Source organism: Pleurodeles waltl, chromosome 11 (genome assembly GCF_031143425.1).
Source record: "Pleurodeles waltl isolate 20211129_DDA chromosome 11, aPleWal1.hap1.20221129, whole genome shotgun sequence".
Taxonomy (NCBI): Eukaryota; Metazoa; Chordata; class Amphibia; order Caudata; family Salamandridae; genus Pleurodeles; species Pleurodeles waltl.
In genome coordinates, this window is record NC_090450.1 from 161,878,382 (window position 1) to 163,031,814 (window position 1,153,433).

Genomic DNA, 1,153,433 nt, shown 5'->3' on the forward strand with positions numbered 1-1,153,433 from the left:
GCAAAACAAATTAAATTAGGAAAAAAACATTTTATGCTGGTTAGTACCACTTTTGTGATAAAGCATTTATCAACCAAAATAAGTAAAGAGTAGGAAACACAACACAATAAAAATCTCAGTTTTTAAAAGTAAGGAAACTTTATTGAGCAAATAGACACGAATCACATGTGGGGAACCAGAGGGATGATTTTTCAAAGTTTTAGATATTTGTAGCACCACACAACATAAACCACCAACAACAGGTATCCGGCCATGTTAGACTAGGTCAACCATGATGGTGAATATGTTGTATACAGCAACAAGTTACTGTCTGATGGAAACTTTTATGTCCAACTTAGTCTCTGGTATGGAAGTCAATAATCCTCAGTAGGGTAAGGTAGCAGGCTGTAGCTGAGATGGGTTCCACAGAACTGGATAGCTGTTGGACGAAGTCCTGCTAAAACCATTGACTTTTAGCAGGAAAGCTCAGAGTAGGAGAAATTTGAAATTCACGCACAAGGAAGGTCACTCACCAGCCGAATACTATTTGCACCTTTGCCCAGCGAAAATGTCTGCCTTCAGACTTAGAAACTTTTTTTGGAAGATAGGATCCATTCATGTTGGCAAACCAGAAAGGTGTGTCTGACTGGTAGTGTGATGTCGAAGGCTGTGGCTCAGCGACAGCTGGTGGTAGCTTCTGGTACTTTTGGCAAAAATCCTTTGAAAGAAACACTTCAAGTCCAAGGTTTTAGGATTAGGCCAGAGGAGTACACTCTGACACATGCCCAAGTGCCCCAGGACCATAGGGACTCCAGTTGAGGGTCACAATTCACTCCAGGGAAAGCCATCAGCACGGTCCAGGCAAGTCCAATTGGAACTGGTCAACTGGGCTCTTCAGGAAAATGGGCTTCCTGCAGCTTTTTGTGTCACTGAAGCTTAAAAGGAGGCTAGCCAGCTAGCCCTTTGAGCGCACTCCTCTGCCCTATGTTAAAGTAGGAGCAGGTTCAGTCCTTGGGATTTCTCTTCAAAGGTTATAGTAGGCTCTTTCTGAAGTTCAAAAGGGGTTCAGCAAGGGCAGTTCTTCTTCTGTCTTCCTCAGGTCCATCAGTGTTCTGAACCCTCAACCTCAAGCAATGATTCGACAATTGCGCCAACATCCTCGCTCCACTCAAGAAAAACAGGAACACCCATGCCAACAAGAAAGCTCCCTGGTTCACCGCAGACCTCCAGGCCTCCAAACAAGAATGCCAGAAAGCTGAAAAAACCTGGTGCCAAGAACAATCAGAGAGCAACTTCACCGCCCTCAAATCAGCCATGTGCAAACACCACCAGCTCATCCGGACCACTAAAAAATCGTTCTACAAAGAACAAATTGACAACAACACACACAACAGCAAGGAGCTATTCAACATCATCAAGGAACTCACCAACCCCAAGTCCTGGTCCACCGACCCAATCCACTCACAAGACCTCTGCGACTCCCTCTCCATCTTCTTCCACCGCAAGATCACAGACATTCATGGAAGCTTTGCAACGCCGTCCTCCACCACCACCACCACCAGCATGGTCAACTCCATTGTACCCTACTGCACCAACGTACTGAGCACCTGGACCACCACCAATGATGAGGAAACCTCCAAAACCATGAGCACCATCCACCCCAGCTCCCCCGCAGACCCCTGCCCACACCACATCTTCAATAAGGCCAGCCAAATCTTTGCTCCCCAGCTCCGGACATCATCAACAGCTCCTTCAAGACCGCCATTTTCCCAGAAAGCAGGAAACATGCCGAAGTCAACGCCTTACTCAAAAAGCCCGAAGCCGACCGCGAAGATCTCAAAAACTACTGACATATCTCCCTACTCCCCTTCCTCGTGAAGGTCATAGAGAAGATAGTCAACAACCAACTTTCCTGCTTCCTGGAGGACAACAGCCTACTCAACATCTCCCAGCCTGGATTCTGCAAAAACCACTGCACTGAGACCGCCCTCATCACCTGCACCAACGATATCAGGACCAGGCTCAACAAAGGTGAAACCGTTGCCCTCATCCTCCTCGATCTCTCCGCAGCCTTTGACACCGTATGTCACCAAACCCTTTGCACACGCCTCTTTCACGCCGGAATTTGCCACATAGCCCTGAACTGGCTCACCTCCTTCCTCTCCGAGAGAACACAAAGAGTTTGCCTCCCCCGTTCTGGTCAAAGGCCACCAAAACCATCTGCGGAGTCCCCCAGGGATCCTCACTCAGCCCCACCCTATTCAATATCTACATGGCTCCCCTCGGCAACATTGTACGATCCCACGGCCTCAACATCATTTCCTACGCAGACGACACTCAGCTCATCCTCTCCCTCACGAGGAATCCCGCAACCGCCAAGAACAACCTCCATAGCAGACTCCTCGCTATTGCCAACTGGATGACAGCAAGCCACCTCAAGCTGAACTCAGAAAAAAACGAAATCATCATCTTCGACCCCAACAAGTCAGCATGGGACGATTCCTGGTTGCCAGCCACCCTGGGGTTGCCCCCAACACCCACCACCCACGCATGCAACCTCAGCTTCATACTAGATTCCTCACTCTCCATGACCTAGCAAGTCAACTCCCTCTCGTCCTCATGCTTCAATACCCTTCGAATGCTCCGCAAGACCTTCAGATGGATTCCTGTAGAAATCAGAAGAACGGTCACCCACGACCTCGTTAACAGCAGACTAGACTTTGGCAATGCTCTCTATGCGGGAACAACGGCCAAGATCCAGAAAAAACTCCAGCACATCTAGAACGCCTCAGCACGTCTCATCCTCGATCTCCCTCGCCATGAACACATCTGTGCCCACCTCAAGGACCCCACTGGCTACCCATTGACAAAAGGGTCATCTTCAAAATCCTAATCCACGCTCACAAAGCTCTCCACGACACCGGACTGGCTTACCTCAACGATTGACTCAACTTCCACATACCAACATGCCAGCTCTGCTCCGCCGACCTTGCCCTCACAACAGTCCCTCGCATTCACCCTTAGGGATAAGTAGAGCGCTCAACAATAAATTGATTAATTGATTGATTGATGAATATCCCATCCTGGGACCAATCTTAATGGCCACAAATGCTAGGCTCCCTCCCCACACCAGTATCCTCCATCAAAAATCTGGGGATGAATTTCGACTCTAGACTGCCCAGTAATGCACAGATAAATAAACTTTCCTCCTCCTGCTTCTTTCTGTTATGCAATGTCAGAAACATCGTTCTGTACATACCTTTTGAACTGCAAAAATATGTATAACCGAACTTGTCTTATCAAGACTTGATTACTGCAACATATTAAATGTAGCCATTTATCAGTGCTCCTTACAAACACTGCAATGTATCTAGAATTCTGCGGTGAGAAATTCCCAAGTTTCAATCAATTTCTTGAACTCGATAATGGTTGCTGGTGAAGTAAAGAATCAGAATTAAGGCCTTCTGTCTCACTCACAGAGCCCTAAACGAAGCTGCCTCAGATTACTTAAAGAAAAATCTCATATGGTACAGTGCCAGCAGGTCCCTATGATCCACAAACTCTAGAACAGTTAATCTCTATAAAATTATGCGATCTGACTGGGTGGGGCAGAAGCTTCATCCACACGCAGCCGATCTCTGGGACAACCTGCAGTTACAGCTGAGAGGTAGATTCAACTGTCTGACTTTCATAAAATGCCTTAAAACTTGGCTATTTTCTGGTCTTTAAATTGAGAAGCAAATATATTAGTTCATTTGCAGGACTGTCGTATTTATTATGGTAACTCTAGCCCCAGGATGCCATGACATTCACGCCCTTTAGAAAACCTATCAATTTCAATTTCAAATCCTATTGCTTTTGATGCAGGTATTCTTAGATGAGTTATTTTGGTGGGGCATTTCAGATATGTGGTAGGTAAATGCAACATTTGAAATGTTTATTGATAGAGCTAGTGAATTAGTTGTGCAATGACTGACAGATCATCACATGTATTTGTTTATTAATTTTCAGCACAGCCATGAAACTGGGGTCTAAGTATGGTGCCCAGTACAGTGTCCACAAAAGAAACAATCACATATAGACATGCTTGGTGATATAAAACAGCAGGAAATCTGTATAATTCAATGTGATGATCTCTCTGTTTAGTGGGTACTGTTGTGTCCTGGAAGCACCTTTGGTCACAGACCTTATGAGCAATATCCCACACATTAACACAGGACTGCTCATATACAATTATGACCTGGTATGTAGTTGGTATACAAGGTGGGTAGGGTAGTGGAATCCAGTTTTTGAAAGACTAATATGTAAAATTTCAGAGGATACTTGCACATCTATAAGTAACAAACATTATTTAAATTCTGTGTGCTGTATGTTTGGAACATGTGATTCATGATCTGTAGTTACTTAAAGAGGTGATTCAAATGCACCTCCCAATGGTGTCCCAGCGTGAGGAAAAAGACAATCACAGACTGATTAGACATTATAAGAGCCTAAATCTTACCCTGAATTTTGATATAACATGAATGTTTGGACCAATGGGAATATCAAAGCAGAAGAAACTGCATGGGTGCTTTCAGTGGTATTTACATAATGCCCCTTTGAGCATGTTCACTTCCAATATTTAGAACTATACTTTGCTGATAAATTAAAATGGGATATACATTTACAAATTTTAAGCACCTTTCTACTGGCTACAATCGATGCACCGTAAAGGTTGGATTCACAATATGGTGGTGTATATGTCAAACCTTAAAAGAAGGAAATACATGGGAACCTAATCCATCAAACCCTATATGGAGCCAAACCTCTGCCTATGGGTTGCAGAGTAAGTTGGTCAAAGCTTGAGCATCTTGTCTTAACGTGATTAATCAGTGTCCCAGTGAATTTTATGATACAAGTGATAAGAAGTGAAAGAAATTTGTATTTTTGGGACCTGAGTATTCAAGCTTCCTACACTTTCTAATCTCGCTAATCTTGCTTAAAAGGGCTCCATACATCAATAAGGCTTGTAATCTGTCTTTACAAGCAATTGAGGACTGTGTTTTGGCTATAGCCCAGGCTGTTTTTCTAATTTTAAGCTACAACGCTTGTTTGATATTGATATTAATATACTGGAAGGCAACGCCTCAATGGCCAGCTTCAATGGGACATTAATCAATACCGTTTGAGTTCTAAGTTGAAAGTGTTATAGAAGTTATCTTGCCTCAAAGAAAAGGGTTATGCACTCCCTAGAATATCTGAGTAATGAAAAGGTCTTGCCCTACCTAGTTAAAATCCCTGGTAAAGGGATGCATAAAACATTTGTATGGGTTAGGTTAAGGATTAGCCCGGTATGGAGGATAACAAGCATAAATGCAAGGATTAAACTAAACCAAGACTATTGTATATGTAGTATAGGAGGTAACTGCAGCAATACTCAACATATCCTTAATTGCATATTGTTTCTGGAGAAGAGGACAAAGTTACTCCAAATAATGTTTAAGATATTTGGGCCCATATTTACACTTTTTTAGAGCCGCATTTGCGTCATTTTTTTATGCAAAAGCAGTGCACACACAAAATACAATTGTATTTTGTAAGTTTGCGCCGATTTTGTGTAAAAAAACTACGCAAATGCGGCACTAAAAAAGTATAAATATGGGCTTTGGGGTCACCAGGTGAAGTGAAGCCCTAGCCATTCTATTTGGAATGGAATATCTTAACATTGCTGTGGCTATTGCAAGATTCATTAGACTCAAACAAGGAAGGTCTTTTAATGTTATAATGAATTGGGTAATGTATTTTGGCATAATGTATTGTGGTTTTGGGGTGGTCACTTTGTCAGTCATTTAGTTTCCACTTGTAAGTTTGGGAAAATGTGCCAATTAAATGAAAGCGTTTTTTAGCAGTTCACCAGGAAGTAGATTTAAAAGGTTCAAATATGTGCTCTTAAACTATTCTGTATTAAATATTGCCTGAATTTCTTTTTGACATTTCTGAGAAATACATACATTTATCAATTTAAATATATATATAGGTGCTCCAGAATGGGTATAATCTCAGAAAGGTAATTCAGATATCACCATTGTAATGCTTATATTCTGGTGCTATTTATAAGTGCTCACATGTGACTTTTAGGTACCATTTCTTTCGAAAACAAATATGATTTGAAAAAAAGAATATCCTCTAGGTACTGCCTTTGTTCTTTAGAACAAATAGAGGTGAATGGAATAGTGAAAAGTAGTTGCATTTAAACACTACTGATGAGTTGTTTTCCCTAGTATTTTTGACTTTGTGTTCAATTCAGAATCTTTATTTCATGTGTCAAAAATATAAATACACATAAAATCTAACAGTAATTCACAAAGGTAGGATGGGTATATTTATGTGCTCGGAGATGTTACCTATAAATGTAGCAATTTTGCAGTGTTTTCTTATGGTGCAAACTAACGAGTGTTACAGACCTAGCACTGGGAGCGTTCCAAGCAAATGCAAGACACACTCATAATGTCTGTCTATCACATGCACTACCAAGGATCCAAATAGAGGGCCTAATGTGAGTGAGTTGGAACATTGCCTGGCATTCATCTCACAGAGTTACCAATACTTTATGCATCGGTAATTCTGGTGGGGAGGGAACATTTACAGAATCACAAGTTGCTCCCTAAGAAATAGTGCAATACTGGGGGAAATGGGATTACAGCACGCGCCCACTTCCTTTCTTTATTCAAATTTTCAGTAGGGCATATGAAATACACTCAACCCAGTGTTCTCATTGGATTCGTAATGTCGATGGGGCAAATAACATCTGTCAGTGGCCCAAGAAGCTTTACCAGTACAACTGTAGAAATGGGGTAAATGATAGAGGAGAAAGTAGTATATCAAAGGCATAAACGAAGTGCTTTGTAAGAGCATAGATGGTTTCATATGAACATCTTTTCCATGTTAAAGAAAAGGTATTGACTTAAGACTTCCGGAAATATGCAAACAGCGGAAGATCGCTACAATTTGGAAGTTTATGCTTTTTTTGTTTTTAACGCTTTTTTTATAGCCTCTGTTTGGACTGCCACATAAGACTGCAGTAACACCTACCTCCTTGTCTTTAATTAAAATTACCCTTTCCATTTACTTCATAAAAGGATATTTATGTATATGACTGTTCAATTGCCCTCTTAAACAAGTTAAACCATTTCCGTGCCATTAAGAACTAGGAACAGTTTCAAGGTAACTTTCCTAATGATCTCCCTTTTCAACACGTAGCGCTTGGTAGTTCGGGAGGAAATGAGGTGTGATCAATATTTGACAGGTATTTTTGTCGAAAAACATATGCATTGCACTGACTGGTCTATTTAAACCACAAACTGTAATCAGTTGCTCTTTTGCCTTACTTCTTTAGCTTGATTTTAGATTTACATTAACATTTGTTAACTTTTACAAGTTTATATATAGAACCTAAAGGTAAATCAAAGTACACAGGTTCCATTGGTACTCTGTAAAGTATATTTAGTAAATACAAAAAAATGTGTTATGCTCCCAACAAGGAAAGGCATGCAGCAATGCTGTCCTTAAAATATGTGCCACAATTAAACGTATCATATTCTGAAAAATAGTCCCCCTTTTAAATTCCAAGGAAAATCGCTTCTTGTTAGGCTATCAGTTTGGTGACAGCTACAGCTAGCTTTAAGCTGTCTCTTGGCCACACCTATTGTTTCCAAAATAAACTTAGTAGAATTTGGGTCAGGCTTTTGCTCATGGTTAAATGACTTTGCTACCTTTCTCTTTTCTGTGCTCTTGATTTGATGGCTTTCACAGTGTTCTGATTAGTTGACTTGTATCCTTACATGGATGCTCTTGATTACATTCAAGGAAATACTTTTTTTCTCTTTAGTTAAGCACTTAATGGGAGTTCAGGTGTTTTCTATCCATCTCATGGGCTCCTTTCCTCTTCTAGTTTCTCCCACTGCCCTTACTGTCCATGTTGCGTCTCTGCTACTCCCTAGGCAGCTTGCTTTTTTTGTTGTTTTTTTACGCCCTACTTTGCCATCCTGCTTCCCACCTTCTCCTGTGTGAGATATATATATACAGTATATACCGGCAAAGCATTGCTGGGCTGGTTGCAACATTTTTTCATGTTTTATCTATAAATTTATCAATCTAAAATTTGTGTCACTGTGTTGAATGGCAAATTAGAAACGGCTAGGTGTCTTAAATACATGTGTGTGCATGTGTAGTCACACTGGCAGTCGTCTGGGAGAGGTTTTCTTTATCAGAAAATCCATTCCAAAACTGGCATGGCCTGCACATGCATGACATTTCAAAACATCTTTGGAAAAAGCCAATAACGCAGTATTTAAAATTGAGACCTATTGGCTTTGCCCATGCTTGTGTTTTAATACATTCGGAAGAGAACACTAGTGCACACTGAAGTTATTTCCACACTTAAAATGTGCAGAACCAGATATGCAACTTACTTTAAAAGGTTATTTAAACAGATGTACCTAATTTGCTTAGAATTCATGCTAGAACATGAATAGTCTTTCTTTGAAAAACAGGTATTTAAGTACTGTGGTGACAGCAGTCTTGCTTCCCTTCTCTTGTTGTTACATAACACTTCAAATTAAGTTGTCAAAGCTTAATAAAAAGTTTGTTTTCTTTAATCTGAATCATGGAATATTGGCAGCAAAAGGAAAATTCCATTAAGTTAGTGCACAAACTGATATAAACGCTTTCAATTGTGGCAGGTTGTATAAGACAGTGCAATAGAAATTCTAACTGGTTGGAAACGTGACATATTTACAAGCAATTTTATTTTTGTAGAACAAAAAAGAGAAAAGTAGAGTCATGCTTGTCTGATTTGTAAGCTGTACTTTATAACCCACTTAGGCCCAGATTTAAGAGGGCCTATCGTTTCCTTGTGCCACATTACCATAGTTTCTTTTACGCTAATGTGGCCCCAAAAGGCCAAAAATGCCTCCAAGATTTACAAAGCGGTGCAATGCATGCATTGTGCCACTTTGTAACCCTTTGTACCATATTACGCCTGAGCCAGATATAATTTATGCAAAGGGGGCGTTCCACCGTTAGGGGGGGTGAAAAAATGGCACAAAGAAATCTAAGAGATTTCTTTGTGTCTGGCATTTTTAACGCCTTCCTAGAGCAGGTGTTAAAAAGAGGCTCCCATTGGTTTCAATGGGCCTTTGGGTGCTTTGCAGGATTAACGTCAACATTTTTGGCGCTAATCCTGCAAGGCGCTGAACTAGCATCAAAAATTCTGGTGCTAGTTCCCTAACTGCCGCCATGGTGCCCCATATATTAAATACGGTACACACATGGTGGCATGGGGGGGTTCTAAGGGGAGCAAGAAAACTGGCAACTAAGTGCTGCTCCACTTTTCATAAGTCTGACCATTAGTTTTTAAAGTGCATGTGCCTTCTTTGAAAAAAGTCCTAACTTTCTGCAATACATCCATATTGTTTTCGAAACTGATAGCTCGAAATATGTAAACCATTTTTAAATAAATCATATTGAAAGTGTCATTTGTATCCTGGAATTCACAAAAAAACGGGAAAATAAATGAATTACATTGTTTTTCAATCAGTAAATAAAGTTCAAAAGTGAACAATTAAATACAAAAAATAATCGATTCTGTATTATGTATAATTCATAGTGCGTTATGTAGAGTTCATGGTTAATTTGGCGTACATTATTCTTAAAAAACATATATTCCAGTATTGTTCTCCTAAGATCTACCAAAGGTAGACATATAAATAGAAGACAAACAACGTTTGGAGTCAGGGTTCAATTTGTAAAAGAATGAATACTTGTGCTCAAAACTCTGCTCAGAAGCGATCATCCTGGGCTGATATCTGTTGGGACTGCCGAACCCAAGTACTGCGTAGCACTGAATGGATATCATGCAGTTTTAATGCACTATTAGACACTCCCTGCCCCTTTATCTAACTTTTGCTAGTTCCCTTTGTGACGGTTTCTCCGTCTTTCTCTTCCTCCTACTGTGGCCTGTGTTTCTTTTTCCCTCGCTTGATTTGGTAAATGTCTGATAAGTTAAAATACGTTCTGGTGCCCTGTATTGAGTGCACTGTCTAGCACCTTAAGTTGGGCAGAAGACAAAGGCTATCTATGTACGGTACAGAAACCCCAGAAACTTGACTTTAGAATAAACAAAAGGTCAATTGAAAAACTGAACATTGCTTTTTTATCCATTCAACTTTTTATTAAGGTATTCATATAAAAACAAATGTGATGCATAATGGTAAGTGATAACACCAAGGAGTTTACATTTTCTGTCTGTTCTATAATCCTGTAGCAAAGCCTAAGGAACTATCCTGAAAATTACTGTTGAGACTGGTCAATGCAGGTCCATACACAATACTATAGTAGAAGTAGTGAAAGAATGAATTATGGGACATATTTATACTCTGTTTGCTCCGACGTTGCGTCATTTTTATTGATGCAAATTCGGCACAAACCTAACTTCATATTTATATTTTGACATTTGATACGTCTAGCGTCAAAATATAGGAGTTTGCACCATCTTTGGGACGCGTGCACCTACCTTGTGTCAATGAGATGCAAGGTAGACGTTCCCATCTAAAAAATGTTGCTATCCCCATAGCCCCATATTTATCCCTTGTGCTAAAATGATGCACTGGTGGGAGGAGGGAACAAATAATGGTGTACATTTTGCTTTGCACCATTATTTAACGCCTGGGGCAGACTAGGCGTTAGGGGACCTGTGGACCCATTTCCATGGTTAAATACCATGGAATAGGTCCACAGGTGCTCTTCCCAAGCCCCAGGAACACCCCCACGCACACCAGAGGGACACCAGAGGTTGAGAGACCCCATCACAAATAAGTAGGGTAAGTATTGGTAAGTATTTTATAAATTATTTTTCAGTGCCATTGGGGCCCTTCATTGCAAAGGGTGCAATGGTCATGCCCAGGGGACATTTGTCCCCAATGCTGGCCATAGGGGTGGTGGTCATGACCCATGTCTTTCCTAAGACAGGAGCAAATGTTTGGTGGTTGTGTGCCAGGAAATGGTGCTAGTCTGGTTAGAGGCATTTTTTTGCCTCTAATAAGGCTAGCGTCATTTTTTGACACACAACTTCCCTACCCCCACTCCCACCCAGCTAGCATCTTTTTTGTAGACGCTAGCCCAAGCTTAGTGCCGGCTTGCGCCATTCTATAAATACAGCCCCGGTTGGTCCTGTTGATTGGCACAAGCAGGTGCTAAACTTTTTGCCGCAAAACTGCATTAGTGCAGTTTTGTGGTTAAAAGTATAAATCTGGCCCTATATGTTTAAATTGAGAATACTGCCAGTCCTCTTCAGCATATAGATCTAATAACAAAATATGTTGTAAAGCAACAGGTCTATACTTTCTCAAGGACAAAATATAGTCTAATAAATTGCATATGCAACCTTGGCGAAGGATGTTTGACACAAATGCAAGTCACAGAGTTCATTACCTATGGAGCCTGGGGCCGGGATGGCTGCAGGCCTTCTGAAATCTGCCCATGGAGCTTTCCTACATTTAGTGTCTGGCCTCTTCACTTTTATTTCCTCTGGCAAGAGGGATGTTTTTCTTCCTTTCCTGCAGCTAAAACCTCCTTTTTTGGGGGGCATGCCAGTTTCTTAGCTATGTCTGGCCAGCCTTGGTTGATGGAACTTGCATCTCAAGTGGGTAGTTGCTGGCTATGGGCTCCTATTTCAATTTGCTTCTCTCTACACTGGACTACTGGGTTCAATCTGTCTTGACATCTATTCCCTTCAGATGGGAATGCTATTCTAGCTATCTAATCAATTGCTTCTCTTTCTCTGCCAATGGGGGATTTATGGGACACGCCTTGATACTTTAATCACATTTAAGCAATACATTTACCTTTGTTATTTACTTTTGAAACATTATTGTGTTTTTTTCTGTCTCCCTTTGTTGTCTTCTTGCCTATATTTTCTGTATTTTATTCTTCTCTTTTTTACCTAGTTAATTTTTCTCATTTGAAATTGTACCATCTTATTATCTTTTAGAAATCCACAGAAGCCAACTAAACTTTGTTTTAAATATTTATTAAACTCTGAATTCAGTAGAGAAGTTGGATATTTGAGGAATATTCAGGAAAAAGAAAAATTTGCGATTTGCCTGCCTGAAACTCTAGTGGGATAATTATCATTAGCCTGGCAGCAGCTGTCTTCTGCTAGTGCTGTTCCCTTAATGCGGTGTGTGAATTGTTCCCAGAGCAGAAACAATGGCTTTAGCCGTTTGGCTGGAAAACCTGGGTGTCAGGTATGTAGTTCATCATAGCTATGGGAAGGCAATTAGGTAGAGCTCAGGAACTTCATTAACTTGAAAGGGAGCAGGGTAAGGCCTTCCCATTCACAGTTAGATATAAAGCGAAACCTGGAGAAGAAAACTCCTTGTTCTCTAGGCTAACTGTAGCCAGCTTGACACCTGCCCAATGTGAGGGGGAGCAAGAACCTGAATCGGTTTAGTGTGATTGAAGAGGAGGGGGACTGCCATTTTCCCTGGACACAACTGTGGCACCAGCCACCTCAAAGGACAGAAAGGTTCTGCCATATTGGATCTTAGAAAGAAAATGCACTGTTGGATACTTTGCCGTAAGGCAGACATGGTTTTCTGTAAAAGTGGGAAGGTTTGACTTCAGACTTTTTTTTTCTCATTGGTTAAGAAGTGTCCAAGAGTCACCCCACCCCACTGGCTAGTGGATCTTACAAAAATGGCCAACCCACCCACAGCTTATCAGAGCCTGTGGTTGAACAGAAGAGGACTGGGGCTAACATTGCTGAGCTTTGTGGAGACCTTAAAGGGTGGACTTGCTCCCACTTGGGCACAGGACTAGGACGTATATTTTAAGAGTCAGTTACCTGACATCCTGTTTTCCATAGTGACAAATCAAGCTGCAAGATGCTTTTTTTCTTGGAAGGGACCAAATTACCAGTAGAAACTAGACCCTGGTAGTAGCCAATGTCAGAGTAGGACAGAAAATAGCCCAGGGGCACCAAAAATAAAGTGCCCCCGAGTAGTATATTTGAATGCTAAAATGTGGACCATGTTTTCAAATTGGGGCAGTTTTTAACTTTTGAGGACACCCGTAAAGGCGTTTTGCAAGGTATGGAGGATTGCATGAAGTTGAGGTTGCTGCAAGCAATGTCTGTTCAAGATCAAGGACATCAGAGGTAAAACCCAGCCTAGCAGACTTCAGAAAAAGCCAAAGAAGCAGACCACCCACTAACCTGTGAGACCAGGCCTTCAGGCACTACCTGATTGACCTATAGGTCAGTCTTGCACTTTGGTGGCCTCGGGTAGACTGGCGCCTTTTCCTGGCTGTAATTAAGTTCTGAATGCCTTAGAAGAAGGCAAGAAGAAGTTGGGACTTCAAAAATATTTGGACTTCAAGACCATGGGTGCTTCAGCATGACTTTTCAGCAATGTACATGTAAAATCTTTGACTGGAACACCTGCTTGGTGTCATACTCCATTGTGGTTGGCTATAAAACATGCCTAGATCCTGGTCAACCACGAGCAGTTACTAGTAATTTGTGCTTTACTTTTTCATGGTGCCTTTTGCTAATACATTTTAAAAATTCATATGTCTGGTTCATCTTGCTAGATGTCAGTCATTTTTGTGTCATGCTTTTAATTCAAATGTTCTATTTTTGGAAATTAGTTCTGGGATTTTTATTGTACTGTTATTTTGACTTTCCATTTATGTTTTTACCCATAGTTAAGTGCCATTATTGTAGTCTAGCCGAGCATCCTACAACAGCTTGCAAAATATTCAGTTGAGTACTCTCTTGCAAAAAGGAGAGAATAATTTCCAAACCTCTAGGATGGAGCACCTTTACCCATGAAATGTTTATAACATCTGAGAATAAATGTGTGTTCAATAAATACATTCCATACAACAAACTTTTTGCATGTTATGTTTTATGTGCATTTGTAGAGTGCACTAACAACTGGGCTGTATCCTGGCGGAACCTACAGTGCATTTCTGAATAGGAATTAGTGAAATGCTGAAACAATTAAGAGTCTGCTAATATAACCCAGAGGAAACATGGCACATAGCAGAAAATTCTGAGTAATGAGTAAATAATTGCACATGAAATACAAAATAAAGTGTGCACAGCAACCACATTATATGTCATAGATTCAGCAGTGACAATATAATGCACCGCACACACCTGAAAAGAATGTCAACTAAAACTCCTAGGCCATGAAAAATAACAGCAGTTTATTTAAATGAAATACTATTTCTAGGCATAATGCCAGTCACCTATTAGTTATCTCTTTATCTCTTACCTCTTTACGAGGGAAAGAACAATCACCTCAAGTGCTATGTGTGGTTTATTGACAGCTCCCACCCAATGCATTTCGTAGCCTTTCTCACTGGAAATGTGATTGATGCTACTGATTTTATTTAAGTTTGTGCAATGCGACTCTGCTAACCAAGCCCCAGAGCATGTGCTTACCTATAGGGCCCTTGTGTATGGTGCAATGTATACCCATGGCCTGTAAGCTAAATGTCACTAGTGGACTGCAGCAACCACCATCTATAAACTGACAGTGCTAACATGACCATAGGTCTACCATTGTAGCCTGACAGTGCAGTTTTAAAATTGCCAATTCAACCTTAAAAAATAAACAATTTCGACATGCCTAAACCTTCCCCCTAAATATTACTGTTCATAAGGCAGGGTGCATGATATTTGAAAGTAGGACATGTAAACATTTAGGGGGTCATTCCGACCCCGGTGGGCGGCGGGCACCGCCCGCCGGGCGGAAACCTCCAAAAGACCGCACCGCGGTCAAATGACCGCGGGGGTCATAACAACTTTCCCGCTGGGCCGGCGGGCGATCTTCGAGAAAGCCCCTGCAAAGAGGAAGCCGACTCCGATTTGCAGGGGTGCGACGGGTGCAGTGGCACCCGTCGCGATTTTCAGTGTCTGCAAAGCAGACACTGAAAATCTTTGTGGGGCCCTGTTAGGGGGCCCCTGCACTGCCCATGCCAGTGGCATGGGCAGTGCAGGGGCCCCCAGGGGCCCTACGACACCTGTTCCCGCCAGCCTGGTTCTGGCGGTGAAAACCGCCAGAAACAGGCTGGCGGGAAGGGGGTCGGAATCCCCATGGCGGCGCTGCATGGAGGATTCCCTGGGCCAGGGGTAAACCGGCGGGAAACCGCCGGTTCCCCTTTTCTGACCCCGGCTTTACCGCCGCGGTCACAATTGCCCATGAAGCACCGCCAGCCTGTTGGCGGTGCTTCCGCGGCCCTCTGCCCTGGCGGTTTCAAACCGCCAGGGTCAGAATGAGGGCCTTAATGTTTAACAAGTCTTTATAGAGAAAACGCCCAAAAGGCAGGATTGATTGTTCCATAGGAAAACTTTGGGACACATAATTACATTTTGTCATGTCATCTCCACCTAAGAACAGCTACAAAATGTCATTATTGGATGTTTAAAATATGTATTGCAATCCCAATTAACTGACAAAGTTGTTATTTTGGAAATGTACTTTATCTTTCTCTGCCTAAAGGATCTGGTGGCCCATTTGCATGAGCTCCAACTGTCACCTGGAAGCTGAATAGGTCCCTTGAAGAGGTGTGAAAAATTGCTTGCAGAGCAGGATGAAGGATGGGTGTGGAGAAGTTTTTTCTTCTTCTGGCAGTATGATCAAGTGGGCTGTGCCCAGGATTTTGATTAGCTTTAGAGAGGCCTATCAAGTCACAGGCAAATGTCAGATGTAACCTGAACAGGGACCTGCTTTGTTCCCACAGTCAGGTATGTACCACTCCTAGTGGTTGAGGAGCTGCCCTTAACTGGTTTAAAGTAGCCACTGATTAGGGGTTGTTCTTTTTCTGGCCACACCTGAGGGTTGGCATTCAGGCTCTGCATAAGGGGAAAAAAGATTCACCATGGTGGATTTGGGTGCAGAGGGCACTGTGGAATTGTTTGCAGTAGGTTGCACAGGCACTGCTGGAAAAGTGGGTAGGGTTACCCCTAGGACCTTTTTCAATCTTGGATAGAAAGCAGTCAGGATTCACACTGCCCCATAGGCATAAATGTGGCAACCATGGGCACCATCTTAAGAACACTTATGGACCTGTGGAAGACAGAAGAAGGACTATTATAGGCAGCATGTATTTTCTGAATATTTTGAGCTCACTGATGTTCAGCTCTGAACCCTAATTCAAAATTACTTAAAATTATCTTTGCAAAGAATTTCTTTATAAACAATAAACACACAGGGACCACATCTGCACCAAGCCTGCTGCCTTATTTAAAAGGGTAGAACAGAAGGCATAATCCCTGATGCAGTTACTGCACCAAAAAACCCATAATGCTGCCATCAGCCAGAGCCTATAGAGAGAGGGAAGGCAGGGTTACTTCTTCAAGGCTATAGGGTAATGGAGACAAAAAGAGGGCATCCCCAATATCCTACCAATGTGTTGCTGAAAAGCCCCAGACCTGTTGTTATAAGAGACCTCTCAAACAGTGAAAAAAATATGATACAAGATAATTTTTGCAAAAAAGTTCAAACAGCAAGTCAGGGTTTTTTCAGCTGCAGTGATGGTTTGAGACTTTCCAATTTACAGTTTGTAACACCTTTTTTTAAATCATGGAATTTTACTTTTAATGTTACTATTATTTCTTCGTTATGGTCAGCGTGACTCTAAATGTACAGTAAAAAACAGTTAAAAGCATTATTACATAGAATGAAATAGCATACAGAAGGAAGACATGCTGAGTTGCAATGCGATAATGATGTGCAAGAAAGAAAATATAATTTAGGCTCATATATTACATAAAAATGCTCAGTATCAAACACCTCATGAGTGGACCAACTATAATATCAGGTATATCCTCGCCCCACTCATGGGGTATTCTAATTAGGCATCATCAATAATTAAATCCCCATTTAAGTAAAAATAATAATTCATGGTTGTACCAATTCCCAATTAAGAAGAATTCATCAACAGCATCAGGATTTCACATAACAATGAAGCAATAAACTGGAACTGTATGTGAATGTAAAAATTGTAAAAAGGGGTTGGTACCACTAGGATGAGGCTTCAACACATAGTACTTGAAGCACTGTACTTAAAACAATCAAGAGAAAGAAAATAAAAAGATAGAATTAATGGAAAGTAAGTCAACTCTCCAGTATCCTCTGACACTACAGACGTCTTGGAAATTAGTCAAAAGATTTTGGAGGCCAAGGGGAATATGAAAACTAAGGTATCATCCGCAAAGAGAGGTGTTGGAACCTTGTTGCCGGACAGTTTTGGTGAATCATTATTGCAACAGTTAGGATAGCCAATAACCGCATTAATATACAAGGAACATAAAGTAGCGGCCAAGACACAGCCTGACAAACTCCCCTATACATCAGTATTGGCTTAGTTAATCCTCAAGACTTACCCCTTCCTACTTGAGCATACCTGGACTGATAAAGGGTAATAATGGTGTCCAGAATGTGGCAGGGGACTCCCATAGTTCTACGGACTTACAATAATGTATTTCTAGGAACCAGATCAAGGGGGTCATTCTGACCTTGGCGGTCCATGACCGCCATGGCGGAGTGCGGCGGAAGCACCGCCAACAGGCTGGGGGTGCATCCTGGGCGATTCTGACCACGGCGGTAAAGCCGCGGTCGGAAAAGGGGAGCCGGCGGTTTCCCGCCGGTTTCCCGCTGGCCCAGGGAACCCGTCATGGCGGCGCTGCTTGCAGCAACGCCATGCGGATTCCGACCCCCTTCCCGCCAGCCTGTTTCTGGCGGTGTCCACCGCCAGAACCAGGATGGCGGGAACGGGTGCCGTGGGGCCCCTGGGGGCTCCTGCACTGCCCATGCCACTGGCATGGGAAGTGCAGGGGCCCCCTAACAGGGCCCCACAAAGATTTTCACTGTCTGCTTAGCAGACAGTGAAAATCGCGACGGGTGCCACTGCACCCGTCGCACCCCTTCAACTCCGCTGGCTCCATTCCGAGCCGGCTTCATTGTTGAAGGGGCTGTCCCGCTGGGCCGGTCGGCGGTCTTCTGGCGGTCGCCCGCAGGCCCAGCGGGAAAGCCGGAATGGCCGCGGCGGTCTTTGGACCGCGGTGCGGTCTTTTGGTGGGAACCGCTTGGCGGGCGGCGACTGCCGACCGCTGCGGTCAGAATGACCGCCCAAAAGCTTGAAATGGGGAGAGAATTTGAAAATTATCCATCCAATCCTGCAGTTTCTCAAGTAACTGTTTACAGAATTTCTTTTTAAGATTGTCAAGTGGACTTATTGTTCTGTAATTCCCGGGTGCATCCCTGTCACCCTACTTATAAATTGGTATAATATGAGCCCTCAACCAGGAAGGAGGAGACTCAGCACCATTCACATTTTCATTTGATAAACAGTTGAAGTAGGGGGCCCACATATTTTTCCCAGATTTATATTGGTCCCTTGGTATCACCTCTTGGTATGCTTCATTTGCCACATTCCTTAACACAGTGAAACATTGTAAGGGCTAGGCCATTAATCTCACTGATTTTCTCAGTGTCATGGTTGAAACATTGTTTTCACCAAGATATGTGGCATTCCTATCACTCTCTCTGGTACTCAATCTGTGCTAATGGAACACTTCACTTGGTTTTCACTTTGGCTGTCCACTTAAAGATCGCTGCACCCTATTTGAATGCTATCCATCCCTTTAGACCATCTATAGAAACTGTGGTAGGGCTTTAAGTCCCAGCATGAGCCCTATATGGCACAGCACCAGACTACAGGGCAGTCAGGACCAAGCCGTATTAGTACGGGATTCAGCCCGGAACCTAGGTAAGCCATGTGTGCCTTTTCTCTTTCCTCTTTTGTCATGGCATCAGATAGATGGTCTGTCTATCAATGATAACCTGTACTTATACTTCTACCCCCCAACCGAAAGGCTTCTTACATCTACTTTACATTTTATATTATCTATGCCCTACATGTTTGGGCATGTTTGAACTCCAGTTAAGTGTTGCCCAAGACAGTTAATGCTGTCTCGTTTCTTGTCATGCACACACGTTTTTGGCAACCAAGCACACTTGCAAATTGGTCTTGGTTCCTCACAACTATATTTGTAGTCACCGTAACTTTCAAATGAATATTTCTTGGCAACCTTTTCTGGTAATGTTCTACTGTGACCTACAATATTTTCATGACCCTGTGTGGCTACCCTCGCTAATTATGCTGACCAATACTGGGCCCTGTATCTTACTAGTTTTTCAGTTTTTCATTTTTGTTTTTATTTTATTTTATTTTCATTGGGTATCGGCCTCCTTGGTATTAACATACAATAGTGGATTAGACCCAGCTCCCCCAAATATATCTGCAGTCTTTATAACCTCAACTGGTTTCTACTTTGCAGCCCTTTCTGGTTCCTTTTCTACCAACAATAATTCTGTGAATCCAAAGTGACTCTTGCAGTGCGCCGATAGCAGTGATTAGTGTTACCCTTGTTAGTTATGATGAGCGATACTGGCCTCAGCATCTTATAAGTATCCATCAATTTCTCATAAGTGGAGATATGGCTTCTCTGCTTAAGTGAGCATTTGGTTTTGATATATTATCTCAATTAGACAACTATCATCTTAGAATAACTGTTTGATCATTAAATTCCCCAACTTATAGGATTCATCTATTGAACTGCTTACCTTGTTTTATTATTTCCAAATTACATCATCAATATGTCTTGTGTTTGTACCTGCCTACTGATACCATGGGGCTGCCCCGCTCCCTTTTCCAGATTTTACTTTTTAGAAGTGTGTTTCTCAACTAAACTTACCTTTAGCTGATATGTTCACTTTCACTCTTTATACCATACAATGTATTCTTAAATGGGGGTCTATTATTGATGCATAGACTGGTGTAAGATCAATTTTAATCTGATGCTTACTTATACACTTTCTAGACCTCATATGGAAGAACGATTTGCTTCAATTGATTGGACTTTTGGAAATGACACATTTTTACCAAGGTATTCATTTGTTCAAAATGATCTTGTACGGTATAATATTGGCTTGTGTCACTTTTTTCCAGCAGGTTATTTGTTTATCTTTTCTTGCACTTTTTTATTACATTCAAACTTTGGTTTGGTTGAGACCTCTGCAGTCAGGATGGCGAAATTCCTTAAATTGCTTCTAAATGCATTGTCCAGAAACAATCTGAACATCTAACTTTGGGTGATCTCACCTACTCTTTCATAGTAAAGGTAACAATTTGAGGAACAAGTGGTCCGCACCTAACTTGATGACCCTCATATCAAATATGGGCAATGTAGGGGAATGTTAGAACTTTGGAGCACTTTTTACCAATGGGGATAGACTAGTTAAAAAAGGAAAGAAGAAGTTAAACTATCCACATATCAATCTGTACGCTGGCCTCTAGAGTTTAGAAACACAAGGCACCAGGCACAAGAAATATGAATGTAAAAACATAGATAAAAACACAAAAATAGTTCAGAATTCCCAATTAAAGGTCTAGGATACTAAGTAGTGGGGTAAAAGCCCTAAAACATGAAACCAAAAAGGAATGGCCCATCCCAGCCTCCTCTAGTCGATGACGGGGAAGACGGGCCCACTTTGGCCAAAGGCATGGCCCATGCATGTCCTGCGCTGGGGTGTCATGGTGGTAAGGTTCAAGAGACAAGCTCCTATTTCCCTCTTTGAGTGGGTGCCACTCAGATATGATGAGTTATGGGGCTTAAAGTCTCACCAGATAATCTTTGCAGTCCTGTGCAGATGGAGTCATGGTGGTGATAAATAGCACTGAAGGATGTGGCTCCTCATCTTGTTGGTACCACTCAGATGCAATGAGTTATGGGGCTTGAAGTCCCTCCAGGCAGTCTTTGGAGTCCCACACAGTGGGAGTCATGGTGGCACTAAATAGCACTGAGTGCTTCTTACTCCTCCTCACCTCCTTGCATTGGTGCCATTCAGGCACAGTGAGTTATAGGGCTTGAAGTGCTCAGAGACAATCTTTGAAGTCCCACATTGTTGGAGTCATGGTGGTGCTAAGTAGCACTAAGGGGGTCTGGCTCCTCATCTCATTGGTGCCACTCAGGTGCATTGAGTTAGGGGGCTTGAAGCCCCTAAGGCACTCTTTGGAGTCCCGCACAACAGGACTCATGGTGGCTCTAAATAGCGCTGAGTGTGTCTGGCTCCTCCTCCCCTCCTCGTGTTGGAGCTAATCAGACTCAATGAGTTATGGGACTTGAAGTCTCTCCAAGTAATCTTTAGAGTTTCATATTAATCATAAACATTTCATTGGGTTGGCTCACAAACCATCTTTCGATCTTATTTCCTGAATAATGATCACCTGAGAAGCATAACAAGAATATTTCCAATTCTGTCAGAAGTACAGTTTGAGAAGGCTAAATGAATTCATATAAAATAATTTTTCTACAGTAGGATGTCCTATCAGCTAGCAAAGTTAAAAAATTAGTTTCCATAAAATAACAATCCTAGTTTTGTTCACTGTTAAATAGAATATTACTAAGCAGCAACTAGATGTGGGGTAATTCGGTAGAAGTTCACCATAATAAGCATCTCCCAAGCTTTTAAATAGACAATTTATATTATCCCGATTGCCTGACTACCCTTAGTTTTGCATACTGAAAGTTGCTCTGGAGGTACCAGATCACGTGAAATTACTTTGATACAATCCATGGAATAAATGTAGGAGCTAACACATTAATTTGTAGACCTTATCATGGATTTATCATTAGCATGTTAAAACAATCATACAATAGCTTACCAACTAAGTTATGGGATATACAATAACATGCTACAGCTAAACAAGTACAATTCAGTGATGCGACTGTGGATGTCATCCACATTAAATTAGAAGATTAAAATATATGTCCACATGATTTGCCTTAAGCCAATTATCTAACACATGATCTTACACTTTTTAATGCTCATTTTAATGTATTCCTTAGGATGAATGATCTTGTGAATCTTTAAAGGTGCATATTAAAAGAAAATTAAAAAGAAGGTGCATATAGTAATAAAGGAACAGAAGGTGTGTGAAGGATCGCAGACTAATTGCCTCAGTAGGTGATTTTCCAAGAAGCAATTAAGTTGAAGGAGTGTGCTAATCTAATGGATACTGGAAGAGATATTCATAACCTATGTACATGGCCTAAGAAAACCTGTGAAGTAGAAGATGTTTTCATCAATCTTTGGATCAATAGGCAAGTGGGTTCCTTTGCTTCCACTTATGTGGGTTGTGTTAGACTTGCTGTATCCCCTTAAGAGTAACACATGTCTTTGATGGACTGAGCATTTTGATGCAGCTGAACACTACACCAACAAAGTGCATGTTCTAAGGTTCAAGAGACAAGCATTCCAGAAAAAAACCAAATACACCTCCCTGTTACTCCCCTTTGCCACCGAAGTGTACAGCATTACATGTGTGACAGTGATAGAAGGTGGCAACAGAGGTGGAATCTGGAAATATGACCTCTGCCAATCTACGACTGTCAAAAACTCATACAGGCTGTGTAGGTGAATCATGACTCTTTTGTTGATATCCTACTTGGTAGGATAAGTAAGTAACCAGCAAAACTAACTGAACTGCCTTTGTTGATCTCAGTATCCTCATGGACAATAGGCTTTCAGCACACACTAAGATGAGTGAAAAAGTGTTTCAGAAACACAGGGATTGAGGGTTTTCAGACCCATTGCTACTGCCATATTTCACATGGTAGTCAGATGACTGCCCACCTCTGCTAATGCTCCTGCCAAACTCGATTTATTGATTAATGTAGTAGCTCCTCCACAACCAAAACTCTATGACCTGCTGGTCTACCTTGTGCTACATCCCCACATTACATAGTTACACATCATGAACATGGTTCATAAATACACCCATTCAACAATTCAGCAACAGAACGTAATCACATTTTCAATTCACTTGTCACTGTGGTGCAAATAATGCACACGCTGTGCAAGAAAGACCCCCACCTTTACATTTGAAAACATTGTTCTGCACTATAAAGATGTACTCTGGGTTTGCCCACGTATATGCCCAGATGTATTGCAACCTCTTACATGTTACTTGACCAGCAGCACCATTCATGTCCTCTCTAAATCTTACTTTGACTAAAAATCTGTACTGACAAATGAACTCTTGCTCTGTTATTCTTGGTGTGTAATTTGCAATGAAGCATGCAGGTTTATTATATATTCAGTCTTAGAACATAAGTGTCCACGTTTGTGACATGATCATATACACTATATTTGGACACACTGGCTGGATTCACATATAAACATACCTATCTGTATTCAAAACCTCTTTCATGTCACATACAAAAGCACCACCCATCCCATCTCCTACAAATATATGTCTGAACAAAATCTCTCAATACCAACAAAGAACCTTTCCTTGCATTTTGACAGAGTGGAATGAAGCATGCATATGCACAGGTTCTGTATTTGGCCTTAGAATGCATGAGTCATTGTTTGTCACATGCTTTATTATGAATGAGCATGCCCTGAATGATATAATTGTCATTATAGGATTTACACTGCTTTGTTTCTCTATGTCCTGTCACCCAATCAGTATAACAAAGTGGCATATTCTGATGAGTGTACTGTAAAACAAGTGTTACCGGGCGGTGGACTACTATCATAGCCGAGCGGGGAAGAACCGCCCAAGCTCCACTGCATGCATGAAATTTAATTAGGGTAGCGGGAGCCCTTTTCCACTAGTTTATAATCCAAGCCATGATTTAAATCCAGAGAGGCAGGTAACCTTGAGGGAGGCTCCGGAGGGAGATTGCTGGCTGTGATCTAGCGGCAGCCAGAGCAAGGCCTCTCTGCATGTGGTGCTGGAACTGTGGCTGTGGGTGCCATCAGGGGCTCGAACGCAGAGTGGATGAGTGAGCTGTAACATGGGGACAGTCCAGGAACCCCTTTTACCTTAATAGCCCTCATAACTTCCTGAGCAACATCGCATTTTAGAACGGTGCATGCTTCCTACAGGGAGCAGCGACCGGAAAGCTGCCTGACTTCAAGCTAGCAGACAGGAGGGACATTGCTTCAAAGCAAGTAAGCCACAGGGCTGGCAGGGGAGGGGCCTGAAGTTCCTAAGCAATAAATAAGGCATAAAAATGATATCCAGCCTTCATTGACACCGGTTGAGTGCCTATACACTTGTTTGACCTGCAACCCTACACATATTACTGATGGAAATTACCCTTTGGTGATCTTGGGCCTATGTGGAGTGAGACATCTGGAGACAATGGGAGTAGCATACCTCCTTACAGTTTTCAGCCACATGGGATGGGACAGCAATGTTCTCAGTCACTATATACAGTTTCATGTGGCAATACTATGGGCCCTAGGTAAATCGCTACCCTAAAACCCCAGTCTGTCACTCCGGGGGGGTCCAAGCAGGATCAATCCAGCCTCTATCTTGCTCCCTAGGATTTGGACTGATGCTGCATAAAACTCCTCATTGGCAGATACTGAATGGTGTCTCACTCCAGCATCGCTCTGTTCACGGTAAATGGTACTGAATGGTGAGAGTTGTGGAGGTGGTGATGTTGCAGAAGGCTTGCTGGGGAAATGTTGACTTTTGCCTCACACGCTGAGTCCTGTTCTTGAACCTTTAACTGTGGCCTATATGCCTCCAAAAAAGACACAGTCTAATAGAGCGTCCCGTTACTTTCAATCAGCAGAATCCAGGGAAGTTTACGCCCCACAGCTAGCAAGGCAATGGCGTTGACCAATGAGGACCTTCTTCCCTACAGGACTTTTAAAAAGAACTGCTAGAGGAACTAAAACCAGATCTAGCTACCTTTCTAGACACTCACTACTTCAACCTTAATGACAAACTTCAATGCTAAGACAAGACGCAGACCCTGAGACTCTGTGGGTGAACGCAATTTTGACCTAGGCACAAATACCAGACTCTGGAACAACAGGTAAGCCAACTAGAGCCCACGGAACACCTCCAGACCAAACTACAAACAACAATCTTCAAATGTGAGGACTTGGAGAAGCTTTCTAGAAGAGACATTATTCACCTATGTAATCTGGAGGATTGAGTGGATGTCCCGGATCTGGAGACTTTGGTGGTAGGCATTTCTTCTGAATTACTGGGAGAGAAACAGATTGTGGTTACAGTAGAACAGGTTGTTCAAGTGTGACTTCCACAAACAGGTGAAGGCAAATGTCCCCAAGATGTTTTAGCAAAACTGTGATCCTTTAAAATGAGGAAAGCTATCCTACAAGCTGAGAGGAGAAATTAACCAATCACCTTCCATGGCACGTCATATCACGTGTTTCAGGACATTGCACCATCTACCCTAGTCTGCAGACACCAATTTCGACCCTTTACTGACAAACTGCACACTGAACACATCAAATACAGATAGACATATCCATTGGGCATTGCCTTCAAATAGCATAATAAGTCGGACCACTTCACAGATCTGGCTGAAGCAGTGCAGCTACTAGGTATATCAGCTATGACAACCGATGCAAGAGAGGGTGAAAGGGAGCGACCATACACAAGTTCAGTTGTGAACTTGAGCAGAGAGCCATGGCTTCAGCAGATACATATGAGGCACCAAGGGAAACGTGGGACATTGGGCTAACCCAAAATATAGTAGTTTGCCCACCAAGGCCCCGACTGGGAACTCAAACTCCAATGTCCTGTGATTGCCTGGCCGTTCAGGCCATTACAGAAGGCAAAATCTGTTGTACTGTTGGTTTCAGGAGATCATTCCAGGAGCAGCTGTCTATTTCCAGATAGAGAGGACACCTGCATCTAATGGCATAATGACATTCAGAATCCTAGGTACCCTGACCTGATGATTGTACTGTTAGTATGTTATAGCGGTATCAGACCTACATGCCCGTAAGCCGGTGATTTCTGGCAAACTTATTTTCTAGTTGGAGCACTAAGGGACAGATTTATACTTTTTCACTATACTTTTTCACACAAAACTGCAATAACGCAGTTTTGCGTGAAAAAGTATAGCGCCGGCTAACGCCATTCCAAGACACCAGACGGGCGCCATATTTATGTAATGGCGCTAGCCAGCACTAGTGCCCTGCTAGCGTCCTTGGAAAGAATGCTAACAGGGTAGAGGAGGCGTACAGGAAACCGGGGCCTGTGCACTGAATTATTGCGCTACACTCTTTAGAGGCAGAAAAATTGTAGTGCCATTTTCTGGTACACAACCCACATGGACATAGCTCCTGTCTTAGTAAACTTGGGCTTGCAAACATTTCCACCTATTCCTATATGGCAAGCAGTTCACCATTTTGACAGACCACTAAGCCCTCCTTACAATTATAGAAAATCCCAGAGAATAAAGGCACTCAGTGTAGAAACATGGGGAATACACCTCTAAGAATATGACTTTGTCATAGTCCACAGCCTGGCAGGAAACATAACTCTGCTGACCACTTATCAAGACACCTGGTATAACAGACAAAACAGCACATGGCCATGGCTTAAGAATACTACCAATTTATACCTGAGACAAACATACTCCTACACTCTCAGTTTCATTAATAGTCATTGCCATCATGGAAGACAGGGATCTCATGCTGGCCAAGCATCTCAAGGAGACACATAAGTGGAAACACAGCAAAGACTGGGGTAGGGCCTCAGAGGAGATCAAGGTTTTTCATAATGTCAAGGAGGATCAAGCAGTGACACTTGATGGCCTCATGCTACAAAGGTTGCAGATCCCCAAGAGCCTACGCAAGCAATTTTTTTGAGAGTCGAAATCTGGAATGTACAACAGTGTCAGCCACTCTGTTTGTGATTCCTAATGGAGTCACCAATGGCTTACCTCATCAACATTTATGAGGTAGGTCGCAATTTGCGACCCCATTGGAAATGACCGCAGTCAAAGTGATAGTGGTCTGCTGGGGACAGCAGACCACCATGAGTGTGACTGCTTTTTAAGTAAAGCATTTTTTTTTTTTTAATGCAGCCCATTTTCTTTAAAGGAAAATGGGATCCATTTCAAACAAAAAAATTGAAAGTTTTCTTTAAATTTTTTCGGAGTAGGCAGTGGTCTGAAAAGATATTTTTGCTTCCATTCACAAAGGGGAAGGGGTTCCATGGGGGACCCCTTTCCAGTTTGCGAATGGGTTACCACCAATTTGAAATTTGTGGTATCTGCAGTTTTTTTGCAACCACAATTGCGGTCACAAAACAATCATACATGCTATTGCGTTTTGAATTAGGAAGGAACGCCCCTTCCTAACTGCAAGGGGCAATCACTATTTAGCGAGTCAGTATTTGTACGTTGCAAAATAAGAATGGTACATTAGGAAAGGCCATTTTACGTTATTGTTCAATACTTTGAATATGATGAGGGATTACAGTAGGTACCTTTCGAGGATAATGCAACATTGAAACACTTTGGTACTGGATTAAAATACTTGAATATATGCCAGACAACAGGGAATAGTTGAAAAGGGAGATCAGGCAAAGAACAACACTGCATGCAAGGGTGACAGGTATGATGTTGTGAAAGTGTAGTTAAGAAGAGAATGGTGGAGTGTGGTTAGATTTAAGAGTATGGCAGTGGGGTTTTAAATGGTTTATCCTGAGTGTTATTAGTTGATAAAGAAGGTAATTGTGAAATTACTTAGGTTTGCAGTTTACAGACATTTGGATTTGGACTTATGTCTCCCTAATATAGGCCCTCATTACAACCCTGGCGGCTGGTGATAAAGCGGCGGTAATACCACCAACAGGCCGGCGGTAAAAAAAATTGAATTATGACCATGGCAGAAACCGCTTACACAGACAGCCACTTTAACACACCGACCGCCACAGCGGCAGCAACAATCACTACAGCGGTAACCGCCAACAGCCAGGCGGAAGACAATGTGCCACCCACTGTATTAAGACACACCAATCCGCCTGCTTTTCCAGGGCGGTATCATGAAAAGCACGGTGGAAACAGAACACTGAAGGGAAATGACTCACCCCTTGAGAGTCAAGGAAGAACCATGCCGCAATGGAGCCCGAGCTGCAGGTGTTCCCCATGCTCGTCTATCTCCTTTTTCACCATGAATACCAATCCCGGCGAAGACGACCACGGTGAGTACTGGCGCCTAGCACACAAGGGAGGGGGGGGAAGAGAGTGACACACACATGCAACACCCCCAACACCACGCATAACAGATGCAGTAACATCACATTTACACCCTGTACCCCTCAGGAATAATGCAAGGACAAAAGGAATTGATCAAAGTAAATGTGATAAGTTTAAATTGTAGAAATAAGTGCATTAAAATCAAAACTGTAAATACACATGTACAAATGGAGGGACACTGCCCAGTCCACAATGTCCATGGGCCACAGGGACACACCACATAGGCCAAGGCCCTACTTGACTCCTGCAACAATACGGAGAGAACACTGCAGGGGCATCAGGTCAAAAATATATAGCCACCTCAGGGGGACAGGGAACGGGGGACACCTCAGCCGGATGATGGTACTACACCACTGGTCCCGGAAGGGCTACAAGCCCTGTGCGATGTCCTGGGGAGTGCAAGGCCACAGTCTCTCAAGTGGGTGGTTTGCCCACTGCTTGGTCCTGGGGCGTGCAAAGCCACAGTCTCTCAAGTGGGTGGTTTGCCCACTGCTTGGTCCTGGGGAGTGCAAAGCCACAGTCTCTCAAGTGGGTGGTTTGCCCACTGCTTGGTCCTGGGGAGTGCACAGCCACAGTCTCTCAAGTGGTTGGTTTGCCCACTGGTTCTGGTTGGGGCCTTTGTGGCCAGTGTGCTTCATCCTGGCAAGGAGGGGTGAGTGGAGGGCTTCGTCCACTGGTTCTGGAGGGGGGCTTTGTGGCCAGTGTGCTTCATCCTGGCAAAGAGGGGGTGAGCGGATGGCTTCTTCCACTGGTTCTGGAGGGGACCTTTGTGACCAGTGTGCTTCATCCTGGCATTAAGGGGTGAGCGGATGGCTTCTTCCACTGGTTCTGGAGGGGGCCTTTGTGACCAGTTTGCTTCATCCTGGCAAGGAGGGGATGAGTGGATGGCTTCTTCCACTGGTTCTGGAGGGGGCTTTGTGCCCTGTGATGCAGCACTTGGGGAGTGCAAGGTCACAGTCTCTCACCTGGGTGTCACACCCACAGGATTTGCAGGGGTCAGGACGGACTACAGCCCATGGACGCAGGACTACACACTGCCCGCCGGCGGGGACGGCTGCTCAGTGGTGGCAGTGGCGGGGCTGCTGGTGGTGCTGGCAGTGGTGGGGGAGGCTCCTGCCCGTCCCCTGCAGCCTCAGATGGCTGCCCACTGGGGCTGCTGTCGGTGCTGGCAGTGGCGGGGGGAGGCTCCAGCCCGTCCCCTGCAGCCTCGGACGGCTTCACACTTGATCTGCTGCTGCTGGCACTGCTGCAGGTAGTGATGCTTGTGGGGGTGCTGGTGGTGGAGCTGGTGTCGGGAATGCCTGTGGTGGGGGGAGGCTCCTTCCCTTCCCCTGCTGCCTCGGACGGCTGAACCACCATGGTTGGTGGTAGGTTCTCAGATTCAGTCCCTGTACCAGGTCTCCTGACCTTCCGGCCTGCAGGGGCAGGCCCCTTGCCCTTCCAAGCTGGTGGTGTCTCCTTGCCCTTGCCATCTGGTGGTGTCTCCTTGCCCTTCCCAGATGGTGGTGCCTCCTTGTCCTTCCCTTTGCCAGTTGGTTCAGGCACTCTGTCAGTGGTTGTGGCTGGTTCCCTGGAGCCTCTCCCACCTGCAGTAGCTGCTGACACTACTGTGGTTGTGGATTGGGTGGCTGAGGTGCTAGCCTGGGTTCTGACCACCCTGGCCCGACGTGGAGGACGGGGGCCTAGGGAAGAGGTCAATAGCAGAGAGGAAACGCATCTTAGGGATACTGGGGCAGGAAGAGGGTGAAGGTGTGGGAGTGGAGGAAGAGGGAGTGGTTGTAGGAGGTGTTTGTCTGCTGTGTTTGGATGCAGGTGCATGGGCTGGATGCTGTTGTGAGGTGGATGGCAGTTGGGTGTCTGAGTGCTTACGTTTGTGTACCTTAGGAGGAGGGGGCACAGACACAATTGGAGATGACACAGGGGACGTGTGCATGGATGTGGGGGTGCTGACTGCCAGTGAAGGGTGTGTAGTGATAGGCGTGATGGTGATGGTGGTAGTTGATGAGGATGTAGTGCATGCAGGTGTGAAATGGAGATGCTACTAGGAGGGTGGTGGACGAGGAGGAGGAGGGGGACACAGTGGAGCCAGTGGATGTTGGTGTGTCTGATTCTGGATGGTGTTTGTGTGAGTTCCTGTGGGATGATGTGTGGTGCTTGTGTTTGCCTAAGCCACTCCTGTGTGTTGTCTTGAGTGCATGATGGTCTGAATGTGTGCTTGGGATAGGTTGGTGTTCAGGGGAATGGGACTGGGTAGAGGGAGTTGGAGGGGAGAGGCTAGAGACAGGGACAATGGCTGCCATCAGGGAGGAGGTCAAAGCCTGGATTGATCTCTGTTGGGCCGCCATGACAGAATGAATGCCCTCCAGGAATGCCTTTGTTTGTTGCAAATGGCCTGCCAGCCCCTGGATGGCATTCACTATGGTTGACTGCGAAACAAAGATGGATCGCAGGAGGTCAATAGCCTCCTCACTCAGGGCAGCAGGGCTAACTGGGGCAGGGCCTGAGGTGTCTGGGGCGAAGGAGATGCCCACCCTCCTGGGTGACCGGGCATGGGAAACACACTGAGGGACTGCTGGGAAGGCGGTGCTGGTAGGGGGGATGGAGGCTGTACCTGTAGTTGGGGTGGCCACAGAGGTGTCCGCCACCAGCAGGGAGCTTCCATCGGAGGAGGTATCACTGTCCGAACTGTCCCCTCCTGTCTCCCATGGTGCTCCCCTCGTCCTCTGTCCCACTGGTGCTCTCACCGTCAGTGGATTCGGCCTCCTGGGCCATGTGAGATGCAGCTCCCTCTGTCGCCGGTGCCTCTGCTCCTTCGCCAGATGATGCTAATGCACACAAGGACAGGGTGACAAAACAGACATGGGGGAGGACAAAGGATACACTAGGTCAATGGCTGCACCAACACCACCGTTGCAGTACACATCATCCTCACATAGGGAACAGGCCTACTCACTATGTAATGCACCACCACTCACAATGCTATTCGCCAGCCCTGGGACAGGAATATCTAAGGCCAATAGCAGCATACCCAAGACCCACAGATCCCTGCCCATTAGTCGAGGCCTACTAGCTTGGTTGGAGGAATTATACGTCAGAACCCTGCCCAACATAGGACCTACCATGCAATGACCACCCTGGCCTAGGGGCACTCATAGGCCCACATCTCCCACCCAGAGACCACCCCACCACGCGCAAGTTCTATATTTGGAAACTGTACTCACCCCCTTGTGGCTGCTGTGATGCCCTCAAGCGCCCATCTAGCTCCAAATAGGCCACCGCCAGTATGCGGAACATCAGGTGGGTCAGGGTTCGACAGGCACCACTTCCTCGTTGGGAGGCCATCCCCAGCTTGGCCTCCGCCATCTTCCGTGCCCAGCATCTCAGGTCCTCCCACCGTTTTCGAGAGTGGGTGCTCTGCCTGCCTTAGACCCCCAGGGTCCGCACCTCCTTGGCGATGGCACGCCATACACCCTTTTTCTGAAGGGCACTGACCTGCAGGGAAAAGGACACCGGGAAAGGTATTATTCCGACCGTCCGACCTCTTACACTCATGGCCCACATCCCCTTACACACAGACATTGACCACCGTACATGCAGTGCGCTGCCCAGGACCCTTCCACCCCCTATCCCCCTTACACGAAGCCCACATTCACAGCACTCCATGCATTCATGCCCCATGCATCGTGTTCACAGTGTACTCACCTGTTGGTCTGGAGGCCCATACAGCATTCGGTGCTGGGGTAGGACCCCATCCACCAGTCTCTCCATCTCAGCAGCGGTGAAGGCAGGGGCCCTTTCCCCAGTGACTCGAGCAATGGTCGGTTCCAGACACAGGTCACAGCAGCACTTGCAGTGTAGGTCCTCTCCTGTTGAAGTTCAGGTAGCAAGTGAGTGAACAGATAGAAAATGGCGGTCACGTCCACGGCGGTGCGTACCGTCACCGCCGGCGTACATTACCATTGGCCATTGTAACCCATAGTGCCCAATGATAACCAATGGGGAGTTGCACAGCGGTTCTCGACCGCCTCCTGCAACGGCGCACAACGTCAGCAGGATACCTCATTTCCACATGTCCCTCCATTCAGGACAGGCAGGCGCTATTTCAGGGGGGGCAGGCCATGGCACCGAACTTTGTCACAGTACACATAGGCACCAATTGGTCTTATCCTTCAACATATTGTTTCAGTCACACCATGCTTTTGCCCCCTAGATTACAACCACTGCAGATGAATAGGAGATGGAGACATCCCCCGTGTACAGACCCCTGGTGGACTTGGCAACAAAGGAGGACAGGCATATTATCCTCACCTATAGACTTGACAGGACCACAATCATGGAGCTGTGTGCCCAATTGGAGCCAGACCTGATATCTGCTGTAAGTCACCCCAATGGGATCCCCCCTCTTGTGCAAGTCCTATCTGTGCTCCATTTCTTGGCAACTGGTTCTTTCCAAGTGACAGTGGGCTTGGCAGCAGGAATGTCACAGCCAATGTTCTCAATAGTGCTGATAAGAGTGTTGTCTGCCATGATAAAACACATGCGCAGCTACATTGTTTTACCACAGGTTGAGGATTTGGCCATGGTGAAAGCTGACTTCTATGCAATGGGACATATCCCCAACATTATTAGGGCTATTGATTGTACACATATTGCATTGGTCCCACCCCGGAGAAATAAACAGGTGTTCAGAAATCGAAAGAGCTTTCACTCTATGAATGTGCGGATAGTGTGCCTGGTGGACCAGTACATATCCCATGTCAATGCAAAGTATCCTGGGTCTGTGCATGATGCCTTTATCCTGAGGAATAGCAGCATCCTATATGTGATGGCTCAACTCCAGAGGCACCAGGTACGGCTAATAGGTGAGCCCATGGTTCCCACCCAGTACATGTTGGTGTATGGGTATGGTGTTGGCCCTAAGGGTTAGTGTTTGGCTAACAGATATCCCTCGATATTTGCTGGTGACTCTGGTTACCCCAACCTCTCAAGGCTACTGACCCCTGTGAGGAATCCCAGGACAAGGGAAGAGGAACGTTACAATGAGGCACATAGGCGAACAAGAAGAAGAATTGAGAGGACATTCGGTATCCTGAAGGCCAGGTTTCGGTGCCTCCACCTAACAGGTGGTTCCCTGTGCTGCTCACCCAAGAAGGTCTGGCAGATCATTGTGGCATGCTGTATGTTGCATAACCTTGCCTTGAGATGCCAGGTGCCTTTTCTGCAGGAGGATGAGGCTGGAGATGGGCGTGTGGCAGCAGTGGACCCTATGGACAGTGAAGAAGAGGAGGTAGAGGATGAGGACAACAGAACAGCAGTCATTCGACAATAATTACAGTGACACACAGGTAGGACACTGTAACTTCACCTTCCATTGACAGTTTTGTATCGGGCATTGTACATGGCAGACTATTTGTAAAACTACTATAGCTACTTACTGCACCCTTTGGCATCTATATTTGCAGATATCTGTGCCCCACTCTGGTTCCTGGTGTGTTGTCTGCAGCCAACTACAGATCATACCTATGTATACATCACTGTACAGTTGAATTGCAATGTTTACATCTTGTTCCACATAGACATTCTTCAATCAATTGACAGACACCATACTTGTAGTTTTACCAAGGGTGTTTATTTTGATGTCAATAAGTGGAGGGAGATGTGCAATGGGGTGGGTTGCTGATGGAGGAAAGTCCAGAGTAGAGTCCAGTCTATTTGCTTCACAGGTGCATTGTCCAAGGGGTCATAGGAACTGGAGCAATGGCAGTTCAAGGTGGACAGTGTGACAAAGTGGGACACAAGGGTGACATTCAGGAGAGTCTTATTTCCTGGGGGGTGTCTTGGAAATAGTCTCTGACTTGTGCCTGGATCGCAGAGACCGTTTGCGGGGTGGTTCTCCTTCTGCAGGGGGAGGGGTGCTGGTGGCCTGTTGTTCCTATGGCGGGGCCTCCTGTCCACTAGCAGCAGCAGAGGTGGAGGGCTATTTATCGGTGTGGCTAGTGTCAGGTGCCTGGTGGTGTGCCACTGCCTCCCTCATGGTGTTGGCCATGTCTACCAGCACCCCAGCAATGGTGACCAGGGTGGTGTGGATGTCCCTCAGGTCCTCCCTGATCCCCAGGTACTGTCCCTCCTGCAGCCGCTAGGTCTCCTGCAACTTGTACAGTATCTGGCCCATTGTCTCCTGGGAATGGTGGTATGCTCCCTGGATGTTGGTGAGTCCCTTGTGAAGAGTTGGTTCCCTGGGCCTGCCCTCCCCCTGTTGCACAGCAGTCCTCCCAGCTTCCCTGTTGTCCTGTGCCTCTGTCCACTGAACCATGTGCCCACTGCCACTGACCCCAGGTTCCTGATTGTCCTGTGTTTGTGGGGTGGCCTGGGGTCCCTGTAGTGGTGGACATACTGCTGATTCACGTGTCCTGCAGACAGAGGTATGGGCCCTCTGGGTGGGTGCTGTGGTGGTATTTCCCGAGGGGGGAGGTTCTGTGTTGGTATGGGACTGTGCCTGGTTAACCAACTGTCCGGAGGTCCCAGATGGGCCAGGTTGGTCATCCAGATCCAGGCGTCCAGAGCTGCTGTCATCACTGTGGGCCTCTTTTAGGGGGGAACTGGATGTTGCTGGCACCTCCTCTCTGGTGACGTTGGATGGGGGACCTGTGGGGATGTAATAGCAGTGTTTTAGTTTCTGCGTGTGTTTTCTTGTGCATGGGTGTGTTGCCCTCTATGGTTGTTATTGCCCTGGCAGCTTTGCCTTGTGTGCGTAGTAATTTGGTAGGCTAGGTGATGGTCTCTAGTGTGCATGCTTTAATGATAGTTGTCCATGCAGGTCTGTGACGGGTGTCTATGCACTGGTGTTGCATGCAGGGCTAGGTTGTGGGAGGGGTGGGTTGTGATGGTGGGTTGTGTGGGAGGTGGTGGAGAGATGGAAGTGAGGGTGAGGGTGGGGTATGTGATGGCATGCAGGAAGGGGGTGAAAATAGTAAAGTGTTGACTTAACAGAGTACAGTCCTCCTGCTACTCCTGCTAGGCCGTGAGGATGCGTTATTGCCAAGACTTGCTCCTCCCATGTTGTTAGTTGTGGGGGAGAAGGTGGGGGCCAACTGCCAGTCCTCTGTACTGCTATCTGGTGTCTTGCTACCACAGAACGCATCTTCCCCATAGATGTTCCACCTCTTCCTGATGTCGTCCCTTGTTCTTGGGTGCTGTCCCACAGCATTGACCCTGTCCACGATTCTCTGCCATAGCTCCATCTGCACCTGTGATCCGAATAGCTGTGACTCTACCCTGATGATTTCCTCCACCATGCCCCTTAGCTCCTCCTCTGAGAACCTGGGGTGTCTTTGTGGTGCCATGGTTGTAGTGTAAGTGGTGTGTGTGAGGGTGTTTGTGGTGATGTGTTGGTGTGTGTGCTGTAAGGTGTGTGGATGGTGTATGGGTGATGGTGTTATGTGGCTCTGGTTCTGTGGGTGCTCTTGGTCTGTCTCTCTCAGTTGGCAATATTTTTGGGTTGTAAGGGGTTGTGAGTATTGTGGGTGGGTGTTTTATAGTGGTGTGGGTGTGTGGGTGTGGTGTGTGTGTGTCAGGTGTGTATAGTTTGATTTGTCCAATGTGGTGTTGTTTTGTATGTGTGTGTGTGTGTATTTTGAGCACAGCGGTATGTAGCGCCAATGGTTTACCAAGGTTGAATGTCTGCTGCGATGATTCATGGGTCATAATGCAGTGGGCATAGTTCTGTTGGTGTGACGGTGTGCGTTTTGGTACAGCCAGTTTATCACTGACCTTTTGTCTGGCGGACTTGTGTGTGTGTCTGTATAGTAACAGATTGCCATGTGTGGGTCATAATATGGGTGGCGGTAAGCGGAACCTACCGCCAATGTCATAATGAGGGCCATAGTCTCACTCACTGAAATCTAATTTCCTTAAACTGCCCTTATTGACACATGAATTATTCTAGTGTTCAGCTGACAATTTGTTTCCCACAACAAAACAATAGGTGCATCCAGCTCATTAGCATTCTGTCAGAGAAAATTGTGTGAATGAGGCTTGGAAAGAAGAAACTGTACATACGTGTGCAAAGAATGGTTAAAAGGAGAAGCTTGCCGCAATGTCATTCGTGGCTTGCTTTTTGCTTTCTTCCCAGAATGCTGTGCAATGTGTTTTCAGCCAGTGGACTGATTCTTGAAAGTGCCAATTACAGTTGGAGGTAAGATGTGGCATTTATCCACCTACATTTTTAAACATTTTTGAAGAATATGAAACCAGAACATCTTTGTCAGAGAATTGTCTGAAAGAAATACTATTTCCTTAACAAATAGTCCCCCATTGAACTTATTCCTCAAACACAATATGTTCTGTTTGTGAGACGGCAAAGAGAAGAAAGGCTGAGAAGAGGAGGATTAACAGACACAGAAGGGTGAAACATTATGGCCGATGATGCCCTGTCTGGATTCTGGAGGACTCACTCTTAAGATTTTTGTGTACGGGCAAGCTGTACTAATATAGGATTCACAAAAAGTGGTTGCAATATGTGGAATGACAATTTGTGAATTCTATGGTATTTCGCAAACTGACCTATATACTAATAGGGGGTTTCACAAATACTGAATTAAAGTGTGTTGCAATTCGAACTACTTCATGAATTTCAATGAGGTAGTTCATACATTGAGAACCACAACAAGTTGACGGCACTACAAGGATGATGACATGCTAGGCTAGGGTCATGTGGTTTAATTTCAAATACAGACCATTTTCATTAAAGAACAACAGGATGCATTTAAAAAATGTTTTTAAAAGAACTTTTTAAGGTTAGGCAGTAGTCCATTACTCCAAAATAAATGTTTTTTTTAACATCCACAAAGGTGAAAGGTTCTCTTTCAAACAGGTTAACCCTACCTTTCAGTAGTCCGAAAATATGAAGGTTTTGCAACCGGATTTCAGTTAGAAACTGTTAAAAATGAGGTCTTTGGTTGGCAGTCAGGTTACCCCCTGTCCAAGCAAGGACCATCACTCTAGTCAGGGTAAAAGAGAATCACCCTCAGCTAACCCCGCTCACCCCTTTGGTAGCTTGGCACAAGCAGGTAGGCTTAACTTCAGAGTGCTAGGTGTAAATTATTTGTACCAACACAAATTGGTATACCATGTAACTAAATACATCCTTGGGGGGTTTACTAGGAGCTTTCACCAAAGCCTCCTTCACCAGACTTAATGGCCCCTTCACAGGGTGGCCATAGATTAGCTCAAAGGGCAGAGTCCCTTTTGAGGCACCTTCCTGTAAGCGAACAGAAGGCATGGCAAGAGGACATCCCACTTCCTCCTCAAAGACTCTGACAGGCCCTGGATCATGCCTTTCAAGGTGCGGTTGAATCTCTTAACCAGGCCATTACTTTGGGGTGGTATGGTGTGGTGAACTTGTAGGTTACCCTACACACCTTCCACAAAGACTTCATATATGTTGATATGAAGTTGGTACCCCTATCAGATACCGCTTCCTTGGAGAACCCCATGCAGGTAAAAACCCCCATCAGTGCACAACCCACCACAGGGGAAGTGACTGACCTCAGAGGAATGACTTCTGGGTACCGGGTGGCATGGTCCACCAAGACCAGGATGAACCTGTTGCCCATGGCTGTCTTGGGATCCAGAGGCTCCACAATGTCAATACCAACCCTTTCAAAGGGGGTACTAACTACAGGAAGAGGTTGGAGGGATGCCTTGCATTTCCCCTCATTCTTGCCACTTGCCTGACAAGTTGGTCAAGACCTACAGTGTGCAGCAGAATGCTTGAGTATCTGGGGCCAATAGAAGTGGGAAATAAGCCGCTCCCTGGTGGGCCCCCCTTCCTGCTGCCACTGGGACAGCTCAGGGACCTCCCCTAGTTCCGTCACCTGTTCCCCTGTAGGCTCTGGGGCGTCACTCTCAGGCTCCGCCTCCTCCCAGACCGTGGGAACTTCTGGGGCCAGTTTCCCATGCCCCCTGCCGTTCCTCTTTTTTGGCGGTCCCCTGGGCCACTGTTTCAGGCTCCAAGGGCTCTTGACCACCCTGATGGGCTGTCATTGACCTGGTAGATACGCATACCCACCCAGGCAGACCCAACATCTCCAAGTGTGCTCTGTGTTCCACCTCCTTCCAAGGGGAATCCTCCAGGTCGTTGCCAAGCAAACACTCTACAGGCATGGTTGGACTCACAGCTACCTTCAAGGAACATGAGACCCCCCCATTCAAAGGGAACCTGCGCCACTCTGCACAGGCGCTCTGAGTTGTCCACTGCAACTACTTGGTGAAGTACCCGGGGATCAATCTGCTCTTCAGACACCATCTGACTCCTCACTGTAGTCACCCTGGCTCCTGTGTCTCTCAGAGCCTCCAACCTCTGTCCATTGGTGGTCACCCACTGCCAGAACTTCTTAGTGTTCTCAGACACTAGGGATCTCTGGACCATCTCACTGTCACCTAGTGAGGCATGGGTCATCTCAGCTGGCTCTCACCCACCTGGAACCAACTTCTCTCCAAGCGCTACACTGGCCAAACCCTAGGACTGTGCACCAGTGGGTGCCGGTGTACTCTTGTGGCATTTTCGGTCCCCCCTCACATGACCCACTTGGTCACATGCATAGCACTTATGCGGGGGACCCACTGCCACTGGCTTCCCTTTGGAGAACCATGTCTTCTTCTCACTGGGGGGTTGGGAATCCTTACCCTGGGAATCGGATTGGGGCCCTTTAGTGAACTCCCCCTGTTTACCCTTACCCCCCTCTCCTCTTAAAGTGACCCTGCCCACCCTTGGCGTGGTTTCCCCCATATTATTCTTTTGGAACCTCGTGCTCTCCCAACAGTCTGCTTCCTGCTTAAGCTACCTGGGATCAGTCAGCTTGCTGTCAATCAGGTGCTGGCGCAGCTCTGGAAAACATAAACTGTACAAGTGCTCCCAAGCAATCAGATTGTAAAGCCCCTCATACATTGTTACCTTACTGCCCTTCACCCAACCATCCAGTGACCTGCAGAATAAATCAACACATTCCAACCATGTTTGCAATTCCTTCCTCTTATATGACCGAAATTTTTCCTTATACTGTTCAGGGGTGAGACCATATCTTGTGAGTAGAACATCCTTCATGATAGAGTAGGTGAGTCCCTGGGAATCCCCTAAGGATGTCAGAGTATCCCTCCCCTCTACCTCAAAGTGCTTCCACAGACCCGTCCCCCAATGAGCTTTAGGGACCAGATTCATGTGGAGAGCAGACTCATACCCCTTGAACAAAAAGTATATGTCATCCTCCCTCTTGTAATCCTTCAAAAGATCTTTAGGAATCTGCACCCTCCTCTCAGGCTGCACTGTGATGTGGCTGCCACCATCCCTAGTAGACTGGCTTCTCTGATGCAGCCCCCTTAAACTGAGCTCATGAGCCAGCAGTAACTTGTTCTCCACCATTACCATTCTAATGTTCTCCAACTGCGCCTGGTGCTCCCTCTCTGCCTGTCTGTCCTTCAATTTTTCAGGAGTCAGACCCTTAGAGAAGACACTGTTACCTGCCCTGGAGACCCTCCCCCTGAACATAACAGGCACACCCACAATGCCACTGTGTAGGGAACGCTCCTCCTCCTCATCATCCTCCTCATCCTGTGTCTGCCCTTCAGTGTCCTTGGCTGTCACCCAGGCCCTCAGCGCCTTTTGCAGCTCCTCCTTCCTGGTGGTGCCCTTAAGGGGACTGGTAAGATCTTTACAGAAGTGTATATCTCTCTAGTTTCCCTAGGTCAAAAGCAGCTCCAACTGATGCATCTCCAGATTGTGACATGTTGAAAAATCAACAAAAGTGCAAAGTTTCAAAAGGCAGAAAACAAGTTCCCAATGAAGTTCAGAAGTCAATCAAAGATTACCACAAAGTGGAAGTAGGGAAAATCCAAACAAAAGAGAAAAAGCAAAAATCATAAGACAAATAGTATATGGTCACGTACTGGTCTGCACTGAAAACAGCAGTGTACACTTAATCACTGTATGTCAAGTACAAATACAAGTCCAGTCCCAACCGCTGATCACCAATGTTAGGAATGGGGTCTTTGGTTGGCAGTCAGGTTACCCCCTATCCAAGCAAGGAGCTTCACTCTAGTCAGGGTAAAAGAGAATCACCCTCAGCTAACCGCCGCTCATCCCCTTGGTAGCTTGGCACAAGCAGTCAGGCTTAACTTCCGAGTGCTAGGTGTAAAGTATTTGTACAAACACACACAGTACCTTAAAGAAAACACTACAAAATTACACAACACTGGTTTAGAAAAATAGCAAATATTTATCTAAACAAAACAAGACCTAAAGGCAAAAAATCCACCATACACAAGTCAAGTTATTAATTAAAATGCAAAAAGAGTATTCATGGTATTTTAAACACATAGCTAACGCTGTTAGTGTGGAATTGTACCTGGGTCGCGTCAAGTGTGTGTCGAAAAAGGTGAGCGGTGCATCGATTTCTCACCCCAAGCCAGGCCGTGCTTTGTTTCTCCTTCTCCAGTCCGATCGGTGTGCGTCGTTTCTTTTCCCGCAGGAAAGAGATGCATCGATCCAGACAAAAGACCTCTGGTCTGGGTAGGCTTGCGTTGATTTTCCACACCCAGTGATATTGTATTGTTGCAGCCTCCATCAGCAATGCCGAACATCATTTCTCCAGCCACATGAGACGATTTCACAGCTGCGCTGAGGAGCTGGCTGCGCGTCATTTTTTCAGCCGCTCTTGGAGGTTGCGGCGGAAATTTTACCGCACAGCGATCTGTGTGTGGATTTCCAACATTGCTCCACCAGCTTTACCTGTCAAGGGCCCAGGAACTGGATATGGCACCACTTGGCAGGACAGGACTCTCAGCAGAGGCTCCAGGTGCTGGCAGAGAGAAGTCTTTGCTGTCCCTGATACTTCAACAACAGGAGGAAAGCTCTGTTTCAAGCCCTAGGAGAGTTCTTCACAAGCAGGAAGGCACACAAAATCCAGTCTTTGTCCTCTTGCACAGGCAGAAGCAGCAACTGCAGGATAGCTCCACAAAGCACAGTCACAGGCAGGGCAACTCTTCTTCCTCACCTCTTCTCCAGGCAGAGGTTCCTCTTGGTTTCTAGAAGTGATCTAAAGTCTGTGGTTTTAGGTGCCCTTCTTATACCCCTTTTGCCCTTTGAAGTTGGCTTTATTCAAAGAAAAGTCTCTCTTGTTTTTGAAATCCTGCCTTGCCCAGGCCTGGCCCCAGACACACACCAGGGGGTTGGAGATTGCATTTTTGAGGGCAGACACAGCCCTTTCAGTTGTGAGTGACCAATCCTCACCTCCCTCCTAGCACAGATGGCTCATAAGGATATGCAGGCTACAACCCAGCTCCCTTAGTGTCACTGTCTAGAGAGAGGTGCAAACAGCCCAACTGTCAAACTGACCCAGACAGGGAATCCACAAACAGGCAGAGTCACAGAATGGTTTAAGTAAGAAAATGCTCACTTTCTAAAAGTGGCATTCTCAAGCACACAATCTTAAAATCAACTTTACAAAAAGATGTTGTTAGAAATTGGGTTTTTGGTTGGCAGTCAGGTTACCCTCTGTCCAAGCAAGAGCCCTCACTCTAGTCATGGTAAGTCACACACAATCCAAATTATCCTCTGCCCACCCTCTGGTACCTTGGCACGAGCAGTCAGGCTTAACTTAGAAGGCAATGTGTAAAGTATTTGTGCAATAAGTCATACAATAACACAATATATCACCACAGAAATGCGCCACACAGTGTTTAGAAAAATATATAATATTTATCTGGATAATTGCAGGTCAAAGCTAATAAAGATGCAATATGAAATTGTAGAGATATCACTGAAAAGTGATATAAAGTGTCTTAAGGTTTTAAAAAGCAAACAAAGTCTCTTTCAAGCACAAAGTACCTGGTTTAAAGTGGAAAATCTCTGCAAAGGGCCGCAGAAGAAGAGATACGTGGAAAAATGGTGTGTGCGTCGATTTCTCCCCTGCACACATGAACTTGCGTTGTTATTTTTCACAGGGGGAAGTCGTGCGTCGTTTTCCGGTGCGCGGACAGTCTTCTTCTGTGGTTCGTGGGATTACCAGATGTCCTGGGGTATGTGCGTGGAATCCTAAGCTTGTTTTCCGGCTGCGCGTCGTTCCAGTGGGCTGTGCATGGAATCTTCTCCCTCACGGCATGCGTCGCGTCGATTTACTTTCTGGAGTCTGGTGGCATTGTCCAGGTGAGGCTGTGCGTTGAAGTTCCGGTCACACCGCAGGCGTCGCGTCGAGCGGCGTCTTTCCGGATCGGCGTACGGTGAATTTTTCACCGCGGAGCAAGCTGTGCGTCAAATTTTTCGGCGCACAAGGCGTCCAAATGAAAAAGAGAAGTCTTTTTGGTCCTGAGACTTCAGGGAACATGAGGCAAGCTCTATCCAAGCCCTTGCTTGGAGAGCACTTCAGCAGCAAGGCAAGAGTTCAGCAAGGCAGCTGGGCAACAGCAAGGCAGCAGTCCTTTGTAGAAAGCAGTCAGGTGAGTCCTTTAGGCAGCCAGGCAGCTCTTCTTGGCAGGATGCAGGTTCTGGTTCAGGTTTCTTCTCCAGCAAGTGTCTGATGAGGTAGGGCAGAGGCCCTGTTTTATACCCAAATGTGCCTTTGAAGTGGGGGAGACTTCAAAGAGTGGTTAAGAAGTGCACCAGGTCCCCTTTCAGTTCAATCCTGTCTGCCAGGGTCCCAGTAGGGGGTGTGGCAGTCCTTTGTGTGAGAGCAGGCCCTCCACCCTCCCAGCCCAGGAAGGCCCATTCAAAATGCAGATGTATGCAAGTGAGGCTGAATACCCTGTGTTTGGGGTGTGTCTGAGTGAATTCACAAGGAGCTGTCAACTAAGCCCAGCCAGACGTGGATTGTAAGGCACAGAAAGATTTAAGTGCAAAGAAATGCTCACTTTCTAAAAGTGGCATTTCTAGAATAGAAATATTAAATCCAACTTCACCAGTCAGCAGGATTTGGTATTACCATTCTGGCCATACTAAATATGACCATCCTACTCCTTTCAGATCAGCAGCTACCACTTCAATACTATATGAGGGCAGCCCCAATGTTAGCCTATGAAGGGAGCAGGCCTCACAGTAGTGCAAAAACGAATTTAGGAGTTTTACACTACCAGGACATGTAAACTACACAGGTACATGTCCTGCCTTTCACCCACACAGCACCCTGCTCTAGGGGTTACTTAAGGAACACATTAGAGGTGACTTATATGTGGAGAAAGGGGAGGTTTAGGCTTGGCAAGTACTTTTAAATGCCAAGTCGAGGTGACAGTGGAACTGCACACACAGGCCTTGCAATGGCAGGCCTGAGACAAGGTAAAGGGGCTACTTCAGTGGGTGGCACAACCAGTGCTGCAGGCCCACTAGTAGCATTTAATCTACAGGTCCTAGGCACATACGGTGCACCTAGGGCACCTTACTAGGGACTTATACGTAAATTAAATAGTCCAATAAGCTGTGATCCAAGTTTACCATGTTTAAAGGGAGAGAGCATATGCACTTTAGCAGTGGTTAGCAGTGATAAAGTGCGCAGAGTCTAAAAGCTAGCAAAAACATTGTCCAAAAAGTGGAGGGAGGCAGGTAAAAAGTTAGGGGTGACCACCCTAAGGCTGTCAGGTCTAACAGATGTATTTTTCAATTGTGAGCTCAGAGACCCCAAACTCCACATGTCTATCCGCTCCCAAAGGGAATCTACGCTTTAATCATATTTAAAGGCAGCCCACATGTTAACCTATGAGAGGGATAGGCCTTGCAACAGTGCAAACAGAATTTAGCAGTGTTTCACTATTAGGACATGTAAAACACATTAGTATATGTCCTACCTTAGACATACACTGCACCCTGCCGATGGGGCTACCTAAGGCCTACCTTAGGGGTGTCTTACATGTAAGAAAAGGGCAAGTGGGTACACTTGCCAAGTCAGATTGGCAGTTTAAAACTGCACCCACAGACACTGCAGTGGCAGGTCAGAGACATGATTACAGAGCTACTAATGTGGGTGGCACAACCAGTGCTGCAGGCCCCCAGTAGCATTTGATTTACAGGCCCTGGACACCTCTAGTGCACTGTATTAGGGACTTACCAGTAAATCAAATATGCCAATCATGGATGAACCAATTACATTCACATTTTGTATAGGAGCACTTGCACTTTAGCACTGGTTAGCAGTGGTAAAGTGCCCAGAGTAACAAAATCAGCAAAAACAGAGCCAAGCACACATCAACAACCTGGGAAACAGAGGCAAAAAGTTAAGGGAGACCATGCCAAGGATCAAATGTCTAACAGAAACATTAACCATAACTTAAGGAATCACTACTTGGAAAGAACATCCTAAATATGCCTATATCAAATAGTGATTTTTAAGCCCATGTTACATGAATGTATGTGACATGTTACCTGTTAGACACGGGGTCCCTGGTTGGCAGTCAGTTGTCACTCTGTCCAAGCAGGGACACTCACTCTAGCCAGGGTAGGGGGATATACACCTAGGATAACCCCTGCTCACCCCCTTGGCACATTGGCACAAGGAGTCAGGGTTATCTCAGAGGCAATGTGGAAAATATTTGTACAAACACAGTGAAAACACCACAAAATGACTGCACTCCAGTTTAGAAAAATGGCCAATATTTATATAAATCAAACCACACCAAAACAACAGAAATCCAACATACACAAGCAAAGATATGATTTTTTAAATGAAAAAGAGTCTTAATCAATGGATGTGTCGTTTTAGCACAAAGTACCTAGTATGCGTCAAAAATAAAGCTGCACAGGCGAGAGTACATCAGAAATGGAAGCAATGTGTTGATTCCTTTCTTACAAGTGAGGCCATGAATTGATTCTTTCTCTGCTGGGCAAGCCATGTGTCAATTCTGTCCTTTCAGGAAGAGATGTGTCAATTTCTGGACAAGCGGCCTCAGGTCTGCACGGTGATGTTGCAGGTTTTGATGCCCAGGTTCGATGCATGGAAAATCCAGACACAGGGCAGCAAGGAATGCGCTCAGAGCTGCAGATGTGTCAATTTTACCTGAGATGCATCAATTTTCCAGCTGCAGTGCTGCATCGTTTTTTCTGCTACTCGGCTCTGGTGCGTGGATTTTCACCTTGAGTTCACCAGCTTCTCCTTTTAAGGACCCAGGGGCTGGATGTGGCACCACTTGTCAAGGTAGGGGTCTCAGCAAGAGATCCCAGGTTCTGACAGATGAAGTCTTTGATGGCCTTGAGACTTCAGAACAGGGGGCAAGCTCAGTACAAGCCCTTGGACATTCTTCATAAGCACGATATGCAGCAAAGTCCAATCTTTGTCTTCTTCAAGGCAGAAGCAGCAACTGCAGGCCAACCCAGCGAAGCACACGCAGCAAAGGGACAGTACTCTTCTTCCAGCTCTTCTCATTGGCAGAGGTTCCTCATGATCCAGAAGTATTCTAACCATAAGGATATGTTTAAAATAAATGTTTACATGTCCTACTTTTAAACGCCATGTCCCTTGCCTTATTGGCAAGAAGGCCTATTGAAGGGGTGGTATTACTATGTCAAAGAGGTGTTTAGGTCTGTGAAAAGGGAGAAGACGTACTTAAAAGTGGCATTAATATTTCAAAAGTGGGATCAGGTATGTGAAAAGGGTTTTTTTGACTGGTCAAATTTGTAGTTAAAGCATGTGCACCTGTGCTACACATAGCAGGCCTGCATTCATGTTTGCCCTGCCACTGCAATAGGTGGCACAATAGGTTCTGCAGCCCACTTGTGAGTTCTACAGATAGAAAAAAGAGCCAAGGCAAATATCTGGGGGCACACCACACAACAAATTATCATTTTCAACAGGAATGCTGAACTGTGACCCCTGCCTGGCTCATTGAGCTACCTTGGGAGAGTACCACTTCTCTGCTACACACACTAAGGGCGGTCACACTAGAAATTCAAGGCCAAGTGTGGAGTCATCTTATCCTATTCTTTTGAACACTATCCTGAGCTGTCCTGTTCTGGCCACTCACCTAATTCCCATGAACTCTGCAGTGGCATTTTACATTGTGATATGAAACCTGAATGTGCGTGACAGACACAGGGATGTGTATCATAGCATGAGAGCCGTTGAAACGAACTTTCCCTGCCAAAATGAATAAGATTGTGTATTTTTTACTTAGATTCAGTAACTTTCGAAGCGCGTGTGGTCTTCGTTCTGTCTGACTGGAGCCTGGCTCCGAGGGCACTGGTACGACATGAGCCAGTTCATGGGTACTTGCTTAGTCGCGCTGAGCAAGTGGGCACTTGGTTTGTTTTCACATAACTCAACTATGAGTTTATGCCAACACTGATCTGCTTATGTAACCCTTCACGCAGTGCAAATCAACCAAAATAATCCAGGACAACAATTTCCCCGAAATGTAAGCAAGCAGTGTGGATTCCATGAATATTTCAAACTTTTTAAAGGCACAACGACAAGCTGGTAGAAATGTATTCGCTATCACACAACAGTTAACAATATAACATTGAAGAACAATTCAAGACCAAAAAGCCCGGAAGTTAAACACATTAAAAACAAAGGTATGAAAGTTCAGTTAGGATGATACGCAGTAATTTAAAATCTGAGCAGGGGATCCAAAGACACCCCTTGAAGACTGTGACTTTCAGAAACAAAAGCAACATAGTATTAATTGGGAAACAACTGGTATAATTTGCATTTTTCCTGTTGCTTTTCTTTTCTTCTCCGTCATCTGCTGTGTGTTTGAGTAAACAAATGAATCTCCATGGGCAGTGAATCTACACGCCACCCAGGAGATTTCCTCCATTACATAAACACTGATGCGCTCTCATTACCAATTGTTCGCTATTGTTGTGAAAGTGCATTCACTGAGTGCCACAAAGGCAATACATTCATAATGCATAAACTGGCATTATGACAGCTAGAGGCTATGTTTCTTTGTGATTTCAATTTTTAATCGTGTTTCCTCTAAGGGGTGTGTGAACGAAGGAAGTCATATATTTTGTTGGTGCTCGCATTCCCCTCACTATGAATTATATATTCATTGTGACTGTGCTGTGATGCTATGACAGTGAAGAAATAATTCTGTGCCAGACATGCATCACTTGGAATGGGAGGTCTGTAACATACACCAGGGCCGCACTGGGGAATAAAAAAGAGCCCCTGTCTCCGTCTTCTCGTGCTATTGCTCTCTTTACATCTATCCGTTCTCTCTTTCTTCTTCTCTTCCTTCTTCTTCTTTCCAGTCTCTTGCTTTCTAGCTTCACCTTCTCGACCTCTCTCCCTCTCTCTCTTGACACCTCCCAATGCCTGCTACACTTAACCTTTGGGGAGCTAAGGAAAGGGACAGAGATACCATAGAATGCCCATGGGTTTTCACACGTGGCTTCCAAGAGCTCCAGCCGACCGGGGAGTTGCCCAGTGAATTAAAAGCCTGTCCGCCCAAGACTGACATGCCTGAAATAGAGACCTGCATGCAACCATAATTGGTTTGTCCGCTCGTTCCTGTACTTCCTTGAAAACATAAGCTTTGCAATTCTGAAGATTTCAACACCAGAGCCATAATAATGCCCTGGATTCAATGTTTTTCCTTTTAAAAGAGAAGACATAGGGGGTCATTCTGACCACCGCGGAAGCACCGCCAACAGGCTGGCGGTGTTTCCGGGGGCATTCTGACCGTGGCGGTAAAGCCGCGGTCAGAAAAGGGAAGCCGGCGGTTTCCCGCCGGCTTCCCGCTGCCCCAGGGAATCCTCCACGGCAGCGCTGCAAGCAGCGCCGCCATGGGGATTCCGACCCCCTTCCCGCCATCCTGTTTCTGGCGGTTTTCACCGCCAGAACCAGGATGGCGGGAACGGGTGTCGTGGGGCCCCTGGGGGCCCCTGCAGTGCCCATGCCACTGGCATGGGCACTGCAGGGGCCCCCTAACAGGGCCCCATTAAGATTTTCAGTGTCTGCTTGGCAGACACTGAAAATCGTAACGGGTGCAACTGCACCCGTCGCACACCATCAACTCCGCCGGCTCCATTAGGAGCCGGCATCCTCGTTGCTGGGGCTTTCCCGCTGGGCGGGCGGGTGGCCTTTTGGCGGTCGCCCGCCAGCCCAGCGGGAAAGTCAGAATGACCGCTGCGGTCTTTTGACCGCGGTACGGTCTTCTGGCGGTTCCCGCCAGGCGGGCGGCTTCCGCCGCCCGCGGGGGTCAGAATGACCCCCATAGACTTTTCGATATTTCAGATAAAGTAAATGGTAAATTGCATTTATATAGCACTTCCCATGAGGCGCAACTAGCATTCTACTCCAGAATTTGAATTAAATGGTTAGTAGGTTAGTAATATATTTATTCTTTTCCCCTGTGAATTAATTGTGGGAATGTTGCGCTCCTGAGTTCCTGTGTGTTTAGTACCATTTTTAGGAGGGAAAGAATGGCAGGAATAGATTCGAAACGTGGAAATAGTAAGTTGTAATTGGGAGTACTGGATATGTGCGCCTGTTAGTTGAACTAATTGGCAAAAAAAGAGGGGAAAATTGGAAAAGAATGTTTGGGAGTTCACTTTAGTCATAAGAATCTGAGACGAGTCACATAGAGAATGAATGAGGCACATATTTGTACATGAGAGAAAGAGAGGAAGAGACACTTGCAGTTTATTTTTTAAATATCTAAGTATATTTTAATACTTTCTTATAATGAGATATTTACGTACTGTGGCATATATGTCTTTGGATAGAAAGAGGCCAAAAGCCATATACCACACTCGTCAACATACATGTTATATAGATAAGATGTATTTTTTATAGACATATATGTAATGCAAGTTAAATACATTTATTTTTACATATTGATTTCCCCCCTTTATGCTATATCTAAGATAAAATGCACATATACACGTATACAGACAACCCTGGAAATTTTATCAGACCAGCCCCCGGGTCCGGTGTTGGGGGGTACTGCTGCTTTTGTTCTTTTGTTACTTGGGGCCGAAATTGCAACACTGCTGCCCTCAGTAACAAAACCGGGCCTCACTGCTGAAAAACCTGCCTCTACCCTTCCAAGTCATATGTACATGGTTGTAATAGTAGATATTCAGGTATACCCATGTATGTCTATGCATACACTCTCTATAGACAGTTTAATGTTTTCTTATATATGTTTTATTTATTTTTTATATCTATATATTTGTGCACACACTTTAATATAGTTACTTTTCCCCTCTAATAAGAGTTACATATTCTACTTTGACATATATGTATTAGCATGGAAGCAGCAAAAATCCTATAAGCAGGAACTTGTCTACATACATAAAATGAGAGAGTCAAGGATGTAATGTATAGACATGCTATGTTATATTATCTTATGTAATCTTAAATTATCTTATGTTGTGTTACTTCAAATTGTTATGTTAGGTTATGTTATGTAGATTTGAAGAGCGCACAATCACCTGGGAGGGTATTCCGTAAGCGTGGGATGTGTGCTACTAGGAGTCTGGATAGATGGAGGTGTCTGAAGGGTTTATGAAAGTAGATGCAATTATTGAGTTATGCTTTAAAAGTGTAGAGGAGGAGTTTGAACTGTGTCCATTTGTGTTTGGTAAGCCAGTGGATCTCTTTCAAGTGTGGTGTAATGTTAGTGCAAAAAGAACAGATGAAGGACATCAGCCAGGCTAGCTTGAATACAGTGGTGCACCATGCACGGGACCCATGTCTGGGTATACCCTTCCCACTTAGGGCAACAAATCCAAAAAGAATACATGATGGACGGAATGCTGTACAATGCAAACTTTCATCCCCAGTCACAAAGATCTGAGTTTAATCTATAATTTTTTTGCTCACAACGCCACCCCAGTTTGGACCCAGCCATGTGTAAATCAGGCTTGACCCTGTTACCCATGTGAATAGTCCGACCTTTTACAATGTACTCTGAGACATCGGCCTATATACTGATAAATAATGATTGATTGCAGGCTCCAGCATCTTAATGATGCGTTCGCCTGTCACTGCCTGTTTGTATCGCTCAAACATGACTCATCAATGCTATATCTAAATTGCTCATGTTTAGATTAAGTTGTTTGCTTCTGATGCTTGCAGGTATTGCTGCAACATTTTGAATATTCATTTCTAGCTATGTCTGAGTGCTCCTTGGTCAAAAATGCTGAGGCACACCCCTGATTATGTTGGTGTCAATGTGCATTGCTGGGAATTTGTCAGCTCCGATTTATTGCACTGAATGAGGTTAAATCTTTTGATTGGACATAAATAAGACAAAGTTGCATAGTGTGCTGTAATTGAGAAATAAACAGAACAGAGAAAGAGAGAGAAAAACATAGAGGGAGTGATATATAAAGAATATACCCAGAGCGCATATATATATATATATATATATATATATATATATATATATATATATATATATATCTTTTTTTTATTGTGATGTGAAATGTAACAGATCATGTATGTTAACACAACAGCTACTATTGGCAGGCATATACAACACATACATCATTGGCAATGTTAAACCTGGTAAGTTTCTTACTGTAAGATTCATCAAACAACTTTGAACACTAGTGACTGTAACATCATAGGAGCAGGTGCAAAAAGCTCCTAAAGCCTTACTAAGATTGTTGTGTAGCCATTTTAGCTAAAGCTCCATGCATGTTATTTTAACACACTAGGCCATGCCGCTGTGCGCTCTAACCTAGATATATTTTATTCAGCTTTATTTTGTTATTGTTACAATAGCCACTTTTACAATCTTATTTTATTTTCTGTTCATGTAACTGTTTTCCCTAGGCCAGCACTCTGTTCTCAAACAAGACATTCTTGCTCACCCTGTGCTTCTTCCAAGGCTACAGCAAGATAGGTTGCCGATGAACGTGATATTAGTTTAGTCTCCAATATTCGTTGAAAACATGCATCTTTACGCAGGGACATTTTCTTAGAACATCAGCTGTTTTATTATAAAAACACTTTTTTGTCCCTTACACATTAGAGGGAGATTCCAGCCAGAGAACCACCACTGTATGCTGATTGCCAAATGCTTCACTACAGATGTTTTGAAGACTTCAGGCCTTTGCTCAGGTATGGGGGATGATGTCTTCCCAGGGGAACCTGAAGGGCAGAATTAAAGCTTAACACGCTGTGCTCTATCATAGCTTAGGTAGGAATTAGTTTATTGACTATAGTGACAATATAGTAGCGTTATTCTTATGCTTCACTCTCCTTGTCACAATGTTAATATTGTCATGCTCTGTCTTCCTGGTTATTGTAGCTCACGATTTGCTATCTAGGATGCAGTTGCTTCATTAAAATCATTATTGAAACATATACTGCCTCCGTTTGTGATTGTATATATGAGACTAATGTATATGAGAGAAATACATGAGACCTGAGTGACCACAGCTTCCCTTAAAAACCAATTATGTCATGCGCTCGGCTGCCCAGTCATCCCTGCCCTCAGTAGAAGTGAGGCAATGCTAGTTAACCGGAGCAAAATCCGGATTGGACTGACAGGTGTCAACTGCAGGGGGTAAGACTTAGGCCCTCATTACAACCCTGGTGGTCGGCGGTAATTTGGAGAAAGGTACTACCAACAGGCTGGCGGTACCTTTTCCCAAATCATGACATTGGCTCAAGCCAAACCGCCAATGTACCACTCCGACCAAAGGGTGGTAACGGGCGCTGGGCTGGAGACTTCGGTCATGGTTATCATGGGAAATGTACCGCCATGAAAACTACTATTGTGTCTAGTCCTTCAATGAATACCTGCATTACTGGTACCAGAATGGGTTCAGAGATTCTAAAGGCAACACCATTAAACACAGACTTCTGTGGGGGAAAGTAGCAGATCTGAATGAAACGCTACCATATGTCCATGTTGTACACACACTTGGACACCAGCACTTTGGAATACATGTCACTGGGAATACACCGGCTGATGAAGCCGCAAAGTCAGCAGTAGCTGTGGCTTCTGTTGCTGCAGTAACTCGTTTAAATATGAAATCGGACTCAGACATATGGGCTGCCGTGAAAGCTACGGCTGATGGTACACCCTATCCAAAAACATTTCCTGACAAATATTCCTACCGAATGGGAGGCTGCCTGAATACTGAAGTTAAAATACCAGGCGTAGGGGTGCGAGATATTCCCAACAAAGATATAAGACCACAATTGATTAAAGCAGCGCACAAAGGGGTAGCATCTGCCCATACTGGTGTGGCGGCTGCAATATCAATCTTACAAGCCTGTTATTGGTGGCCAGGCCTCTACAAGGAGACCAAGCAGTATGTCTGTTGTTGTGACATCTGCCAATAAATTAAAGTTTCCACTGCCAAACGCCAGCCGCAGACACCCCTCTTGATTTCAAATAAACCTTTAGAATGTGTGTACTTGGACCATTGTGGTCCCCTGACACCGGACAGTGCATACAAGTATATTCTGGTTGCTGTTGATTCTTGCTCTAGATTTTTATGGGTGTGGCCACAACGCTCGGCTGATGCTTGGACTGTTATTAAAGATTTGCGAGTCTTTATCGGTACATATGCAGTTGCTGCTTTCCACTCGGACCAGGGCCCTGCTTTCGCCTCTAGGGCATTCAGGAACGCCATGGCTTTGTTGGGGGTCCAACTCCAATACTCGTCTTCATTTCATCCAGAGGAAAATAGTGTCGTGGAGCGATTAAACCGTGATTTAAAGCAATCCTTAACAGCCAGAGTCTTAGGCACGGGTCGTAGTTGGCTTAATCACCTGTATAGTGTTCAGAGAGCACTTAACAATCTGCCTAGAAGGTCCCTGGGGGGGTCGTACTTCATATGAGTGCCTTTTTGGAACTAGAATGTATGTTCCAGATCTTGATGGTCCTGGCGTGGAGGCGACGGAAACACCCTTTGACATAAATGAATGTGTTACTGTCTTACAGGATTTACAACAGTTCCGTGATGACAATTCCTTTATCAGTGCTGCCTCCACAGGAATCAAGGATGTACCTGTAAGGCCTACCGGCTGGATTTCTAGAAACGGGGATCTAGAACATGAAAGGATTGCTGTGAAAAAGGAAATTGGTCCTTCTTATCGAGCACCACTCCCAGTCTTAGGAATACATGATACCAGAACTGTAATTCTACTACCGTTGGCAGGTGCCAAAGAAAATCATTTTGTCTCCATTGACAATGTCAAACTACACCATGTGGCCAATCCTGCACAGCAGACCAAGAGGAACAACCAGTAGTTCTCGAATCCCTCTCACTACTGGTCAAGAAGTTCCTCTACAAGTTGTGAGTAGCAACACCGACATCTCCCCTAGCTTGGGGAGGGTGGAAAATGATCTTGCATTGGTTCCACTAACATCAAATAATACAGAAATAGTTGATAGATTTGATATAGCTTCAATACAAACAGATGGTGTCATTTATTCAGTGCCACCGTGAGAAACACAAACTCCACCAATTAACACAGCTCCAGTTTTTGCACGCACTGCTTCTGTATATTTTGCTGACATTAATGATGACGTCTCAGACTCATTCGCCTCTTCAACACCTGAACTGTCAAAAAAACATAAGCTAATGAACTGGCTTAAAATAACATATTTTACTCTTCCATGGAAGTGTCTGTGTCTTTCTTTGACTGTACTAGCTTTCCTACTTTGGATTGGTTTTGTCATCACTTTCTTTTTGTGAATACATGGTCATTTTCTTCCTGAAAAATCAACAGTTGAACTGGTGGATGAAGTCCTAAAACCACATTTTTCATCACACAAAGTCCGTGAGACTTGTCTTTTGTGAACATTTCCACAATACCAATTCCTGATGAGATTGTTTGGGATAAAGTAACCTTTGATGTATACGGCTCTATGGAGGTCATTCAAATACCATATGTGTTCAAACTGTCTCTGAATGATATAATAATACCAGGCATTGTTTCTGATGATTGGGATGTGAAAACAGTTGATTCTATGATGACTGAATTGCAGTATTATACTGTATTTGTAAATGAAGATGTTTATCAATCTAAAGAAAATTATGGTGATATGTTTTGCTATAATAATTTTGGGCACCATTTTATACACAGAGCAAGCAGTCCCAAAACTGTTTTTAATTATACACAGTGGGAACATTGTCCAACTCCACCACAAGGGAGTTCCAAAACGTATTCTGAAAAGTTTACATATTTTTCTTGGCATAATGTTAAAAATGCTGAGTCGTATTATTTTAAATTGCCACATATGGAAAACATACGCATATTAATGACAAATACAAAATTTATATATTCTGATTCCTTTGTTTCCCGGTTGACTATAGAAGACTATGAATATTGGCTGAAGTCGATTGACTTAAAAAGTGTGTGGGGAACTAGACATTGGCAAATAAGGGGGAAGAAAGCTTTATTCAGAGCATGACTGATACCTGTACAAATGGTATTCTTAAATGAAACAGTACAACAAACACGTTGTCTAGGCTTAGAAAAGATCAGAGAATTAAACACGCCCAGTATACCTGCCCCTGCAAAATTCTATAAATGGCAAAAATATACAAATGCAACTGAAGATCAGCTCGACAAAGGGGTCCAGAATGGTACATTTAATGTTTCACTGACATGTCCAGGCGGGTGGGTATTGTGGCCAGTAGATACCAATGGGTGTCACAAACGTTTAATTAACTCCTCGGGGGGTTTTAGAGCAAATAGGCCGGACCCTCGCTATATATCATCCGAACATGCGGGTATAGTACCAACATATAGGCCCTAATTCTGAGTCTGACGGGCGGCGGAGGCCGCCCGCCAGACTTCCCCCCTCCGAAATACCGCTCCGCGGTCGAAAGACCGCGGAGGGTATTCCGAGTTTTCCCCTGGGCTGGCGGGCGGTCTTCGCAAGACTGCCCGCCAGCCCAGGGGAAAACTCCCTTCCCACGATGACGCCGGCTCGTAATAGAGCCGGCGGAGTGGGAAGGTGCGACGGGTGCAGTTGCACCCGTCGCGTATTTCAGTGTCTGCTTTGCAGACACTGAAATACTTTTAGGGGCCCTCTTACGGGGGCCCCTGCCGTGCCCATGCCATAGGCATGGGCACGGCAGGGGCCCCCAGGGGCCCCGCGACTCCCCCTCCCGCCATCCGGTTCCCGGCGGGAGAACCGCCAGGAACTGGATGGCGGGAGGGGGAGTCGGAATCCTCCATGGCTGCGGAGCGCGCTCCGCAGCCATGGAGGATTCCTACGAGCGGCGGAAAGTCAGCGGGAGACCGCTGGCTTTCCGCGTCTGACCGCGGCTAAACCGCCGCGGTCAGAATGCTCGTAGGAGCACCGCCAGCCTGTTGGCGGTGCTCCCGTGGTCGGTGGCCCTGGCGGCCACCGACCGCCAGGGTCGGAATGACCCGCATAGTGTGGGGAAACTATGCGAGCAATGGTTAAAAACGTCCTCACTAGATGCGGTTAGAGAACACCTTACTCTCCTTTCCAATAATACCGATTTACAGGACTTCTGCTAGGCCCCAGAAAACATCGTAGAAAGCTTTTCTTATATGAAGTTTGTAATGAAATTTGGAAGCTTTTCCAACAAGATGCAGCTGCCCGGTTATGGCAAATAGAACAGGAAATTTTTAAAAAAAGCATTCGCTGTTGTGGATAATGGGATTAATACCCTGTCCAACCGGATATACACTTTAAATAACATTGTCTCTTCTGCAAACAGATATATCTTCCTTACACCACAGACAGAGTCAGCTAAGGTCCATGATGCAGTTGGGTTGGACACTTCATACACTGAAGGCGGGTTGCATTCCCTGGCAGCATGCCAGCACAAGGGAAATATTTTCTTCCTTTAATTTAACGTGAGAACAATTACTAATGGATAAGAAAGAAGTGACTTATGTCATGTTAAACATAGAGAAATTAGAAAAATTGCCTTTTACTGTGGCTGAAATACCATCTTCTCAATGGTTAATACATGGGGTCATCAATCTGCCTATTTCCACACTTCAATTCACATCTTGTTTAAAACACATTCCAGTGGGCAGATGTGAAAGGCTAGGTGATAGTTACATCTATGAGGGGTGGGAGCTTCCCTTCTCATAAAAATGTCTCAGTGGCATGAAAGAGGTCTTTCTTAGCGGTAGTGAATGCAAGACTTCAGTCAGCCATTCCATGGTTTGTAAACAGCTGTCCTTGCATGAGGCGTGTAACGCGTCTGCAGCAAATTTAGCTTGTTATCTGAAGGGAGTTCCTGTCCCCTTGACTAGGCCTACGTTCCAGGTGCTTTCAAACGGCAGCTATGTTCTCCTCAATGATGAAGACTGTTGTGGGATGCGAGCCAGAAAAGTTTATGTTTTTAGGTCTCTAAGATTGTTACATGTGCGGGAACGTACTGTTTCCTCCTACTAAAATAAAAGAGGTAGCAGACATTTGGCCTCACATTGCTACTTATAATGTGAATTGTGACAAGTTGAGCAGACTCAAGGCTTTATTGTTTCAAAAGCATGTGGCCCTTACATCTGCACACAAGACCTATGCACTTCAGGTGGCAAGGTCGTCAGCAGAGATACAGTCCCTTTTAAGTACCAACTTTCCGAGACACTTTAGTGAACTCGTGGGACGGATATTTAATGCGTCCAGCACTACTGGAATCACACATTTCTTTAAGGCTGTTGGTTCTGGTTAAGTTCACACCTTCTCCTCCATATTCGGTTTAATACCATCTGTCATTCATTACATTTTCTCCAGTATTTTGGGGGGATTTCCAATAATTTTGGCTATAATTGTTGGTGTTTTGCTGTTGCTATTTTCATGCGCAATGGCTGCCCGCTGCAACAAGGAGGAATGAAAGCGCTCCCATCAGCGCAGCTGTGTCGTGAACGCATGATGCAACACTCTTGGTACAATTGGAGTGTGACTGGTCTATGTCATTCAGACCGGTTTTGCATTGTGTGCAGCCCGTGTTTCGGTGCCTCTGGTGCTCTTTCGAGCACGCACTGGAAATCTGTGTTTCTTTGCTGTGCTTGCTTTCATTGAACGCAGATTAAAGCAGAGTGATCTAAATATCACACAAAATGGCATGGAGCTCAATCTGAAGGGAAAGAGAGCAGCTAAACCAGTTTAAAACTGTAGATATTTATCAGCCATTACAAACAACTGCAATGGTGAAATCTCATAGGGGGGGCTCTTCATTGCATATTTATATTTTAACCTCTAGTGAGTCAGTATTTAATGGGTGCAAAAATTAGCTCCTCTCCTGCTGCCCAACTAATAATCGAGACCTATGTGTTAAGGTCAAGGTAAGCCTGATATGCATGCATGCATGTGGTATTTTATATTTGTAATAGTATGGGCAAGGTAGTATATTATACTTCTGTATATTCAAGAGCATGGAAACAACCATATCATCTGGATTATTTGTGTTTTTGATGAGGCTTAATAAAATGAGTAGATATTTACATATGTGGGCCTTTTCTTTGTGTGACTAGTGACATACGCCTTATTTAGAATTTGGCTGACAGGATACTCCATCACAGACATGGTGGATGTCCCGTCCTCCTTATTAAAAGTGCATTATATCCTTTGGCACTTGTAAAATGCCAGGCGGATATCCGCCAGGTTTTGATAGAGTATCCAGCCCGCCAAACTTCTAATATGGCCTTAAATGCTTCCTACTCAAGGAGGCTTAACGTATATCTCACAGTCAGCATATAATAAGGCAAGAACATATTTGGCATTGCTTGTACTCCCTAAAGAGATTACCTACCAGATTCGAACTGAGTGTTCCTTGTGGGCAGGGTAGGACTGATTTCCTTTTATATTTTTTTTGCCTCTGCAACGCTTGCATGAAATAGAAAGGATGAAATCCAACTCTGCACCTCTTTCAAGTGCGGTTTGGGACTTCTAGGGTTTCACTAAAACAAACAGATATTTCCATTGTGAACCTCCAGATTTGGCAAATGAACTACAGCTCACTGATAGCTTCCAAAGAGGCAAAATTGTGCCTGCATTGTTTTTTATAGTTGGGCCTGCGAGTGCATGCACTAGCACATGGGTCTCACTTGTGAGACTCTGTTGTGTAGATTAAAGGGCTTGGAGCCCGTCTGTCACTCACCATATGTTGGATTGCCTGGGACTCTGCTTTACAGCCTGGAAATTCATCACTGAAGGCCTGCTGTCATTTCCTTTCCTCTGTGTGGAGACTGTACCAAGCACTGATTGATTCAACTTAATCAATGCCCATCCACTGTTCACAACGTGATTGCGGTACTATTTAGTTCTTTTTAACTTCTAGGGCCCCACAAACACAAGGCATGTGACTGTCAAAAGTGTGCCCAGAAGGACAAACAAAATTGCAAAGTTTGATTTTTTATAGCTAACTTTCTTTTATTTTGCCTAGTCGTCTTTTCTTACTTTGCACTCATGTTTTTGCTCGTAGTCGCTGTTCTCAAAAGATGACGATTAACTTGTTATTACTACAAAGCAACAATGTTCCTTTACTATGTGCAATTACTGAAACAATATTTTAACACATAATCGAGCAATACACCCCAATTCACACCACTCCAATCGGCCCACTATAATCCACCCCAATTAACCCCACCTCACTCCACACCAATGCACCCATCTCAATTCACTCCACTCCAACCCATTCCATTCCCATCCTCCCGCTCTAACCTGCCCACTCCGGTTTACCCCACTCCAATCCAAAACAATCTACACCACTTTAAAAAATCTGCCCCACTCCATTCCAAAGCAATCTGCCCTACTTCAATCTGCCCCACTCCAATACAAAACAATATGCCACACTCTCATTTACCACACTACAATCTGCCCCACTGCAATCTAAAACAATCTGCCCCTCTCCAAACCAAAACAATCTGCCCCACTCCAACCTGCCCAATCCAAAACAATATGCCCCACTCGACTCTGCCCCACTGTAATCCAAAACAATCTGCCCCACAAAAACTCAAAACCATCTGCCCCACTCCAATCGAAAACAATCTGCCCACTGCAATCCCCTCACTCCAGATTGCCACACTCTAGTCCAAAACATTTTGTCCCACCCTAATCCAATCTATCCCATTCCATCCCAATTCACCCCACTCCTGTCCAATCCACCCCACTCACATCCAATCTACCCCACACCTACCCAATCTAATCTCCCCCATTCCAGTCCAATCTACCCCACTCCAGTTCAATCCACCCCACTCCAATGTACCCTAATACAATCTGCCCTGCTCCAACCAATCCCACACCAACCCAATCAACCCACCCCACTCGAGTCCAATCCACCCACTTCATTCCATTCCACCCCACTCCAATCCACCCTAATAAACTTTGCCCTGCTTTACTCTGTCCCACTCCAATCTGCCCAACTCCAATACAAAACAATCTGCCCACTTTAGTCTGCCCCACTCCAATCAAAAACAATCTGTCCCTCTCCAAAATGCCCCACTCCAATCTGCACACTCCAATCCATTTCAATCTGCGCCACTCTAATTGAAAACAACCTGCCCCACTCCAACCTGTCCCACTCCAACCTGCACTACTCTAACTGCCCCACTTCTCCCTGCTCTACTCCAAATCCAAACAACCCACTCAAATCCAAAACAATCCCCCACTCCAATTCACACCATTCCAATCCAGTCAACCCACTCCACCCCAATTCACCCCACTCCAATCCACCACAATCCACCCTACTACAATTCAGTCCACACCACACCAATCCACCCATGTCCATTCTACCCCACACAAATCCAAAAAATGTCAGTCAATCCGATCCACTCCACCCTAATCCACTCCAGTCCAATCGACCCCATTTCAGTCCAATTTAACCCACTCCAGTCCAACCCACTCCAGTCCAATCTGCCCAGTCCAAAACAATATGCCCCACTCTAATCTGCCCCACTGCAATTCAAAACAATCTTCCCCACTCAAATTCAAAACCATCTGCACCACTCTAATCCTCACCACTCAATCTGCCCCATTTTAATGCAAAACAATCTGCCCCACTCCATTCCGTCCCACTTCAATCATAAATAATATGTTCCTCTCGTATCCGTCCAACTCCAATATGCCCCACTCCAATCCAAAACAATCTGCCCCACTGTAATCCGCCTCACTCCAGACTGCCACACTTCAGTCCAAAACATTTTTTGTCACCCCAATTCAATCTATCCCACTCCATCCCAATTCACCCACCTCCAATCCACCCCACTCCCATCCAATCCACCCCACTCACATCTAATCTAACCCACACCAACCCAATCTAATCTCTCCCATTCAAGTCCAATCTACTCCACTCCAATCCAACCCATTACAAATCCACCCCATTCCAATCCACCCTAATACAATTTGCCCTGCTCCAATCTACCCCACACCAACCTAATCCAACCCACCTCACTCCAGTCCAATCCACCCATTTCAATCCATTCCACCCATTGCCAATCCACCCTAATCGAATCTGCCCTGCTCCAATATGCCCCACTCCAATTTGCCCAACTCCATTCCAAAACAATCTGCCCCACTACAGCAGCCCCACTCCAATTGAAAACAAGCTGCCCCACTCCAAAATGCCCCACTCCAATCTGCACACTCCAATCCATTTCAATCTGCCCCACTCTAATCCAAAACAACCTGCCCCCACCCCAACCTGTCCCATTCCAACCTACACTACACTAACCACCCCACTCCTCCCTCCCCTAATCAAATCTCAAACAACACACTCAAATCCCAAACAATCCCCCACTCCAATTCACCCCACCCCACTCCAATCCAATCCACCCCACTCAATCCCAATTCACCCCACTCCAATTCACCAAAATCCACCCCACTATAATTCAGTCCACTCCAAACCAATTTCACCCTAATCCATTCTACCCCACACAAATCCACAAATTGTCACCCCAATCTGATCCACTCTACCCTAATCCACTCCAGTCCAATCTACCCCACTTCAGTCTGATCTACCCCACTCCAATCCAACCCATCCTAGTCAATACAACCCCCAATCCACTACACCCCACTCCCCACTCCAATCAAGTCAACTGCTACCCAACCCACCTCACTCCAATCCAATACACCCACACCACCCAAGTCCATCCCACTCAAATATAAGCCACTTTTATCCATCACACTCCAGTCCACATTAATCCACCATCCTCCAGTTTAATCCTTACCAATCCAAACTACCTTAATCTACCCCACTCCAATCCAGTTCACCCCTCTCCAATTATTCAAACACATTCCAATACACCCGACCCAATCCAATCCACCACACTGCAATCAACCCAAATCCAATCCACCCCCAATACAACCCACCCGATCGAATCTACCCTAATCCGATCCATGCCACTAAATCCAATCCACCACACTCAGTCCATTATACCCCTCCCTAATCTACCCCACTCAATCCACTCAAACCAATCCACAGCACTCTAATCAATCCTACACCAATCTGATCCATTGCAGTCTGATCCACCCCAATCTGATCCAACCCAATCCGATCCATCTCACTCCAATCCACCCCACTCTACTCCAATTCAACCCATCCCAGTTCAGTCCAATCAATCCAGCCTACCCCAATCCAATCCACCCCAATCCAGTCCATCCAACTACAATCCACCCCACCCATTCCAGTTCAGTCCACCCTACCACAATCCAATCCATCCACCCCATCCCACTCCAATCTACCCCCCTCACTCCAATACAACCCACTCCAATCCACCTCACTCCAATCCACCCCACTCCTAACCATCCCAATTTACCCCAATCCAATCCATCACACCCCACTCCAGTCTAATCCGCCCCACCCCACTGCAATCCAATCCATCCCACTCAGCCCACCACACCCCATTCCAATCTACCCCACCCCATTTCGATCAAGCCCACTCCAATCTAATCCACCCCACTCCACTCTACTCCACTCCACCCCGCCACACTCCAATCCACCACACTCACTCCATTCCACCACACTCTACTACAATCCATCCAATTCTATCCCAATCCAATATACCCCACCCTGCCCCTTTCCAATTCAGCCCACCCCACTTTAATCCACTCCATTCTACCCACCCCACTCCAATCCACCCCACTTCAATCCAATCCAATCCACTCCACTCCAGTACAATCTACTCCACCCACTCCAGTACAATCCTCCCCACTCAAATCCAATTCAACCCACCCCAGCCCTATCACTCCAATCCAAACCACCCACCCCAATCCATTGTAATTCACCACACTCAAATCAATCCCACTCCAATCTACCTCATCCTATTTCAGCCCACTCCACTCCAATCCACCCAACATCAAATCAACCCATTCAATCCACCCCACTGTACCCTGATCCAATCTACCCCACTGTACTTCAATCCAATCCACCCCACTACCTCAATCCACTCCAACACTCTCCACCCTGTTCCAACCCACTCTATTCTATGAAACTGAACTACTAATTTCTATGCCCCTCTACTCACCTATACCACACTCTACACCCCCTACTACACTCTGCTACACTTCAACAAATCTACTCTACGGTACTCTACTGCCCCACTCTGACACTCCATTCCACTAACCTTTACCCATGCTGGACAGAAGACATGCTGGTGTACAACATGGCAGAACGCTTTGCCAAAGCCAATAGCTCTTGTATAGCCGAGACCTATTGGCTTTGCCAATGCTGGTCATTCTATGTAGCATAGCAACTTGGGCTGGACTGATTATCGGATCCAAGATCACGTTTTGATGAGGGGTGTTATTGAAACCTTTTCAATATGAGAAAAGAAAACTGTGTCTAATCTTGCCTTTTCTATTATGATTATTATTATTATTATTATTATTATTACTATTATCATTTCAGAGTGCGCTCTTGCCCACAAATCTCAAACACTTGAATTTGAACCAAAAACAAGCATTAAATATGATGAAAAAGTCTTATAGTTTTTCATGAACTAGTGATTTTCAACATTTTTGAGAGGAACAACGAATGCACTCTGTTCATTGGCTCTTACGTATACATGAACCAAGGTCTTTCAGGGATGGTAGAGGTGTAGGAATGTGTGAATAACATTAATATACCGCAGTGTTTATTTCATGTTCCTTGTTCTGGCTTTGCACTGCACAACAGACCAATCCACCAGGTGATCGGATTTTCCTAATGAGATGTTGGTTCATGTTTGGTATCAAAACATAAACTGTCACGTTGTAGATGCTCCTCAGACTCGGTGCGATGCAAATAAGGGTCCGCCTCCTGACTCCACCAAGTCACCTATATAAACCACGGTGCATTGGAGTAATCGGGTGAGGGAAGGAAGGGGAAGGAACAGCAGGGACGGGATATCTGTAAAGAGAAGAATACACAGTGTTAATATCACATTGCCTGTCTACTCTCGCAATGTCTCGCTAAAGTACCAACGACCGTACCTGCCCATAACTCATGAGGGCAGAACTAATCCAACACCTATCTTTGCTCCATCTGAATCATAGATGGACGCCCCAAGCCAACAATTAATACCGATGATCTCTAATGGGTTGCTCAACACCCACATTTATACAAGATAGTCACGAAATAATGAGGAGACAGAAACGAAGAGAAAGGGAATAAAATTAACGATGATAAGAACATATCTCGTAGTCCTTTCTATGACTCAGTTAATCCACTAAGCCCCAGGTCATAGTCACGCAATTTGTAGGAATAACCCGGTGTTATTTCATTACGTATTGAAAAGAAAAATCGTCCCGGCAGTTCAATTCCCGCAAAAATAAACATTAACCCCTTGTCGTAGCCAAACATATAATGTTCCCTGGCCCCAAGGATAATCGTGCTTTTATTGGTAACTCAAACAAAAGACCGCCGTGCTTCAGAAGTTACCAGTGTCCTTGTCGAACTGAAAAAGAAAGGCGAGGGATTCCGGCACCAAATCGCCTCACCGCTACCACTTCTCCTTCGTGGCAGGTTCCTCTGGGAAAATAAACTCGACACTCCCCCTGATATTGGGAAGGTCCCAGGCTCCACGGAAAACAGAAGGAGGAATTAAACCTCCTAAGCAAACAACTCAACCTCGGAAACGCCGTCAGCAAGAGCCCTCGTTGTCCATCCGACTGGTTTCTAGGAAACGAATAACGCACATCACTTCCTGTATGTGCTTGCTTTTTAAGCGACCTCTTCCCCTCTAGGCGTCATGGGATATGTAGTCCAAAAGGACTATGTTATCCCGATCGGCAATGTAGGCGCCGTGGCTAACACCTGACAGTACGCCCGCCTCCAAAGCGCCTCCTAGGACCAGGTTTAGAGGGATGACGGGCATGAAACAGCCGTACTGCCCTAGGGGCATGGACATTGCTTTCCGGCTCCCATGAATCGTCCTCAGCCTTGTACCCCTTCCATGAAACCAAGTACCACAGCTTACCCCCCCGTCGTTTGGAATCCAACACTCTGCACACCTCGTACTCCAGCTGCCCATCTCTGACCACCGGAGGCACCGCCTGCCGGGTCGCTGAAAGAGCCGGTTTCAAAAGGCTGCAATGAAATACCGGATGGATCCTTAAGGAAGCAGGTAAGTTGAGACGGTAAGCCACAGGGTTTATCTGGCGTAACACCTCATAGGGACCAATGTAACGAGGATGAAAGACGCTACGCATCTTGAAGCGTATATACTTGGTGGAAAGCCACACTCTATCGCCTGGCTGATATCCCGGCCCCTCACGCCGATGTTCATCACCCCACTTTTTATACTGTTCTTTGGCCTTCTCCAGATTGAGTCGTATCTTCTTTTGCACGGATTGCAGATTCTTAATCATGGCATGAACCGTAGGTTGATCCGTGACTTCCCTAGGTATGTTTATGGGCAACATTTCCGCGTGGAACCCCGTGTTAGCACGAAAAGGAGATTCACGTATCGAGCTATGCCAAGCATTGTTGTATGATAGTTCTGCCAGCCATAGCAACGAAACCCAGGATTCGTGAGCGTCCTTTGCATAGCACCTCAGATATTTTTTCAGGGTTTGATTGAGGCGCTCCGTCTGGCCATCGGTTTGTGGGTGGAAACTGGTGGACAGTGCGGATTCAATGCGCAGCACCTTGCACCACATACGCCAAAACCTAGCAACAAACTGGGGGCCTCTGTCCGAAATAATGGTTCTCGGTAGACCATGTAACCGTACCACTTGAGACAAAATTAGATGGGCGGTTTGACTGGCTGTAGGCAGATTTCTACAAGGGAGAAAATGACCCATCTTGGTAAGGCTATCGATTACCACCATGATAGCGTTGTACCCCTGATCCATTGGTAATCCTACCACAAAATCCACGCTAATGGTTTGCCATGGTTTATCCGGAGTGGGCAAAGGTATCAGTCTGCCCTGGCTCTTCGCGTTTTCTCCCTTGGCCCGTGCACATATCTCACACCGAGCCACCCAGGCCGCAACGTCTTTAGCCCAACCTTCCCACTTGAAATGTTGTCGAACTATTTGCGCCGTTTTGGTGTAACCAGGATGACCAGCCGTTACCGCATCATGACACCAATTAAAGGCTTGCACTCGGAGTTCACGTGTTGGCAAATACAAACGATTACCTTGCAACGGTATTCCATGCTTAAGGGTACGGTCCTGACTTAACTCCGCCCATTTCTTCCACTGAGCAGCAGACTTATGCTTAGAAACCTTTTCTAAGAAATGGGAGATATGAAGGGCATAAAGCACTCTTTCAGGTTTGATGATTGCTTCCTCAGGTCTTGAAGCAATGGTTCTCACGTCCTCTTGTCGAGACAGTGAATCTGCCTTGCGATTGTCAACCCCAGGACGGAAGGTCACCACAAACTCGTATTCTGAAAAAAACAGCATCCACCTCATTTGCCGCTGGGTAAGTTGTCTTGCCTCCTTCATATATTGCAGATTTCGGTGATCAGTATATACCGTGACCGGGTGTTGAGCTCCCCATAGGTAGTGTCGCCATTCTTGGAATGCCTTTTTGATGGCTAACAATTCCTTTTCTGCCACCGTATAGTTAAGTTCCGCAGCCAATGGTTTCCTAGATAAAAACGCAACAGGATGAAGCTGTCCGGTGGTTTTGTTTCTTTGTGATAACACGGCCCCTATCGCTATATCCGAGGCATCCGCTTCGACGATAAAAGGGGCATCCGGCTGGGGATGTTGAAGTATAGGTGCGGAGCAAAAGGCCTGTTTCAAAAAGCAAAAGGCCTCCTCTGCTTCCTCTGACCAAACAAAAGACACCCCCTTTCTTAGTAACCTTGTTATAGGTGACACAATGTGAGAAAAATGAAAGATGAATCTTCTATAGTAATTGGAAAACCCAAGGAAGCATTGCACGTCTCTCACACTAGTGGGTACTGGCCACTCCTGAACAGCCTGTATTTTTCTTGTCGACATGCAAAACCCTTCAGGGCTTAAATCCACCCCCAAGAACTCAACCTTCCGGACATGGAACTCGCATTTGCTCAGTTTGCAAAAAAGACTATGCTGTCGCAATGCTAGGAGTACTAAGGAAACATGGTCAGAGTGGCGCTCCAGGGATGTGGAATACACCAGAATGTCATCTATATAAACGATCACGAAACGGTCTACGTATTCCTTGAGAACATCGTTCAGAAAATACTGGAATGCCGCCGGGGCGTTACACAACCCGAACGGCATTACCAAGTACTCAAACAGACCATAACGGGTTTTGAACGCCGTTTTCCACTCGTCCCCTTCGCGGATTCTGACCAGATGGTAAGCTCCCTTCAGGTCCAACCTTGTATAGATTACCGCCTCTTTCACCTGTTCCAATAACACAGGAATGAGAGGAAGAGGGTATCTATTCCTCACTGTATTCTTGTTCAGCATTCGATAATCGATGCAGGTTCTCAACTCTTTATTAGCTTTAGCTATGAAAAAGAGTGGAGAGGCTGCCGGAGAACAAGATGGTCTAATGAACCCGATCTCCAGGAAGTGATCCAAGTATTTTCTCAAATGCTTGGTTTCTGGGTCTGATAGAGCATATACCCTACAGGAAGGAAGGAGAGCTCCAGGAATCAGATCTATCTTGCAATCATATACACGATGGGGTGGCAATGTCTCAGCCTGACCTTCGTCGAACACATCCTTGAACTCGGCATAAACAGAGGGCAATATCACTGTTTTCTTCATCACTGTGGCCAACTGTAACCCTTGAGCCAATGCTAACATGGGGGATTCGTCATACAAGAAGCAGTTATTCTCACACCTCGAGGACTGAAAACTAACCGTCTTGGTTTGCCAATCTATAACAGGATTGTGTTTTCTTAACCAGGGCATTCCTAAAATAATTTCATACTGAGGAGCCTCTATTATATCCAGTCTAATTCTTTCTTTATGTTCCGGAGATACCCCATTGAAGATCAACCCAACGTCCTCAGTATGTTCTGTAAGGGGCCCAGATTTCAGCGGTGTACCATCAACCGCCAACACTATTTCGGGGTCCTTTCTCGGAATGCTAGGAAGTCCCAATCTCCTAACCACCCCTGCATCTATGAAATTTCCCGTGGCTCCGGAGTCTATCATCGCCCATACTGGAAAATTTCGTTCTTTGGACACCAGCTCCACTGCTAACAAAAGGTGGGACGCCTTTTGCTCCTGTGGAAAAAGGGCTAAGGAAGTTAACCGTAACACCGGTTGGGGTTCTATAACGGGCAATTCCTCTTTCTCCGATGTTTTTCCTGCCGTTACCGCTGCCTTTTGGGTGGGGGAGTAGGAGAATCTCTTACGTGGTTTCTGGGGACACTCTCTTACATAATGACCCTTCCTGCCGCAATACATGCACAACCACTGTACCCTCCTACTCTCCTTCTCGGACTTCGACAAGGGTGCCCTAACGGCTCCCACGTCCATAGGCTCCCCACCTATATCATTGGGAGTAGAAACAGATCGCACTTCCCTTTCTGGAATGCCTGGTCGCCTATCCCCCGCTCTACGCTCTCCCCTTCTTTCTGCTAATCTGTGATTCAGTCTCAGGGTAAGATTCACAAGATCTGTACAAGTGGAAGGCTGCGGGTCTATTTGAGCGAGTATATCCTTCATGTCGTCTCGTAAACCTTGATAATAGAGAGACATTCTCTTCTCTTCTGGCCACCCTGATTCTGCCACCAATCTATTAAAGGTCGTGAGGTAAGAGACCAGATCAGACCTCCCCTGTCTCAACTCCAGTAATTCCCTGTCAGCACTAAAAGTGGTTGTTCTATGATCAAACACCCTCTCGAAAGCCGTCCGAAAGGCATTCCAGTCCGATAACAAGGGGTCATCGTTCCTGACTAATGGTACGGCCCAATTGGCTGCGTCTCCCGAGAGATAAGAAATAGCGAACATTACCCTGGAAAGGTTAGAGGGAAAAGACGCGGGTCTACAAGAGAATTGTAGAGACAACTGAGTTAGAAAGGCCTGAACTTTCCTGGGGTCCCCTGAATACCGTTCCGGGCTGGCCAAAGGGATAGGAGGGGAGACATTCACGGTTACCTGTGGTGTGGATGCTGAAGCATCGAAGGGATTCCTAGTAAGCCTTTCTACCTTTTCCTTTAACGCTGCTGCCTCCACCCTAGAATTAGCCAACTCTTGTTGCACTACTACTAACGCCTGTAATACATCATCCATAGACGCCATCTTTGTATCACACCGAGCGGGAGGAGCGTTATTCGTGGGTGCGTTATTCTGTCACGTTGTAGATGCTCCTCAGACTCGGCGCGATGCAAATAAGGGTCCGCCTCCTGACTCCACCAAGTCACCTATATAAACCACGGTGCATTGGAGTAATCGGGTGAGGGAAGGAAGGGGAAGGAACAGCAGGGACGGGATATCTGTAAAGAGAAGAATACACAGTGTTAATATCACATTGCCTGTCTACTCTCGCAATGTCTCGCTAAAGTACCAACGACCGTACCTGCCCATAACTCATGAGGGCAGAACTAATCCAACACCTATCTTTGCTCCATCTGAATCATAGATGGACGCCCCAAGCCAACAATTAATACCGATGATCTCTAATGGGTTGCTCAACACCCACATTTATACAAGATAGTCACGAAATAATGAGGAGACAGAAACGAAGAGAAAGGGAATAAAATTAACGATGATAAGAACATATCTCGTAGTCCTTTCTATGACTCAGTTAATCCACTAAGCCCCAGGTCATAGTCACGCAATTTGTAGGAATAACCCGGTGTTATTTCATTACGTATTGAAAAGAAAAATCGTCCCGGCAGTTCAATTCCCGCAAAAATAAACATTAACCCCTTGTCGTAGCCAAACATATAATGTTCTCTGGCCCCAAGGATAATCGTGCTTTTATTGGTAACTCAAACAAAAGACCGCCGTGCTTCAGAAGTTACCAGTGTCCTTGTCGAACTGAAAAAGAAAGGCGAGGGATTCCGGCACCAAATCGTCTCACCGCTACCACTTCTCCTTCGTGGCAGGTTCCTCTGGGAAAATAAACTCGACACTCCCCCTGATATTGGGAAGGTCCCAGGCTCCACGGAAAACAGAAGGAGGAATTAAACCTCCTAAGCAAACAACTCAACCTCGGAAACGCCATCAGCAAGAGCCCTCGTTGTCCATCCGACTGGTTTCTAGGAAACGAATAACGCACATCACTTCCTGTATGTGCTTGCTTTTTAAGCGACCTCTTCCCCTCTAGGCGTCATGGGATATGTAGTCCAAAAGGACTATGTTATCCCGATCGGCAATGTAGGCGCCGTGGCTAACACCTGACATAAACAGCAATGATGTTTTCAAAGAAAATGTGTATGGTTATGGTTCCCAACCTTTTGACTTTTCTGGAACCCCACTTTATCACTACTGGAACCCGGTGACCCCCACTGAGTCATTATTGGAATCTTGGGACCCTCCATTGAGTCATTACTGGAATCCAGAGACCCAGGCCTAGACATTGTTGATGATTTGAAAAATAAAACAATGCACAAGAAAATACAGAAATAAGCATTCCATCAAACACATATACAAATAATAACACATTAAACTTAATTTGCAAACAAATTAAATAAAACAAATAAAAATGTAAATTTTATTAGGAAGATTCTAAATGCAAATGAAGCTACACATCGTCCATACCATATACTGTTTGATGCACCTGCACTGCTCCCATGAATCAATCTGAGGATACTAATTTAATTTTTAGCCTCCAATCTCTAATTACTTGACATTTACAGTACATTTTAAAAATTTCAGTTGCACATTTAGTCACTTTATTAATCCATTAATATTAGTTAATTTTCTAAGCAGTCACAGACCCCCTGAGGAGGCTTTGTGGACCCCTAGGGGTCCCCAGACCACTAGTTGGTAACCATTAGTATATAGTGCGATTTATAAAAGAGGCTGCAAACAATATTAACAGACACAAAACAAACAAAAAGTTCTAGTTGAAGGTTACGAAATCGAAAAGGATGTACTAGGAAATAGAAAAGAAAAACACAGGGCATTGGTTAAGGTCTCAATTGTGTAATATGGACAGCAAACAAAGGATGGAGCTAAAATATTCCAGTGAAATATAATAGTGAATGCCTGACATATCCAAAAATATGTCTCTATATCAAGCCTTGGGAAGGGTAGGAATGGAAGGTAGGCTGACTAGTGAAATTCTGAAGTTTGCTTTGGTGTCATGCTCTAGTCAGTTGAGGAAATAACCACTGAATTTGATGAATTCTCAGTTTTTAATGGGACAGGCATGCACATTTTGGCCTCTGGTTCAATGTTTAAATTGTGTACAATAAAATTCTAATAAAAAGTCTCACTGACAAGTCAGAGCTTTGTCAGGAAAAGGTGTTCCTTGAGGATGATTTATTTTGCTGTGTCCCAGAATGTATCTTAAGTGAACAGATAGAGTCTCATTTTGATTTCACAGGATGGGAGCACTATTGTAACTATACAGAGCGCCCACCTTGCAGAGACTTAGGGTAACATTTACAGGGAGCTTGTGCTGCCTTCGCATCAATGTTTTTTACACAGCAGTGGTGCTCTATTAGCTCCATATTTACAATGCAACACATTTGGTCAAATACATGAGTTTTTTTGGGGGCCTGGGTCCAACAAAACCTGCAGGGGATCCTGCCACTTCACAGAGAAATTAATGGATGTAGAGTGAGCGTTCTATTGGAAGAAGTCACAACGTACGCAGTGATATCTACAAGATTTTCCTCATTTGACACATTTGTCCGATGTGCCTCACAAAAACTCAAATGCATCAGAATTCCACCTAAACCAAAGCATAGGGACTGATGCAGAACCTTTTAGATAAGCATTGACCATTTGAGGTCATCTCACACCCTGGAAGATGCCTGCTATTCAAATCCCCACTAGTTGTAGTTGGTCTACACATGTGCCAGTCATGCTGTAGGATCCCTTGACCAACCTGGAACTGTGGCACCTATGATTTCATCATCCTCTGCAGAAAGGCTATGTGACATTGTTTATTGTTTGCAAGGGAAATGCCAGGATTGTCACTTCTCCATGCAGGAAGGGATACCAAAGTCCAAGTCTGCATACTCCAAAGGACAACAGGTAAGTAACAACATAGGGTAAGTAAAAGATGTATTTACACATTAGATCATACCATATACTTGTATTCACTCACATAACTGTGTCACTCACTATGTCACTCATAGTCAGGTCTCTACATACACCGAAGTAGACTATGCCCACTGTACAGTGACACAGAACCATACTGCTTACAATACATACAGGACCAACGTGAGATTATAGAAAGTGGTGTTCCACCATTTTGCAGTCTTTCACATTGGTCCTAATACAGTAGGACTTGCATCTGTCAAACCTGATGCAGCACCTCTACATTTTAGTGCATCACTAAAGGGGCATCAGTTTTGAGGCCAACTTAAGCGGTGCACCACGTTTGGGGCTGATTCATTACGGTAAAATGTCCATGGATGCATCAGAACTGTATGTGGCGCTTCTATCTCTCTTCTATTTGAATACAAAGTGACACAGATGAGGTATGTCTGCATTACATCGTTCATCCAGGTTGGTTCTTCCAGTATGGCCTCTTTACATTATTCTTGAGCAATATCCCATAGTGACTAGGGCTGACCCAAGAGAAGACAGTTGAGTGAAGTAAAGCATGTGGAAAATTGAGGGGTACTTTGCAGGTTTTAAAACAAGGCTAATGGAATAACATTCTCCCTATCACTTCACTGATGATTCATGGCCTTTCAGTCCATCTGTTTTATTGAATCCATTGCATCTCTCAACTGGCCTTTCTGACTGAGGGTGGTAAATAAGCATATTAGCTGTTCATTATGTAGGATTGGAAACACATGTTGCATCATAATAGCACTGTTGTACATTCCCTGTATAGATAAGAATCCTTTAGAAGAATGGTGCAAGTGCAAAACACCAACATGTATTTTCTCAGAGACCAATAATTGTTTGACCATCTCCCCGTCTTAGTCTGAGTTATTCAGTGACAGAATCCATTGTGTCCCTAAAGTTAAATCCCTGAGGGAGAGGGATTTTCTTGCCACCTCTGGATTGCTTCCCATCATAGCCTAACCTATTTAGTGCTCACCCTGACATTTGAAATACTGTTATTCTTGTCAGAATGTTAGCAGGCTTATGAAAGGAGGTGTTACATTTTCATGAACAAAAAGATCCTCCTTCAAACATGTCATATCCTGCCCTTCTTCTAACTATAGATCTAGGACCATGGGCACTTCAGGTGTCACTACTCCATTTTGTGCCCTACGTGAGGTGGGTTTTCCCCATCAGGCCCATGTCACCCTTCCTTGGTGCCACCTCCCTAACCTAAATAATCCTAGTCATTCTTGCTTCCTTAGTGGCTCCTCTCACCCGGTGCCCTCTCTATTGTTTCACCCTCCCTCTGAAGGCTGAACCATTGACATGCCTGTTTTCTTAATGTGCAAGTTTCATCCAGTTTGCACCTGCAGATATCACATGCCCAGTTAAAATAACCATGTTTCCTTTGAAGAACACTGGGTTGTACCATCATGCACTTGGGCGCCATTGTAATGGTCATATGTCAACCACTGATACTGAGAAGGCTCATTTCCCCTCTTATGCAGCATATGTATTTCCCCCTCCTCAGAATCATTGGAATATTCCACGCCTCTACATGGGCCACTTGCCCTTCTAGAACACTCCTGACTTCCTATATAAATACACTCCTTGAATCTGCATCAGTCATTGGCTTCAATCATGTTCCCTATGTGCATTGTTACTGAACACTTCCTGTGTCTCAGTCCTGCACAAGTCTCTTCCCTGCGATCCTGATTCACAAAGAGTTTCTAGTGCTCCTGTCTTCCAGGCCCTTCTGATGACTCTGGCATCTGTGACAATTTCAGTGATTTCCTTAATGAGTTACAGCTCCCTTCTGCAGAGCTTCTTGCATCGAGTTTCTTCTCGTTTTGGTTTCCAGTTCCAGTGTTGTTAAGGCTAAGTACCTAACTCTCAGGTTAGTGTGCACTAAACTGTTATATTTCAAGAATTTCTTCCCTGAAGGTATGATCCTGTTTTGGACTTTAAATATTGCTGGATTATTGAGCCCTCTCCCCGAGGCCCAGCACTTTGAACTTTTGTTGTAGCAATCTGAACACTTCAAATACGGAATGAAAGTTTGTCACTGTGTTCTTAACAAGTTATATCTAGCACCTTGGAATAATTTTCTAGAGACTACAGTTGTATTCATTCAGACTTGGAAAACATGTATGTTCCGGAGTTCCAGAAACTGTTCAATAATTCTTGAATTTGTTGCTGTTCTCTCTTATGTGTGATGTTTATGATGATGCCAGTAAGTTAGTATGAAGTGTGATCATCATTTGGGGGTTCTAAGTATGGAATAGAAGGTAACATTGTTTTTTGTCGTTTTGTAGGTGTATCACATCTGCATAGAAGATATCAAGGTCCAGTGAGTTCCAATTTTTTAGGCAGTGTATAAGGCAGTTGAGCAGTTCCCTCAGTGGAAAGGGTTCTTATTTTTCTTGTTTTATCCCATACCCCTTTCCCCCCTGGGGGCTGTTGGTGGAGTAAGACAGTTGTTACTTGTTATACTGTGCAACCCCAGCTGGGATTGAAGGTCCAACACCGTTCCTGCAGTTGTAACCAGGTGAGTGCGTGGCATCAGGTTCTGCAATCTTGCGAAAGACCACTCAAAATATAGATGTTGTTGCATATATATGAAACTACCACACGTCATGAGGCAATGCATTGCTTTAAGCTGCTCAGCACGCTAGTTCAGAACCTAAGATTAGTTCACTATTATTGGTTATTGGGATGAGTCTTGAGTGTACAAACAAATCATTCCATGTATTCCTTCCAATTTCTTTATGGTGGATTACATTTAATGGGAGTTATTTCAGATCGTCACTGAGGGCATGTGACACCTGCATGTGGTTGAAGGGATTCATAGAAAAGCTAATGGAGGTTAGGTTGCAAGGTTGTGACTTTCAGAGCAGGAGAGATTGTGATCTTGTAAATGAGTTACGGGATGTTTAAAAAAAAGGAATTGAAATAAGGTTATTCGTGCATGCAACAGATTAAGATGTACTCAGATAAAGGAGACATGCACAGGACGGAAGGGAAGGAAACAGCCATTTGAAAGAAAAAAGAGGCAACAATGATGTTTTAAGTAAAGATCAGCTTTTTAGGCCAGATTTTAGGGATATATGAGATCTTTTTTGAGATAGCATGAAATTTTAGGATGCAAGACTGTTGAAAGAAACAACATTATTGGTATGTGAAGATAGTGCTATATTAGGTATGTTTATAGGAACTAGAATCAGGTAAACAATCTGTCTGCTGCTAGTCTACTGGTAGACTACTGCTCCTTTCAGGTCAGCTAATAAGAAAATAACAAATGAGAATATAGTACATAGAATTTAGCTGAGAATGAATATAGGGTACTGTGACAAGAACCCAGCTGGAAATGAGGCCTATGGTAAAATGACAGGTGGTCTGTAGTATGCAAACTATGACAGTAACGCATATGTACCCTTTCATGTCAGTGACAAAACGGGAGATCACAGCAAGCAAGAGAAAGGTATCAAAATAAAACATTCACTTACAAATATGAAAAAAAGCCAAGTGGGCCAGCAAAATGGTAAAGAAGACCAATCTAATACACAATTCAAATCAACATTGGCCAAGAACTGGAAGCTACACAGTAATTAAAAAGGAAGTTCAGTGACCTGAGAGCTAAACCTCAAGGGTACCTTCCTAGAAACAGGAAGCTCAGCTTAAGGGAACCAATTGGTTTTCTCCTAGCCGAAAAATACTGAGATATCTAACATCATTCACTTTGTTTGCCAATACTGTGTTCTTGGAAAGATAAGATGGTAGTTTTATCTTTCCTTTTTAAATATATGTTTAAAAGTGACATTTCAAATGTTTTAATTTTTTCAAATAGGCAGTTCCTGAAAACCTCCCATGGTGTGGCAACTTTCTAAAGGCCTTACATTAATGGTTATCTAGAACCAATCTAACTTCAAATGCTGAACAGATGGAGAGCAAATGGACCTCCCGGATACCAGCTAAACCAATACTATTCCACATACCATGGCAATGACCACTGCCCCTGACTTCTCGAAAACTGCTAACATCCTTATCACCCTTCCACAGGTCTCAGGCCTTGCACAGTCCCCTGCAGATCATAAGTGGTCACACAGAACTGGATACCACAGGGCACCATCCTGCACTCCTCATACAGATCATTTTGACTGTCCTTCAGTCCACACTACCATACTACAGGAATTTAGACTGACCTTCCCTCATGGGACATTACAGTAATCCCATTCCAACACATCCTCAACTCCTATACAAGTCCCTCCTAAATCACTGTTCCACAGGTCCAATCACTGCATTTCCCATTATCAGGTCTGAATACTGCCCCTGGCTCAAATGTCCTCACGAGGAAAGAACTTTACACCTGGCCAACAAACGTTTACCATTGTACTTGCACTACATGCAGTATCTAACCAATTAAATATTTGCTACTATTACCATTGAGTAATGTTTCACATTGAACATCATGACATATGTAAGCAGTATGAGTAACAGGAATTACTCTTATCCAGATGAATGATACTTATCACACCAATATGAGAAGGGTGAAAGACTAAGGCCCATTTTTATACTTTTTGACGCAAAACGGCGCCGGCGCAGTTTTGCGTTAAAAATATTACCGCCGACTAACGCCATTTCGGTGCGCCGTGCGGGCGTCAAATTTATACTTTGACTCCCGGCAGCGCAAACCACAGGTGTAAGTCATTTTTTTTTATGCGTCAAGTCGTAAAGCAAAACGACGTTAACGCAGCAGAAATGACTGTGGGTCGATTTACGACACAGCACACCGGATATGCAGTGTTTTTTGACGCACTAGCGTCAAAATTCCCCGCAAACACAGCCATTTCAGCAGAGGAGAGCCAAAATGGATCCCAGATGCCTGTACAGACCCCAGGAAAGATGACAACAGACCAGGAATCAGCCAGGAGGACCCACACAAGACCTAGGACAGTTTTAAAAAGAAAAGAAAGTGTTGCTTCGGTGCAGAGGAGCAGGAAATTCTGCTTAAAGAGGTGACGGAACACCAGCACCAACTGTTTGTCACCTCAAAGTTGCCAATCAGTAGGAGAGAGGCAATATGGCAACAAATTGTTGACAAGATTAACAGTGTGGCAGAAGTACATAGAACAGTCATCGAGTGCAAGAAACGCTGGCATGACTGCAAGCGCAGGACAAAGGAAAAGATGGCCAGGAACAGGAAGGCAGCACTGCAGACTGGAGGTGGGAGTTCAGCACACCAGGAGGCCCTGGACTACATGGAGGAGATGGTCACAGCCGTCATCCCTGAGGAGATCATCACAGGGATTCAAGGACAGGACAGCGCAGACTACCAGGAGACAACGCACATACAGGGTAAGTTGCATGGGGAAATATAATGCACTAATGTCAACTGTAAGCGGGGGGGATACCGACCACAAAATGCGTGGAAGTCATCATATACATGGAGTGGCATGGGTAAAGGGGTATGGCATGGGGACATGGCCTGCACAGAAAGAAGCTGGGGCACACCATTACACTACACCAACTACAGTCCCATGGGGGCATGCTGCCATGCCAACGATGGAGCAAAGGTAAAGGTACGCCCGGAGGGAAGGGCACAACGTCAAACTGACATCCGGTCACACATCAGCCACTATACCCACTACATTAACTAGGGCCCAATTAACAACCTCTAGCCATACTGACAACTGGAATGTAACAGTGACAACAGTTGTCACTACCACCTCCGCTCTGTGTGCAGCTCAAGTTGCCATTGGCAGCAACGTCCCCATGGATCATACACACCTAAATTAGTGGGTTGAGGATGACTACTTTAACAATCCCCTGAAACAAGACAAAGGCTCCAGTCCTGTCAAATGTGAATGCCCATAGTTGCCGCAAACATCAGCCAATGTCATCAACAGTAGGAGCTACACAGCACTAAGGACACACCCTAGCTGCATATGTCAGGGTCCATCCTGTGCCTTGGTCACGATGCAACATCCCAAATGTCATACTGCTCAGACAACAGCATTGAGGGGGAGAACACATGTAACTGGTCACTGACATACACCTGCACAGTCAGAGGAGGAAATAGGACACTGCTACGACTATCAGGGCAATCCAATGTACCACACATTCCCCAACATCAGCTGTACACATTACCAATGCTAACATCCATATCGTGCCATAACAATGCTATGCATAGGATACGCTACTTGTCAACTACATATAAGTGGATGTGAAAGATCAGAGACTGGGGCAGGTCCAGATTGTTAAGTGTGCTGCTAGTGCCATCAGAGCACCCACAGCCAGTGAAAGGCCTGGCCATTAGAATGGATGTAGACAGAGGGTTGAATAGGACAAGAAGGTGGCAATACACTATTTGGCCAGAAACAACACTAGAGAAGATGATGCCGAAAAGTCTAATAACTTAATACAATACATGTGACATGCAGGTGGGCCATACGCCTGGGAGAATGCCCATATGAAAGACTGGAGCAATGTACAGGAAACAAGATCACTATGTGAAATCATCACAAGGCAGGCATGTCACATCACCAATGCCACAACACAGACACACTAATTGTACCCTATTTCATTGCAGAGGATGATGGATCTCCTGTGTATATGCCAGTCCAGGAATACCCTCATGACATGGATGACAAGCTGACAAACATTAGCCACCAGACCCTCCAAGATGTCCTTGGAACCCTCCAGACCCCACCTTCTGTCACAAGGAGGAGCTCAGAACAAGCAGCCATCACAGAGGGCCCACCCACAACACCAATAGTAAGACCTGCCAGCTCCAATACAGCTGAGGACTCAGACAACACAGGCACCAGCTTTGAGAGAACTGTAGTTGGAGTAAAGCGGGAGCTGGCCAAGGAGGTGCGGGTGGGGATGCAAACTATGGCAGCCAGCCTAGAGGGGGGTGCCTTTGTGCATGATGTCATCTGCAGATCAGGCAGCAGCCATGCAAGCCCTAACATCCATCCTGCAAGGACTACAACAAACTGTCAAGGAATTCACCACTGCTGTAAGGGAGTTGCCACAACACCTCGCACCCCAAACCTTCCACTGCATGCACGAATGCAATCATGACCCCCTCAGGGCCAACCTGGCTGCCTACAATCGTGATGTGGCTGCTATTCTTAAGAATCAGCAGATCCTCCTTGCAGCAGTACTGCCCTTAAGACCTTCACAGCTAGCAGTGACCAGGATGTCTGACTCCACATCTTCTAACACTGAGGTGTGTGTTGCCCCTTCACAACCACCACCACCAAGGACAGAGGAGGCAACACACACATCAGAAGAAGAAGACATGGAACAGATCACCTTCACACGGAAAAGTATCCGGGACCACTAGTCCCTGCCACATGGCCAACTATTACCAAGGTCCAGCGCTTTGCAACATGCCAGTCTTACAACTGTACTCAATGACTGTTCTGCAAACCACTGTTTATCTTGTCACCCTGGCCAGTGATTGTCTCTCACTTACTCATTGGCAAATCCTGTCCCTCTGCACTGTCTGACACATCACCCCAGCATGTCAAATGCAATTTTCCTTTACCACTTGTGTAGGATCACAATGGAAGATGTCACTATAATGGACTCACAATCATGGACAATGTACTTATACCACTGCAGCACTTTTGAATAAATAGCACTTACACAACCACTTTGTCTCTGTGTAATGTGACACATCAACTGTGCAGTAGATAACTGAAATGTGCCTCCTGTCAAATTACGTAGCTTGTCAATACAACTGTCCTGAAATTATGTAGTCTGATAACTTTGCACAGTGGCATGGATTGCATCATACTCTGCCCTTCCTGAGGGTAATATGTGATGAAAAGAGAAACCATACACTATGATGCTGTGTTGGACAGAATAATGCTTCCTCAAGGGATATCTAAGCCATCAAATAGTGGCAGCAAAATGTTGTCACCATGCAATACTAACACAGATAATAGTGCCCACAAATCTAAGCAAACACTCAAAAAACTGCATGAATGAAGGTGTCTGAGTTTACATCCAAATAACTAATCATGCTGAACAGTGTCACAAATGATGTCTGTGACTCATGAAGATGATACTACAAGAGTGCTTATGACCACTCACCTTATAAGGGTTTCCTTGAACATCACACTGCAGTCAGACATAAAACAGTTCCCCCAATACCAAATCTGGAAGCACTGTTTGTGACTTTGAAAACATACTTATTGAAAAAAATACGTTGGGATCCATAGTAACTGTGATTGGTGGTTGCAATGAATGGTGGAATCTTTGCAAGGTAGCTCTGGGGTCGCTGCCAATCTTGCAGCTCAGTTGGGATTTGTTTGTAGCATAGGACACAAATGTAATAGAACAAAATCCATGTACACTTATGCCAAGGCCCTGATCAACAAGCATTTAACACATACTGTAAAGGGTTCACTATATATTTATTAAACGGTAATAACAGAAGAGGAAACTCGGGAAAAAGTCTTACCTACCCTAATCTACCCTAACTACTCATTACCCACAACTGTCCCTAACTAACCTAAGGAAAAATTACTTATCACATGTAACAAAACATTCTAAACATCAGCCCCCCACCCCCCTCATGAGACAGGACACATGGAGGACAACAGATACTAACCTAAACACATACTATCCTATACTAAACAAGTATATATTTTTTTGTATTTTTTGTTATTTAAAAAAAAATATTATTTGTTTTCTAAACACACAAGAACCCCAACATAGCCCCCCACCCACACACCCGCCCACACACTCAAAAAGAAAAAACTAGAAATAATCAGGACCCCCCCAACCCACTAACACTAACTAAACTAACAGCCTATACTAACCTAACACTTAGCCCCCTAAGCCCACTAAGTATAAGAACAAGGAAAAAGTAGGGAGGGGAGGAAATCATGTCCATTTACAAAGTCTAGAGGTTGGCCCTCCGGAGGGTCCACTTTATGGACCGCACAAGCCTGTTCATATGGTGAACATCCCAGCTCAGGTGACTAATTTTACGGAGTACACGGTCCATTTTGCGCTGAATGTCCTGAAAAGCTGCAGGGTCAACTGTAGCAGCTGGGGCGGTCTGGGTACCAGCTGAGGATGTGTGTGGGCGTGTATAGTCAATGCCTGTGGGCTACCCTGAAGGTGGTCCACTGCTAGGGCCTGGAGCACTTGCAGATGTTGTTGGGACAACAGTCCCAGCTGTGGGTGGTGCTGCCTGGGTGGAAGTGGTGGTCGTGCTGCTGGTGGCTGTGGTGGGCAAAGTAGGGCCACCCTGTGGGAAAGCCCTCCATGCTCCGGAGGCCCGTTTGTTCCTGTATCTTCGGGCCATCCGTCTGAACCCCAACTCTACCAGCAGGATATGCTGGTAACGCATTGCCCGCCTCTGGAACTCACAGACCTGGATGGGTGTCATGTTAGCAGCTGTGAAGACAAAGGCAAAAAATTACATTAGGAACTGCATTGTGTGAAATGGCACAAGAAGTAAATCAGACAGTACATCTATTGTACTTGTAACAGCTCCTATCATCATACAGATCATTTAATGTCCCTGAGGAAGTACATGGCAGGCCAGCCTACAAAGGTCGTATCACACATAGCACATCCAAGCCCTACAAGATGGGTAACAACTGGCATTAATTTGGCATCAGAGTTCTGACAGTTGTCAGCTAACAATCATGCAGCACATCCTGCGCCAATGCCAGGTCTACACATGTCAGTGCACGGGATGGAAATCTAGGGCCACATGATCTGCAGGTTGTAAATGGACTTGCTAGTATAGTACTCGTGAGCTATACCTGAGTGTGTATACTAGGTTTTGACCACATATTCACTGATTTACATGTCTGTGTAACATACTTGTATCATCAGTCCTAGATACACTATTCACAAACCCATGCCTGTGTTTGAGGGTGGGGGGTGGAGAAACAACTAACAATTTCAAACAACATGGACACCCAGGAAGCTTAGGAAAGCTGGGCACGTGTTTGGCTCTACACACACCATAGGTAAGGTGTATCTACAAATAGGAGACAGCAAACCCTTGACCAATCTCAACGCCACACATGTCTGGAAATGCAGACCTTTGTCCACATCATATACTTCCAGTAAGGCATGACTTACAACAGACACAGAGTTGCAAGAACACCCCTGGCCATGATTTGCATGCACACCGAGGCCATTGCACTCAAGTGCCACATACTTGTAGCACTACATGTGGAGCTACATGCTGCCAGGAAGTTCACCCTACAGTTTTATAAGTACTTTGGTGAATAGGGAAGCAGAAGTTTGTGGGTAAGCATTTTGCTGCCACGTTCTGAGATTAGGTCCAGTGCGACTCTTGTTGATACAAGTGTTATCCACATGACTCACCCCAGTTTACACTGCGGGGCCTGCAGGAATGACCTAGAATCCCTAGATAAGACAATAGGATAAGCATTGGCAAACTCCAAAATGCTAAGAAATGAAATCCCAGACATGGAACAAGACAAATGATGGGCCAGCACATCACACCTTGCTATGTGTTCAACACACAGGAGTCCATCACACATCAGCAGCAAACACAACACATAACAGACATATCAACATTTACTGGAGTTGTCGGGGTCCTCAAATGAAGCCACCTCGCCCACAATGTAGGGTGCGGGTCCACCTGTAAGGCATGAAAGGGAGAAATGTGCTCAAAATCTGTGCACTGACCAACAATTCCAAAGACAAAAACTATGTGTAAGATGACATAAGTAAGTAAAGCCACTCAGACATGATGATACTGCATCCGATATAGCACGGCTAACATGTACATAGCATGGGTCTCCTGTGACAATTACACACATATCTGCACACATGCAGTGGCCCTAACTATCATGTGGTGGCAAACATGCTCCTTCATTAGTGAGCAGACATAATAATGGGGTGTATTCGTCTCATCATGTGCATCCAAGAGAGACATCCAAAGCCTGGTTACTTGAGGAGTGCATTACCAGTCAAACAGGCATTATGGCCATGACACATTTAGGGCACATAGGCACAATGTACAGAGGGGCAGGGACATTTGTAAGCCCTCATGTTGTTACAGTTTCTTCATTTGATGTGACCCAGCTATGGTGATTTGCACCAACCATAGAGATATGAACCCATGTGCATACCTTTGGCCTGCCATCCCTAAACGAAAGGTGGAACACCAAACACCAAATACCAGTGTAAGATGTTAGCTGAGGGCACCTTACACTTTTTCCCTATGTTTCCAAATCCAGATCTGACATGTATCCAAAATGATGAAGGACCACAATAATAACTAACATTCATAGAACTTCCGTGAACGCTTTTCTTACACACTCACCAGACACACATGAGACATATGTCTGGGCCACATTGCTATCATCAATTGACGTGAAGTCTGCACTCAATTTCTGCATCATGTAGTGTTTCGAAAGTCAGTCTACCTGTTGCGTCAACAAAGGTTGCCAATATTTTGGAAAATCTGTACTTCACTAGCAAATGTGACCTATATAGACATGACTGGCTCCTATTTTGTGTTGCTGTCTGACACAAAGGTGGCACCAAATTACATTAAGCAAAAGTATTCAGTAAGTTTGCAGAGCACTTGCTTCCTGACAGCTCGCAATTGTGGTCCTTCACATAGTCCATCAATGACCCTGTATGTTTCCGAAGCATTCCACACACTCAGCAACTTAGCCGGCAGATATTGTACAAATCATCTGATGTCACTACAGAGCTTTTAATTGTGCACATTTACATGATTTGTACTCACCAACAGGGCCACCAATCACTATTCCCAGGTGGTCCAGCAGATCTTGCTCCCTGGTGATGAGGTCAGCCTAGCGGTGCTTCAGCTGGTGGTCATTCCTCTGGCTCAGATACATGTGCTGCAAGTGATGCAGGACCTTTCCCCACCTGATTCATCGTGCCTCAGTGCGATACCCCTGTATCACCCTGTCCCCTGCCTCAATCATCAGTGGGAGGAAATGGCACACCAGCCATATGAACCCCCCAAGCTCCTCCTTACCCATCTTGCCAAGACGTGGCCTACCCAACATCTTAGCACCGAAAAGGGGAATAGGGGATAAAGAAGAACAAAGGAGAAAAGGGGGAAAGTAGAAGTACAAAAAAGTAAACTTAACAACAAAAAGAGCCCAACTATCCCCAAACTAGCACCTCCCACAACAGACTCCCACAAACAACAAAGACAATACAATACTGGACAATAGTACACAAAACACACTCAGACGGTATACAACAACAATATTTATTTCACAAACTAACAAGTAATGGAGCACACAGGAGACAAAAGCACAATTTCACTGGACAAAACTCAGAACACAGCCACACAGTCTAGAAGAATCACAGACTGCAAAGTGAAAGTGAAAGTACCACCACTGTACATAATCTGTGAACAGGATATCCTATTACATCACTTCCTGCATAAAATGGCCACCGTTTTTATCGTTATGCGTCATATTTTTTCACGCATACAGTATGTGCGTCCTTTTTTGACGCACAGGAGTAACAATTAGGCCGCATCCATATATTTGGAAATAGTCTTAACACTTAATCAATTTTCAGGGCTTTATGTGTCGTTTTTCGGGCATAAGAGTCATTTTTTTACACTTGTGCGTCATTTGTTGACGTGGATGCGTCAAAATTTCAGGGCATGAACTGGTTTGGGGTATTTTTTCCATTTTACTGTAATGTTACATTTGTGACACAACTGAGATAGGCTGATTGCACCCACTTTGGTGTTGATGGTGTATGTTCATATGTGAGACATCATACTGCTGCGGACCATGACCGGCTAATTCCTTAACAGGATTCTCACGCTTGGCTGATGCACTAGATGGCCATATGTGTGGCCTACATATATAGATTGCACAATTTGGGCATGTTTGGCATCAGGAGAGGATAGCAAGGTGATGCACATAAGTACAATACCTCAATGCCTATGGCTCAATGTGTGTGCATTGGCTACTAATGTAGTTGTCGACCCAGTGTGTGTGCATCACAAGATGCATTATTGCAAATATGCTTGTATGAATGTGAAGTCAATGTGTCCAAACCTTAGATGCAAGTCATTGTGGAAATGAGAGAGGACATGTGCTAGTCATACATGTAGCAACATCTGTTGTGTGCACTTCCAAGATTTGGGGTAACGTAGACACCACAAATGACAAAGCATGCACCGGATAGATGGCAGATGCTTGTTCATGTCAATGGTCCACAAGTTGGCCATCCCATGTCGTAGAAATTTGGTAACTGCTTCCTAGGCACTTGTTGGTGAACCCACAGTGAGTCAGGCACATGCATAGACTAAGTGGGTACCATGTTATTGGCACAGACAGCCAAAGGTGAACCACAAATGTAAATTGACACCACAGTGGTGGTCATATGACTGAGCCACAACTCTCCTGTAGCAGTGGTGGACCAGCAGACGAGGCCGCACGTGGCCACATATTTCCAGTGATCAATTGCACAGAGGTGTCTTGTTCATGTGTGTGGTCCAATGTTGATCCTGTATATTTTTTAGGGTGTATGTTGTCACAGTTACTTCCAGGTCTCATCATGAGTCAGTGGCAGCTATTCCTGTATCTACTGAGTAACCTTCGGAGATCAATGTGAGTAAAGTCGATGAGGACATAAGAACCTACATGGGGATGGTCCCCCCGTCACTGAAGACATGTTATGAGACTGTCAAGAGGGCAACCTTGGTGTGCTGAGTGAGATAATGTCTCAGGTGTCATGTTCCGGCAGGTGTCATTACAACATTTGTACATAGGTTGGCCTGTGAAGTTCCCACTGCATCTGGGAACATCATAGCGTCTGTGTTGATTAATGTAGCAGCTATTCAGCATGCACAGCCCATCAATATGTTGTGAGCAATGTGATTCAGCATGTGAACTGTCAGGGTCCTAACATGTGTGGACTTTCCATGCACATTATCACAGGTAGCTGCATCTGCTGGAGGCACCATACCCAATCCCTGCATACGGCCCTGGTACACTGTCACACTTTGTCGTTCATGCATACATGAGACCCAGACAAGGGATGGGCCATGATTCTGGTATTCAAAGACAATTTTACTAATATGGTACAATTAAAAAGCAGATGATGCTATACAGTGTATTTGGGTATGCATTGAGGAGCCACATGACAAAATACCCTCTGAGGAATGAGAGGTTTGGTAACGCAAGTGTGGTACATATGTAGCCACAAGGAACCTTTAGGGTAAGGCACAGACAGGTGCCAGTCAGACTGACAGGATGCAGGGTCAATCTGGATCCAGCAATTTCACAAGGTACATAATCAGTGGTCTGATTAAGACTGGCCGAAGAAAGAACAAGACAGTTGACATGGAAAACTGTGTATGTCCTGTGTTTTTGAAGGTGACACATAAACCCAAGGGCTGTGTTACACGGCTTAATTACTAGCAATGCATAACGGTGTATTTGACAAAATGGAAACTTCTATGCTGTTCCAGGCATCAGCAGGGGCAGTGTCTGTTCAAATGGGTGGTGTGCATGGAGGTGATCACAGGTGTGTGCTCCATCAGTTTCTCACAAGTCCTGTATGTGAGATTCGAATTCAAATGGCCAACAGTACCTTTCACACGGGAAGCAATCTGCAGGTGATAACAGGGCTTAGAAACTACAAGCCAGTGTATTAATTGACCTGACGTCCATGCAGTCAAATATACTATGACAATGGCATAACATAGGAAAGGGTGTAGCACACAGGATTAGTATTGTTAGTCTGTGTGTGTAGAGGAGGGAATATCGGGGTACACATATTACCATTCCAGGGACCTCTTCAGACAGGTGGGTTGTGACCAGGAGCATGGGTGTGTCAGGAGTTAGGAAATGGACTGACATGTACATGGAATGTCATGTGCGCAATGCTGGTCATAGGTGTGGCACTTGTGCTGTCCATGTTCTGCTTATAAGGAACTCTAGTCACAGACAGTCTTTGCAAAGATCGGTGCAGTTGTACTTGCTGGTGTCAAGGGTCTGGTCATACATTCCTGTAACCAATGTAATAGCACATCCACTGCCTCATGTACGACGCTTGTTTTCCCCTTATTGAGTGATGGTGTCTTAGTTGTGTGCCAAATGCTGTGATGAACCATGTTGCCAACATGTAGGTGTGAAATAGATGTGGTCCTCTGCTATTGCCCTTCAAAGGTGAAATGTACAGGATATATGTCATTTACAGTGTGTGTGTATGTGACTGTTGTATGATACGCATCACAATTTCTCAGGAAATTTCTGTGTCATGATTAGTATACCAGCAATGCTCCATGAGGCTACACTCTTATTCTGATAGTTGGAGATAAAGGTGAGCAAAAATGATTAGCCAGACCATGATATGGTGATTATTATCGGTGTTTATTTACATTAGTTATTACAGTGGTGATGGTGATTAGTTTTAAAAGAAATTGTTCACTATATGTTGGCACCTACGCAATCCAGCAGCCGTGTTTTGTTGTTCCCCCTCATGTTGCAGGCTAGCATCCTCCTCTTCAGGCATGTGTTGCTCTGGTTCTAAGAGGAGAATGTTCCTACGTATGCAAATGTTGTGCAGAATGGCACATGTTAGAATGATCTTACGGACCATTTCAGGGTAATATAGGAGTCTGCCACCAGTGATGTCGAGGCACCTGAATCTTGACTTGAGGACGCCGAAGGTCCTCTCGACTATGCTGCGTGTCCTCCTATGTGCCTCATTGTAGGCATGCACTGCTGCAGTGCTTAGGTTGCCAAATGGTGTCATTATCCATGGCTGGATCCCATACTCCTGATCAGCTGAAAAAGAAAATGAATGGGATCATGTTGATGTAGCTTGCCCCATTGAAATCACCTTGCATGGCAGTAGTTGTCTTGTGTTGTCTGTGACTCTTTTGTACTATTGTGTTTCTTCCTAGGCTTGTAGGATGTACCATCTGCATTGGGTTGTTTCCTTAGCTGAACGAGTGTTTGCATGCTGACCGGTTGTCAGCAGTATGTTTTGGGATTTGCAGTACAGTGTGCACTCCCTAGCATTGTGACTTGTGATACAGGTGTCCCTGTACCTTCACTGGGGGTGAGATGATATTTCCATACACAGATTCATTTTGACAGTGTTAACACGTTAGCATCAATGTACCCTGGACATCCCAACCCTTTAGACTTATGCAGTGTATTTATTTAAAGATCAGTGAGATGCTTACATTTTGCAAGGTGACAAATAGGCAAACCTCTCCAAACATTGTGATCATTGGCATCTTTACATTAGACTGTACACTAATTTCAGATGTGTGACAGGTTCAATGCTGACCTATGAAACATGGCTAGCGATGTCACGACCTCAGTGTGTTCCTGTCCACATGTTGCCGTTGTGGTGTATGTGTTGTGTGTCCTAGAGGGTTGCTGTGCAGTGTGTATATAAGTAGGTTTTTGTACTTACCAACAAGTAGTCCATTGCCATACCGTCCATCCTGGAAGTGCTGATTTGTCGTAGAATGACGGAAAATGAATGAGTCATGGACACTCCCAGGATATTTTGCCATGATGTTAGTGATCAATCCTTGGTGATCGACAATGGCCTGCACATTGATGGAATGTGTGTGCTTCCTGTTGCGGTATAGGTGTTCAGTTGCAGCAGGTGGCACAAGGCGTACATGTGTGCAGTCGATGGCACCAAGGACGTGTGGGAAGCCACTAATGAGGTAAAACCCCTGTTTTGTCTCCTGCTACTTCTGCAGTGTGTTTGGGAAGGAGATGTGGCGGGGTGTGAGTCCAATGATGACATCCAGTACTTTTGGCAAGAAGGCAGAGAATGATGGCTGTGATATTCCAGCAACCATGGCACCCGTTGTTTGAAAAGAGCCACTTGCCAACATGTGAACTACGGCTAGCAGCTTGGTTTCTGTTGGGATGGTGCGGGGTGTGAGAAAGGTGGGTGCCAGCTGTGGCTCCATATTGCGCAGCAGCTGCTTAATGGCCTGCCAGTTTAACCTGTACCGCTGGATGATGTCCTGTTCCCTGAGGCCATGAAGGGTTGTTCTGGTGTGGAATATCCTCTCCTGCCTTCTGCGCTGCCTTTGGGGTCCCTGCTGGTGTTGTGGTAGCTGCTGTTGTTGTTGCTGGTCTCTGCGTTTGCGTGCACTCTGGATGAGAAGCACCTCCATGTCTCCCTTTTGCTGTTCTGCTGTTGCTTCTGTGTGTTCTGATTAAATACAGGTGTGTTTGCCCCATTTTAACGCCTGCCCTGACCCAGGCGTTACTTTTTTACGCAAATCGGGCTGTGCATCACTTCCCGGCCCCGCATCCCGGCCGTGCGGCATTTTTGCCCCGAAGCATAAATACGACGCACGGTCGTTTAAGTAATTTTTTGGACGGGAACGCCTACCTTGCATATGATTAATGCACGCCGGTTTCCCGCATCCAAAAAATGACGCATGTGGTGGGATTTTGATGTCGGCTGGCTCGGGCATCAAAGTTTAAATATGGGGCAAGGTTTGCGCTGAATGTGCGTCAAATATTTTGACGCACATTCGGCGCAGACAGAGTATAAATATGCAACTAAAGGCCCTAATAAGAGATAGAAGTCGGACCATTGCAGCTGTGGTGGTCCAGCAGCCACATTACAGGGTTGGCGGGCAGACACGCTAAGCTACCGCTGTCCCTGCCAGGATCAGTGATCCCAACGGGCTGACATTGGTCCTGGTTGCATTCAGCCAGGGTGGCCCTGATTTTCATTATAATTACTCTGCAACAAGCTATATTTGCACCTCTTTATACACAAATGGTGTGAGAGAGACAAGATTTTGTGATGCTATGTCTGCAGTTCACTCTTATACCCAAATCCCAAGATACTTTTACACTCTCTGTCAATTAGCTTAGACATTAAATGGCCTTCTATCACCAAAAAATGTCTTCTATACTACAATACTTCACAATGTGTGGTTTAGTTAAGATGCTTCCGTGCCTGATGGTATTGTGGGGCCATATTCATAGCTTCTTCAAGAAAGATAAAAAGATGGTGCTATACCCTTCACATTCTGATATCATCTAATCTCAGACATCTTGTTAAAAAAGGGAAGTAAAGTGCATCAATTTCTCTTTATTAACTTTCAGGTGACAGTATCATTGCTGTAGTATTTCCTGGACTTCGTTTAAGTTTTGAAACTGAAGTTAAGCAGAGCCTGCAGTTATATCAGTTAAACTTGTGTTGTCTATATTCAGGTAACTTCAGAGAGAGGGACAGGGAGTTGTGCTGTTTGTTGTGCAGTGGAAATGAGACTTACAGGGTATGTGTTTAAAGTTTCAGAAGAGCAGGCCTGTAGAACTAGACGTTTAGAGGGGTACTGTAAGACATAGGCCCTCATTCTGACCTTGGCGGTCTTTTCGCGAGACCGCCGAGTTACCGCCGCGGTGAAGACCGCCGACCGCGGCGGTATGCCGCTGTGCGCATTCCGACCGCTGGGAGCGTTCCGCCGGGAAACCGCCAGCAGCCACACTGGCGGTCGGCGGAAAAGTGGAGACTGGTCAACCTCCACCGCCACGCCAGCAGAACACCGCCCACAGAATTACGACCCACATATCTGTGTGGCGGTCTTCTGTTGGCGGTGTTCTGTTGGCGGTCACCTCCCCATAGCTCCCGTCGCCTCCCGGAGGACCAACGCACAAGGTAAGTTGACCGTCCGTGAGGGGAGGGGGAGGGGGGGTGTTGTGTGATGAGGGCGTGCATGGGGGTGTGCGTGTGAGTGTGTAGAGGGGGTGTGTGAGTGCGTGTATGCGGGCGGGGGGTGCTGCTGTGTCTATGGGTAATGTGTGCTGTTCGGCAGGTGCGCATGTCTGCATGTATGTGTGCGGGTATGTGTCCCCGTTGTGTATGTGTGTGTAGGGGGTGTGTATATGTGCATGTTGGGGGTGTGTGCATGTCGGGGTGCATGTATGTGCATGTCGGGGTGGGGGTGGGGAGGGGGTTCGTACCACCTCTGGGGAGTGGCAGGGGGGTGGAGGGTGTGGGGGGAGGACTCGGGTGGGTAGTGGGGGGTGGGGGAGACCCCTATCAGTGCCAGGGAAGGAATTCCCTGGCCCCGATAGTGCTTACCGCCATGGTTCGCATGGCGGTTCCCGACCGCCAGAAACCGCGGCGGTAGGCAGGGTCATGATACCGTTGGCGGTCTTGGGACGACCGCCGGGCCGGAGTGCGCAAACTCCAGCCCGGCGGTCATGACCGCCGTGGCGGTCGGAGTGGGGAAGTGGCGGTCGATCGCGGCGGTGACCGCCGCGGTCAGAATGCCATTTTTCTGACCACCGGTCTGTTCGCGGTCCGACCGCCGCCTCTCCGCCGACCGCCAAGGTCAGAATGAGGGCCATAGTGTAGACTATAGTTTTCTGTACAGAGGAACAAAAGATTGTGGTTATATGCATGCTAAAAGTGTAAAAGAAGAACTGAGGAAAATAATAACATGGGCATGTCAGAAACCACTAAATGGTCAATTCTTGTGAGTGAGGAATTGCACTGGATATCACTTGATCAGACTGGTAAGGGGTCCAAAAGCCACAGTATATTTCCACCTACCGGAGGATGTCTATAGATGCAAAGGTTTATGTTGAGGTAACTGTTTGGCACATGTGAGGAGCATATTAACTGAACTGCAATTGGGAGACATATGGACTGACCCAAGTAAGGTAGGGTGCAACACCCTATAACTAGGTCGAGCATAATTGTAATTACGCTGGAGTAATCAGTGGAAATTTAGTAATTTTGTGTTACGTTTTTTGTGCAGAATTACAGATAATAATGTGATTATGCCTGCTTGTGTTTTTAAGAGTAATTTAGAGGAAAACAGTTCTACAGCCAAAGCACATTGAGTGCCCCGTTGCGCTCCCTATTTGTGTTCTGTGTCATTTAAATGTATTTCTTAACGCACAATGCATCCGCCATCCATTTTTGACACAAGAGTGAATTTTGTGATAAGAAAGTAGCACTAGATACCGGGACTAATTTAGGGGATCATTTTACCCAACAGCACATTAAGCACTGTTTCATGGTGCAAAATTCCTCTTGCACTCATTTTGGATGCAAAGAGGGCATAGCTCTAAATGCCTACGGGGTTTATTTGGGGGATCACAGTGGCAGCTAAATTTAATCAGCATGAGAGTAATTTGGAGGAAAATAATTCTACAGCCAAAGCACATTTTAGGGGGTTATTCTAACTGTGGAGGAGTGTTAATCCGTCCCAAAAGTGACGGTAAAGTGACGGATATACCACCAGCCATATTACGAGTTCCATAGGATATAATGGACTCGTAATACGGCTGGTGGTAAATCCGTCACTTTTCCGTCACTTTTGGGACGGATTAACACCTCCTCCAAAGTTAGAATAACCCCCTTAGTGCCCATTTGTGCTCCCTATTTGTGTTCTGTGGCATTTAACTCTGTTTCTTACTGCACAATGCATCATCCATCCATTTTAGACACAAGAGGGAAATTTGTGATAATAAAGTAGCACTAGATGCCAGGAGTAATTTAGGGGATCATTTTACCCCAACAGCACATTAAGCACTGTTTCATAGTACAAAATTCCTCTTACACTCATTTTGAATGCAAAGGGGGCATAGCCCTAAATGCCTACGGGGGCAATTTGGTGGATTATCAGTGGCAGCTAAACTTAATAAGTATAAGGGATATCGACCCCCTACACCCCTGCGGAAAAAAAAACAAAGGATTAGGAACACCAAGCAACTGAACAACTGAAAATAAATTTCACTTGCTGCTCAATGACAATGTTGTCTGAATCTGTGTATTTTTTAAGGAATGAGGGGACAGGTATTTGTGAGTGACGTCTCCCTCGCCCTTGAGGCATTTGCTTGTGCAGTGATGGCACATTAGTGGGTGTGGTGCAATTCATTGCCATAAATATGGTTCTATTCTGGACATTATTTTTAACGGCCTGGGGGAGGATCATCAGAGTGCATTAAGCAAAATAGCGAAAGGCGGGGCAGGCCGATGAGGAGAATGCTGGAGGGGTGGGACAGTGACGTCTGCCACCCAAATGTTGTTGTTTATTATCATGAAGGGGTGTCCCTCAGGGAAGAATCCAGCAGCTTCCTCCCCATTAAATTAGTTAGGTATCCACGCCAATGCAAGCAAGGTCTGATCGAGGGGCATAGCCACATACCACGTGGAAGAAGGAGTTGAATTGGCCAAGGCCGGAAGAGACATCAAGTCTTTCTGTCTGTGGCGGTGTTTTAATCCTCATGGCTGACCTGCTGATGCCCTAAACAGTTCAACCCACAAATCTTCCTTGTGGCCTACACATCTACTGCCTGTGCTGTGCCCCGCCATGCAGTCATTAGGCCTTTAGTAATTGAGTGAGATTAGAGATTGATGTCAGGAGGAGCAACGAGCTGACTTGAGTAAATTACCGTGGAAATGCTATCTGACACATACGGGATTATTGTTTATTTTACAATGGTTTGTCCACACCCTGCAAGTAGTTGGTGATGTTGGAGTCAGTAATGATGTTGCCTTTACTGTCTCTACACCATCCATGTTGGCCTCACCTATGCAATCACAAACAAAGAGGAGGCCTGATGAGATTCAGTATTTGCTAAAATAATACAATTTGGTCAAATATGGATGCTGGGATTGATCGCAGATAAGTTGACTTAAAAATTTAAAACAGCATTTTTATTTATCATGCAGATGCATGCCACTTTAGTGCATTGGATTATATCTGTGAATTAAGAAGTCCTTATTAAAAGTGCAGTTTTTAAATGTGAACTAAGAAACATTCCTGTCTCAGAGTGATGACACTAATATTATTGATCTAAAAGGCATATGTGATAACTAATAGTTTGTGTGTGGTGGTATTTACATAGATACTATCTTTCAAGTTTAGTGGTGGGCCCGGACACTGGGATGAGGTGTTGGGGGAAGGGCATAGCAGAGAGCCCTTTATTGCTTATGTTCCAGCAGCCTTTAATACCCTTTGGCCAAAGTTCCATGTAATGCCTTTTTGAGCCATTGGTTCATCCACAGGTAGTCAGGCTGGCGATGTTGGGGCATACTCAGTCTTAAGGGTGACTGATACTTTACTGTCTGTACACCAGGCGTGTTGGCCTCACCTATGCAATAACAAACAAAGCGGAGGTCTGATGATGTAGACTATTTTCCTAAGATCACACAATTTGGTCAAATAGGGAAGCTGGGATTGATTCTGCATAGGGTGACTTTAAAATTAGAAAATGTGTACTTGTGTTAAACGTGTATGAATGTCATCTTAGAACATCTTAAAGACAAAATGAGTCTTTCCATTCATGAGGTTACTTTAAGGCCAGTTGTGATTAGAATGTCCCATTGGAGACAGATCTCTTTGTTTAATGCTTGTTTAATGTCAGTGGGGAAGATGCCCAGTATAAAAGAGGCTAAAGTAGGAGGCCATTTTGTGTGAAGTGTTTGAGATCTTGTATTACTGATGTCATGCCAGAATGTTTGGTGGAGGTGCACTCCATCAGCATGTGTTTTAAGTCTCACGTTTCCTTCTCAGAGCCCTAGCATGTGTCGGAAGATCAGATTCATAGAGTTTGGCCAGATTCCAGTGGGCCATATTGGCAATCCAGTATTTGCTTTGTGCTAGTGATGGGGTTATTATGTTGGAAGTGTGGTTACTCCAGTTAGATTGCTGTCCAATGAGACCTTTGGAGTGTTGTTGGAGTTTCAGTAGAGTTTCTCACTTGTCTCATATTAGTTTATTTAGTGAGGTTGTTGTGGGGGATAGGAGGGAATACAGTTTGGGAGTTAAGTGACCTCCTTTGGTAAATTTTTCTATTGTGTTGGGTAGGTTGGGGGTTGGAGGTTTACGTTTGGCTATAAGTGATTTGGGTTTTGAAGGGATGTCAATATCTCTCACCAGGAGAATATCTTTTTCTGCCAATTTCTCTATATATATTGTTCTCCCTTCTAATGTTAAGTTTTCATTGTGTTATAGTGAGGCTAGATATGAGTGTCTGTTGTCAACTCTTTGGAGTGGCTCTGCCGTGCCGGATAGAAATTTATAGAGTGGTGTGTTTTAATTTTTTTTTCAGTTAGAAATGAAGTGAGGGATACGGTTTTAGGTAGGGCTGTTTCATTAGAGAGTCATGGCAGCAAGGGGTTGGTGGTGGTTAGGAGCCAGTGGCTTCCCTGTTTTGCCTGGAAGGAATGTTGATATCTCCGGTAGTCGGGTAAGTTTAAGCTGCCAAGTTTGTTAGGAAGTCTCAGTTTCTTGAGTGCAATTCTGGGTCTTTTAGACTTCCGGAGGAATTTGGTAAGTAACATGTCTATTTTAGTAAAAGGTGTCTGAGAGTGTTATGGGGGACATGCTGGTTAAAAGGTTAATGAGAGGGGTAATCATCATCTTGATAGATTCTATTCTACCCATCAAGTAATGAAGCCGGTTGACCCTTTCTCTTAGCTATCTAGCGTCTTTGTCTTGTTGAGATCGGTGGAGTCTTTAAGGTTATGGGTGAACCATATACCCAGGTATTTTATTTTATATGTTGGCTCATTGGAGTCAATAGGGGCTGATGTGTGAGCTGTTGCAGTACACATTGAGAGGAAGAACCTTTGTCTTTTCCATGTTGAGGTAGTTGCCTGACATCTTAGAGTAGTCGTTGACGGTGGATATGATGTGCAGCAAGGCTGAGTCTGCCTGGGTCGAAAAAAGGAGAATGTCATCCACGTATGTGACTAGTTTTTGTGGGCCTGATGAGAAAGGGATAGTGTGATGAATGGATTTTCTCTGATCAATATAAGTAGGGGTTCTAGTATTAGTAGAAATAGTAGGGGGGAGAGAGGGCATCCTTGCCTGGTTCCTTGTTGGAGGTAAAAGGGATTAGACAATTTTTGCAGGTGTTTATTCTAGCTTCCGGTTCTTTGTATAGAGCAAGGATAATTTTTGAGAGAGCAGGGCCTACGTTCAAGGAGGTGAGTGAGGCTTGGAGGAAAGTCAATGATACCTTATCAAAGGCCTTTTCTGCATCTAATGCTATCAACCAGGTTGGTTGGTGCAGGAGTTTGCCTATTTCAATCACATGGCTAAAAAGTTGGATGTTATCCACACTGAATCTTCCTTTGACAAATCCTGATTGAGAGGGCTGTATTATGTTTTAGTGAATGGGCTCTATTTTGAGGGATAGGATCGTTGCGTATACTTTGTAGTCTGTGTTTATCAGGGATATGGTCGGTGGTTCTCTGGATTGGATGGGCCCTTCTTTGGGTATAATAATTATGTTTGCCTCTGTGGCGGATCCCTCAAGGGAGCCAGTGGAGGAGAAGTGGGCGAAGAAGTCTTCTAATGGAGTGTTGATGGAGGTACCCTAAGTTTGATAGAATGAAGCCAGGAAGCTGTCTGTGCCTCTGGTCTTGCTGGCTTCCATTGTTTTGATCGCATTTATGATTTATTTGTGACAAATCAGTTGTTCTAGTGATTCTTTTGTTGATTCATCTATCTTAGTTACATTAATTGTGTTAAGGTAGTTTAAGCATATGTCATTACTTTTGGAGTAGTAGGTATGGCAATATATTCCAAAGATATTTAGAATCTCAGTCTCGTTCTTCGATGTGACACCATGTTTGTTCGTTATAGAAGTTATTCTTGTCTTCTGATGGGTCTGTTTTAAATAAAATGCAAGTATTTTACCAGATTTATTATGTCCACAGAAGTTCATGCCTTTGTATTTTTGGACTATTAGGTGAGCTTTATTTTTCAGAATCTTGTTGTATTCATACTTGATTTTCATTAGATTGTCTAATTGAGTTTTGTCTTTTTTGCGTTTGCTTTTATTTTTAGTTCTAGTTGGTCTCAGGTTTTGTTGTCTAGTTTGTTTATCTCTGACATGAGTTTAATCATGTGCCCACGGATAATGTATTTTAGGGGGTCCAAGATGATTTGTGCTTTTGGAATAAAGGACCTATTGAGTTCTATGTATTCATCAATCTCTTTTTTATTATTTCCTTAAAGGAGGGTTCCTCCATGAGTAGGTATTTCATTTCTCCATGTTTTTGTTCCTGATGTATTGCAAATAATAACTTAGAGTAATGAAATACAGGCATGGTCTGAGACTAAGATTGATTCTATGGTTGGGGAAGAGGTGGCTGGGATGTGAGTTTCATCAATTAAGGTATATTTGATGCGAGAGAATGTATTGAGAAGATGGGAGAAAAAATAGTAATCTTTCCCTGTGGGATTCAATAGACTCCATAATATCATTATGTTTAAGAGAATTGCACATATTTAGAATTTGTTTATGGAATGTGTTGGGTTTATATTAAAATGCAGAATTCCGGTAAAAAGTGATCTCCCAGAGGAAATTGAAATTTCCTCCTAGAATCATTCTGCAGTCGGAAAGTAAAGTTGAGAGTTGTTTATTGAGATTAATCCAAAAGGTAGGGTTGCTATTATTGAGGGCATTGATTTTCATGACTATCATTTCAGTGTTGTCTCTCTGTAATTTAGTAAGGGCAGTGAGGCCAGAGGCTTTCAAGATTAGGGTGATCAGCCTATTTCTTTTGTTCGTGGCAAGGGTGCATGATAAGTCACTAACCTCTGCTTTTTTTAGGAGGATTGCCTCTTTAATGGCCACCTTGATTTCTTGAAGGAGAATCAGGTCCCCCTTAGCTTGTGTGTATAGTATAGGATTTTCTGTCATTTGATTGGGTGATTCAGACCTTTAACATTAATGGCGAGTATTTTTATGTTCTGCATTTTTGTGGAAGGTGAGTCTTCTCGTCAATGTAACCAGCTAAATGCCAATTATTGTTCGCCGGTGAGGTGGGGGAAGGGGGTGTGTGGGCGTTTGGGTTTTAAGGGACGGCCTGGGTGAGAGAGAAGGGGAGGGGAGGGAGGAGTAAAAGTAGATAGTAGAGTGGCACAATACAGTTATGAAAGGTAAAAAGAAAATGGAGAAAAAAATGATAGTATAGTGGTTGATTAAATATTTGTGATGAGAATCTGGATACCATGGAGAGGTATTTGGCAAAATCTAACTGAGGAGAGGCGATGGGGGCCACAAGTGGTCAAGCCTAGATCCAGAGTGCAGTCTTGCAGCACCCTCTGTCGATTGGGGTATGTATTAAGAGTCATGGCAGTGTCTAAGTATGGTAGGTTTACCTATATTATATGGTGTCTGGAGTGTCTGGCATTGTTTCCATAGTGGTGCCTTATGAGTTTGTTGCCATTTAGTGGGAGTGGACAACAATGGGTATTCTGTTCTTTATATTAATGTATTTTTAGGTATAGTAGTATATATAGAAAGTGTAATATTTGTAGTGAGCGAGGTGGCTATTTGTGGGATGTGTGTTAGTTGGTGACACGTCATTATTTCTGCTGAGTTAAGTTTTTATGTCAACAGTTACGGTTGTGAAAAATGGTACCCAATATATTTCCTAATTATGGAGTACAATTTGTAATAAATTCTCCACTTACTGTTATTATGGTGCTAACATAATATCAACATAGTGTCAACGTAGAGCCAACAGAGTTTTAACAAGTTATCAGTAAAGTGTCTCCCTAAAACCAACATAGTGCGAGCATAATGTCCACATAGTGCCAGCATATTCTCAACATAGATTCACAAGATATCAATTTGAGTTGGTCAAGTGACCCCAGGTTACTGTATTGCAGGTGGTGTGGGCAAATGTTAGTGTGTTTGTATTGTCTGTCCTGTGGGTCAAAACGCAGTTTCAATAACAATTGGACAACAGCTAAGTACCCATTGGATGGCAGTAGATTTGTATGATATTATTATCAATGTGAGACTGGTATCAATATTAATTAATGTCAGTATGAGATTTTATACATCTAAATTTAGTTGAAAGTGAGAAGATGAAACATATCAATAAATCCATCATTGGGTTGAAGGGAATTATAAAACATCTGATTTAACCAGAGCAGATTGAAGGTTGTTATAGAGATATAGTACCAGTCATTGAAGAAGAGAAGAGAAATCTTATGATTGGTTATGGTTAATAGTAGGATGTTAGGTTTATTAGTAGGTTATTAGGAAGCTAGTAGGTGCTAGTTATTCAGTTTAGTTAAGGTTTTGTAGGTTGCAGACCACTTATTTATTCTGGCTCGGTTTGAAGAATTGGAAGCAACTCAAATACTTCAGCCTATTAAAGTTATTATGGAAAAATTAGCTTGTACGCCCAAGTGTTGATTCCATGGGTCGATCAGAGTTCTGCAATGTTATAAAAAGAACCTGAATTGGGTTTTGTTCAGGCCATTTGTGGGCAGCCTTGATTATCGTATGTTACTAAATGAGTAGAAAGTTAGTGAAAGTTAGTGGGAAGCATTTGTTTTAAGTGTTAGCCATCCCTTCCGAGCTTTCAGGTCTTGGATTTCTGCCACTTAGGAGTCCAGTTCTTTAGGGTCTTCTAAAATTATGGTTTTGTCATTGTAAGTTGTTTTCATTTGTGCAGGACCAATAAACGAATATTGTTCTGACAGATCTTTCAGAGTTTTCCTTTGGGAAAGGAATTCCATTTGTTTCTTAACAGTGTCTTTGGAGTAATCTTGAGAGATCCCATTGGAGGTGCCTTGCCAGTTAATTTTCTGTATTTTCTTCATCTGTGTGAGGATGATTTCAGTATGTGAGAGGCTGAGGAGGGTTTGAAAATGAGGGCTCTTGGAGCTTTGCTGCTTGCTGGCTTACGTGTGGGCACTCCGTGCGGTTTATATTGAATACCTGGGGATCCCTTTTTCAATTAAGGTTGCACAGGAAGGATCATGGTATTGGTTACCTTTAGAAAGTACAAAAATGTGCAAGTTGCCCCTTCTATTTCTATCTTTGAGTTCGGTGATATTTCCTTTCCAGATGAGCCAGTCTCACAGTAGTGGTTGATAAAGTTTTAAAAGAGTTGTATTTGTGGTCTTCCAGGAGGTCTATATGTGATTCTGTTTCATATACTCTGCCATCCAGTTGTATCATTTCTTGTTTCAAAGATGCAAGGTGGCTCTGTACAGTTTCTGTGGTGGATTTTGTTGATAGAGCCAGCATGTGTAGCATGTCAAGTTTCTGCAAAATTAGGTATAGAGTTGCAGAGTTCTCAGATTTAGATTTTATAGGGGACTCTGGGGCTAGGGAGTCCTTCTTTGGTCTCTTTTGTGCAGTTTGGAGACTGGAATTTTGACAGCGGACCTTAATATATACTTTGCATTGGGTTCACCTATTGGCATTTCAGTAGTCCTTGAAATGTTTGACGGAGGAGTCAAATATTGGGAGGTGGGGTGAAGTGCAGACATTGGTATCCTTCTTGGGTCAATAACATTTAAATAATTGTATTTGGTGCTGCAGTACAGATTGTTGAATAGCAAGGTACACCACTTTTGAGTGTAAAGGATTATTCTCAGCCCATCCTATCTGCAATTTTGGTTGCTGTGGAGGTGGAAAATTTCATGATGCCAATGTGTGTAGTTTAGAACTAAAAAGGTTCTGGAGCATGGTTTAGAGACAGCTGTATTAAATGGAGTGGCCATCTTAGGGTCAAGCATATGATGGGACGGCCTGTGGCATATTTGCTCTGGATGGTAGGTTAGTTTTGCATATTATAGGTTCCTACCCTTATAGAGCGTTGTAGAGTAGTACCACTGATGGGTCACCTCTAAGGGTAGTATGTTCGTAGTGATGCTGGGTTAGTGGAGTAGAGATTTATCCACGTTGAGTCCTGATGTCAGCATTTTTAGGTTCAGGCGTTGTGAGGCAGCTTCTGGAGTACTTGGTTATAAGAGGTGTTTCACTTGAAGTTTTTTTCACCAAAAGGAGTTTTTGTCCCTTGGCATGGCAGAACTCTCAATTAGGCAGACATTTTCCTCAGGCAGTAGCCACACCCTCTGATTTTTAGCTACTGTTAAAGCAATCACTGGAGTTGTTGAGACTGTGTAGTCATAGTGTTGTTGCCAGTATCCTTACCTAGCTTTGATAGGATGTGTTATGTACTGCATATTCACCTGCCCTTCACTGATCCCCTATAAATTGGATACATAGGCCCAGATTTATGCTAAAGTGGTGCAGTGTGGTGCTGCACCAAAAATAGCAGCCCTGCACCACTTTTGTAACGCAGGGATGTGCCGTATTTAGAGGAATAGGGCGCACCACTGCTTTTCCCCCTGCTCTGGTGCTGAATTAAGCTGCCTAGTGCCAGCACAGGCACCCTTACACCATAGTGCAAGGTTGGCTGCCCTGAGGGGAGAGATTGTTTATGTGCAGGAAGGTGCCAAAAATGAACACCCTTAGGGGGGCATTATTTTTTGGCGCTGCCTCCGGTTTACTACAACTCGTAAATCTGAGACAGTGTCAAATGCAATGAGTGTTGCGGTGGAACACCCACAGCAACACCCATTACACACCCCTCTGACACAGAAAACTGTTATGTACCCAAATAATAGCTGCATATTGCATCTTATAGCTGAGTCACTGCATGAGTCACCTGAGGGACTGTGTGTAGTGAAGGATAGAGAAGGTTATGTGTGCAATAAGTGATGTCAAAAGATCAAATTTAACTAAGTACAGAGATGCACTTTGTTGAACCCTTTTATATTTTTAGCAGAAAGGGTGTTTTGTCAATCATATTTAGAATGAAGCTATATGAATTATATTTTTTATGGGTTGTAGTCATAGGTAGATTTTAATCCTATTTTTAATTTTATTTAATTATAATAAATATATTATGTTTTAAATTGTAAGACTTATTGATGAAACAACAAATATTGATTGGTAGATAGCTCCGGAAATAAAGGCGGTGCTTAAAAATGTGATAGTCAAGATTGGCTTGACTGATCTCTGGAAATTTCTGAACACACACATGAGTACGGTAGATCATATTATGTGGTGTTTCAACATCACCACCAGTATGACAGTGCAGTTTACTTGAGCAGGTTCCTGTCTTATCTCTCCTCTCTTTGAATAATAATAGGGAAGTAAACAGAAGTGTTGCTATACAGAGGAGGCACTACAGAATGGTGTATTCATAGTCACAATTAAAGAGTTTTCAGATCTATATGTTGCTCATGCCTTAGGTAAAACTATAACAGAGCAACTTGATGGGCAGAATTTAGCCTAGTGATGAAAGGTGAATGCATGTCTAGATTATATGGAACCAGTCCAGCTGGAATGAACAATCACAGAATTAGAAAGAGGCCTCGAACCTTTAGGGGGAAACAGTGGGTTACCTTGGGAAATAATAGGCAGTGGGAGAAGCAAAGATGAAGAGGGTTACACATGCACTGTACAAGAACCAAGTCCAGACAGAACATTTAATGAAAAGGAAATCTCATTGGGAGGCTCCTAGCCTGGATGTTGAATGGGGAGAGCTGCTGACTCCAAAAACGAAGCTGAGAGGTCAAGAGGATATAACAGTAACTACATAAGTAGCGTAAAACAATGCATCTTTTACTTACATAGCAAATGTTTATGTGTAAAATGATCATGATCTGTTCAGACCGGAATTCCGACTGGCCCAAACAGACGGCAGAATGTATAGTCCACAATCCAATCCCACAACCATTTCGGAGCTTAAATATTAAAGAGCTATTAGGGTGCTGTAAAACAGTGCACAATGTGCAACTGATACGTATCTTTGGTGTACAATACTGTTCCAAAAAATTGCACCAGAGATGTACATGAGAGGATAAAGGAATAGAGGGTGGTTGACAGTTGGTGATCTGTATCTTAATGGTAGATCCATAAAGTAGGTAAGCAAAGCAGTGTTTGTCAGGGATCGGAACAGGACTAGTCTTTCATTTTGTTCACATAGCACATACTGCCAGATATGACAACTACACAGATAATGGAGTCCAGGCTGAGCCTGACACAGAAGGAAAGATTGATAGATAAAATATACATAGGGGGCGATAAAAAGATACAGATAGAGAGATCTTCACAGCTAGACACATATTTAACTTGAATTGCCCAGGGGTCATTTCATATAAGTGAATAGGATAATGATTGTGACTGTGAACAGATTAAAAGAAAATTAACCAATGCTGGTTTTAAATTGGTCCAATTTAATTATTCAGATAGGATACAGCTCACATTAAAGACTCCAAACTCATTATAGCCTGAACAACCCTCCTGGCTGTCAAAGATCTAATGTCTAAGACACAAAATTTCTGCATATGATGTATGAATGTCCAAAGACTCAAGTATTCCAGTCCAAATCAGTAGCAAGACTGCATCTGGGAAAGCTGTCTGAATTCTCCTCTAAACAATACCTGTTGGGAATCATCCCTCAGAGGTAGAAGGATAGAAATTAGAAATCATTGGCAGTACTAGCCAAAAAAACATTGGATGTGGCAACAGGTTCCACATAAAGGTAGCTGGATTAAAGATATGACCGAGTGATTTTAGTGATTTAAATTCATGTGAAAGGGTAGAAAATGATGAAATATTATTGGAGGATTTTGGGAAATGATGCTACATACACTAATGGATTCAGCAGATACTGGACCATGTGAATACACAGCTGACATATCGAGAAAGAAAGACGACTAGTCTGCGATGACCATGTGTGGATGAGTGTTAGACATTGATTGAGAGGCTGCAGATCTCTGGTACTGAACGAGTAGTTAAGTGTAATTGAGTGTTTTGACTCTGAGGCCCGTATTTATACTTTTTTAGCGCCGCATTTGCGTCGCTTTTTGACGCAAAAACGGCACAAACTTACAAAATACAATTGTATTTTGTAAGTTTGTGCCGTTTTTGCGTCAGAAAGTGGCGCAAATGCGGCGCTAAAAAAGTATAAATATAGGCCTGAGTGTTGGTAAAGATACCAAAGTGACCAAAAGGAAGCAACCTGCAATATTAATGTACAGACTCCAAGAGGAACTTTGAGTCTCCAATGATGGGAATAGAAGAAAGTGTTCAGGGGAAAAGTGTTTCATGCAGATATGAAGATGAGCCTTTGAGATGGCTGCTGCCAGAGATTTATAGTGTTGCTTCATACTCTATACAGCACCTTTAGATGAGGCAACTTCTAGCTAGTTACAGATCATGAGGGTGAAATATAATATGAATTTGAAGTTTTCATATAACCATCAAAAAATAGAGACCAGAAAAAAACTTACAAAAATCTGCAAATTGGTACATATTGCACATACAATTATAAACAAACGTTTAACTGTACCATATTAAAATCTATTACAAAATTATTTTAAAACACTAACAGTCAATAAAACAGTCCTAAGTTCTAAGGGGGGAAAAATTACAGATACGGTCACCAAACACATCAAACAAGTGGAAGTCAATTCATAATGAATTGTACAAAATATATGTTATGTGTTGGGGGTGGAATGCTGGCTGTAACTGTGCAAAATCAGTTTACTGGCTTTAAATGAGATATCAGTTTCTCAATATTGAACTTTCCTGCAGTATTTCAAATGCAAGTATGCAATTTTACAAATAAACTAATCTAAAACTATTTCCAGTACAAGCAAAGGAGCACAGAGTCATCTATTTGCAACCTATAGAAAGGAAAAGAAGAGTCAGGTGGACTCCTAAATGGAGGTTAACCAAAAAGGGAACACTGCTATAGCAATACACAACTTAACAAGTTAAATGCAGTTACCTTACGAAAACAATCAGTATTCACTTACCTCACTCCCTCAGTCTCATTTAAGTTGAAAGTCAAACAGTGGCAAGCTACACTAATGCCTTCTCCCCTTCATGTTTGTACTTGCCTCATCGTAGGTCTGGCCAGTCCACCTGCTTCTGCACTCAAACAATTTACTGCTAAACAAATCTACTGTGCTAAAGTACACATACTGTACACCTACAAACCTCCGATTCTCCAGTCACACAGGCAGTGTGATGGAAAGACAGGGGGTTGCAAGGACGGTCTCAATCCTCCATGGGGTATAAGTGTTAGAGATGGCAGGCAGGAAATGGGAACAAAAAAATCAGATTAGCATAGAAGTCAGAAAATGTTACCTGCCTTTAAGGAATTCTCCACAGCATTTGATCGCATGAACAGGACAAAGCTATGGATCTCGGAGTGGAAGTCAACCAGGTCAATTTTCTGCATATTCTGCATGAGAATTTAGGGGCTAAGATGCTCTATTGCTGAGCAGATGAAACTTTTGATATCCTTCCTTTAACTGGTGGAGTGTACCAGGGGTGTATATTGGCACCTTTGCTATTCATTATCTATATTAATTAATTGAATACCCAGGTCAATAGCTACAGGTGTCATACCAAAAATCGATAAGTCACTCGTCCTGGTGTTACTATACGCTGATGATGCTGGTTTAATGGCAAGGACTCCAAGACCGTTACACACTTAGGTTAGACTCCTTTGGTTCTAACATGGGCAATTTAGATTTGTCAGCAAATTTTGGAAAATCTCAAATACTGGTGTGTGAACCAGGAGGAAGAATATGATGTCCCTGCCAATTAGTTAATATTCTTTGAGTTGTGTGCAGAACGTTAGCTATCTTGATGTTACATTTGATTCATCAGTTTATTGGCCGTCCCAGAAAAATGCCTCTCAAATGAAATTAATTAGGCAGAAGGAGTTTATTCATTCTCACCCAGAAAGCAGGTAGGGGGCTTTTATCCGCCTTATATTACGATTTTTAAAATGCAGTGTGTTCCAACAGGTCCATATGGAGCACGGGTCTGGGGGTATCATAAAGCCTCACCTATACAGTCGTAGAAAATCAGATCTGCAGGCATCTTCTAAACCTAAGAACCATAAGAGGGCTCCTGACAATAAGAATGCAGAGAGGCAGAAGCAGGGGAAAGACATCAAGTGCAAAAAATGAATATCCTGCCAAATCTATTATTTATATTATTTAACAGTGGTATAACTCATCAATATCCATGATTGAGTTGTCTCATTGGAGCCACCACATTAAGAAAAACCCATTCAACTGAAGAACATTTTTTTAGAAAAACTATTTATTTGTACAATATATCCTTTGGTAGCTCATTTATTTTCAAATATATATGTTGAATTCCAAATATGTATATTTTGAAATATATTTTAAATGCATAACCAATCAGGACCAACAATGCTTGCAGCAAAATAGCACTCTCTAAGCTTTCACGACCAAATCCCACATATGCTAAACTCAAATCGAACACTCAATTATATCACAGTCATGCTACATCTATACCAGTCATGCAACAAACTATGCATGTCAAATATAAATGTAAATGTATAGGGCTGAAGACCAAAATGCTTTAAATATACAGGAGAACACGTTCATTAAATAGTTGTTATGTACAATGTTGAAGCAAGGTAATATCCTTTGTACGTTAAAGTGAATCAATATACAATTATTGTTTTCTGAACTAAAATAGGATATCTTCTTTTTTGGAGAATATAAAATAAAATCTTTCTCCAGCAATTGATGCACCATGCAGGGAAAATGTCTTTAACTCTTAGGCAATAATGTGGTCTTCAGGAACCCATTCAAATGCCGCTGATGCACGTGTCAGTGAACAAACCTAAAATGCAGTCTACCACTTTCTTCGGGTTGCAAAATGAATGAACACCACACACACAGGGCAGGAGGTACCATCCATAGAGAAGGGATCTAAAAGAAAGAAATATATAATAACAATATCAGAGGTCTAATTGAGTAAACCAAAACATCAACTCATATGCAATAGAACAGATGCACCTTTTGCCGTGATAAATTAGACTAAAGCAATAAGACACCATATTTGTGCTGTAGACAGACAAGTGTCAAACATACCAACCACTTATGAAGTGTGGGAACACTAGAAACATACTCTGTGATAACACAAGACTGGCAAACAGATTCACATTCACCACAGATGTTGTGTTAAAGAACTTGGGAACCATATTGGAATGTAGCTCAAATAGTTACCCACACAAACCAGAATGAACTAATAAAGGAGTCCAAGCCCAGAAAACAAATCCAAGGTGGACCACAGAGTCCCCTTGATAAGGGTAGGAACTGTTAAAATAGATCAAAGGTCAAAAAGAAGTGGAGTATATATATCTGATGTAGTCTAACCATGTGACCCAAGGCAGGCTATAGATACATACCTCAGCTATCCAGTCAACCTCCATAATATGTCAAAATAACAGTATCATCAATGAAACAAGATTGGAATAGTTTCTACCTCCAGGACAGTAGGTCAAAAAGATGTTCCAAATGTAGGGCCTAACAATGATCTATATAAAGAACTGTAAAAAGGAGCTGAGACTATAAGCCACAAATTCTGAGGTCATTACAAACAGATGGCCATATCTCAGCCAAGTAAAATTAACGCTTGTCCCAAGCTATCAGTCTGCACCCTAAAAGTCACATTTCTGTGGAAAACCATTATAAAGAAAATTTGCCAATAGAAAAAAATCTGGTTAGAGGAAAACAAAAACAAACCTTGTGCAAATGCAAAGAGTGGATCCATAGTTCTTTGATGGGCAGTATAATAAAAGTCCTAAGAGGTTATGCATGATCCCTAGATGTCATCACCAAGATGCTTTCCCCCAGTTTTTCATTTTCACCATACCATGGTAGAGCACTCAAAGCCCACGTTACCCTATATGACAGAGAGGCATGATCTAGACTCATGTAAACTCATAGAAACCCAAGAAGAAAGCAAATTAGTAAGCTAAAGTTAGAGACCCCAGGAATGGCATGCACCCACAGCATCCAAATATCTAGAGTCCATATACAGGATTGGGGGGTTCTCAAACCCCAGAGGTGGCCCACTTGAAGAAATGTGGGTCAAAAAACACATCCAGTGACCATGGGTCGAGGATGACAATGGCCTAAAAAATAATAGAAAGCACAACTTGCAGACTGGGAGAATTTCACCATCACTGCCCTGTAGTGAAGGACCCTATCTCCATCAATGGAGATGTTGAAAAAGGACCAAGGAGAGAATGGAATGGAAAAAAGAGTAAGAAAGGACATCATGAAGAAACCCCTATGTCTTACCTGGATGTATGTTCTTGACAACAATGAAAATACAAGAGTGAGTGGTCCCATCTCCATTGACACTTTGAGAAGTTCATGCCAAATCCCCTACATTAAATACTAAACACTGGTTTATTAATGGACCTGGGTGAGGCAAAGATATAAAAAGCAGCTTCACAGCCAGCAATATAACTGGAGGACCTAATGATAAAAGAAGGACTACATTCACCTCACACTGTGATAGCTAAAATGACTGCCATATTGAAACAGAAGGAAAATACCTACCAGTAGAAAGATAGGTGAAAAAGCAGAACTCAGGTTGGGGCTCTGCACGTACACTCACAGCCAAGCATGATGACTTTGGACCTAGCAGTAAAAGAAGAAAGACTAACAACTAACATTGTTATAGATACAGCCACCACCATATTGGAATCAGTAGAATATACCTAATATGTTACAAATACGTGAGAAAGATGGGAGAAAAAATAACTCAGAGATGCCACACTTACACCAACTACATGCTTAATAAAGAACTAGGTCATGGGAGATGAGGGAGCTCAAGCTTCGTAAGTTCAACACTGGACTCAGTCCGGCCGCCTGCCAAGTTAATTTACTGGTGGTAAAATGACTGTTGGTTCCTTATTTTTGACCTTTGATCTATTTTAGCAGTTCCTACCCTAACCAAGGGGACTTGCTGTCCAACTTAGGTTTGGTTTCCTGGGTTGGACTACTTTCTTAATTAATTCCAGGTCATGTGAATAAGTATTTGAGCTAGATTCTAATATGGTTCTCAAGTTCTGACCCAGCTGGCTTTTCAGCTAGGATGTTTTATTTTCCTAATCAGCTGTTATTCTGCAAAAGCGTTGGTATTATTTTCTGTGCACAACATATCGCCATGTACTTCTGCCCAAGGCTGACAAGAACAGTACATGATCATTTATCCAGTATTGATGCCACAAGACTGCTCAGACAGTCCAACACTTAGACAAATGATCACGTCAGGCCTGTTTCTCAGAACACAAACATGTATTATTATAAAAACATCACACAGGCCAAATAAGGTAAAAGGGGTCATTCCAGCCATGAGATCCATGCACACTGTATGCCATTTCACTACTACTTTGCTGTCATCAGCCCTGTCTCTGTCACCAACCAAGGAGACGGCAGGAAGATCCCTGTTTTCGGGTGATGGGGGTTGGTGTTCCTTCTGTGGACTAGGTACAGGCAGATTTGGGCTATCACCACTGTGCTCTCATTTAGGAGCAAGGTGTTAGGTAGGATCCTGTGCAAATGTTTATTCCAATATGCTTGGGTTGTTTATTTTTCTTTTCACTGACTGTAACAATCCTAATTGTGCTATGTCTTATCTTCCTACTAATTGCATATATTTTATCGTAGATTGCAGTCTTTTCAATAAATGCATTGAAAACTATCTTGCATCTCATTCTTTTGCCTATATGTGCACATGAGACCTTTGCTAATGAGAGAAAAGGTATGATTTGTAGACCATGACTTCCTTGAGGGGCCATAGAGAGCCATGCTTCAAGCTGTGAAGTGCTACTAGCTAGCTGAAAGGGTTAGGCCGAGACCTACCAAATGGTATGGGATTGTCTCAGTCACCCAAAAGCAGTGGTGCAGCCGCCCTAATCCAGAAGTTGGTAAGCCACTAATTTTACAGGTCTCCTGAATATCTCTGTCTCACCTATGTCAAAGGAACCCTAGGTATCATTACACGGTGACAGCCATGGGCTTAGGGAAAAAATCCTTCACAGCTGAATAAGGAGCACCTATCTAGACTGTAGGCTGCTCAGACTTGAACCTTAAAAGGATTCCCCCATTGGTGTTCCCTATTCTGATCCCTATCTTTTGATAAGACACAACAAGTAAATATCCCAGAAAACTGTAGACAACCCACCACACAGTTTTTCCTAGCTAATAAGCTGAAAAATGAGGATGGGGAAGTTAAGTTCGTCGTTGAAGCTCACAGCGCATACAGAACAGACATTTTACTCATGGGTCATATTTCCAGCAGTATGCATACAGCATAGCAAATGTACCACAACAATACAGAGCATACCTATACTTAGAACTACCTCAAAATTATCAAGAACCCCATGATTGGTTTAATGGCGCCCTCCCACATGTATTGCACCCTGTTACATTAGGTCCCTTAAGTAATGATTGACCAACATGCCCAACATAGGACGCTAATACAACACATCCCAATGTACAAGCTATGCAAGCAACTGAAATACGCACATTATGCAATGAACTAGTAGCAATATATGGACGCTTAATATGATTCCTGATGCAGACTTTAAACACCATCCCAGCAAGGGCTACTCCAACTATAAATCTATTGGTTGTTTAAAAGGATAAATCCACAAACTGTCCAATAAATATTGGGAAAAGCACCTACTGAGCAGGAGAAGATTCTGTTCTTGGTTGTGCAAAACAAACAAACCAGCTGGAAGCAGTGTTTCCCCATACACAATCCCAAGATAAACATAGAATTTTTGCAAAGTGCTTGCCATTTTGAATGGTTCCAGTCAAAAGATGATTGTGCCAGTAGGGGTCCATTCTTTGCTGCAATATTTATGGTACACTGACTCTTGCAAATTTACCGGAAGTGTTACAACAGATTAAAAATTTACATTTTGGGGATGAAACTGATGTGAAATTTTGACACAGTCTGCTCGATTATTTGAAGCAATATTAAAGGGGAAGCAATTCACCAAAGGCTCTAGGTGATTCCTCAGTGGGATCAGGAACGCAAGCTGCCAAAGTTTATTTTCAAAACCTACACTAGTATAGGTCAGGAAAGTCTTGGGACTAGACCAACTAAACCACAACTATAAAGTACTTCCAGGAAGAAGAATATTAAGCAAGCACAAGAGGGCTCTAAAAAACGAAGGGATAAACAAAAACAAAATAAAGAAAGAAGAAGACAGAGAGGAGAATATCTGCAAAAGGAGACCTTGGAAAACTGCTGATAAATACCAATATACTGACAGTGACCAATCTCATTCCTTCCAGGACACACCGAATAAATGGAGTGACAGAGGAGGTCGGCCAGAGCACCGAAGTGACTACGTGAAGCCAAAAAAGGACCCACAATGTTCTTCAGAAACGTTTACAAAAAAGGAAGAGAAACTTCCATACCAAAAGACCCAATTCTAAAAGAAAAAGGTTGAGGCAATATCTGTCAAAGATGCCACACATATTGAGAACATTTTTGAAGAACAGGATGTGGGCAGTGACTCTGCTAGACAGTGCAAAAGAGGGCACACTATTGCCCTCATTATGACTTTGGTGGTCTTTTTCAAAGACTGACAAAGCTATGGGCGCCAGAAGGCCGCCAGTGCTGGCGGTCTTCCGCCCACCATATTATGGGTACTGATGGATTTCTGCCACATTTTGGGTGGAAATCCAGCAGATGTCGTGCTGGCAGTGGTTCCACCACCGGCCCCTCCCTGCCAGAAGGACTCCTCCTGTAGTATTATGTGGAATAATACGACCTGGCGGTGTCCTGATGGCGGGGCGCTGCCGGAGGTGGAAGCACCTTCTTCTCAGACCAGGTAAGTCAATCATCTGACAGAGGTGGGAGATGGGAGGGTGGAGGTTGGTGTGTGTGCATGTGTGAATGGTTGTTGTCTGTGTGTGTGCATGAATGCATGTATGCCTGGTTTTATGCGTGTATGAATGTAGAAGTGAGTGTGTTTATGAATGTAAATGTTTATGAATGTAAGTGTGTATGCATGTGTGAATGCGAGTATTAGTGTTGTGGTGAATGCGAGTATGAATGTTGTGGTGAATGTGTGTATGGATGCATGTGAGTGAATGCATGTATGTCAGTGTTGGTCAATGAGTGTATTCCGGGTGCATGTGGGTGTCTGTGTGCGTGTGCATGTATGAGGGGAGGGTATGGGGGTAGTAGGTGGGGGAGGGGTGTTGGGGGGATTGTGCTTGCAAGGGTAGGGGAGTTGTCTTCTGGTGACAGTGAAGAAATTCCCTGTCACCGATTGCCTTTCTGCCAGGGTTTTCGTGGCGGTACTGCCACTGCAGAAACCCTGGTGGAAAAGCAGCTCCTAATACCATTGGTGGTCTGCTGTGGACCACTGGGTTAGAGGTGCTCATCTCCGACCAAGCGGGGCCGACTGCCCTGGCTGGATGATCAGAGATGTGAAGGGTTGGCAGAGGCCAACCAGCCACACCCATAATGTGGTGGTCTTCACCGCCAGCCTGTTGGCGGTGAAAACAACAATGTGGCTCTGTTGGTCAGTAGACCGCCAGGGTCAAAATGAGGGCCTATATAATCAGAATCTTATAGATCTTCTGGATGTGACACCGACTAATGACTTCCTTGAAGTCAAAACAGTGGACAGGTACGTTTCCCCACCCGACAAGATATACAAATTAAAAACATTCAGATTGAGGGAGACATAAAGCACACTATGGAAGTTATATTTTGGAGACAATGAACACTAAATTATGATATTCTATTAACCACCTGAATTTGTCTGCATGCTCCCACCAGAGGAAGATGTAATTTTGACTTCTTTCGCAATCCTAGTTCCAAACATGTTAAAAGAAGCCTACGCTGCAGATTGGGCTTTGGCACAGGCTCCAGCTCTGTACCACAGCCATGTAGGGTGGTATAAAGATTCCCCCTACCATGTTATCCCAATTTAATCAACTCCACAGATCGAGCCTCAATATGCAATTAAACACATAATAAAGCACCAGTGAGAGAAATTCTCACTTGAGTACCAGGGAGTTATCAAACCCTATGTCTCGGCAATGAATAACTGTTTATTTCCAGTAGCAAATCCTGACCATTCATACAGAATAGTCTTAGATTATAGACATTTAAAGTGTCCCATGTGCACATTTGCAACCCACAGCACAGATCTTAACAACATAGCGTGTGAAAAATATAAAACAACCTTGGATAGTTCCAATAATTTTTCTGCCAAAATCTAGTGCCTGAAAGCTGGGATTTAAGTGGCTTCAGTACACTTGGCTCTCAAGGAAAATTTTGCCATTCGCCCCAAGGGTATAAATGCAGCTCTGGGTTGTTCCCTGCCCGTGTAACATCAGTATTACATGATATTGATCCTGAGGTGCTGTCCTATGTAGATGACATCTATCTCACAGATGACAACCTCCACGCACATTTAGCCTGTGTGGCTGTTTCAGGATTCACTGCCCAAGGCTATACATTAAAAAATTATTTCTTAGTGGCCTATTCCTGGGATACAAATTATCTGATAAGGGCAAGAGCCTATCCCTGTACTTTCTGGAGAAATGTGCTCAGTTTCAACTTCCAAATACCATCAAGATATTACAGTCATTGCTGGGTTTCTTCAATTTTGGCAGAACATACATTCCTGACTATGCACAGCGCAGAAAACCTCCTTATGATCTAATTCATCCAGAAATCTCATGCAAACATTGGACATCTGAACTCACGTGCATTCTGAGAGCTTTACAACAAAACACACTAGAAGCACAAAATTGACACCTATTTGACAACAAAACAAATTTGGTCATCAGAATAAGTCCTGGGGCCATCGGGTTCACCTATTTCAAATTTAACAAGGGCAACATGATGCCCATAGCATACAAATCACATTTGTACTCCAATGCATAACAAGAATTTGCACCAACCGAAAAAATACTGTTTGCAGTACAGCTGGCTGTTGATGAGGAGAGGCCATGGGAAACACATCATTATTGTTATCCCAGAACCAGCCCTTGAGGCTGTCACCAAATGCCAGAGTCTCAAATGTGAAAGCATTACATCCATGTTGGATTCAATGGGCAACCTCCCTGGCTGCCACTGATGTTGATTATGTTTTCGATCCTAAACTTCAAACCTAAGAATTCTTTCAGTATGAACTAGAGTAGCCCATGTCCCCTGACATCTTGCCTCTTGACTAATATCAGATCATCATTTAAATTGATGGTTCAGCACAATAAGCTGTAGGTACCAAACACCAATACTCCACCACTTGCGCAGCTGTTAGCGGGGTAATAAGGGGTGGTGAATTCCACCCTCAACATACCTACATGCAGAACCTAGGAGAATACACTGCACAATTTGCAGAGCAAAAGGCTCTAGTTTTAGCACTGGAACACACAGAGCCCCATATTTATACTTTTTTGTGCCACATTTGTGTTATTTTTTTTTACGCCAAAGCGGCGCAAACTTACTGAACACAATTATATATTGTAAGTTTGCACCGCTTTTTCATCAAAAACTGATGCAAATGTGGTGCAAAAAAAGTATAACTATGGGCCTGAGTTTGAACTTTGAACTTTAATTGTGCTTGATTCATTAAACTGTGTCCAGTCTGTCATTAAATATTTACAGCATTGGCACCTAAATGGGCTCAGAGATTCCAAAGTGAACACCAGCAAACATAAAATCTTGTGGGGGAGGTTAGCAGATCTTAAAGACAAGCGACCAAAAGGTTGTGTTTAGTTCATACATTGGGCCTTCAATGTTTAGGAATACAAGTTGTGGGGAATACTTTGGCTGATAAAGCTGCCAAATCTGCACTAGCTATGGTTCATGTTGCTGCAATTACTCATTCTTGCACAAGACTGGATGATGAGACACTGACTGCTGATGGCAAGCCTTTACCAAATGCATACCCTGCAAAATATTCCTACCACCTCAATACCCAAACGATCACATTTGCAACAGTTCTAGAGTTTGGGTGATCATGTGATCCCCACCAAGACCAGAGATTAGAGCTCATTAAAAAAGTGCTTGGCCGTGTTGATTCTGCCCATGCTGGTGTGGTAGCTACCATCTCCCTATTGCAAAAACGCTATTGGTGGCCAGGTCTGTGCAAACACCCCAAACAGTATATCGTTTGTTATGCTCAGATAAGGCATTAAAATGGCACACTCATATTAACCTATGGGATTTCTTGCACTTTTCTCCACTAGCCTAAACATTTTTGACGCTAGTGGAGCAAGGCACCATAATAGCATGAAAGACTATGACGCCAATGGCCTAATGACCGCCATGGTGCTTCATATTAAAAATATGGTACACACATGGTGTCATTAGATGGGGCAGGGGTGATGCAAGCATACTGGTGCATCAGTACTGATGAGTCAGTTTCTTGTAAATCTGACCCTAAGTGTTCAACAAACAACTACAATGTGTGCACCTCAATCATTACAGTCCCTTACAACCTGATAGTGCATACAAGTACATCTTAGCTGCTGTTGACCTATGTTTCAGATTCCTGTGGGTATGGCCACAATGATCCCTTTCATCCGAAATGTTATTAAAGATTTGCAAATCATCATCAAGACATATTGTTGGAAAATGGGTTATTGGTAGGGCAGGTAGGTACCTACACCTAGCAACAAGCCACTAACCTCCACATAGGTACAGTTAGGTCTCAGTAAATTAATCCCAGCTCAACCCTTGGTAGCTTGGCAACGAGCGTCAAGGCTTAACTTAGGAGACAAAGTGTAAAGCATTCAAATATCACAAAACAGTAATTAAATAAAACACAGGAAACAGTTTAAAAATCCAAAACCAATTTATAAAAATAGCTTATATTTTTATCTTTAAAATGACACAAAAACGATTAAAATCGGTTCAGGGGAACCGGAGATATGAATTTTTAAAGTATTATTATTTTCTAGCCCTTAGAAACAAAAAGCGCCAATCGGGTCATCTGGTTGCACCAGGACCGGGGCAAAGTCAAACTTTCAGGCCGACCGCGATGGAGCCCTGCTCGGCTACAAGTCGCGGGAGGCCTCGGTTAAAAAGTTACCTTCTGACTTAGTCTCTTTTTTGATGTTTTTCTTCCCCGGGACGAACCTGCCAGTTGAATCCGACCTCCTGGAGCCCTTGTCCGGATACGCGAAGTCGGTTTCCTCGGTGGTGATTTTTACCTTCGGACTTAGTCGTTTTTTCGAGATGAAAATCCTTCGACCGGGGTAAACCTGGATCTTGATCCGACGTCCGTGGAGCCCTTCTCGGATACGATGGCTGGGAGGTCCCGGTCAACTTTTTACCTTCGGACTTAGTCTCTTTTTTGGATGTTTTTCTTTACCGGGACGAACCACGAAGTCAGGCCGGGTCGCGGTTGAGGCAAGCCGGCTAGAATTTCCGCGTCGGGTCGGTCACTTTATGGAGCTTTTTTTCAAAAATTCTCCAATCTTTTCCAAACTTCTGGGGCTTCACCCAGATGTTCTTTTAAGGTTCTTTTGGGGTCCACAGCTCACCCCAAGGGTCTAGAAGTTCTGAGATGGTCCTTGGGAAGTGCGGACTTCAACTCCCAGAATGCACCTGACGCAAACTCCTTTTTGGCCACTGGACAGTGGTCAGCTGGTCACTTTTTCAGGAGTTGGTGCAGGGGACTCTGGATAGCAATTTTTCACTTGTAGCAAACAGGGAGTCCCTCCTTGAACCAGTTGAAGCCAGGCAAAGTCCTTGTTGTGGTGAAGCCCAAGTGTGCAGCTGGTGCAGTCTTTCTGAGTGCAGGGTCCAGGTTCAGGCCAGGGGTCCAGCAGGGCAGTCCTTCTTCTCCTTGTAGTTCCTTCTTCTTGAAATTTGGTGGGGATCTCAGGTGTGGGGGCAGGTCTACCAGTTTTATCCTTGCTCCTGGGTGAAAAGCAGGGGGGCCCTGGTTCTCCAATCAGGGACAGGGTCGTCCCCCTGTGATGACCACTTCCTGGGAAGTGTGGCAAAAATCCATCCCAGAAGGCAACAGTCTCTAAAAATCCAACATGGATGAATCTGATTTTTGGAGGTTACATCTGGCTGAGCCCACCCACTGGTGTGGCTAAAAATCATAAACACACCCCTCTCCTGCCCTCTCCTAATCTAATCAAGGGGGCACCTAATTGTCTGGGGTTGCAGGATGTGGGGGTGTTGCTGGGTGCTGCAAATGTCCTTCTCTGCCTTTGAAGACCAGTTTGGCAGCCCTCCCCCTTCCTGCCTCACAATCTGCTGAGGGGAGATTCTCTCCCCCAAGCACATTCCTTTGTGTGAAGCCTGGCCACTTCACACCTAATCAAGGCAGCCTGGCAGAAGCTGCTGCAGGCTGGCCAATCAGAGCACAGCAGCAAAAACAATGCAGAGCTGAAATTGGCAACTTTTTAGGTAAAGTCTAAACTTTTTACCTGGACAAGTTATATTAAATCCAACAACTGGAAGTTGTGGGATTTATTACAACAATCAATTTGATACCAAATTCTTGGTATGTAACATTTAAGGAGACTTTAAAATTTAAAATAAAGTCTGCCCATTCTAGCCTATGAAGGCCATTTACTTCAATGAGGGAAAAACGAATTTGGCTGTTTTTACCTCACCAGGGCTTATAAATCTATTTTTATAAAGTCCCTGCTTATAGTTACATGGCACCCAGCCCTAGGGGCACATAGGGCACACCTTAGGGGTGACTTATATGTAAAAATAAGGTAGTTTAAGACTTTGGAAGTACCTTTAATTCCAAAGTCGAATTTGCATATAACTTTAATTTAAAAGCAGCCAGCAAGGCAGGCTTGCTTTTAAAATGACACTGGGCACCTCAGCAGTGCACCTAGGTGTGCACCACCTATGCTGTGGTCCCTAAACCTACATGCCCTACCATATACTAGGGACTTATAGGTAGGTTAACTTAGCCAATTATAATTAGCCTAATTTGCATATCCATTTTACACAGAGCACTGGCCCTGGGACTGGTAAGCAGTACCCAGGGCACAGCCAAGAGTCAGTAACCACCAGTACCTATCCAGAAAGAGTGGGGGTGATCAGGCAAAAAAAAAGGACTTTCCTACACATATGCTGTTGCAGAATTCCACTCAGAACAAATACATCTTAGTCGCTGTTGATTCCAGTTCTAGATTTTTGTGAGTATGGCCACAATGGTCAGCTGAAGCTCGAACTGTTACAAAAGATTTGCAAGTTTTTATCAGCACATATGTGGTTGCAGCATTCCACTTGGACCACGGCCCCACCTTTACCTACAGGGCTTTCAGGGACACCATGGGGACGATAGGTGTTCAACTCCTTTATTCCTCACCATACCATCCTGAGGGTAATTCAGTTGTGGAGAGGAAGAACCAAGACTTAACAGTGAGGGTATGAGGTTCTGTTTGTAGCTGGCTTCATCACCTATATGGAGGAACAAATGTATTAAATAATCTGCCCAGAAGGTCCTTGGGAGGACATACCCTTTATGAGGTCTAATTTGGGATAAATATGTATGTCCCAGATCTCAATGGCCCCAGCACGGTAGCAGCAGAAGCACCTTTTAAGATAAATGAACGTGTCGCTGTTTTACAAGAAATACACCAAATAGGTGATAAAAACTCATCTACACATGCTGCCAACTTGGGAATGAGGGCGTTGCCAACAACATCTGCTAGCTGGATTTCTAATTTTGGGGATCGAGTGCATGAAAAAAGCTGTGAAGAATTAATTTGGCACATCATATTGAGCACCAGTTCCAGCCCTGAGAATACATGGCACCAGAATTGTCATCCTACCACCGCTGTCTAGTTCAAAAGAAAACTGCTTTGTTTCATTTGACAACCTTAAAGAAGATTCCTGGGTAGTTTCCTTTCCCACTCACTACCCAACAGGATATACCCCACAAAGCACTCAACAATGCTTCCACACATATCAATGCTACAATTGTCTCCCCAAGCTTGGGGAGGGTGGATAATGAACTTTTGTTAATTCCTCTCTCCCTTCATTGACAAGAACATCCCAAATTTAGATCTCTACTATTCCAATTCAACACAATTGGATGATATTGTTTATTATGAACTGCCAACTTTGGGTACATTTACCAGTTCTGCACTGGCTCCAGTGTTTGCACACCTTGCTTCTGGTTACTTTGCCGACATTGATGGCATTTGTTCAATTTCTTCCACATCAGGAATGGCACCTTTATCAAGAGCACGTAAGCTTTACACTTGGCTTAATTCCAATTATTTGGTTCATCCATGGAATTATCTGTGGATACTGCTGACATTGCTTGGCTTCCTGTTTGGATTGGATTTGTCATCATTTTATTTTTACTGATAAATGGTATTATCTTTCTAAACACCCTACTGTTGAACTGGTGGGTTAGGTTTTGACACCTTACCTGTCTTCCCATAAGGTCCTAAGAGACTTGTCCCTAGTGAATATTTTAGCTGTTCTGATTCACAATGGAATTGTTTGGGATAAAGTACCATATGATATATTTGGACCAACTGAAGTCATTCAAATTCCATATGTCTTCAAAGTTTCTATGAATTATGTTAGTACGCCAGGGGATGTTTCTAATGACTGGCATGTAACAATAGTTCATTCTATGCTTTCTGAGCTTGAATGTTATAATGTATTTGAAAGTTAAGATGTTTATATGAACACAAGGATTTATGGGAAAATGTTCTTTCACCTTTATTTCTGCATTGAGCTAGTACCCCAAGATCAGTTTTTATTACTAACAATAGGAACATTGCTCTGCTCCACCACTGGGGAGTTCCAAAACATATGTAGAAACGTTTGCACATTTAACTGGGCATGGTGCTAAGAGTGCAGAGTCATTATATTTTAAATTTCCTCATTCTAAAGTGAGAAAAATATTGCTAACTGACACCAAATTCATTCACTCAAATTCATTTCTTTCCCAGCTGATCATTGAGCGCTATGAGTTTTGGAAACACACAATTGATTTAAAGAGTGTATGGAGAACATTAGATTGGCCAATATAGGGTAAGAAAGTCGTATTTAGAGCATGCCTTATTCCTTTACAAAGTATTTTTTTAAAAGACACTGTTCAGCAAACAACTTGCCTTGGGTTGGCTAAAATAAAAGAACTGAATGCGCCCAGTATCCCCACACCATCTAAGTTTGACAGTTGTGAGACACTTTTAAATGTCACTGAACAACAGCTCAATAGTTGTGTCATGTATCCATTTCTAGCTTCCTGCCCGGGCAAGGAATTTGACTTAGCCTTGGCTTGCTGCCTATGCCCTTTTAACCAGAAAACATGTTTCGATGTTTTTCTTTATCATTATCAGTTGCTATTCTGCGAGATCATCACTATCAGTGCTATGGATGACATTTTTCATCTTGTTATTTTGCCCTAGGTTGTCAAGAACAAAATATGAAGTGAACAGGATAATATTTTTGTATTGTCACCACAAAACTGCACAAACAGTCCAACACTTAGGTATATGCCACAGTCAGGCTTATTTTGCAAGAACAAAACATGTTCCCAATGTAATCATCTTGTAGTACAAAGGGCATTAGAGGGTGTTCCAGCCAGGATTTTCCATCCACACAGCATGTCTGTTTGTAGATGACCTCAGCCTTTGTTTCTCTGTGGAGACTGGAGACCTGGCCTTGTACTAAGGTAACAGGGGTGGAATGTGCTTCTCATGGACAATCCACTGCCAGATTTGGCTTACAACGCTATGCTCTTGCTAGAGGCTAGAGAATAGGCTTTTGATCGAAATTATGTATTTACGTTTATTGCAATATGTTGGGGTTATTTATATTTACATCTCTGATTTTCTCAATCCTGATTTTGTTATTCCTCATTATCGTAATCACTGTAGCTCATGCATGTTATTGTAGATTGCAGTATTGTCAATAAATGTATTGAAACTATCCTGTGTTCCCTTTCTTGCCTGTGTATATGTGTGTGTATGTGTCTGTGTAAGAGACGTGTATTATGGAGAGAAAAGGTTAAGGCTTGTTCACCACGATTTCCCTGAAGAATTTTCAGACTTCCATGAGCTAGACTGCCACAAATCACCTTTTCTGTTCAGGTCTGGGTGGTGTGCTGATAGAGAGCCGGGAAGGTTGGGCTGACGGCTGCCAACTGGTGTGGGAGTGACTCATTCACCTACAAGCAGAGGTGCTGTCACTCCAAACCCAGTAGTCTTGTTTGACATACAAGAGTCCTTACACTAATTGTACAAGTCTCAGTTTCACACACACTGAAGGTCCTTCAATACCATTATACAGAGACGTCTGTGGTCCTAGGTACAATCCTTCTCTGCTGAAGTGGGAGCAACTATCTAGGCTGCAGGTTGTTCAAGCTTGAACCCCAAACGATTTCAAACTCTAATACCTATTCTTCAATATGGCGAATGTGATAAACATTCAGAAGTGCATACATCCACTCACATGGTTTCTTTCAGCTAATGGCTTAACAGAAGAAAGTGGGGAAGTTACATTTGTCATGGAAGCCCACGATGCATATAGAACAGACATATTTTGCTCTTGGGTCACCTTTCCTGCAACAGATGCAAATACACATACATTTCATGCACACAGAACAGCAAACGTACCACAACGGTACTGAGCTTATCAATACTTAGAAGTACTTCTCTCTTATGAAGAAAATCAAAAATTGTTCAATGCGCACTTCCACATGTAATACAACTCATGAGATTAGGTCCTTTCAGTAATGATGGACCGACGTGGCCAACACTTAGCACATACACTCAACATCCAAATGGGCAGGCTATGCCGGTAGCTGAAGCATGCATACTTCACAATGAGCTAGTAGCAAGATATAAACGTGTAATAACATTTGTAATGCAGATTTTTAACAGTGCCCTAGCAAGGGCTGCTTCAGCTGTTTATCAATTGGTATTTCCAGGAATTAGTCCATAAACAGTCCACTCAATAATGGGAAAAGCACCCATAGAGTAGCAGAAGACACCATTCTGGATTGCACAAAATACAAATCCACTGGAAGCAGTTTTTCCCCATATGGACCCAGCAACAAACATAGAGTTCTCACAATGTACTTGCCATTTAGTATGGCAATTTACATTACCACACATGGTACCCCGACACTTTCCAATTTACCAGAAGTTTTAAAACTAATTCAAAATGAACACTGGGCAGCCCCAGACCTAGACTTGGGGATGGAACTGATGTGCAATTTTGACACAGTGTCCTCAATTGTTTTAAGCAACATTACAGGGGAAGCAGCAGTGTTGGCCATTAGTCAATTGCTCCTGGAGTACCACCAGAGTACCACCGCTAAGAAAGGTACTAAAAAAGCACAGAAGAGTTCTAAAAAATGCTGGGATAAACAAAAATAAAAAAAGGCAGAAGAAGTCAGAGAGGGGAATCTCTGCAATCAGAGACCTCTAAGAGAAGATATAGGGGCTCATTCTGACCTCGGCGGTAAAAGGCGCTTACCGCCGGTCAGAAGACCGCCATAACACCGCCGCGGCCGCGGAAAGCCGCCACGGTCATTCTGACCCACAACGGCCAAACCTCCAAAAATCCGACCTCCACTGCAGGCCGCCACATCAGCGGGCAGCGATAAACTGGAGATGACCAAACCTCCACCGTCACGCCAACAGAAAAACGCCCATGCCATTACGACCCACGAATCAACGCGGCGGGCTTTCCAACGCGGTATTCCATTGGCGGTACACACCGCCGCGGTCAAAATACACACACAGCACCAAAACACAGGCACATTGGACAATTACAAATACACACACCTGATACACATACACAACCCACTCCCACACAATCAATCAACTATAAAACACACCCCCACATCGCCCACAAACCCCTACGACCACAATTACTGAGAGAAGGAGAGAGAGACACAGCAGACAATCCATAGCAATACACACTGAGGCACACTACACCATCACACACACCACATAGTAGCACAAAGCACCACACACCAACATACTCATCATCACATACACCACCCCACACCTCACCCACACCACCCCATGGCACCCCAAAGGCACCCACGCTTTTCGGGCCAAGAACTCCGGGTCATGGTGGAGGAAATCCTAAGAGTGGAACCCCAGCTCTTCGGCTCACAGGTGCAGCACACCAGTATAGCTAGGAAGGCGGAGCTATGGCAGCGGATCGTGGACAGGGTCAACGCAGTGGGTCAGCATCCCAGGAATAGGGAGGACATCCGCAAACGATGGAACGACCTACGGGGGAAGGTCCGATCGATGGTCTCCAGGCACAACATCACGGTCCAGAAGACTGGCGGCGGACCCCCACCCACCCCTCCCGAATTTACATCATGGGAGCAAGAGGTCTTCAACATCCTGCATCCTCAGGGCCTCGCAGGAGTAGCCGGAGGAATGGACTCTGGTAAGTCCAATCTCAACTACTAGATCCCCCCCACCCCACCAGCAAGCCAACCCACACCCCCACCCTCACCCCCAACCCCCCAGCACACATCCTCCCTGAAAATGTCTCACCAGCACAACCCACCCATCCCAACACCAACTCCTGCATGCCAACACAATCCATGGACACCCATCACCCAAGCATGACCACTGCACTTACCCCCCCCCCCACTAACTACCCTCACAACACCTCCCTCAAGGGAATGCCTGCACTGGGGGACGAGGGCACCCATAGCACGCACGCTATTGCACACACAGAAACAATAACCAAACTCTCTTACCCCATGCAGGACCCGAACGCCAAAACACCAGCCAGGAGGGTCCAGAAATGTCCATCCCACCCCCGGAACAGGCCCACAGTGAGGACAGCAGCTCTGTCGACACTGAACCTGATGACCAGCCCGGACCATCGGGGACCTCTGGGCAGTCGGTTCCCCTCACCCAGACACAGGCCACACCAGACCCGACCCCCTCTGCCAACACCAGCACAGCTCCCACCCAGCGGGCCCATGCCTCTGTCTCTAGGACACGTCAATCAGCGGTGTGTCTGCCACTACAGGGCACCCAGTCTAACCCAACCCCCCAACAACAACAGGGACCTGGGGGCAGTGGGAGCGGGCACACCGTCCAGGAGACAGAGGCCGGGGGAAACCGGGCAGCTCGGAGGGCTGCTGTGCGACAGGGGGGGGAGGAGAGGCCCAGGGAACCCACTCTCCAAGAGGCCCTCACCACCATCATGGGGGCCTACCACCACTCCCAAGAGACGATGGCGACGGTACTGGCCAGGTTCACGGAGATCCACGCACAGCAGGAGGAACGCTACATGGGGTTCAGGGAGGAGCTGAGAATCATCGGGACCGCAATGGGGACCATCGTCCTGGCCCTCAACAGGATAGAAGACGCGTTGCGGGACCATGTGGCACCACACAGGGCCCCTGTCACTAGCCCGGACCAGGAACAGCCTACCACCTCCGCCGGCGCTAGTGGACAGGAGGCCCCAACACCACGGCAGGCCACCAGAACCCCACCTCCTGCTGAAGAACAACCACCCCGTAAGAGGAGCCTGAGATCCAAAAAAAAGACAGAGTAGGATGTCAAGACACCCGCCAGCAGGACATACCCCCTGAACTCTTCCCACTGTCCCACATTGCCACCCTGTCCAACCATGAACTGCCTCTGCTCCATCCTTCCACAGGCAAAAGGACAATGCACCTGTGAGACTGAGAACTGGACTCTGCCATGGACATTACTCCACCCCCACCCATCACCCTTATAATCACATGTACCACTATCTAGCCCTGTAAATAAATCACATATTGCACACAAATCAGTTTGGAGTCATGCTGTATTATTAGCAAATGTATTACATATTACTGTTCAATATCTGTTCTGTCAATTAGTGATGACAACATACCAATGTCAATACGCTGTAGTTCATGGGCAAACCAAGCAGAAGTCAGGCACTGAGTCATACAGCACTGAGAAGGGAAGGGAAACACAAAAATTACCCAAAAAGATCTGGTGGGAACTACAGAAAGTACAGATGCAGGAGGCTAGAACCAATTGTGAAATGGCGTGGGTGATTCTTACCTGGGTGTTACTGGAAATACTGTTGTATCACTCTGTCCCTATTGTCTGTGTCGTCCTCTGAGTCTTCCTCCTCTTCACTCTCCACAGGCTCCACGGCTTCTACAACACCACCATCTGGACCATCCTCCTGCAGGAAAGGCACCTGGCGTCGCAAAGCCAGGTTGTGAAGCATACAGCACGCCACGATGATCTGGCACACCTTCTTTGGTGAGTACATTAGGGATCCACCTGTCATATGCAGGCACCTAAACCTGGCCTTCAGGAGGCCAAAGGTTCGCTCAATCACCCTCCTAGTACGCCCATGGGCCTCATTGTACCGTTCCTCTGCCCTTGTCCGGGGATTCCTCACTGGGGTCAGTAGCCACGGCAGGTTGGGGTAACCAGAGTCACCTATTAGCCACACACGTTGTCTCTGTAGCTGCTCCATCACATAGGGGATGCTGCTATTTCGCATCACATACGCGTCATGCACTGACCCTGGGAACTTGGCATTTACATGGGAGATGTACTGGTCAGCCAAACAGACCACCTGGACATTCATCGAATGATAACTTTTTCTGTTTCGGTACACCTGCTCATCGTCTTTTGGGGGTACCAAAGCCACATGGGTCCCATCAATGGCACCAATGATGTTGGGGATATGTCCAAGGGCATAGAAATCACCCTTCACTGTAGGCAAGTCACCCTCCTCTGGGAAAATGATGTAGCTCCGCATGAGTTTCATCAGGGCAGACAACACTCTGCTCAAAATCTTAGAAACCATAGGCTGAGACATTCCAGATGACATGGCCACTGTGGTCTGGAATGACCCACTGGCCAAAAAATGGAGGACTGACAAAACCTGCACCAGAGGGGGAATCCCTGTGGGTTGGCGGATGGGGGACATCAGGGCTGGCTCCAGCTGGGCACACAGTTCATGGATAGTGGCACGGTCAAGTCTGTATCGAAGTAATATATGGCGTTCTTCCATTGTCGACAGGTCCACCAGCGGTCGGTACACGCGAGGATTCCTCCTTCTCATCGCAAGTCCCAGCGGACGGTGCCTAGGAAGGACAACATGGAGCACAGAGTCAGCCAAACCACAGGTACGTACAGACAGCTTGCACAGCTAAAGAATGGCAATGGGTTGAAAGGCGTGTATGTGTGGCAATGCAAGGCCTAGGCCTGTGTATCGCAGTCAAAATTAAGCCATGTAGGCCCTTGAAATGGCGGCTGCCTGACCTGTGAAGTGGGACAATGGGATGTGAGGTCAATGCGCTGGCGGGGCACACCGTGGCGGTAGGCGGTCGAAGACCGCGGCGCAAAGCCGCATTGGTTAACATTGAAGCCTATGGGTTTCAGGAGCCAATGACGAAGTGCGCCGGCGGTCGCGGTACGCACCGCCGCGGTACGCACCGCCACGGGCATGACCGCCATTTTCTATCTGCTTAATCACTCGAGACCTGATCCTCCACAGGAGAGGACCTATACTGCAAGTGCTGCTGTGACCTCGGTCTGGAAGATACAATGGCTGCTGCGACTGGGGAAAGGGCCCCTGCCTTCACGTCTGAAGAGTTGGAGAAGCTTGTGGATGGGGTCCTCCCCCAGTATGCGCTACTCTACGGTCCTCCAGACCAACAAGTGAGTACACCGGGTGCACATGGAATGGGCTGTGCCTGTGTGGATTGGGGTGGATGTAAGTTGGTGGGGTGGGGGGCGAATGAGGAGTGCAACGTCCGACAGATGAGAGCATGTGCCATATGGCAAAGTTGGTGGGGGGGGCCAATCACATCTAACATGCAGGTCATTCATGATTTCCTCCTTTCCACCCTGTACATGTCAAATAGGTCAGCGCCCATCAGAAGATCGAGATTTGGCGTGCCATCGCCAAGGAAGTCCGGAAATTGGGGGTCCACAACAGACGGGGCACCCACTGCCGCAAGAGGTGGGACGACATCTGCCGCGGAACAAGGAAGACCGCAGAAACACTGCTGGGGATGGCCTCCCAACCTAGGAGGGGTGCCAGTCGCACCATGACCCCCCTGATGTCCCGGATCCTGGCGGTGGCCTACCCTGAATTGGATGGGCGCTTTAAGACATCACAGCAGACACAAGGGGGTGAGTATCAGCACATTCTCCTATCTTTCTGCGCAGTGGAGGCGTCTGGGTGGGGGAGGAGGGCTGTGGGTGACATTAGGCCAGGGCGCTTTCTGTAGTGTAGTCCTCTCCCTTAGGCATGGCCCTGTGCCCCCGGCCCCCACCTCGGTAGGGTGACAAGTACAGCCATTGAAGGTCCAGCATCTCCCATGTGCGCGTTTGACGTCTCTTGGCCTGTTGTCTTAGTCAGTAGTACTGAGTAGTGTACCCCGAATGCGCGGCTTAGTGCATTAGGCACCTGTGTCTGTCCTCTCCGCCAACGGTGTTGACATTGCATGCACTCAACCTGGTCTTCTTTTTTCTGCCCACACCCTTTCTCTTCATCTTCTTGTGCATGTGTGCATTAGCATCATCAGGCGGAGGAGATTTGGCATCGGAGCATGAGGGAGCTGCAGGACACAAGGCCCCGGTGGGCCCAGGAACAGACACCGAGGGCACCAGTGATCCGGAGGGCGAGGGGAGCACCACGACGGGGACCGCTGGTGAGAGCAGCGAAAGCGACACGTCCTCGGATGGGAGCTCCCTAGGGGTGGCGGCAACATCCGTGCCCCCGCCTCTACAGGTACAGCCGCCACCCAGCGCACCAGCCCCGCCCTCCCAGGAGCCCCTCAGTCTTCGCTCCGTGCCGGTTCGCCCAGGAAGGCGCGCGTCTCCTTCGCCCCAGGCAACTCAGCCCCTGCCCCTGTTGCCCCTGCTGCCCTCAGTGCGGAGCTCATTGACCTGGTAAGGACGCTCATTGTTGGGCAGACGACCCTTTTGAATGCCATCCAGGTTGTGCAAAGGGAGGTGCAACAGAGCAATGCGTACCTGGAGGGCATTCATTCGGGTCAGGCTGCCCATCAACGAGCGTTCACTGCTCTGGCCTCAGCACTGACGGCAGCCATTGTCCCTGTTTCCAGCCTCCCTCTTCTTACTGCCTCCAGCCTTTCTCTGTCTCCTGTTCCTCAGCCTATCCCATCCACACCATCAGACCAGCCTGCACACACCTCAACACCCAAGAGCAGCTCATCCAAACACAAGCACCACAGATCCCACAAACACTCACCCAAGCAACACCCAGATGCAGACATGCCAACAGCCACTGCCACCCCTGTGTCCCCCTCCTCCTCGTCTCCCTCCTCCCTCCCTGTGACGTCTACACTCACACCTGCATGCACCCCAACATCAGCCAGTGCTTCCATCACCACCTCACCCTCCAGTACAGTCCACACTCGTGCAGTCACCACCCCCACTGCTATTTACACGTCCCCTGTGTCCTCTCCCACTGTGTCTGTCACCCCCTCTTCCAAGACACACAAACGCAGGCAGACACCCACCCAACAGCCATCCACCTCACGACAGCCTACAGCACCAGCACCTTCACCCAATGACAGCACACCTGACTCTCCTACAACCACCTCCTCTACTTCCACTTCCATCTCCACTTCTCCTACCCTTTACCTTGGCCCTAAAAAACTTTTACTGGCTAACCTTAACCTCTTTCCCCCCGATGAGCTCCCCCATCCATCTTCAAAGAGTCCCAAGAGCACCGCAGCCACCACCAGCCCAGCTTCGGGTGTCACTGTTGTGCCTGGGTTCTGGAGCCCACCCTTTGCCAGCAGTGACACATCGATCAGCAGCAAGGACACGTCCAGCCCCCCCCCGGCAAGAGGACCCGCAAAAACAAGGGCCGCCGTGCGAGGACCGACAGGGCTGCCCCCAAGGAGCAATGTGCGGCCACTTCACCACCCACACCATCTAGGGGAGGCAAGGGCCCGAGAGCCCCATCAAAGGAGCGGAAGGGCAGCAGGAGCGCGGAGAAGGTGGACCCCACATGACACATCCCAGCTGGGAAGGAGGACACTAAGGAGGCCAGGAGTCCGTCCCCGAAGGGTCCAGAAACGTCACGGTCCGAGGGTGACTGAGCAGGGAGTCTAGGCCAGGTCTGGCTCCCTTGACCTGCTGGATTAGCACCGCTGAACAGGGCCCGCGGTGCAGAAGAGCACCGCTGAACAGGGCCCGCGGTGGAGATAGGCACCGCTGAACAGGGCCTGGTGCAGAAGAGCACCGCTGAACAGGGCCCGCCGTGGAGTAGAGCACCGCTGAACAGGGCCCGCGGTGCAGAAGAGCACCGCTGAACAGGGCCCGCCGTGGAGAAGAGCACCGCTGAACAGGGCCCGCGGTGCAGAAGAGCACCGCTGAACAGGGCCCGCCGTGGAGTAGAGCACCGCTGAACAGGGCCCGCGGTGCAGAAGAGCACCGCTGAACAGGGCCCGCCGTGGAGATAGGCACCGCTGAACAGGGCCCGCGGTGCAGAAGAGCACCGCTGAACAGGGCCCGCCGTGGAGTAGAGCACCGCTGAACAGGGCCCGCGGTGCAGAAGAGCACCACTGAACAGGGCCCGCCGTGGAGATAGGCACCGCTGAACAGGGCCCCGCCGTGGAGAAGAGCACCGCTGAACAGGGCCCCACCGTGGAGTAGAGCACCGCTGAACAGGGCCCGCGGTGCAGAAGAGCACCGCTGAACAGGGCCCGCCGTGGAGTAGAGCACCGCTGAACAGGGCCCGCGGTGCAGAAGAGCACCGCTGAACAGGGCCCGCCGTGGAGATAGGCACCGCTGAACAGGGCCCGCGGTGCAGAAGAGTCCCGCTGAACAGGGCCCGGCGTGGAGAAGAGCACCGCTGAACAGGGCCCCGCCGTGGAGAAGAGCACCCCTGAACAGGGCCCCGCCATCTCAAGCACCGCTCCACTGGGCCCTTCCTGTCAAGCACCGCTGAACAGGGCACCGCCGTCTCAAACACCGCTCCGCTGGGCCCTTCATCTCAAGCACCGCTCCGCTGGGCACCGCCATCTCAAGCACCGCTCAGCTGGGCCCTTCATCTCAAGCACCGCTCCGCTGGGCCCTGCCATCTCAAGCACCGCTCCGCTGGGCCCTTCCTCTCAAGCACCGCTACGCTGGGCACCGCCGTCTCAAGCACCTCTCCGCTGGGCCCTTCATCTCAAGCACCGCTCCGCTGGGCCCTTCCTCTCAAGCACCGCTCCGCTGGGCCCTTCCTCTCAAGCACCGCTCCGCTGGGCACCGCCGTCTCAAGCACCGCTCCGCTGGGCCATTTCTCTCAAGCACTGCAACGCTGGGCACCGCCGTCTCAAGCACCGCTCCGCTGGGCCCTTCATCTCAAGCACCGCTCCGCTGGGCCCTTCCTCTCAAGCACCGCTCCGCTGGGCCCTTCCTGTCAAGCACCGCTCCGCTGGGCACCGCCGTCTCAAGCACCGCTCCGCTGGGCCCTTCCTCTCAAGCACCGCTCCGCTGGGCACCGCCGTCTCAAGCACCGCTCCACTGGGCCATTCCTCTCAAACACCGCTATGCTGGGCACCGCCGTCTCAAGCACCGCTCCGCTGGGCCCTTCATCTCAAGCACCGCTCCGCTGGGCCCTTCCACTCAAGCACCGCTCCGCTGGGCACCGCCGTCTCAAGCACCGCTCCGCTGGGCCATTCCTCTCAAGCACCGCTACGCTGGGCACCGCCGTCTCAAGCACCGCTCCGCTGGGCCCTTCCTCTCAAGCACCGCTCCGCTGGGCACCGCCGTCTCAAGCACCGCTCCGCTGGGCCCTTCCTCTCAAGCACCGCTCCGCTGGGCCCTTCATCTCAAGCACCGCTCCGCTGGGCCCTTCCTCTCAAGCACCGCTCCGCTGGGCACCGCCATCTCAAGCACTGCTCCGCTGGGCACCGCCGTCTCAAGCACCGTTTATGGTTCACTGTGCCCACCATGCCTCCTCCTTGACCAGTGGAGACTGTCATCCACCTGATGGACTGTGGCTTTGCACTCCCCAGGATGGTCCAGTGGGCAGCCCACCCACTGTAGAGACATTGAGAGACTGTGGCTTTGCACTCCCCAGGATGGTCCAGTGGGCAGCCCACCCACTGTAGAGACATTGAGAGACTGTGGCTTTGCACTCCCCAGGATGGTCCAGTGGGCATGGTGGCTCCTCGTGGATCTGGCGTCGTGGACTCATGTGGCTGTGGTGCCCCCCCCTTCTCTTCCCCCTGAGGTGCCTGTAGTTTTTACATCTGATGCCCCTGCAGTGTTCTCTCCAAAGGACTCAGGTCTCCTGTGTGGGCTTTGCCCTTATTTCTCAAGACTTTGGCCCACGGACATGCTGAATTCGTAGGATGTGCAGGACTTGGTACTTCAGTTATACACTGATGTGTATGTCATTAGTTTTGTTGTGAATATCTTTCATGGTTGTACGATAATTTTCTGGAGCTTTTTGGTACATAAATATTTATTCCAAATTTGATTATGTCCTAGCATTTTTCAGGGGTGTTTGGGTGGTGTCACTGTGACTTGGTGCTCTGCATTGGTGAGTACATAGTTGGGGGGGTCGCATATGTGTGTGCCCGTAACCTTTCGTCCTCCCCCTCCCGTGTGTTGTAGGTGCAGTACTCACCGTTGTCGTCTGCGCCGGACTTCGTACTCGTGGTAGATGAGAAGGTAGACGAGAGCAGGTAGGATGTTTAATTCGGGTTCCATGCTGTCCTCCTTCCTCCTGGAGTGCGTAGTGGTGAGCGTTTTCCCGTCCGTAGTCTGTTTCCGCCGTGTTTTTATCGGCGGTGCTCCCGCCCCGGAAAAGGTGGCGTATTGGTGAGTTGGAATAGTGTGGGCGGTACATTGTCTGCCGCCTGTCTGTTGGCGGTGACCGCCGCGCTGTTTGTTTGTACCGCCGTGGCGGTCGGAGTGTTAAGGTGGCTGTCTGTGTTGGCGGTTCCCGCCAGGCTCAGAATCCAATTTTTTTTACCGCCAGCCTGTTGGCGGGTTGGCCGCCGCTTTAACACCGACCGCCAGGGTTAGAATCACCCCCATAATCTCTGAAATAGAGAAACTTTAAAAACTTCTGTTAGAAACCACTATACATATACATATCCCTCTCATTCCTTTCAGGACACACCAAATAAATGGAGTGAGAGAGTGAGGTAATCAGAAATGCAAAGTAACTACACAAAGCCGAAGAAGAACTTGCAAAGTTCCTCAGAAGCTTACGTTAAAAAAGAGGACAAAACTCCTCAACATAAGTCCCAATTTCAAAAGAAAAAGGTGGCTGCAATTTCAATTAAAGATTCCAGCCACGCTAAGAATGTTGTCGAAGAACAGGATGTGGGCAGTGACTCTGCTAGACAGAATGGCAGAGTTACGATATGTTGCCAGTATCCTAGAGGTCATCAGGATGTGACAGCAACTGACAACTTTCTTGTAATTGAGACAGCAGACAGGCGCATCTCACAGCCAGACAGGGTTTATGAATTAAGTATCCAAATTAGGGGGACATTAAACACACCATTGAAGTTATCTTCTGGGAATCATTAAACTGATAATCTTTTGGCAGAAAAGATTGGCCACCTTTTTTTACCACAAGACTGGATGATAAAACACATCCTGCTGTGAAGGCTTCAGCTGATTCCAAGCCCTTACCTAAAGCATATCCTGCAAAATATTCCTACCACTTAAGTGTCAAAAACATTGCAGTTGCAAAAATACCAGGGTGGGTGATCGTGTCATCCCCAACCAAGACCAGGGATTAGATCTCATCAAAGCAGCACATGAGAGTGTTGCTTCTGCTTATGCAAGTGTGGCCGCTACAATATCTCTATTACAAAAACGGTTTTGGTGTCCAGGTCTAAACAAAGAGACCAAGCAATATCTCTTTTGTTGTGATATTTGCCAACAAATCAAATGCCCACTGCGGACATCCCTAATTTCCAACAAACCTTTACAATGTGTCTACCTGGACCATTGTGGTCCTTTACAACCTGCATACAAATACATCTTAGTCACTGCTGATTCCTGTTCTAGATTTCTGTGGGTATGGCCACAATGGTCAGCTGAAGCTTGGAATGTAATGAAAGATTTGTACGTTTTTATCAGCATATATGTGGTTGCAGCATTCCACTTGGAACAGGACCCTGCCTCTGCCTCTAGGACATTTAGGGACACCATTGGAGCAATGGGTGTTCAGCTCCCTTACTCCTCACTCTATCATCCTAAGGGAAATAGTGTTGTAGAGATGAGGAACCAAGACTTAAAGCAACCCTTCACAACAACAGTATTAGGTTCAGGCCATAGTTGGCTTCATCACCTAAATGGGGTCTAGAGAGCACAAAACAATCTGCCCAGAAGGTCCTTGGGAGGTCACACCCCTTCTGAGGTCCTCTTTGGGATACGTATGTATGTCTCAGATCTTGATGATCCTGGTGCGGTGGCAGCAGGCACATTGCTTGACATAAATGAAGGTGTCAGTGTTTTACAGGAGCTACAAAAACTCCATGATGAGAATTCATCTGCCTGTGCTGGCTCCTTGGGAATAAGTGATTTCCCCAAAACTTCTACAGGCTGAATTCCTGAAGTCGGGGATTGCTGTGAAAAAGGAGTTTCGCCCTTCCTACAGAGCACCAGTTCTAGTCCTGTACATACACGGTACTAGAACTGTCATGCTAACACCGCTGCCTGGTTCCAGAGAGAAGAGATGTGTTTCAATTCATAACATCAAATTGCACCATGTGTTGGATGACTTTTCTTCTGACTAATATGCTTCTGCAACTGAGACTGTATCAAAGACATGTAATCTGTTCATGTGGCTTAAAGACAATTACTTAATTTATCCATGGTATTATCTGTGGATAATGTTGACATTGCTTACCTTTCTGCTTTGGATTGGTTTTGTTATAGTCTTCTTTCTATTGATAAATTGTCATTATTTTCCTGAAAGCTCTGCTGTCGAGCCAGTGGATGAGGTTTTGACACCTTACCTATGTCCCCATAAGGTCCAAAGAGACATGTCCCTTGTGAGCATTTCAGCAGTACCAATTTCAGATGGATTATTTGGGATAAAGAGCTATTTGATATATACAGTCCTACTGAGGTCATTCAAATTCCATATGTGGTTAAAGTTTCAATGAGTGTTGTTATTACACCTAGTATTATTTCCGAAGACTGGGATGTTAAAACATTTATTTTCATCCTTTCTGAGCTTGAATATTATACTGTATTTGAAGATGTGTATATGAACGCAGCGAATTATGGGGAAGTGTTCTGTTATCATCATTCTGGACATTACTTTCTGCACTGAGCTAGTACTCCAAGGTTAGTTTACTATTACACACAATGGGAATATTGTTCCACTCCACCTGTGAGGTGTTCCTAAATGCATGTAGACAAGTTTGCGTATTTTACTGGGCATGACACTGGAAATGCTGAGTCATATTATTTCAAATTGCTGCTTTCTAGAATGAGGAAAATATTGCTAACTGGTACAAAATTATCTTTTCAGATTTCTTTGTTTCCCAGTGTTCTGCTGAAGGCTACGAGTACTGGGAAAACATTATTTATTTGCAGAGTGTAGGAGGAACAAAACATTGACAGATACAGGGTAGGGAAGCTTTGTTCAGAGCATGCCTTATTCCTCTACACATTATGGCCCTCATTACAACATTGGTAGTAAATCCCACTTACGGCAGTTCAGAAGACCGCCAACACACCGCCGTGGCCGCGGAATTCCACCACTGCTATTACGACCCACAGCTCGGAATCCGCCAAAATCTAGACACCCACACAAGTCTGCCACACCAAAGGTCAGTGATAAACTGGCGATGACAAAACCTCCACCGTCACGCCAACAGGAATACGGCCACACTATCATGACCGACGAATCCACGTGGCAGTCTTTCAGCCGCGGTATTCCATTGGCGGTACACACCGCTGCGCTCAAAATACACACACATTTACAAAACACTACCACATTGGACAAATCAAAATAAACACACCTGAGACACAGACACACACCACTCCCACACACCCAATTTCAACATAAAACACACACCCACATTACCCACAAAGCCCTACAACCAAAAATTTGGAAGAAGCAGAGAGACAGAAAAGCAAAGACCACACCAGCAGACAGAGGCACACAACACCATTACTCATACACATCCACGAACAAAACACCACACCCCCCCTAAACATCACCCCACATATCACAACACACACCACCTCACACATCACCCACACATCCCATGGCACCACAAAGACACCCCAGGTTTTCTGAGGAGGAGATCAGGGTCATGGTGGAGGAAATCATCCTGGTAGAGCCACAGCTATTCGGATCACAGGTGCAGCACACCTCCATAGCTAGGAAGATGGAGCTATGGCACAGAATAGTGGACAGGTTGAAAGCAGTGGGACAGCACCAAAGAACATGGGATGACATCAGGAAGAGGTGGAACGACCTACGGGGGATGGTGCGTTCCGTGGTCTCAAGACACCACATTGCAGTTCAGAGGACTGGTTGCGGACCCCCACCTCTTCCCCCACAACTAACAGGATGGGAAGAACAGGTCTTGGCTATACTACATCCTGAGGGCCTCGCAGGAGTAGCTAGAGGAATGGACTCTGGTAAGTCAAATCTTTAACTATCATATCCCCCACCCTACCTGTATGCCATCACATACCCCCACCCTCACCCCTCCTACTCTTCACATATGTCCCACTATCACAAACCACCCATCCCAACACCAAGCCCAACAGCAGAGCATGGACACCCATCACCAATGCATGTCCACTACACATACCAACACAGATCCCCAAATATCACACAATGTCCTACACAAGAATGTAAGCACTGGGGTACAATGTCACCCATCCATTGCACACCATGGCACACACAGATGCAATAATCATGCCTTTACACCCCTGCAGGACGCCTACCCAACGTCACCGGACAGGAGTTTCCAGACATGTCCACTCCCCCCCACAGAAGAGGCCCACAGTGAAGACAGCAGCTCTGTCCAACTGGATCTAGATGACCAGCCCGGCCCATCTGGGACCTCGGGACAGTTGGTTCCCCTGACACAGTCACAGGCCACCACAGAGCCTCCCCCCTCAGGAAACACCAGCTCAGCACCCACCCAGTAGGCCCATACCTCTGTCCCCAGGACATGTCAAGCATCAGTGTGTCCACCACTACAGGGAACCCAGGCAAACCCACCACCCCAAGAACAGCAGGGACCTGGGGGCAGTGGCAGTGGGCACACGGTTCAGAGGACAGAGGCACAGGAAAACCGGGGAACTGGGATGTCTACTGTGCGACAGGGGGAGGACAGGCCCAGGGAACCCACTCTCCACGAGGCCCTCTCCAACATCATGGGAGCGTACCATCATTCCCAGGAGACGGTGGCAACGGTACTGGCCAAATTTCAGGAGACCCAGCGGCTGCAGGAGGAACAGTATTTGGGGTTCAGGGAGGAACTCAAATCCATCAATACCACCCTGGGCACCATTGTAGGGGTGCTGAAAGACCTTGTGAATAGGAGGGACACTGTGGCAAAACAAGTGGCCCCTGACACTAGCCTGGATGATGAACTGCCCACCACCTCGGCCAGCGCTAGTGGACAGAAGGCACCGCCACAGGACCACGACATCAGCACCCACCCCCTGCAGATGGAGAACCACCCCGCAAGCGGTCCCTGAGATCCAGGACAAAGACAGAGAACAATGCCAAGACCCCCGCCAAGAAATGAGACCACCCTGATTGTCATCCTTCTGTCCCACTTTGTCACCCTGTCCATCCTTTAACTGCCCTAGCTCCACTTCCTATGCTCCTTTGCACAATGCACCTGTGAGACAAAAAGACTGGACTCTGCTATGGACATTCTTCCACCATCACCCCTGACCACTTTAATAACACCTCCACCATTTTGCACTTAAATAAACACCCTTGATTCACAAAACAATCTGGAGTCAGTCTCTGCTTTCAGAAATGTGTATTTGCAATAACTGAGGAAAATACCAAAGTCCATTCAATTTGTCAACATACCTATGTCACACAGCTCTAGTCCATGAGGTAACATAGCAGAGGTCACACAGTGGGAGCCACATCCGTGAAATGGAAAGGCAAAGTGACAAGTCAGGGCCCATACACTGGGTGAAAGTGACAGACAGATGATAGGTCTTACAATTTTATCATATGTAGTAGGCGGTGATGTCTTCTCACCTGTGTCTCACTGGAAGTATTGCTGGATCACGTTGTTTCTGTTGTCTATGTCCTTCTCTTCTGCCTTCTCTTCTTCACTGTCCACAGGCTCCACAGCTGCCACAAGACCCCCTTCTGGACCATCCTCCTGCAGAAAAGGCACCTGTCGTCGCAAAGCCAAGTTGTGCAGCATACAGCAGGCCACGATGATCTGGCACACCTTCTTTGGTGAGTAGTAGAGGGAACCACCTGTCATATGGAGGCACTGGAACCTGGCCTTCAGGAGACAAAGGTCCTCTCTATGACTCTCCTAGTTCACCCATGTGCCTCATTGTAGCGTTCCTCTGGGATTTCTCACTGGGGTCAGTAGCCATGACAGGTTGGGGTACCCAGAGTCACCTGCAAATGTTGAGGGACAACTGTTTGACACACACTAAAACTTAGGGGCAACCCCAGACCCAGGCAACTATTCACATGGTATAGGGTCCTTGTCCTCACCTATTAGCGACACACGGTGCCTCTGGAGTTGCCCCATCACATAAGGGATACTGCTATTCCTCAGAATGTAAGCGTCATGCACTGAGCCAGGAAACTTGGCGTTCATTTGGGAGATGTACTGGTCTGCCAAACACACCATCTGCACATTCATCGAATGGTAGCTCTTCCGGTTTCTGTACACCGGTTCACTCCTGCGTGGGGGGAGCAAGGCCTCATGTGTCCCATCAATGGCACCTATGATGTTAGGGATATGTCCCAGGGCATAGAAGTCACCTTTCACTGTAGGCAAATCCTCCACCTGAGGGAACACGATGTAGCTGAGCATGTGTTTCAGCAGGGCAGACAACACTTTTGAGAACATTGGCTGAGACATCCCTGATGCTATGGCCACTGTAGTTTGAAAAGACCCACTTGCCAGGAAATGGAGTACTGACAGGACCTGCACTAGAGGGAGGATGTCTGTGGGATGGCAGATAGCTGACATCAGGTCTGGCTCTAACTGGGCACAGAGTTCATGGATTGTGGCACGATCAAGTCTGTAGGTGACTATTACATGTCTCTCTTCCATTGTCGACAGATCCACCAGCGGTCTGTACACCGGATGATGCCGCCCTCTCATCACCTGCCCCAGCGGAAGTGCCCTATGGACGATAACAGCGAGCACAGAGTCAGCCAACACCGAGGCAGGAGAAATACAATTTTATTGCACACATTTGTCAATCCACTATGTGCCTGACTCTGTGTGTATGCAAGGCCTAGATATGTGTGACACATTTAAAATTAATGCCATGTGGCCCCCTGAAATGGCGGCTGCCTGACCTGTAATGTGGGACAAGGGGATATGAGGTAACTGCGCTGGCGTTGTACACCGTTGCAGTGGGCAGTCGAAGACCACGGCGCAATCCTGCATTGGTTAACATTGGACCCTATGGGTCCCAGGAGCCAATGACGATGTATGCCGGCAGTGACTGCCATTTTATGTCTGTTCAATCACTTGATACCTGATCTTCGACAGGAGAGGACCTACACTGCAAGTGCTGCTGTGACCTCAGTCTGGAAGCAACAATGGCTCATGTGTCTGGGGAAAGGGCCCCTGCCTTCAGCACGGAGGAGTTGGACAAACTAGTGGATGGGGTCCTCCCCCAGTACACGCTACTCTACGGTCCTCCAGACAAACAGGTGAGTACACTGTGAGCATGCTGTATGGGCAATGCCTGTTTGGAGTGGTATGGATGGAAGATACGTGGGTGGGGGGAAACGAGGCATGCATGATCGGACGGTGAGTGTATGCGCATCTGGGCAAGGGTGGGAACGTGAGACACTGTGACGGTCCGGACTGTTACAGTTTTTCCTTTTACCCTGTAGTATTCCTGTAGGTCAGCTCCCACCAGAAGAAGGATATTTGACGTGCCATCACCAAGGACGTCCGGACCCTGGGGGTCCACCACAGACGGAGTACCCACTGCCAGAAAAGATGGGAGGGCATTCGCCGCTGGAGCAAGAAGATGGCAGAGGCCCAGCTGGGGATGGCCTCCCAACGTGGGAGGGGTGCCCATCGCACCATGACCCCCCTGATGTTCCGGATCCTGGTGGTGGCGTATCCGGAGTTGGATGGGCGCTTGAGGGCATCACAGCAGTCACAAGGGGGTGAGTAGCATCACATCCATCTGACTCTGCGTGCATTGGAGGTGTCTGGGTGGGGGAGCTGGGCAGTGGGTTCCCCTAGACTAGGGCAAGCTTTGTAGGCAAGGACCCTTTGTGAGGCAGGCTAAGTGGCACCCCAACCGCAGCAGTGGTAAGAGCCATCAACACTTAGTCAGGCTCCTGTGACTTCAAGGTGTGCAGCAATCGGGCATAGGCCATGTACCCCATGTCTCTGTGATTAATTAGGGAACTCTAAGTGCATGGCGTAGTGTAGAGGGCTGCTGTGTCTGCCAGCGGTAGCGGTATTGTATGCACTGAACATGTCTTTCTTCTTTCTCCCCCCACCTTTTTGTGGTCTCCCTATTCTTGTGTGTATAAGCATCATCAGGCGGAGGAGCTGTGCCACCGGAGCAAGAGGGAGCTGCATCCCACATGGCCCTGGAGGCCGAGACAACCGAGTCAGAAGTCTGACGGAGGGCGAGGGGAGCTCCACGGCGGGTACAGGAGCAGAGACCGGCGACACCGACTCCTCCTCTGATGGGAGCTCCCATGCGGTGGCGGGCCCCTCTGTTCCCCCCGCATCAACAGGTACAGCCGCCACCCCCCTACCACCACAACCCTCCCAGTAGCCCCTCAGCGTGTGTCCCGTAGCCGCTCCCCCAGGAGGGTGAGCATCTCCTTTGCCCCAGGCACCTCAGGCCCTGCCCCAGTCAGCCCTGCTGCCCTCAGTGAGGAGGCTAGTGACCTCCTAAGATCCCTCACTGTTGGGCAGTCTACCATTCTGAATGCTATCCAGGGTGTAGAGAGGCAGTTGCAACAGACCAATGCATACCTGCAGGGCATTCATTCTGGCCAGGCAGCCCAACAGAGAGCATTTCAGGCTCTGGCCTCTGCACTGATGGCAGCCATTGTCCCTGTGTTCAGCCTCCCCCCTCCAACTTCCTCCACCCAGACCCAATCCCCAGTACCTCAGCCTATCCCAAGCACACCATCAGACCAGCATGCACACACCACAACACACAAGGGTGGCTCTGGCAAACATAAGCACCACACATCCCACAGGCACTCACACAAGCATCATAAACATGCAGACATGCCAACATCCACTGCCTCCACTGTGTACCCCTCCTCTAGGTCTCCCTCCTCCCTCCCTGTCACGTCTCCACTCACATCTGCATGCACTACATCTTCAGCCACTTCCTCCATCACCAGCACACCCATCACCACACACCGCTCATGTGCAGTCACCACCCCCACCACCATTCACACATCCCCTGTGTCCTCTCCCAGTGTGTCTGTGAGCCCTCCTCCCAAACCACACAAACGCAGCCACACACCCACCCAACAGCCACCCACCTCACGTCAGCCTCCAGCCCATGCACCTTCACCCAAAGTCAGCATACGAACACCTCCTACAACCACTACCTCTTATTCCACTCCCAAACCCCCTCCATCTACCCATCCCAGTGTGTCAAAAAAGCTTTTCCTCTCAAATGTTGACCTCTTCCCTACAACTCCCCCCCACCCGTCCCCTAGAGCCCGCCTTTCCAGGTCCCAACCCAGCACCTCAGCCACCACATCACCGGGCACAGTGGTGCAAGAAATATCAGGATTCTGGAGTGCGCCAAGCAACAGGGCTGCCAGTGTCCCAAGGAGCGAGTCCAAGGACATTCCCCCACCTCCAAAACAGAAAACGTTGCCCACATCCCGGAGGGAGAAGGCCAAAACACCTGCCACCAAGGACTCAGCCAAGACAACAGTTGGGAGTGGCAAGACAGCTGCGCCACCATCCAAGGTGGGGAAGGGCCTGAAAAAGAAAGGCAAGTCAACGTCGCTGCCAACCTGCACGGCGGACAAGACCGCCACCGGCACCGCCGCTTATGACACCGCCACCAGCACCGAGGTCAGTGAGCCCGCCACCAGCACCGCCGCTCATGACACCGCTGCCAGCACCGAGGTCAGTGAGCCCCCCCACCAGCACCACCGCTCATGACACCGCCACCAGCACCGAGGTCAGTGAGCCCACCACCAGCACCGCCGCTCATGACACAGCCACCAGCACCGCGGTCAGTGAGCCCCCCACCAGCACCGCCGCTCATGCCACCGCCGCCAGCACCGAGGTCAGTGAGCCCGCCACCAGCACTGCTGCCCAATGACCGCAGCAAGCAACACCGCTACTGAGCCCACCGCCAGCACCGCCACCGGCCACGTCACATCCTGAGCCAGTGGCACCACCGCAGACATGGCTGCCATCCCCAGTGGTCATTCGTACGAGGCTGGTGGTCAGTTCCAGGGGCCTGGGCAGCTTCCATGTTGCCCCACCGTCAGTGGACTGTCACATCCACTACCTCAGTCCTTGGCAGGATGAAGCACTCTGGGCACAAAGCCCCCTCCATAACCAGTGGAGAAAGGCATCCACTACCTCAGTCCTTGGCAGGATGAAGCACTCTGGGCACAAAGCCCCCTCCAGAACCAGTGGACAAAGGCATCCACTACCTCTGTCCCTGGCAGGATGAAGCACTCTGGGCACAAAGCCCCCTCCAGAACCATTGGAGAAAGGCATCCACTACCTCTGTCCTTGGTAGGATGAAGCACTCAGGGCAGAAAGCCCCCTCCAGAACCAGTGGAGAAAGGCATCCACTACCTCTGTCCTTGGCAGGATGAGGCTCTCTGGGCACAAAGCCCCCTCCAGAACCATTGGGGAAAGGCATCCACCACCTCTGTCCTTGGCAGGATGAAGCACTCTGGGTACAAAGCCCCCTCCAGAACCAGTGGGGATAGACATCCACTTGAGAGACTGTGGCTTTGCACTCCCCAGGATAAAGCAGTGGGCAAATCACCCACTGGAGAAACTTGAGAGACTGTGGCTTTGTACTCCCCAGGATAAAGCAGTGGGCAAACCACCCACTGGAGGGACTTGAAAGACTGTGGCTTTACACTCCCCAGGATAAAGCAGTGGGCAAACCACCCACTGGAGAGACTTGAGAGACTGTGGCTTTGCACTCCCCAGGATACAGCAATGGGGATGGAGCCCCCTTGTGGAGCTGGCGTCGAGCACTCATCCGGCTGAGGTGCCCCCCCTTCCCTTCCCCCTGAGGTGCCTGTTTTTTTTTCTCCATCTGATGCCCCTGCAGTGTTCTGTCCGTTTCGATCGGGTATCTGGTGTGGGCCTCGCCCATGCATTTTGGGCCCAGTGGTCCACGGACTATATAGGTGCAGTACCTGGTCTTGAATTCTTGGTGTACATATTTGTTTGTAGTGAATATAACATTTTGACTAATGGATTTTACATGATTACAATCGTTCAACTCATTTCCTTTTGTCATTGTTTTCTTCCAGGGGGGTTTGGGGGTGTAAATGTAATGTTTCAGCATATATTGGTGTGTGTGTTGTTGTGGTTGAGGGTGGGGGTAGGGGTGTTGCGTGTTGCGTGTGTGTGTCACTCTTTTTTCCCTCCCCCTCCCCTGTGTTGTAGGTGCAGTACTCACCATGGTCGTCGCTGCCGTTGGTTGTGCTCCTGGTAGAGGAGCAGGAAGACAATTGCAGGGAGTATTTGGAGTTCAGGCTCCATGGCGTCCTGGTTCCTCGTGGGTTGTGTAGAGTTGAGTGTTTCCCCTTCCAAGTCCTGTTTCCGCCATGTTTTTGTTTGTGTTGAATCCGCCCCGGAAAAGGTGGCGGATTGGCCTGTCATAATAGTGTGGGCGGTACATTGTCTTCTGCTTGACTGCTGGCGGTGACAGCCATGCTGTTTTGTCTGTACCACTGTGGCGGTCGGAGTGTTAAAGTGGCTGTCTATGTTGGCGGGTTCCGCCATGGTCGTAATCCCATATTTTTTTCCCGCTGGCCTGTTGGCGGTATTACCGCCGCTTTAACACCGGCCGCCAGGGTTGTAATGAAGGCCATAATTTTTGAATGACAGCAAGCACCCTTTTTGGGGTTAGCGAAAGTAAAAGAACTGAATGTGCCCAGTATCCCCACACCAGCTAAATTGCACAGTTGTCAAACCTTTTTAAATGTTACTGAAGATCAGCTTACTGCTTGGGTTCAGAATGGTACCCTTCATTCCTCACTTTCGAGTCCTGGTGGGTGGGTATTATGGCCAATGGACACAAATGTGTGCCAGGCACGCTTTTTTAATTCCTCATAGGGTTTTAGAGCAAGCTGGCCATACACTATGTTTCGGCTCAGTACACGGTTACCTTCTTCCACCTTAGTCACTGTCAAAGAACGTCTTACTCTCTCTTCGGTGGAAGTCACTTTACAATATTTCTTTTTAGAACCCAGGAAACCATCTCAAAATGCTTTCTGGATTCCATATATAACGAGATCTGGAAACTTTCTCAGATGCAAGCTACTGCACCTTTGAGGCAGATTGATAGGGCTTTAACTGTTGTTGAAAATGGCAAGAACACTTTGTGAAACAGAAATTGCACCTTAAAGATATTTTTTGGAATGACATGTCCTTTTTACAACATGGACATAGCCAGCCCGTTCCATCATGCAGTTAAGTTGGACACTGCAGGTTCTTAAAAGTGATTGCAAGCACGTAAATGATACTGAATTTTTTGCCATTTTTAATTTGTCTAGATAACAGATAATGGCTAAAAAGAACCTAGTTACATCATGCTTAACATTGAGAAGCTGAAAAAATTGCCTTTCACTGTAGCACTAATCCCCTTGCCTCTATGGTTGATACATGGAGAAATGAATCTGCCCAATCCCACCTTTTGTTTCACGAAATGCTGAAAGCATTTTGCAGTAGCCTGGTTTGAGCGGCTGAGAGACAGTCACATATAGGAACTGTGGGAGTTGCCTTTCTATTACAAGTGTCTAAACAGTGAAACAGAGGTATTTCTTAGCGGAAGCACATGTGAGACAACTATTAGTCATTCTATGATCTGCACGTAGGTGTCTTTGTACGGCCTTTGCAAAGTGGAGGTTGCAAATTTGGCATGCTATCTGAAGGGTACTCTCATCTCTTTGATTCATCCTGGTTGGTTCTGAACAATCAAAGCTGCAGTGGAATGAAGCCACAAATTGCTTATGTGATTTCAGTTACTCAAATGGTAACTTGTTGTGGCCATGTTTTATTCCCTCCCCCACACAAGAGATAAAAGTGGCAGACACATGGTCCCACAATGCTACTTCTAATGTAAATTTTGACAAACTTAGCAGATTAAAGGCGCCATTGTTTCAAAAACATGTGGCTCTGACATCAGCCAAAGAGACCTACAATCTCCAGATAGCAAGTTCATCAGCAGAGATATAGTCCCTATGAAATACCAACTTCTCCAAACACTTTGGAGAATTGGTTAGTAGAATTGTTTATGCATCTGCAGGGGTTGTGCACTTTTTAAAGGCTGTTGGTTCAGGATTCGTTAGCACATTCTAGACTGTATTTTGGTTATACCTTCAGCCATGTATTCTCTCTTTTTGAGTGTCTTTGGGGAATTCCTAATAACTTTGGCAATAATTGGTGGTATCCTGATGTTGCTATTTTTGATATGCAATGTCTGTCCCATCTCAGCAAAGTGGAGTGATCGAACTCCCACGAGCCCACCTGTGTTGTGACTACATGATGCAGTACTTCTGAGCTTCTCTGTTGTAAGAGCTAGAGCTAAATTGGTCATTGTCATTCCGGCCAATATTGATCTGTGTGCAGCCAATTTTCCATTGCTTATGCTGCTTCTTCCAGTGTGCATCAAAGGTGTGTCTTGCTGTGCAGCCTATGCCTTCTTTGGACAAGGATCTGTACATTTTCTTGATGATGGTTCATTCACGGACATGCTCATTGAGTCTGTGGTTGTTAAGCAAAGCATCCTAGGAGCCGCTCCTTGTGGATATGGTGGCTCCTTCTACATCTGGCACTGGGAGAAATGCTGCTCTCTCCGCCGGTCCTATGGCTGATTCATCTGCACACATATGCTTGTGGATCTTTCAGCTAATGCGCTGGTCAACTTATTGCCTGCCAAAGTGGGGTGCTTCCTAGCCTCTATATCCATTGACGACATTGGAGACTTCCGGCAAAATCATAATTCTTGTTAAATTTGGTCATTCGCATTTTGGTCTCAAATTATTAAATGTCCTTCAATGTGCTCTGTCTGTTGGCCTATCTTGCTTGTCAACTTCAATATATTATCTCTTATATGAACATTTAATATGCTTTTACTGTTCAGTTTTACAGCATTGTAGTTTTAGGTCTTGAACTTTGCACTCTTGTCCCAACAATGAGGAGGGTGTTATGGGCTCATTTTAGAGCCTTGATTGAGTACACATATTTTACCCTAGCTTAGGACTGTGGTCTGTGCCCTTTTACCCAGATGCATGCTCTAATTTTATTTTATTCATGATACTCATTTTAGCTCAGCCCACTTTTCCGCAGGGGTGTTTCATTTTCCTTATCAGCTGTATTCTGCGAAAGCGTTGTCATTATTTTCACCATGTACTTCTGCCCAAGGCTGACAAGAATGGTACATGATCATTTATGTAGTATTGCTGCCACAAGCGTGTCCACACTGCCCAATACTTAGACACGTGATCATATCATGCCTGTTTCTCAGAATACAAACATGTTTTATTATAAAAGGGCCAAAAAAGGTTAATGAGGTCTTTCCAGCTACGGATCCATTCATGCTGTATGCAATTTCACTGCTACTTTGAAGACCTCAGCCCTGTCTCTCCAACCAACCAAGGAGACAGCGGGCAGATCTCTGTTTTCAGGTAATGGGAGTGGGTGTTCCTTCCATGGATTGAGTATGGGCAGATTGGGGCTGTCACTGCTACACTCTCACTTAGGAGCTAAGTGTTAAGTAGGATTCCTGTGCACGTTTATTCCAATGTGCTTGGGTTGTTTCTTTTCTTTTCACTGACTGTAATAACCCTATTGTGCTACGTCTTATCTTCCTAATATTTGTAGCTCATATATTTTATTGTAGTTTTTTCAATAAGTCCATTGAAAACTATCCTGCATCTCTTCCTTCTGCCTACGTGTGTATGAGACATTTACTAACAAGAGAAATGTGTAAGGTTTGTTGACAATGACTTCCCTGAGGGATCACAGAGCATTATTTGTTAGGCTGCCACAAATCACCTTTGCTTGCTATGTTTGTGTGTGTTGCTGCTAGCTAGCCGGAAGGGTTAGGCCGAGAGCTACCAAATGGTGTTTGATTGACTCAGTCACCCACAAGCACTGGTGCTGCTGCCTGAATCCAGCAGTCTTGTTCAATAACAAGATTCTTATGACACACCTTCTTTGTTGATTGCAGATCTGTTTGCCAGTCATTTGTTATCACAAGGTATGTCTCTTGTGTTCACACACTTCATAACACACTTCATAGGTAGTTGGTATGTTTGGCACTTATGTGTGTCTACAGCACAAATATGGTGTCTTATTGGTTTAGTCTATCCTATCTTGGTACCAGGTATACCCTTTCTATTTCATATGAGTTGATGATTTGGATTACACAATTGGAGCCATGATATTTTCATTACATACTTCCTTCTTTTAGATTTCTTCTCTCTGGGTGGTACCTATGGCCCTGTATTTGTGTTCATTCATTGTGCACCTCAAAGAAGGTGGTAGGCCACATCTTAGGTTTGTTTAATGAAAAATGCATGGGCTCCATCTGAATGGGTATCTGAAGACTTCATTTTTGCATAAGAAGAGTGAAAGAAAATTTCCTGGCGAAGTATATTAAATAGCGGAGGTTTATGCATGTTTGTACTCTCCAAAAAAGAAGATATCCCAGTTTAATATGGAAAACAATAATTGTGCACTGATTCACTTTAATGTGGAAAGGATATTACTGTGTTTCAACAATGTATATCACAACAATGTAATGAACGTGTTCTCCAGTATACGTAACGCATTTGTGGTCTTCAGCTCTACAACTTGATGTTTTAATTTGGCATGCATAGTTTTTTGCATGGCTAGTATGGCTGTAGTATGACTGTGATATGATTGAGTGTGAAATTTGAATGTATTGTATGTGGAGTTTGGTTGTGACTGCTTAGAAAGCACCCTTTTGCTACGAGCATTGTTGTTCCTGAATGGCTATGCATTTAAAGTATATGTTCTCAAAGTATACATATGTGGAATTCAACTTTTATTTTTGAAAATAAATGACATAACAAAGGATATATTGTACAAATAAATAGTTTTTGTAAAAAAGCTATTCAGTTGGATGAGTTATTTTGTGTAGTGGCTCCAATAGGATTATAGAAGCATGGATTTGATGAGTCGTACCACTGTTAAATAATAGAGTTGGACGGTTGTTCCTTTTTCACTCTTGACGCCTTTTAGACTTCCCGCCCACTAGTTTCCATTTTATATTGCTTTTAGAATTAAATCTGTCCTATGTTTCTAACAAAATTAAGTTGGCTCCACTCTTGCTTTGGGTTAGCGTGAGATCAAATGTTGAGGCAAGTTTTAAAAGTAAGGTTACTTTAGACTGTCCCATCTCAGACAAGGGCCTTTCTATCCCCTGGTTGAACCACATTTGTAAGTCGTTTACTGATCTTGGTCTCCCAGACATTTTCACTGCACCAGTCACTTTAAGAAAATCTGATAAGAGCCTGACAGTCCAATCACAGATTTTTGTCTCCCTCATTGATTGGAGGGGGTTTTAAGTAAGTGCTCTATTAGACATTATTTTATGTTTTTATCTTCAGGGAAGATGGCATTTTAGTTACTTTTGGAATGTTGACAGTGGACAAGATCACTTCTTTTCCATTTTAGGACAGCTACAGTGTGGCAATGTATGTGTTTTATAAATAATGCAAGTGATTGGGGGGATAGTTTACCTGTCTGTGCAGGTGATGGATTATCAGAACAATCTTTGTTGCATTTTATGTTCTTCTGTAATTTTCATGGACCCTATTTTTATGCTTTTTTAAACATATTTTAAAACTTATACCTTTTCAGAAGTGCAAAGATGCCTAATGTATTTACAGCTGCTAGGCAGCCCAGACATATGTAATAGTGTTTGGTGCTTTCTTAAAAAGTCTGTAATAAAGGAGGAAGTTTATGGACAGTTGACAGGAGGCTATCATGTTATCCCTGGAATTTGTTGTCATCTTTTTGAGGAGGTGTCTTTCCCTCATGCCTATGCACTTTATTATAAAGGTTTTTACTGTATATGAATGTGATTTGTCTTGGATTAGATGAATTCTAGTGTGTACAAACCATTAGTTTTAAATGTATTCTATTTGTATATGATGAATTGTATTGTGTTTCTTTCATGTTTTTTCTGCAATATCCAATAAAGATATCCTGAACTGAACTGAGTCAGAAAAAAGGCAGCAAACAGCCTCAGTGTTAGCCTCAGTGTTGCCTGGCAGCAGACCCTGATGAACCTTCACTCTGGGACATTCAGTATGCAACTTGTGCTTTTGGGAAAGGACACAAATTATTTCCATGACATACAGCGACCTAAAGAGAGCGGAGGAGACAGCAGCCATCATTTAGTAACATAAGAATTCACTCTTTCAATGGGTACACCCTGGAGGAAAGAAAATCTACTTTAATAGATACTAGTCATTTCTAACATTCTGAACCATTGCTAGCAGGGTTGGAATAGCCCACTATGGGTCTTATAACAAATTGCCAGAAAATTGTAACCTCGACGTGTCCTTAGTGCAAGGTCAACCCAAATTTTTGTTTTCCTTTACTGAACCCATTTTTGTTGGCCATAGAACTCTAAACACGTAATACTTGCAAGGGGACTGCCATCTCCACCAGGAATGTGGTTCCCGATGGTCTGATGGAGGTCTGAGTTTCTCAGCCAGAGCGATGCTGAATTTAGTGCCGCCTGGCTGATTACAACTCACCTTGCTACCTGCCTTCTCATGGTAGAGTCCCTGTCATGAAAAAGCTGGTGGAAAGCGAGAGCCAGGGGCCACAGGGAGCCTCTGCACTCCTCATGCCCAAGGCAGGGGCATTGCAGGAGCCTCCTGACCAGCACCTTCAGAATGTGCACTGTCTGATTTGCAGACAGTAGTGTGTATTCCGAGGGTGCTGTGTGCTACAGTACTAGCCTCATCTCCCTTAAGGGAGCCAAGACCAATATTATAGCACTGTTCCCTCCTGACAGCCCAACAGGAACTGCGTACTACAGTGTTCCCGCTGGTCAGCCCAGTCGGAACATTGTAATACGCTCGGGGGGACTACCACCACTATGGCAGTGGTGTCTTCCCTGCGAATTTGGTGGTCCCATGATGAGACCGCCAAACTCATAAAAAGGCCCTTAATCCTCCTAACTAGTGGGAAAGTGTTTGTGCTCTCCCTTTAAACATGTTAAAATTGTCATATTCCTGATTGGCACATTTATCAATTATAAGTCCATAGTGTTTGATACTGTATATACCCAGTAAATGTAAATTAAATGCATTTAGTGAGCTTCAGCACTCACTGTGGCACCAATTAATGTAGCAATATAAAACATGTCTCCAGACCTGCTACTGCAGCCTGGGTATGTAGTATTAAACTGCAATTTTGACCTGCAAAACAAAACTTTTGCCAGGCTTAAACATCCTTTTTAGTACTTGTAAGTCACTTCTAAGATGGGCCCTAAATACCCTTAGGTTGGATTCATACATGTCCCCATGGTAGGGCTGGCTCTCCCTTAGACTAACACATATTTACCCTTTTATGTTTAACAAAGGCTACATTTCGTTTGGGAGCCCCTAGAAAAATATTTCAAAGACTCATCTTAATGGTATTTAAAATCCAACTTAATAGTAAAGACAGATTTTTTATTACTATTTTTAAAATGACAATTTTAGAAAGTTGTCATTTTCCTGCCTAAACATGAAAGGCTTTACAATCAATGTCCAGTGTCACCAGAACTGTGATGAACTTCCTGGGGTGTACGTGTATTGCTCCCAGAAGGTGGACAAGAGGCCCTGGGTGAGAAGAGAGATGTTCCTCTCCTCAGTAGAGTGATCTGGGGGATTGGACTGAACTCTTCCTGAAGTCCAAAGCATAGTTTGGGGGCTGTGGTCAGTCCCTTCCTGACCTAAAAGATGTCTACTCTATTACTTACAGATACAGCTCACACATTAGCCTGCTTCCCTCCTGCCCTTCCATTCAGGACTGCACCAAACTCTGTGAGGTAAGACAAACAGATGAGAAGTGGCTTACAGAGAGAACAAAGGATTGTTTGCCACCTATAGGCTGGTACTGGTCATAAAAGTGGACCTAAAGGGGACTGATGCTGAGGAAAAAAACATCAAAGTTGAGACCTTCCGGGGCACAGACTTCAGACTTCACCTGCTTGGAGCTTTCCCACCTCCCTTGATGACTGTGCCACTCTTCAGCAAACAACCATTGTTGAGTCCTGCATCCGATCCATCTGACAGCTTGCCCCATTGAAGTCACGCCAATGACTACTTTTGGCCAGAAAAATGTTTAAGTCCAAAAGTAAACTTTCCACCTGGACAAACTTGGTGCCTATATCCGTCCTGCGCTTCATCTCGGACAGCCTTAACTTTCTTTGACCTGGTTTAATGTGATCATATAACCTGGGTTGGTGCTTTGTGCTTTTTAGTGCTTTTATGACCCTTGAACATTAAAAAAATCATATCCCCAGTTCACCTGGTAGGATTTTTATTGTTTTTTGATTTTTTTGGTTTTTTATTATTTACTTTAATTTACATATTAAAATGTTTTTTAATTTTTTTTTAATTGAATAGATTCATCTTGTGTTGCGCTTTCACTTTATTTCTGTTTGAGTGCTGCTTAAATATTTTCATTTTACATTCCTTAAGACAACTACTTTGTGCCATGCTGACAGAACGTTAAGCAAAAGTTTATTATGTGCTTTTCCTGATTTAACCTTACAAGGATATTGATTATTATTTCAAAAGCGTTCTCGCCCTCTGAACTAATTCTTCAGTTTCTTGCTCCAAATATTTGATATATTTGAGTTTATCAAACACAGAAAGATGCAGACGCGGTCAGTTCTACACAAAACACATACTATCCTAACTAACATATTTTGAAGAAGTTAATATTTGGTGAGCATTTGTTGTTATAATTTAAATATATTTTTGTAGGGTATACTGCATACAGAGTCGTTGTGATTCATTAATTGTTCACCTGTATTCACTATACCTCAATAAAAAATATAAATTAAAAGATTCTACATACAATCAATTTTCCCATTGTATTTCTGACAAAACTCATTTTGTTCCCTGCTCGCACTGCTGTAGCTGTCTCAAGGTAATGGTAACTGAACTCATATCATTTATTCTAAGCTATGTATTGTTAGCTCACATATGTGCATCAAGGACATGTCTCAGCACAGTACTGAATAGGTTGACAAATACTTTTCTGTCATCAAATAAAATATATTGTTTGCATCGGAAGTAGGCATTGTCCGTCTCAAAATCATAAATGTATAAATATGAAAAATTCTGATAGATGAGCTCCCTCTACGCCACACGCATGTTCGAAAAAATGAAGCAATTCACAAATACTTTGTAATTCAATGTCAATGCAAAAAAGCTTCATGAAGCACGCATTTGAAAATAAATGAGATGCACAACGCTTCTCTTTGTGCATAGCCTTGAAACTTTAGCAAGCTGATTCTAAGACAAGTCTTTTTTCCATCTTGTCTCTCACAGGAAATGTTGCTTCTTGCTGAAGAAAAAACATATGAATGGAGTAATACCAAACTTTGCATTAAATCAATATATGCCATTATATTGTTATTTGTGAGTAACAAAAACTAGTAGCTACTACAGCAAGCGCACGTTTATGTGTGACTCACAGCCATGAGCTGCAACAATGAATGAAGCTGAGTTGTGGGCTATATTAAGGTCTTGGCTATTAAAAGAATAGAAGATCATTTTCTGAGATCATTGTTCTTGCTGGGGTGGATTCCAACTGGGTGGCCATGGAACTGGGAATAGGTGTGAATGAATTCAAACACCAAATTGCATTTGCTATGTTTTGTACCGGGTGCGACTATTTAGAAGTACCTATGCTGGTATATATCACATAACTCTTAGTAGGGTGTGAATGCTTATGGTTGTTTATAACAACTGGTGGTTTTCTAATATTAGGAAGAACTTGGAGGATATAAGTTGCAGAGAACGGTGGACTGCACTCAGAAGTGTTGCTACAATGGCGATGTTCAAGGAAGATGCTGGACCATTAGCTAATGGCCACCATCCAAAATATTAACTGCAATTAATTAGCATTCTGTTATCTACCCATTAAGGAGTTTTGCTAAGAGCTTGCTACAGGTTTGTATCACCAAAGTGAATTAAACTGGTGCTAAATGTTGGTTTGGGATTTATTTTAGCTTTGTGCTGGAAAATAAACCTACAATACTGCAAAGTACCACTAGCACCCGTTTACTTTGGTTTGCATCAAGGAGCTGTCAAATGAGCAGTTCATGGGGGTTTCTAAACCACCACCCATGGTTTTTACTCAAAGCCCTATCAACTAAATTTGAGGAAGATGTTATTTCTCCGAATTCTTAAGTCTAACATTGCATGTAAACTGTACTGCAGAGCACACATTCAATGTTGGAAAAGTTATAAACTGGTGTCTGAGCATAGCATTGTGTTCTAGACAAGTATCCTTTCAATACAAAAGCTATCATACACCCTTGTACTCTCTCACGTCCGCACAATACAGTGCAGTATCTTTGGTTGCTGGGTGCACTCCTTGAACAGTTAGTAAACCTGCCATTGCATTTGAACAGGATGTAGCCTGAAACTCAAAACACTTGGTGGTCATTTTGACCTCGGTGGTCTTTTTCCAAGACCGCCGAGGGGCCGCCGTGCGGAAGACCGCCAGTGGTGGCGGTTTGCCGCTCAGCCTATTATGACCATTGGCAGCTCTCCGTCCTTTTACGGACAGAGAGCCGCCAACAGCCATACTGGCGGGAAGCGGGGAAGTGGAGGTTGCTCCACCTCCACCGCCACGCCAACAGAGCACCGCCCAGCGAATCACGTCCTGTGATTCGCCGTGGCTGTGTTCTGTTGGCGGTGTGGTGTCGCCGGAGCAGCCCCCATGGCTCCCGTCCCCTCCCGGAGGATCGTCGGACCAGGTAAGTCAATCGTCCGTGAGGGGAGGGGGGTGTTGTGTGTTGTGTGCATGCATGGGGGTGTACGTGTGTGTATGTAGACGGGGTGTGTGAGTGCGTGTGTGCTTGCGGGGTGTTGTGTGTTTGGGAATGAGTGCATGTATGTCTGTAGGTATGTCTGTATGGATGTGTGCGTGTATGTTTGAATGTGGGAGTGCGTGTCTGACTGTGTGTGTGGATGTTGGCATGTATGTCGGTGTGTGTGCGTGTATGTGTGTTGGTGGTGCCTGCGTGCATGTCGTGTGTGTATGAATTATATTATGTTGGGGGTTGGGGTGGGGAGGGGGGTCCTGCCACCTTTGGGGGGTAGCAGGTGTGGTGGGGGGTAGGGGAGGGAGTCGGGGTGGGGGTGGGGGTGGGGGGTGGGGGAGACCCCTATCAGTGTCAGGGAAGGAATTCCCTGGCACTGATAGTGCTCACCACCATGGATTTCATGGCGGTTTCAAACCACATGAAATCCATGGCGCTCAGCAGGGTCCAAATACCGCTGACAGTATAGTGACGGCCGCCGGGCTGGAGACCCAGGTCTTCAGCCCAGCGGTCTCCGCCCTGGCGGGCGGGCGGAACGGAGAAGCGGCGGTTGACCATGGCGGTAACGGCCATGGTCATAATACAAAAAAAAAGACTGCCGCTTCTCCGCCTTCCGCCAGGGTCATAATGACCCCCATTGTATCTTACTTTTCAGTTTGGTACACTGCCAACACAGGATTACGTGCCTAGATGAAAGCCTTATTAAGGATGTGGGTGGCTATTACAATTGTAAAATGGATGATAGGGAAACAGTGTGCCTGTGATGCTATTTTGCACTAAATATACCGCTCTCAAACAGCTGGTGACCTTTTTAAAAATCAAGGTATTACCAAAATAGTCCTTCCATAACTTTCTATATATAGAACTGAATTATAATTTATTCTTTTCAGTGGCATCATATCTGGTCTATGGGGTTGATTACTTGTAAGATTAAACAGAGGCACTAATGTAATATAGTACAATATTGCAGTCTCACATTGAATGGTCTTGAGTCATTGTTTTTAAATTACTTGTTGTGTTATTGTATTTATCTTGCGGCGCTATGAACTGTAATATTGTCAATCTTTCTGAGAGATAATAAAAAACTCTTTATGAAATAATTTTCCTGTGTTTTTTGCATGCCAGACAAAACTATTGTCTGTGAATAACATTTGGAATAAGATATGCGGAATGTGCATAGTTTATTCACTGAGACTTTGTATTATTTTTCTTTCAGGATTCTAAAATGTCACAGAACTTCACAGAATGTGTTGCAGAATTTCCCTTTATTCTCATAATCTACAGAATAATTTGCACTTACTTGATCATAATCTTACTTTCCATGCAGCATATTTTAGTCACTAGCTCAAAATGTGGCCATCGCATGTTAGATAATTCCATTGGTCATCTTGTGTATTTGCCATCCATTTCCTGATCAGAGCCATGGTTTCTTGCAGTACTGCACTTGCAAGGTATCCCATCCGACTGCTCTAACAAATTTCCTCTAAAAACCTGTAAAAATGGGAGCAATTTTTTACTCTATCCTTTTTTGCTAACATGAACTAACAAGTGGTTCAAAAAGACACATGGATATGTATGTCACCTTATCAGAGAAAAATGTGCAAGATGCTTGATTAGACTCACTATTAGTGGGGTGCAAGGACATCATAGTTATTACAGTTTGGAGGGAATTTAAGGCCTGATTTAGAGTTTATGCATGGGTTACTCGTCTCAAACGTGATGAATTTTCTGTTCCACCATATTACAATTACAATCTGCCTAATGTAACTTTTAATACGGTGAATGGGATATCCATCACGTTTGTGACAGAGTAACCCATCCACCCAACTCTAAATCAGGCCCTTAGTCTTCATTTTAGGAACTGCTAAACTATAGCAAGGTTTGATTTAAGTGTATGTAATGTACAGAGATCATTGCGATTAAAGTTCTGATATAAAAATCAAAGGTAATGTTCTTGGGCACATGAATTTGGAAGGCTAAACCTATGCATGTTAACGGTAGGGGAATGCAAAGGGTGATATATTGTTCCTAGCTAATATCTTTCTCCTAATTAGTTCTAGTATTCCACTATGAATTAAAATGGACTACACACTTGTCAAAACCTAGGGCCTGTTCACAAAGGTATTGTGGTGCGCATTTAAGTACATATACCTTATGCCTCATATATAATTAGTAAAAATAGAAAGGACTTTGCCCTCCTTTACACTTTTACTATTGGGAAGTTAAGTGTTTTTGAGGGATTAAAAAATGCATGGAAAGTACTTGAAAGCAGTTTCACAGGAGTGTGTTTTTATGCACTGCAAAACGTCTTTGTGGAGATGCCCACGGGTGCCTCATTGTTTTAATCTTTTTTTACATTTTTTTGTTTCAAATTCCTGAAGTTTCCCATTTGTAAAATGATGTATGCATTTTGAATAAATGCATAACTAAAGTGAGAAAACATCTATTGGAGAGAGAATTGTGCAAAGTTTTAAAAAAGAACCAAGAGAATGGGGGAATACCTATATAAAATGTAGACTAGTGGAAGCAAAATAGTGTAAAAATTAACATGGGGGATTCTCCCTAAAAGCGATTTTAAGTGAAGAATTATCTTGCTAAATATCTTCTTGTGGAAAACATTTAAAGCTTCCAAAGTTGGTTGAAACTGGTGAACCCTGACATACTTTGCAAATTGTTCAAAATGCATAACTTCAGATCTTCGTCCAACTTCAAGAGTGAAGCTTGAAACTTCATGCATCCAGGTCTTGTTGTCTTAATAGGTCCTGAGACAATGGTGCAATATTTAAATTTATCAAAGTCTTTGGAAGAAACCAAATGAGCTAATGTTAAGTTTAAGAAGTGCAAAGATGTGTATTAAGATGCATTGTTCAAACCCCTGGTTAATGTAACATATAGATAATGTTGGTGGGATATGTAAATAGAATCACAAAAATTATTAAGAACCCTGCTGAATCTCCCTCAATCACATTCTCTCTCATTTCTTAAGAGGGGTATCTCTTCTATATATATTAAAGATACAATCAGCTAAGTTTTGGTGGCACAACCGACCAAACAGTATGCAGTTATAACCAAAGCCAATATGCGCATTTTGAGGTTACAAGCTTGTCCACTGCACCTATATCAGCTAACGAATGAAAGTTTTATGAAATTCTTCAAATAGAATTTGCCATTCTGATTTTGGTAGCAACAATGAAAGCTGCTAAATCATGAATTCGTTTTACTTTTCCCTTAATATTGTTCTAATATACAAATGGTTTATCATTCATAAATCATACATAGGAGCGAAGGCTGTAAATCATTTCTAGACTAATAAATATGTAATTCATTAATCTGGTTAAGACTATGCCTAATGCTACTAGATTGGTTAAAATCGAAGGCCACTATTCCTTTGTAATGGATGCTCTTTAGAAGCCCCGGGTTACTTCTATTGGAAGCTAAGAAACAACTATATAAGACTTACATTGTTATCATTCTCATTTAGAAACTACAGGTCTGCATTACAGCATGTTCTCTTACTGATAAATCAATTCGTGAATTTTGCATTTGGTCTCCTCCCAGGAAAGTCAATGAGAGTTACATCTAAGCCTCCAAAACAGCCAAACTAGCACATTATATAAATTATGTAAATTAGAATTCACTTTCCTCTGGACTTTACTTCAAAATGTATAATGAGAGGGACGTTCTTTTGATTAAATGTATAATTTAACTTTGTTTTACTTTAATGTTTGTATATATTATTATTTAATAGTATGGACTCTATAAATATTGTATTGTTATGAACATTTGTGTATGATTTAGCTATAAAGTCAAATTTGAATTTTAAAGTGGCACATGATTATTTGTTTCCATTATTGTATATCCCAGCCGCTTTACCACAAAATTATGGTGCTTCTAAATGCAGAAAATATCAGTCAGCATACAATATTTGACGTATGTAGTATTGCGTTCCTGTTATATATCATTGTCAAGATTTTAGCAATACATTTTACAGGGTGCCTACTGTCTTTATTGCCACTTTCCCTCTACCGCTTAGTGCCCCCTAATGCCATCTTGTGTGCTCCATATTTAACTTTCGGCGCACCATGGTGGTAGTTAGGGAACTAACGTAAACATTTTTGATGCTAGTTTGGTACTTTGCCAGATTAGCATCAAAATGTTGACGCTAATCCTGCAAAGCACCTATTGGCCCATTGAAAACAATGGGAGCACCATTTTAACGCCTACTCTGTGCAGGAGTAAAAAATGCTGAAGAAAATGGGGCAAAGAAATCTCTTAGGTTTATTTGCGCCATTTTGTCACCCCCCCCCCAATGGGTAAACTCCCCATGTCGATACATTGAGCCTGGCACAGGCATAATGTGGTGCAAGGGATTACAAAGTCGCGTAATGCATGCATTGCTCCACTTTGTAAATATGGCGCAGCGATTTTGGCCTCGTTGCGCCACATCAGCGTAAAGAAATGATGCTAATGTGGTGCAAGGAGGCATTAGGGGCTCTTAAATATGCCCCTGTGTACATTGTCAGAGAAAACATGTGACTAATAGTTACATATAGAGCTTTATTAACACACTCATCAATGTTTTTCTTTTCGAAGAAGCAGAAAGGCAAGAAATACAAGTTATGCATTGTGTAACTAGCCAGGTCCTATTTGTGATCATTTAAATGGAGCACTAAGAATCTGTTCCACATTCCTTGAATTGGGACTAAAATGTGTGTTTGACAGCACCATGATGGTTTCAAAAACATTTAATTTCTTTAATGACATTTTAGAATATCAGTCTTTTTACAAATAAGTGTATATTGCTTTTCTGTTTCTTACGATCTCCAATTAGATAACAGGTCTTTCATGTCATTGTATTTGTGGTGAGTTCACCGCTCACCACAAGCAAATATTGATAGTCTGTCTTTTTCTCTCTATTTTTGTGTCTCTCTCAGTCTCTGTCCATATGTCTTTCTTTCTATCTCTCTCCACATCTAATCCACTCCAAACCTTTTATGTGCCACAAGTGATTCCTTATTTCCCCAAAGTGCAAATGTCACATCTTTCTACAGTTATGCCACAGAATATTAATTCTATACACTCTAGTATGGAATGCAGGTAGTAGCAATAATAGCATTAATGGCAGTTCTTACTTGTTCCTATAGATATGGACCTGGGTGCATATAGGAACTCATAAAAAAGGAGAGTGTAATGAAAACCCAGTACTGCCACAGAAAGAAAGTTGTTGTGTTAATTTGGCAGCTACCTGTTCTTCAGTCTTAAAATGGAATAGCTTTGATTCATCCCAGGGATCATAAACTGTATTTGTCTCCCTGCTTTCTTTCATGCTGCTAAGTCTCTTCATCAACGCTTTGTGAAACTTACAGAAAATACACAAACCTCACCGCTGAGGTGGAAAGTAAGTCATCATTCACATAAAAATGCTGCCAACCTACTTAGAAGGTCAAATGAATGGGCCAAAGCTCAGATGAACATTGATACTCCCATGCTAGCTTCCAACATAATCTTCTGTTTGCAAAAGCAACAGTTCAACCGCACCTATCTCATTATCAAATACCATGTTAGCATCATTGACATGATGAACCCTCAAAAAAGTAAAGGATTAAAGATCAAAAAATCAATCCCATAGCATTCAACAGAACTGAAAAAAGAAATGAAAACTTAAATTCATAGAGGTATTTTGGCATCGAAATCCATCTTCTTAGAACACACAGCATAGTATTGAAAGAAAAATATAAAAAAACATGCTTTCAAAGATATATCTATCTGTGGAGAATCTGAGACAGGATGAGCCAAAAAGATTCACAAACATTTCAGTCAAAGAAAATGACTCATTGTATGAAAAAACAAACCCAAATGGATCAATCAAAAATGTACGGTCCACTTTAGGAGAGGCACACCTGTAGAATTCCTTAATATCTTTCCAACTTGAAACCTTTATCTTAATATTGTGAGCGAATCTCCTTCAAGCTTTCTAAAGAGATCAGTTCCTTTGCACCACTTAACTGACTGAACTACTTCAACATTACATTTACACAAAGAATAGCCCTAGGCTACCTAATTAGATTGACTTTCCTTAGTATTACAAATATCTAGGGCAGACTTTAAAGATCTGAATAATTGTTCCTTCATTTCCAATTTACCTTTCAAGGCAGAGATGCATGAGTTCCCACCTATAACTATTCATAGAGTAAAATCATCTTCAAGGGCAGTTCTAACTTGAGTGCAGAGCAGATTACAGTACAGAGTCTGAAACGCTAAAAATAGTTTATGACATTCTGCACAGAATGGACAAGTGTGCCTCTTCATCATTTTTGACTCATTGATGGCCTTCAATACAGTTATCTACTATTCGGAGTACCCTTAGTGGGAGAAAGAGTTGCAATGTCACAATGCTCAGCTGTTTTTGACAGATCCAGTAAATGATGGTGAATGCAAAAAAACTGATTTCTTGAGCCTTCACATCATATGTCTTGTATCCTTTCTAAATTTCTGTAAAATATTTTATCACTTTTATGCCAACGGTGCAGTGCTCTATCTGAAAATCTCATGCCTGAAACAATTGAATTAATGGCCCTAATGCTTGATGATGTTCAAATTTGGATGACTTACTGCCATCTGTTGGTAAAACCACTCAAGGCAAAGTTAATATGTTAATAGCTACCTCAATTGCTTTATCACAATATAAAAATGGATGACAAAAGAAACTGGATGCAGATCTTAATGCTCTGAACCATCTATGCCCCATCTGTGCTTTTGGTTGGTTGGTATCTTGAAAACATTTTTTTTCATCCTAAAGATCTCAGTGCAGCAGTGACCATTGCAGTAATCACTTGTCGCTTAGATTACTGCAATGCCCTGTATCTTAGTTTGAACCAATTTTCCCTTAACAAGCTTCAAATTATCCTGAATATGGATGCTTGACTGCTACTGGGTATAACTAGATACTGTTTGGACAGAGAGGGGCTGAGATCCTTGAATTGGCTGCCTGTCAAGAAAGCACTCTGTTTGACTAACAAAGCTCTCTATGGGCAGGGAGCTCACTACCTCAGGATAATCCCTGGTGTGTACCTATGAGGACATTGAGATATATGGGACAGTTCAAAGTCGTAATTTTGTAGTGTAGGAAAGCTAGATGGGGTGCAAGGGGCATTTACAGTTGCAACAGCCAGGCTGTGGATTTGCTCCCTATTCAAATTAGATGTTTGAGTTCGCACCTGCTGTTTCACAAACAGGTAAAAACCTGGCATTTCACATTAGAGTAATTGGAAGGGAAGACCTCCCTTGCTGCTGGTGCTTTTGGGTTTGGCAGTCCTTCCCATTTTTAAAGGCTTTCCTCCCAGTGCTTTGATACCGGTTTGGTCTAATGTGCTTTATAAATGTCAAATACAAATACAATAAGTTACTGATTGAACTACAGACCTGCAAAGGTGGATTGTAATGTATCATTTAGATGTATCCTGAACACAATCATCAGCTTTCAAGCAAACATTACATTACAACTCATTGAAGAAATTATGTTTTTCACCCCAGATAGTAGTGCCAACACGTACTTCAATCTCATGTACATTTAAGGTTAAACAATGGTAACTCTGTAATCAGTTTGATTCTGTCTTGTCCAATAAAAGGGCCACTAGGTCACAATGCCAGTTGTGCCCCCACTGAGGCCTGGGCGTCTGTCATTGAATTTCTCCATCCATGTCCACCATGCAACACGTGCCAGAGATGAGCATGCAAAATGTATAATGGTCCTCATGAGCTTGAAGAAAACTCCCTCTTTCCTTTTCATGTGTGTTCCTTCATGTTACAATTTGATCTTATTCTGTAACATGTTTTAAGATGGCCGCCACATTTCACTAGCAGGGTCCGTTTTATATGTCACTGTCACTCACTTTAAATGGACGGTAGGATAACAGAGTCTTTCCACTTTCAGTATGCCAATTTGCTTATCTGTACTGCCAGGTAAGTCTGTATTTACACTTCAGCCTATAACTACTATAAAGCCCTGCTCCAGGCTTGTATAGGACTAGGGATTTTTTTTTTTTAAGATGGACAAAGAAACGTTTGTTTTACTTAGCATATTGTGGGGATCACATTTTCTCTAGCAAACAATTCTAGATGATTTTCACAATTACAGAACTACGTCTTTGCTAGCTTATACATTACTATAGTTTTCCATTGAATTTTCAACAGCTTCATTCTGAGACTGAATTGTGTCCCCTTTTCTTACATTTGTATATTTTTTACAATTTTTAACATATTGTATCTTTTCAGGATAGTCTTTGCTTTGCAATGGGTCACATTGCGCTTTAGACCAGGTGCAGTTTTGTTATTGTACACTTAGGTGTGGCCTTTCTTTTCTTGTTTTAGAGACCGACTTATCAGGGTCATCTGTCCACTACAGTTAGGATTACATTCCTACCTTTCACACAAGAGTTTTGACCTTTAGTCTATGATTGGAAAACAATCACTTAGGCCTACTTACTTGGGTACCTTGATGACTTAGTAAACATATGCCGGCGTTATTTGGGGCCCTGTACTACATCATGATGCCCAGAGCTGTTTATTTATGATGTTCAGGTACTTGATGTCAACAAACTAGGGCACAACGAAGTTTACATTATGTTGCCATGTCTTGACATGCTAAAGGTACTTACTCATCAAACATGTAACATTATTACTTATTGACACACAACTCAGACTTTTGGTTCTTTTTACAGGTGTGCTTTACCTTATCATAAGTAACAATACTTGATTCCATTTATTCCTCAATTTGGTGCACAGTTGTGACTGCTTAACACTGTTCTACTCTAAGGTTCTGCACTTCTAGGCTGTCACATAGTACATTCTGTTGTGATGTGGTTTGGGCTTCTCTTTCCTTTCTTTTTGTATCAAATGGTGGATTACTTATTCTGTTCTTTTCCAACACATTTGGACCTATTCCTGACCAAATCGTTTCCCTTTTTGGGGTGCTTCACCATCAGCCCTAGGATACCTGTTATAAAATCTTTCAGTACTTAACACATACCTGTCAACTATTGCTATCATCCTCTTTATGATTTTCACAATCATATGTTCGTCTGTATATTTATACATTTTTTACGGCCTTGAAAAAGTTACTGTTGTGACAAAAGACATGTTGGCTATGGCTGTGGAACTATCTTCAACTTTTATATGTTAAATTGATACTTCAAACAATAATAAAAGGATCTCACTTCAATCAGACTCATCCGGACAAATGCATCAAAATGGACTACATATGAGTGCTTCGGTATCTCTAGTACTATATGGAAAATTATCATGTTAACAAACAGCAATTACTCATCCCTTTCACCTGGATGTCATCTCTATATGTGCCTGGGCTTGATGGTAAGGACATGCATGCAATGTCATGGAATGTGTTGGAGAGTTTTGATCATGTGCCATTCATCTATATGGCACCATACACACATCCATCTACAGGATACACATCCAAATACATTACAAAATATATATTTTTCTAAATTGAATACAAAAAATAAATAAACAAAATGGGACATAGGTTTTGGGAATGGCTTTTACAGTAATGAAATACACTGTCCTTGGAGAGAGGAGAAATAAATAAAATAATTCAAGCACCCAGGGAGACAGAGGCAACCTTATGGAGGATGTCAACAGACACACCAGAAATGCAATGGGAGATTCCTATATTCACTGTTCAGTGGGGTAAATAATGGAAAGCATGGTAACTATCCAAAGCAAAAGTCCAAAATAAATTTTTATACTACAACAAAAAGTCAAAGTAATAAAACAATTGAAAGTCAACCCCAACCAAGAAATGTTGCCTCACTGCAGTCCTGGGTTGAGGTGTATCATCTCAGTCCTAATCTGGACCACAGAAAGTTGTACATGTAGAACACCAATTGTTGGTTGCAGTGCTGGCTCAGATAACTCTTGAGAAGTTCCATGTGCTGGGGTAGAATAGGCACTCAGGGAGAGGACTCACAAAAGCAGCAAATACAGAGGATGGCAAAGGTCCTGGAGGGCAGAAGCCAGCAGGCATCCCAATACTGATCAGCTGGCACCTCTTAGTGTGTCTTGATTGCTGATACCACCTCTGGAAGACCCCTAGAGATCACCTGCTGACCAGAAATCAGGTACCTTATGGCTTTCTTAAAATTATCTATGGTACTTAAGTGGGATCAAGTGGGTTTGCAGTGAACCTTTCCCCTGGCTGATGAGCTTTCTCGTAGGCAATCTAAGGAAGAGGGGAAGCAATAGGGGACCCAGCTGTAGACCCCAATGTTGTGGAATCCTTACTATAGGTGGGTGACATAGCTTTAGGCCCTGAGGATGAAGAGGTCTGGTCCTGAAACTATACTTTTTAATGTTGCTCTTCCCAGTAGCACCATTGTGAGACTGCTTCCGGCTTATGGTGTCCAAATCTGCTAACCCATTTTGTGTGTCCTCAGCCTCTACCTATTGTCTCTTCACCTCTCCCCATATCATTTAAGCTGTATTCTTCTTGTGCCTGTTGAACAGCTGAGGGCCTTGTTCATATTTGGCCTTATCCGAGCCCCAGTCTTGAGGTTTCTCACTTTCTTCTGATTCTATCACTGAAAAGAAACTGAGTGAATAAAATCTTCATGAGTGCATATGTCCTCTGCCTTCTGTACAAAGAAGGACACAATTTAACTATGTAATAGGGACTTTTACAGTCACATACCCCTTGCTCCTGCCTTATGCAAGGTTGATATTCCCACATACTTCTTTAATAGTGGATAGCTATGAGCAAAACAGGTGAAGCTACAGCACATGTTAACATAATAATTCTCTCTCCAATGTAAACCTTTGCCAGAGATCTACTTAGGCAATAACCCTCAAAAATACCTCATGATTGCAAACCACAATGTAGGCATGATTCTGAGGACAAAAGCCAATGAACAATTGTTTAGCAAAAGTGATTGTTTGTTGGACATATGATGGCAGCTACTTTGATGTGTTTTTCCTTGTGCATGACTTAACATTGAGCTGTTTGTGAGTCCTCTAGTGTCACAATCCCTGAGATGTACTGTTCAAAATGTGTATGATGTGAGTGTGACATGAGTAAAGCAGGCATTGGCATTGCCCCATATGAATTTAGCAAAACAAAGTGCCAGAGTAAAACAATTAAAACACATAATTATAGAGACTTAGACAGCCTTTTGGAAGGAATATATGAACAGTCAGAACTGAGCTCCTCTGTGCCATCATATGATCCAAATGCATGCACTGCATGTATTTCTTAAAAGTGACCAATCCAAGCAATAATTATATTGTCTGTATGCTTTAAATTACTCTTTATGCAAATGACATACAGACAACTTGAAAGGATGCTCTAAACCAGCGGCATGACAGTCCAGTTTTCAATACCCAGATGAAGATGCACTATTTCTATATGCATTGACCTACTAATGTGCTGCTGCTCATGAAACTGTAGCTGAATATGAAGGTAAAGTCAAGTTGATCTCAGAACTGTCCTTTGAAGTGGGCCTGTAGGAACTGGGGTATGTGGCTTGGAAGTCACCCCAGCACATCCTTTGCCTTAAGACTTGCTCAGTGCTGGCAGTCCTCCCAGTACTTCCTGCACTCTGTGCTCGTCATGTGCAGACACCCACTGTACTGCAAAACCTGGCAATGACACATCAGATTTGTTTTAGACTTACCTAAGTGAGTTTGCCCCATTCTACGTCCCTTCTGGCACTGTAGTTAGACATCTGAATGGGCGAGAAGATGAGATGGGAGGTCATACACCACATAACCTGTAAACAAAATGTAATGATAAATTTACATTTGTTATTGTGAGACTGTTGCAGGTTTTCTATGTGTGCAGTCAATACTACATTCATGGGAAGTTCCAAGTAAATCTCCTTGGGAAGCCTTCCCCAGCTGTACATGTGGTATCTTTGTGAAGAAGGTAAATTTACATAATAGCCACATGTAACCAAATATATCAGCAACCAACTGGCATACAATAGCATGTTGGAAAATGCTGAATTGGTAAAGCAGCCACAGGGATCACAAACAGTTTTAATAGTGATAGAGAGCCAGTGGTAAACATTATGAAAACACTGTTTGCGCTGTACTGGGGTGGCTGAATCGCCACATGGGTGCAATCAATGGCACCTAAGACCTGAGGGAAGAGAACAGTGGAATATAGTTCCCTTGCCGCTCTTTGCCTTTCAACCAGTGATTGTGACATGGTGTTATACTAGTGAATGCAGCTGCTGATGCATCTCAGTACCTGGAGCAAGCAATTTGATTGTTTTGCCTGTGGGATGGCCACCATGTTCTCAGACTTCCTCTCAGGAAGTCCATTGGTTTGGAAGTGTCATGCAGCCAGTATTTTGACATGCAGGGATGGGAACACGCTGTCAGTAATGTGAGCTACTGCTCCCAGTATGCAACTATGTCATGAATCCCATCAGAGAAGAACCAGAATCTTGCCACTACTGCTTAATTTGACACAGTGAATACAGTGGTTCTCTCACTATATAGCCTCTATCTCCTCTTGAAGTACTCATATGCAAAAAAGACATCCATTGACAGGCTGAAAAAAATGTGTTTTACTGTGCCAGGCTGAGCATGGTTGGTTGATGTGGTACAAAATTGTACCTAATGATGAGTGTGATGAATCATTATTGTTAATTACCCTACCACCTTGCATTGGCACTTGTGTTAAATGGGATTGTATTCTTGTGTCTATATGTGTTGCGTGCTTAGTCTGAAGTGAAAAATTTCTGGCTATGTTTTCTGATGTGTGTATGTGTATGTATGAGTGTGTGCGTGTACATGTGTTTGTGTGTCTAGCAATTTTTTAAACCATATTATCACAAGGTCTTATTACCATGACACAAAACCAATTTAAGAGTTATTTAAAAATAGTAGCCCATTGGATGGATACCGATTCTCTGAAGCTAAGTAAGTCTTCCATTTGTTCGCCTAGTTGGTGAACTCAATATTTTGGTGCTCTCCCAAAACCAGGCAGAAGCATGCATAGTTTTGGTGTGATTTGTGATACAACCTTTTTTAGAAGTCCCATATCAACAAACTTACAGCCACCTGCTCAGGGAAACAATTTCCTTTGTGCCGGGTTCTTTTTTGAAAAGTTTGGGAAAGGAATTAATTAAAAAATAATTTGACTATTGCAATACCTTATGTCTTGTAGGGGTGTGTGGGGAGCTCTGCTCCGCTGGGGGAGCTAACAGAGTTTTTGGAACTCCTTGCTCCGCTTGGAGCACAGAGTTCATCCAAAAACTCAGTTAGCCCTGCCAGTGGAGCAGAGTTCACACAGTGCGCACTGAAGCCCAATTATGGGCTACACAGCGCAGGTGCTGACAGTCTGCGCTTGCACATTGTAGCCCATAACTGGGCTGCAGTGCGCACCGGAGCCTGGGAGCAGGGGGCAGAGGTAGGCAGAGAGCCAGGCCGCTAAAGGCTCCAAGGTTGACTTGTCTCTTCTTTGCTTTTTCCTTGTTGTGCACACTGCTGCACAAACAAGGACTAAAACTGCTGTTTCAGGCCTCTTCTGCACCGGCCTTTCAGTGTGCAGTGCACACAGGGCATGCCGGTGCACAAGAGGCCTGAGAGCTTTTGCTGCCTACGGCCCTGGACTGTATTCTGGACAGGTCTGTAGACAGCGAAAAAAAGCTGCCTTTTCAGGCCTCTTGTGCACCGGCCTGACCCATGTGCAGTGCGCATGGGACAGGCTGGTGAATAAGAGGCCTGAAACATCAGTTTTCACTGCCTACAGCCCTCTCCTGAATAAGCTCGGACTCAGAAGCGCTAAGCAGGATCGGGCCATGAACTTTGCCCTGGCCTAATTTCTATGTCTTCTCTCCTTTCTTATCCAGCAAATCCAACTAATTCAGAGTATGTCAGGAAGACTTAATTTATGTCTTCCTGGATCAGCCAGTGTCTCTTGCCACCTGATTAACTTGTACTAGCTGCTAGTTTTAAAGTGCTGAATTTTCAAAGCACTCTGCTACTGCCACAAAGAGGTGGCGTGGACCCACCCAGATGGCCCTGCCCCTCCTCACCCTGCTGCACCACACACTCACCCCCAACCAATTATTCCCCCACCCAATTATGTGACTGATTTGTTTACTAGTTACTACCCCACGAAAAAGCAGCCCCCTTGAACATGACACTAATGTATGAGGGTGGAAATCCATGTAGGGACTTGAATTGGCGCTCCCAGGAGACTACTACGGGGGGTGACACCAAGGACGAGAGTCCAAGGATAGTAGAAGATCCAGTAACTTTGCCTTTAGCACCTTGTCGAAAGGTTGTTAATAATATTCATCTTAGACCTAGGCCTTTTTATCCCTCATTGATCTCCTGGAATATAGCGGGCTCACGGAACAAGATTGGCGAGCCTGATTGGAGCTCCCTTATTGATTCCTATAGTATTTGTCTTTTCCAGGAAACATGGGCTACTACGTACGTGCATAGACAAGGGTATATTTAATTCTGCAAGGAGGCCATCCCTTCACCTGTGGGGAGGGCAGGAGGGTATCTTATGAGGTGGGTAAAGATTTCCCAGGCAGGAGAAGTAAAGGAAATTTGCGTGAACTCACCTGACATCTTGGCAGTTTCAATCAAACCAAAATTGGGTCCCCTGCTCTTGTGTGTTAATCTCTACAATAGGTCAGGCCCCTCTAGTAAAATCTCAGAAACTATCTCCTTGCTAAATATACTTGTGGCTGAATTACTTTCCTCGCATTTTGTCCTCATAGCTGCCTAATTCAATGCTTTTCTAGAGCCCAGTTCCCTTTTTTCAGAGGTAACTCAGGAAGACGATGCAACATGGGGAATTCCATCTTTTTCCATGTTGAGGAATCAGCCTAAGTATAGCCTCATGGTGTAATGCTGTTATATGGCCTATGGCCAGGAAATGGGCGCTTCCCCTCAGATATTCCAGCACGTCCCACTTCTCCAGACGATCCTAGCCTGATTGACTACCTGCTTATTGATGTATTGGCACGAAATTAAGGACTTTAAAGTGGGAGATCAATGTTACAGTGTAATTTTCCCCTTACGCTAGAGTGGGATAGGTGTTTTCCTGTTCCTGGGACAAACCAAACAAGACCAGGAAGTTACGCCCCCCTTGAGGTGGCGAAAAATCAGAGTGTATTAAGATGGGAAGCTTTCACGAATATAGGTGCCTTACTGGCTTGAATGTCTGACTTAGTTTCTAGTTATACAGTTGCCCTTGTATCCAATCCTCATTCTCCTGATCAGATTATGGCTAAACATGTTGAGCTCTTTGCTTCCCCGAAGGCCCTTTTTATTAGGGAGAACAGAGGAAGCAGGAACCCTAGTGTGCACAAACAAAATTCATGGTTTCATAACACCTGTAGGAGGGCCAAGTGTGGCCTTTTGGAAGCAGTCAGACAACAGGATATACCAGCTATAACGATGGCAAGACGCGACTATGCTGCTGTAATCAAGTCTAGAAAGGCACAGTGGGCCGATGATATATGGCAAGATTTGCTGGTAGCAGCCAAGGATTCTAATGTAAAACGGTTTTGGTCTTTGGTTTCCCAAGAAGGATGAAATCAGAGCTCTAAGCCTGACTGTCACATCCCTCCAAAAACCTGGATTTCATACTTTACTAAACTTTACAGCCAGGACTTTGCTCCTTCAGTGGATATAGAGAGTGTACATATGGATAAGATAGATGGTGCAGATGTTATCATACCGTTCACTAAAAAAGAAACAGAGATAGCCATTATTGCCCAAAAGTCACGGAAGGCTCCTGGGTTAGACTGGATTCCATCTGACCTGTACAAGTCTGATTCAAAATTATGGGGCCCTTACATTATTCACGTCTCAAACGCCATTTTGGAGAGTAACATCTTTCCCCACTCCTGGAAGGGCGCAATAATTTACAAAAAAGGGGACACATCAGCTCCTGGTAATTATAGACCAATCAGCCTTTTAGATAATCTTCAGAAGATTTTTTTCCTTTCAGACTTTGGGTAGGCTCAGAGCCTGGATAGAAGAGAATGGCACCCTAAGTCACTTGCAGGCGGGCTTTAGGCAGAAGACGGCCACTGTGAATCAGGTCTTCAGCTTTCTTACAATTAAATGGAAGGCGATGGACCTAGACGGCGGTAGGTTATTCGTCATCTTTGTAGATCTTAGATCCACCTTTGATTTGGTCCCCCATTCCAAGTTATGGGAGATTTTGGACAAAATTGAAGTCCCTGGCCCTTTGTTAAATTTGATCAGGGAACTGTACTCAGAGAGTTTTGCCAGAGTAAGGTGGGGGAAGGACGGAGAATTATCTGACGAGTTTCCCATACAGAAAATTGTTATACAGGGTTGTGTTTTGGCTCCCACTCTCTTCTTACTTTTTATAAATGCTTGCATTCCGTATGTATTTGATAGCTTAAATGACGCTCTGAAATTTGGTGGGATCAAGACACTCTGGGGGTTATTCCAACTTTGGAGGAGTGTTAATCCGTCCCAAAAGTGACGGTAAAGTGACTGATATACCACCAGCCGTATTACGAGTTCCATAGGATATAATGGACTCGTAATACGGCTGGTGGTAAATCCGTCACTTTTCCGTCACTTTTGGGACGGATTAACACCTCCTCCAAAGTTGGAATAACCCCCTGTGTTTGTTGTTTGCTGGTGATGCCCTGCTCTTATCCGAAACTGTCTCTGGATTATCTAGGCTTTTGGAGAAATGTTTGGGGTTTTCTAGGGGCTACGGCCTGCAAATAAATAACACCAAAACCAAATGCATGGTATTTAGTGACCCAAAATTTAGAGCAAAGAAAAGTATAGTGTTGGATGGTAAGGCCCTTGAACGTGTTACAGATTTTGACTATCTGGGAGATAGACTAGAAAACTCTCATAAATGGTCACCACATCTGACAAAGTGCACCATGTCCCTGCAGAAAAAGACAGGGGGCATTTTGAGATTTGCTGCTAGAACACCGACCTTTCCCATCACACCTGCAGAAGATATTTACAAAATGCAGGCTAGAGCGGGAGCCTTGTACGGGGCTGAGCTGTGGGGCAATGGTAAACTCCATGACATAGAAAGAGCAGAGATATTTTTTATTAAGGCTCTGTTAAAGGTTCCCTCGAGTTCTCCAACCTTGCCTTTCCGAATGGATTTGAACTTGTACTCTATTGCAGATATTGCTGCTCTGAGACCATTGCAATATTGGATTCGGATTTGGTCCACAGCAGCCTTAGACCCATATAGGACATGGTTAGGAGTGTTCTTAAGAGACACCCAGGTTGGGAAAATTCCATTGTGTCATTATGTAAAAAGCGGTTTCCTCAAAGGTTGGGTTCCTATTGGGCGGATCCTTTGCATCTCCCAAAAAAACGCCTCACAGAACTTGAAGAATGCATACTGGGTGAGTGTACAAACATCAACTTTAGCAGCTGTTTCGCCAGGTAGTATGACGGGCAGTTTTTTATCCTTTAAGTGTCATTGTGAGTTTGAGCACTTTTTTGATATTATTTCACATCCTGTGGCACATGCAATTTATATAAGATTTAGATTAGGATCTTTACTAGTACGTGATCTTACTTCCAGGTGGAAGCAAACTGCTAGTTTAACAGACTCTTGACCGATGGGGAGTAACAATAGGGAATCAATTAGTCATGTCTTATTCCATTGTCCCGCATATAAAAAGCAAAGAGCCCGTTAGATAAGACCTCTCTGCACTACCATGGGCATTAGGGGCCGTCATTTGGCCCTTAGGATTTGCAGAACTAGTACGCACGGGCCGGTGGTGTGCGCTGTGGCAAAGTTTTTAGCGGTAATATGGCGTACTAGAGTACGTTTTAAATATTAATTCACCAGTTATTTAATGACAGAGACCGTGTTTCTTAATCGATTTATTATTGCTTATTCTTAGATTTTTGTTTATACATTTTCATCATACCAGGCGTCCGTATAACATGGGGAGGAGAAAACCAAGGTTTTAGGAATTTAAATCCATTGGGTAAAGTTTTACTGTGTTATTTGCTCGACTCAGAATACAAGTTTGTTTAATCATTTTATGGCATAGATTCACTAAATTTTAAGAACAATTAAGCCATATGTATTTTTTTGATAGAGTACCTAGTGTGGGATTTTTATGCCCTGGGCTTTTGTAATATGGAACTTTTTATCTCAAGGATTTTATTGTATTTTTATATGTTGTATTTTGAATCATGGTTTTATGCGTGTATATGTACTGCTTTCATTTTAGCTGTTGCCGAAATAAAGCTAAAATGATGATGATGATGATGATGATGATGATGATGAACTGCATTCTTGTTCTGTCTTACTGGTCCTAAGACAAAGGCTTCACAGAGCACAGATTTACATGTTTTTGCAGTTATATCGGCTCAGACTTGAATAGACTTTATGTTTGCAATGTGAGCATTATTGAACCCCAGCATTTTTTAGATTTTTTAGAGTTTTGACAACATACCTTTACTAACTATAAATCTGTTTCAAAGTCATTTTTACTGATTAGCTCCAGAACACCCTTGGATGTGTATGTGCTTTATAAAATTAAACCTCCAACTCATATTTCCACTTCAGTAGGTGTGGAGATGTAAAGATGCACTGATTTTAATTTCTGCTTTTATGTATTTTTATATATCTGTTGTTCTCTGCTTCAGTGTTATTCCCAGTGTTGAAGAATTTTCCTACTCAGGATTATGATTAAACAAGGTAAATAAATATTTTCACCCAGCATAAGGGTGTGGATACACAAGGCATCAACACTTCCCGGCAAATCAATTTAGACTGACAGTATGAGCAATTTGGACACACAAGGAAAACTACAGTCGGAAACAAGGTTAAAGGGTTTAATCACAAACTGAGACTCAGAGTCATGTAGACAATTCTCAAGACAAAGTTATAAAGATATAGAATCACCAAGGGTTGACCAAGGTGATGAACAAGATTCAAACAAACTAACATCAGAAGGACTAAGCATTCGACAAAAGCAAATACAAAGCATTAGAAGAAGAGCCTGATGTTCAGAAAACAAGCATTAACGCAATTTAAGTATTCAAACCTTAGCTAGCTAGAGTGAGGGAAAACCCTACAGATTTGCAAGTAACAAATTAGCATGTGCTGGGCATAAACACATGTGGACAAAAAGTAAAAAGAAAAAGTACAAAAAGAATTTGGGAAAATGAAATCTGGGACAAAAGGTGGCTAACCAACATTGGCAAAAATTAGGTAAAAAAGGAAAGGGTCAGGATGTCAGAATCTCAGTCAAAAGACCTATTCTTGGGGACATTTATAAATCTTAGCATAGCATTTCAATTAAGGGAAAGAGTAGAGAGGACAGTACCTCTCAGAGTCTAAGTAATCTGGCAAGAAGAGTGGTATGGAGCAGACTGGCCAAAGTCCAACTAAGGAATGGTATAATAAAGTCCATAGTGCAAGATGATTTATTCATATATCACTCTATATGAAGCAGAAAGTGTAATTGTTCAATAAATATCAGACATGGGACTGCAACATTGGTGAAGATTCACATTGCCACCATGTAGATGGCATCCATCTTGACTCATCCGTGAAGGTTGAAACAAATGTGTACATAGTCCAATTCCACATTTCCTGAAAGTACTGCGCCCAAGGTTAGTTTCTCAGGCTCATTATGTTTAAAAATAGAGCATCTATTACCAATCCTGCATTTCATGGGAACGAAGTCGGAAAGGAAAGTTCTTGTTAGCAAGAATAACTAAACATTTTCTGCACAGTCAGGAAACGGGGTCTTGCAGGCCTCACTTACGCTAAGCAAACTGACTTAAACAGCACATTTAAATATTAAAAATAATGCACATATAACATTCAAAATTATAAATTCAGTGTGAATAAGCTTTTTCAGTGCTCATCTTACAATAGATTTAAAACAAAATAACTCTGTTAATACATTGCATCAAGTATGGAGCAGAGTTGCAATCTTCAACTTTTGCTTATAACATTTTAGGCATTTCTGTCTTGAAATCCTTTATCATTTTAACACACACTATTAATTAATATCAGGATATTTAACATAGATAAAAATTAAGTAGTTTAACATGAAGTGAAGGCTGTACCACAACAGTTTAGTCTAGTGACCTACAATGAATGCACATTAATAGAGGCTTCCAGTACACCACTTTACGGTGAATCTATTAGAACTTCAATTAACAAAATGCATGGGTTGTCACATATAGATGATTACTGTGATGTCAGGGGTAGCAATAACATTTCTGCAACATCACCAATGTCCTTATGTTTTGTATGAAATTTAATTGCAGTACCTGTGAGTGGCCATGTGTGGTGTGTGATATACTCCAAGCTTAGGTTGAATTAGATTTCAGCCTGTTTGGGCAGCAATATGACTGGGAAGATGTGGATGTAACATGATGGGTAGCAATTGACTTACCCTTGTGCAGCTATGGTTTTGTGTTTGCCTGACCTTCCCCTACCTCCCCTTGATTTTCCCTTTCCTCCATCCTCTTTGAAGTAGGTATTAGAAAACTTCATGTCACTCCTCCTGTCCCTTCTTTATTTTTAACAAAAACATATATATAATTATGTACAGTTCTCCACAATGCTAATGGGGGGCTCCACACTTGAGAGATAGTAAAGGAAAAGGTAGAAATCTAAGCCTGTCTCTTGATGACTTGCATTTGTGAGTATGTGAATTTCTACTACTGAAGTAATCTATGTATGCGCACATATATGTATGAATAGACCCTCTGATCTGGCAATCACTACAGATGGCAACAGTAATCATTTAATGTCATGGTCCCTTTTCACATTATGCCAATTGCCCTATTTTTGTGAAATTATTTTTTGCTCTGCACTTAAAATTTATGTTTTTAGTCAACATCAAATGTGGTGAATAAACAGAGTTTTACTAATAATTGGAAAACTAGAATTTGTCAAATCTGAAAGAGATAATATACTGGCAACATGCAATGAATGTGAGACTGTGATCTCCCTGATTACAAAATAAACTAAGGGATATTATGATAGAAAGTGTATTTTTACAGGGTTGTTCTTTTTCATGTCTAGAATGTACATGTAATGAACAATAAGAATCATTCTATGTGCAAAGGTCTCCATTGACTAGCAGTTGAGCGGACTGCCCAGTCTATATCAATAGATGTCACTCACATAGGCCCTCATAATGAGATTGGTGGTAAATGCCACTTACTGCCATGTTGACTGCCGCCAACATACCGCCGCCGCCGCCGGGGATATGCGCTCACCATATTATGACACACACACCAACCTGTCACTATTCAGCCACAGACACAAGTCCACCACACCAAAGGTCAGTGATAAACTGGCGGTGCCAAAACCCACACCGTTACGCCAACAGAACAACGTCCATCATATTATGGCCCACAAATCACCACGGCAGACGTTCAACCATGGTAAACCATTGGCGGTACACACCGCCATGCTCAAAATACACACACACATACCAAACAACACCACATTGGAGAATTCGAACTACACACACATGACACCCATACACACACCACACCCACACCACTCTAAAAAACACACACACACTACCCACAACCCCTTACGAATACAAACCATTGCCAACAGACGGACATCACGACTACAGACAAGACCAGACCCACACACCACCATCACCTATACACCACCCACACACCTTACATCACACACCCCAACACATCACACCCTCACCCACCCTACTCACACAACACCTATGGCACCACAAAGACAGCCCCGATTCTCAGAGGAGAAGCTAAGGGTCATGGTGGAGGAAATCATCAGGGTAGAGCCACAGCTATTTGGAGCACAGTTCCAGCAGATATCCATTGCTAGGAAGATGAAGCTATGGCGGAGGATCGTGGACAGGGTCAACACGTGGGACTGCACCCCAGAACCCGGGATGACATCAGGAAGAGGTGGAACGACCTATGAGGGAAGGTACGTTCCATTGCAGCAAGACACCAACTCGCTGTACAGAGGACTGGCGGTGGACCCCACCTCCTTCCCAACAACTAACAACATGGGAGGAACAAGTCTTGGCAATCATGCATCCTGAGGGCCTGGCAGGAATAGCAGGAGGACTGGACTCTGGTAAGTCAACTCTATACTACTATCACCCCCCTACCTGCATGCCATCACATACCCCACCCTCACCCTCACTCCCATCACTCCACCACTTCCCACATACCCCACCATCACATCTCAGTCATCCCAATGCCAAGCCTTGCATGCCATACCAATGCATGGACACCACTTACAGACTTGCATGAACACCTACCACTAAAGCATGCACACTAGAGAGAATCAGCTAGGCCACCACATTCCAATACAAGTGAAAGCTGCCAGGGCAAATACAACCAAACAGGGCAACCCACTGATGCACAATAACACTGCATTCACATCCCCACAGGTATCCCAGCCAATGTCACCGGAGAAGAGGTGCCACCAATATCCAGTCCTCCCACAGAAGAGACCCACAGTGATGACAGCGAATCTGGATGCCTGGATCTGGATGACCAACCTGGCCCATCAGGGACTTCTGGGCAGTCCATAACCCAGCCACAGTCACACACCACCACAGAGCCTCCCCCATTAGAAAACTCCACCACAGCATCCACCCAGTGTACCCACACCTCTGTCCGAAGGACACATCAATCAGCAGTGTGTCCACCACTACAGGGACCCTAGGGCATACCTCATACCCAAGACAATCAGGGACCTGGGGTCAGTGTCAGTGGGCACACGGTTCAGGGGACAGAGGCACAAGACAAAAGGGAAACTAGGAGGAGTGCTGTGCGCCAGGGGGAGGACAAGCCCAAGGAACCGACTCTCCAGAGGGCACTCACCGAGATCCTGGGAGCATACCAACATTCCAGGGATACGCATGGCCAGATCCTGGCCAACGTGCAGGAGAACAGGTGGCTGCAGGAGGGACAGTACCAGGGGATCAGGGAGGACTTGCAGGCCATTAAAACCACCCTGGTCTCCATTGCAGGGGTTCTGACAGACATGGCCAACATTGTGCAAGAGGCAGCCTCACAACAGTGGGCCCCTGCCATTACCCAGATATCTGATCTGAACTGCCTTCCACCTCCGCTGCTGCTAGTGAACAGAAGGCCCCGCCACAGGACCCCTCCCCCTGAAGAAGGTGAACCACCCTGCAAACGTTCCCTGTGATCCAGGCAGAAGCCAGAGACTATTGCCAAGACCCCTGCCAGGAAATGAGACTCTCCTGAATGTCACCCTTGTGTCCCACTCTGTCATCCTGTCCACCTTGAACTTCCATTGCTCCCCTTCCTATGTGCCTTTGGGCAATGCACATGTGTTACAAATAGACTGGAACTATACCCTGGACTTTCCTCCATCATCACCCCAGCCCAATGCACTTGCCCCCCTACACCTTGGCACTTAAATAAACACCCTTTGAAAAAATACAAGTATGGATTATGTAAAATGATTTCAGTATGTATTTGTGTAACCAGATTCAAACATTGCATTATAAATGTACAGTAATGTTCACATTGTAAAGACCTGTAGTTGGCTGCAGTGATCACACCAGGAGTGATAGTGGGGCACCAACATCTGCAAAATGAGTTACCAAAGGGTACAGTGAGTGGGCATTGAAGTGAGAAATAACAGCATGCCAGTGACAAAGGTAATCAAAATAATGACAATGAAATGTGAAGTAGGACTGTCCTACCTGTGTGTCATTGGAAGTATTGTCTGATCACTGCATTTCTGTTATCTCCATCGTTATCCTCTGCCTCCTCATCCTAACTGTCCACAGGGTCCACTGGTGCCACATGGCTATCTCCAGCCTCCTCCTCCTGCAGAAAAGGCACAAGGCATCTCAAGGCAAGGTTGTGCAAAATGCAGCATGCCACGATGATCTGGCAGACTTTCTTGGGTGAGTAGCACAGGGATCCACCTATTAGATGGAGGCACCCAAACTTGGCTTTCAGGAGGCCAATGGTATGTTCTGTCCTTCTTGTACGCCCATGTGCCTCATTGTAATGTTCTTCTGCCCTTGTCCTGGGATTCCTCACAGGGGTCAGTAGCCATGATAGGTTAGGGTAACCTGAGTCACCTGCAAATATTGAGGGACAACATTTAGCCACACACCACAACATCCCATATGGCCTACACCATACCCAGACACCAACATCCACTGGGTTGGAACCAGGGTTCACCTATAAGCCACACCCTGTGCCTCTGTACTTGGGCCATCACATTAGGGATGCTGCTGTTCCTCAGGATAAAGGCATCATGCACTGACACAGGATACTTAGCATTGACATGGAAGATGTACTGGAATACCTGTTCATTTTGCCGGGGGGGGGACAAATGCAATATGTGTTCCATCAATTGCCCCAATTATGTTGGGGATATGTCCCATTGTATAGAAGTTAGTCTTCCCTGTGGCCAAATCCTCCACTTGTGGGAAAACAAAGTAGCTGCACACATGTTTAATCAGGGCAGACAACACTCTGGTCAGCACTACTGAGAACATTGGCTGTGACATTCCTGCTGTCAGGCCCACTGCCACTTGGAAAGAACCATTTGCCAAGAAATGGAGCACAGATAGAACTTGCACAAGATGGGGAATCCCAGTGGAGGGACGGATACCAGATATCAGGTCAGGCTCCAGTTGGGCACCCAGATCCGTTGTAGTGGCCCTGTTAAGTCTGTAGGTGAGGATAATGTGCCTGTCCTCCGTTGTTGCCAAGTCCACCAGGGGTCTGCACATGGGTATATGCCTCCATCTCCTATTCATCCGTAGCCGTTACAGCCTAACGGACAAAGGAGTGAGGAGCCGGTCACAAACAGAACATTGGAGCCACAACAGTACAATGCATGATGTCAATTTTAAATGTATAAGTGGCATTTGGCTTGTATGTCCAATTGTGAACTATGACACAGTTATAATCCAGGGCCTGCCTCCCCCTCTGAAATGGAGTCCACCTGTCCTGTGTGGAGGGACAGGTGGAAGTGAGGTAATTCTGCTGACGTTGTGCACCGCTGCGGGAGGCAGTCGAGAACAGCCGTGCAACTCCTCACTGGGTAACATTGGTCCCTATGGGGTACAGTGGTCAATGGTGATGTACGCCGGCAGTGACGGTATGCATCGCCGTGGATGTCACCGCCATTTTTAATCTGTTCTTTCACTTGCTACCTGACCTTCAACAGGAGAGGACCTACACTGCATGTGCTGCTGTGACCTGTGCCTGGAACCTATCATGGCGTGTGTGACTGGGGAAAGGGCCCCTGCCTTCACCTCGGAGGAGTTGGAGCGACTGGTGGATGGGGTCTTACCCCAGTACATACAGCTGTATGAGCCTCCAGAACAACAGGTAATAACACTGCTGAGTATGATGCATGGGGAATGAATGCACTGGATTGGTGTGTGTGAAGGGCTCATGTGGGGGGGGGGGTTGGTGGATGTCCCCTGGGCGGCATAGAGCTTGTGGGCTGGGCCCTTTGTGTGCAAATGGCGATGTGAAGGGGTATGGTGGGCCAAAAGTGATACAGCCAGGACGGTCTGACTAATAATATTTTCCTGTGTGTATTCCCTCTGCAGGTCAGCGCCCATCAAAAGAAGGGTATATGGCGTGCCATTGCCAAGGACGTGCAGACCCTGGGGGTTTACGGCAGGTGGAGCACTCACTGTCGGATACGGTGGGAGGACCTGAGACGCTGGGCACGGAAGACCGTGGAGGCCCAGCTGGTGATGGCCTCCCAACGAGGAAGGGATGCCCTTCGAACCCTGACCCCCTGATGGCCCGCATACTGTGGTGGCCTATCCTGAGCTGGATGGGCACTTGAGGACATCACAGCAGCCACAAGTGGGTGAGTACAGTGCCCGTCATAACCACTTACTCCTGGGAGGGTGGTATCCGGGTGGGGGATGTGTCAGTGGGTGCCCCTAGGCCAGGCCTGACATTACTGAGTAGGTCCCATGTTGAACAGAGTTCTGAAGAGATATTCCTCCTACCTAGCTTATATGTATCCTCTACTGGGCAGGGCTGTGTGGGTCCCAGGTATGCTGAAATTGGCGGGATGTGTCCCTTCACAGGCCCCTGGAGGCTAGCATAGGTACTGTTAGTGAATTACTTAGTGCGTAGGCCTGTTCCCTGTGTCTGAGTGTGGAATGTACACCGACGGTACTGTTGGTGGAGGTATTGACCATGTGTATCCTGTGTCTCTTCCCCCCCTTTTTGTTTTGTCATCCTGTCCTTTATGCATTAGCATCATCTGGCGGAGGAGCTGAGGCACCTGCGGCGGAGGGAGCTGCATCCCACAGGACCCAGGAGGCAGGGTCCACCGACAGTGAGGGCACCAGTGGGATGGAGGGCGAGGGGAGCACCAGGGTGGAGACAGGAGGGGACAGTTCGGACACAGATACCTCTCTGATGGAAGCTTCCTGGTGGTGGCGGACACTTCTGTGACCACCCCAGCAACAGGTACATCCGCCACCCCCAGGTACGAAGCTTGATAGAGAAGCTATTGTTGAGCTTTTATGATTAAGATATATCTAACATGAGACTGTCAGGAAAGAAATTGCAGATTAGGGAACTGATTGGCTGCATTTGAAAATAGAGTGAACTTAATAGATGGGAAGGAAGATGGGTAAAGAAGAAGGGGTCAAAGAAAGTAAGGCTAGATCTACCTCCAACTGGAGCAGATGAGGATGTGGAAGATATCCAAATGCTTCCTATGAGAGAAGTTCCTGGTAGAGGATATGTTCATGTACCATGGAGTAAGAGTGATATTGTGCCATTCACAAATGATTTCCCAAAGTTGAGAGAGAAACATGTGGAATGGTACAGGCAGGTTGAATGATTTGTATAACTTTCAAAAGTTTTATGGGAGGATTTGACCACCTTGCTTGACAAATGATTTATGGGTTGAATGTAAAATGTCTGTGGATTGGCCTGACAAAGAAGCCATGAGACTTCCAGTGATGAAAGCTCTGTGTCCAAAAGTGATGAAGAAGTTTCATCAGGTGATTTCATTTTTTAAATTAAAATTGTTCTCTGAAGATATTGGGTAAAGATTGAGAGAATGACTCAAGAGCCCAAAGACTCAATACATTCTTAATATGAGAGATTATTACAGGCGTTCAAACAGATTAGTGGCATTGAAACTATTGAGACCAAGTACGCTGGACATTTTGTGGTCAGATTTGTACAGGTATTGACCCTGAAGTTAATGCAATGGTTTGGCAGCATCTGATTTATGGCAGAGTAAGCTGATTGATGACATTCTGAGATATGCAAAATGTTGCAGTGATAAATTGGAGATGAAACAAGAAATTGAAGGAAAAGTTGATGGTGACATAGTTCAAAGTTGCACAAAGGAGTCACAATCCACAGTTCATAGGGAACATTGGTGCTGTGCAGAGAGTGTTTCAGCAGGGAGTTCCAGTAATGCAAAGAGACAATGGCTTTGAACCACAGGGTAGAGGACGAGGTGTTCCAATAGACCCAAATACAGGGATAGCTGTGGCGACTTTAATAAAGACTAATCCATGTCATGTGTGCATCAAAATGAACCACTGGAAGAATAAATGTCATTTTAATCTGACTAATATGGCAAATCTGAATCAGATCTAGACTAGTAGATTTGTGCAGTCTCAGGGAAATAATCATATTCAGTCACAGCATTCACAGAGATAGCAAATGAAAAACGTTAATGTGTCCCAAGGTCAATTGGTGCACGTTCCACAAGCCCTGATGCCCTGGATCTAATCAGAATCATATTTGAAATGCAAACAACAACCCTTTTATGAATCAGAGTACATCCTAACATTGCCCCATGATAGCAACAGATGATGATTGCCATTCTGATCTGTCACAATATTGGTGCCTTAGAGGGAAGAAGGAATGCGTACTTGGTGGATCCTTAGCGGTAGACCAGAGTGGGCCATTCATGGATGTGAGGTGAATGGCCACCCTGTGTCATTTCTCATCAACACTGGTGCTACCCACTTTACTGTAAGAACAGCAGAGCTTCCCAACATATCCCTCTCTGGATAAAGAATCCAAGTTGTAGGAGTTGCCAATAAATAATTGACTAGCCCTGTCAAATAAGCTGTATCTATACAAATAGGGTCATTTGAAACAAATCATGGATTTGTGGTGTGTGATTCTAGTCCTGTGAGCTTGCTTGAGCATGATCTCTTATGTAAATAAATTGTTCCATCTATTGCACTCCAAGAGGCATAGAACTACAGACTCATGATGAGGATGTGTATTTAAAATTGTGACTCAAACTCCAGATGTCAGACTGTACCCCATGCTGACATGTGATGATCTTCCTGCAGGTTTGAGAGACCAGGTGTTGCTTGAAACATGGGACTTTTCAGGAAAAAACACGAGTCTCATCAACCTGTTTGGATAACTGTGAAGCCAAATGTTGAGTGTTTGAGAATCCCACCATGCAATCTAACCTCCGAAACGAGTGCAGGGTTTACTCCAGTAATTGACTCTATGTTTGAGCAAGGAATACTTAATGAGATTATGGGGAGTCCATGTAACTCTCCCATCATAGGACTGCAGAAGCCCAACGGAAAACACTGCAGTGTCCAGGAAATGAGAAAGATCAATGAGATTGTAATTCCTTGTTGTCCCGTGGTACCAAATCAAACTACAATTTAATTTCAGATTCCATGTAAGTGGTTCTCTGTGACAGATTTGTGGCAAGCATTCTTCTCCATACCGTTGTTTGTGGAAAGGCAATTCTTCATTGCATTTCAGTTTGGCAGTTGTGTTTTGGCATGTTGCAGAGTCCCAAAAGGGTATTCTGAGAGTCATTCAATCTTTAATCAGATTCTGAAAAAAGAAACTGGAGACCCTAGAGTTCCCCTATTATTTAGTCTTGATTCAGTATATTGACAATCTTTTGATGGCATCAAATACACCAGTTTTACTGTCTTAGCTGGGAATGGACATAAAATATCCCTGACTAGATTGCAGTACTGTAAGAGAGAAGTCTTATATCCTTGACATCACATTGAGAAAGGTTCAAGGAATGTGTCACAAGAGAGAACTTCAGTCACTCTGAAAATGAATCCTCCAACCATTCACAAAGAAGTCAGGGTGTTTTGGGTAATGGTAGGCTACTGTCATGAGTGGATTGCCAACTTTTCCCCACTGGCCAAGTCTTTACAGAGGCTCACACACAAGGATGTGTCAGACTAGGTACCCATGGATGGCATCTCAGTGCGTGTCTTCTCAGAGCTGAGAGAAACTCTCTGTTGTGCCCCGGCAATAAGAATGCCTGATTAAAACAAATGTTTTACTTTGTACTTCAGTGAGAGGGAGGTCTGTGCTCTCTCAATGCTAAATCAGCTACATGGAGACACTCACAGGCCTTGAGCGTATTTTTCAGCAACACTTGACCCAGTAGATGCTACATTGCCCAGCTGATTTAAAGCTGTTGCATCGACTGGTGTCAGCATTGAGTAGTGCAAGAGCTTTGTCATGCGTCATCCTTTGAATGTTTTTGTTCCCCACTCTGTAGAAGTTTTGTTTACTCAAACCAAGACCCAGCATCTCACAAGCAGTAGATTGACACGGTATGAACAGGTTATTGTGGCAGCCGCCCCGAATTTAACTTCAAAAGATGCACAACATTAAATTCTGCAAATTTATTGCCTCTGTAAATGATGTGAATTCGAAAGTTGAAGTTGAGCATCACTATCTAGATGCCACTGAACTGTGCACCAAGCCAAGACCTTAGATACGAGATGTGACACTTCCTGGATCAGATATATGATGTTTGATGTTGGCTCCTACTTAAGAGACGATGAAGGAAACCTGAGAGCTGCCTACGCAGTCTGTACTGTTGCAGGTATAGCCGGAGCTTCCTGGCTTCACAGAATATTTTCGGCACAAGTAGCTGAATTGATTGCCCTTAAGAAACCATACTGTGTTTTTGACCAGCTGAAGGTAAACATTTGCATTAATAGTCAGTATGACTTTGATGTTGTCCATGACTTTGGACAGTTAGCAAGAGTATACAATCTGCTGAAGGCATTACAACTGCCTGCCCAGATTGCGGTTGTGAAGTGCACATCACACCGCAAGGGAACTGACTATGTGACTGTTGGAAATAATTATGGATGTGAAGTCGATAGTTATTGTGCCTTAAATGCTTGCGCTTTCAATGGTGAATATCAAAATGAAGGAACAGATGAGACAATTTAAAATTTCTTGCTAACTGCAGCAGATACATGAGAGGTTCAAAGATTACAGGAAGAGATATCAAAAGCAGAATAGCAAGTTTGGATTAGAGCAGGATATTTCAAAAGAGATGAGGATGACATTTGGGTTTCAAAGGACATGTGTTGCCAGGCAGCATGACACCACCTATGGTGAGACATTATCTTGATCCAGCACATTTAGGACATGAGACAATGGTAAGATTGTTTCAATAGACATGGTTTAAGCCCAGGTTTAGGCTGATGGCAAAAGCTTTGTGTCACAGATGTGTTACATGTCAACAGATGAATTTAGGCAAAAGAACTGCAGTAACACTGAGTCATACAGGAAGACCAGGAGGTCTCTTCAACAAGGGGCATTTTGACTTCATTGTTCTACCTGTGTGCAATGGACTGAGGTAAGTCTTAGTGGTTATATGCATTGTCTCATGCAGGGTTGAAGTTTACCCAACTAGGAGAAATCTCACAGTAGCAAATTTCTGCTAAGGAATTCCACGTTTCGGGTTCTGACTTCTCTGAAGTCACTCAGAGGAGTTCATTTAAATAATGAGGTATTGAAATTACTGTGTGCAGCATTGCAAGTAGAGCAGGGACTACATGGCAGCTACTGACTTGAAGCTTCAGGTCTGGTTGAACAGGTCAATGGGACGCTGAAATTATCATGCTGTTTTAGGTGTGCACTTCCTCTTCTTTCAAATGGTCTGGTGTGTTGCCTCTTGTGTTGATGAGTCATCGCAGTACTCCAGATAGTAGGACAGGACTGTCTCCCCATCAAATCATTATGGGAAGAGCCATGAGATTACAAGCTGTGCATGCAAATGCACATGTGAACATTACAGATTACATGATTCTTGACTACTGCAAAGGAATGGCTGATGTGGTTTGTTCTGTGTCTCATTGAGTTGGAGAGGCTACAGCTCAGCTGCACCAAGAGCTACGACCTGGAGACTTGGTTATGGTGGAGAGGCATTTGCACAAGACATGCTTGGAGTCACTGTGGAAAGATCTATTTCAGGGGAACTAGATCATGACACCTATGAAGTGTGGAGGCCTCCCTGACTGGGTTCATGCAGCACATAATCATAGAGTCCTGTGCCCCCTTGATGATACAACTGCACGTGAACCTGAAGAGCTGGTTACAGTGAGACTAAAGGAGCTGGTTAGTCAAGCTGGTCTGGACGAGCAAGTGAGTGGAACAGCACATGTTCTGAGGGTGGTCTGAGAAAGTTAACAGGTGAAGTTGGTACAGTAGAGTGCATCCAGAGATGTTGACTGCAAAAATCAGATGCTAATGAAGGACATAGTGCTATAGCAAAACAAGTTATGCTTGGAGACCAGTGGCAATGAGAAAAGTCTATGGCTGAAGTGCAAGTTCCACAAATAGTTCTGGAGGAGTATGGCCAAAGTGACAGTGATGGTGAAGAACCAGTAGTCGGGAAATCAAAGAGAGCTAGGGTACCCTGTCGAAGGTAATCCTCGCCTGAATTGACATATTTTGCTGCCATTGACTGGGAGAGAGAATTTGGAATGTTTTGTGGCCAAACTGAACTTGGAATTGCATTGCCACCAGACAGACTCAGACATTATATCCTGGATATGATTATGAGTGAATTTGAACTGCACATTCATTGGAAATATTTTATAGATTTTGTAGAGAATAAAGAACACTACTCAGGACCGAATCTGCAGAATTAATCGTAGGGTTGGCGTTTATAAGAACACTGAGTAGGGTTAAGGAAGGCTAACGAAGATTAAAATAAACATTTGAACTTTGTTGCAAGGACAGTTGCTTGTAGCAATTTCACAGAAGAATGAGACTAGAGAACTTATCGCTGTTGCTGCATATTTTATTGGACAGTCTGAACTGAGACGAGACATGGAATCTAGAAACAAATATGGTAGATGTAGATACATGTTTGCAGGATTGTTAGTTGTGACAATTATAGTAATGATAGCTTTGCTTATAGGCTTTAGCTTACCTATATGTTATAACATAAAAAAAGATGTACAAGTACACCTAAGGCTACACAACCTAGTGGTGATAGAACTAATTCACTGAGTGAGAAAGAGCTTCATGTAGATGTTTCTAGAGGAGATCACTCATCAAATGTGTATTAAAAATGTCTTTATAAGTACATTGGCATGACGAATGCAGAGAATTGCTATGTGTGTACGCAAATGCCTGCGTCAGCTGCAGATAGAATAAGGTATCACTATATTCCGTTGACTTGTGATGTTACTTGCAGTCTGTTGATGAACCTTCTGTATGAACAAGAACACTTTCAATGTTACTATTCGACTTATGATTTGATCTTTTCAGAAGGTCCCATTTTAAAACACTTGAAAAAAAGAAGAAAAAAGAACAGCCACAGTTGAAGGATTCTTTAAACCTATGCCCATTGAATCAACTTGACATGTCTTGACAAGGGTTAAGAAAGATCTCCTGAATGTAGTTGAAGATAGGAAAGGAGGATTGACATCTACATTTGAAAAGGGTATACCAGAACATAACTTGGAACAAGAAGAATTAGCACATTCAAATGCAGCAAACCAAGCTTCCTTGACACTTGATTGGAAACATAAGGGGAAATTATGCATATATATACAGAGATCAACAACTGATACAAAGTGTATGGAAAAGAGTGAGTGTGACTGCACATTTGAAAGCAAAAGCAGTTTGGCCTTCATGTTATCAGGGCGAGATCTTGCTATACCTGGAGTTCATTTGTGGGGATCATGGTTACTAGATACTTTGGGTCATACAAAGGACGGCATGGTATATGCTACTTAGGTATAGTTTTCCAAAAGATTGATCACATGGAACATTTTAATGATCCTGTGTGTGAAGCGATTATTCACATCAAAAGGTGAGGCAGCAGATCATAAATTGTAGGAGATATATTTAGTGATTTCATCCATGGAAGTGATTTACAATGACATTAAGATAAGAAAGTTGTCTACTATTGTAGATAAGTTGTCAACTAGTATAAAAGATGCTTTGTGATTGTAGACACCGAGATGGTTGCCATAAGATTAATGATTTTACAAAACAGACTTGCAGTAGACACCATTCTCGCGAAGGAAGGGGGGAGTCTGCCGGTCATTAAAACTTCAAAAATGTTGTACTTACATCCCTGATAATAGTAAGGAATTTAAGAAATACATTAAGAACATTACTGACTTGAAAGAAGATTTAAATGAGCCAGAAGCAGCAGGTGCACAGGAAGCAATAGGGAGTGAATTTTCAGCTTTGGCAAATGGTTTGGAAGTCCAGGAAGTGGAATTGTCTTTAGACCTTTGCTGATAATTGCACTTTGTGGATTAATTACATTTGGACTTTACAAAGGATACAAGAGGGCACCATTGAAAAAGGGAGTAAAAGGGAGTAGGACACATACAGAACTTGAAAGAAGACAAAGCATATACTATGATGACATGATGCAGTTAGAGCAATCCAAACGATCTTCAATGGATCAACCTCTGAGATTTTGATTTGTCTCTTAGGTGAGAGATTACAGTTGATGTGATGGCTTGATTAACCATCAGGCAGGACAGTGGACAAAGGGAGATTTTGCTGCAACCCCTGATATTACAATCATGACATAAATGTACCGTAAAGTGGTGCATTTAAATTTAATAATGAAGTAAATTCATTTTAGTGTTAGTTAAACCGTACACAGTGTGTCTTAACCTTTTTGAATTTCATACCCATCCTCATGTTATCTGAGTGTCATTTTATTTGAAACCAAAACCATTTATGTAAGGTGTCAACCTATGTTTTATAGTTTAATATTGGAAATGTATTTCAGAGTCGTACCTAGATTCATGTATTTACAATTCACACATTTACTTTTAACTGTGACATGAAATCTCATTTGAATTAATGTAACTCACATGCATATAACTGTAGAAGTTAAAATGTACACAGCATAAGGTGAAACTTAATGGACATTAGTGAACATGGTCCAAGGGTGAGATTACTAGTCCTGAATTTCTTTAATGTGAAAAATTGTCATCCATTTTCTGCTAGCATGTCATGTCACTGCAGTGGGATTCACATAAAATGCCAGTTTGAAAACAGATGCACTATTATTTTATTCATTGTGAGTCTGAGAGAAGAACTTCAGAAAAAAACATTAGGAAACTGACTGCGAGATGAATGTCCCTTCTTCATACATGTTGCAAATGATGTCTAAAGGAACAAGGACAACAATGTTCTCAGGACTGCTCTGGGAGAGAAAGCTGATGTTGCAAGTTACACCAATCAGATGGATTTCCCCTGAACTTTGAGCAGTACAGTCATACCTCAGCACACATATGGCTAACTAAACTGCCATCAGAGGGACCCACTCCCTGATACATGGACTCCAGCAGTCTCTGGCCGACATGGCTGCTGTCATAAAGCAGAGGCTACAATAAATGCTCTCCTAAACTGCCAGCAGCATAACAGACAACAGGCTGGGGTCTATGCAGAATACCCAGGAGTCCATACAGCGGGAAGTGGCCTCCTTCAGGAAAAACATGGCTGCCTACCACTGTGATGTTGCCTGCGGTATTGAAAAATCAGCAGTTCCTCCTTGCTGCAGTGATGCCTTATGTGTTCCCACAAATGGCAGCTGCTTATCTCTATCCCCTGAAGTGTGTGTGGCGGCGTTTACCTCTACAACAGCATCAGCCGTGGCACAGGAGGAATAACATTCACAAGGAAAAGCACCCGGTAGCACCAGTCTATGCAACATGGACAGTTTTTCCTCAATTCTGGACTTAAGATCATGCTGGTTCTGTGACAGTAGTACATGTACCTCACCACTGTTGATTTGTCTGCTATGTACTGTCATTGTCTCTTTCATACCAATTGGAAATGTTGTTAATTCCTCACTAATGCACACTACTCCTAACCATATCTCATGCCATGTCCCTCAACCCTGGACTCCGATTGTGCTACATATGGCTAACTTTCACTCATGGGGTATGTGAACTGGACATCGTATAGAATTCACAACTACAATTGCATCTGTAAATAAAGCACCATGTACACATTTAGCATTTCTACGTTTACTGTGATCCATCTACTCAGCTAGAGACAAGATACAAGTAGGACAACATAAACGATGACTATACATGTACTAACCTAACCTTTGGCCAAAACAAATATATATATATTAGGTATTTTTTTAGTTGTTTATTTAAAAAAAAAAATCATACGTAAATACTGCAAATTGACCCCCCTCCCAACTCCCTCCAATAAAAAAATTGAAGAATAACCTATCCCCCACTATTCCTCACCTAAACTATGCCTACTCTACATTAACCTAATAATACCCATCTAAAACCCAATCTAAAACTATGCACAATTGTAAAATGGAGGGGAAGGAACTGGGAGGCTGTAGAACAATATACATTCATTTCTTCACTTTCTTCAGTTTCCTTTTGATGCATTGCAACATCCTCCTGTTGTCTGCACTCTATTTTTCCAATTTCTCAAGCCTGGCTAAAATCTTGGCCATGTCTCATCTCATGTCTTGTTTAAATTGGCTTACAACAACTGCAGCAGTTGGCAGAACATGTGCCCGACTCCTGACAGGTGCAGCTGATGTGGAGGGCCTTGGACCTGCTGTGGCCCCCTATACCCCTGATGTATTTCCAACAGGGTTCTTGTGTGGCTGTGTCTGCCGTGGAGGTCCACCATGTGCAAATGCATGCCATTCCCCTGATGACTTCACTCTGAGGAACCTCCTTCTCATTCGGCGGTGTCCTGCTTTCACTTTCATTATGTGTCGGTAGCATTCGGCCCTCTTATGAAATATGTGCCTCTGGTCTGGTGCCATATTGGCAGCTGAAATATGAGGAGAAAAAAGCATCAGATTCCATATTGGGTGGAGGTTCAATAGATATATTATGTACACTGCAACTGCAGATAACACATACAGTCCAACACACATTCCTCAACAATGACTTACTTCTCATCTGTGACTATTTCCTACCAGCCATCTACAGTATCATGTACATGTCACTGAGATGATGACTATCCATTGTTAACCAACATGGCTCAGACCCGAGTGATTGTCCATGATCAACTTTTGTGTCATCAAACTTGTAAGGATCACGTGCCGCAACAAGTCTGGATTTCCTGTGTTTCTGTGCATAAGGGGGGCTGTGCATACAATCCATCACCTCAACACCCCTGGTTAAAAACCTCCAGGTTTGCCCAGTCATCAAGAATGTTTGGGGGGGCCATATGATAGGGCGTCTGGAAATTTCCCACCAGCTACTCTAAGGTTTGTGAACTCATCACTCATATGTCCTGGTGTAGGACCTGGCATGAGCATACATTACTTTAAGGGGTCACACCATTGCCCATTATTTTCCCACATGTACAACTGATGCAATGTCCCCAGAAAGTTTGGCTAAAGCCTGACCTGCACATCAAAGTTGTCCACACATTACAGAACTAAAGTCCCATACCCTGTGCTGTGTTGTGCTACATGTGTTAAATGGCACACACATGGTGGCTGTATGGGTTCCTTTAGGCCCACAGTGAGTTTGGCACTGCACTGTTTACTGCAACAGTATCCTGATACATTGAACACCATTTGCACATGCATGTCAGATATCATCAAAGTACCAGGTATGCATACAGCATTCACATCATATGCATATGTGATGTGACCTACATCACTCAAAAATATCATGGTGGCAGGGACATGTTGCGAAAACTGATGAGATCTGGCATGGAAAGAATCATAGACTTTTCCCACAACTATCTGGAGCTAAGTTGTCTACTAATTGTGTACACTGCTGACTGTCGTCCAGCACAATATGAGCCCTTGCTGTACTACAGCCTCAATATATATATGAAGGGTACTGAGGCACCTGTGGTGAATTTGTCTCCTTCATAAGCCCCCTAGAAATCTTAAAAGATATAACCCACATCTGTACTGACTTGTCAGTAAGTGTCAGTAAATGTAAGCTATGTGGGGCACACAGTGCTCTCAATGGTGCAGTGACAAAGTGGTTGTCAACAGGCATGCTATCTACATTAACAACTGCCCTGACACCTATGATGGTAGACATCAATAAATATGTGGTCAGCCATTATAGATCCTAAAACACACAATTCTATGCCAGCACACCTTGCCCCTTGTGCTACAAGCAAGCCATTCTCATTGCACAACATTCTAACAAACATGATGTCACCATCCATTCTCCAATGATATCATATCCTTGGTCAGGCAAAATCATATTTCATAGCATTCCGCACTTCAGACTGACTCACACCAAACCGTGTATTGGCACACATGAAGGACAAGATGACACTTACTGGCTGCATCAGGGTTTTCAAATCAGGCCACCTCACCAACGGTGTATGGTGAAAGTCTACCTGAAAGACATGAATGGAATTCTTTGCTTAGTGTAATTTGTACATATCAGTTAATGGACTACATTGTTCACTGTCAACTTGATAGGCTGAGTGAGCAAATCATCTTAGTGGTAGATCAGAGCAATTGGCAAACATCTATGATCAGTCAATCACGCATAGTCTCAGACAATGTAGACCCACACATCTACAAACCATCACTGTCCCTGACACTCCTGTGGTGATTTGCACCATTTAAACATGACATTGTCATGCAGGTGTTTGTTAGCTCTCCACCTCCAAGACCATATGTGACTGTATGAAACTGTATGCCGCATCTGAGGGACATGCAATGGTTGTTGCAGTGCCTATACTATTGTGACACTCATAGCATTTGAGCTTGCCCCAGATGTTTAAGACATCTACCTCATTGTCACAGCAAACTGACAAACAACTGCCCTAGGGTTCATATGGTATTCCAATGTGTTGAGGAATACCGTGATACACCCATCTGTGAATTAAGTAATATGTGTATGCCACCACAAGGCACACACATGATCAATAATGCAATGGGAGTTTACTCATGTGAAAATATTTGTACCAACCTGCACATTGACTGATTGGATTCATGGATGTATTGCCAATAGTGTGTGGCCAGCCATTGTCCGCATGGTATACCATTTTTTGTCCAGGGAGGGATAAGAACATGGGCATAGACATATGCCTCAGCACAGACACACTTGCTCTGTGGTCCAAGAATGCATTTATTGGTGCAGGTTACTGAGTAATGTGCCAGTGATGGAGCAGATGCCGGCCAGCCCCATAATGTCAGTGAGAAGCGACAGGCCTTTGGAACTAACTCAGCACATGTGTGTGTGGTAATAGACATAGTTTAGAGTGTATGTGATACACAGTGTACAGGAAGAGGAAAGTGGTAGTAGGCTGGATTCAGTGCATGGTCAAGATCCCTTACATGGCCTTGGCCAATGACACAAAGGGCCACCTGAACAACAGTGGTGTAGCACCAAGGGCATCACTATAGTCCTTGTAGCCTTCGGTGCACTCCTTACCCTGCCATGTGTGCATCCAATGAGAATTAAGGCACAGCATTATGACGGTAGGGTCCGATTGCATCTATTAATGTGTAGGTAATAATACTCAGCAGGAGTTGTAACACAACAGATCATCACAACTTTTGCTGAGTACATGGGGGCCCATCACATAAATTGATCTGCCCCCATATCAGACCTGCCCTCAGCAGCAGTTCAGAGTGCATGAAATATAGAATTTAGGTATTTCTCATTTTTCTGAGTGGGTTATACAATTGCCTCATAAACAGGTTTTGGGACCCCCTCCCATAATATGATGCATGGCACAGGCCTCATTTTGTGCTGTTCAATACCGAGTTACCGTATGCATGCATCACAACACCTTGTAATGCTTGTGCAGGGAAAATGGTACATCCGCACTGCATCAGCTTCATTATTATACATTTGAATGACAGGACTAAGGTGACGTGGGGCTCTTCATACAGGTAGCATACGACATGTCCAGATCCATAACCATGACATGCAACACTCAACCGTATCTGCAACTCTCATGCACATGCAAAAAATGGACTTTGTATGGAAATGGGATACTTGCCAACTGCTCCACCAATCTCAATGCCCAGATGATCCAGCAGATCTTGCTCCCTTGTAATGAGTACTACTACCCAGTGGTGCCTCGGTGGTCGTTCCTTCCTGTCACAAACATTCTTGTAAGGTGACGGAGCACCTTACCCCATCGCAGTTTCCTGGCCTCTGTGGGGTAGTCTTGAATGATACAGCCACCCAGTATCACCAACATCGGAAAGAAGTGCAGTACCAGCCATATGAAATGCACCAGTTCATCGGCTGCCATTCTCGCCATCCTCCCTATACCTTGATACTGGACTGCAAATGCAGTTCACCCAAAAAAATAAAGATTTCCCTATGACTATCTCAACTACCCCAACAACTTTACTACCCTAGACAAACACCTCACAATAAAGAGACAGAAAAATAACACTTACCATACAAAAGACAGGTTTAAAGACACATAAAACACAACAGCTACTGGACACAGAACAACAAACACCCCAAACATTCCAATTCTCTAAAACTCAAAATACACCATCTCCACACACCCTCACACAGTCACATACAATAAGACTGTGAAGTGAAAGTGAAAGTAGACTCACTGTACCATGTTTCCTGGCAGGATATCCTGTTTCATCACTTCCTGAGCCTGTGTGTCATGTTTTCAGTCATGCGTCATTTTTATATGCATGTTGGTCATGCATCGATTTGTTCCCATTTTGTGCGTGAAATTGCCTAAGGACATGTGATAGATGTTCAGGGGCCAGGCGTCCTTTACCTTAGGAGAATAGTATAGTATATGCATATGCGTGTACATTTTTGATACATGACAGCCATGCCTCAATTTTTCACCATGGTGCGTTAAAAGGTCTCTGAACGTGTGATAGACGTTCAGGGCCCAGGCGTCTTTTTACTGACGTAGGAGAGTGTAGATTTGATACGTTTGCATAATTTTTTTGACGCATGACGGGATTGCGTGAAATTTTGCAATGTAGGCCTTGAGTGCACCCTGATTCACTTACCATGTCCATGAGCTGTGCTACAATGTTGAATTTATAGTATGGCTACATGTGTGTAACTATCCAGTCATGCCATAATGGTGACATTGGTGTATTGAATCCGTAGGTTTGTTAATGAGTTTGCTGCATGCGATTACTCATACCTTGTGCACATGTGCTTGTGTAGCTACACTGTGTTCATATACCTATTGGCACATGTGTGCTATGTGTGTACATATGTATTTGATTACTAATTTGTGGAGTACTACATTGTTATGTCTGATATAAAATGTACACATACCAACAACACACTATGTATAATAGCCTATGTCCAACACATGGTAAGGCATGTGACAACCATGACAATTTGTACTCAGAGTATGCAGTGGACTATGACTGGGTTGCCATCACGTTACCCCTAGCAATTTGCGTGTGCATGTGTGTCCACTCTGTGGTGTGTTGTTGGTTTTTACTTCATGATTGTTCGACCTGGCATCCTTGGCGTGGTCTCCCCTGTCTTTTTTGCCTCTGTTTCCCACATTTTGACTGTATAATGGACTCTGTTTTTGCTGTTTTTGGTACTCTGGGCACTTTACCACTGCTGACCAGTGCTAAAGTGTGAGTGCTCCTGTGTAAAGTGTATTTTTAATTGGCTTTTCCATGATTAGCATAACTTGATTTACTAGTAAGTCCCCAGTAAAGTACATGAGAGGTGCCCAGGGCCTGTAAATCAAATGTTACTAGTGGGCCTGCAGCACTGGCTGTGCCACCCTCATTAATAGTCCTGTAAACATGGCTCAGACCTGCCACTGCAGTGTCTGTGTGTGCAGTTTTAAACTGCCAATTCGACCTGGCAAGTGTACCCGCTTCCAGGCCTAAACCTTCCTTTTTTATACATGTAAAGCACCCTTAAGCTAGGCCTTAGGTAGCCCCATGGGCAGGGGGAGGTTAAAGGTGGGACATGCACTGATGTGTTTTGCATGTTCTAACAATGAAATACAGTCAAATTCGGCGTTAACTGTTGCAAGGCCTATCTCTCTCGTAGGTTAACATGGGGGCTGCCTTTAAATATTCTTAAAGTGTATATTCCCATTGAGAGTAGATAGAAATATGGGTTTTGGTGTCTCTGAACTCACAATTAAAAAATTACATAGTTTAGTAAAGTTGATTTTTAGATTGTTAGTTTGAAAATGCCACTTTTAGAAAGTAGGCATTTTCTTGCTTTAACCATTCTGTGACTTTGCCTGTTTGAGGATTACCTGTCTGAGTGAAACTGAAAGTTTGGCTGTTTGTGAATCTCCTCTAGACAGTGACACAAAGGGAGCTGGGGTGTAGCCTGCATATTCTGATGAGCCATCCGAGCTAGAGTGGGGGGAGGAGTGCTCACTTATACCTGAATGGGCTGTGCCTGCCCTCACATGATGCAGTCTCCTGCCCCTTGGTGTGTGTTTGGGGTCTGGCCTTGGCAAGGCAGGATCCTGTAAACAACAGAGACTTTCCTTTGAAGTTTACCTACTTCAAAGGCAGAAAGGGGTATATATAGTGCAACCAAAACCCAAGACTTTGGGGGTCATTCTAACCCTGGCGGTAAAAACCGCCAGGGCGAATGACCGCGGTAGCACCGCCAACAGGCTGGCGGTGCACCGCTGGGCATTCTGATCGCGGCGGTTCAGCCGCGGCCAGAAACGGAAAGTCGGCGGTGTACCGCCGACTTTCCGCTGCCCTTGAGAATCCTCTATGGCGGCGGAGCGCGCTCCGCCGCCATGGGGATTCTGACACCCCCTACCGCCATCCTGTTCCTGGCGGGTCTCCCGCCAGGAACAGGATGGCGGTAGGGGGTGACGCGGGGCCCCTGGGGGCCCCTGCAGTGCATGGGCACCGCAGGGGCCCCCGTAAGAGGGCCCCAAAAGGAATTTCAGTGTCTGCCTAGCAGACACTGAAATTCGCGACGGGTGGTACTGCACCCGTCGCACTCCAGCAACTCCGCCGGCTCCATTCGGAGCCGGCTTCATCGTTGCTGGGTCTTTCCCGCTGTGCTGGCGGGCGGCCTTTTGGCGGTCGCCCGCCAGCACAGCGGGAAAGCCAGAATGGCCGCTGCGGTCTTGTGATCGCGGTGCGGTCATTTGGCGGTAACCGCATGGCGGGCGGCGACCGCCGCCCGCCGCGGTTAGAATCACCGCCTTTGTCTTTATGATCACTTCTGGAACCAAAAGGAACCTCTGCCAAGGAGAAGGGCTTAAGAGATGAGAAGAAGTGCTGCCCCTGCCTGTGACTGTGTTGTGTTGGGCTATCCTGCAGTTGCTGCTTCAGGGGACAAAGACTGGACTTTGTTGTGCATTCATGCTTGAGAAAAATCTCCAAGGGCTTGAACTGAGCTTGCCTCCTGTTTTGAAGTCTCAGGGCTATCAAATACATCCTCTTCCAGCACCTGAACTCTCTGCTGAGACTCCTGCCCTGCTAAGTGGTGCCCTATCCAGTCCCTGGCCCCTGAAAGGTGAAGCTGGTAGAACAAGGCCTGAAATCCACACACAGGAAGCTGTGTGGGGAAAATTTTGATGCACCACCTGCCACGTGGCTGTAAAAACAACACGCCACCCACCTTGGGGCTGAAATTGACACACCACCTGCATTGCGGCTGGGAAATCAACGCATCACCTGCATCACGGCTGGAGAAACTATGCAAACACCCGCTTGCGGCTGCTGAAATTGATGGAAATCCCATACCACATGGTTTTGCATCACCGTGCGGCTGGATTTCTCATGCATCGGCGCTGAGCGTCAAAGTCATCATGAACCTGCGCAGATCCGAGGTGCCCCATCTGGAAAATGATGCATCCATCTCTTGCGAGAAAGAAAAATGGTGCATCGGCTACCTGACTGTAGAAGAAACGACACACGTCCTCACTTGCGAGTAAGGAATCAACGCATCGTTGACTTTTCGGACACACGCTCCTCTGCATGGCTTTAATTTGTATGCAAACCTGGCACTTTGTGTAAAAACATTTCCATTGTTTTCTATGGAGTAAGAATCTTTTTACTTTGAAAAACCATATCTTCAGTTCTGTATGTTGGATTTTTGTAATTTTGGTCTTGTTTGATTTAGATAAATACCACATATTTTTCTAAACTGGAGTGGTGTCCATTTTGTAGTTTTTTCATTGTGTTACTGAGTGTGTTGGTACAAATACTATACACATTGCCTTTGAGATAAGCTTATCTGCTTGTGCCAAGCTACCAAGGGGGTGAGCAGGGGTAATCAGTCTATCTCCCATGCCCTGACTAGAGTGAGGGTCCCTGTTTGGACAGAGTGCATTCTGACTACCAAACAGAGACCCCATTTCTAACAGCCCTTGAACCCAAGCAGCTGCTTACATCCTCCATTTCAAGAAATTTCTGAAAAGCAGCATCAATAAGAGAGTGACTAAAATATGTCTGATTGAGGCCCATCCTACACATCCAGCTGGTCTCTAATGTCAATCATCATGTAGGAGACTCATTGATCTGGACTTATGCATTAGCAATGGCCTCGTGTAGAAATGTCCAAATACCTGTCAATAAAGAAATGCCATATGCCATTCTACTGTAAGAACAATTTCATAAAAGCCAGCTCATCCCAAAATTAATTCAATAAAGACACACTGAACTAGTTTTTTATTAATGTATGTAGAAGTGGTAAAACAGAACACATACCATATGATATTGGTCAAATCGACCCTTTCACACTTATGTTCTACAAAATTCAACCGTTATGCCTTACCAGTGATTATTATTCAACTCATTGTGGCCTGATGAACCTTAAGGTTTACACAGGACGTTCGAATTATATGATTCTGCCAATATGTTTTTTCCACATATTTATGAATTTACAATACTTGATGAAAACTCACGGCGTGCTATTTAATTTGGATATTTCAAACACAATGTATTTCCAGCTCAATCAGATAAAAAAAATATTGAAAAAAGTGGCATGTCTTGCTATTAAGTGGAAAACACTTTACCATGGGCAAATAGTCAACATCTTGGGGTTTGGTGGATGGGTTTACTACAGCACAAACATGAGCGATATCCCATATGTTGTATTACAAGTGCATTATATCAGTGCACTTGCAGTACAGCAGACAGTATATCCATCACTTTTGTGACATAGTAACCATCCGCCAAACTCAAAATCAACGTCTTGAGTGCTGATAAGTATAATACGGTATTGAACTAATACTAGTAAAGTGAAATGTTTACCTCTATAGTATCAATGTGCTTTAAGATGAGAAATAATCAATTATGTTGCCAAATTATATGCTACCTTGACCCACCTAATTTGCCTTTTCATTTACTATCACTTAGTCAGACCTACTGAAAAATGTGGTTCCTTATGTGCTGCATAGTTCTAAAGGCTCTGAGTGTACACTGTTTTGCTGCAACCTAACATAAGAAGAGTATTTGAAGAATCATGATTCACTTTCTGTATCCACAATCTGTATCAATACAAAAAAATACAATTATCCACTGTTTTCCATATGGGTTTCAAATAATTGCAGCATTATACAGAAATCAATTTCTATCTATCAGGCAGGACGTGAGGGAAACAATAACAAGTCAAACCAAGAAGATGCAAAGTCTGCTCAATTTTGTCCACATAATTATGTCAAATTTCAGCAAACCTATGAGCAGGTCCACAAAATTCAAATGTGGTAATTTTTCCTGTACATTAGTAGGCAAAGTGTCCTTCCTTCAATTTTTGGCATTATGACGCATTTAAACAAGGCACCATGAACAACAGTTACTTATCTTTTTTTGTTCCTGTGCATTCACTGTATATTTTTACCCCTGTAAGAAAGACCTCCTTTTTGCCCTGGTGACCCCCAAACATTTTGGACAGATACAGGTGGTTACTGACTCTTGGCTGTGCCCTGGGTACTGCTTATCAGTCCCAGGGTCAGTGCTCTGTGTAAAGTGGATATGCAAATTAGGCTAATTACAATTGGCAGTATCATCCTAGCTATAAGTCCCTAGTACATGGTAGGGCATGTAGGTTTAGGGACTGCCAGCATAGGTAGTTCACCAATAGGTGCACTGCTGAAGTGCCCAGTGTCATTTTAAAGGCAGGCCTGCCATGCTGGCTGCTTTTAAACTAAAGGTATAAGCAAATTCGACTTTGGAATTCAAAGTACTTCCAAAGTCTTAAACTACCTTATTTTTACATATACGTCACTTCTAAGGAGTGCCCTATGTGCCCCTAGGGTTGGGTGCCATGTAACTATAAGCAGGGATCTTATAAAAAAATTGCATAAGCCTTGGTGAGGTAAAATAGCCAAATTCATTTTTCCCTCACTGTAGTGAATAGCCTCCATACGCTAACATGGGGAGACTTTATTTCAATTAACAAAGTCCCCTTAGGTGTCAGATACCTCAAGTTTGGTATCAAATTAATTGTTATAATAAATCCCACAACTTACAATTGTTGGATTTAATATAACTAGTTCAGGTAATGAGTTTTAAACTTTACGTGAAATGTTGCCAACTTCAGCTATGTAGTGCCCTTCTCTGATTGGCCAGCCTCTGCCAGCCTGGCCAGGCTACCTTGATGAGGTGTGAAGTGGCCTGGGCTGAACAAAAGGATGTGCCTGGGGAGGAGATCTGCCTCAGCAGATGGGGAAGCAGGAAGGGGCATGGGCTGCCAAACTGGTCTTCAAAGACAAGAAAGGACATTTGGAGCAACCCAGCACCTCCCTCACATCCTGCAACCCCAGACAATTAGGTGCCTTCTTGATTAGGAGAGGACAGGAGAAGGGGGTGTTTAGGATGTTTAGCCACACCAATGGGTGGGCTCATCCAAATCTAACCTCCAAAAATAATTTTCAGCCTTGTTGGATTTTTGAAGAATATTGCTCCTTGGGATTGGTTTTTGGCACACTTCGCAGGAAGTGGTCATCACAGTGGGAAGAACCCTGCCTCTGACTGGACACCCAGGACCCCCCTGTTTTTCACTCAGGAGCAATGATAAATATGGCAGAGCTGCACCCACACCTCAGATCCCTACCAGATCCCTACAAGGAAGAACATCAGTAGAAGAAGGACTGCCCTGCTGTGCCCCTGACCTGCACCTGGACACTGCACTCTGAAGGACTGCACCAGCTGCACACTTGGGCTCCACCACAAGAAGAACTTCGCATGGCTTCAACTGGTTCAAGAAGGGACTCCCTGTTTGCTACAGGTAAAAGAATTACTAACCAGAGTCCCCTGCCTCAGATCCTGAAGAAACTGACCAGCTGACCACTGTCCAGTGGCCAATTTGGGGTTTGATCCAGGTGCATTCTGAGGGTTGCAGTCCACACCCTCAAGGAGCAACTCAGAGGTTCTGGAACCTTCGGGTGAGCTGTGGACGCCTAAAGGACATTAAGATACCTTCTGCACAGAGCAAGCGTTAAAAAGAGGCACACCATTATTTATAATGAATTGGATGCAGCGCAACTTTTCCCAAATCTGCCCCTCAATATTTACTGCGAATGACTCACAATTACACAAGGTGACGTAATGGTGTAAGTTTGGGAATTTCGTGTGACAAACATAACGCAAAATTCTTGAAATTATGAAAATTAAGCTCGGATAGTTTACATTTCTGGAAAATCCACTGATATGCTTCCGTCTAAAATCACAACCCCCCGAAGTGGGTTAGGCAAACATGCAAAGAAAAAAGTACCGTTTTTACACATAATATTCATATTTAGTTTGGTACTTTGAACATTATCCATTTTAAAACAATTTTTTAATATTTTATTGGTTTCACTCAGGCCAGAGACTGGCATCTATATTCTCTGTAGCAAGTGCATCATTATCTCACTTGTCGTTAAATGGAACACCAAGATGTTTAACAGGGACACTGAGGTTGATTTTATAACCTTTCGTCCTGAACTGTTCCTAGACAGGCAGTTTATTGCGATGGTAGGCATTTTTGCGGCCCTTTATGACAAATTCTATAATGTTTTTTTCTATTCCTGTTGAACCATAGAAACCTAATGAGGGTGCGCTTGAGCAATGCAAGTCTGCACAGATGTGGGAGGCCGCGGGAACTTCATAAAGGGAGACATTTCTAGAAGCCGGATCTAGCGGACCTTCATCTTTCCTGCGTGCCCATTTATTTAATATCAAATACACAAGCACGAGTCGCTGCACCTTGATTTTCATGCACCGTGCGCTTCAAAGAGCGCAGACAGACATTGTAAATACTCCATTAGTATTGAAATAATAAGTTTGAGTCATAACTGATTTTTGAATACGGGCGCAGCACCGCGCGCATGGTTACCTGGCAACCAGGAAAAAACAGCCACTTTTCACGCCAGGAGGAACAACGTGACTGTGAACTGGCTTTGAATTCAGGGACTGAGTTGAACCCTGCATGTCATACGTCGACAGAAACGTATAAGCCCGCGTATTATTTATGTCAGCCTTTTCCAAAAAGAAAGGTACAGTACATTGCAAGTTATTGTGTTTCACAGCTCCGACCATATGCCTTTCAGATATCATGTTCAAGCTAGTAAACTACAAAAACATTTTAAATGATTCACAGACAGCTAAGAGTGTTTCAGATCGAATCTCCACTTACTGCTTTTATCCTCTGACTGATGGGATTTGGCAGGTGCAGAAGAACAACTAGCATCATGCTTAATTTTTTTTTATCATAAATGATTTAGGATTTCAGTATTAAGAAGGACAGCTTAACTGGAAGGAGGGAAATGTCTGCATCAACACAAGCTAAATGGGTTTTCAGTACCCGAAGCCTGCAATTGGAAGGGTCCTCTTCTACGCTTCCTATCTCCTGCCTATACATTTTTAATCTCTCCAAAAGAGCAGATGTTGCCAATGGTGTGAAGTCTGCATTGCAACGATTTGTTAATAATATTGTTGTCACTAAACTCTGCATGAACCTAGTTAATTAAAATACTTTTGTCACCCAACCGTACATGTATGAGCCTTGGACAGATAATGGTTTCTATCTTACAACAATGCATTCATGATCCCGGGCAGAAAATGGTTTCCATCGTACAACCATACATTCATGAGGCTTGCAGTCCAAAATTATCGACTTGATATTACTAAATGTCTCTTACAGTAATAACCCCCCAACAGGTGAATGTTATTGATACCAATGATGCACTATTTTTGCAAACCATATTAGGACACACTATATATACTGGTATCATGCCAATGAGGACAATTAATGAAATTAGGGATACCGTCAACTCAATTATGTCTATGTATTTGACACATAAACGTGAATAACGTAAAGCAATAACAAGTTAAAATCAATGCCCTAAAGAAAACTTTACAATTATTAGGAGGGCTTGGTTTCATGTGGTACTATTCATATCTTAGTGTGAAACAATAAGGTGCAATGAATAAAGTCCTATTAGTATGACATGAAACACATGTTGGCCTTGTGTTTGGCAAGAAAAACATGTAGGTGGAAACTAAAAAGTAAGTAACAATACAACGATATGAGAAGTGGCTTTCGAAGCATAAATACAATTATAGAGATATGTGAACAAAGGGAACATTTTTCTCCAGGTGTGACACAACAAATTAACAATGATAGGAAAGATAAAGTTACCGCTGTTGTCACTCAGAACTTTTAGGCAAAAAAGACCCTTTGTTCACCATTCCCAATCTACAATTTTACTTTAAATATGACCCCACCTAAATCCTTATTTGCTGCTCATATGAATAGTGCAGGCAAGGAAGTAGAAAATAAAAATACCCCACTCTTCGAACCAAAACTCTTATGGCACTAAGTAGACGAAGCAAGTCATCATGGCATTCCCAGAAGAGTCCTCTTGTCTCTTTCATCCAAACATCTATCCATTCATCCTTTTATCCTTTCAATAATTTGTTACTGTCCACCATTTCATCATTTCATTTTGTCATACCCTCACTCTTTCATCTATTATTCAGTCTTTCACCGTTCTGTCCATTCACCCATCCATATCCAAACCTATCAATCAATCTTCAAACCCATCGATCCACCATTCATCCATCCTCCCTTTTACTCAACCATCCATCCTTTCACTCATCCATCCACTCGTCCACCCTAGTCATCCACTCATCCATCTAATTGCACTTTCACTCATCCATCCTTTCACTCTCTGTTCCATCCATGTATACACTCATCCATCCATTCATTCACTCTCCCTTTCAAACATTCATTCATTCATTCTTTCACTGATCCATCCATTTCACTCATACTTCCATTCTTTTACTCATCCACCCATTCTCCCATCCATTCTTTCACTCATTCATCCATACTTTCACTCATCCATCCATCATTGCACTCATCCATTCATCCTTTCTCTTATCATCCATCCACCATTTCACTCATCTAGAGTTTGATGACAAAATATTGAAAGCTAAGTGTATATAGGAAGTACAGATTTGCCATTAACAGCTCAACTTCTATGGAGCCTGTGAACAATTATACCTCCAAGGATTGCAGATGTACAGCTTTGTAAAGAAAATATATGCATGCATACCTGTGATATGTTTGTCCTGAATATTTTGCCTGTGATATGGAGGTACCACTATATTCCCATCTCAATATTCCAGACCTACACCACAGATTCAGTGTATGGCTACCAGTGCCTTTGTAACAGCTATGTCAGCTCAGACTAGCATCCCCTTGTCAGCTGTCAAGGCATCTCTGCTGAGAAGAATAACAGTAATAACATCCCCGCTCTTGTCTTGGGAACACAGAAATTCTAGTGAGGTGGAAAAAAGTGGGTGAGACAGAAACCATCATCTCCCATCCTGCCATTTTGCTCAGGTCTCTGAAGACTAAAGTAAGATGCTTGTTTCTCGAATGAAAATTTACCTTAAAAACAAAAGCAAGAGGCATCTGGCAAAGCAGGAATGGTTTGTTTAATTAAACATTATGGCCGGGAGAGCAGTCACAGAACTGGGGTCTGACTACTGTTCCTCAATGTATGTTGGATTGAAGAAGGTTTTTATACATTTCTCTGTGTACAATAAAACAATAAAAAAAACATTCCTTTCTAGGTAAAAATGAGAACATTTGTCATGGAGTCATATTTGATAGTTTCCAGATAGTAAATGCAGTTGGGCCTCGACTTGGCGTGGACACACTGTGGGCCAGTGAGTACTTGTTCAGATGTCCGGCCTGAGAGGCACGTGGTCACTGCGCATGCTGTGTGTGCTGTGTTCTGATTGGCTAAGTGTTCCTAACTACTTGGGGCATCTAACTTAATGGTGTTTTGGGGAATGCATACATCCCTCTAGCCATGTGTGTTTTACTGGGGCCAATCTCTCAGGACAATTGTGTTACTGTGCCTTTCTGTGGGTTCCTTTCTAAGTTTTCCTGTTTGTGTGTTTGCCTGCTGCCTAAGTGTTACCCCACCGATGACCTGTTATTAACCTCAACCTTAGGTCTCAGAGCATGCCTGACCATGTACCTGCGTGCCAGGGTTGACGGAGAGTTCACAAAGGGTCAATCCAATAATGGTGATGCAACTCGGTTCGAGTACATAAATGTATTGCTGTGTACATCAATATCGATTAATCAAATTTTTAGATTCTCCCCTCTAGTTGAGCTTTCAACTACACCATCAAACCAACACATCATGACAGTCACATTTTTGGTAGCTTGTTGCCCCACTTCCCTAGCTACTTGTACTCTGCCCAGTTTGGGGACTGAATTTTTACAGAAGGAAACCCCCACTTGCAGGAACACACACAAAAGCAGTAATATGCCACAATTGGGCAACATTGATGTGCACAGACCGGTCAGCCTCCAGGGGACCAGGAGAACCAGTTTGTGAAACACTCTGGCTCAGGGGCACCTCCTTCTTCACTCATGTCTCTCTGTAGCTGATGCAATGCTTGAATGGCAAGTGTCAGAGTTCCATTGTCCATGTCATTTCCAGGTATAAAAGTACAGCAAGATGCACTGAACTTTTGGCAAACCCTATTGTCTGTTGCGGTCATCAAGTCCAACACGTACTGATGTTGCATCACCATGAGGTGGATGGCTCTCAGTTCTTCCTCGATTGCATTAAGGCCGAGCTCAGTGCTGTTCATCATTTTGACCATTTCACTCTGGGTTATTTGCAACCAGCAGTCATTGGGTCTTGTCTGCAAGTTGTAGAAGGGTTTGGACCATGCCGCTTATACTTGGGTGTTGATGAACAGTCTAAATTCCTCTGGAATGTCCTTGCATTGAGCCCAGTCAAAATAATCAGCAGTTCTTTTCTTTTGAGCTTGATGTAACAGTGTTGTTTTCTTCCTCAGTGGGAGTTAGTACATTTCAGACAGATCTTTTCTGGGGATTACCAGGGTTGGGTTATGTATGGTGATGAGGGATCAGAAGCCACGCCATCCAGGGATGAGTTGAGAGTAAGCAAACTCGCTGCATCTCCAGTAGGTGTCCATCAGTGTGGAGGCGTCCCATTGCATGTCCGGAATGTGCAGTATTGTGCCACAGTTTTTGTTTGTACCCTAAGGAATGGTTCCTTTGCCTCTGAAACAGAAGGAATACAGTGTTAGTTTCCATACAGTACAATTAGGTGCTACCCCTTCCCTTCTAGCCACGTGTGCCTCAGTGTCCCGGATATCCTGACACGGGGTATCTATGCTGTTGTTCAACACTCCCCTATGAGATCCATTACCCTTCATACCATCGAGGTGGATGGTCCTGCATTGAAACTCCATGTCTGAGTTCCACTTTTGTTAATGAAGACGGCCCCAGACATGCTAAGGGCCACCTCTGGGACCACAGGTGGAATAGGGAGCAGACGTGTTTGTGCAATTGTTGGGTGGTTTCGCTACCTCCAAGAATCTCTTCTCCGGAGAATCTTGGGGCCAAATGTGGGGTGGATGCCTTTCTATGCATTCTGTCTAGCTGTCAGGGCCAAACAGTGCCGTTCCTTAATCTCCCTTTCTGTACATTCTGTCTTGCTCAGTTTGGATTTTGCTAGGCTTAGTGGGAAGCTACAGTGCTGTAGTATTGGTCTTGTAGAAGGTCAGATTTAATACTACCCTATTGGAATCTACTCTGTAAGAGTGTATTTTTTCCCTAATTCTACATAGATACAGATGGAGTAGTTTTGTTTTTTTGGGGGCTATATTGTGGGATAAGTAAGACCTATCTGTGCCTACTGCATGTGGTATCAGCGAACAGACATAACTTGACCCAGCTGATGTCTTGGATCCCATGGTGTTTATGTGCTGATACCACGTATTGTGTAAAAGATCGCTATGTTGTGCATTTGGAATACTGGTTTTCGGTGTGGTTTAATTATAGGTCACACAGGAGAGGTCCCTATACAAGCACTGTGGTACTTTCTGAATGGACTCTGTTAACCTCAGGCTTAGGTCTCAGGGCCTGCCTGACCACCTACCTACGTGCGAGGGTTGACAGAGAGTGCATGACAAGGGAATCCAATAATGGGGATGAGACTTCTTTGTGTATATAAATGTATTGCTGTGTGCGCCAACACCAATTAATCCATTAGTAACATGCAAGACCACTGGGGATGACCTTCGTGAAGTAGCAGTGGAAAGGCATTTCTTCCCCATTGCTTTGACTGTAAACAGGAGTTTAGACAGAATATCAGAACAAAAAACATTGTGGGACAAAATATTGTGTCAAGAATATTGATGACAAACATATTGTGAGGGTAAGTTTTGTATATAGGTAAGGAAAGTCTTACTATATGTAACTCCCTACACATGTACCTTGACGATATACATATAATCAAGGTAGACTGATAAGGAGTTAAGAATACTAAATCTGTTTACATTTAGTCCTCAATATTTTTGACATGATATTCTATCTACCCAATATTTTTTGTTCTGATATTCTGTCAGGGATCCCAGTAAACAATTTGACCTAGAGGTTGTTATTCAAGCTAATAGCTTCCAAATTAAGTCATATGTAATATTTGCATATACATTAATTGTTAGACTTGGCATCCTTGGCGTGGTCACCCTAACATTTTGCCTCTGTTTCCCAGGTTGCTGATGTGTGCTGGACTCTGTTTTTGCTGTTTTTGATACTCCGGGCACTTTACCACTGCTATCCAGTGCTAAAGTGCAAGTGCTCCTATGTAAAATGTATGTGCAATTGGCTTTCCATGATTGGCATATTTGATTTACTAGTAAGTCCCTAGTACAGTGCACTAGAGGTGCCCAAGGCCTGTCAATCAAATACTACTAGTGGGCCTGCAGTACTGGGTGTGCCACCCACATAAGTTACCCTGTAAACATGGCTCAGACCTGTCACTGCAGTGTCTGTGCGTGCAGTTTTTAACTGCCAATTTGACTTGGCAAGTGTACCCACTTGCCAGGCCTAAACCTTCCCTTTTTTATACATGTAAGACACCCCTAAGCTAGGCCCTATGTAGCCCCAGGGGCAGGGTGAACTGTATGTTAAAGGTGGGGCATACTTCTGTGTTTTACATGTCCTAACAGTGAAATACTGCCAAATTCGGTTTTCACTGTTGCAAGGCCTATCTCTCTCATAGGTTAACATGGGGACTGCATTTAAATATTATTAAAGGGCTGATTCCCTTTGGGAGCAGATAGAAAGTTGGAGTTTGGGGTCTCTGAACTCATAATTTAAAAATACATCTTTTAGTGAAGTTGGTTTTTAGATTGTGTGTTTGAAAATGCCACTTTTAGAAAGTAGACATTTCCTTGCTTAAACCATTCTGTGACTCTGCCTGTTTGTGAGTTCCCTGTCAGGGTCAGTTTGACAGTTGGGCTGTTTGCACCTCTCTCTAGACAATGACACAAAGGGAGCTGGGGTGTAGCCTGCATATCCTGATGAGCTATCTGTGCTAGGAGGGAAGGGAGGATTGGTCACTTACACCTGAAAGGGCTGTGACAGCCCTCACACAATGCACTTTCCAACCCCCTGGTGTGTGTCTGGGGCGTGGACTGGGCAAGGCAGGATTTTGAAAATAACAGAGACTTTTCTTTGAAGTAGGCCTACTTCAAAGGCAGAAAGGAGTATAAGAAGAGGACCCAACCCCCCGAAAATTAAATCACTTCTGGAATCAAGACGAACCTTTGCAAAGGAGAAGAGCTGAATAGCTGAGGATAAGTGCTGCCCTGGCCTGTGACTGCGATGTGTTGGCCTATCTTGCAGTTGCTGCTTCTGTCCAAGAAAGGGGACAAAGATTGGACTTTATGGTGCATTCCTGCTTGAGAAGAATCTCCAAGGGCTTCAACTGAGTTTGCTTCCTTTTGTTGAAGTCTCAGGGGCTTCAAAGACTTCCCCTGCCAGCACCTGGACTCTCTGCTGAGACTCCTGCCCTGCCAAGTGGTGCCCTATCCAGTTCCTAGGCTCTTGAATGGTGAAGTTGGCAGACAAGAACTGAAAATCCACATCCAGGCTGCCATGCAGTGAAATTTTTGACGCATCCTTTGTGACGCGACTAATAAACGACGCGCCGCTGGCTTCGTGGCTCAAATCAGTGCTCCACCTACATCGCTGCTGGAAGACCGACGCAAAGCGTCTGGGAAACAACATGGAACACCCGCTAACGGAGGCTGATAACGACACAAACCCCACGCAGCATGGTTCTATGATATCGTGTGACCGGATTTTCAATGCAGCATCGCTGGGAACAGAAAATCAATGCAAAGCCTACCCGGACCCAAGGTGCCTGTCCGGATCGATGCATCGCTGTCTTGTAGGAGAGAAGAAATGACGCACGCCGATCCGACCGAAGGAAGAATGACGCACGTGAGGAATCAACGCATCGCTGGCCATTTTCGACGCACACTTACCTGTGTAACTTTTGTTTTGACACTACCCAGGTACTTTTGTGAAATAACAGTGTTCTCACTGTTTTTTAAGGATTAAGAATCTTAGGCCTTCATTATGACATTGGCGATAACTGACGCTTACCCCCGCAGTGACGGCCACCACCATACTGTTGCGGAGGGGAACATCAGTTCGCCATATTATGACACACAAACATTAAACCGACTGAATATTGCCACAAACACATATCCGCCAGACCAAAGGTTAGTGGTAAAGTTTCGCTACGAACACCCATACCGTTACGCCAACAAATCAACCGTCATCACATTATGACCCAGGAATCACCACAGCAGATACTCAATGGTGGTAAACCATTGGCGGTACACACCGGTGCAGTCAGAATGCCCACCCAAATACAAAACAATGCAACATTGGCCAAAACTAATATCACACAACTGACACTGATACACACACCACACACACCCACCCATAGCACTATAAAACACACAGACATTACGCACTACCCTTTACGAACATGAAAAATAGCCATGGGATAGCCACGCAAATCACAGCAACAACTACACACACCACTAACACCCATCCATCCGTCACGCACCTCACACCCCAACACATTATTCAACACCCACTGCACAACACACAACACACAACACCCATGTCCCCACAAAGTCACCCCCATTTCACAGAAAAGGAGTTGCCGGTCATGGTGGAGGAAATAGTCAGGGTAGAGCCACAGCTGTTTGGAGCACAGGTACAGCAAATCTCAATTGCCAGGAAGATGGAGCTATGGCAGAGAATCGTGGACAGGGTGAACGCTGTGGGACAGCTGTCAAGAACAAGGGAAAACATCAGGAAGAGGTGGAACAACCTACAGGGGAAGGTATGTTCCAAGGCAGCAAGGCACCAGCTCGCCATCCAGAGGACTGGCAGTGGACTTCCACCTCCTCCCCTACAGCTGACATTATGAGAGGAGCAAGTCTTGGCAATACTGCATCCTGAGGGACTCACTGGATTTGCCGGAGAACTTGACACTGGTAAGTCAATGTTTACTACCTATCACCCCCCATTCCTGCATGCCATCTCACCACCTCATCCTGACTCCCATCACTCCACTTCAACCCACACAGTGCTCCCACACATTTGACTAACCCCAATGCCAAGTCGTGAATGCCATACTAATGCTTCTACAGCCCTCCCAGCCCTGCATGTACACCCACCACCAATGCATGCACAGCATGGAGAACTAACAATCCCACAATACATTAGTATACACAAACAAAGGGGCAGGGCAACAGCAACGATCTAGGGGAAGCTAGGGAGGTAGAATATGTCGCAGACATGAAGCATAATCACTTACATCTCCACAGGTGCCCCAGCGGCGAAGAGGTGCCACAACTATCCAGTCCCCCAACAGAAGATGCCCCCAGTGATGACAATAACTCTAGACTTCTCAATCTGGATGAACTACATGGCCCATCAGGGACCACTGATCAGTCGGCCACCCCAGGCTGCTCCCAGTCTACCACAGAGCCTACCCCCTCAATATCCAACACCACAGCACCCACCCAATGTCCCCACACCTGTCCCCAGGACACGTCAATCAGCAGTGTGCCCACCTGTACAGGGACCCCAGTCCACACCCCACAGCCAAGACAATCAGGGTTCTGGGGTCAGCGGCAGTGGGCACACCGTTCAGGGGACACAGGCACAGGGGGCCAGGGACACTCAGAGGACAGATGTTCACCAGAAAGAGGACAGGCCCAGGGGACTGTCTGTCCAGGAGGCACTCACTAATGTCCTGGGGGCTTACCAACAATCCCAGGACAAGATGGGCCAGATTGTTAACAACATGCAGGAGAACCAGCGGCTGCAGGCGGTACACCATCAGGAGATCAGGAAAGATTTGCAGGCCCTCAACACCCCCATGGTGTCCATAGCAGGAGTGCTGGCTGATACGGCCAATATCATGAGGGAATATACAGCACACTAGTGGGCTCATTCCACTAGCCAGTCAACTGAACAGCCCTCCACATCTGCTGCAGCTAGCGGACAGGAGGCCCTGTCACAGGACCCAGAGGCCACCAGCACCCCTCCCCCTGCAGAAGGTGAACCATCCCGCAAACGGTACCGGCGACCCAGACAGATGCCAGATACACTTGCCAAGACCAAGACCACCACCAGGAAATGAGACCCTCCCGAATGTCCCCCTTGTGTTCCACTGTCTCACCTTGTCCACTTTCAACTGTCATTGCTCCATTCCTATCGCCCCTTGAACATTGGACCTGTGCTACAGATAGACTGGACCAACACTCTGGACTTACCTCTACCATCACCTCATTCCAGTGCACTATTTCTTCTATGTATTATCACTACAATAAACACCCTTAAACGCAACTTGAGTGATAGTGCTTTATGTGATGAAAATGTGCAATTATTTTAACAGTTTCACCTTATGCAATTGACATGAACTTTGTAATAGTATTCAAATAATGACCTAATAATGACCTGTAGCTGTCTGTAGTCATCACATCACTACACAGTTGTAATAACACCAACATATGCAAATTGAGAAGGGATAGGTGACAGTCAGTTGCGATGCAAAGGAAGTGACTGCCATCCTGCTACAGCCACAAAGAAAACATAAATAATTAGAGAAATGGTCAGTTCCACTGTCTTACTTGTGTGTCATTGGAAGTACTGCCAAATTACTCATGTTCTGTTGTCCACATCCTCATCCTCAGCCTACTAATCCTCACTGTCCTCAGTGTCCACTGCTGCCACAGGGGCATTTCCAATCTCCTCCTCCTGCAGATGTGGCACATGTTGTCTGAGGGCCAGGTTGTGCGACATGCAGCAAAGTACAACCATTTGACAGACCTTCTCAGGAGAGTAGCACAGGGGTCCACCTGTCAGATGGAGGCATCTGAACCTGGCCTTCAGGAGGCCGAAGGTACGTTCTATGATCCGCCTGGTTCACCCATGTGCATCATTATACCGATTCTCAGCCCCTGTCCTGGCATTCCTCACGGGGGTCAGGAGCCAGGACAGGTTTGGGTAGCTAGGGTCACCTGCAAGAATAGAGGGACACACATTAGCCTTACACAGTGGTATGGGGGATGTCTCCAGAAGGCATACAATGACATATATTGGGTGGGGGCTCAGGCTCAACTATTAGCCACACCCTGTGCCTCTGTAATTGTGCCATTTCATTTGGGATGCTGCTATTCCTCAGTACGAAGGCATCATGCATTGACCCAGGGTACTTGGCAGTGACGTGGGAGATGTACTGGTCCGCCAGGCACACCATTTGCACATTGAGTGAGTGGAAACTCTTCCGATTCCTGAAAACCTGTTCATTGTGGTGGGGGGGACAAATGCAACATGTGTTCCGTCTATCGCCCCAATAATATAAGGAATATGTCCCATTGCATAGAATCCAGCCTTCGCAGTGGCTAAATCTTCCACTTGGGCAAACGCTATGTAGCTGCACATGTGTTTGAGCAAGGCAGACAAAGCTCTTGCCAGCACTATTGAGAACACTGGCTCTGAAATTCCTGCTGCCAAGCCCACTGTCACTTGGAAAGAACCAGTTGCCAGGAAATGGAGCACTGATAGAACTTGCACAAGAGGGGAGATCCCTGTGGGATGATGGATAGCTGATATCAGATCAGGCTCCAATTGAGTATACAGCTCTGTGATTGTGGCCCTGTCCAGTCTATAGGTCAGTATTATATGCCTGTCCTCCAGTGTAGCCAAGTCCACAAGGGGTCTGTACACGGGGTCTTGCCTCCTCCTCCTATTCCTCTGCAGTGGTAGGTATCTAAGGGACACAAGAGTGAGAAGGGTGTCACAAACTGAACAATAGAACCACCACCCCAGTGTAACTGAGCATGTATGTAATTGGACAATGTGAATGGCAATGTATGTACAATATACAGCAATGGCACAGTTTCCAATGTCTGATTGTTGTCCACCACCATAAAATGGCGATCGCCTGTCCTGTAAGTATGGACAGGTGGAAGTGATGTAACTCTGCCGGCGTTAGGCGTCATGGCAGAAGGCGGTCTTGCACCGCTGTACTATTCATCTTTGGCTAAAATGGGGCTCTTTGGTGTACAGTGTCCAATGGGGATCACCCGCGGCTGTGACGGTGTACACCGCCACGGACATGACTGCCATTTTCTTTCTATGACCTCACTTGGGGCCATATGTACAAACGCATTTTCCCATAGACACAGAATGGGTAAAACCCTTTGGTACATCTGGCCCTTGATTCCTGACTTTCCACAGGACAACACCTACACTGCATGTGCTTCTGTGACTTGTGTCTGAATCCTGCCATCGCCCGTCTGACAGGGGAAGGGCCCCTGCCTTCACTTCGGAGGAGTTAGAGCGCCTGGTGGATGGGTCCTACCCCTGAATGGAAAACTGTATGGGCCTCCAGACCAACAGGTGACTACACCATGGGGACGATGCATGCAACAAGGTTGCATGGAGGTGCATGTGCTGGCAGTGTGTCAATTGGGTGGGGGGTATGTCTGGTGCTAGTGTACATGCAGGGCTCCGGGTGATGTGTGTGCCAATGGAGATGGAAATGTAATTTGTAGGCCATATGTGTGACAGGCTGGATTGTATGGTTAATGGTGTCCTCCTGTCTGTATTACCTCTGCAGGTCAGCACCCATCAGAAGAAGGGATTGTAGTGTGCCATTGCCAAGGTGGTGTGGACCTTGGGGGTCTATGGCAGGCAGAGCAACCACTGCAGGAAAAGGTGGAAGGACCTGAGGCGCTGGGCCCAGAAGACCGTGGAGGACCAGCTGGAGATGGCCTCCCAATTAGGGTGGGGTCCCTGTCAGATCCTGACCCCCCGATGGCCCACATACTGGCGGTGGCCAACCCAAAGATGGATGGATGCTTGAGGGCAGCACAACAGCCACAAGGGGGTGAGTACAGTGAGCATGACAACCATTTTTGTTGCATGGCATGGGATCCTGGTGGTGGGTTTCAGTGGTGGGTGCCCCTTAATGCCAGCTCAGACATTGCTCCATGGTCCAGCTCAAGGTAAATGGGTGAATAGCAAAATCTTGTAACCTAGCTAGGTGGCATTCCATGTCAGACAGGGCTTAGTGGGTCCCAGAAGGGGTGCAGTTGGTGGTGATTGGAACACATCTTGCTGTGGTACCTAGCCAATGGAATGCCACTGCGATGCTTAGTGTTCAATCCTGATCTCTGTGTGTGATGGTAAAGTGTATGGCATCTGTGGTGGTGGTGCTGTAATTGACTCAGTGCTCCCTTTCTCCCTCCACCACTATTTTCTTCTGTCATCCTGTCCATATGTTCATTAGCAACATCTGGCAGAGGAGCAGGGGCATGGGCGACCGAGGGAGCTTCATCCCACAGGACCCAGGAGGCAGAGTCCACCGATGACGAGGGGACCAGTGGGACAGAAGGCGAGGAAAGCACCACAGCAGAGACAGGAGGTGACAACACTGACTCTGATTTCTCCTCTGAGGGGAGCTCTCTGGTGGTGGTGGACACCTCTGGAACCACCCCAGCTACAGGGACAGCAGCCATCCCCATACCAGCACCGCCCTCCCAAGGCCCCCACAGAGTTGCCTGTTCACCCAGGAGGGTGTGCATCTCCTTCGCCCCAGGCATCTCAGGCCCTGCCCAAATGATCCCTGCTGCCCTCAGTGAGAAAGCTACTGAACTCCTGAGATCCATCTCTGTAGGGCAGTCAACCATAGTGAATGCCATCCAGGCGCTGGCATTCCAGATGCAGCAATGGTATGCATACCTGGAGGGCATCCACAGTGGGTTGGCGGCCCTACAGAGATCGTTTCAGGCTCTGGCCATCTCTCTGCTGGCAGTCAGTGTTCCTTTTCCTTCCGTCCCTCCTCCAACTACCACTTCCCAGTCCCAGTCTCCTCTACCCCAACCCACCCCATGCACACATACAGACAAGCATGCACACAAAACATCACACAAGAGTAGCACAGTCAAACACAGGCAACACACTTCAGGCCGCAAGCACTCACACAAACAACAGACAGTTGCACACACAACAACATCGACTGCCTTCACTGTCTCCCCCTCCTCCTCCTTCCTCACAGTCACATTCGCACTCACACCTACATGCACTGCATCAACAGCCACCACCACCATCACCACATCAAGCAGGACACACACCTGACTTGCAGACACCTCCACAACATCCATCCATGCGTCCCCTCTGTCCTCTCCCACCCTGTCTGCCCCCCTCCAAAGAGACACAAATACATGCACTCAGACTCCCAACAGCCATCCACCTCACACAAGCACACTGCCCATGCACCTGCACCAAAGCCCAGCAGACCTACACCCATGACAACCACTCCCTCAACCTCAACTCCCATCCCTCCTCCCACATCCCAAAGTACTTCTCCTTGCCCATCTTGACCTCTTCCCTCCCCCTCCACCCCCGACCTGCCTGTAAGTGCAGGGTCCCAATGACCCAGCACAGCACCTCAGCCAAACAGTCTGCCACTGCTCCCATCAAACCTTCAGCTGCTGGCGCAAAGGGGCCCCAGAGTGTGATGGCTGTCACTCATACTGTGAGCACACCTCCACCTTAGAAAGGGAGGACTAGGTTGATGCAAACCAAAGGACATGAGACGAGGACAGTGGAAGCACCTCCTAGTCCTGGAGGCAACAAAACAAGTAACAAAGGCCAAGGGGACCCGTCACAAGAGGGGACATATAGATGCCCCTCCACCACCAAAGAAAGGGAAGGTTCACACTCCACCACCAAAGAAAGGGAAGGTTTCCACTCCACCACCACAGAGCGGCAAGAGGGCCACTTCACCAGCAGAGGGCAAGGAGCACCCACCTCCAGCCGAGACACAGCAGCCCAGACCTCCACCAGAGGCAGCCAGGGTTACACCTCCACCAGCAGTGGGCAAGGAGCCCTCACCTCCAGCAGAGGCACAGCAGCCCTCACCTCCAGTAGAGGCATCCAGGGTTACACCTTGACCAGCAGTGAGCAACGAGCCCTCACCTCCAGCAGAGGCAGCCAAGGTAACACCTCTACCATCAGTGGGTAAGGAACAGAGGCATAGCAGCTCCAAACTCCAGCAGAGGGCATGCAGGCTACCCTCCAGGGACTATTGTGCGAGGTGCCCCCTCCAGAACCAGTAGGCATGTTCCCCACTTCAGAGACTGGGACCTCACACTCCCCACCAGAGACAATTGGGCAAAGGAGCCCCCTCCAGAACCAGTGGGCATGTTCCCCACTTCAGAGACTGTGGCCTTAGACTCCCCACCAGAGATAATTGGGCAAGGAGCCCCCTCCAGAACCAGTGGGCATGTGCTCCATTTCAGCTGAGGTGCCCCCCCGAAGGTGTCCAATTCCAACATGATGTCCCTGTACAGTGGATTCCAGATTGTGTCAGGAGTCAAGTTGGGCCTTGGACTGTGCTTAGTGACCAGGTGGCCCTTTTGTACATCGAACTGGCCATTCTGGACATTGACGCCTGCATTTGGTTTCAAATAGACAATATGGTGGCTGCTGGTATCAAATTACAGTGTTCCTTGATTCTCATTGTGGTCCTTGTTTTAATTTAGACATGGGTCCTGTGACATTGATTTTGCTCTGCAGCTGGTTCTGTGTATGGTGTGTGTGTGTGAATGGTGTGTGTTGTGCATGTGAGTGTCCTCTCCCTCTCCCCCCTCCCTCCTTTGTGTGCTAGGCAGCTGTACTCACGTCTTTGTCTTCCTCTGCATTGGTGTAGGCAGCTGGCCTGGCTTGTAGTGGGTCCCTGATGGCACTTACACCTTGTGCCAGGTCCAGTTATCCCTTATTAGTAGATTAGTAATGTTCTAGCTGCTTAGGCTGATTGAGGTAGCTATAGCAGAGCGGCTTAGGCTGAACTAGGAGACATGCAAAGCTCCTACTATACCACTTATATCATATAGGTACTATATCATAAGAAAGACAATACTCAGAGTTACTAAAAATAAAGGTACTTTATTTTAGTGACAATGTGCCAAACATATCTCAGATGATATACTCCCTTAGGAGGTAAGTAAAATACACAAACTGTACACACAAACCAAAATCAGGTGAGTAAAACAGACAGAAAGTAGTGCAAACACTGTAGAATACAATAGGATGCAATAGGCCTATGGGCAACACAAACCATATACTAAGAAAGTGGAATGCGAACCACTTATGAACCCCTAGGCTAGTGTAGTGTGTAGAGGGTCGCTGGTAGCGTAAGAAAACACTAAGGGTGTCCAAGATACCCCACCCCAAGACCCTAGAAAGAAGGAGTAAAGTACTACTATTTCCCCCGAAACACAATAAAGTTGTGATAGAGGATTTTGCAAAGACCAGAACAGACTGCAAAGCACTGAAGACAGATTCCTAGACCTGAGGACCTACAAAGGAAGGGGACCAAGTCCAAGAGTCGTGACAGTGTCCAGGGGGGGGGCAGGAGCCCACTAAATCCTGGATGAAGGTGCAAAATGGATGCCTCTGGATGGAAGAAGCTGAAGATTCTGCAACAATGAAAGGTGCTAGGAACTTCTCCTTCATGCACAAGATTTCCCATGGAGTGCTGGAGGATACAGAGATGTTTTCTTGGCAAAATACTGCAAAAAAAGCCTTGCTAGCTGCAAGAGTCATGGTTGAAGAAAAAGGTTGGTGCCTGGGCCCAGGAAGGACCAGGATGTCGCCACTTGGGAGAGAAGACAGAGGGGGCCCTCAGCAACCTAGAGAGCCCACATACAAGAAGGTAGCACCCGCAGAAGTCCTTGAATATGGGTTCAAGAAGTCTGAACACAGCAGTCGCCTCAACACTGCAAAAGGCTCCTACAAAGCCGGAGATCAACTCAGGGAGTTGAGCAATGCAGGACAGAGTGCTGGGGACCTAGGCTTGGTTGTGCACAAAGGATATTGTGGAGATTCGCACAAGAGCGCTAGCAGCTGCAGTTCACGCGGCGCACAGGATTACTGTCTGGAGAGGGGAGGCAAGGACTTACCTCCTCCTAATTTGGACAGTTGGACCACTGGACAGTCTGGGTCACTTGGGTCCACCACCTGTGTTCCAGGGGCCACGCTCGTCAGGATGAGAGGGGTCCCAGAGTACCGGTGACGCTGAAGTTTGGTGCCTGCTGAAGCAGGGGGAAGATTCGGTCAACCTACAGGTGATTTCTTCGTGGCGTCGAGAAAGCCAGCAGGATTAGGTGCTACAATGTCGCTAGTAGTCTTCTTGCTACTTTGTTGCAGTTTTGCAGGCGTCCAGGAGCAGTCAGCGGTCGATCCTTGGCAGAAGTCAAAGAGAGAGGTGCGGAGGAACTCTGGTGAATTCTTCCAAGTCGTTATCTGAGGAAAAGCTCACTGGAGAGACCCTAAACAGCCCTCAGAGGAGGATTGGCCACCTAGTCAGGTAAGCACCTATCGGGAGGGGTCCCTGACATCACCTGCTGGCACTGGCAACTCAGAGGCCTCCTGAGTGCCCTCACACCTCTGGATCCAAGATGGCAGAGGTCTGGGACACACTGGAGGAGCTCTGGGGACCACCCCTGGGGTGGTGATGGACAGGGGAGTGGTCACTCTCCTTTCCTTTGTCCAGTTTCGCGCCAGAGCAGGAACTGGGGGTTTCCTGAACCGGTGTAGACTGGCCTATGCAAGCAGGGCACCATCTGTGCCCTTCAAAGCATTTCCAGAGGCTGGGAGAAGCTACTCCTCCCCAGCCCTTAACACTTCTTTCCAAAGGGAGAGGGTGTAACACCATCTCTCAGAGGAAATTGTTTGTTCTGCCTCCCTGGGACCGGGCTGCCCAGACCCCAGGAGGGCAGAACCCTGTCTGTGGGTTGGCAGCAGCGGTAGCTGCAGGGAAAACCCCAGAGAGCTGGTTTGGCAGTACCTACAGTCCACAGTGGAGCCCCGGGGATGCATGGGATTGGCACCCCATTACCATATTTGGCATGGGGGACAATTCCATGATCTTAGACATGTTACATGGCCATATTCGGAGTTACCATTGTGAAGCTACATCTAGGTATTGACCTATATGTAGTGCACACATGTAATGGCGTCTCCGCACTCACAAAGTCTGGGGAAATGGCCCAGAACTATGTGGGGGCATCTTTGCTAGTGCAAGGGTGCCCTCATACTTAGTAACTTTGCACCTAACCTTCAGCAAGTGAAGGCTAGACATATAGGTGACTTATAAGTTACTTAAGTGCAGTGAAAATGGCTGTGAAATAACGTGCGCGTTATTTCAATCAGGCTGCAGTGGCAGTCCTGTGTAAGATTCGTCTGAGCTCCCTATGGGTGGAAAAAGAAATGCTGCAGCCCATAGGAATCTCCTGGAACCCCTATACCCTGGGTACCTAGGTACCATATACTAGGGAATTATAAGGGTGTTCCAGTGTTCCAATTTGAATTGGTAAAAAGGGTCACTAGCCTATAGTGACAATTTTAAAGGCAGAGAGGACATAAGCACCGAGGTTCTGGTTAGCAGAGCCTCAGAGACACAGTTAGTCACTACACAGGTACACACATTCAGGCCACAAACTATGAGCACTGGGGTCCTGGCTAGCAGGATCCTAGTGAGACAGGCAAAAACAAACTTACATACATGTAAAAATGGGGGTAACATGCCAGGCAAGATGGTACTTTCCTACACAACCACCCCCCCCCCTGAAACGAGGGACAATAAGGCTAACTTTGCCAAGATGGTCTTCATTGTCTAAGTGAAATATCTGGAGAGTCCATCTGCATTGGAGTGGGTACTCCCAGGTCCAGGTTCCACTGTATAGTCCATTTCCTGTAGGGAGATGGACCAGCTCAACAATTTAGGGTTTTCACCTTTCATTTGTTTAAGCCATAATAGAGGTTTGTGGTCTGTCTGAACAATAAAGTGAGTACCAAACAGGTGTGGTCTCAACTTTTTCAGGGCCCAGACCACAGCAAAGGCCTCCCTCTCTATGGCAGACCAACGCTTTTCTCTAGGGGTCAACCTCCTGCTGATAAATGCAATAGGCTGATCCTGGCCCTCAGTGTTAAGCTGTGATAGAACTGCCCCTATCCCTAATTCAGAAGCATCAGTTTGGACTATTAATTTTTTGGAGTAACAAAGGCTTTTTAGGACTGGCGCAGAGCACATGACCTGTTTGAGCTTATCAAAAGCCTTTTGAAAGCTAGCTGTCCATAATACCTTTTTAGGCATCTTTTTGGATGTGAGGCCATTAAGATGGGCAGCTATGGTGCCATAGTTCTTAATGAACCTCTTATATTACCCTGTGAGGCCTAAAAAGGCTCTCACCTGGATGTGAGTTGTAGTTGGAGCCCATTCCATAATGGTTTGGATCTTCCCCTGAAGTGGTGTAATCTGTTCACCACCTACCAGGTGGCCCAGATAAACCACTTTCCCCTGCCCTATATGGCACTTTGAAGCCTTGATAGTGAGGCCTGCCTTTTGCAGCGCCTCCAAAACTTTCCACAGGTGGACCAGGTGATCATCCCAGGTGGAGCTAAAGACAGCCATATCATCTAAATATGCTACACTAAATGCTTCCAATCCTTGGAGGACTGTATTCACCAACCTCTGAAAAGTGGCAGGTGCATTTTTCAATCCAAAGGGCATAACAGTGAACTGGTAGTGTCCTCCAATGGTTAAAAATGCTGTTTTAGGTTTAGCATCTTCTGACAACTTAATCTGCCAATACCATGCAGTTAATTCAAAAGTGCTTAGATACTTGGCAGAAGCCAGTGTATCCATTAGCTCATCTGCCCTGGGTATAGGGTGAGCATCAGTTTTGGTTACTAGATTGAGACCTCTATAGGCCACGCAAAAACTAATTTCCTTTTGACCATCTTTACTGTGAGGTTTAGGGAGAAGCACCACTGGGCTAGCCCAGGGGCTTTCAGAAGGTTCAATCACTCCTAGATCTAACATTTTCTGTACCTCTTGTTTAATGCAATTTTTGACATGATCAGGCTGCCTATAAATCTTACTTTTGACAGGTAAACTGTCTCCAGTGTCGATTATGTGCTCACGATTATGTGCTCACACCCGGTAGTTGTACCTGGGGTCAGTGAGAAGAGGTCAGAGAACTGATCTAAGAGATTTATGCAGTTGTCCTTCTGCTCAGCAGTAAGGCAATCTGCAAGCACAACTCCCTCCACTAAGCCATCAGCTTCAGTAGTGGAAAAGAGGTCAGGGAGAAGGCCACTCTCTTCTTCCTGCCCCTCATCAGTGGCCATGAGCAGGGTTAAGTCAGCCCTGTCATAATAAGGTTTCACACGGTTGGCATGAAGCACCCTAAGGGGACTTCTGGCAGTGCCCAGGACTACCAAATAGGTGACCTCACCTTTTTTCTCCACAATGAGATGGGGTCCACTCCATTTGTCCTGGAGTGCTCTTGGGGCCACAGGCTCCAATACCCACACCTTCTGTCCTGGGTGGTACTGAGCCAGGACAGTCTTCTTGTCTCAATGTTTTTACTGGCCTTTTTCAAGTACTCAGCCATTCTGGATCTTAGGCCAAGTACATAGTCTACAATGTCTTGCCTAGGAGCTTTAAAAGGTTGTTCCCAGCCCTCCTTTAAAAGAGAAAGGGGACCTCTTACAAGGTGTCCAAAGAGGAGTTCAAAAGGGCTGAAGCACACTCCTTTTTGGGGTACCTCCTTAAAAGCAAAAAGGAGGCATGGCAACAGGACATCCCATCTCCTTTTGAGTTTTTCAGGGACTCCCATGATCATGTCTTTGACAGTTTTATTAAACCTCTCAACCAGACCATTTGTCTGTGGATGATAAGGAGTAGTGAACTTGTAAGAACTTGTAACTTGGGAGCACTTGTACAATTTATGTTTTCCAGAGCTGCACCAGCACCTAAATGATAGCAGGCTGACTGACTCCAGGAAGCTTGTGCAGGAAACGGACTGCTGGAAGAGCACCAGTGTCCAGAAGAGGTATGGGGGAGACCACGCCAAGGTTGGGCAGGGTCCCTCTCAGAAGAAAGGGCGGGTAAGGGTAAACAGGAGGAGTTCTCTAAAGGGCCCCAACCTAGTTCCCAGGGTAAGGATCCCCAGTCCCCCAGTAAAAAGGGAAACCTGTGGAAGGGGGTCCTCCACGTGAGTGGTATACATGTGACGAGCTGGGTCATGTGAGGGGAAACCTCAAATCCCCAAAGAGTACAGCGGCACCCACCGGTGCTCAGTCTCAGGATTTGGCTAGTGTAGCGCTTAGGGAGGAGTTGGTTCCAGGTGTGTGGGAACCAGCTGAGATGACCCTTGTCTCACTAAGGGACAGTGAGATGGTCCAGAGAACCCTAGTGCCTGAGAACACTTAAAAGTACAGGCACTAGGTGACCATTAATGGACAGAGGGTGGAGGCTCTGAGAGACACAGGAGCCAGTGTGACTACAATGAGGAGTCACCTGGTATCTGAAGAGCAGATAGATCCCCGTGTACTTCACCGAGTAGTTGTGGTGGACAACTCAGGGTGCCTGTACAGAGGGGCACAGGCTCTCTTTGAATGGGAGGTCTCAGGTTCCTTGAAGGTAGCTGTAGGTCCAACCATGCCTGTGATTGTTTGCTTGGCAGTGACCTGGAGGATTCCCCTTGGAAGGAGGTGGAACACAGGTCACACTTGGAGATGTTGGGTCTGCCCGGGTGGGTCTGCGTATCCACCAGGTCAATGGCAGCCCGTCAGGGTTTTCTGGAGCCCCTGGGGCCTGAAACAGTGGCTTAGAGGACTGCCAAAAAGAGGAAGGGCACGAGGCACGGGAAACTGGCCCCAGAAGTTCCCACAGACCGGGAGGAGGTGGAGCCTGAAGGCGACACCCTGGAGCCTACAGGGGAATAGGTTGCTGAGCTGGGGGAGGTCCATGAGCTGTCATAGTGGCAGCAGGAAGGGGAATCCACCAGGGAGGCATTCTGTGAGGCACAGAGGACATGCCCAACTCTAGTGGGTTTGCGGCAGCAAGCTACAGACCAGGCAACTGACAAGGAGCCAGAATCTCACCTGATTTATTGGGAGGACGGCCTCCTGTGCAGTCAGCCTAAGGTTTCTGAGCCTAGGTCAGCCAGTGTGCTGGTGGTACCCCAGTGCTTCAGAGTATTCCTACTGGGTCTGGCTCATGATGGGCTTTGGCAGGACATTTGGGGCAGGACAAGTCCTTTGAACGGCTTGTCACCCACTTTTACTGGCCACTAATGCGCAGGCGCTCAGATGCTCATTTCAGGTCTTGCCAGACTTGTCAGAGAAGTGGCAAGAGTGGGGGGAAAAATAAGGCTCCCCTCCAACCTTTTCCAGTGGTCAGTACCTCCTTTGAAAGGGTTGGTATTGACATTGTGGGGCCTCTTGAACCCATGATAGCCCTGGGCAACAGGTTCATCCTGGTCTTGATGGACCATGCGCCCCGGTACCCAGAAGCCATTCCTCTTAGATCAATCACTTCCCCTGTGGTGGGTCGTATGTTGATGGGAGATTTTACCCACATGGGGTTCCCAAGGAAGTGGGATCTTATAGGGGTACCAATGTCATATCTATTTATATGAAGTCTCTGTGGCTGGAGTGTGGGCTAATGTATAAGTTCACCACTCCCTACCACCCCCAAAGCAATGTTCTGGTTGAAAGATTCAACTGCACCTTAAAAGGCATGATCATAGGCCTGCAGAGCCCTTGAGGCAGAAGTGCAATGTCCTCTTGCTATGCCATCTGTTTGCCTCCAGAGAGGTGCCTCAAAAGGGCTTGGATTTAGTCATTTTGAGTTACTGTGTGGCCACCCATTTTAGGGGACCTTTGAGTCTGGTTAAGGAGGGCTTAGAGAAAGCCCCCTGTAAACCTCCCCAGGATGTATTTAACTACATGCTGGCCTTCAGAAGCCAGACTGCCGGCTTCAGAGCTCTTACACAAGAGAACCTGGAAGCAAGTCAGGCAGACATGAAACAGTGGTATGACCAGAATGCCACTCTGGTCGAGTTTCAGCCTGAGAAAATAGTGTGGGTAATGGAGCCAGTGGAGCCCAGGGCACTCCAGGACAAGTGGACTGGGCCATTTGAGGTGGTGGAGTGCAAAAGCGAAGTCACCTATCTGGTGAACTTGCGGACTCCCAGTAACCCCTTAAGGGTCCTGCATGTGAATCATCTCAAGCCAAACTTTGAGCGGACTGAATTGTCCATGATCTTAGCAACAGATGACGAGGTGGAGGAAGAGAGTGAACCTCTTCCTGACTTCCTGTCTAGTGAAGAGAAGGATGGGTATGTGGAAGAGGTGAACGACTCCCCCTCCCTGACCTCAGAACAACAGAGGGACTGTCTCCAGGTATTGGGTCAGTTTGCCTCCCTGTTCTCTCTGATCCCAGGGGTCACACACTTGTGTACACATGATGTGGGCACTGGGGACAGTCGACCCATTAAACAAAAGGTTTACAGGGTGACTGATTAGGTCAGGGCTAGCATCAAAGATGAGGTGTCTAAGATGTTATCCGTAGGGGTGATTGAGTTTTCTAGCAGTCCTTGGGCCAGCCCCGCGATCTTGGTCCCAAAGGCTGCTGCTCCTGGTGCCACCTCAGAACTCCAGTTCTGTGTGGACTACAGGGTCCTCAGTGGGGTCACTAAAACTGACACGCACCGCATTCTCCGAGCTGATGAGCTCATAGATCAGTTGGGAGCTGCCAAATACTTCAGCACGTTTGATTTGACATCTGGGTATTTGCAGATTCCCTTCACTGAGGGGGCCAAGGAGAGGGTAGCATTTTGTACCCCAGATGGACACTTCCAGTTTATAGTGATGCCATTTGGGATGAAAAATGCCCCTGCCACATTCCAGAGGTTGGTCAACCAGGTGTTGACTGGGCTGGATGACTTCAGCACAGCATACCTGGATGACATTGCAATGTTCAGTTCTACTTGGGAGGAACACTTGCAGCACCTCTGCAGAGTGTTGGAGGCCCTGCAAAAGGCAGGCCTCACTATTAAGGCAAGTAAGTGCCAAATAGGGCAGGACTCAGTGGTGTCTTTGGGACACCAGATAGGGTGTGGCCATATGGCACCCATACAGCCAAAAATTGATACCATTCTGGTTTGGGAGCCTCCCAAGACCCAGACTGAGGTGAGGGTACTTTTTAGGCCGCACTGGCTATTACAGGAGGTTTGTCAAGGGATATGGCACTATTGTTTCCCCCTTGAATGAGTTGACTTCGAAGAAGCAACCAAAGAAGGTGATCTGGACAGAGGCTTGTCAGACCGCTTTTGATGACTTGAGGGTTGCCACGCGCACACCACCTGTGCTGAAGGCTTCCGACTACTCCAAGGAGTTTGTTGTGCAAACAGACGCCTCAGAGCATGGAATAGGAGCAGTACTCTTACAGCTTAATGAAGAGGGCCTAGATCCACCTGTAGCCTTCATAAGCAGGAGGTTACTTCCCAGGAAATGTAGGTGGAGTGCAGTAGAGCATGAAGCTTTTGCTGTGGTCTGGGTGCTGAAGAAGTTAAGACCCTACTTGTTTGGGACTCACTTGCGGGTTCAGACTGACCACAGGACTCTCAGATGGTTAATGCAGATGAGGTGTGAGAATCCAAAACTGTTGAGGTGTTCCATTTCCCTACAGCAGATGGACTTAATGGTGGAGCGCTGCCCTGGCACATAACACACCAATACTGATGGTCTGTCCATATTCTTCCACCTGAATGATGAGAACTCCCATAAGGTTGGGTAGTTGCTCTCCACTTTCAGCTGGGGAAGACAAGTCTTATTCTTGGCATTCTTGGCGTGGTCTCCCCTAACGTTTTGCCTCTGTTTCCCAGGTTGTTGATGTGTGCTGGACTCTGTTGTTGCTGTTTTTGATACTCCACGCACTTTACCACTGCTATCCAGTGCTAAAGTACAAGTACTCCTATGTAAAATGTATGTGCAATTGGCTTTCCATGATTAGCATATTTGATTTACTAGTAAGTCCCTAGTACAGTGCACTAGAGGTGCCCAGGGCTCCTGTAAATCAAATACTACTTGTGGGTCTGTAGTACTGGTTGTGCCACCCACATAAGTAGCCTTGTAAACATTGCTCAGACCTGCCACTGCAGTGTCTGTCTGTGCAGTTTTAAACTGCAAATTCGACTTGGCAAGTGTACCCACTTGTCAGTCCTAAACCTTCCCTTTTTATACACGTAAGGCACCCGTAAGGTAGGCCCTAGGTAGCAGCATGGGCAGGGTGCAGTGTATGTTAAAGGTGGGACATGTATTGATGTGTTTTAGATGTCTTGACAGTATAATACTGCCAAATTCGGTTTTCACTGCTGCAAGGTCTATCTGTCTCATAGGTTAACATGGCAGCTGCCTTTAAATATTATTAAAGTGCAGATTCTTTTTGGGAGCAGATAGAAATCTGGAGTTTAGAGTCTCTGAACTCACAATTTAAAAATACATCTTTTAGTGAAGAGGGTTTTTAGATTGTTTGCAAATGCCACTTTTAGAAAGTAGGCATTTTCTTGCTTAAACCATTCTGTGACTCTGCCTGTTTGTGGATTCCCTGTCTATGTCAATGTGACGGTTGGGCACCTCTCTCTAGACAGTGACACAAAGGGAGCTGTGGTGTAGCTTGCATATCCTGATGAGCCCTCTGTGCTGGGAGGCAGGGGAGTAGTGGTCACTTACACCTCAAAGTGCTGTACCTGCCCTCACACAATGCAGTTTCCAACACCCTGGTGTGTGTATGGGCCTGGCCTGGGCAAGGTAGGATGTTGAAAACAACAGAGACTTCTCTTTGAAGTAGGCCTTGAAGAAGAGGACCCAAAACTTCTAGAAATTAGATCACTTCTGAAATCAAGAGGCTGAAGAGCTGAGGAGAAGTGCTGTCTCTGCCTGTAACTGTGCTTTGTTGGGCTATCCTGCAGTTGCTGCTTCTGCCTGTGAAAGGGGACAAAGACTGGAGTTTGTTTTGCATTCCTGCTTGAGAAGAATCTCAAAGGGCTTGAACTGAGCTTGCCTTTTGTTGTTGAAGTCTCAGGGCCATTAAAGACTTCCTCTGCCAGCACCTGGACTCTCTGCTGAGATTCCTGCCCTGCCAAGTGGTGCCCTGTCCAGTTCCTAGGCCCTTGAACGGTGAAGTTGGCAGACAAGAATTGAAAATCCACGCCCAGACTGCTGTGCGGGGAGAATTTTGACACACCCTTCGTGAGATGGCTTCACGGCTGAAATCAACACTTCACCTGCATTGCGGCTGGAAGATCGATGCAACTCGGCTGGAGAAACGAGGAGCAACACCCGCTAACAGAGGCTGATAATGACGCAAACCCCATGCAGCGTGGTTTTGTAACAACGTGCCACTGGATTTTCAAAATAACATCGCTGGGCTCGGAAAATCAACGCAAAGCCTGACCGGACCCAAGGTGCCTGTCCGGATCGACACATCGCGCTCTTGCGGGAGAGAAGAAACAACGCATTCCGACCCGACTGACGGAGGAACAACGCACGTTCTTGCTTGCGGGTGAGAAATCGACTCATCGTTAGCCTTTTTCAACGCAATCTCGCCTGTGCGGCTGTATTTTTACGCTACCTTTTGTGAAATAACAGGGTTCTCACTGTTTTCTAAGGATTAAGGCCCTCATTATGACTCTGGTGGTGAGTGATAAAGTGACAGTAATACCGCCAACAGGCTGGCAGTAAGTACTGCCAAATTATGATCATGGCGGTGATAACTCCCATAGACAGCCAATGTAGCACACCAACTGCCAGGGCGGAAACAACACTCTCCACAGAGGTAGCCTCTAACAGCAGGGCGGAAGACAAAGTACTGCCCACCATATTATGACACAGCACACCACCACCTTTTCTGGGGCGGTACCAACGCCATTAAAAGCCTGGTGGAAACGCATCACAGAAGAGAAAGGACTCACCATCGGACACGCAGGGAAGGAGCCGCCATGGAACTTGAACTGCAAGTATCCTGATGATCTTTTACATTATGATCTACCTGAAACACCAACACCGAAGAAGACGACAACGGTGAGTACAGCCGCCTAGCACACAAGGGTTGGAGGGAGGAAAATGAGAGTGACATACACACGCATAAAACACACCATTCACACACACACATCATGCACTCAACCAGCTGCTCACGAAAAACTATTTGCCCCTGATGCACAGCAGAATAATCCAAGGACAACAGGAATGGACAAAAGTGATTGTAATCAAATCAACATCTAAAAAACGTAATTAATTTGTCAATGAAATAGATATGTACACATGTACACAAAGGGACACTGCCCAGACCAATGTTCAAAAGGCCCACTTGGCCACAGGGCACAATCTAAGGCCCAACTCGAATCTTGACTTCATCTGGATAGTACCTCATCTGGATGTGAGAACAAGCCCACTGGTTTTGGAGGGGGCTCCATGCCCATTGCTCTGTCCTGGGGAGTGCAAGGCCACAGTCTCTGGAGTGGGTGACTTACCCACTGGTTCTGTATGGGTAAACATGCCCATTACTCTGTTCTAGGGAGTGCAAGGCCACAGTCTCTCAGGTGGGAGACTTCCCCAGTGGTTCTGGAGGGGGCAACATGCCCATTGCTCTGTCCTGGGGAGTGCAAGGCCACAGTCTCTCAGGTGAATGACTTCCCTACTGGTTCTGGAGGGGACAATTCATACAGCAGCTCATGGAGGGTGGCCTACATGGCGTCCGCTAGTGATGACGGCTGCAATGCGTTGGCGGATGGAGGTGCCTCCTGTACAGCCTCAGCAGTTGCTGATGGCTGCGGTGTGGTGGTGGATGGAGGTGCCTCCTGGGCAGCCTCTGCAGTTTGATGGCTGCAGTGTGGTGGTGGATGTAGGTGCCTCCTGGGCAGCTTCTGCAGTTGCTGATGGCTGCACTTCATCAGCTGGTGGTGGGGCCCCGTGACAGCTGGTTGTGGTGGAGGTGTCACCCGACAGCCTCCGCTGGAGTAGAGAGCTTCATCTCCTCCAATACATGGGGCGTGGATTCTTTGCACTTCCTGGCAGGGCTGGATGGTTTCTTCCCCTTCTTGGATGGAGGTCTAGGCTCCTTCCTCTTCTTGCCTGGAGTTGTAGGTTCCTTCCCCTTCTTGCCAGGAGGTGCAGGCTCCTTCCCCTTTTTGAATGGAGGTGCAGGCTCCTTCCCCTTCTTTGATGGAGGTGCAGGCTCCTTCCCCTTCTTCAATAGAGGTGTAGTATCCTTACCACCACAAGTAGGTGGTACCACCACTGTCCCCGTGGACTGTTTGGCTGAGGTGCTGGGCTGGGTCTTTGGTACCCTGCTCATACGGGAAGGACTGGGGGAGGGAAGAGGTCAAGTTGTGCAAGGAAAAGCTTTTTAGGGACGGTAGAGCGGGAGGAGTGATGGGAGTGGAGGTAGAGGGAGTGATTGTAGAAGGTGTATGGATTTGGGGGCAGGTGCATGGGCCTAATGCTGATGTGAGGTGGATGGCTGTTGGGTGTGTGAGTGCTTGTGTTTGTGTCCTTTAGGAGGAGGGGACAGACAGGGTGGGAGAGGACAGAAGGGACACTTGCATGGGTGTTGTGGAGGTGTCTGCTAGTGAGGTGTGTGTGCTGCTTGGTGTGGTGATGCTGGTGGTGGATGTTGATGTAGTGTATGCAGGTGTGAGTGTGGACATGACTGGAAGGGAAGTGGTGGAGGAGGAGGAGGAGGGGGAGACAGCTGAGGCAGTGGATGTTTTCATGTCTGCAAGTCTATGGTGTTTGTGTGAGTGCTTGTGGGATGAAGTGTGGTGCTTGTGTTTGCCTATGCCACTCTTGTGTGTTGTCTTGTGTGCATGCTCGTCTGTATGTGTGCCTGGGATGGGTTGGGGTTGAAGAGAATGGGACTGGGAAGTGGTAGTTGGAGGGGGACGATAGAAACAGGGACAAAGGCTGCTATCAGAGAGGAGGTCAGTGCCTGAATCGATCTCTGTTGAGCTACAAATCCACAGTGAATGCCCTCCAGGATTGCATTGCATTGCTGCATCTGGGATGCCAGCCCCAGATGGCATTCACAATGGTTGACTCCCCTACAGAGATGGGTTTCAGGAGGTCAATAGCCTCCTCACTCAGGGCAGAGGGGCTCACTGGGGAAGGGCCTGAGGTGCCTGGGGCGAATGAGATACCCACCCTCCTGGGTGAACGGGTACGGGCAACTCGCTGAGGGGCTGCTGGGAGGGTGGTGCTGGTACTGGGGGTGGCGGCTGTACCTGCAGCTGGGGTGGTCACAGAGATGTCTGCCACCACCAGGGAGCTCCCATCGGAGGAGGTATCTGAGTCTGTGTTGTCTCCTTCAGTCTCCGCAGTGGTGCTTCCGTTGCCCTCCCGCACTCCATCAGAATGGTTCCCTTGGCATCAGTGGAGTCTGCCTCCTGGGTCCTGTGGGATGCAGCTCCCTCTGTCACCGGTGCCCCTGCTCCTCCGCCAGATGATGCTAATGCACACAAGGACAGGATGACAAAACAGGAAAGGGGGGAGATTTACAAAGGATACACTGGGTCAATGACTGCACCAACACCACTATTGGCATACACATCACCATCACACATATGGAACAGGCTTAAGCACTATGCATTGCACTACCAGTGATAAGGCTAGTCACTTAGGCAAGATGAGGAGCACACACCACCAACTGCAGCACTCCTGGGACACACAATGCCCTGTCTAAAATGGACTGCTAACAAGCTAGGTTACCTGTATTTACCATATACCCATTACCCTTGAGATGACCCACGCTGCAATGTCTGGTCTGGCCTTAGGGGCACCCACAAACGCACAGCCATCACCCGGATACCACCCCACCAGCCAAAATATGTAATGATACCCACTGTACCCCCTTGTGGCTGCTGTGATTCCCTCAAGCACCCATCCAGCTCAAGGTAGGCCACTGCCAGCATGCGGGCCATCAGGGGGGTCAGGGTCTGACAGGCACCCCTTCCTCGTTGGGAGGCCATCCACATCTGGGCCTCCGCTGTCTTCCGTGCCCAGCGTCTCAGGTCCTCGCACTGTTTCCAACAGTGGGTGCTCCGCCTGCCATAGACCCCCAGGGTCCGCACGTCCTTGGCGATAGCCCGCCCTATTCCTTTCTTTTGATGGGCGCTGACCTGCAGAGGCAATACAGACAGGAGAACACCATTAAGTAAACAGTCCAGCCTGTCATAGAAATGGCCCACCATACCTGTTTCCATCACCATTGGCACACACATAGCCCAGCGTACACCATGTACACCGCCACAAGACATTTCAACCACCCCCCACCCCATTACACGATGGTTGCACACACCTCTCCATGCCTCCTTCCCACATGCACCGTGCCCATCCACCAGTCTCCCCAACTTTTCCGAAGTGAAGGCTGGGTCCATCGTGTCCTGAGAATGTTGGCATGTTCCCAGGATCTCAGAGAGTGCCTCCTGGAGAGTTGGTTTCCTGGTCCTGTCCTCCCCCTAGTGCACAGCAGTCCACCCAGTCTTCCTGTTGTCCTGTGCCTCTGTGCCCACTGCCACTGACCCAAGGTCCCTTATTGTCTTGTGGGCGAGATGTGGACTGGGGTCCCTGTACAGGTTGGCAATCTGCCTATTGACGTGTCCTGGGGACAGAGGTGTGGGTACGCTGGGTGGGTGCTGTGGTGTTGGATACTGAAGGGGGAGTCTCTGTGGTGGTCTGTGAGTGGGCTTGGGTGACCGGCTGTCCATTGGTCCCTGATGGGCCAGATAGGTCATCCAGATCCTGAAGTCCAGATTTACTGTCATCACTGGGGGCATCTTCTGTTGGTTGACTGGATAGTCTTGGCGCCTCCTCTCCACTGACATTGGCTGGGGTACCTGTGGGGATGCAAGTAATGTATTATGCTTCATGTCTGTGACATATTGTACATCCCTGGCTTCCCCTCTATCGTTGGTGTTGCCCTGCCACCTTTGATTGTCTATGGTGATGTATTGTGTGATTGTTAGTTTCTATGCTTTGGTGATGGGTGTCCATGCAGGGCTGGGAGGGCTGCCCATGCATTGGTATGGCATGCAGGACTTGGCATTGGTGCTAGTCATATGTGTAGGTGCAGTATGTGGAATGGAGGGGAGTGATGGGAGGGTGAGGGGATGTGATGGCATGCAGGTATGGGGGGTGGTAAGTGGTAAATGTTGACTTACCAGTGTCCAGTCCTCCGGCTACTCCAGTGAGTCCCTCAGGATGCAATATTGCCAAGACTTGCTCCTCCCATGCTGTGAGCTGCGGGGGAGGAGGTGGGGGTCCACGCCAGTCTTCTGGATAGTGAGCAGGTGTCTTGCTGCTATGGAACATACCTTCCCCCGTAGGTCGTTCCACCTCTTCCTGATATCGTCCCTTGTTCTTGGGTGCTGTGCCACAGCATTCACCCTGTCCACGATTCTCTGCCATAGCTCCATCTTCCTTGCAATGGATATGTGCTGTACCTGTGCTCCAAAGAGCTGTGCATATACCCTGACAATTTCCTCAACCATGACCCTTAACTCCTCATCAGTGAAATGGGGGTGCCTTTGTGGGGACATGGGGGTTGTGTGGTGTGTGTTGGTGGGAGTGTGTTGAGTAATGTGGTGGGGTGTGTGATGTGGGGTACGTGAGGGATGTATGGGTGTATGTGATGTGTGTGTCTAGCTGTCGCAATGGTCTTGGTGTCAGTCTGGTGGCAATAATTTGTATTCATAAAGGGTTGTGGGTAATGTGGGTGTATGTTTGATAGTGGTGTGGGTGTGTGGACGTGTGGGTGTTGTGTGTGTATGAGTGTCAGGTGTGTGTTTTTAGTATTGACCAATGTAGTGTTGTTTTGGATGTGGGTGCCCATTCTGAGCGCGGCGTGGTGATTCGTGGGTCATAATGTGTTGGGCGTTGTTCTGTTGGCGTAACGGTATGGGTGTTGGGACCGCCACTTTTCCACTGACCTTTGGGCTGGCAAATTTGTCTGTGAGGCTGTATTCTGTCGGATTGGTGTGTGTGTGTGTTAATATGGCGAACAGATATTCGCCACCGCGGCGGTATGTTGGCGGCCGTCAGCATGGCGGTAAACGGCATTTAACGCTAATGTCATAATGAGGGCCTAAGACTCTCATTCTTTTAAAAATCCATATCTTGACTTGTGCATGTTAGATTGTTGTCATTTTGGTCTTGTTCTGTTTGGATAAATGTTACCTATTTTTATAAAACTGTGTTGTGTCATTTTGTAGTGTTTTCACTGAGTTACTCTGTGTGTTGGAACCAATACTTTACACATTGCTTCTGAAGTTAAGCCTGCCTGCTCATGCCAAGCCACCATAGGGTTGAGAGGGGGTTAACTAAGGGTGATTCTCCTTTACCCTGATTAGAGTGAGGGTCCTTGCTTGGACAGGGGCTAATCTGACTGCCAACCAAAGACCCAATTTCTAACATTAATAAAAATATAACATGCTTGAGGAGTACATATAGAGCAGAAACCTGAATATGATGCTTTTGAATCCTACTGTTATTATTTGTTGCCTTTCCAGTTATCAGTTATTGTCTTTAGCATACATCCTATAAAATGGGGTTATGTTTATTTCTATATTACAGATACATTGTTTATAACAGTGTGTATTCATTTTGTATTGTTAGTCATAGTTTACATTTTTTATGTGTCTAAACCAGGTGAATGCTATGTCTACATTCAATGTGTAATGATACATGAGTACTCAGTCAAAGAGGCACTAATGATATGTGATTCTGAAACCATGGTCTCATGTACATCAGGAAACACAGAGAGAGCCTATTTCACCAGGCATTTTCACCTTGTGATGGGATCCTACATCGGGGAGTTCTATGCTTCTTAGGAGCATAGAGGAGCTGTACTACAAAGGACCTCTTGTCTGATGTCACCTTGCAGTTCATAGGCTTTCACAGGCTGCTCCAAGAACAGTTGGAGCTAGATTTACAAACCTTTTGCACTTGATTTGCATCAGAAAATTGACACAAACCAGTACTTAACTTTCTTTGTTGGATATGATTTGTACTGGAAAGCTATTGAAAAGTAAAGCAAAGCAGCATAAATCGCTGTTTGCCTTAATCTGCGTCAGAGGGGCATAACATGAGTGTTCCAATGATATCAGACATGCTTTTTGGCACAAAACCCTACCTACTAACAATAGTAGGCAGGATTTTGGGCCAACGAATGCCAATTTTGAGCAGGCATTAAAAGGAGAAATATTTTTATTTCTCCTTTATTTTCTGACTTTGCATGTTTGCTGCAGAGTACAGTGCACATCCAAATTGTGAAAAGATTTACAGTTTGTCTAAGCATAGTATTTTGTATTGTAAGGGTGTTTTTCCAGTACAAAACCTATACTAGACTCATGCAGATGCCCTTGCACTATGGTGCAAAGGTATGTGTGTGGCACTCTGCAGTCTGATTGTGTGTTGGAGCTCGGGAGAGAGGAAGAGAGTGCCATAAGCCTGTAGGCACTTCCTACTCTCTCCATGTCATGTAGCACAGCAACTTTGGGTGCTGCACTAAGTGGCAGGGTCGTAGATCTGGCCCTTGGTTTCGGCCTAGCAAAGACATGCACATCATGTATCACACGTCTCCCTATCACAGACATGTAGGATAACCCTGCAAATGTACAGAAAATGGTGTACTGTTTGGGTAATTCAGGCCCATATTTATACTTTTTTTTGCACTGCATTTGCGTCACTTTTTGATGCAAAACCGTCGCAAACTTACAAAATACAATTGTATTTTGTAAGTTTGCGCCACTTTTGCATCAAAAAATGATGCAAATGTGGCACTAAAAAAGTATAAATATGGGCCTTAGTGTGCATACTTTTACACTGTTTACCCTTGTGAATTTAAGCCTGACCACTGCATTTATTTGGTATTGTCACAGTATCATTCCTTATTTTACTATTTCATTGTCAGAGTGCTTACACTCTTCAGTGCCAGAATGTATTTGTTACAATTTTGACATTAAGGGCCAGATTTACCAAAGTGTAATCCAGCGCAGTGGCCAAAAATGCTTCTCTGTGTTGAGATATGGCCCACTCCTCCTCTCTCCCTAATGCTGGTGCAAAGTTTTGTGACTGAGTGACATGCACACACATTTGTGCCATAGTGAAGGGTGGGTGAATCTAGTTTAAGTATTGTACTGGAAGGGTTTCTTTGCCTAGACAACTTTTAAAGCACTTCTACTTTGTATGAGTTCTGTACAGTGCCGCACACATGAAACGTCAGAAAAAAGGAGAAATTAAATAATTTCTACTTTTAACGCCTGATTTCAAGTCTCTGTCATTTTTTATGCAAAACCCTATCTCAACTTTTTTGGTAGCTAGGGGTTTGCATTACAAACATGGGTGGCTGCTTGGGAATACCAAGGTGCCACTCATGGACCCCCCTTAACATTAGGTAATGCAAAGCAGTGCTTCTCACTGGTTTGCATTACTTCCAGCTCAACACACATTTAACATTGGGAAGTATATGACTTAAAGAAATATTTTATGCTGGTTTGCATCATTTGTGTGATGCAAAACGAGAGCAAAATGTTAGTAAAACTGGTCTTTAGTTTTATCAGTTCTAAACGTGTCGTCTTTGAAACAAACCATATCAACTATGCCAACATGTATTTTCCTTCTTGCTACAAAGCACTCCATGAAAAACAGTGACGATCCTGCAAAAGAAGCCTCTTTCGTTACATACTAAGCCTCGCGTTGTGGCTCAAAAGGCAAGTCAGCAGTCTCTAGAGTGGGATTTGTGCTGGAAGTACATCTTTGAATAAAAAAATATGATTCACAGACACCTGCACAAGCTTAAGCCATGTAATATGTGTGATTTTGCCTGACTCACACATGATAAATTTCAGTATATTACACTGAATATACCATACCCTCTTGTTTGCACCAGATTTGATTTGACCTATGGGCATGTCACAAATCCAGGTCAGTCCATTTATGTTGATCTGGATTTACAAAAGATGCAAAGTTGGCAGTTCAGTGGGCAAACCAAGTTAGCCATGATCTAGTGTTATTCTTCGGTGCTACAAACATTTAGGGGGATATTCGAGAAAAGTGGCGCACCCCTTAGTGCCCCCCTACTGACACCATGTGTGCACCGTACCATGGCTCAGGGCAGGGGGCAATAGTGTCAAAGGTTTTGATGCTATTTATGTACTGTTCAGAGTTAGTGCCAACATTTTGGTGCAGAAACTGAACAGTACATAGGGGCCCATTGCAAACAATGGCGTGCCCCTGCTCTGAGCAGGTGTTAAAAAAGCCGGAAAAAATGACACGAAGAAATCTCATTGATTCTTTGCGCCATTTTTTTTTAGGCCCCCTAATGGTGGAATGCCCTCCCTGCATTCATTATGCCTGGTGCTGATATAATGTGGCACAAGGGGTTGCAAAATGGCGCAACGCATGCATTGCAACACTTTGTAAATATGGCGAGGCGATTTTGGGCCTCTAACGCTACACTAGCGTAAAAAAAATGACTTTGATGTGCACTTAGATGGCGCTACGCCCTATTAAATTTGGGCCTAGCGCCAAATCAGTGAAACAAATCACCCCCGCAGCTTTTCTAATAAATCTGGGTTGGTTTTAATATTTCTTTTTAACAAAATTATGGTTATTTATTACTGCAAACTCCCCATCAATATATATGGTCATGCTAAAGATAAACTCGAGAATGGGAATTTTTTATGAGCAAATAAACATAAATATCAGAGTACTGATTAAGTAAATGTAATCTCGAGTTCTGCGACACCAAATTAGTGTGTGTTTTTAGGGGTTCTTTCATGCATGCACCACAATGTAAAATTACTGGCTATTTGGAAATTTTGCACTGTTACTTTAATTACGTTTATCAACTAGAACCACAGATACATTATAACACCCCTATCGTTCATATTTCTGTTCACTTCATGCAATATTGTGATAGGAAAGATGCCAACCAGTCCTGAGTAAATGGGAGGAACATTTGGTGGAAAATAGGTTATTTGTTCGTGTTTCTTTTTTTGTGAAGTTGAATTAAAAGTGTCAAAGTAGGCCTGGAAGCTCTTTCAGGTACAAAACGATATATGTACATCCTACGTGTTGATTCACTTGGAGTCCATTGTTGAGATAACAGACATTTCGCTGTTTTGTCTGGGTTTGGGAATAAACTGGTCACTAGAGGGGATGCAGTTCAGACCATCAGTTTAAAACGAAGACGAAAAAATAGCTGTTTAGTTGTCTGAGCTTTTGTTTCAGATACTCATTGCCCCACCAGGGAGTACACTAACAAAATGAAATATAAGGCTGATACTGCCTACCCAGGAGTTGTCACCAACATTGGCCATTGAGAGAATTTTGATTTGAAAAACACTTTTTCTCTGGCAAAAAGTAACAGGAACATGACATTGAGGGACTGACAGTCAGATACATGTTGGTTCAGCGTCCTCATTGTGATGATATCTGACATTTGTAGGTTTTTCATTATTATGGGGTCCTCACAGGAGAATATTCAGACATACTCCAGGCAAGTAATTTGAGAAGGGAATGTCCTCAGAAAGATTTCCCGACTCGGATACAAACGCATAGCAAAAACATAATTGCATATTTTTAAACTACACCCTCCAAGCAAGCCTGTGTCGGTTAGCAGGCAAGAAAGCTAGAATTGTGCGAATTATGTTCTAAAACGACATTCCTAATATGTCTTCCTCTTCAAGGACCATGTCTTTTGGGGACAGTTCCAAGTATGTATAATGCTACTTTCCCGGTTATGAGCCTACCAGACATGTATAGATTGTCAAGCATTTGAGCTCCCTAAAATATAAAATTAGATGAGGAACCAGTGAGAAATTTCATCATGATGTGTCATCAAGCACCTGGCTACAACTTCTCTGTGAGGAAAACATTACAAGCTATATGTAGCCAAATTGTGCCAACTCTTGGAACGAGGTGGTGGGGTTCAATCGTCCCTGCTACTGAAATGACTAGTATGAAGGCTGTATGCTCCTCCACCTTCTGTATTATTTTGTTAACGTACCAATATACCCCCACCGGGAATTTTCCCGGAACCTAGACCGGATGCTGGGAGACCTACGTTGGGACAACAAACAACTGCAAATGGCACGCAAAAAGTTCCAAATACCGGTGGGACAGGCTGGACTGGGAGGGCCATCTTTCAAGTCCTACTAAGTGTCGGCACATCTCCAGTGTGTATCCTGGTGGTAAAATGGAATGAATCTATATGGAACCAGAATTAGGCACAGCCCTCTGCCCCAGGACATACACTGTCAACTATTACACCTTACTACAAGACTGCATTGCTTCTGTTCGCTCCATGTTTGGGTGGCCCGGAAATTCCTTTCTAGGATTGCCCAACTCACAAGACAGGGGCTCCCCTGCTATTACCATTCCAGATCAGTCGGGTCCTCTTGGACCCTTCACAGCTGATCAATTGACTACATGGCATGAATGCACCTTGGAGACAGTGGGTGATCTCTTTCAGAATAGCAAATCTTGTGTCATTTGACCAATAGCACCAGGATTACAACATCCCCCTGGGCCAGTTCTTATTACACAGATAGCTACTCGCAATGGTACGAGGGCTATGGTACACGATAGACAAGGAGCCACCCACCCCCACTGTCATACATGCACTGCACGCAATGGCAGAATGTTGTTGAAATATTGCCTGACATACACATTAATTCCTCGTATGTACTTGGTTAAAATAACATCACAATGGATTTAATAATAGAAAATGTGCACCTTCTAGGATGATTTTTTGTAAAGGTTATATGGGGCACAAAATTTGCAGCAAACTGCCTTTTCTGTATGCTCATCAATTGCCTTGTTCTTGGTCCTGCTGTTGCTGGCTTTAGATCTCTGTACGTAGTGGGATTGTTGTTCAGTGCCACAGGGTGTGTGCTCCTGCTGTATAAAAGCATTGATAAAATTGGTTTAAACCAAATGGTCAATTTAACTGTGTATTGTAGTTGGTGCATAAAATATACATATGGCAGGTAAATGTAACATTGTAAGTGGGATGCAGTATGTATGTATTTACAACAAACTCTCAAAAAGTGTTGGAATGCTTGCAATATGGCTAACCACTGGCAATTGCTCAAGGTAGCATTCTTTTGCCCACATGCCAGCTCAGTTTAGGGACAGCCATTTGTAAATTAATCTTGACTGCACTCCAGTAGAAAGAGTTGAGTCCAAACTGTGAGGCCAAACTTTAACAAAATTGGGTTATTGATTTAGTCAGGTGAACCCCAACTCAGGCAACAACCACAATCCTCATGACAGTCAACGACAAAAGTCACTAACTTAACCTGTGCTTAATCCTCTGGTAGGTTCCATAAAATCAGTCAGGCTTAATTAAGAGGTAAATTGTAAAGTTTGTGTACAACACACTGTGAGAAATAAAGTGAAATCACAACACACGAAAAATTCCAAACCAATTCAAAGACATAGGACATGTCCTACTAAATAAAATCACACCAAAACAAATGCAATCGGATTAGAAGAACCAAAGTTATGAGTTTTTATTTTTTGTGTGAAAAAAAGCACAAAATATCAAGGAGCCAGCTGCAAGTATCTGGTCACACAAGACCAGGGGGAAGTCAAAAGGTAGAGTGGACCATGATAGGGTGTGGGTTCGCTACAAGGCCTGGTCTTTGCTTACCTTCAGACTTAGAAAAATTCTTGAAGAAAAGTCTAAGGTAGAGTTCAGCGAGGTGAAACTGCAGGCTGTGTGGAAGAGGTATTGTTGCACTGGACGATGTCTCGATGAAGCCATCGATGATGGCGGGTTAAAAAGCTGAGTGGGAGAAGCTGAATTTCCAAGCAGAGGAGGTTGTTAATGGAGAGGAGGTCACAAGTGAGCCCAGTGAAGTTTTTTTCCTTCAGACTTTTTGGAAGTCGAATACCTCCAGTGTGATGAAACTGTGAGCTGTGGTCAAAGAGGACTTGGCAAGGCTGGATGCTGTCCCTGAGAGGTACCACTAGATAAGATCTGCTGCTCCTGAGAAGAACATACTTGGGGCTAGTGCAAAATAAGGCCTACCGTTAATGCATCTTGGCCGGACCTGCTGGCAGGGAGGTCCTTGCCTTCTATCAGTTCTCCAGGCACTTTTTGCTGAAAAGTCCTATGTTTTAGGGTCAGACAGGAGCAGTACCATCAATACCACTACCAACGGTTCCGGACATGGGGGTAGGTACTACTTGGTAGTTAGGACTCACACGCAGAGGCCAGCTGCAGAGTTCAGGGTCTCGGGAGTTTGTTATGTCTACATATTCTGCACAGAAGGCCAGCTAGTTTGCTCTTGGAGTCACTTCCAGTGTTCCTGGGTTCAAGGAGATGGTCCAGTTCTCCTTCAAACAGCAAGGCATGCCCCTAGCAGCAAAGCAGGCATCTGATAGCAACAGGGCAGTCCTCTGGGGGTCAGGCAGACCTACTGAAGTCTTTACCAGGTCCAGGAGTGAACCCAAGAGGTGTTCTGAGGGTTCAATATTTATAACTCGTGCCAGAGTTTGAAGTGGGAAATATCCTCCCCCCCCCCACCCCCCCACCCCAGCTCTAGAAAGATTTTCCCTTTCCCTGTGAAGGCTCCAAGAAGTCTGGGATGAGAAAAAAGTAGCGTCAGACACAGTTCCTTGAAGTTTACGTTGGGCAGGGAAAAGCTCCACTCCCAACATTCCTGGTAGGATGGCCCATCTCTCCAACACATAGGCCCTCATTCTGACCCTGGCGGTCTTTGACCGCCAGGGCGGAGGACCGCGGGAGCACCGCCGACAAGCCGGCGGTGCTTCAATGGGGATTCCGACCGCGGCGGTAAAGCCGCGGTCGGACCGGCACCACTGGCGGGGTCCCGCCAGTGTACCGCGGCCCCATTGAATCCTCCACGGCGGCGCAGCTTGCTGCACCGCCGCGGGGATTCTGACCCCCCCTACCGCCATCCAGATCCCGGCGGTCGGACCGCCGAGATCCGGATGGCGGTAGGGGGGGTCGCGGGGCCCCTGGGGGCCCCTGCAGTGCCCATGCCACTGGCATGGGCATTGCAGGGGCCCCCGTAAGAGGGCCCCTAAATGTATTTCACTGTCTGCTGCGCAGACAGTGAAATACGTGACGGGTGCAACTGCACCCGTCGCACAGCTTCCACTCCGCCGGCTCGATTCCGAGCCGGCTTCATCGTGGAAGCCTCTTTCCCGCTGGGCTGGCTGGCGGTCTGAAGGAGACCGCCCGCCAGCCCAGCGGGAAAGTCAGAATTACCGCCGCGGTCTTTCGACCGCGGAACGGTAACCTGACGGCGGGACTTTGGCGGGCGGCCTCCGCCGCCCGCCAAGGTCAGAATGAGGGCCATAGTCCCTGTTTGCTTCAGTGACTGGAAGGAATACGGAAAGCCCAAAAACTAAGTTACTCACAGTCATGTGACCCAGGACACTGACAGTAGGCACCAAACTGTTAGGACAAGAACATACAAACTTTCTAAGACTGGCGTTTTCAGAATTGTGACTTAAAATCAGACTTTACCATTAAAGAGGATTTTGAAGTACAAATTATATGAGTCCAAACTTGGCATCCGTATCTGTTCCCAATCAAATGTTTGCACTTATTAAATGTAAAATGGTAGCCCCTTGTTATTCAAGAGAAGAAATATACCTCACAGTAGTGGCAACATAAATGTAGTAGTATTTCACAACTAGGATATGTAAAACTTATGAACACATGCCTTACTTTTCAAATACAGTGCACCCTGCTCTACCACTAGTATCATGTATTTTAAAGGTCCTCGTTACATGTAGTACCACGTACTAGCCACTTATGAGTAAATTAAATAGTGCATTTAGGTGTAGGACAATTTTACCATGTTTTAGGGCGAGAGCACAAGCACTTTAGCACTCGTTAGCAGAAGTAAAGTGCGCAGTCTTATTGCCATCAAAACAAATTCAGAAAACAGGAGGTATGAAGGTAAAAATGTTTGGAGGTGACCCTGCAGAGAGGACCAATTCCAACACATGGCTTCCTCTATGAAACAAACATAAGAAACTCAAGACTTGTTTTGCCCTGATTAGGGCGATTAAGTGAGAAATAGCTTGGTTCCAGCACCACAGTATGCATGGGACCCACGTCTGGCCTACCTTTGGCCACTTAGGGCATTACACCAAACACACAAAAAGTGATAGGAGTAGCATTTACAATAAGCCTAACCATTGGCAATCATTTAGGATAGCATTCCAACCCATTGTTCTTTGGCCCACATGCCATCTAAGTTTAGACACAGCCGTATGCAATTCAGTCTTGACAGTGCTCCTATTGAAACAGCCCAAGCTGAACAGCAGACTAGGTCGTCTGTGAACTGGACACAAGAAACCGAAGCCTAATTTCACCCAGATTGGGTCTCTTCAGTCAGGTGTAGCATGGCTCAGGTGGCACAGTAAGCACATTCCAATAGAAACTGTCCAGCCCAAGCCACCAGGCCAGGTTCTCTCTGAAGCAGAACACATGTTGTACATAAGTAGCTCCCTCAAGTGCAGCCCAGCACAATATGTAATTCTGAATGCCTCACATGTCCCTGTACTCAGAGTAACCTCCAGTCAAACAAATGGTAGGGTGACTCACTTACACACAAGCTCACACACTGACAGCTTGCAATACTTGCCTGATGGGCACCCATGTCCAGTCTTAATTTAGGAAACTCACATGGGCAATAGTCACTTTGCAAGCTCCACTCTACCAGTCATACAGTGTGTGCAAAAACGTTGTTAGAAAGGAAGTGCAGGTAATAATCGAAGTAGAGTTGCTAGTGTGTGGGACTACAGAGTAGAAGCATTTGAGAACCATACATTAGAAAACCTGTAGCTATGGCTAGATTGGGAGAGGGTACTGATAATGCCCCTGTGTGTTTCAAATGATAACAGTTGTGTGAGCGTGTATGCATGTACATTTATTTAAATATTTCTGTGTGTATGTGTACTCATATGTGTTGTGTTGAGTTTCCCAGAAAAAGACAAAAGATTGTGTTAATCCAAAAGATATTGCTGCTAGTAATGCCATCCAATGCATTGAGGTGTTTGGTGTTCTACGACAGTATCAAATTTTAAATATCGTCCAGTCAAAATAGTGCATACAGAATGCAGAATACCACAATATTATGAAGGTAAATACATAAAGGTTAATATAGTTTTCATACATTCATAACATCTAATTATCTTGAAGATATGTATGTCTTCAAGGAATGATTTTTTTGTGTTTGGAATAACAAGTCTATACTTACTTATACATATATGTATCTTCATGATATTGTATTAGTCAATATCCTGAATGTTATATTTTTGCATTACTCAATATTGTGAAATACATCTGTGAGTTCACTACCAGTATTCCTGCATGCTTTGGTCACTATCATAATTGTCCATGATGTGGTTACTACTGCATGACTTGCCATATTCATAAGTAGCTTGTGACTATTTTCATTGATCAGAAAAAACTCTCTTTACAGAAAAATGTGCCCTGATATGTGCGAGTGTTAGTGTCTTTTCAAGTGGCACTGGGTAAAGGAGAATCGGGCTTCCTCTCACCCACAAAAGCACTACATCTAAAAAGACTAGCAGGGGAATGAATAATGTTGGAAGAGTTTTGAGACAAGGATATATAAAATGTGTCATATCCAAAAAGCACCATGGGCTGCTCCAAAGTAATAAATTGCTTGTTTTTCTTATGTCAGATGAAACATGCAACACATTTCACACTCAGTATGGGTCTTGATTAAATGATAATTGCTCAACACCTCAGCCCACTTCTTTAACTCCCTTAGCTGCTGGATCTCAACCCCCCAATGCTGAGCCCATTTTTGGTTATTTGGGGTAGTTTGTCCACATATGCTATTTCTATGATGTAAACTACAGGAATATGCAGGGATCCACAAACTGCTTACCACCCAGCATTGCCCAACTTGTTCCAATAAAAACTCTACCCTACTGGTGTGACTGGGCTTAGTGCCTGTGGCAGAAATGGCTCACACGACGGTCAATTCAAGTCCCTACATGAGGGCTACTGTTGACCCTGGGATCATCCATTCCTGACGCAGGCACTAGGCACAGGAACACAAGTGGGGTAGCGTTTTTATCAGGACAAGTGGGGAAACCCTGAGTCGGAGGAATTTTGTGGATCCCTGCATATTCCTGTAGTTTGTGTGCCAGAAATGAAAGGAAAAATAGAGTTTTTATTTAATGTTTCAGAAGACTTTGGGTAATCCACACAAGCCACACCTCTGTGGTCTCCCCTGGGTATCTAGTTTTCAGAAATGTCTGGGTTTGGTAGGTTTCCCTATATGGCCTCTGAGCCCAGGACCCAAAATGCAGGGGCCCGCCTTACGAAACTAGGTTGTTTTGTTATAGATAATTTTGATATCTCCACAATATGATTTGGGCCCTTCCCTGTTGCGACTCTATGCGAAGATGGGCTTTACCCAACCCATGCAAGTTTTCCAGCAGAACTTCAAGGTTGGTTTCAGCACTCACCCCATTTTGAGCGTAAGGCCCAAAACTATCTTCAACTCCTTCAGCGAAGTGGGAGTCCAATGCTGTGCCCTAGAACGGGTCTCTAGAGTGCCTCCATGCTCCCTCAGAAATTGTTCTGCACACAAATATCTCTGCTGCACAATTTGCTGAACATCAAAAAAGAGATGGAAGTAGTCGACTGGCAGAAAGGTTGCTATATCGACTTTACATCCAGTGTCACCACTAAAAGGTTGAATTTGGGGTTGAACTAAATTGGGTGGCTGCTAAGAGAGCACCCTGTCTATGCTTGCTGCTGTATGCACCTGCTTTCAGGTTTGGGCTTACCCGTTGTTGTCCTGCTGCACAGACAGTGCTTGTGAAGTGACAGCATGACTGTCCTCATCGTCTCCCTCAGAATCACTGGAAGAGGTGTCGTTGGCTGGGACTCCACCAACTGAAAAATCACTCCCAGATTCTGCTCCATTGTCCTCTCCCTCAGATTATGTCTCGTTTTAAAGAGGGGAATCTCCCCCTTCGAACAACGCCTTCCTGAAAGGTGGGGAGGCCCTTTTGGGCCCGTTTTCCACCCCGAAGCAGAAAGCACCCGTTACCTGCTGCAAACAGTGTTGTCAGCGTGCCTCGCGCCATGCTGATGTCACAGATGGGTGGGTGGATGGTGGTGACACAGAAGCTCCTCTGTGTCTCCCGAGGGGTTTGCTTTGGACTGGAGGATTTTTAAAACCCCTCCCTGGTGTCAGACAGTGGTCGTGGCCCGCCGCAGGAAGGGTGTGCGTGTGTCGGCCATTGCTTAACACACATACTGAAAGGGTTAAAGACAGAAATTGTAAACAGACTGCCATTGACGGTGAACTCTTATAAGCTAAATGTAGTAGCATTACTAATACCAGTATGCTATGGCCAAAAATGCTTCAGAGCGTCCATAAAGGAAGATATCCTGCCAAAGTTTGAGTTCTGCAGTAGGCAGTCATCAAAGTTGAAATATAACCCACAGATTCTGTGCAATTTGGTCCCTTCAGAAAAAAACAAAATACCATTAATCAGTTACAAAAGATCGGGCAAGATTTACTAATCTTTCACGCAACACAGAAAAGGAACCTGCTTCAATGCATGAACTGCTATTGAACTGATTGTGTTCCTAAGAGTTTAAGATGTGGGAATAGAATGCAGCACTTGTGGAGATTGGGCTTAAGATACATAATTGAGTTCTTGGGGACAATGGTAGTAGTAAGTCAGGTGTTGGACAAATCAGAAAAGTTATGGCTCCATTACTGAACAAATAAGGATAAGAGGGCCATATATTCATATTTTGTGCTGTGGTGCCTACCAAACAAAAATACTCAGCTACCCGTGGGTGTAACTGGACAGAGCCATCAATCAGAAACACATAAAGCACATCAGTACAGTGACATTTGAATAGTGACTTAATGAATATGTAAGAAACAAATATGAGGTTTTATGATGGATTTATTTGTTGTTGGTTCCAATAGGCCAGTGGTAAAAATAGAATGTCAATTATATTAAAAACAATCAACATATGTTTTATCCTTAAGTATATGGGATATAGACACTACTCCATCTCTGTCGATAACATACTTCCCCAATGGCGTAAGGGCCATCAGAGGGTTGCAATTTGATTGCATACCTGTCTTAGAGCGGGTAGTCGAATGGTCCATTTTCACTGCTCTTTACTGCCAGGTAAAACCAGGTGGCAAGGGATAGTGAAAACTGAAAATGGCTCCCATACCATCAGAGACAAATTCCATGGTGAGAGCATCAGTTTAAGCATTTTCAAAAACAAAAGCTTGCTTTGGAATTTTGGTTTTGAAAATATTAAACGATGTTAAAAGTTTGATGAACTGTAACATTTACATGTGGTAGGATAGGTCAATTGGAAGGTAATCAAGTTCCTTCTCACAGCCCAGATGGCAACCTTGCAAGAGAACAGAAAAATGTCCCCACACTCAAGGCTCTTTTCCTTCTGTGGAAGCAGTTTTCATACCTCATCAATGGGTCAAGGGGGCTATTCAGCTGTCAGGTGACAGTTGAAGCTCATGCAAATGGACTTCCAAAGGCTTAAGGCAGGCAAAAGGTACATTTCTAAATGTTTTGTCAATAGTTATTAAAACATGATATTACCATTAATTTTGATTTAGAAGAACTATTAAAAAGAGTCCACAAAGACAACCATATTTATAGTTGTTTTGTTACTGAAAATAGCATTATTAAATGTACTAATGCAACCCGCTGTTTTCCTATGGAACAGCCAGCCTTGTTATATTGAAAATAGCTTTTGTAACTTTTTCACTGGAAAAGCGTATCTAACAATAAACCGTTACATCCCCTACTTTGCAATACTATGCACCCTGCCTTATAGGAATAAGGCCTAATTAGAAGTGACTTATTGATATTTAAAAGAAAAGTGTGGGCTTGTCAAATGGGTTATTTTTACTGGTCACATTACATTTAAAAGCTGCTTTAGTCAGGCTGCTGTGGCGAGCATGAAGCCATGTTTCACACTGTCACTGTAAGAGATGGCACATTGGGTGCTGTAGTATACTAAGGACATTTAACTTACAGGCCTGGGTATACTTTGTATCATATGCTAGAGATGTATAGGTAAGTTGAAAATGCCAATTGGGGGATACCTATTTTATCATTTTGAATGAAGGAGCACTGGGTGGCAAGGGTAAAGTGCACAGAATTCTACCACCAGCAGAACAAATAGGCGAAAACTGTATGTATACCATACAAAAGATGGTTTATTTTCTACCCAACAACAATGTACAAAACATATTCTGTATCTCAACAGTAATGAACCCACTTCATTAACAATACTATGTAGAGCAATATTGATGTTATGAAGTAATATCCCTTTATGGCAGAGTACAGGAAAATCAGTTAAAATATTCGCATGTCGCATTAGGGGAACTCAATGTGTTTGGTGACCGGGAGAAGGTTAACATTATTGGTTCATAAGGAAATTGCACAATTCCCTATCATGGGTAATACCCCTATCAACAGATCTGAGTCTAATGATCTATGTTGCTTCCATTTTATGTAGCATATACAAACTATTAATCCCTCTGAGATTTGTTCTTGCTAGTGCTAATGCATGAATCCTGTTTGAGATGTGGTCTTCCAACTGGTGTTGTGATGTATTGCAGAGGATAGTTCTAATATTTGTTGCAAATTAATCTAATGTTTTCCTGAATGCACTCCTTTCATGCATGAATTGCAATGTCTCCATAATTCTTTGAGTCATAGCATACAATGATATGGTTGAAAATCAGTTTAAGAACTATAGGGTCATTTATGTTCTGCTGCAATTATATTGGAAATTTGGAAATCACTTGGTTTGTATAAAGGAAGCAGGTTGTGTTACACTTTCCACAATTGAAAAAACCATTGGGTAAGTGTGGTAACCAAGTCTGTCAATCTGTTCATGGTATAGGATTCAGGAAGTAGCAGCAACATGGTCTTCCATGGGTCTACCTCTATTTTGTGTCAGATTTTCTTTGGTTAGCAGTTTTACAAGAGTCGAGTAAATTGATAATATGTGCCTGTGTTTGCATATTATATTGAAAACGTTGTTGCTTTGAGAACTGTATGGAGTAAAGAGCGCTAAATTATTGATTGTTGATTTTTTGGAGGGTTCCTACAAGCCCACTTAGTTTTATGGATCCTTTTCGTAGATTCATGTAGTAGGGATGGAAAATGAACCCTTCATAAAAACTTTGATTCCATAGCTCTAAGTACATTTTTGAGGATTTTGTAATTCCAGTTGTTTCTGCTGATTCTTGACTTCTTGCTCAAAGTGATGTTGGAGACATGAGATTTGGAATAAGAGCTGGTAGTGTGTAGGATTGAGTTACATGCTGTTGGTTTATAATCAAGAATGAAGCAATGTAGTTATAATGTGTGTACAGGATAATATCTAGATATCTAGATATTGAATAGATCCCATGCTATGGAGGAAAGTGAATTTGATGTATTTGATTTTGTTGTTTAGGTGCTCAAAAATCCTTTCAATGTGGTGAACCTGCCTGTACACAACATTGACAAGTTATGTATGGATTTACCTACGTAAAAAGGTTTTTTGTGTAGGCAGGTAGTCAGTGCTACCAAACATGACTTTTTTTCAAGTCACCCTATATACCCATGTATAGATTGGCACATAATGGAGAGAATCTGGATCCTTTGGCAACACTTTGTTGTTAGTAGTACCATCCCTGATTATGTATGAAAACTTTGTTGTCCAAAACACATTTCTTCATCCATATCTACACCTTTTTGTGTTCATTCATTGTAGCTTCCCTAGTGTCGATAAAATGGTTAACACCCTGTATGGCATTGTCTTTTGAATCACTCATATATAATGCACAAACATCCAGTGTGACCGTGGTCATATCTGTTGACCACTGTACATTGCTGAGTTTATTGGTAATTCTTTAGTGTCCTGCATGTAGGATTGCAGGATTTAGACAAAATGCTGCAAAAATGATCTCTATGCTGCAAAACCCTATTTTTAGAAGACTCCGTGCCTGAGATTTTTGGTCCACCAGGAGGGAAAGGTACAGGTTTGTGTATTGGGGAGTATATAAGTAAACAGTGAAGTAGGGAATGGTTTTTAATGTAATTGGCATTCCATTCTTGACATTAGCCTTTAGGAAACAACAACTACAAAATCTACCATAAAACACCACTGTTGTTTCGTCAACATTAATTAAGGAACTCTTCTATTTCCCTCTACTTTGTGGCCCAACTTGCTTGTTGTATACATACATGCATTACAAAGTATTTCTTCTATTGGATTAAATCTGGGGGAAGAAGATTTTCTACATCTATAAGTTTATTAGCACCTTCTGATATATGATGGTTGATTGGTATGATGGTTTTAGTCTTTTAGATCACATTTTATTTCATTTTCTTACTTGTATGTTGCTATTAGTAATGTTTTTAAATTAGCTATACCACAAGAATGCTGAAAGAAGTGTACTCAATTTACTGGCATTGTTTAAATTGGGTTAAAATGTGTAATGATTGAGATTAATTTGATGTATAACACTAGACATTACAAGTAGTAATAGCAATTAGAATAGTTGTCTGGATTACTCTTACCTATTTGGGTTTGATTTTACATTCCATTCGACACCTGGATGGGGCATTTCAAATTATTTAATCCTTCTAATTTCTCCAATTCAATAAGACAATTATAATTGATTTTCCATGAAAGAAAGGAGGCTCATGATCAGCTTGCACTTTTATATTGTAAATAGTTGTAATTTCAATTTCTGTCCCCAAGCTGTTCAACATTGGCCCAAGCAACCCTTACAAATTTCATATTAATACCACTCCAAACTATCATTCTATGGGAGCGTCTCTGAAATCAAATGAAATGAGACACTTTTCTAATTAGGAAGCAATCTTATTGGGCAACAATGAATAAATATATTGTTCTTGAGTTGATTGCCATACAATGTAAGTCTGTCTTCTGTTTCTATAAAAAATTACATAGAGACATGAATTGCATTAAATTATGTTTTCATTAAAATATTTAAAGTACTAATTCAAAAATGGCATTTACGTAATTGTAATTATGTTAGTTAATTCAGAGATATTGAAAGGCATACATGGCCCATGCTATTGAATGATAAACTGACATGAGCATATTCTCTTTGGTCATGAAATGAGTCCTCTATTTCTATCATTAGTAACAACAAAGGGATAAGAAATTAGCATAAAGGTCACACATATAGTTTAATTGTACATTAATTAAAATAGTGTATGAAATATTTTTATTCAAAAAAATCCTATTGTGTAATTTATTGTAAATGACACAATTTTTTACAAATGGAGTGAGCAATATAACGTATCAACTCACAAAGTTAATACAATATCTTCAGCATATTTAAACATATTTAAAATGTCCATAAGCATCAATATTTCATTAATGACAGCTTACTTAATGCACATATAGCATCAAGTCTATTTTAAGAACAGCAGAATGAAAAATTACTCAAAGATTAAACATATTAACAAAACCCTGCAGCAATATATACCACTATTATCCTCATTTACCAAGTTGAATACGTACCTAACTGGATTATTACATATATTATTGTATATATTATATAAAGTTGAATAAACTTTTTAAAATTTTCCCTATACTTTACTGTATTGAGCTCTTCACCTCGACTGTGAAATCTCCTTATGCTAAAACATCGGGAAAAGTAAAACTATATATTTAAAACTCAAAAAAGCAAAAATAAGCATAACATTAATTTAAACCAATGTTATATCTTTTTTTAAATAGAAAATACTGCCACATTCTAACTTAATTTTGAAATAAATCTTTTATTTACTCAGATATTTTAAATAGATATAAAATAATTTTCAGAAGTTTAATTTAAAAAAATAAATCCCACATAAACTGAAACAATTAATTGTTTTTAATGTGTAGTAATAATTAAACCAATATAGAGAATTATTTAAAAGTAATTTACTTAATTTTAAATAAATATTAATGTTACATTAATGAAAACATTCAAACACAGATGTTTTTTAAATTAACAAATACATTTTAAATTTAGTTTGGTTAACAAATTCCATTAATTAATATTGTTGGGTGAGGGGCAATAGACAGAGCCCAGATGACCTGCTGGGTTTGTTAGCTGGGCTTTGTGGGTTTTTTTCAGCTTAAAGAAAATAGAAAATGTGGAAGGTGAGGGACTCGGAGTGGCCCCAAGGAAACCAGGCAGAGAACATTTCAGAGGCCCAAAACAGCTTGAGATAGCTGCAAGGTACTGCCAAACCCCAGAATCCCAAAGTAAGGGAGCGCTGACCACGTGGAGATATGGCGGGGGCTCCATCCAAGAGATTCGGTGGGAGCTAGGAGGTCACATGAGAGCAGCTTTCTCGTTAGTATGAGAAAGCACTACATAAAGACAATGGCTGGGGCCACAAACACAGCAACTTCTCAATAATTTATGAGACGTGCTAGTCAAGGCCACCTCACCGATTTGGCTTGAAAAGATATAAGCATGAGGCAAAAGGACGACTTTACTCAAATGATTGTAATACATGTAGCCTCTAGCCAAGCACAGTCAGAAGGGATTGAGTCTGTAAACCCTTCAATGATGTTGACATCTAGTAGTTCAATGACGCTGACTGATGTGCAGTTAAATGATGATCAGGCGGTGGGCTAGCTGGAATCACCCTTCAGGCTGCAACAGGGATACAAAGGTGTAATCTCTGATCCTATCAAAAGTCACAACACAGCAGTAAGGTAAAGGGACTATCCATTGTTTCAGAAGCTATCTAGCAGTCAAAATGAAAAACAGAGGAAACAGCAACTCATAAATGGTGAGGAAAATAACGAGGAGGACTCTGTCCAGAAGGCTAGGTTAGGGGTAACTGATTTGACAGGGAAAGACTCCTAAGAGGTTATTTCCAAAGAAATTGCTACTCACTTAACTGAGGAGAAATGACCTCAGGGGAGTGTCCAGGTTGAAAGAGAAAGACTGGGATCAGATCTTGAGGGCCAAGCAATCTTTCTGCCCTTCTGTCAGTCTGCAGAACACAGATAGGAGTATAACAACTGGATGTCCTCAGTGCAACAGGCATCTCCAAATTTGCTGTTTGAAACACTATTATTAGAAATTCATGAATTCAAACAGCAGCAGCCTCAGGAGATTAAAACCTTACATCAAAGGCTAACAAAATAGAGGAGAATCTTGCACAGTTACCCACTAGGCTGAAAGAAGCAGAACTGAGGATATCAGACTTGGAGGATAAAGTTTTGTCTGTGCTCAGTGAGCAAAAGAGGGTTCACCATCTGGAGAACACGGTTGAAGAGATAGAGAATCGAGCAAGGTGCTCTACTCTCCTATTTCTAACAGTTCTGGACGGGAGTAAGTCTCAAGGCACCATCTAGAATGTATCACAGTTAATAGATTAATTGATTCAAAAACTACCAGATGCACCAGCTGACTTAACAATCATGATGGTACATAGAGTTCCACCTCAATAGCCAGCTAATGTGAACATCCTTATACTATTCTGGTTAATTTCACAGACTTTTGCATCAAGGAGCAGATTTTGACTGAAGCATTTCAAAGGAAAACCTTTGAGATTGCTGACAATATCAATATGAAGGTGTTCTCTGACTTATCAATTACTGCGGCACAGTGCAGAAGAACATTTCAAGGGCTGATTAAGGAGTTTAACCCTTTTGTGTGTCAGATGGCCAGGAGGCGTCTGACTCTGCAGTGCTCATGTGCTTTGGACGGCTTCCAGCCATCCGTGCACATGGCACTTGAAGTCTCTCTGGTGAGGGCACTAGAGGGATTTCTTTGACAAAGAAACAGCCTCAGGAGATGAAGGAGAGCTTCCCCATTTCCCGAGGCTGTTTCTTTGTTTTCATTGTGATGATGATCACCGCACAAGGCACGCTGATGTCACTTGATGAAAACGAAAGTGAAAAGAGCTGATTCATTTCATTTTCATTGCCTCACTGCTCAGGGGGCTATCCCAGCCCACAGAGAACAGAGGCAGATGGGATAGGTATCATTGAAAGGGGAGACTCTCCCTTTTCTAATGGTACCTTTTCAAAGTGGATCCCTGCTTGGGAAGTGCTGCAGGATGGAGATCCCCAAGCAGCAATCCACCCACTAAACACCAGGGAGGTGGAGCGGCCCCTTGGGCAAGGGTTTGTGTTCTCCCACTTATTTTATGTGCATATTCAGTCTTTCTGCCTTCCCAGGTGGGCAGATAGGGGCAAAAGCCCCTGTTCTGCCCTCCAGGGACTTTTAATTATCATGTATAGGAGCAGGGGCTCCCCAAAATGGGCATGCCAATGCTCCTACATAATATAATAGGTGGGTACAGGCTTTCTGCCCCAGAGCAGGTAGCAGATGGGTGTAATTGCCACTGATGTGCCCCTGGGGGGGCAGAAAGCCATCTAGACCCCAGGGACTTTTTTTAATAAAAGAGGGGTGGGGACTGCCCACAATGGGCATGGCTATGCCCCCACCCAAAAGTAATGGGGCTCAAGTCTTTCTGCTCCCCCTGGGGGGCAGATGGGGGCAATAGCCCCTGACCTGCCACCCCAAGGGCAGAAAGCCTACTAGGCATCAGGATTTTTTTTCAAGAAAAGCTTAGGGGTGGGGGCTGCCCAGATTGTGCCTGGCAATGCCCCACCCACCCACAACTGGTCACAGTCTTTCTGCCCCCTGGGGCAGATGGGGTAATTACCCCCAATCTGTCCCCCGGGGGGGCAGAAAGCCCACTAGACACCAGAGAATATTTTTTGGGAACAAAGAGGGGTGGGGGCTGCCCACAGTCAAGGGGATGGTTATACCCCACCCCAACAGAAGGGGGCAGTAGTCTTTCTGCTCCCCCTGTGGGCTAAAGCATTTCATCCAAATGGCAGAAAGAGGACATTTGACTGTTTTGGGTGTTGATTTTAAATTTGGGCCAGAAGAGCTTGGCTAGCTCCATGTAGCATCCCACTTGCAATGGTGAACGGCTGCACTTTTTGGTCTTTGATAGGCTGCTGCCTGGAAAAAACTACTAGACCTAGCCACTTCTGAAAACTAGAAATCTGGGGGAGTCCAGGATGGAACCTCCAACTTTGCCTGAAGTCATACAGTTTCCCTACTTTTATGTGATGGAAAATTCTGGAATTAGCAGAAATCCACAAAATTCCTAACACCCAGCGTCGCCCCACCTCTGTTGATAAAAACTCTGCCCTACCTGTGTGACTGGGCCTAGTGCATGTGACAGGAATAGATCTAACCAAGGTCAATAAGAGTCTCCAAGCAAGTGCTCCCATTCTCTTTGATTTGATCCTTTCTTGTCACAGCAATAGGTCCAGGCACACAAGTGGGGCAGTGTTTTAATTGGCACAGCAGGGGAAATGCTGGGTGGGAGGAATTTTGTGGTTTCCTGCAGATTCTGAAAGTTTGCATCACAGAAATATAATGCAAATGTGTGATTTCAGGAAATGTTTGAGGTTTGCAGTGCATTGCAGGTAAGAAAAACTAATGGGATCCATGCAAGTCATACTATCGGGATTCCCCTAGGTGTCTAGCTTTCCAAAATGTACAGTTTGGGTAAGTTTCCCTTAGGTGCCACCTGAGCTAGGGTCCAAAATCTAGAGCTATCCACATCAGAAAAAGAGAGTCAGTTTTCCGTGGAAAAATGTGCTGCGTATATGTTGTATTTTGAGACGTTTCCTGCTACGGTCTCTGGGTCTATCCTCACAAGTGAGATACCTTTTTTATCAGGAGACTTGGGGAAATGCCAGGAGGAAGGTAATGTGTGGCTCCCCCAGATTTCCAGAACTTTCCATCACAGAAATGTGAGGAAAATGTGTTTTTTAGTCAAAGCTTGAGGTTTGCAAGGGTTTCCTGGTTAAGAAACCTGGAGAGAACCACACAAGTCAGCCCACCCTGAACACCACCCCCCGGTGTCTAGTTTTTAAAAATGTAGAGGTTGGCTAGGTTTCCCTAAGTGGCAGCTGACTAAGGGCCCAAAATTTTGAGTTCTGCACATTGGAAAAAAGGGACCATTTTCAGTGTAAAAATGTACTGCATACATGTTGTGTTTAAAGCCATTTGCTCTGTGGGAGCATAGAATAGTAGAACATTTGTTATTACCAATTTTGCTGCATTTGTGCCTTTCAATTGTAAACCAGTGTATAAGAAAGAGGCTATTTTGAAAAGTACCTTCAAATCATACACTGATACAGGTACCCACAAATTCAGAAAGGTAAAAATAAGCCCTGCTCCTAAACTCTATATCTTGTGCTCATTTCAGAAATACATAAGTTTCCTTGATACCCACTTTTCACTCTGCCTATTTTGCTCTAAGAATTGGTCTATACTTGATACTCAATGAAAAACCATTGTACTGTGCAGCTCAGTTGTTGGCTCTGGGTACCATGGGTTCTTGGAGAACCTACAAACCCTATATATCCCCACAATCAGAAGGGTCTAGTGGACGTAATGGTATATTGCTTTTGTCAATCAGCTATTGTGACAAACAGTTACATATGAAAATGTCACCACGAATGCTTGTTTTTTCCTACTCCTTTTCAATATTTCTTTATTTTAACAGTTATTTTCCTTGGGGAAACCTTGAGGGATCTACAAGTTTGACTTCTTGCTGAATTCAAAATGTTGTCTAATTTTCAGAAATGTATGGATTTTCTGCCTTCTGAAAGCACAAAAAATAGGGCGTATAGGCTACCTCTTAGAAAAATGACAAAGCTGTGGTACAAAATTTAGGGGGTTATTACAACTTTGGAGGAGGTGTTAATCTGCCCCAAAAGTGACGGTAAAGTGACGGATATACCACCAGCCGTATTACGAGTTCCATAGGAGATAATAAACTCGTGATACGGGTGGTGGTATATCCGTCACTTTACCGTCACTTTTGGGACAGATTAACACCTCCTCCAAAGTTGTAATAACCCCCTTAGTTTTTTGATTCAGCGCTGCATGTCCCTTAAAGCTGGGTAACTTGGTGACTTTAGTACAGCAAACCATTCATGGATGCCATTTTTAGGGGAAAAACAGACACTTTTATCTGGGGCACTTTTCCCCTATTTTAAAAAAAAACTCTAACTTTTGCCATATTTTGCCATTTTTCTCAGTGCCCACAAGGGGAATCCACAAACCCTGGGGACCTTTAGAATCCCCAGGATTGTTTTCAGTTATTGAGGAGGCCCATACCCTACTTTATAAGACTTCAAAAGCCCCAAAATATATTATTGATCTAATGGTTACTGAATATATGAACTAAGGGAGCCTTGGGAGGAAGGTGAGCAATCCTCAGATCCAAGGGTGGAGGTGGGGTGTGGTGGTTGGGCAGTACACAAGCAGTAGAAAAGGGCAAGATATAATAGAGGAGTACGTTTTCAAGTTTGATAATGACTAAAATGCAGCAGGAAGCAGAAAAATGTCTGAATGTTTCAATGGCGGGGGACGTCTTTGTAAATACTCCAATGGTGAAAAATATTAAAATCATTACTAGTAATGTAAATTGGTTGGTGAACAAATGTAAATGAGGTGAACTGTTGAAATTGCTGTCCTCACTTAGTCCTGAGGTAATATTCTTGCAGGAAACACCATCTCAGGACTAACATCCCTAAAATACAGATCCCAGGAAAGTATCCCTTTGCATATTTTCTGTCAGTAGGGTTTGCAAGAAGGGGTGTAGCAATTTTATTGTCAAACTCAGTAAATTGATAGATAAAATGAATAATAAGGGACACTAATGGTAGATTTTGGTGAATTTTGTGAACTAATATGGATCGGTTTAAGATAAGCCCAGCCATTAGAATCACTTTATAATATTGCCATGAAGGTAGAGGGGCCATTAGTTGTGGCTGGAGATTTTAATTTTATACAGCGCCTAAGGAAGGATAACTCAAATAAGGCTAAAAGGCAGTCAAAGCCAAAAACAGCTAAGGCATTGAGCAGAATCCAACAGGACTTTGCATTAGTAGACTTCTGGTGGGTACTTTATCTTCAATCCACCCAACATACCCGCTATTCACATAGATTCAGCTCAGCCTCTCAACTAGATTTTTTTCTTTTTTCAGGCACAATGAAATAGGGTACTGTGGTTATTCTGACAAATTCATTTTCTGACCATTTGTAGTTTCCCTCCAATTAATAGTAGACTATGGGGGTCATTCTGACCCCGGCGGTCTAAGACCGCCGGGGCCAGGGTCGGCGGGAGCACCGCCGACAGGCCAGCGATGCCCCGCAGGGCATTCTGACCGCGGCGGTTCGGCCGCGGTCAGAAGAGGCAAACCGGCGGTCTCCCGCCGGTTTACCGCTGCCCTTAGAATCCGCCATGGGGGATTCTGACACCCCCTACCGCCATCCTGTTCCTGACGGTTCGCCCGCCAGGAACAGGATGGCGGTAGGGGGTGCCGCGGGGCCCCCGTAAGAGGGCCCCGCAAAGTATTTCAGTGTCTGCTAAGCAGACACTGAAATACGCGACGGGTGCAACTGCACCCGTCGCACCCCTGCAACTCCGCCGGCTCAATTCTGAGCCGGCGTCCTCGTTGCAGGGGCATTTCCTCTGGGCCGGCGGGCGCTCTTTTGGAGAGCGCCCGCCGGCCCAGAGGAAATGTGTAAATGACCGCCGCGGTCATTCAGCGGCGGTAGGGTCATAATCAGGCCCTATTTGCCAAAAGAGAGAACAAAAGGCCAATTTGATAAAAAAGTGCTATCAGATAAGATTTGGCTAGATGATACTCCACGTTTTATAAAGGAATTTCTTAAGACACACTGTAAGCCCACTTCTGATTTTATGCTATGGGATACATTTAAAGCCACTTCTTGGGGTGGGGTGATAGCCTATACGGCCAAGTTAAAGAGAGCACAAATGTGTAAAATTGAGGCCTTGCAAGCAGCAGTGGATAATGCTATGAGGGAATTTAGGGGAACGGAGGGTAGACTTGCATCTCCAGTTCAATGACAAAAAGAGGGGCAGCTGGAGAGGGCAAAACAGGTGCATAGAGATTTTTTTTATAGATGAAGAAAATACAAGTGATAGAGTTTTTCAGCATAAATTATACAAGAAAAGCCAACAGACAGGGAAATATCCACCTGGTCAACAAAAATCAAAAAGAATAAGCAGGCCATCAATAAGTGGCAATCTGACTACCCATGTAATTGAGGTAGAGAGAGAGGAGATAGCTGAGGTTTTTCTTTGACACTACAGGAAAATATATAAGAAAAAATTTGCATAGTTCCTTCAATAAGGTGTGAACAATATTTTAGCCCTCTCCATCGACCGCAACTCCCTAGTTCCCAAAAGGGCTCCCTGGTTGAGAACATAGAGCTTTCTGAAGTGGCTAATGCACTCAAAAACATGGCAAATGAAAATGCTTGTCGAAGCTATGGCATATGTGAGAAAACAGGGCTCATTGCAGATCCCCCCTGATGTTTTGTCCCAATTGTTCACTTTTTGCTGGTGTTTTCCTGACTCTAATGGTGCCTTGGGTACTGCTCCCAGGGCCTGTGCTCTGTATAAATGAGTATGCAAATTTGGTTAATTATAATTCGCTAAGTCAACCTACCTATAGGTCCCTAGTGTATGGTAGGGCATGTAGGATTAGGGACACTAGTATAGGTAGTCCACCCATAGGTGCATGGCTGAGGTACCCAGGGTCATTTTAAAGGCAGGCCTGCCTTGCTGGCTGCTTTCAAATTAAAGTCAAAGTTACATGCAAATTTGATTTTGGAATTAAAAGTACTTCCAAATCCCTAAACTTCCTTATTTTTACCTATAAGTCACTCCTAATGTGTGCCCTATGTGCCCCTAGGGCTGGGTGCCATGTAACTATACACAGGGACCTTATAAAATAGTTTATAAGCCCTGGTGAGGTGAAACAGCCAAATGTGTTTTCCCTCATTGTAGTGAATGGCCTCCATAGTCTAGAATGGGGAGACTTTATTGTAATGTATAAAGTCCCCTTAAGTGGCAGGTACATTAAGGCGGTCATTACAACATTGGTGGTAAAAGCCGCTTACCGCCATGCAGAAGACCACTAACACACCGCCGCGGAATTCCGCCACAGCTATTATGACCCACATTTCGGAATCCGCCAAAATTCAGACACCCACACAAGTCCGCCACACCAAAGGTCAGTGATAACAAACAGATGTTAGGGCACTCATGAATAAAAGTTCAGTCCTCCATATGTGTCAAGACTTAGTAGGCCATCAAAATAAATCGGACCAGGGTAGTAGGCAAAGGTTCAATATAATCTTGAAATGCAAAATCCATTAGAGCAGTAATAATAGTCCTTGGAAATCAATATCCATAATGCAACAACAGCCAACACGTGTTTCGTCCAATGGGACAAATATTCTCAAAGACTTCATCAGGGCTGTAAGAAATACAAATGGTAACCATGATTATAATTGAACTAGTCCCACTAAGAATCTAGTATCATTGCCCCCGTGACTTTTGTGAGAAAACCTAATTAAAATGTGTGACTTTACATGACAAAAAAAATAATAATCAAAGCATTAGATTACACAGAAGGCCACCATAATACAAGCTACTAGACCATAACAAAGCAAAGTAAACTGAAAGATATCATATAAATGAAATTAACAAAGAGGGTGACATCTATTACTTAGTGGAAGAAGAGAATTAAGAAAAATTTAGAAAATCAGTGACATTAGGATGGTCATGACACCCGCGTGCACGTTCTCACAGAGATAGAGAAAATGTGCCCCAAATAATCAAAGAGGAGTCAGAAAGGAAATAGAGAAAACCATAGCATTGACAGCTACTCCTAATGCTAAAAGTAGTGCTATGCCGTGAAAAATGACCCAGAAATCAAAAGGCATACCTTCCAAAATACTTGAAGGGACTTCAGAGCTAATAAGCTTAATAAGCGCTTCTGGAATCCCCATCACAAGCAAACTATACTCAGGTGTCTAAAATAAAGTGATAACCCAAAGTAAGCCCTATTTATTACCAACTCTACCATGCGAATGTCTGCACAATTAATAATAGACTCCAATACTTGCATCAAACAGTCTACGTACCCCGTATCTTATCGTCCAAATTTTATGCCATACTGTTCAATATATTGAGTGTAAGGTTCACTGAAAGAAAGCACTTGAAGTGTTGAAGTTATTTTGACCCAAACTGAATATTTCTGCTTAATGCTAGTAGAAAATCCCCATATTCAGCCCACTCACTCACCTTTATTTAGAAAAGCGGACAGCCGCGTTTCTGTCCTCACGCGGCGCTCCTGAGCATATTTTCCCGAAGAACACCGGCACTCGGCGAGAACAAAATTTATAGCGTCCTCTCCGACGCTCACGTATTAAAAGTAAAAGAGGACTAGCGTCCCCAGCGCGGGCGCCATCTTGGATATGAAAAAAGTATATATACCGCGATTGACGATTACTCGTAACTGTGCCCAAATATGGGCAACAGCAACATTCCACAACCAGCAAAGCGTATTTCAGAGACTAAGAATAACACCTGTTGCAAATCTAAAGGACAGAGTGTATCTGTCTGAAACCAGGCATGTCCTCTAAGTAAATATGTAAAACATGTTTAGAGTGCCATATTCACACTGCATCTTTGCCTACCTAGAAATTCGAGTGCCATATTGAAAGTATAATTTTTTTTTATGAAACCACAGCAATATCTAGTCCAAGAGAAAAGTACTTACACCGTAGCAAAGGCATTACCAAACATATTATTTGGGTCACATAAGATAAGAAAGGGGGAAAAAGAATATAATAAGATATGAGGTAACTAAAACCAAGACATTTCACACATGTGTCATGACCATCTTACACCCCACATAGCAAAAGAATTTCCATCTATGTGTGATATTCATAGTTGCAATTAACAATCAACAAATACACAATCTATACATATGAAATAACGAAGGAGTATATAATCTATCTAGTTCTAGTAAATATGTGTAAGCAACCCCCATATATCCTAGTCTTGATAAACAATTGGTATATTTGTTTCTTCTATTCATATACTCTGATCTAACAATAAGTCAATGACCCTTTGGTAATCATTAATGGTCCATCCGTAAATCTATCATGGATCATGTAAAACGGATAATCTAAATGTCACCTTCATCACCTAGGTAGTATTCCATTTCGAAGTTTGTGTTGAGACCCTCCTCTACCGCTCTGAGTTTCAGGATCCAATAACACTCACGCTTTCTGAGGGCCAGCTCTCTGTTCCCTCCTCTGGGATCCCTAGTTACATGGTCAAATCCGAAAAATTCAAACCCTTGTGTCTGACCATGTTTAGAGCAATGTCTCACATGACTCACTATAGGGTATCGATCATCATCTTCTCTTCAGGCCCTGAAGTGTTCACTCACCGTAATCCTGAGTGACCTAATGGTGCTGCCTACATAGTAACGCCCGCATTTGCAGGTGATCATGTAAATGACAAAATTACTGTCACATGTGATATTAAATCTAATATCAAACTGGTCACCGGTAGAATTCGTGAATGTAGAAATGCCTGATTTAGCCCATCTGCACATACCGCAGTGTCCACATTTGTAAAAACCTTTATTACGGCTCGTAAGCCAATTGTCCTGTTGGTGTCTAATGCGATAACTGGGGCATAGCATGTTCTTTAAGGTCCTACCCCTACGAAATGTAAATGCCGGAGTGTCAGGGATCAGTCCTTTAAAAGTAGGATCTGCTGTTAGTACATGCCAGTGTCTATTCATACAGTTGCGTAGTAGTGCAGCTGTTTTTGTGTAATCCACTGTGCAACGGATATTACTGTCTCCCGGTCTAGATTTCTGGTTGAGTGTGTCAGTCCTTTTCAGGCGCATAACCCTATCACGTGCTTTGTCAATGATATGAGGAGGATAAACTCGTGATTTAAATCAAGTTCCCATATCCTCTATGCATTGTTCAAAATCCCTCTCTAAGCTGCAGTTCCTTCTCGCCCGTACCATTTCCTCATATGGTATCCAGTTTATCTGATGTATTGGATGTGCACTTCGCGCATGTAGAATGGAATTACATGCCGTGCTTTTTCTATAGAGACGACTCTCAACTTTACTGTCATGGATAAAAAGTTCCACATCCAGTAATGCAATGCTGGTCGTGTGTGTGTTCAGAGGTAAATCGAATATTAAAGTCATTATTGTTCAGATAGGTTATAAAATCATTAAGTTTCTGTGTATCACCCGTCCAAATCATTAAACAATCATCTATGTATCTGTCCCAAAAAAGTATATCAGTGTTCCATGTGTTTCCCTCCTTGCTCCAAATAACATTCTGTTAAAAAAATCCCATAAAGAGGTTGGCATAGGCTGGTGAGAATCTGGATCCCATGGCCACGCCCTGTTTCTGGCGGTACCAATCTTTCTTGAATAGAAAAACATTGTTATTCAAAATCAACTCCACCATTTTCAGTAGCATGTCAGTATGACCATACAGATTCGCTGGTCTCCTATGAAGGAAATGACGCAAGGCTATCATTCCCAACTCATGATTTATTCTTGTGTAGAGAGAGGTAACATCCAATGTCATTAAAGTCATCCCTGATTCCCAAGTAATGTCTACCAATATACTCAATATGTGCTTGGTATCCTTAATATAAGAAGGCAGATTCACCACAAATGGCTGCAAAAAGATATCCACATATTCCGAGAGTCTCACTGTGGGGCCACCTATACCTGAGACAATAGGCCTATCCGGTGGAGAAATAGGGTTTTTGTGCATTTTTGGTAATGTATAGATGCAAGGATTCCTAGGTTTGAGGACACAAATGTACATGTACTCATCCTCTCTTAATAATGACTGATCCAAGCACTCCTGCAAAAATGTATTGATCCTATTTGCAAGTGCAGGAATAGGGTCTATACCAATCTTTTCATAACAAGTGGCATCATCAAGTTGTCTATAAATTTCTTGTTCGTAGTCTGGGGTATTCATGATCACGATATTGCCACCTTTATCAGCCTCCCTGATCATTATGTCTGTTCGTGTCTGCAGTTGTCTTAAGTTATTACGTTCCTCATAGCTCAAATTGTGATAACCAGTGTATTGCTGAGTACTTTTCTTAGATTCTAAAGCATTCAAGTCACGCCAGACTAACTTGAAGAATGTGTCAATGCAATTACCACTAGCGAGGGTGGGTGCCCACCTTGATTTGGACCTTAAACCACTATACAGTGTATCTGATGGTACATCAAGGTCTGCTAGAATCTGAGATATAGTGGTGGGATCTTGTTTGCAATCTGTAATTGACAATATGATGGCTGTGTCATAAATATCCTTAATGGACAGAGAGTAGTGATCCTTATTGCTGTCAGAGAGAATATTAGTCTCCCTATTATCAATGTGGTGGGCAAAATGCTTTTTAAGTTTTAAGCGTCTAATAAATTTAAAGAAGTCAATTTTTGTCTTTTGGAAATCACCAAAATCACCTGGACAGAATCCAAGACCTCTGCTAAGTAATGTAAAGTCATGTGTTGTAAGTTCCATACTAGAAAGGTTTACAATGTTAATCGAACCATTATTCTTATTACCTATTTCTCCTTGTTCCATGATCTTGTCTTCATTCCCTTTCTTCCCTCTATGAGTTCCTCCTCTCCTGCCCCTCCTTGTTTTCCGGGGTCTACCTTGCGTCGATTTGTTTCCCATTGACCCTGTCTTATCCTCTGTTGTGTTGTAACTTCCTGTCTAGATATGTTAGATATCCCACTCATATCACTGTTACTAGTCGAAATGCTATTTAGGGAGGATGAGGAACCAACATCCTGAATTTGTACATGCTCAGTCCTTTTCACTAGGTGATCATATTTGTGAGAGAATGTGAATATCCTGCCGTTCTTGTAGTCTAATTCAAAGGTCAGTGATAAACTGGCGAAAACAAAACCTCCACCGTCATGCCAACAGAAATACGCCCACAGTATCACGTCACACGAATCCACGCGGTGGTCTTTCAACCGCGGTATTCCATTGGCGGTACACACCGCCGCGCTTAAAATACACACACATTTACAAAACACAGCCACATTGGACAATTCAAAATACACACACCTGATACACATACACACACCACTCCCACACACCCAATACAATATAAAACACTCACCCACATCACCCACAAACCCCCACGACAAAAAATTCTGAAAGAAGGCCAGAGAGAGAGCACCAGCAAGTACAATAGCATCCACAGGCACACAACACCATCACCCACAGAACTTCCACGCACCTCACACAACACACCACTACATATCAGCACACATATCACCACACACTCCACCCCACACATCACCTACACCACCCCATGGCACGGCAAAGACACCCCAGGTTCTCGGAGGAGGAGCTCAGGGTCATTGTGGAGGAAATCGTCCGGGTAGAGCCACAGCTATTCGGAGCACAGGTGCAGCACACCTCCATTGCAAGGAAGATGGAGCTATGGCGAAGAATAGTGGACAGGGTCAACGCAGTGGGACAGCACCCAAGAAATCGGGAGGACATCAGGAAGCGGTGGAACGACCTACGGGGGAAGGTGCGTTCCGTGGTCTCAAGACACCACGTGGCGGTTCAGCGAACTGGCGGCGGCCCCCACCTCCTCCCCCACAACTAACAACATGGGAGGAGCAGGTCTTGGCGATTCTGCATCCTGAGGGCCTCGCAGGAGTAGGTGGAGGAATGGACTCTGGTAAGTCAAATCTTAACTATTACAACCCCCACCCTACCTGCATGCTATCACATACCCCCACCCTCACCCCCAGCACCCCAACTCCTCACATATGTCCCAACATCACAAACCACCCATCCCAACACCAAGCCCTGCATGCAACCACAAAGCATGGACACCCATCACTAAAGCATGCCCACTGCACATACCCATACAGCCCCCTAAACTAAACTCAAGGTCTCACACAGGAATGCAAACACTGGGGTACACGGTCACCCACCCATTGCACACCATGACACACACAGATGTAATAACCATCCTTTTATACCCCTGCAGGACCCCTACCCAACGTCACTGGACAGGTTGGTCCACACATGTCCACACCACCAACAGAAGAGGCCCACAGTGATGACAGCACCTCTGTCCAACTGGATCTAGATGACCAGCCTGGCCCATCGGGGACCTCAGGACAGTCGGTTCCCATCACCCAGTCACAGGCCACTACAGACCTTCCACCCTCTGGAAACACCAGCACAGCACCCACCCAGCGGGCCCATATCTCCGTCCCCAGGACACGTCAATCAGCAGTGTGTCCACCACTACAGGGAACCCAGGACACCACACAAACACAGGACGATCAGGGACCTGGGGTCAGTGGCAGTGGGCACACGGTTCAGGGGACAGAGGCACAGGACAACAAGGAAACTAGGAAGACAGCTGTGCGACAGGGGGAGGACAGGCCCAGGGAACCGACTCTCCACGAGGCACTCACAAACATCCTGGGAGCATACCACAGTTGCCAGGAGATGATGGGCCAGATACTGGTCAAGTTGCAGGAGACCCAGCAGCTGCAGGAGGGACAGTACCTGGGAATCAGGGAGGACCTGAGGTACATCCACACCACCCAGGTCACCATTGCAGGGGTGCCAACACCATGAGGGAGGCAGTGGCACACCACTGGGCCCCTGACACTAGCCACACCGATGAACAGCCCTCCACCTCCGCTGACGCTAGTGGACAGGAGGCCCTGCCCAGGAACAACAGGCCACCAGCACCCCCCTACAGAAGGAGAACCACCACGCAAACAGACCTGCGATCCAGGCAGAAGCCAGTGAACATTGCCAAGATCCGCCAGGAAATAAGACTCTCATGATTGTCACCCTTGTGTCCCACTCTGTTACCCTGTCCACCTTGAACTGCCATTGCTCCCCTTCCTATGCCCCATTGGACAATGCACCTGTGAAACAAATAGAATGGACTCTACCCTGGACTTTCCTCCCCTATCACCCAAGCCCATTGCACATCCCCATTTACTTCTCAGCAATTAAATAAACACCCTTTGAAAAAATACAAGTATGTAGTATGTCAAAGGATTTAAGTATGTATTTGTTTGACAATCTGTAGACATTGCAATTAGACAGTACAGTAATGTATACATAGGTATGACCTGTATTGTGCTGCAGTCAATAAACCAGGAGCCAGAGTAGGGCACAGATATCTGTGAATAGACATGTCAAAGATTACAGTAAGTGGCCATAGTAGTGGGAAACCTAGCCTGCCAGTGGAAATTTACAACACAAAACTGCAATGGAAGGTGAAGTTACAGTGTCTTACCTGTGTGTCACTGGAAGTATTGTAGAATGATTGATGTTCTGTTGTCCACATCCTCATCCTCTGCCTCCTCTTCGTCACTGTCCACAGGCTCTACCGCTGCCACACACCCATCTCCAGCCGCATCCTCCTGCAGAAAAGGCACCTGTCGATGTAAGACAAGGTTGTGCAACATGCAACATGCCATGATAATCTGGCACACCCTCTTGGGTGAGTAGCACAGGGAACCACCTGTTAGATGAGACACCGAAACCTGGCCTTCAGGAGGCCAAAGGTTGGCTCTATAATTGTTCTTGTTCGCCCATGTGCCACATTGTAACATTCCTCTGCCCTTGTCCTGGGATTCCTCACTGGGGTCAGTAGCCATGAGAGGTTAGGGTAACCAGAGTCACCTGCAAATATCGAGGGATACCTGTTAGCTAGACACTTAACCCTTAGGGCCAACCCCACACCCATCTACCAACATACACTGAGTGGGGACCATGGGCTCACCTATTAGCCACACCCGGTGCCTCTGGAGTTGAGCCATCACATATGGGATGCTGCTATTCCTCAGAATAAAGGCATCATGCACAGACCCAGGATACTTTGCATTCACATGGGAGATGTACTGGTCCACCAGGCACACTATCTGCACATTCATAGAGTGAAAGCTCTCTCGATTTCTGAACACCTGTTCATTTCCCCGGGGAGGTTGGCAAAGGCAATATGTGTACCGTCAATAGCCTCAGCAATCTTGGGAATATGTCCCATTGCATAGACGTCAGCTTTCACTGTGGCCAAATCCTCCACCTGGGGAAATACGATGTAGCTGCGCATGTGTTTCATCAGGGCAGACAACACTCTGGTCAGCATGTTTGAGAACATTGGCTGTGACATTCCTGCTGCTAAGGCCACTGTCACTTGGAAGGAGCCAGTTGGCAAGATATGGAGCACAGATAGGACTTGCACAAGAGGGGGGATCCCAGTGGGCTGACGGATAGCTGAGATCAGGTCTGGCTCCAATTGGGCACACAGCTCTTGGATTGTGGCCCTATCAAGTCTGTAGGTGAGGATAATGTGCCTGTCCTCCATTGTTGCCAAGTCTACCAGGGGCCTGTACACGGGGAGATGTCTCCATCTCCTAGTCATCCTCAATGGTTGTAATCTAGGGGGCAAAACAATCAGCATCTGGTCAGTTTCCGACATTTCCTCAATGTACAATGCATTGCATGTTGTGACAGAAACAGTTGATGTTTAGCCCCAAAATGTGCTTATGTCTGTTGTGACGCAGTTCAGTGCCATGGCCTGCCCCCCTCCCCCCCAAAATGGCAGATGCTTCTCATGTGTGAATGGACAGGTTGAAATGAGGTAATGCCACTGACGTGGTGCGCTGTTATGGGAGGTAGTTGAGTACCGCCGCGCAACTCCTCATTGATTATCATTGGGCCCTAAGGGTTATAGTAGTCAATGGTGATGTACGCCGGCGGTGATGGTATGCACCGCCGCAGACGTGACTGCCATTTTCTATTTGTTCATTCACTTGCTACCTGACCTTCAACAGGAGAGGATGCACACTGCAAGTGCTGCTGTGACCTGTGTCTGGAACCGACCATGGCTCGAGTCACTGGGGAAAGGGTCCCTGCCTTCACAGCTTCAGAGTTGGAGAGACTGGTGGATGTGGCCCTACCCCAGTACTGAATGCTATATGGGCCTCCAGACCAATAGGTGAGTACACTGTGAGCACGATGCATGGGGCATGAGTGCTGTGTGTGAAGGCCTCGTGTAAGGGGGGGTGGTTGAGGGGTCCTTGGCAGCGTGCCTCATGTATGTTGGGCAATATATGTGTGCAAGGGGATTGGAGGGATATGGGGGGCCATGAGTGTGACAAGTCGGACGGTATGAGTGATACCATTTTCTATTTTTATTTTTCTGCAGATCAGCACCCATCAGAAAAAGGGTATATGGCGTGCCATCGCCAAGGACGTGATGCCTCCTCCGATGGAAGCTCCCTGGTGGTGGCCACCCCAACTACAGGTACAGCTGCCACCCCCGTACCAGCACCGTCCTCCCAGCAGCCTCTCAGATTGTTTCCCGTGCCCGCTCACCCAAGAGGATGGGCTTTTCCTTCGCCCCAGGCACCTCAGGCCTTGCCTGGGTTAGCCCTGCTGCCCTGAGTGAGGAGGCTATTGACCTCCTGCGATCCATCTCTGTTGGGCAGTCAACTATTGTGAATGCCATCCAGGGCCTGGCAGGGCATTTGCAACATGCAAATGCATTCCTGGAGGGCATTCACTCTGGCGTGGCAGCCCAACAGAGATCATTCCAGGCTCTGGCCTCCTCCCTGATGGCAGCCATTGTCCCTATCTCTAGCCCCCCCAACTTCCTCTACCCAGTCCCATTACCCTGAACCCCAACCTATCCCAAGCACACATTCAGACCAGCATGCACCCAAGACAACACACTGGAGTGGCTCAGGCAGACACAAGCACCACACATCTTCCCACAAGCACTCACACAAACACCATCCAGATGCTGACATAACAACATCCAGTGCCTCCACTGTGTCCCCCTCCTCCCCGTCATCTACCTCCCTCCCTGTAGCATCTACACTCACACCCGCAGGAAATACATCCACACCCACTGCCTCCATCACCATCACGCCTATCAGTACACGCTACTCACTGGCACTCACCACCCCCACATCAATGCACACGCCCCTTGTGTCCTCTCCCACTGTGTCTGTGCCCCTCCTACAAACATACACAAACGCAAGCACTCAGACACCCAACAGCCATCCACCTCACAATAGCATCCAGCCCATGCATCCAAACACAGCAGACAGACACCTCCTACAACCACTCCCTCTTGCTCCACTCCCAAACCTTCACCCTCTTCCCGCCCCAGTGTCCCTAAGAAGCTTTTCCTCTCCACCCTTCACCTCTTCCCTCCCCCTCCCCCGTCCTTCACGTCGGGCCAGGGTGGGCAGAACCCAGGCCAGCACCTCAGCCACCCAGTCCACGGCCACTGTAGTTTCAGCAGCTACTGGAGGTGTGAGAGGCTCCAAGGAGACACCCATCAGCACGGATGTACCGCCAAGGAGGCACCACCACACGGCAAGGACAGGGAGGCACCACCACACGGCAAGGGCAGGGAGGCACCACCACATGGCAAGGGCAAAGGGCCTGCCCCTGCATGCAGGAGGGACAGGAGCCTGGTGCTGTGACAGGATCTGAGCCCCCACCACCAACCATGGTGCTTCAGCCATCCAACGCAGCAGGGGAAGGGCTGGAGCCTCCCCCCACCACTGGCAGCACCGCCACCTGTCCCGCCATCAGCACCGCCACATGCACCACCACCAGCACCACTGGCAGCAGCCCCAGTGGGCAGCCGTCTGAGGCTCGCAGGGGAAGGGCTGGAGCCTCTCCCCACCACTGGCAGCGCCAACAGCAGCACCAGCACTGCCACCACTGTGTAGCCATCCCTGCCAGCAGATGGACGGTAGTCCTGCCTCCATAGAGTGTTATGCATCCTGCCCACTGCAAATCATGTGGGTATAACACCCAGGTGAGAGACTGGTACCTTGCACTCCCCAAGTGCTGCATCACAGGGCACAAAGCCCCCTCCAAAACCAGTGGAAGAAGGCATCCACTCACCCCCTCCTTGCCAGGATGAAACACATTGGGCCCAAGGCCCCCTCCAGAACCAGTGGAAGAAGGCATCCACTCACCACCTCCTTGCCAGGATGAAGCACACTGGGCACAAGGCCCCTTCCAGAACCAGTGGTAGAAGGCATCTACTTGAGAGACTGTGGCCTTGCACTCCCCAGGACCAAGCAGTTGGCAAACCACCCACTAGAGAGACTGTGGCCTTGCACTCCCTAGAACATCGCACAGGGCATGTAGCCCCCTCCAGGACCAGTGGTGTTGTACCATCTTCCGGCTGAGGTGCCCCCCATTCCCCTTCTCCCTGAGGTGCCTGTGTATTTTCGACCTGATGCCCCAGCAGTGTTCTCTCTGTGTGTATGCATGAATCAAGTGGGGCCTTGGACTATGTGATGTGGCCCTGTGGCCCACGGACATTATGGATGGACAGTGTCCCTCCATTTGTACATCTATAAATACTGTTTTGATTTTTGAGGACATATTTCTAGTTTTTTATCTTATTACACTCACTTCATTCACTTCCTTTGGTCCGTGCATTATTCCTGAGAGGTACTGGGTGGATGTGTAATGTTGTTGCATCTCTTTGTGTGTATGGTGTTGGGGGTGGGGGTGTTGCGTGTTGCTTGTGTGTGTTACTCTCATTTTCCTCCCCCCTCCCCTGTGTGCTCGGCTGCAGTATTCACTGTGGTCATTGTCGCCGGCGTTGGTATTCCTGGTGTAGGAGGAGGTAGACCAGCATGGAGAAGATCTGCAGTTCGGGCAACATGGCGTCATGGTTCTCCCTTAAGTCTCCAGAGGTGGGTCCTTGGCCTTCTGTGTACTGTTTCCGCCGTGCTTTTGTTGTCGTTGGTACCTGCCCAGAAAAGGTAGCAGATAGGCCGGTCATAATAGAGTGGGTGGAATATTGTCTTCCGCCTGGCTGTTGACGGTTACTGCCGCAGTGCTTGTTGCTACCGCCGTGGTGGTCGGTGTGTTAAAGTGGCTGTTTGTGTTGGCGGTTTCCGCCGTGGTCATAATTCCATTTTTTTTACAGCCGGCTTGTTGCCGGTATTACCGCTGCTTTATCACCGACCGCCAGGGTTGTAATGAAGGCCTTAATGTTTTGATCGGTGGCCTGCTCATTAATTCCGCAATGTTGTAAAACAGCTAATATCCCTACATTTCAACAATCATATAATAAAATTAACAAGACCAGAATTTTTGAGGAGGCATATGGAAGGTGAGTAGGGCCCCTCCCCAGGTTTTTAGTTATTTAGGAACATAGAGAGGATCCTGGCTATTCCCCTTGAGGGTGATTGTTTAGCTTTTTTATTTAGAGAGTTAAAAGACGGGTTACACCTTTTCAGAACTGGGTCAAATTAGGTCACTTTAGTCATCAGATTTGGTCCAGAACCATTGCACTTCAGGATGAAAGTACTGGCTTGTATTAGCTGTCAGTTTCTTTATTTAGAGGAGCCATTTTCAAAAGTTTGGTTCCCAGGCTTCTGTCAAAGACAGATTGAGAAAATCGGTCATCATTGGGGTAATCCAATCTCATTTGAGATGACTCTAGAGCTGGCAGAAGGACAAGGATCCCCAGGTGAAGGCTATAGATATGGTATTTAAAGGAAATTAGACTTGTTGTGGGTAAAGAATGTCAAAGTGCCCAGCGATTTTCTGTTATGAACTTGAGTGGAAGACAGACACCTGGTTAAACATTCTACTGGTGCAGCATCAGGAAGGTTGATCTATATCTTGCTGATCTTATGATGAATAAATCTTGATAGATCATTGCATAGCTTGTGAGACAGTTGAGTGATGTTTGCACATGAGGGAGGGTTGAGTACACTATCTACAGTGGTGAAAGTTTTGTGTGACAATTGTTTTACTATGTTAATTTCTGTGGAGTATTAGGTGCTGTGAACAGATATAATTAACTTATTGTAGCTGTTAAGTTAACTTGTTTGTAGCTGCTTGAATATGATCTTGTAGAGGGCCTGTGTTTTTTTCCATCTTCACTCAAGATGTTTATATGGACCTTGGCCTATTTTAGTTTGGCATGAAAATAGGTAGCAGGAAGGTATTTTTAATTAGAACAAATTAGTTTTAAAGGTATGATGAGTTGAGTGACTTAGCAAATCATGAGTTGCAGTCATCTGTTTTTTTTTGGGATATTTGTCCATGGGTGATAGTCTAGCGAACTGCACTAGAGCTTTGAAAAAGTTTCCTTCAGTGATCCATGGACAGGAAGTAGCTTTGCTGCATGGGAGTGCAGAATAATGTTCTGTGATGTGGAAAAATAAAGTCAATCAATCACTTAATAATTCAATCAGTCGATTTCTACAGTGCTTCTTGTCACTCGTGAGGGTATCCAGGCACTAGTGGGGTTGAGTCGAAATGCCAGGACTTCAATCCATCTCAGAATATTGTTAATAATGGGGATGTCTGGAGGTGTAGGAGGAGGTAATTCCACGTCTTTGCTGTGAAGTAGGAGTAGGAGCATACACCGCTTCTGCGTCAGCGAATGCAAAGGCTGAAAACGAGCAGAAGGCATGCAAAGTGAAAGTGTCTTGTGGACTGGAGTTTCAGGCGATGGTTGATATAGGTGGGGCAGCAGTTGTGAAGAGCTTTGTATGCATGTGTTAGTAGCTTGAACTGGCATCTCTTCTGCACTGGACGCCAGTGAAGGTCGAGGAAAGGACTGGGATTTGCATTCTGTATGACCTGAAGTTTGAGGAGGTGAGATGTGATTCCTGAGTATAGAGCATTGCCATAGTCCCATTAGCTGGTAATGAGGGCTTGAGTGATGGTGTGTCTTGATCTCTGTGGAAGACACTTGAAGATTTTGTGCGGTATATGCATGATGAAGAAGCAGGAGGAGGAAATGCCTTAAACTTGGGATGTTATATTTAGCTTGCTGTCCAGGATGACGCTAAGGTTTCTGGCACGGTCTAACAGGGTTATTGCTGGCTCCACCTATGGAGGCCACCAGGAATCATCCCAGGCAAAGTGGTTGTTCTTTAAGATCAGTACCTCAGTTGAATCCATGTTGACATTCAGGCATTTGTTCCTTATCCAGTTGGCAATTCTGGCCATGTACTTGTGGAAGTTGGTCCTGGTGGTGATGAGGTCCTGGGAGAGGAAGAGGATGAGTTAAATGTCATCAGCATACAGGAGGATGTTGAGCCCATGGGATTTGATTATGTTGGCCAGTGGGGTAATGTAGGTGTTGAAGAGGGTGGGGCTCTGAGACAGCCAAGTGATCCGAGCACATTAACTCCTAGGTGGATTTACCCTGGACGGAGGAGTGGTTTACAAAGATAGGGCCTAAACTATGCAACCCAATGTCTACAGAAGAGGATTTGAGTAGTTGTGAACACTTCACAGTTAGAATGTCCAGCACGTAAGCTGTGCCAGAAGAGGTTTGATTAGCTAGATGAATATTTAAGTCACTTAATAGCCAATGATATCTACCAGAATTAAAAACGATGACAACGAATCATAATAGTCAGCCATTGACAGAGGTGGGATGTTAGGAATGGGGTCTTTGGTTGGCAGTCAGGTTACCCCCTGTCCAAGCAAGGACCCTCACTCTAGTCAGGGTAAGTCACACACAATCCAACTTATCCTGTGCCCACCCTCTGGTACCTTGTCACTGAGCAGTCAGGCTTAACTTAGAAGGCAATGTGTAAAGTATTTGTCCAATAAATCATACAATAACACCATATAGCACCACAAAAATACACCACACAGTGTTGAGAAAAATATGTAATATTTATCTGGATAAATGCAGGTCAAAACAATTAAAATGCAATAAGTAAATGTTGAGATATCACTGAGAAGTGATATACAGTGTCTTTAGTCTTTTAAAAGCAAACGAAGGGGGTCATTCTGACCTCGGCGGTAAAAGGCACTTACCGCCGGTCAGAAGCCCGCCATAACACCGCCGCGGTCGCGGTAAACCGCCACGGTCATTCTGACCCGCAACTGGCAAACCGCCAAAAACCCGACATCAACAAAAGTCCGCCACACCAAAGGTCAGCGGGAAACTGGCGATGACCAAACCTCCACCGTCACGCCAACAGAAATACGCCCATACCATTCCGACCCACAAATCCCCGCAGCGGTCTTTCAACCGCGGTATTCCATTGGCGGTACACATCGCTGTGGTCAAAATACACACACCTTTACAAAACACTACCACATTGGATAATTCAAAATACACACACCTGAGACACATACACACACCACTCCCACACACCCAATTAAATATAAAACACACACCCACATCACCCACAAACCCATACGACCACAATTGCGACTGAAGGACAGAGAGAGACAGCACAGCATAGAGTAGACCATCACACAGAGGCAAATCACAACATCACCCACACAATTTCCACGCACAAAACACCATACACCACCACACTCACCACACTCTACAACACATTCACCACCCCTCACCTCATCCACATCACCCCATGGCACCCCAAAGACACCCCAGGTTCTCTGACGCAGAACTCAGGGTCATGGTGGAGGAAATAGTTTGTGTAGAGCCCCAGCTCTTCGGGGCACAGGTGCAGCACACCACCATTGCCAGGAAGATGGAGCTATGGCAAAGAATAGTGGACAGGGTCAACGCTGTGGGACAGCATCCATGCAATCGGGACGACATCAGGAAGCGGTGGAACGACCTACGGGGGAAGGTGCGTTCCATGGTATCAAGGCACAACATCGCGGTGCAGAAGACTGGCGGCGGACCCCCACCTACTCCCCCAGAATTCACAGCATGGGAGGAGGAAGTCTTGCACATCCTGCATGCTGAGGGCCTCGCAGGAGTAGGCGGAGGAATGGACTCTGGTAAGTCTAATCTTCACTACTTCATTTCTCCCATCCCACCTGCATGCCAAATCAAACCCCCACCCCTATCACACCAACTCCTTGCAAATGGCTCACCATCACATCCCACCCATCCCAAAACCTAGCCCTGCGTGCGTCCCCAAAGCATGGACACCCATCCCCAAAGCATGCCCACTGCACACACCCATCACCCCCACAAGCCACCGTCACAAAAGCCCCACAAGGGAATGCCAGCACTGGGGTACACGGCCACCCACCCATTACACGAAATGCCACACACAGAAGCAATAACCATACTCTTATACCCCTGCAGGACCCGAACGCCACCACACCGCCCAGGAGTGTCCAGAGATGTCCATCCCACCCCCAGAAGAGGCCCCCAGTGATGACAGCAGCTCTGTCTCCCTGGACCCAGATGACCAGCCCGGCCCATCGGGGACCTCGGGACAGTCGGTTCCCCACAGACAGCCACAGGCTACACCAGACCTAACCCCCTCTGGGAACACCAGCACAGCTCCCACCCAGCGGGCCCATACCTCTGTCTCCAGGACACGTCAATCAGCGGTGTGTCCACCACTACAGGGCACCCAGGTTTACCCACCACCCCAACAACAACAGGGACCTGGGGGCAGTGGTAGTGGGCACACCGTCCAGGGGACAGAGGCCCAGGAAACAGGGGAGCTGGGAGGGCTGCTGTGCGACAGGGGGACAGGCCCAGGCCCAGGGAACGGACTCTCCAAGAGGCCCTCTCCTCCATCATGGGAGCATACCACCGCTCCCAGGAGACGATGGCTACGGTACTGGCCAGGTTCCAGGAGATCCAGGTACTGCAGGAGGAACAGTACATGGGGTTCAGAGAGGAACTGAGGAACATTAGTTCCGCAATGGGGACCATCGTCGTGGCCCTCAACCAGATAGTCACCACATTGCGGGACCATGTGGCACCACAAAGGGCCCCTGTCACTAGCCTGGACCAGGAACAGCCTACCACCTCCGCCAGCGCTAGTGGACAGGAGGCCCCCACACAACGACAGGCCACCAGAACCCCACCTCCTGCAGAAGAAGAACCACCCCGCAAGCGGAACCTGAGATCTCACAAGAAGACAGAGTAGGATGCCAAGACCCCCGCCAGCAAACGATACCCCCGATGTCATCCCACTGTCCCACATTGTCACCCTGTCCAACCTTGAACTGCCCCTGCTCCATCCTTCCACAGGCATATGGACAATGCACCTGTGAGACTGAAAACTGGACTCTGCCATGGACATTACTCCACCATCACCCATCACCGTTTTACAATCATGTTCCTAAATGTAGCACTTTAATTAAATCCCTTATTGCACTTAAAAAAGCTGGAGTCTGCTTGTATTTTGAACAAATGTATTAGACATAACGGTGCAAAAATGTTCAGTTACATTGTGATGACAACATACCACTGTCACACAGCTGTAGTCCATGGGCAAACAAAGCAGAGGTCACGCAGTGGGGCCCACAGCTCTGAAAACGGAAGGGAAAGTCACAACTCAGTTAACAGGAACTGGGGGGAACTCAGACAGTAGAGAGGCAGGAGACTTTAAGTAAATGTAAAATGGCGTGGTTGATTCGTACCTGTGTGCTACTGAAAATACTGTTGTATCACTGTGTCCCTGTTGTCTGTGTCGTCCCCCTCCTCTTCACTCTCCACAGGCTCCACAGCTGCTACAACACCACCATCTGGACCATCCTCCCGCAGGAAAGGCACCTGGCGTCGGAAAGCCAGGTTGTGAAGCATACAGCAGGCCACGATGATATGGCACACCTTCTTTGGTGAGTACATTAGGGATCCACCTGTCATATGCAGGCACCTAAACCTGGCCTTCAGGAGGCCGAAGGTTCCTTCTTTAATCCTCCTAGTTCGCCCATGGGCCTCATTGTAGCGTTCCTCTGCCCTTGTCCTGGGATTCCTCACTGGGGTAAGTAGCCACGACAGGTTGGGGTAACCAGAGTCACCTATTAGCCACACACGGTGTCTCTGTAGCTGTTCCATCACATAAGGGATGCTGCTATTTCGCATGATGTGCGCGTCATGCACTGACCCAGGGAACTTGGCATTTACATGGGAGATGTACTGGTCAGCCAAACAGACCACCTGGACATTCATAGAATGATAACTTTTTCTGTTCCTGTACACCTGCTCACTTCCACTGGGGGGAACCAAGGCCACATGGGTCCCATCAATGGCGCCAATGATGTTGGGAATATGTCCAAGGGCATAGAAATCATCCTTCACTGTAGCCAAATCGCCCACCTCAGGGAAAACAATGTAGCTCCGCATGTATTTCATCAGGGCAGACAACACTCTGGACAAAACCTTAGAAAACATAGGCTGAGACATCCCTGATGATATGGCCACTGTTGTTTGGAATGATCCACTTGCCAAAAAATGGAGTACTGACAGAACCTGCACCAGAGGGGGAATCCCTGTGGGTTGGCGAATGGGGGACATCAGGTCTGGCTCCAGCTGGGCACACAGTTCCTGTATAGTGGTTCGGTCAAGTCTGTATGTCAGTATGACATGTCGTTCTTCCATTGTCGACAGGTACACCAGCGGTCTGTACACGGGAGGATTCCTCCATCTCCTCGCAAGTCCCAGCGGACGGTGCCTAGGAAGGACAACATGGAGCACAGAGTCAAGCAACCCACAGGTACGTAACCACAGCTTGCACAGTACACGATTCGATATGCATTGAATGGCTTGTATGAGTGGCAATGCAAGGCCTAGGCCTGTGTGACGCAGTAGAAATTAAGCCATGTGGGCCCTTGAAATGGCGGCTGCCTGACCTGTGAAGTGTGACAATGGGATGTGAGGTCAATGCGCTGGCGTGGCACACCGTGGCGGTAGGCGGTCGAAGACTGCGGCGCAAAGCAGCATTGGTTAACATTGAACCCTATGGGTCTCAGGAGCCAATGACGATGTGCGCCGGCGGTCGCAGTACGCACCGCTGCGGTACGCTCCGCCGCGGGCGTGACCGCCATTTTCTAACTGCTTAATCGCTCGAGACCTGATCATCCACAGGAGAGGACCTATACTGCAAGTGCTGCTGTGAACTCGGTCTGGAAGAGACAATGGCTGCTGCGACTGGGTAAAGGGCCCCTGCCTTAACATCTGAGGAATTAGATAAACTTGTTGATGGGGTCCTCCCCCAGTATGCGCTACTCTACGGTCCTCCAGACCAACAGGTAAGTACACTGGGAGCACGTAGTATGGGTTATGCCTGTGTTGAGTGGGGTGGATGTAAGATGGTGGGGAGGGGAGCGAACGAGGAGTGCAACGCACGACAGATGAGAGCATGTGCCACATGGCAAGGTTGGGGAGGGGGGGCACTCACATCGACCATGCAGAAAAGTGATGATATTTCTTTTTCCACCCTGTACATGTCACAAAGGTCAGCGCCCATCAGAAGATCAACATTTGGTGTGCCATCGCCAAGGACGTCCGGGCCCTGGGGGTCCATAACAGACGGGGCACCCACTGCCACAAGAGGTGGGTGGACATCCGCCGCGGGAGCAGAAAGACCGCCGAGGCTCTGCTGGGGATGGCCTCCCAACGTAGGAGGGGTGCCAGTCGTCAATTGACCCCCCCTGATGTCCCGAATCCTGGCGGTGGCCTACCCCGATTTGGATGGGCGCGTGAGGACATCACAGCAGACACAAGGGGGTGAGTATCAGCACATTCTGCTATATTAGCGCACAGTGGAGGTGTCTGGGTGGGGGAGGAGGGCTGTGGCTATCTCTAGGCCAGGGCGGTTTCTGTAGGCTAGGCCCCTCCGTTAGACATGGCCCTGTGCCTCCGGCCCCCACCTCTGTAGGGTGCTAAGTACAGCTATCCATGGCCGGGCTCACCTATGTGTGCATTTGTCGTCCATAGACTTGTAGGCCAAGTCACTATAATTGAGAAGTGTACCCCGAGTGCGCGGCGTAGTGCAGGGGGCTTCCGTGTCTGTCCTCTCCGCCAACGGTGCCGCCAATGCATGCACTCAACATGTCTTTCTTTCTTCTCCCCCCCTCTTTTTTTTGGTTTTCCTGTTCATGTGTGCATTAGCATCATCAGGCGGAGGAGAAGTGGCATCGGCGCACGAGGGAGCTGCATCTCACATGGCCCCGGAGGGCCCTGCAACCGACTCGGAGTTAACCAGTGAGACGGAGGGCGAGGGGAGCTCCACAACGGGGACCCGTGGAGACATCAGCGACACCGACACGTCCTCGGAAGGGAGCTCCCTTGTGGTGGCGGCAACATCCGTGCCCGCCGCAACAACAGGTACAGCCGCCACCCAGCGCACCAGCTCCGCCCTCCCAGCAGCCCCTCAGCTTTCGTCACCGTGCCCGCTCGGCCAGGAAGCCGGCCATCTCCTTCGCCCCTGGCACCTCAGGTCCTGCCCCAGTTACCCCTGCTGCCCTCAGTGCGGAGATCATTGACCTCCTCCAGACGCTCATTGTTGGGCAGTCTACCCTTTTGAATGCCATCCAGGGGGTAGAAAGGGAGGTGCATCGGAGCAATGCATACCTGGAGGGCATTCATTCGGGTCAGGCTGCCCATTAGCGATCGTTCAACGCTCTGGCCTCAGCACTGACGGTAGCAATTGTCCCTGTGTCTAGCCTCCCCCCTCCAACTTCCTCAACCCAGTCCCACTCCCCTGTTCCTCTGTCTATCCCAGACACACCTACAGACCAGCGTGCACACACCTCAACACCCAAGGGCAGCTCATCCAGACATAAGCACCACAGATCACACAAGCATTCACACAAGCAACATCCACATGCAGACATGCCAACAGCCACTGCCTCCTCTGTGTCCCCCTCCTCCTCGTCTCCCTCCTCCCTCCCTGTGACGTCTCCACTCACACCTGCATGCACACCACCATCAGCCAGTACGTCCATCACCACCACACCCACCAGAACAGTCCGCACCCGTGCAATCACCACCCCCACTGCCATTTATACGTCCCCTGTGTCCTCTCCCAGTGTGTCTGTCACTCCCTCTTCCAAACCACACAAACGCAGGCAGCCACCCACCCAACAGCCATCCACCTCACCACAGCGTCCAGCACAAGCACCTGCACCCAAAGACAGCACACTTGACTCTCCTACAACCACATCCTCTTCCTCCACTCCCATACCCACTGCACCTACCCTTCCCATTGCTCCTAAAAAGGTTTTCCTCTCAAAAATTTACCTCTTTGCATCACCTGACCCACCCCCTCCATCTCGTAAGAGTCCAAACAGCACCTCAGCCACCACAAGCCCTACACCTACTAGGACCATCGTTCAGGGCTATTGGAGTCCACCAGCTCCTAGGGCAGGAACATCGGCCAGCAGCAAGGGGACAGCCAGCCCACCCCCTGGGAAAAGAACCAAAAAAGGGAAGGGCCGGCGCGACAGGCCTGAGACGGCTGCCCCCAAGGACACCACCCTTGCACCGTCACCTGTCCCATCCACAAAGGGAGGCAAGGGCCCCAGAGATTCTGCCAAGAGGGGCAAGGGCAGCAGGGCGGACAAGTCCGGCAGCAGGCGAGCTGCCCAGGAGGGCCCCACCAGCCCCATTTGGGGTGTGACGGAGGACACACACGGGCCCAGGACTCCAGCACAGGAGGGCCCCGCAAGCGAAAGGTCGGATGGCGACTGAGCGGGAATTATTGGCCAGATCTAGTTCCCTAGGAACACAAGACAAGCACCGCTGAACAGGGTCCCGCCTTGAGAAGCACCGCTGAACAGGGCCCGCTGTGAGAAGCACCGCTGAACAGGGCCCCGCCGTGAGAAGCACCGCTGAACAGGGCCCCGCCGTGAGAAGCACCGCTGAACAGGCCCCCGCCGTGAGAAGCACCGCTGAATAGGGCCCCGCCAAGACAAGCACTGCTGAACAGGGCCCCGCCAAGACAAGCACCGCTGAACAGGGCCCCGCCTTGAGAAGCACCGCTGAACAGGGCCCCGCCGTGAGAAGCACCGCTGAACAGGTCCCCGCCGTGAGAAGCACTGCTGAACAGGGCCCCGCCAAGACAAGCACCGCTGAACAGGGCCCCGCCGTGAGAAGCACCGCTGAACAGGGCCCCGCCAAGACAAGCACCGCTCCGCTGGGCCCTTCCTGTCAAGCACCGCTCCGCTGGGCCCTTCATCTCAAGCACCGCTCCGCTGGGCACCGCCGGGCACCGCCGTCTCTGCACTGCTCCGCTGGGCCCTTCCTGTCAAGCACCGCTCCGCTGGGCCCTTCCTGTCAAGCACCGCTCCGCTGGGCCCTTCATCTCAAGCACCGCTCCGCTGGGCACCGCCGTCTCTGCACCGCTCCGCTGGGCCCTTCCTGTCAAGCACCGCTCCGCTGGGCACCGCCGTCTCTGCACCGCTCCGATGGGCCCTTCCTGTCAAGCACCGCTCCGCTGGGCCCTTCCTGTCAAGCACCGCTCCGCTGGGCCCTTCATCTCAAGCACCGCTCCGCTGGGCACCGCCGTCTCTGCACCGCTCCGCTGGGCCCTTCCTGTCAAGCACCGCTCCGCTGGGCACCGCCGTCTCTGCACCGCTCCGCTGGGCCCTTCCTGTCAAGCACCGCTCCGCTGGGCCCTTCCTGTCAAGCACCGCTCTGCTGGGCCCTTCATCTCAAGCACCGCTCCGCTGGGCACCGCTGTCTCTGCACCGCTCCGCTGGGCCCTTCTTGTCAAGCACCGCTCCGCTGGGCCCTTCATCTCAAGCACCGCTCCGCTGAGCCCTTCATCTCAAGTACCGCTCCGCTGGGCCCTTCATCTCAAGCACCGCTCCGCTGGGCACCGCCGTCTCTGCACCGCTCCGCTGGGTCCTTCCTGTCAAGCACCGCTCCGCTGGGCCCTTCCTGTCAAGCACCGCTCCGCTGGGCCCTTCCTGTCAAGCACCACTCCGCTGGGCCCTTCCTGTCAAGCACCGCTCCGCTGGGCCCTTCCTGTCAAGCACCGCTGAGCTGGGCACCGCCGTCTCTGACCTGCTCCGCTGGGCCCTTCATCTCAAGCACCGCTGGCCCATTGGCAGGCCCGGATCTGTGTCGGGCAGGGCTTCACGAAGCACTCTGGCCAACATGCCTCCTCCATAACCAGTGGAGTCTGTAATCCACCTGATGGACTGTGGCTTTGCACTCCCCAGGATGCAGCAGTGGGCAACCCACCCACTGTAGAGACTTGAGAGACTGTGGCTTTGCACTCCCCAGGATGGTACAGTGGGCAATCCACCCACTGTAGAGACTTGAGAGACTGTGGCTTTGCACTCCCCAGGATGGTACAGTGGGCATGGAGGCCCCTCGTGGATCTGGCGTCGTGGACTCATGTGGCTGAGGTGCCCCCCCTTCCCTTCCCCCTGAGGTGCCTGTGGTTTTATTATCTGATGCCCCAGCAGTGTTCTCTCCAATGGAATCGGGTCTCGTGTGTGGGCTTTGCCCATGTGTTTATGCACATTGGCCCACGAACAATGGCATATAGTCAATAAGTGCCGGACTTTTGGACTATGTCTATATTGTTCATGTTGTAATATATTTATTTTATAAATTTCATATTTCACTTAAGTTCAAATATGCTTTAATATACTTCAATTTTAAGGATCATTTAATTTTGTCTTTGCATTATTCCGGGGGGTTTGGGGGGTGTCACTCTGACTTGTTGCTCTGCATTGGTGTGTAGGGATTTGGGGGGGGGGGTCGCGTATGTGTGTGCCTGTAACCTTTTCTCCTCCCCCTCCCCTGTGTTGTAGGTGCAGTACTCACCGTTGTCTTCTGCGCCGGCGTTCGTGCTCCTGGTATAGGAGCAGGAAGACAATGGCTGGTAGGATGTTTAATTCGGGTTCCATGCTGTCCAGATTCCTCGTGGAGTGTGTATAGATGAGTGTTTTCCCGTTCGTAGTCTGTTTCCGCCGTGTTTTTATCGGCGGGGCTCCCGCCCCGGAAAAGGTGGCGGATTGTTGGGTCGTGATAGTGTGGGCGGTACATTGTCTGCCGCCTGTCTGTTGGCGGTGACCGCCGCGCTGTTTGTTTGTCCCGCCGTGGCGGCCTGAGTGTTAAAGTGGCGGGCTGTGTTGGCGGTTCCCGCCAGGTTCAGAATTCCATTTTTATTACCTCCTGCCTGTTGGCAGGTTGGCCTCCGCTTTAACACCGACCGCCAGGGTTGGAATGACCCCCAAAGTCTCTTTCAAGCACAAAGTACCTGGTTCACGTGAAAAATCTCTGCAAAGAACCACAGAGGAGGAGAAGAGTGGAAACAAAGTGGTGTGTGTCGATTTCTCGGACCGCACACGGCGATGCGTCGTTTAGTTTTCACGCAGGGGCAGCTGTGCTTTGATTTCCAGCGCTCGGTCATGGATCCTTGCAGGTTGCGGGGTTTTCTGATGCCCGGGAGACGGTGCGAGGATTTCCTGCGCTGGCAGGAAAAAAGACACTGGAGCTGCATCGGTCCGATGGGCATTGCACTGAATTTTCTACCTCACGGCAGGTGCTGTGTCGATCCCTCTCTGGAAGTCAGGGTGTGTCTTTCTGGTCAGCTGTGCGTCGATCTGGTGGACCGTGCAGCAAATTTCTGGTCGCTACGCTGGCACTAAGCCGACCTTGTTGCGAAGTCGGGCTGCGTCATTCCGGTTCGGTGTGTGGTGAAATTTTCACTGCGGTGCAGGCTGTGCGTCATTTCTGGCAGGCTGTGCGTCGACTTTCGCAGCACAATGAGTCCTTCTTATAGAGATTAAGGCCCTCATTACGACCCTGGCGGTTTGTAACCGCCAGGGCCGCGGCACGCAGGAGCACCGGCGACAGGCCGGCGGTGCCCCGCGGGGCATTCTGACCGCGGCGGCTTAGCCGCGGTCAGAGAAGGGAAACCGGCGGTCTCCCGCTGCCCCCAAGGAATCCTCCAAGCTGCGCCGGCTTGGGGATTCCGACTCCCCCTCCCGCCATCCAGTTCCTGGCGGTTCTCCCGCCGGGAACCGGATGGCGGGAGGGGGAGTCGCGGGGCCCCTGGGGTCCCCTGCAGTGCCCATGCCAACAGCATGGGCACTGCAGGGGCCCCCGTAAGAGGGCCCCAAAATGTATTTCACTGTCTGCCTTGCAGACAGTGAAATACGCGACGGGTGCAGTAGCACCCGTCGCACCTTCCCACTCCGCCGGCTCGATTACGAGCCGGCATCCTCGTGGGAAGGGAGTTTTTCCCTGGGCTGGCGGGCGGTCTTTTGGAGACCGCCCGCCAGCCCAGGGAAAAACTCATAATACCCTCCGCGGTCTTCTGACCGCGGAGCGGTATTATGGAGGGCGGAATCCTGGCGGGCGGCCTCCGCCGCCCGCCAGGGTCGTAATGAGGGCCTAAGTCTTTTTAGTTCTGAGACTTCAGGGAACAGGAGGCAAGCTCTATCCAAGCCCTTGGAGAGCACTTCTTCACCACAGCCAGAGAGCAGCACGGCCGCAGGGCAACAGCAAGGCACCAGTCCTTCACAGAAAGCAGTAAGGTGAGTCCTTTGGGCAGCTAGGCAGTTCTTCTTGGCAGGATGCAGGTTCTGGTTCAAATTTCTTCTCCAGGAAATGTCTGAGTTGATAGGGGCAGAGGCTCTGTTTAAATACCCAAATGTGCCTTTGATGTGGGTGAGACTTCAAAGAGTGGCATAGAAGTGCACCAGGTCCCCTTTCAGTGCAATCCTGTCTGCCAGGGTCCCAGTAGGGGTGTGGCAGTCCTCTGTGTGAGGGCAGGCCCTCCCCCCTCCCAGCCTAGGGAGACCCATTCATAATGTAGATATATCGAAGTGAGGCTGAGTATCCTGTGTTTGGGGTGTGTCTGAGTGAATGCACAAGGAGCTGTCAACTAAACCCAGTCAGTGATGAGTTGTAAGGCACAGAAAGATTTAAGTGCAGAGAAATGCTGATTTTCTAAAAGTGCATTTCTAAAATAGTAATATTAAATCCAACTTCACCAATCAGCAGGATTTTATATCTCCATTCTGGCCATACTAAATATGACCTTCCTACTCCTTTCAGATCAGCAGCTACCACTCAAACAATGTATGAGGGCAGTCCCAATGTTAGCCTATGAAGGGAACAGGCCTCACAACAGTGTAAAAACGAATTTTGGAGTTTTACACTACCAGGACATGTAAACTACATAGGTACATGTCCTGTCTTTTGCCTACACAGCAACGTGTCCTATGGGTTACCTAGGGCAAACCTTAAGGGTGTTTTATATATACAAAAAGAGGAGTTTTAGGCTTGGCAAATACTTTTGAATGCCAAGTCGAATTGGCATTGAAACTGCACACACAGGCCTTGCAATGGCAGGTCTGAGACAAGGTTAAGGGGCTACTGAAGTGGGTGGCACAATCAGTGCTGCAGGCCCAAGTAAATTAAATAGTGCAATTGGGTAAGATCCAATTTTACCATGTTTAAAGGGAGAGAGCATTTACACTTTAGCACTGGTTAGCAGTGGTAAAGTGTGCAGAGTCCTAAAACCAGCAAAAACAGCATCTGAAAAGTGGAGGGAGGCAGGCAAAAAGTTAGGGGTGACCACCCGAAGGCTATCAGGTCTAACATGTGCATTCTGACAGTAGCAAATTTATGAATAGCAACAGCAAACATATGATTACCTGGGGGACTCATACAAACTACTGTTGGCCACTTTCTCCTTTGAAATGCACTGACCAGGGCTGCCAGTTTAGCTTGCAATGTAAAGAATGATGAACTCCTAAACCTGCTACCCGGAACCTCTTGCTTACATTTGGCAATAGTGGTCATGCTATATCCACCCTATTTGGTTCCCTGTCCCCTGCACTTTACTTTAATGTTAAAGCTGAATTTGTAGGTAAGGTTGAATAGATAGTTAATGAAAAGGTGTGGTCAGACATTCTAAGTTATACATAAGTGATCATAATTCCGTTGCCTCAGTTTAACTACCTACACCAAACCTACTTGATTCACAAAATGATAGCGAAAAGGTATCCCAGTTACCCTTGGCATTGCCATGATGTCTTTCCCCACAGGTGGATTTTCATAAGATGATGTGAGAACAGCTTGTTACATTACAGTTGTGAAATAAAGTGATGTTAACTTTGACAGAGTAAATGAACTGGAAATTAGAACAGGAGATTTCGACCTGCAAGTTTGTCAGGATGCAACATGCTGCAACAGATCCAAAACCACCAGACATTTATGGAAGTTTATTGACTCAGGCCAATACTTGCTAAGAGAACTATTGCCAGGACATGGAAGGCCAGACATGTCCTGTATGTTAAGGTTAGGTGTGCAGACATCAATAGATGAACAAGAGTAGAGAAAGCAGCAATTTCAACACAACAGAGGCTATTGCAAGTGAATGCCATAAAAGGGGACATGTGAGTCATGTGACCTGTGGTGTGGTCACGAGGGGGGGACGAAAAAGAGAGTGAGACACACACACAACACGCAACCCCCCACCACCAACCCCAACACCATGCACACAAACAGATGCAACAACATTACATATACATCTCATACCCCTCAGGAATAACTCATGGACAAAAGGAATTGATTAAATTGAGTGTAATATTATACATTTAGATAAATACATCCTTAAAGCAATAAACAGTATGTACAATATATACAAATGGAGGGACAATGCCCACTCCAAAATGTCTGTGGCCCACGGGGCCATAACACATAGGCCTCCTGACTCAATATGGAGAGAACACTGCAGGGCATCAGGTCGAAAACACACAGGCACATCAGGGGGACGGGGAATGGGGGGCACCTCAGCCGGAAGATGGTACAACACCACTGCTCCTGGAGGGGGCTACATGCTCTCTGAGATGTCCTGGGGAGTGCAAGGCCACAGACTCTCAAGCAGGTGGTTTGCCCACTGCCTGGTCCTGGGGAGTGCAAAGCCACAGTCTCTGTAGTGGGTGGTTTGCTGACTGGTTCTGGAGGGAGCCTTGTGCCCAGTGTGCTTCATCTTGGCAAGGAGGGGGTGAGTGGATGCTTTCTTCCACTGGTTCTGGAGGGTGCCTTGTGCCCAGTGTGCTTCATCCTGGCAAGGAGGGGGTGAGTGGATGCCTTCTTCCACTGGTTCTGGAGAGGGCCTTGTGCCCAGTGTGCTTCATCCTGGATGGTGCAAGGTCACAGTCTCTCATATGGGTGCACACCTATAGGTGTTGCAGGGGCCAGGATGCAACAGCCCATGTAGTCACGTCTACACACTGCTCGCTGGCGGTGACGGCTGCTCAGTGGATGGCAGTTGCAGGACTGGCGGCGGTGTTGTCAGTGGTGAGGGGAGGCTCCAGCCCTTCCCCTGCAGCCTCAGATGGCTGCCCACTGGGGCTGCTGCTGCTGCAGTGGTGCTGCTGGTGGTGCAGGTGGTGGTGCTGTCAGTGGGGAGGGAGGCTCCAGCCCTTACCCTGCAGCCTAAGATGGCTGCCCATCGGGGCTGCTGCTGCTGGTAATGGTGCTGCTGGTGGTGCAGGTGGCGATGCTGGCAGCGGTGCAGCTGGCTGTGCTGTCAGTGGTGGGGGGAGGCTCCAGCCCTTCCCCTGCAGCCTCGGACGGCTGTCCACTGGGGCTGCTGCTGCTGGCAGTAGTGCTGCTGGCGGTGCAGGTGGCAGTGCTGACGCCGATGCAGGTGAAGGTGCTGTCAGTGGTGGGGGAAGGCTCAGGCCCTTCCCCTGAAACCTCGGATGGCTTAAGTGCCATGGCTGGTGTAGTTTGCCCAGATGCCGCTCCAGCCTCAGCCACCAGATCCATCCTGCCTGCAGGGTCAGTTCCTTTCACATTGGCAGTTGTTGTCTGCTTCCTGCCCTCTGCAGATGGTGGTGCCTCCTTGATTCTGCCAGCTGATGTTCCCTTCCTCCCCTTGCTGACTGGTGGTGTCTCCTTCCCCTTGCTGGCTGGTGGTGCCTCCTTCTGCTTGTTGGCTGGTGGTGCCTCCTTCCCCTTCCTGGCTGGTGTCCCCTTCTTGTTAGCTGGCAGCCCTTTCTTGCCCTTGGCAGGTGGTGCAGGCACCGTGGCTGTGCTGACGGGTGCCTCCTTGGAGCCTCTCACACCTGCAGCACCTCCAGAATCTACTGTGGCCGTGGACTGGGTGGCTGAGGTGCTGGGCTTGGGTCTGGCCACCCTGGCCTGAAGTGAAGGTTGGGGGTAGGGACAGGGAATAGGTCAAGGGTGGTGAGGAAAAGCTTCTTAGGGACACTGGGGCGGAAAGAGGGTGAAGGTTTGGGAGTGTCTGCTGTGTTTGGGTGCAGGTGCATGGGCTGGATGCTGTTGTGAGGTGGATGGCTGTTGGGTATCTGAGTGCTTGTGTTTGTGTACTTTGGAAGGGGGGCACAGACACAGTGGGAGGGGACACTGGGGACGTGTGCATGGATGTGGGGGTGGTGACTGCCAGTGAGGGGTGTAATTTGATAGGTGTGCTGGTGATGGAGGTTGTGGATGAGGATGTAGTGCATTCAGGTCTGAGTGGAGATGCTACTGGGAGGGAGGTGGATGACAAGGAGGAGGGAGACACAGTGGAGGCAGTGGATGATGGTGTGTCAACATCTGGATGGTGCTTATGTGAGTCCCTGTGGAATGAAGTGTGGTGCTTGTGTTTGCCTGAGCCACTTCTGTGTGTTGGTTTGGGTGCATGCAGGTCTGAAGGTGTGCTTGTGATAGGGTGGGGTTGAGGGGATTAGGACTGGGTAGAGGAAGTTGGAGGCGGGAGGCTGGAGACAGGGACAATGGCTGCCATCAGTGAGTTGGCCAGAGCCTGGAATGATCTCTCTTGGGCCTCCACGCCAGAATGAATGCCCTCCAGGTATGCATTTGCTTGTTTCAAATGCCCTGCTAGACCTTGGATGGCATTCAGAATGGTTGACTGCCCAAAGAGATGGATTCAGGAGGTCAATAGCCTCCTTACTGAGGGTAGCAGGGTTGACTGGGGCAGGGCATGTGGTGCTTGGGGCGAAGGAGTTGCCCACCCTCCTGGGTGAGCGGGCACGGGAAACTCGCTGAGGGGCTGCTGGGAGGGCGGTGCTGGTACAGGGGTTGGCGGCTGTACCTGTAGTTGGGGTGGGCACAGAGGTGCCCGCCACCGCCAGGGAGCTTCCATTGGAGGAGGTGTCACTATCGGTACTGTCCCCTGCAGTCTCCGTCGTGGTGCTCCCCTCGACCTCTGTCCCACTGGTGCCCTCACCGTCGGTGGCTTCGGCTTCCCGGTCCATGTGAGATGCAGCCACCTCCGTCACCAGTGCCTCTGCTTCTCCACCAGGTGATGCTGATGCACACAAGGACAGGGTGATAAAACAAAAAAAGGGGGAGAGACAAAGGATACACTTGGTCAATGCCAGCAAACAACACTACCGTTGGCGCACACAACTCACAGGGAAGTCCTCTGCACTTGGCCATTTACTACCAGTTACAATGCTAGTCACCAGGCCATGGGGTACAATGCCTAACAACATTAGCTGCACACCTGAAACCCACAGAACTCTGCCCAGTAGTAGATGCCTACTAACAATATTGGGGTTGGAGTGCATCTGAGCTTGCCCATCATGGAACCTACCCTGCCTTGTTCGTCCTAGCCTAGGGGCACCCACAGCCCACATCCCCCACCCAGGTAAGACCTTAACACGTGCAATTTCATGGTTCTGAATCTATACTCACCCCCTTGTGGCTGCTGTGATGGCTTCAAGCGCCCATCCAACTCTGGATAGGCCACTGCCAGGATGCGGAACATCAGACGGGTCAGGGTACAATGGGCAACCATTTCTCGTTGGGAGGCCATCCCCAGCTGGGTCTCCGCCGTCTTCCTTGCCCACCTGCGCAGGTCCTCCCACCGTTTGCGGCAGTGGGTGCTCCGCCTGTCAAAGACCTCCAGGATCCGCACCTCCTTGGTGATTTATGGGCACTGACCTGCAGAGAAAGATGCATAGAAAAAGGTATTAGTCACACCGTCCGGCCTGTTACACTCATGACCCACCATATCCCTCTGATCCCCTTACGCACAGACATTGCCCACCATACATGCAGCACTCTGCCCAGGACCCTCAGCCAGCCCCCTAACGAGGCTTACACACATAGCACTCCGAACATTCATGCCCCAAGCATCATGCTCACAGTGTATTCACCTGTAGGTCTGGAGGACCATAAAGTAAACAGTACTGGGGTAGGACCCCATCCACCAATCTCTCCAACTCCTCCGAAGTGAAGGCAGGGGCCCTTTCCCCAGACACTCGAGCCATGGTCGCTTCCAGACACAGGTAACAGCAGCACTTGCAGTGTACGTCCTCTCCTGTAGGTTATTTTGGTGCTAATATGTGTAGGGGGTATTGCAATGGGCTGGGTTGCTTAAGGAGGAAAGTCCACAATAGAGTCCAGTCTATTGGTGTCACAGGCGCATTGTCCAAGGGGGCATAGGGAGTTGGGCAATGGCAGTTCAAGGTGGACAGGGTTACAGAGTGGGACACAAGGGTGACCTTCAGGGGAGTCTTATTTCCTGGCGGGGTCTTGGCAATGTTCTCTGGCTTCTGCCTGGATCGCAGGGACCTTTTGCATGGTGGTTTTCCTTCTGCAGGGGGTGGGTGCTGGTGGCCTGTTGTTCCAGTGGTGGAGCCTCCTGTCTACTAGCGTCAGTGGAGGTGGAGGGCTGTTCATAAGTGTGGCTAGTGTCAGGGACATGTTGGTATACCACTGCCTCCCTCATGGTGTTGGCCATGTCTGCCAGTACCCCTGCAATGGTGACCAGGGTGGTGTAGATGTCTCTCAGGTCCTCCCTGATCCCCAGGTACTGTCCCTCCTGCAGCCGCTGGGTTTCCTGCAGCTTGACCAGTATCTGGCCCATGGTCTCCTGGGAATGGTGGTATGCTCCCAGGATGTTGGTGAGTGCCTCGTGGAGAGTGGGTTCCCTGGGCCTGTCCTTCCCCTGTCGCACAGCAGTCCTCCCAGCTTCCCTGTTGTCCTGTGCTTCTGTCCCATGAACCGTGTGCCTACTGCCTCTGACCCCAGGTCCCTGATCGACCTGTGTTTGTGGGGTTGCCTGGTGTCCCTGTGGTCATGGACACACTGCTGATTGAGGTGTCCTGGGGAGAGAGGTATGGGCCTGCTGGATGGGTGCTGTGGTGGTGTTTCCTGAGGGGGGAGGCTCTGTGGTGGTTTGGGAATCTGTCTGGGTCACCGACTGTCCAGAGGTACCTGATGGGCCAGGTTGGTCATCCTGATCCAGGCGTGCAGAGCTGCTGTCATCACTGTGGGCCTCTTCTGGGGGGACTGGATGCTGCTGGCATCTCCTCTACGGTGACGTTGTGTGGGGGTCCTGTGGGGATGTAAATGCAGTGTTGTTGTTTCTGCGTGTGACATCTTGTGCATGGGTATGTTTCCCTCTATGGTTGTTATTACCAAGGCAGCGCTGGCTTGTGTGAGTTGTGATTTGGTTGGCTAAGTGATTGTCACTAGCGTGCATGCTGTGGTGATGGGTGTCCATGCAGGTCTGTGATTGGGGTCCATGCATTGGTGTTGGCTGTAGGGCTTGGTATTGGGATGGGTGGGTTGTGATGTTGGGGTATATGTGAGGTGGTGGAGTGATGGGGGTGAGGGTAGGGGTAGGAGTTTGTGATGGCATGCAGGTGGGGGGGATAGAGTAGTAAAGATTTGACTTACCAAAGTCCAGTCCTCCTGCTACTCCTGCCAGGCCCTCAGGATGCATAATCGCCAAGACTTGCTCCTCCCATGTTGTTAGTTGTGGGGGAGGAGGTGGGGGTCCACCGCCAGTCCTCTGTACAGCTATCTGGTGTCTTGCTACCATTGGACGCACCTTCCCCCGAAAGTCAATCCTCCTCTTCCTGATGTCATCCCTTGCTCTGGGGTGCTGTCCCACGGCATTGACCCTGTCCACGATTCTCCCCCATAGCTCCATCTTCCTTGCAATGGATGTCTGCTGCACCTGTGATCCAAGTAGCTGTTGCTCCACCCGGATGATTTCCTCCACCATGACCCTTAGCTCTTCCGTGAGAACCTGGGGTGTCTTTGTGGTGCTATAGGTGTAGTGTGAGTGGTGTGTGTGAGGGTGTGTGGGGTGATGTGTTGGGGTGTGCTGTGAGGTGTATGGATGGTGTATGGGTGATGTTGTTCTGTGGCTCTGGTTCTGTGGGTGTTCCTGGCGTGTCTCTCTCTCAGTTGTAAATTGTTTGTAGTGGTAAAGGGTGGTGGTTAATGTGGGTGTGTGTTTTATAGTGGTTTGTGGGTGTGGTGTGTGTATGTGGTGTTGTTTTGTATGTGTATGTGTATTTTGAGTTCAGCGGTATGCACCGCCAATGGTTTACCACAGTTGAATTTCCACCGCGGTGATTCGTGGGTGTTAGACTTTTCATCCTTGCCGCGGTCTCCCTTAACTTTTTGCCTCTGTTCCCCAGGTTGTTGATGTGTGCTGGACTCTGATTTTACTGTTTTTGTTACTCTGGGCACTTTACCACTGCTAACCAGTGCTAAAGTGCAAGTGCTCCTGTTTCAAATGTGTACATAATTGGTTCTCCATGATTGGCATATTTGTCTTACTGTTAAGTCCCTAGTAAAGTGCACTAGAGGTGCTCAGGGCCTGTAAATCAAATGTTACTAGTAGGCCTGCAGCACTGATTGTGCCACCCACACAATTAACCCTGTAATCATGTCTCAGACCTGCCACTGCAGTGTCTGTTTGTGTATTTTTACACTGTAAATTTGACTTCCCTTTTCTTACATGTAAGGCACCCCTAAGACAGGCCTAAGGTAGCCCCAAGGGCAGGGTGCAGTGCATGGACAAGGTAGGACATATAGTAATGTGGTTTATATGTCCTGACAGTGAAATACTGCCAACTTCCTTTTTCACTGTTGCAAGGCCTGTCTCTCTCATAGGATAATATGGGGGCTACCTTTAAATGTGATTAAAGTGTAGATTCCCCTAGAGAGTAGATGGACATATGGAGTTTGGGGTCCCTGAACTCACAATTTAAAAATACATCTTTTAGTAAAGTTCATTTTAAGATTGTGCGTTTGAAAATGCCACTTTTAGAAAGTGAGCATTTTCTTGCTTAAACCATTCTGTGACTCTGCCTTGTTTGTGGATTCCCTGTCTGGGTCAGTTTGACAGTTGGGTTGTTTCTCACCTCGCACTAGACAGTGACACAAAGGGAGCTGGGGTGTAACCTGCATTTCCTGATTAGCCATCTCTGCTAGGAGGGAGGGGTGGAGTGGTCACTCTCATCTGAAAGGACTGTGCCTGCCTCTGACAATGCAGACTCCAACCCCCTGGTGTGTGTCTGAGGCCTTGCCTGGGCAAGGGAGGATTTCACAAGTAGGTGTGAGTCCCCTTTGAAGAAAGGTGACTTCAAAGACTAAAATGGGTATAAGAAGGGCACCCAAATCTACAGACTTTAGAATCACTTCTGGAACCAAGAGGAACCTCTGCCTGGAGAAGAGCTGATAGCTGAGGAAGAAGTGCTGCCCTGCCTGTGACTGTGCTTTGTGGAGCTTTCCTGCAGTGCTGCTTCTGCCAGAGTAAGAGGGCAAAGACTGAACTTTGTGTGCCTTCCATCTTGTGAAGAAATCTCCAAGGGCTTGAGTTAGAGCTTGCCTCCTGTTGTTTGAAGTCTCAGGGACAGCAAAGACTTCTCTCTCCCAGCACCTGGAGTCTCTGGAGAGACTCCTGCTCTGACAAGTGGTGCCCTATCCAGTCCCTGGGCCCTTGAAAGGAAAGCTGGTGGAAATCCAAGGAAATCGACTTCGGACGACTCCGGACCGACGCCGCTGCTGAATCCGGTGACGCCGCCTGCACCCGACGCCGTGACCTTCACTGGAACGGGACGCTCTTCGTAGGCCCGATGCCGCTGCAGCCCCGCTGAAGTCCGCGACTCCGTGGAAGTCGCCACACCACATCGTGACCGACGCCGCTCGAAGTGCGTGGATTCAACGTTTCCCACAGACGCCGCGATCTCCGACTTCGCGCATCAGCTTGTTTTCACTCTTCACCAAAGGTACTGTACTTGGGGGTCTACACGACTCCGTGTCCGGCGCCGCTTGTGTCGGCTTGTTGGGAACGACTCCGTCACGACGGCGTGTTAACATCTCATCGAAGCATTTTTGTTTCTAAGCCCTATTTTTGAGTTTAATCTTTAAAAATTCATAACTTGACTTGTGTATGTTGGATTTTTGTCGTTTTGGTATTGTTTTGTTTAGATAAATATTTCCTATATTTCTAAACTGGTGTTGTGTCATTTTGTAGTGTTATCATTAAGTTACTGTGTGTGTTGGTACAAATACTTTACACCAAGCACTCTGAAGTTAAGCCTACTGCTCTGCCAAGCTACCAAGGGGGTAAGCAGGGGTTAGCTGAGGGTGATTCTCTTTTACCCTGACTAGAGTGAGGGTCCTTGCTTGAACAGGGGGTAACCTGACTGTCAACCAAAGACCCCATTTCTAACAGTGGGTCATAATGCTGTGGGCGTATTTCTGTTGGCGTAACGGTGTGGGTTTTGGTACCGCCAGTTTATCACTGACCTTTGGTGTGGTGGACTTTTGTGTGTGTCTGTATCGTGGTGGATTTCTATGTGTGTGTCATAATACGTGTAGCGGTATACCACTGCATCGTGGTATGTTGGCGGCAGTCAGCATGGCGGTAAGCAGCACTTACCACCAATGTCATAATGAGGGCCTCAGTGTCCAGCTCCACCTTGCTTTTATATGTTGTACAGTGTGCAGTCCCTAAAACCATGCTTAATTTACCCATTGAAATAAACTCTGTATTGAGTCTGGACGCTTTAATAAATACCTTCCTTCTGTTGTTATCTAAATATAACTGAATATCTGAATATGCCTCAATGCTGGCTAGGGATTTGTTGACAGTCTCAATTACAGTGGTAACAGAGGAGTAGTATCTGGGAGTAAACCTGGCATGGAGATACAGGACCTTCTGATGACGTTTTATAGTAAATTTGGCCTCTGTCTGGGAAAATGTATTCCATGTTCGGGGGTATTGGATTTCAGTTAGGGCTGCCTCCCACTCTCCTTTTAGGTCTACTGGTTTTGTCAGTTTCACTGTAAAATTAGAAATTTCATTGTCAGGGAACATGTCCTTTGACACGTTGGAATATAAGGTGATATAAAATGACTCTGTCTCCAAATTTTGTTACACCTTCAAGTGGACAGGGCTCTACACCCACTCAGCTTTTAGTCAGCTAGCCTGCACCCAATTGTTAAATTTCTCAGGCCAGCCCCTCCGTTTGACTAAGGCTTGCTTCTTAGCCCCTCTACCTTTCCATTTTAGAACTTTTTAAACCCTGTAGACCCACTGGGGATCGGTCTGCACCTTTGTAACTCTTTTTTGTAAAAGCTGCCCGCAGCCTCTTCACCGCCGTAATCTTTTAAACTGTAAATATATATACCTTCTTTAGGCTCTACTTGTGACAATATAAACATCTCATCGCTATATGTCTGTTGGTAGCCTTTTGTAAAGATCCCTTTCAACTTAGACACCCTAACATTATCATCTTCTTTTAAAAGAGGTTTCTTTACTCTGATTGTAAACCAAGTGTCGTACATGGATCTCCACACCGCTAAAGATGTTTGCAGCATTACTGCTATTGGCTCTGTTTTGATGGTTCTGTGGTAACTAGCATCATAAACATCTAAACATGTCTGTAATACATCCACATAACTGTATGTGTTGTAAGCCGTGAAATATCTCCACAACTTAGATTTTAAAGTTATGTTAAAACGTTCTATCACTGCTGCTTGACCTCTGGATGTGTTATAAAATGATGCATTGAGTGTTGTTTTAATAAGTTTTGAAACAGTTTGTTTAAAAATTATTTTCCACATCTGTCTACAGTTTCTGAGGAGTTCTACCTTTGCTGAATATGGCTTTAAAGGCCTCGGTGATGCAAGTTCCTATCTTATCGAGTAGTGCTTCTGCAAAGGTGTACTTGGATAATACATCCATGATCGTTAATATATATTGTGCTCCGTTATTATGTTTGGATAGATCTTGAAGACTGATGATGTTTGTCTGCCATTGACAATCTATTTACATATTCATATTGGTGGGCCTTTGCTTGAATCTCTTCCTAGCGGGCTAATGGAGTGAATATGCCCCTTCACCAGACAGACCCTCCTTCACCAGCTTTCTATTTACCGGCTCTTTTTCAACTAGCACCCTTCTAAACAAAGCTTCTGCACTTCCAAAACTTTCAACACTGCTTTTGCAATAATACATTTTTCTTAACACATCTTCAGCCATGTTATCCTTATCAGCTCCTTTAGCTCGTAAAATGAAAGACAAGTGTTTTGTCACAGCTCATTTTACTAAAAAGAAAGAACGTGCTGAACAACAAACCACCCGCATAATTTACAGTGTATTGATTGCAAGTATCAGGTGAAGGATGAAGTTTTGTTGCAGAGCACAAGTTTTGATATTTTTACAACTCCAAAGTCAACAGGTCTAAATAGGACTTTTCTATAGCCACTCTTTCTGCTTTGTACACATAGGATGCTGGTGACATTCAAAAGATCATACAATTCGCTGTCATACAGTACATAACCTTAATTATGGAAGTAATTGTTGGTTAGAAAATCAAAGGCACTTTGCAAGCTGACCATTGGTCAAAATATTAAGCCCCACATATGGTACTTGTACATGTTGCAATATTCATTCCCTATAGGTAATCTTGCTTTGACACACCAGCCGGCTATACACGTAGGACTATCACACTTTAGTGCCTTGGACGGAAACAAACCTTCAAAGAGCACAGACCATTGGGATGTATTTCATCTACTCCTTCTTTAAGCAGCACGCATATCAATTCAGTGATGCATTTGTATCCAGGTCTTATAAAAGTGTCAGCCTGCGGATTCTATGTACGTTAAGTAACAAGATAATGCCCCAATAATGAGGTCTCAAATATTTTAAAAACAGCTTTTGCGGGACTAAAGTGCCTCCCCACTGCCTATTTTTAATATATGCATCACACACACATTTTTCTACTACTCTTCCGATCATCTTTCTAACAAATGTTGATCAATGACCATGAATTTGCTCCGGTTTTGTGTGTGGCTCACACGTGCATTGGATCTCTTCCAATGTACTTGCGAAGACCCTGATCATATCTGGATGGACACTATTTTCACCTGTCAAAAGATACAGCAGTTTTAGCAGATTATATACCTTGTGAAGGTCTAACAAAAAACATGTGTCGGATAGTTCTTGACGTGTACAAGGCATGTGGACATTTGTGAGCCTCCTGCTGTGGGTCTGTGATTTTATACCCCTGAAAGAGAGTATGAAAGTCACGTTTGAGACATGCGTTCACAAAACAGGCTGAAAGACCTTTAACAAACCAAGACCCATATTTATACTCCTTTTGCACTGAATTTGTGTCATTTGTTTTAGGCAAATTCAGCACAAACTTAACTACATATTTATATTTATACATTAGACACATCTAATGTCAAAATATAGCAGTTTGTACCATTTTTTGGATGAGTGAACCTACCTTGCATCAATGAGATGTAAGAGTGGCATCCCCATCCAAACAATGGTGCTATACCCAAAGCCCCATATTTATCCCCATGCTAAAATGATGCACGGGTGGGAGGAGGGGCTAAATAATGTTGCTAACCTTGCTTAGCACCATTATTTAACACCTGCATCAGACCTGGCATTAGGAGACCTGTGGCCCATTTCCATGGTTAAACACCATGGAATGGGTCCACAGGTGCTGTCCCAAGCCCCAGGAATACCCCAATACCCAACAGGGGGACACCTGAGGATGAGGGACCCCATCACAGGTAACTCCATGTAAGTATTTTGTAAACATGTTTTATGCCATCGGGAGCCCTAACTTGGTGCCCCCTGCATGGTACAGGGTGCAATGGCCATGCCAGGGGACACTTGCCCCCTGTGCTGGCCATTGGGGTGGTGGGCTTGACTCCTGCCTTTCCTATCACTGGAGTCATATTTTTGGTGGTTGTGCGCCAGAAAATGCCGCTAGTCTGGTTAGGGGCATTTTTCTGCCTCTAACCAGGCTGGCATCATTTTTTTACGCAAAACCCCTCCTTCTCTACTGCCACTCCACCCGGCTAGTGTCTTTTTTAAAAGCCAAAGTTTAGCGCCAGCTTGCGCCATTCTATTAATACAGCACCCGGCAGGTGTTGTAAAATGACTCAAAAAAAAAAGCTATACTTTTTGGTGCAAAACTGCGTTCCCGCAGTTTTACACCAAAAAGTATAAATTTGGGCCCAAATGTCCTTGGAGAGTAGGGATAGGGCTTCCATTTCAAAATCAGTAATATTATAGATACAGGCGCATTTCTTATGCAGTTCTCTGCTTTGACATATGGAACTTCCAGTCTGTTTTGAACAGCATAAGCAGTAAAAATTAAGTGAATTGACCAACAGTGGTGTACCCACTACCACTGCTCTTTTTGATGATGCTTTCTGCGATTCAAATGAGAAAGAAAGACAACCTGTTAGTTAACGATAAATATGTGTCTTCGTACAGTTTAAAAGTGCAAAATAAATATATTTTTTACTCATTTCAGAGCATGATGCTTGTTCAAACCACCTCCTAGCTCTTGAGGGTTATTCAGATACATCAACGTATAACCACCCTCCGGTCTCTCTCACGATAAAGCCGTCAGACGACGACGGGGCCAGAGACCCCATATCTTCATACACTGGCGAGTTAGGGGCTGTTATAGATCCTTCCACGTCATCCATCTCTGCGAAACTGCTTCAAGCCGATGCCTCATTACTGGAGGCTTTACTACTGTTTGATTCCTTAGTAGGGGAAATCAACCACATCAATTAATTCAGGCTAAGATCGACAAACTTCTGGCACAACTCTTCATTAAAACCTGTGACGTCATGACCTGCGTTGTTAGAGCTGTTCTGCCAGCAAAACCTGGGCCATTGGCGCATGTGTCACATATTTATCGATGTTGTTCACGTTGTTTGTATTGGCTGTCTTTTTGGTGAGGGAGTTGTACCACTTCTTAATGGTGATGGGATCTCTTTCCAGGAGGAGCGCAGGAGTCTGGAGGCATCTGCACAGGGAACTTCTTATATGTATTCCCTACATCTAAAGGGGACATACTCCTCTACATTGCAACCTAGTCACATGGTCTTAAGGGGGGGGTCAGGGTTGCAACATGCCTGGGCATGTTGCTGTCCCCCGGAGCAGGGGTGCAACAAGCCAGGGCATGTTTAGACACCAAAAGGGGGCCAACGCCTCTACATCATATCCTAGTCACATGGTCTTCAGGGATCAGGGGGTCAGCTGACTAAGTACATGTCACAACCGAGTCACATTATCTTCCGGGTCAGGGTTCACTCGTGACATCACCGCCGTCACATGATCGGTCGCCTAATGGAGGTGTTGTTCCCAGCAGCCAAGTGACTGATCACCTGACTAAGGTGATGTCACACCCCATGTGACCACACCGCAGGCCACATGAATAAGATGGTTTCACACCCCACATGACCACACCACAGGTCACATAACCCATGCGGTCCTGTGACCCAGATGTGACGTCACATCTGGGGTAGGTCCCCAGGGGCCTGGAAATCCCAACCATGGAAGTTGCATCACTTTCTGGGTGGGATATCTGTCACTTTTAGTTTGATGGAAGATATCATATTATCCTACTGGGATTTACTACTGCAAAATGAAGCAGCCGGTTGACTTGGGGTCTACTTTGCGGTTGTTATGGGTTTATTTCTTCATGGTATATCTCCTGCCATGATTTATACTTGTGTCTTTAATCCTGTAAGAATCCAGTCTACATGTATACCACAATATGATACTGGTAGACACACTTCATTGCTCTTTACACAAAGATAAAAATAAATGTATCTACAAATCTTAATAAACAGATTGTAAGTCACCTAGTACAAGGGAATTGGCTGTTTTCAGAATTTAGGCAGCCAGATATCTTGTAAGCTTGTTTTCTGGGTGGCCAGTAGATTAAAGCTTTAAAAAGCAGAAGTGGTGGAATGAAGTTTTAAAGCAAAAAGCTAAGTTTTTGCTTCAGTACATATTTTAGCATCCACAATGGAGTAGGAGATGGATGACAGGCAGACTATTGCCATGCTGTTTCCTATGTTGTAGAATAGGTCATGGTGGATGTATTAATAACTGTCAAGAATGGCAAAGGCTAAATCAGACCCAGATGAATCTCGTAATCAGGTCTCTGTTAAAAAGAGGACATCTGGTTTGTATGACTCGATGAAATTAAAATATTTAGGCAACGTTTGACTAAGGAGCTAACACTGTTGAGGAATCACTCAACTGAGACTGTTGGGTCATTTATGTTACATTGAGGTGTAGTATTGAAAAAAGTAATGTGTTATAGCTTCAAGGCCAAGAAAAGGAATGGGCAGAGATAAGTGACAATTGGAACAGGATTACATGCAGAAATTATCTTAGTCCAAGGCAATACGGGGCAATTTTAACTTTTGTTTGAAAGAGTACTCTATAGGTGTCAAGTAGGTTGAGCAAAGACCATGGTCATGATTTTTGGCATGGTGAGGGTGCAGGCGGGTTTCCTCTTGGCATGCACACTGTGCAGGCATGCTTCATGTTGAACTGTTGAGTTAATAAACACAACATGTAAGAATAGGTGTGGCTAAACCAGCCCAGAGCTTGATTCAATAAAACAGTGTGGGCAAATCAAAGAAACTTTTTTTTTAGCTCAGTGAAGTCAGTGACTCCTCCAGCTATTGAAGGCTCTTTGTCTACGACCAGGATACCGAAAGAATTGTGTGAAAACAAACTCATAAAAGCCTTAAATACCGTTGCTTTCTGGCATTTCAACATGAGTGCATTTTTTAATTTGTCGTGAGCTGGAGCAGGCACCTCCTGTAAAGACAAGGAATATAAAGTTGTGCGTCCAGATCAATATTAGCAGGAAAGTAGGAGGCCGGCTAATGCCTTATTTTCCCTCTTTCACCCATTCTACATATTCAGCCACTCTTTCAACTGTGTGTCTCAAAAACCCTCATAGCATTCTATTTACTAGCCACCACCTCTCACAATTTGGAATTTATTAAGCATTATACATTACACAGATTCCCATTTTTTGGTGAATAACATGCAGAATTTGATGCTTGACACACCAAAATCCCCATGTCACTGTAAGTATTGTATTTGTCCCCTTTTACATTCTGGTTGATTTAACCATTAAAAATATAATTAAAGACATGAGGGCTAATTTATGGGGAATAGACATTGTACAGCGCTGCAATTCTCCTTGCTGTTCTGCCCCATGCCGATGTAAAAGGGCAGCAATGCACCATATTTAGGTAATAGTGTGCATTCCTGTCCTTGCCCCCTGCACTGGCACACTATTGGCTGCCTAGTGTGGAATGGTGGCTCGGGTTGCATGCAGGATTGGTTTTTTTCAGGAAGGGGCCCCTTCCTACAAAAAAAATAAATAAAAATAAAGAGGTGTTTTTCCACTTTCTATGTGTGCTTCAGAATGCAGCACACATTGAAAGAGGGAAAAGAGGGAAAAATGAGGAGAAATAAAAATATCTCTTCTTGTTACGCCTGCTCGGGGGAGGTGTAAGGTTTTGGTGCTGCTGTCCCAAGTTTGAGTGATTAAGTAAATCTGGGGCAGCAAAATCCATGGGTGTTGCATGGAAAAACTCACTGTAACACACATGGAATGCGTAACTGACCCAGAGTAAGGTAATGCAGTGACTGGGCTGCTTTGTATTACTCCATATCTATGAGGCAATTGAAAGCCATGCAGAGAGAGTACATAAATGCAAGGCGCAATAAACCTGTTTAACTGCTTGAATAAGGTTCTCTGGAGACTTCCACAGAGAATAGATTCTTTTAGCTAGTAACAAGGGCATCATTGCACAACTCTGCTCAAAATGTGGCGCAGGCTTTGTTGTTCAGCTATAATTCCCTATTGAAATATTACGTGGAACATTCAAAAGATCCTAGAGGTATTTCTTTGCTCTAAAAATAGAATATGCCATTTTGAATACTACAGTAGTAATTTTTCGCGGCTACAATTACTGGTAAATAAGAGAAGAAAGAAATGTAATCAGTTTAACCCCTTATTTCGATTTCGTATAACTTCTCTCACTAGGTATGAAAATATGTACTATAAAACTGGATGGAATCTGAAGGCTAAATATATTATGTATTGGATTGTTTAACCGCACTTAATTTACACATATGAATCCAACCATAAAAATTATAAATATTAGATTGGCCAAGGAAGAATACTTTTTCTTCACCTATTACAGTAACTCTGGAACACAGCAGGATCCACCGTTCACAGGGTCCTGAATTTGCACGCCATTACAAGAACATTTTATTTTTACTACCATTACAGTGTGCCCTCACATTCAATATATACACGAAATACCAGCTCACTCTAATGTTTATATAGCTTTTAATGCCATTGGATGACTGATCCTAGAGCAACACATGAGGCAATTGCACTTTTGTTATCATTAACCTCTTAGCTGCTGCCCCCCCCAACATGTGCTGAGCCCTTTTTTGGCTATTTGGGGTAGTTCGAACTTAGGCCTTCATAACATTTTGTCCATGCCACATTTGCGTCCTTTTTTTCAACATCCTAGGAATTCTAAAGGTACCCAGAGTTTGTGGGTTCCCCTGGAGGAGACCAAGAAATTAGCCAAAATACAGCGAAAAATTTCATTTTTTTTTTTAAATTGGAAAAAAGGGCTGCCGAAGAAGGCTTGTGGTTTTTTCCCTAGAAAATGGCATCAACAAAGGGTTTGCAGTGCTAAAATCACCAGCTTCCCAGCTTTCAGGAACAGGCAGACTTGAATCACAAAACAATTTCGGCATTTTAAGGGGACACACCTTATTTTAACTATTTTTTGTGCTTTCAGTCTCCTTTCAGTTAGTGACAGAAATGAGTGTGAAACCAATGCTAGATTCCGGTAAGCTAAATATTTTTTAAAAATACACAAAATTCTGAATTCAGCAAGGGGTCATTTTTTGTAGACCCTACAAAGTTTTCCTACAGAAAATAACAGCTGAAATAAAAAAAATATTAACATTGAGGTGAAAAAAAAGCCATTTTCCCCACATTTTACTCTATAACTTTTTCCTGTGATGTCATATTTTTGAAAACAATACACCATTATGTCTGCTGGACTCTTCTGGTTGCGGGGATATATAGGGCTTGTAGGTTCATCAAGAACCCTAGGTACCCAGAGCCAATAAAGGAGCTGCACCTTGCAATGCGTTTTCATTCTATACCGGGTATACCGCAATTTATTTGCTGAAATATAAAGAGTGAAAAATATGTATCAAGAAAACCTTTGTATTTCCAAAATGGGCATAAGATAAGGTTCTGAGAAGCAGTGGTTATTTGCACATCTCTGAATTCCGGGGTGCCCATACTAGCATGTGAATTACAGGGCATTTATCAAATAGATGTCTTTTTTTACACACTGTTTTACATTTGGAAGGAAAAAATGTAGAAAAAGACAAGGGGCAATAACACTTGTTTTGCTAGTCTGTGTTCCCCCAAGTCTCCCGATAAAAATTGTACCTAACTTACATGGGTAGGCCTAATGTTCATGACAGGAAAAGCCCCAAAAAAGCAACAAAGACACATCACATTTTTACATTGAAATCTGATGTGTTTTTTGCAAAATACCTAGCTGTAGATTTTGGCTTTTAGCTCAGCCGCCACCTAGGGAAACCTACCAAACTTGCACATTTTTAAAAACTAGACACCTAGTGGAATCCAGGATGGGGTGACTTGTGGGACTCTCACCAAGTTCTGTTCCCCAGAATCCTTTGCAAACCTCAAAATTTGGCACAAAAAAACTATTTTTCCTCACATTACGGTGACAGAAAGTTCTGGAATCTGAGGGGAGCCACAAATTTCCTCCTACCCAGCGTTTCTCCAAATCTCCCGATACAACTGGTGCCTCACTTGTGTGGGTAGGCCTAGTGCCCACGACAGGAAATGCCCCCAAAACAACACATGGATACATCACATTTTAACAAAGAAATCAGAGCTGTTTTTTACATAGTGCCTAGCTGTGGATTTTGGCCAGTAGCTCAGCTGCCACTTAGGGAAATGTACCAAACCTGTGCATTTTTTGAAACTACACACCTAGCGGAATCCAAGATGGGGTGACTTGTGGGGCTCTCTCCAGGTTCTGTTACCCAGAATCCTTTGCAAATCTCAGATTTGGCAGAAAAAAAAACAAGTTTTCATCACATTTCGGTGACAAAGTTCTGGAATCTGAGAGGAGCCACAAATTTCCTCCTATCCAGCATTTCCCCAAGTCTCCCGATAAAAATAATAGCTCACTTGTGTTGGTAGGTCTAGTGCCCGTGGCAGGAAATGCCCCAAAACACTACGTGGACACATCACATTTTCCAAAAGAAAACTGACCTGTTTTTGCAAAGTGCCTACCTGTGGATTATGGCCTCTAGCTCAGCCGGCATCTAGGGAAACCTACCAAACCTGTGCATTATTGAAAACTAGACACCTAGGGGAATCCAAGATGGGGTGACTTGTGGGACTCTCACCAAGTTCTGTTACCCAGAATCCTTTGCAAACCTCAGAATTTTGCAAAACAAATACACTTTTTCAGCACATTTAGGTGACAGAAAGTTCTGGAATCTGAGAGGAGCCACAAGCTTCCTCCTACCCAGTGTTCCTCCAGGTCTCCCGATAAAAATGGTGCCTCACTTGTGTGGATAGGCTCGTACCCGCATCAGGAATGGATCGCACAAGTGTCAAGGGTAGGCCTTGCCTGAGGGATACTGTTAACCCTGGAGTGATTCATTTCTGACGCAGGCACTAGGCGCAGGCACACAAGTGGGGTTGTGGTTTTATCAGGACAAGTGGAGAAACACTGGGTGGTAGGAATTTTGAGGATCCCCGCACATTCCTGTAGTTTCACTTTTGCAGAGTATTCCGGATAAAAAAACTTTGTGAAATCCAAACACGCCACACTTCTATGGACTGCCTTGGGTGTCTAGATTTAAAAAATGTCTGGGTTTGGTAGGTTTCCCTACATGGCTGCCGAGCCCAGGACCAAATACTCAGGTGACTGTCTTGCAAAACGAGGCTGTTTTGTGGTATGTAATTTTGATGTCTCCACAATCTGTTTTGGGTACTTCCCTGTTGTGGTCACTTACTCACTCACTAGAGTGAGGCAGTTTTTTGCTGCAGACTTAGTGGAACGCTGAGTGGTAGAAAATATGGAGCTGCCTGCAAATCCCTAGACTTCTGCTCATTGAAGTGCAAGGCAAAAGTGTTTTTTAAGCAAATGTTGTGATTTCAAGGGGATTCTGGGTGAAGGAAAACTGGTGAGCGCCATGCAAGTCCTGCACCCTTGGACTCCCCTGGTACTAGTTTGTTAAACTTAACAGACCACTCACACTAGTTGGTTTTAGCACCTCCAGAAATTATGGTTTCAAAGCATGAATACTTATCAAAGTATCTGAATATTGAAACCAAGCCTTCTGAAGGTGGGCTATAAAGCCACGTCCAGGCACCAACCTGTTTATTGTCCATTCACACGCCATTCACTCACAAAAAACAACCCTTTCATACCGCCAGCCATGGGCCCAATCCAACCAATCACTGCACTCACATTAACTTACCACTGCCAGACAAGGGCCCATCACATTCACACGCCATCTTACCACCTGTCAAGTAACTGCCTCCTTCTTCCTTAACATTACCGAATGCATGAGTAATAAACCTTTTACTAATGACTCCCATGACAGCCACCCGAGGCTCAGGAAGAGATGTTTTTCATGTGCCTTTAACGTACTCACTGTGCTAAATCCAACTCCTCCCAGTTTGTGGATGCAAGTTGAGGGTGTCCGAGTATGCCATACAAAGCGATTCCTCGAACTGAGTGAGCATATCTACCTTTGAAACTAAGGGAGACTTGCTGGGGATTTTTCGTGATGTTCCCTAAAGAGGAGGTTATAGGCTATGAAAAAGGGTAATGTTTGGCACACAGGGGAGTCCGTGAGAACGTAGCATATGTCCAAGCCAACATTATCTGCAGTGCTGTGACTGCAATGCACTTATCATACAGCAAACGGAACATCTACAAAGTTCTAATGGAAGATGAACATGAAAAGCAGGTCAAACACTGACCTATACATGTGATTGTCCTTCAGTGCTGGGATGGCACCAATGGGTTTGAATCCATAGGTGTAGATGATGTACATCTGTACTACCTTTACTATCTACCTTCTACCTGTGCAATATCTCTGTGACGGCACACCTACCATAAGCATTCCTTACCCATTCATGTCTCTGTTCTCATCAGAGTCCTGACTAATCCTGTATAATTGCCAAGTGAACCTATACTAGTTTGTGGATGCAAGATGGGGGTGTCCAAGTATGCCTTTGGGAGGCCTATTCCTCAAAATGAGTGAGCATATCTACTGTTGAAACTAAGGCAGACACACCGATGAAGAAATCCTAAGCTCTCTAAAGTAAAAAGTCAAACAGATATCCTATGGGACTCATTCACCAACACTTCTACTTTTGCTTTGAAAGTGAAGCTACAAATAGAGTTTGCACAATTTCAAACAAGTAGAAATGTTGGGAAATATGTCCGACAGGACATTTGTTTGACTTATTACTTACATTGGTTCTCGTTGGCAATCATGGTGGTCCTTGTGTGGTATACATAAGTTACCTAACAAGCACTTCAAAATTCAGTCATGCTTTTAACATCCTGCCACACACAGTACTCCGTGACAATTATGGCAAATGTGGGGTCCACTAGTATATGCAATATAGCCACTATAATGCTCGTTAATTGAACAGAACACCTGCCACATTCTGACAGTGGATTTAGTTCTCAAGCAGGCATAAGAAACTCCATGATTTCCTGAAGTAGATGAAGTAAAATTCTGTGGCTCCTTGCCTAACGAAGCAGTGGCCCATGGACGTTCGATATAAATGCACAGCCACTGAAAGGATTACCGAACGACAGCTCCACCTCAGTCGATTTTCCAGAACTTTGCTTTACTATGATACAAAGTAAAGAAAGTAGGGACACAGAGGCCTGGTTCTGATGGGCACTGCGGACAGTACTACCGACTCTCCTGCCACTTTCCATGCTTCGAGCACACTTTACAGCGACAACATGGATGATCCTTTTTGGGTGTTTTTGGAATGCGATCAGCAAAGTGTCCATCCTGCAGCCTTGCCACATCCTCTAGAACATATGAGGTGGAGGCTGCTGCTGCTTCTGTAATAGCAGTGAGGCTTTCAATTACAGACAACTGGAAATCAAGGAAAGTCATGAGTCTTCAAGTGGTTGTCTGACAGTAAACAACATACACATTGTATGTTGCCATCTGGCTCAGGTGGGTAAACAGTTTCTTGTACCAAGTGTGAGTTTTACGACACGCATTGTATGGTTGAAGAACCTGGTCGTTCTTGTCCACTCCGCCCATGTACTTATTGTAATCAGTTATACAGATGGGCTTGTGGACTTCGGCCATCTGACCCCAAACGGTGATGGGGGAAGTACTCTCATCATGAATTGTAGTGAGCACATATACATCACACCTATCCAAGAACTTGACTGTGAGCAGTTCGTTGGAAAGTGCCGGCTTTGTAGATCTCACTGAACAGCTCTACTCCTGTATGGAAATTGCCCACATAAAGGTTATAAATTTTGTGAAGAAGTGGCTGGATAAGTTCCCATACAATCTTACCTGTGATCTCTAACGAGGAAGGGCAGCCTACAGGATTTAGGGTAGAGTCCTTCCTGTATACACTCTCAAGCTGTACAATAGCCAGAAGAGCTCTCACACAGCATGCACAGCTTTATGCCATAGCAAGCTCTTTTGCTCGCAATGTACTGTCTGAAAAGCAGCCGTCCTTTGTACAGGATCAAGGACTCATCGACTGCTATATTCTTTCCAGGAGTATAGAGCTCTGGAAACCTGGCAGCCAAATGTTTCACAACAGACCGAATTTTGAACAACCTGTCATGGTCTAGATGGTCCTGTAGCAATGCAGCAGAATTGTCATTGAAATACAGCGTGCGCTGCAGTAGCAAAAAACGATCTCTGCTCATGTATGGTGCGAAGATGGTGGTTATCCAAACCGTGCGAGTCGTCCAGTACGACAGCAAGGTGGGTTTCTGCACTAACCCCATTTTGAGCATAAGGCCCAAAAATATCTTCAGCTCCGCCAACGAAGTGGGAGTCCACTGACGTGCTCTAGAACAGGCCCTAGAGTGCCTCCACGCTCCCTAGGAAATTGGTCTGCATGCAAATATTTTATGCTGTACATTTTTCTGAAGGAAGTCAATATTCAAAAATAGATGGACTTAGTCAACTGGCAAAAAGTTAGTTGTGTCGACTTTAAATCCAGCGTCACCAGTAAAAGGTGGAATTTGGGGCTGAACTAAACAGGGGAGCTGCCAAGAGAGCACTCTCTCTGTGCTTGTGGCCGCATGCACCTGCACTCTGGGTTTGGCTAACCCAATGTTCTCCCGCTGCACAGACTGTGCTTGCGAAGAGACAGCCCTGCTGTCGTCATCGTCTCCTTCAGAATCACTGGAAGAGGTGTCGCCAGATGGGCCTCCGACCACTGAAACGTCACTCCCAGATTCTGCCCTATTGTCCTCTCCCTCAGATGCTGTCTCAGTATCTGCTGTCTCAGTCTCTGATCCTACATCAGAGCTGTCCTCTATAACCCGAGTTAGGGCTTTAGCAGCAGCCATCCAACGAGACTCCATCTCTGCTACTGGCTGAACTGTCCCTCTAAAGTACTAGCCTACATAGAAGGCAGATAGAGTCACAAAATTGCTCGTGGGTATGTTTGATGTGTCCAATAGGAAATGCCATCACCTTACCTTCGCTTCTTCTCCAATTCGGCAGATTCTCTGAAGACACTTATAAAAACAAAAAACACAGTATTACTTCACCTTACCACATACCCATCACCACAGCCTTTAGCACTGGTGGCACCCAGTGCGACAGTCATTTTTGGTGCTCTGTCTCCCATGGTCTCCTCTTCTAATTCCCTCAGTACCACCCAGCAAAAGTGCCCCTCATATCTCCATAGTTCCCCTCGCACATACATTTCATTTGTTTTAAAGCACAGGTAACGCTTGCCTTTACTAATCAACTCACTAAATATATATACATGCTTCAAAACTGCCACTGGACAAAAGACACACATATATATATATATATATATATATATATATATATATATATATATATGTATATACATATATGAATACATGTATATATATATATATGTATATATTTATATATATATATATATATGTAAGGAGAGACTGACTCTCTACATCACTTTTTTTTTCATAAATGTGTGCTTTCCCTTGGCAAAGCAAACATGTATAAAAAAATGGCCCCATCGGGAGTCATCCTAAGGGCTGACCCAAACATTTTCTATTTTTTTAAAATATTCCCTGGGGGGCCCAATCGCGCCCCCAGGGAATACTGTAATAAATTATAGCCCCAGGGGTCGACCTGTGTTCAGTGGGCCGACCCCGGCATTTTCAAAAATTTGTATTTATTTGTTGATTTCAATTCCCAGTATTGTCTTTTCACATCTCCTGATGAAGAAAAAGGGATGTTTGAAAGCAACAAGATGGTGGCTTTCGTTTTTTAGAATTGATTGGTAAAGTGATTGATAAAATAACAATAGAAAATTGCAACTCCCAGAAAGCATTATTCATGCTGTTATACTTGACATATATTATGGTTGAGGTATCATTATGATGCCTACGATTCCGTTTTAGAAGCAAGGCATTCACAATTTGCAACAGGTTGTGTGGTTAAAGAGTAAAAGGAACAACAGATAAATGGGATTCCAAGGTTTCAGTGGGGTCCAGCAATTTCCCCAATGCATCATTGCTGAAAATGCAAAAAAGCTGTAAGAGCACTGCAAGGCCACAAAGCCACCATGGATGTGAAAATCCATTTCAGCCCCTATCCATTCAGATGATTCAACTTCAGAAGGTGTCTTTCAGGGGTTTTCACAGCGTGTCAGTGATTGTCAAGGCATATCTTTTGTACTTTGCAGTTAGAGATGCAATGATCTAACCTTAACATATTGTTGATCACTTCTGAACACGTCATAAGTGTGTTTCCCTTTGGGATACCATTACTTTCAATTCATTATGCTAAGAGTTTAATGAAAGAACACAGTTTTCTTCTATAGAAAGCAGGATATCTCTGATGCCAGTCACATTTTTGGAGATAGATCAACAAATCTTTATTACCTCTTCTTCATGTCAATAGCTTCCTATCAGTGGACATCCTATTTACCATTCAGTCGAGCACTTTTGTAATCAACTTTTAAACTTATACTAGTCTAACAAATTTGCATGATTGCTCTTAACTAATGGGTGTTTGATCAAAATATTGATAAAAAAATATTAGACACATAATTATCGTATGAAGAATATTGGGGTGACAAAAATATTTTCGACAGGAATATTGTAGGTAAGAATATTACACTAAATGCAGTTTTCAATATTTTTGTAAATAAAAAATATTGTTTCTAAAACTACTGTTGTATAAAATATTGTTTTTATGGGTTCATTTATATGTTTTTTGTAATGTGTTTTTTCTTTAGTTGTGAGTTAATTGTTGATTTAGGGCCTCATTACGAGTTTGGTGGTCCGCGGACTGCCATTTCAGTGGCAGTGGTCCGACCGCTGTCAGTCTGGCATTCGGGCTGCCACATTAAGAGTTTGGCGGTTGTACCAACAAAAGAAGTACAAACACGCTGGTGGAGCCTGTGTTTTCACCCATTATGAGGTAACACACACCAATGTGATGGTGGTGGTCCAACCACCATGTACAGGTTGGCGGAAATGGACAGTTTAAAGGGAGACACTCACCTGAAGGAAGCCTCACACGTCTGGCGCTGCAATGGAGCCATCCGCAAATGTCATGCCACTGCTGCTGATCATCAAAGACAATTAAATCAATGCTGCCGTGGACACCAACAACCGTAAGCACACACCTACCTGTATCATTAACCTCAAAAACAGCTTGTAGCACCTGCATACACATCATAAGGGGGGCAAGCCAAGGACAGCAGGTACATGTCTCAACCCAGACACAATCAGAATTATACATTAACACAGACACACACACAGTCACAAAATGCCCCATTTGGGCAGCACACTTATACTGCACTGTGGCACTACACAAATACACACGGCCACACAGCTCAGGCACAGGGACAGTGAGGCCACATAACATTGTCACACACATCAATAAAAACACACCTACAGCACTTATACAAATACAACTCACAAACTCACATTCCACACTGCCCAGGGACTGTCCTTACATACAACAGACACATGTATCAACGTGGCATGGAACACAAATAACACCACCATTAAACAATCCTGCAATGGACACATAGATCACACACACACACATCACAATGGAAGCACAATGGCACAGAGTCACAAAAAGACAAACAAACACATGCCAACTATACCTGCACAATTGGTAGTGGGGGCATTCGGGACACCCAGAGAAGGAGACTGCACTGGGACATATGTCACTCTGAACAGACCCCTCAAACAACATGTGCATAGGAAATGACCCTACATGGGTCTCTGGGACAAACAATACTAAACCCAAATGTCATGCACATATGCACAATGGGGAAAGGCAAATTGTCAAAGCACATGCAACACCTACTGCATGGGTCATACCTCTATAGAACTAGGTGCAAGGGACATACACCTAAATGGACACATGCACAGGCAAATGCAAACACAGCTAGCTCAATTTTATGAGGCCAAAATCCCTGCGCTATATTTACAAAGTGGCGCAATGCATGCATTGCTCCACTTTGTAACCCTTTGCGCTACATTATGCCTGCGCCAGGCATAATGTATGCAAAGGGAGCGTTCCCCCATTAAGGGGGGGCAAAAATATGACGCAAGGGAATCTAACAGATTTCCTTATGTCATTCCTTTGGCACTTTTAACACCTACTCAGAGCAGGCATTACAAGAGGGCACACCATTATTCACAATGGGCCCCTATATACTTTTGGCGCTACTCCTGCAGAGTACATCAATAGCATAATTCGAAATGAAGCTATTTCCCCCCACACTGCGCCATGTCTGTGCCGTATTTTAAACATGGCGCACACATGGTGGCGGTGGGGGGGCAGTAATGGGAGCAAGTAAAGTGGCACTGCACTGTGTGCAGTGCCACCTTTCCTAAATACTAAATATGCCCCTATATTACCTCACTGTAAAGTCCATTCCCACATATCCTACGCAAGGTCATGCGCACATCTATTTGACACATACATGATGAACTGACAATGAGAAAGGATGCCCTGAAATCCTGCTCTGTTGCTTACAAAAGTACTATATCCTGGAGTAGGTGACATGGAAATACTCCTCTCATATTGGAAACATATCAACTATGTACACTTCATCAAGTGACCTCTGTCCCAGTAGAGTCAAGGAGGAAGTATCAATGTTACTCAGATAGGCATCACATCTGGCATTTAAAGGAACACTACTGACGTCAGGTTCAATATGTCAGGGAGAGACGTCCCCAGAATTCTCAAAAAATGAACCAGCAAAACCCATGATAGCCTCCACTAATGTCTGACACCTATTACAATTGCATTCTCTGAGTGTTTCTGTAGAAGCCATCTGTCCTTTGTATGTTGGAGAAACACAGGACTTTCAAGTACTAATAGAAGACCCTCAACCTGTTGCCCAATGAGAAGCAACAACAATGAAGGGACAGGCCTGGTGGTTACAGAAAGAATGTAGGCTGTCCATGTTTGGACATGTGCAAATGCAATACAGACTCATGCCACTTCAGGGGGTGAGGTTCTGTGTGTCTTATCATCAACACATCACACGCTTTTAGACATATCTATCCATATTACATAGCATGCAATCAAAACTGCTTAGGCATGCATTGTCTATTTACTGCAATGTGACTAGACTGCTGAGTCACATATCATGGGTTCCCAGGAGACAACATATTGTTTGACCCTTTCAAATGTCAGAGATGCAATGATCCTGTACAGGACATATGTGACATCTATGAAGGTGACAACAGGGTTGTGGGATTAAAGGACCTGTCAGGGGTCAGAGACACATATTGACAAGGATGTCAAGTGCACATTAGTAACAGATCTTTAACTCTCCCCTAAAAGCAACTACATTGTTTTCAGAGGAAAGAACCTGCATATAAGCACAGAGGCAACATTTGGCCTCATAAGAGTATCAGCTGTGATACAGGGAGTGGGCACAGTGCCACAGTTGCACAGCAAAAGTGATTCTACACCAGTCAAGACTTGGACCCATACTGTGACATCGGTTTGGCAGTCCCTGATCTCTGCAGGCTGAGCAGGCAGAACCTACATGAAACTCCAATCCCTTCACTTCCATGCATTACAGTACATCACGTAGCTAACAGCTATTTGGCATGTGGTGTGTGTGTGTGCCAAGTTGAAAGGCAGAGTGGATCAGGATATTCCTTCCAAACAACAGTTTAGCAGAGGCAGATGTGGGTTGGAACCTCTGTGGCAGCATACACATGCCTCACTTTACATACAACTGACATATACAAAAGGCATACACAGCTGATGTTGCCATGCAAATACATGTTGGATCACATTGTCAACATCCATGAGGTAAGAGATGTCTGAGGATGGCAGTAATGTCACCTCACCTAGTTGTGTGCATCCAACACAAGGTGGATTAGGGAACACTCAAACATACACCACAATGTTTTAGAACACAAATCTGGCATTCAACACAAATAGCTGCACATTAACTCTCCCATTATTGCATACTGACTGTACCTACAGGGCCTTGAGTTTACATAGTGGTACACTTAGGCACACTCTAGCCTGTATGGAGGGAATATGTGGTGGAGTATAGAGAAAATATGTGCACATGAGGCGCTTTCCTGCTCCTCTGGTACACCACAGAGCTGTCCATAAAGGGTTAGGACTTCAGACACCAGCTTCTACAACTCCTCACATGAGAAGGGTGGGGCCCTATCACCTGCTGGACATGGCATCATTTCTCACAGATGCGGGACACAGCAGCTCAGGTAGTGGAGGCCATGCTGGCAGCAGTATCAGGAGTCAATTGAGGGATTTTGCAGAACATGGCAGTCACATCTTCCACGTACACAGACGTCACCGCCTGCAGACACAGCCATTGGCCTGAGACCACCACTGGCAACAGCGTTAGCCTATGGCTGTGTCTGCCATGGTTGCAACTGCTTACAGCCATGACGGCTTCCGCCGGCGGTCATGGGTGGTCCCTAATGTCCATGTGAAATAGGTTAGGCATTCGCCATGTTAGAGGCCTGAAATGCATTATATGGCTGCGAAAAATGCGTTACACCTCCAAAAATGTTGGTTTCTGCTGCAAAAAGTGCATGTCTTGTTTTGTGATGTAAGTCCCACTACTCAAACAAGGACATTGCTAGAATTATATGGTAATTGCATTGGGGCACCTCCACCCCCTGACAAAGGTTATGTTAAAGTTTGGGACATCAAATCACAGTCTGAGTGCCATTTATAATGCACAAATTGGTAATGACTAGATGCATAATGTGTATCCAGGTGTGGAAAAGCAAGATGTGACTTCTGTTAGATTCTCAGTTGTAATGTGTACTGTGTATCATGTTCACACCTTAATATATGCATTGTCACATTTTAACATTGACATATATCCTGTATTTTGCAAGGTGCACATTGAAGAAGGCAATACTCATTTATTTTCATACATAGGTACCCAGGGAGGGAGAGGGCCAGACATGCTCCTGCCTATCGTCCACTGACTGACCTTCAGACCATGGAAGAATGCCACATCAATCAGACCTACCATCTGATTCGGCAAACAATCGTAGACCTATGTCATCAGTTGAAGTCTGATCTGATGCCTGCCATTCGTCATCCAAATAACATACCACCCATGGCACAATTTATGAAAGTTTTGCACTTCCTGGCCACAGGGTCCTTCCAAAATACAGAAGTCCGACGTGCTGGGATGTCCCAGCCTGTGTCCAGTCTGGTCTTGAAGGATGTACTCTCAGCAGTGTTGAAATACCTGGGCAACTATTTCCGGTTTCCTCAGTATTTGAGGATTTTGCCAATGTGAAGGCTGATTTCTATGGTTTGGCACACACCCCATATGTGGTTGGAGCCATTGATGGCACACATGTTGCCTCTGTCCCTCCGCATGGCAATGAACAAGTGTACCACAACAGAAAGGGTTTCCATTTCATCAATGTTTAAGTTGTTTGTTTTGGAGATTTCTACATTTCAAAGGTCTGTGCCCTTTTTCTGGGTTCAGTCCATGATGCCTTCATTATGCGAGCCAGCGCTATTCCCCAGCTGATGTCACCACTGTACCCAAAGAGGGCCTGACTGGATAGTAACTCACATATGTCCTGTTTGTGTGTGTACTATGTCTGCTGAAACAGTTCAGATAAGAGATACTCATAATTGCACATATGTCCCATTCCATAACAGGAGACTCTGCATACCCAAACCGTCCATGGTTGTTAACGCTGGTAAGAAATCCAACTACACTAGGGGAAGTCCGTTTTTTTCGATGCCCATGGAAGAATATTGCATGTCCTGTGTCAAACCTGCTTGGACAGTGGGTGAGTGCAAGTCTGAAGTACACAACACACTGATTTGATGTGGTGTGTTGGGCCAATTGTCTCAAGTGTGTGATCAAATGGCCTTGTGATATGTTGTCATTAAATGCAAACCATGCATTCTCCCCTCACATTGTGTCGACAATGATCTTGTATGACCTGTTTGTAGCTGTAGATGTGTTTCCTCGTTGCAGGCCACAGTGTTGGTGCCACAACACTGACATAGGTTTGTGTCAAACAACCTGATGCTTGGTAATTGTTATAGAATGCACCCATTCTGCCTTCTGTCTGTGCCATGGCTTATGTTATGTTGGCAGACCTGGTTTTGGTATGTGATGAGGCTGAAGCTGGTGACAACATCCACTTATCTGTTAGGCTATTCTATGGGTTGTGGTGTGACAAAGCCCTTACTTCGATGGTCTAGGGGACTGTACCTTCATAGTTCAGCTATTCTTGGCTATGGCAGTCCAGACATTTTGACAGACTATGTGCTGTACAGTGCAGTAAAATATTTGTTGTGACCAGACACTTGTATCAGTATGTTGCTATTAGTCCTCAGCATAACACTACCTGTGATATATCCCTGCTCTCATTACCATCTTGTGTCGTTCTCATGTGCATGGGCTTACATCTCAACATTCCAAAATGTGGAACAGAAGCAAGCAGGCAATGATTTTTGGATAGGTGAGTTTATTGATACAGGTGCAGAAAATAATATTGAGATGCAACACAAAAGGAAAGTGAAGGGATCAGTCATTGTGGATTTAATCATTGTAGTAGAAGCCATAACATTTGAAGTCCAAAGTCCAGTGTTCTACTACCACAGAAAATGGAAGGTGGTTGAAGAACATTCAAGAGAGTGGATATGTGACGCACAAAGTAGTTCCTTCACGAAGGGGTCACTTGCTGGCAGTGGTTGGTGTCTTGCCTTCCAATGCTCCTTGATTCTTGGGTGGATATCTCTTTTTGCGGGGGGTTCTGCTGCTATAGATGCAAGGGTGTCTTAGCCGGGTCCTTCCCCTGATAGGGCCTCCCTTCCAGTGGCTGCCATAGATGTAGAAGGGCCTGGTGTTGCTTGGTCAAAGGAAGAGGTGTGGTGTTGCTCACGGTGCCTGATAAGGGTGATGCTTAGCTCCCTGAACACCGCTGATAAGGAGGTCAGGATGTTTCTGGTGGCCTCCCACTTCTCTAGTGACTCATGATGGAAGACCCTCTGCAGCTCCTTGATTTCCCTGAGTTCATAAAGTACCTGGCCCATCACACCTTGGGGTTCTTGATAGGCTGGCAAGACTTGGCTGATGGTGTCCTGGCCAGGGCCATCCCCAGAGGCCTCATGCTGCTGGCCCACAACATTCTTCCCATGTGCCTGTGCCCTTGCCACACACTGCTCCCTACTACTGGTTCCAGAGCCATCATTGTCAGAGGTATGTTGCTGTGACTCGGGATCAGGATCCTGGATTGGGGGGACACAAAATGGTTGTCAATGTCCTAGGGACACAGTTTAGGGGGCAAATGGCTGCCTGCAATGTTTATGCAACCTGGCTGGGAGGAGTTGATGTGGTCACAGTGAGACACACTGGTGTCATCTGACCAGGTTGCCCTGATGGGCCAGAACCGTCCTCAACGTCCAGACAGACATCCAGGAGTGTTGTCCTCACTGAGGGCTTCATCCACAAGGGTAGTGGCAATCTCTTCAGTGGGCTTGCTGTTCCCAGTGGCAGCTCAACCTGTTGATGTGAGAGATACAATGTTATAGGTTGTATTGTGACATCTACCTCCAATAGCTAACAGTGACATTTAGCAAAGTCTGTGGGTTGGCAGGTTTTCCTTATGTGACCGATACACATGCTACCAATTTTATTGACCTGCCATTTGTGAAACATACCAATTCCATTTCAGCCCACCAGCTGCTGAATGTATGAGTTTATCAACAGTTGGGAGGATAGGCATAGACTTATATCTTGCCATCAGTGCAGGCAAAACAGTGACAGGGTAGGATGTGGCTTTGATCCTTTCAAAGCCTACTTGACTGTTATGCAGGCAGACCATGTACTTTCTCAAATGTGTGATTGTAGTTATCATGTGGTCAGTGCATTGTGAATGTGTCTCCTGCCATTACCAGTCAGGTGTTGCATCTTGAGGCCTTGGGTTATTTTTTTGAGTTGTACACAGGTTGAGTTGTCCTTCCTGTCCACAATATTTACATCTTGGATTAGCTGCTCAAGATAGATGTATGTAGTTAATCACATCACACAGTGTACCATGATCTGTCTCATGCACTGTCCCAGGTGAGCAAACTTCATCTGTGAGTTCACAGACAGATGCATCATGGCGTATGGACACTGGCCTGGTAATTGGAGTTACAGGGACTGGCCCTCCTGGGAATTACAGTCATGTTGCTCAATGGACTACACACAGTATATATAAGTTGTCCTCACAGGTGAGTAAACTTCCACTGCGAGTAAATGAAAAAGTATATTTGGACAGATGCACACTGGGCTTGTGTTTGGATTAGGTGAGCCGGAGCCTTCTGGCCTTGGCTGTCATGTCACTCCCTGTACTTCATGCACTTGTTCTATGTCATCCCCCGAGGTGAGAGCACTTTGTGTGTGGATTCCCAAAGAATGGTATATTTGCAAGTGTTAACTTGGCTGGTAGTTGAAGTGACAGTAAGGGAGTCTCCTTTATTACACACACTATACTAATGGTTTCCTCCCAGGTGAGTACATTTTTAAGTATGATTTGGTACACAGGGTATTTTGGGGGGAATACTGTTTGGGTGTTTGGAGTTGTGAGAACAGTGCCTGCTATGAGTTGCAGTCCTGTCACTCTTACTGCTCCCCAATACCTGACAGATGCTAACTCGCCCAGTGAGTACACATTGTATGAGATTTTAAAGTACTGTGGACTTCAGAGCAGAGGTCACAGTTGTGGTGTCTGTAGTGACAGTGCCAGTGCCTCCTGGCCTTAGCAGACCTGTCAGTGCCAGTACTACACACACACTATACAGATGTCATCCTCTCAGGTGGGTACACTGCAATGGGGAGTTCAGGAACAAGGGTAATTTGATCAGAGGACACAGTGGTGGTTGAATGGCGTGGCAGTAGCAGGGCTTCCTGACCTTTGCAGTCCGGGCAGTGCCTGTACTACCCACACCTTATACAGATGCCATCCTCTAAGGTGGATACACTTCAATGGGGAGTTCAGGGATAAGGATCATTTGATCAAAGGACACCGTGGTGGCTCAGTGGAGTGACAGTAGCAGGGCCTCCTGGCCTTAGCAGTCTAGTCAGTGACCGTACTACACACACACACTATACAGATGCCATCCTCTCAGGTAGCTACGCTTCAACGGGGAGTTCAAGGAAAAGGGTCATTTTATCAGAGGGCACTGTGGTGGCTGAGTGGAGTGACAGTAGCAATGCCTCCTGGCCTTAGCAGTCCTATCAGTGCCTGTACTACACACACACTATACAGTTGCCATCCTCTCATGTGGGTACAATGTAATGGGGAGTTCAGGGACAAGGGTCATTTGAACAGAGGATACTGTGGTGGCTGAGTGGAGTTACAGTAGCAGTGCCTCCTGGCTTTATCAGTCCTGGTAATGCCTATACTACATACAATATACACATGTCATCCTCTCATTTGGGTACACTTCAATGGGGAGTTGACAAACAAGATACTTTTGAGTAGGATACACTGTTCTATTTTTTTGTTTTTTTTTATTTTGGTACAGAGCTTGCTGATTATTTTAGTGCTGTCAATGCCTGCATTACCCACATTATACAGAGATTTTGTTCTCCCAGGTGAGTCTTCTTCACATGCGAGATGCCAGACACAGGTCTATGGAAAGGTGGTCACTGGGCTGATAAGTGGGGTGACAGTGAAGGTGTCAAAAGGTGAGCAGTGAGCATGCATGACAATACATTTTGTTGAAATATTTTTGTGTTGTGACTTACCAGACTCCATTCACCCAAGTATTCCGGCCAAGCCCTCAGGATGCAGGGTGGCCAAGACATTCTCCTCCCAGGATGTGAGTTGTAAGGGAGGAGGGGGCACCACCGCCAGTCTTCTGGACCTTCAGCTGTTGCATGAATACCATGGAACGGACCTCCCTCCTGAGGCCATGCCACCTCTTCCTGATGTTGTCCTGTTTTGCGCAGGGTGGGGCCTACTGAATTCACTCTGGTGACTATACTTTGCAACATTACAAAAGAGGCCCAGCTAGAAGAACTACCACAGGATGGATAGGAAAATTATTATCCTGTTAGAAAAACCCTCACCCACCAGGGTTACTCCTTGGTGGCATACTTCATCACTGGGTTTCTTCCCGTTCTGCTACGGAGCGGGCGTGCTACAACCTACGGGATACATGGGAGCACTGATGTAGTCTTGTCAGTGTGAATCATTGGAGAGATAGGAGAGGTGGGGTCTTGGGTGAGTTAAAAATGCCTGTCTCCTAGTAATTCCAATGATTTAATAGATCTCTTCGAGGCGGTATGATTAAAAAGGGGCTGCAGAAGTGGGGAATGTAATATACCTGACTTCCTAGTCTACATCTTTCTGAGCCTTACCCCTAGGCTCCTCTTCAGGACCAAGGTGGACTCCCTGGTGCCACTCCTTGTTTGACAACGTCTAATGAAAACATGAATAATACATGCTCTGTGATATGGTGTGTTAGACTTTTCATCCTTGGCGTGGTCTCCTTTAACTTTTTGCCTCTGTTCCCCAGGTTGTTGATGTGTGCTGGACTCTGATTTTACTGTTTTGTTACTCTGGGCACTTTACCACTGCTAACCAGTGCTAAAGTGCAAGTGCTCCTGTTTAAAATGTGTACGTAATTGGTTCTCCATGATTGGCATATTTGTTTTACTGTTAAGTCCCTAGTAAAGTGCACTAGAGGTGCCCAGGGCCTGTAAATCAAATGTTACTAGTGGGCCTGCAGCACTGATTGTGACACCCAGACAAGTAACCCTGTAATCATGTCTCAGAACTGCCACTGCAGTGTCTGTGTGTGTATTTTTACACTGTAAATTCGACTTGGCAAGTGTACCCACTTGCCAGACCTAAACCTTCCCTTTTCTTACATGTAAGGCACCCCTAAGGTAGGCCATAGGTAGCCCCAAGGGCAGGGTGCAGTGTATGGATAAGGTAGGACATATAGTAATGTGGTTTATATGTCCTGACAGTGAAATACTGCCAACTTCGTTTTCACTGTTGCAAGGCCTGTCTCTCTCGTAGGATAATATGGGGGCTACCTTTAAATGTGATTAAAGTGTAGATTCCCCTAGAGAGTAGATGGACATGTGGAGTTTGAGGTCCCTGAACTCACAATTTAAAAATACATCTTTTAGTAAAGTTGATTTTAAGATTGTGCGTTTGAAAATGCCACTTTTAGAAAGTGAGCATTTTCTTGCTTAAATCATTCTGTGACTCTGCTGTGTTTGTGGATTCCCTGTCTGTTTCAGTTTGACAGTTGGGTTGTTTTTCACCTCACACTAGACAGTGACACAAAGGGAGCTGGGTTGTAACCTGCATTTCCTGATTAGCCATCTCTGCTAGGAGGGAGGGGTGGAGTGATCACTCTCATCTGAAAGGACTGTGCCTGCCTCTGACAATACCGACTCCAACCCCCTGGTGTGTGTCTGAGGCCTTGCCTGGGCAAGGGAGGATTTCACAAGTAGGTGTGAGTCCCCTTTGAAGAAAGGTGACTTCAAAGACTAAAATGGGTATAAGAAGGGCACCCAAATCTACAGACTTTAGAAAACACTTCTAGAACCAAGAGGAACCTCTGCCTGGAGAAGAGCTGATAGCTGAGGAAGAAGTGCTGCCCTGCCGGTGACTGTGCTTTGTGGAGCTTTCCTGCAGTGCTGCTTCTGCCAGAGTAAGAGGGCAAAGACTGGACTTTGTGTGCCTTCCATCTTGTGAAAAAATCTCCAAGGGCTTGATTTAGAGCTTGCCTCCTGTTGTTTGAAGTCTCAGGGACAGCAAAGACTTCTCTCTGCCAGCACCTGGAGTCTCTGGAGAGACTCCTGCTTTGACAAGTGGTGCCCTATGCAGTCCCTGGGCCCTTGAAAGGAAAGCTGGTGGAAATCCAAGGAAACCGACTTCGGACGACTCCGGACAGATGCCGCTGTTGAATCCGGTAATGCCGCCTGCACCCGACGCCATGACCCTCGCTGGAACGCAACGCTCTTCGCAGGCCTGACGCCGCTGCAGCCCCGCTGAAGTCCGCGAATCCGTAGAAGTCGCCACACCACGTCGTGACCGACGCCGCTCGAAGTGCGTGGATTCAATGTTTCGCACAGACGCCGCGATCCCTGACTTCGCGCATCGGCTTGTTTTCACTCTTCACCAAAGGTACTGTACTTGGGGGTCTACACGACTCCGTGTCCGGCGCCGCTGGTGTCGGCTTGTTGGGAACGACTCCGTCACGACGCCGGGTTAACATTTCATCGAAGCATTTTTGTTTCTAAGCGCTATTTTTGAGTTTAAGCTTTAAAACATCATAACTTGACTTGTGTATGTCGGATTTTTGTCGTTTTGGTCTTGTTTTGTTAAGATAAATATTTCCTATTTTTCTAAACCGGTGTTGTGTCATTTTGTAGTGTTTTCATTAAGTTACTGTGTGTGTTGGTACAAATACTTTACACCTAGCGCTCTGAAGTTAAGCCTACTGCTCTGCCAAGCTACCAATGGGGTAAGTAGGGGTTAGCTGAGGGTGATTCTCTTTTACCCTGACTAGAGTGAGAGTCCTTGCTTGAACAGGGGGTAACCTGACTGTCAACCAAAGACCCCATTTCTAACATTGGTGATCAGCGGTTGGGATTTGGACTTGTATTTGTACTTGACACACAGTAATTAAGTGTACACTACTGTTTGAGTTCAGACCACTACGTGACCACATACTACTAGTCTTGTGATTTTTTTTTCTATTTGGACTGTTTTTGCTCTGCATTCATTTTTTTTCTTGCTGATTCCTTGATTGACTTTCTTTGGAACTTCATTTGGGAACTTGTTTTTCTGCCTTTGGAACTTTACACTTGTTTTTGAATCTTCATCATGTCCCAGGCTGGAGATGCATCAGTTGGAGCTGACTTTGACCTTGAGAAATTGGAGAGTTATAGCAAAGCTCAGTTGAAGCAGTTCTGTAAAAGTTTTGACTGTCCCATTAAGAGCTCATCCAGGAAGGAGGAGCTGCAAAAGGCGCTGAGGGCCTGGGTGACAGCCAAGAGCACTGAGGGGCACACTGAGGATGAGGGAGATGAGGAGGATGAGGAAGAGTGTTCAGTACACAATGGTACTGTGGGTGGGCCTGTTATGTCCAGGGAGAAGGTCTCCAGGGCAGGTAGCAGTGTCTCATCCAAGGGTCTGACACCTGAGGAGTTACAGGACAGACAGGCAGAAAGGGAGTACCAATTGGAGCAGAGGAGGCTAGCCCTTGAGGAGAGGAAGTTAGCGATGGCTCATGAGCTTAGCTTGAGAGAGATGGATCATAGAAGCCAGTCCAGTAGAGATGGTGGCAGCAATCCTACAGTGCAGCCTGAGAGAAGGGTACATATCCCAAAAGACCTTGTGAGGGATTATAAGAGGGAGGATGATATCTACTTGTGGTTCAAGGGTTATGAGTCAGCTCTCCACATGAACCTGGTCCCTGAAGCTCATTGGGGGGCAGCCCTGTGGAAGCATTTTGAGGCAGAGGGGAGGGACACACTGACAGCCTTAGGGGATGATCAGAGTATCACCTACCCTGTCATGAAGGAGGCCTTACTCACCAGGTATGGTCTCACCCCTGAGGAGTACAAGGAGAAGTTTAGATCCTACAAAAGAAAGGAATCCCAAACTTGGTTGGAATGTGTTGATTCTTTTTGCAGGTCACTGGATGGTTGAGTGAAGGGCAGTAAGGTAAACACGTATGAGGGGCTTTACAATTTAATTGCTTGGGAGCACTTGTACAGTTTATGTTTTCCAGAGCTGCGTCAGAACCTCATTGACAGCAAGCTGACTGACCCCAGGAAGCTTGCGCAGGAAGCGGTCCACTGGGAGAGCACCAGGGTCCAAAAGAGGTATGGGGGAGACCACGCCAAGGGTGGGCAGGGTCCCTCTCAGAAGAAAGGGGGGGTTAAGGGCAAACAGGGGGAGTTCTCTAAAGGGCCCCAAACTGATTCCCAGGGTAAGGATTCCCAACCCCCCAGTGAAAAAAAGCCATGGTTGTCCAAAGGGAAGCCAGGGGCAGGTGGTCCCCCACGTAAGTGCTATGCATGTGACCAGGTGGGTCATGTGAGGGGGGGACCCCAAATGCCCCAAAAGAACACCGGCACCCACTGGTGCACCGTCCCAGGGTTTGGCCAGTGTAGCGCTTGGGGAGGAGTTGGTTTCAGGTGGGTGGGAACCAGCAGAAATGACCCTTGTCTCACTAGGGGACAGTGAGATGGTCCAGAGAAACCTAGTGCCTGATAACACTAAGAAGTATAGGCAATGGGTGACCATCAATGGACAGAGGGTGGAGGCTCTGAGAGACACAGGAGCCAGTGTGACTACAGTGAGGAGTCACCTGGTGTCTGAAGAGCAGATTGATCCACGGGTACTTCACCAAGTAGTTGCGGTAGACAACTCTGAGCGCCTCTGCAGAGTGGCGCAGGTTCCCTTTGAATGGGGGGGTCTCAGGTTCCTGGAAAGTAGCTGTGAGTCCAACCATGCCTGTTGATTGTTTGCTAGGTAACGACCTGGAGGATTCCCCTTGGAAAGAGGTGGAACACAGGTCTCACTTGGAGATGTTGGGTCTGCCTGGGTGGGTATGCGTATCCACCTGGTCTATGGCAGCCAATCAGGGTAGTCAAGAGCCCCTGGAGCCTGAAACAGTGGCCCAGGGGACCTGCAAGAAGAGGAAGGGCAGGGGGCGCGGGAAACCGGCCCCCGAAGTTCCCACGGTCCGGGAGGAGGCGGAACCTGAGGGTGACGCCCCGGAACCTACAGGGGAGCAGGTGGCTGAACTGGGGGAGGTCCCTGAGCTGTCACAGTGGCAACAGGAAGGGGGACCCACCAGGGAAGCATTCTGCACAGCGCAGAAGGAGTGCCCTACTCTTGAGGGACTGCGGCAGCAGGCTGCAGCCCAGGCAGCTGGCGAGGCTCCTGGTACTCACCTGATATATTGGGAGGATGGCCTCCTGTATAGTGAGCCTAAGGTTCCTGAGCCTGGGTCAGCTCGTATGCTGGTGGTACCCCAGTGCTTCAGGGCCTTCCTACTGGGTTTGGCTCATGACGTGCCTTTGGCAGGACATCTAGGGCAGGACAAGACCTATAAGAGGCTTGTCTCCCACTTTTACTGGCCCTTGATGCACAAGCAGTCAGCTGCTTATTGTAGGTCTTGTCAGACTTGTCAGGCAAGTGGCAAGAGTGGGGGGAAATGCAAAGCTCCCCTCCAACCTTTACCTGTAGTCAGTACTCCCTTTGAAAGGGTAGGAAATGACATTGTGGGGCCTCTGGATCCCAAGACAGCCATGGGCAACAGGTTCATCCTTGTCTTGGTGGACCATGCTACACGGTACCCAGAAGCCATTCCTCTAAGGACGGTCACTGCCCCCATGGTGGGACGTGCCTTGATGGGAGTTTTTACCCGCATGGGGTTCCCCAAGGAAGTGGTAACTGATAGAGGTACAAACTTCATATCTACTTATATGAAGTCTCTGTGGAAGGTGTGTGGGGTAACCTACAAGTTCACCACCCCTTACCACCCCCAAAGTAATGGTCTGGTTGAGAGATTCAACCGCACCTTGAAAGGCATGATTCAGGGCCTGTCAGAGCCCTTGAGGCGTAAGTGGGACATCCTCTTGCCATGCCTTCTGTTCGCTTACAGGGAGGTGCCTCAAAAGGGACTTGGCTTTAGCCCCTTTGAGCTCATCTATGGCCACCCTGTGAGGGGACCGCTCAGTCTGGTGAAGGAGGTTTTGGAGAAAGCTCCTAGTAAACCACCCCAGGATGTATTTAGCTACATGCTGGCACTAAGAAACCAGACTGCCCGCTTCAGGAGTCTTGCTCAGGAGAACCTGGAAGCAAGCCAGGAGGATATGAAATGGTGGTACGACCAGAATGCCACTCTGGTTGAGTTTCAGCCTGGACAAAAAGTGTGGGTCATGGCACCAGTGGAGCCTAGGGCGCTCCAAGATAAGTGGACTGGGCCTTTTGAGGTGGTGGAAAGAAAGAGGGAGGTCACCTGTCTGGTAGACTTGCAATCCCCCAAGAACCCTTTGAGGGTCCTACATGTCAACCGCCTCAAACCACACTTTGAGCGAACTGAGCTATCCATGCTCCTAGCGACAGATGACGGGGTGGAGGAAGAGAGTGAGCCTCTTCCTGACCTCCTGTCTGCAGGAGAGAAAGATCGGTCTGTGGAGGGAGTGATCCTCTCCCCCTCCCTGACTGAGGAACAGAAGAGGGACTGTCGCCACGTGTTGGGACAGTTCGCCTCGCTGTTTTCCCTGATCCCAGGGGTGACATACCTGTGCACACATGATGTGGACACTGGGGACAGTACACCTGTTAAACATAAGGTTTACAGGGTGACTGACAGGGTCAGGGCTTGCATTAAGGAGGAAGTCTCCAAAATGTTAACCCTAGGGGTTATTGAGCACTCCAGCAGTCCTTGGGCCAGCCCAGTGGTCTTGGTCCCAAAGGCTGCTGCTCCTGGTGCCACACCGGAACTTAGGTTCTGTGTGGATTACCGGGGTCTCAATGCGGTCAGCAAGACTGACGCACACCCCATCCCCCGAGCTGCTGAGCTCATTGATCGGTTAGGAGCTGCCAAGTACCTCAGTACGTTTGATTTAACATCTGGGTACTGGCAGATTGCCTTAACTGAGGGGGCAAAGGAGAGGTCAGCATTCTCTACCCCAGATGGGCACTTCCACTTCAATGTGATGCCCTTTGGGATGAAGAATGCCCCTGCCACCTTTCAGAGGTTGGTCACCAGGTGTTGGCAGGACTGGATGAGTTCAGTGCCGCCTACCTGGATGACATTGCTGTGTTTAGTTCCACATGGGAGGAACACCTGCAACACCTCTGGAGAGTGTTAGAGGCCCTGCAGAAGGCAGGCCTCACTATTAAGGCGAGCAAGTGCCAAATAGGGCAGGGTTCTGTGGTGTACTTAGGACACCAGGTGGGGAGTGGCCAGGTGGCACCCCTACAGCCTAAGATTGACAGGATTCTGGCTTGGGAGCCTCCCAAGACCCAGACTGAAGTGAGAGCCTTTTTAGGTCTCACAGGATATTACAGGAGGTTTGTTAAGGGATATGGTACCATTGTTACCCCCTTAACTGAGTTGACTTCTAAGAAGCAAACCAAGAAAGTGATCTGGACAGAGGCTTGCCAGAACGCTTTTGATGCCCTGAAGGCTGCCATGTGCACAGCACCTGTGCTGAAGGCACCTGACTACTCCAAGGAGTTTGTTGTGCAAACAGACGCCTCGGAGCATGGTATTGGAGCAGTACTCTCACAGCTTAATGAAGAGGGCCTAGATCAACCCGTAGCCTTCATTAGCAGGAGGTTACTACCCAGGGAACGTAGGTGGAGTGCCATTGAACGTGAAGCGTTTGCTGTGGTCTGGGCACTGAAGAAGCTAAGACCCTAATTGTTTGGGACTCACTTCCGAGTTCAGACTGACCACAGGCCCCTCAGGTGGTTAATGCAGATGAGGGGTGAGAATTCAAAACTGTTGAGGTGGTCCATTTCCCTACAGGGGATGGACTTTACGGTGGAACATCGTCCAGGTACAGAGCACGCCAATGCTGCTGGTCTGTCCAGGTTCTTCCGCCTTAGTGATGAGAACTCCCATGAGGTTGGGTAGTTGCTCCCCACTTTTAGCTGGGGGGGACACGTGTTAGACTTTTCATCCTTGGCGTGGTCTCCCTTAACTTTTTGCCTCTGTTCCCCAGGTTGTTGATGTGTGCTGGACTCTGATTTTATTGTTTTGTTACTCTGGGCACTTTACCACTGCTAACCAGTGCTAAAGTGCAAGTGCTCCTGTTTAAAATGTGTACATAATTGGTTCTCCATGATTGGCATATTTGTTTTACTGTTAAGTCCCTAGTAAAGTGCACTGGAGGTGCCCAGGGCCTGTAAATCAAATGTTACTAGTGGGCCTGCAGCACTGATTGTGCCACCCACACAAGTAACCCTGTAATCATGTTTCAGAACTGCCACTGCAGTGTCTGTGTGTGTATTTTTACACTGTAAATTCGACTTGGCAAGTGTACCCACTTGTCAGACCTAAACCTTCACTTTTCTTACATGTAAGGCACCCCTAATGTAGGCCCTAGGTAGCCCCAAGGGCAGGGTGCAGTGTATGGATAAGGTAGGACATATAGTAATGTGGTTTATATGTCTTGACAGTGAAATGCTGCCAACTTCGTTTTTCACTATTGCAAGGCCTGTCTCTCTCGTAGGATAATATGGGGGCTACCTTTAAATATGATTAAAGTGTAGATTCCCCTAGAGAGTAGATGGACATATGGAGTTTGCGGTCCCTAAACTCACAATTTAAAAATAAATCTTTTAGTAAAGTTGATTTTAAGATTGTGCTTTTGAAAATGCCACTTTTAGAAAGTGAGCATTTTCTTGCTTAAACCATTCTGTGACTCTGACGTGTTTGTGGATTCCCTGTCTGGGTCAGTTTGACAGTTGGGTTGTTTTTCACCTCACACTAGACAGTGACACAAAGGGAGCTGGGGTGTAACCTGCATTTCCTGATTAGCCATCTCTGCTAGGAGGGAGGGGTGGAGTGGTCACTCTCATCTGAAAGGACTGTGCCTGCCTCTGACAATGCAGACTCCAACCCCCTGGTGTGTGTCTGAGGCCTTACCTGGGCAAGGCAGGATTTCACAAGTAGGTGTGAGTCCCCTTTGAAGAAAGGTGACTTCAAAGACTAAAATGGGTATAAGAAGGGCACCCAAATCTACAGACTTTAGAAACACTTCTGGAACCAAGAGGAACCACTGCCTGGAGAAGAGCTGATAGCTGAGGAAGAAGTGCTGCCCTGCCTGTGACTGTGCTTTGTGGAGCTTTCCTGCAGTGCTGCTTCTGCCAGAGTAAGAGGGCAAAGACTGGAATTTGAGTGCCTTCCATCTTGTGAAGAAATCTCCAAGGGCTTGATTTAGAGCTTGCCTCCTGTTGTTTGAAGTCTCAGGGACAACACAAACTTCTCTCTGCCAGCACCTGGAGTCTCTGGAGAGACTCCTGCTCTGACAAGTGGCGCCCTATCCAGTCCCTGGTCCCTTGAAAGGAAAGCTGGTGGAGATCCAAGGAAACCGACTTCGGACGACTCAGGACCGACGCCGCTGCTGAATCCGGTAATGCCGCCTGCACCCAACGCCGTGACCCTCGCTGGAACGCGACGCTCTTCGCAGGCCCGACGCCGCTGCAGCCCCGCTGAAGTCCACGACTCCGTAGAAGTCGCCGCACAACGTCGTGACTGACGTCGCTCGAAGTGCGTGGATTCACTGTTTCGCACAGACACCGCGATCCCCGACTTCGCGCATCCGCTTGTTTTCACTCTTCACCAAAGGCACTGTACTTGGGGGTCTACACGACTCCATGTCCGGCGCCGCTGGTGTCGGCTTGTTGGGAACGACTCCATCACGACGCCGACTTAACATCTCATCGAAGCATTTTTGTTTCTAAGCGCTATTTTTTATTTTTATCTTTAAAAATTCATAACTTGACTTGTGTATGTCGGATATTTGTCGTTTTGGTCTTGTTTTGTTAAGATAAATATTTCCTATTTTTCTAAACCGGTGTTGTGTCATTTTTTAGTGTTTTCATTACGTTACTGTGTGTGTTGGTACAAATACTTTACACCTAGCACTCTGAAGTTAAGCCTACTGCTCTGCCAAGCTACCAAGGGGGTAATCAGGGGTTAGCTGAGGGTGATTCTCTTTTACCTTGACTAGAGTGAGGGTCCCTGCTTGAACAGGGGGTAACCTGACTGTCAACCAAAGACCCCATTTCTAACAGTAGGCATGTATAGGTATGTGGTAAGGGTTAAGCTGAGGACAATTCCACCAATCTGTTAAGCTATTTGGAGTGACACAGTCTGACATGTCTCCAACTTCAGTGGTCAGTGGGATGTTACTTACCGACAGTTAGGCAGAAGCAAGAAATGTTTAGACATACTTGACTATGACAGTCCTGACATTTGGTCAGCCTATGTGCTGCACAGTGTAATAAATAGAGATTGGTTATTGTCCACTTGTGTCATTGTGTTGATAGTGATCCCCAGCATGACACTACATGTCCCTCCTCACATTTCCTTCTTATGAGTTAATCATGAGCATAAAATAATGAAATATACACCAAATTATACTTCTCACATGGGTGGAAAATGACTATCAGACATTGATAGTGTATTAGCTGTGTTTATTTTCATGGGCACAGGAGAATTGGATATGAACAAAGACATAGGCCCTCATTTTGACATTGTTGGTAAATACTAATACCGCTGTGATGACTGCTGCCAATATATCACTAAGGAGGCAAACATCCATCCACCAGATTATGATACATATGACAGAAACCAGCCACAACAACAAATCCACCATCCCCACTGAATGTGATAAACTGTCGGAACTACCACCCATACCGTTATGCCACCAAAATAACGCCCTCCAAATAATGACACACAAATCACCACAGCGGACATTCAACAGCGGTAAAAAATTGGTGCTGCACACCACCAAGGCGGGAATGGCTACCCAAATACAAAACAAGACAACATTGGCTCAAAAAAAAAAAAACTTAACACAATTACACCCACCCCACACACCCACCAACAGCACTATAAAACACCCTCCCTCAACACCCATAAACCTTTTGAAACATGAGAATACTGCCACAACTTGCCACGTCAATCCCAGAGACAACTGCACATACATACCACAACTACCCATTAATCCGTCTCGCACCGCATACCACACACCCCACCACATAACATATCACGCTCTGCACAACCCAAATACCACACAACACCCATGTCCCCACAAAGCACCCCCGTTTCACTGATGAGTAGTTGCGGGTCATGGTTGAGGAAATAGTCAGGGTATAGCCACAGCTGTTTGGAGCACAGGTACTGCAGGTCTCCATTACCAGGAAGATGGAGCTATGGCGGAGAATCACAGAGAGGGTGAATGCCGTGGGACAATATCCATGCACAAGGGATGACATTCAGAAGAAGTGGAATGACCTACGGGGGAAGGTGTGTTCCATTGCAGCACGGTACCAGCTCACCATCAGGAGGACTGGCGGTGGACCCCCACCTCCTCCCCCCCCCACAGCTGACAGCATGGGAGGAGCTAGTCTTGGCAATACTGCATCCTGAGGGACTCACTGGAGTAGCCGGAGGACTGGACATTGGTGAGCCACCATTTACAACCAATCACCCCCCATACCTGCAAGTCATCTCACCACTCACCCTGACACCCTACTCCATCTCACACAGTGCACCATCCCAAATACCACACCTAAATGGCAACCACTGCATGCCATGCACACTGCAAGCACATCCCTTCCAGCTCTGTAGGCACACCCACCACCAGTGCATGCACAGAATGTAGAACTACCAATCCCACAATCCATCACAGCACATTACCAAAAGTGGGAGGACAACACCAATATCATTGGGAAAGATAGGAATGCAGAATATGTCACAGACAAGTACCTTAACACATCACTCACATCCCCACAGGTGCCCCAGACAATGTCAGCGAGGAGGCGCCACGGCTACCCAGTCCCCCACCAGAAGATGCCCCTAGTGATGACAATAATTGAGGAGGTCGCGATCTGGATGAACTTCCTGGCCCATCTGGGATTACTGGTCAGTTTGCTAACCCTTCCCACAGCCAGTCCCCTACAGAGCCCCTCCTCCGAATCAAAAACTACAGCAACCAGCCAACGACCCCAGTCCTCTGTCCCCAGGACAAGTCAATCAGTAGTGTGCCCACCTGTACAGGGACCAAAGTCCACACCACACAGGCAGGTCAATGAAGGTCCTGGAGTCAGTGGGAGTGGGAATACCATTCAGGGGACACATGCACAGGGGGCCAGGGGCAGTTGGAGGGCACCTGTGCACCTGGGGGAGGACAGGCCCAGGGAACCCACTGCCAAGGAGGCACTCACAAATGTCCTGGGGGCATACCAACTATCCCAGGACCGGATGGGTCAGGTGCTCAACATCATGCTGGAGAACCAGCAGCACCAGGAGGTCATGCAACAATTGCAGGCCTTGAATACCACCATGGCCTCCATTGCAGGGGTGCTGGGTGACATGACAAACATCATACAGGAGTACACAGCACATCAGCGGGCCCCTATCACCAGCCAGTGCACTGACCAGCCCTCCACATCTGCTGCAGCTAGTGGACAGGAGGCCCTGCCACAGGACCTGCAGGCCACCAGCACCCCTCCCCCGGCAGAACATGAACCACCCCGCCAACGTTCCCTGCGACCCAGACAGACACCAGAGACAGTTGCCAAGACGACTGCCAGGAAATGAGCCCCTTCTCAATGCCCCCCTTGTGTTCCACTGTGTCACCATGTCCTCTTTGAACTGCCATTGCTACTCTTCCTATCGCCCCGTGGACACTGGACCTGTGCTACAAACAGTCTGGGCCACCACACTGGACTTTTCCCAATCATCACTCCACTCTATTACAATTTGCATTGTATACCTAATTTATAAATAAACGCCCTTGGACACACTTGAGTAATAGTGCTTCATCTGAAGGAAATTAACAGCGTAATGAACTGTATTGAACTGCATGTGCAAATGTCCTGTTATGTGTCCATCCATCCTACAAATGTGTATCAGCAGTCTGTGCACATCACAGCATTACACTGTTGTAACCACACCAACATCTGCAATAAGGGAACGCATAGGTCAGTTGGGATGCAAAGGTAGTGACTGGCATTATACAACAGCCACACAGCACAACACTCAAATGGAGAAATGTATAGTTACCTGGGTGTCATTGGAAGTACTGCTGTACAATATGTGTCCTGTTGTCCACATTCTCGTCCTCTTCCTCCTCCTCACTGTCCTCAGTGTCCACTGCTGCCACAGCTACATTGTCACCCCCTCCTCCTGCACATAGGGCCCATGGCTTCTGATGGCCAAATTGTGCAGCATGCAGCATACCACAAAAATCTTCCAGACCTTCTCAGGGGAGTAACATAGGTATCCACCTGTCAGATGGAGGCACCTGAACCTGGCCTTCAGGAGACCAAAGATGCGTTCAACAATCCTCCTGGTACACCCATGAGCATCATTGAACCTATTCTCAGCTCCCGTTCTTGGATTCCTAACAGGGGCCAAAAGCCAGGACACAGTTGGGTAGTGTCACAGGGTCCTTTCCTCGGGATCTGCACGTTGCTGAACAAAAGGCACTCCCTCCCGGCATCACCAACTCAGAAAGCTATTATAGCACAGAGTTATGGTGAAGTCAGTCGGGGGAAGGGAATTAGGGAAGGGGACAGCAGGGAGAGAGATCTGAAAAGGAAAGGTTAGAACAATATGCATTTACTCATTCATAGAAAACGTAAATCATTTATAGACTCTTGACTAAATGGGTCTCCGAGATATCAGATGGAGACCTCTTCTGAAATGCGGGCAAAACCCCTTCTAAAACACAAACTCAGATTCAAGAGATGGCAAGAATGTTGAATTATGATTTTACACAGAACATCAATCCTGTAACATTTATGCATTCACAACATAAACCTTTGATCATGACTTAGAAAATCTCAAAGACTTAAATATGTTTTTTCATATCTTAAGTTATTCAAAGAACAATGAAAACTTTGATTGGTTCATCCCCAAAATACTTTCACATTCATAATAATAAATGTCAAAAAGGTTTTACTCAGTAAAACCTAAAGTGCCTTAAGAACACCAGGAAGCGCTTTTACTCAAGTTGTTTAAATCACTTAGATCATTGTGCCAAGTTTCCTTCTGTGAATTGAAGCGCTTTATATCTGGGAACTGAATCACCTGAATTATCATGCCCAGAGCGCTTTACGTCTGAGAACTGAAGCACTTGGAATTACTGAGCCAAAATAGCGCTTTACATCTGTGAGCTGAAACACCTTGAATTACTTGTGCACAAAACGCGTTATCTCTGTGAACTGAAACGCTTTGAATCACTGAGCCAAAAGAGCGCTTTACATCTGTGAACGGAAGCTCCATGCATTACATGTGCACAAAGCACGTTATCTCTGTGAACTGAAACACTTTTGAATCACTGAGCCAAAACAGCGCTTCACATCTGAGAACAGAAACCTCTTGAATTACGTGTGCACAGAGCGCGTTATCTCTATGAACTGAAACACTTTAAATCACTGAGCCAAAACAGGGCTTTACATCTGTGAACGGAAACACCATGAATTACATGTGCACAAAGCGCGTTATCTCTGTGAACTGAAACGCTTTGAATCACTGAGCCAAAAGAGCGCTGTACATCTGTGAACGGAAACACCATGAATTACGTGTGCACCAAGCACGTTATCTCTATGAACTGAAACGCTTTGAATCACCGAGCCAAAAGAGCGCTTTACATCTGTGAATGGAAACACCATGAATTACATGTGCACAAAGCGCGTTACCTGTTGGAAGTAATAACTTCCTCCAAACTTGGATTAAGCAAGGCATTACCGCTACGAGTACGACCTACTCGTTTTTTGATGCACCATGGACTTTGGTTAGACGATACTCTGCCATTCAGAAACTCTGGGCTTTTCCAGAGAAACCTCCACGAGGTCTGGCTGCATTGAAGTCTTCAAAATAGTGAACAATGTGCTTGGGTGTGGCTGGGCTTTATAGGCCTGCCATACCCCAAGATGGCCGCTGCCTCTAAAAATATGGGAAATGTAGTCCCTTCATAGGATAGCACTGATAAGTGCACCTTGTCCATCAATGCCCTGAACCTGCAGCTACGTGAGTTTTACCACAGGGCAGGGGACGCTGATGGCCCTTCTTGGAACAAGCAGGGATGACCAATGGTGAGCATAAAGCGCCGCAGAGTTGCACAGCGGAATTTCGGGCGAGGCCTGGACCACGCCTGGCCTTATTACTGACATTACACCCCTCTCCCAAGCGCGGTCCAGGGCCTAGCTTAGTAGGATGGAGGAGGTGAAATCGTCGCACCAAACGTGGTGCATGGACATGTCTTGCAGGATCCCAAGAGTCATTTTCCGGTCCGCAACCTTTCCAGGACACCAAGTACCAAAGGGAAGAACCCCTAAATTTAGAGTCTAGAATAGCTCGCACCTCATACTCCCAATGACCCTGAACTAATAGAGGAGCAGGTTGTGTGATGCTTGAGGGCGAAGCTGGTTTAGGAAGCGAAGTGTGAAACACTGGATGAATTTTCAAAGACAACGGTAATTTTAGCTTATATGTTACTGGGTTCACTTGTCGTATTACTTCATAGGGCCCTATGAATTTTGGATGAAACATATTTTTGTTTTTGAATACAAAGTTTTTTGTGGACAACCAAACTCTATCCTTGGTTGTATACTGAGTACCAGGCTGGTGTTTTTTGTCATATTGCATTTTATATTTTTTCTTTGCTTGACAAAGATTTTTTTGTAATTGTGCATGTATCTTTTGCATGTGTGTTAGCATGTCCTTGACTGCTGGAGTGGTTTGAGTAGATGTAGGTAACGTAACTGGCAAAATATGCAGATTATGTCCATGTAAACGATAGAAAGGAGTTGAATTTATTGATGAGTGGTGAGAGTTATTGTAAGCCAGTTCTGCAAGCCATAAAAGATCTAGCCAGGTTGTCGGAGACTTCGCTGCATAACATCGTAAATATTGTTTCAGAGTTTGGTTTAGTCTCTCTGTTTGACCATCCGTTTGTGCATGATAACTAGTAGATAAAGTTGAATCAATTTGTAGAGCCTTGCACCATTGTTGCCAAAAACGTGCAGAAAATTGTGTTCCTCTATCAGAGAGGATAATTCTTGGATGTCCTTGAAGTCGAACTATATTTTTTAAGATGATAGTCGCTAAAGCGTCGGAAGTTGGGACTCCTTTACAGGCAATGAAATGTGCATATTTGGTAAGACTGTCTATTATCACTAGAATAGTTGTAAATTGTTTTATCTGTGGAAGATCAGTGATAAAACCCATATAGATATGTTCCCATGGATGATTGGGAATGGGTAGAGGTATCAATAGACCTTTGGGCTTACTATGTTCGCTTTTGCATCTTGCACATACTTCACATGATTGTGGCATTTGCGTAAGGTCGTGAATGAATGTAGGCCACCAAAAATACCTTTTCATGAGTTCTATTGTTTTTTGAGGACCTTGGGGACCTGCCAGAGGATGCTTGTGTAACCAATGAAAAGCTGTCTCTCTTAACTCTTCAGTAGGCAGAAATACGCAAGATTCATGTCAAGGTAAGCCTTGTTTAATAGACCTCTTGGTGTCTTGTTGTAACCACTCTTGCCACTTAGTGATGTGAAAATGATTACGAATGAGATCAAAAAAATTCTCGCCCGCTACTAAACACAACACTTTTGAAGGTGTTATAATAGGCATGGGTTTTTGCTCAGTAAGTGTGATTGAAGAATCTTGTCTAGAAAATGCAGCGGCCTTATGATTATCTTTTTCCTGGTCTGAAAGTCACTATGAAATCAAATTCTGCAAAGAAGGCAGAACTCATAAATTGTAAATTTCTATGATCAGAATATACAGTTATAGTGTGTTTTGCTCCCAACAGATAATGGGGGTCATTCTGACCCCTGCGGGAGCACCGCCGACAGGCCGGCGGTGCCCCGCAGGGCATTCTGACCGCGGCGGTTCGGCCGCGGTCAGATGCGGAAAACCGGCGGTCTCCCGCCGGTTTTCCGCTGCCCTTGTGAATCCTCCATGGCGGCGGAGCGCCATGGGGATTCTGACACCCACTACCGCCATCCTGTTCCTGGCGGGTCTCCCGCCAGGAACAGGATGGCGGTAGGGGGTGCCGCTGGGCCCCTGGGGGCCCCTGCAGTGCCCATGCCAATGGCATGGGCACTGCAGGGGCCCCCGTAAGAGGGCCCCACTTTGTATTTCAGTGTCTGCTATGCAGACACTGAAATACGCGACTGGTGCCACTGCACCCGTCACACAAACCCACTCCGCCGGCTCCATTCGGAGCCGGCTTCCTCGTGGGGAGGGGTTTCCCGCTGGGCTGGCAGGCGGCCTTCTGGCGGTCGCCCGCCAGCCCAGCGGGAAAGCCTGAATGGCCTCCGCGGTCTTTCGACCGCGGAGCGGCCATATGGCGGTTCCCGCGAGGCGGGCAATGTCTCCATTCTTTAAAAGCATTCCGAATTGCTAGTAATTCTTTTTCTGCTATGGTGTAATTCTGTTCCGCTTTATTTAATTTTCTTGATGCATATGCTATGGGGTGCAATTGTCCAGTTTCTCGATGACGTTGAGGCAAGATGGCCCCTAGGGCAACATCAGATGCATCAGCTTCCACGATTAATGGTTCTTCCACATTAGGGTGAGCTAGAATGGGAGCGGTAGTAAAGGCCTTTTTTAAATCTTGAAATGCTTTTTCTGTCTCTTGGGACCAGTTGAAGACGGCCTTTTTAGTTACCAACTTGATGATTGAGGCTACCTTTTGAGAGAAGTGATGGATGAAACGTCAATAAAAATTAGCAAAACCTAAAAAACATTGAATATCACGCACTGATTTTGGTGTCGGCCATTCGGATACAGCTTGAATTTGTCTTTTAGTCATTTGCTTGCTGTCAGGTGTTAGACTGTCTCCTAAAAATTCAACTTCTTTGGTGTGGAAATCACACTTACTTAGTTTACCAAACAAATTATGTTTTTGTAGAGGTTTTTTTAACACTTTTTTAACATGTTCTTCATGTAAATCTTCAGAGTTTGAATAAATCAGAATATCATCAATGTAAACGATGACAAAGATGTCTAGAAATTCTCTTAGAACATCGTTTAAGAAATATTGAAAGGCTGCTGGGGCATTACACAGACCAAATGGCATCACTAAATACTCAAAAAGGCCATATCGAGTCTTAAAAGCCGTTTTCCACTCATCTCCCTCTCAAATTCGAACTAGGTGATAAGCACCTCGTAAGTCAAGTTTAGTGTAGATGATGGCGGATTTTACCTGGTCTAACAAGACTGGTATGAGAGGTAGTGGATATTTATTCTTAACTGTGATCTTATTAATTGCTCTAAAGTCAATACAAGGTCTCAAATCGCCATTTGCTTTAGGTACGAAAAATAGTGGAGAAGCCGCTGGAGATCGTGATGGCCGGATTAGCTTGTTGGCTAAACATTGATCAAGGTATTCTCGTAGGACTTGATTTTCTTTCTCTGATAGTGCATAGATCCTACAATTTTGTATATTGGCGCCAGATACAAGATCGATCTGAAAATCGTACGGCCTGTGAGGTGGTAATGAGCTTGCTTTCTTTTCACTGAAAACATCAGTATATTCAGCATACTATAAAGGTAACTAAATTTCCTTCTCAACTGCGGTAGCTATGAGATGTTGAAGATTTCCTTATTTGTTTCATTTGATTGAAAACATTTCTTTACACAAGAAGAGGAAAAACGCAAAACCTGGTTGCGCCAGTCTATGCATGGATTATGTAACATTTACCACGGCATTCCTGATATGAAACCATATTGAGGTGCTTGGATTATATCAAAACGAATTATCTTATAGTGACTCTGATTCTTCTCATCTTCATAAATCATTTGTATTCATGAGGTTTGGTTAGTAACGGGCCTCCTGCCAGCTCACTTCCATCAACTGCATACGCGACTTCTGGAACCTTTTTCTTGACACTGGGTATATGCAGACCTAGTGCAGTCTGTTGGTCCACAAAATTTCCTGTTGCCCCTGAATCAATTAGAACTTGAACATTATGTATTTTTCCCTGCACAGTCATTTGTACTAAGATTCGGAAATGTTTGACATAACGATTTGTGCAAGAGCACACTGAAGGGATTGTCAATTTGCCCAAGAGGTCCCCTTCATTTTTTCTTGGGCACTTTAGTTTTCATGTGAATTTTCTAAAGCAACTGCTATCTTTTTCTTTGTCACAACTGTTGGATCAGTCTTGCCTTTGGGTTTCTATTGGCACTCTCTTATAAAATGACCCTTTTTTCCACAATACAAACACTGACCATTTTTTCGTCGCAAGTCTTTCTCATCTTTGGTCAGTGGTGAGCTAACAGTTCCGATATCCATCAGTTCTATCACAGAATCTGAAGACAATTGAAAGTGTCTGGATCTTCCCATTCGCCAATTTGTTTTTTCCCATTTTTTCTTTGCTCCTCTTCTTTCCAAAAGTCTGTGATCTATCCGTAGGGTTAGATTTTTAAATCAGTACACGTTTCTGGCTGTGGTTCAACTTGGGCCAACACATCTTTTAGTTTGTTGTTTAGCCCCTGATAAAATACTGCTGTCCATTTTTCCTCAGGCCAAGCAGTTCCACCACTAACCAGTTGAAGTGGGACAAATACATTATCAAGTCTTTATTTCCTTGACATAATTCTAATAACTCTTTGTCTGCAGTCATAGTGATTGCGCGTCTGTCAAAAACCTTTACGAATTCTTCTACAAAGCGACACCAGTTGTATAAAAGAGGACTGTCTAATTGGACTAATGGCACTGCCCAAGTAGCTGCATCACCATTCAGGTATGATATAAGAAATGCAATTCTGCATCTGGAAAAGCACTACGCTGACATGTAAAATGTAATTCCACCTGTGTCAAAAAAATGTGAACCTAATTGGGAACGCTTTGAATCACTGAGCCCAAAGAGCGCTTTACATCTGTGAACGGAAACACCATGAATTACATGTGCACAAAGCGCGTTATCTCTATGAACTGAAACGCTTTGAATCACTGAGCCAAAAGAACGCTTTACATCTGTGAATGGAAGCACCAAGAATTACATGTGCACAAAGCACAAAGTAATAACTTCCTCCAAACTTGGATTCAGCAAGGCCTTACCGCTACGAGTACGACCTACTCGTTTTTGGATGCACCATGGACTTTGGTTAGACAATACTCTGCCATTCAGAAACTCTGGACTTTTCCAGAGAAACCTCCACGAGTTCTGGCTGCATCGAAGTCTTCGAAATAGTCACCAATGTGCTTGGGTGTGGCTGGGGTTTATAGGCCTGCCACACCCCAAGATGGCCGCTGTCTCTAAAAACATGGGAAATGTAGTCCCTTCATAGGATAGCACTGATAAGTGCATCTTGTCCACCAATGCCCTGAACCTGTAGCTACGTGAGCTTTACCACAGGGCAGGAGACGCTGATGGCCCTTCTTGGAACAAGCGGGGATGACAAGTGGTGCGCATAAAGCGCCGCAGAGTTGCGCAGTGGAATTTCGGGCGAGGCCTGGACCACGCCTGTCCTTATTCCTGACAGGTAGCTGGAGTCACTGGAGGAAGTGAGAGACACAAATTATCCTTGCACAATGGCATGGGGTATGACTCCTGTAGGCATACACTGAATACTTTGGGTGGGGACTCGGGCTCACCTATAAGCCACACTCTGTGCATCTGTAGTCGTGCCATCAGCTGTGGGATGCTGCTATTCCTCAGGATAAAGGCATCATGCACCGACCCAGGATAGTTGCCAGTGACGTGGGAGATGTACTGGTCAGAAAGGCACACAAACTGGACGTAGAGTGAGTGGAAACTCTTCCTATTCCTGTACACCTGTTCATTGGACCTGGGGGGATCTAAGGCGATATGGGTCCCCTCAATGGCCTGATCACATGTGGTATGTGTCCCATTGCATAGAATCCAGCCTTCACAGTGGGCAAATCATCAACCTGGGGGAATGCCATGTAGCTGCACATGTGTTTGAGCAAGGCAGCCAAAAACCTAGCACAATTGAGAACATTGGCTGTGACACTCCTCCAGCTAATCCAACAGTCACCTGGAAAGAACTTGTTGCCAGGAAATGGAGCACTGATAGTACCTGCACAAGAGGGGGATTACTTTGGTGCAATGGATAGCAGGTAGCAGATCAGGCTCCAAACTGTGCACACAGCCTTGTGATTGTGGCCCTGTCCAGACGATAGGTGAGTATGAAATGTACCTGTCCTCCAGTGAAGCCAAGTCCACAAGGGGTCTGTACACGAGTGCTTGCCTCCTCCTTCTATTCCTCTGCAGTGGTTGTTACCTAGGTGACCAAAAAGTAAAAAAGGAGTGACAACAGAACCTGTGGACACACAACATCAGAGTACACAGAGCATGTATGTATGTTGGACACTAGAATTGTCTAGGTGTGTACAGTCAACACCAATGACGCACTTTTAAATTAAATACATGAGTAGAAATGGCAACCGCCTGTCCTTCATGCAGGGAGGGTGAAAGTGACCTCACTCCACCTGTATTAGGCGTCATGGCGGAAGGCGGTCTGCACCATCTTGCAATTACTAATTGCCTAAAATGTGGCTCCACGGAAGACAGAAACCAATGATGATCAACGCCGGCGGTGACAGTGTTCATGGCAGTGGGCGTGACCGCCATTTTCTTGCTACAACTTCACTTGATTCCTGACTTTCCTCTGGACTACATCTCCACTGTGTGTGCTGCTTAGACCTGTGTCTGGAAGCTGCCATGGCCCCTGGTATAGAGGAAAGGGCCCCAGCCTTCACATTGGAGGAGTTAAAGAGGCTCATGAATGGGGTCCTACCTCTGTATGGGCAGTTGTATGGGCCTCCATACCAAGAGGTGAGTACATCATCGGTATATTGCATGTAACATGGCTGCATGTAGAGGTGTGTGTCTACTGGCAGTGTGTCATTTAGGGGGTATGGCTGCAGGCAATGTGAATGAAGAGGTACAGGTCATGTGTGTGCTTGATGAGGGGCAAACGCTGTATGTAGGCCGCATGTGTGACAGGCTGGATTGTATGCATTTCCTCTGCAGGTCAGCACCCAGCAGAAGAAGGGGTTGTGGTGTGCCATCACCAAGGACGTGGGGACACTGGGGGTCCATAGCCAGTGGAGCATCCACTGCAGGAAATGGTGGGAGGACCTGAGACGTTGGGCCCGGAAGACCGCAGAGGCCCAGCTGAGGACAGCCTCCCAATTAGGAAGGGGTGCCCATCGGAGCCTGACCCCCCTAATGGCCCACATACTGGTGGTCGACTACCCAGAGCTGGATGGGTGCTTGAGAGCAGCCACAAAGTGGTGAGTACAGTGTGTGTGACATTCATAATGGGATTTGGGTATAGGGTTCTAGTCAATGGATGCCCAAATATGGCAGTTTAGACATTGCTGCTGGTCCAGCTTAGGTATGTTGGGTGGTATGCATATTTTGAATTGCTAGGTAGCTGGCTTTCCATGGCAGACAGGGCTTAGTCGATTCTAGTAGGTGTGCATATGGCAATGCTTGGCTCCTACCTGCTGCAGTACCTTGCCAATGGTATGCCAGTGTGGTCCATACTGCCCATTCTTAGTCCCAATGAGTGATAGTGATGTGTATGCCATCTGTGCTGTTGGTGCTGTGACTGATCCTGTGACTTCTGTCGTTCCCCCCTCTTCTTCTGTCATCCTGTCCATGTGTGCATTAGCATCATCTGGTGAAGGAGCAGGGGCACCCGTGAGTGAGGGACCTGCAGCCCACGGGACCCAGGAAGCTGAGTCCACCGATGCCGAGGGGACCAGTGGGATGGAGGCTGAGGGGAGCACCACAGGGGAACAGGAGCTGAAACAATTGACTCTGATTCCTCCTCCGATGGGAGCTCCCTGGTGGTGGCAGACCCCTCTGGGACCAGCCCAGCTACTTCGTCTTCCGCCACCTCTGTACCAGCACCACCCTCCAGTAGTCCTCCACCGAGTTGCCCGTGCCCACTCACCCGGTAGGGTGGGCGTCTCCTTCGCCCCAGGCACCTCAGGCCCTGCCCCTGTCAGCCCTGCTGCCCTCAGTGAGGAGGCTATTGACCTCCTGAGATCCCTCACTGTTGGACAGTCAACCATTGTGAATGCCATCCAGAGTGTAGCAGGGCATTTGCAACAAAAAAATGCATACCTGGAGGACATCCACTCTGGTGCAGCGGCCCAACAGAGAACATTTCAGGCTCTGGCCTCAGCACTGATGGCAGCCCTTGTCCCTGTGTCTAGCCTCCCCCTCCAGCAGTACCCAGACCCAATCCCCTCAGCCCCAGCCTGTCCCAGGCACACCTTCAGACCAGCATTCACCCAAATCATCACACAAAAGTGACTCAAGCAAACATAAGCACCATACTTCATCTCACAGGCACTCAAAAAAACACCATACCCATGCAGACACACCAACATCCACTGCCTCCACTGTGTCCCCCTCCTCCTTTTCATCCACCTCCCTCCCAGGTTCGCCTCCACTCACACCTGCATGCACTACATCCTCATCCACTACCTCCATCACCAGCACGCCCATCACAAAACACCCTTTACTGGCAGTTACCACCCCCACAACCATGCACACGTCCCCTGTGTGCTCTCCCAGTGTGTCTGTGTCCCCTCTTCCCAAAGTACACAAACGCAAGCACCCACCCACCCAACAACTATCCTCACCCAAACTCAGCAGAAAGACACCTCCAACAACCATTCCCTCTTCCTCCACTCCCAAATCATCTCCATCTTCCTGCCATAGTGTGTCTAAAAAACTTTTCCTGGCAAACATTGACCTGTTCCCTACCCCTCCCCCCGTCCTTCCCCTCGGGTCAGGGTGTCCAGAACCCAGCCCAGCACCTCGGCCACCAAGTCGCCATCCAACGTGGAAGGGGGTACCCGTCAGGGAAGTCAGTGTAACACATCCCCAGCAAAGGATCATACCATTCCGCCACTTGCCAAGGTGAAGAAGGGGCCACCATGCAGCAAGGACAAAGGGCACGACCCACCCAGCAAGGCCTCCTCCAAACCTCCAGCTGATTGAGCCAAGGGCACAACAGCATCTGCCAAAGTGAGGAAGGAGAAGAAAATCAATGGCCAAGCACTTCAGCCGACAGAAAATGCAGGTGAAGCCCTGGTGCCCACCAGCAGAAGCGCCTGGCCCGCCACCTGCACCACGCGCAGCACCGCCAGCAGCCCCACCGCAATCACCGCCACCTGCACCACCGCTGCCACCACTTCTGTCAGCAGCAGAATCCCCAGTGGGCAGCCGTCTACGGCTGCAGGAGAAGGGCTGGAGCCTTCCTCCACCACTGGCAGCACCAGCACCTGCACCACAGCCAGCACCGCCAGCATCCCCGCCGCAAGCCCCACCGCAAGCACCGCCACCTGCACCGCTGACAGTAGCACCAGCAGCCCCAGTGGGCGACCATCCGAGGCTGCAGGAGATGAGCTGGAGCCTACCACCACCACTGGCAGCACCCCCACCAGCTTCGGCACTACCACCACTTAGTAGGCTTAGGCACCACAGGATGGCGTCTAGGCCTGCCTCCATGAACTATCATGCTACCTTTTCCCTGCAAATCCTGTGCCTCAGACACCCAGGTGAGGACATGTATACTGGCACACCCCAAGTACTGAATCACTGAGCATCAAGCCCCCTCCAGAACCAGTGGAGAAAGGCATTCACTCCCCCTATCCTTGGCAGGATCAAGCACTCTGGACACCAAGCCCCCTCCAGAACCAGTGGAGAAAGGCATCCACTCCCCCAATCCTTGGCAGGATGAAGCACTCTGGGCACCAAACCCCCTCCAGAACCAGTGGAGAAAGGCATCCACTCCCCCTATCCTTGGCAGGATGAAGCACTCTGGGTACCAAGCCCCCTCCAGAACCAGTGGAGAAAGGCATCCACTCATCCTATCCTTGGCAGGATAAAGCACTCTGGGCACCAAGCCCCCTTCAGAACCAGTGGAGACGCCATCCACTCCAGAGACTGGGGCCTTGCACTCCCCAGGAGCACGCAGTGGGCAAACCACCCACTTGAGATACTTGAGAGAGTGTGTCTTTGCACTCCCAAGGAGCAAGCAGTGGGCAAACCACACACTTGACAGACTTGAGAGACTGTGGCTTTGCACTCCCCAGGACCAAGCAGGGGGCAAACCACCCACTTGAGAGACTGTGGCTTAGAACTCCCCAGGACATCGCTGTGGGCATGGAGTCCCCTTGAGGAGCAGTGGCATTGTACCATCTTCCGGCTGAGGTGTCCCACCCTTCCCCAGCCCCCTGAGGTGCCTGTGTGTTTTTGACCTGATGCCCCTGCAGTGTTCTCTCCATATTGAGGCAGGAGTCAAGTGTGGGCTTGGCCCACGATTTTTGGTCCAGTGACCCACGATCATTTGTGAAGGACAATGTATGGATTTATGTACATTTTGTAGATTTCTGTAATCACTGTTTTTCAAATTCTATTGTATATCTGCCTATTTCTGAAATATCACTGGTTTGACTCACTTCCTTTTGTCCTTGCATTCTTCCAGGGGGTTACAGGGTGTATCTGTAATGTTGTTGGATCTGTTTGTGTGTATGGTGTTGGGGGTGAGGGTGGGGTTGGGGGTGTTGCGTGTTGTGAGTGTGTGTCACTCTCTTTTTCCTCCCTCCCTTCCTTGTGTACTAGGTGCAGTACTCACTGTGGTCGTCGCCGCCACCATCTTTGATGTTCCTGGTATATGAGCAGATACACCAGCATCGGCAGGACCGACAGCTCGGGCTCCATGGCGTCCTGGTTCTTCGTTGAGTGTCGAGCGGTGAGTGGTTTCCCTTCCAAAGACTGTTTCTGGCGTGCTTTTAATGACGTTGGTACCGCCCCGGAAAAGCTGGCGATTGGCGGGTTGTAATGGGGTGGGCGATACATTGTCTTCTGCCTGTCTGTTGGCAGTGACCGCCGCGGTGTTTGTTGCTACCGCCGTGGCGGTCGGAGTGTTAAAGTGGCTGTCTGTGTTGGCGGTTTCCGCCTGAGTGGTCCCATTTTTTTTTACCGCCGGCCTGTTGGCGGTATTAACACCGCTTTAACACCGTCCACCAGGGTTGTAATGAGGGCCTATATGTTGACCTGCTTAGCCCCCGGCCCCCTAAACAATAACAATGTGAAACTAGGAACAATGAACACAGCCAGTGCCAACATGTAGAGTAGGTCGCTGCTAGAAAACTACTATATGTGTATATATATATATATATATATATATATATATATATACATAAACAGCCCAGAGCTAAGGAGTCATGGTTTGCCTACCCTGGACCCATTTATATTTTTTTCTGAAGCCGAGTCCCAAGATGGCTGCTAACACTTCCTTGCTGAAGTGTTGGTAGCCAATCAGATAAATGCACAGGGACAGTTGAATCTGCTGAGTATCCTCATCCCTAGATATCTACACTTTTTGACCTTTCATTTCTCCTAAATAACTGAATGGATTTACACCAAATTACGACAAGCATTTGCAATGCAATGTCTCGCATTTACAGGAGTTAGAGTTATTGGTGTTGTAAATACATAATTGGACATTTTTTGCCACATAAATTGGTCAACCATACCTTATAATTTTGTCCTTTCCTGCCAGATAATTTCGCTGAGCAGGCAGCTCTGCAAGACCATGTGTGACATAAGAGAACTTTTAATGGGGAACAGTGAAACAAGAATATGTTGAGGATATGGTGTCACAGCACTATACAGTGATGAAGAAAATGAAAGTGCTTAACTATAGTTAAACAAGCTTTGTGTTGTTATTTTGTAAGCTGTGTGTGAGCGGGATACACAGCCCTCTCTGTAAGTGTGACGTGAGGAAACTAAGAAACTATGTGAAATAACTGGTAGTTATGCAAAACGCTCCAAAACTGCCATTGTGCAGTGTAAATATGTCCTTACAGGTTCACGTTACATCCAGTCTCATTTTCCTCAGTTACTTTGCACGTCATAATGTTCAGTTTTTAACCGGTTGAGGATGAAAGGTTTGCTGAAGAGATGGGGATTTGAGAAGTGATTGAAAGCTGATGAGTGAGGGATTCTGGCTGGGTTCCAACATTCCAGAAGAGGGGGGTTGGACTGTTGAGGAGGTGAAAACCAAGATGAAGGGGGGCAGGCAGGGGGCATAACAGGTGCCCTGTTACAAAAGTGAGGGTACAGCCTCGACAGGAGTGTGAATTGAAGGGGAGACACTGTACAAATTAAATTAAATTCATCATGATGTTATGATCGAGAGCTGTGTGCACCCTGCACATTACCATGAGTGCTGCTGTACGTGCCTATTGCCACGCTACACAATGCCACCATTGTGGTAGGAGGTGGTGAACTTGGAAGGATAAAAGGCTGAGACGCCCACTCTCGCTCAGCGTTCAAACCTTGTTATTAGCAAGGTAAACGTGGGCCTTTTGAGGCTGAACGCTGCAAGCTAGGCGGGTCACCTAACACACTCCCGGGTTAGCTTGTTTTCTGGAGCTACTATCTGGACAACCAAGCAAACAAAAGATGCATTCACACCAGTGTGTGGTTCAACTTTCACATCTCACACAATAGTGCACCTGTCCGTCAGGCATGCACAATCTGGGCATTGCCACACTACAGGAATGCAGAATCTGGGCATTGCCACACTACATGGAGGCACAATATGTGGACTGCCACACACTAAAGGGAGGCACAATCTGGGCGATATAGTCAACTGAATCATGCACTGCGCTCCAATATAGTCATCCAAAGTGCCCCAATACTGCCCATTGCACTGTTTTTAACCAGTTGAGGATCAAAGCTTTGCTAAAGAGAGGGGACTTTGAGAAGTGATTGAAAGCCGATGAGTGATCGGTTCTGGCAGGGTCCAACATTCCGTAAGGCGGGGGCAGTAGGGAGATGGAAATCAAGCTGAAGGGGGGGCAAAGAGAAGCCCTGTTACAAAAGTGAGGGTACAGCCTCAGCAGGAGTGTACAGGGAAAAGGAGACACTGTACAAAATGAAGCTGCCATGAAAATATATGCACCCTGCACACTTCAGCTTTGGATCCAGACCATGGGTGCCACGGCACGTGCCTATTGCCATGCTGAACAATGGCACCAGTGTGGTGGGAGGTGGTGACCTAAGAAGGATCAACGGCTGAGCCACCCACTCTAGCTCAGCGTTCAATCCCTGTTATTAGAAAGGTACACATGTGCTTGGAGGCTGAACACAGCAAGCTAGACAGGTCACCTAACACACTCCTTAGTTTGTTTGTTCTCTGGATCTACTCTCTACAAAAGATGTATTCACACAAGTATGTGGTTCAACTTTTGCATCTCACACTATGGTGCCTCTGTCCTCCAGGCAGGCACAATCTGGGTATTGCCACACTACAGGGTGGCACAATCTGGGCATTGCCACACTACAGGGAGGAACAATATGGGCATTGTGGCACTACAGGTAGGCACAATCTAGGCAATATAGTCAATATAATCATACAAAGCGCTCCAATTCAATCATGCAGCGTGCTCCAATACTGCAGATTGCACTGTATAAATCTTGAAGGTGCCATGCCCGCTATGTGCTAAAATGGAAAACAAAACAAACAATAAGAAGTACCTGGTAGTCATGTAAATCCGGCCAATATTGCTGATCGAGTATCTGCTGTATAAAACGTGAAAGCGCCATGGAGTGGTTTGGGAAACAAAATAAACAATATAGAATGTGAAGTAACAGTGAAGTAACTGGTAGTCATGCAAGGTGCTCCAGTACTGCAAATTGAGTTTGCGCTGTGTAAGACTTCAAAGAGCCATGGAGCACAAAGGGGGGAGACATAAAAGAAGCTCGACCTAAAACTAAAGAAGCAACTAGTCCAGAAACCATAGGTAAAACATGGATGCTGCATATGTTAACAATAGTTGGCCGGTGTTCTTGAGGAAAACAGAAAAGGCATGACGTGTGCATGCCTTTGACAAATGAAATCAAGGGAGTTTTGAAAGCCAAGCCCACAAATGAATGAAAGTGATGGGCGAGACACAGGCATGGTTAAAGCCCAACAGAATAAATGACAACAGACTGGAAGCACTTGCGTGCTTGACCTAAAAAGCACAAGCTGCGGAAAAGGATCTAGCTTCCTGCCAAATTTGGTGTAGTTCTGTTCAGCAGTTTGGGCTGTAAGCTTGTCTAAAGAACCTGTAGAAAAATAAATGGGGAAAATGTGTTTTGGGACCCCCATTTGGCAAGTGGCACCAAAGATATTGGCAAAACAAAAAACGTTCCGTCTATGGAAACTAGATCCTAATTATAACTACTTTGTGGCGACCGTCACTAGGTATATATATATATTTCTCCAAGGTACATATGTGTGGAGCGGAAAATATTAAACCTATGTATACTTATCTTGTCCATATCTTTGCTATAATATTGTGTTAGCAAAATATTAGAGGATCGATATTCTGGTACCACACAAGTGTGAATAGTTATTTTAAATTTAAAAAGAGGAGTGCCTCAATGTGTCCATGGAATGAATCAAAAAATTTTAGTGAATAATCTAATACGTGAAAGAAAGTAAACTGGGGTTATGATAATGTTTTACTGGATTAGGTAGATTTCAATTGTGAGTTAATACTTCAGATTATTATTAAAAAGCAGTCTGAAACATAGCGATGCCTACCAGGACATTATAGGGAATTAGAATGTAGGCAAAACTATATGGAAGTGTAATTGTATCATTGGAAAAGTAGAATAGTATTAATTGCGAAATAAATGTTAATATTAAAGGGCCCATTTAGTGGATGCTGTCACAATACATCACAAACACCTGACTTGACATCATCAAGCAAAGCGAGGATATAACATGCTTTTTATTGGTGACTGGTGGTGATTGTAAGAGATGCTGGACTTGATAAAGAAAATAGTTATTTATATCCAAACTGGATTGCTTCTTTAAATGTTAGGTAGTCTACACGTTGAGCAATCTGTTTTAAAGCGAGAAAGGGTGGATTGGGAACGAGGGCATTGTTTGCCAATGGATGCCGAAGAGTAACAAAACAAATTAATGAGCGAAAACACTAAGGTACTGAAAGGAAAAGTTCTTTATTGAAAAAACGTGTGGATGCATAAACTGTCACTTTAATGCTGACATTATAAAACACTACACTAACCATCGCGAATGCAATTCCTGGTAAAGTGCCTGTGTCTCAGAACATCTTGTGCGAAATATGTTTTCTGCTTGCATCTGGAGGATAGCACGGATGTTGTCCAAATTATGAAAGGGGCATTTCAAACTGATTTTGTAAATACAGATTGTGATGCCGGTTCCAAGCCTCTCAAAGCCTGGAGGGAGATAGACTCACGCATCCATCTTTTATAAGTATCCTTTGTGCTTTACAGCATCGCCTGTATCTCTTCACCTTATGTTAGTAGTGATGATTTCTATTTTTCATATTTTTCTATAGTATTGTTTTCTCTGTTTCCATCAGCACCATTTTTATTTATTCAATAGAATCCATGGCAACAGACAGTGATGGGCGCACGACTGGAGATGCTGCTGAATCCTTGCAGTGTTGTTTTCGTATTGATTTGGCACTGGGTTGTACTGTTCTTACTGATAAGTGGTTTGTTGATGATACTCTGGAATTGTGTAGTATACTAATTCTGATTATGAACCTAGCTTCGCCAACAGCAAATTCTGCAAGATACAAACTTTAAATTACTACTTTCCACCAACCTGTAATTGGCGATATTATCGTAGAGGAGGATCCTTGTTTACATGATAACTAAATTACAAAAAAAACGCACGTGATTGATACCTTGCTTTCTGTTTCATGAACAGTTATGTCAATTTTTAGAAAAACAACAAAAGCCATGTTATGCTAAAGTAGCAATTATTAATATATTTTAAAATTATTGGTATTTCTGTTTTCAGGCGCAGGCATTACTACGCAAATAATCATGCAATGCTTGAATTACCACGGCCAAATGTAATGCTCATAATTCTGAAAAATATCAAAGAAGATGTTAAATAAAAGTGATTCTTTCGTTTAAATTGTTGTTCATGCGTCACCAGGAAAACCATGAATTGACGGTTGTTTACTACATAAGTGAAGATAACATGGGGACATTGGTTCATTCAGACGTGTATTAATTAATTCATCAACTCATTCAGTCATTCATTATCCCATCCTTCATCTATTCATTCATTCATTCATCATTCTATTGATTCATCTGTCCATCCATTCACGCATCATTAAGTAATTTCAACACATTTCAAAGCTTAGCATTACTTGAACAATGGCACTCATATCTACCAGTAGGTAGTTATAGTGAGGACCTAGGTTCCATTGAAAAAGCATTTTTTGACCTGGCTATATCTTTCAGGCCGTTTGATGAATCTTTATGAAATTTTCCCAAAAAACTGTGCCCAAGGGTCATGTTGTGCAAGAAAAGTTGCAGGAAGATCCTTCAAGTGGGGGGCTGAGAAAATAGGGGGGTTAAAAAAAGTATGTTTCCCAGGCTAATTCCAATAGACTATTTAGACATGCTGGCAAATTTGGCAAAAAGGTAGCTTTTGGTCTGCAGATCACCCTTTTTTCAAAATTTGGTGTAAGTCTGCTCAGTAGTTTAAGAGAAACTGAAGGAAATCCAAATTTTTTATATCCAGGGTTTCAACGACTTTGTGAATACTACATATCTCATGCAGAGATCTGACTTGCTACCAACATTTCAACCAGGAAGTGTTGGCAGCCATTTTAAGACTCAGCTTCAGCGGATTCTCAAAAACAAATGAAAAGAAGAAAGAAAAGGGGATAGGGTGCGTTTACCCTAACCACCTAGACTGTGCAGCAGTGCTTGGTTTAACATATAGTAATTAAAATTACTTTACATTAAAAATACATAAAAATTCACTGAAAAAAACAAAGGTTATAGGGCCGTTATAGTTAGGAAATAGAATTAAAGAAACCATATAAATTCACTTAAAAAAAAACAAAGGTTACAGGGACGTTATAGTTAGATTCTGAATTTACTCGCACAAAACCACGGAAATTCGGCAGTCATAGTTATGGTTAGGTTGAGTAACTATAGCTTGTGCCCTAAGGTAACTATAAGTCGCGTCCTCGCCATGCACTCCTAATTACCTCAAATATTGCATCATTCATGACACCTTTGATAACATCGTTCATAATATCACTGTAAAATTTGCAGTAAAATTATTGATGCAATAACTGTACATGGCGGGCGCCTTTTTTGTTTTTCTAAAAACCTTTGCGCGGTTTGATGAATCTTCACAAAATGTTTCCCAAAAAATACTATGATCGCAGCTGTTTGGAAAGTTTTGGGGGGATCTGTCAAGTGGGAGCTGAGAAAAAGGGGGCCTCCCAAAATACATTTTCCCCATGCATTATTCCATAGGGATTTTGAACAAGAATCGCACCCAAACTACTGGATGGTATGATACCAAATTTGGCAGAAAGGTAACTCTTGGTCGAGAAAGTGATGTTTTTGTTATTTGGTGTAAAATCGTACAATAGTTTCAGAGAAATTAAAGAAAATCAAAATGTGTATATATAGGGATGCAAAGGCTCCATTAACCCTCCAGATCTCAGGCTGAGATCTGATTGGCTGTCAACACTTCAAAAAGTAAGTGTTGGCAGCCACTTTGGGACTCAGCTTCAGCTGAAATTTTGAATGCGGGGGCCACCCTTCAGCCCCAGGGATTGCCACATCCCCGGACAAATGTTCTAATTAAATGTGGGGTGGATGCCTGTCCCCTGCGTAATCCCAGGGACTATCACCTCGCCAAGGCTAATGTCTAATCAAATGTGGGGGGATGCCTTGCTCCCCTTCAGCCCCAGGGCAGAATTAGCAATGGAAAGCAGGGGGGCCAGCTGCCCCCCCCCCCACAGCCCCGGGGACCGCCACTTCCCTGTGGCAAATTTGTTATGGAATGTGGGGGGCCGCCCACCCCCCCCTCAATCCCAGGGACTGTCACCTCCCTGAGGCAGAATTTGTAATGGAATGTGGGAGGGGCACCCAGCCCCCCACATCCCAGGGGTCTGCCAGCTCCTTAGGGCTAAATTTAAATAAGATAGGGGATCTGTTTTGGACCCCGGGCCCGGGGACCACCATCTCACTGAGGCTGTATAAGTTGGAGGGGGGCAGCGCAGCGCATCTCTAGGAGCCAATAATGGCCCTGGGGACTGCCATGGGCTGGCTCCTGCTATGTCCAAGGGTGCCCAACCCTGGGACATAGCTGTTTGACAGCTCTCACTAAGTCAGAGGAAATACTCCAGTTTCAGCAAGTGAGGGCTGTCTAACAGCTCTCACTTGCTGAAAACAGAGATTTCCTCTGTTTCCTTGCCGGCAGAGAAGCATGCAGGGAAACATAGGAAACAATTGCTCTCACAGAGGAGGAGTGCGTGTTTACGAGCTCAGTCTCTATGACTGCAATGCTGGCTCCCACAGGTAATTATCCTGCAAATTACAGCACTCATGACATCTTTGATAACATCACTGAGAATATCAATGTAATATTTGCAGTGAAAGGTGTTATGAAAAAACTGTGCACGGGGGCGTGAGTTATAGTTACTTTAGTTCACAAGTTATAGTTACTTGAGATAACTCTAACTATAACAGGTGAATTTTCATGGTTTTGTACGTTTAAAATGTGAGCCTAACTATGATATCCTTGTAACATTTGTTTTTTTAATTCTATTTCCCAATTATAATACCCTTGTAACTTTTTATGTCAGTGAATATATCTACATCTATATACATATGCTATATATATATATATATATACATATATTCTTAATCTATTGTAGTCCAGTAAATACACTTCCCAATACTGTCTAACAAAATGTGCGGGAATCAGTCCAGCTAGCAGCTGTTGCTAATAAATCTGCTTTGTTACATTATACTTGTGATTCATAGTCACGCCCAAGTTACTAAATCATCACTGGTAATATTGAGTATGTTTTGAAAAAAAGAACAAAGATAACAGGCATTGTAACGTTATTCGACTAAATGATGAAGCTCTGCTTTTAGTGGTCAGGTACTCAGAGGTGAGTCTGTGAAGGGGTAGTACAGAGGAGGAAGTGGAAGAGAACATGAAACATCAGTGGCATTATTAATGAAAATGTGAATGAAATAAGGACTTTCATGACTTTAAAAAAAAAAAGGGATCACAACAATTTTGGTATTTCATTTAATTGTAACTAAGAAAATTTGATACCCTCATTGACAAATGTCATGTATAACATATATCAGAAAATTTAACATTGCATTCTAGACAGGTAACCCATCCCAAATGGCAAGTGATGTGTGAACTGTTCCACAGAGCAAATTTGATCTGAGCATTTGAATCCCCAGAATTCAATATCCTTTGTTGTGGCATAGTGGACAGACAAATAGGGGAGTGCTTATGCTGATATCTTTCAGGGAATATCACAGACTAAGTGTACTTAATTAATTATCACAAGCTCTTCCTGAGTTATTCGTCTGTAGCAGACACCTCAATGCCTCTCTGTCTATTACCTTTTTATTGACCTTTCACCCTCCTGGCTCAGAGGATGGTTGTATTGAAAATTTTCTGGATCTTTGTGAACTGGTGTCCCCCAATCACCCTAATCTTGTTATCCTAGGGGACCTAAACTATCAAGGGGAAAAGGGTAATGATTTGACTTATTGCTAGCTGTCAATGGAAGTAGTTGGGATAATATGAAAACCATTGGTTAAAGGGCTCTCCCACAGACAGGATACATGTAGGAAAGTGATTTATTAGTAGGAGGAGGTATTTACCATCATCAAGTAATGCTACCACAACCAATAATAGGTCCAGTCAGGTGTCAGTAAATAAATCCTTGCTGAATCCTTGGTAGCTTAGCAAAAAAGCAGCCATGTTTAACCTAGGAGTCAGGTATGTGTAAAGCATGTAATACCAACAAAACATTCAATAATTAACAGACTCAACCGATAAAAAATTAAATAAAATTATAAAAACAGAGACTATTGTTATCTTTACACTAATACCACAATGACATAAATCCAATGTAGGAAACTGGAGATATGAATTTTCAAAGATTAAATAAAAATGTTTACATTCTAGTGCCAAAAAGCATAGAAAAAAACTCATGATTATCTTGTCACACTGGACCTTTACACAGTCAAAGTTTTAGGCTGGCTACGATGGGGTGTAAGTTGAATGGGCTGAGGGGTAGGTCGCAGTCAAACTTTTGCATTCAGAATTAGGGGCTGATTTTGATTTTGGGGGCTAGTTACTTCATCACAATTGTTGATGGACAACCCATTCCCCAAAATATAAATCCCATTATTTCCTATGGGATTTCTATTTCGGCAGACAGGATATCCGTCACCATTGTGACAGAGTGACCCACCTGCCACAATGTAAATCAGCCCCTTAGTCTTTTTCTTGGTTCTTTTGTCTTGTCAACGGGCTCATAGGGGAATCCCTAGGCTTGCTGGAATCAGCGTTTGACTCCACAATGGTGGCCGGTTACAGTGCAATGCCTCGGTTAGTCTTTGGAAGTCTTTGTCATCGATGTTGATGGTGAGGAGCTCTGGAGCCCTCAGTGAGACAAACTAGCAAGGTCAGACCGATTTGCAAGTCAATGACAGCAGCTTCACTGTCGACGTCAAGCTGGTCTCCTAGATCTTTCATGCAAAACTCTGCAAAAATGTTTCAGACCTTGAGATCTTGTTGTTTATGAGTTCCTTTGGGGAAAATGAGTGTCCATTAGCTCTGTCCGATTGTTCAGAGACTCTGGATTGCCTCTTGGGGTCTAGGACTTAATTTCCTATAATGCACCTGTGCAGTCCAGGAAAATCTATTTGAAGCTCGTCAGCTGGGATAGTCCTCTCTTTGACTGTTGCATTATTCCAGCCCTTTAGATCATGTTGCTGATCAATGAGCCCACTCCTTTGAGTCCGGGCACAGTCCTTTCTTGGTAGATCCTTGTGAGTGCAGTAAGTAGGTGAAGCCTTTCAGAGTGCAGAACGTCTGTGGTGCAGTTCAGTAAGGCAGGCCTACTTCTTCTGATGTTCCAGGCAGTGGTCTGAAGAGCTTCTGCAGCTCTTCCATATTTATCCTCCATTTTGGGCATGCACAAAGGGAAAACACCCCAACCATTGGGAATAAAGGTGTCTTCCCATTCTATCACCTCTTCTTGTGAAGTAAGGCGTAGCTTTGACACAGCACTATTCTCCCAAAATTCAAAATGGAGAGGATCCATCCTTGGTGTGTATCTGTGTACCCCAACCTGAAGGGGTGGCTAACAAGTGACTACATCCCATTCAGCCTCTCTCCTAATCTAATTGGGGGGCTCCTGCATGGCTAGAGATCAAGGAAGTATTGTGGTCTGGGTACTGCGACATCTGTTTTCTGCAGAGGCTTCTGCCTTTGAAGTCTTGCTTACCTACCCAGTCCCCTTTCTCTCCCTGGATTCTTCAGGAAGCAAATCTCCTCTCACCAAATGGCTGTGAGGCTGCCAGGCCTCTTCACACCTATTCAGGGAGCAGCTTGGCTCAGGCTATCAAAGGATGACCAATCAGAAAATGCTTCTACAGTGCTACGTTATGTAACTTCAGGAACATTAGTTCTAAAACTACTTTTCTGTAATAGTTATAATAAATCTGACCTTGGCAAATTGTTGGTTTTATCATAACCATTATTTTGATGCTTTGAATGATGTGTCTGGCTGGATCCAACTAAACTATGGACTTTTAATAAGTTTAATAAAGCCTTCCTAGGTTAGAAGCATTACAATCAGGAAAATGACTTTGGCTGGTTTTCCCCTACCAGATCACATAAAACATATTTTATGGTATCCCTACTTTTGGGACACCTAGGGCAAACCTTTGGGGTGACTTGTAAGTAATAAAAAGTCATCTTAGAATGTGAAAGTTATTTTAATTCCAAAGGTGAATTTGGACACAGTTTTAATCAAAATGAGCCTGCAAGGCAGGCCTGAGTTTAAAGTGACACCAGAATGCCACAGCAGTGCACACCTATGTGCATTGAGTTCAATGAGGTCTCTAAACCAGCATGGCCTACCAAATACTGGGAACTTAAAGGTAGGTTGTCTTTGCCAATTAGAATTACATCATTTACCATATATGTTTAGAGGACAGAACACTGGCCCTGAGCCTGGTTAGCAGAGTCCAGGGTATTTTCAGAGTCAGTTACCACCAGCATCAGTCCAAAAGTGGGGGTGATCAAGACAAAAAGAATGGCTTTCCTACAGTACATGTTGTACTTCATTTTGTATGATCATTTTGCCTGCATGTATACTCATGTATTATTTTAGTACAATCTGTTTTCATGGGCTGACCAACATTTGAGTTCTCATTCATTCTTCTATCATTCTCTACTGTACTTCAAGGATCACCACTTTCCTTGCTCCCCTTAGCGTCCCCCTACTGCCACCATGTGCACGCCGTATATAAAATATGGCGCACAATGGCGCAGGATAGAGGGCAATAGAGTCATTTTTTATGCTATTGATGTACTCTGCAGGAGTAGCACCAAAATGTTGTTGCTACTACTGCATAGTACATAGGGGTCCATTGCATTCAATGGCATGCCACCTTTTAACACGGGCCAGTTTTTCAACCCCACTAATGGGGAATTCCCCCCTTTTCATTCATTATGCCTGGAGCAGGCATAATGTTGGGCAAGGGTTTACAAAGTGGTGCAATGCATGCATTGTGCCACTTTGTAAATATGGCATGGGGAAAACTGCCTCTTTATAGCCGCCTTACATAAAACAAATGACAATATGGTGGCGCTAAGGTGAAGCTAGGGGCTCTTTGATATGCCCCTAAATATGGGAACAATGAAATATACATTAAAGAAAATATAGCAACCTAAACAATCAAAATGCGACTCAGCATTAAAAATGAAAAATTTTAAACTTACCATATAAACACTCAAACTCCATGGGCAATGCACTGTTTTTTTCATTCATTGATTCTCTTGATCTCCTCCATCATTCTATTTTATTTACTCTGGATCTATCTGTTTTTTTCTCTGACACTTTTAAACACTCTCATTCTCCATCTGGCCCTCTCTTTTTGTCTCTCCCCAAGTGAGGTTCAGCCCTTCCACATACTGTTGAAACTAACTGAAGACAAAAAGTCATGAGACCATTTTAAAAGCCTGAATCTTAAACAGGAAAGGACTTCTCAAATTTACGCCTTCACTAACTTCCCATTGAAAGTCAAGGTTCTGATCGCTTCCAAACCATTGAAAGGAATTTGATTAGGGACCAGGTTCTTGTCTTGCCATGTGTGACGATCTATGCATTTACATTGGCCTGTAATGTGTTACAGTCCCTTTCATGCCCAGAATCAGCTTGCACTTGCCCATAGGTTACAGGGAATCAAAATCTGGTGTTGCAGTTGGCAACAATTAACTTCCACAATCCTAGCTTTGTGCTATATAACTTGTCATCCAATATTAAATTTTTCTTCTTGATTAGCAGCCTGATTAAGGGGCATATTTATTAAGAAATTCACATAGCACAGTGCAGCAAGTCACCATGCTTCGCTAGGCTGTGATGTAGGGAAAGGGCAAGAATGCACCATACTTAACATGGTACAGCACATTCCTATCTCTTACCTGCGCTGACACACAATGTACTGCCTAGTGCCAATGCAGCACTCTTGCACCATGGTACGAAGGTGCCTGTATTGTCAGCAGAATTGTTTTCATGCAGGAATGGGCACCTTACAACACAAAAACAATCCTGAGAGGTGTTTTCCTCTTTTTATGTGCACCACATTGTGCAGTGAGGAAGACATTTTTCCACCTTATGCTTCACCTGGGGAAGAGTAGCATTTTGATGCATTCCTAGGTCTACCAGTAATGAGAAATTCAGAAATGCACTGCAATCCATGAGTAAATGCATGGGAACCCCACAATCCACCTATGGAATGCCTTCCGAGGGCAGAGCAACGCAACGCAGCAATTTGTGCTGCTGCGTTGTGTTACTCTAGATTTATCAAGCCACAAAAAGTGGCCTTGCAAGGTTTGAAAAATCTAACTTACGAGTTGCATCGCTCTTGTGCCCGATTGCGTGGCGCAGAAGCGATGCAACAATTTATAAATATACCTCTAAGAGTGCAGCATTCATGGGGGTATTAATTCCACGCCAGCAGAGTTAATGATACCTGGGTATTTTCGGATCAAATTTCCGCAGTTAGTCTTTTTTTTTTCTTCAGGACATTCACCTAGGCGTTTTGGTTGTCAGTCTCCATTGACAGTAGTCAGATTTGCGCTGTTCTCATAGATTCGGAAACGAGATGGAGTGCTAATTACTGTTGCCAGCACCAAATTGAGAATTGCAAGGGAACTTGTAGCGGTTCCTAAATCTTGTTTCTGTATCTCGGTTTGAGCGTAGACATACTATACTCCGGAAGTAACTTTAAAGGATTATCAAATGGTACACGTGTGTTATGCAGTTTATATTGAGTTGCTTTTGTTCATTTCCAAATAGAGCTCTAATGAAGGAGATGCGTCATCACGTTGGAGATTTTATTATTAGCTGTTCTGTTTTTCTTAGCCGAGGTGCTGCACATCTCATTCATAAACAATTTATTTTTCCTTCCTTTTCCTTTCACATCGTAACAAAAAATAACATGTCGCATGCTTCTTGTAGTTTCAGCTTGCAGCTCTCTGTCTCCAATAGATACCTTAATGTTCGAAATTGTGTTTTCCTTTCAACCATTTAATGGAAGAAATGTGTTCGGTCTAGCGGCAAATCACACAGTGGTAAATCACCCATTTGTTTATTTGCAGGGTGCTCTGATTGCAATCACGTGTCAATCACACCACATGAAATCAAGGAATTCTAAAAAAAAGCCTATTTAGCATACATGTTTTAAGAAAAATATTAATCCTGGAATCCAAACACACAAAAAAGTCAGCCAAGCAAAATGAGTTAGAACTTCACATTAAAATGTATGAACTTAACCGTTCTCAAAATTTTACACATAAATAACTAAGGTTACCACGTGGTTCTGTGTCATCAGGGACTGGGCTTCCATGTAACAGTGCAGTGCATTCTGGAAGTTTAAATTTAGATCACCTCAAATAAACCAATAGGACTAAAATTCTACAATAAACTCGTTTAGAACAGTAACAAAAAACCTGCACTGATGTGTTTTTGACCCAGGTTATATGGAAAAATCATACACCCTTCTTTGTTAAAGTTAATTTAATGGGTACTTCTGTGACGTTTGATGATGCAATTGAGATGAATTATGTTTGCAGCCATCATTGGTTTATTTTGGAAGTGTTGAAAATTCATTACAGAAACTAAGCTGTTGGAAATTACCATTTTTTGCATGGTATACCCCCAGATGTGTGCCTTAGCTGTTTTTGCTGGTTGAAGAATTCTGTGCAAATTAGTCCTGCTTACCAGTGGTAAATTGCCAAGTCCCACTTTCAACATGATGAAATTGGCCTACTCCTAACTGGCATATTTAAATTCCCTAAAAGTTCTTAGTTTATGGCAACTTAAGTTTATCAAGGGCCTCTAAGATCAATGTCTCTAATTGTGCTGCAGCACACTTTGTGCCACCCACTGCACTGACAGGGAAAACATACCTGCAGATCAGTCAAGTGTGATACAGTGGTGCAGGTTTTAACTGCCAACTTAACCTATAAAAATGATGGCTTTTTGACTGACATAAACTCTCCATTTAAATGTTAATGTCACCCCTATGTAGACTTTACTGCCCACTAAGGTTAGGTGAATGGTATTTAAGAATTGGAAATATAAATGTTATTGTTAGACATGTCCTCAAAGTGAAAATGCCCAAAAGGCTATTTTCACTGTACCAGTGTTGACTGTTCCAAAGTTAAAGCACTGAGATACAATATTACCATATATGTTTAGGAAACAGCTACAGAGTTAATTCTTGGACTTTTTAAAACAATTATTTCAAACCCAATTCATTAGTAAAGTTGGATTTGCAATAACATATTTCAGAACAAGTACTTTTGAAAGAATTGCCTCTTTCTTGCCAAAAGCCTATGGAGGTACATTTGCATGAGCCTCTAAATGTCCCTTAGAGCTGAATAACCCCCTTGGTGAGATGTGAACTTGTTCCCAGAGCTGAGCCAAAGACCTCGGGTGTGGGACGGTGTTCTTTTTCTCTGGCAGGCTGATGATCTAGGCTGTGCCCAGAAACTTAATTAACTTCAAAAAGCCTACCCTGTCATAGGGTGGGGATACTTATGTCCTTGGACATACCTCTATGGTGGACACAGGAGCTCCGCACAGGGGTAAAATGCTTTTTCCTTATTGGTTTGGGGCAGAAATGGGCAATGTGGAATTCAACACACAGGAAAAGCTATAAAAGTGGGTAGGGTCACATCTGGGATTTTTTACCCCATTGGTTAGAGCATGGCCTTGGCCAGGAGTTTCCCACACCCACAGGCTTCCAGTGGGCATACATGTGACATCCTCAGTACCCTCCCTCAGTACCTTCCCCAAGTCTCTTCTGGCCCTTTGGAAGAATGGAAAATGTCTGGCCTGCAATCTGTGACATGAGAAGAGCTCTGAAGACTGGACAGGCTCCCCCTCTTGAAAGCAGGGCAAACAAAGTGGGACCTAGGGTCACAGGGCAGACCTCTGGTTTTGGCAACAGGGAGACAACAAACTTCAAGAGACTTTTTCTTTCATACCCAGCTGACCAGTTCTAATTGGACCTGACCTGGACCCTGCTGCTCATCTCTACTGAAGTAACTCTTGACCCCTAAGTGCTGTCCCACAAGTCCTGGACCCCTGGCTGGTGTCAAAGTGCACTTCTCCCAACAAATCCTGAGACCTAGGACTTATAAACTTTTTGCCTATTTCTTGTTCTAAGAACTGACAAGGACCAACCTTTAAATGCTGGCTTCATCCTGCAGCCTTTCCTAGTTGGAAGGACGCAAGTTCCAAAACCTGACAGTCTGAATGTGAAAATCTTTAACCAGTGAAGGCACAAATTACATCTGGCTGGTGAGAGACCTTCTCTGGGTGACCAATAAACATTTCTCCTGCTCGTAGGTATCCCACTAAAAGCCAACAGCTTCCCCTAGACATTGGCTATTGAACGAGGTGGAGCCCTCTTAGACCACAGCCTAAATTGAAATAAGGCAATCCCAAAGTGAACCAATGACTGAGATAGGCTTTGCAGTAGTGAAAAACAAAATTAGGAGTTTTTCACTTTCTGGACATTTAAAACTTAAAAGTCTATGTCCAACGTTTGAAATACCCTGCACTGTTCAGGGCCTAACTTAGGAGTGACTTAAATATTAAAAAAGGAGGTTTGAATCTGGCAAGTGGTTTACTTGCCAGGTCGACATGGCAGTTTAAAACTGCACACACAGGCTCTGTAGTGGCCGACCTGAGACATGTTTGAAGGGCTTCTAAACTAGGTGGCACAATCAGTGCTGCAGGACCACTAGTAGCATTTAATTTACAGGCAATGGGCACATATAATGCACTTTTTTAGGGGCTTATAAATAAATTAAATATCCCAATTGTGGATAAGTCACTGTTATTATGTTTTCAGCAGTGAGCACTTGCACTTTAGTACTGGTTAGCAGAGGTAAATTCCCAGAGCCATAAATCCAACAAAAAGAAGGTCAGAAGAAGAGGAGTAGGAAGGCAAAATCTTTGGGAATGACTCCTGGGAAAGGGCCAGGTCCAACAATGACCATGCAAAAAAAGTCATTTGTTTACACAGCTCCCTGCAGATAAAAGATGGTGAGCAACTAACGGTTATACTGTTTTTCTTATCAGCTATGTGGATGAACCTTAAAAGGCCACCTGCATTGGCATGGTAGGTCTCAGGTGTGTGTTTTACTGTAGGCAGACGGACCATCTCAACAGTTTGGGGTTCTCTCCTCTCATCGGCATCAAACATCTGAGAGGTTTGTGGTCAGGTTGGGTCTCAGCTTCTTCAGTGATCAAAGCACAACAAAGACTTTCCTCTCAAAGGCACTGCAACACTGGTCTCAAGGGAGGAGTCACCTGCTGATGAAGGCAACTGGTTGATCTTGACCCTGCTCATTCAGCTCTGACAGTACTGCCCCTGCTCCATGTTGTGAAGCATCAGTTTGGAAAACAAGTACTTTACTAAAGTCAGGTGCCTTATTGAAAGGTGCTGAGCACAAAGCTACCTAAGGGAGCTAAAGGCATTTTGACATGAGTCCGTTTCTATGAAGTTTCCAGGATTTTTCTTGCACATTATCTCTGTTTAAGGTGCCACAATGGTACCATATCCTTTTACAAAACTGCTCTAATATCCAGTCAGGCCAAGACAGTCTTTAACTTGGGTCTGAGTCTTAAGAGCTTCCCAAGTCAGAATTGCTGAATTTTGGGCTGGAGTGTTGTACATTGCCTTCACGTACTTGGTGGCCCAGGTACACTAGAGTCCCTTGCCCTACCTGGCACCTACTTGCCTTGATAGTCAGTCCTGCCTGTTTTAGAACTTGAAGCATTTTCTTGATGTGGACCAGGAGATCCTCCTAAATGGAACTAAAGACAACAATATCATCCATATATGCTGCACTAAAGCTTTTCAAGCCTGGAAGTACTCTATTCACCAATCTCTGGAAGGTAGCAGGTACACATTCCATCCCAAAGGACATCACTTTGAATTGAAAATGGACTTCAGGAGTTGAAAAGGCAGACCTTTCCTTGGCTGCTTGTGTAAGGGCTATCTGCCAATAACTTGAAGTCAGATTGGCTTGGCACCAGAATGACTGAGCTAGCCCATGGACTATTAGTGGGCTCAATCGTCCCCAACTCTGGCATTTTTACAGCTTATGATTGGCTTTAATACTAGCTTTGATCTGGTCTGACAATCTATATACCTTACTTTTGACAGGTAAACTGTCACCTATGTCTACATCATGGGTACACCCATCTGTCAAAGTTGGGGTCGGGGAAAAAAGAGATCACAAACCGCATAAGCAGGTGGTAACAGTCTTATTATTGCTGATTTGTCAAAGAGAGAACTACTCCTTCCACTGATCCATCTTTGACATTTTTCCACAGTAGTTTTGGGAGTGGTTCACTTTCTTTCCTATTTTCCACCATCTGTCACCATGAGGATTGTGATGTCTGCTCTGTCATGATGTAAATTGAGCCTTTTCACATGTATCGCTCTATAAGGGTTGCTCTTGGTTCCTAAAGCCACCAAGTATATGACTCAACCCTTCTTTTCCAAGATAGAGTAAGGCCTAGTCCATTTGTCTTGGGGAGGTTCTGTGTGCTATAGACTCTAACACCCACGCTAGTTGTCCAGCCTGGTATTCCACCATGGATGATGTCTTGCCATACCACTGCTTAACAAACTCCTGGGTGGCCTCTAATTGTTTGTTTGTTTGTTTGTTTGTTTGACATACTCAGCCATCCTGGAGCAAAGGCCTAGTACATGGTCCAGTATATCCTGTTTGGGGTCTTTGAGAGGCACTCCCAACCTTCTCTTACCAAACTTAAAGGACCTCTCACAGGGTGTCCAAAGGACTGAAAACTATTCCCTTCAGGGGAACCTCTCTGTAGTCAAACAATAGGAATGGGAGGAGAATATCCCATCTCCTTTTGAGTTTCTAAGGTAAACCCCTAATCATACACTTCATGGTCTTATTAAACCTTTCAACAAGGCAATTTCGTTTGGGATGGTAAGTGATAGTAAAGTTATAAGTCACTCAACGCTCATCCCATATTGCTTTCGGAAGCAGGCATGACATTTGATGACCTCTGAGATGACCTCAATAGGGAACCCAACCATGGTAAAAATGGCTCTAGCCACTGCTGGGGCAGTGACTGGGCTAGGGGGAATTGCTTCAGGATACTTGGTGGCATGGTTGACCACCATCAGGATACATATAAGCCCTGAGGCTGTAGGTGGATCTAGGACACCAACAATATCATTCCCATGCGGTCAAAGGGAGTCCCCACCTAAGGTAGTGGTCTCAGGGTGGCCTTTGGCTAGTGACCTGCTTTGCAACTGGTCTGGCAGGTAATGTCGCGTGGGCTCTCATTATCCTAAATGAGACTACTGGATTTCTAGGCAGCAGGATCGATAACGGTGTGGGGGACTGAGTCTGACCCACGTGTAAGGAACTCTGTCACCCTAAATCCGGTTTTTGCTCCGGCTAACTAGCAGTGCCTCATTTCTCCCACAGGGAAGAAATGATTAGGCAGCCGAGGGCATGACATCTTTAGAACTTCTCAGGGAAGTCGTGGTCACTCAGATCCAAACCAACTCTCTCATTTACAATATGGTCTCATATACAAATGACAAAGACAGTATAAGTTTTATATAATGTTTTAATAAAACAACTGTATTTTAGATAATAAGGCGTGAGACGCAATAACCAGAACAATACAACATAGTAGGATTGAAATAGTCACCAACTGCCTAACAGTTTCTACTCTCCCTCTGCTTGTTCTATTTAGAGCACAGCATGTTAAGCTTCTAGCTTGCCTTTCCGAATCACCGGGGAGACATAAGCCCTCATACCTGAGCAAAGGCCTGTGATCTGGTTCAGCATCTGCAACGAGGCAGTCAGCGTCTAGCTGTGGGTCTCTGGTTGGAATCTCCCTCTTGCATGCATTGGGACAAGGAAGTGATTTTATAACTAACATGTCATCGTGATCACAAAATGTCCCTACGCAGGAATGGCAAATCTAAACTCCTACCACGTCTATCGGCAATGTACCAGACTGTATCCTTGACTGAAGAACAGAGTGAATATGTTATGAAGAACTCCAGTGCTGAAGTAGGCAAAACAGTGTGATATGAATAAAAAACAACACCGTAGAACTGGCTATTTGAAAAATAACAGTACGAAGCCTAATAAAAAGCATTTAGAGCAAAGTGCACAGAGGCTCTAAGCTGTCAGCAAATGAATAAAATACATCCAGGGCAAAGTGCACAAAGGCCTAAAGCCTGAAGCTAATGCGCAAAGTATACGTAAAACTTACCACACTACAGTAACACAGGAACAACAAAACTCATTTACTTTTCTGACATATTAAACCAGTAAATATGGTTTACTAACCAGTCCCAGGTTTTGGTCTGCCCATATATCCATCTAGGGGGATGTCTTGTGACAGGTTCAGGAGGAATTCCCTGTTCTATACCACTCTTCTGGTTGTCCCTGGTTTGGGGTCCCTTGTCTCACTGTGCACTATTCTCTCTTCACAATATACCTTATGGGTACCCCTGACATCTCCTTCGTCCTGTCTAAGTGCCACCTGTGTCAGGCCCTCAAGAGTGGGGCAAGTCTTTAGTCCCTGGCTTAAGTCCTCTCTGGAGGGACTACTTGTTCTTTGACTTTCTGCCAGGTCATGCATGTTTTGCATCCCAGCACCTTCCTGTTCAGAGGCCAGGCCTTCCCCTTCAAGTTTAGGTTCCTTCTGACTCCATGGACTTTTTAAATTGGCCTTACCAGGATTCTTTCTTCTCTTCTTGGTCCTAGGGCCTTGGTCCACTATTGCAGGATCCAAGGTCTCTTGACTTCCCCTCAAGCCCTTCTGTGCTCTAGTGGAGACACAAGCCCACTCAGGAAGACCCTGCATTGCTGCATGAGTCCTTCTCTCAAACCTCTTCCTAGGCAGAGGTTTTAAGGTCATTGACCAGTAGACACTCCACTATGTTGGCGGGAGACACAGCTGTTTTCTTAGGGCCAGTAACCCTTCCCCACTACCACTCCTATAGGATGTGACTTTGTAATACTGTCAGAGTTAACCTTCTAATGAGGCTCATCAGGAAGAATTTAGCTCGGAGGAAACCAGCGTGGCCATAACCATGGTGATACTGGCATCTGTATCTCTCAAGGCCTGGACTTCAACCACATTGGTTTTTGGACACTGTCTGTATTTTGCCATACTGGCAGCCACGGGAAACTAGTGTTGCGTTAGTATAACCCCTACAATCCCCAGGGGCAACTTCCACCCCATTCTCTACACTGGCAATACCCAAGAGAGTGTCAACAGTGGGTGATATTTTGGTACATGCAGAATCATCCCTCTTGTTCCCCAGCTGATTATAGTCATCACACACCTCAGCCTTCAATGAGTCATAATTCTTTAGCCAGGTACCACCTCCCCTATGATTAGGATGTGGCTCTAGGCTCCTTCCCCTTTTTTGTACTCACCACTGTGGGACTTCTTTAGCACAGTAGTGCGTACTCATTCATCAGATATCTTCCCCAGCTCTCTAGGGCTAGAGAAAGTAGTGTCTACCAGATGCTGGTATAACTTCTTTTAGGAACAATTTGTCAGTATGTGTTCTTTCACCATGAAAGTATAGAGCCTCTCATGGGTATCTACCTTGTTACCCTTAATTCAGCCTTCTATTGACTTCACAGGGGCATCTACAAAGTCAACCCTTGTCTATGTTGCCTCTTTGTGCATGCTCAAATGTTAGTTTATGCCATTCTGGGGTGAGACCAAAGAGTTGAGTGAGTGAATCCTTCATGTGGGTATAAGACTCTGCCACTTCATCCAGAAGGATAAGTAGTGTACCTCTCCCTATGACTGGAATGAGCTTCCAAAACAAAGACCCCCCAATATTGTGTACCCACACTTCTCATCCTGTCACAAGATGCCAGATAATTGTCTATGTCACCCCCCTCTGTGTATTTTGGAACAATACCCTTAGACAACCTAGGATCATAGGCACCCTCTGCTGTTACCTCTGCCTGTCTACTGCTGCCACCATGTTTTTTAATGATTACTAACTTATTAGCCAATTCGACATGTAGTTTGTAAGGGTTTAGAACACCAGCATTGAGATTTGGTTAGCAGGCCTCGATGCACTCTCGGAGTTGGAAAATTAGCAACATCAGTCCAAAAATGTGGGGGTGAAAATGCAAAAAGAGGCATTTCCAACACTAACACTCAAGAGTTTCTTGGTGCTAAGACTCAGAAAGACAACTCACTATAATGAACTATCCAACCCTAATTTATGTTCTCAATAGAGCAGGGTAACACATAACCACAAAAAGCATCAATGATTGAAATTATTAAAATGCAAACAAGTAGTAGCATAACGTAAAACTAAGCAGCAGTAATATAGAGCAAATGCAGAAAAACTATCCATATGCAGCTAGAGCCAGTTAACAGCACTCAATTTTTAAAAAGCCACTGACAAACTATTAACTGTAGAAGGATAGACACACAGGCCATCAAATAAATGATTTAGCTATCTGGAACCCCATATGGCTTAAATTCTGATTTAGTTTTATTTGCAGAACCCATGTGGTGGGACGATAAGCATCAATATAAAGAAAAATAACAGAAATATGTTGATAGAAAAACCTATATTTTAGTTAAGTTATGTCAGTTGAATGTGAACGCTTGCAATCTACAACTGCCTATTATGCCAACCTTGTTACCTTAATTAACCTCCCAAACACTGTTGATAACATGTCACACAACATCACAAGGGGAATCATCAATGATGCCATCAGCCATTAATGTCATTGCCACTGATGTCACTGATGTCAAATGTAAAGTCACCAATGGAGTAATTGATCATATCAATACTGATATTACATATGTCATATATACACATGTGGCAAGATATACAAACCCAGCTTGCAGTAGCAATCCCTGCACACAGAGTACGCATCCTTAAAACAGCTTTTTGCTATTTATTAAGCCCATTTCACATTTTGTGCATAGAAAAAGCACTTCTGACTGAATTAAAGGGGCTTAAAAGGGGAGCCTCTCCTAATTGCAAGTCACAGTTGCATGTATCAAGGTTTTGTGACCCCAATTGTGGTCACCAGCCATTGATCAGTTACACAATCTCAAAGAAGGTGGTAACTGATTTGCAAAGAGAAGGAGGCCCTTTTGGATACCTTCTTCTGTGTGTAAATCCATCTGTAATTTATATAGTTTAGTCATTACTTACAAAAAATATTATTTTGTATTGATATGACCCACCATCACATTACAAGGTCAAGCAATTTGATAATCAACAATATTCAATCTAGATTAAGCCACTGTAATACATTAATTAATTAATTTTGTTTAACAAGATACAAAACATAAAAAATAAATCCATTCCAGAATCATTGGACCTAGTTCCATCTGAACTGCTGACCAGTCTGCATGTAATGTTCAGTGGGGGAGTCATCTAACCACAGCAAGCCAAATCGATTTACTGTAATTCCTACCTCGAATCCCCATTTATATTAGTTCGCTCTAGATTGTAAACAGCCAATAAATGCCCAAACCAAAAATGAATTGTACGGGGGTCAGCATTTTTCCAAACCATTGTAATAAGAAGATGAGCTATTGCATGTGCAATAAAAATAAAATATAGTTAATTTAGCTAACCCTTGAAGGAATGATCATACCTCAGAAGCATCATGCTGGGGGGGATTTGAATTTCCTTCTCAAATATCTGTAACAAAAAATGACCCAGTTCCCTTTAGGAGAAGTTGCAGTTTATCACAGCTAAAAAACATGTGCGCCATGTCTGCTGGAGCTTCCCTGCATCTGGGACATTTATCGTCCTCCCCCTTACCCCATCAAAAAAGCCTTTTAGGAGTAAAATAAAATCCAAAGTAGGTCTCATAGTGCTGTGCTCGCAAACTGGATGAAAGAAGAACTTCTCTCCTGTAGCTAAATATGTTTCCATGTCCACAGTTTCCTCCCCTGGGTCTTGTGCCCATCCCAACCCCCCATGAGAAGATAACAGATCAGCCATAGGTCTGATGTGATGCATGCAGCTTCCCCTGCTCAGGCCCAAAATGAAAACCCAAACCCCAAACTCAAGTGAGGATGCTAACTATAATGCAATAGATAAAGGTCCATATTTATGGGAAAATAACGGAGCGCGACGCTGCGCCAAAATTGGCAGTACCGTGCTCTGTCATTTTCACAACACAAGCATGCGCCGTATTTAATTGAATACAGTGCACCCCTTTATTGTCCCCTATGCTAGTGCTAAATTAAGCTCCCAGTGCTAACGCAGGCATCCTTGCACCATCGTGCATGGATGTCTACGGTGAGGGGTGTAATTGTTTATGTGCGGGAAGGTGTCCCTTCCTGCACATAAACAATCACTAATGGCGATTTGGCACTTCTGTGTGTGCTGCAGAATGCAGCACACACATAAAGGCCAATGCGTCATTTTCAAATGATTGTTTATGTGCAGGAAGGGACACCTTCCCGCACATAAACAATTGTGTCTGGCACTTTGTGCTTTGTATGCATGCTGGAGAATGCCGCACACATAGAAAAACAAAAAAAACAGGAGGAATAAAAGTACTCCTCCTCGTTGCGCCTTGCTAATACCAACACCTAGGGTGGCTTTAGATTTTGTTGCTGCCTCAGGTTTACAAAATCAGGTAAATCTGGGGCAGCGTCAAAATGCAATGGGTGTTGCTGTGGCACGCCCACAATAACAGTCATTGCACACCCCACTGATGCAGAAAACTGCGTCGGAGGGGCCCATATTTACAAGGAGGCGTAACGCCACAAAACATGGTGTGACACCTCCTTGAAAATATGGAGCAGAGGTTAGCGCCACTGGAGCGTCACATAAAGTGATGCTCCAGTGGTGCTAGGGGCTCTTAAATATTCTGCAAAGTGTATAAAAATTCATGAAATATTGTCCATGAGTTCCTTTGCTTTAATCTCTGAAATGAACATCCGCATATTATTATTCCACATGACCTTCAAACTTGCTAGGTTCAGCAAGATAGCCTGTGTCCCCTTGACCTGGAATGGTCTTATAGGTTGACGCAGCCACCAATTTCACTCAACAGTGAAATGTCAAAAGTCTGGTTTAGTCAAAAAAGAGATGTCTCTTAACAACAGGTCTGGATTTCTGATAGACTGCTTTTCTTAAAAATAAATTGCCAACATCGACCAGAATGGCATGTTGAGGTTGGTTTAGAATGCTTCAACACCAGCAGGATTCTATGGACCCTTTGAATCTCTTGGGGCCAGTTAACTCAGGAAAAACTTTCTGGAACAAGTTCACAATGAAAAGTCTAGTGCAGAATCTGCAAGTACTGTGACGCTGTTGGTTTTCCTGATCCTCAAGTTTCTATTGGATGTCAACAAGCTGGGCTTCGTGTGACTCCACCTGGCCCTGGGCCCCGACCACATCCGTCTTTACTGAAATTGTCTGGGTTTCAAGGTCCAATAGTCGGTCACCTATGGCAGCACAAGACTTGACAATTTTGTGTATAGCATCTTGTAACTTCTGGGTGACCGCCAGGGCCCGAAGGCTATCGAGTAGTATTTCATCTCTGTGAGACATGATACTTGTGTAGATTGCCTCCTGAGTGAGGGAATTAGAGGCAGGAAATTCACAGGATGCTTCAAGTCTGTCTCCTACCAGATGGTCTGATGCAATAGACTCCCATTTTCAATCCATCTCCTTGGATACCGTCTGACTTTCACCAGGCCCGGGGGCTCATTTTACTATCTAGGTCCTCTAATGAAGGCTGATTACTAGACTCCGAAGCCATTACAGACTTCCCCTCTGACCAATCTGAATTGTCTGATAAAGAAAAAATGCATATTGCCCTCCAAGTCAGAACAGGCTTTCTTTCCCTCAGTAGCGGGGGCCGCTTATCAATCTTGGTATGCCTGATGGAATCTGGGGGCGGCAAGGCTTTTTATGGCCACTTGTTAACTCCATAATCGCTATCCCCTCGAACTGTACCACATTATTGGCCTTGGACTTGCCCTAAGCAACCCTTTGTGCAGCCTTCATTACCGTAGGGCCATCAGCAGAAGCAGCTTCAAGCCACGCCTCCTGCCCAACCACCACAAAAAGTACATGGCTTACCTCCAGGGCCCCCTGTCACTGTTGGGACATGTCTGCCTGCTGACTGTCTCTGCTGTTGTGTATACTGTATGTGCTATGATCTCCTGGCTGCCCACTAGTTGCTCTGCATGAAGAGATGAAAGGGCCTCAGAGTTAATGGGATCAATGCCTTTATCCTGCAGCCCGCAAGAAAACCCACCTGACTTCTTGTCAGTCAGACCTGGGGGCTGAGGCATAAAGTAAATCCATTAATTGTCACTCAGGGGACTATCACAATGGGAGACAGATTATCCCATCTTTTCTTCTCTGTGCCATCCACTTTGCTGTCTGAGGGGGTGCTGGCCACTTTGGCGCCCTCCCCCCATACCTGTACCAACTGTTTGGGCGCTACTGGTCAGTGGAAAGTAGTGATGTTGGTGCCCTTTTAGAGGTTCCTGTGCCAGCTAGTTTGGGACCCATAAGAATGGTCTGGTATGCTGTCTGATCTAGAGAGATATGGGAGACCCCCAGTCAAATCTTCAGTCGTGCATAATTGAGGAGCCCTGCTGTGAGTCATATCCAAACACGGCAGAGCTGCTTGCTGCAACTGCAAGCAACGAGAGAGTGAGGCTTTCCTGAACACCGCTCCTGTAATGCTCATGAGAGCCGAGCCTGCAAGTCAGGGAGCATTACAGGCCAGGCATCCACGACGTTGTGTTGTAGCAATAGATCATTGCCATTCCAAGCCACTGAGAGCCTGAGCGAGAGAGCTGCATTACAGCCATGTCAGATGGCCGCCATCTTGCTTCCCCTCCCACTTACAACAAATATCTAAAACAATAGAATGATTATATATAATAATTAGTTATTATTCATTATTTATTTGTTAATATTATTTAATTATTTCGAGGGGTAGTCATAAACCCATTCATGAACCTTAGAAATACCTTACTACCTTAATACATTACCCAACCCTGAAATTTAAAACCTTCACCACCCCTATATACTGCCTATCCCAAACCCCACATACCCCTTACTACACTTAAACCAAATCCATCCCTAAAGTCTAAAAAAAACCTGCTTGCTGAACCACTATCCACTACTTTAACCTAAAAATACCTTACTACCCCTATACACTATCCCATACCAAAAACACCCATTAATAATGCCAAAACCCAAACTATCCCTTTATCCTAAATACCCTTAATATCATTATGCAATATCCATCATTATCCTAACACCCCCTTACTACCACTAAACGCCACTAATACCTGAAAACCATTTGCTTACCATATAGACTAACATCCCTGAACCCTAAAACCCCGTGCTACACTTCTACACTTCCGTTCCATGAAAACTACAACACAAATCATTATTTAACATAGTAAAACCTGTGAAGTGAGGGCCTCTACCAAATCAATGAGAAGTAAAAAATCCTGATGTACTTACCTTTGATGAACGACTCTCCTGATATATTTACCTGCGATGTAATGACCCTAAAAGTAGTGTCTATAATTCATGTGATGTGACAGTGATATACTTCCTAACAGGACCTGTCAAAAGCATAAAAGCCAAAGCCTTGTCACTTGAGGTAAATGGCATACAATATGAGGACATTTCCTTGATGAAAATGTCCCTGAATAAAAAACTTTGGTCTGTGCTGCAGAGGAATTTTATGGGTTTATATTTTGATGCATAATTAAGTATGTGCAATATACATTTTCGCACATGAGTTTATATGCACAAACTGAATTACCACAACTGCTGTTGAAACTTATTTCTGATGATGTATAGAAGTGAATGTATTGTGTTTTAATTAGGCTATATTTCTGTGTACAATTGCTGACTTGAACAAGATGGAAGTCATCTCTGTCACTCTTTGTGTCATAATAGTTTAGTTTCACTGTTGTCATTGTACTGCTCATGGTGAATCTTCAGCAGTTTGGATTTAAAATTGTTACATGTAACTATATCTGCCATTTTATTACTGGATCTTTTCATTCAAAGAAAGATTTGTTGTCAATGTTTCTTTGTTCAAAGATTTCTGGATAACTTTAGCATAGAAAGGAATCAATTAATATTCAAGAAAATAAGATAGTGCCTAGGTGATAAGGTAATGATGTTTAGTTTTCTGGGGTCTGATACGCTGAATAAATTATACATTTGCTCACATCACAATGATCCGGCAAAAGTTTTAATTTTCTGGAAAAGAATTATCTATAAAAATCCTCAATTTTGGGGCTGAGCCAGGAGACTTTCCTATTGTACTAGGAATGCTGCCTGGTTTCTTTCTGATTTTGATGCCCGAAAACAATTATAGTTGTGGGGTATGCCACTCTTTCCATGCTTCAACCAAGAAGGGTATTCTCACCTTGAACTAAGAATGGATTTACATTCTTGTTTTCCTAGAGGAATAGTTCAGGAAGTCTTCTTTTTCTATTTATTAAAATGTATTTTTTGGAGAGGAATACTGATAGAAATCATAGAACAGGAATCAGTGAAACTTATAAGACTGCCTTCCCAAGATCATTAGCCATAATGCTCATAGAAAATTAAACATCTATGCAGAGGTGATAATCAAAATTAAGGTGTGGGTCCTCACCATCATGTATGGAATAGGGCTAGATTTTAATATCACAGCCAAAATATTGAGGGCAAAGATACCAAAAGGTAAGTATGTATAGCTGTTCTATTCTATATGTACATTTCAGATACACACATCTTTAAGATATGTAGCTGTGGAGTCAGGAAAAAGTAATCTTTAATTAGCTATACACACTTGCTTTTAGATGTTTTTTGTTCTCAATATTTTTGCTATGATATTAAGGTATACCAATATTCCAAACTCAATATTCCAGTCTGGACCCAAAATGATGTACAAATATAAAGGAAGTAATGTTTGAAAACAGCCAGCACATCTCCCTCTTTGGAATTTTCACTACTGTGATCTGGTTGCTCGTGATACCTATTTTGCAAAGTTTTATAAATAAATGTACTTGTTAACTTTGAATTACTGCCTCTATAGTATGGGGTAGAGTTGGAGGGAAATGCATCTGACAAGTGAGCCTATTCCCAATTTCTATCAGCAGGAGAAAAGACAGATACACTCAGATTCATTTTAAAGTTACCCTAGTAAGGATTCTGGTACAGTACACTGTATGGATCCACTGGCCAGAGACTCAAGGGCGTAGCCTGATCAATAAGAATGGAGGGGTTTGAGCTTCAGATTTCCCAACAATCACGCTGACATGTAAAGTAAAAATACATTAAACAGTGGCAGAGTGAATCAGAGGGGCTTAAAGGGCAGTGGAAAGGGAGAGAAATGCAGATTAGTAGGGGCACCAAATGAGGAAAAACATAGGTCCTCATTTTGACTCTGGTGGTAAATGTGTTGGTCCCACCACCAACAGGCTGGCGGTGCAGACCACCACATTATAAGTGTGGCGGGTTGGCAGAGGCCGATCTCCACTTATACCGCCATGGCGGCCAGAAACGCCGGGCCGGAGATGAGGAGATGATCATCTCTGACAGGGCGTTCCACAGAAGACCGTCAGCGGTTTTAGGAGCTGGCTTTCTGCCATGGTTTCTGAGGCGGTTGCACCACCACGAAAACCATGGCTGAAAGCAACTGGTGACAGAGAATTTCTTCCCCGTCACCGGTAGATGGCTCCCCCCAGCAAACACTAGACTCTCCCTCCCCCCTTCAGTCACAGCGTCCTATCCTCCCACCCCCCCTTCAGCCACAGCACCCCCTCCCCCACCCCCTTCAGCAACAGTGCCTCCTTTGCCCACCCCAACCCCCGCTTACATGCACACAGACACCCACATGCACCACGCATACACACATTCACCTACACTTACATACACACATTCACTCACATGCATCCATACACGCATTCACAACATCCATACATGCATTCACAACATCCATACATGCATTCACAACAACATTCATACACGCATTCTGGCAAGCTTACTCCCACCCATCCAAACATGTATAAGCACATGCATACGCACTTACATGCAGACAGGCACTCACTTCAACATTCAGACATGCATACAAACACGCATACACACATTCATGCACACACACAGACAACACACACTCATACATGCACATACAACACCACCCACCCTCCCACTCCCTTCCCCAGTCGGACAATCACCTTACCTGTTCTGGAGATTAGGTAGTCCAGCAGGGAATGAGAAGAGGCACTTCCATCCCCGGTAGCGCCCCACCAGCAGAACACCGCCAGGACGTATTATGGCCTATAATACAGTTGGTGGTGTCCTAACAGGTGGGGTGGGACGTGTGCTGGAACTGCCAGAGTGACTCTGCCTGCCAGCATGACTACTGCTGGATTTCAGCCAAAGTGTGGTAGAAATCCGGCAGTACCCGTGATATGTCGCCCGCGGCTTTGGCGGTCTTCCATGAAGTTGTAATGAGGGCCATAGTATTTTGTACACTTGCTAACTTTTTTGAAGACTTCCAAAAACAGAGAAAGGGAGAGAGAGTGCGGAGTTTTGACTGTGTGTATGTAAGACTTCTTGGTGGACTCTGACAGACACCTCACCATACCCGACTGAAAACCCATGTAGCCAACTATTTACCAGAAACTATATTTATTGGGGGGCTGTAACACTCCAAACACCACCTTGAAGCTACACCCCTGCAGAGACTACCTGCATGCTGTTTTTGGGAGAAGCACAGTACTTTCATTTCAGCTTCCCAAATCAAGCTGCACGTCTTTGGGTAGAACTGCTGCAACATCGTACCTTGGTGAAGAGAATATATGCCAGTCTCAATGAAATTAGAAAATAGGAATCAGAGAAATTTATAAGTAGAAATGAACTAAAAATATACATTTGCAATAGAAATAAACTCAATCATTACACTACTGAAAAGCATTTGGTTTGACGATTCTTCATGAAATTTTCAAAAAAAGTGTCTTGGTGATTCTTGTTGTGCACAGAACAGATTGGGCAACGACTGGACGGAATTACACCAAATTTGGCAGAAAGCTAGATTTTGGTACGCAGATTGTGCTTTTGGTTATTTTGCATGAGTCTGTTTGGTAGTTTTTCAGAAATTAAAGGAAAAATACATTTGTATATCTCTGGCTGTGAAATTGTTTGCGAAGATTGCGGTGAATTCACAAACGTGCACAACAACAGGAATGCTGTGATTAGCTGGCCACAACCTGACTAGAAAGTTGCAACCACCATTTTATGTTATGGCTGAGGCTCCATGGGTTGAAAAAAGAAATGATAAGTGGTATCAGGGGTCAGGGTTGAGGTACCCTGACCCCCAGGGGTGTGATATGGGGGTGTTTGAGGGTAAAAGTATCAGTCTGAAATACTTTTCCCTCACTATGTGCAATATTCACGCATATTCGAGAATATCCTTGAATATTCAATATATTTGAGAATATGCACAAAAAAGAACCTTCACAGACTCATTCATACACTAATTAATTCAATCATACATGCATTCAGAGACTCATGTGCCCACTCACACACCCACTCAGACACTCATGAACTGACTCAGACCCACTCATAGACTCACAAATCCATTCTCAGACCCTACTCAGACACTTACGTACCCACCCACATATCAACTGATAGAGACAGGCCCTGTGGCCAACCCCCCACACACACATCAAAGACCGTGCATGGTGCGGGGTTGGGTGGTTATAAGTAGTTGGCTGCAGGCCCTGCGGCCAACCCCCACTGCGCATGGCCAGTGGTTGAGTTTACGTATAGTTATTAAAATTACTATACAATAAAAAATCATTGATATTCACTGAAAAAAACAAAGGTTACAATGACTTTATTTCAAGTAACTATATCTCGTGCCCTAAGGTAACTATAACTTGCACTTTCAACATGCACAGCTAATTACTCCACATATATAATTTACTATATCTTCTATGGCATCCTTGATATTATCACTGCAAGTTAGTTATAGTTACCTTGGGAAACAATATTTTTGTACTTGCCATTAAAAGTTTAGACAGACAATATTTTTGACATTGATCTTCTTGACTTAATCTTTCTGTAGCTCAATATTCATGGTTCTGATATTCTGTCTGACAATCTGGTTCCAAAGTGCTGCCTAAACATACATGTTACCCTTAATCTAGTTACGATTTGTAATGGGTTCCCTGCAGCTACAGTCATCTTCTCCACAGCTGCACTCCTAGGACCTCCTGTGATGACCATGCTGAGTTGTTGTCTCCCTGGCTCTGGAACTTCCCCCTCTCAGAGCCCCGAGAACCACATGATTTTTATCAGGCCCCGATGCTGCAAGAGAATTAGTTTGGTGGGGTTGGCTCCATTTCAGCCTGGTAGAACCCACCAATGTGTAACAAAAAAACTGTGCTTTGTGGGGTGCGAGTTATAGATACCTTAAGTCACGAGTTACAGTTACTTGAACTGTAACGTGTGAATTTCTATGGTTTTGTACTTTAAAATGAGCCTTCTGGACAACTGGACAATTCTAAAAAAACAGAGGACCTGCACCAAAGAACCTGCTGTGCATTAACGATTCCCCGCATCTTGCAACCTCAACACTCCAGGGGCACCCCAAGGAACCATCTTTAAACTTACCTGTGCAGTGCTTTTTCAAGTGGTCCCCCTCAGTGGACATGCACCAGCTCCAGAGACCTTCTCCCACTGCTTCCGCCGGAACCAGGAACCACCCAAACTTTTCCAGCTGGCACAGTGTGCCCACCGATGATCTCGACCAACCTGCAAAAGAAGAACTTGGTAAATCAACTGTACGTTTTTATATATTTAAAGGTGATCATTCATTTATTCCTATGGTACTTAATAACTCATAAAAAAGTATTTTTATTAAACTTTACAAATTAATATCTTGAAAAGTACCTACTCAATTCTGATGATCTTGGTCTTAAAATGTATATACAAACGTGGATTATTTTTATAAGTTGGTCTTGAGTTATTCTTTTGGGTGTGTGAGTTGCGAGATTGATGCTGTGAGTAAAACAAATGCTTTGTACTTCTACAAGACTGGCTTAGCTGCTCGATGAAGCTACCTTAAAAATGAGAGCATTAGGAGATTTATTTTTTACCGATTTAAACCAACTTGTGGTTGCCTGGACCCCATCCACAGTGTGTCTAGCTTTGCACATTACACAGAGGACCAGCTTCCAACAGGGTATATGGGCTATACAACAGGGATGGATACAGGTGATCCAGTCCAGAGATCCAGGGAGGTCAAAAGATCTCCTGCGTCACCAGGAATGCATGTACGCAAGTGGACTTCCTTTATAAAAGGGTGCCAGCAGCTCCACACTGGATCTATGTGAGGGCAGGTTTGATGCACACAGTTATCTCATTGTCTGAGCCCCTGTTCAACGTGGGATCCCTCAGCAGGGGATGCTCTGAGAGGCCTGCACTGGCACACAGTTGTTCGATGTGCTCCTTTCAATATGACGGTCCATTGACTAATAAGCACTCCTCGAGATCAGCAACTTGCTATCACAGGTGGGGGCCGGGACCTCCAACTAAGGTTGATGCAGCCTCAACACATGCTGGACTCCTGCTGATCTGCTCCACACTGCCCCAATAAGCTCAGCCAGTTTTTATGCTGGAAGGCAATATGGTGGGCCGAGGTAGGCCACCAGCAGTTGCCTGGGTCTAGGTTGCCAGGACCACTGAATAAGGATGTAATGACCCCCCCCCCCCTGCAGACAGAGGGGAAAAGCAATTGCTCTTAGGCCACACCACATATGTACCTTTTTGATTTCTGTGTTAGATGTTTGTAAAATATTGCATCGTGTTGTGTGGTGAGAGGTAACACTCAGCTACCACCGATTACCTGTCAGTCTATGAATCAGAAAAGAACTTGCCCACAGATCCTTTAATGATAATCACTGTTGGAAAGTAGATTATTGGCAAGGGCAGATAAGTACCTATAATTAGCAAAAGTCCACGAACCCCACTAGGTCTAGTTAGGTCTCAATAAATTAATACCTGCTCACTGCTTCATAACTTGGCAAAGAACGACAAGGCTTAAATTAGGAAATAGGTGTGTAAAGCATTTAAAAATCACAAAATGGTGAATAAGTAAACAGAAAACACAATAAAAAGGCAACACCAATTTATCAAAATAGAGTATATATTTTTCTTTAAAATGACACCAAAATAATTAAAAGTGGATGGGGGAACCGGAGATAAGAATTTGTAAAGAATTAATGTTTTCTAGCACATAGAAACTAAAAGCATCAATCTGGTCATCTGGTGCCTTAGACTGGGGCAATGTCATAGTTTGAGGCTATCTACGGTGAAGCCCTGCTCAGCTACAACAAGTGGGAGGCCTCAGTCAAAAGTTTACCATCGGACTTACTATTTTTCTTGAAGATTCACTTCAGTGGGACGAGGTCACCAATCCGATCCGACCTCCCTGGAGCCCTCTTTGGAATGGCGCTGCAGGATATCTTGGTGAAGAATTTTACCTTTAGGACAGAAATCTTCATCCGGGCCAGAGCTGAATCTTGATCCGATGTTCCTGGAGCCATCCTTGGATAGGCTGCGTGGGAAGTCCCAGTCAACTGTTTATGATCAGACTTTTTTGGAGCTTTTTCCTTCTGACGGGGGTTGACCCTCCACAACAGTTGATTTTGATGTGAGGTCATCCGATCACCCTTCCATGAGCCCCCACTGAAAACCCCTGAAGTCTGGGACTCCGGACCTTTTCAGTGGGATGAACCTGCAAGTCAGGCCATCTCCCAGTTGAGGTAAGCCGGCTTGGCTCACCATGGCGGGTTGGTCCCCTTATGGAGCTTTTTTCCAAAGCTCTCTGAACTTCTCTAAACTTCTGGATCTTCTTCCAGAAGGTCTTTGAAGGTCCTTTGGGAGTCCACAGCTCACCCCAAGGTTCCAGTATTTCTGAATTGCTCCTTGAAGGTTAGGGCTCCAACTCCCAGAATGCAGCTTGTTCAAATCCAAAAATGAACACTAGCCACTGGTCAGTTCCTTATGGCTTTGATGTAGGGGACTCTGTTTAGCTATTTATTACCAGTAGCAAGTAGGGAGGGGCTTCTTGAACTAGTTGAAGACAAGCAAAGTCCTTTTAGTGATGGAGTTTAAATGTGCAGCTGTGCAGTCCTTCAGAGTGCAGTGCACGTCAGGGGTCCAGCAGGGCAGTCCTTCTTCTTCTGATGTTGTTCCTTGTAGGGATCTGAGGTGTGGGGGCAGCTCTGCAATTTTATCCTTGCTCCTAGGGTGAACAGCAGGGAGGCAACTGTCCAATCATAGCCAGGGCACTACCTGTTTGGGTGATACCTTCCTGGGACGTGTGGCAAAAATCAATCCCAGGAAGCAACATTCCTTAAAAATCCAAAATGGTAGAAACTGAATTTTGGAGGCTAGGTCTAAATGAGCCACCCACTAGTGTGGCTAAAACTTCTTGACACACCCCTCTCCCGCCCTCTCCTAATGTAATAAAGAGGGCTCCTGGTTGTCTGGGCTTGCAGGAAAGAAATGGAGGAGGTCCTGAGCTGCTCCAAATGTCCTTCCCTCCTTTGAAGACCAGTTTGGTTGCTCTCCCCCTTCCTGTTTCACCATCTGCTGAGACAGAGCTCCTCCCCCAGACATGACATTTGTTTTCAGCCCAGGCAACTTCATGATGTAGGGGAAAATGGGGGTTGTGCATCAAAAAATGGTGCAAGACAGGTTTGAGGCAAAAATCATGCCTCAAACCGGACTTGCGTCATTTTTTGATGCACAACCCCCATTGAAATGACTCAATGAGTCATGCCCCCTTGCCCAATGGACATGCCCAGGGGACTTCTGTCCCCTGGGCATGGTCATTGGGGACAGTTTAATGTAGGGGGGCCCAAATTAGGCCCCCCTATGCCACTTGAAAAATAAATAAAATACTTACCTGGGCGAGGGTGGCAGGTTGTGTCACTGGGGGCAGGGAAGGGCACCTCTGGACTCCTTCCATGGTCAGAGACCATGGAAGTGAGCCCAAAGGTCCCTTAACACCTGCCGTGACCCAGGCATTAAAAAAACGGCGCACATCAGGCTGTACGCCGTTTTTTAAGCCCCGTCCCCTTCTGTGCATCAAAATGACACTAGAGTATAAATAAGGCACACAGGCCTTAAAGTCATTTTTGGGGCGGGAACGCCTACCTTGAATGTCATTAACGCAAGGCAGTTTCCCGCATCCAAAAAATGACGCACACAGAGGAATTTTGACGTCCGCGGGCTCGGGCGTCAAAGTTTAAATATGGTGCACGGTTTGCGCCAAATGTGCGTCAAAATTTTTGACGCACATTCGGCGCAAACAGAGTATAAATATTCCCCTAAAGGAGAAAATGTAAACACGTATGACAGTGGCATCAGGGTTGCCATCACAATCCAAGCAAATTTGAATATGTTAGTTGCAGCATACTTTTTTGTGATGGTTCTATAACTTCAACTGGTGCACAAAAGTGTACCGGATTCAAGATACACACACAGAAAGGCATTCACCAACAAAGGCAATTAATGATTTTCCAGTATTACCACTTGATGCAGTTTAAACCTTTTATTCATACATTTCTCATTTCGCAGTGTCTTTTTTCAACGTTTTCAAAAAGACGATGTGGAAGAAGTATTTCTCTAACTGTTCCCAAATTGAAGTTATCACTTATTCAGCGTAACAAGGTACCCAATGGAGACCTACCCTTGCTGCAATTAAACATTATTTTAGGGGATTTTCACTGAAAGGATATACAAAACTAAGTACATGTCAGACTTTTTAAGTACCATGCACCCTTCCCTATGAGCCTTTCGGGCCTTCCTTAGGGGTTACTTATAAGTATGAAAAAGGAAGGGTTGACTTGGCAAAAGTTTTTTTTACTAAGTCAAAATGGTAGTTTCAGCCTGCACTACAGGCTCCAGTAACAGGCCTCAGACATGCTTTGCTTTTTAATGGGTAGCACAATGAGAGTTGTAACTTACTTATAGTATTAATTTACAGGCACTAGGTACATGTTGTACCATTTACTAGGGACTTAAAAGTAAATTGAATGTGCCAATAAGGTGTATACCAATTTTGCCATGCTTGGAAGGGAGAACACGAGCTACTAGCTAGTAACAGTAAAGTGTGCACAGTCCTAATGTCAACATAAAACAGGCTCAGCAAGTTGGATGCTAGAGAGCCCACAGCAAGATGGCTGCACTGCAGTGCAGCTCTGCCAGCCGTGAGCTATAAATCCATCAGAATCCTGTAATCAGGTCCACATTGTATATGGGAACAAAGAAGTAATGCTGGAGAAATCATGTAAGATCTGAGACCTTTGGATCTGGTGACTCTGGATTCTACAGAGCCACTCAAGAGAAGAAGAAACTGGGCTGCCTGCTCTCACACAACAAAATGGTGGGCAGAGCAGCAGATTTGTAGCAGCTGCAAACAAGTGCCTGTTCTGGACCTTCTAGGGTGAGATGGTCATTGGTCTGGCACTTGGGGACTGCAGGTGATGCTTCAGATGAGATTCCCAGGCGGTTGCCCAGCTGGGGGCAGGTGATCAATGCGAGCTGAGGGGTGGCTGGGGGAGCAACCGCTGATGTGGCTCTCGGGAAAAGGGCCTAGATGATACCCTCGGAGGCCCTAGTGGGTGAGATGCTGAGGGGTGGGCAGCGGGTCTCTAGTGGGCTATGCTGCAGTGTGGCAGGCTTGACCTGGCAAACTGCGAGGGGACCACAGAAGAGAAAGCAACATCACCATAGACCGGGAAGGAGGGCGGAGCAGCACTCAGCACTACAGTATCCAGGGTGGCTGGATGGTCGGGACTCCTCTGAGCAAGATCAGATCGTGGCCACCTCACCGACGTACCCCGCTGCTGTGTGCCGGATTGCCCAGTTGCCTGACGTCTGACCTGGAAGAAACGTGGTAAGGCATCTGGGACATATCGGGCCCCTGCTGAGCTACAGGTTAATGGAGCTGCAGAGCTCATGGACTACTGCCTGAGAGGGAAGTGGGCAAGTCAAGCCTGAGTTTCACAGAGAGCGGAGCGGGGCCTCCTGGAGGATTTCATTGAGGGACGTGGTGAAGAGCTGCCTGGGCGGTAAGTCAGACATCATCCTGAGGAGAGTATGTGAGCCCAAAACAACTGCTGCTTGTGCCAAGAAGTAGTGCTGGTTAGTGCCTAAGCCCTTAGCTAATGCTACGGTGAGACATGGATACTGGATCCCCTACGTGCGCCTGGAGCACAGGGGACCCAAGGCGTCACATAGGCAATGATTAAAGTGACAGAGCACTTACCACCGACAATCATAATGTTAAGTGCTGCATACCATGTCTGCTGACCCTTACCCAGTGGATGTACTTGTAGATTCCACTGGAAGAATCAGACGCCACTCAATCTTTGACACTGAACGTGTGTGCACTTGCCGCAATAGGCAAAACAAAGAAATCACCTTCGAGTCCAAAATAAGCGCTAGAGGCCTGGCAGAGATTGAGGCAGACAAAAAAGCAGCACATCGTGACATGAGCTCCCTGGAAATCACTCTCTTTGCCATGCAGCAAAGCTTACAAACCATTGACATCAAAATTGACAAACTTAACTTCTGCATGGATCAAATCTATTCTAAACTAGATCAGCACACAGAGCGATTAACTGAAGTGGAACAGAGACTCTCCAGTACGGAGCAAAGTGTCCAAACAATGTCAGGTAAAATGCTTAACATGCAATAGGTCTCGGCGTCATCAAAGCAAAGAATGAAGATCTAGTGGCTCGGTCAAGATGCAACAGCCTGAGAATTGTGGGGGTCCCAGATTTGACCAACACAGGAAACATGGAAATTTATGTTGAACGTCTACTCACTGAGATAGTTGGACCTAGCGCCCTGTCCTCGATGCTAGTGGTGGAATGCGCCCATAGAATCTTAGCACCTTGACCTGCCCGGGGGCTCCGCCGTGCCCCATCCTGGCCATGCTCCTGAACTACAAAGATCGAGATACGATCCTGCAGTTGGCCCGGGAGAGGTGCGAAATCGTTCACCAGGGAAATCTTTTTTACACAACCTCACATCCGCTGTGCAGGCTGCATAAAAATAATTCCAGAGAGTGAAAAGGAAGCTTCTGCAGGTGAGGATTGCACACGCTATGCTCTATGCTCTACCCAGCCAGGCTTCGGATTGAACACTAGGGCAGAACAAAGATCTTCAACTCACCGCAGACTTCAATGGAATCTGTCAGAAAACTGCTCTGGAACTATAAAGAGCGATGGTCATCAGAGACCAAAACTGCCACAGACTCTTAAGATATGAATACAAAATTATGAACTGCCATACGAAAGCAAAATGGCCAGATAACTACCTGGAATTGTCTACAGGAAAAATGGTGCTGAACCATTGTGGCCTGCTGAATTGATGTGGTAAGCCGCCTCCGGGGGGGACGTAGATGCGGGACAGCGAGGGCTAGAGAGAGAAGTGGGTGATCAGACTGAGCTTGGTCATGCTGTAGCTCGCTGTGCCCTCCCCCATGGCTAAACGCTATCCTTTAGCAGCTGTTGAAAGGCATGCACATGAACTAAGAACTTTTGTGGCCATCCCGTACACCGGGTGATACTGGGACTCTAAGTGCACTCCTGAAGGTGCATCCCAGCCTGAACTATAGCTAGCCATTTACTGGAGACACATCCTTGTATTGGGGTGGATATGTTGGGACTGCTTGTTCTGCTGTTTGATGGGGAATTCTTTAGCATAGTTAGCATGTTGAAGTGGGTGGGGGGACGAGTTCAGTTTGTATTGTGTGCTTGCCACAGTTCTACACTACATCCACATGACACTACCTGTCTTTTCACATATGCGCATAATGACCTCCCAATTTAGCTCTGGGATACAAGGTCAACAATCCCAATGGTCCTCAGCCGTATTGCTCCTGACTTGAAGTGTGTGGGGCTTAATAATCCCCGCAAAACATGACAAGTCCTAGTGGTATCTGGACAGACACCATATACAGATCTTTTTCCCCCAGGAAACCCACTTGACACACAATTGGTGCATGATAGGCTGGGATAAGGGTAGCATCTTCTTACTCCTCCTACTCCAGGGGAGTGATGATATTGATACAAAAAGGTGCGCCCTTAAATGTTCCCCACTCAATTACAGATGACCAGGGCTGCTACGTCATTCTGCAGGGAACACCGGGGGGGGGACCTGGTCCTGCTGGTAAACATTTAAGGTCTGAATGTGGATGACCCTGCATTCTACACTAACCTATGGAATCCACTGCACCCCTTGCCGCCAGCTCAGATGCTTAAGAGAGGGGACCTCACCACGACCCTTGATGTAAAGCAAGACTGATCAACAGGAATGCCTAGCCACGATAAGCACTCCACCAGGGTGCTAAGGGGTGGCATGGAAGAGTTCAATATGCTAGATGTCTGGAGGCTGCACAATGTGAGGGTGGAGGAGGGCACCTTTGTGTCAACTGTACATGCTTCCTGGGCCCACTTGGAGTACTGGTTGGTGACGGGCAACGCAAGTACAAGGGTTACAAAAGTCCAGCATAGGGCTCGGATGCTGTCAGATGGCAAGACTGTTAGATTGGAAATCACCATACTTACGCTCCCTTTCAGGCCCTTCCGTTGGCACTTCAAGATGCCGCCCTGCTAGATCAGGTCTACAAGGATACCATTGGCCATGCCATACGTGACTATTTTGAACTCAACAAAGATTCTGTGGAAGGGGCCCTTATCCTTTGGGAGGCCTTCAAGGCCACCATACAGGGCAACTGCATCAGTATGAAAGGTAGGGTCCTCAGGGATATCTGCACTTAACTGAGCAAGGAGGAACAAACTATACAGCAACTAGAACAGGAATATGAGCGCTCAGGAAGCCCAGTAGTACTGGTGCACATAAGAACCCATACCATTAACTATCAGGACTGTCTGAAAGAGAGTACATCACATATCTCATTGATATGTGGCTCAGGCATATGGGGAAGGTGGCCGCGAAGGCAGATCCTTAGCTGCCAAAATATGGCCTGCTAGGAACACCCAACAGGTGATCAACTGGAGCAGACTGTAGTATTGCTAGATGCTAACAAGGCCTTCAATTCTATCGAATGGCCCTATATGTTTACTATGTTGGAGCGTATGGGACTACCTGGTGCATACTTGAAATGGATCAAACTACTATGCAACAACCCAACGGCACAGATCCAGGTGAATGGATGTACATCAGTGCAGGTGTGAATCTATCGTGGGACTAAGCAGGGCTGCACCCTGTCCCTGCTTCTATTCACCTTGGCGCTAGAGCCCCTAGCCTGCATTATTCAGCAGTGGCAAGCTGACACGCCACTCCGGTCGGAGTGTCACTGTATACCGACGACATGGTGGTGTACGTCGGACACCCAACCACACATCTGAAACTCATACTCAGTGAAAAAATACGATTTGAGTGCCAAACTGGCCTCAGCATTAATTGAAAGAAGTCTCTGATATTGCCACAATGCCATTTCCCCTGGAGTAGCCACTAGAATGGTGCTCCAATGTGGTGAAATATTTGGGGATTTGGATACATAAAGACTGGAAGTGGCAATACATACCAACTATGGCACAGTAATTCCAAAATTGGAGAAACAAGTAGAAAGGTGGATTAGGATGCCGCTATTGCTTGCAGATATAATGGCAGTGCTAAAGATCATTGCTTTACCGCACTTTCTTTACCTTTTTAACAATATCCCCATTACTCTTCCCAGTGGGTTTTTCAAGCTGCTCATGATGTAGCTGATTAAACTGGTTTGTGGAGGCAAACAGCCCTGGCTAGGGTGGCAACCCCTGACTCCAACGTATGAAAGAAGTGGCTTTGCAGAACCTGATCTTCAGCTTTATTATCTCTGTACACAGGCGCATCACAATTACTACTGATATACACCCCATGACTTTATTCTGCATTTAGCTGTCAAGGCAGAAAATGCACAGTCCATACCACTCTGCCATATACTACTGCATACACGTAAGGATACGCCGCACACAGAAATCAAAAGAACGGAATATACTGCAACAGCCTACCATGCATTGGGAGCCAGAACAAAAAAGTTGCCCCTGTGCGCCCCGGCGTTACCCATAAGGAATCTCCTGGCACTCTCCATCACACAGGAGACTAAGGCACTGGCATTCCTGAAGTCAGGGGAATAATCACAGTGGGGGACCTTTACCCAGGGGGAGTCTTTTTAGCACCTACAGACTTGCAGTTCGTAGAGAAAGTCACACCACTGTTCACTTTCTATTACCATTGCCTTACATGTGCCGTAAGAGACTTTTAACAAACATTTCTGAATTAACCCCAAGCACTGAGTGCTCTCGAAACCCTGCTCACTAGCTCTGGGCAACCGCATCTGGTCACCAAGTTGTATAAAGCCACACAGACCAACACTCCCCCGTTGAATGATTGGGCATTGACGCAGTGGGACATTGGACTATCACCACCTCTGACACAAGATGACTGGACCTTTTGCTGCTCATTAACTGGTTGTCTCACCTCCAAATACAACCTGCATAATATCCACTTTAAATACCTTCACCAGATGTATCACACGCCTCTAAGGTTGCATCCAGTCAGGCTCCAAGAGAATGCATGCGTGTGTCCGATGTGGGTAGACAGAGTGGTACTTCATTCATCTAGCTTGGGGCTGCACCCATATACAGTGGTTCTGGAGGGGTGTGGTAGTTGAACTGTGCACTCAACAGACAGTGCAGATCATGATCCAAATGTGTCTGTTGGGATTAGTGAGGTGGTTGCAGACTCAAGAATATAGATTTGACCCAGTGGCACCATTATTGGCAAAGCGTCTAGTGGCCCTAAATTGGGGCAAACCGTCATACCCTACACACAAAAAGTGGCTTGTAGATATAACACAATGTAAGTACAACCTGGAAGTTTGTGCTGAGGAACTGCCTTTAGCGTCCCATCCAAGAAAAATGCAACCCCCTTTCACAAGTTACCTATGGGGTCAAGAGGAGTTCACTCCAACAATATTGTAGCTATGACATTGACACATGTGCACCATCATGCACAAAACCCAGATGCATTGAAAATGAATGCATATATTTGTGTTCTTAATTATGTGAACTATGTAATTCTGCTGGCAAGTGTTGCCTTTCCTTTGGCAGTTTTCGATAAAGTGTTATGTTATCACATATGATGTAAAATCAATACAAAAAGCTCAGCAAAAATAGGATCTGAAAACAAAAATCTGGAGGAATAACATGCAAATTATGTCAATTTCTAATATGTTCTATTTGATTATAGCACTGATTTTTGTGTCCTGTTTTAAATAAAATCAGACACATCTTTCAACCTGGAGGCCGAACAACACTAGCAATATTTTTATAGCTGCCAGTCTGAGTCATTCATGGTTGCTATAGGTACCATTTCAATATTTTCCATTTAGAGTCCCTGATTTTGAGACACACTTTCCAGAACAAAAGTCGGAAGGACTTCAGCAATTTCAATGTATGAGATAGACCGGAAGCAGAGGCTAAAATTGAGTAATGTTCCTCAACCATGTTCTACAGGAGGAGCATGACAATCCCCTATCCATATAATTAACTATCTTACACTGATTAAGTGAATGCAGAAATGCATACAAGCTTGTGATACTCTACCTAGCGTATGCTTTGCCAAGCCACACTTCCTGGACTGAGTGCCAGATATACAAAAAAGAAATTTTGAATTTCTTAAATAGCAACTTCTTAGACATTTTTGTTTATGAAATGCAAAACGCTATGTATACAGAGATGCCAATTTCCTAATGTGAGAAAACAGGGCTGATTGCAGAGGCCCCATAACTTTTTGCCCCCATTTTCCACTTTTTGCTGGTGTTTTCCTGACTCTGATGGTGCCCTGGGTACTGCTAACCAGTCCCAGGGCCTGTGCTCTGTGTAAAATGGATATGCAAATTAGGCTAATTATAATTGGCTAAGTTAACCTACCTATAAGTCCCTAGTATACGGTAGGGCATGTAGGTTTAGGGACCACAGCATAGGTGGTGCACACCTAGGTGCATTGCTGAGGTGCCCAGTGTCATTTTAAAAGCAAGCCTGCCTTGCTGGCTGCTTTTAAATTAAAGTTATATGCAAATTCGACTTTGGAATTAAAGGTACTTCCAAAGTCTTAAACTACCTTATTTTTACATATAAGTCACCCCTAAGGTATGCCCTATTTGCCCCTAGGGCTGGGTGCCATGTAACTATAAGCAGGGACTTTATAAAAATAGATTTATAAGCCCTGGTGAGGTAAAAACAGCCAAATTTGTTTTTCCCTCATTGAAGTAAATGGCCTTCATAGGCTAGAATGGGCAGACTTTATTTTAAATTTTAAAGTCTCCTTAAAAGTTACATACCAAGAATTTGGTATCAAATTAATTGTTGTAATAAATCCCACAACTTCCAGTTGTTGGATTTAATATAACTTGTTCAGGTAAAAAGTTTAGACTTTACCTAAAAAGTTGCCAATTTCAGCTCTCATTGTTTTTGCTGCTTTGCTCTGATTGGCCAGCCTGCAGCAGCTTCTGCCAGGCTACTTTGATGAGGTGTGAAGTGGCCTGGCTTCACACAAATGAATGTGCTTGGGGGAGAGAATCTCCCCTCAGCAGATGGTGAGGCAGGAAGGGGGAGGGCTGCCAAACTGGTCTTCAAAGGCAGAGAAGGACATCTGGAGCACCCAGCAACACCCCCACATCCTGCAACCCCAGACAGCTAGGTGCCCCCTTGATTAGATTAGGAGAGGGCAGGAGAGGGGTGTGTTTATGATTTTTAGCCACACCAGTGGGTGGGCTCAGCCAGATGTAACCTCCAAAAATCAGATTCAGCCATGTTGGATTTTTAGAGACTGTTGCCTTTTGGGATGGATTTTTGCCACACTTCCCAGGAAGTGGTCATCACAGGGGGACGACCCTGTACCTGATTGGAGAACCAGGGCCCCCCTGCTTTTCACCCAGGAGCAAGAATAAAACTGGCAGACCTGCCCCCACACCTCAGATCCCCTCCAGAATTCAACAAGAAAGGAACTAAAGAAGAAGAAGGACTGCCCTGCTGGACCCCTGGCCTGCACCTGGACCCTGCACTCAGAAGGACTGCACCAGCTGCACACTTGGGCTTCACCACAAGAAGGACTTTGCCTGGCTTCAACTGGTTCAAGGAGGGACTCCCTGTTTGCTACAGGTGAAAAATTGCTAAACCAGAGTCCCCTGCACCAACTCCTGAAGAAAGCGACCAGCTGACCACTGTCCAGTGGCCAAAAAGGAGTTTGTGCCAGGTGCATTCTGGGAGTTGAAGTCCGCACCCCCCAAGGACCATCACAGAACTTCTGGACCCTTGGGGTGAGCTGTGGACCCCAAAAGAACCTTAAAAGAACATCTGGGTGAAGCCCCAGAAGTTTGGAAAAGATTTGAGAATTTTTGGAAAAAAGCTCCAGAGAGGGACCGACCCGCCGCGGAAATTCTAGCCGGCTTGCCTCAACCGCGACCCGGCCTGACTTCGTGGTTCGTCCCGGTAAAGAAAAACATCCAAAAAAGAGACTAAGTCCGAACGTAAAAAGTTGACCGGGACCTCCCAGCCATCGTATCCGAGAAGGGCTCCATGGACGTCGGATCAAGATCCAGGTTTACCCCGGTCGAAGGATTTTCATCTCGAAAAAACGACTAAGTCCGAAGGTAAAAGTCTCCACCGAGGAAACCCACATCGCATATCCGGACAAGGGCTCCAGGAGGTCGGATTCAACTGGCAGGTTCGTCCCGGTGAAGAAAAACTTCAAAATAAAGACTAAGTCAGAAGGTAACTTTTTAACCGAGGCCTCCCGCGACCTGTAGCCGAGCAGGGCTCCATCGCGGTCGGCCTGAAAGTTTGACTTTGCCCCGGTCGAGGTGCAACCAGATGACCCGATTGGCGCTTTTTGTTTCTAAGCGCTAGAAAAGTAATAATTCTTTAAAAATTCATATCTCCGGTTCCCCTGAACCGATTTTAATCGTTTTTGTGTCATTTTAAAGATAAAAATATAAACTATTTTTATAAATTGGTTTTGGATTTTTAAACTGTTTCCTGTGTTTTATTTAATTACTGTTTTGTGATATTTGAATGCTTTACACTTTGTCTCCTAAGTTAAGCCTTGACGCTCGTTGCCAAGCTACCAAGGGTTGAGCTGGGATTAATTTACTGAGACCTAACTGTACCTATGTGGAGGTTAGTGGCTTGTTGCTAGGTGTAGGTACCTACCTGCCCTACCAATAACCCATTTTCCAACACCTAACAACGATTCCTACAAAGAAGAAATCGGTATTCGAAATTCGGTATTAAGAAATATCATTGCATTTTAGTCAATGGGCCAGTTTTACGTTTCCTAAATAGCACTTTCTTATTAAGAAATCGCTATTTAGGAAATGCAAAATGGGGGATGGTAAAGGGCAAAAGGGCCCCCTTGGTGCATCTCAAAAATAGGGGTGCGCCTGTACAGCACTCACATGCCTAAGGGGCATGTGTGTGCTGTATTGCAGTTAAAATAAAAACACTTTTGGGGTGTTTTTTTCAAATTACACCTGGTCACCAACCCACTACAAGCCAGTGGTAATTGCATTTCCTAAATGCCTAAGTTGCATTTAGGAAATGCTTTACACATCAGGATAGGAACCGCAAATAGGGAATCCATATTTGTGATATCCTTTTCTGGGAACCAGAAATAGTGATTTCTACAAGGTAGAAATCTCAATTGGGATTCCTTAAGGACCTTCGTACATCAGAAAAAGGCTGTTTTGCATTTCTTAACAGCCCAAAATACCGATTCAGACCATTAAGAGGTGCAAAAGGGCTTTGTACATCTGGACCTGTATCTTCTTATCCACTTACACTTATCTTGATGATCAGCACCTTTGCATGATGCAACTCTAACTTCCAAACTTGATGAAACAGGCCCATGTGTCTAATTTTAAATATGGACAGCAACATGAGTGTGATTTTTAGTCCTTTATGGTACGGTATTTATGTCATTGTGACTAAAGTTACATTTCATGCACTCACTCAGATGGCACCTGACTAAGTTTTCCTGACTCACATCGTGGATATCTCTGTAGTGACAATATATTGTCCATATAGACACAACCATTGCTGATATTGGTCTAGTCAGGGATATTTGATTGTGCTACAATGTCAGACTATTTCTCCCACACATCATGCACATGTTCTGCATTTGCTAATTTTTACATTTTCATCATAAACAGCATGATAGTTGAAGAAACCTGTACTTACGAGATGTGACATAATCATTTCTGCCATGACAGGAATGTTTCTAAGGCATACAGAAAGATTCCCAAAGTATATGAACGTCCAAAGGCAGGAGGGTCCTGCAATGTCCCTCAACCAACAACACCCGCAATGCCTACATATGACAATGGCCAGGACAGAGCAGGCTCAAGCCACTAACAGGCTCCTCAGCCATCAATACCACCGGCTAGCCCTGCAGTCACACAGCAGACACCCACACAGGTCAGGAGGCCTCAAAGATATGAATCTGTGTTCCACTACACCATAATAAAGGAACTCAGGATGGTCAACCAAAAACTGGATGGTATTTGGCAGGAGCAGGCCTGCTTGCGTGTGTGAACGCCAAACCTTGAGAAGGTCATGGAGCACCTCTCACAAACTTGTTTGAACATTTTAAGTAGCATGTTTTATTCTGTTGTTATATTGTAGCATTGTAATAGTTAAAATAATAGTGCGTATGATAGGTTTAGATAAGATAGGTTTCAGATTCTTAAGATATTTTATAAGTTATTGTTTCTACATTTATAAGGTTTTAGTGGATGAGGTTAATGTTTAGGCTTTTTTGAAACAAAATAAAATCATATAGAAAATTCAAAAATAAAATAAATAAATACCAAAATATGTAGAGGATGGAAGAGTTTGGGAAGGGTTACTTTTGAGATCATAGTCATAGAATGGGTTTGGGATATGTCAGAAAGTGGAGATAGAGGATAGATTAAAAGAGGTATAGGGTGATGGTCAGACAGAGTAGAGCTTTCGAGAGAACAGCATGTTTTTTCCCTCTTGTACAGTAGGATTAGAGCAGCAACTATATAGATATACGATTGCATAATCAAAGGCATAAATGTGTAAGGAATATAAAGTATTGAGATTTAAGGTTGTACCGTATCAACACAGGCTTTCAAGAGTTACAGTATTTGAAGTTAATTTATTGGTGTACGTTTATAGCATTATTTTATCTTTCCTCAATATTTCAATAGTGAAATGCTTGTAGATAACTAGATAAGATACTATAGGCCTTATTATGACCTTAACAGACAAGGTTACTCTATCACAAATGTCGCAGATATCCCGTCTGCCGTATTATGATCCCATCATATTCAATGAGGATCGTAATACGACAGACTGGATATCCGCCACATTTGTGATTGAGGAAACTCCTCCGTCAAGGTTTTTTTTTTGTGCGTCCTCATACATCTCTGGCCTTCAGAACTACTCCAAATCACCCCAGTAGTGTTCACCCTTCCTAGAGAAGTCTAGTGCCAGGGAGAATAGAGCTCTCTCATTCGGCCTTAGACCGCGGTATTTGTCAAAGGCACAATAGTAGATAAGATTGTAATCATAGGACAGATATCAGCATATACAAATAGTACATTATACTAAAGTGCTATGCCATTCCCATAAACGTGACCACATCTTAATTTTTTTCTCCTTATTCGATTCACTCACCCCCACATCCAATTTTTGAGATTACCATCAAGGCATTAAGCCAATCTAAATAAGAGGGGGTGAGGGAGCCATCCATTTCCTACAGATCTCCCTCCAAGCCAAAAGTATTGCATGGAAAAGTATTGATCTTGTTTCTCTGCATCCTCATCCAGTACCATAAAAATGGCTAAAGATAAGGTTGGATAAATATTTTGCCGAATTATACTTGAAAGAGATATACATACTTTTCGCCAAAAGGCTAACACCACTGGACAGCGCAAAAACATATGCGTATCAGAAGCACCTGACAGACCACATTTTGCACAAATCACTTCTTCTCCTCCCCTAATCTTAGAAAGCCTCTTAGGGGAAAAGAAAGCCCTATGCAGAGTATAAAGATGGTTCCTCCTCAGTGATGCAGGTTTTACTATTTTGAACACCCTTTGCATTGATGACTCCCACCATTTCTGCACCTGAACCTGCCTTGAAGGGAACTCCTCCCCCCAAAGGACAACTGGTAATCCAAAATCAACCTCTAGAACATCCAAGATCCCCCAATACCATTTTGAGACTTTTTGTAAACGTGCATACTTCATTATCAAAGTGTCCTCTAATAGATTTGCAGACCCAAACGTAATTGTAGGCTCACATGTCCAATTCCTCAATTGAACATACTTTATTCTTGAGAGGGATCCCTCTGTTGTTTCCAAAAGCTCATCCCAAGATAACAAAGTCCCTCCCCTAATCAGATTTAGAGGCCGAGCCAATACATCTGTTAAACATTCAGGGGTACCTGGAGAATCCCAAACAGGAGCCCTCAAACTATAATATTCTATTTTAGCCACTCTGCAGACCTCAAACCATACCTTGGCGGCATCCTGCAGTATTTTCAATTTCACTTTCTTAAAAAACTTAGGATCACCAAACTTATACAAAAAGTACTTTGTTGCACATTTTTCGGTGGCCACCATAGAATTAAACATTGTACCCACTACTGACTAATCCGGTGAGGAGAACAACATCCTAACGTTCTTAAGATGGAATGCCCACGCATAATATTGAATATCAGGAAGATTCAGACCACGCTTCTCCCTTCTTCTACGTACTTTCTTCCAGGCTATCCTGGGACCCTTATGCGCCCAAATAAAGGTATTGATTTTCTGTTGGAACATAACCAATAATTTTCTGTCAATATATAGAGGGATAGAATTACAAAGAAAATTCAACTTAGGTAGTATTATCATTTTCACCAAATTGACCTTCCCGGTAAGTGTGAGAGGCAGATGGAGCCAACCTAACATTAGCTCACTAAATTCTGTTATAACATACAAAATGTTTACCACGGGGATTCATTTCAAATCATGGACAATTGTTAAACCTAAATACCTCATACAGTTAGTAGTATGCCAATTTGCACTCTTCAAATTCCAGACCATAATATCCATCTTATCCGAATTAATGCAATAGCCTGAAACCTTGCCAAACCCTTCTGTAATATCTAACAGAATTGGCATCGCTATCAACAAATCAGAGGTATAAATCAAAAGATCGTCAGCAAACAGGGCTACTTTCTTCACCCAACCCTTACTCCTGAAAGGAAAAATTCTCAAATCCTGCCTGATTCTCCTGGCCAAAGATTCTATGTACAAGTTGAACAACAAAGGGGAAAGCGGACAGCCCTGTTGAGTACCCCTGGTGATCCAGAATGAGTCAATTAACCTAACGTTAACCAACAACCTAGCCTTGGGTGCCTGGTAAATAGATTGTATTACATGACAGAATTTCTGCCCCAAATTACTATGATCGAGAATCCTATACAAATATTTCCAATTCACTCTATCAAAGGCTTTCATTGCATCTACAGCTATAACAGCCAAAGGGATCTTGAAACGTGGCTGCTAAGTCAATGGCCCTATTAAGGTAAATGTCTGCTCATGTAAAAATCTATTCCTAATCAATCCTCTCTGGCCAGAATGATCCAAATAGCTTACCACAATACTTAACCTTTTTGCCAATATCTTAGCGAACATCTTATAGTTGTTATTAAGGGAAGAAATTGATCTATAAGACTCACACTTCAAAGGGGATTTTCCGGGTTTTAAAATGAGCGAGATAGTAGCATCCTGCCATGAAGCTGGCAAGGAAACTCCCCCCTCATAAATCTCTGAAAACAATTGCAGAAGAATAGGAATGATAGCATCCCCCAATGCCCTATAAAACTCAACCGGAATTCCATCCAGCCCAGGGGCCTTACGACTTTTACTTTCTTTTAACACCGCTCTTATTCCCCCCTCCGTAATAGGTCTGGATAAATAATTCTGTTTACTCTCCAACAGGCGGGGGGTCATCCTTTTCCAACCATCCGTCGAGGCTGTAATAAGGCCCTATGTACCCATTGTAATAGATAAACAATAGACTTATAAGCATGTAATCAAGCAACTTAAATAGGAACTACGCAATGACCTAGGAACATGTCAAAAGTAGAATAATATACATAAAGATTTAAATATATTTATATTTATATATACACATAGAAACATACACATCTACATAATATATATATATATATATATGTATAATTATATATACATGCACCTGCACATACATATATACATTTAATTGAAGTAAAATATACGTTTGTTAAACAGGCTTAACAAATATGTGTATATTTGAAGATAAAATAATTATTATACGTATTTGTAGAAAGAAGTATTCATATCTAGATATATACACATAATCAAATGATAACATGTTTACGTACAGGGGGATATGTAGTCCATTGCTATTTGAGTATGGTGATTATGTAGGAAAGAACCAACTCTTGAGTTGTCTTCTGAAGATAAAATAGTTATCCGTGGATCTTATATTTGGGGGAATAAATTCTATAATTTGTTAGCTTGAACAGAGAAAATGTACCACCTTTTGTCTTTTCCTTGTATGCTGGTGTTTTGAGGTGGGGTGTCAATCTTGAGTGGAGGTTTCTTTGTTGAATGTATTTTGTGATTTTATTCCTCAAAAAAAGCGGTCCTGTTCCATGTATTGTTTTGTGGGTGATACACAGCAGCTTGAAGGAGGATCTTCTGGGAACTGGTAACCAATCTAGGGCACTCAAAGCAGATGAGATGTGGGCTAGTGACTTTACATGTAGGAGCAGTCTGGCAGTTCTGAATGCATTGTAGTTTTTTCATAGTAGATAGAGATGATCCATGGTAGAGGCCATTGTCGTAGTCCAGCTTAGATAGCACAAGAGAGATAGTAGCCTCACCGTGTGTGGAACTCTGAGGTGGGGTAAGATGTGTCCTAGAGTTTTCATGATGATGAAGCTCGATCTTGCTAATTTGTCCACTTGAGCATTCATTGTTAACTTGGAGTCCATGGTAATTCCAAGCTTTCCTACTTCCTTCAATAGTTTATAAGGCGGCCCCAGATCATCAGGCCAGGAGCAGAGTGGGTCATAATCGTTCCAATTGCCAAATTGAGTATTTCTGTGGTGGAAGCATTCAGTTTGATGTGGCTCCATTTCATCCACTGATCAGCGGCTCTGAGACAAATGAAGATTTGTGAGTTTGCACTGCCTTTGGGGCATTTCAATTCAAGGAGTTTTTGTGTCTCACCTGCATAGTTGTAGCATGTGAGTGGAAATTAATCGGTCATTGTCGGTAATGACATCATATAGAAAATGTTGAAAAGCATGAGTGAGAGGATTGAGCCTTGAGGGACCCCTGCTTTCGTGAAGGAGGGTTTGGACAAGAAAGGAGGAGTCTGGATGATATTAGTTCTGTTTTGAAGGTAGGATGTGATCCGGTCGAGAACAGTCCCCTCTATGACAGCTTTCAGAGTCTTTGTATTAGAGTGTCATGGTCAACTGTGTCAAAGGCAGCAAAAAGTTTCAGGAGAAGGAGCACAGCAAGTCCATTGTGGTTTATTGTGTTTTCAAGATCATCCCAGAAGGGGATGAGGGCAGAATCAATGCCTCTTCCTGGGTGGAATACATTTAGGTAGTCTGAAAGTATGGAATTAACTTCAATCAATTGTAACATCTGGGTGAAAGCTGTTCTTGATATCAGTTTGCCCAGGAAAGGACCATTTTTAATTGGTCTATAGTTGTTGGGGTCATGCCGGTCCAGGATTATTTTCTCTTATAACGGGCGTATGCATGCTTTTTTAAGATCTTCAGGAAAGATTCCCATACTGAAAGATTTATTGATGTTTCTTCTTACTGGTGTGGCAGGAGAGGTAGATAAAATAATATTCTTAAAGATGTGTGGTGGACAAGTGTCAGAAGGGCAGCCAGAAGGCCTGCTTTCTCTGACCTGACCCATAAATTCACTTTGTGATATTTGTTTGAAGGAGTGCAGAGGCTGGATTGATTACTCTTGGAAGAGATATTTGGAAATGGGTTGGTGGTGGTGGCTTTCCTCTGTTTTAAATAGGAGTCCAATGTGTCTGCCTTGGTTGTGTAATGATTTGCCAGTTTGGGCCTGATTGGGTCTGAGGCCGGGGGTAGCACCGCCAACAGGCTGGCGGTGCTACATGGGCATCTGACCGCGGAGGGAAAGCCGCGGTCAGAAAAGGGCAACCAGCGGTTTCCCGCCGGTTTACCCCTGCCCAAAAGAATCCTCCATGGCGGCGCTGCAGGCAGCGCCGCCATGGGGATTCCGACCCCATTCCCGCCAGCCTGGTTCTGGCGGTTTTAACCGCCAGAACCTGGCTGGCGGGAACGGGTGTCTTGGGGCCCCCTAACAGGGCCCCACAAAGATTTTCAGTGTCTGCATAGAAGACACTGAAAATCGCGACGGGTGCAACTGCACCCGTCGCACCCCAGCAAATCCTCCGGCTCCATTCGGAGCCGGCTTCATCTTTGCTGGGGCTTTCCCGCCGGCCCAGCGGGAAAGTTAAAATGGTCCCCGCGGTCATTTGACCGCGGGCGGTGTTTGGGCGGTTTCCGCCCGGCGGGCGGTGCCCGCCGCCCGCCGGGGACGGAATGACCCCCTTTGTCTACAAATTCTTGAGTAATGGGATGAGTTCCTTACATGCATTTTTGTTTTCAAAATTAGTTGAAGATTTCATAAAATTCAAATTTATTTGAAGACATGGCATTTTGAATTCTGTCTGAGTAGTACCTTGTTTTAATTTTTTGATTTGTATGTTCTGTTAAGTTTGCATAGCTGAAGTTTGTCTTGAATGTTGTTTGATTTCAGCCAGCTTTGTTGCAGCCTTCTGATCTGTAGTTTTATCTTTTGTTGTTCTGTATTTTTCTAAGGTGCTTGTTTTCTTTTCTTTTGTCCTGCTTTGTTTTTCTTAGTGGTTTAGCTACCTGTACCCATTTGTAAAGTTTTTGAACAGAATTTATTGTTTTTAGATCTGTGTTCACTGTTAGTTATGTTTCTAAGTGTTCAAAACTGAGTTTTTTCCATGGTTGATATGTAGATGTATGTAAGGTGGTCTTGGGTCTGTTTGATGTGCGGTGTTTTACTAGAGTCGGGTGCCGAGTCCCAAGAGCAGTGAGAGCCGCGAGTGTGTGAAGAGCCGCAGCGGACCCAGGGGGGGTGCCTTTCAGGTCAGAAGTGCAGCTGAAGCCCAGTGCTGGAGCTCGGTCAGATCCACAGTAAGTGCAGCAATCCTGAGAATAGCAGGGCAGATCTCCAACCATCCGGGCAGGAGGTGGTGAGGTGAGGAAAGGTGCCGGTAGTGGCAGTGTCGGTGCCAGAGCAGTGAGGTGCTTGTAGGGGGTTGCTGGTCGAGCATGGAGTGGTCAGGGGTTCCCTCCACTCCCACCCCCCTGCTTCCCTGCTTCCCCCTGCTCCCTCCCTCTGCCTCTCTCCCCGAGCACCCCTTAAGGGATCATCCCTAGAATAAGTGTGTGTGAGCACTGAAGCTTTCCACTCCCCTCCCCTGCGCCCCCACCGAGGACCATAAATAAAAGGACACCAGTAAGAAAGGAGCCCTCCTGCACCCCCTGCTGATCACCATCACAGGCAATAAGAGTTTGCATTGGTTTCCGGAGGACAACAAGGCACGTCATTGTGCTTTGATCTTGGATCGCAGAGCAGTTTAGAATACCCCTCACTTCAGCTCCCTGACTACCTGCCATCATGCATGCCCCTGATCTCTATAGTTGTCCATAGTATGGAGTGCGGAGCTGCTTGGAATTCCTCCTTCCCATCTGCTTCTGTTTCCCTGTTCCTCCTACTCACAGAACATCATGGTGGGATAGTGAGATAAGCGATTCCTGCCCTGTTTTGGATGCCTTTATAAGGAATAAGAGCTAGGGCCTGGCACAGGCAGCCTCGATTGAGTGAGTTTCTTCCAGCACTTACTGGTTGTTTTTCTAACAGGCATCTATCAAAACCGGGTGCACATGGCTAAGGAGCTACATGTATTTGCATTTGAACACAGTCGCCGCCCACAGAGAACTGTGGCAGGAAATTTGTTATGAGAAAAAAGGGAAGTAAATAGGGCGTGTGAGCTTTTCTCTTCAGGCAAGGATGACTGCCAAATGCCTCAGGAGGTGCAGGACTTTTCTCAGTTGCGCTTGTAAAAAGACTAAGGCGCCAGCGCTGGTTTGCATCAAAAAGTATAAGTATGGGCCTTGGTGTCTGAGGGCCAGGTTGTACCACATGCAGCCTGCCACTACTATCTGGCAGACCATCTCAGGTGAGTAGCACAGGGATCCACTTTTCATATGGAGGCACCTGAACCTGGCCTTCACGGAGGCCGAAGGTCCTTTCCATGATCCGTCTGTTTCACCCATGTGCCTCATTATAACGTTACTCAGCCCCTGTCCTGGGATTCCTCACAGGGGTTAGCAGCCATGATAGGTTTGGGTAGCCAGAGTCACCTGCAAGTATTAAGGGAGCACATTTAGCCACACACAATCCTATGGGGTTAACACCAGAAGGCATACACAAACACACAATGGGTGGGGACAAAGACTCACCTATTAGCCACACCCTGAGCCTCTGTAGTTGGGCCATCACATTTGGAATGCTGCTATAGCTTAGAAAAAAAGGCATCATGCACTGACCTAGGATACTTAGGGGCATATTTATACTCCGTTTGCGCTGAAATTGCGTCGTTTTTTTGACGCAATTTCGACGCAAAACTAACTCCATATTTATACTTTGGCGTTAGACGCGTCTAGCGCCAAAGTCCATGGAGTTAGCGTCATTTTTTTGCGTGAACACCTTCCTTGCGTTAATGAGATGTAAGTTAAGCGTTCCCGTCTAAAAAAATGTCTCCCAGGCATGTGCGTGGTATTTATACTCCCGGGCAAAAATCACGCCCGGGAGTGGGCGGGCCAAAAAACCCCGCATTTGCGCCGGATTTTAACTCCTGGGTCAGGGCAGGCGTAAAGGGACCTGTGGGCTCAGAATGAGCCCAGAGGTGCCCTCCCCTGCCCCCAGGGACACCCCCTGCCACCCTTGCCCACGCCAGGAGGACACCCAAGGATGGAGGGACCCACCCCAGGGACATTAAGGTAAGTTCAGGTAAGTATTTTTTTTATTTTTTTTTGTGGCATAGGGGGGCCTGATTTGTGCCCCCCTACATGCCACTATGCCCAATGACCATGCCCAGGGGACAGAAGTCCCCTGGGCATGGCCATTGGGCAAGGGGGCATGACTCCTGTCTTTGCTAAGACAGGAGTCATGTTAATGGGGGATGGGCGTCGTAAAAAAATGGCGCAAATCAGGTTAAGGCGATTTTTGGGACTCAACCTGACTTGCCCCATTTTGAGACGCCCATACGCCATTTTCCCCTACGCCGGCGCTGCCTGGTGTACGTGGTTTTTTCCCACGCACACCAGGCTGCGCCAGTCGGCTAACGCCGGCTAACGCCATTCTATAAATACGGCGCCCGCATGGCGCTTCAGAATGGCGTTAGGCGGCGCTAATTTATTTGACGCTAAACTGCGTTAACGCAGTTTAGCGTCAAAAAGTATAAATATGGCCCTTAGCATTAATGTGAGAGATGTACTGGTCTACCAGGCACACCATCTGCACATTCAGTGAGTAGAAACTCTTACGGTTCCTGAACAACTGTTCATTCTGGCGGGGGAGAAATGCAATATGTGTACCGTCTATCACCCCAATAATATTGGGGATATGTCCCATTGCATAGAATCCGGCATTCACAGTGGCCAGTTCTTACACCTGGTGGAAAGAAATGTAGCTGCATATGTGTTTTACCAGGTCAGACAACACTCTTGCCAGCATGATTGAGAACATTGGCTGTGACATTCCTGCTGCAAAGCCCACTGTCACTTGGAAAGAACCAGTTGCCAAGAAATGGAGCACTGATAGCACTTGCACAAGAGGGGGGATCCCAGTTGGATGATGGATAGATGAGATCAGGTCTGGCTCCAAGTGGGCACACAGGTCTGTGATTGTGGCCGTGTCAAGTCTATAGGTGAGGATAATGTGCCTGTCCTCTAGTGTAGCTAAGTCCACCAGGGGTCTCTCCACAGGGGTATGTCTCCACCTCCTACTCATCAGCAGTGGTAGGTATCTAGGGGACACAAGCGTGAGTAGGCTGTCACAGTTTGAACAATGGAACTACAACTGCAGTCTACATGGTGCACTTGTGTAATGGGACAGTGTTAATGGCGAGGTATGTGCCAATCTAATCAGTGATGCAGTTATTGTCGATATTACTGCCCCCCCCTGAAATGGTAACTGCCTGTCTTGTATGGAGGGACAGGTGAAAGTGAGGTAATTCCGCCGTATTTGGGCATCGTGGTGGAAGGTGGTCTTGCACTGCCATGCAATTCCTCATTGGATAATGTGGGGCTCTATTGAGTACAGTGGCCTATGGGTATCTGCGTCGTCGGTGACGGTGCACACCGCCGTGGACGTGACCGGCATTTTCTATCTGATTCCACTTGTTTGCTGACTTTCAGCAGGCGAACACCTACACTGCGTGTGCTGCTGTGACCTGTGTCTGGAACCTACCATGGCCCGTGTGACCAGTTAAAGGGCCCCTGCTTTCACTTCGGAGGAGTTGGAGCGACTGGTGGATGGGGTCCAACCCCAGTACAGACTGTTGTATGGGCCTCCATACCAACAGGTAAGTACACTTTGGACACAATGCATGTGGGAAGGATGCATGGGGATGTGTGTGCAAGCATCGTGTAAGGGGGTTAAGGGGATTGTCTTGTGGTGTTGTATATGGTATGCGCTGGGCGATGTGTCTGCCATTGGTGATGGAAACGGGTATGGTGGGCCATTTGTGTGACAGGCTGGACTGTTTGTTTAATGGTGTTCTCCTGTCTGTATTGTATCTGCAGGTCAGCGCCCATCAAAGGAAGGGAATATTGCGTGCCATCGCCAAGAACGTGCAGACCCTGGGGTGTCTGTGCAGGCGGAGCACCCACTGTCGGAAACACGGGGAGGACCTGAGATGCTGGGCACGGCAGACCGTGGAGGCCTAGATGGGGGTGGCCTCCCAACGAGGAAGGGGGCCCTATGGAATCTGACCCCCCTGATGGCCCGCACACTGGCGGTGGCCTATCCGGGGCTGCATGGGCGCTTGAGGGATTCACAGCAGCCACAAGGGGGTGAGTACAGTAGGTATCATTACATGTTTTGATAGGTGAGGTGGTATCCAGGTGGTGGATGTGTGTTAGTGGGTGCCCCTAAGGCCTATCCAGACATTGCAGCGTGGGACATCTCAAGGGTAATAGGCGTGTGGCAAATACACTTAACCTAGCTTGTTAGCAGTCCATTTCAGGCAGGACATTGTGTGTCCCAGGAGGGGTGCAGTTGGCGGTGTGTGGCCCTCATCTTGCCTTAGTAGCTAGCCATATCACTGGTAGTGCAATGCATAGTGCTTAAGTCTGTTCCCTGTGTGACGGTAATGTGTATGCCAGCTGTGGTATTGATACAGTCATTGACCCAGTGTATTCTTTGACTCTCTTCCCCCCCTTTCTTGTTTTGTCATCCTGTTCTTGTGTGCATTAGTATAATCTGGCGGAGGAGAAGGGTCATCGCGACAGAGGGAGCTGCATCCCACAGGACCCAGGAGGCAGAGTAAACTGACAATGAGGGAACCAGTGGGAAGGAGGGCAAGGGGAGCACCACGGCAGATACGGGAGGTGACAACACAAACTCAGATACCTCTTCCGATGGAAGCTCCCTGGAGGTGGCGGCACCTCTGTGACCATCCCAGCTGCAGGTACAGCTGCCACCCCTGTACCAGCACCTCCCTCCCAGTAGCGCCTCAGCGAGTTGCCTGTGCCCGCTCACCCAGGAGGGTGGGTGTCTCCTTCACCCCAGGCACCTCAGGTACTACCCCAGTGAGCCCTGCTGCCCTGAGTGAGGAGGCCATTGACCTCCTGAGATCCATCTCTGTAGGGCAATCAATCATTGTGAATGTCATCCAGGGGCTGGCATCCCAGATGCAGCAATGCAATGCATTCCTGGAGGTAATTCAAGGTGGATTAGTGGCCCAACAGAGATCAATTCAGGCTCTGGCCTCCTCTCTGATGGCAGACATTGTCCCTGTTTCTACCGTCCCCTCCTCAAACTACCACTTCCCATTCCCATTCTCCTCAACCCTAACCCATCCCAGGAATACATACAGATGAGCATGCACACAAGACAACACCCAAGACAACACCTAAGAGTGGCACAGGCAAACACAAGCACCACACTTCATCCCACAAGCACTCACGCAAACATCAGACAGTTGCAGGCACAACCACATCCACTGCCTCCACTGTCTCCCCCGCCTCCTCCTCCTCCACCTCCCTCCCAGTCACGTCCACACTCAGACCTGCATGCACTGTACCAACATGCACCACCAGCATCACCACACCAAGCAGCACACGCACCTCACTAGCAGACACCTCCACAACAGCCATGCATGTGTCCCCTGTGTTCTCTCCCACCCTGTGTTTCCCCCTTCCTTAAAGACACAAACGCAAGTACTCACACATCCAACATCCATCACATCATCATACAGCCCATACACCTCCTACAACCACTCCCGCTACCTCCACTCCTATCACTCCTCCCTCCTCACCCCCACCGTCCCTAAAAAACTATTCCTTACCCAACTTGACATCTTCCCTCCTCCACTCCCCTCTGTCCTGCCCATATAAGCAAGGTACCAAGGACACACCCCTGCACCTCAGCCAAACAGCCCACGGGGACAGTGGTGGCACCACCTACTCGTGGTTGTAAGGATACAACACCTCCAGACAAGAAGGGGAAGGAGCCTGCACATCCAGACAAGAAGGGGAAGGAGCCTACACACCCAGGCAAGAAGGGGAAGGAGCCTGCACCTCCATCCAAGAAGGGAAAGCAGCCTGCATCTCCATCCAAGAAGGTGAAGGAGCCTGCAACCCCATCCAAGAAGGGGAAGAAGTCAACCATCCCTGCCAGGAAGGGTAAGGAATCCACTCCCCAAGCAATGGAGGAGACAAAGCCCTCTACTCCAGTGGAGGCTCTAAGGGTGACACCTCCACTACCACCAGTGGCCACGGGACCCCCACCTCCAGCTGAGGAAGTGCAGGGATCAACACTACAGGGGGAACCTCCATCCACCCTCACACTGCAGCCATCACCACCAGCGGACGCCATGTAGGCCACCATCTAGGAGCTGCTGTACGAGGGGCCCCGTCCAGAGCCGGTGGGCAAGTCACCCACCTGAGAGACTGTGGCCTTGCACTACCCAGGACAGAGCAATGGGCATTGCCGCCTCCAGACCCAGTGGACAAGTCACCCACCTGAGAGACTGTGGCCTTGCATTCTCCTGGACAGAGCAATGGGCATGTTGCTCCCTCCAGAACCGGTGGGCAAGTCACCCACCTGAGAGACTGTGGCCTTGCATTCTCCTGGACAGAGCAATGGGTATGTTGCTCCCTCCAGAACCAGTGGGCAAGTCACCCACCTGGGAGACTGTGGGCTTGCACTCCCCAGGACAGAGCAATGGGCATGTTGCCCCCTCCAGAACCAGTAGGCTTGTTCCTGAAATCAGCTGATGTGCCCCCCTTACACTCCCCCTGAGGTGCCTGCCCACTTGCAAACTGATGCCCCTGCAGAGTTCTAACTGGATGAAGTCAGGATTCTACTTAGGCCTTAGACTGTGTCCTGTGGCCATGTGCCAGTAGAACTTTGGACTAGGCAGTGTCCCTTTGTGTATGTGTGTGCATATCTGTTTAGTTGTCAATTCAATATTTATTAGCTGTTGATATGAATACATTCACTTTGGTCAATTCCTGTTGTCCTTGCATTATTTTGTCGTGTATCGGGTGCAAATAGTTTTTCGTGTGCAGCTGGTTGTGTGTATGGTGTGTGTGTGTGTCGGGTGTGTGTTGTGCGTCTATGTGTCACTCTAGTTTACCTCCCTCCCTCATGTGCTAGGCGGCTTTACTCACCGTCATCGTATTCGTTGGCATTGGTGTTCCAGGTGGAGCATAACGTAGAAGATCATCGGGAAAACTTGCAGTTCGTGTTCCATGGCGCCGTTGTTCTTCCCTGTGTCTCTGATGGTGAGTCACTTCTCCTCAGTGATGTGTTTCTGCCAGGCTTTTGATGACATTGGTACCACCCGGTAAAAGGTGGTGGTTTGTGGTGTCATAATATGGTGAGCGGTAGTTTGTCTCCCACCTGGCTGTTGGTGACTACCACCATGGTGAGTGTTGTTTCCACCCTGGCAGTTGGTGTGGTACATTGGCTGTCTATGGGAGTTTTCATCGCCATGGTCATAATTTGGCGGTTGTAACCACCAGCCTGTTGGCGGTATTACCTCCACTTTATCACTCTCAGCCAAGGTCATAATGAGGTCCTAAGTCTAATCCCATACTAAATAAAGACATCTCACATTTGAATATAAAAAGTATAAACTCCATCCTTCCTTTCATTCAAAAGGGACACTCTGGAGTACTAGCCTTCAAGGATGACAGCAATCTACTAGTCAACTGTCTTGCCAATGAGGAGTCTGATTCGAGCCCTGAAAGAGGGGTGTTGATAAACCAAACTCCACCCCTGGTGAACAGGGATGAAATCTCTGGAATTGGTGTTGGAGCTGAGGATTTCACTCTTCCTGACATTGATACTGACTTGAACTATATTTTTGGAGCAAGGAACCACTTGGCTGGCTGTCCTAAGACCGCGGTGGATAGCAATCTGAAACTTAGAACCCCAAGTCTAAGGCTGTTTAGCAGTACATCATCTGAGCATTCTCTCTCCTCTTCAATGACCTCCCTGATGCCAGAACTCCTGTGCTCTCCGAATCTCCTGAGTGGCCCTCCAGATCAAAATGTTGGTTTTTTAGAGGCCTTTAAAAGTCTCCAGAGAATTCTATCCTCAATCTTGGGTATCTTGGAATAATCAATTAATGATTCTGATCATACTCATATTACTATCTATATTGAAAGCTGTGTTGGATCAAAAGGTCTCTCAATTAAGCTGTGATGGGAAATCTTTTAGGGCCATTAAGTTAGATTCAAAAAAGTTGGGGACGTCATGATACTAGTTTGAATTCATTCACATCACAGGGTACTCAGGCAGGAAAACCTCAAGTTCACTGGAATTCGTCAAATTCAAAGGATTCCCTTTCTCAAGAGAGTGAGGTATTTTCACTAGAAAACCTTTTCTTTAGCCCACTCCCTTTAAGTAATGTGGCCCCTATTGTGCCTGAACCCGTTTCCCCCAAAAATGAGTTAAATCTCCCAGTGGTCCTGTTTCCCATTTTTTTGCCCAAAGGGAACCCTGACTCCGTGACGGTGGAGCTTAAGGGGATCTGGACCCTAAAAACTACTAAAGAGAAGAAAAAAAGGGATAAACTGAGAAAACTGAAAAAACGAAGAATTTCTAAAAAAATCCAAGAAAGGTTAAGTTTGAGGACAAGAGCCTTAATGAAATCATTCCTCTGCTGAAAGAACAAGAATTTGATTAGATGTTGAGGTCGGAGAGGCCCAAGGTGGTGGGTCAGTTAAATCTGCTTCTATTCTGGGAGAACAAGATTTGATACCTCATTGTGATGCACAACAGTTTACTCTATCAGTCTCTGGGAACATGTTATCTGATCCAAATTTTCATGCTATTTCCACTTGTACTTTGAACCCTAATGTAGTGGCAACAAACCCTACCTTGGTTCCTTATAAAGGTGGAGCAGTGCACAGTGAAGAACAAATCACTCAAGGTCATATAGAGACTCATGAATGCCTAGAGTTTTCTCTTTTATTTGATATGAATTTAATTTTAAACCGCTTTTTATTAATCTCCTGCTTCTTGAGTTAAAATTAATCGACTGCAGTGATATTTTACGGGTTTTCCTCGATCAGAGTATAGGAGTATAAAAGTCAAAAGTGTTTTTTTTCCAAAACTATTATAAACCTGATTTTACTGTGAGAAATTGGAATGTAGAGGGATAGATTTGGTCCCTATATGAGGTAAGGAAGTTCCTCTTAATCAGCAGCGGTCCCCCCCTGGTGCAGACTCAAATGCTTCCCACACCTACCAAATGCCCGTTCAGATTGAGTCCCCTTGGAAAATCTTCCACGGGGGGCTCATTACTTCATTTCTTCATGGGGAAAGAGTGGTGAAGCTTATGGAGGAGGTCCCCTCTCATCTCTCGGGTACCAATGAGAGAAATTGGGGCTGGTTGGCGGGGGCTTTAAATAGCACCCGAAGGAAGGGGGTGTTTTCACAACCTAGTTACTAACCAGTGTCTCTCCATGGTCTCTTGGAATGCTGCAGGAATAGGGAACCATTCTGAAAAATGTGATCTTTTTTGCTCTATACAGGCAGACTTAATCTGCATCCAAGAGACCTGGAGCGTATCTGATTTCACTTGTCCTGGGTACTTGGTGATAAGTAAAAAGGCACAACCCTCCACGAAAGGGCATGCAAAAGTGGTCATCACTATGCTGTTAAGTAATAAACATAAATGTGAATATGTTAGTCTCCTCAAATGTTTTTCAGATAATAAGAGTGTATCCAATATTGGAGAATGGTAAGAAAACCCCCATGTTAATAGTAAATGTGTATATCCCACCAGATAAGGTCCACGATGTAGCTCTTTTGCATATGTTTAGGCATATTTCTGAACTATGTTCTAGCTTACATGAATACACTGTACGTTATTGATAATGGGGGATCTAAATTGTAAAATTTCTAATTCATCTCTTCCCACCTTCTGTGACCTAGCAAGGGAAACAGCTTTAAATATACAGTCCATCTTATTTCCCCCTAGAATCAGGTAGGACACAAGAGGTATTTCTCTTTTGAAAGGTCTGAGGGCCTTTTTTTGTATTATTTTAAATGGACATTTTCGTTCAGACTCTCCAGCAGCTTTCACACACAAATCCAGACAAAGAAGTTCCATTATTGATTATATTTTGAGCTCCTATGTTACTTCTCAAACAGTAGTGATATGATAGTGAAGGATACTCCATTAAGTGACGACAATATTCTGATCCTCTCATTAAAAATGCAGCTTCCCTTCATAGAACCCTGTAATTTTAGGGGCAATGATATTTGTTTTTGTGGGAAAATAGGCAGAATGTTTTGGACACCTGGCAAAATGTTAAGTACTTGATTGCTCAGTGAGAGATATTGATGAATGGTACATGGATCTGTTAAATTACTTTTCCAAACTCATTTAATCTATAACTCAAAGTGATCCATATCAACGCTGTAAGCCCCCATAAAAAAAGGTAAAACAATCTATTCTATTGTTGAATAGAGAAAATAATAAATTGGTAAGGAGACAGTATAAATGGGAGTAGGACAATATTCTTACTGAAAAGAAGAAGAGTACGAGTAAAGCTAGCCATTATGAAGGAAGAGGCAGAACAGATGTGGGTGGTATAAGGGAAGCTATGGTATAAAAAAACTCGGGTAAATACTGAGCTATTACCTCTAAAGGTTGTGGTAAGTGCAAATTGACTAGCGCTCCCCCAATAGCTGAGGCTGACTGGAAGGACTACATACTCTCCCTTTATGCAGAAAATTCAGAGAAAGAGCCCTGGGAAATAGACTTGAACATAGGGTTTAGAACCGAAGTGGACTGCTGGTTTCCCCCATCTGTGATTGAGATTGAGGTGATTATTAGGTCGATGCGGGCAACCGGAGCAATGGGTCCTGACGAGGTCCCGATGTCATTAATTAAAAAACAGGAGCCGCTGTTCCGGGCAAAAATTCTCCATATGGTTTTCAACGCATGCTATTTCCACAGCAGAATCCCTGAATCTTGGATTGGGAGTGTTATAGCCCCATTATACAAAAAGGGAGGTAAATCTTAGCCCATGACTTACTGCCAAATTGCACAGTTGGATGCAACTGGCAAGATGTTCGCGAAAAGCATAATAATGCATTTATCCTCTTGGGTCGAGGAAAATGAGATACTCCCTTTGGAGCAAGCAAGTTTCAGAAAGGATCATAGTATAGTGGATAATATTGTATTGATGCAAATTATAATTGAAAAATATGTTCAGATAAGGAGTGGAATAGTATATGCTGCATTTATAGACTCCTGCACAGCTGTTGATAGGGTAGATAGAAACATTTTTTGAAAAAGTTATATGAATTAGGTGTACCCCCAAATTTGTTACATTTGGTTATTGCTTTGGATTTGTCCACCTGGTGCAAAGTGTTGTTAGGAGGGGAACAGGGTTTGTCATCTAAATTCCCTACAAGAAATGGGTTGAAGCAAGGTAGTTTATTGGCTCCACTATTATTCTTTCTATACATCTTTGATTTGCCCCGTTCCTTGCAGAATGTAGATGGTTTTGCTCCCAAATTTGGAGGTCATTCACTCCCCTGCCTTTTATATGCGGATGATATAGTAGTGATTGACCTCACTCCAAAAGGTATAAATTGGTGTCTTGGTGCGTTAAATCATTATTCCCTCCAACACCACTTGCAGATAAATATATCGAAGTTGCAAGTAGTATGTTTTCTAGGGAAAAAACTGGGTAAGAAAATACATTTTCCTGGTCACTGGGACAACAAAAGTTAGAGCGCATAAAATCTCATTGCTTTTTTGGGAAAAATGTTTCCTCTTTGCTTAATAACCAAGATCACATGCATAATAATGCTACTAAGGCTCTATCTGAAGCACAAGGTTTAGTGGCCCTTTTTAATACAGTTGGTCGGCGCCATTTTCAACACTTATTAAGTGCTTACCAAACAAAGATCCCGGCCTCCCTCTTCTATGCTTTGGAATGTACAGAGATATCTAAATGGAATTTTCTCAACAGGAAAGAAGGCCAAATTCTGACAATTAGCTTGTTGTAAAACCAGCCTCAGTGGCAGCCATCAGGACTGAATTTGGTATTAAGAGCACTTTTGTTCTGGGTCTAGCAGCAGTGGTCCGGAGGACTTATAACCTTGTTCATAGTAGGGAATACACTCTAAGAAATTTAGCTTATATAGAATCCTTTGGCAGATTAAAAGAAAAATCTAAGTTTTTTAGAAACTTCAATCTGGCTGTGAAATTGTTGGAGCTTGATCCAGGCTCGATTCCATCGTTGCCAACTCTCGTTTTGAAAAAAACTTTGAAAGAAGTGACGTGGTCCAAAAGCTTCTCTTTGGACTTAGGTGGTTGTCGTCCAAAGAGGAGACTGGGCATACTTACTACACCAGCAACCTTTAAACAACCTCAGCCGTACCTGTCCTGGAACCTTCCTCATGAGGTGAGGCGTCTGTTCATTTTGCTCAGATTTGATAAATTACTTCTCAGAGAGCTAACCTCTAAATGGGATGGATCTGATATAACTGTGATCTTTGTCAACTGGGTATACAGACGTAAAGCATGTATTAGTTGTCTGTCCGACTCTAGCAACATTCAGGAAAAAAAGGCTAAAACCTATCTATCTGTATTTAATATTTGTTCTGCAGGAGAGGCAATGGGAGCTGTTTTTAATCTCCCAAATGAATTATTTTGTTATAGGATTTTTAAATTCTTCCAGTCCTTTTTTAATGTTTTTGAACTTAAGATAACTGTGAGCGACCTATTAAGGCAGCTCTGAGAATCATTATCAGTTGTTATTCGGTGTACTAAGGGAGTGGAGCTTTATTCTATTTCCATTTTATTGTAGGGTAGAGCACGATAATATTCTCTAATGCAGGTCTGATGGGCTGTGGGAGGGCTTTTGGGGATTTAAAAGTTCACCTTCAATTCTGGAATGTAAACGTACATTGCACAATTGTCTTTTTTAGAAAATATTATTGTCTGCTGGGGCCTTTCTATAAGTGTGGTTTCTCTCAGGTTACTGCCTTGCACTGTTTGATGCACTTTAGGGTTTTATTTTCTGTTAAAGAGCTAAAGGGGTTGAGTCTTCCTCTACATAGAAGAAATCCCTCTTTTTTAATTTGTTATATTGGTACATAATTTATTTTGCTCATTGTGACACATTTTGATTTTTATGTTTTGAGGGGTATTACTGATTGAGTAATTGACATTTTATTATAATTTAAGAAATGTTATTCTTAATGTTTTATGTCACTTTGTATTTGGTACACTTGTGGACCTCTTAGGAGTTCCAGATCATGAAATAAATAAACTTAACATACATATTGTGTTTTATGTTGGAAAGTTACCAAATGGTAGTCTGACCATGTGATGCTTTGAACGGTAACTAGCTCTAGGTTTGCAAAAACAAAACCTAGAATGTGTCCAGTGATGTCTGTGGATTGTGCACAATCTGATGTAGGTTCAATGTGAGTAGGCCAGCGATAATACATTGACAATGTTGAGTTGAGTACATGATGATGCTATTGTCCTCCTGTGTTTAATCATCTATGTGATTTTGTAGAAGGACTTTGGTGAACAAGTAAAGTAAATTACATGCGAGCACCTTAAGGTCTAATTTACAATCTTAGTTAATTGTAAGTGGCTATCCTAGTTTGATTTCACACACAGGCAAGCACAGAAACTCACTAGCTGTATCATCATTACTTTACTTTATTTTGGTAAAAACATACCATAAAAGTACAGTACAAAACATTCCAGAGGAAAGAATATAAAAAGAAAAACAGATAAAATTTAGAAACAAACTCTAAAAACAGGAAAATTTGAAACAGAGGAAAACAATGACTAAAGAATTTACCATGAATATAACATTTAAAAAGGACATGCAACCTCAGCTGAGTAATAAATACATTAAACTGAAGTCCACACACTTATATGTGGCAACTGTATACTGTAACGCCTACTTCTAATATCTACTACTGAGTCTTGTTCTTTAAAATCCCAAGTCTAAAATGCCAAATAGATTCGAACGTTTTGCCACAAGGTACACTATTTGTACGGATGAATCTGACTTGAGTACTCTCAAAGCAGGTACCAGTTCCTAAAACCCATTTGTTTGCATAAAGGGATAATCCAAAGAGCCCTCTGTTTGCAATATGCAGGACATTGGAAAAGAACATGGAGATCAGTCCCTTCATTCTCACAGCCCATCAGGCATGACTTGGACCTATCGATTTAATTGGGCCATTTGTAAGTTAAAGAGCACAGAGGAAGAAACCCTATTCCAAATCTAATGTAAAGGGCACGCGCAAATGGAGAGAGTGCTGCATCCATGAAGAGCTCAAGCTCATAGGGGCATTTAAATTGGAGAAAACTGTCAGACATAGAAGAGGGCGAGACTTCAGCCAGTTGCACAGTTTGGGCATTGAGCCAAAATGCGTTCTTCAAGATCTGGGCAGCATTTTTAGGAATAGAAGAGGGACCCTTTCAATAGGACCCCAAGCCAAGATGAAATAAGGACCGTTCGACATAGGCACACCACTTAATTCCAGTGTCGAAATTGGTGCCACCAAATTGGTCAACCCGCATCTAAATGGATTAAGAGCGTCTGATGACCACAAACGAATCCAGAACAACAGTGGCCTTAAGGCGCCAATCTGATAGATTGGAAGGAGATTTAGGTCCATTCTGATGGGCAAAGAAGGGGTACTTGAAGGGACTCTTAGCAGCATCTTTAAAAACAAGTTGTCCGCCCTTTCCAAGTCCTCCAGATTGCAATGGCCCCATAGCTCAGCACCATACAAAGCTCCCCCCTGGTTTGAGATTTGTATATTTCAAGAGCAGGAGTCAAAGCAAATCTGGGGGATCTGGTTGTGAATCTCACAATGCCACCCGCCCTTTGTTTCAGACACATTAATGATTTCTGGAGGTGGGCATACCAGTTGTGTGAGTCTTCTAGTTTGACACTGAGATAATCGAAAGTGCCCACTCTTTCCAATAAGGCGCCCTCTAAGCGCACAGATCATTTCATTTTATTCCTTTTGTCTCCAAACACCATGTGTTTCGTTTTTAGTGAGTTAATTTCCAGGACATGATCTTTACAAAACTCCATAAACCTTGCAAGCAAACTTGAAAGGCCCATGGCTGTTCGAGATAGTAACAAGATATCATCAGCAAATAGAAGACATGGAATATTCTGCCCTCCCATAGTAGGGGCATCGCTAGAGCAATCCAAAAGGTAGGGAATACATGCGTTGATGAATAAGAGAAACAGAGTGGGCACAAGTACACAACCCTGTCTCACACCACGATCTGTGGGGAACGCTAAAGTCAATTCACCTGCCAATCCCCATCGTATTCTGGCACAATTGCCTGAGTAAAGGTCTCTAATTATATTAGGCACAGAGCAGGGACCTCCAGCTTTGCTCATAACTTCCCACAATTTAGGACGCGGGACAAGGTGAAAAGCGGATGTTAGGTCTACAAATGCCACAAAAAGATGGCCTGAGTCCACATCTACAGTTTTCCACTTTATAGTAGTAAAGCGGAAAACCTGATCGATAGTACTGACCTTATCTCTGAACCCTTCCTGGACGTGGCTTAGTGCCTGGTTGTTCACAATCCATTTCTTCAACCTACTTAATAACTGGTAACAAAATATTTTTGTAAGTTATCTAGTTGGCTGATAGGTCTATAATTCCCTGGAAGGCCTTTCTCACCTTTCTTATGTATTGGCACGATTATTGCCACCTTCCAAGAGTCAGGATAGGACCTATTAGACAAGGCAATATTCGAAATCCTATTATATATGGGGTCCAGTTATTCAAATCTGATTTATACAAATCTGAGGGGATTCCATCTGGGACGGAAGCCTTCCCTGATTTTTGGCCAATAATTGCCAACTCAGTTTCTTTTAGTGTAAAGGGAGGCAAAAGGATCGCTGGGGAATGGAATGACAACATCTCTCCAGAACTGGTGGCATCAGGGTCAGATGTAGAAGCGTACAGCTCCCTAAAGTAAGATAACCAGAGGTCAGGGGCAATATAGCACTCTGGGTTGAATTAATGATTTTGGTCTCTACGCGTGACCAAAAGCCAAAAGTGTTTGGCATCGTGGACCCTAACAGCCTCAGCCAATTCACCCCATCATCTCTCCTCGTACTTGAGTTTGCACATCTTACATATAGAGGCATAATTTCTTCTTGCCCTCACAATGTCTTCCCTATCTTTAGATCTTAACGCTTTAATCAAAGTGCTTTTAGCTTCTCGGCACCTCTTGTCAAACCACTTGCTACTAGATTGAGAGGAGAGGTTGCTTCGGTTCATAACAATTTTAGAGAACAACTCCTTAAGGGCGGCAAAGAGGTCCACTGAGAGGACATAACTTCCAATGGAGTTAATGAGAGATGGTCGTCAAAAAGCTGATGTCTAGAAACTAGAACACAATGTTTGTCCTGTAACTTGTTGGAACTCTGGAAAGAGTCCCATCTCACTGTGCGCCTGTTGCTAGATAGCTTCAAGGCACCATGAAATTTGGAAACCATGGAAAGACACAGCTCCTGATAAAAGGGTTCTCTCATATACAATTTGGAGAGGCGCATGATCACTGGTATACCGTGGGTCCACTTTCACATCTATTATAGAGTGCCATACCCTTAAATCCAAAAGAACATAATCCAGGGTACTACTATATGGTCCCCTAAAGAAGGTTGGTCCAGCAGGGGTGTCAGCTAGAAAGCGGCCATTGCCAAGACGAAGACCATGGAGTATTATAAGATCTGTCACATTCCGAGAGCAATGGAGCTGAGAAGATCTGTTGGGCACTGTCCAAGTCTTGCGATTCCATTATGGAAAAACGGTTAGAGCAAGAAATCCCATGGATGATTGCATCGGTTTCTAAAACTTCTGAGTTCAAATTAGGTGCAAAGTGTGAGGGGGGACTAGCATTTCGAGAAAACCTTTGAGGAGCAGATACTTGAGGCGGGGCACTAGTGGGCTGGGCGTCAGTGGAAAAATGTGTTCCTGCTGTTAGAAACGGAATAAGGGTACCCGATTTCAGCCTCTTCCGAACATTTCTCTCTTTTTTGTTGAGAATCAGCTCCACTTCTTCTATCAAATTGTCAATCTCTTTAGACACGCAATTGGTGTGAGGTTGTGTGGCTTTATTGGGTTTTGAGATTTTTGATTTAACAAGGCCCAGTTCAGAACTTCCTCTCGCCTAACGTTTCCCCATTCTAAATAAAGGCCTCTGCACCAATATAAAAAGAATTTAGAAAAAGGCGCAAATATACAAAAAAAAACAGACCACACCTTGGGGCCCAGAGGGGGAGCCCAGCCCAACCTCGGACGGTCTCTGACAGGCACAGACGGGCCTGCCCTTGGCCCGGGCTTTGCCCGGGCACAACCAGCGCATTGCTCTTAATAGCGTCCGCGTTGCAGTGGTAAGGCGGGAGGCTGCCGGGAATCCTGGGGGTTGGAGTCCCTCTTCACCCCCAAACAGCAGGAAGAGCTTGCCTTTGTTGCGCGGTACGCTTAATAGCGTCCGCGTTGCAGTGGTGAGGCGGGAGGCTGCTGGGAATCCTGGGGGTTGGAGTCCCTCTCCACCCCCAAACATCAGGAAGAGCTTGCCCTCGTTGCACGGTAGGCTTAATAGCGTCCGTGTTGCAGTGGTGAGGCGGGAAGCTGCCAGGAATCCTGGGGGTTGGAGTCCCTCTCCTCACCCCAAACAGCAGGAAGCTTCAAATAATTAAAATGTTTAGTCAGGAGTAGTTGTGCTCGGCCATAGCGGCTACCATGAGTGCTGTCCCTCCGGGGCTCGCTGCGTCTGGCCTGTCACCGGTAAAGCTGCAGCTCGGGTCCAAACATGGCGGCTTCGAGGAGAACAACAAGAGGCTGCGGGCCCGGTCTGCGGGCAGGCAGAGCACAATGAGACTCACTCCAGCGTCGCTCTGCTCCACACTGGGGCCATGCCGTCCAGGATCTGCGGAGGCCAGCCGGGTAGGGAAAGTCGGGGCGCGCGGTTGGGTAGCTCAGCTTTAGCTCTCCCTAACCGAGGCCGCGCGTTGTTTCTCCTCAATGAGCGCGTGACGGACCTCCTCCTCCTCCCTTTGAGAGCACGACTCAAACTGTATCACTGTGTTGAAAGAGATACACCATGTGTCATTTGGATGGTTTTGTGACAACATATTGCAGGATATATTGCTGTGCTGGGACATTCAATGGTGCATGCCACTGACACACACACCCTTGCACCATTTAGCTCGTACGTACTTGTTGTTAGCTGGTTACAAATCATGTATGTGTCTTACACCTACCTGGATATACTCAATAGTCCCTGGCATTGAGTACTTGCTAAGTGTGGCTCTACATGCACTTAACATTGTGCAACTACTTGCAATATTTTGAGAACATAAGCCTACCATTTCCTTTTGGCCTAGAGAGGGGTTACTTTGTACCTGGGTATGTGCTGTGTCTCCAAATCACTAATAAATGTGCAAATTGTACAATCGAGGTTGTGTGGTTACACTCACACTCAATACATGTTAGTCCTCTCAGGGGCAGTCGACCATATTTGTCACACATATACCAGTGGACCATTCTACTCCATTTATCATTAATAAATGGACCTCTCATAAAATGCTTTGCATTTCATGGACACTGACTTGCAAGGTGTTCGACTGACCTTGTACATCCTTGTGCAACATGGGTATGACTGTAATTCTGAAGGAGTCTGGCACTGAGTACCTGCATATTATCAGTACAAGCAAATTTAAAGATTGTGAGAGTCTCTGCAGTGTAAGCATGGAGGCTATCATATATGCTTGTTGACTTTTAATAATCCGAGAGCTAGAAATATGTGGATAAGTGACTCATATCAATTGTCTCACAAGCCTCACAGGTCCCATTTTGACATTTGTGTATTTAGTCTTGTATGCTCACTGTGTGCCAGTCCATTAACTACATCTTAGTTTCACACCATGACTTTCAGTTTGTAGAAAATGCATTCCACATAATGCAATGGCAGTGAATGCACATGATGTTTGGGCAAATAGAACAAGAGGAGGTGAGAATGTCTGTAGCACAATCTCCTTGAGATGCTAAAAGTAGGCTGTGTCTGTACACATGGTATACATAGTAATTTCTGGAACAGAGATCCAAAACTGAGGTTTATATCAGTAAATTTATTTACATGAGTGGATTGGAGCCCCATGAACAATTTTACATGTGTTTGAGGCAACACTACTAGCATTGATTATTGATTGTCAGCAAAGGATGTCCATTTGTCAGACATGTCAGGTGACATGTAGAGGTGTTGAGAATGTCAATGAGGAGATAGAAGTTGCCATTAGAGAAGATAGGCCACTTCACAAGTCCACAGGTGGATAAGATTATCAGATGAACAAACCAAAGTGACAGTTCTGGGTAACAAAAGAGGTAGCATGATGGTAGACACAGGACAACTGGGATCCTGTCCTGGGGGTTCAAAGATAAATGTTACCTGGCAGTTCTTTGACAGAAATTGGAGAAACCCGCATCTTCCTCCTCTGATGGGTGTTGAGCCTCCCCTGCAGTTGGTGGTATTTGTGTGATAGTATTTGAGGTACACACACACACACACCAGAGCCAGACAAAGTAGCTCTTCTGTCCCCAGCAGCATCTTTCTGGGCCAATAAGGCAGCCGGCAAGTTCCTGACAAGGGTCTGGAGGCTTGCTAACAGAGCAACAACATTGCGATTGAGGTCCCCCATTTTTGTTATGTTAGGGTCCAACTTGCGCTCCATGGATTTCATGATGTTACAGATGGCCCCAGCTGTATGGCTACTTCAATGGTGTCAGAAGTAGAGAGCTGATGTTGTTCCCTCTACCAGCAATATCAGCTAGGGACTCACCTATACTATGAAGGCAACTGTAGGTGCATTTGATAGCCTCAGATATATCCTTATTTGGACTGAGGCACTTATGGACTCCTTCTAGGACACCCGCTATGATCTACATTTGTGCATGTACCTCATCAACCATCCACTGCTGGACTCCTACCAATCGCCATTGGAAGACAACTTGAGAACTCACAGTTCACAGCTGTGCTTGGACTGGCAGATGGGGCATTTTCTGTGGGTGGTGTTTCACCTGGAGACCCTGCAATGCTGTCATTCATTACCAGATCTAGAGAAGGAGATTTGGACATTGTCAACACAAAAACTGTGTGACAAGGGGGTTGCTTGTGTGTCATTCCACACATTGCAAGACAGTTAAACAGCTTTATGGCCTGTTCTGGCTGAAAGAGTGAGTGCAAATAATGACACTATATAGTATGTAGCAGGATTTTGTTAATGTTGAGGCTATATTGATGTAATGTTCATTTATTAACACTACTATTGAGACCATTGCACCCTGTCACTAGGGTGCTGCATGCCATGTAGGCATTACTTAAATCACAGCTACTAACAACATGCTGTCAGTTTGGTAAAAAAAAGTTTGGATACATCACTTTACCTTTCACACCGCACAACATAACTATCTGCCCTATAGTGCTGTATTGCATGCAATTTGTGCAATCATTTTGGCAAAGCCTAATACTTGACACACATCCAAACAACTCTACACAGCAAGCAGCTTTGCCACACTTCATGACAGGGTAAGGCCATGTAATTATCATGGTTTAATTATTTGTGTGTACCCCGGTGATTTTCCTACAAACACAGAAGTCTCCAGAGTCAACCCCAATAGGCATTGTAAACACTCTGAAGGGGATATGCGTCATCAAACTTGTAAGCATACTAAAATTCTTATTTATAACATATTTTAATTGGCAACTTGGCAGCCCTCTGCAGAGTTTCATACGTCTATTCACTCAGCCCTGATCAGTTGTACATGGACATGACTCCTCTGGCATACATGATTTAAGCATAGGGCTAGAACCTACGCTCAGACACTGATGGCATCAAGATCATACATTGACACTCTGGAGACACGGACACAACCATCATTAGGTACTCTATACAATTGGCCAACATGACTGTTACTGTATGTCAGGACTATGGCTCATGCCAAACCGAACAAGAGAGTAGTGATGATAATCTGTAACATTTATCTGCCCTTGTTGTCTACACAAGTAGGCCCAAACACTTTACCCTCCAAACATTCCCAAAACCTGCCCATCATCCTGGGCAACAGACTCATCCTGTCTCATCAAATTTCCCTTCTTAGCATCCTCCTTTGAGATAGGTAGCATAGTTGGACTTTTGTGTTTAAGCCTCCCTCCTGATATGTGACACCTTAAACCAGGCCCACATAACATGGCACGTGTAGTGCACCAATGCCCTCTTCTACAGCATCCCTTCCCAGCTAATACACAAGCACAACACTATCAAAAAGAAGTAGTGCATGACTGTCACTCAAGCTACCTTGGGGCACATACATCCCCTCTCTTCTCCTTCATATGCAGTGGCACCCTAAACAGACACACAGCCAGTTCAATGTGCTCAACTACACCTGTATGACACTACACTACAAGGGATGCACCAAGGTCTCATCTATGATTCCAACAAACACTCACAGACCTCTGGTGTGCATCAGACCCACACCCATCATTCTTTTGTACAAGACATGAGGTAGTATTGTCTCCAACGTGGCAGATGACACCTGTGAGATCTGAACCAGCACATCAGGACAGCTGCTTGTATTGTGGTTTCATGCAAGTGACTGCACACATAGCTCTTCATATGATTCTACTTGTAGATTCTGCACATACTGAAGGCCTGGATCCCCTCTGAGATGGAAAATTGATCCTCTGGAAACACCATTCCATGCCATTAGTTCACACTCCACTTTTAGCTGTGTAGCCCCAAGACAAACACACTTGTCTCATGATGCAGGGGGGCCTGTATTGTGACAGTCAAGTTGGACAAGTTCATGCATGATTCACTGTTCCATTCCAGGTTTTCTGCTTTGTATTGTGGGACTTGTAGTCCTGGTCACTCATATAAAATATTAAAACCTAGACTGATGCAGCAAGCATGGACATGAGAAACATGATTGAACTGGACTGGGCTGGACAAATTGTCACTTGGCAAACTAACTAACATTTCTTTGATGTATGGGTTAACATGTTAGACATTCCTGCCCTTTCCCTAGCACACAATGCAGTGCAGCAAAGTGTGTTGCTGCACTACACAACATGATATGTTGCTTATTGATGGCACTTACCCTGTAGATCACCCTGGTCCTCAATCGCAGCACTTTCCTGTCCGGCAACTACTCCCACCAACTCTGTTGGGATAAGTGTGGCCACCTGCTCCTCCAATGGGTCCAACTCCTCCTGTTCCTCTGGTCCACATGGCTTCCCTCAGCGTCTTGGCCAGTTTCTCCTTGGTACTGCACTTATAATCCCGCCACCTTTTTTTCAGCTCAGAAACAGTCCTTTTTGTTTAAACCACACTCTTGATCGTATCCGATATGGACTTTCAAGTGTCTTCCTTCTTTCCTAATGCCAGTTTTGAGGTGATATAGAGAAGGTGTTCACTTTTTATCACCTCAGCTATTACCCTTTGGTTTTCCTCCTCACTGAAGTTGCTCTTCCTCTTCCCCTGGACCACTGTCTAGACAGTTTGGCTGGTGCTGGGGTTGTTGCCCTCTCTAGGGAGTGATGCTCATTCCATTTGTTACATTTGGTGTTTGCAGAATTTTTCTTTTAAATGTGTCATTGTTTGAGGCTTTTCCAGCTCACGACGTAATCCAATGTGACTCTAATCCGATTTGCGGCACCTAAACATTGCTTTACGTGCCTCAAATGAACATTGCACCACTTTTGGAACAGATGCATTGCAACAGTGTGCGCCATCCTTCCCACAGATGTGCCATAATTTTTGATGCAGCCTGGGACCTTATGACATGGTGTACAATACTCTAAATACAGCGTATCCATGTTGATAGACAGTGTTGCATCGCAGCACAAGTTTTTCTGAGACTTTGTTGCATTCCCGCAATGATGCATCAGTTCTCATAAATCTATAATAATAAATGATTCCTTAAAGATGATGTTGCACGAAGAAGGTGGAGAAAGAAATCGTATGACGCAGCATATTAGCGACTATGGAAGCCAATCAAGGAGTGAGAGATAGGTTAGGAGTCAATGGCGAGCAACCATGGGCCCTGAGGAGGCAGGCTAGCTAGTATCTTGAATAATTTTGTTTGAGATCAGTAGTAAAATCCATAAATAAGAAAGTGACCCAAATGGAAACAGTAAAACCGTAGAGTTGGGGGGGTGGAAAATCATTTGTCTAGTTATACGTGATGGTGATGTTAGTTTAGCACTAAAAGGCACGGGTTGAGTTGTTTAGACGTGAAGGAGTGGTTGGTAGTTCAATACTGGTGCAATTTAAAGACACTGTAATTTGTGCTGCTCGGTTGAAGGATATTTTATGTGAACTCGCCTTGCTTAAGAAATCTCATTAAACCAACATTTTTTGTATATGTCCCCCTAATGACTGTAGTCAACAGAACGTGATGAGAAAGGGTCCCCACTCTTTATAAAGTAGCTTTATTTCACCAGGAAGTGCAGGACACTACTGCTGTTTCAAGACTGGTTTAAGATTCCTTTTCTCATCGGCTGTTCACGCCCTCCTGAAATTTCGATGTAATGTTCCATTAATACTCATTATTCAAATAAGTTATTTGTACTGATTACCCTTGTAGGGATAATTGAGGATAAACGATTTAATTATGTCATCACTTCCCTCTGTGATATGTTGCGTTTTTAAGATGTATTTTTAAAATGAAACAAATATTTAACTTTCAGGCAAATTCTTTTGCTATTCAAAAACATTCTTGGCTTAGCTGCACTGGGGTGTCATGTATCAATTTTTTGACCCAAATAACCAATTTTAAAACCTATCTTGACTATTTACCTGAGTTATTGCCTGGTTTCTGTTGGTTGATACTATTATTCGGAGAATCTAGAGGGTATTAGGAATTTAGCTATATTGTTAAATAACACTAAATAGACTTTGCATAGTAATATGTACAAGGGACCAGTGTGTAGAAGCTGTTTCCATTCGCATAGCATTGCCTGTTTCCTCTTCATTAGTTTTCATAAAACCCATTAATTTTTCACAACTGTCACAATTGTTATATCATGATGTAATATTTGCGGCTAGCTAATTAACCTCAACCCATAAATAGATTAGCATAAGTTTATGTTTATAATTAACTCTGCAATATTTAAGGAACATTGATGAGAAATATGACCTGGGTGGCACAAAACATACAGTTATCTGCATATTTACAAAGATATTGCGCAATGCAGAGCATGTATGTAGCTGCTTCTCTCAAGGTGCTTAATTTGTAAAAGAATGTGGTGCCCAAAGCTTTCATCAGCTCATGGCCATTAAACGCTGTGCAGTAAACACCAAGGCTGCATAGACTTGAATCCACCTCTGCCTTTTAAATCCACTGCCAGACACCCCCCTTCTTTATCTCACTCCTGCAGGTCACTGTTTTTTCCCTTTGTGACTGTTTTACCATGCTTCTCTTCCTCCTTCTTTTCTCTTTGAGTGTGTTTTCCTCTCTTGGTCTCAGGAAACATCTGATGCAAAAATATAAGAGTCAGTCCCCTAAAATGCATGCAGGTCGCCCTCACTGGCAACCATCTCTCACATTAATCACGGCTGTGATGTGTTGTGTGAATGGAAGAGAGCAGAACTATGCCATATCCATATCCACTTACAAGTGGCGCATTCCTGCTTTCTCCCTGCTCCGGTGCACATGTGACTGCCATCCCCCAACTCAGTCACTCATATACCATAGTGCAAGGGTGTCTGAGTTGTAGTCACCATACTTTTTGTGCCAGGGGGTATCCCCCCAGCACAAAAATTATGCTTTAAGATGAGATAAACATGAAAACATTTCCCCTCATTACTATGCATCAGGCGGTGCACTATTTTAGCACCAATTCCTACATACAATTAGTAGAAAGAGACTATCCACTATCCACCACCCATGGTATACCCCCTTGACACAAAGTAATGCAAGGCAGTGCACTGAACTGCGTTGTGTCACTTTGGAACACAAACCAACATGGTTTGTAAATCCTAGCAGAGGGCTTTGCACACCCCATGCAAACTCTGTAAATTTGGGCCTAATTTTTTGTCTTGGTGTAGGATATTCAAGAATCTTTGTTCAGTCTTGCTGTAGGTATTTTTAACTATCTGGGACACTGCGTGATACTAATTTGTCAAAAAATGCCCACAAGAGAGAGTGTGTGTGCCCCTTCAGCATTTGGTTCACGCAGGTTTTAATGATTTGCCTTTGCTTGGATAAGTTGCCCATCAAACTCCTAAAGTTTCCTGGAAGGGTATTAAGCCCCATTACTATACCCTTTAGGTTCTGGTAGTGGGACATCAAGAAGGAGTCCTATATACCTTCAATTGGTCTTCCGCATGCTATTGCTTTCCCACTCTGTCATCCCATATACTCTGTGCTTTTCTTTGTGTCATTTATGTCTATTCTCTTTCTCTGCTCCCCATCTATCTTGCACCTTATCCTCTTGGCGCTCTCACTTTCCCTGTACTTCCAGCCTTCCTTGCTCCTTATGCTGTCCTTTTCCGTTCCTTAATTTGCAACTTTCCCTGCTCTATCATTTTCACTTTACTCTCTACTTTCCTTACTTTCCATCCCTATCTTTTCAATTTACCTCTCCAGTTACCTGCCATCCTTGCTCCTGGTACCCCTCGCTGGGCTTTCACTTCACCTCTCCGTTCCCTTCATTGCTCCCTCCTACTGGTTCTCACTTTCCTTTATCTCCTCCCACTTATTTCACTTTCCTTTCACCTCTCTTTAACCTCTGTGTTGTTCATTTTCTCTCTCCTCTCTCTTCATTGTGCCTATCTGCCTTTAACAACCCACACTGATCACTTTCCATCATCCCATTCCTCATATTTCCCTTCTACCTTCTCTCACCCTGCACCTGCCATTGCAATATAAATTTTCATCACATTCTTAGTTGCATTTGTTTTTGCCTTAATGTAATTCATGTTCTTTCCTTGCCACAGGCATTGGTGATTGTTCTGTTCATAGGTCCCTTATGGCAAGGAAACAGCTAAAGACCTGTCATTCTTACAGAGTATATTTGTTCTTCATAAGACTGCCTCATAATGCCTACCAATATATGATTGGCTTCTTCCAGAATATACAGGAGTTGCACTCAGAGCTTTAGAATAAGTGGTATCAGCATAACCCAGTATAAGCATATTTAATTTGACATAGAAAATAAGCAAAAAAATCCTATGTGATCTTCTAAAACAATTGAGTTTTTGCTCCCATTTTGTATTTTCCACTTATAATAAAGGGGAATGTTCAAGGGGATTTAGGGCCTCATTCTGACCCTGGCGGACGGCGGAGGCCGTCCGCCAGGGTACCGCCGCTGAATGACCGCACCGCGGTCAAAAGACCGCGGCGGCCATTCAGACATTTCCTCTGGGCCGGCGGGCGCTCTCCATAAGAGCGCCCGCCGGCCCAGAGGAAATGCCCCTGCAACGAGGACGCCGGCTCAGAATTGAGCCGGCGTAGTTGCAGGGGTGCGACGGGTGCAGTTGCACCCGTCGCGTATTTCAGTGTCTGCTTAGCAGACACTGAAATACTTTTCGGGTCCCTCTTACGGGGGCCCCTGCCGTGCCCATGCGCATGGGCACGGCAGGGGCCCCCAGGGGCCCCGCGGCACCCCCTACCGCCATCCTGTTCCTGGCGGGCGAACCGCCAGGAACAGGATGGCGGTAGGGGGTGTCAGAATCCCCCATGGCGGCGCAGCAAGCTGCGCCGCCATGGGGGATTCTAAGGGCAGCGGTAAACCGGCGGGAGACCGCCGGTTTGCCTCTTCTGACCGCGGCCGAACCGCCGCGGTCAGAATGCCCTGCGGGGCACCGCCGGCCTGTCGGCGGTGCTCCCGCCGACCCTGGCCCCGGCGGTCTTAGACCGCCGGGGTCAGCATGACCCCCTTAGTCTGTTAATAATTCTCTGGGATCTTCAGATTGAACTGGAAGTGGTGGTCACCTATGGAAACTATTGGAACTACCTACAGTATTGGAGGCCTATTACAACAAGGACTTTTTTCGGGTAGGAGCCTCGGGTACTGCAGCCTGAACAGAAGGAAATTATGTGTGACTCCGTGGGCCTGTGATAACAGTTTGAGATACTGCAACAGGTACCTCAAGAATGTATGTCTGATTAACATGACCTTTATTTACAACCTAATGTCTTTTTGGGAGATGCAAAGTGCATAAACGATGATTAGCGGAACTGAGTTTGCTGTTTGAAAATGTACTGTCACAGTTTGTAGTTCTAGCTAAACTGTTGTGGTTTACACTAGATCACTTAGCTGTAATGTGGTAACAATCACTTTGAGGTCACAGCGTTCCAGACAGTGAAGAGCTTCTGGGAGAGATTTGGATGTGGTTAGTTACAGTCGGTTCACTGCCTGAGGAGGTTGGATAAACATTCTATGAACCTAATAAAGGTTTATGAAGTAACTTTGAAGTGAAAACCGCATTCTTAACACTGGCAATGAGGGATGAACTGTTGCCAACCTCCTAGATGAATCGGAACCCACTTTACCCACATTAAGCGTCTTTTGAAGTGATATTGTGGACACTGAGGTGAGAGGGGAGCCACCAAGAGAGAGTGGAACCTCTGTCTATGTTTTTGCTGACCCGAGGTGTGGGTGGAACTTTGGTGCATTTTGCGATCAGTTGAAGGCAGTGAACCAAGCCAAGGTGTGAGCACAATCTTGGCATGTGTGCGACTGATTGAAGGCTCTGAGTCGGGAGAGAGGTGTGCTCTTGCTGTCTGCGAGCAAAATTATGATGTTGTAAGCACATGATGTTCCGCCCACCGTGATTGGATAAAGCTGGGGAACGTGAGTACTGGAGAGGAAGCAGTTTTTTTACAAACAACTTTTCTTCATACGTACAAGGGAAGTCTTGATCGTAAATGCCTACGTCCACTTTTGATGAATCCTTCTCATGCGGGTCACTTCGCAACAAACGGCATCCGCACACCATTAATATTTAATTATTTATTGACATGTGGCTCTCTCTGCAACAAGCAATGATCCACACACCATTCATATTTAATTATTTACTGACACAGGGATCACTCGGCAACAAACATTGATCCACACACCTTTGAGATAAATTAGTGATTGGCACACCATTGATATTAATTAGTTGCTGACAATAAATGAGGCAGAATTTCACATATATATATATATATATATATATATATATATATATACATACACACGTTATTTGCTGGTCTTTGTTTCAGTGATCAGCACAATGTAGTCCTTTTGAACAACGAAGAAGTAGGTTGTTAGCCCGAAGTACTTCTAGTGTTACTAACAATTCAAATATTCAGACATTATGGTAGGTGCTAATATGTCTGAACTTGCTCATTTCCTTTCAGATAAAGGCAATTCTATTTTGCCATGGGAAAGATGGAAGCAGCTATTTGATTTATTCTTACTTGCGACTGGGGGAGAAAAAAAATTGGCAGTTTGCAAACAAGCTGTATTGTAACATAATTTAGGAAAAGAAGGGAGAAATGTGTATGAGAGTTTGGAGGAAATCATCATTGGCAATGGGGAGGGTTAACCAGACAATGTTTTTGACATGTCTGTAATGATGTTGGATAACCATTTTGGTGCACAGATTAATGTGGTACTGGAAAGGCACACATTTTTCACGAGAGTGCAGAGGAAGCAGGAGAAAAGTGGCACATATTTTGCAGCCTTGAAAATGTTAGCTCATACGTGCGAATTTGAACAACTGACTGATTATCTTGTCAGATACCAGATTGTCAGGTGCATGAACAATGCAAAAGTACAAGAAAAATTATTAGCAAAAAATCCCACATTTAGGTGAAAAAGGTAACATGCTTGTGGATGAATCTGTGAATGAAGTAAGAGGAGTTGGTAGAAATGAAGAGAAGGAAGTAGATAAACATGAGAGAACAAAGAGCAAGAAGGGTCATAAAAAATTGAGAAAATTGTTACTGAAAATGATTCTCTAATATCAACAAAAAGTGGAGGTGTGAGATGTTTTAGGTGTTGGAGTGAAGGACATCTTTCCAATAGTTCTGCATGTTTCGCATGGTTAGAAGTCTGCAAGAGATGTGGTAAGAAAGGGCACTAGACCAGGGTGTGTAGATGGAATAAACAACAGGTTGTGAGTTGTATTGAAGGAGAAGAAAAAATTGAATAAAAATGTGTTTTCAGTATAAAGGATTTTAGATGTGTGGATGCAGATCCAATAGAAATGCCAGAATGTGAAATTGTGGTGGGAGGGAAAAAAAGTTGTACTTGCTGATTTGGGATCACCATACCTGATGATTGGTGAGAAAAATTGGAACTTAATATTTTGGAACAGAGAAATTGAATTACTACCCCCAGCTATAAATCCTGTTGAGTACAGAGGCAAGAAAATAGATGTTTTGCGTTATTCGGTGATGAGAATTCAATTTGATGTGTGTGAAACAACTGGGGCGTGTATGTAGCGAAAAGGGGTGATAACCTTGTGGATTGGAGACATCAAAGGAACATGGGGATAATATTAAATCCAAATTCCAAACAGAAAGTTTTAATAATGGTGAATGACGGATTCTCAGGTGAGATAATTTCTAGGTTTCCGAAAGTATTTGGAGATGATTTAGGGTTACTAAAGAATTTTGAACATAGAATTGTTTTCAAGAATGGTACAATATCATGTGTGTCGAAGGTAAGGAAAGTTCCTCATATGATGTTAGCACCACTCAAACAAGAGTTAAAACAATCAAAAGAAAAAGAAGTAATTGAAAAAAATTGAGTGCTCAGAGTGGTTGGCCACCATAGTTCTAGAACCAAAGGATGGGGTAAAGAGATTCATATGTGTTGACTTGAGAGGATTAAATAAACACATCTGGGTTGATTGTCAACCATTAATTATTATTTCCGAAACTCTGGCTTTAAAGATGCTCAGTTTTTCAATGTAATGGATTTGTCCTCTGCTTACCACCAGGTTATCCTCCATCCTGATTCTAGGCCACTACAATCATTTGCAACCCCTTTGGTAGCATTTAGACTCATCTGGATGCCTTTTGGACTGGCTTCTGCAGCAGCATGCTTTCAGAGGGTCATGAAGAAAGTGTTAGAATGGTTAAAACAAAGTTTTTTTTTTCTCCAGGATGATATTTTGGTCTATGGATGAAACCAATGTGACCCATGATGAGCTATTGGGGAAGGTGCTGGAGCGATGACAGAATGCAGGCTTGGTGATAAATAAGGAAAGGTGTAAATTCAGAGTTTCCACTGTAATTTATCTGGGGCAAACTATCTCTGGTGAAGGTATAAGTCCAAATATTGATTGGTAAACAGTATTGTGGAAGCTCCCAAACCAGAAAACATAGACCATGTATGCTCATTTCTTGGTTTGACAGAATTTTGTTCAAAATTCATCCAAAATGTTGCTAGTGTTTCTCATTGAGGTTGAACGGTGCCCAGTTCAACTAGACTGAAGAATGCGATCAGTCATTCAACAGTATTAAATGTAACATTGGAAAATTACCAACTTTGGGACATTTTGATGCTCACAGGCAAATACTTTTATTGACTGATGCCAGTTTGAAGGGTTTGGGTGCACTTGTAGCCCAAATGGTGAAAGGTAAAATGAAGGTGATAGCTTTTGCTTCTCGCTCATTAAAATGTGCTGAAGAGTATTATTCAGTTATTGAATGAGAGGCCTTTGTTGTATATTGGGCAATTATCCACATTACGTTTTTTTTTATGGTGAATACTGTTAGACCTGACAGCCTTAGGGTAGTCACCCCTAACTTTTTGCCTGCCTCCCTCCTCTTTTTGGATACTGTTTTTGCTGGTTTTTAGACTCTGCGCACTTTACCACTGCTAACCAGTGATAAAGTGTATATGCTCTCTCTCTGTAAACATGGTAACTTTGGATCATACCTGATTGAACTATTTAATCTACTTATAAGTCCCCAGTCATGTGCACTCCAGGTGCCTAGGGCATATAGATTAAATGCTACTAGTGGACCTGCAGCACGGATTGTGCCACCCACTTAAGTAGCCCCTTTTCCTTGTCTCAGGCCTACCATTGCTAGGCCTGTGTGTGCAGTTTCACTGCCACCTCGACTTGGCATTTAAAAGTACTTGCCAAGCCTAGAACTCCCCTTTTTCTGCATATAAGTCACCCTTAATGTGTGCCCTGGGTATCCCCTAGAGCAGGGTGCTGTGTAGGTAAAAGACAGGACATGTACCTGTGTAGTTATATGTCCTGGTAGTGTAAAACTCCTAAATTCGTTTTTGCACTGCTGGGAGACCTGCTCCCTTCATAGGCTAACATTGGGGCTGCCCTCATACACTGTTGAAGTGGCAGCTGCTGATCTGAAAGGAGCAGGGAGGTCATATTTAGTATGGCCAGAATGGTAATACAAAATCCTACTGACTGGTGAAGTCGGATTTAATATTACTATTCTAGAAATGCCACTTTTAGAAAGTGAGCATTTCTTTGCACTTAAATCCTTCTGTGCCTTACAATCCACGTCTGGCTAGGCTTAGTTGACAGCTCCTTGTGCATTCACTCAGACACACCCCAAACACAGGGTACTCAGCCTCACTTGCATACATCTGCATTTTGAATGGGTCTTCCTGGGCTGGGAGGGTGGAGGGCCTGCCCTCACACAAAGGACTGCCACACCCCCTACTGGGACCCTGGCAGACAGGATTGAACTGAAAGGGGACCTGGTGCACTTCTTAGCCACTCTTTGAAGTCTCCCCCACTTCAAAGGCACATTTGGGTATAAAACAGGGCCTCTGCCCTACCTCATCAGACACTTGCTGGAGAAGAAACCGGAACCAGAAACTACATCCTGCCAAGAAGAACTGCCTGGCTGCTCAAAGGACTCACCTGTCTGTTTTCTACAAAGGACTGCTGTCTTGCTGTTGCCCTGCTGCCTTGCTGAACTCTTGTCTGGCTGTGAAAGTGCTCTCCAAGGGCTTGGATAGAGCTTGCCTCCTGTTCCTTGAAGTCTCAGGACCAAAAAGACTTCTTCCTTTCACTTGGACGCTCTGTGCGTCGAAAATTTCGACGCACAGCTTGTTTCGCGGCGAGAAAAACGCCGCACACCGACGCTGATCGACGCGACGCCCTCGGGACGATCGAGACTTCGACGCACAACCTCGCAAGGACAAAGCCGCTCGACTTTCCAGGAGAAATCGACGCGACGCCTACCGTGAGCGCGAAACTTTGACGCACGGCCGCGCAAGGACAACGCCGCCCGACTTCCAAGGAGAAATCGACGCGACGCCTGCCGTGAGACCAAATTTCCGACGCACGGCCTCGCAAGGACAACGCCGCCCGACTTCCAAGGAGAAATCGACGCGACGCCTACCGTGAGATCGAAACTTCGACGCGCAGCCCCGCAGAACGACGCGCAGCCGGAAAACAAGCAGGAGAATCCACGCACAGACCCGGGACATCTGGTAATCCCCGCGATCCACGAAAAGAGACTGTCTGCGCGCCGGAAAACGACGCCCGACTTCCCCGCGTGGAAAAAGAACGACGCAAGTCTTTGTGTGCTGAGGAGAAATCGACGCACCCACCCTTTTTCCACGCATCTCTCCAACCGTGGCCCTCTGAGGAGATTTTCCACCAGAAACCAGGTACTTTGTGCTTGAAAGACACTGTATTGCATTCTAAAGACTTAAGACACTTTATATCACTTCCCTGTGATATTTCTACAATTTTCCATTGCAACTTTATTCTTTTTGACCTACAATTATCCTGATAAATATTATATATTTTTCTAAACACTGTGTGGTGTATTTTTGTGGTGCTATATGGTGGTATTGTATGATTTATTGCACAAATACTTTACACATTGCCTTCTAAGTTAAGCCTGACTGCTCATGCCAAGCTTCCAGAGGGTGGGCACAGGATAATCTTGGATAGTGTGTGACTTACCCTGACTAGAGTGAGGGCTTTTGCTTGGACAGGGGGTAACCTGACTGCCAACCAAAAACCCCATTTCTAACAAATACCATTTGCGGTCAGATCGGATCATTGACCGCTTACTCATATGTCCTTATGTAAGGAGATGGAGATCGTATCCCCTAGGATCAGGAGGTGGTCGGATGGCTTGACCAGTTGTAATTTTGAAGTTGAGTATATACCTGGAGCAGGGAATTCAATATTCAATGGCAGATTGTCTCTCTAGACTGCCGATCAGCCAGAGAGTAGATGTGTGTGAAGAAGTAGATGTAGATTGGGTATGTGAATCATCCCTGAAGGAAAGTGAGTGGGGTAATGCTATTTCAAACAACTTAGAATTATCTACATTAAAGGAACTCATTGCAAATGGATAGCCAAACAAGAAAGATATACCAACTAATGTGGAAGGATTTCTTTGTGTGAAAGACAAACCTAACATTAGTGATGGGAACATATTAAGAGGGGAACGGATGGTACCTCATGATGTTTTAAGACAAAAGTTAATTAACTTTGCTCATGAAGGAGATTTGGCAAGAAATTTGACCAAGGCTCATTTGCCTGAATGGTACTGGTGGCCAAAAATGGATCAAGAGGATGAAGTGGTGGTGAAGGACTGTTGGAATTATGTAAATAATTTAAAAAACAAAGAAAACTCACACAGTTCCTGTCACTGTTGAGATCCCAGTGGAGCCATGGACTAAGTTAGGTCTATATATAGCAGGGCCATTTGATTTTCTAGCCAATGATGAACGATATGTCATGCTGCTGGTAGACTATAAATGTAAGTGGGTGGTCACAATGTGTGTGGCTACGGTAAACACTAAAATAGTAATTGAATTTTTAAAAGAAGATTTTTTTAGGGAGGGTGTTACGAAAACTCCTATAACTGATAATGGGGTACAGTTTGTATTCCAGGAAATCAAAAATTTCCTTAAAGAATTGTCAATAACTCATTTCAAGATAGCCTTCTATTCACTGCAAGCCAATGGTTTGGCTAAGAGTATGAATGAGATAATAAAGAATTGTGCACAGTGTGCGCTCTTGAATAAGACATCCCTAAAAGAAATGTTGAGATAAACCTGGTGGGCACACTGTGTCACTCCTAATAGTGTAACATCTGTATCGCCATTTGTTTCACTTACAGACGGGAACCACATTGTAAACTCATTTCTGTGTGCTACAAATAAGTGGGGTACAAAATGTGGATTTTCCAAATGATGACCTTGTTGTGCGTAGGAGGGAACATCATAATAAATATAAAACTCTCTATGATGCTAAGAATTGTGCGCATGAATCAAAGTTTCAGGTCGGTGGCAGAGTTTTAGTGAAAGACCTAGTATAATAAGAAAGGGGTGTTCAAAATTCAAGGGTCCTTTTGTGATAACTTCTATTAAAAGGACTGATGCAATTTTAGACTCAGGTGATGCATGGAGTATATCTAGATTAAGCAAAACTAAGGGACATATTTATACTCTGTTTGTGCTGTATTTGCGTAATTTTTTTTTAACGCAAATCTGGTGCAAACTGAACTCCACATTTATATTTTGCGGCTAGACCCGTCTAGTGTCAAAATATAGGAGTTAATGTCATTTTTTTACTGTGGAAACCTACCTTGCATCATTGAGATGCAAGGTAGGCGTTCCCGGGCAAAACATGACTCTAAGGCATTTGCACCTTATTTATCCTCCCGTGCAAAAATGAGGCACGGAAGGAGGAGGACCTTAAATAATGGAGCTAAGCCTGTTTAGTTCCATTATTTAACGCCTGGGTCAGGGCAGGCGTTAGGGGACAGAAGGCCCCTGGGCATGGCCATTGTGCGGGGGGCATGACTCCTGTCTTTGCTGAGACAGGAGTCATGTCCATGGGGGTTGTGCATCAAAAAATGACGCTATTCAGGTTAGAGTCAATATTTTTTATGCTAACCTGACTAGCGCCATTCTTTGCGCACAACTCCCAGTCTTCCCTAATCCTCCCCTGCCCAGTTAGTGGCATTTATTTTGATGCTTAACGGGCCTTAGCACCGGCTAGTGTCATTCCTTAAATATGACGCTCGGCTGGCGTCTAGGAATGGCGGTAGCCGGCGGTAAACTTTTTGACGCAAACGTTAGCGCCAAAAAGTATACATCAGGGCCTAATTGAGGCTGTTTCAGGAACTATGCTAAAAGAGAGCCATGGGATGGAGGATTTGAATGATGATAAAGAGGTTTTGTTAAGAAGAGAGAGATATAAACCTACTTCTCACAAGGACTACGTAATGGGGAAAGTTATAAACTACAGACTTAAGTCATGAAAGGAAGATTTTTATTAAATAAGGCAACCTTCTGTTGTAACACATAAAGTGAATGTGTATATATGTATATAATATGTTTCATTTTCTTTTTGTACACACATGATTTCTATGATGTAATTCGTTTCATTTGAAGCTTATTGTTTTATTATTGATTTTTAACTGTGTATTCTGATATGATATTATAAGGGAGGGAGATGTGTTGTGGTTGCACTAGATCACTTGGCTGAAATGCGGTGAAAATCACTTTGAGGTCACAGCATTCCAGACAGTGTCAAGCTTCTGGGGGAGATTTGAAAGTGGTCAGTTACGAAGGGTTCGCTGACTGAAGAGGTTGGATAAACATGCTACGAACCTAATAAAGGTTTATGAAGAACCTTTAAAGTGAAAAGCGTATTTTTAACATGAACCTATTGTCATTTATAATGCGTGTTTCTAGTTGGATTCATTAAAAGATCCTAGTGCTTATTCTCACACAAAACAATAATTTTTGCAGGTGAACACACTTTTTTGGCTTACACCTTGCATTTATCTCATAGGCATATATATGATTCTGACCATGGATATTTAGCCCCTTATTTATACTTTTTGCTGCACAACTGCACTAACGCAGTTTTGCACCAAAAGGTTTAGAACCGGCTTGCACCATTTCTGTGCACCAGCTGGGCACCATATTTATGAAATGGTGAAAGATGGTGCAAAGGGTAGGCTAGAGTAAAAAAAAAATGACTTTAGGCGGGTGGGGCTGGCAGTATAGAAGAAGGGGGTTTAGCACCAAAAAATGACTTTTAGGCAAGTTAGAGTAAAAGAAAATGACTCTAACCAGATTAGCGTTATTTTATGGATCTAAATCTACCATGTCACATGACTCCTGCTTTAGAAAAGGCAGGAGTCATTCCCACCACCCCAATGGCCAGCACAGGGGACAAGAGTCCCCTGTGCATGGCCATTGCACCCTGTGCCATGTATGGGGGCCCATTTCAGGGCTCCCAATGGCACTTTAAAAAATAAAATGTAATACTTACCTGTACTTATCTGTACTTACCTGGGATGGGGTTCCCCATCCTCCGGAGTTCCTCTGGTGTGGGTGGGGGTGCCCCTGGGGAGGACACCTGTGGGCTTATTCCATGGTGTTTCACCATGGAAATAACCCACAGGTCCCCTAAAGCCTGCCCTGACCCAGGAGTTAAAAAACAGGGCAAAGCAAGCTTTGTACCATTTTGTGATCCCGCCTCCCTCCCGTGCACCATTTTTGCACTGGAGTATAAATATGGCGTTAAGGCCATAGTGTCATTTTTTGCACGGGAACGCCTACCTTGCATCTCATTAAGGCAAGGTAGGTTTCTACTTCCAAAAAATTACTTTAACGCCATAAATTTGGTGCTAGACTGGTCTAGCACCAAAGTATAAATATGGAGTTAGTTTTGCACCGAATTAGAGTAAAATAAAATGATGCTAATTTGGTGCAAACAGAGTATAAATATGCCCCTTAGTCTTCTAAAAACTCAGGCTCTTTCAAACTGTTCACTAGTTCATGTTAAAACTTTCTGTAATAAATTATTTCCATCAACCACCCCCTTTCAAGTTTAAAGTATGTACTCAAATAGGAAAGGCTTAGAGGTGAAGCTTTAACAAAAGTTGCTGAAGAAAAGCTCCGCTTTTATTCCATACTAGTAGTTTATGTTGTTTTTTTCAACTGAGGGACACCATTGACTATTGCTTCTACCAAAATGTATTGCTTCTTATAAGGATACTGCATAGTGGGACAGATATCTCTGCATAGTAAAGTATACAAAGATTACAAAAATTGTGTTGAACTGAAAAATAAATTCCCAAAATAATGTCATGTTAAAAATGAATCTAAGTTAATTGTATACATTTCTTTTAAATGTATGACACACAAAAGATGTTAGCACACATTATTATTATTATTTTTAATTAATGGGCATAAATTAAATAAAATTAAATGTAAAATATTTTTCTGAAATTTAAATTGAAACATCATGTTCACCTAACGAAAAAAAACACTGCAATTATTTATTAATAAACATTAAATGGTGCATATATAAATAATTATTTTTAAAGAATTGATCTATTCATTTTCAAATTTAAAATAAGGTTATGAAATATTTGATAATCAAACAAACTCTGTTTTAAATAATTATTTTATTTAATACCACTTTTTATTGGGTTTTATTTTTATTTCTTAACTCGATTATTTTCTATGGGACAGTGTTGCATTACCAGTGGTGGACATGAGTGGTGACTTATACTCAAATTTGTGAATAAGCAAAAAGTAGTATACTTTCTTGAAAGTGTAAATTACTCAAAAGTATAAGTTATCTTTGTTAATCAGGCCCACAGTTCAAAAAGTGATGAATGATTTTGTTATACAGTATGAAAAAAGAATTAAAGTTATGGGGATGGCTAGCCATGGATAAGGCCTGGAATTTTGCTGATAAAATAATCATAGGCGGACACATTTGAAAAAATCCTCTGTTGCCATGTGGCCTTTACTCTGGCCCAGTTGCATGCTCTGAAGTAGCCTCCAGTGATATGACCATGATCAGGAAGGGATTCTCTACCTATCTGTCTCCGCTTACTCTTATTACAGGGAGCCCTGACTATGCCCAAGGTAAGGTTCACAGTGGGTCTTAGCCAGGCAGCCAGCCAACTATAAGTGAGTGGGAGATTTCTACATCCTCTAGGGTAATAAATCATTTGAGCGAGTCAATCTGGAATAGGGCCTTCCTTCAACTGAAATGTTGTATTACTTCCGAGTGAGGCACAGATTGACCCTAGCAACATGACATTTGTAGACTCTAGACCTATCACATCTTTGGAGAAATTGATTTTTCTCAAGACTGGCGATCAATGTCTAAAGTCTGAGCTGTATAAAGCTCTTATTTCCAAACCCCCCCAAGAAGCAGACAGCGAGCCAACTTAGGTGGGATGCCGAAACTTGGTGGACGCTCACACATAAAGAGTGAACATACATATTAGTGAGGCCCCGATAAGCACTTCTAGTACGTCATTGAGGGAGGCTCTCACTGAAATTGTGATCTTTTGGTACTATACAGCCAGTAGAATTCATAGATGGGCCTCCCATAAAAGTGACCTCTGCTGGAGGAATTGTGATAATGCTGGATCAACTCTTCATCTGTTGTAGCACTGACCAAAACTTCAGAGACAATGGATAGAAGTTATGGAAGAGATCAACTGATTTTACTGGGTCTAAATGCTAGGATTGCAGCATATATTGTATTAGGAGTGGAATAACAACTTTCTTACTCTTTATGGTTGCACATAGGCTTCCAAAACTCCCTCTTGGAAGGAAAAAGTTCTCACTAAGGCTGGCAGGTAGAGGAGACAGCTTTGACTCGCTCCAGAAAACTATTCTGTCATCTGTGTTTATCGAAGTCATATTCCCCAAATATCTGCGAGTCTTGAACATTACCTTGGCGTGTCATAAGAAATACAACTCAGAGTAAGTCTAGCTCATATCTCAACCTATATTTGTGTCATTGTGGATGGTGCACTTGTTCAGTTGAGGGAGCTACTCGGGTTGGTGGGATGGTGAGGGAGGAGCGCAAGGTTTCATTCTTATGGTTCACTTCTAAAGGTCATGTCACATTATATAATGCTGTGCGTCGTAATAGGCAATTTATTTCTCAGTAGATCCCGCCGGCCTTGGGATGTAGGTGGGTGTATGTGTATTGAAAATTATGAACAATCAAAGTTAACCTTAAAGGAATTCATGTTCATAAACACTGCACCTTTCAGAATTTCTTTCTGTTATGAGGTAAAATCTTCATAAACATTTCTTGACTGATTACACATATTATATACAATTAAATATGCATATCTCCAAAACTAGAAATTAGAACAGTAATTAAATTACCATTTAATGTTGATAGCAGCACTGCTAGCAATGATTGTGTTTGGTACATAAATAATTACTAATGTTGTCATGAGGTTATTCAAGGCCCTACTCAAAAAGATACTGGGGCTAATTAAAAGCATAATGTGAACTGGCTTGTGGTTGGAGCTGATTTCTTGGAACAAAGCATACTGCTTCATAGCTGCTTCTGTGATTCTGCATTTTACACTATTTTCATGAATGTAAACATTATAAATAGTATAACATTGTATACCTATTGTGAAATTGTATCTTCATAAAAACAGCACCCATTTTACTTTATCGATATCAAGATGTAATTGTTTCAAAATACTGTACAATAAGATATTTAGAGCATTTTAAACCCCTAGTTCCTTTCTTCCTCCCCTGTTGCCAAACGCAGACACCTCTAACGTTTCTTCTATTTTATTATTGGAAAATATTCGATAAATCTTGACAATATACATACGACTATAGGTATGAACATTGAAGAAGTGTTGCAGCCTAACTGCAACTGCAATGCTATTTCCTTTATGTGTGTTACAACCTAAGTCAACAAATTTGTCAGAAGATCTCAGTAGCAACAATTCATCAAATCCTAACCCATAGTACGCTTATAATGAGGTTCATCCAAAAACCACAAGGACTCTAGTCCCTCAAGAGCGGGGCACATTCCAAAGGATTAACTGCTGTGCACCAGAACGTCACTGTTCAACTTTAAAAAAACAGCTATATACCCACCATCTAGGAAATAGAGCATATTTAAGTCTGATCCTCTGGTAACATCCATTTCAAACAACTTTTGCTCACATTCTAAGAAAGTTCGGCCCACATTTTCAGAATCAGTAAATACTGAGAGATCAGTAATTCTGAATGCACCATATTGATGCAAATAACAATGAGGGCCTAAGAACCTCACATGTCACCATCAAAAAACTACTGTTACTTTTCTTTATCCTTCCACACCAAAATATTTATCTTCAATAAAATCAAAATTAACCTTGTACGTTAGTAGAAACACATCATGGATATCTTCAGTGTGTGACCTTATTCCATGTGGATAGAAAATCAGACTATCATTGATGTTTATGTTTTCGCTTTCTTTGTGGAGGAAAAGCTATGTTTTGTTCATGTGACTGCCTTATTTTGGAAACTCTAACTTTTCAGACCGAGTATCACAGCTGTCAGTATCAGGTGTTATTTGTTTCTAATTGCTGTTTCTAAAAACATGCTATGTCAATGTGCATCTAAGACTTGAAACAATAAGACTTCAATACAATTTTTCCAAGGGAATGAATGGCAGGCTAAATGCCTACACTGCTTCTTACCCAGTACAGGAATACATTTGTTCGAATAGGGTCTCTAGTTGGCATAGGTATGCCACAGTCCTAGTCAGGGTAATTCGGATACACAACCTAAGTTAAACCGTGCTCACCCTGTGGTGGCTTGGCAAAGAGCAGTCAGGCTTAATTTACTAGGTAATGTGTAAATTATTTGTGCAACACTTAAATTACAGTAACACAATGAAACATACCAAAAAAACACCACAACAGTTTAGAGAACTAGAGAATATTTATCTGAGTAAAACAAGACAAAAATGACAAAATTCAGTGGGTAGAACTCAAGATATGACTTTTTAAAGAATAAACTGCAGGTTACTTGAGGTTGTGCTCATGTGGGGTAAATCCAAAGTTCACGCTGACCATGATGGAAGGCAGGCCGACTACAGGATCCACGCAGAGCCTGCTGAAAAGTACCTTCCATGGAAGGTTGTGTTGATGTTCAGGAGGTGATGCGAAGGTGATGCTTGGTTCTGATCCATATGGTCCAAGAGATGCATCGTTGTCGAGTCACCCAGTTATCTAAGTGGTGCCCTTGAAGTGTGGTTTTAAACCCTCTACGATGGAGTAGAATGCAGTGGCATTGAGCAATGCAATGAAAGCGATGAGCAGTCAGCAATGCAGATCCCTCAAACTCAGTAGACATTTGTCAGGGTTTAGGGAGGATGTGGCGGTTCTGATCAGTACAACAGCATTGATGGGTTGATTTTTGCAGAAAAGCAGCTGCAGAATCCTCTTTCAAGGCCCAGGACTAGATTGGCCCCTCTTGGGAGGACCGGATACCCAGAGTCCAGCAGCTACGGCAGAGGTGGGGGAAGTCTGAGACTTTAGAAGGAGGAGGAAATCCAACAAGCCCATGGAGACACTTGGTTCTTGTAAGGATGTAGAGAGGTAAGACCAGTCTTTGTCCATCACAGGCAAGAGGCATCAGGCCAACACAGCAAAGCAGACCAGCAGAGTGGCATTCCTTCCTGGCAGTACAGCAGTCCTTTTTCCTGGCAGAATGTCCTCGGATTAAGAGATATACTGATTTAGTGGGGTTTGGTGTCCAGTACCTATACCCAGCTGAACATTTGAAGTTATGGAGACTTCAAAGACAGGCCGTTAAAGTACACAAGGTCCCTTCCCTTGCTTCCCTGACTCCAGACACTCTTCAGGGGGCTGTTCAGCTCTTTGTGTGTGGACAGGCACAGCTCTATTTATGTATGAGTGTCAGCTCCTGCTTCTCATCTAGCCCAGAAAGGTCCATCAGCCTGGTGATGGGTCATCAGGATATAAATATTACACCCTTGCTCCTTTGTGTGTGACTGTCTAGAGGGGATGCCCAAAGCTCAGCTATCACGTACCACAAATGTGTATTCAGAGACAGGCAGAGGCACAGAATGGTTAAAGTAAGAAAATGCAAACTTTCTAAAAGTGTCATTTTTAGACTTACAATTTAAAATCCGACTTCACTTCAAGTTGTGATTTTAAATTGAGAGTTCAGAGACACCAGACTCCAAATTTCTATCTTTTCCCAATTGGAAGTTCCACTTAAAGGCTACTTCAAGGTATCCGCTATGATAATCTATGGGAAAGCCAGGCCTTGCAGAAATGAAAAATGATTTTAATAGTTTTTCACTACAAGGACATGATTAACTTAAGAGCACGTGTCCACCCTTTGAAATACGCTGCACCATGTCCTTGGGGCTAACTAGGGCTTATCTTAGGGGTAACATATGCAATAAAAAGAAAGGTTTCAGCCTGGAAAGTGTGTTCACTTGCCAGGTCAAAATGGCAGTTTAAACCTGCACACACAGGCTCTGCAGTGGAAGGCCTGAGACATGTTTTAAGGACTACTGCAGTGAGTGACACAGCCAGTGCTGCATGCCCATTAGTAACATTTAGTTTACAGGCACTGGGCACATATAATGCACTCTAATAGGGACCTACAAGTAAATGAACATGCCAATTGTGGATAAGTCAGTGTCTCCATGTTTTACAGTACAGAGCATCTGTACTTTAGAGCTGGTCAGCAGTGGTAAAATGCACAGAATCCTAAAGCCAGCCCAAAATTAAGTTAAAAAAAAGGTCATAATGCAAAAAGTCAGATGAGACCACAGATACATAACAATATTTCCTATAGCTTTCTCTGCCCTTATTGAATGTGGAAAAACATACATTGTACCTGCCAGTATAATCCCCTAGCAGATACCCTCTCACTTCCTAGACTCAACCTTCACAGCAGCCATTACTTGGTGGAAATGCTAGCCTCTCCTCAGCCAGAGTATTTGTTTTGCTTTTTCTGTTCTATTAACCGGTATGGTGCCTGGGGCGAGCTGGTCTCGTCCTGGCACACGGTTCCCCTGTTCCAGGGATGAGACCAGCTCATCCTGCACTGGGTCCACGGGGGGAGTACTAGTGCTCCCCGTGGGCCTTCCTCCCACACACCCCAGTCGGGATGGAAGGGGAATCACTTCCCCTTCCACACCCGACTCCCCCCCTCGGCAATCTGATGATGTCAGCACACTCACAGCGCACCAAAGTCATCAAATGCTGCCTGGGACGCGCTGGAAGCCATTTCCTTCCAGCGCGTTAGGATAGAGGACCTGTTTAGGGTAAGTCCTTCTCCTGGGGGTGGTTGGGGGGGGAACAGACACAAGGGGAAAGGAAAGAGTTTTTCCTTTCCCCCTGTGCCTGTTTTGAGTGGATTCCTGCTCCACGATCATGGGTCGGTTTTCAGAAGTATATGTTCCAGGCAAAGAAATAAGTGTGGATGAGTCTTTGGTCCTGTTCTAGGGGTGTTTGGGCTTTAAGCAGTACATTCCTAGCAAGAGGGCACAGTATAGAATTACATTGTATATGCTGTCAGAAAGTAGTACAGGTTATGTGTATAATTTCAGGGTCTACACTGGTAGGGATTCCAGTATTGACCCCCCTGGCTGTCCGCCCACTTTTGGAGTTGACGAGAAAATTGTGTGGGAACTTGGTAGATGACTGTTTAACAAAGGTCACCATTTGTACATAGATAATTTCTACACTGGAGTGCAGTTGTGCAAGGAGTTGTTCCGAGTGGACACTGTTGCTTGTGGCACAATCCGTTCTAACCAGAAAGGCTATCTAAGGGAGCTTGTCTGTAAAAAATGTGAAAGGGGACAGTGCAGTGCCTTGTGGAATGGTGAGTTGCTAGCTCTGAAGTTTTCAGACAGGAGGGATGTGTACATGCTAACTACCATCCATCAGGAAAGTACTTCTCCTGTGACTGTTTGGTGTCAGGTTGCCGAAGCGCGCAAACCTGTGTGCATTTTGGACTACAATAAGCACATGGGTGGTGTTGATAGAGTAGATCAGAGGTTGCAACCTTCACTACTCTTCGTAAGTCATACGTGTGGTATAAAAAGTTCGCCCTACATTTATTTCATCTGGCAACTTTTAATGCTTTTATTGTGTTCAAGAATTTTTCCCCTGAGTCAAGGATGAAATTTGTTAAATTTCAGGAGTCAGTGAGAGAGAGCCTAATTGTTGTAGAACAGGCAAGAGTTCCTAGAGTAGCAGTGGTGGAGGATGTTGCCAGATTGAAAGATCGCCACTTTACTGATCACATTCCTCCCACTCCCAAAAAATACTTCCCCACTAAGAAATGTAGAGTCTGTGCCCGAAGAGGGGTCCGGAGGGAGAACTGAATGTACTGCCCAATTGCCCTTCAAAGCCTGGGCTGTGTGTGGCCCTTGTTTCAGGAGTTACCACACCAAAAACACATTTTGGGAAATACCGTGAGCGCAAACTGCCTATTTTATATTTTCATCTGTTCAGTTTCGCAGTTAGCATTTTTGTCATGTATTTAGTTAGAGCTTTTGTGTTTGTAGTTTTGTACTTATTTATAATTAATTAGTGGTTTCTTTGTTGTTTAAAAACAAAAAAAAGTGATGGTGGTGTCCATGCAGTGGCGCTTGGCTGGTGGTGTGCGTTGAGTGGCGCTTGGCTGGCAGTGTGTGTGGAGTAGCGCTTGGTTGGCAGTGTGCATGGAGTGGTGTTTGGCTGGTGGTGTGCATGGAGTGGCGCTTGGCTGGCGTTGTTCATGGGGTGGCGCTTGGCTGACAGTGTGCATGGGGTGGCACTTGGCTGGTGATGTGCATGGAGTGGCGTTTGGCTGGCAGTGTGCATGGCGTGGCGCTTGGCTGGTGGTGTGCATGAGATGGCGCTTGGCTGGCAGTGTGCATGGGGTGGCGCTTTGCTGGCGGTGTGCATGGAGTGGCACTTGGCTGGCATTGTGAATGGGGTGGCGCATGGCTGGCGGTGTGTGTGGAGTGGCGCTTGGCTGGCGGTGCCAGCCAAATGTCACTCAACACACTCCCAACAGCTGGTGTGATTGCTGTATCAGGCATGTGGGCGTATGTAAGTGATGGGCCTTTGAGTTAATAAAATTGTATCTACTGAACCATCAGTCACCTTCACGCCAAATCAGCCTGTATGTGTGATAAAAATGACAAAGCCTGCTCTGCTGTAATCAGGTGTCGCAGCACACCTGTGACATGCTAGGTGTCGCGGGTGGGACCCCGATGATGAAGCATGACACCAACTTGGTTGGTTGGTGAGGGGTCTTTTAAACATAACCTATGTGTGTTTCTTTTCACAATTTTAGTGTTTGGAACATCTCAGAAGTATGTGGACACATCAAAATGATCTATTACAAACTACCTGTGTTTGGAGGGGAGGGGCACCTATGTTTTTGGCCCCGGGTGCGGCCTTCATCTAGGGAAAGCGAAAAAACCCAGAGATTTTTTAAAACTAGACACCCCAAGGAGTCCAGGGAGGTGTGAGTTGCGTGGATCCCCCAACATTTTCTTACCCAGACTCCTCTGCAAACCTCAGAATTTGCTTAACAAAGCATATTTTCCTCACTTTTCTTTGTAGGATCACAGTTCCAGCACAAATTTCCCATCACCCAGCGTTCCCCTCAGTCTCCCAAGTAAAATGATACCTCACTTGTGTGGGTCCCCAAAGCAGAGTCAGCCTAAAGATGTATAAAAGAAAAATATGTGCTTATCAACTCGCTGTGCTGTCCCCTCAATCTGTACAGGTTTTTGGCCATTTTCTGTTGCGGACACCTGGGCCACTCACACAAGTGAGGTATCATTTTTATCATGGGACTGGGGGGGATGCTGGGTGTAAGGAAATTTGTGGCCCCTCTCATGTTCCAGAACTTTCTGTCACCGAAATGTGAGGAAAAAGTGTTTTTGTGGGTAACAGAACCTATTGAGAGTCCCACAAGTCAGCCATCTTGGATTCCCCTAGGTGTCTAGTTTTCAGAAATGCACAGCTTTGGTAGGTTTCCCTAGGTGCTGGTTGAGCTAGAGGCCAAAATCCACAGCTAGGCACTTTGTAAAAAACAACTTTGTTTTCTTTGAGAAAATGTCATGTGTCCATGTTGCGTTTCCTGTCGCAGGCATTAGGCCTACCCACGCAAGTGAGGTACCATTTTTATCGGGAGACTTGGGGGAACACAGAAAAGCAGAACAAGTGTTATTGTCCCTTGCCTTTCTCTGAATTTGTTCCTTCCAAATGAAAGACAGTGTGCAAAAAAGAAGTTCATTTGAGAAATGCCCTGTTATTCACATGCTAGTATGTGGACCCTGGAATTTAGAGATGTGCAAATAAACACTGCTTCTCAACACCCTATCTTGTGCCCATTTTGGAAATACAAAGGTTTCCTTGATACCTATTTTTCATTCTTTATATTTCACCAAATGAACTGCTGTGTACACGGTATACAATGAAAACCCATTGCAAGGAATAGCTCATTTACTGGCTCTGAGTACATAGGGTTCTTGATGAACCTACAAGCCCTATATATTCTAGCAACCAGAAGAGCCCAGCAGCAGTGATGTCATATTGCTTAAAAAAATGTGGCATTGCAGGAAAAAGTTGCAGAGTAAAACGTGGAGTAAAATGGCTGTTTTTTTTCTCCTCAATTTCAAATTTGTTTATTTCATCTGTTATTTTCTGTAGGAAAACCTTGTAGGATCTACACAAATGACCCCTTGTTGAACTCAAAATGTTGTCTACTTTCCAGAAAACATTTAGCTTTCCGGGATCCAGCTTTGGTTTCACAACTATTTCTGTCAGTAAGTGGAAGGAGGCTAAAAGCACAAAAAGTAGTAAAAATGGGGTATGTCCCAGTAAAATGGCAAAATTGTGTTAAAAAAATTTGGTTTTCTGATTCAAATCCACCTGTTCCTGAAAGCTGGGAAGATGGTGATTTTAGCACCACAAACCCTTTGTTGATGCCTTTTTCAGGGAAAAAAACACAAGCCTTCTTCTGCAGCCCCTTTTCATATTTTTTTTAAACACCAACATTTTCGCTGTATTTTGGCTAATTTCTTTGTCTCTTTCAGGGGAACCCACAAACTCTGGGTATCTCTAGAATCCCTAGGATGTTTGAGAAAAGGATGCAAATTTGGCATGGGTAGCTTATGTGGACAAAACGTTATGAGCGCTAAGCGCCTACTTCCCCATATAGCCAAAAAAAAGCCTGCCACCTGAGGGGGAAAAGGCCTGGCAGCAAGGGGATTAATGAAATGATTTGTTAGCGTAGGGAATGAGAGCTGCAATTTATACAAATATTGTGAGTTAATCTAAATGTCTTTTATAATGTTGTTTGAGTTCTGGATATTTTTTCTTTGTACCGGGTTGGACTTTCGACTGGACTGGACTTATCATTGTGCCACTTCACTAATTTTCACTTGTGTTTTATGTTACCATTATATGAAGAGAGGGGTGTTCAATGTATAGTCCAATTCTAATATATAGGAATTATGCAAGTTCATACTTTCATTTGAAGTAAACAAAATATTTTTAGCTTTAGTTTCAGCATTTGCACACCAACCTATACAGACGTGTCCCCACACACCAGTATCAGAATGCAAGACATGAAATATCTAGAATATGTGCAACTTTAGATCTTTGTTAAATTCTTATAACATTGGCATGCAGAGTCCCAGGTAGCGTGTTCCAGACATGATCCTTCAGATGAATTTTCAAGACACAGACAGTGGAACTGGCCACCTTTAAAATCCAATGGAATTTTATTTTTGCTTAGGTATTGTTGCTCAGATGCAGATTTACCTCAAATAAATGAATGACAAGAGGCACCTAGCAAAGTGAGAGCAGTCTGTTTAATTAAATGCAACGGCCAGGAGAGTACAGTACAAAGTCGGGGTCTGATGACTGCCTCTTAAAGTTACTGAATTTTCTGCATCTTTTTATACACTGTATTGATGTGCAATAAAACAATTGAATACATTCTTTGAAAATGGAATCCGGGCCTAGTCACAAGGCCATAAATCAAACCATCTGATAAAATGTGCAGGTGGGTCTCGACCTTGCGTGGACATAGCTTGGGCTACCAGGGAACATGTCCAGATGTCTGGCGTGGGGAGTGTGTGATCACTGCATGTAATGTGTGTGTCATGATTGGCTGTGTGTTCCTAACTTCAGATGACATCTAACTTAATGGTGTTTTGGGAACGCCTACCTACCTGGCCAAATATGTTTTATTGGGGCCAATATCCTACGACCTTTGTGGTGTTGCTGCCTATGTGGGGAATCGATCTGGCTCTTTATTATTTTACGCATTTGCATATAGGCTACATGTCACTTGACCTGTGATCTGTCAATCAGTTGCTTTAGTACTGGGTCAGAGAGCCTATTTGACCACGTACTTCTGCCATGCTTTGTACTCTGATCTCACTTTTATTTTATTTCTAGGGCCTGTCTATCATTTTAGCCTAATATTTAGAATTTTAAATGTTAAGTATTATCATCACAGTCTTGGCCTAAATGCTAAATTGAGCTATAGCAATACTTTTGCCATTAGCTGCAACATTTTAAGAAAATGATTCCTGAGATAGAATTAAATATTTATAAATGATTTCACATTTTTCATGAGCATAATATTAACATGGAGATGGTTATTAAGTACTTGGCATCACTCTGTTTAAAAAAAGAAAATAATGTAAAATTGCAATAAACACATATATACTTGTATTTATTTCGACGTTTCTTGGGTCTCTACTATATATCTCAAATAAATATGCATTGAAGAGTTTCAATGATTTGCATTTACCAATGGCCTGTGTTATATATGAGAGCATATGTCAGCTAGAGAACCATTGTTGTATAGAAAGGCACAGGTCAGCTAGGGAAGCATTGTTATATTTGATGCAACTGATCAGATTCATTTGTGAATTATGCTCATGTTTCCATACCACCATCATTTAGAAAAGTAATCACATCCAAAACTGTGCATGTATTGTCTCTGTCTCTGCCTTGGAGAATCTGCACATACCGAGACAGTAGGACATATACAGAAAAAATGGCAAACTAATATAGCAGTCAGGTACAAATGAGAGCACATCTAAAACCATTGCACTTTTGGTGCAGTCTGTGCAATATCGGTTACTAATAGTAATGCTGTAAAGCAGAGAAAAACATAATGAAAAACAGCAGGCTGCCCCCAAACAAATAAACAAAAATCTGATCCAATCTGCAATGTTTCTTATTTCTTCTTTTTTAGATTCTGGAAATTCTCTTCTTGCCGAAACATGATCACAGCTAGAGCCAACACATTTCATTCTATTGAACTTCTTCAGGGCTCCAATATAGTACATATAAAAATACATTTTATACATATGAACACATAAATATTTTCAGCATTTGCAATGCAGTACATACCACAACATATAACAATTTACAAAAGCATCACTATTCAATAGAAACAACACTCAATAAATTAATATGACAAATGAGAAATCATATAATCAACTAATCAACTTTAGATATATAGGCCCTCATTACAACATTGACGGTAAAAGCCACTTACCGCCGTGCAGAAGACCGGCAATACACGGCCGCGGAAATCCGCCACAGCTATTATGACCCACAGCTCGGAATCCGCCAAAATTCAGACACCCACACAAGTCCGCCACACCAAAGGTCAGTGATAAACTGGCGATAACAAAACCTCCACCGTCACGCCAACAGAAATACACCCACACTATGATGACACACGAATCCATGCGGCGGTATTCCATTGGCGGTACACACTGCTGCGCTCAAAATACACACACTTTTACAAAACACATCCACATTGGACAATTCGAAACACACACAACTGATACACATACACACACCACTCCCACACACCCATTACAAAATAAAACACACACCCACATCACCCACAAACCCCTGCGACCACAATTACCGAGAGAAGGCCAGAAAGAGACACCACAAACAACTACCAAGCATCCACAGGCACACAATACCATCACCCACAGAACTTCCACGCACCTCACACAACACACCACTAAATATCACCCCACTTATCACTACACACACCACCCCACACATCACCCACACCACCCCATGGCACGGCAAAGACACCCCAGGTTCTCTGAGGAGGAGCTCAGGGTCATGGTGGAGGAAATTGTCCGGGTAGAGCCACAGCTATTCAGATCACAGGTGCAGCACACCTCCATAGCTAGGAAGATGGAGCTATGGCGCAGAATAGTGGACAGGGTCAATGCAGTGGGACAGCACCCTAGAAATCGGGATGACATCACAAAGAGGTGGAACGACCTATTGGGGAAGGTGCGTTCTGTGGTCTCAAGACACCACCTTGCGGTTCAGCGTACTGGCGGCGGACCCCCACCTCTTTCCCCACAACTAACAACATGGGAGGAGCAGGTCTTGGCGATTCTGCATCCTGAGGGCCTTGCAGGAATAGAACGGACTCTGGTAAGTCAACTCTTAACTATTACATCCCCCACCCTACCTGCATGCCATCACATACCCCCACCCTCACCCTCACCCCCATTACTCCAACTCCCCACAAATGTCCCAACATCACAAACCACCCATCCCAACACCAAGCCCCGCATGCAACAACAAAGCATGGACACCCATCACCAAAGCATGGCCACTGCACATACCCATACACCCCCCTAAACCACAATCACACAAGGTCCCACACAGGAATGCAAACACTGGGGTACACGGTCTCCCACCTATTGCACACCATGGCAGACACAGATGTAATAAACATCCTTTTATACCCCTGCAGGATTACTACCCAATGTCACCGGACAGGAGGGTCCACAAATGTCCACAACACCAACAGAAGAAGCCCACAGCAGCTCTGTCCAGCTGGATCTAGATGACCAGCCCGGCCCATCGGGCACCGTGGGACAGTTGGTTCCCCTCACACAGTCACAGGCCACCACAGAGCTTTCCCCCTCTGGAAACACCAGCACCGCACCCACCCAGCGAGCCCATACCTCTGTCCCCAGGACATGTCAATCAGCAGTGTGTCCACCACTACAGGGAACCGAGGCTAACCCACCACCCCAACAACACCAGGGACCTGGGGGCAGTGGTAGTGGGCACACGGTCCAGGGGACGGAGGCACAGGAACACAGGGGAACTGGGAGGGCTGCTGTGTGACAGGGGGAGGACAGGCCAAGGGAACCCACTCTCCACGAGGCCCTCTCCAACATCATGGGAGCCTACCACCACTCCCAGGAGACGATGGCAACAGTACTTGCCAAGTTTCAGGAGACCCAGCGCCTGCAGGAGGAACAGTATTTGGGCTTCAGGGAGGAACTCAGAGCCACCAATTCCACCCTGGGGTCCATCGTAGGGATGCTGAAGGAAGTACTCAACACCAGGAGGGACACTGTGGCACAACAAGGGGCCCCTGACACTAGCCTGGACGATGAACTGCCCACCACCTCCGCCGGCGCCAGTGGACAGGAGGCACTGCCCGAGGACCACCAAACCAGTACCCCACCCCCTGCAGAGGGAGAACCACCCCGCAAGCAGTCCCTGAGATCCAGGACAAAGACAGAGAACGATGCCAAGACCCCTGCCAAGAAATGAGACCACCCTGAATGTCATCTGTCTGTCCCACTTTGTCACCCTGTCCATCCTCAAACTGCCCCAGCTCCACTTCCTATGCCCATTTGGGCAATGCACCTGTGAGACTAATAGACTGGACTCTGCCATGGACATTCCTCCACCATCACTCCTCACCATTTTACAACCCCCTCCAATATTGAGCACTTAAATGAACACCCTTGAAGCACAAAGCAATCTGGAGTCAGTCTGTGATTTCGAAATAGTGTATTAGTAATTACAGTGTCAAAATGCTCTTTCATATGTAATGTCAACATACCTATGTCACACAGCTCTAGTCCATGAGGAAACATAGCAGATGTCACACAGTGGGACCCATATCTGTGAAATCGTAAGGGAAAGTAACAACTCAGTGACCATACACTGGCTGAAAACGACAGACAGTAGAGAGGTAGTAGTGTTAAAGTACATGTAGTAGGCAGGTTTGTATTCTTACCTGTGTCTCACTGGAAATATTGCAGGATCACCGAGTTCCTGTTGTCAATGTCCTCTTCTTCTGCTCCCTCGTATTCACTGTCCACAGGCTTCACAGCTGCAACAACACCGCCATCTGGACCATCCTCCTGCAGAAAAGGCACCTGTCATCGCAAAGCTAAGTTGTGAAGCATACAGCAGGCCACGATGATCTGGCACACCTTCTTTGGTGAGTAGAATAGGGATCCACCTGTCATATGGAGGCACCTAAATCTGGCCTTCAGGAGGCCGAAGGTCCGCTCTATTATCTGCCGAGTTCGCCCATGGGCCTCATTGTAGTGTTCCTCTGCCCTTGTCCTGGGATTCCTCACTGGGGTCAGTAGCCATGTCAGGTTGGGGTAACCAGAGTCACCTGCAAATGGCGAGGGACAACTGTTAGACACGCTCTAACCTGTAGGGATATCCCCAGACCCAGACAACCATTCCCGCACACTTGCTTCCAGGTGCTCACCTAATAGCCATACACAGTGCCTCTGGAGTTGACCCATCACATAAGGGAGCTGCTATTCCGCAGGATGTAACGTCATGCACTGAGCCAGGGAACTTGGCATTGACATGGGAGATGTACTGGTCTGCCAAACATACCATCTGTACATTCATTGAATGATAACTCTTCCTGTTTCTGTACACCTGTTCACTCCTGTGGGGGGGGACCAAAGCCACATGTGTCCCATCAATGGCACCTATGATGTTGGGGAAATGTTCCAGGGCATAGAAATCACCTTTCACTGTAGGCAAATCCTCCACCTGAGGGAAAACGATGTAGCTCCGCATGTGTTTCAGCAGGGCAGACAACACTCTGGACAACACGTTGGAAAACATAGGCTGGGACATTCCTGATGCTATGGCCACTGTTGTTTGAAATGACCCACTTGCAAGGAAATGGAGTACTGACAGCACCTGCACTTGAGGGGTGATTCCTGTTGGATGGCGGATAGCTGACATCAGGTCTGGCTCCAACTGGGTACACAGTTCCAGGATTGTGGCACGGTCAAGCCTGTAGGTAATGATCACATGTCTTTCCTCCATTGTCGACAGGTCCACCAGCAGTCTGTACACCGGAAGATGCCGCCATCTCCTCACATGTCCCAGCGGACTGTGCCTATGAAGGACAACAGCGAGCACAGAGTCAACCAACTCAGAGGTTCGTACCCACAGCTTACACAGAACACGAATCAAAATCCGATATTTGGACTGTATGAGTGTTGAGGCAAGGCCTAGGTATGTGTGACGCAGTTAAATATTCAGCTATGTGGGCCCCTGAAAAGGCAGCTGCCTGACCTGTAAAGTGGGACAATGGGATGTGAGGTAACTGCGCTGGCATTGTACACCATCGCAGTAGGCGATCAAAGACCTCGGTGCAATGCTGCATTGGTTAACATTGGACCCTATGGGTCCCAGGAGCCAATGAAGATGTACGCCGGCGGTGACGATACGCACCGCCGCAAACGTGACCGCCATTTTCCATCTGTTCAATCACTCGAAACCTGATCTTCGACAGGAGAGGACCTACACTGCAAGTGCTGCTGTGACCTCGGTCTGGAAGAGACAAGGGCCCCTGCCTTTACACTGGAGGAGTTGGAGAAACTCGTGGATGGTGTCCTCCCCAGTACACGCTACTCTACGGTCCTCCAGACAAACAGGTAAATACAATGGGAGCATGCTGTATGGGCTATGCCTGTGTGGAGTGGGGTGGATGAAAGATGGGGGGGGAGATTGAGGCGAGCATTAAACTAGGGTGAGTGCATGTGCATCATGGCAAGGTTAAGGATGGGGGCCAATGACTGTGACGGTGCATTTGGTAATAACTTTTCTTTCCCCCTGTACAATTCATGTAGGTCAGCGCCCACCAGAAAAAAAATATTTGGCGTGCCATCGCCAAGGACGTCCGGACCCTTGGGGCCTACCACAGACGGAGCACCCACTGCTGTAAGAGATGGGAGGACAGTCGCCGCTGGAGCAAGAAGACAGCGGAGGCCCGGCTTGGGATGGGCTCCCAATGTGAGAGGGGTGCCCGTCGCACCATGACCCCGCTGATGTTCAGGATCCTGGCGGTGGCATACCCGGAGTTGGATGGGCGCTTGAGGACATCACAGCAGCCACAAGGGGGTGAGTACACTCTCATTCTGCTGATTTTGCGCGCAGTGGGGGTGTCTGGGTGGGGGAGGTGGGCTGTGGGTTTCCCTAGGCCAGGGCGAGTGTGCTAGTTAGGTCCCCTTGTTCTAGCAGACCCTGTGGCACCCCAAACCCACCTGTGTACAGTGCCAAGTACACCTAGTCAGGCTCCTGTGTTATCCATGTGTGCAGATGTCGTCCATAGCCTTGTAGGCTATGTCCCAGGGATTGAACAGTGGAGGCCAAGTCTGCGACGTAGTGCAGGGGGCTTCTGTGTCTGTTGTGTCCACCAACGGTAGCGGTAATGCATACACTCAACATGTCTTTCTTCTGTCGCCCCCCCCCCCCTTTTTGTGGTCTCACTGTTCTTGTGTGCATTAGCATCATCAGGCAGAAGAGCAGTGGCACCGGAGCAGGAGGGAGCTGCATCCCACATGGCCCTGGAGGGCAACACTACGGACTCGGAGTTCACCAGTGGGACGGAGGGCGAGGGGAGCTCCACGGTGGGGACAGGAGCTGACACCAGTGACACGGACTTGTCCTCTGATGGGAGCTCCCTTGTAGTGGTGGCAACATCTTTGCCCCCCACATCTACAGGTACAGCCGCCACCCCCCCTACCAGCACCGCCCTCCCAGCAGCCCTTCAGCCTTTGCCCCGTGCCCGCTCACCCAGGAAGGTGGGCATCACCTTCGCCCCAGGCACCTCAGCCCATGCCCCAGTCACCCCTGCTGCCCTCAGTGAGGAGGCCATTGACCTCCTCAGGTCCCTCACTGTTGGGCAGTCTACCATTTTGAATGCCATCCAGGAGGACATTCATTCTGGTCAGGCGGCCCTTCAGCGAGCTTTTCAGACTCTGGCCTCAGCACTGATGGCAGCCATTGTCCCTGTCTCTAGCCTCCCCCCTCCAACCTCCTCCACCCAGACCCAATCCCCTCTTCCTCAGCCTATCCCAAGCACACCTTCAGACCAGCATGCAGACACGTCAACACACAAGGGAAGCTCTGGCAAACATAAGCACCACACATCCCACAGGCACTCACGCATGCATCACACACATGCAGACACACCAACATCCACTGCCTCCACTGTGTCCCCCTCCTCCTCATCTCCCTCCTCCCTCCCTGTCTCATCTACACTCACACCTGCATGCCCTACATCTACAGCCACTACTTCCATCACCAGCACACCCACCACCACACCCCGCTCACATGCAGTCACCAAGCCAACTGCCATTCAAACGTCTCCTGTGTCCTCTCTCAGTGTGTCTGTGATGCCCCCTCCCAAGATACACAAACGCAGGCATACACCCACCCAACAGCCATCCACCTCACAACAGCCTCCAGCGCATGCACCTTCACCCAAAGTCACCAAACGAACACCTCCTAAAACCACAACCTCTTCCTCCACTCCCAAACCCCCTCCAGGTACCCGTCCCAGTGTTCCCAAAAACAATATCCTGTCCAACCTTGACCTCTTTCCCACACCTCCTCCACCCCGTCTGTCTCCTAGGGCCCTACTCTTGAGGTCCCAACCTAGCACCTCAGACACAACATCTCCGGGACCAGTGGTGCCTGTAGTCACCGAATCTGGAGTGCACTGGCCACCAGGGCAGCCAATGTGGCACAGAGCCACAGCACGGACAGTCCCCCACCTGTCAAGCATCAATAGTTGGCCAGTGCCCGGCGGGAGAGGGGGAAGACTCCAGCCACCAAATCCCCTCCCAGTTGTACAGGTGGGAGTGTGGATTCAGCTACAACACCTTCCAAGGTGGGGAAGGGCCACAAGAAAGTCAGCAAGGCTGGGAAGAGCAGCACGGCGGAGAAGACCGCCATCATCCCCGCTGCCCAGGAGGCCACCAGCCCTGCTGCCCAGGAGGCGACCACCATTATCCCCGCTGACCAGGAGGCCACCGCCAGCACCAGCCCTGCTGCCCAGGAGGCGACCGCCACCAGCCCTGCTGCCCAGGAGGCCACCGCCACCAGCCCTGCTGCCCAGGAGGCCACCGCCACCAGCACAGCTGCCCAGGAGGCCACCGCCACCAGCCCTGCTGCCCAGGATGCCACCACCATCATCCCCGCTGCCCAGGAGGCCACCGCCAGCACCAGCCCTGCTGCCCAGGAGGCCAACGCCACCAGCCCTGCTGCCCAGGAGTCCACTGCCATCATCCCCGCTGCCCAGGAGGCCACCGCCAGCACAAGCCCTGCTGCCCAGGAGGCCACCGCCACCAGCCCTGCTGCTCAGGAGGCCACCACCATCATCCCCGCTGTCCAGGAGGTCACTGCCAGCACCAGCCCTGCTGCCCAGGAGGCGACCACCACCACCCCTGCTATCCAGGAGGCCACCGCCACCAGCACAGCTGCCCAGGAGGCAACTGCCAGCACCAGCCCTGCTGCCCAGGAGGCGACCGCCACCAGCCCTGCTGCCCAGGAGGCCACCACCATCATCCCCGCTGCCCAGGAGGCCACTGCCAGCACCAGTCCTGCTGCCCAGGAGGCGACCACCACCAGACCTGCTGAACAGGACACAGCCGCCGGGCTCGCCGCAACAAGCACCGCTGAACAGGGCACCGTCGCCACAAGCACACTGAACGGGGCACCGCCGCCACAAGCACTGCTGAACAGGGCACAGCCGCAACAAGCAATGCTGAACAGGGCACCACCGCCACAAGCACCTCTGAACAGGGCACTGCCGCCACAAGCACAGCTGAACAGGGCACCGCCGCCACTAGCACCGCTGAAAAGGGCACCACCGCCACTAGCACTGCTGAACAGGGCACCACCGCCACTAGCACCGCTGGCCCATGAGCGCCAAGGGCACTGACGCTACTGAGTCCGTCACGAGCAGGATGAAGCACTCTGGGCACCAAGCCCCCTCCAGAACCAGTGGAGATTCACATCCACTATCTCTGTCCTTGGCAGGATGAAGCACTCTGAGCACAAAGCCCCCTCCAGAACCAGTGGACATTCCCATACACTACCTCTGTCCTTGGCAGGATGAAGCACTCTGGGCACAAAGCCCCCTCCAGAACCAGTGGATATTTCCATCCATTACTTCTGTCCTTGGCAGGATGAAGAACTCTGGGCACAAAGCCCCCTCCAGAACCAGTGGAGATTCACATCCACTACCTCTGTCCTTGGCAGGATGAAGCACTCTGGGCACAAGGCCCCCTCCAGAACCAGTGGAGAAAGGCATCCACTTGAGAGACCGTGGCTTTGCACTCCCCAGGATGGAACAGTGGGCAACCCACCAACTGTAGAGACTTGAGAGACTATGGCTTTGCACTCCCCAGGATGGAACAGTGGGCATGTGGCCCCCTCGTGGATTTGGCGTTGTGCACTCAACCGGCTGAGGTGCCCCCCTTTCCCTTCCCCCTGAGGTGCCTCTTTTATTGCTATCTGATGCCCCTGCAGTGTTCTCTCTGTCATGTTCGGGGATTGAGTGTGGGCCTCGCCCATACCGTTTTTTGACCAGTGTTCCATGGACTTCAATGGAGCACTACCTGGACTACTATTCTTGATGTATATTTGGTTTATAGTATATATATATTTTTTTGCGTCCTGGATTTTAATATATTACAATGGTTACAGTCATTTCCTTTTGTCTTTGCATTCTTCCAGGGGTTTGGGGGGTGTAACTGTAATGTATCATGCTGTCTTAGTGTGTGTGTTGACGTGGGTGGGGGTGGGGGTGGGGGTGTATTGCGTGTGTGTCCCTGTTTTTTCCCTCCCCCCTCCCCTGTGTCGTAGGGGCAGCACTCACCGTGGTCTTTGCCGCAGGCGTTCGTGCTCCTGGTAGAGGAGCAAGAAGATAAGGGCTGGCAGGATCTGGAGCTCGGGTTCCATGGCATCCTTATTCCTCGTGGGGTGTGAAGAGGTGAGCGCTTTCCCTTCAAAGTCCTGTTTCTGCCGTGTTTTTGTTCACTGGGAATCCGCCCCGGAAAAGGTGGCCGATTGGTAGGTTGTGATACTGTGGGCGGTACATTGTCCTCCGCCTGTCTGTTGGCGGTGACCGCCGCGCTGTTTGTTTGTACCGCTGTGGCAGTCGGAGTGTTAAAGTGGCTGTCTTTGTTGGCGGTTTCCGCCATGGTCGTGATTCCATTTTTTTTCCGCTGGCCTGTTTGCGGTTTTACTGCCGCTTTAACACCAACCGCCAGGGTTGTAATGACCACCATAGTCACTTAAAAAAAAAAAGTTGCAGGGAGGTTGTAGTTAGGTTCTGAATTTACTTGCACAAAATCATAGAATTTCATCAGTTATAGCTAAAGTTATTTCAAGTAACTATAACTCGTGGTCTAAGGCAACTATAACTCTCACCCCCGTCAGGCACAGTTTTTTCTTCAATAATTTGACTGCTAATGGTGCATTGAAAGTTTTCATGATGTTATAAAAGTTGTCATGAGTGCTGTAATATCTGGGGTAATGAGCAGTGCATGGGGAGGGCGTGAGTTATAGTTACCTTAGGCCACTAGTTACAGTTATAACTCTAACTATAACTGCTGACTGTCTATGATTTTCTGTGAGTAAATTCAGAACCTAACTATAACATCCCTGTAAAAATAGTTTTTTTAAGTGAATTTCAAAGATTTTTTTAAATTCTATTTCATAACTATAGCACACCTGTTACCTTTATTTGTTTTCTTTGAATTTCTATGTTTTTTTTAATGTGAAGTAATTTTCAGCACTGTACGTTATTCCAACCACCATGCACGGCAGGGGTTGGCCACAGGGCCTGGCCTGCAACAAGGCCCTGCAGCCAACCCCCTTTAACCATCCTGGTCAGCACCACACACAGCCTTTGGCCATGTGCACTTGGAGGCGACCGCAAGCCCTGTCTCTCTGGGTGTGAGAATAGGTGTGAGAGGGTGTGTCTGGGTGTGAAACTGTCTGTGAGAGTGTCTGTCTGGGTGGGAGAGTGTCTGATTGCTTTCCAATAGATGAAAGATCCATTCATCTCCATGAAGGATGATATGATAAAATAACACCATTAAGGTATTAAAAAGGGTTCAAAAGGCTATAATGCCCAAGTATACCCCTGTGTATTGACCGCTGACATGTTTCTGCTCATGTGTAATTAGGCTAAAAAGGTCTTGGGCATTTCTCACAGCTCAAATCTAGAATCTTAACCCAAGTAATTATTTCAGGAAGGTGATATTAATGAGTACAGGGGATGGGCCTCCCTTACATATGTTGCTATTTTATGGTACAGAACCCTTATGTTTAATAGCCTGCATGCCTTATGGTCTGTTCTGAGGGGGGCATCTCTTATAGTCACACTATTGTCAAAGAGAGACACCTGCAAGTTACATGCCCCACCCCCTGGAACAGCTGACTTGGAAAGGAGTACCAAGCACTATGTTGGTCTTTGTGAACATAGCAGTCCGGGCCGCCATGCTGGCCGTGGCGGTAATTACCACCACCGGCATGGCGGTCCAGACTACCATATAATGTTCTTGCCATGACCGCCACTTTTGTAACCCTGTAAGGCTTCCGGCACTAGGCAGCCTGGCGATGGCAGAGTTACATATCCGACAGGGCAGCGCTGCAAGCAACACCACCCGCCGGATAATGAGGCAGTTTCCAACAGCCTTTCCTGGCGGTTTACCCTGCCAGGGAAAGGCTGGTGGAATGGGTGCCTTGGGCCCCTCTGGACAGTCCCGTCTGCCGATTTACGGGCAGTGAAATGCGCGACAGATGCTGCTGCACCCGCCGCACTGCTACATTGCCGCTGGCTCCTTCTGGAGCCGACTTCAATGTTCAGGCCCAGCTGAATGTACATTATGTGGCCAGCGGGGGCTTCTGCACACTGGCTGTCTTTTGTTGCCCACCAGCGCTGAACTCAGCAGGTTTTCCCGCCGAGTTGATAATGACCCCCTATGTGTGTTGATGAAATGAGCACCATGGCCTTAACAGCCTGTCTTCTTATTTTATTGGGTGTAGTTTGGCTGTCTTGCCACCCAGCCCCTTTTGGCTCCAAAGGCCCCATACCTGGCCTTTGAATTTAATTTTTTACGAGGTGGGCTACGTGGCTGATGTTAGCCTCGGGGACCCCATCCTCCCGGGCTCAGCCTTTGAATACTCATTGTTTTAGGAGAGGGGAGCCGTGCTGCCCCCCTCCACCAACTGATTTCAGCCCTTGGGACCCCATCTCCCAGGGCCTGGTCATCAATCCTGGGTGTCCCACTGAGCAGAGCACCCAGTGTGCATTGGGGACCCCGGGGGGAGCCTGAAGGACTCCAATGTCCCAACCAGCCCCCGCCTCTCCCCCATTTAAAATCAGAAACACTATTGTCATACACCATTATAGTGTCATTAAATCTGCATAAATTTGATTTGAACAGTTTGTATTCATATGCAAAAAACTGAAGGAAATAACAGGAATTACACTGAAATCCACTCCGTTTCCCATCCTTCACATTATCGTCACTAAAACAAAGGACGATCAAAGATCAATTTATTACAAAGAGTGTACATAAAATATATGCAGTGACCCACACAGTTCAGAGTACACATGAGAAAGAAGTCTATATCCTCATTATTTCTTCAGGATCTCAAAAAGTGAAAAGAAACAAAAGTGTTGTCCCCAGCAGAGGCATGACAGTATACCCCTGAGTTGGGGACAGAGCATCAGTGAAAGATGGTGCCAAGATCTGAAACTCCCTCTCATTGGAAGCAGTCCATGTATCCCACAGGCTGGTCGAGTCATGGCTGACATGACCTTATGTTCCCTTGCAAATGTGGGAATGCCCCATTGGGATAGGCTGGACACACTTTTTGCACCAGTGGGATCTACTTTACAAAGGATGCTAGATAAGAGTCTCTAGCCCTTTATGCAACAGCAAAGTGCTTCAGAGGGTGAGAATGGGTGCAAACACCCACTGTGCCCCGGAACACCATGTGTATTACTGCCCCAAGTCGCCCACATTTAACTGCATGAAAAAGTTCATCACTCCTGTTTATCTACAGTGAATTTATAAAAGCGTATTTAGATGCAGGAAAAACTTTCTTATTGCTGCTCCCCGTGAGCCTTCGCTACGGAATTCACCATCTGTCTGAAGCAGTATATCTTAGTTGTCAACAACTGTCACCGCAGGTTAATTGGAAAAAGCACGCTTGCCTCCATTAACTGTCTCATATGTTAAACTAGATTGCATACTGAGTTTCAAATTGTTCATGAATCAGTCATTATTTAGGAATATAGACCATTTACCATCAAGTTAAAGCCTGACATTTTGTCCATGTCACCGTGAAGAATGTTTTATTCGCTTCCGCCAAACGATAAAGGTCATTGAAGGACAAGTGATATCACATTTCATGGCAGATGAGTTAATTGAAAATTTGCAGAAAACGTCATTTAATTAGGTCCATATACAAAGCACCTGACAAGAAAGACGTCAACACAATGAAGATTGATAAGGAGTCTTTCCCTCGAGCAGTGTATTAAAATGAACTTCGTTTTCGTTCTAAAAATAGCCATTGGCAAATGTTATTATTACTTAATTATTTTGTAAACTCAGTACAAAATGACTTAAAGTCAACACTGATGAGGTAGGGGCCACGCATTTAAGAGATAAAGGGGTAAGGGAGTGGCCTGATTGACGATTAAGATATTAGTCAATGTAAATTAGTGTAATTATACTAATATAATTCCGTAATATTGCACCAAAAAGACAAACTAAAAGATAAAACACTGTCGAACAACTGAAGTGGTAGTAAAAAAGCAGCATTAGTCATGAAAGTAGAGAACGCCCTCTACTCTACCAGTTATTTTAACTCAAAGCATCTGTCAACGCATCATAGACATAAATGAATCCAAATTTACCAGCACGGACCAGCTGCCCACAGATTAGAAGCTCATCCTTTGAACTGTTTCTGGTTCTTTGCAGGCAGAGAGTTTACCACTAGTGCACGCTCCAAGAATCAATGCAACAAATTGTGGCACCAAAGCGAATGTGTTGCATTTCACTCATGCGGGGTTCAGCAGTTTTTGTGGTTGCTCAGTCTACCCTAGGTGAGGTTATTGGTAAAGTCATAAATAAGATAAATGAGTTTGCATAATTAGGAAAGCAGTAAAAAAAAAAAAAAAAATGAAAAAGTGAAAGTCCATCGAAAAATCTTACCACAGATCAACGAATAGTGGTTAAGGCCAACATATAGAATTAAAAAATAGTAACTGTAATTTACCAGGCTTTTTTCAATGAGGGGTTCTGCATGAGCTCAAATACACACTGACAAGGCACACAATTGTGTTTATCCCCTCCTTCAGTGAATTGGTTCCTTAAGACCTGAGCAGAGAGATGCTAACTCTTTACTTGATTTGGCCACTTTTTCAGATTGTCTGAATCAGATCGCTTTTAACCACATATGAAGTGGCCAGAAACCTCAGAAATCGGGGTGAATCGTGTTGGAGATGGTAAGTAGACTCTTCTTCAAGGCAGACTAAGGGGCTCATTTGCAAGTCCTGTGGCGCAGGAAAGACTGTGCCATAGGAAAAAGTGAGAAATGCACGGTATCTACAAGATATGATGCATTTCTGTCCTCTCTCCCTGTGCTGGTGCACAATGGGCTGTGTGTTGCACCTACTCAGGCTCTCTGCATCATGGTGTAAGGATGCCTGCGTTTTAGACAGGATTGTTTATGTGCTGGAATAGACACCTTTCAGCACAAAAACAATCCATCAAGGGTTTTTGCTCTTTCTATGTGTGTTGCAGAATGCAGCACACATAGAAAGAGGAGGCGAAAGCTTTTGATGCATTCCCAGGTTTACAGATTCTTGTAAATCTGGGAATGCATCAAAACCCATGGGTCCTGCATGGAAAAACCCACTGCAACGCCCATGAAACATTTCCCTGATGCAGTGTAAGGTGACACAGCAACATGCGCTGTGCTGCCTTACAACATATCTACAAGGCCAAGAAAAGCCTTGCATATTTTAAAAGAAAGCCCTGGGGAGGTGGTGGTCCCCAGGGCAGTGAGGGGCCACATGCCACCCCAGCACAGATAAAAAGGCAAGCCCTGGGGAGGTTGCAGTTCGAAGGGCAGTGTGGGTCATCTGGTCCCCCTGCATATAAAAAAATAAAAGCTCCGGGGAGGTGGTGGTCCCTGGAGCTGTGGGGGGACAGGAGGCCCCCACACAAAATTTGTAATGGCCCCTGGTCCACATTGGAAAATTGTTTTTTGATTTGCTTATATCTTTGGCACCATTTGAGGAATCTTCACAAACTTTTCCCCAAAAGGTGTGTGGGCATGGAAAGATTTGGGGTGATCCGTCAAATGGGGGCCAAGAAAAAGAGGACTAAAAAAACATTCCATTTCCCATGTTAATTCCCATAGAATTCTTTAGACATGATTACAGACCGAAGTACTGGACAGAATTACACCACATTTGGCAAAAAGCTAGCTGTCGGTACGAAGATTACACTTTCACATATTTGATGCAAATCTGTTCAGTAGTTTTTGAGACAGAGTTGGAATAACATGTAGGCCCTCATTACAAGCCTGGCGGTCGGTGTTGAAGCAGCGGTAATACCGCCAACAGGCCCGCAGTAAAATAAATGGGATCACGACCACGGTGGTAACCACCAGCACATACAGCCACTTTAACACTCAGACCGTCACTGCAGTAGCAACAAACACCACAGCGGTAACCGCCAACGGACAGGCAGAAGTCAATATACTGCCCACCCCATCACAACCCGCTCATCCACCAGCTTTTCCGGGGCAGTACCAACGCCATCAAAAGTATGGCGGAAACAGTACCCAGAAGGGGAACCACTGATCTTTCGACACTCAACAAAGAACCAGGACGCCATGGAGCCCGAGCTGCAGGTCCTACCCATGCTGGTCTACGTCCTCATCTACCAGGAGTACGAACGGCAGAGGCGACAACCACGGTGAGTACTGCACCTAGTACACAGGGGGGGAGGAAAAAGAGAGTGACACACACATGCAACACGCAACATCACTACCCCCACCCTCACCCCCAACACCATACACACAAACACATGCAACAACATGACATTTACACCCCCTAACCACCTGGAAGAACACAAGGACTAAAGGAATAGAGTCAAATCAGTGATATATTAGAAATATTCAGATATACGTAATAATTTTAAAAACAGTATTTACAAAAATGTTCATAAGGTGGTACATTGGCCACTCAAAATGTCTGTGGGCCACTGGGCCAAAACTCATAGGCCAAGGCCACACTTGACTCCTGCCTCAAATCGGAGAGAACACTACAGGGGCATCAGGTCGAAAACACAGAGGCACCTCAGGGGAACAGGGAAGGGGGGGGGCACCTCAGCCGGAACATGGAATAATGCCACTGCTCCTGGAGGGGGCTCCATGCCCACAGCGATGTCCTGGGGAATGCAAAGCCACAGTCTCTCAAGTGAGTGCTTTGCCCACTGCTTGGTCGTGGGGAGTGCAAAGCCACAGACTATCAAGTGGGTGGTTTGCCTACTGCTTGGTCTTAGGGAGTGCAAGGCCACAGTCTCTCTAGTGGGTGGTTTGCCCACTAGTTCTGGAGGAGGCTTTGTGCCCGGTGTGCTTCATCCTGCCAAGGATAGGGTGAGTGGATGCCTTTTTGTCCACTGGTTCTGGAGGGGGCTTTGTGCCCAGTGTGCTTCATCCTGCCAAGGATAGGGTGAGTGGATGCCTTTCCCCACTGGTTCTGGAGGGGGCTTGTGCCCAGTGATGCAACACTTGGGGTGTGGCTGTTCACAATACTTCACCTGGGTGTCTGAGGCACGGGATTTGCAGGGACCAGGTTGCATGATAGTTCATGGAGGCAGGGCTAGACTCCATCCGGCGGCGGCTATGTCTGCAAACTGGTGGTAGTGCCAGTGCTGGTGGGGGTGCTGCCAGTGGTGGAGGGAGGCTCCTGCAGCCTCGGACGGCTGCCCACTGTGGCTGCTGCTGCTGGTAGTGGTGCTACTGTCAGCGGTGCAGGTGGCGGTGCTTGCGGCGGTGCTAGCAGCGGGGCAGGTGGCCGTGCTGGCCGTGGTGCAGGTGCTGGTGCTGCCAGTGGTGGAGGGAGGCTCCAGTCCTTCTCCTTCAGCCTCGGACGACTGCCCACTAGGTCCAATAGCTGCAGGAACCACAGCGGACGTCGACTTAGTGGCTGAGGTGCTGGGCTGGGTTCTGACCACCCTGGCCCGAGGGGAGGGATGAGGGAGGGGCAGGGAAGAGGTCAATGTTTGCCAGGAAAAGCTTCTTACGGACAGTGGGGTGGGAAGCGGGAGAAGGTTTGGGAGTGGAGGAGGAGGAAGTGGTTGTAGGAGGTGTCTGCTGAGTTTGGGTGCAGGTGCATGGGCTGGATGCTGTTGGGAGGAGGATGCCTGTTGGGTGGGTGGGTGCTTGCGTTTGTGTACTTTGGGAGAAGGGGTCACAGACACACTGGGAGAGGACACAGCGAACATGTGCATGGATGTGGGGGTGGTGACTGCCAGTGAGGGGTGTGTTGTGATGGGCATGCTGGTGATGGAAGTAGTGGATGAGGACGTAGTGCATGCAGGTGTGAGTGGAGAGACTACTGGTAGGGAGGTGGATGACAAGGAGGAGGGGGACACAGTGGAGGCAGTGGATGTTGGTGTGTCTGCATGAATATGGTGCTTGTGTGAGTGCCTGTGATATGAAGTGTGGTGCTTGTGTTTGCCTGAGCCACTTTTGTGTGTTGATTTGTGTGAATGATGGTCTGAAGGTGTTCTTGGGATAGGCTGGGGTTGAGGGGATTGGGACTGGGTAGAGGAAGTTGGAGGGGGGAGGCTGGAGACGGGGACAATGGCTGCCACCAGTGCGGAGGCCAGAGCCTGAAATGCTCTCTGTTGGGCCGCCACGCCAGAGTGAATGCCCTACAGGTATGCATTTGTTTGTTGCAAATGCCTCTCGACACCCTGGATGGCATTCAGAATGGTTGACTGCCCAACAATGAGGGATCTCAGGAGGTCAATAGCCTCCTCACTGAGGGCAGCAGGGCTGACTGGGGCAGGGCCTGAGGTGCCTGGGACGAAGGAGATGCCCACCCTCCTGGGTGAGCGGGCACGGGAAACACGCTGAGGGTCTGCTGGGAGGGAGGTGCTGGTAGGGGGGGGTGGCAGCTGTACCTGTTGTTGGGGTGGGCACAGAGGTGTCCGCCACCACCAGGGAGCTTCCATCGGAGGCGGAGTCGCTGTCTGTGGTGTCCCCTCCTGTCCCTGTCGTGGTGCTCCCCTCGTCCTCCGTCCCACTGGTGCCCTCACCATCAGTGGATTCGGCCTCCTGGCCCATGTGGGATACAGCTCCCTCCATCACCGGTGCCTCTGCTCCTCTGCCAGATGATGCTAATGCACACAAGGACAGGGTGACAAAACAAAAAGGGGGCGGACAGAGGATACACTTGGTCAATGCCAGCAACATCTCTACCGTTGGTGTACACAACACACAGGGAGCAGCCCTATGCACTAGGCCATGCACTACCAGTTACTAAGATAGTCACCAGCCCATGGGGTACAATGCCTAACGCCATTAGCTGCACACCTGAAACCCACAGGACCCTGCTGAGTAGGAGATGCTCACTAACACTATTAGAGTTGGAGTGCTTCAGAGTCTGCCCAACAAGGGACCTAACCTGCCATGTTCCCCTTGGCCTAGGGCCAGCCACAGCCCACATCCCCCACCCAGGTAAACCTTAACGTATGCAAAGTCATGATTCTGAATCTGTACTCACCCTCTTGTGGCTGCTGTGATGCCTTCAAGCGCCCATCCAACTCCGGATAGTCCACCACCAGGATGCGGAAAATCAGTGGGGTCAGGGTACAACGGGCACCCCTTCATTGTTGGGAGGCTAGCCCCAGCTGTGCCTCCGCTGTCTTCCTTGCCCAGGGGCACAGGTCCTCCCATCGTTTGCAGCAGTGGGTGCTCTGCCTGTCAAAGACACCCAGCGTCCGCACCACCTTGGGGATGGCACGCCAAATACCCTTTTTCTGATGAGCGCTGACCTGCATAGAAAAGACAGCAGCAAAGGGAATTAGTTAACCATCCAGACCACCACACTTATGGCCCACCAGATCCCTACCATCCCCTGACACACATACATTCACCAACATACATGCAGCACTCTGGCCAGGATGCCTCAGCCCCTCCATACATGTGGCTTACACACACAGCAATCCATACATTCATGGCCCACCCATCATGCTCACAGTGTACTCACCTGTTTGTCTGGAGGACCGTGGAGTAATGTGTACTGAGGTAGGACCCCATCCACCTGTTTCTCCAACTTCTCTGCAGTAAAGGCAGGGGCCCTCTCCCCAGACACATGAGTCATTGTCGCATCCAGACACAAGTCACAGCAGCACTTGCAGTGTAGGTCCTCTCCCTTTGAAAGTCAGGTAGCAAGTGAGTGAATAGCTAGAAAATGGCGGTCCCGTCAGCGGCGGTGCATACCGTCACTGCTGGCGTACATCGCCATTGGCTCCTGGAACCCATAGGGCCAAATAAAGACCAATGCGTAGTTGCACAGCAGTCGGCGACCACCTACCGCAATGGCACACAACGCCAGCGTAATTACCTCATTTACACTTGTCCCTCCTCACAGATCAGGCAGCCGCCATTTCAGGGGGCACAGGCCATGGCACCTAACTGCGTCACAGCAGACATTGGCACAGCAACTGACTCTCGGATTCACATACAGGTTCTGTAAAGGAAAATATGCATCATCATTTCAATTGATGTGTGAATATGATCCTCTGCTCACCGTTTTCCTCCATAGGCTTCAACCGCTGAGGATGAATATAAGATGGCGACATCCTCCGGTGTACAGAACCCTGGTGGACCTTGCGACAATGGAGGACAGACACATTATACTAACATACAGACTTGATCGGGCCACAATCCAAGAACTGTGTGCCCAATTTGAGCCAGACCTGATTTCAGCTATCCACTAGCCCACAGGTATCTCCCCTCTAGTGCAGGTCCTGTCAGTGCTACATTTCCTGGCAAGTGGTTCCTTCCAAACAACAGTGGCCATGGCATCAGGGATGTCTCAGCCAATGTTATCTAACGTGTTGACCAGAGTGTTGTCAGCCTTGCTGAAACACATGCCCAGTTACATCGTATTCACCCAGGTGGAGGATTTGGCCACAGTGAAAGCTATCTTTTATGCCTTGGAACATATCCCCAACAACATTGGTGCCAGTAATGGTACACATGTGGCATTTGTCCCCCCCGGAGAAATGAACAAGTGTTCAGGAATAGAAAAAGCTATCACTCTATGGATGTGCAGATGGTGTGTTTGGCGGACAAGTACATTTCCCATGTGAATGCCAACTATCCTGGCTCTGTGCATGACGCCTCCATCTTGAGGAATAGCAGCATCCTATATGTGATGAGGCAACTCCAGAGGCACCAGGTGTGGCTAATGGGTGAGCCCAAGGTCCCCACCCTGTATAAGTTTGTGTCTGGGTATGGGGTTGTCCCTAACGGTTAGTGTGTGTCTAACAGGTATCCATCGATATTTGCAGGTCACTCTGGTTACCCCAACCTCTCATGACTACTCATACTATCTTCCGGCTGAGGTGCCCCCCTCCCCTTCTCCCTGAGATGTCTGTGTTTTTTCGACCTGATGCCCCTGCAGTGTTCTCTCTGTTTTGAGGCAGGTGTCATGTGTGGGCTTTCCCAATGCTTTTTGTGACCACTGATCCACGGACATTTACAAGGGACAGTGTACAGCCTTGTGTATATAATGTAAAATGTTGTATATACAGCTTATTTAAAAATCTATTGCCATATCTGCATGTTCCAATATAACACTGGTTAGACTCATTTCCTTTTGTCCTTGTGTTCTTCCAGGGGGTGACGGGTGTATTAGTAATGTTTTTGGATGTGTTGTGTGTATGTTGTTGTGGGTGAGGGTGGGGGGTAGGAGTGTTGCGTGCCGTGTGTGTGTGTCACCCTCCCCTGTGTGCTAGGTGCAGTACTCACCGTCGTCACCGCCACCTTCTTTCTACTGGTGTATGAGAAGATACACCAACATGGGGAGGATCTGAAATTTGGGCCCCATGGAATCCTGGTTCTTCATGGAGTGTCGAAAGGTGAGTGGTTCCCATTTGATGTACTGTTTCCACCATGGTTTTGATGTTGTTGGTACCGCCCCGGAAAAGCTGGTGGATTGGCCTCTCATAATAGGATGGGAGGTACATTGTCCTCCGCCTGTGTGTTGTTGGTAACCGCAGCAGTGTTTGTTGCTACCGACGTGGCGGTCGGAATGTTAAAGTGGCTGTCTATGTTGGCGGTTTCCGCCGTGATCCCATTCTTTTTTACCGCCGGTCTGTTGGCGGTATTACCGCCGCTTTAACACCAACCGCCAGGGTTGTAATGAGGGCCTTAGTGTTTAATTTAAAAGTAATTTTATGATTTTCATGGAACTACAAATCTCCAAGTTGAGATCCTCGGACCCGCACAATGTGTGAAGAGTATTCTGCTAGTTCATTTGTTAGTTTTGGACCACACCTAATTTCGAGTAGGGCTACTTCCTAAAACAGTTATTATTTCTCTAGCTGTTGTGGGAGAAACATCTTGTTTGAGATCCTCCTGAAAACACTAGTTTCCAATACGGCTGAAGGGAGTGCTGCACCACCACTTGCAGAATCGCAACTTATTAATCATGGAGAAGAAAATGAAGAGCTGCCTTCTTCATCCAGAAAAGATAGTGATGTATGCCAATTTGTTTATCATGCCCAGCAGAGAAAGTAAAGTTTCAGGTAGATTTGTGAAATGTAATCTCTGTGGGAAAGAATTGTCTCCAGGCACATCAAAATCAATAGAATACAGCCACGGGACGTCAAGTATGTGGAAAATGAAAATGTTTTTGCAAAAAAATCTAAAGAAAACGGCTCTTGTGGGAACCACCATTGAATTAAACAAACAGTTGTGTTTGAGTCTTTATTATTCTTTTTTATGTATATGGTGTTTGGCACACAACAAACTTTCTCTGTTTCTGTGTTAGTTTATGTATTAATCTGCATCAGGATGTGTTAGTGTGGATATCAGTAACTGTGCAAGTGACTCAGTAAATGCATCAGTGTGTACCTTAGTGTGATAGTTCATATATCAGTGTGTGCCTGGGTGTGTCAGTCTATGCATCAGTGTGTATATGGGTGTCTTAGTGTATGCATCAGTGTGTGCCTGGATGTGTCAGGGTATGCCAATGTATTCATCAGTGTGTGCTTGGGTGTGTTAGTGTGTGTATCAGTGTGTCCCTGAGTGTGTCAGTGTATGATTGAAAGTGTGCCTGAGGTCTCAATCAATGCATCAATGTGTTCCAGAGTGTGTCAGCATATGCATCAGTGTATGCCTAGATGTGGCAATGTATGCATCAGTGTGTACCTAGGTGTGTTACTGTGTGCATCAGTATGTCCTTGGATGTGTCAATGTATACATCAGTGTGTGCTGGGTATCTCAATATATGCATCAGTGTGTGACTGGCTGTGTTGTCGTATGCATTCGTGTCTGCCTAGACGTGATAGTGTATGGATGTGTGTGTGTGTGGGCGTGTTAGTGAATGCATCAGTGTATGACTGTGTGTGATAGTATATGCATTAGTATTTTCCTGGGTATATAATTTTATGAATCAGTGTTTCTTGAGTGTGTTAGTGTATGCTTATCTGTAAACATAGCTGTATTGAGATTATTATGTTGGTTTATCAGTATAACTAACTATATGTACTTGAGTATGTTTATGGATGGCCTTTTAATGAAGAAATATAAAATTACTTACCAACATTACTGCAATAAGTACCTCCTTTAATATCTCTAAAGAGAAAGAAAACATAAATAAAAGTTAAACTTTCACTGTATTAACTTTTCTATCAAAGGTTTTTTTATCTGTAATAAAGTTATATTGTTAATTAGACAATTTAATAAATTTATATTATTGTATAGCATTCACAAATATTATTTAAGGATGTTACATTCTTTGGTCCACTATTCTCAGCTTCAATACATTTTGCACTACAAATGAAGTGCATATAGGTACTCATCCTTGAACAGTGTGGGGGGGGCAGTCATATGGCACTCACTACAAATATTAACCAATCTCTTTTACCTATAATTGTCACATTACATAAATGTTATAAGAGCTTTATAATAGAATTGATGTATATGAATCATGGTAGTAGTTAAGTATTTAAAGACATCACCCTTATTGTGATAAAGTCCAGTAATTAATTGAAGAGGAGTATAGTATATCACCTGTTCTCTAATCAAAAGTTTACCAGCGTTTCTTTCTATCTTTTGTAGATGTATGTCAGAGTTCAAAGTTTCAGATCTCCATTTCCATTTTAGTACTATGGGGCATATTTATACTTTTTCATGCAAAACTGAGCTAATGCAGTTTTGCCCCAAAAAGTTTAGCACTGGCTTGCGCCATTCCTGAGCATCAGCCGGGCACCATATTTATGGAATGGTGTAAGCCAGTTTAAAGGGTGGGCTAGAGTAAAAAAAATGACGTTAGCTGGGTCAGGCTGGCGGTATGGAGAAGGGGGTTTTGCACTAAAAAATGACGTTAGAATGGTTAGAGTAAAAAAAAGATGACTCCAACCAGCTTAGCGTTATTTTTTGGTGCAAAAACATCCATACCACATGACTCCTTTCTTAGAAAAGACAGGAGTCATGCCCACCAGCCCAATGGCCAGCACAGGGGACCAGTGTCCCCTGGGCATGGTCATTGCACCCTGTGCCATGCAGGGAGCCCCAAGTTGGGCCCGATGGCACTTTAATAAAAAAAAAATGTTTTGTTACCTATACTTACCTGGGATGGGGTCCCCCATCCTCCGATGTCCATCCGGTGTGGTGGGGGTGTTCCTGGGGCTTGAGGAGGGAACCTGTGGACCCATTCAATAGAGTTTAACCATGGAAATGGGTCCACAGGTCCCTTAATGCCTGGTCTGACCCAGGCATTAAATAATGGTGCAAAGCTTGGTCCCCAATCCTCCAGTGTCCTTCTGGTGTGGGTGGGGGTGTTCCTGGGGCTTGAGGAGGGCACCTGTGGACCCATTCTATAGAGTTTATCCATGGAAATGGGTCCACAAGTCCCTTAATGACTGGTCTGACCCAGGCGTTAAATAATGGTGCAAAGCAAGCTTTGCGCCATTATTTAGCCCCTCCTCCCACCTGTGCATCATTTTAGCATGGGGGGATAAATATGGGGCTATGGGGTTAGCATAATTTTTAGATGGGAATGCCTACCTTGCATCTCATTGACGCAAGGTAGGTTCACGCATCTGAAAACTGGTGCAAACGTAAATATTTTGACGTTAGACTCTAACGTCAAAATATAAATATGGAGGGGCACATTTATACTCTGTCTGTGCCGAATGTGTGTCAAACATTTTGCCGGAAAATGACGCCCAGCCCAATTTGTGTCAAAAATTAACGCCTGGTTCAGGGCAGGCGTTAAAATGGGGCAAACACACCTGGATTTAATCAGAACACACAGAAGCAACAGCAGAGCAGCAAAAGGGAGACATGGAGGTGCTTCTCATCCAGCGTGCACGCAAACGCAGAGCCCAGCAACAACAACAGCAGCTACCACAACACCAGCAAGGACCCCAAAAGCAGCGCAGAAGGCAGGAGAGAATATTCCTCACCAGAACAACCCTTCATGGCCTCAGGGAACATGACATCATCCAGAGGTACGGGTTGAACTGGCAGGCCATTCAGCAGCTGCTGCGCAACATAGAGCCACAGTTGGCATCCACCTTTCTGACACCCCGCACCATGCCAACAGAAACCAAGCTGCTAGCTGCACTTCACATGCTGGCAAGTGGCTCCTTTCAAAGCACTGGCGTCCTGGTTGCCGGAATATCACAGCCATAATTTTCTGCCTTCTTGCCCAAAGTACTGGATGCCATCATTGGACTCACACCCTGCCACATCTGCTTCCCAAACACACTGCAGAGGCAGCAGGAGACAAAACAGGGGTTTTACCTCATTAGTGGCTTCCCACAGGTCCTTGGTGCCATCGACTGCACACATGTACCCCTTGTGCCACCTGCTGCAACTGAACACCTCTACCGCAACAGGACGCACAGACATTCCATCAACGTGCAGGCCATTGTCGATCACCAAGGAATGTTCACCAACATCGTGGCAAAGTATCCTGGGAGTGTCCATGACTCATTCATCTTCCGTCACTCTACCATCTTTACTCACATTGATCTCCGAAGGTAACTCAGTAGATACAGGAATAGGCGCAACTGACTCATGATGAGACCTGGACGTAACTGTGACAACATACACCCCTAAAAACATACAGCATCAACATTGGACCACACACATGAACCAGACACCTCTGTGCACTTGACCACAGGAAATATGTGGCCATGTGCTGCCTCGTCTGCTGGTCCACCACTGCCACTGGAGAGTTGTGGCTCAGTCATATGACCACAACTGTGGCGTGATATAACAATCGGGGGTCACCTTTGGCTGTCTGTGCCAATAACATGGTACCCACTTAGTCTGTACATGTGCCAGATTCACGGTGGGTTCACCAACAAGTACCTAGGAAGTAGTTACCAAATTTCTGGGACATGGGATGGGCAACATGTGGACCATTGACATGAGCGAGCGTCTGCCATCTATCCGGTGCATGCTTTGTCATTTGTGGTGTCTATGTTACCCAAAATCTTGGAAGTGCACACAACAGATGTTGCTACATGTATGACTAGCACATGTCCTCTCTCATTTCCACACTGACTTGCATCTAAGGTTTGGACACATTGACTTCACATTCATACAAGCATATTTTCAATAATGCATTTTGTGATGCACACACCCTGGGTCGACAACTACATTAGTAGCCAATGCACACACATTGAGCCATAGGCATTGAGGTATTGTACTTATGTGCGTCACCTTGCTATCCTCTCCTGATGCCAAACATGCCCAATTTGTGCAATACATAAATGTAGGCCACACATATGGCCATCTAGTGCATCAGCCAAGCATGAGAATCCTGTTAAGGAAGTAGCGGATCATGGTCCGCAGCAGTATGATGTCTCACATGTGACCATACACCGTCAACACCAAAGTGGGTGCAATCAGCCTATCTCAGTTGTGTCACAAATGTAACATTACATTAAAATGGCAAAATTACCCAAACCCAGTTAATGTCCCTGCCCCTCTGTACATTGTACCTATGTGTCATAAATTTGTCATGGTCACAATGGCTGTTTGACTGGTAATGCACTCCTCAAGTAAACAGGCTTTGGATGTCTCTCTTGGATGCACATGATAAGATGAATACACGCCATTATTATGGTGGTCATTCTGACCCTGGCGGTCTTTGACCGCCAGGGCGGAGGACCGCGGGAGCACCGCCGACAGGCCGGCGGTGCTCCAATGGGGATTCCGACCGCGGCGGTAAAGCCGCGGTCGGACCGGCACCACTGGCGGGGTCCCGCCAGTGTACCGCGGCCCCATTGAATCCTCCGCGGCGGCGCAGCTTGCTGCACCGCCACGGGGATTCCGACCCCCCCTACCGCCATCCAGATCCCGGCGGTCGGACCGCCGAGATCTGGATGGCGGTAGGGGGGGTCGCGGGGCCCCTGGGGGCCCCTGCAGTGCCCATGCCACTGGCATGGGCATTGCAGGGGCCCCCGTAAGAGGGCCCCTACATGTATTTCACTGTCTGCTGCGCAGACAGTGAAATACGCGACGGGTGCAACTGCACCCGTCGCACAGCTTCCACTCCGCCGGCTCGATTCCAAGCCGGCTTCATCGTGGAAGCCTCTTTCCCGCTGGGCTGGCTGGCGGTCTGAAGGCGACCGCCCGCCAGCCCAGCGGGAAAGTCAGAATTACCGCCGCGGTCTTTCGACCGCGGAACGGTAACCTGACGGCGGGACTTTGGCGGGCGGCCTCCGCCGCCCGCCAAGGTCAGAATGAGGGCCTATGTCTGCTCATAATGAAGGAGCATGTTTGCCACCACATGATAGTTAGGGCCACTGCATGTGTGCAGATATGTGTGTAATTGTCACAGGAGACCCATGCTATGTACATGTTAGCTGTGCTATATTGGATGCAGTATCATCATGTCTGAGTGGCTTTACTTACTTATGTCATCTAACACATAGTTTTTGTCTTTGGAATTTTTGGTCAGTGCACAGACTTTGAGCACATTTATTCCTTCTATGCCTTACAGGTGGACCGGCACACTACACTGTGGGCGAGGTGGCTTCATTTGAGGACCCCGACAACTCCAGTAAGTGTTGATATGTCTGTTATGTGTTATGTGTGATGGACTCCTGTGTGTTGAACACATAGCAAGGTGTGATGCGCTGGCCCATCATTTGTCTTGTTCCATGAGTGGGATTTCATTATCTCAGCATTTTGGAGTTTGCCAATTCTTATCCTTTTGTCTTAGCTAGGGATTCTAGATCATTCCTGTAGGCCCCGCAATGTGAATTGGGGTGAGTCATGTGGATAACACTTGAATCAACAAGAGTCGCACTGGACCTAATCTCAGATTTAGTCTGCCTGTCAGACCCACATTCTCCCAGAATGGGGCTGCAAAATGCTTACCCACAAACTTCTGCTTCCCTATTCACTGATGTACTTATGAAACTGTAAGTTGAACTTCCTAGCAGCATGCAGCTCCACATGTAATACTACAAGTATGTGGCACTTGAGTGCAATGGCCTAGGTGTGCATGCAAATCATGGCCAGGGGTGTTCTTGCAACTCTGTGTCTGTTGTAAGTCATGCCTTACTGGAAGTATATGATGTGGACAAAGGTCTGCATTTCCAGACATGTGTGGCACTGGGATTGGTCAAGGGTTTGCTGTCTCCTATTTGTAGATACACCTTACCTGTGGTGTGTGTGTAGAGCCAAACACATGTCCAGCTTTCCTAAGCTTCCTGGGTGTCTATTTTGTTCGAAATTGTTAGTTGTTTCTCCACCCCCCACCCTCAAACACAGGCATGGGTTTGTGAATAGTGTACCTAGGACTGATGATACAAGTATGTTACACAGACATGTAAATCAGTGAGTCTTTCGTCGGAACCTAGTATACACACTCAGGTATAGCACATGAGTACTATACTATCAAATCCATTTACAACTTGCAGATCATGTGGCAGTAGATTGCCTTTGTCTTCACAGCTGATAACATGACACTCATCCAGGTCCATAAGTTCCAGAGGCGGGCAATGCGTTACCAGCATATCCTGCTGGTAGAGTTGGGGTACAGACGGAAGGCCCGAAGATACAGGACCGAACGTGCCTCCGGAGCCTGGAGGGCTTTCCCACAGGGTGGCCCTACTTTACCCAACACAGCCTCCACCAGCACGACCACCACTTCCACCCAGGTGGCACCACCCACAGCTGGGACTGTTGTCCCAACAACATCTGCAAGTGCTCCAGGCCCTAGCTGTGGACCACCTTCAGGGCAGCCCACAGGCAGTGACAATACACGGCCACACATGTCCTATGCTTGTACCCAGACCGCCCCAGCTGCAAAAATTAACCCTGGTGCTTTTCAGGACATGCAGCGCAAAATGGACCGTGTCCTCTGTAAAATTAGTCACCTGAGCCGGGATGTTCGCCATATGAACAGGCGTGTGCGGTCCATTAAGCAGACCCTCCGGATGGCCAACCTCTAGACTTTGTTAATGGACATGATTCCCTCCCCTCCCTCCTCTTTCCTTGTTCTTGTACTTAGTGGGCTTAGGGGGCTTAGTGTTAGGTTAGTATAGGCTGTTAGTTTAGTTAGTGTTAGTGGGCGGGGGGTCATGATTATTTCAATTGTTTCTTTTTGAGTGTGTGTGTGGGTGGGTGGGGGGCTATGTTGTTCTTGTGAGTTTAGAAAAAAAATAAAAAAATATATATATTTGTTTAGTATGGGACACTATGGCCCTCATTCTGACCTTGGCGGGCGGCGGAGGCCGCCCGCCAAAGTCCCGCCGTCAGGTTACCGTTCCGCGGTCGAAAGACCGCGGCGGTAATTCTGACTTTCCCGCTGGGCTGGCGGGCGGTCTCCTTCAGACCGCCAGCCAGCCCAGCGGGAAAGAGGCTTCCACGATGAAGCCGGCTCGGAATCGAGCCGGCGGAGTGGAAGCTGTGCGACGGGTGCAGTTGCACCCGTCGCGTATTTCACTGTCTGCGCAGCAGACAGTGAAATACATTTAGGGGCCCTCTTACGGGGGCCCCTGCAATGCCCATGCCAGTGGCATGGGCACTGCAGGGGCCCCCAGGGGCCCCGCGACCCCCCCTACCGCCATCCGGATCTCGGCGGTCCGACCGCCGGGATCTGGATGGCGGTAGGGGGGGTCAGAATCCCCGCGGCGGTGCAGCAAGCTGCGCCGCCGCGGAGGATTCAATGGGGCCGCGGTACACTGGCGGGAGCCCGCCAGTGGTGCCGGTCCGACCGCGGCTTTACCGCCGCGGTCGGAATCCCCATTGAAGCACCGCCGGCTTGTCGGCGGTGCTCCCGCGGTCCTCCGCCCTGGCGGTCAAACACCGCCAGGGTCAGAATGAGGGCCTATGTGTTTAGGATAGTATCTGTTGTCCTCCATGGGTCCCTTCTCATAAGAGGGGTGGGGGGGTTGATGTTTAGAACATTTCATTACATGTGATAAGTAAGTTTAGGTTAGGTTAGTTAGGGACAGTTGTGGGTAATGAGTAGTTAGGGTAGATTAGGGTAGGTAAGACTTTTCCCCGAGTTTCCTCTTCTGTTATTAACGTTTAATAAATATGTAGTGAACCCTTTACAGTATGTGTAAAATGCTTGCTGATCAGGACCTTAGCATAAGTGTACATGAATTTTGTTCTATTACATTTGTGTCCTATGCTATGAACAAATCCCAATTGAGCTGTAAGATTGGCAGCTACCCCAGAGCTACCTTGCAAAGATTCCACCATTCATTACAACCACCAATCACAGTTAATATGGATCCCAACGTCTTTTTTTCATTACGTATGTTTTCAAAGTCACAAACAGTGCTCCCAGATTTGGTACTGGGCAAACTGTTTTATGTCTGACTACAGTGTGATGTTCAAGGAAACCCTTATTAGCTGAGTGGTCGTAAGCACTCTTGTAGTATCGTGTTCATGACTCACAGACATCATTTGTGACACTGTTTAGCATGATTACTTTTTGGGATGTAAACTCAGACACCTTCATTCATGCAGTTTGTTGACTGTTTGCTCCGATTTGTGGGCACTGTTATTTGTGTTAGTATTGCATGGTGGCAACATTTTGCTGCCACTATTTGATGGCTTAGATATCCCTTGAGAAAGCATTACTCTGTCCAACACAGCATGATGGTGTATGGTTTCTCTTTTCATCAGATATTACCCTCAGGAAGGGCAGAGTATGGTGCAACCCAGGCCACTGTGCATAGTTATCAGACTACATAATTTCAGGACAGTTGTATTGACAAGCTATGTAATTTGACAGGAGGCAAATTTCAGTTATCTAATGCACAGTTGATGTGTCACATTACACAGAGACAAAGTGGTTGTGTAAGTGCTATTTATTGAAAAGTGCTGTAGTGGTATATGTACATAGTCCATGATTGTGAGTCCATTATAGTGACATCTTCCATTGTGATCCTACACAAGTGGTAAAGGAAAATGCATTTGACATGCTTGGGGTGATGTGTCAGACAGTGCAGAGGGACAGGATTTGCCAATGAGTAAGTGAGAGACAATCACTGGGCAGGATGACAAGATAAACAGTGGTTTGCAGAACAGTCATTGAGCTCAGTTGTTGTAAGACTGTCATGTTACAAAGCGCTGGACCTTGGTAATAGTTGGCCATGTGGCAGGGACTAGTGCTCCCAGGTACTTTTCCGTGTGAAGGTGATCTGTTCTATGTCTTCTTCTTCTGATGTGTGTGTTGCCTCCTCTGTCCTTGGTGGTGGTGGTTGTGAAGGGGCAACACACACCTCAGTGTTAGAAGACGTTGAGTCAGACATCCCGGTCGCTGCTACCTGTGAAGATCTTAAGGGCAGTACTGCTGCAAGGAGGATCTGCTGATTCTTAAGAATAGCAGCCACATCACGGTGGTAGGCAGCCAGGTCGGCCCTCAGGGGGTCATGATTGTATTTGTGCATGCAGTGGAAGAGTTGGGGTGCAAGGTGTTGTGGCAACTCCCTTACTGCAGTGGTGAATTCCTTGACAGTTTGTTGTGGTCCTTGCAGGATAGATGTTAGCGCTTGCATGGCTGCTGCCTAATCTGCAGATGACATCATGCACAAACACCCCCCCTCTAGGCTGACTGCCATACTTTACATCCCCACCCGCACCTCCTTGGCCAGCTCCTGGTTTACTCTGACTACAGTTCTCTCAAAGTTGGTGCCTGTGTCATCTGAGTCCTCAGCTGTATTGGAGCTGGTAGGTCTTACAATTGGTGTTGTGGGTGGGTCCTCTGTGATGGCTGCTTGTTCTGAGCTCATCCTTGTGATAGAAGGTGGGGTCTCGAGGGTTCCAAGGACATCTTGGAGGGTCTGGTGGCTGATGTTTGTCAGCTCGTCATCCATGTCATCAGGGTATTCCTGGACAGGCATATCCGCAGAAGATCCATCATCCTCTGCAATGAAATAGGGTACAATTAGTGTGTCTGTGTTGTGGCATTAGTGATGTGACATGCCTGCCTTGTGATGTTTTCACATTGTGATCTTGTTTCCTGTTCATTGCTCCAGTCTTTCAGATGGGCATTCTCCCAGGCCTATGCCCCACCTGCACATCACATGTATTGTGGTAAGTTATTAGACTTGTCGGCATCATCTCTTCTAGTGTTGTTTTAGGCCAAATAGTGAATTGCCACCTTCTTGTCCTACTCAACCCTCCGTCTACGTCCATTCTAATGGCGAGGCCTTTCACTGTCTGTGGGTGTTCTGATGGCACTAGCACTACACTTAACAATCTGGACCTGCCCCAGTCTCTGATCTTTCACATCCACTTATATGTAGTTGACATGTAGAATATCCTATGCATAGCATTGTTATGGCACGATATGGATGTTAGCATTGGTAATGTGTACAGCTGATGTTGGGGAATGTATGGAGATTGGATTGCCCTGATAGTCGTAGCAGTGTCCTATTTCCTCCTCTGACTGTGCAGGTGTATTTCAGTGCCAAGTTACATATGTCCTCCCCTTCAGTGCTGTTGTCTGAGCAGTATGACATTTGGGATGTTGCATTGTGACCCAGGAACAGGATGGACCCTGGCATATGCAGCATGGGTGTGTTCTTAGTGCTGTGTAGCTCCTACTGTTGATGACATTGGCTGATCTTTGCGGCAACTATGGGCATTCACAATTGCAAGGACTGAAGCATTTGTCTTGTTTCAGGGGATTGTTAAAGTTGTCATCCTCAACACACTAATTTAGGTGTGTATGATCCAAGGGGACGTTACTGCCATTGGCAACTTGAGCTGCACACAGAGCGAAGGTGGTAGTGGCAACTGTTGTCACTGTTACATTCCAGTTGTCGGTATGGCTAGAGGTTGTTAATTGGGCCCTAGTTAATATAGGGGGTATAGTGGCTGATGCGTGATGGGATTTCAGTTTGACGTTGTGCCCTTCCCTCCTGGCGTGGCTTTACCTTTGCTCCATCGTTGGCATGGCAGCATGCCCCTATGGGACTGTTGTTGGTGTAATGTTATGGTGTGCCCCAGCTTCTCTCTGTACAGGTCGTGCCCCCATGCCATACCCCTTTACCCATGCCACTCCATGTATATGATGACTTCCATGCATGATGTGGTCGGTATCCCCCCAGCTTACAGTTGACATTAGTGCATTTTAATTCCCCATGCGACTTACCCTGAATGTGCGTCTCCTGGTAGTCTGCGCTGTCCTGTCCTTGAATCCCTGTGAAGATCTCCTCAGGGATGATGGCTGCGATCATCTCCTCCATGTGGTCTGGGCCTCCTGGTGTGCTGGACTCCCACCTCCAGTCTGCAGTGCTGCCTTCCTGTTCTTGGCCATTTTTTCCCTGGTCCTGCGCTTGCAATCATGCCAGCGTTTCTGGCACTTGTGACTGTTCTGCGTACTTCTGCCACACTGTTAATCTTGTCAACAATTTGTTGCCATATTGCCCCTCTCCTACTGATTTTGCAACTTTGAGGTGACAAACAGTTGGTGCTGGTGTTCCGTCACCTCTTTAACCAGAATTTCCTGTTCCTCTGCACTAAAGCGACACTTTATTTTCTTCTTAAAACTGTCCTGAGTGGGTCCTCCTGGCAGGTTCCTGGTCTGTTGTCATCTTCCTGGGGTCTGTACAGGCATCTGGGATCCAGTTTGGCTCTCCTCTGCTGAAATGGCTGTGTTTGTGGGGAATTTTGACGCTATTGCGTCCAAAAGTGCTGCATATCCGGTGTGCGGGGTCGTAAATCAACCCACAGTCATTTTCGGCACATTAACATTGTTTTGCTTTACAACTTGACGCTGCGGTGTACGTAAAAATAAATGACTTACACCTGTGGTTTGCGCCGCCGTGCGTCAAAGTATAAATCTGACGCCTGCACGGCGCACCGAAATGGCGTTAGCCGGCGGTAATATTTTTGACGCAAAACTGCGCCGGGGCAGTTTTGCGTCAAAAAGTATAAATATGGGCCAGAGTTTGTTTTGCACCAAATACGCGTAGAAAAATGACACAAATTCAGCAAAATTGGGGTATAAATATGCCCCTATGTTTGTTGTTTCCATCAAAGACTAAGAAGATTTAAAGATTTACAATCCCTTAGAAAGACATCACCCTTGTTAGGCCGTATGATGTCTCATATTGGTGTATTAAAAATAAATAAGTTATATTATTGCATTTCTACAGGAGCAATCCTCCTTAGAACTTTGGTTCAAGAAACCAGGGTAATCTTTGCTTTAATATGTTTATTATCATTACACTCTGTCCATTCAGTTGTATTATTTATGTAAATAGCGTAATGTCCAGATGTAAAACTTACTCCTTTATTGAAAATTAAGTCCCTCATTACAACCCTGGTGGTCTGTGTTAAAGCAGCGGTAATACCGCAAACAGGCTGGCGGAAATAAAATGGGATTACAACCACAGCGGTAACCGCCAACATAGACTGCCACTTTAACACTCCGACTGCCACAGCGGTAGAAACAAACAGCGCCAGCGGTCAACCCCAACAGACAGGCGGGAGACAAAGTACCGCCCACCCTATTACAAGAGGCCTATCAGCTACCTTTTCCAGGGTGGAACCAACGCTATCAAAAGCATGGCGGAAACAGTATACAGAAGGGAAAACACTCACCTCTCGACACCCAACGAGGAACCAGGACGCCAGGGAGCCCGAACTCCACGTACTGCCCATGCTGGTTTACCTCCTCTTCTATGATGAGTACGAACGGCGGCTGCGGCGACCACGTGAGTACTGCGGGTACAACACAGGGGAGGGTGGGAGGAAACAGAGTGACCCACACACGCAACACCCCCACCCTCACCACCACACACAACAACAGACACACAAATACATGCAGCAACATTACATATACACCCCACCAACCCCTGGAAGAACGCAAGGACAAAAGGAAATGATTGTAACCATTGTAATCAAGAAAAATCCAGTATTCAAAAGTCAAAATTCAGTATATACAAATTTGTACACAAAATACACAAGTCCGGATAGTGTACTTATCATTGTCCGTGGACCACGGTTCCCAAAATGCATGGGCGAGGCCCACACATGATACCTGACTCGTAACAGAGAGAACATTGCAGGGGCATCAGATCGAAAATATGCAGGCACCTCAGCAGGAGGGGGAGGGGGGTACCTCAGCCTGATGAACGCACGACGCCACTGATGCACGTGGGGGCTCCATGCCCATTGATGTATCTTGGGGAGAGCAAAGCCACAGTCTCTCAAGTCTCTCCAATGGGTGGTTTGCCCACTGCTCCATCCTGGGGAGTGCAAAGCCACAGTCTCTCAAGTGGATGTCATTCTCCACTGGTTCTGGTGGGGGCATGGTGCCCAGAGTGCTTCATCCTGCCAAGGACAGAGGTAGTGGATGTCATTCTCCACTGGTTCTGGAGGTGGCCTGGTGCCCAGAGTGTTTCATTCTGCCAAGAACAGAGGTAGTGGATGTATCTCTCCACTGGTTCTGGAGGGGGCATGGTGCCCAGAGTGCTTCATCCTGCCAAGGACTGAGGTAGTAGATGTATCTCTCCACTGGTTCTGGAGGGGGCATGGTGCCCAGAGTGCTTCATCCTGCCAAGGACAGAGGTAGTGGATGTCATTCTCCACTGGTTCTGGAGGTGGCCTGGTGCCCAGAGTGTTTCATTCTGCCAAGAACAGAGGTAGTGGATGTATCTCTCCACTGGTTCTGGAGGGGGCATGGTGCCCAGAGTGCTTCATCCTGCCAAGGACTGAGGTAGTAGATGTATCTCTCCAATGGTTCTGGTGGGGGCATGGTGCCCAGAGTGCTTCATCCTGCCAAGGACAGAGGTAGTGGATGTCATTCTCCACTGGTTCTGTAGGGGGCCTGGTGCCCAGAGTGCTTCATCCTGCCAAGGACAGAGGTAGTGGATGTATCTCTCCACTGGTTCTGGAGGGGGCATGGTGCCCAGAGTGCTTCATCCTGCCAAGGACTAAGGTAGTGGATGTATCTCTCCACTGGTTCTGGAGGGGGCATGGTGCCCAGAGTGTTTCATCTTGCCAAGGACAGAGGTAGTGGATGTCATTCTCCACTTGTACTGGAGGGGGCCTGGTGCCCAGAGTGCCTTATCCTGCCAAGAACAGAGGTAGTGGATGTCATTCTCCACTGGTTCTGGAGGGGGCCTGGTGCCCAGAGTGCTTCATCCTGCCAAAGACAGAGGTAGTGGATGTATCTCTCCACTGGTTCTGGAGGGGGCATGGTGCCCAGAGTGCTTCATCCTGCAAGGACAGAGGTAGTGGATGTCATTCTCCACTGCTTCTGGAGGGGGCTTTGTGCCCAGAGTGCTCCACGTGCAGTGTGGCCGGTGCAAATCCCTCAACTGGGTGTGCCTGGTGCCCAGAGTGCTTCATCCTGCCAAGGACAGAGGTAGTGGATGTATCTCTCCACTGGTTCTGGAGGGGGCATGGTGCCCAGAGTGCTTCATCCTGCCAAGGACAGAGGTAGTGGATGTCATTCTCCACTGGTTCTGTAGGGGGCCTGGTGCCCAGAGTGCTTCATCCTGCCAAGGACAGAGGTAGTGGATGTATCTCTCCACTGGTTCTGGAGGGGGCATGGTGCCCAGAGTGCTTCATCCTGCCAAGGACTAAGGTAGTGGATGTATCTCTCCACTGGTTCTGGAGGGGGCATGGTGCCCAGAGTGCTTCATCCTGCAAGGACAGAGGTAGTGGATGTCATTCTCCACTGCTTCTGGAGGGGGCTTTGTGCCCAGAGTGCTCCACGTGCAGTGTGGCCAGTGCCAATCCCTCAACTGGGTGTGCCTGGTGCCCAGAGTGCTTCATCCTGCCAAGGACAGAGGTAGTGGATGTATCTCTCCACTGGTTCTGGAGGGGGCATGGTGCCCAGAGTGCTTCATCCTGCCAAGGACAGAGGTAGTGGATGTATCTCTCCAGTGGTTCTGGAGGGGGCATGGTGCCCAGAGTGCTTCATCCTGCCAAGGACAGAGGTAGTGGATGTCATTCTCCACTGGTTCTGTAGGGGGCCTGGTGCCCAGAGTGCTTCATCCTGCCAAGGACAGAGGTAGTGGATGTATCTCTCCACTGGTTCTGGAGGGGGCATGGTGCCCAGAGTGCTTCATCCTGCCAAGGACAGAGGTCGTGGATGTATCTCTCCACTGGTTCTGGAGGGGGCATGGTGCCCAGAGTGTTTCATCTTGCCAAGGACAGAGGTAGTGGATGTCATTCTCCACTGGTACTGGAGGGGGCCTGGTGCCCAGAGTGCCTTATCCTGCCAAGGACAGAGGTAGTGGATGTCATTCTCCACTGGTTCTGGAGGGGGCCTGGTGCCCAGAGTGCTTCATCCTGCCAAAGACAAAGGTAGTGGATGTATCTCTCCACTGGTTCTGGAGGGGGCATGGTGCCCAGAGTGCTTCATCCTGCAAGGACAGAGGTAGTGGATGTCATTCTCCACTGCTTCTGGAGGGGGCTTTGTGCCCAGAGTGCTCCACGTGCAGTGTGGCCGGTGCAAATCCCTCAACTGGGTGTGCGTGCCACGAGATTAGCGAGGTTCAGGTAGCATGATACGCCATGTAGGCAGCAAAATGCCCCACACTGCTGCGGCTGCGCCTTCCACCTGCAGGTGCAAACAGTGATGGAAGAAATGCCTCATGGAAGCTACCCAGGGTCCAGGAACTCTCCTCCAGCCTCAGAAGACTGACCACTGGTGATGGTAGCCATGCCAGCGGTGCTTGCAGCGGTGCTTGCGGTGGTGTCTGTCGTGGCAGTGCTTGCGGTGGTGCATGGGTCAGCACCTGCAGAGGGACACAGCAGAATGGTTCCTGCAGCCTTGGATGGCTGCCCACTGGGGAAGATGCTGGGGACTGTCGCTGAGGCTGTAGACGTGCCGGGGCGGTGCAGGTGAGGGTGCAGGTGGCGGTTGTGGTGGGGGTTGTGGTGGCGGGGCAGCTAGCGGTGTTTGCCGCCGTACAGGTTGGCATGGTCGTGGACAGAAAGTGTGACACTGGTCCCTCAGTCGGTGCCGCCATGCCCTCTCCTGACCTGCTCTTCAGATTTTGGCCATCACCCAGCTTTGATGGTGCCGCAGTTGTCTTGCCACTATCCCCTTTGGTTTTTGCTGAGCCCCTGGTGGCTGGTACTTTAGGCTTCTCCCTCCAGGATGTGGGCACCTTTTTCACCTTAGCAGGTGGCGGTATGTCCTTGCCCTCGCTAAGTGGCACACTGGCAGCCCTGATGGGTGGCGCACTCGATGACCCCGCAGTTGCTGGCACCACTGTGCCTGGGGATTTGGTGGCTGAGGTGCTGGGCTGGGACCTGGAAAGCCTAGCGGAAGGACGGGGGGGTGTAGGGAAGAGGTCAAAATTAGCCAGGAAGAGTTTCTTAGACACAGTGGGACGGGAAGATGGAGGGGGTTTGGGAGTGGAGGTAGAGGTAGTGATTGTAGGAGGTGTACGTCTGCTGAATTTGGGTGAAGGTGCATGGGCCGGAGGCTGTTGTGAGGTGGATGGCTGTTGGGTAGGTGTGTGTCTCCGTTTGTGTACTTTGGGAGGAGGGCTCACAGACACACTGGGAGAGGACACTGGAGATGTGTGCATGGTAGTGGGGGTGGTGAGTGCACGTGAGCAGTGTGTGGTGATGGGCGTGCTGGTGATGGAGACAGTGGCTGAGGATGTAGTGCATGTAGGTGTGAGTGGAGACGAGACTGGGAGGGAGGAGGAGGACGTGGACCAGGGGGACACAGTGAAGGCAGTGGATGTTGGTGTGTGTGCATGGGTATGGTGCTTGTGTGAGTGCCTGTGGGATGTGTGGTGCTTAGGTTTGCCATGACCACTCTTGTGTGTTGATGGGTGTGCATGCTGGTCTGATGGTGTGCTTGGGATAGGCTGAGGTACAGGGGATTGGGACTGGGTGGAGGAAGTTGGAGGGGGAGGCTGGACACAGGGACAATGGCTGCCATCAGTGCTGTGGCCAGAGCTAGAAATGCTCTCTGTTAGACTGCCTGCCCAGACGAATGCCCTCCAGATATGTATTTATTTTTGCAAATGTCTCTCAACACCCTGGATGGCATTTAAAATGGTAGATTGCTCAACAGAGAGGGATCTCAGGAGGTCAATAGCCTCCTCACTGAGGGCAGCAGGGCTGACTGGGGCAGGGGCTGAGGTGCCTGGGGTGAAGGAGATGCCCACCCTCCTGGGTGAGCGGGCACGGGACACATGCTGAGGGGCTGCTGGGAGGGAGGTGCTGGTGGGGGGGGTGGCAGATGGACCTGTTGATGCAGTGGGCACAGAGGTGTCCACCACCGCAAGGGAGCTCCCATCAGAGGAGGAGTCACTGTCACTGCTGTCTGCTCCTGTCCCCGCCGTGGAGCTCCCCTCGCCCTCCGTCCCACTGGTGGCTTCAGACTCCGTTGTTCGCCCTCCAGGGCCAAGTGGGTTGCAGCTCCCTCCTACTCCGGCGCCAATGCTCCTCCGCCTGATGATGCTATTGCACACAAGAACAGGGAGAACACAAAAAGGGGGGGGGAGACAGAAGAAAGACATGCTCAGTGCATGCAACACCACTACCGTTGGCGGACACAACACAAATGGAGCAGCCCTTGCACTACGTCATGCACTAACAGTTCCTAGAAATTTCACCTGACCATGGGGTACGAGGCCTAACACCAATTGCTGCACACCTGGAAGTCACAGGAGCCTGACTAGATGTAGATGGCTCTTGCCACTGTTGGGGTTGGGGTGCCACATAGCCTGCCTCAAAAGGGACCTTGCCTAACAACTTCGCCCTGGCCTAGGGGAACCCACTGCCCACCTCCCTCACCCAGACACCTCGTAATGCGCACAGAGTCAGCTGAATGACAGTGTACTCGCCCCCTTGTGGCTGCTGTGATGCCCATCCAACTCCGGATATGCCACCGCCAGGATCCGGAACATCAGGGGGGTCATGGTGCGACAGGCACCCCTCCCACGTTGGGAGGCCATTCCCAGCTGGGCCTCCACCGTCTTCTTGCTCCAGCGGCGCAGGTCCTCCCATCTTTTACAGCAGTGGGTGCTCCGTCTGTGGTAGACCCCCAGGGTCCGGAAGTCCTTGGCGATAGAATGCCAAATACCCTTCTTCTGGTGGGCGCTGACCTAGAGGAATGGTACAGGGGGAAATGGAAATTACTTACCCGTCCTGACCGTCATACTCATTGCCACCAGTTCCCACCCTTGCCCTGACGCACATATACTCCCCATCCGCACATGCAGGCCTCAGCCCCCCCACGTATCTTCCATCCACACCACTCAAAACAGGCATTGCCCATGCAGCATGCTCACAGTGTACTCACCTGTTTGTCTGGAGGACCGTACAGTTGTGTGTACTGGGGGAGGACCCCCTCCACTAGTTTCTCCAACTCCTTCGAAGTGAAGGCAGGGTCCCTTTCGCCAGACACATGAGCCATCGTCGCTTCCAGACTGAGGTCACAGCAGTACTTGCAGTGTAGGTCCTCTCCTGTTGAAGGTCAGGTATCAAGTGAGTGAACAGACAGAAAAGGGCGGTCACATCCGCGGCAGTGCATACCGTCACCGCCGGCGTACATCGTTATTGGCTACTGGGACCCATAGGGCCAAATGTTAACCAATGCTGAATTGCACCGCGGTCTTCGCACCACCCACCGCGACGGTGTAGAACGCCAGCGCAGTTACCTCATATCCCCTTGTCCCACATTACAGGTCAGGCAGCCGCCATTTCAGGGAAGCACATGGCATGCCACCTAACTGCGTCACAGCACATATTGGCACATATAGGCCCTCATTCTGACCTTGGCGGGCGGCGGAGGCCGCCCGCCAAAGTCCCGCCGTCAGGTTACCGTTCCGCGGTCGAAAGACCGCGGCGGTAATTCTGACTTTCCCGCTGGGCTGGCGGGCGGTCGCCTTCAGACCGCCCGCCAGCCCAGCGGGAAAGAGGCTTCCACGATGAAGCCGGCTCGGAATCGAGCCGGCAGAGTGGAAGCTGTGCGACGGGTGCAGTTGCACCCGTCGCGTATTTCACTGTCTGCGCAGCAGACAGTGAAATACATTTAGGGGCCCTCTTACGGGGGCCCCTGCAATGCCCATGCCAGTGGCATGGGCACTGCAGGGGCCCCCAGGGGCCCCGCGACCCCCCCTACCGCCATCCGGATCCCGGCGGTCGGACCGCCGGGATCTGGATGGCGGTAGGGGGGGTCGGAATCCCCTCGGCGGCTCAGCAAGCTGCGCCGCCTTGGAGGATTCAATGGGGCGGCGGTACACTGGCGGGAGCCCGCCAGTGGTGCCGGTCCGACCGCGGCTTTACCGCCGCGGTCGGAATCCCCATTGGAGCACCGCCGGCCTGTCGGCGGTGCTCCCGCGGTCCTCCGCCCTGGCGGTCTTTGACCGCCAGGGTCAGAATGACCGCCATACTGTCTCATGATTTCACATTTCGCTCCCCATTTCAGGAGGCCACATGGGATGGATGTTAATTGCGTCATACCTATCTAGGCCAGGAATATAGACAGCTACCGGCATATTGCGGATTAATTACGTTTCTGAAAATAAAACATTGTGATACCTCAGTGTTGGATGACTCTCTGCTCGCTATTCTCCTCCATAGGGAACATCCGCTGGGGCAGGTGATGAGATGCTGGCATTCTCCAGTGTACGGACCCCTGGTGGACCTGTTGACAATGGAAGAGAAACACATCATGGTCACATACAGACTTGATCGTGCAACAATCCAGGAACTGTGTGCCCAGTTGGAGCCGGACCTGATGTCAGCTATCCGCCATCCCACAGGAATCCCCCCTCTAGTGCAGGTCCTGTCAGTACTCCATTTCCTGGCCAGTGGGTCTTTTCAAACAACAGTGGCCATGGCATCAGGGATGTCCCAGCCAATGTTCTCTAACGTGTTGTCCAGAGTGTTATCTGCCCTGCTGAAACACATGCGCACATTGTTTTCCCTCAGGTGGAGGATTTGCCCACAGTGAAAGGTGACTTCTATGCCCTGAGACATATCCCCAACATCATTGGTGCCATTGATTGGACACATGTGGCATTTTTCCCCCCTGCAGAAATGAACAGGTGTACAGAAACCGGAAGAGCTACCATTCGATGAATGTGCAGATTGTGTATTTGGCTGACCAGTACATCTCCCATGTGAATGGCAAGTATCCTGGCTCTGTGCATGAGGCTTACATTTTGAGGAATAGCAGCATCCCTTATGTGATTGGCCAACTCCAGAGGCACTGTGTGTGTCTAATAGGTGAGGTCAAGGTCCCACTACAGTTGACATAGGTGTCTGGGTATGGGGTTGTCCCTAAGGGTTAGTGTGTGTCTAACAGTTGTCCCTTGACATGTGCAGGTGACTCTGGTTACCCCAACCTGTCATGGCTACTGACCCCAGTGAGGAATCCCAGGACAAAGGCAGAGGAATGCTGCAATAAGGCACATGGGCGAACTAGGAGGGTGATCGAGCACACCTTCAGCCTCCTGAAGGCCAGATTCCGGTGCCTCCATCTGACAGGTAGATCCCTCTATTACTCACCTTAGAAGGTGTGCCAGGTAATTGTGGCCTGCTGTATGCTGGACAATCTGGCTTTGCGACGCCAGGTGCCTTTTCTGCAGGAGGATGGGCCAGATGGTGGTCTTGTGGCAGCTGTGGAGCCTGTGGACAGTGAAGAAGAGGAGGGAGAAGAAGAGGATATCGACAACTGAAACAACATCATCAGGCAATACTTACAGTGAGACACAGGTAAGAAGATGCCACTGCTTCCCACATCTCTTTCTGTTGTTGGACCTAGCATAAGTATGTAATTTTCATTTATTGTATGGACCCTGACTTGTCACTTTGACTTTCCATTTCACAGATTTGGGTCCCACTTTGTGCCCTCTGCTATGTTTACTGCTGGCCTACAGCTGTGTTACATTGGTATGTGAACAAGTAAATTGACATTGCTATATTCCATAGTTATTGCAATTACACATTTGTGAAAGCACAGACTGACTCCAGATTGTTTTGTGATTGAAGTGTGTTTATTTCTGTGCAAATAAGTGGAGGGGGTTGTAAAATGGGCTGGGTGGATGGTGGAGGAATGTCCATGGCAGAGTCCAGTCTATTTGTTTCACAGGTACATTGTCCAAAGGGACATAGGAAGTGGAGCAATGGCAGTTCAAGGATGGACAGGGTGACATAGTGGGACAGAAGGGTGACATTCAGGGGGGTCTCATTTCCTGGTGGGGGTCTTGGCATTGTTCTCTGTCTTGTTCCTGGATCTCAGGGACCGTTTGCGAGGTGGTTCTCCATATGCAGGGGGTGGGGTGCTGGTGTCCTGTTGTTCATGTGGCGGTGCATCCTGTCCACTAGCGCCGGCGGAGGTTGAAGACTGTTCACGGTCCAGGCTATTGTTAGGGGCCCCTTGTTGTGCCACTGTGTCCCTCCTGGTGTTGGCGAGGTCTGCCAGCACCCCTGCAATGGTGACCAGGGTGGTGGTAATGGATTTCAAGTCTTCCCTGATACCAAGGTAGTGTTCCTCCTGCAGCCGCTGGGTCTCCTTAAACTTGGCCAGTACCGTTGCCATCGTCTCCTGGGAATGATGGTAAGCTCCCATGATGTTGGAGAGTGCCTCGAGGAGAGTGGGTTCACCGGGCCTGTCCTCCCTCTGTCGCACAGCAGTCCACCCAGTTTCCCTGTTATCCTGTGCCTCTGTCCCCTGAACTGTGTGCCCACTGCTACTGTCCCCAGGTCCCTGATTTTCTTGGGTTGGTGGGTTTGCCTGGGTTCCCTATAGTGGTGGACACACTGCTGATTGATGTGTCTTGGAGACTGAGGGATGGGCCCGCTAGATGGGTGCTGTGGTGGTGTTTCCTGAGGGTGGAGGCTCTGTGGTGGCTTGTGACAGTGTCAGGGGAACCGACTGTCCTGAGGTCCCTGATGGGCCGGGCTGGTCATCTCGATCCAGTTTTTGAAGAGCTGCTGTCATCACTGTGGGCCTCTTCTGTGGGGGGACTGGATATGTCTGGCACCTCCTGTCCAGTGACGTTGGGTAGAGGTCCTGTTGGGGTGTAAATGCATAATTATTGTATGTGTGTCATCGTTTGCAATGGGTGGTTGACACTGTACTCCAGGGCTTGCATTATTGGCTTGGTCCTTGTGTAATTGGTGATTTTGGGGCATGAGTGAGTCTCTGTAGTGGACATTCTCGGGTGATGGGTGTCCATGCATTGGTGCTACATGCAGGGCTTGGTTTTGGGATGTGTGGGTTGTGTTAGTGGGGTTTCTGTGGGTTGTTGGGGTGATGGGTGTGAGGGTAAGGGTGGAAGTATGTGATGGCATGCAGGTAGGGTAAGGGGGATATAGTAGAAAAGATTTGCCTTACCAGAGTCCAGTCTCCTGCTACTCCTGCGAGGCCATCAGGATGCAGTATAGCCAAGACTTGCTCCTCCCATGTTATTAGTTGTGGGCGAGGAGATGGGGGTCCACGGCCAGTCCTCTGTACAGCAATCTGGTGTCTGGAGACCACAGAATGCACCTTCCACTGTAGGTCGTTCCACCTCTTCCTGATGACATCCCTAGTTCTTGGATGCTGTCCCACTGCATTGACCCTGTCGACGATTCTGCGCCATAGCTCCATCTTCCTAGTAATGGATGTCTGCTGCACCTGTGATCCGAATAGCTGTGGCTCTACCCAGACGATTTCCTCCACCATGACCCTGAGCTCCTCCTCAGAGAGCCTGGTGTGTCGTTGAGGTGCCATGATGTGGTGTGGGTGATGTGTGAGGTGGTGTGTGTTGTGATGTGAGGGGGTGTATTGGTGTCTGTTGTTTGAGGTGCGTGGATGTTGTGTAAGTGATGGTGTTGTATGTCTGTGGATGCTGGTGTTTTTGGTAGTGTCTCTCTCTGGCGTGCTTTCAAATTTCTGGTAGTAAGGGTTTGTGGGTAATGTGAGTGTGTGTTTTATATTGGATTGGGTGTGTGGGAGTGGTGTGTGTATCAGGTGTGTGTATTTCGAATTGTCCAATGTGGTTGTGTTTTGTAAATGTGTGTGTATTTTGAGCATGGCACTGTGTACCGCCAATGGTTTACCACGGTTGAAAGACCGCCGCGTTGATTCGAGGGTCGTGATAGTGTGGGCGTATTCCTGTTGGCGTGACGGTGTCGGTTTTGATATTGCCAGTTTATCACTGACCTTTGGTGTGGCGGACTTGTGTGGGTGTCTGTATTGTGGCGTAGCCTGAGCTGTGGGTCGTAATACCTGTAGCGGAATTCCACGGCCGCAGCCGTTTGTTAGTGGTCTTCTGCACAGCAGTAAGCAGGATTTACCACCAGGGTTGTAATGAGGGCCTAAGCCCCTCATTACAACTCTGGCGGTCGGTGATAATGCGGCGGTAACACCGCCAACAGGCTGCGGTAAAAAAAATTGAATCATGACCACAGCGGAAACCGCCAATACATACAGCCACTTTAACACTCCGATCACCAGTAGCAACAAACACCGCTTGGTAACCGCCAACAGCCAGGCGGAAGACAATGTACCGCCCACTGCATTACAACCCGCCCTTCTGCCAGCTTTTCCAGGGCAGTACCAATGCCATCAAAAGCACGGCAGAAACAGAACACAGAAGGGAAACGACTCACCTCTCAACACTCAAGGAAGAACCAGGACGCCATGAGGCCTGAGCTGCTGGTGTTCCCCATTCTGGTGTATCTTCTCTTTCACCAGGAACATGACTGGCAACGATGACCACGGTGAGTACTGCACCTAGCACACAAGGGGGGAAGAGAGTGACACACACACACGCAACACGCAACACCCCCACTTCCACCCTCACTCCCGACACTATACACACAAACACATGCAACAACATTACATATACACACCGTAACCCTCTGGAATAACACAAGGACAAAAGGAATGGAGTAAAAGGAGTGTAATACTAGTAATACTTAGAAATATGTACATGAAGAAAAAACAGTGTGTACAATGTATACAATATATACAAAAGGCGGGACAATGTCCACTCCAAATTTCCGTGGCCCTCTGGGTCAAAATACATAGGCCAATCCCACACTTGACTCCTGCCTCAATACGGAGAGAACACTGCAGGGGCATCAGGTTGAAAGCACACAGGTACCTCAGGGGGACGGGGAATGGGGGGGCACCTCAGCCACAAGATGGTACAACTCCACTGCTCCTGGAGGGGGCCCCATGCCCACTGCTTGGTCCTCGGGAGTGCAAGGCCACAGTCTCTCTAGTGGGTGGTTTGCCCACTGCTTGGTCCTGGGGAGTGCAAAGCCACAGTCTCTCTAGTGAGTAGTTTGCCCACTGCCTGGTACTGGGGAGTGCAAGGCCACAGTCTCTCAAGTGGGTGGTTTGCCCACTGCTTGCTCCTGGGGAGTGCAAAGCCACAGTATCCCTAGTGGGTGGTTTGCCCACTGCTTGGTCCTGGGGAGTGCAAGGCCACAGTCTCTCAAGTGGGTGGTTTGCCCTCTGCTTGGTCCTGGGGAGTGCAAGGCCACAGTCTCTCAAGTGGATGCCTTCTTCCACTGGTTCTGGAGGGGGCCTTGTGCCCAGTGTGCTTCATCCTGGCAAGGAGGGGCTGAGTGGATGGCTTCTTCCACTGGTTCTGGAAGGGGCCTTGTGCCCAGTGTGCTTCATCCTGGCAAGGAGAGGCTGAGCGGATGCCTTCTTCCACTGGTTCTGGAGGGGGCATGCTGCCCATTGTGCTTCATCCTGGCAAGGAGGGGCTGAGTAGATGGCTTCTTCCACTGGTTCTGGAGGGGGCCTTTTGCCCTGTGTGCTTCATCCTGGCAAGGAGGGGCTGAGTGGATGGCTTCTTCCACTGGTTCTGGAGGGGGCATCATGCCCAGTGTGCTTCATCCTGGCAAGGAGGGGCTGAGTGGATGCCTTCTTCCACTGGTCCTGGAGGGGGCATTGTGCCCTGTGATGCAGATGTTTTGGAGTGCAAGGTCACAGACTCTCACCTGGGTATCACAATGACAGCTTTTGCATGGGCCAAGATGCACTGCAGCCCATGTAGTTACCATTACACACTGCTCTCCGGTGGTGACGGCTGCTCAGTGTATGCCAGTTGCGCTGCAGGTGGCGGTGCTGGCAGTTGTGGTGGTAGCCTGCAGGCCTTCACCTGCAGCCTCAGACGGCCACCCACTGGGGCTGCTGCTGATGCCAGTGGTGCTGCTGGCGTCGGGGCAGGTGGCGGAGTGGGCCGCGGTGCAGGTGGCGGTGCTGGCCGCGGTGCAGATGGCTGTGCTGGCCGCGGTGCAGGAAGCGATACTGGCAGTTGTGGTGGTAGCCTCCAGGCCTTCACCTTCAGCCTCGGACAGCTGAAGTGCCATGGCTGGTGTTCTGTGACCCTTCCTGCCCTTGGCAGATGGTGTGCCTCCTTGCTTCTGCCAGCTGGAGTCTATGACTTGGCCTTGCTTGTTGGTTGTGCCTCCTTCCCCTTGCTGGATGCTGTCCCCTTCTTGCCCTTGCCAAGTGGGGGACCCTTCTTGGCCTTGGCAGGTGTTGGTTGCACACTGGCTGTGCTGACGGGTGCCTCCTTTGAGCCTCTCACAACTGCAGAAACCACAGTGGCCGTGGACTGGGAGGCTGAGGTGATGGGCTGGGTTCTGGCCACCCTGGCCCGAGGTGAAGGACGGCGGTGAGGGGGAGGGAAGAGGTCAATGTTGCTGAGGAAAAGCTTCTTAGGGACACTGGGGCGGGAAGAGGAAGAAGGTTTGGGAGTGGAGGAAGAGGGAGTGATTGTAGGAGGTGTCAGTCTGCTGTGTTTGGGTGCAAGTGCATGGGCTGGATGCTGTTGTGAGGTAGATGCCTGTTGGGTGGGTGTGTGCTTCTGTTTGTGTACTTTGGGAGGAGGGGTCACAGACACAGTGGGAGAGGACACAGGGGACGTGTGCATGGATGTGGGGGTGGTGACTGCCAGTGAGGGGCGTGTAGTGATAGATGTGCTGGTGATGGAGGTAGTGGATGAGGATGTAGTGCATGCAGGTGTGAGTGGAGATGCTACTGGGAGGGGGGTGGACGAGGAGGAGGAGGGGGACACAGTGGAGGCAGTGGATGTTGGTGTGTCTGCATGGGGATGGTGCTTGTGAGAGTGCCTGTGAGATGAAGTGTGCTGCTTGTGTGTGCCTGAGCCACTTCTGTGTGTTGATTTGGGTGATTGCTCGTCTGAATGTGTGCTTGGGATAGGCTGGGGTTGAGGGGATTGGGACTGGGTAGAGGAAGGTGGAGGGGGAATTGGGGAGGCTGGAGACCGGGACAATGGCTGCCATCAGTGCGGAGTCCAGAGCCTGGAGTGCTCTCTGTTGGGCCACCACGCTAGAGTGAATGCCCTCCAGGTATGCATTTGTTTGTTGCAAATGCCCTGCTACACCCTGGATGGCATTCAGTATGGTTGACTGCCCAACAGTGAGGGATCTCAGGAGGTCAATAGCCTGCTCATTGAGGGCAGTAGGGCTGAATGGGGCAGGGCCTGAGGTGCCTGGGTTGAAGGAGATGCCGACCCTCCTGGGTGAGCGGGCACATTGAGGGGATGCTGGAAGGGCGGTGCTGGTATGGGGTGGCGGCTGTACATGTTGTTGGGGTGGGCACAGAGGTGTCCACCACCACCAGGGAGCTTCCATCGGAGGTGGAGTCGCTATCGGTATTGTCCCCTCCTGTCTCCGTCGTGGTGCTCCCCTCGCCCTCCGTCCCACTGGTGCCCTCACCATCGGTGGATTCGGCCTCCAGGCCCATGTGGGATGCAGCTCCCTCCGTCGCCGGTGCCTCTTCTCCTCCGCCAGATGATGCTAATGCACACAAGGACAGGGTGACAAAACAAGAAAGGGTGGAGACAGAGGATACACTTGGTCAATGCCAGGAACAACACTACCGTTGGCGCAAACAACACACAGGGAGCAGCCATTTGAACTAGGCCATGCACTACCAATTGCAATGCTAGTCACCAGCCCATGGGGTACAATGCCTAACCCCATTAGCTGCACACCTGAAACCCACAGGACCCTGCCCAGTGGTAGATGCCCACTAACTCTATTGGGGTTGGAGTGCTTCAGAGCCTGCCCAACATGGGACCTACCCTGCCATGTTTGCCTTGGCCTAGGACACCCACAGCCCATATCCCCCACCCAGGTAAAGCCTTAATGCGTGCAAAGTCATGATTCTGAATCTGTACTCACCCCCTTGTGGCTGCTGTGATGTCTTCAAGTGCCCATCCAACTCCGGACAGGCCACCGCCAGGATACGGAACATCAGGGGGTCAGGGTACGACATGCACCCCTTCCTCAGTGGGAGGCCAGCCCCAGCTGGGCCTCCGCTGTCTTCCTTCCCCTGCGACGCAGGTCCTCCCACTGTTTGCGGCAGTGGGTGCTCTGCCTGTCAAAGACCCGCAGGGTCCGCACATCCCTGGCGATGGCACGGCAAATACCCTTTTTCTGATGGGCGCTGACCTGCAGAAAAATATGAATAGAAAAAGGTATGAGTCATACCGTCCGGACTGTTACACTCATGGCCCACCATATACCTCCGATCCCCTTACTCACAGACATTGACCATCAGACATGCAGCACTCTGCTCAGGACCCTTCAACCCCCCCCACATGAGACTTACACATACAGCAATCCATACACTCATGGCCCACGCATCATACTCACAGTGTACTCACCCGTTTGTCTGGAGGACCATAGAGTAACGTGTACTGGGGTAGGACCCCATCCACCAGTCTCTCCAACTCCTCCGAAGTGAAGGCAGGGGCCCTTTCCCCAGACACTCAAGCCATTGTCGCTTCCAGACACAGGTCACAGCAGCACTTGCAGTGTAGGTCCTCTACTGTTGAAGGTCAGGTAGCAAGTGTGTGAACAGATAGAAAATGGCGGTCACGTCCACAGCAGTGCGTACCGTCACCGCCGGTGTACATCGCCATTGGCTCCTCGAACCCATAGGGCCCAATGATAATCAATGCGAAGTTGCGCAGCGGTTGTCGACTGCCGACCGCAACGGCACACAACGCCAGGGGAATTACCTCATTTCCACTTGTCTCTCCTCACAGGTCAGGCAGCCGCCATTTCAGGGGGGTACAGGCCATGGCACATAAATGCATCACAGCAGACATTGGCACATCAACTGACTCTCAAGTTCACATACTGTTTCTGTAAAGAAGAAATGCATATTTATTTTAACATATGTGTGAATATGACCCTCTGCTCACTGTTTTTCACCCTAGAGTTCAACCCCTGAGGATGAATAAGAGATGGAGACATCCCCCAGTGTATAGACCCCTGGTGGACCTGGCGACAATGGAGGACAGGCACATTGTCCTGACCTACAGACTTGATAGGGCCACGATCCAAGAACTGTGTGCCCAATTCGAGCCAGACCTGATTTCAGCTATCCGCCACCCCACAGGTATCCCCCACTCTAGTGCAAGTCCTGTCAGTGCTCCATTTCCTGGCAAGTGGTTCCTTCCAAGCGACAGTGGCCAATGCATCAGGGATGTTTCTGCCAATGTTCTCAAATGTGCTGACCAGAGTGTTGTCTGCCCTGCTGAAACACATGCGCAACTATATCGTATTCCCCCAGGTGGAGGATTTGGCCACAGTGAAGACTGACTATTATGCCCTGGGACATATCCCCAACATCATTGGTGCCATTGATGCCCCCCCCCTGGAGAAATGAACAAGTGTTCAGGAATAGAAAAAGCTTTCACTCTCTGAATGTGCACATGGTGTGTTCGGTGGACCAGTACATCTCCCATGTCAATGCCAAGTATCCTGGCTCTGTGCATGATGCCTTTATCTTGAGGAATTGCAGCATTCCATATGTGATGTCTCAACTCCAGAGGCACCGGGTGTGGCAAATAGGTGAGCCCATGGTCCCCACCCAGTTGATGTAGGTATATGGGTGTGGTTTTTGGCCCTAAGGTGAATGTTTGGCTAACAGGTATCCCTTTATATTTACAGGTGACTCTGGTTACCCCAACCTCTCATGGCTACTGACCCCAATGAGGAATGCTAGGACAAGGGCAGAGGAGCGTTACAATGAGCTACATGGGGGAACAAGGAGGATCATTGAGAGGACCTTTGGCCTCCTGAAGGCCAGATTCCAGTGCCTCCATCTGACAGGTGGATCCCTGTACTACTCACCCAAGAAGGTGTGCCAGATCATCGTTGCATGTTGCACAACCTGACCTTGAGACGCCAGGTGCCTTTTCTACAGGAGGATGAGCCTGGAGATGGTCATGTGGCAGCAGTGGAGCCTGTGGACAGTGATGAAGAGGAGGCAGAGGAAGATGATGTGGACAACAGAAGTACACTCATTCAATAGTACTTCCAGTAACACACACATAAGACACTGTGACTTCAACTGCCATTGCAGTTTTGTGTTTGACATTGAACATGGCAGCATTATTTCATGATTTCTATGGCCACTTACCGTACCCTTTGTCATTTCTATTTTCAGATCTCTGTGCCCCACTCTAGCTCCTGGTGTGTTTACTGCTGCCCACTACAGTTTACACCTATGTTAATATTACAGAAGATTAGAAATGCAATGTTTACAGTTTGTGAAACTAATACATTTGTCACATAATCCACAAACACCATACTTAAATTTGGTAAAAGGGTGTTTATTTGGGTGCTAATAAGTGGAGTGGGAATTGCAATGGGCTGGGTTGCTGATGGAGGAAAGTCCAAGGAGAGTCCGGTGTATTTGTATCACAGGTGCATTGTCCAATGGGGCATAGGAAGGGGAGCAATGGCAGTTCAAGGTGGAAAGGGTGACAGAGAAGGACAGAAGGGTGACAATCAGGAGTCTTATTTCCTGGCGAGGGTCTTGGCAATGTTTTCTGGCTCCTGGCTGTATCGCAGGGACCGTTTGCAGGGTGGTTCTCCTTCTGCAGTGGATGGGGTGCTGGTGGCCTGTTGGTCCTGTGGCTGGGCCTCCGTTCCACTAGTGCCGGAGGAGGTGGAGGGCTGTTCATCAGTGTGGCTAGTGTCAGGGGCCCATTGGTATGCCACTGCCTCCCTCATGGTGTAGGCCATGTTGCTCAGCACCCCTGCAATGGTGACCAGGGTGGTGTGGATGTCTTTCAGGTCCTCTCTGATCCCCAGGTACTGTCCCTCCTGCAGCCGCTGGGTCTCCTGCAACTTGTACAGTATCTGGCTCATGGTCTCCTGGGAATGATGGTATGCTCCCAGGATCCCTGCAAGTGTCTTGTGAAGAGTGGGTTCCCTGGGCCTGTCCTCCCCCGTCACACAGCAGTCCTCCCAGCTTCCCTGTTGTCCAGTGCCTCTGTCCCCTGAACCGTCTGCCCACTGCCACTGATCCCAGGTCCTGATCATCCAGTGTTTGTGGGGTTGCCTGGGGTCCCTGTAATGGTGGACACACTGCTGATTGACGTGTCCTGGGGACAGAGGTATGGGCCCGCTAGGTGGGTGCTGTGCTGGTGTTTCTTGAGGGGGGAGGCTCTGTGGTGGTTTGGGACTGTGGCAGGGTCACCGACTGTCAAGAGGTCCCTGATGGGCCAGGGTGGTCATCGTGATCCAGGCGTGCAATGCTGCTGTCATCACTGTAGGCCTCTTCTGTGGGGGGACTGAATGTGGCTGGCACCTCCTCTCCAGTGACGTTGAGTGAGGGTCCTGTGGGGATGTAAATGCAGTGTTATTGTATCTGCGTGTGCCATCTTGTCCATGGATATGTTTCCCTTTATGGTTGTTATTTGCAAGGCAGCTGTGGCTTGTATGAGTTGTGCTTGGGTTTGGTTAAGTGATTGTCACTAGTGTGCATGCTGTGGTGCTGGGTGTCCATGCAGGTCTGTGATGGGGGTTCATGCTTTGGTTTTTCATGCAGGGCTTGGTATTGGGATGGGTGGGTGGTGATGGTGGGGTATATGTGAGGTGGTGGAGTGATGGGGTGAGGGTAGGGGTAGGAGTTTGTGATGGTATGCAGGTAGGGGGGGAAGTAGTAATGATTTGACTTACCAGAGTCTAGTCCTCATGCTACTCCTGCGAGGCCCTCAGGATGCATGATCGCCAAGACTTGCTCCTCCCATGTTGTTAGTTGTGGGGGAGGAGGTGGGGGTCCACCACCAGTCCTCTGTACAGCTCTCTGGTGTCTTGCAACCACGGAATGCACCTTCCCCCGTAGTTCGTTCCACCTCTTACTGATGTCATCCCTTGTTCTGTGGTATTGTCCCACGGCGTTGACCCCGTCCACGACTCTCCGCCATAACTCTATCTTCCTAGCAATGGACGTCTGCTGCACCTGTGATCCGAATAGCTGTGGCTCTACCCAGATGATTTCCTCCACCATGACCCTTATCTCCTCCTCTGAGAACCTGGGATGTCTTTGTTGTGCCCTGGGTGCAATGTAAGTGGCATGTGTGAGGGTGTGTGGGGTGATGTGTTGGGGTGTGTGCTGTGAGGTGAGTGGATGGTGTATGGGTGATGGTGTTATGTGTCTCAGATTCAGTGGGTGCTCCTGGCTTGTCTCTCTCTCAGTTGGCAATATTATTTTTCATTGTAAGGGGTTGTGGGTATTGTGGGTGGGTGTTTTATATTGGATTGGTTTTGTGGGTGTGGTGTATGTATGTGTGTCAGGTGTGTGCAGTTTGAATTGTCCAATGTGGTGTAGTTTTGTATGTGTGTGTATATTTTGAACGCAGCGGTGTGTACCGCCAGTGGTTTACCGTGTTTGAATGTCTGTTGTGGTGATTCATGGGTCATAATGCTGTGGGCGTATTTCTGTTGGTGTAACGGTGTGGGTTTTGGTACCGCCAGTTTATCACTGACCTTTGGGCTGGCGGACTTGTGTGAGTGTCTGTATAGTGGCAGTTTTCTCTGTGTGGGTCATAATACCCGTAACGGTATACCGCCATAGTCACAGCATGTTGGCAGCTGTCAGTACGGCGGTAAGCGGCATTTACCGCCAATGTTGTAATGAGGGCCTATATGTTTTTCTGCAAATACAGATTTGTCCAGATTTAACATTTGTAATTTTATTTTCTAATTTTGTTCCAGCTCCTTTTTATCATTGTAACATTAAGATGATATACTTGCAGTTTTTCTGATGTTCAAAGTTGTTAGAAGGTCAGAGTTACACTTTATGCATGTATTATTCTGATATATCTTTAAACAGTTTATCAAAACTGACAGTTTTGCAGTCTAGTAGAGTTAGGTAGAAAAACCTCTCTGAATCTATTTCTATTCTTGAAGAAAAGGAACAACTCTCACAATTATGCTTCCACGAAGAACTCAGTCCAAACATTTGCTCAATATGTACTATCTCTAAAATACCTAGTAGGACCATCAAAAACTCTTGCACATCTTTTTGAGTGTTTTGAGTGATTAGTACGGATCCAGTGCACACATCTGCAAGATCTCTAATACAAGATGCAGAGTATATTTTTTTTCTATCACTGAACAAGCGTTCTAACAAGGTCAGGCAGCATAATCTTTTTTCCTCTCTCTGTCTTAGTTCATCAACCAGAGTAAGTAAACATAATAGTGCATTGAGGGCTACATTAACAAAACAGTTGCCTCCATGAATATTTGAGAACTTTGAAATCTTTCATTTCAGTAATATTGTAGGCTTCTTGTAAACTAGATACTGCCGTAGAGGTGGAGCACAGAGGCTTCTCAAATGGTTGTACTCCAGTACACAAGTGGAATCAGCATTTACTTTATTGTCATCAAGCTCTATCAGATACAAATCAGACAAAGTTCTAACCTAAAACCATGCTACATATGACATACCTTACTTAGACACATTGCTGCCAATATTACTAAATGCTGCATCAACACTTAAACCTTAAGGATTATGAATTGTCACAGCATATGCTGAAGATATTGCAAACTTATTTCTGTGAACATAGTGGTCCTTTACAAGTAAGAATCGTGCAACAGACCTTGCTATTTGTTTTACACGTTCAAGATCATCAAATTGAGGGGCAGATTTAAGGAAAGTGGCGCTGCACCCAGACCAGTGCCACTTTCCTTGCGCTCCTAAGCTCCCCCTACCCCCACTATGTGTGCAGCATATTTAAAATATGGCACACCATGGCGCAGGGTAGGGTGCAATAGCATCAGATTTCCTGATGCTGTTGATGTACTCTGCAGGAGTAGCGCCAAATATTGTTCGATTTCCTTGAGCCATTTTTTCAGCTCCCCTAACGGGGAACATTCCCTTTGCATACATTAAGATAATGTGGCGCAAGAGTTTTTCAAAGTGGCACAATGCAAGGGGCTCTTAAATATACCCCCGAATTGCTAGATATTGAATCTCATTTCTATTTGGATACAAAATTAAATCAAATATGTTACCCATAGCTCCATTAACTAATCCTTCTTCAACATTCAAATTATGCAGTAAAATCACCCTACAATTCTTACAAACATGTAAACACTTTTCTAAACCTGCAGTTTTGGTAACAGACTTTTCCAAATAATTGAGTTTTAACTGTAGTTTTTCTCTCAACAGTATTGTCACTCCTTTGTGTTCCTCTTTATCAGTTGATGTGAGTTCTAATATTTGTTCTTTCAACAGTTGTAGTAATTCTTCATTGAAAGAGGTACATCCTTTAAAAGTAGGCATTAGACACACTATATATTTTGCTTGTTGAATTAATTTAAACATTAAATGCGCTGCAGATTTTTTTGAAGGAAATATCTTCTTTATAAGTTGGGTTTCCAAACAATGTTTCCTATAACAGTATTCCTGCTTTGATATCCTTTAGAATATTTCCATATTGCATGCCAAATGCTTGACACATATTTCTAATTAGTTCTTTGTAGTAGAAATTCAAGCAGATATTGACATTTCGAACACTTCCTAAAGAATTACGAGTTTCTTCATGTGAGAGTGTTTTAAAAACAGGCAGTCCTTTCACTGGGGTTTGTTGTAACAAATCACCAAAAACAATTACATGTTTTCCTCCAAAAAGGACATATAATCTGTCTTCCATATCTGTTGCATTCTTAAATGTACAAAGGTGTGCATTAAGTTTGAGATCATGCTCACCTTATCAATAATTAATAGTTTCATTTTCTCCACAACTCTGGAAACTTTGTGACAAGCTTCTCCTGATAACGTCTGATTCTCCAGTTTATTACTGTGATCAACAGGTAACATAAGTAGACAATGTGAGGTAATTCCTCAAATACTGTTTGCAGCCAATCCAAGAGGGGTAGTTACAAGACATGATAACATAGAATCTGTAGTGTTATGCAGATAAGTGGTGGGAACTTGTATTAAAATCTTTTTCCTGCTCCAGCTTGTCTGCTTACATACAAAAGAATTGGCTTAAAACCTGAACATCTACATTGATTTGTTTAATGGAGTAATCCATGTTCTATTTTTTCTTTAAATTACATATATATTACTTTCTGCTCTTCATTGAGTTATTCTACTAACTGTTCCAAGTCAACATTTCTTCTCTTGATTGTTGCTTTGCTATCTCCATTTCATTAATTCGAATGGCAGCTTCTTTTTCAAATTTTGGCTCTCCAAGGGGATCCTGACTTTGGAGTCCAGAACTCTGGCTGCTTTTTGAGCTGTCTTTTGCTTTCTCAGTAGCAGTTTTCTCCTCTTGTTCAATTTCTTTGTTCAACATTCTTAAATAGTTTGGAAATATTGGACACTGAGGCCCATATTTATACTTTGTTTGCACCGGATTTGTGACATCTATTTTGGCGCAAATTTGGCGCAAACTTAACTCCATATTTATACTTTGACTCTAGACCCGTCCAGCGCCAAAGTTATGGAGTGTGCGCCATTTTTTGTATGTGAAAACCTACCTTGCGCCAATGACATGCAAGGTAGGCGTTCCCGTGCAAAAAATGACTCTAAGGCATGTGTGCCTTATTTATCCTCTAGCGTCAAAATGACGCAGAGGAGGAGGAGGGTCTTAAAACATGGCGCCAAGCCGGATTTGCACCGTTTTTAATGCCCGGGTCAGGACAGGTGTTACGGGACCTGAGAGCTCATTTCCATGGTGGAGACCATGGAAGCAGTCCACAGGTGCCCTTCCCTGCACCCAGGGACACCCCCTGCCACCCTCGCCCACCCCTGGAGGACACCCATGGATGGGGGGGACCCATCTATGGTGAGAGCAGGTAAGTATTTTTTTATTTATTTATTTTAGGTGGCATAGAGGGGCCTAACTTGGGCCCCCCCTACATGCCACTGTTCCCAATGGCCATGCCCAGGGGACAGAAGTTCCCTTGGCATGGCCATTGGGCAGGGGGGCATGACTTCTGTCCTTGCTAAGAGAGGAGTAATTTCCATGGGGGTAGTGTGTCAAAAAATGGCGCTAGTCAGGTTAGAGCCAATATTTTTGACTCTAACCTGACTTGCACCATTCTTTGGCGCGCTACCCCCAGTCTTCCCTTCGCCTCCACTGCCCGGTTACCGTCCTTTATTTTGATGACCAGGCCGCAGCAACGGCTACCATCATTCCATAAATAAGGCACCCGGCTGGTGCGTTGGAATGGCAGTTGGCGGCGTTAACTTTTTGATGCAAATCTGCGCTAGCGCAGATTTGCATCAAAAAGTAGAAATATGGGCCTGGATGCTGTTTTTTACAGCATAGAATGAGTCTTCATAGCAGTTGCATTGTCCAAGTAACTCTGTTACACAACACCAAGGTTTGAAACAAAAGCAATGGAATTGTCAGCAACAAACTGTATATCCAGGTTTGCATTCCATAATTTTAGGACCAGAGGATTTTAATCATTAACATATTTGGTGGCCTCTGGCCTTTTTAGATTGTATGTATTTTGGAGTGATTTTCTTGTCAACGTGTGTCTCACTGAAGATAAAAAGCTGTTGATGCTTCTTTTTGAAATGATAGGCTTTGGAAATCCAAAACGACACCTTGAATAAATCTTTCCTTTAGATCTATATCTTCGTCAGCAGTACTTGATATATCTGTGTATTTGGAAATTTACAATTTGCTGTATCAGTGCTTTGTTTTTCCTTCTTATCTGGAATACTACATGTAACATAAAGTTCTATGAAAGACAGTCCACACTCATCACTAACAGTGCTAAGTTTTCATGCATTTTTTGTATCTGTAAGAGCATGTGTATATGGGGAACACCTCTTCCCTGGTATTCCTTTCTCCCAAAAAAACTATGACTTCCCCAAGAGGAGAATTTGTTTTACTGCATATAAAACTCATCATTGCTTGAAACTTGTGATTGAAACACCTACATACATTAGCAGAATCCAAAGAGCAAAGTTCTCCTGCTGTCTTTAAATGCATATCCTTAATGTTACAGTTTGCTTCTTTTAGAAATTGTAGCAAATCATCCCATGCGTACTCTGTGCAACTAAGTGTTAGAAACCAAGTAGGTAGAACCAAGTTGTGGAGCATAAATTTAACTTCTCCAAGACTACAATACCAGTTTTCATGAGTCCCACATAGACAGGCCTTTAAATCAATTAAATGGTGCTCTAGATTTTCATCTTCACAATGTCTGCCTTGCAAAAAGATTTTGCAGATTGATCCCATCTTAAGAATGTGAATCACAGCATGAGAGAGTCCTGACACGTCACTTTCAAGTAACAGGAGGAATATGTAGGTAATAGATTGTTGAAACCTAGGTTTCACTGAATATAGTCTTGTTGACCTATATTCTTATGCTGGTTTTTATAATATAGGTCTCTCATCATAGTGCTCACCTTCTCCTGTTAGAAATAGCTGCGGAAAACAGCAAACCTCTAAACATTTTTCCCAGACACTCATTGTAGCTCCTCTAGCTTGAATCATTTGAAACAGATCAATGGCGTCCCCAATAACTTATTTTGAACGGAATGGGTGAAAACTATAGTGCTCATATAGTTCTTCTGATTTCTGTTTATCCACCTTCTCTATTTGTCCACTTAACTGTAGTGCTTCATCATCAATACAATCTTCTTCGTTTGTAAAAAACATTATTATCTTTCAAATATAAAGAAGCTTTTTTTACTTTATTCACAATCACTAATTCTTGCCTAATTTTCTTACTTTTGGTAGGTACTCAATTTACTAGAATAAACAGTGGTTCATCTACGTCTTCTTTAACACCAACAATAGGAACATTTTTTAATATTTAGAGGTAAATACACAACTCTTTCCTTAAGCCCTCTCTGTAGTTCTGTTGGTGGCAGTTTCCCTGTTTTTGGCTCCATTCGAATAATTGCTTGAAATGGATGCACAGTTTGTACTAGAATTGATATATACACATTTAATTCATCAAGTACGTTTGGAACTGGTGCAAACTCTAATCAATTATGAATTGCTCTAGCTGGCATTATATCATTCTCCAATTTGTTATAGCAATACTTGCATAATTTTTTTTTTTTTGTTGCATTTAAATTAAACCGTTTCTCTGCACCACATTCCACCACTCTGCATTGTTGTTCTCTTCAGTTTTAGAAAATACAACTATATTACGAGTTTGGTTTTTGTAATGATCATGGCAACAACAGATTCAAACATAGTCAAGTTTCTTAGAACACACTGCATTGGACTTGTCTATTTATTTTCTAAATTGTTCAGTACTAATTTCTGTGTTTGCTTCCTGAACACCTGCAATCGGTACGTGCTCATTCTCCCTATTCTTTTCTTCAGGGCTAAAGAAATGTAACTGAATGTCTTCAGAAACTTTCTCATCTTCTGCCACCTTGTAAGAGAGCTCTATTCAAATCTCCTAAACATTAAGTTGGGGTTTTTACATATTTAAGTCTCCTTACCAAATTTTGAATTCTCTAATAATACACAGCTAGCATTCTAAAGTGATTAAAAGTGCTTTGATACATTTTCTTTGAAGGACATGCCAATGAGTCGTCTTGTAAACTACTATATTTTCTAACTGTGCATGGATCTAATTCTTGAAGCATTTTGATTTTCTGTTTCAGGATTCTTCATGAAAATTCTCTCATGAAAGTTTTCAGTTTATTAACTGATTCCTGACAGATACTACAATTACTACTACACTTCCACTGGTACACAGGAGCCTGGTTACAATTTCCTTGCACTTCTTCAGCTATCATTTCTTCTACATTCCTATCAACCATCTCTTCTTTTTCTACAGGATTACCAGGTTAACTTCATAACAATGACCAGTTATGTCAACTGCAGGCACTAATGTATTCCCCTGAAAAAAATGTCCTTCATTAAAAAACGGTTCTGTACTAGATGTGTGCACCCATTCACATTTTTGCAAAAAGTTAGTTATGTTAATAACTTTCTTTCTTACTGTTCTTTACCTCATGGACTCGATTTGTCTAGTGTCTTCATTCTGTTTAATATTAAAATAAAAAGTTTCCTCTTTGCAATAAATATATCATCAGTTATATTCTCAATATGATGCTTTTGCTTTCTAACAGCATTTTTCCGCTTATGATTCTTCATTTTGCTCCACAAATTTTAAAGTGCTCTATTTCAAAACGTTTTTATTCCTAATTGTCTAAATTGTTGCTGTCTGAAACTCTGTGGCTTCTTATTAGATTTCCTAATCATCATAAGATCCTTTTGTTCCTCTTTATTACTACATTCCAAGCATGTACTTTTAATTGATGACTTTCTCTCATTTTGCATTTTATGGCATTTTCTTTTTTTTAAATCTCTAGTACTCTTACCAGTGGTTTTTGTCTTTCTCTGGACATTTTCCACCCTATTTTGTGTTTTATTTCTGTCAGTTTCAAGCAGGTAGTACAGTTGTTTCAGTTTTTTTCTTCTTTCTCCTTTGTTATCTACTGTGAGTCTTCTTGTTTAGGTAGAAATAGATATCTGGAAAACAAATAAAGAATACATTCACCCATACAGAATAAAAAACTTAAAAAGAACACTTTCTAATACAAAGTGATATAAATATGCAAACGTACACTACATCAGTATGTACCTGAGACTGTCAGACTACATATGCGTGTGTGCGGTCAGTGAATGCATGAGTGTTTCCTGGGTATATCAGTCTACATAACACTGTGTGTCTGACTGTGCTAGAATATTCATGAGTGTGACCTTCTATGTGCTACTGTATGCATCAGTGTGTTCTTCAGAGCTTTAGTGTATAGCTCAGTATCTTCCCAGTTATGTCACTATATGCACGTGTGTGTGCCTTAGTCTCTCAGTGTATGCATGCATGTACATGAGACTGTGTCAGAGTATGTGGGTCTGGGTGGATTAGTGTGCAAATCAGCATGTGCCTGGGTGTGTGCATGAGTGTGTGCCTGGATGTATTACTGTATGCATAAGTTTGTACCTCTCTCTCTTAGTATGTGCATCTGTGTATCAGTGCATGCACCAATGTACATGCATAATTGCATTCCTTGCTGTGTCAGTATATGTATGGGAGTGTGTCTGCGTGTGTCAGTGTATACATGAGTATGACAGTGTGTCTCAGTGTATGTATCACTGCGTACCTGAGTGTGCAAGTGTATGTGTCAGTGTGTGCCTGGGTGTGTCATTCTATGGATCACTGTCACCTGGGTCTTGCAGTGTATGCATTAGTGTGCACCTGAGTGCCTCAGCCAAAGCATCAGTGTGCACTTGGGTGTGTCAGTGCATTCAACAGTGTATTCCAGGGTGTGTCAGAATATTTATTATATTAGTGTGTGCCTGGGTGTCTCAGTGTATGCATCAGTGTGTGCCTAGGTGTTTTAGTGTATTCATCAGTGTGAGCCTTGGTGTACGGCTGACAGTGTTAATTTGTGGATTGGTGAATGTACATGTAGCTCACTCAGTGTTTCACTAGTTATATTACTGACTCTATCTTTTTGTTTTTAGCTATATAAATACCATATCTCTAGTAGAGTGTATATATACCTGGGTATAGAGGTCTGGAAGCTAATATCTTAGTCAGTGAAACTCAGAAGCACATGTTTCATGTTTTTTAAAACGAAACACTCCTTTCTATAGCTTACATGCATCTTGCTAAAAGGTTAAGTTACCTGTGGTAAAGAGAGCTTATAAAGCTTCTTAAACACATGTTCTAATACCAAATTAACTTGAGAAAAAAAACTGTACCTACGGTCACAATTAGTAGCCTAAAGCATATTTAAACCACCATTTTTCTAAATAAGAATCTATACTATGAGTGTAGAAAACATATTGCATTCACAATATTACTTCCTAAACAGAGCTCTTACTTCAGCATATATGCTTACTGTCTCTATATACAGAGTAATATATGAGTGGTTGTATATCTGTCTAACTGACTATGAGATTCCCTTTATATTGTTATTATTTTGTATGTGGTTAACAGTATTGATTAGAGACTGTGGGGGTCATTCCAACTTCGGCTGGGCGGCGGAGGCCGCCCGCCAAAGTTCCCCCGCCAGAAGACCGCACCGCAGTCAAATGACCGCGGCGGTCATTCTGACTTTCCCGCTGGGCGGGCGGGCGACCGCCAAAAGGCCGCCCGCCCGCCCAGCGGGAAAGACCCAGCAACGATGAAGCCGGCTCCGAATGGAGCTGGCGGAGTTGCTGAGGTGCGACGGGTGCAGTGGCACCCGTCGCGATTTTCAGTGTCTGCTAAGCAGACACTGAAAATCATTACGGGGCCCTGTTAGGGGGCCCCTGCACTGCCCATGCCAGTGGCATGGGCAGTGCAGAGGCCCCCAGGGGCCCCACGACACCCGTTCCCGCCATCCTGTTCCTGGCGGTAAAAACCGCCAGGGACAGGATGGCGGGAAGGGGGTCGGAATCCCCATGGCGGCGCTGCTTGCAGCGCCGCCGTTGAGGATTCCCTGGGGCAGGGGAAAACCGGCGGTCCCTTTTCTGACCGCAGCTTTACCGCCGCGGTCAGAATTGCCCCTGAAGCACCGCCAGCCTGTTGGCGGTGCTTCCTCCGTCCCCGGCCCTGGCGGTCCATGACCGCCAGGGTCGGAATGAGGCCCTGTATATATAACTTAACATTGCAAGTGCAGTTTTAAGGCAGTAAAAGGTAATATCACTTTTTTATCTTGTATGCATACAGCAACCTCCTCTGCAGCCTACATAAACTATATCTAACTCCTTCACTTTCTACAGCAAAAAAGACAGTGTAAGGGGTTCTCAGCATGTTTTTAATACTAACTGAAGCTAGAAGTAAATCTTGACTCAAGATTTTAGGTAGCATGCTTCAGTCAAAGCTGTGTCTAAGTGGTAGTGAAATAAGCTCTATATTCTCTCAATACATGTATGACTCTCAGCTTGATTTCAACATTGTTTTTATAGATACATATTTCAGTACAGACATAAACATTTTTATTTTTACAACTCAGTAGAACATTTGTAATCATTTAATTACTAATCAGTGCAATATATGTACTAGCTTCACAAAGCTCAGGGGTTAGTTTAGTGAACTGAAATAAAACAGAAACATTCATCAGACAGATTTTCCAATGTCAAGTAAATCCTTCAGTTATTTATTAAGTTATTTATATTATATTTTTACATGAATCACAAACCTACTATTTCTATCTCTTATGCCATTTTGTCAACACGCTGCTCAGTTTGTTTCACGTAATAGTCATTCATTTCATTACTAATATTTGCTACAAAATAAACTGCATTTCAGTAGACATACCTGATAGATGTGGTTGTTGTAGTGTATGTTTGTCTTTTAGTATCAGTTAGAATTTTTTCTCACTGGAAAATGTTCACAAAACCAAACAAAATGAATGGAAATCAACTCTCACAGCAGGCAACCATTAATGTCAACCTTTTCAACTTTACTTGGAAGGTTACTCAACCAGAAGGCCAATCATGATCTCCCTTTCGTGGTAAACTGATGTTCTACTGTTGTGTAGGCTTTCATATATCCCAAAGAGACTACTGGATTCGGGCAGCAGAATCACTTGCACTGAGGGGGACTAAGTCTGAACCCACTACAGATGACACCTGTCATCCTAATCTCGGTTTTGCTCCGGCTAACTAGCAGTGCCTCATTTCCACCCAAGAGCAGGGATGATTGGGCAACCGAGCGCATGACACAATTGACTCCTAAGGGAAAGCGTGGTCACTCAGATCTCATCTGTTTCTCTCAGTTACATTATTCTCACCTATGCAAGGACAATCAGAGGGAGAATATAGTTCAATAAAGGTTTTATTGAAGTAACTGCATCTTAGATAATAAAGCATGGATTGCAATAACTAGGACGATGAAGCATGACAGGATTAAAATTGTGATAAGGAGAGTGAAACATAAACGTATCACTATCATATGGCACTAAGATCGTTGAGGACAGTTTCTACCTAGGCTATGTTAGAGCACAGCATGTTAAGCGCTAAGTCTGTCCTTCAGGTTCCTCTGGGAAGACATCCTCCCTAATACCAGAGCAAGAGGCCTGTAGTCTACACAAACAGCTGCAGCGAAGCACTCAGCAATCAGCATACAGTTGTGGTCATCTGTCTGGAATCTCCCTCTAACCTACATGGGTCAAAGTAGTGTTTTTATATTAAAACAGCTGATGTTCCAAGAAAGGATCCCCATGTAAGAGTGTGTAGGCTTCTGTGAACATTATAGAGACAAAGCGTACCACGTTTACCTGCAACCTATCTAACTGCAGCTTTGAGAAAAGCACAGAGTGAAAGAAATTTCTTGTTTAAGAACGCAGTGCTAGCCTAGGCAAAGAACAGCTAGACAGAGAAAATAAAACAAGACCCAAAATGTGGTTATTGTTAAAATAATAAAAACAAAGCTGAATAAAATATGTCTAGGTTACAGTGCACAGCGGGAGGCCTAGTTTGCTAAAATAACGTCTATGAAGCTATAACTAAAATGTCTACACAACACTACCACTCATGACTGGCTTCTATAGTTAACCCTTTCCAACACTTTTCAAAAGATAGCCCAATTCCGTAGGAGCTTTCCCCGGATCCGCAAATCCACCATGGCACTCAGCTCAGACCCCTGAGTAAATCTGCAGGTGGATCAGTTGTCTCATCGCGGTTCCCCATGTAAATTTCCGGGTGGTCCCGCTGATCCACAGGGAAGTTCAAAAATGATTTTTTCAACCTACGACAAATACACATCCATATGAAAGCTTTTTTGACATAAAATCAAATCTGAACAAAGAATAATCATTTAAAATTATTATTTGCGCTTCTTTTGCAACAGCGAGGTCACAGTCTATTCCATTCTCCCTCTTCCTCCTGTAGCTGTGTTCCCATGGTAACACAGTCTGCAACATTGAGCTGCAGCAGGTCACAAGTTCATAACCATTTCTAAGTGGAGCATACTTACTTTAACCCCTTCGCTGCCAGGCCTTTTCCCCCTCCTGTGCCAAGTCTTTTTTTGGCTATTTGGGGCAGTTCGCGCTTAGGCCCTCATAACTTTTTGTTCACATAAGCTACCCACGCCAAATTTGCGTCCTTTTTTTCCAACAACCTAGGGATTCTAGAGGTACCCAGACTTTGTGGGTTCCCCAGAAGGAGGCCAAGAAATTAGCCAAAATACAGTGAAAATTTCATTTTTTTCAAAAAAATTGGAAAAAGGGGCTGCAGAAGAAGGCTTGTGTTTTTTTCCCTGAAAAAGGCATCAACAAAGGATTTGCGCTGATAAAATCACCAGCTTCCCAGCTTTCAGGAACAGGCAGACTTGAATCAGAAAACCCAATTTTTCAGCACAATTTTGGCATTTTACTGGGACATACCCCATTTTTACGATTTTTTGTGCTTTCAGCCTCCTTCCAGTCAGTGACAGAAATGGGCATGAAACTAATGCTGGATCCCAGAAACTGCAACATTTCTGAAAAGGAGACAAAATTCTGAATTCAGCAAGGGGTAATTTGTGTAGATCCTACAAGGGTTTCCTACAGAAAACAACAACTGAAAAAGAAAAATATTGAAATTGAGGTAAAAAAACATAAATTTTTCTCTACGTTTTACTCTGTAACTTTGTTCTGCAATGTCAGATTTTCGAAAGAAATATACCGTTACGTCTGCTGGACTCCTCTGGTTGCGGGGATATATAGGGCTTGTAGGTTCATCAAGAACTATAGGTACCCAGAGACAATAAATGAGCTGCACCCTGCAGTGCGTTTTCATTCTATACCGGGTATACAGCAATTAATTTGCTGAAATATAAACAGTGAAAAAGAGCTATCAAGAAAACCTTTGTATTTCCAAAATGGGCAAAAGATAAGGTGTTGAGGAGCAGTGGTTATTTGCACATCTCTGAATTCCGGGGTGACCATACTAGCATGTGAATTACAGGGCATTTCTCAAATACATGTCTTTTTTACACACTCTCTTATATTTGGAAGGAAAAAATGTAGAGAAAGACATGGGGCAATAACACTTGCTTTGCTAATCTATGTTCCCCCAAGTCTCCCGATAAAAATGATACCTCACTTGTGTGGGTAGGCCTAGCGCCCACGACAGGAAACGCCCCAAAACGCAACGTGGACACATCACATTTTTTTTAAAGAAAACAGAGGTGTTTTTTGCAAAGTGCCTACCTGTAGATTTTGGCCTCTAACTCAGCCGGCACCTAGGGAAACCTACCAAACCTGTGCATTTTCGAAAACTAGAGACCTAGGGGAATCGAAGATGGGGTGACTTGTGGGGCTCTGACCAGGTTCCGTTACCCAGAATCCTTTGCAAACCTCAAAATTTGGCTTAAAAACACATTTTCCTCATATTTAGTGACAGAAAGTTCTGGAATCTGAAAGGAGCCACAAATTTCCTTCCACTCAGCGTTCCCCCAAGTCTCCGGATAAAAATGATACCTCACTTGTGTGGGTAGGCCTAGCGCCCGCGACAGGAAACGCCCCAAAACGCAACGTGGACACATCACATTTTTTTAAAGAAAACAGAGGTGTTTTTTGCAAAGTGCGTACCTGCAGATTTTGGCCTCTAGCTCAGCCGGCACCTAGGGAAACCTACCAAACCTGTGCATTTTCGAAAACTAGAGACCTAGGGGAATCGAAGATGGGGTGACTTGTGGGGCTCTGACCAGGTTCTGTTACCCAGAATCCTTTGCAAACCTCAAAATTTGGCTAAAAAACACATTTTCCTCGCATTTCGGTGACAGAAAGTTCTGGAATCTGAAAGGAGCCACAAATTTCCTTCCACTCAGCGTTCCCCCAAGTCTCCTGATAAAAATGATACCTCACTTGTGTGGGTAGGCCTAGCGCCCGTGACAGGAAACGCCCCAAAACACAAGTGGACACATCACATTTTTTTTAAAGAAAACAGAGGTGTTTTTTGCAAAGTGCGTACCTGTAGATTTTGGCCTCTAGCTCAGCCGGCACCTAGGGAAACCTACCAAACCTGTGCATTTTCGAAAACTAGAGACCTAGGGGAATCGAAGATGGGGTGACTTGTGGGGCTCTGACCAGGTTCTGTTACCCAGAATCCACATCAGTGTCCTCCTCTAAAACAGGCCCTTCATCTGCACTGAGTGTGGCTTCATCATCAGAAGATTCCCCTTCAACAGAAATATCACTGCCAGAATCACTCACTTCCTCCTCTGCCTTAGATGCAGAGTCCGTCTCATAATCATGATCAGACAATGACTCAAAAAGCATACCAACCACCTGCTGAGTGGTCATCCTGCGGCTAGCCATGATCTTTCCTACTAACATTAACTGGACAAATTCACCACCAACAACCAGCACTGTGTAAGACAAGTAACAAAGTGTAGCTTTGTTAGTAAGAGTTATAAACTCAAAAACTATACCGCTCACTTGCCTGAAAAAGCTTGATTCAGCAGCAACTACTCTGCACTGACACAGCAATCACCAATGATATCCCACTAAAAAGAAAGAAAGAAAGGCCAATTAGAAATAAGACAAAACAAATATCATTGTACACAAATCTAAGGACAATTTCACACACAATCCTGCATTTAGTACACCCCCTACAAACATGTCATTCATGCATGGCAACAATACTCCTTTGGAGTAAATAGTTTTTACTTACCTAAAACATGCAACTGTGCAAACTGCAGGTAAACCACCGCCAAAACCGCAAGGAGCCACAGCAAATAAAGCAAAAGCTTTGAACTAGAACAAAAAGGAGGAATTTTTTTTTATCACAAATGCAAATACTTCATCAGTTGACAAACACCCCACCATCAAACATTACGAAATTGGTGCCTAAGTGGATTCTGCCATAGGGGCAGATGGGCCTACTAAAAAAATTGGCCTATCTGCCCCAAGGAGGGCAGAAAATACCTTTAGTAGTGTGTCCCCATGGGGAGCGACCCTTGCCCAAGGAGACAGCCCCCAAACAAAAAAAACAAAAAAACACACACAACACTATCCTTGGTGCCTAAGTGGCTTCTGCCCCACTTGGGGCAGATGGGCCTAAAGATAATAGGCCGATCTGGCCCCAAGGGGTGCAGAAATGGCCTTGGTACATGTGCCCCCAAAGGGGGGGTGACCCTTGCCCAAGGCCCCCCCCCATCCACTAACACACACACACTATCCCTGGTGTCTAAGTGGCTCCTGCCCCCCTTGGGGGCAGATGGGCCTAAAAAAATAGGCCCAAATGGCCAACAGGTCAATGCCCCGCTTGGGAGGGGGGGGCCCGTGCCCAAGGGGACGCCCCCCACAAAAATAAACTAATAAAAAAAAATCCCTGGCATTCTAGTGGTTTCTGCCCCCCTTGGGGGCAGATCAGCCTAAAAATGATAGGCCGATCTGTCTCCAAGGGGTGCAGAAATGGCCTTGGTACATGTGCCCCCAAAGTGGGGGGTGACCCTTGCCCAAGGCCCCCCCAATCCACTAACACACACACACTATCCATGGTGTCTGAGTGGCTTCTGTCCCACTTGGGGGCAGATGGGCCTAACCAATAGGCCCATCTGCCCCCGAGGGGGCAGAATAGGCCAACAGGTCAATGCCCCCCTTGGGGGGGTGCCCTGTGCCCAAGGTGACCCCCCCCCACAAAAATAAACTAATTTAAAAAAATCCCTGGCGTTCTAGTGGTTTCTGCCCCCTTTGGGGGCAGATCAGCCTAAAAATAATAGGCCGATCTGTCTCCAAGGGGTGCAGAAATTGCCTCGGTACATGTGCCCCCAAAGTGGGGGGCAACCCTTGCCCAAGGGCCCCCCCAATCCACTAACACACACACACTATCCCTGGTGTCTGAGTGGCTTCTGCCAGATGGGCCTAAAAAAATAGGCCCATCTGCCCCCAAGGGGGGCAGAAATGGCCAACAGGTCAATGCCAAGGGGACGCCCCCCACAAAAATAAACAAATAAAAAAAAATACCTGGCGTTCTAGTTGTTTCTGCCCCCCTTGGGGCAGATCAGCCTAAAAATAATAGGCTGATCTGCCCTCAAGGGGGGCAGAAATGTCCCTAAAAGACATGCCCCCCAAAGGGGAGTGACCCTTGCCCAATGGGCCGCCCCCCCCATCCACTACACACACAATCCCTGGTGCCTAAGTGGCTTCTGCTAAAAAAAATAGGCCGATCTGCCCCCAAGGGGCGCAAAAATGGCCAACAGTTCTATGCCCCCTGGGGGGGCGCCCCTTGCCCAAGGCGGCACCCCCCGCACATAAATACGCACAAAAAACAACATCCCTGGCGTTCCAGTGGTTTCTGCCCCCCTTGGGGGCAGATACGTCTAAAATAGTAGGCCAATCTGCCCCCAAGGGGGGCAGAAATGGCCGTAATTAGTTGCCCCCAAAAGGGGAGCGACCCTTGCCTAAGGGGCCGCTCCCCGACAGTACAATCACAGTTATAACAATTGCGATCGGGCAGCAGGAATGCTCAAAGAGACACCGGGGGAAAGGAATACCCTTTCCTTTCCCCTGGTGCCTCTTTCTGCAAAGCCCCCCACCCACCGGGAAGAGAATCCACTCTTCCACTCTCGCCGCACAGGAAGCAAATGGCTTCCTGTGTGACGGGAACCCGATAATGAAGTCAGATCGCGCGCTGACGTCATTATGGAGGGGTGGGGGGCTTGGGGGTGGAAGGGGAAGGGCTTCCCCTTCCATCTCTTTCTTTGGGGGGGGAAGCACACAGAGGGAGCGAGAGCGCTCCCTCTGGGCTGTGTGTCGAGGACGTAGTGGTTACGTCCTTGGCACAGCAGCACTGTGCCGAAGGTCGTAACCACTACGTTCTCGGCACAGAAGGGGTTAAAACCATATTTAGCTGCTGTGTTTGAAGCTTTCACAGTAAATACATCACAGGTTCTAATAATGTTTTCCAATTTGTGTAAAGCCAATCCAATATTTACTAACAAATCACTACCTACCAACAAACATGCCTCCAACAGCCAATTAAATCAATTTTTTCAGATTCAACCTACTACTCTCCATTATAACTGAATTTCATTTCAAACCAGCCACATTCAGTTGCAGTCTTCTAGCGTGTGCCACTCCAGATTACCTCCAAGATGCTCAGAGTGAGGTCTGTGGGACACATCTTTGTGTTTTGGGCCTGAGAGAGTGCACAAAGTTGTATTGACAGGGACCTAGGTGTATCTAATGTGGATATTACTTGGGTTGGCCAAAGAGCGTTAACGTGACATCAATTCCTCCATTTGGTTGAAACCATAAGGATTGATAACATCCAAACCTTCTGAATGTGCACTCTGGTGTCAACGACCTGAGCACAATTACAGGGGTTGTTTTGGAAATCCTTATGAAGGATACCTTAGTAAACTTAATTATACTTTTCCTGTACACTACCTTTGTTTTTTCAAACATTTGCCAAAGGCAGAAGTGAAACTGATCAAACCAGTTCTGCCTACAAATAGTGAAATCCAGGGAACATGTTAATAAAATGATTCCTGCATTCCTCAGAGAACATAACATGAGATCTTTATATCACAACAACGATTTGATATGGATGTCATATACCAAAATGATGGAGTTCACCTAACAGACAAAGGAAACAAGCTTTTCCTGCATAACTTGAGAGACTGCATCCTCTTTGATCTATAGTAATCACCTAGACATCAAAACCCCAAGGCTCTTTCCAAAGCCAATCCATAAACCGTACACATATTTATTGATTTTTTTAAAATGCCACTCGGATCCACAAACTCTTCCGCGGAACACAAAAAGACAAAAAAAAATTCCTAACATTCTGAACATATTTTTTCAAGATCCCATATTTATTTAAATGTATGCAACAGAACTCTTACCCTAACTCCTTCCCATGCATCAGAACCCCCATACTGGCCATGGGACCCTGTCCCGCTGACTATCTTTCTGGGTATATGAGTAGGTGTGAGAGTGTCTATTTGGGTTTGAGACTGTGTGCAAGACTGCTTTAGTGTGAGACTGTCTCCCTGAGTGTCTGCCTGAATGTGTCAGTGGGTGTAATAGTGTCTCTCTTGCTGTGAGAGTGATTGTGAGATTGACTGTCCAGGTGTGGGAGTGAGTGTCAGATTATGTCTCTGGGTGTGAGACTAGGCATGACAGAGTCTCAATGTGTGTGTGTGTGAGTGTGAGAGTCTCTATTTGGATGTGGGAGGGAGTGGGACAGTGTCTGCCTGGATGGAAGAGTGGGTGTGAGAGTGTCTCTGAGTGTGAGAGTGTGTGTAAGAGTGCCTGTGTGTGACAGTGGGTGTGACAGTGTCTGTCTTGCTGTGAAAGTGGGTGTAAGAGTGTCAAAGCCCAGCTCACCTGAGTTCTTGTTCAGTTCTGATGGAGGTTGAAGACAATCCGACCCCACCCTGAAACTGCTTGTTCCAGCACACTAGTTTTTAAAACAGTGCACTAAGAACAGAAGCTCAAGGGAAGGGGGGAAGTGGATAAAATAAAAAAGAGAGACAACACTGTTCTTGCGTTTCCACTGTTGAAGTGCTGCACAAATCTGCGGCCCTTTCTGACTTCTGTAGAAACTGGTGCCTAATGAAACATAAACAAAGAACAGATAAGTGCAACCTATTCCTAAATGGGTTCCTGACTATCCCTTTATTTATTAGAAATTCTCTTCTAAAAGTACCTCTTGGATCCTGGTCTCTAGTTTCCAGGTTTGGAATGTGTTACTGCTCTGGGATGTGTTTTCTATTACTGTAAAGCTTCTAAAACATTAAACAAATACCGTTATCAGAATTACCAATATCAAACATTCATCATAATATAACTAAAGCCTAAATTCCCAATAGCAGACTCACTTTTCCCATATTTCCAGAATCTTTTATAAAACAAATACTGTACTTTTACATTAAAATACAGCATGTAATTTGTGCAAGTCCTTGATTTACTGTTTGCCTTGCTGTTAATGGTTTCCACTGTTCGATTCTTAAAAGTTCCATGAGAAAAAACAATGTTTGCTTCACAAAGTTCTGCAAAATATTCTTGTAACAAAGAGTTTGAATCACAATGTTCGTGGAAGGTATTTCGTTTCAAATTGTCTATACACGAATCCAGAAATTGTTGTCAAAGTTCTTTCAGGTAATAAAAGGTTTTGCACTTACTTGTTGCTGGCAAGAGATACTGATCAGTCTAACCTTGTCTTCTTTCTCTTTTTTGCAGGTTACTCATAGGAGAGAGGCTGAAGCAAGGAGGAACCGGAAACCGGAAGAAGGAAGAGCCAGAAGCTGCGCCCATTGAAGTCAATGAAAGTCTGTAAAGAGCAGGAGTGCCAGTGCCGAGGGATCTGTTCTCAGGTAAGCGGGAGGTAGACGAGCACAAGCACTGGGTGAGGCTCGGGGGATGCCTTTTATAGACAGGGCTGGGTGTGGTTTGAAGGGCTGGGTGTGGTCCTCACATGCTGCACATGTTCTTGGAAGGTGTGCAGAGCTGGGTGTGGTTTGAAGAGCTGGGTGTGGTCCTCACATGCTGCACATGTCCTTGAAAGGTGTGCAGAGTTTCAGTTATTATGCAAATGAGTTGGATTAACACATGGCCTAGGGAGGAGTATTTAAAAAAAGCCTTGGTAAAAGCAAGGCCCAATGTGTAAACAAAACAGCACATTAAACAACATACACAGAAGCCTAGGGGGGGGGGAAGGTGAGATAACAAGAAAGGCTTTCAATAGTAAGTTTAAAAGGGAGCTATTACAGAACCCACTAGTGCAGTGAGAGGGGACATGCTCTTTGCTGTGTACAAACCCTAACAAAGAGTGTGTCTCTGAGTATGAAAGTGAGTGTCAGAGTGTATATGTGGGTGTGACAGAGGACATGACAGTGTCTCTATAGTTGTGAGAGGGGGTGTAACAGTGTGTATCTTGCTGTCAGAGTGGGTGCAAGAGTTTCTGTCTGACTAGGTGAGTGTCATAGTGTGTCTCTGGGTATGAGACTTCATGTAATAGCTTCTAAATTGGCGTGAGATTGAAGGTCAGAGTCTGTCTAGGTATGAGAGGGAATGTGACAGTGTCTGCCTGGATGTGAGAGTGGGTGTGAGAGTGTCTCTCTGAGTGTGAGACCCTGTGATGTAGCAAAAATCAAATGTGGAATTAGAAGAGATTATTAGAGGTTGTCTATACATTTTACATTTGAATCAATACCAATAAAGCAAACTGATATATTTGAGTACAGAATTTACAAGACAAGCAGCTGCCACATATGACAGACAAAGTGAATTAAAAGGAAAATATGTGGATCTCTCAAAGTGAGTGCCTTCACATAAAAGCATCAGGGCACGGTTAGACGATGACGCTATTGTGACAATACAGTCTACGGGAAAGAGATTTCATATTGTGAAATTGGTCAAAGGCATCCATAGGTGGAGCGATTTTGACAGATAAGAGAGAAAGTGGAAAAATAAACAGGGGAAAGGAAGAAACAATCATATGTTACTGGAGGGACTGATAAGCCACCACCTGCACCGCCAGATGAAGTTGAGGGTTTAAACTTCCCTTTGAAGGAAATTCCAGGAGGAGGATATGTTCATGTGCCATTGATTAGAGGTGGTCTCGCAGCATTTGTAAACAACGTTCCAAAGCTGTGAGAATTCTGCATAATTGAATACATAAGATTACAAATTTGTAAGGATTTTGAAGGTTTTATGGGCAGACTTTAATACTTTCTTTGATATTGTAGTACTGAGCCATATGTGGGCATGGTGTAATATAGCTGTGCAATGGCCACATATTGAACCTCAAAGAGATGTGCATGCTCATGCACCTTTACCTGTTGTGATGGCAAAGTATGATAAAGTGAAGGAAAAAGTTCCAGCAAGAGATATTGAGTGCTTAAAAAACAATCCAACTGCTCAAGACAATAAAGAATCACTTCATGCTTACTATGTACAGTTGTTTCAGGTGTTTAAACAGCATGGATGGCAAGACAATCTCAAAAAGAAAGATACAGGGAGTTTTGTGTCACAGTTCATTCTTGGGTTGAGATCAGTGTGCACATACAACAGAATGTTATTTATTGGCAGAAAAAACCTTCAGATGAGATCTTGAGGTATGAAACATATGGCAATGATGAGCAGGAAATGCAACAGAAGACACTTAAATAGAACTAAAATGACTCAAAGGTGATTTCAAAATCAATTTCATGGAGGGAATATTGGTGCAATGCAAGGTGTTGGTTTTCAAGTTGAAGGTCAACCTGCACAAAGTGGAGTTGATGTTTCACAGGGTAGAGGTCAAAGTGTTTCAGATAATCACATTCCATGAATAGATATTGCAACATTGAAGAAATCGTCTGCTTGTCATTATTGTAACAGGCTTAAGCAAACACAAATCCAAAATGTTTCAGTTCATGTTAGAACCCAATGAATTCAGATGCCAACACAGACACAAGTTAGTACTATGTAGGTCTCACAAGCTCCAATGGCCTTACAGAATAGGCTTGCTATGAATCAAGTATCAACAACAAATTCAAAATCCATTAAAAAATCCAAACCCATTTTATGTTCCCCATGTTGGAGAATGAGAGTTTTGATTCTGATATTTCCCAATGATGGTGCCAAGGAGGTGGAAGATTGCATACTTGGTGCAGTCTTAGAGGTAGATTAAACTTGATCATTTGCAGGAGGAGAACTTGATGGCCACTAAGTGTAATTTCGTATTGATACAGGAGCTACCCGTTCCACTGTTAGAACAGCAGACGTCCCAGACCTAACCCTCTTAGGAAAGAAAATCTGAGTTGCAGTTGTTATAAACAAATAACTAATCCCATTTCAAAGTCCCAGTAAAAAAATAATTTGAGGAGGATCACCAAATTGTGGTATGTGATTCATGTCCTGTAAATCTGTTAGGAAGGGATCCTTTGTGCAAGTTTAATTTCACTATTTACTGCACAGCACATGGTGTTGAATTTCAAACATGTGACAAAGATGTTGAATTTACAATGACCTGACAGGTATTTACCTCCTGGTTTGAGAGATACTGCAAAACCAGAAGTATGAAAAGGGAAAAAATAAGGTGTAGAACCAATCTGAATCACAGTAAAATAAAATACAGTTTTCCTTAGAACACTACCTTATAATCTGACCCCAAGGACAGTGGCTGGAATATCCCCACTGACTGAAAACATGCTAAAACAAGGGATCATGAAAGGAATAGTTAGATGTTTTTGCAATTCACCCCCCACCAGTGGTTTACAGAAGACTTTTGGGAAATATAGGATTGTACAAGATCCTCAAAAATTAACACATAGTTGTCCCACATTTCCTGTGGTACTGAATCCAGCAACCATATTATTTAAAACTCCCTGCACTGCAGAATGGTTTACTATTTTGGATCTATGCTATGCCTTTCTTTCCATTCCATTGCATGAAGACAATCCATTCCTGTTCTTATTTGTGTTCAGAGATAGAGTATTGGCATGGTTTAGTAAGATCTTGAAAAATAATTTTAAGACTCTGCAGGTGCCTTGCAATTTAGTTCAGATGCAATACATTGATGACCTGCCTATAGCATCAAGTAAACAAGAAGCTTATAAACAGGAGACAATTGCTCTTTAAAATCATTTAACTGAGAACGGACAGAAGGAGACTTTGAGCTACTTACAATTCTGTCAAAAAGAAGTCCTATACTTGGGACATATGATTGAGAAGGGAATAAGAAAGGTGTCATAAGAGAGCATAGAGACAATTCTAAAGACAAGTCCACCCAAAACTCAGAGAGAAGTCAAGATGCTTCTGGGAATGATTGGCCACTGTGGAAAGTGTGTGCCAAACTTTTCCCTTGTGGCCAAGACTTTACTGAGACTGATAAACAAAGATGTGGTTGATCTGCTTCCCTTGAGCAACGATTACCTGAAAGTGTTCCTAAAGTTTAGAGAAAGCCTTGGTTATGCCCCGGCACTGGGAATGCCTAGGTGAAGCAAAATGTTCATATTGTTTTGCAGTGTTAGTAAGGGTTGTACTCTCTGAGTGCTTACTCAATTGCATGGAGACTCCCAAAGATGTGTATCATTTTTCAACAACACTTGACCCTGTTGCCGCGGTATCACCCAGCTGCCTTAAAGTGATTGCAGCAGTTAGTGTCAGTAATGAAAGGTGTGTGAGTACATTGATGGACACCCTTGACAGTGATTGTTGCTCACTCCATGGAAATATTGCTCACCCGTAAAAAAACACAATATTTTACAAGCAGCAGATTTACAAAATATGGACAACAAATACTTGCTGTTGATAATGATTTTCTTGGAGAGATGTCAAATTTGCAATCTAGCTACATTGCTACCATTGCCTGAGAATGACCTTTACAGAGATGTAATTGAACATGACTGCTTAGATGTTGGGGCATGGCTAGCGAGGCCAAGATGGCAGGTGTACTCTAAGGAGGTGCCTCACAATCACCCTGTTATCTGACAAAATCATGGGCCTGTCTGCCATCCAGCATCCACAACTCTCTCCTCTGACTACTCGCCCAGTGGGCTGCTGATCTGAGAGGTCTGGGGGCTCCCTGTGGCCATTGGGGGGGACTGAAATTAGGAATAGTTCTGCAACCGCATGGTGATGCAAAACTGCTGGAGGTGGGGAGTGCCCTCACCAAGGAGCAGTGGCGCTGTAACTTGCACTGCCCTGGGCCCCCCACCTTCACCAGAGACCTGGTCTGCACTGTGCCCAGGAAGATGGGACCTCTGTGTTACCTCTGTCATGGGCCTGCAGAGCATGATGGAGCCGACGGGACCACCCTCTGACAGCCACAGGGGCTGAGGTGTCCCTCCATTGCTCAATGGTGGGTGCTGACCCATGAGCCTTGGAGAGCTGAACCCACCTCAGGTGAGGAGAGGAAACTGAGCAGACTAGTGGAATGAAGCTGGCAGCATAAAGGTGCACAGAGGTCCAGGGGTCAGGTCGGGGCCCAGGACCCTGCCACCCATGATGCTTGGGCCACGTCCAGAGGCCTGGGCAGGTGAGCTTTAAGACCTTGGTCGCCTCTGCCTGGCCCCAGATGTCGCCAACTAAATGTCAACTCACTCAGGTGAGGAGGGCACTCCCCACTCCTGTGAGACTGGGTGAGATGCTAAAAAGGATGCTACTTTTCTGCCTCGATAAGGAAATATCTGTGAGGCATAAGGGTCAGATCAGGCCCAGGCCAGGCTGTGGGCATTTCCTTACAAAGTCTGCAATGAGAGGTGCCCCACTCCTGAATGGATGATGGCACCAACAGTTGACTGCCCCGGATTGTGAGGACCTCCAGGGGTGAAAACAAGCACAGGTCATCCAAGGAAGGCAGTGGAAAGATTCCCCCCTCCATAGACAGCCCTCACTGATCACGACACTCTGTCTTTGACTGCTTGACTGCTTTCTCCTTACTGACTGACCCAAACAGGTTGTCAGACACAAACCAAAGCCACACTCAGCTAGACCTACTTTACGTGATTGCTCACTCTCGTGGACTCTGCTGGCCCCTTCTGAGTCCTGCGGAGATGTCTCTTCAGGGGGTGGTATTGAACCTACCCAGTGACTGTGCAGTTTGTGGGCCTCACTGGGCTGGTTGCAGGGTTGCTTTTCTCTGAAGGCTTTGATTTAACCCACACTTCCCTCATTTGAGCATCCTGACCATATCTCATTGCCAAGGATCAGACGCACCCAACGCCCGCAACATTTAGCTTCTGCCTTCCAGTGCACAGACCCAGGCTTCTCATGCTGCAGTGTCCAAGCTGCCCCTGGACACCGACAAGCAGGCCCTGTTGTACATCACAGGAAGTAATTGCCCCAGAGAACTAAGATCTTATTGCCACTGAGATGGGTTTTCTTCACTCGGCCATTCAGAATACATCCTCGTGCCCACAGGTATTACCCTTGGTAATTAAAGCAGCTGTGGCTCCACAGGGTCATGCCCATTGCTCCTCATCACTTGAAGCCAAACTGGACTCCGTGCTTGCGGCGATTGAACAATCCAGAACCTCCCTGGAAAACATCAACAGTGGTGACAGATCTCACCGTGCTGCATGCAGACCACTGAAAAATAGCTGATAAGATGGAGGTGACAGAACAAACCCTTGCAGTACTACCACAAAGATTCAACACATGGAACCCTCCCTACAAACCCTGTTAGAGCATGTTCAGATACTAGAAAGGAGGGCTGATAAGCCGAGGGAAGATCCCAGAGAAACAATGGGGCATTAAGAGCCCCCAGTGTCATTCCAATCAGCACATTAATGTAATTCTTTATGCTAATGTGGTGTTAGAAGGTCAAAAACACTGTGCTATTTTTACAAAGTGGGGCAATGCATGCATTGTGCCATTTTGTAATCCTTTGCGCTACATGCAAAGGGGTTGTTCCCCCTTTAGAGAGGCCGAAAAAATGTTGCAAAGAAATCTAACAGATTTCCTGGCGAAATTTTTTTGCCACTTTTAACGCCTGCTCAGAGCATTAAAATCATTAAAATAGGGCATGCTATTGATTACAATGGGCCCCTATGCCCCTATGTACTCCTACAGAGTACATCAATAGTGTCACAAAAATGATGCTATTTACCTCCTACCCTGTGCCATGCTGCGCCGTATTTTAAATATGGAGCACACATGGTGGCAGTACGAGGCACTAAGGGTTGCAATAAAACACTAAGGGGAAACCGCCCAAAGACCACACCGCGGGGGTCATTTCAACTTTCCCGCTGGTCCGGCGGGTGGTCTCCAAAAGATCGCCCGCCGGCCCAGCGGGAAAGCCCCTGCAAAGAGGAAGCCGGCTCCGAATGGACCCGGCGGATTTGCAGGGGTGCGACGGGTGCAGTGGCACCCGTTGCGATTTTCACTGTCTGCTATGCAGACAGTGAAAATATTTGTGGGGCCCTGTTAGGGGGCCCCTGCACTGCCCATGCCACTGGCATGGGCAGTGCAGGGGCCCCCAGGGCCCCACGACACCCGTTCCCGCCAGCCTCTTCCTGGCGATGTAAACCGCCAGGAACAGGCTGGCAGGAAGGGGGTCGGAATCCCCATGGCGGCGCTGCAAGCAGCGCCGCCATGGAGGATTCCCTGGGCCAGGGAAAAACAGGCGGGAAACCGCCGGTTCCCCTTTTCTGACCGCGGCGGTTCAGAATGGCCCGGGAAGCACCGCCAGCCTGTTGGCGGTGCTTCCTCTGCCCTCCACCCTGGCGGTTTGAAACCACCAGGGTCTGAATGAGGGCCTAAGTGCAGCTCCACGTTTCTTAACCTGTTCTGTGCCTTGGACGAGGTGACCTCGTCCAAGGCTACAGTTCCCCTGTGCCTTGGACGAGGTCACATCGTCCAAGGCACAGGGGAACTTGGGGGAGCGCTAGCACCCCCCTCCCCCTCAAGGCGGGAATGGAAGGGGAAGACCTTCCCCTTCCACCCCCAACCACCCCCCCACCCCCCCTGTGACGTCAGCGTGCGCTGATTTGTCACAGGGGCCTCCCACATCGCGCTGGAAGCAAAGCATTTCTCTTTCAATCACTGGGGGAGGCCCGGAGGGGCTTCAAAGGGAAGGAAATGTATTTCCTTCCCTTTGAAACCCCACTAGACACCAGGGAATTTTTTATTTATTTTAGAAAGTGACATAAGGGAGCGACCCCTTGGGCAAGGGTCGCTCCCAGGGGGGGGCATTTTTCAGGAAGGCCTTTTCTTCCCCCAGGGGGGGGGGCAGAAACCTTTAGGCACCAGTGATCATTTTTTTGTTATGTTTTTTTTTTTTTTTTTTTTTAGCTGGGGAGCGACCCCTTTGGCAAGGGTCGCTCCCCTGGAGGCAAATTATAATTAGGCCATTTCTGCCCCCTTTGGGGGCAGATTGGCCTATTTTGATGAGGCCAATCTGCCCCCAAGGGGGGCAGAAACCACTAGGGAGTTTTTTCTTTGCGTGAATTTCACGCAAGGGGAGCGACCCCTTAGGCAAGGGTCGCTCAGGGGGGGGGTGGGGTTTGGGGGGGCAAATTTATTTTAGGCCATTTCTGCCCCCCCTGGGGGGGCAGAAACCTCTAGGCGCCAGAGCAAATATTTTTTTTTTGTTTTTTTAGAGATGGGGAGCGACCCATCAGGCAAGGGTCTCACCCCTGGAGGGCAAATTGTATTTAGACCATTTCTGCCCCCCTTGTGGGTAGATTGGTCGATTTTAGGTCAATCTGCCCCCAAGGGGGCAGAAACCACTAGGCACCAGGGATTTGTTTGTTTTTTGGGGCCAATATTACGCAGGGGGAACGACCCCGTAGGCAAGGGTCGCTCCCGGGGGGGGGGGTCAAATTTATTTTAGGGCATTTCTGCCCCCCCCTGGGGCCGGCTGAGCTAGAGGCCAAACTCCACAGGTAGGCACTTTGCAAAAAACACCTCTGTTTTCTGTGAAAAAATATGTTGTGTCCACGTTGTGTTTTGGGCCATTTCCTTTCGTGGGCGCTTGGCCTACCCACAGAAGTGAGGTACCATTTTTATCAAGAGACTTAGGGGAACGCTGGGTGGAAGGAAATTTGTGGCTCCTCTCAGATTCCAGAATTTCTGCCACTGAAATTTGAGGAACATGTGTTTTTTTAGCCAAATTTTGAGGTTTGCAAAGGATTCTTGGTAACGGAACCTGGTCCGAGCCCCACAAGTCACCCCATCTTGGATTCCCCTAGGTCTCTAGTTTTCAGAAATGCACAGGTTTGGTAGGTTTCCCTAGGTGCCGGCTGAGCTAGAGGCCAAAATCTACAGGTAGGCACTTTGCAAAAAACACCTCTGTTTTCTTTCAGAAATTTGGATGTGTCCACGTTGCGCTTTGGGGCGTTTCCTGTCGCGGGTGCTAGGCCTACCCACAGAAGTGAGGTATCATTTTTAACGGGAGACTTGGGGGAACGCTGGGTGGAAGGAACTTTGTGGCTCCTCTCAGATTCTAGAACTTTCTGCCACAGAAATATGAACAAAATGTGTTTTTTTAGCCAAATTTTGAGGTTTGCAAAGGATTCTGGGTAACAGAACCTGGTCCGAGCCCCACAAGTCACCCCATCTTGGAAATCCTCTAGGTCTCTAGTTTTCAGAAATGCACAGGTTTGGTAGGTTTCCCTAGGTGCCGGCTGAGCTAGAGGCCAAAATCTACAGGTAGGCACTTTGCAAAAAACACCTCTGTTTTCTTTCAAAAATTTGGATGTGTCCACGTTGCGCTTTGGGGCGTTTCCTGTCGCGGGCGCTAGGCCTACCCACACAAGTGAGGTATCATTTTTATCAGGAGACTTGGGGGGGGAACATAGATTAGCAAAACAAGTGTTATTGCCCCTTGTCTTTCTCTACATTTTTTCCTTCCAAATATAGGAGAGTGTTTAAAAAAGACATCTATTTGAGAAATGCCCTGTAATTCACATGCTAGTATGGTCACCCCAGAATTCAGAGATGTGCAAATAACCACTGCTCCTCAACACCTTATCTTGTGCCCTTTTTGGAAAAACAAAGGTTTTCTTGATAGCTATTGTTTACTCTTTATATTTCAGCAAATGAATTGCTGTATACCCGGTATAGAATGAAAACGCACTGCAGGGTGCAGCTCATTTATTGGCTCTGGTTCCTCGGGTTCTTGATGAACCTACAAGCCCTATATATCCCCGCAACCAGAGGAGTCCAGCAGACGTAACGGTATATTGCTTTCGATAATCTGACATTGCAAGGAAAAGTTACAGAGTAAAATGTAGAGAAAAATTGATGTTTTTTTCACCTCAATTTTAATATTTTTCTTTTTCAGTTGTTATTTTCTGTCGGAAACCCTTGTAGGATCTACACAAATGACCCCTTGCTGAATTCATAATTGTGTCTACTTTTCATAAATGTTTAGGTTTCTGGGATCCAGCATTGGTTTCATGCCCATTTCCATCACTGACTGGAAGGAGGCTGGAAGCACAAAAAAATGCAAAAATGGGGTATGTCCCAGTAAAATGCCAAAATTGTGTTGAAAAATTGGGTTTTCTGATTCAAGTCTGCCTGTTCCTGAAAGCTGGGAAGCTGTTGAGTTTAGCACCGCAAACCCTTTGTTGATGCCATTTTCAGGGGAAAAACCACAAGCCTTCTTCTGCAGCCACTTTTTCCAATTTATTTGAAAAAAACGAATTGTTCACTGTATTTTGGCTAATTCCTTGGCCTCCTTCAGGGGAACCCACAAAGTCTGGGTACCTATAGAATCCCTAGGATGTTGGAAAAAAAAGACGCAAATTTGGCTTGGTTAGCTTATGTGGACAAAAAGTTATGAGGGCCTAAGCGCGAACTGCCCCAAATAGGCAAAAAAAGGCCTGGCACAGGAGGGGGAAAAGGCCTGGCAGGGAAGGGGTTAAAGATGCCCCAGTATCTGCATAGCAGGCCTCCCAGAGGGGGTTGAGGGCCAGGACCCACTGGCTTATGTTGAATCTTGGCTGCTGAGATCCTTCCCCCATCTGTTGCAATTATTCTCTGTTGAAAGAGCACATCAGGTCCTGAAATACAAGCCTGTTCTGGGTTTGAACCCTCGCTTGTTGGTAATTGATCTTCTGCACTACTGAGACAGAGACTCCTTTGCGGTGACATGGCAACTTGCTGAAGTAAAAGGGGATAATGTTCAGTTATGTTTTTCCCAGATTCCACTATTGCAATTCAGTGATGAAAGTTCTACTGCCATCTGGCCCTCTCAGCAGGACTTGGTACTTCAGCCAGATGTAACCCCATAAATGGCGTACACCATTGTTTAACACAAGCTACACTTGTGACTGCACAACTGTCATTTCCCTCTTGTACTGCTGGAGTACATACAAATGACTTGCTATGTTCCCCATAAGCCATGCTGGGTCCTACTGCACCCCGATGACCCCTCAATTCATGCGCTACTGAGGCCTTCTGCTACTCCATACAGTCTCCTTGACTCACCATGTGTGCATCTTCCCAGGGTCTACATCACCTATACACGGTGTGGATGCTGGGCGGCATCGCCACGGATCTGACATAGAGGGTTGACCTATGCATAAGGAGCCAAGTAGTCCTTCCTCAACATACAGTCAACTTCCCTGTTCCCTTAACTTACCCCAATTTATGGCTGCTCTCACACAGGCAGCCTGAGACCTCTCCTTTTGACTGTATCCTCCACTGCCCTACTCCAGTACAGAGCTATCTGGGTGAACGGTAGACGGGCTTCGGCCCAACAGCGACACAACACATGACTCGCACTAAGGTATTAACCTGGAGTATGTATGGCATTCACACCCCTGCCAGGCTATATGCCATCTACTCTTACCTGTGATGCCAGTCCAGGCACTTTGCCCTAATACAAGAATCCCACCTGATGCTTCCTGAGGCAACCAAGCTCCACCTGCGCTGGTGTGGACAGGACTATTCTAAGGGCTTCTCCTCACACGCCCCAGGGGTTTTGATCTGGATCCAGCCTGGGGTTCCCTTTGTGGTGGCAGAGGAGGTGATAGATCCCAAGGAGCATTATGTATGTGTTAAAGGACGTAGCCCATCTTTTTTAGCAGTGTTTACACCCAAAACACTGAACAGATGACAATCTTACACAAGCTCTCCGAGGTGCTGTCTCACTGGGGTGGACTCCTGTGGCTGTTGGGAGCAGACTTTAATAGTGTTTTAGACACCAATCTCAACTGCTCATTTCCCCCACTGCTCTGCACTGCAGCATTCTCCAATGCTCACTCCCTTAGGGGTGTGAGCACTTGCTCGATGTGTGGTGCTTCCTTAACACTTTCTCCAAAATGTACTCCGTGTACCCAGCACCCTGCATGGGCTACATGTGAGGATCAATAGATTGGTCTACGCAGCAGACCTTACCCCGTACATACCACAACCTGACTATCTAGGTTGCACCCAGTCAGATCTTAATTTCCAACATCTCCACCGTGAGTGGGATACTGACCCCCCTGTCCCAACATGGCACTTACAGTCTGCAGTGATTGAAGATCCCACGTTTCGTGCTTCCATTGGCCAAATAATAAGCAACTTCTTCCATCTTAACCCCGGCTCAGAGGACACATGTTCCATGGAATGGAAAGTCTTTAAGGTGACCCTTTGCGGACACTGCCTGGGGTTGACCTGGAACATGTGCCGGAAATTAGACAAGGAGGGGTTACACATGGAGTGTCGGCTTTGAAAGCAGGGTGAACCATGACCCAAATAGCAGACCACTGTTGGTTGAGGCCCAAGTAGAAAATTCCACACTTCTCAAATTATTGTGTTGCCTGAATTAGGTGGCTCAATCTGCCAATACACAAGCAATGGCAGACAAGGTGGGGTCCTTACTTTCATGGCAGATAAAACTGAACCATCCATACTACCCCATCATGGCACTGCGGTAAGCTATAGGCGCCCTACTCAAACATAAGAAGAAATAAATTACAAATAAGTATGTCTTTACACTGCCCTGTACCACTCAGTCACGGCTGCCACCCCTGAAGATATTGATTCCTTCCTCTTCATGGAAGTCCTTCCTTGGATTACACCTGACCAACAGGCAGAACTGGATGAACTTATCACCTCATCTGAGATTCAAAAGGCCATCCGAGTCCTTGCTACTAGGAAACCCTGGGACCAGATGGGTTGTGGGCAGAATTTTACAAAGTTTAAGTACCACTACAAACACCTCGCTTGCAAGCAGTTTATGAGGAGGGCCTCATGTCAGCGCGACTCCCAGACATCCTCCGTGATGCCTTTTTGATCTCACTTCCTAAATGGCATGAAGACTCAGAGCTCCCCAACAGGACCACTGGCGCTGCTTCATTTTGACTATAAGATACTGGTGAAAATAACAGCAGATCGGATACCATGCAGCAGATGTTACATCACAGTCTCTCATTCTGAGAATTGTGATAATGTTAGCACTATCTATGTACCGTTTTACGCATTTCCCCATCTTGTCAGAATGTAAGCATTGGAAAGCAGTATAGAAAAGAATTGCAATAAAAAACGTATTAAAAAAATACTGCTTAGATGTTACAGAATTATGCACCAAGTCCAGACATTAAGGATCAACCTCTCGATGAGCCAAACTATGTAATCTTCGTGAGTGAGTCACATCTAAGAGACAGTGAGAGAACACTGAGAGCAGTTTACACTGTCTACACAATTCAGGAAGTGGTAGAAGCCTCCTGGCTTTAAAGTGTCACCTCTACATTGGGGGTAGAATTGATTGCCCTTACAAGAGTGTGCAATCTTTTAGCTCAATTGAGAGTAACTAAATTTACAGATAGTCAACATGGCTTTGGTGTGGTCCTTGATTTTGATAAGTTGTGGTCACAGAGGGGATTTATGACATCACCTGGATCCCCAATCACAAATGTGGAATATGTAATGAAATTAATACAGGCTTTGCAGTTACCCCCAAGAGATTGTTGTAGCTAAAAGTACAACTCATGGAAGTGGCAATGATTATATCAAAGTTGGAAATCAATATTTGGATGTTGCACAATATTGCGTATCTGCGGTTTGCACATTTAACGGAGAATACACAATTGCATCTGATGAGGACACTACTTTTCGATATTATTTGTGGCTAATCCATGGGAGGAAATCAAAAGACTGTAGGAAGAAGCATCAGAAGCAGAACAGCAAGGTTGGATCAGAGCAGGATGTCCTAAAAATGCCAACAACATTTGGGTTTTAGCTGATGGAAGACCAGGGTTGCCAGGTAGCCTGTTGTTTCCCATGACACAGCATTTCCATGGCCCTGCACATATTGGAAGGGATGAAATGGTTAGATTGTTTAGGTATAATTGGTTTCCGCTGAGGAGCTATGTAATAGGTATGTGACAGGTCAGCAGATCAATGTGGAAGGAGAACCACTACAATACTTATCCATATTGAAAGATCAGGAGGACTCTCTAATAGGATGCAGTTGGACTTCATCGCAATGCCTGTTTGTAATGGGCTGAGATATTCCCTGGGTATAGAATGTATTTTCTCCCAATGGGTGGAAGTGTACCCAACACAGAGGAATGACAATCTCACTGTAGCTAAACATTTTTATGCAAACTCATTTCATGGTTTGGATTACCGGGTTCTCTGGAGTCAGACTGAGGGGCACATTCCAGTAATGAGGTCCGTAGTTTGCTGTGTGTAGCTTTCCAAGTGTTTCAGAGGTTGCATTGCAGCTATCACCCTGAGCCTTTGGTGAAGTTGTACAACTGAATGGTTCGTTGAAATCTTGATTGGAAGACGTTTGTGCATCCACTTCTTTGAAATAGCCAGGTGCTTTACCATTCATTTTGATGAGTATTCGAAGTACCCCTGATAGGAGAACTGGATTATCACCACATGAAATCCTCATGGACCATGTCATTGGACTACCAGCTGTGCCTGGAACTGCACTTGTACACATCTCAGATTACATGAAATTCGATTACAGCAAAGGATTAGCTGATGTAGTACATTCTGTTTCTCACCAGGTTGGAGCTGCCACTACCAGTCAACTTCAGGAGCAGTACCACCAAATTAACCCAGGTGACTGGGGTTTGATGAAGAAATGTGTGAAAATCTTGCTGGAGCCAAGATGGAAAGGCCCCTACCTGGTCATCTTGAATACTAACACTGCTCTCAAATATTCTCGGCTACCCAATTGGGTCCATACTTTGCACACTCAGAAGATTAAGGGGGTCATTTTGACCCTGGCGGAATGGGACCGCCAGGGCTAAAACGACGGAAGCACCGCCAACAGGCCGAGGCCGGCGGTATTCCGCCACTTTTGCCCCGGCGGTGATAATCCGCCTGGGCAGCGCTGCTTGCAGCGCTGCCCAGGGGATTACGAGTCCCCGACCGCCAGCCTTTTTCTGGCGGTTTGGACCACCAGGAAATGGCTGGCGGAACGGGGAGTCATGGGGCCCCTGGGGGCCCCTGAACTGCCCATGCCACTGGCATGGGCAGTGCAGGGGCCCCCTGACAGGGCCCCATGCAGCTTTTCACTGTCTGCTATGCAGACAGTGAAAATCGCGACGGGTGCAACTGCACCCGTCGCACTGCCGCAACACCGCCGGCTCCATTTGGAGCCGGCTCCTATGTTGCGGTCGTGATCCACGCTGGGCCGGCGGGCGGAAACCAGGTTTCCGCCCGCCGGCCCAGCGGGGATCTCCAAATTGCCGCGGCGGGGTTGCGGCCGCATTGGCGCCCGATGGTGGACAGATCTTGGCGGGCGGCTGATGCCGCCCGCCAAAGCCGTAATGACCACCTAAGTGTCTGTGTGAAGAAGTGTTCTTTGAGGCAATTGCGAGAACATCTCTTTCAGTTCAATCCTGTCTGCCAGTAGGGTCCCAGTAGGGGTGTGGCAGCCCTTTGTGTGAGGGCAGGCTACTGTCCTTTGACATGTAAGTATCAAGCCCTCCACCCTCCCAGCCCAAGAAGAACAATTCAAAATGCAGATGTATGCAAGTGAGGCTGAGTATCCTGTGTTTGGGGTGTTTCTGAGTGAATGCACAAGGTAGCTGTCAACTGAACCCAGCCAGATGTGGATTGTAAGGCACCGAAGGATTTAAGTGCAGAGAAATGCTCACTTTTTAAAAGTGGCATTTTGAAAATAGTAATATTAAATTCAACTTCACCACTAAGCAAGCTTCTGTATCACCATTCTGTCCATACTACATATGACCTGGCTACTCCTTTCAGATCAGGATCTACCCCTCAAACAGTAGATGAGAGTAGCCCCAGTGCTATCCTATGAAAGGGGCAGGCTTCACAAAACGAATTTAGGAGTTTTACACTACCAGGACATATAAAACAGACGTGTTCATGTCCTGCCTTTTATCTACATAGCACCCTGCCCTATGGGCTACCTAGGGCCTACCTTAGGGGTGACTTATATGTAGAAAAAGGGGAGTTTAAGGCTTGGCAAGTACTTTTAAATGCCAAGTTGAAGTGGCAGTGAAACTGCACATATAAGCACTGCAGGGGCAGGCCTGAGACATGGTTAGAGGGCTACTTATGTGGGTGGCACAACCAGTGCTGTAGCCCACTAGCAACATTTAATTTACAGGCCCTGGGCACATGTATTGCACTTGACTAGGGACTTACAAGTAAATTAAAAAAGCCAATTGGGTATGTGCCAATGTCACCATGTTTTAAGAAGAGAGCATATGCACTTCAGCACTGATTAGCAGTGGTAAAGTGTGCAGAGTCCTAAAGCCAGCAAAAAAGAGGTCAGAAAAAGAGATGGAGGAAGGCAAAAAGTTTGGGGGTGACCCTGAAGAAAGGCCATTTCCAACACTAGCAAACACTTCATAGAGGGACGCCATGGGCAGCAGCTGCACTGAACATTTGACATTCACACACTCACATACTGCAACATGGACACCCACACATTCACAACACTCACCCTTCAGCCAGCACACACACACTACACCGCAATACTACACATTTACACACAGATAAATCTCACAGGTTTAGGGACACAAAAGGTCACACAACATTCACACACAGCAACAACAACAGAACTACTACCCCTATACAAATACATCCCACAAACTGAACTCAAGACTGGCCAGGGACTGCCCACACATACAACACACATCTATATCCATGTGTCATGGCACACAACACTACCATCAAACAACCCAACAATCGACACACATATCACATACACACACATAGTACAATGTCATTGACAATAGACACAGAGACAAATAGACAAAAGACACAGAGCGCACATATAACAACAATACCAGCACAGCTGGGATGGGAGCATCAGGACCATACATGGAAGGAGGCTGAACTGGAACACATATCACGTTGAGCAGGGCCACAAACAACATGTTGACAGGAATTGGCAGCAACTGGATCACAGGGTCAAGCAATACTAATACCAGTTGTCATGCACAGTCACTCAACGGGGAAGGGCAAGTCAACAAAGCACACACAACTCATACTCCATCGGACATACTCCTACACCAACCAGCTGTGAGGGACACACACCTAAATGGACACATGCACACTCAAATGTAAGCAAATAAGAACAACTCAACACACTCCATGTCTGCACAGACAAAACTCAATAACACACACACCATATGTACACAATAGCCATAGCAGGGGGAAAAGTCCTACACCAGTAAGTCCCACATTGCACAACACAAAAATAAACTGTTGGAAAATGGGTTATTGGTAAGGGCAGGTAAGTACCTACACTTAGCAATAGGTCACCATCCTCCACTTAGGTCCAATCAGGTCTCAGTAAATTAAACCTAGCTCAACCCTTGGTAGCGTGGCAACGAGCGACAAGGCTTAACTTAGGAGACAAAGCGTAAAGCGTTCAAATATCACAAAACACTAATTAAATAAAACACAGGAAACAGTTTAAAAATCCGAAATCAATTTATAAAAATAGATTATATTTTTATCTTTAAAATGACACCAAAACTAATAGAATCGGATGAGGGGAACTGTAGATGTGAATTTTTACAGAATTAATGTTTTCTAGCGCATAGAAGCAACTAGCGCTCAAAGGGTTAAAAAAAAGGTCACACTGGAAAGGAACAAAGTCCAGAGTTCAGGCCACCCATGAGGTAACACTGTCACACCTTCTCTCAGAAGTGTTTGATTCAGGAAAGTGGTCCATAGCACCAGCCAAGGGTTCAGAGGCTCTGGTGTGCCACTTGGGTTCTGGGACTACAACTCCCACAATGCACCTCTTCAACTTATGGAGTTGCTCCAAACTTCTCCAAACTTCTGGATCGTCTTCCAGAGGTCCTTTTTGTGTCCTTGATGTGTCCACAACTTGATGCAAGGTTCCAGAAGCTCTGAGTTGCTCCTTTGGAGCTGGACTACAGTTCCCAGAATGCACCTGGTCAGAATCCTCAAATGGCCACTGGATGCTGGTCAGTTGGGCTCTGCTTGCAGGACTTGATACAGGGGACTCTGGGCAGCTCCTTTGTACCTGTATCAAACATAGAGTCCCTTCTTGAAGCAGTAGATGACAGGTAAAGTCCTTTTCGTGGTGAAGCCCAAGTGTGCAGCTGGTGCAGTCCTCCAGAGTGCAGTGTCTAGGTGCCGGTCAGGGGTCCAGCAGGGCAGTCCTTCTTCTCCTGTAGTTCTTCCTTTTTAGAATCTGATAGGGATCTGAGGTGTGCGTGCACATCTGCCAGTTTTATCCTTGCTCCTTGGTGAACAACAGGGGGGTCTTGGTTCTCCAATCAGGAGCAGGGTCCTTCCCCCTGTGATTACCACTTCCTGGGAAGTGTGCACAAATCAATCACAGAGAGCAACATTCTTCAAAAATCCATCATGGCTGAAAGTGATTTTTGGAGGTTACATCTGGCTGAGCCCACCCACTGGTGCGGCTAAAAATCCTAAACACACCCCTCTCCTGCCCTCTCCTAATCTAATCAAGGGGGCACCTAATTGTCTGGGTTTGCAGGATGTGAGGGTGTTGCTTGGTTGCTCCAAATGTCCTTCTCTGCCTTTGGAGACCAGTTTGGCAGCCCTCCCCATTCCTGCTCCACCATCTGCTCAGGGGAGACCTCCTGCCCGAGGCATATCTCTTTGTGTGGGGCCAGGCCACTTCACACCTCATCAAGGCAGCCTGGCCAGGCTGCCAGAGGCTGGCCAATCAGAGCACAACAGCAAAAACACTGCAGGGCTGAAGTTGGCAACATTTCAGGTAAAGTCTAAACACTTGACCTGAACAAGTTATATTAATTCCCACAACTGGAAGTTGTGGGAATTATTATAACAATTGATTTGATACCAAACTTCTGGCACCTGTTACTTATGGGGACTTTAAAAATTAAAATAAAGTCTCCCCATTCTATCTTATGGAGGCCCTTCACTACAATGAGGGAAAAACGAATCTGGCTGTTTTACCTCACCAGGGCTCATACAACTATTTTTATAAGGTTCCTGCACCCAGCCCTAGGGGCACATAGGACACACCTTAGGGGTGACTTATATGTAACAATAAGGTAGTTTAGGACTTTGGAACTCCTTTTAATTCCAAAGTCGAATTTGCTTATAACTTTAGTTTAAAAGCAGCCAGCAAGGCAGGCCTACCTTTAAAATGACACTGGGCACCTCAGCAGTGCACCTATGGGGGCACTACCTATGCTGGGGTCCCTAAACCTCCATGCCCTACCATATACTAGGAACTTATAGGTAGGTTGACTTAGCCAGTTATAATTAGCCTAATTTACATACTGATTTTACACAGAGCACAAGCCCTGGGACTAGTTAGCAGTACCCAGGGCACCATCCAAGTCAGGAAAACTCCAGCAAAAAGTGGAAAATGGGGGAAAAAATTTAGGGGGCCCCTGCCATCAGCCCTGTTCTCTCACAGAAACCCATACTACAACCTTTCTTAGACACATGGGGACATGGGGACAGTGATCCGAAGGGGGTTAGGATTTGGAGGTGTGGTGAGTGTTTGTTGGGTGAGTGAGGGCCTTTTTGTATTTTGGGCTGAGGGAGGTGGTGGTGCAGGAGTATGTAGTGGTGCATGGGTGTCTGTTGGTGTGGTGACTGCAGGTATGGTGGATGTGCTGCATGTAGGTGCGTCTGTGGCTGTGGTGTTTGTGGTGTCTGTGGGTGTGGTGACTGGAGTGTTTGTCTGAGGGTGTGCTGGGGTGGTGTCTGCAGGTAGGTTGGGTGTGGTGGCTGTATCAGTAACTGTTGATGTGATGTCTGTAGGTGTGCCAGATGTTGTGAGTGTGATGCTGCGGTTGGGGTATCAGGGTAAGTTGTGACTGTTGCTGTGTCTATAGTAGATGTTGGTTGTGTGCATGCCAGTGTGTCTTGTGGTACTTGTGTGCGCTTCCCTTGTCTGTTGAGGTTGATGCATGCAAGTCTGTCTGTGTGCTTTGGGTGGGTCAGGAAAGGGGGAGATTTTGACTGGGGTGAGGAAGGTGGAGGGGGGATGGAAGACAAGGGGTGACTAGGTGCCGTCAGTGTGGAGGCCAGAGCTTGCAAAGATTTATGTAGGCCAGCCATTGCACCATTAATGCCTTCCAGGAATGCATTGCTCTGCTGGACTTGGCTTGCCAGTCCCTGGATGGCATTCATAATGGTGAACTGACCCCAGAGATTGACCTCAGAAGGTCAATAGCCTCCTCATTGAGGGCAGCAGGGGTAACAAGATAGAGGTAGAGGAGTGTAGGAAAGTACCATCTTGCCTGGCATGTTACCCCCATATTTCACTGTATATATGTTGTTTTAGTGTATGTGTCACTGGGACCCTGCCAGCCAGGGCCCCAGTGCTCATAAGTGTGCCCTGTATGTGTTCCCTGTGTGATGACTAACTGTCTCACTGAGGCTCTGCTAATCAGAACTTCAGTGGTTATGCTCTCTCTGCTTTCTAAATTGTCACTAACAGGCTAGTGACCAATTTCACCAATTCACATTGGCATACTGGAACACCCTTATAATTCCCTAGTATATGGTACTGAGGTACCCAGGGTATTGGGGTTCCAGGAGATCCCTATGGGCTGCAGCATTTCTTTTGCCACCCATCATTCAGGGCAAATTCCCCGGACTTTGTGAGTGCGGGGACACCATTTCACGCGTGCACTATACATAGGTCACTACCTATGTATAGCGTCACAATGGTAACTCCAAACATGGCCATGTAACATGTCTAAGATCATGGAATTGTCACCCCAATGCCATTCTGGCACTGGGGAGACAATTCCATGATCCCCCGAGTCTCTAGCACAGACCCAGGTACTTCCAAACTACCTTTCCCGGGGTTTCACTGCAGCTGCTGCCAACCCCTCGGACAGGTTTCTGCCCTCCTGGGGTCCAGCCAGGCCTGGCCCAGGAAGGCAGAACAAAGGACTTCCTCAGAGAGAGGGTGTTACAACCTCTCCCTTTGGAAAAAGGTGTCAGTGCTGGGGAGGAGTAGCCTCCCCCAGCCTCTGGAAATGCTTTGATGGGCACAGATGGTGCCCATCTCTGCATAAGCCAGTCTACACTGGTTCAGGGATCCCCCAGCCCCGCTCTGGCATGAAACTGGACAAAGGAAAGGGGAGTGACCACTCCCCTGACCTGCACCTCCCAGGGGAGGTGCCCAGAGCTCCTCCAGCGTGCCCCAGACCTCTGTCATCTTGGATTCAGAGGTGTGCTGGCACACTGGACTGCTCTGAGTGGCCAGGGCCAGCAGGTGATGTCAGAGACTCCTTCTGATAGGCTCTTACCTGTGTTACTAGCCTATCCTCCTTCCTAGGTAGCCAAACCTCCTTTTCTGGCTATTTAGGGTCTCTGCTTTGGGGAATTCTTCAGATACCGAATGCAAGAGCTCACCAGAGTTCCTCTGCATCTCTCTCTTCACGTTCTGCCAAAGGATCGACCGCTGACTGCTCAGGACGCCTGCAAAACTGCAACAAAGTAGCAAAGACGACTACTGCAACCTTGTATCGCTTCTCCTGCCGCCTTCTCGACTGTTTCCTGGTGGTGTATGCTCTGGGGGTAGCCTGCCTCCTTCTTGCACCAGGAGCTCTGAAGAAATCTCCAGTGGGATGACGGAATCCTCCCCCTGCAACCGCAGGCAACAAAAGACTGCATCAATGGTCGTCTGGGTCCCCTCTCAGCACGACGAGCGTGGTCCCTAGAACTCAGCAACTCTGTCCAAGTGACTCCCACAGACCAGTGACTCTTCAGTCCAAGTTTGGTGGAGGTAAGTCTTTGCCTCCCCACGCTAGACTGCATTGCTGGGTACCGCGTGATTTGCAGCTGCTCCGGCTCCTGTGCACTCTTTCAGGATTTCCTTCATGCACAGCCAAGCCTGGGTCCCCGACACTCTAACCTGCAGTGCACAACCTTCTGAGTTGTCCTCCGGCGTCGTGGGACTCCCTTTTCTGACTTCGGGTGGACTCCGGTTCACTCCTCTTCCAAGTGCCTGTTCTGGTACTTCTGCGGGTGCTGCCTGCTTTTGTGAGGGCTCCCTGACTTGCTGGGCGCCCCCTCTTGTCTCCTCATCCAAGTGGCGATATCCTGGTCCCTCCTGGGCTACAACAGCACCCAAAAACCCTAACCGCGACGCTTGCAGCGAGCAAGGCTTGTTTGCAGTCTTTCTGCATGGGAACACCTCCGCAAGCTTCTTCACGACGTGGAAGATCCACCCTCCAAAGAGGAAGTTTCTAGCCCTCTTCGTTCTTGCAGAATCCACAGCTTCTACCATCCGGTGGCAGCTTCTTTGCAACCTCAGCTGGAATTTCCTGGGCATCTGCCCACTCTCGACATTGTCGCGACTCTTGGACTTGGTCCCCTTGTTTCACAGGTACTCAGGTCCGGAAATCCACTGTTGTTGCTTTGCTGGTGTTGATCTTCCTTGTAGAAACCCCCTATCAAGACTTCTGTGCTCTCTGGGGGTTATAGGTGCACTTTACACCTACTTTTCAGGGTCTTGGGGTGGGCTATTTTTCTAACCCTCACTGTTTTCTTACAGTCCCAGCGACCCTCTACAAGCTCACATAGGTTTGGGGTCCATTTGTGGTTCGCATTCCACTTTTGGAGTATATGGTTTGTGTTGCCCCTATACCTCTGTGCTCCTAGTGCAATCTACTGTAACTTTACACTGCTTGCATTACTTCCTTTTGTTAATACTGCATATTTGTGGTATTGTGTACATATATCTTGTGTATATTTGGCATCCTCATACTGAGGGTACTCACTGAGATACTTTTGGCATATTGTCATAAAAATAAAGTACCTTTATTTTTAGTATATCTGTGTATTGTGTTTTCTTATGATATTGTGCATATGACACCAGTGGTATAGTAGGAGCTTTGCATGTCTCCTAGTTCAGCCCAAGCTACTCTGCTATAGCTACCTTCTATCAGCCTAAGCTACTAGAAACACCTCTTCTACACTAATAAGGCATAACTGGACCTGATACAGAGTGTAAGTACCCCTTGGTACCCACTACAAGCCAGGCCAGCCTCCTACAAGGAGCCTGCAGCAACAGGTGGGGAGCAACAGGAAGGGCAGTGATAGAATGGGAGGTGGCAGACAATGATGATAATGGGTGGGTCCCCGATGGACTGGCCACCACTAGAAAGTAGCCACTGGAGGAGGAATCTGAGTATGCAGATGCAGATCTGGTCCCCTGTGGCACTCCTCTTATCGCCTGGGCCACCAGGTCCCTCATTGTCAGCGGTGTCTTGACCCAAGGTCCCGTGGCCACATGCTTCCCCACTCATCTCGACCATGTCTCCTTTACCCGCCGGTGCTGATGTTGCCAAACAAAGTGAAGTAGGGTCATAACATGGACATTAAAACACTTCGGTCACAACTTTGAGAGACAGAACATACCATCATGTCAAGTGGCCCCCACGTGAAGTGCCAGCAAAGTGGCACCATCATGTGCCAATACAAAACCATGCATGCCATCTGGAATTACAAAGGTAACACATGAGCAAATTGTGTTCTCAGACAACTACAAAAGCATGGATGAAGTCTAGCTACCACACTAACCATACCACAACTAGGTCACTACTCCACCCAAAACTTGCATCACATGTAGTACACTCCAGTGAACCAGTAGCCAACAATTGGATCCCTTTGTAAGGCACCCTACCAATCACACAGACACAAGCCTAAGCACATATCTAACTTGCACTTAACTAATGAATCAACAATAACAGATGTTGTTCAGGATGTGCAGACAACACATGCCATACCTGGATTAGGTGACATGGAAACATCCATGTCACTATGGACACATTCCAACAATGTACAGACACGAGCCCAAAATCAGTCAAGGTGGTAATAGCAAGGTCACTCACGGGTGCCCTAGGCAGGGTGTTGCAAAGAACAACAATGAAGTCGGGTCCTAAACATCATGGAGAGATGTCTCCAAAATATACAGAAGAATGGTCCTGTAATGCCAAGGATAGCCCTCACCAATGTCTCACACCCATTTCCATGTTTACTTCTGAGTGTGGTTACAGACGACAACTGTACTGTGCATTAAAGGAGGGACACAGTCCTTAAAATCACTAACAGAAGGACAGAACATTGTTGTACAATGAGAAGCAACATCACTACCCACATCTCAGACATGGCAAGCATGGCATCTGGCTGCTGATGAATCCCTGACCCCAAACATGTGATACAAACATCACTGCAAGTCAATCCATGATGCATCCCAGCAGTCAGGGCATAGTTCCCAATCAACATGCAAGTGCTGTGCACCTACAACCAACATTCCACATCAAGGTAACAAATGATCATGAAGTGGTTCCACACCCTGGCTCTACATCTCATGTTCATCATAGCTACTGCACTTACATACGACTAATGACATACGATGAGGCCTGAATGTATCTGCCTGACAACATATGATGGTGACACAGGAGTCCTGTCTGGAGGAATAATTTGCATACAAATATTTCAGCGATATTAAATACTATTAACCATAGATTAAATTCCATAAATGAGGGGTCACCAGTGTATTAGTATAAAAACACAAAAAATCTCTTTCTTGCTTTGCAATGCTGATGTATATATTATTAATGAATATATAAAAATTCTTAATTTTCCCAGAAACAAATTACACGCTGTTGGAAGATTTATTCATTTATGGAATGTAATCTATGGTTAATTACAACATTAATAGTATTTAATATCGCTGACATTTTTGTATGCAAATGATTCCTCCATGAACATTGCATGGTTTACAGTTTAGATTACCCAGTTCTGTGGGGAATATTGAGTTACCCTGTTTATCTGTAACAGCCCTGTCTGGGGCATCAGAGTAAACGAACAACCATTACAGATGCACCATTAGGCCAACAGGACCCAATGGACATATATGTGAGATATTCCAGATATCATCCCATCTGCATGGCTAGCACATGCCTGCTTCTAAAGAATAGATATGTATCCTAGAGGGAATGGAGCATTTGCAGACATGTAGGCACAAGAAATGTTGGCTATTCTGATGAAATATGACCCATGACAAATCACATTCCCCCCTTACCAAGGGAAAGTAGTGTTACAGATGCCAAGATTTTGCCATGTGAGTCATGTCACATGTATGATAGACACCCATGCATCACAGACTGCTGTGATGCGCTAGAACCCAAAATACAATAGAGAAGACTTGCCCATGGGATGCAGATGTCAACCTACACATATCCCCAGACACATGGCAGAGGACAGTGAGCCACATCCTACTTACCTTTGTACTGTGACATTTAGGAGGAGTGATCTGTTTCTGGAAACTAATACCCACCAGAGTAGATAAAGCAGAATATTTGTACACTAAACACAGTCATATGTTCTCCCTGCTGTGCAATTGGACTGAAGGTTCCCCAGAGTTTAGTCCTAGGTCCAAGCTCCAAAAGGATGAGCACACCAGTTGGAAACACAAGGTGTGTCTACTCCAATTTGATCCCAGATGATCTGTAACACACAACACATCCCACATTGTCAGTGGGAGCATTCTGTCCCTCACTCAATCACCTGACAAAGGATCAAGCATGAATTTGCCTTGTACTCACTGCCTTGTGGCTTCTGTGCTGCCCTCAAACGCCAATTTAAGGTTGGGTAGGCCACCGCCAAAATGCAGACCATTAGGGGGTCATGGTCTGACGGGTACCCTGTCCTCATTGAGAGGGCAACACCAGCTGGGCCTCTGCGATTTTCCAGGGCCAACGTCTCAGGTCCTTCCACCTATTCTGACAGTGGGTACTCTGCTGACTGTGGATCCCCATGGTCTGCACCTTCTTGGCGATGGCTCTCCACATCCCCTTCTTCTGATGTGCGTTGACCTGCATGGATGCAAATGATAAGACAGCGTATTATGTCCACAAGTCCCATACAAAATTGCTGAGTCACATACATCTCAGTTTATCAAGCTTATAACATCTTGTCTTGACCATCTTGTCTACCTGTGGCACATAGCAGTAATTGGACACAGCAACGTGGCTATACACACTCTCCAACAGCGTGCCCTACATACCCCACAGCTCAGACCCTGCACTGACCAGGTTGGCCTACTGTGACATTTGTGGGACATGAGCCACCCACATGACATTGACCAGGAACACAATGGAACACATCACACAAAGTGGCAAGTGACAGGTAAACCATCCAGCAAACAATGCATACAAACATCCATTACCTATGAATGTCACCAGCTGCATACAGTCCCTACAGGTCACAGCCAGCCTAGAGACTGACCCATTGCGCTTGAACCACAATGAAGGGACGGACATGTTGCCTGTCCATGTGTGGATATGTGGATACACAGATGCAGGCACCTGCTGCTTCGGAGGATGGGGATCTGTGTGTCACGTCAACATTACAATACACACTTCCACATGTGTGTGCTCGCGTAACCTAGAGTATCTTAAGAGAAACTTGGCCCTGCACTGTACATGTCCTGCTTTATGGCCAATTCACAGAGTATGAGATGATGACACATCAGTTAACCACACACTGTTTGCAGATGTACAATGTCCAAAATGCAAGGACACATAAGAGCTGGATGAGAGTCAACAGGGCTGTGGAATCAAGGGACCTGTCAAGGGTATGTGACACACTTTGTCAGAGTTGATAGGAGCACATCAGTCACAGATCACCAACCTGCCCCCAATGTAATTCCCACAGTAATCACTGGACAGAGGCTCAGGAAACTGCATAATGGTAGTGAGGTGTGATTTGGCAACATCAGATGCTGTGCAGGGATATGGGGTGTGGGCACAGTGTCACACTTGTGTTGCGAAATGAAATCGATATCAGCCCAGATTTTGGCTTTTGCTGTGAGTAACGGTAGACATGCCCCAGTCTCTGCAGGCTGAGCAGACAGACATACACAAAACATGATATCTGACAAATCACATGCATCATGTAGCCTACAGCCAATTGCCACTGGGTATCTATGTGCAGAGCTGAGGGGCATAGTGAGTCATTACCCAGATTCAGAACAACAGTCCAACAAGGTCAGATGTGGCCAGAGATCACTGTGCAAAAATAGTAAGAGCTCAAATAGTGATCAACCAACACTTACAACATGCTTTAACCCCTCCCGCTGTCATGAAATCACATGAGACTACACATTAAAAACATGTTCTGGCAAGAATTGCCTGGGGATGGCTGTCATGACACCTCACCTACTCATGGACATCCAACACGATTTGGTTTGGGGAACACTCACTACACTCTCATCACATTGTCTCAGGATTACAAACCTGTCACTTGACATAGATGCATGCCAATTGACTCAACCATTAATGCACACTAAGAGCACTGACAGGGCTTTGAGGACACAATTTGACAAACTGGGCCTAAGCCTAGGCTAACTAAAGCTAAGATAAGTAGAGGTCCAGAAAAAAGTGTGCACATTGGGTACTTACCTGCTCCTCTGGTGCACTGAAGAACCGTTCATAGAGGGGTAGGACCTCCTCCACGAGCTTCTCCAGCTCTTCTGGTGAGAAGGAAGGGGCTATATCATCTATTGGAAAAAGCATAATTACTCCCAGAGGCAGTACTAAGCAGCTCAGGTAGTGGAGGTCTTGCTGGTAGCAGTGTCAGTAGTCAAGTGAGGGATTCAGCAGAAGATGGCAGTTACCATGTACATGACCATCACTACCGATGTGCACTGTCATTGGCTCAAGACTGCCTGAGGCAGCATTTTATCATATGACAAAATCTGCCATGGTTGCATCTACCTAGTGTCAAGACGACATCTACCGGTGGTCACGGGAGGGTCATAAAGTCCAGTGGAGTAGGTCAGGCAGCTGTTGTTTTAGAGGCATGCGATGTAATTAAAGGTTATTTTTGATGCGTCTCAATTTGGAAAATGTTGTCCTGGTGAATCTTGAGCACTGGCCTTGTCCTGTCATGCAGGTCAATCGTTTTAGCAATCATATTGGTATGTGGTCCAGCATATATATCAATAAAACTGGGTGTACAGCTACCACCCTCACCCCCAAGGGCAATCCCGGATTTGGGGCACTGAATCACAGTCAGAGTTGCAAGTTAAGTACACATATTGTTTCTGTCTAGATAGATGATGTGTACACATATGTTGGAAAGCAAGGGGTTAATATGTTCCAAGTGTGTAATTGCTAGTCTTGACATGTGCTGTGTATCGTGTTTTCAGTGACTCACACGACATGTCACAGTTCGTATATGACATGTATTATGCAAATTGCAAGGGGCACAATTAATGATGGCCTTATCTTCCTTTGGCCCCATGTAGTTACCCTGAGAGGAGAAGGATTTGACAACCTCCTGTGTACCGTCCACTGCAGGCCATGGAGGACAGATGTAATCCAGATATACCACCTGGATAGGCAGACAAATGTGGATCTTTGTTGTCAGGTGGAGTCAGATCTGATGTCAGCCATCTGTATCCAAATAGCACACCGACCATTGCACAAGTCATCTCAGTGTTGCACTTCCTGCCTACAGGGTCCTTCCAAAATACAGTGGCCCTATCTGCTGGGATGTCCTAGCCTATGTGCAGTCTAATCTTGAAGGATGTTCTCTCTGCAATGTTGAAATACCTGGACAGCTTTATCCGGTTTCTTCAACATGAGGATTTTGCCCATGTGAAGGCAGAGTGCTATGGTTTGGCACACATCTCACAAAATGTAGGAGCCATTGATGTTACCCATGTAGCCTTGGTTCCAGCGCATGGCAATGAACAGGTCTATCGGAACAGTAAAAACTTCCATTCCAGCTATGTCCAAGTACTATGTTTGGCGGACCTCTAAATTTTCCAATTCCATGCACGGTACCCAGAGAGAGCTTGGCTGGTTGGTAAGTAATATATGTCATGTGTGTTTGTATGCTATGTCTGCTGCTAGTGAGATGATGCTTTGGACTCATGGTTGCGCACATGTTACATTTCCTTACAGGGGACTCTGTATACCCAAACCGTCCCTGGTTGTTGACACTGGTGAGGAACCCAACTATGCCAGGGGAAATCTGCTTCAATGAGATACATGGAAGGACACGGCATGTCGTGGAGTGGGCTTTTGGGCTTCTGAAGGCAAGATTCCACAGCATTGACAAGAAAGGTGGACACCTCCTCTACTTACCCCCAAAAGTGTGTAGGATCATTATGGCCTGCTGCATGTTCCACACCCTTGCCCTGAGGAGAAACACCCCATACATCCCTGGTGAGGGAAAGCTGACAGTGCCATTGGGTGAGCCTCTGGAAATGCCAAGTGAGGATGACAGTGATGAAGATGAAGAGATGAAAGTGGAGACATGTGGGCAGATCTCATCAATCAGTACTATACTTGAGTGTAAGTATGTGTTGTTCTGTGATTCCTGTGACGCATGGGGTACTGTAGGAGTCAGGATTTATTGAAAACGGTATCTCCGTCACCATGAGACAGGGTATCTCAACCTATGCATCATATAGTCAAGGTTTGTTGGCTACATCAGACTTTAAGAGGTGATTCTCTAGAGGATCTTGTTTATTTGGGGGCAGTCAAATTGCACTGTCAGTGAAACAACTGAAGTTTGAAATGATGTTTGTGTCTTATGTATGCCTGTAAGTGCCTAAACGTGTATGTCACTTATGCTTCACAGGTCTCTTCACCATGCCATCCTCATGTGAGCATTTCAGAGTTGAGTCTTTGTTAGGTGGCTTTGGCTGGTCTCACTTGTGACGTGGACATGGATTGATCCAGGTACTATTGGTCACAGATTTGGGGTGCAGGAGTCCTATGCCCAGGCTGTCTGGAATGTGGGAGTGCAGGAATCTGATCTACACAACAGACCTGTTTGCCATGGTGTGTTTGTCCGATGGTCTCATGTGTCTGATCATGTGGCCTTGTAACATGTCATCCTGTGCAATCCATTCCTTCTACCTTCACATTGTGTTGACATTGATCCTGTGTGACGTGTTAGTGGCTGTCAATGTGTTTCCTCATTGCAGGCCAGTGTGCCTGTGCCACAACATTGAAACAGGTTTGTGACATTCCACCAGGTGCTTGTCCATTGTTATGGGAAGGGCCTGGGCTCAGGCTCTGTTCTACTGCCCTCTGTCTATGCCATGGTGTATGTTAAGTTGACAGGACTGGATTTGGAATGTGATAAGGGTCAAGCTGGAGACAACATCCCTTACTCTCTTTACCTAATCTATGGGACAATGTCTTACAGGCCCATGGCATTGTTGGCTATGACTGTGCAGACATCCTTAACACCTATGTGCAATACAGTACAATAAAACTTTTGATGTGACCAGACACTTGTGACATTGTTTTGCTAGTCATCCTCAACATGACACTACCTGAGACATCTCCCTTATCCACTTTCTTCTAATGTCTTAAGCATGTACATTACACATGATTAGTATTCAACTTTCCAGACAGATACAAAAGAGAGGTAGTAAGCCAGGTTTTAGTGATGAAGGTGTTTATTTACATTACAACAAAAATCAATAGTGACACTGGATAAACAAAATACATACGGTGAAGGGATCAGTCATGGTGGATGCAATCAATAAAGTAAAGGCCACAACATTTGGGGGTCCTGAGTCCAGTGTCCTACTAACACGGAAAATTGAAAGTGGTTAAGGAACAGGAAACAGAGTGAGTCTGTGGCAATCAAAGACGTGACATCAGGAAGTGGTCACTCACTGTCAGTTGTTGGTGTCTTGCCACCCGCACCTCCTGAATGCTTGGCTAGACATCCCTGCTTGCAGGGGGCTCAGTAACTACAGAGGCAGGGGTATTTGAGGCAGGTTCTTTCCCTGACAGAGCCTCCCTTCCAGTGACTGCCACTGATGAAGGGCCTGGTGATCTTGTTGCCTATCCCTTCTCAGGGTACTATTAATGTCCCTCAGTACCCCTGTTAGGGAGGCCATGAATAAATTGTGGGTCTCCCACTGTTCCTGCTTCTCACAATGGAAATCCCTCTGTAGCTCCTTGATTTCCCCGGGTTCAGTTAGTAGCTGGCCAATCATGCCCTGGGAAAGTTGGTAGGCACCCAAGACCAGGCTGATGGTATCCCAGACAGGGGCATTACCAGGAGCCTCTTGCCGCTGGGCCACTCCATCCCTCCCACACACCCTACCCCCACCCTTGGTGCAGCCTGCCCCCTTCCACTGGTTCCAGGTCCATCATTGTCAGGGTTGGCAGGTTCCTTAACTGGGGGGCACAAGAGGTTGGAGACTGTTGTACGGACACAGGTCTGGGAGTGACTGGCTGTGTGTGATGTTCAGCGCCAAGGGGCTGGTAGGAGTTGTTGTGGTCAGGCTGAGGCTGACTGGTGTCGTCTGGCCAGGTTGCCCAGGTGGGCAAGAATCATCCTCAATGTCCAAGGGTCCAGTAGTATTTACTTCACTGATGGCTTCGTTAATGGGGGTAGTGGCAGTCTCCCGTGTGGTGTCAGTAGTTGCAGTACCAGTTGCAGTGGCAGCACAACCTGTTGATGTGGAGAGACAATGTTAGTGGTTGTATTGCGACATCTACCTTCAACTGTTGACAGTGGCATTGGGCTGGGACAATGTTCACATTGTATTTGCTGAGTTCCCTTAAGTGACAGGTATACATCTTGTAATTTGTAGTGAGCTGACATTGTAGCTGCATACCAATTCCTGTTTAGAGACCTACCCTCAGACTGTCTTGAATCCTTAATTGTTGGAGGAATGGAAATAGTTTCATGTCTTTCCAGCAGTGCAAGCAGGACATTGGCTGAGCAGGATGTTGTTTGAGTCATCTTGAAAGCTATTTGTTTGTCATGCATGCATTGTCAGAACTTTTTATGATATGTGGTATTTGTCATCCTGTGGTCATTTTATTACGGATGTGACTGCTGTCAATGCCATGCAGCAGGCATATTTTAGGGCCTTTGACCTTTGTAGGAAGTTCTTTCCAGACAACATAAGCTGTCCTTCCTGTCTTCACTATTTTCATCTTGGCATGTCAACTCTAGATGGATCTGGATATGTTGCCACATCATATGGTGACCCATGACCTGTTTCCTTGTCACTCCCAGGTGTATTACATTCATTATGGGTTCAGGGACTGTGGCACACTATCATATGGACAGTGGCCTGGTGATTGGGGTCACATGGCCCTGGACGTTAATCTTATCAGAACTTACAGTTCACATTGTCCATCCTCTGAGGTAAGTGGACTTTCATAACAAGTATACCAATAGGGATATTTGACCATATGCAGAGTGGACTGGGTAATTGGATTGGGTAGACAGAGCCTCCTGGCCTCAGCAGTCATGTGACTCCCCGTACTACATGCAGTTTTTCAATTTGACTCTCCCTTGTGTGTAAATGTCATGAGTGTGTTTCCAGGTAAAGATATTTGGCAGGTGTACAGTGTACTGTTGTTTGGCATGTGAGTAAGGGATTCTCCTATGAGTACTAACCATTTCACGCTCTGTATTCTACACATTGTAGAGTTGTCTTCCTGTCGGGTGAATACAGGTCAAAGGCTGAGTAGAAGGAGAATGGACATAACAGCAGAGAACACAGTTGTGGTTGAGTGTAGTGAGAGTCCCAGTGCCTCCTGGTCTTAGCATTCCTCATTGCCTGTCCTATCCTCACACTATACAATCGAGATCCCCTCAGGTGAGTAAGGTTGAATGACTGATTAGAGGAAGAATAGTCATAGTAGCAGAGAACACAGTTGTGCCTTAGTGTAGTGAGAGTCCCAGTACCTCCTAGCATTGGGATTCCTGTCATTGCCTGTCCTACCCACACACTATACAGTTGAAATTCCCACAGGTGGGTACACTCCAATGGGGAGTTGACAAACAAAGAAATTTCAATGATGCTACCCTATTCAGTGCCTGCTGGAACGTGTAGTGCTGTCATTCCCTGTACCACTCCCACTATTCAAAGATGTTGTTCCCCTAGTGAGTCTACTTGATATGTTAGAGGTCAGACAGGGGTCTATGTGCAGGTGGACATTGGGCTTCTGAGTAGGGTGATATTGTAGGTGGCAAGAGGTGATCTGTGGCCATGCATGCCAATATATTTTGGTGCAATTTTTGTTTTTGTGACTTACCCCACTCCACTCCCCCAGGTATTCCTATCGGGCCCTCAGGATACAAGATGGCCAAGACCTACTCCTCCTATGATGTTAGTTGTAGGAGAGGAGGTGTGGGACCACTGCCAGTCTTCAGGACTGCAATTTGGTGCCTAGACACCATGAAGCGAACCTTCCCCCTGGGGTTGTTTCACCTCTTCCTGATGTTGTCCCTTGTGCATGAGTAGCTGCTTTCAGAATTTACTCTGCCAACTATCCTTTGCCACATTTCCATTTTCCAAGCAATAGTAGTCTGCTGGACCTGGGCTCCAAATAGTTGTGGCTTTACTCTAATAATGTTATTCACCATGACACTTAACTTTTCATCTGCGAAACAGGGATTTTCCTGTGATAACATGGTGGTGAAAAACAAGAAAAAAAATATGAAGGTTAGGTGCTGTGTAATGAGGAGGTGACAGGGATTACATGGAGTGTAGAGGTGCAAATATGTGTGGTGGGGGTTTGTTGAGTGTGTGGGATAGGTGCTTATTGAACGTTAGAGGGCTGCCTAATCTATTGTTGATGAAGTTTTTGGGCACAGCTCTGGCTTGTTTTCGGCATGGAGATGAAAAGGATTTTGGTGTGTGAAGGGGTGCTTTTTATAGTGTGATTTGTAGGTGTGTTGAGTGTTTGAATGTGTGTCAGCTGGGTTGTTTTCAAATACATCCAGTGTGGTGTTGTGTAGTACTGTGATGACTGCCAACCTCCAAGGTCCCGCATCGGGATGACCGCCTATGCGGTCATCCCTCCGCGGGCCCCATTCTGAGTTTCGGGCCCTGGGGAAAACTCACCACAACATTGACGCCGGCTCGTAATTCGGGCAGTGAAAAGCGTGATGGGCTGTCCATTGGGGCCTCCGACACTCCCTTTCTACCAGTTTTGCATGGCAGTCCGACTGCCATGCAAAGGTTGGCGGAAAGGGGACTGGTAATCCGATTATGACCGCCGTGACCGACAGGCTGTTGACTGCCGACAACCTGGTGGTGCCGGTGGTCGGACCATACAACTCCGCCATGGTCATAATATGGCGATTGGACCACCACTATGGCGGCGGTCCGATCGCCATTGTGAGTGTGTCGGTCTTAAGACCGCCACACTCGTAATGAGGGCCGGAGTCACAAGGTCAACAACATGCAGGTTGAATGGTTTGGCAACAACATGCAGCCTTACCAAAGCCTCTTTGTGGTGCATGTCTGCTTAGGTACCAATTTATTTTGACTTAACTTTATTCTTAATCAGCCAAAGCAAACTTGGAAAAATACTAAGCAACTCATGTTTATAACACATAGGTTAATGGATATTGTGGAAAGCACTTCTATAGTCGATGTAAAAACGAAATACATATATCTTTCATAGCCAGAGCTTTACACAGGCCAATGCAAGAACAATATCAATTTCCTGCAACCATCCCCAAAATGGGGAGGTTTTCTGGAATTATTCAAAAGAGTAAGATGAAATGAAAGAGTGGAATGAGCGCACTAGACCCACATTCAGCCTTTATTTTCAGAACTTCCAGAAAGGCACGTTTCAACTCACATGTTGCCACTGGGAATTCTAATTTCCCAACTGCCAGTTGCTTTCTTTGATTCTGTCATTTGCTATATTCTATGTATAGATGCCATAAAAATCATAAAGATGAGCCATGTAAGATGTTTTTGTTATATTTATAATAAGGGTTATGTGGGTTCTAATTGTGCTACTAAGGCCCAGAATTTTTTACTATCTTTACTTTTACAGGATGCAAATTGCAAGATTCTTGGTCTTCTCAGAACTAGTTCGTACTGTTCACTGACTTCCAATGCCTACTCAGGGCTGGCTTTACAGTGGTGCGAACGGTGCGGAAGCACCGGGTGCTGACCTGGATTGGGGGTCGCTGACCTCAGTGGGGGCGCTGTGTTTAGCAATAACTTAGAAACCTGCGATTTAAAATCGCCCCCTGAAAAGTTTCTTGTGTGTCCAGCATTTAGGAAGCAATTACATCATCAAGATAATTCTTGTGATTAATGTTTCTGCTAGGGAGAGAGTTGGGAGTTTTGTCTAGTGGCAGCTTTGACTCTCCATAAAGTAACGCAGCGGGTTAATATGCATGCTACAAATATCAGAACGTATTTCATGTGGATAGCTGAGTGGATTAGTAAAGCCAGCCTTTACAACCGTTTTTAATGAATGTATGTGAGAGAAAGGCTATGTAGAGATGAGGAGCACATTTGCCGGGTGGCAATAGGATGGGGGGGCGCCAAAGAAAACTGTGCACAAGGCGCCACTAGCACCTAAGCCGGCCCTGTGCCTACTGGATTGTAGTGAACTTTGATGTAGAGTGATTCCAGTGATCATTCTCGGTAGAGTGCAGATGGCTTGCGTACAATGAAGGGCATTTAGAAAATCCGGCTCAAATTGGTTCCAAATTATATTTCTAGTTTTGAAATGAGAAATATTTACTTCGTGTATAACCTTTTTCTAAATTACATGCCAGTTGTACATTGGTGACATAGTGCTGGAGTGGCATTGTTCAAATACGTAATTCTAGTAATTTATGGTTCCGTTCAAGAGACATAGGGAGCATTTAAAGCGTATTGTGTTGCATGCCAGCAAACCGGTTCAGTGGACACACATTCCTTCACCTCTTGTCAGAGGGCCACCAACCTCGTGGCAAACGTTGTACTTTTACTGCATCCTCTGGAGTGGTTTATTCACTAATAGCAGACCTGAGTACTGAGTGGGCAGCATGTTTGTTCCACATTTAAGGAATATCTTTTTGTTTTTCCAAAAGTGAAAATTGTCGCAAGAAAAACAAGAGTCGTACCGTGTAGGGAGTTTTCAACATTTACATGGGGGTCATTGTTTGTAGACATAGGCAGATAGTGCTCCAACCTAAAAATAGATGACCACCTCTGTGAACCACCTGTCAAACAGTGGATAGTGTGCTGGGTCAAGAATTTCGAACAATAAACACTGCTGAGGTGCCACTATTGGAAATTATGGAGGGCAAACACTGCAATAGATTTAAAATGAGGCTCAAAGTATTGGCTCCATGTTCACGTGTGTGTTCGGCGCATGTGAAATCGGTTATTTAGATATTATGATTAAATAGTCGAATTAATTTCAGTTTCTTGGAAGCCTTAAATACTTTCAGGAAATATATATTCTTTATTCTCACCTAGTTGATAAAGGGTATTCCAAACATCTTGTCCATAAATCCTGTAAAGGCCCTGTTTTATCACTATCAAATCCTGTTCTTCCCCAAGAACACCAATGCAGAAAAAAGACAAAATGATGTGGGTCACGGCCTTCAGAAGTTTCATTTTTATTTAATTAAAATAATCTTGAGGCATTGGAAAGTATTGGTAAGTTGCGTTTAGTGAGCGCAAATTGGCTGCTAACTTTTTCCATCTTGTCTTTCATTTTGTAATGCACCCAATGGCCCAATAGGTCATTTCAAAAGATTTCCAGCCACAGAGGTATGCAGAATGACCCACCTGACCAAAAACAATTAGGCACATTGCTATTATCTGATCATCTGTTATAGACTATGAAATCAGAGATGGCGGCCTGCAAGGGACAAAGGGCCAGATGTACCAAAGGATTTTACCCATTCTGTGTTGATGGGAAAAAGCTTTCGTACATATGGCCCAAAATATTATCATTCCTGCATCCAGCCATCCGTGTTTAACATTCCCAAATGGGAAGCAGCCTTTGTTCCTTAAAGAAACAGGTGTTGATTTAATCAAATGTTTGGTAGACCTGGCATCCTTGGCGTGGTCTCCACTGTCTTTTTTTGCCTCTGCTTCCCATGTTTTGACTGTGTGCTGGACTCTGTTTTTGCTCATTTGGTACTCTGGGCATTTTACCACTGCTATCCAGTGCTAAAGTGCAAGTGCTCCCTGTGTAAAATGTATTTGTAGTTGACTTTCCCATGATTGGCACATTTGATTTACTGGTAAGTCCCTAGTAAAGTGCACCGGAGGTGCCCAGGGCCTGTAAATCAAATACTACTAGTGGGCATGCAGCACTGGTTGTGCCACCCAAATGAGTAGCCCTATAAACATGGCTCAGACCTGCCACTGCAGTGTCTGTGTGTGCAGATTTAAACTACTTGGCACCGCTGACTCTGTATAACAATGTTGGGTCGGTGCTGGACGACCTCCTCGACTTACCTGGGAGGAGGGACCTTATAAGGATTTGTTGAATTTAAATGCGTTTTGTATATATACGCTGATTGGTTAGAGGGTAGCATGCCTATGTTAGATCTTTGGCTTCTGGTACCGGGGACACATTATGATTGTTTAACTGTGACCTTTATCTGGATATTTTCATAAGGTAATAGGGGAAGTCAATAATAGTGATTTCTTTTGGAGTCTGTTTTTCAAAACATAGTACTTGGGTTGCCATAGATGAGGTATATGGCAAAGAGTGGGAGGGGAGGACTTTCCTTTTATGATTTTAGAGAAAGTAATTGTAAGAACCTAATTTTATATGGAATTGTATTTATATTATTTTATGCATGCATGTCTATATGTTTTTTGCATGTGGACCTCTTCGGAGTTCCAAATCATGGAATAAACAAATTGAAATGAATTGAGCTAGAGTGGGGAGGAGGATAGTCACTTACACCTGAATGGGCTGTGACTGCCCTCACACAATGCAGTCTCCAATTTATTATGCAAATGTGGCTCAAGGAGGCAATTTGCGCCTCTCCATATTTACAAAGTGACACAATGCATGCATTGTGCCACTTTGCAACCCCTTGCGCTTCATTATGCCAGCGCCAAGCACAATGTAGTCAAAGGGGGTGTTCCAGTGTTAGGAGGCCCGCACAAATGATGCAGTGAAATATACTGTAGTGTGGTTAGTTTTACGTATCCTTTGCGCATTAGCTTCAGGCTTTAGGCCTTTGTGCACTTTGCCCTGGATGTGTTTTATTTATTTGCTGGCAGCTTAGAGCCTCTGTGCACTTTGCTCTAACTGCTTTTTATTAGGCTTCGTACTGTTACTTTTCAAATAGCCAGTTCTACGGTGTTGTTTTTTTATTCATATCACACTGTTTTGCCAACTTCAGCACTGGAGTTCTCCATAACATATTCACTCTGTGCTTCAGTCAAGGATACAGTCTGGTACATTGCCGATAGACGTGGTAGGAGTTTAGATTTGGCATTCCTGCGTAGGGACATTTTGTGATCACGATGACATGTTAGTTATAAAATCACTTCCTTGTCCCAATACACGCAAGAGGGAGATTCCGACCAGGGAACCACAACTAGACGCTGACTGCCTCGTTGCAGATGCTGAACCAGATCACAGGCCTTTGCTCAGGTATGAGGGCTGATGTCTCCCCAGTGAATTCGGAAAGGCAAGCTAGAAGCTTAACATGCTGTGCTCTAAATAGAACAAGCAGAGGGAGAGTAGAAACTGTTAGGCACTATGATAGCTTTGTTCTTATGTTTTACTCTCCTGGTGACTATTTCAATCCTACTGTGTTGTATTGTTCTGGTTACTGCGGCTCACTCCTTATTATCTAAAATACAGTCGTTTTATTAAAACATTATATAAAACTTATACTGTCTTTGTCATTTGTATATGAGATCATATTGTAAATGAGAGAGTTGGTTTGGATCTGAGTGACCACGACTTACCTGAGAAGTTCCAAAGATGTCATGCGCTCGGCTGCCTAATCATTTCTTCCCCGTGGGAGAAATGAGGCACTACTAGTTAGCAGGAGCAAAAAACGGATTTAGGGTGACAGAGTTCTTTACACGTGGGTCAGACTCAGTCCCCCACACTGTTATCGATCCTGCTGCCTAGAAATCCAGTAGTCTCATTTAGGATAATGAGAGCCCACGCGACAATACAAGATTTCACTGCGCCATTTTTGGCATCATGTTAAATGCCTGCTCAGAGCAGATGTTAAAATGATGCATATATTGAAATCAACGGGCCTCCTTGCACTTTTTTTACGCTAGTGTAGCAGTGCGACACAATTGATACTAATGTTCTAACGATCGCACGCCATATTCTAATTATGGCGCACACATGGTGTTGTTAGATGGGGCAAAAGCGACGCAAGAAAAGTACTTTTGACAAACACATAGAGTGAAATCCTGGTGTCATAGTCTCAGCTGCATTTAATTACAATTAGTGAGCAAGGCTCCCTAACTCTGACCGCTGCTCCAATAAAGGAACAGCATGTAACCCGCTGCCTCTGCTGATTACCTTGCTGCTGGCACTTCTCCACGGTGGAGTAAATTTGCCAGTAATTCAAACTTTGAAACGAATTTCCAAATAGAGCGCTGTTCCATTGACAAGTTGCAAGTTCTCATTATGATGGATGGACAGTCTTAAGACTGCTGATGTGTTTGGAGGGTGGCAGAAATGATGTTGAGACGTTAGTGCTAATGGCATGGCCCAGTATGGAGCAGAAAGAAAGGGACTGTTTTGGAGTTGTTTCCCAATAAAATACAACTAGAGGTGGATGAAATATCCCTTTCCATCCGGTGAAATTGAAACCAAAACTTCTGCAATTTCACCAGTTCCACATCAGTGCACTGAGTTGGAGAAGTGGAGAAATGGAGGAATGGAGGTGAAATTTCCTGTCCTAATTCCAGGAATTGAGGAATGTAAGGAACAAGGAATTATTGTGCTGCACAACAGTGTCAGGGGTGGATCTTTACAATTAATTGATCATAATTACTTTAAATACATTATTATGGCTGGCCGCTTTACAAAAAACCTCTGAGGAGGAAATCTTGAGTGTTGCACTTGTCTGCCGACTTTGCAGACAGGCTCCAGTCACAGACTTCCTTGCTGAGGAAGGTGTTTTGGAGTGCACGGTCAGCTGTCTGGTACTATGTTTACCATAATGCCATTAGAATTAAGGGCAATATAATGCCCTGCCCTTCACAGTGCTTCAGAAGTAATTGTGCTTTTGTTTGTATTCTGCCAATGGAGCAGCAGATTAGCACCAGTTCTGCTACGCAGAAAGTAAAATATTCCCACGTTGTGTTTTCCACTCCTGAACTTCTATCACCACTAATTACTGCGTCCACCTATCAAATTAGACCTCAGGTCCACATATTATATTTTGCGAGACCATCACTTAAAATTGGCGGAAAATGAGAGAGAACTTATTTGTGAGATATGTCCAAAATTGTTACACAAACATATCAATATGTCTTCTGTTATCTCATTGTTTTCTAGGTTTTTGTAGGGCATGGTTGAAGCTGCCCTATTTATTCAATTATATTCAATATTTTCAAAATCTGATATCCATAAATCACAAAATATTTTGGAAACTTTGTAAACCTTTCCTAAGTTTTATATTACTTTACAGCAAGAATACAGAAGTAAAGTCCTGCACTATTGCCCACCCTGAAATCCTTCCTAGGTACTCCAAATGGTTTAGTTAAGATAGGACATATAGCTGAGAGATCAGTAGAGCAAAAAACTAGCAACAATATTCGTGCAAATTCATCAAACTGTAGATTATATAATCGTTCCATAGATCGTGGGGATTGGGAGGGGACACATTCTGCCTCTTTCACCGTTGACTGTAACTCAGCACCATCTTTATTATCATGATAAGGTTTTAGGGCCAGATGTATTCAAGAATGCCCTTTGCGAGTCGGAAATAGCGATTTTTAAGAAATCTCTATTTCTGATTCCCAAAATGCAATTTATCACATTTGCGATTCGTAATAGCAATTTCTTAAAAATCACCAATGCTATTACCAAATGGCAAATTGCGATACCGGCCCCATTCGCACCTATGGGCCTGTAGGCCCATATTTGCAAATTTTTTGCATTTCCAAAATTGCGATTTCTTAACTGGAAATCGCAATTTTGGAAATGCAAAACCCCAGGGTGCTGGGGGCCTAAAGCCCCCTCTGCTGCACCCCAAAAAGTTTTTTAGGACATGTAAGGTGCACACATGCCAAAAGGGCATGTGTGCTTTACATGCACATTTTAAAAATGCATTTTAAATGCATTTTTCAAATTTGCACATGGTTACCACCAAGTTCAACTTGGTGGTATATAGCGATTCCTTAATGCCCAATTCACATTAAGGAATTGCTTCTTATATGTGCTTTATAAATCGCAAATGAGGAATCCTTAATTGCGATTTCTTCTTTAGAGTCGCAATTTGCGGCTCTCTAAACAGGGTCGCAATTTTAAGGAATCATTATTTTAGTGATTCCTTAAAATTGCTTTCAGAATGCCTTTGATACATTCTGAAATGGCTTTTTGCATTCGCACCATTTGCAAATGCAAAAAGCTTTGATACATCTGGCCCTTAAATCCCATCTTTGCTTGCATGCTTCTGTCTCTCTTCTATAAATAGTATGCATGAGGGACAGATTGTGATAGACAGCACAGTAATATTAGAACTGAACACAACAAGATTTGCTTATATTAAAGGAAATGCATTAAAATAATGAAGTCAATCAGGGGAGGCAACTTTTATAAATGTCTTTGGTTATAATTATACATTCCTTCACCATCATGCTATGCCTCACTATCTCACTCACATCTTTATATTTCCAATTTTTCTTTCTCTCTTTCTTTCTTTCTCTCTATCTCCTTCTCCTCTTTCTAGCTGTAGGTTAGGGAATGTGTGTTGTACAAGCCCAAACAAACTCACGTATAGAGATCTGAAATGATCATTTTGCCAAAATCAGACTTTTCCATGTAAGTCTGGTTGCAACCTTGCTAAAAAACCTTCCTTCCTGCATATGTACTCGAGCTCAACTCTGTCCCTCAACCAATCAATCATTTATATAGCCTAGCAAATCACCTGAGAGGGTTTTGAGGTGCTGGAGTTGAATGCTGCTGTGTGAAGGAATGATCATTTGAAAATTGAGGTATTTTGTTGTCTTCTGCATCGCTGGAGTGATGGTTCAGTCCTGAGGTGCGGGGGAGGTTGTTCCAAGCCTTGGCTGGCAGGTGCAAAGGAGAAGAGTCCTCCTTTGTTGGATTAACAGATCTGTTGAGGCTCTGCGAGAGAGAGGGAAGCTAATCAAAGGTGTATGATCAGTTGGTGAAAGGCCAAGCTTTTGTTGATGTGTGCGGGTCCTTCATTGTGCAAGGTCTTGTAGGCGTGAGTCAGCATCTTGAACTAGCATCTCTTCTGAATTGGGAGTCAGTGTAGTTTTTTGAGATGGGGTGTGATTTGGGTTCTTCTGAAGAGGTTGAGAATGAGTCTTGCCACTGAGTTTAGTATTGTCTGGCGTCTCTTCAGGATGCGTTCTGTGATTCCTACTTAGATCGTGTTTCTGTAGTCCAGTCTGCTGATAATGAGGGCCTAGATGACAGTCCTTTTGGGGTCTCCTGGGAGCCATCTGAAGATCTTGCAGAGCATGCAAATGGTGAGGAATAAGGCAAATGAGACTGCGTTCACTTGATGATGCCTAGGTTGCAAGTGTGGTCTGTTGGGATGGTGGGGGGGTGCCAAGCTCTGCGGGCCACCATGTTTTGGTCCATGGTGAGGTATTTTTCCCAAAGATGAGGACTTCTGTTTTTTCAGTGTTGGGTTTGAGATAGTTCCTCTCCATCCTGTCCATTACGTTTATCATGCATCTGTGGAAGTTAGCTTTTGTGGTGGAGGGATATTCGGAGAGTGAGAGGATGGGCTGTGTGTTGTCGACTTAGGAGATGATGTTGAGTCTGTGTGATCTGATGATCGTGGCCAGGGGCATTATGTAGGTGTTGAAGAGGGTGGCTTAATACTTAACTGATATGTGTGGTAACTTCTGTCATCACACATATTGGTATAAGGTGTTCTGAATTTTTTATTGTACCCAGTCCATACCAAGGGCCACAATGCAAGTGGACCGATTAATTGTAATGTGCACTGTAACTCTTGTTGCAGTACATATAGGAATCATGAGCATTGTGATTAATATTGGCAAGGCAAACCTGCCCTGTACTTACAAGACTATGTGGATTTCGGAGTAGTAAGAATCAACATTTTTTGTTATTCCCCAAAAACTCGCAATAGGGTGGTCTTTATCACACATGATAAATTTCAATTGAGTGGAGTTGGATTTCATTAGGGGTGGTACATATCACAGCAAACACCAGGACACTCATAATGAGGGACTGAGTGTGATAAAAATACACATCCCCTGTTGAAACTTGGCAGGTCAAATCTGTAAAGAAAGAAAAGGGCCCAGAAAATACTGAGACATTCAGATTTTGGTGCAGTAAGCATAAGATGCTTCTTTTCAGGGGAGAAACTCGTAATTTAAGGGGTGCTGTTTATTGCACTCTATCAGTAATGTCCCCCACTATACTGCTTTGTATCAGGTTCGATAAATATGGCACCTGAAACTGTGTGGCTTGTAATGAGGCCCTGTTTAGGAACAGACCTATGAATTAAATCTTAGAAGATTTGCTTTCCCCTACTATCAGCCTCTATTGCCCAGATATGATTTGTGTTATTGCTGCAAGGATTATAATATATTTAAAAAGGAAGCATCATACAACAATATCGGAGGAATAAGAACAGCTTACATTTTAATTATTTGTAATATTTCCGAGGTATGCACAGGGCGAGATCAAAGTCGCTATTTAGAAGCCAATGTTCTTAGCACATTTAACTTGTCATGGGAAGCAATTAATTAATGCTTTGAAGCCAAGACTTTCCTTTGTTGAAAGTTATCAAAAAAGGATATGCCACAGACCACAGCTGGCAAGCACTGACATGAAAAGGAAAGCAACAGAGCTTTCTTTACCTTTCTCAGTGTACAATAAATAGTCCAGTAACATTTACTGAGCTACTGCAGTCAAGCAATAAGATGAAGTATTTCTGAAGGTATAGCTGGGCTCCTCCTGCACTCTTTTGTTCAGAGGTTTATTGTACCAATCTCACATATTTGTTTGCTTAATGTTGGTGCACATTTGCATTGGCACACTCAAACCTGTACTAATACAAACTTATTTTTTGAATTTTTGGTACTCTCACATGAATGGCATTGATCTGTCATTTTCTGTCAAGAAGAAAAAATATTCTTCCAAAGGAACATTTTGGTTCAGTTTACAAAAGACACTATTTTAATATGTGTCATTTTTCTTTATGATTTGAATGGTGACGTCATACCGTAGACTTTGTGTTTTAACAGGAACGCATTTCCACATGAGCACTTTGTTATGGCTTTGTGTAGATAAGAGGACTATGAGGGGACAGAGTCAGTAGTAGTGGATTGGACTCTAAAAGTGAGCTTTGGATCTTTGCTTCTGACTGTCCAGCCCACTAATAAAGGCTCTGGTGAGCTGATGCAGGGACTGCCTCTTAAAAATAAACACTGCTTCAATTTTTTGACTTTGTGAGCCCTGTTTAAGTACTGGATTTTGTAGTACATTTAGTAGTACTACAATAATCCTACTAAAGTAGTACAAAACGCTATTCCAGAATCCATTAGTGTAAATCTTCTCTTCCACCTCTTCTATATTTCCCATAGAGAAATCCTCACACGTATATAAGTTTACTAGTTACCAGTAAATGTGGGAGGGACGGGGTGGCTTGAAAAAAGGGAGTTACTCATTATTAAGTGGGAGTGATTTAGGGTATAGAAGAGAGGGAATTACAGAGGGTTAAGGAGAGTTTTAAGGAAGGACACACACACCCAAGAGTAAGCACACTGTTATACACAAACTGCATTTTAAATTTTACTACAGCCACAAAGGGACTCAAAATGGTAGTTGTTAGAAATGGGGTATTTGGCTGGCAGTCTGGTTACCCCCTGTCAATGAAAGGACCCCCACTCTAGTCAGAGTAAAGGAGAATCACCCTCAGTTAACCCCCACTCACCCCCTTGGTAGTATGGCACGAGCAGGCAGGCTTAACTTCAGAAGCAATGTGTAAAGTACTTGTACCAACACACAGAGTAACTCAGAGAAAACACTACAAAATGACACAACACAGGTTTAGAAAAATAGGTAATATTTATCTAAACAAAACAAGACCAAAACGGCAAAAATCCGACATACACAAGTCAAGTTATGAATTGAAAAAAGAATATCAGTCTTAATCCTTAGAAAAAAGTGAGAACGCAGTTATTTCATTAAAGTACCTGGGTAGCGTCAAAATAAAGCAGTACAGGTGATTGTGTGCCGAAAAAGGCCAGCGATGCATCGATTTCTCACCCGCAAGTGAGAACGTGCATTGTTCCTTCTCTGTTCAGGTCAGCGTGCATCGTTTCTTCTCTCCCTCAAGAGATTGATGCGTTGATTCGGACTGGCACCTCAGGTCCGGGCAGGCTTTGCATTGATTTTCTGCACCCAGCGATGTTGCGTTGAAATCCGGTCGCACGGTGTCAAGAAACTGCTCTGTGTGAAGGTTTGCGTCATTAACAGCAGCCGCTGCTGGTGATACGCGTCGCTTCTCCAGCCGCGTTGCGTCGGTTTTCCAGCCGTGATGCAGGTGGAGCGTCGATATTAGCCGAGAGGACGGCAGCGTGTTGTTTATCAGCGGCGAGGCAGGTGGTGTATCAAGAGTTCCCCCACATGGCGGTCTTTGCATGGATTTCTGTCCTTTTCCAACAGCTGCACTTTCCAAGGGCCCAGAGACAGGTTAGGGCACCACATGGCAGACAGGACTCTCAGCAGAAAGCCCAAATGCTCGCAGAGAGAAGACTTTGCTGTCCCTGAGACTTCAACAACAGGAAGCAAGCACAGTCCAATCCCTTGGAGATTCTTCTCAAGCATGAATGCGCAAAAAAGTTCAGTCTTTGTCCCCTTTCACAGGCAGAAGCAGCAACTGCAGGATAGCCCCACAAAGCACAGTCACAGGCAGGGGCAGCACTTCTCCTCAGCTCTTCAGCTCTTCTCCTTGGCAGAGGTTCCTCTTGATTCCAGAAGTGATCTAATTTTCAGGGGTTTTGGGTGCTCTTCTTATACCTCTTTCTGCCTTTGAAGTAGGCCTACTTCAAAGAGAATTCTCTGTTGTTTTCAAAATCCTGCAGTGCCCAGGCCAGAACCCAGACACCCACCAGGGGGTTGGAGACTGCACTGTGTAAGGGCAGGCACAGCCCTTTTATGTGTAAGAGACCACTCCTCCCCTCAGTTCAGATGTCCATCAGGATATGCAGGCTACACCCTAGCTACCTTTATGTCACTGTCTAGAGGAGAGGTGTATACAACTGTCAAACTGACCCAGTCAGGGAATCTACAAACAAGCAGAGTCCCAGAATGGTTTAAGCAAGAACATGTCTACTTTCTAAAATTGGCATTTTCAAACACACAATCAAAAAACAAACTTTACTAAAAGATGTATTTTTAAATTATGAGTTCAGAGACCCTAAACTCCATATTTCCATCTGCTCCCAAAGGGAATCTGCACTTTAATGATATTTAAAGGCAACCCCCATGTTAACCTATGAGAGAAATAGGCCTTGCAACAGTAAAATCTGAATTTGGCAGTATGTCACTGTCAAGACATGTAAAACACATCAGTAAATGTCCCACCCTTTAACATACACTGAACCCTGCCCATGGGGCTACCTGGAGCCTACCTTAGGGAGTGCCTTACATGTATAAAAAGGGAAGGTATAGCACTGGCAAGTGTGTACAATTGCCAAGTTGAATTGTCAGTTTAAAACTGCACACAGAGACACTGCAGCGGCAGGTCTGAGCCATGTTTACAGAGCTACTTATGTGGGTGGCACAACCAGTGCTGCAGGCGCACTAGTAGCATTTGATTTACAGGCCCTGGGCACCTCTAGTGCACTGTACTAGGGACTTACTAGTAAATCAAATATGCCAATCATGGAAAGTCAATTACACATATATTTTACGTAGGGACACTTGCACTTTAGCACTGGATAGCAGTGGTAAAGGGTCCAGAGTAACAAAAACACCAAAAACAGAGTCCAGCATGTATCAACAACCTGGGAAACAGAGGCAAAAAGTTAGGGGAGACCAAGCCAAGGATGCCAAGTATACATTAGTAGTTGTACATTGGTGACATAGTGCTGGAGTGGCATTGTTCAAATACGTAATTCTAGTAATTTATGGTTCCGTTCAAGAGACATAGGGAGCATTTAAAGCGTATTGTGTTGCATGCCAGCAAACCGGTTCAGTGGACACACATTCCTTCACCTCTTGTCAGAGGGCCACCAACCTCTTGGCAAACGTTGTACTTTTACTTCATCCTCTGGAGTGGTTTATTCACTAATAGCAGACCTGAGTACTGAGTGGGCAGCATGTTTGTTCCACATTTAAGGAATATCTTTTTGTTTTTCCAAAAGTGAAAATTGTCGCAAGAAAAACAAGAGTCGTACCGTGTAGGGAGTTTTCAACATTTACATGGGGGTCATTGTTTGTAGACATAGGCAGATAGTGCTCCAACCTAAAAATAGATGACCACCTCTGTGAACCACCTGTCAAACAGTGGATAGTGTGCTGGGTCAAGAATTTCGAACAATAAACACTGCTGAGGTGCCACTATTGGAAATTATGGAGGGCAAACACTGCAATAGATTTAAAATGAGGCTCAAAGTATTGGCTCCATGTTCACGTGTGTGTTCGGCGCATGTGAAATCGGTTATTTAGATATTGTGATTAAATAGTCGAATTAATTTCAGTTTCTTGGAAGCCTTAAATACTTTCAGGAAATATATATTCTTTATTCTCACCTAGTTGATAAAGGGTATTCCAAACATCTTGTCCATAAATCCTGTAAAGGCCCTGTTTTATCACTATCAAATCCTGTTCTTCCCCAAGAACACCAATGCAGAAAAAAGACAAAATGATGTGGGTCACGGCCTTCAGAAGTTTCATTTTTATTTAATTAAAATAATCTTGAGGCATTGGAAAGTATTGGTAAGTTGCGTTTAGTGAGCGCAAATTGGCTGCTAACATTTTCCATCTTCTTTCATTTTGTAATGCACCCAATGGCCCAATAGGTCATTTCAAAAGATTTCCAGCCACAGAGGTATGCAGAATGACCCACCTGACCAAAAATAATTAGGCACATTGCTATTATCTGATCATCTGTTATAGACTATGAAATCAGAGATGGCGGCCTGCAAGGGACAAGGGCCAGATGTACCAAAGGATTTTACCCATTCTGTGTTGATGGGAAAAAGCTTTCGTACATATGGCCCAAAATATTATCATTCCTGCATCCAGCCATCCGTGTTTAACATTCCCAAATGGGAAGCAGCCTTTGTTCCTTAAAGAAACAGGTGTTGATTTAATCAAATGTTTGGTAGACCTGGCATCCTTGGCGTGGTCTCCACTGTCTTTTTTTGCCTCTGCTTCCCATGTTTTGACTGTGTGCTGGACTCTGTTTTTGCTCATTTGGTACTCTGGGCATTTTACCACTGCTATCCAGTGCTAAAGTGCAAGTGCTCCCTCTGTAAAATGTATTTGTAATTGACTTTCCCATGATTGGCACATTTGATTTACTGGTAAGTCCCTAGTAAAGTGCACCGGAGGTGCCCAGGGCCTGTAAATCAAATACTACTACTGGGCATGCAGCACTGGTTGTGCCACCCAAATGAGTAGCCCTATAAACATGGCTCAGACCTGCCACTGCAGTGTCTGTGTGTGCAGATTTAAACTACTTGGCACCGCTGACTCTGTATAACAATGTTGGGTCGGTGCTGGACGACCTCCTCGACTTACCTGGGAGGAGGGACCTTATAAGGATTTGTTGAAATTAAATGCGTTTTGTATATATACGCTGATTGGTTAGAGGGTAGCATGCCTATGTTAGATCTTTGGCTTCTGGTACCGGGGACACATTATGATTGTTTAACTGTGACCTTTATCAGGATATTTTCATAAGGTAATAGGGGAAGTCAATAATAGTGATTTCTTTTGGAGTCTGTTTTTCAAAACATAGTACTTGGGTTGCCATAGATGAGGTATATGGCAAAGAGTGGGAGGGGAGGACTTTCCTTTTATGATTTTAGAGAAAGTAATTGTAAGAACCTAATTTTATATGGAATTGTATTTATATTATTTTATGCATGCATGTCTATATGTTTTTTGCATGTGGACCTCTTCGGAGTTCCAAATCATGGAATAAACAAATTGAAATGAATTGAGCTAGAGTGGGGAGGAGGATAGTCACTTACACCTGAATGGGCTGTGACTGCCCTCACACAATGCAGTCTCCAATTTATTATGCAAATGTGGCTCAAGGAGGCAATTTGCGCCTCTCCATATTTACAAAGTGACACAATGCATGCATTGTGCCACTTTGCAACCCCTTGCGCTTCATTATGCCAGCGCCAAGCACAATGTAGTCAAAGGGGGTGTTCCAGTGTTAGGAGGCCCGCACAAATGATGCAGTGAAATATACTGTAGTGTGGTTAGTTTTACGTATCCTTTGCGCATTAGCTTCAGGCTTTAGGCCTTTGTGCACTTTGCCCTGGATGTGTTTTATTTATTTGCTGGCAGCTTAGAGCCTCTGTGCACTTTGCTCTAACTGCTTTTTATTAGGCTTCGTACTGTTATTTTTCAAATAGCCAGTTCTACGGTGTTTTTTTTTTATTCATATCACACTGTTTTGCCAACTTCAGCACTGGAGTTCTCCATAACATATTCACTCTGTGCTTCAGTCAAGGATACAGTCTGGTACATTGCCGATAGACGTGGTAGGAGTTTAGATTTGGCATTCCTGCGTAGGGACATTTTGTGATCACGATGACATGTTAGTTATAAAATCACTTCCTTGTCCCAATACACGCAAGAGGGAGATTCCGACCAGGGAACCACAACTAGACGCTGACTGCCTCGTTGCAGATGCTGAACCAGATCACAGGCCTTTGCTCAGGTATGAGGGCTGATGTCTCCCCAGTGAATTCGGAAAGGCAAGCTAGAAGCTTAACATGCTGTGCTCTAAATAGAACAAGCAGAGGGAGAGTAGAAACTGTTAGGCACTATGATAGCTTTGTTCTTATGTTTTACTCTCCTGGTGACTATTTCAATCCTACTGTGTTGTATTGTTCTGGTTACTGCGGCTCACTCCTTATTATCTAAAATACAGTCGTTTTATTAAAACATTATATAAAACTTATACTGTCTTTGTCATTTGTATATGAGATCATATTGTAAATGAGAGAGTTGGTTTGGATCTGAGTGACCACGACTTCCCTGAGAAGTTCCAAAGATGTCATGCGCTCGGCTGCCTAATCATTTCTTCCCCGTGGGAGAAATGAGGCACTACTAGTTAGCAGGAGCAAAAACTGGATTTAGGGTGACAGAGTTCTTTACACGTGGGTCAGACTCAGTCCCCCACACTGTTATCGATCCTGCTGCCTAGAAATCCAGTAGTCTCATTTAGGATAATGAGAGCCCACGCGACAATACAAGATTTCACTGCGCCATTTTTGGCATCATGTTAAATGCCTGCTCAGAGCAGATGTTAAAATGATGCATATATTGAAATCAACGGGCCTCCTTGCACTTTTTTGACGCTAGTGTAGCAGTGCGACACAATTGATACTAATGTTCTAACGATCGCACGCCATATTCTAATTATGGCGCACACATGGTGTTGTTAGATGGGGCAAAAGCGATGCAAGAAAAGTACTTTTGACAAACACATAGAGTGAAATCCTGGTGTCATAGTCTCAGCTGCATTTAATTACAATTAGTGAGCAAGGCTCCCTAACTCTGACCGCTGCTCCAATAAAGGAACGGCATGTAACCCGCTGCCTCTGCTGATTACCTTGCTGCTGGCACTTCTCCACGGTGGAGTAAATTTGCCAGTAATTCAAACTTTGAAACGAATTTCCAAATAGAGCGCTGTTCCATTGACAAGTTGCAAGTTCTCATTATGATGGATGGACAGTCTTAAGACTGCTGATGTGTTTGGAGGGTGGCAGAAATGATGTTGAGACGTTAGTGCTAATGGCATGGCCCAGTATGGAGCAGAAAGAAAGGGACTGTTTTGGAGTTGTTTCCCAATAAAATACAACTAGAGGTGGATGAAATATCCCTTTCCATCCGGTGAAATTGAAACCAAAACTTCTGCAATTTCACCAGTTCCACATCAGTGCACTGAGTTGGAGAAGTGGAGAAATGGAGGAATGGAGGTGAAATTTCCTGTCCTAATTCCAGGAATTGAGGAATGTAAGGAACAAGGAATTATTGTGCTGCACAACAGTGTCAGGGGTGGATCTTTACAATTAATTGATCATAATTACTTTAAATACATTATTATGGCTGGCCGCTTTACAAAAAACCTCTGAGGAGGAAAGCTTGAGTGTTGCACTTGTCTGCCGACTTTGCAGACAGGCTCCAGTCACAGACTTCCTTGCTGAGGAAGGTGTTTTGGAGTGCACGGTCAGCTGTCTGGTACTATGTTTACCATAATGCCATTAGAATTAAGGGCAATATAATGCCCTGCCCTTCACAGTGCTTCAGAAGTAATTGTGCTTTTGTTTGTATTCTGCCAATGGAGCAGCAGATTAGCACCAGTTCTGCTACGCAGAAAGTAAAATATTCCCACGTTGTGTTTTCCACTCCTGAACTTCTATCACCACTAATTACTGCGTCCACCTATCAAATTAGACCTCAGGTCCACATATTATATTTTGCGAGACCATCACTTAAAATTGGCGGAAAATGAGAGAGAACTTATTTGTGAGATATGTCCAAAATTGTTACACAAACATATCAATATGTCTTCTGTTATCTCATTGTTTTCTAGGTTTTTGTAGGGCATGGTTGAAGCTGCCCTATTTATTCAATTATATTCAATATTTTCAAAATCTGATATCCATAAATCACAAAATATTTTGGAAACTTTGTAAACCTTTCCTAAGTTTTATATTACTTTACAGCAAGAATACAGAAGTAAAGTCCTGCACTATTGCCCACCCTGAAATCCTTCCTAGGTACTCCAAATGGTTTAGTTAAGATAGGACATATAGCTGAGAGATCAGTAGAGCAAAAAACTAGCAACAATATTCGTGCAAATTCATCAAACTGTAGATTATATAATCGTTCCATAGATCGTGGGGATTGGGAGGGGACACATTCTGCCTCTTTCACCGTTGACTGTAACTCAGCACCATCTTTATTATCATGATAAGGTTTTAGGGCCAGATGTATTCAAGAATGCACTTTGCGAGTCGGAAATAGCGATTTTTAAGAAATCGCTATTTCTGATTCCCAAAATGCAATTTATCACATTTGCGATTCGTAATAGCAATTTCTTAAAAATCACCAATGCTATTACAAAATGGCAAATTGCGATACCGGCCCCATTCGCACCTATGGACCTGTAGGCCCATATTTGCAAATTTTTTGCATTTCCAAAATTGCGATTTCTTAACTGGAAATCGCAATTTTGGAAATGCAAAACCCCAGGGTGCTGGGGGCCTAAAGCCCCCTCTGCTGCACCCCAAAAAGTTTTTTAGGACATGTAAGGTGCACACATGCCAAAAGGGCATGTGTGCTTTACATGCACATTTTAAAAATGCATTTTAAATGCATTTTTCAAATTTGCACATGGTTACCACCAAGTTCAACTTGGTGGTATATAGCGATTCCTTAATGCCCAATTCGCATTAAGGAATTGTTTCTTATATGTGCTTTAGAAATCGCAAATGAGGAATCCTTAATTGCGATTTCTTCTTTAGAGTCGCAATTTGCGGCTCTCTAAACAGGGTCGCAATTTTAAGGAATCATTATTTTAGTGATTCCTTAAAATTGCTTTCAGAATGCCTTTGATACATTCTGAAATGGCTTTTTGCATTCGCACCATTTGCAAATGCAAAAAGCTTTGATACATCTGGCCCTTAAATCCCATCTTTGCTTGCATGCTTCTGTCTCTCTTTCTATAAATAGTATGCATGAGGGACAGTTTGTGATAGACAGCACAGTAATATTAGAACTGAACACAACAAGATTTGCTTATATTAAAGGAAATGCATTAAAATAATGAAGTCAATCAGGGGAGGCAACTTTTATAAATGTCTTTGGTTATTATTATACATTCCTTCACCATCATGCTATGCCTCACTACCTCACTCACATCTTTATATGTCCAATTTTTCTTTCTCTCTTTCTTTCTTTCTCTCTATCTCCTTCTCCTCTTTCTAGCTGTAGGTTAGGGAATGTGTGTTGTACAAGCCCAAACAAACTCACGTATAGAGATCTGAAATGATCATTTTGCCAAAATCAGACTTTTCCATGTAAGTCTGGTTGCAACCTTGCTAAAAAACCTTCCTTCCTGCATATGTACTCGAGCTCAACTCTGTCCCTCAACCAATCAATCATTTATATAGCCTAGCAAATCACCTGTGAGGGTTTTGAGGTGCTGGAGTTGAATGCTGCTGTGTGAAGGAATGATCATTTGAAAATTGAGGTATTTTGTTGTCTTCTGCATCGCTGGAGTGATGGTTCAGTCCTGAGGTGCGGGGGAGGTTGTTCCAAGCCTTGGCTGGCAGGTGCAAAGGAGAAGAGTCCTCCTTTGTTGGATTAACAGATCTGTTGAGGTTCTGCGAGAGAGAGGGAAGCTAATCAAAGGTGTATGATCAGTTGGTGAAAGGCCAAGCTTTTGTTGATGTGTGCGGGTCCTTCATTGTGCAAGGTCTTGTAGGCGTGAGTCAGCATCTTGAACTAGCATCTCTTCTGAATTGGGAGTCAGTGTAGTTTTTTGAGATGGGGTGTGATTTGGGTTCTTCTGAAGAGGTTGAGAATGAGTCTTGCCACTGAGTTTAGTATTGTCTGGCATCTCTTCAGGATGCGTTCTGTGATTCCTACTTAGATCGTGTTTCTGTAGTCCAGTCTGCTGATAATGAGGGCCTAGATGACAGTCCTTTTGGGGTCTCCTGGGAGCCATCTGAAGATCTTGCAGAGCATGCAAATGGTGAGGAATAAGGCAAATGAGACTGCGTTCACTTGATGATGCCGAGGTTGCAAGTGTGGTCTGTTGGGATGGTGGGGGGGTGCCAAGCTCTGCGGGCCACCATGTTTTGGTCCATGGTGAGGTATTTTTCCCAAAGATGAGGACTTCTGTTTTTTCAGTGTTGGGTTTGAGATAGTTCCTCTCCATCCTGTCCATTACGTTTATCATGCATCTGTGGAAGTTAGCTTTTGTGGTGGAGGGATATTCGGAGAGTGAGAGGATGGGCTGTGTGTTGTCGACTTAGGAGATGATGTTGAGTCTGTGTGATCTGATGATCGTGGCCAGGGGCATTATGTAGGTGTTGAAGAGGGTGGCTTAATACTTAACTGATATGTGTGGTAACTTCTGTCATCACACATATTGGTATTAGGTGTTCTGAATTTTTTATTGTACCCAGTCCATACCAAGGGCCACAATGCAAGTGGACCGATTAATTGTAATGTGCACTGTAACTCTTGTTGCAGTACATATAGGAATCATGAGCATTGTGATTAATATTGGCAAGGCAAACCTGCCCTGTACTTACAAGACTATGTGGATTTCGGAGTAGTAAGAATCAACATTTTTTGTTATTCCCCAAAAACTCGCAATAGGGTGGTCTTTATCACACATGATAAATTTCAATTGAGTGGAGTTGGATTTCATTAGGGGTGGTACATATCACAGCAAACACCAGGCCACTCATAATGAGGGACTGAGTGTGATAAAAATACACATCCCCTGTTGAAACTTGGCAGGTCAAATCTGTAAAGAAAGAAAAGGGCCCAGAAAATACTGAGACATTCAGATTTTGGTGCAGTAAGCATAAGATGCTTCTTTTCAGGGGAGAAACTCTTAATTTAAGGGGTGCTGTTTATTGCACTCTATCAGTAATGTCCCCCACTATACTGCTTTGTATCAGGTTCGATAAATATGGCACCTGAAACTGTGTGGCTTGTAATGAGGCCCTGTTTAGGAACAGACCTATGAATTAAATCTTAGAAGATTTGCTTTCCCCTACTATCAGCCTCTATTGCCCAGATATGATTTGTGTTATTGCTGCAAGGATTATAATATATTTAAAAAGGAAGCATCATACAACAATATCGGAGGAATAAGAACAGCTTACATTTTAATTATTTGTAATATTTCCGAGGTATGCACAGGGCGAAATCAAAGTCGCTATTTAGAAGCCAATGTTCTTAGCACATTTAACTTGTCATGGGAAGAAATTAATTAATGCTTTGAAGCCAAGACTTTCCTTTGTAGAAAGTTATCAAAAAAGGATATGCCACAGACCACAGCTGGCAAGCACTGACATGAAAAGGAAAGCAACAGAGCTTTCTTTACCTTTCTCAGTGTACAATAAATAGTCCAGTAACATTTACTGAGCTACTGCAGTCAAGCAATAAGATGAAGTATTTCTGAAGGTATAGCTGGGCTCCTCCTGCACTCTTTTGTTCAGAGGTTTATTGTACCAATCTCACATATTTGTTTGCTTAATGTGGGTGCACATTTGCATTGGCACACACAAACCTGTACTAATACAAACTTATTTTTTGAATTTTTGGTACTCTCACATGAATGGCATTGATCTGTCATTTTCTGTCAAGAAGAAAAAATATTCTTCCAAAGGAACATTTTGGTTCAGTTTACAAAAGACACTATTTTAATACGTGTCATTTTTCTTTATGATTTGAATGGTGACGTCATACCGTAGACTTTGGCGGTCATTCTGACCCTGGCGGTCAAAGACCGCCAGGGCGGAGGACCGCGGGAGCACCGCCGACAGGCCGGCGGTGCTCCAATGGGGATTCCGACCGCGGCGGTAAAGCCGCGGTCGGACCGGCACCACTGGCGGGCTCCCGCCAGTGTACCGCCGCCCCATTGAATCCTCCAAGGCGGCGCAGCTTGCTGCGCCGCCGAGGGGATTCCGACCCCCCCTACCGCCATCCAGATCCCGGCGGTCCGACCGCCGGGATCCGGATGGCGGTAGGGGGGGTCGCGGGGCCCCTGGGGGCCCCTGCAGTGCCCATGCCACTGGCATGGGCATTGCAGGGGCCCCCGTAAGAGGGCCCCTAAATGTATTTCACTGTCTGCTGCGCAGACAGTGAAATACGCGACGGGTGCAACTGCACCCGTCGCACAGCTTCCACTCCGCCGGCTCGATTCTGAGCCGGCTTCATCGTGGAAGCCTCTTTCCCGCTGGGCTGGCGGGCGGTCTGAAGGCGACCGCCCGCCAGCCCAGCGGGAAAGTCAGAATTACCGCCGCGGTCTTTCGACTGCGGAACGGTAACTTGACGGCGGGACTTTGGCGGGCGGCCTCCGCCGCCCGCCAAGGTCAGAATGAGGGCCTTTGTGTTTTAACAGGAACGCATTTCCACATGAGCACTTTGTTATGGCTTTGTGTAGATAAGAGGACTATGAGGGGACAGAGTCAGTAGTAGTGGATTGGACTCTAAAAGTGAGCTTTGGATCTTTGCTTCTGACTGTCCAGCCCACTAATAAAGGCTCTGGTGAGCTGATGCAGGGACTGCCTCTTAAAAATAAACACTGCTTCAATTTTTTGACTTTGTGAGCCCTGTTAAAGTACTGGATTTTGTAGTACATTTAGTAGTACTACAATAATCCTACTAAAGTAGTACAAAACGCTATTCCAGAATCCATTAGTGTAAATCTTCTCTTCCACCTCTTCTATATTTCCCATAGAGAAATCCTCACACGTATATAAGTTTACTAGTTACCAGTAAATGTGGGAGGGACGGGGTGGCTTGAAAAAAGGGAGTTACTCATTATTAAGTGGGAGTGATTTAGGGTATAGAAGAGAGGGAATTACAGAGGGTTAAGGAGAGTTTTAAGGAAGGACACACACACCCAAGAGTAAGCACACTGTTATTCACAAACTGCATTTTTAATTTTACTACAGCCACAAAGGGACTCAAAATGGTAGTTGTTAGAAATGGGGTATTTGGCTGGCAGTCTGGTTTCCCCCTGTCAATGAAAGGACCCCCACTCTAGTCAGAGTAAAGGAGAATCACCCTCAGTTAACCCCCACTCACCCCCTTGGTAGTATGGCACGAGCAGGCAGGCTTAACTTCAGAAGCAATGTGTAAAGTACTTGTACCAACACACAGAGTAACTCAGAGAAAACACTACAAAATGACACAACACAGGTTTAGAAAAATAGGTAATATTTATCTAAACAAAACAAGACCAAAACGGCAAAAATCCGACATACACAAGTCAAGTTATGAATTGAAAAAAGAATATCAGTCTTAATCCTTAGAAAAAAGTGAGAACGCAGTTATTTCATTAAAGTACCTGGGTAGCGTCAAAATAAAGCAGTACAGGTGATTGTGTGCCGAAAAAGGCCAGCGATGCATCGATTTCTCACCCGCAAGTGAGAACGTGCATTGTTCCTTCTCTGTTCAGGTCAGCGTGCATCGTTTCTTCTCTCCCTCAAGAGATTGATGCATTGATTCGGACTGGCACCTCAGGTCCGGGCAGGCTTTGCATTGATTTTCTGCACCCAGCGATGTTGCGTTGAAATCCGGTCGCACGGTGTCAAGAAACTGCTCTGTGTGAAGGTTTGCGTCATTAACAGCAGCCGCTGCTGGTGATACGCGTCGCTTCTCCAGCCGCGTTGCGTCGGTCTTCCAGCCGTGATGCAGGTGGAGCGTCGATTTTAGCCGAGAGGACGGCAGCGTGTTCTTTATCAGCGGCGAGGCAGGTGGTGTATCGAGAGTTCCCCCACATGGCGGTCTTTGCATGGATTTCTGTCCTTTTCCAACAGCTGCACTTTCCAAGGGCCCAGAGACAGGTTAGGGCACCACGTGGCAGACAGGACTCTCAGCAGAAAGCCCAAATGCTCGCAGAGAGAAGACTTTGCTGTCCCTGAGACTTCAACAACAGGAAGCAAGCACAGTCCAATCCCTTGGAGATTCTTCTCAAGCATGAATGCGCAAAAAAGTTCAGTCTTTGTCCCCTTTCACAGGCAGAAGCAGCAACTGCAGGATAGCCCCACAAAGCACAGTCACAGGCAGGGGCAGCACTTCTCCTCAGCTCTTCAGCTCTTCTCCTTGGCAGAGGTTCCTCTTGATTCCAGAAGTGATCTAATTTTCAGGGGTTTTGGGTGCTCTTCTTATACCTCTTTCTGCCTTTGAAGTAGGCCTACTTCAAAGAGAATTCTCTGTTGTTTTCAAAATCCTGCAGTGCCCAGGCCAGAACCCAGACACCCACCAGGGGGTTGGAGACTGCACTGTGTAAGGGCAGGCACAGCCCTTTTATGTGTAAGAGACCACTCCTCCCCTCAGTTCAGATGTCCATCAGGATATGCAGGCTACACCCTAGCTACCTTTATGTCACTGTCTAGAGGAGAGGTGTATACAACTGTCAAACTGACCCAGTCAGGGAATCTACAAACAAGCAGAGTCCCAGAATGGTTTAAGCAAGAACATGTCTACTTTCTAAAATTGGCATTTTCAAACACACAATCAAAAAACAAACTTTACTAAAAGATGTATTTTTAAATTATGAGTTCAGAGACCCTAAACTCCATATTTCCATCTGCTCCCAAAGGGAATCTGTACTTTAATGATATTTAAAGGCAACCCCCATGTTAACCTATGAGAGAAATAGGCCTTGCAACAGTAAAATCTGAATTTGGCAGCATGTCACTGTCAAGACATGTAAAACACATCAGTAAATGTCCCACCCTTTAACATACACTGAACCCTGCCCATGGGGCTACCTGGCGCCTAGCTTAGGGAGTGCCTTACATGTATAAAAAGGGAAGGTATAGGACTGGCAAGTGTGTACAATTGCCAAGTTGAATTGTCAGTTTAAAACTGCACACAGAGACACTGCAGCGGCAGGTCTGAGCCATGTTTACAGAGCTACTTATGTGGGTGGCACAACCAGTGCTGCAGGCGCAATAGTAGCATTTGATTTACAGGCCCTGGGCACCTCTAGTGCACTGTACTAGGGACTTACTAGTAAATCAAATATGCCAATCATGGAAAGTCAATTACACATATATTTTACGTAGGGACACTTGCACTTTAGCACTGGATAGCAGTGGTAAAGGGTCCAGAGTAACAAAAACACCAAAAACAGAGTCCAGCATGTATCAACAACCTGGGAAACAGAGGCAAAAAGTTAGGGGAGACCAAGCCAAGAATGCCAAGTATAACAGTAGTAAATTACTCCAACTCAGAGCTAAAATGAGGCCAGCATCACACACAGCCAACAGTGGTACTGCAACTACCTTTCACTTCATCACTATGCACACTATGTGGAAGATGAGTTACAGCATCTACTTGATCCTTTTGCCACTGCAAGCTGACCAGCAAACATTAATATTCCTTTTCTTACCTTAGCAGTTCTTATAAGCATTAATTCAACTCCAAATACTTTGCACATAATCATATATAAATAACACATGTGAAACTTAGTCATAAAATAAGAATCACAAGATAACCTTCCAGTGTAAAGTGACAATCTTACAGTCTTTAGAAACACGCAAATTAGTTGAATGTTTTTTTAATCTGTATTCCTAATACCTTTCAAACAACCCCAACTGGAAGCAGCTGTTCCTTGCACGGATCCACATAGCAAAATTCTGGCAGGTAGTTTACAGAGTGTGCCATGTGAAAATTATTATGTAGCTCTAATCATGGTCCAATAAGTGTTAGTGATCAATTAAAAGATTAACATTTCATTTGGCATTCATGGATAGATATATGCTTACACGAGCTGTAAACTAAATATTTAATGGACATTCATGAGCAATGCGCGTTTGTCAAATAAGTTGTACTTTTTTGACAATTGTTTTCAGATGTTGTTTAAAACACAGATGTTGATGTTCTTTGTGCCTATTAAACTGCCACAAATGTATCACCTTATGAAACTCTTTTTATTGAGTTCTTGTAAATAAAGAAGCCATTCACAAATCTAGGCACTAAATATGATCTCTAATTAGTAATCATTACCTTTTCAAACAGACTATTCAGTTGTGCAAAAAAACCTCAGAATGTTCTATGAACCTCAGAAATTAAATTCATGAATAGTGGATTACATTGAAGGATCCTGGATGTGAACATGAATGGAAAAAGAATACATGGGGAGATGTACGCAGAATGAATTCTCTGTAAGTGGTAGCAATTTACGCTCTGACTTGTAGCCATACCAATGATATTTTATGAACTGATCTATGCACTAAAAAGGTCAGATCGCAAAACACTGAATAGTAGAAGGTTGCAATTCAACTTACCCCTTGAATATTAATGTGGAAACTGTTGGGGGTCTACAGACAACCACGTCTGTGATTGCTCTCAAATACAGTATTTAAAGAAAAATACAGTTTGTTTCCTCTAAATAAAATGGGATGCATTGAAAAAAATGAAAAGGTTTACAAACTTTTTAAAAACTAGAAAGTGGTACACGGAACAACTGCCTACTCCTAAAAAAAAATTTCGTTAGCATTCACAAAGGAGAAGGGGACCATAGTGTCACCTTTCCCATTTGCAAATGGGTTACAACTATCTATATGTAGTCAGTAAAATATTTATGTTTTCCCAGCAGATTTTGTTTGTAAATATACACCACCGTGAATCGCTGTTTGTAGAAGATCTTCAAAACACATCTCTCCCAAATTGTTTTTTAGTAACATAATTCTGAATCACAGTTTTTTACATAACAGAAGCCAATTGGGAGTTGCACATGATCCAGTTTTGCACTAGGTAACAATGTGACCTCATACATCTAGCCCATACTTCCAAAACATTAATAATAAAAGTTTTAAATCTTACTATTCTTACATTCTTAGAAGTTGAAAAATCATCCCATAAATGTTGAAATGATTACAGTATTTCTGCTGTACATTCACAAGATTTTGGGTGGACCCCTATAGCTGATGATTTTGACCTCTATGACGTGGAGTACTACCAAATAGCTCATCTCTGCGTCTGCCTCACATTAAAACATGAAAATGTTTTGACATGCAATTAGCATGTTTGAAATTTCTGAAATTCCACTATAAATTGCATATGAATTGCACATGCTAGGGAAAGATCAAATACAACATGTGAGTTGGGAACACAGGGGCTTATTTTATGATAGGCTTGCGCTGCCGGAACATCATTTTTTCTAGCACTCCGGTGGAGCAATTCTCTGAACCATATTTATGGGTCCACGCAAAGCCACTTTGCATGGCTTTGAAAAGCCTCATAGATTTGAAGTAATGGAAAGCAGCGGAAGTTGCTGCATTGCCTTACTCTGTACCAGGAAGGCATTCCATGGGAGTTGCAGCGAGTTTTCTCATGCAACACCCACAGATTTTGATACTGTTCCGGAGTTGCTTAATGACATAAACCTGGGGAAGCTCCAAATACTTACACCACTTGAGGTGGGGCCTACCAAGGAGAAATATTTTTATTTCTCCCTGTTTTTTCCTCTTTCCATGTGTACTGCATTCTTCAGCTCACATAGAAAGAGAAAAACGGCTCTCACAATTGTTTTTGTACAGGAAGGTGCCCCTCTCTGTACAAAGACAACCCTGCATGTAACATAGGCACCTTTGCACCATGGTGCAATGGTGCCTGCATTGGCGTTCGGCTACCCAAATGGTGTCAGTGCAGGGGAAAGGTCAGGACTGCACCATATTTCATAAATATGGTGCATTCCTGTCCTTTCACGTTGCGTAGGACAGCACAGCAAGTTTACTGGCATTGCTGACCTAAGCCAAAACCCCCTAAATAAGGGCACCGTTTTTTTGCTATTGACATCTTGAGCAAAACATCAAGAGTTGAGAAGCTGCAATAAACTATATAGGAGATAAACAAGTGCTCTGCCAGGATCAAAATAACTCATTAAAAGCAAAATGTGTATTAATGGGTTCCAAAGACCATATGTAAATGGAATCATCATTGCTACAGTCACAGCAATGAAGAAAACTTCAAGTGTTTCAGCATTATATTTCATTTGAAGATATCAAGAAGATGCTCCAGGTGACGGCACGGTGAAAAGTGAAGTGAACCACACCAAGAAAAATGACTTTTTTGAGGGCCGGTGTCGTTTATACTGCATGAGTTGCAGATTCGTCATTGCTACTCACTGACTACGATTCCCTAGGTGCACCTGTATATAAGCACGTTATAAGCCATGTTATTTATTTTCACTTTATTAAATTAACCTTGTTTCATCCTGTACTAGATATCCATGTTGGCTTTTCATTTAAGGTAAAGATTGCTTTGTCCTTTGTGGTGGTGTTTGACCTGCTGTCATTGATACATTCATAGGTGTCCCCAAGCCTTGTTACCCTAGGTTTCGGCTTTGTGGGATCATTGTTGCTCCTTTTGGCAAGCACAGTTTTGTCTGCGGTCTCGACCTGCATGATTGTGATTTAGACTTTTTCTTACTGGACTTAAATTTGTTGATTTCTCTTGACAGCGAGCAGTGGCGATTATTATAACTTTGGATCCAGGTTGGATATATTGCACTGCATACATGTTATCAGTGACTTGCACACATCTCACTGGGTAATCTGGTCATCATGGTCAAGTTTCCCATAATGGCGAATGGCACACTTTGGTGTGCTTTTTTTATTGTCAAGCATCGATTTAAAGCATGTTTTCTCACCTAGCTATGAGTCAATGTGTTTGGACCTATTTGACCGTCTTTTCCAGCATGTTGTTGCACCAGCTAGCCTTTTTTACACAATGAGCATGGTCACAGGCAGCACACATGCCCCCTTTTTTCTCTCTGAATTGGTATAATATATACTCTTCATTTTTTCCATCTCCCTGTTTCTTTGTGAGGGATTTAACCATCTGGGCTAATGGCATGGGTTTCTATTCCTTCCCCCCTCTGTTTCTTATAGAAAGGAAGACTTATGAATGAGGATATATGAGGATTTATGTTTGAACTGACCAAAGATTTTCGGGGTTGGTAAAATTCTCAGTGTGGATATTGTTTCTCAGTCAGCTTTCTATGCTGATTGGAGACTGATCTTATATATATCTCATGTAGGTGACTACCATAATATTTGCCCTGATAAAAACCCTGGATGATTCATCAACTAGGAGTGAAACATCAACTATCATTGGGCCAACCCAGATCATCTCATGTTGGATACTAAAAACGCAAATAATATTTTCATTGTCACTGTAATTGTTCATTCTCACTGATTTTCACTTTTCACTGCACCATCACCTGGATCACTTTCTTGTTTAATTGATTAGCCTTTTGATATCTCCTGATGAAATATATTACTGAAACACTTGACGTTTTGTTCATTGTTGTGACTGTAGTAATGATAATTGTATTTACTATGGTCTTTGTTTATCTGCAGTTTGATTACCCTTGTTCTTTGGATTAGAGGGTACCCCATTTCTTGGCTACATAACAATATAGGGCATGTTCGGATTAGAATTACAATAGAAACCCATTTTTATATTTGAAACATCTTTTGAACATTACATGTCTGGTGTGTTGTGCATTACAAAAAATCGTTTTTAAAATATGAATTGCATATTCAACTAGAAGTGCTGTGCATTCTGAAGCTGCATGTTTTGTTTAAAAGTGCATTTCCACTGGCTTCTTCATTTCTGCCTTATAGGGTTACAAGTAGTGAATCACTATTGCAAAATCTCACTAACTAATGAAAATAGAATAGTACTCCTATAACTCACCAGATCTTCCTGAGACAGCAGTGACTGACTACCTGAGCCCCAGACATCTATGAATGGTAGATCCTATTATAAAGAACACTCTGGGTGGGCTGGCAACAGCACAGGAGATCCGGGTGGCCATCGAGAAGATGGCTCATGGGAAAATCCCCTGACTCTGATGCCTACCGGCGGAATTCTATACCGCCTTGTCGGCAACAATGGCTCCCAAACTGGAGATGCTATACGCTGAATCATTTAAATTAGGATAACTACCAATGTCTACCAGAGATGCACTGGTGATACCACTGCCCAAATCAGAAGGCCCGTGGGCCCCAGCCTCAGCGTTCTGCCCCTCTCCATGCTCAACCTGGACTTCAAAATTTTGAGTGAGGTCTTGGCCACCAGACTAGCACCACATGTGCAAACTTTAATTCACTCTGATGAGAATGGGTTTATTCCATTGAGAAACACCACCATTAATTTACGCAGGCTATATCATGTCATATATTACATGGGAAAAGAGCTTCCCCCAAATGCAATGCTAATGTCTATCGACCTTGAAAAAAGCATTTGATTCTCCAAGATGGGACTTCTTATTTGCTGTTATGCATCAAATGGGGTTGGGAAATGCATGGGTGAAGTGGGTTAGGCTGCTTTATGCATCCCCCACAGCCAGGGTGCAGATGGTGGTATGATCTCAGCCCAACACACAATCCATAGAGGCACCAGGCAGGGATGCCCTTTGTCACCCCTCCTGTTTGCACTTGCAATTGAGGCACTGGTGACATTATTTCACCAATGACGGGCAGAGCAGGGGATCTCACTGGATGGTAAAAAGCATATTATATCCATCTATGCAGATGAAAGACGTCTCTCAAGGGGTGACAAAAGCGATGTCTATGCTGGGGGACTTTGCCATCTATTTTGGCCTACTTGTTAATACCACCAAAACATTGTTATTCCCTTTCAAGACGCACACTCATCGGCCATGTGCAGTCCTGCACGGGTTGGTCTGGACCCCTGTCTCCTTTAAATACTTGGGTACTAGGATATTCCACTCCCTGACAGACCTACAGGATGCTGACCTGAGTGCCACCCATAGATCGCTTAGATCGTATGTGTACTTCTGGAGATCCCTGAAGGTACCGATAATGGCACGGATTTCCCTAGCCAAATGATAATGCCACCCAGACTGCTGTATTATTAACTACTAGTTAAGATACAATCCGCGTGGTTTAATCAAATAGACTCCCTACTACGTGAAAAGGTCTGGGATGGTGAGCGGAATAGAGCCTCTCTGGAGGCCCTACACAACCCCTTGTATCGGGGTGTTGGGTGTACCTTGAGCGTACTTTGAGCTATGTTATGTGGTGGCGCAGCTGCAATGGGTAGCGGGGTGGCTGGAAGGTGATAACCTTGAGGAGCTGGGACACACAGGGGGGCTGAATGACCAGTGGGCTCTCCTGGAAAAATTACTCAACAAATCTATAGCACCCCCCACAACCACGGATATTGTTGGAAGCGGCCTTTTGGTGTGGAAGAGATGCCGTTTTTAAATCGTTGTAAAATGGACAGAGGTTGGGTTAATGACAGTGGGAGACTCCTTTCAACAAGGGATACTTTTGCCTTTGGCAGATCTAATGGATGAGCGTGGCTTACCCCGGCACCAATTTCTGACTTATTGTGCTCTACTACACTCCCTTAGAGATTTGTGGCCGGCACTGACAAAGAACCGGAAATGCATCTAGTAATACAGAGTCGATTGACTACAGGAAGGTTTAGACACTTGGTGAAGTGCCTTTATCAGGCACTGTTGCACACAACCCAAAAGCCCCTGTTAAAGACCAGACAAAAGTGGGAGACAATGCTGGGGCGAGACATATTGGACACGGAATGGAGGAACATTTTGACCTATGCCCCTAGGGTTTCTAGGAATACAAGACTAAAATATACCCAATTCAAATATTTAACACTGCACAGATTGCAGGCCATATACGAGAGGGACCCTAAGCAATGTCTGAGATGTTCCTCCCTGGAGGCTGATTTTGGCCATATGACATGGAGCTATCCTGTAATCCATAAATTCTGGGAATGTCAGGTTAAATGAGGTATTCAGTTGTAGCCTTCCATGCATACCAGAGACCTGCCTGATGGGATTGTATCTTAGGCCTAGATGGAAAAAATTGGGCAATAGGTTTGTGGACCTGCCATGATAATAGCCAAGTGATGCATAGTGAAACAGTTGAAATCATGTTTGGGTCTGACAGTGCCAGGCTGGAAACAAGAAGTAACAATGTGGGCTAGGGCTGAGGAAAGGGCACTACTTCAGGAAGACAAAGGGGGGATACAGAGACGGCCACTGGCAGGGCTTTGGTCAGACATCTTGGAATCAGTTGACTCTCTCATTTAAGACCCGCAGGGACCCTGCTAACTGATATTGTTAATTGAGACCTGTAGGCCCTGGGATCCATATCTGCAGCCCAGTGGGAGAATTCACCCTATTGATCTATAGCTTTCCTAGAACATAAGGCATCCCACTTTTCATTGCTTCTCTCGACCACTAAATGTCTAAGGGTGCATTACCATTATCGTAGCTCTCCATAGGCAAATGTATTCGTGCCTGCCACTGCTTCTGTCTAAAAAAAAAACTGCCTGTCAAAGGAAACTGATCAAAGCAAAACAGCTCCTCACTGTCCTTCTGTTGTGACAAGAACAGTCAAAATAAAGCAACAACATGAGGCTCCAGGCTCCTTCTTTAAGCTGGACTCTCACAAATCAGAAGGATCCCTTCTCATTAGGAGAGAGTGGGAAAGAATGCCTAGAAATGGTGAGAAATGTAGATTGATCTTAGATCTGCATTCAACAACTGGGGAACTAAGCAATATGAGCTTGCTCTGTCATTAAATAGAGTCAGGGAACCAGGAACTAGAGCATAGTTCTGAAAAGTAAAATGATGGAATTGTCCAGGCGCTATCACCTGGTTCATTTATGAAGATTTGTCTATTAGGTTACCGATGTATACATTGCTAACACTATGATCTAGACATAGGGGGTCATTACAACCCTGGCGGTCAAAGACAGCTAGGGCTGTTGTGGCGATTACCCCACCAACAGGCTGGCGGTGCCATCCATGGAATTATGACCGCGGCGGAAGCGCCGCGGTCATCTCGCCGGGGCCGGCGGATTCCCGCCACATTTGCCCCGGCGGTGATAATCCGCCTGCGCTGCCCAGGGGATTACGAGTCACCGACTGCCAGCCTTTGGAAAAGGCTGGAGGTACAGGGAGTCGCGGGGCCCCTGGGGGCCCCTGCACTGCACCCGTCGCACGGCCGCAACACCGCCGGCTCCATTTGGAGCCAGCTCCTGTGTTGCGGCCGAGATCCCCACCGGCCCAGCGGGGATCTCATAATGACTGCGGAGGGAGTGTGGCCGCATTGGCGGCCACCCGGCGGTCAGATCTTGGCGGGCGGCTGAAGCCGCCCGCCAAGGTCATAATGAGGGCCATAATGCTATTTGAAACTTAGAGAACATAAACAAATACTACTTTCATAGAGAAGTCATTTCTATCTGCTAACGGTAGACAGGGGTACCTCAAGCATTCAGATTGACAGCGTTCTTCATGAGCAGGCTCTCAATCATGACAATTCTCAATATGATACTGTCTAGGGGGCTGGATAGCTCATCCTGTAAATTTTTAAATTTTTGGAATTCAACATCATCAGCTCTAAGTCAAATACTTTTCTTACAAGGATTGTGCTGTAATGAGATTTTTGAGGATGAGCATTTCTTTATCTGCATTAGTAGCAGCAATAATCTGTTCAATGATTAGAGCTGCTGGTGTGCCGGACCTCACAATGAAGTTGAGATACTTTTCAATCGTTTGTGATGATGTAGCAGCACTTGTGAACAGTAATCTGCAATGTTTTTGTCTTTCCCTGTCTTGTGTACTATCATGCAGTCACACTCTTGCAGTCGCAACCTCCACCTCTCAATGCCAGGGGGCATCTTAGCATTTGGGATTCCAAAGATTTCAAGCAATGCTGGGTGGGCTGTGATGATAGTGAAAAGTTTCCTATTTAAAAAACACATGAAAATGTTTGCAGGCCCACACTACTGCCAGACTCTCCTTCTCCGACTAAGAGGAGGCACATTCTGTTTCAGACAAGCTTCTACAGGCATGAGCCACAGTGTGTTCTGGGCAATTGGATGGCCATTGTGTTGAGCATTGTTGACATTGTTTTATGTTGCAAGGTTGCTGTAAATGAGCCTTGACTCAATTAGTATTGAGAAGCAGCCCACATGTATACCCTCTTGTTTGATGGAATAAGGTGTGGCACAGGAGACAAACTGTTGACATGTTCTACTGGCATGATGTTAATCAATGCACCACTGTTTATAGTGAATGTTATTGAGTGACTGTTCAACTTAAATTTCAATGACAGTGTCCAAATTAACTTTGTCGCTTCATTTGGTGATTGTTTTTTGACCTTTGATCTTTTTTGCAAACAGCTAATCCTATGTGTGTATGTTGTACCTTAGTCAATTTCTTCAGTGCACACCCGCCTTATTCACCAGAGCTTGATAATGACATTGTAGAGCCTTTACATGATGAATTTGACAACTGGGCTTGGTTTCTACTTGTCGTAATTGATGGTGCCTTTTGACTTTATAGGCTTGGCAATGATGCTTATGGAACCTTCAGGCAACCATTTTCACTTCTCACTGTGACATATATGGTTTCTCTTTCACTTCGCAGACTGTTATAAAGTGGATTTTCTTCCCATAGCCTTTGCATGCCTGTCCAATGGCTGGACAGTTACCTTCATGAGAAAATGATAACCCATTTTGCAAGCATAACTTTTTCTACTTCAGGAACATCGACTTGTGTGCATTGATCTTGTGCTGTTTGCATCTACTTTGTGCTTTTGCTTGCTTTTCATGATCAAAGCTTATTCATTACGTACTGTTCCTGCTTTCACATCAGCAGTTTGTGGATCTGCTTTTTCTTCTGCCCTTGCATACATTAGCCTTTTCTCTAAACTGAGTGGCTTTCTCAACATGTGTCTTCTGAAGGAATCTTAAAGGCAGCCATCAATGATGGCTTCTTCATCATTAAAGTTATAGACCTTATACAGTTTGCAAGTGCTTTAAGACTCTCAACAAATTCATAGATCATTTTACCAGCTTGTTGTTGTGCTTGGTTGAAGATGTACCTCTGTAACGCCATGCTTTGAAGCAGCGTCTCTTTCTCCCCTTGTGGCAGGAATGCGCTGCCGACACTCGGTGCGCCGTTCCCCGTGTTTTTTGGTAACGGGTCCTGGGAAGCGTGTATTACGCTCCCGATCGCGTTACACTTACCGGTAGTCATTTTTTCTTCGTTTTTGTTGGTGGTGGGTTGTTTCTGGTCTTTTTTCCTTCTTGCCTTGCCATGCTTGTGTCCATTTTGTCTTCTTCCTGTTCATGTCCCAGAATGCTCTCTTTGTTTTATATACTGCTTTCTTTTTCCTATTCTTGTCTATGGGCTTTTCCCAATTCAAGATGGTGTCCTTTCCCTTTCCTGTGATGTCACTTCCCTTTTTTCAGTATATAAGTCAGTCAGTCTTGCTCTACCTTGCGTTGCAAACACTTCCTTTTGGTTGTGCTCTTCGCTTCTGTTCTTCCTTCCTGCTTTTGTGCCTTGGAATATTTTTGCCTATTTTTTAGTTCCTGTTGTCAAGTCCTGTTTTTTTTCTTTTTCTCTTCAAGAGTTCCTGTTTGAGGTTTTTCCACAGTGTTTGTGTTTTTTTCCCTCTGGGGCTCTTTCCGGAGGGTACGGTATGCTTTGGTGTTTCCTGTCAAGTGTCACCGTGGCTACTAGAAAGGGTCGCCCTTATCTGGGATTATCCAGAACCTGTAGAAGACCGGGGGTATTCGCCAACCCTGTATCCAGAGGTGAGAAGTCAAGCGCAGTCCGTAACAACCTCTCGTAGTTGACATTCGGCATCAGATTAAAGTTGGCATCCAATGCTTTTATTTTTTGGAATGATATTGCATCAGTTTGTGAGACTTTCTTTAGCACATTTTTCACTCTGTTACCTGCAAGATTTTCCAGATATTTAATAATGTTCTTACTGTCTGCTTCTCCTAGCGCATCTATGAAGTCATCAAATGTTTTGACCCATGCAGTCCACCTGTCATCTGTGTTCTGTTTCTTTGCTGTATCAAACAAAGGTGTTGGCTTTAGGAACATAGTTGAGATGTACTTAGCACTCCCTTCTGTCGCCATTGAGAGCACATGCGGTTCTGGTTGCATTCTTCTAGCAAAGCAGGACCAGCAACTTCTTCACATAACACCCTGTTGCATGGGTCTGGTCATCTTGTCCCATTTTCAAGGTTACCTAAAACTTCACTCACTTGTGCTGGTAAGTACGTTTCGGTTTTTTCATACCTGGTCATCCCTTCCTTTAGGGTTTGCTTTGTATTGATGATGACTCTGTGTTAAGGTACAGCGCAGTATCTCTTCTTTCAACCTACCAGTGGGTTTTGGTGGGTTTTTGGAATATGCCCCTCTGCAAGGCCTTTACCTTCTTCAATGGCTGGTTATTGGCTGAAGTAGGGCTTTGACTCCACATTAGCCAATCACAGACTGCTTTGCGTCGATTTGGGGCTCACATGGCATGGATGAAGTGTTTACTACACATGTGCAAACTCTCAGGGAGTGCATCTTTGTTTCTTCAGGTCCTGTACCCCTACAAATGAATATGCCACACACTGAGCTTTGCATCAGACGTCTTAACTTTAGTAACCACACCTTAACACCTTCCATCAGATTATGAAATACTTGCCTAGAATCCACCCAGGACTGCGAATATCCTAATGGGCATGATATTTAAGATGTTACGTACATCTGTTGCATTGACTGCTGTAAAAACACTTAAGGTCTTCCACCTGCTTATAAGGGGATTCTTTCTCTATTTCTCTCACCCCTCCTTTATTTTTCTTCTGGTTCTTGGTTTCCTTCGCTGCCATGGAGTAATTTCACAGGAAGCAGAATAAATAACCTATAAGAAGGAAGGGAAGGATTAGCTTCACTATTCATTATCTGAGTTTTTCAAAATCGAAGTCCATCTTTCCTTGTGCTAGATTTCACTGTTATTCTTCTTAGATCATCAACCCATGGATGAAAGATCATTTTTCTTATTGCTCTGCTAAATTATGACACACATTGCCTTATAAAATTTCTCTACTAAGCGAATTCTACTCCTCTTCTCAATCTGACAAAACATGGTTATTCACTTTTTAATTTGGTGATGCAGTCTGCCTGTCCTGGTATGCCGTTTGATGAAGCTATACGTCATACACATTCTCATGAAACATTATTAACATTGGCGTGAAGGGAAAACTTTCCTCTTTGCAATGTCAATTTTAGTTTCCAGATTTCAATACTAACTGGCCTCAATTGCAAAATAGTCTAACAGTGCACATGCTTAATTGCGTCCACCAAATGATTTGACCAGCATAGGATACCGAGGGAAAAGTGCCCTTAAGAGACACTAAATGATACAATGGAAACTGTATATAGAAGTTCCCTTCAATTGGCGCTTGAATATATGCTGGACGAAGGAACACTAGAATGAAGACCATTAGATCTGCAGCAGGTCTGCAGAAAGTATTAAATGGAAGTCGTCATACTGTAACTGGGAGTAGTTAGGAGACCACTACATAAGCAGCGAAGGAGGAAGGAGCGTGTTTTCTGGCAGCCTATATACCTCATTGACCTCAGGGACAAAGAGGTCAGACAGTTCTACAGATTGAAGATGGCATTCATCATGGAATTGCTAGAGAAGATTGGGCCAAGTCTCCAGGCTGCAAGTGCAAGGACCAATGCCATCCCAGCACATGTAAAATTGATGCCTCTGCTCCACATGTTGGCATCAGGATCCTTCCAAATCAAAGAGCCAGATCAGCTGGCATTTCACAGAGAGATTTCATCTCAGTTTTGGATGCCATCATAACACTCACACCCCAGTACCTTCTCTTCCCAAAAGTTACCCAAAAACAACTGGGTAACAAGGAAGGCTTCTGCAACATTGCTGAATTCTCTGGTGTACTTGGTGCCATTGATTGCACATGTGCAATTTGTGTCCCCTGAAGCAACATTGTACCTGTACAGAAAGGGCTGGCAGAACTACTCCATCAATGTCCATGTGATAGTGGACCATCAGAGGATTTTCATCAATGTTCTGGCAAAATTTCCAGGAAGTGCACATGATGCATACATCTTCCACCACAGTACCATCAATGAGTGATTTCAAGATGGCGGATACAGGAATGGTGTACTCATTCGTAAAGAAAGCAAAAATATGTTTTAAAACAACTAGGAAGCTGTAATATACGACATAATAGACATCTCTGAGTTTGTGCCTGCATCTCATGTTGTGTGCACATAGTGGGAATAACGTACTCCATCATGTAGCCAATCATGTCCCTTTGTGTCATTCCTTCATTAATCCTGCAATGGAAGGATAAAAAATCCCAAAGTGAGAAGTATTGTGTCATCTCACACTGTGTGAGCAGACAGAACCACATTTTCTTCAATGTTAAAGAAATCAACCGACAAATTGTGACATACAATTAACTTCCGTATGAGTAGTAAGATTACATGTTAGCTAGGTTTGAGACGTGTTTATGGGTAATGGTGTTTCAAGTATGGTTTATTAATTAAAGTTCCACTAAAATAACAGTTTTTGAATGAATCATGTAGTCCTTAGTATATGTGTCACACAAGGCAGCAAATCTGTAGGCTGACAAAAGTATTAGGTGCACAAATGGAAAAAGAACTTCTAAATTCCATGTATGTTATGCACTGAAAGCATAGTATCAACTCTTGTATAAAGGTCAACTTTAGGTACATATGTGATATCAAAAGTACTAAGCCACCTTTTTTTCGGGAATGCCAACATTCTAGATGCAAACAGACACATAGATATTAAGCTTCATTGACCTAGCCCATCAATGTGATAGATGAAAAAGTTAGCGTGTCAAGTTGTGTACATTTCGTGTATCTCAGCCCATCAATGTAAAACTGACACATTCAATAAATAGGTTGTGAAAGATGTCATACACTTGGAAATAACCTAGGTGAAATGCAACCAAGATAAGTTAAATAATGATGCTAGAATTAATGCATTTAAGTACAGAGTCGCCAGCAAGACAAAATCCCATACATAACTGTGCATACAGAAAGTGTTGTGTCCATGTCTGTAATATAAAATCACTTATATTTACATCACGTTGCCCTACATGAAAAAGCCTACATTGCCATACCTATTTGTTTAATCTAAGTTCAGCACGACAAGTGGCATTAGCTGATCTATGGATAAATCCAATTTACATATCCATGTCACATGTTGAAAACTGTTTACATTTACTAAGCAAATAGTCATGCTAAATTAATTAAACAAATCAAAGGCTGGGCAAATGTCATGCAGGCAAGCAAGGACATCATATATGATAAAAGTACAGATGAATGTGTAACTGTCAAACTTGTTGGCACTGTCACAGTCCAAATAGTTCTATATGTATGTAAAATAATCTGATCATAAATTTGATATTCTGCTTACACATTGAATGTAAATCTCTTATAGCTATTAAAATCATTCTAAAGTACTTATCACAGTAATCTTCTTCCTGAACATGAAAGTTAGCATGTTGATGTGTTGAATGTTTCACATCATGGCCAATATGTGCAATGACATATATAAGTTGAGCATACATATCTAAAGCAATGGCCAACAGTACCTAAGACATATCTGTGAAAAGTTAAAGAAATGTGTAGAAGTTTGCCTGCATACATAATACACATAGGCCCTCATTACAACAATGGCGGTCGGTGATAAAGCGGCAGTAAAACCGCCAACAGGCCAGCTGTAAAAAAAGGAATCATGACCACGGTGGAAACCGCCAACACAGACAGCTATTTTAACACACCGACTGCCACGGCGGTAGCAACAAACACTGCAGCAGTCACCACCAACAGCCAGGTGGAAGACAATGTACTGCCGACAGCATTACAACAGGCCTATCTGCCACCTTTTATGGGGCGGTACCAACGCCATCAAAAGCACGGCGGAAACAGTACATTGATACATTGAAGGGAAACGACTCACTTCTCGACACTCAAGGAAGAACCACAACACCATGGAGCCCAAGCTGCACATTTTTCCAATGCTGCTGTACCTTCTCATACACCAGGAACACGAACGCTGGCGAAGAAAACCACAGTGAGTACTGCACCTAGCACACAAGGGAGAGGGAGAGGAAAAAGAGAGTGACACACACAAGCAACACGCAACACCCCCACCCCCACCCTTACCCCCAACACCATACACAAAAACAGATGCAACAACATTACATAAACACCCCGTAACCCTCAGGAATAACGCAAGGACAAAAGGAATGGATTAAAATGAGTGTAATAGTACAGTTTTAGATAAATACATCCTTAAATCAATAAACAGTATGTACAATATATACAAAAGGAGGGACAATGCCCACTCCAAAATGTCCGTGACCCACCGGGCCATAACACATAGGCCACACTTGACTCCTGCCTCAATACGGAGAGAACACTGCAGGGGCATCAGGTCGAAAAAACACAGGCACCTCAGGGGGACGGGGAATGGGTGGGCACCTCAGCCGGAAGATGGTACAACGCCACTGGCCTGGAGGGGGCTCCATGCCCACTGCTTGGTCCTGGGGAGTGCGAAGCCACTGTCAATCAAGTGGGTGGTTTGCCCACTGCTTGGTCCTGGGGAGTACAAAGCCACAGTCTCTCTAGTGGGTGGTTTGCCCACTGCTTGGTCATGGGGAGTGCAAGGCCACAGTCTCTCTAGTGGGTGGTTTGGCCACTGCTTGCACCTGGGGAGTTCACAGCCACAGTCTCTCAAGTGGATGGCTTCTCTACTGGTTCTGGAGGGGGCTTTGTGCACAGTGTGCTTCATCCTGCCAAGGAGGGGGTGAGTGGATGCCTTCTTCCACTGGTTCTGGAGTGGGCTTTGTGCCCACTGTGTTTCATCCTGCCAAGGAGGGGGTGAGTGGATGCCTTCTTCCACTGGTTCTGGAGGGGGCTTTGAGCCCTCTGTGCTTCATCCTGGATGGGGCAAGGTCACAGTCTCTCACCAGAGTGTCACACCGACAGGTGTTGCGGGGGACAGGATGCACTGCAGCCCATGTAGTCACTACTACACACTGCTCGCCGGCAGTGACGGCTGCTCAGTGGATGGCATTTGCGCTGCAGGTGGCAGTGCTGTAAGTGGTGGTGGGAGGCTCCAGCCCTTACCCCTGCAGCCTCGGACGGCTGCCCACTGGGGCTGCTGCTGCTGGCAGTGGTGCTGCTGGCCGCGGTGCAGGTGGCAGTGCTGGCTGCGGTGCAGGTATCGGTGCTGTCCACGGTGCAGGTTGCAGTGCTGTCTGGTAGGGTGAGGCTCCAAACCTTCCCCTGCAGCCTCGGACGGCTGCCCACTGGGGCTGCTGCTGCTGGCAGTGGTACTGCTGGCCATGATGCAGGTGGCTGTGCTTGCCATGGTGCAGGTATCGGTGCTGTCCGCAGTGCAGGTGGCGGTGCTGACAGTGGTGGGGGGAGGCTCCAGCCCTTCCCCTGCAGCCTTGGACGGCTGAAGTTCCATGGCTGGTGTTGTGTGCCCCTTCCTGCCCTTGGCAGATGGTGGTACCTCCTTACTTCTGCCAGCTGGAGTTTTTTTCTTGCCCTTGCTGGCTGGTGGTGCCTCCTTCCCATTTCTAGCTGGTGTCCCCTTTTTTCCCTTCCTAGGTGGTGGCCCCTTCTTGGCCTTGGCAGGTGGTGCTGGCACACTGGCTGTGCTGACGGGTGCCTCCTTTGAGCCTCTCACACCTGCAGTAGCTGCAGAAACCACAGTGGCCGTGGACTGGGTGGCTGAGGTGCTGGGCTGGGTTCTGGCCACCCTGGCCTGAAGTGAAGGACAGGGGGGAGGGTAGGGAATAGGTTAAGGGTGGCGAGGAAAAGCTTCTTAGGGACACTGGGGCGGGAAGAGGGTCAAGGTTTGGGAGTGGACGAAGAGGGAGTGGTTGTAGGAGGTGTCAGTCTGGTGTGATTGGGTGCAGGTGCAGGTGCATGGGCTGGATGCTGTTGTGAGGTGGATGGCTGTTGGGTGTCTGTGTGCTTGCGTTTGTGTACTTTGGGAGGAGGGGTCACAGACACAGTGGGAGAGGACACGGGGGATGTGTGCATGGATGTGGGGTGGTGACTGTCAGTGAGGGGCGTGTAGTGATAGGCGTGCTGGTGATGGAGGTAGTGGATGAGGATGTAGTGCATGCAGGTGTGAGTGGAGATGCTACTGGGAGGGAGGTGGATGAGGAGGAGGAGGGGAACACAGTGGAGGCAGTGGATGTTGGTGTGTCTGCATCTGGATGGTGCTTGTGTGAGTGCCTGTGAGATGAAGTGTGGTGCTTGTGTTTGCCGAGCCACTTCTGTCTGTTGATTTGGGTGAATGCTGGTCTGAAGGTGTGCTTGGGATAGGCTGGGGTTGAGGGGATTGGGACTGGGTAGAGGAAGTTGAAGGGGGAGGCTGGAGACAGTGACAATGGCTGCCATCAGTGAGCTGGCAAGAGCCTGGAATGCTCTCTATTGGGCCGCCACGCCAGAATGAATGCCCTCCAGGTATGCATTTGTTTGTTGCAAATGCCCTGCCAGTCCCTGGATGGCATTCAGTATGGTTGACTGCCCAACAGAGAGGGATCTCAGGAGGTCAATAGCCTCCTCACTGAGGGCAGCAGGGCTGACTGGGGCAGTCCTGAGGTGCCTGGGCCGAAGGAGATGCCCACCCTCCTGGATGAGCGGGCATGGGAAACATGCTGAGGGGCTGCTGTGAGGGCGGTGCTGGTACAGGGGGTGGTGGTTGTACCTGTGGTTGAGGTGGGTACAGAGGTGTCCACCACCGCCAGGGAGCTTCCATCGGAGGAGGAGTCGCTGTCGGTATTGTCCCCTCCTGTCTCTGTCATGGTGTTCCCCTCGCAGCCCGTCCCACTGGAGCCCTCACTGTCGGTGGATTCAGCCTGCAGGCCCATGTCCTCTGCCAGATGATGCTAATGCACACAAGAACAGGGTGACAACAAAAATAAAAGGAGGGGGACAGAGGATACACTTGGTCAATGCCAGCAACACCACTACCGTTGGCATACACAACTCACAGGGAACAGCCCTATGCACTAGGCAATGCACTACCAGTTACGATGCTAGTCACCAGCCCATGGGGTACAATGCCTAACCCCATTAGCTGCACACCTGAAACCCACAGGACCCTGTCCAGTAGTTGATGCCTACCAACATTATGGAGGTTGGAGTGCATCTGAGCTTGTCTGTCATGGAACCTACCTTGCCATGTTTGCTCCAGCCTAGGGGCACCCACAGCCCACATCCCCCACCCAGGTAACACCTTAACATGCGCAAAGTCAAGAATCTGAATCTGTACTCACCCCCTTGTGGCTGCTGTGATGCCTTCAAGTGCCCATCCAACTCCGGATAGGCCACCGCCAGGATGCAGAACATCAGGGGGATCAGGGTACGACAGGCACCCCTTCCTCGTTGGGAGGCCAGCCCAAGCTGGGCCTCCACGGTCTGCCTTGTCCGGCGGCACATGTCCTCCCACTGATTGCGCCAGTGGGTGCTCTGCCTGTCAATGTCCCCAGGGTCCACACCTCCTTGGCAATGGCACCCCAAATACCCTTTTCCTGATGGGCGCTGACCTGCAGGAAAAATACAGGAGAAAAGGTATTATTCATGCCGTCCGGAATGTTATAATCATTGCCCAACATATCCCTTCCATTCCCTTACGCACATACATTGATCACCATACATGTACCACTCTGCCCAGGACCCCTCAGCCCCCCCTACACGTGGCTTATACACACAGCACTCCATAAATTCATGCCCCATGCATCGTGGTCACAGTGTACTCACCTGTTGGTCTGGAAGACCATAAAGTAAAGGTTACTGGGGTAGGACCCCATCCACCAGTCTCTCCAACTCTTCCGAAGTGAAGGCAGGGGCCCTTTACCCAGACACTCGAGCCACGGTCGCTTCCATCCACAGTTCACAGCAGCACTTGCAGTGTAGGTCCTCTCCTTTTGAAGGCCAGGTAGCAAGTGAGGGAACAGATAGAAAATGGCGGCCACATCCACGGAGGTGCGTATCGTCACCGCCGGCGTACATCGCCATTGGCTCCTGGAACCCGTAGTCCCCAATGATAGCCAATGCGGTGTTTCACAGTGGTCGACGAACACCGACCGCAACAGCACACAACGCCAGCGGAATTACCTCATTTCCACTTGTCGCTCCTCACAGGTCAGGCAGCTGCCATTTCAGGGGGGCACAGGCCATGGCACCCAACTGCGTCACATCAGACATAAGCACATCAACTGACTTACAAGTTCACATACTGTTTCTCATATTAATCTGAGTATATGTTTGAATATGACCTTCTGCTCATCATTTTTCAACCTAGAGTTCAAGCACTGAGGATGATAACGAGATGGAGACATCCCCATGTAGAGATCCCTGGTGGACCTGGCGACAATGGAGGACAGGCACATTATCCTAACCTACAGACTTGGTAGTGCCACAATCCAAGAGCTGTGTGCCCAAATGGAGCCAGACCTGATTTCAGCTGTCTGCCACCCCACAGGTATCCCCCTCTAGTGCAGGTCCTGTCAGTGCTCCATTTCTTGGCAAGTGGTTCCTTCCAAGCGACAGTGGCCATGGCATCAGGGATGTCACAGCCTATGTTCTCAAACGTGCTGACCAGAGTGTTGTCTGCCCTGCGGAAACTCATGCACAGGTCCATCATATTCCCCCAGGTGGAGGATTTGGCCACAGTGAAGGCTGACTTCTGTGCACTGGGACATATCCCCAGCATCCTTGGTGCCATTGATGGTGCACATATTGCCTTTATCCCCCTCTGGAGAAATGAACAGGTGTTCAGAAATTGGAAGAGCTTTCACTCTCTGAATGTGCAAATGGTGTGTTTGGCAGACCAGTACATCTCCCATGTCAATGCAAAGTATACTGCTCTGTGCATGATGCCTTTATCTCGAGGAATAGCAGCATCCCATATGTGATGGCTCAACTCCAGAGGCACCGGGTGTGGCTAATAGGTGAGGCTATGGTCCCCACCGAGTTGATGTAGGTATATGGGTGTAGGGTTGTCCCAAAGGGTGAGTGTGTGGCTAACAGGTATTGCTCAATATTTACAAGTGGCACTGGTTACCCCAACCTCTAATGGCTACTGACCCCAGTGAGGAATGCCAGGACAAGGGCATAGGAACATTACAATGAGGCACATGGGTGAACAAGGAGGATCATTGAGCGCACCTTTGGCCTCCTGATGGCCAGATTCCGGTGCCTCCATCTGACAGGTGGGTCCCTGTACTACTCACCCAAGAAGGTGTGCCAGATCATCGTTGCATGTTGCACAACCTGGCCTTGAGACGCCAGGTGCCTTTTCTGCAGGAGGATGAGCCTGGGGATGGTTGTGTGACAGTGGTTGAGCCTGTGGACAGTTACGTAGAGGAAGCAGATGAAGAGGATGTGGACAACAGAACTACAATAATCTAACAGTACTTCCAGTGACACACAGGTAAGACAGTGTAACTTCACCTTCCATTGTAGTTTTGTGTTGGACATTGTACATGGCAGCCTGATTTCCCTATTTCTATGGCCACTTACTGTACCCTTTGGAGTCTCTATTTTCAGATATATGTGCCCCACTCTGGCTCCTGGTGTGTTTACTGCTGCCCACTACAGGTCAAACCTATGTAAATATAACTGTACATTTGAATTGCAATGTTTACAGCTTGTTTAAGTAATACATATTTCAATCAATTGACAGACTCCATACTTGTATTTGTTCCAAGGGTGTTTATTTCTGTGATAGGGAGTATTGCAATGGGCTGGGTTGATGGTAGAGAAATGTCCAGGATAGAGTGCAGTCTATTGGGATCACAGGTGCATTGTCCAAGGGGGCATAGGAATTGGAGTAATGGCAGTTCAAGGTGGACAGGGTAACAGAGTGGGACACAAGGGTGACAATCAGGGGAGTCTTATTTCATGGTGGGAGTCTTGGCAATGTTCTCTGGCTTCTGCCTGGATCGCAGGGAACTTTTGCGCAATTGTTCTCCTTCTGCAGGGGGTGGGGTGCTGGTGGCCTGTTGTTCCAGTGGCCGGGCCTCCTGTCCACTAGCGTTGGAGGAGGTGGAGGGCTGTTCTTCAGTGTGGCTAGTGTCAGGGGCCCATTGGTGTACCACTACCTCCCTCATGGTGTTGACCATGTCTCTCAGCACCCCTGCAATGGTGTCCAGGGTGGTGTGGATGTCCTTCAGGTCCTCCCTGATCCCCAGGTACTGTCCCTCCTGCAGCCGCTTAGTCTCCTGCAGCTTGGCCAGTATCTGGCCCATAGTCTCCTGGGAATGGTGGTATGCTCCCAGGATGTTGGTGTGTGCCTCGTGGAGTCCGTTCCCTGGGCCTGTGCTCCCCCTGTCACACAGCAGTCCTCCCAGCTTCCCTGTTGTCCTGTGCCTCTGTCTCCTGAACCGTTTGCCCACTGCCACCCCAGGTCCCTGATCATCCTGTGTTTGTGGGGTTGCCTGGGTTCCCTGTAGTGGTGGACACACTGCTGATTGACGTGTCCTGGGGACAGAGGGTTGTGCCTGCTGGGTGGATGCTGTGCTGGTGTTTCCTGAGGGAGGCTCTGTGGTGGTTTGGGAATGTGGCTGGGTCACTGACTGTCCAGAGGTCCCTGATGGGCCAGGTTGATCATCCTGATCCAGGTGTGCAAAGCTGCTGTCATCACTGTGCGCCTCTTCTGGGGGGGGACTGGATGTGCCTGGCATCTCCTCTCCGGTGACGTTGTGTGGGGGTCCTGTGGGGATGTAAGTGCAGTGTTGTTGTTTCTGTGTGTGACATCTTGTGCATGGGCATGTTTCCCTCTATGGTTGTTAATACCAAGGCAGCTTTGGCTTATGTGAGTTGTGATTTGGTTGCTTAAGTAATTGTCACTAGTATGCATGCTGTGGTGATGGGTGTCTATGCAGGTCTGTGACGGGGGTCCATGCATTGGTGTTGCATACAGGGCTTGGTATTGGGATGGGTGGGTTGTGATGGTGGGGTATATGTGATGTGGTGGAGTGATGGGGTGAGGGTAGGGGTAGGTGTTTGTGATGGCATGCAGGTACGGGGGTATTAAGTTGTAAAGATTTGACTTACCAGAGTCCAGTCCTCCTGCTACTCCTGCCAGGCCCTCAAGATGCATGATCGCCAAGACTTGCTCCTCCTATGTTGTTAGTTGTGGGGGAGGAGGTGGGGGTCCACCACCAGTCCTCTGTACAGCTCTCTGGTGTCTTGCAACCACGGAATGCACCTTCCCCCGTAGGTTGTTCCACCTCTTCCTGATGTCATTCCTTGTTCTGGGGTGCTGTCCCACGGCGTTGACCCTGTCTACGACTCTCCGCCATAGCTCCATCTTCCTAGCAATGGAAGTCTGCTGCATCTGTGATCTGAATAGCTGTGGCTTAACCCGGATGATTTCCTCCACCATGAACCTTAGCTCATCCTCAGAGAATCTGGGGTGTCTTTGTGGTGCCATGGGTGTAGTGTGAGTGGTGGTGTGTGAGGGTGTGTGGGGTGATGTGTTGGGGTGTGTGCTGTGAGGTGCGTGGATGGTGTTTGGATAATGGTATTTTGTGGCTCTGATTCAGTGGTGCTCCTGGCTTGTCTCTCTCTCACTTGCCAAATTCTTAGGGTCGTAAAGGGTTGTGGGTAGAGTGGGTGTGTGTTTTATATTGGTGTGAGTGTGTGGGTGTGTGCGTATGTGTATCAGGTGTGTGTAGTTTGAATTGTCCAATGTGGTGTATTTTTGTATGTGTGTGTGTATTTTGAGCGCAGCGTTCTGTACCGCCAATGGTTTATCACGGTTAAATGACCGCCGTGGTGATCCGTGGGTCATGATGTTGTGGGCATATTTCTGTTGGTGTAACAGTGTGGGTTTTGGTACCGACAGTTTATCACTGACCTTTGGGCTGGCAGACTTATGTGTTTGTCTGTATAGTGGTGGATTTCTATGTGTGGGTCATAATACCTGTAGCGATATACCGCCGCAGTCGCGGTATGGTGGTGGCAGTCAGCATGGCGGTAAGCGGCACTTACCGCCAATGTCATAATGAGGGCCATAGTCAGTTATCTCTAAGTAACAATGTGCTGAACCATTCACTCTCTGTATTTTCCTCGTTTCATATTACCAAAGATGTGATTTACAGCCATGGCTCATGACCCCATTCCAAAACCCACAGATGGAGAGTCAAAAAAAGCTCAACTCTCCTCTGACAAAAACAATGACATTGAGTGAATGTTTGGTGTCCCGTTTCTACTGCCTGAACAAATCAGGGGGAAAACCACTGTACTCACCTCCTATTGTCTGCAAGATCACCTTAGTGTGTGCCATATTGCATAACATTCATCTAAAAAACAATGCACTGTGAGACTATGAAACTGAAACCCCAAATCAACTGGAAGAGGATGAGGATAATGATGTAGACACATAACAAAAAATGGCAGGTCGGCGGGAATGGGACCAAATAGTGGCTAATTTGAAAATGATGCAATAATGTCTTTAAAAATGTTGTTATCATCCAATAAATATTTGTTTTCAATTCATCCATTGTGTTTCGCTTGTGTGAATGTCAAGGTACATCTATAATCATTCACATCTTCTCAACTAGGTGTAGGCCTCAACATGTATGAATCTTGATTTCTGAGCTGTTGATAAACATAGGGACATATCTCCAGCTAAGAACAAATCGACACAGTAATCCAATGTGATGCGGTACACTGCATGAAAGGGAGATGACAAGATTGCCCCATATCTAGATAGATATGAGACATTTCCGTATTTCCTCTCTTAAGCGGTACATTGCTGCACAGCAAGGTGTCTTACTGTGTTCTGCCACACCAACGTGTGTTAAGTGTGGCACTCATTGTATGATGGATCACAAATCTCCCAATAAGTCAGTCCCTGAGGCAATCCTCTCATTGATGTGTGTTTTTACATATGGACTAGCATGCAGAGTGGCAGCACTTTGCTGGAACAAATGTTGCAGCGAATACCATCGCAGATCATTGGAGTCACCTGTTAACGGCCAAATGCCTCATCTCAGTTGTAGATGGCAAAATGACATTTGTAAAGAATGATCCACAAAGCAGCACACATTTAACACCTTAGATTAATGTGAAGTCTACATTTGCCCAGACATGATAGAATATACATTAGTCATGCTTTGAAAAGCAATGCTTGAATGGTCAAATGCCTATGCCAAAACATATTAAATTACTGAAGTAGCAATGAGGGAGATTCTTCTCAAACGTAAGACAAGGGAGATGTTTGTCAAACATCACATCACTTCAGGGATACAGATATGTGTAATTTGTGAAGTATGGATGCCATAATGCAAGCACAAATGGTTGTTGATATACACAAATATGTGAAATATGATGAAATGGTGGATTTTGGGTTGGACATTTCACCCAACATGGTAAGCTTTGAATACCCCTGCCCAACTGTATTGTTGTCTGGCTCTCTTATGCTGCTATATTTCCATAGTGGAAGAAGAAATCTATGTGTGTGCCATGAGATAAGCCTATGTCAATAATTGTGGTCTTGTTAAACCAGGAGGGGCACCCAAAGAACTACCCTCATATTTGTGGTACGCTACCGTCTTCCCCAGGAGCAAAACAGCACAAGCAGACGGTAACATCATACCGTGTAGTGATCAATAGTAGGGAACATGACCATTCTTCCCTGCCTCACTGGAATGAGGCCCACTGGCTCATGCACTTCTTCTAATGTTCTGCTGCTGTGTGTTCAACTAACCCCTGCTCAACATCAGGTTGATCTGGAAGTGTGTGTGTGCATGTGTGTGTGTCTGTGTGTGTGTGAGAAAATCATGTGCTAAATGCATGTGCCTGTGCAAGACATACACAACAGTTTGGGTGAAATGTGGAACAATGTGCACATGGTTAATGCGTGTGTGCTGGTAGTGTGTGTTCAAAGTGACCCACTCTAGTAAACTACAAAAGGACTGTAGTACTGAATAATGTGCACAGACTGAGTGTGTGTACTACATGTCAGTATGCTGGTAGTAGCACAACACATGAATATTTCAGTACTGGGTAAGGAATGCGCTGTGACTGTATGGTGAGTGCAGAAGAACCTTGGGTTCTTTTTTGGATAAGGTCATGGCTGGCTGGGTAAAGCATGGGGAGTAGAAGAATCCCACCAGACCGAGTTTGAGAGTCCAGCAAAGCTGCAAGCTGGGACATACACTGGAGTATGGGAGAGACAGACTGTCTCTGTGCTTCCCTAAGTGTTTGATGAATCAGTAATAGATCACAAGGAAGGGGCCTGAACACATCTCAGGAAGCAAGAGATTGGGCCCTTAGGGAATCTAAAACAGTGGGGCAGAGGACCCAGGATCAACCTTTTAAAGTTCAGATGACTGTGGCAGTCATCCAGGTGTTTACTCTGATAACTCAAAGAATCTGGGAGCATTCAGCTTTGCAGTCCTGCCTTGCTGTGCTGTCCTGCTTCCTGCTGTTCCCCTGGCTCGGTAATAAGGATTGGACCTGCATCCCTTGAACCCAGACACTCCAAGGGCAAGCTGGATAGCCTCCTGAAATGAATTCACAGGGAAATAAAATACTTCCAACAACCCTGCTTCTTCACCTGGACTCTGCCATCTGTCAGTCTGCCCTGCCAAGTGATGCCACCCCTGTCCTGGACCCTTGAAAGCGGGCTTATGGTATTTGCACCAGCAGAAGCCACCCATCTTCTGTCAAATCTGCGCATCGCCTCTGTTGCTCTGGGCGGAATCAGCACATCACCTGTGTTGCACGGGTTGGAACTGGCACATTACCTCTGGTGTTTGGGTTGGAACCAACACTTCACTGCCATTGGGTGGCCCTTAGAGTTGCTGCAAAAGGCAACTGCATAGTGTATCATGCACTGTACCGTACATTTGTACAGCAATTCATCAGAAAAATTGATGCACATGTCGAGAACGTGCCTGTTACATCCAGAAAATGATGCAATGGGTGGGGCTGACTGCATGCCAGGAAGTGTAAATGTTACTTCAACTTTCTGTTAGTGTCTGTTGGTTGATGCCGATGGTTATTAGAGTTCCTGGAGAGTTAGGAGGTTTTTTTTGGCTGTTTGTGGAGTAGTCTTTGCCTGATCTGTACCCGTCAAATATATTTTGTGTTATGTTATTGCCTACTTATTTGTGCAATTTGGGGTAATAGTTAAACATGTATAGTTTTGGGTTTTAGGGATTATTTTTTTGTTTAGTGGGGTCAGGTTAGGTAGGGCTTGTGCCTTTGCGGCCAGGTTGGTGAAGGGGAGAGCGAAAAACTTCAGTTCAAAAGAAGTTGGCCACCTCATCTGGCTAGTCATGCACTTACTGTCACTGATGCTGGCTGCTGTGGGAAGGGTAAGCCAAGGTTACAGCTCAAAAGATCAGAAGAATCCATGGGAGCGGCTGTGTTGGTACTTGAGCAAGGTGGCCTATGAGGAGCACACCATCTCCCAACTCAAGTGTCGGTGGGTGGACGTTATAGGCCAGGAAGCACATGTTGTGGACCTGCTAAATTGAATTGCAATGTGCAATGGCTTGTGACAAACATGTCAAAAAAGAGTGGCTCCAGGTGGTAGATGTATCAAACCACACAAAGCAGCACACCCGGCATAAATGCAGTGCTGCGTTACAGGGAGGTACTACTCTTGACGCTAAGGAATGCTAAGCAGCCCTTTGTCCAAATAAGGGCTACCATTTAGCAATATCCATCAGTGATGAATGTTTGGATCTGTAACTGTATTAGGATTAGTCATTTATTGCTCTTTTCCCACACTCATATGATGCAAACTCTATGGAATATGTGTCTATGTCAGTCCCTGAGGCTAAATTCTCAATGTTGATCATTATCAACACCACACAAGGTATTAGGTATGTCTGTGTGGCAAGGCTAGTTTGTATGTACTAAGGGACACATCTAACAAATCTTCATGCAGCGCAGCACAGCAAGTCACCTTGCAGCACTGTGTGAAAGTTAAAGGGCAGGAATGCACACCATTTAACATTTTCTGGTGCTTTCCTGTCCTTTCCTGTCACTGGCACACTTTGGCTGTCTAGTGCCAATATTTGCACCCTTGCGTCATGGTGCAAGGGGGCCTGTGATGAAGCTGGCCAGAAGCTCTTACAACATCACATGCATGGGGCCTGATATTTTTACATATGATGTAAGACATTTCAGATCTTTTACCTTCTGTCAGATAAGTCCTGTGAGGTGAATAGCTTTATACCATGATCTGCAATTTTAAATATATGTGTGTCACGGTGTCTAAATGTGCCATGACACTGGAATGTCATAGAGTTCTGTTAAACTTTGGAAATGTGTGCAGTTGCTTTATATTTAATGCAATGTCTCCATTTTTGTTTTACAGGTGGACATTGCCCATTTACCCGAGAAAAAGTTGAAGGCGTCACAGATACTGATCCGCAAAGTAAGTGCCATGACTACATGGTTGTCACTCTGTAACATGTATGTGATCCATGATAGTTGTAAGTTTGATGCATATGGATAAGTGTACATCACCTGCCAACAAATCACTTAGAATCATGAGCAAACACAACTTCCTATGTGTCTACAAATTGTAAAACAACGAGTGGGAACGTTTGTGAACATAGGGGCCAACGACCGCGGAAGCACCGCCAACAGGCTGGCGGTGCTCCCATGGGCATTCTGACCGCGGCGGTACCCGCTGCCCTGGGGAATCCTCCATGGCGGCGCAGCTTGCTGCGCCCCCATGGGGATTCCGACCCCCATACCGCGATCCTGTTCCTGGCGGTTTCGGCAGCCGGGAAGAGAATGGCGGTATGGGGTGTCGTGGGGCCCCTGGCATGGGCACTGCAGGGGCCCCCGTAACAGGGCTCCACAAAGATTTTCAGTGTCTGCCATGCAGACACTGAAAATCGCGACGGGTGCAACTGCACCCGTCGCACCCCTTCCACTCCGCCAGCTCCATTCGGAGCCGGCATCCTCGTGGAAGGGTGTTTCCCGCTTGGCTGGCGGGCGGCCTTCTGGCGGTCGCCCGCCAGCCCAGCGGGAAACCCAGAATACCCGCGGCGGTCTTTTGACCGCGCAGCGGTATTCTGGCGGGCCCCGCCAGGCCGGCGCAGGGTCGGAATGAGGCCCATAGTGTCAACATAGGTGTGGGTAAGATTTTTTGCACTTGAAATATGGGCATGATATGCCTGTGTGTCATGCCTAGCAACACTTTGCATAAACACGCATAACAGTTTTAAAAGGTTAGCCGTGAAATTACAATTATTGCACAACAGATAGATGCTGGAAATGTGCCAGTAGCATCCCTACTTTGGGTTTATCCTGGGACAGCCAATGAAAAGGTACAATTGACACCTCAGAATGTGTTTTTGCAGGGGTGTGAGTCATCTGGATGATATGTAAACATTTTCTCTGTATTACCTCTAATCTGAGGTATAGCTTTTTTAATGCTGTCTCAGGGATGACTGAGCCTACATCAGCCGTGTCTATGTCAGACATATGTAGAATGGATAGACAGTGGCCCCATTATGCTGATCCCCTGGAGGCTGCGTAGATGTAGTGCTGCTCATGTACTGATCCAAGGTTTGCTTCATCACAACAACTCTCAGCCTTTCCAATGCACAGGTGATTGTAAATGTACACATGGCCAGGATCTTTCTCTGTGGCCTAGCAGTTGTACGATCGATGGCTGCCTGCATATCTCAGTAATTTATGCATCTATTGAGCAGAGTGGCAATAGCATTTTTGTAAAATCTGCACAGCGCCAGTAGGCCACACTGCATGCATACACAGTCATTGCCCTAATTTGGCCAGCATAACATATGTTCTATATTTAACATAGATAGGCATATATAGGCCTCATAGGCTTCATAGGCAGTTTCTAAACCATGTAGCATTTATGTCAATATGTCAAGCAGTGCAGTGTGGCAAGCCACCTTGCTGCAATGCGTGAAAGAGTATGAATGCACAGTGATTCAACAATACAGTGCATTCACGTCCTTTTCTCCTGTTGGCATACTTTTGCCTGTCTAGCACCAACACATGCACTCTTGCATCAAGGTGGAAGGAGGCCAGGTAAGGACTGCTGCCTGCATGAACACACTCCTGAGAGGCTATTTGCTATTTATTTGAGTGCTGCAGAATACAGCACAGGGAAAAAGAGGTGACAGAAAGGTGAAATCTGAATGTGTTTTCCTGGTTTAGGTTCACCCTTAGACTTGATGTATTATGAGACATTTCTGGGTAAGGCATTAATGCTAATGGGCATATTTATACTCAGTTTGCACTGAATTAGCGTAATTATTTTTTACGCTAATTCAGTGCAGACTTAACTCCACATTTATATTTTGGTGTGTGAACTTACCTTGCATCAATGAGATGCAAGGTAGGCGTTCCCACCCAAAAAATGACTCTAAGGCCCTAGTGCTTTATTTATCCTCCTGTGTTAAAATGGTGCACAGGAGGGAGGCGGGCCTAAATAATGGCACTCAGTATGCTTAGCGCCATTTTTTAACGCCTGGGTCAGGGCAGGTGTTAGGGGACCTGTGGGCCCATTTCCATGGTGGAACACCATGTAATAAGTCCACAGGTGCCCATCCCAGGCCCCAGGGACACCCCCACCCACACCAGAGGGACAGTGAGGATGGGGGATCCCACCCCAGATAAATAGAGGTAAGTATTTTGTGTTATTTTTTAAAGTGCCATTGGGGGCCCTGAAATGTGCTCCCCTACATGGCACTGGGTACAATGGCCATACCCATAGGACCCTTGTCCCCTTTGCTGGCCATTGGGATGGTGGGCATGATTCCTGTCTTTTATAAGACAGAAATCATGTGGTATGTTAGGTTTTGCATCAAGAAATGACGCTAGGCAGGTTAGAGTCATTTTTATTGACTCTAACCAGCTGAACATCATTTTTGGGTGCAAAACCCCTTCTCCCATACCGCCACCCCCAGCCGGCTAATGTACAAAAAAATTATGCTAGCCCACCCTTCGCACCAGACTGCACAATTCTATTAATATGGCACCCAGCTGGGGTCCTGGAATGGTGCAAGCCGGATCTATACTTTTTGATGCAAAACTGCATTAGTGTAGTTTTGCATTGAAAAGTATAAATCAGGCACAAAATCTTTGAAGCAGTCAAAATTGGGTGTTGATGCAGTGAGACAAACACCCTCCATCTATGGAATGGCTCCCTACTGCAGAGTAAGGCAAGTCAGCAATGTGCACTGCCATGTGTTACTCAAGATGACATACTACATGTGGAGACACACAAGCTGCCATTGCTTACCTTTACACACCTTACTTAGGTTTTACCTTGACCTTGCTTCCCCTTGCATGATACAAGACCAACAAGAGTAGTGTACATATCCAGCCCATGTGTTTTATTTACCATTGTCACATCTGAATGAGTGGGGAACACTGGGATGAGAGAAATGCAAGATTATATATTGTTCCTAAATAATGTTTTGTACACTTACACTGAACATACTTGGATTATTTTGACATTCTGTAATTAGAGAAGTCATTGTAATAAAGGTACATTAGACATTTCAATATATCAAGATTAGTTGTAGAAATAAAGAGGTGCTTATGATTCCATTACAATGGCAGTCATTTTGTATGACATGTGATGTACATATTACGCTTGCCTTAATCAGCAATACACTTTTCTCCCTAGATTGAATAACACTTGAAACAGCAAGAAGCTTTGCCTTGAGACGAGCATGGTATGCCTGTTTAAAAAGATAGAACATATCTTCCTTAACATGGGCAGCAATTGCTACAAGGCCACATCTACTGGGATTTGGGTACGACCTTCATCCATACAGGCACCAACTACCACCTCTGATACATGTTCACATTGTGGTACTTGGCAGCTAGGCACATCTCACCCCACCTCGGGACCCTCAGGAGCACAGCAGCAGCAAGGCACTGGACAAGGCCAAGTTGGACATTATGTATGGGACATATTTAAAGTGTTGCTAGTCAGGAGTATGAGAAGAATAGATTAAAGAATTGCCAACTTGGAGAAGGAGCAGAAGCAGCTGAGTGACCTTTTGCAAAAGGGCCATGAGGCACTAGATTGGAAAGCTGCACAGATGTAACCCATCCCATGGTTCCTTGTTTTTTATGCATTTTACATCAATATATTTTATTAGTCATAGTTATAGGTTTTGCATTTAGTGTAGGATTAGGATTCGTTTTGATTAGTTTTCAATAGGTTAGAATGTTATATGTTGTAGCTTTGTATTACATTTTTATTATGGTAGGTTTTTTAACCCCTTCGCTGCCAGGCCTTTTCCCTCAGGTGCCAAGCCTCTTTTTGGCTGTTTGGGACAGTTCGCGCTTAGGCCCTCATAACTTTATGTCCACATAAGCTACCCACGCCAAATTTGTGTTCTTTTTTTCCAACATCCTAGGGATTCTAGAGGTACCCATACTTTGTGGGTTCCCTGAAGGAGACTAAGAAATTAGCCAAAATACAGCAAAAAGTTTGTTTTTTTTAAAAAAATGGGAAAAAGGGCTGCAGAGAAGGCTTGTGTTTTTTTTCCCTGAAATGGCATTAACAAAGGGTTTGCGGTGCTAAAATCACCATCTTCCCAGATTTGCAGACTTGAATCAGAAAGTAAAATTTTTCAACACAATTTTGGCATTTTACTGGGACATACCCCATTTAAAACTATTTTTGTGCTTTCAGCCTCCTTCCAGTTATTGACAGAAATGGGTGTGAAACCAATGCTGGATCCTAGAAAGCTAAACATTTCTGAAAAGTAGACAACATTCTGAATTCAGCAAGGGGTAATGTGTGTAGATCCTACAAGGGTTTTCAACAAAAAATAACAGCTGAAATAAAATAAAAATTGAAATTGAGGTAAAAACAGCAATTTTTCTCCACGTTTTACTCTGCAACTTTTTCCTGCGATGTCAGATTTTTGAAAGCTATATACTGTTACGTCTGCTGGACTCTTCTGGTTGCGGGGATATATAGGCCTTGTAGGTTCATCAACAACCCTAGGTACACAGAGCCAATAAATGAGCTGCACCTTGCAATGGGTTTTGATTATATACCGGGAATACAGCAATTCATTTGCTGAAATATAAAGACTGAAAAATAGGTATCAAGAAAACCTTTGTATTTCCAAAATGGGCACAAGATAAGGTGCTGAGAAGCAGTGGTTATTTGCACATCTCTGAATTCTGGGGTGCCCATACTAGCATGTGAATTACAGGGCATTTCTCAAATAGACATCTTTTTTACACACTGTCTTACATTTGGAAGGTAAAAATGTAGAGAAAGACAAGGGGCAATAACACTTGTTTTGCTATTCTGTGATCCCCCAAGTCTCCCGATAAAAATGGTACCTCACTTGCATGGGTAGGCCTAATGCTCATGACAGGAAACGCAACATGGACATCTCACATTTTTACATTGAGATCTGACATGTTTTTTGCAAAGTGCCTAGCTGTAGATATGGCCTCTAGCTCAGCCAGCACCTAGGGAAACCTACTAAAACTGTGCATTTTTTAAAACTAGACACCTAGGGGAATCCAAGATGGGGTGACTTGTGGGGCTCTCAGCAGGTTCTGTTACCCAGAATCCTTTGCACACCTCAAAATTAGGCCAAGAAATCACTTATTGCTCACATTTCAGTGACCGAAAGTTCTGGAATCTGAAAGGAGCCACAGATTTCCTTCCACCCAGCTCCCCCCCAAGTTTCCCGATCAAAATGGTACCTCACTTGTGTGGGTAAGCCTAGCTGCGCTACAAACAAAACACACACATACACACACAACAATCCCTGGTGCCTAGTGGTTTCCGTCCCCCTTGGGGGGAGATTGGCCTAACAAAAATGGGCCGATCTGCCCCCAAGGGGGCAGAAATGGACTAAAAATAATTTGGCCCCCCGGGGAGCGACCCTTGCCTAAGGGGTCACGCCGCACATATAAAAAAAAATGTATCCCTGGTGTCTAGAGGTTTTCCACTCCCCCAAGGGCAGAAATGGGCAAAACATATTTTGCCCCCAAGGAGCGGCCCTTGACCAAGGGGCCACTCCCCTTATGCGTAAGTATAAAAAAAAAGAAATCCCTGATGTCTAATGGCTTCTGCCCCCGGGGGGGGCAGAAATGGCTTAAAAATAATTACCCCCGGGGAGCGAACCTTGCCTAAGGGGTCGCTCCCCACATAGAAAAAAAAATGCATCCCTTGTATCTAGGGGGTTTTCCGCCCCCCCAGGAGTAGATCGGCCTAATTATATTAGGCTGATCTGCACCTGGGGGGACAGAAATGGCCTAAAAATATTTTGCCCCCCGAGGAGTGGCCCTTGCCCAAGGGGCCGCTCCCCTAATGTGTAAGTATAAAACAAAAAACAAAAACATTCCCTGCTGTCGAGTGGTTTCAGCACCCCTGGGGGCAGATTGGCCTAATTATATCAGGTCGATCTGCCCCCCGGGGGGCAGAAATGGCCTAAAAATATTTTGTCCCCCCTGGGGAGTGGCCATTGCCCAAGAGGCCGCTCCTCTTATGCATAAGTATATATAAAAAAATATATATCCCTGGAGTCTAGAGGTTTTCTGCCCCTCTGGGGGCATATCGGTCTAATTATATTAGGCCGATCTTTCCCGGGGGGGGGGGGCATAAATGACCTAAAAATAATTTGGCTCCCCGGTGAGCGACCCTTGCCTAAGGGTTGCTCCCCACACATAAAGGAAAAAAATAAACAAAAAAAATGTATCCCTGGTGTCTAGGGGTTTTCTGCCCCCCCACCCCCCCGGGGGCAGAAATTGCCAAAAAATGATTTGGCCCCCTGGGGAGTGGCCCCACCCAAGGGGCCACTCCCCTCATGACAATTACAAAAATAAATCCCTGGTGTCTAGTGGCCATTTCTGCTGCCCGATCACATCTCGATCGGGCAGCAGAAATGCCTGCAGAGACATGCTTCCAGCGCGATGGGAGGTCACCTCTGATGAAGTCAGCACGCGATCACGTGCTCACGTCATCAGACGTCATTGAGGGGTCGGGTTGGTGGCCCTCAGGGGGATCTCTAGCGCTTCCCTTGTGGACCTGTACCTGGACGTAATATTTACATCTCTTTTGCCTGAGCGGCGCAGCCAGGGACGTAACCGTAATGTCCATGGCGGGCAAGGGGTTAAGTGAGTGGGGGTTAATGTTTTGTGTTAAAAACCAAATAACTACAAATACCCCAAAAAATATTTGTTTAAGCTTCTATGTGTAGTAAGTATATTTGTAGGATGTGGGTGTTTAAATTGTACTGAGCTATTTGTATTAAGGTCAGGGACACTGGAATTATGTGGAAGGAGAGTGCCACATTTTGTGACAGAGTTGGGTAAATTACCTGGCAAGAAAAGCCAAATTATGCAATATAACGCAGCACATTTTTTAATAGTATAACTTAATTATTTCAGCATTTTAAACTTGGTAACACTGTACGGACATCAGTTGCACCCCATTAGTACCAGTTTGATATCCAAATATAGAAATAGGCCACCAAAAACATGACCATTCCAGCTTCGCAAAGGGCCTTCACTGCGGGGCAACACATGTTTCTGTTTTTTTAATAACTTTTTAACCTTTTCACAAAAATTTTGTAACAGTTTCAACAGATTAAGCGGCAAATTACGGATTATGTGGCAAATGCAACAAATCTTTAATTATACGAAAATTGTCCCTGCTGCACAATCGCATACTTCCAGTGGCCCTGATTAATGGGTGGGGGTTGATGTTTAACTTTTTATGTGTGAATAGTGCGTTAAGATAGGTACATTTTTAGATTAGGTAGCATAGGCTAGTTTCAATGACAGAGTAGGTTAACTAAGGTTATTTTTTTAGATTTTTGGCTTGGACTTTAAATAAATTCAGCATTGTGCTCTATTTGGATTTTCTGTATTTGACATGATTTGGTACTATTCTGTTAGGTGAGTAAATGATGTTCAACTTGTCAAACGTACATTGTAGGAATGTGTTGCATTGTCAGAGTCTGATGGACAACTGAAGCCTTCCTCACATTAGAGTTATGTGGACTTATTCCCATACTTTAGTCACTGTGAGTGGTTCTCAATATATGATTTTACACACAGCACAACACAGGTAGACTTTTTTTTACTGTAGTGCCTTAGGTGAGAGGGAGAGGGCAAGGTGAGTGTAGGATTTGCCCTTTTATTACAAATTGCTGTGCCCTGCCCTCATAGGCACACAAACTTCTGCCTAGCACTAATGTAGACACCCTTGCACCATTGTGCAAGGTGGTCTGTGTTGTTGGCTGGTTTCTATTTGTGCAGGAAGTTACACCTGCCTGGAGATCATCCATCACCACTGGCATTTACTGATTGCGAAGCGTGGCACATCATGCAGCTCATGTAGGAAAACTGATAACAAGGATATTTTCCCATTTATCGCTGATGTTTCCCTTCCCTGGGAAGGTGTATCAGTGTTACAGGTTCCCTGGCCTGCTACTTATGAAAAATTGAATGTACAAAAGATGTAATGTATGGATGCATTTACACTCAATACACTCAATTTATATAAGGCCTGTCTGGGGCAGAGTAACATAAGCATTGCATTACTCATCATTTATCAGTATTCATTGGATCCAGTCAAGATGCCCTTGCATGTCTTGGTTACTGTCATTTAAGGTACTGGGCTGCCCTTGTGGCACAAATTCAATGCAAATCCATGAGGAATATGGGTATGAGTATCTGGCTAGTATTGGTAAAACCATCCAAATTTATGTACTGTTGATTGTATTTTGTGTGAGCAGTGAGCTATTCACATTAGATAATGATGTTGTCATATTTACTTTGCAACATCTTTGTGGATTAGTAGAACATTGGTCTTGCCTCACATGCCTCACACATCCCATTAAAAAGTGGTAAGTGTTTGTGTATTTTGCAAACATTCTCCCTGTGTTTCTATCAAGAAAATGCAGCTTGTTGATACACTCTGATGATAGCTCATCAAATCAGTGCAATGGTTGTAATTGGTGTAGGTGCACATACAAAGACAGCATGTGTAATTGACTTTAGCTCGCTCTTCTTCAGCTGTGAAAAAGTGTTTTGGGATTTTAGAGTTACATTTTATAATGTAGACTTTTATGAAACAACCATCCAAACCTCATGTTTTTTTCAAAAATATGTAAATCTCAGACGTTCATACCCTCATATTATAACACATGAGTAGTTGATTTGTTATTGGAATCAACATGTATCCTAAATTATAAAGTTTTGTGCATAGAAAAATATAATTTATTTAAACATGTGAGTTCACATTTACATGTGAGAATTATGATCAGTGAAGAGAAGCAATTTTCAATTAGCAAGTGTACAATTTTATTTTGGACCAAAAACTACTGCACAAACAAAAAGTACTGTACTGGGTTCCACAAAAGGTGGCAAAATGTTCTACGCAGGACAGTTAGAAAAATTAGCCAGCGAGCACTCACAAATGTTTATCTGTAAGTTCTCCATTGGATAGTGGGGAACTGTACATCTTCCTCCTTTGATGTGTGTTCTGCCCCTTCTGGAATGGTCATGTTAGAATGAGAGACAGCTGAGTGATGTCACTACCCTCAGGCACACACTCATCAGAGGCAGAAGATGTGACTCCCTTGCTCTCACCAGTATTTGTGAGTTCCAGTAGGGCTGCGTGGTAGTCCCTGGCAAGGGTCTGCTGGTTAGCCAACAAAGCAACTATGTTTCTATTGAGAACATTAGTTGTCACAATGTGGAATTCAAATGTGTGCTCTAGGGACTGCATGGTATTGTGTATGACCCAAAGATGCCTGACACCTTCACTGATGTCAGATGCAGAAGTCTGATGTTGTTCTTCCTTCTGCATCATGATGCCAGCAGTGCCAGCTAGGGAGCCATCAATCCTATGGAGCCAAGTGTAGTGTTTAAATAGAATATCGAAAACAGAAATATCGTGGGACAAAATATCTGTCAAGAATATTGAGGACAAAAATATTGCAAAGGTAAGTTTCTATAGGTAAGCAAACTTTTACTGTACATAACTCCACATGTATGGACATATATGTATCTAAACAAAAGATATATTTCTTCAAGGTACACATGTGGAGTTAAGAATAATAAATCTATTCTTACCTATTTGCACTTACCTTCTGGATATTTTGGTCCTTGATATTTTGACACAAAATTCTGTCCACATAATATTTTTTTTTTCCGATATTCTTTCAGGGATCAGGCCTTTGTCAATCCTCATTATGGCAAATACACCTATGGACTCCTTCAAGAGTACCCTCTATGATCTGCATCCCTAACCAGACCTCATCCCACTACTCTCCATTGAAATACAACTAGGGGGCCCTCAGAGTACTCAACTGTGAGAGTAAAGGTTGATGGTCCATGTCCAGTGCATGTGGATTCATCTGGAGACCCAACAATGTTGTCTTTCCTTGCCAGTACCAGAGAAGAAGCATCAAAAGTGACAGGAGCTGTAGGAAGGTGTCTTCATTCATGGGGCAAGATGGTATAATCACCAGGTTGTGAATCACAGATAGGCTGATTTCCAGGAGGTGTTGTTTGTCCCTCTGGAAAGAAATAGAAACATTTTACAAATAATCCATGGTTGAATATGACAGAAGTGATCATTGTAATATTCAGATAGTATTTTCCATTACTTTAAAATACACAGGGATTTGTGGAACTAAGGGCCAGATGTAGGAAACTTTTGCGAGTCGCAAATGGCCCGAATCGCAATTTGAGACCCTGCAAAATCGGAAATGGGATGCAAAAATCCCATTCCTGACTCGCAAAATGCGACGCGAGCCATAACCGACTCGCAAAAATAGCTACCCCATTTTGCGACCCGCTAATAGGAAGTTGCAATTTGCGAGTCGCAACCCAAATGCAATAGCCACTCGCAAATTGCGACTAGTCGCAAAAAGCCCATTTTGCAATTCCAATTTACCACTAACTCAGAGCAGGTGGTAACCAGAACCAAAGTATAAAAGGAGACCCAGAAGGCACCTGGGTTACTCAAGATGGCGGAGATATATGTGATAGGAATGTGGAGGAGAGCCCACGCCGCCCAGCAGAGGAGGAGGAGGAGCCAGAGACAGGAGAGGATATACAGAACCAGGCAGACACTTTTCCAACAAACTTAGGAGGAGATTTATGATAAATATAGACTCGGCAGTGCAGCAATACTAGATTTAATAGAATTACTCAATCCACAGCTACAACGCCAGACTGTGCGTGGCTGCGCCATCCCTACGCATGTGCAAGTGCTTTGCTCACTGCACCTCTTGGCCTCGGGCAGCTATCAGGGGGTCATTGCTGTGGCAGGTGGGGTATCCCAAAGTTCACTCTCACGGTTCTTCAGGGCATTCCTAGATGCCTTACTCACACACATGTCCAGATACATATACCTACCCAGGAATGAGGCAGAAATCAACAGCACCAAGTTGGAATTCTACAGGATTGCCAACTTCCCTCATGTCATAGGGTGTGTAGACGGGAAACATATACAAATATGCCCTCCTGCAAACCTGGAATATCTGTTCCGCAATAGGAAGTGTACCGACTCACTGAACATCCAGGTGGTATGTGATGCCCATTATGTTATCACTGACATGGTTGCCAAATTTCCAGGGAGTACACATGACTCCTACATTTTCAGGCACAGTGGGATACACCAACGCCTAGAACGTGGGGAGTTTGGAGATGGATACCTCCTAGGTATAGCTGAATACACCTTGCAGACATACACACAGGTCAATGTGGAACCCATCTATGCCCAGCTAACATTGTACATTTTGTGCCACACAGGTGACAGTGCATATGCACTTTGACCATGGATACTTACCCCGTACTTAACACCCAGCAATGAGACAGAGAGGCGATACAACAGTGCACATAGGAGGACCAGAAATATCATAGAACGGACCTTTGGACTGCTGAAAGCAAGATTCAGATGCCTCCACAGAAGTGGAGGTGCCCACCAGTATACCCCAATAACAGCTTTCAAGATCGTTGTCGCATGCGCTATACTACACAACATTGCCACCAGACGTAGGCTACCTCTCACCCCTGAAGACCCTGATTCGGAGGATGAAGAGCAAGAGCTACCACATCGCCATCATGGGGATAGAAGCATCGCAAATCAAGGCAGACTGAGACGGGAACACATTGCAAACCAATACTTTGGAAGGTACTTCTAACTGTCACCACACTCACTAATGTCACACACAAAGAGTCCAGGTGTGAAGTGGAATTAACAAGTGATTTAATTTGTGCAACCAAAAATACTATATACATTGACAACAGTTCAGGGGCTGTAACAGTCCACCTGGCATGAGGACACATTGACCTCATGTGCCCCAACCCCAGGACAGTGTGGAGCTCATATCTTACGCCAGCCTCGGCCAGTATGGCTGGTACCAGGGGTGTCAGCAGTGCCCTGCCTTGCGCTTCCACTGCGCAACACCCTGGTGTCACTGGCAGAGACACTGCTGATGGTGGAGCCCTCCTCGCTGTCTTGCAGCGTGTCAGCCGCGCCCCTGGCCACCTGCAGTGTCTCCATTATATCAACAACGTGGCTGAGACAGCCCAGTCCACGTGCCACATCACTGGCAAAGTGGCCCAAGTCAACTTGTAGGCTGACCGTGCGCCTAGAAAGGCCAGTAGTGTTCACAGCCAGCCTGACTATGGAGGCAGACATGCGGTCCAGCCGGTTAAGTAGCTGCCTGTCACGACGCCTTGCACCCTCTCTCTCAGTTATGAGTTTGGCCACAAGTTGTCTGATGGAGAGTGCAAGGTCGCCCACATGTGTGTTCAGTTGTTGCAACTCCGTGTGTACAAGCTGCATACTACTGCTTTGGTTTCGCTCCATGCGCAGCATTGCCCCTGAAATTCTCCTAATCTCCTGTGTTTGCAGGCGCTGACCCCGTAGGAGTGCGGCCTCAGCACGCGACATGGAGGCATCCCCTGACTCTGCCTGCGGCTCTGGTGGTACATTTACACGTCGCCTGCAACGCAGTGGAGGCTACGTGTCTTCTACAGTGGCACTGTGGCTGGGACCAGGTGCTGGATCACACACCAGTATGGCAACTGATGTATCATGAGGGGACTGAGTGTTGGTGGTGCAGGTCTCAGTGGTGGCTGGTCCTGATTCATCTGTTGGCTGGTGGCTGACCAGTGGCCCCTGGATGCTTTGGCTGGTGGGGGTGTCTTGTGGGAGACCTGTGGGACATAGGGAACACACTGTCAGTATCTACTATCTGTTATCAACTTCCTAATAAACTGTTGCCTATCAACTGCCTACTTGACTACATTGCCCATAATGCATCATGCAGGTGGTTGCTACTCTGAAATGGAGCTATTTTGGTTGTGCATGCTACTGTGTACAAGGTGGGTGGGGGTATGGCATAATTGAGGGTACATGCATGTCTCATGGTACTCACCGGTTGATGGTCCTGGCTCTGATGTATCCAGCTCTCCTATCCCGCACACTGCCTCTGGCTCAATGGTCTCCTCAACTCTTTCCTCCAGGGGTGTGGGTGGTGGTATTGTGGACGGTCCCCCTCCAGTGCCCCTCATCTCCCGGAGCCGCTCTGCCACCCTCTCCTTGGTCCGGGAGCGCAGGTCATACCACCGTTTTTTTAACTCATTGATGCTCCGGTGGCTGACAAACAGGGAGTTCACTTTGTCTTTGATGTCCGTCCGGATTCTTCTCTTCTCCACCTCCGGCACGGTGAGGGCTGCCCTCCCAAAAGGTTGTTCATGGTGCTAGCAGCACTCCTCTGTCAGCACCTCCAGCTCTTTCTCTGCAAATTTAAGTTTGCGCTTCCTTGGTGTCTCAGCCATGGTAGCTGCTGTTCTCTCTGTTTGCAGTTCTGCTGTTAAAATGGGTGTGGTCCTCCCTCCTCCCAGGTGTATTTGTAAACTTCCTGGCTGTGATGTCATCATCATGAGCCAGGAAGTGTTTTCCAGAGTGTTCTGCAGCACCTGCATTCAATTTGCGGCACAGTCGTAATTTGCGACACCCACTCGCAAATTGCGTGTTCGTTTTTAGCGCGGTCGCAAAAAGCGACCTCGCAAACAGCGGACTCGCAATCTGCGGTGCGACTTCATTTGCGAGTCGCAAATTGAAGTCGCGTTTTCTTCTTGGATACCATTTAGCGAGTCAGAAATTGCGAGTCGGAAATTGCGAGTCGCAACGACTCGCAATTTCCGACTCGCTAAATTTTTCCTACCTACATCTGGCCCATAATCTTCTACAAGTGAATAAGGCCATGATGCACTATTGTTGCTTTTCACATGACAATACCTGTACATTGTTCATTCAATCTCAGTATTAACTAGGGGCCATATTAGCGTAATTACACACAACACAACAGAGCTAGGCACCTTGCTGGCCTGCCCTGCCTGCAAAAGTACGTGCAGGAATGGGCCATATTTAACATTTTATGGTGCATTTCTAGTTTCCGCCTGCACTGATGGAAAATGTGCTTATTAACACCATTGCAGAGACAATTGCACCACGTATCAAGGGTGCCTGCATTTACACTAGCCATCGGTTGGCTCTCCAGGACCAGCCAAGAGACATCATATTTTGTTATCTCGCACACAATCCTGACTCTGCCTTTCACACAGCACAACACAACAAGCTGCCTTGCTGTATTGTCTTGTATGCTATTTGTAAATTATTGTGCCCTAGGGGTAATAGTTCACAAACATCCACACAACACTGTATGGCAAGCAACCTTGCTGCACTGCATGAAAGGAGTAGGACATGCATATGCCATAAATTAAAGCTGTCAGGTGAATCCTGCAGTTTCTCATCACACACACAGTCATCGCCAGACTCCACAACACTAGAAACTGAGAACCGCCTACAAAGTGAATAGCCTCCTTCATACTTGGAGTTATGCAACAGCTCAAACTTACTCTATTCCCTCAAGTTTTACCTTTATATTCTGGAACTTGTAGTCCTGCTCAATAATGTCATGCATTAAACTACAAGTCCCAGTATTGAAAGGAAAATACTGGACTGGGGCACCACATAATGCATTGACCTGAGAAATTTGAAAGTCCTGTACTGGGCTGAATAAATTGTCTCTGTCCAAGAAAATCACAGTTATAACAGTTATTTGCTCTATGAGTTCACAGGTGAGAAATTCCTGCCCTTGCCCTTGTACAGAGCACAGTGCAGCAGAGTGTCTTGCTGTGTGGTTCTGCGACAGGTTAAGCAATATAGTCGTTGTTTTCACTCATTTTGTAGTTCTTGCTGGTCCTCTACTTCAGCACTGCCCGGCCCTTCCACTCCAGCTACCAACTCTGTTGGAATGGATGATGCTACCTACTGCTCTAATGGGTTCAACTCCCCCTGGAAAAAGTGGACCGCAGGTCCTCCTCTGTCCTCATGGTTACCTTAGGGTTCCTCGTCAGTTTTTCTTTTGTCCTGCATTTATAATCATGCCACCTTTTCTTACACTCTGGTACTGTCCTTTTTGTTTTTCCAAGACATTTTATCTTGTCTACTATGGATTGCCAAATGGCATCCTTCTTTGCTAATGGCAATTTTGAGGTGACAGAGAGTAGATGTGTGTTGTATGTCACTTCCCTAATTGACATTTGATTCTCCTCATTGAAATTGGTCTTCCTCTTTCTCTTACCCTGGGATGCTGGAAGTTCTTCGGAGTTGGTGCTGTTGCCCGCCTGGCTTCTTGAGATGCCTTCTATGTTTCCCTGGGTTGGGGAGTACTGTTTTGTGAAGTCCTTGGTTTTCCAAGATTCCCGCCATTTAGCACAATCCTAAAGATGCTTTACGACACACAAATCAGCTTTGAGTCACATAGGTAGTTGCATTACGGCATTTTGCACCATTCTTTACACCATTGCATTAGAATTTCTGAAGCATCTTTGGTCTTTGTCCATGGTGCGCATCTCATAAATGTGGTGCATCTATGGCACAGGAAAATGCCACAACACTGCACAGCTATTTCCGATGCAACCCTGCCTCAATGCAGGGTTGCATCAGTAATGATAAATATGCCCCTAAGATAATCGAATTTTTGATTGTATGCTATTATTATATATTTATTTAAATTTCAACAGTTTAAAATGGTTATTAACTGTTTTGTGTCTATTTTTTTTGCATGATTTATGTTTTTCTACACCTATCTGAGTCTATAGGCGAAATTTACTAAAAAGTGGCGCAGCTTGGTGCTACCCCTAAATTTGCAGCGCTGCTTCACTTCAGAAATGCAAGGATGCGCTGTATTTACTAAAATACGGTGCACCCCTGTGCTTCCCCCTGCGTCAACGCTAAACTTATCTGCCAGCTCCATAGCAGGCACCCTTGGACAATAGTGCAAAGGTGTCTGCATTGAGGGCAATTATTGTTTATGTGCAGGAGGGGACACTTTCCTGCACATAAACATTAATTTATGGCTTTTTGCTCATCCTATATGTGCTGCAGAATTCAGCACACATGGAAAAAGCAATTTGCGAAGGAATAAAAGTATTCCTCCTTGTTGTGTCATGTTAATGCCACCACTGGGGTGACAATAGTTTTTGGCGCTGTTACAGATTTACTCCTTCTTGTAAATCTGGAGCAGCATCAAAAAGAATGGGTGTTGCAGTGGAATGCCCACAGCAATGCACCATACACGCTGCTCTGATAAAGAAAACTGTGTTGGAGGGGCCCATAGTTACAAGGTGGCATTAAGCCACAAAAAGTGCCTTACTGCTGCCTTGCAAATGTGGCACTAGGGCCTTGTAACTTTGGCCCTATGTTTTTACTCTGTCCTTGTTTTATTGGTGTGAAAGGAAATTTGCTGCTAGTGTTCAAATACAAATTGCTGTGTTCACGTCTCATTCATATTTTGCTTCTGTCCATCATAGCGTAGGTCACCGGACAATGGATAAGCATATTTCAACCATAGGGCCTCTTAAGTGTGCCTGCATTTTCCTTGTCCACATCTGCTGAAACGTAGACCACTTAATAGCCTAGGCAGGTAGGCAAAATTCTGCTTTTGTATCTGCTTTTTAAAAATAATTTTGCTATAGCCATTAATGTATTTTATTCTTTGAAAAAATAGGCACACCACATTTAGAAGGCAACATTATGAATTTTCATTACTTATACTCTTTTAATTTTTAGTCAACATATCTGTTTAAAAAAATTCATACACCCAAAAGCTTGCAAAACCAGACCATCTTGATTTACTAATGCTTGTTCTATTTTATTTAAGGGAGACATAGCCCTGAAGAAATAACCATCTCACGTTATCTGATGGGAGCAAGAAAAGGAATACTGCATTAATCATCAGGGATGGTTAAGCGATCTCATTAAGTGGAAAAACGCCCAAAACAGAACACTGGTGATTACATTATATATGACTATCTATCCCGTTCCCTTTTCATTAGTAATATCTTTTCAGATCTTAGAAATTATGATTGTGAGCAGGCATTGATAAAAATAACTCACATTCTTTGTAGGTGCCTGACTGGAGGTCAGAAAACATGCTCAACAGCAACTGGGTCAACATTTTCCACCAGTCTCTAGATATATTTTAGTTTAACCTGAATTTTCAGTAATGCCTTTTTTATCTTTAGTAATTGCTTCTGGTTCTTTCCTTTTTGCAGTTCCTCTAAATTGTTCTATTTAATTGGGTTTGGGAATTGAGGAAGGTGTTCTTACATTTGTTTTTCTTTCGCCCCACAGTTCTTTTTTAAAAGCTGACTAGTTTAATTGATGTAGGAATTCTTAGGCATCTGTCTAGTATTAACTCCCTTTCTGAGCATCTAATAAAAGTGGTCTTTTATAAATAAAGAAACTCTCGAATTTTTATGTGTTTCAGCAACCGACTGATTGTGTCTCATCATGACGTGCCTGCGCTTGCCAGGTCTGTGGGCTGGATCACAAAACATATTTGACTGCACTATTTCATGTCGTTGGTGGAAAGGTAAGGCGGCGTTTGGTACACACACCTTTTACCACTGTATTATGAAAACAGGACGTGGTAATGTGTGACAAGAAGGTGTGGGAATAATTACTCTATGGCATTTTGTTGTGGCGGTGATGTGGTCAGTTTTTTTGTGTCGCAGCATTTTTGTGCTGAATTATTGCAATGTTTTGTAGTGTTGTACTTTATTTTTACTGCTTTGTTTTGTTATGTTCTGTTATGCTTTATTTCTGTTATTTTGCTTTATTTATGCTAGTGTGTTTTGTTGTCTTGTTTACTATTTCAACAAACGCTTGTTTATTTCCAGGTGTGCCTTCAAAGTTTCAGTCCCTTCAAAGTTTCAGCAACAACCAACCATTCACCACCGTCTAAGGTGGTAAAACAGCACCGCTCCAGCTCTTCTACTACTTAGGACACCATTCAGCTTAAAAGTGAAGCAAATAGCTGTATCAAATTAGCACTTCCAGTGTTCATTTTATGTGACATGGACCATGGTGCTATGATTTATTCTAACGTATGGCTAGATTACACAAACTTAGTACTCATGCAAAAATTGGACAAATTATCTTTTGGTTTGTCACCCTCTATAGCTAATAGAGAAACCAGGGCAAACACTAGTCCATATCAAATTAAAAGAAAATGATGAAAGCAAAACGTGGTGCAAACTGAATTTGTACTACTTTTGATGTGTTTTCCTGAAGTATAAGGGTAGAATATAACTTTTTTATGGTCGACTGTCACCTTCAAATTCTACATGGAACCATCTAATTCGCTACTCAAAGATAGCAGCATCAAGATTCAACAAGATTTAAATGATAGACAACTCTGCTTGACAGGTTCCACTGCTTCAGGCAGGCAAGGCCTCAAACGGCTTTCACATTTTTCCAGACATAGATGCCCATCACCTACCAAAAACAGAACCTAACAAACATATACTTCCTGTTATTTATCAAGTACAGTAAAGAGGAAACAGTATAAATCTGGTTCCATGACATGAGCCTTGATGGCTTGAAATCCCTAACACTCACTGAATGCAAAGTCACTTGGATTCACTCTTGAATCTGTTCTTACCCTCAAAGAACAGATTGCCGAAAAAACAAAGCTGGCCTGGTACCAGCTATGTCTTCTAAAGAAAGTAAAACAGCTTCTTCCGGAGAGTGACTTCAGAACTGTTGTTCAAGCCCTTGTACTCTTGCTTCTGGATGGTGGCAACGTCCTGTTGCGTGCCCCATCAAACTCTACACTGGCATCCAGGATCGCAAACAACATCCTCTTATCATGTCTAAAAGTATCATGCAAAACAAAAGGGCTTTATCTGCTACCAATAAGTGTCAATCCAATACATCTGTGATTCTAAAGATAATGAGCAATGGGTCTAACGTTACACCCCATTAGAGAATTTACTTAATCACCTTAGCTCTTTCCTCCCAGTAGAATTTAAGTGCTGGGCATCTTACAAAAATATAGAGATCATCAGCATGGGTTTGCATTCATGTCTTACATCTACCTTCATCTAGGTTTGAAAACCTCACCTACTGTTTTGGGAGACCAATAGATTCTGGAGATAGTGAGAAATGGTTCCTCCTCAGAAGTGCAGATTTATCCATTTTAAATAAATATTTCAAGATACTTGCTATAGGTTTTATCTCACAGGTGGTGGTAAGTCTGAGTGATGCAGTGGGGAGCTGGAGCATGTCATACTTCATATTCATGCAGGCCTGCATAAATAAACAGCTATTGCCTCTCTTCTGGGTTTCTGGTTATGTAGAGAAGCTTTTGCCTCAGAGTCATTTTTTGGGACAGTTTTTGTTTGGAGCACCAAGTGTGGATTAAATGCCCTCTCTGCACTATACCACCTAAGTGGCATCCTTAAATATTCTTTCAAGGGCTCCGGGGTGACAGAAGATTTCCAAATTGGTGCCATCAGGCCACAGTAAAGGATACCCAACAGCCTTCTTACTTCATATCAGGTACACAGGCAGATCTCACTACCTCCAATTTTACTTTTTTGAAGAACATTAGGACCCTGAAGCTGTTTAGGAAACTATCCCTATATAATTCTTCCATCATCTCCTGATAGAGGAGGCCATCTTGGATTTACTAGGAGAGCCAAAGAGTGGTCGGGAAGTCCAAGTTTGAAAAGCCCAGCAATGCAGTTTTAAGTCAGGTAAGCTCAGGCCAATTTTTAGCTTATTCTTTCTTAATTTTGTTCTAGGAAATTCTAGCTGTTTTGGAATTCCAAATAAAACAGTCTTTTCCAGATTAAAGCTTGGCCAGGGTAGATTTATCAAACCCTACTGGGATGTTACAAAATAAATAAGTGTCTCTAAGGATAATAGGCCAGAATATTTCCCCAAAATATCTTTAGTGGTAAATTTCCCCATCTTTCCAGATAAAGATATTTTTTTCCTAGATTTTTGAAAATGTCTTTGTAGGTATGTCTTCAGTCTTAAATGTGACGTTGATAAATAGATATCTGATTTCAAGTTTTATTCTAGGCTTCCATGTTTCATGTCATTATCTCATATGTATTCTCATTAGACTGCTATGCAAAAATATTTGTACATTTTTATAAATACTGAACTCAATTATCTGTATCAACCTTGAGGGAACAGTTAACCAGAATTCTTTATTACTGTGAACTAGATAAGAAGTGCGACTCACAATCACGTGGGACATATTGGAAAAGTTTTGAGTATTGATGTAACAATTGTTTCCTATGATAACATTATGACTGGCTCCAAACCTTATCGTTCAAGTGAATGTGTTTTTGGGTGACCTTGGCTCCAGGGCATTAGTGCAGGACATTCTCGGACCAGGCATATTGTGTTGTGATCCGTCTGCACAGCCCAGCAAGTTCAAGTAGGGATTATCTTGGTGAATGAGGGCATAAGAAAAAGAGCTCCCCCAAAAAAACACTCTCGTACTCAATAGGGCCGCTGTAACCGCCGTAACACTGCTCCAGAATATGGAAGAGTTCAAGACTCACCTCTTTAAAGAGCACTACATCACAATGTTTTTACAGTCCACAACCTGGCTACCTCTCCTATTGTTATGCTTGTCTTTGATGCTGTACAGAATTCCAGATACATACATACTTATATAATGCATGAGCCACTGAACCAAATGTGGGAAAAAACAGTTTTCTCTGGTCTCGTTCATGAGAGGATCATAAATAGTGTAAAAACAGATTGAATAATCAGGTAAATGCCTTTTGTTCCAATTTTTAACTCTAAAATATACATGTCACAGTAAGGTTTTTAATCACTACAACCTGCATATGTTGGGGACACGAGTGGGTCAAACACTGGTGGGGACACACTGGTACACAACACATATCACACACATACACAACTATCATTATGGTGCTAGTATTTAATGGCAAATGAATGCTGACACCACAATGATGGTACATTAATACCTATCAACTCTGTTCATGTGTGCAAATTGCCAGGGTACCTTAACCTGTCATGTTGTGCTGCCAGTTGTGTGTGGAGGGCAGTATATGAGTGTGTGTATGTGTATGGATTGGCTGGTTGTAGTAGAGGGAGAGAGAGTGGTTGATGTGGTTTTGTCTGTATATGTGTCACTTGCAAATTAGACTGATGTTGTGTATGTTGTGTTGTCATGTGTAACATTCAGTTGAGTGTGGTTGTTGTGGCGGACAATATCATGATGCATGTAGTTGTGCATGTGTGTGAGTGTGTTTGTGTAGCTGAGTAGTTGAGTCTGTAGTTGTGTTGGTTGTTGTGGTTGTGTGGTGTGTGGGTGCAGTGTCAATGAGGTGCGCATGTTGTGGCATGGATGTATGCCAATGTGTGTGTTTTGGCATGTACAGGTTGTAGTCGGTCAGAATGGCAATGGGTCGTTGTGTGAATGTGTTGTTTTGTGTAGTGTGTAGTGCGGGGGTACAACTATGGCTAAGGAACAGTGTGTGTGTGTGTGTGTGTGTGTCACTTACCTCTCTACCATAGCAGCCCCTGCCATTGTACGAAGTCCATTGAGTCCCACAACCTTCTCCCTCCATCAGCAATCTGTCGCCAGTCAATCCGCTTGCAGAGCTATAATATCTAAATACCGCATGAGGAAGACTGCCCACTTGACAGTCTTCTCACGTCTGAGACCAATGCGACATGGCGATCCGATTGTCAAAATCGAAATCAGGCCCTTTGTCACTTTTTTTGAAGTTGAAAATCTACAGCAGAACAAAGCAGCAGGCTGTACCAATGGGGAATCCACAAGCCCAGATACCCAGTTTGGGAGGTCCCACTGAACAGGATTTGCTGCAGAGAAAAGAATGTAGCGGGAGCACAGAGAAGTCAAGCCGACTAGCAATGCACCTTTGGCAGATTGACAAGCAGATAAGTCACGCTCTTCTGTCACTTCTCATGTCACCTTTTGACAAAAAGAGACCCAAGCTTCAGGTCTTGGCTGGAGAAGCACCTTTAGCACCAATTCCAAGGGTCCTGGACTGGTTGGGTACCACTAGGGGTGTCATAAATCAATCTAGACAGAGGCCATGTGCTGGGTTTAAGGTATTTAGAGCTGGCACATCCCTGGAACTCACAAAGCCAACTACTCTTTTGAGTCACTCTGATAGTCCTGGGATCAAGCAGCAAGGCAGGCTTCAAGCAGCAAGTCTGCCCTCTGAGGATTCATTGCAGACTTAAAGTAGCAGGGCAGTCCTCTGAAGTGCAAGGCAGTCCTTTTGGGGTCTTCCACAGGCCCAGGGGTGTACTGAAGAGGTCGAATAACAGTTCAATATTTATACCTGATGCCAGCCTCTGAAGTGCGAGAAATGTCTAGGCTACTGCCACTTCTGGTTCTGGAAAGTTCCTTCATCTCCCTGCCCAAGCTCCAAGTGGTATAGGGTGACAAAAGGCTGATGCTAATTTCCTTTGTGTGTAACCTGGAGGCATCACTTTGAAATGTAATTGAAGCAGGGAACAGTTCCACCCCACACATTCTGATAGGATCCCATCATTGCCAACATGTAGTTCTCCTTTGTCTCACTATCTGGGAGGAATACACAAAGGCCAGCTGCCAACAATTAACAGTATAGTAATCCAGGGCACAGGCTGTCAGCACCAAAGGGTTAGGACAATGAAATTACAACTTTCTAAAAATGACATTTTCAGAATTGTGACCTAAAATCCAATTTCACCATTAGGGGTGGGCAGAGCTTGGCGGGCCCCACTATGCAGATATCCGAGAAGTGCTTAAACAAATCCACTGCGATACGCGGAGGTGCCCAGGCAGGCAGAGTTTCCCCGTTACGCCTGTTCGCATTGCATTTTGCATCAAAAGCAATGCAAAGTATGTATGCATGTTCAAAATTGTGCATGAACAGCACGGCACAGTTTGCATGGGCTTGGTCATCTTATTTTTCTTATTCTGTACATGGTTCTAAGCCTGTTTTTTAAATCCTTCTATATCTTTTCAATTCTCCACCCTCCTAATCATTCTACCCCTCATTTTTATTTATTGAATTAGTGTGTGTTTTTCTGTCTGGATATTTTATGTTTTTTACATTTTCTGCCTTCCTTGCTTCCTTCCTTCCTTCCTTCCTTCCTTCCTTCCTTCCTTCCTTCCTTCCTTCCTTCCTTCCTTCCTTCCTTCCTTCCTTCCTTCCTTCCTTCCTTCCTCCTGTTTCTTTTTGCTTTCTTTACCCCATCCACCACCATAGCGGAACAGGGTGGGGAGCACAGGAGTGGTGGCTCTGGCCTCCCCAAGCAGCCAGCAGCAGCAATCACCTACCTTGTGGGCAGCGGCACCGCCAAAGGGTGCAGCCCCGGCCCATCTTTTGTGAGGTGGAAGTGGCAGCACTGTTTTTTTTATGTGCAGCTCCACCTCCCCTCCATGCTGGCAGCAGGCGGCAGGCCCAGTAGCGGGTACCCCCTGAGGTAGCATCAGCTGCATTAGGAAAGGGTGTGCAGGTGTGTGTGGCATACCAGCCAGGTCCAGCGCACCACTCAGCAGCTTATACACCACTGGGAGGATATCCTTGACTGTGAGCAGGACCTGCTCGACCTGCTAGGTGTCGATAGTCCGGGGCTCCGGGAGTATTAATTATATTATTTGTTGTGTTTGTTTTTCAACAATTCTACCTTTTTTTCTGAATAGCATGCTGCTCACACTCAGAGGTAAGTTACGTTTAGTTTCCATTAAGAATAGTTTTATGTGATCCAGTTTGAGCTAGGCAGGTGCTCAGCAATGCCTAATCATACTCGTCAGAGCTCACTTTAGCTGATTATTTAAAAAGTCATTGCAGTGCAGACCTCTCTGTCCTCCTGTCACCATAGTGAATTAGTGATATCAGTGAGTCAGCATTTTCTGTGACTTTTATCTATGTAGGTCGTACAGTCCCAAGAAATTTCACACTGAGTAGTACTTGTATGCCTCTATGCATTTAAAAAAAGGGAGACTGAGTTCCTCCACCAAGGGGGTTGAGAAATGAGAATAGAATCAAAGATTATCCACTGCAATGCAAAAGTTCCTAATGCAGTTTTTATTAAGGAAATTTGGAATAGGGATTTTAGGATTAGTATAGCTAACTCAACAATAGTCTATACTAGTACCATGGGTGACCAGATCTGGATAAGTACACTGTTACTCTGTTTGCTTATTTTTAGAATTTTGTAGCGATTAACTGTACCAATAGTAAAATTTTTTAAATCTTCTTTATTTCGTACAACAACACCCAAGGGCAAGAAGAGGGGCAGCGCCAAAGTGGGTCTGGGAAGAGCTGAGGAGGAGGAGGCGCAGACCACCAGTGGCACTGCTGAGGGTTTTGTTCATCCTAGTAAGTCCGATTATTTATTAATATTATTTCTCCAACTTTTACCGCTGCCCACTATAATACTATCTTTAATTTTTCATTGTTTTTTTATACTATCTCCTTTCTTCCACCTCCCCTATCCATTTGTGTTTAGTTCCTCTTTTCCCTGCATTATCTTTTTTTCTGTCTATCATTGACCATTATTATTCCACCCCTTCATTGCGCTGGAATGATTCTGAGTCATCAGCATCATAGGCCGTAGCTCTACCCTTCATTAAGAAAAGTGTTTGGTTGGCTTGACTACGTGGCTTTTCTAACATGTGAACCAACAAAATGCCCTGAGAGGTATTTTTGATAGAAGATACCGCAGTGCTAACCAAACAGTAGGGAGGTTCTGGGTTGCAATTTTTTGATTAAACAAATTAAGGGGAGGTGTATCTGGCATCTAAAAAAGGTATAATGTTTTTTCTAGCCACTTCGACTACCAGTGGCACAGGCTCAAGTACCACTGTGGAAGGAGCGTCAGTTGGAGGGGGAGAAGCGGCAGCAGGGGCGGGCGGTGGTAGGTCACATTGCTTGCTTACTGACAATTACTATTATACTCCCTAGCTACAAGGGCGTCATCATGATCGCTAACCCATTCATTACCGGCAACAGCAATGGTTGGATTATGACTTTTTCTATCTGCAACTCAACGCAAAAGCTCACATAATGTACACAAAAAATGATGACTTGATAGAAATGGAAAAGAACGGAAGGTTTAAAGACAGAATGGGTGAAAGGTTTGGAAGGAAAGGATGCGTGGGTGGGTGAAAGGATGTGTGGGTGAGTATTGGTTAAATGGATGAATGTGTTAAAGAATGATTGAAATAAATGGTTGATACTGAATGGAATGGACGGATAATGGATTTGGAATTTTGGTGAAAGACTGGATGAGAAAAAGTAAAGCTTGAATCATCGTGGCTATGGATGATTATAGTACAATGAATGAAAGGATGATTGTATAATTGCTTGGATGAATAAACAAGGGAGCTCTTCTGAAGAGGGGCAGACTGCTTACCTACTGCATTTTCTCAGTTTTATGGTTATCAAAGATGTTTTAAAGTGGGGGGTGTTTTAATATGTGTTCTAAACCCTTGACTCACTGTATTTGTTCAGCTAGGCAGATATTTTTCCCACCCATCATCATTCAGCAACGTCCTCCCTGCCTATGACATTTTGCCACCTTTGACTGAAGAAGTGCAGTACAGTATGGTTCAATTTGTGACTGCAGTGTTGGCTGTGCAATGTGGGTCTGCTTCAGTTAATGCAGCATTTTCAGTGCATTGCAAACCAAATACACTAGGGTCCATATTTATACTTTTTGACGCACAACTGCGCCAACGCAGTTGTGCATCAAAAATTTCACCGCCAGCTAACGCCATTCCAATGAGCCATGCGGGTGCCTTATTCATGGAATGATCACACCAGGCAGCGCCGTCATATGGGAAAATGGGGGTTGTGCGTCAAAAAAATGGTGCAAGTCAGGTCTGAGGCAAAAATCAGGCCTCAAACCAGACTTGCGCCATTTGTTTTTTACGCACAATCCCCATTGACATGACTCCTGTCTTAGCAAAGACAGGAGTCATACCCCCTTACCCAATAGCCATGCCCAGGGGACTTATGTCCCCTGGGCATGGTCATTGGGCATAGTGGCATGTAGGGGGGCCCAAATCAGGCCCCCCTATGCCACTTAAAAATACGTAGAAAAATACTTACCTGAACTTACTTCTACTTCCCTGGGATGGGTCCCCCCATCCATGGGTGTCCTCCAAGGGTGGGTGGGGGTGGCAGGGGGTGTCCCTGGGTGGAGGGGAGGGCACCTCTGGACTCCTTCTGAGCCCACAGATACCTTAACGCCTGCCCTGACCCAGGCATTAAAAAACGGCGCACATCAGGCTGTGCGCCGTTTTTTAAGGCCCACCCCCTCCAGCGCGTCAAAATGACGCTGGGGGATAAATAAGACGCACAGGCCTTAAAGTCATTTTTTGGAAGGGAACGCCTACCTTGCATATCATTAACGCAAGGCAGTTTCCCGCTTCCAAAAAATGACGCACATGATGGAATTTTGACATCCGTGGGTCGGGCGCCAAAGTATAAATATGGGGCACAGTTTGCGCCGAATGTGCGACAAAATGTTTGACGCACATTCGGCACAAACAGAGTATAAATATGCCCCATGGTGTGTTTCCCTTCGGCCACTCAGTCGCCTCTTAGTACTTCAGTCCTTTATTCTTTCCTAAGTTCATCAGTCCCAGCCTACCAAAAAACTTGAAAAACCCATTCTTGCCATGTGCCATTGTTAGACCTGACAGCCTTAGGGTGGTAACACCTAACTTTTTGCCTGCCTCCCTACACTTTTTAGATACTGTTTTTGCTGTTTGTAAGACTTTGCACACTTTACCACTACTAACCCGTGCTAAAGTGCATATGCTCTCTCCTGTTATACATGGTAACATTGGATCATACACAATTGGATGATTTAATTTACCTTTAAGTCCCCAGTAAAGTGCACTATATGTGCCCAGGGCCTGTATATTAAGTGCTACTAGTGGGCCTGCAGCACTGATTGTGCCACTCACTTAAGTAGCTCCTTAACCCTGTCTCAGGCCTGCCATTGCAAGGCCTGTGTGTGCAGCTTCACTGCCAATTCGTCTTGGCATTTAAAAGTACATGCCAAGCCTAAAACTCCCCTTTTTCTACATATAAGTCACCACAAAGGTATGCCCTAGGTAACCCATAGGGCAGGGTGCTGTGTAGGCAAAAGGCAGGACATGTACCTGTGTAGTTTGCATGTTGTGGTAGTGTAAAACTCTTAAATTCATTTTTACACCGCTGTGAGGCCGGCTTCCTTCATAAGCTAACATTAGGGCTACCTTCGTATATATTGTTTGAGTGGTAATTGCTGATCTGAAAGGAGTCGGAAGGTCATATTTAGTATGGCCAAAATGGTGATACAAACTCCTGCTGACTGGTGAAGTTGGATTTAATATTACTATTTTAGAAATGCCACTTTTAGAAAGTAAGCATTTCTCTGCACTTAAATCCTTCTGTGCCTTACAATCCACGTCTGGCTGGTTTTAGTTGACAGCTCACTTGTGCATTGACTCAGACATACCCCAAACACAGGATACTCAGCCTCACTTGCATACATCTGCATTTTGAATGGGAGGGTGGAGGGCCTGACAATTACATGTCAAAGGACAGTAGCCTGTCCTCACACAAAGGACTGCCACACCCCCTACTGGGACCCTGGCTTACAGGATTGAACTGAAAGGGGACCTTGTGCCCTTCTAAGCCACTCTTTGAAGTCTTCCCCTCTTCAAAGGCATATTTGGGTATTTAAACAGGGCCTCTGCCCCTTCCAACTCAGACACTTCAGAGGTAGACACTCTACCTTAAAGACACTTCCTGGAGAAGAGAACCTGAACCAGAATCTGCAACCTGCCAAGAAGAACTGCCTGGCTGACCAAAGGAGTCACCTGACTGCTTTCTATGAAGGACTGCTGCCTTGCTGTTGCCCTGCTGCCTTGCTTCTCTCTGGCTGTGGTGAGAAGAGCTCTCCAAGGGCTTGGATAGAGCTTGCCTTCTGTTCCCTGAAGTCTCAGGACCAAAAAGACTTCATCTGTACAAGAAGGACTCCTTGTGTGGTGGAAATCAACGCACAGCCTGCCAGAAACAACGCACAGCCTGCATCGTGGTGCAAAATTCACCGCACGCCAAACTGGAAAGAGGCAGCCCGACTTTGCAACGAGAAGATTGACGCAGCACCAGAGTAGCGACTGGAAATTCAACGCACGGCCCACTGGGTCGACGCACAGCCGAGCCAGAACGGCTCTGCCCGACTTCCAGAGAGGAATTGATGCAGCGTCTGCCGTGTGGTAGAAATTTCCACGCAGCGCCCACCGGATCAATGCAGCCCCTGTAACTTCATCCTGTCAGCTCAGGAAATCCACGCATCATCCCTGGGGCATTTGAAAACCCCGCAACCCGAAGAGGATCCACGACCAAGTGCTGGAAATTGACTCACAGCCGTCCCCATGTGAAAACTAAATGACGCTTTGTTGTGTGCGGCCCGAGAAATCGACGCACACCTCCTTGTTTTCCACGCATCTCCTCCTCTGTGGTTCTTTGCAGAGATTTTGCACGCAAACCAGGAACTTTGTGCTTGAAAGAGACATTTATTGCTTTTAAAAGGCTAAAGACACTTTATATCACTTTTACAGTGATATTTCAACATATACTTATTGCATTTTAATAATTTTGACCTGCATCTTATCAGATACATATTATATATTTTTCTAAATCCTGTGTGGTGTATTTTTGTGGTGCTATACTGTGTTATTGCATGATTTATTGCACAAATACTTTACATGTTGCCTTCCAAGTTAAGCCTGACTGCTCATTGCCAAGCTACCAGAGGTTGGGCACAGGATAATTTGGATTGTGTGTCACTTACCCTGACTAGAGTGAGGGTCCTTGCTTGGACAGGGGGTAACCTTTGGGCCAACCAAATACTCCATTTCTAACAGCCATATTTTTATGGCCATGTGAAATGTTTCCAAAATATATTTCAAGGGTTCCCATAACACATTTATTTTATGCATGTTAAGATGTTTCCCCTTAGACGTTTGTCTATACAGTGATTGAATATGCCAAAGTTTAGGCACATGATGAATCGATGATCAGTGACACCCCACTATTCTATAGCAAAAGCTGTACCTACCTACCTATTCTCTCTGCCTTATCCTGTGGTAGAGTAAGTCAAGTTTCCTTTCCATACTGCCCAGCGAATTAATTTGTAGTAAATAGTTTGTGGTGTTGGACAAAGTTAATAAGTAAAGTGGGACTAGTAAGTGCCTGATTTGATTTCAAGTTTTGCATGAAGGATACTCTGTGACGAACATGCCATATACAATCTATATAGCCAGTTTCCTTCCCTGTAGTGCAGTGCATTGTTTTGCTCACCGTCTATTCACAACAGACAGGATAATATACCTGTGTTTTATATGTGATGTGTGATGTATCTTATTTATTATTTATTTGCCTCTTTGGAGTCAGAGTAGAAACTAAGTGAAAGGCTTTTGGCGAAGAGCAGATCCATTGGAATTGAAGATAGATAATTGTCAACTAAAGCTGCCCCAGCTGCAGTCAGTAGCAAAGTTCCTGAATCGCTGGCTAGCTTGCCTCCATTGATTTGGCAATACAACTTGTACTCCATAGTGCGTAATGCCTTACTCATAAATGAGAGGTAATTTATTTGTATTTTTCCACTAAAAGTTTATGTTGTTACTAGAAAAGCCTTTGAAAGAAAAACATCAAATCACTGTTTTTTTAATCTGGGTTTTTTCTGTCTTAATTCTTTGCTACCAGACAGTCAATGCATTTTATGTGAGGCATGTGTGGGTATACAATTAAAATTGGCCCTGTGACTCTCCTAATCATAATCATACCACATTTCAATGACCCTAGGGAGCCAACAATGTACTGCTTATGTGCCACCCTCTACTTACTTTGAAAGAAGTGTTTTCTCAGAACATTGTGTGCAATTTGTATTTTTTATTTTAGTTTCTCTCAATATAGCTACTCCTGCTGGTCGACCAGATCCACCCACCAGACAGGAGATAGCGGCCCATCTATGATGGCAGAGGCTGGAGGCTATATAGGCTGAATACAGACAGCTGGTGCTCCTGGAGGATGAAGAGATGGAAATAGCTGTCTCTGACCCAGGACCCAGTTCAGCAGCATGCCAGCCCCATTCTCCAGCCTCCCGGCCATTAAATCACGATGCCACAGCCAGCTGTCATGGGCACTGACTACACCTGCTGTTGCCTCCTCTGCTCTGATAGCGCATCCTGCAGCAGATGGACCACATGGAGAGCCGGCTCACCAGCATCAAGCAGGGCCTGGACCAGCTCCAGACCCAAATTGACAATGCTCTCTTAGAAGCCCTTTTTTTATTTTTTGTTTTGGTGGGAGGGACTTATTATGGGTAGAGAGGGTAGGAGGGTGTTGGGACTCAGATTCACTAGGGGGGTTTCATTGGACGTTTTTGGGATGGGGATATTTGTTTGGGGAGAGGGATGGACCTGTTGTTGGTAGAAAGAGTTGGTTTTCTATTTGTTAAAATGAAAAAATTGATATTTTACTTAATGTTTGCCTCAAATGTTTATTTTGGTGTTTTATTTTGCACTGCTGTATTTTAGTGTTGCCTGTTTTTTCAAATCTGCTAAAAATGTGTATGTCATTTACTTTTACCTTTGCTCTTCTTCCCTCTTTAACTACATTGACCAGTGATTGCTGATTGCTACTGCCTATTTTGCCTAGATACACATACGAACAACTTCTTCAGTAGAAGTTGATCACTAACTAAACAAGTTCACTTAAAAGGGACATACGCGTGCCCATACGAGAGCCGGAGAAACAAGGATGGACGGCATACAACTGACGCATAATAGTAGGAAATGCAAGACAGCTTAACAGACCACAACTTCAACCACCGACAATGATGTAGCAGAGCAAACCCCACAGCCACGGGGTTATGCTGCAACCCACTCACCGCAAGTAAAACCGGGGTATGGGGACACCGGGAAAAAGACACATGGAATGTTAAACATAGGCGACGGGTCGGGGCTTGAGGGCCAGGCACACGACCCCAGCTTAGCCCCCCTAAACATATATACAATGGTCAACAAGTTGGGGACAGTTTGGATGGGGAAAGTTTTCACACCGGTCCTGGGGATAGGGAGTTTGGTTTACAAAAAAGTTGTTAAGTTAGTAGTTAGGGGGTTTCAAATAAGGGGAATAGACTTACATGGTGGAATCAACCAACAAAAGCTCCAGGGCGCTATCACACACGAGACGAGGGCATGGGCACAGGCACACCAAAGACTCATTTATAATGAGGACATATGGAAAAACCGCTAGATTACAAATTCCTTACATGGAATATAAGAGGATTGAATAGCCCAGCTAAACGATACAGGGTATATCATCAACTTAAAAGGCGAGGGGTACAAATAGCAATCCTACAGGAGACCCATCTGATAGGGAATGAAGTAACAGCTCTGTCCAAAAGATGGAGAGGTCAGATATTTGCTGCAGACTATTCAGCATACACACAAGGAGTCCTGATATGGATACGCCCGGGGACTCCCTTCCAAAATATAGATACGATAATAGATAGGGACAGGCGCTATGTGCTGATGAAGGGTCGATTAGGGGGTAGGGACATCACGCTGGCAGGTATTTATGCCCCTAACCAGGACCAGAGCTCCTTCCTGCAGGCACTGTCCCGCACTTCCCACCTGACTTAGACAACAGCGGATTTCAATTGTGTGTCAGACACTATTATAGATAGATCTCATCCGCCATTGGAGTCCTCTCCTATACACAGGACAGCCAAGAGCTTTGCAGACTGGCAGAGGAACTTGGGCTGATTGATACATGGAGGCACCTCCACCCGCGGGAAAGGGACTATTCGTTCTACTCACCTATGCATGACTTACACGTCCGTCTGGATGCAATCCTAACTTCCCCGGATGTGAATAGCACGGTACGCAGTGCGGAATATCTATGCCACACAGTATCGGATCACAACCCACTTCTGCTTACTCTAGGCTGGCGAAGAGACCGCCCCCCTATACCATACTGGCGAATGAACGTAGAGTCACTATAGGATAGTGCCTATTGACAAGCCATCAGAGAAGCAATCAAAGAGTTTTTCACGCATAACGCAGGCTCGGCCACCTCCCGAATGCAAGAATGGGAGGAGTTCAAGGTGACAATGAGGGGAGACTGTATAGCAGAAACACAGGGGGTTCGAAAGACAATAGAAGGGAAAATTGATAAGCATGAGAAAACACTGAGAACCTTGGAGTGAAATAGACCAGACAACCCAGACCTGGCACCCAAAATATCAGAGACCAAGTACAAGATAACAAGCGCCCTTGAAAAACTCAGGCGATTCGATTACAGGAAATACATCAGTAGACAACATAGGGAGGGGGACAAAGCAGGAGCATTACTGGCCTGGCTGGCGTCTCCGCCGAGGCAGCAAACCCTGGTGATGGAAATAGAGACAGCGGAGGGTAGGAAATGATATGGTCAGGGAGAGATCAGTGCCAGCTTCGCCAAATACTACGCAGCACTATATGCCTCCCCCTCGGAACCCCTAGAACCAGACCGACTGAGATGTATGGAAAACGTCCGGTTTCAGACCCTGAGTGAAGAGGACGAGCAACTGCTGGGGAAGGTGATAGCCCCACAGGAGGTGACTGCGGCGGTGGAGGCAATGGGAGGAGCGAAAGTACCAGGAGCAGATGGGCTACCAGCAGAATTCTTTAAAGAGTACATGGACCTATTGGCACCACGGCTCAGTGACATATAAAGAGAGGCGTGAGAGAATGGTAATCTGCCCAGATCTACTAATGAGGCCATTGTGGTCCCATTACCAAAACAAGATCGTCCCTCTACAGACGTAAGATCATACCGTCCACTATCCATGTTGAATATGGACTATAAAATATTGAGTCATATTCTTGCTACCAGGCTGATGCCCCACATGGAAACATTAATCCACCCCGACCAAACAGGCTTCATACCAAATCGCACACAGCCATAAACATTAGAAGACTGATAGGAATAATGCAATCCGGTTCATCAAACCTCTCCACCGCGGCGGTGCTAGTAGTTAATATTGAGAAAGCATTTGATAGCCTAAGATGGGACTATGTACAAATAATAATGAGCAAGATGGGCCTGGTACCGGGGTTCCTCAGGTGGTCTAGACTGTTATACACCACCCCCACAGCAAGAGGTCGCACGGGACGTACAATATTGAATTCATATGAAATAGGGAGGGGCACCAGGCAGGGTTGCTCGTTATCACCACTACTGTTCGCCATCGCAGTAGAACCATTGGCGTTGATAGCCAGAACAGAGGAACATTATGAGGGAATAACTATAGGGAAAAGAACGCACCAGATTGCACTCTACGCCGACAATATGATACTATTTATAAAGGACCCAAATAGGGATCTTCCCAAAGTGATGTCCCTGCTGGACTGTTCTGGAAAACAGTACCCCTCTCAGTGACCGGCTGAGTGGCTTTAATAAAAATGGTGGCGTTACCAAGAATGCTATATGACTTCACGACTCTGCCGGTGCTGATACCCAGAGCAACCTTCAGGGAAATTAACTCCATTATTGCCAGCTTCATATGGGGTGTGGGACGCCACAGACTGGAACTGCACAAACTGCAGCAACCCACCGCAGAAGGCGGACTAACAGCCCCTGATGTGGAACTATACTATTTGGCGGGACAGCTCCAATGGCTGGCAAAAGAATAGCACACTGTAATAACGGTGGAGGCAGAAAGCCCAGGGAGAGAGGCAATAGCAACAACTCTCGCAAGGATACTATTAGCCCAAGGGGGAAAGAAGGAGACAAAATCACTGGAATATCAAGTCATAAATGCATGCTGGAAACGTAGCCTGCAATGTGCGCGAGTTAAGTCCCCATACACACTGATGCCCCCATTCCGCCAGCATTTCCATGACGGTCCAACCTGGGGGATTGGGGAGTCGTAAACCCTGGGGCGGCACTGCATGCAGCACCACCCTGGCGGATTACAACCGCCGAGACCACCAGGCTGTTGACTGGAGGCAACCTGGCGGTGTCGGTGGTCGGACCGTGCCTGCTCTGCCACAGTTGTAATGTGGAGGTCAGACCGCCATGACCGTGGCCGTCCGACCCCCAACGCAAGTCTGGCGGTCTTAAGACCGCCAGACTCGTAATGAGGGCCAATGTGTAGTTCTTGCAAGGTGCACACTGACTTTGATATCTGTAGAACAACTTCACCAAAGTTTTGCATGGATAAAATCTTGACCATTTGTAATTGTGACATAGAGTCCACAACAACAGCAGTCTTCAATGAGGACACCTTTTCAAACTGAAATTCTTCAGGTGAAAGGTTTTTTTTAGCTCTTGTGTGAGTTTGTGCTACACTGGTTTTGTTGCTGCATCTCCATCAAATAACGCATTTGTTGGAAGAAGATCATGAGACGGAATTTATCTCCCTAATGAATTCACCCCTATTTTTTGCTACAACCATCTCTCTATCTACTTGCAAAAGCTGTTTTTTTGTAATCTCTTTTGTAGTGGCTGGTTGGACGAAACTCTTACTATGGCAATTAAAGCGTGGAAGTTTAGCTTTAGTGATTATGTCAGACATTTTTTTCTCTTTCAATACAGGTCTCTCCCTTTTCAGTTCTGCGTACTGTTTTAATCCATGTTCCAGGACATATAGTTGACATGTCTTTATATCATAAGCCACATATTGTTTGGTCACAAAGTTGTATTACCACACAGGCTCAGTCATTCCAAAGGGGGTTCCTTGCTGCTGCATGAAATGAAGAAGGCTGTCAACATGTTTGTTAAAACGTTCCCCTCTCTTTCCCACAAGTTCGTGGTCAAGTACAGTTTCACAATGGTCCATTAATTTTGAAATGGTCATCTCTCTGAAAACATTGCAAATAGAAAGGATTTCATTGTAAACTAGCTGCCACTGAATAGTATATTCACTTTTAAGTGTTTGACCAATAATTCCCTTGAGCTTTTCTGTGATCTCTGGATCGTCTGTTCCAGTTTCATATCTGGAGTCACAGCATTGAACCTTCCCTTTCTGCCTTTCACCACAAAATGTCTCTAGACAGATTTTTTGTAGACGTATGGTTTTTCCACCTCCAGCTTCTTCAATCTTTTCAAACACCAGGACCCATATCTCAGGTAGTTTATGCAATCTAATTCACAAAACATAGTAATCAGTGACTCCACAGTCTTCACGCGCAGCTCACAATACCCTTCCCAATCAGCATGTACCACGTTTTTCACTAGAGCTATCATGTGTAAAACATGTCCCCAGTACTTGCAAAGATCTGATTTTTCTTCACATTCTTTGACAAACTCTATGAACTTGGGGGCATATTTACTAGAAGTGGCACAGCATGGCTGCTGCGCCAAAACTGACTGTGCTACACTGCGTCACTTCTAGAATGCAGAGATGTGCCATAGTTAAAGGAATACAGTGCATTCCTGTGTTTCTCCCTGCGGTGTTGATAAATTACTGCCGAGCACCAACACAGCCATCCTTGCGCCTTGGTGCATGGATGGCTGCTCTGAGGGGAAGATTGATTTTGCACTGGAAGGGACACGATTTACTCCTATGTGTGCTGCAGAATGAACCACACATAGAAAGACCAAAAACGAGGAGAAAAGAAAGCATTTCTCCTCGTTGTGCCATGCTTACGCCACCCATGAGGTGGTGTTAGATTTTAGCTCTGCCTCAGGATTATGGCATCTCGAAAATCTGGGGTGGTGTCAAAATTCAATGGGTGTTGCTGTGGAATGCCCACAGCAACACCTATTGCAGGTCCTATTGCAGGTCCCTTACACGCAAAGTACTGCATGTTAGGAGGCCATGTTTACCATGCCACCTTGTAAATACGGCACAGTGTACAGCGCCACCGGAGCATCCCAAAAAGTGACGTTCCTGTGGCGCTAGCGGCTTGTAAATATGCCCCTTGGTTTTCAGGTTTTCTGATTTTGTACTGAGTGCATCGAACATTGCCTGGCTCTGCATTATGCGTTTTGGATGAAGTGCACCCTGTGCCTTGTTCACTTCTGAGATGATACGCAAAACCTAATTTGTCATACTTGTTCCAAAAAGCTTTCCAAAGCAATGTTTTTATAGCCTTGTATATTATGAGCATACCTTATAACAAGTGAACATAACTCAATACAGACTGAACAGTTTTGCTTCCAATGATTTCAGCCTCAATAAGTGCAGTGCCTATGCCACATTCACTGAGATTACTTCCTGCACACAGCAATGCAACTTTTGTCAAATGGAAAATGCCCATCATTGGATGAAGATCATCAAATTCTACTGGATTGCTCATAAAAATGTCAGCCACAATAAGGAAAACACCTTTATCACAAAACATCGGCAGGATAGCCTGGTCTTCAAGCTGAGAATGCACATTTTGGACATTTCTTAATGCTATGTACACGGTTGCGTAGTTTGTCACTGGAAATGGTATTACTGGTAAAAACCCAACATTCCTCAGTGGGACGGTATTCTGGGAGATGTACATGAATTCAAGCCCATGGAGAAACTGATTTTTCTTCATCCTTCAGTCCGCACTTAATAAGCAATAAGATAAAAAAAAAGTTAGATCAGCTTTGTGGATCGCAGCATCAGGTAGAAGAAGATCCATGTCCTCAGCCATTTCGAAACTCTCTGGTAGACAGGATGTGTTGATGCTTGTTGTGATTTTGCAGATGTTGGTAAAGAGGTTGGGTTATAAGTTTGCAGCTTTGCTTGTGTATGCCTACAGATGACACAGCTTGTTTTGCAGCAGCTACTCTATTGGTACAGTCTTGTATGTGTGCTGATGTTAAAGAGCTATCTTCAAAATCAAAATTATCAAGAGCAGCATTGTAAATGCTTTTCTGGTAAAGAGACTTGTAGGTGAAGTGCGGTTGCATTCACAAGATTTCTAACAAGTTCCTGCTCCGTACTATGTCATTATAAATTGTTGATACACCAATCCTCTCTACTTTTGCACTTGTCATAGCTTGTGTGGGCAGTCATCATGTGCAGCGGAGTTTTCTTTTTGCCATGATGTAATTCACAAAACATGCTTTGGAAAAGACGGTAAATTTGCACAGCCTAAGCCTGTCCATTCAGGGGGTTGTCTTCCAATTCTTCGCTTTTATCTTCAAAGCCATCATCAATGTTGTTTTCTTCTGTTCTGAAACCAAGAACTTTAGTTTGTAACAGTTTTACTTTGCTGATATCAAACAATGATGTAATTAATACATGTTAAGACAAATCAGGTATTCTTGTTGACTCCCATGATTTGCAGAGGTCTGGGGCATCTCAAAAGTTGTAATTAACTTCAAAATGTAAATCGTTCAAGACATTTCTTAAAATGGTCCCTATTGATTTTACTACATCCTGTGATATTATTTTGACAGCAAGAACTTCTGGAGTCAAATCAGCTGAAAACACCATAAGTGGCTCAATCGTTTTGACAGACTGACAAAAAAGAATATTGACATTGTACATTCTCACCAGAAAAATCTTAATTTCATTATTGTGGATCAATACAGTTTTATCAATGTTGTCCATTATTTCTCTGATCTCACTGAGTGTGAACCCCTAGCCAGTACCCAAGAGTGGCTTTAAAACGTAATATGCTTTTTCAAAGAGTGCAAACTTAACTGAAGGCTGGTGGTTACGTTGCTGCTGGGAGCGCATTGTACAGTCATATTTTCAAATGTATGCACACATGCAGTTAGGGTGGGCATACAAATCCACTGCAAATACATCCACCTCTCTGTTGACATTATCTACTCTGCTGAAAACTTCATCTTGGAAGAAACTATCTGCAGATAAAAAACGTTTGCCCTTTGAGACTCACATACTCTGGACTTTGCTTTTTCAGCAATCCCTTAGGCCCCTTTTTTCAGGCTAAACCACAGATAACACATTGAAAATCTTCTGCTTTCTGATCAGTTGTTGAAGGTGGATGAGGGGTATCGATAGATCTTCTAAGTGGATGGGCATTTGGTTTGGTTGTCATCGCTTTCTCAGAAGACTCAGATTCTTGTTGTGATTCACTGGTTTCTGCTATTGTTTGACAATATTTTCCATGCTTTTGTCCTTTGTAAACAGCTTGTAGCACTTTTTACAATGATAACATATTTGATCCTCTTTACTCATCAGTTTCAATCTTTTGTGAACTTCGTCCTGCGGTATTTCTGCAGCATCTCAAACTCTATTCTGTCCAGCTGCAGTTGATGCTAGCTTTTCTTTCGGATTAGTTTGGCATATGACACATTTTTCTTTGTTGAAGGAGTCTTTAGATTTTGTAGTTAGCAATACTCTATCAGGAGGTGAAGGTCCTGTGCTACCACCTGCTTCGCTCATGTTGACAAATTTGAGTCAACGGAAAACCTGAAACAAAAACAGTATTAAAATAAATTACCAATATTATGCCTAAAACACATCATCATAGAGTCCCCATTTTTTAAATTTGCAGAAGGGATGCTCTTCTGTCTCTGTAAGACTACTTAATGACCAAAACCTATATAGGTCTCATGGTTCCTGGAATATTACATCATCACTGTAGCACATCCTCCATTTTTAAAAGTGTTGCCTAGAAAAAATCAGCCAAGATTAGCAATGTCTACTCAAACTAAATTACTTCTTTTTTTATAGAGGTATATCAAGGGGCCAGGACTATTTGTGCCTCTTCTCTGATTCAAAGATAGAACTGAGGTTCTGGTGCCAGCGGAGCCCCTTAAATCCTAGCTTAGGGGCCACTGGTACCTGCGGCTAGTTCGCCCCTGAGGTGATGACTTCACATCACTTTTCTACCTATAACCCTCTAATTTCAAGGTTGGCCAACATGGCAGAACCTTTCCTTGGCTGTACAGACCTCCTAGCCCATTCCTAAAGGTGTGGCTAGCCTCCTGGAGGTGTACGCCTCCTGCATAACTCATTTTCCAGCCTGTCCGCTTACACAGGATGGGAAGGGCTTTGCCCTCAAGTGGGGGAAAAGACATTACATATCAAGGGCAGTGAAAGCCTTTGAGGCTCACCACCTTGATTACTGTAAACACTAGCCATCCTGGGAGGGGGGAGGTGTGACCTCTTTCCTGCCAAGGTCCTTTGTTTCTTTCCTGGGAAAGTACTAGCACAACCAGAAGGAGGGTATACATTACTCTTGAGGCAAATGGCTTGGGAGGAGCCCAACAAGGCAAGAGAAAACTGGAAACTTGGTGGACCTCCTCCAAGGATGCCACCAGGGTACATGCTAGCTAATCCTGGGCAAGAGAATCATGCTCAGGGTTAAAAAGCACAGTGTTTGATATCAAACACCGGGGAAATTGGCTGAGTCATAATGAAGATGGACATCTGGGGTTTGCCTGGGTGCTAGCCCATGTTATCCTATAGACTGCTGGTCACTTGTAGTAGCACTAAGTTTTAAATGCTCTCACAGGGTCATATATGCTGAAGCATATCTGTCCACACTCACAACATGTTGAACCTTGCCTCCTAGGCTATAGGAGGCCTGCCTTAGGTGTTGCTGACCTGTACTATGGGCAGTGAAGGGACTCTGACATGGCAGCTCTTCAGTCTTTGTTTTTACTTGGGTTACATATAGTGGCACAATCAGTGCTACAGTCCTGGTGTCCCCCCCACCCTCCCTGCCCTAGGTACCACTGGTACCACTTACAAGGGCCTTTCAGGGGTGGTAAACTCATTACCAATCAGGTTTACACAATCATAGTACAATTTAAGGGACAGAGCACTGGTAAGGGGGTCTGATTAGCAGGTTTTAGTGCACTTTCAGATAAAAATGACAGTATCAAGCAGCAAAAACTGGGGGTGACCATCCAAAAAGGACACTTTACAACATGCCCTGTTAGGGTCCATGTTAGATGCACTTTTTTAACTTTATAGAAATGTAATCATAGAGAGAGAGAGGAAAAGAGAGAGAGAGAGAGAGAGAGAGAGAGAGAGAGAGAGAGAGAGAGAGAGAGAGAGAGAGAGAGGAAAATGATTGTAATGATTGGCTCTGAGCAATTGCCAGTGGCTGAGAATAATTCAGCATCCCTTTCATTGCATCGTTTGTTGCAGTGAACACCCTAATTGAGATAGATACACCCAGATGTGGCTCCCATTCTTACTGTGCCACCGGAATCGTGCTATGCCTCACCGACAAGGCTTAAGTAGGCCGAAACATGTCTGGAGTTGCTTGTGTTCCGAACTGTAGGGGATTGAATTGCCAGTTTAGACTGTTCTTATTGGGGGGGGTCGAAGAAAGATTTGCATACGTTAAACTTCTAACTAGAGTAGCATAGTAGAGGAAAAAAAGAAGGACTGGCATGCTGCCCGAGTGATCACCACTGTCTAAGATAAATTCAAGCGTACCCTCCATCCTCTTTTGGTTTGCAGCAGTGGAATCACTTGTGGAACAGATACAATATTGGGAATGAGAATTGTTATTCCAAATATTGTCCTAACTTAAATCCATGTTATATTACCAGGGAGACTGAGCAATTTAATCTGGTATGTCAGCTGTAATATTGTGAAGTCACTCCAGTAAGGCTCTATTTAAAGCCAAAAGGCTCATGGAGCAGGGCTAATTCATGTTGAGCTGCTACAGTTCTTTCATTTTTCTAAGTAAAAACACAGAGATGTGAAGAAATAACTTCTGCTGCCTTACAATACACCCTGCATATATATATTTAACTAGTACCAAGTATACAAGTATATATTTATTCTGGCTTAATGCACTAATGTTATTTTTCAGTGTGTTACCACAGTATTCCACATTAATATCAACTTAAAATATTGCAAATATTGCATTAACAGAATATTGAGAACAAAATATTCAGGACCAAAATATTGTGCAAGTAAGAATAAGCTTATTTTACTTTACTCAGCATATATGTAGCTAAACAATATGTTTTCTTCAAGTTATGTAGATGTTGAGAATATTAACTCCATACTCAACTACATGCCCTCACTTTACGATATTTTAGTCCTTAATATTTTGGCCACAATATTTTGGTAGCATGACGTTTCTGGAGTTGACATTTCGACATGCAATGTTTGGCACATTAAACCCAGACCTATTGGGATTTCAAGTCCTTGTTAACTGTTCTTGTAAGTTTCTGGATTGTACCAATTGCAAACATTGTACTATATCTGCTGAAGCTAAAGTACTACGGAACTGCCAAAGTAATCAAATCTTTTTTTTTAGATCATGTAATTTGTTCAAACCACTCCAGAAATTATTGGAACGTAGGTTCTGCCCAGTTTGTCATGCCAGTATTACTATTTGTTGTGTAAAAAACGTAAATCAATTTACAATTTTCTCTAGTGAATCAGCTGCAAATCATTTAGCATTCACAATTGACTATTTTTACATACTTATTTAACTTCACGTTTTCATTGACTGACATTATTCTGACAACAACTATGACAAGAATGGGAGAGGATCTGGAGTAAGGGCTTTTGATTCTGGAAGTGGGAAATCAGGTTTGAGTCTGTCTCAGCGTGAGCCCAAAATCCTGTGATTCTGGGTGAATAACTTAGGACCTCTTTTATATCTTTGTGGTAATGGCCCAGCCATTGGTTTTCTGTGGGAAAACACATCCGCCACCACGATTGTTCAGCCATACTATTTAGATGTTAGCGAGAGCATAGGTGAAAACCCACAGACGGTCCGCTGTCAACACCAAGAATCTCCATCTGTGTTGATGGTGCCATTGGCTAAAGCAGCTGGTGGCAGGACGCCAGCCTCTTTTAACACCAAGCTAATCACAATGTGCATTCCGGCCAGCGCAACCGTGGAGGCGAAACCTCCACACTTGAGTTAGTGGATTGTTAAGGATAAAAGGACAAAACCCAACCTTTTAAAACTTTTCCTATTTCCTGCCACCTTGAACACAGTCATACCAGCCCTCCTATTGCTGCTGCTCCTGGACCTGATGGAAATCAACCCTGTTGTCGCCAGAACAGAAGCTAAGGCACAGTCATACCTGTCGTCCTAAGAATTGTTGCTGTACAGTAGCACTGGACTTGTGCATGTTTAAATTCTTTTTTGCAAACAACGCCATAATGATGCACAATGCTTATGTGTGTAATGTTGTACTTAGAAAATGAATCATAACACACCTCAAGATATTACACCCACTAATCTGGTATGAACTACCTTCATGTGAATCGACACTTACACAAAAAGTCACAGCAATCACACATGGAAACGTGTCCACACAGGTGTGTGCAAAAATTTCCCAATTAAATCACAATTATTAACAGAAACAGTATACCCTATAGGAACTACTCAATCCTATGATAATGTAGCAATTCCACTACAACATGCTACAAGTGTGTTTACATAGAATGTACTACCTTTATTACCTCTATTTGCAAACATGGCAGAGATATATGAAGGTTGCATGTCTCATTCGTGTGTGTAATATATAACAAAAATTAGATGTCACTTAATTGTAAAGTGCCAGGTTCCCTGTGTAATCCTTATGTGCATATCAATGACACATCATGTCAAAATAAACAAGCATGCATTCTCCAGTCACAATAACAGAAACACATAAACATTTGGTGTAAGTGTTCAGTAACAAGATAAATGCTTGCACCAAAATAAACATGCCATCACAAATGTACAACACTATTGTATGCATTAAAAAAAATAACCTGAATCTATAACCTGTGATAGTCACTGTCACAAATGAGAATAAATGCATGGCACACACATTAGCAGAAATAACATTATCAGCAAACAATTGGTAACAATCATTAAATAAGGCCAGGATAAAGGTATTCTCAAATAAAAAATTGTTGGCCCTTTTACAGGGTCATTCCCCAGACTTTTTGCCTTTTGCCTCCTTATTTTTCTGACCTTTTTTGGCTGACGTTTTGACTCTGAGCACTTTTTCACTCCTAACCAGTGCTAAAGTGCATGTGCTATCCGTTACAAAATTGGTATGATTGGCTGATACCTAATTGGCATATTTAATTTAACTATAAGTCCCTTGTAAAGTGGTATGTCTATACACAGGTCCTGTAAATTAAATGCTACTAGTGGGCCTACAGCGCTGCTTGCACCACCCACTGAAGTAGCCTGTCAAACCTATCTCAGGCCTGCTAGCGCAGGGCCTGAGTCCACAGTTTGCTGCCACTGGGACCTGGCATCGAAATTTACTTGCTAAGCCCAGAACTCCCCTTTTACTATATGTAAGGCACCCCTAAGATGCGCCTTAGCTAGCCCTATTGGCAGGGTGCCATGTATGTAGAAGGCAGGACATGTGCCAGGTTGCGTGGTCTGTCCTGGTAGTGACAAACAGCCTAACTTGGTGTCTCACTGCTGTGAGTGCCGCTTTATCAGAGGATTGCATTAGAAATGCCCTGCCTTATGTGTAAGGAGTATTGTCTGATTTATGAGGGGTAGCGTAGGCATGTTTGGTATGGGTGTGATAGGGATGAGAAACGCTGCTTACCGGTGTAGGTGTATTTTTTATTACTATCACAGAAATGCCAGTTCTAGAAAGTGCACATTTATCTGTGCTTATGACTCTGGTGTTTTGCAGCTTGCCTCCAATCCACGTCTGGGCAGACTGACAGTTGGTGCTTTGTGCATACTTTTCAGACAGCCTGTACACAGGGAGGGTGGAGGTGTCACAGAGGAGCATCTACATATTGTATAGTCTTCCTGGGCTGAGAGAAGGGAGAGGTGGGGCACACCTGCATTTGTAAAGGCTGTGCCCTGGCCTCGCACAATAGGGTCGTTTACCCCCCCCCCCCACTGATGTCTGGAGCCTGTGCTGGAGGAGAGAAAGGGCACCCCCAGAACCAGTTGTAACAGGTTGGAACCCCGTCTCCTCCCCATTGTAAAACACACTGTAACCTTTGTATAAGTACAGGGGAACTTTCCCCACAATTTAGACATCATTTTGGACATTCTTGGGACTCCAGGAACCTTACGTGGTGCTGGACAGGACGCTATTGAGAGGACTCACCAGGACTACCTTGGACTGCTGCTGCTGTGCTGACCTGTGACCTGCTTGGTCACTAGGAGAAACTGCCGGCATCCCGTTATGTGCTGGCCTGTAGCTGGGTTCCCCAGCCCTGGGCACCTTACCTTGTTGTCTCCAGAGGCAGGGTGATGTGGCCCTGACCTCTGTAAAACTCATTTCTAGCACAAGGAGTGCTGCGTTGCTGAAGAAGCGCTGTTGGAGTGCTCTTTGTGTCTAGGAAAATCACTGCTGCCACCCGGGATGCAAATCAGGCCTTTGCGCTTTGAAAAGCACTTCTTATTTGCCCCAGAATCACCGCCGCAACCCAGGCGTACGATTATCCTGAAGCGTGAGGATCGCGCACCTCCCAGTGCCCCCGGGGCACGAGAAAAAGGAAAAAGGAGCAAGCGTGCTCCTGTTGGCGCCCCCGGTGCACGGTCCACTCCTTGGAGCGCCCCCGGGGCACAAGCTGCCTTCGACTCACCAGGGATCACCACCTTCGACTCTCCAGGCTTCACAAACACTTGCACACTGCATCGGTGCGGGTGAGTGTCTTCTCGGGCCCCAGAAGGGGTCCAACCTCCAGATCCGAATCGCAGGACTCGGGCGAAGGAATGCCCCCTTCCACTGGTCGCTGCCGTAGGAGCAGAACGCTTCTTTCTTTACTAACCGGGCAAATTTTTTTAAACACAGGAAAGGGATACCTCAACGGAGGCCCCCTTCCTCTCACCTCCTAATTGCTTGTTGGGCCTTGTCTGGCCCCCACCCCATGGACAGGGTGTGAGGAGGCCGAGGAAGGCCCCCACCAAGATCGCGGGCCCCAGGAGGTGCCCGTTCACCGCGTGGAGAGGGTGCAGACTGTCCCTCTCCCCCAGGACCACCGCGTGGCACCCGTTGTGCGCACAGGAGCGCCAGATGCCCCCCATGTTCTGCTTCTAGGCACTGGGAGTGCCTCTTCTACAGGAAACCAGGTACTTTCTAGGAAATATTGCCTCAGTGAGCCTATTATGAACCTCGGGGGGGGTTTATATGTTTCTACCTGCTTCCCTCACATTACATAAATGAGCTGATGTTCCTTTTATGGGCATGACATGCTGATTTGTATTTTTTATGACTTGTAATTTGTTCTCTAATGTTCCTTTTATGGGTATTTATGAGATATTCATGACAAGTGCATAGAATTCTTACTGTAATTCCTGACTGCTGCTTATGTTGCTGAATCCTGAGTACTTACGTGTTCTAATGTGACAACTGCGTATTCTTGCAGAGTAACTAATGTGTAACATTCTGACAACTGCTAAGGTAACAGGATACTACTGATATGTGATGCTTGGTCTAATAATTGTGTTGTGTACAATACAGTGTATTTTCATATTTCATGTTGTGTTTTCTTTGTGGTGGGGGTAATGTGTCACATGTGTTGCGTGTGTTGTGCAAATGCTTTACACGTTGCCTTTGGGATAGGCCTGACTGCTCGTGCCGAGCTACCAAGGGGGTGAGCAGCGGTTATCTTGGACATGTAATTCCCTTGCCCTGACAAGAGTGGGTGGGTTGTGCCTGACTGAGGTGCATACCTTAGCCAACCAGAAACCCCATTTCTAACAAAAATGATTTATAGAACTGAGATGATTCTCTCAGAAGTCCATGAAAATAAACATTATGGAAACAATAAAGCCACTATGCCAGTAGTCCACTGTGTGGGTGCAAGCCCACAACGTGTCTCCTAATGCCACTGTGAACATAAACCTTCTCTGGAAGGGGCATCTATAGGACAAAGAGCAGGCATCAATGATGTTATAAGTGGGATGGGTCCTTGGGTTTGTGAGGGGTGGGTTGGGATTTGGAAGGGGTGGGTTGGGATGTGGAAAGGGTGGAAAGACCTTTGGGAAGAGTAGATTTACTTTTGGGATTGGTAGGTTGGGATGAAGAAGGGGTGCTTTGGGATGTGGAAGGGGTAGAAAGACATTTGGGAGGGGTGGTTTGGGAAGTGGAAGGGTTCAGGGCCAGGAAAAAAACAAAGGCTCTCTTGGGAAGAGGAGTAGGGTGGTTGATAGGAAGTTAGGGTAGGGAGATAGCGGGAGTTGGAGTGCCTGATGTGCCTGTGTCTATTGAAGGTGTGGGAGCATGAGGGTCTGGTGTATGTGCTGTATGTTTTTCTTTGTGTTTCTTACTGGGTATCTGTTGGGTTGGGGAGTATGGGTGATTGTGTTCAGTATGTGTGTGTGTGGATGTGTTAGTTGTGGAGGTGGTCTGTGTTGTTGTGGTGTCTTTAGATGTGCTAGTGGTGTGTGTGGGTGTTGGTGTAATGGTGGGTGAGGTTTCTGCAAGTGTGTTGGGCTGTGTGTGGGTGTTTGTGTAATGGTGGGTATGGTTCCTGCAGATGTGTTGATGGTGAGTGTGGATGTCTGTGCCATGGTGGGTGTTGTGTGTGCAGGTGTGCTGGTGATTGGTGTGTGTGTTTGTGTTGTGGTGTGTGTGTGGTGCCTGTGGGTATGCTTGTGGTGGTAGTGGGTTGTGTGGTCTGCTCGTGTTTGGCTGTGTCTGTGTTTCTTGTTATGTTGGTGTCTGGATGTGCTTCTTGTGGTCATTGGAGTGGGAGCGTGCAAATATTTGAGTGTATTTGCGATAGGGCTGAGTGGAGGGATTGTGGACGGGTAAGGTGCGGTAGTCTGCGCACAAGGTTGGGGTGGGTGGGATTCTGCACTAAAAGAGGAGGCTAGACCCTGTAATGACTGCTGTAGACCAGACAGGGCACTGTGAATATCATCCGGGTAAGCCAGCATCTGGGTATTCTGGCTGGCCAGCCCCTGGATGCCATTCAGTAATGTGGTCTGGCCCACAGTAAAAGTCCTTAGTAGATCTGCACCGTCCTGACTGAGCACATCATGGGACACTGGGGCAGGGTGGGAAGTGCCTGCAGCAATGGTGATGCCACCGCCTTTAGCTACGGCCAGCTGGGGGGAGCCAGAGGGAGGGTAGAGATATAAAAACATGGGTGGCAGATGAAGATGCAGGTGTAACAGTAGTTCCAAGGTCTGCCACCAATAGGGACTGGTCTTCATTGGAGGCCTCTGTGGAAAAAGTAAAGTCACTTGTGGCCTGCATGCCAGTCCCTTCACCCTCCGTACCATTAGCTCCTTCCATGTAAGTGGCCTCCACACCTGAGCCACAGTGGCCAGCTTCCTCCCCCGCCCATGTGGCTGCTGTCACCTTCGTGTTGCCCAGACGATACTAAAAAGACAGATATAACAATTTGAGGGTATCTGAGAAAATACAATTGTACATGAACTTTGATCATACAACATTTGCTCAAAGTCTAGGAATTCCCCATGCTAGCACCTATATCCTGTATGCCTTTGTCTCTTATCCAGTTCTAATCCTCTCCATGACAACAGCATGGGTAAACGCACAGGCCTTGACACATTTCTAACTCTCTGCATACAGAGCTAACATATATTCACATTTCCAAGAGAGTCATGTCTTGGGCTAGAATCTGACTTCTCAAGATGGTATACCAAAACATCTATGTGATGCAACTTTCCATATGCGAATGTCCCTTTAGGTATCACATTTCTTCCCATCATTGATTTCCCCCCTGGACAGAACTAAGGACACTAAGGCCCTCATTGTGACCCTGGTGGTAAATCCCACTTACCGCCACGATGGCGGCCGCCAACCTACTGTTGCGGTGGTGGATATCCGTTAACCATATTGTGACACACACACACCAATCCAACAGAATTCAGCCACAGACACAAATCCGCCAGACCAAAGGTCAGTGATAAAGTGGCGGCATCAAAACCCGCACCGTTACGCCAACAGAACAATGCCCACCACATTGTCACCCACGAAACACCATGGTGGACATTCAACAGCGGTAAACCATTGGCGGCACTTACCGCCGCCCTCACAATGGACACCCACAGGCAAAACAACACCACATTGGACAATTCAAATAATACACACCTGACACCCATACACACACCACACCCACACACCCAAACCACCATAAAACACACACCCACATTACCCACAACCCCTTATGAATACAAATCAATGGCACATGACTGACACCAAGACCACTGACACAACTACATTCACACACCACATACACCCATACATCACTCATGCACCCCACTTCACACACCCCAACACATTACCCAACACACCATCACCAACACACATCACATAACACCCATGGCACCACAAAGACATCCCCGTTTCACAGAGGAGGAGTTAAGGTTCATGGTGGAGGAAATTGTCATGGTAGAGCCACGCTATTTGGAGCACAGGTGCAGCAGATATCAATAGCCAGGAAGATGGAGCTATGGCAGAGAATCGTGGACAAGGCCAATGCCGTGGGACAGCACCCCAGAACAAGGGAAGACATCAGGAAGAGGTGGAGCAACCTACGGGGAAAGGTAAGTTCCATAGCAGCAAGACCCCAGTTCGCCATCCAGAGGACTGGCGGTGGACCCCCACCTCCTCCCCCACAACTCACAGCATGGGAGGAACAAGTTTTGGCAATACTGCGCCCTGAGGGCCGGCCCGGGTTTGGAGGAGGACTGGACTCTGGTAAGTCAACTCTCTACTGTTATCACCCTCTTACCTGCATGCCATCACATCTCTTCAATCCCAATGCCAAGCCCTGCATGTTGTACCAATGCATGGACACCCCTCACAGCCCTGCATGGACACTCATCACTAAAGCATGCACAGCATAGTGAACTAACAATCCCACCATACACCAACATACACAAGTAAAAGCTGTCAGGGCAACACCAATCATAGAGGGGAAGCCACGGATGTACAATATGTCATACACATTAACCATAACTTATCATTTACATCCCACAGGTACCCCAGCCAATGTCACCGGAGAGGAGGTGCAAGCATTATCCAGTCTCCTAACTGAAGAGGCCCATAGTGATGACATTAACTCTGGTCTTCCTGATCTTTGATGATCTACCTAGCCCATCAGGGACCACTGGACAGACGGTTACCCAGGCCCAGTCACAGACCACCACAGAGCCTCGCCCATCAGGAAACAACACCACAGCACCCACCCAGCATCCCCAAACCTCTGTCCCCAAGACATTTTAATCAGCAGTGTGCCCACCTGTACAGTGACCCCAGGCCACACCTCGCACACAAGACAATCAGGGACCTGGGGTCAGTGGCAGTGGGCACACTGTTCAGGGGATAGAGGCACAGGCCAACAGGGACACTGGGAGGTCTGCTGTGCACCAGGGGGAGGACAGGACCAGGGAAACGACTCTCCAGGAGGCACTCTCTGAGATCCTGGGAGCCTATCAACATTCCCAGGACATGATGGGCCAGGTCCTAGACAACGTGCAGGAGAACAGGCGGCTGCAGGAGGGACAGTACCAGGGGATCAGGGAGGACTTGCAGGTCATCAACAACACCCTAATCTCCATAGCAGGAGTGCTTTCAGACATGGCCAATATTATGAGGGAGGCAGTCTCACACCAGCGGGCCCCTGCCACTAGCAAGTCATCTGAACACCCTTCCACTTCCGCTAGTGACCAGGAGGACCCAAAACAGGGCTCTCAGGCCACCAGCACGCCTCCCCCTGCAGAAGGTGAACAAACCCGCAAACGTTCCCTGCAATCCAGACAGAAGCCAGAGACACTTGCCAAGACCCCTACTTGGAAATGAGACTCTCCTAATTGCCCCCTTTGTGTCCCACTCATTCACCATGTCTACCTTGAACTGCCATTGCTTCCCTTCCTATGTCCCCATGGACAATGCACCTGTGCTACAATCAGACTGGAACAATACCGAGGACTTTCCTCCATCATCACCCCATCCCATTGCACTTTCCCCTCTATATACTAGCACTATAATAAACACCTTTGATAAAAATCGATTTTGAGTATGTCATATATTTAAAATATGTATTGACAGGTACAACCATTGCAAATGAACTGTACATAATATGAGCATAGAATTAATGACCTGTAGCTGGCTGTTGGGATCACACCAGGAGTATTTTACAAATCACCAACATCTGCAAAATGAATAGCCATAGGGAACAGTAAGTGGGCATAGAAGTGGGAAATGCCAGCATGCCATTGCCACACAGAATACAACCAAAGGTTTTGAAATGTAAAGTTGCACTATCTCACCCTTGTGTCATTGGAAGTACTGAAGGATTACAGATGTTTTGTTGTTTACATCCTCATCCTCTGCCTCCTCATCCTCACTGTCCACAGGGTCCACTGCTGCTCCATCTGGGCATCTCCAGTCTCCTCCTCCTGCAGAAAAGGGACATGGCGCCTGAGGGCCAGGTTGTGCAACATGCAGCATGCCACCACTATCTGGCAGACCTTCTTGGGTGAGTAGCACAGGGATCCACCTGTTAGATGGAGGCACGGGAACCTGGCCTTCAGGAGCCCAAAGGTCTTTTTAGTGATCCTTCTGGTTCACCCAGGTGCCTCATTATAACGTTCTTCTGCCCTTGTCCTGGCATGCCTCACAGGGGTCAGCAGCCATGACAGGTTTGGGTAACCAGAGTCACCTGCAAATCTTGAGGAACAACATTTAGCCACACACTATCCCATATGGTCAACACCATAGCCATACACCAACATATATTGGGTGGGAACCAGGGCTCACCTATCAGCCACACCCTGTGCCTCTGTAGTTGGGCCATCACATTTAGGATGCTGCTATTTCTCAGGACAAAGGCATCAATCATGCACAGAGCCTGGATACTTAGCACTGACGTGGGAAATATACTGGTCCGCCAGGCACACCATCTGCACATGCATAGAGTGGAAACTCTTACGATTCCTGAACACCTGTTAATTCTGGCGGGGGGGACAAATACAATATGTGTTTCGTCAATCGCCCCAATTATATTGGGGATATGTCCCATTGCAGAAAACCCAGCCTTCACTGTTGCCAAATCCTCCACCTGGGGGAATGCAATTAGCTGCACATGTGTTTTATCAGAGGAGACAATACTCTTGTCAGCCTGAGTGAGAACATTGGCTGTGGCATTCCAACTGTCAAGCCCACGGTCACTTGGAAAGAACCAGTTGCCAGAAAATGGAGAACTGTTAGCACTTGCACAAGAGGCGAGATCCCAGTGGGATGACGGAAGCAGATATCAGGTCAGGCTCCAATTGGTCACACAGCTCTGTGATTGTGGCCCTGTCCAGTCTATAGGTGAGTATTATGTGCCTGTCCTCCAGTGTAGCCAAGTACACCAGGGGTCTGTACATGGTGGAATGTCTCCATCTCCTATTCATCCGCAGCAGTAGGAATCTAAGGGACAAAATAGTGAGGAGAAAGTCACAAACTGAACAATGGAGCCACAACATTAGTCTGCAATTTGTATACATGTTATGGGAAAGTGTGAATTGTCAAGTATGTGCCTATTTATCATGTGAGGCAGCATTGTTCCATAGGCCTGCCCCCCCCCTGAAATGGCGTCCACCTGTCCTGTGTGGAGGGACAGGTGGAAGTGAGGTAATGCCGCTGACGTTGTGCGCCATGGCGGGGGCGGTCGTGAACCACAGTGCAATTGCTCATTGGTTGATATTGGGCCCTATGAGGCACGGTGGCCAATGGTGATCTACGCCGGCGGTGACTGTAGGCACCGCCTCTGACGTGACCGCCATTTTCTATCTGATTAATCACTCATTTCCTGACCTTCCACAGGAGAGGACCTACACTGCATGTGCTGCTGTGACCTTGGTCTGGAACCGACCATGGCCTGTGTGACCGGGGAAAGGGCCCCAGCCTTCACTTCAGAGGAATTATAGATACTGGTAGATGGAATCCTACCTCAGTACAGACTGCTGTATGGGCCTCCAGACCAACAGGTAAGTACACTGTAGGCACAATGCATGTGGAATGATGTATGGAGGTGTATGTGAAGGCATTGTGTAAGGGGGGAGGGATGTCCTCTTGGCTGGGTACACGTTGAGTGCTGGGCTATATGTGTGCCAATAGTGATGGAAACGGGTATGGTAGGCCATACGTGCTACAGGCTGGGCTGTTTATCTAATGGTGTTCTCCTGTCTGTATTGCCTCTGCAGGTCAGCACCCATCAAAAGAAGGGTATATGGCGTGCCATCGCCAAGGAGGTGCTGACCCTGGGGATCTATGGCAGACGCAGCACCCACGCTGGGCACGGAAGACCGCCGAGGCTCAGCTGGTGGATGGCCTCAATGAAGAAGGGGTGCCCGTTGAGCCCTGACCCCTCGGATGGCCCGCATACTGGTGGTGGCCTATCCAGAGCTTGATGGGCGCTTGAGGAAATCACAGAGGCCACAAGGAGGTGAGTACAGTGGCCATCATTGAAGGAAAAAGCTGGAGGGGTGGTATGCGGGTGGTGGGTGTGTGTCAGTGGGTGCCCCTAGGCTAGGCCAGACATAGCAGCATAGGTCCTCTGGTGACTAAGGGTCTGAAGGGGAAATACTGCCTTCTAGCTTTTTAGCATCCACTACTGGTCATGGCTGTGTGGGTCCCAGGTGGTCTGCAGTTGGCGGTGTGTGCTCCTCCTCATGCCTTGGTGGCTAGCAATATCACTGGTAGTGCAATGCATAGTGCGTAGGCCAGTTCCATGTGTGTGAGGGTGCTGTGTACGCGAACGATGCCGTTGGTGCAGTCATTGACCCAGTGTATCCTTTGTCTCTCTATCCCCCTTTCTTGTTTTGTCATCCTGTCCTTATGTGCATTAGCATCATCTGGCAGAGGAGCAGAGGCACCAGCAATGGAGGGAGCTGCATCCCACAGGACCCTGGAGGCAGAGTCCACCGATGCCGAGGGCACCAGTGGGATGGAGGGCGACGGGAGCACCACGACGGAGACTATCAGACTCAGATACCTCCTCTGTTTGGAGCTTCCTGGTGGTGGCGGACACCTCTGTGACTACCCCAGATACAGGAACAGCCACCACCCCCAAACCAGCACCACCCTCCCAGCAGCCCCTCAGCGAGTTGCCTGTGCCCGCTCTCCCAGGAGGGTGGGCATCTCTTTTGCCCCAGGCACCTCAGGCCCTGCCGCAGTGAGCCCTGCTGCCCTGAATGAGGAGGCTATTGACCTCCTGAGATCCATCTATGTAGGGCAATCAACCATTGTGAATGCCATCCAGGGGCTGGCAGCCCAGATACAATAATCTAATGCATTCCTGGAGGGCATTCACAGTGGATTGGCGGCCCAACAGAGATCGATCCAGGCTCTGGCCTCCTCCCTGATGGCAGCCATTGTCCCTGTTTCAACCATCCCCCTCCAACTACCACTTCCCAGTCCCATTCTCCTCTACCCCAACCCATCCCAAGCCCACAGCCAGACGAACATGCACACAGGACAACACCCAAGAGTGTCACAGGCAAACACAAGCACCAGACTTCATCCCACAGGCACTCACACAAACACCATTTATTTGAGGACACAACAACATCCACTATTTCCACTGTCTCCCCCTCCTCCTCTACCACCTTCCACCCAGTTACATCCACACCCACACCTGCATCCACTACATCATCATCCACTACCTGCATCATCACCACATCAAGCAGAACACACACCTCACTGGCAGACACCTCCATAACATCCATGCACACGTCCCCTGTGTCCTTTCCCACTGTGTCTGTCCCCCCCTCCTAAAGCACACAAACGCAAGCACTCAGCCTCCCAACAGCCATTCACCTCACAACCGCATAAAACCCATGCACCTGCACCCAAATCCAGCAGACAACTGTAGGAGGCTGGCCTGGCTTGTAGTGGGTACCAATGGTACTTACACCTTATGCCAGGTCCAGTTATCCCTCATTAGTAGAGTGTAGTAGTGTTCTAGCAACTTAGGCTGATAGAGGTAGCTATAGCAGAGCAGCCAAGGCTGAACTAGGAGACATGCAGAGCTCATGCAATACCACTTATATCATATAGGTACTATATCATAAGAAAGACAATACTCATCGTTACTAAATATAACGGTACTTTATTTTAGTGACAATGTGCCAAAAATACCTCAGTGGATATACTTCCTTAGGAGGTAAGTAACATACACAAAATATACACAACTAACCAAATCAAGTAAGTAAAACAGTCAGAAAGTAGTGCAAACACTGTAAAACACAAAAGGGTGCAATAGGACTAGGGCAATACTGTAGAAACCATATACTAAGAAAGTGGAATGCGAACCACGAATACACCCCTAGGCAAATGTGGTGTGTAGAGGGTCACCGGGAGTGTGAGAAAATACTAAGGGTGTAAAGGAGACCCCACCTCAGTGCCCTGGAAAATAGGAATAAAGTACTACTATTTCCCCCAAAACACACTGAAGTTGTGATAAAGGATTTTGAAAGGACCATAACAGACTGCAAAGCACTGAAGACGAATTCCTGGACCTGAAGATGTGCAAAGGAAGGGGATCAAGTCCAGGAGTCGCTAAAGTGTCCAGGGGGGGCAGGAGCCCACTAAACCCCGGATGAAGGTGCAAAATGGCTGCCTCCGGTTGGAAGAAGATTCTGGTTTTGCACCAACGAAAGGAGGTAGGAGGTTCTTCTTCGTGTTTTATTGCAATTTTTTGGTTGTATTGGTTGTCTTCTATTTAATCTCGTTTCATTGTATTCTATTTTATTCTGAACCTCTCCTTTGCATGAATATTAATTTTGTTTTTTTTAAATTTAAGACATGTTTTTTTCTATTTGTTTTTTTAGATTTATGCTTTCAGTTCTTAGTGTTCTCTTTTCAACGTTGCAGAATGGTGCTTTGTTTTTCGCTTAACCCCCGAAAAACATTAATTAGTGCTCTCCTTAGTGGTGCGAGGTTACTCTTTGGTTTTCGCTAGATTATTGACAAGTCAAGTTTGTTATTTTCTTTATTCCATTAAGTTTCGGATATTGTAAGAAATGTGCCAGTTTGTTTCAGATAAACTACGGGTCAGTCCATTGTTTGATGTTGTCTCTTTCATCCTAGTCTGTTATTTATGTCGAGTAGCTTATTTAGAGCACTTCCGTCTCAACATGACGGCAGCGTACTTGCAATTTGTAGAGACCCGATATTACTCTACGAGCAGGTAAGTTTGCGATTGTGTTATAGTTATCGGGTCATTATTGAAATTTTGACTGTATTGAGTCCTGTTTGGTTGGATTACTGAATTCGGTGAGTTTGTTATTTGTGTTCACAGCATATCATTACTTTGGATTTGCATATTGTCAGCACTGAGTGTTCAGTTGGAGGATTACAGATATAACGCTGTTCGTTACTGGACTAGAGGTTCATTTTTTTTGACAGCCTGTGACACTTGTGTTAAATTCGTTTGGACACAGTGATTTTTAATTACAACTTTGGCTTATTGACTTACAGGGTTTTGTCCATTGGGACTTTAGTCTTTACAATCAGTTGTGATTATTTTAATTGAAGGGTAGTAGTGTTACATTTCTTTTCTTTATTGGGGTTTTCTACAGTTTGGCGTCCAGGTCTTTTGCACACCTGTGGCATGTTTCCTTTTTTACTCTTTTTTCTATTTTACTCTTTTTTCTTTTTTTTTTTTCTTTTGGTTCTGCATTTACGGTGTACGGTGGTATGGGTTTTGATATACATTAAATCCTTTTATTTATTTCAAGTGCTCTGGTCTGATGAAATTTCAGCCTTGAAGAAGTCGTTTGGGGTAAATCCCTTGAGACAAAACACGTGTTGGCTGTGTGTCCATCAACCATATCAACGGTGTACTGGAGAACTTGTTTATTCGATTACCTGCATGTGATGCATCCCACTGAGGAAGTTTCATTATTTATTTGAACCTGGAGCATTCATGAAAAAATTCACAAGGACTGGATAATACCAAGGAACAATATACGTGCCTATTTATGGAGTTTCAGCAATGTTACTTATGGGATTTAATATTCTGACGGTTATATTTCTGACATGTTCTTTCTGAGTCTAGTGACTTTTAATGAGGGCCTCACACTTGTTTTTGTATTCATGCAGAAGATGTTCCATGGTGTGCTGGAGGATGCAGAGTTGTTTCCTTGGCAAAATACCGCAAATAAGCCTTGCTACCTGCAAGAGTCGCGGTTGGAGAAAAAGGGTGCTGCCCGGGCCCAGGAAGGACCAGGATGTCGCCACTTGGGAGAGGAGACAGAGGGGCCCTCAACAACAGAGAGAGCCCACAGAAAGGCAGGAAGCACCCACAGAAGTCCTTGAACACGGGTTCAAGAAGACTGAACACAGTGGTTGTCTCAACACTGCAAAGAGGGGTCCCACGACACCGGAGGTCAAATCAGGGAGCTGAGCATCGAAAGAAGGAGTGCTGGGGACCTAGGATCAGCTGTGCATGCAGGATTTCTTGGAAATGTGCACGGAAGCCCTTGTAGCTGCAGATCACACGGGTGCACAGGATTACTGTCTGGGGAGGGGAGGCAAGGACTTACATCCTCCAAATTCGGACAGTTGGACCTCTGGACAGTCTGGGTCACTTGGGTCCACCACCTGTGTTCCAGTTGCCATGCTTGTCAGAATGAGAGGGGACCCAGAGTACCGGTGAAGCTGAAGTTTGGTGCCTACTGAAGCAGGGGGAAGATTCTGTCGACCCACTGGAGATTTCTTCGTGGCTTCCAGTGCAGGGTGAAGGCAGGCAGCCCCCAGGGCATGCACCACCAGGAAACAGTTGAGAAAGCCAGCCCGATTAGGTGCTACAATGTCGCTGGTAGTCTTCTGGCTACCTTGTTGCAGTTTTGCAGGTGTACTGGAGCAGTCAGCGGTCGATCCTTGGCAGAAGTCAAAGAGAGAAGTGCAGAGGAGTCCTGCTGGATTCTTGGCTGTAGGTGGCTACCACCATGGTGACTGTTGTTTCTGCCCTGGCGGTCGGTGTGATACACTGGCTGTCTATCGGAGATATCACCGCCATGGTCATAATTTGGGAGTAGTTATCGCCAGCCTGTTGGCAGTATTACCGCCACTTTATCACCGACCCGCAGGGTTGTAATTAGGGCTTAAATGTTGTAGGGGGGATGAGTAACTCTCTCACCAATATGGTCACCTGTCTGTTGTAATCAATATAGTTTGGCATAAAAAAGGACTAAGGTGTCCTGTCAACTTGGCAGTTTCCACATGAACTGATTGAAGTAAAAGCAGGTTTCAAACATGTGAGTAGTACAAACAGGTTTCGAACATGTTCCAGATAAGATATGATGACACTGAACATGTTTGCAGTCCTTATGGAGCAGATGCTCATTATCATATTGTCCTAACACCAACTTACCTGTGTTAATTCTGAAACTTCAACTGCATCATAAGTCCACAGTTTGCCATGTCACCAGTAATAGGGCCAACATTATCTACACAAAGTTGTGAGAAAGCATTTCACCCGACCCAATCATAAAATGGGGCATGTTTGATCCAACTGTCCCTCTTGACATTAAGAAAATGCAGTTAGCCCTTTGTTCGCATGCAGCCATGTGTCTGCTCAAAACAGTACTTAGCTTGTGATGAGGAATTATGAGGCAACCTTTGGCGCAAACAAATACACCAGACACAGCATCAGACACTGTCTGATTATTTTACACCTCCAGAAATCTTCATGTGCACTGGCTGTGAGTCAACCGTCATATTGATGCCATACAACATTGCTGGAAATGAAAAAGGTTAAACAACAAAAATAGCTGCAGACAATGATGATAAAAAAGTTTGAGGTAAATAGGCAAACTGTCTTGGATTTGTGTTCACCAGCTGGAGCTTAATCTCCTGTCTCACAATATGGATACAATAATAATAACACCAGTAGTGAAACTCAGGAAGTACTTCATTTTGTGGCCACTGGCTCTTTTCAATACACTGTGCCAGTAGCTAGGGGCATGTCTCAACCAATTTTCAGTGGTGTGCTACAAGAAGTCCTTTCATCAATGTTGAGACATATCAACAGCTACATCTAGTTCCCACAACAACAGGATTTGGCAACTGTGAAAGGAGGATTTTATGCTTTAGGTGGACTACTACATGCGGTTGGAGCAATAGATGGCACACATATTGCCTTAGTGCCACCACACACAAGGGAACAGGTCAATCTCAGTTGGAAGAACTCCCACTCCATCTATGTGCAAGTTGTCTGCTTACCAAATTTGTACATCTCAGGTGTGTGTGTCCGCTTTCCTGGGTCAACACTTGATTCGTTTTCACTGCAGAATAGCATCATACCCCGACAAATGTCACAACCTGGACCTGAGAGGGTCTGGCTTGTTGGGAAATACAACATGACTTGAGGATCTTTTGCATGAATCCCAGTTTAGGAAGAGACAATGGCTTGTTATGATAATGATCTGTTGATGAGTTGCTTCCATTTTGGAGACTCAGGGGCATATTTATACTCTGTTTGCACCGAATTAGTGCCATTTATTTTTTATCTAATTCGGTGCAAAACGAATTCCATATTTACACTTTGGTACTAGACCCGTCAAATTTATGGAGTTAAAGTCATTTTTTGGAAGTGGAAACCTACCTTGCCTTAATGAGATGCGAGGTAGGCGTTCCAGTGAAAAAAATGACTCTATGGCCTTAACGCCATATTTATACTCCAGTGCAAAAATGGTGCACGGGAGGGAGGAGGGGTCAAAAAATGATGCAAAGCTTGCTTTGTCCCATTTTTTAACACCTGGGTCAGGGCAGGCGTTAGGGGACCTGTGGGACAATTTCTATGGTGGAACACCATGAAATAAGCCCTTAGGTGCCCTCCCCAGGCCCCAGGGACACCCCCACACACCAGAGGGACAGCAGAGGATGGGAGACCCCATCCCAGGTAAGTACAGGTAAGTGTTTGATTTTATTTTTTTAAAGTGCCATAGGGGGCCCTGAAATGGGCCCCCATTCATGGCACAGGGTGCAATGGCCATGATCAGAGGACCTTTGTCTCCTGTGCTGGCCATTGGGGTGGTGGGCATTATAAGCCTACCCTTTGCACCGGCTTGCACCATTCCATAAATATGGTTCCCGGCTGGTGCAAGCCGGTGCTAAACTTTTTGGTGCAAAACTGAGTTAGTGCAGTTTTGCACTAAAAAGTATAAATCAGGGCCTCAGTGTTTACTAACTGACCATTATTGTTGGCACTACTGAGGAATCCAACAATGCCAGGGGAAGTCCGCTTCAAAGAAGCCCATAGGAAAACATGGAGGCCAGTACAGCAGGCTTTACAGCTCCTCAAGGTTAGGTTTAGGTGCCTGAAAAAGACTTGTGGAGCCTTCCTCTACTCACCCGACAAGGTGTGCCAAATCAGGGTTGCCTGCTGCATGCTCCACAACATCGCCCTACGAAGGAACATCCCAATAATTGCAGAGGATGGAAACTATGAAGAGTCACCGGATGAGAATGTTAAAATGCCCAATGAAGATGACAGTGGTGATAAAGAAAGAACTGACCCAATCAAGATGTCATTGACCACTTCTTCACCTGAGTGTAAGTGTACCTTTATGTATTGTAATCTCAAATGTCAGTGCAACTTGTGATATAGGGAACATATCAGCCTGCAATGGCACTTTAGTAGGAATGGTCAGTTCTGGAAAGTCCAAGACAAACATGTTAGTGGAGCAGAGCTTCCCTACATTGACTACTGTGTTCATTGCCATAGGTTAACTTTGCTTGTGCTGAGTATATGTGTCCTCCTAACTAGTTATTTGAGTCAAATGTATTATGTGGAGCCATTAATTTTCTCTTGTTATTCTGTTTCAGGGTCCTTCATCACATCATCTTCATTTGGACATTTCAAAGTAGTGACTTTTGTAGTGAAATGTTGCTGTTGAAAAGTACAAAGTGAACATGTGTTGATCTTTGGAAGACACACCCTTGGGATGGACAACTCTTGTGCAGAGACAACTTGCACTGTGATTGAATGAAGGTTCTGGTGAGTGGATCAGACCTTTTTTTGTGTGTTGTTGCCATCAAGACAATGGCCCACATTATGACATTGGCGGTATAAACCGCTTTCGCAATGGTGACGGCAGCCAAAAGACCATCGCCGTAGCTACCAGCCACCGGCCAGATTATGACCACAGCCAGACTTCTGTCACAAGAAGGGCAGAAATCTGGCCGTGGCCATACTGGCGGATGGTGGTAAGGTGGTGGCACTGCTACCACCAGCACCGCCACGCCAGTAGACAACCGCCAGCCGTATCATGACATATGATACGGCCTTGAAGTGTTCTGCTGGTGGGAGCTGCTGGCGGTAGCAGCATCCTGTCCCGTTCCCAGCTGGAAGAAAGTAAGTTGGGCTTCCGAAAGGGGAGGGGGTACATGGTAGGGTAGGGGGTGTTGTGTGTGTTTGTGTGTGTGTGTGTGTGGGGTTGTGTGCATGAATGTGTGCATGAGTGCATGTATGTGTCTGTGTGTGCAGTGATGTTTGCGTGGGTGTATGCATGTGCATGAATGCGTGTCAGAATGGAAATGTGAATGCGAGTCTGCATGTCAGTGTGAATGTGTGTACGGATATGTGCTAGCATGACTAGATGTATGTGTGTATGAATGAGTGTATGCCAGAGTGAGTGAGTGGGTGTATGCGCGGTGCGTGTCTACATGTGTGTGCGTGTGTGGGGGGTGGGGAATCGGAAGGGGGGAGCGTTGTTGGATAGGGTCATCGGGGGAGTGTTTGGGGGATTGGTGAGCCTCCTACCAGTGACAGGGAAGGAATTCCCTGTCACTGGTAGGGCCTACCACCATGGTTTTCATGCCACGGAAACCATGGCAGTAGGCTGTCAAATAATGCCACCGGCAGTACTATAGTGGCCGCCAGGCTGGAGATTGATATCTCCGGCCCGGGGGCTGATACCACCATGGCGGTAGTAATAGTAAATGCCAATCCGCATTATCACCTACCGCTGGGGTCATACTGACCCTCAATATGTGCCTTTTAACTTGCTCAAACCACGTGTATCAAGTCATAGCATACTGTTCTTCCTTCACACTGGAAAAATCTTTCAATTTGTGCTCAGTGGAGGTAGCTGTTGATGTGTCTGCTCATTGTTGATAGAACCTTTTTAGCACACCACTGACTGCTGGTTGTGGCATTGCACCAGTGCTCTGTAATTGTTATGTGGCCTCAAATTGTTACACTGCCATGATGTGGACTATTGGTGTTATTGGTGTAGGATTCCTATTGTGAGGGCAAGATGTATGGCTCCAGCTGAGGTCATTCATCAATTATAGTTTGCCTGTTTAATTTGATCCCATGCAATATTCCCTTTCTTCCATGACGTCAAAGTCATGGTGTGTTCACCTCTAAATGGTACAGACTATTGGGGTTATCTATGGTTTGTGAAACTCAGCTCTTATTTCTTCAAGGACTTGTTTCCACCAATACATTAGGAATTTGTTTTGTTTTGTTTGAATGAAAAGGGTAACACATTACCTCTTTTTCATTTCTAATCTTCCTTTGCAAAAAAAAGTGCAAATGATTGGACAACATGATGGTGGAAGACAGACATGACAAATGAAATGCCACAATGAATACAACAAGAGTGTTGCAGTTTGTGTACATGTCATTTATTTGCACGACACAATAGAACAGAAAGGTGAATCAAAAAATGAGACAGTGAACCAAAAAAGTCTATCATGGTGGATGAAAGTATAGTAGTAGAGACAAAAATAGTTTGGAGTCCAAAGTACAAAATACAACTGTCCTCAGAAAAGTTAAATGTGCCAGAGTGAATGGTAGACACAAACTGGAATCTTGTCTCTTGGAGGTGGTGGTGGAGGTCTTGAGGTCAGCTCCTGGTGGTCTGGATGACCGTCCCCTCTGGGGAGGAGGGCGAGGGCACAGGTGCAGGGACTGGGGTGGAACGATCCAGCTTCTCATGTAGCAGGGCCTCCCTGTCTGTGGCTGGCAGTGGTGTACTTGAGCCATATGTAGAGGGAACACAGACCGGGGCAGATGAAATGGGAAAAGCCCTCTCACGTGGTGGTAGATTTAATAAAGCACACCATTCAGGGAGCTCATGTTTTCATTGTGGCTGCGAATTTCCGACATGTGCTCCCTCTGCACCTCCTTGATCTCAGGAGCTCAGTTACAACCTGGCCCATAACATCTTGGGACTGTTGTACTGCTACCAAGACTCAGTCAATGGTGGTCTGGCTAACAAAGACCCTAGTGGCTTCATGTGGCTGACCCACAGATTCCCTCCTACTACTCCTACCCCCGCTACACTTTGCCCTTGAAGCTGTGTGCCCCATCCTCTGGGTCTTGGCATAACCGGAGGCAGTGTTGGTGTTGGCTCAACAGCAGCCAGGACTCAGGGGCACAGGACTGGTGTGTAGCTCCACAGAAAGTGGAGGTGTCCTCTAGCTGGTATGGTGTTGCAGCTGAGGTGGGAGGTGTAGTTTTGGGCCGAGTGTGACTCACTGAAGCTGTCTGGTCAGACAGACCAGGTGGACCAGCTGACACTTGATCATCAGGACTTGCAGGAGTAGAGTCGTGAATGAAGGTTTGCTCCTGGTCTGGAGTGGAGGTGTCTTGGGTGGCAGATGATAGTCCTCTGGCCCAGGGGGTTGCACCTGGGAAGAATGCAGAGAATATGCAATTAATGTCTAGTCTGTGCATCATATGTCTTTATCAACAAATGGGGCAACACAAAAAAGTAAAAACTAACTGATAGACTGATTAGGCCTTTGTGTGATTTTCAATGTTTTACCCATACTTGCTGATTTACACAGATGTCAACTCCAGGAATGACGTAGTCGAAATGTCTCCTGCAAAGCAAAAGTGTTATTTTTGAATTGTACATTACATGTAGCACCCATTCAACCCAACACAGTGGTTAGTAGGCTAGAATACTGGACCATTCCGAGGCCTAGCAGGCTACAAAAAAATAGAAAAACTGTGGTTCAACTGAATATTGAAACTGTCATTGGACATCATATAGACAGTGCAAAGTACATTGTATGTGGTTACTACTTGTATTCAGCATACCACATCACATTGTACAAAATTTTAGACTATGAATTAAATGAACATTTACATCACTTCAATGCAGCTATGAGAAAATTTCAACATGCTTGAGATGCACAAGTGACATTTTAATACACAGCATGACATAGTGACTTCAAAATGCACAAGTTTTTGAGATGTGTGCACATATGGAAGCAAAGGAAGGTGGAGCAACATTACATCGCACTATTGTTTTGCAGATACAAAACAGGGCATCGTGGTAGTTGTATTCATCTTTTGACACATTGCACAATACCTGTTAAAAAAGTGAGTTACACATATCTATTTTAATGACTATAGTGAAGATGAACACACATTTACAGCATGTACACATATCTGGATATATTGTGACTAGGTAGAAATACTATTTACAAACTCTATATCTTCGTGTACAAATGGATGGAGTTTTGGACTTGTTTTTGGTCGAACAACAACACACATTGATAAAAAGCAAGGGACTGAGAAATTCAAGGGATGGTCCATGGGGATCAAAAAACAATCTGACTGAACATATTGAACATTGTTAAAAAGACAGATACAACCACGATACTAGTAATTGGAATGAAACAAGATATTTTGTGAAGTCAAGTTTAGATATATCGTTTTGCTAAGGGTGTTAAACCATTCTATATATCTAACTTAAGGGCACAACTCCATTTGTGATAAAGTGCAATTTACCAGACTCCACTCCACTAAGGATTCCAGTCAAGTCTTCAGGATGTAGGATCTACAAGACCTTCTTCTCCCAAGGGAAGAGTTGTAAGGGGGGTGGGTGCTGGGAGAACCACTACCAGTCCTCAGGACCTCCAGGTGATGCTCGGAGGCCAAGTAATGCACTCGCCCCGAAGGTTGTTCCACCTTTTACTAATCTCCTTGTGTGTGCGCAGGTTGTTAGATTCACTCTGTCAACTATTCTGGACCACATTTGCCTATTCTGAGATATGATAGTATTTTGTATTCGTGCTCCAAACAATTGTGGCTCTACTCTAATGATTTCATACACCATGACTGGCAGCTCTCGCTCTGTGAAAAGGGGATTTCTCCACCCTGCCAATGTGAATTTTTTCTTAACAAATCTAGTGCCCAAAAAATTAAGGATACCGAGAGAAAGTAAAATTAACAAAAACATTGAAGGAGAGAAACACAGGGAAAAAACAATGTCCTGTGTTGTGAATTCAGCTGGTTGTCTAGTCTTCTGCAGTGTGATGGCAAAGGGTCATGGTCTGAAATAGATTGTGCTTCATAGTGTTTTTGAAGGTGTTCACAAATGTCCAATATAATACAGGTGTTGGCTATTGGCATCAAGCCAATGCCCACAGGCATAGTACTGTACTGAACGGGTCCCGTGACAGACTCCTGCTGTTATGGGCCTGCCGCTGATACACCGCCAACACTCTGTCATGGCAGTCATCGGCTCAGCCGCAATAAATCTAAATATGGTGGGTGGAATACCGTGGACTTGACAGTCTTTTCTAGCCCGCCACCGGCTTGGTGGTAACACCATCAAGATCTAAATCAGGCCCCTAATCTCCTTGTGCCCAACAAAAATTACTGTGTCCTTGTCTAATGTAACTAGTGCTTATATGAAGCACTCTAAAACATTTGGGTGAAGTTCTCGCTGTACAAAACTGTAAAGAAAAATGATAGAGTTGATTTTTTTCATACAATTTTCACGTCATCCATACCTGTGACATGATGTGTTATCGCACAGCTCAATATATCGGTACTGGTTCTCGCCTAAAGTGAAACCTAATTCTCTTCTGAAATAATTGTGTTTTGACTCCTAATATATTTCGCATCAAAACAGAGTATTTACTTCGGATTGAAACCAATTAAGGAATACTGCACTCTGATGGCAGTGAGAACATGAGTGTGACATCTCTCGCCCGCGGGGTATGTGTTGACGAATGTGATGTTTCCAAATAAATTACACTGTCACTCCTGACCAAATGTTTGCGTCCTTACATGACAGTACGAAGGGACTGCTGTGATAAAGGTAATCAGTAAGGAACGCCATTGTTTATAAAGGAATGAAGGAAACAGTAAAGGTGTGATCCTTAATGCAAATGCGTACATTAATAGTCATCGCTCACACAATATTGTGCAGTCAAACCAGCAAATGGCATAACCCTAAGAGCCCACACAACTATTGCAACAGAATGCAAGTTGTATATGTTTTTGACAGCTATTTTCACTGAGGTAGGGTTGACATTTCAGAATATTTCATGACAGACATTTTAAATATCATATATTTCATGTGAGATAGTAGATATAAATCAGGGTCGGGTGTGTGCCCTTTAAATGCATATTCTACGTCTATATTCAAACCTGTTTAAATAGGAACACGAGGAGTGTGAATTTTAAACTAATTGGACCCTTTGAACGTGCCAAAGGCAATCATCTATCACCCTTTTGCTCTGGGGAAAATCTTGTACCGGGCCAAGTGCCTTTGCCAAAGCACAAGGGCAAATAAAAGTGCATCGTGAATGAGAGGTCAGAGTGCAATGGAGTGGAACAGGGCTATTTACCATAAGGGTTTTTTTCTGCTTAAACAAGGACTTTTGTTTTCTTACTTTTTTTCCTTCCGTTATCTTTTCCTCTGTGTGTATGTTATTCTTTCGCAGGTAGGAATAAGACCCCCTTGGCCATATTCTGCAATGCCTACATGACCCAGATGTAGAAAAACGAGTTTCCTTTCGCGTTGCCAACACTGTTATGGTGTAAATTATTACACGCAGCCCAGAAACTGCACGAGACTGCAAGAGGAAACGCAGACTGCAGGTGAAAACGTCTATAGTGTAATCTTTCACATCTGTGTGTGGCTGGTGGTTAGGCTGGTTGCGAAGGCGTGTATTATTTATGATTTAATGGCAGATTAGGAAGCCAGATTAGACAAAGCAGTTTGGAACTACTTTACTCAGAATATCTGGGCGATGAACACTTTTTTGGGGGGATGAATCTACTTGGATTTGAAAGTGGCTAATGAACTCCCCTTTTCTTGCTGCCCGGGGGCTTCATTTACTTCTCAAAGGTCTGTGTGAATTGTATTTATTATGTTAAATATTAACTTTGCTTTGTTAAAATTACTTTTCTGCCTTATATGCTATGCACATTTCACTGCTTTTGTTTTAGACGTACTGCGGTGTGAGATATTCTATCAATTCGCTTCACTTTACAACCCACTCAGAGCCTGTCCGAATTTCCCTCTCAACACTCCTACGTATATAACTTCAAAAATGTCCTTAAGCAGCAGTTCTTCAGTGGTCCCCATTCTTATTGCTGACACAAGGTATCGTTTATGTGTGTCAAAAGCATTTGACATACTTTCTGTGTGCGAAGCAATTGCCCAAACTAACTTTCCTCCTCTACTCCGTGCATACGTGTTTCTTCGACAGACAAACAGTAGAAATTTTCAGGAGGATTTGCTTGGCACGAAAACAGCTAAGAGCAAAACAAATGTCTCATGCATTTGTTACTCATTTGTTCCTCCTCAAGCACTGTGTTTCATGAGAGGCTCTCTCCAACTCTAAAGAGATTGCATAAATATATTAAAGGCAACACGAACATTCAAAAGCTTCATTACACTTAACAGTTATTACATTGTTTCAAGACAGTTACAAAATTTTACAATTTACATAAGAAGATGACATTACTATGAGACCTCTCATAATAAATATTTAGTAGGCTGTTGCATGCTTTTATTAATAACTCAAATTCAGTGCGAAAAGTAGCTTCTTCTCCCGAGAGGTTCTGATGAAAGATATCAGTCCATGACCCGAAAAAATATTTATTTAAGACCCAGCTTGCTGTTAGCAGCAGCTCCACTTCTGCAAAGAAAATACAAGCATGTCAAACTTTACTATCACTTCTCCTGTGTCATATAAGACAAAAACACCACTTGTAAAACAGACATATAAAAGAACACAAACCATTCTGCAGCACACATAGAAAGAAGAAACACCTCTTAGGATTGTTTCTATAGAGGGAGATGCCCTTTCCTGCATGTTAGAAATGGGATTTTTGGTTGGCAGTCAGGTTACCAAGCAAGAACCCTCACTCTAGTCAGGGTAAGTCACACACAATCCAAATTATCCTGTGCCCACCCTCTGGTAGCTTGGCACGAGCAGTCAGGCTTAACTTAGAAGGCAATGTGTAAAGCATTTGTGCAAAAAATCATACAATAACATAATATAGCACCACAAAAATACACCACACAGTGTTTAGAAAAATATATAATATTTATCTGGGTATTTGCAGGTCAAAACGATCAAAGATGCAATATGAATTTGTAAAGATATCACTAAAAAGTGATATGAAGTGTCTTAAGTCTTTAAAAAGCAAACAAAGGGCCTCATTATGACCCTGGCGGGCGGCGGAGGCCGCCCGCCAGGATCCCGCCCTCCAAATTACCGCGCCGCGGTCAAAAGACCGCGGCGGGTATTACGAGTTTTCCCCTGGGCTGGCGGGCGGTTCCAGTAAAACCGCCCGCCAGCCCAGGGGAAAACGACCTTCCCACGAGGATGCCGGCTCGTAATCGAGCCGGCGGAGTGGGAAGGTGCGACGGGTGCAGTGGCACCCGTCGCGTATTTCAGTGTCTGCAAGGCAGACACTGAAATACTTTTCGGGGCCCTCTTACGGGGGCCCCTGCCGTGCCCATGCCATTGGCATGGGCACGGCAGGGGCCCCCAGGGGCCCCGCGACCCCCCCTACCGCCATCCTGTTCATGGCGGCTTTCCCGCCATGAACTGGATGGCGGTAGGGGGGGTCAGAATCCTCATGGCTGCGGAGCGCGCTCCGCAGCCATGGAGGATTCCAATGAGCAGCGGAAAGTCAGCGGGAGACCGCTGACTTTCCGCTTCTGACCGCGGCTGAACCGCCGCGGTCAGAATGCTCATTGGAGCACCGCCAGCCTGTTGGCGGTGCTCCCGTGGTCGGTGGCCCTGGCGGCCACCGGCCGCCAGGGTCAGAATGACCCTCAAAGTCTCTTTCAAGCACAAAGTACCTGGTTTGGAGTGGAATATCTCTGCAGAGGGCCGCAGAAGAGGAGATGCGTGGAAAAATGGTGTGTGCGTCGGTTACGCCCCTTCACACACTGACGTGCATCGTTATTTTTCACGCGGGGAGACGTGCGTCGTTCTACGGGAGGAAAAATGGTGTGTGCATCGGTTGCGCCCCTTCACTCACGGACTTACGTCGTTATTTTTCACTCAGGGAAGACGTGCATCGTTTTCCGGCACGCGGACCGTCTCATTCTATGGATCGCGGGATTACCAGATGTCCCAGGGTCTGTGCGTGGATTCTTTGGCTTGTTTTCCGGCTGCGCGTCGTTGCGCGAGGCTGTGCATGGAATTTTCTTTCTCACGGCAGGCGTCGCGTCGATTTCCCCTCTGGAAGTCGGGCGGCGATGTCCATGCGAGGCCGTGCATCGAAGTTCCGGTCGCCCCGAAGGTGTCGTGTTGATCAGCGTCGGTGAGCGGCGATTTTCACGCCGTGGAGCAAGCTGTGCGTCGAAATTTTCGGCGCACGAAGAGTCCAAATGAAAAAGAGAAGTCTTTTTGGTCCTTAGACTTCAGGGAACAGGAGGCAAGCTCTATCCAAGCCCTTGGAGAGCACTTTTACAGCCAGACAAGAGTTCAGCAAGGCAGCAGGGCAACAGCAAGGCAGCAGTCCTTTGTAGAAAGCAGTCAGGTGAGTCCTTTAGGCAGCCAGGCAGTTCTTCTTGGCAGGATGCAGGTTCTGGTTCAGGTTTCTTCTCCAGCAAGTGTCTGATGAGGTAGGGTAGAGGCCCTGTTTTTTACTAAATTGTGCCTTTGAAGTGGGGGTGACTTCAAAGAGTGGCTAAGAAATGCACCAAGTCCCCTTTCAGTCCAATCCTGCCTGCCAGGGTCCCAGTAGGGGGTGTGGCAGTCCTTTGTGTGAGGGCAGGCCCTCCACCCTCCCAGCCCAGGAAGACCCATTCAAAATGTAGATGTATGCAAGTGAGGCTGAGTACCCTGTGTTTGGGGTGTGTCTGAGTGAATGCACAAGGAGCTGTAAACTAAACCTAGCCAGATGTGGATTGTAAGGCACAGAAAGATGTAAGTGCAAAGAAATGCTCACTTTCTAAAAGTGGCATTTCTAGAATAGTAATATTAAATCTGACTTCACCAGTCATCAGGATTTTGTATTACCATTCTGGCCATACTAAATATGACCTTCCTGCTCCTTTCAGATCAGCAGCTGCCACTTCAACAATGTATGAGGGCAGCCCCAATGTTGGCCTATGAAGGGAGCAGGCCTCACAGAAGTGTAAAAATGTATTTAGGAGTTTTACACTACCAGGGCATATAAACTACACAGGTACATGTCCTGCCTTTTACCCACACAGCACCCTGCTCTAGGGGTTACCTAGGGCACATATTAGGGGTGACTTATATGTAGAAAAAGGGGAGTTTTAGGCTTGGCAAGTACTTTTAAATTCCAAGTCGAAGTGGCAGTGAAACTGCACACACAGGCCTTGCAATGGCAGGCCTAAGAAAAGGTTAAGGGGCTACTGAAGTGGGTGGCACAACCAGTGCTGCAGGCCCACTAGTAGCATTTAATCTACAGGCCCTAGGCACATATAGTGCACTCTACTAGGGTCTTACAAGTAAATTGAATAGCCAATCATGGATAAACCAATCATCAGTACAATTTACACCGAGAGCATATGCACTTTAGCACTGGTTAGCAGTGGTAAATTGCCCAGAGTTCAAAAGCCAACAACAACAGGTCAGAAAAAATAGGAGGAAGGAGGCAAAAAATTTGGGGATGACCCTGTCAAAAAGCCAGGTCCAACACTACACAAAAACAATCCTGCATGCAACGGAGGCACCCTTGCACCATGGCGCAAGAGTGACTGCTTTTGCACTAGGCAGCCAAAACACCTCCGGCGCAGGGGAAAGTTGCATAAATACGGTGCATTTCAGCCTTTTCACTTTGGCCTAGGGCAGAGAAGCAAGGTGACTTGTTGCTCTGCCCTGCAGCAAATTCACATAAATGAGGGCCTAAGTATATTTCTCAGTCTTCTACACATGGACGATCTCACAGTAGTGAAATACATGAATCACTTGGAAAGGTGCCCATTCAACACTTCTAGCAGAACAAGCCAACAGTTTCTGAAATGCCTGTCTGGGACATCATATTTAAATTAGAACTTAATTTATGTCTGGCATACACAGATTGACACTGCAGGAATATTCCAGACTACATCTAATGACGTCTCCAGAAATCAATCTTTCAAACCCTTCACCATAAAAAAGGGGGAACTTTTGAAAATTATTTTTAAAACTTGATTTATTTGCATGTGTCACTTTACTTAAACTCCACTTCACTTCTTGCATTACCAGAGTTGTATTTTGAGAGGCCATTTTTTCTTGGCGCTCTAGCTTTTTCTTGGATTTCCTACTGCTAAAGTGGGTTGAGGCTGCGGACGTGCCGCTGGCTTACTGAAGGTGCACCAAGGGCAAGCCTGTTTGTGCCCATCTGCGACCAGCGCCAGACACCCTGCCTGTTTTTCCCAAGGCACACATATGTCACCAGATACATTAAAAGCACTGAATTTTGCCATCAAGCAATGTGATTCTGTGTTCCCTCCAACTATAATCGAAGGACTGCTGTCATGTATTAAGTGTAGAGCCGTATTTGGGGTTCCCCGACATCCCCCCATGGCTGATCTCAGGCACCAGTGGTGAGATCTCTCTTGGACAGCCTTATCAATGCATGTTCCTTTCGAAAACATGCCCAAGAGGCATTTGATCTGCTTATTGATCTTCAGCCGGACCCCTGTTGATAACAGAGTCATGGCTTAAAGAATGGTGTAACCCTGGCATTGCACAAGCTGTACCCCTGGGTTATGCTATCATTAGACAGGATACATCAGATTGCCGAGGGGGTGGTCTGGTGATTATTCCCTGAGATGTCTTCCAATGTCAAACATTGTATTTATGTTCTCTCAAAGTGGTGGAAAGTCTTGGTTTTTGTATTATGGTCAGTCCTTAGATGTCTTTTGGTGGTGGCTTCATTTACCATCCCCGAGTCCCTGTGCTAGTTTCCTGATCTCTCTGGGCAATGCAGTAGCTCCGTCTGTTCTGCACAATGCTAACTTTATTATGTTAGGGGACTTCAATATCCTTCTGGAGTGTAGTAAAAATGCAGAAGTAGCTAATTTCATAAACACCCTAAGCTCCCTGGGCCTTACCCAATTGGTCACCTCAATGACACACACAATGGGACATATTCTGGGTGGAGCCCTTTCCAATGACCTTAACTTGGTAATTGAATCTCTGATTAGGCAGGCTAGGTCTGATCACATCCTGATTCTTTTCAGTTTGCGATATTAGTCCATGAATCACACTCCTAAGGTATCAACACCAGGTCCCAATATAAGTAGATAATGGGGAAAACTCGTATCCAATCCTAATTTTATTATGGCGTTATCCTCTTCTACCACTATCCTTACAGGTAATGTGTCTGAAGAGGCTTCAATTTTTAACAGTTGGAAGATCTATTTCCTTATTAAACTGGCTCATTTAAGAACAACAATCAGCTCTATGGTATTCATAGACTTTAGCAGAGCTTCATCATAGTTGGAAGCAACTGGAACATTAATGGCGAAGAGCCTACAATGCTGAAGATTTGTGTACATTTATAAAAGCCTTGAAAATTTACCACAACCAGATTAAGATTGTAAAAAAAGACTTACTTTTCCTCCCAGATTGTTGGAGCCCAAGCCGTTTTAAATTTTGCAAAATCATTTTTACAGCCTAAAGCAAATGTTAGGAAGGTACCGCCTTCTCAAGTCCTATGCAAGAAAATATGTGCATTCTTTGAGGAAAAATTATTTGATTTCGAAGTGCCCCATCTTTTAAGATTGCTCTAACAGGCAATACTCTACAAGCACTACCATCATTAACAGCTTTCCAGAAAACGACTTTACCTTAGTCACTTAAAGCGATCTGAGCCTGTAAATCAGGATACATGTCCCCTTGCATACTCCACAAAGTTGTGGACTGCATAAACTCAGTAATTAACAACATTTTTGAACACTTCACTGACCTCTGCAGAGGCCCTGAAAGATTGGAAATTAGCAGTGGTTATAACACTACAGAAAAAACAACTAGCTGACCACACCATCCTTTTTAATCTCCAGCCTACCTCATGAATTTCTGCCTTAAGTAAAATGATTGAAAAATTGGTCAGTGAACAACTAACTGCATTTCTGGAAGAGGCTAACTTCTTACCTCCAAGGAAATCAGGTTTCTGTCCAAGACACTCCACAGAGACCCCGTTGTTGGAAGTGGCAGACACGTTGAAACTAACACTGGATGAGGGTAAAAATGCTCTGCTGATTATAGTGGAATTATATGTGGTATTTGATACCATCTCACATGACATCTTGTTGCAACGTGTAAAGGACTGTGAAATCCTTCACCTAGCTTGGGCCTGAATGAAATCCTTCTACTCTGGCCGCAGACAAATGGTTATTTTAGTACCCTTCTTCTCCCCCGAAAAGTCAGGGGTACTCCAGGGCTTTTCACTTAGCCCGGCAATATTAATATTTATACGTCCCCCCTAATATCAATGATCACCTCCTTCAGCATGGAGGTTACATCATATGCAGATGACACACAACTGATTCTGTCGTTGGATAAAGATTCCTTGACCTAAGAGCTCAGCTTTAAAAACTGCTTGATTGAAGTGATTTGGTGGATGCGAGTAAACTACCCCAAGTGCAACCCTGACAAAATGGAGCTTATGGCCCTCATTATAAACACAGTGGTTTTCACCACTGTGTTCAGGATGGCGGTCATTCTACTGACCGCCTGCCTCCCTGGTATACCCCCGGCCGCATAATAAACATTTTGCTGGGTCGGCAGGTGGAAACATTGTTTCCGTCCGCTGGCCCAGCAGAATGCCTGGCCGGGACATTGCGGCGGCTCCACATGAAGCCGCCGTCAATTCCTCTGTGCGGTGGGTGCAGCTGCACCCGTCACGCAGATCCCTGCCCGTAAATCGGGCAGTGACCTGTGCGATGGGGCCCCCGGGGGGCCCAGAGAACCCCTTCCACCAGCCCGCCAGCCCCGCCAGCCCTGCCAGGGAAAGGCTGGGGGCAGTAGGGATCATTATCCGAAGAACAGCAGCGCTGCCCTGTCGAATAATGATTTCTTCCACCGTCAGGCTGCCTGTCGGAGGCAGCCTGGCGGTGGGTGAGGGCCACCTATGACGGCCCTCACTGTGTCAATTATATGGCGGTTCAGCCCGCCATGCCGGTGGCAGGCTTTTCAGCCACCGCCGGCATGGTGGGCTGAACCGCCGGGGTTCGTAATGACCCCCTATGTTACATGGGAAGTCCAATTCTTTTGACCCTATGATATGGTGGCCCAATTTCACCCTAACACCCCAGTCCACGGTCGAGGTTGTTTGAAACCTCTTAGTAAAGTTTGATGCTTCTCTGTCTTTCCAGCCACAAGCGGCTACAGTGGCAGGAATGTGTTTTTGCCTCATTAAATCTTAATTTTTTTTCTTGATTACCAACTTGTGGAGGCCAGAAAAACAGTGGCCTTTGCATTAATATCAAGACTGGATTATTATAATAGTTTGTTAGCTGGCTCTTCCAAACAAACAATTCAGGAGCTACAGGACATACAACACTCTGCTGGCGGACTGGTACTAAAACTGTCCTGTCGTTTTTCCACATCAGCAGCCCTGCAGGCTTTTTATTGGCTGCCAGTGCATAAAAGGGTCTTGTTACAACTCTCCTATAATACAACACTTCAAATGCTCAGGTTCTCAAATGCCAATCTGCTCAAGCCTCCTGCATTTAGACTAAAAACTCCAGGAGGAAAATCTTTTGCAGTTCTGGGCACAAAAGCATGGAATCACCTCCCCAGACATCTTTGATTCATTGAAGCTAAAGCCATTTTTAGAAGGCAGTTTAAGACAGTGCTTTTTGGTATTTTTGAATTTTTGGATTCTCACTTATCCTTTAAGGTACTTGGGGCCAGATGTACGAAACGTTTTGCGACTCGCAAACGGCAAAATTTGCCGTTTGCGAGTCGCAAAACGCGTATCCCAATGCAGAAATGCATTTTGCGAGTCGTTACCGATTCGCAAAATGCATTTCAGACTCGCAAATAGGAAGGGGTGTTCCCTTCCTATTTGCGAGTCGCATTGGGATGCAATACCATTTGCGACCGCATATGCGGTCGCAAATGGCATCGCAGTTACCATCCACTTCAAGTGGATGGTAACCCAATCGCAAATTGGAAGGGGTCCCCATGGGACCCCTTCCAGTTTGTGATTGCACCCAAAAATATTTTTTCAGGGCAGGGAGTGGTCCAAGGGACCACTCCCTGCCCTGAAAAATCCGAAACTAAAGGTTTCGTTTTTGTTTGTAGTGCAGCTCGTTTTCCCTTAGGGAAAACGGGCTACACTTCAAAAAAAAAAACCTGCTTTATTGACAAGCAGGTCGCTAACATGGAGGCCTGCTGACGTCAGCAGGCCTCCATGTTAGCGAGTGCCCATACTCGCAATGGGGCCGCAATTTGCGACCCACCTCATGAATATTCATGAGGTGGGTCATTGCGACCCCATTGCGAGTTGCAGTCGGTGTCTGAGACACCGTACTGCATAGCAATTTGCGACTTGCAAATTGCGAGTTGCAGGGACTCGCAATTTGCAAGTCGCAAATTGCTTTTTTCGTACATCTGGCCCTTGGTCTCTGTTTACTGTGTTCTTTGGAGCCAAACACATTTACCACCAAGTACCAGGATGCTGCTCTGGGAGTTACAGTGTGCTTTACAAAACACGTCATTCATTCATTCATTCATTCAAATAGGGCTTTTTGTCAATAGGCATATTTTATTCTTGCTTCAACTTAGAGCTAAAAGGAATTTTCAGTTGGGAAGTAGAGCCTTCAGCTCTCTGTGCCATATTACTCTACACCACTCTATGCTGCACCATTATACTCTATGCCATTCCACTCTACGCCACCTTACTCTGCTCTACTCTATGCCACTGCACTCTACTCTGCTGTACATTACTCTGCACCACTCTACTTTAAACCACTGCACTGTATGCCACTGCACTGTGCTCTGCACCACTGTATGCCACTGCACTCTATGCCACTCTATTCTACTGTACACCACTCTACAGAAAGCTACTGCACTGTATGCCACTGTACTGTACTGTGCACTACTCTTCTCCGTGCCACTGCACTCTCCACCACTGCAATCAATGGCATTGCACAGTACTCTGCACCACTACACTTTACACCACTCTACTCTACTCTGGACCACTGTACTGTAGACTTCTACACTGTATGCCGCTGCAGTCTAGGCCACTGTACTCTAGTCTGCACCACTCAATGCCACTGCCACTCTGCAACTCCCTACCACACTCTACTCTACGCGACACCACTCTACTCTACCCCACATCACTGTTCCTTACTTCACTCTAAACCACTTCCCTATACGCTACTCTACTGTATGCCACTCCATTCCACTCCACTTTATGACACTCTACTATGTGGCACTTGAAGCCACTCTACTCCACTCTATTACACTGCACGCTATGCCACAGTACTCTAGTCTGTGCCACTCTGCTGTACACCACTGCACTGTACACCACTGTAATCCACTCGGCGCCATGCTACTGTACACCAATGCACTCTACGCCACTGCTTTGTACTATTCACCATAGTATGCCACTGTACTCTATGCCACTATACTCTACTGTGTACCACTCTACCTTACAATACTGCACTGCATGCCATTGTACTGTACTGTGCACTACTCTACTCTGACCCATTGCACTCTTCACCACTGCAATCTATGGCACTGCACACTACTCTGCACCAGTAGACTCTATGCCACTCTATTCCACTCAGCACAACTCTACTCTGTGACACTTTACTCTATGCCTTCCACTCCACACTCTGCCACTGTGTGGCACTCTACCATACTCCACACTTTGCCACTCTACTCTAAGCCACTCTACTATATGCCACTCACTTCTACCTCACTTCAGTCTAAGCCACTTCACTCTAGCCCACTTTACTCTGTGCCACTCCTATACTACTCTACACCTTTATTCTATGCTGCGGTACGGTATGCCACTCTTTTCTATGCTACTGCCCTCTATTTCACTCCACTGTACACCACTCTACTGCACACCATTTTACTCTATCGCACTTCACTCTACCCAGTTTCACTCTGTGCCCTTTTATTGTACACCAAACGGCTGTATGCAACTCTACTCTCCCATGTTTCACTGTACCCCACTCCACTCTTTCCTACTTTACTGTACATCACTCTACTTTATGCCAGTCTACTTTATGCCAGTCTACTTTACGTCATTGTACTCTTCCCCACTTGAGTTAAGCTCACTTGACTCTACCACACTGTACTCTAGGCCACCTTAATCAAAGATACTCTTCTGTACCCCAGTTCACTGTGCTCCACTTCACTATATCACACTTCACTCTATGTAACTCTACTCTATCCCACTTCACTCCACTCCATTCTACTCTACGCCACTATACTCTGTGCCGGTCTTCTCAATGCCACTGTACTCCACCCCACTTCTGTCTATCCCACTTCACTCTAGCCCACTTGATTGTATCCCAGTTCACTTTGTTCCACTCTACACAATGCCACTCTACACTATGCCACTCTACTGTATCCAAGGTCACTGTGACCCACTTCATTCTACCCCACTTTACTCTACACCACTTCACTGTACACCCCTCTACTCCATGCCACAGTGGTCTACCTCACTATACCACACTTACCTCCCACTTCACTCCATGCCACTCTACTGTAATCCACTGGTCTGAGCCACTCTTCTATGCACCACTTCACAATCCCCTACTTCACTGTACCCCATTTCACTCTATGTCACTGTACTCTAGCCACTCCATTCTAAAATACTACATGGCACTGTACTGTATGCCAATCTAATCTATCCCACTCCACGTCTCTGTACTCCACTCGACTTTGTGCCAATCTACTCCACTTTATTCTACTCTACGCCACTCCAATCTACAACACTGCACTGTACTCTGCATCAGTGCACTCTATGCATGTCAAGCACTAACCTGTTTGATCACACGGGGATGCGATGGAGCTCCATGATGCTGGTTCCCAGCTTCCTCTGACACCAAGACCTTTCTGTGAAGTTCATGCAGTCAGAACAAGGGTATCATGGAGGAAAGGGAAAGGGAAATGGGACTGAAAAAGAGAGTAGTTTAGAGATGATCTCGGATTTGTGACATCTGATTCATGGTGGTTGTTTCTCCTAATATGCATTGAGATCTGAAAGCACATGGAGACGCTTTAATTCTATACTTGTACAAACTTCCTCTTGCCTCCTCTACTCCAGTGTGTACCTGTGTTAGTTCCCCGTCCATTGTAGGTGACCTATCTCCCTCTTTGCTGTAAAACTATTAAAGTTTTTAGCATAAAGAAAGACAATATGGACTCTTGGTGTTCAGACCTATTTCAGATCCTCATGTGTTTATCCTTAGATATTGTACCTACCTGGCTGTTATCTTGGTATTCAGGTTAACATCAACAACATCATAACATAGATACATGTCTTAGGGCCTGATTTAGAACTTGGGGGATGGGTTACTCCATCACAATGGTGACAGATATCCTGTCCGCCAAAATATAAATCCAATTATAACCCATGGGATTTTGATTTCGGTTGACAGGATATCTGTCACCATTTTGACGGAGCAACCATTCCGCCAAGATCTGCATCAGGCCCTTAGGGACACATTTACAAGGGCCTAGTGCCTCCTTGTGCCACACTACCCTCATTTTGTTTTACACTAATGTGGCTCTATGAGGCAAAAATCGCTGCGCCATATTGCATGCATTGCACCACTTTGTGACCCCTTGAGCCACATTATGCATGTGTCAGGCATAATGTATGCAAGGGGGGCATTCCGGCTTTAGGAGGCCCACAAAAATTGCTCAATAAAATCTACAAGATTTCATTGTGCCATTTTTGGTGTCATTTTTAATGCTCAAAGCAGATGTTAAAAGGACGCATCCATTGAAATCAATGAGCGTACTTGCACTTTGCCACACTGGCGTAAAAAAAATGTTGACGGTGTGCAGCAAAGCACCACAATAGTGTCAGAAATATTACGCTATTGGCCTAACGTGCTCCATTGTGCACTATATTGTAAAAACGGCGCACACATGGTGCCGTAAGGTGGCGATGGGGGGACGCAAGAAATCTGGATCTTAGTTCCATTTGCACATCACAATGTACTGCATAGTAAAAATTAATTTCTAAAACAAGAGTTATAACCAAAACATGTGAAGTGACATCACTGTTAAAAATGCGCAATTCTGGTTAATGCACAACTGAAGTTATATCACTGTTAGTATATGCACAACTATTTCACAAACTGATTAACTCCTGTTTCATTTTTTTCCCTACAGGTTTTTTACTGTAGTGCTAAGGTGAGTCTATTGAGTTCAACTATGTGCTAAAAGTGGCACATTACCATCAAGGTAAGTCCTTCTTTCGGTTGTTTTAACCTAACGTATTCTTCTTTGTTCACAGGTTCGAGGACATGAGGGCAAGGAAACATGGAAGCCAGTCTAGAGTGGAAGACTGGGGTGAGCTGCCTCCTCGTTGAGTTTCTCTAGCAGCAAGTGGCTTCTAGAAGTAGGTGAGGCCTTAAATAGTGGCTAAGCCTAAGATGGCTCTGAAGTTCCATGAAACTTCCTAGTCTTGTGGAAGTCCAATGAATTCTCTTTGGCCTTACTTCCTTTACTCTAGTGTGTGGGTGCTTGAGAGAGTTTGCACTCTTTTTGGCCTCAGATTCTTTATACAAGCACAACAGGACTTGTAGAATTGTTCACTGTAAGTGGGGGCACTCGGCAAGCATCTTGGTCCTGAGCCTGAGTCCCAGTCAGTTCAGCAGTGGGGCTGCAGGCCTGACAGTGTCGCTCTATTCCACACCACTCTACTTTACCCTACTTCAATCCACCTTATGCCACTCTACACCATTCTATGTTACCCCACTCTACTCTACCCTACTTCACTCACGCCCACTTCCCTCTATATCACTCTACTGTATGCATTCTACTGTATGCTGTTGTACTCTACCCTACTTCACACTCCCCTACCTCCCTCTACCACATGTCCCTCTGCATCTCTCTACTGTATGCCACTCTACTCTATCCTACTTCACTCTAGCCCACTTGATTCTACCCCGTCTCTCTCTATGCGACTCCACTCTATGCCACTGTACTCTATGCCTCTCTACTCTACCCCACTTTACCCTATGCTATTCTACTTCACGCCACTCTACTGTTTGCCCCTTCTACTCTAACCCACTTGACTCTATTTCACTTCATTCTACCCCACTTCAGTCTACCCCACTTCACTCTATCCCACTTCACTCTATGCCATTGCATTCTACGCCACTCTAGTCTATCCCCCTGACTCTGTGCTACTCTACTTTACACCACTCTACTTACCCTACTTCACTGTACACTACTTTAGTGTACCCTACTTCACTGTATGCCACTGTACAGTATGCCGCTTTTGTTAGGGTGCAACATGATCCCTCCACCACATCCCAACCCTCGTGCACACCATGCGGGGACAATTGAAGATAACACTGTCAAGTGGCCATTGTTCACACCTTCTCTGTGGACCTCAGCTCTGCCCCTAGCAGACATCACTACCAGGGTCTTTCTCCACAAATCTTCAAAGGGAAGCCCCTCCTGTGTTGGCTCAAGAGGTCTGGGCTTCATCTTTTGTTCAATGGGCCTGGGCTGTCCCAACTCTAGTACCATATGATAGCTAATTTACAGATGCAGTTTTCCTTCCCCATCCCTTTCTCCTCAGAGCTGAGTGAAACACTGTTTCTCCTTTTATGTAGGAGGCCTTTGTTTCCTCTGCATGGAATTGGTGGAATTAACTTGGCCAAGCAGGGTGAACAATGGCCTGGACACTAATCCGAAACTGAGCCAGAGAATTATACAAATTCTGAACGACCAATAAAGTGTACTTGTAAGAGCTTGGGACTGTGTATTTAAACTGGGCTCACAAGTTTCACTTCAGTTTCATACCTTACTGGACTCGTTGACCTTAGGGAAGCAAAACTGCATTCTAAGTCAGATTTCCTCTTATGTGTATAAAACAGTGTCACTGCAGATAAAACAGTAAACACTACTGTACTTATCGATGAGTGCCCACTAATATCACAAGGCCTACACCAGGTCAACATCTAACACTAAGAGTTCTCTTTATGCTACCAATGCGCAGTGACTGAGCTGCACACCATGGTAGTCTCATTTGCACAGCCTGCACACATGCACATGTGTGCACATGTGTTCACATATAATCAGCCAAGTACCCCTTACCCTAGATGCATCACAGCACCCTTGTCTTAAAAGACAGACTCTTTGATTACAGTGGTTAAGGCACAAGCAGTGAAACTCACTTGTATTAAAAAGTCCAAAGCCAGGGGTTCAAAAAAGAAAAAGGGCTTGTTGATGCATGTGAAATCATAATAAATGTTCCCCTCTCATTCTTACCTCTTCCTCTTCTACCTTGCGCACACTCTTACATACTGCAAACTGAGATAACAAATAGGCTACTTTGTGAACTTTATCTTGAGGACAAAAACATTCCCATGTGGCAATACGTGAAGTGCTTCCCTGGAAATATGGTGTGTGTTAGACCTGTCAGCCATAGGAAGGTCTTCCCCCAACCCTTTTTCCTGCTTGCCTCAATTTTTTCTGTTGACCTTAGGACTCTGTGCAGTTTACCACTGCTAACCAGTGCTAAAGTGCATGTGCTGACTATGCTGAACATGGTTTAATTGGCATATACCTGATTGGCATCTTTAATTTACATGTGAGTCCATTGTAGAGTGGTATACCATTTTCCCAGGGCCTGTAAATTAAATGCTACCAGTGGGCCTTCAGCACTTATTGTGCCAGCCACAAAAGTGGCACCTTAAATCTTGTCCCAGGCCTGCCATTGGAGCCTGAAGGCTGTGTCTGACTACCATGTCTACTTGGCATTTAAAACCCTTTTCCAAGCCTTAAACTCCCCTTTTATTACATATAGTTCACCCCTAAGGTAGACCATAAGTAGCCCATGTGGCAGGGTGCTGTGAAATTAAAAGATAGGACATGTACTTTTTAGTTTTACACGTCCTAGTATTGAAAAACTCCCAAATGTGTTTTCTAACTACTGAGAGGCCAACCCCTCCAATAGCGTAACATTGGGGATTCCTTATTACAATTAATACATTGTAATTCCTAAACCAGAGGTGGTAGATATTTATGTTTGGTACCTATGAACTTGTAATGATAAACACTCTTTAATGGCAAAGTTGGATTTAGCATCACAAGTTTGAAAATGCCACTTTTAAAAAGTTGGCAATTTAGTGCTCTTAGCCCTCTGTGCCTGCAACCTGCCTTAGACTACATGACTGGGTGTAACTGACAGTTGGGACTTTGTGAATTCACCCCAGACAGTCACACAATATAGAGATTAGCAGAGTCTGAATGGGCCATTAACTGACTTAATGGGGGGTGTAGTTAAGCATAGTCCCACTTGCAACTGAATAGACTTGGCTCTGCCACCACACAATGGGCTTAACTACCATGTAGTGCCAGTGCAGAGGAGGATGGAAATTCCTGGAACTTCAGAGATCCCTTCTGAAAACCACTCCCCACTTCTAGGAGCATGGCACCAGGGCATAAAAAGAGTGCTCTCCGACCTACTTCTGAGTTCACTACTGGACCTGTGTAAAGACTCTCAGAGGACTGCCTGCTGCTGTGACGTGCTGTGCACTCCACCCGACTGCTGCTGTACCTCGAATGACTGCTTTGTTGCCTGGAGTCTACTTGGGACCTTCAGAGACCAGCCCTGCTGCAAAGCCCTGCATCACCACCTACACCCAGGGCTCCAGAAGTGACTCCAATGGCTAGTTCAGCTGGTCTCCTGTTTGAGCCACAGAGACATAACAGGCTCCCATCATCTTAAACCTGTGCCTGGACCCAGCCCGAGTCCTGCACCCCCAAAAGGTCGGCCCCCCTCCACTCCTGGACCCTTGGTTATTGTGCTTAATGTGCCCAGGTGGCCATTTTCTAAGACTGAGGACTCACTATTTTGAACCTTAAACTTTAAAAATCCACAAACCTGGTTCCACTAATTGGATTTTCATGGTTTTGGTGTCAATGAATTTATTAAAAAATTCTTTATTTTTCTAAATTTGTTTGGAATTTGTATTGTGTTGTGTTTTCATTGTGTTGCTGCTTGTGTATTGCATAAATACTTAAAACATTGCCTCTATGTTTAGCCTGAGTGCTTTTTGTGCCTAGCTACCCAGGGTAAGCACAGGTTAATTTAATGGATTTTTCGCGGTTAACTTTGCAAGGGATTGTGGCTGTTGCTTGACCAGGGTTCACACCGCAGTCAATCAACCCTATTTCTCACTGTGTGTAAGCACATCCAAAATTCTAAATGAAAAATTCTGTAACAACCAAAAATAGCATAAAACACTTTTTTTTCATTTTCATTGGTGTTGATTTTTCCATTCTAGAAGTAAATTCTCACTCTGTAAAAAAAAAAAAACTAATTGTGTGGATTTCAAAATAGTGCATCAATGTGCAGGCTGAGCCAGCTCCACTGACTGGATGATAGACAATCCCTCAAATTCTATATCTAAGACCAGATAAAATAAATGATGTATTAGAACCAAAACAGCTCACAAGGGCAACAGAGACAGTCAATTTGTGGACATCCATTTTTTACTTTGCCTTTCAATATAGCAAATATCTACTAGGAAGGTGCCAGCATTTGGCTCAAGGAAATGCAAGGCAGACACAAATTCCTCCTGATCACTGGACTATTGGCAGCAACATTGTAGATATTTTGAGACTTCTAGATCATGTCTGTGTGAGTGATACACGGAGATTCTATTTAGAGATAGTTCAGTGAAAAAAAGCATTTTCTACAGGTGAGTGTGTGAGTAGATTGGTGTGTGTGCTACCTTCAAAAAAAGAGAATAAATCCTACAAAAGATGGCATTCATAATGGTTATAAGTGACAGCTGTTTTTTCCAGAGATCTAAAGTAGTATGACAAGCGCTACATAATTCATGGCATTCTTATTTCATGGCATATGTTGCATATTTTCATTAGCCTTCATGTTCTACAGATTTGACAACCAGCATGAAAGTAATCTGTGTGCAGTATCTTTTATAATTCTTCTTAAGAATATGCACACACTAGAAACAGATATTTTTTCACCACTGAGCAGCACAGCCGCTATAAGAACTGATCTAGCTGCATGCATGAAAGCTGCATCACAGGACAGTAAGTACAAAATAGCATCAATTTATGAGTCCCTTGTCTACTGCATTTTAAACAACCCATAAAAAATGGGGTATATTTATCCGTACTTTGCACCAGGTTTGCATCACAAAAAATGCATTATAATGAGGTTTACTTTCTAAAACTATACTGGTACTATATATTACTTCGTATTACTGCATGTCAAGGGGCCATTCCATGGTTGACACATGGGCTGTCTAGAGTAATCACCCATGGGTTTTGATGCAAATCTTTATTGTTTACCATTGGTAGCCTGAGATTTGCACCAATAATTATGGCTCCTCAAAGCAGGTATTATTTTGGAGAAATGTTTTCTCCAAACCTTTACATCTTTGCATGTGTGCTGTACTGTACCGCACATATAGAATGATCGAAGAGCATTAAGCTTTAACAAAACAATGGAGTTTTAGTGGAAGGGTACCTATTTATGGTGCAGCTATGGTGGAGTGTGTGTATGTTGGTGCAATGCAGCCGAAAGGTCACCAGCGCAGGGTAGATCAATAATGCCACAGCTCAGTACATATGGCGCTGTCCTGTAGTCTCCCTTCCCAGAACCACAGTTCAGCAACTTTGATTGCTGTTCCTCCTTGAGTGAAAAATAAAAAACAAATTAAAACCAGCTCTAACAGCTAGAGCATTGGCAGCAACAGTGGAAGCATCTTCTGCAGAAATAGAAGGGAGAGTATGGTCTCCAGCATTGCAAGTGTCACTTTCACCTGTAACAGAGCAGTTTAGGTGCAAGCTTCTTTCACATACCCAGAGGACAGGCAACAACACAGTCAGCAGCAGAGCAGGTTTCCCACACAGAGGGGTAGCATGAGAAGCTGCACTGTAATTAATGGTGTAACGAGAATTGAAGGGCCCCCCTGTAAAGTACATGCAGGGCTCCATTTGACCTCACTCAGCAGCTCTCAGGCCAAGGTACTGTGCTTAGAGGGCTTCCTGGAGCTCGCCCCCGCACTGCAGAGACTGCAGGGGGCCTTTGTTATGCCACTGACTGTAACCTTCTTCCTCACCTAAAAAAAAAGGGCCTTATTCACAAATGACTTTGCATAAGTAAAACCAAAGCACTGACTTAGCAAATACATAGGGCTTTATTACGAGTTTGGTGGTTAGACCACCAGATCGCAATGTTGGTGGTCCCTCAGACAGCCCTATTATGAGTTACACAGGCAGGACCTCTGACTGCCAAACAAAAAAGGCAGACCACCAGCTGCACAGAGGCCAGGAAATAGACGGTTCAAACTCCAGCATCAACAGCTCCGCAACCGACCACTGACCAAATTACAAATGCAAAGTCGCATTGGTGGGCAGCCATGGTGGTCAGCCAATGGCGGTCTGAACCACAGCAGTCCGCGGTCAGCAAAGTAAAACATAACAGCACATAGGATGAATTTGAGAACAACACAGCTGACACACATTACCATACTCGACAAACCTGAAAATCACACTATAAAACACACCCGTTCACACAACACAATCCTCTGCATTTTCACAGCAAGACACAGCAGGACAGAGCAACTTTTTCCCACACTGCACAGATACTAAGAACGATTTTCTTCTTTTCACCATCCCATACAAAGTCATACACACACATGTGTCCAATCACACTCTTTACCACAACCCCTCCTTTGTAAGTCACTGTCATCGTGATATATATTTTATTCTTTTTCCACCATATCACACATTAAAATCCTTGTTGCACTGATGAAGAGTTAAGAGTCATGGTGGATGAAATCATAAGAGTAGAGCAACAATTATTCAGAGCCCAAGTCCAGCACACTTCTCTCAGTAGGAAAATGGAAATGTGAGACAGGATCATTGACAGATTGAATGCTGTAGGCATCACACTGCACACAAAGGAGGACATCAGGAAGAAGTGGAATGATCCCCGGGGAAAGGTCCTTTCTCTGGTCTCCAGGCACCAGCTGCAGGCCAAGAAGACTAGTTGTGGCCCTCCTACTCCCCCATTACAACTCTATCCCCGGGAGGAGAAGGTCTTGGCCATCCTGCATCCTGAGGGCTTGACAGCAATACCTAGGGGAGTGGAGTCTAGTAGTCACAACACTAAAAATGTCACCAAAACTTTATGTAATCAATGATCACTGTTCACCTTGTGCCACCTTCACTGTCACTCCACTCACCAGCCCAGTGTCCTCTGCTCCAAATACCCTTGTTTGTCAACTCCCAATTGAAGTGTACTCACCTTGGAGGATAACATTTGTATTGTCTGTGTAATATAGGGGCTGACATGACTACAACTCCCAACAAGCACTGTTACTGTTACTCCACTCAGCCAGCCCACTGTTCTTTGCACCAAAGACCCATGTTAGTATTCTCCCAATTGAAGTGTACTCATCTGTGAGGATAACATTTGTATACTTGTGTACTTTAGAGACTGACATGACTGCTAAGGCCAGGAGGCTCTGTTACTGTTATTCAACTCAGCCAGCCCAGTGTCCTCTTCTCCAAATACCCTTGTCTGTCAACTCCCAATTGAAGTGTACTCACCTGCGAGATTAACATTATGGTGGTCATTCTGACCTCGGCGGTAAAAGGCGCCTACCGCCGGTCAGAAATCCTCCATAATCCCGCCGCGGTCGCGGAAACCCGCCACGGTCATTCTGACCCGCAGAAGGCAAACCTCCGAAAATCCGACCGCCACAACAGACCGCCAGACCAGCGGTCGGCGGAAAGGTGGAGGTGACCAAACCTCCACCGCCACGCCAACAGAAATACGCCCATCCCATTACGACCCACGAATCCACGCGGCGGTCATTCAAACGCGGTATTCCATTGGCGGGACACACCGGCGCGGTCAGAATACACACAAACGAACAAAACTCACCCACATTGGACGATTTGAATCCCACACACCTGATACACATACACACACCACTCCCACACACACAATACAATATAAAACACCCACCCACATCACCCACAAACCCCTACGCTTAAAAATTCGTAAAGAAGGCAAGAGTGAGACACCAGCATCCAAAACATAACAGCCACAGCCACTCAACACCATCACCCACACACTATCCACACACAAAACAACACACACCACCACACTCAACTCACTTAAATACACATACTCCACCCCACACATCATACACACCACCCCATGGCACCCCAAAGACAACCCCGCTTCACAGACGAAGAACTCAGGGTTATGGTGGAGGAAATCGTTCGTGTAGAGCCCCAGCTGTTCGGCACACAGATACAATACACCAGCATTGCCCGGAGGACGGAGCTATGGCAGAGGATTGTCGACAGGGTGAACGCAGTGGGACAGCACCCCAGAAATCGGGAAGACATCAGGAAGCGATGGAACGACCTACGGGGGAAGGTGCGTTCCATGGTATCCAGGCACAACATCGCCGTGCAGAAGACTGGCGGAGGACCCCCACCTCAACCCCCACAATTCACATCATGGGAGGAGGAAGTCTTGAACATCCTGCATCCTGACGGCCTCGCAGGAGTCGGCGGAGGAATGGATACTGGTAAGTTGAAGCTTCAATACTGCTTCCCCCCCACCTGCATGCCAAATCAGACCCCAACCCTCACCCCCATCCTCGAACCCCATCCTCACCCCCACCCTCACCCCCACCACCATCCTCACCCCCACCACCATCCTCACCCCCAACACCATCCTCGGCCCCACCCCCAGCACACCTATTCCCCGCCAATGTCTCACCATCACAACCCACACATCCCAAAACCTAGGCCTGCATGCGTCCACTAAGCATGGACACCCATCACCAAAGCATGCCCAATGCATATACACATCCCCCCCACAAGCCACCCTCACCAAAGCCCCCACACACGAATGCCAGCACTTGGGGACACGAGAACCCACAGATACACCCATATGCGACACATTTAAACTATAACCATACCTCTATACCCCTGCAGGACCCGACCGTCAACACACCGCGGCGGAGGGGCCAGAATTATCCACACCCCCCACCCAAGAGGCCGTCAGCGATGACAGCAGCTCTGTCGATCTGGACACCGATGACCAGCCCGGACCATCGGGGACCTCTGGACAGTCGGTTCCCCTCACACAGGCACAGGCCACTATAGACCCTAACCCCTCTGGGAACACCAGCACAGCTCCCACCCAGCGGGCCCATGCCTCTGTCTCCAGGGCGCGTCAATCTGCGGTGTGTCTACCACTACAGGGCACCCAGGATAACCCACCACCCCAACAACAACAGGGACCTGGGGGCAGTGGTAGTGGGCACACCGGCCAGGGGGCAGAGGCCCAGGGAAACAGGGCAACTCGGCGGGCAGCTGTGCGACAGGGGGGGGAGGAGAGGCCCAGGGAACCCACTCTCCACGAGGTCCTCACCACCATCATGGGAGCATACAACCGCTCCCAGGAGACGATGGCGACGGTACTGGCCCGGTTCCAGGAGATCCAGGTGCTGCAGGAGGAACACTATCGGGGGTACAGGGAGGACATCCGAGCCATCAACACCACCCTGGTTACCATGGTAGGGCTGCTGCAGGACCTCGTAAACAGCAGGGCGGACACTGAACAACACCCAAGGGCCACTGCCACTAGCCGGGACCAAGAACAGCCATCCACCTCCGCCGGCGCTAGTGGACAGGAGGCCCCCGCACAGCAGCAGCCCACCAGACCCCCACCTCCTGCAGGAGAAGAACCACCCCGCAAGAGGGCCCTGAGATCTCGCAAGACAGAGTAGGATGTCAAGACCCCCGCCAGCAATGGATACCACCTGATGTCATCCCACTGTCCCACATTGTCACCCTGTCCATCCTCGAACTGCCCATGCTCCATCTCTCCACAGGCCTCTGGACAATGCACCTGTGTGACTGTTACTCTGGACTCTGCCATGGACATTCCTTCACCATAGCCCCCACCCACTTGAAACCACCCATCCCATTTTGAGCACTTCAATAAACACCTATTTTGCACCAAAATATCAGGAGTCTGGCTGTGATTTCAATAGATTGTAATTGACATGACAGTGCAAATATGTCCTTGTACATGGTGAAGTCAACAAACAGCTGCCACAAAGCTGTAGTCCATGGGGAAACGAAGCACAGGACTCGTAGTGGGGACCCCAGATCTGAAATAGGGAGGGAAAAGCCAAAACTCAGTCATCATACACTGGGGCAAATAGACAGGCAGCAGAGATGCTGCAGAGTAGTTAACATTTACTAAATTATCTTTGAAATGTTACCTGTGTCCTATTGGAAGTACTGTTCAATGATTCTGTCCCTGTTGTCTGTTTCAGCCCCGTCGTCTTCCTCCTCGTCACTCTCCTCAGGTTCCACCGCTGCCACAACACCACCGTCTCGACCATCCTCCTGCAGGAAAGGCACCTGGCGGCGCAAAGCCAGGTTGTGAAGCATGCAGCAGGCCACGATGATGTGACACACCTTCTTAGGTGAGTACATTAGGGATCCACCGGTAATATGCAGGCAGCGAAACCTGGCCTTTAGGAGGCCAAAGGTGCGTTCGATCACCCTCCTAGTACGCCCATGGGCCTCATTGTACCGTTCCTCTGCCCTGGTCCGGGGATTCCTTACTGGGGTCAGTAGCCACGACAGGTTGGGGTACCCAGAGTCCCCCACTAGGCATACACGGTGTCTCTGTAGCTGTTTCATCACGTAAGGGATGCTGCTATTCCTGAGGATGTAGGCGTCATGCACTGACCCTGGGAATTTGGCATTTACATGCGAGATGTACTGGTCAGCCAAACACACCACCTGGATGTTCATTGAATGGTAACTTTTTCTGTTCCTGTACACCTGCTCCCTGTCTCTTGGGGGAACCAAAGCCACATGGGTCCCATCAATGGCACCAATTACGTTGGGAATATGTCCAAGGGCGTAGAAATCACCCTTCACTGTAGCCAGTTCGCCCACCTCAGGGAAAATGATGTAGTTCCTCACGGATTTCATCAGGGCAGACAACACTCTGGATAACACCTTTGAAAACATGGGCTGAGACATCCCAGAAGCAATTCCCACGGTTGTCTGAAATGACCCACTTGCCAAGAAATGGAGTACTGACATGACCTGCACCAGAGGGGGAATCCCTGTGGGTTGGCGGATGGGGGACATCAGGTCGGGCTCCAGCCGGGCACACAGTTCATGGATAGTGGCACGGTTAAGACGGTAGGTCAGGATAATGTGGCGTTCTTCCATTGTCGACAGGTCCACCAGCGGTCGGTACACGGGAGGATTCATCCGTCTCCTCGCCCAACCCAGCGGACGGTGCCTAGGAAGGACAACATGGAGCACACAGTCAGGCAACCCACAGGTACGTACTCACAGCTAGCACAGTATACGATTCTCTATGCAGTGAATGGCGTGTCTGAGTGGCTATGCAAGGCCTAGGCCTGTGTGACGCAGTTGAAATTGAGCCATGTGGGCCCTGGAAATGGCGGCTGCCTGACCTGTGAAGTGTGACAATGGGATGTGAGGTCAATGCGCTGGCGTGGCACACCGCGGCGGGCGGCGGCCGAAGACCGCGGCGCGAAGCCGCATTGGTTAACATTGAAGCCTATGGGTTTCAGGAGCCAATGGCGAAGGGCGCCGGCGGTGGCGGGACGCACCGCCGCGGTACGCACCGCCTCGGACGTGACCGCCATTTTCTATCTACTTATCCACTTGCAACTTGAACTTTCACAGGAGAGGACCTATACTGCAAGTGTTGCTGTGACCTCGGTCTGGAAGGGACAATGGCTGCTGCGACTGGGGAAAGGGCCCCTGCCTTCACTGGAGAGGAGTTGGAGAAACTTGTGGATGGGGTCCTCCCCCAGTATGCGCTACTCTACGGTCCTCCAGACCAACAAGTGAGTTTAATTCAATCTGGATTTGCGGCCACTGGCTGGCTTGGGGGCCTGGCGGGGATGGGGGGCATGTTGGGGCTGGCGGGGGACCTGGCGGGGGGCCTGGCGGGGATGGGGGGCATGTTGGGCCTGGCGGGGGGCCTGGCGGGGATGGGGGGCATGTTGGGCCTGGCGGGGGGCCTGGCGGGGATGGGGGGCATGTTGGGCATGGCGGGGGGCCTGGCGGGGATGGGGGGCATGTTGGGCCTGGCGGGGGGCCTGGCGGGGATGGGGGGCATGTTGGGCATGGCGGGGGGCCTGGCGGGGGGCCTGGCGGGGATGGGGGGCATGTTGGGCCTGGCGGGGGGCCTGGCGGGGATGGGGGGCATGTTGGGCATGGCGGGGGGCCTGGCGGGGGGCCTGGCGGGGATGGGGGGCATGTTGGGCCTGGCGGGGGGCCTGGCGGGGATGGGGGCGTTGGGCCACTGGAAAGGAAAATGCTGACAAACTTGAACGTGGTATTTCTCCCTCCCTGTACGTGTCACATAGGTCCGCGCCCATGAGAAGATCGGGATTTGGCGTGCCATCGCCAAGGAAGTCCGGACCCTGGGGGTCCACCATCGACGGGGCACCCACTGCCGCAAGAGGTGGGAGGACATCCGCCGCGGGACCAAGAAGACCGCCGAGTCTCTGCTGGGGATGGCCTCCCAACGTAGGCGGGGTGCCTGCCGTCAACTGAGCCCCCTGATGTTCCGGATCCTGGCGGTGGCCTACCCTGAATTGGATGGGCGCGTGAGGGCAGCACAGCAGACACAAGGGGGTGAGTACAAGCATTATCTACTCTGTTGTCGCGCAGTGGAGGTGTCTGGGTGGGGGAGGAGGGCTGGGGGTCCCCCTAGGCCAGGGCGATATCTGTAGGCTGGGCACCCCCGTAAGCCCCTGTGTCCCCAGCCACCACCCTCAGTAGTTTGTCAGTACAGCCATCCCTGGGCCGTGTCATCCATGGGTGCAGTTGTCAACTCTAGGCGTGTAGGGCATGTTCCACGGAATGCGTAGCGGACCCCAAGTGCGCAACTTAGTGCAGGGGGCATCTGTGTCTGTCATGTCCGCTAACTGTACCGGAGATCCATGTAATCAATATCCCTTTATTTCTCTCTCCCCCCCCTTTTTGTTTGTCTTTCTGTGCTTGTGTGCATCAGCATCATCAGGCGGAGGAGAAGTGGCATCGGGGCAGGAGGGAGCTGCATCTCACATGGCCCAGGAGGGCCATGCCACAGAGTCAGACTGGACCAGTGAGACGGAGGGCGAGGGGAGCTCCACGACGGGGACGACTGGAGCCTGCAGCGACACGGACACGTCCTCGGAAGGGGGCTCCCTTGCGGGGGTGGCACCATCCGTGCCCCCCGCCATTACAGGTACAGCCGCCACCCAGCGCACCATCTCCGCCCTCCCAGCAGCCCCTCCGCGTTCGCCCCGTGCCCGCTCTGCCAGGAAGCCGGGCATCTCCTTCGCCTCAGGCACCTCAGGCCCTGCCCCTGTTACCCCCGCTGCCCTCAGTGAGGAGGTCATTGACCTCCTCCGAACGCTCATTGTTGGGCAGACTACCCTTTTGAATGCCATCCAGGGGGTGGAGAGGGAGGTTCATCGCAGCAATGCGTACCTGGAGGGCATTCATTCTGGTCAGGCTGCCCATCAGCGATCGTTCCAGGCTCTGGCCTCAGCACTGACGGCAGCCATTGTCCCTGTCTCCTGCCTGCCTCTACTAACTCCCTCCTCCCAGTCTCCTGTTCCTCTGCCTGTCCCACCCACACCATCAGACCAGCCTGCACACACCTCAACACCCAAGAGAAGCTCATCCAAACATAAGCACCACAGATCACGCAGACATTCACACACGCAACATTCCGATGCAGACATGCCAACAGTCACTACCACCTCTGTGACCCCCACCTCCTCGTCTCCCTCCTCCCTCCCTGTGACGTCTACACTCACACCTCCATTCACCTCACCATCAGCCAGTGTTTCCATCACCAGCACACCCTCCACTCCAGTCCGCACACGTGCAGTCACCACCCCCACTGCCATTTACACGTCCCCTGTGTCCTCTCCCACTGTGTCTGTCACCCCCTCTTCCACACCACACAAACGCAGCCACCCACCCACCCAACAGCCATCCACCTCACGACAGCCTATCCCTCCTGCACCTGCACCCAAAGACAGCAAACGTGACTCACCTACAACCACATCCTCTCCCTCCACTCCCATTCCCACTGTACCTACCACTCTCCATTGTCCCAAGAAGCTCTTCCTCGCCACTACTAACTTCTTTCCTGACCCTGAGCCCCCCCCTCCTTCTCGTCGGGGTAAGAAGAGCACCTCAGCCACCACCAGCCCTGCAGCCCCCTTGACAAGGGTGCAGGGGTATTGGAGCCCGCCAGCCCGCATGTCTGGATCTTCGCCCAGCAGCAAGGGGACAGCCAGCCCACCCCCTGGGAAGAGGAGCAGAAGGCGGAAGGGGCGCCGCAGGAGCCCGCCTTCTACATCCCCCCCGGACACCACCCAGAGACAGTCACCAGCCACAGCTCCAAAGGGAGGAAAGGGCCACAGGCCGACGACTAAGGAGGGCAAGGGCAGCAAGTTGGAGAGGTCAGGCAGCAGGCCTGCTGCCCAGGAGGAGCCCACAACCCCCATAGCCGCTGCCCCGGGAGGAACCGGCACAGCTGCCCCGGGAGAGCCCACCAGCCCATTAGCCGCTGCCCAGGGAGGACCCAGCCCAGCTGGCCAGGAGGGCCCCACCACCCACAGCCCAGGTGGGCAGTGAAGGAGCACCATCCCCGCTGCCCAGGAGGGCACCACCAGGCATTTAGCAGTTGGCCATAGACCGTCCGCCGTCTCAAGAACCGCTGAACTGGGCCCTTCAAGGCAAGAACCGCTGAACTGGGCCCCGCCGTCTCAAGAACCGCTGAACTGGGCCCTTCAAGGCAAGAACCGCTGAACTGGGCCCTTCAAAGCAAGAACCGCTGAACTGGGCCCCGCCGTCTCAAGAACCGCTGAACTGGGCCCTTCAAGGCAAGAACCGCTGAACTGGGCCCTTCAAGGCAAGAACCGCTGAACTGGGCCCCGCCGTCTCAAGAACCGCTGAACTGGGCCCTTCAAGGCAAGAACCGCTGAACTGGGCCCTTCAAGGCAAGAACCGCTGAACTGGGCCCCGCCGTCTCAAGAATCGCTGAACTGGGCCCTTCAAGGCAAGAACCGCTGAACTGGGCCCTTCAAGGCAAGAACCGCTGAACTGGGCCCCGCCGTCTCAAGAACCGCTGAACTGGGCCCCGCCGTCTCAAGAACCACTGAACTGGGCCCTTCAAGGCAAGAACCGCTGAACTGGGCCCCGCCGTCTGAAGAACCGCTGAACTGGGCCCTTCAAGGCAAGAACCGCTGAACTGGGCCCTTCAAGGCAAGAACCGCTGAACTGGGCCCCGCCGTCTCAAGAACCGCTGAACTGGGCCCTTCAAGGCAAGAACCGCTGAACTGGGCCCTTCAAGGCAAGAACCGCTGAACTGGGCCCCGCCGTCTCAAGAACCGCTGAACTGGGCCCGCCGTCTCAAGAACCGCAGAACTGGGCCCTTCAGGGCAAGAACCGCTGGCCCTTTGGCAGACGTGCCAGGGCAGGATCTATCTCGGGCAGGGCTGCAGGATGTCCTCTGGCCAACTTGCCTCCTCCAGTGGCAGTGGGGTCTGTTATGGACTGTATGGACTGTGGCTTTGCTCTCCCCAGGATGGCCCAGTGGGCAGGCCACCCACTGTATGGACTGTATGGACTGTGGCTTTGCTCTCCCCAGGATGGCCCAGTGGGCAGGCCACCCACTGTATGGACTGTATGGACTGTGGCTTTGCTCTCCCCAGGATGGCCCAGTGGGCAGGCCACCCACTGTATGGACTGTTTGGACTGTGGCTTTGCTCTCCCCAGGATGGCCCAGTGGGCAGGCCACCCACTGCATGGACTGTTTGGACTGTGAGCAAGGCTTTGCTCTCCCCAGGATGGCCCAGTGGGCAGGCCACCCACTGTATGGACTGTATGGACTGTGGCTTTGCTCTCCCCAGGATGGCCCAGTGGGCAGGCCACCCACTGTATGGACTGTATGGACTGTGGCTTTGCTCTCCCCAGGATGGCCCAGTGGGCAGGCCACCCACTGTATGGACTGTATGGACTGTGGCTTTGCTCTCCCCAGGATGGTCCAGTGGGCAGGCCACCCACTGTATGGACTGTTTGGACTGTGGCTTTGCTCTCCCCAGGATGGCCCAGTGGGCAGGCCACCCACTGTATGGACTGTATGGACTGTGGCTTTGCTCTCCCCAGGATGGGCCAGTGGTCATGGAGTCCCCTCGTGGATCTGGCGTCGTGTACTCAAGTGGCTGAGGTGCCCCCCCTTCCCTTCCCCCTGAGGTGCCTGTCCTATTTTCTTTCTGATGCCCCTGCAGTGTTCTCTCCGTGGAGTTCTTGTCGTGGGACTGGGCCTTGCCCCTTTGCACAGGACCCCTGTGATCCACGGACAGTGGTTGGACTAAATTTAGTAGCTGTATATATTTTGTACATAGTTTATTTATTTTTTGGGATTAATGGCGTACATATTTCAATATATCTGCCCGTTTATGATCTCTTCTTTTGGTCTTTGCATTATTTCGGAGGGGGGTGGTTTGTGGGTTGTGACAGTGATCTGTGGGAATGCATTGATGTGTGTGTTGTAGTGGGTGTGGGTGGGTGGGTGTGTGCCGGTAATCTTTTCCCTCCCCTGTGTCGTAGGTGCAGTACTCACCGATGTTTTCCGCGCCGCCGGGCGTGCTCCTGGTATATGAGGAGGAATAGGAGTGCGGGGATGACCTGTAACTCTGGCTCCATACTGCCGGAATCTCGCGTGGAGTGCGTAGAGGTGAGCGTTTTCCCGTTCGTAGTCTGTTTCCGCCGTGTTCTTATCGGCGGTGCTCCCGCCCCGGAAAAGATGGCAGATTGGTGGGTCGTAATAGGGTGGGCGGTACTTTGTCTGCCGCCGGGCTGTTGGCGGGAACCGCCGCGCTGTTTGTTTGTACCGCTGTGGCGGTCGGAGTGTTAAGTTGGCGGGCTGTGTTGGCGGTTCCCGCCAGGGTCAGAATGCCATTTTTAATACCGCCGGTCTGTTCGCGGTCCGACCGCCGCCTCTCCGCCGACCGCCAAGGTCAGAATGAGGGCATATATCTCTTTAGTATAGGGACTGACATGACTGCAACTCCCAGTAAGCACAGTTGCTATTACTCCATTCATCCAGCCCAATGTCCTCTTCTCCAAAGACCCATGTTAGTAAACTTCCAATTGATCTATACTCACCTTAGAGGATTTGGGTAGTCTGTGTAGCACAGGGACTGACATGACTACAACTCCCAGCAAGCACTGTAACTGTTACTCCACCCAGCCAGCTCAGTGTCCTCTGCACCGAAGACCCATGTTAGCAAACTCCCAATTGTAATGTACTCACCTGATAGAATAACCTTTATATACTGTGTATAGTACAGAAACTGACATGACTGCTAAGACCAGGAGGCTCTGTTACTGTTACTCCACTCAGCCAGCCCAGTGTCATCTTCTCCAAATACCCTTGTTTGTCAAATCCCAATTGAAATGTACTCACCTGGGAGAATACCATTTGTATAGCCTGTGTACTTCAGGGACTGACATAATTACAACTCCCGGCAAGCACTGTTACTGTTAGTCCACTCAGCCAGCCCAGTGTCCTCTGCACCAAAGACCCATGTTAGTCAATTCCCAATTGAAATGGACTCACCTGGGAGGATAATGTTTGTACAATCTGTGTAGTTCAGGGACTGACATGACTGCTAAGGCCAGGAGGATCTGTCACTGATACTTTCTTCAGCCAGTCCAGTGTCTTCCTCTCCAAATGCATTTGTTTGTCAACTCCCAATTGAAGTGTACTCACTTGGGAGAATAACATTTGGCTAGTCTGTGTAGTACAGGGACTGACATGATTCCAACTCCAAGCATGCACGGTTTCTGTAACTTCAAACACCAGAACAGTGCTCACTTGCTCAAATACACCTGTACTGCACTCTCAAGTGGAGTATGCACACTAGGGGGACAGCATTTTTAAAGAGTTTGTTCTAGAGTGAGTGACATGACTGCAACTTACAGCAGGCCCTGTATCTGTAACTACATACACAAGCACAGTGTTCTCCTCTCCAAATTAAGTTTACTTACCTGGGGGATAACATTTGTCAAGTTTTCAGGAATAGTGAGTGATAGGACTGCAACTCACAGCAGTCACTGTTCCTCCAACTCCAAACCCCAGGCCCCACAAAGGACCCTTGCATCTCAACTCTCTACTGAAGTGTACTTACCTAGGAGGAAACCATTTATACCGTGTGTGTAGTAAAGGGAGTTACATGACTGCCAATGCCAGGAGGCTCTGTTTCTACAAACCCAAACACCAACACAGTGTTTTCTTGTCCAAGGAACCCTGTGTTTTAACTCTCAATTGAAGTGGACTCATCTGGGAGGATACCATTTGTACAGTGTGTGTAGCACAGTGTGTTATATGACTACAGCTCACAGGAGGCTCTCTTACTCTCACTCCAACCACCAGTCCAGTGTCCTCTTCACTAAAATCTCTTGTTTTGCAAATTACAAAAGAAGTGTCCTCACCTGGGGCGATGACATTTCTCGTGCAGATGAAGTAGAGGGAGTGACACGACTGCTAAGGACAGGAGGGTCTGTCTCTCCAACTCAAAACACAAGCACAGTGTACACCTATCCAAATACCCCTGTTTGTTAACTCACAATGGAAGTGTACTCTCCTGGGAGAATTACATTTGTCTAGTGGTGAGCCCTGTTTTGCTAACTCCGATCACCAGCCCAGTGTACACTTACCCCAATTAACCTGTTCGTGAACTCTCAAGAGAAGTTTACTTACCCAGGAGGATCACATTTATCTAATTTCGGGAGCTAAGGGAGTGACTTGAATGCAACTCCCAGGAGGCACTGTTCAAGTGACTCCAAATAGCAGAACAGTGGTCTCTTGTCCAGAAATCCTATCCTGATTGCTCTCAAATCATGTTTACCATCTGGGAGAGACAAGGATACAGATTATGTTCAACTCAGAGATGTGGCCAGACACCAAGCTCTATTTTGAACTGGTAATTCAAATTGAAACTATTGAGGACAGGAAGAACAGCTGTGACAAATCCCTCACTTGACTCCTGACACTGCTGCCAGCAAGGCCTCCACTACAGAGCTGCTCTGTACTGCCTCAGAGAGCAATCATGCCACATCCAGGAGGTGATAGGGACCCTGCCTTCTCACCAGAGAAGTTGGTGAGGCTGTTGACTTAGGTCCTACTCCTGTATGGACAGCTCTATGGTGCACCAGAGGAGCAGGTAAGTTTCTTATCTGCACAGTTTTCTCTGTAAATCTTCATCATTTCCCTCCTCACAGGCTAGAATGAGCCCATTTATGGCAGATTAAATACTCATGTGCTTGTTTCTACGGTCTGTGTGGAATCAATGGAAGAGTCAATGTGCATGTATTGGTGGCCAGTGCCACATGTTGAGTTTATTCATATTGTGGTGTGTGTGTTCATTGTGTTTCCTGATTCACCTTGTGTTGGATGCACATAACTAGGTGAGGAGACATTACAGCCATCCACTGATATCTCTTTCCTCATAAACATTGTATATTTGAGACAACATGCATGTGCATGACAGCATAAACTGAGTATGCATCTTGTATGTGTCAGCTGTGAGTACTGTGAGCTATGTGTATGTTGCCACATATATTTCTTTGCACATCTGTCATTGCTAGACTGTTGTTTGTAAGGCATGTCATCACTTTCTCTGCCCTCCATGTTGCCACACACACCACATGCCACTTTACTGTTGGCTACATAATGTACTGTTACGCATGGACATGATGGGAATGTAATGTTGTGTAGGGTCTCTCTGCTCAGCCTATGAAGACAAGGGCTGTCACATGTACCTCCCAGTATGGGTCATAGTCTATGCTGGGGTGGAGTCACTGTGGCTACGCAACTGTGGCACTGTCCCCACTCCATGTAAACCATCAGATTCTGTCATTGCCAATATGATGCTTTGTTGTAGTATGCTGCCCAGAATGACTCATTCCCTTGATCAGACTAGAATGAGTACAGAGGTAGCTTACTGATATATGACAGAAGTGCACTTAGCATCATTGTCAGTGTGTGTCTCTGACTCCTGACAGGTCCCTTACTCACACAGCCCTGTTGTGACCTTTGTACAGGTAATATTTGTCCTGTGCAGGCCCATTGCATAACTGACATTTCCACAGTGCAGGCAGTGTATTGATTCTTAAGAGACCATGACATGTGATGCAGTAGCTTGGTCACATGTCAGAAAGTGGTCAATGCATGTCTTTGTTTGCTGGATGCCATCTCTGTAGGATGGACACATATGATCAAAAGCATTTTCTGTGGTGCAGATACATAACACACCCCCTGAAGTGGCATGAGTCTGCATTTGTTATTGCTAATGTCCACACATGGACAGGGTAGACACTCTCTGTACCCACAATGCCAGTCCTTTCATTGTTTCCCATGTGTGATATTTGAGTTTGTACTCTGCCCATAGCCTGTAGGGAGTGTATGCAGAGTCATTCTCACAGTGGGTGAATGTGTTGGTCCAATCATGCCTAAGGAATTTACCTTGCAGAAGCCAAAGGTTTGAGGTGTCTCATGGTGGCTCACATCTCGGTCAGGTTGCTAAGGCACGTCCCACAAGTTGTCAGTAAGCCTGCCTAGTCACTCAATGGCCTATGGCCTGAACAAGGTGGTGGGTAAGTCTGCCTATTGGGAAATGTATGTCTGTAGTCATATCCCTGTACTTATTAGCTTGTATGTGTCTCACTTCAGGAGTATTGACAAAATGGGAAAAAGTCTAGCTTGATGTAACTGATATGTATGTGACTGGAACCATTTGTGATGAAACTTGATATGTGTTTTACATCTATGTAGGTCAAAGCCCATCAAAAGAAAGGGATATACAGAGCCATTGCAAAGAAGGTGCGGACCCTGGGGATCCACAGCCAGCGGAGGACTCACTGCAGAAAGAGGTGGGAGGACCTGAGGCGCTGGGCCTGGAAGATCACGGAGGCCCAGCTGGAGCTGTCCTCCCAACATGGAAGGAGGTGCCTGCTGGACCATGACTCCCCTAATGGCCCTCATTCTGACGGTGCACTAACTGGAGCTTGATGGGCATTTGACAGCAGCACAGCAGCCACAAATGGGTGAGTACAGGGCATATCCCTGCCAGTCCCATTGCCGAGTGATTGAGTGAGGTTCTGACTGCTCCCCATGACTGTTAGGGATGAGCCATGTCTAACACAGTAGAGGAGAAATTTTTGTGATGACATGTCATGCATTTTGTACTGATATGCCTTGCCTAATGGACCAGTTACCTAGGACAAAACTGTGTGGAATCCTGACATCACTTGCACTGAAAGGCCCACATACAACTATGTACAGTTATCAATCACATACTGTTTGTTGTAGTGTTTGCATTTTCTAAGCAACAGACCACTACTTCTCAGTGTTCCAGGTCACAGGGAAGTAGGTGATTGATGACTGCCCTCTACCATGTCTCTGTGTAATGTGTCTGTTGGCATCTGCCACCCAGAAGCTTGTGTTTTCAGTGTATGATGTTTACAGGTGCCTTACTGCAGTCTGTGGTGTAAAGGTGTTCAACAAACAAATGACAGGGCTTACATTGTTCTTTGTGCGTAGCTATAGATATTACTTTCCCTTGGTAAGTAGGGAATGCCAATTGACAATGAATTATGTGCCATCACTATTGCCAACATGTGTCCCTTTCACAAAACATTTGTAAGCTGCAGTTTCATGCCTGATCTACCTATGTGGATGGGATGATGTCTATATTACCTCACATATATGTGCATGGCAGACTGTGTGTGGAATAAGACATTTACAATAGGGGTGCATTTCATGTTGTGCCACATACAGGAGTGTGTCACCATTGTTTATTGGCTGACACATCCCCTCATGAGTCATAGCATGTCATTTGGCATGTACAATTGCAGATGTGTGTTCATGGATATGTGATGACCCTATTCCTCTTTGTCTTTGCAGCATCAGCACTGGCAACAGAAGGAAATGTAGCACAGTCAAGTCACAACACAACTGACACAGAGGGATCCAGTGGCCTGAAGGGTGAGAAGGGTGCCAAGAGGGAGATCGGAACATCCTCCTCATCATCATCATCATCATCAGATTCCTCCTCCACTGAACACTCCCTAGGGGTGGTGGACCCATCCGGGAATACCCCAGTACCATCCTTGTCTGCCACCCCCTGTTCTAACACTTTCCTCCCTGTTGCTCCACACCTAGTTGACCGTCCCTGCTCACCCAAGTTTGTGGGCGTCTACTTCACCGCAGGCACCTCTGCTACAGCCCCTGTTACCCTGCTGCCCTCAGTGAGGAGGCTAATGACCTCCTGAGAAGTATCCTGTGGGTCAGTCAGCCATTGTGAATGTCATCCAGGGATTGGCGACCCTAGTCCAGCAAACCAACACATTCCTGGTGCAATAGCTAGCCAACAGAGATCGTTTCAGGCTCTGGCTTCCTCACTGATGGAAGCCAGTCACCCCCACCTCCAGTTCCCCCTCCACTTCCCTATTTCCACTCCAAATCTTCCCTTCTCCTCCTCCCTACCCAGAGCATACAGACTGACCCACAGACAACAGCCAAGAGGACACATATGTCCCACTCATACACAAGCAGCACAAAACATACCAGCATGCACAGAAATGACATCTACCCACAGACACAGCAGCAGTCAAAACTTCCTTTGACACCCCCACCACCTCCAGCATCACACACGTCAGATCCAACATACCCATAGGCATCACACCAAACAATCACTGACACATCCACCTCACCCATCAAACTCACAGACACCACCCAGGCAGACCCCAGACATCCAACACAAGCACCACGCCTGCAGACACCACCTCAACAGCCACACAACCACCCACCACTGCATCCTCAGCCACCTCCAGTCCCTATCCCCAAGACACACAAACACCCACACTCACCCACCCAACAGACAGCTACCACACACAAGAATATCTACCATAAGCATGCACCCACGACATCCACACCTACACAGCACAGAACCACTCCCTTGACCTCCAAATCCCAACTCCCTTCTGATGACCATCTCTGTGTCTCTAAAAAGCTTTTTTTGTTAGACCTTACACCTGTTCCCCTTTCCTGTCCCAGACCCAGGAGGCACACACCCAGCTCCAAGGCCCTCCCTTCCACCTCCAAGAACTCCCCTGCCCCCCGCAAGCACCCATACCTCTCCCCCAAAAAGAAGCCCACCCCTCCCAAGCCAAAGCCCAAACCCCCTCTCCCAAATCTGACCCACCCACACCCCTGGGTAATCCCTGAGGTGCCTGCCTGCCTTCTTGATGCTCCTTCCTGTGGAGGTTCCATGGCAGTTGGGAGTCAGGTTTTGCATTGTGCTACTTTAGGGTAACTCTATAACGACTGGCCAAAGGCCGTTGGACATTCAAATTTCAGACTTAATAAACCCAAACAGCTTGTTTATTTGGGTATATGTTTGTCCTGAAATTCCTTTTCTACCTTAATGTTGTTCTTGTGCCTACAGTTGTGTGTGTTTGAGCCTGCTTGCTGCTCCATTTGCTTTTGTTTGTGATATGTGACATTGTGGGCAGTGCTGGTGTCCCCTAAGAGGAGGGTATATGTTGAGTGTATGTATTTGTAAATGCAATGGAGGTGGCATGGCATAGTGTGGTGTTTGTTATGATGAGTATTTCATCTTGTGTTGTTCAGTGTGAGCATGTATGGTGTTGGACTTGTCTCTGATATGGCTTATGTATTAATCTGGAGTATGTCAGCTTGAGCTTTGTCAGTGTAGACATGGAGTGAGTTCAGTTATGTTGGCTTTGTTTGCATTTGTCCATTTAGGTGTGTGTCCCTTGCCGCTAGTTCTGTAGAGGGATGTCCCATGCAGTTGGAATTGTTGGAATTGTATGTGCTTCGTTGACTTGCACTTCCACATTGTGCTTATGGGCATGGCATTTGTGTCCAGTACTGTTCATCCCTGCAAGACATGTAGGGACATTTCATATACACATGTTGTTTTATGGGCAGTTTCAAGGTGATATATGTCCCATGCAGCCTCCTTCCCTGAGTGCTCCTGGTGCCCCCATCCCCATTGCACAAGTATTGTGTGCATAGAGCCCTTTGTCTACTGTATTTGTCTCTCTGTGTGTTGTTCATGCAGTTGTCCTTCCATTGTGCTGTGATATGTGTGTCCATTGCAGGATTGGTTTAAGGAGGTGGTGTTTCTGTTCCACAACACATTGATACATATTTGTGTTGGATGTGATGACAACCCCTGGCCTGTGTGGAATGTGAGTGTGTGAGTTGTATTTGTATGTATAATGTTTGTGTGTTGTTGGCATTGTGTGGGTGAATGTTGTGTAGCCTTCACTGTCCCTGTGCCAGAGATGTGTGGCCATGTGTTTTTGTGTAGTGATGCAGTGCAGTGCAAGTGAGCTGCCCAAAGGGGGCGTGTTGTCACTGTAAATGTGTCCATCTTGATATGTGTTTCACACTGTGATCAGGATGTGACATGTACTTGGTGGCTGTGGTGTGCCCCCCATTTGATGTGGACGATGGTGCTACGATCTGTTTTCAAGGTTTATAATACAGGTATGTGTGTGTACTTATGGTTGGTGGCATCCACAGCGATGTTGGTTTTGTGCGCTTTTGAGGATAATTAGCAGCACCAGAACTTGTGAGATGGGCTCCATAGCGGCAACAGACAAGTGAGGATGCCTGCCGGTGAGTGTCTCCCTTTGTTGAAGTAAGCCTCAGCAAGGCCTACTAGTGCAAGGGGTTCACCTTTCTCTGCACAAAGTCCTCAGACCATGTAGGAAGAAGTTGGCACAGAAACTGGAATAAAAGACAAAAGTTTATTAACCTCATGAGGTGGTACTACAGTTCAGACAGCACCCTTGGGTAATGTCTGAAGTAGCACACTGAACTGAGAGAGCATGGTCCTTTTATACCCACACAGGGGCTAAAAGGAGATGGTACAATTATGGAAACAAGACTTGTATACATGTAAGGTCATGTGGAAAATGCACAGTCGACAGGTAGGAGGAGCTAACAGTTTCCAAGGACTAACAGCTGCAGACCTTACTGAGCATGCGCGAAAGTAAGAGATGCTAAATATAACTTGTCACTAGGCAGATTTCAAGAGCAGTTAACAGAAAGGTAGGACAGAGCACATGGTGAGCACATGGCAGCATGTAGCAGAGAAATGGCTGCCATGAATACAAAATGGATTCCGCAAAATGTTCACAATAGTTACTAAATACAAGATGTCTTCTGCTAATGCTTAATCTAATCACTGCTAAATTACAACAGACGACCCTTTCAGCATTAGCTGAAGACATTCGTCTTTCTGGGATAATCTAAATATTCATCCTGTATATTTATGCTCATCATTTCAGCTATTTCCTTATCTAGCATATGTTGTGCCTTCATTTCTGTAATATTTCTTTTGGTAGGCATACAAGCAGTAATACACATGGAGCAGAACATTGGACCACACTGAATACAGATACAGCATGTAAAAAATATTGCAATTATTACACACAAGACCTTCCAACAGGTAGTTGGTAATATCCATAGTTACCACAAACAAAATATGTATTATGTGAAGCTATAAAACTACTATTATTTACACTCTCAATAGTTAAAATCAAGGTACAATCGCTTATCCCTACTGGAATTCGTCCAATGCTTCGTATACATAAATCTGCTTTAGTTTTTGTAACAGAAATCACAAATTGTTCTTTCTTGTCAGAGTCTCGTATATTTGTGAAGACATATGGTATTGAAACATTGTCCGGTTGATACTCTTCCGATTCCCATTTAGTTCCTTTAGCTTGGGGATACCCATCTTTGTCTTGGTAGCATACTTTATTAAGGCGAAAAAGAAGTCCGCCCTCTGTACATTTTCCAGATGCAAATAAAGCATGTACCAAGCTTGACAAGAACCATTGTGTGAAAAAGGAAGAGGAATGAAAGGTGTTCCTCCTTTCTTTTGATGCGCAGGTATCATTCCACTTACCCAACAGTTAGTAGTATTTGTAGCATTATGAGTATGATGCAACATCTGAATGAAAGTATTATTGAAGTACGATTGACGGTGCTTCTGCTCCTGATAGGTAAAGTAATAGTGATCCTCTGGTACTGGAGTAGTGGCAACAAAAAACTCACGAGCAGGAGACTTCTTTTCAATAAACCAGGTGATTGTTGCTGTAACCACCAAAACAACAACAAACCCCATAATACTAATGATCAATTTGTTATTCATTTTAGCAACAGTGATAATCGACCCTTTCAGAAATGAATTAAAAAACAATCGTTGGATCTCTTATCCCTGGGCAGCCGCTGATTTCTTCACCACGGGCCAAGACGGGTGTCACTACTCTAATGCACGGCTGATCCACCCCCCTTGCCACATTGGCTCTCCGTTTCACTAACCCAGGGCGGTAGCTCAACCAGTCTTTTGTAAACAATTTTCAGATTCTTTCCTTGGTCTCAAATTATATCGCGACACTCCAGAAGTCGTATGGTCCGGGATGACCCCTGCAGATTCGTCAGGTGATATAGCACGGCCTTTCTCCGTAGTCAAAATCTCTCGATGATCGGTCAGCACAGCAGGTTCCACCAAGGTAGGTAGCACTCTCTTGCAGTGAGTACTATGGACCCAATTCTTTCAGTTCGTCACTCGAACTGCTGTCCTTGTCGCAAGGAGCACCTGTTCTGGGCCTCGCCACCTTGGTTCCAAGCTGCTTGATCTTTCAAAAGACTTAATCATCACCTGATCACCAGGTCGGAGTTCATGGCCTTCACCTGTAGATCTGTCAGGAAGTGCTTCTCGAACCTGTTGATGAATAGAAACCAAATTGTCGGTTAACTGTGCCAAATAATCATTCAACAGGACACAAGGTACATCATATACAGATTTTGGTTTAGGAACTCCCCAAATATTCATTGGTCTCCCAAATACTACTTCATAGGGGCTAAGGCCAAGTCGGGAGTGTGGCACTGACCTAATAGACAATAATGCCAATGGTAATGCATCCGGCCAAGTTAAGGATGTGGAAGCCTGTATCTTCGCTAATTTCAGCTTCAATGTAGCATTATACCTTTCCACCAACCCTGCTGATTGTGGGTGGAAAACCGCATGGAACTTCTGTTTGATCCCTAATCCTTTCAGGACATACTTAATAACTTCCCCAACAAAATGAGGTCCGTTATCACTCCATAAAAGTCTGCAAACACCAAACCTAGGGAAAAATTCTTTCAAAAGCACCTTCGCTGTGGTAATGGCAGTATTATCCTTTGTGGGGTACGCCTCTATCCATTTACTGAAGGCACAAACCACCACCAAGACATACTTTAAATTGTTGCAGCGTTCAAGCTGAATATAATCAATTTGTAGAACTTCAAAAGGTGCAGTTGGTGTAGCAAACCCTCCTGCAGCAGTACGTGTCCCTTTTCCAGGATTGTATTGTAGGCAGATCAAACAAGACTGTACTACTCTCTTAGCTGTACTGGAAATTTCTGGATGCTCCCAAACTTGCGTAAGCAACTTCGTTATTGTTGAAGCTCCAACATGTGCCAGCCAATGTGCCATCTGAACCATAGGTTGTACAAAAGCTATAGGCAATTTCCATTTATCCATCTGCTTATTCCGCCAACAGCCCTCATCATCCAATTCTCCATCTTTAGACCATTGCTCACGTTCTTTCACAGAAGCAGATTTCTGTATATCTAATACGTCTTGTCTAGCATTATGCCAACGTTCAGCTTGTGACTTCACTACATTCATAGAAGTAGTACTTCGCTGCATCACAGTCTCACGTGCTACACGGTCTGCAAGAGCATTACCTTGCCCTATCTTATCGGTCACTTTCTTATGTGCACTACATTTCACAATAGCTAGTTTATTTGGATATGTCAACGCAGTCAAGAGGTTATGCGCTAATTCTCCGTGCATTATCTGCATCCCGTGGGATGTGAGAAAACCTCTCTCCTTCCAAAGCAAACCAAAATCATGAGCCACTCCAAAAGCATAGCGGCTGTCTGTGTAAATGTTCACACTTAAATCAATACTAAGCTCACATGCTCGTGTCAAAGCTATTAGTTCAGCTGCTTGAGCTGACTTCTGTGGTATACGAGCTGTCTCCACTACCGTGTGTATTGTGGTGATTGCATATGCAGCTGAGGTCGTACCATCTGGCAACTTCAAACAAGACCCATCAACCCACAGTTCCCTGTCTACATCTAAAAGGGGCGTATCTTGTAAATCAACATGACCCTTTGTCTGTTCTTCGGAAAGGAATATACAATCATGTGTTTCTTGTGACTGAGGCTGAGTCACCGGATATGGCAACAAAGTAGCTGGATTTAGTGTCACACATCTCTTCAGTGTAATGTGAGGAGCCAACAATGTCAACTCATAACCTGTCATACGGGCCCTAGTTAAATGTTGTGTCTTTGTTTGATTTAAAAGAGCATTAACCGCATGGGGTACTAGCACCAACAGCTTATGTGACAAAACTATCCCTTCACTCTGATGTATTGAGACAGCTGTTGCGGCAACTGAACGAAAACACCCAGGCAACGCTCGAGCAACAGGATCAAGTACTGCTGAAAAATATGCACAGGGACGCTGCTTATTGCCATGTGTCTGTACTAAAACTGACAATGCACCATCTTTCTCGTGTACGTAAAGTGCAAAAGGCTTCATGTAATCTGGAGTACCTAACACTGGTGCAGAACAAAGGGCTTGTCGCAGCTGCCGGAAAGCAGTCTCACATTCATCTGTCCATGGGAGGGGCATTGGAGTATCTTTAGTAAAAAGTGCTAGCAAAAGGGTTGGCAATGTGTGAAAACCCTAATATCCATTGCCTACAAAAAGAAGTAAGACCAAGGAATGCACGAACATCTTTCTGAGTAGAGGGTACTGGTGTGTCTAAAATTGCTTGAATACGATCTGATGTAAGTGCACGGCCCTCCTTAGACAAAAGGTGACCTAAATAGGTTACCTTTGGTCTACAATATTGCAATTTCTTTCGTGACACTTTATGATGGTGTGAAGCAAGAAAAGAAAGTAAGGACAAAGTGCACTTTGCACATTGCTCCGGGGTATCAGCTGCCAACAAAATATCATCAACATATTGTATGAGAGCCACACCTTCAGGTAAAACAAAAGAATCAAGGTGTCCAAAGTCATAGTACAAGAACTAATTGCTCCCTCAACTTCCTCATAAAAGGCGGCTGGATTTTTCCACAAGTCAGGTAATGCTGTTTTAAGTGCCATTACATCTGCCCTATTCCAAGGAGTATACACCCAATTATAAATAAAATAACCCTTAGCATCAACAGAAGTTTTATCATCACTTGTACCCAATCCTTTAGGAGGAACATACAAAGGCGCGGCCTCCCGCATTGGTTTCGCGTGAACTATCATAATCTTATCTGCTTCAAAGATGGAAGCTTGCGCCCCTTCGGTCTGAGATGCTCGTGCAACTGCGTCCGCAGCCCTTTTCTCTTCTTGCAAACGGACTGCCACAATACGTAATTTCATTGAAAGCCTGATTGCTTCAGCCACCTGGGAGAAAACAAAAAGACCATCACGCATTTGCTTATGATCAGCTGCTACATCATCGGGCTCTAACTCATCAGAATATTTCCGATATAGTTCAATAACTTCTGAGCCAAATGCCTCAGTAAAATATAGCTGCTCCTTTTCCGTCCACCCTTTCATGTTGTCTAAAAGTTCAGAAGCAGAAACAACGCTACAAATTGTTTTACGAGCAATAGATCTAAGCTCAGACGCACGGTCAGCAGGCAGCATAGAGCGACTGTCCCGCATCTTCTGTTGCTCCGAACTGGAGACTTTAGGTAACTCATGAGGGGCAGAAGGGACGACATACGGAGGTGGAGGGCGATCTAGTAAAAATAAATCATCATGTGGTTTATTAAGGATAGGATAGAGAGGTTGCCTAACAGTGTATTGGCCAGTTAGCTGTAGCTTACGTTCTTTCTCTTCTAGCTCCTTTAAGTCATTTATTTCTTTCTTTCTCATTTCCAATGCTTTCACATATACATTCTTCCTCTGCTCTTTCTCAAGCAAGGCTTGCTCACGCTTCACTCGCCCACGCGCTTCTTTCTCCCACATTCGTACACAGTCAAACATATCTTGCCTAGACTTTCGCTTACACATACATTGTTCCACATACTCAATCTTTCGAAAATCAAATGACCCATGCATAGGCCAACGTAACTCAGGATCCGCGCGGGTGTATTTATTCCATAATGTGCTGTACATTATAGAAGAAAGACCATGTTTAACATACATATCTCTATTTGGCGTCCCCTCTGGGGGTGCCGGTTGCAATTCTTCCAGTCTCAAATTGATACCATTACAAAAGCAACACATCCTACAAAGTGCGCTAAAAACAGGCATGCCAAAAATAGTGCAGAATATGCAATATTATAATCAAAGTAGCACTTAAGGTGCCGTTCAAATCAAAATTAAATTGGAGAAAATTCTCCGCATTACCTGCCTATATAAATTGCAATTTATATATCAAATCCAAAGAATACAAATTGACTAGTCACCCAAATCACGAGAGCCACAGTAAGTAGTGCTAAACTACATTACCAAACACAGGCATCAAAACCCACAGCAAGTGCCGTAAAACGGCTCTTACCAATCACAGGGTGTCCAGGTTCCAACTGCCAAGTTCTAAAATCGACCAAATGGTCACTGCATGATGAATGAACAAAAAAGATCTCAGTCGAGGACCGGCGCCACCTGGATGGTCACGTCAGAAGGAAGGGAAAAACGCTGTGGTTGCCAAGACTCGGGTCTCCTCAGGCATTGATCGTCCGCAGCGAGATCCCAATCCTTCGTCGCGACCAATCCGTTGGGCATCCGAGTCGCCGATGAGTCCCTGTTCGGGCGCCAATTTGTTGAAGTAAGCCTCAGCAAGGCCTACTAGTGCAAGGGGTTCACCTTTCTCTGCACAAAGTCCTCAGACCATGTAGGAAGAAGTTGGCACAGAAACTGGAATAAAAGACAAAAGTTTATTAACCTCATGAGGTGGTACTACAGTTCAGACAGCACCCTTGGGTAATGTCTGAAGTAGCACACTGAACTGAGAGAGCATGGTCCTTTTATACCCACACAGGGGCTAAAAGGAGATGGTACAATTATGGAAACAAGACTTGTATACATGTAAGGTCATGTGGAAAATGCACAGTCGACAGGTAGGAGGAGCTAACAGTTTCCAAGGACTAACAGCTGCAGACCTTACTGAGATTGTGCGAAAGTAAGAGATGCTACATTTAACTTGTCACTAGGCAGATTTCAAGAGCAGTTAACAGAAAGGTAGGACAGAGCACATGGTGAGCACATGGCAGCATGTAGCAGAGAAAATGGCTGCCATGAATACAAAATGGATTCCGCAAAATGTTCACAATAGTTACTAAATACAAGATGTCTTCTGCTAATGCTTAATCTAATCACTGCTAAATTACAACACCTTCATACTCTTTATTTCCATCTTCTGAGACATGGTGGTTGGACCCCCCTGGTCACATTGGCGGTGTTCAACCTCATACCTCATAATACGTCTGGCAGAAACACAGGATCCAATGGCCTACTGGTACAGCCTCATGACCATGGCGGTCTGTGCTGCCTTGCGATGCTGGTGGAACTATGGCAGTCTTTGCTCCAGGGGCTCACTTGACTCGTAATACGGAGGTTAGCCTGCAAACCAGATTGAGGTCGAACTGCCACTGCTGCCATTTCAGTTGAGGGACTGCCAAACTCATAATGAGGACCATAGTCTGAATTTGGTTTATAATGATAATTCAGATTTGCAGTGCATGCAATGTGGTCAGTTGTGATTTGTGAGGAAAAGGAAGGAGCTAGTGTCCCACTCTGCAAGTCACAGAAGGAAAGTACAAGTGCAATGTGACTATCTTTTAGGTCTTAAAGAATGGAATGATTATCACCTGCAGAGTTCAGGCAGTAACCATTTGCAAAGTTTAAATTGCCATATTTTGTTGGATTATGTACTGATTCTGCAGGCTGCAGACAAAAGGAACTGCAGATAGTTGTCACACAGACCACCACATGCACTCTCTAATGTGACATTCACAGTGTGCTACTGCTTGTGTCATTGTGATTACTGTGTTCTCAAGTGAAGAGGCACTCTGCACACACAATGTACACAATGTAAGCACCCTTAATATGCTAGGGTGGAGGTCTTCATTCCCATGAAGGACCCCATTACAGCATTTGCTAGTTATCACAAGAAGGGAAAATCTGATTCTACAGCAATAATGTTCATGAGGCAAGTGGACTGTGACTTTTTCGGGAAAAAAACCTTTGCAAAATGAGGGCTTTAAACACCCTTTGCAATGCAGAAGTAGAGGCTGGGCATAGCACAGTGCAAACATTGCAGTGCAATCATCATCTAGCCCACAAGGCATTCATGAAAACATTACTCCTACATATAAAAATGTTTGTCATAGGTAGCAACTTAGCAAGTTTTCCTGTCACCATGAGAAACAAGTCAAGGTTACTAGAAGTATGCAGTAGGGCAGTGACAAATTATGCTGCAGTGTTGAGTAAATTATGCAATAAGAAGAGGCAAATTATGCACATTTTCTGATCATATTACTTCATTATTTTGTCATTTTTCCATTTGTTAATCCTGCCTGGCATTGGTTGCCCCTCATTAATACAAGTGTAACACCCAAATATAGCAATAAGCAACAGAACTGTGACCACTCAACCTTTGCAAGGGGCCTTCCACTGCGCAAGAAGACATGTCACGATGGGCCCAGATTTACAAGAAAGTGGCGCATCAGCTGTGCACCCTTTAACAACACCATGTGTTACAATAAGGGGCACCATGGCACACTTTACGACAATAGCAACCGAATTTATGATGCTATTGTGGTACTTTGCAGGATTAGCACTATAAATTGTGGCGCTAATCCTGAAAAGTAAAGGGAGGCCCATTGAAAATAATGGGTGCATCATTTTAACACCTGCTCTGAGCAGATTCTAAATATATCTTTGTGGAACAGAGTACCATTTTATTCCTGTGAAAAGCACACATATTTTAAATTCATTTTGTCCTAGTCTCCACAGAAAACTAGGGGGCATAGTTATGAGTGCCTTGCTTCACGTTTGCACCACGTAAAGTGGTAAATGCATGACCCAAGGCTCTAAGTTAGATTTATGAAGCCGCACAAAGCCACTTTGCTTGGCTTTTAGTGGCTTCACTAATCTGGAGTAGCAAAATGCAGCACAAGTTGCTGCCTTGAGCTACTCTGCCCTCGGTTGGCGTTCTATGGGTGTTGCGGTGGAGTTTCCGACGCAACTCCCATGGATTTTGATGCATCCCCAGATGTACAAGACCTTGCAAACCTGGGAATGAGCCAAAACTTCACGCCTCCCCGGGGAGGCACAACGAGGAGAAATATCACTGTTGCTCCTTGTTGTTTTTCTTTCTATGTGTGCTGCAGAATACAGCACACATAGAAAGAGGAAAAATCCTCCCCTTACTGCACAAAAAGTACCCTGAATGCAATGTAGGCACCCTTGCACCATGGTGCAAAGATGCCTGCGTTGGCGCTAGGCTAACAAAATGATGCTAGTGCAAGAGGAAAAGACAGTAATGTGCCATATTGGATAGCAAGATGTCAAAAATATTGTGAACAGGAATATTGAAGATAAAAATATTGTTTTAAGTATTTTCTTTAATATTGTGGTGAAAAATAGCATTTTAAAAATATTGTATGTTAAATCATTTTTATGGATTAATGTATAAGAGTTTTTCTATAATTTGTTGTCTTAGGCGTTTGTTAATTTTTTGTTAGAATGTTTTGTAACTTTCTTAAATATTTAAAAAATGTGAAATAAATAAAGCTTTATGAATTTGAATAATGTTTTAAATTAATGTATACATAATTATGTTATAAGAACAGGATGTTGGGTTTTTAGGTCTGAAGGATGAATAGGTCATTAACACATTTTAATATTAATTTGCTTGTATAATGATTTGCAATTTCTATATAAAAATATTGGGGTTTTCTTTCTAAAAGGATGAATGAATTTTTAAAGGTTGATTAATTTTTTTTTATTTTACAATTTTCATTTAAAAAAAATATAAATTAACTGTATAGTATTTATGAACTTATGTGAATTTTGATCTAATTATTTTCTAAAGTTAACATTTTTATTTGAAATGTATATCTATGTTTTTCTTAAAACTAAATCACAATAAAGACATTTATGTACATTTTGTGTATAAAATAAGTACATTTTAAGGGGGTCATTATGACTTTGACGAAACCGCTAAAACTGATGTGAGGACGCTGCCGTCATACTGGCTACGTCCCCCCCGTCGTATTACAATGGTTGCACCGGGATGACTAACAGGAACATTGTATTAGAACAATCCTGCTGGTCAGCCCAGCAGGATTTTTCTAAGACAGGGTTCGGGCCGTTCATCCCAGCACGAACACTGTAATACGACAGAGGGGGGGAACGCAGCCAGCAGTGCTACAGTATTGGTATTGGCTCCTGTAAGCGAGCTGAGACCAATACCGTAGCACAACAGCTCCCTCGGAATGCACACTGTCTGCACAGCAGACAGTGCACTTTCTGAGGGTACTGGGCAGGGTGGCCCCTGTACTGCCCACGCCCTCAGCATGGGCATTGCAGGGCCCCCCTTGTGGCCTCCAGCACTGTGTTTCCACCAGCCTTTCCGCAGAGGGTCCCCGCCATGGGAAGGCTGGCAGAAACAGGTGTCGTGATCAACACGCCGGTGATGAGTTCAGCACTACCAGGGCTGACCACGAGTCTGACCGCCGTCAGACTTGTGGATCTTGTTCCAGGCGATGACAGCAGTCCCCTCGTAGTCCAACCACCAGTATCATAATATGGCAGTCAAACTTCCAAGAGTATGTCAGTCCGAATGCTACTGCGAGTCTGTTGGTCCACTCGTAATGAGGCCCTAAATTTTAAAAGTAATTTTCAATGCAATTAAAATATGGTTTTTATATGGTTATCTTTTAGGTAGTGATGTTTTTTTGATAATAAAATACATTTATGTTTAAAAATTAAAAAGAATGTTGAGTTTAGTAATGATTTTTTATTTGTAATATGTTTTTATGTTTGAGTGAAAAAATTAAATGAATATCAATTAGGTGAATGTAAAGATAGTTCAAATATGTGTGCATGTAATCAAAACATAATATATGTCACAGTACTTTAAACATTTATCAATATTTCATAATAATATTGAATTTAATATATAATTTATTTGATGTATATAAATTCTACTGTTGCAAATAATATACACTATATATATTTAATATATATATTATATTCTATCACAAAGATGTATTGGGTAAGAATGAGTTTTTTTTTTTTTATTTGTTGTTAAAATAACATACATAATGTGAATTGCTATGGAGTGGGGATAATAAATAAAACTACTTTAGTGTCCAACACCTTCCTCAAAATGGTTTAGATTGGAGTGTGAATAATAGCTGTCCAATACCTTCCCCAAAATGGCTTAGATTGAAGCAGGAAATGTAGATAAAATTGCTTAAGTGTCTAACTCCTCCACCAAAATGTTTTAGATTGGAGTAGGAATAGTAGATGTAACCCCTTTAGTATCCAAAACCTTCGAGAATAGTCAATATGATCCTTTTAGGGAAAGATGTTTGCCCTAGATGCTTAAGACAGGAGTAGGTATTACATTTATCACATACATTATTATTATTATTATTTATTTTTTAAATTAAGGTATAAAACAAAGTTTATAATTTGAATTTTTAAACTTTATTTGATTATTTTTTTATTACATATATATTTGCACACATAAGAACAATATTTTCATTTTCATATTTGAACAATATGTTAGGACTTGTTAATATTAAAACAAGTACATGATATTTGTTGCTTATATTTTTATACATAAATACAATTTTTTCACATACAAATTTGTTAACAATTTTTAAATCCTTTGAAGGTTTCTTAAATAATACTTGTTTAATTTTATTATATTATGTATTTTATGTATGTATGTTGTACTTTACATAAGTGCTTCATATTTCCATATAATGTATTTGATATGTTTCACATTATTTAAACATTTTTACATTTTGTAAACTTTTGTTTTCAAAATCCACATTGTTTTCCATTGACGGGTATTTTTGTCAATTTATTTTTGTAGTCTGTTTGCATAATTTTTCATTCGAGTTTCTAGAAGGCAGTTGGGGAAAGGTGCTGCTGTTTGTCAGATCAGGTATGACATGTGTAAAGGTTTTCTATAGTATTTTAAGGGTAAGGAGGTTGCAGGGAGTACTAGTAAAACGGTAGGTATAGTGCTGTTTATTTATAGGTTGTGCTATTTTACATTACGTTGTTATGTTATGTGTTTTGTACAGTTTAATTGTAATGTTTAAGTTACATTTGAAAATTTTATTTTTTATGGGTGGGTATTATTTGCTTATTTACAGATTTATGGATCCAAAATTATCATGTGCACATTTAAATGTTAGCTTTTTGCTGAAGGAAATTATTTTTGTGTCTAGTAACCCAGTATTTTTTAATTCGATTTGCTTTTTCGGGTTTCTGGGAGCATTTCTTTTTTCAACTTTTTCAGGTATCTTCATGGTAACATAAGAGTTTGGATTGCTTTGTTGGATTCAAAATGAACCTGTTTTATATTTTGGATTCTTTAGCCTTTTTTGGGTTCATTTTTTATGATTTTGATGTATTCAATCAATCAAAGAAGAAACAATTTTGGCTACAAGAGCCATAAAAGCGCATAGCAGTAAAAAATACAAATAAATACACAAAGTAATAAATATAACAATACATATAATGATAAAATGGAATAAAAATGAAATAAAATGTACTCACACAATGTGAAGGGACAGTCTTGTTGGAACCATTAAGCAGATAAAAATTTCCCTCTAGTGATCCAGCTAGCTCAGAGGAATTTGGCAACGGCAATCACTAGCGTTGGCCTAGTGTCTGATCTGAGGATTCGCAGGTCTAATTCAGAGCTGCGGACTCCCAGCAGTCTGCATGCCGGGGCCAGCCATATCCTGCGTGAGGCGGTATAGGCGGGGCAGGCAAAAAGGACGTGAGGGAGGTTCTCAACGGGGGCTTTACAGGCTGGACAAGCGGGAGTACTAGTAAAACGGTAGGTATAGTGCTGTTTATTTATAGGTTGTGCTATTTTACACTACGTTGTTATGTTATGTGTTTTGTACAGTTTAATTGTAATGTTTAAGTTACATTTGAACATTTTATTTTTTGTGGGTGGGTATTATTTGCTTATTTACAGATTTATGGATCAAAAATTATCATGTGCACATTTGAATGTTAGGTTTTTGCTGAAGGAAATTATTTTTGTGTCTAGTAACCCAGTATTTTTTAATTTGATTTGCTTTTTCGGGTTTCCGGGAGCATTTCTTTTTTCAACTTTTTCAGGTATCTTCATGGTAACATAAGAGTTTGGATTGCTTCGTTGGATTCAAAATGAACGTGTTTTATTTTTTGGATTCTTGAGCCTTTTTTTGGGTTTATTTTTTATGATTTTGATGTATTCAATCAATAAAAGAAGAAACTTTATTTTGGCTACAAGAGCCATAAAAGCGCATAGCAGCAATAAATACAAATAAATACACAAAGTAATAAATATAACAATACATATAATGATAAAATGGAATAAAAATCAAATAAAATGTACTCACACAATGTGAAGGGACAGTCTTGTTGGAACCATTAAGCAGATAAAAATTTGGTGGTTGGTGAATTACAGAGCTCACTGAGCCCAAGTGAGTAAAGTGACCCCTTGATGTATCATAGCCAGGGGATGCTGTGAAGGTGACCAGTTTTTAAAATAACCTGCAGAGCTTCAGTAAAGGTTTCAAGTTCTGGGGTAGTCCAGAGACGCCACAAGTATAGGAGAGGGCGTAGGCGGGCTTTATGACCGAGGCGTTTTAAGCCAAGATCCTTAAAAAGGGGGAACAGTGGACTGCTTGGTGGAAGGGACACAAGGTTTCTTAGGAAATTGTTTTCAGCAATGCTTATGTCTTGGATTTTAGCGTAACCCCATAGTTCAGCCCCGTAAAGCACTGAGGTTACGGCCTGGGCTTCGTATATCTATTTTGCTGGGCGGACTGGTTTTTTATACGAGAGGTGAAATTTTTTTAATAGTACCCCTGTTATTTGCTTTAGTTTTAAGGCGTGTTTCCCTATGTGTGATTTCCAAGACATGTTGTCAGTCAATGCTATACCCAGGTAGCTGAAAATGCCCACCTTCTCAAGTGTGGTGCCCTCTAGCGTAAACTACCCTCTAAAAGATCTATGGGGATTGAGGGTCATTAGTTTTGTTTTAGAGGCATTGATTTCAAGTCCCTGCGTTGAGCAGAATTTCTCAAAGCAAGTGAGGAGTTTCCTTAGTCCACTAGGGGTCTTAGATATCAGGAGAGTATCATCTGCAAAGAGCATGACAGGAATTTTTGGTGTGCCAAGTGATGGTGCGTCAGCCTCCACTCTAAGCAGGCCTGGGACGATTTCATTAATATACAGAGAGAAGAGGGTCGGGCGAGGACACACTCTTGCCGCACACCCCTTGATACATAGATTCTATCAGTTAGTTGCCCCTTATTGTCCCACCAGACTCGTGCGTAGTTGTCCTCGTGGAGCCGTATCAATAGTGCTAGGATGTGCTCCGGGATTACCATTCGGGAAAGAGTGTCCCATAGTTTATTGCGAGGTACTAGGTCAAAAGCAGACTTTAGATCCACAAAAGCTACATTAAGACTCCCTTTACCAATGAGCACTGTTTTCCAGTATAAAAATAGGAACCTGAGGGCTTGGTCAGTAGTAGATATTTTTTTCCAGAAACCGGCTTGGAGGGGACTAAGGATATCAGGTTCAGTCATCCAATCTTCGATCTTTTCCAAGAGGCAGTGGCAGAAGACTTTTTGCACACAGTCAATTAGACTGATTGGTCTGTAGTTGCAAGGGAGTGATGTGTCGCCCTTTTTAAAGATCGGGACAATAGCCCCTTTCCAGGAGTCAGGGATGGATGCCCCAGATGCTATTGCGTTCGCTATGATGGTGAGGTATCTTGACCAGGATGCAATATCGGTTGAGAACAGGTCTGCTGGGACACCATCCGAGCCGGGGGCCCTGCCGCGTTTTATGGTGCCTAAGGAATATGTTATGTCACTTTGAGAGAACAGCTGAGGCACTTCAGTGGTGGGTACTGGAGAAGTGTTTAGGCAGGGGTCCATGTGAACAGGAGTGGGGCAATCGTGGTCATGGGAGTACAGCCTACTAAAATGATCTACCCAGTCTTTCGGGGCGATGTTGGTCGTTATGTTCAGTCCACTGCTTTCTGGGTCTCGTGCTGCCAGGGACCAGAACTGACTACAGTTCCTCTTGCGCACTGCGTTGCTAAGTGCTGTCCACCATTTATCATCTTGTCATGCTTGGCTTTGCGTATGGCTGACTTGTAGGACTTTCTAGCTAGGCGGATGGCGGTGGCATCCTTGGATTTAATAGCTTGGATTAAGTGCTTAATTAACTACCGGCACATTTTATTGAACCAGCTGTGCCTACCTTTGGGTCTCTTGCCATCATGGGTTGTGGATACTGAGAAGTGGGCTGCGATATCCCTAAAGCATGAGGTGTGAATTAAACGTATTTCCTTATAGGTGATTGCAGGACTCACCTCTAGGTTCATTAATGTAGTCTTTAAGGTGTTATTAGCTGCATTAATGAGGGCGGGCCGAGCCGCAACCTTGTCCCACTTTAGGTGTCGTTTATCGTTAACAAGGCTAATACCCTCTGGTGCTGCTGCTGGGGAGTTAATCATGGGCGAGTGGTTGCCCAAAGCTAACGTGTGGACAGAGAGAGGATTATGATCACTTTCAGTTCTTTCAATGATCGTCATGTCGATGACTAAGAGCCATAATCTTATGTCGAATAGACAGTAGTCGATTCTGCTGGTGTGGTTGGTTTTGTTGAATGTGTGTTGGCCTTTGGCGTCTGATTTAGTTCTGCCATTTAGTGCCCTAAGCCCAAATTCCATGGTTAGTGACTTAACTTGGACAGCGACCTGCATCCATCTCTTGATGGGTGGAATGGACAGGGCGGGGATAGACCAAGCTCGATCCTCCTCGTCTGTGGACCTGAGATCATCCCAGTATAGAGGTTCGAATGTGACATTAAGGTCACCTGCCACAATGGTTTTATGATGGCGGGGCAGTTTTGCAAGAGGGCTGCCAGAGCACAAAGGCTTTTGGAGACTTGACCCCCCCGACCCCTCAAGTGTAGATATTGACGATGTTCACAACAGTGTCAGGCCCGAATGATAGACGAAGACCTAACAGGTCAGGAGAATCAGTGGGTTAGCTGTAATATACGACAGTTAAGTGATGTTCTGATCCAGATGGTCAAGCCCCCAGAAGGCCTGTCTCTACTACTGGGCACGGCGGGGATGTGGAAGTTTGAGTAACCTGTTCAAAAAAGTGTATCAGTTGACTGCGTCTCTTGGAGAAGACATATATCATGTTCTTCAATAAAAGAGGTAAAAGATGGAAGAGGGAGAATAGATTTCGAACCTGCCACATTCCATGAAACAAGTCGTACCCCAGTGAGTGGAGGAGCTATCCTGTCTAATTGCTTGGTATTTACATAATTAGCTGCCAAAGGTTGGTTTGGCAGATGAGGTTGAGTAGGGAGAAGTGGATCAATAACAATGTTGCTCAGTGAGACCTAGGGTGGGTGGTGATGTTCCTCTAATGAGGCTGACCTGGCCCTGATAAGGGAAGTGCTTGCAGGTTTAGCTATTGGTTCTTGATTTGATGGGCAGTATTCCTGCAAGATGAGAGGTGCAGTATTGTCATATTTGTACAGCAAGCCGTCAGAGGTCTGGAGGGGTATGTCATGAGAGAGAGAATGAGTACTTGCACTAGCAGTGTTAGGGATTGTAGCAGGCCTGGAGGAGATTGATATATGTTGGTTGCGTGGTTTTTCAGCATAGATTTTAGACAAAGCTTTAAGTCAATCGTTCTCACCAAGGGTAGATACATTTTTTTCTGGGCAGTAGCTCGGGCAATCCCTGTAGTGCATGGGTGGCTTAGGGTATTTGAACTGTATGCGCAAGTGTGCTGGTGGGCTTGTTCTTGCATTTAGAGCCACCAAATTGTCCACATGGTCTCGTCCTTGAGTGTCAGTTTTAAAATATCAAAATGTGTTCCCGGGTCAGGCCATCTTGCTACGTTAATTATGTCCTTGTGTATTACAGAGCGACAGCCTCTTACATGGCGAATCCAGTGAATTGCCCTGTTTTTAATAGAGTCTGCCCCTTCCTTTTGTATCGATGTATTTAACTTGGGAACGTTAACCATTAGAACTACATTTCCTGATTGAGACCAATCAGTGGCAGACTGTGCAGAGTATTTTGGAGCAGTATTGCTCATGAGTTTGGGAATTATGTGATGGACGTTTAGGGTATATCCTGCGCCTGAGCTGTTATGCAAAGGAGGCTTATGGGAGTTCTGGGTCTTAGCACTGGCTGGAAGGAGGCCATCACAGCTGCATGCTGGAAAAATTGGCAGATTCGTCGCAATGCCTGGTAGGGGTGGGCTTTGGGTAAGGTTCATGATAGCCGTGTCATCTGGAAGAGTTAACTGTTTTACTATTGCAATTAAGGAGTTAACCATGAGCTTAAGTTCTAATACTTCCTTTTTTAATTATTGTATGCATTGAGTGTATGTAGGTTGAGTGTGTGTTTGTGGCTGGTAGCCCACCCACCCTAATACCTTGGTCAATGTCATCATGTGATTCTAGGGCGTTAATTAACAGGTTAAAGCGGTTGCTGCACTGGATGAGATCGCTAGGGCCCAGTGGTAGCTCGTTCACTAGAGATGGAGCAGTGTGGGTGATTACATTCCTGCCCTCTCCCTGCCCTATAGTGGCTGTGTCCTGTTGCCCACGTTTCACAAAGATCTCAGCAATTTTCTTTGGGCCAGCCCTCCTTTTGGTTGGGGAGTGCTCCACCCCAGTACTGTTGGGATTATTTCCCTGAGGAGTAGTTAAAATTCCCTCACATTCACCCAAAAGAGAGTCAATTCTGTCCATAACGCAGTTACTAGCTGCATGCTTATGCCTTTTCCTCTTAGCTTTCAGCACTGCCCCTGCCCCAGCCTCTATTGCTTTCCTTTTACCCATCTGGAACTGTTATTGGTGATAAAGTGTTCTAGAGTATCAATATAATAATGCAGCCTACGGGATGGCACAGTATTGACAATAGCGCGTGGCGCTAAGATCATTGATGCCTGCTTGAATGGTCGATGTTAGCGGGGTGGCCCAGCCCAGCCTCTTCCAGGGTCCGACGGGTGTGGCCCGCGTGCGTCCCACGCAGCGAGGTGTCCCCATGCGCTTTATAGCGCTCGTTGGTGTCAAGTGGGTGCAGGTGCAGGTGAAAATGGCCGCCTCCTGGGGCCTCAAAGCAGCTTGGGATATGTAGTCTCTCTCAAGTCTTTAGCGTGTCCCGCGCAGCGAGATACCCCCATGCGCTTTATAGCGCTCGTTGGTGTCAAGTGGGTGCAGGTGAAAATGGCCACCTCCTGGGGCCTCAAAGCAGCTTGGGATATGTAGTCCCTCTCAAGTCTTTAGCGCGTCCTGCGCAACGAGGTGCACCCACGTGCTTTATAGCGCTCGTTGGTGTCAAGTGGGTGCAGGTGAAAATGGCCGCCTCCTGGGGCCTCAAAACAGCTTGGGATATGTAGTCCCTCACAAGTCTTTAACGCGATTTTGATGTATTATATTTTTGACTACATAGATATGGACTGAGCTGTACAACTGCAGAACTGTAATTTTTATGTAAGTTATTTCTTTTAGTGGAAAATGTTAGATTTTGTTATGTATGCATTTGATGTGGTTGGTAGTTGTAATATTAATTTGTTTATGTCTTGTATTTAATTGATTCTATTTGATTTTAATTGTAATTTTGAGCTTTATAGTTGGTGACTTTTTACATATTAAATTAATTCATTAGCCTTATTTGTGATTTTACTTGTATGTTTTTCTGGCTGAAGTATAAATATATTTTGTTCAATATTAAGTTAAAATATTTTACGTATGGTGGATTGAACTTTGCTTTAGGTTTATTGGTTACTGTAAAGATAGTTTGTTTTTAATAAAAGGGTTTTGGCTATTTATTCTAAGTAGTGTACAGTTTGATTTTACATTGGAGCATTTCCTACATTATATTGGTTTGTGTGCTGATTTTCATTTTAATTTGGGTTACTAATTGCTCCATTTGTAGCTTTCTTCTTTTTTTATGTCTTCTATAACTTTGTAGAGTGTAGGTTAGGTTCTGCCTAATGTGGATTGGAAGACAATGGGCCTCATTCTGACTTTGGCGGGCGGCGGAGGCCGCCCGCCAAAGTACCATCGACAGAATACCGCTGCGCGGTCAAATGACCGCCGCAGTAATTCTGAGTTTCCCGCTGGACTGGCGGGCGACCGCCTGAAGGCCGCCCGCCAGCCCAGCGGGAAACCCCCTTCCACGAGGATGCCGGCTCTGAATGGAGCCGGCGGAGTGGAAAGGGTGCGACAGGTGCAGTTGCACCTGTCGCGATTTTCAGTGTTTGCTATGCAGACACTGAAAATCTTGGTGGGGCCCTGTTAGGGGGCCCACGACACCCGTTACCGCCAACCAGGTTCTGGTGGTCAAAACCGCCAGAACCAGGCTGGCGGTAAGGGGGTCGGAATCCCCATGGCGGCGCTGCCTGCAGCGCCGCCATGGAGGATTCCTAGGCCAGGGGAAAACCGGCGGGAAACCACCGGTTTCCCTTTTCTGACCACGGCTTTACCGCCGCGGTCAGAATAGGCCTGGATGCACCGCCAGCCTGTTGGCGGTGCATCCGCGGTCCCCGGCCCTGGCGGTCCATGACCGCCATGGTCGTAATGACCCCCAATATGCCATCCTTCAACTGCATTGCTGGCTTTGACTTCTTGAGGCATGGCGCTGTCATAGACATTCCGCTATGGTATTTGGAATTTGGGTTGGTGTCTGTGTCCACAGCGGTGCAGTCTACCAACCCAAGTGTCTTCAAGTAGTGCATTAGTTGACTTAGGGTCTGATTTAGAGTTTGGCGGTGGGTGTTCCCGTCACAAATGTGACCAATATCCAGTCTGCTGTGTTATGATTCCATTTTAACGTATGGAAATTGAAACACGGCGGATGGAATATCCTTCAATTTTGTGATTGAGTAAACCATCTTCCAAACTTTAAATCATGCCCACAGTTTCAGTTAGTTTTGCTTTTAGAATGGACTTTTCTCTAAGTATGTTGTAGTGGGTAACTATCTCTGTTACAGAGACATAGGCTAGTGCAATCATTTTTGTTTATTTCAAGGGAAAATCGTCTGTTTGTTGCATAGTCAACACTTAGGAGATCTTTACGACTATGGTGGTTGTAAGAGTCCGGCCACCAAAGCTGCGGTCATATTATGATGTTGACGGACATGCCAGACTCTTTATCAGGCCCTTAGTGCAGAGTTTTTCGAGGTATTTCCAAATGCTTTGGTTAAAATTGTAGTAACAGCCGTGTATATCTGAGTTAATGGTTTGGAACACATTTTAAATGTCCTATAAACTTATCGATGTGTAACGTTGGCATAGGTTTAATAAGTTATCTGCTGTTGCAAATATTTCAATGTGATTTAGATACGATATTTAAAAAGTATATTATTGTGTTTCCCTTTATGTGATGTAATGTATCTTGCTTTTTTGTCACTATGTCTGAAAATAGTGTATTAATACAAATCATTACATATTAAAATAGTTACATTACAGTTGTTATTGCTTTATTGTCGGGTTTTCATTTGCGGGTGTTGTAATGTGGGTCAGGTGACTAATTTTCTGCTGGGGAAAAGTTGTTTTAGTATTATTTTAAACATTTGTTTTGTGCTTGCTAGTGGGGCTGAGAGATTGTAATTTTATTTTTAGTGTTTTAGGGTAAGGTGGTCTTTGGAAATAATTTTTATTTACTGACTTTTATGTGCCTTTTTGCAGGTATTTGATATCTGTACTTTTTCAGTAGATTAGTAGTTTTTCAATGGTGTACTAATATCTCCGTAGTATCTACTGTTTATTTAATAAAATAAATAGCGTGTTTTGTTAGTTATTCATTATTTAAACATTAATTTGAATAAATAATATCCTTACTTAAAAAGGTAGTTTGATGTATTCTTAAACTTCTGTTTTCAGATTGTCTGTGGCAAATCCAGCAAAGTATTGGTGCCTTGCATCTTTAATCATTTTTGGTGTATTAAGTTTGCATATTTTGGACCTCATTACGAGTTTGGCGGTGGGACCCCCAGACCGCCATAGTGGTGGCCACCAAAAGATAGTCATGTTGGCGATCATACAGTCTGTTGTATTACAAGTCACACAGGCAAGACCATCAAAAGTCAGACAAACATGCAAGACTGCCAGTCCCGTGGAAGGCCTGAAATAGGCAGAATGACCACTAGTACCAACAGCCCATTGACCAACCACCGACTGTATTAAAAGTCAAAAGTTGCAGTGGCGGGTGAGCCATGGCAGTCTACCAATGGCCGTCTGAACCACAGCGGTGGATTTGGAAACAACACAACTGACACACACTGCCACACCTGACACACCTGCAAAGCACACTATAAAACACAACCCTTCACACACCACAATTCTTTGCATCTACAATGTAACACACCATGGCCAGAGCACACAATAGAAAAAAAAACAAAGTAGAAAAGGCACCCGTGCAATTTTTCTCTCATCACATACCACACCCTTCACACTTTTCTCTTCAGGCACATCTATTTGCACTTTGCATAAACTCACTGTCACCTGTTAATTCCAATACTTTCCCTTAACACCACCATTTCACCCCCAAGAAAAATCCCTGTTTCACTGACGTTGAGTTAAGAGTCATGGTGGATGAAATCATAAGAGTAGATCCCCATTTATTTGGAGCACACGTCTGGCAGACTAGTATCACCAAGAAAATGGAAATGCAGTAAAGGATAGTCAACCGAGTGAATTCTGTAGGCCACATGCACAAAGGAAAACGTCAGAAAGAGTTGGAGCGACCTCAGGAGGAAAGTGTGTTCCATGGCATCCAGGTACCAGCTGCATGTCCAGAAGACTGGGGGTGGTCCCTCGCCTCCTCTCTTACAACTTTCTTCCTGAGAGGAGAAGGTCTTGGACATCCTGCATCCTGAGGGCTTGACAGGCGTACCTGAGGGAGTGGAGTCGGGTAAGTTATAACACTAAAATACCTCACCAAAATGTATTGTCATGCATGCTCACAGCTCACCTTTGGACACCTTAACTGTCACCCAATTCACCAGTCCAGTGTCCACATGTCCATAGACCACTGTCTGGCATCTTACATGTGAACTAGACTCACCTGAGGGAATAATAGTTGTGTACATTGTGAGTAGTACAGGGATTGACAGTACTACAATTCCCAGCAGGCAATGTTCTATAATTACAAACACCAACACAGTGTATCATACTCAAAATTACCTTATTTGACAAATCCCTAAAGTTTACCCACCTGACAGGATGATATTTGTACAGTGTGTGGGTAGTACAGGCACTGACAGGACCGCTAAGGCCAGGAGGCACTGCTACTCTCACTCCATTCAGCCACCACAGTGTCCCCTGCTCAAATGACCCTCGTCCCTAAACTCACTATTGAAGTGTACCCAACTGACAGGTTGATATCTGTGTAGTGTGTACATAGTACTGGCACCTACAGGACTGATAAGGCCAGGAGGCACTGGTAGTATCACTCAACTCAGCTACCAGAGTGTCCTCTGCCCAAATGACCCTTGTCCCTGAACTCGCCATTGAAGTGTACCCACCTGAGAGGTTGATATTTGTATAGTGTGTGGGAAGTATAACCACTGACAAGACTGCCAAGGCCAGGAGGCACTGGTACGTTCGCTAAAGACACCAGAACAGTGTCCCCTTCCTTGAAGGCAACACTATTTAAAAGCTCATGTGTTGTGTACTCAGTAGGGTAGCTGGCAGCTGGCAGGTAATGTGAAGCGGTGAGAGTTACAGGACTGCAACTCACAGCAGGCAATGTTCCCCCAAATCAAGACTCCGAAACTGTGCCCTTCCCTCAAAATACCCCTGTGTAACAAATCATCACTGAAGTGTACTCACCTGGGCGGAAACCATCAGTATAGTGTGTGTAATACATGGAGTTACATGGGTGTAACTTACACAAGGCTCTGTTACTGTCACTCAAAATACCAGTCCAGTGCACACTTGAATCTATACATAATGTGCACTCATCTGGGGGATGATGTATAACAATTGTATGAAGTACAGTGAGTGGCATGACTGCTAAGGCCAGGAGGCTCTGTCTTACAAAATTCAAACACAATCCCAGTGTGCATCTGGCCCAATATCCTTGTTTGTGAACTCACAATGGTAGTGTACAAACCTAGGAGGATAACATGTATACTGTGTAGTACTTGTAGTAACTTTTCTGTAAATTCCAGGAGGGCCAATCCCTGTAACTCCAATCACCAGGACACTGTACATATGTCACAATGCATCTGTCTGTGAACCCAACCATTACCTTAACTCACCTGGGAGGGACCAAGAGTCAGAACATGGTACACTCTGTAAAGTGGCTAAGCACCTAGATCCATCTTGAGCAGCTAAGTCAAGATGAAATTCCCGTGGACATTGATGCATTACCTGAATGGTATTGGCAGCAGATACATTCACAATGCACTGACCACATGATGACTACAATCACATATACAACAGTGTCCAGGGTCTGCCTGGCTAACAGTCAACTAGGACTTAAAAGGATTAAAGCCATATCCAGCCCAGCCATTGTTTTGCCTACACTGCTGCCAATATGTAAGTCTATAACCATCCTCCCAAGCGCTAGTGAACTCATACATTCTGCAGCTGGTTCACTGAAATTAAATTGGTATAAGTCAGAATTGCCAGGCCTATACAATTGATAGCATGTGTACCAATCACATGAGGAAAACCTGCCAATCCAACGTGTACACGGCCTTGGCTAAATTTCACTGTAAACTATTGGAGGTAGATGTCACAATACAACATTGTATCTCTCACATCAACAGGTCGAGTTGCTACTAGGAACACCAAGTCCACTGAAGAGACTGCCATTAACCCATGGATGAAGCCCTCAGTGACGACAACATTTCTGGAAGTCTGGACATTGAGGATGGTTTTGGCCCTTTAGGGCAAACTTTTCAGGCAACACCAGTGAGCCTCACCATGACTCTCAGCCCATTTGCATATACACCTCAGGCAGCCATTTGCCCACCAACCTGTGGCACTAGAACAGTGAATACCATTTTGTGCCCGAGTCCAGGACCCTGAGTCACAGTATCACACCTCTGACAATGATGGTCCAGGAACCAGTGGAAGGGGGCAAGCTATGCAAAGGGTGGAGTCGTGAGGGGGAAGGGTGCATGGGAGGGTTGTTGTGAGCCAGTGGACTGAGGCCACCTGGGATGGTCCTGGCCAGGACACCATCAGCCAAGTATTGGGAGCCTATCAACACTCCCAAGGCATGATGGGCCAGGCACTTACCGAACTCAGGGAAAACAAGCAGCTCCAGAGGGAATACCATTGAGAGTCATTGGAAGAGAGGAAGGACACAAACACCATTCTGGCCTCCCTATCAGGGGTGTTCAGGGAAATCAGCAGTACCCTGATCAGGGACCTTGAGCAACACCATAACCCTTCCTTTGGCCCAGGAACACGAGGCCCTTATACATTGGTGGCAGCCCCTGGAAGGCAGGACCTGTCAGGGGAAGTACTTGCCTCAGACACCCCTGTCTCTGTAGCTGCAGAACCCTCCCACAAGCAGGGACGTCCACCCAAGACTCCATGAGGTGCAGATGTCAAGACATCAACCACTGCCATCAAGTGACTTCTTCCTGATTGCACTCCTTTGTGTTCCAATTATACACTCTGCTGACTTTTCTCCAACCATGTTCCATCTTCCATAGTAGTAGGACACTGGGCTTTGGACTCCAAATGTAGTGGCATCTACTGAAATGATTTTATCCGCCGTGACTGATCCCCTCACTTTCATCTTCTGTAGCATCAGTTTTTTATTTCCTGTGCCTATGTGAATAAACTCACCAATCAGAAAAATACTGCCTGCTTGCTTCTGTCCCAAATGCTCGGATGTTAGGCAGGGAGCTCCCAGCTGTTGTGCATTTAAAAAGGCTCCTTCGAGATAATGAGCTGACAAGCTCTGGAGCAGCACCGGCATGACAGTGAGAGATATTGAAACCGAGATGATTTATGACAGCATTCCCAGCACCCCAGAAATTATCAACTGTTCCCTGCTAAAGAAGGGATTAACCCAGAAACGCGTGTCCAGCGATGAACAAATTCACACAGCATTGGCTGCACCTATTTGAGGTGAAATATTCATAAAAATTAATGGAGTATGAAATTTTAACAAAGTAAAACTGAACTTGAACTACATTTATTATGATGCAATGGGGCTGACTGCATGCTGGGATGTTAGGCAGGGTGCGCCCAACTGTTGTGCATTATCATGGACATGTGATGACAATATTCCTCTTTGACCTTGCAGCATCAGAACAGGCAAGCAGAGGAAATGGGGCTGAGCTAAGAGGGGGTGCATCTGGCCATGGTACCTCAGGTCAATAGACAACTGGCACAGAGGGACCCAGTTGCCCAGAGGGCGAGGGGAGTGCCACCGGGGAGACAGGAACTGCATCATCATTCTCGGATTCCTCCTCCAGTGTCCACTCCCTAGTGGTGGAGAACCCATCAGGGCATACCCCAGCACCATCTTTGTCCACCAGCCCCATTTTATCACTGCCCTCCCTGTTGCTCCCCACTCAGTTGGCCATGCCCATTCACCCAAGAGAGTGGGTGTCTACTTTGCCGCAGGGACCTCTGCCACAGCCCCTGTTACCACTGCTGTCCTCAGTGAGGAGGCTACTGATCTGCTGAGAAGTATATCCGTGGGTCAGTTTGCCACTGTGAATGACATCCAGGGACTGGCGACCCAACCGCAACAAACATATGTATTCCTGGAAGGCATTCATGGTGCAATGACTGGCCTACAGAGATATTTTCAGGCTCTGGCCTCCTCACTGACGGCAGCCAGTCACCCCGCCTTCCATCCTTCTCCTCTACGTCCCTCTTCCCAGTCTAAATCCCCCTTCCACTACATCCCTAAAGCACACAGACACATCTGCAGACACACCAGCACGCACACAAACAACACGCACAGGTTTCCCAGCATCATACTCATGACATCAAGCATAGCTACAGACACCACAACGACAGTCACTGATACATCCACCACACCCATCCTACCCGCAAACACCACCCCAGCAGACCTGCAGACATCTCCCACAAGCACCACACCCGTAGACACCACAGCTGCAGACATATACATTCACCACAACCACCATACCTGCAATCACCACCCCAACAGACACCCACCCATCCACCACAGCATCTCCCAGCACCTCCACCCCCCTGAGCCTAAGACACATAAACACTCTTACTCACCCACCCAACAGACACCCATTACACACATGCATACATCCTATGAGCAAGTACCCATGACATCCACACATACACATCAGACAACCACTCCTTAAAACTCCAAATCCCAACCCCCTTCTGAAGACTGTCCCCATGTGTCTAAAGAACTGTTCATCTGTGAGCTTGACCTTCCCCCTGTTCTCCTCCCTTACCACACACCGAAGGACCCCACCTAACTCTAAGACCGTCCCTTCCACCTTCAAGGCTCTCCCTGCCCCTGCTGCAAGCACCCATACCCCTCCCAGCAACAAGAAGAAGCCCACCCCTCCCAATTAGAGTGCCACTCCTCGGAAGAAGACCACCTCTCCCAAGCCCACACCCCCTTCCCAAACCTGATACCCCCTGGATAATCCCCTGAGGTGCCTGTATACACTCTTGATGCCCCTTACTGTGGAGGTTCTATTGCAGTTGGGAGTCAAGTTTAGGCACAACACTGTGCTATATTTGACTATTTTGGACTGGCTAATGGCCTTTGGACTTCATAATGTTTCCAATTTAGTAAACCCAAACATTTTGTTTTTATGGGTACACATTTGTCGTGCAATTCCTTTAACACCATTATGTTATTCCTGATTAATTTGTGTTATGTGCCAGAGGTTGAGTGTGTTTGAGCCAGCTTGCTGTTTCCATGTGCTTTTTTATGCGGTTCGTGAGTTTGAGGGCAGAGCTGGTGTCCCCCAAGAGAAGGGTATCTGTTGTGTGTGTAGAGATGTGTGTGTAAATGCAATGTTGATGTCATGGTATTATTTGTTCCTGAGACCCCTGTAGGGCCATTTCCTGTGCACATGTTGTTTGAGGATCTGTTCAAGGTGATGTGTGTCCCAGTGCCGTCCCCTTCCCTGGGTGTCCCAGATGACCTCCTCCCCATTCGGGCACTCTGTGTTTAGTGCATGCCATTGTGCATCTCTTGTGCTGTGATGTGTGTGTCCATTGCAGGGTTGTTTCATGGTGGAATTGTTTGTGTTCCATGCCACTTTGATACATGTGTTGTTGCGTAGGTTCTCATTATCCTAATGAGACTACTGGATTCGGGCAGCAGAATCACTTGTGTTGCGAGACACTGTGTCTGATCCCACACCAGGTGACACTTGTCGGCCTAATCCGGGTTTTGTTCCGGTTAACTAGCAATGCCTCATCTCCTCCCAAGAGCAGGGATGATTGGGCAACCAAACGCATGACACAAATGACTCCCCAGGGAAATCGTGGTCACTCAGATCTCATCCGTTTCTCTCAGTTACATTAGTCTCACATATGCAAGGACACTCAGAGGCAGAGTATAGTTCAATAAGGTTTTGTTGAAGTAACTGCATGTTACATAATAAAGCGTGTATTGCAATAACTAGGATGATGAAGCATGACAGGATTAAAATTGTGACAAGTAGAGTGAAACATAAAAATAACACTACCATATTGTCACTAAGATCGTTAAGAATAGCTCCTCCCTGGGTTATGTTAGATCATAGCATGTTAAGCTCTAATTCTTCCCTTCAGGTTCCCCTGGGAAGACATCATCCCTCATACCTGAGCAAGAGGCCTGTAGTCTACATAAGCAGCTGCAGCAAAGCACTCAGCAATCAGCATTCAGTTTTGGTCATCTGGCTGGAATCTCCCTCTAACGTACATGGGTCAAACTAGTGGTTTTATAATAAAACAGCTGGTATTCCTAGAAAGGATCCCCACATAAGAGTGTGTATGTTTCTGTGAACATAAGAGACAAAGCGTGCCACTTTTGCCGTCAACCAATCTTACTGCAGCCTTGAGAAAATCACAGAGTGAAAGAAATATCTTGTTTAAGAAAGCAGTGCCTCGGCGAAGAACAGCTAGATAGAGAAAATAAAACAAGACCACAAATGTCGCTATTGTTAAAATATTATGAATAAAACATATCTAGGTTAAAGTGCACAGCAGCAGGCCTAGTTTGCTAAAATAACGTCTATGAAATTATAGCTAAAATGGCAACACAACACCCTCCCCTTGCCGGTTCAAAGGTGGTTCAAAGCCCAATTATGTATAAAAGCTACTAAAATTCAACCTACGGCATATATATGGGAATGTCAATAATGACAAGGTAAAAGACACTTGAGCATGTGTTAAAAGGACAATTTAAAATGTTACTTGAGGCATCAAGGAAAGGCCGAATTTCAAAAGTCAGAGTAATTTTTAAAATCGCCAATTGAATCCTGGACAATTGAAGACAGGAAATCCTCCACTTCAGCAGGTGGTAAAGTAGGAAACTCATCGCCAAGGAAAAGCAAGGAGCATTTGTGTTTCAAAGCCTGGGCTCCAGCCAGGGCAGCAGCATTCTGTGATGTGACGAACAGTGAGCTTAAAGCTGCATGATCCACAAAGGGCAACTCATAAACAGCTTCCCTTAGCAAACGCACCCTCAACGCGCATGTCTGGTAATGAGCCCTCAGCGAGAAAATCAACAGATCAGTGTCCAATTAAAGCAAGCGCTGGGTAGAAAGACAAACTTTCAGTGCACATTCGTAAGAGCACCAGAGGCACCAAAACACAGGCTGCACACAATGCAAAACTGATCTGAATAACAGAGACCAGTCACACTCCAATTGCTCCAGGAGTGATGCTCCAGAGTACTCCATCATACATTCATGACAGCTGCACTGGTGGAAGCGCTTTCAGTCCTCCTTGTTGTAAAGGGACAGCCATTGCGCAGAAAAAGTAGTAATAGCAAGATGCCACCTATTATAGCCAAAGTTATCGGAAATCCCCTGAAAATACTGGAGAATATTGAGTGAATGGCTGAAGGTATTAAGCCAAATATAGAGGAGAAGGTGTGAACGAAACCAGAACCAACAGCCTTAAAGAAATCTGTGATTCCAGTAGTACTGGATGCATTAAATATTCATTCCACAAGCTCACAATAGTGTCTTGGAAAGTTGGTACTTAAAAGGGACCGTATGTCTGCTGATGACCTCGAAACCTGAAGCACACAGGTCTTGCATGGAGATGTGAGCACCACATGTTTTTGAAACAATAAAGCCTTGAGTCTGCTCAACTTGTCAAAATTCACATTTGAAGTAGCGATAGAGGGCCAAATCTCAGATACGTCCTTCTGCTGTGCAGGAGGAAAAAGTACATTCCCACTGCATATAACAATTTTGGAGACCGAAACGATGTAACATATTTTGGCTTGCATCCCACAACAGCTCTCGCTATTAAGGAGCACAAAGCTGCCATTCGAGAGCACCTGGAATGCAGGTCTAATCAAGGGGACAAGCCAAGTTTGCTGCTGAAGCGTTACACTCTCCGTGTAAGGACAGCTGTTTCAAAACCATTGAATGGTTGACAGAAGTCTCACATTCACTACCGCTAAGAAAGACCTCTTTCAAACCACTGAGACATTTGTACGAGAAGGGTATCTCCCATACCTCATGGATGTAACTATCTCCTAGCCTTTCATATCTGCCCACTGGAATGTGTTTTAAGCAGGACGTGAATTGAAGTGTTGAAATAGTCAGATTAATGACCCCTTGAATTAACCACTCAGCAGATGGTATTTCAGCCCCTGTAAAGGGCAACTTTTCTAATCTTTCAATATTTAATATTTCAATATTTATCATGACATAAGTCGCTTCTTTCTTAGCCATTAGTTGTTGTTGTTGTTTTACATTAAATGTGGAAAATATGTCCCTTGCGCTAACGCGTTGTCAGGGAACGTAACCTGCCTTCAGTGTTTGTAGTGTACAACCTAACTGCATAACGGACCTTAGCTGATTCTGTCCATGGTGTAAAGAGGAAATGTCATTTTTTATTATGTCTATTGCAGAAGAAATTATGTTGCTTAAGGTGATTATCCGGTCGGACAGTGTATTAATCCCATTATCTACAACAGCTAATGCCTTCTGTAAGTTTTCCTGATCTATTTGCCTTAAACGGGCAGCAGCTTCTTGTTGAGAAAGCTTCCAAATTTAATTATAGACTGCATATAAGAAGCACTTTCTGCATTGTTTTCTGTGGTCTAACAGGAAATCCTGTAAGTCAGTATTATTAGACAGGAGACTGAGGTGTTCTCTAACAGCATCTAGTGAGGAACTGTTTAACCATTGTTGGCATAGTTTCCCTACACGGTATTTTGTTACTGTACCTGCATATTCAGATGACACATAGCGAGGGTCAGGCCTACTTGTTCTAAAAACCCCTATGGAGTTTGTAAAACATTTATGACACCATTGATATCTATCGGCCACAATAATCACCCACCAAGACGTGAAAGCGAAGCATTAAACATGCCATTTTGGACCCATTCATCGAGCTGATCTTCAGTTGCATTCATGTACTTTTTCCATTTGTTCAATTTTGCTGGTGTAGGAATACTGGGTACATTCTGATCCTTTATTTTTGCTAAGACTAAACAGCTTGTCTGTTGTACAGTTTCATTTAAAAACATCATTTGTCATGCTCTAAATAAAGCTTCCTTTACCCTTATTTGCCAATTTTTGGTTCCCCACACACTTTTTAAGTCAATCGACTTCAAGCAATATTTATAGCCTTCTATAGCCAACAGGGAAACAAAGGAATCCGAGTAGATGAATTTTATATCTGTCAAAAATATATGTACATTTTCCACAAATGGCAATTTGAAATATTATGACTCAGCATTTTGAAATATGAACATTTTCCAGAATATGTTTTAGAACTACCTTATCGTGGAGTTAGACAATGTTCCCATTGTGTGTAATTAAAAATAGTCTTTGGGGTACTTGCTCTGTGAATGAAATGGTGTCCATAATAATTATAGCAAAACATGTCACCATAATTCTCTTTGGATTAATAAACATCTTCACTTTCAAATACAGTACAATACTGCAACTCAGTCATCATAGAATCAACTGTTTTCACATCCCAGTCATCAGAAGCAACTCCGGGTATTATTACATAATTCATAGAAAGTTTAAACACATATAGTATTTGAATGACCTCCGTCAGGCCGTATATATTAAATGTAACTTTATCCCACACAATCCCATCAGGAATTGGTATAGTGGAAATGTTGACGAACGACAAGTCTCTGCGGACCTTGTGAGAAGAAAAATGTGGTTTCAGGACCTCATCCAATAGTTCAACTGTTGATCGTTCAGAAAGGTAATGACCATTTATCAGTAGAAAGAAAGTAATAACAAAGACAATCCAAAGGTGGAAAGCTAATATAGTCAAGGAAAGCCATAGATAGTTCCATGGAAAAATAAAGTAATTTGTTTTAAGAAAGTTTATCAGCTTACATGTTTTTGCCAGTTCGGGTGTAGAAGAGGCAAATGAGTCCTAAAAGGTGTAATTGATGTTGGCAATCTATCCAGAAGCAGTTCATGCAAAAACTGGAGCCGTATTTAAAGGAGGAGAACTGGTCGGGGTCGCCCGTGGTGGTTCACTGTAAATGATGCCATCCATTTGTGTAGAAGTTGAGTCAAAATGATCAGCAATTTCTGTGTTACTTGTTGTAATAGATGTTAGTGGAACTAATGCAAGATCATTTTCCACCCTGCCCAAGCTTGGAGAGGTGTCAGCGTTGCTGCTAAAGACTCGTAGAGGGAAATCTTGACCAGTAGTGAGAGGGATTCGAGTACTACTGGTCGTTCCTGTTGGTCTGCTGTGCAGGAATGACCACATGGTGTAACTTGATATTGTCAATGGAGACAAACTGTTTTCTTTAGAACCAGGCAGCGGTGGTAGTATAACAGTTCAGGTACTGTGTATTCCCAGGACTGGGACCAGTACTTGATAGGAAGGACTGAACTTCTTTTTCACAGCAACTTTTTCACATACTAGTTTCCCAACCTTTGGAATCCAGCCCGTAGGTGTTATTTGTACATCCTTAATTCCTATGGAGGCAGCACTGGCAGAAGCATTATCATCACAGAACTGTTGTAATTCATGCAAGACAGTGACACGTTCATTTATTTCAAGGGGTGTTTCTGCCGCCTCCACACCAGGCCTGTCCAGATCTGGAACATACATTTGAGTTCCAAACAGGCACTCGTATGAAGTATGACCCCCCTGGGACCTTCTAGGGAGAATATTAGTTGCTCTCTGGACTCCATACGGGTGATTAAGCCAACCATGACCAGTACCTAATACTCTGGATGTTAAGGATTGCTGTAAATCTCGGTTTTGTCACTCCACAACACTATTCCCCTCGGGATGAAATGGAGACGAGTAATGGAGTTGGACCCCTAACAAAGCCATGGTGTTTCTAAATGCCCTTGAGGTGAAAGCAGGGCCCTGGTCAGAGTGGAAAGCCACAACTGCATATGTGCCGATAAAGACCTGCAAATCTTTAATAACAGTCCGAGAGTCAACCGAGCATTGTGGCCATACCCATAGAAATCTGGAGCAGGAGCCAACAGTGACTAAAATGTATTTGTATGCACTGTCCAGTGTTAGGAGACCACAATGGTCCAAGTACACACAGTGTAATGTTTTTTTTTAAATTAGGAGGGGTGTCTGCGGTGGGCGTTTGACAGTGGACTCCTTAATTTGTTGGCAGATGACACAACAAAGGACATACTGCTTGGTCTGTTTGTATAGACAAGGCCACCAATAACGTGCTTGCAATAATTATATTGCAGCTGCCACACCAGTATGGGCAGAGGCAACGTCCTCAGGCGCTGCTTTGATCAACTCTGGTCTTAGGTCTTTATTGGGAATTACTCAAACTCCCACGCCTGGTATTTTTACTTCTGCGTCAAGGAATCCTCCCATGCTGTAGAAATATTTAGCGGGTAATGCTTTTGGTGAGGGTGTGCCTTCAGCCGTGGCTTTCAAGGCAGCCCATATGTCATTGTCCGGTTTCGTTCTAGAATAAGTTCCTGCAGCAACAGAAGCCATAGCTTTTGAGGATTTGGCTGCTTCATCTACCACTGTATTCCCAGCAACGTGTATTCAAATGCACTGGTATCCAAATGTATGTACAATATGGACATTTGGTAGTGTTTCCTTTAGATATGCTACTTTCTCCCACAGAAGTCTGTGTTTGTTAGCTCTGGAATCTCTGAACCCATTCTGGCACCAGTAATGCAGATATTCATTGAAGGACTGGACACAATAGTATGACTCACAGACAATCAGTGTTCGCTGTGTGGGAACCATATGTTCCAGTGCCATCACCAGAGCTTTTAGCTCTGCCAGCTGTGCAGCGCAATCCCCTAGGGTTTGCGTGAAAATATGTTGCGCATAGAATTTATTACCCTCCAAATAGCCGCTTACGACTTCGCCAGCACCGGAGTATTGATGCTTTGTGCCTATTGCAGGTTGTGCTGAGACATTGGTGTACATGACTCTTTGATATTGATCATTAGGAAATGTATTTGCCGGAACTAGGTATTCTAGTTCATATTGCAAAAATTCTTGAGTTTGTAACTTTGGGGGTCATTCCGACCCCGGCGGTCAAGGACCGCCGGGGCCGGGGTCGGCGGGAGCACCGGCAACAGGCTGGCGGTGCCCCGCAGGGCATTCTGACCGCGGCGGTTTGGCCGCGGTCAGAAGAGGAAAACCGGCAATCTCCCGCCGGTTTTCCGATGTCCGACGGAATCCTCCATGGCGGCGCAGCTTGCTGCGCTGCCATGGGGATTCCGACACCCCAGACCGCCATACATACCTGGCATACATACATTCCGACACCCCATACCGCCATACATACATGGCGGTATGGGGTGTCGTGGGGGCCCTGGGGGCCCCTGCAGTGCCCATGCCAAATGCATGGGCACTGCAGGGGCCCCCGTGAGAGGGCCCCACTTTGAATTTCAGTGTCTGCTGTGCAGACACTGAAATTCGCGACGGGTGCAACTGCACCTGTCGCACCTTCCCACTCCGCCGGCTCCATTCGGAGCCGGCTTCCTCGTGGGAAAGGGTTTCCCGCTGGGCTGGCGGGCGGCCTTCTGGCGGTCGCCCGCCAGCCCAGCGGGAAAACCAGAATGGCCTCCGCGGTCTTTTGACCGCGGAGCGGCCATTTGGCGGTTCCCGCCAGGTGGGCGGCTACTGCCGCCTGCCAGCCTCAGAATGAGGCCCTTTGGGTCAAAAATATAGTCTACATCAGTGGTTGTCAAAGACGTTGCCCATTGGATCCAATGTAGATGTAATGCTTTAGCGTTTGGAACGCTGGCTTTGGTAACACCGTTGAGGGCTGGGATTGGAGCTACGGCAATAATGCGTTTCTGCTGGGCTTGTGGTCTCTCTTTAATTACAGCCATCTGAACAGCAGTGAGAATTTTCTCAGTGGGTGCAAAGCATTGTTCTGCTGCTGAACACAGGTGATTTGAATGCAATCGGGACTGTCTCACCCTCATTGAATGTTACATAGGTGAAACCACTGGCACCAGCAATTACTCTGATGACCAGATGTTTTTTATTGTCCCTTGTGTGTGGGTGTTGTGCTGCAAGCATGTCTGTTTGCAAAGCTATGAAAATGCGTGTGTGTTTGACTGTAAAAGTCAGAATGTATTAAGCCATTTAAGGGTTTTATGCATGATGCATAATCTGGAATGTAAGTTCTGCCAAGATTTAGGAAACCCAATAGTGACTGGAGTTTTTTAATGGTATTTGGAGGTTGTAACTGTGCACAATTTTGTAAGAATTGTGGCGCTATGCTCTTTCCTTCACTTGATAGCTTGTTTCCCAAAAATAGGACACTAAGGAAGGCTATTTTTGTTTTTTTTAAATTGAATTTATAGCCAAATTCATCAAATCCCATAGCAATGTGGGCTACCTGTTTAAGATGTTGGAGTAATTACTCATCCGTTAGATAGATGTCATCTACATAGGACAATACTTCAGGGTCAATGTCGTGCAATATTGAAGTCACACAAGCCGCAAACAGTTCTGGACTGTTCTTATACCCCTTGTGGTAAACTACAGATTTTTTTCAGGGAGCCTAGTGCGCTTAAACTTATTAGATCTCTACTCTCAGGCGCTATTTTTTGGCAGAAAAAAACATTCGAAATGTCCAGTGTTGTTCGGTATTTTTTGCGCACTATGTCGTTCATGAGTGCTGTACTGTGAGAGTTTTGTATAGCGTATGTGCATGTTTGACTGTTTAAGTGTCTGTAGTCTAAGGTTATTCTGTACGAATGATCTGGCTGAGCTACTGAGAATAAAGGATTGTTCATTGGTGAGACACAGGGTTAGTTTACGCCCTGGTACTCTAGTTGTGTGAGGATTTCCCTAACGGGTGCTTTAGCATCATGTTTTATTGGATACTGTGGTTGAGATTTGGATTGATATTTATTTGGAATTACATGATAGGGGGAATCTGTATCCCACCCTACGTGTTGTGATATAACGTGGGTGACTGCGCCAATGCCCAATCAACTGCGTAGGATTCTGCAAGCTCATCCGGAACAAGGGACGAGAAAGAAGGTTTGATAACATCTTCCCCATTTGGGCAAGTACGGACAAATTGAGGTGGCCAGTCCTTTTCGGCCAGTAGAATAACATAAATGTTTACAACGGGGTCCGAAAAGATTGTGTCTATTGTGCGTTCAGTGTCTCCTTCTAACTGTAACGTTACTTTGTACACCCTATTAGGCGTGGAGACATGCATGTCTGCAGTTTCAACTTGTAAGAAGTCATCAGTTGCTTTCACCTCCAGATGCTCTTGAAGATTCCAGTGAACTATTGTGACCTCTGCCGTGCTGCATGGCAGAGTTAGTGCCCACTTCTTGTTCCTCAATTGAACCTTCTTCTTGATTGGCATGACGAACCGGAGCTGCTGCCACTTTTTTATTTTTCAATTGGGGTTTTTTGATGAGTAGGTTTCTCTTCTTTTTCAACAGAAACTTCTGTAGAGCATTGTGAGTCCTATCTCGGTTTCACGTACTCAGTTCTTCACTCTGACTGCCCACCTCTCTCACTGAGTTTTTCGGTGAGTCCTGAAAGGAACGAGATTAGCGTGTATCAGCATATTGATATCTTTCAGGTGTTTTAATATTATCTCTATTTCTGAGATTATATTTGTTTTGTGGGGTCTCCTTATGCGGAGATTCTGCCTTTTCTTTTTTAGGTGTTTGTTGTTTTTTATCCCAAAGTTTTTTAGTACCCTCAGGAGCTTGCTTGGTAGAATCTTTATTAGATCTACCCTGAAACTGTGGTTTTGTGGGTCTGGCCCCCAGACTATTTCGGCCAATACTAGATTAGGTCTCCGTGATAATCTTTGGCAGCTCACGTTCCTGATCCTGTGGAGGAATGTCCCGGAGCCGCACGCACACTGTTAGTGCAACTGCTTCCCTTTTAAGGTTACTTAATATAATTGAAGATACAATGGCAAAATTGCCCATAAGATGCATCCCCAAGTCCAGAGCTGGGGCATCCCTACAGTCATCTTAAATTTGTTTTAACACTTCCGGTAAATTGGTAAGTGTTGTGTACAGTGTGTGGTAGTATAGAGCGTGGCAAATACTGTGCCCCAAGTATTGCAGTTATCTATTATGGTAACCATCCCAAATGGCAAGCACATAGTTAATATTCTAGGCTGATCCTGAGGTCTTTTATGGTGAAATACTGCTTCTGGTGCATTTATTTTTTGAGCTAACCAAAAAGGAATCTCTTCTCGTTTGGCGGGTACTTTACCCCTGATCAAATGTACAGTCTCTTGATTAATACCTGGCTTTACTGCATGTGGTTGGGCCTGGGTAGCACGTGCTGGGTTTGTATTTAATGTTTACATTACAAACTGTACAAATCATCTGTATATTTCCGTAAGTTCAGTATATGGGCGGCGGATTTCAGCTACCGTCAAGGTTGATGCATCAGGGTGCGGTGTATTTGTGGCCAATAAAGGCCAGGTTGGACCATCATTACATAGAGGACCTAACCTAACACGTAAAATTGTATGTGGTAGGGCACCATCAAATCAATTATTATGTACTTGATAAGATAGAGGTATTTCTAGATATGCCTATGCTCTATATTGTGCAACTATGTTAGCAGGTGTATAGTGGTGAAATGTATTTGTGTTCCCATCAGCTGCTGGAAATGTGACCCACGAACAGAAAATTTCTGTTCTATAGGCTGGATGAGCCTCAACAACAAATGTAACAGACCCCCCCGGGGCCGTTAGGCCATGTGCCAATAAATATGCAGTCAGGGGTGGTTGAATATTGACTGCAATTGCTACCCGTTGCAGGTTCGCCATGATGAATGGTAAATGTTGTTCAGAGATAAGCACACCAAATGGGAATTATCTTTTTAGGGTTTAAGCTTGAACAACCTACAGCATTAGTCAGGTACTCAATCCTCAATGCCACAGACATATCCATAGATAGTATTGAGCTGTCTTTGCATGAAGTGAGACAGAGATATTCAGGAGGACCCGAAAATGAGTGCCTCACCAAACGTTGGCGGCACCATGTTGCGTAGGTTCTCATTATCCTAATGAGACTACTGGAATCAGGCAGCAGAATCACTTGTGTTGCGGGAACTGAGTCTGATCCCACACCAGGTGACACCTGTGGGCCTAATCTGGGTTTTGTTCCGGCTAACTAGCAGTGCCTCATCTCCTCCCAAGAGCAGGGATGATTGGGCAACCGAGTGCATGACACAACTGACTCCTCATGGAAATTGTGGTCACTCAGATCTCATCCGTTTCTCTCAGTTACATTAGTCTCACATATGCAAGGGCAATCAGGGGAAGAGTATAGATCAATAAGGTTTTATTGAAGTAACTTCATGTTAGATAATAAACAGTGTATTGCAATAACTAGGATGATAAAGCATGACAGGATTAAAATTGTGACAAGTAGAGTGAAACATAAAAATAACACAACCATATTACCACTAAGATTGTTAAGAATGGCTCCTCCCTAGGCCATGTTAGAACACAGCATTTTAAGCTCAAATTCTGCCCTTCAGGTTCCCCTGGGAAGACAGCATATCTCATACCTGAGCAAGAGGCCTGTAGTCTACATTAGCAGCTGCAGCGAAGCACTCAGCAATCAGCATTCAGTTTTGGTCATCTGGCTGGAATCTCCCTCTAACCTACATGGGTCAAAGTAGTGTTTTTATAATAAAACAGCTGATGTTCCAAGAACGGATCCCCACGTAAGAGTGTTTATGTTTCTGTGAACATTAGAGACAAAGCGTACCGCTTTTGCTGGCAACCAATCTCACTGCAGCCCTGAGAAAATCACAGAGTGAAAGAAATGTCTTGTTTAAAAAAGCAGTGCTGGCCTAGGCGAAGAACAGCTAGATAGAGAAAATAAAACAAGACCGCAAATGTGGCTATTGTTGAAATAAAATGAATAAAATATATCTATTTTAAAGTGCACAGCGGCAGGCCTAATTTGCTAAAATAAGGTGTATGAAGCTATAGCTAAAATGCCTACTCAACAATGTGTGTTGTATGTGTGAACAGTCCCTGGCCAGTGGTGGGCCAATGTTGTGTGGACTTTACTGTCTCTGTGCCTGAGCTGCGTGGCCGTGTGTATTTGTATAGTGATGAGGTGCAGTGTGTGTGTGCTGCCCAAAGGGGGTGCATAGTGACTGTGTAGATGTTTGTGTTGATGCAAGTTTGTGGGTGTGTGTGGGTGGAGACATGTTCCTTCTGTTTTTAAGGTTAATGATACAGGTAGGTGTGTGTTCTTACAGTTGTTGGTGTTCATCGTGGCATGGATTTTGTTGTCTTTGGATGAGCAGGAGCAGTGGCATAATGTTGGTGAATGGCTCCATGGAGGCACCATATATGTGAAGATTCCTGTAGGTGAGTGTCTCCCTTTATACTGTCCATTTCCGTCTTCTGATGTGGTGGTTGGACTGTCACATTCACATTGGAGGTATGTGTTAGAAATGGGGTCCTTGGTTGGCAGTCAGGTTACCCCTTGTCCAAGTAAGGACCCTCACTCTAGCCAGGGTAAAGGAGAATCACACTCAGTTAACACCTGCTCACCCTCTTGGTAGCTTGGCACGAACGGGTAGGCTTAACTTCAGAGACAAATTGTAAAGTATTTGTACCAACACATACAGTAATACAGTAAAAACATTACAAAATGGCTCAACACCAGGTTAGAACAATAGCCAATATTTATCTGAACAAAAGAAGACCAAAATGACAAAATTCAGACATGCCCAAGTTAAGTTATGAATTTGTAATGAGTAAACTCAAAAATAGCGCTTAGAAACACAAATGCTTCGATGAGATGATAACACGGTGTCTTGACGAGTCGTTCCCAACAATCTGACTCCAATGGCACCGGTTACAGAGTCACACAGACCCCCAGGTACTGTACCTTACTAAAATGTTGAAACAAGCTGATGCAGGAAGCCAGAGATCGCGGCATCGCTGGATCCGAGGCGGCATTTGTTCCGGTGCTATGGAGCAAACGAGCAGTGGCATCACGAACACGCATCGGGACCTTGCTGCAGAGCGGTAGAGGTGAGGCGGCGTCAGTGCGAAGCATTGAATCCACGTACTCTGGGCAGCCACCACGTGGTGCAGCGACTTCCACGGAGTCCCAGACTTCAGCAGGGCTGCGGCGGTGTCAGGCCTGCAAGGTTTATCACACTCCAGCGAGGACCACAGCTTTGGTTGCAGGAGGCATCATGGGATTCGGCAGTGGCATTGGTCTGTCGTCCTCCGAAGTCCGTTTTCTTTGATTTTCACAAGCTTCTCCTTTCAAGGGCCCAGGGACTGGATAGGGCACTACTTGGCAGGGCAGGAGTCTCAGCAGAGAATCCAGGTGCTGCCAGAGGAAGTCTTTGATGGCCCTGAGACTTCAGAACAGGGGGAAAGCTCAGTCCAAGCCCCTGAAGATTCTTCTCAAACAGGAATATACCACAACGTCCAGTCTTTGTCCTCTTTCACAGGCAGAAGCAGCAACTGCAGGATAGCCCAAAAAAGCCCAGTCACAGGCAGGGGCAGCACTTCTCCTCAGCTCTTCAGCTCTTCTCCTTGGCAGAGGTTCATCTTGAATCCAGGTCTTGGGGTTTTGGGTCCAATAGTTATACCCCTTTCTGGCTTTGAAGTTGGCAAACTTCAAAGTAAATTCTCAAGTGTTTGTAAGATCCTTCCTGGTCCAGGCCTGGCCCCAGCCACACACCAGGGGGTTGGAGACTGCATTGTGTGAGGGCAGGCACAGCGCTTTCAGGTGTGAATGACCACTCCTCCCCTCTCTCCCAGCACAGATGGCTCATCAGGATATTTGGGCTACACTTCAGCCCCCTTTGTGTCAATGTCTAAAGAGAGGGGCAAACAGCACAACTGTCAAACTGACCCAGGCAGGAAATCCACAAACAGGCAGAGTCACAGAATGGTTTAAACAAGAAAATGCCTTTTTCTAAAAGTGGCATTTTCAAACACACAATCTAAAAACTAACTTCACTAAACAAAATTATTTTTAATTGTGAGCTCAGAGACCGTCAATGTATTATTTCTATCTGTTCCCAAATGGAGTCTACACTTTAATAACATTCAAAGGCAGCCCCCATGTTACCCTATGAGAGAGATAGGCTGTGCAACAGTGAAAAGTGAATTCAGCAGTATTTCACTGTTAGGACATGTAAAACATATAAGTATATGTCCCACCTTTAATATACACTGCCATGGGGCTATCAAGGGCCTACCTTAGATGTGCCTTACACGTATAAAAAGGGAAGGTTGAGGCCTGGCAAGTAGGTACACTTGCCAAGTCAAATTGGCAGTTTAAAACTGCGCACACAGACACTGCAGTGGCAGGTCTGAGCCATGTTTACAGGGCTACTAATGTGGGTCGTACAACCAGTGCTGCAGGCCCACTAGTAGCATTTGATTTACATGCCCTGGACACCTCTACTGCACTGTACTAGGGCCTCACAAGTAAATAAAATATGCCAATCAAGGAAAGCCAATTACACATACATTTTACATAAGAGCACTTGCACTTTAGCAATGGATAGCAGTGGTAAAGTGCCCAGAGTAGCAAAAACAGCAAAAACTGAGTGCATCACACATTAACAACCTGGAAAACAGAGGCAAATATTTAGGGGAGACCACACCAAGGATGCCACGTCTAACACATGTCCCCCCCAGCTGAAAGTGGGGACCCCAACCTCAAGGGAGTTCTCATCACTTAAGGGGGAAGAATCTGGACAGAGCATCAGCAAAGGCGTGTTCTGTACCAGGGCGGTGTTCCACCATAAAGTCCATCACCTGTAGGGAAAGTGACCAACTCAATAGTTTTGAATTCTCACCCCTCATCAGCATGAACCATCTGAGGGGCCTGTGGTTGGTCTGAACCCCAAAGTGAGTCCCAAACAAGTATGGTCTTAGCTTCTTCAGTGCCCAGACCACAGCAAAATCTTCACACTCTATTGCACTCCACCTGCATTACCAGGGAAGTAACCGCCTGCTAATGAAGGCTACAGGTTGATCTAGGATCCTTCATTAAGCTGTGAAAGTACTGCTCCTATACCATGCTCTTATGCGTCTGTTTGCACAACAAACTCCTTGGAGTAGTCAGGTGCCTACAGCACAGGAGCTGTGCACACAGCAGCCTTCAGGTCATCAAATGTGGTCTGGCAAGCCTCGGTCTAGATCACCTTCTTTGGTTGCTTCTTGGAAGTCAACTCATTCATGGGGTAACAATGGTGCCATATCCCTTGACAAAAATCCTGTAATAGCCAGTGAGGCCTGAAAAGGCTCTCACCTCAGTCTAGGTCTTGGGAGGCTCCCAAGCCAGAATGGTGTCCATTTTTGGCTGTAGGGGTGCCACCTGGCCACTCCCTACCTGGTGTCCCATATACACCACTGAACCCTGCCCTTTTTGACACTTGCTTGCCTTAAGAGTGAGGCCTGGAATGGAACACTGCACTGTCATCCAGGTATGCTGAGCTGAGGTCATCCAGCCCAGTCAACAACTAGTTGACCAACCGCTCGAATGTGGTAGGGGCATCTTTCATCGCAAATGGCATCACTTTAAACTGGAAGTGTCCACCCTGGGTAGAAATTGCTGACCTTTCCTTGGCCCCCTCAGTTAGGGCAATCTGTCAATTCCCAGATGTCAAATCAAATATGCTGAGGTACTGAGCAGCTCCCAACCGATGAGCTCATCAGCTCAGTGGATGTGGTGCACGTCAGTTTTAGTGACGACATTGAGACCCCGGTAGTCCACACAGAACTGGAGTTCTGGGGTGGTACCAGGAGCAGCACCCTTTGGGACCAAGACCACAGAGCTAGCCCAAAGACTGCTAGAAAACTCAATAACCCCTAGGGATACCATCTTAGACACCTCATCTTTGATGCTGGCTCTGACCTTATCAGCCAGCCTGTAAACCTTCTGTTTAATGAGTGAACTATCCCCAGTGTCCACATCATGTGTACACAAGTGTGTGACCCCTGGGAGCACAGAGAACAGGGAGAGATAGATTCTCTCTACATAGACTATATAGAAATAGATCTGTCTTTTGTCTAGTGGCAGTTTTGCCACCAAAAGTAGCACAGATCGTTTATATGCCTGCTGCAAAGAATATAGTGGTATTTAGCAGAGTGGATTAGTAAAGCCAGGCGTTACCTGCTCTTTAAAACAAATGAAATGTATTTGGAGGGGGGCTATAGAGATAAGAGGGGCACCTTTGCTGGGTGGTACTAGGAGAATTAGAAGAGGAGGTCATGGGAGGTAGAGCACCAAAAATGACTGTTGCACTGGGTGCCACCAGCAATAAAGGCTGTGACGATGGGTATGTGGTAAGGTGAAGTAATAGTGTGTCTTTTTTGTTTTTTTCAGTGTCTTCAGAGAATCTGCTGAGTGAGAGAAGAAGTGAAGGTAAGGTGGTGACATTGAGTATTGGACACATCACACACACCCACAAGCAATTTAGTGAATCTATCTGCCTTCTACATAGGCTAGTACTTTAGAGGGACAGTTGAACCAGTAGCAGAGATGATGTCTCATTGGATGACTGCTTCTCAAGCCTAACTCAGGTTATGGAGGATAGCTCTGAGGCAGGATCAGAGACTGAGACAGCATCTGAGGGAGAGGACAATGAAGCAGAATCTGGGGGTGAATTTTCAGTCAGTGATGTCCCATCCAACGATACCTCTTCCAGTGATTCTGAGGGAGACTATGATGCCAGTCGTGCTGTTCCTTTGCAAGCACAGTCTGTGCAGCGGGACAACAGCGGGTTAGCCCAACCCAGAGAGCAGGTGCGTGCAGCGGAAAGCACAGAGAGAGTGCTCTCTTGGCAGCCCCCTGATTTAGTTCAGCTCCAAATTCCACCTTTCACTGGTGACACTGGATGTAAAGTCAATACGGCCAACTATTTGCCAGTCAACTACATCCATCTACTTTTGGATATTGACTTCCTTCAGAAAATTGTGCCGCAAACACATTTGCATGCAGACCAATTTCTGAGGGAGCATGGAGGTACTCTAGGGCCCCGTTCTAGGGCACGCCAGAGGACTCCTGATTCGCTGATGGAGTTGAAGATAATTTTTGGCCTTACGCTCAAAATGGGGTTAGTGCAGAAACCTGCCTTGAAGTCCTACTGGATGACTCACACGGTTTGGGTACCCCATCTTCACACCATACATAAGCAGAGATTGTTCTTTGCTACTGCAGTGCATGCTGCATTTCAATGACAATTCTGCTGCATTGCCCTGGCACCATCCAGACCATGACAGGTTGTTCAAAATTCAGCCTGTCGTGGAACATTTGTCTGCTAGGTTTCTATAGATCTATACTCCTGGAAAGAAGATAACAGTCAATGAGACCTTGATCCTGTACAAAGGACGGATGCTGTTCAGACAGTACATTACAAGCAAAAGAGCTTGCTATGGCAAAAAGTTGTGCATGTTGTGTGAGAGCTCTTCTGGCTATGTGTACAGCATGAGAGTGTTTACAGGGAAGGACTCTACTCTAAACCCTGTAGGTTGCCCTCCCGCATTAGGGGTCACAGATAAGATTGTATGGGAACTTGTCCAGCCACTCATTCACAAAGATTATAACCTTTATGTGGACAATTTCTATACAGGAGTAGAGCTGTTCAGTGAACTCTACAAAGCTGACACTGTGGCCTGCGGTACAGTTTGTTGTAACCGCAAAGGATTCACATGGGAGCTTGTTTGCAAGAAGCTCCAGAAATCGCAGAATACTGTGTAGCGTTCCAGCGAACTGCTCGCAGTCAAGTTCTTGGATAGGCATGATGTGTACATGCTCACTACAATTCATGATGAGAGAACTTCCCCCATCAAGGTTTGGGGTCGGATGGCCAAAGTCTACAAACTCCTCTGTATACTTGATTACAATAAGTACAAGGGAGGAGTGGACAAGAACGACCAGGTTCTTCAACCATACAATGCGTGTTGTAAAACTCGCACTTGATACAAAAAACTGTTTACCTACCTGATCCAGATGGCAACATACAATTTGTCAGCCAACCACAGGAAGACTCATGACTTGCCTTGACATCCAGTGTCTGCAATGGAAAGCCTCACTGCTGTTACAAAAGCAGCAGCAACCTCCTCCTCATATGTTCTGGAGGATATGGCAAGGCTGCAGGAGTGACACTTTGCTGATCACATTCCTAAAACTCCCAATAAAGGATCGCCATTTGTCATTGCTGTAAAGTGTGCTCGAAGCATGGAAAATGGCAGGAGAGTCGGTATTACTGTCCCCAGTGCCCATCTCAACCAGGCCTCTGTGTCCGTACTTGCTTTATGTTGTATCATACTAAAGCAAAGTTCTGGGCAATCAACTGAGGTGGAGCTGCAGTTGGGTAATCCTTTCAGTGGCTTGCATGGATACCAAACATCCATGGGCCACTGCTTCGTTAGGCAAGCAGCCATAAAATTGTACTTCATCTACTTCAGGAAATCATGGATGTCCTTATGACCTGCTTGACACCTATATCCACCGTCAGAATGTGGTAAGTGTTCTGTTTAATTAACATGCATTATGGTCCCCATACTGCACATACTAGTGGATAGACATATGCCACATTGTCACGGAGTACCCTGTGTGGCAAAGTGTTAAAGTCATCACTGAATTTTGAAGTACTTGTTAGGGACCTTATGTATGCTACACAAGGACCACCAGGATTGCCAACGAGAAACAGAGCAAGTGTAATAAGTCAAACAAATGTCCTGTCAGACATATTCACTAATATTTCTACTTGTCTGAAAGTGTGCAAACTCAATTTGTAGCTTCACTCTTAAAGTAAAAGTAGAACTGTTGGTGAATGAGTCCCCTCGGATATTTGTTTGACTTTTTACTTTAGAGACCTTAGGATTTCTTCACCAGCATGTCTGCCTTAGTTTCAACAGTAGAGTTGCTCCCTCAATTCGAGGAATAGGCCTACCAAGGGATGTTCAGACACCCCCAACTTGTATCCACAAACTAGTATAGGTTCACTTGGCAATTATACAGGATTAGTCAGGACTCTGATGAGGACAGAGACACGAATGGGTAAGGGAAGCTTATGGTCGGTGTGCTTTCACAGGGATATTTCACAGGCCGAAGTCAGATAGTAAAGGTAGTACAGATGTACATCATCTACACCTATGGATTTAAACCCATTGGTACCATCCAAGCACTGAAGGAGAATGACAAGTATGTGTCAGTGTTTGACCTGCTTTTCATGTTCATCCTCCATCAGAACTTAGTAGATGTTCAATTTGCTGTATGATAAGTGCATTTCAGTCACAGCACTGCACATAATGTTGGCTGGGACATAAGCTACAGACTACCCTGTGTGCCAAACACTACCCTTTTCAATACCCTATGACCTTTTCTTTAGGGAACATCACAAGAATAACCCATCATGTCTGCCTTAGATTCAAAAGTAGATATGCTCACTCAGTTTCAGGAATCGCTTTGTACGGCATACTCAGACACCCCCAACTTGCATTCATAAACTGGAAGAAGTTGGATTTATCACAGTGAGTGCGCTAAAGGCACATGAAAAACATGTCTTCCTGAGCCTCAGGTGGCTGTCATGGGAGTTATTAGGAAAGGTTTGTTACGCATGCCTTCGGTAATGTTCAGTAAGAAGGAGGTGTTACTTGACAGGTAGTAAAATGTAGTCAAACTTATTCTGTCCTGTGGCATATGAATGTGATGGGTCCTTGTCTGGCAGCGGTACGTTAATGTGAGTCCAGTGATTGGTTGGATTGGCCCCGTGGTCAGTGGCATAAAAGGATTGTTTGTTGTGCGTGATTGGTGTGTGAATGGACCACAAAGAGGTTGGTGCCTGGACGTAGCTTTATTGCCCACCTTCAGAAGGCTTGGTTTCAGTATTCAGATACTTTGATATGTATTCATACTTTGAAACAATAATTTCTGGATGTGCTAAAACCAACCTGTGTGAGTGCTAGATTAACCTTAACATACTAGAACCAGGGGAGTCCAAGGGTGCAGGACTTGCGTGGCTCTCACCAGTTTTCCTTCGCCCAGAATGCCCTTGAAATCACAAACTTTGCTTAAAAACACTTTTGCCTTGCATTTCAGTGAGGGGAATTCCTGGAATCTGCAGCTAGCCACATATTTTCTACCACCTGGCGTTCCACTAAGTCTGCAGAGAAAACATTGACTCACTTTAGTGGGTGGTCAAGTGACTGCATCAGGTAAGTACCCAAAATGGATTGTGGAGACATCAAAATTACCTACCACGAAACAGCCTGGTTTTGTAAGACAGTTACCTGACTATTTGGTCCTTGGCTCAGCGGCCATATAGAAAAACCTACCAAACCCAGACATTTCTGAAAACTAGACACTCGGGGCAGTCCACGGAAGTGTGGAATGTTTGGATCTCAGAAAAGTTTCTTACCCAGAATACCCTGCAAAAGTGAAATGTTGAATAAAAACACTATTTTTCCTTGTTTTTTCATCGCAGAAACTACAGGAATGTGCAGGGATCCACACAATTCCTACCACCCATTGTTTCTTCACTTGTCCTAATATAACCACAACCCCACTTCTGTGCCTAAGCCTAATGCCTGTGTCAGGAATGGATCACCCCAGGGTTAAGAGTAGCCCTCATGCAAGAACTACATTTGATCCTTGTGCGATCCATTCCTGTCGCGGGCACTAGCCTACCCACACAGGTGAGGTACAATTTTTATCAGGAGGCTTGGGGGAATGCTGGGTGGAAGGAAGTTAGTGGCTCCCTTCAGATTCCAGAACTTTCCATCACCGAAATGTGAGGAAAAAGTGTTTTTCTTTGCCAAATGTTGAGGTTTGCAAAGGATTCTGGGTATCAGAATCTGGTGAGAGCACCACAAGTCATCCCATCTTGGGTTCCCCTAAGTGTCTAGTTTTCAAAAATGTGTGGGTTTCGTAGGTTTCTCTAAGTGCCTGCTGAGCTACAGCCCAAAATCCACAGCTAGACACTTTCCAAAAAACACCTTAGTTTTCATTGTAAAAATGGGATGTGTCCATGTTGCGTTTAGGGGTGTTTACTATTTTGGGCATCAAGCCTACCGACACACGTGAGGTACCATTTTTATTGGGAGAATTGGGGGAATTCTGGGTTGAAGGAAGTTTGTAGCTCCCCTCAGATTCCAGAGCTTTCCATCACTGAAATGAGAAGAAAAAGTATTTGTTTTGCCAAATCTCTAGGTTTGCAAAGGATTCTGGGTAACAGAAACTGGCAAGAGCCCCACAAGTCATCACATCTTGGGTTCCCCTACATGTCTACTTTTGAAAAATGTGTGGGTTTGGTAGGTTTCCCTAAGTGCCTGCTGAGCTACTACCCAAAATCCACAGCTAGGCACTTTGCAAAAAACACATCAGTTTTCAATGTAAAAATGTGATGTGTCCATGTTGCGTGTAGGGGAGTTTTCTGTCATGGCCGCGTGGCCTACCCACACAAGTGATGTATCATTTTTATCAGGAGACTTGAGGGAATGCTAGGTGGAAGGAAATGTGTGACTCCCCTCATATTCCAGAATTTATTATCACCTAAATGTGAAGAAAAAGGTTATTTTTTGCCAAATTTTGAAGTTTTCAAAGGATTCTGGGTACCAGAACCTGGTGAGAGCCCCACAAGTCACCCCATATTGGATTCCCCTAGGTGGATAGTTTTGAAAAATGTGTGTGTTTGGTATGTTTCTCTAAGTGCCTGTTGAGCTACAGCCCAAAATCTAAGCTAGGTACTTTCCGAAAAACACGTCCATTTTCAATGTAAAAATGTGATGTGTCCATGTTGCATTTACGGGTGTTTCCTGTTGTGGGTACTAGGCCTACCTACACAAGTGAGATACCATTTTTATTGGGAGTCTTGAGGGAAAACTGGGTGGAAGGAAGTTTGTGGCTTCCCTCATGCTCCAGAACTTTCCTTCACTGAAATGTAGGATTTTTTATTTTTTTTTGCCAAATGTTGAGGTTTGCAAAGGATTCTGGGTAGCAGAACCCAGTGAGAGCTCAACAAGTCACAACATCCTGGATTCCCCTAGGTGCCTAGTTTAAAAAATGTATAGGTTTGCTGTGTTTCCCTAGGTGATGGCTGAGCTAGAGGCCAAAATGAACAGCTAGGCACTTTGCAAAAAACACGTCCGTTTTCATTGGAAAAATGTGATGTGTCCACGTTGTGTTTTGGGGCACTTCCTGTCTCCTACCCACACAAGTGAGATACCACTTTTATCGAAGATGTGGGGGAATGCAGGGTGGAAGGGAGTTTGTGGCTCCCCTCCGATTCCAGAACTATGTAGCACCGAAATGGGAGGAAAAAGTGTTTATTTTTTGCCACATTTTGAGGTTTGCATATGGTTCTGGGTAACAGAACTCAGTGAGAGCCCCACAAGTCACCACATTCTGAATTCCCCCAGGTGTCTAGTTTTCAAAAAGTTTAGGTTTGCAATGGTTCCCTAAGTGCCGGCTGATCTAGAGGCCAAAATCCACAGTTTGGTACTTTGAAAACAACAGGTCAGTTTTCTTTGGGAAAATGTGATGTGTCCATGTTGTGTTTTGGTGCATTTCCTGTTGTGGGCATTAGGCCTACCCTCACAAGTGAGGTACCATTTTTATCAGGAGACTTGGGGGAATGCTGGGTGGAAGGAAATTTGGTGGTCCTCTCAGACTCCTCAACTTGCTGTCACCGAAATGTGAGGCAAAAGTGTTGTTTATGCCAAATTTTGAGGTTTGCAAAGGATTCTGAGTAACAGAACTCAGTGAGAGCCCCACAAGTCACCCCATTCTGAATTCCCCTAGGTGTCTATTTAAAAAAAATGTATAGGTTTGATAGGTTTCCCTAGGTGCCGGCTGAGCTAGAGGCCAAAATCCACAGCTAGGCACTTTGCAAAAAACAGGTCAGTTTTCTTCGGGAAAATGTGATGTGTCCATGTTGTGTTTTGGGGCATTTCCTGTTGCGTGCACTAGCCCTACCCACACAAGTGAGGTACCATATTTATTGGAAGACTTGGGGGAATACTGGGTAGAAGGAAGTTTGTGTCTCCTCTCAAATTCCAGAACTTTCCATCAGCGAAATCTGAGGGAAAAGTTTTTTTGTTGCCAAAGTTTGAGGTTTGCAAAGGATTCTGGGCAATATAACGTGGTGAGAGCCCCACAAGTCACCCCATCCTGGATTCCCCTAGGAGTCTAGTTTTGAAACACGTGTGGGTTTGGTAGGCTTCCCTAAGTGCCTGCTGAGCTACAGCCCAAAATCCACAGCTAGGTAGTTTCCTAAAAAATCAGTTTTCAGTGTAAAAATTTGATGTGTCCATGTTGCATTTAGGGGCATTTCCTGTCGCAGGCACCAGGCCTACCCACACAAGTGAGGTACCATTTTTATTGAGAGTGGTGGGGGGACACAGAATAGAAGAACAAGTGTTACTGCCCATTTTCTTTCTCTATATTTTCTCCTTCCAAATGTAAGACAGTGTGTAATAAAGAAGTGTATTTGAGAAATGCCCTGTAATTCATATGCTAGTATGGGGACCCCCAAATTCAGAGATGTGTAAATAACCGCTGCTTCCTAACACCTTATCCTGGGCCCATTTTGGAAATTCAATATTTTCCTTGATACCTATTTTTGACTCTTTATATTTTAGCAAATAAACTGCTGTATGCCCGGTATACAATTAAAACCCATTGCAAGGTGCAGCTACTTTAGTGGGTCTGGGTACCTAGGGTTCTTGATGAACCTACAAGCCCTATATATCCCCGGAACCAGAGGAGTCCAGCGGACGTAATGGTATATTGCTTTTGAAAATCTAAAATTGCAGGAAAAAGGTACAGAGTAAAACGTGGAGAGAAATGGCTGTTTTTATCACCTCAATTTCAATATCTTTTTATTTCAGCTGTTATTTTCTGAAGGAAAACCTCGTAGGATCTACACAAATGACCCCTTGCTGAATTTAGAATTGTATCTACTTTTCAGAAATATTTAGCTGTCTGGTATCCAGCATTTATTTCACACCTATTTCTGTCACTAACTGGAAGGAGGCTAAAAGCACAAAAAATATTTACAATGGGTTATGTGCTAGGAAAATACCAAATTTGTGTTGAAAAAATTGGTTTTCTGATTCAAGTCTGCCTGTTTCTGAAATCCAGGAAGATTGTGATTTTAGCACCACAAACCCTTTGTTGATGCCATCTTCAGGGAAAAAAATACATGCTTTCTTCTGCAGCCCTTTTTTAAAACTTTTCTGAAAAAAACGAAATGTTAGCTGCATTTTGGCTAATTTATTGGTCTCCTCCAGTGGAACCCACAAAGTCTGGGTATCTTTAGAATTCCTAGGATGTTGGAAAAAAAGGACGCAAATTTGGCGTGGATAGCTTATGTGGACAAAACAATTATGAAGGCCCAAGCGTGAACTACCCCAAATAGCCAAAAAAAGGCTCTGCACTGGGGGGAGGGAAAGGCCCTGCAGCTAAGGGGTTAAAATGCAATAATTTTTTTCTGATATTTTTGTTATCGATATAATTGAAAACAATACTTTTAACTGCCATATTTTGATTATTGATATTTGTGTTTTTGTTAGTTAAGTATAGAAAGACAATATTTTTGTGAACAATAGGTATTTTCTGTTATTTTTGTGAATTGAGCTTTCCAGTTAAAGGTGTGCAATTAGGGATTGCAAATGAAGATACATAGGCCCGTATTTATACTCCGTTTGCGCCGAATTAGCGTCGTTTTTTTCGACGCAAATTCGGCGCAAAACTAACGCCATATTTATACTTTGGCGTTAGACGCGTCTAGCGCCAAAGTATGGGCAAATAGCGTCATTTTTTTGCGTGAACGCCTTCCTTGCGTTAATGAGATGCAAGGAAGGCGTTCCCGTCTAAAAAAATGACGGCGACGCAAATGCGTCGTATTTATACTCCTGGGCAAAAATCACGCCCGGGAGGTGGCGGGTCAAAAAACCCCGCATTTGCGCCACTATTTAACGCCTGGGTCAGGGTAGGCGTTAAGGGGCCTGTGGGCTCAAAATGAGCCCACAGGTGCCCTCCCCTGCCCCCAGGGACCCCCCCTGCCACCCCTGCCCACCCCAGGAGGACACCCAAGGATGGAGGGACCCAACCCAGGGACATTCAGGTAAGTTCAGGTAAGTATAATTTTTTACATTTTTTTTTTTTTTTTGGGTGGCATAGGGGTGCCTTATTTGTGCCCCCCTACATGCCACTATGCCCAATGACCATGCCCAGGGGACATAAGTCCCCTGGGCATGGCCATTGGGCAAGGGGGCATGACTCCTGTCTTTACTAAGACAGGAGTCATTTAAATGGCGTCTGGGCGTCGAAAATAATGGCGCAAATCGGGTTGAGGCGATTTTTTTGCCTCAACCTGACTTGCCCCATTTTAAGACGCCCTAACGCCATTTTCCCCCTACGCCGGCGCTGCCTGGTCTACGTGGTTTTTTTCCACGCACACCAGGCAGCGCCGGTCTGCTAGCGCCGGCTAACGCCATTCCATAAATACAGCGCCCGCATTGCGCTTCAGAATGGCGTCAGACGGCGATAAATTTTTTGACGCTAAACTGCGTTAGCGCAGTTTAGCGTCAAAAAGTATAAATATGGGCCATAGGCCCGTATTTATACTCCGTTTGCGCCGAATTAGCGTCGTTTTTTTCGACGCAAATTCGGCGCAAAACTAACGCCATATTTATACTTTGGCGTTAGACGCGTCTAGCGCCAAAGTATGGGCAAATAGCGTCATTTTTTTGCGTGAACGCCTTCCTTGCGTTAATGAGATGCAAGGAAGGCGTTCCCGTCTAAAAAAATGACGGCGACGCAAATGCGTCGTATTTATACTCCTGGGCAAAAATCACGCCCGGGAGGTGGCGGGTCAAAAAACCCCGCATTTGCGCCACTATTTAACGCCTGGGTCAGGGTAGGCGTTAAGGGGCCTGTGGGCTCAAAATGAGCCCACAGGTGCCCTCCCCTGCCCCCAGGGACCCCCCCTGCCACCCCTGCCCACCCCAGGAGGACACCCAAGGATGGAGGGACCCAACCCAGGGACATTCAGGTAAGTTCAGGTAAGTATAATTTTTTACATTTTTTATTTTTTTTTGGGTGGCATAGGGGTGCCTTATTTGTGCCCCCCTACATGCCACTATGCCCAATGACCATGCCCAGGGGACATAAGTCCCCTGGGCATGGCCATTGGGCAAGGGGGCATGACTCCTGTCTTTACTAAGACAGGAGTCATTTAAATGGCGTCTGGGCATCGAAAATAATGGCGCAAATCGGGTTGAGGCGATTTTTTTGCCTCAACCTGACTTGCCCCATTTTAAGACGCCCTAACGCCATTTTCCCCCTACGCCGGCGCTGCCTGGTCTACGTGGTTTTTTTCCACGCACACCAGGCAGCGCCGGTCTGCTAGCGCCGGCTAACGCCATTCCATAAATACAGCGCCCGCATGGCGCTTCAGAATGGCGTCAGACGGCGATAAATTTTTTGACGCTAAACTGCGTTAGCGCAGTTTAGCGTCAAAAAGTATAAATATGGGCCATAGGCCCGTATTTATACTCCGTTTGCGCCGAATTAGCGTCGTTTTTTTCGACGCAAATTCGGCGCAAAACTAACGCCATATTTATACTTTGGCGTTAGACGCGTCTAGCGCCAAAGTATGAGTAAAGAGCGTCATTTTTTTGCGTGAACGCCTTCCTTGCGTTAATGAGATGCAAGGAAGGCGTTCCCGTCTAAAAAAATGACGGCGACGCAAATGCGTCGTATTTATACTCCCGGGCAAAAATCACGCCCGTGAGGTGGCGGGTCAAAAAACCCCGCATTTGCGCCACTATTTAACGCCTGGGTCAGGGTAGGCGTTAAGGGTCCTGTGGGCTCAAAATGAGCCCACAGGTGCCCTCCCCTGCTCCCAGGGACCCCCCTGCCACCCCTGCCCACCCCAGGAGGACACCCAAGGAGACCCAGCGCCTGCAGGAGGAACAGTATATGGGCTTTAGGGAGGAACTCAGAACCATCAATTCCACCCTGGGCACCATTGTAGGGGTGCTGAAGGAAGTACTCAACACCAGGAGGGACACAGTGGCACAACAAGGGGCCCCTGACACTAGCATGGACGATGAACTGCCCACCACCTCCGCCGGCGCTAGTGGACAGGACGCCCTGCCACAGGACCACCACACCAGCACCCCACCCCCTGCAGAGGGAGAACCATCCCGCAAACGGTCCCTGAGATCCAGGACAAAGACAGAGAACAATGCCAAGACCCCCGCCAAGAAATTAGACCATCCTGATTGTCATCCTACTGTCCCACTTTGTCACCCTGTCCATACTTAAACTGCCCCAGCTCCACTTCCTATGCCCATATGGGCAATGCACCTGTGAGACTAATAGACTGGACTCTGCCATGGACATTCTTCCGCCATCACCCCTCACCATTTTGCTACCCCCTCCAATTTTGAGCACTAAAATAAACACCCTTAAAGCACAAAACAATCTGGAGTCTGTCAGTGATTTCGAAATACTGTATTAGCAATAACTGTGGCAAAAAGTTATTTCATTTGTAATGTCAACATACCTATGTCACACAGCTCTAGTCCATGAGGAATCGAAGCAGATGTCACACAGTGGGACCCAGATCTGTGAAATCGTAAGGGAAAGTGACAACTCAGTGACCATACACTGGGTGAAAAAGACAGACAGTAGAGAGGCAGTAGTGTTTAAGTACATGTAGTAGGCAGGTTTGTATCCTTACCCGTGTTTCAGTGGAAATATTGCTGGATCACTGAGTCCCTGTTGTCCATGTCTTCTTCCTCTGCTTCCTCGTCTTCACTGCCCAAAGGCTCCACAGCTGCAACAACACTGCCATCTGGACCATCCACCTGCAGAAAGGGCACCTGTTGTCGCAAAGCGAAGTTGTGAAGCATACAGCAGGCCACGATGATCTGGCACACCTTCTTTGGTGCGTAGAATAGGGATCCGCCTGTCATATGGAGTCACCTGAACCTCGCCTTCAGGAGGTCGAAGGTCCGCTCGATCACCCTCCTAGTTTGCCCATGTGTCTCATTGTAGCGTTCCTCTGCCCTTGTCCTGGGATTCCTCACTGAGGTCAGTAGCCATGACAGGTTGGGGTAACCAGAGTCACCTGCAAATGGCGAGGGACAACTGTTAGACACACACTAACCTGTAGGGATATCCCCAGACCCAGACAACCATTCACACTGTCTTCCTTCCAGGTGCTCACCTAATAGCCACACACGGTGCCTCTGGAGTTGCCCCATCACATAAGGGATGCTGCTATTCTGCAGGATGTAAGCGTCATGCACTGAGCCAGGGAACATGGTATTCACATGGGAGATGTACTGGTCTGCCAAACATACCATCTGTACATTCATCGAATGATAACTCTTCCTGTTTCTGTACACCTGTTCACTCCTGTGGGGGGGGACCAAAGCCACATGTGTCCCATCAATGGCACCTATGATGTTGGGGATATGTCCCAGGGCATAGAAATCACCTTTCACTGTAGGCAAATCCTCAACCTGAGGGAAAACAATGTAGCTCTGCATGTGTTTCAGCAGGGCAGACAACACTCTGGACAACACGTTGGAAAACATAGGCTGGGACATCCCTGATGCCATGGCCACTGTTGTTTGAAATGACCCACTTGCAAGGAAATGGAGTACTGACAGCACCTGCACTTGAGGGGGGATTCCTGTGGGATGGCGGATTGCTGACATCAGGTCTGGCTCCAGCTGGGTACACAGTTCCTGGATTGTGGCACGGTCAAGCCTGTATGTGATTATAACATGTCTTTCCTCCATTGTTGACAGGTCCACCAACGGTCGGTACACCGGATGATGCCGCCATCTCCTCACATGTCCCAGCGGACGGTGCCTATGAAGGACAAAAGCGAGCAAAGAGTCAAACATCTCAGAGCTACGTACCCCCAGCTTACACAGAACACCATTCATATTTAAAAAGTGGCCTGCATTTGTGTTGAGTCTAGGCCTAGGTATGTGTGACGCAGTTGAAAATGAAGCCATGTGGGCCCCTGAAATGGTGCCTGCCTGACCTCTAAAGTGGGACAATGGAATGTGAGGTAACTGCGCTGGCGTTGTACACCGTCGCGGTAGGCGGTCGAAGACCGCGGCGCAATGCTGCATTGGTTAACATTGGACCCTATGGGTCCCAGGAGCCAATGACGATGTACGCCGGCGGTGACGGTACGCACCGCCGCGGACGTGACTGCTATTTTTTATCTGTTCAATCACTCGATACCTGATCTTCGACAGGAGAGGACCTACACTGCAAGTGCTGCTGTGACCTCGGTCTGGAAGAGACAGTGGCTCGAGTGTCTGAGGAAAGGGCCCCTGCCTTCACATCGGAGGAGTTGGAGAAACTCGTGGACTGGGTCCTCCCCCAGTACACGCTACTCTACGATCCTCCAGACAAACAGGTAAGTACACTGGGAGCATGATGTATGGGCTGTGCCTGTGTGGAGAGGGGTGGATGTAAGAAGGAAGGGGGGAGAGTGCGGCGTGCATGAAACGACGGTGAGTGCATGTGCCACATGGCAAGGGTAGGGTAGGGATGGGGGCCAATCACTTTGACGGTGCAGTTGGTAATTACTTTCTCTTTCGCCTGTACAAATCATGTAGGTCAGCGCCCACCAGAAAAAAGATATTTGGCGTGCCATCGCCAAGGACGTCCAGACCCTGGGGGTCTACCACAGACGGAGCACCCACTGCCGGAAAAGATGGGAGGATATTCACCGCTGGAGCAAGAAGACGACGGAGGCTCAGCTGGGGATGGCCTCCCAACGTGGGAGGGGTGCCCGTTGCACCATGACCCCCTGATGTTCAGGATCCTGGCGGTGGCGTACCCAACGTTGGATGGGTGCTTGAGGGCATCACAGCAGCCACAAGGGGGTGAGTACACTTGCATTCTGCAAATTTTGCGCGCAGTGGAGGGGTCTGGGTGGGGGAGGTGGGCTGTGGGTTTCCCTAGGCCAGGGCAAGTTCTGTAGGCAAGGTCCCTCCGTAAGGCAGGCCATGTGGCACCCCAACCCACCTCTGTAGAGTGACAACTACACCTAGTCATACCCCTGTGTCATCTATGTGTGCGGATGTCGTCCATAGCATAGTAGGCCATTTCCCAGGGATTGAACAGTGGAGCCCAAGAGCGCGGCGTAGTGCAGGGGGCTTCTGTGTCTGTCGTGTCCGCCAACGGTAGCGGTAATGCATGCACTCAACATGTCTTTCTTCTGTTGTCCCCCCCCCTTTTTGTGGTCTCCCTGTTCTAGTGTGCATTAGCATCATCAGGCGGAGGAGCAGTGGCACCGGAGCACCAGGGGGCTGCATCCCACCTGGCCATGGAGGGCCACACTACGGAATCGGACTTCACCAGTGGGACGGAGGGCGAGGGGAGCTCCTCGGTGGGGACAGGAGCTGAGACCACTGACACGGATTCGTCCTCTGTTGGGAGCAACATCTGTGCCACCCCCATCTACAGGTACAGCCGCCACTCCCCCTTCCAGCACCACCCTCCCAGCAGCCCCTCAGCCTTCGCCCCGTGCCCGCTCACCCGGGAGGGTGGGCATCACCTTCACCCCAGGCACCTCAGGCCCTGCCCCCGTCAACCCTGCTGCCCTCAGTGAGGAGGCCATTGACCTCCTCAGGTCCCTCACTGTTGGGCAGTCTACCATTTTAAATGCCATCCAGGGTGTAGAAAGGCAGTTGCAACAAACCAATGCATTCCTGGAGGGCATTCATTCTGGTCAGGTGGCCCTTCAGCGAGCATTTCAGACTCTGGCCTCAGCACTGATGGCAGCCATTGTCCCTGTGTCTAGCATCCCCCTCCAACTTCCTCCACCCAGACCCAATCCCCTGTACCCCAGCATATCCCAAGCACACCTACAGACCAGCATGCACACATGTCAACACACAAGGGAAGCTCAGGCAAACATAAGCACCACACATCCCACAGGCACTCACGCAAACATCACACACATGCAGACATACCAACATCCACTGCCTCCACTGTGTCCCCCTCCTCCTCGTCTCCCTCCTCCCTCCCTGTCTCGTCTACACTCACACCTGCATGCACTACCTCTACAGCCACTACGTCCCTCTCCAGCACACCCACCACCACACCCGCTCACGTGCAGTCACCACCCCCACTACCATTCACATGTCCCCTGTGTCCTCTCCCAGTGTGTCTGTGATGCCCCCTCCCAAGATACACAAACGCAGGCACACACCCAGCCAACAGCCATCTACCTCACAACAGCCTCCAGCGCATGCACCTTCACCCAAAGTCAGCAAACGAACACCTCCTACAACCACCACCTCTTCCTCCACTCCCAAACCCCCTCCAGCTACCCGTCCCAGTGTGTCAAAAAAACTTTTCCTGTCCAACCTTGACCTCTTTTCCACACCTCCCCCACCCCGTCCGTCTCATAGGTCCTGAACTAGCACCTCAGCCACAACATCTCCGGGACCAGTGGTGCCTGTAGTCACCAGAATCTGTAGTGCACCGGGCACCAGTGCAGCCAGTGTGGCACGGAGCCACAGAACAGACAGTCCCCCACCTGTGATGCATCAGAAGTTGGCCAGTGCCCGGCGGGAGAGGGGGACGACTCCAGCCACCAAAGCCGCTCCCAGGGGTCCCGGTGGGAGTCTGGAGTCATCTGTGACACCTTCCAAGGTGGGGAAGGGCCAAAAGAAACCCGGCAAGTCTGGGAAGAGCAGCACGGCGGAGAAGACCACCATCATCCCCGCTGCCCAGGAGGCCACCGCCAGCACCAGCCCAGCTGCCCAGGAGGCCACCGCTAGCACCAGTCCAGCTGCACAGGAGGCCACCGCCAGCACCAGCCCAGCTGCACAGGAGGGCACCACCAGCACCAGCCCAGCTGCCCAGGAGGCCACCGCCAGCACAAGCACATCTGCCCAGGAGGCCACCGCCAGCACAAGCCCTGATGGGCCATGAAGGACCACCAGCAAAAGCCCCGCTGGGCCATGAAGGACTGCCAGCAGCTGAGTCCCTGCAATGGAGACTGCCACCCCAAGCACCGCTGAACAGGGCACCGCCGTCTCAAGCACTGCTGAACAGGGAACCGCCGTCTCAAGCACCGCTGAACAGGGCACCGCCGTCTCATGCACCGCTGAACAGGGCACCCCCATCTCATGCACCGCTGAACAGGGCACCGCCACCTCAAGCACCGCTGAACAGGGCACCGCCGTCTCAAGCACCGCTGAACAGGGCACTGCCGTCTCAAGCATCGCTGAACAGGGCACCGCCGCCTCAAGCACCGCTGGCCCATGAGCGCCAAGGGCACTGACGCTACTGAGTCCGTCAATGGGTGAATGAAACACTCTGGGCACCATGCCCCCTCCAGAACCAGTGGAGAATCACATCCACTACCTCTGTCATTGGCAGAATAAAGCACTCTGGGCACAAGGCCCCCTCCAGAACCAGTGGAGAGATACATCCACTACCTCTGTCCTTGGCAGGATAAAGCACTCTGGGCACAAGGCCCCCTCCAGAACCAGTGGAGAGATACATCCACTACTTCTGTCCTTAGCAGGATGAAGCACTCTGGGCACCATGCCCCCTCCAGAACCAGTGGAGAATCACATCCACTACCTCTGTCCTTGGCAGGATGAAGCACTCTGGGCACAAGGCCCCTCCAGAACCAGTGAAGAGATACATCCACTACCTCTGTCTTCAGCAGGATCAAGCACTCTGGGCACAAGGCCCCCTCCAGAACCAGTCGAGAGATACATCCACTACCTCTGTCCTTAGCAGGATGAAGCACTCTGGGCACAAAGCCCCCTCCAGAACTAGTGGAGACTGTTATCCACTTGAGAGACTGTGGCTTTGCACTCCCCAGGATTGAACAGTGGGCAACCCAACCACTGTAGAGACTTGAGAGACTGTGGCTTTGCACTCCCCAGAATGGAACAGTGGGCAACCCACCCACTGTAGAGACTTGAGAGACTGTGGCTTTGCACTCCCCAGGATTGAACAGTGGGCAACCCACCCACTTGGGAGACTTGTGAGACTGTGGCTTTGCACTCCCCAGGATTGAACAGTGGGCAAACCACCCCCTGTAGAGACTTGAGAGACTGTGGCTTTGCACTCCCCAGGATGGAACAGTGGGCATGTGGCCCCCTCGTGGATTTGGCGTCGTGCACTCAAGCGGCTGAGGTGCCCCCCCTTTCCCTCCCCCTGAGGTGCCTGTTTAGTTGCTCTCTGATGCCCCTGCAGTGTTCTTTCCATCATGGTCGGGGATCTTGTGTGGGCCTCGCCCATACCGTGTGGTCCCAGTGCTCCACGGACTTAATTGGAGCGCTACCTGGACTACTATGCTTGGTATATATTTTGTAAATGGTGTATATATATATTTCTGCCTACTTGATTTTAATTTATTACAATGGTTACACTCATTTTCTATTGTCATTGCATTCTTCCAGGGGGCTTGGGGGGTGCAACTGTGATGTATTAATATGCATTAGTGTGTGTGTTTTAGTGGGTGGGGGTGGGGGTGTTGCGTGTGTGTGTCCCTGTTTTTTCCCTCCCCCCTCCCCTGTGTCTTAGGTGCAGTACTCACCGTGGTCTTCGCCGCCGGCGTTCGTGCTACTGGTAGAGAAGCAGGAAAACTATCGCAGGTAAAATTTGGAGTTCCGGGTCCATGGTGTCCTCGTTCCTTGTGGGGTGTGTAGAGGTGAGCGTTTTCCCTTCAGAATTCCTGTTTCCGCCGTGTTTTTATCCGCGGTGAATCCACCCCGGAAAAGGTGGCGTATTGGCCTTTCATAATAGTGTGGGCGGTACATTGTCTCCCGCCTGTCTTCTGGCGGTGACCGCCATGCTGTTTGTTTGTACCGCCGTGGCGGGCTGAGTGTTAAAGTGGCTGTCTTTGTTGGCGGTTTCCGCCACGGTCATAATTGCAAAAGTTTTACCGCTGGCCTGTTGGCGGTACTACCGCCTCTTTAACACCGTTCACCAGGGTTGTAATGACCACCAAAGCAGTTGCTTTGCATTACTTAGCGTCATGGGGAGATTACATGGGTGTTCTCATGCAACCACCTACCCTTTTTGACGTAAAACCCCATCTACTAATAATATGAGACAGGTGTTTGTGTAAAAATATAATGCCTTTTAAAACCAGGCGTTAAAAGGAGAAATGTTGCCATTTCTCCTTTCTTTTCCTTCTTTGCATGCATTGCAGCGCACATTCAAAGTAGGAAAAGTTTTAAATGTTGTTTAGGCATAGTATTTTGTAATAGAAGGGAACCCTTCCAGTACAAAACCTATGCTAGACTCTTGCATACACACTTGCGCTATGGGGAAAGGTGTGTGTGGCACATGGCAGCTAAAATCAGTGGTGGCTATAGGGATAGTGGAGGAAAGAGTCATATCTCTGCTCTCCTGCTCCCTCCCTGTCACACAACACAGCACAGAATTTTTGGCTGCTGCAGTAAGTTGCCTGATAGTTTGGTAAATCTGCCTCTGAATTTGCATCCTAAAATTGAAGCAAAGCATCACAAAATGTTTATTAGGAATTTACTTTCTGAAGCAAAAGTTGCTTTAAAGTCATGGCAGTACATGAGCATTCTCAGGCAACCACTCAATACTTTTCATGCTAAGACCTATATGCTAACAGTACTAAAAAGGGTTTTGCACCAAGAAAATCATGCTTTTTTTTTAGATTCACAAAAATGTGGAGAAATCCTTTTATTTCTTTACGTTTCTAACTTTGTGTGTGTGTTGCACTTTACTGCACACATTCAAAGTGGGAAACGTTTTTTTAAGGTTTATCTAGGCATAGTATTTTGTGCTGGAAAAGCACCCTTCTAGTACAAAAGTTATTCTAGACATCAGGCAATGCAGGTTTTGCAATTGAACTAGGTTGCTTGATTGTGTGCTATTGCTAGGGAAAGAGCAGTTGTAGTAGATATGTTTCTTTCCTGCTCCCTCCCTCTCACACAATGCAGTACAGCAACTTTGGATGCTGAGCTCAATTTCTTGAGTTTGTAGTAAAACTGCCATAAGATCTTGTAAATACTGATACTGCTACCTTCAGTATATATTCGTGTGTAATTACCTCTTGATTCTGAGTTCTGCATGAGGGAATGGGGAAAATGCTGAAATACTGCACGTTTTAGATTTTCAGGGCTACAAAACTCGAAATGTTGCTGGGAACCCCCACCCACTGACCCACTACACTGGGAGGTGCACTTTATGCCCCATCCAAGTTGAACACTAGTTAGCGACCCATCACATTGTTATATTTGGTCTTACTTTTTATTTCTATCTTTAGTTTCACCACTATGACACAGCCCTGAGGATTTGAGCCAAAGATAGGTAGGACAGTTATCTACTACTGCAAGGAGGGGTCTGTCGGCTCAAAGGCGTTTGCACGGATTAACACTAAGGCAGACGATGAGGCAAGTACTCCTTTCATACCCTTTGGCACGTGCCCTCAATAGTCACACTAGGGGCCTCATTTGCAATAGTTTGGCTTGTTGCTGTGCTGCAGGTCCTCAACAGAAAAGTGCAGGAATGTGCTGTATCTCTGAGATACAGCACATTCCTGTCCTCTTTCACTGTGCTGGTGCACAATTGGCTGCCATGGGCCAATGCAGGCACCCTTGCATCATGGTGCAAGGGTGTCTGCATTGTAGCAATGATTGTTTTTGTGCAGGAAGGGAACACCTTCCTGCACAAAAACAATCAATGACGGTGTTTTACTCATTCTATGTATGCTGCAGGATGCAGCTCACGTAGAAAGAGGAAAAAATGAGAATAAATAAAGTTATTTCCCCTAGTTACTCTTCCCCTGTAAAGTAATGGGCTTTTGATGGATTCCCAGGTCCATCCTTGTAATCTGCGAATCTGCAAATGTGTCAAAATCCATGGGTGATGGGTGGGAACACCAATGCCCTTGGAATGCCTCTTTGACCCTTGAGTAAGGCAGCGTAGCGACTTGCACAGCAGTGCCGTACTCGGGCCCGTATTTATACTCCGTTTGCGCCGAATTAGCGTCGTTTTTTTCGACGCAAATTCGGCGCAAAACTAACGCCATATTTATACTTTGGCGTTAGACGCGTCTAGCGCCAAAGTATGGGCAAATAGCGTCATTTTTTTGCGTGAACGCCTTCCTTGCGTTAATGAGATGCAAGGAAGGCGTTCCCGTCTAAAAAAATGACGGCGACGCAAATGCGTCGTATTTATACTCCCGGGCAAATATCACGCCCGGGAGTGGGCGGGGCAAAAAAACCTGCATTTGCGCCACTTTTTAACGCCTGGGTCAGGGTAGGCGTTAAGGGGGCTGTGGGCTCAAAATGAGCCCACAGGTGCCCTCCCATGCCCCCAGGGACCCCCCCTGCCACCCTTGCCCACCCCAGGAGGACACCCAAGGATGGAGGGACCCATCCCAGGGACATTCAGGTAAGTTCAGGTAAGTATAATTTTTTATTTTTTTTAATTTCTTTTGGTGGCATAGGGGGGCCTTATTTGTGCCCCCCTACATGCCACTCTGCCCAATGACCATGCCCAGGGGACATAAGTCCCCTGGGCATGGCCATTGGGCAAGGGGGCATGACTCCTGTCTTTAAAAATTGCGCAAATCGGGTTGAGGCGATTTTTTTGCCTCAACCTGACTTGCCCCATTTTAAGACGCCCTAACGCCATTTTCCCCCTACGCCGGCGCTGCCTGGTCTACGTGTTTTTTTTCCACGCACACCAGGCACACCAGGCAGCGCCGGTCTGCTAGCGCCGGCTAACGCCATTCCATAAATACGGCGCCCGCATGGTGCTTCAGAATGGCGTTAGACGGCGCTAAATTTTTTGACGCTAAACTGCGTTAGCGCAGTTTAGCGTCAAAAAGTATAAATATGGGCCTCCATGTCCACAAGGACATAAAAAGACATGCAGAGTAGATTTGAGTCTGCAGCCTGTGCTGTTAGTGCATCACAAAATGTAGTACACCAGCAGCTCAAGCTGCTTGTAAATATGCCCCAAAATGTGCACAGCCTGAAAACTCCAATTAAAAGACAGGCAATAATAAAATGGCTCCATGGCAAACAATATGACATCACGATTTTAGTGCGGAGTATTTTCTGGGCCAAGCTTTAAAAAAGGTTAAAAAAAAAATGAAATGAGAATGTTGTTGTGTTTAAAAGCGCAGATTATGCCAGGTCTTCTCTGGCGAAAATTGTCTCGGAATAAAGTGCATTGTTTTCTTCCTCCTTGTAATCATGATTCTGTTCAGGCTAGTAATATGATTTACCGTTCAAGTAGGAATGTTTGTCACCTATCAACTTACAAATGATTTTAATGAGTTGCCATTGTTCATGAAGTTGTATTATTTCAGTCAACAAATAATAACAAATTCATTGCAGGAAATAGCTAACACTGTTTTTTAAACATGCTCCTAAAACAATTATTGTCATTTTGGTGTGGGGCCATTTGCTCGCTTACATTTTTTAAACCTTCTCTTTGAATGTAATCCAGTGTCTAATCAAATCTATACTTAGTTAGAGTGAGTTTTTGGGACGTAGCTATGGGCGTTGTTTGGTTTGATGTCTGGCAGGTGTGGAGAAACACTGACTGTGAAACTCCGTAGCAAGGGAATAGTTGTTAACAGAGTGATATGCAGAGTATGGCTGTCTTATGTCCTGTCCTTCTATTATGTGCACGTTGCCCCCTCCCAGGATTTGAAGCTGCATGGCAGACAATGATTTTTCTCAAGCCAGCCTCAGAGGTGGTTTTGATTGTTGATGGGTAGCAGACAGATGCTAGCATATGGCGGATGCCTCTGGCTGTGGAGCAGCTGTCAGTTCAGTCATTTCCCATTTCATTCCCATGAGCTTCTGGTACTTACGGATCTTGCTACATAGAGAAACGGTATTTTGAATAGCTTTCTAAATGGCAGGTGATGACGGTTCATAATATTGCATTTCAAAATTTGAAAATGTAAAAACCTTTTAATATGCGATGTTCTTTTCTGCTGCGTGCTAATGCTGCATTTCTAGATCACACATTTTAAAAATCACTATGATTCTTATTTGTATTACACCGAGATAGGACCTGAATCGTTAATGCCAGACAGCATTTTGTGTCCCATTCACAAAGATTTCTCTGAAACTTACTCTTGCACTACTCCTGGTTTACAACTGAAACCTAAATGTAAGATCGTGTAGCTATCATTATGGTAGCTGGTGGGGAGGCACCAACCCTCAGGGGTCCGTGGGCCTCACATTGCACCCTAGTTTTTACATTTGAACAAGGGCTGGACTGGTCCATTTTCCTTGCTTGTATTGGGGCTTCATTACTAGGTGCCTCATTACGGGTTTGGCAGCCCATTGACCGCCATGGCGGGATTGACGGTCTAACCGCCGTTGGGTTGGTGGTCAGAACGCCAGATTACGAGTCATGTTGGCCTATGGAGCAAAAACTTCTGCAGTCTCTCCAGCACTATCAGGTAGCACAAACCGCCGCATTCACAAGGCAGCACAAACAGGCCAGCGGAGACAGTGTTTCTGCTGGACACATTATGAGGTTGCACACCGCCAATGTGACTGTGGCAGTCCAATCACCTCATCTCAAAAGGCAGAAATTAACAGTGTAAAAGAAGACACTCACCTGAAAGCAGCTTTGCACATCTGGTGCCACCATGGAGCCAATCACCCATGTCCTGCTGCTGCTGATGATCTTCAAAGGTGCACAAAATCAATGCTGCCGTGTGCAAAACCAACCGTAAGCACACACACCTATCTGTGTTATTAACTTCTCCAACAGATCCAACAGATCATTGTGCCGTCGTCCATATGAGATGAGGCATAGTCTACGGGCACGAAGTACAGGTCTCATTGTTTCCCAGGCTGGAATTAAACATAAAAAAGGACACGTGCACAGACACACTATATCCCCCTTTGGGCAGGTCACTCATACTGCACTGCAACAATACTAAAAAAACACACATCTGCTCATCAGGCACAGGAACAATGAAGTGTACACGACATTGTCTCACACAACACCAACAACACAGCAACATCACATCTACAAATACAACTCACACACCTATATTACACACATGCTATGGACTCTCATCACATTCAACACACATATGTATGGATGTGGCATGGAGCACATACACCATTACCACTAAACAACCCTGCAATGGACACACACATCACACACATTGCAACACATTGCATGGACAATGAGATGCACAATAGTAAGAGAGACAAATATACAAATCTCACGAAGCAAACAATACCTGTACAATAGGAATGGGTCTAGCAGGAGCACTCAGGGAAGGAGGCTGCAACGGGATACATATCACCTTGCAACTGCCCTTAAAACAACTATTGCACAGGAACTGGCCCTTCAGGTATCTCAGGACAAACAATATTAGACCTAAATAGCATGCCATTCTGCACAATGTGGAAGTGCAAGTCAACAAAGCACATACATCTCCAACTGCTTGGGACATACCTCTACATGAACTAGATGCAAGGTATCCACAGCAAAATGGACAAATGCACAAGCAAATGCAAACAAAGGTAGCACATTTGAACACACTCTATGTCTCCACAAACAAAACTCAAGCTGACACAGATCAAATGAATACATAATCCATATCAGGGGGACAAGTCTAACACCATACATGCTCACATTGGGCAACACAAAATGAAATACCATAACAAACAGTACACAATGCCATGACACCACCAATGCATATACACCTACATATACATACATTCAATATATACCTTGTCTTAGGGGACACCAGAACTGCCCACAAAGTCAGATAGTGCAAACAACAGCAAGCTGGCTGAAACACACACAACTGTAGGCAGACAACACACGTTACTCAGGACTAGCACAAGTTATTCAAGGTCTAGTGTACCCAAAGCAACTTTTGGGTTTTTTTGTTTTAAATTCAAAATGTCCAAGGCCATTGGCCAGTCCATACTCAATGGGTAATACACATCACTGTGTCCACACTTGACTCCTAACTACCAGGGAACTTCCACAGAAAGGGGCATCAAGTGGGCAGGCAGGCACCTCAGGGATCAGGGGAAGATTTGGAAGGGTGGTTTGGTCTTGGGTTTGGGAGGGGTGGTCTGCTTTTTTTTGGGGGGGGGTTGGCATCTTCTTGGGGGAAAACAGGTATGAGTGCTTGCAGGGGGGCAGGGGAGGCCTCAGAGGTGGAAGGGATGGGCCTGTCTCTTGGGTTTGGGGGAGGGGTGGAGGAAACAGGGGAAAGGTTAAGTTCTAATGAAAAACTTTTCTTAGGGACACAGGGACTGTCAGCAGAAGGGGTGCGGATTTGGAGGTCAAAGGAGTGGTTGTCTGCTGTGTTGGTGTGAATGTTGTGGGTGCATGTTTCTGGGAGGTATGCTTGTGTTTAGTTGGTGTCTGTTGGGTGGGTGAGTGAGTGTGTGTGTGTCTTGGGGGTCTGGGAGGTTGAGGTGCTGGCCATGTGGAGTGGTGGATGTGTGTATGTGTCTGTTGGGGTGGTGACTCTGGGTATGCTTGATGTGGTGGATGTCTGTGTGTCCATCGGGGTGGTGTCTGCGGGTATGGTGCTTGTGGCGGATGTCTGGGTGCCTGTTGATGTGGTGTCCGTGGGTATGCTGGGTGTGATGGGTATGTCACTGACTGTTGTGGTGGTGTCAGTGGGTATGCTAGATGTGTGTGTAATGCTGGAGGGTGTCTGGGGAAGTGGTGGCTGTTGTATCTGTGGGTGTTTGCGTGCTGGTGTGCTTTGTAGTGCTTGTGTCTGTGTGTGCTGCTCTTGTGTGTTGAGGTGGATGTGTGTGGATCTGTCTGTGTGGTTTGGGTAGGTAGGGTAAGAAGTATTTGGATTGGGAAGAGGAAGGTGGAGGTGGAGGTGGGGTGGAAGGGAGGTGGTGACTGGCTGCCATTAGTGAGGAGCCTAGACCCTGAAATGATCTCTGTAGGCCAGCCTTTGCACCTTAGATGCTTCCAGGAATGCATTTGTTTGTTGGACTTGGGTTGCCATTCAATGGAAGGCATTCACAATGGCTGCCTGACAGAAATACTTCTCAGGAGGTCAATAACATTCTCAATGAGGCCAGCAGGGTTAATAGGGGCTCGGGTGCAGGTGCAGCCTGCGGCAAAGGAGATACCCAGCCTCCCGAGTGAGCAGGCATGGCCAACTTGGTGGGAAGCAACAGGGAGGGTGGCGTTAGAATGGGGGGTGGTGGACAAAGATGGTACAGGTGGATGCCCTGATGAGCAGTGTCCACTGGAGGAAGAATCCAATGATGAAGAGGATGTTCTGTTCTCCCCCATGGCACTCCCCTCACCCTCCAGGCCACTGGGTCTCTCTGTGTTGTTGGTTTATTGACCCAAGGTCCCATGGCCGAATGCTTCCCCATTTAGCTGTGACCCGTCTCCTTCACTAGCCGGTGCTGATGCTGCAAATACAAAATTAACAACTAATTTTAAGGTAAATTATCCTTTTTTATGGTTTAGTAGTTGTTTAGAATTGATATATATATATATATATATATATATATATATATATATATATATATATATATCAATTCTAAAAGTTCAAGCTCAAAACTCTAGGCCTACCTGTCTTGTCCCTCATTGCTACTGCAGTAGTATACGCCAAATGGCATGCTATGATGCATGAGGGAATGAGCCAGCCAATAAACAATGGTGACGCACTCCTGTATGTGGCACAACATGAAATGAACCACTAATGTAAATGTCTCATTCCACACACATTTTGCCATGCACATATATGTGAGGGAATACAGACATAGGGGGTTATTCTAATTTTGGAGGAGGTGTTAATCCGTCCCAAAAGTGACAGAAAAGTGACGGATTTACCACCAGCCGTATTACGAGTCCATTATATCCTATGGAACTCGTAATACGTCTGGTGGTATATCCGTCACTTTACCGTCACTTTTGGGACGGATTAACACTCCTCCAAAGTTAGAATAACCCCCTTAATCCCATCAACATAGGTAGACCATGCATGAAACAGCAGCTTACAAATGTTTCTCAAAAGAGAAAGGGATACATGCTGACATGAAGGCACAAGGAATGCTGGAAAAAGTGATGGCACATCAATTATGTCACTGGACATTCCCCACTTACCAAGGGAAGGTATTGATCTATAGCTGACCCAAAGAACAATGTAAGTCCTGTCACATGTTTGTTGGCCATCTTCACATTACAGCCTGCAACGAGGCACCAGCACCTATCATGCACTGAAGACAAGTGGCCTATGGTTGGCAGATGCCTATATACTCATTTAGCCAGACACATGGCTGAGGACAGGGATCCACTACTTACCTTTGGCCTGTAACACTGAGGCGTAGTGGTCTCTTGCATAGACATTACACACACTAGAACAACACACACATTCACTAGGCAATGCGAGAGGCAGGGATATGCCCTGTACTCCCCCTTGTGACTGCTGTGCTGCCCCCAAACACCCGTCTAGATCGGGATAGACCACCACCAGAATGTGGGCTATTAGGGCGGTCATGGTCCGACAGGCACCCTGCCCATATTGGGAGTACATCCCCAGTTGGACCTCAACAATCTTCCAGGCCCAGCATCTCAGGTCCACCTTTTCCTGAAGTGGGAACTCAACAGGTTGTGGACCCCCAGTTGAGATGGCTCTCCATAAGCCTTTCTTTTGATAAGTGTTGACCTGCATGTATGCAAAAGGCAAGAGATAATGATCACAAGTTTCATCTCAAATGGTTGTGTCACACAGATGTCAATAACATCAAGCTAGGACTTTCCTATTTGTCAATGCTCCCCAAGTGTGACAAGATACAAGCCAATAAGAACTGGGACATGACTACAAACATATATTTTTTTCATCTGCAGACAAACCCACTAGCCTGCTCAGGGCCTACAATGACTAAGCAGACTTACTGACATCAGGTAGCCCATGCTCTTGCAACCTGTACTGTGATGTGAGCCACTATGCAATACATCACACATATGTGGCTTCTTTAGGGTAGACTCCATAAGCATGAATGGACCAAAGCATACATACTCTGAGAGAATTATTCACTGTATGCAGTCCCTACAGGCAACTGTCAGAGTACAAATTCAAACATTGCACATGAGTAACAATGAAGGAACAGGCATAGTGGGTACAAAATGTGTCTTCCCTGTCCATGTGTGGACATGTGTAATAACAAATACAGACTCATGCCACTTCTGGGGTGGGTTCTGTTCTATGTACCAGTACCACAGAACACTCCTTTGAATATATGTGTCCATCCTACAGCGATGGCATCCAACAAACAAAGGCATGGGTTGTACAGTTTCTACTATGTGTCCAAGCTACTAAGTCACATATCATGGCTTCCCTGGAATCACCACACTGTCTGCACTGTGGGACTGTTATTTGTACAATAACCTGTACAGAACAAATAAGACCTGTGGGAAGGTGACAACAGAGCTCTGGGAGTAGGGGATGTGTCATGAGTCAAAACCACACATTGACAATGATGCTAAGTGCTCATATTGCTTATATTAATGACTTATGTCTGTACCCATTCCTAATCTCTTCAAAGGAATGAGGCATTCTGGGAAGGATTTGCCACCAGAGCCTCATATTTGTCACATGATCTGCTGGTGTACAGTGAGGGGGCACAGTGCCACATTTGCATGGCCACAATGTCTCTACCCATAGACTAGGTCCCATACTGAAGATACTTTTGACACACCATGGTCTCTGCAGACTGCACTGACAGAACCTACATGATACTCCATTTTCATCACTTACATGCATGACAGTACATCATGTAACCTCAATTTGGCATGTGCTTTGTTTGGAAACCTGAAGGGCAGAGTGAGTCATGATATGCATTCCACACAACAGTTTAGCAAGGGCAGATGTGTTTAGAAATCTGTGGCACCATACACATTGCTCACATTACTCTCAACTGGCAGGCATACTCTGCTCATGCTGTCATGCACATACATGATATATGGGGTTTCTAAAAATCATGAGAAAGAGTTGTCAGTGGATGGCAGTAATGTTTCCTCACCTAGTTATGTACATTCAATACAAGGAGGATCTAGGATCCCAAAGATCTCACACAGCATAATGTAACTGAACTTAACATATGGCACTAGACACCTATGCCTGCACATTGTCCCTCCCAATAATGCCACACCGTCTGCAACAACAGGCACATAAGAAGTTAAACTGACATGCATGGCCACATTCTAGCCTGTGAGGAGGGAAATGATGGTTAAGTACAGAGTAAATTGTGTACATTAGGTACTTACATGCTTCTCTGGTGACCCATAGAGCTATTCATACAGGGGATAACCTCATTAACTAGCCTTTCCAGCACCTCTGGAGCAAAGGCAGAGACCCTATCACCTGCGGGATATGGCATGATAGCTTCCAGAGGTGGTACACAGCAGCTCAGGCTATTGAGGTCTTGCTGGCAGCAGTGGCAGGAGTCAAGTGAATGAATCTGCATAACATTGCAGTCACGTCCACCACATACATGGTCGTCACCGCCGTCGGACGCAGCATTGGCCTGCGACTGCCATTAGCAACAACATTAGCCTATGGTTTAATCCTCTGCGGTTGAAACCGCCTACCGCCATGACGACTTGCGCTGGCATATGAGGGCGGTTCCTAATGTCCAGTAGAGGAAGTCAGGCAGCTGCCATTTGGGCAGCCTAAAATGGTGTATTTGACTAAATAAACTGCGCCACACATTTGAAAATGTATTTATGACCATTCAAACATGCTTATCCTGTCTTGTCATGTAGTTCCTACTACTCAAACAATATTGTAGTCTGTTTCAGGGCACAGGTGGCATTTTGGTGGTAGGAATATCGAATCATATTTTGAGGGGCATTTGTGTTGCACACCTTTGAGTTTGGTCCATATACATGTTGTGGACATGTGTGGAAAACCGTGCGTGTCATATGTGATCCTTGTGTTATTTGCAGCTGTGATGTGCACTGTTTGCCATGTTTATCCATTTTTAAATGCCTTGTCACATGATATCACTGACATGCATAATGTATGTTCCTGTGGACGCACTGACTAGTGCTAGAAATCATATATAGGTATCTAGGGAGAGGGAGGATGCAACATCCTCCTGTCTACCATCCGCTGCCAGACCTTTAGAGGATTGAAAAATGCCACATTATCCTCCTTTACCATCAGAATAGGCAAACAATAGTGGACTTATGTCGTCAGTTGGAGCCAAATCTGATGTCAGCTATTAGTTATCCTGCCAGCATACCACAGATTGTACAAGTCATGTCAGTATTGCACTTTCTAGACACAGGGTCCTTTGAACATACAGTGGCCCTCTCAGCTGGCATGTCCCAACCTATGATCAGCCTGGTGTTGAAGGATGTCCTCTCAGCAGAATATATGTCGGAACAACGCATGCTGGAACCACGCAAGCCCGAACAACGCGGTCGGAATAACGACTGCGTTGCTACCACTAATGCCTTTACCACTAATGCCTTAACAATGATTTTTCGTTGTAAAGGCATTCCTGGTAAAGGCATGCATGGTTCCAGCATGCGACCCCCCTGACCCCTCAGCCCTGCCCCTAAAACTATTGCGACCCCCCACCTCACCCCTAAAACTACCCCGACCCTGCACCCCACCCCTAAAACCACCCCAACCTCCCACCCCCACCCCTAAAAACTAAAATTACCCCGACCCCCCCACCCCTGCTCCTAAAACTACTGCGACCCCTGACCCAGCCCCTAAAACCTAAAACTACCTGACCCTGCTCCCCGCCCCTAAAACTACCCCGACCACCCCAACCCCACCCCTAAACACTAAAATTACCCTGACCCCCCACCCCGCCCCTAAAACTACCACGACCCACCACTCCTGCCCCTAAAACCTAAACATGCCCCAAGCCCCGCCCCACCCCACCCCACCCCTAAAACCTAAAACTACCCTGACCCCCATCCCTGCCCCTAAAACCTAAACTACACAACCCCCCAACCCTGTCCCTAAAACCTAAACTACCCCAACCCCGAACCCCACCCCTAAAACTACCCTGACCCCCTACCCTGCCCCTAAAAACTAAAATTAACCCGACCTCCCCACCCATGCTCCTAAAACTACTGTGACTCCCACCACTGCCCCTAAAACCTAAAACTACTCCGACCCCCCACCTCAGCCCTAAAACTACCTCGACCACCCTCCCACCCCTAAAAACTAATATTTCCCCGACCACCCACCCACCCTTAAAAGCTACCCGACCCCTCTACCCCTGCCCCTAAAACTACAGACCCCCCACCTCCACTTCTAAAACCTAAAACTACCCCGACCCCCAACACCCCGCCCCTAAAACCTACTCCAACTCCCACCCCTAAAACTACTGTGACCCCCCACCACCACCCCTAAAACCTAAAAGTACCCAACCCCCACCCGCCACTAAAACTACCTCAACCCCCGCCCCACCCCTAAAACCTACAATTACCCGACCCCACCCCTGCCCCTAAAACTACGCGACCCCCAAACTCTGCCCCTAAAACCTAAAATTACCCTGTCCCCCCCACCCCGCCCCTAAAAACTAAAATCACCCCAACCCCTCACCCTGCCCCTAAAATTATTGTGAACCCCACCCCTAAAACCTAAAATTACAGTGACCCCTCACCCTGCCCCTAAAACCTAAACTACCCCAACCCCTGCCCCTAAAACTACCTTGACCTCCCACCCCGCCCCTAAAACCTAAAAGTACCCCCACCCCAGCCCTAATACCTAAACTACCCCAACCCCTGCCCCTAAAACTACAGTGAACCCCACCCCACCCCTAAAATCTAAAATTACCCCGACCCCCACCACTAAAAACAAAAAATACCCCTACACCCGCCCCTAAAACTAGACCCAACCCTACTTCAGCCCGCTTACCTGACCGCGTCCTCTCCGATCTCGAGTCTGTTTTCCTCTGCCTTAATCATGCTTCTTCGTTGTTCAAACATGCGTGGTTAAGGCAGAGGAAAACAGGGTAATTGTTCTGGAAAGCGTTGTTCCGCTTTCATGGACAAAGCCCGTTGTTGTTCAGCCGTCATTGTTCAGGCTGCTTCCCCTCTCAGCAATGTTGAAATACCTGGACAGCTATAACTAGTTTCCCCGAATTAAGGATTTAGTCCTTGTGAAGGCTGGCTGTTATGGTTTTGCATGCATTCCACATGTGGTGGGGCCATTGATGGCACACATGTTGGCTTGGTCCCATCACAGGCCAAAGAACAAGTATAGCGCAACAAAAAGAACTTCTGTTCCATCAATGTGCGATATATATGTTTTGCGGCTCTCTACATTTCAAAGGTCTGTGCCCATTATCCGAATTCAGCCCATGATTTCTTCATAATGCAGAACCGCACCATACCCCAGCTAACTTCACAACTGTACCCAGAGGGGGCCTGGCTGGTAGGTAAGTGACATCTGTCCTGAGTGTCAGTGTTCAATGTCTGGTGCTACAGTAATGAAGTGAGTTACATGTTGCACGTGTCCCGTTCCTTAACAGGAGACTCAGTATATTCTAATCATCCTTGTTGCTTGATGCCAATAAGTAATCCAACACGCCAGGGGAAGTCCACTTCAATGAAGCCCAGGAAAGATCAAGGCGGATAGTGGAGCGGGATTTTTGGCTCCTGAAGGCCAGATACCACTGTCTTGACTCCACTGGTAGAACCCAACATCCCAGAGGAGGGGCAGCCTGAAGTGCTACCAGGTGAGAATCCTGAAATGCCAAGTGAAGATGATAGTGGTGAAGAGGAAGGAACTGACTTGCTGGAAGATCTCATCAACAGCTACTTTTCATGAGTGTAAGTATGTCATGTGATGTCATCACTGTGACTGTACAACGTACTGTAGGTCTGAGAATGTGTAGAGTTGAGTGTTTTGGCAAAATCTAGGGAGCTCATACTCTGCAATATTAGTTAGCCTTTGACATATCTCCACCTTGATGATGCTGCTTTGTTTGCGACAGTCTCATTGCAATGTTATTCCATTTCTAGATGCTTGCTATGTGGTTTGTGTAATAAGTATATTTTCAAGTCCATACTCCTTGTTTTGTCTTTGTACAGGTAGCTTCACCATACCATCCTTGTGTGGCAGGTATCTGAAGCTATTCTGACATAGTAAGTGAACATGAATTGTTCCAGGTAATGTAGGTCATAGATTTGTGATGTATGAGACCTGCACCAAGGAAGCTTGAACAGTGTTTGGGTGGAAGATCTGAAGTGCACATTTTACTTGTTTAGTGTGCCGTGTAGGGCCAATTGCATCAACTGTGCCATCATGAGGGCATGAAATCTGAAGTCATCAAGCAAGCAAGGCATACATTGGCTAAACACTCTTCCTGTATGACCTGTGTGTAACTGTAGATGTGTTCCATAATTGCAGGCCACAGTGCCGGTGCCACAACACTGACATATGTTTGTGTCATACCACTAGATGCATGGCCACTGAATAATTATGGTTCTATGGTCAGGGAATGTTGTCCTGCCCTGTGTCTGTACTTTGGTTTATGTGATGGTGGATTAATTGGTGTGGTATATGATAAACTAAAGCTGGGCGGGACGCGCTGTGTTGCTGGAGCTGCTAGGGGCGGGACCTGAAGCCCTTTTAAATCTTTTTTGTGCACCCGCTTGCCTCGCGGGACGCGCTGTGTTGCTAGAGCTGTTAGGGTCGGGATCTGAAGCCCCTTTAAATCTTTTTCGCGCGCCCGCTTGCCTCACGGGACGTGCTGTGTTGCTGGAGCTGCTAGTGGCGGGACCTGAAGCCCCTTTAAATCTTTTTTGCACGCCCGCTTGCCTCGCGGGATGCGCTGTGTTGCTGGAGCTGCTAGGGGCAGGACCTGAAGCCCCTTTAAATCTTTTTCATGCGCCTGCTTGCCTCGCGGGATGCGCTGTGTTGCTGGAGCTGCTAGGGGCGGTACCTGAGGCCCCTTTAAATCTTTTTCGCGCGGCTGCTTTGCGGGACGCGCGCAGGATGCACCCGGGCAAAGCCCGGGCCAAGGGCAGGCCCATCCTGCGCTCGTCAGCACCTGGAAGAGGCTTGGCCATATCTCTTTATTTTTTGTTTTTACATTGTGGATTGGAGATTAGTGAGGCCTGAGGAGCAAAGGCTTATTCCACTCTCCAGGTCCCCTGCTGCACTCTTTGAACGCGGATCTGTTCAAGCGTGCCACGGAGCCAGGCTGGGCTCCCCCTCTGGGCCCCAAGGTACGGTTTGGGGTTCTCTGATATCGCTGTGTTTACTTTCTTTCAATTTTCCCCTAAGTTGGTGTGGAGTCTCTTCTACAGAATGGGAAAGCGCAAGGTGAGAACTAGTCCTGATTTGGGCCCTGCTAAATCTAAAATTTCAAAACCTAATAGAGTCACACAACCCCATACTAATTGTGTGTCTAGAGAGATCGATAACTTAATAGAAGAAGTGGAAGTAATTCTCAATAAAAAAGAGAGGAACGCTCGGAAGGGGCAGAAATCGGGGACTCTATTGCGGTTTCTAAAATCTGGAGCCAATTTTTCCGCTGACGTCCAGCCCATGAGTATGCCGTCTCAAGCACTTCCTTCTAAAAGTCCTCCTAGAACTGTTAATTCTTCCTTACATTATGTACCCAAGTCTAATTTGGAACCCTCAGGTACTGATACCATTATTCATGGGATCACTTGTTCAAATTGTTTCTCTATTCTGGATCAACAAGACTTGGACAGTGTTCAACAGACCCCGTTGGTTACCCTGCCCCCCAATTGTGATTCCCCTAGAGAAGAACCTTTAGCCCTGGTCTTCAGTTTAAAGAGTGAAGTAGGAGAGTTGAAGCACTTATTGCTCAAAGTTCTTAAGCTTCTCAAGAAACCTGATCTACCTCTTCCTCGAGTACTGAAGCCATTGTCTTTGCCATGTAACCACTCCCCGGCACCTGTGTCCTCGCCAGTAGATTTGTCGTCGAACTCTGAGGTTGTCCAGGGGCCTAACCATAGGCCTCATCACAATAGAAATGCTGTACTGCCCTTGGCAAAATCCATACCTCCTCTCTCTAACCTTGATTGGAATTGGAACACCACCTTAGGATTTGGCCAGCCCTCCTACATGCCCACTGAAAATTGCGTCCCTCCGCCTTCAGCACAAATGCGGGAAGACAAATCTTCCTTAATTAACAAGGTCTCGCATTGGATCTGCCATGTTAGAGGTTGTGGCTCAATTATTCATGCCGACATCATATCGGCCAAACGATTATGTGGCCGATCCGGCAGGCGGGATACCATTAACTCGAGCTGGTGACACCATCCACTTTTCTGTTTGCCTATTCTATGGGACAATGTTTGACAGGGCCCTTCATTCCATAGTCTGGGGGGGCTGTACATTGGTATGTGTACCTTTACTGAATATGAGTCAGCCATTCTTGGCTATGACAGTCCAGACATTTCAACAGCCTATGTGCTGTACAGTGGAATAAAAGGTTTGGTGTGACCAGGCACTAGTTGCAATGTGTTTGTGTGGGCTGTTAGTAATCCTTAGCAGGACACCATACCTGCAACATATCCCTCCCTGCATTAGTATCTTATCTCTTCCTCATTTGCTTCACATGGTCTCTACATGGCAAAATGTGGAACTGAAGTAAGCAGACAATTACTTTGTCATAGGTGAATTTATTTCAAATGTGTGCAGAAAATAACATTGGGGTGTGATGGAACAGAAATGTGAAGGGGTCAGTCACGGTTGTTGAAAAATTGGAGTAGATGCCACACCATTGGAAGTCCAAAGTTCAATGTTTTAAGAAAGTCAACAGAGTAAATATGTGGCACACAAAGAACATCATTTTGTAAGAGGTCCCTTGCTGGCAGTGGTGGGTGTCTTGCCATCTGCATTTCCAGGGTTCTTAGCTGGTTGTCCCCGCTTGCAAGGGGGGGGGGAATCTGTAATTATATAGAGGCAGGGTAGTCTGGGTCAAGTTCTTACCCTGACAGGACCTCTCTTCCAGTAGCTGGCACCAATGAAGGGCCTGGTGGAGATGCCCCAAAGGAAGGAGTCGGCTGTTGTTCTAGATCTCTGCTTGGGTGGTGTTAATGTCCTTCAGAACCCCTGTTAGGGAGGCCATGTTGGTATTGTGAGCCTCCCACTTCACGCATTTCTGGATATAAGTCCCTCTACAGCTGCTTCATTTCCTGGAGTTCAGAAAGTACCTGACCCATCACGAGTTGGGACTTCTGACAGACCCCCAAGATGTGGCTTATAGTTTCCTGGCCAATTGCAGCTACAGTGGCCTGTATGAGTATACTGCCAATACCATTGTAGTGATGTATCTCGAAGCCTTTGGGATCATTGTTTTGCACACTGGTTAAGGTGTCCTTCCTCTCCTCAATAATTACATCTAGGGTTAGAAGGTCAAGATGGAGCTAGGTAGCCAGAGACATCTCAGAGTCGGGCATGATCTGTATCCTGGTCACTCCCAGATGAGTAAACATCAAATCTGACTTAGCAGGCAAGGGTATTTGATCAAGTGACCACTGATGTGGTGCATTGCAATGGGGAAACAGTGCCTCCTGGCTTTGCAGTCATGGCACTACCTCTACTACACACACTTGACCAATGTCATCCCCCATGGTGAATGAACTCTCATAGGAGTTGAGAAACAGGGATATTTGGACATGAGAACACACTGCTGGTGTTTGAGGTAATGGAAACAGCGCCTCCTGGGATTTGCTATCATGTCACTCCCTCTACTACACACACTATACATATGTCATCCCCCAGGTGGATAAACTTCATTTGGGAGTTGACAAACAAGGGTATATATTGCAAGTGGCCACTGTGCTGGTGTTTGGAGTTACAGAAACTGTGCCTATTGGGCTTTGCAGTCATGTTATTCTCTCTACTACACACACTTGACAAATAGCATCCTCCCATGTTAGTTAACTTAATTTGAGAGTTCACTAATAGGTGTGTATGGTCAAGTGAATACAGGGCTTTTTTTGGTTTTGGAGAAACAGGGACTATTGGGCTTTATAGTCATGTCAATCTCCCTACTTCCCAACAGTTAGCCCATGGCCTCCTCCCATGTGATTGCACTTCAATTTTGAGTTCACAAACACGAGTATTTGGAGAAAAGGACACTGCGCTAATAGTTGGAGCAATTATGACAGTGGCTCCTGGGAGTTGTAGTCATGTCAGTCCCTCTACTACACACATTTGACAAATGTTATTCTCCCAGGTGAGTACACTTCAACTGGGAGTTAACAAACAGGGCTATTTGGTGAAGGAAATGATGGGCTGGTGGTTTCAGTAACAGTAACAATGCCTGCTGGGAGTTGCTGTCCTGTCAGTCCCTGTACTACATACCCTATACAAATGTTAGCCCCCGAGATGAGTACACTTCAATTGTGATTTGCCAACTAGAGGTCTTTGGACTGGTGACACTGGGCTTGTGAATGGAGTGACAGTAAAAGTGGCAAAAGGTGAGCTATGGGCATCCATGACATGGCACTTTGGTGCCATTTTTAGAGTTTTGACTTACCAGACTCCACCTCCCCAGGTATTCCTTTCAAGCCCTCGGGCTGCAGGATGACCAAGATCTTCTCCTCCAATGGAAATTGAGGTAATGGGGAACTGGGAGGGCAACCATCAGTCTTCTTGGCCTGCAACTGGTGCCTGGAGACCAGGGAAAGGATCTTGCCCCTGTGGTCATTCCACCTCATTCTAATGTTCTCCTTTGTGCGCAGGGTGGTACCTACAGCATTCACTTTGTCAACTATCCTTTCCCACATTTCCATTTTCCTCTTGAGAGCGGTGTGCTGGACTTGTGATCTTAAAAATTGTGGCTCTACTCTTATGGTTTCATCCATCATGACTCTTCCTCAGAAAGACATGGATTTTTAGAACGTGACATGGTGGAACAAAAACAATGTGACAGTGACTTACTAAAGAGGGGAGGTGCAAAAGAGTGTGACTGGACAAAAGTGCGTGCTGGGTGTGAAAAAAGATGGTGAGAAAAGTAGTGTCTAATATATGTGCTGTGTGGTAAATAATTTGCTCTGGCTTCAGTGTTTTCAGTCTAAATGCAAAGAACTTTAGTGTTTGAAGGGGTCTATTTTATAGTGTCATTTGCAGGTGTGTACATTATGGCAATGTGTGTAAGCTATGTTGTTTTCAAATCCTTATTTTGATGACCACGAAGTGGTCTGGTTTGGACCACCATTGGCTGACCACAATGTTTGTCCACCACTGCAACTTTAAGGTCAGTGGTTGGTCACGGTGCTGTTGGTGCTGGAGGTCAGACCACCTATTTGTGGGCCTATGCACCACTGACGGTCTTACTATTTTGGTTGGTGGTCGGAGGTCCTCTGTATAACTCATAGTAAGGAAGTCTTTTTGGGACCGCCAACATAGCGGTCGGACCACCAAACTCGTAGTGAGGCCCTATGTCACTTATGTAAACCAGGAGTAAATCAAGAGGATTCTTGGCTTCCTGTTCAAAAGTCAGACATAAGCCAGGTTTACTAAATGAGTAAATTACAACTGCCCTTAGCAACATCTTATGAATCAAACCTGCAGTATTTTTTCTGATGTGCATCACTTTGAGAAGAAAAAAATAAATTCCTTTATTGTTTAATGTCTTTTCTTCAACCTAATTAATTTAACACAAAATGTTTACAGCAATCGCATCAAAAGCACATCAAAATCACAAAATGATTATCCTTCTACAGAAGACATACTTACTGTCACACGTATGGAGCTTTGTATGGTAAAGATCTGGGAACATTTCAACATCTCATATTTATACATGGTAGGAATGCAAATTCATTGTACTAGCTCAATGACACTTAAGAAATCCAGCTAGTATATCATGGTCAAATGTCTTCACAACCATCTAAGATTCATGAGCAGCATGTAAATGCACCATGCAAGCTACGTGACCGTTTTGAGGGGCTATGCAAGGTCAAAGGGCCACCAAGAATATAGGGACATTATGAATTTTATTTCATGATGCAAAACATGCCGGGTTTACCTAGCCTATGCTCTACAGCATAAGAATCAGGCTTATCTTGGATCAACCTTTTCATGATGCCACTATATCACACGAAAAGGCCTTTGACTGTTAGTGCTCTCTATGAGAGTATATGACATGACATATTCTTTATGCCTGTGAGCCCACTCTGATTTGCCCGGTCTGAAAAGCTCCCCTGAACCTGACCTCTGCTCTATTCTATGCAGCTGTACACTTGAAGGTCAAACATCACAGAATTTCAGTTTTTATCTTGGGTCTCAGCCTCTCTGGCATCTTGGAGTTTTCAGCCCTCTTTAGAACTCTGATATTTTGAATCCTTTGACTTCCACAGCTCTAACTCTGGCCACAACATCAATGGAAACAGGTAGGCATGCTCATTCTCCTCCAGATTGCTCCATATGCACAGCATGTATGAGGGTTATGAGCCTGTGAGTCAACGAGAGCCCTTGAAAACCAATGTTTGCCTGCCTCACCAGGAAGCTGAGGAGGGCAAAATGAGCAGGCACTGCCCACTGGGCTGGGGGTTGTCTGTAGCCCATGGGGAAATGGGGCACCTGTACTGTTGTGGAGATGTAGTAGTCAAGTAGCAGTAATTGTAAATGTGCCATAGTAGCCAAGTAACAGTCATTGCAAATACATCACATCAAATAGATGATAAACTGATGAGGGAACATCATTGCTAAATATTTTCATCAGTGTTCCCACATCACACCAGCTAGTGCTTTAGTGCTGAAGAAGTATTTAGGCCCAGGTGTACGACCTTTAGTTTTGAAATTTGCTATCTGTTCAGGAATCACAAAGTGTGAGTCACAAAACAAAATGTACAACAGTGTTAAGTACACTAATTGCGATTCCCAATATTCATGTGGTAGGGTACATTTTGCAACCCCATTGGAAATTGCTGCACTTACAGGGATTGAGGCCTGCTGGGGACAGCAGACCACCATGTCTGTGACTGCTTTTTAAATAAAGCAGTTTTTTTTAATTCAGTTCCTGTTCCTTTAAGGAAAATGGGATGCATTTCAAACAAAAAAAGGAAACTTTTTTTTTCATTTTTTTACAGCAGGCAGTGATCCTGCGAATTGGGCCGTTTGCGACAAAAGAAAAGCTTTGTACATCTGGCCCTTAGTGAGTTACATGTTGTCGTAGACCGTGCTCAGTCATTTATGTTTAGTGGAAATATGATGTATGATTAATACAAACAGCAGTCAAAATGGCCAAAGAGTTTCTTGGTGGTCGAGGCAGTGTTTGTGTTGAAAAACGTATGATATCTGACATCCAATATCTGTGTAACAACACAAGTCCTCACTGGAACAAAACATAGTGCCACTTTCTGCACTAAAGCAATCCTGTCTGCAACACAGGTGCCCTTCCACCATGGTGCGTTGACGTAAGGCAGCCCATTTTGCATTAGCACAAAGAAAGAACAGGAATGCATAGTATCATGTTAAATATGGCACATTCCTGCCCTTTCCATTTCACATAGCACAGCAAGGCGGCTTGCTGCGCTGCATAAAATAGTGATAAATCTGCACCAAAACCTTTAAGATTAAAAAGTCTAACAAAACAAATAAGATTAATAATATAAACAAGCAACAAAGGAACAATTATAAACCATAGATTGCTCCTGTATGACCAATACATGTCTAAGCCATCCATATCGAGAAGTGACCATCAAAACACATTGGTATCATAAAAACATCAAAAATGTGGCATTTTCTAATGAACAAGACCCTAATAACATGTGCAGATCAAAATGCAAACAAGACCTTATTGAAGGAAGTTTGTCTAGAAGCAATTAAAAGCAACTTATAAGATCTATAGTAAATCTGGCAGCATGAAGTGCAACTACGTACAATTTTGCTTTTACCACTGACCTCCCATGTCTAATAATGGAGGCAAAGCAAAGATAAAGCAAAACTCAAACAATAGGAGTCAGCTTGTTGATTGGACAACATCCTGTGAGAGTCAATAGGAAATTACTGATAAAGAATTATCACAAATAATTTTGTACAATCAAACAAATGCGACTTGGAGAATGAATGATACACAAAAGTCTGATTATCTGGTCAAAATCAATGAAATGGTATGAAATGACAGCAACCTTAAATGTTATAATAGCATCATTAGTTGAACAATCAATTGTTTTGTAAAGAAAGACAAACATTATAGATAACATGAACAATTTCTTGACTGAAATTGACTGTAAAATGAATAAGTGAAATATATTGTGATAACCTGGGAACAGAAAATGCCTAGATGTACTAGCACAACCTGCTCTTGTGTCTTGATCCTCTACCATCCTTCATATCTACCACATGTCTTTCAGACAATGGTTGATAACTAAAAAGCAGCTTTGAATGGACAAGTGCAAATCCATACCCATGTTCAAAAAAAAATCTGATACTAGAGTAAAATCTACTCAAAGTAATGAATTTACAATGGAAGCAGAAGTTTATGTAAATTATGATGTAATATATCAGGCAATACCATATAACAAATAACCAAATACAAAAATGAATCAATTTTTAAATCCAAAGACCAAACAATGAATGCAAATGCAAGTAATCAACCAAACAAAGAATTAAAAAGTGCCTGTATAAAACCATTGATCATTCCAGACACAATTAGTGATGAAAATGTTCCCAACGATATTTAAAAGATTGAATTTGCTTTGAAATTGAGGAGTAAGCCGTAACCTAAAGGGAAATGTAAAGGATAATTAAATTTAAAAAAATTGAAACGCAGATACTAACAACCAAATTGAAGAAGCAAACACCAGACCACTCACACAATTCAAATATTTGATTGGTCAATAACTCAAGGCACTTCAAATAACTCTGCAGTGATAAAGCAGGTAATAAATCTACTTTCAACTTCCATACAGTAAAATGGTAAAAAAAAGAATACCAGTTCTAGAGGACATACAACCTACATCCATTCATACTGATAACACCACAATATAAGTCCAAGAGCCCCAAAGATTACCTGAACCAGGGGCAATATTTTAAAAGTATTAAAAGCTTTACCTTAATGTCATACTTTTTTATAATTCATTAATCATCAATGCAGCTTTTTCCCACTTCAGCCTTGTGAAATGTATAAAACCACTAAGTTAAAGAGACATAATCAGAAAAAGCTACATTGCATTCTAGCTCATAAGCAGGTATTTGCTTACTGGGAAATTAAAGTGTCAACATCAAAACCGGAACCCTTAGTCATTTCAGATCAAATTAGATTTCAAAAGCCATGATTGGTCATGGATGTTGTTAGACCCGGAATCCTTGACGTAGTCCCCCTGTTTTTTTTGCCTCTGCTTCCTATGTTTCGACTGTGTGCTGGACTCTGCTTTTGCTGTTTTTGGTACTCTGGGCACTGTACCACTGCTGCCCAGTGCTAAAGAGAAAGTGCTCCCTGTGTAACTTGTGTGTGTAATTGGCTTTTCCATGCTTGGCATATTTGATTTACTATTAAGTCCCTAGTAATGTGAACTAGGGGTACCCAGGGCCTGCAAATGAAATACTACTAGTGGGCCTACAGCACTTGTTGTGCCACCCAAATGAGTAGCCCTGTAAGCATGGTTCAGTCCTGCCACTGCAGTGTCTGTGTGTGCAGTTTTATATTTCAAATTCAACCTGGCAAATATACCACCTTGCCAGGCCCAAACCTTCTTGTTTGTACATGTAAGGCACCTCTAAGGTAGGCCCTAAGTAGCACCATGGGCAGGGTGCTGTGTATGTTAGAGCAAGAATATGCACTGATGTGTTTTACATGTCCTAACAGTGAAATACTGCCAAATTCAGTTTTCACTGTTGCAAGGCCTACGTCTCTCACAGGTTAACATGGGTGCTGCCTTTAAATAACTTTTAAGTGCAGTTTCCCATTGGAAGCAGATAGAGATTTGGAGTTTGGGGTCTCTGAACTCACAATTTGAGAATATATATTTTGGTAAAATTGGTTTTTAAATTGTCTGTTTGAAAATGGCACTTTTAGAAAGTGGCCATTTTCTTGCTTAAACCATTCTGTGACTCCCCCCACTTGTGGCTGCTGAAATCAACGCAAAATCCACGCAGCGTGGTTTTCAATCACCAGGCGGCCTGATTTTGTACACATTATCGCTAGGCGTCAAAATCAACGTGAACCTGCATGGATCCGAGTTGCCGCGTCTGGAAATCGAAGCAGTGCTCTCTTACGGGAGAGAAAAACAACGCATCACCTACCCAACTGGAGAAGAAATTACGCACAGCCTCACTTGCGAGTAAGGAATTAATGCATTGCTGACTTTTCCAACACACGCTCGCCAGTGCAGCTTTATTTTTGATGCAGACCAGGTGCTTTGTGTAACAACAACGTTTCCATTGTTTTCTATTGAGTAAGACTCTTTTTAATTCAAAAATTCATAATTTGACTTTGTATGTTGGATTTTTCATTGTTTTGGTGTTATTTGAGTTAGATAAATATTGGCTATTTTTCTGAACTGGTGTGATGTACATTTTGTAGTGTTTTCACTGTATTTCTACATGTTTTGGTGCAAATACTTTACACATATTTTACACATTGCCTTTGTGATAAGCCTGACTGCTATTGCCAAGCTACCAGGGGGGTGAGCGGGGGTTATGCTAAGTGTGTATCTCCATTGCCCTGAATAGATTGAGGGTCCCTGCTTGGACAGAGTGCAAACTGACTGCCAAACCGGAGACCCCATTTCTAGCACTGGTGATAAGCGGTGAAGATAGAACTTGTATTTGTACCTGACATACAGTGATTAAGTGTTCAATACTGTTTTCAGAGCAGATTATTATATGACCACATACTGCTTGTTTTTTCTTTTTTTCTTTTTGGACTTTTTCTACTTCCATTTTTTGTGATTTTTGAACTTCTCTTGGGAACTGTCTGAACTACTTTAGGAATTTCTGCATGTTTGTGTACTTTCTAACATGTCTCATTCTTGGGATGCACCAGCTGTGGCTCCAAAGGTTGTTTTTGAGTTGGAAAAACTGGAGGAATATACAGTGGCTCAACTGAAGCAGTTTTGTAAGGATTTTGCCTGCCCAATGAAGAGTTCCGCCAGGAAGGAGGAACTGCAAAAGGCATTGAGGGCCTGGGTGGAAGCCAAGGAGACTGTGGGACGCACAGAGGAGGAGGACAAGGGTGAGGAGGTGCAGAGTAATTCAGGTGGTGTAGAGGATGTACCTGTTCTGCCTGAGGGAAGGTAGCAGTGTATCCTCTAAGGGTCCGACTCCTCAGGAGTTGCAGGACAGACAGGGAGAGAGGGTGTTCCAGTTTGAGTTTCAGAAGCTTAAGATGGAGATGGAGGAGAGAAGGTTTGCCATAGAGGAGAAAAAGATGCTTTTGGCTCATGAGCTCCAGTTAGAGAGAGCTGGATCAGAGGAGCCAATCTAGCAGAAGTGGTGGCAGCAGTACATCAGTGCAGCCTGAGAGGAGGGTACATATTCTTAAAGATCTGGTGAAGGATTGCAATAGGGAGGATGACGACTATCTATGGTTCAAGTGGTATGAGTCTGCTGTCTACATGAGCATGGTCCCTGAACAATATTGGGGGTGGTTCTGTAGAAGCACTTCAAGGTAGAGGGGAGAGACACCCTGACATCCTTAGGGGATCCTCAGGGACTCACTTACAATATCATGAAGGATGCCTTTCTTACAAGATAAGGTGTCTCCCCCAAGCTGTACAAGGACAAGTTTAGGTTGTACAAAAATAAATAATCCCAGACCTGGTAAGAATGTGTTGACTCTTTCTGCAGGTCACTGGATGGTTGGGTGAAGGTCTGTAATGTAACAACTTATGAGGGGCTGTACAACTAAATTGCTAGGGAGCACTTGTACAGTCTTTGTTTTTCAGAGCTGTGGCAGCGCCTAATTCATAGCAAGCTGACTGACCACAGGAAGCTTGCCCAGGAAGTGGACCCTAGAGAGAGCACCAGGGTCCAAAAGAGGTATGGGGGAGACTCTGCCAAGGGTGGGTAGGGTCCCCATCAGATGAAGTGGAGGGGTAGGGGTAAACAAGGAGAGTTCTCTAAAGGGCCCTAACCTAGTTCTCAGGGTAAGGATTCCCATCCCCCCAGTGAAAAGAAAACATGGGTCTCTACAGGGAAACCTGCAGAGAGGGATCGCCCCAAGGGCTATGGATGTGATCAGGTGGGTCTCATAAGGGAGGACCCCAAATGTCCCAAGATGACACAGTCACCTACTGGTGCTCAATCACAGGGTTTGGCCAGTGTAGCTCTCGGGAGGGAGTTAGTTCCAGGTTAGTTCCAGGTGGGTGAAAGCCAGCTGAGATGACTCTTGTCTCACTATGGGACAGCGAAATGGTCAAGGGTCCAGATGACCCTTGTGACTGAGAACACTAAAAAGTACAGGTAATGGGTGACCATCAATGGACAGAGGGTGGAGGCTCTGAGAGACACATGAGCCAGTGTAACTACTGTGAGAAGTCGCCTGGTGTCTGAAGAGCAGGTAGTTCCCCATGCACTTCACCAAGTAGTTGCAGTAGACAACTCAGAGCGCCTGTGCAGACTGGTGCAGGGTCCCTTTGAATGGGGGGTGTCAGGTTCCTTGAGAGTAGCTGCGTGTCCAACCATACCTCTAGATTGTCTGCTTGAAAATGACCTGGAGGATTCCCCTTTGAAGGAGGTGGAACACAGGTCTCACTTGGAGATGTTGGGTCTGCCTGGGTGGGTGTGTGTCCACCCAGTCAATGGTAGCCTGTCAGGGTGATCAGGAGGTCCTGGAGCCTGAAAGAGTGTCCCAAGTGTCTGCCAGAAGGAGGAACAGCAAGGGGCATGGGAAACCCACTCCAGAAGTTCCCATGGTCCAGGAGGAGGCTGAACCTGAGAGGGATGCCCCTAAGCCTATAGGGGAACAGGTGGCTGAACTGGGGGAGGTCCCTGAGCTAACTCAGTGTCAGAAGGAAGGGGGACCCACCAGGGAAGCATTCTGTGATTGGGATTGTCACCCACTTTTACTGGCCTCAAATGCGCAGGCACTCAGATGCGCACTGTAGGTCTTGTCGAATGTGTCAGGCAAGTGGCAAGGGTGGGGTGAAATGGAAGGCTTCTGTCCAACCTTTTCCTGTTGTCAGCACCCCCTTTGAAAGGGTTGATATTGACATTGTGGAGCCTCTGGATCCCAAGACATCCATGGGCAACAGGTTTATCCTGGGTTTTGTGGACAATGCCACCCTGTACCCAGAAGCCATTCCTTTGAGCTCAATCACTGCTCCTGTGGTGTTGTCAGAGTCACCAGATCCTCGGGGTCTGTGGACGTTCCCAACACGTCCACCACTGAACAGCTCCAAAACACTGATAGATAAATCACAGAGACTGAGAGAGTCCAAGAGGGGAAGAGGGGATTAGGAAGGGAACAGCTGGGAAGGAGACCTGTAGTAAGAAAAAGGTTAGAACAGTCTCTGGAAGGCCCTGGAAAGGGGCCACACCCTAACACACTCTGAAAACCTGCAGCAATTCATTGCAAAGGAACAGTATTTGTAAGCATATTAAATATAAGTTTTCAGGATTGAACTCTGCAATGCAAAAGGTTAAACCACAACATATCAGCACAATGCATAAATTACTTTGTTTTGAGAGTGCTGTTTTTTTTGCATTTTTGTCACCAATAGAGCGCATATTTCTCTGGTGTTGACAGTACTTCCCTCTCCCAGACGCGCTCTAGGGCCTGGTTTGCTTGGATTAAGACGAAGAAAGCGTCTCACAAGTACTGGAGCATGAACATCAGATGCGGAAACCCATGAGTTACTTTCAGGACCATAACCTTTCCATGAGATTAAGTACCATAGATTACGCCCTCTCAGTTTAGAATCCAACACTTTCTTGACTTCGTATTCTTCTTACCCTTGTACTAGAACAGGAGCTGGATGAGGGTGGACCTTTTGGACTGCCTTTTTCACGAGGGAAGTATGGAACACTGGATGAATCCGTAAGGATCTGGGCAATTGTAGTTTATAGGTCACCGGATTGATTTGCTGAAGGACAGTATAAGGACCTATGAATTTAGGGTTAAACATGTGCTTCTTCTTGAAGTCTATATGTTTTGTGGAAAGCCACACTTTGTCACCTGGTTGATATTGCGGTCCCTCACAATGTTTCTTGTCATAATGCCTTTTATATTTTTGTTTGGCTTTTTCTAAATGCTGTTGAATCAGTTTCTGGGTTTGATGTAAATGCTGAATGGTTTCTGACACAGCTGGAGTAAGAGAACTTTCTTGAGGAATTGTGATGGGCAAGGTGTCAGGATGATAGCCAAATAAACCAAAAAAGGGTGTAACGCCAATAGAAGTGTGGAATGAGTTATTGTAAGCTAACTCAGCTAACCAGAGCATAGATGTCTAAGAATGAAGTGCCTTTTCAGCGTAGTCACGTAGGTATTGTTTCAAAGTCTGATTTAGGGGGTTATTCTAACTTTGGAGGAGTGTTAATCTGTCCCAAAAGTGACGGTAAAGTGACGGATATACCACCAGCCGTATTATGAGTTCCATAGGATATAATGGACTCGTAATACGGCTGGTGGTAAATCCGTCACTTTTCCGTCACTTTTGGGACGGATTAACACCTCCTCCAAAGTTAGAATAACCCCCTTAGTCTCTCCGTTTGACCATCTGTTTGAGGATGGTGACTAGTAGATAGCGTAGATGTCACTTGGAGTGTTTTACACCATGTCTTCCAGAAATTGGAGGAAAATTGTGACCCCCGATCGGAGAGGATAACCTTTGGCAGTCCATGATAACGAACCACTCTGTTCAGTAAAATAGTTGCCAATTCACTAGAAGTGGGCAATTTTTTACAGGCGATGAAATGTCCATATTTCGTGAGACTATCTACTACCACCAGAATAACTGAATGCTGTTGAACCACTGGCAGACCGGTAATAAAGTCTAAATAAATGTGCTCCCATGGACGACTTGGAGTTGGAAGTGGATGTAACAACCATTTTGGTTTTGAATGACTTGTTTTAATGCGAGCACAAACTTCACAGTTGTTTACCATTGCTTTTACATCTTTTGTTAGGGTAGGCCACCAAAAATAGCGTTGGATCAGTTCAAGAGTTTTAGGAGTACCTGGGTGACCTGCCGTAGGTATAACATGCAACAAATGAAACACTATCTTGCGAAGTTTGGTAGTGGGTACGAACAAACGAGCGTCATGAAAGGGTAAACCTTGCTTGATTGACCTTTTGGGATCTGCTTGGGCCCATGTTTGCCATTTTTCAACAGTGAAAGAGTTGCGAATTTCTTCAAAGAAATCTTCAGTTTTCATGATACATAGAACCTTGTCAGGAGCAATGATAGCTCTGGAGGCTTGAAATGCAAGCAACGTGGTAGACTCTTGACGGGACAAGGCGTCAGCCTTGCGATTATCTTTACCAGGCCGGAAGGTTACTACAAAATCAAATTCGGCAAAAAAAAGCATCCAGCGTAATTGCAGAGGGGTCAAAAGTCTGGCAGAACTAATGAATTGAAGATTACGATGATCAGTATATACTGTAAAAGTGTATTTGGCACCCAACAAATGATGTCTCCATTCTTTAAAGGCCTCACAAATCACCAGAAGCTCTTTTTCAGCAATGACATAGTTCTGTTCGGCTTCGTTCAACTTCCGAGACATATAAGCTACAGGATGAAGTTGACCAGTGTCTTTATTTCGTTGTGATAAGACGGCTCCTATTGCTACATCTGAAGCATCAGCTTCCACTATGAAAGGTTGATTCACATCAGGATGAGTCAAGACTGGGGCAGTGGCGAAAGCTTCCTTCAAAGTCGAGAAGGCTTGATCAGCTTCTGGGGACCATACAAACTTTTCTTTCTTTCTTAGTAGCTTAGTGATTGGAGCCACTGTCTGGGAGAAATGATTTATGAACCTCTGGTAAAAATTTGCAAACCCCAGGAAACATTGTACTTCACGAACAGTCTTTGGGGTGGGCCAATCAGATATGGCTTTTACTTTCTTTTCTGCCATCACCATACCTTGAGGGGTAAGAATAACTCCTAAAAACTCAACTGTGGTAACATGAAACTAACACTTGGTTAGTTTGCAATATAAATGGTGTTTTCAAAGGGCTGCAAGAATTTTCTTGACATGTTGGACATGTTCGTTTTCATTGTCTGAGTAGATCAAAATGTCATTGATGAAGACTATGCCAAATATGTCGAGGTACTCTCTAAGAACGTCATTCAAGAAAAACTGAAATGCTGCTGGAGCATTACACAGACCAAAAGGCATGACGGTGTATTCAAAAAGGCCATATCTTGTCTTGAACGCTGTTTTCCATTCGTCACCCTCTCTCATTCTGACCAAATGATAAGCACCTCGAAGGTCAAGCTTCGTGTAGATTTTTGCTTTCTTTACTTGTTCCAATAAGACCGGAATTATGGGCAAAGGATATTTATTCTTCATGGTGACTTTGTTCAAACCCCTATAGTCGATGCAAGTTCGAAGTTCACCATTAGCTTGTGGAACAAAAATCAAAGGCGAAGCTGCAGGAGACTTAGAGGGGCAAATGAAGCCATTCTCCAAAAATTGATCTAGGTATTTTCGTAAATGTTGATTTTCATGTTCTGACAGGGCATATACACGACAGTTGGGAAGTATCACACCTGGGGCTAGATCAATTTGACAGACATAAGATTTATGAGGAGGTAGAGTCTCTGCTCCTTTCTCATCAAATACATCTTTGTAAGATGAATACTGTTTGGGCAGCTGAATTTCTTTCTCCGCAGCAGTAGCTATGTAAGAGTTGCAAACCTTTGGTACTTGAATCTTTTGGAGACATTGTTTGTTACATAGCGCAGATGAGAACACAATTTTTCGTTCTGCCCAATTGATCTCCGGATTGTGATGAGTTAACCATGGCAAGCCGAGGATAATCCCATATTGGGGAGCATGGATCACGTCAAAGATGATTTTCTCTTTATGTTTCTTTCTTTGAATCTTATCTTCATTCTTTGGTTTGATTGGACAATCTTTGGCAAAATTACCTTTTCGCCCACAATAAAGACATTGTCCGTTTTTTCTGCGGAGGTCCTTTTCATCTTTGGTCAAAGGTCTTCTAATGGTTCCAATTTCCATCGGTTCCGGCGTTCTTTCTTTCGGAATTCTTGAGTCCCTGTTATCATGAACGTGCCATGAATATTTTTCAATCGTTTTGTGCGTTCCTTTACGTTCTGCTAAACGATGATCAAGTCTCAAGACAAGATTTATTAATTTTTGACAGTCTGTAGGTTGTGGATCGATTTGCGCTAAGATATCTTTTAATTCCCCTTTGAGTCCCTTGTAAAACAAGACTGCTTGTTTTTCTTCAGGCCAGGATGTCTCGGCAACCAGACGGTTAAAGTTGGCTAAATACGACATTAGGTCTTGATTTCCTTGGCGTAATCTAATAATTCACGATCTGCTGACTGTGTTACAGTTCTACGATCAAAAACTCTCTCAAATTCACGAACAAAATTTCTCCAGTTATACAACAAGGGACTATTTTTACGCACAAGAGGAATTGCCCAAGTAGCTGCATCCCCAGATAGATATGATAACAAGAAAGCTACTTTGGACTGGGCATCGGGAAAAGTATTTGGTCTGCAGGTGAAGTGTAGTTCCACTTGAACCAGGAAAGATTGCGCTTTCAAAGGGCCACCTGAGAAACGTTCTGGGGGAGCTAAAGGAATTGCAGAAGGAACATTTAGGGAAATCGGATTACTTCCAGAAGCCTGAGAAGAAGTACCTGGCCAAGACACACCTGTGGGACTTTGTTCCTTCTTCTCTACCTTATCTTGCAACTGACTCACTCTCTCTGCTAAGCTGGTTGTCAATTCTTTGGATGATACCACCTCTGCTTGGAGCTGGGTGATAGCCTTGACTAACTCGTCTATCGTGGCCATGCTGAGAACATACACAAGCCAGGAGGATAATAATTTGTGGGCTCACTATTCTGTCAGAGTCACCAGATCCTCGGGGTCTGTGCACGTTCCCAACACGTCCACCGCTGAACAGCTCCAAGACTCTGATAGATAAATCACAGAGACTGATAGAGTCCAAGAGGGGAAGAGGGGATTAGGAAGGGAACACCTGGGAAGGAGACCTGTAGTAAGAAAAAGGTTAGAAGACACAATATGAAAATTATATCTCCTGAAATCAATACTAGACTATGATTCTAAGCCTAGTCACTCTGAAAACATAAACAATCTAAGAGTTAAGTTTAAAATGACTAAGTTTCAAGATGGCCGGATACCTGTAGGGGAATCAAGATGAATTAAATGAAAACTTTCTTATTGAAGTACTTTCCTTTACATGAGAATCAGAAAAAACATTCTGACAAAATTTTAAACCAGTCATATAAATCCTGTTTTGAGAATGTATACTAGGACCATACAATATTGCATCTAGAAACTCTGGCCTTCTGTGTACTCTTAAAATGTTTCAACACAAATTGCGCATATTGCAGATATATATATATTTAGTAAACACCATAAAAGGATTGTGCACCATGAATAACACAATATGGATTCCGCAAACAAATCACATAACTTGTCAACTCGAATATTACATAATAAATATCTTAGAATAGTAGCATACAATAAACAACATGAATTAAACTCGAGGAGAGAATCGTGCGTCTTGCCAATCCAAGTGTTACCATGTAAAATACCAAGAAATGGTAGCACACAATGAATATCAAAGTCAAATCATCATTAATCGAATCGCGCGTCTTGCCGATTCGTAAAACACGATGTAAATGTCAAGGAATAACAGCTCGCAATCAATAACAAGATCAAAGTACAATGAAACGAATCGTGCTTCTTTTGCCGATTCTTAAGCCACTATGTAAAATGTCAAGAAATGGTAGCGAGCAATGAACAACAAAGTTAAATGCTCATGAAATGAGTTGTGCGTCTTGCCAATTCGTAAAACATCATGTAAATGTCAAGAAATAGTAGCGCGCAATGGACAACAATGTTTAAACACCATAAAACAAATCACGCGTCTTGCCGATTCTTAAGCCACCATGTAAATATCAAGAAATGGTAGCGCGCAATGAATAACAAAGTCAAACCTTTATGAAATAAATCGCTCGTCTTGCCTATTTGTAAACTACCATATAAATGTCAAGAAATGGTAGCGCGCAAGTAATCTGTTACTCATTTAAGAATTTAAACCAAGAATATGAAAATTCAAAATAACGGTGTCGGGACAGTCCAACCACCGTCTTTCCGCCTGGAACAATGATCACCAATGAAGGATTAGGGCAGAAGACTAGAAGATCCAAATAGGCCGCCGGGACAGGAGCTCAGGAAGAAGCTGCTGCTCTGCACCGGGACCTCTGAATAGTGAGCACTGGGAGTTGGGCTGGCTCTCTTTTATAGAGTCTTGGCCCAGCCCAGAACCACGCCCAGGCATGTTGCAGGGAAAGTCTCTGGAAGGCCCTGGAAAGGGGCCACACCCTAACATACTCTGCAGCAATACATTGCAAATGAACAGTATTTGTAAGCATATTAAAAATAAGTTTTCAGGATTGAACTCTGCAATGCAAAAGGTTAAACCACAACATATCAGCACAATGCATAAATTACTTTGTTTTGAGAGTGCTGGGTTTTGCATTTTTGACGCCAATATAGCGCATATTTCTCTGGTATTGACAGGTGTTACATGCTTTGATGGGGGTTGGTGCCCACAGTAGGTTCCCCATGGAGGTGGTAACTGACAGGGGTACAAACTTCATATCTACATATATGAAGTCTCTGTAGAAGGAGTGTGAGGTAACCTACAAGTTTACTACTCCTTACCATCCCCAAGGAAATGGTCTGGTTGAGGGATTCAACCACACTTTGAAGGGCATGATCATGGGCCTATCAGAGTCCTTGAGAAGTAAGTGGGATGTAATCTTGCCATGCCTTCTGTTTGCCTACAGGGAGGTGCCACAAAAGGGCCTTGGATTTAGTCCTTTTGAGTTTTTATATGGCCACCCTGTCCGGGGTCCTTTGAGTCTGGTTTGGGAAGGCTTGGAGAAGGCCTCCAGTAAGCCCCCCAGGATGTATACATACATGCTGGCTTTTGGAAACCAGACTGCCTGCTTCAGGAAGCTCGCCCAAGAGAATCTGGAAGCAAGCCAGGAAGATATGAAACAGTGGTATGACAAGAATGACACTCTAGTTGAGATTCATCCTGGACAAAACGTGCGGGTGATGGCCCCAGTGGAGTCTTGCACTCTTCAGGACAAGTGGACTGGGCCTTTCGAGGTGGTGGAGCGCAAGAGTTATGTCACTTATCTAGTGAACTTGCGGACTCCTAGGAACACTATGAGGGTCTTCCATGTGAACTTCCTCACGCCTTACTTTGAGAGGGTAGAAGTGACTATGCTCTTGGCAACAGATGAGGGGTGGAGGAAGAGAGTGATCCTCTTCCTGACCTCCTGTCTGCCAAATAGAAAGATGGTTCAGTGGAGGGTGTGGACAGCTCCCCATTACTGACTCTAGAACAACAGAGGTACTTTCACCAAATGTTTGGACAGTTTGCCTCTCTCTTTTCCTTGATCCCAGGGGTCACGCACTTGTGCACACACGATGTGGACACTGGGGACAATCTACCTGTGAAACATAAAGTTTACAGGGTGACTGACAAGGTTAGCGGCAGCATTAAGGATGAGGTATCCAAAATGTTAGCTCTTGGGGTTATTGCGTTTTCCAGTAGCCCTTATTCCAGTCCTGTGGTGTTGGTCCCAAAAGCTGCTGCCCTTGGTGCCACTCCAGACTGTGGACTACCGTGGACTCAATGCAGTTACAAAGACTGACACAAACCCCATCCCGTGAGCTGGTGAGCTCATTGATCGGTTGGGAGCTGCCAAATTTCTCAGCACATTAGATCTAATGTCTGGATATTGGCAGATTGCTCTAACTGAGGGGGCCAAGGAGAGGTCTGTATTTTCTACCCCACATGGCCACTACCACTTCAGGGTTATGCCCTTTTGGATGAAAAATACCCCTGCCACCTTTCAGAGGTTGGTTAACCGGGTTTTGCCTGGTTTGAAGGACTTCAGTGCAGCCTACCTGGATGACATTGCTGTGTTCAGCTCCAGCTGGTAGGAAAACTTGCTGAACCTTAGCAAAGTGTTGGAGGCCCTGCAGAAGGCAGGTCTCACTAATAAGGCAAGTAAATGCCAAATAGGGCACGGCTCTGTGGTGTGCTTGTGACACCAGGTAGGGAGTGGCCAGGTGGCACTCCTACAATGAAAGATTGACACCATTCTGGCCTGGGAGCTCACCAAGACCCAGACTGAGGAGAGCCTTTTTAGGTCTTACCAAATGCTATAGGAGGATTGTCAAGGAGTATGTCCCTATTGTTGCTCCCTTGAATGAGTTAACCACCAAAAAGCAAACCAAAAAAGGTGATCTGGACTGCGGCTTGCCAGACAGCTTTTGATGCCCTGAAGGCAGCCATGTGCTGAAGGCACCTGACTTCTCTAAAGAATTTGTTGTGCAGACCGATGCTTCAGAACAAGGTGTGGGAGTGGTACTAGCAAAGTTAAATTAAGAGTCTGAAGCTTTCATTAGTAGGAGGTTACTTCCCTGGGAACGTAGGTGGAGTGCAATTGAGCGTGATGCTTTTGCTTTGGTCTGGGCACTGAAGAAGCTAAGACCCTACTTGTTTGGGGCTCACTTCTGGGTTCCGACAGACCACAGGCCCCTCAGATGGTTAATGCAGATGAGGGATGAGAACCCAAAACTGTTGAGTTGGTCCATCTCCCTACAGAGAATGGACTTTGCGTTGGAACACCGCCCTAGAACAGAATATGCCAATGCTGAAGGTCTATCCAGATTCTTCCACCTTAGTGATGAGATCTCCCATGAGGTTGGGTAGTTCTCCGCACTTTCAGCTGGGGGACACGTGTTAGACCTGGCATCCTTGGTGTGGTCTCTCCTCTATTTTTTTGCCTTTGCTTCCTATGTTTTTACTGTGTGCTAGAATCATTTTTGCTGCTTTTGGTACTCTGGGCACTTTACCACTGCTGACCAGTGCTAAAGTGCAAGTGCTCCCTGGGTAACTTTTGTGTGTAATTGGCTTTTCCATGATTGGCACTTGTGACTTATTAGTCAGTCCCTAGTACAGTGCACTAGAGGTGCCCATGGCCTGTAAATCAAATACTACTATTGGGCCTGCAGCACTGGTTGTGCCACCCATGTGAGTAGCCCTGTAAACATGGCTCAGACCTGCCAATGCAGTGTCTGTGTGTGCAGTTTTATAGTGCCAATTAGACCTGACAAGTGTACCCACTTGCCAGGCCCAAACCTTCCCTTTTGTACATGTAAAGCACCCCTAAGGTAGGCCCTAGGTGGCCCCATGGGCAGAGTGCAGTGTATCTTAAAGGAAGGACATGCACTGATGTGTTTTACATGTCTTAACAGTAAAATACTGCCAAATTTGTTTTTCACTGTTGCAAGGCCCATCTCTCTTATAGGTCAACATGGGGGCTGCCTTTAAATATGTTTTAAGTGCAGTTTCCCTTTGGGAGCAGATAGAGATTGGAATTCGGGGTCTCTGAACTCACAATTTAAAAGCACATCTTTTAGTAAAGTTGTTTTTTAAATTGTTTTTTAAATTGTCTGTTTGAAAATGCCTGGATGCACCAGGCACCAAGACCATCTTCATTCTTCTCTCTTTAACACTTGAGTATCTATTATTTCATTTTCCCAGTCTGTGCCCAACCTCAGATTATCCTTCTACCCAGCTTTTCAATTGTAAGTATTTAAACATAGATAGTCTAGCATTAGTGCATCTCGATATGGAGTCCCAGGCGATCACAGAACCGCACAGAACAACCCCACAGAACCCCACAGAAACCACAGAACAACTTGTTGACCCCATCGTAGAACATTCGCCTCTATTAGTGGAATTAGCAGGGCATCCTGCTGGCAAGCCGGGATGCCGGGGAAGTTCCAAATTGAAGCCATCTCTTGTGTGGGATTCCTAATTTCCCTAATTTCCCCCTCACTTGGACCCATATCCTGCAGTCTGCGTTAAGAACTTTCAATCTAACTTTTTCGTAGTACCTTGGATGGCCAAAGTTATAAAGGAAGTACGAGCCTTGTTCCCGGAATACTTCTGTTAGTGCCCGCAGTCGCCTCCTTCCCATCACCCGAAGATGTTTGGACTCCAGTCCTGCCGGGCTCCAAACGTTCATGATTGTGGAAAATATAGTTTGTTTATTATGTACAGGGCCTATTGGACACCAAGAAAACAGGCAAAACTAGGAGCCTTGATAAACAGTTTGTGCTCGAAGTGTGCTTTGGAAGGTGCAGACAATATACATCTTTTGTGGCTGTGTCTGGAAATTCAGACATTTTGGAAAGAAGTGGGTAAGACCGTTTCAATCATAATGAAAAGAGGAATAGAGGTAAACTTACTAATGGTTGTATTTGGTCTGCAAGAGGGTTTGGATTGTGCCAAGAGATGGAGCAGGGAAGCTCCAGGCACGACTCATCTTTTACTTGGTCTTAATAGCGCGTAGGGAGATTAGTATTAAGTGGCTGTCTAAGTCTCCCCCACCCATATGCAGTGGCTACTTGCAGTTAAGAGATTTGCTAATCTAGACTGCATCAATGGTACAGAGAAACATCTTGGAATAGGGGAACCTTTCCTATCTTTCTATTCTGCTCCGTCTCTGGTTCCTAGCCCGGAAGACAATTAATCTGTTCTGACCATTGAGTATATGGCTGTCCTGTGATTAAGAAATAAGGCCCAACAAGAAGGAAGCAGGGGTTGGGGATTGATCTTGCTCCACTGCCTCGCTTTTCCTGATGGTGGAGGTTAACTGTCCAGGGCAAAGTCCTTGGTGAGGTGTATACCATAGTTAAGAGACAAGTTGATACCTGCAGCCTTACTAAAAATGAGGACAAAAAACCCCAGAAAATTCCACTTTTAGAAAGTGGGCATTTTCTTGCCTAAACAATTCTGTGACTCTGCCTGCTTGTGTATTCCCTGTCTGGGTCAGACTGACAGTTGGGCCTTTTGTGAAACTCCACTAGACAGTGACACAAAGGGAGCTGGGGTGTAGCCTGCATATCCTGAGGGGTCATTTGGGTTACAGTGGAGGGAAGAGCTGACACTTGCACCTGAGTGGGCTGTGCCTGCCCTCACACAATGCAATCTCTAGCTCACTGGTGTGGGTCTGGAGCCAGGCCTGTGCAAGGCCGGATTTTGTGATCAACATAGACTTTCCTTTGAAGTTTGCCTACTCAAAGGCGGAAAGGGATATAAGTAGTGTACCCAAAACCCCAGAGTTTCAGATTACTTCTGGATTCAAGAGGAACCTCTGCCAAGGAGAAGAGCTGAAGAGATGGAGGAGGAGTACTGTCCTTTTGCCTGTGACATGACTGTGCTTTCCTGGGTTGCCTTGCAGTTGCTGCTTCTGCCTGAAAGAGGACAAAGACTGGATTTTGTGGTATATCCCTACTTGTGAAGTGTCTCCAAGGGCTTGGACTGAGCTTGCCTCCTGTTTTGAAGTCTCAGGGTCTCAGGGCCATCAAAGACTTCCTCTGCCAGCGCCTGGACTCTTTGCTGAAACTCCTATACTGCCAAGTGGTGTCCTATCCAGTCCCTAGGCCCTTGAAAGGTGAAGCTGGTAGAACAAGGACTGAAATCCATGCACAGGAAGCTGTGCGGGGAAAATTGTCATGCATCAACTTCAAATGGGCTGTAAAAATGATGTGCCACCCACTTTGCGGCTGAAATTGACGTATCACCTGCATCGCGACTAGGAAATCGACGCATCACCTGCATCGCGGCTGGAGAAACAACTCAACACCCACTTGTGGCTGCTGAAATCAATGCAAACCCCACACAGCATGGTTTTCCATCACCGTGCGGTCGGAGTTCGCACACATCATCACTGGGTATCAAAATCAACGTGAACCTGCACGGATCTGAGGTCCCCGTCTGGAAATTGACACATTGCTCTCTTGCGCGAGAGAAAAATGATGTATCGCCTACCCGACCGGAGAAGAAATGATGCACGTCTTCACTTGCGATTAAGGAAGCAACGCATCACTGACTGTCAATGCACGCTCGTCCATGTGGCTTTATTTTTAACACAAACCTGGTACTTTGTGTAACAACTTTTCCATTGTTTTCTATGGAGTAGGTCTCTTTTAAATTTCAAAATTCATAACTTGAATTCTTCATGTTAGATTTTTTGTTGTTTTGGTCTTGTTTGATTTAGATATCTATTGGCTATTTTTCTAAACTTGTGTGGTGTTCATTTTTGAGTGTTTTTACTGTATGACTGTGTGTGTTGGTACAAATACCTTACAAATTTCCTTTGAGATAAGCCTGACTGGTTGTGCCAAACTACCAAGGGGGTGAGCAGGGGTTATCCTAAGTGGGTATCTCCATTGCCCTGACTAGATTGAGGGTCCCTTCTTGGACAGAGCGCAAACTGAATGCCAACCAGAGACCCCATTTCTAACAGATGTTGATGGTACTACAGGAAAAGAATAATCTTTGTCAATGTGAAAGAACTATTACATCTTTTGTAACAGGCTTGAATAATTTTATTCTCAACACTGGAGAAAGGAATCAAGAAACTAGTTTCCAGGTTTAGGTGGAGAAGAGGTCCAATATAGAGCACTGTAGTACACTAGTGACACTCTGAATCCGCTCATTAGAAATGGCTGCTTGTCTAGCAAAATTTGTAGGCATGTGATTCACACAATGTCATCCATGCCAAGCAAAAAAATGACAGAGTCATTTGCCATTTTTACAGATAGTGCCATTAATGTCAAACTGAAAAATGGCAAAAGACTTGTACTATTCCAGGATTGATAGAACACCATTCAAGCCAACCTGAATGAATAAAAGCAACCCCAGACAAGTGTTTCATTCTTGTTGTGACCTCTTCAGAGAGGTACAGCTTTGCCCAGACACAAGGGAACACCCAGTGTAAGACAAAATGGGAGCCGCCAATATAAAAAAAAACAATACCCTTTCAGTCTTAGAGAACTGCATAAATTATGCAAAAATGAAGCAAGGAGCTCTGGGTAGTTCCCAGGTTTAGGTGGAGAGCAGCTCCTATATGGACCACCCTACCACATGAATGACATTCTAAATCTGCTTACCTCAAATTTCTGCTAATCTGGCAAAGTTTATAGCAAAATTCATAGGCATGGGATTAGCACAATGGCATCCGCGTCAAAGTAGAAAGTGACAAAGGGCCTCATTATGAGTTTGGCGGGTGGCAAAGGCCGCCCGCCAAACTCATAACTTCACTACACTGCCATTGCGGGCTAAACCCTGCAGGCCCATTTTGAGTTTCCCTGGGCCAGTGGGTGGAAACAGTGTTTCCACCCACCAGCCCAGTGGGGAACAGGGCCATAACTTCAGCCGGCTCGTAATTGAGCTTGCTGCAATGCTGCAGTGAAGCGGGTGTAGCAGCACCCATCACACATTCGGGCAGTGGAATGCGTGACTGGGCTGTGTATGGGGGCCTCTGCACTGCCCATGCCAAGTGCATGGGCAGTGCAGGGACCCCCAGAGGCCCCCTGACACCCCCATACCACCTGCCTTTCCATGGCGATGTAAACCGCCATGTACAGGCTGGTGGATTACAACCGCCGGGCCCACCAGCCTGCAGGCTGGTGGCAGCCTGGAGTTGTCGGTGGTCGGACCGTGGTGGATCTGCCACGTTCATAATGTGGCGGTTGGATCCCCATGACCGTGGCAGTCCGACCACAGTGGTCTGACTGTCACTGTGAGTCTGGCGGTCTAAGACCGCTAGACTCATAATGAGGCCAAAGTCTTTTGCCATTTTTACAGCAAAGTCTTCAAGCATAGGCTTAGCTAGTACCATCCATGCTGAGCTGATTAATTACAAAAGCCTTTTGCCACTTCAGGCACAATATTATGCACATCTAGGGAGTGCTGGTAAAATCAATAAATTAAAAAAAGTTCATGAAACACAGCTAGATGACTTCAACTACAAGAGAATAGGATGCAGTAATGTTTATCTCAAAGTCTGATATATTACATCTACCAGAAACCCGGAGATGAACAATTTGAGCCTTCTTGCATTTGAGTCTCCTCATTGTACAGACGTGGGAAAGCTTTCAGAGGCAGACTAGCTGGGAATTGGACAATTTGTGTGGCAACCAGGTTACATATGCAGCAGGAGGTAATAGAAATTCGATATTTGAGTCTCTTATTAATTAAATTAAAAATACTAAAGAGTTTTGTATTTTACCAACTTATTAGAATTAGCATTTTATGTTTTACCAGGAAAAGATAGCAAAATGCAAACTATAAAAAAATTGCTTAACTTTCATTATTGATTTCTGTCCTTGCAGAATACAGATAGTATAATATTGTCAGTAGATTTCAATTAAAATTATTGCCATCTTGCATAAATGAGGTGGAACCGCAAGAAGAAGACACTTGGAACATCTTGGAACACTCCATAATAACACAAAAAAGGACCAAATAAGTAACCTGGTGCTTAAATCTTTACAGGATATGAGATGGAGAGTCTTCAATCGTAGATTAAAGTCCAAAAATAGAGCAAGATTTGCTCATGTTGTGAAAGCTGAATTACAGTGCTAGAATACACAGTTCCATCTATGGAGTTATTAAACTGTTTCTTTGCTTTTCAGATTATACATCATTTTCCGTAAACTATAATCTTAGCTCTAGAAGAGTATTTAATCACATGCATCAATGCTGTGGGTTGAATTGATGGAGTTGAACAAATAAAACGACTTAAATGCACATACCAAGTAGAAAAGAAAATGAAAAACTGGGTGTGAAACATAACACTTAATCTATGTAATTTTGTTTTAGAATATCACCGGAAAGGAGGAGTCATATGATTCCATACTGTGGGGTTCATTAGTTTAAATTAACTATAAACAGTGAGCACATCAAAATAATGAAGAGAAAAATTAAAGAAATATTGGTATTCATTACAACTGCATCAGAAAGAAAGAAAACGATGACAAAGCAAGTAGCAGTAATAGAGAAAAACTAATCTTGAACGCAAAACATGCTGAATAACATAGACAGTAGATATACATTTAGAAAGTCTGCCAATCTCTGAATCTAAACGGTTTTTGGATTAACGTAAATAAGATCTCTGGTTTTGGAAGTACTACACCTATCACCAATGTAAATATTTCAAACTGGAGTTCCTATATCAAACAACTATGGGGGTCATTCTGACCCTGGCGGCCGGTGACCGCCAGGGTCACCGACCACGGGAGCACCGCCAACAGGCTGGCGGTGCTCCCAAGGGCATTCTGACCGCGGCGGTTCAGCCGCGGCCAGAAAGGGTAAACCGGCGGTCTCCCGCCGGTTTACCACTGCCCTTGTGAATCCTCCATGGCGGCAGATTCTGACACCCCCTACCGCCATCCTGTTCCTGGCGGGTCTCCCGCCAGGAACAGGATGGCGGTAGGGGGTGCCGCGGGGCCCCCGTAAGAGGGCCCCACAAAGTATTTCAGTGTCTGCAAAGCAGACACTGAAATACGCGACGGGTGCAACTGCACCCGTCGCACCTTCCCACTACGCCGGCTCCATTCGGAGCCGGCGTCCTCGTGGGAAGGTCGATTTGCCCTGGGCTGGCGGGCAGCCTTTTGGCGGCCGCCCGCCAGCCCAGGGCAAATCTCAAAATACCCTCAGCGGTCTTGTGACCGCGGAGCGGTATTTTGACGGGGGAACATTGGCGGGCGGCCTCCGCCGCCCGCCAATGTTAGAATGACCCCCTATATGTGCCTAATGAGCCTAAAATGAAATTGGATTAGAAATCCAACACCTAAGAGACTCCACAGGAAACTAATGAGATCAATTCATATAACAATCCCCAGGTTTCAGTCTGTCCATGGGGGAAAAAGAGGTGTCTCCAATTGGCTGGGAAACGTCTGAGCAAGTGTTACAGGCATTTGATAGAGGCAGGAATGATGCAGCACAATGGCCAAATGAACTCCCAGCAGCAATATTTAGGCCGTAACCAAGTTATTGGCTATACACTTTCCAAAAATCTATTCGAGAGTTGCTGAAATTCTGCTAATGTTCCAATATCCAGGCAAAGTTTGTACTTACATGTGAGATAGGTAACAAAAAAAATCCTGCTAATTATAGATTAATTACCCTCTTCGATATACAGTCAAAATATTTTGCATCACTATTGTTGGAAGATGTAAAAAATTAGTCACAGAAAATATCTTACTTCCTCGGTTTTAAAGGGGCTTCTGGTCACATTTTGGTACCAAAGACAACATTATGGTACTAGACATTTTAATCTACAAGGCAATATGTAGTGGCAATAACATGTGTGTCCATTTTTAAATCACACTTGCAATCTATTAAGAAAAGCAGCCACATTGAAATTTGGCTTTTAGAAATTATCCAAGATTCTTGGTGACTGCACAAGTACAACACTGCTGAAAGCAATTCAGGCATTTTTGTTTATCATCACTAGGCTATGGGTCCCGAGCTTTTTGCTGGACAAATGAACTCTTGGCTGAATGAGGCACAGACGCAATTGTTTAGAACCATTTTCCCTTCCTCAATCAACCAGTCAAGCAGAAATTCGCTTAGAGTTCAATTTAACAACTGAAGCAATCAGTGTAAAATTCCTTGAAAACATTCTTACTGAATATGATCAAATGTGCTTCCTTAGTAATACTATGATCAAATGTGCTTCCTTAGTAATACTCCTTGGCATGTTATGGTAAACTCCATTTTACAAAATCTAAAAATCGCACCGTCTTGGCATTGTTTGTCTCACAACGTCTTCAAGTGTCTTTTAAGAAAACATATAATTAGGTCATTTTGTGAAATATATATCTTGAAGTATTCAACAAAAGACCTAATTCATCCCTGGTGCAAAAATGTTAAGCTGAGATTAATGCCCAATCATTCCATAGTATATCTACACCATGAAAGTCTTTGGCTACTGTAGCAAATGGATTACAACCATTTAGTCCTTCAGAAATGTTTTTGACTACCCAGTTTGTGGACTTTTACTGTGAGCATGTCTCAGTACCTGAAACTCAATCACAGTAAATTCATGATAATTGGATTAAGCGTGCTAAGAACTAATGTAAAATTTTAAGATTAGGGAGCTGCTGTACAGCTAAGGTCAGAGGCCCTGGACTGGTTACACATGAACACAGGTAAACATATGTGCACGTGTGTGGGCTGAATGTGTGAAACTCCTGTGTTGTACAGCCCAGTATCTACAAAAAGGTAGCCTGTCTTAGAAGTTGCTCTTAAGGGATTGCTGCTGACATGGGGAAAGCCTTAGAACATGAGTGGGTATTCATTGTGTGGGCTTACTGAAAGTCTGTGGTGCTTACACAGTAAGACACATTGGCGGTCATTCTGACCCTGGCGGTCATGGACCGCCAGGGCCGGGGACCGCGGGCGCACCGCCAACAGGCTGGCGGTGCTCCCAAGGGCATTCTGACCGCGGCGGTATGGCCGCGGTCAGAAACGGAAAACCGGCGGTCTCCTGCCGGTTTTCCACTGCCCTGAGGAATCCTCATGGGGATTCCGACCCCCTCACCGCCATCCTGTTCCTGGCGGTTCCGACCGCCAGGAACAGGTTGGCGGTGAGGGGTGTCGTGGGGCCCCTGGGGGCCCCTGCAGTGCCCATGCCAATGGCATGGGCACTGCAGGGGCCCCCGTAAGAGGGCCCCTAAAAGATTTTCAGTGTCTGCCATGCAGACATGAAAATCGCGACAGGTGCTACTGCACCCGTCGCACCCTTCCCACTCCGCCGGCTCCATTTGGAGCCGGCTTCCTCGTGGGAAGGGGTTTCCCACTGGGCTGGCGGGCGGCCTTCTGGCGGTCGCCAGCCAGCCCAGCGGGAAACACAGAATAACCGTGGCGGTCTTCTGACCGCGCAGCGGTTTTCTGGCGGATCCCGCCGGCACCGCGGTTACCGTGGCCGGCGGGAGTCAGAATGACCCCCATTATAGGCAAAAGTTGGCCTAAAGTACAGTTTTGCTCCATTTATGCTTAGAGAGTCCAGCAAATCAATCTACTGATAAACATCCACCCAAGTGAGGATTTATCCTACGTAGCATCCTGCATACACACATTTACACACTTTAATATTTTTCTTATTTCCGTTGCAAACCTAAGCATCAGATTACAGGCCTTTCTCCTCCATATTGAGCCACATTAAATACTCTTCCCCCTAGCAGGGCGATTAAAGGGCCCTTTACACATTAGAACAATTAACAGTGCTTGACCCAATATCTGAAAAAAAGTAGGGCAGAGGGGTAAATCTTCATCTGTTAATTAGGTTGTCAAACTGCTCCCTGGATCAAAAAGTCCAGGCCCATTGAAATAAAGGAGGAGGGACAGACCTCTAGAGCCAACACAGGAGGTGCCCGCCTTAGAGGTTTTGGTGGCAATTGATCAGGCAGCTGTCTCGCAAAGGGACAGAACTGAGACTCCCGGAGAAGCTCTTTCCATAGACAGCTTAAAGTATCCATATTTGTTTTCCAGAATGCTGTGCAGGAGGGTTGGGACAGGTGTAGAGGGATGATGTGGCATCCTAGGATTAGCCAGGCATGGGTGGTTCCTAGAACTTCCAAATCCTCTTTAAAGCCCCTTCAAACAGGAGAGACATTTGAGAAGCCCCGGGACCTAGGAGCAGCGATGGAAAAAGGACGCCTAACTAGAAGGAGAAGCCACTTGATGCCCAGCAAGAATAGACTGAATGACTTCTGACCACCTGGGGAAATAAACCTGTCAGGGTACTCTGCTTGGTTGCCCTAGGACTTCTGTGCACCGTTCCTGGATTCTGTTGACCCAGATGTGATCTTCAAAAAGCCAAGAGGCTCTAGGCCCTGGGGTGTTGAAAAAAGGGTATTTTGTTAGCTGGTTGCAGAGGGACTTCACTAGCAGGGGAAGAGCACAATGAGCCAGAAAGAGGGCAGATCTGGTGCAGGGAACCAGAAAACCCAGTTGTGTGGCATGATGAAAATATCAAAAGGTTTATCAAAAGCATGTTGCAAGGAAGCATCCAGAGTCAGCTCCCAATTATCTTGAGGGCACACTTAGGGATTTGGGCACAATTTTGTTAACAGCCTGCTAATTTACTCTCTTTAATAGACATTTTATTTATTTATTTATCTTTCATGGTTCTGATGCATAAGGAGTCTGGTAGTTAGTCAGTCAGTCAAACTTTCAGTTTATTGGGATTGTAGTACAATAAACTATTGCAAAACAAAAAAGGAAAGGGGATTCGCATTATGTGGTTGGAATTAAACTCATTCCTTGTTCTTCCATACAAACAACATACACAAATGTTGTAAATGGGGACGTTGTTTGGCAGTCAGGTTACCCCTGTCCAAGCAAGGACCCTCACTCTAGTCAGGGTAAGTCACACACAATCCAAATTACCCTGTGCCCACCCTCTGGTAGCTTGGCACTGAGCAGTCAGGCTTAACTTAGACGGCAATGTGTAAAGTATTTGTGCAATAAATCATACAATAACACCATAAAGCACCATAAAAATACACCACACAGGTTTAGAAAAATATAGAATATTTATCTGATTTAATGCAGGTCAAAACGATCAAGATTTGATAAGTACAAGTTGAAATATCACTTTAGAAAATGATAAAAAGAGTCTTAAGTTCTTAAAAGCAATAAGTGTCTCTTGCAAGGACAAAGTGCCTGGTTTGCATCTAAATTATCCAAAAGGGACTGCAGAGGAGGAGATGCGTGGAAAATTGGGAGGGGTGTGTCGGTTTTTCTGGGTGCATACAGACGATGCATTGATATTTTACACGTAGCAAGGGCCTTGCATTGATTTCCGGTGCGCGGACTTGAACCCTTTCAAGTTGCGGGATATTTGGACACCCCGGGGACGATGCAGAGAAATCCTGGGTGTGTGGGACGAGGTTACAGGAACTGCGTCGATCCGGTGGGCAATGCGGGACATTTCTGTTGCACGGCAGGTGCTGCATTGATTCTGCTTTGTAGGAAGTCAGCCTGAATCGTTCTGGCTCGGCAATGTGCTGATCCAGTGGGCTGTGCATTGAAGTTCCGGTTGCACTGCTGGCGCATTGTCGATCTCCACTCTGGGAGCCAGGCTGCGTCATTCCTGTTCAGCATACAGTGATTTTCTCACCACGGTGCAGGCTGTGTGTCAATTTTTCACCACACAAGGAGTTCTTTGCAAAGGTGAAGTCTTCTTGGCCCTGAGACTTCAGGGAACAAGAGGCAAGCTCAATCCAAGCCCTTGGAGAGCACTTCTCAGCAGAGCCAGAGGGCACCAAGGCAGCAGGGCAACAGCAAGGCAGCAGTCCTTCTCAGAAAAGCAGACCAGGTGAGTCATTTGGACAGCCAGGCAGTTCCTCTTAGCAGGTTGCAGATTCTGGGGCAGAGTGTCTGTCCCAAGGAGTATCTTGAAGTGTCCAGAAGTGCCTGAGGTGGTAGGGTCAGAGAGCCGGTTTGAATACACAAATGTGCCTTTGAAGTGGGGGAGACTTCAAAGAGTGGCTTAGAAGTGCACAAGGTCCCCTTTCAGTTCCATCCTGCCTGCCAGGGTCCCAGTAGGGGGTTTGGCAGTCCATTGTGTGAGGGCAGGCCACTGTCCTATCAAATGTAAGTGTCAGGCCCTCCACCCTCCCAGCCCAGGAAGACCCATTCAGTATGCAGATGTGTGCCTGAGCATCCTGTGTGGGGTTATCTGATTGAAATGCACAAGGGAGCTGTCAACTAACCTAGCCAGACGTGGATTTTAAGGCACAGAAGTATTCAAGTGCAGAGAAATGCTCACTTTCTAAAAGTGGCATTCCTACAATAGTAATATTAAATCCAACTTCACCAGTCAGCAGGATTTTGTATTACCATTCTGGCCATATTTATATGACCCTGTTACTCCTTTCAGATCAGAATTTACCACTCAAACAGTATATGAGGGCAGCCCTAATATTAGCTTGTGAAAGTAGCAAGCTTCACAGCAGTGAAAAACAAATTTAGGAGTTTTACACTACTAGGACATATAAGCTACACAGGTGTATATCCTGCCTTTTATCTACATAGCACCCTGCCCTATGGGTTTCCTAGGGCCTACCTTAGGGTTGGCTTATATATAGAAAAAGGAGAGTTTAAGGCTTGGCAAGTTCTTTTAAATACCAAGTCGAATTGGCAGTGAATCTGCACACACAGGCCTTGCAATGGCAGGCCTGAGACATGGTTAAGGGGCTACTTATGTGGGTGGCACAATCAGTGCTGCAGGCCCACTAGCAGCATTTTAATGTGCAGGCCCTGGACACGTAGTGCACTTTACTAGGGACTTCTAAGTACATTATATAAGCCAATTGGGTATGAGCCAATGTCACCATGTTTTAAGGGAGAGAGCATATGCACTTTAGCACTGGTTTTTGTAAGTTTGCGCCACTTTTGCATCACAAAATGATGCAAATGCGGTGCTAAAAAGTATAAATACGGGCCTTAGTGCTCTCTTCCAAGAATTTACATCATATTTAATTAAAATAGTTTTTGTTAAATGCTGTGCCTTTCTGCTTTATAAAATTGGCAATCCAATGAAACATGTACATTTGAGTATTTCATATTCACACCACATTTATATGATTCTCTACTTCCTGTATCATATAAGATCACATAGTACAGGCAACTATAGAGTTAACCCTTATCCTAAATTTTAAAATTCTATTTTTCATAAATTCATCTGGTAGCTTTAAGATGCAAGGAAATATCACATCAATACTCCAGGAATCTATCAAGTTGGAAACTGAAATCTTTTATTTAAAATAGTGGAAATCATGACCCAAAACATTCTTTCTATTTTCTTATTTACATCAGATTGAGAGATTATCCGAACAGCATGTAAGGAGAGAGAGTCCAAAGAAACCAGGTCAACTATTGTTTTGATCTTCCCTTTAGACTCGCAGCTAATCTCAGCACACAATACAGATGATAGTTTTTGATTTAGAAGGCAACTGCATCTTCTCCTAATGCTAGCAATAAAATCCAAAATTTCAGTATTAATTACATTGGTATAAAGCACCAATGGATCGATCTTATTTACCTCTTTATTGTTCGAATCATAGATAATATAGGGAATTCAAATGTTCTTTTGAACACCAGGTATCATATTTATGTTTTTTTTAGTTTAAGAAAGCTTTACTGAAATGATTTCAGCAAAAAGGTGCAACTTAAAAGAACATGCATAGTACTTGAGTCCGATGATACTGCAAAACATATAAAACATATGCTTTAATAAACAGTAAACTATGACAATATTGAACTACAGACCAATAAGTAATAACTAAATAAAAAGGTACCTTAGTAATACTGTGCTTTGTATTATGTGGTTTGTGGGAAGGAAACCAAGAGAAACATAATAGGAAAGAGAAAAGAAGATGGAGAAAAAGACAATAAAAGGAATAATAAGGATAAACAACCTTACCAGTGGTAAATATTACTGACTGACACAAGTGTAATACAAATGGATAATAGTACAAGTAAATAGCATTTAAATGTTATAAATAATAAAAGAGAGGTTCGTGGCAGTTGATAAACAGAATTACTGTCCTGGATGCGAGCAGATTGATTTCATAGGTAAGTGGTAAGAGGCGACCAAAATGTATCTTTATTAAGGAGTTGTTGTGTGGAAGTGGTGGATGTCTGTCGAGTCTATGGTGATGACAGAGTAAGTTCCACTGTCCATTAAAAATGACTTTGGTAGCATCTTTCCATTTAGGTTAAATGATTTAAAATGCTATAGCAATAAGCAAGTCCATAAGTTTGTCTAGTAATGGGCACCAATCCAAAAAGATGAGGAACTTCCCAAAGAAATAGTTTTTATCTCAAAAGGAAAGTTTATGGAACAAATTGAAGAATTTGTGTTATATATCTTCTTCCAGAAAGAGTCAATATTTGGACAATTAAAACCAAATGTAAGTATGTGCCTGATGTATTTGAACAGGTCCAGAATACGTTTTCTAGGGGTTGGACAGTGGATTATCGGTAAAGGCAAGTAGGTACCTATAATTAGCAATAGGCCACACCGTCCCCTGGGTCCAGGCAAGGTGTCAGTAAATTAATTCCTGCTCAATCCTTGGTAGCTTGGCACACAAGCAGTAAGGCTTAATTTAAGAGACAGGTGTGTAAAGCCTTTGATAGCAACAAAACAGTAAATAAGTAAAATGCAACACACAATAAAAATCCAACACCAATTTATAAAAATATGAAATATGTTTACCTTCAAAATGACAAAATTCCAATATAGGAAACCAGAGATATGATTTCTTAAAGATTAAAAGTAAATCTAGTGCTTAGAAGCAAATAGTGCTCAAAGGGTTAAAAAAAAAAAGAGGTCGCACTAGACAGGGACGAAGTCCAGAGTTCATGCCAACCATGATGCAACCCTGTTACACTTACTTTCAGAAGTGTTTCTTGATTCGGGAAAATGGTCCACAGCACCAGCCAAGGGTTCAGAGGCTTTGGTCTGCCTCTTGGGGTCTGTGACTACAACTCCCACCATGCACCTCTTCAACTTATGGAACTTTTTACAACAGTTGCTCCAAATGTCTCCAAACTTTTGGATCTTCTTCCAAAGTCCTTTTGGGTACTTGAAGTGTCCACAACCTTGATCCAGGGTCCCAGAAGCTCTGAATTCTTCCTTAGGCATTAGGACTACAATTCCCAGAATACACCTTGTCAGAATCCTTAAATGACCACTAGACGCTGGTCAGCTGGGCTCTTCTTGCAGGACAGGATGCAGGGGACTCTGGTCAGCTCCTTTGTACCTGTAGCTTACAGGGACTCCACTCCTGGATTGCAGAAGCAAGGCAAAGTCATTTTCTTGGTGAAGCCCAAAATGTGCAGCTAGTGCAATCCTTGTGAGTGCAGTTCTTCAGTACAGAACAGGGGTTCGGCATGGCAGTCCTTCTTCTCCAGTATCTTCTTCCAGCAGGGATCTGAATTGAGGGGCAACTCTGCCATATTTATTCTTGCTCCTGTCTTGGGAATCAGGAGGGGGTGCTCCTGCTCAATGGGGTTCAGGGCGACACCCTCTGAGTTAAGCACTTCCTATGAAGTGTGGCAAAAATCAATCCCAGAAAGCAACATTCTCCAAAAAAACAACATGGAGAAAATTAATCCTTAGAGTCCACCTACTGGTGTGACTAACTCTCCCTTAACACACTCCTTTCAGTCCCTCTACTGATCTAATCACTGTGTCTCCCATCTGTCTGGGGGAGTAGAAAATGGGAGAGATCCATCTTCTGTCCCAAGTGGCGTTCCCTCCTTTGGAGACCAGTTTGCTACTCTTCCTCCATCCTGCTCTGCTCTGTGCTGCATCTGTTCTTCTCCCACCAGATGTTTCCTTTGTTTAAGCCCAGGCCACTTCACACCTCATTAAGGTAGCCTGGCTCAGGCCGCCAGAGGCTGACCAATCAGGAAAGGGCACTACAGGGCTGAATTTGGTAACTTTCAGAAAGAGTTCTAAAACTCTTTCCCTGTGCTAGTACTATTAAATTCAACATTGAAAATTTGTTGGATTTAATATAACATTTAATTTGGCACCAAACATGCTATATTTAGTTCATCTCCTTTGGAAATAAAACTTTGGTGGTCATTATGAACATAGTGGGAAACACCGCCGACCCCCGTGGCGACGGTGAACAGAAGACCGTCAGTAGCGGTGAACAGCACCTTGCCATATAATGATGGCAAAATCAGAAACCTCCAACAATTCTGCTATCTCCAGCCATGGCCAGGGCCCTTGATGGCAGAAAGGCTGTACACCCCACCCCGCCACCGCCTAGCAGACAAATCCTCCGCCCTCCAAATAATGATGTACAAATCACTGCGGCGGCCAGCAATTGGACCCAACAGCAAGAAATTTACACATTTGGAAGTTTGAAACCCACACACCTAACATACATCCACAACACTATAAAACACTCACATACACATCCCAACAATCTTTTGCAACAGCAATAAGAAAACTGAGATTTACAACACAACACGCATACACTGAACGCAACATCACACAAGTCACACACCCAACCTCACAACAGCACCATTAGCAATAATAGTACAACACACCACCCACAACACACACCATGGCACCCCCTAAGCACCCCCGCTTCACAGATAAGGAGCTAAGAACAATGGTGGACGAAATACTGAAGGTCGAGTCTCAAATCTTCGAGGCACAGGTCCAGCACACACCCATCTCCAGGAAGATGGAGTTATGGTAGACTATAGTAAACAAGGTCAATGCAGTGGGAAACCGTCCACGCACAAGGGATGACATCCGCAAGAGATGGAACGACCTGTGCGGGAAGGTGAGGTCTATGGCATCCAGGCACAACATCACGGTCCAGAAGACTGGGTAAGGACCCCCAACTACACCCCCGACAACACCGACTGGGAGGAGAAGGCACTGGCTATCCTGCACCCTGAGGGCCTCACTGGACTCACTGGAGTACTGGACTCTGGTAAGTCATCTACAATTACTTCATATCCACAACACCTGTAATGCATGTACCCCCCACCCCTCCAACTACCACCAGGACCACTAATCACCCAGGCCACAATCACTACATCCAGTCACCCCGCATGCCCACAAAGCCACTAACAGGCCCACATCCCTCCCCCCGTGCACAGCCACCTACCCCTGCAAGGAATCACAATGGCACTACTGCACCCACAATGCACCTCCACATCCCATGCAAAATGTAAGGACAACCCCAAAATAGGTCCCTGCATGGCCCGAAAGGGGAATAAACAGCACAAAATAGTGCAGAGCTGTCCATCCTTATTCAAATTAGTACATGTAACATACATTCTATAAATATGAAAAGGGGGCTGAGGCGATCATTGCTGCACCTTTACATTCAGTTACATGAACAATTGAAAATATTGATGGTGCACGAGTCTTGAGGGCCAATCCCCTAAACCTCAAACACCAGGAAATTCTGGTATAACAAATTGAAAACGAGATCCAGCACCCTTTTGTATCGACTAATATTGGAAAAAAGTTTATCACATGTTCTCATGCGAAGTCACATGTCACATTATTCCACCAGTCAAATCTTCTTTAAAAATGTTTTGCCTTTATTAGTTCATTTTAATGATGTCATTATCCATATGTATGATGATCAACCTATCCATAGCCAACGCATTTTGTCCTTACAGACTTCAAAAGTGCATGAGTGTCCCCAGATGGAATTTTGCTGGGAAGCATTTTATAATCTTTGAACGTAAGCCCTGAAGCCCTGAAGAAGTCCGCAAGGACGAAATGCGTTGGCTATGGTTGGGTTGATGATTATTTGAACCTACATATGAATAATTACATCATTAATATGAACTAATAAAGGCAAAAAAAAAATGTTTAAGGAGATGTGTGCTGGAACTCGTCTTCAACATGTAACATACATGTCTTTCACCCCACAGGCACCCCCACCCATGCCACCCTCTGTCAAGGAGACCAGATCCTCGGGGCTTGCGCATGTTCCCAACATGTCCACCTCTTGGCAGCTCCAAACTCCACTAGTTATATAGCACAGAGTTAAAGAATGGACAAGAGGGGGAATGGGTTTTGGGTTGGGAACAGCGGGGAAGGAGACCTGTGAAAGCAAGAGTTAAACAACACAATTGCAAGATTAATCACAATGACTTTCATTAAGTTTTGTTTCAAATAAACACTTATGCTAAAAACATGAATGGCCTAATGCTTCACTATAACTAGGCCTCAAGAATCTAGGTACCTGGAAATCAGGAAAGATTATGCAAGGTTTTCTCATGAACATTCCAGAATTAGCATATTATATTTTGAACAATAAACTCTCTCCAAAATACTTCTTAGAACAATCTCTGCATTGTAGCAAGAATCAAAGAACATATGTTTTTTTTCTCTGCATGAATGAACTGCACAAATACCATGAATAACACTTCTACGTCACTCTCTGATTAAGAGTTTCAAGACTGAAATGTTCAGGGAATATTATGCACTTAAATCAAAACTGCACATCTAGGTTTCAATGTCTAGAAATGATCATGCACTCCGTTGATCTGTATTTTAAAAGTTACACACCAGGAAAGAATTGTGCACTCTGTTGCCGATTCAAACATCTAGATTTACATGCAATGAAACGATATCGCACAACGCCGATCCATGATTCAAGAGTTAAATGCAGGGAAAGAATCGCGCACACTGTTGCTGATTCAGAATTCACGATACAAATGTCATGAAATGATCGCGCACACTGCTGATCTGAATGTCAAGAAATAAATGCCTGGAAGGAATAGCGCACACTGTTTCCGATTAGGAATTCACAATGTAAATGCCATGAAATGATCGCGCGCACTGCCGATCTGAATGCCAAGAAATAAATGCCTGGAAAGAATTGCGCACACTGTTGCCGATTCGGAATTCACAATACAAATGCCATGGAATGATCGCGTACACTGCCCATCTGAATGCCAAGAAGTAAATGCCTGGAAAGAATCGCGCACACTGTTGGCGATTCGGAATTCACAATGTAAATGCTATGAAATGATTGCGCACACTGCCGATCTGAATGCCAAGAAATAAATGCCTGGAAAGAATCGCGCACACTGTTGCCGATTCGGAATTCACAATGCAAATGCCTTGAAATGATGGCGCACACTGCCGATCTGGATGTCAAGAAATAAATGCCTGGAATGAATCGCGCACACTGTTGCCGATTCGGAATTCACGATACAAATGCCATGGAATGATCGCGCACACCGCCGATCTGAATGCCAAGAAGTAAATGCCTGGAAAGAATCGCGCACACTGTTGCCGATTCGGAATTCACAATGCAAATGCCATGAAAACAATCGCACACGCGATTTCAAGTTTAGGCCCAAAACTCGAGTGTCACTGGAAAACGGAGTTGGGGGCCTAACCCGACCTCCGCCTTACCGCCCTGCTTGAAGATCACCAAATAAGCAAGTGCAGGCCTCGAAATGACTGGATAGGCCTTCGGGACAGGAGCTCTGGAAAATGCTGCTGCTCTGCACCGGGACCTCTGAATAGTGAGCACGTGGAGCTGGGCTGGCTCCCTTATATAGAACCAAGCCCCACCTACGAGCCACACCCAACCATGCTTCAAGAAAGGCTTCTAGAAAGTCTTAGAATAAAGGACCACACCCTGTAGTCCTGCAAACAGGCCTTGCAAATGAACAATGAATTACAAACAGCATTAATGACTTTTCAAGGTGAAACCTCTGCATTGCAAAAGGTTAACATATTGCATAGAAACACAATGCATGAAATATGCCTCTGCATAAGGACTGGGTTTTTGCATTTATGTCGCCTGTAGAGCGCGCACTGTCCTGATATTGACACCCTGACAGAAGGGCCAAGAAGTGCCAGCTCCCCACATGGAGACAGAGGCCCCACTCAGTAGACTGGAGAGGGATGTATGGACTGTGAGTATTACCCTGGCCCGTCACACAGTCCTGGGATGTCACCCTCCAGCAGCTCCACCCAGGATACCACTGACACCCCTACCACCCAGCCACCAACATCAGCTCTGGTGGACCACAAGTACAGAGGCCAGAGTCACCAGCAACAAACAGGCAGGATGATGATGGCCCCAGTGCAAGTGGGACTGCCAGACCCGTGCAGGGGACACAGGCACAGGGGGCTAGGCCCAGTGGGAGGGTATCAGTGGCCCAGGGGGAGGCCAAAGAATGGATGCTGCAGCCCAGGAGGTGATCTCTGAGGTCCTGGGAGCATACCACCATACCCAAGGCCCAAGATCCTGGCCACCCTGGAGCAGAGTCAAAGGCTGCAGATAGCCCAACATCAAGAGACCATGGTGCAGTGGAAACAACTCAATGCCACCATGGCCACTATTGCAGTGGTGCTGCAGCACCACTACCCAAGCCAGCCTGAGACCCACACACACCTGGAAGCCCCTACCACTGGCCAGGACACAGACCTGCCCTCTACATCAGCAGCGACAACTGGATTGTTGGCATTGGCAGAGGACACACAGGAGACCAGCACCCCTACCCGTGCAGCCCAGCACCAGACACTCAAATGGGCCCTCAGACCCAGATATGGCAGTGGAATACCTGCCAAGACCAGGGCCCCAGACAAAGAAGTGATTTTGACCTGAACTGTCTCCCAAGTGTGCCATTGTGCTACCATCCTCACCTGCCAATAGCAACATAACAACTTGCAAGGGACATATGGACTAATACCCACTGCCACCAATCGCTGAGCCCATGTTCCTAGTATGGACATCCACCATGAGCCCACTCCCTATCACTGTACAGCTCACCAATGCAATTGTGACACCAAATAAAACACATTTACACCAATTTGTATGTCCCCTGTCATAATGGAAATTCAATTGTAAGTGTGAATGCATTTGCCAGTCAATTCCACATTCATACCTTTATTGCAGGAATGGTACCCCACGCACAACATCGTCTGGAGTAAACCAAAATGTACATCATGTTTGTTTCCATGCCACATGCCACCTTATTCTTCATGACTACAGACACCACAACCCCAAACAAATGAGTCAGACAAACATTATGCAGTGCAGACAACAGCATCAGTGAAATGTGCCTCATAGTCACTAGAAGTATAGTTGGGTCAGCTGGTTCCTAGAGTGGACATCTTCCCCCTCTTCATCCACACCATCACTTTCATCCCCTCTCAGAGGTAGCAGGTCTGGATGTACAGCACCCTCCTCCTCTAGTAGGGGGATAGCTCTCCTCACAGCCACTTTGTGCAGCATGTAGCAGGCCACCACTATTCTACACACCTTTGCAGGGCCATAGCACAGGGATCCCCCAGAGAGATGGAGGCAACAAAATCTAGCCTTCAGGAGACCCATACTGTGCTCAATCACCCTCCTAGTACGTCCATGGGCCTCATTATAATACCTCTCTGCATCTGTCCTGGGATTTCTCACAGGTGTCAGGAGCCATTGCAAATTGGGGTAGCCAGAATCACCTGCAAAAGTGGTTGAAATAGGACTGTAACAAACTGCCATTACTTACTGACAACCTGGCTGTTAGCTATGTACTGATCCAGTGTCATACGCACTCACATATGAGCCATCTTCTGCCCCCTTGTAGTTGTTTCATCATGTGTGGCACACTACTGTTCCTCCGGACAAAGGAATCATGAACTGATCCAGGAAAACTGACATTTACATGTGAAATGTACTGGTCAGCAGTACACACCAATTGTATATTTATTGAGTGGAAGTTCTTCCTGTTCCTGTACACCTGTTCATTCACTCTTGGGGGGATGAGAGCTATGTGGGTGCCATCGATGGTACCTATCACATGGGGAATGTTAGCAAAGGCATAACATTCACACTTGATGGCAGGGAGCTCAGCCCTTTGGGAAACTTGACATATGTGTGCAGGTTTTGTACAAATGCATCCAGGAATTTGAACAGGACAAGGCTAACATTGGTTGTGAGAACCCTGCACCCATGCCCACTGTCACCTGAAATGAGCCCGTAGTCGAGAAATGGAGAACAGAGAGCACTTGCACTTCAGTAGAGATGGCATGCTGATTCCGATTAGCAGGTCTCAATACAGGATCCAGTAAAGCACAGAGGTCATGGATTGTTGTACGATTGAGACTGTAGGTGACAATGATGTGACGTTCCACCATGGTCTACAAATCAACAAGAGGTCTGTACACAGATGGGGCTCTCCCTCACCACATGGGTCTGTACCTATGCCGAGGAAAGAACACATGTGAGGGACACACATACACATGCAAAACATGTTGTGTATGAATGACTGCTAGATAATACGTAGGTTACACACACAAGCGGTGTATGATGTACAACTTTAGGGACATGTATGCAGTGGTACCTCTGGACTGATGTGAGGAACAGACACTCATGTGGGCAGGCGACTAAGGGCTAGGACCTGAAGGCCTTGAATGGGGCCTGTGACCAGGAAATATGTACGTGGCAGCCTCCTGCCATCCAGATATGAAAGAGTGGAAGTGACATAATTCCGCTGGCGTAATTGTCATGGCGGAAGGCGGTGTTCGCCGCCATGCACGGATTCATTGGTTTACATGGTTGTCAATGGGGATCCTCGGCCTATCATGATAGCCGCTGGCGGTGACGGTGCACACTGCCGCTGAGCGTACAACATCTCATTACCCCAATTTCACTTGACCCCCGGATCCCGTGCATGCAAGTATTCCAATGAGTGTGCTGCTGTGTCCTGACTCTGGTTACTCCAATGGCACATGTCACAGGAAAAAGGGCCCCGGCTTTCACAATGGAGGAGATGGAAAAGCTGGTGGACGGGTTCCTCCCCCTGTATGCCAAGTTAGATGGGCGACCAGAGGAGCAGGTGAGTTGGCAGTTTTCTTGCATGGATGTGTGTGATGGTGGTAGATGCCTATATGCATGTATGGTTGATTTGTAACTGCACAGGCATAGATTGTGTGGCAAATACTGTGAGTGAGGTGGTAAAATGATCTTGTGAAGATTCCTTTCCATGGGGACGAAATGTCAGCTGTATCAGATGGGCATATCCTGACCTCTGTTTTTCTTCTCTGTGTGTCTCAAACAGGACATCGCCCATCAGAAGAGGGGACTCTGGCAGGCCATCGCCAGGGAGGTGTGGACCCTGGGGGTCTACAACTGGCAGAGCACCCACTGCAGGAAGCGGTGGGAGGACCTGTGGCGCTGGGTCAGGAAAACCTGCGAGGCCCAGCTGTCCGTCAGACCCTGACCCCCCTAATGTCCCACATTCTGGTGGTGGCATATCCTGATTTGGATGGGCGCTTGAAGGCAGCACAGCAGCCACAATGGGTTGAGTACCAATACCGTTTCATACCACTTTGATGGATGTCTTTGGGTGCTGTGGTATGTATGCTGTCTAGTGCCTGGCACTCTGACAGGTGTCTTCCAGCAGTCCTGCTCCCCCCATGGGCACAGAAATGGTTAGGGGCAGGTCTAACATTTCATCAGGTCCGTGTGTCATGTGGGAAATGAGTTTTATGCAGTGGCACCGGCGAGTGAGGGCGCAGCGGCCCACGGTTCCAAGGAGGAAGGGTCGACCGACGCTAAGGGGACCAGTGAATTGGAGGGCGAGGTGAGTACAACAGGGGAGGCAACTACCACTGGCAGTAGTGACTCTGATACCTCCACCGATGGCAGCTCCCTATTGGTGGCGGACCCATTATGTCATCTTCCACCACCCCCCATACCACCACAGCCCTCCCAGTTGCTCCTCACCCAGTTGCCCGTGCCCGCTCACCCAGAAGGGTGGGTGTCTCCTTCGCCCCAGGCACCTCATCCCCTGTCCCAGTCAGCCCAGCTGCCTTCACGGAGGAAGCTATTGACCTCCTGAGAACCATCTCTGTAGGGCAAACAACCATTGTGAATGACATCCAAGGCCTAGCATCCAAGATACAGCAATGCAATGCATACCTGGAAGGCATTCACAGTGCCAAATCCGGTCTACAGTGATCTTTTTAGGCTCTGGCCTCCTCTTTGATGGCAGCCAGTGTCCCTGGTCTTTCCATCCCCCGTCCAACCACCTCTAACCCTTCCACCACCCCATTCCCTTCACCCATCCCAAGCACACGTTCAGAGAGCCATGCACACACCTCAACATACAAGAAGCACACACAGAAACACAAGCACCACACTTCCCACCACAGGCATACACACAGCCAACATACAAAGGCACACACAACAACATCCACTTCCCCCAGTGTGTCCATCTCTCAACATGCACACCCACACGCACTGCACCCTCAGTCATTACTGATGCTGGCCCCATTCTTGCAGTCACCACAATATCTGACTTCCAGCCATCCAACCCAGACATCACACCTGCACTCACCACAACTACATTGACTCACACATGCAGCACAGTCACCAGACCTGCAGACCTGCACACAACATCCATTTACACTGGCAGCATGTCTTGTCCCACTGTGTCCACCCCCCCTCCTCCCAAGACACTCAAACATTCCCAGACACCAACTCAACACACATCCACCACACATCAGCATACTGTACAGGCACCTGCATCCACGTCCAGCGTACCTACGCCAGTTACTTGCACCCCCTTTACCTCCACTCCCACACATTCCTCCATGTCCACCCCTACTGCCCCTAAAAACCTTTTCTTGTCCTGTGTTGACCTGTTCGAACCCACTGGCCCACCCCATCTTGTCCCTAAACATGCCCACCTCCTTGCCCTGTCCACTCCTTCCTCATCCAAGTCCACTCCAATCCGCCCTTCCCATTCCCATGCCCCTTGCCCAGAGAGGAAGAAGCTCTGTGTTGCCCCAGGTCCCTTTACCATCTCCCGGTCCAAGTCCACTCCCCCACCTTCCAAGGGCAAACCCAAACCCCCTCCACCTCCCAAACGGAAGCCCAAGCCCAACCCTCCCAGACGTAAGTCCCCAACCCGCCACCCCCTGCTCCTGTTCCCTGAGGTGCCTGGCTTCCCCATTGATGTCCCTTTAAGGTGGAGTACCCTGCGCACACGTGGGAGCGAAGTTCGGCTTTCTCTTATGGACTGACCAATGGCCTCATTTGGACCTTCTTTTGTTTATTTTGTAATAAAGTTTGTGTGCCCAGTGATGCTGTTGGCACACTATGGAGACGTGGTTCATTGTTTCATTGTGAAGGAGTGCTCAGCACATGTGTGTACTTTGGGCAGGTTTTATTTGCATTGTGTCGGGTAAGTACCTCTTGTTCTGGTGTGTATGGCTTGTGATGGTGTGAGGGGTTGGGAGTGCGTTGCAGGGTCGGTGGGGTGGGTGGGTGTGTAACTGTGCCCTTTCTTCCCTTATTTACTAGGTTGCGGTACTTAGCATCGTTATCTTCGTCAGCGGTCACGGACGTGGCAGTATATTGCAAGGAGCAGGACTGGCATTATTTGCAACTCTCTCTCCATGTCTGCTTCGGCATGTTGTGTGTGCCTACGGTGAGTGTTTCCTTTTATTTGGTTCATTTCATATACCAGGGACTTATAGGTAGGTTGTCAGAGTCAATTATAATTGGGCCTAATTTGCATTTACCATGTACCATTTTAATCAGAGCACTGGCCATGGGAATGGTTAGCAGTGCCCAGAGCACGGTCAGAGTCAGAAAACACCACTATAAACTAAAAATGGGGGCAAAAAGTATGGGGGCATCTTCAGTCAGCCCATTTTTTTCACAATAAGCCTGGACTGTATTTAGAGAGCGAGGTTGGAATTAAGAACAATCTTTGATAAAAGTAGTATAGAGTTTGTGTAGTGCTAGCATTGCGGGTTGGATGGTGTATTCTTAACCAAATAAAGCACCATGTTTGTACAGAAAAAGAATGTTGTAGTTTTGATTCTCATTAAAGTTCTATTTTGTATTTGGGATGGTTAAGAAGTAAATTATGGAGATGTTTATATATGTAAGAGGCCTTAATGGATGAGGAGAGGATTAATTGTGCTGGAAGTAAGGAAGGAGTGAGGGAAGGAGCCTATGAAAGGATGGATATTAGTATTAAAGAATTGAAGTAGCAGAGAGGCCAAATTTGGAAGGAACTTCAGATGGGGAGAGAGATTGCATGTCCCAAAGTAGTTGTTTAACTTGAATTATTCCTTTGGCAACCCAATCTTTTAAAAAAATGGTGTGATTTGATAACTTGATAAATGTATTGTCCTATATAGAAGGTTCTAAGAAAACAATCAATGGTGAGAGAAAAAGAGAAAACTGGTAAGGACGGGAAATGTAGTGGATATAGAGTGTGTAATGGTAGGGGATACAAAAGATTGTGGAGGATGTGGGAAATGGGCTAGAAACTGAAAAGAGAAAGGAAAAATTAAAGAGTCTTCCAGTTTTTGCCAGCCCTTTAAGGGTGTATCAGTGGCTGAATGACAGGGAGCATCATCATCTTGATAGTACCTAACCTGCCCCACCAGGATAAATACAGAGGTGACCACTTCTCTGACATGTGAAGCATTTTTGAAGAACGTCATCCACATTGATCTGAATGTTTTTTGTGATTGAAGAGGAGTATTCGATCCCTAGACATTTTATATAATTGGAATTCAATTTAAAGCCAATGCCTGCGAACATTTCTTTTGAACAGAATTTATTCAGATTTAGTAACATTTAGGGACATATTTAAGAAAAGTGGTGTTCCGCACAGTGCTGCTGCACTTTTCTTGCACCCCTTAGAGTCCCCTAATGCCACCACGTGTGCACCGTATTCAAAATATAGTGCACTGTGGTGGTAGTTAGGGGACAAGCGTCAGAATTTTGACGCTAGACAGGAGCTTTGCAGGATTAGCGTCAAATATTTTGACGCTAATCCTGCAAAGCTCATTGAGACTCATTGTAATCATTGATGTGCCTCCTTTTAACACCTGTTCTGAGGAGGTGTTAAAAGTGCCAAGAAAAACGACGCAAACAAATCTGTTAGATTTATTGGCTCGATTTTTTCAGCCCCCTAAAGTGAGACGCCCCTTTTGCATACATTATGCCGGATGCAGGCAATATGTAGCGCACAGGGTTACAAAGTGGCACAATGCATGCATTGCACCACTTTGTAAATATGGCACAGGGATGTTGGCTTCTTTGGGCCACATTAGCATCAAAAGAAATTATGCTAATGTGGCACAAGGAGGTACTAGAGATCTTAAATATGCCCCTTAGTTTGTAGCCAGATGCTCTGGAATAGGTTGTCAGGAGATCTGTAAAAACAGGAAGGGACGTCTGTCGATCAGAAACATATAATCATCTGTATAAACTGTGAATTTAGGCCCAGATTTAGGAAGCTCTAAAGCCACATTAACATCATTTTGTTGATGCTAATGTGGTGTTAGGCATCAAAAATCACTGCACCATATTCACAAAGTACCTTTGTTGTCTATAATATTTACTATTTTGGAATTTGGGGATTTGATTTTGAGGTAGTTAGCAAGCAGCTTTCCTGCTCTATTTCACCCAAAAGCACACCAGACACCTCCTCTGTTGATTTTGTGTTGAAAGCCAACTTATCTTGAACAAAATGCTTAAAAGTGACTTCACTGTTAGAAGTATAACATTCATGCTCAAGTTATTTAATAGATGAGAGTTAGAGTGCTGTCTCCTTAAGGATTTGTTTCTTTTAGCAGCAAAATAGTCAATAATATGACCTCTAGCCGACCCAAATGACATGAAATGATAGGTTTGAAGTATTGTTAGTCAAAATAGTCCTTCAAAACGAATTCCACTTTTTCCACAAAACTTTGAGCTTTCAATAAGTAATTATTAAAGCGCCATCTATTTGGTCCATAAGTTTTGGATGTTATATCTATATCATTAAAAACAAGTGCATGATCAGATATTAGTATTAGAATCCAATTTCAGCATGGACTAAGGTGGAAACTAAGGTGGTCATTACAACCCTGGCGGACGGTGTTAAAGCGGCGGTAAGACCGCCAACAGGCCGGTGGTAAACAATTTGCAATTACGACCGTGGCGGAAACCGCCAACAAAGACAGCCACTTTAACACTCCGACTGCCACGGCGGTACAGACAAACATCGCGCTGGTCACCGCCAACAGACAGGCGGAGGACAATATACCGCCCACACTATTACAACCCACCAATCCGCCACCTTTTCCGGGGCGGATTCACCGCGGATAAAAACACAGCAGAAACAGGAATTCCGAAGGGAAAACGCTCACCTCTACACACCCCACGAGGAAACCATGGACCCGGAACTCCAAATTCTCCCTGCGGTAGCCTTCCTGCTAATCTACCAGGAGCACGAACGCCGGCGGCGAAGACCACTGTGAGTACTGCACCTACGACACAGGGGAGGGAGGAGGGAAAAAGCAGGGACACACACACGCAACACCCCCACCCTCACCCACTACAACACACACACAAATGCATATCGATACATCACAGTTACACCCCCCAACCCCCCCGGAAGAATGCAAAGACGATAGAAAATGAGTGTAACCATTGTAATCTATTAAAATCAAGTAGGCAAAAATATATATATACACCATGTACAAAATATATACCAAGCATAGTAGTCCAGGTAGTGCTCCAATTAAGTCAGTGGAACACTGGGCCCACACGGTATGGGCGAGGCCCACACAAGATCCCCGACCATGACGGAGAGAACACTTCAGGGGCATCAGAGAGCAACAAAACAGGCACCTCAGGGGGAGGGAAAGGGGGGGCACCTCAGCCGCTTGAGTGCACAACGCCAAATCAATGAGGGGGCCATATACCCACTGTACAATCCTTGGGAGTGCAAAGCCACAGTCTCTCAAGTCTATACAGTGGATGGCTTGCCCACTGTTCCATCCTGGGGAGTGCAAAGCCACAGTCTCTCAAGTCTATACAGTGGGTGGTTTGCCCACTGTTCAATCCTGGGGAGTGCAAAGCCACAGTCTCTCAAGTCTCTACAGTGGGTGGTTTGCCCACTGTTCAATTCTGGGGAGTGCAAAGCCACAGTCTCTCAAGTCTCTACAGTGGGTGGTTTGCCCACTGTTCAATCCTGGGGAGTGCAAAGCCACAGTCTCTCAAGTTTCTACAGTGGGTGGTTTGCCCACTGTTAAATCCTGGGGAGTTTAAAGCCACAGTCTCTCAAGTCTATACAGTGGGTGGTTTGCCCACTGTTCAATCCTGGGGAGTGCAAAGCCACAGTCTCTCAAGTCTATACAGTGGGTGGTTTGCCCACTGTTCAATCCTGGGGAGTGCAAAGCCACAGTCTCTCAAGTCTATGCAGTGGTTGACTTGCCCACTGTTCAATCCTGGGGAGTGCAAAGCCACAGTCTCTCAAGTCTATGCAGTGGTTGACTTGCCCACTGTTCAATCCTGGGGAGTGCAAAGCCACAGTCTCTCAAGTGGATAACAGTCTCCACTGGTTCTGGAGGGGGCCTTGTGCCCAGAGTGCTTCATCCTGCTAAGGACAGAGGTAGTGGATGCATCTCTCCACTGGTTCTGGAGGGGGCATTGTGCCCAGAGTGCTTCATCCTGCTAAAGACAGAGGTAGTGGATGACAGTCTCCATGGTTCTGGGGGGGGGGGCATGGCGCCCAGAGTGCTTCATCCTGCTAAGGACAGAGGTAGTGGATGCATCTCTCCACTGGTTCTGGAGGGGGCATGGTGCCCAGAGTGCTTCATCCTGCTAAGGACAGAGGTAGTGGATGACAGTCTCCACTGGTTCTGGAGGGGGCATGGTGCCCAGAGTGCTTCATCCTGCTAAGGACAGAGGTAGTGGATAGATCTCTCCACTGGTTCTGGAGGGGGCATTGTGCCCAGAGTGCTTCATTCTGCCCGTGACAGACTCAGTAGCGTCAGTGCCCTTGGCGCTCATGGGCCAGCAGTGCCTGAGACGGCAATGCCCTGTTCAGCGGTGCTTGAGACGGCGGAGCCCTGTTCAGCGGTGTTTGAGACGGCAGTGCCCTGTTCATCGGTGCTTGAGACGGCAGTGCCCTGTTCAGCGGTACCTGAGACGGCGGTGCCCTGTTCAGCGGTGCTTGAGACGGCGGTCTCAATTGAGGTGACTCAGCTGCTGGCGGACCTTCATGGCCCAGCGTGGCTTGTGCTGGCGGTCCTTCATGGCCCAGCAGGGCTTTTGCTGGCGGTCCTTCAGGGCCCAGCGGGGCTTTTGCTGGCGGTCCTTCATGGCCCAGTGGGGCTTTTGCTGGCGGTCCTTCATGGCCCAGCAGGGCTTGTGCTGGCGGTGGCCTCCTGGGCAGTTGGGCTTGCGCTGGCGGTGGCCTCCTGGGCTGCTGGGCTTGTGCTGGCTTCCTGGGCAGTGGGGCTTGAGCTGGCGGTGGCCTCCTGGGCGGCTGGGCTTGTGCTGGCGGTGGCCTCCTGGGCAGCTCGGCTGGTGCTGGCGGTTGCCTCCTGGGCGGCTGGGCTTGTGCTGGCGGTGGCCTCCTGGGCAGCTGGGCTTGTGCTGGCGGTAGCCTCCTGGGCAGCTGGGCTGGTGCTGGCGGTGGCCTCCTGGGCTGCTGGGCTTGTGCTGGCGGTGGCCTCCTGGGCAGCTGGGATGATGGCGGTCTTCTCCGCCATGCTGCTCTTCCCAGACTTGCTGACCTTCTTGTGGCCCTTCCCCACCTTGGAAGGTGTCGCAGCTGACTCCACACTCCCACCTGTACCTCTGGGAGCGGCTTTGGTGGCTGGAGTCTTTCCCCTCTCCTGCCGGGCACTGGCCAACTTCTGATGCTTCACAGGTGGGGGACTGTCTGTGCTGTGGCTCCGTGCCACACTGGCTGTCCTGGTGGCCGGTGCACTCCAGATTCCGGTGACTACAGGCACCACTGGTCCCGGAGATGTTGTGGCTGAGGTGCTAGTTCGGGACCTATGAGACGGACGGGGTGGGGGAGGTGTGGGAAAGAGGTCAAGGTAGCTGGAGGGGGTTTGGGAGTGGAGGAAGAGGTTGTAGGAGGTGTTCGTTTGCTGACTTTGTGTGAAGCTGCATGCGCTGGAGGCTGTTGTGAGGTGGATGGCTGTTGGGTGGGTGTGTGCCTGCGTTTGTGTATCTTGGGAGGGGGCATCACAGACACACTGGGAGAGAACACAGGGGACGTGTGAATGGTAGTGGGGGTGGTGACTGCATGTGAGCGGGTGTGGTGGTGGGTGTGCTTGTGATGGTAGTAGTGGCTGTAGAGGTAATGCATGCAGGTGTGAGTATAGACGAGACAGGGAGGGAGATGAGGAGGAGGGGGACACAGTGGAGGCAGTGGATGTTGCTATGTCTGCATGTGTGTGATGCTTGCGTGAGTGCCTGTGGGATGTGTGGTGCTTATGTTTGCCTGAGCTTCCCTTGTGTGTTGACGTGTGTGCATGCTGGTCTGTAGGTGTGCTTGGGATAGGCTGAGGTACAGGGGATTGGGTCGGGGTGGAGGAAGTTGGAGGGCGGAGGCTGGACACAGGGACAATGGCTGCCATCAGTGCTGAGGTCAGAGTCTGAAAAGCTCGCTGAAGGGCCGCCTGACCAGAATGAATGCCCCCCAGGAATGCACTGGTTTGTTGCAACTGCCTTTCTACACCCTGGATGGCATTCAAAATAGTAGACTGCCCAACAGTGAGTGACCTGAGGAGGTCAATGGCCTCCTCACTGAGGGCAGCTGAGGTGTCAATGGCAGGGCCTGAGGTGCCTGGGGCGAAGGTGAGGCCCACCCTCCCGGGTGAGCGGGCAGGGGGCGAAGGCTGAGGGGCTTCTGGGACGGCGGTGCTGGAAGGGGGGTTGGCGGCTGTACCTGTAGATGCGGGGGGGCACAGATGTTGCCACCACCAGAAGGGAGCTCCCATCAGAGGACGAGTCCGTGTCACTGGTTTCAGCTCCTGTCCCCGCTGTGGAGCTCTCCTCGCCCTCCGTCCCACTGGTGAAGTCCGATTCCATAGTGTGGCCCTCCATGGCCATATGGGATGCAGCCCCCTCGTGCTCCGGTGACACTGCTCCTGTGCCTGATGATGCTAATGCACACAAGAACAGGGAGACCACAAAAAGGGTGGGGGACGGCAGAAGAAAGACATGTTGAGCGCATGCATTACCACTACCGTTGGCGGACACAACAGACACAGAAGCCCCCTGCACTACGCCGCGCTCTTGGGCTCCACTGTTCAATTCCTGGGAAATGGTCTACAAGGCTATGGACGACATCTGCACATATGGATGACACAGGGTCATGACTAGGTGTACTTGGCACTCCACATAGGTGGGGTGGGGTGCCACATGGCCTGCCTTACGGAGGGACCTTGCCTACTAAACTAACCCTGGCCTAGGGAAACCCACAGCCCACCTCCCACACCCAGACACCGCCACTGCGCGCAAAATCAGCAGAATGCGAGTGCACTCACCCCCTTGTGGCTGCTGTGATGCACTCAAGCGCCCATCCAACTCCAGGTACGCCACCGCCAGGATCCTGAACATCAGGGGGGTCATGGTGCGACGGGCACCCCTCCCACGTTGGGAGGCCATCCCCAGCTCAGCCTCCGCCGTCTTCTTGCTCCAGCAGCGAATGTCCTCCCATCTTTTCCAGCAGTGGGTGCTCCGTCTGTGGTAGACCCCCAGGGTCTGTACGTCCTTGGCAATGGCACGCCAAATATGTTTTTTCTGGTGGGCGCTGACCTACATGATTTGTACAGGGGGAAGAGAAACTTATTACCAACTGCACCGTCAAAGTGATTGGCCCCCATCCCCACCCTTGCCATGTGGCACATGAACTCACCGTCGTTTCATGCACGCTGCACTCTCCCCCCTTCCTTCTTACATCCACCCCTCTCCACACAGGCATAGCCCATACAGCATGCTCCCAGTGTACTTACCTGTTTGTCTGGAGGACCGTAGAGTAGCGTGTACTGGGGGAGGACCCCGTCCACGAGTTTCTCCAACTCCTCCGATGTGAAGGCAGGGGCCCTTTCCCCAGACACTCAAGCCATTGTCTCTTCCAGACCGAGGTCAAAGCAGCACTTGCAGTGTAGGTCCTCTCCTGCCGAAGATCAGGTATCGAGTGATTGTACAGATAGAAAATGGCAGTCACGTCCGCGCCGGTGCGTACCGTCCCCGCCGGCGTACATCGTCATTGGCTCCTGGGACCCATAGGGTCCATTGTTAACCAATGCAGCATTGCGCCACGGTCTTCGACCGCCTACCGCGACCGTGTACAACGCCAGCGCAGTTACCTCACATTCCATTGTCCCACTTTAGAGGTCAGGCAGCCGCCATTTCAGGGGCCCACATGGCTTCATTTTCAACTGCGTCACACATACCTAGGCCTAGACTCAACACACATAAAGGCCACTTTTTGATTGTGAATGGTGTTCTGTGTAACCTGTGGGTACGTACCTCTCAGTTGTTTGACTCTGTGCTCGCTGTTGTCCTTCATAGGCACCGTCCGCTGGGACATTTGAGGAGATGGCGGCATCCTCCGGTGTACCGACCGTTGGTGGACCTGTCGACAATGGAGGAAAGACATGTGATCATCACATACAGGCTCGACTGTGCCACAATCCAGGAACTGTGTACCCAGTTGGAGCAAGACCTGATATCAGCTATCCGCCATCCCACAGGAATCCTCCCTCAAGTGCAGGTGCTGTCAGTGCTCCATTTCCTTGCAAGTGGGTCATTTCAAACAACAGTGGCCATAGCATCATGTATGTCCCAGCCTATGTTTTCCAACGTGTTGTCCAGAGTGTTGTCTGCCCTGCTGAAACACATACGGAGCTACATAGTTTTCCCTCAGGTGGAGGATTTGCCTACAGTGAAAGGTGATTTCTATGCCCTGGGACATATCCCCAACATCATAGGTGCCATTGATGGGACTCATGTGGCTTTGGTAGCCCCCCCCCCACAGCAGTGAACAGGTGTACAGAAACCAGAAGAGTTATCATTCCATGAATGTACAGATGGTATGTTTGGCAGACCAGTACATCTCCCATGTGAATGCCATGTTCCCTGGCTCAGTGCATGACTCCTACATCCTGCGGAATAGCAGCATCCCTTATGTGATAGGGCAACTCCAGAGGCACCGTGTGTGGCTATTAGGTGAGCACCTAGAAGCTAGTCAGTGGGAATGGTTGTCTGGGTCCGGGGATATCCCTTCAGGTTAGAGTGTGTCTAACAGTTGTGCCTTGCCATTTGCAGGTGACTCTGGTTACCCCAACCTGTCATGGCTACTGACCCCAGTGTGGAATCCCAGAACAAGGGCAGAGGAACGCTACAATGATGCCCATGGGCTAAACAGGAGGCTGATCGAGCAGACCTTCGGCCTCCTGAAGGCCAGGTTCAGGTGCCTTCATATGACAGGTGGATCCCTATTCTACTCACCAAAGAAGGTGTGCCAGATCATCGTGGCCTTCTGTATGCTTCACAACTTGGCTTTGCGACAACAGGTGAATTTTCTGCAGGAGGATGGTCCAGATGGCGGTGTTGTTGCAGCTGTGGAGCCTGTGGACAGTGAAGAAAAGGAAGCAGAGGAAGAAGACATGGACAACAGGGACTCAGTGATCCAGCAATATTTCCAATGAGACACAGGTAAGAATACAAACCTGCCTACTACATGTACTTAAACACTAATACCTCTCTACTGTTTGTCGTTTTCACCCAGTGTATGGTCACTGAGTTGTCACTTTCCCTTACGATTTCACAGATGTGGGTCCCACTGTGTGACATCTGCTTTGATTCCTCATGGACTAGAGCTGTGTGACATAGGTATGTTGACATCACCAATGAAAATGCTTTTTGCCACAGTTATTGCTAATACAGTATTCCCAAATCACAGACAGACTCCAGATTGTTTTGTGCTTTAAGGGTGTTTATTTCAGTGCTCAATATTGGAGGGGGTTGTAAAATGGTGAGGGGTGATGGTGGAGGAATGTCCATGGCAGAGTCCAGTCTATTAGTCTCACAGGTGCATTGCCCATATGGGCATAGGAAGTGGAGCTGGGACAGTTTAAGGATGGACAGGGTGACAAAGTGGGACAGTAGGATGACAATCAGGGTGGTCTCATTTCTTGGCGAGAGTCCTGGCATCGTTCTCTGTCTTTGTCCTGGATCTCAGGGACCGTTTGCAAGGTGGTTCTCCCTCTGCAGGGGGTGGGGTGCTAGTGTGGAGGTCCTGTGGCGGTGCCTCCTGTCCACTAGCGCCGGCGGAGGTGGTGGGCAGTTCATCGCCACAGTGTCCCTCCTGGTGTTGAGTACTTCCTTCAGCACCCCTACGATGGTGCCCAGGGTGGAATTGATGGTACTGAGTTCCTCCCTGAAGCCCATATACTGTTCCTCCTGCAGGCACTGGGTCTCCTGAAACTTGGCCAGTACCGTTGCCATCGTCTCCTGGGAATGGTGGTAGGTTCCCATGATGGAGGAGAGGGCCTCGTGGAGAGTGGGTTCCCTGGGCCTGTCCTCCCCCTGTCGCACAGCAGCCCTCCCAGTTCCCCTGTGTTCCTGGGCCTCCGTCCCCTGGACCGTGTGCCCACTACCACTGCCCTGAGGTCCCTGTTGTTGTTGGGGTGGTGGGTTAGCCTGGGTTCCCTGTAGTGGTGGACACACAGCTGATTGACGTGTCCTGGGGACGGAGGTATGGGCCCGCTGGGTGGGTGCTGTGCTGATGTTTCCAAAGGGGGGAAGCTCTGTAGTGGCCTGTGACTGGGTGAGGGGAACCAACTGTTCCGAGGTCCCCGATGGGCTGGGCTGGTCATTTAGATCCAGTTGGACAGAGGTGCTGTCATCACTGTGGGCCTCTTCTGTTGGTGGTGTGGACATGTGTGGTCCCTCCTGTCGAGTGACGTTGGGTAGGGGTCCTGCAGGGGTATAAAAGCATGATTATTGCATCTGTGTGTGTCATGGTGTGCAATGGGTGGGTGGCAGTGTACCCCGGTGCTAGCATTCCTGTGTGGGACCGTGTGATGATGGTTTAGGGGGATGTATGGGTATGTGCAGTGGGCATGCTTTAGTGATGGGTGTCCATGCTTTGTTGTTGCATGCATGGCTTGGTGTTAGGATGTGTGGTTTGTGATGTTGGGACATTTGTGAGGAGTTGGAGTGATGGGGTGAGGGTGAGGGTGGGGGTATGTGGTGGCATGCAAGTAGGGTGGGGGATGTAATAGTTAAGATTTGACTTACCAAAGTCCATTCCTCCACCTACTCCTGTGAGGCCCTCAGGATGCAGAATCACAAAGACCTGCTCCTCCCATGTTGTTAGTTGTGGGGGAGGAGGTGGGGGTCCTCCGCCAGTCCGCTGAACCGCCAGGTGGTGTCTTGAGACCACGGAACGCACCTTCCCCCGTAGTTCGTTCCACCTCTTCCTGATGTCCTCCCGATTTCTTGGGTGCTGTCCCACTGCGTTGACCCTGTCCAATATTCTTCGCCATAGCTCCATCTCCTTGCAATGAAGGTGTGCTGCACCTGTGATCCAAATAGCTGTGGCTCTACCCAGACGATTTCCTCCACCAAGACCAAGAGCTCCTCCTCCGAGAACCTGGGGTGTCTTTGCCATGCCATGGGGTGGTGTAAGTGATGTGTGGGGTGGTGAGTGGGGTGATAAGTGTGCTGATATGTAGTGGGGTGTAGTGTGAGGTGCTTGGAAGTTATGTGGGTGTTTATGTTGTGTGCCTGTGGATGCTAGTGTTGTTGATGGTGGTGTCTCTCTCTGGCTTTCGTTCGTGATTTGTGGTCATAAGGGTTTGTGGGTGATGTGGGTGTGTGTTTTATATTGTATTGGATGTGTGGGAGTGGTGTGTGTATGTGTATCAGGTGTGTGTATTTGGAATTGTCCAATGTGGTTGTGTTTTGTATATGTGTGTGTATTTTGAGCGCGGCGGTGTGTACCGCCAATGGAATAACGCGGTTGAAAGACCGCTGTGTGGCTTCGTGGGTCGTGATAGTGTGGGCGTATTTCTGTTGGCGTGATGGTGGAGGATTTCTTATCACCAGTTTATCACTGACCTTTGGTGTGGTGGACTTGTGTGGGTGTCTGAATTTTGGCAAATTCCGAGCTGTGGGTCATAATAGCTGTAGCGGAATTCCGCGGCCACAGCGGTGTGTTGGCGGACTTCTGCACGGCGGTAAGTGGCTTTTACCGCCAATGTTGTAATGACCGCCTAAGTGAGGTGGCAGAAAAATGTAATCAATTCTAGACTTGGATTTGTGAGTCATAAATCCTCCATGTGTCTATCAGTCCCCTGGGTTGGATAGTGTTTTTGAATGTTTTTTGCATTTTATTAGGGACGTACCCAGCAAGAGATTTTCTGTCAGTAAAAGGATCCATATTTTGATTACCGTCTTCTCCCACAAGAAGGTTTGCATTTGGTCAGGAGTATAGATTGAGGGATATGTGTTCCCAAAATGTTTACACCTATGCCAGTAGGGCTGTAAATGTTAAGGAGGTAGATTGGAGTATTATTGATAGTAAGATGAAGGAGAAGCCATCTTTCATCTTTCTCCTCTTTCTCAATCGTCAAGGAAAGTGACTTATGAAATTGTGTGATCACTCCATTTTGATTAAGTTTTGCGGGAGAACAAAATATATGGCCTACTTAGTGCCTCTTTAATGAAATAATGTCCCTCATTATGACTCTGGCAGTCCTAAGAACACCAGGGACATGGTTGCGGTCTCACTGCCGATGGGCCGGTGGTGAAGACTGCCTTATTATGAGTGTGGCGGGTTGGCCTCTGTCAACCCACCACATCCCCGCCTGTACCGCCAGGGTGGTTGGACAGCGGGCCGGAGATTAGGATCTTCGACCCAGCGGTCCTATGAAGACTGCCGGCAGTATCAAGAGTCGGCTTTCCACCAGGGTTTCGGCAGCGGTAGCACTGCCATTAAAACCCTGGAGGAAAGGCAACCGGTGACAGGAAATTTGTTTCCTGTCACCGGCAGACAACTCCCCCAACCCCCTCTGCAATCCCAATACCCTCCATCCCCCTCCATACCAGAACACCCAGCCCCCTACAAGAACAGCACCCCCTCCCCACCCCCTTCCAGAACAGCATCCCCCTCCCTCCACCCCCTTCCAGAACAGCACTCCGTCCCCATCCCCCTTCCAGAGCAGCACCCCCAACACCCCTCCCTGCATACATGCACATGCAGACACACACACCCACATGCACCCCACATACACTCATTCACGAACATTTACATACACGCATTCACTCACAAGCATCCATACTCGCATTCACTCATATGCATCCATACACGCATTCACTCACACACATCCATACTCGTATTCACTCACAAGCATCCATACACGCATTCACAAACATTCCAACACGCACTCACTTCAACAATCATACATGCATTCAAACACCCATACACACATGCATATACACAGGTATTGAAACACTCATACACACATGTACACACACTCCATACACACTTACATTCACACACGGAGACAACACCCACTCACACACAACACCCCTCACCCTCCCACCCCCCTACCCTGTACGACGATTGACTTACCTTATACGGCAAGGAGGTCGTCCGGCAGGGAATGGGAACAGGTGCTTCCACCGCCGGCAGTACCCCATCATCAGGACACCGCCAGGCCATATTGCAGGTTGTAATATGGCTGGTGGAGTCCTTTTGGTGGGATGGGGCTAGTGGTGGAACCGCCCCTGCTCCTCCGACCACCAGCATGACTACTGGAGGATTCCCCCCCAAACTGTGATGGAAATCCTTCAGTACTCGTAATATGGTGATCAGAAGACCACCAGCACTGGTGTTCTTCTGGAGCCCATGGCTTTGGCGGTCTTGTGTGACTGCCAATAATGAGGTCAATGTCTTTATTTGTAAGGTGAGTTTCTTGTAGCATAACAATCTTACAATGTAATGTAGATAAATGTGAAAGAACTCTCTGCTTATTAATAGGGTTGCGTAGACCTTTCACAATCCCGGACACTACACACATTACAGAAACAGTTATCCCACTCACCGTTTTACACGTTTCATTGGATATAATGGAACTTGTAATACGGAGGTTGGGAAATCGGTCACGTTTGTGATGGAGTATCCCATCCTCCAAGATCGTAACCTAAATTCATAATCATATAAAAAGGAAAATAACAAAATATAGTATAAATACATCCTCAACTCAATAAAAAGAATAATGCAATATATGAGAGACAACCAAATCTTCAGAGTGCAAACACAGCATATGTTTGTAAGGTAAGGTTCAGATATTCGAAAAAGATAAAGAAAAGAGGAAGTAAGAGAAGAGAAAGATAGTATCTTGTAAAAAGAGAGAAGATTGCTAAAAGTCAGAAGGCTTCAACCATAATTAAACAAAAACATATCCAGTGCAACAGCAATATTGAGGTGGGGTGGAGAAGCGCAAAGAAAAAGATGGACGTCAGAGAAGAGTTAGCCAGGGATGGATGATGGAAGCTGTGGAGACAGTCTATAGATAAGATGCAAGAGTGGGACAGCAGTTAAAAACATAGAAGAGAGTTACAGAAAAAAGGGGAATACCAATAAAGAAATTACACCATTGACTGATAAAAAGCACTTTTACCTACAATTGAAGACATAATATATACAATAGGTCTGGGATGGGAGACACGTAAGAAACACATAGTTGGTCAAGGGATCCGGGCTAGACAAGAGACATCTGTAAATGGAAAAAAGTATTAGTATGTAGCAGAAATGCCCTAGAATAAAAAAAACAATAACTTTATCAAGAACCAAGACATATCAAATGCAAAAATTGATACATTAATAATTGTGAGAAAATAGAAACATTTCAAGTTTTCCTAAGCTCTATTTCTTCACTCTTGTGTTGAAAAATGAATTTCCTTAAGTTGTCTGGGGAATCCTCTCCTTGTGAGGCACCTTAAAAAAAAACATATTGCGCGAAATTCCTTATGACGAGCCACAGTTGGACAAGCCACATCCTGAGAAAAAAATACCTTTTTACTAGACTATAGCATTTACTTCCTTTGTTTGGCCACCGATAAAACCATACCTCGATGTTTTCCAAAAAAATAACTATTATTCCTCTGGGATGACCTGATGATGAAACGGCAGAAGATTTAGGGCTGACTCGATGAGCACATTGTAGACTGAGGATTGTCCAATCCTTGAGCCTAACCAATTTTGGAATGTGTATCTTGTGACAGGCAAGCATATCTGAACCCTCTGCCCCTTCAAGGATGCCATAACATCTAAGGTTGTTATGTCTATTGCAGTTTTACTTATCATCAGTTTGTTGTTTTAGAAGAGAGATTTTCCCATACATGTCATCAGTCTTAATTGCTGCATCCTATATGTTACTAAGGTGTTGCTCCACACCGTCTCCTGGGAGTCAAGATTGTACTATTTTTCCTCCATTTGCTGTAGCATAGCATTGGTCACCATTACAAATAGTCTCAAGAGTTTTATTTCTTCCATAAGGTCTTCATTGGTCAAAGGCAATTGAGACTTTGTTGGAGAACCAGGATCCTTCTTTTGGGTTTTGTAGCAGTATTAAAGTATTTTAAGGCTGAGGGCATTGTTCCGGATAAGGTTGCAGTCTTTTGACAGGAGGATGAGGAGGACTCCATAGGCACACAATAGAGCAGAAATTGTGGACCACAAAAGAGGGGGAAGAGCACTTGAAGGTGATGGAAATCAGTCAGAAGAAATGAAACAGGGGAAGCTTTTTTCCTCTAAGCCCAGAGTTTAAAGAAAGAAACAGGTCTTAATGCAGTGTAGATAGGCAAACAAAGATAACTATGTTCATAAGACTTTTAAAAATATAGCTAGACTTAAGTTAACCCAGATGAAAAGGAGGATGCAGCAATAGACGTCTTGCAGGCAAAAGAGATGGTGAAGCATGACTCCAACAAAATTAAAAGAACTTTGTGGTAACTAGAGCAGTATCCAGTTTAGTACTGTATGTACAAATCCAGGCAGCATGAGGAGGCAGCAAAAACAACATGCAGTAAAAGGAGCTGTTGTGGCAAGCCTCCATCCAGTGCAGCAGTGCTCTACATTGTTAGGAACAGTAGCCGGTTTTATAAACAGGTAAATCACCCGAGGAGGAGTCAATAAACAGAATAAGGGCACATAAAAAGTAAATGTACGTACAATTGAAGACATAATATATACAATAGATCTGGGATGGGAGACACGTAAGAAACACATAGATGGGGAAGGGATCCTGCTAGACAAGAGACATCTGTAAATGGGAAAAAAGTATTAGTATGTAGAATAAATGCCTTTGAATAAAAAAAAACAATAACTTTATCAAGAACCAAGACATATCAAATGCAAAAAATAATGCATTAATAACTGTGAGAAAAAAAGCAACATTTCAAGTTTTCCTAAGCTCCATTTCTTCACTCCTGTGTTGAAAAATGAATTTCATTTAAGTTGTCTGGGGAATCCTCTCCTTGTAAGCCACTTTAAAAAAATATATTGCGCATTCATGGATCATAGGACAGAAGGAAAGAAATTCCTTATGACGAGCCGCAGTTGGACAAGCCACATCCTGAGAAAAAAAAAACGTTTTACTAGACCATAGCATTTGCTTCCTTTGTTTGGCCACTCATAAAACCATACCTCGATGTATTCCAAGAAAATAACTATTATTCCTCTGGGATGACCTGATGATGAAATACCAGAAGATTTGGTGCTGACTCAATTAGCACATTGTAGACTGGGTATTGTCCAATCCTTGAGCCTAACCAATTTCAGAATGTGTATCTTGCAACAGGCAAGCATATCTGTACCCTCTGCCCCTTCAAGGATGCCATAACTTCTAAGGTTGTTACGTCTGTTGCAGTTTTACAAATCGTCAGTTTGTTGTTTTAGAAGAGAGATTTCCCATACAAATCATCAGCCTTAATTGCTGTATCCTATGTTACTCAGGTGTTGCTCCACACTGTCTCACAGGAGTCAAGATTGTATCATTATTTCCTCTATTTGCTGTAGCCTAGCATTGGTCGCCATTACAAATAGTCTCAAGAGTTTTATTTCTTCCGTAAGGTCGATCTTTATTTCTTCCATAAGGTCTTCAATAGTCAAAGCCAATTGAGACTTGGTTGGAGAACCAGGGTCCTTCTTTTGGCGTTTAGGAGCAGTAGTAAAGTATTTGAAGGCTGCGGGCATTGTTCCGGATGAGGTTGCAGTCTTTTGACAGAAGGATGAGGAGGACTCCATAGGCATAAAAGAGAGCAGAAATTGCAGACCGCAAAAGAGGGTAAAGAGCACTTGAAGGTGATGGAAATCAGTCAGAAGAAATGAAACAGGAGAAGCTTTTTTCCTCTAAGCCCAGAGTTTAGAGGAAGAAACAGTACTTAATGCAGTGTAGATAGGCAAACAAATATAAGACTGTTCATAAGACTTTTAAAATTATAGCCAGACTTAAGTTAACCCAGACGAAAAGGAGGATGCAGCAATAGATGTCTTGCAGGCAAAAGAGATGGTGAAGCAAGACTCCAACAAAATTAAAAGAACTTTGTGGTAACTAGAGCAGTATCCAGTTTAGTACTTTATGTACAAATCCAGGCAGCATGAGGAGGCAGCAAAAACAACATGCAGTAGAAGGAGCTGTTGTGGCAAACCTCCATCCAGTGCAGCAGTGCTCTACATTGTTAGGAACAGTAGCCGGTTTTATAAACAGGTAAATCACTTGAGGAGGAGTGAATAAACAGTATAAGGGCAAATAAAAAGAAAATGTTAAAACAAACCTTCAACTACTTAATATGTGTTTTAAGGAACTGGGTAACATTGCCAGTGAGCAGGGCATCGAGGAGATATTCAAAGCGTTGCCACCCAATCTTTAAACAAAATGGCAGTCACAACCTCGAATGTGAGGGGAGTAATGCGGGGGAAAAAACAAGGAAAAAACCTCTAAAAAGTGTCAAAGAGCTGTAATCCTGATCCTCTTGCGTTTGCATCACAACCCGCTCACTTAGTTCCCCAACAGTGGCAAACTGCTGTCATATTCCGAAAAGAGACTCAGTGGTGACGTGGAGACTCTAGCACCTGTGGCCATCTTGTTTGAGATTCGTCCATGCCTTATATTAATGGGCTTTTGATGCAGGGCAGAACAGCAAGTCACAATGCTGCCTGCTGCATTGTCCTGTGTCAAAGGGAAAGGGTAAGAATGCACTTTATCTATGGCATACTGCACATTCCTGCCATGTCCCACTACGCTGGTGCCATTTTGGCAGCCTAGCGCCAACCCAGGCACCCTTGCACTATATTGCACGGGTGCTTGCATTGCATGCAGGATTATTTTCATGCAGGAAGGGGCACCTGTCTGTACAAAATCCAGGGACACTTTTTCCTCTTTCTATATGTGCTGCAGAATACATTTCTCCTCATGCTGCACAATGCAGCACATATAGAAAGAGAATAAAACAAGGAGAAATAAAGATAATTCTCCTTGTTGCCCCACCTCTGGGGAGGCATAAGGTTTTGGCACATCCCCAGGTTTAGAAGGCCTCGTATATCTGGAATGCATCAAAATCCATGGGTGTTGCGTGGGAACACCCAGCGCACCACCAATGGAATGCCTCCATTGCGAGTAAGGCAATGCAGAGGTTTGCAGCCTTGCCTTACTCCATGTCTATCAGGCCATTCAAAACCATGCAAAGTGTATTTACATGGCCTAATAGATATGATTTCAAGGTTTGCCCACAACTGAGGTCCATGGGGCTCATAAATATGCCCCTAGACCTCCAGTTTATTCCAGGTAAGAAACACATCCATATTTAATACTTCTGGATTATATATATATATATATATATACATATATATATATATATATATATATATATATATATATATATATATATGTAAATTTCTTGGCTCAAAGAATTGTATCAAGGTGGGACCTCCATAATCCCGACTAAACTCTGGTAACCCTGCTGTACATAGTAATGCCCAGTAATTTGCTATGTCTAAATGCAGCTGTGAAGAGGATTGTGAGATATGTAGAGGAAGACACATTTTTCTACCCTTGCTTTGGCTTAGAAACGTTGGAGCTTTCACATTTTCTGACCAAAAACCATAGTTTTGTTCTTTTGCTTTTTCACAGTCATCGCAATATTTAACCTGATTTATGTCACATGCATGACTACCAAGTCATAAATAAATAAAAGACAGAGAACATGTCTTTCTCCCATTTAAGCAACACAAAGGGATGATGGACGGAGTGCTGAACAATGCAAACACTCACCCCCTGTCACAGATCTGGGTTTAATCCATCGTTCTTTTGCTCACCATGCCACCCCAGTTTGGACCCAGCCATATGAAGATTAGTCTTGACCCTGTTCCTCATGGGAACAGTCCAGCCCAAACTGCCAAGCCAGGTCCTCCCTGGAGCAGAAACAAGCATTCTGGGACCGGTTTCTCCCATTTAAGGCAAGAACTCCTGAGTATTTGCAATACGAAGGGTAGATCCAAAAGATAAATGGCAAATAGAGTCAGGGTCAATACACATCCTGAGGTAAGCCATTCTTGGAGAGATTTGTATGATAATACCTTGTTTAATTAGACTCTGACCTAGTTTCCCCTATGCATTTATATGAGGATTACTAATATTCCCCCTGGCATTTCTAATTCCCTCACTATCTCTCAGAATATTTCCCAATTTATCAGCTCAAAGGCCACCTGAAGTTCGTTCATGAAGCAGCAATATAAATTGTGCTTTGCTTCTACTGATTTCCAGGCAATAGAGCATAAGCAAGGGTCTAATATTGAGCGTCCTCTTTTAAACACACCTTGCTCTACTGGGATTCATTTATTGGTATTTATCGACTACTGCAATTAAATGAGTCTGGGAGCATGACCAGTTCTTTCCAATGAATTAACATACTTACCCTTTGCAGTGCGAGAGATTCTCATATGCCTCATAGAACAAAAGGACATTCACATTTGCAGAGTGCTGCCATTCTTGCCCATGTTCCTCAAGGGAACACAGTAATGGTAACTGCTAGAGCTCTCAGACATTGTCCATTCACATTCATATCTGCACACACAGAATGACGGTGGTCAGAGATGAAGGAGCAAGGGGTTAGCCTGGTGATTGTCCCCTAGCTGAGAGAGACAAAGCATGCAACGGAAGCAGGTTCTCACTCAGGGCAGCAGAGCCAAGGAGGGAGTGCCAATCCGGAACCGTTTACAGGCTGCTGATTGCTGGCCTCATTGCAGCAGCGCCCACCCCACTCTCTTCGGACCTTGGACGTGATGTACAGCATTGTGAGCCTAAGGGTGAGGTAGCATCAAGCAGGCTGCTTCCAGGCTGCCTGCAGTACTTCGTAGCATGGCAGCGGAAAGTGGCAGTAAGTAACAGCAAATGTACTTTGCGATCCAGGTCTACCAGAACAGCAGGACTCTTGTCCAGGCCTAGAGCTAGACTTAGGCCCTCATTCCAACCCTGGCGGTCTCTGACCGCCAGGGCGGAGGGCAGCGGAAGCACCGCCAACAGGCTGGCGGTGCTTCCTGGGCTATTCTGACCGCGGCGGTAAAGCCGCGGTCAGAAAAGGGGAACCAGCGGTTTCCTGCCGGTTTTCCCCTGGCCCAGGGAATCCTCCATGGCGGCGCTGCTTGTAGCGCCGCCATGGGGATTCCGACCCCCTTCCCGCCAGCCTATTTCTGGCGGTTTTCACCGCCAGAACCAGGCTGGCGGGAACTGGTGTCGTGGGGCCCCTGGGGGCCCCTGCACTGCCCATGCCACTGGCATGGGCAGTGCAGGGGCCCCCTAACAGGGCCCCACAAAGATTTTCACTGTTTGCTTAGCAGACAGTGAAAATCACGACGGATGCCACTGCACCCGTCGCACCCCTGCAACTCCGCCGGCTCCATTCGGAGCCGGCTTCATTGTTGCAGGGGCTTTCCCGCTGGGCCGGCGGGCGGCCTTTTGGCGGTCGCCCGCCGGCCCAGCGGGAAAGTTGGAATGGCCGCCGTGGTCTTTTGACCGTGGGGCGGTCATTCGGCGGTGACCGCATGGCGGGCCGCGGTCAGAATGACCGCCTTAGTCTCCACTGCTTCTCATCACTTCTCACCTCAGCCAAGCAAACCAAGCCTCACCAGTGTACCAGGATATCATCTGGGCTCAGACACAGTTCATTCCACTCTTTACCTCATTGCCTCTAGAGCTGAAGAAGGCTCAGAAGGTTTCAAACTGATGAGACTGCAGATGGACGGTACACTGAGAACGATATAAGCAAAGAAAGTGAGCCTTAGAGCACAGATGAAAATTAGATAGCAAGCTATAGGGCAGCTAAGGTACTGAGGCAAGAGAGGCGGTTAGTCCTGCCTTAACTAGGTTGAGCCCCTGGATCGCAGAAGTGGTCCGGCTAGGCTTGGTGCGGCTTGTGGCCAGGGGTGTGCTCCCACCCATCTGAAAGCGTATTCTTTCCCCCTCCCACTTCTCCCTTTCAGGTGTCTCAACATGATCAGTACTCTCTCAATGCACTCTACCAACACCTGCACAGCCCAGCTCATCTGCACCTTGTTTTCTTGGAAGGTCATAAGCTGGAGTGAACTGGTCAAGTCCTTATTTTGCTCCATCTGGCCCCCATACTCAGCCTTGTCAGTAGCTCAACCCCATTTTAACCCACACAATGTTAAACCAACTTTGACTCAGTCTTCAACATGAAACCTGGCAAGATAAGGGGCCTTCCCACGTCGTGATCAAATAGGAACACAGCCACGATCAGGGGAGTTGAAGTCACAGCAGAACCTACTGTAGTCACTATTACACCATCATCTTCTGGGACAACAACAAGAATGGACAGTGTAGCAGCCCTAACAGGTCTGGACAAGCTTAACTTAGCAAACACTAAGGCCCTCATTATGACATTGGCAGTAAATGCCGCCTACCGCCACAGCGATGGTTGCCAACATACCGTCACCATGGCTACCAGCCGCCAACCGCATTATGACCGTAGATGGAGTACCGCCAGAAGGCTGGCGGTATTCCGTCAACGGTCATGATGGCGGACAGCGGTAAGGTGGCGCTGATGCCAGCAGCAGCACCACGCAGCAAAACACTGCCTACCGTATCATGAGCCATGATACGGCCTGGCGGTGTTTTGTTGGCGGACGCTGCTGCTGGCAGCAGTGCCGCATCCCGTCTCCTGCCGGAGGACCTCCTGCAAGCAGGTAAGTTGGGTTCTCCGACAAGAGAGGGGGGTGGGGGTGTTGTGTGCGTGTGTGGCGGTGTTGTGTGTGTAGGTGTGTGTGTCTGTTTTTGTATGCATGCCTGCGGGTGTGAGTCTCGTAGAATGTGTGTATGAATGAATGAATGTGAGTGTACGTGTATGTTGTGTGTTGTGAATGCGTGTGTGCTACAATGTATGTTAGTGTGTGTTGCTGGGTGTGGGTATGTATGTGTGTGTGCGTGGGTGGATGTGGGTATGCATGTCTGTATGAGTGTGCATGTGTGTGTGTGTGTGGATGTTGGGGGATCAGGAGTGGGAAGGAGGAGGACACTGGGGAGGGGGCAGGGGAGACCCCTATCAGTGCCAGGGAAGGAATCCCCTGGCACTGATAGTGCCTACTGCCATGGATTTCGGGGCGGTAGATTTGTCACGAAAACCATGGTGGTAGGCGGGGTCATAATCCCGAGGGTGGGATTGTTACAGCAGCCTGGCTGGAGACCAAACTCTCCATTCTGGAGGCTATTACCACCCTGGCGGACGGAGTGATACATTGGTGGTTTGGCTTAAGCCAAACCGCCAATTTCATATTTTGGGAAAAGGTACTGCCAGTCTGTTGGCAGTACCTTTCCCCAAATTACCGCCGTCCACCAGGGTCGTAAGGACCCCCTAAATCTATTTACAAAGCACTTTCCATAAAAAAATGTCAATCCAAAGTTGACACAAAATTCTTTTTTCTTAAGGACCCGGTGGCCGCAATCTACACTACCAACTCAAACATCTCAGGTTTACCATCTCCCTTGGAACCAACGATTATCAATCAAATAGCTGCCTATGGTGTCGCCCAAGGTGTGTCACTGCATCCTCTGCACGATAAGGGCACTTAAAGCTGCAGGTTCTGCATTAAGCACCCAAGCAGCTCCCAGAGCAGAAGTACTTTCCGTCTCAACAACTGACAAAAGACAACTTGATAGTGTCAACACCAGCGATAGGGTGAACAAGCGTGCTTCACACCCCACAAACCGGGGGAGCACCCTCCTGAGCAACAGGGTAGCTTAAGTGAGAACAGCAATATCCACCCACCTGCCCCTCCTACTTTTGCACAAGTTCATTTAAGTGCTGACATGGTAGAGACCCTGCAATCCCTGCTGGAGAGAGTGGTCAAAGATGCAGCAAGCTACACTGTTCTTTTAATAGAAACCATCAATCTTCAGTCACAACACCTGACTCTTCAAATGCCAACAACCTCCAACTAGGTCCATCATTTGTTCCTGACTGCACCTCCCTGCCACCTAGTGGCCCACCCTAACAATAACAACTTTAATAATAATTACGATATTGTTGAGTCTCATCAATCTCAGTCACAAGCTCACATAACCGAGTGGTGCCCTGATAGTACTCCCCTTAACAGTCCAGTTATTCAAGAGCTCTTGGAGGACAGGCCACTATAGAATCCTTCCTCGCTTACTTCCACAGAGTGGGAAGCTATGATAGCCATGTACAGGGAGGACGAGCTGAACCATACAAACCTGTGTTACCCCGATAGGAATCATAAGGGCTCTGAAGAGGGACTAAAAGCCCCCCAACATTTGCATTGGGTCGACTTCAACAGATGTCTGGGGAGATTTATGAAACACTCTGCAGTTTACAGTGAAAGCCCTTAACTATCAGTCCACTCTGATAAAGGTACTAAATACACTGGCTGTCCTCATATCAGTGACTGATATAAAAAAGTCCAACCTCAATAATTTAATAATCAAAGCTAAAAAGACATCTGAAGTCTAGACGCCGGCTGGTCTCTGTGCTTGCCCCCCAATTTGGACAAATTAGGAACCCTTCCGAGCATGCTGAGCAGCATCCTCAAGGATGTAAAGAATTCCTTGAGCCAATGCACGTTGACAAACAACGTTGTAATGGAAGCTCCCAACAGTGTACCAGAAGCTGCCAACAGCTTGCCGCAATCGACACCTTATGTGGTGCTCTCTCTTGTCATGAGTTCTCCTGGAGTTAGCCAGGTGCCCCTAATGCACGTGTTGCTGCCGCTGGCAGCTACCCTGCAGCTGGCAGAATTCATCAAAGAAGTGCCACAGCCTGACTGCCCTCAGACAAGCCCATTGTCAAACCCTGACGGTGATCCTTATACCAACCCTTTGTACTCAAGCCGTGTTCCAATAACAGTCCAGACACAACAATCCGAAGAGCCAGCAAAGGAAAACTGGTGAAAAGGGAGAAAACACAGGGATAAAGCCAATGAGAGGAAAACAATCTACTCTTTTTTCAGCAGCCAGAATAACCATACTATATCACAAACTGGGGCCCACACAGCAGAATAAGTGAGAGCTCTAGAAGGGGCATGTAACATCCCTCAGAGCCCTACCCAGGACCCCACGAGGAACAGCACAATGCAGCCCCAGGAGGCTGCCCAACAGGCTCTCAAAATCAAATAATCACAGTTCCCTGATGGGGATCTCTGGACTCTACTAGACCTATTGAACAGCCAAATACAGACCTTTTGGGAAACAGAGCCCCTCTCTAATGTGGAGCTCATTTGCAAGAGGGGGAGTGATGCCAATTGTGACTGCTGACCAGCCAAACATAACATGTACAGTCAGGACTGCGCAGGACTCAGCTTATGTTGAAGCTGCTAACTCAGAGCTCCAGGTTTCTACAACAATGCATGACCAGCATCTGTGAACCAAGCTCCTAGGTGCCTTCCACCTGCCACAGATGTCACAGTTCCCCAGGCCCAGGCTCGCACCTTAACATCACTAACAATATCACTCCTTACCTGCGACAGCACTAGAATACTGCTACTGTACCTAGAAAATGTCAAGAGGATCATACAACTTACTCAATTGTGACAACATTATTTGTCTGGTGAGCCAAATGCCTGACACTGCAAACCTATCCTCTACTGACATAGCCTCGATTGAGATTCTCCCACCTTGTTCAACTTGTGGAAACAAAGCCTCCAAGGTGACCTGGACTTCGAGCACAGCCCCTAACCAGGTTTTGGGTACGCAGGTGTATTCAAGAACAGTGGCATTCAGGTTACTTTTATCACTGAACCAGTGGACCTCCATTTCTTACTCATAAAGGCAGTAAACCAGAAACTTACATCTCCAAACAATGTCCCTGTTTCTATTCTTAGATGTGCGTGGAGCAAATCACCATTGCTCCTTGCCCAAAAAGGTGCCTCACCACCACCTCAAAGAAGAAGGAACCCCTCCCATTCTTGTGACTGGAGTTGACTCCCAGACTGGCAAACCAATGCAAGCGGCCTCAGGGCCCACACGGAAGCTTCATGTATGTCTTGGAACATCAGTGGGTTACTTGACAAGCTAGCTGATAAGGAGGTGTTGATGTTCTTACCCTCTGTGAGAGAACAGGGCTGATTGCAGAGGCCCTCTAACTTTATGCCCCCATTTTCCACTTTTTGCTGATGTTTTCCCCGACTCTGATGGTACCCTGGGTACTGCTAATCAGTCCCAGGGCCTGTGCTCTGTGTAAACGCAGTATGCAAATTAGGCTTATTATAATTGGCTAAGTCATCCTACCTATAAATCCCTAGTATATGGTAGGGCATGTAGGTTTAGGGACCCCAGCATAGGTAGTGCACCCATAGATGCACTGCTGAGGTGCCCAGTGTCATTTTAAAGGCAGGCCTGCCTTGCTGGCTGCTTTTAAATTAAAGTTACATGCAAATTCGACTTTGGAATTAAAAGTAGTTCCAAAGTCTTAAACTACCTTATTTTTACATATGTCACCCCTAAGGTGTGCCCTGTGTGCCCCTAGGGCTGGGTGCCATGTCACTATAAATAGGGACCTTATAAAAATAATGTTATAATCCCTGGTGAGGTAAAACAGCCAAATTCGTTTTTCCCTCATTGTAGTGAATGGCCTCCTTAGGCTATAATGGGGATACTTGATTTTAATTTAAAAAATCCCCTTAAGTAACAGATACCAGGAGTTTGGTATCAAATTAATTGTTATAATAAATCCCACAACTTCCAGTTGTTGGATTTAATGTAACTTGTTCAGGTAAAGAGTTTTAAAATGTACCTGAAAAGTTGCCAACTTCAGCCCTGCAGTGTTTTTGCTGCTGTGCTCTGATTGGCCAGCCTCTGGCAGCCTGGCCAGGCTGCCTTGATGAGGTGTGAAGTGGCCTGGCTCCACACAGAGATGTGCCTGGGGCAGGAGATCTCACCTCAGCAGATGGTGAAGCAGGAAGGGGGAGGGCTACCAAACTTGTCTTCAAAGGCAGAGAAGGACATTTGGAGCAACCCAGCAACACCCTCACATCCTGCAAACCCCGACAATTAGGTGCCCCCTTGATTAGATTAGGAGAGGGCAGGAGAGGGGTGTGTTTAGGATTTTTAGCCACACCAGTGGGTGGGCTCAGCCAGATGTAACCTCCAAAAATCACTTTCAGCCATGATGGATTTTTGAGGAATGTTGCTGCCTGAGATAGATTTTTGCCACAGTTCCCAGGAAGTGGTCATCACAGGGGAAGGACCCTGCACCTGATTGGAGAACCAGGACCCCCCTGTTTTTCACCCAGGAGCAGGAATAAAACTGGCAGACCTGCACCCACACCTCAGATCCCCATCAGAATCCAACAAGGAAGAACTACAGGAGAAGAAGGACTGCCCTGCTGGACCCCTGGCCTGCACCTGGACCCTGCACTCTGAAGGACTGCACCAGCTGCACACTTGGGCTTCAACAGAAGAGGGACTTTGCCTGGCTTCAACTGGTTCAAGGAGGGGCTCCCTGTTTTCTACAGGTAAAAACTTGCTAAGCAGAGTCCCCTGCACCAACTCCTGAATAAACCAACCAGCTGACCACTGTCCAGTGGCCAAAAAGGAGTTTGCACCAGGTGCATTCTGGGAGTTGTAGTCCACACCCCCAAGGAGCATCTCAGAGCTTCTGGAACCTTGGGGTGAGCTGTGGACCCCAAAAGAACCTTAAAAGAACATCTGGAAGAAGATCCAGAAGTTTGGAGAACTATAGAGGGACCGACCCGCCGCAGCAACTTTAGCCGGCTTGCCTCAACCGCGACCCGGCCTGACTTGCAGGTTCGTCCCGGTGAAGAAAATCTCCAAAAAAGATACTACGTCCGAACGTAGGAAGTTGACAGGGACCTCCCAGCCAGTGTATCCGAGGAGGGCTCCAAGGACGTCGGATCAAGATCCAGGTTTGCCCCTGTCGAAGGATTTTCAATTCGAAAAAATGACTAAGTCTGAAGGTAAAAATCTCCACCGAGGGTGCCCGCGACGGGTATCCGAGGGTGAGTTCCAAGAGGTCGGATTGGACTGGCAGGTTCATCACACTGAAGAAAATCTTCAGATAAACGACTAAGTCCTAAGGTAAACTTTTGACCGAGACCTCCCACGGGCTGTAGCCGAGCCGGGCTCCATCGCGGTCGGCCTTAAACTTTGACTTTGCCCCGGTCGAGGTGCGACCTGATGACCAGATTGGCGCTTTTTGTTTCTATGCGCTAGAAAATAATAATTCTTTAAAAATTCATATCTCCGGTTCCCCTTATCCGATTTTATTCATTTTTGTGTCACTTTAAAGACAGAAATATAATCTATTTTTATGAATTGATTTTGGATTTTTAAACAGTTTCCTGTGTTTTATTTAATTACTGTTTTGTGATATTTGAATGCTTTACACTCTGTCTCCTAAGTTAAGCCTTGTCCCTCATTGCCAAGCTACCAAGGGTTGAGCTAGGTTTAATTTACTGACACCTAACTGGATCTAAGTGGAGGTTAGTGGCCTATTGCTAAGTGTAGGTACTTACCTGCCCTTACCAATGACCCATTTTCCAACACCCTTTTTTCAAATAATCATGCTGCAAGAAAATGGGGCAAAACTGCCCTAACAATTCTATGGCATACCAATTACTCCGAGGCAGCCACAAAAAGAACCCACTATGGTCGTCCAAGTGGGGGCTTAACAATCTACATTCACTCCACCACTCAAGGAAGCAACTACATGCTTCCAATCACTTGGAATAACTTATAAACAGTCCTATTTTCATAGCATATCTGCTCTTAAAGCCTCAGTTTAGCTCTTCTGAACATCTATACTCCTCCAATAAAGGACCTCAAATTGACAGCCAAAGATCACCTGACTAAGGAAATTGTTGAGATGCAGAACAGTCCTTCTCCCCTCAAAATCATACACTCTGGAGACTTCAACATGAACTTGCTGGGCACTGAATTTGCAGATGAAGCTCTTGTGTCTCAGAACGCTTTCTGACAGATCCCCAACCAAGTTTTGAGTCAAGACTTCAAAATTGACAAACTTGGCAGATCACTGATTAATGAACTGGAATTTGTGAATCTGTGTGTCGCCAATGGCTGCTTCCACCAAGATCAGCCACCCTCCTTTTCTTTTCACAAATAGAAGGCAAACACGCTAACTGATTTTATGGTCATTTTGATCCCCTTGTTTCAGTAAGTCTGTAGGTTCCAGATTACTACAAGAAGTGAAAGTGACCACTTACCACAAGAATTGCTCCTCACTATGACCATTGACCACCACAAGCAAACAGAGGCATTGCAGCGTGCACGCATACAATCAATGGCAAGAAGCTTAAATGGTCATCAGACACCATTGGTGGTTTACCAGAGGAAGCCAACTGTATGTGGGTAGCCATATGTAACAGCGCAAGCCCTGTACAAACTGCTTAGGAACAATTTGTGAAAGAGCTTGCGGATCATTGCTTGCATCAAGCTTCAAAACCTCGGCACAATAACAGCATTGTAGGGGCCACTAGCAAACCAACAAACTAAAATGAAGTTTGAATATGCCTTACGATTACACCAACGAATCCCAAACAACAAAACTTTAAGAACGCTCTTGTACAAATCTACAGCAGCTTATAGGAAACACCTGTGGGAACATCAAAGGGTAGCTGCGACCAGTTTAGTGACCAAGGTCCTATACGACCTCAAGGAGAGCAAACATGCAAGGTTTTGGAAACAGGTGAACATCTTGAATGGCTTATCACAATCAAGGGACTTAACCAACATCTCTGAAGAGACCTGGTACCAGTTTCTTACCCAGCACTTTAGCTCCCCAAGTTATACATCAAACCAGGGTATGAGCTCTGTTGGAAGGATGGTCATGGCCAGTCAAACTGTGGCACAAAAGCTAAGCTCACCTGTTTTTTCGCCCAAAAGCAGTTAAGTGCCAAATAACCAAAAGCTGGAGAGAAGGGGCTCCAGGACTGTATGGAATTCCTGCTGCTCTCTTTCAAGAAGACTAATCCTTCTGGACAGCTCATTAGACTACAGTCTCCAATGATATAGCATTCTCCAATTCTATGCCACACTCATGGAGAGGCTCAATTATTACCCCAATTATTATAGGGGGTCCAGTGAACGATCCAGCTAGCTATCAACTTATAGCCCTTTTGGACATGGATCCAAATACTTTGCTGGCTGCCTCATGGAGGAGTTTGAAGCATGGGCATCAGCTAACAATCTAATCCCATTCAATCAAACAGGCTTTCCAAAGGAGAAGGCACATCTGCCAAACTCTGGGCCCTATTTCTACTGTTTGATCACAGCAGATACACTAACCAACCTCTACACTCATAGACTATAAGGCTACTTTTGACTGAGTAGAAAGAGGCAAACTATGTTCCAAGCTCATCGAGTGTAACACCCCCAACCATCTGCTGAGAACAATAATTCTTCTTCATACTGACGTGTGAGAATTAAGCTTTGGGATGGTGCCCCCTTTCAACATAAATACCAACTTTTCAGGACTTATGACAGTGGCGTGTGCTAGCTTCTATTCTTTTTAATCTCTGCCTAGCTGATTTACCAACTAGCTTAGCACAATTCTCATACCCTGAAACTAGGGAACACTCCTCTACCAAGACTGATGTATGCAGACGACCTGATCCTCCTTAGTCAAACCAAAATTGGACTTCAAAAGCTTCTGAACACCACAGCCCAAAACTCTGCCAGGATCGCCGTAATCATTAACCTGAAATAATTCAAAACAATGTATTTCAGAAGGCCACAGCGACACTCACATCCGTGAGAGTTGGGTGCCAACAAAGTGGAAGATGTGCAGGGATATAAACACTTGGGAGTCAGCCTGGACAGCAACAAGACTGTTAAGCTGCACCTGCATCTGATACGGCGGACATCCCTTTCCCTCACATATGCATTTAAACACATCAAAGGATATAGGTTCCTTGACCTACTTGCCCTTGCTAAAGATAATCCAGGCCAAACAGATCCCCACCGTTGTATGCAGTAGTGAAACTTTAAGGGGAAGGGACAGGGTCTACCTGGAGAAAGTTGTCACCAGGCTCTTCAAATCGACATTCTCAATAGCAGCTTACACGTCACCTACTCAGTTACGGCTTGAGTTCAGCCTAATCAGACAATCAATGGCGAGGAAGGGCGTATTTATCAAGCTCTGTTATAAACTCAAGGCGGTAACTCAAGGCATGCTCTGCTCTCTTTTTGGGCAGAAATGAACACGTGACCCCACTCTTTAGCCAGGCTCTATTTAGGTAGATCTTTGGTATCACTAGGTCTAACAGACCAATGGGAAACTTTTATTTCCTACCACCTAGCTAGGTGTCAGTTAACAAAAACATCAAAGCCTGTTCACTGCTAGCAGACACAGAGGTATTTGCCAAGACACAGCATGCCTGTCTTACCCTCTCATCTTACATCAAGCTAGTACTCCAGTTATACTTGAGCATAGCTATTAAACCCCAACTTAAAACAGCCTTCATGAAATTTCGTATGGGATGCTTGCCAAATGATTTATATTTCCCCCACTGGAAGTGCAGAAACATGACTGGGTTACGCAGGCTTTGCGGACTAGCCCCCGAGTCACTGGTTCACAGATATGCATTTGCAAAGCTAATACTGAAGATCACAAAACAATCCTCCGGCCGCTCTGGTTCCAGAAAGGGCTGTGCAGAAGCAGGCCCGCAATCTTAGTCTGTTTCAACAGGAAGGATGTGCAATCAGCAGCAGTCTGGTGAAATACCTGAACAAACATGAGCTTACGTTTTTAAGCGCTTTCCACCCACCACTCCTTTAAGTCATCTGTTATATTCCTTTATGAAACTATCTTTGTTATGACCTGACTACAAGAGTTATTTCTTTCTCGTATATTTTAAAGGGGAAAAACACCTTGCATAGCTATGACAACGGCCTAGCACTGTCATGTTAATATTCTGTGCAAGGGCAAGCTTAAATCTATTTTGCTATTGAAAACCTGCTGCATTTTTAAATGCATTTTATGACTATTTTCTTTCTTTTTTATTATAGCTAGTCTGTGCCATTGTGTTTTTGATCACAGTAGTTCTGAATGTTTTAAATGTTATTGTGTTTTTACTGCCTAAAGGGGCAACGGTTTTATTCACTATGCGCTCTAGAAACAAACTTGAACTTGAAACTTGAACTTGGAACAGGGCAACAATGTTACAATTTGTGGTACTCTGTAAATGTGATACATGGGAAAACATGCAGTGGATCTGATGTCTACTCTTTCTGATGCCTGCATCCTGCACATGATTAGTGTAAAATATTGATAGTTGAGATGTTGCTAATTGTTATCTCTACACAATGCAGACGCTAACCATTCATTGCTTCAAACATAGTCACAAAGTAATAATGCCTACAAGTTTGAGCAACCAGGGTAAGAACTGTGCCCTGGCCGCCCTTGTTGCCTCTCAACCTGCAAAGGACTTCAATGTGTGCTTTTTGATTTCGAATGGCAAAAACAACATGCAAAGAAATATGCTTTCATAAAGTTATTTACAATGGTTTTGCAAACACAATTTAGAATACATCAGACCTCTCATCATTGTTTGTCAATGTGTTGTACCTATGGCTTGAAAAAGTGAATCAGGCTACAGAACAGCTGCTTATCAATTCTGCTTAGACTGCAGGCATGCATGGTGTAGAGGGACAAGGCACCAGCAACTTGCCGAGATTTTAAGGGGTAATGTAGTTTGTGATGACCATTCTCCCATATTGGTACTAATGTGACTATTAGTGAATGCATGAGTTGTGAGTCCAAGTGAGGTTCCAGAACTGTGCTGCAGTAAACACTCAGTAAAGTCTCTCTACCCAGCTTCCACTGCTTCATATTTCTGTGCTGCAAAGACTGTGACAGATGCAACTCCATTTTATGTACCTTTGGTGGTTGCCATACAGGAGACATGTATGAGGTTTGGTGTTAGGTGAGTTTCAGAGAGTGGAGCAGTTGAACCAGAAAAAGACACCCCACTGTACACATTCAGCTATTAAGAGACAACTCAGTAAGACTTAAGGCACGTTGGGAGAGGCTTAATGTTGGTGGGAGCTAAAAGTTAAGCCACAATGGAAGTTGATGGATGGAATCCAATGATGTGTACAGAATTAATTCACTAATAGCACACGATAAGTAGTGACTAAATGTTATACATTTTCCTTCCTGTAATCATCATATCTTTTATCATTTGACTTCTTGCCCACTTGACCACACTGTACATCCCCTTCTCTACTTACTGATCTGGATCCGCCCGGATGCAATGTGCAAGATACTGCTAGTAAAAGTTCAAATATCTGTGCAAAACAACTAAACTTACAGACAACTAATGCTTCATCAGATGGATCTTGTCAGTTACAAGAACACACATATGGTAAGTGTTTTTTTTCGGGCAAACCGAATACTTTTTGTGTTCACATGTTTCCTGAAAGTCAAAATGTGCCAGGCAGGGATGTGCGTAGAATGAAACCTGGCAGACTGCACAAAGACACACACTTCTAAGTCTGGTTCAAGAGGCAGTAGAGAAAAGACTTTCTAAGGTGAAATAAAAATGATTGGCCCAGGTTAGACCATAAAATCGGCAGGAATGTGAACTAGTGCTAGTGAAGCCTAGTCAGTTGGGGGGGGGGGAGCAAATGAACATGAAACTAGTTGGTTTCTATCATATGATTCAGGACCCAAATCTTTATCATGGCAGACTCCGTTCCAACTCAATAATGTGTGGTGGACAGTATAGCAAGTAGTAGTCACAGAAAGTATGATATAACTTGAAAAGGAAAACACGCATTGGATGCACAGAAATTAAAAACATTAATTCATCATCAACCTACTCCTGTTTCTGCTTAATGTATATAAGGTGATGGTATTGGAAGGAAATAATATGGCCAATTCACAAATGGAGTGTTATGGCATCTACAAATGTCCGATTCGAGTTGATCAGAGTAATTCAAAGTATTGTTGAATATTTAATATATGAGGAAGACAGATCCTGTGGTCAATAAGCTAAAGGTGCTAAGAAAGAAGTAAATAAAAAAAAAAACAACAACAATAAAAACATGATCATTCTCTGAGGAACAGTATGGCCAATGCCCAGAAAAATGACATAGTAACAACATACCAATACATCTGCACACCATGGAGTCATGATAAAAACTCCACCTAAAAGGTGATTCTCAGAGAAAGACTCCACAGTAATTAATACATTGGGCCTGATTACTACTATGGCGGAGGGGGTTAATCCGTCCCAAATGCGACAGATATCCCGCCTGCCGAATTACGAGTCCATTATATCCTCTGGAACTCGTAATAAGGCAGGCAGGATATCCGTCACATTTGGGACGGATTAACAGCCTCTGCCAAAGTCATAATCAGGCCCATTGTGTCTTATATTCAGATAAAGAATTTAGGGCCATATGTATAAACACATTTTCCCATAGACACAAAATGGGTAAAACTCTTTGATACATCTGGCCATTATATCCTTGTAGAAGCAGATGAACTGGCTGTGTAATTGTACAACCAGCAGCTCAGAGAGTGAAGCAGAGGAGAGGAAACGGAACATTATGTCCTGGTCCTGTAATCATCTTAGAATCAATTCTAGAAGAATAAAGACACAAAGAATGGAATGATTAAGGGAAGGTTTAAAAAAATGGCCAAGTTGGCAGGAAAAAAGAAAGGAAAAGCCAAACAGAAAGAGTGTTATCTCCTAAGTTGGAGTAAAGGTATAAAGGAAATATATTGTGATCGAAGTAGAATATGTGAATCCATGGAAGGGAACAAACATAGATACAGCAAGCACATCATTCAATCAATCAATGCATTGATGAGCAAGAGAGTAGAGCCACAGACTCAGGGCATAAGTTCAAAGACTCAAAGGAAAGAAATTAAACTTTTAGGAATTATAGTATAAACTATTGAAAGGCCATAGATTGTGGAACATTGCAAATTGCAAGTAAATGAACAACTTTGACCTATTGTAAATCCTCAAGGATGTTGAAAAAGAAATAACATTTGTGAAAAACATTGTCATCAAGGTAATAGATATTAACCCAAAAAATGATCATTTAGACCACATCGATGTAGATGCTCACATTACCACAGCCATTCTCTGGATCCATTTGAGCCTCTGGAAACTTCTGCCTCCTTCCATCAGAACTCAAGTTGACTTACTCTCTTTCATTAAACTACTAAAAACCCACCAGTTCTGCCTTCACCTTTACTGACCTGCTCCTATGTGCCTAGCTGCCCCCTACCCCTCCTTTTCTCCTCCTCATTATATTTCGCTCACTCCCTGTTTCTGCTTCTTTGTGATTGTATCTTCTAGTTATCCTTAAAGTGCAATTGACACCTTTCTGGTACCATATAGAAGATCATGAATAATGTAAAATAAGGACAAATACAAATTAATTTTAAACAACTATTTAACCAGAATGATGTTACTTGATGTTTTAATTTATTCTCTGAGAGACAGTATCTTCCTGTTGCCCCTTGTACTCCAATACTGAAAGAGGTATTTAAAGTGAGAGCTGGCTATATGGAAGTCATTTAGAGCTCTTATGGTATAATTCACCACATACGGTATCATGCCCATGGAACAGATGCTCTACTGCCAGGGCTACCTGTCCCAGAGACAACTTCAGACTTCAAAATACAAAAAAAATAAAAATGGAGCACTCTTATATGGTAATCTGGAATACCATAAGTGTATGTGAGAGCAATTTCTAAAGTATCCAAATCAGAAACAAATAATTATTTTTTTGATTGTCGAAAAACAAAAAAGATTAAATAAATCCAATTGGTATCTTGAGCCCAATCAACAAAATATTTTCAAATTATCCAAAGCCTTTATGTTCAGTAATCCACAAGAGTTCCACTTTGTTGCTCAAGGTACGATAGACCGGTGTGTAAAAAACTTAATTCTCTATTTCTGTCTTGATAAGTGCGACATGGACATGGACACAGCCAATGTGTGAGTAGGAATGAATAAGAATGAGCATAAAGGTGTGTACGACACTGTGAGTGTGATGTTAGGGTCATGTGGTATACCTTCCTGGGAATAAAACAGGGTCAAGGGTCATATGATGTAACTTCCTGTGATGTTAGTAATGTTAATGTGTATGTGATTTCACTTCTGTTGCCCTTGGCATTTTGGTGAATCGATGCCCTTTTTGGCTATACTGCTTAAAACCTTGTGATAATGTGATTGCCTAGAATCCCTGTGAATGACTCCAGACAATCATATTTTGTAATCCTCTCAAACTCTACACCATTTTGGGCCACTGGCATTGATAGTGTTACATTTTAAAAAAGTGGAAATATTGCTGAATTAGTAGACAGTGTTACTTTTTTAACATTGGGTCTATTGTTCAGAACAGAAATGTGGGTGTTAACAATCTCTGACACACATAGTAGGTCTATTTTGCTGCTAAGTTACCTTAGAGATTAAGGCGTGGAGGGAAATATCAATATAGAGAAGAAAATATCAATATAAAGAAGCTTCATGATAACATCACAACATCACAATGTTACAATACTTTCTTCCTGTTCACATCCCTTAAAAGTATTAATACTGCTATGTATCATTTTTTTTCATAGTCACTATCCAGATAGTATACCTTAGAAGAGAGCTTGGATTTCAAATAAATTTTGAAGACATATTCCTGATTTCCTTGTGTTCTTGAGTCTCCATTTGTATAATGTCTCACAGGACTATTCATTACCTATACCTTGCCTCACTGAAGTAATGCTCAGTAGTTTCAGGACATTAGGCTTTCATTTTCAGGTTGCCACATTGACAAAGACCTTGGTTGCAGAGTCTATTGAAAGACATATTACTGGGCCATGTTCTTGAAAGGATCTAGAAAATGTATTGTTGTGAAAGGAGCATTTATGTTTTACTCTCTTTTGTTTGGATGACATGTGTCCTTCAACTGCAGATGGAAAACTTTGCCTTGCACTTCATATGAGGAATATTTCCCTTCCTGCTAACCCTCTCTTCCCACCCTTCCACAACCTCTCTTTTGTTGGAAAATTTTATTTTCCAAGGCCCACTAGTCTCCAAGTTCCCTCAAGCTCATATCACTGCCCACTTTTTTAACAGTTCTTAGAGACCCTAGAATTATTTAATCTATTCCAAGATAGCCACCAATAAGAGAATGTGTGCATGCATGTGCAATGGACAATTTTTAATGAGCTGTCTTTTGATTGACAAAAACGTTTTAAAAGGACCGTCGCACATGAGCACCCACACAGCTAGCCTGTCATTGAATGAATTTTCTTAATGTATAAAATAATATTCAGAGACAGCTGCTGTCTGTGTACATGTATGCACACCAGCCATCTTTGAATAGTTATTTCAAATTAAAGAAAATGTATTTAATAATGGGGATGCACTGGCAGGGGCCAAATTTGAAGGAATTCCCTTACTGTGTAAGAAAAACCTTTCAAAGGATGCCACTGTGTGAGTAAACGTGTGAGCTGCAGCAATATTAGAATTGTTTTTTTCAAGCAAATTTCAATAAATGTGGCTCCTGCTTCCGTGTGTTTTCACACAGTGGCCATCTTGGAAAAAACATTCAGGGACTGAGCCAAAGGGTTTCACATGCAAGACTTATATGCTATTATTTTGTGTATTGGATGAACATCACTGAATGTATTATCTCACAAAATAGTGCTACTGCATCGTGCAATTCTGTGAGTGATGTATTAATGCCATGGGGAAATTACATAGGCCCTCATTACAACCCTGCGGTCGGTGATAAAGTGGGGATAATACTGCCACCAGGCTGGTGGTAACTACTGCCAAATTAAGACCGTGGTGGTGAGAACTCAGATAGATAGCCACTTTTACCACACAGACCGCCAGGTCCTCTCCTGTTGAAGGTCAAATAGCAAGTGAGAAAACAGATAGAAAATGGCGGTGACGTCCACGGTGGTGCATACTGTCACCACCGGCATACATCACCATTGGCCACTGTACCCCATAGGGGTCAATATTATCCAATAAGGCATTGCACAGCTGTTCCCGACAGCCTCCCACAGCGGCGCGCCACGTCAGCGGAATTACCTCACTTCCACCTGTTCCTCAACACAGGACAGGCGGACGCCATTTCAGGGGTGGGGGCAGGCCCTGGATTATAACTGCGTGACAGTTGACAACTGGACATACAGTACAAATACCACTTATACATTTAAAATTAACATAATGCATTGTACTTTTGTGGCTACAATGTTCAGTTTGTGACCGGCTCCTCACTCTTTCACCCCATAGATCGCTACCGCTGCGGACGAATAGGAGATGGGGACATACCCTGTGTACAGACCCCTGGTGGACTTGGCAACAATGGAGGACAGGCACATTATCCTCACCTACAGACTTAACAGGGCCACAATCACGGAGCAGTGTGCCCAACTGGAGCCTGACCTGATATATTCTATCCATCACCCCACTGGGATCCCCCTCCATTTTCTGACAACTGGTTCTTTCCAAGAGACAGTGGGCTTGGCAGTAGGAATATCACAGGCAATGTTCTCAATCGTGCTGACCAGAGTGTTGTCTGCCCTGATTAAACACATGTGCAGCTACATTGTATTCCCCCAGGTGGAGGATTTGGCCACAGTGAAGGCTGACTTCTATGCAATGGGACGTATCCCCAACATAATTGGGGCAATAGATGGAACACATATTACATTTGTCCCCCCCCGGCAAACTGAACAGGTGTTCAGAAATCAAAAGAGTTTTCATACCATGAATGTCCAGATGGTGTGCCTGGCAGACCAGTACATCTCCCACGCAATGCTAAGTATCCGGGGTCTGTGCATGATGCCTTTATCCTGAAGAATAGCAGCATCCCAAATGTGATGGCCCAACTACAGAGGCACAGGGTGTGGCTAATAGGTGAGCCCTGGTTCCCACCCAGTGGATGTTGGTGTATGGGTATGGTGTAGGCCATATGGGTAGTGTGTGGCTAAATGTTGTCCCTCCATATTTGCAGGTGACTCAGGTTACCCCAACCTATCACGGCTACTTACCCCTGTGAAGAATCCCAGGACAAGGGCAGAAGAACGTTACAATGAGGCACAAGGGTGTACAAGAAATATAAAAGAACGTACCTTTGGCCTCCTGAAGGCGAGGTTTTGGTGCCTCTATCTAACAGGTGGATCCATGTGTTACTCACCCAAGAAGTTCTGCCAGATAGTCATGGCATGCTGTATGTTGCACAACCTTGCCTTGAGATGCCATGTGACTTTTCTGCAGGAGGAGGAGGCTGGAGATGGCTGTGTGGCAGCAGTGGACACTGTGGACAGTGAGGATGAGGAAGCAGAGGATGAAGATGAGGACAACAGAACTGCAGTGATCAGACAATACTTCCAATGACACACAGGTAGGACAGTGTGACTTCATCTTTCATTGACATTTTCTTGTTTATCTTTGTCACTGGCATGCTGTTATTTCCCACTTCTATGCCCAATCACTGTACCCTTTGGTAACTCATTTTGCAGATGTTGGTGCCTCACTATTGCTCCCGGTGTGATCACTGCAGCCAACTACAGGTCTTTCCAATGTGAACATTACTGTACATTTGAAATGCAATGTTTGAACTTGGTTAAACAAATACATACTTAAATCATTTGACATACTCCATATTTGTATTTTTTCAAAGGGTGTTTCTTTAAGTACTAAGAAGTAGAGGGGCAAGTGCATTGGGCTGGGGTGATGATGGAAGAAACTCCAGGGTATAGTTCCAGTCTTTTGGTAGCACAGGTGCATTGCCCAAGGGGACATAGGAAGGGGAGCAATGGCACTTCAAGGTGGACAGGGTGACAGAAGTGGACACAAGGGTGACAATCAGGAAAGTCTCATTTCCTGGTGGGGGTCTAGGCAATAGTCTCTGGCTTCTGCCTGGATCGCAGGAAATGTTTGCGGGGTGGTTCTCCTTCTGCAGGGGAAGGGGTGCTGGTGGCCTGTTGGTTCTGTGGCAGGGCCTCCTGTCCACTAGTGGCAGCGGAGGTGGAAGCCAGTTCAGATCTCTGGCTAGTGGCAGGGCCCGGCTGTTGTGAGGCTGCCTCCATCATAATGTTTGCCATGTCTGTCAGCACCCCTGCAATGAAGACCAGGGTGGTGTAAATGGCCTGCAAGTCCTCCTTGATCCCCTTGTACTGTCCCGCCTGCAGCCACCTGTTCTCCTGCACGTTGGCCAGGATCTGGCCAAGCGTATCCTGGGAATGTTGGTATGCTCCCAGGATATTGGTGAGTGCCTCCTGGAGAGTTGGTTCCCTGGGCCTGTCCTCCCCCTGGCGCACAGCACTCCTCCCAATTTGCCTGTTGTCCTGTGCATCTGTCCCCTGAACTGTGTGCCCACTGCCACTAACCCCAGGTCCCTGATTATCTTGGGGGCAAGGTGTGCCCTGGGGTCCCTGTAGTGGTGGACATACTGCTGATTGATGGGTCCTGGGGACAGAGGTATGGGTACGCTGGGTGGGTGCTGTGGTGGTGTTTCGTGAGGGGGAGACTCTGTGGTGGCGTGTGACTGTGGCTGGGTAACCGACTGTCCAGAGGTCCCTGATGGGCCAGGTTGGTCATCCAGATCCAGGCGACCAGAGTCGCTTTCATCACTGTGGGCCTCTTCTGTGGGAGGACTGGATAGTGCTTGCACCTCCTCTCTGCTGACATTGGCTGGGGTGCCTGTGGGGATGTGAATGCAGTGTTATTGTTTCTGTTTGTGACACTTTGTGCATTGGTGGGGTGCCCTCTTTGGTTTTATTCGCACTGCCAGCTTTCACTTGTGTGAGTTGTTATATGGTGGGATAGCTGATTCACTCTAGTGTGCATGCTTTAGTGATAGTTGTCCATGCAGGGCAGTGAGTGGTGTCCGTGCATTGGTGGTGCATGCAGGGCTTGGCATTGGGATGAGTGATATGTGATGGTAGGGTGTGTGGGAGGTGATGGATTGATGGGAGTGAGGGTGAGGGTATGTGATGGCATGCAGGTGGGGGGGTGATAGAATTAGTGAGTTGACTTACCTGAGTCCAGTCCTCCTGCTACTCCTTGCAGGCCCTCAGGATGCATGATTGCCAAGACTTGCTCTTTCCATGCTGTTAGTTGTGGGGGAGGAGGTGGGGTCCACTGCCAGTCCTCTGTACAGCGAGTTGGTGTCTTGCTGCAATGGAATGTACCTTCCCCGTAGGTCGTTCCACCTCTTCCTGATGTCATCCTTGGTTCTTGGGAGCTGTCCCACGGCTGTGACCCTGTCCACGATGCTCCGCCATAGCTCCATCTTCCTAGCTATAGATATCTGCTGCACCTCTGCTCCAAATAGCTGTGGCTCTACCAAGATGATTTCCTCCACCATGACCCTTAGCTCCTCCTCTGAGAATTGGGGGTGTCTCTGGAGTGCCATTGGTGTTGTGTGAGTAGTGTGGGTATGGGTGTGTAGGGTGATGTGTTAATGTGTGTGATGTAAGGTGCGTGGGTGGTGTATAGGTGATGGTGGTGTGTGGCTCTGTTCTTGTCTGTGGTCGTGGTGTCTGGTTCGTGCCAATGGTTTGTATTCATAAAGGGTTGTGGGTACTGTGAGTGTGTGTTTTATAGTTGTGTAGGTGTGTGGGTGTGGTGTGTGTATGGGTGTCAGGTGTGTGTAGTTTGAATTGTCCAATGTGGTGCTGTTTTGTTTGAGTGTGTGTATTTTGAGCGCGGCAGTATATACCGCCAATGGTTTACCACCGTTGAATGTCTGCGTGGTGATTCATGGGTCATAATGTGGTGGGCATTGTTCTGTTGGCGTAACGCTGTGGGTTTTGATACTGCTAGTTTATCACTGACCTTTAGTGTGGCGGATTTGTGTCTGTGGCTGAATAGTGACGGATTGGTGTGTGTGTCATAATATGGTGAGCGGATGTCTGCCCAGGCGGCGGAAGGTTGGCGGCAGTCAGTGTGGCGGTAAGTGGGATTTTCCGCCAATGTCTTAATGAGGGCCATAATGTCTTTTGTGATTCTGACCATGTTCTGTTTTTAATAAGAAATAGATTACATTTATAAGTCTGATATAGAAAAGATGTGTCTTTACATAATTTTTGTCCTTTTATTGTGCTCACTGGATTTCGATTTTTAGATGATTATTTTTGACTAAATGTGGGTTCATAGTTGGGCAATCGTGCTCCAATTGGAGGGACTGACACTATTCCTTAATCAATTGTAGCTGAGAGATTTATTTTCCTAGAATGTAGAGAACAACACATTTGTTATGATGTACGTGGTAATCTTCAACAAGTTCAAGATTTATGTAGTTCAAAGATTTTACTAAAAAATGAAAAGTAAAGGAGAAAGGGTGGTGCTGAGTTCTGTGATGTTAGCTAGTTTATTCCTCTTCCCAGTTTAAATACCAACAACGAAGCCTGTAAGCTGTGGTTTGGATTCACTGACCTGATCCAAAAAGGCTTTGGTATCTTTAGACATAAGTTTATGGCTGAAAGTACCTTCATTTATGCTGCTAGAGTTTAACAGAAGTAATACTGGCAGACATAAATGGCCCTACTACTGCATATTTATCTGCCATGGATGCAGATAAGACCCAGTTGTTTGTCCCATGCAAGTGGTAGCATGTAGGGGAACAAGATGTGATTATCCATATACCTTTGTGAACACCCACAAACCTGTACGTTTGTGAAGCTGCACAAATTCTCAGCTGACTCTTTACCATTCTGAAAATTGTCTGAGATTTACTCCTAAAAAAGGATGAGCAGAGTTTTATACTGTATAGTTAATTAAAACCATAAAAGCATAACCATGAAAAAAGATCAGAACAATAATTAATAGCAGAACAACCCATTGTAAAAACAAAGAGGTCAATATAAAATGCATGATAAAAAACAGCATTATTTAAAGAAAAAGAAAGAATAGAGAAAGTCAGTTTCCAGGATGAGAAGCGGAACAGGTCACCTCAAAACTTGAATGACACATGGGAAAACAGTTTTTTTCCATGAAAGAACATGTTTTCCCTCAGAGGAAAAAAATAAAACAATGTGCATTTGAACATTGGGATTTAGTTCCTACTTTGTAGTATCATGCTTTGTGGAAACAGGAAGTAGGTAACTATGTCATGTGACATTCCCAGTAGCATATCCTATACAATACCATACAAATACCATTAGGGAAAACCTTCCATTAAAATGTTGTATTTCCCTTTTTAATTATATTTTAATTCATGATGATCTTGTAGCAATTCATCACATCTAGATATCTTGCCTTCAAATGAAATCTGAGTCCTTCTGCCATTTTTTCAGTAAACAAAGTTAGGGATGCCAAATACGAATTATTCTTAATGACAAAATACTACATCACTATAATTTCCAAAATCATGTCACTTTTTTATTTTTACCACAGTTATATATTGTATACCACTTTTGATAATTATTTCAGTGCCATCATTGTTTATCAGATCCATAGCATTAGCTCAGCACTTGTAATAGTCCATTGAAAATGTTGATAACATTTAGGGGAACTGGAGCAGCACGGTGCAGCACAAAAATTGGCAGCACCATGCTGCTCAGTTCTGAAATGCAGGGATGTGCTGTATTTACAAAAATATGGTGCAACCCTGTGTTTCACCTAGCGCTGGCACTAAATTTAGCTGCCAGTGCCATTGCAGGCATCCATGCACCATAGTGCAAGGGTGTCTGTGTTGAAGGGAATGATTGTACACCTTCCTGCACATAAACAATCTACAATGGCGATTTGGGACTCCTCTGTTTGCTGCATTTAGCAGCACACATAGAAGTAGCAAATTGTCATTATTGAACAATTGTTTACATGCAGGAAGGGACACCTTCCTGCATATAGACAATCATTTGTGGCCTTTTGCTCTTTCTATTTGTGCTGCAGAATACAGCACACATAGAACAAGTAAAAATGAAGAGAAATGGGAGCATGTAGGGGAACAAGATGTGATTATCCATATACCTTTGTGAACACCCACAAACCTGTACGTTTGTGAAGCTGCACAAATTCTCAGCTGACTCTTTACCATTCTGAAAATTGTCTGAGATTTACTCCTAAAAAAGGATGAGCAGAGTTTTATACTGTATAGTTAATTAAAACCATAAAAGCATAACCATGAAAAAAGATCAGAACAATAATTAATAGCAGAACAACCCATTGTAAAAACAAAGAGGTCAATATAAAATGCATGATAAAAAACAGCATTATTTAAAGAAAAAGAAAGAATAGAGAAAGTCAGTTTCCAGGACGAGAAGCGGAACAGGTCACCTCAAAACTTGAATGACACATGGGAAAACTGTTTTTTTCCATGAAAGAACATGTTTTCCCTCAGAGGAAAAAGTAAAATAATGTGCATTTGAACATTGGGATTTAGTTCCTACTTTGTAGTATCATGCTTTGTGGAAACAGGAAGTAGGTAACTATGTCATGTGACATTCCCAGTAGCATATCCTATACAATACGATACAAATACCATTAGGGAAAACCTTCCATTAAAATGTTGTATTTCCCTTTTTAATTATATTTTAATTCATGATGATCTTGTAGCAATTCATCACATCTAGATATCTTGCCTTCAAATGAAATCTGAGTCCTTCTGCCATTTTTTCAGTAAACAAAGTTAGAGATGCCAAATACGAATTATTCTTAATGACAAAATACTACATCACTATAATTTCCAAAATCATGTCACTTTTTTATTTTTACCACAGTTATATATTGTATACCACTTTTGATAATTATTTCAGTGCCATCATTGTTTATCAGATCCATAGCATTAGCTCAGCACTTGTAATAGTCCATTGAAAATGTTGATAACATTTAGGGGAACTGGAGCAGCACGGTGCAGCACAAAAATTGGCAGCACCATGCTGCTCAGTTCTGAAATGCAGGGATGTGCTGTATTTACAAAAATATGGTGCAACCCTGTGTTTCACCTAGCGCTGGCACTAAATTTAGCTGCCAGTGCCATTGCAGGCATCCATGCACCATAGTGCAAGGGTGTCTGTGTTGAAGGGAATGATTGTACACCTTCCTGCACATAAACAATCTACAATGGCGATTTGGGACTCCTCTGTTTGCTGCATTTAGCAGCACACATAGAAGTAGCAAATTGTCATTATTGAACAATTGTTTACATGCAGGAAGGGACACCTTCCTGCATATAGACAATCATTTGTGGCCTTTTGCTCTTTCTATTTGTGCTGCAGAATACAGCACACATAGAACAAGTAAAAATGAAGAGAAATTAAAGTATTTCTCTTGTTGCACCATGCTAACACCACGCCTGGGGTGGTGTTAGTTTTTGGTGTTGCCTCAGATTTACGATGCCTTGTAAATCTGGGTCAGCATTAAAAACAATTGCTGTTGCGGTAGAACACTCTCAGCAACACCCGTTGCACGCTCCTCTGCCTCAGAAAACTGCGTCAGAAGGGCCCATATCTACGCAGCTGCGTTAAACCATGAAAAGTGGCTGAGCACCACCTTGTAAATATGGCGCAGTGCACAGTGCCACTGGAGTGTCACTAAAAGTGATGCTCCCGTGGCACTAGTGGCATTTAAATATGTCCCTTAGGGGCCTACTTACATGGAACTGGTGGTGCACAACACTGTGCCAAAATTAGCAGAGACGCAGTGCGTCAGTTCTGAAATGCAGGGAGGCGCTGTATTTACAAAAATACGACGCACCCCTGTGTTTCCCCTAGCACTGGTTCTAAATTTAGCTGCCAACACAGGCATTCTTGCACCATAGTGCAAGGGTGTCTGTGCTGAAGGAAATTATTGTTTATGTACAGGAAGGTCTCCCTTCCTGCACATAAATAATCCACAATGGCGATTTGGCACTTCTATGTGTGCTGCATTCTGCAGCGCACACAGAAGAAGCAAATCGTCATTATTGAATGATTTTTTATGTGCAGGAGGGAACACCTTCCTGCAAATAAACAATCATTAATAGCAGAATGCAGCACACATAGAAAAAGCAAAAATGAGGAGAAACAAAAGTATTTCTCCTCATTGCACCATGCTAACACCACCCCTGGAGTGGTGCTCTTTTTGGCACTGCCTCAGATTCACGATTCCCTGTAACTCTGGGGCAGCATCAAAAGCACTGGGTGTTGAGGTGTAAAGTCCACTGCAACACCCATTGCACGCCCCGCTGCTGCAGAAAACTGCGTCAGAGGGGCCCATATTTACAAGGCAGTGTTAAGCCATGAAAAGTGGCTTAGCAATGCCTTATAAATATGGCACGGTGCACAGCGCCACTGAAGCATCCCTAAAAGTGACTCTCCGGTGGCACCATGGGCATGTAAATATTCTCCTTAGTACGTTAGGCTAGTACTAAGAACTGTGTAAACAGAGTAAGACACTTTATACAATATCAAATGGGGAGCATATTTACAAGCCTCAGCACCACCAGAGCATCACTTTTTGAGACATTCATGTGGCGCTGTGCACTGCTCCATATTTACAAGGCGGAGCTGATCTTCTTTTAGTGGCTTCATGCTGCCATGTCAATATGGGCCCCTGATGCAGTTTTCTGCAGCAGAGGGGCATGCAATGGGTGTTCCTGTGGGAGTTTCACAGCAACACCTATTGCTTTTGACACTACCCCAGATTTGCAAGAAGTTGTAAATCTGAGGCAGTGCAAAAACTCATGGCACACTGAGGAGAAATAATTTTATGTCTCCTCACTTTTGCTTTTTCTATGTGTGATGCATTCTGCAGCACAGATAGAAAGAGCAAAATGCCCTGAGTGTTTATGTGCCAGAAAGTGTCCCTTCCTGCGCATAAACGATCATTAAATAATGATGATTTAATACTTCTATGTGTGCTCCAGCACACATAGAAATAACAAATCACCATTGTAGATTGTTTATGTGCAGGAAGAGACACCTTCCTGCACATAAACAATCATTCCTTGCAATGCTGCCACCCTTGCACTATAGTGCAAGGATGCCTGTGTTAGCATATGATGCATCCTTGCATTTCAGAAGTGACACAGTGCAGCGCAGCACTGCCAATTTCGGCACAGAACCGTGCTGCGCCTCTTCTGTGTAAATGTGTTCCTAAATTTTACACAATGCTGAAAATGCATAATAATGTAAGACTTTGTTCAAATTATGTATGGTTTGTGGAACTGCCCGGTGTTTTATGCTAACATTTTTTCTTATATCTTTTTAATAGTTTGCTGCTAGTATTGACATTTGAAAGCCAGTGTTTTGTGTTTTGAATGTCATTGAGCGAATGATAATGCGATTTGGCTGCCTACCCAAAAGCAGTGCTAGGCATATGGAGAAAACGCCCTTTGGAAATCTCATCTGTTCGTTCTAATGATTGATTGCTTCCAAACTACTTTAAAACCAAAATCAAAATCGCTCGTACTTCTGTTTATTTTAATCTTTTGGCTGAATTATGTTATCTAAGCTAAACAGCTATTATTTTGTTGTTGCTCATTGTTTAACTCTGTTATTCAGTTATGTTTTGTAATCTTGCGTGCCCTTCCTGTCATTGTTTCACTTGCGTGCCCCTCAAGTCATAGTTTCACTGAAACTAAGGTATTAGCAGTTATTGTAGGGGCAGTACAGTGTATGCAATAGGGAGCTTTCTATTGTGTTACTGCCACAATACTCAGTCTTGAAGCGAGTCATAATCGAGCTTGTTTCAGTGGTAACATGAATTGATTTACCACTCCCAAATATATTGTACGGAAGCCCCAAAGCAGGCTGAACATTCAAAATAATATCTGGCAGTGCATGAAATTCTGTGGTATCCATAAAATATCTGTTAGTGCACATATTTCATATAACTGCTGCCTGGGCCCAGAACAATGTTTGTTGTACTTTAAGGGGCACTTACCTTTTTTTTAAATGCTAATGTCTCAAAAAATACTACCGAATGGATGAGCACCAAAGCAACACAGGTTAAATTTCAAAGAAAAGTTCTACTTTCACGCAAATTTGGAGTAAAGTAAGTCAGCGGTTGTAAATGAAAGAACAAACAAGGGGGCATATATACAGCCCCTAAAGCTACAAGAGTGTTACCTTTTCTGACGCACAGGTGGCGCTGTGCCCTGCCCATATTCACTTTGTGTGGCTTAATGCCGTCTTGTAAATATGGCCCAACACAATTTTGTGCAGCAGAGGGGTTTGCAGTGTGACGCTGTGGGCGTACCCATGCTACACCCATTGTTTTTTTCACTGCCCCAGATTTACAAGGAAACGTAAATCTGATGTAGCACCAGTGGTGGTGTTAGCGTGGCGCAATGAGGAGACTTTTATTCCTCCTCGTTTTAACTTTTTCTATGTGTGCTGCATTCTGCAGCACACATAGAAAGAGCAAAACGCCATGAAGGATGTTTATGTGCAGGAAGGTGTCCCTTCCTGCTCATAAACAATCATTCCCTGCAATGCAGGCACCCTTGCACTATGGGGAACGTTCGGAACAACGACGCCGGGCCCACAACAACGTTGTTAGCGCAAGCTGAACCACGCTTGCGTTAACAATGACTCCTTTTTTCTCTGCCGGAACCATGCATGGGCTGAACAATGCACATGCGTGGTTAAGGCAGAGAAAAAGGGAGTCAGCATCGGGAGAGGACACAATCAGGTAATTGGGGATGGGGTGGTTTTGTTTTTAGGGCATGGTCGTGGTCTGGATAATTTTGTTTTTCGGGGCAGGGTGGGGGGTAGGGGTAATTTAGTATTTAGGAGCGGGGATGGGGGTTGGGGTAACTTTGTTTTTAGGGTGGGGGACAGTTTTTTAGGGGCAGGGTGGTGGGTCGGGGTAATTTTGTTTTTAGGGCGGGTGGGCGGATCGGGTTTTTAGGGTCGGTGTAATTTTGTATTCAGGGCAGGTGGGGGGATCAGGTTTTAAGGGCGAGGGTGGGGGGTTGGGGTAATTTTGTATTTAGGGCAGGTTGGGGAGGGTTTTTAGGGGCACGGTGAGGGGTCGGGTAATTTTGTATTTAGGGTAGGTGGGAGAATCGGGTGTTTAGGGATGGGGTGGGGGGTTGGGGTAATTTTGTTTTTAAGGGTGGGGTCAGGGTAGGATGTCGTCAGGTAAGTGGGGCTGGGAGAGGGTTGGAGTACTTTTTAAGGGGGTGGCTGGGTTATTTTTTTTAAGGGGCAGGGTGGAGGTTGGGGTAGTTTTGTTTTTAGGGTGGGGTAGGGTGTTGGGTACTATGGTTTTTAGGGCATGGTGGGGTTCGGGGAAATTTTGTTTTTAGGGGCAGGGGTGGAGGGTTTGGGTAATTTTGTATTTAGGGTGGATGGGTTCGGGTTTTTAGCAGCAGAGGTGGGGTGTTGGGGTAATTTTGTATTCCAGGTGGGTGGGGAGGTCAGGTTTTTTCATGTGGTGGGGGGTCATGGTAATTTTGTTTTTAAGGGCAGGGTAGTTTTATTTTATGGGGTGGGGGTCCTTTGTTTTTAGGGTGGGTGGGTGGTTGGGGTAGGTTTTAGGGCTCAGGGTGGGTAGGGGTATCAAGGGAGTTTTTAGTGGGGGGCCGAGATAGTTTTATATTTGGGGCGGGTGGGGTGTTGGGTACTTTTATTCTATGGGTGGGTGGTTGGGGTAGTTTTATTTTTAGGGCAGGGGTGGGAGGTCAGCGTAATTTTGTTTTCAGGGGTGGGGTCATTTTATTTTTGGGGCGGGGTCAGTTTTTAGGTTGGTTGAATAGTCAAGGTAGGTTTTAGGGCTCAGGGTGGGGGTATTTTTTAGGGGCTGGTGAGGGGTCGGTAGTTTTATTTTTAGGGTGGGTTGGGTGGTCAGACTAGTTGTGTTTTCAGGGCTGGTGGATGGATGTCATGCAAAAACCATGCATGCCATTCCACACATGCCTTTACTAGTCATGCCTTTACAATGAAAAATCATTGTAAAGGCATGCGTGGTAAAGACATTCGTGGAAACAACACAGTCGTTGTTCCGACCACGTTGTTCAGGCATGCGTGGTTGGTGCGTGCATTGTTCCATCATACATCCTTGCGCTATGGTCCAAGGGTGCCTGTGTTGGTGCTAGGGAGGTTATTTAGTGCCAGTGCTAGGGAAAACACAGGGGCGTGCCATATTTTAGTGACTATGGCTCATCCCTGCGTTTTGGAAATGATGCAGCTCAGCACAGCAAAATTGCTTACGGCACTGCGTAGCACTATTTCCTTGTAAATAGGCCCCAACATTTTTCCTACTTAACTTTTCCATGCCATTGTTCAACATGAAATTTGGACTATCTGTTTTTGCTGACCAACCTACGTGCATGCCTAATCTGAGGGTAATCTGGTGCAGATCTGCCCTCATCAAGCAAAGACATAGACAAATCAAAATATTACTTTTAAATGAAAGCGTGGCTGAATCATAACTACACTGTGGTGATTAACACTATGTAATAATATACATGTAATCCTACAAAAGCCATTTACTGCATCATATCTAAGTAGTGTTACAGATAACCATGTACAACTTTGCCCCCAGGTTGGCATAAATGTACCTGCTAATTTCTAAAGTTTCCCTGAAACCTGCACTGTCAGTATCCACATGTTAAATGTAAAAGTACAGTGCTAAACACATTACTCTGCCAAGTTTCTAAATTAGACCTAGAGAATTGCCCAACAAAAATCATATTGGGCAATAAAAAATCAATTTTTGGCATTTTATGTACAGGTAGGTAAGGTCAACGATGTTCATAAAACAGCAGCAACGACCATTCTTTTCCCAATGCCTATCACATGCCTGAGATTCAAATCATATGCCAGTGATTTCAAACGCATTGGTGTCTGGATCTTATGGGAGTTAGCGCCATCATATTCCATGTGTTAAACCTGACACCCTTGGGCAGTAGTCCCCAAAACCTTTTGACTTGGCTGAGTTTGCTTTTGTTGGCTTTTGATTGCACTCTCATGGTATAATTGGCCTTCACCTAACTGGCACATTCAATTTGCTTTTAAGTCCCACTTAAAGGGCACTCCATTTACCAGGGGCCGGTACATTATATGCTGCTAGTAGGCATGCAGCACTAATTGTGCCACTCTAGTAAAGTAGCCTTTTAAACATGTTTCAGGCCTGCCATTGCAGCCTGCAGTGCAGTGTTAAACTGCCATTTTAAACTTGTAAAACAAACCTTTTTTAATATCTATTAGTCAACCCTAAGGTGGGCCCTAAAGGCTCATAGGGCATGGTGCATTTAATTTAAAAAGTGGGACATGTGGGTTTAAGTTTTACATGCCCTGGTAGTGAAAAACTCCTAAAATATTTTTTCACTATTGCAAGGCCTTATTTCTCTCATAGGATAACACTGGGATTCATTATTACACTTAATAAGTGATAAATTAAGTTTGAGAATAGATAGGAAAATTATGTTTACACTCAAATGAATTGTGATTTAAAACCCTCTTTAATGGTAAAGTCATGGTTGCAAGTCACAATTGTGAAAATGCCACTTTAGAAAGTTGGTATTTTCTGGTCCTAACCATTTGTTGCTTCTGCCAGTATCGTGAGCCACATGCACAGGATTAAGTTAGCTGTTGGCCTTTGTGTATTCCTCCAAGACAGTGAGACAAAGGTGGACTAGATGTGTGCGGGACAGGCCATCCTGCCAGGATGGTTGGGGTGAAACAGTTCCCTCCCCCAATCACATTTCAAAGGGCTGCTTCCAGAAAACACACTAAGAAACTTTAGACTCGTCTTGTGTCAGTGAACACAGAAAGTGTGGTGGGACAGAGATTAATTTATAAAATCAAATCATTAACATTTATAAAGCGCGCTACTCACCCGTGCGGGTCTCAAGGCGCTTTATGTTTATGATCATCATGTTCCACATACCGGTTTGGATGTGAACGCGTGGTTTCCAGGCAGAAACGTGATGTTTCTTTATGGAAGATGTGGTCTCACACACTTAGTCGTGTCATGCCTCATGATTGACCACCTCTCCCCACCCTGGTAGAACAGTGCTACCAGGGTGGACTCAACCTCTTGGTAAACCTGCCACTGAGGGAGTTCTTATATAGAGGCTACTGGACAAAGGGTGGGGTCCATTTAAGTTAAAATACCTCAAAGACTACTGGTATATTTTACCTTTAACAGTGGTGTCCGTAGGTATGAGTAAAAAGTAAGTGAAGATGGATAAAATGAGAGGAGTGACTAAAGCCATCTTAAAAAGCTGACATGTTTCGCCCTCTCTATGAGCCTATCCTGGTCTGAGGCATTCTTCAGGGCTAAGGCTCCCTAATAGTAGAGGTGTACTCACACCATACCCTTATCTTTGAACAAAAAAATCCCTCAAGTCCTACCTCAGTGAGAAATAATCATATAGGCACCTAGAACAGATAATAAGAAAATCATGTTTTTTTGGGGTGTGATACTGCCTTCCTTTGTATCTTATGTAACCTTAGTCACGCACACAAATGCGAGCATGCAGGGTGACAATCACTGCAAATCACTGCAAACGCAAGAGCCATAGTTGTGCTAAAAACCATGCACTCTGAACTACTTAATTCACAGCGTTAGGTTCTAACTCAACAAAGCTGCTAGAAATGTCCCTAACTGACTAGCTAATTAGGGCTGCCATCAATACAACATAAAAAGCTAATTTTTAAATGTGAAATCCCTTACCCTAAACTTTAGGGGTACAGGTTTCTGGTCGGGAGCTAGGACGATGTACTTTGTAGTCACACACTAGAAAAATAAAAAATGGAGACAGAAAGATCAATGAAGGAGTGCTAAATATTTCACTTCTCAGGATGTGAAACTCACTTGTTAGGGGCAAGACCCTTTTGAAGTGTGCACTGAAACTTAGATGGGTAACAGCATAATAGCATCTCACATTTCAGGTCACTAAAATATCCAATAACAGTGAATTAATTCTAGTTTCTTCTACAGCACCAGGAGATGATGATAGGTATACTAGCATCCTGTTGCCAAATGGCTGTGCCATGTTCAAGATCTAGCACAGGAGTAAATACGCGATGATACCCCATCTCTGAATATCCCTCTGGTTACTGTGTGGTGGTATCAAATGAAGTAAATAAACAGGGCTGGGAAGGGATCTCTAGGTAGTCATATGCTGGGACCTGAAACAAACAAATTTGCACATGCATATCTATATCACTGATACACAGGGCCCAAGTGGGATTGCTGGGTAATCCCATGCAGAGAGATAAAAGATAAACAAAAGTTCACATACATATCAATATCATCAGTCAGGCATACCTGCAGGTAGATTGTTGCCAAACTAAGGAAAGCAATTAAGGTTTCAGGAGAAGGGTCTGATGGTGTTTCATTTGGGAGACAGTAGGCCATCATTCATTAGCGAAAATTCAGTGGGGACAGGGGAGAAGTGGAACCCAAATGATCCCATTCACAATCTCAAAAGATACATCGCACATCTCCACCTTGTCTTTTGTCACCCTGAATTATTTGGAGCCTTGACAGTGGAAAGGAAGAACTTTACAGAACCAGAGGTGTGGTTAGTATAAGGAGTACCCCAAGGTCAAAGGCTGGCATATAAGTATTGGACACCCTGAGCCATTCATCAGATCATTGCTGGACCTGTGGAAGACTCAGAAGAAGTACTACCCTGCTGCCTAGCTGTTGAAAGGACTGACCTAATGTCTTACTGATAGAAGGACTGCCCTGGTGCCTTTCTGCCCTTCTCCCTCAGAAAGGAAGCCTGGACCTGCTCTTTGAACCCAGAGTCATCAGGGGGACACTAACATCTAGATGTCTGGCCTCCTATGTGAGCCATAGGGACATAACAAGCTCATAATACGTGTCCTCAATCTGCCCAGCTAACCAGATCTAACTGGACCTGCCTAAGCCATGCTGCTGTCCTCTGCTAGAGTGAGTCCTGATCCCCAAGAGGTTACCACCAGGTCCTGGACACTTGGGTGGCATCAGAGTATACTCTTACTTCCCTAACTAAGGTTTCCCTCATCGGAATTGACACAGCAAGGCACAACTCAATAGAGGACCATGCATCATCTCACAGCTCCTAATTGGTGGCCTGATGGGACCCGATGCAGCGCAACACAACTCATCAAAGCACCTTGAAGCTCCTGATCAGTGGCCCCATTGGTGCTGATGCAAATCAATGTAGCGCGACACCGGACCTTGCAACTCAGTTCAATTCGGTCTTGTTCCCAGCCTGCATACCCATGGGTGTGTCCTGGTCAGTAAAACTGGGGGGTGCAAGCTTCAGACTTTCGAACAATCACGCTGGTATAATGTTAAAATACAGTACACTACAAGCAGGATTCAAGAGAGGGCCTTAAGGGGCAGAGGAAAGGGGGATTAATATGTTCTGGTAGGGGTAGGTAATGAGAGTAAACGCAATATTTTGTAAGATAACCAACATTTTTTAATACTTTTAAAACAGAGAGGGAGAGTGTGTGTGTTTTTGTCTGTGTGTATGTAAAACAGACACTTCACGATACCCGACTGAAAGCACCTGCACCCAACTATTTACCAGAAAATACACTTAATGGGCAGTGTGCCACCCCAAACCTATCCGCTGAAGCTACGTCCCTGCACGTTCCATCGTGGTCATCCTGAGCTTGTGACTTTGTCCTGATCCCAAGCCACCAGATAACCATTATTGGCCCTTTGGGTTTTTTGAACCTACTTTTAACCTAAGACTTTGAAGTTGCATATCTCCAGTTACACTGACTGGATTTTTGTCACCTTGATATCATATTAAAAATGGCGATTAGTGTGAGGTTTTACTAGTATTCTTTTTCACTTTATTTCTGTTTGTGTGCTGCATAGATACTTCACATATTGCCTGTAAATTAAGCCCAACTGCTTTTGTGCCAAGCTGCCAGAGAGTTAAGCACAGGTTAATTTAGTTTTTTGGCTCACTCAGACAAGGATTGTGGTTATTGCTTGAGAATCCAATTTATCACACTATGAATTATAATAAGTATACCTGTGTCTATGTCAGTTGGACCAAGCTACAGCTACCTGATGAGCCCTAACTAGGGTGTAACTGGTTCTGGGTTGCTTGTGTTCTGCTTCAGGGAGAAACTAGCCTGGGAGCTTGGGCTTCATTGTTCCCATTGGAGCAGGATCAAGACTGATTTGCATATGGCTAAGTCCAAACTGAGGTGCATGTTGTCCAAAATAATTATGGCCTGAGTAACTGCCAGTTCCTGAGATTAATTCAAGCATTCCATCCATCACTTTTTTGGTATACTTTAATATATTGCCCTAAGCGAGACAGGCATGCCCAGACTTGCGTCCACGGCACACTGTGTCACTGGTACTAAGTTATAGTTGGCTGATGAGCCCTAACTATGGCAAACGTGGTTCTGGGTTGCTTATGTTCTCAAGCAGGGAGAACCTATCCTGGCAGTTTTTACTAAACTGGTCCCACTGGAGCAAGATCAAGACTGATTTGCATGAGGCTGAATCCATGAGTCCCTGAGTAGTTACCAGTGTCTGGGTTTAATACAAGGATTCCAGACTTCACTTTTTTGTATACTTTAGTATGACTTGGCATTATGTCAGGTATCCCGATAATATGCCAGTTATCCCCATCACATACCAATGGACGATTTAAACAAGCAAATATTATCTCTCTTTCTCTGTCTCTTTAGCTCTCTCTCTCTTTCTCTCTCTCTCTCACACACACACACACACACACACATGGAGGCAGAGGCACACATGTGTGCACATGACTGATTATGCACTTGCAAAATGACACTCACATACACACACTTAGAGTATAGGCTGCTCACGTTAACCCATCTTCCCACTCTTGCATTTAACTGGTAATAGCAACAAACACCTGCTATTGGATCCCCTCGGTCTCTAGTCCTCTGTGCTCTATAAGTGAGGTCATGAAGGGGCCAACTCCTGCTTTTCTTTCATTCTGAGTCACTCACTGTTAGATAGAACAACAAGTACCATGGTTTGTGCCATGAGGTGAGGTGGTTGACGTTGGAAGTGGCAGTAGCTTCCAGCTCCTCCTCCTTCTTGTTAGGCTATGGTAAACTGTGGGCAGGCTAGGGGCTTGTCCTCCATCTAACCCCATGAACTGCCTCCATTTTATCCATTTAATTAGACTGCATGAATCACTGATAAGTAGTGCTCCTAGAACTGTGAACCAGCTGTCCAGTGGAAATGGTTCTTTATCCTAACTCTAGCTGGCAAAATACACAGGGTCTTATATATGAAATAGATGTGTCGCTTTTGCACCACCAATGGTGCGATTTATCAAGCCACACAAGGCCACTTGGCATGGCACTGAATGGCTTGATATATCCAGAGTAACGCAGCACAAATTGCTGCATTACATTACTCTGCCCTAAAGAGGCATTCGAAGAGTGGTGTGAGGGTGTTCCCATGCAACACCCACACATTTGGATGCATCCCCAGATGTACCATAAGTGGTAGACCTGGGATTGTGCCAAAACTGCTACCCCTCCCCAGGTGAGACATAAAAAAGAGAAATATCTTTATTTCTCATAATTTTTTCCATTTTCAGTACATGTAGCATAAGTGGAGACACATTTATCTTCACCGGAACATATTATGCTAATTCTGAGAAAAAAATAATTAGCTGCCTGTTCAGGCTAATTTTGTAAAACCATATATCATGAGTCCTCAGACCATATGAGGAAGCACTTCAAATGTCCATACTTTTCAATCAGAGGGCAGAAGCATCATACCAACACCTCATTTCAAAAGCTCATTGGGGCTTGGACAGTCATCTGGTGACCATGTTACCACCTTATGATATTCTGTCCCATTGCCTGTCTGGGACCTGCAATTTTCCATGTAGTTGGGGAGAATGATATGTTGTTACTTTTTTTGGTCTTTTTTTTTAATTTCAATCATCATCATCATCCCATTTTGTCATACACTGCTCAGGTGCGTTCACAGTGTTTGTGTAAGCAATAGAAATTGACGTTGCTGATGATGGGTAAAATGTGATTGGTACCCTTAAAAGGATTTATTGAGTAAACAAAAAAAATGAGTTTGTTTTGTCATCTATTCACTCAGTAATGGAGGCGACACGTTCTGGTTGGCTGAGACGAGGCTCCCGCTAGGCAGAACCTATCACTCCCATCAGGTGTTGGTGAATACACTCACTGTATATCCTGCGCTCACCCTTGGTAAGCTTGGCACAGAGCACTCAGCTCTATCACAGAGGCAATGTGTAAAGCACTACCACGCAGTAAGTACACTAAGCATCAAAAACAAGACTTTACACAAGGTGTATGTAAATAAAGTTTGTATTCAGCACACACATGAATTAACACCACATGAACATCATGTAAATCTGGGCATAAATCACATTCAGAAATATCACTAATAGTAGTAGGCTTAACAGTGTTAATACCAAATCATCAGTGTGTACACATTAGAAAAATAATACTTTCGCTCCCAGCACCCACATGCAGTACTACCATGTTGGCAGCACGAGACCCACCCCAGCGATCACCCCAGTTCAATATAAAACAGTTATAGGATGCATCCCGGTTTCCATGATAGCAGCAAAGTTTCTTTATAGAGAACTATCGCAATTTTGAAATTAAGCTTGAATTGAAAAGGCACACAAAAGAGATTTTAGAACACAGAAATGCCCACTTTCTTGAAGGTGACATTTCCAAGGTGTTACTTACAAAACTACCTTTACTATTGGAAAAGTTTTGTCATTGGGCATCTAATCATAGTAAACATGATGAGGCTGTTCCACTGCAATCAAGTATTGCAGTTATGATTAATTATACATTTCCCCCCATATTACGCTATGGGCAGAGCTGCTCTCAATGGCAGTGAAAACACACATGGCCATTCTTCACTCCAGGGGCACATATGCCCTGGTGCATGCACAAGCCTGCACTGGCAGGCTGGACACAAGCTTTCAGAACACCCCAAGGGTGTGCCAATACAGAGTCAGTAAAAAAATGGGAGGAAAAAACAAAATGTTTCAGGGAAATCCCCTAAGAAGGGCTATTGCCAACACTAAGACAATGCCAATTGGTACATATAGATGCTGGAACCACTCCAACATCAGATGCTTCATCAGTTCTAATATAAATAGGAAGTTTTTGCAAAGGCTTAGCAGAATATTTTCAAAGCTATAATCCATATTAAGTAACACATTTTTTTAAGTCTCCTCTCTTCTCTCAAGAAGTTCTCATGAATGTATCTGGTGTTTCACTAAAGATGGAATTAACGTGTACCGAATATAATTAGGAGCATATGTATGAGAGGATAGGGTCATGCTTGCACCATACAAAGTGGTACATGTGTGACACAAATCTCTAAGTCATATTTTTGAAACAACGCAAAGCTTCTTTGTGTGACATTGAAGGGCTTAAAAAACCTGGACTAATGCAATGCAGCATAAATTGCTGTGTTGCAATGCTCTGCACAAGGAAGACATTCCATGGGTGTTTCCATTCAGCTCCCATAGTTTTTGATGCAGTTCCTGGTTTACCAAACTTGGTAAATCTTGGAATGAGCTAACAAGCTATGCTTCCCCAGGAGAGGCGTAACAAAGAGAAATATATTTTTTTCTTCTCTTACTTCCTCTTTCTATTTGTGCTCCATTCTGCAGCACACATATATAAAGGAATGTGCCTCTAAGGATTGTTTCTGTGTAGGAAGGTTTCCCTTCCTGCAGAAAAACAATCCTGAAAACAACACATGGACCAGCTGGGAATAGTCAGGTATGCAGAGTATGCCTTAAATATGACATGTTCCTGCCCTTTCCCAATGATGCAGTGCAGCAAGGCTACTTGCTGTGCGGCAGGTAACACCGGCCTATTATCGGAAATTCACAAATTCTCATCTTCACTTTGTAGTCACTAAGGGTCATATTTAAGGAAAGTGGCGCTGCACCTAGTGCAGCGCCACTTTCCTTGCACCCCTTAGTGCCCCCCTTCCGCCACTATGTGTGCACCGTATCTAAGATATGGCGCACCATGGCACATGGTAGGGGGCAATAGCATAATTTTTATTGACGCAAAAGATTGGCGCTACTCCTGCAGAGTAGTATTATAAATGATGGAAGCCCCATTTTAATGACTGATCTGAGCAGGCGTTAGAAGTGCCGTATAATATGATCAAGGAAATCGGTTAGATTTCCTTGCACCATTTTTTCACCCCCCCCCCAAACCGGCGAATGCCCCCTTTGCATACATTATGTCTGGTGCAGACATAATTTAATGCAAAGGGTTACAAAGTGCCGCAATGTATGCATTGCACCTCTTTGTAAAGATGGCGCAAGGATTTTGGCCTTGTTGGGCCACATTAGTGTAAATACATTTAAGCTAAGGTGGTGCTAGGGGCTTATAAATATGCCCCTAATTCTCCAAAGCGAAACTTTCAAGAGATAGTAATGATTTATATAGAGTCGCCTCAGACTACGTTTCTTTTATTTCAGTTTTGACATCAAAATGGGACGTTTACATTCAAAAAATATAATACATTGCTAAGTATATCCATTGTACATTTGAGATGGTTTTGAGGCTGAAAACACGTATCTGTAATTAGTGCAATTAATCCAAATAACACTGTCAAGATCGCATTCATCGTTATGAAAAATATGCATCTATACTGAAACAAACGCAGAATATATGCTAACATGTATTGACCTCACATCTTCCACAGCTCATGCTTGACATTTTTAAAAAAGCACCCTAGTTCTACTGAAATATCAACATATTCCAGTCCATGAATTGTTTTTTCTGCTACATTACAGCAGATGTAAAACAAAACATATTAAAATGTCAAGAGATAGATCAATATTTCAACTTCACACACATTTGATGCCTGAAGCCTAAATTACAAATAAATATAACCGAAAATAAAATGATATTATAAAATCGTATCAGAGAACTTGTATGATAGTCGAGGCCACAGGTAAACACTTCACTGTTAAAATAGACACAATTTGTCATAGTAAAAGTAATATTTATTGCAATGTCTATATTCATGGAAAACTGATGAGATTAAAGTCTGCCTCTGTTCTTTTCTACTACATAAATACCAGCACATGTGGCACTTTTGGCTCCGACACACTATAGGCAATACACCACAGAAGGAACCATCTATTTTTATGGGTGCAAAGAAGCTGACTTACCCAATACTGGTATGTAAGTTCAGTCCACGGAGTGCTCTGGTGCTGTTGCTTATTGTTACAGTATCTAGATGTTTGTCTTGATTCAAAAGGGTCTACAAATGTCAAACCCTGTAATATTTATAGGGCAATGCCCTTTTGATAAACATCCTGAGTTTAACAATATGGAGCACTGTATTCATCCACCTCAGGTACATGTGTCACCTTCTCCAACTGACAATTTTCCTGTATTTTTAAACTAACCACAGCTTCTATTCCACAAAACAATACTTCAATATTCATATTAATTGGTTTTAATGAGATCAAGGAGCTATACCTACGCAATAAAATTCTTCAAGACCACAGATGGCTAAATAGACCCAATTATGGGGTTCATACCATCAACTGGTTCATTTCAATGTGTGGAACACACCATCCTCCCATTTTTTCCCAAAAGATGTGAAAAGGTGAGTGGATGTAGAGAAAGGACCAAAAGGAAGAAAGCAAACAACTGTTAGACCTGCCATCTTTGATGTGGTCTTCCCTAAACATTTTGTCTTCACCCCTCCTCTTTTCTGAATTTCCTTGTTGTTAGCCTTAGGACTCTGGGCAGTTTACCACTGCTAACCAGTGCTAAAGTGCATGTGCAATTGCCTTATATCTGATTGTCATATTCACTTAAAAGCCCCAAGTACATGGTACCACAAGTCCTCTTAATCTAATGCCACTAATAGGCCTGCAGCACTCATAGTTTCAACCACTTAGGTAGCTGTGCCATGTCTAACAGTAGCACTTTGAAACATGTACCGGGCCTGCCATTGAAGCCAGAAGTGCAGTTTTAAAGATTTCATATCAACCAGGCAAAAGAAACCTTTTGCCAGCCCTAAACCTTCCTCTTTAAAACATGTGAGCCATCCCTAAGATAGGCCCTAAAAAGCCCATAAGTCAGGTTGCATTGTATTTAAAAAGTAGAACATGTGCTTTTAAGGTTTACATGCCCATATAGTGAAAAACTCTTAAACTCACTTTGCACTACTGTGATGCTTATCTCTCCCATTGGATAACATTGAGTTACCTTATTGCATTTTTTAGGCTCTAGAGTTTGATGAGGAGCAGGTAGGAATTTCATATTTGAACTCAAATGAATTTTAATATAAAATGCTTCTTAATGTTAAAGTCAAAGCTTCAGTCACAGTTCTGAAAACACAACTTTTAGAAAGTTGGAATTTTCTTGCCCTAACCATTTGGTACCTACAGCCAGTGTCCTGGGTCCCATGACTGTGAATAGCTTAGCTGTTGGGCATTATGTATTCTTCCCACACAGTGAGACAAAGGGGAACTAGGTGCTGACAGGATGGGCCATCCTGCCAGGATGGGTGAGAAGGAACTGTTTCCTATCCCACTTACATTTGAAAGGACTTGCCTCCAGCACACACAAAGAAACATGATACTAGCCTTTTGTCATCCCACATTTTCTTGGAGCCTTGGCAGGGAAGGGAAGAATGTTCCAGAATCCGATGAGGGGTAGCCTAGAGAATTCCCCCACTTCAAAAAATGGTGCCAGGGATCAATATTGGATCCTCAGAACAACTCTTCAGTACACTCCTGGACCTGTGAAAGACTTCTAAAGGACTGCATGGATCGCAGGATGGCTGCCTGCTTCTTGAGGCCTGCCTTGTTCTCCAGTGGACTGCCTCAAGCAGCATGCTTTAATCCCCACAGGACTCTTCTGCTGCTAGAGGTCTGCCTTGCTGCTTGAACCCAGAGCTACCAGAGTGACTAGAAGGTGTAGTTGGCTGGCATCCAATGTGAGCTAAAGTGACATAACAAACTCCAGAAATCTAGAACCCTGCACCTGGCCTCTAGTGGTGTGAGTCCTAACCACCTAAGTGGTGTCCCACAGATCCTGGACCCTTGGACATGGTGTTAGAGGTGCTGCTTCTACACAAAGCTAAAAGTTGGAACTGAGAAAAAGTTTGACAGAAAAGTACCAGAAGAACCAAAAGAAGATCTACCTGCAAGCTGATCTGCCCAAGGTTTAGCGCTGGTCAGCCTGAGTTTGCAGTAGCTCCTGCTACGTTCTTCTCCACAGCAGCAAATGCCATCCATCAGGACCCGTAAACAATGGTATCCAGTCTTGTGAAGCAGTCTTTAGCTATGGCCTGCAGTTTTGTCACACTTTGAGTGCCACAAAGTTGTCTAAGTCTGAAGGTAAAAATCTTTACCAGGATCAATGAGGACAGGCTCTCCATCAACGATTGCCTCAGCCTGGAAATCCAACTGCTCCTGCTCTGAGCTTTTTCCCACCAGTATCAATAACTTCATTGAAACCTCATCCAGAACACCCTGGCGATGGCTTCGCCTGAGACACAGCCTGCTGCCTATCCTTGCTGAACTCTTTCTTCTCGTGGACTTTTCTTCAAATGTTATTTTAAGTCCAAAGGTGAGCCGATCCCAGGCCCAATCCACCTTGTGCATTTGATCTGTGCTCCATCGTGGTTGGTCTTAACTTGGACTTTAGTCCAGAATCCCACCTCCAGATACCTGCAGTTGTCAGTTTGATCTTTTAGGGATTAGATTTCACTATAAGCTTAAAAATAATAGCTCTAGGTCTTCTGATTGGATTTTTGTTTTGGTATCATTTCATGTAATAAAATGTTCTATATTTTTCTAAATTGGTTTGGGGTTTTCCTGTGTTGTGTTTACATTTTAGTACTGTTTGTTCACTGCATAAATACATTACACAGTGCATATGCATTAAGCCAGACTGCTTTTGTGCCAAACTACCAGAGTTAAGCACAGGCCAATTTAGTGACTTTCGTGGTTCACCCTGAAAAGGATATGCTTGCTGTTTGACTAAGGATTTTACACTCCTGAATCAATAACCCAATTCCTTACAGCAACACCCTTTGTTTTTAATCACTGCACAGATTTCGTCCTTCTGCCAAATTGTTTGGATCTTCTTGTCTCCATCAGCGACCTACATGGCAGTTAAGCAAGCCACCACCCTGCACAAAAATCCCAAAATGTCAACTCAAAAACTCTGCTGCATATGTAACCTGGTTGCCACACAAATTGTCCAATTCCCAGCTAGTCTGCCTCTGAAAGCTTTCCCACGTCTGTACAATGAGGAGACTCAAATGCAAGAAGGCTCAAATTGTTCATCTCCGGGTTTCTGGTAGATGTAATATATCAGACTTTGAGATAAACATTACTGCATCCTATTCTCTTGTAGTTGAAGTCATCTAGCTGTGTTTCATGAACTTTTTTTAATTTATTGATTTTACCAGCACTCCCTAGATGTGCATAATATTGTGCCTGAAGTGGCAAAAGGCTTTTGTAATTAATCAGCTCAGCATGGATGGTACTAGCTAAGCCTATGCTTGAAGACTTTGCTGTAAAAATGGCAAAAGACTTTGGCCTCATTATGAGTCTAGCGGTCTTAGACCGCCAGACTCACAGTGACAGTCAGACCACTGTGGTCGGACTGCCACGGTCATGGGGATCCAACCGCCACATTATGAACGTGGCAGATCCACCACGGTCCGACCACCGACGCCTGCAGGCTGGTGGGCCCGGCGGTTGTAATCCACAAGCAAAAATCTTTAGCTGCCTCAGACTGCATCAAAACATAGTGATGTCCATCGGTGATCACTTTCAGCTTGGTGGGAAGATACTAAGATGCATTCAGTCCTACTTTGATCAGTACCTTCTTAATTACGAACAGTTTTTGATGCTCTGTCTCTATTGAACAACTGTAGACTACAGAGATCAGAATTTGATGTTTATATGTGGTGCCACAAGACTGAATAGCTCTCTCAGAATAATGTTCCTTTCTTGTATGCCACACAATTCACAATGACAGTCCTTTTAGATTTCTTAGTGCCACTTATACCCCTGGTTGGAGGTCAATTTGCTGTCCTTAACACAAGTCTCCGGTTATCATGAGCTTACGGAATCTCTATCTATAATATCCTCTTGAATGAAGTGATTAGGAAATTCTCTCATGCCTATTGTTTTGGTGTTCCTTAACAGTTAATGTTGGTTGCTCAGATATGATCTTTAGGAAACCAAGCTTGTGTTTGCATGCCGATCCAGACTGAAACAGAGCCATTCATAAAACAATGCAGTACCATATTATCCTTTTTGCCATTGACATTAAGACCTCCACTTGCACATCCCACATGACCTTCACACTTGCCATCCTCTTCTTTTAATACTTTTAATATTATTCTGTGGCAAAAGACTCCACAGTGGCCTCCTTGCTATTCACACTTATTTGTATGTCAGAATATCTAGATCGTAAATACCAACCTCCAAAAAGCTGGACCTTAGAATATTGGTTATCACTATATAGACAAATGTCACTAATGAATTGTATAAACCAGATCACATTACCATTAACACTAGCAATGTGACACCTGTAGGAAATTGGATTACTGGTTAATGGGACTGAAATCCTACTCAGGCAGCAAACACAATTTCTACCAGGGTGAAACACAACCAAGCTCCAAACTAAACTGTGCTTAACGCTGTGATAGCTTGACACAAGAAGGCAGGCTGAACTTAGAGGCAATGTGTAAAATATTTATACAGCACTCATACAGTAATAAAGTGAAAACACCACACATGAAAAATCCCACATTTAGACAAACAGAGCAAAATGTACCAAATGATTTGAGATCACAATGACAAAAATCCAATCAGTGGAATTGGAGATGTGCAATTTCAAAGATTTAAGTGAAAGTAGTGCCTAGAAGCACAATATGCAGACTGTAGTTATCTGGTCATGCTAGATTAGGACAAAGTCACCATGTTCAGGCTAATCGCGATGGAGTGTGGGCCTGATACAGGGACCAAGTTGGGCCATAGTACCTTAAATCCTGATTGCGGAGCTTTGCAAGAATCTGCGTAGAAGATGCATCATCCCATGGCACTTCCCTGGAAGAGGTAGGACTGTGATGAGGAGTCCTGCATGGTCTCTGAGGGTCCCATTGACAAGGGGCTTTTGATGCAAAGTCTGTCATTGGGTATGCGTTACACAGTGGTATATCCGAGGAAATTGCAGAGCTCCAATGCAAAGTCATCATTGAGAATGCTGTTGTTGATGGGCTTGTGATCGGAAGGCCTGAAAAATAGGAAGTGTCATGCGGCAGTGGTTCTGAGTAAGCCATAGGTTGTGATGAATTATCCTTTCTCAAGGATGCATCGCACAGCGGTGGTTCTGATGTGGCTGATTGGAGATGTTCTGTGTAGCATCAGTTCTACTCACAGAACCACAGCAGAGCACATTCAGACAAACATCCAAAGGTCCAGGACTGGGGTAGCGCCACTTGGGGGTAGGACTCACAGCAGACAGATTTCAGGGGCTGGGTTCAAGGTGGTTGCAAACTTTTCTGTTTCTGAGGATCTGATCAGGAGGCCAAGCAACTAGCCATTGTAGTCAATCTGATGGTCCTGGGATCAAGATGCAGGTCCAGTCTATTTCACCCAGGAAGCTTGGCAGCAGGGCAACAGAGTAGGAGTCTATCTTGTAGAACAGCACATCAGTCCTTCTGACTCTTCCATAGGACCAGAGGAATACTGAAAAGTTGGGTCTGAATATCCAGCATTTATACTTGGTGCCAATTTTAAAGTAGGAGACATTTCTAGAGGCTTTCACCCTCATAGGTATTTGGAATTGCCTGCCTCCCTGCCTCCCTGCCTCTGCCCCAGCTTGTCTGGGGCAACAGAAGACTAATGTCAAACCTGATGTGCGTGAGCTCAGGCACAGCCTTTGTGATATGCAAGTGAGGTATGTGATTGCTCCTCCCCCTAATCAAGTCAGCGATGGCCCTTCCTGCCAACACCTACTCCCTCTTCGTCTCACTGTCTGAGAGAAATACACAAAGATTCAGGATACAGACTGCAGGCACCAAATGGTTGGGAAAAGAAAATGACAACTTTCTAAAAGTGGCATTTTCAGAATTGTGACTCGAAGTCTGACATTAGAGAGGCTTTTGAATTGTGATTGTTTAGACAACAAACTCCACATTCCTACTTGCTCCCAATTGAAAGTTAGCACCTGTTATGTGTAATAAGGTAACCCAATGTTATCTGAAGGGATAAACAAATGTAGAGATTTTACCCTATCAGGTCATGTAAAATGTAAAAGTGTATGTCCAACTTTTTAAGTACACTGCACCCTGCCCTCTTTGCTGTTTAGGGCCTACCCTAGGGGTGACCTATATCTAATAAAAAGGAAGGTGTAGACCTGGCAAGAAGGTTTATCTGCTAGACCTATCTCACAATTTAAAACTGCATACATATGCTGCAATGGCAGGCCTGAGACATGGTCTGAGACATTTGTAAAAGGCTACTTAAGTGCATGGCTACATGCCCACTTGTAACATTTCATTTACATGCCCTGGTTAAAGGTAGTACCTTTACTAGGGACTTAACTTACAATGAAATTAAATGTGCCAGTAGTGTGCATACCAATTATATCCTGCTAAAGGAGGGAGTACATGCACTTTAGCACTTGCTAACAGTGGTAAAGTGTACAGATCCCTAGGGTCAACAAAAACAATTTCAGAAAAAAACAGGAGTAAGACAAAACGTTTAGGAATGGCCCTGCAGAATGACCAAGTCCAACAACAGCCTTAAATATAGTATTTAGTACTTTCAATCTCAAATTATCAAAAATAATCCTGGGTAAAAGCACTTAAGAGCGCCAATTAAACATTTACACTGTGATCAATCATCATTGTCAACATTATGTGAAACCAATAAAGCATTTAAAATAAGCAGAACTTGTGCTGGTGTGTTTATTTTATAAATTCCCCAGCCATTAAAAATGAAATCATAAATGCAGTCCCTAGAGGGCATCACATTGTTTTTTTTTTGTATTGCACCCATAAATTTGGCCCCTGTGTCAGCCTCCTGCTACCCCCGATTATGGGAACAGGGCGAGGGGCAGGCTGACTATAGCTAAGGGAGCAGCACAGCATTCCCCCCATCAATTTTGGCACGCAGGGGGTAAGGGATGGGGTCCTGACCACCTGAGAATGAACATGCCAGTTGATGGGGTCCCCGCATGCAGGGAAGAGTCAGAAAAGGGGCCCCATGCACACCCCATCCCTAGGGACAATAATATAAAACATTCTTGCGTTGACCCCCAGGCCCTGGCCCACCTTGAGGGTAATAGATGAACTGGCAGCAGGGCCCCACAGGCTTTGTGGCTGGTACAAAGGTTGCATAACCACAAAATGCCATAATCCAGGCCCTGATGGACCGATTTTGATGATCTTGGGCATGTTTTTTTCATAGTGGGGAGTTCTAGCAAAGGGCATTTGCAGAAGTCCTCCTTACCTCCAAAGTGGTACAGTCCTCAGGGAGCTGGTTTTCCCTGCTCCCTGTGCCAACCTTCCTCCTGATCTTGGATTCAGGGCTCAAAAGTCCTAGGCTTTCTCCCAACTGGTCTTCAAGGGGCATAAGGGGGCCAGCATCACCGGCCGTTGGGGAGACCCATTGGTCCTGGGGTCAGCTGGGCAGAGTCCTAAGTCCTTTATGGGCATCAAAGGGTTCCTCCTTTCAGCACTCCATGGTAGTCCAGGGTCCAGCAGGGAAGCGCAGTGGAATCACTAGGCAAGAGAAAGTCTCCCCCTTGTGCAAGAAATTTTAAAGTGGAGAGGAAGGTTCCAGAAGTCAGTCATCATCCCTGGCCAATCCCATAGTGGCGCATCAACTCTCCATCCCTGTCCCAACCCTCCTGCATAAATGCTGCAACAGTTCAAAATGGCATCATCCAGGAGTAACTGCTCACATCTGCTCCTGGGATCTCACCTCTGCCCCCTCACTGACGTCACTGCCAGGGCCTTGCACACCAAGAGTGCAAAGAGAATCCCCTCATGGGTTAGCACCAGTTGTTTGGGTTCTCTCCTTTGTTCAGTGGGCTTGGGCAGTCCCTGGTACAGTGTGACATCTGAGTGATTGATGAAGATCATTCTGACCCACCCCTTTCCTCCTCAGGGGCCGGACGAAGTTCTGATAATTGGCCCCTTTGTGGAGAGAGGCCTTTGTACTTGGTTCTGGAAAGAAATATAATTAACTGGGCACAGCAGGGTGACAAAAGACCTGGGCTGAGCCAGAGAAGTTTTGGGTGACTCATAAAGTGCATAGATAACATTTTGGAAATTACAGAATGAATTGATTTTTTTCACGCAGGTTACACCTTAATTCAAGACATCAGTGGTCTCTATAGGCGAAGGGGAAGCCAAACTACACTCTACGGCAGTTCTCTTCCTATGTGTTTAATAAAGTATCAATACAAACAAAACACTAAGGGCCTGATTCTTACCTTGGCGGTCGGCGGAGAGGCGGCGGTCGGACCGCGAACAGACCGGCGGTCCAAAAAATGGCATTCTGACCGCGGCGGTCACCGCCGCGATCGACCGCCACTTCCCCACTCCGACCGCCACGGCGGTCATGACCGATGGGCTGGAGTTTGCACACTCCGGCCCAGCGGTCGACCCAAGACCGCCAACCGTATCATGACCCTGCTTACCGCCGCGGTTTTTGGTGGTTGGGAACCGCCATGCGAACCATGGCGGTAGGCACTATCGGGGCCAGGGAATTCCTTCCCTGGCACTGATAGGGGTCTCCCCCACCCCCCACTGCCCCCCACGAGTCCTCCCCCCACACCCTCCACCCCCCTGCCACCCCCAGAGGTGGTACGAACCCCCTGCCCCCCCCACCCCGACATGCACATACATGCACCCCGACATGCACGCACCCCCAACATGCACATATGCACACCCCCTACACACACACATACACAACAGGGGCACATACCCGCACACATACATGCCGACATGCGCACCCGCCGAACTACACACATTGCCCAAAGGCACAGCAGCACCCCCCGCCCGCATGCACGCACTCACACACCCCCTCTACACACCCCCATGCGCGCACACATCACACAACACCCCCCCACCCCCTCCCCTCATGGACGATCAACTTACCTTGTGCGTTGGTCCTCCGGGAGGCGACGGGAGCCATAGGGACGTGACCGCCAACAGAAGACCGCCAACAGAAGACCGCCACACAGAAATGTGGGTCGTAATTCTGGGGGCGGTGTTCTGCTGGCGTGGCGGTGGAGGTTGACCAGTCTCCACTTTCCCGCCGACCGCCAGTGTGGCTGCTGGCGGTATTCCGGCGGAACGCTCCCAGCGGTCGGAATACGCGCAGCGGCATACCGCCGCGGTCGGCGGTCTTTGCCGCGGCGGTAACTCGGCGGTCTTGCGAAAAGACCGCCAAGGTCAGAATCAGGCCCTAAGGGCCATATGAACCAACTAATTTTCCCATAGACACAGAATGAGTAAAACCCTTTGCTACATCAGGCCCTAAATCACACTGATTTTCCCTATTAGTGTCCACTGACATTATAAGCCCTATCCAAGATCAATAAGCAGAGTCCCCATTGCACCAGGCTACCTGTGCACAGTCACTGGGCTGTGCACAACAGTAGTATCCCACGTGCAGCCTGTACACGTGTGCACAGTCATGTGCACCCGTGTTCATATGTAATCAGACCCTTACCTTTGCTGCATCAAAGCAGCCTTATCTTAAAAGGTGGACACTGGTGGTAAATCTACACAGTCTATGTGCCATGTGACAACCCTGGGTGAGACACATGTAATGAGTCTCACCCACAGTAAAATGTCCAAAACTGGGTGATCCAAAAAGGAATTGGAACACTTCACTTTAACTGTGTTTTTAAGCAAATGTCAATTTTTTTAAACATATTTAAGTGTTATGATGGGAACACAAGCAAAGTACAGCCAGTTTTATCAATACTAAGGTCTTAACAGTTAGTTATAAGTTGAGTCTTGTGGAACATTGTGCATGGGACTCATGACTGAACATGACTTGTATATTTAGCACTATACTGCTAAAAAAAAAACAAGTGAGGTAATAAATGGTCGAATGAATTCCAGTCACTGGCCATCAATTCGGACCACAATTAACTACATTATTATTCACCCGCTGCCTTCGACCAAAGTGTATATTATGATTTATCCATTCATCTTTATTCTATCTTTAGCAAGTGTACTCTTTTGATTTAGTATTGTTTTTTTTATAAATGTTGTTTTCTCATAAGGTTTTTCTCACCTTGTTATGCTATATATGTGTTTTTAGAAAGGTGTTTTAATTTGATATAGATTATTTAACTTTTTATAGCCACTGCGTTTTATACCAGTTAATATAGAAGAACATACATGCAGTATTTTTTTTTAAAATATAGTTGAAGGTGCAATAAATTATGAAGGAGAGATATGTTTCAGTAGTAGTAGTTTACATAATTGTTACATGGTGTATTCTAGGCACATTAAGTTGATTAATAGGTTCATAAAGAGTGTATTGTTAGTTTTAACACTATTAAAAGGAAACATATCATTGGACATGAATTTATTGAATAAGATGTTTCTTGAAACAAACTAACTTTCCTTTATACGATAATGCATGAGTGATGTCATGAGGGATGTCATTTGATATGTCATGAGTGATTTGATAAATGGCAATACTCATGACACTTTTTAGGTCATGAGACTTGCATTACAGAGGTGTGAGTTATGGTTTGTTTAGCTGACTATAATTAGTTAATTTCAGTAATGTTGTGAGTGTATTGCATGTCAACTAAGAGACATTGGAGTTTTAGACCACACAAGTCTAGCTAAAAAGTTTAAGAATTCCCTCTAAAGAGCAGAAGTCTTTCTTACCTAGTACATGAGTGTGCATTCATGTTTATTCACCAAATAGGATTGGTTTGCAGTAGTCAAGCAAACACACCAAAGTTACTATGGTGAAAATACTGATGAGAGTATAACTATTTATCCCACAAGTACTGATTCAAAAAACTTGAGAAGTAGGATTAGTAAAAATCTGAGTGTCACGTACCTATGAATGATTGATTGTGAGTGACGTGGCACAAAATAAAAATGTAGAACCCTAAGTAGGATTTCAAGGGATAAACCTTCATTTTTGGTCCTGAAGAAAGCCTTTGACCAGCTATTGATAGCGTTAAGGCTGAGCCATGTAGACCTGATTTATGATGTTGGAGTACATAATTAACTATATAGGCATCACTGATTATTTTTAATCTTGCCAGGGTTCAGCTATCTAAATCACTAACAAAACTAAACTTGATACTGGTCTGAGTACTCCCAAACAATTTTATTAAACAGATCTAAAAATAAGTTACAATAAGTGATCCCTCTAATGTTTCGAAGTTGAGTCCACCCAGATACATAGTTGTAGTTGGGTGAAGACCGATGGTGAAGCATGCCACTAACAAAACCAACAGTGGGTGAAAGCCCTTTTGTGGATGGACATAATTGTATAGGTACTGCATGCAATAGTGCATTTACTCTCCTTTGATCTTTTGGTATATTGTAATTTTAACAACTGATTTTTTTCCTGTGCATTTCTGAGTTTTTTTGTCATATTCAGGCAACTCCCCTACTACGCACTACGCCAATGCTCCAGAGCCAGTGAACCCGCCATTGTGCATGGCCTTCAGCCAAGCACGGTGGGGGTTAACAGCATGGTTGTGTGCACAACCCCTTCGGGAGCCCAACTCGATGCTGCCCACAATTCTGACCACCACTTTCAGCAGTAAGAGCAGCTGGTTGGCCTCAGGCGTGTCCTGGGGCCAACCCCTCGTGGGCACATCCTTCAACTAAGTTCCTGAGTTCTGAAATGGTACCTGCAACTTTCTGCTCTCTGTTTCAACTGGCCAATCACATTGATCAATACCTTAAGATTGACCACAGTCCCAGAAAAATGATCTCATGGCCAGTCTGAAAGCCCTATTTTTTAATTTCTGTACCACAAGACTCTAGCTGGACCAACGGTCCAGACAGGAATAACTTTTTAACGCCTTCAGCCCAGTCAAAGGACCTTATTTGATGCTATTTCCCCAAAAATGGCTGAACAGATTTACACCAAATCACATAAAGATGACTTTCTGAGTAAAGTTCTATCTCTTTCGTAAATTGGAGCTATTATTTCTATAACGTCAACAGAACGTTCCAGTGGGAATACAATGGAAAATCAATGTTTTGCGACTCTCATTTTCTTGGACCCTGCCTGATGCATTACCCTGAAACTTTCCAGGAAGCAGCTGAGGTGGATAATTTTTTGGGAAAGTGTCATGAAGGTTTGTCAAACATATTTGCTTTACTAGATTGACTTGGACTTTTGTCATCCTCACATTCTGACACAATGGAGTAGCCAGTTTCACAACAACTAGACCACTGTGAAACTACTTAGATGGCAGAGCGATTTGAGCTCCAAAATATGAAAAACAGCAGTTTCCCCACCTCTAAATGTGATAGAGCATCTAATGATTCTCAGGTAATTGGCCACTAGATCCTACTTATACATAAAGACCTGAATACATTCACTTCACATAAAACCCATCACCCCAAACAACACACAATGCCTAAACAAAATCTCCAGTGTGCAACCCCAACAAGAATATTAGGCCCAACATATGATAACAGGCTAGCAACTCTATTGCGTTTGTGCTTACTGTAACTAATGTAATTATCAATCAAGCGTCCAGAAAGTATATTTTTAACACTTCGCAGCTTTATGCTGCAGTTTCATACTTTTAAAAAATAACGATGCAAAAAGTAACAGAGATTTTATATCCTATTTGCTAATATGCAAATTAACATAGATGCTGACATCTCCAGAAATGTTCATGACTACCTATGTAGAGCCTTTCAAGGTGCTTCTATCTCACATCAGTGTTTTCTTCCAGATTACTTCTATTCCACAAAACATGCATTACTTCCTTGAGGCTTTTGCACTATCAGGCACTTTGCAGAGTCAGACACAATTTACAAGGGGCCACTTAGGAGTTCTCGTCATGCTCTGTGGCTAATTCTTCAGACGCCCTGAGATCCGGATTGGGAAGGGAATGGGGAGAGACTGGAACCATAGCCAACAGCACGTGCATCCCCAAAGGAGTGTACGCTTTAAAAAAAAAAAAAAGAAGAAGAAGCTGCTGCGAAGGATGTAGCTAGTCGGATTCTGTATTGTCACTTATAATCGGCTAACATATCACAGGCTCATGTGGTGGAGAGGAGAAGGAGAGAGAAAGAGAGGCCCCATCACTGGAAGCACGGTAATATTGATCTGCTATAGACTGCCTGGTGGGAAGAACTAAGTAGATGGATAACTTATTTTGTTTCTCAAGAGCATGAGGGGGTGGGTTGGCAGCTGAATTGAGGACGGCCTAATTCTACAGAGAAAAATGTGTTCCTCATTGGTGGCACAGTTTCTGTTGAGAAAAATCTTCTGGGCGGCTTTTCACCCCCCCCCTGAAACAAACCTGCAACAAACCGAACACTATTTGGAATAACTATGTAATTGCAGGATGTACTAGACTTAAAGCATTTCCCCCTACAGGGACGACGTTACGTCCCTCCTGTTAGGTTGTTAGAAGCTCTGGGTGGTCATGGAAGCGGCCTGTGTAGACACATGTGCAGCTTGTGGACCTCCAGGTGCAACTTTATAGAAGGGGGTGCAGTGTACAGTGTGCAACAATGCAAAGATCCCCCAGGGATTCACAGAACAAGGGCCGCTCTGCACTGAAAACTGATAAGACAGCATGGTTGTTCAAGGGCAAACGCCCGCACCTTCTGACAAAATGGTGAACGTTGAGCCAGACACAAAAGACTCTCAACAGATGATCATCAGTCCCTCCTCAGTCTCCTTCCCAGTCCTCAGCATGACCCCCTCTGATATTGACAATACAAAATACTGGCAATTGTACTGCAATACAGTAGATAGAGAAACGTCTTGGTCAGCATCAGGGAAGCAAGGAGTGAGCGACCTTGGATGCCCGCAGAGTGTGGACAATGCCAGACAAGACCTCTGTCATCGAGAGTAGAATATTGAGTTTGCATCTGATATCAGTGATAGCCAGGAGGCTGCTCTAGATCACAGGCAGCGGTATCCATTATTTAGCAGCGGGAGTAGAGGGCTTAACGAAGTTCCAAGAGGTCTCAGACAAATGACCACAAGTCAATATCTTCTGGAAACAACCCCCTCCCAAAAGATCAACTGTGTTCAGGTGCCTGTGCTCCTGAGGCAGGCACAGCAAACGGCTCCCCCACTAGCCTCCTAGGGAATGGGGTCCCAGAGCTCAAGCACGTGCAATCAGATCACCAAACTCAGGATGTAAGAGTCAAGGGGTGGGTGGGCACTCCCATGGAGAGTTTGCTCCTCCAAATATTAAGCAAACTAAAATCATTAAAAATTTCACAGGAAGAGGCTAATTGGAAGACTGAGGCACAACTACATCTGATAAGTAATAATATGCAGGAGCTTAATACTCGTATTAATGAGGTAGAGCAGTGAATATCAGATTTGGAAGATGGATGGATCCACCTGAAACCATCAATATCCAAATGTCAAGCAGATCTGGTAGACCTGCAGAGCCAGATAGATTATATGGAAAATCACTCATGTAGATCTAATTTAAGATTTGCGACGATTCCGGAAGGACGTGAAAATGGGCAAACTTAATTACAGGCCTCCTTATGCAATATGTCCTCCCAGAGTCAGCTGACAGAAACCAAGACCTTTCTATATTGCGTGCTCATCGAGTGCCTGCAATGCAGCTTCCTAATGCAAAATATTGTTGAACAATATTGGTGAACTTTGGCGATTTTCATATTAAAGAACGTATTCTTCAGTTGGTGATTAAAAACAAAGTATATCAAAATCCAGGGGACTTCACCTTTAAGATATTTTCAGATATGTCCGCTGCCGCCACTCAGAGGAGGCGGGAGCTCAAGGAAATTATTCCCGAATTTCAGAAAGCCAGAGCCCCATCAGGGCTTGTTCAGCAATCCAAGCATAAAGTATTTTTCAAGGGACGCTCTAACATACTACAAACAGTTGATGTAGTTAAGACCGTGTTGTATTCCATAAAAAATCTAGACGGCGAGAGGGGAGAAGGGGGAATTCGTAATAAGGGTGATGAACTCCGCTTTTTCAATCAATCAGCGAATCAATCAGGAATTTGTAAAGCGCACTACTCACCTGTGAGGGTCCCAAGTTGCTGAGGAGGGGAGGGGGGAGAAGGAGAGGAGGAGGTGCTGCTACTGCTTGAACAGCTAGGTTTTGAGAAGTTTCCTGAAGGTAAGGAGGTCTTTGGTCTAGCGCAGGTGGGTAGGAAGAGTGTTATATGTTTTGGCGTCGAGTGCAAAAATGATATACTGCCGGTTGTAGTTCTGCGGACGCGTGGGACGGCTGCAAGGGTGAGGTCGGCGGAGCGGAGATGTCGGTTCGGGATGTAGAAGGAGAGTTGTCTGTTGTGGTATTCTGGTCCGGTGTTCTGCAGTGCTTTGTGAGCATGGGTGAGGAGTTTCAAGGTCATTCCCTTGTTGACTGGGAGCCAGTGGAGGTTTTTACAGGTGGTCTATGATGTGGCAGTGGCCGGTGATGTCCAGGATGAGGGGTGCAGAGGCGTTCTGGATGCGTTGCAGCCTCTTCTGGAGTTTGGCTGTGGTTTCTGCGAAGAGGGCATTGCCGTAGTCCAGCTTGCTGCTTACAAGGGCTTGGGTGACTGTTATTATGGTTTCAGTGGGTATCCATTTGTTGATCTTTCAGAGCATGCGGAGGTTGTTGAAGCATGAGGAGGAGATGGCTTGCTGAGTCATCGATAGAGAGGGGTCCAAGATGAATCCTAGGTTGTGTGCGTGGTCGGAGGGAGTCAGAGTGGTTCTGAGAGTGGCAGGCCACCAGGAGTTAACCCATGCGCAGGGGGTGGCACCAAAGTTGAGGACTTCCGTCTTGTCAGAATTGAGTTTAAGGCAGCTGCTCTTCATCCATTCGGCAATGGCCTTCATTCCTTTGTGGAGGTAGGTCTTGGCGGAATCCTTGGTGAGGGAGAGGATCTACTGGGTGTCGTCGGCGTATGAGATGATGTTGAGGTTGTGGGATCGGGCGATGTTAGCGAGCGGGCCATGTAGATGTTGAAGAGGGTCGGGCTGAGGGACGAACCCTGGGGTACGCCACAGATGATTTTGGTGGCCTCCGAGCGGAATGCGGGGAGGCGGACTCTCTGGGTTCTGCCGGTGAGAAAGGAGGTGACCCAGTCCAGGGCTCTGCCATGGATTCCAGCATTGTTGAGGCGTGAGCGTAGGGCGTAGTGGCAGACAGTGTCGAACACAGCCGAGAGGTCCAGGAGGATGAGGTCTGCGGTTTTGCCGTTGTCCAGTATGGTTCTGATGTCGTCGGTGGTGGCGATGAAGGCGGTTCCGGTGCTGTGGTTGCTGCGGAATCCGGATTGGGAAGGGTCCAGTATGCGATTCTCCTTGAGGAAGTGGGTTAGTTATCTGTTGACAGCCTTCTCAATTACTTTTGTCGGGAAGGGGAGCAGGGAGATAGGCCAGAAGTTCTTGAGGTCCTTTGGGTCCGCATTGGGATTTTTTAGGTGGGCGTTGATCTCAGCGTGTTTTCAGCTCTCTGGGAATGTGGCGGACTCGAAGGAGCTGATCATGATCTTCCATAGATGGGGTGTGATGACGGAGCTTGCTTTGTTGAGGTTGTGGTGAGGGCAGGGGTCAGATGGAGAGCCAGAGTGGATGGTGTTCATGATTTCGATGGTGTTGTTGTCGTTGACGGGGTTCCAGGAGAGCAGGAGGGTGGTCAGAGGTGAATCTGTGGGTTGGTGGTTGGTGGGGGTTCTGGATGTCTGCAATCTTGCAGTGGAAGTAGGAGGCTAGGGAGTCGCAGAGGTCTTGGGATGGCGGAATGTCATTGCCGTTGGAGCTAGGGTTGGAGAGTTCCTTCACAACTTTGAAGAGCTCCTTGTGGCTGTGTGCGTTGTTGTTGATTCAGTCTTTGAAGCGGTTCTCTTGGCGGCTCGGATGAGTTGGTGGTGTCTGGGGATGGCGTTTTTGAAGGCTGTTAGGTTGTCCACAGTCTGATCTTGACGCCACATTCTTTTGAGTCTTTAGCAGCTTTGCTTAGATTTGTGGAGGTCGGCTGTAAACCAGAAGGCCTTTCTGTTGGTGCGTCTGTTGGAGGGATTCTTGATTGGGGCGATAGTATTGGCACAGGTGTTGACCCATTGCCTGAAGTTGGGGCAGCTGCGTCAGTGTCAGTGGTGTGGATGGGTGGGTTCTGGGAGTGTGTTGCGATAAGTTGGTCTTCGGTGACCTTGTTCCAACTGCAGTGGGGGATCTGTTGTGGGACGTGGTGTGTTGTGGGTTTCTTGAAGGAGAAGTGGATGCAGCGGTGTTCTGGCCAGTGGAGTTCGGTGGTATGGCTAAAAGAGAAGTGATTACTGGCAGAGAAAATATTTGGTCGAGTGTGGATCCTGCGGAGTGGGTTGGTGTCATGACGAGCTGTTTGAGGCCGAGGTTGGAGAAGTTGTCAAGCAGGGTGGCGGTGTTGTTGTCGTTGGTGTTCTAGAGGTGGAAGTTTACGTCTCCGAGGAGTAAGTAGTCGGTGGATGCGAGAGCATGCGTGCTGATGATGTTGATAATGGAGTAGCTGAACTGCAGTCGTGGGCCAGGAGGGCCTGTAGACGAGGGTCACTAGGAGGATAGTGTTTGGGTCAGTGTGGATTTTGAATTGCAGGTGTTCGGCGGTGCTGAGGGTGTCTTCGGTGTTGGTCATGATCCTGAGGGTGTTCTTGTGGATGATGGCGATGCCTACTCCTGGTTTGTTGGAGCAGTCCCTGCGGGTGATCTTGTAGCCGTTTGGGATGGCTATGGCGATGTCAGGCATTCAGGAGGGGTTCATCCAGGTCTCGATCAGGAAGGCGACGTCTGGAGAGGCTGAGTCAAGTAGATTACATAGCTCTACTGAGTGCTTGTGTACGGAGCGGGTGTTGAGGAGGATACATCTGAGATGGTTGCGTCCTGCCTTGGTGGGTGGGGCGCTGGCATGGAGACTGGTGAAGGTTCAGTTCCGGCAGGAGAAGGGGCCACGGGTGGTCTACGGGGAGGCTTAAAGGCAGGCGGGAGAGCAGCCGTTGTTGAGGGGGTGGAGGGTGGCGTTGTCGTAGTGAAGACGTGCGTGTCAGTGGTGGGGGGGATGGGAGCCAGGGGTTCTGGCACTGGTGCGGTCCAGGCACGGACAGGTGCAGATGGGCTTGCCTTTGGTGCGCCAACGGCACAGCCACGCAGCGGCCGCCATTAAGTAGGGAGGTGGGGGGAGGAGAGGACAGCTGGGAGGTGCAGGGGATGAAAACCAGAGAGAGAAAAGGGGCGGAGCTGAAAATTGGGGCAGAGCTGAAAAAGGGGGTGGGGCCGAGTGGGCAGCAGCGGCAGTGGAGAGAGGAAGGGGGAGAGCGAAAGTGAGAGATAGAGAGCGGAGTGAGAGAGAAACGAGGAAAAGGAGCACTAAGGGACACGAGTGAAGCAGAGCAGAGAGCAAAGCAAAAGGAGGAGAGAGGCAGAAGGTAGCATAGTAGGAAAGCAGAGCTCTCCCACTAGACACCAGGGATGAGGCACAGGTAGAAGCCAGCGGATGGAGGAGGGCCTCGAACTTCTGACAGGGTTCAGGAGTTCAGAGGAGCCAGGGAAAGGGTTCTACTTGCAGGGTGGAGCCACGTGAGGCAGAGCAATGCACCGACCGGGTCATATTTCACTGACCAGGTCATATTTCTTTTGCACAATATTCCCCTGTAATCTATTTTCATTCCCCCTCTGCGGCCACTGGCAATTTGTGTGCCATGTCACGGTGCCTGTTAGGGGTAGGGTGATTCTGGGAGAAGGTTATGGGTTGGTAAAAGGGGTGGTGGTGGGAGGTGGTCCTGGTTCGCCCAGACGGGAGGGCTCCAGGTGTAGGCCACTAAGGGAGAGGGAGGGGCCCTTAGTGACACAGGGTGGCAAGGTGGTAAAGGGTGGGGCAGGTTGTTGGGGAAGAAGGAGAATGAGGTCCTAACGCAGAAGAGAAGAATTCAGCTCTGTAGAGGTAGGCAAGGCATGATAGGCAATCGATTTATGAGAAACAGTAGCGGGATTAGTCTGAATCATTGTTGTGGGCCTAAGGTGATTGGAGGTATCACAGATCCGGCTGTCTTTGGGAGGGGAGCTACTGGGCACATATGGTCTCCGCTTTCCAAAGTGACCAAATGGCAGAGCCTAATCCCATACTAAGAGTTGGCTCTTGGAATGGTAAAGGGTTAAATAACAGGAAGAAGAAGGGTGCAATCAAAGAGTGGGTTAAAACAGCAAATCCCTCTGTAATCCTGTTACAAGAAACTCATATTCCAGTTAAAAAACTTAGGGAATTCATTATGTTTAGAAGTTGGGTAGAGTATAAGGGATTTGCTGTGGCACAAGCAGCCCATAGGGGCACCGCAGTCTTTTAACCAAAAAACCCAGGGCCCGAATACTAGACTTCAATGGTGCTAAAAATGGACGGTGGTGCAGGGTAAGTTGTAAAATGTCGATGGAGAGATTTACTTTTGCGAGGTTCTAAAAACTACTGGAAGATGATCTTAGGTCATGTGAGGATCTCTTTCAATCTCTTTTACAAATCCCAGGCAAAGTTATACTTGGAGGAGATTTTAATTTTCCTCATGACCCTTATATTGATTCCTCAGTCAAAGCGAAAAAGCTATTCAAACCAAAGGTCACAAAGGTCTTTGGGAATTATTGAAGAGTATTGGCGCTATACAACCCCCGAAGCTCTAACACACCTTATAAAAGAGATTATACATGTCTTTCCGGTCGATTTAAAAGTGCTTCTCGTATCGACTTTTTCCTGATAACTAAATATCTTCAGCGTTCACTGCATTCTGGCCTTTCTGACCAGGCTTTGCTGATTCTGGATATTTCCCTGAAGTCAGAATGAGATACATCGCAATCCAAAATTCAACCAGCTGCTTCTCCAAGAGGAAGGTTGGGTTTAGGTCTGCATAGATGAAGTTAGGGATTTTTTAAATGGGAAGCAGGACTCCGCCGCTCCGAGTATAGTCTGGGATACATTCAAAGCTTATGTAAGAGACATGGTGATTGCACAAGACGCTGCAAATATGCGCCGTGATAAACAACAGAGCTCGACTTTAGAAGACGACGTGCAAAGGAAATTAGGTAAATATCTTAGGTTCCCTATGGAAAGTAATAAACAAATTACTTGATCAGTCCAACCAGGCACTCTCTGATCGGTATCTTGGTAGGGTGGAGAGATTGTACCAGGCCTACCAGCAGAAAGTCTACGAGGAGAGTAACTTTACAGGTAGCTTTTTAGCCTGGCAAGCTCAGGATCAAAAGGCAAGTAATACAATTCATGCTTTAAGATGCCTAACTATGGGGGAGAGATACACGGAATCTAGGGCAGTGGGAGAAGTGATGTTAGAGCATTATAGACATATTTATAGCCAACACCATCCCATTGGCTATGAGGGATTTTCTAGGGAAATTAAAGATTCCTACCATAACAAAGGAAGACGGGGATGCCCTTTCCCTGCTGTTTACATAACCGGAACTTCTGGAGGTGGTTGAAAACCTCGTAAATGGGAAGGCCTGTGGCCCTGGTGGCCTCCAGGCAGAATTCTTTAGGATTTTTATTGATGTCTTGGTAGACGATTTCTTGCTTTTAATTAATGATATGTTAAAAGGCGGGGCGATCCCAAATTCTCTCTGTGCTGGGAATGTAGTCAGCTTCCCAAAAAAAGACAAAGATAAAGAAGATCCAAACTCCTATCTGCAAATTACATTAATAAATACAGACTATAAAATCATTATGAAGCTTATAGCTCTTCGTTTTAATGTGAAAATCACATCTTTAGTCCATCCAGACCAAAATGGGTGCCCCCTTTAACCCTTCCTGTTTGCCTTATTTATCGAACCTTTACCCATCGCAATTAGAAAACATTATCTGATCTATCCTCCACTCAAGCAGATGTGGAAGATAAAACTGTATGCAGACGATATTATTTTATTTCTTGAAGATAACCAAAGGTCTCAGGAGAAGGCTTTTGAAGTCTTTGCTCGATTTGAACAAATGGGGGGTATAAGGTCAGTAGGTAAAAAACTGAAATTATACTTTGTGGTTGTACTTCCAGTAGACTTCTTCCTGAATTGGTGCAGTGCGGAAATTTGCGGCCCAACAGCTATTTTGGGATTAGATTCTGTCCACAATAGAAGATCTGTACGATCTTAACCATGCCCCCCTGCTACTCAAAACTCAATCATTACTCACAAAGTGGTGGGCACTTCCTCTAACTATTGTAGGGAGTGTTGCACGGATTAAAATGGCAATCCTGCCGCTGTTGAATTTTTTGTTTTCTGCCATCCCTGGTATTTTAACTTCTAATTTTTTTTTTAACTGGACTCATTATTTACATCATTCATCTTGCATAACGGAAATGCACGCATTGAACTAAGCACCTTATATGTAGATCGAGATAAAGGGGGCCTGTCACTTCCTAATATGAATGACTATTATTTGGCATTTTTTGCCAATGTATGGCAACTTTAAAACCCGCATCGTCTCCGGGCAGCCCATTCTCTCCAGGTTTTCACGATTTAATTTGTAGAGAATATGGTTTGAGGGATTTAATATTGCTGGTGAAATCCCCAAAGAAAGTACGATATAAGATCCTCAGGTGGTTTCTCAAAAAGAAGTCAGATTTTTTTCAAAGGTATACAATTCCATATGTGAACTTTTTTACACATCTATCTAAATTTGTGATGAAGTCCGGTTTTAGGCTTAATTTGGAAATAGTTAGGAAATGGGAAGCCGCCGGATTTAGGAAAATTGGAGATTTCTTAAGTGGAGACATATGGGAAACGCTCTTGAAAATTGGGGTTGCCGTCACAAATGATTTTCTGCTTCTGGGGTCTTATAGTAATTTGCTTAGCAACTTCGCTGACTTGGATTGTGGTCAGATACGTGACACTCAGAAGATAGTGAAAGAACTGATTGACCCATCTGGGGGCAGACGAGCGGGGGAATGGAGAAGGCTACTGTAGGAGAGGAAAGGTCCCAACCTTTTCGATAAAGCCACCAGGAAAAGGGAGCGGGATGAAGGGTTAAAATTGACTAGGGGTATCTGGAAGAAAATCAACGAATTACATTTTGTTGCATTAAGAGGTACAAATTGGTATAGAATGCTGTTTTTAGTAAATGGCTGCTTTATCGCACTCTGCAATTTGTGGCCCGGATCATTTCCAGCTGCCCAATTATTGTTTCCACTGTCAAGTGGATAGAATAGCAAATTGGACTCATATTATAGGCACTTGCATTCAGGAGATTTGGGGTGAGGTGTTCAATTCTTTGCAAACAGCGATACAGATGGAAATTAACCCCTAGGTGTGGCTATTGGTCCTGGGCTATGGCCCTAAGGTAAAGCTTGCACCTAGATGGGTGAAATTAGTCTTTATCGCCACAGCAGTGGCCAGATCCCTCCTATAAAAAAATTGGCGTACCACGCAAAATCCATCTAATGCCAAAAGGTTAAATAAAATGGTACAAGTAAGAACTCAGGAATGGAAGTATGCTGCGAGGTCAGGGGGGCTCAAGAGATTCTTCCAAACCTGGGGTAGAATGTTTGAGATAACGGATAACCAACGACAGCCCCGCCTAGCTAGCTATTCCTAATCTGTGAATAATGAGGTTGTTACTGTTATTGTTTACCTAATGTGATGGTATGGCTATATTGATCTTATTTTGGAACGTAAAATGGTGATGTTATAATGGTCGGATCCCTTTATAAAAATAAATAAATTTAAAAAAAAGACGCAATATACAAAAGTGTGTCACAAGCATGCACTGTCTTGTCTTCTGCATGGGCTTTCTCAATTCATACAGTCCGCATTACAATTCTGATGATCTGTATTGCTGTAAGAGTACTTCGGGCACACTGTCAGCACAAAAAGGCATGGGCAGGGAGCGTGTCACAGACGTATGATGCAGGAATGCAGTCTAAGCAGCTTGAGACCATTATGGCAACCATACTTTTTGAATGTTTCTGCTCTCTACTTTTACTATTGAGCAACTCACTGCTCTGTCAATTTTTCCAGGATTGGAATGCAGTATTGTGAAATCTGTGTCTCCCCACATGTACTGTACAACATAAATCTATTCTATCCTTGATGATTCATTCCACCTTAACCATGATACCTGCAAGCGGCCTCGCTAACTTTGCTTTGTGCCACAAGTAACACATACTCTTTTTCTTACATTGACATTTGCCTCAGTAGGACCAAGTAATTAAACCACAGGGCACTTTCAAGATTAACCATACACATACCACGATATGTATCACGTGGTATATTTTCCCACAGTTGACATCTGTGCCACGCAACTTACAAATTCACACACAAAACATGACTTTTAAGGGATCAACTTAGGGGGTGCCTAACCACCAATAGCCCTCTGAAAGCTTCAACTGCAAAATGAGTTTATTATGTACATAATATAGAAATCTCTCAGTGTTCCTGAAAGCTGTTCTGTTGCAATAAGATTATCAAGTATGGTAATGCATCTCCCGCATCAACTTCCATTCTGTACTATTCCACATGCCATCCCTACTACTACAAAGCTGATGATTACTACAATTTCAATCAACACAGCACAGTTCAGCTCTCTCCTTGTGATGGCACACTTCGGGTTGTCTCGCACCAATACACGCACTGTTGCATCATGGTCAGGGTAGTTTTTGTGCAGGAAGCGGTACCTTACTGCACACAAGTTAACCTTTGAGGTGTATTCTTCTTTGTATGTATGCTGCAGGATGCAGCATACCTTCAAAGGGAAAGTAAAATGTGTCCTCCTTACACCAGCCTCAGGAACGGGGTGGCATTTTAGTGCAAAGGCATGTTTACACAAATTTATATATGGTTTTCAGGCCAGTGCATAAGTGGGTGCATGGGAACACTCATGCTCCAACCATGTAACACCTACCTGATGCAAAGTAAAGCAGGGCAGCGCTATACACTGCATTGCATTGCTTTCTTTTACAAACCCACGCAAACTGGACTTTGCATGGTTCTGTAACTCCCAAAATAGACTTTGCTTTAGGGTTGGGCCAAAAAGTGACAAAATCCCTGCTGCAAAATTTTAGTAAAACCGGGGCCAGGTGCCTAATAGCGCTCGATCTGAAGTTGCAGTAATCAGAAGTATTCTGAACCCACACATCTATGCCTTTAAAGTCATCCATGGAAATGCGGCAGCCATGTCAGAGATTTGAGGACCCAATGGTCTGTGTTGAGATCCTAGGACTTATTGTTTTATAAGTTGTCTTCAGTGGTTTTAGCTAGATGACAATTTGCTGATTTTAACTTACTGGAATTAAAAATAGTCTAATAGAGTGATACAAGGAAATTAATTAATTTGTACTTTAGGGGAGTGGACATGATATGCATGGGCTACTTAGAACACGACCTGTCTCGTCCTGTCAGCTGGCATAAACCCTTAGAGAAAAGCAACACTTGTGCTTCAATGATATACACTTTTTAAACAAACTAACCACTACTTTCTGTGTATTAAATGGCATATAACCTTAAATGGATGTGCTCAACTGAAGTACCACAACTGGATTGCAATCTCCAACGTACTAAAGCTGATACGCAGGAAATATTGGTTCCCAAAAACATATTTCGCCCCAGTTTTCAAACAGACAATTTGTGATAATACAAGAGTCCTGTGAAAGAGGAAGTAATTTTCTAAAGGAGTCCAGATGCAAATATAACTGACTGACAGCCACATTGGACTTGACTACATGCAAATAATTCTACAATGATATGTTCCTTGTCAGCTTAAGATTCACAGACATTGTATGGATTTTGTACTAGAATGCCATGATAAGAGCAAAACGAATGATCTTCGAAACTTAGAAGTATAACTATTAATCGAGTCCACTTGCTTGGCTGGATGAACAATTAACATTGAATACAATCAATTTAAAGATGATGTAAACTTTAAATACTTGCGCATAATTGTGTAGCACATGCATCTTCTGCCCCATGCATGTCTTATCTTTTCACTTTATTTCGGTCTAACTAGACAACGCTTTAGCCGTTCCATAGCTGAAGTAGTCAGAAAAATAACAAATAATGAAAACAATATAGATATAGAGTGATGGGCCTTGGTACCACGACGTTTTGATCTTGTTTATAGACATTGTGTGGGGCAGTAGATATTTTACTTCACCCATGCCAAAAAGCCTATACTCATAACTGGTGGAGATTGTTAGTGAAACCGTGTTTCAATGATTGTAGGAGGAAGCTTCTTATGGTGTAACCCTGTGCTAAAGAAATTGAAAGAGAATTTACAATGTGAATTAATTAATAAATCAGGAGGAGGGTTATTTGGCGAATTTTGTTGCAAGCACACATAGGGAGGGATTTTAACGTGTTCAAATTTGAGGAGCAAATGTACTATACTTTCATGCAACACATATGTCAAAGTTGTGTTGCTGCTTGAAAGGGACAGAGCAAGACAATGCTATAACAGAGCAGGAAAGCACCACAACTACTTAGATATGGTCCTATTGTTCTCTTCCCCAGCGCAGACACATTTTGTGGCTGCCTAGCACCATGCGCACACCTTTGCACTATAGTACAAAGTTGTGTGCATGAGTCTAGCACAGGTTTTATACTCGAAGGATACCATTCAAGTACTAAATACTATGCTAAGCCACACTTAAAAACATTTTCCCACTTTGTATGTTTGCTGTACTGTGCAGCTCACATGTAAAGTTGGAAAAGGTAGGAGAAAATTACAAATTTTTCTACTTTGTTTCTGCCTCAAGGAGAAGTAAATATTTGGCACAAAACCTGTCCACTATTGTTAGTAGAAAGGGCTTTGCGTCAAATAAATGTGTGGGTGCTCAAGAATGGCCAAGTACCAGCCAGCCCCACCCCCTGAAGCAAACAGCAGAAAGCAGTACAGAGCAGTGCATTGTATAACTGTAGGGCTAGTTTTCATTGTAAAACAAGTTTGCACTGTAACATAAATCCCAAATCAACACTTTGTACTAGGCTGACTCTCTTTCAGTGACTTTGCGTCGGCAGAAAGTGTTATAAATTTATCCCTGAGAGTAAATTTACACAGATCTGTAGCTCAAGAGAGGCTAGGAATTTTTAGTTTTCATTGCATGCATTTGTAATGTTATGAAATATACCTGATTATGTGTAGATAAAGGTACATTTAATTTAAAAATTAAAAGCTGGATATTGATTTATTAAGTGTTTTTGTTCGTTTGCAGACCTCTGAGAGTCTTCACCATGTTCCTGTACAAGTTTCCTACTGATCTCCCTTGAGCCTTTAGAGTCACGCTAAATGGGCGTTGATGGTGCTTTTCTGGGATCCAGTACTATGACGACCTAGCTTTATCTGAGGAAAACCCTGATTACCAAGGGACTACTCCAACTTGCATTGACAGACAAAATGGCTTGCCTTAAACAGCACCCAAGCAGCTACCCTTTTCCCTAACAAAGATGCTGCTGCAGCAGACGTCCTCATTGAAAAGGCCGGTAAACATACATTGGAGTTTGAGAACAGAGAACTCCCTAGACTGCAGTGTTTGCAAAGTTGAAATATTTAAGTGACAAATAGTACAGACGTGTATGCCTTAGATGAGTGTTTTGCTAAATAATAATTCTATTTTACGCTACTGCCACAATACCAAAATCTCTTACAGTATATTGGAAACCTTTCCCTTTATCTTTGACTTGTAGATTAACTAATGAAATCAGAGGTAGATTGTCTTGGGGAAGGAACTTCTCTAAAGACTACTTTTTGTAGAGTCCAGCTGGACTCGTTCTAGTGTTTCTGCCAGCCACTCTGCTGAGGGCTGGTCTTACATGTGCACCCCACACCCACCCAACACAGGCGTCACCAGTCAGGTGACCCTGCCAATAAAAGGGGCCGGGTGCACGTGCCTGAGGCCAGTTAATAATACCCTACCACTGTGTCTGCGTCATGTTACTTCCCAGCATGAGGGCCTAGGGCCCCATACTACAATGGCGACGAGGATGGGATGTGGTCCTGTAGGCTGTTCCTCTGAGACGTCTTTGCTGGGCCTGAGATAGGCAAGCACAGCCCACACAGTCTCGTGGAAGCCCGCGAAGGGCCTCGAGGAGACTCCTGCTTGATGGAGGTCTGGCACGAGAGGGAAGACTGCCGCTGCTCTGCAGCTGGACTCCCAGGTGCCCCAGGCCGTCACGTCATCTGCAGTCTTAGGAGGTAGACAATCTCCCGAGTCAGAATGCCATCCAGAACTGTATACAGTGGACTCCCCACTGCTCTAGATGCACCCGCATCAGAAACTGTAAATAGACTTGGACCACATGAGCCCAGGCAGGACAGGATCGACAATATCCAGCGAACTGTGAGGTCGTGGACAAGCGACTGAAGTATCTGGACTTCATCCACACAGAGTTCGTGCCCAGCTGTACCTGGTTAAATTCTGGACTCGTGCGGAGGTGTCCGGGTGCTCTCAGCTGCACCATGTCCACTGCAATTCTGCAGTCTGCCTTTTCGAGGCCAACAGACTGATTGTGGTGTTTTGTTATTGTTTCTTTTACAGGTTGGACTTTTGTTTGGTTCCTCAATAAAGTTTGGGAGGGATGTAGAGTCCAGCTGGACTCGTTCTAGTGTTTCTGCCAGCCACTCTGCTGAGGGCTGGTCTTACATGTGCACCCCACACCCACCCAACACAGGCGTCACCAGTCAGGTGACCCTGCCAATAAAAGGGGCCGGTCGCATGTGCCTGAGGCCAGTTAGTAATACCCTACCACTGTGTCTGTGTCATGTTACCTCCCGGCATGAGGGCCTAGGGCCCCATACTACACTTTTGATCCCCTCAGCAGAAGAGTTTCAATAGTTAAGATTTTTTGTATTCATTCATAAAAAGCTATTTCAGAGAAAGAAAGTTAGATAAAGCAAAACATGCAGGGTGTGGAAAAATTGCATTTATATATTAGGAAAGAATACCCTTTATTAAACTCACATGTTTTCCATATATATTAGATTTCATCAATGACATTTCTTAATCTGTAGGATCATATTTCTTTCAGTTTACCAGATGGGTGCACGTGTGATTTACAGGGACTATATTCAAGGATTAAATGGAAAGTATTAACAAATAATATCACAGGACACACGTGTTGTAAATATGGAATTGTCCAACTGTAACCTTTCACAAATGGAGGTAAATTAAAGTATGGTACCAAACAAGTGAATTGATTGCATTTTTATACTTCAGACATGGTTAAGCAATAGCAGTGTGGCATACTTTAGATAGCAAAAGTAAGATTGTGTTTAAAAAGGTGCTGCAAAATCAAGAAATCTTAGGGTGTGAGGAAATAGTTTCAGAATCTGTTGAGAATTATTTGTTTCTAGAAATGATGTAAACTTTTCCCGTCAATACCTAGAGTAAATCCATTAAGGGTGCAAAGCTTTATTAATGTTGACCTTAAGTTAAATAAAAAACAAGATGTTGGACACAAATTGTCTCTTAAATAGTGCAAGAATGTCTGTCCTTTTTTTGGTTTCTAAATGCGTATTGAGCAATATCTTTATGATAAAAACATGTCTGCTATTTAGGTAGTAAGGGCCAGATGTGCAAACTTCCTGTGGCAAATTGCTGGTCACAATTTTGCTCAGAATTTTGGTGACTAGAAAGCTTTTCTTGTGTACCAAAGTATGTATAAATTGGTTGGTCCTAAAAAAAGGATTCTGAGTGTATCTCAATCTAATTAATATTTGCAAAGCAAGAGGCATATTTATACTCAGTTTGCACCATTTGTTTGTCATGTTTTTCGATGCAAAAATGGTGCTAACTTAAATTCATATTTATCTTTTGACGCTAGACCCTTCTAGCATTAAAATATTGGAGTTTGCGTAATTTCTTGGATGCGTGAACCCACCTTGCATCAATGAGATGAAAGGTGGGCATTCCCATCCAAAATATTACGCTATCCCCATAGCACCATATTTATACCCCTGTGCTAAAATGACGCATGGGTGGGAGCCGGACCCAAATAATAGTGTTAAGCTTGCTTAGCGCCATTATTTAACACCTGGGTGAGACCAGGCGTTAGGGGACCTGTGGACCCATTTCCATGGCTAAATGCCATGGAATGGGCCCACAGGTGCCCACCCCAAGCCCTAGGAACACCCACACCAGAGGATGGTGGATCCCATCCCAGGTAAGTAGGCTAAATATAGGTAAGTATTTGTAAAAATAATTTTAAGTGCCATTGGAGGCCCTAACACAGGGCCCCCTGCATGGCACAGGGTGCAAGGCCATACCCAACGGGCGCTGGTCCCCTGTGCTGGCCATTGGGGTGGTGGGCAAGACTCCTGTCTTTTATAAGATAGAAGTCATGTGTTATGGATCGTTGTTCATCAAGAATTTATGCTAGGCTGGATTGTGATCTTTTGTTTGCCTCTAACCAGCCTAGCGTCATTGTTTGACACTCAACCTCCATCTTCTCCACCGCCACCCCCACCCAGCCAGCGTCTTTTATTTTAATGCTAGTCCAAGCTTAGCGCTGTCCTGCACCATTCCTTAAACATGGTGCCCGCCTGGCACTGTACAATGGACTGCTGGTACTAAACATTTTGATGCAAAACTGCATTAGCCCAGTTTTGCATCAAAAAGTATGAATATGGCCCCCAAGTTGCAAATTGCAATTCACTCTGATTACAGAAATGCACAGGGGTGGTGGCCTCCTAGGGTCAGGAAACCAAGATACTTGCAATTGACTTTAAATAAAGTATCTTTAAATAAATAAAAAAAATGATTTCATGAAGGGAAATGAAACTGCATTTTAAAAAAAGTTTTATTTTTTTAAACGTTTCTGTGAGAATTTGCAGATGTTCTCTGTATCACTAATTACTCACCCTGTGACTTTTTTCAAAGTTCACAAAGGAAAAGGTGTCCAAAGGGAATCACTTCCTCTTTTTGCAAATAGGTTACCTTCTCCTTTAAGAAGTCAGTAACTTTTCAATGGTTTGCAACCAGAATTAGTTGTGGAAGGCTGGACTAAAGACATTCTCTCTCTTACTGTTTCTGATTACTTTATAATACACCATGTGGAATTTGATGGACCATGTTTGAAAGAAAATTATTTTCTGCCATGGTTTCCTTAGGTAAATGAGGGGCCATGAGGGCCGAAGTATGATATACTGAGTAAAACATGAATGTCGCACACAAACAGCAACCTATTAGTTGATTCCTCATTTTCTACGGTTGCTTCAGCACATAATTACAATGGACACCTTGAATGCTAACATTCTACACTCAGGAAAACAGTGTGGCTCACCTGAACACCTTGCAGCTGGAATACTGCCTTTAAAACTGAAACATTTTCCAACAGAGGAAACTTCTAGTGAATGAAGAAACTGATGTAAATGATCGGTTTCAGTTGTTACGCAAGTTATGGTTAGTTGTAGTATGCTGGTGTAAAATTAATATTGTGTGGTCATACCCATATGTCTGTCTCCCTGCCTTGACCTTCCTCCCTTTAATTTCTGTGCACATGCCACACGCAATTATGTAATGTTGAGGTTTGAGTGAATGAGACTGGGGAGGTTAGTGGGTATTCTGTGACTTAATAAAAGTTAACACGTTACTACCTTGTCTTCCTCATCTTTAAATGAGGAACAATTGGTGACAACCTATGAGATTACTGCCACGCTATGTCTGAGAGAATTGATGATTACTTTGTATGTGGCAGTCATAACTTATATACTTAATAACTTATGTTATTCCTGCCTTTTCAGGAAAGTTTCTAAGACAACCAACAAAGTGCATGAAGCTGACTGGGGTTATACTTTTAGCATATGGTTTTTATGATCAGCAGCTTTCCTTGACTGTTGTCTGCGACATTGTGTGGTGTTCCTGTCTACAGCTAACCTCCTACGAGGAGCTACTCGTGGGACTGTGAGTAAAGCAACTCATGCCCACATTCTGTGAATAAATCCAGGCCTATAATTATTTCACCACTTGAGCACGCTGGTTACCTTTTTAACAATACCTACACTTTGCAATTTAACGGGAATTATGTTCTTGTCATCTCCTTCTCTTCATTCACCTATGTGTGCAGTTCACCAGACCAATCATTGAATCCTTGTTCAACCTCCTTGATTCCAAGCGAGTGATCTGCATTTTATATAACTTGCATACAAGGATTTCCTTGGATACATTCTGCACAGGAAAGAAAAAAGAACAGATGGTATGCTTGCCCTGATGAAGTCCATGAGGAGGAAACGTGTTGGCTAGTGGCTGTTTTGAATGGAGGAGAATAATCAAGATAAAGCAATAAAGATTTATAAAATTTGAATATGATTGGATTACTGGAGTGCTTTGGATTTGAATAGTGAAACAAGACAATGGGATGCCAATATATTATATGCACTAAATAAGGATAATATTATGTGCTGAATCTTGTATGCAAGTTGTATCGGATTTCTGATAATAGAAGGCTAAGGAGTTGGCCTCTTGAATTTGTGCACATGGTTTTGATTTATTGTACAATTTGAATGTAAATGTGCGGCTGGATTCACCTCAACTCCTATCTGTTAGTGCGCTGATTGCATTTTATATAATCCTAATGCTCCACAGCCACCTGTGGGAAGTTGGACACAATGGATCAAATTTTTTGAAAAACATTTCAAAGCAATTGAAGGAACTGGTTATAATCCAATCAAGCTATGGTGTACATTTGGTTAGATGTAGAAGGCAGAAGACTATTTGGTCATGTTGCACCAGTAGAAAAGGAAGAAGAGGCTCATGACTGAGATGTCTACATTGAAGCTAAAATGAGAATGAAAACCTATTTTGTCACCAGTATGAGTGTGATAATGGAGAAATATAACTTCTACTACCAGTACCAAATGCCTGTGAATCAGTTGAATGCAATTCAGCAACACTAAGAATGTTAGCTTTAAAATGTTCCTTTATGGATGTGGATGAGATGATCTGAAGCCAAGTGCTGATGTTCACCAGGTATGTGAAAGCACTGGGAAAACTACTGTGTCACAGAAACCCTAGCCTGGAAAAGGTGATTTAAATCATCAAAAGCATTGAAGGATCAGCAAAAGGTGTGAAATTATTTTGCAAACCGGATAGTCTTCAGACCAAAGTCAATCTTATATGCAAAGATGGCAAGATATTATAAACACAAACAAGGTTGGCAAAACCAGAGGATTTGTGCCTTGTGAGACCAAATAGGCATGTTACCACTGTGGATCAATGTCACATCTAGCATCCAGCAAAAATTGCCCTGTTATGAACAGGACATGCAAGGAATGTTGAAAAAAGGAAATTTTTAGAAAGTGTGTAATTTCAGGGAGCTCAATAAGGTGTACACAGTGAAAGAGGAAGAGATAGAGAATGACTCAAATAAGAATAAGATGATGGAAAATTTAGTCTTGCTAATAGTCATCATTAATAATGAAGACAAGCAGAATCATCCCTATGTTGTGTACAGGTTAATGGGTAGGACATTGGTGTCCTAGATAACACAGGGACAATTTCCATAATTTCAAAAGACACTTGCAACAATCTGCATAGGAAAGAACTGTCGGAAGCAAGCAGAATCATTCCTGGTGCAGACGGAGGTTATAGACTCAAATTTGAAGCGGTGTTCCATGTGAATTTTGGCAATCAAAGGGACATGCATTTCCACATAAATATATGTGGTGAACTACAATGTAAATACTTTAGGGTGACTGGAACAGCAAGAATTGAAAATGATAATAAATCCATGCCAACCACCATACATTTTCAGCATCCAAGAAGATAGTATAGACATGATTCTGAAAGAGTACAAAGAAGTGTTTATCAAGACATTAGACTGCTTAAAAGACTTCAAACATCAAATGCTATTGAAAAAAGGTTCACTGACAGATAGGCAACATGTGAGGAACATACCCCTCTCTGCTCGCACCAAGGTGAAGCTATACTTGAGGACTGGTGACAGTGGAGTGATAAAACCGGTTAACGCATCCAAATGCTTATCACCCATAATGATTACTAGGGAAAAAATGGATCAATTCGCTTGTGCATTTATCTTCACCAAATTAATCACAATATTCTAGCTGATTGCCAACATCTGTCACTGATAAATCAAATGGTAATGATAAACCATGATTTTCATGACCCTAGATTTCAGTGCAGCCTACCACCAGATTCAACTGGATGACAAATCCAAGCAATACAGTGCATTTATCAATCCTGAAGGTGCTTTGCAGTTTTGGCAACTACCATTAAGGTTGTGTTCAGCAACTGCTGTCTTCCAATGTGTGATGAACGGATTATTTGCAAGCATGCAAGGAGTTATAACATTCCAAGATGATCTGCAGCTGAACAGTTGAAGAATATGTATCACTACTGAAACATATCTTACAAAAGGTTTGATGTAGTAGTTTAACTTTGTAGAAAACCAAATGCAAAGTCTTCAAAACACCAGTAGAGTACTATGGGCATTTAGTAGACAAGAATGATGCGGGCCAAAAACCATTAATGATTGCAGTTATTGGAGGATCACCTGTGCCATGCACAAATGAAGAATTATTATTATTTTTATGAATGTGCAAAATTCATAGAGAAATATGCACTGAAGGTGAAACCAATGTGCAAATTAACAAAGAGAAACATATAATTTGTGTGCATTGATGAATGTAAAATCAGTTTGATTACGATAATTTGATAAAAATGTAACATGCATTATGACTTCTGACTCCAGTGAGATAGACTTGGGTGCTGTCTAGAGTCAGAATGCAGGTATGTGGAGAATACTATTGATTTTGCTTCACCCAATTTAAGGCAACTGGATAGCAAATGCTCATGAATTGATTGTGAGATCTTAGCATGTGTCTGTGCAGTTAACACATTCAAGTTTCCTTTTGGGAAAAGAATTCATAATAAGGACAGACCATAAACCACTTGTATCTCAGAGGGTAGCAGATCAGGCAGGACTGCGCCAAGAATTGCTAAGTTGGCATGTAAGTTACAAAAGTACCAACTCAAAATGGAACATAGATCCGGAAGAATCAATGTGTTAGCAGACTATTTATCACATGCCCCATGTGAGTATGAGTCAGATAGTGATAATACTGATGATGATGATGATGATGACATAAAAGGTCTGCTTCACTCTGATGACTCAAATGGAGCCATCATGAAGAGTGAATGGATAACATCAGTTAACAATAACAATACTCTTACCGAGGTGAAACATAACATAATGAAGGGATAACTTGGTAAGAAAGTATTGGATGAGCTAGTAAGACCCTTTTGAAAAATAAAGGATGAATTCACTATAGCAAGTGATATCATAATATGTGGTGACACCCTTGTAGCACCCAAAAACCTTAAAGATAAATTGATGGCCTTGGCCCATGATGGCTACGGAGACATGACAGACATGACAGGAACGAAAAAACAATTAAGAGAGAGATATTGGTGGCCTTCAATGCACTGTGATATTGAGTACATTAGGGGTTGTTCCATTGCAGCAGTGCTGACAAAGTTATGTCAGTACACAAATGTCCCCTAGATGAAGGTCAGCCTTGACTTCATTGGCCTCATAATACTTTGTCACTTGACATGAACCATGCCAATGTTTTAGTTGACCCCTTTAGCAAATGGATTGAAGAACATGTGTGCCTCAGCACACCACTATCAAAGTGATTGAGTTCTTAAAAGAGTTATGCCAATTAGTTAGTGATAATGGGGTACAGTTTATATCACTTTAAATGGTGAATTTCTTGATGACTAATGGTGTGAGCACAAAAGATCGTTGTTGTACCATCCCCAGAGTAAGGGACAAGTTGAGCAAGCCTATCACACAATAAAAGAGACCATCCAAATAGCTTTGAAATCACACACCTCGGTTCCAGAAGCCCTAAAAAAAAGGTTGTGGTCATACCGCACCACTCCTCATAACACTACAGGCAAAATTCCCTCTGCGTTGCTCAAGGGAAGAATAGCAATCAGCCGGTTACAACCTTATTGGCTGATCATGTGGGAAAAAATTGGAAGATAAGAGCAAAGCTGAGAAGGAGAGACAATTGCGAGACACAGTTTCAAAATGTGAACGTAAAATGTGTGATAATTATGATGCTAGAAATAGTGTGCAATGGATCAATGTGATTGTTGGGGACCAAGTAACTGTACAATACCATAGGAAACAACTGGATATGATCACAAATAGTGAACCCAGACTGGTAGTAAAAACTGAAGACACAATGATCGTACTTGATAATGGTCGATGGTGGAATGGGTCAAAGGTGGTGGTGAACACACTTGAACCCGCAGGAGAGTGATAGGGCAAGGCAATGCCTGAAATACATGGGCAATGCTAGTGGAATTTGCAAGAGGAGGTTAGCAGAATCAGTACCGGTGAAGGGTGGACCATCAACTCTTCTATATCAAATGACAAAACCAATCTCCTGGACAATATTTGTCCCAAAAATGTTGTCATTTCCTATGAGAAAGCCATCCTTCTTTCCCTGATCACCCCCATTTTTTGGACTGACACTGCTGGTTACTGACTCTGACTGTGCCATGGATTCTGTTAATCAGGCCCAGTGCCAGTGCTCTGCTTAAAAGGTATATGGTAATTAGGCATAATTATAATTGGCTCTGACAACCAGTCCATAATATATAGGACATGTAGGTTTATGGACCCCAGTTGAGTTTAGGCACTTATAGATGCACTGCTGTCATTTTAATGGCAACCCTGCCTTGCAGGCTGCCTTTAAAATAAAATGAAGCCCATATTCAACTACCTTATTTTTTACATACATTGGTCATATGGGAAGGCTTTATTTAAAACAAATAAAGTCTATGGGCCTAATTAACTGTATGGCAGTCACTAGTCCACAAAAACACTAGGTGGTGGTCTAGACCGCCACTGCTGTTGTGGTCCAACTGCCACCTTATGATCCTGGCCGGGATACCGCCATTTCTGCCGGGATCGGTGATCCTGATGGTATGACGACGGGTGCAAGTTGCTATCAGCCAGGGCAGTGGTACAACCTGGTTCTCTGCCAGCCTTTTCATGGTGGTTTAACTGGCAGAACAGTGCAGGGGTCCTCCTACCCCGCACCTTCCGTGCAGACAGTGTACATTACAAGGGTGCTGGTAGCCCCTGCTGGCAGCAGCATTTCCTCCAGCTCGATTACGAGCCAACGACAATACTGTTACCACTTTGCTGATGGGCTGATGGGCAGAAACCTTGGTTTTCGCCAATCATCTTAGCACAAAAGTCTTAATGCGTCTGGCAGGAAGGTCGACATTACAGTGACAGCCACCCTGTAGGGAATTTGGTGTATGGGTGTACCCACCCGCCAAACTCGTAATTAGGGCTGACATTTTGATAGGAGTGAGCTGGGCTAAAGCTATGATTCAAAGTGTCAAAATAATAGTTAAGATATGTCTAAAGTTCCAAATGTTACAGTTGTCATAACTATTACAGGGAAAGAGTTTTAGAACTCTTCCCAAAAGTTACTTCCTAAAGGTAGCTGGTTAGCAGCCTCTTCTGATTGGTCAACTTTGACTGACTGGCCAGGCTGCTCTGATTAAGTGTGAAGTGAGCTGAGCTGAGACAAAAGAACCATCTGTTGTGAGGAAAACTGCAGCAGCAGATGCCAGAGCAGGAATGGGATTGGGTAGGCAAACTGGTCTTCAAACAGAAATCAGACCTCCCCCATTTCCTGCACTTCCAGTCAGGTGGGAACCTCTCTAATTAGATTAGGAGAGGGTCTGGAAGGGCAGTGTATTGGAAAGGTTAGCCACTCCTTTGGGTGGGCTTAGCCAGACCTGATCCTCCTAAAGAAATTTTCTCCATTTTGGATTTTTAAGAAACAGTTTTTTATGGGACAAAAATGTGCCAGACTACTGAGAAAGCGGTCATCAGAAAGAGAGTGGCACCCTTCACACGATTGGTCTGGGCTCCCCAGCTTGCTAGCCCAGAAAGCTGGATAAAAGTGGTAGAGTTTCCCAGAAACTGAGGTCCCTGCCGGAAAAAAACAGAAGAAGGACTGCCCTGCTGACTCCCTGGTCTGCACCAAGAAGTGATGTATGCTAAAGGGCTGCACCAGCTGCACACTCTGGACTTTACCACAAAGAGGACTTTGCCTTGCTTCAAAGAACCAGGAGTAGACTCCCTGCAAGCACCAGGTACCAAGAGCCCCCTGCATCAACTCCTGCAAGGAGAGCCCAGCTGACCAGCATCCAGTAGACCTTTAAGGGTTTGATAAGGTGCATTTTGGGAATGTGTAGTCAGTCCCAACTCTCCAAGGAGTACCTCAAAGCTTCTGGAGCCTTGTCTAGTATTGTGGACCCTTCAAGACCCCAAAACAACCTTCTAGAAGAGGATCCAAAAGTTTGGAGACATTTGGAGCATTTGTAGGAAAAAGTTCCATAAGGGAGTCAAGCTGCCAAATTCGAACCGACTTCTGGACTGGATTTGAAGTTCATCTTGCTGAAAGCTCTGGACCTCCAGGACGTCCCAAAAGTCTTGCGCTGAAGCAAGTCATGGTCGTCACCTTGAAAGCTGGCTTGCTGAGGAGATCCACTCGATGTCAAGTAAAAAACAAGCAAAGAGTGACTAAGCACAAAGGTAAAATTTTGACAGAGGCCTACCGCTCAGCTTATCCGATTTCGGCTCCATCGCTGTGGGCCTCAAATGTTGAATTTGACCCGGTCATGTGCGACCAGATGGCTGAAGCTGGCATTTTTTGTTTTTAGGCACTAGAAAGTACATTTTTTGATTTATTTGTTAAAAACAAATGTCTCCGGTCCCCTATATTGTTTTTTTGTCATTTTGGTGTCATTTTAAAGATAAAGATAAACATATTTCCTAATTTTATAAATCAGTGGTGGATTTTTATTGTGTTTCGTGTTTTACTTATTAACTCTTGTTGTTAATAAATGATTTACACACCTATCTCCTACGTTATGCCTGTATGCTTGTGAGCCAAGCTACCAAGGTTTGAGCAAGGGTTAATTTATTGAGTCCATAACTGAACCACATTTGTGATTTTGGTATTATAACTAAGTGTAGGTACCTACCTGTCTGTACTAATAAACCACTTTCCAACACTCCCCCTATTTGTTTCAAGGCCTATATAATGGAGCAATTTGATGAACTGAGGAAAAAGATGTTTTATGCTGATGTAAATTTAGAATTGTGTGTTCATCACCATATGTCTGCCTCCTTGTCTTGTCCTTCCTTCCTTTTGTTTCTGTCTGCATGCCACAAGCAGTTATGGAATGTTGAAGTTTGAGGGAATCGGGCGGGGTGTTGTTACGGGCATTGTGTGATGGACTGAATAAAGATGAATGCTTTACTACTTTGTCTTCCTCATCCCTACAAAGTACTCTGGAACACTAAAATAATGCTACATTTTTCATACATTCTCAAATATCTTACTCATCCGTGTGAGAAATAAGGGTGACAGACTGAATGAAAAATGCACTTTCAACAGCTGCAGCAATCTGTCATTTATTTTGATTTCCCCATGCTCCATTATAGCTTCACCACAGATTTCTAATGATCAACTAGAATGCTAAGATTCTACATGCATGACAAGATGGACACCATGTTGTTGAATTCGAGTTGTTCGGTTTAAGTTCTTTCCGATGGTACAGGCTGAAGTAATGAATTAATGAGCCTTGAAATGTTACGTGACATAGGAAACCAGCTGGATGGAAATACGTGATTGCAGATTTTTTGTCATTTATGGCATAGTAAGTATCAAACAGTAGGAAATGAGAGAGATCCCTTCCTAAGACCACCATCCGCTTTCCACAACTGTTTCGTCAGACTATACATTCTCTATCTCTGGCTCACTTTTTCAAGTGTTTCAAAGACCTGGGGAACATTGATGAAACAGCAGAAAAAAGTGCTGTTCTTTTGGTTCAACTCCCTCTAGATATTCATAATCCAGGCTATTAGGCAATCACAATCATTGTGTCTGGCTCCAAATATCACCTGTGCCCAGGTTATAATCTATTCTGTAAGTAAACAGTTCTCAATAGTATGTAATTAACGTTTGGAAAAAAAAATCTCTAAATACCCAATGGAATCTGTGACCATGATAAACAGAAGGGAGAAGACAGTTGGGGTATAGTGCATCATATTCTGGTTCAATTCTCATACATTGGCATAAAGCTATAAGAAAATGAAAGAATCTCACTTGTGTCAGTAAGCCAAATAAATATAACCCTAGTTCAGTCATCATGTAGGTCCTGTTTTGCTATAATACATTCTACCAGTTTAATTTGTGTACACATTATGTTGCACAGCTCCAAAATATTGTAAAGCAGGTTTAAGACATCTCCACAATTTAAGCAATCATGAGAAGCTTCTCAGAGTAATAACATAGATCAATTTCTGAAACATGCCCACAGGACAAGTTGTTCTTGAGTCCGGATTCTAGGGATCTAGACGCAACCTCAGATAAAGGATGGTGGGTTAATAGATTGTAGAAATAACATATCACAGTTGTATTCTCTTCAAGAAATTCTCTTTCCTGAGTGTTTTATTCTGCAGGGATAGTTGTGAAATTTAATGTCGCTTTATGCAGGTTTGTACTTGTTTTCCTCATCAGGAGTGGGCTCTCACTCGTCTGAAGTTTAGGGCATTTTAATTTATAGCATTAGACCTTTTCTGTTCCTATGTTATTTACACTTGTCTTTTTAATAGTGGGGGTGCATTTTAAACCTTCTATTGTAGAGAGCTTATTCGAATGTTTTGATGTAAAATGTGTATAAATTATCCATTCTTGCAGTGTGTGCATTGAGAATAGATAGAAGATCAAACATGCCGATGACCTCTACAGTTGGAGCAGGCAAAACCAGTTTTGATAGGCCTTCCTCAATTGGCTTGCTTTTGTGACTTCTTCCCTTCCTAAAAATAGCAGTCCATATTCTAGATAACTCAGGACCTCTCAAGTACTGTTATTTCTGTCCTGTAGTATGGTTATTTTCCAAGAAGTGTGGTTTCCCCCTGCTAGGTCTAATCCCTTCTGTTGTTCAGAGGTGTTGCCTACTCCCATACTATCCACTATTCAAGGACTAACAATTTCAGGTACTATTTGTTTTCAAAAGCTCTATAATGTAACCTTCTACCCTTGCTTTGTGCATCATTATTATTTAATATGATGTATTACATCCTTAAGAAAGGCACCAATTAAACTGTTTCCATACTTAGTACATTACCCATTAATTTTGGCATAATCGCATTGTGAGAGGATACAATCAATATGTAAAACAATTTCATTCCAGTATTAGGCAGCACTGGACTCTCTTCAGAACTTATTCCTCTTACTTATGCTAGTCCTAATCTTCTCTCTCTATTGTGGTTTTCCCATCAATGCCAATGACATTGAAATTGAGGAAAGAGTCTGATTCAAGATTAATCCAATAGGATATTGTCTTAGTTGAAATATCAAAGTCCTTTTTATTGGGGTCCATGCTAAAGTTGCCCAAGTTCACGTCAGAACTGCTGCAACTTTCCCCAGTTGCCAAACACACATTTACAGATGTTCTAGAGTTGATATTTTTAAATTAGTGCATGATAACTATTATTTATATTTGGAGTTGCAATATTTTAGGAATCTGCTCCATCTTAAAAGCCAATGTACTCTCAAATTAATTATGCATTTGGTGAACCACCAAATGCTGACAGGCAATTTAAATAATCATCAAGGGCTACTTCAGAATGATTATTCCATTTTGTGCATATGATGGTTTGCAGAAATGTAGTTTCTAAAAATGATAATTTACTTTGGACATATAGCAAATGTTTTCCACAAAGGTTTTATCCAAGCAGATATGTTCATCCTCAATTGTCAGCATCAAAGGATAGATTTTATTACTTTAGGTTTGCAGAGAAAGTGTTTTAAACTTTGAGAGGGTAGCCATAGAACATCATTGGGATTTTGTTTCTTAAAGGAGTAACCAAAATGTACCCAGTTGAAACATTGAACCAAATGAGTCTCCTTGTTGCTCTCAAGAGGTTTGTTGCTATACCTCTAGAACACATAACTTGGCTACGCCATTATGTTCTGCGGGAGTGACACAAAACTGCAATCAACAAAAAATATATTGTGTGTTTTAATGACACTAAAGTCAAGTGGTGCATCAAATTTGTATTATTCAAGGTGCACTCCCAAGTTGAAAGTTAATAATTTTGTATGCACGTTTTAATAATGCCTTTAATCAGTTGAAATATAATGTGTATGTATTATATTCATGTATAGAGATTTTGATATTATAAGTGAACGATGTATAGTTACAGTTATTCATAATAATGTTACATCTATGAAGAGAAATACATGTATAATTATGTATCTCAAATGTGCATTGAATCTTTTACTAAGTTAGCTCAATTGAATGCCTGAAATGTTGTTTTCCTATATTTAACCTTCAATGATGAATTTTGTTTGCTCTGTATTATTCTTTTTCTGCGGGTGCATCTGCATAAGTCTAAAGTTAATGAAAGGTATGTTGTGTATTGGAGTTAGTGGGGAATGGGAGGATATGTTGGCAAGGAAATGAAGCGCCAATGAACTGGAAAAGAAAGACTCCCCTATTTGCACCAGAATCTGAGAGATATCCAAGGTCATCCCAATATTTGTTTTGTGGGATAAAAGTCTAATTTCTAACTAGGTATGGAAAAAAGAGAACTACTGTTGTTGATGACGGAGGTTCTTCAAAATCTAAATTGGTATTCATTTACTAAGACAGCAGCAGACCCATTAACACCGTTGACTAGAGCAGATGGCCCTGAGACTGACACTTAGAGGGGTCTATGCCTTTCTATTCTTAATCTGGTTGAGTGGCTTAATGCTATGCATAATTCTCTATCAGAACTTCTACTGAGGTTTCTGTTATGCTGATACTTTCCAATTATTCTCATCTTTCTATATTTCCTGAGATAATTAGGAATTCTCATGTAGCTTAGTTAGGAAATTCAGACGGAATTATTTTTTAAAGGATTAGATAAGAGGATCGCAACTTGTATACTAACCATTAGATTCTGTCCCCCAACTTTTGTGTTGCTGCAACTCAGACTCTTGTCTGATTTAACGCTTTTCTTCACCTTTGGTGACTATGTATTTATATAGATTGTTCTTGAGACCTCGGAACTCCTAAAAAGGTTTGTCGAAGGAAGAGATATCAGAGAATAGGCCAGAAGCTTTCTCATTTCCCACTGCTTTTTCATGACTGAGAACAATTATCTAAGCCCAAATAATAATGGTTTGCAACTGTCTGCTGATGATATTTCTCTTCTGCCATCTCCTATCACCCTGTTCTGTTTTGTCCAAATACCATTACGTGTGTTTCCTTTATGTTAACAATAGAGTCATTAGAAGTGCAACAGACAGCCTGTTTGTCTAATCATCTTTAAAGGATTTTAGATTTTGACCAAAGATGAACAAATCATCTGCATAAAGACGTACCTTCACAAACAGAGTTAAGATCTTAGGAGGAAAACTCCTTGGGCATACCCAATATTTAAAAGTATCAGCTAAGAATAAAAATAACAAAGGTGCTTAAACATACTTGTGTTCGATCAGTTCTGAATGTTAATCTCATTTGAATAAAATGCTTTCGTCCTTAACATAACCTTGGTCCATGAGTCAGTATGGAACATCATAGCTAAATACATTCAGGGCCATATTTATACTTTTTGAGTATAGCAGTTGTGCGGCAAAAATTTTAACGCCGGCTAACGCCATTCCAAAGCGCCATGCGGGCGCCTTATTTATTGAATGACGTTAGCCGGCGCAGCTGACTGGTGTGCGTCAAAAAAAATGACCCACACCAGGCAGCGCCGGCGTAGGGGACAATGGACCTTGGGAGTCAAAAAATGGGGCAAGTCAGGTCTGAGGCAAAATATCGGCCTCAACCCGATTTGCGCCATTTTTTTTTACTCCCAACTCCCATTGAAATGACTCCTGTCTTAGCACAGACAGGAGTCATGCCCCCTTGCCCAATGGCCATGCCCAGGGGCCTTATGTCCCCTGGGCATGGTCATTGGGCATAGTGGCATGTAGGGGGGCACAAATCAGGCCCCCCTATGCCACAAAAAAAAAATACTTACCTGAACTTACCTTAAGTTCCCTGGGATGGGTCCGTCCATCCTTGGGCGTCCTCCTGGGGTGGGCAAGGGTGGCAGGGGATGTCCCTGGGGGCATGGGAGGGCACCTCTGGGCTCCTTCCGAGCCCACAGGTCCCTTAACGCCTGCCCTGACCAGGCGTTAAAAAATGACGCAAAAACGTCTGGACGTCATTTTTTCAGGCCCGCCCACTCCCGTGCGTCATTTTTGCACGGGAGTTTAAATAAGGCGCACATGCCTTAGAGTCATTTTTTAGAAGGGAACGCCTACCTTGCATATCATTAACGCAAGGTAGGTGTCCACGCTAAAAAATGACGCAAACTCCAAGATCTTTGGCGCTAGACGGGTCTAACGCCAAGGTATAAATATGGAGTTAGCTTTGCGTCGGATTTGCGTAAAAAAAAACAACGCAAATCCAGCGCAAACAGAGTATAAATATGCCCCTTAGAGTCTGGCTGGGCATTTTATCTCATCAGGTATTTCCAAATTGGACGTGTGATGTATTGGGCAAAAGGCCCACATGGCAGTGAAAGGACAATGCAGAGAAAGATTTATTGGGAACAGCTGTAGTGAGGTCATGTGCACCAAGCTCCCTTTTCTTTGCCGGTCACCTGAGCTGGTGACATGGGTGTAGGGATGGGTGTGGTGCCGTGTGTGAAGGGCAAGGGAAAATAGTCTGGGAAGGGGGCTGCATCATGATGTGCTCAGGACACACTAAAGGGCTGAAGCCATTGGAAGGCGCATCTTTTATTCATTTGAGCTCTCCCTGAAGTTTATTGCTACAGAAGAGAGAGAGCAAGAGAGAGAGGATGAGAATAAGAATGATTTGATGAAGAGTCATAGAAGGAGCTGTGAAACTTTTTGCCAGTACACCATACTAGATGCTGTGCCACAGAGACAACTTTTTCTGAATAAGATAACGGTCATCAGTTTTGAATGCAGTAAAAAAATCTTCAAAGCAGGCACATAACTGGCCATCACAGACAAGCATGAACTTCCAGAAGCGATACCAATGCATGAATATATGGCTCAGTGTTCTCACATCTGAGTGAAAACTCACTTCTTTGTGGAGGTTTAAATCTCTATGTGCCAGCCACATTTTGAGATGGCTTAAAAAAAACATGCAAACATCTGAGCACTAATATCCGCATGGGAAAATAATCTAAAAGACACTGGATCATTTTTTGTCACCCATCTGAAAGAAAAATGTGATATTTAAAGCAAGCTACATTTGGGTATAAAAATAGCAATGTTACATAAGTTCGACAATCCAAAATACAATCTAGTACAATTGATTCCTGTAAAATAGTGGATTATCATTAGTGATGGGTGCTTACTCACTTCAAGGAATAACAACATTAACTTGTCAGGGTGAACAGTATCTTCACTAAATTGACCTGAGCTCAGTCCCTGATAGCTATGGAAGATAGCAGACAGCCGTAACTGCGTAAAGTAGTTATGCAGCACCAAAAGAGTAATAAAGATAAAATACCAAACAATGAAAATCCAGGCAAAAATCTTTTTAAGTTGTATTTGAAAATAACACTGTTAGAAATGGGGTCTTTGGTTGACAGTCAGGTTACCCCCTGTTCAAGCAAGGACCCTCACTCTAGTCAGGGTAAAAGAGAATCATCCTCAGCTAACCCCTGCTTACCCCCTTGGTAGCTTGGCAGAGCAGTAGGCTTAACTTCAGAGCGCAAGAAACAAAACAAGACACAAACAACAAAAATCCACAATACAAAAGTCAAGTTATCAATTAAAAATCAAAAAGAGTCTTGAAGTAGTTTTAAACACACACTAACGCTGTCAGCGTGTAGTCAGTCAGTCACTCAAAGATCTTTATTCGGCAATTGCCATAAAAGTGCAAACAAAATCACATATCTTAAAAACAGGACTATAGGATGAAAAATAATTTAAAAACACAACTCAAATACCATAACATAAATAAATTACCTAAACAGCCCAAATTCATCTAATCCAAATTCCCCTTTCACAAACAGGACAGAAATATACTAAGTATGATTTTGATGCCACTTAAAAATATACAAATTTACAATAATTCTTATCAAAACGTTTGCTGATATCAAAATACAATAAAATTTAATACCAACATTTTGAATAACCTACAATTATAATAAAAATCCTCGCTCCATATAAAATCACAAAGACTGTTATAAACAACATATAAAATGTAAACAAAAATATGGGAGATAACGTAAATAATTTACAAAATGTTAATACCGATTCCTGATAGCAATGGAGGATCTAATAAAATGTAATACATAATAACAAATTTGAATTTCTGGCAATTTCTGAAAATATATCAGAGCTTCCTTATAGTTGATGGGTCTTAATTTACGTAAAACAGGTAAAATAAAAACATTTCTAGGGGTACCATAAAGAGAACAAAAAAGAAAAAAATGGGAAGTACTCTGCTTTGATCTAGCATCACAAGGGCACAGTGGTAGATCTTTTTGCCAAATACACTGATTAGGAAAGGCCACCTTAAAATGGATCAAATTCAATCTAAATAAAGTTAAAAGAGAATATATTTTTGAAAATGAGAACCAAGTCAAATAGGGTTCCATGTATAAGGCCATAACAATCTGAGTATAGGAATCAAAAGATTTCAGTTTCAGAGAACTATAAAGTCTTAAATCAGAAATATGCTCAGAGTGATGTAATTTAAGCAGAGACCTTGCATTTGTGGTTAGCGATTGAGGTTCTTCAAACATATACCTAAGCCCCAGCTTTTCAAAGGATGTTCACAAATACGAAAGCCAGGGAATCCTATTTGAATTAGCCAACTGTGAACATTCAGTAATACAGTCCTGCACAAGACTTCCCGCTGGATTCGTCCAACATCTAATCCATGGCAAGAGAAGGGCAATAGAGACTGTGTCCTCGAAGAAGCATTGGCCCACCTCCTCGTGGCTAAGGATGTTTGCTATACACTTGGGTACCATCAATAACCTACGCATACATTTATTTTCAACACATTGGAGAGTGGGTACTTTGGTGTAGCCCCAAACACCTGCCCCATATAGGGCTGCTGAAACACAGTTAGAGTTATAGAGCGTTATAATCTGAGAAGAAGGTCTATGGCCCAGTTTATGAGTAAAGCGGAAAATTGCTTCGATGTTCCTGGCCATTTGCTGGGTCTTAAAATTAAGGTGAGCATTCCATACATTGGAAGAACTCACATGTATACCTAAATAACAAAACATTTTCACCTTATTAAGAATATTGCCCCCCCATAGTAAATTGTTAGACTTAGTATTTCGAAGGCCACATGTCATAACAAATGTCTTAAAATAGTTAACATTCAAATCAAGGTCCAGCATAAATTTAAAAAAAAGGTCCAACGGGCCTTGTAAACCATTTGCAGTGCGAGCAATTAGTACAGCATCATCTGCATTGAACAAAACTGGAAGCAATCTCTGGCCCATCTTTGGTACATCCTTCCCGTATTTTATCAAAAAATCGTAAAGCCCATTTATATATGAAAAAAAGAAAAGGGGCTAAGATACATCTCTGCCTTACTCCCCTAGTTGAGGAAATGGTGGAGGTTCTCTGACCAGATGGGCCAAACTGAACTGACACCTTTAAATCCATATGTAGGTGCTTTATGAGCTCCAGTAGAGTCGCATCACACCCCAGGGTTCCCTATTTACCAAATCAAAAGTGCTAGTTAAATCAATAAATGCCATATGAATGGACTCCTTTTTGGCAGTTACATATTTACTAAGTATGAGGTGCAAGTTTAATATTTGCTCAACTGTGCCTAAACCAGGTCTAAAACCAAATTGAATTGGAGATAAAATCTGTGCCTCTGTCACCCAGTCCTCCAAGCAAGATAAAATCACATTGCCCAGAATCTTGGCCGTAGAATCAATAAGAGATATTGGTCTATAACAGGAAGGATCCTGTCTATTGCCCTTTTTGAATATAGGAATAATAATAGACAATTTCCATGAGGAGGGGATATTACTTTTAACAACGCTTCTCAGCACATTTGTGACTAGGGGCCCCAAAGATCAGGCATTGATTTAAAAATATCAACAGGAACCCCATCAGGGCCAGGGGCCAGGGGCCTTCCCCTGCCTTGATCGATTAATGGTTCCAAGGACCTCATGAAGATCAAATGAAATATCTAGGGCATTTGTATAAGAGTCTATCGTAATCTGATTAGTGATGTTATCCTCCTTAATCAAGATATAATTTATCATCTTGATCTGAGTGAAAAACTTTCCTAAAATGGTTCATCCATACATCCTCTGCAATAAGACAATCATCACCCGAAAAATATGAGTGATTTACCACCTTCCAAAATTTTGAAGTGTCCTTCATATCAGAGGCAGCAAATAGCTCTTCCCATGCCTTAGTCCTTATTTCTAATTTCCTTTTATCCAAAGTGGCCTTATACTCGGCCCTAACTAATTTAATTAAATAATAAGAAGGAGGAACTATTTTAAGGACCTCTTTTAATTTTTTATGGGCAGTTGAACACGCGGAATCAAACCATCTATGGGCGTCTGGACCCTTGGGAGGTCTATCCGCCACCAAGGCATGCGAGATAACGTTACTTAAAAGTTCAAATTCTTGGACTATATGATCAGGGTCTAGCTGCTGGGACAGACAAATATTTATAGAATCTAACCTAGATCTTATAATTTCCTGATTAAATGTCATTGGATTTATTTTGTCCCATTTCAGGCGTAGGCCAAAGTTTGTGTGGAAAGTGGTATTTCTTCTTGATCCCTTATCCTTAAGGGCTTGATTAATGTTTAAGTCCAGTTTAATACATAAGGGATTATGGTCACTAGCACAGTGAGGAATTATTTTAAAATCACATATTAAATTATAATCTGGGGAACCAATAAGAATAAAATCAACAATACTCCCCTTCGAATTCCCTGTAAAAGTAGGGATATTTAAGGTATCTAATGCCGCTTTCTCCATTACATGAACCAGATCAAACTTACATAGGAAGAAATTCAAAGCTTCTCCTTCAATTGAATGAATAAAATGGGTTAGCGACTCTCTGCCCTCGGTTAGAGTGGCACATAGTTCTGGGGGTTTCTGACTGCATAGGGGAGTATTAAAATCACCAACCCATGAGACAACTAAATCTTCATCCTGCAGTACGGTAGATGAATCAATAAAATCAACGACGTCCTCTAGGTTTCCCTTAAGGAGACCACGCGGAACGTTGTTTAAAATTTTTAAATCAAAATACCTTTACATCCCCTAATAGATAATAAAACAATCATGAAATAAGGTGCGGACCAGATTAAAGACACATTCAATAGTGGAAGTTGTAGAGGTACAAGAACTAAACGACCTCCTCGTGCCCATCCCTTTGAAGAAGTTAATGCCGGTTGATAAAAAGATGTGTACCCATCCAAGAGAAACGTATCTTTTGACCAAGTCTCCTGTAAACAAATTATGTCAAAAGATGATATAAAACTCGTCCAATCCAAATTATTTATTTTAGACCGAAGCCCTGCAATGTTCCAACTGATCAGAGTTATGGGTTTGGATCCTAGACATAATGCCGATTTGTCGATTTTTTAAAAAGGGGAAGTATCAAATCAAATCTCACTTTCTTCCTGTATAAAATTATCATGATCATCATCAGCCATTAATCTTGCCGTATTTTTGGAACCCGGGCTTACGGTAACCGTGAGACAATCATTCTCGTCAAGAGAATTAAGAGCCAGGAAGCGATTACTAGTAGGAACATTTGCCTGAAAATGTGACCTAACTGAGACCAGACTGTGATTACTAGGTTCAACAGTAGAACGTTGTGGTAAAAGAGAATGATCATAAAAATGGCACAGTGAATGTATTTGAATCCCATTTTCTGACCTATTACAATGATCAGAGTTAGCCAGTAAATAGTCAACTGAACAGGGATTAGCAAAATTAATTACGACACAGTCTCCTTCATCCGTTTTTCTTAAGTAACCAACCCACTTTACTCTATGCGCCATAAGGATCTTGTTGTTTGGGTGATCATTAAATTTAAATTTAGATTTCAGCCAGTGAGCAGACTTCCTAATTAAGGCTTGTGTATCTTCTTTTTTGTTACTATCCAAAAGAGGCACATTTGTTAACGCCAAAACATATGGAATACAATCAGGAGGTAAATGCAGTAATTCTGCGAGAATTATAGATTTTTTTAAATGGGGGAAGGTTTGGCCTGGAGGATTGAACTTCCTTAGACTTTTCTTGAGGAAAATCATTTGCAATATTAACTTGACCAAGAGTGACCAAGGAATTGGCCGAGGGTATACCAGATCCTTGAGATGAAAATATAGGTGATAAATAATCTTTTTTTACCACTTCATGACTATGAACATTTCCTACACTTGATAATCCTAAATTAAGTGACTGGGAAAGAGTGCTAATCACATTATTACAAAAACAATCAAGGCTTTTGGTTATCATAGTAATAAGTTTCTCCTCTAAAGTTACACAAAAGGATTTAAGTATGGAATCTATTGTGCCGGTGAAATCACTAGGAGCATCCTTGTTCATAGAGTATTCATTGGTGGAAACCAAAACAACTGATTCATTGGCACTTATTGCCGGTGGAATATGAGTTCTCTTTTTAGGGCTCGAAACCTTTTTTATATTCTTGGACCTTTTACCCGCTCTCCTATACTTCAGTGGGGGGGAATCTGCCTGAGAGCATTCCAAAGATGAATTAACACTTAAATCAGGGGTTTTAATTAAATCTTGTGGAGGCATATCACAGTGAAGAGACTGTGTAATATTGGTAGACGAAACCAGCGAAAATGACCTGACCTTTGGATTAGTAATTATATGAACAGAAGGCTCCAGAGGCGGCTGCTGAGCAGATTTTTGTACAGCCCCAATCCTTTCTTCTACTTGCTCCAGTTCAGATTCAATAGCCCCAATTACAGAGGATAAATAACTGGTAATGGAAGGTTTGACTGAAGAGCCCAGCCCACATTCCCCCTTTTGAAGAATGATATTTCTTTTCCCCATATTGTATAATATTCACACACACATCCTAGAAAAGGAAAGACAACAACAGTACCTTCTGTCCTTGTATCCTTAACGTGTTCACCTCAAATCTGAACTCTCGTTAATGATTTGTATTAAAGCCCCCCAAAAAAAGGGGGGGTAGCCCAGCCTCAAACGGGCCCACCCTTGTCCTAATAGGAGTCCACGCAATATTAAATTCCTCCCAAGGACGCACAATAAATCCTAGAACAAGGAGCCCCCCTAACAGAGTGCAGGTACCTTTAAACGAGTTTCCTGGTAAACACACGTTCTCTGGATCCAGCCTCTTCCAGTCGATGATTGGTGAAGGAAGGGCCCGCCCTTGGCCCAGGTTTCGCCCGGGCACCGCCCGCACGCATTCCGCAAAGCGGGAACACATCAAAGTTTAAAGGGGCTCAGGTCCCGCCCCACAGCCAGCCGGATATCCAAGCGCATCCCGGGAAGCGGGAGCGCCGTCAAAGATTAAAAGGGCTCAGGTCCCGCCCCACCACCAGCCGGAAATCCAACCGCGTTCCGCGAAGCGGGAGCGCCGTCAAAGTTTAAAGGGGCTCAGGTCCTGCCCCACCACCAGCCGGAAATCCAAGCACGTCCCCCGAAGCGGGAGCGCCGTCAAAGTTTAAAGTGACTCAGGTCCTGCCCCACCGCCAGCCAGAAATCCAAGTGCGTCAGCATGTAAAAGTACCTTGGATGTGTCAAAAATAACCCTGCACGGGCGAGTGTGCGTCAAAAAGGGCTTGCGATGCGTTGATTCCACTCACGAGGGGGACCTTGTGTCGCTTCTCCTTTCGCCGGGTCGGAGCTCATTGTTTCTTCTCTCTGCAGGAGAGTGGTGCGTCGATCCGGTCAGCACTCTCGGGTCCAGGCAGGCCTTGCGTTGTTTTTCCACGCCCAGCAGTATTTGAGTCGGATATCCAGCCGCACGATGATCCGAAAACCCGGCATTGCGGGTTGTGATCTCTCAGCCTCCATCAGCTGGACTTTGGGTGCCTTCCATCTTGAAAAGAAATCTCCAATGGCTTGATTTAGAGCTTGCCTCCGTCAGCGATGCTGCTCGCCGTTTCTCCTGCTCCATGTGTCGATGCTTCAGTCGCGTTTCCTGCGAGTGTCGATTCTCAGCTGCGGAGCCGGCGGCGCATCGTTTCTTCAGTGGCAGATCGGCGTTTCGTCGATCTTTTCCCTGCACGGCGCACTGTGCATAGATTTCCTTGTCTTTAGGGTGCCAGCTTCTCCTTTCATGGTCCCAGGAACTGGACGGGCACCACAGGGCAGAATAGGAGTCTCTCCAGAGACTCCAGGTGCTGGCAAAGTGGAGTCTTTAATGTCCCTGAGACTTCAAACAACAGGAGGCAGGCTGTAAGGCATGGATGGATTTTAGGAGCATAGAAATGCTCACTTTCTAAAATTGGCATTTCTAAAATAGTAATACAAAATCCAACCTCACCAATAAGCAGGATTTTCTATTACCATTCTGGCCATAATAGATATGACCTGGTTACACCTTTCTGATCAGAATCTACCACTCAAACAGTATAAGAGGGTAGCCCATAGGCTATCCTATGAAAGGAGCAGGCCTCACAATAGTGGGAAACAAATTAAGGAGTTTTCCCTACCAGGACATATAAAACACACAAGTGCATGTCCTGTCTTTTACCTACATAGCACACGGCTCTATGGGTTACATAAGGCCTTCCTTAGGGGTGGCTTATATGTTGAAAAAAGGGAGTTTGAGGCTTGGCAAGTACTTTTAAATGCCAAGTCGAGGTGGCAGTGTAACTGCATACCCAGACCCTGCAATGGCAGGCCTGAAACATGGTTAAAGGGCTACTTATTTGGGTGGCACAACCAGTGCTGCAGGGCCACTAGCAATAGTGAATTTACAGGCCCTAAGCACATGTAGTACACTTTACCAGGGACTTATAAGAAAATTAAATATGCCAATTGGGTATGAGCCAATGTTACCATATTTAAGGGAAAGAACATATGCACTTTTGCACTAGTTAGCAGTGGTAAAGTGCGCAGAATCCTAAAACCAGTAAAAAACAGTCAGAAAGGTGGAGGCAGGCAAAAATTTGAGGGATGACCACCCTAAGGCTGTCAGGCCTAACAATCGCAATCTTGTTTTTAGGGTTAGAATGCACCTTGAGTACTGAGCCATCTTGGAATAAGGCAATTCCCCCACTGCGCTGGCATACACATTGTGCAGTGTGGGGGAATCCTTTTTAGCGTCAAGCCTGCGAGTGCATGTGCTTGCGCCTCGTATGCAAGACACTGTTGTGTTCAGTAAAGGGCTTGGATCCCCCATTGCTCAACATTTGTTGGTTTGTGTTGCACTCTTCTTTAAAGTCTCATAATTTGCTACATATGGCATAGTACTAATTGATGCAACTTAATTAGTGCCCTTCCTCTGCTCCCGACTGATCAAGGTACTATTTGTTATTGTTTTTAACTTTGACTGCCCCGCAAACAGGCAGCTTGTTTGAGACTGGCAAAAATGTGCCCAGCAGGCACACAATTGCAAAGTTTTTATTTTTTTAAAGCTAACTTTATTTTATTTTACCAAGTCGTCTTTTCTCTGTTTCTTCTCATGTTTTCTTTTTTTTTTTGCTTGTGTGCGCTGTTTTTGAAAGATGACAACTTGTTCGAACTATGTGAGACTTATTGCATTGCAAATGCTTGTTTTCTATTATATTTACTGTATTTTCAAATAGCGATATTGTTAGGTGACTTTAAAACAAGTGCATTTTTATTCTGATAGCCTCCGCATTTGGAAATCTGGCCATTCAAACTGCTGCTGCAGGGGTTTATCAAGTATTCCTTTTGGTAATGCAGTAGTCTAGTGAGCAGGCACTGGTCAGGGGGCAGCACTGATTTTACGGAAATATCACCGGTAAGTGCTAGGTGAGGCGAAATTGCACCCCCTAGAGCACAGAGGGTCGATGGATCTCTGCCTCTATGATCAGCCCATGTTTTCGATGGTGTTTCTTGTATTTCCCTTTCATTTTAATGTAAGCAAGCAGGCCCTGCCATACCACTGTATCAGGTAAGTTTGAATTTCATTTCCTCTCTGTATCTGTTCTGCTTGTGAGGAAAGCTGAGCTGCTGCTTATTCGTGCCCTATCAGTGTGCGAGATACGACAGAGGATCGGGGGGCGGCGCAAAGGTAGTTTTTTTTTATGTCCTCCTCTCTCAATCCCGCCCCTCACATGCTGCCCCACCCCTTGTAATCCCTACGAGCCATGAATGCATTTGGGGCCAAATTCAATCAACTCTTTCAACTAGGTTTCCATCATTTTGATGTAAGCCCAAACAAAGCATTGATTTTAGAATTTGCTTTTCAGTGCAAAACATGTTTTGCGCTGAAAAGTTGCTGCAAAGTAACACAAAGTAGTAATATGTGCTACCTTGCAATTCTTTGCTTCAAGGTGGAGAATCATGGGTGGTACACGGGTGTTACCATGGAGCCAAAAAATGGGGTTTGATGTAAATACCTACCTCCTTACATTGGTAGACAGGGATATGCACCAAAAATGTACATCTCCTTGAGGAGGGTATAAGGTTAGAGAAAAGTTTTATTTTTTAAAAACTTAAAACGTTTCTAAATTTCAATTCAACGTTCTAAATGTGTTAAACTATGTCAAAGTATAATATTTTCTAATAGAAGGATCCACTTCAAGTACAAAACCTATCCCAGACATCACGAACACATCACTGCATTATGGTGCAAAAACGTGTGTGTTGGTGCAAGGCACACATGGTTTGCCAGTGCAAGGAGATAGTAAAACAGTGCAAAATATTTGTAGATGTTCTGCTTTCAGACAACTATGGTTACTCATCTGAGCTTCGCTGGTCTGCACTGGGTGCATTCTTTGTGAATGTGAATCCCTTTTTGTTCACCTTGCTGGCAACGTCGATCTATTTGGGGTTTGCAAAATGTGGCCCATGTAAAACTAATACAATATGCCTATGCAGCTTTAATACTGAATTTGTATGCGTCTGTTTTTTGGTGAGAGTTTATAATAATAATGTATGTGTACTTCCAGATGACAGCTGTTAGATTGGAGGTCACTAAATTCATCCCTTCTTACTCTGCCCTGCCTGGCCTGATTCTACCCCCTTGCTGCCCTGCCCCTTTGGCTTTTTGGGTGGAGTGTGCAAGCGCTCTGACGTGTTGTAATCTATCTGAGGGCTTTTAACCACACCCACCGCACACCCATCACTATCACTCATTCATGGGCTTGCCTTTCAAAAATCCTTTGTTATCATTGATAAATGCTTTATGTTTGTCCTCCTTGGGGCAGTTTGGTTACTGCCTTGACAATTGACAATGTAACAGGGATAATTGCACATTTGCTGATACGTTTGGCTGCAAGCAAACTTCCTTTTCTTTTTCTGTCTCTCCTTTGCGCTCACGCTCATGGCAGCTGTGGCACTTTGAATTGGCTTTCTTGTGGCCAGTTAGGAATTTACAACTCTATTAGCTCTAACTCGAGCATAAGCGAGACCCATTCCATTGCCAATGCTTGTTATCTCCTGGAAAGAGAACGCCCTCTACTTAGCCATCTTCTGCAGCATCAGCAGAGCAGTTACAGGTGTCAAGCTTTTTTTTTTCCTGTTTCCCTGCCCACAGTGTGGGGAGTTATTACCACGTGTTTGGACAAACCAAGTTCTTTGTCCATTGTGCTCCCTCTGATTTGTCTTTTTACAGTCTATTCTAGCTAATTCAACTGTAAGGGCATGTTCTTCATTTACTAACTATTGGTAGGTGTTTCCTGGTCCGCTCCAAGGTTTCCACTGCCTTAAATTTACCTTGGGACAAATCTTAAATTGTTGTCATTTGTGTCAAAAATGTACTAGGCTTCTTTCCCACTTTCAGCCCATTGTTATAATTCTTTGGAAGGGCCTCCACATTTTTTCTTGCAAGTGGAGCTTTGTGCTCATCGTTGAGTGTGTAATTGGCATCCACTCTTTCCTTATGTATTCCATGTGTGGGTAGCCTGACACAGATGTAGTCCATTGAATATCCAGAATAGCGTTGAGACGAGCAGGCCTGCCCCTAAGTAACTCCATGGGAACTCCTCCATGAAACATTTTTTTCAAGCTACTCAATGTGAGCTTTTGCATTATTCAGGCACCTACTTTGTTCTCTTTTCTTTCTTCTTTTAACAAACACACCAGGTGTGGCCCGCTTTCAGCTACTCACTGCTATCATTACACAGGTTGCCCCTCCTTCGCATCTTTATGAAGACACTCTCTGAAGGTTCTAAATAACTGTAACACATTTGGTTGAAATGTTGATGCTCTCTAATTGTCTTTACTAAGGCCTAATTCTCCCATTGCACTTCTAAGGCTAACCGTCCAGTTGCCCTATATGATGATTGTTGTGGATTGAAATATACCTGGCAGACAGCTGGTAGGCCGCTTGAGCACAGCAAATGTTCACCTTTTTATTGTATTTTGTGTATCCAGTAGCCCTACTTTTCACTCTGCCTGAGCACTTTTGCCATATTTCTGCACATTTGGAGCAACCTTTAGTGCAATGTACATAAACAGCTTCATGTACTTTGAAAATGATACATGCTTAATGCAGTAATTTCCTTCCTGGCTGTGTGTTTTCTTTTTCTTTTTTTCTTTCTGACTGGTTTTCCTGAATTCTCTTCGCTACTGACAGAACCAACATAACTATTTTGTTGTCTGTGCTAATGTGCTATTTTGTTGTGTCAGGCATAATCAAAGAGCTGGGTCATGTTTAATAAGCAGACGGAACATCTGTTTGATAGAGTATCCCATCTGCCATACTCTAACCTGTTAAGTCGTAAAGAAGCATGCTATTAACACTGCAGACTATACACTACGTATTAACTCACAATCTTTCTGTGCAAAAAAAGAAAATGTATTTCTACTTGTAAACATTTCATGTAGGTTTTCCTTGGTGCATAGCGAGATGGCTTCAGTAATCCAAGATCACTGTGACATCTCTAGCCATCTTGTCATGTATATTTCCCTCCCTCATGACTCCACATTTCACACCATGATCAGGTGTATCTGCTACATACCATCCAGGACGGAGGTAATGAATAGGGTTGATCAACTAAGCAAGGAATTAGCTGTATTCTTTGGCATCTTCAATTTACATTTATCCTCCTTCATATCTATCTGTACACTTGCCCATCTATTGATTACTAGTCTTTTTCCATTTCTTGTTCTTCCAAACAAAACATTCACTTCCACCTTATGTTTCACCCTCTTTAATTCAATTTCTCTTTTTATGGCTACATCATAGATGTTATTAAAGTTTCCTTAAACACATACAGACTAATATATCTTTTTGAGAGTTTCAGTCAATACCCATGTTTTCTCTCTTTTAATATAAATGCGTTTGATTCAGCACCCAAATAATTTTATCTACAGTAATCCCTTAGGTTTTATGCCCTCCCTCTATACACTCATGCAGACGTTATCCAAAAACATAAACAATACCTCTATCCATGCATTTGAAGATGCATTCTCCACACACTTTGCTTCTACTCTTATCTATTCCATTGTTGACTATTTTGTTTATAGTCACAACAGCTTTACTACAATTGACATCTTTTCAAAATTGCCAATGAGATCTTGAACTCCCCTCTTCTGTCAACACTCGTTCTCTTTCCGAGGAAATTTGTGACACATTTGCTGCTACTGTCTCTATCAAGGTAGCCACCAAAGAGAACAATTTACAGATGGATAAGATCCCATTATTCTGTGTAGGCATCACCCAACTATCATAATCCTTGATCTTCCCACTATTTTAGAGTCTGGCAAAGTGAAGCTACAGTCGTCCCCTTGAATATGGTTCTCTGGGTGACTGCTGTTCAGTCCCAATTCTCAAAGCCCTTGCTCGTTTAATTGTTCCCAAGGTCAATAACAACTGCAACTTCTCTTTCTTATCTGGCACTCTTCAACAAGCCCTGAAAAGTCAGTGGCCATAATCCTTCCAGAAAAGCTAATCCACAAGATACCTTATCCAATAATCCAGCTGCCTTTTCTCCAATTTATGGAAAATCATGTTAATTTCACACTAGCTGATCTGTTTCTTGCAGATCTTCGTTTTTGTTCTATTTCAGAATAGATGACACCGATATTAGGGTACAGAGCTGGCATTTTGTAGCTACTGTAGATGACCTCTGTTCCATAACTGAAAAAGTGACATGTTATTTACCCTGGTCTCAGGGCTGGCTTTAGGGCAGTGCGACCGGTGTGGCCACACCGGGTGCTGACCTGGATGGTGGGGGCGATGACCTCAGGGGGGCGCTGTGATTAGCAATAATTAACAAAACGTGTGATTTAAAAGCACCTGCTGCAGAATTCCTTGTGTTTCCAGCCTTCAAGAAGCAATAAAAATGTGAGGGTAACACTTGTGATTAATGTTCCTGCTAGAGAGAGCGAGATCGAGTTTGTCTAGTGGCACTTTTGACTCACCATGAAGTAGCGCAGAGGGTAATGTGACTGCTGCAAAGAGCAAATTTGTATTTTATGTGGAAGGCTCATTGGATTAGTAAAACCAACCTTCACCAGCACTTTAAAACAAATAAAATGCATGAGGGAAGGGGGCTATGGAGAACTGAGGGCCCTTTTGCCAGGTGGTAGTGAGGGAATTCGAGGAGGTGGTAGTGGGGGCACAAAAAAGATTGTCACACTGGGCGCCACCAGAGCTAAAGCCGGCCCTGCCTGGACCATTCAGCAGTAGTCATTAATGATGCAATTTGTGATGTCACATTAGTGCACTTTAACCTTTGTTTTGATCAGTGAATTTCTAGGATTTTTCAAACGTAAACTAAGAGGTTATTAGCATACCTAACTGTAACATCTGTTTAACCTTTGTTTTTTTTTGGGGTGAATTCTTTTTTTTCATGTAGAGTAAGATTTTATTGCCATACCTAACTATAATGTCACTTTAGCCTTTGATCATATTAGGTAACTCACCTACTGCACATGGCCTTCAGGTGGGCGCAGAGGGTGGTTTGCAACATGACCTGGCTGTGCCCAATCCGCGTGAACTATCAACTCCAGCTATGTATGGCCTTTGTCTGTGGATTGTGGAGGTGGGCTGAGCAGACCCAACACTGAAACCCCTTGGATGGCAAACTCCAAGGCCCTTGGCTATGTGCAGCAGGGATTTGGCCCAGGTCCAACCCCTATGGTTGGCCATACCCTCCTCTGCACACAGGCTGTGAATCATCACAAAACCTTCCCAAAAAAAAGTTTGCCCACCTTAGCTTCCTCCTGGGACATTTTGCACTAATCTGTTAAGGAGGAGCCAGCAAAAAGAGGAGCCCAAATACTTGGTTTCCATGTCAGTTAATTGATGTTATCAATGATGTTATTTAACATGATGTGAGTGATGTAATGTGTGAGGTTGTAAGCAGTGCATGGTGGGGGCACAAGATATAGTTAGCTCAATAAACTGTAATTGGTGAATTTTAGTGTTTTGTTCATTTTAAATCATAGTTTTTATCTGATGTTAACACCTAGCTATAACATCACTTTAACTCATTAGCTAAATTTGTTTTTCCAGTTAATTTCATGTATTCATGGCATATTTACATTTCTGTTCAAGCCCTTTGCCATATGCAGTGGAGTTTAACTACAGCTTCATGGTCCAACCTACCACAGATTGGCCACCCCACTGTGCAAGACCTTCAACCGAACCATAACTCAGTAACTAACTGCTGTTTTTTTTAGTTAATTTTCAGTGCTGTATGATACATCATTAGCAGTGATACAACTTGGGGCCATATTTATACTCTGTTTGCACTGAATTTGCGCCAATTTTTGACACAAATTTGGCACAAACTTAACTACATATTTATATTTTTTACCCTAGACCCGTCTAGCATCAAAACATTGGAGTTAGCGTCATTTTTTGGATGCGTGAACCCAACTTGCATCAATGAGACGCAAGGCAGGCATTTCCACCCAAAAAATGACTCAAAGCCCCATGCGTCTTATTTATCCTCCTGTGCAAAAAAGGTGCACAGGTATGAGACGGGCCTAAATAATGGCGCTAAGCCTTTATTTAACGCTTGGGTCAGAGGACTTGTGGACCCATTTCCATGGTTAAACACCATGGAAAGGGCCCACGGGTGCCCACCCCAAACCCCAGGAACATGCCCAACCACACCAGAGGGACACCAGAGGATGGGGGACCCCATCCCAGGTTAGTATTGGTAAGTATTTTTTTTTTATTTGTTAAGTACCATTGGGGGTCCTGAAATGGGCCCCCCTACATGGCACTGGGTGCAATGGCCATGCCCAGGGGACACTGGTCCCCTGTGCTGGCCATTGGGGTGGAAGGCATGACTCCTGTCTTTTATAAGACAGGAGTCTTGTGATATGGATGGTTGTGCATCAGGAAATGACGCTAGTCTGGTTAATGACATTTTTTTATCCTCTAACCAGCCTACTGTCATTTTTTAAGGCAAAACCCTCATTCCCCCATACTGCCACCCTCAACCCGGCTAACATAATTTTTCCTGATGCAAACCCACCCTCCGTTCCGGCTTGTGGGATTCTATAAATTTGGTGCCTGGTTGGTGCTTTGGAATGACGCAGGCCGGTGCTATACTTTTTGCCGCAAAACTGCATTTGCACAGTTTTGTGGCAAAAAAGTATAAATATGGGCCTTGTTTTCTTAGTCACTGAATTGAGGCAACAATAAACAAACATTTGGAGGAAAGAGATTTGGTATGGGATTTACCTCAGGAATGTGGTGACTGGTGTCTGAGGCCCTGTTGACAAGTGCAGGGTTAAATTCCGATCAGAATCACAAGTAGTGTAATAATTTCCACACACTCGGAGTTTTCCACTGATAGATTCCGACAGGTCAAAGCTGCCGAAATTTATCAGGGAACAATTTTCCAGTACATGCGGATATTGGTGTGTAAAGCACCAAAATCTGTGTGTTATTCCTCTAAAACTTGTATTCAGGCAAGTTGTATTGCACCAGATAAAGTCTCACTCTGTGAATTTGGATTTTATCCGATGTGATAAATAACCAAACTTACTACCAATCCGAACGAAGGCATAGATGTGTTCCTCTGAATATGTCATTGGCCCTTCCTAGTGGAACCTGGGAAATGTGGCACACAAAAAACAACTACCACAGATCCAAATGCTAATTGTAGGACACAATTTCTGATCCCTTTTTCAACTACTGTTCAACTACAATACAGCACTTCACCATTCATTTATTTACATTACTTAATTTGATATATGTTTTGTTTTCACTTTGAGCTGTACAATGTTGAACTTGTGGTTCTAAATTCAACATGCATCGTTTTCCTAAAGGTTTTCCTTTTGCAGTCAATATCTTTCATTATGAAAATGTGGTTTGGGACCAATATCAGTTTTTGAGAAGTATTCATTTCTGAATATTAACTATTTTTATCATATCTGTAAGTGTTATCAGTAGAATGCAACACAGAAGAGACCTTTCTCACGGATAAATATTATGTGAAATTTAAATTGTAAATGTTTTTGAAGATTCCAAGATTCGCAAAGAACATCTCTGGGATTACGTTTATCACCTCATCTCTGGTAGTTTATAGATAAAAAGCTTCTTTTTTCACGTTTTTTGGTTTGTCGATATTTCCCTTCATTTTATACAGATTCTTGCAGACCAGCAGGGAATATAAAAAGCGCTTGCTGAGCCACCAGAGAACAGAAAATCTACTTTCAGAAAGCCTGAAATGTTTTTCAAAAGATATTTTGTGTCTCCTGCCAAGGGCTTCCTTACTTGCCGGGAATATGTTGACATCAAGAGTTTGTAACGCTCGATGAAAGTATTTAGGCAGTTCTATCTGGATAGAGTTAGTGAATGCATTTTGGCTTAAATGTTTAGATACTACCAGTGTATTAACAGCAAGAGCCCTATTTAGGCGTTGACGTTGGCAAACTAATATACAACTGTAATTACTTTTTACTTACAACTTGTTAACAATCTGGTGGCATTGTGGTGCTAAAAATACTGCGTGTTCTTGTTCACCACTTGAATAGTACTAATTCAATTGCCAGCAGGTCGGAATAAACAATGGTAAACTCCAAAAATATTGGTTTTTGGGTTAATGCGATAAGACAATCGTTGGGTGGATGGAAAAGTGAGAGAGGACCTTGCAGGATGAATGAATGGGTGACAAAGAGAGAGGCAGGTCACGGATATGTAAGTGCATGGATCAATGGGTGAGTGCATGGATGAATAAGTGCACTAAACAAAATGGTGAATGAGATGCCTAGTTACCTTGTAACAAGGGGTGCTACATGGATTTGATGAATGTGTCACTCAGGGCATGGACTAAGGGATGATCTCATTCCTGTCTCTCCTGCATATTACACACCGTTTTATTCTCCATGCATACAAATAGAAGAGAATAGCCCGGATCTCTTTTCAACAGTAAGATGGTTTCAGTACTGCTCAAGTTGAATCACTCATATGAAGCCACAGTTGCCTTTCTTGGTGCGTTGAATGCATGACATTTCAATATGATGGCTTGGAAGAAGAGCAAATGAACCTCCCATTATCAGTCATTGTGAGAATTCGGTTTGTTGGTTGGCTAGGGTGTGAGTCTTGGTCAAGCAACGGCCACAATCCCTTAGAGGGTGAACCAGAAAATGTCACTAAATTAACCTGGTGTTAACCCTGGATAGCTTTGCACAAAACCAGTCAGGCTTAACTAGAGGGAATGTGTAAAGTATTTATGCATCACACAAACTGCAATAAAATGACAACACAGCACAAGAAAAATTCCAACCCAATTTAGAAAAATAGAGTTCATTTCTATTAACATTTTAGACATCAAACTGACACAAATCCAATCAGTAAAACCAGAGTTAAACATTTATAAAGTTTAACGTTTAAAATAGAGCTTAAAAAAAAAAGTGCCAACTGTGGACATCTGGTTACCTTTGGCACCACAACCAAAGGTCCAGACATATATGGAGAATTCTTGAGGGTTGAGGACTCATTTAAACACAGGTCCAGGTGTGGGATCAAGAAGGTGAAAGTATCTTATGTCCCTGTAGCTCTGAACAGTAGGCCAGCAAACTAGTTCTTGGAGTCAGTCTAGTTATTCCTGGGTGCAGGTGTAGAAGCAGGGCTCAACACCACATCTGACCTCTAAGGGTTCAAGGCAGGCTCCAGGCAACAAAGCAGTTCTTCCAGGTAGAGCAGCAGTCTGGCAGAGTACATACCAGGTCACATTAGTAGGCAGTAATCTGAGAGTCCCTTGCAGGTCCAGTAGTGAAATGAAGTATTGGTCTAACATTCTTATTTTTATACCCTGGTGTCCTTCTACTATAAGGTGGGAGATTTTTCTGGATAGGTTCTTTGAAGTTCTTGGAATTTCCTGATTCCCCTGCACTGGCTCCAATCTGGCTTGCCTTGGCAATACAAGGTTGTTAGCCCTAATTTGAGAAGACAGGGCACAGCCTATACAGGTGCAAGTGGGGCTGTGCTCAGCTTCGCCCCAACTCCATCAAGCTAGTTAATGGCCCATTTAGACACACCTAATACCAATATTATGTGACTGTCTGGTGGGAATTCACAAAGTCTAACTGTCAGCTACACCCAGTCAAGTGACCCCAGAGAGGTTGGAGGCACAAAGTGCTGAGGTAGGAAAATGCCAACTTTCAAAAGTGGCATTTTCAAAATTGAAATAAAAACAACTTTATAATTTAAGAGGGTTTATCATTACAATTCCATAGGTACCAAACATGACATATTGACCTCCTTTCAATTAACAATTACAGCAAATTAAAGGCAATAAGGAATTGCTAATGTTATCCTTTAAAAGGGATAGGCCTCACAGTAGTGAAACACAGATTCAGGAGTTTTTCACTGCCAAGACGTGAAACCCTTAAAAGTACATGTTCATCCTTTTAATTACATACTACCTTGCCCTCTAGGCTACCTAGGGCCCACCTTGGGGGTGACATATATGTAATAAAAGGGAAGTTTAAGGCTTGCTAAGTGGATTTAAATGGCAAGTCGACATGGCACTATGACAGTGCATTCAGGCTGCATTTGGCAGACCTCGGACAAGTTATAGAGTGCTCTTGATTGAGTGGCACAATAAGTGCAGCAGGCCCACTGATAGCATTTAATTTACAGGCCCTGGGAATAGAGGTGGTCATTATGAACATGGCGGGAAACAGAAACCGCCATTGGCGGTGAAAAGAAACCCGCCTTATAATGATGCCAAAAACAGAGACCTCCAAAAATTCTGCTACCTCCAGCCACCGCCAGGGCCCTTGATGGCAGGAAGGCTGCACACCCCACCCCGCCACTGCCAAGCATACAAATCCCCCACCCTCCAAATAATGATGCACAAATCACCACAGCGGATATTGGATGTCGAAAGACCATTAGCGGTATGGACCGCCACGGCCAGCAATGGGATACAACAGCTAGAAATGTACACATTGGCAAATTTCAAACCCACACACCTGACACACATCCACAACACTATAAAACACACACATACACACCCCACAATCCATTGCATCGCCAATAGGACAATTGAGAGTGACAACACAACATGCATACACTGAACGAAACATCACACAAGTCACACACCCAACCACACAACAGCACCCACAACAATATCCACACAACACACCACCCACAACACACACCATGGCACCCCCTAAGCACCCACCCTTCACAGATAGGGAGCTAAGAACAATGGTGGATGAAACACTGAAGGTCGAGCCACAAATCTTCAGGGCACAGGTCCAGCACTCACCCATCTCCAGGAAGACGGAGTTATGGCAGACGATTGTAAACAAGTTCAACGTAGTGGGAAACCATCCACGCACAAGGGACGACATCCACAAGAGATGGAACTACCTGCGCAGGAAGGTGAGGGCGATGGCATCCAGGCACAACATTGCAGTCCAGAAGACTGGGGGAAGATCCCCACCTACACCCCCTGAATTCACCAACTGGGAGGAAAAGGTACTGTCCATCCTGCACCCTGAGGGCCTCACTGGTCTCACTGGAGGAATGGACTTGAGAAAGTCATCTACAATTACTCCATATCCACCACACATCTAATGCATGCACCACACCACCCCTCCAACTACTACCAGGACCACTATCCCACCCAGGCCACAGTAAGTACATCCAGTCACCCTGCATGCCCACAAACCCACCAACAGGCCCACATACCTCCCTCTGTGCACAGTCACCTACCCCTGCAAGAAATCACAATGGTACTACACCACCCACAATGCACCTCCACATCCCATGCAAAATGTAATGGCAACCCCACAATAGGTCTCTGCATGGCCCAACAGGGAAGTAAACAGCACAAAATAGGGCAGAACGATGCATCCTTATTCAAATTAGTACATGTGTGTGAGAAGGTAGCCTCTTTCTAGCCTTGTTACCCCCACTTTTGGCCTGTTTGTGAGTGTATGTCAGGGTGTTTGTCACTGTTTTCACTGTCTCACTGGGATCCTGATAGCCAGGCCTCAGTGCTCATAGTGAAAACACTATGTTTTCAGTATGTTTGTTATGTGTCACTGGGATCCTGCTGGTCAGGACCCCAGTGCTCATAGGTTTGTGGCCTATATGTATGTGTCACTGGGACCCTGTCACACAGGGCCCCAGTGCTCATAGGTGTGCATGTATATGTTCCCTGTGTGGTGCCTAACTGTCTCACTGAGGCTCTGCTAACCAGAACCTCAGTGGTTATGCTCTCTCATTACTTTCAAATTGTCACTGACAGGCTAGTGACCATTTTTACCAATTTACATTGGCTTACTGGAACACCCTTATAATTCCCTAGTATATGGTACTGAGGTACCCAGGGTATTGGGGTTCCAGGAGATCCCTATGGGCTGCAGCATTTCTTTTGCCACCCATAGGGAGCTCTGACAATTCTTACACAGGCCTGCCACTGCAGCCTGAGTGAAATAACGTCCACGTTATTTCACAGCCATTTTACACTGCACTTAAGTAACTTATAAGTCACCTATATGTCTAACCTTTACCTGGTAAAGGTTAGGTGCAAAGTTACTTAGTGTGAGGGCACCCTGGCACTAGCCAAGGTGCCCCCACATTGTTCAGAGCCAATTCACTGAACTTTGTGAGTGCGGGGACACCATTACACGCGTGCACTACATATAGGTCACTACCTATATGTAGCTTCACCATGGTAACTCCGAATATGGCCATGTAACATGTCTATGATCATGGAATTGCCCCCTCTATGCCATCCTGGCATTTTTGGTACAATTCCATGATCCCAGTGGTCTGTAGCACAGACCCTGGTACTGCCAGACTGCCCTTCCTGGGGTTTCACTGCAGCTGCTGCCAACCCCTCAGACAGGCAGCTGCCCTCCTGGGGTCCAGCCAGGCCTGGCCCAGGATGGCAGAACAAAGAACTTCCTCTGAGAGAGGGTGTGACACCCTCTCCCTTTGGAAAATGGTGTGAAGGCAGGGGAGGAGTAGCCTCCCCCAGCCTCTGGAAATGCTTTGTTGGGCACAGAGGTGCCCAATTCTGCATAAGCCAGTCTACACTGGTTCAGGGACCCCTTAGCCCCTGCTCTGGCGCGAAACTGGACAAAGGAAAGGGGAGTGACCACTCCCCTGACCTGCACCTCCCCTGGGAGGTGTCCAGAGCTCCTCCAGTGTGCTCCAGACCTCTGCCATCTTGGAAGCAGAGGTGCTGCTGGCACACTGGACTGCTCTGAGTGGCCAGTGCCACCAGGTGACGTCAGAGACTCCTTGTGATAGGCTCCTTCAGGTGTTAGTAGCCTTTCCTCTCTCCTAGGTAGCCAAACCCTCTTTTCTGGCTATTTAGGGTCTCTGTCTCTGGGGAAACTTCAGATAACGAATGCATGAGCTCAGCCGAGTTCCTCTGCATCTCCCTCTTCACCTTCTGATAAGGAATCGACCGCTGACCGCGCTGGAAGCCTGCAAACCTGCAACATAGTAGCAAAGACGACTACTGCAACTCTGTAACGCTGATCCTGCCGCCTTCTCGACTGTTTTCCTGCTTGTGCATGCTGTGGGGGTAGCCTGCCTCCTCTCTGCACCAGAAGCTCCGAAGAAATCTCCCGTGGGTCGACGGAATCTTCCCCCTGCAACCGCAGGCACCAAAAAGCTGCATCTCCGGTCCCTTGGGTCTCCTCTCAGCACGACGAGCGAGGTCCCTCGAATCCAGCGACACTGTCCAAGTGACCCCCACAGTCCAGTGACTCTTCAGCCCAAGTTTGGTGGAGGTAAGTCCTTGCCTCACCTCGCTGGGCTGCATTGCTGGGAACCGCGACTTTGCAAGCTTCTCCGGCCCCTGTGCACTTCCGGCGGAAATCCTGTGTGCACAGCCAAGCCTGGGTCCACGGCACTCTAACCTGCATTGCACGACTTTCTAAGTTGGTCTCCGGCGACGTGGGACTCCTTTGTGCAACTTCGGCGAGCACCGTTTCACGCATCCTCGTAGTGCCTGTTTCTGGCACTTCTCCGGGTGCTACCTGCTTCAGTGAGGGCTCTTTGTCTTGCTCGACGTCCCCTCTCTCTGCAGGTCCAATTTGCGACCTTCTGGTCCCTCCTGGGCCCCAGCAGCGTCCAAAAACGCCAAACGCACGATTTGCGTGTAGCAAGGCTTGTTGGCGTCCATCCGGCGGGAAAACACTTCTGCACGACTCTCCAAGGCGTGGGGGATCCATCCTCCAAAGGGGAAGTCTCTAGCCCTTGTCGTTCCTGCAGTATTCACAGTTCTTCAGCCTAGTAAGAGCTTCTTTGCACCAACCTCTGGCATTTCTTGGGCATCTGCCCATCTCCGAGCTGCTTGTGACTTTTGGACTTGGTCCCCTTGTTCCACAGGTACCCTCAGTCAGGAATCCATCGTTGTTGCATTGCTGATTTGTGTTTTCCTTGCATTCTCCCTCTAACACGACTATTTTGTCCTTAGGGGAACTTTAGTGCACTTTGCACTCACTTTTCAGGGTCTTGGGGAGGGTTATTTTTCTAACTCTCACTATTTTCTAATAGTCCCAGCGACCCTCTACAAGGTCACATAGGTTTGGGGTCCATTCGTGGTTCGCATTCCACTTCTGGAGTATATGGTTTGTGTTGCCCCTATCCCTATGTTTCCCCATTGCATCCTATTGTAACTATACATTGTTTGCACTGTTTTCTAAGACTATACTGCATATTTTTGCTATTGTGTATATATATCTTGTGTATATTTCCTATCCTCTCACTGAGGGTACACTCTAAGATACTTTGGCATATTGTCATAAAAATAAAGTACCTTTATTTTTAGTATAACTGTGTATTGTGTTTTCTTATGATATTGTGCATATGACACTAAGTGGTATTGTAGTAGCTTCACACGTCTCCTAGTTCAGTCTAAGCTGCTCTGCTAAGCTACCATTATCTATCAGCCTAAGCTGCTAGACACCCTATACACTAATAAGGGATAACTGGGCCTGGTGCAAGGTGCAAGTACCCCTTGGTACTCACTACAAGCCAGTCCAGCCTCCTACATTGGTTGTGCAGTGGTGGGATAAGTGCTTTGAGACTACTTACCACTCTTGTCATTGTACTTTTCATAAGAGAAAAATATACAAAACAAGGTCAGTGTATATACACATAGCCAAAAAGTTTTGCATTTCCTCTTTTCACTCTTTTCTAAGTGCTGAAAAGTACTTCTAAACTTTCAAAAAGTTCTTAAAAGTTTAAAAAGTTTTTTTCTGTCTTTCCAAAAAGTTCTGAAAACTTTTTTCTCTTTTTCTATCACTTTAACTCTCTCTAAAAATGTCTGGCACAGGCCAAAAAGTTGAACTGTCCAAACTTGCATATGATCACCTTAGCTGGAAAGGAGCAAGGAGTCTCTGCATAGAGAGAGGTTTGAGTGTAGGGAAGAATCCTTCCTTAGAACTGTTAATTAATATGCTTAGAGTACGGATAAGGCCATAAGTGCCCAATCTGTAGAAAAAGTAGCTAATGGTTCTCAATCTGATCCAGGGACTCCCCCAGGAAAAGGTTCAGGAAAGAAACTTCTCAGCCTGCCCATTACTAGACAGTCTAGCATAGTTGGTACAGAGGTTGAATCACATCATACTGATGATGTGCTCTCACATTATGCTGGTAGCCAAGCTGTTAGGGTGCCCTCTGTAAGGGACAGGTCTCCTTCTGTTCATTCCCATCATACCTCTGTATCTAGAAATGTCCCTCCCACCCACCCTGATGACAGATTGTTAGAAAGGGAGCTCAATAGATTGAGAGTGGAGCAAACCAGACTGAAGCTCAAGAAGCAACAGCTGGATTTGGATAGACAGTCTTTAGAAATAGAGAGGGAAAGACAGAAGATGGGTTTAGATACCCATGGTGGCAGCAGCAGTATTCCCCATAGTCATCCTGCAAAAGAGCATGATTCCAGGAATCTGCATAAGATAGTTCCCCCTTACAAGGAGGGGGATGACATTAACAAGTGGTTTGCTGCACTTGAGAGGGCCTGTGTTGTACAGGATGTCCCTCAAAAGCAGTGGGCTGCTATCCTATGGCTATCATTTACTGGAAAAGGTAGGGATAGGCTCCTTACTGTAAAAGAAAATGATGCTAACAATTTCCAAGTTCTTAAGAATGCACTCCTGGATGGTTATGGCTTAACCACTGAACAGTACAGGATAAAGTTCAGAGATACCAAAAAGGAGTCTTCACAAGACTGGGTTGATTTCATTGACCAGGCAGTGAAGGCCTTGGAGGGGTGGTTACATGGCAGTAAAGTTACTGATTATGACAGCCTGTATAACTTGATCCTGAGAGAGCATATTCTTAATAATTGTGTGTCTGATTTGTTGCACCAGTACCTGGTAGACTCTGATCTGACCTCTCCCCAAGAATTGGGAAAGAAGGCAGACAAATGGGTCAGAACAAGGGTGAACAGAAAGGTTCATACAGGGGGTGACAAAGATGGCAATAAGAAGAAAGATGGTGAAAAATCTCAAGATAAGCATGGGGATAAGGGTAAAACCAAAGATCCCACTTCAAATCTTAAACACTCTTCAGAGGGTGGGGATAAAACAAATTCTTCCTCTTCTTCCCAACCTGCACACATTAAAAAGCCTTGGTGCTTTGTGTGTAAAAATAGAGGCCATAGGCCAGGGGATAAGTCCTGTCCAGGTAAACCCCCTGAGCCTACCACCACTAATACATCAAGCTCTAGTGCCCCTAGCAGTAGTGGTACTAGTGGTGGGACTGCTGGCAACAGTCAAGCAAAGGGTGTAGTTGGGTTCACTTATGGGTCCATAGTGGAAACTGATGTAATCAGTCCCAAGACAGTTTCTGTCACACCTAGTGGCATTGGCCTTGCCACACTGGCTGCTTGTCCCCTTACAATGGATAAGTACAGGCAGACAGTTTCAATAAATGGTGTTCAGGCCTTGGCCTACAGGGACACAGGTGCCAGTTTCACTTTGGTGACTGAAAACCTAGTGCCTCCTGAACAACACATCATTGGACAACAGTATAAGATTATTGATGTCCATAACTCCACTAAGTTTCTTCCCTTAGCTATAATTCAGTTTAGTTGGGGTGGAGTTACTGGCCCTAAGCAGGTGGTGGTATCACCTAGCTTACCTGTAGACTGTCTCTTAGGTAATGACCTAGAGGCCTCAGGTTGGGCTGATGTAGAGTTTTATGCCCATGCAGCCATGCTGGGCATCCCTGAGGAATTGTTCCCTCTCATTTCAAGTGAAATGAAAAAGCAAAGGAGAGAAGGCCTGAAAACTCAGGATCCCTCTCCATCAACAGGTAAAAAGGGTATCACAGTATCCCCTAACCACCCTACCATTCAGGATACCATTCCTGTGGTGGGAGAAACCTCTCCTGGGGTGGCACCTGTTCCAAGGGAATCATCAGCTGGCAAAGCTGGACTCCCTGAGGTGGAAGTACCTCTCTGTGGGATAACTAACATTGGTGAGAAAAACAGCACCATTTTAGTTAACATGGAGCATCCCTCCAACCCTCCCAGAGAAACTTTAGTGCAGAAACCCTGCACTACCTCACAACACTTAGGACAGCATCCCTGCCCTAGTGTGGAGCTCATAGGACAGCATCCCTGCCCTGCTCCAACTCAAGAGAAACAGCATCCCTGTTCTCTCTTCCAGCCAAATGGACAAAGTTTTTGCCCAGCTATGGCTTTACTGAGACAGCATCCCTGTCTGGCATTTCCATCATTACAAATAGGTTCAGTGGATAATTCCCACTGCTCTAAACTAAAACTTACTGATAGAAACTCTGAAAATACATCTTCACATTGTTGGTTAGCTAAAAAACTTCAAACAGGGTGGTTTACATCCCCACAGGGAAGTAACCATATAGTGGATGATAAAGGGAGTAACCAGTCTATTGCAGAGCTACTCTCTACTTATCACCACTTAGACAATAAAGTCTCAACTGGCCAAGGTTAGCCTTATTGTCCTTCGTTTGGGGGGGGGTTGTGTGAGAAGGTAGCCTCTTTCTAGCCTTGTTACCCCCACTTTTGGCCTGTTTGTGAGTGTATGTCAGGGTGTTTGTCACTGTTTTCACTGTCTCACTGGGATCCTGATAGCCAGGCCTCAGTGCTCATAGTGAAAACACTATGTTTTCAGTATGTTTGTTATGTGTCACTGGGATCCTGCTGGTCAGGACCCCAGTGCTCATAGGTTTGTGGCCTATATGTATGTGTCACTGGGACCCTGTCACACAGGGCCCCAGTGCTCATAGGTGTGCATGTATATGTTCCCTGTGTGGTGCCTAACTGTCTCACTGAGGCTCTGCTAACCAGAACCTCAGTGGTTATGCTCTCTCATTACTTTCAAATTGTCACTGACAGGCTAGTGACCATTTTTACCAATTTACATTGGCTTACTGGAACACCCTTATAATTCCCTAGTATATGGTACTGAGGTACCCAGGGTATTGGGGTTCCAGGAGATCCCTATGGGCTGCAGCATTTCTTTTGCCACCCATAGGGAGCTCTGACAATTCTTACACAGGCCTGCCACTGCAGCCTGAGTGAAATAACGTCCACGTTATTTCACAGCCATTTTACACTGCACTTAAGTAACTTATAAGTCACCTATATGTCTAACCTTTACCTGGTAAAGGTTAGGTGCAAAGTTACTTAGTGTGAGGGCACCCTGGCACTAGCCAAGGTGCCCCCACATTGTTCAGAGCCAATTCACTGAACTTTGTGAGTGCGGGGACACCATTACACGCGTGCACTACATATAGGTCACTACCTATATGTAGCTTCACCATGGTAACTCCGAATATGGCCATGTAACATGTCTATGATCATGGAATTGCCCCCTCTATGCCATCCTGGCATTTTTGGTACAATTCCATGATCCCAGTGGTCTGTAGCACAGACCCTGGTACTGCCAGACTGCCCTTCCTGGGGTTTCACTGCAGCTGCTGCCAACCCCTCAGACAGGCAGCTGCCCTCCTGGGGTCCAGCCAGGCCTGGCCCAGGATGGCAGAACAAAGAACTTCCTCTGAGAGAGGGTGTGACACCCTCTCCCTTTGGAAAATGGTGTGAAGGCAGGGGAGGAGTAGCCTCCCCCAGCCTCTGGAAATGCTTTGTTGGGCACAGAGGTGCCCAATTCTGCATAAGCCAGTCTACACCGGTTCAGGGACCCCTTAGCCCCTGCTCTGGCGCGAAACTGGACAAAGGAAAGGGGAGTGACCACTCCCCTGACCTGCACCTCCCCTGGGAGGTGTCCAGAGCTCCTCCAGTGTGCTCCAGACCTCTGCCATCTTGGAAGCAGAGGTGCTGCTGGCACACTGGACTGCTCTGAGTGGCCAGTGCCACCAGGTGACGTCAGAGACTCCTTGTGATAGGCTCCTTCAGGTGTTAGTAGCCTTTCCTCTCTCCTAGGTAGCCAAACCCTCTTTTCTGGCTATTTAGGGTCTCTGTCTCTGGGGAAACTTCAGATAACGAATGCATGAGCTCAGCCGAGTTCCTCTGCATCTCCCTCTTCACCTTCTGATAAGGAATCGACCGCTGACCGCGCTGGAAGCCTGCAAACCTGCAACATAGTAGCAAAGACGACTACTGCAACTCTGTAACGCTGATCCTGCCGCCTTCTCGACTGTTTTCCTGCTTGTGCATGCTGTGGGGGTAGCCTGCCTCCTCTCTGCACCAGAAGCTCCGAAGAAATCTCCCGTGGGTCGACGGAATCTTCCCCCTGCAACCGCAGGCACCAAAAAGCTGCATCTCCGGTCCCTTGGGTCTCCTCTCAGCACGACGAGCGAGGTCCCTCGAATCCAGCGACACCGTCCAAGTGACCCCCACAGTCCAGTGACTCTTCAGCCCAAGTTTGGTGGAGGTAAGTCCTTGCCTCACCTCGCTGGGCTGCATTGCTGGGAACCGCGACTTTGCAAGCTTCTCCGGCCCCTGTGCACTTCCGGCGGAAATCCTGTGTGCACAGCCAAGCCTGGGTCCACGGCACTCTAACCTGCATTGCACGACTTTCTAAGTTGGTCTCCGGCGACGTGGGACTCCTTTGTGCAACTTCGGCGAGCACCGTTTCACGCATCCTCGTAGTGCCTGTTTCTGGCACTTCTCCGGGTGCTACCTGCTTCAGTGAGGGCTCTTTGTCTTGCTCGACGTCCCCTCTCTCTGCAGGTCCAATTTGCGACCTTCTGGTCCCTCCTGGGCCCCAGCAGCATCCAAAAACGCCAAACGCACGATTTGCGTGTAGCAAGGCTTGTTGGCGTCCATCCGGCGGGAAAACACTTCTGCACGACTCTCCAAGGCGTGTGGGATCCATCCTCCAAAGGGGAAGTCTCTAGCCCTTGTCGTTCCTGCAGTATTCACAGTTCTTCAGCCTAGTAAGAGCTTCTTTGCACCAACCGCTGGCATTTCTTGGGCATCTGCCCATCTCCGAGCTGCTTGTGACTTTTGGACTTGGTCCCCTTGTTCCACAGGTACCCTCAGTCAGGAATCCATCGTTGTTGCATTGCTGATTTGTGTTTTCCTTGCATTCTCCCTCTAACACGACTATTTTGTCCTTAGGGGAACTTTAGTGCACTTTGCACTCACTTTTCAGGGTCTTGGGGAGGGTTATTTTTCTAACTCTCACTATTTTCTAATAGTCCCAGCGACCCTCTACAAGGTCACATAGGTTTGGGGTCCATTCGTGGTTCGCATTCCACTTCTGGAGTATATGGTTTGTGTTGCCCCTATCCCTATGTTTCCCCATTGCATCCTATTGTAACTATACATTGTTTGCACTGTTTTCTAAGACTATACTGCATATTTTTGCTATTGTGTATATATATCTTGTGTATATTTCCTATCCTCTCACTGAGGGTACACTCTAAGATACTTTGGCATATTGTCATAAAAATAAAGTACCTTTATTTTTAGTATAACTGTGTATTGTGTTTTCTTATGATATTGTGCATATGACACTAAGTGGTATTGTAGTAGCTTCACACGTCTCCTAGTTCAGCCTAAGCTGCTCTGCTAAGCTACCATTATCTATCAGCCTAAGCTGCTAGACACCCTATACACTAATAAGGGATAACTGGGCCTGGTGCAAGGTGCAAGTACCCCTTGGTACTCACTACAAGCCAGTCCAGCCTCCTACAATGTAACATACATGTCCATTCCCCCCACAGGTACCTCCACCCATGCCACCCTGACGGAAAGGTCAAGGAGTGCCAGCGTCACACATGGAGAGAGAGGTCCCACTGAGGACCCTGGACAGGGAAGTGTGGACAGTGAGGAATACCCGGGCCCATCACGCAGTCCTGGACTGTCACCCTCCAGCAGCCCCACCCAGGACACCACTGACACCCCTACGACCCAGCCACCAACAACAGCTCTGGTCAAACGACCCACACCAGTGTCTCCAGGCCACAGAACGGTGGAACACAAGTACAAAGGCCAGAGTCTCCACCTACTAACAGGCAGGATGATGATGGCTCCAGTGCAAGTGGCACTGCCAGACCTGTGCAGGAGACACAGCCAAAGGGGGCTCGGCACAGTGGGAGGATATCAGTGGCACAGGGGAGGCCAAAGAATGGATGCTGTAGCCTAGGAGGTGATCTCTGAGGTCCTGGGAGCATACCATCATACACAAGACAGGATGGGCCAGATCCTGGCCACCCTGGAACAGAGTCAAAGGCTGCAGATAGCCCAAAATCAAGAGACCATGGAGCAGTGGAAACAACTGGGTGCCACCATGGCCACATTTGTAGGGGTGATGCAGCACCACTATCTAACCAGCCTGAGACCCCCACAAACTTGGAAGCCCCTTCCACTGCCAAGGACACAGACCAGCCCTCAACATCAGTAGCAGCAACTGGACTGGTGGCACTGGCAGAGGACACACAGGAGACCAGCACCCCTACCCGTCCAGCCCAGCATCAGACACTCAAACGGTCTCTCAGACCTAGATATGGCACAGGAACACCTGGCAAGACCAAGGACCCCAATAAGAAGTGGCTCTGACTTGAACTGTCTCCCAAGTGTGCCACTGTGCTGCCATCTTCACTGTCAATAGCACCTTAACAACTTGCAAGGGACAGATGGACCTATACCCACTACCACCAAACGCTGAGCCCATGTACCTAGTAAGGACATCCACCATTAGCCCACTCCCTACCTCTGTAAAGTGCACCAATGCATTTATGACACCACACAAAACACATGTACACCAATTCGTATGTCCCCTGTCATTATGTTGAAATAATTGTAAATGTGAATACAATTGCCAGTCAATTCCATAATCAGACCTTTATCGCAGGAGTACCCCACACACAACATTGTCTGGAGTAACCATAAATGTACACCATGTTTGTTTCCATGGCACATGCCGCCTTATTCTTCAGGTAACAGTGTCAATGACTACAGACCCCACATCCCCATAATATATAAGTCAGATAGACATTATGCAGTGCAGACAACATCATCAGTGAACAGTACCTCATAGTCACTGGAAGTATAGATGGATCAGCTGGTTCCTGGAGTGGACATCTTCCCCCTCGTCATCCTCACCATCACTCTCATCCCCTCTCAGAGGAAGCAGGTCTGGATATACAGCACCCTCCACCTCTAATAGGGTGGTAGCTTTCCTCACAGCCACGTTGTGCAGCATGGAGCAGGCCACCACTATTCTACACACCTTCTCAGGACCATAGCACAGGGATCCCCAAGAGAGATAGAGGCAACAGAATCTAGGCTTCAGGAGAACGATAGTGCGCTCAATCACCCTCCTAGTACGTCCAAGGGCCTCATTGTAATTCCTCTCTGCATCTGTCCTGGGATTCCTCACAGGTGTCAGGAGCCATTGCATGTTGGGGTAGCCAGAATCACCTGCAAAAGTGCTTGAAACAGGACTGTAACGAACTACCATTACTTGCAGACACCCTAGCTGTCAGCTATGTACTAATCCAGTGTCATACACACTCACCTATGAGCCATCCTCTGTCTCCTTGGAGTTGTTCCATCATGTGTGGTACACTGCTGTTTCTGAGGACAAATGAATCATGGACTGATCCTGGAAACCTGGCATACAGATGTGAAATGTACTGGTCAGCAGTAACACCAATTGTATGTTCATTAAGTGGAAGTTCTTCCTGTTCCTGTACACCTGTTCATTTACTCTTGGGGGGATCAGAGCTATGTGGGTGCCATCAATGGCACCTATCACATAGGGAATGTTAGAAAAGGCATAAAAGTCTGACTTGATGGCAGGGAGTTCAGACCTTTGGGGAAACTTTACATATATCTGCAGGTGTAGTACAATCGGATCCAGGAATTTGGACAAGATGAGGCTAAACATTGGCTGTGAGAACCCTGCACCCATGCCCACTGTGACCTGAAATGAGCCCGTAGCCAAGAAATGGAGTACAGAGAGCACTTGCACTTCAGTCAGGATGGCACGCTGAGTCTGATTAGTCTGTCTCAGTACAGGATCCAGTAATGCACATAGCTCATGGATTGTTGTACGATTGAGTCTGTAGGTGACAATGATGTAACGTTCCACCATGGTTTCCAAATCAACTAGAGGTCTGTACACAGATGGGGCCCGCCCTCACCACATGTGCCTGTACCTAGGGGGAGGAGAGAACATATACGAGGGACACACAAACACATGCAAAACATGTTGTGTAATAATAACTGCTGTACAATATGTAGGTTACGCACACAAGCAATGTATAATGTACAGCTGTAGGGACAGGTATGCAGTGATACGTCTGGACTGATGTAGGGGACAAACACTCATGTGGGCATGTGACTAAGGGCTGGGATTCATAGGGCCTGAATGGGGCCCATGATCAGGAAATATCTATGTTGTACTAGCAAAGTGGCAGCCTCTTGCCATCCAGATATGTAGGAGTGGAAGTGACCTAATTCCGCTGGCAGTTGTTGTCATGGCATAAGGCGGTGTCCACCACTGTGCACCCATTCATTAGTTAACATAATTGTCAATGAGGAACCTGGGCCTATCATGATCGCCACCGGTGGTGATGGTGAACATCGCCGCAGAGCCTATGCCATGTCGTCACCCCAATTTCACTTGACTCCCGGATTCCCGTGCATGGAAGTACTCCACTGAGTGTGCTGCTGTGTCCTGACTCTGGTTACTCAAATGGCAAGAGTCATAGGGGAAAGGGGCGTGGCCTTCACCACAGAGGAGCTGGAGGAGCTGGTGGACGGGGTCCTACCCCCGTATGCCAAGTTATATGGGCGAACAGAGGTGCAGGTGAGTAGGCAGTTGACGTGCATGGATGTGTGTGATGGTGGCAGATGCCTGTATGCATGTGTGGTCAGTATGTACCTGCACAGGCGTAGATTGTGTGGAAAGTACTCTGAGTGAGGACGTGAAATGATCTTGTGATCTTGTGAAGTGTCCATCCCTGTGTCCCATACAGATCAAAGCCCATCAGAAGAGGGCACTCTGGCAGGCCATCGCAAGGGAGGTGTGTACCCTGGGGGTCTACAACCGGCAGAGCACCCACTGCAGGAAGTGATGGGAGGACCTGAGGCGCTGGCCCAGGAAGACCTGCGAGGCCCAGCTAGGGAGGCCCTATCAATGAGGAAGGGGTGTCCGTCGGACCCTGACCCCCTCCTAATGTGCCGCATTCTGGAAGTGGCATATCCAGAAATGGATGGGTGCTTGAAGGCTGCACAGCAGCCACAAGGGGGTGAGTACCAACACCATTTCATGCCTCTTTGATGGATGTCTGAGGGTGCTGTAGCATGTATGCTGTCTAGTGCCAGGAACTCTGACAGGTGTCTACCAGCAGTCCTGCCCTCATGGGCACTAAGATAATTAGGGACAGGTCTGACAGTTCATCAGATTCTTGTGTCATGTGGTAGAAGGGTTTTATGCTAGGGCTGTGGCCACTAGCAAGGGGCATAGGCATGACTACACTTGTAGGTGCAGTTGTGTGTAGGTGTGTAAGCTGGTTGGGAGAGTGTGTGTACCAAGTTTGTACATCCATTCAGGTATTTACAGATATCTCTCATGTTTTGTCTCCCCATCCCTGTACTCTTGTGTTTTCTGTGTACATCAGCATCATCTGGAGAGGGAGCAGTGGCACTGGCGGGTGGGGATGCAGCGGCCCACAGTTCCAAGGAGGCAGAGTCTACCGACGCCAAGGTGACCAGTGTGTTTGAGGGTGAGGGGAGTACCACGGGGGAGGCTACTACCACTGGAGGTAGTGACTCTGATACCTCCTCCGATGGGAGCTCCCTGGTGTTGGTGGACCCTAGTGGTCCCACCCATTCTGTGTCATCTTCTGCCACCTCATACCATCACTGCCCTCCCAGTTGCTCCCCAACCAGTTGCCCGTGCCCGCTCACCCAGAAGGGTGGCTGTCTCAGTCGCCCCAGGCCCCTCATCCCCTGCCCCAGTCAGCCCTGCTGCCCTCACGGAGGAGGCTATTGACCTCCTGAGGACCATCTCTGTAGGGCAGACATCCATTGTGAATGCCATCCAGGGGCCAGCATCCCAGATGCAGCAATGCACTGCATACCTGGAAGGCATTCATGGTTCCATGTCTGGCCTACAGATATCGTTTCAGGCTCTGACCTCCTCTTTGATGACGCCCAGTGTCCCTGGTCTTTCTGTTCCCCCTCCAACCACCTCTTCCCCTTCCAGCACCCCACTCCCTTCACCCATCCTAGGAACACGTTCAGACAGACATGCACACACCTCAACACACAAGAAGCACACACACAAACACAAGCACCACACTTCCCACCACAGGCATACACACAGCCAACATACAAAGGCACACACAACAACATCCACTTCCCCCAGTGTGTCCACCTCTCCCACCTCCCTGTCTGTCACCTCAACATGCTCACCCACAAGCACTGCACCCGCAATCACTGTTGCTGGCCCCATTCTTTCAGTCACCACAACATCAGACATCCAGTCATCCACCCCACACACCACACCTGCACTCACCACAACGACATTGACTGACACATGCAGCACACTCACCAGGCTGCAGACACCCAGACAACATCCGTGAACACTGGCAGCCTGTCTTGTCCCACTGTGTCTACCCCCTCCCAAAACACTCAAACGTTCCCAGACACCCACCCAACACACATTCACCACAACTCAGTATACTGCACAGCACCTGCATCCACATCCAGCACACCTACCCCAGTTACTAGCTCGCCCTCTACCTCCACTCCCACACCTTCCTCCATGAACACCTCAAATGCCCCTAAAAACTATTCCTGTCCCGTGTTGACCTGTTCGAACCCACTGGCCCACCCCTTCTCTTCCCTAAACATGCCCACCTCCTTGCCCTGTCCACTCCTTCCAGGTCTAAGTCCACCCCAGTCTGCCCTTCCCATTCTCATTCCCATGCCCCTTCCCCAGAGAGCGAGAAGCCCTGTGCTGCTCCAGGTCCATCTGCCACCCCCCAGACCAAGCCCACTCCCCCACCTTCCAAGAGCAAACCCAAGCCCCCCTCCACCGCCCAACCGTAAGAGCAAGCCCCACACTCCCAGACATAAGTCCTCACCCCCCACCCCCTGCCCCTTTTCCCTGAGGTGCCTGACTGCCCCATTGATGTCCCTTTATGGTGGAGTACCATGTGCACATGTAGGAGTCATGTTCGGGCCATTTGGGCCCTTCAGCCTGTTACACTTGGACTGGCCAACGGCCTTATTTGGATATTGCATTTTTGTTTATTTATTAAAGTTTGTGTGCCCAGTGTTGCTGTTGGCACAATCTGGAGACGTGGTTCATCTTTTCATTGTAGGGGTGTGGTGTGCACATTTGTGTACTTTGGGCAGGTTGTATTGGCCTTGTGTCTGGTAAGCACCTCTTGTTCTGGTGTGTATGGCTTGTGATAGTGTGAGGGGTTGGGGGTGCATTGTAGGTTGGGTAAGGTGGTGTGGGTGTGTAACTGTTCCCTTTCTTCCCTTGTTTAGTAGGTTGCGGTACTTACCATCGTCGTCTTCGTCGGTGGTGACGGACATGGAGGTATATGGCAAGGAGCAGCACTGGCATGATTTCCAATTCTCTCTCCATGTCTGCTTCGGTGTGTTGTGTGTGCCTACGGTGAGTGTTTCCTTTTATTTGGTTTGTTTCCGTCACGCTTTGCGCGGAGGTGGTTCCCGCCCCGGAACTGACAGCGGTCTTGTGCTTCATTATTTGTTGAGTGGGTGGGGCCTTTCCGTCGGCCTGTAGGCGGCCTCTTTTGTCAATCTCTGCACTCCTATGCTGGCGGTGTGTGGATTTCATGCTGGCTGTTTCTCATGTGCTTCATTATTTGGCGATCCGGACCTCCAGCCTGTTGGTGGTAGTTACCACCACCACAGGCAGTGCGTTGTTTACCGCCATGTTCATAATGGGGGTCATAGTATTCTACTGTACAGTACGGGGGATTCAAAAGTAAATTAAATATGCCAATTAGGTTTATGCCAAACAAACCATGTTTTGTAGAGTGAGCACAAACACTTTAGCACTGTTTAGTAGAGATAAAGTGAACAGAGTCCTAAGGCCAACAAAAACAAATTCAGCAACAAGATAGGAGGAGGAAGGCTATTGGTTTTTGGATGATGCTGCAAAGAGGGGCAGGTCCAACAGCCATCCTCATATCATTAGTGCTGGCAGTGTCAGAACAACACAGACTATTCTGACAGTGCTATTTCTGGGCAAGAACTGGGGAGCTTGCATGCTCACACACAGCACTGTCTTCCACGTGCAGGCTGATATAACAACCATCACGCAGACATCAGGTGAAAAGTGCACTGAACTGCAGACTACACAACCAAGGTCTGCCTCTCGATTATAAGAAATTACTTGATTTCCATATAACGAAAACATTGGAGATGGCAATTGTGTAGTTATTAATTTTTGCTCAGACCACCTTACCGGTAAGAAGGCATTATTTTGTCTTACCCTAAACTTGAGTCGTTTTGGATGAATGTGCATGGAATATGGCACTCAGCTTATGCAAGTAGTAGTAGTAGTAAAGCACAAGTTTATTAGTTAATTAAAACCATAAAACTTTCCTTCCACTTAAACATTTAACAGAACAATTTTAGTGCAAGAAGGCAATTACAGTTCTTTAGCTTAGGGTGAAATGGTTAGTGAAATTTCCTTCCACATAAAGATTTTAAGAAAAGAACGTACTAGTGCTATAAGGCATTAATAATGGGGCAACAGAACAATCTTATTGTGGGTAACATAAATACAGCGCCAAATAAAATCCTGTGTTTAAAATGAAATGCTATATGAAATTTCCTTCCACAAAGAAATTTAAAGAGAACAGTAACAGACCAATGAGGCATTGGTAAAAATAGGACAAAGTGGGAAGAGACCTTCTATCAATTTTATTTACCCCTACTTAAGTCTGATTGTTGATACCGGACTTTATTACGACACAAGCTAAACAACCCAGTGGAATATCTAGGAGCCTTCCCTTCTTTAAGATGTTCAAAGCGGGTTAAAGGGATTTCACTATCGTTTCCGCCCTCCCTCTGTCTTGGTTATTTCGAGAGGCTGTGGTTTTAAGAGTGAAAATTTCCCAAAATTGAACCAGCCTAATGTTCAATATTGTATTTTGAGGGTTAAAAGGTGCAATTAGTGCTTGTCTGCAGGATCTAATTCTTAAACCGTTAAATTCTTTTTTCAGTAAGAGTCTCCTTTCGGCCGCCAAGGCTGGACAAATGCAGACCACATGCATCAAGTTTTCATCTGCTAGATGACAGAGACGGCACTCCTGGAAGCCTACTTGCCGCTCCTTCTTCCATTTTGGCATGATGCCTAAAGTAGGGACTTCACCCAGCCTAAGTCTGAAAAAGGATTGCTTGATTTTCCGTGAGTAGGAGCCAGCCATAAGTGGTGATTCTTTAAACGTTTTGTAGGAGTTAAGGATCAACCAGCTATGCTCCCTTTTGGTCAATGAGATCTTATCTTCTAGCAAGCTCTGTAATTTACTCGCTTTATTCACTGCTTTATTGAAAATGGGGATGGGTAGAGACCGGTTCCATACCTCATCTAAGTTCAGAAGACTCTTACTTTCTTCTGGATATCTTATTTAGTTGGAGTTCCCTCTTTCTAGGATAATTTCCTGCCAGATTAGATTGGCTAAAGACCCTTTTGAAGTGCGGCTCAATTTGTAGCAGCATTTAATATATGCCGCTGGTCGGGCTAACAACTGTTTGACCAGCATGAATTCCAGTCTGACCTGGGCTGGCGATGCACGCCCAGGTAGCCAAAAAACGCACTTATAGGTTTTTATCAGAAGCTTATCCAGAAGACCTACTTCCATTCCCCTCATTATTTCGGTCCCATAGGTGATATTTGGAAGTAGCTTCGCTCTCATTACTGCTGTTAATGGGTTCAGAGCATGACCACAGATTGAATTTGCTAGCTTGCAAAAGGCGTAAATAAGGGCCTGCGTCTTGTTTTTTATTGCTTCCTTTTGTGACGTGTAATTACCTCTAGCATCCACCACCAATCCTAGGTATCTGTATGATGTTACTTCCTCTAGGGTTTTCCCATTCATATGCCATTTACCTTGGGTGGTTGGCCTGCGGTTTAAGGTAATCATTTTAGATTTTTTATGATTAATTTCTAAATCATTAGAACCTGAGTATTCTTCTAATGCCTTTAACAATTTCTGCATGCCTATTCTGGTGTTACTGATTAGTAGTAGGTCATCTGCATATAGTAGGTTGGATACTTGTTGACCGCCCAGTGAGGGAGAGTGGGATGAGTGACCATTTAACTTGGTGGGGAGATCTGCTATGTACAGGCTTGAAGAGTGTTGGGGCCAATACACAGCCTTGCTTCACCCCCACTGTTGTTTTGACTGCCCTGGATAGGTGAGAGCCTTCCCCCAATTTAACCTTCACCCAAGTATCAGAGTATATCATTTTGATGGCATTTAAAATAGAATGTGGCAGCCCCCACTGTAGTAATTTGGCCCACAATTTGCCGCGGGAGACACAGTCAAAAGCAGCTTTAAAGTCAACAAAACATAAATAGATTGGAGCCCCCTTTGCTTTTGCTCTGTTTATGATCAAGCCTAGCCCCATAAGATTTGTTAATGTTCCTTGGTGCTTGGTGAACCCGGTTTGATTAAAGGGTAGAATATTGTTATCTGTAATCCAGGCTTCTAGATATTTTAGCACACAGCAGGAAAAGTACTTGAGGTCAACGTCTAAAAGAGCGATTAGTCTGTAGTTGCTTGGGGAGGGCACGCACCCACCCTTATATATGGGGTGGATTATTGAGCCTTTCCAGGATGCCGGGGTGTTGCCTGTTGTGATCACGTCATTAAACATTGCTGCCAGGAAATTGGCCCATCTTTCCGTTTCTTGTTTAAATAGTGCTTGCGGTAGGCCATTGGGGCCAGGGGCGCAGTCCATTCGTGACTTTCCAATGATTTTTAATAGTTCTGGTGCCGTAAATTTCAAAGGTTCAGGAATGTTGGGATCCCAGCTAATCATATGCGACTGAATTTGAGGGCCTTCTTCGATGGTCAGTTCTTTTAGATGGGACTTTAAATGGGATACCCATACTTCCTCTGTTATGTTTGCGTTATTGCCTGCTTTTGCACCATTATCTATTGTATTGATGATATTCCAAAATCTTTTGGAATCAGATGTTTTGGTCGCAAATTGTAGTTTGGCCCACCAGACCTCCTGTTGGCCTTTTTCAAAGGTCCATAGATCCCTTTTATACAATTTCCTTTGCTCTCTCAGGGCGGTCAATATTGATCCATTATCTGGGCATTTATGCAGTGACCTTAGTAATTTCCCTACAGCTGCTTTCCTTTTGTGCACTGGCAGCGGTAAAAGTGAACTTTGACGGTGATTCAATTGCGCTCCCTTTCTCGTGTTACTTAAGGAATCTTTTTTTATGAGATTGAGAGCAAAGTTCTACCAAACTTTTGTCAGCTTTGCCCCACTTGTGGTAATTGATTCTAGCTTTCGTAGGGCATCTTCTGCCTGACTTTCAATGGTGTCTGAGGACCATTTGAGTCGCTTTAGATTTTCGGTGCCTAGTGTCCCGTTTAGGGCTGCCACTTTCTCCGGTTTTTGCGGTGATGCACAGATCCCAAATACCTGTGGCTTATGGTCGCTTTCCGTGCGGGCCATGATGGTAAAGGTGTTTACTAACTTATATAAAGCAGGAGACACCAAAGTGTAGTCTAGATAGGAGACCGATTTCCCGGAGAATCTTGTCCATGCTGGTGGGATATCGGGCCACTTCCGTCCGTTTAGCGCGAAGAGGCCTACTGATTCACAGGTGCGTATGAAACTCTCCCCTATTTTGTTTTTCCTTCGTTTTTTTGGGAGGGTTTGGCTGGGCATTCTTGCCACTGTTTGGATGTGGTCCTCACGGGGGTTGTGGAATAAGCCGAGATTGAAATCGCCCATTATTTACCAGAATGCTGATTTTACTGTACATTTTATCCTTAATAGTTGAGTTAAAAATGTGTTTGCTTCAATTGTTTTATTTTTAGGATTGATGTATGTGTTGACCAGAATCAATGGCTCTTGTGTGTTTTTCCCCCAATCGTCTAGCTGGAGAAATTGGAAAGGTTGGTCTTCCTCCTTATGCTCAGAGATTTTTACCAAAAGGCTGGTGCTAACGTAAATGGCAAGGCCGCCCTTTGGCCTACCGGGCCTATTTGTTTTTGTTGCTGGGTTAAGATATTCCATGAATCCGATTATCGGTATTGATTCCATTGCCTAGGATTCCTGTATGAGTAAGATGTCGAAGGTGCTGAAAAAATTTGTTACTGCAGGATTCTCCAATTTTGACCGTAGGCCACCGACGTTCCAGGAGCAAATGGATAATATGCCGTGTGCGTGTTGATCCTTACCAATTCAATTGTTGCCCATCGGTCTTGGGGGTAAAACTGTTGCTACCCATTCCCTTTCTGGATACTTTTGCTGACCCAAGACCACTCTTTCCCTCCCTTCTTCTCTCCATACTTGGACTGTCAGCCGGTGCTTAGGTGGATTCTCCTCACTGCACCTTTCTTCAATGGGTCTGCTGGCCTGATGTACTCCTTTCAGAACCGACCATGTGCCTTTGGGAGTTCCCAGGTATTATGAGGCTAGTAACGGAGTTGGATAGCGGTCTCCTTTGTAGGTGGTTACCTCAATGCCCCAGGCTTTCAATAGGTCCTTTCTTTTCATGATCCGCTTTGGGATATCTGGTGCTGAGAAGATGGTGAGTGTTGGATCCGTGTGTTGGTTGCCTCTTGCTTGAATAAATTTTATAGCAGCGAGGTCCTCCGAGGCTACAAACTGAAGATCCGGTAAGGCTTTTATGATTCTTAAGATAGAAGAGCGATTAAGAACATCTGTGGGGAACCTGGAGGTGAATTCCGGAAACCAGAGTAACTGGAGGGTATTCGTGTCTGTTATAAGTGAATGATTTTGCTCTATGTGCCGGTCTTGCTCCTTATAGCCATCTTTCCTCTGACTAATTGCAGACTTGCTGCCCACATTGACCAGTGTTAGTTGGGAGGGCAGCGCAGGCGTAATGGGTTTTGGTTTTGTGCTCTGCTGGCCCCTTGTGGGGCTAGGTCTTAAGTTCGTTATAGTGCCAATTGCTTCGGATGGTCTCAGGGGGGACTTTGTTGAGTGGGTAATGTCTGCTGAGGCGAGGAGTGTTATCCCATCTACTATTGTGTTAGAGCTTGTACTTATGTGGGTAGAAATGTCTCTATTGTACCCTCCATTTGACGTCGCCTGGTCTTTAGGTGGATCCTTTGATGAGTTGAGTTGATGAGGTTGGGCGGACTTCCTGCCCTTCCTTGCCCTCTTTCGTTCTCTTTTTGAAAGGGTCTGGGTTGTGGGAAACTCAGGGTTCCCAGGCTTATTGATGGACTGTAGCGGAGGATGATTCACCATGGGTTCCATACGAGCACTTGCTAGTTGGCGGCTGTCAGACAATATTCTCTCCTCACTTATAATTGATGAAGCGGGCGCCAGGGAGGAAAGGGGCTGCTGCTCTTTTTGTTTCTGCTCACTCGGAGTAGATTTTAGCATGGTGGCGAGTGGTTTAGTACATGTATGTTCATCCTTTCGGGTGGAGTGGATTTCTTGAAGTATTCCCTCTAAGATTTGCGGCAGTTGAGATATCTTTTCTACTACCTCTTCACAGGAACAAATTGTATAGTCATTAGAGTGATTGACTTGCGTCCTTGTTATAAGTGCGTTTAATTTTTCCAACTTACTGTCAATCCCGTAGACAAATACTGCCAGGGTGTTTAGCAAGTCAACTTGAATGTCCATTTTATTTGAATGAAATTGCAGCGCCATGACCGTTGCTTGCATTGAATTTAGGATTGCAGCCCACATTTCTTCTGACCTGACTGCCACTGGAGCTTGTAACTTTAAGTCGGGCTCTTGGTTACCACTTGATAGTATTTTGTTTATTGTTGTTTTATGGGGGACTTTCTGTGCGGCTGTCACTGTTTCTGCTTTTGCTGGTCTATTTATGAAGACCTGTTCTATACCCCAGAGGTCCTGTTCTTCTTTTTCACCGTTGTACGTTGGGAATGAGTGAAGTTTTGGACTTTGACAGAATGGGCCACCTTCCTGAGATTCTTGTTCTAAATGTTCTGTGATTGCTACCAGTTCTGAGTCCAGGATGGGTAGTTTCGCTGGACTAGATGTCCCTTGGTACTTAGTGGCATCTAGGGATTTAGGGCCAGATGTAGCAAGGCATTTCGCCGTTTGCGAGGCGCTAATGCCCGCACGCGATGCAGAAACACATTTTGCGAGTCGGAACCAACTCGCAAAATGTGTTTCTGACACGCAAATAGGAAGGGGTGTTCCCTTCCTATTTGCGACTCGCACCGCAATGTAAGTTGATTTGCGACCGCAAAAGCGGTCGCAAATCAACTCGCAGTTACCATCCACTTGAAGTGGATGGTAACTCATTCGCAAACGGGAAGGGGTCCCGATGGGACCCCTTCCCCTTTGTGAATGATCACAAAATTAATTTCTCAGAGCGGGCAGTGGTCCTATGGACCACTGCCTACTCTGAAAAAAACGGAAACAAAAGCTTTCGGTATTTTTTTCATTTTGCAACTCATTTTCCTTTAAGGAAAACGGGCTGCAAAATGAAAAAAAAAAACTGCTTTATTAAAAAGCAGTTTCGGACATGGTGGTCTGCTATCTCCAGCAGGCCACCATCCCCGTGAGTGCCTAGACTCGCTATGGGGTCGCAAACTGCGACCCACCTCATACATATTTATGAGGTGGGTCTTTGCGACCCCATAGCGAGTCGCAGAAGGTGTCTGAGACACCTTTCTGCATACCAATTTGCGAGTTGCATATTGCGAGTCGGAAGGACTCGCAATTTGCAACTCGCAAATTGGTTTCTTCCCACATCTGGCCCTTATTACATAGAGTTAAGTCTTGCCTAGGATTGTAGACGGATCCTGGTGTAGGAGTTGCTGGTACCACATTGTCCTGGACTATACTTGATGCGTCTACTTTCGTAGGGTGATTTTTCCTGATCACTACTGTTGGCGATAGGGGGAGGTGAATTAATTCTGAGTTTCTTTTCGATGCTTCCTTACTGTTGCCGGTCTTGGCTGGGTGAGGTTATTTCCTCAAAACTTGTTTGGGTTGGAGCCAGGGAGTCGATCCTTTTTCTGGTGGTGTTGGTACCAGTAGTAGTGAAATAATCGGTTATCTTGTGATGCTTGGGAGAGACTACGGACTCTGGAACCCCCTCTGGCGGGGTCGCCTCCTTCCAAAAGCCGGGTTCTCCCCAGATCCTTTCTTGCATGCTGGAATTTTGGTCGCCTTCCCCGCATGTGCCATTTGTTAGATTTTGCCTCCTGCATGGGAGGGGGAGGGGGAGATCCTGTTCGCTGCTTGCTCTCCTTTTTGGGGTTGCTTCATCCAGAGCCAGGTCTCCTTTCCTTTTTCTCTTTCCTTGTTTTGCTGGATGGTTGGTAATACTGCCTCGTGCTTTGCCTAATCTCATGATCGGTAGGTTTTGCTGCCTTAGAGCGGGGTGATTTTGGGGGGGCTGCTGGAGTGAGGGAGAAGGGCCTTGTTGAGCCTTTTTGTGCCTTTTATTATTTTGAGGCAGTTAGGGGTGCTGTCCTCCAAAAAAAACTTCAACGGACGTTGATTTCTGAGTGTGCAATCACCCTCCGGGGAATTTGGAGCTTTTGAGGGCCTGGGTCCTGGGGAGGTGCAGAGAGTCCGAAGTTGCTGGACCATGCCAGTCCTTGTTGGGCCGTGTTGGTCCCTTCCGCTCCTGGCCCTGGCTACCCTGGGCAAGGTGCAATGTGCAAGGGCGGGAGGGGGAGAGGGGCAATGGGGGGGTGAGGCCACGAACTGCCTGGTGGGACTACCGGGGTGGGTCGGGGTGAGGGGTGCTGCACGCCCTGGTGGTGGAACCAGCACCAGACCCTGGACCGGCTTCCCCCCGCCCTGTTGCCCTCCTTGCCCCCCCTTAGCCCCTTTGCCCCTTTGACCTCTGTTGCTCAACGCTCACTTGCCTCTTGCTGGCGGTCATGTCACGGGCAGCAGCTGGAGCAGAGGGCAGAGGGCCGGTAGCTGATGTCCCGAAGCCTGGTGCCGTCCTTGAAGGGGCCCTCCTTTCTTGCCACCAAAAAGTTTGTAAAAAAAAAGAATAATTTTGCAAGTAAGTTTTGGCAAGCCAGATCTATACTGTAAAAAAAATTTGAGTTAAAAAAGAAGTGTTTTTCATTTTAGTTTACCCAGCAAAGTTTGCTCTGTATGAACAGTAAACAAATTTCAATAAATTTAGAATGAAAGTAGAACTTTACAAAGAAAGAACACTTTTCATCATTTGGTGTAAATCTGTTTAGTGGTTTTTAAGATATTGGCATTTGAAAAAGGTTTGGACGGACATCAAGAAGTTAATTTTAGAGTATTATTGACCATCACATTTGCAAATCTGTCCAAATTCACAAGTTCTGTCAATCACAGTTACATTTTTTACAAAAAGTGATTGGCTGCTGAATAGTTTGAATCTTTTTTCTAGAAATGTGGAACTCCTTAATTTGTAAATATTTGTAAATTCTTTGTTGCAGCTCATCCCATGGAGGGAGGAAGGGTATAAGGGAAAAGAGAAGAAAGAAGTACTTTACAGTTATCCATCTAACTGACCGCGTGGAGGGAGGGACTAAAGTATCTCACACTCACTGATCCCTTGCTTTCAGAAAACAATTCAGAGTGAGCTTAGAAGCTTGTACAGACTCCAGAGCATGTGAATCAGTGAGCCTCTGTCATACACACATTCACCCTTACATGGTATTTAGTAGGGTCCTAACACTTATGCCTATCCTCTGTTCTACCGCACTATTTCTGGTACTTTCTCCTTCTACCTATCCAATCCAAACCCTTTCCTTAATGTCAGTTTGGAAACTTGACTATATCAATTCAGAGGCTAAAAAATGGGAAGATGCAATAGCGCTGACCTGACCATGGAACTTTAGCCTCCCTGAGAAAAGCACATTAGAGAAACCAGCCTCTTTCATTCGGCATGCATAGTGTCCCATGGAGCTACATCACATTCTTCCAGTCACAGGGCTAATGTCCAGTAGTTAGGTTTCACAGCTGGATGCACAGAGGGCACCATCTTTTTATGTAAAAAATGTCAATGCTAAATCTTTCTGTAGGGAAAGAGTATCTAGTGAATAAACACAATATTATAATAACATGGAAGCCTATTGTACATTTGTGATGACTCTGTCGTCAGTGGCATACCACTGAACTTGTATTCACATCTGAAATTAAAGATAAGTGTCAGCAAACTTCACCAAACGTATACAAACAGATGAAAACTCTGGTTATCATGACTTTAATGACTCAGCTATTCCTTATACACCATGCCCTACATCCAGCATTTCATATTTGTGCTAAAAAAAGAATACTACTAAGAATACGATACTCTTACAGAGAAATAATTGTATCAATTGTTATTTCTTATCTCCGCCTGATTGCTAGAAATATGTTTTAAAGTTATTTCTTACCAGTTATCAAAAACATATTTAATGGTGAACTCAGATTTCTCATAACATTTGTAGAAAAGTAACTTTATAAATGTTTATCATCAGCTGCTTTTGCCAAACATGGCCTAAAAGCAGTTTTACCACTCAGCCACTTCATTGCTCAAATACGAATCCCTCGTTCAAAGAGCTAAGGGCTATGGCTGAGAGCACAGTAGCCTGCATTTGATCCCAGGAGCAGCAGGTGTGTATTCACTGTTAAACACTTAGATGGAATGAGTTGTCCGGGAGTGGAGAGGGATTCTTGTCAGAACAAAGAGCAGCTTTAGCACTATCTCTTTCAATCCCAAAATCATCCTAGGCTCTGGTGACTGTAGGAGAGAAAATTATGTTTGACTTCGTCAGATGCAAGGAAAGCTCATTTAAATAATGATATGGCTAAAAAGCTGAATTCATGCCAGCCTGGTAGCAAAAAGCATCTACCAGAGATTATTGGTAATTTCAAGAAACACAAAGAGGAATTGCTTTAAAAGTTAGGAACTGTGAGGAAATAGTTAGAACTAAATGGCAGAGTGTCACCAGTCTAGCACCTCAACCTCAACCTCCTCAGTACATTCCTGGACCTAAGAAGGCTCCACAAAAAAAGAAAGCTAAGCTTGAAGAAGACTCATGATTTCTGATTACTGACTCCTGAAAGAAAAACACTCACTTACAAACTGAAAGACCCCTGAATTCTGCTGGCACCCATGGACTGGTAATATTCCCCATCAGTCAAGTGGTAGAACTACAGTTTGCCTACTTCATGGACATGCACAACACAATGACTCCTGTCCCAAGATGGCCCGATGACCGCAGAGGACTGGACCTGCAAGACCAGGCTGGAGAGAGACTTGGGGGTACATTTGTATCCCACTTGTACCAAATTTGCGTCATTTTTTTAAACGCAAATTTGGTGCAAAACTAACTCCGTATTTATATTTTGATGTTAGACCGTCTAACATCAAAATATTGAAGTTTGCACCTTTTTTGGATGCATAAACCCATTTTGTATCTATGGGATGAAAGGAAGGCATTCCCATCTAAAAAATGGTGCTAACCCCATAGCCCCATATTTATCCCCGTACTAAATCAACACACGGGTGGGAGGATGGATTAAATAACGGTGCAATGCTTGCTTTGCACCATTATTTAACACCTAGGTAAGACCAGGTGTTGGTGGACCTGTGGACCCATTTCATGCTTAAACACCATGGAATGGGTCCATAGGTGCCCTCCTCAAGTCCCAGGAACACCCCCACCCACACCAGAGGGACACCGGAGGACAGGGGACACTATCCCAGGTAAGTATAGGTAAGTAATTTTTTATTTTAATTAAAGTGCCATCAGGGCCCAACCTGGGGCTCCCTGCATGGTACTGGGTGTAATGGCCAAGCCGAGGGCACACTTGTCCCCTGTGCTGGCCATTGGGGTGGTGGGCATGACTCCTATCTTTTCTAAGACAGGAGTCATGTGGTATGGATGATTTGGCATCAGAACATAACGCTAGGCTGGTTAGAGTCATCTTTTTTTACTCTAACCAGCCTAACGTAATTTTTTGGTGCAAAACCCCCTTCTCCCATACCGCTCGCCCTACCCGGCTAATGTAATTTTTTTGTTTACGCTATCCTACTCTTTGCACCGGCTTGCACCATTCCATAAATATGGTGCCTGGCTGCTGCTCAAGAATGGCGCAAGCCGGTGCTAAACGTTTTGGTGCAAAACTGTGTTAGTACAGTTTTGCACAAAAAGTATAAATATGCCCCTTGGTACTTAGAAGCCTGCTACTGAGGAGCGAGCAGTAATTAACTAGCAGTTGATTCTTTTGTGAATATTCCACTGCCTTTCAGAAATGTTTGCTTCTAATGTGACCTTTACACTATCGGGGTCATTAATGTGTGAAACTTTAGTTATGCTGGTGAAAGCCACAAAACTCCAAACATTTGTGGTGAAATTCATTAAATTCATTCATTAACTTATTTTTGCAAATTTTAGCATTACACATTTCTGCTTATATTTTCAACCAGGTACATACCTCCCATAAAAAAGTAAGTCTGGTGACATACCAGCCGGAGACTAATTTGCATAGTGTCTCACTAAGTGATATTTTCAGCTTGAAGCACTCTCCTTCTAATATCTCACTAGATTTGTGTAATGCTACATGCACACTTGCATAACAAAAGTCAAGCAAGATACTTACAAACACATTATGCTATAAAAGCATAATTTTGTTACATTTTCATGGAGCTTCCTGACAGTTTGCAAGAAGAAATACAGAATTTCATTCATCCTTAGTCATTTGAAGTTATTGGAGTCATTGGCACTACCTTCCCTCTGACGGTTCAGCTCCCATTTTATATGTAAAGCTAGGACAACCACATACGTTGTGATATCTGAGCCTTAGCTAACTCCACCATCAGAATATTTTGACCTGACAGCTCCTTGCCATTGGGCCATCCGGTCAAAGGTCCCATCACTCTCTTTAGAGCAGAGGATCAATAAAAGATTCGCATGCCTGGGTCCCTCAGGTGAGGCATAGCAGTCCCCAAGCAGTGAAATAAAGGAACGACCCCAGTGCTGATAGAGAATACTCCATTGTCACCTTTGTTCTTTGGATTGAGTACAAGTCTACATATATCAAAGTGACCAATTTCAAAGTATAAAAAAGCCTCTTAGCTACTTTGTATAGGATGTATATATGCCTACATCAGTGGTCTTCAAACTTTTTAATGCCGCGCCCCCCAGTTGAAAAATGAAAATCATTGGGCCCCCCTTCAGAGAAAGATGGCAATATTTAAATATGTCTAAATCTATTTAAACATCGCAGTTAAGTAGTTACCTTTTCAAAACTGCAGGAACATGCTTCTGCTCAAAACGAAGGCATGTTATCTGTATATTTCTTTTTGACAGAGCTTGGAGCCCCCCCTGGGATCACTTGAGGCCCCCCCTAGGGGGGCCCGCCCCCCAGTTTGAAGACCTCTGGCCTACATGAATGAATCATATTAGAGGTTCCTGTGAGTCATTGTTTAATAAGTACCAGGTAAAGGAATTGTACATACATGGCCAGTCCTTTTTCAGTAGACACTTGGAAACACATAAGGGTGAAAAAAGTAGAAGAGGAGAAAAAGTCTTTAGACTTTAGGATGTACCCCAATTCAGCATTTAACACATACAGAATGTAATCACTCTGAGTACTAATTCTGAAGTATATAGCTCATGGATAGGTCTTTGGCAGTTACAATGTACTTAGTTGAAAGCATGGAACTTAATGAGACTTCACTGAACATCAGTGCTTCTCACCGTATTGCATACTAGAGGGAATAGTTGCTAGAGGGTAGAGAGTGAAAGAAATGGAGTGAGAAATAAACGAGTTGTATTGTAAAAGGATAATTGCAAAGTGTCAATGTGTTCATTTATGAGGTGAATGTTCATGTATCATTCAAAATTCATATTTAAAATATTTGGGCCTCATTTAAACTATGATCGGTGACTCTCTGGGTGGTGGGGGGTCTTTTCCACCATCAAAGTAGTTCAGCTACTGCCTACCATATTTTGAGATCTTCGCTAGTCCTCCACCATCACAACAGCTCTCCTGAACGCTCTAATAATTTGAAATTATTCAAAAACAACCTCCCAGAGTGAACATCCCTACTAAATGAATCAATCCTTTCAGAAATGGTCACTGTTTGACCGTTTCTGAAAGGACTGATTCATTTAGTAGGTTGGTGAGCTTTTATCTCTAAATATCTTTTACATGCAGCCTTGGTTTTTCTATCTTTTATCCTTTATTACATAAATGGATTCTTTTTCAATTGACAGCACCAAATTTCCTATATTTGACCTTATCCTGATGATGACCGTGAGATATTATGGTTAAAACGTCATCAACAATTGAAATAGCGAACTGAGGGCTTTGGCTTACCTGATAATTTGAAACTCTTTTAATATTGTCAAATTCATGTAACAAAATCTTATCAATTTTCACCTACATGCTGTTCTTATTTGATTCTTTTGAACTGTGTTTCACATGCGCCATTCGCAGACACTTGATCACAAGCACTATGTGTTCACTTCTTATTTACTGCACCCTTTTGGATATATATTTATGCTTTCATATGTTTGTATCCAATGACCTTTAAATATATTCAGAATATAAAATTGGATGTTTCCTCCCTTTATTGTGTTTGGTATTGAATACTTTATTTGACTTATGTTTTTAACTAAATACCGGTTGAGGCATTGTTGAAGGTACCACTTTTTAGAAAGTTGGTATTTTCTTACTTTAACCATGCTGTGCCTTTGCCTGTCTCAGAATACACAACTGGGGTTGGGGGCAGCAGGGCTTTGTGCATTCCCTCTAGACCGTCAGACACAATGAAAGCCTAGGTGGGACATAATGGGCCTTAATGGGACATTTCCTGGCTTGATAGGTTGGCGGAACATAGCACTGTCTCACTTACACCTCAATATAGCTGTGCCTCTCCCCACACAAAGGATTGCATAACCCCATGTATAGTGTCTTGAGCAATGGAAGGAAACACAGGGTTCTTGTGGTCTTCAAAGGCCTCTTTGAAGTCTTTCCCACTTCAAAGGCACTTTTGGATATTAGTACCGGACCGCAAGCCCCACCAAATTGGCAATCCACTAGAACTAAGGACACTCTAACAGCAAGAAGGACTCCTGTGGTGCTAGGAGGGACTGACACTCTGCAACTGCATTGCTGGTTTGGCCTACTGCATGCTGTGTACTGTGCTGTAGGAGAGACTGCCACTTTGCTAGTTGCTTTGCTGTGTTTGCCCGCTGCCAGCTACCTGCTACCTGCTACCTGCTGCTTCTTGCCTGGAGTGAGAAGGACTGGACCTGTTCTCTGCATCCTTGAATCCAAGATTATCCAAGGGCTTGTTGACTTGCTCCCTGTTCTCCTGCAGCTTCAGGGACATAAAAGACTGCCTGAAACTCTCCTTGAGCTCCTGGTCTCTGCCATCTGTGAGTTCATCCTTGCCTGAGGTGCCCCTCTTCAGTTCTCGGCCTCAGAAGTGGGTTCTGTAGCTGAATTATGCAAAAACTGATTCATTGGCCTGAGTGCAGTAGAAATTCTGACACATTGCTCCCACAACACTAACACAGAGACTGCTCGATGACAGTGGATTCACAGCCTGTTCAACTTGATGATGACGCTATGCACGGCTTGATGACAATACATTGTATTCACTTCCATGGAGACCGGGGACGACTACGTGGAAAATGCAAATGCATTGTGCCCTTAACGTCAATGCTTTGCTCCATCAAAAGTACTGTTTCAGCGGGCACTTCATAGGTTATGTAGCTGGCCTACCCTTCATCGTGGTTGGCCTGGATTTAATTTTGGATTTGCACTGGTCCCTCGTGATCTCAAGTAACCTTTTAACTGCTAGTGATTTCTATGCACTGTTCCCACATTTAGGCCCGCATTACAACCCTGGCGGTCGGTGTTAAAGTGGCAGTAATACCGCCAACAGGTCGGCAGTTAAAAAAGTGGGATCACGACCATGGTGGAAACTGCCAACACAGACAGCCACTTTAACACTCCGACCGCCATGGCGGTAGCAACAATCACAACGGCGGTCACCGCTAACAGACAGGCGGAAGACGATGTACCGCCTACACTATTACAAGGCACCAATCCGCCAGCTTTTCCGGGGCGGTACCAACGCCATCAAAAGCTCAGCGGAAACTGATCAATGAAGGGGAACTACTCACCTCTTGACACTCCACGAAGAACCAGGACGCCATGGAGCCCGAATTGCAGATCCTACCCATGTTGGTGTATCTACTAATACACCACGAAGTAAAAAGAAGGCGGCGGCGACGGTGACGGTGAGTACTGCACCTAGCACACAGGGTAGGGGAGGAGGGAAAAGAGAGTGACACACACATGTGGCACGCAACACCCCCACCCACAACACATATTCAACAACATCACAGTTATGCCCCGTCACACCCTGGAAGAACGCAAGGACAAAACGAAATTAGTTTAACTAGCGTTATATTCGAACAATCAGATAGATCAAGAGAAAAGCAAATAATCAGTATACACAAATATTTACATCAAGTACACAAGTCTGTACACTGTAAATGTCCGTGGACCAGTGGTCCCAAAAAGCATGGGCGAAGCCCACACATGACACCTGCTTAAAAACAGAGAGAACACTGCAGGGGCATCAGGTCGGAAAAAAAACGGGCACCTGCAGGGGGTGCACCTCAGCCGGATGATGGTATGACGCCACTGCTCCTCGAGGCGGCTCCATGCCCACTGCTTGGTCCTGGGGAGTGCAAAGCCACAGTCTCTCAAGTCTCTCAAGTGGTTGGTTTGCCCACTTCCTGGTCCTGGGAAGTGCAAAGCCACAGTTCTCAAGTGGGTGCATAGCCCACTGCTTGCTCCTGGGGAGTGCAAGGCCACAGTCTCTCAAGTGGGTGGTTTGCCCACTGCTTGCTCCTGGGGAGTGCAAAGCCACAGTCTCTCAAGTCTCTCAAGTGGGTGGGTTGGCCTCATGCTCTGGAGGGGGCTTTGTGCCCAGAGTGCTTCATCCTGCCAAGGATTGGGGGAGTGGATGCATTTCTCCACTGGTTCTGGAGGGGGCTTTGTGCCCAGAGTGCTTCATCCTGCAAAGGATTGGGGGAGTGGATCCATTTCTCCACTGGTTCCGGAGGGGGCTTTGTGTCCAGAGTGCTTCATCCTGCAAAGGATTGGGGATGTGGATGCATTTCTCCACTGCTTCCGGAGTGGGCTTTGTGCCCAGAGTGCTTCATCCTGCCAAGGATTGGGGGAGTGGATGCATTTCTCCACTGGTTCTGGAGGGGGCTTTGTGCCCAGTGATGCTGCACCTGGGGTGTGGCAGTTCACATCCTCTCACCTGGGTGTCTTAGCCACGCGATGTATCTGGAACAGGTAGCATGATACTCCATGGAGGCAGAGCCACACTCCATCCTGCGGGGACTTAGGCTACCAAATGCTGGTTCATGTCAGTGCTGGAAGTGGTGTCTCAAGTGGCGTGTCCAGGGTACAGGACGTCACCTGCAGACTTGGACGGCTGCCCACTGGGGATGGAGCAGATGTCCGACAGAGTGGTATCGGCTGTGCACTTGGCGGTGCTGATGGTTGTGCAGGTGGGGTGGCGGTGGCTGCGGCGAAGATGCTGCCAGTGCTGGCCGTGGTGCAAGTGTCTGTTGTGGTGGATGGAGACACCATACCGTCTCCGGCAGCTTTGGATGGCTGATCCTTGGGGAGGATGCTGCAGCCTGACGTTGTGGCAGCGGCGGTGCAGGTGGTGGTGCAGGTGGAGGTCAGAGCGGCGGTGGTGACTGTGGTGCAAGTCGCTGCCATTCCTGATGATATGCTGGTCACCAGCCCCTCACCAGGAGACATTGTGCCCTGAGGTGACTTACCCTTTGGCTTGTGGCCCTTCCCCACCTTTGGCAGTTGCTGCAGGGACCTTGGTACTGTCTTCTTTGTGTTTGGGTGAGGCCTTGCTGGGTGGGTGGTGTGACTTTCCCCTGCTGGAAGCCGGCCCCTTTTTGACCATTGCAGGTGGCGGAATAGGGTGGTCCTTCATATCTGTTGGTGGCACACTGGCAGCTCTGACGGGTGCCCCCTTCGATCGTACTGGACTAGCTGGGACCACAGCGGATGCAGATTTGGTGGCTGAGGTGCTGGGCTGGGATCTAGACATCCTGGCCCTAGGGGAAGGATGGGGGGAGGTGTAGGGAAGAGGTTAATGTTAGCTAGGAAAGGTTTTATAGACACACTGAGACGTGAAGATGGAGGAGGTGTGGGAGTGGAGGAAGAGGTAGTGGATGTAGAAGGTGTACGTCTGCTGAGTTTGGGTGAAGGTGCATGGGCTGGAGGCTGTTGTGAGGTGGAAGGCTGTTGAGTGGATGTGTGCCTGCATTTGTGTACTTTGGGGGGAGGGCTCACAGACACACTGGGAGAGCACACAGGGGATGTGTGAATGGTAGTGGGGGTGGTGATTGCATGTGAGCGTGTGTTGTGATGGGCATGCTGGTGATGGAGGCAGTGGCTGATGATGTAGTGCATGCAGGTGTGAGTGGAGACGAGACAAGGAGGGAGGTGGAGGATGTGGAGGAGGGAGACACAGTGGAGGAAGTGGATGTTGGTATGTGTGCATGGGTATGGTGCTTGAGTGAATGTCTGTGGGATGTGTGGTGCTAATGTTTTCCTGAGTCACTTCTGTTTGTTGATGTGTGTGCATGCTGGTCTGATGGTGTGCATGGGATAGGCTGAGGTAGAGGGGATTGGGTCTGGGTAGTGGAAGTAGGAGGGGGAGGCTGGACACAGGGACAATGGCTGCCATCATTGCTGAGGCCAGGGCCTGAAATGCTCTCTGTTGGGCTGCCACGCCAGAATGAATGCCCTCCAGGTATGCATTTGTTTTCTGCAAATGCCTCTCAACACCCTGGATGGCATTCGGAATGGTTGACTGCCCAACAGTGAGGGATCTCAGTAGGTCAATAGCCTCCTCACTGAGGGCAGCAGGGCTGACTGGGGCAGGGCCTGAGGTGCCTGGGGCGAAAGAGATGCCCACCCTCCATGGGAAACTCGCTGAGGGGCTGCTGGGAGGGCGGTGCTGGTAGGGGGGTGGTAGCTGTTCCTGTTGTTGGGGTGGGCACAGAGGTGTCCGCCACTACCAGGGAGCATCCATCAGAGGAGGAGTTGCTGTCACTGGTATCCCCTCCTGCCCCTGTCGTGGAGCCCCCTCGCCCTCCGTCCCACTGGTGCCTTCCCCCTCTGTGGATTCACCCTCCTGGGCCATGTGGGATGCAGCTCCCCCCGTCGCCGGTGCCTCTGCACCTCCGCCAGATGATGCTAATGCACACAAGGACAGGGTGACAAAACAAGAAGGGGGGGAAGAAAGAGAAAACACATGGTCAATGCCAGCAACACCATTACCATTGGCCGACACAACACACAGAGAGCAGCCCTAGGCACTTGGCCATGCAATACCAGTTAGTAAGAAAGTTACCAGTGCATGAGGTACAATACCAAACGCCATTAGCTGCACACCTGAAACCCACAGGTCCCTGCCCAGTAGTAGATGCCAACTAACACTATTGGGTTTGGACTGCTTCAGAGCCTACCCAACAAGGGACCTACACTGCCATGTTCGCCCTGTCCTAGGGGCACCCACAGCCCACATCCCCCACCGAGATACTTCCTAAACTGTGCAGAGTCAGCTGTATGACAATGTACTCACCCCCTTGTGGCTGCTGTGATGCCCTCAAGTGCCCATCCAAATCTGGATAGGCTACTGCCAGGATGCGGAACTTCAGGGGGGTCATGGTGCGACGGGCACCCCTTCCACGTTTGGAGGCCAGCCCCAGCTGGGCCTCCGCCGTCTTCTTGCTCCAGTGGCGCAGGTCCTCCCATCTCTTGTGGCAGTGGGTGCTCCATTTAAGATAGACCCCCCAGGGTCTGCACTTCCTTGGCGATGGCACGCAAAATACCCTTCTCTGGTGGGTGCTGACCTAGAGGAAAGGTACAGGAGGAAAAGAAATTAGTCACCCGTCCGGACCGTCATACTCATTGTCCACCAGTTCCCAACCATTCCCCGACGCACATACACTGACTATCCTCACATGCAGCCCTCAGCCCCCCCAACATGTATCTTCCATCCACACCACTCCAAATAGGCAATGCACACGCATCATGCTCACAGTGAACTCACCTGTTTGTCTGGGGGACCGTAGAGTAGCGTGTACTGGGGAGGACCCCATTCACCACTTTGTCCAACTCCTCCACGGTGAAGGCAGGGGCCCTTTCCCCAGACACTCGAGCCATTGTCGCTTCCAGACTGAGGTCACAGCAGCACTTGCAGTGTAGGTCCTCTCCTGTTGAAGGTCAGGTAGCAAGTGAGTGAACAGATAGAAAATGGCGGTCATGTCCATGGAGGTGCATACCGTCACCGCCGGCGTACATCGCCATTGGCTCCTGGAACCCATAGGGCCCAATGATAACCAATGCTGAATTACGCTGTGGTCCTTGACCGCCTACCGCGACGCAGCACAATGCCAGCGCAGTTACCTCATTTCCCCTTGTCCCTCCTCACAACTCAGGCAGTCGTCATTTCAGGGGGGGCACATGCCATGGCACCTAACTGCGTCGGAGCACATTTTGGCACATATACGGACTAAGTACGTCACACACGGATTTACTAACATTACTGCAGACACACTTGTGCAACCTATGTGGTACATGACCCTCTGCTCACCGTTCTCCTCCATAGGCCACAACCGCTGGGGCAGATGATGAGATGGTGGCATCCTCCGGTGTACAGACCCCTGGTGGACCTGTCGATAATGGAAGACAGACACATCATAATCACCTACAGACTTGATCGTGCCACAATCCAAGACCTGTGTGCCCAATTGGAGCCAGACCTGATGTCATCTATCTGCCAACCCACAGGTATCACCCCTCTAGTGCAGGTCCTGTCAGTGCTCCATTTACTGGCAAGTGGCTCCTTACAAACAACAGTGGCCATGGCATCAGGGATGTCTCAGCTAATGTTTTCTAATGTGTTGACCAGAGTGTTGTCTGCCCTCCTGAATCACGTGTGCAGCTACATCGTGTTCCCACAGGTGGAGGATTTGCCCACAGTGAAGGCTGGCTTTTATGCTCTTGGACATATCCCCAACATAATTGATGCCATTGATGGTACACATGTGGCATTTGTCACCCCCGCAGAAATGAACAAGTGTACAGAAATAGAAAAAGCTACCATTCGATGAATGTGCAGATGGTGTGTTTGGCGGACCAGTACTTCTCTCATGTGAATGCCAAGTATCCTGGCTCTGTGCATGACGCCTACATTTTGAGAAATAGCAGTATTCCTTATGTGATGGGCCAACTCCAGAGGAACCGGGTGTGGCTAATAGGTGAGGCCAAAGTCCCCACACAGTATGAGTAGGTGTCTGGGTATGGGGTTGTCCCTAATGGTTAGTATGTGTCTAATATGTATCCCTCGACATTTGCAGGCGACTCTGGTTACCACAACCTCTCATGGCCCCAGTGAGGAATGCCAGGACAAGGGCAGAGGACCACTACAATGAGGCACATGGGTGAACTAAGTGTATTATTGAGAGGACGTTCGGTCTCCTGAAGGCCAGATTCTGGTGCCTTCATCTAACAGGTGGCTCCCTATACTACTCACCGAAGAAGGTGTGCCAGATAATTGTGGCATGCTGCATGTTGCACAACCTGGCATTGCGACGCCAGGTGCCCTTTTCTGAAGGAGAACGAGCCTGGTGATGGTCTTGTGGCAGCGATGGAGCCTGTGGATAGAGAGGAAGAGGAGGCAGAGGAGAAGATATTGACAACCGAACCAACATCATCATGCACTACTTCCAGTGACACACAGGTAAGAGACTGTAACTCCTCCTCGCATTTCAGAATACTGTAGGACATTGTATAAGTCAGCCTCTTAACCTCTGTCTATGGACACTGTCAGTTCCCTTTGGATTTTTCAGATCTGGAAACCCCATTCTGCCTACTGCTATATATACTGCTGCCCAACAACTGTCATACATTGATATGAGTAAATGGACATTTACATTGCTATTTGTTACTAATGTTGTCATCATACATTTGTGAAAGATCAGACTGACTCCAGATTGGTTTGTGCTTTAAGGGTGTTTATTTGGGGCTAATGAGTATTGGGTTATGTGCCAGGGGCTGGGGTGATGGTGGAGAAATGTCCAGGATAGAGTCCAGTCTCTTGGTATCACAGGTGCAATGTCCAATGGGGCATTGGAAGAGGAGCAATGGCAGTTCAGTTTGGACCGGATGACATAGTGGGACAGAAGGGTGACAATCAGGAGAGTCTTTTTTCCTGGCGGGGGTCTTGGCAATGTTGTCTGTCTTCTTCCTGGATTGCAGGGACGGTTTGCGGGGTGGTTTTCCTTCTGCAGGGGGTGGGGTGCTGGTGGCCTGTTGGTCCTGTGGCGGGGCCTCCTGTCCACTAGCACCGGTGAAGGTGGAGGGCTGTTCCTCGATTTGGCTAGTGTCAGGGGCCCTTTGTTGTTCCACTGCCTCCCTCACGGTCTTGCCTATGTCAGCCAGCACCCCTGCAATGGTGACCAGGTTGGTGTATATGTTGGTGAGGTCCTCCCTGATCCCCATGTAGTGTCCCTCCTGCAGCCACTGGGTCTCCTGAAACTTGGCCAGTACTGTGCCCATGGTCTCCTGCGAATGGTGGTATTCTCCCATGATGTTGGAGAGTGCCTCGTGGAGGGTCGGTTCCCTGGGCCTGTCCTCCCCCTGTCGCACAGCAGTCCTCCCATCTTCCCTGTTGTCCTGTGCCTCTGTCCTCTGAACCGTGTGCCCACTGACCCCAGGTCCCTGATCGTCATGTGTTTGTGGGGTTGCCTGGGGTCCCTGTAGTGGTGGACATACTGTTGATTGACGTGTCCTGGGGACAGAGGCATGGGCCCGCTGGGTGGGTGCTGTGGTGGTGTTTCCTGAGGGGGGAGGTTCTGTGGTGGTTTGGGACTGTGGCAGGGGAACCGACTGTCCAGAGGTCCCTGATGGGCCAGGCTGGTCATCTTGATCCAGGCGTGCAGATCTGCTGTCATCACTGTGGGCCTCTTCTGTGGGGGGACTGGATATGGCTGGCACCTCCTGTCCGGTGACATTGGGTGGGGGTCCTGTTGGGATATAAATGCATTGTTATTGTGCCTGTGTGTGCCATCTTGTGCAATGGGTGTATTTCACTGTATTAATGTGCCTGCACTATCGCCTTGGCCCTTGTGTGTGTGGTGATTTTATGGCCTGGGTGAGTCTCCCTATTGTACGTGCTTTGGTGATGGGTGTCCATGCATGTCTGTGATGGGTGTCCATGCATTGTTGTTGATTGCAGGGCTTGGTTGTGGGAGTGGTGGGTTGTGATGGTGGGGTGTGTGGGAGGTGGTGGAGTGATGGGAGTGACGGTGAGGGTGGGAGTATGTGATGGCATGCAGGTAGGGTGGGAGGATATAGTACTAAAGACTTGCCTTACCAGAGTCCAGTCCTCCTGCTACTCCTGCGAGGCCCTCAGGATGCATGATCGCCAAGACTTGCTCATCCCATGTTGTTAGTTGTGGGGGAGGAGGTGCACAGTGCAGCAACACTTTTCTTGCACCCTTTACCCCCACCATGTGTGCGCCGTTTTAAAAAAACGGCACACCATGGTGCAGAGAAGGGGGCAATAGCATCATTTTTGATGATGCTATTGATGTACTTTGCTGGAGTAGCACCAAAAGTTTAAACAGTGGTGTGCCGCCTTTTAATGTCTGCTCTGAGCAGGCATTAAAAGTGCCGAAAAAAAATGACGTTAGGAAATCAGTTAGATTTCCCTTTGCCATTTTTTCAGCCCACCCTAATGGGGGAACGCCCCCTTTGCATACATTATGCCTGGTGCAGGCATAATGTAGCGCAAAGGGTAACAAAGTGGGGGAATGCACGTATTGCTCCACTTTGTAAATATGGCACAGGGATTTTGGCCTCGTTGGGTCACATTAGCTGAAAAAATTATTATGCTAATGTGGCGCAAGGAGGCATAAGGGGATCTTAAATATCGTCCTATGTCTATAAAATATGCTTAGCTCCACCGTCTATGAGCAGAAACACAGAGGCGCTTAAATGCAGAAGATAGGAAAGATGCTGTGAAAAATGTCACATTTAAAAAATTGAACTTTCTGTGATGCATATATAATATTTAGCCTTTTAAACATGTTCAGATTACCTTTTGTCCTCATGTAGAGACTATGGCCCATATTTATACTTTTTTAGCGCTGCATTTGCGTTTTTTGACGCAAAATCGTAGCAAACTTACATAATTCAATTGTATTTTGTAAGTTTGCGCCGATTTTGCGTCAGAAAACGACGCACATGCGGCGCTAAAAAAGTATAAATATGGGCCTATGTTTGTTCTGAAACTTAATTCTAGAGGGTTCTTATATTCCTAGACAGTATGTGACTTTTCATGAAAAGTTCATGTGAAACATTGTATTAATCATTCTTGATTCCTTCCCAGGTACCCTGACATTTTGAGGTCTAGTTATAGTCCTTTCTTAAGTTATCCATGGTCACAGTATGACAATGCTTAGAATCATAGTTTAGTAAAAATCAATGTGATAATATCTTGATATTGTGTTGTTTAACCTTTTGCTTCCTACAGGTCTCCTTCCCAGCTGTTCCCATCCTAATCCCCTTTTCCCCCGCTTGGACTCTCTCAGGCTCTGTGATATTTCTATCAGAGTTTTGGAGCTGTCCAGCGGTGGACATGTTGGGAGCGTACGCAGGCCCCGAGGATCTGGTCTCCCTGACAGAAAGTTGGCATTTTAGTACCATACCCATTTGGTGCTTAGAGCTTGTTGAAAGGTCACATGACTGGGTGTGGGTGACAGTTGGGCTTTCTGTATTTCTCCTGGACAGCCACACACAATGGGGAGTTTAGGATTGACTGAATGGCTCATCTCTGGCAGGATGGGAGCGAGGATCTGGGCCCAGACCCATTTACAATTGAATAAGGTGTGCCCGGCTTCCACAGAAAGGGCCGCACACCATATGTAAGTAGTCTGGAGCCAGGGCTAAGAAGGCATGGCACCTGCGCTCTTCAAAGGCATGCCTATAGTAGCTCCTCCCCACTTCAAAGGCACAACTGGGCACATATATTAGACCGCAGACACTACCTCTTCAGTACACCTCTGGATCTGTGTATTCTCTGCCAAGAAGAAAGACTGCTGTGGTGCTGATGGACTGCCACTATGCTGGATTGCTGCTCTCAAAGAACTGCTGCTTTGCTGTGCTGACCTGCCTCCTGTTGTCCTCTTTCCTGGGTGAGAAGGACTGGACCTGGCTCTCTCGAATCCAGAGTAACTCCAAAGTCTAGTTCACTGGTCTCTTGATCTAAAGCCTCAGGGTTACAACAGGCTTCCAACCAACTTACATCTGCACCCAGACTCTACCATCTGTGATTCCACCACGCCAAGAGGTGCCACCTCAGTCCTGGACCCTTGGAAACAGGCTTAAGGTGCTCTGTTGATCCAGCAGAACCTAGGTATTTCCCCTGCTGCAGAGCGAAAACCTCGGCAGAACCGACATATTGCTGCTGCTGCATGGGTTTCACCCGTCGCAATGTCCAGCATTGCATTGCAGCTCTTCTGAGCCGACGCATTGTCACAACTGCATGACACATCCTTGGTGCAGGCCCTTGCATCCTTATTGATGGCAGCCTCGACGATGATGCAGGTCTCCGCATCGCAGCCTCACAGCTCTTTTGAGCCAACACATCACCCTGACTGTGCAGCTCATCCTGGACTCCGGACTTCCCTTTGCAAGCCCCATCGTCGGGATCCTCAACAAAGACACAGGCACTCGCATCAGAGCCTTATTGGATCTTGGAGCCAACACATTACTTTAGCTGTGCAACGTATCTGCTGTGGGGTTCCTCACAAAGCCCCTCAAATCACAATTTATTTAAGATACACTCTTTAGAGGATGTAACTGGGCCCTGGTTGCCAGCCTGTGCTTCATGGTGGCCAGCCTGAACTTGTGAATTTGTCCCCATCTGGCATGATCAGATATCCACAGTTGGCGTTTTGTGATTTTTGGCGCTATTTGGTACTATTTGATATTAAAAATTGCACATCTCCTGTTTTACTGATTGATTCTTGTCATTTTGGTATTGGTTTATTTATTAAAGAAAGTTCTATTTTTGAAATTTGGTGCAGGATTCCTTTTAAGTGGTGTTTTAACTTGATGACTGTCTGAAGTCGTGCAGACATATGTTACACATTGCCTCTAGGTTAAGCCTGACTACTTTGTGCCAAGCTACCAGAGGGTTGATCACAGGTTACTTTAGGGTTGACTTATGCCTCACCTGGACAAAGACTGTATTTACTGTTTGACCAGGGCTCACACCCCAGTCAACCAACAGCCTAAGTTCCTACAGGGTGAATTCTACATAGCCAATACCACTGATGGTAATGTTGATGCTAATGATAATTGGCCTTTATAAAACATTTTGCACATTTTCAAGGAGGCCTCTTGGTGTGGACCGAATCAACCTCTACTTGTGTTGTAGTATAGAACTGTTATATTTCAATAAAAAAGCAATGTCTTCATGTTTTTCTAAAACTGAGGATGGAAGTCTCCTGACTGATGTTAAGAATAACTCTTCTCAAATACTCTGCTATATAAGCCCTGAAAGCTTTGCCTACCAAATCTTTTAAAGGAAGCTTTGTGGGATGACATCTAATGCATCTGATGGAAATTGTTGGGGAGTATTTTGTGAATTTCCTTGTCAGAAGGGCTAGTATTGTGGTAAATTCTGTAAGCCATGCAAGTTGGCTTGAATATATTTTTTATGGACTGGTAACCAGTGAAGTTGGCTACAAAGGTTCTACGCCATCCACATTTCTCACTTCTTCAAGATATGTGTCTCAAATATGCTTCAAAATGTGAAGGATGAAGAGAAAATGTTTGCTACTGATGGGATATGTGAGGTGAAATTTAACATAACATCACACAGGACTCCAAAATTGCAAACCCTTTTGGAATGAATGACGAAACTCCCCATGGGAGTAGGACAAAGTTTTATTTTGTTTGTTTCCCAAAAATAAATCACTTCTGTAACAGCTACATAATGTGACTTTCAATTCAGCTGTTCACTATCTCTAGGGCAGCTGTGAATCATGAGTTATTGTTAGGTTGATGTGCTCCGAGGTTCACAACGAGTTGCCTACATATATGTGATGATAATAAAGTCACTTATTATTAGAGCTAAGGGCCTCAAAATAAGTTTAATAGTACAAGGGACAATGAAGGTCCTTGAGGAATCTCTAGTTTAGCGTGTTTGATTCCGAACTAACAGCCTCATTTACAAGGCTGGTGCGCCACTGGAGTGGCACTTTAAGCGCCGCTTTAGAGGCGCTGTGCCCGCTTCATATCTACAGGGTGACGTTAAGCCACTTTATGTGGCTTAACGTGGCTTTGTAAATATGGGCCGCACCAACGCAATTTTGTGTGGCAGGGGCGTGCTATGTGTGTTGCTGTGGGCGTACCCACACAACACCCATTGCTTTTAGACTCTGCCTCGGATTTACAAGAAATCGTAAACCTGAGGCAGCGCCAAAAAGTAATGCCACACCAGGGATGGCATTAGAATGGCACAACACGGAGAAATACTTTTATTTCTCCTCGTTTTTTGCTCTTTCTATGTCTACTGCATCCTGCAGTACTCATAGAAAAAGCAAATCAACATCAATGATTGTTTATGTGCAGGAAGGTGTCCCTTCCTGCACATAAACAATTACCCATGCAACGTAGGCATCCTTGCGCCATGGCACAAGGGTGGCTGCATTGGTGCTATCCAGCTGATTTAGCAGCAGTACAGGGGAAAACACTGGGATGCACCGTATTGTTGTAACTGTGATGCATCCCTGAGTATAGGAAATGACGCAGCTCGGTGCAACTATATTGCTTGTAGCACAGCGCTGCACCATTTCTACTAAACGAGACCCTAAGTGAGTCATCTCTACTCTCGTAGTAAGGAAGAATACAGATCAGTCTAATGCCTGGTAATCTATAGTGATTTTGGATAATCATTTGGCCAAGATTGCATGGTCTACCAAATTAGAAGCAACAGACAGTTCAAACACAACCGTAAATCGTCAATTACAGGGTTACATTCAGGGCGGAAGCCAGTATGAACCTTGTCAACAATATTGTTACACTCAACGAATTCTTGTAGTTGAGTTATAGCCAATTTCTCTGTCAATTTATCTACAGTGGCTTCTATGTATGGTATTGCACCGTGCAAAAAAAGTAAAGTAACTGCATGTGCCGGTGCATCTAATCTTACACGCTCTGGGACACACATGCATATCCACAGTGACTCTCAATGAAATGTCCACCACATCACCAAACCTCATATACCTCACCAGCATTCTCTATCTAAGCCAAAGCCCAAACAATACCCTTTGAACCATGTACCACGAAGGCTCCCAGGAACTCTATACAAACTGGAGCATTTGATGACCTTGGTTATGGTAAGAAGAGCTGTATCTGTAATGTAATTGAACAACAACGGAAAGAGCTTTAAGCCTTGCAAAATGTAAAGAATTCGCTCGATACACACCAGTACAATAGAATCTAGGGGACGTGTGAATAATTGCAGCGCTGCACAGGGTGAAAAACGGAAAATTCATAGTACCAAAAATATATACTCACACACTGATGACATCTGCTCCGTTTCTGCAACACATACCAAAGTTCAGCATTATTCCATGACACAAAGGCAAGGTTGTGGTTTCTTGTATGCACCTTGTAACCAAGGTACACACTTACTATGTAATGAAAACCATCAAAGGGTAAGCCATGTAAAATGTGTACTGAACCTACATTACACGTTACATGTGCCAATATGTTACGATGCTCGTCTTGGCAATTTTTTGCACCTGGTTTGATTAGGCAATAGGATCTTATGCAAATCCAGATTACACTGTTTCAGTTGATTGATTTTGCATGAAAACCAATGGCCATTTGCGATGCCATTCCCCGATATATTCCCTTGAAAGAATAGCACAATTGTTAGCCCTGGGCAATGTAAAATCTTTTCATCTCTGCGGCCATGTCAACTTCTGATGCTAAATAGATTTTGCATGAAAACACTGTCACAACTGCTGTGTGCACTGATGTGTGTTGTGCAGCACGATTTAGCACCATACGGGCAAATGCACCAAAATGTAGTCAGTTTGGGGTGCCCTAACTCAAAAATGTAAAAACGAACATTATTACATTATCCTACACCGTCTCTTCTTTTTGCCATTTCTTGCGTCGGCTGGCTCCAATAGAGACCCCCAGCAAGTACAAGACTGGTAACTTAAATTACTTGATATTACCAGAGGTGACTTCTTGTTTCAATTTTATAATATTCTGTAAAGAAAGTTTCATTATGCATTCAAATGAGGGCGGTATTTACTCATTCAATCAACATTGTGTCGCTTGGCGAAATATCTCAACATCTATTACCATTGTGTATAAATATGTGTCACATTAATTCTAGATCTTACCTAATTTAAGAAGTGGCAAAAGTAAATTGATTGACTGGACTGTAATAAATTGCCTTTTTACTTCCGGTAGACTCAGGTGCCCGTAATTGTATTCAAGCTAAACGTTATTAAGAATTGATGTTTCTGGGTGCTCGGGTCAGTATAAGATTTCAACTTCTTGTCAAATCCAGAAAGTGTGACCTTTGAAGTGAACCGACTGTAGATATGTGGCGCAGCGCTGCATTCAAGAACCACGCATAGACCCTTTTGCGTTGCTGCCACACTCGGAACTGCGTCACCGCAGTTCCTTCTTTATTTATAGGCTTGTACTCCGTGCCCCTCCCGGACACGCCGAGCACGCTGTTTAAGCACGGAGAGCCCGCATGGCTCTCCGCTCAATCTTTACATCCCCCCCATGTTTTACTCCATATGGACAGGGGTAAGAAAATAAACTTAAGCAATCAATGAAAACATTATCACACGAAAAGTTTCAAAAATAAAATTGAAAGAAATATCCCAAATAAGGAATAACTGAAAAAACACTCCAAATTTGTTTCTTAACTCCCTGAATCCTCGTGTCACTCACAGAGTCCGCTTTAGACGGCTGGAGGTCATTTCACACTGTCCACATCGTTCTTCCCACAGTGTGCTTGCACTAAGAGACGACACCGACACTTACTTTTCCAAGCAATCTATTCGACAAACAAAGTCTTACAGCTGACTGCTCGGCACAGGATTCGGGCGTAGGTCATATCTCGCACTTCTAGTGCTACCACTTCCATGTTCACGAACACAACTAGGCCGGGTTTGCTCGATCATTGTTGGCTCAGCAACACCCTTCCTTTCTTCAGCTAATAGTGGTGAACCACAGGTTATGTCTTCTATTTCTCCTTCTTCACTGGTCGACTCTCTTAGACCAGCCCTCCTAAAATGTGATACATTTCGTGTCACTCTTTGTCTCCCTCTCGCGGCAGTTATCATGGATCCCTTTATGCCAATTATTTCCCATACATCAGGCTCAAACGGCGTTCTAAACTTTCCTCCTCCTCGCCGACATCTCACTACCACTCGATCTCCTTCTTGAAACCCTCGATACTTAGCTCGCTGTTAGACACTCGCCCGCTGATTAGTAGCTTCTCGCCGGTTTTGAGTGGCCTTTACGTCCAATACAGGAGGTTTCCATTTAGGACCTGAGGGAATACAATCACGTGGAGATACTTTGAACATCAAAGAGGAGGGAGCACAACCAGTGGTGCTGTGAGGCGTTTGAAGGTAAGCACTCAAAAATTGATACAGACATTGTTCACTGTTTTCCTTTTGTTCCACTCCAATCCTTAGAGCCCTGTTCAGAGTTCGCATGAACCTTTCCACGTCCCCATTTGCCTGAGGCCAGTAAGGAATTATCTTATGATGACGAATTGCTAGACCGTCAAGGTATGACCTAAACTCTTGCCCTTGGAAAGGAGGACCATTATCAGTTCGAATTTCGTCAGGCAAACCGAACAAGGCAAACGTCTTTTGTAGAACTGGCCGTACATTTTCAAACGCCGTTGACGCTACAACTTCCAGCACTGGGAATTTGGTATATGAATCAATCAGAACAGCAGTCAATCTCCCATCTGGGAAACTCCCAAAGTCCATGCTCACTTTAGCCCAGGGTTTCAGAGTGGCCGTTTCAGTTACAACTGGGCAACTCGGAGGCTCTATTGACGTAATGATGCAGGAATGGCATCTCCCTACCATTTCATCAACCTAAGTATCCATACCCGGGAACCAGACTTTGGCACGTAATCTCGCTTTGGTTTTAGCAGCCCCTTGGTGCCCTTGATGAGCCAACTCGATCACTCTCGACCAGAGACATTGTGGAAGCACGATTCGCCTTCCCCTCAGAACCAACCCATCATTATCGGTAGACAGCTCATTGCGCACCTTCCAGATACTCTGCATAGCCACCCTTTGATCAGGGCAGGACAGGTGGGTCTTCTCTAGAAAATACTTCCACTTTTTGTGGCTTAATGCTTCTTTGACATAACTCAACATCGCATCTTCCTGGGTAGCGTTAACAATGTCAGTTACGAGAAGAGCATTAGGGTATGCCGACTGCACAACCATGCTAACAAAAACTTCAGTACTTTCTTCATCTTGTTCTTGATGAACATCAAACACCTTCGGAGACGGGTGTCGAGACAGATAATCTGCAGGATTATTCGCGCCAGGCCGATATACAACCGTGAACCTATAAGGCTGAAGTAGAACAGTCCATCGCTCAATTCTCGGAGGTGCAAGACGTGGGCTACCCGCAAACAAAGGGACCAAAGGCTTGTGGTCAGTCACTACTTGAAACTCGTGACCATACAAATACAGGTGGAAATGACGGCACGCCCATCGAATAGCTAGAGCTTCACGCTCGATCTGCGCATACCGGGTTTCAACCGCCGACAATGCCCGACTGGCGTATGCAACAGGGATCCACTCTTGATGCCTCTGTTCCTGTAAGAGGACGGCTCCCAGCCCGACGGGGCTCGCATCCACCACCACTTCAGTTTTCCTACCGGGGTTGAAAAAAGCCATAGTCGCTTTATCGAGCAACGCATTTTTAATGTCCATAAACGCCTGCTGTGCGTCCGGAGTCCAGTCCCAACGGTGTTGCCCTTTTGTGAGTCGTCAAAGAGGATCAGACATGGTGGCAAGCTGTGGTATAAACCTACTGCAATATGTGGCCATCCCTAGAAAACTACGAACTTCCGTTGGATTTTGCGGAACAGGGGCTTGACGGATTGCGTCAGCCTTCCGTGGGTCCACTTGCAGACCATCTTTTGAAAACACATATCCGAAAAACTCTACCAAATTTTGATAGAAGGCACACTTCTTCTTGTGAAGTGTTAGCCCTGCTTCAGTCAACCTTTTCAACGTCGCCCTTAGATGACGATGATGCTCTTCTCTAGTCTTAGAGTATATCAAGATATCATCACTTAAGTTGATTACGCCCGGTAATCCGGACAACGTTTCTCAAATCGCGTTCTGAAATACTTCGGCAGCTGACGACACTCCAAAACTTAGGGGGTCATTCCAAGTCTGGCGGGCGGCGGAGGCCGCCCGCCAGACTTCCCCCCCTCCGAAATACCGCTCCGCGGTCGAAAGACCGCGGAGGGTATTCTAAGTTTTTCCCTGGGCTGGCGGGCGGTCGCCAAAAGACCGCCCGCCAGCCCAGGGAAAAACTCCCTTCCCACGAGGATGCCGGCTCGTAATCGAGCCGGCGGAGTGGGAAGGTGCGACGGGTATTGTTGCACCCGTCGCGTATTTCACTGTCTGCCAAGCAGACAGTGAAATACTTGTAGGGGCCCTCTTATGGGGGCCCCTGCAGTGCCCATGCCAGTGGCATGGGCACTGCAGGGGCCCCCAGGGGCCCCGCGACCCCCCCTACCGCCATCCGGTTCCCGGCGGGCGGACCGCTGGGAACTGGATGGCGGTAGGGGGGGTCGGAATCCCCTCGGCGGCGCAGCTAGCTGCGCCGCCTTGGAGGATTCCAAAGGGCGGCGGTACACTGGCGGGAGACCGCCAGTGTTGCCGGTCCGACCGCGGCTTTACCGCCGCGGTCGGAATGCCCTTGGGAGCACCGCCGGCCTGTCGGCGGTGCTCCCGCAGTCCTCCAACCCGGCGGTCATTGACCGCCAGGGTTGGAATGACCCCCTTAGTCTCTTGTACCTTCTTAGCCCCACATGTGTCGAGAATGTAGTAATGTTCCTGCTTTCAGGGTCCAGTTCTAACTGATGATACCCCGCATTGAGATCCAATTTTGAAAACCACTGGGCCCCATTCAGATCTGCAATGATGTCATCCATAGTGGGGGTTATGTGCCTCTCTCTCCGGATAGCCTTATTCGGCAGGCGCATGTCCACACAGAGACGAATCGCTCCCGGCTGTTTAGGTTTCGGTGCGATCGATCACCAACGGTGACACCCATGGCGTAGGCCCATCTACTTTTTCAATGACTCCTTGTTCTTCCAACAACTGCAACTCCTTCTCAACAACCTGCCGTAGATGAAATGGCACCCGACGATGTCGTAAAGCCACAGGAATCACGTTGTGGTCTATGTGCAACTTGATGCGTTTTCCTTTCAACCGTCCTAGTCCCTCGAATAGCTGCGGGAAGTCATGGAGAAGGCGTTCCACTTGAGTGTCATTTATTTGACGCGCAAAGAACACTAGCTCTAACTCTTCAGCCGTGTGACATCCTAGCAAGGTGCCGCGATCCCCAGCCACGACATAGAATTTGGCCTCCGTTGATCTGTCTCCACTGCTTACAGCCACTTCCACGGTTCCTTTGAGGGGAAGGGGATCTTTCCCCCCATAATTATATATTTTGGTAGCTGTCAAGGTAAGTGGCGGGGCAGGTACTAATTTTTTGAAAGGGTTTCATCCATGACATTGACGGACGCTCCTGTGTCAATGAGTACAGAGACCAGCGTGCCATTGACGTGAACATCACTCATGGGAGGCGGTCTCTTTTTCCCTGGTTTCCCCCCGTAAAAGATATTACAAAAATGTCCTCTTCTTCATCTTCCTCAAAGACCGGACCACTCGCTGTCGCATGATCCCTTATTTCCTCCGCACTCTTGGATACAGCTCTGACATTCGTGTCTCTTCCTTTCTGTTCTCCTGGCTTGGTCCTCCTGGACCTGCACACTTTAGCAAAATGGTTTGGCTTACCACAGCGGTTACATGATTACCCTTTTGCCGGGCACCCTGCGTTCGGTCGATGTTCATAGCCACAGCTTCCACAGCTTCCACGGCTCTATCACTGGTTTTAGCAGGGTTCAGCTTACGGGGTGTTGCCTGACATGTCTGGACGGCATCCACTTGTTCCTCTTTGACTTGAACTACACGAGTCGATGACGCAGCAGCTAACGACTGACCTCTCACCACCGCCATAGCATCTGCTCGCACTGCTGACAGTTCATGTGACCTCACCAGAATCAGAATATCATCAAGGGACATGCCCTGTTGCCGAAGAATAAGCTTTCTTAAAGCATTAGACCTACATCCTTGAATGATCTGTGCTCGGATCTCTTCTTGTTGGTTGAGTCCTGTGCACGAGCTCACCAGTTTTCTCAACCTGGCATAAAACATGTCCATTGACTCGACTTCGGTCTGTTGCGCCTGTCTCAGTTTAAAACGTTCGTAATCTGAGTTAAGTTGAGGATCAAAATGCCTATTCAATGCGGTCACTGCTGCGTCAATATCAGCTTTGTCCCCTGTATCAGGGAGAGAATCAAAAAGCTCCTGTAGCTCATCTCCACCCATCAGCAGCATTACAGACCTACGCACTGCTCTGTCTGTCTCTCGGGTGGCGCAAAAATAGTTTTCTAGGCGATTTATCCACAAACGCCACCTTGGCGCAGCTGTGGCCGGGTCAATCAGTTGGCTAAACGGTGGTAATGAAGTAATTGAGGAGTGAATACTATTGTTTAGCTGTGCTGGGAGTTGAGGAGGATTGGCATTATTAGCATTGTCTTGCTGTGGGGCACTCATTGTCGCACTCTCTCACCCCAGTGTTTTACAAGCGTTAATGATGTCCCCTTATATTTTTCCTTTTTTTTTTCTTCTTTTTTTTCTTTTATTTTCTTAAACTCTTCTTTAATTTTTTTTTATTTTTTTTTTTTTTCTCTCTCTGGGGGTCCACCTGCCAGTCACACCCCCTCCTTCTCTCTGCCGTTGTTGTTGTTTTTTTTTCTTGCACGCCTTCCCCTTCTTTAACGAAGGCTCCCCGGCCTCGGGGAAAGACGCGCGTCAATTTCCGGCTTCTCTCAACACAGAGACGCTCATAAGCAGAGCTCTCTGCTGAGAGAGCACGCGCGTCAACTTCAGCGCGTCAATTTCAGCTGCTTCCTTGGCAGCAAGGATACGGCCGAAGGCAGGGCGCTGCACGGAGCGATCCGCTCCACGTGTCAATCCTCGTCTGGGGGCGGGGCAGGGCTCACCGTCTTGGGCTTCCCCGATCGGGAAGCCGAGCTGCACCACCTTCCGCCGACGCGAGGCCCAACACGAGGCGATCGGGCTCCACCGGTGGCCTTCGCCTCCTCACAGCGGGCGACACCGCACCACGTGGTCTTCTTTTTTTTTTTTATATATACAGCGGCCGACACACACTACACCACGTTTCCGGTACGTCCTTTCAACTCTACCATCCTATTTATGTTTGCTTAAATATAACGCGATGTGTCGGATTCCACCCTCGTCGCCATTGTAGATATGTGGCGCAGCGCTGCATTCAAGAACCACGCATAGACCCTTTTGCGTTGCTGCCACACTCGGAACTGCGTCACCGCAGTTCCTTCTTTATTTATAGGCTTGTACTCCGTGCCCCTCCCGGACACGCCGAGCACGCTGTTTAAGCACGGAGAGCCCGCATGGCTCTCCGCTCAATCTTTACATTGACGATGGCTGATAAAGTGTATTGCAAAAACTACCGACCAAAAATTTAAAATTTGAATTTAGAAATACTGCTTCCCAAATCAGCTGCGTTTCTTCAAACAATGCAAATACAAATATCCTGTGTGATCCATTAAGGGCCTGATTGCCAGTTATACTTTCTGGTTTGTGTTGAAACGGGAGTGTGCATGGGGATAGGATTTATGAGTGTTGCAATGATTGTCGCTTCTTCATATTCTGAATCTGGTCAAATATATCAGGGACATTTCCTGGAAAAGAGGCAAAACGGTGATATTTTTGGTTTGCTAAACATTGCTTCCATATGTTATACCCAGGATAGAGATTTATCTCACCCCTAGTAATGTTATTTATGGGGTGTGAACAATTGTAGCCTGCGAGTATCATACAAACTGGTCTTATTAGGGTCTTTGATGTGGACGAGTAAACATTATCTTCAATAGAAAATTCCTATTCTTAATTTTACTTGTTCTCCTTTCAAATTGTACAAGGCTAGAAAATATGCTATAAAATTTGCATTCGCAAAGAGATGAATTATCCCATCCCATCCCATGCCCAATGCACTATTGTTTCCCTGTCCTCCTGTCTACCGTATTCTCAAGTCTATCTCCTCTACAACATGAGGGTTTCCTAAGATACTTAGGGTATTTGTATAACGCAGCAATCGCTAATTACTCGTTCATTTTGTGATTTACGCTCTTGTCTGTGGACTCTTGCCTGTGATTCTTGTTTTACCAAGTGACATTTGTGTGGGAGAGCATGAAAGATGTTGGCATTTATATTTTCCCATTTCCCATGTAAGTTTAGTGGTGTGGTTGCTTGATGATAGGTACAGATTATCTAAGCTTTATCATAGGCTAACTAGGAGGAATACACAAAGCCTATATACCAACTACACACAGTCATAGGGCATAGAGACAGGCTACATACACTAAATGGTAAGCCAGGAAAATGACAACTTTCTAAAAGTTTCATTTTCAAAACTGTAATTTAAAATCCAGCTGTATCATAGGTTAGTATTTTTTATTACAATTCCAAATACACCAAACATGAACTGGTTATGGTAAGCTTATTTGTAATAAGGTACATCCAGTGTTAGTCTTCGGATAAGGTAGGCCTTACAGGAGTGAACATTACCAGGACATGAAAAACTTAAAAGCCCGTCTAACTTTTTAAATAATCTGCACCTGCAATGGCAGGCCTGAGACATGATTAAGGGGCTACTTAAATGGGTTGCACGATCAGTGTACAAGCCTACTTTTAGTATTTATTTTACAGGCCCTGGGGACATAGGTAGTGAAACTTTACTAGGGACTTACAAGTAAATTAGGCATGCCAATTGAGTATAAGCCAATTCTGCATATTTTAAAGAGAAAGCACAAGCAAACTAGCACTGGCTAGCATTGTTAAAGTGCACAAAGTCATAAGGCCAGCAAAAATAAATTCAGCAAAAAAGTGGAGGGTGAAAGCAAAGGGCTTGGGATAACCCTGTAGAGAGGGCCAGGGCCCACCACAACTAATGCCAGACAGTGTTAAGAAGTGAAAAATGACAAAATAATGTAGTAATGCTATCACAATACTGTGCCAAAATGTGCTGAATTGTGCCACATTATATGCCTTTTCTTGCCACACAATTTACTCAGCCATGCCATATACCATGGCCCTCCTGTGCTGCATAAATTCAGTGGCCCTGCTTTAGGGTAAGCAAATTACACCTTATAGGTCAATTACCATGGTGCAGTTATCTGTAGTTTGTGCCTTGACTACAAATCTCATTCATGTCTCTATTTGGTCACTTTTTCACTACAGCCCAATGCTAATGTTAGAGGACAAGCACACCCAGTTATCTAGTGGGCAGACCACACATAGAAATTGTGGGAAAATGCCTCTATTTGTGTGGTCAACCAATTTTCTGTGGACTGAAGCTGTTGTATGTTTTACTCTGTGTAGTGGGACAGAGCTAACCAGTCCCCAGTGCATATGCTCTGACCTCTAAACATGTCAATATTGGCTAACACGTAATCCGCATATTTAACTTTCCTATCAGCTGATAATATATGGTACCCGTTGCATGGAAAATTAAATGTCACCCATGGAATACAACACTACTATGCCATCCACTACTGTGACAAGGTAAACATTACTCCAGAGCTACCAGAGTAGCCTGGCAGCTGCAGTTTAGAACTTGCAGCCTGAATTGTTAAAAAAAAAGAAAACTGGGAAAAAACCTTCCCGTTAAGTCACCCCTATCTAGGCCTTGCAGCCCACAAAGCAGGGTGTATTGTATTTCAAAGTATGGCAAGTGAACATTTACAATTAACATGTCCTCTCAGTTACTGGCACATAATCGTTATTTTCACTGTAGTACGACTGGCTGGCCCATAGAAAATCTCTGGAAAGCAATACAAAATTATAATTTTGCTCTCTCTGTATTATAAACCAGCTAGAAATATGATGCAATGTTGCAGTCTGATTTCTAATAAATATTAAGGGAACATAACTTTTAAAAAGTTTCATTTTCCCTGCCTGAAGATCCTGGAGGCTAATTTTTATTAGTTCTCTAGCAGTGGCCCAGTAAGTGCTTAGTCCTGATGAGGTGTGACGACTGCTCATAGGCCAGAAATGATAGCTTAGCTGCAGGGAAGTGCTTTCTCTTCCACTGGCAAGAAGGCCAGTTGGGGTGTACCCAGAAACGTAATTTTCCTTCAAGGGGTCCCAGTGTTTGTCCCTTAAGTCAGACACCAAACCCAGTGGTAGGAAAGCGGCCGCCAAAAACTGGTTTGAAGTAACCAATGAGTTAGGTACTGCTCATTATCATGGGCACACCTCTGGGTAGCAACGCTGGCTCTGACCAAGAAAAAAAAGGGGAATCCTCATATTTTATTTTCGAAGTGAGAGGCACTGTGGATGGTTTGCAGTAGGGCAAACAGGAACCATAGCAAAAGTGTGTGAGGTTACCCATGGGAACGTTTACATCATTGGTAAGGAAGAGGCCAGGAATCACCCCCCCCCTCCATCCACTGGCTAGTTCAATGTACACATGTGGCATTCCAAGACACCCTATTTATAACACTGTTTGGACCTGTCAAAGAACAGAAGAGGACTGGACCTGATGGCTGTGACCTGTAAGGAGCCATGAGGTTCTGGTCCTGCTCCACCTTGTACCAGGAAAAAGAAGTGGAATCCAATGAGCAGTTGTTTGACATCCTCTGTGGCTAGAGCAACCAAAATCTGCAAGCAATCTCTTCCTGAAATGCTCAGTGAACCAATACCAACTGGACATGACCTGAACCCTCTTGGTGACCTCTGCTGGAATAAGTTGACCCCCAAGTGCTGATCTTGAGGTCCTGTGACCCCTGGCTGTGTCTAACTGGAATTCTTTAACCACTTCTGGAAACCTAGGGCTGAGACAATTGTTTGGCTTTGAGTCCTTGGGAGGACCGAGACAAGCCATCCTAGCCTATCTGACCAAGGAACAACCTCACTGGTTTCTGCTTAGAGCTTCTCTGTAGCCACAAATGTGATTCACTGGAACCTTGGTGAGAAGGTGTCTGGCCTCAAAGAACTCAACATCAGATATAGACACAGCCTTTCCCTACTGAGGCATTGCAAGCTTAAAAAAAAACACCAAGAGCCTGATTTAGATGTTGACGGTATTACTGCTAAGCTGTGTTAGCGGCAGACCAGAGAACACTGTCAAGTTGACAGTTTTCCGCTAACCATATTTAGATGTTACTGCTCTGCAGGTGGTGTACTGGTGACGGTTTGCTGATGGAGGGAGTCGGCCATTGTACAATGTCAGTGGCTATCAAATAGAGGTAAGTGACACACATATACACTGTACCTTAGCCATATGTGTCCCCCTGCACTACACACTACACAACACACCAAATACACACCATCATCCGTTACAATTCCAAGACAACACAGCCCGTACATGCCAAAAACACACATTGACATACATCCATGACACAACATACACACACCATTGACCCTGCACCCACACACAACACAACCACTACGGCCAACACAACTACGCACTCAGCTACACAAACACACTCACGTAAGGCACAATTACATACATCATGACAACATTCACCACACAAAGACACTCAACTGAATGTTACCCACAGCAACACAACACACAGCCCACAATACACAACCATATCAACATCATACCCAGATGCACTTGGCACACATACTGACACAACCACATCACACACTCCAGCACCCTCCACCACGAACAGTCACAGTCATACAAACAAGTAAAGACTCACATGCACTACGAGAAGAACATCACAGGTACAGGTCCCCTTGCATTGTGCACACATGGACACAGTTGACAACTTGGAATGTACCATCATTTTAGTGCCTGCATTCATTTGGCAATGAATACTGACATCAAAATGACAGTTCTGTATGTGTGAACTATGTGTCATGTACCAGTGTACCCATCCATGTCTGACATACTCATTTTCCCCACATATGCATGTCACAGTAATTTCGAGAAATGACTGTGACATAAATATGCCTGCAGTGGTTCTTACCTCATGTGCAGTGCCCACCCAAAAATGCGATAGCAACGCCGGTTCCCTACCTTCAAGTCCATTGCCGGGGGGGGTTCATGTTTTCTCTGTGAGACCACTTTAACACTGTTACAATACTCACAGTTCTTGAATTTGCTCAGTACAGTAGAGTGGATGTTCACGCAGTAAAGTACTGCCAAACTCTGGTTTGTAATGTGGTTAGAGGTTTGGAACCTCCCAACCGAACACAAAAGAGTAAGATTAATGTCATGCTTCATCGCTGCATGATTCTTTACACGGGTGATTTAGGTCTTTAGGCCCTCCACCAAAACTGTCAACTCTGGCACTGTTGTCTTGAAGGAACTCACCTGTGTCATCCATGTGATAGATGGATGGAAATGAACAGACATATACACTGACAACTCGACCAACAGACAAATTACCAGACAGGAAGGTGTCCTTTTGTCCAAGCATATATCAGCCAGATTTGGCAAGGCTCTGCATTTATACCAGTGAGGTATAGCTCTCCTGCATGGAGAGATGAGAGATAACTATGCTGTCTGGAAAGTGGTGTTTTTGTACTGCTGAACCACCCAAGACACCCCCAAAACACCCCCACAGAAGCAAAAAGGACAGGATGGTGTCATGCAAGTTGTGGCAGTCGGCAGGGGTTGGCGTGCCACGCTCAAGGCTCCAGGCAGGCAGTGTGGTATAGGGAGGACTCGTGGAGGTAGGAGGAGTGAGTGCTGCAGCTGTAGTCAACTGCAGTGGAGAGTGAGCTCTGTGTCCCCACAGAGTGACCCAGCTAGGTTTGGTTGCGGCTTGTGGGCATCCACGGTGTGCCCTGCTCACAGAAGCCTTCTAGAAGCCTTCCAGTGCCTGGGTTAGCTGGATTAGCTGCCTTGCAGGCCCCTTCCTGTAGTCCCTTGAAGGGCCCTGCTGACCCATGAAGATTGAAGACTGTGAAACTGCACCAGGGGACGGTGAAGGAGGTGTCAACTTGTTGTACACTACTGTGTATTTTCAGAATGCACACTAGAAGTTTCCTGTTCCTGTAGGTGCGTGTTGCTAGGCCCACGAAGAGACCAAAGAGGAAGCAACCCCCTTTTAAACATGATAAAATAGACAATCAAATACCTCTCAATCGATCATTAGAGAAGAGTGCCGTAGGAAACGAAGGGATAATTATGTATTATAAATGGAAAAAGGAACTGCGTTCCTATGATGAGATCACTGTTCAACTTAACCAATCAGCTCAACCGGCAATGTCCCCTAGGGTTGGCACATTAGTTTCTAGCCTGCAAGAGGCAATGCTCATGGGGGACAAAAAAAGGCATATGGCAGAGAGTAGAGTGTGGGGTCAAGTGTCCAGTACTGAGTGTAGCTGGAGCTGAACATCAGTACATGTGGACCAAAGTGCACCAATCTCACCGGCTGCCCCTCAGACAAAGAAAGCCTCTCTAGAGACCGACAAGGACAGCATAGTACACGGAGTTATAGCCCAGGATTTTTGGAACTTCAGGGATGCAACTTGGGAGGGAGGCTCGAAGGCCCCACGGCCATTATCCTCAGAATTCATAATGGTAGTGGCCAAAAATTTCAGGTGTAATCATAATAACCCCTCCTTACTTTCAGGTTTAAAGGGGAGATGCTCTGGTAAAATTATGAGCTCGGAAGGAATTGTCATTCAAGAAGTGACTCCCGCTTTAATACCTGTGGGCCATGACAGCAAGTCGTCCTGCCGGGAAAGCAGAATATCTCCAAAATCAGGCCCTGCAGACAAAGAGTTGCCAGTGAACAGTTACAAAATGATTTTATTGGAAGGGCACAGGGAAGCCCCAGGGGGAGCAGGGTCAAGACTGATTTGCATATGGCTAGGTCCAAACTGGAGTGGCATGGTGAGCAAAATAATTGATGTATTGAACCCATATCTGAGACTGGGAAGGACTGTTTGATTGGTTTCACATTCCGTCCATCATTTGTGTTTGTTTGCTCTAAGTGCACCTGGTATTCCCAGAAGTGGGTCCCGGGCTCACTGTGCCACTGGATTCAAGCTAGCTTGGCTGATGAAGGGTGATACCCTGAAACCGGTCCCAGGATGTTTGTTTCCTGTCCAGGGAGGACCTGGCCTGGCAGTTCGGGCTGGACTGTTCCCATGGGGAGCAGGATCAAGACTGATTTGCATAAGGCTAGTTCCAAACTGGGGTGGCATGGTGAGCAAAGGAATTGATGAATTAAAAGATCTGTGACAGGGGGTGAATGTTTGATTGGTTCCACATTCCGTCCATCATTTGTGTTTGTTATCTTTGAAAGGTGGCCATCCTTCAGGTGGGGTCTCCGTCTTAATTCTCAAATCCTTGGCTGTGTATGTAGTTGTTCCTAAGAAAAGAAAGCCAGGGGACTGCAGGATGAGTGCTCTAGGGTCCCATAACTCAGGAGCACGAGTCCTCACACACCCAATTGGGTGTCATGCTTCATCATCGGACAAGCTCCTCGTCAGACTGGCGCTGCAATGTCTGACGGGCACCACCCAATGGGGGGCTCTTTGCCGGAGATCTTCTCGATGATGCCGCTCTCGCCCTCAGGTAGATAAAGGGGGAAGACACCGAGGAGGGTTAGAAAAAGAAAGAATCTAAAATTGGCTCTGAACCCTGTCTCGTTTTGACTTTATTCTATTAATGTCAGGTAGAGGCCAAGATTAAAATACTCAACAAAAGAGTGAAACAGAGGTAATGCTCAACCACTCTCTAACTGTATATCTCATAGTGGGGGGTCAGGAAACTACAGGACCCCACCTCTGTATTGGGTCGACATGTTTCGCGTCTCAGCGGTCCATATGGATCCAATGACGCTTCCTCAGGACCTAGTGTAAACGAAACTCCTCCAACTGTAAGCTAAATTGGCTAATTATAAATCAGAACTGACAGTCAAAACATTAGATAACGTCAGTCACTTACAATAGTCCATTGTGGCCATAAATTCTGTTCCTATTCGTCGCCCCTCCCATTCAGAGTAAGGGCTTCCTGGGATCACGCGGGCCTACAGCCAGATGCGCATACCAAATTGTGGATGCCTGGTTGCGGGTGGATACACCTACCCTAGTCGCGCTCCCGTAGATTGCAGCGCCAGTCTGACGAGGAGCTTGTCCGATGATGAAGCATGACACCCAATTGGGTGTGTGAGGACTCGTGCTCCTGAGTTATGGGACCCTAGAGCACTCATCCTGCAGTCCCCTGGCTTTCTTAGGAACAGTGTATTACGTTACTATTAAACTTGCATTGGAGGATATACACTGGACCTTTATTCCTCCCAATCCCCCCTTTCTTTGATGTGTATGTAGTTGTTCTGACCAGTGGTCTGGAAGCGTACATTATAAATATATAAATTAGTATCTACCTTCAACCATAATTTGAGGGACTGGTTGCAGGTTATGGTAGGGTCAATCTACATCAACCCAAAACAATCAAAGAAAAACATGGCATTAACTGAAGTAGCAACTACTATAAGATCACCATGAGAGTCTCAGTTGGAGGCCATGTGGCTATTGGCTGGTGATTTTAATATGTTTTTCCTAGATGCTGCCCCACCATTGGTGAGGTCCCAAAAGGATGATATTACTTGGTCAATTCCCGAGACTAATTTTAGCTTAATCAATAAGGATGCTGCCAGTAAAAGATTTGCCACACTGCTTAACCGTAGGAGGCTGGACTGGCTTATAGTGGGTACCTGGTGGTACTTACACCTTGTGCCAGTTCCAGGTATCCCTTATTAGTAGATTAGTAGTGTTCTAGTAGCTTAGGCTGATAGAGGTAGCTATAGCAGAGCTGGTTAGGGTGAACTAGGAAACATGCAAAGCTCCTACTACACCACTTATATCATATAGGTACTATATCATAAGAAACACAATACTCAGGGTTACTGAAAATAAAGGTACTTTATTTTAGTGACAATGTGCCAAAATTATCTCAGAGGATATACTCCCTTAGGAGGTACGTAAAGTACACAAAATATACACACAAACAAAAATCAGGTAAGTAAAACAGTTAGAAAATAGTGCAAACACTGTAGAACACAATAGGATGCAATAGGCCTAGGGGCAACCCAAACCATATACCCTGAAAGTGGAATGCGAACCACGAATGGACCCCTAGGCTAGTGTAGTGTTTAGAGGGTTGCTGGGAGTGTAAGAAAACACGAAGGGTAATCAAGAGACCCCCCCCAAGACCCTGAAAAGTAGAAGTAAAGTGATACTACTTCCCCAGAAACACACTAAACTCGTGATAGAGGATTCTGCAAAGACCACAACAGACTGCAAAGCACTGAAAATGGATTCCTGGACCTCAGGACCTGCAAAGAAGGGGAGCAAGTCCAAGAGTTGTGAAAGTGTACGGGGAGGCAGGAGCCCACTAAACCCCAGATGAAGGTGCAAAATGACTGCCTCCGGATGGAAGAAGCTGAAGACTCTGCATCAACAAAAAGTGCTAGGAACTACTCCTTTGTGCAGAAGATATCCCACGGAGTGCTGGAGAAAGCATACTTGTTTCTTTGGAGAAAGACCGCAAACAAGCCTTGCTAGCTGCAAAGGTCGCAGTTGAGGAAAAAGGCTTGCTGCCCGGGCCCAGGAAGGACCTGGATGTCGCCACTTGGGAGAGGAGACAGAGGGGGCCCTCAGCAGCACAGAGAGCCCTCGCACAAGAAGGCAACACCCTCAGAAGTCCTTGAACACGGGTTCAAGAAGACTGAGCAAGGCAGTGGTCTCAACACAACAAAAGAGGGTCCCACGAAGTCAGAGGTCAACTCAGCGAGCTGAGCAATGCAGGATGGAGTGCTGGGGACCTGGGCAAGGCTGTGCATGAAGGATTCCTTGGAAAAGTGCACAGAAGCCCTAGCAGCTGCAGTTCACGCAGAGCACAGGATTACTGTCTGGAGAGGGGAGGCAAGGACTTACCTCCACCAAATTTGGACAGTTGGACCACTGGACAGTCTGGGTCACTTGGGTCCACCACCTGTGTTTTAGGGGCCACACTCGTCAGGATGAGAGGGGTCCCAGAGTACCGGTGATGTTGAAGTTTGGTGCCTGCTGGAGCAGGGGGAAGATTCCGTCAACCCACGGGAGATTTCTTCATGGCTTCCAGTGCAGGATGAAGGCAGGCAGCCCCCAAAGCATGCACCACCAGGAAACAGTCGAGAAAGCCAGCAGGATTAGGCGCTACAATGTCGCTGGTAGTCTTCTTGCTACTTTTGTTGCAGTTTTACAGGAGTCCTCGAGCAGTCAGTGGTTGATCCTTGGCAGAAGTCGAAGAGAGAGGTGCAAAGGAACTCTGGTGAATTCTTACAAGTCGTTATCTGAGGAAAAGCCCACTGGAGAGACCCTAAATAGCCCTCAGAGGAGGATTGGCCACCTAGTGAGGTAAGCACCCATCAGGAGGGGTCTCTGACATCACCTGCTGGCACTGGCCGCTCAGAGGCCTCCATTGTGCCCTCACACCTCTGCATTCAAATGGCAGAGGTCTGAGACACACTGGAGGAGCTCTGGGCACCGCCCACGGGGTGGTGATGGACAGGGGAGTGGTCACTCCCCTTTCCTTTTTCCAGTTATGCGCCAGAGCAGGGACTGGGGGTTCCCTGAACCGGTGTAGACTGGCTTATGCAAGGAGGGCACCATCTGTGCCCTTCAAATCATTTCCAGAGGCTGGGGAAGGCTTCTCCTCCCCAGCCCTTAACACCTATTTCCAAAGGGAGAGGGTTTAACACCCTCTCCCAGAGGAAATTTTTTGTTCTGCCTTCCTGGGACTGGGCTGCCCAGACCCCAGGAGGGCAGAACCCTGTCTGTGGGGTGGCAGAAGCGGTAGCTGCAGAGAAAACCCCAGAGAGCTGGTTTGGCAGTACCCGGGGTCCATAGTGGAGCCCTGGGGGTGTATGGGATTGGCACCCCAATACCAGATTTGGCATGAGGGGACAATTCCATGATCTTCGGCATGTTACATGGCCATATTCTGAGTTACCATTGTGAAGCTACATTTAGGTATTGACCTATATGTAGTGCATGTGTGTAATGGTGTCCCCGCACTCACAAAGTCCGGGGAACTTGCCCTGAACTATGTGGGGGCACCTTTGTTAGTGCAAGCTTGCCCTCACACTTAGTAACTTTGCACCTAACCTTCACTAAGTGAGGGCTAGACATATAGGTGACTTATAAGTTACTTAAGTGCAGTGTAAAATGGCTGTTAAATAACCTGTGCTTTATTTCACTCAGACTGCAGCAGCAGTCCTGTGTAAGATTTGTCTGGGCTCCCTATGGGTGGCAAAATAAATGCTGCAGCCCATAGGGATCTCCTGGAACCCCAATACCCTGGGTACCTAGGTACCATATACTAGTGAATTATAAGGGTGTTCCAGTGTGCCAGTAAGAATTGGTAAAAATGGTCACTAGCATATAGTGACAATTTTAAAGGCAGAGAGAGCATAAGCACTGAGGTTCTGATTAGCAGAGCCTCAGTGACACAGTCACTACACATGTACACACATTCAGGCCACAAACTATGAGCACTGGGGTCCTGGCTAGCAGGATCCCAGTGAGACAGGCAAAAACAAACTTACATACATGTAAAAATATGGGAAACATGCCAGGCAAGATGGTACTTTCCTACATTAACCAGCTCAGGATGAATGTGCTGAACATTCGATGTATTCTGGATATCCCACCTAGTTTCACCTTTTGGTCGTAAATAAATTCACCTTTAATAGACTACCTTTGGGTGTCAGTCCAGCATTTTAACCAAGTGAGTGGTTTTCAGGTGATTCCAGATTTGTTCAGCGATCATGACATGTTGGTTGTTCTATCTCATTCAGCATGCCAAGATGGCCTTTGATTAAGACAGTTAGATCCCAAGAGGGGGTGACACGTTGTGGAGAGTTAAATGGAGTGCTGGCACATTGTTTGAAAAGACAGACCCATTGGAGAAATTTCTCACAGCCTCTCAGGTAGACCTGGTAGCATCCCCTTCACAATGACACTCTGTGATGTCTGCTCTGCTAAATTAATTTGCCTAACCCACAATTTCATCAGGTCCATGTAAGGCTCCCTTGCTCAAGCACTGATGTCCAGAACTTAGAATGTTCAAGCGACAGCTGAACAACCGCTTAAGAAAAACTCAAATTTTGAGCAATTCTAGTGCTCTCATGGAGGAGATACGTCTAAGAAGAAAGTCCTATAATGTAAAAATATGGGCCTTGACACAGTAAAAAGCGAGAAAAAAAATGGGTGAATTTACATGAGCCATTTAAGCAAAATATTTCTTGTACATTTTTGATATTGGTGCAGCAAAGGTCTAGTGGGGCTTGTCCAAAATTTGAACCTTCTATATCAGCTGGCGACTGGATGCAATATGTTTTGAATCTTTATGGCTCACACCAGGCTAGTCTATGGGAAGAGCTTTGGTTGCTGGGATCAGGCTCTCACCATGAGGTATGGGGGAAGGGAGATTGTGAATTAATTAAAAAGAATGACTTGCGATTAACATTATCCTGCTTACGCCCTGCAGTGTCCCCTGTCTTAATGGGCTGCCAGCTAAGTTATTTAAAGTTGCTCAGGAAGCGTGGTACACCTTCTAAGTCCATTATATAATCAATGTCTTATTACAAATGATGCTCCAGATAGCTGGAAAGGTTCAATAGTATCTCTAATTCATAAAAAGGGCTCTCATGATCAGCCAGCTAATGTTCAACTAATAGCCCTTCTAGATGTAGATGGGAAATGTTACTCAAAAATACTAAGGGGAACATTCATACTCTTTTTGCACCAAATTTGTGTTGTTTTTTTAACGCAAATTCGGCACAATCTTAACTCCATGTTTATATTTTGATGCTAGACACGTCTACTGTCAAAATATAGGAGTTTTAACCATTTTTGGGATGAGTAAATGTGAGAAGCTTGCTTGGTTTGTAGTGGGTACCAGAGCTACGTACACCTTATACCAGGTCCAGTGATCCACCTTAGTGAAATGTAGGCAGTGTGTAGCAGCTTAGGCTGTCTGGGGTTAGCTGTAGCAGAGCAGCCAAGGCTGAACTAGGAGACATGCAAAACTCTTGGAATACCACTATAGTCATGCAGTACCTATACACAATAAAAGACAATACTCAGTGTTACAAAAATAAAGTTACTTTATTTTTGTGACACAAGGCCAGAAATATCTGAGAGGCAATACACCTTCTGGAGGTAAGTATAGTATATATACAATATATACACTAGTAAATAAAATCAGGTAAGTACACAGTCATAGAATAGTGCAAATAGTGAAAAACACAATAGATTGCAATGGGCCTAGTCGCAACACAAACCATATACTAAGAAAGTGGAATGCGAATGTCGGTTTCCCCCTAGGCAAGTGTAGTGTGTAGAGGGACGATGGGAGTGTAAGAAAACACCAAAGGTAAGTAAAATACCCCACCCCAGATCCCAGGAAAATAGGAGTAAAGTACAGCAAGTTTCCTCAGAACACACTCGAAGTTGTGGCAAAGGAATATGCAAAGACCAAGCCTGCAAGAAACCAACAATGGATTCCTGGACCTGAAGACCCTGCCAACCTGGATGAAGGTGCAAAAGTGGATTCTCCAGTTAGAAGAAAAGTACAGAAATGCACCAAAGAACACAGCTGCAGGTTCCTGCTTGGTGAAAGAGATGCCCCATGTTGAGTCGTTGGATGCAGGCCGTTTTCATCGCTGGATTCCGCCAACAAGCCTTGGTTCACGCAAAAAGGCGTTTTGCATCAAAGAGGTGGTGCCCGGGCCCAGGAGGGACCTGGGGGTCTCAACTCAGACTGAGGAGACAGAGGGGGTTCTCAGCACTTTAGAGAGCCCTCAGAAAACCAGGAAGCACCCACAGGAGTCCCAGGACATGGGGACAAAAGAGTTGCAAAGTGCGGTTGTCGTAGCACTACACAAAGCGATCCCACGCCGCTTGAGAACAACTCAGGGAGCTGTGTGTCACGGGATAGAGTGCTGGGACTTGAGCTATGCCGTGCATGAAGAACTTTTGGAAGTAGTGCACAGAAGCCCAAGGAGTTGCTGAAGACGCAGTGCACAGGGGTACTGTCTGGCACGGGAAGGCAAACTCTTACCTCCACCAAATTTGTACAGCTGGACCTTTGGACAGTCAGCATCACTTTAGTCTACCACCTGTGTTCCAGGGATCATGCTCGTCGACAGGAGAGAAGTCCCAAAATACCGGTTGTCATCGCAAAGAGGTGCCTGCTGAAGCAGGGAAGTGACTCTGTCACTCCACAGGAGATTCCTTCAGTCCTTCTGGTGCAGAATGAAGACAGGCAGTCCTCAGAGAGTGCACAATCTGGAAGCTGTTGCAGTTGCTGGCTGGAGCTGAAGTTGCAGGGTCACAGTAGCCTTTCTGGATACTTTGTTGCAGTTACAGCGGTTCCTGGAGCAGTCTACGGTTGATCTAATGGTCAGAAACTAAAGCAGAGGATGCAGAGGAGTCCTGGTGGAGTCTTGCAAACCGAATCTGAGGAAGCAACCACAGGAGAGACCCTAAATAGCACTGAGAGGGGGATTGGCTTCCTACCCAGGTATGCACCTATGAGCAGGGGTCTCTGACGTCAGCTGCTGGCACTGGCCACTCAGATGCTCCCAGAGTGTCCCCACACCTTGGAATGCAAGATGGCTAACACCAGGGACACTCTGGATGAGCACTGAGCACCACCCTGGGGTGGGGATGGACAGGGTAGTGGTCACTCCCCTTTCCTATGTCCAGTTTTGCACCAGAGAACGGAATGGTGGTCCCTGAACCGGTGTAGACTGGATTATGCAAGCAGGGCACCGTTTGTGCCCTTCAAAGCATTTCCAGAGGCTCTGGGAGGATACCGCTCCCATGCATGTAACACCTATTTCCAATCGGAGAGGGTGTAACACCCCTCTCCTAATGGAAATGCATTGTTCTGCCTTCCTGGGATTGAGCTGCTCAATCCCCAGGAGAGCAGAAACCTGTCTGTGAGGTGGAAGCAGCTGGGGCTGCACTGGAAACCTCAGAGAGCTGGTTTGCGGTACTAGGGGTCCATGGTGCCCCCAGAGTGCATGGAATTGGCCCCCAAATACCAGAATTGGATTGGGGGTACAATTTCTCAATCTTAGGCACTTCACATGACCATATTCGGAGCTACCATTGTGAAGCTAATTGTCAATATGTGTATTGACATATATGTAGTGCACGCCTATAATGGTCTCCCCACACTCAATAAGTTTGGGAAATTGGTCCTAGACAACTTGGAGGCACCTTTGCTAGTGCAAGGGTGCCCTCACACACAGTAACTTTGCACCTAACCTTCAGTATTTGAAGGTTAGACATATAGGTGACTTATAAGTTACCCTGTGCAGTGAAAATGGCTGTGAAATAGTGTGTGCACTATTTCACTCATGCTGCAGTGGCAATCCTGAAGAAGTGTGTGCATGAGCTCCTTATGGGTGGCAAAAGAAATGCTGCAGCCCATTAGGATCTCCTGGAACCCCAATGCCCTGTGTACCTAGGTACCATATACTAGCGACTTATAAAGGAGGCAGTATGCCAATCTGAATTGGAATATGGAGTCAATAGACTATAGTGGAAAATTTGGAAAATAGAGAGAGCATAAGCACGGGAGTTCTGGTTAACAGAACTCTAGTGACACAGTCAAGCATACTGACAACACAGTTAAACACACTGACATATAGGCCACAAACTATGAGCACTGGGGTCCTGACTAGCAGCATCCCAGTGAGACAGTAAAAACACATTGACAAACACTGACAAATAGGTCAAAAATGGGGGTAACCAAGCTAAAAGAAAGCCACCTTCCAATAGTGAACCTACCTTCCGTCAATAGGATGCAGGGTAGGAGTTCCCAACCAAATAAATGCTGCTATCCCCATAGCTCCATATTTATCCCCCTGTGCTAAAATAACGCATGGGTGGGAGGCGGGGCTAAATGGTGCAAAACTTGCTTAGCACCATTATTAAATGTCCGGGGCAAACCAGGCGTTAGGGTACCTGTGGAACCAGTTCCACGCTTAGACACCATGGAATGGGTCCACAGGTGCCCTCCCCAAGCCCCAGGAACATCTCCATCTCCACCAGAGGGACACCGGAGAATGGGGGACCCCATCCCAGGTAAGTCCAGGTTAGTATATTTAATATTTTTTTTTTTTGCCATTGGGGGCCCTAACTTGGGGCCCCTGCATTGTACAGGGTGCAAATGTCATGCCCGGGGACACTTGTCCCCTGTGATGGCCATTAGGGTCTTAAGACAGGAGTCATGTTTTTGGTGGTTGTATGGTAGGGAATGGCGCTAATCTGTTCAGAGGCATTTTTTTTTTGCCAATAACCAGTCTAGGCACAACCTCATCCCTCCCTACCACCACCCCCACCTGGCTAGAGTAGTTTTTCAGGACGCTAGCCGGGCCTTACCGATGGCTTGCGCCATTCTATTAATATGATGCCTGGCATGTGTATGAGAATGACGCAAGCCGGCGGTAACGTTTTTAATGCAAAACTGCGTTAGCGCACATTTGCACCATACTATAAATATGGGCCTTAATGCTGAACTTGAAAAATGGGCTACTACTAATGCACTTATCCCAAATATAGAGACAGGGTTTAGACAGGGCAGCGGTACGGAGGACAATCTGGTGATCCTGTCCACATTAATTGAGGCAGCGAACCAAAAACAAGCTCCAACCTTGTATGCTGCCTTGATTGATTATACAACTGCCTTTGATACAGTGGATAGGACAAGGTGGTGGCGAAAGTCTATTATTGAGGTATTCCAGCCACATTTTTTAGAGCAATTTTGAACTTGTATGTTAAAACATGGGTAAGAGTTAAGGTCTTGGGGAACAGAGAGATGCAAAAGATCTGGACCACTCATGGGTTAAAACAGGGCTGTATTCTGGCCACCTTGCTATTTAATTTATATCTGACAGACCTTAACAGTGCTCTGGCGGGAGTTAATGCGTTTCCACCTAACCTAGCTGGTGAACATTTGCAATGTCTGCAGTATGCTGATGATACTGTTCTCTTTGATCACATCTCAGTAGGAATGCAAAAATTGCTGCATGCCCTGTCACACTATTGTAATGAAAATATGATTTCCATCTATGTCTCTAAAACCAAAATGAGGTTTTGGGGAAAAATAAAGTCAGGAAGAGGGCCTTGTATTGGACCAGGCCAAAATCTAGTCAGTTTCCAGCTTTAAGTATCTAGGTGTTTACTTTAATTTGCAAAGTTCACACTATGCCCAACTGGAGTCCATTAAAGGAAAGGCAGTAGCTATGTCCATGGGCTTTCAGAAACTCTTAAAACAAATGCCAGGACCAGATTTGACTGCAATAGATGTGAAACTGATTCCAACACCGGCCTATTGCTCGTTGATCTTTAAAGGCGGGCTCGGTCCCTGGTTAGATAAAGCATAGTGTCGATGTTACAGATAAATATTGTAGCTCCCAGACACTTCCCCGTCCTCACAAATTCAATTGGAATTTAATTTAGTTAAGCAAACAATCATGAGGAGATGAGATTTTTAAACTATTAAACAAAGGTTAAGGCAGCTCCTCCTAGCTCGTTGAGAAGTTTGATTTGGTGAAGCATGCAGAATAGTAAGTTGGCATGGAAGGAATATGTCAACGATTCTATTTCTGCTTCGGGCGTCAATGAAATTGTTAGTCTAAATTGTACTCTAAGGCAACATTCTAAATTGCTAATAAATAACGCAAGGCCGAGATCCGCAGGGGAAGACAGACTGGAGCTCGCCACAAAGGCTCATGGCGATTTATGAAGTACTTTTTATCAGTCACCTGGGAGGGGACTTAGGGGGCCATTCCGACCCCGGCGGGCGGCGGGCAGCGCCCGCCGGGCGGAGACCGCCAAAAGACCGCACCGCGGTCAAATGACCGCGGCGGTCATTCTGACTTTCTCGCTGGGACGGCGGACGACCTCCAAAAGGCTGCCCGCCGGCCCAGCGGGAAAGACCCAGCAACGATGAAGCCGGCTCCGAATGGAGCCGGCGGAGTTGCTGGGGTGCGACGGATGAAGTGGCACCCATCGCGATTTTCAGTGTCTGCAAAGCAGACACTGAAAATCATTATGGGGCCCTGTTAGGGGGCCCCTGCACGGCCCATGCCAGTGGCATGGGCAGTGCAGGGGCCCCCAGGGGCCCCACAACACCCGTTCTCGCCATCCTGTTCCTGGCGGTAACAACCGCCAGGAACAGGGTGGCGGGAAGGGGGTCGGAATCCCCATGGCCCTGGGCCAGGGGAAAACCGGCGGGAAACCGCCGGTTCCCCTTTTCTGACCGCGGCGTCAGAATGGCCCAGGAAGCACCGCCAGCCTGTTGGCGGTGCTTCCGCGGTCGTTGGCCCTGGCGGTCGGTGACCGCCAGGGTCAGAATGACCCGCTTAATCTCTCCATCCCTGTGAGGCTGTTTTGGAAAAAAGATCTAATCATACTGAGCTGCCAGATTATACCCTTAAAAGCCTACAAATATGGCAGTTTGATGGGATCACAAGATCTGCATTGTAGGTTATGCAAGTACAAATTAGAATTGTTACAGCATATATTATGCGTCTGTAAGGAACTGAGGCAATTGAGAGCCCTTTGGTTAACCCCAAATTTTGAATGCTACGGATTAAGAAGTATCAGAATGCAATTGTTGCTTGTCTAAGTGGGGTTTATCCACAATTAGCAATAAGATTTCTAAAATTCATGAAAGAAGTAGGCAAAGCTTTTAACAGGACTGCCACACCTTGTCTAAGTATCTGATTTTTATGTACTCCGCACCCCTTGGAGCTTTGCACCTCATTAATGGCCGTGTGAGAGGACGAATCTCCCCAAGCTCCTGAGGGATGGGATCACAATCAGTGAAAATCCGGGGTTTCCCTTAGGCATCCTCTGCATCCTCTGCATCGACAGGACAACTAAAGAAACTACTATCAAGCTCCTTTTGCCGAAGCGACAGCGAGCAGAACTTGTCTACAAAGAGGGTAGTAGGAACTATTGAGAGAAGGGCGTTTCAGACTTACCTGAGTCTTCTTCTCATCTTCAGCCGCCTGCCTGCTGCTCAGCTGAGGTGGAGTCCTGGATCCGGAGCCCTGATTGCAAGGTGAGAGCTCCCCCACACTCGTTTCTGAGGTGAGGGGCAGCCGAACTCGCTTGGCTCGAGCGGCTGCTTTCCTCCCGTCGTTTGATGCAGGCTTCCTAGCCACTCGAGGAGCCCAACTCCTCCGCGCGTCTTCATTGGGGGCTGCTCCTCACCCCCCTAATGAGAAGAGTCGGACCAACGACAGAGTGGCTGGGGGGCAGTCGATCTTGCCCTGCCCCTGCCCGCCACACGCTATCCGCTGCAGGCCTCCCGGCCGCCTCGGGGAGCACGCCCTCCTCGGCGCTCCTACACCGGAGGACGCCCTCCTTCAGGGGACCAACCCAGGATTGCCTCTTCCCACCCCCAAAGCTTGGCAACCGGCTTGCGCGGCTCTGGCCTGTGAGGAATCACCGAAGGACTCAGGTGTGTGTGCTTGATCTGATGGCTCTTTAGGCTCAGAGGGTTGATCCCACAGTTGCAACGGGAGACGGCAGCTGGCGCGCCCTTTCTCTATGTGTGTCGGCCCTCGACCTGCCCCCGGGCCCCCCAGTGCTCCGTAGGCCCTACGAATTGACAAGGGCCCAACCCCCGCCAAATCTGGCAGTCTCTTCGATCACTGTCAACACCAGGACAGTGCACGCTCTACGGGCATCTAGAATGCAAAAACCCAACACTCGCAAGATAAAGTAATTTATGCATTTTGATGATATGTTATTGTTTAACCTTTTGCATTGCAGAATTCCATCCAAAAGATTAATTTTTAAGATGCTTATGAATACTGTACATTTACAATGTGTTGCTGCAGACATTCAGAGTGTGTTAGGGTGTGGTCCCTTTCCAGGGCCTTCTGGAGACTTTCCCTGCAACATGCCTGGGCGTGGTTCTAGGCTGGGCCAAGACTCTATAAAAGAGAGTCAGCCCAACTTCCAGTGCTCACTATTCAGAGGTCCCGGTGCAGAGCAGCAGCTTCTTCCTGAGCTCCTGTCCCGGCGGCCTATTTGGATTTTCCAGTCTTCTGCACTCATCTCTCATTGGTGATCACTGTTTCCAGGCGGTAAGACGGTGTTTGGACATTTCCCAACACCGTAATTGAGAATCTTCATATTCTTGATTTTAATTCTTAAATGAATCACAAATTACTTGTGCGCTGCCATTTTTTGACATTTGTATGGTGGTTTGCAAATAGGGAGGACGCGCAATTTATTGCATAAAGATTTGACTTCGTTATTACATTATTGTTCATTGCGCGCTGATATTTCTTGACATTTACATGATGTTTTACGAGTTGGCAAGACGTGCAACTCGTTTCATGAGCATTTAACTTTGTTGTTCATTGCGCGCTACCTTTTCTTGACATTTACATGGTGGTATTCGAACCGGCGAAACGCGCGATTCACTTCTTGTGTGTAATTCATGCTGTTCATTGTGCGCTACCATTTTCTGGCATTTACATGGTGGCATTCGAATCGGCAACACGCGCGATTCTTTCCTTGAGTGTTTTTTCATGTTATTCATTGTCCGCTACCATTTCTTGGCTTTTGTATGGTGGCATTTGAATCGGCAAGACGCGCAATTCTTTCCTCGTGTATAAATAATGTAAGTTACTGTGCGCTACCATTCTAAGACATTTTCTTGGTAGCATTTCAAGTTGACACGTCGCGTGATTTATTCCTTGAATCTACGTTGTGTGATTTCATGGTGCACAAACTTTTATGGTGTTTAATACTCATGTAAAAATCTGCAGTGTGCGCAATTTACTTCCCAATGTTTTTTCTGAGATGAACACAACACAATACCAGAGTTCTAGGGGTAATTCTGTGTGTTCCTGATATGTATTCCTAAAAGGAGATTCATATGGTTGTTTAGAAATTGCTCAGAGTGTTTCCTGATTCTCATGCTAAAGAAAGTACTTGAATCTGAAAGTCCTATTTAACTTTTCCTGTTTCCTCCTCAGGTATTCGGTCATCTAAAGCCTAGTCAGTTTTAGGATTATTCTAGGGTTGTTCATGTTTTTCGGAAAAGACGAAGCTTAGAGTTGTAGCATGGTACTGATTTCATGAGATGTAATTTTGATGTTGTGTTTTAACCTTTTGCTTCCTACAGGTCTCCTTCCCAGCTGTTCCTGTCCTAATCCCCTTTTCCCCACTTGGACTCTCTTAGACTCTGTGATAAATCTAATCAGAGTATTGGAGCTGTCTTGTGGTGGAAGTGTTGGGAACGTGCACGGACCCCGAGGATCTGGTGACTCTGACAATCACACTCTCATGTAATGATCCTCCTGAGGGGCAAAATAGGCCCTTGAACATCTGCCCCTTCCGGGTAGAACCCTTCTTGCATGCACTTTTGAGCCCCCCCTTTCTTCCCTGGGGGTCTCAGGTTCACCATTTTGCCCTCTTTGTGGTCCATTGTCGGCCCCTATTTTGACCAACAAAAATCGTCAGCTGGCAATCAACCAAAAAGTAGGACCATCCAATCATCCTGAACTAGTAACAAAACGAAGGCAAGACTAACATAGACTGAGCACCCCTCCCCCACCCCCACGAACACTAGAAACTAACAGAGGGCTCTCTAACCCCAGCAACATAGAAGTAGGACCAACTTATTATCCTAATCCTATAATCAACATTAAAGTAAGACCAATCGTAGCCCGAGCATTACCCCCACCCTCCTCCACTAGCAAAAAAGAAAATTGATCTTCTCTTCACCCTAATCAGGCGTCCACCACCTCTGGCCCTCCCCTCTCTATCTCCTTTCCCCCAGTAGCTCCCTTGACCTCCTAATACCTCTTCTACGGCTCCCACAGTAAGGAATATTCCATCCCTTTCTGGTGAGCAAAGCATACCCTCAGACCCCCTCCCCCCCAGCCCACACCTACTAATAACCTTCACTCCCAATTATGGATCCTAGGATTTTGAACCCCACAGACCCCACTAACCCATCCATAGCTCCCCTCCTGAAAACCCGCAGTCCTAACTCCTTCTCTATATCCCCCAACAACCTCTCCCCCACAGCATTTAAAAACCTTAGACACAAACTGAACAGGCAACACCCTGAGTTGCTAATTGCTGACACCTACTACAACGCCTATAAAGGTCCAGAAAGGACAGCTCTTATTTTCTTCACTAAACGCCCAGCTAGATGGAACACTTTCCTTACCAACTACCTCCACACTCCCTAATCCACCAACATCCCATGTGGCTGCAAACTTACAATCACCAGCTCACCCACATTCCAGGGTAATGCCATCACCTCCATTTTCACAAATGGAACCATCATGATACAAGCCAATGACACTAACCTTCGCTCTTTCGAATCCATATTTCCCACACTAAAATCAGCCATATCACAACCTCAAACCCCCCACCCCACGAGCACTCCTCTCGTATCCTCAACCTCATAGAATTACCCTTGAGCCCCACCACTAACTCCCCCCGACACAGCCCTCAGCACACTTAACCCTGCAAATGATAATTCCAACAACCTGGGTGTAGGAAGGTAGCCTCTTTCTAGCCTTGTTACACCCACTTTTGGCCTGTTTGTGAGTATATGTCAGGGTGTTTTTACTGTCTCACTGGGATCCTGCTAGCCAGGGCCCCAGTGCTCATAGTGGAAACCCTATGTTGTCAGTATGTTTGATATGTGTCACTGGGATCCTGCTAGCCAGGACCCCAGTGCTCATAAGTTTGTGCCCTGTATGTGTTCCCTGTGTGGTGCCTAACTGTATCACTGAGACTCTGCTAACCAGAACCTCAGTGTTTATGCTCTCTCTGCTTTTAAAATTGTCACTGAAGGCTAGTGACTAATTTTACCAATTCTGATTGGCACACTAGAACTTCCTTATAATTCCCTAGTATATGGTACCTAGGTACTCAGGGTATTGGGGTTCCAGGAGATCCCTATGGGCTGCATTATTTCTTTTGCCACCAATAGGGAGCTCAGACAATTCTTACACAGGACTGCCACTGCAGCCTGAGTGAAATAACGTCCACGTTATTTCACAGGCATTTTACACTGCACTTAAGTAACTTATAAGTCACCTATATGTCTAACCCTCACTTAGTGAAGGTTAGGTGCAAAGTTACTAAGTGTGAGGGCACCCTGGCACTAGCCAAGGTGCCCCCACATTGTTCAGGGCAATTTCCCCAGACTTTGTGAGTGCGGGGACACCATTACACATATGCACTACATATAGGTCAATACCTATGTGTGACTTCACAATGGTAACTCCGAACATGGCCATGTAACATGTCTAGGATCATTGAATTGTCTCCCCAATACCATTCTGGTATTGGCGTGACAATCCCATGCATCCCCGGGGCTCCAGCATGGACACCGGGAACGGGCAAACTAGCTCTCTGGGGTTTTCTCTGCAGCCACCGCTGCTGCCAACTCTCAGACAGGTTTCTGCCCCCATGGGGCCTGGGCAGCCCAGTCCCAGGATGGCAGAACAAAGGATTTCTTCTGAGAGAGGGTGTTACACCCTCTCCCTTTGGAAATAGGTGTTAAGGGCCTGAGAGGAGTAGCCTCTCCTGGCCTCTGGAAATGCTTTGAAGGTCACAGATGGTGCGCTCCTTGCATAAACCAGTCTACACCGGTTCAGGGATCCCCCAGCCCCTGCTCTGGTGCAAAACTGGACAAAGGAAAGGGGAGTGACCACTCCCCTGTCCATCACCACCCCAGCGGTGGTGCCCAGAGCTCCTCCAGTGTGTCCCAGACCTCTGCCATCTTCAATGCAGAGGTATGAGGGCAGAATGGAGACCTATGAGTGGCCGGTGTCAGCAGGTGACGTCAGAGACCCCTCCTGATAGGCTCTTACCTGGTTAAGTAGCCAATCCTCCTCTGAGGGCTATTTAGGGTCTCTCCTGTGGGTTTCTCGTCAGATAACGGATGCAAGAGCTCACCAGAGTTCCTCTGCACTTCTCTCTTCAACTTCTGCCAAGGATCGACTGCTGACTGCTCCAGGACGCCTGCAAAACCACAACAAAGTAGCAAGAAGACTACCAGCAGCATTGTAGCGCCTAATCCTGCCGGCTTTCTCAACTGTTTACTGGTGGTGCATGCTCTGAGGGCTGTCTGCCTTCACCCTGCACTGGAAGCCAAGAAGAAATCTCCCGTGGGTCAAAGCAGGCACCAAACTTCCGCATTAATGAGCGATTCACCAACCTAGAATCCCAACTAGAGACCATTATACAGGGCATCAAAATGATAGCGAGAAGCCTGAATCCGCTTCTGAACCCCTCACTGATTCACGCCACGCTCCACTCCCTGACAGAACCAACCCTCAAAGTTTTAACTTGCCCTCCATGCCCTGCTATCTCAATGCCCAAAGACTAAAAAGAACGAGCGCTCCATTGTCACACAACAAAGCAGTAAAACACGCCCAATCATACAACACGTCCCTGCCCATACCTAACCCCATATCCAATATACAGGTCATCACGGGTCTAGGCCGAAATCACACACCTCCAACCACACCTAGGCCTCCAGCTCACCTCATCAACATCACCCTGATCCCTACCACTCAAGACCCCAAGAACAATCAGCAAACCAACTGCATGCTCATTAACTGCAGATCTGCAGTCAAACATCCTAAACCACAACATTGATATTGCCTTCATCACAGAAACTGGCTGACTGAATACTCACAACCGATCATGGATACCCTCATTCCCACAGGTTTCTCAAATAACAGCAAAGATAGAAAAACCGCCTTGGGGGAGGCATTGCCATCATTCACAAAAATAATATAAAAGTAGAGATAAAAGACCCTTTCCGCTACAGCACATTTGAACATCTCAACGCCTCCATCAGAATGAGTGAAAACTCCAATGTAACCTTTCACCTACTCTACTCCCCTGGCAACACCCTCCCTGTTGGGGATCACCTAGCTGACTTAATAACGCACTGCTCACTCTCATGAACCATTTTCATAATCCTGGGACACCTCAACCTCCAATAGAATGACAATAGTAATACTCTAATCCAATCCTTAAATGACCTTCTAGTTAGCAAAACCCTCGCCCAGCACTGCAAGGGCCGAACCCATGACAATGGTGCTACACTGGATGCTATTACAGCTCAAAAAGATTCTTTCACGATTAACGATAGTCTCCCTGTCGACTGGTCAGATCATCACATTATTCTTTTCCATCTTAATAAAACACCCCAACACACAACCATAGACAAAAGACACTCCAATGGAAAAGAAACACTAATCAAATTCCATTAATAACCCTTGAAGAAAAAATCAGCTCACTTCTACCGCCCTCATCTGCCAAGATCTGACCCCTCCACAGCACACCTTAAACAACTCAGAAGTGGATGAAGAAACTACAAAAAACACATAACCAATTAAAAAAACAAATTCTTTGCAATGCCCTAGACAGAGCCAGAAACCGCCCAAAGGAGCTTTTCAACATCATCAAACAACAAGCTACCAACCCCCCCCCCCCAAAACCTTCCACCAACAACCAAAGACCGCTGTGATAATTTTGCTAACTTATCCAATGAAAAAATCACCAAGATTGAGCTTTCCCTATAAACAGCTACTGTACCAACCACAGAGACTACATAGCCTAGCAAAGACAACAATAATCACTGCTTACTCCCCTTTAACTCCCCGGCTCCCAACCCGCCAATTAGAATTGAGGACCATCACCCTACCCACAAACAAAAGTAAACTCCCAGAAGCTAGGAGACCTTCCACCCACTCCTGGCGACGGATATTTCTAAACTACTGTCCACCTTCAAAATATCCTCTCACCTGGCAGACCCCCTCCCATCCTCCCTGGCAAAAAAAACTCAACCAGTCCCTCACCCTTGTCTGGACCAAGATAATCAACACCTCCCTGCAAACCGGCGTGATTCCTGAGTGCCTCAAGTTGGGTCAAATCACACCTATGCTAAAGAAACCAGAGATGTGTTCTCTATCAACGATCCCAACACTTAGTTAACAACAGCCTTCTTAACCCTCTACAATCTGGTTTCAGAAAAGGTTGTAGCACAGAAACAGCTATTCTAAACATAGTAGATGACCTTCGCAACTCCCTTGACTCTGACTGATGCTGCCTGCTGATTCTCCTAGACCTAACGGTGGCCTTCAACACTGTTGACCACAAGCTGCTACTGGACTCCCTCCAAAAGAGAATTGGCATGGAAGGTGCAGTCCTTCGCTGGTTCTCTTCCTTCCTACAAAATCGAACGTAACAAGTAAAAATAAATAACAGGACCTCGTCCACTTTGACAATTACAAGAGGAGTTCCCCAAGGATCTGTCCTCTCACCCACACTCTTCAACATCCTAATGGACCTGCTCACCACCACTCTCAACCAAGCCAACATCCCCTTCCACCTATACGCTGATGACACTCAACTTTACATGGAAATATCCTCTATAGAGGACATACACCATCTGAATACCACCCTTAAAGAAGCTCAATGTTGATTATCCCACAACTGCCTGAAACACAACCAGGATAAGATGGAAATACTTCTCATATCAAAAACAAATTAGCTCCCCCAGATGCAAGAATGGCTAAAATCCATTGATACTCTCAAAAGCAATCTTACGCTTACAAACACGGTCAAGTCACTTGGAATCACTCTGGACAACAACCTGAATATGCAGGACCATATCAAGAATAATGCCAACAGTGCTTTCCACGGCCTAAAACTGCTGAACAAAATCAAATCATTCATACCCCAAGATGACCTAAAACAGTCCACACAAGCACTGGTGCATTCCAGACTAGACTACGGGATCTCCATCCTCACCAGCACGGTTAAATCCCAGCTTGCCCCCATTAGATCCACCCTACATGCAGCTCCGAGATTGGTGACTGGAATTAAAAAATATGACCACATCTCCCCTGCCCTGAAAAGACTAAAATGGCTCCTAATTGAAGCCTGCTGCAAGTTCAGAACTGCCTGTCTAACCCACAAAGCCTTTCACACTGGGAAACCAGAATACCTCGCCACTAAACTCATGAAAGCATGTCAGACAAGAACACTAAGAAGCTCAAACACCTTTCTCCTCATCCCGCCCAAAACCCAGAAAGAAAAAACCTGGACATGGTCCTTCTCGAGCAACGCCCCCAAAATCTGGACCTCCATACCAGTCCATATCAGATCCAACCCTTCCCTCCAGATCTTCAAGAAGCAACTAAAAGAATTCCTCCTCAATCAACCATCATCTCAGAAAAGAGTCACTGGCCACTCCATCTCCCCTCCCCCCCAACCACTGCCTGAACCTTATCTTTTATGGCCATATGAAATCTACATGTATACTGTCTCTTTGAACTTGTTGTTTGATTGCCTGTACTGTTGTAAAGCGCTCTGAAATCCTCGGGTCTTGCCAGCTCTATAGAAAAATATCTCTAGCCATCGGTTGATGGTGATTGGGGACCCACTGGCTGGCTCCTGTGCCTGTAATGCTAGGGATTAGGAAAAGGTCAGAGGTTAACTGTCATATGTCCAAGTGAGCCATATCCCTAGTTACCTGTGATATTTTGGAAAATCTGGAATAAAGAAGACAAGGTCCCAAACAGGACCTCTGTATGCTGTCTAACTATCTAAATCATATGCACTCAGCACTTTTCAGACATTTAATAACATCTCAGGGTGCTGGAGGAACTCAGGAACTGGTAAATTAAGGAGGACTGCTAATGGTGTTTGTGCAGTTCATTGCACAAAATGGTGTGACAATACTTATTATAGTATATTAAGAAAGAGGTGGGGCACTGGAAAGATTTGATGGAATTATAAGACAATGGGGGTCATTACAACATTGGCGGTAAAAGCTGCTTACCGCCGTGTAGAAGACTGCCAACACACCGCCGCAACTGCAGAATTCCGCCATGGTTATTATGACCCAAAGCTCGGAATCTGCCAAAATCTAGACACCCACACAAGTCCGCCACACCAAAGGTCAGTGATAAACTGGTGATAAGAAATCCTCCACCGTCACGCCAACAGGAATACGCCCACACTATCACGACCCACGAATCCACGCTCTAGATGACCAGCCCGGCCCATCTGGGACCTCGGGACAGTCGGTTCCCCTCACACTGGCACAAGCCACTACACGGCTTCCCCCTCTGGAAACACCAGCACAGCACCCACCCAGCGGGCCCATACCTCTGTCCCCAGGACACGTCAATCAGCAGTGTGTCCACTACTACAGGGAACCCAGGCTAACCCACCACCCCAACAACAACAGGGACCTGGGGGCAGTGGGCACACAGTTCAGGGCACAGAGGCACAGGAATACAGGGGAACTGGGAGGGCTGCTGTGCGACAGGTGGAGGATAGGCCCAGGGAACCTACTCTCCACGAGGCCCTCTCCAACATCATGGGAGCCTACCACCATTCCCAGGAGACAATGGCAGCGGTACTAGCCAAGTTTCAGGTGACCCAGCGGCTGCAGGAGGAACAGTATTTGGGGTTCAGGGAGGAACTCAAATCCATCAATTCCACCCTGGGCACCATTGTAGGGGTGCTGAAGGAACTCGTCAACACCAGGAGGGACACTGTGGCACAACAAGGGGCCCCTGACACTAGACTGGACGATGAACAGACCACCACCTCCGCCAGCACTAGTGGACAGGAGGCACCACCACAGGACCACCAACCCAGCACCCCACCCCCTGCAGAGGGAGAACCACCCCACAAACGGTCCCTGAGATCCAGGACAAAGACAGAGAACAATGCCAAGACCCCCACCAAAAAATGAGACCACCCTGATTGTCATCCATTTGTCCCACCTTGTCATCCTGTCCATTCTTAAACTGCCCCAGCTCCACTTCCTATGCCCCTTTGGACAATGCACCTATGAGACTAATAGACTGGACTCTGCCATGGACATTCCTTCACCATCACCCCTCACCATTTTACAACCCCCACCAATATTGAGCACTTAAATAAACTCCCTTAAAGCACAAAACAATCTGGAGTCTGTCTGTGATTTCGAAATAGTGTATTAGCAATTACAGTGCCAAAATGCTCTTTCAAATGTAATGTCAACATACCTATGTCACACAGCTATAGTCCATGAGGAAACAAAGCAGATGTCACACAGTGGGACCCACATCTGTGAAATCGTAAGGGAAAGTGACAACTTAGAGACCATACACTGGGTGAAAAAGACAGACAGAAGAGAGGTATTAGATTTAAATTAGATGTAGCAGGCAGTGTTGTCTTCTTACCTGTGTCTCAATGGAAGTATTGCAGGATCACCATGTTCCTGTTGTCGATGTCCTCTTCTTCTGCTTCCTCGTCTTCACTGTCCACAGGCTCCACAGCTGCCACAACACCTCCATCTGGACCATCCTCCTGCAGAAAAGGCACCTGTCGTCGCAAAGCCAAGTTGTGAAGCATACAGCAGGCCACGATGATCTGGTATGCCTTCTTTAGTGAGTAGAATAGGGAACCACCTGTCATATGGAGGCACCAGAACCTGGCCTTCAGGAGGCCGAAGGTCCACTCTATAATTCTCCTGGTTCGCCCATGAGCCTCATTGTAGCGTTCCTCTGCCATTGTCCTGGGATTCCTCACAGGGGTCAGTAGCCATGACAGGTTGGGGTAACCAGAGTCACCTGCAAATGGTGAGGGACAACTGTTAGACACAGACTAACTCTTAGGGACATCCCCAGATCCAGACACCTAGTCACACTGTATTGGGTCCATGTCCTCACCTAATAGCCACATCCGGTGCCTCTGTAGTTGCCCCATCACATGAGGGATGCTGCTATTCCGCAGGATGTAAGCGTCATGCACTGAGCCAGGGAATTTCGCATTAACATGGGAGATGTACTGGTCTGCCAAACACACCATCTGCACATTCATGGAATGGTAACTCTTCCGGTTTCTGTACACCTGTTCCCTCCTGCGGGGGGGGGGGGTACCAAGGCCACATGTGTCCCATCAATGGCACCTATGATGTTGGGGATATGTCCAAGGGCATAGAAGTCACCTTTCACTGTAGGCAAATCATCCACCTGAGGGAAAACGATGTAGCTGCGCATGTGTTTCAGCAGGGCAGACAACACTCTGGACCACATGTTGGGAAACATAGGCTGGGACATCCCTGATGCTATGGCCACTGTTGTTTGAAACGACCCACTTGCTGGGAAATGGAGTACTGACAACACCTGCACTTGAGGGGGGATTCCTGTGGGATGACAGATAGCTGACATCAGGTCTGGCTCCAACTGGGCACACAGTTCCTGGATTGTGGCACGATCAAGCCTGTAGGTGATGATCACATGTCTTTCCTCCATTGTCAACAGGTCCACCAGTGGTCTGTACACCGGAGGATGCCGCCATCTCCTCACATGCACCAGCGGACGGTGCCTATGGAGGAGAACAGCGAGCACAGAGTCAACCAACTCTGAGGTACGTAAACACAGCATACTCTGAAAATATTCATAAATCAAAATTTGCCTGTATGAGTGTTTAGGCAAGGCCTAGGTATGTGTGACGCAGTCAAAAATAATGCCATGTGTGCCCCTGAAATGGCGGCTGCCTGACCTGTAAGGTGGGACAAGGGGATATGAGGTAACTGCGCTGGCGTTATACACCGTCGCGGTAGGCGGTCAAAGACCGCAGCGCAATTCTGCATTGGTTAACATTGGATCCTATGTGTCCCAGGAGGCAATGACGATGTACGCCGGCGGTGACGATACGCACCGCCACGGACGTGACCGCCATTTTCTCTCTGTTCAATCACTCGATACCTGATCTTCGACTGGAGAGGCCCTACACTGCAAGTGCTGCTGTGACCTCAGTCTGGAAGAGACAATGGCTCGTGTGTCTGGTGAAAGGGACCCTGCCTTCAGCACGGAGGAGTTGGAGAAACTCGTTGATGGGGTCCTCCCCCAGCACAGGCTACTCTACGGTTCTCCAGACAAACAGGTGAGTACACTGTGAGCATGCTGTATGGGCAATGCCTGTGTAGAGTGGGGTGGATGAAAGATAGGGGGGGGCGAGAATGAGGCGTGCATGAAACGACGGTGAGTGCATGTGCATCATGGCAAGGGTAGGGATGCAGGCCAATGACTGTGATGGTGCAGTTGGTAATTACTTCTCTTTTTCCCCTGTACAATTCCTGTAGGTCAGCGCCCACCAGAAGAAGGACATCTGGCATGCCATCGCCAAGGAAGTCCGGACCCTGCGGGTCTACCACAGACGGAGCACCCACTGCTGGAAAAGATGGGAGGACATTCGCCGCTGGAGCAAGAAGACGGCGGAGGCCCAGCTGGGGATGGCCTCCCAACGTGGGAGGGGTGCCGTCGCACCATGACCCCCCTGATGTTCAGGATCCTGGAGGTGGCGTCCCCGGAGTTGGATGGGTGCTTGAGGGCATCACAGCAGCAACAAGGGGGTGAGTACACTCTCATTCTGCTGATTCAGCGTGCATTGTAGGTGTCTGGGTGGGGGAGGTGGGCTGTGGGTTCCCCTAGGCCAGGGCGAGTTTGGTAGTTAAGTTCCCTTCTTCAGGCAGGCCCTGTGGCACCCCACCCCACCTGTGTACAGTGCCAACTACACCTAGTCAGGCTCCTGTGACATCCATGTGTGCAGAAATCGGCCTTAGCCTTGTAAGCCATGTCCCAGGGATTGAATAGTGGACCCTAAGTGCGCGGTGTAATGCAGGGGGCTTCTGTGTCTGTCGTGTCCCCCAACGGTAGTGGTATTGCATGCACTGAAAATGTGTTTCTTCTGTCTCCCCCCCCTCTTTTTGTGCTCTCCCTGTTCTTGTGTGCATTAGCATCATCCGACGGAGGCGCAGTGGCAGCGGAGCAGGAGGGAGCTGCATCCCATATGGCCCTGGAGGGCGACACTACGGAGTCTGAATACACAAGTGGGATGGAGGGCAAGGGGAGCTCCACGGCGGGGACAGGAGCTGACACCAGTGATACAGACTCCTCCTCTGATGGGAGCTCCCTTGCGGTGGCAGCCCCATCTGTGCCCCCCGCATCTACAGATACAGCCGCCACCCCGCCTTACCAGCACCGCCCTCCCAGCAGACGCTCAGCGTTTGCCCCGTGCCCACTCACCCAGGAGGGTGGGCATCACCTTCACCCCAGGCACCTCAGCCCCTGCCCCAGCCACCCCTGTTGCCCTCAGTGAGGAGGCCATTGACCTCCTCAGGTTCCTCACTGTTGGGCAGTCTACCATTTTGAATGCCATCCAGGGTGTAGAGAGGCAGTTGCAATAAACCAATGCATACCTGGAGGGCATTCACTCTGGTCAGACGGCCCTTCAGCAAGCTTTTCAGAATCTGGCCTCAGCACTGATGGCAGCCATTGTCCCAGTCTCTAGCCTCCCCCCTCCAACTTTCTCCACCCAGACCCATACCCCTGTACCTCAGCCTATCCCAAGCACACCATCAGACCAGCATGCACACATCTCAACACACAAGGGAAGCTCTGGCAAACATAAGCACCACACATCCCACGGGCACTCACTCAAGCATCACACACATGCAGACACAACAACATCCACTGCCTCCACTGTGTCCCCCTCCTCCTCGTCTCCCTCCTCCCTCCCAGTCTCATCTCCACTCACACCTGCATGCACTAGATCCTCAGCCACTACGTCCATCACCAGCACACCCACCACCACACCCCGCTCACGTGCAGTCACCACCCCCACTACCATTCACACATCCCCTGTGTCCTCTCCCAGTGTGTCTGTGAGGCCATAGCCCCAGGTACACAAACGCAGCCACACACCCACCCAACAGCCATCCACCTCACAACAGCCTCCAGCCCATGAACCTTCACCCAAAGTCAGCAAACGTACACCTCCTACAACCACAACCTCTTCCTCCACTCCCAACCCCCTCCAGCTACCCATCCCAGTGTTCCGAAGAAACTTTTCCTGTCCAACCTTGACCTCTTTCCCTTACCTCCCCCACCCCTTCAGTCTCCTAGGGCCCGACTCTCCAGGTCCCAACCTAGCACCTCAGCCACAACATCGGCGGGACCAGTGGTGCCAGTAGTCACCGGATTATGGACTGCAGCAGGGCAGCCAGTGTGGCAAGGAGCCACAGCATGGACAGTCCCCCACCTGTCAAACATAAAAAGATGGGCAGTGCCCGGCAGGAGAGGGGAAAGAAATCAGCCACCAAAGCCATTCCCAGGGGTACAGTTGGGAGTGAGGAGACAGCTGCGACACCATCCAAGGTGGGGAAAGGGCACAGTAAAAACGGCAAGTCTGGGAAGATCAGCACGGCGGACAAGACCGCCAGCAGCCCTGCTGCCCAGGAGACGACCGCCAGCAGCACAGCTGCCCAGGAGACAACCGCCAGCAGCCCAGCTGCCAAAGACAGGACCGCCAGCAGCAGCCCCGCTTCCCAGGAGACGACCGCCAGCAGCAGCCCCACTGCCAAAGACAGGACCGCCACCAGCTGAACCGCTGCCCAGGACACCAACGCCAGCTGAACCGCTGCCCAGGACACCGCCGCCAGCTGAACCTCTGCCCAGGACACCGCCGCCAGCAACACCGCAGGCCAGTGAGCGCCAATGATTCCGACGCTACTGAGTCCGCCACGGGCTGGATGAAGCACTCTGGGCACAAAGCCCCCTCCAGAACCAGTGGAGAAAGGCATCCACTACCTCAGTCCTTAGCAGGATAAAGCACTCTGGGCACAAAGCCCCCTCCAGAACCAGTGGTATATCACATCCACTACCTCTGTCCTTGGCAGGATGAAGCACTCTGGGCACAAAGCCCCCTCCAGAACCAGTGGAGAAAGGCATCCACTTGAGAGACTGTGGCTTTGCACTCCCCAGGATAAAGCAGTGGGCAAACCACCCACTGGAGAGACTTGAGAGACTGTGGCCTTGCACTTCACAGGATGCAGCAGTGGGCAAACCACCCACTGTAGAGACTTGAGATACTGTGGATTTGCACTCCCCAGGATAAAGCAGTGGGCAAACCACCCACTGGAGAGACTTGAGAGACTGTGGCTTTGCACTCCCCAGGATAAAGCAGTGGGCAAACCACCCACTGTAGAGACTTGTGAGACTGTAGCTTTGCACTCCCCAGGATTGAACAGTGGGCAAACCACCCACTGGAGAGACTTGTGAGACTGTGGCTTTGTACTCCCCAGGATTGAACAGTGGGCAAACCACCCACTGTAGAGACTTGTGAGACTGTGGCTTTGCACTTCCCAGGATTGAACTGTGGGCATGGAGCCCCCTCGTGGATCTGGTGTCGTGCACTCAACCGGATGAGGTGCCCCACCCTTCCCTTCCCCCTGAGGTGTCTGTTTTATTTCTAACTGATGCCCCTGCAGTGTTCTCTCTGTTTGGAGTCTGGTATTGAGTGTGGGCCTCGCCCATGCCTTTTGGGCCCAGTGATCCACGGACTATGATTGTGGAATCCCTTGGACTTGTGTTCTTGGTGTATATAATTGTATATGGTATAAATGTATATATTTGTAAATATTTTTGATGTATGTTATTGAATATATCACAATTATTCGACTCATTTCCTTTTGTCCTTGCATTCTTCCGGGGGGGGTTGGCGGTGTGTAACTGCTGTGTATCAATATGTATTAGCGTGTGTGTTGTAGTGGGTGAGGGTCGGGTGGGGGTGTTGCGTGTGTGTGTGTCACTGTTTTTTCCCTCCCCCCTCCCCTGTGTCATAGGTGCAGTAGTCACCATGGTCTTCGCCGCCGGCGATCGTGCTCCTGGTAGAGGAGCAGGAAGATAAAGGCTGGCAGAATCTGGAGCTCGGGTTCCGTGGCATCCTGATTCCTCATGGGGTGTGTAGAGGTGAGCGTTTTCCCTTCGAAGTCCTGTTTCCGCCATTTTTTGTTTGCGGTGAATCTGCCCCGGAAAAGGTGGTGGATTGGTGGGTTGTAATAGTGTGGGCGGTACATTGTCCTCTGCCTGTCTGTTGGCGGTAATCGCTGCTCTGTTTGTTTGTACCGCCGTGGCGGTCGGAGTGTTAAAGTGGCTGTCTATGTTGGCGGTCGTGATTCCATTTTTTTTTTCCACTGGCCTGTTGGCGGTTTTACCGCCGCTTTAACACCGACCGCCAGGGTTGTAATGACCACCAATATTTTTTGCCTAAGTGTTTTTGGGCATTTAATGGTATTTAGAGATGTGTTATACATGTAACTAAAATGTGTAATGTTTTTAAGTGATGAATTAATTGTATGGGTTACTGGACAGCTTGAATGAGTTACCATATTGCGTTTTTTATGTATTAAGAAGGATTATAAAAATTAGTAATATGTGTTTGAATCACCAAGGCTGCAAATGCTGAACTAGTAAGGTTATGAATGTAAGGTATAATATTTAATATTTTCCTCATTGTTATGGTTTTAAGGAACTAAAAATAAAATGTTAACTTACTTACTCTGCTGTCCGGAGCAAGGAAATGATATCTCAGCTACATGCACTCAGTTCTTAATTTGAGCCAGTGGTTTCTGGTGCTTGCCACTGATACGTAATTGTCAACACTGGTACTTATGACAGTCTGCCACATTGTGGCGCTGTTTTTGTAATTTAGAGACCAGAACAACAACAGCTTTTTAGTAATTGAATATACATTAAAAAACGACTAATGCTTGACACTAAAGTCTTCTTGTAGAAGTGTGATGGTTATTACTTGTGGTGTTACAGAAACGAGCAGAGCTGACCGTGGCAATGGGCAGTGAAAGCAGAATTGGCCTCCTAAAGAGGGCCCTGGCACTTATTTTTTTTAACAAACTAAGCACAGCATGCACTGAAAAAGAACTCAGTCATCTGGTCAAGGAAAGGGTCTCCCAAAGGTTTGGTTTAGCTTTGCAGTCTGTGAAATGCACGTGCTGTGGAAAGCGACAGTAAATCTGTTGTCTGTGATAGATGAGAAATAATTGTTTTCTGCACTGAATGAGGCATCTGGTGAGCAAGCAATGGCTCTGATATCAGTTATAGGAGAACATTTATCCTAAAGCTGATGTCTCTGGTGACGGAAGTTTATTCCTTAGCCCGGAGCTGGTGTGCTCATAGAACTCTGTGTTGTGTTTGGAACCTGGTGTGTGGTCTTTGAGAGTAGGATTGTGGAATGCGGGGCTCGTGGGAGTATGACGTCAAGCTGGAATGTTGGGGGATGACGGGGAGGACGGCTGACAAGAGCGAGAAGACGGCGGTTGGGGCAGATGTCAGCACTCTTTGGAGGTGGCTCTGTACTTGAAGAAATAAACGCATAGTGAACACTTTCATCGTGTGGAAAATTCTTCGTTGATCGTAACATATTTTGGCGACGAGCGGTACTTGTAGAGCCACCTCGGAACTCACGTTCGGATTCGGGCCATTTTCGGGCTGGACACTGCACCATCTGCTAGCGTTTTTTCTCCCATTAAGGTGAGAGTCGTTCTGACGCAGCGATCGTCCTGGTGTCCTTATTTTCAGAAATTGGTTGTGCGGCCCCCAACTGAAGGCAGACTGCGCGCAAATAGAGATCTCTGTGTGTTCAGCGCTGGAATTGCCTCACGTCTCAGTACATCACGAGCAAGGTGTGCGCATGCACAATCTCTCTGTTGAAGATTTTCCGGATGAGTCTGTTCAAGCGCGTTACATAGTAACCTGGTTAACGAGGGTATTTGTGTGAAACACACTTTTAAGTGACTACTCCTCTGCGCCTGTACGTGTTTGTTATCTTTGATACAAATTTGTGATTGGCAGCAAGTTTTATCACTCTCCAATCCAGGGAATTTTTGGGATATTATTGTACTGAACGCTATGCAATCTGTGGCTGCTCCCCCTCCATTTCTTGACACACCTGGTGAACCACCGGTGTCTTGGCCTCAATGGTTTGATGCGTTTGAAACTTATTTAGGAGCTATTGGAGCATCACGTTTTAGACCAGAGAGGAAAAAGTTTCTATTACTACACTCATTGGGTTTTGAAGGAAGAGAGACTTTGAAACACCTTCCGGAAGTCGAAGTGGTGGATGGAGAGGAACTGGACGAATATCAAGAGACAGTAAAAAAACTTATTTTGAGATTTGATAAACTGCCGAGTATTGTAGTATTGCGCCACAAATTTTTTAAGAGAGTTCAGCTACAGAGTGAACCAGTTGATGAATTTGTCAGCGCTCTCCGTAAATTGTGTGCGCAATGTCAATTTGGTACATTCCGTGATCAATTGATAAGAGACCAGTTCATAGGGAATTGTTTTGATAAACACATCCAACAAAGACTTCTTCCCATGGGTGATCCGTTGCTTGATGACGTAATTAAGCAAGCAAAGAGTATTGAACTGGCTCAAGCCTCTCTTAAGGAACTTTCGGCTCAACGCAAGGAAGAAGAGAAATCTTGTGTCAATGTTGTTTCTTCTCGCAAGGATCTTAGGAACAGCAATAATCAATTTTTCAAACGTAGCAATATATGTTTTAGATGTGGGAATTTTCCACATCCAAAAGACTCTAAAGGTTGTCCTGCCAAGAATGTGGTGTGTCACAAATGTGGCAGGACAGGACATTTCGCTAGGGTGTGTCAGAATCCTGGAAATAAGAATGCTAAAATCAGCAGTGTGTGTGATGACAAAGAAATGTCTGTTCAATGTTTGGAGAATGAATTTCGTGACATGATTGTGGTTGTCACAGATGAACAAGTGCTTTCGGGAGATTCGGAGGAGTGTGTGGATCCGTATGTGGATATTCGTGTGGGGGATAAAACACTCCATCTTCTGGTGGATTCTGGGGCACGCATCACAATGATAACCTCAGACCTGTTTAAGAAAACGTGGGGTACTAGGAAGTTGTTTCCTCCTGACAGAGCTCCAGTTTCCTATGAGGGAAGGAAGATTGAGTTGGAGGGTTTCATTGATGATGTGTTGGAGTTTAAGGGGCGCAAAATTTGTGGAAAGATATATGTGGCGGTCAAGGGTCTTAACATTTTAGGTTGGTTCCACCAAGGTCTATTTGGTATGGTACTGAGACCAGGTACTTCGGAACAAGTGATGGTAGTTAAAGACCATAGTGATTTTGATCTATCGACTCTTCATAAGAAGTTCCTTTGTGTTTTTGAGAAAAAATTAGGGTGTATCAAAGGTTTTAAACATAATATCAAAATCAAATGTGACGCCATACCCATTAAGCACAAATTAAGAGCGATACCTTTCAGTTTGAGGGATGACCTTAAGTCAGAAATAGAGAAATTACAAGTGTCAGGTGTAATTGAGCCGATTGAGTCTAGCTTATGGTTATCTCCCATTGTCGTCGCACGCAAACGCAATGGCGAGATGCGTTTGTGTGTTGATTTGAGGAGTCTCAACAAAGAGATTTGGGTCGACTCCTTTCCGCTACCCAGAATCAATGATTTGCTTGAGAAATTGAATGGGGCAGTATGGTTTTCTAAAATTGATTTAGCGTCGGCTTATCACCAAGTTGTCCTTGATGAAGATTCCAGACACCTTACGGCCTTTAACACACCTTTTGGTACTTTTCAATTTCGTAGGATGCCTTTTGGTCTGGCCTCGGCGGCTGCAGTCTTCCAGCGTATCATGTCACATCTCCTTAGAGATATTGACGGGGTCCTGGTATTTCAGGACGATGTGTTGATTTTTGCCAAACAGTTATTTGAACATGACACAGTGCTTAAGTCTGTTTTACGGATTTTTGAGGAGAATGGGGTGGTTGTTAAAGAGGACAAGTGTGAATTTTGGAAAAAAAAGATTGAATTCTTGGGACATGTTGTTTCTGCGGAAGGGGTCAAACCGAGACCTGGGTTGGTGGATGCTATTCGAGAGTGTCCTCAGCCAAAGAACAAGGACGAGCTTCGCTCTTTTGTTGGGTTGTGCGAATTTTATTCTAGGTTTATTCCTAATTACGCCTCCAAAATGAAATCTTTATCCAATATGTTGAAGGAAAGGGTTGAATTTTTGTGGGATGAGGGGTGTCAGGACACGTTTGATTTGGTAAAATCTGAAATGATTAAGGCTAAGGCATTACGTCCATATGATCCAGCATTGAGGTGTAAAATAATGGTTGACGCTAGTAAGTACGGTTTGGGTGCTGTCCTTGTCCAGGACACTGAATGTGGTGAAGCTACCATCAGTTATGCCTCTAGAGTATTGAGAGAAGCTGAGTTGAACTACTCGGTAATAGAGAAAGAGTTATTGGCTTGTGTCTGGGCGAGTGAAAAGTTTAGGAGTTATATATGGGGCAGAAGGTTTGTCATTGTGACAGATCATAAACCTCTAATTTATATTATTAGTGGAGACAAAACCAACTATACTACACCACGCATCGCCCGCCTAACTACTAAATTGTTACAATATGATGTGGAGGTCAAATTTTTGCCTGGGAAATTCAATGTGAGAGCGGATTTTCTATCTAGGTTTCCTATAATGACTTTTGATGATTTTGACTCTGAAGATGATAGAGAGGATTGTTTTGTTGCCACTGTGGATCTTCCAGCGTCCAAAGCCTTTAGCAAAGCTGATTGGGAAGAAGCTTTTCGGAAGGATCCAGTGTTGGTCCAAGTTAGAGAATTTGTCGTCAATGGATGGCCGAGAGAAAAGAATGTTGCTTTACCACTACAACCATTTTGTAAAGTTGCGAGTGAAATTTCAATAGAAGATCAGATTCTTTTGAGGGGTGAGAGGTGTATTCCTCCCTATGACATACGTTCGGGTCTGATAGAGTTGGCACATGAAGGACACTTTGGAGCGACTATGACCAAGAGGAGATTGAGGGAAAGTTATTGGTGGCCTTCCATGGATAAAGAGGTGGATGCTGTGGTCAAAAGGTGTGTGATATGCAATTCTGCGGAAAAGGGTATGAAAGTACGTACACCACCTTTACATCCCATTGAAGTGCCTGAAAGACCGTGGTCTAAGGTGGGAATAGACATGGTTGGGCCGTTTAATTTTCTTCCCCACAACTTACGATATGCTTTTGTTCTTATGGATTATCACAGTAGATGGCCTGAAGTTCGCTTTTGTGCTGTACCTTCAACGTCCAATGCTGTTTTGTTTCTTAAAGAAGTGTTTATGCGGGAGGGCTTTCCAGAAACTATTATCTCAGACAATGGGGTACAGTTAGTGAGTTCTGAGATGGAAGAATTCTTAAGACAATCTGGTATTATACATTTGAAGAGTTCTTTATATCACCCCCAAACTAATGGTTTGGTTGAAAGGATGAATAGAGTGGTTGGTGACTGTATAAAATGGGCTAGATGCAATAATTATGATGTTACTAAGGCTGTGAGCACTATGTTGTGGGTATATCGTTCAACACCCCATTCATTGACTAATATTTCACCGTTTGAGGCACTAAGAGGTCGAAAACCAAATACTGTCCTGTTCCCGTCGTGGTTAGCGAGTAATTTGAAAAACAAAACATCAAGTGGAGGTATGAGTGTGGTTGAGTGGGAAAATGTGAGGTCAGGACAAGAGCGCATGAAAAGAAGATTTGATACCATTAAAGCCACCAAATTGTGTATGGTTAATCCTGGAGACTGGATGCGTATAAAGAAAAGTGTAGCTGTTAAAAAAGGTGATGTTTGTTTCAGTAATCCAGTCAGAGTGAGAAAAGTTTATGGGAATGCAGTTATGGTTAGTGATGGTCGTTGGTGGAATCTATCCAAAGTTGTAAAACTTTCTGAAGGTTCGGATTCGGGTGCTTGTAGTGAGTGTGATAACAGTGTGGATGGAGTAAGGAGCTATGGTGGGAATTCTAATTTATATGCCCAAGATTCACATAAAATGGATTCTCATAAGGCTGCTTCAGATGGATTGGTAGATTTTCCACGCCGATCTTCCTGTGAAAGATTTTTACCATGGAAATTAAGACCTGAGCACTAGTTCCTTCAATTTTGTTGTATCTTTCGGGGTTGTTTGTTATGGGGGAGTATTTTGTTTTATTATTCTCTGTAACTTTAAAAAAAAAAAAAAAAAAAAGGGGAAGATGGTATGTTGTGTTTGGAACCTGGTGTGTGGTCTTTGAGAGTAGGATTGTGGAATGCGGGGCTCGTGGGAGTATGACGTCAAGCTGGAATGTTGGGGGATGACGGGGAGGACGGCTGACAAGAGCGAGAAGACGGCGGTTGGGGCGGATGTCAGCACTCTTTGGAGGTGGCTCTGTACTTGAAGAAATAAACGCATAGTGAACACTTTCATCGTGTGGAAAATTCTTCGTTGATCGTAACACTCTGCACAGCAGACTTTCAGGACTCACAGGTCTTGCTGTATGCATTTCATATGTTGAGAGAAAAAACATATATTATTCAAACACCAATACAGCACATTTTAATTTTCCTAACATTGAACATGCTTCAAGTATCCCTTTGCTGTGCACGCCAAGGAGTTAGAAAGTTACACAAAGGACTAGTGTTTCTACAGTTCTATAACTCATGCCTTTGACTCATTTCATTTTCCTTGAAGCCTTCTTTTTGACATGCATGGTGGTCTGTTGATCCCAGCAGGTCACCATGCCTATGACTGTAGCCAATCCTAGTAGTTTGCGATTTGTGATCTACTTTAATAATATTTATAAAGAAGGTTAAATTGCGACCCACTACGATTTGCATCAACCTTCTAATATATAGATGGGTTTTCAAAATAAGAAAACATTTAGCAAAAGTCAGTGACCATGTTGCTTCCCCTTTTACTAAATGCATTCTTTGCACCTGAGGGCATTGAAGTCATTATTATTTTCTGCCACAGCATAGCCACATGCAGAAATAGGCTTCTGTTGAGCACTTTCTGCTCACTAAAAGTGGGGAAGAAGCCAGAATCATTTAGATGGGTTGAAGTGTTTGGTAAAACACAAATAACTCACAGACTTAGGACTTTGAGGAATGCAAATATATGTTGTTTGTGAAGCAGTGTTGCAAAAGAGAATGCCATTGTTCTGGAGCCATGCGACAGAAAGATTGTCTGCCTTATTTCTGCTTGCTGAAAAAGGGAAGGATCAGTGTGTAGTAAACAGCATTTCAAAAGTTTAGTTTGTGGAAATGTCTTTTGAAGAGAGTGAGGAGATATTTAGGATCATAGTTATCTACAGAGTAAAAAAAAGAGTTTTAAAAGACTTCAATGCACTTGTTTCCCAAACCAAAAACATTGGAAACCACAGAGAGCTGGTGAAGTGTGAACGTTGTAGTGTCGCTGGTCGGTGACGTAACCGACCAGTGGACACTGTTTTCAGGTGTGGGGGTGTTTATGTAAGAAAAGGAGTTGTGGTGGATTGCACCTCTGTGTGTGTCTCCTTTCAGTTTGCTCCGAGGCCTCCGGCCCGGAGCTATAAATAAAGCAGGGCGTGGCCGGACGGCAGGGACACGCTCGACACCAGCAGTAAGGAGACCTGTGCTGCTGAGCTCCAAGCGTGCCAGGCCGCTCCGACCACGCCGACCTTCAAACTTATTCAACTGTGTCGCATGAGTTTCTCCGGCAGCGCGCTGCCTCTAATTCATTGTGTTGTGACTGACACAGCCACAACACAACAAATTGGCGACGAGGATGTGCGACCCTCGCCCCTGGGCATGCCCCGCAGTGGCAGCACATTTAATCGCGGTGCTCGTGCGGCGGGTGCATGGCCCCAAAAAAATAAAAAATAAAAAAATAACAAATCAATAAAAACGGACGAAGAAATGCAGAGCGGCGGCCGTGTATAACACGGTGCTCATGCCGTTTCTGTATTTTCACATCGTGCCAGGTGACAGAGCGGCGACCGTGTGATACACGGTGCTCGTGCCAGTCTCTGTATATTTCTACCATCTGCACTGAGCCACAGTGAAAAAAAAAAAAAGAGAGAAAACACAGAAGCACCCCCAAGAGCCCTAACAAGGACCCCAAATTGCAGTGTCAAAGGCAAGGACCCAGAGAACAGGACAGTAGTCCCCAAAAGCGGTGCCTAGATCCCTCTGACAGTTGACTGTGTGTTCCATTACCTGCATTAATCATATCAAGCACAATGCAGCTCCTCAGCACCACAAGCCATTATGTCCGCAATACCTCCGGTAGAGCCATTCATTGTAGAAGGAGCACCATCTGCCCAAGCTCCAAAGTGGAAAGAATGGGTGGAAAGAGTACTCCTATTCTTTGAGGCCACCAAGGTAGCAAATGACCAGAAACGTGCTCTGCTCATTCATATAGGAGGAAAAGACATATACAAAATATCCAAAAACCTGGTCGAGGATGCACCCAAGACACATGCAACGCTGATAGCAGCACTCAATAGGCATTTTGAACCTATGGTCAACACGGACTATGAAAGATTCAGATTTAGACAAGCGAGGCTACAAATGGAAGAGTCGTTAGATGCATTCCACCTAAGACTGAGAGATTTGGCGAGCACGTGCAGATTCAATGACGAAACGGAAGAGGTGAGAGGACAGTTAATTCAAGGGTGTGCGTCGCTAAAGCTCCGAGAGCGTATCTTAGAGGAATCTGGAAAGTCCTTGCCGGACATTTTACAACTGGGGCGCACGAAAGAGCTATCGAGAGCCCGAGCTTCGCACATGGAGGCTGCCTTACAACGAACAATAAAGGAAGAGGTGGTCAATGTAGTCACGGCGCAGATGAACAGACCAAAACCAAGACTGAACAAAGCCCGAATGAGACAATGTGGGTATTGCAGGGGAATACCACACAGATCATCTGAGTGCCCAGCAAAAGGAAAAGTATGTTCTAGCTGCGGAAAGTTGAATCACTTCGCAAAGGTTTGCCGATCTAAGGGAGCTGCAATTGCGTCCGTCAACGTCGCACTGGAAGAGGCTTCTCCCAAAAAATCAGAGCGGGGGAGTGACATGGATGATGACAAAGCGAAGATTCATGTGGTCCATTCCCTATTTGCAGTCAAGCCTTCCAACCCTCGACAAGCGCCACTTCCAAAATGCCAAATCATGATGGGTGAATACGAGGTTGTTGCTGTGGTAGACACAGAAGCGTCCGTAAACCTTTTGGCCGCAGAGGAATATAATCGGATGGTACCGGCTCCAGCACTAACCCAGACAAAGATCAAGGTGTACGCATATGGGCAAAACACCTCTTTGGCTTTGAGAGGCATGTTCCAAACCCTTCATACCCATGGGTCACAATCAACCTCCACGAAAATCTACGTGACTGAAGGAGGAAATGGAATGCTGCTGGGTTGCAAAGCGGCAGAAGAGTTGGCGATTGTGTCTTTTGCTTTCACCTTTCATCAAGAGTCCATAATTGAACTGGTGGCCCAATATGCAGGGGTGTTCAAAGGCATAGGATGTCTCCGAGGTCGAGAAATAAAACTCCACATTGATCCCACAGTACAACCCGTAGCTATTCGTCATCGGCGAGTGGCGTTCCACCTTCGGCCACAAGTAGAGAGGGAACTGGAGAACTTGGAAAAGGCCGGAATCATTGAAAAGGTATTTGGACCTACTCCGTGGGTTTCCCCCATCGTGGTAGCAAGGAAGCCTAAACAGCCTGGTGAAGTGAGAATCTGTGCGGACATGCGCCTCCCGCCCATGAACCTTCACCCAAAGTCAGCAAATGTACACCTCCTACAACCACAACCTCTTCCTCCACTCCCAACCCCCTCCAGCTACCCATCCCAGTGTTCCGAAGAAACTTTTCCTGTCCAACCTTGACCTCTTTCCCTTACCTCCCCCACCCTTTCAGTCTCCTAGGGCCCGACTCTCCAGGTCCCAACCTAGCACCTCAGCCACAACATCGGCGGGACCAGTGGTGCCAGTAGTCACCGGATTATGGAGTGCACCAGGCAGCAGGGCAGCCAGCGTGGCAAGGAGCCACAGCATGCACAGTCCCCCACCTGTCAAGCATAAAAAGATGGGCAGTGCCCGGCAGGAGAGGGGAAAGAAATCAGCCACCAAAGCCGCTCCCAGGGATACAGTTGGGAGTGAGGAGACAGCTGCGACACCATCCAAGGTGGGGAAAGGGCACAGTAAAAACGGCAAGTCTGGGAAGATCAGCACGGTGGACAAGACCGCCAGCAGCCCTGCTGCCCAGGAGACGACCGCCAGCAGCACAGCTGCCCAGGAGACAACCGCCAGCAGCCCAGCTGCCAAAGACAGGACCGCCAGCAGCAGCCCCGCTTCCCAGGAGACGACCGCCAGCAGCAGCCCCACTGCCAAAGACAGGACCGTCACCAGCTGAACCGCTGCCTAGGACACCAACGCCAGCTGAACCGCTGCCCAGGACACCGCCGCCAGCTGAACCTCTGCCCAGGACACCGCCGCCAGCAGCACCGCAGGCCAGTGAGCGCCAATGATTCCGACGCTACTGAGTCCGCCACGGGCAGGATGAAGCACTCTGGGCACAAAGCCCCCTCCAGAACCAGTGGAGAAAGGCATCCACTACCTCAGTCCTTAGCAGGATAAAGCACTCTGGGCACAAAGCCCCCTCCAGAACCAGTGGTATATCACATCCACTACCTCTGTCCTTGGCAGGATGAAGCACTCTGGGCACAAAGCCCCCTCCAGAACCAGTGGAGAAAGGCATCCACTTGAGAGACTGTGGCTTTGCACTCCCCAGGATAAAGCCGTGGGCAAACCACCCACTGGAGAGACTTGAGAGACTGTGGCCTTGCACTTCACAGGATGCAGCAGTGGGCAAACCACCCACTGTAGAGACTTGAGAGACTGTGGATTTGCACTCCCCAGGATAAAGCAGTGGGCAAACCACCCACTGGAGAGACTTGAGAGACTGTGGCTTTGCACTCCCCAGGATTGAACAGTGGGCAAACCACCCACTGGAGAGACTTGTGAGACTGTGGCTTTGTATTCCCCAGGATTGAACAGTGGGCAAACCACCCACTGTAGAGACTTGTGAGACTGTGGCTCTGCACTTCCCAGGATTGAACTGTGGGCATGGAGCCCCCTCATGGATCTGGTGTCGTGCACTCAACCGGATGAGGTGCCCCACCCTTCCCTTCCCCCTGAGGTGTCTGTTTTATTTCTAACTGATGCCCCTGCAGTGTTCTCTCTGTTTGGAGTCTGGTATTGTGTGTGGCCTCGCCCATGCCTTTTGGGCCCAGTGATCCACGGACTATGATTGTGGAATCCCTTGGACTTGTGTTCTTGGTGTATATAATTGTATATGGTATAAATGTATATATTTGTAAATATTTTTGATGTATGTTATTGAATATATCACAATTATTCGACTCATTTCCTTTTGTCCTTGCATTCTTCCAGGGGGGGGTTGGTGGTGTGTAACTGTTATGTATCAATATGTATTAGCGTGTGTGTTGTAGTGGGTGAGGGTCGGGTGGGGGTGTTGCGTGTGTGTGTGTCACTGTTTTTTCCCTCCCCCCTCCCCTGTGTCATAGGTGCAGTACTCACCGTGGTCTTCGCCGCCGGCGATCGTGCTCCTGGTAGAGGAGCAGGAAGATAAAGGCTGGCAGAATCTGGAGCTCTGGTTCCATGGCATCCTGATTCCTCATGGGGTGTGTAGAGGTGAGCGTTTTCCCTTCGAAGTCCTGTTTTCGCCATTTTTTGTTTGCGGTGAATCTGGCCCGGAAAAGGTGGTGGATTGGTGGGTTGTAATAGTGTGGGCGGTACATTGTCCTCTGCCTGTCTGTTGGCGGTAATCGCTGCTGTGTTTGTTTGTACCGCCGTGGTGGTCGGAGTGTTAAAGTGGCTGTCTATGTTGGCGGTTTCCGCCACGGTCGTGATTCCATTTTTTTTTCCGCTGGCCTGTTGGCGGTTTTACTGCCGCTTTAACACCGACCGCCAGGGTTGTAATGACCACCAATATTTTTTAGCCTAAGTGTTTTTGGGCATTTAATGGTATTTAGAGATGTGTTATACATGTAACTAAAATGTGTAATGTTTTTAAGTGATGAATTAATTGTATGGGTTACTGGACAGCTTGAATGAGTTACCATATTGCGTTTTTTATGTATTAAGAAGGATTATAAAAATTAGTAATATGTGTTTGAATCACCAAGGCTGCAAATGCTGAACTAGTAAGGTTATGAATGTAAGGTATAATATTTAATATTTTCCTCATGGTTATGGTTTTAAGGAACTAAAAATAAAATGTTAACTTACTTACTTTGCTGTCCGGAGCAAGGAAATGATAGCTCAGCTACATGCACTCAGTTCTTAATTTGAGCCAGTGGTTTCTGGTGCTTGCCACTGATACTTAATTGTCAACACTGGTACTTATGACAGTCTGCCACATTGTGGCGCTGTTTTTGTAATTTAGAGACCAGAACAACAACAGCTTTTTAGTAATTGAATATACATAAAAAAATGACTAATGCTTGACACCAAAGTCTTCTTGTAGAAGTGTGATGGTTATTGCTTGTGGTGTTACAGAAACGAGCAGAGCTAACCGTGGCAATGGGCAGTGAAAGCAGAATTGGCCTCCTAAAGAGGGCCCTGGCACTTATTTTTTTTAACAAACTAAGCACAGCATGCACTGAAAAAGAACTCAGTCATCTGGTCAAGGAAAGGGTCTCCCAAAGGTTTGGTTTAGCTTTGCAGTCTGTGAAATGCACGTGCTGTGGAAAGCGACAGTAAATCTGTTGTCTGTGATAGATGAGAAATAATTGTTTTCTGCACTGAATGAGGCATCTGGTGAGCAAGCAATGGCTCTGATATCAGTTATAGGAGAACATTTATCCTAAAGCTGATGTCTCTGGTGACGGAAGTTTATTCCTTAGCCCGGAGCTGGTGTGCTCATAGAACTCTGCACAGCAGACTTTCAGGACTCACAGGTCTTGCTGTATGCATTTCATATGTTGAGAGAAAAAACATATATTATTCAAACACCAATACAGCGCATTTTAATTTTCCTAACATTGAACATGCTTCAAGTATCCCTTTGCTGTGCACGCCAAGGAGTTAGAAAGTTACACAAAGGACTAGTGTTTCTACAGTTCTATAACCCATGCCTTTGACTCATTTCATTTTCCTTGAAGCCTTCTTTTTGACATGCATGGTGGTCTGTTGATCCCAGCAGGTCACCATGCCTATGACTGTAGCCAATCCTAGTAGTTTGCGATTTGTGATCTACTTTAATAATATTTATAAATAAGGTTAAATTGCGACCCACTACGATTTGCATCAACCTTCTAATATATAGATGGGTTTTCAAAATAAGAATACATTTAGCAAAAGTCGGTGACCATGTTGCTTCCCCTTTTACTAAATGCATTCTTTGCACCTGAGGGCATTGAAGTCATTATTATTTTCTGCCACAGCATAGCCACATGCAGAAATAGGCTTCTGTTGAGCACTTTCTGCTCACTAAAAGTTGGGGAAGAAGTCAGAATCATTTAGATGGGTTGAAGTGTTTGGTAAAACACAAATAACTCACAGACTTAGGACTTTGAGGAATGCAAATATATGTTGTTTGTGAAGCAGTGTTGCAAAAGAGAATGCCATTGTTCTGGAGCCATGCGACAGAAAGATTGTCTGCCTTATTTCTGCTTGCTGAAAAAGGGAAGGATCAGTGTGTAGTAAACAGCATTTCAAATGTTTAGTTTGTGGAAATGTCTTTTGAAGAGAGTGAGGAGATATTTAGGATCATAGTTATCTACAGAGTAAAAAAAAAGAGTTTTAAAAGACTTCAATGCACTTGTTTCCCAAACCAAAAACATTGGAAACCACAGAGAGCTGGTGAAGTGTGAACGTTGTAGTGTCGCTGGTCGGTGACGTAACCGACCAGTGGACACTGTTTTCAGGTGTGGGGGTGTTTCTGTAAGAAAAGTAGTTGTGGTGGATTGCACCTCTGTGTGTGTTTCCTTTCAGTTTGCTCCGAGGCCTCCGGCCCGGAGCTATAAATAAAGCAGGGCGTGGCCGGACGGCAGGGACATGCTCGACACCAGCAGTAAGGAGACCTGTGCTGCTGAGCTCCAAGCGTGCCAGGCCGCTCTGACCACGCCGACCTTCAAACTTATTCAACTGTGTCGCATGAGTCTCTCCGGCAGCGCGCTGCCTCTAATTCATTGTGTTGTGGCTGACACAGCCACAACACAACAAATTGGCGACGAGGATGTGCGACCCTCGCCCCTGGGCATGCCCCGCAGTGGCAGCACATTTAATCGCGGTGCTCGTGCGGCGGGTGCATGGCCCCAAAAAAATAAAAAATAAAAAAATAACAAATCAATAAAAACGGACGAAGAAATGCAGAGCGGCGGCCGTGTATAACACGGTGCTCATGCCGTTTCTGTATTTTCACATCGTGCCAGGTGACAGAGCGGCGACCGTGTGATACACGGTGCTCGTGCCAGTCTCTGTATATTTCTACCATCTGCACTGAGCCACAGTGAAAAAAAAAAAAGAGAGAAAACACAGAAGCACCCCCAAGAGCCCTAACAAGGACCCCAAATTGCAGTGTCAAAGGCAAGGACACAGAGACCAGGACAGTAGTCCCCAAAAGCGGTGCCTAGATCCCTCTGACAGTTGACTGTGTGTTCCATTACCTGCATTAATCATATCAAGCACAATGCAGCTCCTCAGCACCACAAGCCATTATGTCCGCAATACCTCCGGTAGAGCCATTCATTGTAGAAGGAGCACCATCTGCCCAAGCTCCAAAGTGGAAAGAATGGGTGGAAAGAGTACTCCTATTCTTTGAGGCCACCAAGGTAGCAAATGACCAGAAACGTGCTCTGCTCATTCATATAGGAGGAAAAGACATATACAAAATATCCAAAAACCTGGTCGAGGATGCACCCAAGACACATGCAACGCTGATAGCAGCACTCAATAGGCATTTTGAACCTATGGTCAACACGGACTATGAAAGATTCAGATTTAGACAAGCGAGGCAACAAATGGAAGAGTCGTTAGATGCATTCCACCTAAGACTGAGAGATTTGGCGAGCACGTGCAGATTCAATGACGAAACGGAAGAGGTGAGAGGGCAGTTAATTCAAGGGTGCGCGTCGCTAAAGCTCCGAGAGCGTATCTTAGAGGAATCTGGAAAGTCCTTGCCGGACATTTTACAACTGGGGCGCACGAAAGAGCTATCGAGAGCCCGAGCTTCGCACATGGAGGCTGCCTTACAACGAACAATAAAGGAAGAGGTGGTCAATGTAGTCACGGCGCAGATGATCAGACCAAAACCAAGACTGAACAAAGCCCGAATGAGACAATGTGGGTATTGCGAGGGAATACCACACAGATCATCTGAGTGCCCAGCAAAAGGAAAAGTATGTTCTAGCTGCGGAAAGTTGAATCACTTCGCAAAGGTTTGCCGATCTAAGGGAGCTGCAATTGCGTCCGTCAACGTCGCACTGGAAGAGGCTTCTCCCAAAAAATCAGAGCGGGGGAGTGACATGGATGATGACAAAGCGAAGATTCATGTGGTCCATTCCCTATTTGCAGTCAAGCCTTCCAACCCTCGACAAGCGCCACTTCCAAAATGCCAAATCATGATGGGTGAACACGAGGTTGTTGCTGTGGTAGACACAGAAGCGTCCGTAAACCTTTTGGCCGCAGAGGAATGTAATCGGATGGTACCGGCTCCAGCACTAACCCAGACAAAGATCAAGGTGTACGCATATGGGCAAAACACCCCTTTGGCTTTGAGAGGCATGTTCCAAACCCTTCATACCCATGGGTCACAATCAACCTCCACGAAAATCTACGTGACTGAAGGAGGAAATGGAATGCTGCTGGGTTGCAAAGCGGCAGAAGAGTTGGCGATTGTGTCTTTTGCTTTCACCTTTCATCAAGAGTCCATAATTGAACTGGTGGCCCAATATGCAGGGGTGTTCAAAGGTATAGGATGTCTCCGAGGTCGAGAAATAAAGCTCCACATTGATCCCACAGTACAACCCGTAGCTCTTCGTCATCGGCGAGTGGCGTTCCACCTTCGGCCACAAGTAGAGAGGGAACTGGAGAACTTGGAAAAGGCCGGAATCATTGAAAAGGTATTTGGACCTACTCCGTGGGTTTCCCCCATCGTGGTAGCAAGGAAGCCTAAACCGCCTGGCGAAGTGAGAATCTGTGCGGACATGCGTCTCCGAACACTGCCATAAAGAGGGAAAGGCATTTAACGCCGACGATTGATGACATCCTGGGGGAGCTTAGCGAGTCCAGATGGTTCTCGAAACTGGATCTCAGGTCCGGATATCATCAGCTGGTATTGGCCAAAGAATCCTGTTACATTACGACTTTCTCTACACATGTTGGACTCCGAAGGTATAAACGGTTGAGTTTTGGGGTCTCCAGTACTGCAGAGGTATTCCAAAATGTCATCCAAGAGTTGTTGATTGGATTGCCTGGGACTATCAATGTCAGTGACGACATTCTTGTCCATACGCCCACCATTGCCGAACACCATTCCCGACTCCAGAAGGTTCTACAGCGTATTCAGGAGTCAGGGCTCACACTCCATCGAGAGAAATGTGAATTCTTAAAGGACAAGATACAATTTTTGGTTACACGTTTTCCTCAAGTGGGGTAGCCCCCGATCCGGCTAAAGTCCATGACATTAAAAAGGCACCCCCCCCACCAACATCACTGAGTTCAGGAGTTTTCTAGGAATGGTAAACTACTGCAGCCGATTTATCAAGGATTTGTCTAACCTCACGCAGCCTCTGCGGAATCTCACCAAAGCTTCTGAGCCTTGGAGGTGGGAAGTCCTAGAGCAGTCCGCGTTTGATATGATCAAAGATGCACTTTCCAGTGAGACCATTTTGAAGTATTTAGACCCAAAACGAAGCACCAAAATCGCCGTGGGTGCTGGACCGAAAGGACTGGGGGCAGTTTTACTGCAAGAATACTCCGAAGGAATGTGGTCCCCTGTTGCCTATGCCAGCCGATCGCTGACTGAAACGGAACAGCGTTATTCGCAGATAGAAAAGGAGGCGATTGCAGTGCATTGGGGCTGCAAACATTTCCATATTTATGTGTATGGCCGCCCATTTATCGTAACTACTGACCACAAGCCATTACTTCCTCTTTTCAATGGCACTGCTTCAAAGCCCCCGCCGAGGATTGAGAAGTGGATGTTGCAATTGCAAGATTATCGGTGCCAGTTAGAATACTGCCCGGGATCTGAAAATCCGGCAGACTATTTGTCGAGACATCCCGAGCTGCATCTGCTGTAGAGATGGAAGAGGCACTAGAGACAGAGGAATATGTGAGATACATCACGGACCGGTCCAGACCAATACCAATGACGATGATTGACATTGTTCAGGCTACCAAGCGGGATGAGTGTCTACAGAAGGTCGTGGTGGCAATGCAAAATAATCAATGGCGCCGGCTTAAAGGTCAATTACCTCTGCTAACTTCAGAGTCTCAACGCATTATCGGAGTCTGTACAACGTGAGGGATGAGCTCACAATGGGTATTGAGGGGTGCCCGTTGAGAGGAAATCGGTTGGTAATTCCTTCTTCCCTCACTCCCAGAGCAGTGGAGTTGGCCCACAATGGCCACCAAGGAATGGTGAAGACAAAGAGCCGTCTGAGGTCGAAAGTATGGTTTCCTCTTATGGACGAACAAGTGGTGAGTTTGGTGAGGTCTTGCAGATGGTGTCAGGCCACTGGTGAGTTGAGCAGGCCCAATCTGATCGAAACTGAGCCATCCCCGATTGGTCCTTGGGTGTCGGCTAGTTTTGACTTTGGAAGCTTACCTGATGGTCGTCACACCATGGTCCTTATCGATGATTTCTCAAAGTACCCTGAAGTGGAGATCATCTCTGCCCTGACTGCTGATGTTGTGATTGCTGGTTTAGAGAAGGCAATGGCTACTCATGGTCTCATCTCTGAGATAAAGACAGATAATGGACCCCCATTCCAAAGTAGGGAACTAGCTGAGTATCTTAATGTAACGGGCACACATCACCTCCGTATTACCCCGCGTTGGCCTCAAGCTAACGGTGAGGTAGAAAGATTCATGAGGACTCTGAACAAAGTTATTCGCATTGCTATAGCGGGCGGTCAAGCTGTTGAATATGCCATTTTTTTGTTTCTGAGGAATTACCGGCAAACTCCCCATTCCACCACAAACAGAGCGCCGACTCACCTTGCCTTAGGGAGGGCGTCAATCGATGCCATTCCTCATCACTCTTCTTGGATTCCTCCTGCTGTGTCTATTGATGTAGTCCAGGAAAAAAGGCGTGTGTCCAACCAGCTGGCTAGCCATGCTCGCCGAGCGATCCCGTCCGACCTTCGAGTGGGTGATCAAGTGTTACTGAAACAGGTGCTGCCAGGGAGCAAGTTTCGTACACCATTCAGCTCTGTTCCTTCGACAGTCGTGCAACGAAATGGATCTGCTGTTGTTGCCCGGCGTGGGAATGAGACGGTGACCCGCAACATATCTTTGCTCAAACGGTTTTATTCTTCTGGAGCTGCAGTCGATGACTTAGACACCCAGGGAGGATGCCTGAGAAATCTGGGTGCACAGTGTTAGAAAATTGCGCTGCATGGGATTTGCATTGTTAGCAGCTGCAAGCGGGTGTTGCATCATTTCTCCAGCCGCAATGCGTCGATTTCCCAGCTGCGATGCTGGTGAAATATTGATTTTTGCTGCAAAGTGGTGGTGAGTTGTTTATCAGCCGCGTTACAGATGGAGCACTAAATATTTCCCTGCACGGCATTCTGTGTGTGGATTTCAGCTCTTGGTTTGTCAACTTCACCTTTCAGGGGCCCAGGGATGGGATAGGGCACCACTTGGCAGGGCAGGAGTCTCAGCAGAGAGTATAGGTGCTGGCAGAGGAAGTCTTTGATGGCCCTGAGACTTCAAAACAGGAGGCAAGCTCAGGTCAAGGCCTTGGAGATTCTTCTTCAAGCAGGAATGTACAACAAAGTCCAGTCTTTGTCCCCTTTCACAGACAGAAGCAGAAACTGCAGGATAGCCAAATAAAGCACAGTCACAGGCAGAGGCAGCATTTCTCAGCTCTTCAGCTCTTCTCCTTGGCCCCTCTTGTTTCCAGCAGTAATCTAAAAATCTGGGGTTTTGGTCACTACTTAAACCCCTTTCTGCCTTTGAAGAAGGCAAACTTCAAAGGAAAGTTTCTGTTGTTCACAGGATCTTGCCTTGCCCAGGCCTGGCCCCAGACACACACCATGGGGTTGGAGACTGCATTGTGTGAGGGCAGGCACAGCCCATTCAGGTGTAAGTGTCCACTCCTCCCTCCACTCTAGCTCAGATGGCCCATCAGGATATGCAGGCTACAGCGAGCTTCCTTTGTCTCACTGTCTAGAGGGGATTCACAAACAGCCCAACTTTCAGTCTTACCCAGACAGAGAATCTACAAACAGATAGAGTCACAGAATGGTTTAAGCAAGACAATGCCCACTTTCTAAAAGTGACATTTTCAAACTGACAATTTAAAAAACAACTTTACCAAAAGATGTGTTTTTAAATTGTGAGTTCAGAGACACCAAACTCCACATTTTTATCTGCTCCCAAAGGGAAGTTGCATTTAAATGTTATTTAAAGGCAGCCTCCATATTAACCTATGAGAGGAATAGGCCTTGCAACAGTGAAAACTGAATTTGGCAGTATTTCACTGTTAGGACATGTAAAACACATCAGTATATGTCCCACCTTTAACATACACTGCACCCTGCCCATGGGGCTACCTAGAGCCTACGTCAGGGGTGCCTTATTTGTAGGAAAAGGGAAGGTTTAAGCCTGGCAAGTAGGTACACTTGCCAGGTCGAATTGGCAGTTTAAAACTGCACACACAAACACTACAGTGCACGTCTGAGCTAGGTTTACAGGGCTACTCATGTGGGTGGCACAACCAATGCTGCAGGCCCACTAGTACCATTTGATATACAGGCCCTGGGCACCTCTAATGCACTTTACAAGGGACTGACTAGTAAATCAAATATGTCAATCAGGGAAAAGCCAGTTACACATACATTTTACACAGGGAGCACTTGCTCTTTAGTACTGGTCAGCAGTGGTAAAGTACCCAGAGTACCAAAAACAGCACACAATCAAAACAGGGGAAGTAAAGGCAAAAGAAAGACAGGGGAGACCACACCAAGGATGGCAGGTCTAACAGTGGTGTTGACTGCCTACAGGGATGTTGGCTGTATCCAAGTGGGTTGGCCACAGGGCCTGGCCTCGGGCCAAACTCTGTTGCCAATCCCCTGCTGTGCATTTCTAAAGACAGTGCGGAGCAAGAGGTGGCTTTACATACAGTAATAAAACATTAATTAACGTTAAGAAAAACTTAGAAATTCACTGAAAAAAACAGAGGTCAAAGTAACTCTTTAGTTAGGTGTGGAAAAAAAGACATGTTTTTTTTTTTTTTTTAATCTTAGAAATTCACTACAAAACAAAGCTTCAGGTAATGTTAGAATTAGGTGTGATAATAAGATTTGGTTTTGTTAAAAAAACTCAGAAAGTCAACAAAAAAGACAAAGATTAAAGTAATGTTATGGATATGTGAATATGTCACTGACAACATTAACATTTTGAATTAAAGAAAACACAGAAATGTAACAGTTATAGTTAGCAGTGCTAAATATAACTTGGGGCCCTGCCATGCACTTCATATGACCTCACGTATTACATCATTAATTACATGGTCTATGACATCATTAATAGCATCATTGATTACATTATTCAAGCTTCTTTGGTACACATTACTCTATAAACTAGCATGACATTAGAGGCCTGAAGGTAGGCACAAAATAGCTCAAAATAATGTAGGGCATCAGTAATGCCATCACAGATACAGCTCCCTTAGGTATAGCAAGCAAGCATGTGTTGTGTGTAATATTGACCTCATACCATATACTCCATGGGTCGCCTAGTTCACATTAGCAATCAACCACAGATATAATGGAAACCCTTATTACACAGGTGTTCAATATATATATGACTGTTCAGAGAAAGCCAAAGTCGTTAAGCTTGTAAACTTCTGTTCCAAAATTAATTCCCTACTTAGGGCAGCTTTTATCTGTATCAAACCCTTCACAGTCACCGAGCCTATATTCAGAAATGAAGTTGATATGAGTAGGAAAGTGGGTACTGTACACAATGTTTACTCTATAAGTGTTTGCTCTGTACCACACTGATTGCAGACAGTGAAACTCTCATGAGAAATACACCACAGAGTATGAAAGTAGTATCCATTTACAGTGTACACTTTATGCAACACTAGTAAACAAATACACTTTTTGCTTAAAATAACCAAGGTCTGAAGGTGCTAAACATCATACTACCTGCAGCTTTCATACCGTGGTGAAAACTTTACAGATAAGTAATCTTTTGAAGCTAAACACGCACATGTACATGGGTTAGTACCTGGTGCCCACAATCTTCTATGTTGTGTGGAAATTGTCATGCTGAGGCAGTTCTTTTAGGTAACTCCAGGCGGCTTACAATATTTACGGGTATATTTATCATAGTGTTGCATTGCTCTTGCACCAAGCAAGGGGGCTCAATGACGATGCAACAACAAAGTCAGATTTATCAAGCCACACAAGGCCATTTGTGTGGCCTTGAGTGGGTTGATAAATCTGGAGTAACGCAAGGCAGAGCAAATTACTGCCTTGCATTACTCTGTCCCAGGGAGGCATTCCATGGAGGGAGCATGGGTGTTCTTACACATCCACCCATGGATTTTGGCTCATTCCCAGATTCATCAACATTGGTAATCCTGGGAATGCTTCAAAATGTTAAGCCTTCCCAGGGAACGCACAACGAGGAGAAAAGTCGTCATTCTACAGCAAGCTTAGAAAGAGGAAAATGCCTCTGTGGATTGTTTTCATGCAGGAAGGTTCCAGCATAAAAACAATCCTTCCTGTAGTGCAAGCACCCTTGCACCATGTTGCAAGGGTGCATGAAAAGGCCTGAAATAGGTGAAGGACAGCATATTGTGTGCCAGTGCATGGAAAGTACAGGAGTGCACTGTATCATGTAAATACTGTGCATTCCTGCCCTTTCCATTTCATGCAGCACAGCAAGGGAGCTTTCTGTGCTTCATTGTGATGCACTACATGAATTAATGATAAATCTTACCCTTAGTATCTTTAATGTAGAATTGTTGCATTGATGGAAACTTTTTCTGCAGAACTAAAAAACGTGTGTGGGACATGCTGAACACAAGTTGTCAACTGTCACTTGCACTTAAAGTTATCTCATAAACAAAGAATTATAACATGTTCAATAACTCTACACACCTATGATGCATTAGGAACACATGTTTTATTGACACTTACATGCATTAATTTGACACAAGGTGCATGAAATTAGGTAGAAAAGTAATATAATAGCTAATGGCCACTTGTAAACTATTAAACAGAGTAACACACCCACTGCATGATGTTATTGGTGATGTTATCAATTGTCATTTCAGATGTCATTAGTGATGCCATAAATGATGTCATAGAGCATGTCATGAGTGATGCAGTATTTGACCTTAGTTTTTTCAGTGAATTTCTTATTTTTTTATTTTTTTTTAACAAAACAGAGCTTTTTATCACACCTAACTATAATGTTACTTTAATCTTAGCTTTTTGTCAGTGAACTTCTAGGGTTTTTTTTAAGGTAAATTAAACTCTCATTACATTTGGTTGTGCACAGCAAGAGGATGTGAATGGTGCCCGGCATTTGGCCCTGAGGCTGTGTTTTTTTATTCCTGAGCATTATATATAATTCAGGGTTAGAGTGACACATAAATTATGCAAAAATAAAAGAGAGAACTCTGGGTAAATCTCAAGTTTGAGTGGAGAGCAGCTCCATTAAGGAGCACCCTGCAACACCAGCGACACTCTGGATTTTCTCACCTCAAATGTTTGTTTATCTACCAAAGTTTTCAAGCATAGGATCAGCACAGTGCTATCCATGCCGAGCTGGATAGGAACAAGGACTTTTGCCATTTGTACAACAAAGTCTTTAAGCATAGGATTGACACAGTGTCATCCTTGCCAAACTGTAAAATGACAAAAGCCATTTACCACCCCAGGCACAGTATTACAGATTTGGACTGTTAAACGACCATCAGCGCCAACCTGGAATAATGAAAAGCAACCCCTGACATGTGTTTTGCTCTCATAAGAGCTCTTCAGAGGGGTTTAGTTCTGTCCAGGCTCATGGGGGCACCCACTATAAGTCAAAACAAACCCCTTTCAGGGTTACAGTGATGCATAAATTATGCAAAAAAAGAAAAAACAAAGAGAGAACTCTGGGTAGTTCTTAAGTATAGGTGATGAGCAGCTACAGTAAGGAGCACCCTGCAACACCAGCGATACTCTAGATTTGCTCACCTCAAATGTCTGTTTATCTAGATAACACTTTAAACATAGGATCAGCACAGTGCTATCCATGCCGAGCTAGATAGGGTCAAAGACTTTTGCCATTTGTACAGCACAGTCTTTAGGTATAGGATCGACACAGTGTCATCCTTGCGAGTTGTAAAATTACAAAAGCCGTTTACTACTCCAGGCACAGTATTGCAGCTTTGGACTGGTAAAATACCACCCATGCCAACCTGGAATAAGTAAAAGCAACCCCTGACACATGTTTTGCTCTCATTAGAGCTCTTCAGAGGGGTTAAGCATTAAAAAAGTGCTTTATTTATATAAGGAAAGGTATCTGCTTGAACATTGAGTACCTGGATAGGCACAGTGTCACCAGGTTCAAAAGATATGGGCACCCTGAGGAGTTATCAATATTTCAGCACAAGCTTACTGAGCAAGGTGCAGAGGATTCATAGCACTCTAATGTTGCCACATGCCAGTGGTACTCATGGTGTATTCCTTGTTCTTACTGCTCCTGCTGTACCCCTTTTTGTATATCTTACAAATCAACACAGGTAAATAATAATTTGTAAAGTTTGTTGTTTTTACTGTTGTTGTAGTCTTTTTTACTGTTATTATTGTTGTTATGCTGTTGAATAGTTTCTTTAAATAAAATTGAAGTTACTTCTGATTTATTTCCTTAATAGCTTTCCAAGATTTGAAACTTAATGCAGTCTTCTAATGTTGTTGTTAAGTGGCAGTTCATTCTTCAAGAACTGTAACTGTTCTTCTGCATGTATATGTATGTTTAAGGTACTATAGAGAGAGTAGTGCATCTTCCCACTGTAGAAGAAAGCTTTTTACACAAGAGGCAGGTCTTGGTAAAAGGCAAATGCATTCTCATAGTATACTACACAATGCTGTCTGCTGGTGGAAAGGACAGTGCTTTTGCACATCTTAGTATGTGTGCTTGTCACTTTGGAGGTAGGTTTCAGTGCAGAGGTTTGTCTTTGTGTACACTCTACTACACATGCCTGTCCATAAGGAGATATCTGAGAGATGAGTGTGTCCTTACATTCAAATGTGCACACTAGTTGTGCAAGACACAGTTGTCAACAAAGATGACTCAATTTTACACTTCACTAATGACATTAATTATCATGAAGAGAGGTATGAGTAGACACAGTAGTCTCTACCCACGTCGTATATTGCACATGTGTTACTCTGGGGGAAATGTTTACCTGAGAGAGCAGTGTGTTTTCATAGCATAGTCTTTTTAGTTGTAATGCAAGATATACTTATGAGTATGAAGGTAATTTGAACTGCACACTTTAGTTGCATACTTCTTTCATAATGAGGAAAGCAGTGGCCACAAATGTAAGCCACTTTTCATACCTTAATTTGCACAAGCATTATCCAAGAGACTCATCACAGGAGAGGACAGTCTTTCTTCACAATATACTATTCAGAGTCATCATACAAGGGACCTGTTTCAGGAAACATGGCAGTTTCTCCCCACAGCTTAATATGCATTAGAACTAGGTGGAGTACGCAGAGTCACGCTATGCAGAACTCTGTGAATGGCAAAAAAAGTCTGCGCTGCTATGCGGAGTTCCACTAGCGGGCAGAGTTCTCCATTGCACCCATTTGTGTTGTGTTTGACGTCAAACACAATGCAAAGTACATACTTGCGTTCAAAATCACGCTCGAATGGCACCACACGATGCACATGGGTACAGCCATATTATTTTTCATTCTGTTTATGGTGCTGGGACTTCTCCTTCAAACTGCCCTCAATCTTTGTAATCCTCCAAGTCATACTTGATATTTCCACATTTTTTTTTATTAGTGTATTACTGTTTCTGTTTGTGTCTCATTATTTTGTCAGTGTTTTTTTTTTTTGTGACTTTTTATATTTTTATATTTTTCACTTATTTCCTTCCTTTTCCCCCTGTTTCTTTTCCTACCCTACGCACCCAGCACCATAGTAGAGCAGCGGGGCAACAGCGGCCAGCTGCCTTGTTATCAGCGCTGCTGTCAAGGGGTGCAGCCTTGTCCAACCACCAGGGTGGAGGAGGTGACTGCACAGTTTTTTTATGTTCAACTCCACCTCTCCTCCATGCTGGCAGCAGGTGGCAGACCTTGAAGCGGTTACCCCCTGCTGGAGTGTCGGCAGCATTGGTCAATTGTGTGCAGATTTGTCAGGGCTACCAGCCAGGTTCAGTGCAACATCCAGCAGCTGACACACTTCTGGGCGGATATCATCAACTGCAAGCAGCACCTGCTCGACCTGCTAGGTGTGGAGATCCCGGGGCTTAGTGAGTATTATATTTTTATTGTGTTTGTGTTCTACAGTGCTAACTTTTTATTCAAATACCATGCAGCTTCCACTCAGAGGTAAGGTATGTTTGGTTTATGTTAAGATTATAATTTATTATTTGATCAAGTTAGAGCTAGGCAGGTGCTCTGCACTGCATCATTATACTTGTAGGTAGGAACTTGCTTTATCTAATTATTGAAGAAGCCATTGACATGCAGACTCCTTTGTCCTCCTGTCTCCACAGTGAATTAGTGATATCAATGAGTTAGCGTCCTATGTAGCTTTATGTAGCTCGTACAGTCCCCAGCAATTTCACAGTGATGCAAGTATGCATTCATTGTAATAAAGGGAGACTGAGTTAGTGTATCAAGGGGCTTGAGAAATGAAAATAGAATGGAAGATCATTCATTGTAATGCATTAATCCTAAATGTAGATTTTCTTAAGGAAATTTTGAACAGGGATTTTATGAATGTAGCCAACTCAATGATAGTTGATCATACTAGTATAGTAACATGGGCTATCTGATTTAAGTAGATTGTTATTGCATTTGCCTGTTATATCATAATTTTGCAGACATTAACGGTACCTCCAATGTATTTATTATCTTCTTTCTAACCTTACATCAGCACCCAAGGTCAAGAAGAAGGGCACTGCACCGGCGGACCCAGCAGGAGCTGGGGAGGTGCCGACCATCAGCGCAGATGCTGATGTCTCTGTTCATCCCAGTAAGTCCTATTATTTAATATTATTATTATTTCCCTAACTTGTACCTCTCCCACCTTTTATACTATTTTTCATTTTGCCTTCTTTACTTTGCTTAAACTGTCTCTTTTTTACCAACTCCCCTATCCATGTATTGTTTAGTTCCTGTTATCCCTGCATTATCTTTTTTCTGTCTTTCATTGACCATTTTGTATTCCACCCATTCTTTGCTCTTTAAAGATCCTGACTCATCATCAATCACAGGCTATAGCTCTGCCCCTCTATTACGCAAAGCTTTTGGTTGGCTTGTCTACCAGGCTTTTCTAACATTCCAACAAATTGCCCGAAATGATATTCCTGCCCTGAGTCCTCCATCTTTTTCTTACAGATTCAGATTAACTCTGTCCCAGTCTCAAACCAAGCAAGGTAGACTTGTGAGCTGCACTACTCTTGAAGAACAAATAGAGAAACAGAACTGGAACATTTTCTGTGCATATTTGAGTTTGGTAACTAAAGTGGCTGCATTATCTTTTTTTCTGTCTTTCATTGACCATTTTGTATTCCACCCCTTCTTTGCTCTTTAAAGATCCTGACTCATCATCAATCACAGGCTATAGCTCTGCCCCTCTATTACGCAAAGCTTTTGGTTGGCTTGTCTACCAGGCTTTTCTAACATTCCAACAAATTGCCCGAAATGATATTCCTGCCCTGAGTCCTCCATCGTTTTCCTACAGATTCAGATTAACTCTGTCCCAGTCTCAAACCAAACAAGGTAGACTTGTGAGCTGCACTACTCTTGAAGAACAAATAGAGAAACAGAACTGGAACATTTTCTGTGCATATTTGAGTTTGGTAACTAAAGTGGCTGGTTTGTTACAAGGTACTAGAAAAAAGAAGCAGACCCTGCAAGTAAATTTCACTACTTTTGAAAGGCCATTTACATTCCGAAAGAAATGATCACCCATCAGTTCCCAAGCATTGCAAATCATCGGAAACAAGTTTACAATTTTGTGGATCTCACTTCCTCACTATCACCCACCACATACATCAGTCACTACTCACAATCACAATCAATCAATATATCACCACACATTGGTGTAATAGATACTTAGTTACCTCTTCCAATCCAAGCACGGTGGTTGAACAAAATACCTCCTCTTTGATAGTATCCACACATTGGAACTAGACATTGGCACTGGCAGACGTTTAATCAATAATCTTCTAGGGAAGCTCTGCTAGGTGATGTAAAAATAGGATAGGCAATGGCAAGTAAGGGAGGCAGGCAGCATCTCCAACGTCCTGAAGGGTATGTGGGGGCTTCTTCATTGCACAAAGGTCCAACTCCAATCCGGGAATGGATGTTACTATAAAATCAATGGTGGAAGCAGCATAAATCCAACACAAACACAATGTTGCACTAGCATATATTTTTGGGTTTTTTTAGACAAAGAAAGAGAAAAAGAAGCTGAACGAAAAATAATGAAAGCATTCTGTTGTGGCACTAGCATAATGAATCTGGATAGTACTCAAACTCTGATCAATCATCCTCCTCCTCCTTCTGTGGTGTTTCAGGAATAGTGTAATCAGGTGATATAAAATGCTGGTTCATTTTGATCATGGTCAATCGCTTGCAGTCATTTTGATGAGAGAGACTGATTATTCTCGCAGTAAGGGCTGCACCAACTGCAATGAACACACATTCAACAGACACACTGGCTACAGGACAAGCCAGAAACTTCATTGCCAGGCTGGTGAGCTCTGGCCATTGGCGCATCTTCCCATACCAATACACCAATGGGTTTTGATCCACATACACCTCTTTCAGGTCATTCAGATACTCCTGGGACATCCTCTGAATGGTCATTGGTGCTGCCACACGCTCGACTGCTTTTTCACTCACCTCTTCACTGGACTTAAGATCTGCCACTTGAAAACAAGCCATTGCAGAGACTGGGTCCGATTCTTCTGTTGCGGTTGTCGCTAGTTTTCTTGTTGGTGGGGGTAGCGGATGTGAGACAAGACTGCCCTCTATGGATGTTGAAGGCATCCTCCCAGAACTGCAGAGGGTAACTCTACGTTCCAGCCGTTCTTCTTCCAGTTCTCCTGTTTGCTCAACAATCCACCTCTTATATTGTGAAACATATCCTACAGAAAAAGGAATAATAGCGTGAATAATTTTTTTGTAAAGTGGATCAAGTGGGCTGGATCAGATTACTCTTTGGAAAAGATGATGTCATTTTGCAGCCTTTCATTACATGTCAAGTGATAGCTTAGGCTAGTAACAAAGGCACGCACTTCAGAGTTTTTGTTCACACCCCCATTTGTGAACCTTTGAGACACCTTCTTTAGCTATTCCTGTAACAGATGCAATAACGGGATAGCTTTGCCCATTGTATTGTCCTCCTTGCTAACTTCCAATGTGAAAACCTCAAAAGGAAGCAACATCTGTGAGAAGCACTTGACTAGGCCCTATTTGTCCACATCCATGGCCATAGCTTTCCGAATTGCATCAGCTCTTCTTTGAATGACATAGGCCCTCATTCTGACCTTGGCGGTCGGCGGAGAGGCGGCGGTCGGACCGCGAACAGACCGGCGGTATTAAAAATGGCATTCTGACCGCGGCGGTCACCGCCGCGACCGACCGCCACTTCCCCACTCCGACAGCCATGGCGGTCATGACCGACGGGCTGGAGTCTGCGCACTCCGGTCCGGCGGTCGACCCAAGACCGCCAACGGTATCATGACCCTGCTTACCTCCGCGGTTTCTGGCGTTCGGGAACCGCCATGCGAACCATGGCGGTAGGCACTATCGGGGCCAGGGAATTCCTTCCCTGGCACTGATAGGGGTCTCCCCCACCCCCCACTGCCCCCCGAGTCCTCCCCCTACACCCTCCACCCCCCTGCCACCCCCCAGAGGTGGTACGAACCCCCTCCCCACCCCCACCCCGACATGCACATACACGCACCCCGACATGCACACACCCCCAACATGCACATATACACACCCCCTACACACACACACATACACAACGGGGACACATACCCGCACACATACATGCCGACATGCGCACCCGCCGAACTACACACATTGCCCATAGGCACAGCAGCACTCCCCGCCCGCATGCACGCACTCACACACCCCCTCTACACACTCACACGCACACCCCCATGCACGCACACATCACACAACACCCCCCCACCCCCTCCCCTCACGGACGATCAACTTACCTTGTGCGTTGGTCCTCCGGGAGGCGACGGGAGCCATAGGGATGTGACCGCCGACAGAAGACCGCCAACAGAAGACCGCCACACAGAAATGTGGGTCGTAATTCTGGGGGCGGTGTTCTGCTGGCGTGGCGGTGGAGGTTGACCAGTCTCCACTTTCCCGCCGACCGCCAGTGTGGCTGCTGGCGGTATTCCGGCGGAACGCTCCCAGCGGTCGGAATACGCGCAGCGGCATACCGCCGCGGTCGGCGGTCTTTACCGCGGCGGTAACTCGGCGGTCTTACGAAAAGACCGCCAAGGTCAGAATGAGGGCCATAGTCATTTATCTGTTCGTACTGCTTAGAAAGATGTTACAACATAAGATAGGTTGAGTCCAACGTGTTGGCATCTCTTTTTAGCAGGGGTGTGGTAGGCCGAGGGAAAGAATAACACGTAGCTCTGATGTCAGGTAGGTATGTGGTTTATAGATAAATAAAGTGAATTGTGAATATGGTTTTTCCCTCTGTGTTTCTTGTCGTTCTCCGTTGGGTTTTCACTCGGTTCCCTGGATCTTTTACGTCTTCTTGGTTCTTCTCTTCTCTGGATAGGCCACGCTTCTCCAGAAGTGTGGCGGGATTCTGGATTCCACCTCCCAGGACCACCGCGGGTTGCAGACCTCCATCTGCCACCTCTTCGTCCTCTTCTCCCCGGCTGGGGAGAAACCACTCTCCAAGCTCCGCGTTGCTCGTGCCTCGTTCCTCCTCCTCGCAAACCAGCTCCTCGTCACCCTTCTCTTCTTTCTGTTTGCACTCCACCTCCTCGTCGCTCTCCCTCGTCGTCCCGAACGCCAACACCGATCTTTTCACTGGTGCTCTTTTCCGGTTCCAGCTGGGAGTCCTGACGTCATGGCCAACTCTTGCCTCCCATTGGTGCTCGTCCCGTGGTGTTCCTGAACACCACAGGCAGCGGCAGCACAAGTCGGCTTTGTGCACGGGTCGGTTGCAGCCGGCCCGTCACAAGGGGTTTAGCTTGTACTCTGATATCATGCTGAATATTCCACAACTGTTTCCGGGCTTTAAAAGAAGGGCTGAAATGAGTGCAGATGTGTCTGCAGGTGGTCAGTATGTTGCTGACTATGGGGGTCATTCTGACCCCGGCGGTCAGGGTCGGAGGCGGTGCCCCGCAGGGCATTCTGACCGCGGCGGTTCGGCCGCGGTCAGATGCGGAAAACCGGCGGTCTCCCGCCGGTTTTCCGCTGCCCTTGTGAATCCGCCATGGGGATTCTGACACCCCCTACTGCCATCCTGTTCCTGGCGGGTCTCCCGCCAGGAACAGGATGGCGGTAGGGGGTGCCGCGGGGCCCCTGGGGGCCCCTGCAGTGCCCATGCCAATGGCATGGGCACTGCAGGGGCCCCCGTAAGAGGGCCCCACTTTGTATTTCAGTGTCTGCTATGCAGACACTGAAATACGTGACGGGTGCCACTGCACCCGTCGCACCTTCCCACTCCGCCGGCTCAATTCTGAGCTGGCGTCCTCGTGGGAAGGATGATTTGCCCTGGGCTGGCGGGCGGCCTTTTGGCGGTCGCCCGCCAGTCCAGGGCAAATCCCAAAATACCCTCAGCGGTCTTTCGACCGCGGAGCGGTATTTTGGTGGGGGAAGTCTGGCGGGCGGCCTCCGCCGCCCGCCAGACTCAGAATCACCCCCTATGTCTTCTTTTTTAATAAAGTCTTGTACAAACAGGTTGATGAATTGCGCCATACACAGGACCCTGAAATAGCCACCACCCGCCGTGGCATTGACTATGTTATTGCCTTTGTCTGTGGCAACCAATCCAACTCAAAGACCTTCTGGGTGGCAGCCATTCAGACACCTTGCAATTATATTCCTCTGAGATGTTTGCAGCTGTGTGTGACTTCTCATGGCGAACATGGCTACTGTTGCACGTCGCTGAACGTTCTTAAAAAATTCTTCAGGGCCAAGACCTGTAGTTAGCGTTTGCTTTACTCCCTGAAAAGAGGCCCAGTGTGCAGTGATGCACATGTAGTCAGTTGCCTAACAACTGGTCCACATGTCAGTCATCAGGAGGAAAGTGTGGACAACACTTTGTTGCAAAGCTTGTCAAACCAATTGCAGCACATCGTGATGTAGCACTGGAACAGCAACTCTGGCGAAATAGGTCGGCTGGGAGCCTTCCATTCTGGGCAGAGGATTACTACAAAAGAAAAAGGGAGGAAGTCCAGTGCTAACATTTTTGCCAGCTTGCCATTGTACAAACGTGCCATTGGGTGGTTGCAGCCATGGGGTCTCTCAGTTCTAAACATGTCCATAATTGTAGTCTGGATTTTCTTCTTTTGTGGGGCCACGGATCCAGGGGACTTTTCAGATGTGGGTGGTGGTAGACTCAAATCGAGTGGTGGTGGTGCAGTCACCATATGGTGTTGTCTCTCCATCTGCCTCTGAGTATTCCTGTGCCATTGTAAGGTCTCTGAGGCGGGTTATTGTTGTGCACTCCTGTGACAGGGCTGCTTTTCATGAGGATGATGTCACCCTTTTCTTCCTCACCTTCGACCGTGATTTGACCAGGTGTAGCTGATGTTTCCTGGCTCTCCTCACCTTCACCACCGTGATTACGTTGAGCCGTTTGTTTGAGTTGCTGCTCCCACTGGATTATGTGATGTCTTTTCATATGGGTCGCCTAGCCTCCAGTACCATGTGAACTAGGCTCGTGTGGCAAATGGAACATATGTCAATGTTCTCCTCCTGTTCGCTAATTGTAAAAAGTCCCAAACTGGGGATGAGTACTTTCTTATATTGCCACTGCCAATGCCTAAAGAAGAACTGGATGTAGGTGGTCGTAGGTGTGTCAATTGCATATTTCTACTACATACTTGTACTGAGGTACGATTTGGTACAGGTCTCTGTTGGGGCCTTATAAATATGGGAGCTGGTGGTGCTGTCTGTGCCACATCCCTTGGAGCAGATTGGACAGTAATATCGGACTCCTCTGTGCCAGCTTCCGCAATGACTGTGTCATCATCGTTATCCTCGTCATCACCCCCTTCCATGAATCTAGGGCTTTCTGGAACTTTTCTTTTCCCTTGACTCTCCTGACATCTCCCGGACTCTTCCAGGTTCTACTCCATGTGGCTATTATCGTCATCAGAAGTGATGCTTGGAGAAGAAGGTGGAGTAGTACCCTTCCTGTTTTCTTGCTGGAGATCTGAGAGCCCTTGATTCTAAAAGAGGAGGTTATTGCTCGACAGAAAACTTGACCTCCTGTTCTGCTCCAACTTTGGGAATATCTGGCTGCTGTCAATTATGCTCTGTTTCCTGAAATGATTGGGTACTACTTTGTGAAAGGGACAAATCCAATTCAACATTGCTGCTAGTTGGCGTCGCCATGATTGCAGTGGCTGCCTCAATGACAGACATGGTCTTGGGTCAGGGTTGGGGTAGTGCTGCTGATGCAGGAGTGCCCCTAGATTCCTCCCCGGAGGCCAGTGTGGCAGGCACATGTCTCCCGAGAAATGTTTTCAGTTGGCACGCCACTGGCAGAAAGCTGCTTCTCCTCACTGGCCACTTTCTTGGGAGCAACTTACTTTGGGGGTCATCTTAACTAGCTCTAGGTTGGCAGTGGCACTAAGATGCAAAATTGAAAGAGTTTGGTACCTGTGGACCAAAGTAACTGTAAGGCCTTCTTTTTTACAGCACTGCAGGTGTCATCTCTTATACAACTAAAAACAATCAAGCAAGAAAAGCAAGTAGTTATTGAACCGTGGCATTGTTGCAGTGGGTTGAAAATAGTACAGAGAAATGCCATCTTAGTGTGGTTGGTTACTTATGTAAGATACTTAGACCCTCATTACAACCGTGGCGGTAAATGCCACCTACCACCGTGCTGACGGCCGCCAAGATACTGTGACCGCGGCGGTATTCCGCTATGGGTATAATGACCACACTGAGAAATCCGTCATTATACAGACACCCACACAAGTCTGCCAGACCAAAAGACAGTGATAAACTGGCGATAGCAAAACCCACACTGTCATGCCAACAGGAATAGGCCCACAGCATTATGACCCACAAATCACTGCGTCGGTCTTTCAACCGCAGTAAACCATTGGCGGTACACACTGCCGCGCTCAAATTACACACACATTTAGAAAACACCACCACATTGGACAATTCAAACTACACACACCTGACACATATACACACACCACACCCACACACTCGCACCACTAGAAAACACACACCCACATTACCCACAACCCCTTACAGTAACAAAAACAATAGCACACAGAGAGAGACAAGACAGGAGCACCCACTCAATCAGAACACCATCACCCATACGCGATCCACGCACATCACAGCATACACCACAACACATCACCCCACACATCCTCACATATATCACTCGCACCACATCCATGGCAACCCAAAGACACCCCAGGTTTTCTGAGGAGGAGCTAAGGGTAATGGTGGAGGAAATAATCTGGGTAGAGCCACAGCTTTTTGGATCACAGGTGCAGCAGACATCCATAGCTAGGAAGATGGAGCTATGGCGGAGAATAGAGGACAGGGTAAACGCCGTGGGACAGCACCCCAGAACAAGGGATGACATCAGGAAGAGGTGGAACGACCTACGGGGGAAGGTGCGTTCTGTGGTAGCAAGACACCAGGTAGCCATACAGAGGACTGGCGGTGGACCCCCATCTTCTCCTCCACAACTAACAACATAGGAGGAGCAAGTCTTGGCAATAATGCATCATGAGGGCCTCGCAGGAGTAGCAGGAGGACTGGACTCTGGTAAGTCATATCTTTACTATTATATCCCCCACCCTACCTACATGCCATCACATATCCCCACCCTTAGCCTCACTCCCATCACTCCATCACCTCACATATACCCGCCATCACAACCCACCCATGCCAATACCAAGCCCTGCATGCAACACTAATGCATGGACCCCCATCACAAACCTGCATGGACACCCATCACCACAGCATGCCCAGTAAATCACCACTCACACAAGGCCAAGCTGACAGGAAAATCACAATCATACAGGGAAACACCCCCATGCACAATATGGTCCACGCAGCTATAATAACACTGCATTTGCATCCCCAAAGGACCCATACTCAGCTTCACCGCAGAGGAGGTGCCAGTTACATCCAGTCCCCCCACAGAAGAGGCCCACAGTGATGACAGCAGCTCTGCACACCTGGATCTCGATGACCAACATGGCCCATCCGGGACCTCTGGACAGTCGGTTTCCCTGCCACAGTCCCAACCCAACACAGAGCCTCCCCCCTCAGGAAACACCAGCACAGCACCCACCCAGCGGGACTGTGCCTCTGTCCCCAGGACACGTCAATCAGCAGTGTGTCCAACACTACAGGGACCCCAGGCCACCCCACAAACACAGGACGATCAGGGACCTGGGGTCAGTGGCAGTGGGCACACGGTTCAGGTGACAGAGGCACAGGACAACAGGGAAGCTGGGAGGACTGCTGGGCAGCAGGGGGAGGGCAGGCCCAGGGAACCCGCTCTCCACGAGGCACTCTCCAACATCCTGGGAGCATACCACCATTCCCAGGTGAAGATGGGCCAAATACAGGCCAAGCTTTAGGAGACCCCGCGGCTGCAGGAGGGACAGTACCTGGGGATCAGGGAGGACCTAACAAAAATATACACCATCCTGGTCACCATTGCAGGGGTGCTGGCAGACATGGGCAAGATCATGAGGGAGGCAGTTGTACAACAACGGGCACCTGACACTAGCCAAACTGAGGAACATCCTTCCACCTCTGCCGGCACTAGTGGACAGGAGGCCCCGCCACAGGACCAACAGCCCACCAGCACCCCACCCGCTGCAGAAGGAGAACCACCCCGCAAACGGTCCCTGCGATCCAGGCAGAAGACAGAGAACATTGCCAAGACCCCCACCAGGAAATAAGACTCTCCTGAGTGTCACCCTTCTGTCCCACACTGTCACCCTGTCCACCTCGAACTGCCACTAATCCCCTTCCTGTGCCCCATTGGACAATGCACCAAGAGACTGGACTCTACCCTGAACTTACTTCCACCATTAGCCCAGCCCCTTGCACCACCCCCTCTACTTATGATCACCTAAATAAACACCCTTGGAACAAATACCAATCTGGAGTCTGTTACATGATACAAATATGTATTAGTACAACATTATCAAAGCATTGCAACTCAAAAGTACAGTGAAATATACTTTAGGATGACCTCTGGTGGGCAGCAGTACACATAGCAGGAGCCAGAGTGGGGCACAGGATCTGAAAATGGAGATGGCAAAGAGTACAGTCAGTGGCCATAGACATACGGAAACAGGCTGCCTTGTACAATATCCAACAGATACCTGAAATGTTAAGTGAAGTTACGGTGTCTTACCTGTGTGTCACTGAAAGTACTGCTGAATAATACTGGTTCTGTTGTCAACATCTTCTTCCTCTACCTCCTCTTCCTCACTGTCCACAGGCTCCACTGCTGCCAGAAGACCATCTCCAGGCACATCCTCCAGCAGAAACGGCACCTGGCGCCTCAAGGCCAGGTTGTGCAACATGCAACGATGAACTGGCACACCTTCTTGGATGAGTAGTACAAGCATCCACCTGTCAAATGGAGGCACCGGAACTTGGACTTCAGGAGGATGAAGGTTATTTCTATAATCCTCCTTGTATGCCCATGTGCATCATTGTAACGTTCCTCTGTCCTTGTCCTGGCATTCCTCACTGGGGTCAGTAGCCATGAGCAGTTGGGGTAACCAGAGTCACCTGCAAATATCAAGGGATAACTGTTAGACGCACACTAACCCTTATGGACAACCCCATACCCAGACACCTACTCATACTGTGTGGGGACCTTTTGCTCACCTATTAGCCACAACCGGTGCCTCTGGGAGTTGGCCCATCACATATGGGATGCTACTATTCCTCAAGATATAGGCGTCATGCACAGTGGCAGGAAATTTGGCATTCACATGGGAGATGTACTGGTCCGCCAAACACACCATCTGGAAATTCATTGAGTGCTAGCTTTTTCTATTCCTGTATACTTGTTCATTTATCCGGGGGGGGTGGACAAATGCCACATGTGTACCATCAGTGACACCAATGATGTTGAGGATATGTCCCAGGGCATAAAAGTCAGCTTTCACTGTGGCCAAATCCTCCAACTGGGGGAACACGATGTAGCTGCACATGTGTTTAAGCAGGGCAGACAACACTCTGGTCAACACGTTGGAGAACATTGGCTGAGACATCCCTGATGCCATGGCCACTGTTGTTTGAAAGAAACCACTTGCCAGGAAATGGAGCACTGACAGGATCTGCACTAGAGGGGTGATACCTATGGGTTGGCAGATAGCAGACATCAGGTCTGGCTCCAATTCGGCACACATTCCTTTGATTGTGGCACAATCAAGTCAGTAGGTAATGATAATGTGTCTGTTCTCCATTGTCGCTAGGTCCACCAGGGGTCTGTACACCGGAGGATGCCACCATCTCATATTCTGCCTCAGCGGTTAAAGCCTATGGAAGAGAACGGTAAGCAGAGGGTCATATTCACACTTATATTGCTCTAATAATGAATGGTTGACTTTACAGGGCCAGAATGTGAAGTCGAGAACCCGTTGATGTGCCAATGTCTGCTGTGATGGAGTTAGGTGCGATGCCTTGTGCCCCCCTGAAATGGCGGCTGGCTGACCTGTGAGGAGGGACAAGTTGAAATGAGGTAATTGCGCTGGCCTTGTGCGCTGTCACGGTAGGTGGTTGATGACCACCGTGCAAAATCACATTGGTTATCATTGGGCCCTACGGGTTCCTGGAGCCAATGGCGATGTACGCCTGTGGTGACAGTACACACCGCCGTGGACGTCACCGCCATTTTCTATCTCTTCACTCACTTGCTACCTGACCTTCAACAGGAGAGGACCTATACTGCAAATGCTGCTATGACCTGTGTCTGGAACCGACAATGGCTCATGTTCCTGGGGATAGGGCCCCTGCCTTCACTGCGGAGGAGTTGGAGAAACTGGTGGATGGGGTCTTACCCCAGTTCACGTTACTCTACCGTCCTCCAGACAAACAGGTGAGTACACTGTGAGCATGATGCGTGGGCCATGAATGTATGGACTGCTGTGTGTGTAAGCCACATGTAGGGGGGGCTGAGGGGTCCTGGTCAGAGTGCACAGGTATGGTGGTCAATGTATGTGCGTCAGTGGATTGGGTGGGATCTGGTGAGCAATGAGTATGACGGTCCGGACGGGTAAATAATTCCCTTTTCTGCTGTCTTTGCCCTGCAGGTCAGCGCCCACCAGAAAAAGGGAATTTTTGGCGTGCCATCGCCAAGGAGGTGTGGACCCTGGGGATCTTTCACAGGCAGAGCACCCACTGCCGCAAGAGGTGGGAGGACCTGCGCAGCTGGGCAAAGAAGACAGTGGAGACCCAGCTGGGGCTGGCCTCCCAAATGGGAAGAGGTGCCCATCGCACCATGACCCCCCTGATGTTCCACATCCTGGCAGTGCCTATCGGGAGTTGGATGGGTGCTTGAAGGCATCACAGCAGCCACAACGGCGTGAGTACAGAATCTGAAACCTGACTCTGTGCACTTTAGGATGTAACTGGGTGGGGGATGTGGGCTGTGGGTGCCCCTAGGCCAGGGCGAACATGACAGGGTAGGTCCCTTGTTGGGCAGGCTCAGAATCAATCCTACCCGAATAGTGTTGGTGGCCATCTACTCCCGGGCTGGGTCCTGTGGGTTTCAGGTTTGCAGCTAATGGCGTTAGGCATTGAACCCCATGGGCTCATGACTGTCTTAGGAAATGGTTGGGCGTGGCCTAGTGCATAGGGCTGCTATCTGTGTGTTGTGTACGCCAACGGTAGTGGTGCTGCTGGCATTGACCAAGTGTATCCTCTGTCTCTACCCCCCTTTTTGTTTTGTCATCCTGTCCTTTTGTGTATTAGCATCATCTGGCGGAGGAGCAGAGGCACCGGCGACGGAGGAAGCTGCTTCCCTCAAGGGCCGAATCCACCAAGGGTGACGGCACCAGTGGGACGGAGGGCGAGGGGAGCACCATGACGGGGACAGGAGGGGAGACCACAAACAGCGACTCCTCCTCCGATGGAAGTTCCCTGGCGGTGGCGGACACCTCTGTGCCCACCCCAACAACAGGTAGAGCCACCACCCCCTACCAGCACCGCACTCCCAGAAGCCCCTCAGCGTGTTTCCCATGCCCGCTCACCCAGGAGGGTGGGCATCTCCTTTGCCCCAGGCACCTCAGGCCCTGCCCAGTCAGCCCTGCTGCCCTCAGTGAGGAGGCTATTGACCTCCTGAGATCCCTCACTGTTGGGCAGTCAAGCATTCTGAATGCCATCCAGAGTGTCGAGAGGCATTTGCAACAAACAAATGCATACCTGGAGGGCATTCACTCTGGCGTGGCTGCCCAACAGAGAGCATTTAAGGCTCTGGCCTCAGCACTGATGGCAGCCCTTGTTCCTGTGTCTAGCCTCCCCCTCCAACTTCCTCTACCCAGACCCAATCCCCTCAAACCCAGCCTACCCAAGCACACCTTCAGACCAGCATTCACCCAAATCAACACACAAATGTGGCTCAGGCAAACATAAGAACCACACTTCATCTCACAGGCACTCACACAAGCACCATACCCATGCAGACACACCAACATCCACTGTCTCCACTGTGTCCCCCTTCTCCTCTTCGTCCACCTCCCTCCCAGTAGCGTCTCCACTCACACCTGCATGCACTACCTCCTCATCCACTACCTACATCACCAGCACACCCATCACAACACATCCCTCACTGGCAGTCACCACTCCCACAACCATGCACACATCCCCTGTGTCCTCTCCCAGTGTGTCTGTGACCCCTCCTTTCAAAGTACACAAATGCAAGCACCCACCCACCCAACAGCCATTCACATCACAACAGGATCCAGCCCATGCACCTTCACTCAAACTCAGCAGAAAGACACCTGCTATAACCACTCCCTCTTCCTCCACTCCCAAACCCTCTCCATCTTCCCGCCCCAGTGTGTCTAAAAAACTTTTCCTGACAAACTTTGACCTGTTCCCTACCCCTCCCACCATCCTTCTCCTTGGGCCAGGGTGTCCAGAATCCAGCCCAGCACCTCAGCCATGAAGTCTCTGTCCAATGTGGAACCTGCATCTCCCAGAGGCTCAAAGGGAGCACCCGTCAGGAAAGCCAGTGTACCACCAACTCCTGCAAAGGATCAAACCATTCCGCCATCTGCCAAGGTGAAGAAGGGGACAGCATGCAGCAAGGGCAAGGAGCACAACCCACTCAGCAAGGCCTCCTCCAAGCCTCCAGCTGACAGAGGCAAGGGCACAACAGCATCTGGCAAAGTGAGGAAGGGGAAGAAAATTGAAGGCAAGGCACTTCAGCCAACGGAGGATGCAGGTGAAGGCCTGGTGCCCACCAGCAGAACCACCAGCCCCGTCACCTGCCACGCCAGCAGCACCACCACCAGCCCCGCTGCAAGCACCGCCACCTGCACCGTTGCTGCCACCACTACTGTCAGCAGCAGCGTTCCCAGTGGGCAGCCATCCAAGGCTGCAGGAGAAGGGCTGGAACCTCCCTCCACCACTGGCAGCACTGGCACCTGCACCAAGGCCAGCACCGCCAGCATCCCCGCCACAAGCACCGCCGCAAGCACCACCACCACCTGCACCACTGACAGTAGGACCACTATCAGTACCAGCAGCCCCAGTGGGAGATGAGCTGGAGCCTACCACCACCACTGGCAGCACCCCCACCAGCACCGGCACTACCACTACTTGGCAGCCTTAGCAACCACAGGATGGAGTCTAGCCCTGCCTCCATGAACTATCATGCTACCTGTTCCCTGCAAATCTCGTGCCTCAGACACCCAGGTGAGGAATGTACTGGCACACCCCAAGGACTGTATCACTGGGCAGCAAGCCCCCTCCAGAACCAGTGGAGATATGCATCCACTCACCCCCTCCTTGGCAGGATGAAGCACACTGGGCACAAAGCCCCCTCCAGAACCAGTGGAGATATGCATCCACTCACCCTATCCTTGCCAGGATGAAGCACACTTGGCACAAAGCCCCCTCCAGAACCAGTGGAGATATGCATCCACTCGCCCTATCCTTGGCAGGATGAAGCACACTGGGCACAAAGCCCCCTCCACCCCCTCCAGAACCAGTGGAGAAGCCATCCACTTGAGAGTCTGTAGCCTTACACTCCCCAGGACCAAGCAGTGGGCAAACCACCCACTTGAGGGACTTGAAAGAGTGTGGCTTTGCACTCCCCAGGACCACGCAGTGGGCAAACCACCCACTTGAGAGACTTGAGAGATTTGAGAGACTGTGGCTTTGCACTCCCCAGGACCATGCAGTGGGCAAACCACCCACTTGAGAGACTTGCAAGACTGGGCCTTTGCACTCTCCAGGACCAAGCAGTGGGCAAACTACCCACTTGAGGGACTTGAAAGAGTGTGGCTTTGCACTCCCAAGGACCAAGCAGTGGGCAAACCACCCACTTGAGAGACTTGAGAGACTATGGCTTTGCACTCCCCAGGACCAAGCAGTGGTCAAACCACCCACCTGAGAGACTGTGGCCTTACACTCCCCAGGACATCACTGTGGGCATGGAGCCCCTTCGAGGACCAGTGGCGTTCTTGCATCTTCCGGCTAAGGTGCCCCCCCTTCCACATCCCCCTGAGGTGCCTGTGTGTTTTCAACCTGATGCCCCTGCAGTTTTCTCTCCGTATTGAGGCAGGAGTCAAGTGTGGGCTTGGCCCATGATTTTTGGCTCAGTGGCCAACAAACATTTGTGAAGGACAATGTACGGACTTCTGTAAATATTGTATATTTGTGTAAATACTGTTTTTCAAATTCTATAGTATATCTGCCTATTTCTAAAATATCACTGGTTTGACTCAATTCCTTTTGTCCTTGCGTTCTTCCATGGAGTTACAGGATGTATCTGTAATGTTGTTGGATCTGTTTGTGTGTATGTTGTTGTGGGTGGGGGTGGGGGTGTTGCGTGTGTGTGTCACTCTCTTTTTCGTCCCCCCTCCCTTGTGTACTAGGTGCAGTACTCACCATCATCGTCGTTGCCGTCTTTGGTGTTCCTGGTAGATGGGGAGCTAGACCAGCATCAGCAGGACCTGCAGCTCAGGCTCCATGGCGTCCTGGTTCTTTGTTGAGTGTCGAGCAGTGAGTGGTTTCCTTCCAAACACTGTTTCCGCCGTGCTTTTGATGGCATTGGTACCACCCCAAGCAGGTGGCGGATAGGCGGGTTGTAATGTGGTGGGTGGTACAATGTCTTCCGCCTGTCTGTTGGCAGTGACCCCTGCTGTGTTGGTTGCTAGCGTGGCGGTCGGAGTGTTAAAGTGGCTGTCTGTGTTGGCGGTTTCCACCATGGTCGTGATCCCATTTATTTTACCGCCGGCCTGTTCGCGATATAATCGCCGCTTTAACACCGACCGCCAGTGTTGTAATGAGGGCCTTAGTATTTAATCAAACATTGTAAAGGCAAACCACACCACCACACCATAAAAAGAATTACATTTCAAATCAGACAATACACCACGCAGATCTAGCTCCTTGCTTTATCTCCATCTGTTTTAGGAGACGCCTGGTGTAGTCAGAGTGGGGTGCATGGGTAAACAGAATAATCCTTTAAATAAACCAACCTATGGCGGTGAGGTGGTCTGTGGGAAATGGAATAATCACTAACAAAAATGAATTACGCTGTTGATTTGTCTGCCGTGCTCCACAGCCAGGGCGTCCTGGAGGAAATCAAATTACACCTAGGGAATTGAAAGCTGTAGTGCATCTTTGGTGGATGGATGGATGGAAGAATCAAAGTTGTCGGATAGGTGGATCAAAGCAAAATGCTAAATTAAATAAAAATGAAAATAAAAGATTATAAAAAATAAAATCAATAATAAAATATAAAAATAAAAATTTAAAAAGTAAAACAAAATACAAAAATAAAAAATAAATATAAAAATTAAAATAAAAAAGAAATTAAAAATTAAAATTATAAAGGTAGAAAAATTATAATAAAATACAACTTAAATATAAAAATTAGACTAAATATTAAATGAAAATAAAATAAAATACATATTAAAATAGAAGGTAAAAATAGAAAAAATACAAATAAAATAAAAATAGAAACTTAAAAAACAGATGATCAATAATTAATGATGTTTGTATGGAACCCTATGTGGACCCACTGGCTGCACAATGTACGCACAAAATGTCTGCCTGCCAGCTACATGGTCAAGCAAAAATAAGAAGGAGCAAAGAAGAAGCATGGCATACAAAGAACACATGCAAGCCTTTGGCAAGGACACTGGCTGGATGGACAAAATGGTTGCCAGCCTCCCACATGGTCAAACAACAAGAACAAGGTGCAAGGAGAAAGAATGGGGAACAAAGAACACATGCAAGCCTATGGCAAGGGACACTGGCTGCATGCACAAAATGGCTGCCAGCCAGCTACATGGTCAAACTACAACAAGGAGCAAGGGGGAAGCATGGCAAACAAAGAACACATGCAAGCCTACGGCAAAGGACACTGGCTGGATGGACAAAATGGGTGCCAGCCGGCCACATGGTTAAACAACAACAATAAAGAGCAAGGAGAACAAAGGATAACAAAGAAGAACGCATGCAAGCCTATAGCAAATGGACACTGGCTGCATGTACAAAATTGCTGCCACCCACATGGTCAAACCACAACAACAAGGAGCAAGGAGGCATGGCAAACAAAGAACACATGCAAGCCTATGGCAAGGGACACTGGCTGGATAGACAAAATGGCTGCCAGCCAGCCAGATGGTCAAACGTCAGCAACAAGGAGCAAGGAGGAAGCATGGCAAAGAGCACATGCAAGACTATGCCAAGGGACACTGACTGAAGAACAAAATGGCTGCCAGCCAGGCACATGATCAAACAACATTTTCCTGTGCCATCAGATATTATCCCATAATAAAGACACTTTTTTGCAAAAAAAGTGAAATACAAACAATAGGCAACATTTTAAATTTAATTCAATGCCATCCCTGCCCTTAATTAAATTTTAAAAACATATACCACTGAAACATTTATTTCATGCCCTGATGGCTACTAGTACTAGCCTGGGCCAACTGGTTTAAAGCTCTTTGGAAATATAAGCCACATACTCAAATAATGTTGCAAATGATACAAACATGTACAAACTGTACTGAGCTGTGCAACCGTTTTCCTTTAAAAAAGGTGAAAAATCATTTAAATGCAAAATAAATCATAAGAAGGCCAATACGTCACTATCCATTTTTAAAATGTAATTAAAGTACAAAGAAATACTGGTGCATGCCCAAGCAAACAAATAACAACACCCTTATTCAATAGTTTTAGAACTCCCGTATATGATTTCATAAAAACAATGTCCTTAAATCCAAAAGTATATCTAGGAGACAAAGAGAATGATCCTTCCACCTCGAAATCCAAGTAAAAAGTGACCAGGGGATGGACAAAGCACTAGGAGGAGCCTGCTGGACAGGAACAGGAAGTTGGAGTCTCTGACACACTTCCTTCCTTTTTGAAAAGTAAATGGCTTCTCAATCCGAAAAACAATTTTCAGGGTCCATTGGAGAAGAAAATCTAGTTAAAAAAGCTCTTTTTGAATAGATTTAGTGGATCTGGAGTAGAGTACCTGCTTCAGAAGTGAGTTTGCACTTGTGAGCAGCTGGAAGCAATGCAAGAGAATGCAAAGACTCATACGTGCTCACTAGCAGCCCAGGAGAATTGTCACGCTGACAAAACAGTGCCAAAACCCAATCTCGCAAGTGCAAACAAACTCTGCTCCACACCGTAAAGCAGAATTCAGAAACTCAGTGTTACTCTGCGTAGCACACAGTGCCCAAATTCCACAAACTCCACCAGTGGAGCAGAGTTCTATGCCCAAGCCTACTAGGCATACCTGTGACCATGCGAAGAGGTATGAGTAGAGAGATACATTCCTCTCAAACCCTACTAGAGGCACCTCTTGCCCTGGTAAGATAAGATAGCAAAAATATGACTTCCTTGCCAGAGAGCAATACATATCACTGTTGTTTTAAAGAGAGGTTTGAAGACAGATACCACTAGTTCACTATACTGTACTTAGATATATCCAAGTTGTTTTGGAGATAGGTGTCAGTGCAGAAGACAAAGGCCCTCATTCTGACCCTGGCGGTGTCTCACCGCCAGGGCAGAGGGCAGAGGAAGCACCGCCAACAGGCTGGCGGTGCTTCCTGGGCATTCTGACCGCTGCGGTCAGAAAAGGGGAACCGGCAGTTTCCCGCCGGTTTTCCCCTGCCCCAGGGAATCCTCCATGGTGGCGCTGCATGCAGCGCCGCCATGGGGATTCCGACCCTCTTCCCGCCAGCCTGGTTCTGGTGGTTTACACCGCCAGAACCAGGCTGGTGGGAACGGGTGTCGTGGGGCCCCTGGGGGCCCCTGCAGTGCCCATGCCACTGGCATGGGCACTGCAGGGGCCCCCTAACAGGGCCCCAACAAGATTTTCAGTGTCTGCATAGCAGACACTGAAAATCGCGACGGGTGCAATTGCACCCGTCGCACCCCAGCAAATCCGCCGGCTCCATTCGGAGCCGGCTTCATCTTTGCCGGGGCTTTCCCGCTGGGCCGGCGGGCGATCTTTTGAAGATCGCCCGCCGGCCCAGCGGGAAAGTCAAAATGCTCCCCGCTGTGATTTGACCGCGGGGCGGTGTTTGGGCGGTTTCCGCCCGGCGGGCGGCGCCCGCCACCCGCCGGGGTCGGAATGACCCCCAAAGTTTCCTTACGTACTACTCTATATATCTGTCAGGCTGAGAGAGCTGAGAGTGGATAGGGACATCTATTCCCATACACTAATAAATATGGTTAGGTGTCAGTAGAGAGGCTAGTGCTTGTTACACCTAGTGTGGAACAGTGGGGTCTTAAATGTGAGGTGAGTACTTTCCCCACCTCACTATGCATGCTACTGAGCCTTGGAAAGGTGTGAATGGAGAGACAGTGTTTCTTTACACCTTACTCAACACATCAGTTATCTTCATGCAAGTTGTCAGTGGAGAAGACAGTGGACAAGTCAGTGGAGAGGACAGTGTCTCCCCTTAGTCTAGTAGTGGGGATTGTAAGAGGTAAGTATTGTCATGAAGTTAAATGTGCATTATTTCTTTAAAGTTTTTTATGATCTCACAAGAGTCTTGCGGGATTGTATAAAAAAAGGGATAGCAAAAATCTAGTGCATATTAATTATACTTATTACAACAGGATACATTCAATGAAAATGCAAATTCCATAATAAAAATATGCTCCTTTGAGAGGCTCATGAGCATTAAGCAGCAAACACTGCCTCTTCAAAGTGGACGGTGGGGACTGCACACCTGGATCTTGCGAGAGGCCTGCTAGAGTCAACAATCCGATGTATGAGAGCATCATGGCTCTCCCGAGTGTCTTGTGAGGGTCGTAAAGAAGAAAAAAAGGGGTACAAAGTACAAACAACATACATAAAGAAAGTAGAAAGTACCTCTAAAAAGAGCTTTTTTCAAGTAACATTTTCAACAACTATATTGTTTGTGATTTTTTACATTGTTAAGGGATAGAACAAAAGCAAGAAACTTGTAGTTAAAAATGATCTCCTTCAAAACATAGAGGACACAAATATAGAGAAAAATGTTTTAAAAAACTACTGCCAGGGTGGACATTTATGATCCTGGTCAAGTCTGTCCCATGCAACCTTGCTCGTCTCAGAAGAAAAAATAATCTCCTTTCATAAACAGCAAAAAAGGGCTTTGTTCAGATAAACCAGGTTGTTATCTGCTTGTGCAGGGAGTACCTAGGCAGGAACACTGTCACTAGGTTGGAAAGATGTGGACACCCCTGAAGGTCTGCAGTAAGGGATAACCTAGTCAAAGCAAGGCTTTCAGGGTGCATAGATCTCAAATGTTGCCACATTCTACCAGTACCCATGGAATATTGCTTGTTCCAGCTGCCTCTGCAGAACTATTTTTGGCATCAGTTACAAAATACATATTTGGCAGACACTTTCTTCCCACCAGGCCTCATCTAAAAAAAATGTCCAGACCAAGGGCTTCCTGGGTGGCTGAGGTAGCTGACTTGCAGGAAAAGGAGTAGAACAACTTTTCCTCCACCTCTTACATTCCCCTACGGCCACCATGTGTGTGCCGTATTTAAAATATGGCACCATGGTGCAGGGTAGGGGGCAATATCATCATTCCTCATGAAGCTATTGATGTACTCTGCTGTAGTAGTGCCAAAATATTGTTGAAGCCCCCTTTTAATGCCTGCTCTTGAGCAGGCGTTAAAGGTGCCGTAAAAAAATGGCTCAAGGAAATCTCATAGATTTCCTTACAACTTTTTTCTGGCTCCCCTAACAGGAGAATGCCCCCTTTGCGTACATTATGCCTGGCACAGGCATAATGTAGCGCAAAGGGTACCGAGTGGCGCAATGCATGTATTGCGCCACCCTGTAAATATGGAGCAGGGATTTCAGCCTCTTTGGGCCACATTAACATCAAAAGTAATGATGTTAATGTGGTGCGAGGTGGTGCTAGGGCATTATAAATATGCCCCTCTGTTTACCAGATTAGAATGACATTTATAAGTCTACAATCCCATGATTCTCCCTTAAGAGCGAACAAACACTTTAAAAATAGATGTATACACTGAAAACTCATAGTTTACAGTATAGGAAAGACTGATCAGTGTCTTTTTGAAATATAAATAAGGAGAGTATGTAAGATACAAGTGAGTTACAAAAACGAAATGGCATATTTAAGAGCCTCTAGCTTCATCTACCAAGAAATGAGCATACTTTATTTGACGCTAATGTTTCTTTAGATGGCCAAAATCCCTGCACCATATTTACAAAGTGGCACAATGCATGTATTGCACCACTTTGTAACCCTTTGCGCTACATTATTCCTCTGCCAGGCATAATGTATGCAAAGGGAGTGTTCTGCCGTTAGGGGGGGTTAAGAAATGGCACACCACGGGGGTTGGACTAAAAGCCTGGCATTCAGCCATCCCTCCTGCATACACCCAAATCCAGCAGCACATGGCCTTTGGCCATGCAAATCATGGGTTTGAAAGCAGTGTTTTTTCAAAAAAACTTCTTTTGCTCCTCGGATCCACCTCAGATTTACACAGGGTGGTTGCGCTGAGCCCTGCAGTGGAACAGTGGATCCACCGATCAGACAGAAAAAATATCCAATTTTGCTGCCCATGAGAGTTCCCAAAGGTATCCTTCTATGTGTCCTATGGGATCATGATACCTGTATCATGACCCTTATGTGTTTTTGCCCCATGCGACAAACAAAAGTGTGGCAACGACTTTTCTGTCAGGTTGTGGCCCTCCAATCAAAGTCTTACTCTTCCCACCACAGGTGGATCCGCAGAGGATCTGTGTCCCTAGATATCTATATTTTTAAACCTTGAATAACTCCGAATCATTTGAACAGATTTACACCAAATCACAAAATGCACAATCGGTGTACCAAGACCTAGCTTCCTGACAGATTCGGTGTAATTCTGTTCAGAGGATAGGGCTGTAGCCGTGTCTAAAGAATGGAAATACCCATAGACATAGAATGGGGAAACGGTGCTTTGGAATCCCCCCTTTTTCTAGGTCTCCTTGATGGATCACCCAGAACTCTCAAGACACCAGCTAAAGTGAGTGTCGTATCAGTATTGAAAATTTCTTGGCAAAACAAAAAATGCTCTGCCTCTGGAAAAAATTGTCTTAACTATAACTACCTACTGGCTATCATCAGTAGGTAATTTATATACACACACACACATATATAGATACGCACATACATATACATATGTATATACATATATATATATATGTATATATATAGACATTCACTTAAAAAAACAAAGGTTACAGGGATGTTATAGTTAGCCTTACATTTTAAACATATGAAACCACAGTAATTCAATAGTTATAGTTACAGTTACCTCAAGTAACTGTAACTCATGCCCTAAGGAAACTATAACTCACACAATCGCCATGTGCAGTTTTTTCATCAAAAATGTTATTGCTAATATTACTTTGATATTATCAATGATGTTATCAAGGATGTCATGAGTGCCGTAATTTGTGCGGTCATTAGCAGTGAATGGCGAGGGCGCGAGTTACATTTACCTTTAGGTACGAATGATAGTTACTTGAGGTAGCTCTAACTATAACTGGTGAATTTCTATGGTTTAGTATGTTTAAAATGTGATCCTAACTATAACATCCATCTAACCTTTGGTTTTTAAGTGAATTTCTATGTCTTTTTTTAAATTCTATTTCCTAACTAGAACGTCCATGTAACCTTAATTTTTTTCAGTGAATCTTCATGTTTTTTTAATGTATAGTACTTTTTATTACTATACATTATTCAACCACTGCCACGCATGGCCTTCGCCCATGCACAGTGGCTGTTGGCTCTGCAACGAAGGGAGCTGTATTTCAGCAGCTCCCTTCATGTGGGAGCATGCTGGCTCCTGCAGAAGGAGGGGATCCACCTGGGACCCCGCTGTCCCCAACAAAATTAAACAAAAGAGAAAACACCCAAATGTGTTTTCTTTGCAGTTCTATCTTGAAAAGTTATTTTATGAAAATGCTGAGGAACAATTACAGTGGCAAAAATACAGACACACAAAGTTACTGGATACATTACCTCAACTGTAGTGTAGGAGACGCTCTATACATTTTCTCAACGAGGTAGCACTAATTAATTAGCCAGTCGAAAGTACTCCATTTGGGTAGACATTCTGTGAAAAACAGTGCCTTTTTCTTGGGAAATACACAAGGCAGGATTTATTCTGCTATGATGCTCATTTTACAGAAATCAATCATTGAAGAGAAGCACTAACAAATATAGACAAAGCAAGTGCCTGAGTTCAAGCTCCACTTCCTAATTTCTTCTGCATGGTCAAGGCAAAGCAAGTGTTTTTTCTCTGCATTTCCATCTTGACAAGTTAACTGTAAACCTAGATGGAGGGGTTTTCATCCTTGCTTTTTTCAAGCTCAATATCTCATGTAGTGACTGTGAAGAGTGGGTTCTTTCCTGTCATCTGCTGCTGAAACAAAAGATTGTGCTCTCCCTTTTAAAAACTACAAGTATGAAAAATAACAAGTATGAAAAATGGCCTAGCAACCCCACTGCATATACTGTACATTAGTGGTATGCAACATCTTCCTGCCATTTTCCAAGGATAATGCACTAAAAGGCCCCCTTGATTGCGCTTCCCACTGATTTTGGAGCTGTGAGGTTGGGTGGTTATGCAGGGTCTGTTGTGGCACTGCTGCCAACCCCCGTCGTGTACAGACTTTGGCCATGCACAGCAGTGGTTGGAATAATGTAAACGTAAAGTAATTAAAATTACTTTACATTAAAAAATAGAAATATAACTTGGGGGCAATGACCACTAAATTGTGATAGTTAGGTTTGCTTTTCCATAGTAAGAGTGTTTTTTGGTTTGTTAATACATTTGGGGCCAGATGTAGTAAAGAAGCATTTTGCGAGTTGCAAATAGCGAGTCTTAGCGACTCGCTATTTGCAACTCGCAAAATGTAATGCAGAACGGTGTCTCAGACACCGTCTGCGAGTCGGTATGGGGTCGCAATGACCCACCTCATTAATATTAATGAGGTGGGTCGCAAATTGCGGCCCCATACCGACTATGGGCACTCGCAAACATGGAGGCCTGCTGTAGTCAGCAGACCTCCGTGTTCGTGACTGCTTTAAATAAAGCAGTTTTTTTTTTTTTAAGTGTAGCCCGTTTTCCTTAAAGGAAAACGAGCTGCACTTAAAAAAAAAAACGAAACCTTTAGTTTCGGTATTTTTTCAGGGCAGGGAGTGGTCCCTTGGACCACTCCCTGCCCTGAAAAAATGTTTTTGGGTCCAGTCACAAACTGGAAGGGGTCCCATGGGGACCCCTTCCAATTTGCGAGTGGGTTACCATCCACTTGAAGTGGATGGTAACTGCAACACCATTTGCGACCGCATATGCGGTCGCAAATGGTATTGCATACCACTAGGAATCGCAAATAGGAAGGGAACACCCCTTCCTATTTGCGATTCTGAAATGCATTTTGCGAGTCGGTCCGACTCGCAGAATGCATTTCTGCATAGGAAAATGCAATTTGCAACTCGCAAACGGCAGTTTTTGCCGTTTGCGAGTTGCAAATCCTTTCCTACATCTGGCCCTTGGTCTTTTTTGGATAATTCTTTACAAAACTTTTTTTTTTTAAAGGTTAATCCACCTCAGCTCCTTCCTGGAAAGTTTCTGGTGATCCATCAAGTGGGGCAAAGAAAAATGGTGGGGTCCAAAACACAAAATCCCCATGCATTTTCCATACACTTTTTTTACGGTGTTTCACAACAAAAACTAAATGACACCACATTTGGCAGGGAGTTAGAACGTGGTCCTCAGACTGTGCTTTGTGTGATTTGATGTAAATCTGTTCAGTACTTTTTGAGAAAAATATAGCTATGTGGACAGTTCGGCTCATATTTATGGATTTTGCCGCAAAACTGCACCAACGCAGTTTTACAGCAAAATCCATAGCACCTGCTAGTGCCATCAGGGTGCCATATTTATGGAATGGTGCACAGTGGCGCGTAGGACAGGCTAGAGTCTAAAGAAAAGATGCTAGCTGGGGGGGATGTGGAGAGGGGAAAAGGTGTTAGTGGGTCAAAAATGGCGCTAGGCTGGTTGGCAGCAATAAATATGCTGCTAACCATCCTAGCATCATTTTCTGATGCACTACCACCCAAATATGACTCCTGTCTTAGTAAAGTCAGGAGTCATGCCCACCACCCCAATGGCCAACCCAGGGGACCAGTGTCCCCTGAGCAAGGCCTTAAAACCCAGTTCCAGGCAGGGGGGCCCATGTAAGGGCCCCCCCAATGGCACAGACAAAAAAAGAATTAATACTTACCAATACTTACCAATACCTACCCAGGATGGGTCCCCCATCCTATGGTGTCTTTCTGGTGTGGGTAGGGGTGCTCCTGAGGCTGGCGGTGGGCATCTGTGGCTCATTCCATGGTGTTTAGCCATGTAAATGGGTCTACAGGTACCCTAATGCCTGGTCTGACCAACCATTAAATAATGGTGCTGAGCAGGCTTAGCACAATTTTTGGGGTCTGCCTACTCCGTGGTTGCCGTTTCTGCGCCGGAGTATAAATATGGCTGTAGGGGGTTAGCACCATGTTGTGGAGGGGAACGCTTACCTTGCATCTAAATAGTGCAAGGCATTTTGCCAAATCCACAACGTGGTGCTAACTCCTATATTTTGACGCTAGCTGGGTCTAGCGTCAAACTATAAATATGGAGTTAAGTTTGCGTCATTGTTAGCGTAAAATAATTTATGCTAAAATGGCGCAAACTAAATATAAATATGCCCCTTGGTGTCCAGATATGCTCTGAATAGCCAGTTGAAAGGGACCTAGTCAATACCGATTAGTTTGTTTCAGCCTAAGCAATATGTTAGGGCAGCCATTACAAGACTCAGGATGTGGTCCCTTTGTTCTGTAAATGATTTTTAAAAATATGTAAGGGGACAGGGTGAGTACTCCCAGATCCCAAAAGGCATGTGGCGGTCTGGAAGGGACCTCCTTTTATTAGCTGGCCACAGCATGGACAACATACTGTGGCAGCACTTACAGAACTCTGGGATTTGGTCCAATCCGTATTGAATGGATGGTTTTGAGAATCACAAAAAGGAGCATATATAAAAGGTAATAATAGATTTTAGTTACAATTAAAATCATTGGTTTATGGCACTATAATAATTTTAGGAAATGTGGCATGTTCTAAGGTGACTTTACCCTGTGACAAATACTGACCCTCTGCTGGGATTTCATTAATCATGTTTGAGACAAAACTGTTTTCTCTTATGATTTTTTCACAAAGATTATGGAAGGTGCTCAAGAATCTAAAATGAGAGCATATTTCCTGTAAATTCACACTTTCTTCCTCATATAATTGAGAATAAAAAAGTTTGCAAAGCACTTATGGCCTCATTGCGAGTTTGGTGGTCCCATGTGGGACCACAAAACTGGTGGGACCGCCAAACTCGCGGGGAGTACGCCACCGCCATAGCAGTGATGTTCCTTCAAATCATATTACAATGTTCCCACTGGGCTGACTGATTGGAACATTGTAATATGCGTTCATGCCAGGTTGACCAGCAGGAACAGTGTTAGGATATTGGCCTAAGGTCCCTTAAAGGAACCCAGGCCAATATCCTAACACTCCAACACCCTTGGAATGTGCATTGTCTGCAAAGCAGACAGTGCAAATTATGAAGGTGCTGGGCAGAGGTCCCCTGCACTACCCACGACATGGTCGTGAGCAGTGCAGGGCCCCCCGTGGCCCCCAGCACAGCTCCCCGTCATGAAAAGGCTGGCAGAAAGACGAGTTGTAATAAGCCAGGAGGCACTGAGTTCAGCGCCTCCATGGCTGGTTGTAAGCCCAACTCCCATCATGCCATCAGGAACCATTTTTCCAGCTGGGACGGTAGTCCTTTGGCGGTCCAACCACCAAAGTCGTAATTTGGTGGTCAGACTGCCAAAGCAGCGGTGGTCTGACTACCACAACAGGTTTGGAGGTCTCCTGACAGCCATACTCATAATGAGGCCGTTCATTTTTAATTTTTATCTTCATTTTATGCAGTTTTATATTGCAAAGACATGACTCAAAGATATTGGAGTGCTTTAAATGAGAACACAGTAGTTTTGCTTTTAGGCATGGGGAGATTAAGATATTTGAAAAGAATCACAGAATGTTGAGCCAAAACTTAAACTTTACCTCCAAACTCAAACCTTGTTCCCCAGTTACAAAGTGAGTAGCTCTGGCTATAACATCACATCCTCTCCCCTAAATGCAACAAATCAAGTGATCAACTGGATAAAAAGCACTAAGCATGATTTCAGTGGGAAAATACCCTTTTATTGTTATTATTTCAAAAGGAAACACATTAGGATATACAGTTTTGGTTCCATCTAGATGACTTCAGATATGCCATACTTTCCAATAAACACAGAATGTAAGAGAACTAGTTGTTCATGAGAACACTATGGGGAGACAGAGGTTAAGGGCCCAGACTCGGAAAACAGAGGTTATGGAGGATGGGTGAAAGTCAGAAAGTTGACCATGCTGGGCAGGCAGAGGGGCAGTAGCAGCACAACGAACCATGCAGGGCAGGACAAAAGGGAGGTGGGGCTGAATACCAAACTATGCAGGACAGCAAGAGAACACAATGGACCATTGAGGGCACAAATGAGAGGCAGTGGCAGCATAATCAAACTTTCCAAGAGAACCGATTCAGGCAGGAGACTCCTGATATTTTTTAGCCTAAAAAGGCTTTTTTTTAGCTAGTTCCTGTGTAAAATCTCCTCTTTTTCAATGTAAGTCATTTGGGGAAATTCACATCAATTTTCTTTTCAAAGCCTCCCTCTTACTAAGTTCTAAATGTTCACGTGTATTAAACAAATGGGTATAGACATATGCTTGGACAATAGAGGGCACGAGGGAGACGGCAGGGTCATCAAACTCACCTTACAGGGTAAGTGCCAGAGGTTGTGGCAGCACAATACACCACACTGGGCAAGCAGGAGGGCGGTGCATAACAACAGACCATGGAAAGCAGTAGGGAGGGGAGAGGGCCTGGTACACAGACAACAGAGGGCAGGGCGGAAGGAGTCAGGGACAGCAAGCTGACTGTACAGGGCAGGCAGGAGGGGCATTTTCAGCATAAAAGACTATGAAGGGCAGAAAGAAGGAGACAAGGGCATGCCAAGGGATGGAAGGCAGGAAGGAGGGGATGGGAGCCACACATGGAAAACGGAGGGCAGGGGGCAAATGCGCATGGCGGGAGCAGCAGGCTGACCTTGTAGGGCAGGAAGGTTGGGCACTGGAAATACAACAAAATATGAAGGATAACAGAGAGCCTATAAGGGCATCGTTACAGAAAAGAGCCGGATAGTGGGAGGGGTCAGGGGCAGCAAGTTGACTACAAAGGGCAGGTGGAAGGGGCAGTGTCAGCACAAAACATCATGCATAGCAGGCAAGGAGGGTTAGTGGCAGCACAACGGCCATGGGGGGCAAGGGCGAGAGGGCAGGGGAATGCACAAAGGGCCATGGAAGACAGAAGGGAGGGGTGGGAGATGGAGCCAGACAACAAATGGCAGGGGAAGAGGGTAGGGGCTTCATAACAGACCACGAAGTGAGGCAGGAGAAGCAGTTGCTATACAACATAGCATGGAGGGCAGAAGGGAGTGGCAGCACAATGGACCATGGAGGGCAGGAGGTAGGAACAGGCAGCAGCCATCTGACCATGCTGGGCAGGTAGGAGGGGCATTCTGTCTCAAATGAAAAGGGGCAGTTGCAGATCCATGGAACATGCTGGGCATATGAGAGAGGGCATGGGCATGCATACACACATCAGAGGACAGGGGGAAGCAGGGTAAGGGCAGCAAGCTAAGCAAAGAGGCGGGAGGTCAGGGACAGAGGCATGGAATCTGGCAAAGGAGGGCAGGAGGAGTAGGCAGGAACAACACTCTAACTGGAGGGCAGTGGCAGTACATCAGACCATGCATGACAGGTGGGAGGGGGCAAGTGCATGGATTTGGACAAAATGGGAGTGGAATGAGAAGGCAGGGGCATGGACTTTGACAATGGAGAGCAAGGAGGAGGGGGACAAGGACAGCAGGCTCTGGCAGGGACAGCATAGTGGACAATGGTAGGCTAGGCCGTGCATCCACCCCTCCCCCCCCCACAGAGTGCATCATTGTGATCTACATCTAACTTTATGTTGAAAAAAAACTAGCACTTCACTAAAAAAAAGCAAAGGATAAATTGACATTAAGGTTTTGAATTGTAAAAATATCTAACTTTACATTCAAATGAAACCTTAGAAAGTCACTGAAAAAACAATGGTTAGAGGGGTGTTATAGTTAGGAGAAAATGTTTTGTAAAATATACCATTTGAAACTAACAAAGCCACTGAAATTCAAAAGTATTGGTTATCTCAAGTAAGTATAACTTGTGCCTGGGGAGTAACGATAACTTGCACCCCCACCATGCAAAGTATTATCAACAATGATGGCCTTTTAGATGTGATTAGGGATATTATAAATGTAGTCAATGAGTATGTCATGAGTGATATAACATGCAGGGGTAAAAGCAGGAAGCTGGGGTCCCTGGGTACGTGTCAGGGAGGGGGTTGCACACCCCCTCCAATTAACAATATTTTTTGGCCCCAGGGGATGTGGTCCCTTGGGCCCAAAGGCCAACCCTACGCAGTGCGCACCAAAGGCTGTGCACGGAGTGGGGCTGGCAGTCAGCTGGGGATTTGGCCACTGGGCCTGGTAGCAGGCCAAGCCCTCTGGCCAATCTCTTAACGTGCATGGCCAAAGGATGTGTGTAGCATGGGGCTGCCAACCTGCAGGGAGTTGCAAATGCAAAACAGCTGCAAGACAGGCCCTGCGGTTAACCTCACACCACTCATGGCCAAAGGTTGTGTCCGGTTTGGAGTTGGCTGCCTTTGGGTGGCTGTCTGCACAACATCATGTGGCGTGCAAAGAGAGACATTGCACAGCATGGGGTTGGCCGCTTGGTGGGCGGCTGGCTACCTCCGAGTGGGTTAGCCACAGGACCAGGCCTTGCTAACTCCCTGATGTGCACACCTGAAGGCTGTGTGCAATGTGGGGTTGGCTGCCTGTGGTGGGGTTTGTCGTAGGGCCTGGTCACAGGCAAGGCCCTGCAGCCATCCCCTACTGTGCATAGCCAAACACCCTTGACAGCAGTGGGGTTAGCTTCGCCTATGGTATTAAAATAGTACCTTACATTAAAAAAAAGCCTAGAATGTCACTGAAAAAAATGTTAAAGTAATGTTATAGTTAGGTGTGATAAAAATATCTATTTTTGTTGTTAAAAAAGGCTTAGAAAGTCACTGAAAATCTAAAGGTTAAAATAATGCTATGGTTAGATGAATTTGTCATTGACAACATAAATGTTTTCATCTAAACTAAAACACCAAAATTCACCAATTACAGTTAGCAGAGCACAGCCATGCCCTGCTTATGACCTCACATGTGACATCACTCACATGTGACATGTGACATCACTCATGATATGTTCTATTACATCACTGAGGACATCTCAAATGACATAGTTGAAAACTTCCATAATTACATCACTGATGACATCATCAAAGTTTCTTTGTGCACATTGCTCTATACATGGGTACACAATTAGAGCTATAAAAGTAAGTGCAAAATAGCTCAGAATAACAAGAAGCATTTTTACTGCTATCATACATACAACCCCCATAGGTAAAGTAAACTTGTGTTGTTTGCAGCATTGACCCAGTACCATACAATTCATGGGTAGTCAATGTCATGTTGACTATGAACCACAGATGGGAACTGGTAACCTATCCTGAAAACGGTATACAATCTGTATACAAATGTTCCGGGATAGCCAAGTTCCTCTATGTACTCAAGCCCTGTTACATAACCTATGCCCTACTGCAGACAGTCTCTATGTTTATTAAACCCCTGACAGTGAATGAGCCTACATTGAGAAATTAAGTGGATATGAGTAGAATGGTGGTACTGTTAACACTGCATTAAAGAGTGTGAAAAAGTATCTACTACTAAGCACAGTGTACACTCTGTGCAACACTTGTCCAAAAAGTGACTATTCACTTAATATAACCAAGGTCTGAAGGTGCTAAAGATCATACTACCAGTAGCCTTCATACTATGGTAAAAATGTGCCCATCTTCTGAAGCAATACAAGCACATGTACATACTGGTGCACTCAGTCTTCTATGTTAAGTAGAAATTGTCATGCTTAGAATTCTCTGTCTAATAACTCAAGGCTGCTTACAATACTTAATATGTAATACATACAATCTTTGTCCTACTGAAAAACATTTCTTCACAACCAAAAAACTTGTGTGGAACATAATGACCACAAGTCAACTGTCACCTGCACAAAGAGTTACTCTTCAGTGCAAAGATTTATATTGTGTTCAATACCTCATGGACCTAGGACCTGATTAATACTTTTTTAGAGCTGCATTTGCGTGATTTCTTGATGCAAAAGCGGCACAAACTTACAAAATTCAATTATATTTTGTAAGTTTGTGCTGCTTTTGTGTCAAAAAATTACGCAAATGCGGCACTAAAAAAAAGTATTAATCAGGCCCTTAAGGTGCATTAGGAGCACTTGCATTTTGGAAACACATATCAATTAGCTGGACACAGGATGTACAAAATTAGATACAAAAGTAATGTGGTAGTTAGCCACCAATTTGTAAACTATAAACAGAAACTAACACACTCTTTGGATGATGTCATCAGTATTCTCACCAGTGATGTCATCCATGATATCATTTGAGATGCCATCAGTCATGCCATAAATGTTGTCATAGAACATATCATGAGTGATGTCATAAGTGAGGTCATCAGCAGCACATGGCAGGGGCACAAGTTCTAAGTAGCTTCGCTAATTATAACTTGTGAATTTCTGTGGGTTTTTTGGGGGCTGAAAACATTCATGTTGGCAGTGACAACTTCACCTATGACATTAATTTAACCTTTGTTTTTTGCAGTGAATATATATAAACCTGCCTCTATCTCTGGTAGGACACCCCTCTTAAAAAAAAAAGAAAAATTACCACAGTCTAATAACTGATATCCCCCACGGCTCTTAGTGATCCTGGGGAGACCACCGTCATTGGTCTCCTGATGGGGTGTAACCCCACAAACACCTCAGACTGATGGATGATATACCTAACAAAGGGCCAGATGTATGAAGAATCCACTTTACGATTCTATAATAACGATTTTTAAGAAATCGCTATTTCTGATTCGCAAAATGGTATGTATCATATTTGCGATTCGGTAATAGCGATTTCTTAAAAATCGCAAATGCTATTACCGAATCGCAAATAGCGATTCTGAGCCCATTCGCACCAATGGGCCTGTAAGCCCATATTTGAGAACTTTTTGGATTTCCCAAATTGCTAATTCCTAACTGGAATTTGCACATTGGGAAATGCAAAACCCCAGGGTGCTGGGGGCCTAAGGTCCCCCCTGCTGCACCCCAAAAAAATATTTAGGGACATGTAAGGTGCACACATGCCAATGGGGCATGTGTGCATTACATATACATTTTTAAAATGCATTTTTAATGCATTTTAAAAATGTGCACATGGTTACCACCAAGTTTTACTTGGTGGTAATTGTGATTCCTTAATGCCCAATTTGCATTAAGGAAAAGCTTGATACATGTGCATAATAAATTGCAAATAAGGATTCCTTATTTGCGATTTCTTATTTAGAGAATCGCAATTTGTGATTCCCTAAACGGGGTCGCAATTTTAAGGAATCGCTATTTTATCGATTCCTTCAAATTGCATAGCGAATGCCTTTCATACACAATGAAAGGTATTTTTGCATTCGCCAACGTCCATTCGCACCGCTTGCGAATGCAAAAACACTTGATACATCTGGCCCAAAGATTCCAAATATTACGTGGGAGCTGGCCCACAATGGAAAGAATGTTTTTGATCTCTAATGTATTTTCCCATCGTACCTAAATTAATCAGCACATTATAATGCTTGCCGAATTTAGAAACTGATTTATGAGAATGAATTCTGTCTCATGCATATCATTAATAAAGAATGAAAGCACTACAGACCGCTTTGAAAGCAGTTATACAATCTCAGATGTTGATTTTAATACTCTGGACAGATTTCCAAAATAATTGTTTTTTTTTTTATAGTTAATCATAATCATGCATGAAAAGAAAGCAACTGCTTTGCACGAGGCTACCAGAGAGTGATAGAAACTGGCTGATGACTCAGAAGCGATGCTGTCGGAAAAGGTTTGTGCTAAAACACTGAGTCAGACAGCAGGATTTTGTTAACAAAATATTTCTGTGCTGTACTTGAAATAGCTTTGATTCGAGCAAACAGGAGCTGCTTTTTAATCTCTTAACTACTTCGATACTTGCACAAAATGACATTTTGACTCTAGTGATTTCCTTTAATTCCAGAAGCAAATATTAAAAATCAGTTGCTCCATCAAGGGGAGTGACTGAAGTGCCCTCCACTCAAGACCCTGAGAGACAGGACTGCATTTAGGGTACCAAATTCACTCATAATTATTGCATGTGGTATTACTCCGCCCACTGTTACCGACGCAGAGGGTATTGTTAATGCCACATTTTGGAATTACCAGGGAATTTTAAATGTATCCACCATAGCGTCCTATGATCAGGAGCCTATCATGCAGAAATCAGTGCTACCACACCATAATTCTGGTCCTTTTTCTGGTGAGAAACTCGTCCAAGTTTAGCATGAAGGATTTGTACTTTGAAATCAATGTGACATCACCGCAAGTAGTAAGTAGTACAATGGGACTCTTAATACCGTTTCGCACAGAAACACTATCGCTTCCACATTCCTAATGGGGCTCTAAATAGTACGTTCCCAGTTACAGTGAGGAGGAAGCATTTAAGCACTTTTATAAGTGAATAGTAAAGGGGGTAGGGAGGAAAGGAAATCAGCAATTGCTAAGTAGGTTTAATGTTCAGTGCGACACTTTCACCTGTCCTGCCTTTTTAACCTGCAGTAATTTGCATACTGGGATTTTAAACACTTGTAATACTGAAGGTTTAAACACAATTACTGAATGAAAAGTTAATTGACTAAAGATTCACGAATAGTATGATGAATCACAATAGGGACTCATTGAAAGTGCACACATGAATCTATAATTGGAATAATGTGTACCCCTTGAAATGCAAAGAAAAATTAAACATTTGGGACATCTAGCTGTCCTTTCAGATGTTGTAATAATGTTATCAATGATGTCACAGAACAAAGCATGAGTTATGTAGTATGAGAGGTAATTAGAAGTATATGGCGAGTCTGCGAGTTATAAATTGCGAATTTCAGTGTTTTAGTTTAACCTGTTATGTTTTAACTGTCATTTTCACCTAACTATGATGTCATTTTCAACTTAGTTTTTTCAGTCAATTTCTAAGCTTTTTTGGAATTCTTAACTATAACTGTCATTTTAACCTTTGTCTTTTCAGTGACTATCTAGGGTTTCCTAATGTAACTTGCTATCAATATGCGATAGGCAAGCTTGTTGGTTTTTGTCATTAAACATTTCAATAGGAGGCGTGGACAAGATGAAGGAGGAGTAAGACATGCTCTTGGATTTCTCCTGATTCCGAGCGTGAAATGCCTATCCTCCCTCTCGCACGAATGGCATCAGGGGCTCAGAGGACCCCCTGGTGCTGCTGACCCCTCCCCGGGTCAAAAGCCTCCTCCTGGCCCCACATGACAAAACAAACATAGGGGAGACCCGTCTGGGGTGCAACAGCAATTCCAAAATGGCGACTGCCTTGCAGCACTGGGCAGAGCTGGACGGCGGGCCCCCTACTCTGGACCAGCAGAGATAGCAGATCCTCGTTCACATCCCCGGCTCACCCAGAGACATAGAGACATACAGTGCTAGTGGCAGTCCATCACCGAAGCTCCCACACCATTGACACCAGCCTGGCCCTTGGATTACAGACCTTTGGCTTGCCGTGGTGGGACGAGATCATTAAAGAGGAAATACCCCACTCGGCGCACCAAAGTAGGAACACCCGGACCTTGATGGACACAACAACCCGGGCCCCTGAGAATGAAAAGGGATGCTTGAGAGACATGTGGCGGTCGTGAGCACTGACAGCGAGCAGCGCAGCCATATAAGACAAAACCGCGAGCTACCCCCAGTACTCAGGTGATGACAACTATGGCCTAGAAATAAGTGAGGCCTACTGGTGCCCTCTGCGCTGTGCTGATACACTGGGTAAGTGAATGATTCTCAGACAAGGCTACCCCTGAGCGGCTGCATATATGGTGATGCAAACACCCGTGAGGGACATATGCTTTTAGGAGCTGCCCTATGAGGTGTGGAGTGACATCGAAGTACCCAGCATGTGCCAGGGAGCCCCCCCAGAAGAGATGCAGCCTCCAACCTGAGGGGACAGACAGTGAGGAAGCACTGATACAGGTGAGAGACTTTGAAGCACAACACCCCGTCAATATTCAAACCAGTGGGTCGGACGGCCTAGACATCCTGAGAGGCTCGGATGCCACTGTGTACCCCCAGAGGGCCCTGTGGAACCAGATTATAGAGGTTTGGGGACCAGTACTGTGACCAGGGCCAACTGAGAGGTGACATCCCTCCAGCCTACAGGGACACCATGAAGTTCCCACTTAGCTCACAGCTCCTTTCTCCCTAGGGGAGAACAGGATCACTCAGACCTGGAGAGGGGGGCTAGCGACTGCACACCTCTTCTCCAGAGTGGGATGCCACAAACCAAGGCATAGCATCCCTATGCTTGCCAGATGTCCATCAACCATCCAGCTTCGCAGCAAACGAGAACGGCCACACCAGACCTTTCGCCAAGAGACAGGCTGGGTAGTAACCCAGCTGGAGAAACCATCCAGACTCGTACTGGTGGATGACGTGGGAAGCCAGACTGGTCTGCAGGACTCCTGGCCTCCCCAAAACTGTGGTGGGAACTTCACTTCCACCACTCTCCCTCTTGCCATAACAGACTAAACAATAATACCATTAGCACCACTGACCACTCGGTCAAAGTACGCATCCTCACGGACTTCTACATTCCACTGGGGGCCAGGGGGGCACCATCTCACACCCTCCACCATGGACCCTCTCACAAGGAGCGAAGACATTGAAGGCCCAGTGACTCGCTTCTACATGAAGGAGCTTTTCATGTCCCTCAAAGATGAACTTCAGTCAGTTAAAAGAGACCCCTCCCAAGACCTGAAAGCGATCTGCACAAACATGGTGGAACTGGGAGACAGAGTAGATGCACTGGAGAACAGAGAGATGCCTAGAGACAAAGAGATTGAACAACTCCAAAAAGAGGTCCTTTGCCTCAAGGAAGAGCATATTGATCTTCAGGCTCATGCAGAAGACCTTGAAAGCAGGTCCAGGCATGATAATATTAGGATCAGGAGGGCCCACAGAGAGCGGAGGAAGGAGATGTGGAATCCTATGTCAAAGCTCTCTTTACTCAGATCTTGGATACCCCGAGCAGAAAGCTGATCACACTGGACAGGGCTCACAGAGTGGGCCTCCCCCGATCTAGGCCATCACACACTACCGATATACTGGTTTGTGTAAACGACTTCCCCCTGAAGGAACAGATATTACATAAGACATGAGACCAACACCCTCTAAAGTTCAGGGTTCTCATTGTTACATTATATCAGGATCGCTCAGCTCTCACATTGCAGAAAGGCAAAGACTGTCGCCCAATGACTAACTTCCTTTGAGAAGGTGACATCTCCTACTCATGGAGTCACCCATTCAGACTCATATTCAAATGGGAAGAGTCAATCCATCAGATGCACTCCCTAAATGTGGCCTGGAATTTGCTGGGAATTGATCCGTCCACGGCTGGGGAGGTTTTCCCCAACACTGCGAATCAGAAAGAAAGAAGAGATCTGGAAAGCAGAGGTCTCCACCTTCCCCCAGCGATCTACGTCCGGATCCCAATACCATGTCCTAAGAGCAAAGAGACATTGCAACAGGACTCTAATAACTGATGGCCAGCAGACAATGATGAAGCCTTGAAGCAACTTCATGAAGCAGTAGAGTAGGGGTAAGAGCGGGAGAGGGGATTGAGTACTGGCCACCACCACGAGGACAGACCGGAACTGACAATGGTTCAGACCTGCACACCACTTGGGGCGCTGGACACTCCAGGGACACATAACTGTTTGTTTGTTGCTTTTTTAGATGGGATTTTTTTTTGTCCACCTGAGTGAGTACCCAAAACATAGACTAACCTTCCCCGAGTGGCACAATCTGACCAGTGTAGACACACCTCGGTGTACAGACTATGGCTATACTTGCAATATACAACTCATGGGAGAGTGATGCCTAGCCACCCTCGTTATGGGCCAGTACAATGGTCAGATAACGTATACTCTCACTAAATGTAAAAGGGTTAAGGTTGGAAAATGGATTATTAGTAAGGGCAGGTAAGTACCTACACTTAGTAATAGGCCACTAACCTCCACTTAGGTCCAGTTAGGTCTCAATAAGTTAAACTCAGCTCAACCTACAAGCCTCAACTTAGGATACATATGTGTAAAGCATTCAAAAATCACAAAACAGTGAATAAGTAAAACACAAAACATAATAAAAATCCAACACAAATTTATATAAATAGATTATGTTTTTATCTTGAAAATGACACCAAAATGAATAAACTCAGATAAGGGGAACCAGAGATATGAATTTTTAAAGAGTTAATGCTTTTAAGCGTTTAGAAACGAATAGCGCTAATCTGGTCATCTGGTTGCACCTCGACCGGGGCAAAGTCAAAGTTTGAGGCCAAGCGCAATGGAGCCCTGCTCAGCTAGAGCTCACGGGAGGCCTCGGCCAAAAGTTTACCTTCGGACTTAGTCGTTTTCCTGAAGATTTTCTTCAGCGGGACCAAGTCACCAGTCCAATCGGACCTCCTGGAACTCTTATTCGGATACGCATTGCAGAAATCCTCAGTGGAGATTTTTACCTTTGGACTTAGTCGTTTTTTCGAGATGAAAATCCTTCAACCGGGGCAAACCTGAATCTTGATCTGACATCCCTGAAGCCCTCTTCGGACACACTGCCTGGGAGGTCCCAATCAGCTTTCTACGTCCAGACTTAGTTTTTGGAGATTTTCTTCACTGGGACGAACCTGCAAGTTAGGCCGGGTCACAGTTCAGCCAAGCTGGCTAGAGTTGCCGTGGCAGGTCGGTCCCTTTATGGAGATTTTTTCAAAAAGTTCTCCAAACTTCTGGATCTTCTCCCAGATGTTGTTTTAAGGTTCTTTTGAGGTCCACAGCTCACCCAAGGTTTTAGAAGCTCTGAGATGCTCCTTGAGGGTGCAGACTACAAGCCCCAGAAAGCACCTGGCGCAAAATCCAATTTGGCCACTGGACAGTGGTCAGCTGGTCAGTTTCTTCAGGAGTTGGTGCAGGGGACTCTGGTTAGCAAATTTTCACCTGTAGCAAACAGAGAGTCCCTCCTTGAACCAGTTGAAGCCAGACAAATTCCTTCTTGTGGTGAAGCCTAAGTGTGCAGCTGGCACAGTCCTTCAGAGGGCAGTGTCCATGTGCAGTTCAGGGGTCCAGAAGGGCAGTCCTTCTTCTCCTGTAGTTCTTCCTTGTTGGAATCTGGTAGGGATCTGAGGTGTGGGTGCAGCTATGCCATATTTATTGTTGCTCCTGGGTGAATAACGGGGGCGGGGGTCCTAGTTCTCCAATCAGGTGCATGGTCCTTCCCCCTGTGATGACCACTTCTTGGGAAGTGTGGGAAAAATCAATCCCAGGGAGCAACATTCCTCAAAAATCCATCTGGCTGAGCCCGCCCACTGGTGTGACTAAAAATCTTAAACACACCCTTCTCCTGCCCTCTCCTAATCTAATCAGGGGGACACATAATGATCTGGGATTGCAGGATGTGAGGGAGGTGCTGGGTTGTTCCAAATGTCCTTCCCCTGCCTTTGAAGACCAGTTTGGCAGCCCTCGCCCTTCCTGCCTTTCCATCTGCTGAGGGAAGATCTCCTCCCATAGGCACATTCCTTTGTGTTATTCAGCCCAGGCTACTACACACCTCATCAAGGAAGCCTGGCCAGGCTGCCAGAGGCTGGCCAATCAGAGCAGAGCATCTCAGGGCTGAAGTTGTCAACTTGTTAGGTAAAATTTAAAACTCTTTACCTGGACAAGTTATATTAAATCCAACAATTGTAAGGTATGGGATTTATTATGACAATTAATTTAATATCAAACTTGATGAATCTGCTACTTAAGGGGACTTTATAAATTAAAGTAAAGTCTCCCCATTCTAGCCTATGGAGGACATTTGCTACAATGAGGGATAATGAATTAGGCTGTTTTACCTCACCAGGGTTTATAAAAACTATTTTAAAAGGTCCCTGCTTATAGTTACATGGCATCCAGCCCTAGGGCCACATAGGGCGCACCTTATAGGTGACTTCTATGTAAAAATAAAGTAGTTTAAGACTTTGGAAGTACTTTTAATTCCAAAGTCGAATTTGCATGTAACTTTAATTTAAAAGCAGCCAGCAAGGCAGGCCTGCCTTTAAAATGACCCTAGGCAGCTCAGCCGCATAGGTGCACTACCTATGCTAGTGTGCCTAAACCTACATACCCTACCATAAACTAGGGACTTATAGGTAGGTTGACATAGCCAATTATAATTAGCCTAATTTGCATACTTATTTTATACAGAGCACAGGCCCTGGGACTGGTTAGCAGTACCCAGGGCACCATCAGAGTCAGGAAAACACCAGCAAAAAGTGAAAAATGGGTGCAAAAAGGTAGGAGGGCTCTGCAATCAGCCCTATTTTCTCACAGTTAAATAACCCTGTTAAGAGACGAGCTGTGCTCTCAAATCTAGAGAAGTCAAAGGCTGAGATCTGTCTCCTGTAGGAGACGCACCTGGTGTCTAGTGACTGGCATTGCCTTTGGACTAAACTATTCCCACAACACTTTTTCTCTTCCGCAGCCACTAAGAGGGCAGGGTGGCAATTCTGGAGGCTCACACATTCCGGGGGGGTCATAGGGGTCACGGTGGTCAAGCTATGAGCACGCCTCCTGACCCATGGCATTCATATACATGGCTATATGTTTGTGCTGGGCTTCATATATTTACCTAACGAGGGTCAGCTGCCCTTCCTCTGCTGCCCACTGACAGAGATCATGGCCATCCAAGACAGGCTCATACTAGTGGGAGGAGAGTTCAATACAGTTTTTGACAACAATCTAGAGACAAGGCAGGACGGGAGCATTGACTGATGACTGTAAGCACTGGTTCCAGGAACAAGGCGTCAGAGACCTTTGAGAGACAGCACCTGACCACACATGACTTCACATTCCACTCACACGCCCAAAAAACATATGCAAGGCTACATCACTTCCTAGGGACGAAAGAGGTCCAGTGCGTATTCCTTACTTGCAACATTGACGCCTGCTTCCTGTCAGACCACACTGTAATCATAGAGGACATAGGGGGTCATTATGACCCTAGCGGTCCTGCTCCACCACCCCGGCGGTGGTGGCCAGACCGCCGACAGCGTGTCGGTGCAGGACTGCCAAATTATGACAACGGTAGTGAACTGGCTGCATTGCTGCCAGTTCACTAACTGTACTGCCAGGGGGTAGGACCGCCTGGGCAAAGGTTGACCACCTCCGACCCGGCGGTCCCCTTAACACCACCAGCGGTATTTTGAGCATCCTTACTGCCAGGCATTCTGTGGTGGTAGCCCCGCCACAGAATCCCTGGTGGTAACAATATTGACAACAGGAATACTCATTCCTGTCGTTGCTGCAGGACTCCCCAACACCCCTCCATGTAGTACCCTCCCCCCACCACCGACCCCATCAGAAGCCCCCACCCCCAAGCAGTGACACCCCCTGCCCCCGATCCCCATTCAAACCCCCGCCCCCAGATCTCCATTCCGAACCCCCGTCCCCGATCCCCATTCCAAACCCCTCACCCTCCATACATCCACACAGGCAGACATCACACATACAGACATACATGCACACTCATTCACACACACATGCCCACACGGCCACAACACCCCTCCACCCCCCTCATTCACACAAGCACCCATACACTTGCATACACACGCACACAAACACACACTATACCCCCCACCCCCTCCATTCACACAAACACCCCCCCATTCACACACACAACACTCAACACCCCCTCCCCTGTCAGTCGATCACCTTACCTGGTGGTCGCGGTGGTCATCCGGGAGGGAATGGGGTCCATGGCCCTTGCTCCACCACCATTACCCCGTCACCTCTACACAGCCATGCTTATTACTAAGTCGGAAAAGGTGTGGCGGTGTTGTGTTTTTCGTGGCGGTGCCAGCGGAGCAACCTCCACTGCACTGCCAACTGCCACTATGGCTGCTGGTGGCTCTCCACCCAATTTATGGAGGAGAGCCGCCAGCAGTCATAATATGGTGGTCTAAAGACCGCCATCACTGGTGGCCTTGTGGCTGGTAGGACTTCTGCGGTCTACATTGTAGACTGCCAAAGTCATAATGAGGGCCATAATGCTTTCCCTGACACCTCCCATATATCAACCATGGTGTCTGCGTGAGACTCTCTTACACAAACCAGAGGTGCTGCAACATACCATCACAGCGATGCAGGACTACCTCACTGCCAATGATGGCCCTGACCCCCCATCTCCCTCCTCTGGGACACCTTGAAAGTGGTGATCAGAGGAGAACTTATTGCTTTATCAGCAGCAGACGAAAAGGCTTGAAAAAAACAACGCTCATCGCTTCAGGCCCAGGCATGAGAACTAGAACATATACATCAATGCACTGGAGCCCCTAGAGTATGGTGACAGCTAGAGGCCGTAGGAAAACAACTAGCAGAGCTAAACATGGATAGCACTCAATACTCACCTCTATGTCTAAAACACTCATTCTATGTTGGGGAGACAGGAGTGAATGACTGCTTGCTAACAGGTTACATACCCAACCACCGAAAGCAAAGTTTGAGACCCTGATTGGGGGAGTTGGGAAAGATGTCACAGATGACTGCCATATAGCAGATCGCTTCTGAGAATATTTCGCACAGCTGTACCTGGCACAGACACTTCAGTCAGAGAGACCTGAGCAGTATCTTCAGGGGGTAATCATAACCTTCGTGACACCGGACCAGCCCCATGGCCTTGACACATCCATACACATAGAACAGGTCATTGTGGCGATAGCCAGACAAAAGATCCACACATCACCTGGCCTGGACGGTTTCCCAACTTCATTTAACAAAACCTTTTGCGCGATTCTATCTCCCATCCTTACCAAGCTTTTTAGTTCTTTTGCTGTCCCAGGCACTATCTCTCCGTCAAGGTTAGAAGCATCTATCAGTGTCATTCCCAAACTTGGGAAGGACCAGAAACATTGCGTGTCATATAGACCTTCTCCCTCCTGAATAATGATTTTAAACTTTTCACAAGCATACTAGCTGCTACCTGAAGACAGTAATGCTGGGGCTCGTAGCCCCTACCTCTCAGGCTTCTTCCCCCATAGGTAAAGCAACAACAACACCAAACAGCTGCTGCACATACTGGACAAAGTGCCCCGGTCAAAGCAACAGGTTACACTCCTCTCTGTTGACACCAAAAAGGCATTCAACAGAGTACACTGGCCATTCCTGGATTTAACTCTGACACTTTTCGGCTTCAGAGAGCGCTTACGCACCTGGATTTTGAGCAACTATATTTGCCCTAGAGCCTCCATTCACGTTAATAGTAGAACATCCACCCCTTTCACCATCAGTAGAGAAGCGAGGAAGGGCTGACCTCTATCGCCACTGCTTTTTGCTCTCTACATAGAGCCATTTGCGCAAAGAGTGTCTGATAGTCCAGACATAACAGGGGTCTGCTTCAGCGGGTAGGAAAATACTATCTGCCTGCATGCAGATGCTGTGTCCTTTGCACTTGTAACCCCTCAATGGCACTTCTTGCCTTTCCTGAAGAGATTGAACAGTTTAGAATGGCCTCAGGCTTTTCAGTGAGTGCTAACAAATCACAGGCCCTCAATCTTACAGTCCCGTTAGCTGAAGAAACACTCCTGACCAGACATTTCCTTATACAGTGGCAGAAAGACACTATCTCATATTGGGTATATAATTATCCACCTCCGCATAGGCCATTGCAACCCTTAACTACAAAGCACTGCTCAAACAGACCACAAAGGACTTGGCAGCAATCCTATTGCCTTTCTTGGCTGGGCAGAATTGCAGCTGTGAAGATGGTGGTCCTCCTGAGGGTCCTTTTCCTGTTCCAGACCCTTCTGGTCGACCCACAGCTGGGATGATTGCCTCACTCCAGAATATTATACTCAACGTTATATGGATGGGCCAATGTTCCCTCATAAGCAGAGAAAGGAGCTATCACCCCAATGGGGAGTGAGGTTTAGGAATTCTACACCTCCAGATATACTACCAAACAGCCCAGTTCTGTTACCTCGTTGGGTGGTTGCAGGCAGCATCAGAGAAACATTGGCTCTTCATGGACTGGGCTAGTGCCGGTACCCAGCTGTGGAAGATTCCGTTTGTGACACGGCGGCAGTGAGAATAGGAACTCTTTTTCTCTCCAGACGACGGTCCCATCACCTTTGACAATACAGACTTCATCCCTGCTCTAGACTAAACAGTGTTCCATCGCTGGCTGGGAGCTGACTGCCACTCTATTGGTCACCTCTGTAATGGGGCTTGCCCCATCACATTTGATCAATGAAAACACCAATTCAGGCTGCCAGAAACAAAACAATTATGATAGATGCAGGTCCCACAACTCAGTTAAAAATAGGCTGTGCCGCTCATTGATCAAATTTGAATAGTAGCTTATTCTAAAGAGTAATGATTGCAAGCCCGTGTCGGAATTATACACTTTACTCTTGCCAACGCTCCCATTAGATAAAGCTCCCAGTCAGAAATGTTGGGAACAGGAACTAGGCAGACCAATCTCTGTGGAGAAATGGGAGGGATATCTAATACCGCACAAGGCACGTAGCTACCAACTCCGTGAGCATAGAAACGGCCACAAAAATCATGACCTATTGATATCTCACACCATCTAGACTTCATAAAGGCAGCCTTGACATGCAGCCCCAACTGCTGGTGTCACTGTGGACATAAAGGGACCCTTCTATACATTCAATGGACTGCCCTAAGATAGTTTTATTTTGGGAGGCGGTCCTAAAGGACATAGACACTTCTCTTGACAAGGCCCTTCCTATATTGCGAACCTACACTTTGCTGGGCATACCCAACCCTCTAAGTATTGCCTTAGGAGCAGCACAACAGATGATTCTTGCACTATGGAGGACCTATAAAACTCCTGTACATCAGATGTGGTTACACCATTTGTGGCACGACTCTGGAATGTAAAAGCTTACACTAACATTAACTGCGCAAGCTGAATCCTACAGGGAGACATGGGCCGCATTTATTGTCTTGTTACCTACGGAGTTGCATGAACTGTCATGCCAAAAACATTTGTGACTTCTCTGCCTTACAGAACTGCCTCCATGAAATTAGCTAGAGATACTAACACTATACACTAATGCCTAGCCACCAGTGGAAGTAAAAGGGACACCGCATCGACTGCATTCCCTCGGACACCGCAAAAACATGATGCAAGAGGGGCCTGGCCAGTACAGTCTATTTTACTCTCTTCTTCATACTGTGATTAGGAAGTAACTGTGAAGTGGGAATAGAACTGATGAAGCTAGACAGCATCATTCATTGTGTGCAAAACAGATGTCCATAAACCTGTGCAGAACAACTTAGCTACAGTCACAAATCCACACAGACCAACAGGCATGGTGGTACCCAAACACAATCACACACTCATGTGACACAAAACCCTGACTGAAAGCACTCAGGTATACAGAACACAACACAGATTCCTACCCACTGAAATACGCCTTTGCAGGCAAACTAAACACATAGAGATAAAACATAAACAAGGCCAACACTCATGCAGGCAAATAGACTACATACATATAGGCACATTATTGCTGAATGTGCAATGCATGATTACATGGGTGGAAAAACAGATTCAAGAGTGGGAATGGGAGTGAGTACATGGATACACAGATTATATGCATAAGTGTAGATGGTTAATGGATGCTCGTGTGTTGTAACAGTTGTTAGCAGTCGGTGCTGTGTGAACTGTGAATGGGTGAAGTGACAAAGTTCTGTCAGCTGCTTTATCATGAATAATAGGGCCACGTAGAGAAGAAAAGTGAAAGCTCCTGTGTATATCATAAGACCGAGGGTTCCACACAATCAACAGGCAATTGTTACAGTACAAATGGGAAATATAAAACTCCTCTGTGGCATCAATGTTTTCTGCTTATTTCAAAACTACACCTAAGATGACAATTTACAGTTGCAGTGTTGGATCACTTTATTGGTGATGCAACTATAGGAGTGGCTCATTAGAAACTTTCATTTCAGTTATTTTTAGGTGTCAGAGTCAGGACTACATAGATTGTATCAATGCCACTTCAATGTTGCACCAACGTTTCAAGATTTCATAGAATATAATGGTATTTTGCAGTGTTATTTTGACTGACCTATCAAGAGAAAAATGTCTTAGCACCAATCAATCAATCAATCAAAGAGATTTATAAAGCGCGCTACTCACCCGTTAGGGTCTCAAGGCGTGTGGAGGGGGGGAGGGGAGGGTAGATCACTGTTCGAAAAGCCAGGTTTTAAGGTTTTTTCTGAAGAGTAGGAGGTCTTGGGTTTTGCGAAGGTGGGTGGGGAGGGAGTTCCAAGCTTTGGGGGCCAGATAGGAGAAGGATATGCCCTTCATGGTGGTGTGTTTGATGCGGGGGACTGAGGCGAGGGAGAGGTCGGCGGAGCGGAGGTAGCGTGTGGGAGTGTGGAAGGTCACTCTCTCGTTGAGGTAGGTTGGGCCTGTGTTGTGGAGGGATTTGTGCGCATGGGTGAGTGCAAATGGTGCAAATTCTATGTTGCAGTAGTGCAATTTATATTTCCAGAAATATTGATGCATAATTACACCAGACTAGCTGTAATTTTTGTAGTTTGGTCAAAAATCACTCAGTGACACGCAAAACCCTCCCGGACTCACCACACTAACAAATCATGACAATTACTGAAATGCTCTGACTCTGGTCCTCTATGTGTATGGTAAGGGTCTGTATGTATCCGATAAAGGTCTGCTGTGGTCAACAAAATCACAGTGGCAAATTCATATAAGTTTAGATCACATGTTGGGTCCATCCTTCTCAAATTTACCCTGAATTATTAGTCTGTGTTGACCACATTTGTTTATTGTATTAAAAAAAAAACATATGGACTGAGGGGTATCTGAATAGGTCAACAAAGCAGAAAGCAATTAATATGTGAGCACATTTGCAATACAAATAACAAGCAATGGCTAAGTCTTTAGGCTTTGCTTACATTTTCGCATACAAGCCTGCCTGCCTTTACTGATGTTGTCCTACAAAAGGAAAGTTTGATGGCTGTGTGTCAGTTATGTTTTGGGAGTAATTTATATCTTGCAACATATGGGAACAGCAGTGATATATGTAGTTTATTTCTTAAACAACTTTAGTTAAAGCTTTAACAAGGTAGCACAGTTCATCACCTGTTCACATCTCGTGCAATTATCATCATCATCACAAAACTTTATTTCGATTAATCAATCAGCAAAATCCATATGCACCAGCAGCCTCCAAAATACAAAACAGTACACAATTAGGTCTCAATTTAACAGTATAAAAGATAAAACAAATTCCCCAATTACAGTACAAATTCATCCATTATTCGCAAAAAGGCCCGTGTTTATGGGGCTTAAATGCCCACTACAGTGTACAAAGCAGCAATGAGCCATAAGCATTTAAAGTGCGATTGTTCATTTAGTCAGTGCAAATATAAGTATTCTGGTGCAAAATGGCATTAAGCTGCAATGACTTAAAATACATATTATTGCACATATTATACTATAGTGCCCATGTATTGGCCCTGGGCAATACATCTTTTGTACCCACAGGCTATGCAAAATCGCAATGAACTATGACAGATTCAAATAAAAATAGTCTCTTCAAGAGACATATACTTAAATGGCAGATAATATAAAAGCAGTAATAAAATGTTCACCTAATTTAAAAACCAGTGTAAAATGCCAGTTGTAAACATGAGATAATATAAAAAGTTTAGCTTCATAATGATCTGGCAACTGAGGCTCATCTTTGCATCATATGATTATATTCAGGTGCAGGTATAGCTGCATAATATATATTATTTACACACATTAGTACAGACTCCATATCTTCTGAGACATAAAAGCCGGATACCAAGGAGCCTGCCTCTATTATAGCCAGGAAAGTTTGTCATTTTATTATTTGAAATTGTTCTTGTAGGTTTCTGTGTGCTCGAGCTAGCTTCCTTGAGGTTTTGTAATACATTTCTGACTTAGATTTTTGTAATGTTTTGGAGGTAATTATGCACTCTATCATTCTCAACAATTTCGTTTTTTTGTCACAGCCCTCCTATAACATGGGATAGATTAATACTTTCCTAGTGTGTTTTCTCACTGCTTGTACTTTAAGTGAATCCCATGTGAGTCAATATGAGTTTTCTTTTTTTGAGATTTGAGATATTTGGCTCTTTCAGACATTTTATCTGTGGGTTTTAGAATTATAAAATAAGTTTCACATTTAAATAATATAAATTTTAGTAGCATTATTTTTCAACATGCATTTTATTTTTGTTTCTGTACACTTACAAATTTGATGTAGGTATATTTATTAGTGATATTTGTTGAAGTGTTTGATTTTGTTAGAAGATTACGGTCCTGGTGCTTCATTTTTTTAATTTTAAAAATGAATTTGTTTATTCTAGATGTTTGAAAATTATGCATTTGTAGACATTATTTTATTTTAGTTTTTTTTAAACTGTAGAGTGGTTTGGTTTAATTTACACTGAGTTGTATTAACTTATATCTTAAGTCATGTTTTCAAGTTCGGCATTTTTGAATGATGACATTCATATTTTCTTGTTGTTGTAATTTTTGGTTATGGACAGTTGCTGTTTACTATAATAAATGCATACAATTAGAATGTTTTATATTGATATTTCTTTTTCTTGGAGGCTGCCGTTGTATTTCTTCTGTACACAGTCTGGCAGAGTGTCACTTTTATGCAGTTTTGGTTTACTTGCTATAGTTTCTTGCACATTTCTGTGTTCTTCTTTTGTAAAATCTTAAAAGGTAAAGTGTTTGCATTGGTTAGCTACTTCGAGATTTAATTTTATGGGTTGGTTTGTTTGATGAATGAACTTTATATATGCGTACACCTTATTTGGTGGATGCTAATTAGTGTTAAAGTGATAATGTTATATATATTTAGAAGAGATATAAAAATAAAGGCTATTTATATTTAGATACTATTTAAATAAATAATTGCTTTTAATAGTATTTTAGTTTAATTCTAAGTTTTAGGATTAATAATGTTTAATGGTATTGTCTGTCTATTTAATAATTAGTAGTTTCATATATTTGTATTAATATTGAGAAAAAACATTATCTTCAGCTTTAGCTTTTCAATAATTGCAATAACTTAGTTTTGTGTTTTGATTTAAAAAAAATTGGCTTTTAAAATCATTATTGTAGTGTACGTAAAAGTATTTCTTTTAATTACTGGTAGGAATATTATGCTTGTCAATAAATTATTTTTCGATATTGGAGTAGTGCTGTATATGTTAGACTTGATAACTATATTGAGTATTTCTTTATTTTTGGTGTCAATATTAAGGTATTTTAGATACTTTTTGCTGATAATTGCATATTTATTGTTTAAGTATAAGGTTGCAATGTTTTGTAGTCAAAATCATTTTGTGATATTTGTGTGTTTTGATATTATTTTCTTCAATATTCTGCAAATGAAGCAAAAATTTGGAATCAGACCCCTGCTGAAAAGAGAAATTATAATTGTTGGCCCTTTCATAACCATCTTTCCATAAAAAAACAATCCATGTCAAATCAACACCTTGAAAATCTTAAGTTTTAGGAGCGATTGTAAATGTTGCTCCAAATTTACTCTCTTGTTGTAAATGCCCCATGTTGGAAATATTCTCTTAATTTCAGAGTCATTGTTAAGATGACTCGTCAAATAGTTAAAGAAAGGAAAAGCAATTATAGATTATTTATTCCAACATATTACTCGAAAGACTATTTTCCTACTACCAGCTTTACGGTTATAGGTGTAGCTGTTTTTTAGGCTGAGGGGTGGACTGGCATGTTTCTCAAGTGACAAGGGACCCCAGCATAGGTGGATGTGAGGGGAAGTTAGCTTGAATAGTAGCCATTTGAATGTAATTAATTGTTATGTGCCAGTGTGGAATGATCCCGATCCTTTAAGGCAAGTTTATGATAACAATCTAGGGTGCTGGGGTTGATTTTAACTTTATTCAGAAACTGACATGGGATACATCCAATAAAACAAAAAAGCAATGGAAGCCTCAGATGAAAAATGTGCTGTTTACAATATAGTTGTTTTCACATCGCTTTCATACTGCTTCCCAGATTGATTACTTTTTAGTTTCTCATTCACTTAAGGGGACCAGCTCAGTTATTTGGGCAAACTCATTTTGACCTCTCTGTTGCCATTGTTACTCTTGAGTTGAAAATTAAGAGGAAGGAGAGGGCCAGGGGGCAGCTGGATCGAAGTTTTCTCTCCAACCAAGAGTGGTTGGGTGAGATGAGAATTTAAATTTTCGACTTTTTTTGCCATGAATAAGGGAATGGCTCTACTTTTTTCAATTTGGGAAGCCTTCAAAGACATAACTCAGGGCAGGTCATTGCTTATAAGGTGCAGCAATCAAAGTAGTGGACAAAGTGAATCGCTGAACTTCACACAACAGGAGACACTGCCCTCCAGGCCAAGTTTAATTATTAGGGCATGATAAGTGTATGGAGCTCCAATGAGTAAGGCCAGGCATGGGATAAGAGAATTTTTTATCATTGAAAAATAGGAGCTCTAGATCATTTCAACAGTGAGTTTATGATGAAAGCCAGATGATTAGTAAATTGCTAGCAGGGTCAGCCCGCTTGAAAAGTGAGAATATATTTATTAGCCAGTTTCAGGTCCCAGTTTCTGGGAGGCGTATCTTCGATAAGGTAGTTGTGTCCCAGGCCTTTCTACAACACTACAAGGGTATTACATCAAATTAAGTATTCAATCACCAAGACTAATTTAGCTGAGCATTTTCAGTTGTTACAACTTCCATGCTTGACATCTGCCTTGGGTGAATCCCTGACTCTGACTACATCGGAGAAAAAGATTCATGAAGCCTTACCACTCTCTCTAATGGGAAAGCTTGTGACAACGACAGGTTCCTGGTTGAGTTTTTGAAAGTCTTTGCCAGTGACATTGTCCCCTTCTTGACTAAGGGGGTTATTCCAACTTTGGAGGAGGTGGTAATCCGTCCCAAATGTGACGGATTTACCACCAGCCGTATTACGAGTTCCATAGGATATAATGGACTCGTAATACGGCTGGTGGTATATCCGTCACTTTACCGTCACTTTTGGGACGGATTACCACTTCCTCCAAAGTTAGAATAACCCCCTAAGTTGTTTAATTCTATCAAAGATGGTGGGTAGTCCCATCTTCTTTTAAAGAGTCCACAGTCATTAGTATTTTAAAGAAAGCAAGTGGTCCAAAGATGTTAATTCTTATCATCCAATTAGTATTTTAAATACAGGCTGCAAGTTGTTAAGGAAAGTTTGGGGAAGACGGATAACCCCAGCATCCCAGACATTGATATATCATGACCTGACAGAGATCGTGGTGGGATGCCTCATGTTGGCAAATACCGGGTTTTTGCTACAGGCATAAGATTATTTTTCTGCTAAGCAAACATGTGCTGTAGTAATAATGGTCAATGCAGAGAAAACATTTGACTTGGTAAATTGGGATGCTTTGTTCTACTGTTTGGGGAAGTTTGGCTTCCCTGTGGGGTTCATTACGATGCTCCTGAATCTTTATTCAGGGGCACAAGCTCATATATGTGAACGCCAAATTGGCCGGGACAGTGAACATAAATAGGGGTACGAGATGGGGTGCCCTCTGTCCCCCATCTTATTTTCTTTTTTAATCAAGCCTGTAGCTCCTAGGATCTGGGCGAATCAGGCAAACATTCCCTTAATGGAAGGTATGCCTAAGTTAAAACTGTTTGCGGACAATAACATTTAATATCTCAGGTTAGTGGAGCAGAATGTTCATGGGGGCCGTTAGAGTTTGCCAGGGTCAAGGAGAGTGGGGGTACACAATTAATCAGGCCAAAACTGAATTGCTTTATTTAATTCCTCCGCTGGGCAACTCCCTTCAGGCCTGCAGCACAGGTCTGTTCTATTAAACCAATCCGTTATCTTGGGATTTTTGTAACTAGTAATTACACTGAGCTATTTCACTCCAATTATGTGCTGATGCTTATGAAAATAAGTGGCTTGCTGGAAAGATAGGTGCTGTTTCCCTTAACATTGGTCATTGGCGATTTTCTCGCTGCTGTTTGTTTGTTTCTGACTGTCCTCTCAAAGACAAAAAGAGCTATTTGGACAAGTTAGATTCACTTCTAAGGTATTTTGTTTGGAACAAGAAGGCCTCTAGTGTCAAACTGTCAGTGTCCATTTGGATACCAGTCAGGGAGGTTTGGCATTGACTCATATCCAGATGTATTAGGACCCTGCTTTAGATGATCCATACATGCTAGCACAATCGATAGATCAAGACAGGTCGGCCAATCTTTTCTTTTATGAAGAGAATGGTTCATGAAGCAGGTACTCAGTTGCCTGTGTTTATCCAAACAGGTAAGCTACCTCAGAAAACAAGATATAAGGGGGTGCATGAGATGTGTGTCCGCTTCCAAGACTTTTGTTGTGCCAAAACTATCACAGGAAGTACCCTGATTCTTACATTGCATGAGTGAAGATATGTAGGGTTCTACAAATCCAGGAAGGGTTTTTGAATAAGAAGGGATTTAGAGAACTCTGCCATTTTTAGCTAAGGTGGAAGTGTATCACATGGCAGGAATTACAGTCCATCTGTGGGGATTCCTATAAGCAGTTGTTTTTGGGGTTCCAGCAGATTTCTTCTTTTTAGAAACACCTGTCCTCAGATGTTAGATCTGACCCCAATCCTGCCATATGATTTGGTGAGGTCGAAGATGATTGGAAATAAATTGCCTCTCCACACCATCTTCTATTACGGAGGCTGAATGGAATTCTATTTAAATATTAGGCCATAAGGCATTGAGGGCTGCTATTTTTGAAAGAATCTTCTTTTTATCTTGGTGATTGGCTTATTACACTCCTGAGACCCTTCATAGAATGTTTTCATTGATGGAGGATTGGTGCTTTCGCTGCTAGCAATCAGGCTAGGGGACCGGTTGCACATTTTGTTCACGTTCCAGAGGCTTGAGCAGTTCTAGAAGGAGGTCTTTGCCGCTGTCAGTCTTGTGCTCTGGATAAAGCTGGTCCCCGAACTGGAGGTTGCACTCTTCGGGTGGGTTATTAAGGACCAGAGGTCGGTCATTGATAAATGGGGGCCTAATATTTGTTTCAATTGCTTTGGTAGTCACCTGGTTGTCAATCCTGCAGAACTGGCGATCAACTAGGGCTCCAATGTTTCAGAATTGGGTAAACAAAATGCTCAGAATAAAATACATTTGAGGAGGCATATGCTAGTTGGGTAGGGGGACTAAAAGGATTTTGGGCCTCATGGGGATTCATGGACGCACTTGAAGAGCTGGGGGCGGATTCTCCAATTACACTACCATAGGCCCTTTGAGCTCTCCCTTGGTGATGTTTTAGGAACTTAACAAGCTCGGGAGGATGCTGGAAATTGCCTATAACATGAACCTTACTTAGTTGCTCCACTCACATTAGATATGGATGCATGCGATTGCTGGGTTTTCCAGTCTTGTATTCCTTCTTGTGCATCCGAACATATTTACAGCTGGCTTTGTAAAGAGGATGTGGGGGAGATATATTTGAATGATCTGTTTCCTCTCTGTCCATAGTAGATTTATTAGTATCTGCCAAGGGAGGGACAATGCTAGGTTGCCATGGTACCTTTTGTGTAGGGAGAGTTATATCGGTCCGGCTGACTAATGACGGCTGGTCTAATCCAGTCACTTCCGATATACACTTTACCATCTTTTCGATGGCATGCTGGCACTTTATTTGGTGATTTGCTGTTAATAGAATAAGTTAGTACATCTGTAAGCGTTGAAATAGGAAATTGGCACAAAGGCACTATAGGATCTCCTTCTGTTCCTTACTCTTACCCTAGCTATGTACTTGCACTTTACCATCTGTATGATGATATGATGGTATTTTATTTTGTGACTTGCTGATATTACAATAAGTCATAATATCTGAGAGTGTTGATTAGGAAACTGGGCCAAATGCACTTTAGGATTTAGCTGAGATCCATATATATATATATATGTATATATATATATATATACTGTATATATATATACAAACAAAAACTGCTCATACGCTGCACACCAGGAAAGAAAGTTTATACAGTTTATTTCAGAAATAGTTCATCACCTATTGTGGTATAGGTGATTAGCTATTTCGGAAATAAACTGTATAAACTTTCCTGGAGTGTAGTGTATGAGCAGTTTTTGTTTGGAAATTAAATAAGGGAAGGTCCATCCCTAACGCCAGCACCAGCTTTTAAAGAAGCACTGCAACAGGACCGCTTTGTGTGAATATATATATGTGAATATATATATATATGTGTGTGTGTGTGTGTGTGTTGCTGTATTTTCTGGTTGGAAAAAAGTTTTTCCATGATTCTGGTCAGATCGCATAAGTATATATTCTAAAGAATGTTACAGAGCATTTGAAGACACCTTCTTGATGGTGCCCTAGGTGGCTTCACCAACGCCTATGAGGCTTCACCCTTACACATGTGGCAGAACTTGTACATTTGGGTCTATTTATGGGCAACTGCAACTTCCTTGTGCCTATCGCAACTTATTTGATTTCATTGACATCCGTTCCATTAGATATTTAAAAAAATGCATTTTACATGATTAGTAGTGCAACTGTTATTAGTGCTCAAAATCAGGTCTCATTGGTTTGATTTCTGAAATAACAGCGTAGATCAGGTTGCCATCACACCTTTCCCACATAATGTTGCTGGATGATGTTTCACTTTTTCAAAACAACTGGGTTTTTTTGGGGGGGTGGGGTGAACAAACCACAAATGGTATTTCCTTTTTACCATTGCTTTTTATTCTTTGCCAGCTTCTTTATCTCCCTACCTGCCTCCTCGCTTTCACTTCCTTTTTTTGAGTTGATGGACCCCCCACCACTTCATTCTATCTTCAGCCATTTTTTAAATAAATCTATTTTCCATTTCTCTGTCTTTCTTCTCGTTCCTTTCTTTTGAGGGGGTTTTCTATGTCCTCATTCCAGCACCAAACCTATTCCATAGCCGGCCTTTCACAACCTTTGTCTCTTTATATTTTCCTGCTTTCATTTTGATACAGTGGGCCTGTTATTCAAAGTCTGTTTGCAGTTGCAAACCATGGGATTTGGAAACTCAAAGGGTCTGTGACTGGAAAGTGCACTTTACAAAGTTTTAAAACCCTTTCGTTATTTAAACATTTGCAGCTCATTTCGAATCACCACTAAGGGAAATGTAAAAAAGGAGTGTCCCCTCTTATTAGTGATTCGCAGTGAGATATATTATTGGTATGTGTTAGACCTGACAGCCTTGGGGTGGTCACCCCTAACTTTTTTCCTGCCTTCCTCCGCTTTTTGGACACTCTTTTTGATGGTTTTTAGACTCTGCTCACTTTGCCACTGCTAACCAGTGCTAAAGTGCATATGCTCTCTCACTTAAAAAAGGGTAACATTGGATCATACCAATTGGACTATTTAATTTACTTATAAGTCCCTAGTAGTGTGCACTATATGTGCCCAGGGCCGGTAAATTAAATTCTACTAGTGGGCCTGCAGCACTGGTTGTGCCACCCACTTAAATAGCCCCTTAACCTTGTCTCAGGCCTGCCATTGCAAGGCCTGTGTGTGTAGTTTCTCTGCCAATTCGACTTGGCATTTAAAAGTACTTGCCGAGCCTAAAACTCCCCTTTTTCTACAGATAAGACAGCCCTAAGGTATGCCCTAGGTAACCCTTAGGGCAGGGTGCTGCTAGGCAAAAGGCAGGGCATGTACCTATGTAGTTTACATGTCCTGGTAGTGGAAAACTCCCAAATTCGTTTTTACACTCCTGTGAGGCCTGCTCCCTTCATAGGCTAACATTGGGGCTGTCCTCATATATTGTTTGAGTGATAGCTGCTGATCTGAAAGGAGTAGGAAGGTCATATTTAGTATGGCCAGAATGGTGATATGAAATCCTGCTGACTGGTGATGTTGGATTTAATATCACTATTTTAGAAATGCCACTTTTAGAAAGTGAGCATTTCTCTGCACTTAAATCTTTCTGTGCCTTACAATCCACGTCTGGCTGGGTTTAGTTGACAGATCCTTGTGCATTGATTCAGACACACCCCAAACACAGGATACTCAGCCTCACTTGCATACATCTGCATTTTGAATGGGTATTCCTTGGCTGGGAGGGTTGAGGGCCTGCTCTCACACAAAGGACTGCCACACCCCTACTGGGACCCTTGCAGACAGGATTCAACTAAAAGGGGACCTGGTGCACTTCTAAGCCACTCTTTGAAGTCTCCTCCACTTCAAAGGCACACTTGGGTATATAAACAGGGCCTCTGCCCCTTCCAACTCAGACACTTCCTGGAGAAGAAACTTGTAACCAGAACCTGCATCCTGCCAAGAAGAACTGCCTGGCTTCCCAAAGGACTCACCTGACTGCTTTCTGTGAAGGACTGCTGCCTTGCTGCTCCCTGGCTGTGGTGAAGAAGTGCTCTCCAAGGGCTTGGACAGAGCTTGCCTCCTGTTCCCTGAAGTGTCAGGACCAAAAAGACTTCTCTCTTGCAACTGGACTCCTTGTCCGGTGAAAATTCAACGCACAGCTTGCTAAAACCGATGCACAGCCTGCCCCGCAGTGAGAAATTCACTGCACGCCGAACCAGAATGACGCAGCGTGACTTCGCAAGGGGAAGATCGACGCAGCACCTGTGTTGCGACCGGAACTTCGATGCACTGCCCACCGGATCGACATACAGCAGACCTGGGACGACGCAGCCCAACTTCCAGAGGGGAAATCGATGCAGCGCCTGCCATGCGGAAGAAACTTCCACGCAACACCCACCAGAATGACGCAGCGCTTGTGACTTCGCTCCACAAGCCCAGGATTCCACACACAGACCCCGGGGCATCTGAAAACCCCGCAACCCGAAGAGGATCCACCACCGAGCGCCAGAAATCGACGCACAGCTGTCCCTGCGTGGAAACTAAACGGCGCATCACAGTGTGCTGCCTGAGAAATCAACGCACTCCCCCCTTTGTTTCCACGCTTCTCCTCCTCTACTGCTCATTGCGGAGATTTTTCAGGCAAACCAGGTACTTTGTTCTTAAAAGAGACTTTGTTTGCTTTAAAAAGGCTTAAGACACTTCATATCATTTTTCAGTGATATCTCGACATTTACTTATTGCATCTTTGATCGTTTTTGACCTGCAAATATCCAGAGAAATATTATATATTTTTCTAAACACTGTGTGGTGTATTTTTTGGGTACTATATTGTGTAATTGTATGATTTATTGGACAAATACTTTACACATTGCCTTCTAAGTTAAGCTTGACCACTCAGTGACAAGCTACCAGGGGGTGGGCTCAGGATAATTTGGATTGTGTGTGACTTACCCTGACTAGAGTGAGGGTCCTTGCTTGGACAGGGGGTAACCTGACTGCCAACCAAAAGCCCCATTTCTAACAGTATGTGACAGTAATTCTTGTTGCAAACCGTTTGTAAAGTATTGGCAAGTTACCAACACCTCAGTAAAGTTAGTAACTCATTCACATTGGTGAAGCTGTCCCCGGTGGAACGCCTTCTCTTTGGGAATTGCTTTGGCGGCCACTGGTGGAGTGGGCCGTGGCCCATGAGACCACTGCCTACTTCACTGATGTATTCCCAAGCATGATTTTCTTTTAATGCAGGTCCTTTTACTTTAATTTAAAAGTATGATCTTAAAAATCATGTTTACTATGTGTGAATGCAAACCCAGGGATGGTAGTCTGCTGTCCGTTGCAGGTTACCATCCCTGTGTTTACAGCAAATCGCAAACCGAGCCAAATTAGGACCATGCAAACTAATATTCATTATGCTAGTCGATTTGTGAACCCTTGCAACTCGATATTTTGTGACTTTTTGTGATGCGACTTATTAGTATATAGCTTGCATCATATTACAGGCAGGTCACAAAGAAAATCAGTACCTAAATTACACTCACTATTTCTGTCAAGTTCACTCATACATCAAGCACATTGTTCCATTACCGGGACTCTTCATTCTTGGGTTCGCATTTTTTTCCAAGGAAAACAGCTAATATTCATTAATAAAATAGCTAATATTAACTGTTCGTGTGTTTTAACTAACATGCTCTTTAATATGGTTTCTCAGCAAAGTGTTTCTATTGTCTTATCCTACGTATTTGTTTACTACAATGTGCCTTGTATATAATGTATATAATGTCATTCCTTCACAATCGACATATGGTACCTAAAGTGGATTTTATATGCAGAAGATATTTTTAGTTATTTTATTAATCTTTCGAACTGTGTTGTTTTGTTTTACTTCAGTGATGACATTTCCAGGGGTGTCATCAGTGATCAAGGTCACATGCTAGTATTTCATGTGATGTCATCGCATTTAAAGGTAAGGTGAAGTCATTAACTTTGACTTAATCAAGTGGTCACATGGCACGTGATGTCACGTCCGCTAATCCGGACATTAGATGAGTCAACGTGCATATATATTCGTGTACTTTAGAACATGAGACTCTCTTAGACGTTTAGGCTGGACATAAACTATTGGGTCTTTAATAAACATGAAGTACGTTGTAAAGCACGACTTTGTTCATAATTGTCATTCACTTATATATTTTCAACAACTGAAATGGCATTTCACGCACACATTTTCACGTTGTGGGCAAAGACCAGTACAATTATAGAACTGAGTCGAAACACATTCATTGGTGATTAATTACTTCAGGATTGGGATCCACATTCTAAAAGGCACCTGTTTCCTTTAAATGACAGATGGGATTTTGTTCCATTATGTCTCTAGCAAGCTTCTAACATGACTAGTCACAGCCAAATCCAATCTGTTTTGTGGCAATTACTAAACCTTTCCTGTAGTTCATGTTCAGTTGATTGGATATACTATCCAATTAAGTCGAAAAAGTATTAATTTGAAGAGATTAAACAGATAGATAGTTAGATAGATAGATAGAATTTTAGCACTTTCAAGGCTCACTTCAAAGAAGCAAATGGTTTGGGGGTTCTTCTCCGAACTTGTTACTTTGTAAATTCTGTCAAATATGTGCGCAGCCAGCACGTGGTACACGCATTAACCAATCGTTCCAACATATTACTGAAGTACATGGTTACGGGCAGGCACTACTCAGACATCTGGATTATCAGGACATGAATTTAACCAAAGGCTGACTGCGCAGTAGCGGCCGTCACTGCACATGATTGCCACTTACCCAGATGTCAGCTAGTTAAGAAGAATTTTCCTGTAAAAATAGGAAGTGATATTTCGGTGTCAATGGACGACGGTTAAAATGCTGTGTTAACCTCTGCCAATTAATCTCAGACAGTCAGCGAAGTGGATCGAGGTACCATATTGAAATTGACAAAATGTGGACATAAAAATGGAAATCAATGTTCCCGTGTCATATTTAAAACGAATGAGATAATTACTTTGAAGGAATGAGGATGTTAGTACGGCTGTAAAGGAGGCGGCCATTTAGCCTGTGATACCGAGGAAGGAGTGCATCCCAAGTTCCGTGCTCTCAAGCCTGCGGAAGTAGTGCAAGGCGCTCTATTGTAGCTTTATTGCGCCATCTGCTGACAAACTGGGGAAGACCATCGTATTCACCGCTAAGTGACATTTTTCAACAAAAAATAGCATCTCACGTACATGCACGTTTATGAAGAAAATGCACACTTTTCAAATTTATGTTGGGCATATGGTTTCAGTGACCCACGAGGCGATGGGTGTATACATGTTTATGGTTGACAATTTGTCGCCTATTTGTACAAGCAAATTTATTTAACTAATATTTGTTTTTAATTTTATCTTACTTGTCTTTAAATCAGAAGAACCGTAGAAAAAGAATAAAGGACAAAGAAATGCAAGCTACACGACTTACTGGAGCATTGCACAATAACGGAGACATAATTACATTAAAAAATAAAGAACAGTATTTAGTGAGGGCATCCCGCCATAGAACACGGCCTCTGTGCCAAGGTGGTGATGCGGCAGAGGCCATTTCTCTCACAATACACAGCACTTCATGAACTTACTAACTTCAATGATTTCTCCACTAGCAAACACGCACAAATTCCTTCCTGGATTTGCACACCTACTTTCCTCATTAATAATGGTGGCACCCTCTATGGATGGTGTTAATGGCCGATCCAATTTAGGAATGAACCTCCATCAGTCTTCAAAGGGATAACCATGCGCCTCCATTGATGTACATAAATCCTTCATTGTCGGTGCACTGTAATGGACACACTATGTGGTTGAGCTAACCCACTTGCTGGCAGATCATACTCAAAGCAGCTGGAAAGAGTCTGATCAACAGCAAACCAGCCCAATCTGTGTGATTTTTTTTACATTTCTTTTCTCTGGGCCGATTCCAATAAGAGAAGGCCACACATAAGTGTCAGGCCATGTTCCCCCTCAATGGGAACAAAAGCAAATCCAGTCTACGTATAGCTCCGTTGCTCTTTACCAGTGAGGAGCAGCTTGCATCCTAATCAATCAATCAATCAGTGATTTGTATAGCCCAGCTTGTCTCCCATGGGGTCTCAAGGCGCTTTTGCAAAGGTGTCGGTCAAACGAAGAGCCAGGTCTTGAGGTCCTTCTTGAACTTATTCAGCAAGGGGGCCTGCCTGAGGTGGGTAGGTAGTGTGTTCCAGGTTTGTGCTGTCAGGTAGGAGAAGGCTCTGCCCCTCACTGTGCTGTTCCTGATTCTAGGGGTGGAGGTGAGGGCGAGTAGGGAAGATCGGAGTTGTCTGGGAGGGGCGTAGAATGAGAGGCGGTGGTTGAGGTAAGTCGGTCTGATATTGTGCAAGCCCTTGTAGGCATGTGTCAGGAGCCTGAAGGTGATGCGTTTGTTGATGGGAAACCAGTGCAGGTCTCTAAGGTGGGCGAAGATGTGGCTGTGGCAGGGGATGTCTAGGATGAGTCTGGCTGCTGTGTTCTAAATTCTCTAGTCTTGCTTGGAGTTTCTTTGTGAATCTGGCATAGAGAGCGTTGCCGTAGTCAAGTCTGCTGCTGACAAGTGAATGAGTGACCTACTTCTTGCCTTGGTGGGGTGCCACTCGAAAATCTTCCGGAAGAGGCGGAGAGCGTGGAAGTATGATGGTGAGGTGGCATTGACTTGGGGGGTCATGGACAGCGTGGAATCCAGAATGATGCCCAGCTAGCGAGTGTGGTCAGCGGGTGGGGGGCACTTCCATGGGCAGCTGGCCACCAGGAGACATCCCAGACAGAGGGGGTGGGACCCAGGATGAGGATCTCTGTCTTGTCAAAGTCGAGCTTTAAGCAGATGTTTTTCATCCAGTCAGTGACCGCTCTCATTCTGTTCTGGAAGTTCCTCTTGGCTGCTGAAGGTTTGTCAGTGAGAGAGAGGATTAGCTGAGTGTCGTCGACATAGGAGACTATGTTGAGGTTGTGCGGTCTGACAATTTTAGCAAGTGGATTCATGTAGATATTGTAGAGTGAAGGGATCAGGGAGGACCCCTGGGATACTCCACAGAAGGTTTCCTTAGGTTCCGAAAGGAATGGTAGGAGTCTGACTCTATGGGTCCTTCCAGTGAGGAAGGAGTGGATTCAATCCAGGGCCTTGCCACGGATGCCGGTTTTGTGAAGTCTGGTGCATAGGGTGGTGTGGGACACAGTGTTGAAATTGGGGGAGAGGTCAAGGAAGATGAGGGCAGCCATGTCTCTGTGGTCCAGTAAGTCCGGATGTCATCCATGGCTGCGAGGAGGGCAGTTTTGGTGCTGTGATTGCCCCGGAAGCCTGATTGGGAGGGGTCCAGTATATGGTTTGACTTAAGGAATTCCGTGAGCTGTGTGTTGATGGCTTTCTCAGTTACCTTAGCTGGGAAAGGGAGAGGAGAGATGGGTCTGTAGTTTTTCATGTCACTGGGATTGGTGGATGGTTTCTTTAGCAGCAGCTTGATCTCTGCATGCTTCCAGTCATTTGGGAAGGTGGTGGTTTCGATGGAGCAGTTAATAGTCTGGCATAGCCTGGGGGGGATAGTGGGGCTGGCTTGGTTGAAAATGTGGTGTGGGCACCAGTCCGAGGGTGCCCCAGAATTGATAGCGTTCATGAGCTTTTGGGAGTCTTTCTTTGAGATGGGGGTCCATTGGCTCAGTGTCGGCTGGGAGGTGGTGTCCGTGGTGGTGCTGGAAAGCGATTGGGGTGGGATTTGGCTCTCAAACCCTTCTTATATATTCTGGATTTTCTGGTGGAAAAAGGTGGCAAGGTTGTCGCATAGGTCCTGAGAGGGGGGATGTCTGCAGTGTCCAAGCTGGAGTTTGTGAATTCCTTGACTATGTTAAAGAACTCCTTACTGTCATGCTTGTTGGTGCAGATGGCTGCATTTCTGGAGGCTCTGATGCATTGGTGGTGCGTGGTGATTGTGTCTTTGTAAGGTGTGTGGTCTGCCATGTATTTGCTGTTCCCCCATTTTCGTTTGAGTCATCTGCAGGTGTGTTTAGAACCTTGGAGGTCGGTTGTGAACCAGCTGGTTCACTATACCACAATGGCAACTGTACTCTCACATACACGCTAAAAGTAATACACTAAAATGCAACCAAGAGTGACTACAAGTGGCTGAGATTAATGCAAGCATTCCATTAATTGAATTTGGGCCCTCTAAGGCAGTCTCAAAAAATGTAATTGGGTTGGAAAATGCCTTTCCCCCCCAGAGTGTATTGTGTATTGTACATATTTCAGTGGTATTTGTAGAGTGTGAACCTAGCTGAAAGCCAGCAGATCTCTAGATTCCAAGGAAATGTTGCCCTCTAACAGCATTGTTGTACCTCATTATTTTATTATGGTCCTAACAAAGACATCAAAGGCACCTGTTTCAAGAGAATCCAACACAGTCAAAACATTGAAGATGGGAGACTTGAAAAGAGTTTGAATAGCTTTTGAGATGATGTGGATCAACAAACTAGACTCAGATGTGGGCTTACCACAGACAGAAAACTGTTTATGGAGGGTGTGGCCAACTGAGGCATGATGGAGGACGCAATTTAGCATTTCTCCCCAGGGAGACCAACGATCTGGGCCCATCTAGTTGTCTGCCCTTGCTGTGCACCTCCCTTATTGCTGTCCAGTATTGGAGGGGGGCCTGTGGTGAGTGATGGCCTTCCTCCCCAGTTGAAAATAGCACATGGAGTGTCCGATGGCCCAAAAAACCCACAGTGCGAGGCCTCGTGAGATATCGAGGGTGGAGGAGGTATCTCCCCCCCCCTTGCCGGGAGAGAAATGACCTCCAGGTGAGGAATGGCAGGAATGTGTATGGCCTTACCTGAGCCCTATCTACTCTAGCCCCTTTGGAGTGGATGCAGATTGAGGCCAACACTCCACAGGACAGGTGTGCCTTCGCACCACTGTGGAACCACAGCTGTGTGGCTGGTGAGGAAGAGGAAGGTGGTGGCCAGCTCCAATGAACAGCTCACATTCCAGCTGTGGGCAGCCTCCATGAGTGTGGGGGCACCTCTCTTGGAATAGGCCCAATATGCTACAGAGACCAGGGTGAGTGGGGGAGGCTCATTCAGAACAATGCAACAGCTTCAGGAAGCCAGCACTGAGCCAGAAAGAAGAGGCCCTTGAGACCAACGGTGGCATAGGGGGTGGCGGCACATATCCCTTTGACCTTGGGGCATGCAACCAGTGATTGAACTTGCCTAGAAAGAGGAGAGGCCTGGACTGAGCACACTCTTTGGGGCAGAGCCAATTGGAAGATAGGGCTCTGACATTGAGGGGATAGACATGACCCAGTATGCCCAGACATGTATTCTGCATTGATTTTCCTTACTGAACTAAAAACAGAATTGCACCCCCTGGGGTTTGACCTTGGTGCAACAGCCCTGCAGGACTGATTGTGCCCCTCTTGGTAACACGCACAAGGAATACCATGAACTAATGGGTGAGGTGGGTCCAGAAATGTGGTGGGGTGACTACTCAGGCTCTGCACACTCTGGAACATGAGGTTGGACTGAGCCATCTCTAATGTAATTGTGGTCCCGCTTGTTCATAAGTCAACAAAAGATGCTCAAATATGCAACGGATAGAGTAGATAACCCGTCCTGTGATGGAATCCTTGTTTAGGGCACACTGGGACTGTTTGTTCTCCATTTGGCTGTTGAACAAGGTAATTCACTGACTAAATGGGTGAGGCGGGCCCAAGCACTGCCATAGAGGAGTCCTCAATAGCTTGTACATTACTCCAGGCCACATCAGATACTTTGCATAAAGTGCCCACTTCTGCTCAGACTGCCAATGCACTCTTGTACATATATCTGTTGATAGGCCCAGGAGTGCGGTGGGGGCCCTCACGAATTGTAAATTGTTGCTACCACGGCTGGGGTGAACAAGTTCTCCATTCTCATCTTTCAGACCTTGAGCCTCGTGAGAGGGAAGTCTGACTGACCGGAGGAGTGGACACCCTGCATGGGGCGACTGTCCATTCCAAGGGGAGCATGAAAGCCAAAGCCCAGAGCCCAGAGAGTGTTGCCATGCAGGACACAGGAGTGGCAATGGACCCGATGACTGCCAAACAAGACAAAATCCTAGCAGCGATAGAGGATACTCTGCAAGACCTAGGAGGCAGAGTGGACTCCGCAGAAGTAGAACTTGGCCTACTGGGAGATGATAAAAAAAAGTTGCTAGCGCAAGTGTAGCACACTAAGGACACACTTGAACAAATGCAGCCTACAGTACTGATGCTTGAAGGTACAATCAAGAACCTCACAGTAAGAATCTATGAATTAGATAGCAGAGCAGAGGACTCGTAAGAATGATCATGTTACAACAATATCTGCATTGTGGGATTTCTGAAGGGTGCAGATGGATGAGAACTGGTGATGTTCTTTGAAAACTGGCTGGCACAGTCAGTTTCACCTACAGGGATCTTGCCTCATTTCCTAGTGAAGTGGGCCCACAGGGTGCTGGTGAGGCAGCCATCTCCAGGCACCCCACCAAGACCAGTGGTGACCAGAATAAAGAACTACAGAGACAAGAAAGCTATCCGGCAGACAGCTCGTATCAAGGTGCTTCTAGCTCATGAAACACGCATATATTTTTATGCTCGGATTACTCTTTTAGCGTTCAGCACTGGACAGCTTCATTCCTTGGCGTGAAGAAGCTACTGTCAGCTGGTCTTGTACTTCTTGTACTTCTTGTTGTTTCTGGCCACCCTGAAGATGATGGAGAACCATACAAGTTACTTCTTCACGGAACTGGCAGATGATTGGTACTGGGTCGAGCAACAAAGGTATAAATTCAGTGGAAATCGCTACACCAACAGCACGGAAGAGGTTACTTGTGGCACGTCACAGGTGGAGATGCTGAAGTTGTGGAAGATGAGATTCTGGAATGGCAGGAGTTCCTACCTCCCCTCAGGCATCCGTAGAACAGAAGCATGCTCTGTCTGCAGACATCAACATGTGGGTGGAAAGACACTCCCATACTGGTCAGGACCTTGATGAGGTGCTGTCTGTAGCGAGGTCAAGTACATCGGAGAGGAGTACTACCTCTGTTGTCCTCCTGGTGATCACGCCGCAGACAACAGATGAAATCGCCTGAACCCCCATCATTATTGATACTGCTCAGCCCCCTGCATGTAGCTGCTTGTTGGGCTGCACACGCCTTTCTCAGTTTTGGAATATGAACATATGCTTGGCCATTGCCCTACTGAGTAGGGTCACTGAACTAAGGCCCAGATTTAAGAGGGCCTGACACCTTCTTGCACCACATTAGCATCATTTAAAAAAATATCAATGTGGCCCAACAAGGTCAAAATTGCTGCACCAGATTTACACATTTTATAACCCCTTGCTCCACATTATGCTTGTTCCATGCATAATGTATGCAAGAGGGGCATTCTCCTGTGGGGGTGCAAAAACTGGTGCAAAGGATTCTAAAAGATTTCTTTGCTCCATTTTGTGCAGCATTTTCAATGCCTGCACAGAGCAGGCTTTAAAAGGAGGCACACCATTCTTTATAATGCACCTCAATGTGCTTTGCAGGATTAGCGTCAACATTTTTTATGCTAATCCTGGAAAGCGCCAAACTAGCATAAAATATGTTGACGCTAGATCCCTAACTACTACCATGGTGCACTGTATATTAAATACAGCACACCCATGTTAGCGTTAGGAGGGCACTAAGGGGCACAAGAAAAGTGGTGCTGCAGTGGATGAAACACCACTTTTCTTAAATCAGGCCCTAAGGCTGGGAGGTGGACGTGGCAGGAATGACCTGGATAGATTTACACCACAATGCGGTGATGCACTTCAGAAAGAAGGGTTGAGCCTATCCCCTCATTTTTTTGGATCACATGAGCACTGACTCAGCACATTCTGACTGTGACAGGTTGACCACTCCCCATCTTTCTCCATGTGTATTGTCTTGTGTAGCGCAAGGTAGACTACAGCCCCCGATGTGTGGGAGTTTGGGATATCTGTTTTTAGTATTTTTGTGAGTGCAGTGTGCCCATTGCCAGCCCTGTGCACAACCTGCCCTCTGCACCAGGGCACTTTGATAGTTTGCCTCCATCCTTTCTACTCATACCTCACCACACAGAAAGTGGCTAGAATGGTTCGATTGTGTTTTGGAACATGGAATGTCTGGAGTATGACAACAATGCGAATGCGTTAAGAGAAGGGAGGCCCAAATAGCATTCAATCATCAGGAAACCCACATACCCCAGAAGGAAGGTATACGCTTACAGGAACGGTGGTGGGCAAATGCAACAGTACCACATGTTTGGGGTTCGCTCGTAGAGCCCTTGTCTGGATGACAACTTCATTGCCCTTCAAAGCCACTGTAATAGTGATAACCCCGAGAGCTAATATGTCTTTGTGGAGGGCCAACTAGCTGGAAAATCCCTGCTGTTGGGAAGTGCTTATGTCCCAAATGTGGCACAACAGGCATTCCTGGCCCACCTTTCCACCTTTTTGACCAGATGGAAATATATAACCTGGATCATGGGAGGGATTTCAATTGCGTACTGAGCCCACAAATAGACAGCTCACACCCTTCTCTGCCGACCGCCGGTGTGGTAGCCACTGTGACTTATCAGTCCCAGTGTCTTATGCATTGTTCCCTAGTAGATAGTTGGTGCACATTACACCCAGACGTTAGAGCGTTAGAGAGTATTTGTATTACTCTTTGTCTCATTGCCTCCATCTGTGTCTTCACTGCATTCGTGGTCGTCATGCCACCCTGTAAAAAGTGATCATGGCTGAATATTTAGGGAAGACCCTGTCCAACCATAACCCACTATAGCTCAAACACATGTTGGGAGAAGTTCTTCCGCCAGTACCAACTTGGCAGGTGCAACCCAGTGCACTCTGGTATTTCAGGACTCGACTTGCACTCCCCTGTCCAACTACCTCACTGAAAACTAGGGCACAGCTACCACTAGTTTGACAGAATGGGAGGCAATGAAAGTGGTGTTGAGGGGCTACTGCATATATAAAGAGGTGGACACATGTACTGCCCTGCACCGTGAGTTGAACCAGATGGAGATCTCCTTAGAAGTCCTCTAAACCACCCCGTGGAATGATCCTGCTAAGTGATCAGCTTTGGCTGAAGCACAGTAGAAACAAGCTTGACGCGTTGACTCACTGAGGTATCTTGACTATAGGACAAATTAAGCTAGGATGCATGGTGAGGGTGACAAGCCAGGTTGCCTACTAGCATGGCTACTGAGAGGTGTAGTGGAAACTACAAAAGCAATGGATTTAGGTCCAGATCTGTGACTAGGGGTGAATGTTTGACACTGGTCATCATTCTGACCATCATCTGTTCTTTTTGCAATTGTCACCCCAAATGGTAAGGGTATACCCAGATGTGTATCCTATGCTCGCTATACCACCGGATTCAAGCTGGCCTGGCTGATGAGGGGTGAAACCCTGAAACCAGTCCCAGGATGCTTGTTTTCTAGTCCAGGGAGGACCTGACTGGGCAGTTCAGACTAATTTGCCTATGACTGGGTGCAAATTGGAATGGTGGGGCGAGCAAAAAGAAGTGGATTTAGGCCTAGATTTGTGACTGGTGGTGAATGTTTGACTTTGTTTAGCATTCCGTTCATCATCTGTTCTTTTTACATTTGTTGCCCTAAGTGGGAAGGGTATGCCCAGATGTGGGTCCGGTGCTCACTATGCCACCAGATTCAAGCTAGCCTGGCTGATGAGGGGTGATAGTCCGAAGCCACTCTGTCTGGGTAATTATTTTCTAGTCCAGAGATAATCTGACCTGGCAGTTTGGGCTGGATTGTTCCCATGGGAAGCTTGTCAAGACTGATTTTTATAGGGCTGGGTTCAAACTGGAATGCTGTGATGAGCAAAAAAACAATGGATGTAGGCCTAGATATGTGAATGGGGGTGAATGTTTGACATTGTTCAGCATTCCCTCCATTATCTTTTCTTTTTTCATTTGTGACCCTAAATGGGAAGGTTATGCCCAGACATGGGTCCCAAGGTTGCTATTCCAACGGATTCAAGCTATCCTGGCTGATGATGGGTGATACCCTGAAAGCAGTCACAAGATGCTTCTTTTCCAGGTCCAGGGAGGACCTATACTGGCAGTTCGAGCTGGACTGTTCCCATGGGGAGCATGTCAAGACTGAACTGCATATGGCTGGTCCAAACTGAATGGCATGGCGAGCAAAAAAGAGGATGCATTTAGGCCCAGATCTGTGACTTTTTACAGTGGAAACCACCACCATAACTGCAATACATGTAGCCCCAATGTAACTTGCCACTAACCAAATCGAGATACATGTGGCATTCATCGTTCATTACTGTTCCATTTACAATTCCCCCCCAATGGACCGTCAGCCGAGATCCTGGACTTCCTAAGTGTAATTACACTGCTAATCATTGACCCAATAGGGAGGCCGGGCCATAATAACCCTCCAACGGACCAGGAAATTAGTGGTGACATTTGGAGAGCCACTACCAGCAAAACCCGGGACTAGATGGGTTCCCTATCAAATTTTAATATAGTGTATGAGTAGACGCTGGCCCCTAGGCTGTTAAAACTATAAACCACCATCCTCACTGTTGGGCATTTGACTCTGACAGTCAATGAGGTGTTACTACTTTTGCTTTCAAAACCTGGGAGAGACCCATTAGAGATGACATTCTTTCGACCCTTGTCAATGCTGGGAACCAATCACAAAAAATTAAGCATAATCTGTGCAGTGAGACTACTTGAACACCTCAAACATCTGTTCCACCAGGTTCAAAAGGGGTTCATCCTGGGTCATTCCATGACACTTATCTCAACAATATCTGCCGGCATACCGAGTGTTGGGGATGGCACCAGCATGGTGGCCCTATGCGGCATGTGGGGTCCTTGACCTGGAAAAAGAATTTGACATCATCTATTGGAAGTACATGTTTGCGGCTTTGACAAAAGTGGGGATTGAGGGCCGACTGCAGAGGCTCGCATGACTCCTTTAATGGGAGACCACTGCAAGGGTAAAGATTGGCCCTTTTCTGGGTCAGTAGAGGCACCCATTTGATATTCACCCTGATAATCAAGCTGCTGGAGCAGAGGCTCTGACAAACAGGTCAAGCCTGGGGCATACCCTCAGCGGGGGTCAATACAAGTGGTCTCCCTATATGTAGACAATGTATTAATCTATGTGAGAGATATCCAAGCAAGCATCAATGAGATAGTGAGTTTGTTGTTAGAGTGCTGTGCCGCCACTGGGTTGGGAATGAACTAGTACAAAACTTGTCTTCCCAATCCACTTGGCCTGCCCGCCAAATCCTTTCAGGGTCGATGCACACTACCTCCACTGGGAGCCCCACACCTTTCACTATTTGAGCATTAACCTCTACCACACTACCCTGGACCTCATTGATGGCAACTTTCCGAGGGCTGTGGCCTCCCTTTGACCGCAGATTATATTCTAATGTTCACTCCCACTCTTAGTTCAGGCTAGGGTGTCCCTATCAAAATGCTTATATGCCCTGCATCCTATAAAAATGTCACAATTGGCCAGTAAGCATCAACTGTAGCACCTACCATACATTACATACCATTTTGGAGGGTTTCATGTGTGATAAAGGGCAACAGGGCATTGCATTGACCAAGATGCAGCTCCTGGATAAGGGGGTATAGGGGATCCCAACATTGCATATTACTACTTTGCAACACAGCTGCAGTGGCCTACTTGCTAGCTGGTGGGGCTAGCCTCCAACCGTGCATGCAGTAGATAGTGCGGGAGACTTTCCTCCCACAGGGGACAATACAACAGCACCCCAAAGGGCTATTGTGAGTGGTCCATGGTACTTTCCAGAGGGGTTTACTCTTCATGCCAACTATGCCTCAGTACCCAGTGGGGTCTATCAGACCATTCAAAGAGCTGATCAGGAGTGACAGAGTGGCAATGAGGTAAGCGCTTGGGGTGAGCACCTTGGGAGATCTGTTCCAGGAAGGGACACTGGTTCTATTTGACCGTCTGAGGGATAACAGAGACCAGAAGGGCACTTCCTGGCCTATGGCCCACTGGTGGCAGAACTCAGAAGACTATGGTGGTCATTACAACATTGGCGGTAAAAGGCGCTTACCGCCATGCAGAAGACCGCCAATACACCGCCGCGGCCGCGGTAGACCGCCACAGCTATTATGACACACATCTCGGAATCCGCCGAAATTCAGACACCCACAGAACACCGCCACACCAAAGGTCAGTGATAAACATGCAGAAACAAATCCTCCACCTCCACGGCAACAGAAACACGCCCATGCTATTACGACCCACGAATCCACTCGGCGGTCTTTCAACCGCGGGGTTCCATTGGCGGTACACACCGCCGCGCTCAAAATACACACACATCTCCAAAACACCTCCACATTGGACAATTCCAAATTACCACACCTGATACACATACAAACAACACTCCCACACACCCAACACTATATAAAACACACACCCACATCACCCACAAACCCCTACGACCACAAATTCTGAAAGAAGGCCAGAGAGACTGCACAGCAATTGACAACCCCATCACACAGAGGCACACAACACCATCACCCACACAACTTCCATGCACAAAACACCACACACCACTACACTCACCACACTCATCAACACATACACCACCCCACACATCACACACACCACCCCATGGCACGCCAAAGACACCCCCGCTTCTCCGAGGAGGAGCTCAGGGTCATGTTGTAGGAAATCGTACAGGTAGAGCCACAGCTATTTGGCTCACAGGTACAGCACACATCAATAGCCAGGAAGATGGAGTTATGGCGCAGAATAGTTGACAGGGTCAATGCTGTGGGACAGCACCCAAGAAATCGGGAGGATATCAGGAAGAGGTGGAACGACCTACGGGGGAAGGTGCGTTCCACGGTCTCCAGGCACAACATTGCGGTACAGGGGACTGGCGGCGGACCCCCACCTCCTCCCCCACAACTAACAACATTGGAGGAGCAAGTCTTGACCATCCTGCATCCTGAGGGCCTCGTAGGAGTCGGTGGAGGATGGGACACTGGTAAGTCAAATCTCAACTATCAGATCCCCCACCCTACCTGCATGCTATCACACACCCCAACCCTCACACCCTCCCCTATCACTACAACTCATCACTAATGTACCCATAACACAAACCACACATCCCAACACCAAGCCCTGCATGACACAACTAAGCATGGTCACCCCTCACCAAAGCATGCTCACTGCACATACCCAGAACACCCCCCCAACCGTCATCACACAAGCCCCCACACAGGAATGCTTGCACTGGGGTTCACGCACAGCCACCCATTGCACACCATTACACACACACCTGCAATAATCATGATCTTATGCCCCTGCAGGAACACGAAGGACCGTCACCACACCAGAGGGTCCAGACAACACCACTCCACCCCCAGAAGAGGCCCACAGTGACGAGAGCAGCTCTGCCCTACTGGATCTTGATGACCAGCCCGGACCATCGTGGGCCTCAGGACAGTTGGTTCCCCTTGCACAGGCACAGCCCAACACCGACCTTCCACCCTCTGGTAACACCAGCACAGCACCCACCCAGCGGGCCCAAACCTCCCTACCCAGGACAGGTCAATCAGCGGTGTGTCCACCACTACAGGGCACCCAGGGTAACCCACCCTCCCAACAACAGGGACCTGGGGGCAGTGGTAGTGGGCATACGGTCCAGGGGACGGAGGCACAGGAACACAGGGGAACTGGGAGGGCTGCTGTGCGACAGGGGGAGGACAGGCCAAGGGAACCAACTCTCCACAAGGCCCTCTCCTCCATCATGGGAGCGTACCACCACTCACAGGAGACGATGGCGACGGTCCTGGACAAGTTGCAGGAGACCCTGTGGCTGCAGGAGGAGCAGTATTTGGGCTTCAGGGAGGAGCTCAGAACCATCAGCTCCGCCCTGGGCACCATCGTAGGGGTGCTGAAGGACATACAGCAGACCTTGAGGGACACCGTGGCACTCCAAGGGGCCCCTGACACTAGCCAGGACTATGAACTGCCCACCACCTCCGCCGGCGCTAGTGGACACAACGCCCCGCCACAGGACCAACACACCAGCACCCCATCCCCTGCAGACGGACAACCACCACGCAAGCGGTCCCTGAGATCCAGGAACAGGACAAAGCAAGATGGCAAGACCCCCGCCAGGAAATGAGACCACCCTGATTGTCCTCCCACTATCCCACTTTGTTACCCTGTCCATATTCGAACTGCCCCAGCTCCACTTCCTATGCCCAGACGGGCAGTGCACCTGTGAGACTAATAGACTGGACTCTGCCATGGACATTCCTCCACCATCCCCCTCTCCATTTTACCACCCCCTCCAATAATTAGCACTTCAATAAACACCCTTGAAACACAAAACAATCTGAAGTCAGTCTATGATTTCGTACTTTGTATTATCAATGACAGTGTCATAATGGCTGTACCATTGTAAGGCTAACATACCTATGTCACAAATCACAAGCCCTTGAAGGATGCAAGCAGTTGACACGTAGGTTACCACACCTGTGAAACCGTAATGGAAGGGTACATCTCAGTTAAAAAATAGTGATTGAAATAGACAAACAGGATAGAGGTAGACGTGTGACAGTGAATGTAATGTAAAATCTGAAAATGTTCTCACCTGTGTGTCACTGGAAATATTGCTGTATGACTGACTCCCTGTTGTCGTTTTCTTCTTCCTCAGCTTCATCCTCATCACTGTCCACAGGCTTCACAGACTCCACAGCTGCTACAACACCGTCATCTGGATCATCCTCCTGCAGAAAAGGCACCTGGCGTCGCAAAGCCAAATTATGGAGCATGGAGCAGGCGATGGTGATGTCGCACACCTTCTTCAGTGAGTAGAATAGGGATCCACCTGTCATATGGAGGCACCTGAACCTGGCCTTCAGGAGTCCGAAGGTGCGTTCGATCACCCTCCTAGTCCGCCCATGGGCCTCATTGTAGCGTTCCTCTTCCCTGGTCCTGGGATTCCTCACTGGGGTCAATAGCCAGGACAGGTTGGGGTAACCAGAGTCCCCCAATAGCCATACCCGGTGCCTCTGAAGTTGACCCATCATATCAGGGATGCTACTATTCTGCAGGATGTAGGCGTCATGCACTGAGCCAGGGAACATAGCATTTACCTGCGAGATGTACTGGTCTGCCAAACAGACCATCTGGACATTCATGGAATGATAACTCTTCCTGTTCCTGTACACATGTTCACTCCTGCGGGGGGGACCAGAGCTACATGGGTCCCATCAATGGCACCTATGACGTTGGGGATATGTCTAAGGGCATAGAAGTCACCCTTCACTGTAGGCAAATCCTCCACCTGAGGGGAAATGATGTAGCTCCTTACGTGTTTCAGCAGGGCAGACAACACTCTAGACAGAACGTTGGAAAACATAGGCTGGGACATCCCTGATGACATGGCCACTGTTGTCTGAAAAGACCCACTTGCAAGGAAATGGAGCACTGACAGCACCTGCACGTCAGCGGGGATTCCAGTCGGATGGCGGATCGGTGACATCAGGTCTGGCTCCAACTGGGTACATAGTTCCTGGATAGTGGCACTGTCAAACCGGTAGGTGACGATGATATGTCTTTCTTCCATTGTCAACAGGTCCACCAGCGGTCGGTACACCAGAGAATTCCGCCATCTTCTCATATGTTCCAGCTGACGGTGCCTATGAAGGACAACAGCGAAGAACCAGTCACTATTCCTCCAGGTATGTACCCACAGTTACACACAAGACTACACCACTCACGAAACCCTTCCTGTATGTGTGTAGAGTGTAGGCCTAGCTATGTGTGACGCAGTAGCAAATGAAGCCATGTGGGCCCCTGAAATGGCGGCTGCCTGACCTCTAAACTGGGACAATGGGATTGTGGGGTAACTGCGCTGGTGTTGCACACCGTCGCGGTAGGCGGTCGTAGACCGCGGCGCAATGCTGTATTGGTTAACAGTGGACCCTATGGGTCCCAGGAGCCAATGAACAGGTGCGCCGGCGGTGATGATGCGCACCGCCGTGGACGTCACCGCCGCGGACGTCACCGCCATTTTCTAACTGTTCAATCACTAGATACCTGACCTTCGACAGGAGAGGACCTACACTGCTAGTGCTGCTGTGACCTCGGTCTGGAAGCGACGATGGCTGCTGCGTCTGGGGAAAGGCCCCCTGCCTTCACTGCACAGGAGTTGGAGAAACTTGTGGATGGGGTCCTCCCCCAGTACACGCTACTCTACGGTCCTCCAGACCAACAGGTTAGAACACAGGGAGCACGTTGTATGGGCTAGGCCTGGGTGGAGAGGGCTGGGTGGAAGAGGGAAGTGGGCAGAGTTGATTGAACATTAATGCATGCGAATGAATGGGCCACATGGCCAGAGTAGGGAGGGGCCACTCACAACGACGGTGCAGTGGGTAATGACTGTTCCTCTTCCCTTGTGCATGTCATGTAGGTCAGCGCCCACCAGAAGAGGGACATCTGGCGTGCCATCGCCAAGGAGGTCCGGACCCTGGGGGCCCACCCCAGACGGGGCACCCACTGCCGGAAGAGATGGGAGGACATTCGCCGCTGCAGCAAGAAGACGGCGGAGGCTCAGCTGGGGATGGCCTCCCAATGTGGGAGGGGTGCCCGTCGCAACATGACCCCCTTGATGTTCCGGATCCTGGCGGTGGCCTACCCGGAGTTGGATGGGCACTTGGGGACATCACAGCAGACACAAGGGGGTGAGTACAACCTCATTCTGTGGACTTTGAGTGCAGTGGAGGTGTCTGGGTGGGGGAGGTGGGCTGTGGGTGTCCCTAGGCCAGGGCGAGTTAGGTACGCAAGGCCCCTCCGTATGTAGGCCATGTGGCACTCAACCCCACCTCAGCAGAGTGCCAAGTTGAGGTATATTTGCCCCTGTGGCATCCATGTGCGCAGATGTCCACCATTGCCATGTAGGCCATAACCCAAAAATTGCGTGTGCAGAGTGCAGGAGCACAGCGTAATGCAGGGGGCTGCTGCGTCTGTCTTGTCCGCCAACGGTAGCAGAATACCATGCACTAAAACGCTCGTTCTTCTGTCTCCCCCCCTTTTCCTGCTCTCCCTGTCCTTTTGTACATCAGCATCAACAGGCGGAGGTACAGTGGCACCGGAGCACGAGGAAGCTGCATCTCACATGGCCATGGAGGGCCACACCACGGACTCTGAATGCACCAGTGGGACGGAGGGCGAGGGGAGCTTCACGTCGGCCACCGGATCACCAACCAGCGACACGGACTCGTCCGCCGATGGGAGCTCCCCTGTGGTGGCGGCACCATCTGTGCGCACCACTTCTACAGGTACAGCCGCCACCTCCCCTACCAGCACTGCCCTCCCAGCAGCCCCTCAGCGTTCGCCCCGTGCCCGCTCACCCAGGAGGGTGGGCATCACCTTCGCCCCAGGCACCTCAGGCCCTGCCCCAGTCACCCCTGCTGCCCTCAGTGAGGAGGCCATTGACCTCCTCAGGTCACTCACTGTTGGGCAGTCTACCATTGTGAATGCCATCCAGGGTGTAGAACGAGAGTTACAACACGGTAATGCATTCCTGGAGGGCATTCATTCTGGTCAGGCTGTCCTTCAGCAAACCCTGCAATCTCTGGCCTCAGCACTGATGGCAGCCATTGTCCCTGTGTCGAGCCTCCCCCCTCCTAATTCCTCCACCCAGACCCAATCCCCTGTACCCCAGCCCATCCCAAGCACACCTACAGACCAGCATGCACACAAGTCAACACCCAAATGTAGCTCAAGCAAACATAGGCACCACACATACCACAGGCACTCACACAAGCATCACACCCATACAGACACAGCAACATCCACTGTCTCCACTGTGTCCCCTCCTCCTCTTCTCCCTCCTCCCTCCCAGTCTCGTCTACACACACACCTGCATGCACCACATCTACAGGCACCAGGAATCGCACCAGGACACCCAGCACCACAAGCCACTCACCTGCACTCACCACCTCCACTGCCATTTACACGTCCCCTGTGTCCTCTCCCAGTGTGTCTGTGACGCCCCCTCCCAAAGTACCCAAACGCCGGCAATCACTCACCCAACATCCATCCACCTCACGACAGCCTCCTGTACCTGCACCTGCACCCAAAACAGCTAAAGTAACACCTCCTACAACCACCTCCTCTTCCTCCACTCCCAGACCCCCTCCAGCTACCCATCCCAGTGTTCGTCAGAAACTGTCCCTGTGTAAAATTGACCTTTTTGCCCCCACCCCGCCTCCAATTCATCAGTCCCGTCGTAGCGCCTCAGCCAAAAAGCCTCCAATACCAGTGGTGCAAGTTCAGGGATTGTGGAGTGCACCGGCCACTAGGGCAGGCAGCAGGACCCGGAGCCAAGGCACTGGCAGCCCACCCCCTATAAAGGCTCTAAAATTGGAGAGTGGACGACGGGACCGTGTTAGGACTCCTGGTGGGCCAACAACTGACCTGGGTTCGGAGGGGATTGGAGAGTCAGCTGTGACTCCACCAAAGGTGGGGAAGGTCCAGAGGAAGTTTTGCCAGCCTGTTGTGAGTGTCACAGCAGAGAAGTGCGCCATCATTTCCGGCGGTCCAGACACAACCGCCAGCACCGTCGTCACTGGTCCAGAGACCACTGCCAGAGTCACAGCCCAGGAGGGCCCAAGTATCATCACTGGTCCAGAGACCACCGCCGGAGTCACAGCCCAGGAGGGCCCAAGTATCGTCACTGGTCCAGAGACCACCGCCGGAGTCACAGCCCAGGAGGGCCCAAGTATCGGCACTGGTCCAGAGACCACCGCCGGAGTCACAGCCCAGGAGGGCCCAAGTATCGTCACTGGTCCAGAGACCACCGCCAGAGTCACAGCCCAGGAGTGCCCAAGTATCGTCACTGGTCCAGAGACCACCGCCAGAGTCACAGCGCAGGAGGGCCCAAGTATCGTCACTGGTCCAGAGACCACCGCCAGAGTCACAGCCCAGGAGGGCCCATGTATCGTCACTGGTCCTGAGGTCACCGCCAGAGTCACAGCCCAGGAGGGCCCAAGTATCGTCACTGGTCCAGAGACCACCGCCAGAGTCACAGCCCAGGAGGGCCCCGGCTGCCACAGCCCCGCTGGGAAATGATGGAACGTCATGCCACACACCAATGCCCAGTGTAGGGAAAATCATGCCATACACCAATGTCTGTACCAGAACCGCCATGGCAAAGCACCGCTATGGCAAAGCACCGCTAAACAGGGCAAAGACCGCTATGGCAAAGCACCGCTGAACAGGGCAAAGACCGCTATGGCAAAGCACCGCTGAACAGGGCAAAGACTGCTATGGCAAAGCACCGCTGAACAGGGCAAAGACCGCCATGGTGAAGACCGCTGAACAGGGCAAAGACCGCTATGGCAAAGCACCGCTGAACAGGGCAAAGACCGCCATGGTGAAGACCGCTGAACAGGGCAAAGACCGCCATAGTGAAGACTGCTGAACAGGGCAAAGACCGCTATGGCAAAGCACCGCTGAACAGGGCAAAGACCGCTATGGCAAAGCACCGCTGAACAGGGCAAAGACCGCTATGGCAAAGCACCGCTGAACAGGGCAAAGACCGCCATGGTGAAGACCGCTGAACAGGGCAAAGACCGCCATGGTGAAGACTGCTGAATAGGGCAAAGACCGCTATGGCAAAGCACCACTGAACAGGGCAAAGACCGCTATGGCACAGCACCGCTGAACAGGGCAAAGACCGCTATGGCAAAGCACCGCTGAACAGGGCAAAGACCACTATGGCAAAGCACCGCGGAACAGGGCAATGACTGCCATGGTGAAGACAGCTGAACAGGGCAAAGACCGCCATGGTGAAGACCGCTGAACAGGGCAAAGACCGCTATGGCAAAGCACCGCTGAACAGGGCAAGGACCGCTATGGCAAAGCACCGCTGAACAGGGCAAAGACCGCCATGGTGAAGACCGCTGAACAGGCTAAAGACCGCTATGGCAAAGCACCGCTGAACAGGGCAGGCACCATGTAGGAATGAATGGACCGCCACATCAGGCATCCTTATCCCATGTGCAGCAGGGACAGTGACAGGACAGGAACTTTCACATGGAGACTCATCCAGTATGGGCACCAGTCCCACCCAGTACCAGTAGAGAACTGCATCTACTTGAGAGACTGTGGCTTTGCACTCCCCAGGATGGCACCGTGGGCAACCCACCCACTGTAGAGACTTGAGAGACTGTGGCTTTGCACTCCCCAGGATGGCACAGTGGGCAACCCACCCACTGTAGAGACTTGAGAGACTGTGGCTTTGCACTCCCCAGGATGGCACAGTGGGCAACCCACCCACTGTAGAGACTTGAGAGACTGTGGCTTTGCACTCCCCAGGATGGCACAGTGGGCATGGTGCCCCATCGTGGATCTGGCTTCGCATTCATCTGGCTGAGGTGCCCCCCCTTCCTTTCCCCCTAAGGTGCCTGTAGTATTTCTATCTGATGCCCCGCAGTGTTCTCTCCGATTGTGGTCAGGTGTCGTTTGTGGACCTCGGCCATGCATTTTTGGACTGTTGGTGCACGGACATTGTTGTGTACATATCTGCACTACTTCTCGTATTGTATATAATTATGAGTGATTTTCTAATATATATCAGTATATTTTTGTATGACATGTATATTGGCACATTACAGGGAGTGCAGAATTATTAGGCAAATGAGTATTTTGACCACATCATCCTCTTTATGCATGTTGTCTTACTCCAAGCTGTATAGGCTCGAAAGCCTACTACCAATTAAGCATATTAGGTGATGTGCATCTCTGTAATGAGAAGGGGTGTGGTCTAATGACATCAACACCCTATATCAGGTGTGCATAATTATTAGGCAACTTCCTTTCCTTTGGCAAAATGGGTCAAAAGAAGGACTTGACAGGCTCAGAAAAGTCAAAAATAGTGAGATATCTTGCAGAGGGATGCAGCACTCTTAAAATTGCAAAGCTTCTGAAGCGTGATCATCGAACAATCAAGCATTTCATTCAAAATAGTCAACAGGGTCGCAAGAAGCGTGTGGAAAAACCAAGGTGCAAAATAACTGCCCCTGAACTGAGAAAAGTCAAGCGTGCAGCTGCCACGATGCCACTTGCCACCAGTTTGGCCATATTTCAGAGCTGCAACATCACTGGAGTGCCCAAAAGCACAAGGTGTGCAATACTCAGAGACATGGCAAAGGTAAGAAAGGCTGAAAGACGACCACCACTGAACAAGACACACAAGCTGAAACGTCAAGACTGGGCCAAGAAATATCCCAAGACTGATTTTTCTAAGGTTTTATGGACTGATGAAATGAGAGTGAGTCTTGATGGGCCAGATGGATGGGCCCGTGGCTGGATTGGTAAAGGGCAGAGAGCTCCAGTCCGACTCAGACGCCAGCAAGGTGGAGGTGGAGTACTGGTTTGGGCTGGTATCATCAAAGATGAGCTTGTGGGGCCTTTTCGAGTTGAGGATGGAGTCAAGCTCAACTCCCAGTCCTACTGCCAGTTCCTGGAAGACACCTTCTTCAAGCAGTGGTACAGGAAGAAGTCTGCATCCTTCAAGAAAAACATGATTTTCATGCAGGACAATGCTCCATCACACGCGTCCAAGTACTCCACAGCGTGGCTGGCAAGAAAGGGTATAAAAGAAGGAAATCTAATGACATGGCCTCCTTGTTCACGTGATCTGAACCCCATTGAGAACCTGTGGTCCATCATCAAATGTGAGATGTACAAGGAGGGAAAACAGTACACCTCTCTGAACAGTGTCTGGGAGGCTGTGGTTGCTGCTGCACGCAATGTTGATGGTGAACAGATCAAAACACTGACAGAATCCATGGATGGCAGGCTTTTGAGTGTCCTTGCAAAGAAAGGTGGCTATTTTGGTCACTGATTTGTTTTTGTTTTGTTTTTGAATGTCAGAAATGTATAGTTGTGAATGTTGAGATGTTATATTGGTTTCACTGGTAATAATAAATAATTGAAATGGGTATATATTTGTTTTTTGTTAAGTTGCCTAATAATTATGCACAGTAATAGTCACCTGCACACACAGATATCCTCCTAACATAGCTAAAACTAAAAACAAACTAAAAACTACTTCCAAAAATATTCAGCTTTGATATTAATGAGTTTTTTGGGTTCATTGAGAACATGGTTGTTGTTCAATAATTAAATTAATCCTCAAAAATACAACTTGCCTAATAATTCTGCACTCCCTGTATAATGTTTGACCGAATTTCGCATTGTGTTTTCATTCTGCCGGTGGGATTGTGGGTTGTTCTTGTGATTTTTGTGCATGCATTGGTGTGTATGTTGTGATATGCGAGGGTGGAGGTGTTTGGTGGGTGTCCCCCTAACTTTTGCCTCCCCCGTGTCGTAGGTGCAGTACTCACTGGTGTCTTCTGCGCCTACGTAGCTGTTGTTCGTAGAGGAGCAGAAAGACAAGGACAGGGAGTATTTGCAGCTCTGGTTCCATGGAGTCGTCGTTCCTCGTGGGATGTGCTCAGGTGAGCGTTTTCCCATAGCAAAAGCTGTTTCCGCCGTGTTTTTATCCACGGTGAATCCGCCCCGGAAAAGGTGGCGGATTGGTGGGTTGTAATAGTGTGGGCGGTACATTGTCTCCTGCCTGTCTGTTGGCGGTAACCGCCGCGCTGTTTGTCTGTACCGCCGTGGCGGTCGGAGTGTTAAAGTGGCTGTCTTTGTTGGCGGTTTCCGCCAGGGTCATAATTCCCTTTTTTTGTCTGCCGGCCTGTTTGCGGTATTCCCGCAGCTTTAACACCATCCGCCAGGGTTGTAATGACCACCTATGGCACATTTTCGATACAGAACCAGCTCAACACCCACTCATTCACATGATGCATATGATGGGAGAAGGCCAGCCCGCTTGCTAACATGGCTGCCTCTGGCACTTTCATACCAATCACAGGACCCCTTTATTATCACTCTACAGGGCTCCGAAGGTAGAATTTGGCCAATAGCTGGCACAAACAGAATGGGACAGGGCCCTCATACATCCACAGAGGATCTCCAGCAATTCCCAGTTCCAACATATCCAGCACAACAAATTGCATAGGGCCTACCTCACACGAGTGAGGTTTCACAGGATCTTTTCAGGATCTGTGTCAATGTGCCCGCATTGTATGGAACCTAAGGCAGACATTGCACACAAGTTCTGGAATTGTCAGCAGGCTGGAGACCTCTGGCTAGAGGTCACAATCAAACCTGTTGAAATATCAGAAATAACAGGCCGCACTTACCTATGCATCATGGTCAGCAGCATCTTAGAGCTCTATAGGCGCAGGCACGCAGGGAGTGCAATGAACCGCTGACTTAGCAATATTAATGATTGATTGATGGCAATGCGCTGGACGGCTGGAATGCTATCCAGGGAGGCACAGTGATGTGCTGTGAAACGTAAGTGGGGCAAAGTTGAGGAAGCTGTGTTTCGGCAAGAAACACATGGGCTCTGGAAGAGACCTGCCACAGCAGAATGGGATGGTTCCATGGACAACTTTCAGGATCCCCAGATCACGCCAGATGCACAAGACTCAGATACTGGGTCAGTAGTATACCACCCCTCTTCTTTCATGGAGGCTAGCCTCCACATTCATATTGGTGCATAGGAGTGTTGGGGAAGCAGAGAACGCAGAGAGGCTAAAGATCAGATATTGGCATACTTTGATGTATATGACCTATTATGCCAAAGTGGGGGTTGCAAGGGTCTCCACACTGCAGGACTGCAGGGGAAGTGCCATCATCTTGTAAAGATTGAGGCACAGCTGCTGCTGCTGTGGCTTGTTAGTTAATTGAGTTCTATGTAATTAAAGTAATAGAGAAGACCGTCAACAAACAGCTGACCACCTTCCTGGAAGACAACAACCTGCTCGACCCCTCACAGACCGGATTCCGAACCAACCACAGCACTGAAACCGCCCTCATCTCAGTCACAGACGACATCAGAACCCTGATGGACAACGGTGAAACAGTCGCCCTCATTCTTCTCGACCTCTCGGCTGCCTTTGACACCGTCTGTCACCGTACCCTAATCACCCGCCTCCGCTCCACCGGGATCCAAGACCAGGCCCTGGACTGGATCGCCTCCTTCCTCGTAAACCGCTCCCAAAGAGTCTACCTCCCTCCGTTTCGCTCAGAACCCACTGAGATCATCTGCGGCGTACCTCAAGGCTCATCACTCAGCCCGACACTCTTCAATGTCTACATGAGCCCCCTCGCTAACATCGTATGCAAGCACGACATCATCATCACCTCCTACGCCGACGACACCCAACTTATACTCTCCCTCACCAAGGACCCCGCCAGCGCCAAGACCAACCTACAAGAGGGTATGAAGGACGTCGCAGATTGGATGAGGCTCAGCCGCCTAAAGCTGAACTCTGAAAAAACTGAAGTCCTCATCCACGGCAACACCCCGTCCGCCTGGGACGACTCCTGGTGGCCCACGGCCCTCGGCACCGCACCGACCCCCGCAGACCACGCCCGCAACCTCGGCTTCATCTTGGACCCCCTTCTCACCATGACCAAGCAAGTCAACGCCATGTCCTCCGCCTGCTTCCTCACCCTCCGCATGCTCCGCAAGATCTTCCGCTGGATCCCCGCCGACACCAGAAAAACCGTGACCCTCGTCACGAGCCGCCTGGACTACGGCAACACCCTCTACGCTGGGACCACCGCCAAACTCCAAAATCGCCTGCAACGCATTCAAAACGCCTCAGCCCGCCTCATCCTCGACGTACCCCGCAACAGCCACATCTCCGCACACCTGAGACACCTGCATTGGCTCCCAGTCAGCAAAAGGATCACCTTCCGACTTCTCACCCACGCACACAAAGCCCTCCACGACAAGGGACCGGAATACCTCAACAGACGGCTCAACTTCTACGTCCCCACCCGCCCCCTCCGCTCCTCTGGCCTCGCACTCGCCGCCGTCCCTCGCATCCGACGCTCCACGGCGGGTGGGAGATCTTTCTCCTTCCTGGCGGCCAAGACCTAGAACTCCCTCCCCACCAGCCTCAGGACCACCCAGGACCACTCCGCTTTCCGGAGACTCCTAAAGACCTGGCTGTTCGAGCAGCGATAACCACCCCCTTTGTCCCTAGCGCCTTGAGACCCGCACGGGTGAGTAGCGCGCTTTATAAATGCTAATGATTTGATTTGATTTATGTTTGTCAGTTGTACAAAACCTGTCTCTCCTAATTTGTTAAGGGGCAGTACGATATACTTATATGGGAAGCAACGGAACTACTGCTTGCATCGCTGAGTTACCTCGGCTGACGTGTTTGCCTGTATATTGTATTACTGATGTTAAAAAAACAATAAACATAGTTAAAAAAAAACAAAATAGAAAACAGTGGGGGAGATTTATAAACATTTTGCACAAAAGTGATTCTAACCACCACAAAATGTATTTTTCCTAATCTACTTTTCAATGCAATAGATAATTCAGCAGTGCACCACTTTTGTATACATAAAATGAAGTCCAATTACTAAATGTCCTCACATTGTTGTCTTCACTTTATTCTGGTATTCTTAGGCACGATTAAAAGAAACATCAGCCAACGCATTTCATCCTCAAGAGTAGGACTTCTTCAGGGCTGTAATTCAACAGAAATAGTGCCCTAAGTGTATTAAAGAAAAAGAAAAACACTCATACATATCATAAATAAAAACATGAGATTTTTAACAATAACTAATGAACATAGTCAAAAAACATAATCAAAGATCAAAACATACAGAAAAGGGACCCCATGACCAAATTGCTACAATTTAAAAGACACACATATTAAATATTAAATATATAAAACACATATATTGATACACTTGACGCTTATACATTTATGCACACACATACAATATATGACCAACAAATTGACAAAAAAGATGTCAGACAAAGTAGACACTAACAAAAAAAATAAACAACAAATTCAAATAACATAACTGTATACCAAGGAACAAATATCCACTGATTAAAAACATTGAACAACCATACAATGCTGTTCTGTACTTCCTAAACTATTATTACCAAAAATATAATTGTTATAGGAAGTGATAGTAATAGAAATTTCAAACCTAACAAAGTGTAACTATAATGTGACTAACCCATGGCTAACAATGTCCCACCACTTATGTAAACCCCCAAAAATATTTTAAAAAATAAAAATATAATGCAACAGAAACTTGGTGCCTTAAATGATGTTATATTACTAATTTTAATTTTCAAAAAATAGTACATAAAGGCAACCATACCTTATTTTGTTTATTCAATTCATTGAAATTCAGAACATGTATGTTCAAGTCCACCATATACGCATCCTGTTGCCTACAAGAGGCATACTCCCTAATATAGAAAGGGAAAAAACACAAAATCATGCTAAAGATGACATCATCCCAAACACTGCCCAAAAAACTGAAGTGAGTATAAGATGAGAGATGACAAACTGTTATGTAAAACTGGATCTGATATGGAATTCTGTGAAAAAGGCGGTTGCCTTTAAAAACCTACTTAGGGTATGTGTTCTGATTAAATCGTTCGTGTGGATGATGGCTTCCACTTTGTTGATGAGAGGTGCAGAATTCTAAATATGTAAAGATAAGCGCCTGTATGGTGTTTTACCGGTCGGTTCAGAGGCTATTTATAAATGCCTGTGAACAATGTAAACTGTAGACTGTTTGCCTGATGAACCGCGTTTTTTGACTTAATAACTATTCTCTCAAATGTTGTTTGTTTATGGGTTTTTTTATTTTTATTTCTGACATGGCATGATCGCTATAAAAGGGGCAATATTTATAATGAGGACTGACGTACGTTCGGTTGAAATTGTTCGTTCTTGTGATAGGTAGCATTGCGGTCATGATAGGCGAATTTCTGAAATATAAGATGGTATGCACTCTTTATAGGGGCTTATTGGCTGATATTGGGGCCATATTTACACTTTTCAGTGTAATGGCAATTGTTGAGTTCTTAGCTGTTTAATTCAATCAACGACTAACAGTATTATATCAGCATCGTCTCTCATCTTATACTCACTTCAGTTTTTTGGCCAGTATTTGAGATGATGTCATCTTTAGCATGATTTTGTGTTTTTTTTCCTTTCTATATTAGGGAGTATGCCTCTTGTAGGCAACAGGATGCATATATGGTGGACTTGAACAAACATGTTCTGAATTTAAATAAATTGAAAAAACAAAATAAGGTATGGTTGTCTTGATATACAATTCTTTGAAAATTTAAATTAGTAATATAACATCATATATGGCACCAACTTTCTGTTCCATTATATTTGTATTTTTTTAATGTGTTTTTTGGTTTTCAAATGTGGTGGGGCATTGTTAGCCATAGGTTAGTCACATTATAGTTATACTTTGTTAGGTTTGACATTTGTATTACTCTCACTTCCTATAACAATTATATTTGTGGTAATTACAGTTTAGGAAGTACAGAACAGCATTGTATAATTGTTTAATGTTTTTAATCCGTGGATATTTGTTGCTTGGTATACAGGTATGTTATGTCTGATTTGAATATGTTGGTTATTTCTTTTGTTTGTGTCTATTTTGTCTGACATCTTTTTTGTCAATTTGTTGGTCATATATTGTATGTGTAGGCATAAATGTATAAGCTTCAAGTGTATCAGTATATGTGTTTTATATATTTAATACGTGTGTCTTTTAAATTGTAGCAATTTGGTGATGGGGTCCCTCGTCTGTATGTTTTGCTCTTTGATTATGTTTTTTGACTATGTTCATTAGTTATTGTTAAAAATCTCATGTTTTTATTTATGATATGTACGAGTGTTTATTTTTTTCTTAAATACACTTAGGGCACTATTTCTGTTGAATTACAGCCCTGAAGAAGTCCTATTCTTGAGTACGAAATGCGTTGGCTGATGTTCTTTTAATCGTGCCTAAGAATAACAGAATAAAGTGAAGACAACAATGTGACGACATTAAGTAATTGGTGCATTTTTCCAAATCAACACACTGCCAACATTTTTTCATTACTTTTCAATGCAAAACTTATTTTGCGCTGGAAAGTACCGTAAAAGTAAAAAGCAGTAGAAAGCACTGCTTTGCATTACTTAGTGCCAACGGGTGGTACATGGGCATTCCCATGCAAGCACCCATGTCTTTTGATGATAAACCCTGTCTACAAAAAATAGCAGCCAGGGATTTGTATCAAAAGTTTATGCCATTTGAAAGCAGGCGTTAAAACAAGAAATGTTTTCATTTCTCCTTTCTTTTCCAACTTTGTATGCGTGCTGCATTGTTCAGCTTGCATGTAAAGTAGGAAAGGTTTTAAAGTGTGTCGAAGCATAGTATTTTGTACTGGAAGGGTGCTGTTCCTGTACAAAAATGATGCTAGACTCACGCAATTCCTGTGCACTATGGTGCAAAGGTTATGTGTGTATCACACAGCAGGTAACATTAGTGCCGGCCCTAGGAGAGGGATCTGGTACCAAATACATATGGTCACAACAAAATTGTCAACATGTTAATTTATCTTAAGATACATAATAGGAAAACCAGTGGGCAGGTGAGGGATCAATAATCTGCTATGACTGATAGGCACTCATAATGTGACTGACAAACTAGCCCTTAGCACTTGCTCTTATTTTTGGTCTAACTCATACATTGAAATTGAAGCATGCAGACTTGCTATAGAACTTCATATTATGCTTAGATTTTGAGTTTGCAAGTTCATTTTCGTTTAACACATTATGGGGGTCATTCCAAGCTTGGCGGGCGTCGGGAGCCGCCCGCCAAGCGGGAACCGGCAGAAGACCGTACCGCGGTCCAAAGACCGCGGCGGTCATTCTGGGTTTCCCGCTTGGCTGGCGGGCGACCGCCAAAAGGCCGCCCGCCAGCCCAGCGGGAAACACCCTTCACGAGGAAGCCGGCTCCGAATGGAGCCGGCGGAGTGGAAGGGGTGCGACGGGTGCAGTAGCACCCGTCGCGAATTTCAGTGTCTGCTAAGCAGACACTGAAATTCTAAGTGGGGCCCTCTTATGGGGGCCCCACGACACCCCACACCGCCATCCTGTTCCTGGCGGCCGAAACCGCCAGGAACAGGATGGCGGTATGGGGATCGGAATCCCCATGGCGGCGCAGCAAGCTGCGCCGCCATGGAGGATTCCCCTGGGGAGCAGAAAGTCGGCGGTGCACCGCCGACTTTCCGTTTCTGCCCGCGGCTGTACCGCCGCGGTCAGAATGCCCAAAGGAGCACCGCCAGCCTCTTGGCGGTGCTCCCGCAGACCCCGGCCCTGGCGGTTTTTACCGCCAGGGTCGGAATCACCCCCTGAGTCACAATTTTTTAAAATTTGAATTACCATTAAAAAGCATTTCAGTTTTCGTCAGTTCTCAATTTCAGGAAGTTAACTGTAAAAACATTTCTGAAGTCCTTCAGACTTTAGACTGGAAAATCTGTCTTCAAACTGGGGACTCTAATTAGGAAATATGAAAAGTGGTTATTAAAGTAGTACCTATAGCAACTATAATTGATCCAGACTGGCAGCTATTAAAATATTGCTGGTGTTCTTCAGCCTCCAGGTCGAAAGATATGTCTCTGATTTTGAGCATTTAAAATAGGACACTAGAATCTGTGCTATATCTCAACTAGAGCATATTGGACATTGCCAGCACTTGCATAGTATTCCCTCAAATTTATGCTATCAGTACCCTATTTTTGCTGAGCCTTTATTTTGTTGACATTACGACTCTGCACTCTTTACTCTTACTAGACAGTAGCTTGTGTTCTCCCTCACAAAGATGGTAAAATTGGTATTCACCTCTTTGGCACATTTCATTTACCCACAAGTCCCTAGCAAATGGTACTACATGTACCCACAGCTTGTAAATTAAATGCTATAAGTAGGCTACAAAACTCATTGTGCCACATATTAAAACTTACACTGTAAAACATGTCTGAGGCCTGTCACTGCAGCTTGTAGTGCAGTTTTGAACTGCCATTTTGACTTAGCAAAATAAACTTTTTATCAAGCCAAACCTTTCTTTTTAATACTTGTGTCATTCCTAAGGAAGGCCCTAAAGGCTCATAGGGAAGGGTACATGGTACTTAAAAGGCAGGACATGTGCACTTACGTTTATGTGTCCTGGAAGCGAGAAACCCCCTAAAGTCATGTTTCATTGCAGTAAGTCTAGCTCTCTATGGGCCAACACTGGGTTACCTTATTACTTTGAATAAGTGATAACTTGAGTTTGGGAACAGTTAGAGAAATACTTCTTCCTCTGATCTGAACTGCAATTTAAAATCCTTTTGAATTGTAAAGTAGGATTCTAAATTACTATTCTGAAAATTCCCCTTTTAGGAAGTTGGTATTTTTCTACCTAAACCAAATGTGTCTTGGCTCCTTGTGTTGTGATGTGTATTCCTTCCAGACTGGGGAAAAAAGGGCCTTGGGTGTGGGTCAGGATGTTCCTTTCTTCAGCACAATGGCCTGAGGGGTTGACACCAACCCTTCCTTAGCTTCACAGAGTAGCCTGCTGGCCATACCCACTGCCTTCTTGATTTCAATAGATGCCTGCCCTTTCACTGACAAATGCAGTTCTGATCTGAGCCTGCCTGCCCTTTTCTCTCCTAGCCAGATTGGAGCCAAACACAGGGAAAGGAAAATGTTGGCTTAGACAAGGGGGATGTCCCCACAAACAGGCTGGTAATGGGTTAAGATTGGTACCATCAGAACACTTCTGGACTTGTGGAGACTCAGAAGAAGGAATGACCTGCTGTCTGAAGCTTAATGAAGACTGGGCCTGCTTGCTTTGAGCCCAGGACCCCAGAAGTGACTTTGAGGGTAATTTGACTGGCCTCCTGTTTTAGCTAAATGGACACAACAAGCAGCCAGAGGCCTTTCAATGAAATTGCCCACCTGACCAGTACCAAATTGACCTGCCTGAACCCTGCTGCTGACCTCTGCTGGAGTGAGTCCTAAGCCACATGAGGTGCCCTGAGGTCCTGGCCTCTTGGCTGTTATTACAGTGTACTCCTCCAAACCCGTAAGTTGCACAAACTCCACTTCAGGTGAAAAACCTTGGGCTCTGTGCTCCTCGCATCAAAAAGAAATTTCCCTGGTCTCCTTGCAAACATGAGTGGACTTCTCCGGGGCCAATGCAGGACCTACATCTGACTATGGACATGACCTTCTAGGACATAGAACCCTGACTACACCGTCTGGAGTTTTTTGCCGCGACAACAACTGACCTGAATTTTCTGCCAATGCAAAGTTCTGATAATTATCCATTTCTTTGCATTAATGACAAGAGCACTACCAATGCAAAGTTCTGACTGATGCCTGGGACTTTAGGATCCTGCCATCGATGAGCCTGTCTCTGGATCCAGCCTGCAGCGACATCACCAATGACTGCGTTAAAGAGTGCTTCTAGCATGAAACCTGGACAAATTTACAAGGTAGACTTTCCACTGGGGTGAACCTAGTCCTTGTATCTGATCTGTGCTACATCGTAGTGTTGTCTTAACGTTTGACGATGACAAGGTCCTGCATAACCAGATACCCATAGTTGGTTCTTTGGGCTTTCTGATAAAAACTTTAAAAAATCATTTGCCCTGTTCTACTTATTATACTGCTGTTGTATTGGGGTCATTTTATTTATTAACATATATTCTATTTTCCTAAATTTTATTTGGATTTTTCTTGGTTTGAGTTCTCACATTGGTACTATTTTAGTGCTCCAAAAATAGTTTACACATTGCCTCTAAGTTAAACATAACTGCTTTTGTGCCAAGCTACTGGAGAGTTAAGCACAGGTTTCTTTAGTGACTTTTCTGGTTCGCCCAAACAAGGAATTTGGTTATTACTAGAATGGGGCTATTACCCCTCTCAACTAATAACCTAATTTCTTACCAAACAATTTCAACACATGCATTTCAGACTACAAATATAAGGCCATATTAATCGTCTGGTTTGCATCGCTCTTGCACCGCAGAATGGGGTGCAATAATGACGCAAACCTTCTGTGCCAGGGAGTCATTTCCATGTGTGCTGTGTGGGTGCTCCCACACAACATCCATGGATTTTGATACATTCCCAGATTTACAAGAACTTGTAAACCTGGGAATGAAACAAAAAGATATGCCTCCTCAGGAAAAGAGTAATGAGGAGAAATGTGTTTATGTCTCCTTGTTTTTAACTCTCTATGTGTGTGTGCACATAGAAAGAGGAAAAAGCCTCTCAGGATTGTTTTGTACAGGAAGGTGTCTCTTCCTGCACAAAAACAATCCTGCATGCACCGTCGGATTCATAAGTCGGGCAGTCAGGCATTGGCTGATGGGCCAGTGCCTAAAGGTGACCTGTGGGTAGGTTTTTTAGGGCCTCTGTCAACCGGCCCATGACATGCCCTTTCCTTTATCCCTCCTCTGCCAGGGCATCATCCTGAGGCTATAATGGTCAGGGGAGGCACTGAGCCTGCATCTTGACCCTGCACCTCTGCCTCCTGTGTGGTGCACCTTGCCCAGTAGCAGTGTCTTCCCCCAAGCCCCATCCCCGTTGGACAATTACATTCAGGGCGT